The following is a 1,054,057-nucleotide window of genomic DNA, read 5'->3' as shown; positions in this document are numbered from 1 at the left end:
TTAACTAAGAGCCATCAGTCAACTATATTGTAGAGCTCGTCTTTCGGCCTTCATCATAGTGTGATATTGATATAATTTTAACTGTACATGATTCTAGATGAGCCCTGCCCAGCCCTGCAGATATGTGACATACTCACAGCCAGCTCCCTAGGACACTAGCCGGTCAAGGTATCAAGGAATCGTATATCCTCTATCCCCTGTCGTATCGGAAGCAAAAGAAAAGGAACGCCTGTCGCCGTGCAATGCAAGTGGAAGGCACACGGAAATGCCAGCTATGAGACCCATCAGGCCTTACCCTTCTTCTTGTCCTTCTTCTTCTTTTCTGAAGCGCCAGTCCCCGAAGGCTCACCAATTCCCGGCATACCAGGCATTCCTGGAATGGATGGCATCCCGGGCATACCCTGCATGCTCTGCATTTCGGCCATGGCTTCCTTGAACGGGTTATCGCTGACACCGCCGCCGCTGTAGGCAGGCGAGTGAATGGGTAGGATCTTGCCAACTTTCCACCCACGCGGAGCGGAAGGAGCGGGAGGAAGCTTCTCGGGCATGGGCAGACCACGAATTCGCAAGCGGTATGGTGATTGCTCCGTGGTCGGGTGAGCTTTCAGGTACTGGGCAACGAGAATATGGAGGTGATGCTCTGCGAAGAGTACAGGTCAGTCAAGATTGATGCAAGCATTGGACGCCCCGGAGGTGCTGCGCAGACCACTCCAACCAGAGCATTCAGGCGGACACTTACTATTCTTGATTTTCGAGTTCACCAATCGTCCATCTTCGTTCTTGAGGAGTACCCGTACTCGGCCAGGGTTAGCCCAATCCTTGGGGTGAAGCTTCTCCGGTTCCAGGCCGGCCTGCAACCCCAACATCTGCACAGCATCCACGATATCTCTAGCCAGAGGATTCTCCACAGCAAGCTCCGAGCCGACCTTGCGGCCCTCCGCGCGCGAGCGGGTCTTGTCAAAATATACTGGATAGAGGCATTGGAAGTGTTTGGGGATCTCGCGCTGCGGCTCTGGCATCTGCTGAGCCATCTGCTGAGCCATCTGCTGAGCCATCGGAGTGGTCGTAGGTGGTGGACTCGGCCGGGTTGGAATTACTGCGGGCTGGATAATGGAGTCGAGGTCCAGCGAGTCGGAGGGAGCGACCTCATCGGGATCGGAGTCAGACAGCTCTTCGACGCGGGCGTAGTGCGACATGATGGGTGGTTTGGGAGGTGGTGGAGTTGAAAGGAAGAAAGTGCGGGAGGTGGTCTTTGCCGTTCTGTGCGGGCGGAGTTGGCCAGACTGGCCAGTTGCCGCCATCAACAAATATGCATACAACAACCAAAGTATACACCCACAACACCCACATTGCTCTATTTGTCTTTGCTTGTTGTTAGACACAGACTATGGTCAAACAGATCCCATACATTTAATACTCCTCGTATCTCTCAATTGGCTGTTCCTAAAGCTCAACGTGGGAGTTTCGAAAGGAGATAGTCTTAGTATGGGAACAGACTGTCGAAGATCAGTCCAGGCCAGCAGGCAAGAATGTCTTTATCTAGCCTATAAGCAGTCTCCGCGGACACTAAAGTATAATGACTGCATATCACCTCCTAATCGTTGTTCCTTCCTATTATCTCTCGAGCCTGGCACGACCTCTGTAATTGAGTCATGGACGGCAATGCCGAAGGCGTCCACGGTCTGCCGCAGCGCCCTGAGCGCTTCACCAGCCTAGACAGGCATGCCCGCGGAGACTAATCCCCCACTTCTTCTTGCAACCCCGCTGAACATCCATCAATCATCTTGCAACGATAGCCCTGAGGAGTGGCAGTTCGGCACTTGAAGCCAATAGGCCACTCGGCTTCTTCCCGCTCGGCATGCCGAACCCACTCTCCCCCGCAGGCATCAATTGCCTCGGGTGAAACGACCGACGGTATAAGGGGATAGCTTGCCACCCTGATGGGTTTCACTGATGCTTCAGTCTTCTACTCTTTCCTAGTAGTGCCTCTTTCGATTGGTTCAGTATGACCGCGACTAGTAGGTACAAGAGACACCTGATATGAGCCCCTTTCTGACGTGAGCCAGACGCCCACTCCGGTACGTCCAGTGCTGTCTTGCATAGAGACACCCACTTCATTCCCCGAAAGGCCATTGGCGGAAAGGGAAGCTACATCTTTCTCGAGGATGGAACTAAATTCCTCGACTCCACCGGCGGCGCAGCCGTTTCGTGTTTGGGCCACGGCCATGAGCAGATCAATCAAGCCATCAAGGACCAGATGGATCAAATTTCATACTGCCATTCTGCATTCTTCGGCACTCAAGTGACAGAAGACCTGGCTCAATTTCTCACCGAATCTACTGGCTCTAAACTGTCGAGACTTTTTGTTGTTAGCTCCGGTATGGCATCCCAGCGCACGACCTCGGGCTTTTTAGCATCATCACTTATGCGTACATTTAGGATCTGAGGCCGTTGAGGCAGCGTTGAAATTGGCTCGCCAGTACTTCCTCGAGCTGCCTACTCCACAGCCTGAGCGCACCAGATTCATCGCTCGTCTGCCCTCTTATCACGGCACCACCCTCGGTGCACTTGGCGCCGGTGGACATGTGCTCCGCCGGCAACCATTTGAGCCTCTCCTGGCCAAAAACACGTCTCATGTTTCTCCTTGCTATGCATACCGTGGCAAGAAGGAGGGTGAGTCTGATGCGGGTTATGTTGCTCGTCTTGCAGGGGAGCTCGATGCAGAATTCCAGCGTGTTGGACCCCAGACCGTGTGTGCGTTTATTGCCGAGCCAGTAGTTGGTGCGGTATGTAAAACGACCACTCCCTCGAAATGGAGACGCTCGCTGACAGTCCCCTATCACAGGCGCTCGGATGTGTACCTGCAGTACCAGGTTATTTCCCGGCTATGAAAGCTGTCTGCGAGAAATATGGCGCTCTTCTCATCCTCGATGAGATCATGAGTGGTATGGGGCGCTGTGGAACTCTGCATGCTTGGGAGCAGGAGGACGTCGTCCCCGATATCCAGACGATCGGAAAAGGTCTCGGGGGCGGCTACGCTCCTGTCTCAGGGGTCCTGATCCATGACTCAATTGTTCAGACTATAGACAAGGGCACCGGCCAATTTCGTCATGGACAGACTTACCAGGGTCACCCAATTGCTTGTGCTGCAGCCCTTGCTGTTCAAAAGACCATCAAGGAGCAGTCTCTGCTGGAGAATGTGCGCAAGATGGGTGCTTACCTTGAGGAACGGCTTCGTCAGCAGTTTCAGAATCACCCCAATGTGGGGGATATTCGTGGCAAAGGACTGTTTTGGGGGGTAGGTGCTCGAATTACTACCATGGGAAAACATCTTTGCTGACTCCTCTGTGCTTACAGGTTGAATTTGTCAAAGATAGAGCTACCAAACAGCCATTCGACCCGAATACCCGCCTATCATTTCACATCCAAGAAAAGGGCCTGCAGCCAGACTATGCCGTCTCGCTCTATGGATGTTCGGGTACAGTGGACGGCATCCGTGGGGACCATGTGGTGTTAGCACCACCCTACATTGTGTCTAGGGAAGAAATCGATACTCTGGTGGATGTCTTTGCCAGGGTTTTGACGGACGTCCTTGCGGAGTTGGAGCATTAACTCCGCGGCCATAGCCGTATTTTCTAACTAAGCGCTTAGAATAGAAGCAATTTTTGTGGATACTAAGCCGAGGATAGTACAAAAAGTTGTTGATCACTAAAATGGTTCATGTTGTAAAGATATCTCGTTATTGTACAGGTATGAAAACTCAAGATAGGTCAAACCTGAGTCTCAATGGCAGCCGCCTTCTTTGCGGCAGCATCAACCTCCATCTGCGCTTTCGCAGAGCCATTGGAGACCACAACCTCCTTGGGCATAGAGGTAGGCGCCCAGAGACCAGCGACAGTCTCGATTGCCCTTTCAACGACCACGCGCACGCGATCGCGCAACACGGCATTGGCGCACTCAACCTCCAGATTCTCAAGCCACACGCGAGCAACATGCTTGTCCACCTTGATTTCAAGGCCGGGAACAGGGATTCCGAGGGCGTGGAGGCGGTCGAGTTCCGCGGATTCAATATCCGCGAGGCGTTCTTCCTTGATATCCTCTGCAGCTTCCGTAGTACCGTTGACAAGATCAGCTGGGACACGAGGGCGTTCGATGGGCGCGATTTCCGAGCCGAATTGCGCTTCCAGCATCATGAGGAGGCGGGCTAGCCGGTCTTCGGGTCCACGGTGAGCATGAGGGTTACGGAAGGTGTCAATGTGATCATCGCCGTGATGATGGTGGTGGTGCTTATTTTTGGCAGATTCTGTGGAACCGGCTGTTGTTAGCTTAGATGAGATGACCACATTGTATGGACTTGCTTACGCTTCACAGAGGCTGGACTGCTCTCAACCGTGAGTAGCACGGCCATGACAGCATCAGCAACACCATCGTTCATCATATTCCCTTCCCACTCGAGTTCAATCTCACGAGTTCGCGGGTGGTAACGTAGAGTAACGCAGCCCATGACCAGGAATGTTTGGGTTTCCTCCATGGGTATCTCCTCGTCCGCAGCCTCCTCGGTGCTGGAATCAATCGTAGCGCCATTTGTCTCCTTCTTGATTTTTGTCTCTGTCTTCGAGCCAACCTCCTCGATAGCCCCGAAAGTACCTTCAAGGGCCCATCGGATGAGGTCCATGCTTGCAGAGCTGAGAGTGAGATGCTGCTTGCAAGTGATAGTAGTTGTGGTCAACCCAGCATATTCACGAAGATCATCTGGAGCCATGAGGGACAAATCGAAACCATTCTGAACCAGGACGCCGGCCATTAGTTGCCCGTCGTCTTGCTCAGAAGGGGGTGCGATCTCTGCAAGCTTGCCAACAACCTTGGCAAACTTGTCTTTCTTAAAGGGTATACGGAGCTCAGAGCAGTTGGCTGGGGTGAAGACCTTGGTCGCAATCGCTTTCTGGGCGTTGAGAGAAAGCAGCTTAGACTTCAGTCGCATCATCTGGTGTTTCTCACCGTGCACGAGAATCTACAAAAGCCGTCAGTACTCAACAGGACAAAGAAAGGGGGCACAATCGCATACCACTACCGGAGCAGCCACCTCTTCGATGAAGTTACGGTTCTCTACCCCATCGACGTGTGCAGCAAAACTAATCTCATCAATAGTGCACCGACGTGGGATCATGACTTTTTGGTCTTCGTCGTTGCCCCCCGGTACACGACCACGGCCTTGGACAGTTGATACTTTCGACATAACGGCAGGAATCTGGTCAGGTTCGTTAAGCAGCTGCTTGGCCATAGTACCTTCCACGCTGTAGCCTGTCATGACAACACCGTTGCGCTCACTTGGCGCCCATCTCTCAAGAAGCTCACGACTTGTCCCTGTCTGGAGCATACCAGGTGAGGCAATCATGACACAGCCCCCTACATCATCAAAGCGCTCCAGGCTGCGCAAGCTTCGGACGAAGCGGAAATCCCATGGGCCTGCGCTCACGCTCTTATCTCCACTCGCCTCAGCCTCGGCCATGCGTTGCCGGAAGAGCCGTTTGATATTGTCATTCATGGCACCAATATATGTCTGGTAAACGACCATACATCGTCTAGCCATGTTACCGATGTAATAGATTGGAACTTTTTGCAACTCGGGGTGCCGCTCCCAGTACTCCTCGAGGATAAGAAGCAGCTCCTGCGCACGGCCAAGAGCAAACACGGGCATCAGAACACGTCCTCCACGGTTCAAAATACTTGTGATGGACTTCATAAGCGCTGCCTCACGTTCCAGCCGTGGTGGGTTGGACGATATGCCGAATGTGGATTCGGTGATCAGGACATCGATCTTGATACCCCTGGGGACCCCCGCAGGAATCAAATGCCGGTCTTCTTCACGAGAGTAGTCACCGGTGAAAAGAATGTTCAACCCAGCGATAGATACCAAGAACATAGCGGCACCCAGAACATGGCCTGCCGGGAATGGTGTGATCCTGATACTATTGATTGTATGTGTAGTGTTAAAATCGATTGTTTCGATGAGGGGAAGAGTTGAAAGGTGATCACGCTCAGTATAAAGTGTAGTGCGCTGGTCTGAGGAGGAAGACGTATTGCTGACTCGAACGTTATCTTGGATCAGCCATTTGTAGATGGCCTTGGTCGCGTGGGTCATGAAAACACGACCCTTGAAGTTTGTCTTGCTGAGGACATATGGGAGAGCAGAGGAATGGTCGACATGGAAACTATTGACGCAACAAATTAGTCGGTATCTTAATGCATGGAGAGTGTACATAGTGAAAGAAAGCACTGGAGAATATCTAAGGAAATCACAACAGGATAGGCAATGAATGGAAAGGTGCATGGCATTGAACTGTATCGGGCTTCTCATCATATACAAGCAGAGGACAACACAGCTCCCACTTTGTCCCGGGCTCCACTAATTCAAGCCTGAAGGAAGGATAAGGGCTTTCCACGTACTGGCTGATCAAGAGGATATCGACCGTGCTCAAATCGAACTCATCAAAGAACGGAAGGGCAGAGAAGCCTTCTTTGGCGGGGTGCATACCAGCATCAAGCTATAATGGTTACACATAAGTGAAGATTCAATTATAGCGTACGCGGAGTCAAACATACCATGACTGTCTTGCCCTTGTACTGAATAATATGACATGATCGGCCGACCTCGTTTCCTCCACCTAGGCAATAGAATGCCAGCTCATCCGATGGATCAGCCGGTTCATCATCCATCCCCATGCCCATTGCCGAGGCTTTGCGCTTAGTCGCCATGGTGGCGAGAAGACTGGCGCCTGCAATGAAGTCCAAGTAGGAGCTGTGTCGCGGTCAATTTTGGCGTCAGAAGCACTCGATCCAAGGGCACCACTGCCCTGGTCGCGTGATCAGGAAAGGCTGCCACTCAATTCAGAGTGGAAAGCAGTACCATAACGGACACGACAGAGAATTGTCGTAAGCGCAAAGAATAGAGAAACGAATGCCGATGGGGTCGAAGAAGGACCAACTCCCAAAGACCCGCAGGCATTAACTAAGCTGTGTCACGTGCCCGGCGCGATGCGCGGAGCAAAACCTCTAGACACGCCAGAAGCTCCCTGACACCCCCTCGTCCAGCATCTCCATCTTCAACCTCGCTGCCATTTCGACCTCGTGCATCCCTCCTGTTTGTGCTACGTGTTAAATCCATGATACAGCTGGTATTCTGAGATGGTCACGTCTGGTGACATCTGGTGGTGCGAGCAACTCGCTCACTTGAATAACCTCGCGCGGACGTGCTTTCATCTCGCTCGGACTGCGCAATAGCAACCTGCCATATCTTGCATCTCACCTCACGCCCAAATCACTTTCACTATGGCGCAGACACGCCTTCCGCAACAGCAGGGGCAGCAGCAGCAGCAGCAGCAGCCTCCGCCCCAGTTCTCTACCCATCCCTTCTCTCCTCCAGTCTCCTCGCCCTCACCCCACAACGCCACATCGCCCATCAATGGAGGCGCCGCACCTCCGCCTCAAAAGAAGCCACGACTGTCGCCACTTCCCTCGTCACAATCGCAGTCGCCGTATGCCTCCCCCAGCTTCGGCGCAATGCAACTTCCTCCAAGCCAACCTCCAATGAACGGAGTCGGCGCGAATATCATGACATCCACCCCCACCCACGCACCGCCCGCCCAAGGGACGATGGGGCCTCCTTCACGTCCTGTCGACAAGACGACTGATGCGGCTGAGCTGACGGATGTGCTGGCATCGTCCGGTATTGATGTTAGGGAAGAAGAGGCGTTTCTCACGCGCAGCTTCTCCGGGCCGAATGCGCAGGCGCAGGCGCCCAATAGAGCTCAGCAGTCGCAACAGCCACCGCCTATCAACACCTCTTTTGCCTCGCAGGCGTCCGCAACAGGGACTCTTTCTGCTTCCAGCAGTTTCGGTGAACTGCCCCACGCCAAGGCAGCCATCGCACAGGGCTCATTCTCATCTGAGCCAGCTTCACAAACCTCATTTCTCAGCAATCCTCCGAGCCGTGCAGATACAGAGGCTGCGCGAAGAGCGCAATACCATCTCCAAGAACCATTCCTCTTCGCAAAGCTTCTGGAACAGAAAATTCAGAAGCGTGGGTTTGACCTTGGAGTACGCATTCCTTCAGAAGGCTTGTTTCATCCCGTGCCCGGCCGACAGGCTCCGATCGAAGTTACTGGTCCGGATGGGTCATCGGTTGTGCGAACCGGTCAGACCATTCTCAATCAGGAGGGCGCTCCTCTTGTGGACATCCTGAATCTCATGTCTTTGTCGTGCGAGGAGCGTCTAAGGGGGGTGATTGACTATTCTTCTACGCTGGCGCGTAGCCGAAGAGCGCACTCCCACGGAGTGGTTCCTGACGCGTGGGTTGATGTTGCGCAGCCTCTGGGTCCAATCGCAGGAAATACCGTAACCCCTTCAAAAAGTAAGGACAGCCACCATTCGAATGCGTTTAGGCTTATTGGCATACTAATGTACATTCTAGGACCTAATCCAGATACCGTGGAAGCTGCCAAGAAACCCGTGGCAGAGAGTTACCGGGGGCTCATCACAAAAGAAAACTCGCAGGAGAATAAGCGCGCAGCGAAAAGAACCAAGAGAAGCGCCAGTGCAATCGTCGGTGAAAGCACAGGCAATCGATCCGACTCTGCCGACATTATGGGCTCAGCCCCCTCTACCCCGATCGGGGAGAGGGCGCCCAGCTTCGACAGCAAAAAGTCGATGACAAAGAAGGAGGCAAAGAAATTGATGGACACCAAGGCCAACGAGGTTCAACAGCACCAGCAGTCTGTGGAAACGGCGCGACTTGCCACGAACTCCATGCTTTCTGGCCGCATGTTTGGAGCCAAAAAGTCCTATTCATGGTTAAAACCCGGAGGCTCCTCCAGTGGGTTCTCAACCCCGTCTCGACCCGCTCCTCCGACTCCAACCACTGGGCCCGAGAAGCCCAATCGTTCGGGAGAAAACGGGGCCGGCCAATCAAAGCGACGGCTTGGGACATGGCGAGAGGATCAGGAGAAGGGGCGAGGGATTCAAGTTCGGGACATCTTGTTTGCTGTCGAGGCAGACGGTCGAGCTAGCAAGCATGTTCAAAAGGGCTACTCAAGGGACCCGAAGGAGGATCGTGGAGTTTGACCCGGCCGAGACACTTGTAATCTTAATTCATACGGCGTACTGCTCAAATGACACTCTACAGCATGGTAAGCCAAGTCACTTTGCTTTTCGCCTTAAAGATGCTGGACGCTCTGCTTTATCTATTTAAAGGGTATTCGCCACGGTTGGTGTCTTATATCATGGCGCCTGTCCCAAGGCCTCGCGGGCCCGACTCATTTCATCCTCCGAGGGCATGTTCACAATCGCCAAATATAAGACTTTCTATATTATAGCTTAGTACCGCGCATTCCACAGCTAGGGGAGTCAGGATCAAATACCTTCTTCAACAATTTTGCAAGGGGTGTTAAAGGTCCAATGTTGTCTTTTTCCGCGCGGCGCGAAGCGATTCGGTCCAATCCCCTGCCACCCGTATCCACGCCAGAGCCGCCCAGCGAAGCACTGTTTTGGGGTTTGCGTAGATCTCGAATGGTACTGATGGCATCAAACAGGCCAAACGGCCGTTGATGAGGAGCTGGTGGATTTGAACCCAGATCTCGGCGTGCTGAGTATGGATCTAGTGCCTCCCGTGAGCCTCGGCCGTTCATACTGTTCAGCTTGCCCATGGTGAAATGGCCGCCTGTGACCAGAGCGAGAGGGTCGCCGCTGCTTGCCGGATGATTGGGGTCGGCGTATCGGGAGGTAAAGGTCGGTTTGGGACCTTGGCTCAAATAACTATCGGGGTTTTTGGCGGCCTCGAGAACGAGTTAGTTGGCGTGAACAAAACAGGCTAAATGAATTCGTACAAATCTAGCTTGGGCTCTCTTGTCCATATAGCCAGCCACGAACTCCTTTTTCTTCTTCATCTTGGCCAGCTTCTTCTCCGCGTCTTGGTCGGATGCTAACTGATCAATCTCAGGGAAGATCAGCGGGGCCACCTCCGGGAAGATATTACCATAGGCTTCCCCATCCGAGGATTTGAACCTATGGCGAAGGCGGCCCAGCATGTCAGAGCCCCCACCACCCGCAGCTTTGGAAAGGAGCGAGTTGAGGTCGATGGTAGTCGATGGGGCATCTGGCAATTCTGGATTCCAGGTCATGATCAGGCAGTAGAGGCCTCGGGGCTGAAAAAACTCTTTGTTGATCTTGTTAAAAAAGGTATTGGTCCTGACCAATCATAGTCAGTGCTATGGCTCTTACAAAGTGTTTCATGTCCCGATATACTACTCACTTTCGACGGCCTTCGACGGCAATCGCAACATCGGTGGCAATCTGAATGGCGATGGAAACGGCAATTCCAGTGATCGATGGCAGCCACATGGTTCCAATCGAAGCCAAGTTGATCGCATTCAGCCAGGGGGAGGCTTGACAGGCCTTCTCCGCGGTATTGAGGAAGTCGATGAACATGTCCTGGTCGATGCCGCAGTCATTCAAAACGGGTGCATACGCACGGATGAAGCCGCGTTCGCGATTCTTGGGTCTGCGCTGCGGCAGCACAACGGGCGCAGGTAGCTGGGGGAGGGGCGCATCTTGGATGAGTGAATATGGCGGTGGTGCAGGATATGCTGACGCGAATCTATGGGCAAGACCGGCTTCATCAATGCGGTCCTGAGATTTCTTACTCTCCGAGGCGACGAGATGGCCTTTCGTGGAGTGCAGTAGCTCTTCCTGTGCCTCATCAAGTGCCCATTGCTCCTCTAGAGATGCAGTGGCCGCGCTCCCCGGGCAAATCGCTCCCTCGCCGTCCACCGAATACAATGGAGGCTCGTCGTGCCGTTCTTGCTCGTCATCGAGTCTCCTTTCGGTTTGAAAGTCTGCTTCTTCGCCTGTTTGTCCTTGGTGGTTCTGCTTCTTTGCTTTATGAGCCGATCGGACTTCAGAGACAAGACCAATCCCTGCAGCAATGCCTTGCACGGCTTTCCGGCCAATCACTGACGCCATAGGTCCAGGTCAATCGGGATCCGATATTAGAGTCAGGAAGTGAACAGGGAAACAGAAACAAGAAACTTGTGGTTGGAATCGATCCAGTAGTCATTGCGGCTGTGGGAATGTGATGGCCTTTATAGCTTGACGGGGCCCCTCACCCTTCGCGAAGAATACTCGATGCGGCATGAAGTGAAGCATGAAAACCAAGTGCGTTGCATAAAGCTGTTTCATAGTTTCATCGCCCCAGAATGCCTAAAAGCATGTCAGATGAGGCTGTGGCGCATCGCCGATGTCTGCGACCGAAGGGTGGCTATAGGCGAAGCTGATTGGCTGGGAGTGGAAAAGAAGCAAAGTTAAGCCGTGCTGGTTTCAGGCGCGCAGCCACTGGCTAATCCCGACTGGGATAGCAGTTCGGCCCGCTCTAACTAAGTTGAGTTATATTGGATGCGCGTGCATTTGAGTGGTTGCGATTGGACCCACTGGGGCTGCATGTAAGCATCACGGGTACCCTTCTCTCCCTGTCCATACCGTGATGGTGAAGGATCATGGTTGCCTTTGCCGTCATCGACGAAGGCTTATACACGTAGCTCACACCGCTCGTAAGGTCTTACTCGAGGAGCGTCTGCGCACTCCCACTATATTAACCAGATATCTTTCCCCCCCACACTCCGACCGAGCTATACCCGTCCCTCGCAACTGCCAACTCCAGATATTAGGGCCGGAACATCTTGCTTGCTTCGGAGAATTGCTTGCCTTTTCTCGATCGTTGCAACCATTTGCGAAATCCCTTTGGCTTGTTTCTCCATCCAGGCCAACGCCTGCACGGCTAGATTCGCGGGAAGGACAACAATCCCACTCAAATCGGCAAATTCCGAGGCAGTCTCCGGATGCTGCTCGGGTAGATGGAGCTGATGGCGGGAGGACTTTCGGAAAAATATTTGGATTGTCGGCTCCCTGGACCTCTGAGGCGTCGATCACAGCTCCAGCTGCGTTGCTTTCTCCGACATGAGTGGATTTCCTGGAGGCCACGATACAAATATAACGGAACCCTCGGGAATAGAGTCAGTGTATTGAAAGTATATGAACTATTTTGAAGGTAAATCTGCCAAGAACCTCCTGCCTGGGGTACTTCGGCGCCAGGTCCTCCAACGACATATACTGAACCGTGTAGGCCGTACCAACAAGTTCACGATCATGCTCGTAATGCTGTGGCAACCCCATGGTGCCCACGACGGTCTTCATCCTAGACCGCGACCATCAAGATGCTATCAACCTCCTCCAGGCAACCCCCACGCCGGACAGGGTTGTACCAGGCGATTCTCGAAAACCAACCTGGCAAGGGGGAAATGGAGCGACCGAAGTGGCTCTCATTTACGACCATGCTATGTTGATCACCGCTCGCGGAGAGCTGGTCCATCCATACGCGCTTCGACACGAAGCAACATCGCATCTGGGGCACCAATCTCGACACCAGTGAGGCGGAGCCTCCCACACTGGATGCCTCCTCAGGACTCCTGGGGGTTGGATAATGTGACTAGGACGCCTCAGATTGGTGCATATAAATCCACAGTGGAACTGCAGAGGTCAAAATTCTTTTGGCGGGCGCTCTCAGGCGAGACACATATCCCGGGAGAAGGTTGTATATGGCCATTCTGGCGAAAGCCAAATGAGGCCACATCCAAAGTACCCGTCAAAGCCTCGAAATTACTCTGTTGATGCCGTGGAATGTCCGTATTGCCGCATTCCCGATCGCCACGTCCCATCACCCCAGTCAATAGGTCTCTCTCGCATCACAGATAGTCGCGAGTCTTGCTCTCCATTGGCATCAAACTCAGGCTGGACAGTCGTGTCTCTTCCGTAGATCCCTGTAGTCTACCTTCTTGGGATCTTATTGACATGGCAATAATTTGCTGTATGGACGAAGGTTTCTCACAGCGGCGTCCATCTTGGTATATCTCCGTCGCATGTCTTGTGCGAAGCTTGTCACCCATCATATCGCGTCTTTCAAGAGCAGTGTCGGTGTTTGTGCCTGGTGAAGAACCGATTGATTTACCTTTCTCATGCGGCCGACTCCCCCGATCACTGCCGCACGCTTTTGTGGCAGATGGGCTGCACCCTGGACAATTTTCGGAGTTTGCATCATCTTGAGCGTTCGGCACCTGCGGCCCCAATGCATATGTTGCCCGGGGCACCACTAGGCGATGGTGGGCGCGTTCCTGCGGAGTGGCGGCAGTGATTGGTCTCGGCCACCACCCGTTTTGTTCCCCGAGGACCCCGCAGAAACCCGTGCAGGTGCGGAGCGAGAATGGTGGGCAATGATGGAATTCGCAGGCCGCTATGAAGAGAGAAGGTACGGAGTTTGCCTTCGAAATCTATCTACTGACAATTATCTCCGGGCATTAGGTACTTAGGTGGACCGCGACAGTTCTCTGTCTCCTGGCTAGAAATTTGTATCCCCTGTCTAGGCCTCATCTGCGCTGGTCCACATAACCTAAATGCTGGTATATTTGCAAAGAGATGTCAGGGTAAATGGACCATGCCCCGGTCCACAGGAGCACGGGCTGGATTAAGAGTCCACTCGACGAGTGCAGTCTGACATCCCTGACGTGACGTGATCTGATCCTTTCATTCTCCGGACAATTTAGCAATCCGAGTTCTAGAGTTCAGACTAACCAGGACCTTGCCGCGGCGGGTCGTCCTTGTGGAGGAAACGGCAGGATATTTTTCCAGGGCGCCATTCTCGCAACCTAAAAGGCAAGACTGGCACTCAATGGCAGCTCGCACGTCGCGAGGGCCCCTTTGCAGACTGAGAGATCAAAAGATGCGTCGCGTGCGGCACGGAGGCATCTGACGGCCGAGTTGACGATCTTCTCTCGGCTTAAGCTTAATGGACCGACTCAGCTATGTTCGTCCTGTCTATCACTTAGCTCTTCCCCTTTTGTTATATCTGCCCCAAAAGAACGTAGCGCCGCCTGGTCCTAGTTTCCTCTTCTGTCTAGTCGGCTAGTCTTCGAGCTCATCCGTGTTTCTCTCTCTTGTCTGGTGGGTTCCTGGAGCGCTGCTGAGTCAGCTGGCATGTCAGGTGATCCACGAGCAGAATTCAAGACAGGTCCGAGGCTCTTCAGGCCTTTTGGAATTAGGAATAAACGGAGAGTCCGATGGAGACTATGGAGACTCTGGGCTGTGTTTTCGGATGCCATGTTTTTGGTGCCAGGGGTGGGTTGCATGGGTCGGCTAAGCCAGGGCTTGGACGCGATGCTCCATCGTTGCCGGTGGCGGGCCACCACACCAACCAGGCCCGTCCTGTCCTCCGTCGAGCCCGCAGAGACCGCAGAGACCGCAGACAGGCCTGTCCGATGGCGCGGGCTACTTATCCTTTCCACTGGAATGGGCGTGAGGGTTCAGCGCAGTGTTTGCGTCCCCTCGGGCCCCGAAGTGTGCGGAGATCAACGCGTCTGAGCGGTAGAGTGGTCATCAAACCGGCCGGAGGGAAAGGGGGGAATGTTCAATCGGTCGAGTGTCTACAGTATAGTCCCAAGTCAAGTTAGATCGAAGGATAGGCCTCTCCTGTTGTAGTCTTCGGAGTCTATAGATAATCGTGCTCGAGGGTGGAGAGTGTGGTGAAGTGCAGGGAAGGCGAAGGCGGATCGGCACTCTTACGTCCGCCAACTCGACACTCCCTCTCCTCTCCCATCATCATCACTTCGCTTTCCACCCTCCTCCTCCCTCCTCCTCACTGCCCTCGCAAATGTCGCTGAAATCTCCGCCAATGCTTTCTTCTTTTCAGCCCCCTTCCTGCTGAGCCGTGATACTCGCCCCGAGGACATGCATCTCGCTTGATCCACTGTCTACGACCGACCGCCTCGTCATTGTCACGTCCCTCCCCCCCAAAAGCCCCAAGCGAATCCCTTCCGACACATCCCTCTTGTCTCGTCCTGCTCAGTCGGCCTGCTCTTGTCAGGCTGGTCGCTCAGGCCGGAAATTCAATCTTCGGTCGCGAACACTGCTTCGCATCCGCCGCCGACAATCGGCCGTATCAACTCCCTCTTCACGTCCAGTACCGTTCGTGTGACGGACGGGATTCCTCCGTCCACAATGTCCACGCCCTCCACGGCCACTGCAACCCATCCCACACACCAGCACTACGGTTATCCTCATTCCTCCTACCAGGCGACGACATCCTACCCAACGCCGACCGCTGCCGCAGGGGCTCGCCTTGCAAATCCCTACGCCTACTCCATTTCCTCGCCCACAGCAGCCACCCTTCCCTACGCTCAACCTTCGCGAGTTGCTCCGGCGACATCGACCCCCTCGGGCATGGCGTCGCAGCCGAGCGCCTCCAGCGCGGCTCCCTCACAAGCTGGCCGGAGAAAGAAACCCGACTGGGGCGAATTCTACAAGAATGGCATCCCTAAGGAGGTCATTGTAATCGACGATAGCCCGGCTCCTGAAGCGTCCAAAGCGGCTCCTCTGCCGCCTCCCCATGGCGCTGCCTCCGCGGGTCAGCCCCCAGTGGCTCAACCAGCAGGCAAACGGCGCCGCACGGGGCTCGAGACCGCCTACGACCTGGGATACTATGACCGACCGTCCTTCTCGATTAATCCACAACAATATGGTGAAGATTCTTCGGGACACTCCTTATCAACCGACCGAACCACATCCTTGCACACCACGGCCCCAACCTCACTCGGGTCGCAAGGTAGTTCGGGCGCCAGCAACGGGGTGTACTACGACGAGGGCACGGTGGGCCAGAAGCGCAAGCGTACCACCCGGAAATCAACTCGCGATGAGCAGAAGCGTCGAGAGTTGGAGAACGCGCCAGAAGCGTTTCCCAGCTACGTTCCTCCCTCCAAACCCATTGTCAAGGCAAAGGACGTGCCAGTGCCCGTGATTCGCGATGTAAGTGGTCTTGGCTTCGGATTCTTCGACATCCAGCGAGACTGGAGCTAAATTGGATATGATAGTTCATCGGTGGTCGCCACGAGAAGTTCGACGACGACGACGGTCACTACATTGTGACCCCCGACACACCTCTCACAGAACGATGTAAGTTGGAAATGTCCAGGAAGGGTGTGCCTATTGACTTGGCTGACCCGATTAACTCTAGATTCTATTATCAAACTCCTCGGCCAGGGCACCTTTGGCAAGGTCGTCGAAGCATACGACAAACAGCGGAAGGCCCGTTGTGCTGTCAAGATTATCCGTTCTATCCAAAAATACCGGGATGCGTCGCGCATCGAGTTACGCGTGTTGTCAACGCTGGCTTCAAACGACAAGGCCAACCGCAACAAATGCATCCACCTTCGGGATTGTTTCGATTTCCGTAACCATATTTGCATTGTCACCGATTTGTTAGGACAGAGCGTGTTTGATTTCTTGAAGGGGAACGGCTTTGTGCCCTTTCCCAGCAGCCAGATCCAGAATTTTGCGCGTCAGCTGTTCACCAGTGTGGCCTGTGAGTTTTTTTTCCATCCCAAGTCCAGATTGTTGAAAGGGAGGAAAAGGTTGGTTTGCTTACTGATCTTATTTCAGTCCTTCACGACTTGAATCTCATCCATACCGATCTCAAACCTGAAAACATCCTTCTTGTCAGCAGCGCCTACCAGACCTTTACCTATAACCGCACCATCCCCTCTTCTTCCCACGCGAACCCCCGCAATGCTCGCCAACGACGAGTCCTCCTCGACAGTGAGATCCGCCTCATCGACTTTGGCTCTGCCACATTCGATGATGAATACCATTCTTCCGTGGTTTCTACACGCCACTACCGCGCCCCCGAAATCATCTTGAATCTGGGCTGGAGTTTCCCCTGTGACATCTGGAGTATCGGGTGTATCCTAGTGGAGTTTTTCACAGGTGATGCTCTTTTCCAGACTCACGACAACCTCGAACACCTGGCGATGATGGAGGCGGTTATCGGCACGCGAATTGATTCACGTTTGGTCCGCCAAGTGGTGCAAGGCCGAGCTGGTAACCACAATTCTGCAGCCAAGTAAGCTACCTCTCTCAATCGCTCCCTGAACAAGCCTTAACCTATCTGTCAGGTACTTCAATCGGAACAAGCTGGACTACCCGAACACCGAAACAACCCGGGCGTCCCGCAAGTACGTCCGTGCTATGAAGGCACTCACTGTAAGTCGTGTCCACATTCTCATCTTCAGCACAGCAGACGAACTGACCGTTTTGTTTGCGTGTAGGAGTTCATACCCATCAACACCCCCTTCAACCGTGCGTTCCTGGACCTACTGCAGAAGATCTTCGTCTACGACCCCAAGCAGCGGATCACAGCCAAGCAAGCACTCAAGCACCCGTGGTTCAAAGAGAGTCTTATCGACGACGGCACCGAAGCATACCGGATCGGAATGGGACTCCATCGCCCAGGGCGGAGTTAGCCAGGGTGGCATTCGTCATCGCTCATGGGTCACTCTCTGGCTTTCTCCTCCCCCGCATCTGGCGTCTTCAAGGTCCGTGGATAGACGGTTATTTTTTTAGGGTAATTATTATCAATCATGGATAGGATGGATCGGTGTTTTTTCGTTCACATTGGCTGGAAAATGATGATTACGATGGGTCCTGGTTTCTCTTTCTTTCTTCTGCTTTTACATTCCAGCGGTGGTTTTCCTCTCTCTCTTTGGACTTATCATGAACATGAGCATGAACATGCACTACCTGCACCACTCAACCTCGGCGAAGGTGGCCCCTTATCCTGGCCTGCCAGACAGGGTCAGCCCTGACTGAAGCCGAGAGGGCTACCGGGCTGCAGCCTCTGGTCCGACAGAGGTCACACTGTTCTCTCGTCTCCGCATGTTTCTTCGGTATCCGCAAATTGCGCGATGAGGGTTCGATCGTGATATATTATGTTTTATTTATCCTTCTTACCATTCCTTCCGGCGCCGGTGGTTGGTTATATGTTAAAGGCTTCTACGCTGTTGCATCTGCTGCGCGACGTTTTTTCTTTTTGCGTCCCCGCGGGGGCTTTGGGAGATCCATAGGCTGTGATTGCGATTCTTATACCAAATGGTCGGCTTTGAATTCAGGGTGTCCTGTGTGGGAGTAGGGGAGATGTACATAGGCATTGGCCGGTCCTGTCTGACTCGACTCCATTCATCCCTGGACTGTTGCAATTTTTGGTCTCTTCGTGCATCCGAACCCAGTAGAACAAGCCATAGGAGGAACCAATCGATAAAAAGAAATTCGCAACGCTGGCCGGTTCCAGCTGCCCGAGTCCCTCCAGTAAGTGACTGGGGATCAATTTCAATATGAGAAGATCCCGTCGTGTTACATAGTGACTCGTGGCACCGTGGCTAGGATGGATCCTAAACTATGCCAGTGGGTGACTCAGAGCACCTGAATTTTTCCGACGGTGGCGCGAAATAAAGGCGGTCCTGCGGTTCTGCGGTCCTGCCAGGCACCGACTGGGCGGAAGACATCCCACTTTTTTCTCCCCGCTATCGATAAGATCCATCCACGCCACTTTTCAATTTTGATATCGCGCTGGCAGCCTCGCAACCATGGCATTGACGAAGGAAGAGCGTCTGGCTCTGTGAGTGTCATTCCCTAGCATCTCCTCGCCTCCTCGAATCCACATTTCCGCCTTGAACAAGAGCCGATCGCCGACTAACCCGTGGCGCAGCATCAACGAGAACTTGGCCGAAGTTCTGAACCCCGAGATCATCGAGGATGTTTTGGACCGTGGGGAGACCCTGAAGATCTACTGGGGTACTGCGACGACAGTATGTGCCGTCCCTCCTTCTTGACGCCTGAAGTGGTGTGAGTCCCGAGGATCTTCTTCTCGGGTCTCCGTCTCGGGTCCCCTTCTCGGCTCGCCTTCGCCGACCTCTTGCTAACTATGCATCCAAGGGTGCCCCTCATTGTGGATATTTTGTGCCTGTACGTGAAAAGATGCTGCAATCGCGAAGGCCTCGCTGTTCAGGGAGTGGCTCTCGCTCAATGCCGACGGCCTGATGCGACTGGAGGCGAATTCTGGCCTCTCCGCGCCCCACCCCCTCCAAGTTAGAGTGATCATGGGGACCAGCTCTTCTGACTGACATAAATTACAGATTATGAAGATCGCACAGTTCCTTCAAGCCGGAGCAGCAGTGAAAGTGTTGCTTGCAGATGTGCACGCCTTCCTTGACAACCGTTGGTCTCCACTCTGTTGAGAGTCCCAGCTTACCCATTCTAACATGGATCCTCTTATAGTGAAGGCGCCGATCGAGCTGGTCGAGGAGCGCGCTAAGTACTACCGTTTCTGTATTACTGCCCTTCTCCGCGCCGTAAATGTGCCGGTCGAGAAACTCGAGTTTGTGCAAGGTAGCTCCTACCAGCTGACTCCGGTAAGTGTACATCCAGAATTTTGGGATACTCCCAACGCTTTGAGAAACTAGATTGCTTACTTACTTCTAGAAATGTGCGTGAATCATGACAACTGTCTCATTGGAAGTCTATACTAAATTAGCTCAAGATACCATGGATGTCTACAAGTTGTGCTCCATCACATCCAGCCACGACGCGCGTAAGGCGGGTGCAGAGGTTGTCAAGCAAACGGATAACCCTCCTATTTCTGGACTCATCTACCCGTTGCTCCAAGCTATCGGTTAGTCACCATCTATTGCCTTGTTCTCGAGTTTGACGTAATTAACCATGCATATTTTTACAGATGAGGAATACCTGGGGGTACAGTCATGCATTCTGTCACTGATTCCTTTGCAGTATTGACATATACGGGTTTAGGTCCATGCTCAATTCGGCGGCGTTGATCAGCGAAAGATCTTTGCTCTTGCTAAAGACGTACGGCTTTCCCAGTCGTGCTTTCTCGAGTGAATAAAATACTGATTGAGACATAGGTTCTTCCCCGCCTCGGCTACAAGGAGCGTGCTCACCTCATGAACCCTCTCGTGCCTTCGCTTTCTGCTGGTAAGATGAGCAGCAGTGAGCCTAACTCCAAGATTGATCTCCTTGATACACCCGATGTGGTGGCTCGGAAGGTCAAGAAGGCAAACGCCGCCCCGAAGCAGGTGCACGAGAACGGCCTAATCTCTTTCGTTGAGTATGTGCTGCTTCCGGCTAGTGAGCTGTTGGACGGAGAGCGATGTTTCAAGGTTGAGAAGGACGGCGAGACCCTTGTGTACAAGGATATCGAAGCTCTGAAGAAGGATTATGAAGCGGATGTGGTAAGTCTATCTATGGAAATCCGACACATTGCTCATTCAACGGATTCAATTAGCTGACCCCTATGATAGCTCTCCCCCCAAGCGGTACGTATATACCGAGTATACACTGATGGTTATGCTTGAATCCTGGGCTAGATACACCTGGAACCTGATTCAATGCGCTTACCTGACCTGCAACCTGACTAACATACGATGTAGCTGAAACCCGCCGTCACCGAATCTCTGAACCGCCTTTTGGCTCCCATCCAAGCCGAGTACCAAGCCTCGCAAGAATGGCAGGAGACCACGAAGAAGGCGTACCCCGCCGAGCAACCCAAGGAGAAGAAGGTGAAGAAGGTAAAGGACAGGGGCAACAGACGCCCTGCCGTTAAGCCTGAGGAGAAGGGTGCTACCGAGGAGAAGGGCACCACTAACGCGATGGAGAACCTGTCGGTGAACTGAGACGTTCTGATGTCTTGATAGATTAACCTATAACACCAATTGAAGAAATGGCGGGTGGGAAACGTTATAGCAAGATGGGCAACAACAAAACAATACGTAGATTTTCGACAAACTCAAGGCTTGCACAAGCACAATTAAGGTTGTCTTCTGTAGATGAGATGATTCAAGGCCAGCTTGGGTACAACTCTATGGCTTCAAGCCTCTTCAATACTTCGGGAAAAGAAACCAGTTCATCCAAACAGCCCAGGGGGACCATGTTTTTATTTCTACCGACAACACCAATTGAAGACATGAAGGGTGCGAATCTTTGTAACAAGATACTAAGGGCCATCCATTTCATTCATGTTTGGAGCTTTCCTCCGCTGAAGGATGCCTTCAATACGCTCTGCAAGATCTAATAGCTCCTCATCATTCCCCGCTGGGCCCATCAACTCCAGCCCAATTGGCACGCCCTGAGCTGCAGATGATGTCGGAGGACTAAAGCCAGCTGTGTTGAATTAGCATGATACTATATCCTCTCAGAATAGGTTCTGAATTGAAAGCATTTACCGGGTATACATATCGCAGGCGTCCCCGCCAACGCGGCCAACACTCCATTGCGTCTCGGCTGTACGGTGGTCCCAACCGGTGCAGCAAGCTGCCGCTGATGAGGATACAACAGCGCATCGATCTCGTTCTTGTCGAAGCAGTCCTGGACTGACATCTTATGAGCCTGCACGCCGTCTAAACGAGCGCGGTACGCCTTGCTCTCAAGCGAGAATGTGTCCGGATCCTCCAGGGATGCCGTGAACGTCTCTGTCACTGCTGTTTTATCATATTCCCCACTCTCCGCTATCGACTTCAAAGACTGATGCGGGGTGTATGATATAAATGGTGACTGGAGAAACGTATCCAAGCGTTCTCGGAACTCAAAGTCCTGTGTATCAGCATTGGCGCGGAGAGTCGCGTAGCGCCAGTCCGCATGACTGGCAGGATCGATATGGATCAAATTGATATCCGATCCATCCTCGATAGACGCTATAGCTTCATGAACCACCCGTTGAACAAGCGCATTTTCAGCAATGAGTTCTTCAGACTGATCGGACTTGGGATCCTCCAGTCCAAAGAATGCATCCAAGATCCCAATTCGAAGCTGCTTGTACCCCCCGTATCGGGGTTCGGGCCCCGACGAGGTTCAATGGCATCTCTCTTCATCGCGTCGTACAACACCCTCACATCTCGTACTGTTCGTCCCATCGGGCCGGCAGTATCCTGCATGTCAGTCACAGGCACGATCCCCTGACCAGACACCCGCCCCAACGACGGGCGAAAGCCCACAATCGAGCACGCAGATGCCGGTGAGCGCAGCGAGTTCACCGTATCAGTGCCACAGCCCACGAGCCCCAGATTGGCAGCTAGTGCGGCGCCGGTTCCACCCGATGAACCGCCAGGCGTGCGAGTGAGATCGTACGGGTTCAGAGTCTGCCCGCCGAGAGAGGACGTCGTCGTACCGTGCAGCGCAAATTCATGCAGATTGGCTTTTGCAAGGATAATTGCGCCTGCCTCGCGAAGGCGAGATACGACCTCGCTGTCCTCGGTGGTACGCAGCTTCTGCAGGGCCTTCACGCCTGCGCTGGTGGGGAGGTCTGCGGTGGTGAAGTTGTCCTTTAGAATAACTGGGACGCCGTGTAGGGACGGCAATGGCTTGTTCTTCTTGATCAAGGTGCGGGTTTCTTCATCCTTTATTGTGGCTGTGCGGAGCGCGTCCTCATTGACGCAGATAAGAGACCTGAGAGTGTTGTCATATCGCGCGATGCGGTCGAGGTAGGCGTGGACTACCGCCGCGCAGGTGGTGGTTTCATTGAGTAGCGCAGCGTGGAAAGCGGAGATAGTAAGCTCCGTTACGTCAATTGGACCGCAAGTGGAGCCCATCTTCTCTGGCTGACGTCTGGTGTTGTGTTGTTTGACGCGGCTGGGTGGAGGGGTGATAGGATGAGTCTTTGAAGGGGCGATCTGAGGGGAGATATCGCCTGCGATATACTCCGAAGTGCCTTTGCTAGCAAACCACAACAGCGGAAGTACCCGAGCTTCATTTCCCCGATTACAATCGGCATAAATGCTTGCTGCCCGCACAGCCTACAACCATACAAATGACCAACATAGCATACACAGAAAATGCATATATTCAAAACCTATACCACAAACTCGAGACCCCCCAAAAATGACAGAGTCATGCAGCGCAAGCCCAGAGATAAAGATTCTATTTATGCACATGCAAATGCAGAATGCACACGCTACAGCAAAACGCCCAAAACAAATACCCGTTACATGCCACGGTTAAACTCGACCATGCCCTCATAGCCACCCCGACCATGGAACTCCTCCTCAAGTGTAGCAGCGCTGATGGCCTGGCGCTGCGGGAACGCAGCCAGCGCAAGCGGCAGGGCAAAGAGCGAGGTAGTCAGAACCAGACCCAGATTCACAGGCAGAACCATGCGCGGGTTGGCGCGCAGCCAGGCGGTCTTCTCGAGGCGGACCAGGATCAGTGGAGGGAGGACCATGATCGGGGTCGCGTTCAGGACACGGGAGATGGCGGTCTCGCCGACAGCGAGGGTTGCGGCCTTCTTGCTCTTGCCCAGGCTCTGCAGAGGCTCAGCGTCGTCGCCAGTGGCCTCGCGCTTGGCGCGGTCTGCAGCCGAGAGGACTGGGTAGACGTCAATGCCGCGGCGGATCTCCTCGCCGCGCATGAGGAAGACATTCAGGGCGGAAGCACTAGCGACGGCGGCGAAGGGGACGAGGCGGGAGAGAATGAGGCGGGCGTTGGGAGAGATGCCCTTGAGGCGGGGGACGAGGGCGTTCAGGCCCAGGGCCACAGAGCAAGAGGCCGAGACGGCCATGAGGTAGGACTTGGCGATCTGGGAGGTGGAGAGGGGGGTAGACTTGTTGGCGTTGGCATTGTTAATGGCGACGTTCAACGACTGGTTGCCGATTTGCCAGAGGAGGGTGCCGGCGGTCTGAGATGGTCAAAGTTAATGGGTTGGATTGCTCGTGTGACAAAAGCCAAGAACGGGGGTCGAATATTTACCTGGAGGCCGGGAGTAAGCATGCCCGCCGTGACGACCAAGTTCGAAAGAACGTAGCACGACATGCGGAAGGGGAGCAGGACCGGCTCGCCGGTATCTGAGACACATCTTGTCAGCACCTGGCTCGTTCTTTGCTTATTGTTCAAGTCCCTACCCGGGTGCAGCGTCGAGTCGACCACCTTCTTCGCTTTCCACAGATCCGGCGTCATGGTGGGGATCTTGTTCTGTTTGTACGAGGAGATGAGGCCCTTCGCCTGCTCCAGACCTGCGGGCGAAACGAGCAGCGTCCTGGTCGGTCAATTAACACACAATCGCGCCGGGTAAGGGTACCCTCGAGTGGGCTTACCTGGGATCGGAGATGTCTACAGCATGGCGCACACGGCCCCAGTAGGTGGTCAGATCATATTGAGAGGCAGGTAAGTCGCGAGGACCAGGGAGTGAGGCAGACATGGCTAGAAGAGAAGGGCCAAAAGAACGACAAGGAGTGAAATGAACGAAATGGAACAAAACGAAACGGAACCACGCGACACCGAGGAGAAATGACTCTTTTGCGGGGAGCGGATTTCTTTTCGCGATAAAAAGGCGGTGAGGCGATAAGTGATCTACGGGCCAATCAACGGCGGGCAATGCAGGAACTATCGGGCGGGCTTCCGAGTGTACGCGCACAAGGGAATTTCTATTGGGTCCCGGTGGCGGGCAAAAGTATAACAGGTGGCAATAGTACAATAGTACAGAGGTATCATCGAGGAGGAAGAGGGGGTAATTAAGAAACACAATGGCGGGAAGCGTCCCGGGTGATGCAAAAAGGTATAGAAACCCGGCGCTCGGGAATAATGAAAACAAAGGAAAAACAAGGTCGTGAAGACACATCCTTTCGGGACTGGGAGCCCTCCCGGCAGCTCTACCGGAGCCGAAAGGATTTATGCGCCAACGGTGAAGGAGGGCCACCGCCAGCTCCGTAGCCCGACCGGACGCGAGAGGGGCTTTGGGCGCAAAATATGCAGATATAGAATGAAGGCAGGTTCGAGCGCTCGAGCCCGACACATTTCGTATGGAGCCAGTGAGTACAAGATTCGCTGATCAGGAAGTAAGTATTTTTTTGGATACAAGCTGCAAATAGGCCAACAACACAAAGACTCACCATTGGATCATGAGATGGCCGCCATTGTCCATCGAATTGCAAACACAACGCGTGCCGTTGCTAGGATTGCTATGGCGGTCAGTGCTGGGGGTGGCTAGGTCGGGGTCGGTCAAGGTGGTGGGAGAGTTATGAGAGTGATGCGGGGGGATATCAAAATCGCTATGGAGTCGAGGAGGGGATGATCGCAGGTGGGCGAAAGTCGCAGACCGGGGAAGACGAGCCCCATAGCCACCAGTGGAAGGTCTAGGGCCCCGACCGCGCTCTTTGAGCACCTGCCGAAGTGCATGGGTGGCATCGCCACTGTCATCCTCCTCACCAGGTAATGTTTGCGATGCAACACTGCCCCGGGTATAGGTGGCGTCCGAGTGAAGTAGGGACGAATGCCGCTTGCTGGGTGTCCGCTTCACAGCCTCCGGAGAGCCGCGATGGGTGGATCGGCTGGAGACGCCCCGAGAGGAGCCAGCCCAGGGGGACATACGCCCGGAGTGGGACGAGTCAACGGTGGAAGCATATGATCCTTTGGACGGAGGTCGGGAGCCAGAATCACTCCGGGAGAACGGGGGCGGGCCGCCGTCAAACAGGCCAAATGAGGACCGAGGACGAGGCAGAACGGGATAGTCCGAGAACTCCGCAGGGTCGACTTCACTCTCGGTGGCAGAACCATCAAGGTCCATGCCCGTCAGGGGATCCGTCAACCCCGACGGACCCGCGTCGGCAGGCAGCGGTTCGGCCTTGGCCCGGCCATCCTTGCCAATTTTCAGCACCACTGACCGCGAGCGAGTTGGCAAGCCCGTTGCAACTGAATTGGACCGTCCCAAGGGAGCAGGTCGCATCCCTTTGACAGGGGATGCGCGACCTTTGGAAGGACTTTTGCGGATTCCACCCGTGGACGCCATGATGCCGCTAGATCGACTGAGCGGCCGATGAGAAGAGCTCGTGATCGCAGTATGAGTTACACTACGAGTGAGTCCCGGTCGACCACCTCGTGGTGTGAAATCATTATCTTCATCATCACCGGAGAAACTTGAAAACGAACCGGGGCGCTGTACTTCATGACCGTAGGCACGACGAAGCTCTTCTCGTTTTGACTCTTCGATTTGGTGATGATAGGGCTGTCTCATCCCATGGAGAGGCCTCCTCTCGGGCGTCATCGGAGGCCCCCCAAAGCGTCGAGCCGGGGAGCTCAAAAACAAAGCCGGGTCTTCGGCTTTGGTGACGGGGACGCGGGGAGAGGTCGAAAAGGGAGCAGGAAACAGGGCCGCATCGGTAGGAGGAGCGGCGGAGATTCCAAATCCACTGCTGGTAAAGTCTGGTAGATCCATTGAGCCATCAATGGTGGGCAGTTGTGGTATATTCATGTTGATCGAGGAGTGGGTAGGTAGTCTGTCGGCATGACCATTGCTTCGACCAGGACCTGACACTGGAACACCATTGACCGCCGTCTCCTGGTCTTGATCCCAGAACAGCCGCTGTTGTGGAAAGAAGGGAGATCCCGTCTGATCCAATGAGGCCAGCTGGAAAAGGTCCGGGGAAGACTGCAAATGGCCGAACAATCGAGGGGATGACCCCAGCAGACGACTTGGGGTCTCGAGATGATTGCCTCCCCGCGGTGTCGTACCTCGGCCAACACTGCCCATTGATTCAAAGTCGGGGATCTTCCGTCTAGAGGCACTGGTCGGCGGCGGCGTTTGCATTGAAGCTGCAGATTTGGCTGAATCCACCGTCCGGGGTCCATCTTCGCTCACCGTCGGCAACGGTTTCATCGGCCGAATTCTCCTGGCGGTATCGGTTTGCTCCGACCCCCTTCCATCCTTGGTATCGGCGGCGTCGGCCCTCAACGGGTTGGATGGGGTGTTGAGGCCGAACTTGTGCGGCGAGCGGAGGAACTCCGGGCTGGAGGCATACGGGTCGGCGGTATCCCAGGTGACGCGCGGATCAAAGAAACTAGATTCGAGTTTCGGGGTGGTGAAGGAGTCAAAGGCGGCCGTGGTGGGAGTCCTTGTTGGGGTTTGAGGTTCGCCGTTGGGGTAGCTGAAGCTGAACATGGCCGGGTGCATTAGCATCATCTTGACCGGGGAAGTGGGCAGCAGCAGCAGTGGGCGCAGTGGGAAACGACAGGAAGAAGGCACAAGCCCTATCGAGCAGCGAGCACCGAGCACAGCACCCCGCACGAAAGGGAGGAAGGGGAGGGTGATCGTCGTGGTGGGAAGGAGGGAGAGGGCACATACCTGTGGACAGGGTGATCCCAACTCATGTCAGCAACACGGACCCAGCAACCATCGAAGGTCGAGCTGCCAGGCAACCTTCACGGCAGATATGGACGAGTATGGGTGGAGTTGAAGGGGGAGAGCGACGAGGAATGCTCGGCAGGGAGGGGGGTGGTGGTGGCCGGTGCGAGGGAAGGTTTGCGCAGGTCGTTACAGCATTTGATCGGACTGGTTGGGTCTGCGTTGAACTGAAGAGGGTGAGGCTCGTGGATCGTTCGAAGCGGCTCTGTCAGGAAAGGAGGAGTCGTGGCAGTAGCGTCGTCTGCTTGTAGCTGGGCGATTGCCGCGGACGGTATACTTTGGGCTGGTTGGGAGAGCCAAGAGAGGGGAATGTCGCCCAGTATACGACGTAGACGGGAGGAGAGAAGACGGAGTGGGAGTGTTTTTCTTTTTCTCAGTTGGTTATGACCTTTCTGTTTTTCCGTGGGGACTATTTTTTTTGCCCTTGATTGCCTGGACGGCCTCCACCGATCCACTATCCACTATGAAGCTTGCGATCCCGGTTTTAACTGGGCCACTTACAGCCTTCACTACAGAGTACTACAGAGTACTATAGAGTACTACAGAGAGGGCCTAGAGGGTCCTTCGATATGCGGTGAATTCCCCTCTTGACCGATCGGCCCTCCAGTTTGACCTCCATGGGAAAATAGCCAGAACTGTGGACGGCTGACTCCTTGATTCGCCTTTGAAGGATGCTCGGTCCGACAGGCCAGCTGAAAAAAGGGCGCCTATCAAGGGCCGGCCCAATCTCCTCCCTTTAGGGCCTTTCCCAGGCTTCCAAGCCCCAAAGGACCCGCCCTGACCCCATTAGGACGAGATCGCGCCTTGTTCCTGCGTTTGGGTCCTCGGCTGCCGTCAATCAGCTTGAGCACAACGCTCCTCGACGTCGGGGAACCCGTCGCCCCAACAGCCGCGGGCTCACGCTTTGTTCGTCGGAGCGAGATTGACTCACTACGGACGGAGGCGTTGCTAGTGAATGGGGACCTGGACCGATGACGACATGGCGAGAGATGGAAGTGGAGTTGTCTTGGAAGAAGCGGGAAAGGGAGGATGGGGTACGGAGATGCGCTGGTTTGTCCGGGGCAGTTGCTGGCAGGATGTGAGAGAGGACACGAGGCTGATCAGTATGCCGCTCATTGTCCAGCTGCAGGTGCAGGGGTTGTTCAGCTCGCCATCCTCCCGAAGCTGGGTCAAGCGTTCACGGGGAACTCGCCTGGTCTCGCCAACTCTGGGGGAGACTCCTCTGCCACGAGCTTTTATCCGTTTCACGGCCACTGCTAGTCTCTCGTCCATAGAGAGTACAGACTCCGATACTTCCCCCCCTCAGCTCTCGCCGAGGCCCTCCTGCAACTCGCGGCCCCTCGCATATCCGGCGCATCGGTTGACGACCGCTAGGCCCTCCTCTTGGCCGACCATTCACGTTCGGCTTTACGCGTCGCTTCCCCTTACTCCTCAATTGCTCCGGGCCTCTCCACCACCGTGGGCCAGTTGCGAACGCTTCTAGGCAGTCCTCGACTCTCTTCCGCCCACGTATTCGCGAATTGAACACGGCATTTCAGAAGTCAGATTACATATGTCAAAATGCAGATGGCAGATGGCAGATGGCAGATACACTTCGCTTCTCCTTTCAACTCTTGTCCGGCCCACTTCATCTTGTCCCCGGGCAACTAGCCCGTCTAATTTCCGGGCCCAACCCGAGTTCCCCACGCTATCCTCCTCTCCCGCAAGATCTGGCTGATCCCAATCTCGGCCCTCCCCATGAACACGATTGACCTCCTTCCCATCCGATCTGAGCCGCACAGTCGGCCCGGACTGCTCAATCTTCTCTCCCAAATCCAAGAGTGATCGCCGCGCTCTCGCCTGGTGGTCCACTCTAAGAGTGGGTTCCCGTGAGGGTCTGCATCTTGCATGGTACCTGCATCCTGCGCTGCATGTGGGGAGAGGCACCGTACGTGGCAACAGGCTCAAGGGAAGCCAAAGCTGCATTGCTTGCCGCACGACAGCGATTGACGAAGTACCCATGTAGTTACTGTAGTTACTCGTGTACGTCCGTAACTACTCTCTTCTGCCGCGCGCGCCCCCACCTCCCCCGCCCGCATAAACTCTCCCTCCCGGTTGTCTGCCCGTTCAGGGCTCCACGCTATTGGAGACTATATTAGGATTCATAGCAATTTCATCTCCACCGATGTCACCTCGTCAGAGTGACTACCTCGTACCGGATCCAAGGCGGTCTTGGTGACCTTGAATGAACACCAGACAGGACATGCATTCTCGAATTCTTGCAGGCCATAAGTCTTGACACCATTGGTTCTATCCCCAATTAGACTTCGTAAAACGTGTATATCGGCTGCAAATTGGAAAAAAAACATAAACCTTGGAATCCCCTGGCCGATGAGCGGAAGACCTGTCGGGGCCTGGCCTTTCAGGCTGCCAGGCAACCTTTACCCCTGGTGCGCCACAAATCCATACATCCACCACAGCCACATTTCCATGCCACATTCCACGGCATTCCCAATCAATCGAGATCAAGGCATCAACGGCATCAACGTCCGCAAACATGATCAAAAGTGAATGAATGAGCGACGGTCGATCGCGTCCAACTCAGTGAAGGCAACTGAGCGGGGCCACAGTACTCTTTTTTATGTTTGCTTGAAACCCTTTCCTTCCCACCTTTTGTGTCTTTTGTTGACTCACTTTGATCGTTCCCTTCCAAACCACCTCCACACATCCGCACGCAATGGCACCCTCTGCGCTGCGCAAAGTCCATCGCCGCAGGAAAGTGGTGCGCCGTCGTCAGGGAGGAGTACGCAAGCCGACTGCTCGCACCGCCATTCTTGCTAGTAAGCAAGGTGAGAGTCCCCAAGCAGCTCGCAAGGCAAAGCAGCCCTCCAAGCCTAGAGTGCCTGAGGCGGATGATCTTCTGGAAGATGTAAGTCGAGTTTGCCAGGGGCCTGTTGTTTCTGGCAGGATCTAATCCTTCGCAGAGCGTGTTTGAACGCACGCCTTTGCCAGAGGGCTACACGTTTGTTCCCAAAGGTGATGTCTATGTGACTCGTAAGTGTCGGGTCAAGACGAAGGAGTCTAACCAGACCGTCTACATGGTCTTCGTGAGTTCGCTCTCCCCAATGACTTCCATCCCCTACCGCCAGCCGCCGCATCCTAACGCGGTCTCTAGAACAAAACGGGCAAGCGTTCCCTTGGCATTCGGGTGCCCTCTGATATCCACCGAGAAGTCCTGACCATGTCCAAGGCAACGGCCAGTTCCCGCGCCACCGCTGTCAAATCCCGTGACTCCAAGTTTCTCGCTCAGGGCCGTGAGCTCTTGCAGGAGCAGTTTCCACTCATGCCCAAGGATACACTCGACATCATTCTAGAGCACGCATTCCTCAAGGGCTCGGGAAGGGTTGGACGCACCTCCACCATGTCTGATAAGCACAAGGCCCAGCTAGCCGTCGAGGCACATGTTCGACACAAATACACCCCCTATGAAAGCATGCTTGAAAGCGGTCTGGATCGTTCCCTAGCACGCAAAAAAGTCTGGGATACCGTGCAGGCAATCCGAAAGGCCTGGGAAGGTGATGGGGCGAAGAAAGACGAGTGCTTAACTCTTCGTCTGGCATAAGACGAAATTCCTTGTGAATCAATGGCGTGAAGCATGGTACTCTGCATGAGACAGGAGTTTTACCGGACGGGGAGCTAGCATGTTGACCATGATTTACGATACTGACTGACATTTTAAATGCCTTGGGCTGACGAATGACGAATGAAATTACATGCGGGATAATGATAGTAATACCTTGGCCCCAGCCCGTTGATTCTCAATCCACGTCCATGATAAGCACAACCATTAACCCCATTAGGAAAGGCGCCCCCAGGGCCAGGAGCAGTTAAGCATCAATCAGCGCTGGGCAGTGGATCCTCAGACCCCCACCGACCACCCACCACCCCAAGGGTCCAAATCCACTCGTCTCAAACACAGTCAGCCTGGTGATTGGCGCGAAGCTCTTCCTTTGCTGTCCCCCTCCCCCCCAGCATTCGGCCAGCTCTCCGAATTCCCCCTTCGTCATGTTCCCTCGCCGTCCAGCATGTTGAGGCGATACCTGCCCGTCCGGAGGTGGCCAGGCCGGTACCGATCCGTCGTGCTGGTCGCCGTGCTGGCCTTGTTCGTGCTGCTCAGGAGTCTGCCGTCGCTGAAAAGCGAGCTGGACAGCCGTGCGGGTGCTGCAAACACAGAGGACCGGCCGCACTACCTCTATCACTCCGCATTTCGTGAGAATCCTGACCTGTTTTACGAAGAGCAACTGTCAATTGCCCTGCAAGACCTCGAGCATCAGCAATTGTCGCTCAACGGCCATGAGGACACGGCGGACACGCTATGGCAGATCATGCTGGGGCAAGATCCTAGTGCGGAGAAACGCGGGGACGACTCGCTGGATTTTGAGGAGAAGAACTCAGAATGGAAGTATTCGGTAAGATCTATAGACCACCCCCCTTGCGGCGGACGCAGTTGCTGATTGTGGTAACTCTCCAGCTTGTGACAACCGAATGGGCCGAAGAGTTCGTGACCATCACCCTCTCCTCCATCCCAGGCCTCGCGAGTTTATACTATTCATACCCGCATCACGTCCTCCGAGCGGACTTGCTGCGCTATCTGATCTTGTGGTATTTTGGTGGCTACTATGCGGACACAGACATCTTCCCCGCTACGTCGATCAAGCAATGTCCATCACTAAGAGAGTCGGTGTTCCAGACAGAGAATCCTGACGTTTCCCTGGTCGTGGGCATTGAGATCGACGAGCCTTTCGCTTCGTCTCGGAAAATGCGCGACTGGCACTGGGTCCGAAGCTACGGCTTCATTCAGTACACCATGTACGCACCGCGGCGGTTCAGTCCGCTGCTTAGAGAGGTGATTGTGCGGGTACTGTCGCATACCCAACGCCATCTGGATGAAAGCAACATATTCCTTGGCGCAAGATATAACGAACTCACTACTCTCGAAATCACCGGGCCGGGGGTCTTCACGGACGCCATTCTGGACGTTCTTTCTGACACATTGCCCGCCATCCACCCATTGGTCTCAGGATCGGTCGAAGCGGACGCAGACCTAGGAGACCTTATCCCACCATCATCAGCGAACCCTCTAGAACGCGTGACATGGGCACCGTTCTACAGACTCAAGAAACCGCTATGTGTCGAGGGCTCCGAGGCCAGGCCAGGCAAACAACTTGGTGGGCTATGTGTTCTGCCAGTGAATGCCTGGGGCAATGGGCAGAGACACAGCGGATCGGAAAATTTTCAGAGCTCCCATGCCTGCGTCAACCATCGGTTTGGTGGGACGTGGAAGCCGTGGAAGCAGAGTTGGAAGAAGTATCTCTTTGGGTGAACAAAAGCGAGTATCCATACATGGGGCTCTCAAGGTCCTGTTCCAGGTATCTTTCTCTGATAGATTGTACATATATGTATGCATTTGAATTCAAACGAAGCGAAGCAACAATAGTGGGGGCTCCAACGCCAATCTGGCAGTTCTCCAGCAATTCTCTACCTCGTGAAATCACAGTCTCCACTTTGACCGAGAACCGCTGGACACCGACGGAGATCCCAAATATAGAGCCGTTCGATTATCGTCTCCGTCGCATGCTAATCCCAATCTGCCATACTACCTTCTACTTGTAGGAACCATCGGCGTCACACTTGCTAGAATCTATTCACTCCATCCAACCAGGGTCTCTGCCAACTGGTGGTATATTCTTTCAGCCTTTCACAACAGCCTAGAAAAGCATAACTGTAGAGAATGCTATCCATGAATAGTGTCTTAGTGGCGAAGAAAATGTCCCCGCCGAACTGAAGGACATGAAAACTAGTTTGGGGCGTTAATTGAAACTTTCCAAAACAAGAGTCAGATGGAGCTTTGCACAGGACTGAGTTGGGACTGAGAATGAGACTCGACGCTCAGCAAGGGGCAAGAATATGGCAAATTGATGCGCTTGGATCCACAATAGCGCGTACCTGCATTTGAATAAAGCGTAATTGAAAAGAATGAATGCATTCGACTGGACTATGTACTATAGTCGCCAGAGTTTGGATATGTTTCTTCCCGATCCGGCAATCAGGGCTAGCCCTGATGCGCTAGTCCCGATGCGCTAGTCCCAATCTGTTATCAAAAGTTTCCTGCTCCGTTGAGATACAACTTAGCTTCAAACCAGATCTGCTGACAATGGAACGACCAGAGCTTGTGGAGTCTCCGCGCAAGCGGCAGAAGACCGAAGATGTACCCGCAACCGAGGGTACAGCCGATGTGCTCCCAGGGAATGGCAGCGCCGCGGCGCCAGACGCCCAAGCCATGAAGGAGCTAGATGTTGGCATCACGGAGATCGTAACTGCCGATAACGAGGGCTTCTCGGGTATTTTGAAAAAGAGGTGAGAGAGGGTTCTCGCGCTTGACGCAGCCTTTGAGTATACTAATGACCCCTGTGCAGATATACAGACTTTTTGGTCAATGAGATCACACCCTCCGGCGAGGTCGTTCACCTTCAAAACCTCAGCGGCCCCCACTCTTCAAACGACGAGGAAGCCACTACAAATGGCGCACAGCAAGCTGCGGCGCAGGCGCCGGAGCAGCCCGCTCCAAAGGAAGATGCCGCGACACCCGAGTTCAAAGTGTCGGAAGAGGACAACGTCTTGCTTGCGGAGTTTTTCGGCATTGAGAATGCGACCGCAATCATTGATCTGCACCAGAGAGCTATGGCATCACCGAAGGCTCGACCAAGTGATCTGGGCAAGGTTACTGTTGTTGTCACCGACCGTGATACCCGCACCAAGATCCACCAAGCCATCCGTCGCATTTTTAACTCGCAGCTGGAATCAAGCACCGATGGCGAGGGAAACCTTGCCATCACAGCCGCCAGCAACCGCTTTAAGCGTCAAGCTCAAGGTCACCGTGGGGGAGGTGGCCGTGGCAGCGGCGGCGGCCGTACGAACTGGGAAGAATTGGGTGGTCCATACCTGCATTTCACGATCTACAAGGAAAACAAGGATACAATGGAAGTCATCTCATTCCTAGCACGCACAATGAAGATGAACCCAAAAAGCTTCCAATTTGCCGGCACCAAGGATAGACGCGGTGCGACCGCCCAGCGCGCCTGTGTCCTTCGCGTTCAAGCGGAGCGACTTGCGAACATGAATAAGACTCTTCGAAATGCCTATCTTGGAGATTTCGAGTACCGCAAGCATGGTCTCGAGCTCGGTGATCTCGGTGGTAATGAGTTTGTCATCACACTGCGCGATTGTGAAATCCCCGGGGTGGACTTGAAGGATCCTCAAGCTGCTGTCACCAAGGCATCCGAGCTTGTCGGTGCCTCGTTGAAGAACCTTCACGATCGTGGTTACTTCAACTACTACGGTCTTCAGCGATTTGGTACCTTCACGACCCGTACCGACACTATTGGTGTCAAGATGCTGCAGGATGATTTCAAGGGAGCCGTCGAGGCTATCCTTCACTACGGCCCGCACGTTCTCGCCGCCGCCCTTGAGGGCGAATCATCTACGGCACTGATTAGCACTGATGACAAGGCTCGCGCTGAAGCCATCCATATCTTCCAGACCACAGGCAATATTAGTGACGCTCTCGCCAAGCTCCCGCGGAAATTCTCTGCCGAGCTCAACATCATCCGCCACCTAGGTCGAGTCAAGAACGACTATCTCGGCGCCATGCAGTCCATCCCCCGCAATCTGCGGCTGATGTATGTGCATGCTTATCAGTCTCTTGTGTGGAACTTTGCCGCCAGTGAGCGCTGGCGACTCTACGGCGACAAGGTGGTTGAGGGCGACCTGGTCCTCGTCAGCGAGCACCGGGATAAGCTAGCCACGGAGGCTGCGGCGCCCAATAGTGGCGTTGACGAAGATGGCGAAGTCGTTGTTCTCCCCCAGGCCGATGACAGCGCATATATTGCGGAAGACTCGTTCCTTCGGGCCCGTGCTTTGACCGCTGACGAGGCCACGAGTGGCAAGTATTCAATCTTCGACGTGGTGCTACCCCAGCCTGGCTTCGACGTTCTGTACCCAGCCAACCAGATGACCGACTTCTATAAGCGGTTCATGAGCAGCGAGCAGGGGGGCGGTCTTGACCCGTTTAACATGCGCCGGAAAAATAAGGACACCAGTCTAAGTGGCAGCTACCGCAAAGTTTTCAGCCGGATGGGTCCCAACTTCTCCCATGAGATAAAGCTCTACTCGGAGGACAACGAGCAGTTCGTGCAAACGGACCTAGAGAGGCTCAATGGCAGCAAAACGGGTGACAGTGCGGTGGGGTCCCAGACTGGGGATAAGTTGGCCGTCGTGTTGAAGTTCCAGTTGGGCTCCAGCCAGTACGCAACCATGGCTCTCCGCGAACTGACCAAGGGCAAGGTCAGGGAATATAAGCCTGATCTTACTGGGGGTCGTTAAGCGACTTGATAGGCATGTTATGATGGAAACGGGTGGCCCAACTACTTTTATTGTACATAGCCCTTTCCCGCCTTCTATAAATAGAAAGAAACACTAAGGAATATGGACCAACGACCAGTCGTAGAAAGATATACACCTTCTGCTGCCTGGGCATTTCAATTGAACATTTGAGATCATCTTAATCGTGACGGTAGCGCCACGCTGCTGCGCACAGAGGAAGCGTAGGAAACAAGCGAGAGAACTTAGTGTGCAGTGTGCTGATCGAGAATCTTCACTAAACAGAAAGAGAGAGGAAGAACAGGGAAGGAACGCACCACAGGCCATGTGGGGCATTCCATGCGAGGCCTGGAACATCCTAAAAAGGAAGGCACGAGCTTAGGTTCTATCATGAGTAGTTCCGCGAGTCTCTACTACATTCATCCAATCCTTCAATTTCCGTATTATAGAAAGTTGTAGCATTCCGCGAATAGGATATTAAGCACAGATAGGAAACCCTTTCGATCAACGCCAGTGCTCCAAAAAAGGGAAACCAAAATGGATGTATAGGGAACTCCTGCCTGTTGAAACCGAGCCCGTATCGAGTCATTTTCCTCGTATGGTACGAGCCCATCTAGATACCTCGTCACCTAAAGGACTGGCCATGATTGTGGGACTCCAGGTGATCGTCATTAAGGGATGACACCGAGGACATATCATCGAAGTCATGCGCATGATCTCTTCGGGTGTACTCGCCCGAAATAATCGACACGGAATCGTTGTCGTCGCTGCTCTGATTCTGGAACGGCATGCATACGCTAGCCAGGCCAGCACGAGAGGGCCCTGCGCTTGCACGATTTACTACCGTCGATGGAGGCCGACTAAACCCGCGGAGAGTATGCTCTGTTGCGCTGAATCGTTGATCCATCGGCACGGCTACGGCAAGTCCGAGTTCCGTATGCGAGTCGTTGTCAGATCGTGCAGACGCAGAGACAGGTGCAGTTGCATGATCCTGACTACTAACATCGCGGACGGGTGAGCGAGGCAGACTTGCTGCCGCAGGGTCTGGGGTCACAATTTTGGGCACAGCCATGAGAGCTGCAGTTGAGACACCCGGAGTCTCGTTGGCTGTCATCTCGTATGGGGGCCGGCCGTGACGACGTCTTCGGCGGCGTAGAAAGAAGAAGACCAGGGCTAGGATTATGAGAAGGCCAACGATAGCGATCGGAAGTGCGATGGCCAATTTGTTTTTGACCGACTCTCCTCCGCCCGAGTAAGCGCCAGGGGCTGCTGTTTCGGGGGCGCTGGTTGTGCTTGCGCTCGTGCCGGAGAGAGTCATGGCTGCTGCCGTAGTCGAGATTGCCAACGTTGTGGTCGATGGAGTTGAGGATTCAGACACCGAAAGCGAACTGCTAGTTGAGAGAACCGTTGTTGAGGCAATATCGCTTGAGCTATAGGTCCATGAAGCTGTTGATGAGCCAGGCGTTACCGACGCACTCGCGCTCCGACTCGCAAGCAGACTATCGGAGGATAAAGCGGCATCTATCTGAGAGAAATCGGAGGTCACAACCATCGCCAGTCCATCTGTGCCAGATGTCTCTGGTGGATCTGAGTTGAAAGCTAGTGGATTCTCCCATCGATACTCTTTCTTATCTCTCTTGAGAGGGTCCAAGGAGTCGTCCATCGTGTCTCCAGCGAGAGTCATTCTTGAGGTCATGGCCAGGCCATGGAAATCGAAGCCCTGTAGGATACGCCCTCGTGGTGCGATTAGACAAAGCAGCCGGAATCCAGGGAAGACACAAAGGGCGACCGGGGGCCGAAATGGAAAATGGGCGCTTTTGAATGGGGCGTTGGCGATTACGGGTGGCTCTCATCGCCCCGTATCTCTTGTATTTGGCGTTCGCTTTCGATCATCCAGCTCCTGCTGTTGGCATAAAAGGTTGTCGAGAAGTGGACGTGGAACGGAAGAAATGAAGTAGTTCGCGCGGCAGGCAAGCGCCTAACAAGACGCCCCCGTTCACAGGCTCATTCCCACCACTGCCCCCTCACCACCAACGATGCAAAACCAAAAATTGCAAAGTTGGATCACGCGCTGGTGGGGAGGGGTCAGCTCGGTAGCAGCACTGCCCTGACTGGGGTTGGGGCCAAAAAAAGAATGCTTCGAAGCTGCAAATGGAATCCTCTAATATGATCGATCTTTAGACGGTGCGTTCAAAGGTCATAGACTACTCTATCTTAAGCATGCTCTCTCGTTATGTGCTTTGTGAAGACTTCTCCAATGTCTTTTATTTTCACTGAATCTGACATTGTGTTGTTCTATATTTAACCCATCCGGGATGCTCGAGCCACGCATCCTTTGGGGGCGAACACGTAGGATCGGCGTTTGCCCTAAACTCGTTTGCGTATAGTCCGCCGCTCGTGAGGCTCCTCCGCTCGCCCCAAGTTTTTCATTGGAGCAGGAGTTTGGATAAAGTACTTTGTTATGATTAGTGTTATTATTGCTTCCTGTGCGTCGTCATTACGATTTAGGCTTCTTGGTATTCGTTAGGCGGGAAGGTCTGAAAGTATGGTGAATAATACATATACCCTAGCAAGGAGTAGGTCCACTTAGAGATCCCGACAACTCTCAACCTAATAGTGAAGTTCCTGAATCCATCATTCTCTACAAAGCTATACGTACCAACCTTCTCTTACCCAATAGGATCCTACCCTCCTATTTGGTAGATTTTTGTCTTGGTTGATCCCGTTTTGGTAGCATAGTGGGTGTTTGAAAATGAAGAGTACGCGTAGATGGGCGTTTTTAGGCGCTATGCCCAGCTCGCTTGTGGAAATACGTTAACTTGTATTGACGCTTCGCAGCACTATACTAGAGAGCATCATCCTTTCACAGCACAACAAATACATCTCTTCTCTACAAAATTCTACATTCTGATTCGCTGAGCTTCGGCATTCGAAAGCCGACTTCAGACCTGAAATACGTTTATGGACTATCTTCTTTGAGCGGGTTTCATTCGCGTGGTTTTGTGTGGTTTTGCCCTGCATCGTACACATCTCGAGCGCTAAAGCGGCGAGGGGGTAGGAACGACGCAGTTTTTGATAGGGAGTCAGCACAGGGGCACGACCCATTAGGGGCGTGGCGCATACAGGGGGCGAATCAGAATTGGACTTAGGAGCTGATTCCAATTGGCAAAGAGTATAGAGACTTCGACTCCGCATTCTAACCCTGTATCGCATGCACCTGAGGATTATGAGAATCCCGGGCTCGGCTTAGATGCGGAGGAGGCGTCGCCCCTAATCGCCCCTAAGTCTAGCAACAGACTTACCATAGTCTTGTTGCTCTCAGTCTCCGCATAATCCAGAGCCGTACGACCCTTGTTATCCATCGCATCGATATTGGCCCCTGCATCAAGGAGTGTCCTCACCGTCGTCGGATTGGCAGCTAGAGCAGCACAGTGCACTGCTGTGAGGCCCCCAGGGTTCCTCATCTCAATATCGACCCATCCCCGCTCCAGTATCAGTGCGACTATCTTGTCGCAGCCCCAGAGTGCCGCGGTGAAGAAGATATGGCTGTGGGCTCCCATCGCACTCTGCGACCCAATGTCGGCGCCGAGCTCGACCAGCGCCGCAAACGCACCGGCTGAATCCCCTTCCAGTGCGCAGGCGAGGTACGTGCGCTTGTCGTTCCCGACGGCGTTGGGGTCCATCCCCCAGCGGACCAGTTCGCGCACGGTGGCCACCTTGTCCGACTCCATGGCGCAGTGCAGCGCGTCACCGTACCAGTTGCGCAAGTGTGGATTAGCCCCGTGTTCCAGCAGACCCCGGGTCGTCAGCACATGTCCTCCCGCGGCAGCGTGGATCACGGGCGTACCGCCCATTCGCGTCAACTCGTTGACATCGTATGCGCCGCTGTCGAGGAGCCGACTAACCGCCCGCTCGAGGCCGTGGCGCGACGCATGGTGGAGCGCTGAAAAGCTGCTGCATTCGTCTACATCCCAATAGTTGGGTACACGATCCATCGAATACTGTCGCACTTGGTTCGCCACGGCCATGGCGGCGGGGGAGGAGAAAAAAGCGAATAGTGCAGACCAAACTTCCGCATCGGTTTCGGTCCGCCGGGCGAATTGTCCCCAGTACCTGGCGGCCCAGGAGAGAAAAGGGTATACTTCCATCCTAGACTTAATTTCACTCTCAGTCGGCCAAGGCCCATCATGGAAGTTCTCAAACACAAGGTAACGAAGGCAAGTTACCGCAATCGTGGATTCGGCTCTTGGAAAGAGATCTTTCGAATGGTCTCTTAAATACTCCCTGATTGCGTAATGTGCAATCCGCACATAACCCTCCACGTCTACGGTCGCAAGACCTTGACAACATTCGAGAATGATCTTTGTAGCTGGGCGATACTTAACATTGACCGCATTTCGCACACTGTGGACAGCCAAAGCATCGCTCAATTCCAATGCTGTCAATGCCCCGGTTGTGTGGCAAAGCCACATAAGAGCACCCATTCCGAGTCGGCTGCGGCTCTGGGGGAGCCGTTGGATGCGAGAAATGGTATCCGCAAAGGCGTCGCTGAGACTGTAGGACAAGTCTGTTATTCTGTCCTCCATCTCGCCGATAGTAGGCTCCTTGAGAATGGTGCGAAGCTGTAGAACTGGAAGAAGAAACCTAATATGCATAGGGTACATTTGTCAGGACTTCTAATCTCGAAGCATGTGGACAGATACGGTGACATTGGGAAAAGTGACATACATTCCCTCTGCCCTCTGCGTCAGCTTCCAAACCAGTCTGTTCACAAAGCTTTGATCTGCGATGTCATATATTCCTCCTTGATCGAGCTCCTGGTAGAGGTACATCTTGAGATCTTCTTCGTGAGCCTCGATCCTGAGGTTCAGATGCTGCTGGAATAGATCTATGAGATCTTGGATATGAGGCCGACTTGTAACCAGCAATCGAATTTGGCTTCTTCGAACCACATTCTGAATGCTCTGAAGGAAGGTTCTTCGATGTTCCGATTCGTCGAGTCCATCAAACACTAGATATGCACACCTCACGGTCGAACCAAGGTCAGTGAGTAGTCGTTCGCATTCGTGGAGAGGAATTCGGCCCTGGTGGCCGCCCTTCTCATATAGCTCAGCCACGGGACTAGGGATTGCCGGTAACTGCTCGAGAAGCTGTCTAAGGATACAGCATAGAACTACCGACGTATTTTGGGTAGATTGGTCCTGGTGGTCAAAGTAGAAGTACGCAACGGGTGAAGTCTCGCTGGAGCTAGAGTTAAGAAGTTCATCGATAATGATCGAGCTGGAACATCAGTGGGGCTCCGAGAGCAGAGATGGATAGCCTTACGCAAGGTTTGTTTTGCCCGAGCCTTGAATGCCATGACAGACAAGAACATTTGACGGCGAGCTATCGTCTCGCCACTGAATAAATTCATCTCTTTCGAGAATCCAAGTCCCAGTATTTTGTGCCCTTGATGCTTGGATGAGCTGGTGCTTCTGATAGTACTTTGAAGTCGATATCCAGTTCAGAATGCTGCTTCTAGTCTCCCGCTCGATATTGACCTCGATCGCGCGCTTCTGGTCTTGGACAATGTCGAGGATTTGAAGCGTATCTACTTCAAGTGTCTGGACTGCCCTGAACTGCTCTAGCTGCTGTCCCATCAACTTCAATACGTCATCCGACGTCCGCGATAAAAGCCGGCAGCCATCGACCGACAAAGCAAACTGCATCCAGTTGGTGAAATTACGTAATTCCTGTATCGTCTTCTGGTACTCCTTCTCAGTGAAAGGCCACAAAAGGCGACTCCTCGTCCCCTTTGCTTCTTGGGCCAGGGTCTTGCCGAGCGATCGCAGCTTCGCTTCGCACGCAGCGGAGCAGGTCAAGAGAACCGAACTTTCGTGGAATCGCACAGCACTATGGTTGAACAAATCGTCCTTCAGGAGATCGTGCAGATTTGCCACGTTGGATTGCAGGGCTTCAAGCTCGATTACCAATGTCGTGATTGACTTCCTCGCGGATCTCACATTGTCTATGTACTCTTTTGATGTTGTGATCGCACTGGCAATTAGAGGCAGAATGCTCGCAAGGCCAAGGGACAGAGACAAAGGATCCATTACCAACGTTTTGTGTTGGTAACTTTCAAAAGTGGGTAGCTGATGGACAGGTAAAAGGCTCTGAGGCAGAAGCAAGTCAAAGGATGGGGGGGGGGGGGGGCTCGTGCGATAGGCAGTGCCCAATGCAGCACAGCCACACTGGTATCCAAATTACAGTGACGAGACACGAGTCATGTACAGTATTTAATGGAGTAAAATACTATAACATCCTGTAGATATGTGGCTATACAGGAATATGGATATCCCGGGGTTATTCTTACTGTAATATAGTGTGCACAAGTGGGTCTTGACATTGGGGTTCAAGAAACAATCGAAGAGTGTAAGTGGTGACACCAATTTCCGGAAGGACTGTAAAAATATAGTCATTATTGTAAACTTAACTCGGATCGAAGGTCTCGATTACGTTTGGCTTACCACGACGACTAGATTTCCCACCCCCTCATCAATATACTTTAGGTACATTCCTAGCGAGGCTACTAGCGAAACATTATAACATTTCCGCCATCTGGAACAAACCCAGAAAGGTCAGTCTGAAAGCATCCCTGGAGCCTCCATTTTTGGAAAGATATAAGGTCTCTGCACAGATATTAGCTAGCAAGTGCAAGATCTACTAGGAGAGGATCCAGACTGATTGATGGAGGGTAGTTGATGAATATATACCTATAAAACTACAATTCTTAAAAAGACACATTAAAACAAACTAGTCTAAGTCGGTCTCTTATACTAACCACCACTCCTGCCTTCATTCCCTTGACTATCTCAATAACAAGACCCGTGATAATTACAGTCTACACATGAGCTATCTAGATTTGGATTAAACCTCGTTTTCAGCAGTGTACCTGAATGCAGGATCCGACTAAGTCTGCTATTCTATCTAGATAGGTATTGCACACTATATCCGTTCTGGCACTCTATTATCTCTCACCTTTCTTTCACATCAATTGACTATCATGGTCGGCCAAAACCAATATCTGTTGTGCGTCTATTCGATATATGTCCAAGTCATACAGCAGGAAGCGATTGATCTGTCAACACCTGGATGCGTTATTTTTGGAATTCTTTTCTCGATGCTCCCTCGGGACCCTTCCAGGCAACTCACAACCCAACTAACGTACTTGGGGAGCCCAGCATATTACCCGATTGGGAAATACTGCCACGTGACTGCGGAGTAAGCGGGGCCTTCATCGTCACCGGTCTGCTTGACAGCTCATCCACCTCACTGATCATCATGAGTGGGTTCAAAAATGTCATGAAAGATGGCTGGCAGTCTAAGGGTAAGGATGGAAAGAAGGAAAGTTGGCGTGGGGACTTCAAGGGCATCAATCAAGTGGTAAGCTTCTCTTTGTTCATGGCTGGGCATCTGCAAGGCTCCGCCGCTAACAGAATGTGACAGGCGGGATGGATGGGCAAGGGCAAAGACTCAAGCTCCGAGGATTCTGAGCATGTATCCAAACCGCTGTCATCTCTGAAGGACCCGGCATCCTTTGGCCCACCACCCAAACACATCAATTACCATGGTCCCGGGGCCCTCCCGAACGAGCTTACACCAGACCGTCGTGGTCTAGGGGCTCCGTTATCCCAAACCCAGATCAACGAGCAGAATGCACTCAAACAACAGGCGTTGGAGGAAGAAGAGGAAGCAGCCCGGAAGCCTAAACCGCCGCCGGTCCCCTATCGAGTGAACACCTCTGGCCTCTCTACGAGCAATCTCCCACCGCCACCCGTCCGGCGCCTAGATTCACCAACTGGTTCCTCTGCTTCGCCTTCCGGCCCGGTGCCGGCAAGCATGAAGCCAAAACCAATGATCCCTCCTCGAGTCCCTCACCGGAACGACACTGCCGTATCATATTCCCCCTCCCCGCCGCCGGCATACACCGCAACGCCGCCCCCTGCATCGCAGGGATACATCAACCAAGAGGCTACATCGCGCCTCGCTGACGCTGGTCTCTCGGTCCCCGCCCTCGGGATCGGCGAGGTGAATGCTTCCTCGCCGGCACCGTCCGGCACCCGCGGTGCTGATGTCAACGAGCTGCAATCCCGATTCTCGCAGATGCGGACCAACCCGGGGTCTGCGTCTGCAGCACCCAACCCGCCATCTCCGGCCCCGCTGCCCAGTGCGAATCGGGAGGATGCTCTTCCTCCTGCTCGAACCTTCCGAGAGCGCCATGCAGATAAGATCGATATGGGCAAGGAGAAACTGGGCGGCATGACGTCGCGGTTCAATACCTTTGTCGAGGATCGCAAGTTCTCAGCCAATGCAAACAAGCGTATCCCTCGCCCACCCGGTCCCAACTCCCCCAGCACTAACACTAGGACCAATGCCGCTATTAATCCCCCAACTGAGTCGACGTCGAACAGCACACTGGAAGCTCAAGCCCAACGCAAGAAACCACCTCCCCCGCCCCCAAAGCGAGCGGAAATGCGCGGGGCTCCTGCGAATGCCTCGCCAGTATCATCAGCGTCGGCAACACCGCCGCCCATCCCACACGACACCAGACCTCGCTGAGCGGGACCTTGTACTTGTACCACGATTGTACCACTTTGTTCAACGACCGGCGCAAATTGGAGATATCAGGAACGTGGTGATTAATCCATGCCCCCCCCCCCTTGTTGTCCTACATAGCTATTTCGAAATGACATCATTGCATGAATTCACCTGCAGTTTTCCTGCGCCAAGGCCTCGGCCGCATGTGATGTGAAAGGTTCCGGTTGGGCGGATTTGTGTAATCTGATCGACTGCGTTCTCGAAGCGTTGGGGAGATCTACTGGCTGTGTAATGTGAGCTATTGGTCCCAACAATAGACGATCATCGGCTTGATAGTGTGCGCATGAAACCCCTCGTGTCTTTCCTGCGCATGTGGATGATGTTGTCCTGGCCGAAGTGCTGGCCTGAATCCTGCCTGATCTTGCCTGAATCAGGTCGTGACTGAGTCAGTAGAGGTCCGCCGTGCGTTGTTTCTGGAAAACACTCAAAAAGGGCAAACCGCAAAAAGCTGTGGGGCCGGGTGTAGCCCATTTTGTTGTGTTTGCAACATTGCACGGGCAATCTATCGCGTGTGCCGGTCGCGTGAGGGCCGTTTGTTCAACCTTGCATAAAAAAGCACGGAGTATATGGCGGATATAGACTGGAGATAATTCTTGAGACCAATTGACCAGTCATAACAGTGGGTAGTTGATTAAAATAAGAGACTACGCAATACCAACCATTCAATGACCACATTTTCCAAATCGACCCCAGTCCTGATTTTTTTGGGCGTGCCTTAACCTCGGCTCCCCCAATTCCCAACAAACGCAGGCTCCACCACTGCCAGTTGAGCTAGTTGGGCAAGGCGCGCCTGCTGATAAGTTCGATCAGACACGCTGGGGCGTTCTTTATCTGCCCAGTGGAGCCCTCTGTCCTTCGCTGCTACTGATTTGGCTGGCCAGCCTTTTTTTCCTCTGTTCTTTTTTCCCTCTGTGTCGCCAGCTTTCTCCGCATTCTTATTCTCATCCCCCCAAAAAACCCGCCGGTTGGTGCTTCTGTGGTCGTCTCTGGCCTTGGGAATCACCATGTATGACCTTAACGTGCCCACCCAGTTTGGCCCGGCCACCGTTCGTATTGCCCTGCCGCCGGCCTCGCTGCTCAGATTTCCTCCTGCCGAGCTTCCCGAGACCGTCCCAGCGCCGCACGTTGCGGAGGCCACATGGAAGCAGCCTTTCAACATCCCCGATGATCTCTATACAAAGGTGTTGGACGTGCGCGTCCCCATCACCATTGCCAGCGTCTATGCGATCACTGTTGTTCTCATCAACCGTATCAACAAGAGCCGTGGCTATAAACCATACGCTTTCAGCCACACGCCTCTGTTCAAGCTGTTTGTCGTGCTGCACAATGTCTTCCTAGCCGTCTACTCCGCATGGACCTTTGTCGGCATGTTTCAAGCCTTTGGTAACTCTTGGGCAGACCGTGACCAGCCTAACGGTCTGGTCGGTGTTGTGGACTCGCTTTGCAAAATCAATGGACCCCGCGGCTACGGCAATGCCGCTACCTATAGCCCTATCACCGACCAGTGGTCGATCCCCAACCCTGCGATTAAGCTGACGGATGGCCTACCCGATTCGTCCGACGTCGGCCGTCTCTGGAACGGCGGTCTCGCCTACTTTGGCTGGATCTTCTACCTCTCCAAGTTCTACGAGGTTGTTGACACTGCGATCATCCTCGCCAAGGGCAAGAAAAGCTCTACGCTGCAGACCTACCACCACGCTGGTGCAATGATGTGCATGTGGGCCGGTATTCGCTACATGGCCGCTCCCATTTGGATCTTTGCCCTGGTCAACTCCGCCATCCACGCGATGATGGTATGTTTCCTCTGGATATGCAACGCTTTGGCTTTATATCATTGACTCCGTTGCTTCTAGTACACCTATTATACCCTCACGGCTCTGCGCATTCGTGTTCCCAATGCGATCAAACGTAGCCTGACAACCATGCAAATCACCCAGTTCGTCCTCGGCACCAACCTGGCCGCCGCCTATCTCTTCGTTCACTATACCATCCCCTACCCTGTGGGCAGCACCGCCCTGCAGCACCTGTCCAAGACCGCCGCCGTTGCTACTGCGACCGCGGAGGCTGGTGTCGTCCCTTGGCTGAAGAAGCTGGCCCTCCGCGCCGCTGGTGCGGAAGGCATTGCGGAGAACGTTGGTGGGGCCGTCGCTGCTCCTGCCTCGGGATACACCCAACAGATGGTCACCTGCATGGACACCACCGGCCAGGCATTTGCCATCTGGCTCAACGTTTCCTATCTGCTTCCCCTGACCTACCTGTTCGTTCGCTTCTTCGTCCGCTCCTACCTGAATCGCAAGGACCCCCAGCAGCCGACCCACATGGAGGCTGCTGAGAAGGCCGGTATGGACGCCCTCAAGGGTCTGAGCCGCGAGATCCAGAAGGCTGCTATCGAGGGGGAGAACAGCGAGAACACCGATGAGGAGGGATTCAGAGCTCACGTACAGCAAATTGTCGAGCAGATCGTGACTCAGGACTCCCCCATCCGGACACGCTCGTCTGCAGCCAACAAGGCCAAGGCCGCCGCCGCGAGCCAGTCAGCCTCGGATGAAGGCTTCTCGCCCGTGCCCGCGAAGAAGGGTGCCAAGAAACAGAGCAAGAACGAGCGTGAGCGCGCATCGAATGGGCCAGAGGTGAAGGGGCAGAACCCTTTTGGCGTTCTCGATAACAATGCGTGATTTGACTGAGTGGACGTGTGACATCGATTTGCGGCATAGAATTTTTGGAGTCTTGGGGTTCAGCGCAATACCACTTGATTCGTGGCGGATATGGGCTGATAGGCTCTCTCCTGATTCGCCATCTCCCCCATCGCCTATACAAGTCCTCCGGTAGCTGGTAATTGGCCTCGCTCAGGCATCACCTCCGCCCGACGGAGAAGCTTTCTTCCGGACCGGACCAAGTGGCCGATGCGCCAATTGCTGTCATTGGCGAGAGCTCCCAGGGGAGCTTGTTTGGCTTGTTTACCAGGGTTCGGTTCTCCCTCGGGACGGGAAGAACCGTGACTGGCTCTATGATCATAGCTGTTTTCTGGTCTCCCGGCTTTGCTTTGCTAGACTACAGTACAGACACGGGATGTATATTATTGAGGAGAAAAAGTACCCTTTTTACATGAGACTCCTTCCCCATGAATTTCTCCATAATCTCCACATCTTCCAGCGATCTGAATGGAGGAAAATCTAACTTCCGTAATAGCCCGCGCGGAGGAGACTTAAAACCACGTCCGGGCTTCGCTTGGATCTCGCTCAGGAGCCCGTCGGCAGACTGACGGTGATTGCCGTGTATTTCACCCCCACAGTTTTCTCCGCACAAAACCCAGGCCGGCATGAGACCAATGCAGGATAAAACGGACCCTTTGTCCACAATGGCCGCTCGAATCGATCGCCCGGCACCCTGGTCCTCGGCAGCTGTCCGAGTCACTGCAAGATGGCGCGACCAACACGGCTTCTCTACGGGCTTTGGATGATCCTCTCCTTCCTGGGTGTCACTTGGGCTGCGGAGAACCAAACAGCCACCGAATGGCCCCTGCATGACGATGGTTTAAATGAAGTCGTCCAATGGGACCACTATAGCTTCCAGATAAATAGCCAACGCATTTTCATCTTCTCTGGCGAATTCCATTACTGGCGTATCCCCGTCCCTGGTCTATGGCGTGACATCCTCGAGAAGATTAAAGCCGCCGGCTTCACAGCCTTCGCCTTCTACTCGAGCTGGGCCTACCACGCCCCCAACAACCAGACGCTCGACTTCACGACTGGCGCGCATGATATCACACCCCTGTTTGAGCTCGCCAAAGAGCTAGGACTCTATATCATCGTGCGCCCTGGCCCGTATGTCAATGCCGAAGCGAATGCGGGCGGGTTCCCGCTGTGGCTGACCACTGGTGAATACGGCACCCTGCGGAACAACGACACGCGGTATACGAAAGCATGGACGCCGTATTTCACCAGGATGTCCCAAATCACCAGCAAGTACCAGGTCACCGATGGGGAGAATGCGATTGTCTACCAGATTGAAAATGAGTATGGGAACCAGTGGATTGGCTCTGCGTCGGAGCGGGTGCCGAATGAAACAGCCATTGCGTATATGGAGCTTCTTGAGGCGAACGCCCGCGCCAATGGGATTACCGTGCCTTTGACGTCCAACGATCCGAACATGAACTCCCATTCTTGGGGTAGTGATTGGTCCAACGAGGGCGGAAATGTTGACGTTGCCGGTGTAGACTCATACCCATCGGTAGGTTCCATCCTCTCGACAGATCGTTGTTTCGGAGCTAACATAAGGGCGCTATATAGTGCTGGACCTGCGACCTCAGCCAATGCACCTCGACAAATGGCGAATATGTCGCATTCTCGGTCATGGACTACTATGATTACTTCCAAGAGTCACAGCCCACCATGCCAGAATTCATGCCCGAGTTCCAGGGCGGTTCGTATAACCCCTGGGGTGGACCAGAGGGCGGATGCTCCGAGAACTCGGACCAAGACTTTGCAAATCTATTCTACAGATGGAACATCGGTCAACGGGTGACAGCCATGAGCCTGTACATGCTGTTTGGTGGAACGAACTGGGGTGCGATTGCGGCACCAGTCACCTCAAGTAGTTATGACTACTCGGCGCCTATCTCGGAGGATCGATCGATTGGGTCGAAATACTACGAGACGAAGCTGCTGGCCTTGTTCACTCGCTCTGCGAAAGATTTGACAATGACCAATTTGATCGGTAATGGCACACAGTACACTGATAATTCGCTCGTCCGGGCCTATGAGCTTCGGAATCCAGACACAAACGCTGGGTTCTACGCAACATTCCACACCAACACCTCTGTATCTACGAACGAAGCATTCCACCTCAAGGTCAACACTTCCGCTGGGGCCTTGACCGTTCCCAAGCACGGTGGTGTAGTCCGGCTTAACGGACATCAGTCCAAGATTCTCGTTACGGATTTCACCTTTGGATCAAAGACATTGCTGTATTCCACTGTCGAAGTTCTAAGCTATGCCGTGTTCGACCAGACTCCCACGCTGGTCCTTTGGGTACCGACTGGCGAATCAGGCGAGTTTAATGTGAAGGGAGCAAAGAAGGGATCGATTGAGCGGTGCCAGCGATGTTCGGACGTGACATTCATCAAGGAACATGGCGGATTAACTGCTACCTTTACACAGTCCTCAGGCATGAGTGTGCTGGATATTGATGACTTCCGCGTCATCCTTCTCGATAGAACAGCTGCGTATACGTTCTGGGCTCCTGCACTTACGAATGATCCGCTTGTACCGGAGACTGAAAGTGGTATGTTTCAGATCGAAAGTGACTCTGTGAGGTACTAATTATCTGGCAGTGCTTGTTCAGGGACCCTATCTCGTCCGCGGAGCTAGTCTGTCGGGCTCGAAACTTGCCGTGACGGGTGATATTGTCAATGCCACGACCCTGGAAGTCTTTGCTCCCAAGGCTGTCAAGTCTATCACCTGGAATGGAAAGCCCCTCCGAACACAGCGTACGAAGTACGGCAGTCTCAAGGGGTCCATTTCGGCGCCGCAGACTGTTACTCTGCCTTCCTTCGGGTCCTGGAAGTCAAAAGACAGTCTACCGGAGCGTTTGGCGACATACGATGACTCTGGAGCTGCATGGGTTGGTGAGTGCGACTGCTCAAATGAAGACACTATTCTATCCAACACCAAGGTTAATCAATGATACCAGATGCGAACCATATGACCACGTTGAACCCCCGAACTCCCACGACCTTGCCCGTCATGTATGCAGACGAATACGGTAAGCAGACTCCTTTTGCAGGATTGATGTTCCTGATCTAAACAGCCATTCAGGATTCCACAATGGGGTCCGCCTTTGGCGGGGATACTTCAATGGCTCTGCAACTGGAGCCTACCTCAACGTGCAGGGAGGATATGCCTTGTAGGTGCCCTCAAGCTGATCTCAATTGTCCCTCCCACTCATGTCTGATATAGCGGCTGGTCTGCCTGGCTTAATGGCCAATTCATAGGCTCCTACCTCGGCGATGCCTTGGACGAGCAAGGCAACCTGACACTCTCCTTCTCAAACACCACTCTCAACACCAGCAAGCCGAACGTCCTCTTAGTCGTCCACGACGACACGGGTCACGACGAAAAAACGGGTGCTCTCAACCCCCGCGGCATTCTCGACGCCCGGCTGCTCGGCTCCTCGTCTGGCTTCTCGCACTGGCGTCTAGCAGGCACAGCAGGCAGCGATTCTAACCTCGACCCCGTGCGCGGGGTATTCAACGAAGACGGTCTCTACGGCGAGCGTGTTGGATGGCACCTCCCTGGCTACGACGACTTGGCCTGGTCCAGCAGCTCGACTTTAAGCGTCCAAGGAGCAACAGTCCGCTTCTTCCGCACCACCATCGCCCTCGACCTCCCCTCCAACACGGATATCTCCATCTCTTTTGTTCTCTCTACGCCCTCCAGTAGCTCACTCGCTTATCGTGCCCAACTCTTCGTGAACGGGTACCAGTACGGTCGGTACAACCCGTACATTGGAAATCAAGTTGTATATCCCGTTCCGGCAGGTATACTGAACTATAGTGGGGAGAATACGGTGGCTTTTGCTGTCTGGGCTCAGACAGAGGACGGGGCAAGTCTAGAAGTTGACTGGCGAGTTAACTATGCTGCTGATAGTTCATTGGATACCGTGGATATTAGCAAGGACGCAGAAGAATTGAGGACTCGGTGGACAGAGGAGCGGAAGAAGTTCGCGTGATGGGTCGGCTAGATGAGATTCGGTCCGGTCTGAGGGGGTTTTCGCGGATCGATTCTTGTTGAAGTGCAAGAAAAAGCGGCTCATATACTTTGGTCCAGTCTTCATCTAAATTTACTCCCCTGTGGTGGTGCCAATGCACATAACAAAGGTCCTTTGCTTGCTGTTATGTCATCTTCTTCTCTAGACCTAGTCCAACCAGTCGAGGTAAAATCACTCATACAAGTAAGGGCTACAGCAATTCATTGTAAAACACAAATACAGTCCTGATCGGGGGCCAACACTCAGCGGGGTTCTCTTAAGTCGAAGAAATATACCCATGCAAGCATGATCGATCCGCACCAACGCTAAAGGCGGTCCATCATGCTTAAACCAAGAACCGGAAACCACGACTGCTGGCCTGGCCCGGAACAGAGCCCTCAACGGCCTCACCACGGTCGAGCTTCTGGTTCAGACGGACAAGGAGGAAGCGCAACGCAGTAGCAGACAGGATGGCGACAAAGGCTGTAGCGCAGTCCACGGACATGGCAGGAACTTCACAATCTTTAGCTTTACTCACACAAACCCATAATATTGCGTTGGGGTTGAACTCACTGAATCGCGGCGCATCACTGTCGGGGTACATGTAACTGGCGTAAATACTGCTAGCATTACTAACGCAGTTGATACCGGCGAGAGCCGCAGCACGCTTGGACGCCGGACGGGGCAAGGTGTTCGAGATCCAGCCCAAAGCCACGACGTAACCAGAGTAGAACGATGGCACCATGAGCATCATGGAAACGTAGCGAGGCGCGGTACCAGTGGTTGCAGCGGCAAGGATGAACGCTGCAACGGAGACGTATAATGGCAGAGTGACGTGGAAGTAACGTTCGCCGGTACGATCGGCATGCCAGGCATTAGCAAAGGCGCAGATAACGGCGAGACAGTAGGGAGGAGCGGTAAGGAGGAGAGTCTCAATGTTGCCGTACTTCAAGGTTTTGACGACAGTAGGGAAAAAGTTTGTCACCGAGGCGGAGGATACGATGCACAGGATCATGAGCATCTACATAAAAAAAGAGAAGCAAAAACAGCGGTCAGTTGGGGACTACGATAGAAGTTAGGGGTTGGGGGGGGGCACATACCAGAAGGTAGGTCTTGGGATCAGTAAAGGCAAGCTTGGCACCATGCAGGAATGACTGGTGCTCACTGTCGACCCAGTCGTCCTCACCAATATCTTCTTCGAGACGCCAGGTCGCCAGGGCCTTCTCCTCTTCGGTGAGCCAGCTGGTGGTACGAGGGAAGTTAGGCAGGATGAAGATGGCAATCACGGCAACGACAATGGTGATCGCGCCTTCGATGATGAACAGCCAACGCCTGAAGAAAGGTTAAAACGAGCGTCTTGAGACAAGCAGTAAGGGCCTACTTACCAGGCACGGAGACCCATCTTGTAGTCCATGCCGCTAGTAATCCCCGCCGCAATGAGACCAGAAAAAGCACCGGAAAGGAGAGAACCGGAGTACAAGGCTGCTGTGCGGAAACCAAGTTCCTTGCGGGTGTACCAGGCACTTAGGAAATAGAGGCAGCCGGGCTGGAATCACATCAGGCCCAAAGCCCCAGCTCAGAAGACAGGGAGGAAGACGTACGAAGTAAGCAGCCTCAATGAAACCGAGGAAGAATCGAGTCACCACGAGACCCGCAAAGTTCTGTGCAGCTGCAGTGGCAGTCGAGATGATACCCCACAGAATCATGGCGGTTGGCAGGTAGATCGCCGGCTTGCCGAACTTATTGAGGAGCAGATTGGAGGGAACTAGACCATTCATCAGCTTCGGCGGAAAGTATGCTGATGCGCGGGTGCGTGAAGTACTGACTCTGCATCAAGAGGTAACCCACAAACAGAATGCTCACGCAGGTCTGGTGCCCCAATCAATATACTCTCGCCCATCAAGATGCTATCGAGCCGTACATACCAAGTACTGGTTGCCGACGAGACCAAGATCCTTCTCTAGACCTGCCAAACGAGCCGCGGCCTGGAATCAAGTTAGTTTCGGGGATGGAATGCAGGCGGTCCACGGAGTCTGACAATATTGTTTCGGTCCAAGTAGTTGAGAATGTACATGACGATGATCATGGGCAGCAGGCGGATGTCGATCTTGCGAACGAGGGCCTTTTCGGCCTTCTCACGCTCCTCAGGCGACAGGCCGGCGACATAGGCCGGTGCCTCTTTCCTCGCATTGGGCTTGTCGGCATTGGCAATGACTTCGACATTGTCCACATACGACTTGTCGATATCGGCCACCTCCAGATCTGGCGAAGCGTGAGGGGACATTTTGAAGATTACTCAAATCCTCCGTGGGAGAGAGGGAGGGGATCGATCCTAAGAAGCAGTCCAGCTTGCACAGGTGCTCAAATGAGAAAGATCAGAGAATATCCCAGCACGCGGGGCGAGAAGAAAGTGGAAGCTAACAGGGAGCGCAGGGAAGGAAATACGAATCCCCCTAAAAACTACTAAAAGAATCGGGCCAGTCGGGGACAAGAGAGCCAGGATCCGGGATGACAGTAGCTTCTTGTGGGAAGCCGGGGAACGGTGGCGTGTGCGGAGTAGAAGAATGCCGCGACAAGATAAACAGAGATCGAACCCAACGGGGTCGATGGAGTCGGCATGGCCGCGACTGTAACCCAACCCAAATGCGGTCGTCCGGCATGGGCCAACCCCACGGGGAGACGGGGCTCGGCCAATGACCCCAAAACGGGCCCGGCGTGGGGGAAGGCGGGGGGTTCCGGGGAAGCCAAATACGGGGATCCATCCCGACGTTCTCGGCGCTGGGCCGCCAGGCCTTGGTTGCACGGGAGAATCGGATTTTCTCCGAGGCGTGGGGGTCGCATACGCTCAACGCTGTGGCAGAGACGAGCCTTGGAGCCTTCTCGAGCCGGAATGTGCTGGCGCCAACCCCCGTCAAGATCGCGGCAAGGGGTTGCGGCCGGGAAGAGTCTCGGCATCTAGCGGACACGTGCTGGGCCTGGGTCTTGGCCGAGATTGTCTCAACGTGATCGTGCGAGACGTTACCTGCCCCCGGTCGCCCGCATGGAGGCATTGTCCGTACCGCACGGCCGCACAAGCCAATATCTGGCAGCGCACTGATCACACAGCCCAGGGGGCGGGAGTTACTGGTGCATGCAGGCACCGTAGAAGGCGATGGCGGATGTAGGGATTCGGTCTTGCGCTCTGAATGAAAACAGTGGATCATCTTGTAGATGATCCACGACAGGCAACAACCACTGATCAGGAAACGAACCAATCCATTATCACCGTCGACGCATGTAAAAAGCCAATCCCTAAACTAAAGAAGACGCAGAAAGAGAACAGAACTCATTATGCTCAACGCATCTTCCACCCAAGCACAATTACTACTTTGCTTGCAAGCAACAAGGGTTCACGGTGCAAGCGACCAAAGAGAAAGGAGATCAACGGCGCAGGGAGTCAAAAAGCAGAGAATAAGAGTCAATGCAGCAGAGGCTCGAATTGCATTCCGACGAGCTGATGAGATGTTAAGAGAAAAGGTTAAGTTAGAAAAGAGGTCCCGACATGACCATGGCAGAGTGATGTGCTAGAAAACAAAAAGAAAGGCGCGGAAGAGCCAGACAATGAAAAATGGAAAACAAGCCCAGGTTGCCCACGCTCCCAATATTTGATGACAATGACAATGGTTCAGTTCAAATGCATGCGGAAAAGACAGAAGGCAGGAGGAGTGTAAAGAGAGGGGCCGTGGGGGAAAAAAGTCGGTTGACAAGAGACTAGACCGCTGCGCCTGATAAGTAGTAGATGGCATGGGGGAGGCAACATTCATTAGATCAACGGAACAACGCCCGAGGCAGAGGACACACGACCAAGCGTCGGCGGCGACAGAACCAAGTGGAAATTTTAGAGACAAGCCGCTCCATTTTGTTCAACGCACGAACCCTCCACGGATGGGAGGGCCATAGAAGGGGAAAGGAAAGACCGCAACGAGAGTGGACACAGTATGGAGAGCTGTCGAGACTCGAAGAGAGATAAAGCCGGGAAACGGACAGATCCAGGGTTTTTCGAGGTCGCAATGGACGCGAGAATAAGAAGGGACAAAAAGAAATTCAAAACACCCCCCACCCCCCAATCGCCGAAGTGGATGCAGATCTATGGACAAGGATACATGGTTTGCGGTGCAACCCATGAAGCCAATCCCCACCAGTGAAATCAAATGAAGTGTGTGTAAATCTTGGAGTTCTCGTGAACCTCCATCTCCTGTCGTCATGGTTAGTATGCACAGATAAATCAGACGTGCGCACATGCAGTTAGGGTGGATGCTTACCATCTTGAAGTTGTTGATCTCCTCCCGGATCTGCTGAGCGAGCAACGGCGTCAAACGGTTGCAAGTCGCAATCTCTCCGCGACGGTCATATTCGCCACTCGGCCACGTCTCGTGGAATTGAATGCGAGGGCTGAACACGATGTTCCGCCCGCCGGGCTGGGGAGTGATGGGGGCGCTCTTGGCGTCACCGCCCGCATACCGTCCACCTTCCGACATGAAGTAGTCTTCGCCTGCGATCTTGACCTGGTCGCCCGAGCGGGTAGCTCGGATCGACTCATCGGGAGTGGTTGGAGCACTGGAGTGCGGCGAGTCACTGCCGTTCTGTGCGCGCGCTGGGGCCGAGACTCCAAGATCGGAGTGAGTCTTCTTGAGAATACCCCGGTGGAGAGTCGCCAGGACCTCCGCACGTTCTCGGTCACCCCCCACGATGCTCTTGCGGCTGTCGCCGGTGTTATCGGAGAGGCTTCGCTGTTGAACAGGACGTTCATGGAGGGAGCCAGATCGCCGAGGTTCCGAGCCACTCTCCGCCTTGGGAAATACCGTGCCACCACGGGGCATGTCCTGTACATCGGGGTTCACCGTTACGCTCTCCACCTCCGCACGCTCTCCTTCCACGTTGACCACTGAGATCTTGGGGGCAGCCATGGGCTGCTCTGGCACCCCTCCCTCAATCGAGTTGATGCTAGCAACCGACTTAGGACGAAACAGGCCGACAAGAGATCGGCCGCCTCGCTTCATACCCTTGCCCATCTTGCGAAGCATCATCGAGGCCGAAGAAGCGGTCGAGGAGACGGAGAGGGCATCGGTCGAGCCACGGAATAAATTGCCTTGGTGGGAATAAATGCTCTCACCGAGCCCACTGGCTTCTTGCTGCTCGGCAATGGCGGCTTGTTCTTCTCCAAGCTCCTCCCGGAGGGCCTCCCGGCGAGCCTGCTCGGCAGCTGCAGCCTCGCGCTTGTTAGCAGCGTTCTGTGCGGAGGATGCCTTCAGCAACTCGGAGGCGCTGCCGAAAGAGAACGCACGTCGCAGGCGTGATTTTCCAGGGCGCTTGGACTCGTTCTTCAGCTCCGCCAGGCGCCTGGCAGCCGGTGAGTCCACTGGGGGCGACGAAGCCGTAGTGGTCTGGCTTTCTGTCGGTCCGGTCGTCGGGGAATCGGGCGAGGTTGAAGGCTGAGACAAAGGCGAGGATTTGCTCGCTCGCTTCTCTTCGGGCTTGCTGGTCTTGCTGGTCACCGGGCTCGATTCTGGGGCAGCCCCTTCTCGTACCTATCGGTAAGTCCGATGTTAGTCTCGATCATTCCGGAAAGCTCAAATTCGAAGGTAGTCTTACCGAAGAAGTGGACGAGTGTGCGGAGTGGACGCTCACCGAGCTATCCCGGTGCGAGTGTGCCGATCGCGGCCGTTCCTTGGTATCGAACGCGATAAAGTCGTACGAGCCATACTGGGAAGAAGACGATAGTGGCATTTGAAGCTCCATATTAGGGTATGTGGAGGGATCCATATTCCCCAGACTGCGGCGGCGGTACCGCTTGGCAAGTTCTGGCTGTGGCCTCTCCAGGTGAGAGGAGTCATCTACACTGGAGACACGGTTGTGGCCATTCGACCGCAAAATGATTCGGGGACCGGCGGCCGTCTGGTCCTCCGCCGCAGGGGGAGTGGATGCCGGAGCGGGTGACTGCGGCCGAGCACCCTCCGTCCGCTGTTGATTCGCACGACGGTACCGATTGGGAGAAGGCTTGGCGGAGCCGGCCGGAGAGGAGATGTTCATGACGTTGGGAGGGGGGAGGTTGGCGGTCGACAAAGGACGGAGCGGTTGCTCCGTCCTCAATTGCCGGGAGGGGAGTGCACTGTCGTCCTTGGAAATATGGGATCGGAAAGAAGAGGTGGATGAGGAGGAATTGGATACAGAACCAGCTGCAGGATGGACGACGCGCGAGTGGCCCGTGTAGGACGGATTCAAGGAACCCTGGTGGGTGACAGGGGCGGAGAAGGTGCGGTGCTCCGGTCGAAGATGGGGCGACCACGACTGGCGATGTTGGCTTGTCGGAGAGGGAGCAGAGGGACCCAAATTAGGAGTGTAGGCATAGGGAGCCACAACCGGGTGGCCTGCTCGATAGCTCCCCGAATTGCCGGCATTGAAGGAGCTCCACGACATGTTCTGGTAGCGGGAGACAGGGGACTGGGTGGAAGGGGAGGCAAAGGTGCCCGAGGAGGAGGAAGGACGCGTCTGGAGCACCGGTACCGTGCCACTCTGTTGGGGGATCGTTTGAACCAGCGCGGCCATATTGTTGCTCTCCGCCAGAGTGCACAGGACAGATTGCCGAAGGTCCGGGTCGGTCAGGATCTCGACAAGGCAACTCGCGGTTGGATTGGAGACGACGGTACGGGACCACGAGTGTTCGTTGTCAGGACAGATGAGGTCGAGGAGCGAAACGGAGTGCTAGTGAGCCCGGGGAGGAACAGTCAGCCTTGAGTTCCCCGATCCGAGCGATCTTTTGTCTCGTCGTCACCGCGGTATGGCGGGAGAGCCGGGTCGATAGATCAGGGAGGGAAGAGGGGGCCGGATGGCAGGTGAATGGATTGTTGTAATTTTTTGGGGGTTGCTTGACAGTTGGGGAGGTGGGAGGGATTGAACAGGCAACGCGTCAGCCAGGGGTAGGGGGGACCATACCTGATCTAAGTCGCGTGAACATAAACTATAGTGGTACAACGATTAAGAGAAAGTGACGAAGGACGCTGGATGCCGACAAGAATGCAGAAGAACTCGAAACCAGGCGAGTGGAAGAAACGAAAGGTGGTCGGATGGGGAGAGAGGTGTCTAACGGGAGACGGGGGATAGGGCCGGGAGGAGACGCATGTACAAGAAAAAAGGAAAAAAGAAAAGCCCCGAAGAATAAGAAGGACCAGATCCAGATGGAATGGCACAGCCGACAAGTGCCGTTCGCAGGACTGGGGGAGGGGGGAGCGGATTGAATGAATGGGGAGGGGGGAAGGGGAAGAAAAGAAGGGAAGGGAAGAAGGGGGGCGGCACGTTTGGCGGTTAGGCGGTTTGGCGGTTTGGCGGTTTGGTGAACTCCCCCGTTGTTGGCAGTAATCGGAGGGGTTTTACTGTTCGATCGCCTACTGATTAAGGGGGAGATTGCACGTCTAAACCCCCAGAAATTACAAAAGAACTAGGGAAAAGCAAAAGGTAGAAAGTATAATACTCCCCCAGTAGACAGGACTGTACTCTGTCCCAGGGAAGTTGTGACCGTGGGGGTATGGGACGAATACTAATCAGCCGGAATCCCCTCGGGAACGGATTTGGCGGATGTTCCTGACGATGACAGGTTATGGATCACTATGGAGTCCCAGTATCCAGTATAGAGTACTCCGCAGAGGAGGATTCGGTCGCTGACTGCCCGGGCGCGCATCTCCACCCCTGAGAATCATGGAGACTGCTGGAGGGCGCACCCACCCACCAATCAGCATGGCGGAACCCCCTAGCTCCTCTGTTGCTCCTCGGGCTGATAATTCGAGGTGGCTCGCGCTGAACTGTCACGACCCAAAGTCCCGGAAAGGTCGGGACAACAGGGATGTGCGGTGCTGGAAGTATGCACGACACAGTACCTGAGAGGTTAATGGATGGGAAGGGCCTCTCGAATGTATTTTTTTCCTACGGTCAGTTTGCTCCGTCACCATCCGGCCCTGGTCTTGACCCTCAGCTCGCTCTCGCTCCGGCTTAAGCGTCCTGCGGGCGACGGGGCACTAAGGCGAAGTGCAACGCTATCCCCTCGTCTTCTCCACGGCTACAGCGAATCCACAGGCGTTCGGCGAAACAGAGGGCGGCTCCGTGCACCGCACGTGCTTTGGGGATCGACCTCAGAGTCCTGAGTCGGACGAGTCGCGACTCGGTGCACGATGAGTGGATGTGCGGATCGTCCGTCTCTACGATTCATATAGAGTCGTTGTTGGGGGGTTTTTGGTTCTTTATTCTCATAGCACCACCACCTTCCTCTCCGTCTTTCTTTCTTCCTTTCGAGGAAAAACATTCTCCACACCGAGACGTCCGGGACATTCCAGCGTGCGGAGTGTCTTGTTCCATGGATGGCCGTGGATAGCTGTGCTCCTCGGGCTAATCGATCCAAGTTGACCCAATCGATCCAATCGATCCATTCGACCCCATCGATGCATATCTCCGGACCGTTACCTTTGCAGGCTGCAACCCGCCCGGTGAAACTGCAGCGGACGGGCTGGCCGGCAATGGGGGGACGCCGTGTCGCGCCGGGACAGGCCACAGCACGATCGACGGGGAATATTCCACCGCGTAGACGTGAAGGAAGATGGGACTTCGGATGAGGCTGAAGGGTCCCATCGCTCCGTCGTGCCGGGCGCTGGACAGCGTGTGGTTCGCGTCGCCGGGTTGGGAAGTTTGGAACCCAGCGGGACGAGAGTTTGGAAGAGTGGATTGGGAGTGGGTTGTCTCATGAGTCCCATTGGGTCCGGTTGACATGATAGATTTACCCGAGCCTCCGTAGGGGACGTGGATAGCCGACTAGATCTGCCTATCGTCGCGGAGTTCCCCCATGACGTATCACAGCACAGCACGAGGACCGATGCTCGAGCCAAGGAGATTGGACAGTGCAGACATGATGGGGGTGTTCGTGAAGCGCCACCACTAGGGCACGACCGGCAGGCTTATCAGGGGAGGAGGGGCCGAGTCCCGAGCCTTGGCCTCCACTGACTCCCGTGCGACGAGGCGAGGATAAGGACGTTCCGGGGGCATAAGACGGAGTCAACTGAACTATAAACTATACTTTAGGGTATTGAGCTAAGGCTATTTGAGGAGATGGTTCTCTCGCTCTTTTTCTCGCTTCTCCCGCTCTTATCGCTCTCCTCTCCATCCTTCCTCCCGTCGCATCTCCACTCGCAAACCACTGATTTCGTCGATCCGCATATCCATAGCCCCTAACCAGCCCGCCAAACCCGGAGAGATTGACCGCGTCCCGCGTGATCGACATGGCCCAAAACCCATCCAACAAGCACGGAGCGCACTGCCCATCTCGGGTATGGTCGCCGTCCAGCGGAATAGTTTGTGTACCGCTCCGGTCTGGTTTCTTTATATTGCCCTGCCACGCAATAGCATTGAACATGGAGCAAGGGCCCCCCTCAAGCGCAGCCTCACTGGCTCGCCAACCCGCAGTCTTGTCCGTCTCCCATCATATTGCGCCGCCTCGCCCACTTCCTTAGCTCCTGCTCCATCCGGGTTGGCACCGATCATTTTACCCTGCCGAGCATTTTAGCGCGGCTGAGAGTCAAGGAGGGGCGTTTGGAACCGCAAATCATGGAGCATCCTCCGTCGCCCTTCACGCCCCATTCCGCCCCCTGCGAGTGGAGAACGGTCAATCTCCTCCGTACTCCAAGCGGACGATTTCCTTCCTGCATCGACTCTCGTCATGACCATCATATTAGGACGAGGAGGGACCGCACCCTTCGGCCCTACCATGCCACAGAAGGCGACTGGAAGAATGCACCAATCTGGTGTGCAGAGCGCTAGGCATATGTGCTCTCGAGGATTTCTTCGGGTTTGCTCCAGCCGTGCCGCTTTGAATTGCCTGAAGAGGCATCGCGCCAGCAACCGGAATATGCATGCTGCTGCAGCGACTCGTGGAGGAAACCACTCTACTAATAGAATTGAGGACACAGGCGGAGCACAAGAGACAGAGAGATCCTCAAAACCCAATGAGGGGCCCTCCCCAAATCTCACGATCTTTCCGGCCCGAAGGATTCGCGTCCTAGTCCGTCCTCTGTATATTCTCGTCTTGTCAATAAACATGTTCCTCTTGTACATCATGCCTGAGCTTGCAGGGGCACATCCCCACTCCGTGACTAGCAAACTAAACGCGACGTCTGGGGAAGCACAGATGTGGAGGTCACTCGCGGTGATCCATCCCAGCGCCGTTGTGCACTTCTCCCTCTCCGGTCGCGGATCCGAGAACGTGCGCGCCGCGTCGTGTTCGGTTGCCAATCAATGATATGGGGCAATTTGCATGTCGCTCCACTATGAGACCGTACCGTCCTAATCATGCGCAGGTCAAAATCCCGACTAGCAAATGGGTGGGTTTCTCAAATCCCGCGTCTCCCTCCCATTCGTACGATACTGTGCACCCGGATCCCGACAATTGTACTGTGCGTCCATTCCGTGATGTTCTAACCTAAAGTGCAATCTTAATTCATACCGTGCAGATGAGCACTGTTCGACGTTGATGAGAAGTCATCGGGCCGTTCGCAGGCCAAAAGCCCTGATTTAATCTCGCTCAGGCCTCATCAACCCCCCAGCTCGCCTCCCACCCACAATCGCAAATTGCAACCCGGTCATCCTTCACCTACAAATCCGCCCCTAACCCAAAACGACCTCTCCATTGCTTCTCGTTCTCTTCGTTTCTGCCCCTCCTCTTCCAAATCACATTTGCATTAGCCGATTTATCAGACGACCATGGGCCGGATAGACCCACAACAGGCGCTCGAACGTCCCACAACGCGTTCGCCTCCAGTAGGTAGTTGACCTCTGGACTTTCGGAAGAGTAGCATATGCGCTGAGCGACATGACAAGTGCGACAAGTACGTGCTTCTCCGTTACTGACTTGGATATACCTCGGAACAGCAATTGGCACCTCTCAGTGGAGGACTGATCTGAAGATCGACGCCGTCACACACTTGGAATTCAAATGGACGTCCACGTACGCTGGAGTCATGAGCTTGCACACCCAATCCATGCTAGCAGCTATCGAGCGACACTGGGACTGAGGGTGGCACGACAGCGGCTGATATAGCACAATATAGCACACACGGTGTATAGCGGACAATCAGCTGACAGCACCGCCCAGAGTGTATCTCACCGGCTTACCACGGTCGACGCACAGCAGAACTCAATTAATATGCGCAGGCTAAGACCCCGCCACTTCCATCACTCCAGGAAGCACCCTGTAATCTGACCTTACAATTCTCCGGCGCCGTCCCATATGCAGCACAGACCAAGCGGATAGATGAAGCCCAGGTCGATCGGCCGCACGCACTTGGACCCAAGCGCCGGCCCGCGCGGAGCGGGCAGCAACGAATCTTGTAGCCTGTAGAACACTCGAGTCTCACGGCATTCTATGACAGTGCAGCCAGGTGGCCCTAGACCTAGCACAGTGTACTTGTACGAGTGACCCGGGCCCTCGAGGCTGGCTGACTGGATCTGGCTGTGTTGTTAATCCCGCTGGTAGTTCCCATGATCTGGGGAGGTATACACTGCACCCCAAGTACTCGTGAGGGGGATTATGATCGGGACCAGGGGGCTGCAGCGCTGCAGGGCTGAAGATAGGTTTTGGTTAGGCCGGCAAGGACCTTTCGTGGAAGTACCGAATGATCGATCTATTATGATATGGGCTAGAGGATGGAATCGGAATGGAATCTATGGGAAGTCCTATAACAAACTTCACGCATAAAGCGACCTTGCCAAGAATGATCACCGAGTGATGTTGGTGATGTGCGTCTCTATGTTGATTCTTTTTGGGCATCATGAGCTCTATCGGTATTTCGTCAAGACATAGCAGCGATATAAAACAAGCGGAGAGTGATCCTCTCTCAAAATCTCATTCGTCCTCCGAATCAAAATCCTCCGAGCCATCCATATCTTCGTCATCCTCCAGACCCTCAAAGATCATGAATTTCTCATTTTTGGCATCTGTCTCGTCCTCAACAAGATATCCATCTCCAACTTCGCTGTCCTTGAGAACCGAGTCTTTGCCAATCACTGCTCTACGACCGATGATGCATCCTGTAAGCGTGCAAGAGCTGTTCACAGTAGCGCCATCCATAATCAAGCACCTTTGCAATCGTGCGCCGGAACAGATCTTCACGTTCGCTCCAATCACACTTTCCTTGATAACGCACTTGGACTCGACGGTGGTATTCTGACCAATCAGACAGTCCGACTTCGTAATGGTGCATCGCTGAGCGATGCCCTCCGGGTGGGCAATCTTCTGAGGGTGGGCGAAGGGCGAAGCGGCCGCACCAGCTTCTTCAATGGATTCGAGCTTTGCCAGCCGGAGGGAGGTGGACAGCAGGATAGCCGAACTGTCGACGCGCCGGACAAACGGAGCTGATCCGCGCTGCACATAAGCCAACAGAGGGGGGATCTTCAGCCCTGGCTTCTCAGTGGCATCCGAGATCTTGACTCTGCTTGCAAAAGAGATAGGGTCAGAGCTAGCCACGTTGACGTTCAACCTTGACTTCGTGGTGGACATGGCAAGCAAATCGATTTCTTCCTCGATGGATTCACCGTCATGACTTCCGCTCTCGGCGTGATGGTCGTACTCCCGGTGGAAGATCTCGTCCATACCCAACTTTTCGCCCAGCCCCTGCTGCCATTCCGCCTTGGCCCAGAAGCCGACCAAATCTTCGCTGACTGACTGGAACCTTTCCTGACGCAGGGCCAGCTCCTTAACCCAGTATGGGAAGATATAAAGGTGTGCATCCCTGAAAGTGCTAAGCATCTTGACGCGAGGGTGCTTATCTGTAAGGGAATGCCTAAGAAGCAGGCCCTTATCGCCTTCCATTTTTCCCTTTACGGTTGCCATAGGCATAGACAGCACCACCTTGGACAAATTGTGTCTCAGCGCCGCAGGACCGTCAACGGCATGCGACACAGCAGGCGCCTCGTCCTCACCAAGGGGTGCGATGGCCACAAAATCAGTGCCTTCGCCCTTAACGCTTTCCTCCCTCCCCTGTGTTTGATAGTATACGCTGAGACCACCGCGACGACCTCCCTGCTCACCGCCAGGCCCAGAAGAGGTCGGGCCGTGAGCATTACGTCCTTCGGAGACAGTAGAAGAACCACCCAGCGCACTTTGGGAGACCATCCAAGCCTCAAGAAGCGATTCGCCGGGAATTTCGCAGACCAAGTCGCAAGGAAGGAGAAGGAAGTCGGTCTTGATGCAGGCTTGAACTTCAGGCAAACGTAGCAACTCTGCCGTTCCCATATTTAGGTCGAGACCTTTCGGCGCAAGGACAGATGGTGACGGCGAGGGTAGAGAGGTCAGGTGGGGGTTTTGTTGTAGTGCGGCCTGGAGAGGAGCGACGGTTGAAGGAGGCGTGATCAAAGTGATGTCTTCGGGGTTTCATCTATTAGCTCCTAGTCTCATAAGAAACCATTGATTGACAAAAAAGTGCTTACCCGTGATTCCTGATTTCTTCAACCATGATAGTTGAAAATAGATCAGCGGCCGGTTGGCCAAGGGAATCAATGCCTTGAGGAATTCTTCATTGGCTGTGAAGGTATTCAGAGAAACACCAGGCCCGCACAGAATCAAGGCCTGGATGCCAACCCCAGGGACGACTGCTGAGGGAGACGGCATTTTGCTTCAACGAGGTGGTTATGGGCTTTTAGAATTGGTAGGAATGAATCGTGCGCTCTGGTTGAGACAAAATCAGCTAGCTGACTGGTTATAAGCTTGATCGAATGACTGAGCCCCGCGGCAGAGTGGGATGGCGGGTCGCCAAGCTGAAAAGCGCAGGCCAGAGGCTTTGTTGAGTGAAAATCTTCAGCGTAGCTTCCTCGAGTGTTCGTTGGTCGTCGCTCTCCTCGAAGTCTCTGGAATTGGCCGCGACCCCTCCAGACAATGAATGTTGCTCTGATGCATAAAGCGGAATGTCATTTTTTGGATAATTCACGTGATGATAACGATGAGTCAGCCCCCGACCCGCCTCCAGATTTATTGGCACCAAACAGTGCAAACAGCGGATGACCCGTAAACACCGCGGTTACCATGGAGGTTCACCAGCCACATGTTATCCTGCCCCGAGGTCGAGATCCATCTTCCCTCCTGCATCTCCTGCGCTTTCTCCACCTTTTCTCTTTCCTCAAAGAGGCGTGAGATGTGACTGGCAAGTCATTGCGACCGCGATTGAACACCTCTCATGCACTATTTCTAAATAACACCCCCCGCGATCGCAATGTCTTTCCCCCAGGATTCTCGCCGCCGTCGCGGTGGAGCCGGCACTGGCTTCAGCTCGACAGGCAGGCGGACTGCCATGGGCTACTGGATTCCCTTGGCTCTCACTGTGGGAGTCGCGACACTCAGCATTGCTGCCTGGATTTGGAGCGAACGTGACGAAGACGACGAAGATGATCGCCCCCACGATGGAGAAGGCGGCCACTATCCCCCTCCACCCCCTGGAACTGTCGGCAGCGACATCCCCCTCCTGCCTACGGTACGGGAGGCTATGCGAGAGGCACAGGAACGGACGCAATCCCTGGAGATAGCCCCTATGATCCCAGCTTCATGGGACGTATGCAGGGTGCTTTGCGCCGAACGCCTAGCCCGCAGCAGCTCTTTGATGGCGCGAGCCGGAAGGTCATGGCTGGAGTGACTGCTGCTGGTGCCTATGTTGGCGGTGCACTCACTTCGATCCGAGAAGAAAACCGCGGCGACTTTGAAGACCATACCAGATGGTCTGAGGAGGCCCAGACTAGGGCTAGCGAGAGAGATGGACAAACTGCTGCTGCGCCCACTATGAGCGGTGCGCTACCGATTCGTGCACCTGGTGCTGGACAGCACTCATCCGATAAGAAGAGGAAGAAGACCATCGCCATTGTTGTATCCTCCGTCTCCCCCGCGGACTCTGATGAATTTGCTTCGGAACATGCTGTAAGTATTCTACATACACTGTCTTGTCCGTACTTGTTCTTTACTGACAATCACAGTCCATACTGTCTCACCTTCCTGAACACGTTGACCTAGAAACCTCTCGAATCTTTGTGTTGATCTACGCTCCTGATCTTAAGCATGCGCTTGGACAAGGTAGCGCATCTCATCAGACAACCTCCATCGCTTCCTCCTACTCAAACATCGCAACCGAGGAGGCGGCTTCCTCTGGCGAATTAGCTGGAGACCTGGCCAATGTGGAACCACACCAAGAGGGCGATATTGATGGCACAGGCCCCTTCTTCAAGACCCTGTACACACAGGGCCAGGCAATTGTCGAAAAGGAGACTATGATCATGCCGTTTAATACAGCCACCGGCTATGTGCACCTTGTACGTCATCTGTCGCCCGATCTGGTGTACGTCCAGGAATCTCTTACTGGTAACGGGGGTGATGCTGTCCAGCACATCTCGGGCTGGGTCCGCCAGGTCATTGTTGTGGTTGGAGATGAGGGTGGCCGCGGCGGCCTCATCGACAGTGACGATGAGTCCGCTCTTGCTGAGAAGGGAGAAAAATGGTGGCAAAAGGAGGGCACAATTGGCATCGGCAAGCGGATTGACGTGGTAGACGTTCTCCGTGTAGGAGATGATTGGCGTCGTCGCGTGCGCGGGTTGGACTAACACCCCCCCCCCCCCCCCGGCATGGTTTATCCAAGCCCCATGATGTTAATGTTTATATTTGATCATCCGCATGTTCATATTTGTTGCGAGTCCCCCATTTGATGATTATGTGCCTTCGATTCCCCTTTGTCTTATTTTTTTCTCTCATGTTTGGTCATGCGCGACTCCTCGATAGTAATTCAGAAACGCCGGGTCTTGTGGCCTAGCAATGGAATGGTGCCTGAACACTGCCGAGATAGCTCCCATAATGCAACCACCTTGCTCTGACCATAGTCTACTTCTTATCTGAATAAATCTGCGGGATTCTTTGAAAGGAGACAATCTTTCTGGAGTTGTATAGAACAGCGCCTACGGGTGTAGGATAATGGCATAAACGCGCTAGCCCTAATGCGGGAAATCATGTGATATCGTCACGTCTCGCCCGCGGCTTGGCATCATCACCTCACTCTGCAAGGCTTCCGCCCTCCAGCGCCTCCCCGGACCCCTTCCCCAAGCGACATCCGTTGATGGCCGCCTCCGCTCTCTTCTCTAAGTCGTCTCTGGCTAGTGCCACATTTTCCCCTTCGATTTCGCCGCGTTGGTGACCAGGACCGACCGACCGATCCCCACATGTCTCGCGACTCTGCCATCCCATTCTTTCTCGGATCCCGGCTTTCGTCCAACATCGTCGAATCAGTTTCCCGATAAAGCGCATTTTCCACCACTGGAAACTCCTGCGTTGCGCTCTCTGCGCCGACAATCATGGCGACCGCGGTCTCAAAGCCAACCTCCCACCCGCCGAAGATGAAGCGGCCGCCCCCGCCTTTCCCCCAGACCGGGGTGAACGGAGTCAAGGTCCAGCAACCCTCCTCTTCTCCACCCACCACCTCCAAACGTCTTCCTGGTAATCTTTCTGCTGGATCGAGCCCCAACATTACCAATGGCTTGATCAACATGGCAAGCACCTCCAAGGGCCACCTGAACCGAACTAGGACCCAGGCGCAACGACCCGGTGACGCAGGTTCGCGACCGACCCGGCCGGTGACGCGGACTTTGTCTACGGGCAATGGCCATCGGGTTGGCAAAAGGTGTCCTGAGCCCTATGGTGAGTCCTTGATTTGCGCACAATTGGCCAATACCACCCAATCGCCGTTCGGTGAATACTCACAGTTCCTTACCGTCACAGTGAAAACCACATCCTACATTCTTAAGAAATACTCGAAGTCCCCTCCATCTCTCATCGTGCATCTTCACCCCACCCACTTTCGATTCGAGCAGCAAGATGGAAGCTTCCCATACAATTCGGAGATGAAGGTGGTCATTGAACATATTCGCGCCGGCACTGTACCTCACGATCTGATCGAGGAGCTACTGCGCGCGGGCGTGAAGTTCTATGAAGGTAGAACTCGTCCTTTGTGGCAGAGTGGTCGAAATTCATGCTGACGATAATTTGCTCCAGGTTGCCTCATTGTTCGCGTTGTCGACCACAAGTCTGTTTCGGCACAAGCAAGAAAGACTTCCGTGTTAACGACCAATGAGAACAACACACCGTTCTCTCTCCACAACTACAATGAACATGTTACTCCCTCGGCATTTGTTCCATACCCGAAGCAGAACCAGCTCACCACCGATATACAAAGCTCTAAACCGGTAGAGACACCAACTCCTGGCCAGAACCAGACTGAGAACCAGGCAAATGGCGAGACTGCCGAGTCTCAGAGCTCAGTGAATGGATCGGGGAATAAATCACTTCCTCCCAAACCTCGGGTCTTCACTACTGTCCTCCATCCTACAGCTCGCGTGTTGCAGGCGGAATTGACTCTTCTCGTCACCACTCCGGATCCCAAAGCTGCCGTGTCAAACCAACTTTCCCGTACCCACTCCTCCTCGGTCGTCCCTCAGTCACCCGCCACTACACAACTTGACCGCGGTCACCCTGCAAAGAGACAGAAGACGCTTGTCGAGCCGCAAGATCTTACTGAATGCGAATCACTACTCGTGCGAGCTTTAGCTCCGCCTCTCTATCTAGATACCGTGAACAGTTTTGCAGCTTCACAACGTCTGCTGAAATGCCTGGAGAGCCCATTGCACAGCGACCCGCCACCATCACCTAAGCGCCGCAAGAGAACTGTTGCGGAACTTGCTGCGGACGAGGCACTCGCAGCCGAAGAAGAGAGATTCATGCTTATCATGGACGAGCGCCTCGAGCCTACCGCCTCCGGTGCAGCTGGTGGCTCCAAGGCTGCTACTGTGGATGATATAGCCGGTGTGGCAGCATTCGAACCTCGCTTCTCTCGCTTCAAGACTCTGGAGACAATCCGCATGCAGCACGAGGAGAAGGCTAAGCGTGAGCACGAGATGAAGCTGAAGCAGGAGCTCGCCAAGAGACAGCAGCAGGAACAGGAGAAGGAACGACGCCGTGCGTTGGAGCAACAACAGGCAGAGCAACACGCCAAGGATGAGGCACGCAGACAGCAAATTGCAGCCCAGCAGGCGCAAGCTCAGCTTGCAGCACAGAATCGTCATGTCATGGCTCAGTCGAACGGCGTCCCCCAAGGGCAACAGTCATCCCCCATTGTACGCAATCAAACCCCCCACAGCACCTCATCGCCGCTGGTTGGTAACACTATGACAACACAGGCGGTTCCAATGAGCATCAGCGCATCTCAGCAATCAGGAAGCCCACCACGACCTCCATCCTCTATGCAGCATGCGCACCCCAACATGATGGGCCATCCCATGGCGCCTTCCAGAAGTCAGCAAGGACCCAGCCGGCATGGAACTCCACAGATGACGCAAGCCACACCGGCAATGTCACATGCCACGCCGATTATGCGCAATGTCACTCCTACTCAGCGAATGGGTCACGGTAGCCCTAGCCACACTATGGCCCAAACTCCGATGATGAACCAAGCCATGGCTCAACCTCCGCAGATGAATGGTGCTGGTATGGGCCTCACGCCTCAGCAGCAAATGCTATTACAGCAGAGACAGCAGCTTCTTGCTCATCAGGGTGGACAAATGGGTGGCGCCCAGCTCACTCCTCAGCAGCTTGCTCAGTTGCAGGCGGCCAACGCGCATGCTGCTCAAAACATCAAGTCGCATCAACAGCAGCAGATGTTGCAGGCCCAGCAAGCACAACAGGCTCAACAGGCTCAGCAAGCTCAGCAGGCTCAACATCAACAGCAGCAGCAGCCCAACATGCAGAACATCCCTCAACACAACCAGCAAGCATATCAGGCGCAGCTCATGCGTGCCCAGTTCGCGCAGATGCAGATGGTTAAGCAGCAGGGCGGTCAGATACAGGGTCAGCCGAATCAGCAACAGCAACAGCACCACCATGGCAGCCCACAAATGACAGCTCAACAACAACAACAGCAGCAACAACAAATGCTGATGGCTGCCGCTCAGGCCAATGGTGGCCAGATGCCAAACATGCAGGGTGTTAATATCGCCCAACGGTACAACAGACTTTACCAACAACGTTTGCTCCAGCTGCGACATGAAATGTCACAGCGGTACATGACACAGTACGGACCACCGACCCAGTATCCGCCTCAGATCGCTCAGCAATACGGTGCCGGGTTAGAGAAGAACGCCAAGGCATGGATCCAGGATCTGATGCGACGTGAACGAGAAGCTGCCCAGCAGCAGCGAGCGAGCCAAGCGGCCGCTATGCAGGCGCAGCAGATGCAGGCTCAGCAAAACATGATGCACAACGGGATGGGCAATTGATCGCAAAAAAAAAAAACGGCAGCGCTAATACTTAACACATACCCATTTGCCTTATAGGGGGAGCACTTCAATTTATTTACGATATCATACGCGGGGTTTGCCGGGGGGTTCGATTGGCAGGAGGAGCATTCAGGACGGGGCTTGCGTGAGAGAATCGGAAGCTTTGGGCCCCTGGTCTTATCAATTTTTGTTCTCCCTGGTTTTTGTCTTCCCTTTTGCTTTTTTCATTGAATTGTATAGGGTCCAGACATCGTGAGATCCAGCGGCCGGCGTTACTGCGAAATCTTGCCGTGGTTGTTTCTCCCTTGTTTTTATTTTGTCCTTCTTGTTGATTGTACTATCTGGGGACCGGTCCTTTCTTTGCTTTTTCTTTTTTTTTTCTTTTCGTTTTCGGTGGGGGCAAAGGGTTCAGATTCGATACCATTCTGTACAGGAGTTCTTTTCGTCGATTTTCTTCCCCGACAGGTTGGTCATTTGGCTTCTTCGTTCGGCGGATTTGGCAAGCGGTGCTTGGAATTGGCCCAGAATGCAAGGCACCAGTTATGTTCAATACGTTATCGCTTCAATTCAAGACTTGAATACCCATTTCATTTACCTTTTCCAGTGTTCAGTCCTGAATTGTTGAAATGTCGAAATGCTCTGTTCGGCTCCTCCACGTCGGCTGAGATTGCCAGCAGTGGAGCCGACGGCTACCAACGTCGGGGTAAAATGCGCCGAGCGGGATATCCGAGCCCGAATCCCGCACGCCGCGGATAGCCCGATCTTTTCTATTTTGCCATCGCAGGGGATGAATGGGCTTCAACGCCTTTGGTATCTCTAACCATCATCCTGCAACATGGCGTCCTCCTGGACAAAGACAGCGCAGTGGATCTGGACGCCGAAGTACCGCGAAGAGGACAACCAGCCTGGCCGCTACTTCCTCTTCCGGAAGAGCTTCCAGTGGACTGCCCTTGCGGGGCAGGGCGAGGTCCCTATTCATGTTTCTGCTGATAGTCGCTATCGGCTTTTTGTGAATGGCCAACGTGCAAGTTTCGGGCCTTGCAAGAGCTATGCGGAGCGATGGCATTATGAAACAGTCGACATTCTGCCGTTCATGAAGGAGGGGGAGAATGTCATCAGTGCGCGCGTGCTGCGTTATTCCTCCGTCGAGGCTGGTTCATCGTCCATCGTCCGAACAGAGTTGCCCGGACTAGTGGTGCATAGTGAGACTGAGGTTAGTTCCGGTCGAGGCGTGTAACAAAGATTGTCCCGTTTAGTTGACTGGTGTAATAGGGCCTGTCAATTTCAACCGATGAATCATGGAGATGTGTAGAAGAAACCAGTCGGCAAATTATCCCTCCCTCCGAGTGGAACTTTATCCTTGGCCCTCCATTTCTTTCCAACCACGAGAGGGTGACGGAGGCCCAACAGCTCGCCGGTTGGGAGCTGCCAGGGTATGACGACTCAACATGGGAGTGCGCCGTCTTTGCATTTCGCCCAGCCAAAATGCTTCCAATGACGAGCCCCTGGAAACTAGCTCCCCGTCCTATTCCAGCACTTCCTGAGATTCCTGGAAGGTTTGACGGAGTGGTCAAATGTCAAGGCTCAATCTCACAGGATCAGTGGAAGGGTTTCATTAAGGATGACAGCCCCGTTCTTATCCCAGCGGGTGAGGACGTCACTGTTGATCTCGAAGTCAATTCTTTGACAACCGGCTTTATTGCCCTGCAATGCAGTGGTGGTAAAGGTGCCGTGGCCACTCTCCATTACGCTGAATGCTACGAGAAGGATCTCGGGGTGGAAACCGCGCCATTCCCCAAGCCTCGAACCAAATCCAACCGGGCCGACTCTGGCGGCCGGTTGTATGGAATCAAGGATATCTACACTGTGGCCGATGGCCGGTCAGGGCACACGTTTGAACCGTTTTGGTTCAGAGTATTTCGATACGTCCAACTCCACATCGCAGCCGGTGAGCAGCCACTGACTCTTCAGAGCTTCACCTTGCGTGAGACATACTACCCGCTCGATATCTCTACTCGGGTCCAAGCGGGCACCGAGCTAGACAAGATCTGGGATATTAGCCTGCGGACTTTGCAAAATTGCCGGCATGAAACCTATGAGGACTGCCCATTCTATGAGCAGAGTCAATTTGCATCGGACTCACGGCTGCAAATGCTCTTCTCCTATCAACTTTCATCTGATGATCGACTCGCTCGTAAGACTTTGCAGGAGTTTCACGCAAGCCAGGGCCCAGATGGATTGATTAAAGCACAATTTCCAGCTGGTTTCCGCAGCACTCAGATTCCTCAGTTCTCTCTGTACTTTGTTGCTATGGTGTACGACCATATGCATTATTTCGCTGATATTTCGGTCGTTCGTCAATATTTGAGCACAATTGACGGTATTTTGAACCATTTTGATGAGAGAATCAATGAGCTTGGTCTTGTTGGTCGCTTCGATCATGATACCTGGCCATTCATTGACTGGGTGCCGGAGTGGGTTGTGCCTGGGAAGATCTTCGATTCATGTATGCCGCGGACCTATGCGCGCACAGGAGCTGCCACCTTCAACAGTCTTCTATACATTGTGGCATTAATGCAAGCAGCTGAAGTGTGTACCTTCGCTGGCAGGAAAGATACTGCCTCCGAGTACATTGCACGCGCAGATACCCTTCGGAGTGCTGTCAACCACCACTGCTATGAAGATGGGCTTTACTTGGACGGACCCTCATCCAAAGAGTATAGCCAACACAGCCAAGTCTTCGCCATCCTATCTGAAAGCATAACAGGGGTTGCAGCCAAGGAGCTTATGTCACGCACTTTGGATGACACATCGTTGTCACAGTGCTCATACTCCATGAAATTCTATCTCTTCCGCGCTGTCGAAAAAGTCTGTCTGTACACACAATTGTTCCCCATTCTCATTGATCCGTGGACACGCATGATCAAAGATAATCTTACCACATGGGCTGAATTCGAGCAAAACGCCCGAAGTGATTGTCATGGCTGGAGTGCGAGCCCCGTGCATGAAATCGTCACCCAGGTATTTGGTGTGTCGCCATCACTCCCAGGGTTCAAGAAGCTGCGGATCGCACCTCGAATGGAGCTTCTACAGAATGCTTGGGGGAACTTCTCCACTCCAGCAGGGGATGTCTCTATATCGTGGTCGAAGGATAGCGGCCTGGAAGTCAAGTCTACTGCGGACGTTGAGGCTGAAGTTATTATCAACGGGTTTGTGTCGGCCCAACAGCTGAAGGGTGGCCAGGCAGTTACTTTCCCTCAAAGGAGAGGCTGATTCTAGAACTAACCTCCGTTAAGATACATATCGCGATGGGCCTATTATTAACTCTTACGACTATACTACCGACTGATCTAGATCAAAATGAATGCATGCTCTAGTGGCACTTAATATGTATAGTATATCACAGTTCTACAGATTGAGCTCGTTTTCTTTTGTTCCTTCCATCTTCCATCGTCATATATCTCCCCGCTGTCTTATACCTCTCCAGAAAATCTGTCAGCCGCATGAAAGATGTCCATCTAACGCATGACAAGAGCATAGACCTCATCACACTTGATTAAAGAAAGTAATATGCCAGGGCGATACAGAATATTAAACGAAAGACGAGGTCCAGGTCTTGAAAAGCCAGGAGTGTAGACTCAACGTTGAAGAAATTGGCTTCCATCTCTCTCATGAGTTTCTGCAATTCTCTTTTCCCTTTTTTTTCATTCAGCCCCATGGTAGTCATGTTCCATTGCTATATGTCTCTACAAGCCGTGTTCGCCAGATATGGTAAAACACACTTCAGACTTGAAGCCTTAATACCGCTTGTGTGTGTGCTTGGAGTAATGAGCAGTGGGACAACTGATACATTGCCCAGAAATGGTCATCATATCTACTCATTGTACACCAGATCACTCAGCCTCCAGAGACAGAACTAGTGAAGTTCGACGCTGTGCAGAGAAGAAGGCTTCGAGGAGCAAGATGGCCGACCCACACCGCGGGATATCCGAGGAAGCGTCGGCCCATCACCCCCCGAGTTTGGCTTCATGGTGGGTCGGCCGACGACACTCCCCACAGCCGGGGAAGACCCCAGTGACTGGAAGTGCGGAGCCCTCGAGTTCCCCAAAACCCCCGATGTCATCTGTATCCCAAAGAGCAGCAAGACAGGATGAACACTCAAGACCCCAAGTACAATACCTCACATCTGGAGGATGTCGCGAGCGTGCAAGAGGCTGTGCCTGAGAACCCGACGCGTTCAAATTCGACGCCGTGGAGATGTCTGGCTCAGAACCCGTGGATCATTCTGTTTTGTCTGTATGGGAATCTGGGAGCGCTCATGTATGGGTTTGACAACCTGGTGTTGTCGCTGGCGCTCTCGATGCCCGGGTTCGAGTGAGCATGACCCTCTGCCGTCTACTTGTTTACTTTTGTCATTCATGATGCTGACACGGCACCAGGATGCAATTCGGGCAGTTGACCAGCGGATCATATGTGATCCCGGCGTATTGGCAGTCGTTATGGAATGCCATGTCGCAAGTTGCCACGATGCTGGGCGCCACTACGGCTGGACCGGTGCAGGACAGCTTTGGCCGCCGTGCTTCGTTCTTGCTCGGTGCGATTTTGTCCGCGGCTGGTGTAGCCATCGTGTATACAGCATCAACACCGGGAGTGTTCCTCGCGGGCAAGATTGTCAATGGTCTGTCGCTGGGGATTTGCTTGACAACCGGCCAGACATACATCTCAGAGGTGACGCCACTGCAAATACGTGGTATCGCCTTATCTGCCTTCACATTCTGCATGGTAAGAGATTTCTGGGCTGGATGATCGGTCTTTTCCGTCAAGAACTGACCATGATTAGAACGTTGGGTATATGATTGCTGCCTCTGTTGCCCTGCCCCGCATGTCGATGCTCTCCACGGATTCATACAAAGTTCGCCCTCCCCTTCCTATCTGCGAGACTATTTCTGGTCTTGCAAACCCCCAAAAAAATCAGCTCCTAATTTCATGTCTTGCAGGTCCTGTTCGCCGCCGCATGGGCTTGGCCGGGGGTTATCGTTCTCTTCCTTCCCGTACTCCCCGAATCCCCCTACTTCCTCGTCATGAAAGACCGCCTCGAGAAAGCCCAAAAGTCTCTTTCGCAACTGGGAAACAGTCCATCGCAGGTGATGCCGCTCTTGGATCAAATTGTTCGGATCAATGAGGAGGAAAAGGCACGGAGCGCTGCGGCAAAGGGTGCCAGCTTCCTTGAATGCTTTCGTGGCACTAATTGGCGGCGTACTAGAATCATCATTATTTGCAATGCCCTGTCGCAGGTCATCGGTTCCAGTTTCATGTCGAATGGACCGTATTTCCTTGTCCAGGCGGGCATGTCCTCGTCTAAGGTTGGCATGATGACCGAGATTGGGATTGCCTTTGGTATTGCCAGCTCGATCCTGACTGCCTATCTTATGGCGAAGTGTGGACGCCGAAGCATTATCATTTTTGGCATCTCGCTGTCGACCGTGCTCTATATTGTCATGGGAATTGCAGGGTGTTTCCCCTCCTCACCCACGGCGCTGTGGTAAGTCCCTCTCAGTTATCTCGCTTGACATTGTCTCGAGCTTTTCCGGTCATTTATGAGCCCACGCTTACCATAAACTATAGGGTCGTCGGTATTTTCCTCGAACTGACGTGGTGGGTCTATGGCCCAGCTATCGGACCGGCAATGTCCATCGCCGGAGAAGTCTCCGCGGTGCGTCTTCGTGCCAAGTCGATGGCCATTGGCTTCACATTTAACTACTTCTTTTCAACCATATGGAACGTTGTCATCCCATACCTGTACAACACAGACGAGGCAAATCTGGGCGGCAAGATGGGATGGATCTTCGCGGGCCTGGGTGCGATCACTCTTGTTATCATCTACTGTGAGGTCCCTGAGACCAAGGGACGATCATTCGAGGACCTGGATGAGATGTTCAGTGAGAAGGTCAGCACTAAGGCATTCCGGACATACCAGTGCTCCATGCCTCAGGGACTGCAGAAGCTCGGGGGGAGTAAAGTAATGGATCTTTCGGCTATCGTGTCCGGTCCATTCTATTTCACAAGATAGATTCATGCAATAGATACATATCAAGATAGCACTTTCATGCACCCTTCACTCAGACTGTTGAGCTTGAAATTTGTTATTGGAGCATCCACGGGACATGTTATGCCAATAAAAGATGTCATCATAGTGAGGGTCCGCCACGAAGGAGTCCTATTTCGGTTGACTACATTGGCCTTAGCGTGACCCCGAGAAACCCATCTATCTTCTGCCTGAACATCATGAGGTAGAATCGATCGGGTCTCGGATGAAAGGGGGTCTCTGGCGGAGGAGGCGTGCGCGTCCCAGTCGGGCTTAAATAATGCGTGATGACGTAATAATTGGTCTCAACCCTGATCCTTGGCAACATGTGATTACCATATTTGGGATAGTAAATACAAGGTTGAACCTGGGGTATACAAGATGGAGAGAACGAGGTTGCGTGGTTATGATCCACTCTGGATTACTCTTCGAAGAGCAAAAGAAGCGATGTGGGTGCCTCGGGCAGTACACCCGACAGGGCTGATCATCTTCACCGCTGGATGGTCAGGCATCGAATTCTGGGAACTACACCGACGAGAGCTGCAACGAGATGCACTGTGTTCGCTTTTCGCTTTTCGCTTTTTGAAAATCACGCAAATGTAAGAGTAAGTTCATCGTTCAAGACATTTCCATTGTTGACTTTAGCAAGTATCTGATCACCTCATTCACTGCCACGGACACACATGCCGAAGCGAGGGATAGTGATCGTAGCACGCGCAAACCCACGCACGGAATTACGCATGGGAAGATCTTCTCGAGGTGTTTGAGAAAAGAATTTTGTCTTACAAGCATTCCGAATGTGCTGCATACGCGGCCATCGTCTTTCACCTGCCATGACCAAGGTTAGGTTTTATTTGCCCAAGGTTCAGACCGACACGATGAACAACAGGGGTCTCAAACCGCGAAATCCACATTCCATTGCATGCCGCTCAGCGCACTGCAGAGCCATGAGCCGACGCTGCAGCAAGCATTCGTCACTCAAACGTTGCATTGGCGGAGAAGAATACATACTGCACCCCCCCCCCAAATACCTTCCCGTCCAGGACATAAAGTAGAATATGAGAGAGTGATTCAACAGAGCGCCACAGCCTGCAGAATTTCGCATGACAACAGCATTGCGGATAGTATTTTCCAAGAAGCGGGCTCCATGCATCACCACAAAGGCGCACAGACATGCCAACACAACACGCGGCAGTGATCCAACTGGTCGGGCTCTGCTCAGGAATGCTGAAGAACACTATTCAGGAAATGAATTACTGTATATGTTCTATTGCAGCGTGGCTAATCGCGGTGAGGATGCAACGTACTTGGTGTAGGCTGCAATAGCGGGCCTCGTTGGGTACAAAGTACGAGTTAGATGAATAGATGAATGACTGGTCCATGTTTGACGCTATACAAATCTCCATGGGTCCACGGGATGTACAGATGCATCCGTTCCGAACATGACTACCACGTCCTCAACTGACGAATGGAGAAAAAAGTGGCCGGGCCAGCCACCGTGCAAAAGAAAATCTATCAATAGCGCGGCTGGAGCCTGATTCCAAGAGGATTCCAGAAGAGCAGAAAAAACAAAAGTGTAAATACGCACCGCGTCTAGAGCCTATCTATCCAGCGGCCGGAATGCACAAAGTACCTACAGGACAATAAAGATAGGTAGTCGATGCCGATGCCGTGTAACCGCGTTTGGGTGAATCCAACGACTTTTCGCGCCACGCAATTTGAGATATGGAGTGGTGCACATAATTCAAATGACGGCCAATGGACGTGAATAATTCTGGGGGGAGGGGAAGGAAAATGGACGAACTCGAGGTAACATCATGAGAGGGACAATGTGCTGGGGCCTCGACAGCGCTGGGGCCTGTTGGGGGAACCGGCATGCTCGAACGCGCGAACATGTCAAGGTCCAGCCCAGTACTTTGGAGCATCTCATATGCATGGCGGATCAGGGAAAGCACAAAGATCCTGTCAGAATCGTTCTAGACTCAGCAAACAGACATTTCTCTCATAAACCCGGGTGCATCAGGGGGTCAGCCTATTTATCCCGCTGCCCAGAGGTCCAAGCTATGGTCCAAGCCATGGAGGATGGTAGTATGCAAGAGGCCCGATCTGGGGGGGCGAGGTGAATACACCCGAGCCCCAACAGCCCCAAACTCAGAAACTGCGCGGCTCTCAGGCTGGGCAAGTCCGAGCGGCCTTCCCGAGTGCTTGGCAGGCGCATGTAGCCTGTGTCTGTCCAGCGTAGCACGACACCTACCGCTGTAGGCCGTCAAACTGGGGCTATCGGACGACCCCACATAGTTCGCCGCAGCCACAGCCAAGTTGGAGACAGAGTTGCGTGGCGCAAGCCCGGCAAGCCAGAAGCTAAGACCCAGCCAATGCTCGCCGTCTCCCGTTCCTCCCCATTCTTCGCATTAAGCTGCTATGGGTTATGGGTGTTCAGGAGGACAGCACGCCCACTATGGGCGCGAACGAGGGGGGACAAAAGTCAGTAAGAAAATGGTGGACAGTTCGAGCTCCTACGATCGCACTGATGGCATGCCCAGCGTCTGAAACAAAGCATCACGCATAGGAGCCAGTCCGTTGGGACCGGAATGTGGAGGAAGCACTGTACAGGGCCGATCAAAGTGGCGGACGAGCAGGCGCAGGCAAAGAGGGCCCAGAAAAATCCAACCTAGCGCATGGTCTAAACCGGATGTGCACCGAGGCACAGGACAATGAGCCGATCGACGGGCAGCCAATGACAGACTCGGCTGGCAGGTGAGAAGGAACCAAATAGACCGGATGGAGAGATCCAGGAACTGAAAAAGGCCTGGGCTGGACCCAGATCGCGGCTGGCGAGAGCCGGTTGTGATGTGTAACATTTGCGCTCAGAGGCCCCAGGAACCGTGGAACATGGGCCGAGCAAGATGCAATGGGTTCTGGGCGAGGATGTGCCAAAAGGCCGTGTCAGTTGGAATCGTCGAGAGGCGATAGTGTCAGATTGGGAGGCATGCCAAACGGGTCTAAACCCGGTGATGGCGTGGAGTCGTGGTTGGTGGGAAAGTGGGGGAGTGGAGTGCAACAGCGGAAGGGGTCGTCAAAGAGTTAGCCTGGGGCCTGGTGAGAACAATGTCGATAAGTCAAGTATTCCACGGAAAGGATGTTAAGAATAGCATAGAACACAGATTGGGACGATGGGGTACTTTGTGGGTGGCGGACTGGAAGGTTGAATGGTGTAAAAAATAGAAGTAAGAGAGTGGGGCGAGGGAATGAGATGTCATTTTCAGTTTTTTGTATTATGCCACAAGGTGATAGCGGTCGTGGTACACGCGGTAGATAGAACAGTCAAGAAAAGAACACGTTGTAGCGGATTGTACAGGATCGTCCTTCCTCCCAAGTGATTATCCCATAGGCGATCGACGCAACAGTATAATATGCAAACGCCATTTAAAAAAAGAATAAGGAAAAAGAAGGAAAATAAAAAAGGGGAAAAATCACAGAGCCACTCCAAGTCCTTTTCGCACCGACAAATTATGCAAGAATAATATAAAAAAAACAACAAATAATAAAATCACACAGAGTCTTCGCCAGACCAGAAGACCATATACAACGCCGCACGGCCAGTGGAGTAGACCGGGTAAATGCCTGTGCCAGATGTGTGACAATGGATCGTCCTCCATGGGTATCAATGTCCGGCTCTTGGGGCCACAAGTTCAGTGGATTGTTGTGGTTTTTTGGGGTGTGGGTGGTGGGGGTGGGGGTTAGGTTGACATCAACGACAGCGTATTCGGTTGGATGTGTTTTGGTGGTTTTTTTTTTTTTTTTTTTTTGTCCTTCCCAAGGATCCTCTTTTGGATTGTGGCGCGGTTGTGTGCGCATCTAGTCATCCCAGCCATCAACACTGATGTCACAGTCAGGGATGTCCTCTAGCTTGGAACCATATATAGGACGCCCATCTGGTGTCAGCTGGCCGCGGAAGTCGGGATCATAATCTGGGCTAGTGTCATCGAGGGTTGCCACATATCGGTTGCGGCCACCCCGCTTGCTGTGGGTCTTGGTGTAGTGGGCATTGAGGTTGTCACTGCGAGAGAAAGCACGGTGACAGCCAGGGACCCAGCAGACATGGGGCTTTTCCTTGGAATGACTCTTCATGTGGCGCTTTAGATGCTCCTGGCGCTTGAAGCGGCCCTTGCAGCCCGGTTCCTTGCACTTGAACTGAACCTGCTTGATAATCGAGGGCAGGTTCTCCAAACTCAAGTTGGAGCGCAGAAGCTGCTTTTTGGAAGACTTGCGAGACGGCTGGCGGTGGGTGCGCATCATACCGTCCCGGTAGACTGGCGAGACGGGGAAGTCTTCGTGGTAGTCATTGTGGCCGGACATGCGGCTATTAGGGGTATCACTACCCGGGGTTCCCAGAGACACGGAGCGCACCGGGGTGGACGGGGTATGTGGCTTGAAGGTGCGAAGGCTGGCAGGGAACTCGGAATAATTAGAAGGAGGAGGCGTCACCGGCGGCGCGGCACCCGGGAATGCTTGGGCGGGCGTGATGGTTTGGGGAGCCATCGATTCGGTGGATGGCATCCAGGGGAGCATGTTGGACATGGACATGGAGTTGGAAATGCGCTCCGGCTGATTGAACATCGGACGGGACAGACACGGATTGGATGCAGACTCGGGCAGATAGGCCGTCTGAGCTTGCGGGCGATAGTAGTGGTTGCGCCCCATGGTTTGATATTGTGGCATGGGCGCTTGATAAGGGAAGGTGGGTTGTTCGTAGGTCTTGGGGATCGACTCCTGGGGGATCCAGAACTGGTCGACATTCTCGTCGTAGCCAGAGAGGTAGTCCGCGGACATGGGCATCTGGTCCTGGCGATCCATGTTGCCCACGGACATGCCCATGCCCTCACCCGATGCTAAATCCGCCATTCTGAAGGCGCTGCGCAGCGGCGTGGCCGAGGTTCTTCGTTCCATGGGAAGACTATGATAGTGGCCGGCTTCGTGCCAGCTGGGCGAGGCCAGAGAACCCTGGCTATAAAGACTGGTGGGGGTCGGAGTAGGAGATTCCAAAGGAGAGAAACTGGAGGTCATCGAGGGGCAGTCGCTGGGGCCCAAGGAGTGGCAGTCAACCTCCACGGTCAAGCGATCGGAGATCTGCTGGCCCTGTGGTCTCATGTCGTCGAGGTCTTCAGCCTTTAGGTCTCGTGGGGTGACACGGTCGATGCTATCACCTGTATACGGACGGGTTTTAGTCCACAGCGTGGAGTATGAAAGAAGGTCACAATGGAAATTGGTCGTGGATGACGGAAGGCAGTATGCGCAAGCTGGATGGATTGGATGGGGTTGGATGTGGTGGATGGGAGGTAACGAGGGTGAAGAAGGAGTGAGGGTGCAGAGGGAATGAAGGTCAAGACGGAACGAGGACAGAAGAGACAGGAGCGGCACGAGGAGGAACCGGTGCACGAGAGGGAACGAAGGACAGGGAAAGAATGTCGAAAGCCTTGGGGGGGAAGAAAAAGGAAGAGAGGAAGGGAACAGAGGGACAAACGAGCAGAAATAAACAAATCGGCCCAGCATAGAATCGCGGGTGGGGATCGAACTTACAGCTATACGCCATGACTCGGATGGGATCCAAAGCGCCGGTGCGCGACGCGTGCCTGAAAACCCTAAGCAAGGCCAAGAATGCAGTGAGATCCTCTGTTACCGCGGCAAAGGATCCGCGGCCGGGCGATAGGTTCAGCGTGAAGGGTGAAGTGGTTCGTGGGACCCGGCTCTGCGCGACTCCGTTTGGGATCGGGTTCCCAGAATGGGACGAATGGGACGAATCAGGACGCGAGAGAGTTCAGGACCGTGGCTGGCAGGGCCGACTCAGGGACCGAGGGGTTCAATATCTCGGTACAAGCGCGACGGTTGCTGGAGAACCGCCCTGAGACGCGGTGGTTGGCGTACCGGGGAGAGTCTAGCGGAGAGAAGAGGGGGGGGGGGGGGGGCAAATGGAGGGGAGGTTGGGTCTCAGATTGATTGATTTGATGGGACTTGATAGACTGGGGTAGTGGATCGCAGGGGTGAAGGGCTGGGTGTTATAAGATACTCAGAGACAAAAGCGGCAAGGAGGATGGTAGGATGGACGAGGAGGACGAGCAGGGGCGGGTTTATACTTGCCAGCCAGGGCGTGGAAGCTTGTTCCTGCTTCTGAGCGGATCGACAGGATTTGCCTCGTCCCTAACTTTTATTTCTTTGCATTTGATTTTTGTTGGGCTCTAAATCTAATTCTGGATAATCTGGATCTGCCGGATATGCTGGATCTGCTGGATATGCTGGATAATCCGATATTTCCTCGGATCTCACTGACTGCGGTGGGGCGGGAGATCAGAGCTAACGCGCTGGCCGTGGGCGCTGGAATGCCCGGCTGTACCTCATGCATTCCGCGCAATGTGAGTAGAGTCTAAAGTCGGGGTTGACATGCAGCTCGGATTTGGGGATTATTTGTTTCTGATTATTTCCATTTGTATCATTTTGACCCGTTTCGGCTTAGTGGTTCGGCTTTTGGTTTGTGGTTTTTTTTATGGGGCGTCGATCCTTCGCGGGACGGGGTCGCAGTGTCGTACCTTGGCGGACCTGCACCAGATCGACCCATCGCCCCACCCAGGCTTGGTTCGAGGAATGGTCTCATTCCATTTCTCGTCCATGAGACAGGCATGACCCGAAAGTCATCTGGGCCAGGGAATTTCAGTATAGGAATCAGAAACCCCCATCTGAGCTCCGACGTGGCGGACGGGGGGGCTTGATCGATCTCATTCTGACACAGTTGGGGATTTGCCCAGGCTGGAACGGACAGTCGACAGGTCAGACGTTGCACTTGCAGCCCCGACTTGGCCTAGTCGGGCCCTCTGGCCTGCCGATCATCGGCAGGCTCTGACCCGTGGGGAGGTAACATCGTAAATTCCAGCCGTTCATTCTCGACTTTTCTCCGCACCATGCTCCAATCTCATCCGTAGCTTGCATAGTTCCCATCGCAAGAACAATCAACCTCTCCTCCGCGGGCTTCGGGGTATGGATCGTCCGCCATAAGGCCATTTGCCCCCAAGTCCCGACACGATGATGATCAGGAGCGGGATGATAGTGATGATCATGACGGTATTCACGATTACTAGCATACAATAAGCCCGTTCCCTCCCATGACAAATAAGCCACCCAAAGACCCAGTCGCCCACCAGCGTCATCCGGCATGATTGGAATGTGCAAGCTGCAGGCAAGATCCAGTCTGGGAAGGGCTCGGCAAGCCACGCCGGAGGAGACAACCCCCGAGATCCAGCGTCCCGTTCACTGAATGATAGCCCTAACGGCGTCAGGCATGGTCGGCAAGGCCGACCTCTAGTACCGCGAGCCTCCTCGCCCGCCTGGACAAATAGCCACCGATTGCATGCACCACATCGCGTAGGGATCAGAACCACACTATCCAGGGAGCTAGTTGTGGACCTGCGTCGGGAGCCAGGGGATCGTTGTGACCCATCACGCGTCAGTTGAGACCCGACTTCAGGGAATCCGCTCTGGTTGGAGCAGACGAGATCGCTTCCTTGCGATGGTCATGATTTGAGGACGTTTCTTTATCGCTAACATGCTGGGCTCACTGCGTGGTAGCCACCAGCTCCTCCCGGCCTTGCCTGCATTTCGCATTCTTCACGCCTCGAGCAGCGGCCTCGATCCCGCCCGCCACACAGTCAGCGGAGACGAGCCTCCGGTCTTCGTCATGCGGGACACACATCCAGCCCATTCCCCTCATTCCGACGTACCTGCTCTGGTCTCCCCGTGGCGGCTTGCGGACGGCAATGGAGAGGTGCACAGGTTCCATGCCCCAGGATGTGCCGCCCACGGGGTCCGCCTCTGCGGTTGAGGGTATCACATCGCCCGACCGGGCAGTGGACTATTCACAGTGGGTCGGGACGAGATAGCATGGAGAAATCTTCCGCCAAAAGATCCTCTTACCAGTCTGGGGCCAAGCGACGAGGCCCAAACGACGAGCCCCGACGAGCCCCGTTAGCCTTCAATAGACGCTTGCTCCGCGAGCCCTATGAGCGGATAGCCAAGTTCTGACAGCTCTCACTAGTCTCAGAGGGCTCTTGGAGGCGCTGATTCGTGGCGCCGCTGGAGTAGGGAAACTCTACGGCCCATGGGCTGAGCCACAGTGGGGGGGACCGGATCCATGCCCTCTCTGGCGCAAATTAGCTTCGGTTCTTGTGTTTTGGTTTGGATTGGGGGGCCTAGCGCTCGGAGAAGGACCCGGCTCGCTGGTCAATGCAGCAAGCGATAGGCGGCGATCTTTGGGTCTCTTCCAACGTCCGTGGGCGGGTACAAGACCCGGGGCCTGTCGATCCCTCACTGTCAGATCCAGCCGGCGCTGGTTAATCCGGCCGGTGGCACTCCCCCCCCCCTTCCTCTCCTTCCCCACCTCCATTCCACAGTCCATCTCGTTCTCGCTCTGGCCCCCTGAGACTACACCACGAGGAATACTGGCTGCAATGTTTCATGCAGAATGGCTTCAAAAACAAGTTTCGTGTCTCTCGCGAATGGATACTATTCAATGATCTACAAGATGTGTCAGCCGGTCTGCACCCAACGACAATATTGTACTTTCAGCAGTCCCGACGGGAAATCCTCTGCCGATTCTAAATGCCGTTTTTACGGTCTCCATATTTAGCTCCGTCTTGAGAGCTGGCACCGCGGTCGGTCCAATTGATATGATACGATGCGAGAGGCCGTAAAGGATGCACCCTCAATTCCGGGCAGCATCTCCATCTTTTCCCCATCTTCGGCTCGACAGACCGTGACTGATGGGGAATCTCAGATCAGAGGCCCTGAAAGCACAGGCCTGGTTGGGCCGCAAGGGCCCGCCGGCAGTCAGGGTCTGTTCCCCAGATATCTCGGGAGCCCCTGCGTCCAAAGGCCAAAGGGATGACTTGCTTGGATCTTCCTCGACTCTCATCTTGTCGGAAGCTGCCAAGACTTCGCTTGGCATTACGTGGTTCATTTTGGGCAAATCGAAGCTCGCCAAGGCGACCCCCGGGAACCAAGAACGAGGCCTGAGACCTGACTAGCATGTCTCGATTCCGAAGTGGCTACCCTATCGATGCCGATGTGGCAAGCGCCGGTTGAGGACTTCAATAGTGTCTTCGGAAATCTGAGCTGTGCGGTCGCATTGAGTCATGCCATACGAAGCAGCCTTCTCCTCCAGCCATTGCATGACTTCGACCGCCCGCCCGGTGGCGACTGGGGGCTCGTTCAGGCAATCGAGCCATTCATTGCATCGGTGCAAATACCTCAACGCTGTCTGTGCTTCAGCCTCCTTATTCTCAGGGGAACCTTTCACGTTCCATCCCCCCATCCCCTCGCCACCACCGACTGATCGGGCGGGGATTCCTCTGTATGTGCGATGCCTGTGGACTGCTCGTGTGATGAACCGGGATCACGAAGATCATTTGGTGGGAGACTCCTGTCCTAAGCTGGCACGAACCACCCTTTGACGGGGATTCCGACTCAACTACGCCAGTACCAACAGTAGTCCCTCGGATAGTCACCATGACATCTCATATCTCATATTCAACTTTCAGGTCACATCCTCTCCGATTCGACCATCATAAGCTCGGATTAAAAATAGTCGCAGGGGGGAACCTCGGGCATTCCCCCAGCTCGTAAACCTTATCGAGTCAGCAGAAAAGAGGTACTTGCATTAGCACGATTCTCGCAGTTCAGACCCAGGTTCGCGGAGCAGCACGAAGAACACTATCGATTTTAGATCTTTATCAGGCCCCTGTCCACCGTAATTGCCGAGGAGCGCCGCACTGTCCCCAAAAGAAAGACATGAGTTCAATACAATCCCAAAAGAGACAGATTCCAACACCGGGTCCACCTGACATGCAAGCCTCTCGACGCCACCACAGCACCTCTCGACGCCACCAGAGCAGAGGATGGCAAGCCTGGTGGTCGATCATTTTGTGGGGGAGATCCAGAGTGGCCGGCGCATGCAGACGGCCGAGCGTCCTCTAGCATACCGTGTGACACCGTACTATTGCGAGCCTCTGGCTGCACATTCCTCGGGATAGCGTTCAGCCTGATCCGATAGTACCAGAGCCCCGGGCGGGCGTTTGGGCGTACTGCAGGTCCGTTTTGCCCAGCGCCTCGCGGGGGGAGGCAGCACTGACGTCGGTGAATGCCAGTGCTGGGACCCTCGAAGCGATAAGAGCATACTCGCACCACTGTAATCCACGGTTCCAAGCTTTGGTTCGCGCAGTGGTCTCCGCACGTCCCTTTCTCCATCGCCAGCGCACTTCCGGGATGTAGACAAGTTCATGCGATCGATGGGATCCGGAAAAGGGGCCTATTCGCGGTACGGAGATAACCGAGGCGGACGATGTCCAGCTACGAGATAATAGATAGGCCCCGCAAAGGAAATAAGGATTGGGAACCCTTGCAAAGATAGAGTGATCTCGTCGGTTACTGCATCGAAGATCATCTGGGGGTCATCAGGAGGCTCGTAATCTGTCCTATGAGAAAGACCGGAAGCACCAACCCCCATTAATCCCCCGGGACAATCAATAGTATTGTGGGCAAATCATGCAAAAGGCAAAGTAACGAGGTGGCTTTTTGGCGAGGTGCTTGGTTCCTGAATCAAACCGCTTGGCCGCCCTTTTTTCCAACCCGCCACCCCCTTGCAGATCGTGCTTTTTCCACCCAACGGCCCTGAGCCCATCTAAAACAAAGACAGCATTCAGCCAACAAAAAAGGGTCGTGTTGCTTCTTCGCTTGGCTGGTACCTTTCGTGCCCATCCATTTCGGTTGACTTGCATTGCAGCGCGTCGCATCACCTTGCGTCGAGTCCCGGTCTCCAGGATAGCACGCTTGGTGGCGACCGTTTATGCTTCGGCGCCCTACCGGCTTCTCCTCCTGGCCCTTCTAGCGAAGAGACTGTGCATCACGTTGGTGAACAATCTTGGCCTTTCCAGGAGTCCGTTCCTATCTTTGCCCCTCGTGATACCCCATTTCGAAGGGTCGTGATGAAGGGGAAGAAGGATGCTTGGACAGTGGTAGATCCGATCCGGGGAGATCCTCGATGGACCCTGAAAGGGACCCTCCGGAGCCGCAAGGCCTTACTGGCAATCCTGCGTCCGAGCACAGAGTACGCGATCACCCACCAGTCATAGCGCTCGCCAGTACCGTAGTTCAATGCGCATGCCAGTCAACTCGATAGTGCAGGTCGGGCTGGCCGGCAATGCACACATCTCAATAGCACCGTCAGTTAGAGAATCTTACCCGGCCTTACCGACGGGCAATCTCTCACCTACTGCATTGAACGACCCTGCTGCACATTACATACAGCATGCCAGACATTCCCAAGGTCGACCGAGGGCCAAGGCCAACCCCCGTGCATGGCACGCACTATAGGTGGTCGTGGGCGAGGAGAGGGAAGGAGGGCCGGGCCTGGGCTTGAACTTGGGCTTGGGCTTGGACGATTCGCGACTTTGTGCCTGCCCAAGGGAGAATCCAGGTGACATCATCGAATGCCCTTGCCTCAGACGAGATGAGCCAGGGTCCCCTGTTTTGTCAACACGCATCGCGCTACGCGGTTTCATATCAAGGGAAACCATATAACCCCTCTGCTCGGGCTGCGGCGTATGAGTCGTGTTCAATATATTGCACGCGCTTATCAAGGAAAGTGGAGAAGCGTTGTAAGGAAGAGATAAGGGAATTCCAGATCCACTGGATGGAGGACGCCTTGCAATGCGGATCAGTGCGTCTAGATTCATGTATGTTTGAGCCAGAGGGTCGTTCTTGGCAGGCAACCTGTGCGGGATCGAGTGTCGGGAACAATATCGAATATTGGGCTCGGACTCTTGAACGCAAATTGGTGAATGTATGCGCGGGTCATTCCTCAATACTACGGTACATGGATGGGAAATAGCGCATCCGATCAAGTGGGTGATGGTAATAGTGTAGAAGTCTAGATGATCGGCGATCAATTGGGGGTCCTCATACAAGATTTCCAGCAAGTTTCGGTGGCGACGGGATTTACTTCCACCGTGGTCCGAGACCTTGGAAGTATATCGAATCGAAACATTGGCTCCTGGGCCATCCGTATGCATGGATGGATGTTGCTGGGAAGATAGAGTAGAAGAGGAAGCAGGCGAATGTTGGCAAATGGCACAGTCATGATACTAATTGCGAATATAACACCCAAGTAGATGTACCTAGGATAGTGAAAGCAAGAGCCTTTCGGAAATCTCACCCTTTCCGTATATCTAGCGTGGTGGAGGAGGTGCTCACCATGTTAAGGTAGTTAGTTGGTTGTGGATATATATCAGGGCTTATGATTAGAACAACAGCATAAGCATTGATATCGATCTCAAGAATATTGTTACAAGCACCCAACAAAACTATCCTACAGTCCAACAATGCTTCTAGTATTATCCATTACCTTAATAAGGAATTTTCGTACCGAGACAAGGGGTCCCTACTGGTTATTCACGGAACTGTCTCGATGGTGTTCGCAATCTCTTCTGCTCCCAAACGTTTACATCCGCACATTTAAGGTATGCCCGCTGGGAACCATCAGGTGTGTTGCCACCACGAGTATATGAGAAATCTAACTTCTAATCCAGTCATTCCCTCAGACACATGCTCAAGCCATGCGGCTGCAATTCAAAAAATCTCGCTTGCCATAGGTAGGGAGTTTCATCACAACCGACCGGGAGTGTACAGCCATCACCGGCCTGATCAATGCCAAAGCACCCGACCGATCACCTCGAAGGATTCCTCCAAGCACACGTCCGACGGCCTCTGCCTCTCTCGTCCAATCTGGATAATCCCATCGCCACAAAACAGCGGATCTTCGACCTAAAGCCCCCAGCTCGTCGGTGGAGGAAGCATCTACCCGACCGTCGGAGCAATACCGGACATGACCGCCCGAAAGAGCCAGTCGAACGGACAATCACTTCATCGACAGTGGAGAGCAGTATGAGGGATTATCAAACCAGCTGGTTAGATTTTCAAGGCTCAGAAGGTGCGCGGGAAGCGCTTATACATGCGGTTTCTCGCAGTCTGGAAGGGCTGGGCGAGAAACGGGCGGTTGCAGGATCTTGGGCACTGGGCAGCCAAGGTCGCTCCAGAAAGATGGCTCGACGGGGCCTGATGACGGCGGAAAAGAATGCTCGATGCAACCCGTCCAATCAACACAAAAATTCCCAACACTTGATTGTTGTCCTTGCACGAGTCAGGAATCCCAAAGATGGCGACACATCCAATCACCACATCGGTTATGACGGGAGCCTTGTCCGGGCTGAGGCTCCTCGCGCTCCGCCCGGAGTTCAGCATTGATAAATCGACGGTGAGCGTTGTTCTCGAACGCCGAGCGCCGCCCCTGCCCAACCGTAAAGAAGCCGCTGCCTTGTCTTGGTCTAGCCCCGGTGGGGGCCATCGAGGCCAACTCGCCTTACGACCGCGGGGAATCTTGGACATCCCTGATAGCTCCACGGCCAGAGCAAATCAGGGGGCTTTGTTGGTGTCGCGACCCTAGCCAGCACGCCAACGCCGCCAGGCCCCAACAGGTGCGATAAGCACTCACTCCGAGCTCCGAGCCAAGGCAGCGCAATAACGGGGTTCCCACGGATTCAGCCCCGACGTCCTGAGGACGGGATACCTCATATCCTTATATCCTCGTCTGTTTATCCTGGAGGGCATCTTTGAACGTTTCCTGCCCCCACTGCCAAAATGGTCCTTCAGTACGCCGACAATGGCGAATCGCAGCCTCTGCTGGCCGACGTCCCCAAGGGCGCCATCACCAACCGCTCCAAATCGAAGAAACTCATGATGCTGCTCATATGCGGGATTATCGTGTTGGCCGTAGACTTTGGCAACAACATGGCGATCGCGCCGCAGACTGCCATCTTCGAACAGATTATCTGCCGCAACCATGGGGCCCGTTCGAGTAGTGGAGCGGGAGCTCCATCTAACGGTCCCTCTAACGGTGATCCATGCAAGTCGGAGGCCGTGCAGGGTGAGCTGGCGCTGGTGCTGGGGTACAAGGATATGTTTGAGGTGCTTCCCGGTATCCTGTTGTCGCTGCCGTATGGTGTATTGGCAGATCACTGGGGGCGCAAGCCCGTGGTTTATCTGGGAATGGCGGGGATGCTGCTTGGAGAGGTGTGGGTCCGGTTGGTGGGTAAGTGGAGAGCGGAGATCGAACATCACCGATGGTTACGCGTGAATGCTGATCAGATCCATCTTCTAGCGCTGTGGGCAAATGTACTGCCCCTTCGGCTGGTCTGGTTGACCGGGCTGTTCAGAGTCATTGGTGGCGGTGACAAGGTGATCGTCTCCATTGTGCTGGTAATGGTTGCTGATATCTTTTCCGAAGAAGAAAGGTATATCCCGCACTTGTTCTCCTTTTGTGTCCCTGATTTAATTCCAAGACAGGTCAACAGCTCTCTTCAGCCTCCAGTCCTGTATCATCCTCTCCGATATAGTGGGCGCTCCTATCGGTGCCTGGCTGATGCAACATGACCTCTGGGTTCCCTACATCCTGGGTGTGGTGATTATGATTGTGGGAAGCACCCCGCTGTTGTTCCTCCAAGAAACCCTCGAAGAAGCCAAGGCAAGTAAAGCAAAATCCCGACACGCACCAGGGACGGATGCTGCCGACATATCTGATGACTCGAGTGGACGAGTCGAACCAGCTGGCAAGCAACCAGCACTGCAAGAGCTTATTCGCGAGGCCCGTGAATTCAAAGAATCCACCCGGTTCATCTGGCAGAATTGGAGCGTCTGCCTGGTGATTCTGTGCATGTTGGTGACGGAAATCAGTCGGCAGTCCACCGGTGTGCTCCTGCAGTATGCATCGAAGAAGTTCATTTGGACTATTGCCCGAGTATGTCATTCTCGCTGGCTGGATATGGGGATCTGCTAACACTGCTATAGGCCAGCCTTCTAGTCTCGTTACGCGGGGTCTTCTCTCTCGCCAACTATCTCATCATCATGCCAGTTGTGTCCTTCCTCGCAGCCAACTATCTCAACCTGCACGGTAAACATCGCGACCATCGCCTGAGCCAGGGAAGCGGACTAGTCTCCGTCATCGGCTTCATGGCGATTGGACTCGCACCCGTCCCGGCGCTGTTGATTTGCGGACTGGTCATTCTTTCCCTGGGCTCTGCGTTCGACATCACTCTACGCAGTCTAGCGACCGGTCTTGTCCCTCCAGACCTTGTTGGCACGCTTTACTCGGCGATTGCAATCTCTCAGTCGCTGGGCGTTCTTATTGCGGGCCCATTATTTGCCTACCTCTTCCGAGCCGGCCTACATTTTGGCGGTACTTGGATGGGACTGCCCTTCTTGCAGGCCGGGCTCTTCTATGCCATTGCCACCATCGCTGTGGGGTACATTCGAGTCCCTCCAGCCGCGCCAGACGACAGCGATGGAGAAGAGCCATTGTTCTCATAACTCATAGACCATTGCTGTGGATCCGCATTTTAACATCCTCGGTACGAGTTTTCCAGCCCAGACAAGCCAAGAACGGGGTCCGGGGTCATCCCGTAGAACCCAGAACCCAGAACCCGTACCCTCCAATGCCGATCCCAGGTGGCACAGAGTTGCCCGACCGCCATACCTTATGAGGCGAAACGTAACAGAGGGACCAGGCAATCGGCACGGCCAGCGTCTTCCAGATGGCTTCCGTCGACGCTGGTTCGTCGGGGTACTGCGGATCAGCGGTCTCTTTAATCTCGCGGGGGCTCGTTGGCCGATCCGCAGGAGACGATGCAACGTCAATTCGCCCGTTCCCCTCCCCAGATACTCCCAAAACACTAGCTGCCATTCGTCTAAATTGAATCCCCAGGACGTCCGACGGAGGCCTCGCCCAGGCGTCGCCGGATTCAACTCGTGTTCGGCGCCCCCATTGGCCATTTCATTTGGTTTCCATTCCCCGCTCCGTCGGGATCGGCCGTCTTTCGTCAGGCGAAAGACCAACCCGGTCGTCCGGAGTCTGCCAAGCAGGTCGCCAATGCTGTGCCCAGGAAGAGGGTTGTTTAGTGGTACGGGGATATCCGATCTGTCCGGTGCGAATCAGCTTCATCTTATCGGCACATGTGCTGCTATCAGCTGCGATCGCCGCGTCCCTGACAATGCACCCGCTTCTGCACGGCGGTCCATACCTCACCCGCTAACAAGGAGTGTGTCCGTCCTATTTATTCATGTCACGATGCCCCTGGCTATTTCTTTTTGTCGGTTACATTTTGTTTCTCTTATTCCTTCGAGAATCCCGCCTGAAGGATTTCCCATCTATTTTCTCCAACAATGGCTTTCTCTCGCACTTCGACGCTGGTTCTGGCGGTGACTTCGCTGGTCACTGGCATCTCCGCCAGCCTGGAAACCTGCGCCAGCAACAGCGCCCTAAGCTGCCAGAGCTCGTCCACAAGTCCCACATGCTGCTACAATTACCCTGGCGGTGCCCTTTTGCAGACCCAATTCTGGGATACTGACCCATCCACTGGCCCGACGGACTCCTGGACTATCCACGGACTGTGGTAAGTACTATTCGACCTCTAAATCACTTCAATGGCTACTCAATTCTCTCAAAAGCACCCACTAGCTGTCCCTCTTGAATCACTGTTAACCCATATCCCAGGCCCGATAATTGCGACGGCACCTATCAGTCCAGCTGCGACTCCTCCCGCGCATATACCAACATCACGGATATCCTGGAGGCGCAGGACCGCACCGAGCTGCTGTCGTACATGCAACAGTACTGGCTGGACATCAACGGCGACGATGAGTCCTTCTGGGCGCATGAGTGGGGCAAGCACGGCACTTGCATCAACACCATCACGCCCAGCTGCTACACCAGCTACACACCGCAGGAGGAAGTCGGTGACTTCTTCCAGAAGGTGGTGGACCTGTTCAAGGGCCTCGATACGTACAAGGTATGCCCATAGTACACTCATTTTCGCTCGCATGTTTTCTCATACTCGCCCAGGCCCTCTCCGATGCTGGCATCACCCCCAGCAGCTCCAAGACTTACAGCCTGAGCAAGATCCAGTCCGCCCTGAGCACACTGCACGATGGCGCGGAGGTCTACCTTGGCTGCGACAATGGCTCGCTGAACGAGGTGTGGTACTTCTTCAATGTGGCCGGCAATGCTATTGATGGCCAGTATGTGGCTTCCGACACTCGTAAGTGGCCAAACCCTACAAATGATTCTCAATCACAGGGGAGGATCCGAGAGCTAATGTTGTGCAGTCACCACGTCGAGCTGCCCGAGCAGCGGTATCAAGTATGTGCCCAAAAGCAGCTCTTAAATGTAGAGGCATAAAGGGCGAGGTCTGTATCTGGCCCGGACAGTAATAATTGAGTTGTTTTTACGAATGACTGCGCTGCATATGATCTGATGCTGTCGGGGTATCGGGATGGGTACCTCGAGACTTTTTAGTACATAGCCCAAGCCAGGGATGGATTGCCTTTACACACGATAAGCAAAAGCCAAGCACGCTGTATGTCACGAGTAAAAATACATATTCTCCACTGACAGCGAAGAAACACTCATAATATGGAAAGCATCTCCATCCATCCACGGTCCTATGGCCGAGAATATAGACATGACCAGATATCCGCAGCACCGCCGGTGATCAGCAACGGGCCCTCGCCCCTGTAAATGTAGTGGCAGTCGCGGGCAATCGAGAGCCCACTCGGTTTGGAAGCAGTGGAGATGCGCGCTCGGGAGTTCCCCGTTTAGATCGGGATCGACTGACGGGTTTCTTGAAAGAGGCGGGCGCTGCCCGCCGTCCAGCGGAGCCCGCGACGAAAATCATCAAGGCGTGCACACGGAACTCCCGTAGTGCGACCCCGGGCGGCATGCGCTCTGCGGCAAGGATGTTTGGTCCAATGACCAAACAGTAATGGAATAGTGTTTTTGTTTGGTGGGAATCTGGTTTCCCGCATAGGTAGACAGAGGGTCTGGACAAATAGATAGTAGAACTCAAATGCCCTTGAGACGGGCCTGTCGAGCTTCTTCGTCCCTCTTGGCATCCACACGTCCCAGGAAGTCCATACGGCCCATATAGCCCTCCTTGGCCTTGCTGTGTGTTCGCAATTCGTCCTTGATCCCCGCCTGATCCACATACTGGGCCCAATCGAGTCTGGATTTCTCCACGGTGTTGATCTTGGGCCCGGTTGCGTCCGTCGCAAGCTCTGCAGCAGCCTGCTTCTCCCAGCTCTTTTTGATCAACCCGGTTGGGTTAGGGTCAAACCGCGAGACCTTGCGGAGCGGCCGGCGCAAGTTGCGAGCACTGACTGCGCCATTGGCATTTTCCACCTCCGCGAACTCCACGGTTTCGCCGCTGGATTGGAACGCCTGGGCTTCGGCAGAGTCCTTGGGCACGAGTTTCTCCTCAGTGATCATCTCACCCGCAAACTTGTACGTGCGCTTGATCTTGATCATCTGCTCGCCGTGCTGGCCATGGCGCGCGCTATCCTCCGGCTCTGGGGCAGCCTGGTTCTGCCTGTTCGTATCGGTGGCGTGCTCGGGTTCGTCTGGGGTCATGTCGTCGTCGAGCTCGGTCTGGGGCGGCTGCAAGCCCATATGACTGTCGGGAGCGTTCATCTGCGCCCACAGGGCGTCGACATCCACGGTCGCGCCGTCAATTCGGGCCAACGGTTTGCGCTCCTCCTCCTCCTCCCGTCTGTTCCAAGAGTGAGAACCCCAAATGGGCGTATAGAAACGTGAAACATAAAGAGATATCTTACATATGCTTTTTCATCGCGCGTGTCCGCACAAAGCCTCCGGTTCCCCCTTCATCTTCGTCGAAATCAACATCTTCATCATTGGCAGCAGTTTTCCCCTTGCCCTGCTTCTTCGTCTTCTTTTTCTTATTCAGCCTGTCCCGTGCCTTCTGAATCGTAGCTTCGTCGCCAGAGTCTAGGTCTTCTGCAGTGATCTCATCCTGCTTCTCAGTCTTGCGCTTCTTCTTCGCGGGTTCGGCAGGTTCATCGTCGGACGAGGACAGCTCAGATCCGTCTTGCGCCGCGTCGAGCTGAAAATCTTCATCCTCGGCCGAATCATACGGCTCATCATCCAGGTCGACAGCTGACGGTGCAGTTGGGTCGGCAGACATTTGGCGTTGAAGGGCTGCTTGCACTGAGAAGAAAGGCGAAGCAAGAAACGCGCCATGGCTATTCTGCCGAAGGCGGTGCTGATAAGAATTATGTAATTATCTAGATTATGTAATTATCTAGATTTCCGGGGCAGAGTGAATCCGTGGATCCTGGCCCTGGAGTCGCATGAAATTCATAAATTCATAAATGTATACATCAACATCAATAATGCTTGACGTTCCGAATTCTAAAGACATTTCTGTCAAGACAAATACCCCTCATACACCCATGCCTTATACCCATCGTATAGAATATCTCCTATACCCACGGGTACCGTTAACGCTGTTGCAAAACTCGCCCGCGGCCCTCGACTCCTAGCCTCGTAGTTGCCATAATCAGACAGTTAGGAAATGGAAAACCTTGATATCCCTGCTTCACTGCTCTACTGGGGAAATGTACAGCCTAGTCCAATCCAGTGGTCCTAGCCACTTATTTCAATTCAACTCTCTAACCTATGACCTGCATGGATCACCTCGATCAATAGCCTGCTGTCCGCGTAGTCAATTCACCCAGCCATCTACACAAAATGCCCTCCGACCTCAATTCACCTCAACTGATCCACGATGCCAAAATCAATTCCCCCTCCCCTTTAGAACACCCTCGGGATTCTCACTTAACCCCGATACACCTGCTTGGTCGTGAGCTCCAGCTTTTCCAACTGGACCTGTTCGTCCCGGAGACGAGATACATCCCGCTGGAACCAAGTGCCGGCAGCAGCAGCAAGCCCCATCAGAATCTCCAATCCCAGGAGAACACACAGCAGCGCGAATCCCGCGCGGGTGTCGTGGCAGTCGCGGGAAAAGTCAATCGGAGTAGAAGTAGTCTCATTAGATACCGTCCACTTGCACGTCCAGCTGCGCAGGGTCTCGTTCTCGGTGAAGCCGCTTGGGTAAGACGCAGAGGGCCGGTAAATAGTGAAGGTGATGCCAATGAGGGCGGTGATAAAGCCGGAGAGGGCCGATGCTGAGGCATAGGAGTTGAGAAGCTTGATACGGGAGCGGGGCTAGATCGATGTTAATGAATAGTGTTATAGAACTATAGCGGCCGGAGTCCTTACGAATGGGAGTAGAGCAGCGATCGCATATACCACGTTCAGGGCAGCAATCACACCGCCACACGCCAGGGCTGCGATCGTCGGTCGCAGGTCAAAATTCAGTGGCCATAAGGCAAGACCAGCACTCGCCCATTTAGCGGTAGTCTTATAGTGCTGCAGTGGCACGGCCTCACAAGCGACGACAGCAATAGCCCCGCCGGTAATCAAAACAGATAGAGCCAATCGAGCCCAGTGAAGAGAACGGGTGCGTTTGAGGAAGTTCGCCTCCTCCAAAGAGCCAGCTGTCGATGAGTTGGAACTCATGTTGAAAAAAGATGAAGCCGGAAGAGTAGATGTCGTAGCAATTGAAAGAACGGCGATGAGAGGAGAGTATACAACGGGATTATACAACACGTAACCTTGCCAGCAAGGCTTTAGAACAGGACAACCCTCAGGAGTAGGTATGGATCAAGTAGAAAAGAGCGAAACGAAAGACCCTCACTGAGGGATGAAAGAAAGACAGGGCAGTCCCGTAAAAGAAAAAGGCTCGAGGTGAACCGGATATAGAAAAAATAAAATCTCAGGGTCCAGCCAAGCGGCCGGGGAAAATGCGATAGAATATGTAGTGCACCACAGAGACCTCGCCGATCATTGTCGCTCGTCACAGAAAGTTCATGGGGAATGCGTCGCTATCACACAAGCCCATCACTCGGGCGCTTACTCAACCAGACAAGACCAGACGGGGTCCTCCTGCACAGACGACTCGAGAGTTTTACGAGCTCTGATTTGACCGATAGCAGAATTTAGATTTTTCAGGACTGCAAGGCCATCACCGCAAACATGCGGCTTGCAGGAGTGTTTTGCGTATGGGGGTCTTAGTAGGCATGCGGGCGCCAGCGTGCAGACTGGGCCGGGATGGTAGAGGGTGGGCTGGCTAAATTTAGAGTCAGGAGTGGACGATCAGCGACTGGGGGGTGAGGGTGGGGGCCCGATTGGAGTTTCTTATTCGCGCCCCCTGAAGTGCCATGTTCACCATGTCTGGGCGAGGATGGTGATAGGCGGAGGCGAAGCGCCGGGCATTGCGACGTGAGAACACCAGCGGTTAAGATGGTTTCAGCCTCACGAATCGTAGGCTGGTAGTCCAGTGTTCCTGCAGGGTGTTCCTGTTGGTCCCTAGAATCTCGCTGGGTCCGGGCAGGCGGTAATCAACGTAATCAACCCCAGGAGCTCGTGGCTTGAACATTGTCAGGAGTAGATGATGTCGATGAGGGGACTGAGCTGGGGTGGTTGCTATTCTGAGGAACAACTACGATAAATACGGAAATGCTTTTTTAGTCCAAATCGAAACACTTCCTGTCCTCCATTGTTGGCATGAACTTCCTGATGATACTTTCCATGCTTTGTACCTCTAGACCTCTGATACTCGCGTGGTATACTCCTAATATACTTCGTTTCCATGGATGGCCTCCGCGGGGAAACCCGGCCAGGGACCACCGCCCGGCAGAAAATACGATATGGCGGGGCAGTCGTTGATTTAATCGTCGCGCGGGTGCAAATTTCAAGCCAATAGACACTTATACCCATACACAATGCCATTGTCCAAGCTGCAGGGAGTCAAGCTCCCGGCCTCGGCCGACTTTCACGGTATGTGTTGTGCGCACTGGAGGGGGCCGGGGGCGAAGGTCGTAGTGGCGACACACTGACCCAAGACAGTTCACCTGCGTGATGGGCCAATGATGGAGCTGGTGACCCCTACCATCCGGCAGGGTGGTGTGAACACAGTGTTTGTCATGGTAAGAGAGAAGCTGTCTTGAAAAATATGTCAATTGGCGCACCTATTTAACACATTTGCCTCAATAGCCCAACTTGGTCCCGCCCATCACGACCGTTGATCATGCCCTCGACTACAAGAAGCGTCTGCAGGCCATTGAGCCGAACGTCAACTACCTCATGTCACTCTATCTGCACGAGACCATCACTCCCGAGACCATCATTGAGGCCAAGAAGCGCGGCATCACGGGTGTCAAGAGCTATCCGGCTGGCGTGACCACCAACTCGAGCTCCGGAGTCGTCGACTACACTTCCTTCTATCCGGTCTTCGCCGAGATGGAGCGCCAAGGCCTGATCCTGAACTTGCACGGCGAAGTCCCCTCTCAGGGTGATGTGACGGTCCTGTCGGCAGAGGAGCGGTTCCTGCCCAAACTGTTTGAGCTGCACTCCCAGTTCCCCAAGCTCCGCATCATCCTGGAGCACTGCACTACCGCGGCCGCTGTCGAGGCTGTCAAGAAGTGCGGACCCACAGTCGCCGGAACTATCACCGCCCACCACCTGTCCATCATCATTGACTCGTGGGCCGGCGACCCATTCTGCTTCTGCAAGCCCGTTGCGAAGACCCCCGCCGACCGCGACGCACTCCTCCGCGCTGCCACCTCCGGAAACCCCAAGTTCTTCTTCGGCTCCGACAGCGCTCCCCACCCGGCGGCTTCCAAGCGTGGCGGCGAGAAGATTGCTGCCGGGGTATTCACCCAGCCCTATACCACACAGGTCGTCCTCGATTCGTTGGAGCAGGCGGTTGAGAACGGTGTTCTCAAGGATGAAGAGATCACGCCGGAGATTGTGGAGGGATTTATGAGCAAGTTCGGTCGGGCCTTCTATGGCATCGGTGAGGAGCAGAAGGAGTTTATCACCCTCGAGAAGAAGGGTGAAAAGATTTCGGAGATCCTCAAGTCAGACCAGACTGATGTGGTTCCCTTCCGCAAAACCCAGGACACCTGGAGCGTGTCTTGGTCGTAAAGAAGCGCAAACTCGACCTCAAATACCAAATAAAGGGTCCCAGACCGTATAAGGCTGTTTCCGTCTGTGCAGTTTATCACCTCATGACGATTTGTGCTCCTGTGTAAGCAAGTTGGCCACCTTCTCCAGAGCATGGGCCTCGGATATATCAATCCGGCGTCCCGCAACCACGGGATTACTGTCGTCACCCATGGCCAGTTGTCCAGCTCGCTCGAGGTGTAGTCTGATCCGGCTCTCGATATATTCTTTCCGTTCGTCCCGTTTGGACTTAGTCTCCATATTATCCACTGAGTTCGGCAAACTGGCCAACTTTGGCCGAAGCTGCTCAAGAGTAGCTTGCAATGCCGGAAGCTGCGATAGAATAAAAGTTGTATTTGTCGTAAGAGGGGCATGCTTGGGATTTGTACCGGCATCGACACCGACGCGAAGCTGGCGCGCAGCTGAGCTGGATGTCAAAAAGGACAGGTCCAGAGGCTTCGCTGGTATTGTCTTCGATTCGTCGGTAGTGTCGCTTGTCTTTGCACTTTCCACTGTAGATAAAATAGACTTCAACTGGGAAATAACCGCGGCATTTTGGGCGCATTCGTCTTTCAAAAACCGATTAAGCTTCCGAGTCTCGAGGAGTTTCTTGCGCTGCGCATGGATAGTCTCGGGTGTGGGCATGTCAAGGGAGGCTTCGAAGGATAGACCCTGTAAATGGGCACGTTAGTTGAGCACGGATATTAATTAGTAGCACTGCAAGTCGCCACGTACCTCATAGTGTTTGAGCCGCACCCAGGACAGCAGATCCTCCGGCACAGTGAGAATGTTCCTCAGCACGTAAATCTCAAACTTGTCGAACGCCTTGTCGACATTGGCTTCGAGCAGAGTCTCCAGCTGATGTAGCCCATTCTCAATCTCCAGTTTTGCCTCCGGATAAATAATATTGCCATCCTCGTCGGTGTCTGGGATAGTCGAGCCGTTACTCGAATGTCCGAATCCCAAGCGCTCAGGTGGTGTCGCAAGCAACCCGGACTCTAAACTTGAAATTGCCTGATAAATCAGATTATTGATCGAGTTGATAATGTCATCTATGAGAGACTGAACGCAAACAGGTCAGCAAGCTGGTTTCCCAAAGGGCGGGTCTCCGAATGTCGCGCAATTGCGCAGGGCCTAGATGCAGCGTGGGGCGCCCAGTGCGCCTAGAGGCTAGAGCAGACTCACCAAAGGTGTGTAACTGAAGTGCTCTGTGAGCAGGGAAGTCGTCGCATCATTCATTGCGAACTAGAGGGCCCGCGTCGGTATGAGGTTCGGCTTGACACGCGCGTTGTGGAGGAAAAGACGCGCTGGGGCGGGGGACAACAGACCGCCTTGGGTTATTAACGGCTCGGCTGCCAGTACTCAGCAGCATTCCTGAGCGGCGCAAAGACGAGCTTCTTCTTTCAGGTCTGACTGTGCAGAGAGGTTCATCTCGAGTCGGCTTTAAATCACGGGGTTACTTTGTTATTATTTTTCTATCTCCTTCTCTTGAAATTGATATGGATGCCTTATGGTCACACAAGCTTCGGGGTTTGACTACCACAACCACACGAAAACGTCACCTGCAGTGGGCATGGATCAGCGCCTAACAGCATGCTGTGCGATTGTACACACCAGGTAACAAAACTTTGAATTCCATCCAGCTGGCGTGGTCTCGAAACCTGCAGGTCCCAAGTCTCTTGCCACATAGCTGAGACTTGTCCATGTTCAGGCACTATGTAAACACGGCTTTCGCATCTCAGATACGCAAACATTCTCATTTTGTTGCTCATCTGCAGTTCCTGAATCTATAATATATGCTCTCGATATTGACATGGCCAATGATTGAGATTCATAGGTCATCTTGGCACAGTCAAGGCCTCATCGAGTGTGTGTCATCGTCTCACAGCGGAGTTTGTTATGCTCCAAAACTTATAACGCGCCTGGGATCTTGTCCCACTGGCTACTCAATTACTCCGAAGGCACAATATATGGAAAATGTCAAACCTTGTCGCCGAAACGAAACTTCTCGCAGTTCAAAAATGGCGAAGCCGCAAATTCCTCGTCTTCGACATAGCCAATGCAGGATACAATGCGAGACTAGGGCCATCTTCCCCAGCAAAAGCAGCAGTCTGTGGCCATAGCCCACTTCAGCAAAAAGAAGTTAGCTTGGGTATCTCTGCGAGTTAAATATGACGTCGCGATGCAGCATAATGCCAACGGCTTCGACACCGCGCCGCCTTTTACTGGAAGACCATGCTCTTGGAAAACCGCCAGCGTAACATAGTCCAAGGGATTCTCTATGTTGCAGGTCACGTATACTTAGATGATGGGGTCATGCTCAGATTATATGAGAATGTGTTTGTGGTTCAGTGTATTTGGTATCTCGAAGCAACCGAATGTCGACTAAAACAAAAATAATACGACCCCCAACGCCATGATTGCCCCCGTCCATTTCGCTTCATTGAGAAAATGCCTGCTAAAAGTCCATCGTAAGCTGTGGCGCCATTTTCTCGAGATCTTCCACCTGTGGCATTGCATTAGCATCTGAACGGCCAGAACCCCGCGGGCGGGATTGCAACCAACCTCGAGGAAACCATCCCCAGCACCTCTCCTATCCCCAGCACCATCCGTCTCCACCCTCTCGTATGCTGCACGCGCGATAGCCTCCCTCACAAAGACATCCACATACTTCGCGACAACCGCATTGGCATCTTTCGCAACCTTGGTCTTCTCATTCTTGAAATGGTGGTGCAGAAGGCGCGTCAGCAACTTTGGCGGTATCTTTGGGTCGCTCGATGCCACGTCCTCAGTCTCATTGTGCGTGATAATCTCCGCAAGGATATAGTCCGGTTCTTGTGAGAGAGAGCGCTCGCGGCTGTCGCTGGATGTGTCGGAGGCACCGTCTGATCCCACGTCAGAGCCTAGAGCGGGCGGGGATTCGACACGCGGTCGTTTTGTGGAAGAGGATTTGCGGCTTGTGGATTTGGAAGCGGATGCTGATGACAATGATTTGGTGGTAGTCTGTTTGGATTTGCTTTTGGGTTTAGGTGCGGCGGCGGAGGACGGGCCCGCGGTACTTGAGGCCCGACTTGGTGGCTTGAAGGGAAGTCGGCGCTTCTTTTGTGCGGATGGTTCGCCGGCCATTGCGACAAGACAGCTGGCTGTCAGATTGCTGGTAATGGTTGAGGTTGGAGGACCGGGACCGGGATCGGTGGGCTGCCCAGGCGGTTATCGGGATACGACACGGGACGCGCTCTGGAAACGCGTTGTCAGGTGATTCGAATCTATACTTCTACATAGTACATTTCGCCAATCTTGCATCTTTCATAAGATCAAAATAGGTTCCATGCATGTGCTTGTCTTTTGAAGCTTCCGATAACAATAGAAAATCCATTCGTGTTAAATTTGAAAATCTTGCAGCGCGTTGGCACATTCATCACAGAACTCGAGACTAAAGGCAAGGCAGGAACTACGTAGATCCTTCATGGTTAAATTGGCACATCTCTTGTTCTTGAGTATCCTCGACCCATTCACTCAGCCTCAAATTCTTCTGGCGGGTACACGACAGTCATGGGCAAGCCCACATCCTCTACGAGCTGCCGAGTTTGCTCCCAAGGAACTGCAAACAAGCCTGAATTAAATCGACAAGAGTACAATTCATCGGGCATAGGCACCCATAATTGCTGGCGGAGGCGAGCAATCTGGTCTTTTAAGTCTTTGAGCGCGGAATAGGTGCAGTTTGTGATGAGATCAGGCGAATCAACTCGGCGGCCAAATCCCTGGGAGGTGAAAAGGCAGATAACCCATTGCTTCTTCTGGCCAGAGCGAATATCTGCTGGCTGGGGTGGAATGATCAAAGTCGTGCCGACGGGGAGGCGCACGGAGACGGTACTCTCATTGGGATCTTGGAGGTCAATAATATCATGAGTGGCTCTACTGCGAACAAATTGTAGGCAATGGTCGCGATAGTACTGGAACGCAGCAGGGTACTACACATAGAATATTCAGTCAGATTGGACATAATCCATATAGCGGTATATTTCTCAACACATACCCGCTGTTTGAAAGCTCGTGCTATGCCTGCTCCCCAATTACCTTGAGTATTGCATGCATCTGGGAAAAGTTAGGCTTGAAAGCATCAGATAGAGTCATGAAAGAGCTTTGGCTTACGGATCAATCCCGAACCCTCAGGGGCATCGAATAGATCACCAGGGATCTCATTGACTGTGCTAGTATCTGCACCAGGCATCGCGGTGGGGTTGGTACCCGTGGTGGTCGTAGGTTCACCCGCAAATAATTCGATAAGATGCTAATAAAAATAGCAAATGATAGTGTTGGGAGATTGTTAATGATGGGTTCAAAAGCGTGGCTTGCCGTGCTTGAACCGGCGTTGTGAGGTAAACGTGACAGATTAAAAGGAACGTGTTCAATCCCGAAAAGGAATTTAAGTTACGCGTCAGACGCGAAGCAAATAAAGTTCGGGGCTGGTTGCGTTCGGTGAGTCAAGCAGACTGTTTAGAATACGAGGTTTGGAGAGGCCGAAGGGAGGCTGGCAAGAGCCGCTGAAAGGTGTCCAACTCTCTCTCTCTTCTTCTCTTTCTCTCGTTCTGGCTTAGATCACTTCATCATTCCCATGATGAGATTCATGATCAGCTGAATCGAGGACAGGATAGTTAAGAAAGGTGTGCTAGGCAGCGGAAGTGGGGCCCAGGTGTCGCCTGCTTTGGAAGCTTCGAGCTTCTACAAAACCCCACCATGGGTGTGTCCTACATAACTGACCTACGAATATGAACGAATCAACCTAGACTCTGGAGGGGAACAATCGCTTGAAAGTATGTATTTCATAATTCATTCCTTGGATGTAACGCACTTGAACGCCAGTAACAAGATAAGCTCTCCTCCGTTTCATTGCTCATGCATCTACTCTTCCATCTTCTACTTGATATCACCCTCCTTTCTAGGCTTGATATCCATCAAACGACGACGCACAATGCTTCTCAGGGATTCTCTCTTCTTGAGGGTGCGTCCTCGTGGTTTGTCCTCACCCTGCGCTGTCTCTCTCAGAGGGGATTGGTTGGAGTTGGTCAGGGTCGATGGCGAGGTGGTCATCACAGTCGATGGCAGGGACAGAGGGGCACTCCCACCGCTGCTGGACTTCAAACGTCGGCTCATGGTGCGGGAGATTGACTTGATCAGTCCGGGACTATCTGCCTCGGTGTGGTCGAGCCGAGAGATCTCACGTTGGGCCGTCGATCCGTTTGTCGCCAGATTCTCTTCAGGGACCGGCAGGTAGAGGACGACTCCTTGCTCTGGTGGGATACCGAGCAGGTCCTGGAGAGCTCTCTGGATAAGACCTGTATTGCGAAGATTGGTGACGGGCGCGATAGATGCGGGAAGCGCGTAGATTTTTAGCAGGTATGAAGGGAGGAACACGTTTGCAAAGACGATTGAGATATCTGGGTGCATCGCCACCTGTACGGCTGACTCTGGGCGCTGGTAAATTTGAGCCAGACGAGAGGCGATATCCGAGACCAGCCTGGAGTCTTCCTCTTTGGCCTGTAGTCTGGAGCATTAGATACGGAGGTAGACTCCTTTTGTGCGGTAACGTACCTTGCGGTTGGTTGCCAGCTCAGCAATTACCGCGGAATCCTGAACAACACGGTCCTTGGGCGGATTGTAGGCGGCTTGAAGAGCGAACGCATCTTCGTAGTACATTGTCTTCTGGGTCACTGGTGAATCTTCTTCAATGCTCTTTCGGGTCACATAGACTGGTTTGGCATCTGGGGCATATCGTGCGGTGGGCGCGATGTTCTCATCATCTATTCTGTCCTCTGCAAACAGGAAGGGTGCAATGGCCTGCCTCTCGGACCTGGGACGCTGCTGCATGTTGATCTCTGGCGGGATCTTGGGTGCCAGCACTGGGAGCGAGGTCGAAGAGTGACGCTCCAGAGGGATATTGGTGGCAAGGCGTGGGAGAGATGGCTTTTTCTGCTTGGAAAGATTCATTGTGGATTGCGATTTGACTCTTGGGGCCGGGTAGAACGGGGTGGTAGATGGGGGTGGTAAGAGAAGAGGACTGGCCCTGGAGGCTTGGAGGGCAATCGGCGAACTAGTTGGGGGGCAGAACAATAGAACAACAGAACAACAGCAAGTGCGGCTTTACAGGGAAAAAGGAAGAAAGAGCGAGAGACAGCGCTGTTTGGTATCACGGAAAGTGCAACTCGAGGATAGTACAAAGCCGCAGGCACGGTCAATGGAACTCTCACTGACCATCTGCTATGAACCGCCTTCAACCTTCATATCCACCCTTGTCTCATAAGCCCTCAAGTAAGAAAGGCCAGCTCGCTGAACGCCGAGTTCCCACTAAGAAAGATCTTGTCGATGCGTCGTCGTCTGTCCCACACAACCTCCCCGTCCACATGTCGAATATATAACACGCGATGTTGTGGAATGAACTCCTCGTCAGTCGAGTCCTTCTTCCAGGCATTCATGCTGACTTCCAGTTGCCCCTCGAATCGATCCACAAACCCAATAATATAATCGTCGCGTTGAAACGTGGGATCCCAATTGATGCGATTGATGATATCTGTCCACCCCATCAACACATTGCTCTTGGAGAGACTCAACTGAAACGATCAATAGACTGCGCAAATACCTCCAGCTGGTCTCAGCCTGTTCTCCCCGGACTTCGGTGGAGAAGGAATCCTCGGTGGTCTTCTGGATTCGCCCCGAGGAGGCGGGCTAGGTGAGCTCGACGGGGATTTTTCCTCGATCTTATCAGGCAGGTCGACGCATTGACGTTCTTGATCGATTGATCCAAGGGAGATGGTATCCGACGCCATCACCAATGTTTGATTGTCGTTGCGATGCTACTGGTTTCTGGTGACCACCTGGCGCAATAAAAAACTGCGCTGAGGGTCAACTATATATATTTGATAGCTCTGTGATGCGACTGGAAATTTTATAAATGGACCCCCCAATTGGCAAACTGGACCCAGGAATCAGCTCCCCAAACCCCGCCTCCTAGGTACGTGCATAGGCACAAACATCTAACATGACATTGATAACGGAGTGCATGGTAGTCACGATGGCTGGATGACTCTCACCATGATGAGTCAATGGGGCGGAGCCGCAGGATCGTGGCTGATGTTCAGCAGCCTCCCCCCATGACTCACACCGGGCCGAGATCGAATTGGCACGGAGTCTCAAGATGGATGGATCCCCTACGAATGTAATAATTTCTCTAAAAAAAAGGCTGAGCATCATTGATTGCTTGCTACCTAGAGTTTCCCCCCATCCAACAGCGGAGGGAGGAGAAACGAGTTAAACAAAAAGAACTCCGATAGGGGGAATCGAACCCCCGGCTGCCGTGTGAGAGACGGCGATGTTAGCCACTACACCATATCGGATCTTGTTGAAGATTACGCGATATTTTGGCTCTATCAATTATGCATTAGAGTTAGGGGCCCTTCACCTCGCCGTGCGTGCTGGTAGATAGTACGCTGTCCTCCCCCCAGCCCAACATCTCACATTTTCTATTTCGCCCTCCTCCTCCCTGGACTCTGCAGGTGAAGCATTTATGATATTGATTCGAACCACCGAGCTCCTAAGCTCCGCCACCCCCCTTTTGCCTGTGTGGCTCGTCATCGTCTGTACACGACTTTCCCTCCATGTTCATGTTGCAGAGATTCTGTAGACTGTCTCTCCTCTCGGTTTAATTGATCAGTTATGCCCTTAGGGCCAATCCGCTCTGTCCCCATGGTCCGAATCTGGGAGATGATTTGCAGAAAGTCGTATAGGCGTGTTGACGTAAATGGCATAGGGTGGTGTACCAGCCCACGTGTTCGTGCATGATCACAGCAAGTAGCTCCTGCTAGCTACATGCCTACATGTGGAGTTGAACCGCCCAATATTATTGCCAAATCGACGTCAACTGCATCTTGCAAACTCTTCGTCTCCACTGATAGACATCTACTTCGAAGATCTTGAACGAGCCTTGAGATTATCTTAAGCCTCTCTCTTTAGAATACGATCATAATGGACCGGGAAGAAATCCAGCAAGTGACCTGGCTACGGAGTATTAGACCTATACTGATGATTCTAGATATCCTTATGTGGTCGGCAATACGATCAAACTATACCTCAAAATGAAAAATAACGAGGTAACGACCGATGCCAGAATTATCAAGTTATTCGAACCATTCACTCCTTCCTCCGTGATGGTCGTTCGAATAGCCTGTTCTACTTTGGCATTAGAAGGCGATATGGTGTTAAAGCTTTTTGATCGACGCTTTGCAACACAGCTCCGGAAAGATGAAAAAATTCAGTCCCTGGACTTCAGATATTGAGATGGATTATCATCAATTCGTCCTTGATGGTGGTGCATCTAAATTCATCAATGAGCTCAACAACAACGGCGACATAGCACAGCAAGGCGAAACATGGAATACCTCCCAGGATGAAGCCTATCTTCATGATCGTTTATCGGATCTGTATGAAACAGAGGTTCAGGTATATGATACCTTGAAGGATATGCAAGGAAATGATGTCCCTCAACTACTTGCCTGCGTCAAAATGCCTGGCTTTAGCTTGGCAGAACTAGATCCAGTCAGTCAGTATATCGGTGTTTCTGGAATCCTTTTACAGTATATCGAAGGTTTTCCTTTAACCGATATTGCCGATCACACACCAAGAGAGCGCTGGCAAAGCATCTGTGAAGAAGCTATTCAAATACTTCATCGGATAGGTGACCGAGGGATATTAAACGAGGATGTTAAGACGAGAAGCTTTATCGTGAAGAAGGCCACACGGGCGGAAAGTGGATACAAGGTGGTCATGATTGACTTTGCGCTCTGCAATTTTCGCAAGGATTATGCAGATGATGATGACTGGAGTGGATGGAAGGCAATACAGGACGAAGAAGGGGCGGTTGGACTTATCATGCAAGACCGCTTGGAGGGTGGATTTGTTTACCGTCGATCTAACCGATACAAAAAGCCGGCTCATTATTACGAATGAATCAATATCTGGTGTGAAAGAGCGTATCGTTCCTGTTGTATAAACCACTTGTTTATCAACACTGACAGTCAGACAAAAATCTTCATCCAAGTTATTCATTTCCATTTTTGTTAGTTGATATTTCTGAATGTATGGAAAGTTTCTTCATGTGAAATAGAAGCTGCGCTATGCGAAAATATTGATCTATTTGAGTAAGGCCGTGGGTCTCTCTTTATGGCGGCGTCTAGGGTGGATGGGATGCCTGATCTACTTATCCACTCACAAGGTTATCCGGTGTGGTTGCACTAGCATCATTTGTTACAGTGCCATCGGTAGAAGTGCTAGTACCTTCAGAAGCCGGTGTATCGGTCTCTGTAGACTCTTTCTTTTCTTCCTTCTTCTGAACAGTCGCCTTCCCCTTAGCAGTGAGGGCTCCGTTCTCCATAGCCTCTTCTGGAAGAGGGCGAACATGAGGCTGGCAAATCCACCAAGGCCGGCCGTACTCGGCAATGGTAGCCTTCGACCCCGTCAGAGTTTCATCGGGCTGTCTCTCAAATTTGTCGGGCGATGCCTCATATTCTTTTAGTCCTGACTTCACGGCTTGTTCCACGAGGGCGAGGACGTGCTCAAAAGCAGGCATATCCCCGGGCCGCGTGCGCGCGAGCGCATCGCGGACGTTCGTATGGCTAGCAATCATTGGCCGGAGCACCTGGAAGAGGTGGCCCTGCATGACACCGAGACTGGGGGAATTTGTCCGCTTGACCCTGTCACGCTTTTGCTTCTTTTTGGGTGGGCCTTCTTCAGCTTCCGCATCTTGCCCTTCTTCCTTCTCCTCTGCCTCATTAACAGGGTCAGATGGGAGGTAAAGCGGTTTCCGCTCTGGGACTGGTTGCTCGAGAACGTATTCGTACACAATGTCGAGATACTTTCGGAGGATTGCATCAATTCGGTAACCGCCTTTGCCATCTCGTCCGCGCCAGTACTCTCGCCCTTCACTGCCAATTGGTGGCGGCTTGCTGAAAATGGTAGGATCAGAGAGGTTCCCCTCCGCGCTCATCACGCCGTCCGCACCAGTCGCTTCGATACAGCGCTCAATATCGTCGTGATTCAGAATATTACCGTTGGCAAAAATCACAGTCTCCGGGGGCAGGTTATCTCGTAAGTACCGAATGTAGCTCCAGTCCGCCACTCCTGTTTCGTGACCTTTCTGTTCTCGCCTGCGCCCATGTACCGCAATAATGTTCGCACCAGCAGATAGAATCATTTTCGCATACTCCAAGGTTTTCTCTTTGCTCTCCTGGATGCGGAATTTGGCTGTGATCGGTACTGAAAGCTCCGTATGAAGTCGATTGATAAGTTTGTAGATCAAGTCCCAGTCTTCTTGGAGGAAAGCTCCATAGTGTCCCTTTTTCGCGATTCCCTGCGGACAACCCAGGTTGAGGTCGACAGCATCGCAGTATGGAGCCACATGTTGCGCGGCCTCCAAGAATTCGTCGGGGTTATTTGCACAGAACTGGACGAAGAGGGGTCGGTCAAACTTCGGGTTTCCGTCGAGAAACAAGTCGTCCTTTCTCGCTGTGTCGCCGTTCGCCTCGCGGGTTGGCTGGAAGTGTTGCGTACGCATTTTAGCGTGTTCGCCAAAAAGACGTGCATGGTACATAGGGGAGTACGCAAGGAGAGGTTTCGGCTCGTCTGCGGGCATGAAGGACCGAGTGAGCATGCGCCATGCCTGGAGCGGAAGATCGTGTTAGTTTGGGTGCTGTTTGAATATTTAAAATCTAAGGGGACTCACAAACTCGGACCGATCGACCATAGGTGCCACAATATACTTAGGACTCCCTATGCTCTCGTAGAATTGGCGTCCCTGTAGTTTCTTGTGGGGTGCAGCAGCGGAGGACTGCTCGGCGCCATTTTGCGGGGCACTGTTGGACCCCATTCTGAAGTGTATTCTGGGCGTGATTTGGAGGTATTGCCCCAGCCACGGGGATAATCGCTTCACAAGACCTATTTTGACAGCTGGAGCAGAGACCCAAAATTGGTAAAGAATAACAACCGCGCAGTCTTCAACTTTTTTTGCGCCTCACTCCTTATCTCGGGACGGGACAAGGATTATCCGTCTTATCTTATCGCATATGCCGCTACGTCGTCGGGTGGTGTCTGGTTAGGATTGGTACGAAGCGTTTGTTCAAGAGTAAAGTCTAGAGAGATTATCTGTGGACCTTTTTTGAAAAATTTCGAAATTAATAATTTAGTTCCATCATCTCAAGAAACACGGTCTTGAAGGAGTCAAGAGGAATACCGAAACGCAAGAATGACTTGATTTGCATTGAAAGTGTATCAGATCCTGAAATTTCAGGCCTGAATAACCAAACACGTCAAAACGTCCAATGATCGCGTCCCATCGGAACGACACTCTCCCATTGGAACCAAAAACACGGCACAGTAGAGCTAGATGCTGAACCATAAGTGTACATTGATTTGAGCGGCATAAATTTGACGGCGCTACAATATCACAAGGTTCCGACGGCATATGACTGTCCACGCACGCAAGCCTAATTGATAGGCGCATCAACAATGGACGCCTCTACTGGGACTGGAGGTAAGTCTCCCCGAGATGCTCCAAGGGAATGGACTCTCATGATACTATAGCTCCTTTGACGTTGGCCCTTTCTGATGATGGACTCTACGCTGCCCACATGAATGGAAAGGATCTAGTCGTCTATACCAACCCTGCTTCAGAAAACAAGGAAGTTCAAATCGCTAGAGTGAAAGAGAACGGTGTCAAATATTTGAAATTCTGTCTCACTCAAAGCCCACCTGGGGAATTTGATGAGGATTCAGGACGATGGCTTCTTAGCGCCAACGACTCTTGCATTTCAGTATGGCAGCTGGAACCGTTGGAAATTCTCGCTGAAATCGAGAATGTCGAGCCCGGAGCACTGAATATTGACTTCGGCAGCGACGGCAATGAAGTTCTCGTGTTTCATGCCTGGAACACAAAACTGATAATCCACTCACTCGACTCACGTCGAAGCTCGGTAATCAAGACGCCAAAATTTGCCCACCATCTTGGGTTTGGATATCGCCCACAAACAAGACATCTGGCCATCTTACTGAAACCTGAAACGTCTGATCTATTGACTATTCACAAGCCGCGGTCCTATGAGCTAGTCAATCGCACAGTACTTCCGACTATCGATGCCCAGGGATTGAAATGGAGTCCGGACGGGAAGTGGATTGCCGTCTGGGATGTTGCTGGCGCAGGCACCAGAGTGCTGATTTTCACAGCTGATGGACAGCTTTTCAGGACCTACACAGGGCCACCGGACGTTGACGATGCGTTTGATCTGGGGGTGAAGCAGATCGAATGGAGTCCTGCGACTGGTGACAAGGGCGTCTCTGAGATTCTGGCCGTTGGGAAGGTTAACGGAAATATTGACCTGCTACAGACTCGCACGGTATGCACCGAAGTCGCTTTTCTCTGCACAGTTCCTTCCTAGCTAACTGCAGCAGTTTTCATCTTCTACTACCCTCTCACATGTCTTCGAAATCGACCAGCATTCATGTACTATTTGGCGTGAGCGTTTCACAAGTGCCCTCGGCGACGCAGAATACGCCGAGGCATCGAGCTCATCCGCCTTCAGCATGAGCCCCGAGTCATCAGGATCACTACGAGGCGTTACAAATATGACATTCAGCTCCGACAGAAACCTTCTAGCGACCGTGGACTCGATGCGATCTAATGTTGTTTGGATATGGGCTTTAGATGGCCCTCCTAGACTGGCTTCGGCTCTTGTGCACGAGCAAGCAGTTCGGCAGCTTGTCTGGCACCCTTCAACACCACAGCTGCTCATCAACACTATCGCCAATACATTGCCTACCGTGCGGTGGTGGTCACCAAATAGTCACCCGGTGATCGCTCGGGTGCCTACCCAGAAGAGCGAGAGTGGCAAGTACGACGTGAAGTGGCTAGCCGAATCCGAGCCTGACTCGGCATTTTGGTTTGCATCCACGGAGGAATATGTGGTGGGATATTTGTCTGCTGAGGATGGCTCGGTCCAGTTTGAGGTGCTAAACTCGGTGACTAGTCGAGGATATGGCAGTCATACAGGAGGTCTGATGAGTCGATAGTAAGGGTATGGGGACAGTAGTGGGTCCCGCTGATGTGATGGTTTGAGGAGGCTACCATGAGATTGAGGATGAATGAAACATGCAACGACTATCTTTATTGGCTCGTTCATGAAGGGGTACGAGACTATCATTCTAGTTCATACTATTTGCGGCCTTTAAAAAGTATGAAAACACGAGGGTCCACTCAACCTATTATCTAAGCCAAACATCATCCTAGTCATGTGATCCAAACTAAACTAACCGAGTCCACAAAGAGGCAACTGGGGCTTAGGGTTAGCGCTGCTTAGTCACACCCCACGGCCATTTTCGTATCTCCTCAGCCGACCGTCGCCTCTTCTCTTCGAACCATCCACACCAACAGACAAAATGGTGAGCGCCCACCCCACGATCCTCCGTTTCGGCGCCAGACACACTAACATGCATTCGTGACAGGCGCCCGCAGCAACCGGTGGCAAGAAGCAAAAGAAGAAGTGGTCCAAGGGCAAGGGTACGCTATCGCAATTTCCATCTCCATCTCCATCTCCAGCACCATCCACCCGACCGTGACAACGATATCCAACTCTCGCCGGGACCTTTCACCAAACCAACCGCCCAGAAATGGAATCGTTCGATCGCAAACCCAACAAACACCGGTGGAACGGACTACGGACCGGAAGAAAGAAACTATAACTAACTTGTCTCCTGCCTGTAGTCAAGGACAAGGCCCAGCACGCCGTTGTCTTCGAGAAGTCCACCCTTGAGAAGCTCAACAAGGATGTTCAGACCTACCGCCTGATCACCGTTGCCACCCTCGTCGATCGCCTGAAGATCAACGGCAGCCTTGCCCGCAAGGCCCTTGCCGACCTCGAGGAGCAGGGTCAGATCAAGAAGGTCGTCAGCCACTCCAAGCTGAGCATCTACAGTACGTTTCCGAGTGATCCTTCCACATCCGCAGCACAAGTACTAACTGCTCTCCTAGCCCGCGCCGTCGCCGCCGAGTAAACGTCTCGTTTCCTCTCGTCTTTTCTCGCGGTTCTCTTATTTCCTTTGCTACGAATGATATCATTTCAGATGGAAAATCGGTTGGATGTGATGCCTACTCTCGGCAGTGTGGACCATTCGCGCTCTGGGACTCGTCTCAGGTAGAATGAATGCAATAAAAAGTTACAAAACTTCCACTTTTCTTTGGAATAAACCCGGAGTATATTTGTACTCGCAGTAAATTAGTGGGATCTGTCTCCATGCTAATTTGGCAAAACCCCGCAATATGCTATATCCTATGCTTTACACTATCCGGGAGATATGCTCCCTTGTAGCTCCAGTCTCATGACCCCTCTTTCATCTCACTCCTTTTCTGCCTCTGCTTCTGCGCCCCCTCACATAGCACCCTCTTCCCCTTCTCTGGATCCACGACTCCATCGTCCAATACTTTCCCAACTTGGAAATACTTCTTATGATTCCGGAAGAAACCCTCCCACCGGCTTACCGTCTTCCCTACCGCTGTCCGCGCAGAGCGGATCTCCCGCTCAAGGCGCAACTTCTTCTGGGCATTTGTAATCCCCGCCTCCTCGACGTCCTCCACGGGCATGAACATCTCCTCGGCCCCGATCAGATCCGGCGTCAGGTCCTCCTCGAAACAACCGGTCACGAATGCGCGGGTTGCGTCGCGCCCGGCAAAGAAATTGTAGCTCCCGCCGGGCCCGTAGACGAGCGGGTTTGCAGAAACGTCAAAAATGGAGCCGTTGACAGCTAGGTAGATGGGCAGGGAGGGGTCAGAGCCGTTGTAAAGGGAAAGTTCGACAGGTGTCAGGTTCACTGGGCCGGTCTGGAAGGATGGCAGTGTTAGTAGTTGCTTGAAGGTTCTTGGATTTAGGACGTGGCCGCGGGGGCTGCGGAGGAAGTTACCAGGTAGTTCTTGACGACGGGCCACCGAGTAAACCAGGGCCGGTAGCCCCATAATAGGGACTCGGAATTGGTTATGTAGTAGGAGAGACCGCACGAAGCAAGGACTAGCGTGGCTAGAACGCGAATGATGTCGAGGACGCTGATGCCATGGCTGTCTTCCGTGTCGGCACGTCGCTGTTGGCTGCGCGACGGTGTTGAGTCTGTATTTTGACTGGGCCCCGAGGACGATACAGGCTGTCTCTGGCGGAGTTCCGACATGGTCGAGTGCTTGTTGGGTGGTGGAAGAGGGTGGATGTCAGTCAGGGTCGGCCCTTTGGAAAAAAGGTGGTGTTTGGCAAAGCGGATGAGGTCAGAGATCCGGGGAAAGCCACATTGACCGTGTGATCTACAATACATCTATGCAGCCAGCGCAACCAGAGTGGGATCAAATTGTCGTTTGGTTGATATAGCTGCGTGCTAGAAATATGTATTTTCATCTAATAATACGGGCTTTTTTTGTAACCATTCATTCCCTTCATTCGAGTCGTTCAGCTCATCCCATCTGGATGGCCTGACTCCAAGTTCGATCTCTCTCGTCCCTCTCGCGAGACTTCGAAGATGTTTAATTGGTCGCATGGTCCTCTGGGTGCTCCCAGCTCCGCGAGAAAACGTCGTTTAGGGCCTCCTGAAAGGTCCGGCAATTCATGTCGATGAGGCCCTTTTTCTCCCGGGCCTCCGGGTTTCGAATCACCGAGACGAGGCACAGATACCTAAAAAGCAAAGTCAGCGCGAGAGAAACATATGGAAGGGAGTGAGGCGTACTTATTCATTTCCATAAGATGAATCATTGTCTCGTCGTGCAGGACGACGTGGCTCTCAGCCTCCTGCACCTGGTCACCTTTGTGCTTGCGAAGAGGGTGATCCCATGAGTACAGTTCGGAGATGTCGACAATGACATCGATGTAGTCGGAGCACATCTCGTAGGACGCCATGTCGACGGGGCGTGTGTCTGAGGCAATGTAGATCTTGCTCAAAACGTCGAAGAGGTAGGTTTTTTCGAAGCCGCAGTTGTTTCCCAGGGTGGTGATGAGGTTCTCGAGTGTAGAGAGGTTGGGAATAAGCTTCTGGATGACCTTGCTGAAGGCTTCGAAAACGGAGTAGTCGTAGATGGAGGTGAGGTAGAAATGTACGGGCGCGTTCTCATACCCGGCGTCATTAAGCTCATCGGTGATCCGCTGAATGATATCCTGATATGCGTCCGTCCTGTATTCATCAGAGAGTCCATCAACCTTATGAATGAAAACCTCGACGTTAATTCCAGGGTAATACTGTTGGACGGTCAGGATCGTGCGGTTCAGACGGGCTACTGAGTCGAGGTAATCATCTTGGGCATCGATCACCCACACCAGTGCGCCCAGGCTCCCGAAAATATCTTCGAGGTCAAAAGATGGCTCAAGGTATTCAAGCTGCCCGGGGAAGTCCCACACTTGGAAATCCATGAAAGAGCTGAGGACCACTTAGCGATATGCCTCTTGACTTGGTGGGTCAGGCACACTTACTGGATCGAGTCTTTCTGAATGCGTGTGGTGGATTCGAGGAAGAGAGTTTCATTTGGTGGCATCTTGTGGAAGACCACACTGGCAATGGATGACTTGCCACTCCTGAAGTCATGTCAGTATCCTGCTTGCTCAGATGAGGCCAGACCAGACCAGAGCAGCTTCAAATTCAAACTTAGTACATACCGGCGAAGTCCCATGAGGAGTAGACGTGGTTTAGCATCACGAGGTTTGACGCTGGGCTCCAGGAGCGCTCTCGCCTGCGCCGAGACCGCAGCATTGGTGGTTCCCTGTAAGATATCCTCAAGGCTTAGCTGGGCACAGGTCTTGACGGATTTAGTGGAGTTGCTGTGACGCAGATGAAAGGGGTTTGACAGCCGATCCTTCTTGTCCAGCTCCATGGACCGGGCTCTGCGGACATGCGGGAAAGCCATGTTGGACAGACAGGGAGGCGCCTGGACTGGGGGAAGTGAAAGGTCGGGATCCCACAAAGGAATAAACAGGGACGTCACATGTCCACGTCCACAATAGTGTGGGGAGCCAGCGACGACAACACCGACTAAGCAACGATGAAGGAACTGAATGACATCAAGGCTGACAGGCGATATACCCCGAGCATCTTCCCCTGGGCAGACCCGATGCCATCACAGCTTCAGGGTGATGAGTTTGCATTCCGCGCTGGCCTTTCTAGAAGCAAGAACATGACATGCGTAGAAGCAATCGAGGTCTGTTTCGACCGACGGTAAAACAGGGCTCGGAACCAGGCGCTTCTTGTCTCACCATCGGTGAGAACCATAAGCAGCAACAGTGCAGTAACCAACCGAGAGCCACCCGGGACAGCTCAGCCACATCGCAAAAGAACACATGCAATTAAACAGCAAGTAGAAGGCACAGGGATGATGTAAATCAACAAGAGACGAATATCTTCTTACCTCCATGGGCATACAGATGGTCAGAGACTAGGCCTTGGAAACTTCTGAGAGGCTGTCAGCCATTGCACGTCACGTTCGGCCCGGACAGAACATACAAGAGTGGCAGGCGACCGCAGTCACCTAGAAGAGCCGGCGAAGAAAAGAACAGTTGAGATCAGTGTAATGCGAACATTCGCGGATAGCTGGACTGGGCCCGAATGCAGTGTTGTACGGGGAGCGGACGGCGGCAGTTAGACCGGAGGCATCCTCCCTCAGCGTTGTTGGCAGAATCGGGGCAGAGAGACGGGAGCAGGGCTGATGTTGCCGTTGCACAGCTTTCAGCGCACAAAGTCAGTCAAAGATTCTAGCGAACGGGAGGTTGATTGAGAATGTTGCACAGCCGAGGGGATGTCAGTGAGGAAAGGCGGAGAGCTGCTGGGGGATCCTCGTTATCGCGCATCGTTATCGGCCTAGCGCGGCATTCGCGATAAGCCGGCTCTCCAGTGGGGAAAAAGGCGTTGACAACTACAACAGCCTATGAATGGGAAACCATGGAACAAGCATCAGTTCTCTGGCTACTTTTGATTCCCTGATTTATCATCTATTCCCTACTTTTGTTGATTCTAACTGTATTGGAATTTTTCTAGGAACTAACAATCATTCTAGCGATGACTGTGCTTATGACCCTTCCTATGGTCATTTTGATGGCCCAAATACTCGCTGATGCGGTGCGTGCCCAGCTCCTTCTCACCCTCGATCTCAAAGGCAGGCCATTCCTCCCACCCGTCTTCCCAGATACTGGCAAGCTTTTTCGTTTTAGCCTCTCGGCTGAGCTTCTTGCTCTTCATGACTTTCTCCCACTGCTCCATGTCCTCATCATCCAGCAGACACTCATCCAGAATGGCAGAGATGGCAGCTTGGTCAATTCCCTCGCCAATGAACACTAATTCCTGGCGCCGGTCTCCCCAGAGGCCTTGGAAGTCATTATGAATTGACTTGATGACATCTTCGTCTTCCGGCCAGGCCTCCTCGGGTACCTCGGAGAACCAAGGGCCCCCACAGCCAACTGTCAACATACCGCCCGCTTGGCTCCACTCACCGAACTGGAATGACCGAGTGGATAACCAGAAGAAGCCCTTGGAACGCAGCACAGGCCCGAAAGCAGGGTGTTGTCGCTTGTTTTTTAGAATATCCTCGGGATCTGGCTGGTCGAAGTCCTGCACGGAGTCGGCCTCGGTGTCCATCTCATCGTCTTGATCATCATCGTCTTCCTCCATACTGTCGTCTCCCTCCTCTTCATCCACTTCATTGTTCTGAAGAAGAATGAACTTGTCGTGGAGGAGAGAGAAGAGACGACGTGGGTGGAAGGGGCGCCGAGCGGAATAAACGAAGTTGTTAATTCCGTACCTGTGCCGACGTCAGCGCTTTTTCTCTTTCATTCATACTCTTCAGGCTGGACAAAAGTACTCGAGAGTCTCTGGCTTGGGAGCTATACGCTCTCCGTTACCCGTCTGCCGAACCGTCATCTCGTGCAAGCTGCGCAACCACCCCGCGCCTGAGGCAGCACGTACGAAATCAAATCTGTTCGTTGCAACAATCTCACGTACGTCGACCTGAGAATAGCTGGACATGAGGACCTTAGCGTCTGGATTGAGCAGCTTGACTAATTGCGAGATTTTGTCCCTTGTTGCGTGATCAATAGATTCAATCTTGTTGATGATGAGCACATCGGCAAACTCAATCTGGTCGACCATGAGATCAGAGATCGTGCGCTCATCCTCAGGCACGATCTCGTCTTGTCCATATCGGTCAGAGAGAAACTCTGTGGTGTCAAAGTTGGAGAGGAGGTTGAAAGCATCGATCACTGTCACTGTGGTGTCGAGGCGAGCCATTGTGTGAAGGCCACCCATTTCAACGCTAGGAACAGTCAGGACTGTGGCAGAGAACGTCTAGTAAAAGCGCCCTTACATCTCTTTCAAGACCCTTTTTGTGTCCTCATCAGCGTCTGCAATTTGATCCTCCGCCTCTAGCATGGCGGCGCTGAACTCCGCGGTAAATGTTTCGGCAACCTGCATCGGCTCACTAATGCCTGTGCTCTCGATTATGACATACTGGATTTCGTTTTGCTTTGTGAGATGTGCTAATTCGGAGAGTAGGTCCCCACGAAGGGTACAACAGATACAGCCGTTCTGCAGCTGGATGATCTTCTCTGTCGTTTGGGAGACCTTGTGGTTCTTGATAAGGGCAGCATCAATATTGAGCCTGATTTCAGAAAATGAATTCAGTATACCGTCATTTCATTGACAGGCTGTACACCACTCACTGACTCATGTCATTGACAATGACAGCAACGCGCAGGCCATGATCGGGCGACTTGAGAATGTGTTTCAGAAGAGTGGTCTTTCCACTTCCCTACATAAAGGAATTAGTACTTGCTTTGTCACTCTCAATGGGAAAAACTGACCAGGAACCCCGAGAGCAAGGTCACGGGCAACGGCTTGGTCTTGGGCTGATCCTGCGTAGGCGCCGGGATGTGATAAGCCACTGACTCTCGGCCCGAATCGATGACCATTGTGACTCTCTGAAGCTAGCTAGAGTATGCTAAGAAAGCTGCAAAGGTTGAAAAATCAAGACCTCTTCTGCTCCCGAATCACCTTGCGGGAAATACCTTTTATCTCTTGCAGTCCATCGTCTCCAAGTTCCTCACCGTCGCGCGTCCCTTGTGGCGGCTCTGTGCGACACAACCACCCCATACGCCCTCCAAGGTTGATAGGTATGCAGTGGAGCCAGGGCCAAGCCAATGGAGCTTGAGCCGTCCCATGATGCTGATAAATGCGGCGTTTTGTGTGGCTGGCGGTGCTGGTCCCCAAGGTACTTGGCTCGCGCCGCTGACTTCCACGGTCCCCAACAACGATGGGTCAGTAATTCTGGTCTACAGGACCTTTCATTGGCTGAAGAAGTTTATAATCTGTTTCATATCTAACTTCGTGGATTTGATGTTGTGCTGATGGGGTATGGGTTCGCCGTAAGCTCAAGTTCGGTGGTAGACCCATGGAGAAGAATAGATCGACCTGTTGTCTTGGAAGCCCGCACGGGCTATTGTTGCTCTGTTGAAATGCTTCATATAGTGAAGAACAGAATGGTCTTGAGATTTTCGTTAATTGTCGGGTGAAAGACAATGGACATGTTGACCATTTTTTGTTTGTCGTGCCGTTTCATCTACGGCTAAAATACCATTGAAGCACATACAAAGGAAATTTACCCATGAAATAAGGCTTTCCTCTTATTATCTCTCAGAGGGGATCAAAACAGCCTTTAGCTGCAACCCTCTCCATCCACAGCAAACCGCCTAACGTACACTGAACACAATATCCGGTTCACAAAAATCCAAATGATCTGGGACACCACCTACGACATTCGGTGGGAGGAGTCATCTCCAATACTGTGGAGGGAGAACCTAAGGGGTGAAGTGATTACTTGGAAGGCAATTAACAAGACCCCTCGGCACTCCAAGCGCACGCTGGCCGAGGAATTGGCTGCTTGCGGCGAGGAAGCTGCGTTTCACGACAGGAAACTACAACCAGTATCGACCCCCAAGCCAGCTCCAACTACCATTACCAAAGTCGAAGTCATGTGGACTACTGCATGTAGGCGAAAAGCGCCAATGAGATCAAGGAAAACTCTCAAGCATGTCAAGGCAAACCGGGAGGCGGATTATTTATGATTCAAAATGCTCATGCATTGAAAATTGCTTAGTGAAAGTTTCACATCTGGAGAGGTAGACTCTAGATTTTCACCGGAAAGAAGTTACGTAGTAACTGATAATAGAATCTACACGAACGAAGATTATAGTAATGATACTACCTCTTTTCTAAAATAGGTTAAAGAAAAATAGCTCTAGTAAGTTAAACCTTCTAGTAACCTCTTTTTCTGGGGTGGCTGTCTTTTTGTAATTTATGAAGATTTTACTCTTGCCTTATTACGCTGTTCTTCCCTGTTGTTGGATAAGGCTATTCCCATAAGTTAGGGCAGCACGGCTCAACTATGTGTCGACACTCGACCCTCTGCCGACCCACCACCTATTCAATGCATTCATCTGTAGAGCCCTTCCTTCGAGCACCCTATCTAGTCCCGGTTTTTCCTGATTACCAAGAATCAATAAGTCTTGTATTAGATTTAGTCAACCCGCTTCTTCCTTGCCTGATTGACAGGGCTTCCACCCTGCAAGTACTTCCCTTAACACGTCTCCTGACCTTTGCTTACGCCCTATATAATTAGTGTTCGACCCCCTTGACCCCCATCATTGATAGTCTTCTTGTTCATAAAGTAGCTCAACAAGTGTGCCAGGCCATTTTGTGCGACCCAAATAGCGGCGATCAGTTCTCATATTTCATGAATTTTATCCGATGTTTCAAGCCTTCTCTAACGTCAAGTCCATCATAAATAGACAGGTTCATAAGAGCAGCAATAGTCTCCAGTTTACCATTATTTAAGCGGAAAAGGCCGGGTACATGTATGTATCACTATAAAAGTGAATTTGCGGATCCTATTTAAGCTGTAAGCCGATAAACTCGGATAATAAATTATCTGCAAAAAAATAGGCTCTTCATCCAACTAACTGTATGCACGAATCTTGAACTTTCCGAGCAGCTTTTATATCAATCTACTTAGAAATGGAAATCACAGACAAGTGATCTCGAGAAAGCATATTCACGTCAGCAAGGGCTTGATAAAGAATATACTAATGAGCATACACCAGAAACGACTATATTCCTTCGAAAACAGGTGTCACCGCCTACACTTTGATTGATTCCCCAACCTTCATGCCAAGGGACGCTAGCTAGAAGTTGCTTTTAAAATTACATAACCAAGCCCCACAATTTCCTGGGCTGATATCATAAATCCGAGAGGATTCCATTACCAGCTTTCACCTCATAACCCTCGTAACAGAGGGCTATGATACCCACGGGCCATTGTATGCCGAATGGCATGTTGATTTTTTCACTCCAATGCGATGATTTGACCTTAAAATTCGCGAGAGGTAGGGTTATCCTGTACCTCATTTTTGGTGGGTTCTTCACCCTTTATATTGGTTTCTTGAAGGAGTGGGCTCCTCTCGAGACTCGCACTTCTCCTAAATGAATCTTCATTGGCATCATTGTCAACGTTACTAGCGGCTGGGATAGGGGCATAAGGATGCGAAACGCTATCCCGATTTGGATGCGCTTTTCCTGTTTGAATAGCGCCGTTGTCGGTCACACGATCAGCAGCGGAAAGAGCAAAGTCGCCAGAGTCAAAGTACGTTCGTTCCTTTCGGTTGTTAGCTAGAGCACGCGCTGTAGTAGGCTATATTCCAAGTACCTTGTGCTTTGGACCGATTAAGCCTCCACGTAGTAGCTTTCCGTACTTGCTGGAGAGACCTTTCTCAATTCTCGATAATGACTAAGAAAATGTGGTTAACTAGCGCTTTTCCGTCCAGGTAGGAATAGGAAGGCCCCACTTCAGGACCCTGTCCGTTGCCTCCCGATTGCATTCTGAGAGATCAGTCTTGGGTCATTAGAGGAATTTCCTGCATGCGGTGGCAACTGAATTCGAATTGGAATCGCTTTCATGCCCAGACCAGATTTGTATGACGTGATTATTTCGTCGCGTGATCTATTTGAGTTAGTCATCTAGGCTGGCCAGGTAAATGGGAGAGTATTAAAAACGTGTATAGTTGACGATACAGGGATATTAATATTCCGGATTCTTGTTCTACCGATTGGTAGATCTTGACATTAGGGTTCGAGAACCGATCTAAGAGCGGCTGTGGTGATACTAATCTCCGGGAAATACTTTGCTCCTCAGAGTTTCTCATCCACTCGTTTGAGCTAAACTCCGACCGCGGTCTGCGAATGTATACTCGCGCCAGGGTATAGTTCATATAGAAATTGCAATATTTGTTGGAATTTCTCGTGGTTAGGACACTGGCGGTCAGATCATAATTTGTGCACAATCTTGTTTTGATAACCAAGTACTCGTGGTTGAATTGAAAAATTGGCTACTTGGGTTTCGTGATCCGAGGAAGTTCCTTTCAAGAGATAATATATATTTGAAATATATGAAGGCTATGACCATATCTCGGCTCGGAACCTCTATGATGATGATGATACTCTATTAACCTGATGCAGCCTAACTAGTGTCGTATGGCTATGCAGGCGCTTCCTCTGGGTGGAAGATAGTCTAATATTATATAATCTAGTATGTCTATGTCCGTCATAAACGTGCGCAATTTTTCCCGCTTTACAACTAATCGGGGAAAGGCGGAACCTGTCATCATATTATTCGAACCCAGGCCCGGACATCCTAGCCAGCTTAGTTACCTCATTCCAAAGGTGCTCCTTGATGAGTTCCCGTCGGTGCTGTCTCGCTTCTTGTACCCCCATCGGCCAACTGTCCGTTTCCTGGAGAATCCCATCCACTAGTTCACGGGGCAATCCAGCCGAGGAGGCAAGGTCGCTACCCACCACTTGTGCCCACCAGTCATGCTGTTGCGGCGGAACATTGCGAGTGGAGCACACCCGGTAGTGCGGGTCGACCAGGTACAGCTTGATATACCGATAATGTCCCGGGCGAGTCGGATCGGCCAGCTGGAATGGTTCGAACCGGTGCTCCAGGACGCCGGGAAAGGTGACCAGTCGCCCCTGCGGGGTCGCGACGGAACCGATCTCCTGGTACGACCGAGTGCCGTGATAATCAATCGAAAGGTAAAGAGGGTCGCTGAATCCCAGAATATTTGCGAATGCCGCTAATTCTGTCCCGACCGTTTTACCACATCGGTAGGCTCGTAAATTGCGGATATTGCAGTCCCTCGTAGTATATCGTTCCTTAGCGTACTGGTAGTAGACTCCATGGAGGGTAGTGTACTGTCGGAATGAAATTTGGGGCGATGTGCTCGTTTAGTCGGCCGTCGAGCTGCCAAGCGTCGTTGGTGTAGGTGGGCTGTTGGGGGGTGAGTTCGATGTTCTCCATCTTTACGATGATTTGTAGGCCTTGCTTGCGGAATGTGTCTGGGAGCGAGATCGTGTAGGGGTTGTGCGGGGGGGTGGGGTGAGAGGCTCAAAAGGCGGCTTAATAGGGTCCTAGTCATTCCGGGTGACGGGCGATGTCCATAATGGCTTTGTCGTTGTGTCGATTGGTCTTCCACTCCTTGTACGAAAAAGCGGTTCCCGGTTCCGGATGTTTGAAGCGCAATAGACGCTCTAATTTCCGTGCAATATTCCACCACGGCTTGAGCTCGCCCTCCATCCAGTCGTCTAGGGCTGCGACGGGGGTATTTGAGCCGTGCTCTGGGAGTTCTAGATACTCCTTGGCTCGTTGCCAGAGGTCCGAGTCCGGCGGAGGCAACTCCTTGGCTTGGTTGTCTGCAATATCTCGTAGCCGCTAGCGGAGGTGATTTTGCGCCTCGCGGTGCTTTTTCCTACCCTCCCTCGTTTGGTCATCCTTGCTGCTGTGTAGCGCTTCTTGGAATTTGCGATATATTCTTTTCCTGGATTCGGTGGGTATTCTAAACGCGAGCGCCCATTCGGGAAGCTTATTCTCCTATTCGACCCCGTAGGTGATGATTCGTAGGGGAACCGGCCTAATTGCCCCTGATTCTATTGATTATCCTAACTACGCTATCCCTTTACCAGACAATCATTCCACGGCTTGATTGCTAGGGACACGAGTTTCTCGATGGCCTAGTATAACCCCTTATGGGCTGGATGTAAGTTATTAATGTACGAGGTAATATGCACCTCCGTCCCGGAGCCCTAGAGGAACTCTACCTCGTACGGAAGACATTGGTAGTTCGAGCTCTAGTAATAAAACTCGGACCTTGACCCTCTAGGATTATAGGCAGAAATCCCTATCGGGAAATCGCGATTGTCATCTATTTGCTTCTGCAAATCCTGGGCGTTTACCCGTCTGTCGAAATGTTTTGGTGCGACTATCGCATTGTTATAGGAGCCCAAGATGTTGCGTAGGTCTACTTTCCCTCCGTCGCTTAAGACCAGATTTTTCCCGTAAACCAAAGGGTATAATAACGGATCGACGAGGTGTAATATCTAGCTTGACCACCGCCGATCCAGATTCCCGTGCTCCTGCTCCTCCTCCTCGTCCTTGTGCTGCTGCTGCCGCTGCTAAAGAATAGAAAGAACCTCCCGCCTAAACGCCTCGCTGAGAGCGCTTAGGGTTGCCGTATCAGATTTACAACGTAGGAACCCGTATCCAACAACCGAATATGTGGATTTTTTTCGCGGAAATAGACCGCTTTATCCCGTAGCTCCTTTACACACCAAGCCCACGCCCTTTCGCCTATCAGGGGCGTCATGGCGAAGGCCTCTTTTCGCCAGTCGTCCGCGACAACCTGCTCGTTGAATATATCGAGATACCAGTTCGGCCGGTCGGTGAGTTGGTTCATAACAGCGACTATGGCCAACTCGTAGGCTGTCACTGCGGGGGCTTGTCGCTATTCCACCTTACTGTAGGCGAACCGCGCGTCGTATGGGAGCTCATAGTAGATGACTAACCTAATAAGGCCTATTTATGTAGAAGCCCTCTATAAAATAGTTGATAGGGCCTCTGTAGTTTCTTTCTTCTTTACCTTCGGTATCTCGTTAAATGCACCTGGTTTCTTCCAGTTAGCTCTTTTCCATCATCGTAACAATTAAATCTATAATCTTTCCCTTAAAAAATAATCTCTAGAAGATTAGTGATAAAATCTATAGAATATATACATATCCGCAAGTTCATAGTCAATATTCCTAAGCTTTTAGTCTCCGGGATCCATGCAGTGTTAGCGGGTGAACCTCAATACCAAATAGCACCAGCGTGGACATGCTATATACTCCCAAAGGCCTAATCAAGGTCTCGATCTGAAAACCAAATAGATCAGCAATCGTCAGGAATAAGAGAAAAGCAAGAGTTTAGATACCAATTACCCATTCTTTCCGTCATCTTCCCTTGCATGGCCAAATATAACTCCCTAAAATGTGACTCCCGCGCCAGCAACGTATCAGGGGCATCGAACTCGACCAACCGCCCATGCTGAAGGAACGCAACCCGATCAAACCACTCAATGTACCGCAGCCGATGAACCACGGCGATGACCGTCTGCGTCGAGCACTCTTCTTCAATGATCTCGAGCATGCGAGCTTCTGTCTCCCAATCTACACTACAATGTCCCGCAAATCACCAAAATTAGTCAGCGCTTCCACCAAACTAAATAAGGAGACATGCCAGGGTAGAGCAGACTCACCTGCTCGTCGCCTCGTCTAAAATAACCAGCGGACTTTTGGCGGTCAAGGCCCGGGCCAGAGCTAACAGTTGCTTCGAACCATGCGATAAATCAAGAGAGTCGATGACAGCATCCAGACCTCCCTTGGCAGAGGTAAAGTCCCATAACCCCACTTTCTGGAGGGCGGAGATAATCAAATCATCAGTCACGGTGGTGCCGGTGGGGTCAAAGTTAAAGCGAAGCGTCGAGCCAGGCACGAAGAACGGATCCTGTGGGATCACTGTGATCTGTGCACGCAGAGCCGTGGGCAGGATGGTCGACAGATCGGTCCCATCGATGGTGATGTGGCCGTGGTGGAGCTCCATCATCCGAAGTAGAGCCATAATGAGAGAGGTTTTGCCACTGCCGGACGGTCCGCAGACGGCCACTTTCTGACCGGGATTGATGTGCATGGAGACGCCGTCAAGGATGGGACGGTCATCAGGGCTTAACTCTGTCAGTATGGGGCAGGGTAAATATTTTGAGGCACAAAGCCATCCAAAAGTCTTACCTATGTCCCGCAATGACATTCTGAAATGTGATCTCCGCCTTTCTCAGCCAACCCTCCTCTATCAACCCCGGCTCCTCTTCGACTGTAACCTCTTCCACGAAGTTCTGCACCCTCGCTACCGCCCCAAGGGAGATCTCCATCTGCGTCCACGACTCAATTGCGGTGTTCAAGGTCGAACTGAACGAGATGATAAGGTTCAGCGCCACCCCGATGCTGCCTGCACTGAATCTGTCCTTGAGGGAGGTGACAATCGCCACAAGAGCGACCACAAAAAGCATCACCACCAGATCCAAGGCTAGTTTCAACCCTTGCCGGATGCAGTACAGCATATAGAAGGGCTTTTGCGTCACATTGAGCTTGGAGATACACTGCCGGTGGAAGTGCGGCTGCCAATGCAGGCTTTGAAGTACGCTCAGGCCGCGGACAGTTTCCTGAAAGTGGGAATACAGCGGCGCTTTGGCTTCAATGTCGAGGAGGCGCACTTGGCGTGAGGTGCGAAGGTATGCACGCTGAAGGGTCCAAAAAGCCAGTAGCATGAACGGGAGCCCGATGGTGATATATCTGCCGATGATGCAGAGAATCACAAGACCTACAATGCAGAGGCTGAGGGCTAGTTGGCTGGTGTCAGTATATAATGATCTTTCCTGAAGTATAGAACTCTTGCCTTCCACGAAGTTCAACGCGACGATTGGCAGCGAGAAATCTATAAGCTCCATGTCCTGGCTAAATCGGTTCAATAATGAACCTGTATCTGCTTGCTGGATATATCTGAAGGGAGCACTGTGAGGACTCAGTAAGTCGTTCTTGTACCAGATAGCAGGTTGCAGTGTACCTCGATACGGCTTGCAACAAGTCCGAATGGAGACCGAGGGAAGTATTGCCCACAATTTCGACGATAAGCAACCTGTTACAGACTCAGCGCTGATTGATTTATGCAGTAACACCATCACTGGTCGCCGACAGAAGCCATATCTTACCAACATCCAGCCCCCAGCGAGAAAACTGACGCCAGGGAAATAACTGTATATACACCAAGGTATTTGCCGAGATCAGAACCTGCATGACGCTTCTCTGCATCGGACCACCATTGCAGCCAGATTGCTAGAAAATTAGCTTCCTATAGTTTGGGAGACGAGGAAAGCGGCGGCGGAGGCTTACTAGAGAACTGGGTGACGAATCCGTAGGCAAGCAAACAAGCGGCGAAGAAGATCACTTGAAAAAACCCTGCTTTGCGGAAATAGTAGCTGTATATCGCCCAGCTCCCATCTCGTCGGGTGAGATCTTCTTTCTCATTCATGGATTCGACACTATCTAGGGTTTCTCGCAGTGAAGTGTGTTTTGTCTTCTTGTCAGCATTACCCTGCGGTTCGTCGTTGTCTGGTACGATCTCATCGTTATCATCTTGGTCAGGCTGGGTATACTGCGGATAATTGTCAATCAACTTTGAATAAGTGCATTGAAGGACCTTCCGACCATGCTCCAGGAGAATCACTTCATCCGCATAAGGTAGCACGTATCCTGGCTTCTCGTGTCAGCGAAAACGGCAGACGTAGGATAAGGTGGTATGCTGACGGTTATGTGTTGAGAGAACCAATGTTGCATTTGTCCTACGAAAGAGACCATTACGACCAAGCAGGCTCTCACCGATAATGCGAGTAGTACGAGAGTCAAGCCCACTGAAGGGGTCGTCGAGAACCAGGTTCGGCAGTCGTGAATATACTGCGCGCGCAAGAGCCTCATGGTGGAAGTGAAGTTAGCGTAAACTTCGGAGACTTGGGCACAGAGCAACTCACAACTCGCTGTTTCTGCCCTCCACTGAGAGCCATACCATCACTACCGGCCATGTACATACTTCCCCCAGGAAGCTTCTCCAAGTCATCCGTAAGAGCACAAGCCGAGATTGTCAGATCATACCATTTCTGATCCATAAGTGTTCCACCGGTGATATTGTCTTGAATAGAACTGTTCATAATCCATGGGGTCTGAGGACAGTAGGCTATCGCTGAGCAAGTTGGCTGCATTGCGCCATTTCTGACGTGAGTCTGGCCCATGATCGTCTCTAATAGAGCCGATTTGCCGCCTCCGACCGGGCCCATGATGATAATGAATTTGCTCGTGGGGATTGACAGTGTTAGATCGTGGATCACAATAGGGCTGTCGGAAGTCCAGGAAATGGACGCTTTTTGGAGATCCACCAAGGAATTGTGCATTACCGATGGCTCGGCTTGTTTGACAGCAGAGGATAGTTGTGTCAACTCGATAGGATTGTTTGTCGATTGTTTAGATGTGTTGGTCAAGAGATGAGGCAGACCACTTGCCCCGTCCCTTGAACAAAATGTCTGAATCCGGTCAAAGCAGCCTATCGACTGGCTAATTTGGGGGAGTGACTGAATGAATCCCATTAAGGGCGTGGTGAGGACCGAAATCACAGACAAAGTGGTAAATGCCTGTGTCGTAAGGAGTTGCATATCGTGCTTGGCTACTGCAATGATTGTGTAGACTAGGAACACTGCATATGGCGTAACATCTTGGGGGATAGTTGCTAAGAAATGATCGTAGCTGTCAGCGCGACAGTCTTCGAGCCTCTGGATGCAACCACTTACACAGCATGACCACCCCCACAATTAGCTTTCGAAACCTTTTGGAGACATTTAGCTCGACCTTCCGATGGTCGGTGATGATCGCACATAGGACATGCTCGAGGCCTAGCATTTTTACAGCTTTCATATGCCGCAGCATAGACGTTGTGACAGCTAGCCTCTCTTGGACATGTCCCACCCAGCTTTTCTGTGCCTCGGCACATTTGGCAGAAAGGGGGGTGGTTGCAAGAATACACCCCACCGCAATGATGGCAGGCATGATGCATGCTATATGAACCTGGATTTCCAGCAGCCAAATGGCCACGGCGACCGAGGCGAGGGAGGCCCATATCTCATGCAAAGTCCTCATACTCGTTACAATTCGTTCCGTGTCCGTTCCCATCAGTGTCACCGCTTCCCCCGGCTTGAGGTGTGTAGTCTTCCGAATGAGAGTCTGCTCGTGTATCATAGCGATCAGACCCGACCGTACGACGGTCGCCAGTCGACTGGCCTGGCGGTAGTAAATAGCCGAGGAGACAGCTAAGCCGGAATATACGATCGCGTACGCGCCCACGAGTGCTTGTCCATGTTTGTTGTTCTCCGCAGCAGTAGGTCGAGTGATGTAGTCGATGGTTGTCGCAAGCAGAAACGGCTGACAGAAGGTGAATCCAGCCAGCATGATTCGAGGGATTATGGCCCATAAAATATGCGCATAATAAGCTCGAAAGGTTGCTTTGATCAGTCTGTATTTGCCGCGAGAGCTTTTCCAGGTGCGATTCAGGCGCTCTTGCGCCATTTCCCCCAGCAATGTGGGGTCGATGTCGGGCAGATCATCCACTGAGATGACGTGACTGTAAGCGTTCCGGAACATGGGAAGAGTCCAGGTGAAGAGGTTGCGCCCCCAGAACCCATGCAGCTGCTCCACGGACAGATTCTTGTGAGTGGGTCTGATCATCTGGGTTTTCTGTGCAGATTCCAGGATAACGGCGAGGACGATGAGAATGTACATGACGGTGAACAGGATTCGAGGGATCAGGATGGACGGAATCAACCATAGCGTGCGTAACCGAGGTATGTAGAGAGCGGCCAAGGCTGAAAAATATAAGATCAGAATGTCCGATGGCTTGATGGATCTTTGATCCTCGAGAAATGATAGAATGATTGCTGCGAGAGTCGTAACCATATTAAGTGCTGCCGCGGCAGTCGAGAGCTTTGTTTGCAACGCGGATGTTCGAACTTGGTACGCCGTGAACACAACCTGCAACACAAAAAGAACAGACAATAGAATCTGAGAGTCTTGATCAGTTAACCAGTCAAGAAAGGGTCTCATTTCCGGTATATGGCACTTTCTCACCGATTTGTAGATTGCAAGTTGGAAGGATTTCGATTTCAACGATGAACACTTCAAAATCGCGAGTCGGGGAAGTAGCAGAAGTAAGAAAGCGATCGACGGTAAAATACTAAAGATGGCGTCCTCGAAGAGCAGGGTGAAATCGAAAGCACGACAACCAGAGTTCACGCGAATCTCAAAATGATTATCGCTTTTCACAGGACAACCGTGTGGGATCATCCTGATTGTTGGAAGGTTGCGTGGCAAGAGCCCTGAGAATGGAGCCCGGACGAAGGTGGGAGTCTCCGTCTCTCATGTCGTTCTCTCTCTCTTCCTCGGCGGCGGAGGCAGACTTTAAAAACATAGGGGCCTTGATGTGGTACACGTGACAGACGTGACCCCCTCATTATAAAGGAACAGGGGTGATTTTGGGTGCACCAATAAGATACATGACTAGTCTAAACCTGCTATACGGCCCCTAACTGGCAATTTGGATGGGCTCAAATACATGACTAATCTATGCGGGAGATAGTCTATGTTCCGACACATTACTAGTAGAGCGGCCCGTAGAATGATCTTAGAGAATCCAAGACTTTACGTCCAAGTCACACTTCAGGGCGGCTGACAACCATTCTGACCATAAGTCATTGTTAGTCTGGACCAGACCGATAACGAAACTGAGTGATGGCACTGCATGCCCGCTAATCGAGATCCTGTTGGTCCAATCGCATTGATGTAGGCCAGATCACATGAAATTGGAAGGGGTTTAGTTATGCTTAGATAAACTAACTAATTCGTAGTCAACCAACTAGTTAACTAGTTAACTAGTTAACATACAGCTGAGTAAGTACTTTACGTATGTTCAACATATGAAAAACAAACATTCCCCGGCCCCGTCTCTGTGGGATCGGTAATCCGATAGGACTTCTCTAATTTCCGTTGCTTTCTATGAAGCCTAGGAAAAGCACACACCGGAAAGGGGGAAATCTTTAGAAATGAATAAATAAACTCAAGACCAAAAGAAGAAGGAAGAGAAACAAAGGGTGAAAAAGAAGAAGAGCAAGAACAATTGGTGCACGAGGTGTAAACTTGGTACTATGGACGTTTTGTCAAAACAAGTCCTCATCATCTTTCCCCTCCCGCATAAATTCCGTTCCTCGGTCTTGGGGTAAAGGAATCGAGATGGCCAGAGACAGTACTATGCAGAGACACCCCAAGACCGACCCAACGCTCGGGACTCTACGCCAGAACAAAAAGTCGACGATCAAGGAGAGAACGGCCTGGGAATAAATCATGCAAGTTCCGCGATGAGACCTGGACCCCGACAAACCGGCTGCCATTGTAACATCCTGGTAGCGATAAGGGTATCAGCCACACTCCGGAAAGAGTCAAGTAATATTCCGGGGGTTGCGTACCATTAGGAGCCCAAGGATGCCTGTGGAGATGAGCAAGATCCATTGCGACGAAGCCAAGTGCCATACATTGGCCCATCTTATTAAACCCGAATCCGTCACGACGGAGATGATCCCGGCGAGTACCAAGGTCGTCACAGCAAAATAGTTGACGCTGGCCAATACATGAGCCCTGTCCCTGACGTATCGAAGGGATATGATGCCAGCCTGGGTTAAGTTGTTACTAATTCCGCGGCTGTCTTGGGTTCTCCCCTGGTGAGGTTCAACCTACCATCCCCCCTAATGCTCCCAAGATGGCAAATCCCAGTCCCAGACTTTGGGAAACAATGGCTGACGGCCTTTGTGCCAAGGCCTCTGGCGAGATAGATGCCAGTTCCGCTGGATGAGTGATAAGTACAACCCCGGTCAAGCATATGAGCCCGGCCGTAATCTCAACCCACGAGACTGAGCGTGAGGAAATTATTCCCATGGTCGCGCAGGCTCCCACCGGAGCCAGGAAGTTGAGCACCGTGGCTTCCGACAGGGGGAGATAGATCAAAGAGACTGTTAGACTTTGTCAGTATTCATACGTTCTCTTTCCTCTTTTTTTTTCTTTCTTTCTCGGGGAAGTTGTTCAAATACTTGCAGTAGAACCCAATGACCCCAAATGCTCCAGCTACTCCTCGCACCAGTAGCAAGGCCTGGAGAGAAGTCCTCTCCTCTCTCGCTATGTTCTGCTCAGAAGGCGGACGCGAAGACGAGACGACTCTCCACGCCCAATAGCACGCGATGGTCAGAATCGTTAGGGACATTCGAAGGCCGATGATCTGCAGAGGATGAACCGTGTAAATCCCTTCGGTCTGAAGGAATTTGGCCACCCCGTTCATGAAAACAGCAAGCAGCTGCGACAGAAGGACTAGCAGCCAGTCTTTGTTCTCTTCGTATTTCGCGTACAGGAGGGTGGTTGTCGCCTTCTTGCGGTCCATGGCTGGTTGGTGCGCATCCAAAAGGGCTCTGAATATGGAGTTTGGTAAGGGATTAGACATATAATAAACTGATTTCAGTCTCTTGATCGATGTACATACAGTACTGTAGACTTATGAATTCGCTAAGCTTGGTGGTCGAATGGACACAGTATCCTAGTCAGCAGAAGGCAGCCCTGAAGGCAATAGAGGGATCCTTAGCTTTGACAAGGGTTAAGGTCAGTCACAGGACAGTACAGGACGCAGTACAGTAGTTACCTGTCCTCTCGAGCCGGGACTGACCCGACAGGAGTGGCAAGTGGTTGATTATCTTGATAAGAGACTGCAAAAGTTGAGTTCTAAATCCAGTCTTCGAGGAGGGGGTGAAGCGCTAGATCAGAAATAGAATAGATCAAACTACGCCCACATCTCTTCCCCCTTATCTATATGTATGGGAGCTAGTGGAAGCATACTAACCAAATCGGGATAGGAAGATGTGCCGGGCTTCCTTTAGCAAATGGAGACCGTCGGTGCGCCGGAAACTCGGTCGATCCATTAGCGGCGCCCTGAAATAACATGCCAGCGCACCAACTTGGGACCGGGACGGGACGGGCTTCCCGGAAGCTTAATCCGTTGAGTTCGTGGCGCACAGGAAGCGATGTGGGGGCGCCGGAGTAGGAGGGCACGGCTAATGTTCGGTGCTATCAATGGGGTGGACTGTGCGCTGTAATGTATTGTAAATAAATGAATTGATGTGTATCGTATCGCTACGATATGTTATGCGCTGGTTGGTCTACTACTGCACTGGAAGCTGATTTCCTAGTCCTTCCCAGCACTTGCGAATCTTTCGCATTTCGTCCTTCCTTCCTCAGATATTTGATCCATATCACTCTAAGCACCTTAGAATTGGCCAGCACAATGCACAATCACGAAACCATCGAAGAACCACGACCTCTGTTGGCAGAGCAGCCAACAACGGACCAGGAGCCAGATCAAGATGGCAGTACTGCAGTCTATTGGCGTCCTGCCATCTTTTGCACGTTGATATATCTTCTCATGGGCATTGGCTACTTTGTAAGTGCCGCACCGCAACTGCGTCTGTTTGAGTCGATCATCTGCCAGCAGTACTATAAAGACTCCGACGCCTTTTCGGCAGGGAAAGGGAATGGCATCCCGGAACATCTCTGCAAGGATGGCCCCGTTCAGGCAGCTCTGGCGCAGTTGCTCGGATGGCAATCCTTTTTCGATAACATTCCTGGACTCTTCCTCGCCTTACCTTACGGCATTCTGGCCGACAGATACGGACGGCGGCTGGTCATGACCTTGAGTTTTGTTGGCCAATTCGCGGGCATGTCATGGGTAATGGTCGTTTGTAAGACCCCATTGTAGGGTGATGCTCTTGCACAAAAAAGAACCAAGTGATTTATTGACATCTTCCCGCACAGGCTGGCTAGGCTTGCCGATCCGAGCTATATGGTTGTCGTCGGCGTTTCTGATTATCGGGGGCGGAAGCAATGTAGCCGCCTCGGTGAGTATGATGATCATTACAGACTCCACCCCGGAGATCAAAAGGCAAGCTTTTCTTCCCTAAAAGGATATGAATCGCGAAAATAACGTATGAACGCATGATGGAAACACAGATCCCAGATATTTATGTATTTCAATGCGGCCGTGATTATAGCTGAAATCATCTCGCCGCCTATCGGCTCGTTCCTGATGCAGCGGAGCTTATGGGTTCCGCTACTGTTGAACTCCGCTTGCGGTGCTGTCTCCATCCTGCTCTCCTGGTACATGCCCGAGACTAATCCCCATGCTGCCGCGGGATACAAGAATGATTATACTGGAATCTCAACCTCGTCCGACGACGAGCAACTTCCGTGTTCCCCAGCAATCGAAGGAAATGGTAGCCTTGAGGGCCTGTTGGTTAGCCTGAAGGACAGCATGTATGCCATTATGACCCAAAAGAATGTCTTGCTCCTTGTGCTTTCCTTTCTGATTGCAACATTTGCGCGGGATTCCATGGCCTTTCTCCTGCAGTATGTCTCCAACCGCTATTCGTGGTCGATCGCAAAGGTCAGTCCGCTAGCATGTTTCTCAGTTGAAGGAAAAGGAAACCAGATATTGATGCAGTTTTTTTTTCGATATTAGACCAGCTGGCTTCTGTCGTTTCGTGCCGCAGCCCAGTTACTACAGTTCATGATAATTTTACCGTGGATTGATCGCAGAATGGGCAGGCGCTTTGAGGGACGGCCCCGGGAGAAAGACCTCTACCTTTCCCGGATCAGTATCGGGGCCATCACTATAGGATTTGCCATCATGGGTATTGCACCTGTAGTTGGTTTGTCAATGTTTGGTAATTTGGGTTCCCCAACCGTCCCACACAGAAGTTTCTGTGAGATTATACCTCGGCTAACGATAATGTCTTGTGCAATCAAAAGGAATCGTTATATATACGGCCGGGTCCGGGTTCAGTACGTTTGCCCGGAGTCTCATCAGCTCCCTTATGCCTCCAACCATGATGGGAGCACTGTACAGCACCCTTGCCATCATGGACACGATCGGGTCTCTCCTAGCCGGCCCACTGATGTCCTCGGCTTTTCGATGGGGTATGAACATGGGCGGCGCTTGGTTGGGGATGCCGTACCTGATCTCCGCGGGCTTATGTTCCTTGATGACAGGGATCATATTTTTGATCCGGGTGAGATAAGCGGGATCAATTCCATTGGGTAATGAGATAGGGCATCGAGCAGGTAGTTTGTATATAGATCGTAAATAGCGATGGCCCAAGGTGTTGCGCTCAGAACCAGCCATCGACTTGTGCGTTCTCTTTTTGCATGATGGAACCCTTCGAGCAGTTCCGAAAGTGCTTCCTCTTCAGTTCTCGGACACTCTGGGCTATCCTAAGATACCTTGCAAGCACTTTGTTATGAAATTCAGGATTTGCATCTCCATCTTGTCATCTTGTCATCTTGCCGATCTTTGTTCTCGAAGATAATGGGCGGTCGGCTATCCAGTAAATAATCAATCCTGCGACCCGCGCGAAGTAGTGCGGTTAGACGAAAACACGTGATCTCGTTTTAGGAAATTATGAAAAAAAAGTGCATCACTACAAACTATTACACAATTGTCGGGATCTACTTCAATCATATTTTAGGTTTTAGTATTGATAGAGATGTATTTGGTGTGAGGTCCTGTTCTTGGATGCAATTCCCGTGATAAGTAGGTAGAGATTTTGTTCTGCTGTGGACTATCTTGACGAGGAAAATATGTTGCGTGTGCCAGCATAGATCAAGATTATAGCTATCTTGACTCAGTGAGTAGAGCCAGTATATATTTACTCATAGTGTATTATTACTTTTCCTGGACTACCCGAACTACTATAGTTCTCTTACTCCGAGGAGGGTATGAAAGAGTAGGTAAAAAACATACATTAATAGAAGCAGATATCCAGTACGAAGAAAAGCAAACAAAGAGACCCAGCGTAGCTGTTAACTCAACTCATATTCTTCTCCTCTCCTGTTACTACTTCGGGCCATACAATACGCCTAAACAAAAATGCTGGTGGAGATAGCTATCCGGTCATATGTACAGCTGCCAGTGACTCGGGAAAGAGCCTCGGCAAGAGGACTGTCTACAGGCATAAGACACAAAATCAATCATCTAATCAATCGATCAATCAATCGACATTTACTGGCACGAAATCAATGGGCTAACGAAAGGAACACATCGACCAGAATATCGTGACAAATAATCGACAAGTACAAGCGAATCTCGTTTAATGGTGATGGTCCTCCTCGCCGACTCCAAACGCGCGGTAAAACTCGTCAGACATCTCGTATGGGATATGGCCCTCCGGCATCCGCAGCGCCTTGTACCCCTCTATATCGGTGATCATGGTCTCCTCGTGCCACTCCAGGATGGCGCCAAAGTCCCTGCACTTCTTGTTGATACTAAAGTCCGGGAAGGGGTGAAGCTGACCGCGCACCCAGGGCTGCGTGACGATGTCCAGCGTCGCGGCGCACATCAGGTTTTGCAGCACCACGTAGACGCAGTGATCGGTGTGGATGCGATGCAGCTCCGGGAACTCCCCCGTCGGATACTTGTCGAGGTAGTAGTATCGCCAGTGGACATCGCGGCGGATGGCATTCAGGCAGTGGATGGTGTGCAGGATGTCGAGCTCGGCGATGTGGGCGTCTGAACCAAAACCAAAGTCCTCGGTGAACCGGGCGGTCTTGGACGGGTCCTTGCCCAGCTTCACCACGTCGGCGCCCCTCATGACGTGCGGCACCAGACTGCCAATGCGCGCCCAGGCCTTATCCACTTCGGGCGACGGCGGGGCGCGGAAGATCGACGAGTCCATGTCTAGGAGGCTCCCATTGATTTTGACATCGCGGAGGGGGATGTGCAGTTGATCCAGATAGGGAGCTATATTCACATTTGGAAGTTGGTCGGTCGGCCGTGCTCATGGGGGGAAAAAAAGGGGTTTGAGGGGGTTTTTGTTTTGGGTGGAGGGGGGTTCGGCTTTGCGAAATCAAAGGGGCATAGGTAACTGCACCTACAGAAGAAATCCAATTCTTTTATCAATCCATTGTCCTTGTTCTCGCGGATGTCCTGCAACAATCGGTGGGATTTGAATAAGATCCACACTGAGATGAAGAAGAATATGAGGTTGATGGTGGTGGCTATCCGCCAGCACCGCGAGATGATGCTGCGAGTTTGATGGGCCTTGGGGTCCTTTTTGGCCTCCGGTTCCTCGGGCAAAAACCGCTGGTTCTCGCCCGAATCAGACGAGCCACGAGGGGGCGTAGCTATCAGATGGTTCATGATGTTAGCTCGGAGGTCTGGCATGGTGGTTGAAAAAGCAGTCGATGCAAGAAGTCAGAGAGTAAGGAAACTTAGTTGAGACCAAGATGCCGTCAGGTGGAGACAGAAGGTACGGTAGATCGCAGTGGAAGTCAGTTTGGAGGGGGAAAAGGGTTGATCCAAATACACAGATCGTGGTTTTGGAATTACAGTATAGCTACGGTAACGGGAAAGGTTGGAGGATCTCCCTTTATTTTTTTGGGGTTTTTTTAATTTTATTTTATACTGGCTAACTAACGCAATCCAGGGCCCAGCCGCTCACATGGTCGAGCTGGTCACCCCAAAAACAAAAGTAGTAAATGGGATTTTTCAGGTCACTATATATCAACACTGAGACGTTCATTTTACATGATTTTTGGAAAGATATTGTTTCTTAGCGCAAGAAATAGTGTACAGTTAGCTAAAATATAGGGTAAATGATTATTTACTTGCATTACCAAGTACATGCTCCGATCTAGTGATACCAAAATATATGTTGATATGGTAATACCCAAAACAGTTCTTGACCTGATAAACATACTTAATATGACGTACGAAGTACTAGGATATACCAAGGCCTTATTCTAAGCCTTGAGCGTTGAAAGATGAAGCTGTAATTTATCGCATCTACTATGTGATTCGGGGTGAGCGGCTCGACCGTGATTTACGTTACTGGCCGGTAGATCTCTATCTCAAACCCTACTATCCACGAGTAGTACATACAGTACTACGTGCTTATCTGTAAAGCGGCAGCTGTCATACCTAGGCTGAGATAAACAACCCTGTAGCTCATTGGATCGCTTGAATTCGACCATCACTGATACATCCATGTCTCCGTAATCCTTTGAGCACATCCTCCCCTAGGAGGCGCCACCGCATATCCTGACTTTAACCCCCATGGACCATAGATATCGATTGCTGGAGGGTTTACGTAAATGCGTGTCCAAGATAACTGAGATCTGGGAATAAGAAGACCGCGTGCGAGGCTGGGAAGATAAACTATATCATCCCCCCTGTCTTACCTCGTTTATCTTCCCGCATGCACGACTATTGTATGACCGACTTCTTCATGTGTTGAGAAACGAAAGGAAAAGCATCATACACCTTGGAGACCGTGTGCCGTCAACATTATCCCACACCAAATTATGGATATTCTTTTGTCTAGCTATCTACATGACGAGAAAGCGCGGGCTTCCACCGTCGAACCGAGCTTCCGGCACCGGCTTGCACTGACTCGCACCTGGGATATCCAGCCAGGCTCTCGAGTGCTTGATATCGGATGTGGGCAAGGCGAATCGAGCCTAGTTCTTGCCCTAATCAACGGCCCCCATGGCCGGATTGCGGGAATTGACACGGCTCCGCCGGATTATGGTGGACCGTACACTATCGAGCAATCGCAGAAGCACATCCAAGAGTCCGCACTAGGGGAGCGTATCGAGTTCCTCCGCGCTGACACGGCCAGTCTGTTTCTCCACTATGCGAGCACTGGTCCGTTCGATGCGGCCGTCTTGTGCCACTCGTTGTGGTATTTCCCGGACCCGGCAAGCATTGCCCATGTTTTCCAGCTTCTGGCCAACGCCAATGTACGCTATCTGTGTTTGGCGGAGTACGGGTTTCGCGCGTCCCGACCAGAACAGCGCCCGCATGTGCTCGCGGCGCGGGCGCAGGCCCAGTTCCATTCGCTGCGTAAGTCTGTCGCTACGGGGACGAGGGAGCCCAACGTACGCTCCGCTCTGACCCCGACTGAGCTGCTCGACGCTGCGGGCCAGTCTGGGTGGCGAGAGAAACGGTCCGGCTACATGCAACCTGATCCGCAGATAAGGGATGGGCAGTGGGAGGTGCAGTTTGTCTCCTCACGGCTCTTCCAGCAATGGATCCAGGAGGAAGACTTAGCCAACGAGGAGTCTATGAGTGCCGCCATCCGGGAAGTCGAGCAATCCACCCAGGAATTGCGAGCGAGGGGAGTCACCCAGTGGGAGACCATGGATGTCTTCTGGGCGGTGCTGGAGTTGGATTTGTCTCATACATGATAGAATTATTCGTGTCTATTTACCACTTTTGGGAGGGGTTCATTGATTCACGCCTCTTTTGGGGCAAGGATAGTATGCCTAACCCACTCGATATAGCTGACATGAGATGTTTTGTTTATATCACGCATACCCATTGAATGAACTCGTTGATTGGGCAATCGTAGATAAGCCTCGTGCAGAGTATATAAGCTAAAGTGGATTACCACTACCCCAACCGATTTTCTGGTGCACCAACGGTGTCCAGTTGCTAAGGAAAGCCTGGCGCCTCTTCCTATCCAAATCTGGTTAGTATGCTTCCACTAGCTCCCATGCATGCATTGCAGTCAACCATCCTGGATCAGGGGGGAAGCGATGTGGAGGTAGACCTCGACACGGCCCGCCCATGGGCCGAAGACCTTAGCCCACGGCCCGACCATGGGCCGACCACCTGGGCCGCGTGGCCCGCGCTTATAACCCGCTATGGGCGGTCGGGGCTAGCCCATTTTGGGCGGCATGTGGCCGTATCGAGGTCTATGTGGGGGTGCCGCAGTAGGATGGGCACGGCTAATTGATCGACCTATTGGTTCCACGGCCTTCCGCTCTATCTGATAGTATGTTATCTTGCGGGAACGGCCCACTTTCCTTTCCTTCCCCAAAGATTGTTGTAAACAGCATGTTGGCCTAGTACAATTGAATCAATTCTGCTACAGCCCTTCACACACTAGTTCCCTACATGCGTTGTCGGCTATCCTGGGTCCTGATCACTTAATCGTCACAATAGGAATGTCTGCTGTTTCCGATTAAGGCAAGGTCTAATACTACTACTGCTGCATGAATTCAGGTAGAGTCTCGGACAAATAGTGTATGGAGTGACTCATCGAAGGATTCCAGGTAATTATTTGGGCTAGTTCAATCCCTGTCCGCTAAGACATCCTACCTGAAGTGGCAGATCCTGCACTCGGGGAAGTACGTAAGATAATATACTGAATATAATAGGCGGTAGGGTAGAAATTAGGACGTCTGGTTGAAGTGATGCTAGGGGTGCGAAGAAAAAGAAGAGGGGCGTTAGGGGAGCGTTCGGTATGATAATGGTAGTAAATTATAGAGTCTCTTGACATGGCCATTACAGGGAATCTGACCCCCTACAGTACCATGGTGTCAGAGCAACAAATGACGGTATAGACTAAGAATGTTGCCTATAGTGAATTTTTGGTCTAGTGGTTATTTTGCCTAGGATTTGGCCCTATTCTATGTACTGAGGGTGGAGAGGTTTCGCCATAATAACGCACTTACGCAGCAAATCTGACCCCCATGCAGTATATGCACCGTGTACCTTAGCCATCCATAGGGTATTTCAACCTGCCCTATGATATTCGTTTTTCCTTAATCAATCAACCTTTTGCATCCAAGATTGGTTCCGCATGGTCCTATCCTCGATCCAATTTGCCTACTAGGATTACTGGCTATTATTGTCGCAGCCTGCTCCGACACTTATCAACATCGTTTGTTACCTTTCCCAATTTTCCAGTAACAAAGTCAACGCCTTCATTCACCCTCCATTGATTCTTCCCTAATCTCTGATTTCTCCTGATCATTCCCTGACAACGCCCCCAAAATCTCCCATCTTTTCAATGTACAGAATGGAACCGAGCTACGACCGAGTGTCCTCGAGTGAAGATGGGCTCGATGAGCCCAAGAAGCGCCCCGAGCCTCAAAGACTGCGGCCCTGGGCCCGGAATATCCTCCTCTTATCCTGTCTCGCGAGTGCCCTGACGGGTGCAGTTTTTGGGTCCATCTCCTCGACATTGACCACCTCAGCGGTCAGTCATTTCCATGTCAACGTCAACGACGCCCACGCATCCGACCTGTCTCCTTCATCGGTGGTAGAACCCGTCAGCGTTGAAGCGGCGGATTTCATGCTCGACTGCGGCGACACCCCGGCCAAGGCGCGAGCCCAAGGGTGCATCTTTGACACTATGCTGCAACTCTGGGTGCCCCCAGCGTGCCTGGATTCCAAGCTCACCGAGCGATTTGTGGCCGAGGGCAATTGGACATGGTACGCCGACAAAAAGGCCCAGCATCCTATCCCCTATGAGGTGCTGAGCCGCGGCGACCATCAGGTCGCATTTGCGGCGGACAACTACCATCGATCGCACTGCTACTATACCTGGGAGGTGCTGGTGCGCGCCCTCCGCAACCACAGCCCGATCATGGAGGAGATGATTTCCTACGACCACGTCATGCACTGTCGGATGGCTGGCTTGCTGCCCATGGAATATGACAAGACCGTGGCAGTGGAGATTCATCCGGGATACACCAAATGTGCGCCCTATAGCACTTGGATTCGAAATCTTCCGGAAGACAAGCATTCGTCCCTAGAGTAGGGGACTACGAGGTTGCCACAAGTCTATCAAACCTGTCATTTAGAGTGGCTTCTTCTCTTTTTTTTTCATTTCATTTTTTATTTTGTTTTTGATCTCATATAGTTTTGTTACTGTAAGGGTCAGCTACGCAAAGCACGACCCAACACATATTCTGTCGGTCCACTGTCTATAGTCTCTCTTGCGAGTTGGTTAATTTTCCCGAATACTACACTCAGCTTCATCCTTAAGCCGATCCGATTATCGGAGAAAAACGTCCGTCGTAGAAATTGTGATTGCAAAAACTCCCTCCACCCACATTTTCCAACTAGATGCTAGCAATCACGCAATTACGGAGCACAGGATGTATTTCCTCCTTTGTGGACCATGCTTTACAGGGTTTCTGCTCAGGGCCAAACATGGCTTCCCAATCCTGGATTAGGCCACGCCTCCAAAAGTACCGAGTGTGCCATTTCAGTTATCTTTCGCTATATTACCACTAAGATCCGTTGAGTTCGGCCACATACACCTATTAGGATTAGACCTGCTGAGGGGAGGGGCTCGGGGGCACCTGTATGCTTGAAGCCCGACCTTTTTTCGCTCATGCATGGCTACAGTGGCCCCCAAAACACTATCAACAGACTCCATAAGAGACTATTAAATACATGACATAGTTAGCACTAGTATGATAAGTGATTATTCAAACCATTGACAAGTGGAAGAGTAGGTGTTTTGGTAGTTTGGGGTAGGTTCTTACCGGACACATACGGATCTCTCCTCTATAAAAGGGCGCCTGCATCCCACCGTGCAGTTCTCTTTTCTCCAAAATCAACAACAATCCAGTTCTCTCTACTATCTATTCTCATCTCAAGATCCTCCTTTGAGGGAACAACTCTCCACTCCACTCCCACACCGCGTTCATCAAGTTGAAGACCATCTCATCTATCATCCAAGATGTATCACAGCAAGATCCTGATCGGCGCTCTTGCCCTGCTGGTGTCGACCGCGCTCGCGCGCCCGGCCGGTAGTGAAGTCGTTGCCCGTGATGCTGCGAAGCAGTACTTCCACTCCGTGTCTGACGTGCTCGACAAGCGCGACCCCGAGGCTGCGAAGCAGTACTTCCACTCTGTCTGACGTGCTCGATAAGCGTGACCCCGAGGCTGCCAAGCAGTACTTCCACTCCGTGTCTGACGTGCTCGACAAGCGTGACCCCGAGGCTGCGAAGCAGTACTTCCACTCTGTGTCTGACGTGCTCGACAAGCGCGACCCCGAGGCTGCGAAGCAGTACTTCCACTCTGTGTCTGACGTGCTCGACAAGCGCGACCCCGAGGCTGCGAAGCAGTACTTCCACTCTGTGTCTGACGTGCTCGATAAGCGTGACCCCGAGGCTGCGAAGCAGTACTTCCACTCTGTGTCCGACGTGCTGGACTAAACATAGCACGTATGCCTCTTGTAGAGTTGAGCTGTGAAAGCCCTGAGCACTAAGCTCGCGAACGCTCGAACATCTCACTCCCTTATGCCACTCATGTTTTGAGACCATATCTGTTTTCGATTTCTTTCTCGTTTGTGGTAGCTAGCTAGCTAGCATATTCTGGAATAGTGGCACAAATGCAAGACGCTTGATATAGAAATTCCGTCGGATATATCAAGCAGATAGAATTGTAGGCAAGAGTCTTATTCTGCTTTGGGTATAACAAGTTGGCTGGCTGGCTGGCTCTTAATAGCCTAAAGTTGTAAGTGGCCATCGATGGTTCAGTACAAAAACAATCATAAAATTCCGTGCCTGACTACACCCAAGGAAACCGCATTATCTTCACAACCAAGAACGGCGCGCAAGCGCCTGATCTCGTTACTGCTACGGCCGATGATGTCTGTGGTAGCGCAGAGGGCTTTACCTTTAACGTTACGGGGCTTGAAAAAGTATCTGTAATGAGTCCGGATAACCCGAGGGCAAGGATTCTGTGACTACATGTGCGGTTGTAGCGCCGATGTCTCCGACGTATCGTCCGAACCCGTATACGGCATAGTTAAATGCGACAGGGGCATCAAGTATTTCTCTAGCGCTTACGACTGTAGTTTATGGGTTACCCTCTTCGGGGGTGAGCTACCTAGCTAACAGTGTAGGGAGCCTAAAAAATTAATTAGGAGGACTGATGTAGGCGGTAGTAACTTTTGGCTGGCTCCTATACTCTCTTATCGTAACTATAGTTAATCTAAAAGTATGAATAAGCAGGTTTGTGTATACCAAGACCTTAATTTCATGCAAGAATGGTTTTTGTTGAGAATAGGGAATTGTAGTGGTTAGTGGTTTAGTTGCGCTTTGGTTTTTAGGGGCAAGGTTTGCCCCTAAGGTTTGCTCCTAATTGTGGTTTTTGATGTAGTCTAGTCGTAGGCGCTACAATTAAGCTTGGGTAGAGATCCTAAATAGCCTCCGGAAGTTATAATACGCTCGTGAAGACCTCTAGCGGAGGCGATAATCCCTTAGTATCGCGGGTGAAGTGTAGGTATACTTATATAGTTAGGCCTATTCTGATACTGCTGAAGACGGCCTGAATAAGTAGAACTAGCCTAAAGAGGTAGTATATTACGTCCCTAAAGCTATAACTTATAGATTATTTATATAGAGTAGGGAGGTATTATATAAACGCTATATCTAGTTAATAAAAATGCTAAAAAGTACAAGATTCTCGCCTGGTTTATACTACTAGTACCGAAAAGTTCTATCTTAATACGATCGGCTCCTACGCCCTTCTCCTTAAGAGCCGCCTAGATATCTATTATAAATTAACTAGGACTATAGATATGTGTCGCACAAAATATGGGGCATAATACCGCTAGACCAAAAAAGCACCATGGGCGGCATTCTTAGTCTATACAGTTATTTCTTGTTCTGACATAATGTATTAGGAGCCCCATTTCAAATATGCCTTTCTGATATCTTCTCTAAGGAAGATGTGATTATTGAGATATGATATTGTAATTTGTTGCACTTACTATGCATTTTGGGGTGGGGCGGCGTAAGCGGGAGCACGTTAGTTTAGCGGCTTTCAGCTGACCAGCACCCCCCTTCTTACTTTAGTTCGTTGAGTAGATTTAATCGATCCTCATTCATCTACCTTATCAGTTCTTCGGATGTTGCCAGTAACCGATCGATTTCACCTTTCTCCGCCAAGTCAAAGCAGACACGTCTATACCCCTTAAATCTCTTATACCCCCACCCGCAGACTATCAAACCAACAAGGATGGACATCTCAAAATGGACCACTGGCCTGAGCTGGGTCGGCCTCGCCGCTCTTTCCTATCTGGGGTTCAATATCACCCGTCAAGCAACCGTCTACCTCCTCCCTTGCAGATTATCACGATACAACCGCAGCGGTGCGAACTGGGCTCTGGTCACGGGCGCCACAGACGGAATCGGATTCGGCTTCTGTGAGGAGCTCTGCGCGCGCGGATTCAACGTGATCTTACACGGACGCAACCGTGAGAAGCTCGAGAGGCGCATGCGAGAGTTAGGCACCGCATTCCCAGAGTACAAGACAGGGATTGTCGTCCTTGATGTTGTGGGCGCGAGCGAAGCCGGTTGACGGTGTTGCACAGCAGGCCCGTGGCATTATTGGCGCCCAGGGCAAGTTGACTGTGCTGGTCAACAATGTTGGTGGAGAGATGAGGTCGCCTACGACCCTAGATGCATACACGTATGCAGAGGTGGATGCGACGATCGACAGAAATGCGAGGTTCATGACGCATATCACACGGGCGCTACTGCCGCTTTTGTCGGAGGGACCGGGCAGGTCTGGACTCGTGCTGAATGTCTCGGCTATTTCCCAGTACGGGATGCCGTATATTAGTGTTTATTCTGCGACGAAGGGGTTCGTGGACTCGTTTACGCGCGCGCTGGAGGCAGAATGCAACGCCGAGCAGCGCGGCGTGGATGTAATTGGTCTGCGGGCGAGACAAGTGAAGACAGCCAGATTTGATGTTGAGACTAACCTATTCGTGCCGCTTGCGCGCCCATTTGCAAAAGCAGGTTTGGACCGGGTTGGATGCGGAAAGGTCATCGTGTGGGCATATTTCTGGCATTGGGTGCAGGGGATTTCTTTCGACATCCTGCCGCGGTGGATGTTGATGCACATCACTTCGAAGAAGCTGATGGCCCTGAAAAAGAAAGAGGAGAAGGCGTTCAAGAGCCAGTGAGGAAGCCTGATAATGATATTTGTATTTCTACGAGCGGTTTTTCCCAATTTACACTCCCAACCAAGCATTAGCTCACTTTATCTGCAAGAACAAAAAATAAACAGAAGTGACAGCAGAAAAGAATGAGGATACAGTATTAATAGTCTAGAAGCCAGCCGGGGCCCGTGCCTGGTCATTAGGGCCGTGCAAACCCTTGCCCAAATTCTCAACGCACTCGGTTTGCCAATTTTTCGGGGTGAACTTGTCAACGATCTCCTTGAAGGCGTCTAGCGTGCAGAAGCTGTCGTCGCCGGGGAGGTGATTCTCAGCCTTGACTGCGCAGCCGGGGATGCGCACGGGCCGGTCGTTGTAGCGGATACGGACGTAGTGCTTGCGCAAAACATCGCGAGTCTCCTCGGGGAAAGACAGGACGGGGGTGCGAGCAGTCTCAGACGGGGCCGGTTGCTTGGGCGCAGACTTGCCACCACTAAAGAGGGACGAGAGGACACCGGGCTTCCTCGCGGCAACGGGCGGGTTAGAGAATTCCTCAAGCATGTTGCCGGCATCAACAGTGGTGCTGGGAGCCTGCGAGAACAGCTCAATGGCGATGGAGGAGGTGAAAGGCGGCCACGACTCATCTTGGAAACCGCCGACGCTGGACAAGATAGCTGCAAGAGTGGTATCGTGGCATCCGCTCATGGCAAATTTGATAGGCTTACCAGCTTCCGGAATGCCAGACCCAGATGCGGAGCTCTCGCTACGCCAGCCACCATCCACAGCGGTGCTCACCATACGGTCGATAACGTCACCCATCAAAGCACCGATACCGAGCTTCCGGTATTCGCTGCTCTCATTGTAGCCGGCAAACCATTCTTCAACAGCAATCCGGTCAACGATAAGACGGCCCTTCTTGTCGTAGAACTCTGAAGGGAGCTTAGTAGCTGGGCCGTGGGCGTCAGTAGCGTTGATAGTGTCCATGATACCCGAGAGACGGGGATGAGCATCCACGGCCACCCTGGGCGAGGCTTCGGGCATATACTTGGACCAGAGTTTGTTCAGGTAGTCCATCTGCTCAGAGTCATTCCCTAATATGAATTAAATCATTAGCTATGACACAAAAATGACCCGACGAGACATCTAGCTTACATCGAGCTGCAGCGCGGTCGGCAAAGAGGCGTGCAAGCTGTCGGAAACGACGACAGTTACCCTCATTAGGGAACAATGTCTCCTCTGACACAGAGCGGGCGACGATCACTGGCGGTGGGAAATCCTGTGTGCGCGCACTAGTCGGGTACATGCCCCAGAAAGCCTGCTGTAGAGACTCGAGAGCGCGGGGGATCGGCGTCGCACGCAGGTACATGTCCTCCGTATCGGACTTGATCTTGGGCATAAAGCCGAGCTGGTCGACGTAGAGGTGGCGCAGGCGAGTTCCCAGCGCATAAGTTGTTTCGCGCCCCTTATCAGTGAGTTCGCCATGCTGGCTTTACGGCCGTTAGTCTATTTCCAGCTGCACTTGGAGCCCGCTCTCGCGCTATGAAACTGACCACATCGCCTCGATTTCATTGCCGGGACCCGCGGCAACAACTGACTCGTCGTTGTTTCCAAACGCCTCCATCTTCCGGCGCCATTGGAACCCATTCCATGAGGAGAGCTCTTTGTTGCTAGCAGCCATCTGGACCATGCGTCTAGCCACCCCGCAATAAGGCCAATCTATACCCGTCAAATCAGTTCATTGATCGATTATAAGGTTAGGATAGGATAGAGAGGGCGTACATGGACTCAGGCCTGTCTTCACAGCGTATTAGCAATCACTCAACAAATTAGAAGTAGCTCGAGAGAAGACGGAAGGACATACATTTTGAAATCGCGATGAAACGGGGGTACGTTCGCCTGCCACCAAAATTAGACCCTTCTCAAACTCCATTGGGGCATGCTTGGGTCAAACCATACCATGACGCAAGAACTGCCGGGATGTGATAGTTAGCTACTGCAGCTCCGCCCGAGAGATTGCGGATTCCGTGACTCACCACCTGCACCAATTGCAGCTTCAGGTTTTTCGGATATAGCCGCTCGAGCTCCTCAGGGGAGTAGGGCTCACGGGGGGTGAGGGTCGTCATTGCCGGGCGTCGCGTCGATGAGTCGGAGAGACGGTCGGGCTTGGAGATGACATGGCTGGGTCGTGGGGCGGTGAGGGGGTTGGCGTGCACATTGGTGGGGCGTGGGGGTGATGTGGATCTAGACGGTTCAAGTATAATTTGTACTCGTACTCCGTACTGCCTGAAGATAAATAGTGAGGGATGAGGGAGAGCTCTATTGTTCGAATTTTCAATCTCATTGTTGATTGGATGTTGGGCGTTCGATTTTGCTTTTTCGCGCCTGTAGTTGGGATTGTTATAGATTTGGCTGTGCCGAGGTACCATCATTAGCCCCCACGCTCACATTTTCTACAAGCATGTACACCGGATCACGTCTGGCAACTCTTGGTGGTCTCCTTCCGATCTCGTGCTCGCCCCCTCACCGCTTTTGCTCACTACGTCCCTGATCAACCTGAGCTACTCAATGATTATGAAGTAATCGACCTGATTTACTCACTGAGTCTGATCTGAGTATCCCGATTTGCTCACTAAGCCTGACCTAGGTGAGCATCCCGGTTTACTTACTACTGTAAGCTCGTCTAGAGAGGAGTGACCTGAGTAAGCAGGCTTAATAAAACGCGATATACTACAGTAGCTCGACCACTACACATTTGTTTTCCTTCTAGTTAATGTCTCCTATTCTACTAATAAAGAGATAGCGTTGTGAATTTGCTACTGATTTGGCGATCATTCCCTTTATAAGCATAGGATATATGTAATGAATATTATTTCAATTAGATTTTTGTCTAACTTAGATTAAACGCTCTTAGGAGCATTCTCTGTTATCCCTAATATATTAGTCAGGTCTGGGGGAACTACAGAGGCAAATATGATGAGTGTTTCCTACATACACTATGAATCCTTTTTGTTAGGGACTATGAACGCCGTAATTACGTTACGTCTGGTACAGTGGCCGTTCATTACAAGTATTTGGAACACATTACTTCCGCCCACTAGCAGAAATATAAGTAGGGCATGTAGCATGTTCCAAATACTAATGAACGCCGACTGTACAGAACGGCCACTGTACAGTGGCCGTGCATTGGTATCTACACTATGGTACTTCCGCCTTACACCGCCATTTCTCTACCTCCAGCACTACTTCACCAGCACTACTTCACCAGCACACACCCTCCGCACTAATGCATTATTATCAAGATTACACAACACTTTTGCCCCATTTTCTCTATCCTCCGTCTAGTAGTGCCTTATTGTATAGCGCAGGTTATGGTACGCTACTGCAAATACTTGTGAACTCTGACTGTACGTCACCACTATTAGGTTCCGCGCTAGTAAACCTAATATGACGCGTTCGATCGATCGATCGAAGTCAGTAGTTTAGATAGAGGGGACAGTCATCCGACTGTACCAAAACCGGCTTAACACTTACTCAGTCCAAAGTTCTTGCGAATGTAATTCGCGGGCGAGCTCAGGCACATAGTACATACTCGCTTGGGGAGTTAGAGGACAACTCTTGGCGCGAGCCTAGACCAACTCTCGAACTACGGTTCATTACTTAGACTGGTTCTCAGAATCTTGCGCGAACCCCGGGAAGCGAGGAGAACGAATGGTAAGCGAGATTCCGAGCCCAATAATTTTAGTCAATATCTCGTAAAATGACGGAGTCGACTTAATTATAAAGAAATTGTTTCAAGGCGATTGTCCTATTAATATGTTGCCAGAGTATCCGGCTCTAAAACAATGATTTAACTTCGAGGTTCTTCGAACTGGAACATACTTCAAGATGAAATTTGAGAAGATATTCCAAATCAGTGTATACTTGATTCTGACCTTGGTCTTGGGATCTTGCTGCGCACAAGGCCCTGCACCGCCAGACAATCATTGTCACTCAGACTGGATCCAAAACGATCAGCTCACCAAATGCGATTGTGACAAAGGATCTGCAACCTCTTGTCAGCCATGCGCTCTGGGAAACTGCAACGGCGATGATCTCACCTCTGCAAGCATGCTAATGCACTGCAACGAAGGCTGCACCGAAGCCAACTGGGGCTGCGACTCGTGTTACCTCTGGTTCGACTCGGTGTGCAACTGCGTGAGGACTGGAAATTGCGATTCTAGCGGTCCATGGATTCGGTTGAACGACGAGCTGCTGTCGACCACACAGCGGGTAGCGGGGATCCTGAACCTCAACTCTGAAGAGCCTTGGAGGTGGGGACAGACACTTTACAAGCGAGCGACACAGGCTCTGGCGCTCAATTCAGTGAGAACACGAAAACAGGAGCAAATCCACTTTCATATTTGTGATGGAAAGCTGCAACCCGGGGACCCTAAGTTTGTTCTAGGTGCTTTGAACTATGCAAATCATAAGTCTCTCGCCCCGGTCCCAGGCCATCCTCATTGGATGTGTCGGGTCCAGTCAACTGCGGGTGCTGATATCGATGATGTGACGGCTGATATCAAGACACAAACTGTGAAGGGTGGCGCCTGCAGCGATTTAGTCGGGGCCGCTGTCTTGACGGACTCTCACGATCGCACATGGGTGTGTCTCACTACAGGATTCGAATCAGCCCAGGGAGCCTTTTGCAAGTGAAGACGCTCAATTTGATATGTTCTCGCCTAAAAGTTCTTTGCGCTTACCTTTATGTACGGTTCTCGATGCTGTTTGATGGTAAACATTGTTTGCTTAGCCGAAAGAAAATGATAAGTGCGTAGTAACCTACTCGCGATTATCCGGAAAAGGACAGCTGTAGATCTGCTCGGCAGCCGTACTATTCAGCACGTGTGTCCACTTTCGCGGAAGAGACAATGCACATCGCGAAGTCAGTCTCATCGGTCATAAATGACCTCTTATTTAATCACAATAATCAACTTACTAGGGTGTGATAACAGAACACGTAATAGCAGAGTAAATTACTGTTTGAAGAGTAACGCTCGAGGAATATGCGAACATTGTATTTTGATATCTTTCCAAGGTGCTACAGTATTATGATTCGGAGAGTTTTCTTCTACCCACTTTCTCCGACATCTTACTCGATCGAGTGGCCTTTATGTTACCAGTAAATAAGGAACGTAGCTCCCCTACTTCTAGGTTACAAGGGTCTTTTGCCTCAATATAAGCCTTGAATATAATCCAGGGAGTAGCTAATGTCTAGGTGACAAAGTAAGTCTAATAGAGTAAATTTATTGTGAAGTGTACATGAGGGAATACAGAAGCGAACGTTCTTGTGTATCACTTTAGGAAATAAAATGCCCCGATCTCACTCGTATACCTGGTGTCCACTCCTATTACTTGCCGAGACATTTATTCAGAGACCAGGTTGAAATGGTTTGGCTTATGGAACTTGGGGTTGGTTTCGCGAAGTGCGGGTGATGCTTGCGGTTTAACACTTCCGGTAGTGCGTCAGCTTGGAGACACTTTACTTCAATAGTCCACTTACGTGGCTAGCTGTTACAGAGTTGTTTAAGGAGGATTATCTGAAAGTATGATTAGGCATAGGTGGTTTCATCCTAGCTAGATAGTTTCGTCTATATGAGGGCCGGCACCGGATGAGCTAGAATATGAATATATAGATGTCAGACTCTTCTAACAGGACATTATTTGAGAGGTTTTCTTTACCACGCTGCGGGTTCGTCGACGTCAGCTTCAGAATAGCACCAGCAGTAGAGACATCGCCTGTTATGGCAACTACTGCGGCGGCGGTGACACCGAGGATACTGAATAGCATGCTAAGCGGTGGGATGAATAATGATTGTGTTGAGTGTATATAATAGGAAAGTACCACAAGGTAGTTGAAATTGGATTGTGCGGCAATCTGAAAGTGGTACTTTTGAGATGGTTGTGCATCTATCGACATGGGTTGCTGATAGCTGGCCACACTCAGCTCGTCGGGGCTTTTCTCGCTTTACTCCGACTTGAGAATCTTTTATAGTTTCTAATATAACCGGGTTAAGTCCAGAGCGACAATATCTTGACTGAACAGATATTGATAGGACGTTCTTCACAGCCTCTATGATATATCCAGTGAGGAGAATGTTATTCCTGGCCGGTATTTCTCGCTGACGTTCAAACCGAATCAAATAACATAGACTGATATTTAACGGCCTTCCAGTCAACTGGGACACTATTAACCTGGCAGTATATCCTGCAGAAGCTTTGTCGATCGACTTCATCAGCGATAGATGCATTACTGTCCGTTCAGTTGATTCTATGCCACTTCCACTTATTGTAGCCCGCACTATCTCGTGATTTATAGGTAGCAGATCACCCTATTGATCGTATGATGGTGCTGTGGACTCAGGTCCTGGAGGAACCGTGAGAGCTTCGCAGTCGCTTTAGCTGCATTAAGTCGGATCAGGAACTATACTTCGGAATGCGACCGGGTTAACCCTTGCTTGAGCTTAACCACGAATCTAGCCAATCCAAAGTCCTGTCATGCCACGTACTATGCCACCAAATTTGTGGCGCTAAGGAATGCCATATTGAAAAAATACCCGCCAATCAATGCATGACTGCATGGTTGTATTTGCATTCTTACATTCTCATAGTGTACATATTCTTCCGAAAATGAGTGATTTTCACAGATCACGTTGAGCTGACAGCAATATTGTCAGCTGAACGCCGCGTGTTTAGAAATGCAGGCTCAAAAGCAAGATACGTGCACAAAAGGAATGTATCCCATGGAGTGAAATCGGGGTGCCTATAAAGGCTGAGGCTCGGATCCAACATCCTGATCAGGTGGTGTACACATTGACAACGTGGTGGTAAAAAGAAATCTGCAGTATCAACATGCATTTTGAGGGTGTCTTTCGTTCTCTTCTGTTCATTGGAGCCGTGGTCACTGCCCAGGCATACCAAGCCTCCGCTCCGGGCGATGGCGATCCGGGCGATGTAAAGGTATTATATACGCAACCAACCCAGTCACTACACACAGCCCGTTGCCGTTTTTGCCACTGGTCTAACTCTTTATTTCCCCCCCTTTTTTGTCCTATAGGAACCAGACTATCCCGCACGATGCTACCCCGATCCATGCAAGGGCATTGTCTTTACCAATGAATCATATGTCTGCGGCAATGATACCCTTGGCCCCGTCCAACTTCCTCGGAATTTCCCTTTGTCGACTGAACTCGCCACATACGCCCGATTTGGCGATCTGTGCCCGTACGAGTTCCTTCAAAAGTGGACTTGGGATAACGGATCCTATCATTATCCGGACGAGGAGGGATTTGTGATCGCAAGTGATGGGCAGCCCGTCGAGGCTGACGTGACACTCCCTGTTGGCCGAAAGATTGATCGCTTTGGATCTCCAACGGGAAATTTCTTTAGTCCATTGGGTGCGCCGTATATTGAGAGAGCGCTACCACCTCGCAACTTGAACAATAGTGATGGCAGCTACCCTTACAGCTATCGTGTCTACGAGGTGACAATGGAGCTGAATGTCACCCTTGGGCCCATTGCTCCGTGGTTTGAGCAGCCAGGAATGGGAACGCAGTTTAAGACGAGCAGCGGTGCTGATCAACTTGTAACAGACGGATTTCTCAAGGAGCTTACCCTATCGGAGTATGATCAACCTAAAGATTTTGCAGACAATTACACACCCGGTCCAAACTCCTGAACTGGTTTGACTGAAGGGAGTGTTTTGACAGTCAAGAAGAAGACGACGATATGCTTTAATTGATGGCCATGGTGGAAACATGCGGAGATAAAGGGGGCAAGTTTGAAGAGTGATCTTGATAGCTAGAAGTCATAATGTCATCCAGGTCTTCTATTTATATGTACCCTAGAAAGTCATTGTTGAGGAATCAGACTTGATCATTGCTGTGACACAGTACTTCCCTGTATCCTATTGGAGGACTGTTCCATTTTGCGTTTGGTATGCCAGATACTGTGGTTGTATTCGTGAAGAATAAAGTACTCTTCGATCAAGAGGTTCTTTGGATCTTTTATCTATGATACTCGCCTGCCGATACATTTTTAATATTTCCAAGAGTCTCAAAGACCGCTGATCGAATCAGCTTTCTCCAAATATACCCGCCTGAAGACGGACCGTATCTTCTACAAGGTGTTAATCCAGCCCAGTCGGGTCATTCGACGGGACATCGTGTCCAGAGACGTTGTACGAGACATCGTTGAAGCTGGATGGAAAATTTTCAGCCCAAAACATCACGAGGACCTACCGTTTGGAAAAGCCCTGGCATGGCCTCATGTCTTGAATGACCGGCGGTCTGATGCAATCAATCTGCTGCGACTGATACAGAAGGGGAGCCACCCTTTGGGCGGTCGACGAGAATGTTATCACAGCCACCTATTCAACCGGTGTTGGATCTCTTGGAACAGCTACTCTCTGAGGAGAATGGTCATGAGAAAAACCATGTTACGCCCTGCGTTGGACTTCCCTCTAGTTGAGATTAAGAGCAAATCCGCACAAAGTGCTCCACACCTCATTCTTAATAATGTGGAGCGGAGTATTTTTTTAAAGGGATGGAATATAATTCAGGGACCACTCAATTGTGGTGAGACATCGCGAATCCTATTCGCCAAGGATTTATTCCCGGCACGGATCTCTGCACGCTTTTTTTCGTTCCGGATCAATGCCTTATGAGACAACGAACAGAGGCATCATGGAGGTTCTTGCCGACTCTGTCTCATGCGGGGAAAGGACAATCCGGAATCATCCCGGGAACATGGCCGGGTCTGATCCGCGCAAGTATGCCGTGTCCGTGACATTAAACGAGTAAAACAGTATTTGTCCATCAAATATTGTCTGAGATATACTAACTTGTGAGTTGTCTATCAGTCTATGCTAGAGAGAGGCAATCTCGTATCTACTATGTAGTACACACTCCGGAACATGAGGATCAAGTGGAACCAACTAAAAAGGCATAAATTAATTGATTGATTGTAGATAAAATGAGTGGCAGGCAGAGGATATGTCAAATGCACATCTACAGAGTCGGTTCGTAGTTGACATGTGAATAGGACCAATTCCTCCGTGTGTTAGAGGACCTGTTGGATACTCGAGAGTGACTTGAAAGTGCTGTCTCGGAACCCAATAATTACGTACAAACTTGGAAGCAAGGGGACCACGAAACCAATAATAGGAGGCAGCTATAAGTAACTACTCCTATTCCACTTTCCTCGTCAGCTAGCCTATCCGAGCGCAGAGGTCTCCTTTCGTTTCTTCAATTGCTCTTGCTAGAAATTCGGATTTCATTCTCATCATCCACGATACACCCCAGGGCAAAAATCATTTATCTTGTCCCAGGACAAACTCATTTCAGTACCATCGCCCATCATGCTCCAAAGATCCCATAACGCGCGCGACCAACACTTCATGCATCCCGGAAACTCGCCTTCGTCACCCTCGTCGATAACCGGCCACGCTTCCACAACCTTCACGTACCTACCGTACGGTCTTATCTCGAACGTACTGTGTTTCATGTTCTAGAGCCTCCACCGATGTACCTAGTAGCGTCTGGAGGCATTCCTTATCGATGACGATACACATTCGATATTTGTTGAGTTTATCACGCTAGCCCTGTGCATCTACCCACTCCTCAAAGCGAGCGCGAATCGAATCGATTGATACCCCGTCGAGCTGCATCGTATCTTCGATAACAGTAAGGTTGTGTTGGGCCCATATTCCCTCATAAATCATGGGATCTCCCCTAGTACTTGCATATTCTGCTGCTTCTGTAAAGAATGATTTTCTGAAGCAGGCTTGGAGATACTTGATCACGGTGGAGAAGTGTGCGTCAGATTCAAAGGAATAGGTAGTACGATAAATAACATATCCCCAGCTCGGGTGGACTTTAAGGTTGTGAAACAACTCCCATGTGGTATCAGGAGGGCGAGCCATATTGTGGGAGATGAGTGCGAAGCATGAAATTGAGCAAACCAACAGTTGAGAGCGTCGAAGACCCTCAACGATAGGAAGCGATAGAGTCAAGAAGTTGAATGGGAGTGAGTAAGCCAGTACGTTGCGCGCTCTTTCAATCAGGAGAAAATTCCAGAAGGCCTTAGGGGAGGGAGAAGGATCGATGTCTCAAGACCAAGAAATTGGAAAGGATAGTTAAAGGGTTTACCAAACAAGACAAACATGGCGATGGTACGGCGTACAGCCACGTTCCCTACTATCACCTGAACCAGCATTGTGAAAATAGAACCGCTGGTAGACTCATCAGTAGGGGTTCTAGGGACTGTACGTAGTTAGAAGCCCAATATGGACGCCCAGAATGTACTGAGTTCTATTGATTTTGCACAGTCACTATATACAATGTTGGACATAGCTATGGTTCAGGACGAAAGATTTACTCCTCATAGTCACTCGTTTCCCAGCCACTCTCACTCTCACTGGCACTCCACACTGAGTGCACCGGCAGTTCAGGCTCAGGTTCTTTCTTCTCCTCAGCCTCAGCAGCGACCGCAGCGATTGCAGCCGCGCCGGCAGCAGCTTTCTTACCCGCGAACTTCTTGTTCTTCTTCGATTTGCGAGCCTCTTCCGCCTCGCGAATCGCCTTTTTGGTCACCTCGGCCTGAATCATGGTGTCTCTTTCCATTAGATCGACGAGTCTCTCCAGCGCGGGGGCATACGCCTGTGCCAGAGCCAGGTCGCGCACCGTGATGCGCATGTAGTCCATCGCTGCGGCGATAGGCGCGGTCACGCCTGGTATGAGATCACGGCGCGGAAGTCCCGGTCGACCTGGCTGGGGGAAGTGGATGTCGTCGAGTAGGGCAGCGGCGGACTGGGGGGTTGCTGGCTGGTCCTCGGGGTCATCGAAGGGGATGTCGGGGTTATTTGGCTCCTTGGCTGCTGCCGTCACGTCTTTCGTAGCACTAGATGAACTCATAGCGTCGTGCTTGTTTGTGCCCGCATCGTGGTCGACGTAGGCCATCTTCTGGTACCGTTGACTGAAGTGCGTCAGAAGAATAGAGCGGGCCCCCATGCGGCGACCGATTTCGATTGCTTCGGCGGCGGTGGAGTGACGCTTTGCGAGAGCAGAGCCGACCATGTCATTTTGAAAGGTGGCCTCGTGAATGAGTACGGTCGAGCCGCGACCGATGGAGGCGAACTTGTCCGAAGGTCTGCAGTCGCCCGAATAGGAGACCTTGAACCCATCGGGGAAAACAATGGACAAGGCGAGAGAACCCTTGCAGTGCCTCACGCGAGTAGTGAGAATATCATCCAGACCGGTAGCAGACTTTAGGAGCGCCGTAAGAGGAGAGGAGTCGTCTTTGAAATTAAGAATGGTTCTGCCCGGCGTTTGGAGCCCATAGGGGGCGTTGCCGCTGCGGCTGTGTCGGTAGCTGAACTTGGTGGTGATGGACGGACCGGACTGGTCGGGGTGGGCGCAGAGAGGAATCAGCTTGTCAAAGCCATAGTTCTCGACAGCGGCATACTCCTCCAACCAGGCAATCATCATCTCATCAGATACCACAGCCAGGCGCTTCTCCTGAAGGATCTTTTTCAGGTCGTGTTCTGGCTCTGCCGGCTTAGACTCAGCCCCATAGTTCTCCTGGTACCAGGCTCTGATAACAGACGCTGTACCTAGATGGTGATCGGCGTGCAGGTGGCTAATCCAAATCATGCGGAGGTTCTGCAATATCTCGCGCGTTTTTTCATAGCCGAAGATCCGATTCATCTGACCGAGTGTGTTCTCACCGCAATCCAAAAGGTAGTAACCATATACAGGAGCGTGGAGCAGTGTCGCCGAGACATTGCGGTACTTGGAAGGGGCAGATGACCCTGTACCGAGTGCAAAAATCTCAGCATCTGCGCCGGGCAAGTCCTTGCGGATGTTAGCCAGCCGCTCCTGGAAAGCTGGCTTTTTAACACGGGTACGAATGACCTCCATCCGGCGCTCGACAGAGCGTGGAATTTGGAAAATCGTCTGGGCAGTGTTCAAGCGAGTCATGACCTCGTCCTTGTTAATCTTGAATTGTGGCTCCATGTCGACGATGAGTCCGGGATCCACAGGCTCGAAAGGTGCGTCGTGCAGCGAGATACTCCCCGGCTGAGTTCCACTCTGAGCTTGTGGAATAGTCACATTGTCGTGGACGGGAATTGGGTAGTTCTCGCCCCTCAGACGAGCAAGTCGGATAGCAGCCTCTGCGGCGCTGCTAAATGCCAAGTAGTTGGGGCAATAATCGACGCTGGACACAGTGTGCTTGCAGTGGGACATACGAGCAACAAACTCCCGAAGTTTGGGATGGGCACCCACACCAGGTCCAAGAATCCAGACAAAAGCTTTGAGCTCAGTTGTCACGGAAGGAGAGTTCCACTCCGGCCGGTTGACCAGATCTTCAACATAGTCGGACGATGGCAAGTCTATAATGGCAAAACCTTTACCAGACCGGGGCGCGCCTAGGACCATATCCGGAGTGACAGTGTTGCCCTCCGGGGTCTGAACGCTTGCTCCATTCGCCAATCGAGCGAAGTCCGGACCCTTCGGAATTCCCAACTGCGTGGCCTTGGCAGGGTCAAACTTGCCTCGGATATCATGGTTGCGAATGATATAAGAGACCGCTTCTTTGGACGGAGACGTGGGAGGTAGGGAGGTGATCATGGCTCCAGGCCAAGGCTTCCGAACAAGCACCTTGATGTTAGGCAAGGGCTTGTTATCACCAGGAGCAGGGCCCTTGTACGGCTCCAGATCCTTAGTCTCCGAGTTGCGTACGAACAGGGCCGCAGGCATCTTTACCTCCGCCAAGGGGGTCTCAATGAGTGCATCCATCTTCCAGTCGGAATCGAACATATCTGAAACGATAGATTGTCTCAGCAATTGGGTATTCTTGTGCTGATCCAGCTGCGCCTCCGTCTCCTGAAACTCATCCAGACTTCGCTTCCGCGGGCTCTGCGATCGCGTCACCTTTGGCAGCTCGGAAACTTGAGGTTTGATGGGTAGAGCCCAGACTTTGATATTTGAGTCGACGAAGCTAGGCGTTTCAAAGGGGTCCGCTTTATCCACAGGGATCTGCTTCGCCATGGTCACTGAATCATATTCCCTCATGGAGATCGGCATACCCGTCCGGAAAACAAAGCGACGAGCCGTGGCCATCGTATGTATCAGATTTGTACTTCCATGAACGGTCACAACGTGTTTCTTCAGTTCTCCAGGAACATCTGGCGCTGTAGTACCAAAAGGCTGCTGATTGTCATTCTTTGCTGGCTTGCCTGCGGCTCGCCGCTCCGCTTTCTTCTTGTTCTCCTCCTCCAATGCATCATTTGACGATTTCAGCGCATCCGCCTGAGTCAAGATGACACCAATCATGCCTCCCGTGTTGGCCCATTCTGTCCGACCCGTCACGAAGATGTCGCTAATGGAGGTCAGCTTATGAGCGCGCTCCGTGCATGCGCGTTGTGTCCCTTCTGCAAGCTGACCGAACAAGTATCGCTTGTCGGGGAAGTGAAGCCCGATGACCGTGCCAGGGGTGTCGGCCGTCGGGGTTGTGATGACTTCGTAGTAGAACTTCATCGGGAAGATGCCGGTCGGAGGAAGCTGGACTGTTTTGGTTGTGAGGCGTGAGGGATCACAGATCACATAGGCTGTTTCAGATTGCGAAGTGGAAGGAAGTAGGCACGCGTCCGGGGCGATGTGCCGGCTTACGGGGCTCTTGGTCGAGCGGCGTGGGAAGGGGGGTTTCTGGTGTCCGCGAAAAGGTATTTGAGCTTTGGCAACGCGCTTGAGGCCCGAAACTGGTCGTTTATGCTGTGGGGGTTGGCGATCGGTGATGCTGGCGCTGCGATACGCTGCTGCGAAAAGAAAGGCTGTAGAGACCGACGTCCGAGGAAACGCGCGCGAGGCGAAAGCGCGAGAAGCCGCGGTAAGTAGGTTACCGCGGGCACTTATGGAAGCCAATTTGGCTGTAAGGAAAATATTATAGCGAAGAGGTCAACATAGAATGGTCATGATAGAGAAGGGAGGGGGAATATTATGTTGCGGAGAGGCGCGGCGGCACCGAACTTTTTTTAGTGGAGATGGGATTGACGCCACGCCGGCCTGAGTCAACACTTCGATTCGCAGCCAAATACTTCACATGGGCCACGCAGAGCTGGTCATCTATCATGCGTCCTTGAATACGCATAGCATATATATGTTACAATAAGTCAGAAAAAGGGTCAAGACAGTAGTAAAATCAATTTTGAGCTCTTATTTCGCTGATCCATCACATGCGCCGAGTCGCTACCAAAATTTCCACCCAAAAGCCCAAAGCCCAACCCGGGAGATACACAAGATAGAAAACAAATAAAGCGCGCCGTCAAACTCCCGAGGGGACAAGTGAGAATCCCAACTCGATCACTTGCAAGATGTAGTTAGACAATTCAGCCTGGATGTATAATGGCCGGGCCATGAGAGGTAAAATGGAGAAAGAGAAAGTGAACGGGACAAATGCCGGTACAAAAGTGGACAGATATACAAAGAAAATGGGACCAGAAAGGTAGGACGCTAAATGGGGAATCACTGGAGGTGGGAAGTGGCTAACGACACCCGCTCAAAGGCGGCATGCATGCTCTGGCAGAGAGATCTCAATCGGTTCTTGTCGGCGGCGGTGACCTCGTTGGGAGCATCAACCATAAGCTCGTAGTGGAGAGAAGCCTTCTCCGTTTTAATACCGTCAAAAACAAGCTCGTCGTCAGAAGTGGCAGGAGAGTCAGCAAAGAGGTCCGCAGAGTCGGGCTTGAAGCTAAGATCAGACTTCTGAGCCGGGGTATCAAGTTCGGGGATCTCAGGCAGGTCGAGGCCGGGGGCCTCGTTCTTTTCGCTGGATAGCGGCGAGGATGACTTGCCGCACAGAGCTGCGATGTCGAGCTCAGGGCCCTGGGGAACCTCAAGGACTGCGAAGACAGGAGTGTTGCCGTAGTTCATGTCGATACCCGAGTTCCAGCCGTTGCTGGTCATCATGGAGGCGTCCATGCCCTGGTTAGGGACCATGGCCATGCTGACCTGGGGGTTCTGCTGCATCTGGAACTCCTGGGAGCGAGGGGCGCTGGCCTCCTTGGGAATGTTTGCCTGCATGGTGGGCTGAGGGGCGGCTTGCTGGTGCTGCATCTGCTGATGAGGCTGCTGGGGAGCGGGCATCTGAGACGAGACAGTGTCGGGCATGTCGTTCAGGAAGTTGGCGAAGTGAGGGGAGCCCAGGAGCATGCGGGCCAGGTCGTTCAATCGAGCATTCTCCTCGTAGAGGGCACGGTTCTGTAGACGCAGCTCATGAGCCTCGTTGGTGCGGGAAGCAATCTCGCTCTCGAGTTGACCAATGTACTCTTCAAAGTGTGTTAGCCTTTAAACTATTCCATCGAAAAACCACATCTGAATCATACGTACCCTTGCGACGGGAGCGGAAAGCACGAGCGGACACCTTGTTTCGCAGCTGGCGACGCTCCTTGCTGCTGAGCTTCTTGCCCTCCTCGCTAGCCAGGAGACGCTCATCCTCATCCATATCCGCCTCGTCCTTCTTGGACTTGGCCATGTGAGGCAGGACGGAGGAAGGGGTAGGCGAGGCCTCACCCGCGGCAACGGCGTTCGCACGCATCTGCTGGAGGAGGCGGGATATACGCTCCTCAACAACTGGGTCGGGCGGACGGGGACCACGGGCGGCCGCGCTGTGGGGAAGCTCCTCCACACGATGCTGCTGCATCTGGTGTTGCCGCACCATGTCGTGGTGCTTCTGTTGCTGGGCCTTGGCCATCGCAGCCTGCTGCTGATGCATGCCAGGGTACATGCGGCCGACCTGGGTGGACGGACCGGCCTGAGCCTGCTCATGGCCACCGAGCGCATTTGGGTCGACGAATTGATTCTTGCCGGTGTTGGCCTGGAAGAAATATGGAGCGTTGTTCATGCCGTCCGATTCAATGTCCATTTCAGATGGGTTGCGGGCCGGCGCGGTGTTGAAGTCAAAGGGGGCATCCTCGCGCTTCATCTGTCCAGCAAATACCTCTCCATTCATCGGGTAGCCCTGAGCGGCGTTGCTGAAGTTCATCTGGGGGACCTGGTTGTAGGTCATGGACAGGGCACCGGGAGGCAGACCAGTCTGTTGGCGGTGCTCTTCGTAATGATGACTGGGGCCTTGGAAGGCGATAGGAGATTGACCACTGGAAGCGAAGCTGGCGCTACGGACATCACTGGCGCTGAAGTCGGTGCCTGCAACAGATGGTTGGCTGGCGAGCGCGACCTTGGGGCGGGCGGCGTCAGCGGATGTGTAGGCGAGCTGGTCGAAGTTGATAAAGGAGTCGAGGTCTTGGTCGTAAGTGGCGTTCATCGGCATCGGCGAGGCCGTGGCGTGTAGAGGATGTTCTGCGAGAGTTGCCATAATGTGTAGGTGGTACCGGACCCCTGTGCAGATAAGTGTTGGGGGGAGGCAGGCTATATAAGAGTATGGGGTGTGGTTGGTATAATTGAACGAAGGAAAGAAGCGAGAGCGAGAGTGGTTCTAGATTGGGGGGGGGGGGGGGGGGTCGATTAAGAAGTTTGGTTGTTGGGTCTGGATGGAGAAGGGGGGAAATAAAGTGGAAATCAGGAGAGGAAGAGAGTGGAAACGGCCGAAAGGGCCAAATGGGCCAAACAGGCCGGAGAGGCTTGCGCGTCCTCATGGCTGACTCAGCGGGGCTGGCTGCCCCGAAATGAGTGATTGGTTCAGTCGCCACTCACGCTGAAACGGCAGTTGTTTACTCCGGCATCCTCCTCCCTCGAGGGGTTTGTTCTTGGGCTCATTATTATTTTTTAACGTGGCTTTATTCATTAGTATGTTATTTGACTCCGTTTTCAGTGATTTTCTGCCTCTACTGCCCTCACTTGTAGGGCAATCACCATGGATTTCCCGGTGAACTACGCAGCCTACTGAACTGCTATTTACTTGGCCCGTAACCGAATCACCTACGGAGTACTATACGGAGTACTTGGGAAGTGGGGGCCACCGGTTCCGGGACCACTCACTCCTATTGGCACATCAGGGCTAGATTTCCAAGATTATCTTCGGACCCATCGTATACCCAAACTTAGCAGCAGCACCTTCAGGCCAAGCTGTGTTCTGCATGACGCCGGTGGCTGTGCTTATCGCCCACATGTCCTGGCTGCATTTGACCAAGTGGCATTCTTCTCGGGTTGACAGCGGGGTTCGGGTTGCCTAGGAATGAACCACAACACGATAGGGACATCGATCATGGTCATCGCTATCATAGTCGGGATCAGAGACACGAGAGTTGATATCGGGGATCACCAGCTGGTCGGGTAACCTGGTCGAGACACCAGACCAGGCTATCACAGCACTAGAGGTCAACGGGGCAGCACCCAGCCCTTTGAATGGTGGGCACCAGCCGTAGTCCACTTGGCCCTCTCGAGACGGACGGCTGATGGTCCAATGAGTGGGGGAGAAGGACAGGGATAAAACCTCAAGTTCATGCACAATTCCAGTCCCTTGTATCCAGACCTCTTCTCAGCTTCTCAACTCGGATTTAAAAATAAAAACAATTAAAATAATAAAAAAACCTCCATCAGATGCGATCAGATGCGCCGGATGTTCAGGGAGACGTCTTTTCATGCAAACAAGGCTAAGGGGTCGCGTGTCGGCCCTTAGAGGCTGTACTCCGAGAAGGGCCAGAACCCCCGGTCGGCAAAACCACGGAGGATGACCGTTTCCAAGCAACTGAGCCCAGAGAAGGCACTAGCGTTAAGCTTTTTCTTGAAAGCTGAGGAAGCAAATCAATCGATACGATCGTCGTTTTTTTGCGCCGGCTGACTTCCGCTGCACGTGATATTGTCGCTATGCCATATGTGGTTAGTATGACCGAGTTTAAGTGCGAGGTCGGCCCTCCTTTTTGCATTTCACTACGCGTTTTCCTCGCGACGCCTTGTGGCTTGGGTTGTGCTTCTGACCCTGCTGTGGCACCGGCTAACTCAATTTTGGTTTTTTTGCTTGGCAAGCTACTCCGTACTCCATGCGGAGTAGTGCGTGCGTCGCAGGGCAATGGCTTTCAGCATCTCCCAGAGTGGGTGAAATCTTAGCCGCGTGGTCTGGACCGAAGAGTGGATCGCGGACCGAGAAACTCTGTTCACGGTCGAACGAGACTGACCGGGGTTCACCCCCATTTCCAGAAGTGATCAGCTAGGGCTGAGACGAGCCAGACAGTTGATACCCTGTTCCAGCGACCGCGTGCAAAGAGGAGGCTGAGCTCAAACGTCTCCGCCTGCGCCTCGCACATGTACGGAGTATACGGATCCTCCGTTCTCCGTCCTCTGTTCAGCACCGGCGCTGGATGTTGTCCGTGTTCACCGGTGTAATAATAGACGCGCCACTCATTGGACCCTATTGCGCCAGTCCGGCATCAATAATCGAGGCGATCATTAGTACGCTAAACTGCTCTAACCTGCACATCTCAACCGAGCTTTTTGTCCGGCAACCAATACTCAGTCACAAGCCGAACGAAATTCGTTCAAGCGCGGATCTCTACCCCCTGAACGGGTGCCCAAGTTTGGCATCGAGCTCCTGCGCTGTAACAGGTGGATCTCTTCTCGGGCTTCGGCACACTCTCCGTCCACTTTCCATTGGCCATGCCCCGTGTCTACCGTGTATTTCAACGATAGTCTGCACGCTATTGGGGATAATGCTTTCTGCCCGAAGTGTGATCGGCCTGGGACCCAAGCAATGGAAGATAAAATGAATCAACCTCAGTTCCGTGGATGAGCCGAAATGCAACTTAGGCATGATGCCCAGGTGTAAACCCGGTGGTCTTAACGAGGCCAGATTTTCCTTTGCCCTTGCGCTCATGGTCTGGTTAACTGACGACGACTCTGCAAGCCCCGCCGCGACCCTGATTGCTGGGCTTGGGTAGACCCTCAAAGGCCCTTGGCTGAGTCCACACCAATGCCTCTGAAGGCATCGAGAGTATGGTCGTCTGACGACAACGTAAGGCCCGTCCTAATCCCACCAGAGGGGAGAGGGTCGAGACTTGGGAACAGTAATTATGACCCCGTATGTCGATCGGGCATCTGAGATCTAGATCTCCCAGCGGACCCGATCGGGATCGGTCTCCTTGCAAAAATTTTCCTGGTGAACATGGGCTTTGGTCCGACACCCCCGACCTGCTAATCCGAACTTGGAATAAAGGAACAGCAGCGAGGGCAGCATCACAAATATGTTCTACAATCAGACCCATAATTTCCCGACGAAACCGAGGACCGGGAGCACCGATGTTTTGACAGTTCTAGTCGATCACGTGGCGTTGGATACGAAACTCATTGCGAAATCACAAGCAACGAAAGATCCAAGAGGAGTTCTCAAATTTGATGTACATGGTCGCCGTAGGTCTTCAGTATCCTTGAATATGACTAGAAACGTTGGTGAAGAGATGTACGGCCATCATACGCGCGGGCCCTTGAACAAAGGAGTACCATTCGCGGAGCGGCAGGATTATCGTCTTCTGAAGCGCCTAAAGCTGGATGGAGAGATGGCCACCCTCGGATGGACTCTCAAACTCTGGCGTGGACTTTTTGGTGATTATATTTGGCCTCGATATCCCAGCGGGGTATGGTATGCCAATGAGCTTTACGTTTGCTGACCCTGAGAGACACAAGAGGCGACCAAGATTCACCCAGAGTTGATTGCTAACAGCTGGCAATTTGGAAAATATTGTAAGGGACCAATGCCGACCTTGATCTATGGTCGCAAATGGTGCGGCTGGCATCTTTATCTAGTCAATCACGTCGCACCGCAATGCCGTTATTCAACGCTGAAAGACATTCTGAATCACAATGGTTCAAACACAGTTACGGTCACTGTGTGGCCCTATCAGAAAACATGTTGGGCAGGGCTGAATGGACCAGAGCTCAATGTCGCCGCTTGTGTGCAAAGTGGGTATCAGAAACCCACGCCTGTCGAGGGAGCTCGCCGCGCCCCACGAAAAGATAGTTATTAGGCAGCCTGACTGATATATATTTAAGTCTGGTATCATGGAGGGATTTGTCTTTCTTGAAATCACAAGTTAGAACGCGAGCCTGGTGTCAAGTTGGCCAGCTGATAGTCTGAAGGATATATTTAACATTCAATGATTCCGGCCCTACATTGTACTGGGGCCGAAATGTTGGAAGATGCGACAAATGGAAAAAATTGTCTGATATTGAAGTTCTTGTCGTGAGGCCAAACATAGTTTCGGGCCCCAGGCTGGCTAAAGACTTAGCTCGGATTGGGTAAAATGGTGCTTCTTAGCTGCAGCGCCCCGCAGCAGCTTTGCCTCTAAATTTTTGGCAGTTGTATCCCGACTAGGAGATACTGTAGGGAAGCAATGCGTTCCATGAAACTCGATCATGGGAGTTAAAATAGGCTGAAATCAAAAATAGACGCTGGTCAACGCGTTGCCATCTGACCAACCCTATTTGCTGCCAGAAAGCTGCCCCGCTCTCTCAGCCCCCTTCAGCTTCTGCCCCACTCCACCGACGTATTTGTTTGCCATCCGCGAATCTCCGCAGCGCTTATCACGTCACCTATCTACACCACCACCACCCCTCCACCACCCCCTCGATCCTTCCTCATCCTCCTCCAGCCTGATTGTCGAATCCCGCAATATCAACATGGCGCCTCATGAGGGATTGGTACACGCGAAAGAGTACGACATCAAGGACAGCAATGTGGAGCTGATTGGATCCGATATCGACCACCGCGTCAAGTACAAATCCGCCGCGGCCGAGCCTGCCTGGAACAATGGGAAGATTGGCCAAGAAGCTGGGTTCTCCATATGGCGGATTGAGAACTTCGAGGTCATCCCGTGGCCCAAGGAGCGGTATGGCGAGTTCTACGATGGGGATAGCTTCATCCTGCTGCACTCGTACAAAGTCGGCAAGCAGCAAGGCGAGGAGAAGCTAGGCCATGATATATATTTCTGGCTGGGAAGCAAGACGACTCAAGATGAAGCTGGTACGGCCGCCTACAAGACGGTCGAGCTGGATGAATTCTTGCACGGCGCTGCCACTCAGCATCGGGAGACACAAGCACAACCCTCCGACGAATTCCTATCCCTGTTCCGTCAATACCGGGTTCGGTCGGGAGGGGTGCGCTCCGGGTTCACTCATGTCGAACCGGAGGAGCCCATGGAAATTCTCACTCTACTCCGCATCTTCAAGCACCCCGGCGGTGGCCGTGCGATTATCGTACACGAAGTGGAGCCTACATGGCAGAGCCTGGATGAGAAGGATGTCTTTGTCTTAGACAAGGGCGATAAGATTTGGGTCTGGCAAGGCAAGAGCTGCAGCCCAATGGAGAAAGCGAAGGCGGCGCAGGTGGTGAATGACATGACTCTCGCCAAGCACATTGACGTGGAAGTTTTGTCGCAACTCGAGTCGCGGTCCAAGATCATTGTGGATCTGTTGGGAGGCAAGGAGGTGAAACAATCCACGTTCCAGTCGCCTCGTCCGGGGTCATTTGCCAAGAGATCGGCCGAGGATAGCAACATCTCACATCCGCGCAAGCTGTTCCGTCTCAGCGACGCCTCGGGGCAATTATCCTTTGACCTTGTCAAGGACGGCGGTCGCATCAACCGGTCCGACTTTGACGGCAACGACGTTTTCCTATATGATGTCGGTAATAGACTTTGGGTCTGGCAGGGCCTCAGCGCCAGCGAGCGCGAGAAGGCCCTGTGGCTCAAGGTTGCTCAACATTACGTTCGTCGACTCCAGGACAGCCAAGAAAACTCCGAAGCATATCTCACCCCGATCGCCAAGGTGGTGGAAGGATATGAAAGCCCGGCATTCTTGAAGACTGTCGAGGTGTAGATATGTCCAGAGGGAAGTGGCATGAAAACGAAGCTTATCTACGGGTAGAGCTAGAATTTCGATATCGAGCGTGGCCTTCGATATCACTTGCATAACACCTATCGGTTAAACAAAGCCATATGGTCAAATGTAAAGCCTCTGAGAAAGAGGAAGAGAAAGCGTGGCGCTCAGGCAGAAACCCGAAAGATGTCACGCAAGCTAGAGGGAGTGCAACCTAAGAAGCTCCGCTTCCATTTACCCCTATCCGCGCCCCCCCAGGTCAAGAACATGAACATTAAATGCTAGAGAGTATTTATATTCCAATCCGACGGTCTATTCGTTTTCGTTTGTTGAGGAATACCTGGAGCAATTTGACTCCTCCATGTTAGTGACATTTCACGTGGAAGCAGCGAAAGTAGATCAGTCGTGTCCTACGTGTTTCTGGAATCTGATCTTGCAGATAATTTTGACGTGAATGGTGGGGGATAGGGTTTCATCCGTAGGTGACTATCAACTAGTTATATCTATAGATGTCTATTTAGCTACACGTGTTTGCTGGCCCGGCCCCTTCAGAAGGTGATCGGATCATATTTGCTTACTCCCCCCACCCCGCGCCCACTTGACAGGACTCGCCCTTGACACAGAGGCCGTGATAGAGAGAATGGCAGAATCATCTCGCTGCAGGGTTGTGTCCATCACGCCCACGCACCCGTGTGACATGGCCCGGCCAGTGTGGCCAGTGGAAGAGGGCGTTAAGACCGCCGTGAGGGCGCTACAAGAGGGTGAATTGCTACAGCTAGTAAGTGCGAGCCATCTCAATCTCTTCCTATACGGAAAATATCGAGAGCCAATCCCGATTATTCGCAGGTCATTCACTTTACAGAGGAGGAGATCCAATTTCTGAACTCTTACAAGGAAGTTGACCCTGATTCCATAGCCATATACTTTAAGTGCCCATCGCCTCAGGTTTACTCGTTTTACCATTACCCCGGCTCCAATGCTGTGGTTCTTCTCTGGACTCGGTATGATGGGATTATATCAACTAAGCGTATTGCCGCTCAGAATGGCGTGCGGATGGACATGCTCGCGATTGCGGAAGGGCAGGGGATCATGGTTACACAAGAGGTATCTATACTTGAAAGTGAATAGAATCAACCCTCAGGACGCTCACAGATTATAGATAATAGTTCAGGGACAGGATCAGATCAGTGGCGTCCGCTTGAGGGACAAAATCTTCTTGTCGAAGGTATCCGCGCCGCTGAATGAGACCTTTGGTGCGACTCGATCGGGATGATATGCTACCTTGATAGTCCTCAAAACCTGCGATAAATGGTGGACCACGAGATACCAGGCAATATCCGGCTTCTTTCTGCTCAATTTATAGCTGCATTGATCATGGTCATACACCGGGATGGGGTGCTAACTTCTGGGTAAAGTATGTGTCTTTGGTATATAAATCTATCAACCATATCAATCCCTTTATATTAAAGGGCACACCGGGGTCAAGCCTCAAGTTGAGGCAATGGGCTGCTTCTGGAGAAGCTGCTCAAATGCCTGCAGCGCCGTCTCAGGTTCTACATCAATTAGCACTCGTTCAAATTGAACTGAGACAAGGAACTCACGGTAGTAAGGGACCTCGTGACCCGCCCCGTACACCTTCAAGAACGAAAAATTGTCGACGTTCTTGAACAGGCCCTTTTCAGCACCATTGACCGTGTATGGTGCCAGGTCCTTTGCGCTGAATTCCGCATGTCCTGAAAAGTCAACTGCATTAGCAACCTCATAGTTACCAAGCCAGTTGCAGATCCAGTCGGCGTCACCCGCCCAGACCAGCACGTTGATACCAGACTTGACCACGCTAGAGAGCGTAGAGAGGAATGACCGAGGGTCTGCTTGGTCAGCTCACTGCATCGAGATAACCAGGTGAAGACGGAGACTTACTATCACCAGTCGACGCAAACTTGTTATACGGCGCATTGGGACATTCCTGGTAGCTAGTCTGCGCACCGATAGCCTTGACAACAGCGGAATTGGAGAGATAGGTCGAGTATGTCGAAGGTGGGTAGGGATCATTCGCCGGCTCCCGGATATCATAGACGTCCCAGTCGCCTGAACTACTGATCGGTCCCTCGATTTTATTGTAGCAGATAGTATCCGCGTTCTTACACGCGGAATTGCTGCCTGTTTTTGCGCACTGTTGGATAGCAGGGAGACACTGGTTGTTGTAGGCGCTGAGGAGGCTCGTGCGCTGGGAAGAGTCGATGAGCTGCGTGTACGAGTTGTTGTAACTAAAATCGATATACGCCTTTTCTTGGATGGCCGCGTCGATCCAGCCGTTGTTGACGCCGAGAGCGATCAGGTTAATGTTTTCGCCTGAGACGGATCCGGCTGTGATGGCGGCGTTTTGCTCCTGAATATACGAGGCGAATTCGGGACCATAGTGTCCACCATATGACTGACAAATTAGTTACTGTTTATTGACAGGAAAGGATGACTTACCTCAGTGAAGATGGCGAAATCACGACTTTCGTACTCTGGAAACTGTGCGTAGAACGCCTGCAGCAACTTCCAGACGTACGGCGCAGCAGTCACAGTGCTGGTCACATCGTCCGTGCCGTAGGAGAAGCCAACACCGATGGGCTGGTCAATGTATAGCATGTTGGCGTAGTTATTCCAGCTGTACTCGTTCAACGAGGGAGTGCTGTCCCCGTTAACAAAGTGACAGGGGCCGTTTTCCTGGAACAGACCGATCATCGAGGAGCATCCAGGACCGCCGTTGAACCAGGCGGCCAGAGGAGCTTGTTGGGAGTTGTTCCGCGCCTCGAAGAACCTATCATAGTGAGACAAAAAACCCATCAATCAATTAATAGTGACACATACCAGAACCACATGTTCATGTTACTCCCGACGGACAGATATCCCGAGTACTGATTAACCCCTGGGGTGGTTTCGCAGATGCCCGAGTTCTTGACAAACTCCATTTTGGCCCCAGTCGCGGCATGCTCAAAGACGGTATATGTGATGCCATTCTTCTCGACTGAGGAGACACTGTCTTTGGCGGTGCTTGCAGGGGCAGCTCTAACCCCTGCCGCCAGTAGAGGTAGTAGCCACTTTTGGTACCGCATTGTTACTCTTCACGAAGACTTTTATTACTGACGAAAGTAGTGTTACCTTCATCCTGACCACCGCAGGGCATCCCTCCTCTAAATATTGTCTAGGCAAGATGAAACAGTGCCACGTCCTCGCATGAGCAAATCTTTTGCTTGCATCAATAAGCATCGTCAGGAATGAGCCTGATTACCCGCTACTCGGCAGTACCGTCGGAATACGACGTTGAAATCAATAGCTCAAAATCTAGTTGAATCATCTGCCATATCCAAGCAGTGTTCCGGATGCTTATTTGACAAGAAATTCCAAGCCTTCATCAGGTGCTCTTGGCGATCGGCAGCCAAGACCGGACTCCGGGTGGATCTGCGACGGTTGCCAATAAACATCCCGACCATGGTTACATCCGGCTGTGTACGGCGGCCGATAGCGGCCACTGGGAAAGTGCACAATTTGGGCATATTCTAGACCGCCCTAGGGACCGCTCTGTAACGCAGGAATCGTTCTTTACACTGTCTTTCCCATACAAAAATAGATTCTCCACTTTCTACTTTACCCCATATTGACCGCTATTTCTTACCACTAATCCTAGGTGGTAAGCTGAAGCTATTCATACCATACAATCTGCTAACTCTCAATATCGCTAGGCGTTGAATACCCTCGCTATTACCCTGCTGTGGCTGTCGCTGTAGCCGTCGCTGAATACCCTCGCTGTTACCCTGCTGTGGCCGTCGCTGAATACCCTCGCTGTTGCCCTGCTGTGGCCGTTACTGAATACCCTCGCTGTTGCCCTGCTGTGGCCGTCGCTGAATACCCTCGCTGTCGCTGTCGCTGTGGCCGTTACTGAATACCCTCGCTGTTGCCCTGCTGTGGCCGTCGCTGAATACCCTCGCTGTCGCTGTCGCTGTAGCCGTCGCTAAATACCCTCGCTGTTGCCCTACTGTGGCCGTCGCTGAATACCCTCGCTATCGCTGTCGCTGTGGCCGTCGCTGAATACCCTCGCTATTGCCCTACTGTAGCCGTCGCTGAATACCCTCGCAGTTACTATCGTTATGCGCTACTCTATAATGACGCCTCCTATCCCTCTTAATACGTATAGGTAGGAGATCGAGGATCTCGTCTAACTTAGGCGCTCTGCTGAAGCTATTCGTATTACCCTGCTTAATAACTATAGTATTAGCGTTATAAAGCGTATAATTAATAACCGCCTATAATTATAGAATATCTACCTAGCGAACCCCCGTCGAACGGCTGAGATAACCGAAGCTATAGATAAGCTTATTCATAAGCTTCTTCTCCTCTCTCTAAGCACTTAAGAGATTCTCTAAGTGCTAAAGAGATAGGATATACCTATATCCGAACGCTCTCTTCGTAGAGCTCGTAAGCGGCTTAGAATAAAGCTTCGGGTCGACGATCCTAAGGAACGTAAGCGGCAGAAAGCTAAGATCGAGGCTATTCTGATTGTAGAGGATTATATTAGAGATATTGAAGGCTATAGCCGGCGGCTATAATACTGTTTCTTTCGTAGCTAAGGTCTTTCCTATCCCCGGTGAGTCAAGGTCTTTCCTATCCTTAATAAGAAGGTCTTTCCTATCCTCGATGAGTAGACACGAAGCTAATACTAATCTTTCTCTAGAGATAGAATCTAGGAGGTCTACTAAATAATCAACCCTAAAGCTATTAAACGTCGTCGATCAGACCTCTAACGCCGGAGAGGAGCTTATACTTACCCTAGGCCTAACTAGATATAGCATATTAATAGTTATATGAAGCTAGAACCTTTTAGATTCGAGATATATGCTGCTATTAATAGATACTCTCGACTTATTATATAGATATATATAGGAATCTCTACTCGGACAGCAGTAAGTGTACTTCGTTAGTATCTCGACTACGTAGCTTCGAAGGGCTTTCTACTACGTATTATATACGCTAATCTAGGTACAGAAATAATAATACTTAGTAATACGTATCTAGCCCTTCGCTAGTTAGCATCAGATAATAAAGATCTTCGGTAAAAAGACTACTTCTTCTACGGCCGAAGCACTAAGAATCAACGGATTAAATCCTAGTAGGGACAGCTCGTAGGGTTAAGCGCCTTCCTCTTCTACGAATATTTCTATATACTATAACGCGATAGGATCTTCTTAAAGTAGTATCTTCTAGAGCAGATATCGCTTCTTACTATCTATATACCTATCCTCCGAGCTCGCATACACTTATATACGAATACGTAGAATATTTATCTAATTCGGCGACAGTCTCGCCGGCTAAATACTATCCTAGGGAAGCCAGTTATAAACTACTACTATACCGACGTTCAAGATTATCAGTAATCCTTTAACTAAGAGCTCCTTCGAAGACTACAGTAAGACGTAGAAGAATAGGATCCTTTAGAATATCTCCTACCAACGACCTTAGTATAGTGCCGCTTATAGCTTCAGCAGATTAGGTAGTAACTTATAGGCGTTAGCTTTAACCCTAAAGATCTACTACTTTAGCTCTATAGGGAAAGAGACTAGCTATACCGAGCGGTATATAAAGCACTTCGGCTTCGTATATTACACTACTACGAATCTAGTAAAGAGCCTATCCTAGGCGTCTATATAAAGCCGCATAGTATATATTTATAGTCGCCAACAGCCGAGATAGCTAAGATAGCTAAGACAGCTAAGACATAGTTCAAAATTAAATTTACGTCTTATATTAAGCTCAAAGGCCTCGAGTAGCTTATTAAAGGCCCCGATCAATCTCGAATCTCACTTCGAAATAGCATCTCTATAATCCTCCCTATAGGACGCTATAGCTACTACTATCCTAGCTATATTATCTTCTTTAACGGTAACAGCAGCTTCCTTAATAGTAGTAACTCTAACGCCTACACTATTAACACCGATACCTTTAATACTAGTAGCTACAGCTTCACCAGTGATTACAGCTTCACCAGTAACTACAGCACCAGCGTAGCTAAATATACGCTTTTCCTCTCTTTCTAGCACAGTAAGCGCAGCTAGGAGCTCGTATCTACGTCAACGAGAAAGACACCCTCTACCACTACTACCACCGCCGCCGCCGCCGCCGCCGCCACTATAAGAGATTTATATCTCTGCGTCCTTCTATCTCTAGGAGAGCCCAAAAGAGATAGAGCGGCTACAGGGTAAGTACTACTACTACTAGAAGGAGCTAGCTAACCTATATTTCATCTATTAGTATCGGTTTCTCACATTTCCCCCTCCTCCGAGACCATCGTCGATATCCCATCCTTCGCGAGAGACCTCGTCTCAAAGCTCGATCGGAACGTACTCCAGCAATTAGGATACCAAACGAGGCTACGAGATCAGTTCCTTCTAGCCGAGGATATCACACATTAAGATAGAGGGAAAGGGCCGTTAATCGTACACTTTCTCTCTAAGCAGAATCTCTTCCTATTTAGAAGCCTTAGTAAACTTTGCTAGCGCTTCCGGATAGAGAAGGGAAAACATCAGATACACATTATGATCCTACAGTCCTCCGAACAGATAGCGCTATAATAAAAGGAGGAGGATAAGCTATTCATAGAGCGGCTCTTTAACTACGATACGGATTAGGGTGCTACTTCTGTAGTAGCAGCAGAGGATACTACTATAATAGTAGCAGTAGAGGATACTGCTCCTACAGTAGTAGTAGAGGGTGCTATATCTCTTACAGTATCTTCCTCATCGAGGAAGCGAGCAGCTTCTCTATCACGACGAAGCCAGCGGCTTAGGCGGCGGCGGCGATAGTAGACGAATATAGACCAAGATGCACCATAAAAATAGTTTCAATATCATCATTATAGCGACAGTGAGGTAAATGACCGTTGAGATAGCACCTCACCACCTAATATCAGCGGAAATAGCCAAGATGCACCATAAAAATAGCTTCAGTATAGCGACAGCGAGGTAAATGGCTGTTGAGATAGCACCTCACCACCTGATATCAGCGGAAATGGCCAAGATACACCATAAAAATAGCTTCATTATAGCGACAGCGAGGTAAATGGCCGTTGAGATAGTTGTACATGATTTAATATAGGCGTTGTAATAGTAATTCAGGTATCTAAATCTTTCTGCCGGTCTTAGAATATGCATAATTGTGCACTTTCCCAGTGGCCGCTATCGGCCGCCGTAGGCTGTGGGGTATTCTTGTAGGATGTGCGTGATGAGGGAAAGGCAAAATAAAGGGATAGATTGGTGGAGGCGAGCAGGAGCACATCTTGATAATCTCTATCGAAGAGTTAATTGTGAGGAAAAATTAACTTATACGAAGATTATTATGAAACAGGGGCGAGGACTTCGAACGTATTAGTTGAGACATTGCGACCACAAGCGAGCAAAGAAGCCGAAACCTCTAGACTATTTCTACTAAATTCATTGAAGTTGACCGGGATTACAAAAGCGTTTTACTATCCCTGCAGAGTGCCTTTTGGGGTTCCTGGCAAGCTTGATGCATTGGGAAATCTTCAGCTTACTGGGGTTTTCAGAAGCCATTTAGAGTTTTCTTGCAGCTTTCCAAAATCAGGCCACTCAGGGAGCGCTCAGTTTTACTCAGTGGGCAAAAGTGGTGAGGGACTGAGCACGAAGACATCCGAAAGGTAGGTACAAATGATCCTTTTAAGTATACATTTCATGAATGAACTATCGAATACTGTTTAAACCAGCCAAGCCCCTCCGTTTGTAGCCACTGTTGACCCGGTCGCAAAGTAGTCCTTCATGAGGTACAAGTACGCCTCGGCCGTGTCCTCTGGATACCCAATATCGTTCGTAAGAGACTGCTGTGTGTATTTCTCAATCATCCCCTCTTTCATCTCCTTTGGTAGTCGATCAGCCAACTCCGTCAATATGCAGCCCGGCGAGACAGCATTGACACGAATTGGTCCTAACGTAATGGCTAGACCCTTCATCAATCCTTCTATCGAGCCCGCAACAGCCGGCGCCAACCAGACCGATGGCTTCTTGCTTTGAGTCCCGGTAGTCAAAGTAATGGACGAACTCTTATGCGAGACCATATACTTGGGCGCATATTTTCCCACCGCCATCGCGCCGAAGAAGCGAACAGTTAGGTATGCGTCAAAGTCACTGAGAGAAGCCTCTGCCAGAGGAACCATCGGGGGAACGTTTCCAGCCGTGAAAACAATGTGGTCAATGGGCGAGATCTCAGCAGTATATTTGAGCAGATCTTCGATGGTTGCATACAATTTGTCTTTGACGGAGAGATCGGCAACATAGCTGCGCACTGCGGACTTTCGGGCCAGGTTTCCCTTGCGAAGATTATCAACAGCCTTAGATACTCTTTCTTCAGACGATGATGCGATGGTTATATTTGCGCCATCTGCGAGAGCTTGTTTGGCGACCGCAAACCCGATACCGGAGGTACCACCAATAAGCAGGATGTTTTTATTTGCGATCCTGGAGGCCATCATAGATGTGAGTAAGACCAAAGATGATTGCTATTACACTCGTATCTGTAGTCCACATCCTGCGTTTATATAGTTCCCAATATGTCCATGTTTATGGGTCGAAAGCCTTCGCTTCGTCCACCGAGCTCATTTTGTCCGACGGTTCGGCCGAGCCGTCCACACCTACGGACCGGCGACGGACGAACCCATAAGAGCTCATGTGCGAGAAGGCTCCGGCCAGTTGATGACAATGTGTTCCATAATCATGAGTAAGCTGGCCAGATGAAAGTCCTCATGGGTCTGTTCTTACCTACACACGATGCTGTTGGTGTGGTCTTAGTTAAGCTACATTAGCCCAGAACTTAGCTTTCAGCGTCGTCCGAATCCAATCAGCATTGAAGCATTTCTCAAGGAATGCGGTGAAAAGTCAAACCTGAGAAACAAATGAGCCGCATCGGCGCGAGATAATCAGACTCTCGGAGTGTTCATCAAGGTAGAATGACAGCAATGAAATTTCAAGGAACGTGGATGGATAGCACATGGATCTTTTTTTACACCTTCTAGAGAAGAAAAGAAGGAAGGTGGTAGGGTGTAGAAGCGGTCCGAGAACCATTGAGAATTCCAAGTAGGACCAGGCAGAGCTTTGGATACAGAAGAGATGTACGCACCAGTAATTATTCAAGTTGACTCTACCACAGGCGGCGAGGCACTCTAGGACAGCTCGATCACAAAGATAGGCAGCCTGACAATGCACGATGTTCCAAGGAATTTGGAGAATTAAGACAAAGCCCATCTTCTTCCCAGTCATTTATTTTATGCTTTGACTCAAATCAAAGGAGATGGTAACAGCAATGAATGAATACAAGGATGTGTATTATTGGCTTTGTTAAGATAATTTTCGATATTAGTATGAATATAGGCTACCTGGATTATAAATTAAAGGTCTTTTGTGTTGTCTGGTTAAAGCTATTTACTTGACGGTCAAGCTTTCTTAAGACCTCACTCGCCTATCAATCTCCTACTGTGCTCCCGAAATCATGAGTCGTATCCCAATCCCATCGGCAAAGAAGCCAATAGGCTTCTTAGGGCATTTCATTGGAACCCGTGATTCTATAGCTAACTCTATCTTTGGATGTAGTGGACACCTTCGTGATGACTCTGCTAGAATCGGAGAAGTTCTTGGCTCAGTCAATGAGCTTGCAGAAGAAATATGTATCCTCAAAGCTATAACCAAGGCAGGTGGTAATAAGCTATACCACTGTGTTGTGCCAGAGTGCGACCGTGCTAAAGATACGTTGAAAGATATTTGCGACACACTGCGAGCGGAGCCCGGGCGCCGGCACGAAGTGGCCACTGCTCTACAATTGATTGCGCTGCATGTTAGCCAACTTGGTGTCAACCCATCCGCAAACAAGGGTGATGAAGAGGATGAGGATGTTGAGTTTTTGTTTAAAGTGTCCATGAATAAAACCCTGGCTCCAAGGGTGAAGCGTACGCATCGCTGGATAGAATATCTCTGGAACAACTTGAACAAGGCGGAGCCAAGTTGTTGTTATTGCCAGTGCATTAAAAGAAATCGGTCAAGACCTTCAACTGGACTAAGTAAGTGATATACTAGCTGGAGGTAGGAGAGGATGACCACGAGCGAGATGGAAATGGGGAAGGAGATGGGGACGCTGAACTGTCTATTGTTTCATCCTTGCCTTCATTTGTAAATTTTGTGTACTTTTCCTTTCTGGTCCATTCACGTTCCCCTTCTGGTTTGCTATTGGAAGCCTCGGTGCATAAACTTACCACTACATTATATAACATGCAATTCGTGAGAGATTGATGAAGTTAGAGCTCATAATAGTCTGACTACAAGCTTCAAAGAAGGTGGCAGCGTTCAACGAAACACTTGGCAAGCGCAGGTTCCCTACAAAGCAACAGTTCTTCTATGTGAAGTGGACTAGCCATTGCCCAGTAAGTAAATCGCGCCTTGGACTAGTTTGCTGAAGTGTATAATGTAAACATACCCCAGACCTAAATAATCACCGCCCCTCCCTTCGATTAACCAAGCCCTGATTCACCCTTTGCCGCCATAGAAGGCAAGTTCTCTCCAATGACACATAACGCAAATTTTCAATTCGAGCTTTCCAGATGCATCTGATTCTGCAGGGGGGCCCTCACCGACTGGAACGAACGCACATTGGCGGCCTGAGGCCCCGAACTAAACCGCATTAGGACCCCGACCACCAGAAACGCGACAAGCCAGCAGTCGCGCATTCTCGCCAGGGTCCATTGATTGGGGATAAACTGTGGGCGATCCTCGCTTCGTATGGCTTGGCAATGACTCTTTCCTCCATGACACATATCCTGCATCTAACTCTGGTGGCGGGAACTCAATTGGGAACCGAGGCTATCCGCACTGAGACCGTCACTCCTATATGAAGCCGAATCAGCCACAATCTTCAGATTGTTTGCACGCGACCACCGTTGACAACGGAACTTGAAGGTGAAGAGTGTATCATGACATCTGCACCAACTATTCTTGCAACCTGCAAGCAGACGCGGTTTCACCTGTTGGATGAAACCCCTTCGTCCGAGGTATGCGCCGTCGTCCGATAGAAAATTAACCCCCAACTCTGACGTTTGCAAATTATCTCCCTGAAGATTGACGTGGAGGGTCTCGGTATAGTTGTCACCTCTGGTACATCTGACTCCATAGACGATACCTCTAAATCAAAGCTCAAGGGGAAGTCCAAGGCGAAGGCGGCTGGGAAAGAGCTCATCTCCGACGGTCACCTCCGTCTCAAAGGCGGTGTCCACTATGGCCTGTTAGGTCGAAATGGGACGGGGAAGTCCAGTAAGAGCATTCGATTCTTGAGCTTTATTAGATCTGCTAATCCTCGCTTTCAGCACTCCTGCGGGCCATGGCCGATAAGCTCATTCCCGGCATACCTCACGTCACCCGCATTGCGATTCTACAACAAACGGATGCAGAAGACGAATCAGAGGGCTATGGGAGCCTCAAGCTAGACAAGACCGTCTTGGAGGCAGTGCTTAGCAGCGACGAAACTCGAAATGAGGCCGCTCGTACAGCAGAATGTAAGGATATATAGAGCCTTCATGGTATTGGCTTTTCCCTGGCTAACCAAGAAGCCAGTTCTTTCCCAAAGCTTCGACACAGAAGACCCGCTGGAACCGGTGAAAGCTATTCGCAAGATCCAATATCAGCAAGCGGGGAAAAAACTATTCTTGGCTCAGAAAAATGCCAACCTGAAGAGCGGGGCGAGAGGGCTGCAGGCAAGAAAGGAACTCAAGGCGGCCGAGGCAAATATAGAGTCCTCGAAAGAAAGGTGAGACAGAGAAGGGTGGGATGGAAATGGTTCAAAAGCTAATTCTGATTCTAACCAGACTTGTCCAAGATCTCGGGTCTATTGATGCGGAGGCCGTCCAGGTGGATACACAAGCTGCAGTAGAGACACTGCAGACCTTACAATCACAGCTCGAAGATGTGAGTTTCCATTCCGATATTACTGACCACCCGATCTAACCTGAACTCAGATGAAACTCACAGACGTGGAGAAAGAAGCCCGCCGAATTCTCCTGGGTCTTGGTTTCAAAGAAGAAAACCTGGGAAAAAAGGTCTCCACCCTCTCCGGAGGCTGGCGAATGCGATGCATGCTCGCGGGCGTTCTGGTCCAATCCCCCGACATCATGATCCTCGATGAGCCGACCAACTTTCTGGACCTTCTAGGAGTGGTTTGGCTGGAAAATTACCTCCAGCAACTACGCGATGCATCTGAAACAACCATAGTTCTAGTCTCCCACGATCGAGACTTTATCAATGCTGTGTGCGAGGAGATCATAATCTTGCGGGATCAAAAGCTCACTTACTTCCGTGGAAATCTGGCTGCCTACGAGCAGGACTTTGAAGAGCAGAAGCTGTATTGGGGACGCATGAAAGAAGCCCAAGACCGACAGATTGCGCACATGGAAGCCAGTATCCGAGAGAATATGAAAATTGGCAAGAAGACCAACGACGACAATAAGCTGCGGCAAGCCAAGTCGCGGCAAAAGAAAGTCGATGACCGGATGGGCCTGCAGGTGAATGCCAATGGCGGACGATTCAAACTGAACCGTGATCTAGTCGGGTATCATCTATCTAGCCGCGCAGAGATCGAGGTCCCGCAGGACGAAAGGGGCGCGTCGATGGCGCTACCGGATGCGACGGAGCTGCGATTTCCGGGTCCCTTGGTGTCTCTGGAAGGGCTCACTTTCCAATATAAGAAGGCCGACCGTGTCATCTTGGCTGACGTGAATCTCGTGGTGCATATTGGCGACCGCGTGGGTATCATGGGACTCAATGGGTCTGGCAAGACTACCTTGATCCGCATTCTGAACGGCCAAATTCCGCCATCAAAGGGCAAGGTCTCGACCCATCCGCGCCTGAAGGTGGGCTACTATGGTCAGCATTCCGTCGAGGAGCTGCAGGAGCGCGGTCGAGGCGAACCCGGTTTAACCGCGCTAGGGCTTTTGATGGCCGAGACGAACGATCATCTCAATGAAGGTGCTATTCGAGGCCTGCTCTCGTCGATGGGCTTGGCCGGTCGCATTGCTTCTGATGTGCCTGTGGCCAAACTATCAGGTGGGCAACTCGTCCGTCTTGCACTGGCGAGAATTGTATGGAATTCACCACACCTACTCATCCTGGATGAGATCACTACCCATCTGGATTTTCACACCGTGACTGCTCTTGCCACGGCACTTTCCTCGTTTAATGGGGCAATTATCCTCGTCTCGCACGACCGTTTCCTCGTGCGGTCCGTAATTGAAGGCAAGCGGGACAGCGAGCACAAACTTGATGAAGATTTCGAGGGCCTTGAAGAGGAAGAAACGGATAATTTCACCACTCGACGCCGGTCCGTATATGTCCTAAAGGGGGGCAAGCTGAACGAGCAGTCGACGGGCGTGGAGCAGTTTGAACACAGCCTAGTGAAGAGGGTGCAGAAGATGCTTCAGCACTGAGCCATCCAATAAGAGGGACACTGTGGTTGGTAATTCCCAATCATCCACGGTATTGTAGCATGCGAATTGTCATCACCATGAAAGTAGGCAAATGTAACTGGCCATGGGCGCTGGTTTGACCCCGGCAGGCCCCGCCGCAGCCAGCGAGGCAAGGCGCCCACACGGCGAGTCCCGACTCCTCACCGCCCGAGGAATGTCCATGCGGCCTGTGCGATAAGCTTCCAGCCCCTCACTCTCGCTTTACTCTTTTCATTTATACCCCACGACTCCCACCATGCTCCCCCAAGCCTCTGGAAACTAATACACGGCGGGTATGCTGTGCAAGCGGGTCCTATCGCGCCCCAGGATCACCGTATCCTGGGCTTCGGTTGCTGCACAGACACGGTTGCAGAGCACCACTCCCATCTCTGCCACACGAACCGTCCCCGCGCCCGCCGAGAGATCTCCGTCTCACCCGCACCATGCATCTTCCTCCCCCCGAGTCACGGCGCTTGAGTCCGCGAAACCGTTCTCCGAATTCCTGACCGACTCGTTCCATCGCCAACATGATTACCTGCGGATTAGCGTTACCGAGCGGTGCAATTTACGGTGTCTGTACTGTATGCCAGAGGAAGGGATCGAGCTGTCGCCACCCGCGCGGCTACTCACATCCCCGGAGATCGTCTACCTGTCATCGCTCTTTGTCTCGCAGGGTGTGACAAAGATCCGCCTAACGGGCGGGGAGCCGACCGTGCGCAAAGATATCGTCCCCTTGATGCAAGCTATCGGCAAACTGCGACGGGATGGCCTGCGCGAGCTCTGCCTGACGACGAACGGGATCTCGCTCCACCGCAAGCTTGATCTCATGGTGGAAGCCGGACTCACCGGTGTGAATCTGAGCCTGGACACCCTGGACCCCTTCCAATTCCAGATCATGACCCGACGGAAGGGCTTTGAGGCGGTGATGAAGAGCATCGACCGGATTCTGGAAATGAACAAGGTCGGCGCGGGCATCAAGTTGAAGATCAATTGCGTGGTGATGCGGGGCATGAATGATCGCGAGATCGTCCCATTCGTCGAGCTGGGCCGCGAGAAGCCCATCGAGGTGCGGTTCATCGAGTACATGCCCTTTGACGGGAACAAATGGAATCAGGGCAAGATGTTCTCGTACCAGGAGATGTTGGCCGTGATTCGGGAGAAATACCCCACTTTGGAGAAGGTGCAGGATCACAAGAATGATACTAGCAAGACCTACCAAGTCCCTGGATTCCAGGGTCGTGTAGGGTTCATCACGAGCATGACGCACAATTTTTGCGGTACCTGCAACCGGCTGCGGATTACCAGCGATGGGAACTTGAAGGTCTGTTTGTTTGGAAATGCCGAGGTATCACTCCGAGATATCATCCGCAAAGAGAATGACGGACAGCCCATCGATGAAGACGCAGCCAAACAACTGCAACTCATGGAGACGGTGCAGAATGCGGCTCGGCTGAGCGATGAGGGAGCCTTGGTCAACGAGCGCGAGCTTGAGATTCTCAACATCATCGGCATGGCTGTGAAGCGCAAGAAGGCCAAGCATGCAGGCATGGGCCAGTTGGAAAATATGAAGAACCGGCCCATGATTCTTATCGGTGGGTAGGCCTAATTTCTGTTCTGTTCCTTTTTTTCACCTTTATCTCGGTCATGCTCATGATTGGAATGAATTTACGACCTTTGGATATGTCCATGGAAAATTGGATTGAATACCTATTGTCATCAAAGATACTACATCTACCTTTCGGAAATCCTGTATTTATCAATATCATGTTTGGGTTTGGGATTAACTTTTGATCTTTACTTCCTATGCTGATAGGCGAATAGATAGTAAGCCAGCGCTACTAGGATCCTTGTCTTTGAGTAGTTTGCGAACAGCCTCAACCCCATGGACAAAGATGCCTTCACACATCCTCCCCTTTTCGTCAGGGTCCTCCCAAGCCCGTCTATATCATAGCAAGGGATTCACGCCGAAGCGGGAGAAGTGTTCGTCAGACGATGAACATTCGAGCCAATCCCATGCTCTCCCAACAGCGTCCGATCCCGATCTCCCACATCTCACCCCATCACAAACTGTGCACATGACTCAAATCACCTCTAAGCCCGAGACAAAACGGCTCGCGACAGCGGCCTGCGACGTCGCCTTCTCCAACACCCGACCATGGGAGCTCCTCCGCAAGGGCCAAGGCACACATAAAGGCGACGTATTCAGTGTTGCACGCATAGCAGGCATCATGGCTGCCAAAAAGACACCTGACCTTGTCCCGCTCTGCCATCCAGGAATTGGCATCACCGGCGTCGAAGTCAGTGTGGAGCTTGTTGGACCTGAGGGAAAAAATGCCGAGGACTACGGCTCTATGCAGATTCTTGCCACTGTCAGCTGTTTTGGCCGGACCGGCGTGGAGATGGAGGCTATGACGGCTGCAACGGGCGCCGCCCTGACGGTGTATGATATGCTTAAAGCCGTAGATAAGGGGATGATAATTGGTGGCGTGCGGTTGTTGGAGAAGCAGGGGGGGAAAAGTGGGCATTGGAGACGTGAGGAGTAGGGAATGAAGGCTGTGGCTCATAGAATGTATCATACGATATTTTATGTGTAGTACATAATACATACTGTACTGTCTCTCCTCGCTTCTCGGACATAGTTTCAAGTTTTTTGTAGCCTACTATTTTCCCAACTTGACGAAAGTAGTTGCTGGCTTCCGCCTTGAGCTCAACCCTAATTGATCATGTAGCTAGGTAGTAGTGATACTAAGTACAGGGTGCCTAGAAAGTGCCCCTAGTACACGTCTAGAATTCATTCAATTATCCATGTACTCCGTCCAGCCCTACGCCGCGCCCAGGATCTATTTCGGCCCGCCCAGGAATTCTCCGCTCACCGTCTTCTATTTGCATCTCCTTCGATCCAGATAGTCCTCAATATGCAATTTCCCTCATAACCGCTGTGTATTTCTGTTCCTAGTTCGCTCTCACGCTCTCTTTCGAGAGTTCTATACAGGTACTACCTAACTATACAACTCTGCAACCACCCTTCCTCTTCCTCCTCCACCCATTGCGCGACAGCGGCACCAAGTGGGGCATCGCTGATGCAAGAAGAAGAAAAAAAAAGCCTCCCAGTCCCAAAAACCACACACACACACTGCCTGGCCCTTGCCTGATCTACGCATCTTGGCTGTCTGACTATTTGTGCAACCCCCCTCCCCTTTCCTCTCCCCTTCTGCGCAACTTCAGCCATGGTCCCTCGCAGTGTCGCGATTTTAGTTCAATACGCCTGGGGCCCGTAGTGGTTGCTCGCGTTTTGCTTCGTATTGGCGACCCGACAATTGGGCGAGGGTGAAAAGCTCTGCTGAATCCGGGCTGCAGAACTGCAGAACAACGAGCAGTATTGCCTCACCGACAGGTCCAGTCGCACGAGGGGGGCCAGTCCCATTTTCATTGGATTTGTTTCTTTTTTCAGACTGGTCGAGATCCCTCCTTGCTGTCGGATTGAAGATTCGTGCGATGCTGATCCGTATGTCCTCGCTTTCTTTATCTCCGTCATCTAAACGCCCTCATTTTCCCGAAGGAACAATACATGCTGTTGGGCCACCCTGCTAATGTCGTTCTTAAGCGCGCAGATGGCGAGGACCGATGGGCCGGGCCATGATGGCGCTGCTCCCGCCATTTAATTTCCTCACGCTGCACTATGTCTATTTTATCGTGACATGTCTAGTGAGCAGCATCATTTTCTACTTGACGTCTACACCATGGCAGAGCGTGGCTTACGTGGATGCGATTTTTTTGTGTGTTAGTGCCATGACTGGAGCTGGGTTGAACACGGTATGCTTTTTACTTGCTAGTTTATTTTCCGATTTGGGGGCAAAGGTTAATCTGGTGCAACAGGTCGATCTATCAACCTTAAACTCCTTCCAGCAGGTTATCCTGTTCATTCTGTTGATCTTAGGATCTCCCATTCTCATTTCGAGCACTGTTCTCATAGTGCGCAAGCGGGCATTCGAAGACAAGCTGAAACATGTCTCGGAGGAGCGTGAGGCTTCTCGTCGTGCGTCCGCGTTGGGGTTGCAGAGCGCAACGCCGGATGCCCTCAATGAGCTGGACAACCGAGGCCAGCTGAAAGCTACAGTGAGCATTCAAGAAGGCCAAGCGGAAACATCCGCGTGCCGTCATGTACAGACCCAATGGGTTGATGACGAACAAATCACCCTCAGCGACGTCCAAGGCCGGCATCACCACCATCATCGGGTCTTCCCCATGGCTGGTGTCGGTGCCAGACCGGATCTGAACAACCACCCTCGCGATGTCGCGCCATTACCACTGGACACCAGCGAGTCCTCGCGATCTGCATCTGCATTCAAGGGCATCATCCGGGGCACGCAGAAATACTTCTCCTCGAAGGGATTCATCTCGCGCAATTCTCAATTCTACGGCCTGACATCCGCTGAACGCGAGGAACTCGGCGGAGTCGAGTACAAGGCTGTTTCGTTTCTCTCGGTCATCGTCTCGCTGTACTTTGTCACGTTTCTCGTCATTGGCATTGTCGGTATGGGCGGGTGGTTAGAGGCGAATCACCCAGAAGTATCCCGAGTCAATGGACTCTCACCGTTCTGGACGGGTGCTTTCTTTGCAGTGTCTGCTTTTGTCAACAGCGGCATGTCCCTTCTGGATAAGAACATGACCGCCCTGCAACTGAAGTACGTGCTCTGACCATCCAGCAGCTACTTGGTTCATAAAGCTAACCAATAGCTCGCAGTGCCTACCCCCTTCTCACCCTGGGTATGCTCATGCTCGCCGGTAATACTCTCTATCCATGCTTCCTACGCTTCATCATCTGGACCATGCGAATGATGCTGCCTAACACGCCATCCTGGAACTCGTGGCGCGTCACACTTGGTTTCATCCTGGATCACCCAAGAAGGGTATACACCAATCTTTTCCCCGCCCGGCATACATGGTACCTTCTCGCGACAATTATTGTTCTGAACGGAATTGACTGGGCTGCGTTTGAGCTCTTGTCCATTGGAAACAAAGAGATCGAGGCGCTTCCAACTGAGTATCGAGTACTGGATGGGTTGTTCCAGGCATTGGGTTCGCCAAATTAACCTTCCGGAGGGGCGTTAAACCCGGCTGATTGTTGAATATAGCTGTCCGCGCTGGTGGATTCTACGTGGTGACTATTGCCGATCTACGGCAAGGCCTGCTTGCTCTCTATGGTGAGTCCGCATTCACTACTCTACTAGCTCCTCAGATCGAGTCTCCAACTAACGAACTTGTCTAGTCCTCATGATGGTGAGTTTTGTGCTCAGTCATAGCACAATGTGCATGCAAACTAACATCCAGCCAGTATGTCTCCGCATTCCCAGTGCTGGTGACAATCCGGTAAGTCCATCTGCCCACTTTCTCCTAACAAAAACTGATCTGACAACTTGTAGGAACACGAACGTCTACGAAGAGCGTTCACTCGGCATCTACGCGGACGATGAAACCCCCGAAGCTCCAGCACACACCAGCCGCAGCAACGTCATTGTGGATTTAGTCCGGTACCACCTGGGCCGGCCCAGCCTCTCCGAATCCTCACGAGGCTACTTCGTCCACCAACAGGTGCGCTCCCAGCTTAGCCACGACATCTGGTGGATCGCCCTGGCAGTGCTACTCATTACAATCGCCGAGGCCGACCATTATAACGCCCAGCCCGTGGCTTTCAGTACGTTCAATATCATCTTCGAGGTCGTCTCTGCGTACGGCTGCGTTGGGGTGAGCGTGGGCTATCCGGGCAAGAACTCGTCATTCTGCGGGGCCTGGCACACGATCAGCAAGTTGATTCTTGCGGCTGTCGCGTTGCGGGGCCGGCATCGCGGATTGCCCGTTGCGATTGATAAGGCTATCATGTTGCCAAATGAGTCGTTGGCGTGGGCGGAGGAGGAGGATGCTGCGTTGCGGAGGGACAGGACGAGGGCTTGTGGTCCGGAGCGGATGCCCGTTGGGTCAGTTTGATATTTGATATTTGATAGAATGCCTTTGCGACATGGCATCGCTTGCATTGCTAGGAGATACCCTGCTGTCTCGATAGACATGTTCTGATTTGCTTTTACTTGGCGGAGTGAGAGGGTGCTGCTCTACGTGCACGATTCGATGTGCTAGAATAATATTCAATTCATGCATTTGCATAGAAGCCAAATAGACGCCGAGATTCTTTTATGATGGAATATACAGAAGAAGGAAAGGAGATTGGGAATGGAGGGAAAGAACTACTCCTCTTCCATCTCCAGCTCATCCTCGTCCTCATCCTCCTCTTCATCTTCATCCTCGAGCTCAATCTCGTCCTCGCTCTCCATTTCCCCCTCGCCCTCGCCTTCATCACTATCATCATCACTGCCAAACTCATTCATCATCTCAATCTCGCCATCGCGCTTCTTCTCCTCTGCGCGGCGCTTCTCCTCCTCGCGGCGGCCCTCCTCGACGATAGCAGCACGCTCCTCGCGCAGCTTCCGCTGTGTCTTAACGAAAGCACCCAGCGGTGTGGACTCCCAGTCAACATCCTTGAGGAACTTGTCGACCTCGGTCCGATTGCGGGGGGTATACGAGACGTTCAGGCGGCGCTCCTCGATCCAGCGAGCGTTGGCCTCGACCTTCTGCACAAGAAGCAGGATCATCTGGTTGATCTTGGCGTTCTTATTGCCACCGTTCCGAGCGGAAACCTGCTTCAACCAGCGCTTGAGGGCAACAACGACGGGAACAGATAGCTCGGGGAAAGCAATGTGCTTACACCACAGGACAAAGAACTCCGACAGGAGCTCAGCGACCTGCTCGCCGACACCGTCCTGGTAAACACGCGAGCGTAAGTAGGATTTGGGCGCGCGGATGGCAGTGTGGAAGTCGAGGGGCTTGAGGGTGCTGGACTTGGGGGGCTTGCGCATCTCCGCCGAGGTAAGAACCTCAATGAGCGAGGATGCAAGGGGGATGTAGGTGCCAGTGGCGCGAGAGATACGCAACAGAGCGCGGGTCAACTGGAAGCGGAGCGGGAAGTACTGCGCCGTGGGAATGAGGCGCATAGCACCGAGGGTGATCTGAACGACGGGGTAGATGAGAGGGCGCAGGGCAGACTGCTTGCCAGTCTGGGCCTCAACCAGGCCATCGCAGTGTTGGGAGAGCACACGCGACCAGAAATCGAGCGAGTGCGCGTATTGCCAGTTGTAAATGGTCTTGTATGACTCCTTGGAGGTGTTGGTGATGCTGCTGCGCAGATGCATGGCCAATTGCCGGATGAAGCTGAAGCCCGTCGTATACGAGACGTTCTGGTCGATGCCCCAGATCTCGGCGGCCGAGTTCTTCATCAGGTTCACACCTGCCAGAGTGTGCACGGTGGTATTACGGCTGCCCTTGACCACGCCCTCGTATGTGGCTTTGAGCACAGTCTCTCTAATGCCGGGGTCACCCAGGACCATGAGGCGGCGGAGCAAGAGGAATGCAGTGATCCGAGTGGCATCGACGGTAGAGACATCAGCCCAGATCCCGACGACGGTCTTGATGAGGGTCTTCAGGACCTTGCGGAATTGAAGCAGATAGGGGAGCATGGGTTCCATTGCCGAAATGGTCAGCTTCAGAGTTGATGCATCGGACAGGTTGACCAGAAGATGGTGGATGGAAGAAGTGTAAGACTTGATCAGGGGAGTCAGAGTCTTGAACTTCTTCGAGTCCAGGGAGACCCTAATCTTGCCTGAGGCAGTCTCCTTGACAGGAAGGTGATGTCCCAGAACCTTGGGTACGACATTCAGCGCTGTGACAAGAACCTGGTGGTAAACATTGGAGTCCGAAATGGTGTACTTCTGCTCCGGTGCCTCGGCATCATTGACAGAGGCTGCGGCGCGGAACGCCAGAACAGTCTGACGCATAGCCCGGATCGAATGCTGCTCTTCCATCAAGCTTTGCCACTTCTTGACCATCTCTATGGTCAGGGTATTGTCGATAACCTCCTGCTCTTGCTCCTTCTCTTCCTCTTCCTCCTTCTTAGCCTTCTTCTTTTTCTTCTTGGCCGGGCCTTCTTCCTCGGGCGCCTCGCCTTCGCTCAACTCGTCCACCTCCGAAAGATCGCCTTGGTCGCCGAAATCGAGCAGCTCCGCATCGTTCTCCTTCAGGTATTTGTAGAACTCGGGGTCCTTCTCCTTCAAAGCCTCAAGCTGATCCTTGTGCTCACCGAATGCATTGGCGTCGCTTGCACTGTCATCGTCGTTGTCGCTAGCGGCACCATCTTCGCCCGCTTCATTCTCCTGCGCCTGATTCGCAGAGCGCTTGCGCTTGCCAGTTGTGGGAGTCACATCCTTCTTGCTGGCCTTCTTTTTGCCGTCGGTCGCATCAGCAATGTCAAAGCCACCAGCAAAGAAGTCATCAACGTTCATCTCTGCAAAGGCATTCTGCTTCTTGACCTCCTCAGGGTTCGCTTCCTCGTCATCTTCGGCATCGCGGCGGCTGGCACTCTGGGCCTTGCGCTTGTCGTTCAGGCGGTGGCGCTGTTTGATCTTGGCCGAGTCCTTGCGCCGCTCGAGAGTATCTTTAAGATGTTTCTTCTCGAACTTCTTGGTCGCCTTCTTCGCTGAGCCGGCCATGGTGAAAGATTTCGCTGCAAATAATGCGCGGCTTCTGCAGTTTGGCGGACGCTGAAGAAAAAAAATTTGGCTCGGGGAATATCAGCGGGTCCGCCTTCGTGACCGCCTTGGGAGCTGCCGATAAGGCCCAGCTCCACCTCGGCGACTGGGCACTTGCTGGTCGATTGACGAGTTTCAAGATCTTTTGTCTTTCCATTGTATCGTGGTTGAAGATGTACTCACAACGCCCGTTATCATATGCCCCAACTCCCTACAGCTACACGCCAAACCCGGCACGATCGGCCTCAATCAATCTCGATGAGGTATGCTCGGTGGCAGGAACGTGGGGTTCCCCAGGCTGACTGACCCTAGGAAGTGAAACTGGTTTCCAGCTCGGGCGAACGCGATCTTTATGAATCACTTGCCGAGATCTACAGTATCATTATCACCCTCGACGGACTTGAAAAGGCCTACATCAAGGACGTGGTCACGGAGGCGGAATACACCGAAACATGCACGAGGCTTCTGAAGCAATACAAATCCAGTCTGGGTGATGAATCTGTGTCACGGGAATTTGTGGATTTGGAAACATTTAAGAGAACTTGGGATGTACGTATACTGGAGTTATCCCCACATCCTCATTGCCTGTGGCTCACCTCTGGCGTAGTTGGAGTGTCCTCGCGCAACCGAACGACTCCGCATCGGTCTCCCCGCAACCGTCGAGCAGGCTTCACACGGTGCACCTGCGGCAAATTCGGGAGCGTCGGGGAGTGCAACTGGTGCATCGGGTAGTCTCATCTTGGCTGCAACGGAAAACTTTATCACGTTCCTCGACGCATTGAAGCTGAACATGGTCTCGAAGGATGCGCTGCATCCACTGCTGTCGGAGGTGATCCAGTCAGTCAATAAAGTGACAGCTGGAGAATTTGAGAATCGTGGCAAGATCATCCAGTGGTTGATTGCGCTGAATCAAATGCGGGCGACGGAAGAGCTTAGTGAGGATCAAGCCCGGGAACTTGCTTTTGATATTGAGCAGGCCTACCAAGGGTTCAAGGCCACATTGAACTAAATCCAAACCATTCGAACAGCATTGAGCCAGGGCGTTTCGGTTCAGGTTTTAATATGTGATTAACGATAGATACCACTCTCGTTTGTTTTTTGCAGGCATCTTTGCTCGTTTTGGTATAATGGAGATTTCTTGGTGTCAGAAGGACCGTCGGTGTAATTGTGACCAGCTCCTAGCTTCTCTGCAACTACTCTCCGGCTATGATCTATGAGCCCCGACACTATTGAAGTCGAAAACACATCAGACGTTCTCCAATGCCTCACACTCCTCGTCAGCGTGTACCTTGATGCCTGAATACGCAGGCCACACCACGAGCCGCGGAACCGGAGCCAACCTTACCCCATTGGGAATTTTCTTTTTCCTGCGTGCCGGCGGGCTTCACGGGGCTGGCTCCGCAGATAAATCCTTCTGTCGCCTGATTGTCCTGCTGCCAGGCAGGCTTCTTGTCCACCAGAGCCCCTAGAGTACCCAATTTGGGCATCCCGCCTACCATGATCAGTACCACGGTCGAGGAGCCACTTCATGGTAAGCCTACGATCTGCACCCTCCCCGGTCCACCGAGATAGTGGAACTGATAAGGAATGACAACCGCCACAGTGTTCGACCTGCCCCAGATCTACCAGAAGCCCTCGGGGACTGATCTCATCAAGGCCCTGGCCTTGTTGGCCCTGCAACCGCGTGCGTTTGGCACCAGTGCGGAGGCTGTGAAGGGCCCCGCGGTGCACCCGGCGGGGTTGACGAGGTATCTCACTCAGATTATCTCGAGCCCGCTGTCCTGGCTGGAGACGGAGGAATTGCGGGAGGCCGTGTGGGATGCCGCTGGTGCTCGCTTGAGCGAGCGATCTGGCCGTGCTGGTAAGGGTTGCTTCTGTTTCGAATATCTGCTGTTGTAGTCTCGCTGACAGCGCTTCCCTGCTGCGTAGCTATGCCGGCCATGTCGCGCATCTTCAATATCCCCACGTCCTCCGGGGAGGATTATACGCTCACCTTGCACGAACCGTCTCTGACCGCAGATAACCTGGGCATGAAGACTTGGGTGTCGTCCTACCTCCTCTCCCGTCGGCTGCACGAACTGCTCGAGTCCCCGCCTGAGCTCGTCCCTGTGGGTTCGACTGATCGGTCGACCACATCATCCCGGAACAAGCCAGTCAGAGCTCTTGAACTCGGTTCAGGTACTGGTCTTGTTGGACTGTCCTTTGCAGCTTTGAAGGGCAGGGGGGCCACCGTCCACCTGACCGATCTCCCCGAGATCGTGCCGAACCTGGCCCACAATACCGCTCTAAATGTTGAGCTCCTGAACAAAACAGGGGCAACCGTGACAACAGGCGTGCTGGACTGGTCTGAAACGCCAACACCACCTCCCGCCGCGGAAGAGCGGTTCGACGTGATCCTCGCCGCGGATCCGCTATACTCACCCAATCACCCCAAGTGGCTGGTAGACACCATCGCACCCTGGCTGAGCAAGGGCTTGAACGCCCGCGTTGTCGCGGAAATGCCGCTGCGTGATGCCTATCTACCTCAGGTCCACGAGTTCCGGCAGCGCATGACTGATCTGGGCCTGGCTGTCGTTGAAGAGGGTGAGGAGACCGGGTACGATGACTGGGAGAGTGCAGACGGCAATGCGCTAGCTGTCAAGTGCTGGTGGTCCATTTGGGGTTGGAGCGAGAAGGTTTGACAATGACGGCACCCTGGGTTGACCAACCTGCTGTCATTGCAAAATGAGACCACGAATAGACGATACACGATAGATTAGCAAGACCCTAGACATAGAGCACAGGTCATTATTAGATTCAAGATATTCATTATTCTCCTGAACTGTTCATGTCTGGCAGTTAAACATGGAGTAAGTCGCCGACTGATGGGTGTTCTGTGAAGAATGTAACGAAAAGGAAAGAGCGTGCGCACGAGCACCATCACGTGTGGGGCAATGACGTCGATCCATGGCATCCCTCTCGACGCCAAAAAATGACTTGGATATTCAAATGACACACATCCAGTCGAAATACTCTCCATGATTCTACCTGCCTTCCTCATGGGTACTCCTGCAGATCTGCGAAATTTCACTTTACCCCCAGGTTGAGATGCATAGGCCACCACCGAAGAATCGCAAGTCACTATAAACTTGAAGACCCTACCAGCACTCATACCCCTTTGCGCAAAAGCAAAACTCCAAAGCAAACGCATATATACCTGGCGGAAAATACCCGGGCTCAACAACAATGGTCATCGGCCTCTTAGCCCTCACATCGATCCCGACTGTCACGGGCGTGGCGTTCGGGGTCAGCGAGCAGCGCAAATCGAACCAGCGCAAGGAAGATGCGAGGCGACTGGCCAAATTCAACATTGACGTCGAATGTGACGGCGAGACAGATGATGATCGGGACGTCAATGGGCGAAGACTAGTCGTACGGAATGACAAGGTAAGCATCTATAATCTGCAACAACTACACACCCCGATGTTTGCAATAGTTCCATACGAACCATTACCCCTCCGCAGATCTACCTGGACCATCCCAACCCCACAGACCGTTCAATTCCTGCCTTCACAGCCCTCGCCTTCTACATTGAATACCCGGAACTCGACGAAACCAAGCACCTCGACCGGGGGCTCGGCCTGCCCACCTACGTGTCCGCCAACCCACCCCTGCTCAACTGGATCTTCGCCGATGAGAATACCCATGAGCTGAAGTATGGGAATCGTACGCAGAGCGTGGCACATATTGTCGGGCCATGGGACTGGACGGAGGATGAACGGGTGATTACCCTTGAGGGGAGTAAGAACTTTGTGGCGGTCGAAGAGAGTGAAGGGGAGTGGGCGCTGTATTTTGATGGCGATGGGGACGAATGTGGCGCTATATTGGAGGAACAGGGGAAGCTTGATTGCGCATTTGTGCCTGTCCGGATGGTGAGGAGGCCGGCGGAGGAGCCGCCGCCTCCACCGCAGCAGAGTTCCGGCCAGGCTGAAGGTGAAGGTCAGGGGAAATCGGGGTGAGGGCGGATATCTTGGAAGAATGATCCCATTTTCATGATTGAATGCGTTCACGTGGTGATGATTATTTAGCTTCTAGTTCATAGTTTCATAGTCCAGAGTCCAGTACAGAATACATCCACAAGCATCTACATCTAATCCTCCAACCCCTTCCAACTACCATTATCACTCTCCTCAGCTCCCCGAGAAGCATTCGCCTTGCGGTTGCGACTCGCCTCAATAGCCCCCTTCTTGCGGTTCTCCATGCGCCTCTCAAACCCACTCTTGGTACTAATCCTGGTCCCACGCATACCTTTGCCCTCACCCTCCTTATCCTTGCCCAGCTGCTTCGACACCTGCCGCGCCTTGACACCATGCTTCTTGAGCTCCTTCTTATCGTTCTTGCTCAGGTCCGGAAGCGAGTCAAGCAGCCACCTCTGGATCGACTTTTTGCCCTCGGTGCCGCGCAGCTTCTCGCTGACGTCGATAATGTTGGCGATACTCTTGACGTAGGGAATATCTTCCTTCGTGTAGTACGTAACGGCGATACCGCCCGCGCGGCCTGCACGACCGGTCCGGCCCACTCGGTGCACATAGACGGCGGCGGAGTTGGGGATATCGTAGTTTACGACGCCGTTGATGCCGCGGAAGTCCACGCCACGGGCAAGCAGGTCGGTTGTCACCAGGATCCAGATCTCGCCCTTGCGGAAGTCCCGCATGATTTCGGAGCGCTGGCTGTCGGACAGGTCGGAGTGCAGGACGGCGATACGCGAGGACCCGCCGGCTTCGGCCGGTATGTCGTATTTCAGCTCGGAGTGGAGGGCGATGGCACGGGGGATGGTTTGCGTGAAAATGAGGAATGGAGGACGCAGGCGGACGTCAGACGCCGTGGCGGCAGTTGGGCGGAGGAGTTGACGCAGGCCGAGGAGCTTGCCTTGCTCAGTGGCGGCGTAAACGAGTTTGTGCTCGATATTGGGGATTGCGGAGTCTTTGAGACCGACGACGAGACGAACGAGTGGGTGTTGTGTTGTCTGCCCGATGTCGTCTTGTCGCTCTTTGATTGTCGACCGGGTGATATCATCGATGTTGGAGCCCATCGTCGCAGACCAGAGGCTCACGCGCAGATCGGGGTGGACGCATGAGCGCCAAATGCCGAGAGTCTGCTCGCGGAAAAGCGGGTCAAGTAGCACATCGGCTTCATCGAGAACCAAGCTTCGCACAAGGGGCAATCTTGCCATGGTGGTTGTCTGGTGGGCGGATAGGGCGTTCACAAGCTGAAGGGGTGTAGTGACCAGGATATCACTCTTGGTGACCGGAGCATTGCTACGGGCCTTCTTCGGCTTGTCGTCGTCTTCCTCGTCGTCTGACCTTGATGCCTCGCTGTCCTCGTCGAGGACATTTGCCTCGCCTTCGTCCTCGCGTTCCACCACGCGCATACCCTTTTTCATCAAAGTGATTTTGACACCAGTACCCGCCACCAATTTCCGGCCTTCGTTGACAATCTGACTTGCCAGCTCCTTGGTCGGCGCAACAACAATCGACAAAATGCCATGCTCATCAGATTGCGAGGAGTGATGGTGCCGAACAATCTTGTTAATCACCGGGATCAAAAACGACAGCGTCTTTCCGCTACCAGTTGGCGCGACAACCAGCAAATCCGGTTCCTCAGTAGTCTTCGAGGAAACGCAAGAATCGCCCAGCAAAAGAGGCAAAGTTCCCAATTGCACTTCCGTAGGCACTGTGAATCCCTGCTCCGCAACATTCTCAGCCAGTCGCCGAGAGATCTTGTACCTCGTACGCAGCTCCTTGAACGAGGTCAGCGGCTGGGGGTACATGCGCCGCGCGCGCTTCTGTTCCTTTTTGCTGAGTACGGGTGTCTCCTCTTTCTTTTGCTTCTTCTTTTTCTTTTTAGATTCTTTGGTGATGGGAGGCTGGGGCTGGATCACGTCCAGGTCACGCAGATCAGTCACCTTGATCTTATGCGAGTTCAAAATAGTGCGACGCTCGACTTCATCCATTTCATCATCTTCATCGGATCCATCGTCTTGGTCAGACGTCTGGTCCTGGTCGCTCTTGGACGGTGCAGATGCCTCCGCCTTTGCTGCGGAAGAGCGCTTGGAGGACTGGAAAAAGTCCAGCTCGGCGGCATCATCTCCGGCCTCTTCGTCGTCGACGGCCGCGGCTCTCTTCCTCTTCTTCCTATTCTTCGCCGCCTCGAGCTTCTCGCCCTCGGCGGTGCGGAAAAGCTGCGGATTCGCCGCCTTGCCCGTCGAGGGCAGGGGGGCAGCGGGCTCTGTGCCCGGCGCAGCGGCCGACTTGAATCTGGTTGACCGAGTCAACAGTCTGAAAGCATCCATGCTGGATGGGTGATTTTGTGGCAGGTAGATCGGACTTCGTCTTGGAACTTTTGAGCCTTGGACTTTAATATTTTGGCAGAAAAAAAAGGGACCCGCATCTCCATCCGGACCAATCAGCGTTGTCCGGCAGCCACAGCCGATCACCGCGCAGAACGCCCGCGATGCCAGAAAATATACGAGATGCACCAGGGTGATGGGGGCTGGAACCCAGGATTGATAGTTCAATCCCCAGAGGAAGTAAATGCCGGTTGCATTTCTTCCATAATTGACCCTACCATACGAAATTGGAGGGTGGAAGATGTGCTATTGCACGACTGCTACAGCGCAACACCAATCAGAATACGGTAGGGAAAGTTTGTGTCACAATACCCGGAAAACCAGGCTCAAATGAATTGCAAAGAAAATGATTCTATCTCAGACAACAGTTTATATTCCATCGTCTATCATACAGAGCACAGCACGCGGCGGAGATAAGGGGAGGATCACATAGGGAAAAGAAAGGGTTGGTTAATTAAAGAAAGCACAAGTATTTTCCAACTCTAGTGGTGTGCAGCCTCGCCTCGGTAGCCGACGATGTTCATGCGGCCAATCATCTCGCCGACGGTGAAGAAACCGATGACCTCGGCGGCGGTGACACCGACCAGGGCGATCTCCTTGGCGTTGGCGTTGCGGACCCGGGTCAGGAAGCGCTGGGGAGAGGGGATGCTGAGGTTCTTGATAGCGGCAGGGTTGCGGGCGACGTTGATCAGAGGCTGGAAGTATGACTGGAAAGTGGCCATGTTGCTGGACAAGATAGGCAGGATGTTAGATCCGGGGGCTGAAGTGGAGAAGGCTAGATGGTGTGCTTGTGACTTACGGAGGAGTCATGTTCTGGCCACGGAACACCAGCTTGCCGAGCTCAAGGCCGACGCGGGAGTAGTAGATCGTCGGGGGGATCATAGCTATCGTCAATATCAAAGTCAGTCATGCCGTCATGTCCAGATGGATTCTTGAGGTTGGATTCGTCAACAAGGAGGTCCTGGAAGGCCCCAGCACGACTCGCATCGTAACAATTGAAGGCCCATTCCCTCCTTCATCAACAATTCACAATCTCTCCATCCAATATAGGGGAGAAACTGGATTCCAAGCAGTCGGGTGATATCTTACAGTCGACGAACTTCACAACCTTGCCAACGGGACCGCCAACCTTCCGCAAGGCCGAGGCGGCATTGGAAAGAGCCGGGCCAGCGGCAGCAGTAGCCTTGGACAGACCCTCTTGAGCCTTGGAAGCAGCGGAGGAGGCAGTCTGGCTAGCCTTGTTGGCGGCCTCGGAGGTGGAAGAGGCATGTCTGACAACGGTGCGCCGGGTCAGGAACTGCGATTGCCGCAGGACGGCGCGGGTGGCGGCGGGCATCTTGGAGGGTGCGAGGAGGCAGAGGAGGGAGTGAAGTTGAAGAGACCAAGCACAGATCACCCGGGAGAATAGCTGGTGGAGGGACGGAGGGAGTCCAATAGCGATTTTACCTGCGCAACGACAGAACCAGAATCTGCGGATTAAAGGCTCGGGAATTTCAGGGAACGGGTCACGTGATGGTCCTGCCGGTGTGCCTGAATTGCCAGTAAACAATCGCCATTGCAAGACGAAGAATAATGTTTTCGCGATGTTGTAATGAGAAGCAGTGGTTTTGCAGCCCTTCCAGGCGGCTTGGCTAGAGAGGGGGAGGCGAGATGGTGAGCGTGACGGATCTACTCCATCCAGTTGCTCCTACTATATACTCCGTACCTGGGTCCGACCCAACGGGCAATAGCACTAGCCGCAACCACCCTTGACCTTGATCGAATATTAAGCTATCATGTACCTACATTTTCTGGTGCAAATCCAGTCTGAAAAAGTGAATCAGGCTTCTTTTGACTTCCATTGCCATCTATCATCTCAGGCACACGTCATGACATCCTCTCACCATCTCTGTATCATGCAAGAAGTAGATCCCTAGATACCCGGATGGGTATATATATACCCAAGGATAAATAGCCCACCTTGTAAGAAGCAGATGGTGTCACTGCTTGTCGTCACCGGATAGTCTAATGGCCGCGCATCTCGACAGGACACAGGGCCCAGTCGGCTTTTGGCTGGGATGAAAGCTCGGGTAAATACCCGGGGCTACCTACTGTCGGCACTACGTTTCCGTCCAGCCCAGACCCGGAGCATTTTGAGCCAACGACACGGCACTGCTAGGATCCTCATCACTACTGGAAGACCTCTATCCGGGCTGGTGTCACCCAACCACCTACGTTTATCTGCAAGTTAAGTGAATCTTTCTCGGTCCAGAGATTCATCCAAAGTACGGTAGACCGACAAGTTGGAGATAAGTATTTCCTTATTGTTAATATTGTTAATCAAGGGATTCGTTCAAATCCCGGTGGGGATTGTCCGCTGCAGATAAGCTATTCCTTCTACTAATCTGTTCTGATTTTGATCGTCAATGGCGCCTGGGATTATACACGGGGCCCCCTGGCAATGTGACGGTGGGGGTTTCACTACGGAACTGATCGGAGAGAATGTGTTTCGTGGGCTGCGAGCACACTTGTCTCGATCGAAGACAAAGCCCCAATCTGGGACGTTGCAGTCGAACCTTTTGCTCTTCATGAGCGATTCGACTATCTCAGCCCAAAGACCAAGAGAACTCTACGACGAGCGAGGATGTTTGCTCTGTTTGCGGCAAAACGCCATGCCGCCTCTGCCGCTCGACCAAAAACTCCATCAACCAGACGCGCTTCCGCCGGAGAATTGCCACTTCAGGGCCATGGAAGGGTTCTGGAAGGGGTCGCTCTGCTGTGAATGGACACGACCTTTCAGGAGCGCAGAATGAATTCTCCGGGAATGAGATACCCCGTTTGCAAGCCAGGTTGCTGGAGAGGGCGTCTCTTAAACTTCCAGGGCCTGCATTTACCCGATAGCCGACCATCGGATTCGGTCCGTACGTGGTTGAAGTGAGGTCTACTCCAGCAGAGTCTCCGCTGGGAGGGACTGGAACCGGCCTGGACTGCCTCGTAAGGAACTGGGCGGGCAGGTCGACCCCGCGCGGTTAAATCAGTCGTTCCACCCCCCACCCCCCGCTCCACTTTTTTCTCCAGTCGACGGGAGACGTGGACCACTGTTGGTTACAATGGAGTCACTGGAGTAACTCCGTCCCCTCCATTCTTGTCGATGCCAGTGTGACGCCCACGAAGGGGAAAAGGTGTGGGCTCCTACTGATCACCTGCACATTGCACTTTTGCTGCCCGAGTATTTAAGTAGTTGCGCACGCCTCATGTAGAAGCCTTTTTAACTCCCCTGCCCCTCCACCCCTGTCCCAATCGTCCATATCCCCACCATGTCTACCGCTACAACCGTCTCGAAGACCAACATTGGTGTCTATACCAACCCCAAGCATGACCTGTGGATTGCCGAGACGACCCCCAAAGTAGAGGATGTCCAGAGCGGCCAGGGCCTCAAGCCCGGCGAGGTGACGATCGAGGTGCGCAGCACTGGCATTTGCGGGTAAGGCGACTCCATCCGGCTCAGACGAGACCCGGGGAAACTTGGTTGAATGGCAATCGCTAATTCCACATCGGCAACGAACAGATCCGATGTGCACTTCTGGCACGCGGGCTGCATCGGCCCTATGATTGTCACCGGCGACCACATCCTCGGCCACGAATCGGCCGGTCAGATCGTCGCGGTCGCGCCCGATGTGACCTCTCTCAAGCCCGGCGACCGTGTCGCAATCGAACCCAACGTCATCTGCAACGCCTGCGAGCCCTGCCTGACGGGCCGCTACAACGGCTGCGAGCGCGTCGCATTCCTATCCACCCCACCTGTAGACGGCCTTCTGCGCCGCTATGTCACTCACCCGGCCATCTGGTGCCATAAGATCGGCGACATGAGCTATGAGAATGGGGCTCTGCTGGAGCCTCTCAGTGTGACTCTGGCGGCCGTCGAGCGCAGCGGGCTGCGCCTGGGCGACCCCCTGCTCATCACCGGTGCGGGTCCCATCGGTCTAATCTCGCTGCTCAGCGCGCGCGCCGCCGGTGCATGCCCCATTGTCATCACCGACATTGACGAGGGCCGCCTGGCCTTTGCCAAGTCTCTGGCCCCCGAGGTGCGCACCTACAAGGTGCAGATAGGCCTCTCGGCCGAGGAGTCTGCGGCGGGGATCATCAACGCCCTGAACGACGGCAAGGGCTCTGGCCCGGATGCCCTGCGCCCCAAGCTGTGCCTGGAGTGCACCGGTGTCGAGAGCAGTGTCAACTCGGCCATCTGGAGCATGAAATTTGGCGGCAAGGTGTTTGTGATCGGTGTCGGCAAGAACGAGATGACGATCCCCTTCATGCGCCTCAGCACCCAGGAGATCGACTTGCAGTACCAGTACCGCTACTGCAACACCTGGCCGCGTGCCATCCGCCTGGTGCAAAATGGCGTGATTGACCTGCGCAAGTTGGTGACCCACCGCTTCGCGCTCGAGGATGCCCTCAAGGCCTTTGAGACCGCTGCCAACCCGAAAACCGGCGCCATCAAGGTGCAGATTATGAGCTCGGAGGAGGATGTCCAGAAGGCTTCGGCTGGTCAGAAGATCTAAGCGGACTAGGAGGATTGATGATGAATGAATTGGAATGATGGAAAGGGGAGGGGGGCTGCCCACCGATCTTTCGACCCGGGGATTTTGATCACAGCGGCGTTTCAGATGATGAATTTTCTAACATACGACACGAATGATGTCTAGAGATGCCCACCGGGCGCATAGAGAGACCATGAAATGAATTTCCTTTTTGTTCAGATGCCTCGACCAGACCGGTGGTAAAAGCAATTGATCCAAGTGCAATTGCAGCAATTGATATTTTTGGGGGGAAAAGGGGGCAGGGCGGACCTGGCGAGCTGTGGAGTTGGGTATTCTCGCAGTTGGGAGTGGGAGACGTATCAATGTCCCCACACAAGCCGCCATCCGAAGTATAGCAGAGTCTGCCGCGCGCGAACCAAACCACTCCGCAACTGCCAACCGCCGACGACCAGCTTTGTCCCTCGGTCAGGTTTTCGGCCTCGTTCGGCTCTAGGCTGGGCAAACCAATGGTGGCCCACGCGAGCATGGATGCAACCCCAGATGGACCCTGCCGATCGGCCAAGCCATGCTGTCCGATAATTGCCCGCGTCTCCGCATGTTCTTTTTTGGAGCGTGGCACAAGCAGAACATGGCCATGGCGATAACTACACCGCCAACACAAGCTGGGCAGCCGGCCTCACTGGGCCGGTCTTGGTATGACCACATCTCGCTCTCCTCGCCTTGCTTTCGCACATTCATCGGACCCCTCTCCCCTCACCCGGTGTCTTGTACACCATCCCATTTCCACCCAGCCTCCCAACCTCTGAATCGCCACAGGTCCGATTTAAAACCCGTCACATTCCCCACTCTTCTTCCCCCTTGTTGTGCATTCAACCGCTTTTCCAGGCGATTTTCTCAACATGCGGGGATCACTGCTCCTCTTCGCCCCCTTTGTGGGAGCCGCGGTCCTCGGACCCCGGGCTGGCAGCCCGGACGATTGTCCTAGCTACAAAGCTGTAAACATCAATGAGCAAGGCCAGTCTCTGACGGCAGATCTCACTCTCGCGGGCGACCCCTGTAACTGCTACGGCACCGACTTGGAGAACCTGAAGCTGCTCGTGGAGTACCAGACCGGTTCGTATAACCATGTCCACCCCCTGACCAGATACGGATAAGCTTATCTTAACCCTATCCAGACGACCGCCTGCACGTTGTCATCTACGACGCCGAGGAGGATGTCTACCAGGTCCCAACTTCAGTGCTGCCGCGGCCTCAGGCCCACGGCGACCACCACAAGAAACAGCCTGCTATCCGCTTCGACTATCAACCTGAACCTTTCAGTTTCCGTGTGCTGCGTGATCAGGAAGTGCTGTTTGATACCTCGGACACCAGCCTGATCTTCCAGAACCAGTACCTCAAGCTCCGGACCTGGCTGCCGGCGGACCCGCACCTTTACGGCCTGGGCGAGCACTCCGACTCGCTTCGTCTGCCAACGAAGAACTACACGCGCACCTTGTGGAGCCGGGATGCGTACAGCATACCGGAAAACACAAACTTGTACGGCAACCACCCGGTGTATGTGGACCATCGCGGGGATGCTGGCACGCACGGCGTGTTTTTCTTGAACTCCAATGGGATGGATATCAAGATCGATCAGACCGACGATGGGCGCCAGTACCTGGAGTACAACACCATCGGTGGCGTCCTTGATTTCTACTTCTTGGCTGGCCCTACACCCAAGGATGTGGCTAAGCAGTATTCGGAGATTGTGGGCCTTCCTGCGATGCAGAGCTACTGGACTTTTGGTGTATGTTTTTGTTGAATGGGTTTTGTAGGATCGTGTCACCCCGCTAAGTTGATTCTAGTTCCACAACTGCCGCTATGGATACCGTGATGTCTATGATGTTGCCGAGGCGGTTTACAATTACAGCCTTGCTCGCATTCCGTTAGAGACTATGTGGACGGATATCGACTACATGTATGGCCGTCGTGTGTTTACTCTGGATCCGCAGCGGTTCCCGATAGACAAGATGCGTGAGTTGGTTGATCATCTGCACAAGCATAACCAGCACTATATTGTCATGGTGGATCCAGCTGTTAGTGACAGCGGTCAGTATACCCTGCTCCTCTTGCCAAAGCAGCTCTTTGGAGGACACTGACATCGATGTGGACAGACAACGGAGCTGCCAATCGAGGTAAAGAAGCAGGCGTCTTCCTCACCCGCGGCGATGACCTCTATCAAGGTAAGCTCTCTCCTCATTCACACAGCCCTCGTCCCCAGGTTCCTTCTCACCATTACGTACAGGCGCCGTCTGGCCCGGTGTCACCGTCTACCCCGACTGGTTCCACCCGGGCACGCAAGACTGGTGGAACGATGAATTCAGCCGGTTCTTCTCCGCGGACGGCGGTGTTGACATCGACGGCCTATGGATCGACATGAACGAGGCCGCCAACTTCTGCCCCTGGCCCTGCGAGGACCCCGCCGCGTACGCAAAGGACAACGACCTGCCCCCCGCTGCTCCGGCCGTCCGCGATTCGTCGCCGCGCCCGCTGCCCGGTTTCCCGTCTGACTTCCAGCCCAAGACGTCGCCAGCTGCCAAGCGTTCTGACACTGTCAAAGCCCGTAGGGGTAAGGGCAGCAAGGCGGGCTTGCCTGATCGGAACCTCCTGTCGCCACCGTATCAGATTGCTAATGCGGCTGGGTCGCTGAGCAACAAGACCATTGATACGGATCTTGTGCATGCTGGGGATGATTCATATGTGGAGTACGACACTCATAACCTTTATGGAACCAGTGAGTAATGTCCAGCTTGGGGGAGATGCGGTGTTTTCCTACATAATGTTGGGCATCCATGCATGCTGACGCGGAGATCAGTGATGAGCTCTGCCTCTCGTGAGGCCATGATCCAGCGCCGCCCGAAAGTGCGTCCTCTGGTGATTACTCGTAGCACCTTCGCCGGTGCAGGTGCTCATGTCGGCCACTGGTAAGTCCATACCGGCTCCTCTCCCATTCCACGCACTTCTTCTAACCCTCACACGACCAGGCTTGGCGACAATCTCAGCCAATGGGACAAGTACCGCACCTCCATTGCGCAGATGCTCGCCTTCGCCTCGATCTTCCAGATTCCCATGGTCGGCTCGGACGTCTGTGGCTTTGGCGGCAACACGACCGAGGAGCTCTGTGCACGCTGGGCCACCCTGGGCGCCTTCTACCCATTCTACCGCAACCACAACGAGATCTCCTCGATCCCACAGGAGTTCTATCGGTGGCCGACCGTCGCCGACGCCGCGCGCAAGATCATCGAGATCCGCTACCGGCTACTGGACTACCTGTACACGGCGTTCCACCAGCAGACGCAGACCGGCGAGCCTTTCCTACAGCCGCTCTTCTACGTGTACCCCTCCGACGCAAACACCTTCGCCAACGAAGCGCAGTTCTTCTACGGCGACGCGCTGCTGATCTCACCCGTCCAGGACGTCGGGCAAACCTCGGTGGACGCCTACTTCCCCAACGACATCTTCTACGACTGGCACAGCGGCGCCACCGTCCGCGGCCACGGCGCTCCCGTGCACCTGTCCAACATCGGCATCACCGAGATCCCGATCCACATCCGCGGCGGCAGCGTGATCCCCCTGCGCGCAACGAGCGCCATGACCACGACCGAGCTGCGCCGCCGTGGCTTCGAGATCTTAGTGGCGCCGAACCTGAGCGACTATGCCTCCGGTTCGCTGTACCTGGATGACGGCGAGTCGCTGCAGACCGATCGCAGCTCCCAGATCGAGTTCGAGTATCGTCGTGGCCACCTCACTATCCGCGGTCAATTCGGGTATTCGGCTAATGTGGTGATTGAGTCCGTGACTGTGCTGGGGCAGAATCGCCCGCCGAAGCAGAAGCGCGGGGTGGAGTTTGACGCAGCGCGGCACAGTGTGACGAAGAAGGTGAACATCGCGTTGTCAGGGCCTGCTGAGGTTGATATTTAGGGGGTGGGGAAGAATCCCCCTCTTCTCCTTGTTTTGTCCCATTAGTTGCTATCTTCATTCCCTGGGGATCGGGAAGATGGTGATGTTGGAGGGGAGAGGGTGCCAGAATTTAGCACTTGGTTTCTCTTTTGGTCCTGTTCTTGGCGATCGCTTCAGTGCCGCCTCAGACAGCTGTCTTAGGGCTGTGGTCAGTGCGATCTATTTAGGGAGAGGACCCGGGGCCGAACCCGCCGCATGTCTCTCGCATCTAAAAATGGGCACTACGTAGAGAGAGAGAGGATCACAATCATTAATTAATTTTCCGCCTTAACGCCCGGTTTTTTTCACCAAACAGGGACCTCATTACTACTGGCCTGGACCACAGGGGCCGAGAGTAGGTGACAACGGGATACTCCGTAGATGGGATGAATCGAGTTGCCAGGGTCCACGTGAACCTAAAGGGTCGAAGTTAGATCACAGGGACCCGGCATCAACCCCAAACCGCCAAGAGGGTAGTAGTGTTAGAGCCCCTGGAAGTATCGCTTCTAGGAGGAGATGAGGCTATGAAATGGAACAAGGATCACACATGGCCCCCTTCGAACCCAGGATTGTCTGGAAAACCATTTCGATCCCACCTAAGAGTGCCAAGCGTTGGTTCCTGCGTTGGCCCAACTCAATACAGCACCACCCTTGAGCCAGGATGGCCAATCCGGTGATTGGATGGACTTCCCCGGAAGCCACGAGGCCAACAAAGGCGAATTCAATCTATTTTCGGCTTCATTTCCGTTGTCCGGTGGGGTTTTTTTAGGGCCCCGGCAGGTGATTCAGAGCATCCTTGACCCCGTGAGTGGTGCGGTAAGGGCCGAGTCTGCGTCCGTGGGAGGGGTGGCAATGGACGGTCGCATTGGGCGGCGCTAGCACGGACTTTGATGGCCGTATTCTGCTAATTTCAGGCGTCTTACACCGTAAGCAGTTAGTGCACCACTTACTAGTCAGGGCAGTGTGAGAAGAGCGGACACGGGCCGCTGGTTCCAAGTTCGTCTGACAACGATGGGGGGCAATTGGAAGCGAGAAGTGGTCAAGCGCCGAGGAGGCAAGAAGGCGGTGGACCTGGAACCAGACGATGTCATGTTCTCGAGCAATGAGGGTCGAGGCACGGTTGAGGGCCCATGAGATGCATCACGCAACGTGACAGTGTCGTTGATATCATATGTACTCCATACGGAGGACATCCCCGAGAATTGCCCAAATTTCCGTTTTTCCGGTGTCTCAGATCGGGCGCAGTGGTGGGGCTGTTGTGTTCGCTTACTAGGCGGCGTTAGTGTTTCTTAGCATCTCGCAGCCTCTTAGGCCAGCTAGTGAGCGGCGTGGCCCGACGCACGAGAAGACCAGGACCGCCTCTGCTGCAGGCCATCGCCACGGGGCTGCGAGAGGATTTTTCAAATCCCAAATCCCAGGGCCGTCGGGGTTGGGGAGTCAGGATGATCGTCGTGACTATCCAGGGTCTGGATGAAGTACGGCATCCTGGAACCTGATCGTCCGGGATGATCAGCCGATCCTTGCCTTTCAGTTTGGCGGGGGATAGCTGAGTGGAAGGTTGGCAGGGGGGATGAGATGGGGACGTCTCGGGGCCAAGTATACAGTAGTATACCCAGTATACCCAGTATACCCAGGATAAGTAGTATGTACCCCGTATCGCCCGTGCCAGGAGGCTGGGGAGTCCCATCGAACCAACCGCACGGAGAGGAGAGGGGCGGTGTCTCACCGTGCGCGCGACTCCACCAGTGAGGGTTTCCCCAGTAGCTCCTGCGGCGGCTCCACTGCGATCCCTGGTGGAACCGCGTTGCCACGCCGCGGTCCAATCAGCATTGTCAGTCCATGGTGCACCAAAGGAGGCATCCCCTAGTCCAACACGGAGGGACGAGTCATGGTCAGCCTCCTTCGTCTCGGTGGTCGGGCGCCTGCTAGCGTGCAGGTGTGCCGGTGTATACTGTCGGACTTGCATGCGGTACAAAAAGACCCATCACCCGCGCAACCGTGGAGCGCTTTCTCTCTCGGAACCAGGACTATCAGCACACACGCTCCACTCGTTGGCCTCTGTTGTACTGCCTTGCTTTATATCTTCTCCCACAGTCGTTTCCAACCTCCTCACTCCCACACACACACCTGTGACACATTCTTTCCACCATGCCGTCTCTCTTTCAGTACGCCACTGCGGCTCTGGCCGTCGCCGTCCCCTTCGCCGCGGCGCAGACCTTCACCGACTGCAACCCTCTCGACAAGACCTGCCCCGCAGATGCCGGCACCACCGAGTCCAAGATGACCTTTGACTTCACCCAAGCGTCCGGCCTGAGCAAGTGGAAGACCACCGCCAACACCGTCAACGCGGGCTCGAATGGCGCGGCCTTCACCATTCACAAGAGGGGCGAAGCCCCCACCATTGAGACCGACTTCTACATCTTGTTCGGCGAGGTCTCCGTCACCATGATGGCCGCCCCCGGCCAGGGCATTGTCAGCTCCATCGTCTTCGAGTCGGATGACCTGGACGAGATTGACTGGGTAAGCATCATTTTCCCTTTTTCCTTTTTGGTTTACTCCGATTTCCTAACCCTTTGTATAGGAGGCTCTCGGCGGTGATACCACCACCATTGAGACCAACTACTTCGGCAAGGGTGATACCACCACGTACAATCGCGCCACCTGGCCCGCGGTGTCCAACCCCCAGACCACCTTCCACACGTACACGGTGAACTGGCAGAAGGACCAGACCGTCTGGTCCATTGACGGTAACCCCGTCCGCACCCTGAAGTACTCCGATGCCCAGGGTGGCGCCCGCTACCCCCAGACTCCCATGCGCGTGCGCCTCGGTGTCTGGGCTGGTGGTGACTCCGCCAACGGTGAGGGCACCATCGAGTGGGCTGGCGGCGAGACCGACTACTCCCAGGCTCCTTTCTCCATGTACGTCAAGTCCGTGGAGATCACCAACGCCAACCCGGCCGACTCCTACACCTACACCGACAACACCGGCTCTTACGAGAGCATCAAGCTCAGCGGTGCCGTTGCATTGAGCGAGACCTCCAGCTCCAGCTCCTCCGTCTCCTCCACCAGCTCCGACTCGACGAAGAGCTCGACCTCTACCGCCACCACCATGGTGACCGCTACCCAGACTTCGTCTACGGCCAAGAGCACTACCGCGGGCTCCACCGAGGCTTCGTCCTCGGGCACCACCTCCGGCAGCAGCTCGGGCTCGTCCTCGAGCACTACTAGCTCTGGTTCGTCCTCTGGCTCGGCCGCTGGCACTACCTCCAGCACCTCCGCCACCGCGTCCACCACCTTCAATGCCGCCGCCAACGTGGTCGCCAACTACATTGGCCCCCTGTCCCTCCTGGGCCTGCTCACTGCTTTCTTCCAGCTGTAAATTACCAAAAAAGGATTCCCTCCATTTGTTTCTTTTGACGTTCATCGACTTTACGCGCGTCACCTAATCACGTTACTCCCACGGATAAAGCATACTGGGCTGGAACCGGGTTTTGGACAGGAACATGTGGGACGCATTTTTTCATCGCTTATTTTCTTTTCCAGGATGTATCTTTTTTCCTCGACTTGGCGTCCATAAGTGCTTCCGTTTCATGTTTCGCCGCTCGTGTCAAGCTGCTTATCATTCGGGGGAGTCTCTAGTTTGGATCTGCTTTATTAGTCTCATCCCCCAAACATGTATCTATCGATCTCACGCCATCACCAGCCATATTCCCACTAGATTAGTCTGTTCCCCAAATTTGGGACTAATCATCATTCTCTCCATTTTCAATATTCCGGTGCTCTTCACAGAACTGTAACTGTAACTGCAAGTGTGAAACGGACGATCCTGGATCGACGCAAGGCTGAGCCCTCCTATACTCCGTATCTGCTTCTCGCGCGATCTGGAAGGCCTCCACTCTTTCGATCGGCATCGTATCTGCAGCACTCTGTGCCGTGCAACGCAAGATACAGACACAGCACCTAATGAAAAAGAAAAGCTCCGTATCTCTATAACGAGCTCCGCCAGCACGGCTGGTCCTGCCGATATCTTGGGGTTAGGTGTTGGGGGGTATGTGTACTCCATACTGCTTAATACTGATTCGGCGTCTAGGACGGAAACGAGGGAATATGGTAGGGAAAGGTACAGTAACCCCTGCCGAGACCAGATGTGCTAACCTGCAATGCTGGACGGGATACCATATTGCTCTGCCTGGTATCAAGGCAGATGTGGTTGCTTTCAGTGTTGGACCGTGGAAGGGAAGCATTGCAGTCCAGTCTAGAGCATCCCCACTACAGTAGCTAAGATCAGGGTGTGTGCCCTGTTAAATGGAGGCATTCATTATCCCAGAACAGCAGCTTCGGCCGAAGCCGTCCCTATCCATTCTTTCCGGGCTCGCTCTGTGGTGAGATTTGTTTTGCCAGGGACTCGCGGCTGGCATACCGTGGGTGGTTTGCGAAGGGGTTGGACGGCCATGGGGCGGGTGTGCTGGAAACCACGGTAGAGGATTACTTGATCAAAACAGAGTGGAACCGAAGATAGGCCGAACGGGACTGTATGGAGGTGCGGACTCAATTAACAGAAGAAAAAAAGTGGATCGTATGTCATGGCTATCGTCATATGTACTTCATCCCATCGTATCGGATCGCAGTCCCCAAATCAGCCCCCCGCGACGGAACACCCCTTAATAACACCGAAAAAAAAAACCGCGCAACGAAATTTCGTGCCCAAGGAACAGCAGGCCAGACCAAAATCACATCAAATCAAAACGCAATCCCACCGGACCCCCACACCCATACACTAAAGGGCCCTATCGACTAGCCGCACAAGCTTAAGTGGAACCGACTCACCAAGTGGGCCCCAATCGAGGTCGCTGCTTATCGCGCAGCGCCCTCGCTAGCCGGGACACCTCGTCCGCCACGGCATGGTGCTGCGTCGCAGCCAGCCTCAGCAATGCAAGGGTGCTCGTGGGCCGTGCTGGGTCTGCGCTAGACGAAGGCGAAGGCGAAAACGATGGGCCTGCGGGTCGCTCGCGCGTGCTCGAGCTTGCGCCGGCGCCGAACAGCCGCGCGCTGAATCTGGCATAGCTCGAAAGCAAGTGCAGGAGGCCTTCACCGCGCGGTACCACTGCAGGACCGCCCAGCAACGACGCCCGCCGCGCTTCTCGGGATACAATCCCATCAACGGCCTCGAGGTGGTCATCGAGCGTGGCGAACCGCTCGCCCAGCGACTCAGCCTTGTTCCCGATCTGCGCCCGCAGCCGGTCGAGATACTCGGCGCGCCGGCGCAGCTGTGCCGCAAGCCTCGTATCGCGCGCAATGGACGCGGCACTGTCTGGCTCAAGGGCCAGGGGCGACGCAAGCAGACTGTCAACTGCGGAGCGCAGGTCTGCGCGCAGCGAGTCGAACTCCCACGCTGCGGCGCGCAGCGCGGCGTTGCTGCCTTGGAACTCGAGGGCTAGCGCGTTGCGTGCGTCGGGTAGGCTAGTCTGCAGGTCCGACTGCAAGTTGGACAGCATGGACTCGCTTTCTTTGAGAATGTGCGAGAGCGGGGTGAGGGTGGACAGGGTGGTGGTGAAGATGGATTGGAGGTTGTTCTGCGCAACGATGATGGTTTCTTCGGGGGAGATGGGAGCAGCTGTGGATTTGAAGGGGTTGGAGGGCAGGGCTCGCGCTTCGAGAGGAACGCAGCTAGCCGGGTAGAGGGCTTTTAACGTTGGGAAGGCGCAGAGGCCCTGTGCTTGGTAGATGAGTTCGGGGAGAAAGAGGAGGTGCATGATCAGGGCGACGAGGAGCGCGTTGATCGCGGTGAGGAGCAGCGTGCGCTGCTCGCGACAGAGCGACGAGAGCCTTGCAATCACGCTTGGCTTCTTATTTCTATGATCTGGAGCTGCTGAACCAGTGCTCCCAACTGCAGCCCCGGGCTGCTGCTGTATCTGCTCCCCGTTCCGCGCGATCCGGCGCCGCTTCCTCATCTGCGGTGCTTTCTTTTCTGCGGGCCGTATATTGGGTGCGACCCATGATGCCTCTGAGACCGGTATCTCATAGATAGACGGCATGACGAGTTCCGGGCCAGGCGTAGTCCATGACGAGGAGGACGAGGTCAGCGACTGTGCTAGCTGGGCCGGGATTTGGTCCTGGTCCTGGTCATGGTCCAGGTTCGTGTTCTTGTTTGCCGGCTTGCCGATCTTCCTCTCCGTCCTGGGAAGCGGGCTCGGGCTCGAAGGGTCTTTCTCAAGGGTGGGATGCGAGTCATGCTCCTTGATCGATGTTGTTGATGCGACAACCCAGGACTCGCCTAGCACCGAGCGGTCCGGGGTACCGGGTGGTTCTGTTGACATGGTGTCGTACACATATCACGCCCGAGATCGGTGCACTGCGGCGATGGCTCGTCGGGGGGAGTCAGTGGCCAGTGGATACGAGCGTAGAATCGCGTAGTAGAAAAGCCCAGGTTATTGAATGCGATTCTGCTAGGTAATGGCACTGCCTGAAGGGAAGTTGCAGTGACGCGCGACCGTTTCACCTCGCGCAAAGCGGTGGGGTAGGTCGAGGTGGGTTCGGCGGCAAGTGCAGTTGGCCATGCTACACACTCGCTTTCGTTAAAAGATATCCTGACGGAAAATGAGTTAGATTAACAAGTATACGTGACTGAGTGAATCCTTTTTCGGATGAAAGTAAGTGAAAAATCCGCCATAAAAAACCCGACGATCTGGGAATACCAGTGAAGGGTAGCTCCATTGTTTATATATATCCAAGGTTACGGCATAATGAAGCGAAGTTGTTCACGGCAGATTACAAGTATGAGTCAAGGTATGCAGTCTGTCAATCTGGTAGAGTCCCATTTTACCCCATCATTAGGTCCGTCATATTAAATCGGACTTTGTCATGATCAGAGGCGTTTGTTTGGTAGGAAGATATATAGTAGTGGTACCATATTTGCGCGATGGCCGCTAATTGCGGCCGGAGGCAGATCGGCAGGAAAACGCGGCGGAGAAAATGGTTCTCAGCAAACCAACCATGCGCGCAGTCCTCACTCGGCTACGGCCGCGCGCCTGCAATCGGCCTGTGGTCAACCGAGGCCTGCGGTGGCAATCTGAAAGATTGCAATCCTTGTCGACTACCGCATTTCGCCATTGTTCATGCGCTGACGCTGCTAACGGCCGGTCCAACGGCGAAGCTCCCTCACCACCACCACCACCATCACACGACCACCGAGCTCTGGGAACTAGCCAGGAGCTTTTCACCTCGTCCAACTACAGCCCTGGCTCTCCTCTTTTCCTCCCTAACGGCACCCACGTCGTCAACAAGCTCATCTCCTTCCTCCGCACGCAGTACCTCCAATACGGCTTCCGCGAAGTCCTGACCCCAACCATCTACAAGCGCTCCCTATGGGAAGTCTCCGGCCACTGGCAAAATTACAAAGATGACATGTACGAAGTGACCGGTCGCGGTGCATCCGGCGTGACAGAAGGCGAAGTCGGCGAGGATGAATCGTACGGCCTGAAGCCGATGAACTGCCCGGGCCACTGCCTGCTGTTCAAGTCGCAGAACCACTCGTACCGCGAGCTGCCGGTGCGCTATGCGGATTTCAGCCCGCTGCATCGGAACGAAGTCTCCGGCTCGCTGACAGGACTCACACGCGTGCGACGCTTCCACCAGGACGACGGCCACATTTTCTGCCGACCGTCGCAGATCAAATCGGAGATTGCGTCGGCGCTGGGTTTCGTTGACATGGCGATGACCACGTTCGGGCTGGGCCCATACCGATTGGTGCTGTCCACACGGCCAGAGACCGATTACATTGGGACACTGGAGATGTGGGACAATGCAGAGAACCAGCTGCGAGAGGCATTGGATAGTACGGGGCGAAAATGGGCACTGAATGAAGGTGATGGTGCATTCTACGGGCCGAAGATCGATATTCAGCTCCAGGATCAGGCGGGTAAATATCACCAATTGTCCACCATTCAGCTGGATATGAACCTGCCCCAACGCTTTGGACTGGAGTATCAGGTTGCAGAGGGCGAGGAGGACTATAACCCAGCTACACCTGGAGTTGCCACTCCAGTCCTTGTGCATCGCGCTATCTTCGGCTCCCTCGAAAGGTTCTTGGCTCTGCTGATCGAGCATCACGGTGGCCATTGGCCATTCTGGCTGTCGCCACGTCAGGGTATTATCTTGACAGTCAACCAGGATGCAGCTGTAGTACAACAGGCTCACGAAGCCGCGGCTCAATTCTCCGGGTTCAAGGTTCTCCAGAATGACGGGACTGCTGCACCACCACGCCCGTTGTCGTCCGTTGATTCTACATTCCTCGTCGATGTGGATACCAGCGCACAGACACTGGGCAAGAAGATCCAACGAGCCAAGCAAATGAAGTATAATATGATCTTTATCCTGGGCTCGCGCGATGTCGCTGAAGGTGGCATTACCGTGGATGTCACCGGGCAGATGCAGAGCAAGACCGATCCGGAAGCCCAGCAATTCCAAACGTTGATCAAGTCCCAGCTTGGGGAGGACGCGCTGAAGAATGCGCGCGCGGTGAAACTCAAGTTGGGCGCTGTGCATCCATTGCTGGTGCACTTGGAGCGGAATTTCCTGTGATTTTTTTTTCTCAGTTGAGCGGCCCTTGTACTATACACACCATATTCTCATGAACACCTGTTTTTTGTATATTATGCCAATATGTTTTCACAATTTGCGCGGGAAACATCCTATGCAATCGAACCCACTCCGCGGTTAGCCGCGGCGAAGCATGCATGCCTTGGGCCGAGCGTGCTCCGAGTTCGGGGGCGGTTGCTATAGCCAGCGAGCCGCAGATGCACGTTCGCCACGGCGTGCAACCTTAAACACGCAGTATGGGCAGGACGAGAAGCTTAAAAGAGGGTGAAACTGATTTGATTCGTCTTCCTCGGTCACTGCAGACAACTGCCGATCGCCACTTCCACGCTTGGCCACGGGGGCCGGAGTCGATATCACGTGACTCCGCTGTCGGCGCCGAAAAACTCGGCGTCATCGACGATCGCGGGCCTTTTTGAGTCACCAATTCCCTTTTCTTCATTGGTCTCAGCGCTGTGTGATTTTAAAAGGGACCTCGTACCTCAATTCCGAGTGCCATCTGTGTCCTCTCATTCTGACCCAACCACATCGTGTCTGCTCGTTGTCCTTCTCTCTTTCCCTTTTATCGACCCTTATCAAACTGATCCCCCGCCGAATACCCCGCCAACCGCCAATATGCCGATGTATGTTGCTTTGCTGCCGGCTTTTTTAGGGCGGCGCATCCTTGGGAATGATGCAATTGAGCGAAGTGAAATGCTAACCTTCTTGTTCTTACCTCAGGCTCAAAGATCCTTCCAAAAAATATAAGCCATACAAGCCGCTGAACCTCCCTAACCGAACCTGGCCGGACAAGCAAATCACTTCTGCACCAAGATGGCTGGCAACGGATTTGCGTGACGGAAACCAATCTCTCCCCGATCCAATGGACGGCGAGCAAAAATACCGGTTTTTCAAGAAGCTCGTCGAGCTCGGCTACAAGGAAATCGAGGTTTCCTTCCCCTCTGCGTCCCAAATCGATTTCGACTTTACCCGCCGCCTTGTTGAGGAGCCCGGTCTTACCCCCGATGATGTATGGCTCCAGGTTCTCGCTCCATGCCGTGAGGATCTCATCCGCCGCACTGTTGACTCCCTGAGGGGCGCGAAGAAGGCCATTCTGCACATCTACCTGGCGACCAGCCCGTGCTTCCGCCGGATTGTCTTCAACATGGACAAGAGGCAAAGTCTTGAGAAGGCTGTGGCTTGCGCCAAGTATGCCCGCTCAATCACCAAGGATGACCCTTCCATGGCTGGCACGGAATGGCAGTTTGAATTCTCCCCAGAGACATTCTCGGATACTGAGCCTGAGTTCGCTGTGGAGGTTTGTGAAGCTGTCAAGGCTGCCTGGGAGCCGACTGCCGAGAACCCCATTATCTTCAACCTGCCCGCTACTGTTGAGATGTCTACTCCCAACGTCTACGCGGATCAGATTGAGTACTTCTGCAATAGTATGACGGAGCGCGAAAAGTTCGTTGTGTCCCTGCATCCCCACAACGACCGTGGCTGTGCTGTTGCTGCAGCTGAGCTCGCACAAATGGCTGGCGCTCAACGTGTCGAAGGTACCCTTTTCGGCAATGGCGAGCGCACCGGTAATGTCGACCTGGTCACTCTCGCTCTCAATCTCTACACACAAGGTGTTTCGCCCAACGTTGACTTCTCCGACATTCCCTCCGTTATCAAGCTTGTGGAGGAGTGTAATAAGATTCCTGTTAATGAGCGCTGGCCTTATGGTGGCGCCCTGGTCACAAGGTTAGTAGTACTCCGTCACCGGTTTTGTGATGCAAGCATACTAACTCTTTCCCCCCTTTTAGTGCCTTTAGTGGAAGGTTAGTACTCGACCAATCATTCGTTTTTATAGCTCCTAACCCCCCATTAGTCACCAAGATGCCGTGCGGAAGGGCTTCTTGCTGCGTGAGAAAGCCAATGCGACGGATGATGATGAGTGGGTCGTGCCATACCTCCCTCTCGACCCGCAAGATATCGGAAGAAACTACGAGGCAGTTATCCGAGTCAACTCCCAAAGTGGGAAGGGTGGAGCTGCCTGGATCATTCTACGCAGCTTGGAACTGGATCTCCCCCGTGGCCTTCAGGTTGAGTTCAGCAAGATTGTGCAACTGGAGACTGAGAAGGTCAACCGGGAGCTGCGACCGTCCGAGCTTGTCACCCTTTTCGAGAACGCCTATCATCTGAAGTCGAACCCCCGCTTCACTCTCATCGACTACAATATCACAACCGACCGTTCCCAGTCGCCTGCTCCGCCTGAGCCCGGTAAGGCGCTTAACACTCAGAACCTTAAGCGTCGTTTCACCGGTATCATTGAGATCGATCGTGTCCAGCATGCTATTACCGGCACAGGTAATGGTGCTATTTCAGCCCTTGCCGCGGCTCTGTCCACTCTCAGCATCGATCTCGATGTTGTGGACTACAAGGAGCACTCCATTAGCCAGAGCAATGCAGGTGGTCTGGGCCGTGAAGTGAAGGCCGCCACGTACATCCAGTGTACTGCCGCCGGCAGCAAGGATCAAGTATGGGGTGTCGGAATCCATGGTGATGTTGTACAAGCATCTCTGATCGCGCTGCTCAGCGCTGCCAGCTCCGTGAGTTCTAGCCAACCAACTTAAGTACCACTTACAACCAAGCTAACAGACTCCAGTTCCTCACCTCCCGCACCGACTCCCCAGCCCCTTTCCGCCCCATTCGTTCCAACACCCTCACGAATGAGGACCTCCAGGCCCTCGAGCAATTGACCGGCTCTTCTACGACTGCCGTTGCCAACGGCGGTCTCAGCGCCAAGGTCAACATTGAGAACCTGACCAAGCTAGCTGAGCAGCAGTAATTTGGGAAAAAGTTTCGTATTTTGTCATCTTGAGGAGCAGGTATAACAAATAATGCATTGTTTATGAGTTCAAGTTCAAACTGATGGTGACTCCTTTGTTTGCTATGTAGAATCCTTGGTGGGTGTAATACTTAAGAGTCTGTAATCGGCCCAAGGAAGGACATTAACATAAAAAGTATTCCTTCAGCCAATTGTTCGTATGCTATGGCATGGATGATTATTATCTCCGATGCAGAGTAGAATCACATATTGGCTAAAGAAAATGATTTGCTATCAGCAGTCATCAAAACGAAAGAGTCAATGTATGCATCGCAACAGACGAAAAGTGGTAAAACGCATCACCTACAAAATGGAAAGGTATGAAATAGCAATGCAACAAGCTCGAAAAGTGTTTTATGGACTTTTGTTCCAACTACCGGCTACGATGGAGAGAAAGGACGAATTTTGTGGACGAAAGCCAGCTTCCGGAAAATGCCACCAAACACCACGTCCGATAAGGATCAGTTAATTATTTCCAACAAGCTTATTTATAGGTCCCTATTGCTATCTCCTGGAGGACATGAGATGGTTGATACCTTGTATGTGATACATGATGGGTTCAGTGGATTTTGCACCGCAATTATCCAGCGTAGCAAAGCTCTTCATGAATGCTCCTGTTGTGTCTTAAAGCGCTCTGAAGAGAAATCTTCAAGCCTCTACAATCGAAATTTGGGTAGGATTTTGGGCCAGCTACTTCTATTGGTAAATATTTAGCCAGGTGCTTATCTCTCGTAAGGCATTCCAGCCATGGAACTTTAAGCCTGGGACAGTAAATTGTAACCACGTTATTCCTTATATAGATCTAAGGGAGAACTTTGGACTGATGACAGGATCAGCAGTAATGATGATGTGTCGGAGCAATAAATGACGGTATAGACTAAGAATGTTGCCTATAGTGCATTTTTGGTCTAGTGGTTATTTTGCCTAGGATTGGCCCTATTTAGTCTTGACATGATGTCTTGGTCCACAGTACGGCAGACAAAGCGGCAGAAGATAAGCGGTGTAGAGGACGGGCCGGCGACTTTGGTGGCGCCACTCTATGAGATTCAAGCTCAGTGGATCTTCTTCAGGTACGTTCCCTGGGTTAATTATGACAACGATGACAAATTCATGAACGAAGCCTCCGAACCGGCTTAGGATTAGGCCGATAATTATTCGTATGTAGACGATCTCAGCAGAGTCACCCACAGGCTGCAAGATTTGTATTTTTGTCAAGCCCTGAACAGACATCCTCTATTGAAATGCCAAACCATACTGTCGGAGTGTTTCCCGCAGCAGGAGGAATTGGCGGGGCGACTGTTAAACACCTCTTGCCGCGCCTTCCGTCATCAAGCCTAGTCTTCATCGCTCGAAGCCCAGAAAAACTCAAATCCCTCCCCGTCGGAGAAGCAGTCCTGCGCCGTGCAGACTACGATGACGACGAAAGCCTTCAGCACGCATTTGATGGATTGCACACGCTTTTTCTGATATCATACGCGTCGGTGGAGCATGAGTATCGGACTGAGGTGAGATTCGCATGAGATAAAGCAAAGTGATCCTAGGAAGCAAACTAATATCTTATATTGGTCTATCTAGCGCCAACGCGTTGCAATTGACCTGGTGATTCAGAGCGGGGTGAATTATATCTTCTACGGCTCTTTGGGATATGGTGGTAAGCCGGAGAACGGCGAGTCTGTGGCCCACGTCATGCAGGCGCATCTGGACACTGAAAGATATCTGGAAGAGTGCGCTCGCCAGCACAAAGGCTTTGGATACACAGTGATTCGTGAGGGTCTCTACTCTGAGTCTTACCCTCTCTATACGGCTTTCTTCGATCTCACGCACCCTGTGGATGAAATCAAAATCCCACATGATGGATCGGGCCCTGGAATTGCGTGGGTCAAGCGCGAGGAGCTTGGAGAGGGTACGGCAGAGCTTTTGAAGAGATTTATACAGAATCAGGCAGGGTTCGAGTACAAGAATCAAAAGGTTCTGCTGTCAGGATCCAAGACACTAACGCTGGGGGAGACTGTCACCATCCTGGGGAAAATTGCGAAGCATCCTGTGCGCATCTGCCAGGTTTCGGTGGACGAGTTTGCGAAACAGCCCAAGGTCGCACCGAGCCTCACCTACCATGGAGTGGATCATTCGAAGCTGTGGACAAGTACCTTTGAGGCTTTCCGTCCTGGAGAAGCAGCTTTTGTTTCCCCTCTACTTGGAGAGCTCCTAGGACGCGAGCCGGAAGATTTTGAGACAACGATCTCTAGATCGTGAAGAAATGCAGTGGCATCTGGAATGAAGCTTCGGTATCCTGTAGTATATCGCATCACTCAGCATGTTCGAAAATTCCTCTATGGAAACCTCGCCACCTGGTCCAGTTTTCATTGCTTGGTAGATTGGTGAATGCTACTCGTGTTAGACGTCAGTATGCTTCCCACAAGTATTGATCCATTGGTAGTAGAGGAGTCGGTCATCAAGTAAGCAACAAAGGTCTGCAGACAATTGTGCGGAGATTAAAGTTTCATCTGACCGTTGTGATGGACCCAGAAGAAAACAAAGGTTTAGCACTTGTCCAATGACTAATTGTGCCAATTCTAGATACATGGACTTGCTGGCCGGGGAGTGGGCACAAAACTCTTCTTTATACAGTACCCGTAGAACACTGACGTCTTTCCAAAAATTGAAGTACAAAGTCGTAAATTGCCGCATTCCCTCCCTCCTTCCTTGTGCTATCAATCAACGCACCGTTCAATATTTTCGTGGCAACCTCTGGCTGGGCATCGACTTTGAATGGGGCTCTCATTGGGAAGATCAACCACATCGAAAGTGCGTTCGCAATAAATTTTCAAGTCTTTAACAAAAAGGAGCATTTCGTTAAAAGAAAGCTCCCTACTTATTAGGATCTCACCACAAAAACGCATCATCCCACCTCTTCTCAATATCATCCCATCTCCTCTCTTTGGTTCCCCCTCCATATACATCAAACTGCTGGTGTCCTTCAGAAGCAACTATATATCCCACCTCGCACGCCGAAAATGACACCTTCGGCTGGTTTTCGTAGAATGTGTCAAAGCCCGAGTCCAGCGCTGCAGCCAGATTAGACACCTTGCCTGCAGGATGCAGCTGGCGCCATGGGTAGCGGCATGCGTCACCTTCGCAGGACTTGAGAACCATCATAAGGGCGTCGAGACGGTGAAGAATTTGTGGGAGCTCACGGTTGGCGATTTTATACTTCGAATGTTTGTTGGGGGTGGCGCCTAGGTTGACGGTTTGGTGGGGATCATCCTATCCATCGTTAGGGTTGGACGGGTTGACTCCGATGGTATGAAGGGCGTCTATGGCCGGGTGCTTACCTTGAGGTTGTAGTACTCAATCTCATTCGTACACCACACTGCATAGTACAAGCTGTAGTCGTCGGAAACGAGTCGGATGGCCTTGTATGTGTTGTTCTTGTAGCTGTTGCCGACTTCGGCGGTCTTGTCACTGGCATAGCCATAGATCCCTTCTGGAACCGCCAGACCCCAGTATTCAATTGCGACGTGCTCAGTCTTATTGTCGGACTTGCTGGCTCCAATGGTAGTGGGGATAGCCTTGCCATCTAGGCCTTCTCGTGTGGAGTTGGCGATGGATAGGAAGGTTGGTGCAAGATCGGTATGGCTGGTGACGACGTCTAGGGTCTGGTTCTCGGGGATACCGGGGCCTCGGACAATGAGGGGGACGTTGATGTCGGTTTCTTTAAGGGTATTAGCATTTAAGTCATCTTATATCAGGTTATCAAGTACTTGCCATAACCGCAGTTCTTGCCTGGCTGCATCCTGTGCTGACCGAGATGGTATCCATTGTCGGTAGAGAAGAAGATGTAGGTGTTATCCAGTTCACCAGCCTTCTCAAGCTTTTCAACCAGGTTCCCTACAAGCTCATCCACTGCCTGCAGAGCACGTAGACGGCAGCGCTGAAACTCATCGATGTAATCAAGGACGGTCTGGTTCAGCTCTGGTAGATTTCCAACCCAACCCACGGCGCCTTCAATAAGCTTATTGAAACTCTCATCGCGTGGAGCTTGGAGACCCTTGAACAAGTTCGCATGACGTGGGGCATACTCCGGCTCCCCAAACCAATTCGCATTGCGAGTCGAGTCATGCGAGCCATTGGAGTGAGGCGCATTGGGGGCCACAGTCAGCATCCATGGACGATCGTGCTGCAGCGCTTCGTCCAGGAACCCGGCCGCCTTGTCAGCGATAACATCGGTAGAGTAGTTGCCGTCGTATCTCACTGGGGGATTACCATTGCGGGTCATCCGCGCATAGTAGTATCGGTAGGTGTACGGGTCCAGCAGGAAGTCGGAGCCATTGAATCCACGTGCATAGGGCTTGTTATAGTTGTCCTCGGTATGGGAATTCCACAACTTTCCCACGTAATACGTGTTGTACCCTGCATCTTGCATCCACAGCGGCAGGTAGTTATCATTCCAGCCAGCAGATACCACCTTTGGGTACCCACCATAGGGAGCCGCGACATCGGTCACATTGGTGTTGTGTGGCATACGGCCGGTCCAGAGATTTGCGCGAGAAGGGCAGCATAGTGCAACAGAGCAATAGTGCTTGGGATAGGTGGAGCCTTTTTGCACAAGAAGTTCCTGGATATTGATTCGATTAATCATACGCGTTGTCTCGGGGGCTTGCCTGAAGGCTCACCTGTAGCTTGGGCATATGTTCCAGTCCTCCGACATGCTTGCCCTGGTCGTCAGTCAAGACGAAAAGAATGTTGGGCCGCTTAGCCACCGCTAAAGCGGTTAGACCCAGAAGCCAGAGAAGATACATGTTCCGCCTATTGTGAAGCTGGAGTGAATCGCTTGACCTTTGGGGGTTCAGACTGGAGCTCTATATAAACCCCGAACAGCTAGATGGACTTCTACAGGACCCCTCATGATGGAAATTAATAAGTAGAGCAACTCTTGTCTCATTTATCCACAGAATTGCACCGGCGAAGATCCCCCGTGATCGTACCGCGAGTCCTACTGCACTGAGTATAGAGAGCGGGCGGCCGTGCCCGGTGATCAACGACGGGCATGGAGAAAACGACAGCACAATGGGTCTGGTTGTCGATCATGCGGTAACGGCAGTGGATACAAAGTCTTTCGTATTCTCTTTTCCCCGGGGCATAGAGTAGGCGTGCTTAATGCCAAGACCGGTAGTGCCGATTGCGAGCTTCGCACATTGATGGTGCCAGAGCGGATGGTATAAATGTGGGTCAACATCACGTCTTCCGGTGGGCACAAACGTTGCCCATACACCACGATCATAGGTCGGTACACAATTCGCCGATGATGAGCATGCAGGAGGTAAAAGGTGCTTGTGATGTAAATAATGCCAGAGAAAAACTACGCACCGGATTTCAGGGACAGGGCTGAAGATAAATTGTTTGGGTATGTGATAATATGTACAAATGGCGACGCACACGCGCAATAGAACAGAGAACAGTGCAGATCAGGTATTGGAGGCAAAATATGAGTGAAAATAGTGAGGGAAAGGAGACAATGAATCCCAAACAACCGGGGTAAAAAAGGGGATGGAAAAAGAAACGCAGAAACAATCACACTATCGGAACAACAATCGCTTCGTGAACAAGTCGCTTTTACTCTAGAGAAAATTCGCACATCAAATGTCATGTACAGAGCATGTCCCAATGCTCGCGACTCAACTTCAAATCCGGTTTCTAGGGTCGTAGTGCTGCCGTTGACCGTCCTCTGCGCCCAGAGCGGATTGATACATAAGGGCTTCCTGGGGCCAGTCGTCGATCAAACCGCTTTCCTGCGTTCCCGGGCGTGGCTTCTCGTAGTGCCCAGGGACTGCTGTTATGCCGCCCTCATGATGTACGGACTGTTGGATGGGAAGCGAAGCCTTCCTGGTCGGGGGCTGCTCGGTCCCAGAAGGGATCGAATCCTGCGGCAGCTGCTCGATGGGGTTATTATCCATATCAAAGCTGAAACGGAAGTCACGGGTGGCGCCAGCGGCGGGCTCATGAGCGGACTCGTAGGCAGGCTCCACCGTGTTGAAATGATAGTCATCCTCCGTCACTATCGTTGCCGACTGCGGCTCCTGGATGTAAGGTACAGTGGAGGTCGCTGCAGGAACCGGGGTTGATGATACAAAGTTCTCGGTGTGAGTGTCAAGTTCCGGCAGAGCTGGGCGCTGCATGTCCTGATAGGATTCGTGCAGGGTGCCGGTCCTCTCCTCAGGGAGTGCAGTGGCCGGTGATCGTGGGACTGCAGAGATGTCGGCTTCAGGAATGATACTAGACTGCCGGATGCTGTTGCCCATAGTGCTGGTCGGCTTGGAGCCTCGGCTAGCACGGTGTTGCATTAAAGCGAACGGATGGTCTTCGTCCAAGTCGCGGATGCTAAATTGAGCAATTGTACGCAACTTGCGGGTCACCCAAGAAGCCAGGACCTTTCCGCGCTGCTTCTCGCCGAGACGCGAGCGAGGGAAGTCACCGTGCGAGACAAAAGCAACGATATCTGCGATCACCTGGTGCTCACCCAGAACGGTGTCGACGATGACAGGGACGAGAGACGCCAGGAACGACTTTCGAGTGACTTCGACCACAACCACAATCAAGCCGCCTGCTTGGAAGATAGCACTATAGGGAACTGGGTTAGCTAGTGTGTTCGAGGCATGCTAGAGAGGTAAAACTCACCATCCTCCATTCACGATATTACGATGGCATCTCTCCACGGAGTTCTCGATATCCATGGGGAAGTGGTTCAAACCATTAACCTCAAAGGTCTCGCCGATACTTCCCAGAACGAAAAGCACCTGCATCTCAACAGGTTGCCCACCAGGGCCAATGGGGCGAGTGACAGTATGCAAGAAGCCTAGATCCCCGGTACGGACGTAGGGCACGCCAGGGTCTCCATCCGCGACACGGCCATTCATTCTTTCAGCGTCAAACTCCTGCTTGGACCTGTAGAATCCTTGGGCACAAGCATCCGACTGGACCCAAATCTCACCATATTCCCCAACGTGGGCTAGAGTGCAGGTTTCCGGGTTCACAATCGCAATCTGGGTGTTGACAGGCACCATTCCTGAATCTTGAACTACAAGCGCCGTAGGATCAGTGTCAGCGTCCACAGGATAGATGAGACCGCGACGCAGACTCCGGAGATCCAGGCAGAGCTCAATCGGCTCAATGCACATGTACGATCTCGTAACAATCATGGGATTTAGCACATGCGAGTACACAACGTTGATTGCGGTACGGTCCAGGCCCGCGGAAGCAAAGTGTAGGCGCGTCTTCTGATAGATGTCCACTCTGGGCCTGCCTTCGGCAGAGATCATCAAGTTTTTCAGTTCTTGTAGCTGGAAGCCCTTTCCGGCCATGGCACTTATGGCGTAATCCAACATCTGGCTCGTAGCATAGGTGTCCTTGATCTTATACCGCGCGAGGGTCACAAACAATGTCATTGGGTTTTGAGCAAAGTCGACGGGAGAGACAAGGTAGGTGGGAGCGCCGACATAAATGCCCATCAAGCAAGTGTGGAGAAACCCAAGACCCAAAGTACTCCGCACACTGCCAAGGACTGGCCGTGAACTGGTCATTTGACATGTCTCTTTCTGCACCTTGCACATGCCCATAATGGTGTCGTGGCCAATTTGGACAGAAATTCGTCGTTGATCGGGCGTCCAGTAGGTCCAAACAAGGGCGGGCTGGTTACCTTGGAGCCAAGTATCCTTCATTGTGTAGCCGAGCTCACGGCAACCATGTGATTGCTTAGAAGGCTTGGTGGTGTTGTAGATAGCCGGTACACCAATGCGGAGAACCTGTGCAGACTGCTTGATATGCTGGGAGACAAGCTTCTGCCTCATGACGTGGTCGACTTCAGTATTGACGATGATGGCTTTGACATTGAAGTCATTGATGATATGCAGGAATGCGGGAGCATCCTCGGACAGACGGTTCTGGTCCAGGGGGGCCATCGGAATGACGACAACACCCAAACAGAAGCAGGCATGAATGGCATAGATGTACTCTTCCGAGTGAGTGTACATCAAGATCAGATGGTCGCCGGGTCGGGCCTTGACCTTGTTCTTGAGGTAGGTCGCGACCGCCGAGACCTTCAAATCAAACTTCTTCCAGGTAATGCCTTTGCCTTCTTTACCGCGCCCGTCGATGGAGCAGTAGGCAAGCTCTTCTGCCTGGCGCGAAACACGCCACTGCAGAAGATCGACAATCGTTTTGAAATTATTGAGCGGGGTAGAAGTCCGATCATCCATAACAACATCCCGATAGTCCACCCCGGAATACTGCTTCTCCTGGTAGGCCAGGGTCTCCTGTCTGGATGCCAAAGCAAGAGGCGACCAGATGCCCCCCTCAGGATCGACACCAACGGGCAAGTTCATCACGGACCGCTCAACTCCGAACTTGACGTGCACGGCCTGCAACATACCGGATTCAAAGTCCTTACGACAGAGCATGTTGCCAATCTCCATTCTACCATTCTTGGTCACGCGCGGGAGAGAGTTAGGGGCCGTTAGCAGAACACAATAGACTCGGAGATGATGCTCCTGGTAAAGAACCTCCATGCAGCGTTCTGCAAGTGAATCGAGAAGAACGGAGTCAAGCTGACGCGGGGGTCCACCAGACGTTGTAGGTGCTGTCGAAGCAGCATACGATTCCAAGACAATAACCGGCAGATGTTCATCGTTCACAAACACGTCGAACGCCGTGCAATCGTGGATCTTTGGCACCTTCTTCAAGAGACTGACGACCAAGTGCTGAACAAAGAAGTACCGATGCTCGACAATCATCTCCTGACCATGCTCAACCCATTCCACCTTTTGCCGTAGTCTGTCTTCATATAGACCCAGTACGAAAACCTTGCCTTCAATCACACAGCCTAGCAGACCAGTACGCAGGAACTCGGGTTCGACAAGAACTGGGGTAGGGTTGGAGTCTTCAAACTTGTATGGCCGGGCATGGAAGATAGCCTCCGTATGTTTGGGAAGCGCCCAGAAGCCTCCAGACAGCGACGGGGAATCCACCCAGATCTCTCCAACGACATTTTGCGTGCACAGGAGATTGGTCTCGGGATCGACGATGGCGAGAGTGGCATCGGGAATGGGATAGCCAAAGGCACCGACTCGGACGGCATGCGGCATACTGCTAGCATACTTCCGAGCATCCTCGCCCATTGCCAGAACAACAATCTCATTGCTTTTGAGGGCCTCCTTGTCGAGCAGAACCTCGCCCAGGTCGTTATGTGCGCTTTCTTTGGGAGCAGAGACGCGCGAACCACCACCTAGGAGACTGCTGCCAAACCCGGTCTTGTTATCTGACTTCTCGAATTTCTCGTCTTCTTTCTTCGGGTCCCGTCCTGCCGGGTCCATTTCGTGGGTTAAAGCACATCCCATTCGCTCCTCGCCGCCTAGCCAGTCACGTACACTGATGACCATTCCACCATGCTCGGGCAAACACAGCATTGGACAAACGATCTCTCGGGCCCGTGGATTTCTCATGGGCCGCAGCCATCTGTCTGACAGGATCTCGTGGAACTCAGGATCAAGAGTGAGCGTGTCGATCAAGCAAAGTTTGACGCTGCTAAAGTTGGGCTCCGAGTTCTTTTTGAAATGTCTGGTGGCCATCGGATCTTGCTGGTAGTTGTACGCGGAGATTTTCAGTCCAGAGTAATCTGCAGCCATGATGGTGGCCCTGTACTTTGTAATCAGATGAGCATATAAGCCCGGGGTTTCTACCGCTCGATCCTCATGCCAAACAGTTGTGTGGCCGCCATATACGGTCAGGAGAACACCCAAAATCATACCAATTCCTTGTCTTGGATCAAGGTAACTGATAATGGTTTCACCCTTGGTTGCGAAGTGTTTGGCACTCGATTCGGTAGGTACAGTTGAGACGATGGCACTCAGACAGGCCATCTGGTGCATGATAGTTCGGTGGCTCATCACGACACCACGCATATCTCCTGTCGGGGCCCGCGCAAACTCGATGAATGCTAGGTCAGGTACAACAAGGGCAGGTGTGTCATCCTTTCTCTTAGGATGAAAGCTGCCAAATTCATTGGTTTTCCACCATTCCACTCCCCGTGGCCAGTTGAGCTTCTGTGCTGTGATGTCACGCTGGAAGCCCTTCAGGTTGTTCTCGGTGGTCAGGGCTAGATGGGCCTGGGTCGAGGTGAGCACCAAATTCAAGCTTTGGTAATCGTCCAGACTATTAATTGGAACGGCAACCACTCCTGCGATGAAACAGCCCATGAGAGCCACGGCAAACTCAATGATTTCAGCCTCGCGATAGATCAAAGCGACACGATCTCCACGGTACAGGTTACTCTTGTCACGAATAACCTGCGCCACCTTTTCTGCGCGGCTTGCCAGCTTGTCCCATGTGATAGAAGCAATTTCCTTTCCTTTCTGATCCAGCACCCAATATGCCGGCTGTTTCGGATGAACTCGTGCACGATGTCGGAGCACCGATGGGATATTGTCAAAACTAGACATGGTGATGTTCTTGTCATGGGGGTCATTCACCGCAAAAGGTATCTCTCGAGGTTCGAGAGGTAGGAGATGCTCGATAGCTGGGCCATGGGACAGTTCGGAGGGAGGGATAAACGGCGGCGCCATGTTCGCTGTTGGTGAGAAGGCCTCACCCGACTGAGAATAGCGATGGAAACCACCACCATAGCTCTCCCGATAGTCATCGTGCTGTTGTCCGGCAAAGTCAGAGAAGTAGCCCTGCTGGGAATCCAACATTGTCGACTGTCGCGTGACCCCGCCCGGAGCGGGATCGTAGCCCCCCACGCCGTCATCCACATACTCCGGTTGGGCGTATTCAGGCTGAACGTATTCTGCATCAGACTCAGGGTTGAAAGCGTAGTTCTGACTCATCAAAGTCGCAGTGCGCGAGCCATCTTGGCCCTGCGAACCTGGGACCGGAGGCCTGGGAAGGAAAAGCGAATCATACGATGCCGACGTCGGCATTCGATCGAGAGCTTCTAACATGCCGGTACTATCTCGCTCATGAGGGCCGGCTATAGCCGGGGACGGATTCTGTGCGTCCACGCTGACACCGTGGTTGTACCCGAATTCTCCGCTACCTTGCCCACCATCGTACCCGCCGGCATAGGTTGGAGATGCGATGGTTGGTTGTGAAGAATCGGCAGTTGGCGGTCGCACGCTCAATATAGCTGGTGGGGTAATATGGGAGCCTTCGGATGAGCCCGCATAGCTTGCGGCCGCATGAGCATTGATCTCAAGCGGCTTGTTGGGGCCGAGAAATTGGGAGAGCAGAAAGGTGCGTCGCTTTTGATACCTGTGTTAACGTTAGCCCACCGCTGTTGTGTCACATCTCAGACCACCCTCTAGAGATTCCAAGATCCATGCTCTTTGTGCCCGATTGGTAGGAATGAAGGCTGCGAGAAGACTGCTTACCCTTTTTCGGTGATATCGCCTTCCTGTTGAAGTTCACGCCGCGTAAGCGCAAAAAGGACATTACCAGCATAGGGGGGAAAACATACCTCCAGCTCCCTGTCCAGGTTCCGCAAAGCAGACTGGAATTCTGGACTCTCTTCCGCCATTAGGGCACGGGCAGGGCCTCAAATTGAGGCAAGTGGATCGAACACGCGGGGGAAAGATGGGGGAAGTGAACGGTCAGGAACACTTCATCTCAGGGAGCGTCTTGGGGCGCGATAGAAGAAAGTCAAGGAGGGGTAACGTGCAGCGACCCCTGCTGGATGTACTTGAATTTCCTGGGGATCTTGACCAGCGGCCAACGAATTGTCTTGTCTCAGTGTCGGCCTCTGCGCTGGACAGACACAACGTCACGTACCCAAAGGCGGTGAAGGGAGCCGAATGTACCAGTGCAATAAGGCCGACCCGAAGGGATGTAGTTGCACTTGTAGTATATGTATGGATTTGAGGTCTCTACTGAGTCAAGGGACAAGGTCTTGTTTGCTACGCAGGAGTGCCAGGGGCGATACGGGATGCCATGTGGTCAAGATGGCAACTGTGGCTTTCTCAGGTACTAGTAGGCAGAGTATGTCTCAGCCCCGGTCAGCAGTTGTGCATAAGAGGCATTACCTATAGAAAATTCCCTACAAGCAACTCTTAAATTATTCAACGAGTGTGCAATTGCCCGTTCAAGGCAGCGAATGGCGCAAACTCTAGGATTAGGAGATTCAACGCCCATGGCGGGGAAGTAATGAGACATTGTGAATGGTACCCAATGCCCAGTAGGTTGACCGCCCGCAAGCAAGAAAGGCAATTGGACGCCTGAGGCTGTCGAATCAGCCCGTCACATGATTCTCCACGGCCCATTGCGCTTACCTAATTGTAGCGATTGCCCTAAATTTACTCATGTGACTCCACACACACCGCACACCGCTAAGCGAGCACACCTCCAAATTCTCGTGTGGATAGCCATCCCGAGATCGTTCAACCACCCTTCGACAACCCGGTCACCCTTTTCCCACCACCTCCCCTCGACAAGCAAAATGTCCGACAGCGGGGACGTTCAGACCGTCACGGTCCTCCCTAAGGAGATTGCCCACCTGGGCGAAAACGCCGGTGTCCTGCTCTTCGGCAAGTGGAGCTACGAGGATGTTGAGATCCGCGACATCTCTCTGACGTGAGTCCATCTCAATCGACGACAACGAGTTTCTCTGGATGGATTTAGTCTCGGGGGCATATGCGCAGGGAGCGACTTTGGCTGCACTAGATGAGGGAGGGACTGCTGCGCGCGCCGGGACAAAATCTCTTTAGAGGAACCAGATGCCGAATCCATCACGCAGAACTCGAATGGCTAACCTCTTTTGCCCGCCAACAGCGACTACATCCAGATCCGCCAGCCGGTCTACACCTCTCACTCCGCCGGTCGCTATGCCGCCAAGCGTTTCCGCAAGGCTCAGTGCCCCATCATTGAGCGTCTGACCAACTCGATCATGATGAACGGTCGCAACAACGGAAAGAAGGCCATGGCTGTCCGCATCGTCGCCCACGCTTTCGAGATCGTACGTCTTCCCCATTCCTGTACAATTTGTCATCGACAGACCTGCTGCGAAGGCTTGTCTACACGCTGGACCGCTGCCCTGATCCACCTTGGCTGGCTGTATCCTCACATTTATCCCTCGGAATCTAACTCATGTTCTTGTATCCAGGTCAACATCATGACCGACCAGAACCCCATCCAGATCGCCGTTGATGCCATTGTCAACTGCGGTGCCCGTGAGGACTCCACCCGTATTGGCTCTGCTGGTACCGTCCGTCGCCAGGCCGTCGATGTTTCGCCCCTGCGCCGTGTCAACACCGCCATTGCTCTTATCACCATCGGTGCCCGTGAGAGCTCTTTCCGCTCCGTGAAGTCCATCTCTGAGTGCCTGGGTTCGTTCCCCCTCCCCAAAACACCCACTCCGTGCTTTTGAATTTCCACTAATATCTCCACAGCTGAGGAGCTCGTCAACGCCGCCAAGGGTAGCAGCAACTCCTACGCCATCAAGAAGAAGGACGAGCTGGAGCGTGTTGCCAAGAGCAACCGGTAAAGGGTGTACTGGATGCATTCTCCGTTTGGTCCTACGTGTTTTATGGATACTGGAGTGAACGGGGTGTTTTTCACCGGGTTTTAGATGATTGACATGCATCTGCACGGCTGTACGGATAGGGACAGCCACGGAGGAAGCAGAATCCAAAATGGGAACACAATTGGATAGCTTCATTTCCTGCAGTTGTGATGCGGTCGCAAGGGCCTTGGGTGGTAATGGCCAAGTTTTAAGTGAAAAAACAAAATTTTTTACTGTTCACGTCATGGGATTATGGATTTTCTGTAGCATTCAAAAGTAGCCTTGAGTTCTTTCAGATGACATCTTGAGTAACGGATTTGCTGTTGTAGAAACATTCCGACAGATGTACGAAGTATCATTTGACCATTGATGGGTGATTGGCAAGTTGATAAATTGCGGTGGAGGCACCAGCTGTTAATCTCCCAAGTTGGGTCGCTTATCGATACGGCGGGAAAAAAAGTTTCGGAGCGTCGACTGACCTCCAGCCTCTTTTCCTCCACCCCCCATTTACTCCCACGCCAGAGGCTTTCAAGATGGTCAAACGGAAGCTCGGTGCCTTGGAAAAGGTTGAGGCTGATCTGTAAGTGCCCAATCTGCCTAGAATCGCTGTGTCCCGGGGTGCAACCCAGTTTTGATGTGGAATATTGACGCGTTCTCTGCTTTCCGCAGGCCTAATTTGCAACACAAGATTCGGAGGGATCCCAAGTAAGTTGCTCAAATCCTTTGTGTGATAATTTCTGTCGCTGAGCAAGGCTGACTCGTGTGCTTGGCTCTAACTAGATCCTACATCGAAGATTTCCGCGCCCAGCACTACCAATATGAGTCGCATCGAGAAATTTTCATGGCTGCACCCTCCGGTGCCACGGACACGGGTATTATTTCACTCCGAGAGTTGATTGACTTCATCTCTCATGTTGCCGATTGCTACCCGGAGATTTTGAAGGACTTCCCGCAGCAGCTCATTGACATGCTGATGCAGCACCACATGGTGTTGGAGTCGGAACTGAGAGAGAAACTCGTTGGAAGCATAGTGCTCCTCAAGAAGAAGGATCTTCTGGACTCAGCTACGTATGCATGACCCAGAAAACTATATGTGAAGTATTGGATCCAGGGATCTAACTCGCTATACTGGCAGGCTGCTGCACACGCTCTTCCCCATTCTCATCTCTACACCTAGCAAGACTTTGCGAGCTCTCCTGTTCCAGAAGATTCTGTCCGAGCTTCGCCAGGCTAATTCAAAGACCACCCACCACAAGTTGAACCGGACAATGCAGACCGTTCTGTTCAACTTGGTCACCTCTGATCGCAAATCTTCCAAGGGACTTTGGGCGATCAAGTTGACCCGAGAGTTATGGAAGCGTCAAATCTGGACGGATGCTAAGGCCGTTGAGATTATGAAGGAGGCAAGTTTGTCAGAGAACGAGAAGGTCATCGTGGGTGGAGTGCGCTTTTTCCTAGGTGGAGACAAAGAGCGTGAAGACATGGAGGATGAGAGCAGTGACGAAGAGACCCTCGATGTTGGTCGCCTCCGCCATAACCTGCAAATCAATAAGAAGTCGAAGAAGAAGGCCCGTGTGGCTGAGAAGGCCATATCCATCCATAAGAAGAAGGAGCGCAAGAAGAGTCAGCCGCATCCGCTCAACTTCTCAGCACTTCACCTGCTTCATGATCCCCAAGGATTTGCCGACAGCCTTTTTACTAAGCACCTGCAAAGCAGCAAGGTTAAGCTGAACTTGGAGCAGAAGCTCCTTGTTCTGCAGTTGGTGTCGCGTCTGGTGGGCTTGCACAAGCTGCACATCATGTCGCTCTACTCCTACTTCCAGAAGTTCCTTACCCCTCGCCAGCCTTCAGTCACATCCTTCTTGGCATCATTGGCACAGGCATCGCACGATCTGGTGCCTCCAGATGTCCTGGAGCCACTCATCCAGAAGATTGCCAATGAGTTTGTCTCTGAGGCATCGGCAGGAGAGGTTGCCACGGCGGGTCTTAACGCCATCCGAGAAATCTGTGTTAGACAGCCCCTGGCGATGAACGAGACGTTACTGCAGGATCTTGTCATGTACAAGAAGAGCAAGGATAAGGGTGTGACTATGGCTTCCAAGGGCCTGCTTAGTCTCTACCGTGATGTTGGAGCGCAGATGCTTAAGAAGCGCGATCGTGGCAAGGAGGCGGCCATGAGCCTCCGGTCTGGTGACAAGGAGCAGAGACGGTTTGGCCAACAGGAGAGTGGCGGCATCGAGGGTCTGGAGCTGCTGGAGAAGTGGAAGGAAGAGGAGCGGCGTAAGAAGCGTGCGGAGAAGGGTCTTGCGTCTGATGCCTCTGATGCCTCTGATGATGAGGAAGATGACTGGGCCGCATGGAACGTTGAGGATGACGAGGATAGTGACGACTCGGGTGAATGGATCAATGTCCAAAGCGATGTTGAGATTGATCTCAGCGACTCTGAAGATGAGGGCAAGGATCGGCCCTCGAAGAAATCCAAGCAGGACGGAGAAGCGACGAAGGAGAACGACGATGCGGTCCAAGAGGTTAAATTATCCACTCTCGCTACGACTCGAATCCTCACCCCAGCCGATCTGGCTAAGCTGGCCGAACTCCGGGCTCAAGCATCTGTCGAATCTGCTGTCAATGGCCCCAGGGGCCGCCGGGCTGCCCAGCCTGCCGCCCGCCACACGGATGACCCGTTGACTGCCGAAGAGATCGAAGGCCTTGCCTCCTTGTCCGCGGCAAAGTCTACGCGTGAAGAGCGTATTGCTCATGCACGTGAGGGTAAGCCTGACCGGGATGAGCACAAGAGCAAGGAAGCCAGACGCAGGGAACGCAAGCAGGAGCTGGGAAAGAGTACCACCAACAAAGAGAAGGCCCGCCGCAAGAACTTCCTCATGACTCTGGGCAAGGCGAAGAGCAAGAACAAGCGCAGTTTAGTGGAGACCCGGGCCGTGCTGAAGGCTCACCATGCTCGCCAGAAGAGAGGCGGAAAGAGAGGCAATGCAGGAAACTGATCGAATATCCGCTCATGGATGTTCTACTGACGTTGATTCACCTGCCCTGGGCATTGCGTTGTAGATAATGGCCATTGATATGTCAAGAGATTGGCGTTTCTTCCTTATGTTCGCGACTTATATATGGGACCTAAAACGTGATTTACAATACTATTCTGCATTTTGTCTCTTATCGATCAACTCCATCCATCCTGCATAGCCCCAATTCTGAATCGGAAAATTAGTGGAGCCCCCGAGGTCGCACAAGCCAAAGATCCAGACAATTGACGCCTCAGTCCTCTAATATTCAGGTCATATTCACACTCTCTTTCTCTCTCTCCCTTCTCACTACCTTTATGGGTTTGTCCGCCTCCATCCTCATGGTGAGACTATTGCCCCATTTTTGTGAGACCCTCTCTCCTCAGCTGGATGCTCACAAGGCTTCTTCCTTCAACATGGCTCTACCTTTCCTTCCCTATGATATAAAGGGTAAAACAACAACAGATGATCCTCCTCCTAGGTATCCTTTGGCATCGGCCCGACCTTCAAGGGGGCTATAGCTTGAATCTATAGGTACTGAGGGAGTCACGTGGAGGCCATTCTGGAAATAAGTAATCACGCAATACATAACGGACAAAAGCAATGTTTTTTTTTACTTTGCGGTAGTTTCTTCGAATGCCTATTTTTGAGGATGGGGAAGGGCGGAAGCGAGCAGGGGTGGGAGCATGGAGCAATTCATGAAATGGGGGTGCTCTGAGCGGGGCCATCAAAACATACCTAGTTCACAAATAAACAGCCTGGTTGGGGTGGAGTGCTCCTTAGGGCATGGTATCAGCGTGGACTGAGTGCTCAATAGATGCCTCTAACGAAATCTCTGAGCAATCAAGCACCAATCACGGAGTCCTCGGGGAGCGCTCAGGAGCGCTCGTTGGGCAACAGGGGATTACGACTGCCAGTAGGTACGTATATAGATATATACCTCACCCGCTGGGTACCTACACTTTTCTGTTGATTTGTATTTTTCACTTTCGTATTGTTGTTTGAGCATGTCGGCAGATTATTGTTTTAAGAATTGTTGCAATCCATCCATCCACCATGTTTTTTTATGCGGGCAAGAGGACCGTATCTTCAACAAGCAAGCCGAAGTCTTCACACTCCTTCCCTCCCTGCCCGAGATAACCTTAAAGAAAGAGGTAAACGCCATTCACGTGATAGACTAATGCCAAGCCCTAAGCCCTAGCCAAAATAGGCTACATCGAAGAACGTGTCGGGCGCGTGTTCCCCGCGTCGCGTTTCCCAGCCGCATCATTTTGTATGACCTAGCCTCTTTTATCTTTTCCTTCCCGCATCCATTCTCCTACCTCTCGCCTATCGCGAATACTTGAAAGACACCCACACGCCACTCTCGGCCTCTCGCCTCATACTCCTTTGGCCGTTCCACCTTCCTTTCGTCGTTCCACCTGGCCTAGCTGTCCTCGTTACAATCTCCACTCTTCTCATCCCGACCACTGTCGCCGCCCACCAAACCATGGCAACATCCAATAGCACGCTCTCCAAGCGCCGCCGCTTCCAGGCCCCTATCACGAATTTCTTCCCCTCAGTTCCCCTAGAGTCTCAATCCGCCGATGGCCAGTCGGTATCACATAACCACTATTCTGCCTCGACGTGCTCTGCAATCCCCGTGGTCCCGGCCAAGGTGCAGGCCTCACTTCTCTCGGTCGGAATGCGGGTCCGAAAATCTGTTGCCGATGGATACAAGACCCATATGGCGATGAAAGCCGAGCAAGTCAAGCCTGCTGTTATAGCTCAGCCTTACTACGGCAACGTCAGTCACGCTGAACTTGCGCCCTTTTCTGGCATCTCCAAATCCTCTCACGACCCACACTCACTTGTCACCGACGACGGTGATGCCTTCTCTCTTCCTCCCAGCAGCCAGGAATCTACTACATCGACCGCGTCGTTCATCAGTGCGGTTAACGGCCAGAAACGGTCGTTGGATTTCGAGGATAATGTATATGCCGACGATGATTTTGGCAGTGAGTCCTGGCAAGATGTTCCTCGAGGACGTACTATTCTATCTCCGAGACGCCGTCTGCTCGCTCCGCGTAATACCAAGCAGACCACGATGGACTTGGATGATTTCGAAGAAGCATCTTTCCTCCGTCGACGGGAGGAAGTGGATTTGGACTACGTGGAGATGGACTGTGCTTGATCTGCCTACGATCACGCCAGCACTGGTTCTGTGTGGCTGCCACTGGATGGCCGAAGAGGACCTCGTTTCCCAACAGGGATTTGCTGCTGCGCCGATGTTGACAGTTGTCGTTCCTTTCTCCTTTTTGCCCATTGCCCTGTCAACCTCTTACCGCCACCCCTTCTTTTTGTTCTGTAACTATACCCACTTTTGCTTACTACGTGTACCATCATTGTCTGTACTATTATCTTAGAATTGAACCACCTGCCGTATAGCTGCGTGCGAATGGATATTTGAGCCCATGCTCTCTTCAACAATCATCATGCCGTTTAATGTGCCGGGAACAGCCAGAGCTAACCGCGGTGGATCGATGATGTGGAGCCCAAAGTTCATTCTTGACACCTAATTGATCCTGACCCTGAGAGAATGTTGACGGAGCAACGGTCATAGTTACGGCCCTGTCACCTCCCCACTTTCTTATAGTATCCTTTCACGAGATGATCACCTCAAGGGGCTAGCGGCCCTGCAGCACCGGTGGGGGTCTCATCTCAACACGGGTGAGCTGACGCCTGTGGTGAAAGTTTAGGCATGCAGAAATTTGGGGGCTAGGCTTTCCTTGATGCCGCTGCCAATCAACTCCCACCGGAGGAATTATCACTCTTCTCGCGGCCCAGCTGCCCCCCTGGGAGCCGAGACGAACCCGCCCCAGGCGGGTCCAAGAGTGATTGCTCGACTCGATCAGCATTCAGTGCCTGCACGATGAGTTCTCTTCATAATGAGAGGGGGCGGGCCCCCGCCCATTGTCAAGGTGCTCTACTCGAACAGTCTGCATCTCCAGCCTCTCTGCAACAATGGTCGCCGATGATCGATATTGCTACTTCCCCTCGGGCAATCTCGCCGCAGGAAACGTGCCTTGCTCCGACGATACAAGTGCCACATGCTGTGGGTCGGGAGACATCTGCCTATCCAACGGACTCTGTCTGAACGTCGCACACCAGCCATATGTGCTCTCGCGGGGGGCGTGCACCAATTCCGACTGGCAGGCCGGATGTTCGAGCTACTGTTGTGAGTGCACGTTGCGGTCGCACTCTCGGAGCGTTGGATAGCGCAACTGATGACCCTCTTTAGCCAGTAGCACCCCGAGCATGGGCGCATCCATTATCAACCTGAGTTTCTATAATAACACCGCGATCTACTGCTGCGGCACCCCAATCATCGACGGGGATACAATCGTCTGCCCCGATAGCCCTACCTCCGGCTTCGAAGTCCCCACTGGTACCCCAATCCTCGGTCGCGCTTTGCTTGCCAATTCTACATTACTCGACGCGGTCGTAAAAACATCGTCCTCTGCAACATACACAGCGACAGCCGCAGCCACAGCAACATCCTCGTCCTCCTCATCGGCCACTTGCAGGACATGCCACCAAACTGAAATCGGCGCCGGGGTGGGGGTAGCGCTCGGTGTAATCGCTCTGCTTTCGATCATATGGGCGCTGCTGGAGCGGAGAAGGGCTCTGAAGAGGCAGACAATGCCACCGGCTGCAGGTACTCCCTATGGCGGCCCCTATATGAATTTACGGGATAGGAGCAACCGCCCAGTGGAACTGGGAAATGTTCCCCAAGCACATGAGCTCCCCAACTCGGTGGAAAGTCCATCCGAAATCATGTCGAAGACGGCTCCGTGAAGTAGCGTTGTTGATGGTCGGATTAACTCGATACCCTGTTCTGTTTTCTTTGCTGAACTCCGAATTTGCAGTCATACTCTGGCAAATTACCTGGAGACATACATGGCGAGTGGCTTACAACTTTGACGATAATCAACGATATAGAAGTATAAAAGCCCACAACAGGTGAAAATAATAGAGCAAGACTATGAACTACGTCAGCCCTAATGGAGAATGTTCTGTATATACGCAGCGCGAGGGCAAATCCTCCCGTACTCTAGGCTGGAAATCTAGATGATTTGTGGAATATACATGCTTGACATCTGGAGAAGGTTGTACTGGATAGACATCAGCGTAGACATCAGCGCAGCGCTCTGCACGGCAAGTTGTGTGCAGGGGCCTCTATTCTAGGGATTAGGTTTTGTGAAGTATTGCAAAAGGTTATTGGAGCTACCTTTCTCCTCAAGCTGCGGTACTTTTATGGGACAGAATGGAATAGAGCATTTCTCATTGTACAATGCTATGTAATGTCGCAAAGATAGATGATCATTAGAATCAAGATTTGCTCAAGAGGTGGAATGATGAATTTCTCCTGGTTTGACGATATCCCTAAGTTTGAACGTGGTGGTGAAATTCTTCTGCTTGACGAACCACGCATTGACCAGCTCCCATTCTTGGGATGGATCTTGGAATTGAATCTGGCGAAAAACAATGGGTTAGTTTGCTCAGAGGCATGAATTGTATCCAGGACACTCACTTCGAATCTTCGCAACATGCTGGGTACGAGTTTGTAGATCTCGAGCAAACTGATGTTCTTCCCAATGCAAGTCCGACTGCCCATTCCAAACTGGAACATGGTCCCGTTCATCTCCTTGATACGACGATCTTCGGCGTCTTTACCGCTCTCAGTCATGCTGAGTACCTCGTCCGGAAGCCAACGCTCAGGACGATAGATCTCTGCATCGTCGCCAAATATGCTCTTGTCCATATGAATCAGCCACGCCGAGCAGCCGACAACGGTGCCCCCAGGCACAAAATGGCCGGCAATTTCTGCTCCATGCTCAGGTACCACTCGTTCCAGCGGGAGTCCTGCAGCAGGATGCAATCTGAACGCCTCTTTAATACAGGCATCCAGGTAAGGAAGCCTCTGGCTCTCGTGCCAAGTAACGAGGCCGGTCTCAGAGTCTCCAAATAATCCCGCACGGGCAGCTTCATCAAGCTCAGCCTGAAGACGCTCCAAAGCGGGCGGATGTTTGAGCAAAAAGTAAAAGACTGCTGATAGACTAATGGCCGTGGTCTCCGAGCCAGCAAAAGCCATGCTTACGGCCATAGTCTGGACCAAAGTCTCGCTCATAAACTCGGGATGTGCCTCATGTGCTGCCAGAAACTTAGACAGGAGATCTGGCGATTTCACCCCCAGGTCGGATGCCGATCTCCCCTTCGCTAGTTCTGGGAGTCTTTCAGCCATGCGGTTGCCAGCAAATCGGGCGACGGGGAAGGTGGCATCAATGAAGCCCCATTGGGAGAGTTGGAGGTAGATAGGGTTCTTCAGCAAGAGACGGTCAAGGAAAGGGATTTGTCCAATCTGGGAGAGTCAATAAACGACTAACATGGCAGCGAAAATGGCAACATACCGGCGCGACGTAGAGGAATAGCCATGACAGGTACGCCACGATACCATCAATATCTTTGTTATTTTCCACAAAACCATGTCTCTTGCTGTACGTGATTTCTCCAATCACATCAAAGGCGTAGAACTGCAACCACTGAGTAAAGTCACAGCCTTCAGGGTTGTTGACATAAATGTCTTGTGTCTGTTTTAGGAAGAGCTTTGTCGTATTGTCGACAAAGGGCTCATATTGAACCAACGCTGACATGGCAAATGCAGAGTTCACACAGCGGCGGAATCGGGAATGAAAATTGTTGTCTGTGGAACTGAATAAGGACTGCAAGCGGTGGCCTTTAGCAACGGCCTGCTGGACAACGTAGAATTCGGACTATTCCAATCGTGAGTCTGGATCTCGGCCTAAATGTGTGAAGTACACGCGTCTTCACAGGAGCTTGCATACCTTGATGAATCCTTTGTTCAAGCCATATATCGACTTGAGTGCCCGAGGGTCAGAGAAGGAGAGAGTATTCGGACCAAGGCGAACGACACTGCCATACTTTTTGTGAAGTAAGCGATGAGTGACTTCAGGCCTTCGACCATAGACATCCAAGAAGCGCCACCAGTCCGTGAGGGAGGCCCAAAGCGGACCTGGATATTTGTGAAGCCCATTATGATATCTGTTCTTGACTAGCCACAGCACGAGGGCCGTGAGAGACACTGCTATCCAATGCTGGGAGAGGATGCGGAAGACATGGTCAGTTAACCCGTGCATATCGAGAGAATTAACTGGAGACGAAGTTGAAGGCGCTGTGAGCGAGAGGGAGTGATACTATGTAAAGATATAGTACAAGTCGGCATATTATTTGTCCCGCCAACTACCGGGCTCTGCCAAAGGGGTCGAAGCGGAGCCAGAATGTTTTGGCGCAAGGCTTGTCAAAAAGGAAAGTATAGCCCCGTCGCAGAGCCTACACCGATCAAGCCAGCATGTGGGAGCGATGCCCATTTCTTGGCCTAGTGCAGGCTGCATCCCTGCTCTCAGACGATCTTTGCTTGCACCAGAGGGCCTAAGCGCCGGCTATCGCCGCGGGGTCCTTCACGAATCCCCCTTCCTAAGGGAATCGCCAACTCTGCAGAATGTTTTGGCTGTTGGTCTTAAGGGAAGAGATGCGGGATACCTGGCCAGCACGCCGTAGTGCTTCTGGGGCCTGAATATGCGGGGGTGCTTGTTCCCAGTCGTGGGGCGACGTGGGGCTGGGCGGCGCGTCCCTGGGGAAGTTCGCTGCTTTGGACGGGATGTAGAACGATATCAACTGCCGATTCCCCGTCCAAATCATAGGAGTTGGTCATTGATCACGCACCCTGGCCAATGGAGTCGTGCGTAAGGTGACCGAGGCCCACGATATGACGCCTCCAGGCCTTCTCGCTGATGGAAATCCCCAGAAGGAAGATAATTGCCACGGACCTCCCCTAGTTTCCTATAGGACGGGGAGCGAGAGTAGAAGCGGGCTGAATATACCAAGAAATATTTTTCAGAGTACTTTATGTTGATCATTGGTAAGCCGATACGCTTTGGGAATCTTTAACAACAATGTCTTCTACTCTCATTTTCTATCATCTCTACAGGAGCCAATGACAGCTCATGTTTCTCCAGCAGACGGTTGGCCCTTCAGTGTTGTCGCCAAACCCCATCCAATTGTTCATTCGCCGGGTCCGGAGTCTTGGTCTTGCTAATGACAATGGCTACATAGATAATCACTTCATGAGTGGTCGAAGGACCTCCTCATAATAACATGCACGGAAGACAAGGACGAGGAGGGAGAGGAGAGGAGAGGAGGGGAGTAGGATGACAAAAATGGATTGTCATCCTGACGCAGCGTCTTTTGTAGCAAAAGATTATGAGAATGTAAAGAAAAAGCAAGGGCGAAAACTAGAAATTCTCAGCCCAGAAAGAACTCCATTGCAATTCTTTTCTCTACTATTGCAAACATGACAGGTAGGAGCATGGTATGTGGGACATGACAAAAAATCAAAGAAAATCATGCTTTGTATTTTAACAGATGCACAAAAGACCAACATGTAAGATGAACGGGAGTTAGTCAATACGTATACAGATGAGCAGGATCCATCACAGCTCATCCTTCGTATCCTCCTTCGTCTTCTTCTTGTCCTCCTTGACCTTATCCTTGCCCTTACCCTTCTCTTCAGAAGCCTTCTTCTTATTTTGCTTGGAACTGGTCTTCTTGGCCTCGCGGCCAGCGGCGGCAGTCATCCGCTCATACATGCGGTTCAGGACGCGCTCGAACTCCCGTAGCCGCGAGTCGATCTCAACAACCGTGAGGGCGGGGTCGTCCGACTCGGTGAGCTTCTCCTGCAGCTCGAGTTGGGTCTCGAGCCAGGGCTTGGTGGACTCGTAGATTGTGGTCAGGGAGGTGAGGTCGGTGGGAGTGAAAAGGGTGTACTTCGGACCGGTGGGCTTGGCCGCGGCCGAGGACTTGGTAGAGGACTTGGAAGAGCCGGAGGTTGAGTAGGAGTCATCATCGAGGTCGTCTAAGTTATCATCAGAAGCCGAGGGCGTTGGGGTAGCTTCGGAGCTAGGCTCTGACTCCTCGGCGGTTGATGTGCTCGAGGCTGAAAGCAAGGACGAATAGGTCTGCTCATCGTTGGCGATTTGGCTCTCGATCAGCTGCTTCATGGACTCGGCGTTTTTGAGCATGTCCTGGAGGAGTTGGACGCGGGCGGGGCGAGTAGAAGATTCCTTAACCCGCTTCAGAGCAGGGTTGACGATGTTCTTCAGGTCCTTCAGCTTCGACTGGAAGTCCGCCGTCTTGGCATTATCGCTGTCCTCATAGAGCCAGTCGCTCGCCTGAGCAACCTTCTCCTGGAGAAGTATCAATTGATCCTCCGGGACAGCCTTGACAAACTCCTCGTTGTCAATCAGGTCACGACTCTTGTAGATGAAGGCCTCAAGCTCATTGAGAGCCTCCTCACGCAGAACACGATCCCGGTCCGAGGCATCGAAAGCGGACAAACGGCCCTTGATACGGGTCAGCTCCGCGGCCGAGGGGGCCTGGGTTCCAAGAGGGGTCGACTTCAAGCTGATGGGAATGATCTCAAGCTTGGTCTGGCTAGTTGCCTTGGTGTTATCCTTGGTAGTGGTCGTAGTAGAAGAGCTAGCAGAAGAGGTAGTCGAAGACTCGGCTTCGGGCTCCAGGGTTATAGACTCGCTGGCTTCGCCCTCCTCACCAAGAGGCTCCTGTTCACCCTTCTTGGAACCAAGACCGAAGAAGCCCTTGACGTCTTCGACAACGCTGCCCTTTTTCTCGGCCTCAACTTCGCAGCTAACATTGCCGCTGGTCACTTCAGGGAGACCGTTGACAGGGCTCAAGCGAATGTTGAACTTAGTCGTGATGTTGCCAGCCGTGCAACCAAAGGTATCCTTCAGCTTGTTGACGGAGGCGGTTAGGTTCTGGGTCTGGACGCTCAGAACAGGCAGACCTTGGTCCTCTACCTGCTGGTAGAAGCTGAACTCAAAGTCATCCAAGTTCTTCACGGTGACCTGCTTCTCAGGGCCGACCTGGGAGGTAGAAGTAAATAGCTTCTGGCTCCGCTCCTTGCCATCCGAGTTCCATTTCAGGACAACTGGGTAGGTGGCCGCGTCACTGGCACGGATGTCCTTGACACGGAAGCTGGGGCTGAGGGCCGCACCCTTGAAGGCGGCACCGAAGACGGCTGCCTCATCAGCGTTGACATTGGTGCGGAGCTTCTTGGACGATCCACAAAGCTTTTCGAGCTGCTTCTGAACGAAAGGAGTACGGATAGCTCCGCCGTGAAGAACAACAGAGTCAATATCATCAAGCTTCAAGGCAGCGGTTGCGAGAGCCTGCTCTAGAGGAGTGCCAATGCGAGCTACATGAACGGCGGCCATCTTCTCGAAGTCGGCGCGGCTGAGCTTGTACTTGAAGTTAAGTTCCTCATCATACAGACCCTCCAAGGTGGTAGAAGTTTCGGTGTTGGCGCTCAGAACCTGGCGGATCTTTTCTGCATCCTTCCAGAGCCTAGCCATAGTCTTTCCGTGGGCCCTGATGAGCTCCGGAGTAACCTTGTCCTTCAACTTCTTGTCCTCTGCCAACTTGGCGACCATGTCGTTGACAATCAAATCGTTCAGAGAGTCTCCTCCAAGAGTCTTGTCCCAACCAGTTCCCAGGACATGAATCTCTTGAACAGTCTTGTTGAATTTCCCAACATCCTTGACCTTGCGACTCTGAAAGCGCAACACACTGGCGGTTGTCGACCCAGCACCCATATCGTAGACGATGTGATACTCTGGCTTCTCGCCATCCGAGACACTAGGGAACTTGCGACTGGTGGCATAATTGAGACCGACAGCCAGACCATCACTGACAAGAGCCTGGATCTTCAAACCAGCCAATTCGGCGGCTAATGCGAGGCTCCTCTTCTCCTCCGCAGTATAGAAAGCGGGATACGTGATGACCACATCGCGGACATCAGAACCCTTACCGGCTAAAGCGTCAGCGTTCGACTTGACCTCCTTCAATTGCATGGACAGGATCTCCTCGACCAAGAACGCGTCCTTCTTCTGTGCTTCACCAAGGCGGTTGCTGCGCAGCGCAACAGATCCACGGCCATCGGGAGCAGTCTCAAGGTTCAAAGCTGGATACCGGCTCCAGTAGGTCTTGACCGCCTCCTCCTGTCCGTCGTTGAAAGGCACGCCCAAGAGAGTCTTCAAGTTGCTGTACACATCGTCCGGGTACCGAGCCGCCAGAGCCAGCGCATTCCCGCCATAGAATCGTTCCGGGAAGGGAGCATCACTCTCTCTTGTCGGCTTGAACGCGATGGCTGCCGACTCCTTGCGCTTCGAGTCCTTGCTGAGCACGATCTCGAGGGGAATACCAGGCTTCACTAATGCGGCCTTGAAATACTCGGTGCCCACATCGAGGCCAAGAACAGCTGATCCAGCCGCGGTAACTGGACTGGTGAAACTGATGAGGAAAATTAAGAACGGAAAGATCACGAGGGAGAGGAGCGGCGAAGTCGGTGACCGTCCGCGGCCCGGGAGAGCCATGGTCTATGTCTAAGGTGCGCACTGCGAGTCCAGCGTTAGCCGGTGTGTCATCCAAACTGCAGAGCAACAATTTAGAGCTCAGCGCACACCAAGGCAGCGGTATATAAGCACAAAAGATCAGCCCTCTGTCGAAGCCGCTCCACCAAGTCGCCAAGACGTGTGTCGGTGGAACGCTCGCCTTGCGCCAGATGGGAACCGGATGGAGCTATGGAATTGGGGCGATACGAGACCCTCGAGCGAGAATTAGGGATTTCGGGAGGATAGGAAATGGAACAGAAAGAGGACTGCACAAAATTTAGGCCATCTGGGCGCGAGGGGATGCTGTGGCCACCTGTCAAGAGAAAGGACGAGGCGCATCTAAGGCCACGGGTCCGATCAGGATGCAAGGTCCAGTGTTTGCACTGTTTGCAGTCAGCCTTATGTAAGAACCCGTAAAAGGGTCCACCCCCAGGCCTGGAGCTACAGTAACCACACCGAAACAGCATAAACATGAAGCTTGAGAAAATTGAATTCATCAAAGGTATTTACAGGGTATGAGCTACAAGTTTAGTGATGTAAGTGTTGAGAAATACTTGCAAAATACCAGAAGTATCAGATAAGATCTCGAATCAATTAGTGAACTACTTTATGCAGCACAAAACTAAGCTGTGCATCAGATGTAGTAATAAGGAACGTCCGTCAAATCGTAAATCAAAACTTCATAAAATCCCAGAAAACCGCTACGGTGCAGGTAGCAGGAATTAGAGGAACAGTTCCGGGCTATCCACGTCAATTCCCGAAGCTGCCAAGAATACAATTTTTTTTCCTGTGATTTCGTCTTTTTGTTGCCGGCTTTCCATCCACTTCCTCTTCCTTATTCCCTGTATTACCTGTACCAATATCGAAATATCGAAATTGATTTATCTCTGACAATGCCGATAAGGGATTGTTAGATACGTTAGATCAGAGCCAGCACAACGACCAGAGCGGGGATGAAACCAGTCAGGGATCGTTGGAACTGAGAAGAAGCTCCGTTGAATACAGGCGCGGTGGTAGTAGCAGCAGGCGCAGGCGCGGTAGTCTGGGCTGGACTGCTCACAGGGGAGACAACAGGCGAAGACTGTGCAGGAGCAGGAGCAGGGGCAGGGGCGGTGGTTGGCTGAGGGGCAGGGCTCGTGGGAGGGGAAATGACAGTGATGCCAGGGCAACCTTCACTGCAGGTAATGATGGAAGTGACAGTAAAAGTGCTAGTAGCAGTCACGGGCTGAGTGACAGTAGACGAGCCAGTGATGATAGTGGTCCAGGACACTGGGAACATTAGCAACTGCACATGCTGGGGGAACGCATTTTTACATACCAGGGCAGGAAGTTGTAGTATACACGGTGGTGATAGTGGTGGTGCTCTCGGGAGGAGGAGTTCCAGTTTCAGTCTCACATGGAGTCGAGGTCGGAGGCGGAGGTGAGCCGGGAGTAGTAGTCGTCTCACATGGGGTAGAGGTCGGAGGGGGCCCAGTGGGAGTGGTAGTAGTCGTCTCGCACGGAGTGGTGGTCTCTGGTGGCGGTGTGGTAGTCGTCTCGCACGGGGTCGTGGTTTCAGGCGGCGGCATGGTGGTAGTCTCGCACGGAGTGGTTGTCACTGGAGGCGGCGTGGTAGTAGTAGTCTCGCATGGAGTGGTGGTCTCTGGCGGCGGAGTGGTAGTAGTAGTCTCGCATGGAGTGGTGGTCTCTGGCGGCGGAGTGGTAGTAGTTGTCTCGCATGGAGTGGTGGTCTCTGGCGGCGGAGTGGTAGTAGTTGTCTCGCATGGAGTGGTGGTCTCTGGCGGCGGAGTGGTAGTAGTTGTCTCGCATGGAGTGGTGGTCTCTGGCGGCGGAGTGGTAGTAGTTGTCTCGCATGGAGTGGTGGTCTCTGGCGGTGGTGTGGTGGTCGTCTCGCACGGAGTCGTGGTCTCGGGAGGAGGAGTATGATGTCCACCACCACCTCCTCCTCCATGACCACCTTCACCACCACCACCGTGACCACCGCCACCTCCTCCCCATTCACCACCACCTTGGTCGCCACCACCGCCACGGGCAGCAATGGCAACGTTGCCAGCCAAGTCTCTGGGCAGCACACTGCTCGAGGCCAGGCTGGCGGCGTATAGTATGAGGATCCCGACGCCACGCATCCTGTCTAGCAAACGAGTGAGGGATATCCTAGAGAAAAGGAAGACCGAATGTTTGAGGGCAAAGGGACAATTGCGTAAACAGGAAGTATGTAGAGAGCCGTTTCTCGGAAACGAAGGACAGTAGGAACCGTAGCGAAAGAGTTCCTAGCACGGATTACTTCCAGGATCAGGAAGCAGACCCAAGAGGGGAGGAGGGCGAGGATAGACGGGCCAATTTATATCTTGAGCCGCAGGGTGTAGCCCAAGCCGGAGTCCGGGTCCCTGGAGGGAGGGTGACCGAGAGCGAGAGCAACCATCAAGCCATCAGGATTGTTTTTTCTGGGGCGAATGTCTGCATCCAGGGCGCCGCCTCGTCACGATTCGTCCAGTGCGAGGGTTAATCCGTCCGACTATGGTACCATAACAATACCTAGCGAGACCCACGAGCGGTATGTAACTTGAAAGGTTAACAAGGTAACCAGATCTGGCCGGCGCGGAGCAGCGAGCCTCGAGACTTTCCGCGGTCTTCCATCGTTCACAATGGGTCACGATGTACACTGGACGTGCCATGAACGGAGTCTCGCTGCAGGGTCGAAGTTAGCGGCACGCCGCAACCCAGTTGGCTCGGTGACGGTGGGTTGGGCTGGGGGTAAATGTAACCAATCAACACGGCTGTGGTCGGAGAATTGCCATCTGGTTCGCTTGAGCAGAAGAATCAGAAGACCGGGGTTGTCGCTGCCAAACTCAAAGCGTCGAGAGAGCCGACGCTTAAGCGGGAGTGAGATCAAGTCAACCGGGACCCGATGATGTAGAGTCATGTCTAGTCTAGCTTGGCCCTGCGGCGGCCGGGGCCCGATGGATAGCTGAACTGCCCATTACGCCATCCCTCTTCTCCTTGGGGCTGCGGCTGGGGGCTGGGGTCATGGATTCCATGTCGACAGAACCCGATTCTCCTTTTCTGCCGCCAACAGCATGATGGCCGGGGTGTGATGTCCCTGGTCACTCGTTGAATTGAGAAAATGTCTGTACTGTACGGCATGATACCAATTGAGACCATTGAGACCTGACAGGAGGTCCCAGACCCGATTCCTTTCATGTTCGGTCTCTGTTCAAGTCGCTTGGACAGCCGGGCCTAAAATAGACAAGATAGGTCTCACTTGCTGGTCGTGGGCCGAGTGCTTGTGTGGGGAAACCTCACGAATGAAAAGGCGCGGTTAACGAAGCATTGTGAAAGTTCAAAGACCCTACCGCACTTGAGCCCAAAAAGAATCGTAGCGAAGGACCCGAACGGGGTTTCGGTAGGTGTATTTTGGTTTGCCCTAAGGCAGAGTCAATCCGGACAAGAGAGTACAACCCGGAAAGTGTGACACCAGTGCATTAGCTGATTAGTTCTAGATCCATCCAGCATGTGGGGATCGGCGTTCGACGGAGTATTTGTTGATTTGTTTTTTCTTTCAGGAGATGCTGGGGCAGGTGCCCCAAATGCATGCAAAGAAATTAGTTCCTGCAGTTCACTGGCGCCCCCGCCCCTCTTTCGCCACTGCCATAGCACAGCGATAGCATTGCTGCACCCCTCAGGGCTGGGACATGTGGTGGAGGATGGTGGATCGCGGGTTGTGGATACCACCAAACCTCAGACGGGGGAAGGAACAGTCCCGAGATGTGGGGGAAGAGGGGAGGTCAATGGGGACGGCGAATCACCGAGTCGGTGCCTGGACCCCTGCAGGTAACGTTACACGGCAGAGAGTTGACCTTGCCCAGTTTTGAGAGACGTGATGATGTTGAGCTGACGCCCAAGGTGGGAGACTGCCTGTGGAGCGGGTGAATTGAGACAGTCCTGCCCTGACTGAAGGGGGCCCTAAATGGGCCCTAACGCACGCGGGTGCCACGCGATTGGTGCAATGTCAGCCTGGCCATGGATATTTCATGATGTCACGATTCAGACAGCCGGTCCAGTCTGTCCGGTGGTTCTAGCGTGGGTTGCCGTTTGTGGGGATTGATGTGGTTGAGTCCCTGAGTTCGGGTTAGCCTGGCAGGATGTGTACTTCCCCTTTGTGGCTGACCCAGCTGGCATGTCTCGGATGGTTGTCCCGTGGCTCTCCCGTCATGCATTTCCCCCACAACACCGATTCACCGCATCGCCAGGGCCTCCCATGAATTCCAATAACTGATGTTCTGATGTTCTTCCACTCTACTGGGAATTAGCATTCGCGGGTCATCCAAGGCTCGCGCCATCTGACAGCCGACAGCGAAGGGCTCAATATCAAATCACCCATCTCCTGTCCACCAGCCTGCCACCCCGGACTGATTGGGCTAAGAGCCATGACATAGGGTTCGATGGCGAACCAGGTTCTGACCGGCCTCCCCCTCTTGCTTCTGCTGCTTCCCTCCCGTTCCAGCCACCGTTGAAAAACTGCAAAATCCGGGGTGTGAGGGGTCACCTCGTAGCCCCAGGAAGCCACTGCGCTGTCTCACCTGGGCTAACGGCAAGACCCATACTAGCGCTTTTTGCTCAGGCAAAGTGTCTTGAACTCTCCGATCGCCACTCGGTCGAATTTGGAAGACGCGGCGCTGGCTATCCGAGCGCAGACTACAGGAATATATCCCACCTACGACACGCGACTATACCAGGTTCGACCCAACGGGACGGTAAAAGAGGCGTGGAGGCGCACTGTAGATTTCGTATTTCTAGAAGATTGTTTTCTCATGACTCAAGGACTCCGGACTACCGGCTAACGGCAAACGAGAACAGCGCCCTGGACTAAATCGGGACGACCGGGGTACATAGGAGATTCTCGCGCATGCTCACGGAAAGGGGAACAGTTAATCGATTGCGGAGTTCGCCGACGTCGGCTACGGTCAGACCAACTCGACCCTCGCAATCCAGTATGACAACTGGGGACAATGAAGTCAATAAGAGTCAATGTTGTTGTTGAAAGCCTGATTTCCCACGGTCTAGTCATCATCATCTTCGGACCCACTGCTCCAACCCGTCTCATAGCATTCCCGGATCTCGCCCAAACCATTGACCATCGCCTCTCGCTCGTCCACTGATAGCATTCGTGCCGCGGTGCCCTCAATAGCTTTGATTCGGTCCGCCGTCCGGGTCGAAGCGGTCAATGCGGTCAACACGCTCACCCCAGACGGGGATGCGGGATACATACCGTGCGGGAAACTGTCGAGAATGGGCAGGCGGAGTGGGCTGTGGTAGCTAAGACAGGGCGTTCGGATGTCAGTAGTCATTGAGACTGTTTCAGTCAACGGGGCAGCATACCTTTGCAGCTTTGGCTCTGAATGATACAGACGGAGTTTGCGAAGGTGCCCAATGTCACCCTTGGGCGACTGAGCAGATGGCTTGGGCTCGCAGCCTCGCATCACCTGGACTTGGTTGAAGATAGTTGCGGTCTTGGTATTTTCGCCATCGTAGGTGAAATCGATGTCAAACTTAGTTTGGAGTTTGGATGAGCCTTCCTCATCCGACGACAGCGCCTTTTCAGCATTGTCTTCCGGGTTGATAGTTGATTGCAGCTCAAAGATGTTGTGTCTCCCATCGTCCCCTGCGAGAGACGCCTCAAAGTCATGGTATGGTCGCAGTCGAGAGGGCAATGTCACCGTCTCCATAGCAGCGCTCAGTAGAGAGGACGTCTGCCATTCCGAGCGACGATCTACACTGAGGTAGCTCGGGAGTTTCTGAGGGATATCAATGAGGGGCACGTAAAGGCTCGACTGGGGCGAGATCGAGTATAACGACTTCGCCTTGTTTGTGTCCCTCTTCAACTGACGATGCTATATCATAGATAAGCATGCACCCGTGTGATGGCGAAGTCAGGCATTCAAACTTACTCGCTGGACTCTAGTGCCATCTTCGATAGCCCAGAACCATATACTCTTCTTGCCATACTCGTCTCTCAACCTGTCGATATACCGAGCGGCAAATCCGCCCCATGCATCATCAGATCCTGAAAACAGTTGCAATGCTCGCAACTGGTCACACTCCTCGGCAAATGGCCTGACGTCCCGATCCAAAAGGTCATGCTCCTTATCAAGATCGTTGAACAAGTCTTCACCAACATTCCAATCCTCAAAAGGCATGACCTGCGAGTTCAGCTCATACTCATTCAGCTGGACAATGGACCGTGGGTGATAAAAGACTCTGTTGTAGTCGGACCAGTAGCGCACCGTTTCAGACGTGAGGTGCGGGGCGGTTGTGCCTTGATCTAAGCTTTTTTGATAATCACTTTGCTGGATGGGTGCTTGTTTTTGTATAATCTCTTGGCCATCCCTAGCTTATGATCAGAATCATGCAGGGTACAAGATCAAGTGTCATAGGTCCAACATACCATAGACCCTGGCCCGCCGTGGAGTCTTCGGTGAGCTCGTACAGGGCATTATGCTTGCGCAATGTTCCAAAACCTCCTTTCAGATCATAAATGACGGTTCGCGGGGTGTACGTTTCAGACCCATCCGCCCCAACACCTGGTCGAAAATGGACGTCATGGTCCACGAGCGACTCTTCGCCTTCTCTGTAAGTGAAATAAGATTCCTATTCATACATTAGAAAGAGGTATCTTGCTCAGGCCAGGAACAGGACTACCTGGAGATTCCAGAAATGGGTCGCTAGATAGTTAGCCCGCTGACCCAGCTGGAGCGTGACGATTTCATGCATCGTTGAGATCACCCGGCTATCAAGGCTTCTCAGTTTCGCTTCCTCACATGCGTCAGTCCGCTACGCACAGACGCACAGACGTCCACGGGCGACTCTCTCAGTGACGCTAACCCCAATGTGGAAGACAACAACACGTGATGATAGACTCCGCATGATCACACTCTAACCTAAATAGGCAAGAAACAATGGTGTCCAGGGTAACGGTCACCTGATCTGTCCTAAGAGGGCAATAAACAACAGAGGTGTGCGTGGGTCACGACTCAAATGTCAACGGTCATTTTCCTCCCGTGGACCAACACTTCTCCCTACTGGGACGACCCCATGACGGCTTGACATCCATTCGCAACGTTTATATTCCCTCGCAAACACCCGCGATGGATTCTCCAACGCGTCCCATCGTCAGCCCCTCAAAGGTCCTCCACCCGGTATCGCCGGAACGCATGAATCAGCAAACAATCCCTGCCTCGCCGTCGCTGCCCGCGGATCTCCTGAATTTACACCACAAAAACACCAAGGGGGTTTCCGAAGTCCAGGCCAAAGTTGCGTTTCTCAACAGCCTTTCGCGAGGGGGCAGTCCCATGGCCCACGCCCAAGCCGCGGCAAACAATGCGGCCCTCCAGCGGGCGATCCTTGGGCGCGAGGAAGCCGAGTCGGCTCTGGCGTCTGTGCAAGAGGAACTCTCCGAAGCGCAATCACGGGAGCGCCGCATCAGCGAGCGACTCGAATCTCTGCTAGAAGAATTACATGGTACCAAAGAGCGCCAGGCACACGAGCGATCAATTTTCGAGAAAGAGATCAGGAAAGCTCGCAAAGAAGCTTTCCGAGCAGGTTCGACCCTGGTCAAACTGCAGGAAGAACTAAAGCATTCAAAGTCTGAGACCAAGGCCTTGAAAGACGAAGTCGCTGCGGAGCGGGAGTCGAAGGACAAGGCGAAGCAAGAGGCATTTGAACGTGCGTATGCTCTTGCTGGCCTCACCGAAGAACTCGAGGTCCTCAAAGGCAAACTACGTTCTATGGAGGCAACCAACCATTCGAACACACTAGAAGTCAGGGCACACGAGATTCGGACGGAAGACTTCGGACGGATTTCCCTTGCTGAGGGTGATCTCGCCTTCTTGACAACCCCGCGGCGACCCAAGCGGGCTGCTGTGGGATCGGTCAAATCCTCTGCACCCGAAAAGGAGGCCGACGAAATTGCCGAAGCCACTCCCCCCAAGCGACAGCGTCTTTCAGAATGCACAACAACCGCCGGGCTCGAAGAGACAACTACCGATATCTTGCCATCCGATTTGGACGACGGAATATTAGATGAGTTGAAGGATGAGCTTGACTACGAACGTCGCCGTCGTGTCGAGGCAGAGGAGATGGTACATTTTTTGAACATCGAGTGCCAGTTTGAACGCTGCTCTTGCCGAATCGCCGAGAGCGAAGGTCGTCGATACATCTACGATGCCGAGTACTTCGAAACTTTCCAAAAGCCCCAAATTGAGGCGGAGGCCAAAGCTGCTCGGCAAGCCCTTGCTCGCGAGGCCCACGCTCATGAGACACACGTTCACCAGATGGATCCCCATCCTCAATCGAGCCATACCCCGAGCGTCGAACCCCCGGCACCTGTCCTTCACCGTCCCGAACCGCAAGCGGAACCTCAGTCTGAACCTGTCGTGAAGTCCGAGCCCAGGGACCCGCCTGAGAAGATGCAGATACCTGAAGAGCCATTGGTGACTTTTTCTCCGGAAACGGGAACGTTTAAGACGTTCCCATCGCCTCTCCGCGACAATGCCCCGCCCCGACGGGCTGATTTCCTCCCAACCCCCGACCTGCCTGACCTGCATCCCTCCATCAAGAACTGGAAGGACTCATCTGCCTCGTCAAACTACCATGCCGACAATTCCGCCCCCTCTGAAGAGCCGAGGTCCTCCCGAATGGTCCATGCTACCCCTGCCGAGTCTATATTTAGTGAAACTACCAATGCCCGTCTATCTGTGGAATCTCGACCCGCCAGGCATCGAGAGAGAGACTATCACCAGCCAACACACTCCACTACCAAACGAGTTCCTCTTCGCGAAGCAACCGACTCACGGACCTCTGGTTCGTCTAGTTTTGCCCCCGACACCCCCATCAACCGAGAAGAAGCCCTCGCCCAGATTGCAGCCCGGCGTAACCGTGCCCGCAGCAAGCAACGCTCCGTGAGCGCAAACGAAGCAACCGGCCACTCCGGGTCCACTGGAAGCACAGCCCCGACTCCGGGTCGCGGCCCAAGACGCATGCCCAATCTCCGGGCAGACGGCAAGAGCGAAAATGACCTGGCAGAGCGCAGGGACTTGAGCGCACCGGTACGGATGTCCCGACGTTGATAGGTTTCTGGGTTTGTCTAGTTTGGGTTTTGTGTATATTCATGTGTTGTTGGTTCTGTGTTCTTTCAGCCGGTTCTTGTCTTCGTTTCAAAATACCCCGGCGCCGGCGCATCAATTGTTTTTGTCTGGCGTTCTCTATCTTGGCACTAGCTCTATCCATTCTTTTGCATCGCAGCTACATGGCAAAAATTCTGGTGCTTTGTGACGTCCTTGTTTAGCTATGGCGTTTCTGAGTGATATCGTGTCTATCCTTGCATTGTCTCGCGGCCTTATATCCATTGTGCTTTTTGGTCTTAGTCGGGACCACCGCGCTCTTTATTTATTTCCTTTGTATGGCTGGACTTTTTGTGTATATATGCATCGTGCTTGTGGCATTCAACCAATGTTTGGCTTTGGTACTCTATCACTATCTGGCCCCGGTATAAATTCAGAAGCTTAGAATTTCAACCGGTAGTATGTACGTTCAGACATGCCTATCCCCAGCTTATGCCCCTTGCTCCATACAGTTAGGTCTCAGGCAGCGTGTTCCACTTCAACCTTACCGTGCGACTTATGTTTACAGAGATCAAGAGTCTTTTCACTATCAAGTTTACACCCAGGACTTGATCTTGCTCAACCACCAGATCCATCAAACAGGACCGCAATCTCTTCAAGGGAATCTCTTCAAGGGTCCGACCCTTTATCTCGGATATACGAAGTATATGACAAAGATGAACAACGCCGGCAATAATGAGACCCAGAATATTAGGATCAATGTCCCCTAGGTCTTTCATGACTGTGCTTTTGTCAGCATGAAAGCCGACATCCAGAAGTCAATCTATCTCCGCAATTTCTCAAGAAATTCGTCGATCGATTACGCCTGGACTTTCTCCCTTGATCCAAAATATGACAGCCATCGGAGCCAGCTCGATTCGAAGACTCGATCTTCCCCAACCAACAGCAGAACATAAAGCAATCCGATTGAAGGGACAGTTGCTGACTATACTTGATGTATTTAGCGAGAAATTCGCGAGGGTTTAGCACCTAAGTGAAGAGGAAACCCCATCCTGCGGAATAGCTGATGCGGTTCGTATCTTGATGTGTATGATATTATCTAGATCAGGATGCCGGATACAAGAGAAATATGTACAAATATAATAAAGTAGAGCCGAGCATTCACAGAGACCGTCGCATCTTCATATCCACAAGACAAACTTCACCAAAAAAAGGAGCCGAGTAAATCCCTACAAGATTGAAATACCGCAGCACCGGATGCGTGCGCTATCGACATGCGCGGAGCGTCCCCACCATAAAGAGACGAGCTCCTCGACAAAGACCCGATCTGTGGCGCTCCACACGTCGAGTCCCATCTCCGCCATGTCAGCGATTGTAATGGTGACGGGTTCATCTTCATCCGCGTCAGGATTTTCCTGTACTGATCTGCGGTTGGTGTGATTCGCCTGCGATCTTTGCCGGAGGAGCGGCGTATTTCCATCATCGCCATTGATCGATTGCCGTGACATGGAAAGTGACAAGTCCGGATCGTCATTTGCCATGTCGTCGAGGTACGGTGCGTCGGTGTAACAATCAACCGAGTCCTCTTCGCCTCGGCCGTCACTATCATGCCGCGCAATGGCCCCTGCGAGAGTGTAAAAGATCTGCGAGGTGAGACGGCGGAAGTACGCGACCAGCGCAATTTCCGGGGGCTCCTGGCCATGGTCATCGGAATTAAGTGAATGACGACCTCTGCTCGGCGCATGGTATGCAAGACTTTCCACGCTTGCCAGAAGTCGGGCGTCTTGTTCGATCTGCTGTTCTTCCTCTTCTTCGGATAGGCCGTCCCGGTTTTCACCGGCCGACGCCCACCAGATGAAAGAGGTATAGGCGAGACGAGTCCAGGAAAGTGGCTCCACGACAGTGCTAGACGAGTACGTCGAGTCTGCGTCGGATTCGTCTGTGTCTGGGGAGGTTGAGCGGTCGCTGAACAATTGTCGTAGCCCTCTGCGAATCATACCATATCGACGGGCATCACGTTGTGTCGCTTTCAATTGAATCGTTTGATTGGCGTTATGTTTCGTACTTGAGCGGTCTACTAGGCTGATTTTGGGGAAGACACGTTCATTGGCATGTTGAGAATATGGTGACGGGAGGGTGACGAGGGCATCGTAAAGGTCAGGCTTCATGCTCAGGACACTATCCGTTGAGCAAGCAATCCAACTAGAATGCTTTTCGGGGTCCACGGTATCCCGCAACGGATCCAGAGCAAGATCGGGGATATCGTGAATGCCGACGTTGAACATGGGGCGGGGACGCAGTGGCGGGATGCAGTCGGGAGGGAGGACTTGTAGTAAAGAATTTGGGAGAGATGCCAGCAAGGACAGGTCATAGACTGCGTTCTGGTTAATATCAAAATTCAATAGTCAGCTTCGGCATTGAGGCAGATACCATAATTACATGGCGTGTGCACTGGTGCTTCAGCCATGATGAGGATTCGCTTGCGTAACAGCGCAGCTCTGTATAGGGGGAATATCAAGGGACCGAAAGATTCGATAAAGTCGGGAAGAGATGAGGCAGGGTGAAAAGGTGTCAGGGCCGGCCTGGACGTTTCCAACACCATCGCATCGCTGAAGACGCGGTTTCGGAGTGCATCTGGTCTGTCACCTGGACGGAATCGAAGGCTGAGGGGCGAGTCAATCGGCGAATCTGGCGCAGAAGAATCGGGACCTCCAATCCGGAAGGAGTCCCAGTAATCGGACAATGGTTGTAGATCAGACATATCCGCCGCATATTTTCTGACGAGTAAAATTGGGTATCAGTGACAAGCTCGCCATTCAGCAATGAAGCCAGACAACACCTACTGTGTCAACTCCTTCAACCTTGGGGCATGTCTCCAGCTCTTTCCAAGTCTCCCTGAGCTGAGAGGGACCAAGACCCCAATCGCGAACATCTTTGCATTGCGCTCCGCCTCTTCGGCGGGTTGGTTGAGGAACGCGCTGATACCAGCATACTCTTCGTGGACGAAGTACCTGACAGTGAAGTGTGGCATTAGCACTCTCGAATCAGAAGCTTCACAGAAACTCTGGAAAGACTCACACCAAGTCCTCATGTACATTGTGCAGTCCGGAGGGAAGCGATTTGTATTCCACCACCCCTTCAACCTCAACTATGGGGGAATTGGTGTTAGCTACGCGTATCGGAGCCAACCACCTCGGCAAACAAATCGATAGGATCGCTTACCACCCGGTGCGGTCTTTTCCCACGATACTACATATCTGCGCATCACACGCGTATCAGCGACATGCCCCTCCCTAGCTCCGCAGTTCCGACAGCTGCGACAGGGGGGAATAGCACTCACCCAGTCCTAATGTCGAAGCGGATGACGAACAAAGCCGCAATGCCAGGGGGCGACTCCATCGAGGCCCGCGAGACGTCAACAGCGAAGGGCTTTTTAGAAGTTTCGGAGGCCATGTTTGGAAGAGGGACGCTGGGGCGCCATTAAAGCAGTCGGGGGATCACGGCAGGTCGATCCGCAGACTGGGGAGGCTATCGGGAATCCATCGGACGAGCTTGGGGAACTGATTGCCTGAGGCAGCAGGGTCACCGCTCGGGCGGGGTGCCGAAGACCGCGTGGATTAAATTCCAACTAGAACTATTATCCTACCCAGGTAAATTGATGAATGATGTCTATTGCATTTGGAAATAGCGTTCGATCAAAGTCCAGCATGAATTTCTTATTGTGAAGGTGGGACAAAGGTCTTCTTCGTCGAGCGAGTCCTGCGGAGGTATAAACCTTGGGAGAGTATGAAGAACTTTAAAGCTCAAAATATCGCCAGCCGGTAACCGAGGTATACTTAAAATTCAGGCACTCGGATAACTGACTGCTTTGCTGCTCTACCTAGGTATCAATGTCACCTATACATCCCATAGGTAGCATCTTGAATATTAGGCTAGGATAGGACTCGATAGTAATGGTGTCCCGCCTTGTGCCGGTAGCCAGCCCTTCTCCAATTGGCCTGATCTCTCTCGGGCGGATCCACCATGCGATCATAGCGCCAAGTACCGCGAATAGCAAAACCCAAGCAAACATCCTACATATGAGCTATTCGCTCTGCACGGAGGGTTGATTGAAGAAGATCCCACTAGAAACAAGAATTGATCCGGCATCTTCTCGATTCCGGGTTCCGAATTGATCGCAGCAAGAACCAGGCCTTTCATATGTCCCACGCCTACGCCATGACGGGAGCCTCTTCTGCCCACCCCTACTACCCCCTTGGAGCCAACATCGTCGGCTATTCGCCCAACCAAACCTCCGTCCTTGAGCTACTCGTCACGGCCGGTGGAGGCTGCGCGGGCCTTCTCGGATTGACCTTCGCCGTGGCCAGTTATGTGCGACCAACGCTGTGTATGGCCGATCGGATCTGCATCTTGTGGTTCGTGCTCTGTATGACCCTCCCACGCCTTTGACAGTACTCCAGGAATGGAAGGGTGTGGATGAAAACTGACAAGATCGACACTAAGCTGGCACCCTCCACTGCTTTTTCGAGGGCTACTTCATGGTTCACCATGAGCATATGGCGTCGGCGCAGGACTTGTTCGGGCAGCTGTGGAAGGAGTATGCACTTTCAGACTCGCGGTACATGACCTCAGACACGCTGGTGCTGTGCATGGAGACGATGACCGTGGTAAGTGAACTACCTCACTGCCACTGCTGCACTGGACCATGTACACTATCATTTACACGGCATCACGATTCCGAGAGTTTTCCCGTTAACCTGCTCTGCCCTAGTTGCTGTGGGGACCTTTATGCTTCGCTGTTGCATATCTGACCGCAACTCGGCATTCCTTGCGCCACCCGATCCAAATGATTGTGTGCATGAGCCATCTCTACGGCGATACGCTGTACTATGCGACGAGTCTCTTCGACCACTACGTGAACGGTCTGCCTTACAGCCGACCAGAGCCGTACTATTTCTGGCTGTATTATTTTTTTATGAACTTCATCTGGATTGTGGTTCCCTTCTGTATGTCGAGCTGTATCCGAACAGGTTGTGGCGGCGCCCGGCTGACTTTCTGCATTAGACTACCTTTTCGACAGCATCAGCACACTTTCGGCCGCTATTCGGGCCCAGCAGGAGTCAGGCGCGACGCGTAAAGCCCAGTAGCACCTCTTCCGTCATAGTCGCATGTGCGGGTGGGTGCGGTGGGGACGGGGTCAAACTAGAACTGGGTTGGCTCAGGAAATGAATCACGATGTAGATTTGAGGGAAGGAAGGTTCTGATGCAGCTGGTAAGGACAGATCAAGAGGGTAGAAAATAAATAGATAGTCTGCTATACTTATTGATGTGAGAGGAAAGAAAGAGTCATAGTAATGGATAGTTCTGAATAGCATGTGGATCTGGTCAGGCATAAATCCCGCTCCATACTCCATACATAAGTCTGTCCAACACAGCAATGACGGCCATGCAGGAGGGACCACCGCACCACTTGAGATGCGCAGCCTAGGAAGAACTAATAAGAACTGGTCCTCGTCCACTGCCGGGTTCTCGTCCACTGAATTAGCCCTCCTTTGTAAGGCCTTCACGACAGCCCCCGTGACGACCATTGCGGGCGATGCCAAGAGCGTCGAGGCCCTCCGCTGCTCGTCCGTGAAAGCCGGACCCCCTTCAGCAAAGTGCGCGCGATCAAATCACACGCGCAGTGCAAGCGATCAGGCGGATTATCCTTGCAGGAAAAACGCGACCAGTGACGATCTAACAGGCGGTTGGGTAGGCAAAGGGCGATCGCCTGGCCAGTCTCGTCGATTGTCGATCGGCGCGTGGTTTCCCCGGCAGCGGGTCGCTTTGGGCTTATCGGCTAACTAAACTATCCAAGCTGCGGTCCGGTCAGCCTCGAAGCGCCTTGTTTACTTCCCCTCCTCGGCCAGTTCCCCATGATTATAGCAGAGAGAAAAGCAAATGCTGTCGCTTTATGATCTGTGATCCAAGCTAGGCCGTTGGGTCATTGTGGTGAGTCGCCTAGTGACAACCCCTCCTCCGACCGACCGATGACGACTGTCAACAAACATGTCTCAGTTGCTCACCGAGTCAAAAAACCCCCAACACGAGTGTACTGATCTTTCTGCTTCGTACAGACATCGATGCCGTCTCCTGCGACGCCGCACCGCCCCGCTAACCGGGGAGGGAGTGCGAAATCGACTCCAACGAAGCCGCTGGACATCGGCCAGCCGCTGGGGGTTCACGACACGAACTCGGTTCGCTCCAGGGTGCGCCAATGGCAGCAACAGGGCGGAGGAGTGATAACGATCAACGATGGGGTGTACGACGATGATGACTCGGAGAATCACGTTAAAGGCAAGCCCAAGGTGGCTAAGGGGAAACTGGATCAGTTAGAGAAGTCAGACAAGGAGATGTCAGACAAAGGGAAGCCCGTCAAGGGAAAGCCTGACAAGGGAAAGCCCGACAAGGAGAAGCCCGACAAGGAGAAGCCCTACAAGGAGAAGTCGGACAAGGAGAATTCGGACAAAGAGAAGGAGAAAACGAAGGAGAAACTGAATGAGAAGCTTCCAGCTGTACGAAAACGCAGTCACAGCACACCGCGCAAACGAGTCATCAGCGACGAGCATTGGAGGAAAAATCGCTCGACGCAGACGCCGTCACGCAACCTGCCCATTCCGAGGCGTATTAATGAGTACACGACAAATCAAGACTCTGGCTCGCCACGAGCCAAACGAGACAAGAAAGATACCCTCGACAAGACCAGAGATCCCCCCAAATTTGGAGCTTATCGTGATGATGGGGCCCCGAGATCGCCAACCCGGGAATGGAAGCGTTCGTCCGCTCGGAAGGATGCTGATTCTGTCGCCGGCAGCGACTTGGAGACGGACCGGCCTTCCCAGTCCATCGTGACATCGGAGATACCAGAACGCCAGAATGGGAACTCGCCACCTCCAGAAGAGATAGACTGGGCCAAAAGCGAGGCCGACTTCTCCGAGCTGTCCCGGCGACGTGCTCGTGGTCCTCAGAAACCACCAAAGGGTGGCATTCTTGCCCATATGCTGGATGAATCCAGGAAGATGTTCAAATTACCGGAGCCAGAACCGCCAAAGCCAAGTCCCCCTCCCACAGGCACTCGTGGAGAGAAGATTGAAGCATGGCTCTCTGAGACACCGGATCCCTTTGTGGACAACGTAAATCCAAAGAATGATATGCCTGGCCCGTTGGATATCAAGTCCGCCCGAGCGAGACGGTCACAGCGCATGGTGGATGAAATTGCAGCAAGCAATCCAATGTCAGAACTGTCTCAGGAGAGCGAGCCTCGTCCGAGGAGTAGTGACTCCCGACCCAAGAGCTCCCACAGCCGACATTCCAAAGAACAAGGTGACGCTCCGTCATCCGAAAAGTCTCGCAAATCCCACGAATGCGGCATGGACACGGTTGAGAAGCCACTGGCCCTCAAAATTCGACAGGACAAAGACCAACTTCGCGACAAGCCATATGAGGATAGCCTGGCTCCATCAGAGTCCGACTTCCAGCCCTTCTCAGACGGTGGCTCTGAGGTTTCTGGAAACAATGCTCCCGTTCCGGTTGGCCGAAAGAAGCCCTTTCCAAGCACGGGCTACCACCGGCTCTCGACAATTGCCTCAGTCGAAACCCTGAGCACTCTTCCTGAAGGATCCACTCTATCCGAAAAAGTTGCGGATAAGAAGTCCAAACCTCAGACCGTTGAACAGTTAGAAGAAGCTGCTGAAGAGAAGGATCAGTTCGATCCCGACTCTCTGCCGGCAGTTTCTTCACAACTCCAGCGACGCCTTACCACTCATAAGGATCTCATGTCCGTACTATCGGGCCCTGTCTCACGGAGCGGTAGTACTCGGTCCCGGCGGAGTATTCGCTCCAACAGAAGCCGTCTGGCCAATGCAACCATCCCCGATCTCCTGGCTGAGCTCACAGCCGATGAGACCAAATATATGCGTGAGCTCAAAACACTTGTCGGTGGTGTTATCCCAGTGCTGCTCACTTGCGTTCTATCACGATCCGACTCGGCAATCGCCGCTGGTCTATTCCGGCCCTCGATGGATCCAAAGGATGACCTAAACTTCTCGAAGCCTATCGTCAATATGGGTGTCGCTATCGAGCGCCTGAAAACACTGCACAAGCGAATTCCACAAGACAATGCTGATGCACTGCTCACGTGGGCCCAGGGTGCTCAGCGAGTCTATCGTGAATACCTCAAAGCATGGAGGCTTGGGTTCAAGGATGTCATTGTGAACCTCGCTCCTTTGGAAGAGGGTGACGAAGGAGACAGCGCTGAGACAAAAAGCTTGGATGAAGGCATGGAGCGAGATGAGCATGGAGATGTGATTGGCTCTGACGGAGAGAAGGTGGACGTCGCATATCTGCTGAAGCGGCCCTTGGTCCGATTGAAATACCTTGCGAAGAGCTTCAAGGGAATAAACCACCTGCAACCATCCGCGAAGGCTGAGGAGATTGCAACCGCCTACTCATCACTCGTGGCTGATGCTCGCAAGCGAGCGCGAGCTGAGAGGGCAAGGCTTGAGGATGAATCCGCCGCCAGCATTGACTCAACCCGTGCTCGAGACCCGATGACCTTGGGTCTTTCCCGCAATGTGACTGTCGACCAGACTCGCCGTGTGCGAGCCCGCGACTTTTTCAACCTCTCTCTATATCACTCTAGTGGTCAGTTGGTTGACTGCCGAGCCGAGCTCTTATACCGAGACAATACATCAGGCAATGGCCCTGGTGGCGACTTGTTGATCTGTGAAATTGACCACTCAGATCGCTGGTTGCTCTTCCCGCCGATGGATCTCCGATGCGTTTCCGCCCGCAATGGTGATAGCCAAGGCGAGATTGTAGTTATGCTGCGCAGTGCCCCCGAAGAAGAGAAGTACTGGCAGGAGTTGATCTCACTCCGCATTGATGAAGTGGAAATTGGCCTTGAGTGGGTGCAATTGTTGGGCCAAGACCCCATCCCTCCGACGCTTTGCAGGAGCCAGAGTTTCATCAGTCGAGCCAAGCAACACAAGGCTCGCAAGCCCAGTGCCAGTGACTCTCCCCCAAGAACGAACCCCAGCGACATTGACATTCCAATCGGCGAGAAAGCCGTTAGCAAACGTCGCTCCCTCACGCCCAAAGAGCACTACTCCGAGCCGAGCACTGTCAGCTCCTCTGTTACTGAAAACAGAAGCTCCATTGTCTCAACAGCTACTCGGGAAACGGAGTATACTGCTGGTGGGTCTGAAACTTCTAGCAAACAAGCTGCCCGCTCTGGTCTGCCGCTCTTGCCTTCTACTATTAGCCCCGAAAAGTCTCCCGGGGGTCTCAAGAGATCTAAGGCGAAGAGACATTCTCGGCATGCAGATAGTCCGGCATCAGAGACAGTCTCTCCCAAACCTGTTGGCTCGGGTCAGCTGGTCGAGTCCCCAGCACCCCTTCCAGCAGGTGGCAGATTTTACGGTGGTGACGATGCTGCAAAGAAAACAGCCTCTCCACAGGATAAGTTTACTCAGAAGGCACCTCAAACTCCTCGTCAGAAAGAGTCTCCGGAGAGGGAATCTCCCCGGGTTTCTTTGACTCCTTCGGCCTATCTGCCTGTGATTCCCAAGATCCGCAGCACTAGCAGCCAAACCCACCTGTCATCTCCGTCTACCATTGAGCCTGGCGAAGAGGAGGACTATCCTCCATTGGAATCCTTGCCTGGTCAAGAGTCCCCGGAGACACCCACTAAGTCCAGCAGAAGAAGGTCCCGGCGAAAGTCGAAGCACCAGGATGCTCCTCCACCGCCGCCCCCTCATCGTTCGCCGAGCTCTTCTGCAAACAAGCTCTCCAATACTACTGTGCTCAGCCCATCGGGGGTTCTCCTCAAGCGCCGGGGCTCCTCCCCTCTGAAGCATGAATATGAGCCTTCCACTGCTTCGGACTACTCGGACTCTGACTCGGATGCATCCACCGTCCGGCACTACACTTACTCCTCTTCGGACTATTCGCGATCTGTATCCGACTCGGACTCTTACTCTTCAGCATCTGATGAAGAAGGTGAAGAGCCGGAACTTCCGAAGCCAAGAGCATTTCAGTCCACTACGTCTGACACGAGCTCTTTGTCTCCTTCCAACTCTGCTTCGCAAGGCGGCTACCGTACAGTGCCATTGCAACCTACCAAGTCAACCAAGGCGATTGCATCTATCTTTGCCTGGTCCAACAAGGGTAGCTGGGACAGCTTAGTTCCTGACGAGTGCAACATTATCGTCAGCCCTGGCCTGATTGAGGCGTTTGGGATGAGTTCCGATTCGGACTCATCTTCCCCCAACCGTACTCCTCGGTCGTCGAGACCGCTTATCTCCATGGAGCTCACACCACTGGTCCCAATCCGCCGAGGAACTGCAATTGACATCAGTATACGTTCACCTCCCACCAACCGCTCCAAGATCACCTCGAGCAACAATATCATGTTCCGCTCACGCTGCCCGGACGAATGTGATGCTCTCTACAGCCTTATCAACCAAGCCCGCATCAACAACCCGACCTACATCGCCCTTCAAAACGCACGTGGCCCCGTATATGACAACCATATGCCTACCTTCGAGCAACCTGCCGGCAAAGCTGAAGGTAGCTGGTTCGGCTTCCCTCGCCGCAGGAAGAGCTATCGCGCCTCTGACTCACCACGCTCCCTGGCCGAAGGCTCTGAGAGTAGTGTTGGAACTATGAGCAGCGCCTTCTCCGCCCTCAAGCGCTTCGGCGGCGGCAATAAAATGTTCAACATCTCCCGCTCGACTGTGACATCTCGCAGCGGCCGCGAAGGGAGTATCTACTCGGGCTCCGGGGACTCGTCTAACCCCTCTCCGTCATCGGGAATCGGCCGCATTGCCGCCGCCATCAAGGGCGCTGATGGAATCGGCCTTTCCAACGCCAAGATCCGTATTTACCTGCGCGAGACTGCGTCTAAGTGGCGTGACATGGGCGCTGCCCGTTTGACCATCATGCCCGCACCGCCCAAGAACCCACCCTCTCGCCCCGGCACCGCCGTCAGTGGCCGGAGCGAAGGCAGCCGCGACGACGACAGTAGCTCCCCACCAAGCTCAGGCGCAGCCACCCCCCGCCGTGATGCAGACCCTGAGAAACGCATCATCATTCGCGGCAAGACGCGCGGCGAAGTCCTGCTGGACGTGTGTCTACCCGAAAGTGCATTCGAGCGTATTGCTCGCACCGGTATTGCCGTCTCTGTGTACGAAGAGAATGAAGGCGGCGCGATCGCGAAGCAAGGTGGCGTGGGTACAACCACCCAGCGCATCTACATGATTCAGATGAAGTCCGAAGCCGAGGCAACCTATACATTTGGCCTCGTGGGAAAGCTGCGGTATTAGGAATCCGACGAGTGAATCCTGCCTTTGTGGTGAGGTGAGATATCTACCTGTATGCATTTAGGTGGGAAGAGGGGTCATGAAGGCAACATTGATGACATGGTGCATGGTAGGTAAATAGGCGGATTTTTGGACATGACTTTCCTTTTGCTGCGATTTTATTTTGTCCGATCTTCTAAGATCATGTCTGTCGTTATGCGATTACCCCCTTTCTTTTGTACATTTATCTTTGGCACATTTAGACGTTGGTGGCCGTGTGGATGGATAGATGATGGGCAGGTCTTTCATGTATCCCGCTCTGCGATATACTCGACTATCTACTGAATGCGAATTCATCTAAATGTACTTGAGTGATCCTCAGAACCCTGATTCCGTACAATAGAGGCTACATCTTACGACCATGGCGGGCATAAGGCTAAAGAAAGCAGTTTCACAGGCCTTTCTGTCACCAAAATCTAAACCGAAACCAACATCATTATCACCCAAAATAGCAGATCCAAATTAAGCCACAACCAGATATACCTATTGATGTCAGATGTCGGACGAGATGACCTTCATCTTGGTTCACACATGTCCATTATGAGGTATCTAAAATGCTATCATGACATGCCCTACAGTACCACAATCTATCCCAAAGAAAGTAAACAATTTATCAATGGTTTCCTTCAAGAATCGGGTGCCACCACCGGGCTTTCCACCACTGCACCATTCGTTTTCTTGAAAATGTAACCAATCTGGTTGCACTCGTCTTTGAGCAAATTAACCAACACATCGTCATCGACAGCCGCTGCAAACTCCTCGTCATAATCGGTGCCAGCAGAGAGCCAGGCCGGATCGACGTGTGCGTATTGCGCTAGTGATTGATGCATCTTATCTTTCTGCGTTCTGGCCTTGCCTTTCTCGTTTTTGGAGGTTGCCCGATTGCGACGAGATCTTTCAAGAATGTTCCGTTCTTGCTTGTCCATGTCGACTTCGGAAGCTTTCATGAGAGTAGGTAGGTCAGGGAGATCCTCATCGTCATCGTCATCGATAGATGGGGGTTCGCTAAGCTCTGAAAGCTCAGATTCACTGTTATCCCCTGGGGTAGTGGTGCCTGATGGTGCGGACGAAACGCCCTTGCCGCCACAGTCACAGCCGAGCAGGTCGTGAGTTTGGCAAGTGCTCTCCTCGTCAAGGCGGAACAGATCTCGTAATTCGGCAGTGGAGAACTGGGCGACGCTATCTTTGTGCTCCATGACACTGTCAGCCAACCCAAGCTTGGTCACTTGGCGCTGCCAGATCTTTTCTTCCAGACTGCCCTTGAGAATGACACGATAGATGCGACAATGATTTTTTTGTCCATCGCGATGAATCCGAGCCATGGCTTGGATGTCCGTGGCAGGATTCCAATCCACGTCGAAGAGGACAAGGCGACTGGCACCGATGAGGTTGAGACCAGTACCGCCTGCCTTTGCTGACAACAGGAAGGCAAAGCAGGATTCGGCAGGCATACGGTTGAAATCGTCAACAAGTAGCTGGCGCTTTTGTGCCGGTGTGCTCCCATCCAGGCGGAGGAATGGTAGACCGAGTGAGGTAAGGAGAGTTCCAAGTAGGTTCAACGTTGATGTGTAGTTGGACACCAGCACGATTTTCTCGGACGTGTTTGTTCGCATACTATCCAGGATCTGGTCCAAAACGCGAACCTTGGCACTCGAAGAAGGAGAGAAGTGACGGAGGAGATTAGGGGGCAGGGATGCTAGGAGGGCTTTGATGGTTTCATTGGGCGAATCATTTTGGTTCTTTGGTGAGAGCAACGATGGACTATTGCAAAGCTTCTTCAGGATGGTAATGAGTTGAAGGGCGCTTTCCGCATTGCCCATGGCAGTCTGGAATATGGGAGACTGCAGGACAGCCTTGTAGATATTGGCTTGGGCGCGAGTTGGCTTGCAGAAGAGCACATACTCGGACTTGGGTGGAAGGTACTTGGCCAGGATATCTGCTGTTCTGCGGAGGATGAACTTCGTGGTGAGCTCTCTGAGTTCCTCACTTCTGGACTCGCCTTTCTCGATGTCCTTTCTCGTGGCTTCTGGTTGTCTGCTTCGCACGATGGGGGTCTCGAAATCCCGAATGAAAGACTTGAAGTTGCCAAGGACACCGGGATTCACGAGATCCACAGCAGCGAAGAATTCCCGCAGGTCGTTTTGGATGGGTGTGCCAGAGAGGATAACTCTCTTTGCAGCGTTAAGCGAATGAATTGCGAGGCCACTTTTATTCTGTAGGGTCTTCAGCCGGTGGCCCTCGTCCGCAATGATGATGTCGACACCGGCACCCTTCGCCAAACCTTCTTGCACAGTCCTCAGTTTCTCGTACCCAACAATCATGATACTGTAAGCTCGGCCCTTGGTGAAATCCGTCAAGCGTTTCCGCTTGTCATCAAAGACAAAAACACCAATCCGTTCATTGCCCAACCACTTGCGGAATTCCTTTCGCCAGTTATTAATCAGTGTCACAGGGCAGACAATGAGCGCCTTCTTGATCACCGGAGGATCACCGTGAATAGGGTTCTGCTTCAGCAAAGTCCATAGCAGAGTGATTGTCTGCAATGTTTTGCCCATCCCCATATCATCAGCCAAAATGGCTCCCTCGCCATTAAAATTGCGCATGCCCATAACACATTCGTAAAGAAATTGCACACCCTCCCGTTGATGTGGGCGCAGATTCTTCGTCAGCAATGGGTCAACGACCACATCGACCACTCGCTTCCCTTGGGGCAGTGAAGTCGGTCGAGGCATAACCAACGCTCCCTTAGCATATGGATCATGTCGTGGAACTATCTTCTCAGGGCTTGATGAAATGGCTGTGTTTTGGAGCAAGGGCGCCTTATACGCGCCAAAAACCTTTGATGAATTGGCGGTGGCACCATTGTCCAAAGCGGATGAGTTGCGCTTCAAAGAATTCGTATAGCTCGGGCCTGTGGGTAACGGCACGTTCCGACTTTCGCTCCTTTTCAGAGCAGGCAAAGAGGCTTTCTTCGGCAGTGGTGGGGGTGTCGATACTGGTTTGGAGTCGCTCGAGGATTGCTTCCCGGCAAGGTACTCTGAACGGGGTATCTCAGACTCGATTTCGACTTCTTTCCCAGCAACATAGAGCATTTTCCCGGGTTCAAGCTCCGACTCGCATGTCACCCGTCCCATGTCCTTGCCCCCCACATCACGAAGGTAAACAAAGCCCCCGCGAGCTGCCAGTATACCATCGCCATCCCATGTTTTATTCTTCTTCGCTGTTGGCTTTCTCCTAAAGATAGAAGCATTTGTCATGTCAGATGGGCGGTCCATTGCTCGACGAGATCTAGGCAGGACGCTGAATGAACATACCAGAGGACGTTGAAAAATCTCTCGAAGGTTGTATCTTCTTTGGATATAGACCCAGATGTTGCTTTCGCCAAAGACTCCTTCCCAACATTCCGGACTTGCAGTAGCGGTTTTCGGCTTCCCAATGTCGCCGCGGGTCGCGTCAGGTCTTCGGGCGTTGCCTCATCCTTCACCAGACGTGGCTTCTTGGCAGGGTGGCCACTTGCATCGGTCGTCTCATCCAGAGTTTGGGGTTTCCCAATCAAAGGGGGCCTGAAGGGTTTGAAAACCATGGCGACCTGTACTGTGAGATCTGAAGATCGCGACCCGCGGAAAGACGCGAGGCGGGAAGCGCGTGGTCACATGACCAATAACCGATCAACTAGGGGAAGGTCGGGCAAGTCGGCGAGATCAAACTAAATACATGGACTGGTTTCTAGACCTTGAAGTGAAGGTTGAAATAAATTCACGGCAGTCTAAGTTGGAAGGAGTGTAATGCAGGACAGTAAATGCCACTGATTTGTGGATGCCAGGGGTAGGTATATACAAAAGACAAAACACCCCAGCAGGATTAAGGATGATGTACATAATGAGAATGTCACTTCAAGGTCACATGAAAGAAATGCATCCGATAAGTCGTGCATATCATCAGCGAGGGCAAGGTATATATAATGAGTCCAAAGTGGTATACGCATAACAGAAAAGGCCACTCCATCTTCTTCACTCCCATCACATTATGAGTTTGTTTACTGAACGTTCTCGGCAAGAGCCTTGTCAGTCAGAGGGATGTGTTTGGGACCCTCGTATGAACCCTGGCGGATGAACCACCAGATCGTGACAAAGATGGTCAGACCACCGGTCATCAGACTGGCGTAGTTCATTGTGGCCGCCTCAGCAGGCAGGGCGTAGGGGAAGCAGAAGATGATGACGAAGGCGATGATGTAGACGCAAGAGAGGGAGTTGACGACGTAGCCGATCTTGTTGTTCATGAAGAAGAAGCCCGGAACGAACGAGGAGCGGCGGGTCAGGATGTGGGGGCAGATGGCCATGAAATACGAAAGAGAGGACAACTGGACGAAGCAGCCTACGAAGGCATTGAAAGCGGTGGATGATCCGAGGTAGATACAGGCCAGAACGGTAATGGCCCCACCGCAGGTTAGGGTCGCGTTGAAAGGGTTGTGGAAGGTGGTGTTGATGTGGCCGAGCCAATTGGGGAACGGAGTGGCACGGTCGCGAGAGATGGTCCACAGGGTGCGACCGGCGGTGATGTAGCAGCCAGCCGCGGTGACCAGCGTGGGCAGGAAGGCAATGATCAGGAGGCCCAGAGCACCCCCACGGGAGCCGGTCGCCTGGTGGTAGATCTCCGCCAGTGGGAACTTGTAGGTACTAAACACCACCTTTTCGATATCCTGGATGGAGTAGAAGATCGCAATCATGTAGAGAATACCGGTGAGGAACCCGACCGCCATCTGCGCAAGCACAGCCTTCGGGATGTTGCGGCTCGGCTTGGGGATCTCCTCTGCCAAGTGGGAGGAGCAGTCAGGGGTGCCGACACTGTAGGCACCATTGAGCATGCCCATCACAAAGACGAAGCCCTGCTGTTTGTAGCCGGTTCCGTTGCTCCAGGACCCCCAGATATCTTTGTTGGAAGCATATCCCACACCGTTGACATGGGGCATCACCGCGCAGACAATGATGGTGATGAAGACACCAGACAGGATGAAGAACATGCCGATATTTCCGATGAAAGGCAGGAAGCGGTTCATGAACAGCACGATGGCGCAGCAAACCCAAGTGGAGATAAGCATGCTGACGAAGACGTGCCAGGTTTCCGGAACGAAACCGGGATGCATCAATGCGTACATGGACACGGTCTGCTGGGCCATGATCAGGGACATGGAGGCCGCGCCGAGAATCCAGGCCAGGCAGTTCCACCAGCCGGCGAAGAAAGCCGCAGGCGCGACCATACTTGCCAGCAGTAACCGAAGCCCAGTGATAGACACCACTGGCAGAGGGCATACCCGATGCCAGCTCGGCGATCGAGGCAGCAACTAGCCAGTAACAGATGGACACGGCGATGCTGGAACCGGAGAGATTAGCCTGAATACTCCAATACAAGGTGGCGAGGGGTGAGGTGGTCCGTACAATTCATAGAGCGTACCGGCGAGACCACCGTTGTTCAATGCCGTCACGACACTACCACCCTGGGCGATCCAGGTGTTTCCGGTCGTCACAGCCACCGCGCAAATGCTGAGAAGCGAGAAGTTGCGCTCGAGTTCCTGGACATGGCCCGACGCGTTGATCAACTCGCCCTGGTGATCCTCCGCGGGCAAGGCCGACTCAGTGGCCTTGGTCTTCTCGTCATACTCGGTCGACATAGTGATTGGCGAATCCCCAAGGGAGAATTGACGACCCACGACGTGTATGTATATCCCGAATTAAGGGAGGTCGGGATGGACCTAGGGACCGAGGTAGGCAAGAGATCCGATCTCTGCTCGGTCGAGAGGCTGGAGGAGTGAAGGGGGATTGCACGCAGGCACACTCTCCCTGACGTTGGAAAGGGATGGAGGGACCGAAGTGTTCGAAAACAGAAAAGGAGCAAGGCCAGGGCTATATGATTGAGTATTGTCCTGTGCCGGTGGAGTCCTATCTAATGCTCGGAGAACACATCGCGGGCCCTCCGAGTCGCCGGTGCGAGTGCTCATACGCAAGAGCGAACCATCATGTCGGCTTGATCAGCTCGGCCGACCATGTATTCTGTGTCCCCCACTCCACCCGTCTGGCCACTCTAATTGACGATGGCCCCAACCTACACCCAATCAGAGCTCCAGCAAGGCCCGTCGAAGTGGCCACTTGCGCGGATGTGGGGCGATACAGCCCGGCTATGCGCCGCAATTGGGCCCCTGCAGAGGCGAGCCGACCAAACTTCAACGGAAAGTCAACCTGGACGCGGAGCATCGCGCATTTGCGCTTTACCTAGAAGGGGAGCTTCAGCAGAAAGAATTTTCCATAGCGCGGGTCATTTGGTGCTGTCGTTCTTGGCAAGGTGGGGGCCCTGCAGTCGCAGTGTACGGCTCATCACTGATCAATCTGGTGTCTATCCTCGAAATCTACGGGGTAGGTGGTCCCCATGGCATGATCCGGCCATCCGTGGGGACGCGGTAGGGGATCTTGACCTTTGCATTTCTGTTGTTCTGTTCGAAATGCCCGATAGAGTATGTGGTGCATAGGTAGCCCTACGAGATGTCTAAACCCTAACCACCACCAGTTCGTGACGTATCTTCCCCCCCCTCCCTTCTTTCTAGCGACCTTCTGCGAAAGAAGACTGGCTTCCCTTCCCACATGGTACCACCCGAAAGTGGCGCCCCGAAGTTGTCCCAAGCTTCGAGAATTTCAAATTCAGGGGTACCAAGTACACTATTATTTGCAGGGTGAGACAGCCTGCGCGTCGAGGCACCACTCAAGAAAGTCTTCGGTCAGGCTATTGTTTCATAGCTTATTGACCAGATGCAACGCTTATCGGGAATCAGTCGACTTCTAACGGTTGTGGCTCTTCTGTGTAGGATATTTTGAATTTTAGTTTCTAAAAAAAAAGATCCATAGCAATCTGGACTGATGAGGTTCTCATAGTACTGTACGGAGTAGATTTTACAGTACGGAGTACTTCTCGCAGAACCTTCCGGAATGCTACTCCGTACATTGCCACGAGACTCGGTCCTAAGCACATACTGGAAAGAACATTCTAAGAAGTCAGTTCGCCCGCGCCGAACTTCCTTTGGATATAACTGACTCCAGTCATCTGACCACGAGACACTCCATTTTGGTTCTGGCCCACGATCTACGTCGCCGAGAGCACATCCCCCGAAAAAGTCGATGTGTTCTGTGTGCGTGCAACTGTGCCGCAGGTCAGAGTGGGACACCCACTTCACAAGGCTGGACAGTCGGAGATGATCAAGTTATGATCAGGGCAAGGATGGCGATACAGATCTAGCCTCCGATCTGTGAAATCAGTGTGGCGTGTGCGTCCGCATCTGGACAAGCCTCCGAGCCGGGGCATCGGCCAATGCACTTTAGTAGATACATTGCCAGGACCATTGGTATGATTCAGGTTACTTTGGGGGCTGTGAATAAAATGCAACTAACAAATTTTCTCTCTATAATTGGGCTATGATTCGCTAGGAGACTAGCGTTGCACCCGCCCGAGGCCGATAGCGGCCTGGTCATGAAGAAGGAATCTACAGTTTAAATCCTGCGGATCCGATCGGTACCTATGATTTCAATCTATATAAATTACTTGTACGGAGTCCACCCCCCTCCCCCCCCTCTTTAGAATGAACGATTTGCCTTGGCCTTTGGCAAATGAGTTGGTTGCCACCCTGAGGTAGCGTGTGGGAGCACGATCCACAACCCATAGAACAACTACGGGACCCCCGTATGGAGTAATGATCCCCGTGCTCCACCGGCAAAATCCCTCAAACCTGCAAGGGCGTCGCTGAGAGTGCCCGGTCAGTGCCATTCATTTGCTCCAATAGGCCCACTTCCCCTCCGTCTTGAGGTTAGTGGCAAAGTCTATTAGACTGGTTGGTGCCCGCGTTTCCAGGCAGGAGGCCCGCTTGGAGCAAAGTATACGGACAATGGCCGTGAACGCCTTTCCCGCGCCTGCTTTCCAATCCATCAATTCGCTAATCGTAGGTGGGCCCTCGCCTCCGCAATGAAACCAGATTGAACGGAGTATTCCGTATAACGACCTCTCGATAGCTACCTAGCTCGCTTAGGAAGGCTCTTTGGGTCCCCAGTCACCCGAAGGCCTGCGGGCTCAGCTGTTGGCTGACCTACCCGAGTAGCCTCCATAGTAACTGCTTGTTAGCACCACTCCTGTGTCAGGAAAATTACTATCGCCTCTGAGATCGGTGGATTCGAGAACAGATGTTTCTCGCCAAGTCCATCCGGTGAACTCTCTTTCTCAAACACTTGGGCCAGGTGGCTGGCAGATACACGCAATGGAATCAAACATGGAGTACGGAGTACTTCTGAACCTAAACCTACCGCGCAGGCCAAGCCGAAATCAAGGAGGACCGCCCCGAAATGGAAGGTCTATGGGCCAATTCCCGGAGCAGCAATGGGATTGGAGGGAGACTGTCAGGTACAAATCATATATCCGAACGTGGGAGGCAACCAGGTCCAGCTTCCAAGTCTTGCGATTCCATGGTAAGGCACCCCACGGAAGCCATGGAAACATTTCCACTTTCGATTGAATTCCCCACCGAGCACGATGGTTGGTCGACCGCTGTCGCCGGAAGAAATGTTGCCCGCCTATGATAAGCCTTTTTCTTGCAGGCCTCGTCGTCCGTTGCCATTGCCCATGTATCTCTCGCTCTAGCTCTAAAAGTACCTATCACACTAACCCGGTGAACTCTCCGCTCACCCACCCTGGCGACGTGATCGTCCCGGCAGATGCGTACGTTATCCGGAACTCTATAGATATTGGCCTTTCTCCCCGGGTAATCTTATAATATGTGGGTTGTTCGCCTTTCCTGACCACCTCTGCTCCGCTCGACCACTTGTCCTAATATCCTCCCGTCTCGATACAGGCTCCATCCTGACACTATGTCTGGCCTGGGAGGTGACTTTGGTCGCCGCTTTGAGCGCGAGACCTGGGCCCTCTATGGCGTCGGCGTCTTCGGCGCTGTCCTCCGATTGTGAGTTGGACCTGATTGCCATACCTCGCATTGGCTCTTAACACTGACTGAATGCGCTTGATAGTGTTGCCCGTGTTCGACGTCTCGGTGTTCGCAATCTCCAAGTCGATGACTACCTGATGGTCTTCGCCGTCGTCTGGTATACGATCCTATGTGTCGCGCTTAACCAAGTAGCAACGGGTGGAGGATCAAATTTGATGACGGAAGAAGATGAGAAGCATTTAACACCCGCAATTATTGCCGAGCGCGAGCGGGGCAGTAAATGGGTGTTTGTCTCTGAACATGCCTTCGTCTTGGCTATCTGGAGTTTGAAGGCGTGCATGCTGGTGATTTATTGCCGTATCACGTATGTGAACGTTCGTTCCGCCTCACGGCGCTTGTTTTGCTAACTTGCTCCTCAGAGAGGGCCTGCGCCAACGAAAATGGATCAACTATATCGCTATCTACGTTGCGCTCGGATTTGTCGCTACCGAGCTGTCGCTTTTCCTCATCTGTCGCCCCCTCTCTAACTACTGGGCCGTGCCCACGCCGAACTGTAAGAAAGAAAGAGAGTCTTCGACCTCGAACCCACCAACTAACTCGTACATCAGATCAATGTTCGTCCTACCAGCAGTACGAAATCGTCCAAGGATGTCTCTCCATCTCCGCTGATGTGTTCATGCTGGTTGTCGCCATTCCGATGCTGGTGCAGGTCCGCGTTCCTCCAAAGCAGAAGCTGATCCTGCTTCTCCTCTTTGGCATGGGTATCTTCGTCATCGTGGCGGCTGTTCTCAACAAGGTGTACTGCCTTGTTCCCTCGCTTATTTCCTACGTCTACATGAACTGGTATTTCCGGGAAGTTACTGTTGCCATCCTGGTCACCAACCTGCCGCTCATCTGGTCTCTGCTCCGCGATGTCTTCCCCGCTCTTAAGAGCTGGACTGGGGGATCTAAACGAGGCACCGACCGCTACAAGTCCGCACCCTGGACCAGCAAGAACTCCCGACCCTACGACTCTCGACCTTACGGACCGCACAGTCAACTGCGCTCGGGCGACTTCAGCATGAACGACATCCAGCGAGATACCCTGCAGAAGGGGGACACCGCGGTTTCCGACGTCAGCCTCGGCGCAAGTGAGGAACGGGATATGAGTAGCGACGATGGATCCGCTCGAGCCCTGCGGATCCGGCAGGACATCACCGTCACTGTGCAGCATGACTCGCGGCCGCCCGACTATCAGTCTAGCGCATCGCATACCGCCCGGGTCACTGGCGAGCATGAGGATGTCTAACCGCGGCCCCTCCTGCTATTGGCGCCGATCCAAAATTTTGTGAACCATGTTACGAAGCTACGGAGTCCTGGTGGGCCTGATACCCATACCTCAGCCCTTACAGTATTACATCTTTCTTCCCCCCCCCCCCCCTCTATGCTGCATTTCTTATCCTGTACATATTCACTTCTAGACCTGCCCTTTTTTTTGGATTGGGACCGCTAATTCTCGGATGAGCGAAGGGGGAACGGGGAGTGAAATGGTGGTTTTTGCCGGAGACCGTGCGGTACGGTGTACAGTACATAGTTGTATAGATTCCAACATAGAACATGTATCATTGGCCTCCTATCGCACTGCTCACTCTCGATCTCTCCAATCTGCGCAACCCATCGAGGAATCGCAGTCCCACGGAACACTCGGTCTGGTCGGTGGAGTCAATCTATGCCGCAGACAGTTAGATCCATACCCACCTGCCCCGCCGATCTCCCGCCTTCTTGCATCAACAACCGCTGATCTTATCGCCTTCAGGGGGTCACCGGTCGCTCATTTGTCGAGACGAGAAGGCTGAGGCCATGGTCGCCTCCGACACCCTGCCTTTTCGTTGCTATTTCCCGTCTTTCCGGATTTCTATCCCCGAAACCCAGTTTACTGGGTAACAAACAGCCCAGCGTGCTGGATCTCGCTGTTTTCCGAGGCACAATCTCAAACTTCAGATCCCGGACTTGGACTGATTGAGCCAACCAAGGCCGGGCACCAATAATGGAGATGGAGTAGAACATTCCACACAAGATCGATTGTAATTTGAGCCCGGTTCATGGCGTATCCCGGAGAAGTTCCTGCAGGTCCTAACCGAAAGCCGCAATATCCCCATGCCTCGTCCAATAAGTCCCCTCAAAGAGGAGATCCCCAGATCCTGTCGAAGCGCCTCAAAAACCCAGCGTGTCAACTAGTTCACTCCGAATTGGTCCCCTTGGGCCCAATGGCACGTCCAGCCTGCCACAGCCAGACGAGAGCGGGCTCCTTAGCTTACTAATCCATCCGTCCAGGCACCGCGCGCAAACTTTGGCTCACACCGGCTATCAACATTCTGACATCCATGGAAGCCGACTACTCCGTACTTGTTTTCATCACCATTTCCATGGTACAAGCTGTGGGATGGATTTTCCGGGTGCGCTTAGGGCCGCGTCCACTGCTCCCGGAAGTTGCCCAGCGGGATTGATTTGCGGAGAGAGCAAGGACGATAAGCGGTCTGGATTCTCACAATTATCAATTTCCGAAAGTCATTGGAACCGAAGTTCCGCAACCGCCGGCTTTGATCCACGTCAGCGCGGCGAAGAAGGCGTCGGCAACCGCACGTATTTCCTTCTAGGTGATAGTGAGACCGAAGGATGCAACGTCCTGCTGGAAAAAGAATGGTTTCACTTTCAACCCAAAACCCAAAACTTTCAGAAACCGGGCCAAAGCTCTTGACCAGCCATAGTATCCGCTTACATCCGACAGAGTTTTAACTGAGTTTCGGTGACCCACAGCGTCTCCAGCGCTCCGTTGAGCAAAAGGTGCCTCCAAAAAAAGTCTCATAGTCCAAAAATGGTCTCCAAATTGACCCAGAAGAGTGCGATTCATGGATCTGCCCGGGGAGGACCCTGAGGCTAAACATGTACCTGGATTTTGTGCCTCCGGATAAAACGATCGCCGCCTCATCCGATGTCGCTGGGCAGGTTGCCAAGCCGCCCCTCAAAGCAGTATGGAGTACACCGTACTCCGTAATATGGTTTGACTACCCACTTCTCCATTTGATCAACAGCACCAGGAGATCAACAAAGAGATTGATTGCCATGGAGATCGACCAAGGGCAGAAGCAAAAAAGCTTGGCTCGTTCATATGTCACTCACGATGCTACTGTTCACAATAGCACGCTTCTCCGGATAGATTAATCAATTTCTATGCTTGTGCAGCGCGCGCGTGCCTCAGTACCTCATGCGAACACAAACTTTCCACATTTCACCCACCCCTGATCGGACTACGGAGTACCGAGCAGGACTAGTCAGCTAGCTGGTGTGGCTCGATTCGTGGTTCCCGGCCCACACACTATGCAGGGCCGTGCGGGTCGTACGTGCGCTGGTAGCTACGGAATGTACTCCCGAATGCGATCTTCCGTTTTGCCCCTCGTGGCCAGACCCTTGAGTATTACCATTATTGACATTAGCCTTTCAGGCTTCCGGACCAGAATTTTGAGGGGGCTGCAATTGTCAAGCTTGCCGGCGGCATCTCGGCTTCGGGCGTGGATACTAGAAACGGGAGCTTGGTTTTTGCGACGATTGTTGTCGTCCCTCCGTAGCCGGATTGTATGATTACGAGGTCAAATCCATTATGCCATTCGTATAGTGGGCTACAGTATTGACGATATGTGAGGTTCAACAGAGTCAAACTGTTGAAGCCTAAGAACACAAAAGAGTCGCTGTCGAACGTAGGATTCCCAAAGAATATTCAATCCCACTCATCAATTCGCTGCCACCACTTCCTCCGACCAAGTCAACGTCAGGGGCACCCCATGTGAGGGAATGGCGACGGCAAGTCGACACGCTCGGACTATTAAATCTTTTCCTGGCCGAAAGCCAATCTCGATCCATCGTTCGGACCACCAGGCCAGATCTCACTCCATCGCAAAAGCTTGTATGAGAGGCCAATTCGCAGAATACAAGTTAAAAGTGTCTGGGCCAATGTATTGCGCCGCACAGACACAGGAACGGACTACGATCACACAAATCGCAGCGAGCCTGTTCGCCGAAAGTTAATTATAGGTGCAATTTCGAACACACTTCCTTGCTAGGTACACTTCTATGGGCCTCGGGTATCACCTTCCTTCTCCACTTTCCCTATGCAATTGACTCTGGCTTATCTCCTCCTTTGCTCCGGCAAACGGTAACGAGCACCGTTGACAATAGGCGATAGAATAAGGGTACCAAGAATTCGCGTGAAATTATCCTAGACCCTGTTATACATTGGAAAGCTGCCTAATTTTTGCATGAGTTAGACCTGCCCTTGCCGATCGTTTTGCCAGAAGCCGTGAGTGGCGAAGGAATCACCACGTGGTGGACAGCCCCTTCTTGGCGGATCGATCGTCTTTACCTAAAAAGGCAGGAGTCCAAACACGTAGCTACAGCACTCTTCAACCTTGGGACCTAGGTCTTTTAAGATTTGGCTTCAGCTTTGTCACTCCCTGTTGAAGGATTTGAGTTCATGCCCTTTTCAATTAATGGTCGAGGGCTCCGCAGAGTCAACTTTGTTGCTCAAATAGCCTAGAGTGGAAGGTTACATCTCTTCATCGCTGGGGTCATTGACGTCATTGGAGGTGAAGTAGGTCGAGAACTTTTAGGTAGGGCTCTGATTTGCAGTCTGCTATCAAAGTCCACGGCAGGCACTTCCCACATCAGCGATTGTTGACTATTTGTCCAGAGGCGTGGTATTGAAGAATACCATCGAACCAGGCTAGGCAGCTAGGCCCGCTATGGCTGGTCTCTGATACTCTCATCCCTGACTACTTGAAAGTCCGCACAATACGTTGAAGATAATGATGACATCTTGAATAAAGCTTGAATGCTTTTGTTATTCAAGAGAAAAATAGACTTTGCAGGAGACAGACAACGCGATTATACCTGGAGGGAGAGCTAGAGATGAGAAAACAAATTTGAGCAGCAGGGGTGCGCATAAACACTAATCGAGATATACTTGCCAGAGCTTATATCACTTCGAAATAAGCTGACCATCGATAACCTAAACCATTCTGTCGAGAACGTACCCAAAACAGAGTAGAGAAGAATACTGATGGAAGATACCGTGACCTCTCTCTCACACACACCTCCCACCATATAACCAGAGATTTCTTGATAGCTCAATCCAAACAGTTCCTTTCAACTCCTCTTGCTTGCTGTGCATGCAAAAAGCTATCGCTCTTCTCAAATTCATATACGAAACAATCAATCGGTGTGCTATGCGTAAAGCTCCTCAAAGCCTCATTCAAGAGAATTACGTGTTAAGTCCAGAGACCTAAATACTCAAATGCCATCTACACTTGATAAATTACGGAGCCAAGTCTACTAGAGCCTCTTACTTTAACTGACAGTTAACTGTTTCTGTCCTTGATGGGGTTGTCCAGCCTGGTTATAGTGTCTGTCCTTCAGAAACCCTGTCAAGGTACACGACAAACATATGTAGAAAGTTGATGACGACATAGACAACTAAATAAGCCCGCGAGATTCTCTATGGAGCTCGCACCATTGGCTTCTTACTCCTTTCTATACTCTACACCTTTCGGGGTATTGAACATGATTTCTCAACATTCTATGATCCCAATCTGCACTATAACCAAGACCAGCTTTCAACGGCATCGGTCGACAATCCATAATATGCGGAAAGTACCACCAGTTCACACTTGTTAAGAGAATCCATCAGAGAATAGTGGAGACATTTTGGCCTTTCTCTCTATACGAGACCAAATTTGCGTATCACCGACCTGTGCGAATATATCTTTGCATGTTTCCAGCCACTTCTTAAGCGGCACAAATGAGGCGTTCTCAGCTACTGCCATATGACCTACGGCTTGCATTGTAAGTGATTGCTCCGACTTTAGAGCAGTTGTTGGAAAATCTGCAGTTAGCGTTGGCATCTACACCCATACCTACACTATACAGCGCGCCTTCCGAGTTATGTGGTGATCTTTCCCGACGTCATGCTGTCCTATCCAATGTACCTGTCTTCGACACGCGACATTGGATCGAAGCCTACCAATTTGCCAGAGTAAATACGCTTAAGTGAATTCAGTACCTTGCTCGTATTCCATAGCAAATGATCTATACCGACTGGAATTGCACAGCTTATATGGCTTGAGCTGGTCCGGAAAAAAGAATTGCGGATAGGGCATACGTATCCGAGACCTTCTACCATTGCTATCTATTCAAAAAAGTATATGTCTGTTCACAACGTGGATATTAACCGCAGTCTGCGGCATTTAATCGCACACCCAAATGTTCTTGCCTGAGGTGGTTGGAGCATTGAGCACAGGAAGAAGGGGTGTAACTTCTGCAGACCGGAACAACGCACGCGGTAATAGAAGGAAAAGACAAGAATGCTTTGAGTGGTGAGGGGTATGTAAATTGCAATAATTAAGATGACATTGGCATGTAATTAACGTTGAATACCTGATCTCTGTTCAGAGATGAGATGGTGTGGTCTAATGTGTCCTTAATTTTATCATATAATGGGAATATACCACATAAGAGGACCAAATCACTTTGGTTTTGTTGCTTATCCTTATCTTTTTGATCGTGATAAGCGCAAATATATAGCTTCGCGTCGAGTTCACATTAATATCTATTAGAACATAAAGGGATAACTTACTACTAGCAACTGATTGGTTGCCTATGGGCCTATAGTCGTTTAGTAGTTTGTATATAATTAGGGATTGGTTAGTAACTTAGGCTTTATAATAGCTAAGTATTTAAGATATAGACACGTATCTTGAGGGGTGCTTTCAATAGCGCTCCCCCCTATTTTCCTTCTTCATTATTTAATCTTATTATCTAAATTAGTTCCGCTTGATCTTATTTATCTATATTATATACTACGCTATATAGTATTAGCTTACTATAATAGTTATAAGCCTAATAGTCTATTAATATTACAAGATCTATAAAAGCTTCTCAAATAGTTCAACTAATTTCTAGTATTAGCCCCACTCAATGATATAGTAGAATACCGCATAGAAACCTAGTCCAACGAGTTCAACAAGGACAGTCCCTATACTAGGCCGAGAAGACCAGAATTGGACAATACATAGAGAGATATCACGCACCGTAGGTGAAATCCTTTCTATCATGTTATATTTGACTTGAGGTTAATGATGACGCACCCCCAGTGGGTTTGTATACTACATCAGAAGCGGAATTACAAAATATCGGAAAGATATTATTGATAAGAGCAGATGGCTTAGGCTATCATACCTCAATCGGCGTCTTCCACCAACTCCATTATCTTATAAGAGATGACCCTTTTCGGCACCCTGGCTATGCCAGGTAAGAGTGATTTTAATTAGAACATGAATTGTCTGCCTGTAGGACTATTTCCGAAGGTCATATACCGAGAAACATATACTGTCATCAACGACGATCATGATATTCTTGTGACCCATATTGGTAAGTGGCTAATATTCTTTCCTGCGTTTCCCTAGGGGGTGGTTGAGGTCGTCAGAACGGCCCCAAGGAGTGGAAGAGAAATCCGTACAATAGCTTACGTGAAAACTTGGCAGATCACTGCATCAACGCAGTGAGGCTGGCTTTACAGTACCATTCGGATGTTGGCCTTATCACCTACGGATGGCACCCGGACTACCCGTCACCTTACCCGGACTTTACAACGACTTATCAATGTCGGAACTTTGACAAGATCAAAAAATGGGCCCTAGCTCATGAAGCTAACATTACGGGCCAGCTGTCGCATCCAATTTATGGGCTATATGTATCTCCTTTCTAAAGGCTTTCATCTCAGATAGCTAGAGTCTGGACAATGAAATGAAAACACCCGTCACGGGAGTGATTGTCAGGACTCCCTCCAAAGAGCCCGTATGACACTGTGGAATACGAGTCAGTTGCCTGATACACACTGTCAGTGTGGGGATGGTATTCAGTCTAATCGCTGATCCCTCGTAGGAGGAATCAGGGGGCCTATATAGGGGCTGTGCGAGGTGATACGAAAGAAGATCATGTGCACCTATACATGAGGTCCGGTGGTACAGGTCTGATAGTACAGGGGGTCTGTGTAGTATCATGATAGATGTCGTAATAGTGATACTGGTATGGCATTGTGGGCTACAGTATAACAGCCTATACTCTTGCTCCTAGGAGTCTCTCATGGTCTCGGGCGTATCCCCTTGCCTCTTCCAATGCCCCTTTTGAAATGCCGGCAATTCCCAGAGTCGCTTAAATAATCCCATGATGTGGGGTAGCCCATCCAGATTGGTTCCATAAGCAAGCGCCATCTCCACCGCTGGTGCAAAACACACGTCGGCCATGGTAACTGCGTCCCCCACCGAGAATTTCCCTCCATATTTGACCAGCAGTTTTTCATACGCTGTCAGGCCAGCGAGAAAAACGTCCGTTACAAAACTGATCTGGTCCTTGGCCTCACCTCGAATGGCGCGGACTCGTTTGGCGACCCGCCCATTGGTAATTGGTTGAATATCATTGGTGATCACGTTCACCATCTCTCGGACCCGGGCACGCTGCACAAGATCACCACTTTGAGGTAGTAGTGGTGTCAGAGTGGGCAGGCTTTCTTCCAAATACTCCAGAATAGCGATTGATTGGGTGAGAACAGTCTTGTTCCCATAGCCATCCTTAATGACGAGGATTGGCACGGATTTGCTTGGATTCAGCGCCTGGAATTCAGGGCTTTCGTGTTCAGCTTTGCCGAGATCAATGTAGGTATGCTCAACAGGAATACCCTTAAGATGCATGGCAATCACAACACGATTCGTGCATGTCGATCGGAAATATGAATAAAGATAATAAGTTTGTTTATTTTCGGTTGCCATTTTGGGAATGGATAGGCTTGGTGAAGGTTGTGGTGTGTGTTATGAGTGGTGGGTGACGCAGAAGAGTAGGTACATATAGTAACAAACTATGGGGGAGGCAGAGAGCGCGTGAGCCAATAAAGTTGCTGCCCACCCTTTGTAATTTAAGTATGGCTGAGAATAGCTTTCCTATGAGGGGAATGGCTCTCTTTCTCTTTTTCTACTTCTTTTTTTCTCTGTTTCTCGAAGAGGACCAACAATAGGGGATCCAAGAGATCTCGGAAGTGTCCGGAAAAGTGCAATTCCGTAGTGGAGTACTCATCTCCACTTCCCGTTTCTATGGGGGCCCCGGCACGGGAGCAACCTTCTAGGGAGTAACTCTCTGTGTCCCTCTGCTGATTATGACCGGTATTCCTATAGTAGCTAGCTACTAGCCTACGCTGTATTGTAGAAATGTAGAACTCGTAGCCCGTTGGCACTCCGATGGGGCCAAAAAAGATTAGAACTCGTAACCCGTCGGTACTCCGATGGGGCTATCGGAAACTAGGGTACGGAATCAATTGCTATGCATCCGAGGGAGGAGCATTGCCCATTCCTTGATTATTTCGGCCGTATTCTTTCCGTGTTGACTGCACGGTTTGAATTTTGTACAGCGGCTGGTCCGTGCAAGCCTCGTCCTTAACCCGTTTAGCCTCAAGGTTGTACACGTCATCCTCCAGTCTATGAGGGGTATGGCCATATCCCTCTATGAAGCTTGCACTATCATTTTCTCCTTTCTAGTAGCCTATTTTACTAGTCCTTCTAGTGGGTCGTTTAGCCGCCTACGAGTGCTTTTTCTTTTTACAAAGTTGCCCGAGTAATTTTCCACACGTAAATAACGGAGGTAATTCTCGATCAGTCCTAGCACAAATGATGCCAATTCTACCCTATCCATTTGTCCGTCCAAGAACCCACGATAAAATATAATGCGATGAACTGAATATCAGTACTTCTTAGGGGTATGCTTGACTTCTTTACCCACCACAAACCACCTTTTTACTCCTTGAAACGGGAAAGAAAGCTAATAGAAGATCAGATTCATCCACAATGAAACAGCTTCACTTCAACCGTCTATTTTTGCTGATTCTCATACCGTATGCATCCTTCGCCCTTGGGCTTCAATTTTACACACCGGATCATAACCGTTAGGCAGATCTCTGCCTTGCAGTGGCGTCCTATTTCAACTCATCGACCGCAGATTACGATGTTTACATGCACATTTCCTCTTCGTTCCCGTCCGGAAAAGGGTGGTCTGCCGTTACACCTGGTAGGCTCATGGATGAGGCTCTAATGTTTATAATGTATCCGAGCGAATCAGGGACAGGTTAGTAAGGGTAATGGAAATCGTCGCGATTATTGCTCATGGTTGCTAATAGCGTTCATTTTGAAAACAGATGCTATTTTGAGTGTGCGAAGTACTAGGTCAATTTCACTTCCTCCACAAAGCAAACCACTATCCAATGCTAACACAGGATAGTGGTCATAATCCCCCTATTATGGTAAAGGATGCCCCTGATGTGCAAGTGCTGAACTCCATGGTTGACGCGAATGGGCTGTACAACGTGTTTCTAGTATGCTTTGCCTGCAATACGTGGACGTGAGCTGCCATCTATGTCGATTCATAGAGACAGCCGTGGATCTGGGCTGTCGGTCAAAATGCAAGGTCGGATGACCCGAACTTCCCGATCTTCCGGCACATAGATTATGGTACGTACAATATGTCTCTCTGCTCGGCCGTAGCTGTGGGTGGGGCATTCTTTGTCTAGCAAGTCCCGCTCATAATCCCTAGGTCTTTTTTTCGCAGATATGACAAGTAGTCAGACAAATAAGGGTCCCTTGTTGCCACAAGTCGAAAAGACTAGGGTAAACAGTGGAATTTATAATTCTGACGCTGAGTCATGGATCAGCTCTCATAAATCCGCTGTACGAGTTCTCCACGGCTTCGGCTTGCTGGGGCTCTGTGCGGTGGCGATATTGCCTATTAGCATATTCCGGATCCGCAGTTCATCACCGTCAGCATTCAGCCAGCATCGAGCAATTCAATTTGGAATGGCAGCCTCCTGCATCCTGGCTATAGTGCTTGGGTTGCTCCTCTCCATAAACTCCAATACCGTAAGGCTAAGTTCTGTCCCAGATCTATGTGATGCGATAATCTCACACTAAACGCGAACTGCAGTACCATAATTTCCATACATCACATCAATGGCTGGGACTACTACTCGGTGGCTTGATTCCGGGCCAAATCGCCCTGGGTTATAGGCATCACATTAACTACATGCGCAGAAGGGAAAAGAGCCAGGCATCCATTGCTCATGTCATCCTGGGCCATTACATATGGGCCTTCATGACCATAAACGCATTCCTGTACGCAAGTCCCCCCACTTTGTGCTGTATTGCCCTCTTACTTAATATGCAGAGGCCTTTACTTGGTTTATGCTGGATTTGACTTGGTCAAACTTTTGCTAGCGATTCTTAGCTGCATTCCACTTTTCACCGTGTGGTTCTGGGAATACCGTATGTGGAACGCATATCGAAAATTGAAGTTCCGCCCTGTGGACATGGAGGAGACCAGGGGCTTGAATACATCCATAGAGCTAGATGAGTGATTTGAATGGCTGGCAAAGCACTGTTAGAATGTTACCTAGAAGGAAGTATTTACAGTCTCAGAGTTGAGATCTTCCAGTTGGGAGGAGACTTGACAATCTCAGACGGGCTGGATCGAGATGTAAATATTGTTATCACAGGGTTCTGTTTGAGTCGCAGACCCCAAGAGAGATACGCGAAATTAAACAGGACAATTCCGAATGCGAGACTGTAGATTCCCGCCAGTCTCGGTGGCCGAGAGCAGTATCAGAGAATGCGTACGGCAATCGAAAACACATAACCAATGTGGTCACTTCTCCTCGTTTTCACAATACTACCAGTCATAGATACAAACGGTGTATGGGCAATAATATCATCCAAACTGCCTCTCCTCTTGAACATCATCTCACAGTGCTCCACGTGCCACACGCCCCTGAATCTCTCTTCGATCGTGACCTCAGTCTGCGCCGCCCGCACCTGTTTCCGCCAGAACCACGCACAGTGTGAGACATTCCACTCGTGTGTCGCGTAGAAATGGGCCGTCGAGCCACCCAAAGCGGCAATCTGGCTCTGATCCAGTGTCTGTGTCTTGTTTTCATCTGTATAGAAGGTTCAGAAGCCGTCGGGCCCCGGGCCAGCATGGTCGAACTGCTCGGCCAGTTCATCGTCTCGACAGTGTGCTGGGAGCCAGGATGCCGAAATACTATCGAATTTGCAGTTGAGGGATATGGCCTCCTCCAAGGATGCCCCGCACCAGCAGGATGTGCCGGGAGAGTTGTGGTTGATCCGGGGCCATACCAGGCGGAGTGTGTCGATGCACCCGACAAGAGCCATGGCTAGGAGGGCCGTTTTCCATGCATAGCCAAGGAGGAAAGACCACATCGAACGCCGTGCGCTGGAAGACGAGGGTAGGTTTTCATCGAGTCCGCAATGTCAGCGTCAAACGAATCGTCGGTTGTGTTGGCCAAGGTGTATTTTTTCATTGAGGTGAATCTTTTATTGTCCTCAGTGCAAGCGACGAAAAATCCCAAGGTATTTGTTTATCAGGAAATATTCCAGGAAAATGTCACGGTTTTTGTATGCAGCGGTTTCTAGAGGGGATGGAATCCCTTCTTATAGTGCTCGTGACTGTATTTTAGCTAACTACATTAGACTTAGCATTATCTACGCGTTTGTTCACTTGAATGATAAGTCTGTTTCTCTTCAATCCATAGGACAATTATGAATTCTTTGAACAGTGAATTCCACAGATTTAGTATAGGTATGCCCCAAGTTTCTAGTCAACCATCCAAAGCAGATAAAATAAACAGCAGAGGAACAGGAATAACAGGTATAAAAAGAATAATAATAATAATAAATAAAAAGGTGGCGGTATCTCGTTGGGTGACCCGGCATAGCACAATCCTGACAGGCGGGACGCAGTAGCTCCTATCGAAACGTGGTCGTTGCAGTACGGACTAGTACGGGCATAGCTAATTGGGTACTTGAGAGTGTTTATTCTATATACTATATGAAGGTGCAGAATAAAAAGGCGTTTGGGGCTTAGTAAGGTCGTTGAGAGCCTTGCGAACATGGTTGAAATCAGGCATATGGGGATGATGAATAATGTAATTCACTACCGAGCAAGCCATACCACCGAGTGAGCCACCGCAAAACACCATATTAAATGAGATAAATTATAACTCTCTTAGATCTATTTAGTATAAGTGCTTTTTATATGGTTTCTTCCACTGGATATAGTGAAAATTCACTAAAGATTGCCTATCTATATGGTGACCCCGCCCCTACCGTACCCGCTATTATACGACCCCGCTACCCCCTACGCTGGCGACCGCCCTTTAATCTCCCACGACCACTACGCCTCCATCCGCTACCGGACTACGCTTATTATACTTGTCGCGCTCTAACTATCGAATATTCTATCGTCTATGGCGCTAGCCCCGCTATAGTATATAGGAACCCTATAGTACTTATTAGGATCGCCCCCGTCGGCGAGGGAGGCTAGGTATAGTAGCTATATTATCGATTATGATTGCTCCCCTAATTATCTTAAAGGTATAGTTTAGATCTCGCCAAAGACCGGGTCCGGTCCTAAAAGTAAGGACCAAGCCCTGCATGGTGCGGTCCGGTCCCCGGTCTGGTCCGGTCCCAAGCGGTCTTTGGCGAGGTCTAGTATAGTTAGACTAGCTATTTTATATCCTCTAGACTTAATCTATAAATTATATATCTTAGGTAGTTTAGTCCCCGCTAGCGGGTCGCTATCCAGGGTTATCTATAGACTAGATATATAGTAATATATATCTCTATCTCTATTACTTAAAACTAATCTATTTTAGCTTAAATTACTATCTACCCTTCCCTATATACTTTCTACTTCGCTCTATAAAGAGTAATTTATACTAAGAATATTTAGGAGATTCTCTCTAATCGCTAGTAGCCTCTCTCTACGACTAAGTATGAACACCTAATCACTACTTAGAGATAAGATAGTATGGCCTAACGTGTCCTTTGTCAATATAGGGAATATACTACCTAAGAGGTTTATTCTCGATCCATGGAGAAACCAAAGTCATCCTTGTAGCAGCCCAGCAGACTAACTAGTCCTTCCGATAGAATTAACTCAACTTACGCGCCTGTCGATTGGTATATTTCTGAATTAGGCTTACACTAATCCAAACCTAGCTACCTCCAACACGGAGGAAAGTCACAAATCGAGAATGAAGCAGGAGGATAAGATTGCCAGTGATTGGCAGGGGATGGAGATACAGGAGAGGCAGCCGGCCAGACTGAGGGAGATCTAAGGGCCGGGGGACACACGATAGGCGTTTGGTTACATGGGTTTTCGGGGATTTAATATGGCAAGACGCCATCTTCTTATATATTTACTGTTTCATGCGCATGAGCTGGTGTTCGAAATGCCCTTGCTTCCGCCGGAGGAAGCGCCTGCATAGCCATACGACACTAGTTAGGTTGCATCAGGCTAATAAAGTATCATCATCATCATCACCGTTCATGGACTCAGACCAGGCAGCTTCAATAATACCTAACAGAGGGGAGACCATAGTCGTCGTCAGGATCGATGAGTATATATCTGGCTCCTTAAGGCTCTGCGCGAATGGGGAGTGAGGGAAGCTGGGAGTTGTCCCGAATTCACCATCGATCACATTTCTCTCATCCGGAGTAATGAGACCGCTGCGCTCCCATTCGCTAGCGTATCTTGTAAACCAGCGGTTGAATAGAATTAGGAATCGTGGTAGGCATCTTTAGACGAAGGATGTGGTCTCGAGAGTTCCAAGGTTTTCTGTACTTTCTATCGAGGAGTTAGTCTTCCAGGATTCATTCACTTCACTAGTCACCGGAGAGCTTGAGGAGAGTCATAAACCGTAGTAGAAACTCCTCGTCATCAATGCAAGTAAAGATGGAGGGTCCCCAAGCCGGAGGTATATCCGTAAAATAGTACTCCGCCGCTTTCTCTACTTCTGGATCCCAGGCTTCAAGGGTCCTGATAACGAAAGCACTTCTGATGGCATTGAAAACCAGCCGATTCACGCTAAGTAGACGTAGGTGGGTTATTTCATCACCTTTGATCAGCGTGTTTGGATGGCTTGATCCGTTGTTGGAATAACAAAATGATGCGAAATACGGTATTTCATGTCAGTAGTCAGGCCAAATTTGAAGTCTCGTGGAGGCGTAGGTACCATGGCGCAGCTATGGTTATTCCTTTCCGGACTAGAATTTAGAGACTGAAAGCAATGAAGTGAATCTACTCTCTCCGAACAGATCCTCTAGTCATGGCACCTCGTTACGAAGTATTGAAGTTATGTGTTCTCACCCCGCGCCGACGGCGGGCGACGGCAAGCGATGACCGCGGCGGCCGGGGCTTGGCGTCGGCGCAGACAATAAGAGCCAAGCTTATTTGCAATAGCAATGACAGATTCCAATCCGTGTGGAATATGGATATCGGACCATTTCGGACAAACGAATGGGCAAGTAGAGGTCTCCTCAAAGTAATATAGGCTCACCGTTGTCGTTGATTCTCAGATTGACCGCACCAAATCACTTTGTTTTTGTTGCTTATCCTTATCTTTCTGGTCGTGATAAGCGCAAATATACATAGCTTCGCGTTTAGTTCACATTGATCTCCATCTATTCGCAATGACTACAACAAGATCGATCAGCAGCGAGGCAACCCCGCTCACAATCCCTCAGTGGCGAGAACTGCAAGAGAGTGCTTCTGAGCCAAGTCACCTTCTATCATTGCTGAAACGAGCACGGTTGGACACATCAAATGTATGGATTTCATTGGCAACGGCAGAGCAGATCAGTGCACAATGGGGACACATCAAAGCACTTCGCTCTGAGCGGAAAGATCTTCCACTTTTTGGGGTGCCGTTTGCTGTCAAAGACAACATCGACGTCGCTGGCTTCTACACAACTGCCGCGTGTCCATCTTTCGGCACAGAACCCGCCACTGCCGATTCAACCGTCGTGGCACAACTGAAAGCACACGGAGCCATCGTCGTTGGAAAGACAAACCTCGATCAGTTTGCTACGGGACTCGTCGGGACACGCTCCCCCTACGGAGCTGTTGCAAATTCCATCAATCCAGAGCGAGTCAGCGGTGGCAGCAGCTCGGGTAGCGGGGTCGTCGTTGGACGGGGCTTAGTGCCCTTCGCGCTCGGCACTGATACGGCAGGATCAGGTCGGGTCCCTGCTGGTTTCAATAATGTCGTTGGCCTCAAGCCTACACGCGGGGCTCTGAGCACACACGGTGTGGTGCCTGCATGCCGATCACTCGACTGTGTTTCCATCTTTGCCCTGACTTTGGAAGATGCAGACCTGGTTTTACAACTAGCCGAGACATATGATGCCCAAGACGCATACTCCAGAAGTCGAGCTGACTGTGCCACCAAGAAGCTCCCTCGATCTGGAGTGCCTTCTAAGCCAGCCTTGGCTATTTGCTCCAATCCACAGTGGTTTGGATCATCTGAGCATGCGACAGCATACCAAGCAGCGTTAGTCAAGGCTCAAAGACTGGGATGGGAATTGATCCCCGTCGACTTTTCACCCCTCTTTTCCTTGGCCAGTCTTTTGTACGAGGGCCCATGGGTTGCTGAGCGATACGTTGCCATCGAGAAGTTCATTTCCTCGGTGCCCGCCTCAGAATTGGACCCAGTCGTACACGGCATTATAATGAGTGCCGAGAAGTTTTCCGCGGCAGATCTCTTCCAAAACGAGTACCAACGACAGGAACTTTCTCGCGAGATTGAAAAGACATTTGGCCAGTTTGACGCGCTTCTCGTGCCTACTACCCCTACATTTCCTACAATGCAAGAGCTCAAAGACGAACCGGTCATGGCAAACAGTCGACTGGGCACATACACAAACTTCGTGAACTTTATGGACTGGTCCGCTCTGGCTATACCTGCCGGTTGGCGAGAGGATCACCTCCCATTTAGTATCACCCTCATCGGCGGAGCATGGGAAGAGCCACGTTTGTTGGAGCTCAGCCGGCGCTGGCTCGGCGACGCCCCGCGCCTATTGGGGGCGACTGGTGTGGAATACCAAGAGAAATCATCCCATCTCCCTGTCACCTCTCATTCAATGCAGCTTGCGGTCGTTGGGGCCCATCTTTCTGGGTTTCCGTTAAACACGGACTTGATCTCCAGAGGCGCAACTCTCGCCACTGCGACAACAACAGCTCCATGCTATCAACTGTTCGCATTGCAAGAGACCGGATCAGTATTGAAGCCTGGTCTGAAGCGTGTTGCTAAAGGCGGAGCGGCCATTGAGGTGGAAGTATGGAACTTGCCATTAGACAAAATAGGCAGCTTCCTGGGAACCATCACATCGCCATTGGGAATCGGATCTGTTGAATTGCAGGATGGCCGTTGGGTGCAAGGATTTATTTGCGAGCCGATAGGCCTGGCCTATGCGCAAGATATCACCAATTTCGGTGGATGGCGAGACTACATACAGTCTCTCACTACCTCTACTGCATCCTCCGAAGGCGCTGCTTTCACTCCTACACCCAGCATCGATGAAAAACGAATCCGGACGGTTCTCATTGCCAATCGGGGAGAAATTGCCTTACGCATCATTCGTACCATGAAAGCTATGGAAATTTCCTCTGTGGCCATCTACTCAAGCGCCGATGCTCGCGCGCCGCATGTGACTGCTGCAGATGTTGCCATGCGGCTTGTTGGAAACACTGTGGCGGATACTTATCTCAATTGTGCCCAAATCCTAGACATCGCTGCCGAAACTGGAACTGACGCCATCATTCCTGGGTACGGCTTTCTTTCAGAGAATGCCGACTTTGCGGCCGCCGTTGAAGCCGCAGGTCTAGTCTGGATTGGACCAACCCCGGGCCAGATGAGGAAATTGGGCTTGAAACACCGTGCTCGTGAGATTGCCATGGCTGCGGGCATTCCTGTTCTTCCTGGAAGTAAGGGCTTGGTAACCAGTATCGAGGATGCTGTTACCGAAGCCGAGACGATTGGGTATCCTGTGATGGTGAAAAGCACCGCTGGAGGTGGTGGGATCGGCCTCCAGCGGTGCAGCGACGAGGACGCACTTCGGGAGGCGTTTGATGGTGTGCGCCGACTTGGTCAGGCAAACTTTGGCGACGACGGGGTCTTCATTGAGCACTTTGTTGATCGTGCACGACACATTGAGGTGCAAGTCCTCGGCGATGGCGCTGGCCGGGTCCTCTGTGCGGGTGAGCGTGACTGTTCGCTGCAGCGTCGAAACCAGAAGGTGGTTGAGGAAACGCCGGCGGCTTTTGTGCCCGCGGAAGTAAGAGCAGATATTCGTCGCGCTGCGGCGGATTTGGTCGCCTCCTTGAAGTATCGCAATATTGGTACTGTGGAGTTTATTTTCGACATTGACACGGATAAATTCTACTTTCTTGAGATGAACACCCGTCTGCAGGTTGAGCATCCGGTGACGGAGGCTGGGACCGGTCTCGATCTCGTTGAATGTATGATGCGCATTGCTATGGATGATTGCGCTGCCATGTTCCCTCGGCAAACAAACGAAATCCCTGTGATCGGTGCAGCGATTGAAGTTCGTGTATATGCGGAAAGCCCTCTCCAAGGATTCCGACCTTCTCCTGGGAAGCTCTTGCGTGTTGAGTTCCCCTCTGACGTCCGCATTGACACTTGGGTCGCCTCGGGTCAACAGCTCTCTTCGTCTTTTGATCCAATGGTTGCCAAGATCATAGCGTTTGGCGAGGACCGTCCCGCGGCTATTCTAAAGCTGTCTAAAGCGTTAGCTAGCACGGTTATCACCGGCGTTGAGACCAATCTTGGGTACTTACAGCAAATTGTTGCGTGGGACGCATTCCGTTCTGGGTCTTTCACGACAAAATCGCTAGATACCTTGCCGTACCAAGCTCAAGTCTTTGAGGTCATTGACAGTGGGTCAGACACTCACGTACAGGATATCCCTGGCCGTCAAGGGTTGTGGCATATTGGGGTGCCACCTTCTGGTCCCATGGATTCGTACTCCTTCCGTCTTGCCAACAAACTTGTCGGTAACGATGACCATACTGCAGGGCTTGAATGCTCGATCCAAGGGCCTACGCTGCTGTTCCATTGCCAGATTACCGTTGCGGTGGTCGGTGCCAATGCCGCTGTGTTTGTTGATGGGGAGGAAAGGCAATCGGGGGTGGCTATTGGCCTTCACCCTGGACAGAAGCTTTCGATCGGCACAGCCAGCAACGGTTCACGAATGTATCTTGCTGTTCAAGGCGGGATCCAGGTACCTGAAGTCCTGGGGAGCCGGTCAACATTCGCAACTGGCCATTTTGGGGGACACAATGGACGCAGTCTACGCATTGGAGACCTGCTCCCATTGCCATCTGCCTCGAAAGAAGAACTGCAGATGCTCAGGGCGCCTGCTCTGCCGCTGCCATCACTTGAGAACCGAGAATGGGCAGTTGGTGTAGTTCCTGGGCCACATGGGAGCCCGACTCATTTCACACTAGACGGCCTTCGCGAGCTGTTTGATGGTGAATGGACCGTTCACTACAATAGTAACCGGATCGGAGTTCGTCTGACCGGCCCCCGTCCAGAGTGGGCACGCAAGACCGGTGGTGCTGCTGGCCTGCATCCTTCCAATATTCATGATAGTCCTTATGCCATCGGCAACATCAGTTTCACCGGCGATGAGGCAGTTGTATTGACAGCCGATGGGCCAAGCTTGGGGGGATTCGTCGCTTTTGCCACCGTCGCAGAGGCCGAGATGTGGAAGTTTGGGCAGATGCGACCGGGCGATCGGCTTCGATTGCACCCAATTTCCGTGGAGGATGCACGCCAGTTTGCGAATAATCTCAATCACTCGATCAGTCACTTGACACCACTGGCCACACAAAGCATGGGAAGCGGCAAAGCCTACACCGTGTCGAACCCGGTCATGAAGGAGATTCATGAATGTGGCCGCTTCATTCAATGCCGCCAAGCCGGTGATCGCGCATTGCTGCTCGACTTCGGAGAGGAAGACAATTTCAGCCTGAGAACGACATTTCATATCATGCGCTTTATGGAAAGACATCGGATTAATCCAATTCTTGGAGTTGAAGAGCTAACACCCGGAGTCCGGAGCGTCCATGTTCTTATGAAGGACAACATCTCTCTGTCTCAGGTTTTGGACGCACTCATCACACATGAAGAATCCCTCGGGACCGAGCTGCCTTCAAAATTACCCTCTCGAATTGTCAACATGCCTCTGGTCTTCAATGATGAAATGAGTAGCAAAGCCATCGCCCGCTATGCTTCGACTATTCGCTCTTCCGCGCCATACCTGCCCAGCAACATTGAGTTTCTGCAGAAATTGAACGGTCTTGATAGTCCTGATCGAATTGAGCAGAATTTGTATGAAGGAAGGTTCCTGGTGTTGGGGCTTGGTGATGTTTACCAAGGATCCCCTTGTGCCGTGCCTTTGGATCCACGCCATCGACTGTTTGGGACGAAGTATAATCCTTCGCGCTCGTTCACTCCTCGCGGTGCAGTTGGCATTGCCGGTCAGTATATGTGCATCTATGCAACCGACTCCCCTGGTGGATATCAGCTTGTTGGCCGTACCGTACCCATCTGGGATGAGTTTCACAAGTCCGAACTGGGTGAGAACCCCCGTGGATGTTCTCGCTTCTGGATCAGATTCGCTTCTACCCGATCTCCGAAGCAGAGCTTGCCGAAGCAGGGGAGAAAGGGACTTATAAAGATCTGATTAAAATCAATCATACGGAATTGGACCTCGCTAGGTATGAAAAATGGCTGATTGACAATGCTGCCGACATCACTGCTGTGCAGGAAAACCGGTTCAACGCCGTTCAAGAAGCAGAGTTCTTCGAAGACTTGCTTAAACCATATGATCCGATCTCAATGAGGCCGACATGGACACATGACCTCCATGAGAACATAGCTGGAGAGCAAGTAAAGGCTCTCCTACCCGGGAGATGCTTTCGCTTGGCCGTTGAGGAGGGCGATGATATCCAAGAGGGAGATCCCTTGGTGAGTAAACCTCATGATTATGCCATGGCAAATACTCCAGCTAAATTATCCTCAAGTTCTGGATCGAGTCGAATAAGATGGAGGTTAAGATTTGTGCACCGGTCAGTGGCAAATGCATGAGGCTACTAGTCCAACCGGGTGACATCCTGAGCCCTAGTGACGTAGTAGCTGTTATCCAATAGAGAAGACCCGTATTTGAGACGGAAGACAATGAAGCAAATGATTGTGCAAAAATAGAAGAAAAGCAAGTAGTACTCCGAGTTACATGTCGCGGAATGTGGCTGCCTTGATTGCGGCTAGGTCGCCGACCTCTTCATCGAGCATTCGAAGTCCTTCGCGAGCAAATGGAGCTGCGGAGGCCCGCACCTGCAGGATCCAGCGGAGCTTTTCGAGTTGCTCTACATACACCGCTGCCTCATTCACTTCGGCGCTGGTCGCCCACAGCAGTCCGGCAAATGTGCCGACCAAAGCCACCTGGGCTGCCGCTGCAAATCCCCAAAATGATTGAAAATGTTCAGGCTGAAATGACCCGATCAAAGCCATGGCTGATAGAAGGCGGGCATGAGCGGCTGCCCGGATCGTTGAACGTAGAGAAGGCGTAGTCTTCGGGATGAGAGCACGAAGTAACGCACGGTGAATGATTAAATGTGCGGCCATATATGATAAATGCAGGGCCCCATTGGTCGACAATCGTAATGATGGTGTGGACTCTAGCTGGAGGCTTGCCGGCAAAGCAGCATGCCATTCGCGTAACTCCAGCGCCAAAGGTTTCGCTAGGTCGAGAGCTCCTGAGGCTCCTATCCGACTTAGCAACCCACCGGCTCTGGTCGCGCTTGTGGAGCAGAAGGTCGACACAATACGACTGAAGATTTTGGTCAGTTCAATGGACTGCAGAAATGCAGCCCGCGCCGTTGGACCGTCCACGCTCCCTTCCCCGTTCTCCTCCCCGGCCGCGGTTTCTGGAAAATCCTTCAGTTTACATGGGCTCACTGTCCAGTCGCTTGTACCGTCATCGACATCCACCTGGGCCGGGATCATGGAGGGCCGGCCGTGGACGAGAACACCCCATTTATCCTGCATGTAGAGCGCCCAGGCGAGTCGCCTTCGTAGGCCTTTCTCCCACTCCGGGATCTCCCAGTCACTGCAGTCAACATGAATGCCTAAGGTTTGTCCCAGAGCCAGGAGTTGGGCCGGAAACGTGTTATGGGCAGATCTCATTCGCTGTAATAATAGCAAGCCGGCCTGTAATGTGGAGAGCTTGGGTCGCTTCAGATCATCGTCCATGGCGCGGATGGCCAGATTCTCCAGGACGACCGCATCGGGCAGTTGAGGGGCAGTCACTAAATTTCTGTCGAAAAGCCTCCAGTCCAAGGCGACTAGATATACAGCAGCAAGGAGCGGTGGGGAAAAATTGCGGTATGATCGGGCATATTTCTCTAGGAACACGCCCTTGTCCAAGATTGGAAAGGTGCGGTGCATGATTCGAAAGTAAAGATTCACCAGGGTTGGGCCTAAGGGACGAATAGATTCTTCGATACGATCTAGATCAGCGATGCGCTGCATCTCGGAGGCCGAGTCCTCATCCGGGTACGTGATGAATGCGGTGCATTGATCGACTCTCCGAGGAAAGCATTTGCCGTGGCCCACAGCGGAGCAAAAAGGAGGCCTCAGGTCCAGAAGTGCAGGCTCATGGTAGCTTGCAGGTCCCGTATATTCGGAATGCAGATGCAGTTCTAGGCCAAGCGTGCCATCCAGTAATGAATTGGCCTGGTCGAACGGGACCTGGTCGATGGTGGAGGCCGTCGATAATGTGGGAGAGCCATGGGGATCTTGAAGTCTGGAGACCAGTCATTTGATGCCATTCATCCAACGAATACTACCTCAAGGAGCAGACATACTTTGTTTCCCCCGTTCGGTTTGGAGGTGATTCTCTGACTGTCGGTTTTCGCGCGCGGGGGCCATGAAGAAAGGTACATTCAAGATTATTCAGATTACAAAACATGCAATTGTCTTTTTCCGGCTCTCGCACACATCGCGACTTGCGTTGGCGGCAGCGGTCGCACGGGCGTCGCAGAGGGTCCGGCCCTCTAGACCCAGCGGACATTTGACGTAGACCAACCTTGATTGTTTCCCTTTTCAAACTCGCACTCTTGGAAATGTATGTTCGCACGTTGGATTAGGCGCCCCGAAGAAGGGGGCGGGGTCGTATCGCGTTAGGCTGATGACCATGTGGGTTTGATAGCGGCTGACTGACTGAGTTGGCCAAGTGCGCATGCAATCCCCAGAACGCTCCTCACGTGATGTGCTTCAATAACCGTGATTTTATTCCTGTATACTGACTCCTTCTATAAAGTCCAGAGCACGTGTTTCGGAGAATGATAGCACATTAATCCAGATCTACCGTGTTACAATTTTTGAGTTTATCATGGGGCGGGGGGGTATCCACATCTTCCTTGGAATCCTCGTACGGCCAGGAGACTGGATCCACGCAAAGATCTACCATTGTAGAGTGTGCCGATTACTATAACGACGTGAATATGTAGCTATCTATTAGCTGACTATTAATTGAGATTGGTTTGTGGTTTTTACAGGTTGCAGTGAGTTTATTGGGTATTCAGTGTAAGTCGTTAGTCGAAAGGTCTATAATATAATTTTGCAGCTATTGGTAAAGTGATGTTGTGCTATGTAGTAGCTACAGTACGTATGTTAAGCTTATGAGCTTCGTCATGCCTGGGGAAGAGTTTAGTCATTGCTCCATAACAGTGACGGAATGACTGTTTGTATTCACTTGGTGCTGCTTACAAATCTACATGGAAATCTGTTCCGGATCTTATGAGAAAAGTATTTTTGAGTTGAAAATGCCATCAATATGCTATGCTATATTATCTTTTATCAACAAATCCAGCCAAGCCAAGCCTCCCGACATGTCAAGTCGTAGAGGAATAGGCCCCGAAAATGTCATATTATGTTATGTAGTGCAGGTCAACAGGGTAGGGTACAATTTGCACCAGGGAAAAGGAAGCACCAACGCCACGCCAATGAGCACAAATAGGAAAGAAAAAAAGTAACTGGAGTCGTTTTTCATCATCATAGAAGCAATGTATTCCAACCCCGAGCACATGGAAAGCTTGGTCTGTTTACTCCTCGTAAAGATCCATGTCGCCGCTGTCATCATCCAATTCGGCGAGGGCATCGTCCGAGTCAACCATATCCTCATCATCCTCATCACTCTCGCCGAGCTCGTGGTTCGGCAGGACGTCGATGCGACCATCGGTCATGACCACGCGAGCAGCCTCGCCATCCCTGATGCTGCCGCGCAGGATGAGAACGGCGAGCCGGTTGAGGACTTCACGCTCGATAAGACGTCCCAGTGGACGAGCACCGTAGGCAGGGGAATAGCCAGCAGCACCTAGGTAGTCCTTGACCTCCTCGGAGCACTGGATAAGGACGTTGCGACCATTGTGCTCGAGGCGCTTCTGCACCTCGGATAGGCGCAGGTCCACGATCTTGCGGATCTCGCGCTTGGTGAGACGGTTGAAGATAACCGTGCTGGAGATACGGTTGAGGAACTCGGGCAGGAAGTAATCGCGAAGTGCGCCCATGACCTGCTCACGGACCTGGGGTTCGATGCGACCGTCGCGGCTGAGGGAGCGGGTGAGGTACTCAGCTCCCAAGTTGGAGGTCATGACGACAATGCAGTTCTTCGCATCGACAATGCGGCCTTGGCCGTCGGTGATACGGCCATCGTCCATGAGTTGCAGGAGGACGGTGAGGACTTCCTTGGCAGCCTTCTCGACCTCGTCGAAGAGCAAGATCGAGAATGGGCGGCGGCGCAAGCTTTCGGTCAATTGGCCGCCAGCGTCGTGGCCGACGTATCCAGGGGGCGCACCGATCATTCGGCTGAGCGAGTGTCGCTCTTGGTATTCGGACATATCGAAGCGGATCATCGCCTTCGGGTCATCGAAGAGGAATTCAGCAAGTGCCTTGGTGAGGAGTGTTTTACCGGTACCCGAAGGACCGCAGAACAAGAAACTGGGAGGCGAATTGGGGTTGCTGAGACCAGAGCGCTGTAGTCGGATGGCATTGGCGACGGAGGTCACAGCCTCCTTTTGGCCCACGACAACCTTGCCCAGGTACTTCTCCATGTTGAGCAGCTTATCCTTCTCGGTGGTCTTGAGTCGAGTGACAGGGATACCGGTCCATCGGGCGACGATCTCGTTGATCTGTTCGGGGCCAACGGCATCTGCCAGCAAGGCTTCGCCAGCGTCTCCGGAGTTAGCACGGCGTTCAGCGTCAGCCTTGGCGCGATCGGCCTCGAGCCGCTCGATGAGTTGCTTAGTCTCGGGGATGGCGTAGTACTCGAGATCGGCAGCTGTCTGAGTGTCGCCGGAGCGCTCCGCCTCGTCACGCTTGACCTTGAGAGAGTCAAGCTTGATCTTGGCGTCTTGCACTTCCCTGCTGCGTTGCTTCTCACTCTCGTACTTCTCGCGCATCGGACGGAGCTCTTCGGTCACGTTGGCAGCTTCTTGTTTTGCAGCTTCCAGACGGGTCTTGGAGGCTTCGTCCTGCTCACGCTCCAGGGCATGTATTTCGATCTGAAGCTGTCGCAGCTTTCTCTCCAAGGTATCCAGAGCTTCAGGCTCGGACTCGCGAGTGACACGAACTGCAGCGGCAGCTTCATCGATCAGATCGACGGCGGAATCGGGAAGACGGCGTGCTGTAAGATAGCGAGAAGCCAGGGTAGCGGCACTAACGATGGCACCGTCGAGAATATTGACACCATGGTGAACTTCATACTTTTCCTTCAGGCCACGGAGAATTGAAATAGTCTCGTTGACGGTAGGCTCCTTGACGAGGACCTGCTGGAAACGTCGCTCGAAAGCCTGGTCCTTTTCGATGTACTTGCGATACTCGCCGAGAGTAGTGGCACCAATACAGTGTAGCTGACCACGAGCTAGCATGGGTTTGAGAAGATTCGCAGCGTCCATACCGCCTTCGCCGCTGGATCCGGCGCCCATGAGCAAGTGGATCTCGTCGACGAAGAGAATAATGGTGTCCTTGGAGTCTTCGATTTCCTTGAGAACACCCTTCATTCGCTCTTCAAACTCTCCACGGTATTTGCTGCCAGCAACCAAGGAGCCGACATCGAGGGAGAGCAGCCGGCATTGAGCCAGGTTGGCGGGAATATCGGCATTGACAATGCGACGGGCCAGACCCTCGACAATGGTAGTCTTACCCACACCAGGCTCACCAATGAGGACAGGGTTGTTCTTTGTGCGTCGACTCAAGATGCGAATAACTCGGCGAATCTCCTCCTCGCGACCAATAACTGGATCAATCTTACCCTCGCGAGCCAAAGAAGTCATGTCAATGGTGAACTTCTTCAGGTTCTCATTTTCACTTTCCGCGTCGGCAGTCTTGGAGTCCACGCGCCGTGTACCCCGAATCTGCTGAACGGCGGTATCAATCAATTTGAGGTTGGGAATGTTGGCGTCCGCTAGGGCACGCTGCACCTGCGAGTCCTGAGACACCGCTTGAATCAGGTGGTCAATGGCCACGTAGCTGTCCTTTTGGGTCTTGGACAGGTCCGTCGCCGATCGGATGACCTTGGCGAGTTGTGGAGAGACGGCGACATTCTCTGGTGGGGGATCCTGACTCGGCAAACGGACCAGGAGCTTCATGAGTGATCGGTCGAGTAATTGCGGATCGCCGTGAGCGCGCTCCACGACCTGGCGGAAGAGCGGGGTACTGGAAGCATCGTGTGAGGAGTGACCGGCCGGTTGTTGTTGATCTTCAGAAGAATCTGCAGATGGGTTGAGGAGGCTAACTGCCAGGTGGAGGGGTAGGATCTGGGTGTGGGCATATTGTTCGGCCAACGCGCTGGAGTCCAGCAAGGCCTTGTTAGCCCGATCGGTGAACTGTGCGCCGTTCATGTTGAACGGAAGAGGGTATGTGCTGTGGACTCAGTTGGTATGTGGTGGTATGATATGGTATGATATGGTATGTAGAGGATGAATATGTAGAGGATGAATATGTGGGGAAGAATATGTTCAGGTGAAGTGAGTGTGGAAGAGACGGAGAAGAAGTAAGGCGGCTAAGTCGCAAGCTGATAATATACTTGGACCAGTCTGCTGCCCGAAGCAGCTCCCACGCTCATGACGCCACGGGGGGGTTCCACCGCCTTCCAGAAGCTGCCACGCGCCACACCTGACAGCTGGATCGTTCCACCGCGATGAAAGTCACGTGGGTACGAAGTAACCGTCATAGTGACACTGTTGGACATCATGCGATTATAATGAAGACATTGATTCGATCATCCAGTCAATCAGTCAATTCTAATTTGCTGGGAAAGCAACAATGACAATATCAATTCAGCTGATAGCAAAGCAATGATTGAGAAATGATTAAACAATCATGTCATGACTTGCCAGGTAAACTGTGATACTTAGAAGAAACAGTGGAACATCGTAGGAAAATAGAGTATCGGAAGATGTAATAGACTAATTGATGAAGCATGTTCCCTCTGTCCTACCTGCCGCCTTCCTCATTGTCCTTCTATTGATGATTCTATGCTCTCAGATGACTCCTGTGTTTGCCGTGTTGCCTTGGGTAAAAGTCACATGTGATTCGCCCACACCGCCTCAGGAATTCTGCACTAGATCAATACCACATCACATGATCTTCGCTAAAAAAACACCACTTACGTCAGCCGTCAACGCTGACATGCTCATGGATGCCCTATATTGAGTAGCGGACAATCGTGATTACACTGTGCACTCCATATATAACACCGGGCTATTAGCGAGGGGAAGGCTGATCTACAATCTACGCACTGCTAACAAGAAGAAGCGCTAGAAGCATTTGCGCTCGACTAGATAGCCGCCTCCGAAGGCGGTCTAACTATTAATATGGCCCATAGCGAGTGTAAGCAGCCTTGTCAGCCGAGGAGAGACGCGTTTCAGGACCACTCCTAGGACCTATGAATCCACGTGTTTTGACTACCTCAACCAGTCAAACGAGCGCAGCCAAGATACACGGGTTATTCACAGATAGGCCATTCAATTAGTTGATGCCTCGGTAGATCGGTCTTTGAATCTAACACCAGGTACTAAGTTAGGGAGTGGATTCTGGGCGGGCTCGTTTGTACAGGCGACTCGGAGGTGAATTACGTGAATTACGTTGCGAGCTCATTGCCCCAGATGTCCGTGTCCATCACTCCGCCTGGCAAAAAGAGGAAGAGTTGCTTCCGTTGCTCGCCCGAAGACGAGAGATGAACCCCCTCCTCCAACTCTCTCCATTGGCGGAATTGTTCAGGCGCATGGATGTGCTGCGGTGGAGCGCAGGGCCTGGCCCTCCGCCATAGCAGGGACGATCCAGGGAAGGCCCCGATGGAGGTGAGATCTTGATTTGACCGAGAGGCAGTGCCACTGACGCCAGCGTCGGGCACAGGGCGTCCGCGATCTGCCGTGTATATTGTTCGGAGCACTGTTTTCCCCCTCTCCCATCTCCCAATCGATGTTGCCCGGCCCCCTTTGCCCCGCCCGTGCGGCTTGCTATGCTCTCCCTCTACGACCCGAATTCCATGCTAGCCGAGGAGAGTACGGCGATATGCCGTCCCGGGGTCATGACGTCAAGCGCGACCGGCCATGTAGCAAAAATCGGGATGGTCTAAGTTTGCGGCCTGGGATCAGACCTCGAGAATGCGTCTGGGGCATGACACGCACTTGACATTTCGGCCGAGGCATTCAAGAGAACGCACGATATGCGACGCAAGAGAATAAACCGGGAAGAGAAATAAACTGGCAGAAAATGAAAGGGTACGGATAGAGAAAGGAGAGACAATCCTCCATCCAGCGGACCGTTGCCCATCTAGCGACCAACGGGATCAAACCTTTCATCTCCATTCGCTGGCCATGTGCAAATAGAAAGCCGTTCTACTCCCACCCGCAGGAAGCTCAGACATCGTGGGGTCACCCAGTGGATACCTGGTCCGAGTCGGCGCAGTCCAGACACGGAGATCGATCACTCTCACTGCCCACTACAGGGCTGCCCATTGGCCCACAGTCCGCAGACAGGTGGGGTTTACGGAGTAGACTTTGCAACTTTGGAACTTTAGAAACTGGGAACTTGGGATGGAGTGAGGAGGGGGGGGCGGATATGGCGCACATAATAGCAGCGGAAGGTTCCTACGGCGGGGCAGCGGAGGGGCGAGGCGTAGCGTCTGCTCTGATTGCCTCGCGGACCCCCCTGCCGATGATGCTAGGCCGGTGGCAGTTGAGCTGGTGAAACTAAAGGCAGAACACAGAGAAATCTCATGGCGGAAGCTGGGCTATTACTTACCTCCACATGCACTGCGACATGCTACGCTCTCTAGCCGGCTAGAAAGCCGTCGATCTGTCTCGACACCGGAGATCCCAATCTGGTCAACCTCTCCAGGGCCAAATGGAAGACGTCTCAAACACGCGGCGAATGGCATAGGTGCGTAAGCAGAGGACTGGAGTACTGGAGACTAGAGTTCTTTGGGAGATGAGCATCCGCGGTTAAATGGGGGCGGTAGCTCGACGGATCTCCATCGGGTCCCAGTTTGTTCGAGCCCTAGTTCGAGTGCAAGCTCGTAGTGTACTCCGTAGTATCTGTACCAGATGTACCAGCTGTGCTCCGCTGTACCCTCTGCAGGGCAAGTTACTGAGGAGCTTTCCCGGCTTTCTTGCCTAGGGAAAACTCGGTTGGTCCTCGAGTCCGCCCTGATTTCCACTGGGTCAAGGATGGGAGAAATATCCATTTTAAATCCAATCCACCCCCAATCACATACTGCATTAATTCACGCTCCGATCCTCATTGGCATGCGGGTTCCCATTAGGAGGAGAATCACCTAATGAAATACACCGCCCAACAACAGCAAAGCCTATGTCATCCATGCGCCTATAAAAAGCATTTTAGCCCTGCTGCCCTGGCCTTCCTCTCACGCCATCGCACCCCCCATTGAAGCCATCTGCAAGCCCTCGTATTTGCTGGACTCTACCGGGGATCCTGTCTGTCATTCAGACTATCCCAGCGGCCGATCATATCACTCACCACTACATCCAAATTTGCTAGCCGCGCGAGCCTCTCACGGGATCGGTACATTGCAGATTTGTACCATTTCCGCCATTTGACCTCGTTCTGGCTCGGCACTCGGACCTCCACGAGTTTATTGCCGATTACCTTCTGATCCTTCCGGTCGTGTGCTGTGCTCTCGACACTGTTGTCATCACCTTCGCCTGATCCACCTGCAGACACTCATCGACGATTCTATAGTGACCAAATTCTCAATTCGGCTACCTCGTCATACTAAAAATCACCAACATCTATTTGTCCGTGCATCTATTGATTCAGGATGTCTACCAAGCCGATCTTCGTGGCCACGCATCCGCGTGCCTGTTCGACGGCGTTTGAGCGAGTATGTCCCAATATGGGTTGGATGCCGCTGTTTGCGAGTATCGATTAAGATCAAGGCTAACTAGTTTTCTACAGGTCTTCATGACTCAGCGTGCCACCATCCAGTGTGTCCATGAGCCGTTCGGCGATGCCTTCTACTACGGTCCGGAGCGTCTCTCCGACCGGTTCGAGGACGACGAGCAGGCGCGTGTCGACAGCGGGTTCAGCCAGTCGACATATCGCACTGTGGTGGAGAGACTGGAAGGTGAAGCTTCAGAGGTCCGACCCTTCTTCCTGCGACCCTGTTCCTGAATTCCTTTCCCCCTCCCTCTGTTCACTTGTCCCGTTTGGCCGTAAATTGGCACCTCATGTCTCCGTAAGGATCGACGTGCTGGAAAGAACTTCCTACCTGCGTTTGCCTCTCGGTCCTGGAGATGGCAGTCTTTCCCGAGAGCCTGTCTGCCTCTACTGTGTTTTCCCTTCTTACGAGTTTGTCAAAGCCACCAGAAAACAAGAAAGACCGAGAACCCGAGGGTCTCGTGCGCTTTCCGTCATGTGTAACTTGCGTCGTTTCGTGCCGGGGGGATACTTACCGTGCGTACAGGGCAAGAGAGTCTTCATCAAGGATATCGACCACTACCTTCTTCCGCCAGCCGGTAAGCCCGCCAGTATTGCCCCCTCGCTGCGACGCATTAAACGCGGTGTCGGTACCGCCAACAGCGACAACCACGCCCAGGCCAACGGCGTGAATGGTGCCGTCAATGGCACCGTTCATGCCAACGGCCACGCCACCGCGCCGACCAACGGGGTCACTAATGGCACCGCCAACGGTACCAACGGCACGGTGGGCAACGGCGTTGCCAATGGCGTCAGCGGGGTCAACGGCCACCACGACACCAACGGCACCGCGAACGGGACCACCAACAGTGTCTCGCACCGGCCGTACCCGTACGACACACCCGCCGAGCCGGGCAACCCCACGGTGATGCCCCGTGAGATCCAGGAACGCTTCCATTTCGCATTCCTCATCCGCGACCCGCACTTCAGCGTGCCATCGTACTACCGCTGCACGATCCCACCCCTGGACGCAGTGACCGGGTTCCACAACTATGACCCCCTGGAGGCGGGGTACGACGAACTGCGGCGGCACTTTGACTACCTCGTGCGCGAGGGCCTGGTGGGACCGCGCGTGGCGACTCGCCCGGACCTGCAAGTTGAGAACTGCGGGGCGAAAGAGACGGTCCATGAAATCTGCGTGATCGATGCGGATGATATGCTGGATGCGCCGGCGCCGACGATCGAGGCGTTCTGCAAGAGCGTCGGGCTGCCGTACGATCCGTCTCTGTTGACCTGGGATACGCAGGAGGATTATGACTTCGCGTGCTTCTGCTTTGAGAAGTGGCGTGGGTTCCATAATGATGCGATTGAGTCCAAGGCGCTGGTGGCGCGACAACATGTAAGCATAGATTCCCCTCCGGCAGCCTAATAGATGGGATGATCTTCTTGGGGATCGGGGGATCAGGGGACCGTGATGCGGTGACGGGTTGGGGCCCAGGCTAATATCATTCATAGAAGCATGCTGTCAAGACCGAGGAAGAGTTCGACGCCGAGTGGACCAAGAAGTATGGCCCCAAGGCAGCGGCCCTCATCCGCAAGGCCGTCGACGACAACATGGAGGACTACCTGTATCTGAAACAGTTTGCGGTGAAAGTGTAACTATGCCGAGGGAACCACCATGCTCTGTCTGGACATGATTGTTCCCAGTCGGGTGCCAATCTGACCAGGGGAGCATGTATGGGGAGGAGGAAGGAGAATTAGGAGGGGAGAGAGGAACGAGAAGAAGTATGGAAGGAAACAGGCTTGGGGCTGTGGGGGAAAAGGGGACGGGGAACCCTTTTCTACCCCAGCCGAACGACGACATGACCATTCTTATTATTACTGCTCCGTACCATGTGGAACCCTGCACTGCCTACTCGCCTCCTGTTTGTTACCGCGCTTTTCTGATTGTGACGACACCCGATGAGAACGAATTAGTCCCAATCACGCCATCTTCGCTCTTCGCCCACCCGTCGTTCTGGAGGACGTCGGGTTGGGGGATTAAGGGGATTGGTTGATGCCGCTGACGATCTTGCACCTTGCTTTTCTGTTATGTTTGGACGCTTTGTCTTCACCGACTCTTGCTGCGTTGTCTTACCGTGCTGCTGCTCTATGTATCTGCTTCTTGCGGGGAAGATCGGATCTGGATTCACGATGGGACCTGATCTGCGCCCGATCTACGTCTTTAGTGTGTTGGGAGACTGAAAATTGATACGTGTCTGCGTTGCGTACGGGATTCCATCAGTAGTTTGTGCAGTCGGTGGTGTGTGACAGTGTCACGCTGTTGTATACACAACGAGAAGTCATCCGCCTGTTCGCGATAGATGCAATTCCGGGAGGAAGACAACAAACACGGGATTTTATCCCTCCTTGAGGCTCTTTCGAACAGAGACAGGGAGACTGCACATGTCGCGGTCATATGCCTGTCCTTGAGACCCAGCCCATACGGATGCATAGCGAGGTAAAATTATAGGAGCATCTCGCGGGTACCCTATAGAAGCACCCTGACTCGATTGATTGAAAGAAACCACGTATAGTTCACATCGGAGCATACAAAAAGCCCACCCGGCCCTTCAAGGCTTAACATCTAGTGCTCGTAACAGACTTCTCTCAAGAAAGAAATCATCGCCAAAAGAAGCACTTGCACCAGACCCCCAGGAAGCCACGGGGGATCACAGTGAAACCCCCCAGCCAGACATCCGACAGCCAACATCCCTGGGGGAACTGGAATGAAATGGAACCCTTTCGGTTAACTTCCCGAAACGAAAGGATCAACAGCTAAATGACCTGCACATAAATCGGTGTCTACCCAGATCGACTGGTAGGTGATTTAGACCGCGCTGTACCCGCCTCTCGAGCCGGACCCTTGCAGTGAGTTGATCACGCGACGAGACCAGTCTTGGAAGATGTATGGGATGTCCCGGAGGGTGTCACCATGGGGGAGGAGGTCCCAGCCGCGGGCGCCGAAGCGGTTGTAGTTGAGCCAGGAGCCGAGAATGAGATAAGCCGCGATGCAGAGGAAGAGACTGCGAGCAGAATTATCAGTATTCAAATGCAGGTCGGAACCACAGGGGGTAAACAGGTGATAGGGTGCACGTACATGATGATCATCCAAGTGAAGAAACCCCAGGAGCTCGAGCTGTTCATCTTCCCGCGCTGGTAACTGTCACAGGCATACCGCGTGCGCCAGTCCAGCTTCAGGACATAGCTATCGTCATCGTTCAGCCCAAAGCTCTTGAACTGCAGGCTGCGATCCTGGTTCGTCTGGTCGCCATTCTCTTCCCGGCGGCGATTTTTCTCGTCCACGTCCGCGTCCGCGCTGTCCTCCTTAGTGACCAGCCCTTCGAGTCCTGACCGGTTTGGGTCGCACACAAAGTCAATCACAGCCGCTGTCTCCTTCTTCTTTCCCTCGTCCTCATCCCCTCTGAACTCGCCACCGGCGAGCCTGACGCGGACGCCCTGTGTGTCGGGATCGATCGCGGCCAATCGTGTAAGCTCTGGCTCCATGGAGCCGTGTCCCATGTGGTCGAGGCCGACGATCGGGAAGCCGAAGCGCTTGCTGCCGTTGCCGTCGGTTGGGTGCCGGTTCACGAAGCCGCAGACTAGATAGAGTACAGTCAGTAAGCACAACCACCCTGGAAGTTGATCCCCGGTCTCCTGTAGCCGGGTTCAGAGACCAGGGATAGATTGCGTTGGTCACGACATACTGCGCTTGGTCTGTCCGCACTTCCCATCATCTCCACGGTCCGCAGCCTTGCTGCCGAGATTTTTGCATATGTTGAGAACATAGGTGGTATTCGTCACGGCGCTCTCCGTCTCGTTGACATGGTATAACTCATGGACGCCGCCCAACGGACTAAGGTCGTATTTGTATTTGTCGACGTTGAGGTGGGCGCAGTCGAAGCTCAGCGCCGCTGTCAGGCTGGGTATTACTGCGGACAGCAGGAACGTGATGCCACCGGATTGTATTCGCATAGCGGAGGGTCTGGGGGTTGTCGTCGGCGGAGCGGAGGAAAGGTGATGATGGGGCCGTTGCTGGATCGGGCTCCGGCGCGGGCGGGAGCTCGCTGGCTCGTATCTGGGCGGGCACGTGTACAGGGGAACAGACAGAGGTGAGATTGGAGTGGGAGGGCAGATGATGGGGGAGGGTGGGAGTTGGGGAGCTCTAGTGGCAGCAGTGCACGAGGGGTGGTCTGGTGTTGAGAAGGATGACGATGGCTGGAACCTGCGGAGTTGCGTCGGATTCTCCGACGCGCTTGGTCAGTGGCGGTAGCTGCAGACAGGGCAGCACGGAAAGGGAGCCGCCACGAGCCGATCAGCAGGAGGAACCTTCAAACAGAGATCACAATGACCGTCCGGAAGGAGTCCTAGCAGTGATTTGAGCTTGAGCCTCAGGGATATTGTCTTTTCTGGGTGATTTTGCTCCACGGTCGGGGCGGAGATGATGTCACCAACAGCAGACGATTCCACTGTGAGATAGACTATGTTGCAGAGGCATATCGGCAGTCATGTAACAATCGTGCGTACACAGGATATGTGCTATTATACTCTCTACTGTACGATTTTAGGCAGCATCTTTACCTCACTATACTGGGTCTTGGGTTCAGCATAGTCAACATGATCTCCCATCCTATGTCTCCACCGCTTCGTATTTTAATCTTCAAATATCCGGAGTATATGACAAGGCTCCCTAGAATACTGTAGCAATAGTGAAATACCCCAAGCCGTAATCGACGCCCATGCTGATCTGAATTCCTCCATACTTCCATACTGGGCTGTCCTCGACAGGCACCGCCCGCCAGCATGCCGCACGGACCACCCACCATCAAATCCAGCAGTCGGCAACACATCGCAGACCCTCTCAGAGTCCAGTCCTCTCCTCTCCTTTCATACATCAATTCGCCCGCATCATCACCCAGACCGCCAAGATGATGCAACCACGCATGGTAAGCCGTAACCCCGAACCACACCCCCCGGGACCGCGGGGTAGCACGCCCATCCCACCAAGACAAGCTTCCCGCACCCCACGGCACAGAACACACCAAAAGCTAACCTTGCACAGCTCTCGCGGGACGAGGAGTCCGGTCCCGGCAGTGAGGAGAATGAGGTCCGCCGTGAGGACCAGGAGAAGATTAACCGGTTCAGTCGGCTGCATCAGAGAGAGACTCTGCTGGAGGAGCAGTTGAAGGCGAAACAGGTACGTAGGCGCACCGGAAGCTCGCCGGATGGTCTATTGGCGTGTCGATGGTCTAACAATATATATAGAAGGACAAGGAGGACCTCGAAGAAATCTCTACAGAACTCGAACTCGCCGATGAAGACGAGCTGGTTCCGTAAGTGGCTTCTTTGCCCTGCCCCCCTATTCTCAGTTGAGACTGCTTCGTTTTCCAAGAGGCCTGTACTGAATGTATGTCCAGGTACAAAATCGGCGACTCCTTCTTTCAACTTCCCCTGGCAGACGCCCAGTCCATGCTGGAGACCTCTACAGAGCAGATCGACGCCGACGTGTCGAAGTTGGAGGACTCACTGGGTGAGTTGCGCGAGGAGCTGCAGCAGCTCAAGGTGGCATTGTATGCGCGATTCGGGAGGAGCATTAACCTTGAGACTTAAGGTCTCGGGCCGGTTTCATATGACTACGATATCATTACAAAAATTTATGTACACAATGGAAATGAATGATAGAGAGATGAACCAAAGAAAGTGGATGATAATGCTGTGTTTCTCTGTGCTATCTCGCGTTCGCATGGAGATTGTCGGCGTACAGGGTGAAGAGAAATCAAGTGAGCGATCCGAGGGGGAAAGGGATGCAGGACTACAGCAGCTAGGAGGCCTACGTCGCCAGGGGTATATCGATACTAAGGCAAACGGTCTGTATTCTGATCTGACCACAGCTCATAGAGTTCATTCGAGAGAGACCAAACCAATCAAGCCAGGAAAAAAGAAAAGAGGTATCTAAGGGGACCGCCGAAAACAAATAAGAAACAAAGATGCGCTGTTCGCCAGAGGATATCGGGTGGCACCGATCACATTGCGGAAAAAGAAGAACGCCGTGGGAGATATGGTGGGAGGAACGGAGTAGCACGCCCTTCAAGGGCATTTGAAAGAATTGATCGGAACAAGTCACCAAGTGTCATCCAACAACGCCCATTCTCCAGTAGTGCTGTCCAGGAGAGTGTGGGTGAGAGGAGCATTGGGACAAGGAGGGGACGCGAGATCCCGGCCATTCGCTGTACATCCTTCTCTCGTCACCCATCCATCTTGCTTTCCCCTCCAATCCCCGGAGGAGAATGTATTTACGAGTCCCACCCACCGATCTGGACTTTTCTCTCTCCATTTTGGCTTCACACGCATACAACACTCCAGGGTATATCAGCAGAGGGGAATCAATTCGCATCTACCGGAACTTCGCACGGCAGCGGCCCATGACCTCGTTTTGGCAGACCAGCTCGGCACTGAATTCGCTGCCGTCTAGGGTGAGGTAGATATCAAAGTACACTCGGTAGAAGATACCCTGGGGTGTGTCCATGCGCTCGAAGTCGGTTTCGAGGTTCTTGCGCGAGAGGTCAGAGGTGAGGGTGACAACTTCCTTGATGCCTGTAGGGAAATAGGTAAGCAAAAATGATTACACGAAGATGGAAAGAAAAAGGCCGTTAACTTACGAGGATCCTTGGTGTACTCCGGGCAGACATCCTCATCACAGGCGTACAGCACGTCCTCGTACATGAGCGTTGCACCAGGCGCCACTTGACGGAAGAAGCTGACTTTGACCGGCTCGCCGATCTTGACGCGCTCTCCCTTCTGCACGAAGATCTGACGGGTGTACTTGCACCGGTCCCGGCCGTCCAGACTGGGCACCCGGTACTGCTCCGGGTGGTATCCCTCCTTGAAGGGCTGAAGGGTAGCCATCAGATAGTGGCGACGGGCGACACGGTGGGTAATGACTCGTTCCGTGATACCAGCGGTCACGGCACCCTTGACGATAGCAGCGACGGAGTCCATGGGACGGACAACCTTAGTCTGATATTGCGGTGGGACGTGGAGCTTGATCTGCTGGAAGAGGTACTCTGAGGCACCGAAACCGCCGACAACCAGAACATTCTTGAAACAGAGTTAGTATTGCACACAACGCGAGACCAGATGGCCAGGAGAATCCCTACCTGGAGCAAGCGGTTCTGTGCTTGAATGGCAATAATTTGGTTGCGAACCAGCTCGAGAATGCGGTTCACCACAGGCTCGAAGCACTGAAGAATCTCCTCATTGGTGAACGTCATGTAACCCTCCTCAATGCCCGCGTCAGGGAAGTCCGCCTCGATACCCACGTCCACGGCCCATTTTTGCCCGTTGTTGCGGAAGTCTGCCTTGATCCGATTCTCGAAATCCATGATACACTTGGCGTATACCTTGCCCGCCGTACGTGACCCATCCGGGAGCTTCATCTTTCGAATCTTGGCCCGCAGAATGTTGCTGAAATTGCGATTGAGTGCGGTCGAACCGCACGAATCTCCCGATCCTGCAGTACACTCCATGACACTGAACGGTTGCTCCTCTTCGACTTCGTAGGCGATCAGGTCGACAGTACCACCCCCACAGTCAACAATCAGAATGGCATCGCCGATCTTCAGGTTCAGCAAACCAGTCTTCGCGCAGAAGAGTGCAGCCGCCTCCGGTTCTGAAACCAGAGTGAGGCGGTTGTCATTCTCATCGCGCAAGAATCCGGCCTGGATCGCGGCAGCACGAGTCGCCGCCTTGCCGGCATCATTCCAAATCGCGGGCACTGTCAGATAGTAGCGGATGTTGCGCTCCTCGCGAGTAAACACCTCCCCGAGCGTCTTCTGCAGTTGCGCGCGCATGGCTTGTCGCAACTTGAAAAGATAGTCGGCCGCGACATCGATTTCCGATTTCCCAGGGGGAGTGGAGGCAGGTTGATCGGATCGATATAGGTGTTGCCCGACAGCATCAATTGGAGCTTAAACCATTCCACCTTCTGGACACCGGGTTTCGGGTACCCGGTTGGTGCAAGCGCTTCGGCAATGTCGGGGCCCCAGCCTACCACTTTTTGGTACTGATCATAGTAGAGGACGGTGGGAATCTAAGGAAAACAAAGGGAGCGAATAGGTCAACGGAAGGCCTTTGCGACGGGAGTGGAGACTGCTGGGACTCACCTTCTGTTTCGTATGTGTACCTGCGCCTGGCCATTCTGTAATGATATCTTCTCGGGCCTCGTTGTTCGTTGCGAACGCGAACGCAACACCTGAGAAGGTGGTGCCGAAGTCAATGCCGACGATGAGTTGGGCCTTGTTGCGATTGGCGCCTTCGATCTCGACGGCGGGATTGCGATACTGGGTCTGACCCATCTGCTGTTGGATGGGGTGGCCGATGGATTGTTGGGGTGGTTGCATGCTGTATCCCGGAGGGGGGTTCATGGGTTGCTGGTGCTGGTGCCCAGAGTACTGCATATTGGGATTGGGGTTGAGTGGGGCGGGGTGCTGGGTGAGTTGGCCGGGGACCATGGGACTTGTGGGACGGTTGGAGGGGAAACTGGGCGGTCGATTCGGCTGAGGCTGCTGATTGACTGAAAGACTCGTCGACGAGCTGCGCTGGGAAGGAGGCGAGGTGGGAGAAGTGCCGTTGGAGGGGGTGACCACGAGGGGGTTGGGGTTGGGGGAGGAGGAAGGCGGGGGGGTGCTGGGGCTTTTTGTCGCGTCGAAAGGTGAACTTGCCAAGCCGGGAGCTCATGGAGGACATGTGTGGCAAGCGCCGAGGGGCTTAAAGAGGGGAGGAGAGAGGGGGAGGAGGAAAGGGAGGAAGAGGAAGGGAGGAAGTGGTTGGAGGGTGAAGGGTGGAGTGGAGGTGTCAGGCAGACGAGGGAAGACAAGGCTGAGTGGGATACGAGCCGTCGAGGGAACGCGCTGCCTGTCAGCGCCAGGCGGAAAGAGTGTCGCAGCAGCAGAGTGTCGGGTACACCGAACAGTCTCCGTAGTGGTCGCTCGTTCACCGCAAAAGTAGTGGGAAAGGGAATAAAGGGAGAAAAGAGGTGGGTGATACGCAGGGCGGACGGTGGCTGCGACAGGCTGAGAGGCTGAGCCTGAGAAGCAGGATTGGAAGGGGGAATATTATCTCCGTGAACCAGGAGTTAGTTATACTTAGCAGTTCCAGTACGGAGTAGGTACTCTGGACGCAGTGGACGGGTTCAAGCTGAATGAAAAAAGGCCCCCCTCAAGTTGATCGACCGGGCAAGGCACTCCACGCGGGCAGTGTTCGGAGTACGCCCATCTCCATACTTCCATGCTTCAATACTGCAATACTGCGATACTGCGATAATGCATTCCGGGACTTGGACATAGACCACCGTCGCTAGCAGTGGATTGGATCTCATCCTTCACATCCTAATATATTCCAATATTCAATACAATCATAATATCTCATGAATTCCTTCCCCCTGCCCCGTTTATTTCGGGTCGACCCACGGAAACATCAGTGCGGAACCAGCCATCCGGCGCGTCCCTTTATTCCCCGTTTTGGCCCCCATCAAGTAAAATTAGGACGGGGCCGTTTTTGCACTACTTCTGCGAGGACGGATCTAACATGATGCCTAACTGCACCCGCTTCGTTCTGGACACTGCAATCGGCCCCATCGAACTACTGAGCCACTTTCCGCGCCACCCAGTGTGACGGCTGGTACAAGTTTTGAAGCATACTCTCACCGTCCTGGATGTAGCCGCACGGCCGCCGATCGCCCGCCCGCGCTTCCAGGCGGAAGCCCATGCGCTCAATCAGATATATCACCTCGTCCTCACTCAACTCCACATTGCCCGGCTCACCAATGCCCGAGTGCTCACCAGATGTGGGCCCTGGGCGCGCTTCATTGCTGTCATGGCGGGGGTGCCCGTCCTCGAAATGCCACAGTAGCGGTCCCACGTTAGTCCACAGGCCTCCGGGCTTGAGACAATGGTGAATCGCCTCAATATATCGAATCAGATTGGGCGCAGTGTCGATGAAGAACACGGTCGCCACCGCGTCAAACGTCTCACGGTTACTGGGCTGCGAGTATAGGACCACGAAGTCCGCCGCCGACATCGCCATCGAGCCGAACGGCGCCTGCGCCTGCGCCGCCTCGTGCATCGCCGTGCCCGGGTGCACGTCTGGCACCAGGACGCTCCGCAACTGCTGCGCCCGCGAGTGTAGGTTGGAGAACTGTAGCGCGAATGGGTGCAGCGCGTGCGCCGCGGGCCCCGCCGTGTGATTCAGTACCCAGCTACTCGCCAGCAACTGGTGGTACGAAATCTCGTTGCCTTCCGCCGAATACCCTGCCAGGCAGACCTCGAAGACCAGGCGGCCCAGCCCGGCGCCCGGGACCAGCACACGGATCTCCTCGCCGGCGTCGCGGCGCGTCTGGAACTCGGCGTGGAGGTCCTCGAGCACGGGGGCATAGCAGACATCCCGCTCGACACGGCCTTCGGCGCTCCAGTCGCGGTAGAACTGGCGGATGGTCGAGTGCGCCTTGTTGACGTCGGATGCGGTGGCTGTTCCGTGCCAGTACTGGCTAGGGTCGTGCTTGTCTGGGCTAGCGGAGAGCCCAAAGGACTCCAACCCTACGGCCAGGATTGCATCTGCGATCTCAGCATTGGTGTCGATGGCATCGTCGACCTTGTTCAAGGTGTCGAGGATGGAGAATGGCGGCTCAGAGAGCATGTGCCAGTGTGCTGAGGGCAGGGCGTAGAAGGCTTGCCGCCGGCGATGCGTAGTGTTGTGATGGGCAGTCCGCCGATATTGCCTGTTCCCGTGGTCAGTCGACGATGCCATGAATATGGAATGTGCCGATGCACTCGGTACAGTAGCTCAAATAGTGGAAAGAATTATCCTCCCGCATCGAACGTACCTGAAAGAGTCGAACGCAGCAAAGAGAACCCTTCGCTCCTCGGGATCAGAGAATGGATCAAAGTCTCCAGTCCAGGTTTCCTCCCCCTCTGCATCTGAGGCGACGCTTTGCTCTGGATCTGCCATGGCCAGGAATGTCCCGTTGGGCAAGAATTGCAATCAAAGAGCCCCCTTTTACACGCAACGGCCTGCGGACCGATCCCAGTGTCGATCCTCGACGTGGGTATGCAGAGTGCGGTGCGGGCAAAGTGAAACGGGATTGGTGGAGCCGCCTGCGCTTGCCGGCGGGGACCGTACAATCTTCAACCTCACCGGCCTCGACGACGAACACGCAAGAACCACCCACGCAACCAGAACAGTTTCCTTTTTTCCATTTCTCATCTTACGGAAGCCTACCCCTCTTTTGGAGCAGAGAACACATTATGACAACAGCTGCACCGCCAACAATCCCGCAGACGGAGCTGGTCTCCCCCAGCCTCAAGCCCCAGGAGCTCTCGTTTCCGCTACCCAAGGCCCTGCATACGACCGGACATGTCCATTTAACCTTCTTGGGGCATTGTGCCGTCGTCCATCTGGCCACTTCCACTCCGGGTGACTCGTCGGGCTCCTTTAAGCCCATGGGTAGCTTTGTTTATGCCATGCCTAATGTAAGTTCTTCGGCCCGTCTATTATGTTCTCTATGTTCTCTATGTTCTCTATGTTCTCTATGTTCTCTATGTTCTCTATGTTCTCTATGTTCTCTATGTTCTCTATGTTCTCTATGTTCTCTATGTTCTCTATGTTCTCTATGTTCTCTATCACATCAATCCTGCACGGCAGTCGTATCTCCGCTCAGCATTTTGTATCTTTGGAACTGTCTCTACTTGTTTTATCATTTTCGTTTTATTCGTCCGCTGGTTATACCAGGTATTTATATGCCCAACATTCGGAGATCACAAGATATGCTATTCCGCTTTAAGGCGCTGTTGGTTCATTGATTCAAACCTCGCTATCATGTCTGATATCATGTTTTCTTTTGGTTTATTCTATCTGTCTTTATCGATGATTTCAGTTTCTCGATGATCGCATCTCCCATCCATCTGAAATCTTGCTTCAGCAACTGTTCCATGATTACCATTCTCGACTGTGACTAACTATCCCCAGCGAACATCCTCAAATTCAACAATATCGACTACTCTGTACACGACACCATCCAGTATCGAATACACGACACGGGTGGCCAAGATCCTTGCTCGGCGCATGCGGCAGCCGGTCTATGTCGGGTGTAGCATCGATCCCAATGGGCTCGGACAGACTGTGGAGGAAGAAATGGAAGGCCTTGCGAGCTTTGTGAACCTGATTGTGGAGAAATACGAAGCACAAAAGCAGCAATAGCCCAAGATATCCATGAAATGGACCGGCCTTCTGGCAGCCTGGCCCGCCGGCTTGCTGGGATATTCAACGGAGCTTGATCTTGCCATCTCTCTGTTGCTAAGGCCTTCTAAGTAAAGCCGTGATCGTTCGGTTTCGGAAGGTCTTGGGTACCGAAAACCTGGCCAACCGGGGTTCTTCCCAGACCCGATCTAAGGTGTATGTCCCCGAATGCCACCACCAGGTTCCCACTCAGACATTAAAATTCCTCGATACTGTCCACCATTCCTTTCGGCTGAACGGAGGTTGGTCCTTTTTCTCTGGTGTTCGTGCTGCAACTGTTTCCAGGCACTCTGAGATGGACCAGAGCTAATGGCGTGTGGACTGGGGTGTCCGGAGGGTTGGACGGAGCTGCTTCTGAGACGGAGCTAATAGGATGACAGCTGCTGGGTATTGCTAAGAATATATATATCGAGAAAAATCCAATGTTTCCAATTATTTTGAGTCCCCTTGTTCCCTTAGGTACTCTTGTCATCTACAAACACCATAACGCATGCCATGATGGCTGCCGAAGATATTGGCATCCAAGCTATTGCGATTTACTTTTCTAGCCGAATCCGTTGACTTTCTTTGAACCGACGAACTGCTTTCCATCCTGGCATCACCTAACATGACATTCCTAAATTCTGACAGTATGTGGTGTGACACATGACGGACGATGGACCTGGAGATTTCCTGAGGGACGCGTGACTGGAGAAAGTGACTAACCTGATTTCGCCCGTTTGCACAGGAGCACTCTACATAACAGCGCATTCCCTTCCATTGTTTCTTCCTTCTTCACTTTAGTTGTTTCGTTGAATGCAACTGGTTCTTCCAGCCGGCTCCTTCGTAACATGTGCCTCCATCTTACCTAGAGAACGTCCTGGGAGCTAGCACCGGCAAATATACAATCGGACTGGGCCAGACAAATATGAGCTTCTGTGATGACTGTCAAGGTGAACTTGCCATCAAGCCCATTCACCCCGAGCGCCCAAGGGTCCGCATCACTGACCGTTGATTTCAGATATATACCTCCTCGCCCTCACAGCCGTCTCCTTCCAAACGCGCAAATACAACATCTCTCCAGACTCCATCGGCCGGCTGGAAGTAGGCACTGAATCCATGCTCGACAAATTCAAATCCTGCAAGTCGGTCCGCATGCAGCTTGCCGGAGCCAACAACATTGAAGGAATCGACACCTACACGTTCTTCAACACCGTCAACTGGATTGAGTTCCCCAGCCTGGGATGCGCGGGAGGCAATTGCGGTTGACTCGGATATTGCGCCGCTCGGGACATTCATCAAGCTCTTCGTGTTCCATTCCCCAAAACTTGTGTCGATATTATGGAGGAAATTGTTCTAAAGCCACTTCGAAGCTTCCCTGTGGCCCCACATGAGCATATCCTTGCACATCGGTATGATATCGACTAGGCAATTCTATCTATGTGCAATTAGACTTCCGCGAGACCTGCAGCAGCAGATCAGTATCGCGACACAACCCGCACCACCTGTAGGTCTCGCGGAAGTCTGGTACATAGATAGAATTGCCTAGCCGATATCATACCGATGTGCAAGGATCTGCTCATGTGAGGTCACGTATGCTCCATCAAGGGCTCCAGGATGAAGTCGGGCAACATCTGGCCGGGAGTTCGGAATGAACACTTCTTGCCACCAGGGTTGAAATTGCAATTAGCCCAAGCACGGTAGAAGAGGGCGTCACCACCAGTGACAAGGGGTGGTGCAGCTTTCGAAAGGACCAAAATTGCAGCTGCAGGGACACAGGCTGACTTGCCCGAAGCAATAGCTCCCACTTGCTACACGTATACAGCACGGGACTGGTTGACTGTTTTTGCATGGCTTCGGGCCATGTCGCCAGTCCACATCACACCAGGGAGTGACCTTCAGGAGGTTCTGCTCGAGCTGGGATGTGGATCCAGTGGTGATGGGGTTGTAACCACTATTCAGGCCCAGGACAGGTGGTTTCTCAGTTGACTGCGCAGGTTTAGTCACCACCACAGCCACTAGAGTTGGTGTAGGCGGTGCAGTAGTCGAAGGTGCAGAGTAGGCCGCTGATAGTGCCTTACTTGGCTCCGGCGAAGGTTGGTGGGATGACGCGGGCGAAGGCTCAAGGGAGGAGTTAGGCAATTCCTCGTTGCTAGACGTGTCAACTTCCACATCAACAAGTTCCTCCACTTGCAGGGCATCTGGAGAAGACTCAGTCTCTTCGCTGCTGACGGCCACAATAGGGGGGACACGTGTTCCCCGATTCCTCATGGTGGAAATAAGGACAAGACGACGCGATTGGGATGACTTGGAACAGTTTTGGATGGATGGAGGAAGAAACACCAAGAAATCTAATGCTGTTGTGATGGGGGAAGAAACGTTTGTTAGAGTGGTGGGGGAGATGGGGATATTTGAATTGAGTATCCTGTTTGCCCAGACAATGCCTTCATCAGGCATTTGTCGACATCACTACGTTGTCGCCTTGGATGAGGTGGTGCGGGTTGTGTCGCGATGCTGATCTGCTGGAGATCCAGTCAACAAGCCATTCCTCCCCTGTATATACGGTATATGTGACTTGTAAACCGCCTCTTGACTGAGTATTACTTAGATAGCATTTTCTATATAGTATAGGATTCACAGTCACTGCTAATATGATATTTCCTTACTTTCCCTTTAATTTTTGTCATATCTTGTCCTTACTTGATCTCTAGATACTAGTTGATACTCAAGTTCTCAAAGCGAATCAAGATATCTTCTGTTTCTTCTGCCGCCACCTCCCTCGCCCCCTAGAACCCATTTTTGGTGCCGGAACTCTCCCTGGACATGTAATTGGCGTTGGAATCATTGTCCTGGGGCGGCTGCGAGCGTCATATATGCGGCATATATACGATTTCTACCAGCCAGATTTCAAGTCACAGTATCCGAATATCGAAGGGCAGTACTCCTCAAGCTGCTATTTACAGGCTTTGGATGGGTGTTACCGGCGGTCCCGAGAGAAACAGGATGCTCGCACGACAAGACGAACGGAGCGATGAACGGGGACTCCTCGTCGACAGTCTCGGCAGTAGTTCCTCTGGACGACTTCGACTATTTTGGCTTTCACGCTCCAAACTGTCAACTAGTCGTTAAGTCATATGTGCGCCTACTATACAATGACCATGTCGCTGATCCTGAGAATAAGCTGTTCAGGTCTGACGCGGTGCCCTCCACTATTCGTGAACAAAGCTACGAAGAACCTCGAAGCGATCAGCGCCTGGAGAAGCTTTTCATAGGGCTATCAAAAGACCGATTCACCGCAAGAGTCCGGCGTGCCCTCAAAACATGCACACGGCGGGCGTGTATTCCGGCGTGGCCAGTGTGATCAGCAATGTGCCGAGCAAGGAACCACTTGGTCAGCGCGTGGGAGTGTAGAGCTTTGGCAGTGACCTGGCCAGTACCCTCTTCAATCTTCGGGTCACGCGTGAGGTCGGCGGCATCGCAGCGAAGCTTGATCTGCATGCCCGTCTGACAGCCCGGGAGCCGGTTTCGGCGGAGTTCTAGGATAAGGTAAGATTGCCCGCGATAGACAAGCGACGCACTATCGCTAAGATTCGATGTGTACACTGCGCGAGCAGGCGTATCAGCAGAAGAGCGATACGTTTGTCGGCAACGTGGATGCACTGGCAGCGGGATGCATTATCTCGTCAGGATGGACGAGATGTTTCGGCCTCTGCCGTGAAGTAGAACTCAAGCCGAGCCGAAAAGCGAGGTAACCAAACCAAACTGCAGATGTAAATTTCCGGCACAATATCACTATGGATCTCAATCTTCTCAACTTCATAAGAAGAAGAATAATAATATAAGAATTATAATTATTATCCATACCTAAGGCATTATAGAGGGGGGTTGTGCAAGCGGCTTCTGCGTTTCGAGTGCAAACTCGAAATAAAGGGATTCGGGTTTCCCCAATGTCATTGCCCCGGCTATGCAAACCCCATCACACCAAACTCAAACTATACCACACCGATTCGGTTCCGAGAGCCTACCTGCATAAAACCCAGGCACAGAACCGCATCAATAAGCCCTCCAGCAGCTCACCCTCAAAGGAAATATCTATCCACGTGTCGCCCCCATTGTCCCAACAGCCCAGTCGGGCGACCCCCGATAAACAGCCCGGATCGGTACGTCACCGATGAAGCCAAGCAATCGTTTAATTTGTGAATCCCGCGAATTAGCCTGCGGAGTACTCCGGTCTCAGATTAAAAGGATGGTTCGCGGCAGGCAAATCGGAAAGGCTCGGTTGCTGGTCGGCGCGGTTTCATCTCCTCGGATCGTTGTCCCGCTGTGGGGCGGGCAAATAGACTCGAGTGTGCGCGGAGGGAAATACGAATGCTGGAAGGATCGGAGCTGCTTACAGTCGATGCAGCTCCAGTCTCTACTCAAATGATCAATACGAGGCGAGGCGCCCCGTAAGTACCTCCTTCACGGATGACCGGGTGAGGTTGCCCTTTTTGCCCTTTTTTTGCTTTTGCGTTTCTGAATCGCGGGCCGTGTGTGAGCGCGTGGCATGTTGGCTGATCTCAATCCTGCGCCTGGGGCCCGTGCCTGGCTAGCGGCTATTCTTAGGAGTGGTTGGGGGGGGGGGGGGGGGGACAGCGCTGATGCACGCCCAGTGATCGGGAGGCATCGGGGTGAAAGAAGGGCATGGTTCGACTCCCGTAGCCGACGGCGTCGATCGTAGCACATACCACCCAGGGTCCCCTGCCTATAGCAGTTTGCTTACCGAAACCAACACTGGGGTATGAAACGAGGGAAGAGAAAGCTTACACTGTTCCACATACCACCATGTGCGCCAGTTCAGCCCAATAGGCCCATGCGTATTCCGGACCTCCCGCCTCCCCAGCGGCATTGCCAGGGAGAAGAGCAAAAACCAAGCAAATCAAATAAATCCAGCCCCTGCAAGCCATGCGGACGCAGGAGAATAATCCCGACAAGCAGCGGCACGAACCGAGGGCTTGACTATCCAGTCAAGCGTTCTTGCTCCAGACTGGTACTCCGGGTAAGAGGACGTATGCAGCACGCAGCTGGGTTGCGCCCCTGGCCTATGTAAGTTGAACAAGTGTTGAGTTGGCCCGGGGATTTATTCTACGGTATCCGTACGCCATACATAGCTAGCTTGCCCGGGATACGATGGCCAGCGCGCATTGCGAGGGGCGGATGGCGCAATTGGGGACAGTGCATGCAGGATATTGACGGGCGCGTGCGGCGGTCCACTAGCACGGGCGCTCTCTCAAATCGATGTGAGGCGATTCCTGGTCGCTAGGCTGGTGAATGATGGAATGGTGGACGGTGGACGGTGGACGGTGGACGTGGATGTAGATGGGTGGTATCTGGGACCGAAGCGTCTTATCGTTAGCCGAAGAGAGGGTGCGGGGAAGCTGGGATTGGGAGCTAGCGGTCGGTTCTTGCTCGTGAGCAGAGCGAGAGCGAGATGAGGCATAGACGTGCCAAGGCGTCGAGCCTCGAGCGTCGAGCCTCGAGCTGAGACGAAATGATGCAGGGCCAAGGCATCTTTCGCCGCTCCCATCATCCATGATTTGCTACGGATGATCTGAACTCATAAGGACCTGCGCACTGGCCGAGGGAAACCGGGGTGGGGTGGGGCGGGGGGGGGGGCCAAACTGACAGGATCAGGGCAAACTCGCCTAACGGGGGAGGGGGGCTGAAGCTGAGTGGGCGGTGCCGTGCTTGCTGCACAGCATGCACGCCGGTTGCGACGCCGCAGGTCCTGTGATCAGGCCGGCAGGACGCCCAACCCCGTGGGACTCGCTTAGCGAGCAGACTGGCTCGGGGATATCTTCTCCGGCAAGCCGGACGCCTCGTCTGTGCCGCCCAATCCTGGGCCATGGACGGGGTGGGACCCAAGCGTGCCCTTGGGCCGTGGGTTTGGGGGGTTCAGGAGGTCCTGAGGTGCTTGGGGATGGAGTGGGGGGGTTTAAAGAAAGGAGGAGAGATTGGCGTTAAAGTTCGGGAGGCACGAGGCACGGCCGTGCTTCTCGTGTTAACGGGGAAAAAAAAAAAGCAACATTGATTTTCTTATCCTCACGTGTGTCAGGGTTGCCATCTCCAATTTGAAGACGGTATATCGCTGAGTCCTCTGTATATCCTCCAAGGTATTGGTTTCCCCTCGTCTCGTCTCGGTAGATTTCCCGTAGAGCCCGTTAACCATAAACCTCCCCTTTTGCGGAGACGACCTGACAACGTTTAATTCGGATAAAATTCGGGACCAGTCAGCGGTCGGCATGGCTTTACCTCATCGGCCTGCCCGGCAGCCCCTTTGATAGGCGCGGGGCGGACTGCACGAGTTTAAGCCATGTCGGCTGGGTAGCCCACGGAACAAGCCAACAATGGGCCTCCTTACGAGGAGTGACAGGCCCACTGCCCGGGTCAGCATCCGGACTGGGCTTCCATGTGGTCTGGTGCCTGCTTTCCGAGTCGATCCTCAGGGCGTGCAGAAGATGAAGAGAGCGGTGGGCGAACTCCCCCCCCCCCAAGAAAACTAGGTCTTTGCATTGTTCCGTTCAGTGGTTCGGCCGTTGGAGAGGACGGCACGGCGCCGAGATCTTGGTCCCACCGTGAACAACGGGTTTTCTCTCCCTGGGTTGGTGCCAGGAGGGAGGAGCGGACAAACCATTGGACGGTGATGAGGGGGAATATCAGTGCGCGCAACGGAGTTTTCCTGAGCTGGACCTCAACACTGATTAGACGTATCATTTGACTTCCCCTCTTCGGGCTCCGTACAAGCCCGACGGGAGCTTAAGGCTATAGTTACGGAGAGTGACTACGGAGACTCCGTAGACAAGTTAGGGGGAAAATAAGATTGCATTCTGACTGGCGTAAGAACGGACCGGCCTGTCCCAACCGCCGCCCGTCTACCGACGACGATCCTCGGCCGCGCCCCAGCCCTCACACCGTCACTTGGCGTCTGTGATAACTACCATGTCCCAGTGGGCCCGGTGTCAGTCAATCACAGATGAAACCGGGCAGGATGAACCTCCCACGGACACAAGAGTAGATCCCCGGCGAGGGTACTTTCTGTACGGAGTACTCCATACAGAGATTACTCGGTCCTTCGTCCCCGCGCTGTCCAAGGTCCAAGTGGGGACCGGCCACCTCTGCCGACTTCAAGAGTCTATCGCAAGAATCATGATGCCTTGGCCTGGCTCTGACGGATCGAGGGAAAGACCAGGGTCACCAGATGCCTCCCGACGGTGGGGCACGAGTGGACTCGGGCACTCATCTCCAGCCGCCACTGGTCCATCCAAGGAAGACAGAACGCTCTCAACTGCTTCAGGTATCCATCGACACGGCCTCTGCCGATCTCGGGAAGCCTCTTGCAGAGGTCTGACCTCGGGCAGGAGAGCCAGATATTGCTGCCGCTTTCCCGGAGTGCTGCTCTCTGTACACTATCTGGTCACTATCTCACTATCTCACTATCTCACTATCCGGTCCCGATCGGGTCCCGATCGGTGGCGGTCACTGCGATTAGAGCCAGGCGGACGTCAACTGGAAAGTTGACCAAGTCCGGGCTAGACCCGAGCTAGCTGTCGCGCAAAGTGTCATTTCGGCTGAAGATTCCTTAATTCAGATCCCGGGTCCTGGTGGTCCAAGTGGTCCAAGTGGTCCTAGCGGTCCAAGCGGTTCCTAGTGGTCCGGTCCTGGCAGGTTCTTGGTTCGCTCAACTAAGCCATTCCGGCCATTAAGCCATTCACCACTCCGCGATCTGGATAGTCTTTTTGTGTCCATGATCCGGGACCCTGATGGAGCCGGTCCTGGGCGAACGATGATCGCAATCCTACTCGTTCTTGCGTCGATCTAGTTCGGCCGTCGGTTGTATCCTCCCTTAATTTTTTAATTCTTAATTCTTAGTTCTTAGTTCTTAGTTCTTAGTCCTTATTTTCTTAGTTCTTAGTTCTCCGTTCTCCATAGTCCTTCGGCCCTCCTGCGTCCGACTTCCCGTTGCCTCCTTTCTGTTCTTTCTCCCTCCTGGCGCATCCCGACGGTGTATTCTCCCTTTTCTTCACCAGGAAACCCGCCGCGACGCAATCGCAGCCCGAGCAAATCCCGTTCATTTTCGCTGTCCTGCATTCTGATCCTCATTCTTGCGCTAAGGCGATCTTTCGTGTGTTCTATTCCCCGTCGCGCTGCTGCAGCAGATTCCGGGATCTTCGTTCACATTGCCCGTGGGCCAACCTCGGCACTGGCGTCTCCACGATTCCGAATCGACGACCGGGTTCCTGATCCTGGAGCTTTTCCCCTTAACCATTCTCCCGGTCCTGGTCTTGGCTGTGCTGTTGTTCCCGTTGGGGCCTTTTTCTTCTTTGGATTTGGTTTATTCGCCGCGCATCAATCCTGCGCTCCTGGGCCAATCCGCGCGCACCTTCAGCGACCCATTGGACTACCGGACGGTTTGACGATTTGAGACGACTCTTTTTCCCGACAATGGCTTCATTGGACCTGCCATATCCCCGCGAATGACCTAGCATCCCCTTTCCGGCTGGTCTCCCATTTGGCTTTTGGACTTTGGAAAATTTGGGCTTTGGCGGTTCCCCAAGCGAATGAGCTGAGTCGACGATAGCGCCTTGTCTTCGCCGGGCACTCGTATTATCGCGCGGCTTGTATGACCCCCCTCCAACTTCACACCCATCGACACATCCACACGACCATCTCCATACGCCTCTCCTCGCGCCGCTCCGCCACTAACTCGCGTGCATTTTTCATTTTCTCTAGCGCCGTCGCTCGCTCTGGATCCCGACGCGCGTTTCCGTTTTCTTCAGCATTTCCTTTCTGGGGTATTTGTGGGTTGGGTTGTGGTTTGATTGACATTTGGTCTGTTCGTGTCTTCGCTTCGTCATCGCGGAGTGCGGATGACGGTTCATTTCCTCAAGATGCAGCAGACGCCCTTTCGCCCCGCCAACCCGAACCGGAGTGGCTCGTACGAGCTTCCTCCGGTGCAGTCGGTGACGGGCGCATTCCCGTCCGCTCCGCCAAGTCGGCCGGACAGTGGAATGCGAATGGCCCATCTGTTGCAGCCCATGCTCCCGGTCCAGCAGCCCCAGGCGCAGCCCTTGCCCCCACCGCCGATGGCTCAGGCGTCGGGCCGACCCCCCGGCCCGTCAACGTCGCCGTATGCCCGGTTCTATGACTCGGCCTCGGGGTCCCCTGCGGAGAGCGGTGGCCTTCCCGATGCGCCTCCGATGGGATCACTTACAACTGGCCCGGGCCTCTACCAAAGCAGCCCGGTCGGGCATCAACAGACGACGCCGACCGCGCTCCAACAGAAGAGGGCCTATCGACAGCGCCGCAAAGATCCTAGTTGCGATGCCTGCCGCGAGCGCAAGGTCAAATGCGACGCGACAGAGACGTCGCATTGCACAGAATGCATCAACCGAAAGGTCCGGTGTCTGTTCACCAAGGAGACCAACCGACGCATGTCTTCCATCAAGCAGGTGCAGGATCTGGAGAAGCAACTGCAAACAACCAAGCAACAGCTACAGCAACTACGATCAGGCATGCTCCGGCCAGATGGGATGATGGACGTGGACGACGCATCGACGACACCAATGATCAAGCTGCCCGAGATTGAGTATAAACCGTCGAGACGGCCCAAGGCACTGATCACTCAAGACTTGTCAGAAGTGCGATCAAACTTGCGCCAACACGGTCGAGGCATTTTGAAAGTACCCCATCCATATCAGCAACAAGGCTTGAAGTCGGTCGTGCCGGCCGGTGCGGCGCCACAACTGCCGCCAAAAGAGTCGGCCGACCATCTACTGGCCCAATATTACCACTGTGTTCACTCCGTTCTGCCAGTCCTCCACTGGCCTGAATTTACAGAAGAATACGAAAAGGTGTACCGAACGGGCTCTCTTGTGGGGGTTTCCAGCGAATGGGCAGCTGTATTATTCGGTGTTTTCGCATGCGGCGCGGTCCATACGGTTGAGCCGAATCGAGAAGAAGAGGGCAAGAAGTTTGTCCGCATCTCGTGCGGGATCATCGACGTGTGGCAGGACAGCTTCAACCTGGATCGAGCGCGCGCAGCGTTACTGGCCAGCATCTTCCTCTACGAAGTCAACTCCAAGTCAGCCAGCTGGGTCTGGATTGGTTCCGCGGTGCGTGTGGCACAAGAGATTGGGCTGCACATCGAGTCTGGACCATGGCCGGAGCTTGAAAACGAGATGCGCAAGCGCCTATGGTGGGGCTTGTACACCTACGACCGGTTTGTATTTCGTGGCTTGATCTGCGAGGAAAGAATCCTAAGAGCTAACTGTTCGTGCTAGACTCCTCGCGCTCGAGATGGGCAAGCCAGTCTTGATTAACGATCAGGACTGCGACATCGACCTGCCCTGCCCCGTGGACGACGACTCCCACGCCCAAGGAAAACTCCCCGAAGACCAGCAAACGGTGCCATCGCCATTACTGGCCACCATTCACGTTGTCCGATCCATCGGCCAGCTCACCCGCACCCTGCGCTCCACCTCCATCAGCTACGCAACCCTCGAGACCTTCGAACGTCACTTCACCATCTGCCGCACCACCTTCCCAACTCACCTGCAACTCAAACAAGACACAGACCTCGACCCCCGGTCCCTCGCGCCGATCATTTACCTCCAAAACGCCCGCCTCCTCCTTCACCGCCACAACATCTCACCCTTCTGTCAACCCGGCGTTCGCATCGCCGCAGTAGACTACTGTGTCTCAATCGCCATCGACACGGCTAATATCCTTTCGCGCTGTATGCGGAACCACGCTGGCGCTGGGGACTGGCGAGCCCTGTTTGCGTCGAGCGCAGGGACGCTTCTCTGCACCCACATCTGGCGCTGTGCGCTCTTCCTTCTCTTCCGGCAAGAATTCGGCCCGGCCTTGGCTTGTGTGCAGGCTAGCGCGGCCGTGGGCGACGCTCGCGCCGCGAACGCCGCTTGTGGCCGGTACCTCGCGTTCTTCCTGCGATGCCTGGTTGATCGGTCCCAGCCGAGTGAGCTGATGGACCCCGAGCCAAACGAAGTGATAATGGCATATCTCTCTGGGGATATGCAGGGCACCAGCGACGGCAGCTGGGTCTGGCAGGGGAGCGAGACGGGGGCAAATCTGGAGAACATCCCTGGGCCAGCTGCCTCAGCACCGACCCAGGCAGAAGGGCAATGGGAGGGCTGGGAGTGGATTGAAAAGACCGTTGCGCATCTGCTTGGCGAAAAGCAGCAGCGCGACTATGAGAGTCGTGATCTTCCCATGGAGAACAGGCCAGAGTCTTCGGCCATGCTTGCGCCTGAATCGGCGGATTCGGATATGATGGAGCGTCGGTCCAGCTCGGCTCATTCGCGTATGACCATTGCGAGCATTATATGAGAAATTCAGCTATCCAGACGAGGCTTCTTGTCAAGTCTCCTTCGTGTTTGCCCTAAAGACAGGCAATGGCCGGGAAGCCAGACACCGGCTTCGCGAAACCGCCAAACCATCCCTCCGCTGTCAAACTTCGCTATCAGGGCGGAGTTTGGCCTGTGGCCGCAGAAGGCTCGGGGCCACTCGGTTTGACAAAGAAGAGCAAACCGAGACGACGGCCCAGGTATAGCCCTTTCAGAGAAGGGCTACCTCTAAATTGAGATTCTCAGCACCTGTGGAATGGTCACCCATCCGCGCACTTACCTTCTTGTGAATATTTATTTGTATGCCAAAGGTTTACTGCATAAATAAGACTGGCTTCACCAAGCCCCATAATTGATTGAAAAAAAAATACTTCGGGACTGCTCCCTGTAGATTATTTCGCGCTTCAGAGATGGTCTATCTAGCTTGACCGTACGGAGTAGCCGGTGCTTATACCAGGCGCCTTCCACCCATCGACCGTCGTACCTTGCGAAGATTCTTCAGCTTCTTCTCAGACCTGCCCTGCAAGATCTCCCTCCGCACTTTCGATTCAGTCGACGGGTTCGGTCCATTCAAGGTCGTATTGTAAGTAGCATCGTCCGGCAGCACTTCCAGCACGACCGTGCTATTTCCCTCCCGGTAGTCACTCGTAGGCGTTCCAACGGTCTTATACCCGCCATGCACAGTCACAGCATGCTTGCCAGTCGCGATATCCTTTCTTGCGAGCGCTCGTTCAAACAGCTCCAGCGCAGCCAGAGGCTGGTAGAAAGGCACTTCGTGGCCGGATTCGTAGATGCGCACAAAGCTGTATAAATCGCTTTGACGGACCTGCCCGTGCACCACCCCGTCCGAGGTCGTGATGTTGACGAATCCAGCGTATTTGTAACCTGGGGCGTTGATTTCCTCTGCGACAACTTGTCCACCCATCCAGTTGCAGTTGTAGTCACTAGGAAGGTAGTCCGCCGGTCAGCCCACGTGCAATCAAAGTCAAGCTCATGGAAGCGAGCCAAAATATCCCAGCGGTAGGAGGGCACTTACGCATCGCCGAAATACATAATCACCTGTACGCCCGCCTTCAACAGCTTCTGCACATCCTCGATAGTCTGGGACTCGCGGTCATCGTCACCAGTACTCGCGAACGCATTCCCAACCGTATACGAATACTCGGAGAAATTCTGATACGCCCCAATCGCAGCCTGGACCGTCGGGCTGTTGAGGTAGTCCACGTAGAACTCGTATGGGAACGGATCGGGGGTCAGCTCGCGCGAGTCGTACTCGTCGCGGCCGGAGTAGATATCGAACAGGAATTCGACCTTGTTCGCGCAGAAGTTGTCGGCCGTCGAGCAGATGTCGTTGCGGCCGGTTGCATAGCACGCTTTCGTCTGGTCGACGCAGTTGCCCTCGCCGTAGAGGTTGTTGTACCATTCCGCTTTGACGGATGCGTTGTATGGGTCATAGTCGTAGGTGTTTCCGGGGGAAACAGAGAAGTTGTAGTACGCTTGGTATTGGATTAGAGGATCGAACCAGCCGTTTCCGATCAGTACGTTTTCAAGTTCGATGTCGATTGCGCCATGAATCTTCTTGGCGTTTTGCTCGAGGAAGTATTCTGTTTTTTTTTTTGAATTAGATGCGCCCGATGGGGACAGACGCTTGGATTGTCTTACCGTTGAACACTGGGCCGTAGTGGCCACCGTAACTCTCGGTGGTGAACGAGAAGCCGTTGCGTGAGTACTTTGGGAATGCGCCCATGAACCCTTGCAGAGTCTTCCACATGTTCGGGGCTGCTCCCTGTGTTGTGTTGGGAACGAGGCTAATGTCCGATTTAGAGTATGTGCCGCATGTGCCAACCTCCTCGGCGTAATCGGGGCATGTTTCGTCAGGCAATTGAATGATGTTGCCGTCGCTATCTTGGTACGCTGGAACGGGAATTGAGTAGGACAGTCCGACTGTGGTTGGCTGATCGATGAAGAGCTGGTCGTCGGTTAGTGATAGTTGTGATAAATTAGTTATAAGACTTACCATATTGCTCGCGTTGGACCACGAGTAAGGGTTATTGTACACATTCCCATCGTAATCCACTCCGCACGGTCCGAGTTCTTGGAACAATCCAATCATGGAGGAAGACCCGGGTCCTCCATTGATCCAAACAGTCAGTGGTGCCTGGAGCTTGGTTAGGATTTTTTATGACATTCATCTAGGTGCGTTGCAACGTACCTTTTCCGGGTCTTGGTTTCTTGCCTCAAAGAACCACCTATATTTCAATGGTTAGCCAAATGTGTATGACGAAATTCTGCGTTACTCTGAATGAATGAGGCAGTATTTTGTATCTATTTCCGGTCGATCTAAACGATAGTACGGTCGCGGCAACAAGGTCTTGTGCCGGCCGACTGCCCAGTTCTACCGCGTACAATTCGTGTCGCGAAAAAGATCTTTCTTACCAGAAAATATGCTCGTTTTCACCAACATCTGCGTAGCCCGAGTAGCTCTTGACATTTGGATCCTGCTCACAGATTCCAGCCGGGACTTCTTTGTATCGCACGTTGATTCCAGCATGTCCCTTCTTTGTGATCAAGTCGGTGGGGGCGGGTACGAATTGTGCCGAGGTATAGGGGAGCAGCAAAGCTGCCGCCGCGGCCGAAATTTTCGAATATCGCACCATTATAGACTGTTGACCTCCAATCTGGCGAGCTTGGTCCGGTAAGTGAAAAGAATAAGACAGGGCTGATTTGGGGGGTTACAGGGCCCTGCTAGAAGGGATGAGATGATTCAATGCAGGGGGGTTCCGTCATTTTATTGATAAACTGCTGGAGCTCTACTTGTATCCACTTCCAATACCTTTGATTTAATCTGGCAGTTTGACTAGGCCCGGTAGACCGACGGTTCCCCCTGATTGCGATAAGATTGCCCCTTTCATTTCTCGCTTTTTTCTTTCATTTGGGAAGGTTGCAGCTGTTTCGAGCGGGGTACAGTTAGTATCTAAACCTAACCGGGAATGGTCTCTAGTCCGTCCGCGCAACAAAGCGATCGTCATTTGGCTAAAGCTTGGGTACTTTGTTACCTGTCGCTCTGTCGGATGAGTGCAAATGCGGCACTCAGCCTTTCTGTGGACAACTAGACAATATAATGTGATTTTCGTTGTAGTCTTGGGATAGAGCAAAACATGGAGATGAAGTATACTTGGAGTAAACTAATAATATCTCTTGTCATTTTTTTCATTCGACGATATTTAATTGAGGGATAAAACTCGCGATATATATTCCCTGCCTTTCTCGCATCAGAAACCCCAACCCGATCAGATGCGTGGCCTGGGGTTTCGGGCATACCCATGATCGATGTCAAGCCTGATATCAATCCATCACTCAAACTTGAATCAGGATCTGTTCTAGACTGTGGGCCTATGCGGAGTACATGACTCATCTTATCTTGATTAATGGGATTATCCTCATGATAGCAAAATTAACCTGAAGAGAGCTCTTGGGAGTCATTTTGATACTTGATCATGCGGCTGAGCACCTTGACTACTTTTATCAGTGAAATTGGTCAGACAGTACTTGTATGAAGAAAAGGAAAATGGAACTTGAGATCTGTGGGGATCTATAATGATTGAAAGGGTATGTTGGACTAATTCAAGTTGATACCTTGATTCTGCGGCCCAGTCATCTACTGCGATAATCGCTCAACAAGAGGTATAATGATTGATTGGCAAGGCTATACACTCTTATAGGTCAACCCCTTTCCACGCACTTCTACTGTGATCCATCTTCCCCACTCTTGCAGGTATCGGACCTGTCAGGCCTGCCTATCCGCAGCACTGGCACTTATCATGAGCCAAGTATATGCACCAGCTCTGCGCCCACATTTATATCAATGTGGTCTCAATCGCGGACAGAGTACCGTTCTCAATAGCACCGGCGTGGTGGCGAGCAACCAATCCGTAAGCAAATTGGTACCTTGGTTGAGTCAGTTAGTTTCGCAAACCGTATCGGGCTGGTAGTGTACGACTTACTTGTCCAGGAAGGGAAGGAGTTCGTTAAGTCCAGGGGTGCTTCGCCAGTCCCGCATGAGGTCACAGGCAATCGCGAAAAGCCCCATCAAGGTAACGCCGGCGCGCTCCATACGGCGGTTAGCGTCCTCTGCGAGCTTAACATCGAAAGTTCCGCTGGCATCGGTGTTGGCGAAAACCTCGTATCCCTCATCGATCAGAGACAGAGCCAAGAAGGCGGTGCCTAATATTTTGACCCGTTAAAAAAATCCAGCTCTAGATCGCATGAAAAGAAACAGAGCTACTCACAAACTTCAGTCACAATGCCACCAATGATCAACTGCTTCTTTCCAGTTGCCTTGACGGCTTTACGGAAGTCGGCATTGTCCCATGCGTTGACCTCACCCTGGCGGCGAACAAAGGTGGCATTGGGGTGCATCTCCATGATCTCCTTGAGCAGGAGGCCGTTGGGGCCTTGGTCTGACGACGAAGTCAAGATAGTAGGCAGATCAAAGACATTGCCTATGGCGGCGTGCGCAAGCATGTTATTGCGGAAGTCATTGGTGCCAAAGTCGCGCACGAGCTGCGAAAGTCCAACTTGGTGGTCGATGACCAGAAGAGCCTAAATATGGAATCAATTTTGGCTCTGAGAAGCGTTCAATCTGGGGCGACTTACCGCATTGTTCTTGTCGAGTCTGTTCCAAGCCTGGGCTGGAACGGACACTGCCAGAAGGACAGCTGTCTGTATGATCTTGGAGAAGTGCATTCTGAAAAATGGGTTAAGATATCAGTAAGAGTAGGCTGCTTGTTGAAGGGCTGATGGTTTTATCGTGATCCTTGATTCACCCTTCGAGGAGCTGGGGGAGTTCTCTCTCTTTATACCTCGACATTCACCACCCAAGTCAATTCGCCTCTACATTCACTCAGCCGATAGGTAATATTGACAAAGAGCTTGCTAATCCCCGATATGGTTACTGCTTATCCTGTATCTGGTTTGGTTATAGTTGCCACATCCACCTTGTCTTGGCCTGCAGAGACTGCTACAACACGATGCAAACTACCGCCCGCGATATGGCTTGGCAATCCTGTCAAGGATGATTGAGCGGTGACAAGAAATCCAAGGCGTATTTTTCCTAAATACGTATTCCGGAATTATGAGATGCAGTTGTTAGGGTCAGGCTCAGTCAAGATGAGGTCTACTATCTACTATATGTGAAACTGAAGAATCGAGATTTTTGCCCAATGGAATTAACCTGTGATGACATACAACAATCGTATAGCCAGACTAACTGGTCCTCAATATTGGAGGAACCATGTCACTGAGAAAACCCTATTGATTTTGTTGGTCACTTCTGTTCACACCGTGCAATAGAATACCCATCAACATGTTTGAGCGAGAACTTCCGGCCCCCAAACCTCTTGACGAATGAATGAACAAGCCACCGGAGATGCGCACCAATAAATTTCATCGATGGGGACTTCTATCGGCCCGATAATCCCAACCGATGTCCGGCTTCCGCACGGTCTGAATTTAGCTTAATTTGTGTCTCACAGACTGCAGACTCAGGGTCTGTGAGCATGCACGTCAACCCAAACATCCGAGTCAAAATGCCCCTTGCCGTTAGCTGTCATTTTTTACCCCAATTTTCCAGCAATAGGGATTGTTTCTCACCCGTCCTTGATTTTTATAGCTCGGTTTCCGAGGGAATCCCCAACGCCAAGAATATTGAACAACCGTGTGTAGATGCGATTGATCTCTTGTCATCCATTTACCGCTCAACGCCGCATCGCGGCATTATTACGGTTCTAGCCAGGTGACTGTCCCGCGTTCACGTTTGATCCAGCTCACTGTACCCACAAGAAGTCGAAAAGAAGTTAGTGTTGCGATCACGTACTTTCGGGCTGCTTACACCAGCTTACGCGATGATGAGTTGTACCTGGGGGCTTGGCATGGCTTGCCGAAGGGTCTCTTGGCAAGAAGGCGAACTCCGCTTACGAAGTCCTGATTAAAGCTCTGAAATCGACTCATTGGAAGATTTGCAATATTCCTGGGACTGATGACCTATCATTCTAAACTTTTTGAGTATCTAGCAAATGCATAATCTCACGACTAGGGTCGCGGTCGGGCATTCCGACGCACCTCCCAATTCTTGTCTCCCTCGTGTCACTTGCGACTTACTTTTTTCTGATTCCCATTCTCAACCTCACGGGTATTACAGTATTGACTCGCTTATATCAGTCATACTCGGCAGACCACATGCTTAGGTTAAGGGAGGCGTTGCCACGAAACGCACAATGGTGATCTACCCGTGGCTCGTTTGCGCATTCTTCCTTTCTTCAATACTCCCCTCTCTTGACTCCAGCGGTTCATACGCCAGCCGTGATTCTTCTCGAAACCTTGCTATAGAAATAGTATCAGCTATATTGTAATTTCCGCGACCTTTTGCCTAACTTTGAAATCATTTTTTTCAGGGGGTCATGTGAGAGGGGCGCCTCAGTGGGGGAGGGATCAACTCCACAGCATCCCTTGCAATGAGTCTTGGGTCACTAAGAGTCTTCAAGACTTTACAAAAGAGAGAGAAACTAAAATATCGTATTCAGAAAGCTCCTAATTTTCCCTTCGAATCGAATCTCGAACCAACTTCTCCTTTTCCCGCCATTGCATCTTAGGCCTTTCTGATGATAATGCAGCCTCGGCTTGAGCTGTCCTCATTTCCCGCCGAGGTGATCCTCGGTGTTTTCTACTCGCTATCTGCATTTCCCGATACACTACATCTCGCTGCAACCTGTCAAAGACACCGACAGATATTCCACGACAATGTCAGCACCATTTACCATTATGTGAGTCCAATGGCAATCCCTTGCCGACGCTATGCGCGAAAGCTGCTGGCAGACCAAGGTGGTTCCCTACGAAATGAGACTCCGACGGTGCAAGATTTCTTGCAAATGACCCGAAACTCTATCGTGATGGAGAACTCCGTTGTCCACTTTAATGAAACGGTCGTCATTAAGATGACCCTTAGCGGCCGTGCTCGTATGTTTAGCCCGACCTAGAAATTCTCATTTTTCAACAGCCAAACAGACAACCCCCGTGATAAGAGGTTCTTCGACGGCAATCCAATACGTCCTCCGTACTTGACTAAACGTGAGCGTCCAGGATTTATTCGAGCGGCCTATCAACTGTGGAGCATGATTCTCCTTGATCCTATATCAAGGGAGCTGAGGATAAACACACTCAAATACAAAGACATTTACACGCTCATGGATTTAGCGCCACTTCAATTCTGGACCGATGGAGTGTTAATCCTAGACAAAGAAACTATGGAGATCGAAAAGGCGGAAGTGGGACTGGTGGAACATCTTGGTCTGTATGACCTAAGAGCAGCCAGTACGCGCATCGTGGAGAAGTTTTATCACGAGGGAAGAAACCATTTCATTTGGGGAAAGAAATATGGATGGATTGGTTGTGTCTCTATCTGGGAGAATTGGTTTGAAGAATTTGAGGAATCGGTGGTGGATGGATTAAAGGGAGCTAGGGGAGATAAACCAATCTCCGAGGTTTGGTATGAAACTTCTGATGAGTTGTTAATGGGTTAGTTTAATTTGAGCTTGGATGATTGGCTGGGATCCATCTTTGAGTGACTTTAACATTTGCATTCCGACACTGCACGCGATGACCAGGGGGCAATCAATATGATATCATCATGACCAACATTGAAGCGGCGGTCTCATAGAAGTTGCCGCTACTTTTGATCTTCTCGTTCGATAGTCTCCAAATATCCACCCGTTGTTGATTTCTGCGCCTGTTTGCCATGCTCTTGCATATGTAGAGTCCAAGATGCCCGAACACACAGTCAGTCTCATACCTCCCTAGCGAGATTCGTGGGCCTGGTTAAATCAAATCCAAGGTCATTTTACAGGACGGCATCACTGAATCCGACTTGGACCGGTCAGTTACCTTCACAATTTACCAGGAACTTGATTAACTTGCAATCAGATTCAAGTCGCTGGTGGAATCGGCCGGGGGACAAATCACAGGCGAGCACGGCAATGAAGTACAGTTAGTTGGGCCCCACTCCCTTGCAGAATCCATTCCACTGACCAAGTGGGCCATTGCTAGATTCCGAGTGCCTGACACGTTTGACCTGCATCTGATCACCAAGAACTTGTCGATCGAAACCATTTCGGACCATCCCTAGCGGTGCTGGACAGTTATGGGCTGGGTAAGGGGAGACACGGGCTTGATGAGAGTTTGTTGATAGTCAACGTAGTCCCGAAATGCACTCCGCCCACCGCAGGCGGTTCTTTTTGACCAGACAGACTGAAGCTGAGTGCGCAGCACGGATCAGCCGCAAGTAGAGCCAGACTGGTCCAAGCCCCGAACAGGACCTGATTGGAGGTGCCCGCCCGGGTCTTACCTCCAGGGTCGCGATCGCCTGTCGACGTGAGTGGCTCAGCTGCGGGCCTCAAATCTGCACGCTGTGCCCTCGGTTGCTTGCGGCTCTGACAGGAATCTTCTTCCTGCTCCTTCCCCTTCTTCTTGGCGAGGGGGCAGAGATTTCTCCTTTCTTCATGAAGCCGTCGACATTCGTTTACTGCCTTTCGCGCTGTTAATTTGCCTATCCGGGAGCGTTGGCCCTTATACTTATTTGATTCCCGTCGCTCGTCGTCCCCCTTGACGTCAACCAGCCCCTTGACAGTCAGCACCGCGATGCACTGACATGACTCCCCGCCATGCAAGCCCCCCCGTTTGAATCCGATGGATGGATCGCGCGCGGACCGATCCCGAGTGCGACCCGAGTGTCGAGGCTCTGGAGACTCCTCACGGCCTGTTCCGCGGCTCTGCTGTTAATTGGGTTCGTGCGGGCACTGAGGTGGAACTGCTTCGTATTTGCTGATCGCGCTCTATCGCTAGTTATTTAATACTGTCGGTGGTGTTTGGGGACTCGGACGACAACCTGCGAGTCGATCAGACCGCGTCCCTCGTATTTGCCCTGTTCTTCGTCGGAGTCGCATATGTCGGCTCGATCGTGATCGCTTGCATTCACCGCACGCGCCAACTCTTCCTCCTTCGTTCGTTATTTGTGTCAGTCGACTCGTGTCTATCGCGTTCGCAGGAGCGCTAACTTGCGTGCTAGGCCTCATCTCGTGGTAAACCTGGTCGCGCTATTTAATGTCCTTTTGAATATCCTCAGTCGCAACCTCTACCCGCTGAACGCGATCCGCGTGGTCGGAATCGGCCTTCCCAGTGCATTTTCTTTGATCTATGGTCTCGCATCGTTCTTAATCTATCGTGAATATGGATCGAGCCAAAGCCGGGCGGAGGACGGCACTCCCTCTTGAGTGCGGAAGAGATGCAGCGGCGACAGATGCTGCGATTGCTGCAAGCGCAGAACTCGGGGGCCCCTTCTCCGAGTCTCAGTCATAATAACACAACCTATCGGCTCGAAAGCGTGCCGGGTCTGGACCCAGCGCCGAAGACGTGGGAGCCGCATTTGACGCCCCCGCCATCTACAACCTGGAGTAGTTTGAGCCGAACGATGACCTGATGGAAATGACCCTCATGATACGTGAGAAATGTGTGTTTGAATCAGCTTTGATCTGTGTTGCTGTAACTAGCTAGCGCCATCTGTGTGACATAATGACACAATGGAAACTCATGTCGCGACTCCCACTCATAGCCAGCGTTGGACCTCGGCTGCTCCCCCGTAAAGCTCCCCCCCCCGCATTTCAAAAGCGCGGGAGACCGCCGTTGTCCGACCGCGCACTCCACGCCGAGACCCTGCGCCCTTCTCAACCTCTCCCACTTGTCTTCCAAGTGCGACAACAATGGCACGCGTGACTCTCCTCGACCCTCCGCCACAGGACCATTCCAAGGCACCCATCGAGAATGTGCTTGACTTGACACCAGTGGTGGACCTCGGCCCCGTACACACCCCCTTCTCCCAGCGCACTCCCAACATGGCCCATGGCTCGTACTGATGCCTCGCGTTAACTTTCTAGGATGTTTTCACCAACACCCGCCCCCTCTGGCATCCTCCGGGCGCCCGCGGCATCTACGGCGGCGCCGCCATTGCCCAGTCCCTATCGGCCGCCATGCGAACTGTCCCCGCGGATTTCGCCGTCCACAGCATGCACTGCTACTTCGTCCTTGCGGGGGACTCTGAAATCCCGATTCTGTACCATGTGGAGCGAGTGCGCGACGGACGAAGCTTCATCACTCGGACGGTGCAGGCGCGGCAACGGGGCCGCCCGATCTTTACCACCACGCTCAGTTTCAGCCGGGTAGGCAGTGGTGGCGAGAAGACCATTTCACACGCCGTCCCTATGCCCGACGTGTCTCTTCCAGAGGATGCGCTGCCCGGCACCGTGAAGGCTTTGGACAACGCGGGCGATGGCCCATTCGAGTCCAGGAAGGCGGGCATCGTCAACCGTGAGTGTCTCCGATGATCGCCCTGGCGCAAGCTCGTGACTGACAGCGAGTAGGCAATTCCACCAACCCGGAGGATAAGAAGGTGCGGCGATTTGTGCGATCGCGCGGTCACATCTCCGAGGAAGGGGGCTTCCAGGCCCATTTGTCGGCCCTTGCCTACGTGACGGACAGTTACTTCATCGGCACCGTCGCCCGTGTGCACGACATTCCCCGATTCTCGTCCCCGGCAGAACTTCAGAAGCTCCTCAAGGCCCTGAAGAACCCCTCTGATCTCGACGATGAGGATATTAAGAGGGCCCTGAAGGAGCTGAAGGAAGAGGAGGCGGCCGACCTGCGACGCCGACTGGAGGGGGCGCTGGATCATGCCACCAATGGCAAGGCAAAGGATCGTAAGGAAGTTGGCATGATGGTCAGTCTGGACCACTCCATCTATTTCCATAACCCGCGCGCTTTCCGCGCCGACGAGTGGATGTTGATTGAGATGGAGAGCCCGTGGGCGGGAGAAGGACGAGGACTGGCTATTCAGAAGATCTGGTCGCAGGATGGGACATTGATCGCCACCTGCACTCAAGAGGTATGCCGAACATTATCTTCATTGCTTGGGTTTGATGTTTGTTCTCTGGCTAACCTTTTTTTTTTCTAGGGCGTGGTCCGGTTAAAGCAGGATAAGCCACCATTGGCAAAGATCTGAATTGTGCCTTGTTTATACCCCTTCTTGACCCACGGGTTCTTGCTACGCCCGCTTCCGTGTTCTTCTCACCTGCATTATTTTAGATAGATTTCGCTTACTGTGTTTTTATTTTATCACCACCTTGATCTGGACATGACTGAATTGTCTTTATTCCCGGGCAATCGCAGTAAATATATTTTAATTCACTATAATCCAATCGGGCAGGACTTTGTGCTTATCAATAAGTGTGATTCCCAGTCTTTCTTTTCGAGTACCTCAGCAACTTTGTCGCATGTAATATGAATCATTTCGGAACACGTTGAAGAAACAAGCATCGCATTTGCAGAAAAAGAATATTCAGACAGCCGACCCATTTTTACTTCCCAAGAAGGGAGAACCGGAAAACCATTCAGCAGAGAAAAAAAAGCAAGAGCGCAAGGCAGCAAAAAAAGCAATATGGTTTCGTCATCACGTCAAACAATTCAGCAAATCAGACCTCAACCTTGTCCACCTGACTCACTCGGCTTTGGTAAAACTCCAAGACCTTGGCACCCCATACCTCCTTTCCCTTGTACTCACCCACATAGTGAGGCCAGCTCTTCATTTCGGTGGCGAGATTTTCCAGCTCCTGCATCGGGAGCTGGTCCAGAGGAGTCAGGTACGTTTTCACCCCGAAGAGAATGGTGCCGGTTTTTGGCAGTCGACGGAAAGTCTGTCTCTCACGGCGAATCAGAATCTCCTCCGGCGAAGGACTGCAAATGTCTTTCTCACACAGCCCCTTTGGACGATACAAAATCTCAATCAGATTCTCGTCGGGCCGTTTGATCTCCACGAAGTAGTTCGACCGCTCCATCGGGGACGTTGGCGTCAGTCGCGCCAGGAACCTACTAGGCATTAGAAAGTGTGCCAAACACAAAGGCAATAGAAGTAGAGCACTTCTTTGTGCTTCTTGGGTGGGGGGGGGGGGGGAATCCACTTACTTGCTAACTGAGCTCGCAACGTGCTGATGCCATAGCGGCACAGGTTGATGCAGGCGGGAGATCGTCCACCCGATGCGCTCCTCGACAGTCCACCCTGTCGGAAACAGACTGGCACTGGCGGCCCTGTAAGGAAAGGGATTAGGGATCCTGATAAGAGCGAAGGTGGGGGTGGCCAGGGGTGAAAATTGGGGAACGTACAGGTAGTACTCGCCGTCCTCGTTCATCATCAAAATGCTGAGATCCTCCATTGTAAGTCGGACTGCCGCCTCAAGCGCGTCGATAGTTTCACCGCCAGGTGCGCCACCAATGTCGAATTGCTCCCCTGTCATGCGGTTTCGAATGAAACAATTTCCGTCTTGCACCACTTTTTGGAACATGTTGGGAAATCTGTCGCAGAGAAAATCGGAGACTTCTCCCAACGCCTCCTGGCAGGCGTCTTGTGACTCGGGCAGGCATTGGAGAACTTTCTCTCGCTTCTCGCGAAGCAGGTCGTCTCGCACGCGATGCTCTTCCATGTAATTTTGGTCGAGGGTCAGCCAGTTTTGGACGTCCAGTTTGCGGATATCCATCATGATTCGGTATCGTTCCCGGCCTTTGATGGGCTGCGCTGGGTATGGCGCCATGCGCTTGATGTCGGGGGTGGATGAGCACCTTCATTTGTCCAACCCTTGTTCTTCGCAGTGGTCGATACCCAATGGCGGATTTCTTGGTGATATCGCACGATGAGAAGTACGATGAGGAAAGGAAGCGCCGCCAAAGAGAAGGTTGTCATACTTTTTCCATGCGGCTGTCGTGAACGTAGATCGCGAGAACTTGGGGCAATTGGGGCAGCTCTATGAACTTGAATGAACTTGAATGAACTCGAATGAACTCGAATGAACTTGGAAAGATCGTAAAGAAACTAGAACTGGATTCGGGATTGGACCACGGGAGAAGGGAGTGAACTATGGAAATGGACCGCTCGGCGAACGGCTACATTAATATGCCCCTGGACCTGGACCTGGACCCGGGCGACGATATGACCCGTTCGGACCCAGGCAGATCAAAATCAAGCTGATCACCAGACGGTCAAGTCAGCGACGCTAGCTTCACCATTTGAATACCCACCAAAGCGCTGCCACATTCCGGATTGAGCGAGCCTCTGCCTGCGGAAGTGCCGTGATACGCTCAGGGATTCCCCGCAATGAAAAAGCCTCTCGCCTCTGGGGAGTAGGCACGGTCAGCCACATGATCGGGCTTCAGCTCTCATGATTGACGGGTCCAGGTCTGGGCTGTGCTCGTCCCAGCTCCACCCCGAACTTCGGGGTGGTGTAAGATGGGGGTGGTCGGTCCGTTCGGGGGGCCCGGTGGTCCTCTCGTTTTCCAGGATTCGGCTGGAAAGGCCCTATGAGTCTCGGCGTGACCCTGTCGCTAGCCTGGAGCTTGGAACGAATCGTCCTCGGTCCGTGCGCGCACCAGTGAGGGTTGGGCAATTCGGGAAACAGCTCTCGAGACCAGCGACAGGCCGAAGCACGAAGCCGGATACCATCGGAAGGAAGGCCGGACCAGCTGATTCGCGCCGCGGTAGGCGAGCAATAAGCATCAGGCTGCGCTTCTGCCTGGGAGGCATGGGTCTGTCGCGTTTTTCCCAGCCCCATGGATCCATAGCATTAGGGCGCTGGGACGCTTTGGGGATCGCCCACGCTCTTCTAACAAGGCCGATCCGACTGGCCAGAGCCCCCGATCTAGCCTTCTAGCCCCAGTGCACACCCCATTCCCAAACTCCACAGGGACGGAGGGGCTTGACGTATCACATCGTGGGGGTTGTTGACTGTTGACTTACCAAGAGACTCGGATTCGATCCGCCTTCCTGTTGGGAGCTGGTCCTAACGCCTAGCCGTCCGCCTCACCCAAGGCCGGCCACGGCCCCTGGCCGATGGACAGTAGGGCAGGCAGCAGGTACCGTACACATGGACTTGCCCCCCCGCTATGGGGGACATTCCCATTTGGCCCAGGTCCAGAATTCGGTCTAAGCCCCATCATTGACGCATTTCTTGATCCCTTCTGTTCCACAGTCCCACTCGACATACCCACTCCACTGGCCCCATCTGGGGTTCCCGCCGCAACCCGCTTTTCCTTCTTTCGCGCAAAGCGCGCTTGCCGCTGCTTTATGGTCACCGTCCCCTCCATGCGCACCGAAGCACAGTTTTCCTTTGGTTTGGCCGATTCCTCGGGGCTTCGTTGGGGGCATGGGTCGTTCAACCATAATCCTCAGCTTCTCATTTCTTTTTCCTCTTTCGTCGCTAGGAAAGGGAAAGTATATTTTGGTTTAATATTTGCTTTTCCCCCACCCGTTGTAGCCCCCCCCCCTCCCCCTCTCCATAGCATTGGCCCTCACATTCGACACGACAGAAGCATGAGGTCATCCGAGTGCGTGTTCCGGTTTCAATTTGACACTGTGTCGTTTGGCGCTCGAAACCGGGCAAGGAACGTCGGTGACATCGGTGACATCGACTTGTATCTTCATCCTATCGACACAGCCTTCAACCCACCTGGATGGTGAAAACCTTACCGATCGATTCCTCGGAAATCTGGGCTCTGATCTAGGTTGCACTAACAGGATACAAGTGGGACCAATGCAAGTCACCTCCATTGTCGGGGCTTAACCGTCAAGCCACAGGAACAGAGACATCCAAGTTTTCCTCGGAAAAAGGTCGTTCGCCGGAGCACCTGATCTGCAGAAACAGTCAATTACACAGGGAGTTGTTGTCATCATACGCCCGCGTGCACTGCATGGGCAGCTCGTATCGAGCTGATGCGTATAAATGCAGAGGCACTTGGCAGACCCCAGCTCGGTTCGGAGACTGTACCCTCAATGCCCCCGCCACGGATCAGCAAATAGGACCGTGCTTGGTTTTTTGCATTCGTCCCTTGAAGTTCCGACTGGAGAATGATGCAAAGTATATTAGTCATATGTTTGTTCGGTACGGGAGCATGCTGGGATCAAGTAAGCGCTAAAAGGCACGAGAGGGCAAGTAATAAGTAGATAAGTAGACATGGCCGGGTGACAGTGGGTAGTACCAACTGGGGTGATCTGGTGCTGAATGAATGTTCGAGATTGATACCCAGAGACATTCAACTGATTGTAGAAGTGACAATACTATACCGAGATAATCCCCACTCTGGACGATGGAAATCCCATACTGGACGAACTGAGCGTACAAGTAATATGTGGCGATGATTTCATGCCCAACCTTCATATTCAGTTCCCCGTATTCGACGGCGAAGCATTACCCAGCCAATTGGCGATCCGGTACACTGAGATAAACTGGTACATGGATGATCGCGTGCAATACTCGGATTTTCATCATTAAGCCAACAATAGAAACGAATAATACGGATTTGATTGACTTTGAGGTACTGAGACGCACGGATGGTAGTTCGAGTAGCACCGGCCGAGGCCACGTTTTGAAACAAAGCTCGCGATCAGATCACCTCCCAATATTGAACGTCAGTTTCCGCAGATCAGGATCAACTTGTTGTACTAGAATAGCTATTAAGTGATAAGTAGTTGGGCCTAACCTTTTCGCTTTCACTCTAACCTCATAGAGTATTATCGACCGGCCATCCCCGCCACCCCGCGAATGACTAATTCTGATGGCTGCATACCAGCCCAGTGTTCTGGACCTGTTTTGGGCTGATGGTGGCTGTCTCTGGCGTTTGTACCTGGGGGATTACGCAAGGCTGGAAAAGTTGGCCTAAAGAGGGGGTAAATAGCCAGCACACTAGCAAAAGGTCATCAAAAGGTGTCAGCAGACTCGCTTAAAGCTGACATGAACTCTGCGAGGAAAGAAATGATGGATTTACTATTATTATTAAATTTATTCATGCGGAAAATAAGCTGTCGTGAAATAAAGAACAAGGTAACGCCTGTATATGCATAATTTGAGGATAAGTGTGTGGTCACATCATTATGGCCTCGAAATCACGAGGCAAAGGGAAAACTTTTAGATCGCCAAACGGGGATGAAATGCAGTGATTATGTCGGATGATGTCTTCAAACGACGAGCCACCCCCATAGTCGCTATGCCTTAACAAATTATGGACGCCTTCTCCGCATGACTGCGTGCGGTTTCGATTCTCGAAATCTGACCACTGGTTGCGGATGGGACAATATCCAGGTTGCCGGTCTCATTTTGCAAGCGTTCCTGTCTCTCGAGTTCTAGGCGCTCCTCTTCCTTGATGCGCTTCAAATCTTGACAGAACTTGCTGTTGCTTCTGATACTATCACCGTACCGAATGAAAGCAAATGGAATGACAGAAACACCCAGGCTTAGGAATGCGATCAGACTGCACGCCCAGTGGACACCCAGTTTGTCGAACATGGGCTTAGTGGCAAGAGGTAGCACTGCACCTAGAATGCTACGCGTGCAGCTGGCGGCCGACTGAGCACTGGCAGATAACGTTTCGTAGGCATCAGTGAGGTAGTTGAGCATTGCCATGAAAATCAATAAATACCCCATTCCAAACGGAATACCCGATAGGAAGGGCACCACCCAATGGATGTTGGGAGAGGCGGTCCAGCCCACCCAGAAAAGGGCGATGACATACAATGGGCCTCCTATACACGCAAGTGGAAGTCGCCGATACTCTTCAATATTTGCCCAGCTGGCTTGACGAGCTTTTGCCCGGGCGAAGAAACCATCGTACCAAATGAAGACCGCACAGGCAAGGACTGCGCCTACGCCAACTATGTCATCCACGTTAGTTTGAATTCATAGATAGATCAAAGATTTACCAGCCGATTAACTTACTGGGCAGGAACATGAGACCAGATATGCCAGCATTCATGCCGTAGATGCCTGAGGTGTTGTTATGTTAGCCTGTACGGCCCGACGGATGACACTCATATGTCAGTTAAGAAGAGCCACGTACCTTGAAAGATGATTGGATATGCCTCGAAGTACAGATAAAAGATTGCGTAGGCCAGCGCCAAGTATAATGAGCTCAAGGAAACAATGGACTCGTGAAAGATCATGCGGAAGGGCCTGGAGATCGTGACGAGGAACATTCTGCGAAGGTCCCGGCTCTCAAGCTCTAAAGGTGACACGATATTCGAGTTTCCAGTCTCTTTTCGCAGCTTCTTCGCACGGCGCGTCAGAACGACGGGCCCATATGTTTCGGGCATGAAGATAACCAGAGGCAAGGTTGCGCCGGAGCAAATGAGTCCAATCCAGAAACACCACCGCCAACTGACGACAGCAACAAATCCGGAGATCCAAGGGCCCATTATGGGGCCAAAGGTAGTACACTGTCAATCGTTAGTCGCTTTTGCCTATGTGGTAAGTGGATATAAGCAACATACAGCCATATAATAAGCCATGAGGCGACCTCGTAGGGTTGGATCGTCGTGAACATCAGCAAATAGTCCGCCCGTAGTAGCGATTGGTGCAGATGCCATCATGCCGTTGAGAAGCCGAAATATTAACAGCGATGCATAGGAGTTAGCCACCGCGCATGCCAGCGTGAAGATCATAAATCCGATAAACGCAATAAGTAAAGGACGCCGGCGTCCAAAGTACTCAGAACTGGGGCCCCACAGCAAAGGGCCCAGGATGTAACCAATTAGGAAAATCGAGATGGGCAGCACCAGCATCTGCTGGTTGGTGATGTTGAATTCTTCAGCAATTTGCGGAATAGCATTACTGCAGATGGATGAGCCGATTGTGCTATTCATGACTTGCATGACACCCGCAAGGAGTACCAAGACCTTTCTTGTCTGCATACGTATGTCAGCACCGACAAGCTGCTAAGACAAGGGCCGTTTTCTTTGAAATGGACATACCTGTCTCCAATTCACCGGATTCTCCGGATCGTTGGGCCCAAACGACACGACTGTTTTCGAAGCCACGCGTCGGAAACGAGAGTATGACGGGTTTTCATATCGTTCCTGGATAGGCTCGTGGGCAATGCCCGAGTCATCGTCTGATAATTCTGAGTGTGAATCTGGAGGTGAATCCTGTGGTGACTCAAAAGGGGTTACCACTGCGCCCTCTTTGAAGAGACGTGAGTACTAGATATCCGAAAGCGAGCGTAGATTGGCGGAATGGACCCACCTGTGGCCGACATGACCTTCTGCAGTTTCTCCTCCATAGGGAAGTGACCTGACATTTTGACGGTGATCTGGCAAGGCCCATTGATTTGTGAAGACGCAAATACGCTAGAAGAAGGTCTAAGGTGGGATAGCTCATTATTAAGACCTTACTGCAAAGAAATTTCAAGAAAGCAAGCCCCCACCACTCTCACAGGGTCCCACGCAAAATGCTACAGCTAGACAAGTAAAATTCGATATTATTGTGGGCACGGTCTCCACATCCATCCGCCGCTTTTTCACTCCCTACGCCCTATATGTGACAAGTGAGTCTGTCTGTGGCACGGTTCTGGATAATACGGCGAGATTCTAGCCCAATCTACGCAAATGGGGTAGTTGAAGATGTTGATCCGTTCACGGCTAGCGTTCCCTCGGTTAAGACGGCTTTCGTGCTACACAAAGTTTGCGGAAAACAGGAGCCAAAAGTTTCTCAAATTTCTAAGTGGCAACCTATTATTACTACGCTTTGCCATCTGCTGCGAATCCCAATGAGACATCGCAAAGAAGCCCGACGTACCACAGCCTTAGCCGGGTTATCGCAATTTGGTTACGAAAGCGTGCGAAAACTCCGGTGCGCAAAAGAACATAAAAATACCGCAAACCGCATGCATCTCGGACATCAGGCCGACATTCTCTAAGACGAAAAAGAGGGGTTCCAAGAATGCAGAACAACCCAAGGACTAACCACGGCTTTGTACTAGCGCTCCTGCATCGCATGATTGTTTACGATGAAGAGTTCTAATTCGGCCGGTCAACAGGCCGAGCACTGGGCCTCATGACAGGTCGCTGCGGCTGTTGTTCAGCAGACCACGCCTCGGCAAATTTACTTAGCCGCACACGCTACTTGGCATTCGCGGGGTATCCAAACATAGGGGTAATTGGGTGTGTTCCGCAAAATCCGGAAACGGTGAATTACGCAGAGTAGTTTGGCGTGCCGGATCGGGTTTAGCGCCTTCCTACACCTTACTATCACAATGCGTATTTCTATAAAATCTGCTTTATCGCCGCTTCAACTTCTCTGATTTTCGGCCTTCTACTTTGCCTTCCTCTTCGATCCCCGTCTGCGCCTTATTAGTGACGCATGTTTGCGATTGATCTGGATCGCCGAGCTCCGCCACCTCTTATATCGCCGAACACTTTGTAGCCCCTCGGGCCCTCTAGTACACTCGGTTCCTTCTCGATCTGCAATTCAGTTATAGTGGGTAAGAATCCTAGAGCATTTAGGGACCCAGCATTGCCAACAATCAGCAAGGCGATGAAAGCCATTCAGGCTAAGCACGATGACTAAACGCAGCAGGGTTGGTGGCTTCTCAGACGAGAACGTACGGTAGTCCAAAGTACTCGCACATTACGGAAGACTACCGAGCCAGACTCCGTGCAATCTAAAATTCATTTGGAACTCTGAATATTTCTATTTATTGACCCGCACGATTCACTCTTGTGTTCCAAACTCCGTCACAGGATGAGGACCTGTATTCTTGAGACACGTTCCCGTTTCCTACTTGGCGCGCAATAATTTGAATGGATGTTGCCACCTTCAAACCACGTGTCCCTGAAATTGATCTAGTTCTATGGCTGTGTTACCACATGACATGTTATATTTAGTATAAATTGCGTGATTTTGTTCGAATTGCTCCTGCATATCATCTCATTTCCTCCTCTTTCCCTTCGCCCCTGAACTTGTGCTGTCACCGAGCCGCAACGCCACCTTTACACCAATAGAATAATCAAACAAGCATACTGTGCCCGTCTAGAGCCCACAAGGCCCCAGCCGAAGACTTGACGAACATCGCCAAGCTCGCATTGTCTTCAGAGAGTTTCGAGAAACAACAAGAGCAACTTGGCCTTTCGGAGCAATATCGTAAAACACTGCGGCGGAGATAATTTTTGTGCAAAGAAGTAACTATATAGCAAACATTTGGTCAAACCGTTCGTATTAGCCAATAGAACTAGTGACAGGTGGCACTTCTTTGAGTATGACTAGCTTCGAGAGCCATATCTAAAGGAAGGGGCACCGGCACCCGCTGACCGGTAAATAATAAGCCAAAATTCAACATCTGTTGACTCTGCTGCATACATGGTGTCTTTTCCTACGAGTTATCGTCCTAACTCAAGATGCAGGTGGTATGGTGGACAAGGATCTTACAAACGTGTGGTTGATCAAAGAGCAGGCACTCAGCTCCCAGGAATAAACGCTCCGCATTAAGCGGAGCAAAGGTGCAGAGTAACTAGACTCCACCTCCCATAGCAATTCTTTTAGCAAGTCCTTTCCCTTAAGCAATTCCTAAGCCCCTCTTGATCGCAACAATATTCTTGTGTATACGCTTGCGATTTGCCAATCCACTATAAGGGTTCAAGGTGAGACGCATCACGTCAAGTCGCAGCATCTGTAAACTCATACAAGACGGCGGAGAGCTAGACTTCCTCAGAATATCCAGCTCGAAGAAGAAATCTTCTGGAAGCCGCCTTCGCCAAAACAAATCTGATATAACGCATCCGAACGCGAGGAGCATATTTCGCATGTTTCGAACATCATCCGAGGTATAGTCAATCGGGATAACCCACTCTAAGATCAGAAAAGTAACTTCTATTGGAAGATTACTGAAACAGGCCTGGAGCGTAGTCGTGAAATGACGTTTGGTTGCGTGGGAAATGACCTTTTTCAGACCTCGTATGATCACTGGATTCTCATAAATATCACACTCGAGCCCAAGCCTCTGTGAAGCATTGCAAGGCCAGGTCACGAGCGAGCAAATATTTCCATCAACTAGACCCTTTAATTTTGACTTGCACCAGTGAGATCGGGAGGCTTCGATAAAATTCTCGAGCTGTATCTCAGCCGGAGACGTCCTAACCGCCCGACTAAAAAGCACCCAGCAATGAGCGTGTATGATAAACCCGAGTCGCTTCCCTTGATACTGAGCTGGCCGTGTTTCCATAGTCGCCGCCACGCATTCGGTGAATCTTGGACGACTGTATGGGGCATTTCTTCTCCCACCAATTCTCGCGATGTCCGGGTCACTTGGAAAGTTGTGTGGAACAGTTGGTTGGGGTTGTACGATATTAATGCCCGTTAGACGATACTTAGTATCAGACTCCTTGATTACTAGGCCTACCAGTCAGTCTTTACTGGGCTTCACAATCCAAAATACAATCTGAGACTTACTAGCACGACAGAAACATGACCATAGTCGCGGTAAATAACAATTACGAAAGGCTGCCTTTTCGATTGACACAGATCGCACCGTCACATGTCTACGACGGGTCCTCCAGTAACGTTTCCACGGGGTCGAATATTTGAGCACTTCTTCGTGGTCGCCTGTCCTCGCGATTGCAGCGTTGTGAGTAGATGGTATCTCCATTTGACAAAGGAGGCATGTCGGCGGTAGGGGTATCTCTTCAGTAGACGGGTTGTTCGTGGTCGCCATGGCGATGTTCAAGGACAGAATGCCCACAAGAATAAGATGCACTTTTTGTGGAGATAGAGGACCTTTACTCAATTCTCTCTCTTCGCAGAGAAAAATGCTGAGCCTTGTCATGGACTGATGTAATTATGAATGCTTGACGCACAAAGTCAGAGAGTAACTACGTGTGATTAGCCGGGCTACTAGGGTTGACAGAACCTTAATCGTAGATTCGAGTCCCATGGGGTATAAGGAAAATCAGTGCCTTGAGCAGACTTGCAGAAACCCCTGTCAACATCAAATCTGAGGCAGTCATATCATATCACTTGGAACACTCGACCTGCTCACAGGCTTCTCTCTTCATAAAGCTTGTCATCTAAAGGTGATAAATGTTTTTTCAGGTCAGAGCAAGCTAAAACAGTATTGGCTAGTATGCATATTGTGGAGAATACTTGCAAAGGGGAACCAATCGGCATAGTTAACAGATGAAATTGATTAATTGTATCTAAAGAATGGCAGGTAAAGGGTATGTGAGATACCTATCTGCAGAATCGGTTCATAGTTTGATATGTGGATAGGATCATCCTTCATGTCCGGGAGGACCCGTGGGGGTACTCTGGAATGACTTGTAAGTGTTGTCTCGTAACCGCATAATCACATTCAAAAGACAACGAAAAAGTGGGGTACAAAAGAAAACAATAGGAGGCAGCTGGAAGAAACTGCTCCGCTATCCTCGACAATACAGCTCCCAGACACGATTTTGCTTGCTCTGCGGAGTTGGGCAGTCCTCATAATCCTTATGGGTTAGACCCGCGATTCATTCTGTGTTTCAGCGAGCCTTGGCCGAATTGACCGACTTGACTATTGGCCCAACCCCCCCCTTTGTCTCCACTCACATCCCTATGCCTGTTTAGTTCATCTCGCCGATCTATCGTTACATTCGTGTGTCATTAGTCTCGTTAGCCATAGTTACTAAAATCCACAGTAGAGTCGATAGCCTAGCTGCATCGGAGAGTCCCAATTCTATAGCCACCGTTCCTCAAGAGGTCACCCGAACTAGTTCACCGAGCCTCTTCCGTGAAGAGTACCATGCACTAGCCAAGCGATGCAAGTCCCACAGGGCCACAATAACGGACCCGAGCAGCTCTTCATCAATTTGCCTTAGAGGATTAATAGTCCACCTGGTGATAGGGTATTGAGATACAGTCGCCCAATCTCCACCCGTTTTCGGTTCGCTAATGAATAATAGTAGGGCGAAATCGAATATACAATATCCTGTAATTCAAGATGACCTTGGCCGTGAGCCTGTGGAGCGATCGGGCGGAGCCTCCGGTTCCAGGCCTAATCTCTTTATCCTGACCTCTGTCCGGAGTAGGAAAAACGAAAAGCGTGTCCCAAGAGACACCACCCTCGGGAAAGTTGCCCGATGAAGATATGTCCCGCACTATGTACTGTACCAGTATCCACCGTCTAGGCTAAGCATGTTTGACTCCACTTGGGGTAGATGCTACTGGACAAATTGTTGATCTAATAATGAAATCTTGTTGCCCCCTTGGTCCTCATGAATCTTCGTGGCAGAAAACGGCACTTACTGGAGCTCGGTTATTGACACTACTGTGGTGATTCACGATTTGCTTTGGGACTAAGGACCGAGGGTTGCCTGAAATTCTGGGATAGCCGAAGGTGCTTAGATACAGTGCCGTCGAGGATCCACTATAGGCCTATCAGCGGCAGCATTACCATTATGTAGGTCTGCACACATCAGCTGTTGTCCTGTAGATTCCGAGAGAACCCATAACTGGTTGAACGCCCTGACCCGCACCCAATCCGCCCCCAACCTCATAGTGGGTTATGCAGTGGATGAGCCCACATTTTCTGAAAAACTGAATCCATGACTGTTCCCAAATCTTGCTCGGCCATGTCTTACTTCTTCATATACATCCATACAGGACAGAAAACACTCGGTGAACCAGAATTTTCGTAACTATAAAAGGGGGAGAACTGTCTGTGCCATTTTACCTGTGTTCACAGCTACAAGATATTCAAGCAATGACCAGCTTTCTGGACCGTCTTCACGATATCGCTCGTTTCTGTTGTCTTGCTGGTCTTATTCTTTTAAACGGAACCGCCTACTATGTTCCTACTCAAAGGCCTGTTGATGGCAGCTTGCTACTTTTCAACCTCAGTGCAGGCCTCTACCTGGCCTTCATTTATCGACGGGCATCCGGCACCAGACAGGTGGTTGCAGATTAGTCTCAACCAAACTACTCTGGCAAGCACCAACCTCAGCATAAGGAACACCGATACTGGACTTGTGGAGCGAACCCCTATCAGAGTGTGTGAGCGGATTATCAGCACCACTGCGTCTTGTGTCGTGATCACCAGCTTTGTGATTAGCATGGCAAAATCCCTCGCTAGTACCATCAAGGAGCTATCCGATCAGGGTTCTTGCAACACCATGCGTGGTACCTACGAGTCCTTGTCCTGGGTGTATTACTCCTCTGGTCGGAACTGCGACACCACAGCACAGCACGACACTATTGCAGGCGCCGTTAAGAAGTATCTTGCCGACACTAATGGCAACAAACTTTGCGGCACTGAATGCCTCCGCATGGATCATGGAGGCACATGGGATGGATGGTTGAAGATTGGCCCGACGGCGTCATTCAAATCGGACGCATACTGTGGCCCTTCACTAAGCTTTAGCAGTTGTCTCTCGGGCGGCAACAATGACATATGAGTTTGTGTTGAGGCAGAGGGGCAGTGAGGCAGAGAGGCAGAGAGAAAGGATTGGGGGTCGTTCGAAGGCCCCTCTAGCTTATTCCCAGAATGGCCTGAAAGTGGGGTTTGTAGGCGAGTCGCCTGCTAGACAAAGTCCATGGCGCCAGAAATCAGAGCTCTCTAATTTGTTTATCCAACATTTTTGCTATGATCCGCTTATCTGTGCAGTGTTGCGTCGAATGTGTGACCGCCCCAAACGTGGATCCCGGGATTTTCTCCCCTTTCCAGTTATCAGGGATTCTATTGGCCCATTATTTATGTGCCCCTTTCTTATGTTAGGCAACACCGAGGCACCAAAGGTATCGATACTTTAGTAGTATTAAACCCAAAAAATACGAGTTTGGCATCATGGCAAGAAAGATATCCATCGGTATAAAAACTAAATAATTATAAAATCTAAAGTAATGATGGGCAAAGTGGTTTTTAAACCAGAGAGAAGTGGTACAAGACTGTTGTTGCCTTCGAACGGAGTGGACCCGTATTTGTTATAGTGGTCATCATCGCAGTGATTGTGGGAGCAGTTGAAGGAGTAAAAGCAAATGCATACCCGAATTACTCCCAGCTAGATTATATGCTGATGCACACGTATTCGGGACCATCGTTCTTTGACAATTTCGAATTCTACACATCATCAGATCCGACAAACGGCTGGGTACAGTATGATCACCCTTGCTCTTATGAATTTACTTCTACTAACAATAGCACAGAAACGTCGGCTCTAAAACAACAGCAATGATGAATCTGACGTACGCATCGGATTCAACGGCTGTTATTAAAGTCGACACAGACACGCAGAACCAAACAAGTGGTCGCAAATCTGTTCGCGTCACCTCAACAAATACATATAATGACGGACTATTTATTTCGATGTTGTTCACACGCCATATCGATGTGCAACATGGCCAGCACTTTGGTTGACTGACCCCTCCAATTGGCCAGAAAATGGCGAAATTGACGTTATGGAATCGAACAATAAGGGGACGCACGGAAATGATATGACCTTGCACACAACCAGTGGCTGCAAGATGAACGCCAAGCGAAAGGAAACCGGCACGGCTCAATACTCAAATTGCCTCAATACGGCAAACGACAACTCTGGCTGTAGCGTGAAGGGCAAGTCTGCAACATACGGTGAGACTTTCAACAATAATGGCGGTGGAGTACGGCCCCGAATGTCAAATTAAATCTCGAGCCCTGCACTGACAATTTATTTACCAGGTGTACGCTATGGAGCTTCGTGATGCAGGAGTTCGTGTATGGATGTTTTCTCGAGATAATATCCCTTCAGACATCTCGAACTCAAGTAGCCCGGATCCTTCGACGTGGGGAGAGGCTCTGGCAGATTTTCCTAGCACCCACTGCGACATCAGCTCGCATTTCCGGAATCAAAGCATCATTGCAAATATCGACGTTTGTGGTGATCTTGCTGGTGCCGCCTCATATTATACGGATCTCAACGAGTGTGCAGACACGTGCACTCAATTTGCGGCGGAGAATGGAGCAAACTTTACAACGGCCTACTGGGTGTTCAACAGCTTCAAGATATACCAGACTCCATAGAATAGCCTTCATACCCATGTATATTTATCTGACCCGTATACTATGATTGACACTTGACGTGAGCCCGAGGTCTTTCTTATTCGCGTTTCCCCCAAGAATTGAGCAATGAAACATGGTCTTCCATGATTGGTATCATGGTATGCATTTCCGGCCCCTTATTTCTGTATAGAAATGTAGGGTTTCCCGTCGGCATAGCAATTTGTTTCCGCCTCATCTGGAAGAGTTCCATCCAAGATGTATGCTTTACCAATTCTATCTGTGCATTCCGATTTATCCCACCTCGATGTATGTCCGTAACCATGATGGACTATCAGTCGTGCATTTTGGCCCATATCCCGGAGCAGTCTCCTTCCATTCCCTAAGGGCGTTGCGGGATCGTATGTCTCGGCAATGAGTAAAACAGGCGTCTTCATTGTTTTGTTTAGATCGCCGCGATACACTTCCGCAGCGCTGCCCCAGTACTTCTCGTAATATCGACAGGGTAGAACCGAAGCAAAGCGCGAGTTCCCTGCAATCCAACTCTCAGTTGTCATTTCACCCCACAGCCGGTCCCACCACCGAAGACCATCTGCCGGGGAAGGCGCATCATAAGAATCAGCGCAGATGACTAAACTTGGGAGCTCATTGAGATTGAGACCATGTGTAGGCTTTCGAATTGTGGGCCTGTACTCCCACTGGGTGTCCAGCAATTTAGCTGCAAGAGTTGCGTTTCCTTGTTCAAGCTCATAAAGCATCTGAGCTGCATCTGGCCAGATTCTCGGATTGTACATAATCGAGTAAAGAACTTCCACAAAAGCAGAGTATGTGACGAGGGACGGTCCGCTTTCTTCTGTGAATGCAGATATTGGCCGGATAGCAAGTGACCCAATGAGTTTTGTCATGCGTGCTTCCAGCTCCGCGAGAGTGACCGGTCCGCCATCAATAGCGTTTGGCTTTGCAAGAGCGCACCATTCAGGTCCTGCATTGACGCACTCGCCCAGAAATCCATCACGCCAAATATCAGTGGTATTATCAAGAGAAGTCCACCCAAATCCCCCAAGTAACCGATGGTCTTTTACATACTCAGTCCCATCCAGAATCATACGACCGACTTTGTCCGGAAACATATTGGCATAAGTCTGGGCGATTCCTGTTCCGTAACTGAGGAAATAACCAGACACTTCGTCCTCCCCATGGGCCTTGCGAATCTCCTCGAGGTCTCTTGCAACAGATGCAGTGCCGATGAAACGACCAAAATCGCCGAGCCGTGTTTGACATGCATAGAATGTAGCATTGTTCAGTGCATCGGCGAGCTCCAATTGCTCGATGGCGTTGGACACCTCGCGATATTGTCTTGCGAGGGAAAACCAACGGTCTCGAAGCGCGTCATGGGGGAAGCATGACGCCGATGGCAGTGAAATATTGACACCTCTCGGATCCCATCCAAGGACGTCATATTTCCCGCCACTAAATCGGTCCGATACTTGCTCCGCAGTTTCCCAGAGGGACAAGGTTCCGCTACCTCCAGGACCGCCCGGCTCAATGATGATGGTGCGCTCACTCTTTCGGTTGGCTTTGAGTATTTTATCCCGGCTATCGAGGCGCGCTAGGCCAGACACTTGGTATTTGGTAACGGCAAGGCGAACAATCCGACTGTCAGAGCGATTTAGATAGTCAAGAGGTAAGTCCAGGTATCCACACAGGTATATCCCACGGTTGGCGTGGGGATCGGAATTGACTAGAGCATCAGGTACACGCTGGCCCCAGCTCCAGTGGTCTGGGTCCCGGTCGAATAGGGTTCCCCATGTTTTCTGCGGGTTGGGATCGTCGAGCGGTGGTGGGACGGTTGAATTTGTGCAAGGAAGGAACCGGAATGGGTCATCTTTCCAAGGAAAACTTCCAAATGGAGACTTCAGAAGTCTATTGTCATCTGCATTCTATTCAAAATTAAATTGATCGTACTGAGAAGGGTCATGTTTGCTGAACAAATAGTTGTGCAGCTTGAGGAACCCGGCCAGGCCAAGAACCACCCATACGGCCCAAACTATCAATTTGGGTGTCCATAGCTCTCGAAGCTGATAGGAATTGTAAGGCAGGGTCTTTCTCTTCTCCATATTCTGGTTTGGAGTCTGAAGTTTGCGCTGCGAATGACACCCATTCGAACCATGTGGCGGAGAAGGGGATACGACCTCAATGGGACGGCAATGGACATAAGAAAGGCTTGGTCACAACGAACTTTGGTTGATGACAGCAATAAATCCCCTATAAAGGCTCCAATAAAGGATACTATCTCATCGCTGTTGCCTACAGGTGAGATCGGAGATCTCAAATGTTGGAAATGACAAAGCTGCACGTTAAGACTAGCGCCGGGCACCACGGGCCTCCGTCCTCCGGATGGCAAGAGCGATCGGTCGGAGAAAGACACCATCCCTCGAAAATCAGATTAGAAACAGGACAGAAAAGAAGGCCGGAGACAGGGTCATAGAAAGAGGTACTATAATAAACATAGAATAATAACCAACTAAAGTAGGGCTAGGAATAGCCTTAAGTGAGATAAAACCGAAGGAAATTGTACTTTTTACCGCTGGCTAACACGATAGTGTAAAAAAGGCGCTGGAGTTGTCAATTATAGATACTACACTTGCTAGTCATAAATGGGCTGAGATCTCGAGGAATTCAGTGTTCACATTAGAGCTTGCTGCTACATGTGGCCGATGTCGGGATTCCAAACTTCGAGATGTCTTCATTAGTCCTGCCATCCACGGCAAGCTCCGCCAGAACACGGCCAAAGGCAGGTGCAAACTTGAAGGCATGAGCTGCACCTAAGCCCACAATAATGTTCGGGTGGCTTTTGAGAGGACTGATAACAAACTGTCGGTCTGGAGTGATTGAATATTGACAGGTCACGGTTCGAAGTACTTGGCGTGTCTCGTCCGGAATAAGTCTTTTCAAGAAAGATGATAGCTGGTTAAGCAATTGTGGCGAGTGGACGTACGTGCGCTGTTCGGGTGTCATGAAGTTGTTTGAAGTATCTCGGGCCGCCTTGATGGTCGGCTCGCCATAGCAGGGAAACCCATAATAGCACATTGCACCGTTCCAGATCCAAACAGGGAAGCGATCGGAACCAAAGTTGGCTGCCTCAGAGGGCTTGAAGTATGTCACTTGCTCCTGCATCACAATCACTGGGATATGTGTACCCAGGGGCGCAAGCAATTTATTGATCCACGCGTCCGTCGCAAGGATGACCTTGGCAGCTTGAAATTGTCCGTTGGACGTCTGAATCATAACTCCACCAGTGCCGGAAGCTTTGGGTATCACACGTTCTACTTCGGTTTGGTCCTTCAGAACAGCACCATGTATACGCGCCAGTGACTGCAAAGTGCTGACGGTTCGAGAAGCATGGGCAATGCCAGTGTCGGCTGTGTATACTGTGGAGACATTTTCGGGAACGTCAAACTGTGGCCATCGATTCTTCACCTCTGTCGAGTCGAGGAGCTCATATGGCACATCGTTGGTATCAAGGCTCTTGGTGAAGTCGCTCGCGAGCGCAGGTGTGTTCGGCTCCTCCGGGAAGAAAACCACACCGCCAGTGATAGTCAACAGCTTTTGGTCTGCGGCTTTTTCAAGCTCGGCCCAATCTTTGTATGCTGATTTCGCGAGTTTCACATACTCTGGCGTGAAGTTGGAGGTCCGTACAATGCGCGATGTGTCATGAGACGCCCCGCGAACATGGCCCAGTTCAAACTGTTCGAATGCAATGACCTTGGCGCCCTTTTTGGCAGCGTAGTACGCCGCACCGCTTCCGAGGACGCCGAGTCCAACGACAGCAACATCATACTGGTCCATTTTTGCCTTTCTTTTTCCACTTGAAATTGATGGAAGGCTTTGTATTGGTATACAGCACAAGACAGTCCTATCAATATCCATTGATTTAAGATTTCCAACTGACACACCTTGATCACGGGCGCCGCCGTCCACGTGATATCATTGTATGGAACCCGGGACGAGATTCAATGAGCCATCCGTCCAGCCCGCTCTAAAGATAGGCAGATTAGGTGAAACACGAGCTGGTGTGAGCCTGGCTTTCAATACAGCCTGGAACGTCTACGCCTGGCGCGGCAAGACCAGCAACTTCCCCGCTTCCGTGCATTGTCTCCGGTCACAAGATCGGACACTCGCCGGTCACCAGTTCTGACAGGCTGCCCTTGAATTTTTGTGAACAGGTTGCGATGTCTCTTTCATTAAATGATAAGGCGGACACATTGGCAAATTTGTCATTCATCACATCTTGTATACGTTATCTATATATTGATGTCTGATTGTTGGCACATTCTTAGTTGAATTACTAGCGCGGCGCGCCCATCTATGGCTCTCGTGACAGACAGCGACTTTCGATATGAGGAAGATTGGTGTGCAATAGCCACGTAGTTCCTTCACAACGAAGCAGTAGCTTGGTACGGGACTTTATGTTATTCTAATGGGAGCGGCTACTATTTGGGTTGATTTGGGTTGGGCTTCTTCGCATTGGACAAGGATTTATGGAAGATGTCGAAACTAAGAAGAATTTGTTTGGTTGCAGTCCCCCGTTGAAGCGGCATAGTGCACCCTATTCCAAGGAAATCAAATACGGAAATGGAAATTGACCTTAGTGAGCACTCTACACAAGCGACTGTAATCCCTGCAGGATATCAGCCTGTAGATCCTCGTACTCTTCGATGCCACAACTAATTCTTAGCAATTTATGGTCGCATGTGGCATCACTCATTGCCCTCCATTCCAACAAGCTTTCCACGCCACCCAGACTGGTCGCATGCTGGAAAACATACATACGGCTTGGGAGTTGCCGTGCGAAAATTGCATTCTTGGCCCAAATCGAGAAAACGGGTCCAAAGCCTCCAGACATCTGTTTCCGAAGCCACCCATCATTCAAATCATCGACCTGCAGCGATGCATGCTGCACACGCTCCAAAACCTGACTAACAGTACTGGTTTGATCTCTCAAATGCTCTTGCAACCACCCAGCCAACCTCTCGGCAGTCTTAGCCTGTTTCAAGACACGAAGGTGCATTGTGCGGGCGGATCTGATACCTAACCAACCTTCAAAACTTCCCATGACGCTGCCTATATATTGTCGATCTTTGTGCAGCTTTTTTAACCACCCATCCTTTTCCACCCGGTCTTGACGGATGATCAATAGACCACACAGCATATCTGAATGGCCCCCAACATACTTAGTTCCACTGTGCATTACAATATCTGCGCCTAAGTCGAGAGGATTTTGTAGTGGAGGAGGAGCAAAAGTTGCATCCACCGTTAAGTAAGCACCTGCCTCGGTCGCCTTTTCGCGATAATATGCAAGGTTTCGTGCTTCGCCCGTTGGGTTGAGGGGCGTTTCAACGTGTACAATGTCACCAGGGCCCGCTTGGTCGAGCTGCGACAGATCAAATTTTTGAACCCCCGTCAATCTCTGCATGATGTCCAAAAGACCATGGCAACCGTGGTATCCGTCTTCGATGAAAATTTTTCTTGGGTTTAGAAGAATAAACATGGCGTGGAAAGCGGAGAGTCCAGTAGAGTACGTTATGACTTCGCCGCCCATGATATTGCGAAGCAAGACTTCCAAGCGGTTGGAATTGGGTGCTGTATAACGAGAATAAACATGTGAATCATGAGGATTATTAGGCTGTCTCGGGATGTAAGCCGATTGTTCAGATAGTCAAGCTAAGGCTCTCACATCTTGATTCTCCTCCGGCACTAGCGCTTCGGGATCTCTTGCGTAGCGAAAGTTGACCGCGACATGCATGCCAGGAGCAATTGCCCGATGAGGACTGACGAAATCATCAGCATGAACTGCTCTTGTGGCCATGCTCATGCCGGGTAAAGCCTTATTGAGATCCTCCGCTGTCAAAACAAATTCAGAGCCCTTGTCAGACTTGTTATTGGATTCCATGGCCCGCGTATTAAGCATATAACACACTGAGAACAAGTTGATGACGGGATTCTGCAGTGCGACTTATCAATGAGTATGGCCGTCTTATAGGCAATGCAGTATTCGAGACGAGGAGGAGCAAGGCCCTTGTTTATTTCACTGAAATGAGTTGACCGAGTGAAATGAACAGATCCATGTGAATCTCCCTTGTCTGCAGCGCACATGATCGGTGGGCTCCGGGCCTTCGCCGACCTTGATCGGTTTAGACCCTCGAGACCCGCCGCCTGTATCATTGGATTTCTCTGATTTGATTTAGATACCTCGAGTAAGCGGGGTACCCTGCTGCAAAGGGTCGCCATCACTCGAAACAGAACTATACTACCATGCCTCCGCTTTCGCAACGCACGAGGTCTTCCGGGTCAATCTCCAACACGGGGTAATTGAGTCATTTCAAGTTCATAACGCGATTTTGTGACCAACTGAAGGCGAGAAACCCGAGTGAAGTATGTCAGCAGAGGTGTGAGGTACCAAAAGGGGAGCTACTCTGAGGAAGTTGTACGGAAACTGAACTGCACGGAACGAAAGGTTCACCGCCGGGAGCACAATATGCTGGTCAACATCACGCAGCGGCTACTTCGCTATCATTCTACAAGGTATCATCTTTTGGGTTTCTCTGCTCCCGAGCCGCTCACTTGACCGGGCGAGGCCGATGGGAAACACGGTCAGCGATGATCTAATTCGGGCGACACAAACTCTAATGTACGCTTTGACCGGCGCGTTGCAGTAGTTTTCAACTTCGGTTTTACCTCTAAACTTTTCGGACGTCTTTTCCGGAAGATAAACCCAAGTTCGCTATTCCCCTTTTTCAGGTCGTTGCTCAGTAAAGTTCAGCAGAACTATGCTGGTAATATCCGGGTCATAATGATAAATCATCGTCCTAACAATATTTCATTGCGTCCTTCTACTGAAAGTTAACGAGCGGTGGTATTATAACCTACCGAATAGCATCAATATCTCCATCATCAAATGAATGTCTTGTACCCAATAGGGCATTTATCCCCCTCTCAACCGCCAATCCCTCAAATAAAGCACAAATTAAATCGCTACTAAACAACCCGACACTGAATTCGGTCAGACATACTCAGCACCTTTTGCCCGTTATACATTTTCTTGCGTACACTTAAATCCACCCAGATATTTGCTAGAAGCTGTATTTCCCCCGTGCACGGCAAGAGCGCTCTTACTGTGCACGCCCCGCCAAAGGACGCATGCGTTAAGCTATGACAAGGTATTTAAGTCTGTAGAGACGCGTCATCCTTTAGCGTGATTCAAGAACCGGAAGAAAGTCGAATAAGGATTGTAAGATGACGAAATCCGAAGTGCAGGCCAATATGTCCGTCTATAGTGCATTTCTGGTCTAGCGGTTATATTGCCTAAAATTGTGCGACACATCATCTTGTTAGTGGGTCCGTTAGTTGCAGAACGCGGTAAGCTCGCCGTCGGTCGGAGGCCGTGCCAGATTGACGTGACACCTAGCTCTGTCATTGCGTTCCTTTAAATTGTCACGTGGTCGGGGAGCCTGAACACATTCTACCGGGACATAGTTCAAATAGGATGGATGCGACATGATAAGGAGTGTTGAACGTTGCTTTACATGGGACGAATGCACATCTTCCCTCTTTTGATCGAATAATTGGTGAGACTGTTGGCTATCACCATGGCGGCTACACTTGCTTCTCTATTTGGATACAAACCAAATAACCTTGCGCAAAATAAGCTTCCAAATGAGCCACCTAAGGCTCTACCGGCCTCTTGGTACTGCACACCAGAGATGTATGAATTGGAGCGACGGGCTATCTTCTCAAAGCTGTGGATTTTGATCACTCACAAGATCCGTTTCACAAAGCCCGGCGACTTCCTACGATTCCATGAAGCTGGATTCTCCTTTTTCTTGTGCCTCGATCGGGAGGGCAATATAAATGGCTTTCACAATATTTGTCGACACCGCGCATTCCCGCTTGTTTCAGAAGACGAGGGAAACATCAGGATTCTCTCCTGCAAATACCATGGATGGTCATACGGTCTGAACGGAAAGCTCGCCAAGGCTCCGCGATTTGACGATATACCTGGGTTTAACAAAGAAGACCAAAGATTATTTCCCGTGCATGTGCACGTCGATACACTGGGATTTATCTGGGTGAATCTCGACTCTTCACCAAATCCTGTACCTTGGGAAGACGCCTTCAAAGGTGTCGACACTCAAGAACGGTTCCGAAAGTTTGATTTCAGCAAGTACAAGTTTGACCACACATGGCATATGGACGGGGATTATAATTGGAAAACACTCGCGGACAACTACAACGAATGTTATCACTGCACAGTCGCACATCCTGATGTGGCAAACCTGGCGGATCTCTCATATTATCATACAGTCTCCACACCTGGGCATATACAGCATTTTTCTCGACCGAAGGAGGATAGAGTGGATCAGGATATTCAAAATGCAAGCACTTATTACTTCCCAAATGCTTGTATGACAGTCTCGTGGGTCTTTCGTGCTCCTGGGTAGTATCACTAGCATCACAATTATTAACGAGCATATCACAGTCCTCACTTTTTCTACATGATGAGATGCGTGCCAACATCAGCGAGAACTTGCTCGATGGAATACGAGGTTTATCGACACGAGGAAGCCTCAGACATGGACTTTCACCATATTGACGGGTTTTTCAAGCGGGTTCTGGCTGAAGATAAGTACCTTTGCAATGCGGCACAGGAAAATCTAAATGCCGGTGTTTTTGTAAATGGTCAACTTCACCCGGAGCTGGAAAGTGCACCCCTTTTCTTTCAAAATACGGTTAGAAGCTTGCTACTCAGTCATCGAGAGGACGAGCAAAAGGAGAAACGCGAAATCTGGCCAGCTCGGCAACATTCAGCCGGATCGGCCACTGTAGAAGATATTGCCTTTTGCTCGGGATTGGCTTGTTCCGTGGAGGGCAATAGTAAGCTAGAGTGGTAGCTCTGCACTCCTTGGCTTCATTTGATTCAGGGCCTGGCTTGTATTGTTTTTACTTTAATATGTCTTACTTGCAGACGTGTTTGTTGAATATTGTAGGACAACGTTGTATTCCGCTTGAGGGGGAAACGAAATCCGACGCTTAATTTACAGGGTGACCGACCAGATCGTTCTGTAACGTCATCATTTCTTTCCTCCACATAAGCAGGATGAGATTAGTGCACTTAGTAATAGCTTTTCCTGTTACCGCTATTGTTTCCTGCAGTGGGTCGTCTCCGCGGGACTTTGTGTCTAATCGGCTCGTGTCCGATAACCCCGCGCGTCCACTTCTTAAGACACCTGGGCGCTATGATAAAGCGACGTCGAGATTCTTTACCGTGGCATCCCCTGTACCTCTACAAATGTCCTTGATGAACACTCGTATCACTAAAAGATCACATCAGGCCTGCGAAAACTGCAGGTTAGTTGAATCGTGGCACCTGCGAGGAGAGTTTTGGGTGACAGAAAGCTTTGAACAGACGAAAAAAGATACGGTGTCCTGGGGAGCGACCGGCTTGCTCAACCTGCACACGTCTAAAGCAATCATGCCAGTATAGCAGCAACTATGACTACTGGGAGACAAACTCGGGAAGCGATCGTGTCCTGGTAAAAAGTCACTTACACTGGGACTCAATGGGTTGGGCTAAATTTAAACCAGGAGGACCGACTGCAAAGGCTAGAAGAAAAGATGAACCTGGTTTTGGAAGGACCAACGTATGCATAGCTTCCCATACTGAATAAACCCCCAAGGGCGAAAGAAAGCTGATCAATCTAGATCACAGCGCCAAATGGGGGCACCGGGAGAATTTGACACGCACCCCAGCCGACCTACAAGTAGGGAGATTGCACCAACATCGACTGGAATTTATGAAACACATGCAAAGCAAGGAATATCGCATGATGGGGTGGCCCTTCAGTCTGCCAACACGATGCCCCTAGCAGAACTTCCCGAAGACATGATTGCTGAGTCTATTGCGCTATACTTAAAATATTGCCACAAGCAGCCATTGTGGCTATTCGATCCAGTGGATCTTTCCACTCCAAAAAATCTTTCCAAGGAGGTTATATATGGTATCCTGAGTCTCGCTTTGCGCTTTTCGGATAATCACTTTCTGGAAGGGCGGGTGGACCAGATATGTCGCCAGTATGCGGAAGCTGCTCAGAGCCTGATCTCGTTTCGCATTGCTCGAGGGGCAGTGCATCTCTCCACGATGCAAAGCCTCTGTTTGATTGCCCTTGCTGAATACATTTGTGAGTTTCTGGTACTCGAGTGAAGCGATAGACTTTGCTGATATTTACTTAGCCAATGATACTCACCTGGCTTGGGTACATATTGGTCTCGTTACAAATCTCGCAAAATGTGGAAACATCGACATCGAATTGCACGAGGGTCAATCTACATCTTTATTAGAAGCTCGTCGAAGGTTGTTTTGGAGTATAAATTTTCTCAATCAGCAGTTCGGCCCAAGGAGTCTGTCGTTGAATATGCTACAAGATATACAAAGCCCGAAATATATGGCACTCAACATCGACTCTCATCGAGAGATGGGGGTATCGCCACCTCAAGTTCCTGAAGAAACTGGGTCGTTATCATCGAGAGGAGGCATATGGGTCTACATGGTGCAATTAGGCTCGCTTTGGAGGGAGGTCCAGCATTATGTTTCACATTGCGCCAGTGGCCATTTCACCCCACCATGGTCTGTGGAATCCGGTTATTCTATCATTGGAGCTCACTTGATGAACCTTGAAACCAATTTCCCCACCTCTCATCGATATGACTCTGCGAGGTTTCAAGAGCAGTCGATTGAGGAACTTCATGGTGATCGTTGGTATTGGAGTCCATGGTTGTATCTCCAATTTACATATCACGCCGTCCACAGCGTTATCAATCACCCCTTCCTTTACTCGTGGCGACCTCAACAAGCCGCTCAACTAGCCGTGCCAAACACATTTTGGAAGACCTCGTCAGAATTGGCGTTAGTTCACACCACCTGGACAGTTCGCCTGATTGACATGATTACTGAGAAGGACTATCAACTGTCCGATCCATTCATTGGCCATCTGGTAGCTATTGCGATCACAATTCACCTTTATTACTGCCGTGCAGCAGATCCCGCCGTTAGAGAGTCAGCTCAACGCAAAGTTGAAACTTGTACGCGGTTACTACACGACCTGGCCGCAAAATGGCCCGTGTGCGATGCCATAGTCAGTTCGTTGTTAAATTCCGCTTTCTTTAACTAGCTAATATTGTGATATAGTATCAAAAAATCCAGGAATTGATCCGATCAGCTTTTGCGGCGAGTCCGAGCTCTAGCAACCATCAGTCGCCACGAAGAACTATATCCATTGACACTGCATTGATGTGGGACATTCTTCTCCCGAATTCGCCCCAGACTTCATCGGCTCTCTCTGGGCAGGGTATCTTTGACCCATCGTTCTTTGAGTCGCCGAGAGAGAATTATCCAGAGAAGGTGACAGTTGAAACGGAGATATTCCATCACTCCACAAGGACGGTTGATACTTCCGATGGAGGTCAGGCCCTTCCGCCGTGTTCGAGTACCGTCAGCGGTCGGCGTCCCTCTGAAGCCTCAGATCATGAAGTTTGGAATGGAGACAATCAGCCTCCAGTCAATAATCACACCAGTCAAGTTCCGGTGGCCCGAGAAACCCTGGGGTGGTCGGGGCCTAGTTTCCAAAGTGATGTCTCCTTCATGGATGTTACCCATGATCCATTCTACCAGTTCCAGGACCACGACCATCCTTACTTAGGGGTTTGGGAAATTGGAAATTTGTAATATCCAAATAATCAGCATCAACGCCTAAATCATGTTGGTAATTTCGCATCACTTGGTCGAACGGGTCCCTACGTAGGCATCCCTCTAATGCCTGGGTATATTCGAAATGTTGTTCGCATTGAGTCAATTTTTAGGGTCAGCCGCTAGTTCTAGCAGCAAAGTTTTTAAGCGGAAACATATTTCCCACGCATAATGCGCAAGGATCGTTCCATATGTTTGACCACCTTTGCTCTAGGTACCGCGTAGTCTTCCGCTCTCAGGGGAAACTGTACAGGTCAAGAAACCACTATGAAAGTAAACTGAGGTCATTCTTCTTAATAAAGTCCATTTGGAACATGGACCAAGCTCAATATACAATCATAGGAAGCTATATATTGGGCGTGATGCAGGAGTAAAGGGAGTTGTTTGACCGTCAGAATATTATATCATCGTTTGGTGGTGGAAGACTTATGGAACACCAAGGCGGGGTAGATATCCTAAAGGATCTAAAGAAGTGTCAATGCGTTGATATACTTTCACCAAGAATGGCTTCATGCGGAATAGGCCGTGAAGGGTCCAGCCTCGATTATTGCTTCAGCCTCCTACTTCTAGAGCCCATCCGGATCCCGCGGCCCGAAGATGGAGATCGACCAATCGTAGCCTCGCCAGTTGTAAGTTTGGTATCCTTATAAGGCCACTGATTCGTGGACCTGGAACACAGGGTTCCTGTTTATGTAAGCCGGTCGGCGAACAGCCTTTCCGTCCCTCGCGGTGGGTCTTGGCGCCGTCGTGGCCAAAACAGGGCGGTCAGAAACTATGCCCCATCGCTGCCGCCAGGTGTCCACTTTGTGACGTAGGGAGGCAATGGCTTCATAATCCTTTTGATGGCTTGGTCGCAGCGAATAGGTCGACACAAGCTGGCTCTTATATGGCAAGGTTTGTTGACTGAAGCGAATTGCATTATTTATCTCGAGCCGATGACTCCTGAACCACCAACTGCAGAATAGCCTTGTAGAATCATGGTACGAATCACTGTCGAAAGGCTTCTCAGGCTCTCATAACGCCTGGGAAGTGTTTCTGACGTGAGATGAACAAGTTGAGTTGAATTTAGACTCAGTATGGTAGACCATATCTGTCTCTCGCGACAGTCACTTTTCCGAACTAACTCCACTGTGACAGCCGTGATGGTTCGTACAGGATTACTTCCGACCTAGCCATCCATCCTAAATTGAGGACTCTCATTGTTCTCAAGCATAGAAAGCGAGCAAAAGCCAAAAGCCCAAGCGCTATTCGGTTGACCGGGCGATGACCGGATATAATGGGGCAAGGCCCCGTGTGTTGCCGAACGCTACCCGCATTGGCCCGTCATTGGCCCGCGAAAAGTTTTCGGAATTGCGGCCCCATCCCTTTCAAATCCTTTCCTCCTTTCTCTCACTCACCCCAAAAGCTTCAATTGAATCTCCTCTCCTCTCCCCATCCTCGTTTTTTTCTTCTTGGGTGATCATACATAATGGCTGCTACCGCCACCGTTTCTAAGGACCTCCCCGTCCCGGCTGCTGCCCCCCAGCTGTCCGGAGTTGCTCTGTACAGCAGATTCGCCTTCGCCGGCGCCGTCTGCTGCAGTGTCACCCACGGCGCTGTCACTCCTCTGGATGTGTAAGTCGACAATGTGGATTTATATGAGAGCTATGGGATCAATGTCTAACATTGCGCGCGTCCTACAGCGTCAAGACCCGTATCCAGTTGGACCCGGTCACCTACAACCGTGGTATGATCGGTGGTTTCCGTCAGGTCATCCAGAATGAGGGTGCTGGCGCTCTCCTGACTGGTCTCGGCCCTACCGCCGCCGGTTACTTCCTCCAGGGTGCCTTCAAGTTCGGTGGTTACGAGTTCTTCAAGCAGCAGGCCATCACCAACCTCGGCTACGAGACTGCTAAGAACAACCGCACCGCTGTCTACCTCGCCTCCTCTGCCTGCGCCGAGTTCATGGCCGATATCGCCCTCTGCCCCCTCGAGGCTACCCGTATCCGTCTCGTCTCTCAGCCTTCCTTCGCTAGCGGCCTTCTGGGTGGCTTCAGCCGTATCATGAAGGAGGAGGGTCTCGCCGGTTTCTACTCCGGTTTCGGCCCCATTCTGTTCAAGCAGTAAGTTCCTGTTGTCTTGGATTGGGCATTTGATATACCCGTACGAGACACCCATATGTTGGCCCTCTTGACTGACGCGTTATTGTCAATAGGGTCCCTTACACCATGGCCAAGTTCGTCGTCTTCGAGAAGGTCTCTGAGTCGATCTACGACTCTGTTGACAAGAACGGCCTCTCCGACGGTGCCAAGACTGGTATCAACCTTGGCTCCGGTCTCATTGCTGGTCTTGCCGCCGCCCTCGTCTCTCAGCCCGCTGACACCATGCTCTCCAAAATCAACAAGACCCAGGGTCTCCCCGGTGAGGGCACTATCTCTCGTCTCGTCAAGATTGGCAAAGAGCTCGGCCTCCGTGGCTCTTACTCTGGTATCGGTGCTCGTCTCTTCATGGTCGGTTCCCTCACCGCCGGTCAGTTCGCCATCTACGGTGACATCAAGCGTGTTCTTGGTGCTACCGGCGGTGTTGAGATCGGCAAATAGATTATTTGAGTGTTGTAGATGGAAGGGGATTATAGAGACTACCCTTAGACTTTTTTCACGTTTCACACCTTGTCCATCCTCACCAATACGATGTACAATACTTTGTCTCAGTTTTCCTTCAAGAACAGGCTCGGTTTCCTTTGTTTGCAATTGGGGCCCTTTGCGTGGATTCACTTAAGTAGACTTGGGGCTGTACGCAAAGCTCCCGCTTCTTGTGTAAAGAATCATAAACCCATGGTGCCGATGTCCTGCTCAAGCGGCTACGGTCGAGGATTTTTATTCCATGTATCATCATCGCTTGGGTACGGATGATCTACCGTGTGTTTCAAGACACTGTCGAGTGTTTATTTGCGTTGCCATTACCCATAACCACCAAAGGCGCGATGAGATTGACGGTACTCGGCTTGCAACCTACGATTGACAGTACACCAGAGCATTTAGGATTCGTGAGTTGAGATTCTCATTGACACACATACGGAGACCACTCAAGCAGGGTTCACCTCGATCGCTGATGCCAACAACCGAATTCGAATCACAACACGTATCGGAACCTTGGATTCTATCAGAGAATTAGCATGTTTCCCTAGGTGGCATTGGTATTAAAATGGTTCTCACCTCAAAGTCGGTAAGATCAGCCATCTCCTCATATTCTGATTGGACTCTAGCACCGTCTTGATCGGCAGCAGCCGTTGCGTCTCTTTTTTTGTTTCGACGAACCAACAGCAGCCGCAGACAGATAGCCAGAACTGCTTGAGCAGATGCGCAAGCAACGATGACCTTGCAGCCGGTCTGGTAGATGGGGGCCTCCTTGGCTAAGAATGCGTGAGGACCAATTATGTTTCCAGCACAATAGGCCAAAAATACAAGGGCGACACCGGTGGACCGTTTAGTGTAGCCTCCAAGATTGGTGGCTGGCATCTGCAGTGACAGAACTAGAGGGCAGACATATGCACCAACGATGTAGTAGCCAAACAGTACCCCTACCTTGTTGGTATTGTGAGGCAGTTTCCACATCAAGCAGGTGCCAATAACGGTAGGCGCCAGGTAGATGAACATGACGATGGTGCGAGAATTGCGAACACGGGATGCGAAGAATGTTCCACTCAAAATCCAGAAGATTTGAAAGGCGCCCATGGGTATTCCAAGCGCACATGTCATGAGAGGATCGTTTGTCAAGCCTTTGATAATGAGCTTGCCAAAGCTGGCTATTCCGCCGTTGATGATCTCATTGAAAAGGGTATAGAAGAACAAGATCCAGACTTGAGGATCAACCAAAGCCTCTCGAATCTGATACCACTTGATTTTGTGGTTCATCACACCTGTTCTTCCGAGTCGATTGCGACTGATCAAAAGAGCCTTGTCTTCCAACTTGAAACGTGTTGCAGAAATGATGTCGTCTGGAAGAAAAAAAACATCAAAATTCCCCAGGCCACAGTAACTCCTCCTAATATGAGATAGATCGCTCTCCATACTGCAATTGTCTTAATTTGACCAATTCCAAAAGTCAGAACACCGCCAATGACGGCGCCCAGCCCGTTACAACTGTAGAAGATACCTGCACGAAAAGGCTGTTGATCACGCGTGTACCACATGCCCACAATCATCATGAAGCATGGCGTGATGGGTGCTTCGAAGATGCCCAGAAGGAAACGGCAAATCGCCATACCAGTGAATGAGGTGCAGGCGGCGGTAATCATAAGCATTGCACCCCAAGCAACAACATTTCCTGAGACAACTTTGGCGAGTTTCGTCTTTTGTGCAAGAATATTCCAGGGATATTCAGCAACCAGATAGGCTAAGTAGAAAATGCTGGCTAGCCAACTATATTGGTTGCTGGACATGTGTGTTGATGTAAAGAGATCGAAAACCGCGGAGTACGCCAGTGCAGACTTGTCGATATACTGAAGGACGTAGGTACCTGCGAGAAGTGGTAGGAGCACAAGGTCCACCCTGCGTACCAGTGACTTGTTGCGCTTTTCATCATCCAAAAGCACCTGCATTGCTACCTGAGTGAAGCCATGTTCGTGAAGGAAAGCCTCTCCTTCGTCTAGGTCCGCAATGGTGCCGACTTGGTGATCTTTTTCATCTTTGATTCCGATAGAGCCTTTCTCTATATTATCTTCTTTCATAGTGGTGATGAGAACGTGACAGCAAAAATTAGATACTAGGAAGTAATAGTGAATTGAGCCTTCGGTAGCCTTTAGCTAGTCTTTCAAAACGCGACTGGGCGTCCGTTGATATACCTCCAATCCCCCATTATACGGTGGGCATCCGGGCGGGGTACCCTACTTACTCGGATTCTGTCCGAAGTCTGATAATTAGTCCCCAGAGATAAAGGTTGTTTCTTGGCTATAACGCTAATACCTCCTGATAACCCTATCTGCATGACACGGGTAAGCAGAAAAATGGCTGGTGGGAGTCGACGATAAGAACGTAAGGCAATCAATCACCTTATGATTTGCCGTTCCGCCCCTTGTCTTGGGTATTGCTATACCCGCTGGCTGCCATTCTATTTGTGTCAACAAGATCGAGAACGCCTTTTGAAAATGTCTTAACCGGGGGATCCAATCTCAAACTCCAAACGTCGAAACTACTCACCTGCCTTCCGATATCTCCCACCACACTTGGCTAGACTAGCGGTTTGGTCCGGCGAGACAAGGGACGCGACTAAGATCCATTGATCAACCTATAAGGCCCCTACACTCGATTTAGAGCAACGGCAATTCCGAATTTCTGCCGGTTCCATAAGTCTTATCTGTTAGCCTCGTTCCTGCCGCTGATCGCTGTCGTCAGGTCTCCACTACCTCCACCCAGTCTCCTCCGCACGGAACTACTTATATGCGCCGAAGCCGAAGACGCCTCCCTCCCTCTCACTACTCATTGCCACCCCGAATTCAGCCAGCCACATTGTTGCCACTCGAAGTGAGCCAGAAAACAATCATGGCTGCGCATTCCACTCGCCCTTCTGTCACCCTGTTGCAGGGCCTGGTGGTTGGAATTCACCTCCAGGAGGCATTCCCGCAGGCTGTCGACGCGTTTCTGGGAGTTCCTTACGCTCTTCCGCCTGTCGGCGAGAGACGATTCAAGCCGGCATTCAAAGTGCCAGCGTCAGAAGAAACAATAGACGCATCGAAATATGGCCCCGCGGCTCCTGGTAAGCCCTTGCTGTCGGGTGGACCAAAGCTCGAGCAGAGTGAAGACTGCCTCACCGCAAATATCTTTCGACCAGCGGGAACCAACGAAGGGGACAAACTTCCAGTTGCAGTGTATATTCACGGTGGTGCCTTCAATCGGGGATCGGCTGCAATGCACGACACAGCCTCCATGGTTGCTTGGTCTGAGTCACCGTTTATTGGGGTGAGCTTCGGTTACCGGGTTGGGGCATTGGGATTCCTGCCCTCGGGCCTGACAAAGAAAGAAGGGGTCCTTAACCTTGGACTTCGCGATCAGGTTCATTTATTTGAATGGGCGCAGGAAAATATCGGGAAGTTCGGAGGTGATCCTGGCAATGTGACGCTATTTGGCCTATCGGCTGGAGCGCATTCGGTAATATCATTCATTCTGGAGTTTAGAGATAGATCGCATTCTAACGATTAAACAGATAGGCCATCATCTTCTCAACTACAAGGAACAAGCCCCACCACTTTTCCACCGCGTTATCATGGAATCCGGCTCGCCAACCTCTCGCGCGGTACGACCCTACAATGCAGCAATACACGAACAGCAATTCCAAGACTTCCTTCTAGAGGTTGGCTGTCCTCCAGACCTACCTGAGGCTGAAATATTTCCTTTCCTTCGGTCACTTCCTAGTTCCACGGTGACAAATGCCCAAACCGCCGTATTCGACAAGTACAATCCTTCTCTTCGGTGGGCTTTCCAACCTGTCATTGACGATGAGCTTATTTACCGTAAGCCTTTGGACGCCTGGAATTCTCAGCTCTGGAATAAGGTGCCGATAATGACGGGCTTTACAACCAATGAAGGGACCATGTACGTGGACAAGAAAATGTCTGATCCGGGACAGTTCCGCGCGTTCTGGCACAATCTTCTTCCTGAGCTGTCATCTTCGGATTTGGATACAATCGACAAGCTGTACCCGGACCCGAGCGTTGATTCGACTTCACCATATGTCGAAACGAGAAAAGGCCGCGGACTAGGACCTCAGTATAAACGCATTGAGGCAGCGTACGCTCACTATGCATATGTTGCACCCGTCCGCCAGACAGCCGACTTTGCATCCTCCCAAGGTGTCCCTGTTTACCTGTATCACTGGGCTCTTCCCAGAACCGTGGTTGGCAGAGCAAACCATGGTGATAACATGTACTATGAGACATATAACAGTGGGATCACAGGGATTTCAGAGTCACAGAAGGAGCTTTCTGGAACGCTGCATGCCTATATCACCAGTTTCATCACCCAGGGGGATCCTAACGCTATAGCAGGTCGTTACTCTCAAAGATCTGAATGGAAACCATTTGTACCAAATGATGCACATATCATGACTTTGGGAGAGGGAAATGAAGAGTTGATCGGAGGCACTAGTGCCGCAGCCTCGAAGTTGACCAAGGATGATTGGGCGAGGGAACAGACCCAATTCTGGTGGTCGAAAGTTCCGATTTCACAGCTTGCTTGAATACGTTGTTTAGAACATAGAATTATAGAGAGAATTGCATTCCCCATTTCTTAGCGCTCATTCTGAATTTTTATTAGTATCAGACCAACCTCTGCATCAGCTATATCGAGAATATGCTCGGAATAATAGCATGGGATGAATTCAACCCATGTAGCGCCTTACCGGGCGTTCAGAGCACCCTTCCCACTCAGAAATCGAGGCAACATGTCATTTGGGTCGCCTGGTGCCTATGCCATCTGCTTTAGAGCCAGGGTGTTGGCCAGGTCCATGTTTTCCGTATCCATGACATTACGGTGACAAACTACGTTGTACTGCGCAGCTGCGTGGTGGTCATGACGAAAATGTGCCATCCCCTGCTAGAAGATGATCGGATGCGCGACCAAGTCCAAAACGACGATTGTGAACCGGCTAGAAGAACTGAGATGCAAGAAGGGTGCGGAATAAGCTCGGTCGCGATGGCTTGGTTGCTACGAAAAGGGCGCTGTCCAATCGTTGGATTGATCAGTATCCAGAATCGAGTCTTCGGTATCGTTCCTTCAGTATAGCAACTAGGTCCGGATTCAGCTTACATGTCACCGGTGATTCACATTGACCCAGCCAATGTGCCTAAGTTCTTTGAGTAGCCTGTCCTACGAGGGTGTGGTTGCAGAGCCCGAGTTTCGCCTCTTCGAGCGGTACCAGTCTCCAAAGAATCCAGGAGCACTGTGTTTGGTTGGGGAAATGAGGTTCTTTTTCGCGGTGGGTGAAGAACGGTATGGCCGTAGCACTGACTCTGCAAAGGGATATACGGCCACTCGATGGTTCACGGAGACTATTTTCTCCCGAACGTCATTTGCCTCTAATTTCTGACGCGTAGGACCAGAATCAAATGACTCAAATGACCAAGGATTACTAAAAGGGATATCTGGCCGCGACGGAGCTTATGTTCGCGAAGCCACGAGAATTCAAGATCTATAACCGGGTGGGGGCGCCATGTTTCATGGTCGGGAATCGGAGCGAATAGACCGAATTGACTACAGTTTCAAGTTCGTGTGATCTACGAGACACAATAGAAGGAAAGATAAATACGATTAGCCCACACACTGCGGGCCTACCCCTCCGATTAAACTACCCTAGCTAAGCTATTTGCAAGACCCGAATTAATAACGTAATACCAACAGCGCAAAAGGCTATCACCAGCGCCGAGAAACGCCCTGATTACCTCGGCCTGGAAAGATAAGATAGCAGGCAAGAATCCGACTCTTGCCTATGCAAGTAGATGCGGGAGATGTGTTGCTCGGACATCTCCGTGGGTAGATACAATAAGGAAACCAGACGCTAGTCTAGTCGCCAAACCTGGAGTAAAGGGGAGGGTAAGTGGAAAAACCGACCTTGTGCTCAGTGAGCGTGGTATGAGGTTCACCGCGATAAAGAAAGTCGCCCGATGGCCGATTGATCAAAGTATCAGGCTCATAGGAGAGCAAGGCTGAGATGGCCGCAGGCCATATCTGGAAGATTCTGGTGGTGGTAGTGCTGTTTTTTCTCTCTTTATTATGGGGACCAGCCCCGGCGGGATGGGATGGATGCGTTATTCTCAAGTCAAAGAAGAAGTGTTTACGCCGGGGTTGCAGTGCTGGCAATCGTGTTTGGTGTGACTTGGCGCTTGGCTGCTCCTTGTGCCGATCCCTGTACCGAATCCTGTGGAGTAAGAACATAAATTAGTGATTCCGGTTTGTCGGTACCCCGAGGGCATCTGATTTCGCGAGACGTGGAAGGGCGAGTTCGAGTATCGATGTCATTACTGAGTCAGGTCCAATCTCGTTCTCTTCAATTCACTTACGTCCATTTCGCCGAGCCTTCGTTTCTGGCCGGCCGACTCCGTCCTCTTGATCACCTTCTTCTTGGGTCGGGACGGGCGGGTTTCGCCGGCTTGGAAGACATCATCCGGCAGATCAAAGCTGAAGGTGTTAGGATCAATTGATCGAGAGAGGGATTAAGAGGCTTGAATGACTTACTTGCGAACGTGGGTGACCGCCAGGTCATGAACTTCTGGAAGATAGCCCGTCCAGGATGTACATGTTGACTTGAAGATCTGCGAGTCCGTGGAGATGTCCAAAGATCGGGAGGCGCCTAGTATGGGTTAGAAACGTCAAAGTAAAGAGAAGTAAGCTCCATACCTGGCTCCAATGGCTTTAACTCCAAGCCAATATAATAGGTAGTAGTGTAGACGGTACGACTTTCACCTTCGGGCTTCTGCTCCGTACGCTCCATAGGCTCCGCGGGCTCTGGAACATCTGCATTCTCCATTCCATACTGCGCCGCAACTTCGTGGGCAGGGTTATTTGCCTCGTCGGTTGTCTCCGTCGTCGTTCCCTTGGCCTGATACTGTGTTGATCCATTTTTGACGGCCTCCATCTCCTGCGCATTTGTAACAGTGTGGATTCTGTCAAATCCCTTGGGGAAAGGATGAGCCACCGCAATAATGCCCTTCCGATCAAGAGCCCCAACGAGGTGACGCAGCTTCGATTCGACAAGGCCGGACCAAACTGCCTCGTCTTCCTTCGTTTTGCTTGATGCGGTGATGCTGAGGTAGTACTTGTAGTCTTGGGTGAAGAAGGTATGGCGGGTGAAGAGATCATTCCAGGAAAGTTGCTTCATGAAAATCTTGTCCACAACGTCGCCTCCTCTTTGGAGCTCCCGTAGAAGAACAGTCTTGGTCGACATTGAGATGTTATGAGTTGCACACATGGAGGGATAGGCAGGAGTGATAATAGGCATCAAATGGAATCTATCGCCATGGTAGATCTGGAAAAGAATAACAAAAAGAAAATGTGAGTCCTAAATTCCACACATGACAACATGGCGAGCATTGCTTACCTTGGGGTTCCAGACTTTCATCTGGAGAGGGCCCTCTTCAATCTGCTTCAGTAACACAGGTTGAGGCCATGCCCATTTGTTCATGATTCTGAAGAACTTGCCAACAATAACCGAGCCGGTAGCCTGAGGGTACAGCTGACACACTCTGGCCACCAACATCGCCCAAGCAATACCTCCGGGGAAGCCGACAATATTAGCGTAGATTGCTCGGCCTAAACAAAATTGTATTTAGTCCACGTGCTACTGAATGAACAAAGAGAGGTGAAAGGGTCTTGACTCACGTTGAGCCCACAATTTAATTGCGCGCAAGGCGAGGCGAAAGGTCTTCTGCTGGGGAACAAGCTCCAGTATTTCATCCGCAACACGGGTTCCATTCAGCGAACGAACATCCTTTTCTTCCAAGCCTCGCAGATAATCATTGTTCTTCAGGTCCAGGTTCATCGGCACAGAAGGAATTATCAAACGAGCGAAAAGCAGATCGATGCTGACCCCAGCAAGCTCCAGTTTAATAATGGGAACAAAAGCATCTGGAACTGGAGTCATCTTTTCAATCACGCCTTCGGGTGCCATGTTTTGTAGGAGAGGGGGAAGTCGGAGAAGAAATCCTCGGTAGACACATGTTTCGGGCCAACCACGAGAGTATCGATATCCGATCCTACCGAACAACAATGGTCAATTATAAGCTTAGATTCTTCAGAGCAACGCAGTGAAATGAGCCTTACCTGGGCCATAGACACCGAGTCGGTAACCGCCGAAGGTGAAGATCTTGCCTCCCGAAGCCTCGACAGCCGCAGGAGAAAGGCCCTTTTTGCGACTCACAGACTTCACAAATTCTAGCGCAACACGTTGGAGTAACTGGAGCATTTGTATTCTGCCGTAAACTCATCAGCCGTCACTTCCTCGTTGTGAGCTAACCAGCATGAATGACACGCACCTCTTTTCGGAATCTGAAGGCGGTTCGAAGTTGTTCTGCGCCTTGAGCTCGGCGATGAGATCGTCGTTCGCAGCCACCTCATCGTGTGTCGGCAGAGCATTTGATATGGGAGGAGTCACACCCCATTGTCGACCAGAGGTCGCCGTCATTTTTTTTATAAGAGGGAGGTAGTCTGCGAGGAGGTAATAGGTGTCGCGTTCCAGTGAAGATAGGGATTAGATAACGGGAGAGAGAACTCGGCCGGGTCGACGTCACAGTCGCTTGTCGATGCGAGTAACCAGGGACAGGAAAGAAGAACGACGGGTGGAATTGAGATCGACAAAGGAAAACAGAAGGAAGTGACACGACCAGAAATGAACGACAGCTCGAGGGAGCAGTGGATGAAGTGACGGCGCGAAAGGTTTGTCCATCGCCAACCGGCGTTTCCACAGACATGGATGGGCCTACGGCGCTTACTCAGTTTCTGTCACATGATCATGTACTTTGGCCAATTTTCACGCCCTTTGTTACGCCAGGGCTGGTTATCTTCTGTGAACTTGGAATGCAATTGTTTGCAGGAATTCCGGACAAGCTTATGTGGTAGACTGATCGTGAATTATGATGGGCTGTCAAGGAAACCCCAGTGTTCCTCGGTGAGCGACCGTCCCCAGGAGTCGCGCGCAATATCTGCCGATCACAGCGCACCCTGAAGCTTCTCACCCAGAGCGTCAACGCCATCTGGCGGATTTTCCGCAAAGAACTCTGAGAGCTGCTTGTCCAACCATTCCACATCCCCCTTGCTATCGCCGGGGCCTCCTGCCCAGTCTGCAGATATAAGTCAGCCTTACTCGTTGCTATCGAAATCAATCAAGATGCACTTACGTCCCCAGACAGAAGGGAAGACGCCCAGCTTTCCAACGCCAGGATTCATACACGCGACCTCGTACTCGGAATCTTCGGGCCTAACGGAAATTGAATGTCAATATCTCTGTTAAAATCCAATCCAGAAATCATTGGGTCTTCTTACGGGAAGTAAAGGTCAGTCTTCGCTGGCAGAACGAGTGTCTTCGCCTTGATCCCGGCCATTGCTTTCTCAAAGTCTCCATTGTATGGCTCCTGCTGGGAGACGTCCCCGTTCTGCCAGGTTTGCATCATCACCAACAGGTTCTCGGGATCTAGAGAGTGCCGTTAGTGCAAGTGCGATTTAGCACAACCGCTAGAGGATGGTACCTTTCGAGCAAGCCCACGTTTCCCAGAAATTCACCAAAAAGTCTTCGAGGTCTTTGTATCCCAGGGCTGACTCATAGAGCTTCTGGCGATAGAAGGCCTGGCTGAAGCCCCTGTTATTTTTTTGGTTGTTAGTCCAGCTTCAATACAAAGCAGGCAAGGGAAAGGCCATACCACCCCGCATAAACTCTCCCCATGGCCTTGAGACCAACCTCTCTATCCCTGTCACTCCACACTCGAACCTCCAGGGAGCTCTCCTGCACTCCAACCTTGCCAGACCCGGCCGATCGAGTATTTTTGACAGCAAGCAAGGCACATTTGACACCCTCTAAAAATACTTGATTGTGCAGGGATGTCTTCGCTGAGCCGCAGAATGGTACTGCAATGTCCATGAAATCCGGGTACTGCGTTGCCCACTGGTAGGTCTGACCGGCACCCATAGACCAGCCCAAGACGGCTCGCAGGTGTGTGATGCCGAAGTGCTTGGTGACGAGCTCGTGCTGGGCGCGGACATTGTCGTAGAACGAAACCTTGGGAAAGGGTTTAGAGGTGGGCTGGTTTGAAGGAGACGACGACTGCCCGTTGCCAAAGAGGGCTGTGATGATAATAAAGAATTCCTTCGGGTTGAGGGTCTTATCTTCTCCGATTAGCCAAAAATTGTCCGAGATGGCTGTACAGACAAGATTAGCATCAAGTCAGCAGCTATCCAAGGTCTCATGTTCCAACGACATACCACCCGAAAACCAAGAGGGGTAAACAATGGCCGGGAGGTGGGGGTCCCCAAAGGTCTTGTATGCGATATGTGCATCAGCAATCTTCTCCCCGCTCTGCAGGTCCCAGTCCCCGAGCTTGTAAACCTCGTAATCCGGCTCCGACATTGTTGCGGTCGGTTGAAATAAGGCTTGGTGAAACAAAAGATCCTGGTTCGGCGATATCTGGTCCTGGGCGTTGCGCATTTATAGTCCTACGGCCTAGAGATAACGAACGACCCCGCTCGACATGCGAGATATCTGCCCCTCTCCGCACGATACGCGCTTGGAGTCGGGAGTTATATCTTCCACGGGATCCCGTCCCCATAGATTTGTCATGAATCGCCTGACATGGTGTTCTTTGCATTTCCTTTGGGGCGTGTTTGTAATCAGTATACTGGGATCGCGCATGATGGGAAATCATAGTTCCTGGGATACCGTAGTTCCTGGGATACCGATAGATCCAAGTACAGTCGTTAGGCCCAGCACTTGGATGCTGACCATGTAGTGACAGAATGTTCCCAGTCTCGTTCACAGTCATTCAGCACCGGACAGCCTGCCACAATGGTGGGGGTCAATCAACAACTGAATTGCCGAATGGCTACCATAAAAAGTTTCGATACTACTCTATGTATGGTTCCTTGGATGCATTGCACTTCTTGTTCTTCTAATGTATCCGTCGTAGTCAATCCGCTGGCCACACATATATGTGTTATGCAATCGAAAGCTTTAAAAATTCGGACGGGGAATCTCAATAGCATCAGTAGTGCGACCATATGATATGCCACCCAAACGACTAATAGGCTTGAGAACCTTCAGGTCGATGACACTCTGCTCCTTGTCAATAGCATCCTCCCGCACCCAAAACCGCACGCCCTCGATAATAGCCAACACACTGGACTTCTTACCCGGCACCGCCCGGCTCTCAAACTCCTTCGTCTCGACCAGCTTGCCCTCGATCGCCAGGATTGACTCCTTCACACGTGCAGGCTTGACCACGGAGGTTGGGCCCTGGGTGAGGCCCGAGACGTCCCACTCCGAGTGGCCGTAGGGCGCATTGATCGCCGTCGAATTGGCAGCCTCAACGAAGTGCTCCGAGATAATATTGATCACGCACTCCTTCGTCTCGTTCAAATTCTTCAGTGTATCCTTAGCCTTGTCCAGCGAACCGACGAACCCGACGATGAACAGCGGCGGATCATGGTTAATGAGCTGCGCGTAACTGAACGGTGCGAGATTCGTTGTCTTCCCGTCTTCCGACTTGGTGCTGATAAGGGCGATGGGCCGCGGCACCATGCCCGAGATCAGGAGTTTGTAGTTGGATGCGACAGACCGGCCATCGGCATGGGGATCGATCTCGACGTGATCCTTCTTCAGGCTCTCACCGCCATCGTTGGCGCCGTCGCCTTCTTTCCAGGCCGGGTTGGGGGGTTTGGAGAAGGTAACCTCGGCGTCGCGGCGGAAGTCCGGCCGGGTGGCTTGGAGGGCTTCGAAATCCCGGCCGACTTTGAGCATGGCGGACGTGGTGCTTAGGGGCTGACTTGAGTGGTAGGAGGTGCAATTGGAGCGGGCGCGACTGTAGTCACGATGCTTCGAGTCAGCCCAGTTGTTCGAGCGCGCCTGCATGTGGGTTCATCTCGGACCTGGCCATTGACATATGTTGCCATGCCGGCCGGTCGTGTTGACCTTGCCGCCGAGACGGCGAGGCATTTGGGACACTCACAGTGGTAGCCCGGAGGATCTCCGAGTCGCACGGAGAGCGGTTGCGAAGAAATGCATCAAGGCTCGATTGATTGCAGACCCGTCCTTATCGCGTCTCCCTCGCCAAGCAGCGACCTCGTCGCTTTCTTATATTACCAATCGAAGCGGGGCTAACTACCACGGCGATCTTTGACCGCTTGACAGTATTGCCACGCATATTTGGGGGTCACTCACGTGAACTAGCCGTGGCAGTAACCGCCGCTGCCCCCCACGGTCGGCCCGACCATTGTCAGTGTGTACGGATGACACCTGAGACTAGCTTGATATGAGGAATCGCAGTGAGGTTTTCTGATCATGTTCCCTTCCGACTCACCCAGGCAGATGTCTTACACTAACCAGCCTTCTAGAATACCTTAAATTGTATGATGTTGCTGGCGGGTGGTTTCTGGCGGACCGAAGGTAGGTTCCGAACGCTTGGTGTACTGCCCTCGGTCTATTTCTCGCCCGATAGACGTGTAAAATCCGGGTAACAAAAGCACAAATATCCAGTAAATGGATAAGCTTATTTGCCAGCCGATATGCCGCGATGATGGGCCAAGAACATTAGCATTGGCGAAGGCAGGCTGGTAAACGGGAGAATGGGGCAATGGTGACTGGTCCGAGTTGCGGGAAAACCCCGGCCGACTCCCGCAAAGTACTCCGAAAACTGGAGCAGCTGGGGCTGCTGGAGAGCAATAAATGGAGCCCGGGAAGTCTGGACTCGCCGTGCGCGCCCCGTCCCCCCCCCCAATGTGAAGTATATGCCCTCAATGTCCCCAACGTGGGATAATATGGGATAGGAAACTTCGCCGCCAAGCTAGGGAGTCCTATAGTCCCGATCTACACTAGCTATTGCTATGAGTTGTCCTCTCCTACTCGAGTCTCCTGCAGGAACAATCACCCATCACACAAAACCCAAGGCCCATACCAAACCCCTCTGAAAGCCGGGAGCCCGCCAGCCAGGAACGTCCCAGCGGGCACCGAGCGGATCTTCGTGTGGTCGCCCCACCAGGGCAACGATCCCATGACCATCAGATCTTGACTTTGGGATGTCACTTTGGTGGATGGGCACTCCAATACTCCATACCCCGTACCCCGTAAATATTCCGATCCAGCGAAAGGGTAAAGCCCCCCACTGCGCGCGCCACTGTTTCCGACGTCCTAGAGAGGAAGGAAATACACGGGGAATCGAGTCCTATTTAGTTCCTTGTGAAGTCCCACGCCGTTAGTTCGTGGAAATCACCGTAACCAAAGTCATGGGTGGTCAAATTATGTCGCCAGCAGTACTCCGACTTGACCAAGTAGCTATACTTCCAGCTGCACATCCACACATACCGACCTACAACCAAAAACTGTACGGGCATAGCATGATCGATCAGCGAACAAGGGCGACGGCCAGAATGCCGCGTACTGTAAAACCTGTAAATCCCCCCAGTGGCGTATAGCTCGTCGGTCTTCGTCCATTCAAAGCTCCTTCTTCTCATTCCTCGCTCTTCTTTCTTTTTTTTCTTCTGGAAGCTACGCTACTCCAAGCGAGAGAACACGACCTTCTACGCTTATCGTCCTCGACGCCTCCTCAACCCCATCTTCCTCATCTCCCAATCTCCCTATCCTTCCACCAACGCCGCCCCTCCCCTCCCTCTCGTTTCCCGCTTCCCTCCCACCATACCTCAACAGCTCGCTATCCCTTCCTATTGGGCTCTGAGGCCCCCTTCCCCTCGATCGAGTCCTGGCTCTTCCCTTTCGCGACAACACAGCCTCATGAAGTTTTCGCTTCCGCTCTCTATTCTCCTCTCCCACGATCTCCCTTACCGTTTCATCTGCCCGATCTCCGGCCACGCCTCCGACGAAAGCTAGCTCAGCTCCGTCGATCGACTCGTCAACACATCAGCGCAACTCGACCTGGTGCCCAATGGGTCGTGATCACGGATAAATCTCTCGCTCGCAATGAGCCCTCCTTCTCCCAAGAAGAAAATCGGCGGCAATGCTTCTGGGCCACGACAAATCCGCTTTGTCGCTACCGACGGCCAACCCCAAACCAAGCGCCGCCGGGTCAACGCGGCGTACGTGCACAGCGCACTTTCCGGCTTCACAAGGAGAATGCGGTGATGCTAACAAGTACTTTTGCTTTTTCTAGCTGTTTAACATGCCGCCGGCGCAAGATTCGATGTTCGGGAGAACAACCAGGTAGGAGGGACACGAACAGATGCATACCCAACCTGTGAACCCTTAACTCACGTCCCTGCGACAGTCTGCAAGACATGCTCTGACTATAAGCATGTCTGCCTCGGCTACACTGATTCTACTGCTCACTTGCGATCCCAATCCGACTCCGCGTCCCGCATCCCAGCGACCCTTCCCCTCGCCGGCTCCAAAGAAGCCAGCCAGCGGGTCGCAAGGGCGGTCGAGAGCTGTTCCCCGGAGCCCCCACCGACATCCCCCCCCAGAGTCAACCCCGACAAGTCCCCGCAAGTACCGAAACCGCCAGAAATCAAAACTGGTTCCTCAAAAGATAATGCCTCGGCGCGCGTACACAAAGAGTCGGATCCGCAAGCGGCGGGTGATAGTCCAGAAAGCTGTGAGTTTGGGTAGCTGCGCGGATGCGCCCGGCACCATGAGGCTGACTTTCTTGACTCTCGCGCAGGTCGTACCTCCGTGAGCTCCAGCAACCGCACCCATGTCCCGTATTTTAGATATTTTGGCCCGACTGCCATCGTGCCGGGTTTCAAACAAATGGTTCGGACATTCTCGCTAGTCCAGCGCCGATGACATGTGTCTAACCCACTTTCTAGGTTGTCCAAGTTCGAGGTTCACGCAAAAGCAACCCTTCCTTGTCATCAGGTTCGTCGCTTTGCTATGCGCATAGCCGCATGCTATGATATCGGCATACTCGCTAATTCTAGTGGATTCTCCAGATTCACTCTCCCCACTACGAAGCCCTAGGCCATTCGATGCTCCAGTCAGCCTTCCAGCTCCTACGGCAGACATGCGTGACAGTCGCGACGCCAATACGATCCCATTTTACGACCGTGACGATGCTCTACCTGTTTCAAATCTCGTTTCTCATCTATGCGATTTGTTCTTTGCACACCTTGGCTGCAATTTTCCTTTCCTCCAGCGGGAGCGCTTTCTGCACGATCTCAAGGACAAGAAGGTCGATACTATGTTGGTGGATGCGGTCTGTTCTCTGGCAGCCAGGTTCTCCCCCCACCCGATACTCGGTCCTCCTCAAGCGCCGCCTATTGATCGCTCACAACCGCCTGCTGATATCAACCTGTGGGACCGTGGGTTGCCATTTGCCCACCGCGCGATGAGTACGCTTGTCGATTCACTATCATGCCCAACTCTATCTGCGGTTCAGGCCTGCCTTTTGTTGGCGTATGAGCAGTTCGGATCCAACCATGATAGCGGACTCTGGATGTACCTCGGTATATCCATTCGCATGGCACAAGATCTCGGCCTGCAAAAACTGCAGGGTTTGAAGCACAACTATGGCCAAAAAGGCGTGACGCCGAGTGAAGTTATGACCGGACAAGCTGGAAAGCTTCGAGAGGATCAGTACGATGATCTAGATATGTACCAGAGCCCCAAAACGATTCCGCCTGTAATTGATACTGAGCGCGCTCGAGAGCGTGAGCGAGTCGATTCGTTCTGGAGCATCTTCTTTCTCGACCGTGTCATTTCTTCGGGGACAGGTCGGCCCGTTACGCTACGCGATGAAGATATTGAGCTTTGCTTCCCCCTTCAATCTGAGTCACAACTGCCAAATGGTTGGCCCGCACCGTTCCCGCCTCTTATTCGGATCATTCATCTTTATGGAAGAGTGACCGACCTGATCAATGGCATCCAAGACGTCAATCACGTCACGTCGGACACACTCAAGAGATTGGCTGGCATGGAAAGCGATCTGACTGGCATCTACCAGCGGCTGTCGCCCAAGCTTTATTTCAACGCGGCTAACTTCCAGGCGTATGTGAAGGCTAAAGAAGGGACCAACTTCATACTCCTACACTTTGTAAGTACCCCCAATCTTCGCCACCTAGCCTTGGTCCAATCCTTTTCTAATTGGTGATAGTGGTTTCATACTCTCATCGTGCTTCTCCATCAGCCCACTCTTCTAAACTCCTTCGGTGGCACAATACAGCATCTTTATCCCAACAGCCGTGAACTTTCGATGTCCTCTGCCAAGACAATCGCTGATATTCTCTCATTCTCGGAACTAGTCGATGGGAAGAGCTTCATCGGTAATCCGTTCACCAGTCAACCGATGTACATCGCAGCATGTGCGTTTTTGATGGAGAGCACATACTATTCGTCACCATCGTCAAGATCCGCTTCGCCTCCGCCCCAACCGTTGTTAGCCAGCCAATCTAGTGGTTTCGTGATGCCTACGATGGAGTCGTCAAATGACCCTGAACGAAAGTCTACTGCTAAGCATATTCTTCTTGCCTCTGCTGCCAAAGAGAACTATCAGCGCTGCTACAAGGCGCTAAAGGCGCTGGACGCGTATTGGGAGGGCACAAGGTACATCTTAACAGTTTTGGACCAGAAGGCCAAGGGAATTGTCGATCCGCTTCTTTATACTGCCGAGGACATGGAAAACACAGCAGAGCTCTCTCCAGTGCAAACATTTGGGTCTGCCGGTTGGCATGGAGGCAACCCTGCGGATCCAGCGCAGGGCACCGGAAGAACTCCGGGAGAGGCGGACATCCCGCCCGATGGAAAGTGGTCTCCAAAGATTGACCCCAGTCAAGGTAAGCATTATGGGCGTTTTTGCATCTGCTGAGAGGCAATCTGCTTATACCCTGTGCCTGGTTTACAGCTATCGGATGGGCCCTCACTGGAGCCACCAACTCTTCGCAACCCAACCTGAGCTTACTTTATCAAATGCCTTCGACCCAGACCGACGCGCTTCCCACAAAACCTTCTCATCCATCGCAGTATAGCCATAGCTACCCATCTATGCCGGTCCCAACGAACACGGCACAGGGCTCAAGCTCTTCCTTCCCCCAGACCGGTACCCCAACCCGCACGCACGATGAAAGCAGGGCATCCTCTCTCGCCGCAGTCAATCCGAAATTCTCTCAGGTTACAGCCCGACAAATCGGTTCTGATTCTCCTTATTTCCTGGGGATGAACTCTCCGTACTCCGGGTCGAGCGCCCGCGCATCGGCAGCAGCAGCTCAATCGACCTACAATGGCCTTTCGGCTGCTCAACCCCCTCCATATACCTACTCGGTATCATCTACAGCGGATCATCATGCAAGCAGCGCTCACTTGGGCCCTAGGGCCGGTCATCTGCATCCCAGCATGAATTTCAACACTGGTGGCGTGATGATCGAGAGCCACGATGTCGACATGAATACCCTGCAACAGCAGGAATCATTTCCCTTCTCCAATGGCGAGATTCTCCCATGGCTCGAATACCTGCCTCAAGACGTTCTCAGCTTCTTTGGGGAGAACCAGAACTTCCCCATGATGAGCCCGGACGATACTACGCCCCGGCCCCCTCAGTAATGTGTTGATCAATGCGTCTATTCCATTCTCGTATATATGTATTTTTCCATTTTTGGCAAATTTTGCATGGTCCTCAGTTCAGCGTCGCCCTATTTTGATCATTTCTCTGGTTGTGGGAATTATTGTACCATCGGCGTCTCATGGATGGAAATATCCCTGTGCACCACATAGATCGCCGGCGGGTGCTTTTGAGTTTTAGTCATTGAATTTTTGGGTAGCGTGAGCCTCTTTGCGTGTTTTGATCCGGTCCCTTTGGAGGAACTTTACGCACTTTGATGGAGAATGTTACAATGTAATATATCATTTCCATGTAATCATTGACAGGTATACTTCGGGATCTACCCAAGCGGAGAGTGGGCGGCGCCCAACGGGCGGTTGCCCGGCGCGACGGAGCGGTGAGCGACAGTCAACACGCGTCCGCTCAGCAAACCGCAGCGCTGGTGATCAGACGAGTGTCTGCACATAAATTCCTGTTGTTTCTTCTCCATTGACTACTCTATGTGGTCTCCATGGCGAGGCTGAACGATGACCATTTCCCCGACGCGGAGGTTCACGCCTCGAACTATATTCTGAGTCCCCAGCCGTGTGCCCCTCCCAGCAAGGAGTTCCTAATTGCTTCCCTCGAGACAGCCCACCTACCTAGTGAGGCCGGATCGACAATCGATGACGGGCAAATGTCTATCCTAAGCTACGAGTACAGTTCATCCGGCTCGTCGACCCGACCCTCGACTAGTGATATATTCGGTCGCGAGATGGATGAAGAACTGGAGCAAATGAAGTCCCGGGCGTCGAGCCGCTCTTCGCTGTCATCAGTTCCGGCCTCCGTCCTAGTGCACCCTCTGGATCAAATAAAACATATACCGGCCATGAGCATGCACGCACGCGGCAATGGGTGTTCGATAGAAGACGACGAAGCAAACTTCGGCGGCTTCGACGGACTGCCGCAATCGATACGCACCATTCGACAACGCGAGGCTGCGTTTCGGAAACCGAGCTCCGTGCGGGCGATGCAGATGCATACAGAGGATGAAGCGGATGACGATGAATTTTTGACTCCACCTAGGCGACGGCCAGGCATGCGATCGCCTGGAACATCGCCGCTTAAACGATCACCGCACTATTCGCCCAAAGCATCCCAAAGCAAACAGAGTGTCAAGAAGGAATATCCGCTTGTGCTGCTACACTGTACACTTCTCGCCCCGTCTCTCCCAGTCCCTGATGCAGCTGAGCTGCGTTACCAGAAAATAGTCGAGGAGGTATTGCCGGTGCAATACTGGAAGCGATGGTGCAGACTGCAAGAGAAGGTTGGCTCCGGAGTACTTCGCGATCGGGGCGTATTGATCTCCCACCCCGAGGATCTATACGACATGCTGGAAGAACGACTGCTGGAAAGTCTTGAACTACAGCGCCCACGTGTGCACCAGGGCCATTTCCTCGGCCATGAGGAGAGCGGCCCGGTTTCGGAGGGTGAGACGTCCGACAGAGGGGAGAGCGAGACAGACGGCGAGCAGGGCAATGAATGCCCCGACTGCGGTGGACATGTTCTGTACCATGATGACAGCAATCGTAAATGGGAGATCAGGGTCTACGCTGCTAATGGCCTCATGCGCGCTGGCGCCTGGGCTGCTGCGTGGAAAGAAATGGAGAAGGTAGATGTGGAGGTTGGACTTTGGCTACCGTCAGACGTACGGCGCGCCTTGGAGAAGCGACTTGCAGAAGAGCGTGCGGCTATGCCTACTGAGGAAACCCACCCCACAATGGCCTTCAACGATGCGGCGAAGCTGGATATAGACCCACGCCGATTGTCTGTCCAGACCCACTCTAGGACATTCAGCGATACTGGGTCCTTCCGAGCTGGCGACCACCCTATTGAGCCCCATTTTGGGGATCGGGGACCTGGCTTCTTGGCGGCCAAGCAAGAGAAGCAGGAACATGAGATTGCCCTCCGGACTCTGTTAATTAACTATGTCCGCGTCTTGGCTGGTGACAGGCGTAATGTCGCGCTGGTCTTCATGAGTATTCTTGTGGTCTTCCTCGCCATTGGATCCGGCCCGCCGCAACAACAGCTCCAAAATGTTCTGCACTCGTTTACTCATGAGACCTTCCAGTCTACTCCAGCACCGAGGGTCAACGTGAATATCAATCCGCCAGCTTTGTCGGTTGCTTCTTCATGCACCGGCTTGGTGGAGAGCACTGTTCCTACCTCGAGCCTGATGGCTTCCATGCCAATTTCCGAATCAGGCATTCCTTTCTTCACTGAGGAGATTGTCTCATCAACGACTGCCGCTGAGGTCGAAACCGAATTTCTCGAACCTGAGCCTTTCCCCGAAGCCACGCCACTAGAGGAACTCCCGGGGGAATCCCAGGAAGAAGTCCACCTTGAGCCGGTCGAGGTAGCAGAAGCAATCCACGTACCAGAAGCACCAATTGAGCCTGCCGAGGAATATCATGAAGCTTGGCCGGAACCTCTCCCTGCCGAGGAGCAATAACTGCATCGCAAATATGATAGCAGGATTTGCCGGGGGAGAGAAACATAACTTTTTTGGGAACAGACCCTTCACGAATGGAATGACACGAGTTGCGACGTCTGCGTTTGAGATTACCTGTTTTTGACTGTGATCTATTTCACATTTTACCTTACCATTTTGGGCGTATATTGATGTTCTTTAGCCAGCTAGTCTCTCGTTCGATGGCAATTTGATAGTTTTGGGTATGATTAATGTATGTATGATAAGAATTAGCGTGTGAGCCATATTATATGTGACATTTTGTGTCCAATTTGTTCTGCAATATCTGCTTCGTGAAATCCCATTTACTCCAACAGCTCAGCCAGGCATGTTTCAATCTAGTACCCTAAAGTTCTCACAGTATATCTGCCCAATCCCCAATCAATCAATCACCTGTGCAGATGTGATGTCTCCAGTACAAACATCGACTGTACCAGAGCATATACTCCGTCATCTCCACCCACCAGATCCCACATTATCGCTTACTAAATCACCACTTCTCCAATCCAGCCACGCCATACATGCAAATCTCAAAATCCCGAATCATTGAGATAGTTCGACGGCACATTCGGCCATTCATCAACACCATCTAGAATTGCCAATGCCATCCCCCCGCTCTGATGAACCTGGATATGACAATGCATCAGGAATGCACCAGGATTCACAACCTGATACCGAATGACCAACCATGTCGGACCAAAAACAGCAACTGGAGTGGGCGTCGTATCTTTGATCGGCGGATTGATCAGATTGAATGAGCCGGGGATAGACTGCACCGCCTCTGCGACAGAAGACCAGCTAAATGTTCCCGAGCCCTGGCCAACGACGAAATGCTTGTTTGAATGTTTGTGAATCGGGTGTGCGGGTTGCACGGGCTGGTCGACTTGGATTACCAGGTCTACCCAGGTGTTGTTGTTTGTGCGAATGAGCAGGTCGCTAGGTATCGCGGTTTCATTGAAGAGCAGTGGTTGCGACTCTTCGAGCTCAAGGTCGAAGCTGCTGTTGCCTAGTGTCCACCGGTACGAGGCGCCGTAGCGACCGATTGTAAGGAAGTAAGTAGCATCGACGTTTGGGGCTGGCGCTATAGCTGGGTAGGGTACGGCTTGTGAGTCATTGAGGAATATAGTATTCGCCGTGGCATTGCCGCCTGTGAGGGTGATCCAGGGGTTGGAGGCTCTGTTGAGCTGGTTCCGAGCTCGGTAGTGCAGAACCGCTGTCGTGTTGAGGATCTGCTGTGGGCTGCCGCTGACCATACGGATTGTATAATTTCCCGCAGTCTGGTTCAGAGGAACTAGGACAGAGTACCTGTTTGCGTTGGGAATGTTGATGGCGTTCACTTGCACGGGCTCGACGTAGCGTCCATCAATGGCGTATACCCACATATCATGTTCATCGATGGAGAATATAAGATGCAGTAGGCCAGCAGCGCTAGTCAGGTCCAAACTAACATATTGGGCATTCGGGTCCACATTTATGATTTGTTGGGGCCCTCGAGAGGGTGTGCAGCCAGAAAACATTGTCGGCAAGAGCGCACTATAGTTATGAGAGAAGTCGCCTTGGGCAGCTGTGAAGTTCGGAGGGAAGCATCTAACCATAGAAATATCTATTAGCATTCCTTCATTACCTAGAAGAAGGACCTCTCGCAAAAGAAAAGAGTACTCACGCTATATCCGTAAGAGATTCATTCCCCAGGGCCGCCTTTTGATTAGGCGTTGTCAAGCTATTGATCTCGTCTTGTGAGAAGCATGTCACTGAACCTTTGCCGTTTATCAGTAAAGCATTTGCACAATATGAGTCAACGCCAGAGGCCTCCTCGACACTCCAAATCTGTTCCGATGTCAGAAGACGCCAATCTGAGATTAACAGTGGGGATGTATTCTTTTCGGCAGTGAGCATAGCCTGGATTTGAGTATTATTGCTGGTAATCAGACTGAATGGCCGTGCCTCAGAACTCGATGGGGTGATGTAGATTGGCCCGTAAAGACCATCTTCAAATTGGCCACGGTGGTGAGCGTGATAGAAGTAAGCACCGTACTGCTTGGCGGTCCAGCGGTAACGGAATGCACGGTTTGCTTGAATTACTCTCTGCGACATTCCGGGAACCCCATCTGACCACGGCGTGCCGATCTGTTCAATGCCTAGCAACCCTCCTATCTTAGTATTCGTTGAACAAGGGCCGAGAACGTCATCCCTACCGTGGAAGTGTACGGTCACGTTGAATGGACAGCTATTATAGACATCAAAGGTGACATCATCGCCTTGGTTCAATCGCAGCCCAGGACCAGGGTATTGTCCATTGGTAAGGATGATTTCCCGCCTCACCCCTGCAACAGTGTAGTTGGCCCAAGTTAGATGGACAGAAAAGTAGACAGTAACGGCAGATGCCCACTCAGTGAAACATAAGAGTAACAGAAGCAAGCGACCCATGACAGTCGTAGTCTCTATTCAAGCTATCAAGGTATAGACTGAATGCTGTGTTGCATCATCTAGACTCATGGGATGCTAACGGCTATATACAGGCCCATGAGACCAAGAAAAGACCTTCAAAAATGAACCATATTCATTCCGGCCAAGATTTCCAATATACGCCCTATGAGTCTCAGCGAAGCCATCATAGAGCAGCGGCTGGTCTGCTTGCGATATCCACGCATGACATCGGATGCAAGAAACTGCTCCCTGATTTGTTAGTCGAGGACCAGGGTTTCTAGCGAAACCCTGCAGAGCATCAGATGGAATGACAGTTCATCCGATCACCTTATAGGTGAATAGTTTAAGCCTAGGATCCTGGATCTTGATGTTGGGATGAAGCCAATCATTAAAGACTCTGTTTCCGTGGCGTCGGCGCGGGATCTCACTCTCACCCGCGGAAACCTCACTTTGGGAAGGGCTCAATTAATGATGACAAAAGGCTCTTCTAGATCTCGGAGGGACAATAGCCCGACGGAGGATCTGGGAGCATGAGGTATTTGGTCCTGCGAAGTGGTGGAGGCTGAGGCGGATGTGCCTCGTGCTGCCCTAGAGGGCCACACCGGTGAACCTCCACCTAGCGCAGATGGTGTGCAAGAGACGAATCAAGCGCTAGAACGAAGAGGTACCTGAGCCAGGGAGCGAGCCTGACTCAGGGATAGCGTGTTCTCGGCACGCTGCGTGTAAGACAGGGATGCAACCGTGATACTGGGTCTGGGACAAAGCAAAGTCGGCCTTGATCAGGATCGGGCGTGAGCCAAGTCAATCAGCAACGCCCAGCACGGAAAGTCGGCAAAGGATTCCATTTCCGAACTGCCCGGGCACTCCCCGTATGTAGGCGATGGGTTAGGTACACAATGATGAGGACGAATTAGAAGCATTGAAAACCCCTTAACGCAGGTTTTAAGCGTCCAGCAGGGGGTGCAGGGAGGGTTCGATTCCAAACACAACTGCCCACCACGAGGATGATCAGTGAAAGGTAAAATAGATATTAAAAAATGAAACACCAATTGATTACGTACTACCATCATAAAGAAATCGGATTATCATACTAAATCCACCAATCGTCCTTTGAATCCATACAAAGAATTTAAACTTTTCCCACTTCAGCTTCAGCTGGCATGCATGATGTAGTTTCCGTCTCAAAAATTAGAAAAACCCAGTATCGTCGCAAAATGCAGGCAGCCCAGGTTGGGCGGCGTCTGACGCAGGATGGTGGCCCTCTTTGGAATGGAGGATGGCAAGAGGATCTGAAGCAGGCACGCCCACGAGAGGAGGAGCCTGCGATGCCGGGTTCAACCACGGCTGCTTCCCCTTGCCCTCATAATCCACAGGTGCATCCAAAGGTAGACTTTCCATATCAGGCGGCGTGAGTTCACTGTAGCTGTCGTTGAGCCTTTGTAGGAACTCCGGATCGAATCCCATCTGCACCAGCGGATCAGGTGGCCCTGCCTCTGCAGGAGCAGAAGACGAGGAGGGGTTGCCAGTGAGACTGCTGCTCCAATCGGAGATGAACGCTGGCACGCCAGCTGATATCATCCCTGAGCTACCAGCATAACTCCCCGACAGACTTCCTTGCCCACTGGGCGCAGCAGAGGAGAAACCGGTGGGGGGGTAGGCGGGGCTTTGTAGACTAGGGCTAGACACGGCTGGACTGGGGAGGGCATCAGGACCTACCGTCCTAGCCAGGATATTGGTTTCCCGGGGAGGCTCGCGCAGGCCGCCGTGGACGGCGAAAGGGGGCTGCAATCCAAGATCAGAGAGTTGAATGCTGTCATTATTGACGACAGTCTCTAGGCCAGTGTCTCGCTTCAGGATTGTCAGCCAGAGCGGATTGTCTGCACAGGTCTGATTCCAAGGGTCGTCATTTCCGTAGATCACTCGACGGGCCTCAGCCTGCAGCATCAGGTCGGTTGGAATAATCCCTTGTGCTGATTGGTTGTGAATATATGCCGTAAGTTCACGTGAAAGGCGCATGTAGCAATTGGCGTCATCCGGGACCTCCAGCTGTGGGGAGATGCCGTCTCCCTGTGCTTGAACAGCGGTCCATGGGTTTGGTGACCTCCACTCATAGTCAATGAGATATGGTGGGACGGCATTCTCTACTCGCTCTTGGATCGAGGGCTCGAAGCCCCAGTCTCCTTGCCATTGAGCCATATTGGCCCCATTCTTGAAGTGGCCGGCGAGGTGGTCCACTCGGTCCTTCCATGTGTGCAACAGAGAGCCACAGAAACCACAACGAGACTTGATCTCGGTGATGCTACTTTGCCATTTCTCCATACACGGTTGGAACTTGGCATTGTGCATCAGGCGCAGATGTTGATTGAGGTGATCCTTCCGGTAAAAGGTCCTCTCCTGAAGGGACTTCTCTTGACAGCTAATGTAATTGTGGGTTTCAAGGTGATCCCTATCCGGGTTGACTGCCGGGCAGAAGACGCAACGAAGTATACCATTCTCCTCTGTTACGCCGCCAAAAGGAGAACAGGTCCACTTGTCCAAGATAAGGTGCATAGATTTTTCATGGCGCTGCCAGTCGTACTTGGCAGCAAATGAATCAGTGCAAAAGGTGCATTGGAAAGGACGAACAGCCTTAGCCTTCTGGAAATTGAAAGTATTGACAGGTACAGAGACTTTGCGGCGACGACGACGTTCTTTGCGATCCATTGAACCAAAGGAAAGGGATGATCGATGGGAAAATGCAGAAGCAAAAGAAAGGTCTGAATGGGATGACCGACTAGTGTCCAGACTACTGGCCGAGGCAGTATATCTTTTATGTTCTGAGCTTGCGTGGCTTGACTCATTGGTACTAGACCCCGGGTGACGGTGCCTCACGTGACCAAGATGGGTCCTGCGCTGACGCGAGGGATCGAATGGAGGATTGGCCAAAGCACGGGTAATATCGCTAATTGTAGCCGGTTCGTTTTCGGGAGGAGAGTATTTCCAACGTTCTAGAGGGGTCATGAGGGCTGGATCTTTGGGATGTTGTGGTTGACCAGGAATGTCAACGGCTCCTGGCACGGGCGAATTAGTGCCAATAAACGGGCGAACTTTGCCGCGTCGTCGGGCGTTTGCCAGCCAGTTCGAAATTTGGGTTCTGGTCAAGCCTGTGTACTGTTTCAACTCGTCTTTTTCCGACTCGTTGGGATATGGGTTCTCGTTGTGATCGCGCAGCCAGCCCTTGAGAATTGAGATAGCCTTGCGGGAGAATCGAGCGCTACTGGAGCGAGATCGTGCATCGGTATCGTCTCCAAAAGTCCCATAAGAGACGGATTTAAGTGCTCTCTTCCCCGTGAGGCTGCCTATAGGAATGTAGGCATTCTCTGACACGGGGTGTAAGGTCTGAAGGAATTTTCCAGGGACTTTGGCGTGGGTGAAACTGCATTCACGATAGAGCGAGATACAACAGGTACAACCGTTCTGCATCACTCCACGTTTGGCAACAAAACAGTCCAGGCCCATTCGTCGACAAAAGTCACAGGGTTCCTGGGCGCGGAACATGGGGTAGACTCCGGTGTCCTGATCGGGGCCGATCGAACCTCCCGCGTACTGTTCGGCCGCCTCCGGGACGGGAGGATTGCCAGGAAAGTCCAACGACTGGTCCTGGAGCAACTTGAATCGGGCATCCCGCTCTTCGGGCTCATCGAATTGAAGATCAACCGAAGCAACATCGTCACTTGGATGGTTCGATTCATGGGCGGACGAGGCACCTTCAAAATCAAAGTACTCCATGATGGGCTGCGCAGCTGGGAAAAGACAGCCGTCAGATTCCAGGAGGAATGGCTGTACGGAGAAAAGCAAGATGAACCAGCCGGGGGAATATGGGATCAAAGTAAGGCCACGATGGGGAGATTGATGATTGAAGAAAGAGTCGGTCTGTGAAGAGGGCGTATCCTTGGTCTGGGGTAGCGGCGAGGACACCGGCGCCGTGGCTTCTGGGTGAATAATCAATCTCGGGTGGAGCCATAGGCGATTCCTGAGTTGCGGTACCACCGGCCATGTGCCACTAAGACGCTAAGACAGCCACTAAGGCCGCTCAGATACGAGGACTGTCGGAAGATGAGGTGTCTTCTACAAGAGACCAGCAGCTCGAGGGCTTGTGCCATCTTGCCACGTCCGATAGGCCATCCGTCATAACGGAATGTAATGAGCATGCCATCCGGAGAAGACCTCGTATCCGCAGCATGGATCAAGATTCGGAAAAGCCGACTGAAGGCCACAACGTCATATTGAGAGTCGGCTTAGACGATACGAACGGCAGGGCCGCAGCGAGTCCGGTGGATGGGGTCGAGGTCCCGGATGATCAGAAAACACTGCACCTGCACGCCCTTCCAATGTCAGCGCCAAGCCTATTCGGGAAAGGCCCGGCGCGGGGCGGGGCGTGGTGCTCGAGTTTGTTTGGTTTGCTCGTAGCCCTGGCAGACCCGTTTGGGTAGTTCTGATTCGAAATCCCCGCGATATCGGAGATCTGTCCTGCCAAGTATAGACTAACTCAGAGGTGCGTTCTTCCTATGTGCTCGGGATGGAGGGGGCGAATGATCAGTTTCCTAATTTCTCAGGATTCTAGAGGAACGGCGGCTCAATATGAATAATGTGATAAGCCAATCGAGAGCAGCTTCGGCCCGAATTTGAAACAACTCTCAGTAGGCTGTCGTACTCTCTTTTGAGTCACACTCCCGACGACCACAGACCTAGACCAATAGTTGCGAGTCTTCTCAAGCACGGAATAGATTCTAGATTAGAACCCCCAAGTAGAGGTCACACCGACACTCTACCGCTACCAGGGATGGAACATTCATCTGAATTTCACGGACACGTGCTGAACTGCCAAGACTTCTTCGAATCGGAGCCCGATAACGCAGACAATCGGCAATGTCCCGAGAAGGATGTCTCCATAACCCCCGATCCTAGCCGCGATTCCAGAATATACTACCAGACACTCGAAAAGCAAAAAATTTTCTACGGGTCGGTGACCTCATTCGAAAACACATACGGAACGACTTAATTCGAATTGACGACGGAAAACCCCTGTACGGTGTATAATATTTCACCAGAGCCCACCAAGAAAGTCCATAATCGCCCGCAACGGAGGCTGATAAGAATCATCAATTGCACATCATGGGGTCTGTTCGGCTATTCTCCAGACACGACTCAGGTTTCCCTAGTGGTAGTTCATATGAACGAAGGACTGATCAAGTCATTAAAAAAGAAGTGTTGTTCTTCCATAGTGTGATGTGAAGTCTTTTGCATCTCGCTGACTTGATTTTTACCTCCCGACTGGTTTGCATAATCTTACCAAGCGACTCGCCTCATCCATATTGAAGATTCCATTTAGCTTCATCAAAGTCATTAAATTTGGCACGGGAGAGCATTTCAATTCAGTCGACTATTTCTAGATCTTCAACTTCTCTCCCTCGTCCTTTGTCCTTCAATTTGCCCCAGTACCGCTCTGCTAGGATCTAGCTAGGTTCTCCGTAGCATTTGTTTTAGGCCAAAATAAATAAGTCGGCACACTGGCGCGTTGATGTTCGCTCCCACTGATCGATCGGCAACAAACGTATACCCTTATCAATAATTGGATATCGCTATCAGCCACGTCGTGCACCGTTTTAGCAGAATCTCACAAATGGCTATACCTTCGTTTACCAAGATAGGTGTCTTACCATAGGTTCTGATGTTCACAGGATAGTAAAAGAGGCTTCTACCAGTCACGAGAAGCTTTTGGGTGGCTGGTAAAGGGAACATGTTTAGAAAGCTACGCATAAAGAATGATATACTCGAAGGTGCTCATGCTATAGATACCCAATTCACCAATATAGATACTACCTCCAGGGATCTTCACACCAGGGTAGTCATTGGATAAAAGTTGAAGTCCGAACAGGGCTTTGATGTCGTAAATTTGCAACCTAAGTGCTCAACGTACATATTATGCTCTGGACTTCCGACCCATACTATAAGTCATGTATAAACAGTTTCTGTCAAGCGTATGTATAAGATGTCACATATATGAGTATCGTAACGGAATAAGCTAAAGCTGACTATGTGATACCGACTCGTTTGCTCGTTGCTAATATACATGGGATGGCGCCGGAATAAGTGATGAACGGCCAATGAGCTACATAAGGGCCAGAGCCATTGTTCGAATTACTGTTTGGACTAGGAAAGTATTCTGATTAACAGCAGCCTAATCAAGTTAGCCATAAATCACATGATGTAACAGTAATGGGATGACTAATTTGCAAATTCAGAATAGGGATCATGATTTCAGCAACTCAGAGACCAGTTTGAAACAATGTAGATTGACATAGTTTCTACACATTCTTTGCAGAAAGGGAAGTGGTCAATCATCACGGAAGCCATATTGTCGTCGGGGTGAATATGTGCAGGAGTATGTAATTCAAGGGTCGAGGGTCAGGGGTTCCGTACCTGGACCAGGTGGAGCGCGTGGCGTTCCCAATAGCGGGGGGCGACGTGTTGGCGGCGAGAACTATGTACCGGATGTAGTATCCTAAAAGCTTGTATTGGCCACCCGTGCCTCGAAGGAACCTTGCTGCAGTTGGGACGAGTTGGGATCCAGAGGAATGGGGCTGTTTTTGCGTGGTTCCGATCGCTGTTTGTTAGTCACGGTCGCAGTGAAGAGAAGAACGAATGGCTTCTGGACTCCCGTCTGGAATGAGCAGAAATTCTCCGAGGATGCTCAAACATTATTGGGGTGAGTTCTCATTGCTTTTTGAAAAGTCTGACGGTTTTGATTATATTTCTGCTAAGTCGCATTAAATACTGATCGCTAGGCAGGCGCTAGGGCATCGGCCCTATCCCTTTTTCCCACCACTCTCAGAATTTTATATGGAGCATGTCGTCATTGATGGGCCGTGCGACGATGACCTATAAGTTATATTACGTGTGTACTTCGTAAAGCTTACTCAATAGAGGTGACAATGGAAAGCCCACGCTTGTGCAAGGTCTTGGCGAGTGAAAACTCTGGTCTTTCCGCGCAGGCACCGATGATCGAGCGCTTGTTTAATTAGGTCTTCCCCTGGTGGACACTAGACCTACTACACTGCCTGCATTCATTCACCTCATATTAAGGCAGAAACATTCTTTTAGTGATGTTGCGCCATGATTAAGCTAACTTGCGTGTTACAGAGGCGTGGATGGTTGCCTTGCCCGAGGCAGCAGTGATTCAGGCTTCCGAATTATTGAAGGGCCTAATCAAGACTGGATATTTAATTATCAAATCCCGTGAATACAAGGCATCTTTTTCAACAGAAAATATTCTCCCTATTTCCCTGCAGACTCTGAATGTTTTTGAACTATACAGGCAGAGGCCTAGATACGAACCAAATATGACTATTACCGAAGTCGGCTGCATGGGCGTTAAGCCTTCACTTGATGTCATCAATGACAGTACGACAGAGGGCCAAATTTTGACCAAGCTATACAAATATGTCGTAACTGCACCTGGAGGACCCCTTCGGGTGTATTGGGGCCTTGAGATTGAAAATCCGTCCTACCTCTGGGCACTGTTTGACTGGAATTCGATTCAAGATCACGAGAATTTTGCTAAAACGTAAGTAGCAGTCTCCTTCGATTCCGGCTCGAATAACATAATAACAAGATCACAGTCTAGGCCAGGAAGCCGCAAAGGAATCGCCAAAAATTCTCACCCATGGCTTATTTACAGAGCACATTACCGCCACACAATCACTACCAGTGGCTCTACAGTCTCCTATAACAGAGGTCATCTTGGCTTATTTTCCCTCGGATATTTCATCGGCTCAGAAAGATGCAGCTATCACAAATCTCAAAAATTCCGAGAAAGATCTTCTGATCTTTCCCGACATTGGGGCTCTGAGCTACGGTTGGGGCGTGGAAAGCGACTTCCCCGTCAGAGATGGACAAGAAAACCAGAGAGCATCAATCCTTATGTCCTTCATTGGACTTGATAGTATTGATGCGCACACCAAATTTAGGAAGACACCGACATTTGAGAAGCTGTTGAGCTTGATCAAGAACATGGAGAAGATCATGAAGCTGGAGTCTCTCTCCGTCAGTTTCCGATCGCTGACCAGGAACACTGAAGAGGAGACTATTGAGGACATGTAAATTCTCTTTTGTAATTCTATCTTTGCTATCAAATTGTCATGGCTATGAATAGCGGCTGATACAATACATTGGTTAGTTAGTTGATATCATTTACCTTGACCCCTCGCAATGAAAAGCGGTATGCAGGCTACCACAACTATATATATCCGCGTATGTAGAGTGTTCCACTTCCTAAAAACGAACTTAGAGCCTCGTCGAGGCCTGCGTGGACTAATTGCCGTTCCCATCGTTAGGCTGCCCTCTTGGCGCGCGACTCCGAAGCCGTTGTGACGTCTTGGCGAAGTCTAGCACGGCCGTGACCGTCCTAGCCCGCGAGACCATGTCTGGTTTACCTTTTTTTTCCTTTGGTTAAGCCTCCTAGTAGGCTCGAGACGGTGCTAAGCGTGTCCCTAACTTCACTCTGTACTTTCCTTCGAATATCCATTAAATCTAGATAGTCCATTCCTCTAGCCGGCTCCTTTGTAATAGGCGAAACCCGATAAAGTAACAAGAGCTCATTAGCACCAGCTCGCGTAGTACTAGCTCGCACATTAAAGATAGCGACTATCTACTTCGACATAAAGGGTTTAAACTCCTCCTTATACCAGACTAGGCTACATATCCAGGTTCTCATATTATACTGTTATCGATATTAGTTATAAAAGGTATAAATCCGTAACGACTTGTAAGAGGTTCTTCACGAAGTATTAACAGATTTCTTCTCTTTCGTCAGTATCTAGAGCACAAAATGTATCGGGGCTATTCTTTCTGCGGGGGCGGAGTCCTAGTACCATCTCCCACGCTAGCCAGACCGCGACGCCATCCAGGACTCGCCCCGACTTGTCCTATGCAGTAGTTTTATGTCCCAAGAGCTTCGGAGTAAAGCTTCTTAACTTCTAGGCAGTAATTTCTTGATAGGCGATTAATTCCTGGGGGCCAAGCTTCATGGCCTGACCAGCTCTTGTATCCTTATTATCTATCTCAGTGCCACGACAGGGGACTTAGAGGTAGATTCGCATAATTGTGTGATCTTTCGGGTCTCGACAGAGCAGTTACCCAGCACTGGATCTGGGTTAAGGGAGACAACCCAGAACCCAGTGCTGGGCCCTGATTTTGGACCCAGACCCGGCTGGGTCCGGGTTCTGCTGGGTCGTGTGGAAGTCTAGTAACGCAACCCAATCAAGTAATGCTAATTATGCTAAATATAGAGGATTCTTTAATTCAGTTTCGGGACCGTGGGGTTAGGAAACTTTTAGAACCCGAAAATTGAAACGAGATCTAGTTACTATAATATCATTAGACGAAAATTGGCTACCTAGGCTATTTAGCATCGTTTGAGCTAGCTATATGAGTATTAAGTATCTTTAATCTATCTATAGGTATAAGTCACCTAAATTTTTCTTTTCCACTGGTCATGGCAGCGTGTGGTCTTGTAAAAAATGTTATCAATCGTTCTGAGAAGAACCCAGGTCAGTTGTATATAGCTAATTAGAGTATATTCAGGAAGATTAGACAAATGAAAGACAGGCAATATGTTCATTCAAGAAGAAAAGAAGTAGTGCCTTTCGCTTAAAGAAGAAGGTGCCAGGCAGTCAAAAGACCGGAGATGGATACGAGCGATCCGGAAAGGAAAGCAGATTGAGAGGCCGAGGCGCCTGTGTAGACTGGCTGGCTTGCACTTGTTGTGAATGAAGCACTAGCGTGAGAAGATGACACCAAGGTGCTGCTTCCAGGCGCAGAGTCGGAGCCGAATTGGGGGCCGGAGCTAGAAACAGGGCTGGAGCTGGATCCACTAGTAGAAACAGAGCCAGCAGCATGAATCGCAGTTCCAGCAACAATGGCCTTAGTAAAAGAGCCGGAGCCAGTGACGGAACCAGAACCGGAGCCGGAGCCAGTAGAGCCGGAGCCGGAGCCAGTGATGGAACCAGAACCAGAGCTGAAGCCACTTGTAGGAGCAGAGCTAGCAGGATAAACTGTAGTTCCAACGGCAGTGGTCTCAGTAACCGCATGAGCAGTTCTCAAAGCATAGGGGCAGTTGGTAACAGTCGAAGCGCACTCGTAGATTGTAAAGACCCGGGTAGAGTAAATAGTCTCAGTGATTGAGTTTCCTCCAAACCCAGAACCAGAACCAGAACCAGAACCAGAACCAGAGCCAGAGCCAGAGCCAGAGCCACGGGTAGTTGCAGAAGAAGAAGTAGCAGTAGCAGTCACAGGGCAGACTGTCGTCGACACAACAATGACCTCAGTGGTGGTATACGTAGTCTTATCGCTTGCTGGGCAATCGGTGACTGTTGACGGACAAGCAGTGATAGTAGCGGTGCGGGTTGAGAGAACGGTCGAAGTGGTAGATCCCGCGCCACCAGACTCACTGGTAGGCTCTGAGTTTGACGTAGCAGTCACAGGGCAAACTGTCGTTGACACAACAATGACCTCAGTGGTGGTATACGTAGTCTTATCGCTTGCTGGGCAATCGGTGACTGTTGATGGGCAAGCGGTGATAGTAGCGGTGCGGGTTGAGAGAATGGTCGAAGTAGTAGATCCCGCGCCACCAGATTCACCTTGGGGTGTATTAGAGCCAGATCCTCCACCAGGAGCAGTGGTCGTGCTAGAGCCGGAGCCTGAGCTGTTTCCACCACCGAGAGTGGAGGTCATGCTGGAGGAAACGCCAGAAGATGAGCCGTTTCCACTGTCAGTGTTGCTAGAAGTGGTAGATGCTGTGGTGGAAGAGGCAGCAGAAGTAGCAGCCACCGACGAGGATACAGCTCTGGTTGAAGATGGTCTAACTCCGACCGAGGATGGGGGAGTTCCGGAGGATGACTGGACAGCGCTGGATGAAGATGTCCTGGTTCTAGTTTTGCATGCCTTAGACGAGGGCCGAACTCTAGTTGAAGATGGTTTAACTCTGGCCGAGGATTTGACAGTGCTGGATGATGGGTTGACTCTGGTTGAAGACGATCCAACTCCGGATGAGGACGACGCTGGTGTGGCTGAGGATGCAATGACTCTGGATGAAGATGATCCAACCAAGGGTGTAGTGGATGCAACTCTGGACGAGAAGACTGAGCTGGGGGTTGGCGTAGGTGTCGAAGATGGAATAGTCGAGTAGGAGGTAGTGCACACCTGGGTTTCTCCTTCGATCTGGAAGTTATCCCATCCCATATACCATGGGTAATCGCGACCGGAACCACAATCTGGAGCTAAGACCAGGGTATGACTGGTCGCTGTGGCTGCAAAGGTCAAGGTATGTGCTGTCCATGTAGTGGATGGGCCGTAGTTAATATAGGCGATTTTGTTGGCGGTGGTATCCAAGTAAACAGAATCCCAGCAATTAGCTAGAGCACCTAGGTACTGAGGTAGGTGGTTCCAATACGTGATCGTATATGTAGAGCCAACTACAAGATTGGAAACCGTTTGAGAAAGGTGAAACTCGTGATTGTAGCCGTACGTTTGGAAGTAATAGGATCCATCTTCGGCTGAGCCTTGGGCGTCTGATGTGCCAACCTGTACGACGCTGTAAGACTCCGCGTAGGAATTGCTGATGGTCCAGTCATCAAGTGATCCGGACTCAAAGCTGGGATTCTGGAAAATTTGGACGTCCGTGCTGGTAGAGCACGAGACAATAGGAACGCTGTTCGCGGATCCGGGGGCGACTTGGCTCAAGAGAGCGAAGAGAGGGAGAATAAATCCGGATGAAGCGAGCATCTTCACCTTCTTATTATCGTCCAAGACGAGCAAGATAATACACGAAAGACTTCGGGAACTCCCAATGAAGGGGAGGAAAGCAAACAAACAAACAAAAAAGAAAAAAAGAGTGTACGACCTCGCGAAGATAGAACGAAGGACTAGGAGAGGTCAAGTGATTTTTTGGGAGGCTTCTGAGATAGTACATAGTTATATGGCGGCGATCCCGAGAATAACTAAAGGGATGAATAAGCGAGGAATTTCCACGCAGCTGGGCCAGCCCCACCTCCCTGCCACATGGCGCAAGGTCGGTTGACCAAGTGAGCCATTAAGCGAGAGGCTATGGTGGTGAACTGGCTTTCCTACTCTGAGGATGGACATTATTGCCGGTGGCAGAGATTTAACAAGTCGAAAGACCCCAAATAAAGACCCCTTGAGGCTATGCGACCCTACTGTGGGGGCCGTATGGCATTGCTCTGTGGAGCCGGAACTACTTAAATCACGCACGAATCCATTTCCAAGGTTCTCAATGAGCTTATCCGACCCGTGGAGGCCGGAGCTGCCGCCACACAATCGATCCTGGGAATTATAGCCGAGCACGAATCTCAAAAACCAGCTGCGAAGCACTCAAGCTGTAGTAGGAACCGGAATGATAAAGTCGCCTCACTTCATTCTCCAAGGGTCCCTTTTGAATGAGAGTATTGGGAAAAGGCGCAAGGATTTGACAGGAAGAAACAGCATGGAAGGCTCGTCCTCAATCTGGCCTATGTTCGCCGATGGCGCCGGTCCCAACAGGAACAGGGAAAGCGCAAGCCCGATGGCGACACTATTGGCGACTAAGTGCTGCGATCGGCTAATATGACTGTTGTTCAGGCTCAGCAACCTGGAAGTGGGGGAGTTCATGCCTGCCAGTGATCGTCATTGTTGCTTAAAAAATCTGGTTTTGATTCAGGTGCCGGTCTTTTTTCTTCATACAAAAGGGGCTCTTAGAGCCAAAAGAAAAACGCCACCAAAAATAACTTGAACATAGGTAAGCAATTTGAAGCGACAGAGGGCCTTATATAAATGGGCGTTGAATCCAGAGGAAGTTGTTCGTGTGTGAATCTTTACAGTCGTCCAACTTTAGTCACTCCTTATTTTCTTTGCTGTTGAGAATTAAAATGCATTTGTCGCTTCTATTAGGGCTTGGGGGAGCTTTGCTCGCATCTGCTCGACCACTTGGAAGCGGTTCTATCGTCAAGCGATCTCTTCCTCAGGTAGGTGACAGATTACTTGCGTTCGGTAATTGTTTCCGCGTGTCTGACTGACCGACCAGTGTGCGAATGATGCAGTCTGGCTTCAGCTCCAGGAATCCTCGTTGCAAGCAGAGGCGAGTGCGTTCTGCAGCGCGTATATCGAACACACTGCGACTCAAATTGTTACTGTATACCCGACAACAACCGCAGGGACCGCCACAATCACTGACAAAATAACCGTCGATATCACTGTTACCGACACTTCAAACATCATAGATACGGTCACCTCGTGGTACTCCAGCACGGATATTGCCCCAGTCACTATTACGAGCGTGATTGAGGATGTTGTCCAAACTACCGATTTCATCACAACAACCGATGCCACAGCAATTAGTACTGCCATTGATGTGGTGACAACGACTGTAACCGATACTACACTAACCAGCACTGTGGTAAACACCGATTATATCACTACAACAGACACCACAGTCTATGCAACGCAAACCGCGACATTGAGTATGACTATTACGGATTCTACCGTGATCAAGACGGTAACCAGTGTTCAAACTGCCACGGTCACTCTTGCCCAAAGAACCGTCGATGTCGAGACGGAGGATGATCAAGAAGAAGAAGAAGAAGAAGAAGAAGAAGAAGAAGAAGAAGAAGAAGAAGAAGAAGAGTTCGATAGCTGTGGAGCACCAGAGCCGGAATGCACTTCCTCCGAGTGTCTATTTAGCAGCTGGCTGGCCGAAGTCAGCACAATCGCAGCTAGCGACCTTAGCAGTGCTTGCTCCTGTCTGGTTGTACCTGCTACCACCACGACCACCATCGTAACGACTGCTTCTCGGAGCACAGCGGTATGCCTTTATTTGCCACCTTTTTCCCTCCCATTTCCAAGTGCGAGCAGATCAACTGATCATTACAAGCAGCCTTCCATATTTGTAACTGCCACAAGTCGCGTCACAGCCTATCAGACCCAAGCCAGCAGCAGTCACGTTGTTGTGTCTGCATCCACAATCATTGATGAGACTTCATCCATCTTCCTTTTTGTCACCCGGACTCGTACATCACCAACCACTAAATACGTTTATGCCACTGCCTCCTCATCTGCAATAATAACTCGTGTTGCCACCAACGATCAAACAGCCAGCACCACAGTAACGTCCGTCGAATCTGTGACTATTGACGAGACTGCCTCTGCGACGACTACCATAACTGCCACTGCTACCATCCTCGAAACAGCTTCCAGCACCGTTTCAATAACAGAGACCACCACGGCAACCATTACTCCCACGGCTTGTGCCCAACTGTCAAGTCCTTACGATGATTCTGTTTATGGGGTGACATTTGATATTGCCTGCAACTATGAATATTCTTATAGTACTAGCAAAATTGTGGGTTTGGACATGGGTTATACCTTTAAAGAGTGTATGGACGCATGTGCAGCACTGTCTACATGCAATCATTTGCAATATGACAGGTCTGCATCCGAATGTTTCCTGCTCAGTGGAATTATTAATGGCCAAGCCGAAAGTGGTATAGACGTGGCATTCGTGAGCAGATGATTCTGGGCCTTTCCTTCTTCTGTCGCCTCTTCTAATTTATCTACAATTTACATTTCTTAGTATGAATCGGTGTTAGTTTGTATATAATAAACTTGCGGCCAGAATTGTTATACCTTGCAGATTGCATATGGAGAATCTATATAGTGTAGTGGGGAACCTCGTCCGCGACAGTATGGTATTTACTCGCATGTCTCGAATACGTATCACATGCTGTATGCATTTCATGAAATGTCAGTTTCTAGCTACTATTGCAATACACACTCCTACACATCTCTCATAGCACCCCTATGGGTCATCCCGGAAGGTCTTTCTTGTGGTTAGCGGAGTAAGATTAGTTGTTGGTGTTGGTTGTTCGACCTTCCGTCTAGGAGCGTACTGCCGAGAGTGTTCCCCTCTTCAATAGCTATAGAAGTCAAGCGGGAATAGGTACAAGTGATGTCTTTCTTAGGGTTACCCATCCATTTACAACATACATCAATACAAGATATGGGGATTAGAGCCTTGTCTTCCACTCCAGCCGAGGCTGCCAACATTACGCTACCACATGAGATAAAAGACGGATTGCAGCCGATCATTGAGACTCTTCCACAGCTTCATCTACGCGATGAGAATGAAAATGATCAAATCAATAAAGAAATTAATAATGCTATCCAAATTCGTGACGATGAGCTCTCAAAGAAGCTAAAGCTTGAACTGAAAACGCAAACATTGCTTTAAAGAGAGCTTTTGTAAATGCAGCATCGTATAAAATATCTAGCTATTGATGACATCTATACTACATTTAAAGATAGTCTTTAGCCTGATCAAGAATCAATCAAGAAGATATAAAGGGTAGTTGATACCGCCTAACCTATAGGGGTACCTCTATAGGACACGCGTACTATAAGTAGGCTTCCACAGGACCTAGGTCTGGGTCAAGGTAAGGCAACCCAGACCCAACCCAGGACGTAGACTGGGTACCCATTGGGGCCCCAGGAAAACCCAACTTTGCATAAAAGATGTTGACCATTCCTAATTAGGATGCATAATCTTACTGATTCATTCTGTTCAGTTACTGTTTTTTACACCTGTTCTGGTTTGTATGATATATGTTATGAAAGAAAAGTTGGAAACCAATTTTCTGAGGCAGAAATATGATATATCCCGAAATGATACTGAATCACTTCTGATTCTGTATATAGATTGGAAATGAGCTCTAGAATTGTCTAGAATAAGTCCATGATGAGTGATACGAAGAGTGGGCTCATTATGTATAATTCACTTAGCTCTGACTTCTCTATAATAAGGAAGAAGAAGAATCTCTATCTTTTAGATTCTTTCCTTCCTTTAGAATTAGTTTTGTAATCAATATAAATCATATTGCCTTGGAATATATTTCTATCCTGACTTAGTACTATTTCACATTCAATTCACTTGCCTTTTACTATCTTCTTACCTAGCCTTTTATTTGCTTACACATTCAGACCCTTCTTTATATTCTGCAGTTTATAGACACGCTTCGCGTGGGCAACTGTCCAGGAGGTGCAAAACACGTCAAAGACGGGGCTTACGAATGACGGATAGGTAGTCACGTGAAACCTTAAGATTCGAGGTCCAGCGTCAGAACTTCAGAGAAAGCACCTGATCAGGTACAAGATGAGCCTAAGAAAGCAGGAGGGGCGAAAGAAAGTTGCGAAAAGGTGATGACGAGTCACACAGGGCAAAAGGGTGGTGGAGCTCAGGAGCTCGGTGCTCCGGGTCAATAGCATAAATCCCTCACACGGAGGAGAAAAAACAAAAAGAAACGATACATGTTGGGCTGGGGGGACAGGGGACTATATACCAGCACACATGGAGAGGCCTAAGGACACTTGACGCTAAACCAGAGTCATAGAGGCTGAAAATGGCTACTCTATCACAGTATTCCGATATGGTGTAGTGGCTAACATCGCCGTCTCTCACACGGCAGCCGGGGGTTCGATTCCCCCTATCGGAGCACAATTAATTTACTTTTTGGTCTTTTTCCTTTCCTAAATTGATTGATCTCGATTGGATTCTTATGCTTGCTGCGCGGTTAGCACCATACCGTATCCGATATGGTGTAGTGGCTAACATCGCCGTCTCTCACACGGCAGCCGGGGGTTCGATTCCCCCTATCGGAGTTTATTTTTAGCTTTAGAACAACCCTCCAATCATCCCTTTTTATTTGCTCTTTTTGCCATATAGAAAAAGTACGCATATCTATCTGTATGTAGGCATGCAAGTAAGCAAGTGCCCTGATAGAGATGTCGCGGTTTGACGGGTTTGAGGCAGTGCGAACTACGATCCGGTCATGTGAGGCACGTACGTAGTGGTCATTCAACAACAGTAAATAGTTACAAAATGCGAAGTAGAGCGAGCGGTGAGTGAATTACCTGGATATTCACAGATTTTGGTGGCCTAGGTTACATAAAACTTGGACTTTATAACTAAATGAGTATAGATTGCCTGACAAGAGTGTTAAAGAAGGATTGACTGCCTATTTACTGGGTCAATGTATACAGGAAAATATATCCGTTATTCGGAGTTTCCCTGTCTGCAAATTTCGACTTCTTCACTGCTCGAATCACACCAACACGCATCGTAGAGAGGAGACCGTGCGCCGTTTGGAGTGATTGTAAATACCACCATCGAAAATGGCGGTCATATCTTTCCCAACGCCCGAGGCCCTGTAGCGACCTGTTGTCCCCACTTCGACCTCTGGCCTTCGGGGTGAGGGCCACTCCCCTGCCACTTTAGTGCCGACTTCTTGTTACCTCTTGCACGCTCGCTTCTCTAAAGAAAGGAAAATATCGAAAACCCCGTTCTGTTTCGCATCTTCTCGGAGCATTATGAAATCACCGAAGGAATGGACTAAGTATTTAACACGATCTCAAGAAACAAAAACAGGTTTCTAATTTTCAACTAGTCTACAAGGACCTACTTCTACCTCTGGTAATCTGATTTAGACATTAGTATTGACCAAAATATTCCATGATATCCATTGAGTTGATATATAGACACCCTCCCTCTCCCCACCACCCATATAATTCAACAACACCACTCATTGATCATTAGGCATGTTATTTTTAGTTACTTACTTATTCATGTTTCTTCTAGGAATCTACAATCCTAATTTTAAGGGTGAACAGTGATACCTGGTTGGACTCTGTCGCCTAGACGGGCTACTACGACCCCGAATAAGATCTAGGCCGAAAATGAGAGCGGTATGGGCAAGCGCTTTGAAGTGACGTGCGAAGCTGTAGGAGGCAACACGATCAGCTTTCTCTGCTGTTTGTTGCTCGTAGGACGCTTACAGGGTTGCATCAAAATGAACCTTGATAGCGACATTGTGAAATTTGCATGCATCTAGATAACGGAGGGTTCCGGACAGAACTTATAAACAGATAAAGTGCTTAGCTTCGAACGAGCCTCATGGGAAAAATCTTTTCATTGATGAGCAATAATATTACCCACAGTTCTAGAAGACAGCCGATTATACCCTATCCAACGGTTGATCGAGAGATCTCCCGTGGGCCCGATCGTTCCCGACCCCACTCTTATCAGCATATCAGACTGCGGAGCGTTAACATGTGAAACGGGCTCGCCTTGCGCATGCATGAAATTATCGCCCCCCCCCCCGAGCATGACCGTTATCTGTCAGGTCAACTCATCGTTTCCGCACACGGAACGTTTATAAACCCTCCTCCTTGAATTCTCAATGAGACTGGACTCAGCTCAACTTCTATACCCAAATCAGATGTGTGCCAATGGAGTACTCACGCCTCCCGATTCTTCCTATTCCAGCCTTGATCCGGCGCCGGCTGCCCCGACTTTACTCGTCCCGTAGGGCTATATCCGATAACGAGCCGAGCGGGGTCCTCCATCATGGACTGGCCTCTTCATCTGAGCCGCATCTCCCGTTTAATAGCCAACCGTTGGAGCGAGCGGCTACCGAGGCGCAGCGGCCCTCAACGGCGGGCAATGATCTGGACTCGTCTGACTCTGGGTCTGGGGGGTCGAATAGCCCGCCGGTGGAAGAGGTGGGCTGCCCCACAAAGTACGAGACCGAGTCCGGTTTGCGATGGAACCGGGTCGTCCCTGGTAAGAGTGTAACCCGAAAGAAGAGAGTATTGCAAGATTGGCTGGTGGCTAATGCTTCATTTTTGCAGCCTTCAACCTCCTCCGAAATGCTGGCTATGAAGCCCAACAGCCACAGGCAGACGGTCGTCTAGCTAGGTCTCTCTACATAAATGCTGTGATGTATTTGCTCGATGCGCTGCCATCCAATCTCACGGCCGAGGAGACACTTATGCTCCAGCATCGCCTGCCAGAGCCCGTCAAAGAGTCAATAGCATCCTCGTCACAGCCGCATCTTGCGCGTTTGGAGGGACCCACGCAGCTGAAAACTTTTCAGCCTCCTAGATCATACCTTCACCGGCTCCTCGCATCGACCATCGTGCAGATATTTCTAATTTTGCGGTTCCTGTTACCTTATCTTCGGCTGTTCCTACGTCAACTCTATGAATACGAACGGTCGCATCGAATCACCGAGCGTATTGTCACAACCATACTAGACGCCGCGGATGGATTGGGCAAAAGTAGTGTGAATATTGGCTCGGCCGTTTGCAAGCTCAATGGGGGCAGAGTTGGCACTGCGGTGGGAAACCTTGCTGCCTGGTGGGTGGAAGGCATTGCGGGTGGTATCTATGAAGGGGTAGGCGAAGGAATGATGCAATTGGGATTGCTGAGACCGGGCTTAGAACTTGATAGATTGGCTTTGCAGGTAGAGAGGCGTTGAATATGAACTGTTTAGCTTGCTTCCAATATGCGGCAGGGAGGCTCTCCAGTGTACGCTTGGATGTTACCGCGATGATGGCTATGTATCTTCAGGACTATTGACATAGCCCTATTCCTTGGTTGCAAGGTCCAGTGCCGCATGTGACAGAATCCTCGTAGTGTCCACGACTTTGATCATACAGTTCTCCTCGTTGAGGATCAGCGGCAACTCCGTACATCCCAGAATGATAGCATCACAATGCGGGGCCAGCTGCTTCGCGATGCGCACCAGCTTGTCGCGCGTCTCATCCAGAAAGATCCCACAGACCAGTTGGGTTTGAATGATATCGTGGACAAGGTCCTGATCGGACTCAGACGGATAGACCGAGGTGATACCTCGTTTCTCTAACGGGGCATCATAGAGACGCCTTCTGGCAGTAGGCGTAGTCCCAAGTATACCGACGCGCTTATAGCCATGCTTCTTGCAATGATCGGCCGTGACATCCAGGATACTGAGGACAGGGATCACCGACTTCTCTGCCGTTTCGCTGTATACGATATGCGGGGTGTTCGAGGGGATGATGGCAAAGTCCGCTCCCGCCTTGGCTGTACGGTTGATTGAATCGCTCAGTACTGCCACCAGCGAGTCGAAGTCGTCGGTTTGGACGGCTTGCTTGATTCCAGCGTAGAGTGGAGTGTGGGTGACAATGGGGGGGTAGGCAATACCCCGCCTCATGGCCTCGCGTCCGATCTCCTGGTGGCAGACCACGCCACCCTCGATGGTGGGAATGCAGATTCCGATTGTTTTCATCTCGAGTTGTCTGGGGAGAAGAGGAATATGGAAAACAAGCGGGAGTGTTTAGGTTGGCGATGATCCTTCGGAGAATAAGCGGGGCCCTGCGCCTTCACCATCACACGGCTCTTCTGTAGCCCACTTTCAAAACTGCTCTCTTCCATGCTTAGGGCTGCCGGCAAAGGCTGACTATTGAGTATACTTCTAGTCCGGCAACTCCGGACTCATCTGTTGTCGCGTGTGCGTTGTTCTATTCCGAAGCCGGCGCTCTCAAAGATCGGCGATAAGCTGGGCGATAAGGGGCATGTTTGTTGAGCCCCGGCGAGTCGCCTCGAAGCAACCCCCGATTGCAACCTGTTGGTCGTGCACGGTGAGACTCAATTATGGCGACCACCAGGTTACCCTGCATTCCTTCTGTTCGAAAGCAGCAGCTTCATCTCGAATTGTGAGCGCCCCTGCCCCAACGCTCAGGAGGGCGCATGCTGATTCCTGAACTCCGGTACAGCGCAAGCTTGCGGCATGCCGCACCCCCCGGGGTCTATGTGAGCCTTGCGCTTGGGGATCCGAGTCTATGGAATGGAGTCATCTTTGTCCGCTCCGGTGAGCTTGGATCCGATGGGAACCTCTCGGCTTGCTGGCTGATCACATCACTCAACCAACCCCCCTTTCAGGTCCTTACGCCTCCGCCGTCCTGCGCTTCCAAGTCCGCTTCCCAGACATCTACCCCGATCTCCCACCTCTAGTCACCTTTGGAACCGACGTCTTCCACCCATTGATTGTTCCGCTTACCACATACACCTTCAGCACGAGCTCGGCAAGCGACAATCCGGTCAGCGCGACCGACGAGGAGCGACTTCCGCCCGGCGGATTCAGCCTCCGCCATGGCTTTCCACATTGGTTTGGCAGGGCCAAGCGGAGTGGCCTGACATCCGGCAAATCATCTCGAAACGTGAGCGGAAACAGTGCTGGCGCCGCCCCTGGCGGAGGAATAGCATCGGCTGGTGCCGGGGCGGAAGGCAATGTGGCTTCAGATGGGTTGGCCTCTGTTGCAACCCAGTGTGGGCAGGGTCCAGAGGGCGGCGAGGAGAAGCTGCGTATCTCCCAATTACCTTTGGCGGAGCAATTTGCAGAGCCGAGGAAGGTTGTGCCAGTCGCCGAGTTGTTGGATTATATTCGCTCGACATTCGACGACGAAGAGGTTCTAGATTCCCTACCAGTCGAAGCCGCAGGGAATCCTGGAGCGTGGCACGCATGGAAAGCACACCGTCGGGGAGGTAATGGCATTAGCGATTTGAAACGGGGAAGCCCGCAGGCGCGGCTCCCTGGGGATTGGCACTGGGATGGCATCTGGGCTCGGCGGGTTCAGGACGAGATCGAAGCGAGTCGCTCCGATCCAATGTTGTTTGGAAGCGCTGCGCGTGGAGGTGTTGATGAAATGGTAAACCCACTAAAGCCAACCTCTGTACGCACCTATACTAATTCAAACCAGATTAAGTTTTCGCGACTGGACGACGCGACCATGAGCTCGGTGAAGGAGATGATGGCAAGAGTGGCGAAAGTACATAAAGAGTGAAGGTCGTGCTCGCCTTCAAATATACCCAACAAATGCCATTTTCCTGTTCCGTCGTTCCTGCCCGGTCCTCCATCGCATGGCCAGGGCCTCGGTCGGGCCTCATAAACAACTTCCAGAGCCCACAGAGTCCTCATCATGCATACAACCGTACAAAATGACCAACACTTTATCCTTGGATTTTAAAAGCTCTGCATTGCTTATCTCTCTAGTCCTGGTTCCTATCGTTGTCCTCTTCGGCGCCGTGGCTGTGGCCATTTCGTGCTCTGAACACTGCAGCTGCCGAATCACCAGGCCTGCCTGGCTGGAGCGTTTCATCCCCCGGAGAGGTTGGCACAGAAAGAAGAGACACCGTTCCGACATTGAAAGCGGCACTAGTACGGGGCATACCGAATCATCGGAGGCACCACTCGAGAACGCAGAACCTGTACGGAGCCGGGAGCACGTTTAAATCCCTTTCATGGTGGACGACACAATGCCTGAGCCGCTCACAGCGAAAAAGATCGGCTTGATGCGAAGTCAAAGCACGAGCTCTACAGCATCTTACCCGCTGATCCCGCATCGCCAATCGTCATTGTCCGCAAGCGTGAGCGATGGCACCAACGGGCCAGCTACATCAACGAGAACACCATCCCTCAGTGACAGTCTATATCAAATTCAAGTTCTGAAAATCCGGGAAATGGGCGCGCGGGCTTCCAGATGTTCGAATAGTGGTGATCTCAATTTATCGAAAGATCCCTTTGTTGACGAGGTGACTGCCTCTGCTCCGCGTTTCTTTGTTTCCATGTTGACATCGCATGTCAGATCCCGCGATTCCTTAGCGAAGAAGAAGAACAACAGCAGAAAACGGGAAATCGGTATCGACCAGCCCCGCGATTGATAGTCCGGTGGAGCTCTGGGTCTTGGGACTGTTCAAGACCATCTCTACCTTCAAGCTCGACAAATTTCTCCGTGCAGTCGAGGCCACTCACTCCAAAAATCGACGCTTCTTCAGTAAACAGTGGCCATCAAGTCAAAACTGCTCTCTTTAGCGCCATGGATTTGCCAGTTGCCTTTGTTAACGTGGTATCGACAATTAACAGAGCGCATATTGGCATGGACCCTATATCTTTATGGGCAACTGTGCAAGTCTCTGCTGACGTCAACTCAATTCCGTTCCCGGGGATTTCGGGGCTTGCATCCTTGGACATTATCATTCTTCTTGACAGTTTGTAAGTTGTTTCAAATTCCTTCTCAGTTGGTTCGCCACAAACTGATTCACCTACCAGATCTCAGCACTCGCAAATTACCTTGGGGTCCTCTGTATTAGCATTCAATCTGGTTCATAACCATGACCGGGTTGCCTTGACATATATAAAAAGTGATGCACAGCACGGCTTCGAAGTGTTGCTGCCTCTGGGATTCCATTCGTTTGACACTGTCCGATCTTCACTGAACAAATATTCCCGGCGTCAGCATCTTACCACACAGGGGTCAGCTTCAGACCTTGGGGACTCTATTCAGCAGGTCACCAGAATGTTCGAAACTTCACCAAGAACTGCTTTCTGTCATGTATTCTTTGTTTCCGCCACACCACCAGATCATCTGTCGATCCCATGGATTGACCCCGCCATCGGCTTTCACACCATTACTCCGCAGGCCTGTCTACCCTTGACTCACACAAACATTCACATCGGTTGGCATATTCATTACGATGTCGGTACTGGGGATGCGCGTCCAAAGGAATCATATTTTATACGCAAAGTCTCCAGAGTCATCCGGCAGCTCCGCACCGGCATACGTACTGGTTCTATACTCGATCCGAAACTTTCTGTGGCCCCTGTTGGTGGATGTCTAATCGGGACCGTTATAGATAGCGCCCGACTCACGTCCCTTCGTCCCGGTGAGACCTGGGTAGTCCCAGTCCAAATTTCTTTGCCAACTGCCTTCCAGCAAACCTTGCCTCTTGCTGAATCGCCTGTCCACTCCCCTGTTTTCAAGGACTTGCTTGCTCAGATCAACGAGCTTCTGCAAGAGTATGCTGGGGAGATCACTCAGCCTGTCTTAACCGCTCATGTCGAATATCGGCATTCGCTATTCCCATCCCCCAACAAAATTCATGTGGAAACTCATCTTACTGTTATCCGAACGCAAGATGAGCACCAATCTGGAAAAGAAAACACCGTGATCATTGACCAAGGCGAGGAGCCGAATCTTTTTTGAGCTCCTGAATTCAAGATCTTGAATCTTCCATTGACGTCTGGTCTCTTGTGTTTTACTTCTATTATTAGTCATTTGTGTTCTGTTTGCATGTTGTTACTTCCCGCGAGACATCTTGTTCATCAAAATTGGATTAAATGTTGGTTTCAACAACCGATTTTATTGATATTGGCTAGCAGTATATCTTCCAGATCAACATCCTAAATGCGGCTGTAGATTGCCAGCCATTCGCAATGTATCCTTGATTAGATCGGCGCACTTCTCACCAATTCCATACGCCGGCATCTGCGTGTGTCCTCCGTGTAACGTTGGCATGGCACTGCAGTCGGCCACGCGCAGACCTACAACACCGCGAACCTGTAGTTTCTCATCCAGCACGGCCATGGTGTCATCTTCCGTTCCCATTGCGCATGTTCCTGCAGCGTGGTAACCTGTGTGGTGTTAGTTCAAGAGTGACCACGCGCAAATCGGAACCATGTTAGCTCACAAGTGGTAGCATGCTCTTTGATGTACGGAACCCACTCCTCTCTCGTCTTGTAGGTGTGGTGAGACAAATTCGGAGGCCATGATCCCTTGACAATATCCTTGGTACCAGCTCCATTCATGACGATCTCATTGCCAAATCGACAAGCCTCACTGAGAACCAACACGTCCATAGGATCGGCAAGATAGTTACAGTCAACAAGGGGGTTCTCCATCGGATCTGCCGATTTCAGAGTAACCGACCCGCGCGACTTGGGCGCAAATAGCTCCGCAATCATCGAGAAGGCGTGCTTATGGTCGACCGGGAACTGATCGTACTGCTTTGGTCCACCATAGCACTCCGTAGTGAAGAATTCCACATTCGGCTGCTTAGGAGTTAAGCCCATGGGGTCTCGCCCAATTTGGCGAGGTGCATTCTTCCACAATGGCTCGTCTTTCAACCTATCGTCCATTCGGGCAAAGGCGAAGGCGCCGAATGGAAAGGTCGAGAGGAATCCGCTTTTTTTCTCTTTCCCTTCCGCATATGTTTTGTCGAAGTTGTCGTCGTGGTAGACGTGGCGATCGTTGGTGAGTCCAGCTTGTTCGGTCTCATAGAACATGAAGACGATCTGTGGCAATGTCAGTCACAATATGGGAGGCAAGCAGTAGATTATCAGCATACAAGGTGGTCCATAAGATTCCTTCCGACACCAGGCGCGCTGACTGTACATGGGATCTTGAGTTTGGCCAATTCTTCCTTTGGCCCAATACCCGAGCGAAGAAGAACCGCAGGACTACAGTATGCCCCTCCTGATATGATGATTTCCTGTCGAGCATAGTAGATTAACGAACTACCATCAGAAGCCTTTGTAGCTACCCCAGACGCATGAAGTTGCTCTCCGTGGTTTGTGAAGACAACCTTATCAACTGTTGTATTCGTCTTGATCGTGATGTTTCCACGGTGGTTTTTGTTGGTAATGAAATCGGCGCCAGTCGTCCGGACTCCTTCATAGACCGTACGAGGCGCGTGGCCACAACCGTGGGGGATATCTCCAGTGCTGAACATGTCATGGTTCAATGGTATTCCTTGCGAAACAAAAGAGTCAAGCAGCAGGTTCGAGATTGGCGCAAGGTCATGGGGCTCTGTGTGCAGCGGCCCCGAGTAGCCGTGGCTTTCCTTGTCGGCTTGGAACCACGGCTTAGGATGGAAGGTTTCAGCCTGGATTTTGTCAGTTCCCAGTCTCAAAGGTTCCTTCCAGATAGTCTGTTGCTCCCGACCTTGTTCATATACTTGAAGAAATCCTCGCCACTCCAACCGTCTAGGCCCCAATCATCATAGTCCTGCTTACAGCCACGAATGCATAATGTGCCATTGCACCCACTGCAACCGCCGAGGAATCGGCCACGACTCAATTTGACCTGGCGATTATCCACCCCTACCATAGGTGGGGTAACAAAATTCCAATCGGTTTCCGCGTCGAAATTATTCGACCACCTAGTTATAAGGTCAGTGACAGTCTCATCCACCGTCGCTTGAAAGCCGTTTACCCTCCAGTCATATGCACATTCTCCAAATCTTTATTATGCTGTCCGGCTTCGAGAAGAAGAACCTTAATCTCAGAATTCTCGGCAAGCCGACCGGCGACTACACAGCCGGAGGTGCCGCCTCTGTCATTTGTCAACTGGCATCACTGCAATTTGGTGTTGATTAGCTTACCCGCACACAATATAATCATAGATACTCTCGCTTTCAGAGTTCATTATGGGCGGTAGCGGGTCAAAGACGAAAATCAACTTTGCTTCTATATGACGAGATAAGCTGCAGAAGTACGGCAATGGGCGAGGCACGGTATTTAGAAGATTGTCCCTTGTAATACGAGATAAGTAGTGGTGGATTCGGCTCGACTATTTAGGAAAAGATTTGCCTATGTGAGTGGATGTTTCTATTAGGCCAATTGTATAGCTGCTTAGCCTCAGGAGGTCCATTCCAAAAGTCGTGCACATACCACTAGGTTATGGTTACTAGTGGTTTTGCCTTACTAGGGTAAAATAGCCCCCCCATTTGAGTTTTCTCATCCACCACCATCACCACCCCCACTATCACTATCACCACTACTACCACCGCTGTGATCGATATCACTACATGCGCCCAGATGTGGCTATAAGGTCTACACCCAACAGACCTCTTAACAGATTGCCCCGAGAGACTAGCCTATCAAGAACACTAATTGATTGTATCTAGGCTCGCACAATGGAGCATGACATTGATTAATATGTTAATCCTATTGGTAGGTATGTTGTGCAAGTCTTTTGAAATGGACCTCTTTACATTGTAAGGGCTGGCTGGTGCTGACAAGAAGCAAAATAGAGGACAGCTGGGCGTGTGGAGGTGGAATTTGGAGACGGGTCCTAAGAGCGGAATTAACATGGGAATTGCCGCAGCGGGTAGTTTCTGCCCCGCACAACCTTATTTCGCGCTAATCTGCGATGAGATCGTGGAAAGGCCCGTGTGCCTTTTAATTTGCGGATACCCCATGGGACTGAGCGAAGTAGTGATAGTAGGGATTCAGATGGCCTGCGGGGCTTATAGAGGTCCCGTTTTGTTACTAAAAGGTTGAAGTAAATCATTAACTAGAAGCGCCTGGACTATTGTGATGCTGCAAAATTGGCCAAAGCTGGGGCGACATCTTCCTCATTTTGCTTGTGAGTCCACACAGGATTGCCATCATCATCAAACTCCGCCCATCGAAAGAACGAACAGCCTTCCTTTCCTGGTTGATATCCAGCATAACACATCCACATGTATCGGCCCCGAGTTTCTTGCTTGCGCTGTGCACACCGAAGTATCGCATGCTGGCCACATAGACAGCGAGGCGTGTAGCGTGGGTGGAGAGTATCGCGATACCAGCGGTAAGTGATGTTTATGCGCCGATTTCCCGATATTGGGTGTGGAGAAATAGTTTGCGCAGGAACGATTGCATGCTTCCACTCCTCCTGCATCTCTGCATGCATGATCAAGAGGGAGTTGTGGGGCAGGTGAATGGAGATCTGACCTTGCAGGTCTGCACGCACACGGGAGGAGGACTTCTGCTCATTGATAGCTTTCGAGGGGGGACTTTGTTTTTCCTCGGTAGCTATTTCGCCTGCATCCTCCTCATCGTCCCGGGGTATGACGCGACGGACCCGGAATTCTCGTTCCACGCCCAGGCTTAGGCTGCCAATAACCGGATGAGGTCCAAGATACGTCAGCTCGTCGGAGTGATATCCGACACTTTCTGCAGGTCCATCATAACAGTTGACGAAGGCCGCATTCGGTCTCCACTCCTTAGGCGACTGATACTTGAGCTTCTTGCCATCTGGGTAGACTTCACGTATGCGTTTCTGGATTTCCTCATTAACCACACGCTGGACCTTTCGCGATATTGAGCGAAGCTGTGGTGTCGCTTCTCGAACATTCGATCGGTATGTGCCACCGTATGTGTACTCAGAGGTCTGCTGTCGGTACTCCTCCGGAGTAGAGACATACACGCTCGCGCTATGTGGGCTCTGAACTGTTCGGTTGAAAAGCTGGAACTCATATCGCGAGAAGTGTTTCGATTCATCAAGCAGTTCAACTAGCAGTACATTCGCTTCTTCGGGAGGGAGGAAGTTATGGATGATTGTGCACGGTGTGTAGGCTGCGATGTCCCCGGGGGAGTAAAGGTGCAAAGTCTGCCCTTTCTTGGTGGACAAGGGTTTCCGACGGATGAAGGTTTCACTGAGGGTGGTAAGAGATCCATCCTTTGCTTTGGTGAGGATGTGTGGCGATAACGATGTTTGGACACCAAGAGTTGAGCTTGGAGCGGCTCGTTTCTTAAATGGTGTAGGTGACGTAGAGTCTTGAGAAGACAGAAGGGATGAAGCGGCCTCCACGGATCCATCACAAGACACTAGAATATCCAGAAGATTTTCTTGCTTGAGGTTTGGAAACAGCGACAGCAATATAGCAATTTTGATATCTGTTGAGTCTTCGCCGGAAGAATCTGGATTTGAGATACATGAAGCCTCGGACGGTCCTGCACTAGCCTCCGCCCTTGACTGAGATAGCCGCCGTTTCTTCCTGGAAACAAAAGCATCCATGGATACTTGAGTCCATCACGATGTCCGGACCAGCTTAATTAGAAGACGAGTGTGGAAGGAACTTTCCCCGGCGCATAGACGCGATAAGGATTTATCAGCTAACATTTATCAGCACATGATTGACTCCAAACTGACCAATCAGAGTGGCTCCGTCGGGGAGGTGTGGAAGTGGCAGTGAGGAGAGGCTAAGTCGTGAATTTTTTTTTAATATTGTTGTTTGAGGTCTTAGGATGAATAACAAATAGTAAGGTGCATGGGAGGCCACAATTAGGCCCATCTTTGACGCTGTTTCGAGGAGAACTAATTCGCCCCTGCCACCTAGCTCTAAAACTAGTTGGTTAGAGTTTCACCTTTATACAGATCAAATTTATTTTCTTAGAATGAAACCCTTGGTGGTTTTCTATTCTGCTTATTTTCGATCTGAAATCAATATCTGGTACCTATGGAGGTTGGCCTTACCCAAAAGCTATCCGTTGACATTTTTAATATATTATTTCTTTTCCAAGAAACGAGAGTAACGCCTGAGGAGCATTTCGCTGCTTTGATCTGACAGCTCAGAAGTAAGCTATGCGCAAGAGTCAAGCGTGGTTTATTCTAGTCTGCCGCTATAGTTTCCCCTCGAACGGCGGGCGATAACGGCAAGCGTGCCTGATAAGGTTGGCGCGAGACCTCGGCCCATCGCGCATTTGATCTCCCCGCAATCCCGATGTCACTCGGTCCACTTTCACGACGCGCGCTGAGGCTATGACGGCGCTCGCTACGTGTCGCTTTTGATACTCTAATTTGCTCTGGTTTTCTAGTTCCTATTTCCCTTCGTTTGCTCCTCATAGCCTCCCGTGACCGGTGCTATCCGAGCAGACTCCCACCATGCTCCACTTCCGCACACAGGGATTCAACGGCTGTGCGGTCAAGTATTCCCCTTTTTTTGACAATCGCTTGGCCGTAGCAAGCGCATCCAATTTTGGCCTTGTCGGCAATGGCAGGCTATACGTTCTAGAGCTCACTCCGAATGGAATTGTGCCCGTGAAAACGTACGCGAGATTGCCCCCCTCATCACCAAATGGAATGCGCCAAGCTCGCAGATGGCCCATTCTCCTTTCCCCATCGGACATGACCGTCCCAAAAGCTAACAGTCGTCTCATCTGTGTTTGATAGTTTTACCACACAAGACTCCCTCTACGATCTCGCCTGGTCGGAAATCCACGAGAACCAAGTCCTCACTGCATCGGGCGACGGCAGCATCAAGCTGTTCGACACTACGGCCAATGACTTCCCTATTCAAAACTGGAAAGAACATGGACGGGAGGTATTCAGTGTTAACTGGAATCTTGTCGCAAAAGACCGCTTCTGCTCCAGCAGCTGGGATGGCACGGTTCGTGTCTGGTCGCCGCATCGACAGCAGTCCCTCCTCACCCTCCCCACTCACAGCTGCACCTACTCCGCCGCCTTCTGCCCTTACAGCCCCGACCTGATATCATGTGTCACATCAGACTCATACGTTCGTGTTTTCGATCTACGAACACCAGCCTCCGCCTCCAACCACCTCACCCTCCAGATACCCATCCACGCAGCCCCGCCACCACCTGCGATTCCCGGTCAACCAGGAATCCCACCGTCCGCCACACCACCAGCTGAAGCCCTCACTCATGATTGGAATAAGTACCGTCCTACGGTCCTTGCTACAGCTGGTGTTGATCGGGCTATCCGCACGTTCGATATTCGTGCCCCGCACCAAGGACCTCTGGCCACTATGCTTGGCCACGACTACGCAGTCCGGAAAATAAGCTGGTCGCCACACCTATCAGACGTGCTTCTGAGTGCAAGCTACGATATGACTTGCCGTGTCTGGAGTGACCGGTCAGATGCTGGGTCGGTTGGTGATGCTGATTTCATGCGGTCTGGTGCGGCGGGTCCGGTTGTCGGCATGGAGCTAGGAAGAATGGGACGACACACTGAGTTTGTCACCGGTGTAGACTGGTGTCTTTTCGGAAGTGAAGGCTGGTGTGCCAGTGTCGGTTGGGATGAGAGCCTGTATGTATGGGATGTTAGGGGCGTGATGTCCTGAAGTGCTCCCCAGACTTTTTGATGTGGTCATTAAGTCTTCTTTGATCATGGCGTATCCACAATTTGGCATGCATAGCCATGCTTGGAAGCAGCCGATACCAAGCATTTTATCACTACAATGACATCTCCATTGAGCTCTGCTCGTTGAAAGGAGAGACAACATATGTAGGCAAATCCCAATTGAACTGCGAGCCAGTCTTTGGATTTACTGCATATTGCTGCGCGGGAAGGAATATGGTAATCAGTCGTTTCATTTCGTAAATTTTATGTCCATATGTAAGCTCTCCCGACAAAGGATGTTGCGACGATGGATCCGATGTGGAATGTCACGCTTGGTCTATCAAGACACCAGCAGCAGATAACCTTGGTAAAAGTCCTGCAGATATACTCTAAGCAGGATACATAGTTGTCAAACAACAGCTTTGGTCCGTAAATGAATCAATGAGGTATGGCAGGTTCACACTCCCAACCAATGCAGAAACGTTGCAGTGTTTCAATGCCTCCGAACCACTTTTCGTCTGACTGCTTCTAATGAGCAACCATCAAATTATCTGCCCAGGCGAGATTCCGTCTTCTTGCGCTCTGAATCCCGGACCTGCGCAATCTCTTCCTTGCTGGCATTGACGGCAACATGTACCTGGTTGAAGGGGTTCTCCTCGCTCTTGTCGAACTCCTTCCGGCACAGGTCAATACGCTGCTGTCGACGCAGACCAGGGTTCTCTTCTTCGATCTCTGGGAGACGGCGGGCTTCAAATGCCGCATAGGCCGCCTTGAATCGCCGCTCAGGGTGTTTCTCCACCTTGGAAGGATCACTGCCCGTCAGAGAGAGAGCATCCAGCGCATTGTCAATACCGGAGGCATTGAGTGCAGAGGCTTTCTTGCTGGAAGGTGTGTCGTCGAGATGAGAGAGGTCCAGACCGCGGGTCTTCTTCTGCGCCGTCTTTGCGCCGGCACCCTTGGCCTTGGAGGGCTGGGAAGCTTCTTCTTCGGCAAGGAGAGCGTCACGTTCGGCCTTCTTACGGGCAGCTTCGGCTTTCTTGGCTTCGGCGTCCTCCCTATGGGTTGGTAGAAAAATGGCGTTATTAGTTTGTCGTGTCCGGCAAGAATGAGACTTTAGACTCGGGCTCACTTTTTAGCACTACTCTTGGATCCCTTAGTCCACTCCTTATCTTCCTCAACGGCGCGCTTCGAATCCTCGGAGGCCTTTTTCGACGCAGCGGCATCGGCCTTCTGAAGAAGTTGTTAGCACGCGTGCTAAGGGTGGCGGGGGCGGGGCTTGTACGTACTCGAGCTTGGCCGGCAGCCTTCTTGGAGTTCTCGCCTGCTGCTTTCTTTCCTCCCATTTTGATGGTTTGGGGTCTTCCGGGCTGGTGTTTTGACAAGGGCCGATGAAGTAAGGGAGGTGTTTGAGGAAGAGAAATTGAAATGACCTGATCGATGGTCCGATCCGCCAAACAATTATGCCGATTCCGATGTAGGCGGTGACGAAGTGACTAATCTACAGCAAGGGAATCGCCCAATCTTCCAAGATTATAGCTAGAAGGATAGAAAGGAGTTAAGAGCGATTGTCACGCATATTGCTTCCCATAGGTATTTCGTGTGTTTATTCAAACTTTGAACTATACATTGGTCATCGAGGGGTAGTTACTTTCTTCGATGCCTGAAAGGTTAGGTGTCGTACCGGATGCGTTCCTGGCTTCATTTGTCATGTCGACTGCCCCGAGCTACTTTGCCTTGCTTCGACACGCTCCCCTGACCACACCCCCAAGGATGGCCTTGATGTAGCTTTGGGGACTAATTCTTCGAGCCCATTACTGTCCTTCTCACTGTTTAGGGCTGTATCCCATTCTTGCCAGCTGCGCGAGCTGGACTCCTCCCTCCATTCCGACTGCATCCTCTCCTTAACCTGCAACAATGCCTCTACTCCTTCGCTTGCTGCAAGTGCTTTCGCTCCTGCTCCTCGCTGGAGTAGTGACCGCCGAACACACATCCAACTGGGCCGTGCTGGTTTCGACGTCCCGATTCTGGTTCAACTACCGCCACCTCGCCAATGTCCTCTCCCTATACCGAACCGTTAAGCGTCTCGGCATTCCCGACTCGCAGATCATCCTCATGCTTCCCGATGACATGGCCTGCAACCCGCGCAATGCGTTCCCCGGAACCGTGTACAGCAACGCAGATCGCGCGGTGGATCTCTACGGCGACAACATCGAGGTAGACTACAGGGGCTATGAGGTGACGGTGGAAAACTTCATTCGGCTATTAACCGACCGTCTGGACGAAGATGTGCCTCGGAGTAAGCGTCTTGGGTCTGACGCCGGTAGCAATGTGCTGGTGTACATGACGGGCCACGGAGGAGATCAGTTCTTGAAGTTTCAAGATGCCGAGGAGATTGGCGCATGGGATTTGGCCGATGCGTTTGGACAGATGTGGGAGAAAAAGCGTTATCACGAACTTCTGTTCATGATTGATACGTGCCAAGCCAACACGATGTACACCCATTTCTACTCGCCCAACATTGTCGCCACGGGCTCCAGCGAGCTTGACCAATCTTCATATTCCCACCATGCGGACAACGATGTCGGTGTTGCAGTCATTGACCGCTGGACCTACTATGTGCTAGAGTTCCTCGAGACTCAAGTGACGAGCGCCAACTCCAAGTTGAATCTGGGAGATTTGTTTGACTCATACGATATGTCGAAGATTCATTCGCAACCGGGTGTCCGCTGGGACCTATTCCCAGGCGGCGAGCAAGAAGGCCGCCTGCGCACTGTGGTGGATTTCTTCGGTAACGTGCAGAATGTCGAGGTCGAAAACGTTAATGCCACCGAACCTGGCTCCTTGAAAGAAGACCTGGCAGAGATCGCACGACTAGTCGAGAAGTGGCACAAGCGAGATGAGGAATACTCCGTTGTTCTCGGCAATTCTTCCCAGCCTCGAAACAAGGATATGCAGTCATCTAGTGTACATTTGAGCCCGAAAAAGACCGTTGGCCCAACGAAGATGGATGAGGATAGCAACTGGGCAAAACGCCTGGTTGGTTTGTCAGTACTTGGTTTATGCACCGCTATCTGGCTGGCTGGGTCAATTCTGGGTCGATCAGTGGCCTAGGGGTATCACGCCATGGTCCCATATTCATATTAATTCTTCCCAATTTTTGTCTCTGTATACATAGCGCGCAAAGGGTGCAAGGCGTTTAGCGTTAATCTTAACCTTTGACATTGTCTCAGCTATTTGAAATATGTGAAGTAACGACTTACTGTCTACCTTCCGATTCCTCGTATGATATTAACAACTGTCCAATTATTTTTCTGTGCCCATGAGGGAGGCCATTCTAGCATGATCTAGGATTTCTATTCGTACTCTAGCAGGATGAGGCGCTCTATATTTCAGCCTCGTCTGTCACGTGAATAAATGGCCCTATATATATCCGTTATGAGGGCCTGTGAAATTGATGCCGAAAGTGACCACTTCTGACTCAAGAAACAGCACCTTTTCTACCCGTAGCCTTTAGCGGCGAGCCGCAACCTCACCGCACTAGCTCTGTAGCGCTAGTACTCTACACGCAATGTCTACTCGTGGAAGACCGCCTGCTAGTCAGCGCCCGACCACTCAACCAGACCCCACTCTTCGTACACGCCTAGTCCCAAGAACCCGAAATTTCACACCCCGAACCTTTGGGCCTGGTGCTGCGCCGAATATCAACGAGCTTGTTCGGCCTCTTGAGGATGTGCGCCAGGATGCAGATCCTGCTACATATGTGAATCCGATGGACGCACAACTCTTCACAACGCTACAGGATGAGATCTGGGATTTGCTCAAAGAAATCGAACTACACGAATTCGATTATAACGAAGCTGAAGAAATGAGAGGCCGCGATCCAACATGGGGCTTCTATGCATTCGTCACCGATTATTCAGCCGACGTGCTGGAAAAGATCCCCCGGGCCATGGATCATCTCATTGAAGTGACTCGCCGCAATATCCGAGCGCAGTCTACATCTGCCTACACGGACGATGCATGTCACCGGTTCAAACTCAGTGTCGTGGAAGATGAGGGGACCTTGTCCGGTGCATCAGACGATCGTATTCGCGAGGAGTTTCGAGCGCAACTGCGGACGCTACAGCAGCTTAATGAAAACGACTGGATCCGAGCACCCGCTCGCAATTACGCGTGCCTCGTGCTTGACAAACCTACCGTGTCTACACTAGCGGATCTTTCCTTCCCCGAAAACATAAGACAAGACTGGGAATTATTCCACCCCAAAATGATCAGGGTGGTGGATGCATGGTGGAAGCGTCCAGCTGCGAATGTCTCATCCTATCGAGGCGTCGGACACTGCCCGATCACTTCCCTTGCTCGATTCTACATGCTGGTTACAAGTGCTGCCAACAGCGGGGCGATGGAGGACCTTTGCCCTTTGGAAAGCTCTCTGTGAACTAGCAAGCGCTATGAAAGATGGTAACTGTACTCAGTTGCCCGGCCTTGGCGCTGGTAGGCTAGGTACTCCGGCGCGAACCGCTCAAACTCCTCGGGCAACTCAGCCGGCATGTAGTCGTTCAGCGGCGCCAAGTCCCCGCGCTGGCTGAGCACCGCCATAATTTCCAAGATCGGTAGATGAATATCGATGCTGTTATCCGGGGTTTGTCTGTTAGCTTATGTTGCCGCCGCGAAACAAAATAAGAGGTGGGGTGGAAGCGGAAAAAAAATAAACAAGATTAACAACAGTAAGCACGTACGGTTTATACCATCGCGGGGACGTGTGGGGTCTCTCCAAAGTTCATCCCAATGATGGCCTAGTATACCATGGAGCATTGTGAGAGGACCAATTGTGAACGGGATCATCCGCGCCTGGTGGACAATCTGGCCGTTACGGCCGAAATTGAGCAGACGGAGGCCCGTCCTCACAGCTCTGGTTATCAATCACGAAGTATGCCTGAAATTCTAGGTATGGAAAGATAACACGCATTGAAGTCGGCGGTTTCGAGGTAGTAGCTCGCAGGCAAGTCCTCCGCTGCTAGGAGGCGCGCATAGTGATCAGTAGTAGATAATGTGGCCGCGGCAGGGTCCAGCATGAATGCTGGGAGCTGCGGGACGTGGCCCCATGGTCGAAGCTTAGCGGGTGAGAGCATACATGTAGGAGATGGATGTAGAGGAGGATCAGCAATTTGGTAATGCGGGAGTAGTTCTCGGGATCGTAGGGCTTGTCGACAAGGCAGACGAAGCGTTTAGAATACCTTGGGCCGTTGAAATCGAGCAAATCCGGGAGGGGCGCACGAGAATAGTATGACTAGAAAATGTCAATTTCATGTTAACTCTCCATTCACCACCTGGGCATGGATAAGAGGGCGCGAGAAGGGAGACCTACATCACGGAAGCTTTGATCTGCAGACGCTCATTTTTCGATTAGTGCCCGTCGTTGGGCACTATCCTCCTCTGGGTCAGAAAGGGGAGCCCAAAAATCCTGTGAGATGTGAATAAGATGTTATTACCAAGTGTGCTATGGGCTCGTACCTTCAAAAATTGGCGCCAGCCTTTGATTTCTTCCAGCGGGTCATCTCATTCAAATCCCTCTCGGGGTGCAGGCGAACAGCAGCCGGGATCCCGCCAGGCCATAACTGCGTAGGCGAAAGGATTAGTTGCAACATATTATCTAGGGGTGAGAATTGCTGAATTATGACTTTCCTGGATGGATAACGGGTAGACGTGAATTTATGTGCAGTTGGACAATTAAATACCCTGCCACGCCCCGCTGTGGGCCAAGTCCCTGAGTAGTTAGTTAATGAACTAGTTATTGCTTGGAAGACCGAACTACGAAAATATCTGTTGGAAATTAACTGATTTAGATTCCACGATTTTGAAGAAGAACTGGCATAGTATGTGGACTAGCTATTTCCAGGGTAGGAATGTGTGAAACACGTGCTAGGTCCTACTATAGCCGTATGCCCCATGCCGCCTTCAATGGATTCCAACGCTATATTCGGGATAGATGCTCAACTTTCGACTATTCCGGAATTACATACAGTCTCGTAGGAAAAGATCGACTCTATAAGTGAATAAAGACGTGCTTCATGACTCACATTCTCCATAGGAGCCATCACGCGTGCTTGCGGACCAATATTCCGTAGTTGAGCCACGAATAAAGGTCACTACACACCCAATGGAAGGCATCCTACTGGAAAGGGGGCCAGGCTATCTAGCCATTATATTGCTTGAGACGATGGATAAAAACAAGCTCGTGTTTATCAAGATTCTGCGTTGCTTTGGCTATTTCGGTGATGTGCCGTGCGGCTTTAACTACTTGATGAATTTATCAATAGTCACTCTTTATAAATTTCATGGAAAATATCTTGCTAAGGAAAAATATCCCTGCCCCAACTATGCGCCTATCCAGCTTATGGTGTAAGGGGCCTTCCGGCAACTCACGTAAATCCCAGTAGCATGTAACGGGCCTTCACATGTCCGAATGTCTATCTCACGCCTCCTTGGAAACCTCAATAACAATCTTCTTAGCCGAAACCCCCTTTCGAACAATATCGATCCCCTCCTGAACCTTTCCCAATCCTCCCTTAATAATCTCCGGGTCCGGCTTCGGCACAAACTTCCCTGTCGCCAGAGCTTCAGGGAGATACTTACGCCAAAGCGCATCGCCAATATCGAGATCGACAAGTACGGGATCTCCGCCATTGACTACATCGTTAATTAGCGAAGGCAGCAGAACTTCCGAATAGAGAGAAACATACCAAAAATCATCTCAACATCATCATATTTACTTGCTTCCGGCCATCGTAAAACAGGAAGCTTCCCCCACCAAGTTTGTGTACAATCTCTGTACATATCACCTGGGTAGCTGGGATGGAGATACAATCCACGACCAGATCGCCTGTCTTGAGGACTTTGAGAACTTCTTCGATAACAGTCAGGCTGTTATAATCAATGACATGTTTAGCACCCAAGCTCGTGACCAAATCGTGGTTTTGTGCTCCAGCAGTAGTGACCACCGTCAAACCAGCAGCCACCGCCAATCTTTAAAGTCCAAAGTCAGTATTAAATGATCTGGGCTAAGGGTTTGCGGTATAAATATGATATAGGTGCTATGGTATTGTACGTACTGGATTACTGAACAGCCAACAGAGGAACTGCCACCCCACAACAAGATAGTCTTTTCGATTGGCTTAGGATCAAGCGAAGGAAGAGGAAGCCTGAGATGCTTAAAAAGCGCGCATCCAGCCGTGGAATAACAGAGCGGGAGGACCGCAGCGTTAGCCAGAGGGATGGAATCGGGAATGGCCGCAACCATAATTTCCGCGCAAGTCGCAAACCGTTGGAACCCAGCGTGACTTATGTTTTGTGTGAGAAGGTTATCACACTCGCCAATGACACGCTGGCCGATCATGAATCGGGTCACTGAAGAACCTAGCTGGACGATTGTTCCAGCGATGTCGGAGCCGAAGATAGAAGGGTATGGTATTGGAAAGTAGGGAGTGTCTTGCATCTACGCGTGTCTCTATTAGAATCAAATCCGATAGTTCAACGGACAATTCTTACCAGGTAATCAATTGGGTTGACAGCTGCATAAGCAACTTCGATAACGACCTCATTTTCCGTAGGTTTGGGCACGGGTCCTGGTCCGACTTCACATGTTGCCTTCTCGGTAGGAATCCAGGCAGCTTCGTTGCTAGTGATTGAAGACATCTTCTCTTCACGGGATACTAGTGTGGTGGAAATAGGGAGGCGTTGGATCTAGTTATAAAAAGGAACCTTGGAGGCAATGGACTTGTATTTACGGCGCCTACCTATGGGCCATCATAAACATATCAGCTAGGCGCTTACAGCGGCGGTGACCTCTGGGACCCGCATGAAGTTGATTTCCAATCAACTAGGTATGATTTCCAATCAACTATGGAACAGCGAGGATATATCTGAGCCCGAGAGTAGATAAGGTGTTCTCAGAGTTAACTAATCCGGATTAGGCCTAGCTAAATCTAATTTTCGAGGTTAGCGAACGAAGATAGCTTAGCGTCGTATACTAAGTCAGCAATTACCTAGCGATTCTAGCTAAATATTTCACGACCCTTGGCCTACTAGAAATTACTTCTTCGCAACACGCACTAGTATACGGAGGTGCATTTCAAAAGTTCGGCGTCGCGCACCGACCACCATATTTACCACTAGTCATATCGAACAGACGAATACACACAGTAACGTCGAACTACCCCTAATAATATTATTTTCTATCTTCCCATAGCCACCTACCTACCACCAACCGACCGACCGACCGACCGACCGACCTACCTACCTACCTACCTACCTACCTACCTACCTACCTACCTGCCTACCTACCTACCAACCTACGAGCTATTCAAAATATGCCAAAACAGCCAGATATCGCCACAAGAGCAACCGTGGTTGCTTTAAAGGCTTACACTAGCAAATCTTCGCATAAGATTGCTACGATTACCAATCTATCTATCTCAGCTGTCAACAAGATCTACGCACGCGCAATCGAGCGAGGCTTTGAGGTTAATCATAATAATATTCAAGATGCTTTTGTACAAGACGCCCAACGTACTGGCCGGCCAACTAAGTAAGACCAACCAACAACGACGACTATCCTATCTAAGGTGCGTCTAGATCGTTATGGCCGAGAGAAATCTTGTGCTGATCTTGCTGGTGAGCTTAGCAAGGAAGGAATTATTATCTCTGCTACTACTATTTGGCGTATCCTCAAGAACGCCGGCCTACGCAAGACGAAGCCAACTCGGAAGCCTGGGTTAACGAAGAAGATGAAAGCTGATCGGCTTGCTTGGTGTCTTGAACACTAAGCTTAGACACTTGATGATTGGAAGAATGTGATTTAGTCCGATGAAACTTCGGTTATTCTACTACATCGACGTGGTAGCTATCGAGTTTAGCGTTCCAAGGATGAAGCTTTTGTTCGATCTTGTATTCGTGAGCGTTGGAAAGGCGCTTGTGAATTCATGTTTTGGGGCTGCTTTACCTATGATAAAAAAGGCCCTTATCATTATTAGAAACCTGAAACTGCGCAAGAGAAACGTGAATCTAAGCAAGAGATTGAGCAATTAAATTGCGAGATTGAGCCTATTTTAAAAGCTGATTAGGAGCTTGAAACGCAGATGCGTCGTGTGAATCTTCGACGACAACCTGCTGGTAAAAGGCCTATATAGAAATTTAACCAGAAAACTGGCAAGCTTGGTCGTGGTCGTAAGGGTGGAATTGATTGGTATCGATATCAAAAACTGATTTTGATACCAAAGCTATTACCTTTTGCAAAGGAATGCGCTATTCAACGGCCGAATACGCTTGTTCAAGAGGATAAAGCACCGGCACATAGCCACTATATCCAACAACGTGTTTTTGATGCAGCTAAGGTTAATCGGCTAATTTGGTGTGGCAATTCGCCTGATCTAAATCCAATTGAGCCTGCCTAGCCTTGGTTGAAACGTGTTACAACCAAGAAAGGCGCACCAAAGAGTAGGCAGGAGGCCTATATTGCTTGGCAAGCTGCATGGCGAGAGATGCCGCAGGAGAAGATCCAGCGTTGGATTGAGCGTATCCCTACGCATATCAAAAAGATCATCGAATTAGATGGTGGTAACGAATATAAAGAGGGTAGGCTATAGGCAATACAATACAATACAATATAATCTAGCTAAAAATCGCCTAGTGTAGTAGGTGGTGGTCGGTGCGCGACGCCGAACTTTTGAAATGCACCTCCGTACAATAGCGCTATTAGATATAGATATATATAGGTGTCTACTAAACGTCTACTAGATATAAAGACTTTCTCTATAAGTCTTTTAAAACACTTGATACTATATAGATATATAGATATCTACTAGACGTCGGCTAAACGCCTAGTAGACACCTATATATAGTATTAAGTAGTTTTGAGATAATAAAATAATCCTTAGTTAAATAACTAGCTAGTTACGATTAGTGTGTGGAAGAAGGTAAGTTTACGAGTGCGTCGTATACCAAGGTTTTCAAAACGGTGTTCCTGGAGCTTTAGTCTAACCTAATTAGGAAGAGATCACCGAAACTCTAGGAACGCTATTTCTTTATCTCGAGCCGAGCTATGGAACACCATGGCGTGTGGCCTCCCCTATCCTGCTTACAATACTCTGTACTCGGCGTTAGGACCAAAGACCGTCGTGTTCTGGTCTGGTCTTATGGTCCTCTGGTGTCGGCGGCCCATTCCGCGGCCTAAATGCAGCACTCGTTTATGGTGGCGTGCCAAGAGAAGAGGCTTGGAATTTCGGCCGAAGAAATAATGTCGGAGCAAGCCAAAACTATATAGCCTAGTATGTTTCCAAGACGAATCAGATCAAGCGGAACCAATTCAGATGAACTAGATTGATTGATTTGGGCAGAAATCAGGAGGAGAGCTGTTGAAAGCAACCCCCTGCTGCACGTGCCTGTACAGCCGATACTCGGCTGTTACAATGCCTGAGTTCGTGACTAATCCCTAATTACATACAAATACCTAACAAATATGGGCCCATGTGTGACCTGTTAGTTGCTACAGTGGTAAGTTATCCCTTCATGTTCTGATAAATAATAAGCCACGATCGGCATTTCATGGTCGCCGCGGGAGTCACTGCATTTGTCCACAAGCGCCGGGCTGAAGTGGGATATCACTTGGGGGGAAGGATGAAAGCCTACGCTTCACTTCTGCGCACACTCTTTCCGTTCTTCTAATCGTTTTTCAGCCAGGTATGAAAATGACAGCCATCATCCCGTACCGAATCGCTGTACCAGACGAGAAACTTGAGAAGCTTCACCAGAAATTGAAGCTCACTGAGTTTCCGGATGAGCTTGAAGATGCGCAATGGAAATACGGAGTCCCGCTGTACGTATAGATCTTTTCCAGCAAGTAGGTCGAATGGAAAATAGCTAACACACTAAAGTGCGGAGATCAAGAAATTAACCAACTACTGGATTGAAGAATATGACCGTCGCAAGGTAGAGCGTGAACTAAACAGACTCCCGCACTTCCAAACTCAAATTACAGTCAACGGTTTCGATCCTCTTCCTATGCATTTTATACATCAGAAAAGCGAGGTCGAAGGCGCCATCCCGCTTCTTTTCGTTCATGGCTGGCCTGGAAGTTTCTTCGAGGGATCGAAATTACTTCCTCTCTTGCAAGGAGGAAACGGAAAGCCCGCCTTCCATGTTGTTATGCCTTCTTTGGCCAATTACGGATTTTCCGGTGGAGTCACAAAGGTCTATACCAGACAGGAAAGGAGTGGAAGTAGAGTGCGCCAAAAACCGCAAATGGGTTCAAAACCTCAACCCAAAACCCGAACCGCATTGGGTGCGGTTTCAAACCACCTAAACCGCACCCGAACCACACCATTGTGGTTCCCCATTGGGGCCCCAATAATAAAACCCATTTTTGCTTAGAAGTGCATAAAACTTCATACTATCTATATAAAATAGCTTACTACGCTATATATAGCCAATAAATATCGATAGAATATTATACATGTGATATTTTACCCCCACTTTAAAACCTATTAGGGCCCCAAGAACTATTGCGATTTCTAACCTGGAGACCAAAAAACCATCGCGGTTTTTGAAACTAGCCCCAAAACCCGAACCAATTGCGGTTTGGGTCGGGTTGGTTTTGCGGTTTTGCGGTTTTTGGCGCACTCTAAGTGGAAGCGTACCTGACTAATAATTGCAATTCGAGTAGGGACGGTTTGGGCTTGAATAGCAGGCTGAAGCTTGTCACGGAACCATGCTCGGGCTTAATTACAATCAATATGGTAGCTATCTTCTTCTCTTGTGAAGGTTTCTACTAATCCACCGCAGTGACGCAAGGAGTATGTTCAATATTCGACGTGAATACAGACCCCTGCTTATTTGACATTGCAGGGTGACTGGGGATCCTACGTAGCCAGATTGATAGGGCACAAGTACCCTCAACACTACAAAGCCTCTCACTTCAACCTGACAATGGCCCAGGAACCACTATGGACCGCAGAAAACCCCAAACCAGAATACACCGAGTAGAAAAGGCCGCTTTGAAGAGAGCTGCAGAGTGGCATGAGAATGGAAGAGGCTACTTCAACATACAATCCTCCAAGGTAAGGAGCTTTTCCAGGCACTCTATAGTTCCTCAAGTTGGTTAGTAACGATCGTTCTAGCCCGCTACACTTGCATTCTCCCCCGAGACTCCCAACAGGACTGCTAGCCTGGATTTACGAGAAGCTAGTCGACTGGTCAGACAACTACCCATGGACACTCGATATGCACCAAGGAATAAGATTGCAAACGGCTTGAATGCGAAGTATGATATGTCGGAAATGCATGCAGCGATGAACGATCTTCTCGATACTTTGGAGCCTCTCGAGATCGCTGGCTCTGAGGCTTGTCTCCGCTGGCTGTATCATCATTCAGTCTTGCGTGAGGGAGACGGAGTCATTTTGGGCGCCAGCAAGATACCGCAGATTATGCAGAACCTGACCGCTATATCGAAAGGACCCTTGCCGACGGAAGTGGTGCAGAAAATCAATTTGCTCTGGGAGAAGCTCCACTAGGGGGTTTTGGGCGATCTCATCTCTTTCCCATTTGTATTCGCAAGGGACAGGCAGCTTCGAAATAAAGGCATCAAAATCGAAGCCTAAATCTCCAATTTCAAAAACTTATGAATGAGAAGGCTCTCATTGGCCAAGTTAGTATAGTCGCGACTTTCATAAACAGAGATGGGGGGATTGAATCAATGGTTCCTTCAGGGATACCAGAATTAATTACGATCCACAAAGAAAATGAATGAGAAGCAGACGAAAACAAACTTCTATGAAAAAAGTAAGGATTGAGAAGGAGACCGATCGCAAATGCTCGTCTTTGTCGAGGCGACGGGGAATGGAATCTCAGGGCACGTGCCCGACGCGTCGCGCTTGGCCGCTTTCCCCCAAACCGGACGGACTTCGACTCGACTCGACCAGACGAGTCCTGCAGACACCACGGCCGCCAATTGTCCTCCCCCGCAATTCGCCTGGCTCCTCAGCTCTATTCTTATTCATATCCATGCTCGCATGCATATCTAACCGCCCTCCATAGCTGGCCATGTATCTTCCACGGCAGCTCATCTCGCACCTATACCTACAACTCCTCCGATCTCACCACCCGCTCTCCCCGCCGGTTCTCATTCTCGTGGCACTCGAACCGGACGCGCTCTGCGCGTGTCGGATCCTTACGGCACTGTTAAAACGCGACTATATCCCCCACAAGATCCATCCTGTCGCAGGATATGGCGACCTGGCGCGCGCAGGGGAGGAACTGGTCCGGCCGATGCAGACCATCAATGGCGGTAGCGGGGGTGTGGTGGTGTGTCTCGGGGTAGGTGGATTGGTCGACCTAGGTGAAATATTGAATTTGAACAACGCGGAGGACGGGGTGGAGGATATGGGAGGTATCGAGATATGGGTCTTCGACGCGCGCCGGCCGTGGAACCTCGGCAACGTCTTTGGTGGCCAGGCAGGACTGGGTCAGGCGATGGCGGAAATTGATGTTAACGCGCGACGACGCGGGCGCGGGGTGGAAAAAGGGTGTATCACGCCTGCTTACACGTCGAAGAACGGCGGCATCGTCGTATTTGATGATGGCGATATTCAGGAGGAACTCAGCAACGAACGCGACGCATTTTACGCGCTCTTGGAAATGCCCGAGGTGGACGACGATGACGCGAGCGATGACGGATCTGTTATTGGCGACGATGGGGACATGGCCTCTGGTTCTAAGAAACGCAAATCGTGGTCAGGACGTGAGGATGAAGACGAATCAGAAGATGAAGCCGGGCCTCCCCGTCAACGGAAACGAAGTAATTCGGTATGCAACCCTTCTTCCCGGTGCCAGTTTGACTACTAACGTGCGTTATAGGGCTCGTCGCTGGTCTCGTCTCCTAGCCGGCGAAGAACCGCCATCAATTCGTCAAACTCGTCCCGTTCCCCGACTCCTACATCAGATTCACCTTCACCAGCGGAGCCGGAGCAGCCATCGGCACGATCTCTAAAGCGACGGCTTCTTCGACTCAAGCGCAAACACGAGACAGTCTTGCAAAAATACTACTCCGCAGGAACGTCCTACTCGGAGCCGATCTCGTCGTTACTCTACTCTCTCGCATCCGAACTTGGCCGTGAGGACAACGATCTCCTCTGGCTTGCGATTATCGGTGCCTCGAGCTTGGAACTCAGCGGTCGAACCATGAGCGGTGTTGGCATTTCAAATACATCAGAATCAGGCGGATCCGCGGGCTGGGGTGGGCAACGTGGAGAGCATATCCGTCAGATCCTCCGAGATGAAGTCCACCGTTTGAATCCACCAGACCCTTTCGAGCGGGACCGAGATATCAGGGGGGAGATTAATGGTGTCATTCCAACCACAGCCAGGTCTCCTACAGATACATCGATTCGTCTCTCGCCTGAACCTCGCTTCCTTCTTGTCCGACACTGGTCGCTCTACGATAGCATGCTGCACAGCCCTTATCTGGCAACGAGGCTCCACGTCTGGACTGAGAATGGTCGCAAACGCCTCCACAAGCTTCTGGCAAAGATGGGCGTCAGTTTAAGCCAGTGCCACCAAAATTACACGCATATGGATATGGAGCTGAAGCGGGTATTGCGCGGGCGCCTTCTCAAATACGCGCCAATGTACGGTTTGGATGGGCTGGTGCCTCCGGAGCCATCTGGCGGCTATGCTAGCTCCCGTGAGGGCTGGGGCTTTGTGCGCTGCTGGGGTTGGAAGGCTTGCCTGTCTGCTACCGATGTGGGTGTCATTGTCGGTGCTATGCTAGAAGTTGGGCCGCACGAGGCCTCTGGGGCGTGGGATGTTAAACGCCTTCCACGGCCACGGGGTTCGAACGATGATCCTGAAAGCAGCGGTGGTCCCGGCGAATCCGACTTGGCTAGCCTTCTTCCTCGGTTCTGGAGTGCATATGATGCTCTCTCGCTGACGTCCGAGTCGCCTACTCTTCTCATGGAGTCCCTGCCCTTGGCCCAGCATCTTCACCGTGCCATTCTCCGCACTGGCACATCCCTGCTCTCTAAGCACCAGATTCGTCATCTTCGAGCATTTCGTATTGCAGTCGTCAAAGATGGACCCGATGTGAAGCTTTTCACTAATCCTGGCGCTCTCACCAAATTGGCTCTATGGATTGCCGAGGCCATCAAAGTCCAAGAGCGCGAGAAGGGTGACTCGGTCAAGATCGGACGGAAGAGAGCAGCGGGCACTCCTCTTGTTCTTGCCGGGCTAGATGAGGACCGAGATCTCTACGTGGTAGTGGGTACCGGTGGTGGCGGCGGCGTGATTGACTTTGCTGCCATGTCAAAGCGCCAGGAAGAACGCCGGCACAAGAAAGAGGCAAGAGAGAAGAAACAGAAAGAGAAAGAAGAGCGGCGGGCCCGGCGCGCAGCTGAGCGTGCCGTACAAGAAGACGATGATGACGAAGAAGAGGAGTCGGAGGAATCCGACTCGTCATCGGAATCCGAGTCCGAAGATGAAGATCCCCGGGGGAAGAAAAACCTACTCCGCAATCGGTTTGGCATTGCCTTCCAGGAGGTGGTCCAGGAGACCAACGCCCGAGTCCGCATCGACAGCTTCGACCATTGCGTCGTTGAGGTTCAAAAAGATGACTTGGGAGGCTTCCTCGAGGCACTGAGTTTCCGCAGCGTGGTTGGCTAATTTTCCTTCCCCGACCACATTCACGCAGTCTACGACCTGACATCTTGCACTGTTTTTACGCGTTTTCGGAGGCATGGGAGGGGTGGAACTTGGGTTTGGATAGCGAGGGGAACTGGACTCCAGTGAAAGGGCTATATGATGAATGAGCGGTGCAGTGCATTTTCCTCCCTCGCAAGCATTATTCACGTCCATCTGTCCATGATCATCTTGCATCTTGCATCTGAGCTGCCTGGGCTATGGCGTTCGGGGCGTTCTTTGTGTATTCTTTTGTGAAGTTTCTGTGATTTAGTATTTCCATGATTCGGTAGCCATCTCAACGGATTTACTTTTGCCTCGGCCTTCCTCCGACTTTCGTGGCTAAACCTTCCGAGCTCCCCGCACCCCCGCAATCTCGCGGTTTCCCCATCTTCCGAGCGTGCAGGCCCCGTATAAACAACTAGACGACGTCAATTGATTCAATTGATTCAATTGACATTCGCTCATTCTGCAAATACCCTCTGGCCCCCTCGAATCATCATCATGTCGCAATCACACCAATACCCAACTCTCCCGCGGGAAAACACCCTCGTCCAACTCCCCGCAGAGTACCCCACCGACGCGCAAGACCAGATCTCTAGGCTCCTCGCCACGTCTTCTATTAATCGTCTCGTTGTGCTGGACGACGACCCAACTGGTACCCAAACCTGCCATGATATTTCCGTGCTCGCCGTATGGGATATACCCACTCTCATCACCGAATTCCAGACTGATTCTCCCGGCTTCTTTATTCTCACCAACTCGCGTGCCCTCCCCCCACCAGATGCCCAGAACTTGATCCGAACAATATGCGAGAATGTCAAGGAGGCAGCAAAGTCCACTGGTAATACGATCGATATTGTTCTGCGCGGTGATAGCACCCTGCGAGGTCATTTCCCACTCGAGCCAGATGTCGCGCAGTCGGTCTTTGGTCCTGCCGATGGCTTAGTCCTGGCTCCCTTTTTTTACCAGGGTGGACGCTTTACCATCGACGATGTCCACTATGTCGCGGAAAGGGGTAATCTGGTGCCTGCGGGAGCGACACAATTCGCGCAAGACGCCACATTTGGATATAAAAGCTCGAATCTGCGAGACTATGTGTGTGAGAAAGCACCGGGCCGCTTCTCCACCGACCAGTTGCATTCTGTCACCATTGGTGAGATCCGGCGCGGGGGACCACAAGCTGTTTGTGAGAAGCTCCTTGCAACGCCTGCTGGTGGTGTGGTGATTGTGAACGCGGCCGCCGAATCCGATATGCATGTCTTTGTCGCTGGATTGTTGCTGGGTATGTGACACTATCCCACCCGGTTCCGGTATAGAATTGACAGACTAATAAATACCAGCTGAGTGCAAGGGGAAACACTTCCTCTACCGCACCGGCGCGGCCTTTGTGTCGACCAGACTCGGAATCCGTTCCAAGCCCCCTATCTCGGCGGCCGAACTTAAGCTCCCCTCCCCTCGCCAGACCGGCGGCCTTATTATCGCCGGGTCCTACGTGCCGAAGACTACGGCTCAGCTCAAGGTCCTCACAGACCGCCGCGGCGCAACCGGCAAGCTAGCCATCATTGAAATGAAAGTAGAAGACCTCATCGCGTCACCTGAAACAGCGTCACAAGCCGTGCAGCGGGTTGTTGAGGCGACGGAAGCGCACCTCCAGGCTGGGCAAGATACCTTGGTCATGACAAGTCGGAAGCTGATTACCGGCGCTGATGAGCTTTCGTCCTTGAAGATTGGGTCGGTTGTTGCGGAGGCTCTTGTCAGTGTCTTGCAGCAGATCGAGGTGCGGCCGAGGTATATCATTGCGAAGGTATGTAGTTACGTATCTCCTTGAGCATTTCGTGTAGACCTATTTGCTCATACGTCTTCAGGGTGGGATTACGTCCTCGGATGCTGCTACCAAGGGATTGAACGTCAAGCGCGCGACTATTGTCGGCCAGGCCGCGCCCGGGGTGCCGCTCTGGCTGTGCGATGAGCCGACGTCTCGTCATCGCGGCGTGCCTTTTGTCGTCTTCCCGGGGAATGTGGGTGGAGAGGCGACACTTTGTGAGTTGGTGGAAGGGTGGTATTAGACCCAAGCTATCGATATTGGTATCCAAGACCAGAATATAATACATAGGGATGGGTGATGTAGATGGGTTAGACGAAGAAAAACTGGGTATATTGCGTGGCTCTACCGAATACGCGTTCGCAGTAGTGTATCCAAAAGTCAAGATCTACAAATCCTGCTTGCTGTATGATGTGTAGTGAGTCCCCGTATATCCGTGTAGCGCTCGTAATACGTGAATGCATATCTCATTGCTGATCAAATAGATCAACCAGCTTCAACCCCACCAGAAGCTAACACTAATACCAGCCCGCAGCCCCCGAACATAGTGCCACCATCCCACCGGAATGTACAAAGACTCGCCCTCGTGCAGCACAGTCTCAACATACTCGGCCTGCATAAAACCAGGCCACATCGCATCCCACTGATCCTCTTCCGCGGGGGAGAGTTCAATGGCCGCGATGTCGACCTTGGAGGTGTTCGACATGTCGATGAGTCTCTTCGCGGGTTCGTCCTCGGACGGAGACCCCTCGTCAGACTCATGTTTCGAAGCCACCCATTCCTGTCCGCGTGGGTGGATCTGGGAAGCTGGCGTGTGGGGGGAGTAGAGGCGGATGTACTTGGTGCCCACCACCTGCACGAGTATGTTGTGGTATTGGTCGTGGTGGAGAGGGGAGATGGTCCACGAAGGGCCGATCCAGGTATTGACGATCGGGTCGATGGGAAGCTCCATCAAGGACGCCGACTCTGACGCATGATTGTCGTCCGGATCAGTTGGTGTTGATGACTGCTTCGATTTCAAGCCCGCTATTTCCTCCGTCATCTGTGCCCTAGCTGCTTCGCGCTCTCGTTGCTTCGCCAGATACACAGGCGTGCCGGGTTCCGGGCCAGGAGGATCGATGTAACAGCAGTCGGGGATGCCAATATCGTTGCGCAGAGCAGGAATCTGAGAGAGGAGGTCATGCTGCGCCATGTACCCCGTGTCCTCATCTTCCTCGGTCGCACCCAACTCGCCTTGCCGCCGCGGAAGACCCAAGTCCAATTTTCCTCGCCATATGTACCCGTTGATGAAGTCTTTAAACTCCATGAGTTTTTGGCCCCATCCCTCGTCTGTGTAGGATCTGCCGACCTCCACGGGAACGAGCCTGCGGCCGTTGAACGTGCGATCAAACCAGTAGTCACGGGAATTCCAGGGTCGCGTCGACATGGCCGGCCAGTGATCCACTGCATCTGTGATCACGAGCGGCGTACGGATATCTGAAATGTGGTTCTGCATGGCATCGAAGGACGGCGCCGACACGCGCTCGACAGGGTGCTTCAGGCGGGGCCCGGGGACGGATTCGGGAGGGAAAAGAGGCTGCGAGATCTTTCGGCGCTTAGTAGGGGGTTTAGCGGTCTCATCATCAGAGTTGTCTGGGTCTTCGGTGTCATAGGTGGCCGCCTGCAGCGTGGATAGCAAGGTCTCAATGAGCTTCTCTCGGAGCAACCCCCCGGTCATAAGCAAGGCCTTGTCCAGGACGTGAATGACATCTGAGATCCATGAGGAATGCGAGATAATTTGAATGTCCGTCTTTGCCTTCTTGACTTCTTGAATAAGCTTTGGCACGTCAAGTTTGTTTCCTGCAGCTTGCGGGGCCTGGGGGTTCAGGTCGTAGTTGCGGATGATGACGAGACATGCTTTCACGACAGACGCGTCGGTGTACAACCGTCGCCAGCTGTTGTGCACGTCTTTAAATGGGAATACGCGCAGTTTCCTGTCGGCGAGCTCGAGAGCTTTTTCGGTCTCGTCAAAAAGGAGGGTTTGGAGGTCGTCGCTGCATTGGAGGATCGGGTCGTCGGAGGTGGGTGCGGCGATGGCGGACAGCGCGTCGCTGAGGCTGGAGGAGAGGCTCATGGTTGCGCCGGAACGCGCGGGTCGATCCGAGAACGTTGGGAGAGATGGACAAAGCAGATATTCAGGAATGTTGTTTACCTCAAGGGAAAGAGGAAGTTAGCTGTCTCCATCTTGTGCTTGTTTTGGCGATGGCCTTGTTAGGTGCAAAAGTCATGCCCGACAGGCTCGGAAGGTGTGGCTCACCCCACCTACGGCCTGGACGATGGACACCAGTTTACTGATTTTGATGCATTATATTGTACATTGTATGTTAATGGGGATATTTCTAATATACAGAGTCCACTCGTAAGTCACAAATGGGGGTCTCTTTTACTCCAAATATTGCATCACCAGCTTGGGGATGCGAGAAACTCCTTCGCCTCTGATAGCGCTGACTGGAACAGCAGTCACCTTCTCTCTCCACCCGTCGACATGACCAGATGGGTGCTCGACAGAGCCATTCTCCACGGCAGAGAGATACTCTTGCAAAGCTCGGTACTGGTCTTGAGTGTTCTCGAGATCGGCCTTGGTGGCGACGACAAACCACGGCTTCGTGTGAATGGGTGGCATGGTGAGAGGTGGCAAGGACCCAGAGGATCTATAGTCGAGGGTATGTCCCGTTTCCCGGTCATCGGGGGATTCCAACTCGATCTGACGCTTTTGGGGCCGATCGAGCTCTGGAAGTCCTGCTCCAGACGGGTCCCAGTCAATCACGCCTTGAGTCTCTCTGATAACGGGTTCGGGGTCGGTGTTGCGAACCCGCTCGTACTCTCCGAGCTCATGCCACAGCTTCTGTACCTCCTGGACAGGATCTCCAGCGCTGAGGTCAAGCACAAAAGCCAGGATGCCCGCCCGATCAATGTGTCGCAGGAATCCCAGCCCAAGGCCCCGGTCCAGATGTGCGTCTTCCACCAAACCCGGAATGTCAGCAATAGTGAAGTGGGTTCGTCGCGTCTTGCCCTTCGACTCAATGAGCGGCCGGCCCTTGTTGTCATCCACAATTACTGTGCCGATGTGGGGAGACAGGGTAGTGAACTCCCAGTTTCCGATGCGAGTGCGACTGTTGGTCAAGGAGCGCAGAAGCGTGCTCTTTCCGGCGTTTGGTTTGCCAACTAGACCAACATCTGCGAGTAGCTTGAGTTCAAAGTCAAGCTCCAGTCTCATTCCCCCTTCCCCCCGAGACGCGAACTTCGGTCGGCCCATGGAGCGTGTCACGAAATGCGGGTTGCCCAAGCCGCCAGCGCCACCCGCAGCGAGAAGCATGGGCTTATCCATGGGCTTGGAGAGATCAAGATAAATGGGCGCTTTGGGCTCCATGGCCGCAATCCCCTGCCTCCGCGGCTTGAGTCGAGGAAATGCCACCGTCAGGAAATCAGACGGGTTGGCGCCAGGATGAAGCACCCAGCGGTCGTGTCGAATCGGCGTGAATTCAATCTCATCCTCATCTGCGGGTGCCTCCTTTGGCTTTCGCCTCCGGGCGATCTCCTCTGCAACGGGGTCGTGTCGCTCGACTTCGCGCACCACGGTGCCGACGGGAACCTGGAGGAGCACATCGTCACCTCGCTTCCCTCCTTTGCTTTTACCCTGTCCGTTTCGTCCTCGACTGGCCTTGATGATACCCCTTCGCGCAAGTTTGTGTAGACTGGTCAAGCCCTCGACAGCTTGGATGTAGATACCGCCTCCACTGCCGCCATCGCCGCCGTTCGGGGGTCCCTCTTCAACATACTTCTCGCGTAGGTACGAGACGCATCCGTGGCCGCCAGCGCCCGCGTGTACAGTGACGTGGCATTTGTCCTGGAAGATAAATCGCGAGTAATCTTCTGGGGCTGGGTTCAAATGCGACAGATCCGAAGGCTTGTCATGGGAAGTGATATCGTCATCGAATCGCACGCCGGTCGGTGATGTGCCTTGCCATCTCTGGCCGATGATCAGAGGACAAAAGACTCGAGGACGTCTTGTTGAGCAGAGCCTCGTTCGGGTAGGGAGAAGCGGCCGTATGGGGAGGTGTAGACAAGCTCGAGAGGGTGCCATGATGCTGCGCGGTCAATGACTATTCCAACCTCATTCTGCGCTGCATAAGCTTTTCAACAGATCGGTCAGCCCAATATCAGAACAATGCGGTTCTTTAACAGCGAAAATGAGTCTTCGTAGGCTTCAAAAAGATGATTTAAGAGGTAATGATGAACGAGGCGCGGTACACCACAAAATCATTAGTCGTAGATTTCTCGAGCGCGCAATGGCTATCATCACGTGTCGATAAGCGAGCTATCAATTCCCGGTCCCATCTACTTTCCTTCACATGAGCCTCAGCTATATGGCATTTGACTCAGTCGGGACCTTAAATGTGCCATGTGTATGGCATGATCTCTTGAGCACCCCGTAATTTGCATTCTCGGCAAATTCAGCACACCGCGTCCCATCCGAACACATGCTGGCATACTGTTCGGGCCAACGCAGAGTAACGAACGTCTTCGATTGCGCTCGCCGCCTCTCTCGTTCCACTGCTGCCCCAAATAATCTGAAGTATAGTTCAGGATCGGCTCTACAAGTCCTACGATGACCGTCAATTGTCGTAGCTGCAAAGTGCTGCCGTGCATGTCGAATCAACCCAGCGTAGTCGTCGGTCAACCAAAGAGGAAACTCGATCTTTGATTAATCTTTTGAGGATCTCGTCCACCCCCCTTCAAGTGCACCTCATGAGCTCAACTTTTATGACGATGGAGTCATTAGCGAATACGCAGCAAGCTAGGCCAGCCTTGTCCTGACGTTGGAGGAGGGGGGAAGGCACTCATTGCACATTACAATCTTTTTTTCCATGTTGGGGCTCCAGCCTTAAGGGCTTCACAGAACGGAGTGCCCCGACATCGAGCTTTGCCAGCAGGGTTTCGTGACCGGCAAAATGCAGATGAAAGTTCAGCTTGAAAATGCAGGGAATCTAGATTGCCCTCCGTCGACACCCGATTGGAACGGTACTTTTGGCCCCTCCTTTGGCAAGCAGGCTGGCTGCCCCTCATAGGCATTCAAGAGCTGTGGCCAATGGAGTGGCTGAACTGGTTCAGCCGATCTTGTTTATGCGTATCATATGGGCCAGACCACTGTGAAGTCCCCGTTATCAGTCGGATTCCAGATAGTCTACGTGTCGAGGGGTCGCGCGTCTGGTGGGGTAGTCTAGCATGACCGGGGGGTGGACCTTGTTTGTGTCAGCTTCCAGTGATCGAGAGGCACGCTGGTGGGCTTGGGATGGTAATCGATATGTGAGGGTCATAGACGGGTCTCTGGATGGCCAGAATCTCTGCATCACTCGATCTCGATGTATCTAGCCGTAGACCTGCTAGTGACCTCCCCGTCGCTCGATGGGGCAGGCTGTTCATGGAAGGCCAGGGGATCTCATTATTGGCCATTTGAATTTGAGATCTCGGATCTCAGATCTCGCAGAGATAGATGTGATTAACAACATGCAGGTGCAGCGAGATCTACAGTTATAGATGAGACGCGCCGCTGTCGAGACGTGCATACATAGTCGCTCTCAGTAGTATCGGGTTTAGCGTGGTACTGACACCAGCCCTTCACACTACGATCACATACGCGATATATCACGGAGTTTATCCAGTCCAGTGCGAATTTGGAATACATTGACAGCATGGACAAATTAATGGTGCAATCGCTGCATAGCATCGATCACTGTGGCCAGAACAGTGATTGGCCCACTATCTTGATTCAGCTATGGGGGGATCGTCACAGTTGGAGGATTTGGTGGATCGTCTGTCACACTTGTGGCGCGCAACATTTTCAGCAGGACAATCTCTACTATCAACATTGCCATGTTTCAGGGCTTTACGGCAGATCTCTTCCTCTACAAACCAATTCCTCCGGTATACAGGAGCAGCCTTCGCCCGAGCTGGCACAAGGACAGCCGAGCACTAAGAAAGCACTGTGCAGTACTTTTGTGAGATTGCCCAAGATCCATACCCAGCTGTCACTATGACCGGGCTCCCTGATACACGTGAGTCAGTGGTAAACAAAACTTCACAGTTTTTTTTCTAGAATTCATCCCATGCTGTTAGACAATCTGTGCTTTGGGCATTCGTAAATGACGCGCAGCCGAGCTAGAGATATATTGATGCATACTTAGCTGGCGTTACAATTCCGAATGATCCACTGCGCATCCATACATTTTGCGGCTATTCGTCGGAACTGATATGTCTAACCCTAAAGATATGGCCGGCCCCATCTGACGGCGCGTCAGCCTCAAAGAAGTTCCCTCCGCGGAGCGACTCATTCAACCAGTCACTTTTGATGCCTATGCCGACTCTGCGGAGCAAGATACCATGTTTGCTCACGAGGGTGGAGTCCCTCTGGGGCGAGGGCGAGCAGCAGCGGACAAGGTGTAATACAAGTGCTGGGCTGCTGCAGGGGAAGAATGTTATCCATCACTTCTCCCCAAGCAGATCACAGCGCCAGCTTGTTCACGAGAGCCCCGAGGACTGTGAACATCGTCAATCCGTCCATCGCCCCTCACCGCGCAGTTAGGCGGGGCGGCAAAGTTACAAAGTACTGGCGCCGTACAAAGTACGTATCAACTCCGGCCCAAAGTCCATGGACCCACGCAAGCAGGTTTTTTGGCCAGTCTTCTGGAAGAGACGGCTCGCAAGGAACCGGGGACCACTGGATCCTCAGGGTGGAGAACAACGAGACGAGGCTAGTGAGAGAGGCTAGAGGCAGAGGCTAGAGGCATCCGGGTCGGGCTCGATCCAACAACGGTCCTCAAAATAAAGAGAGGCGCCCTAAGCACAGCTGACGGTGGCGAACAGGGTCGACGATGGTGCAAGGGTGGAGAATTTTCCTCCAGTCCTCAAAGGGCAGTTCGTAACCTGACCAAGAAAAAAAAAAAGGAGAGATGCTCACATGACCGCAGGGGGAGTCAATAGTGTGGAAAATCGTTGCAAGGGCCCAACACATCTCAGCCAGTCATCCGCCCAAGGAGTCCTTCAGCACCGCCATCAGCCATTCATCGAGCGCTATCAACGACTCGGAGTGGTTTCTTACCCGTCACCGCGGCACCGGATCCTGCATTCCGATGGGGCTGCGTCGCCACTGGCGGGGGTGCCGGGGAACCTTCCTGTTGGTCGAGGGGAACGCCAGGATGAACCGGGTGAAACGACGGGGAAAATGGAGTGTGATGGAGTACGATGGAGTACGATGGAGTACGATGGAGTACGTTGCGGTCAATACCGTTCTCTGGGAGTACGAATTAACTAAATTCAGTGGAGCTGGGTGTCTTGCTCCACGGGGATTGACATTGGGTCGTACCGTGGGCCCTCTGGGGCTTCCGACGTTTCCCTGGCGGCTCTGGAGGACCCCCGGCTGGGGCGCCGCCCACAGGCTATGAAGTCACCGCGATCTGCCCGCTTTCATTGGAGCGCGGATGTCGCTGGTGCTTCCCGGACCAGACCGAACATTCCAGTGGTACGTGAGACACACTAAAAATCAAGCACAGGAACAGGGACAGAGGCGCAATCTTGACCGGCCATGGAGAGTGCCAAACTAAGGAATAACAAATGCATCCACCGAAGCGAGGATACACATGAAACATAATCACACATCAGCACAAATTGACGCGCCCCAGAAACCCAATCTCCTGATAGCGTACTATCGGACCCTCGGTACTTTTGTTCGACTCCGTCGCCCGAAGTACGGTCTGTCAGCTCATGCAACCTACAGTATATTCCTGGTCACTTTCAGATTTCAGAAGCAGCATTCCCTCTGAGACTCCGTGGTGTATGAGCCTTGTGATAATTCGAAACATAGCCTCTAGGTGCGCAACAACAAGAAAGATACACCATAAGGACCTGTCAACATGCCAGCCAGGAGCTACTTCGGAGGTAGCCCAGGTCCACTTACGCGTACTATGTACCGGCCGCGCCTCCCCCTTCTCCTGGTTAGTCCGACATCGTCACCACTACCCTAGCTGCCGCTGGGAGAACCGGGAAGTCAGCATCAGAACTCAGGTGGCAAGTGACGAAGAAAAAGTCTGTCCCCGACCTCGATCTTATTCCAATAGAGGCCCCTCCCAATATCGTGGACTTGGAGCTAACCGCGCTCGGCGCACCCGCAACAAGGAGCCGGATCGGTCTCGTCGCGGAGTACTCTGTATCTTCCGTACTAATGTATTCCGTACAGTCCATTGAAGCCGACCCGCCCATACTTAGCATTTCGCGCTAAACTTCGGTCTCGATCGATCGGGAACGGCGGGAAGTTACGTATATCCAGAGAACACATCGCAAAAGGCGGCAGCGCAGAAAGCCATTGGCCCTGAGGCCGTCCAAGCAGGCTAGCCCGCCACGATAGCTTGCGGACCTGCATGGCCCCGAATCGAGCCTTCGCGATCGATTGCCTGAAGACGAACCCGAGTGATCGACATGTATTAATCCGTCCCATTATTGCCCATTTGCAATTATGACCGAGGAGACGTCAGAATGGTTCCTGGTTCTGTCGCGCGACCTCCGGGGTATGTACGTAGTGCGGGACTGTTCGATTTGCGATTCGCATACATCCCCTTCCTGTTCCCTGACGACCGGATCATCGGGAATGTGAGCATGGTTTTGCTCCTCTACACCGCCGAGCAAGTCGATAGATCACAAATAAACCACCCGCGGGGGGTCAAAACACATCAACCCAAAGTCAATGCTTGGCCCGGCCCCCTAGGCAATTTGGCCCAAGTCAAAAAAAAAGAGTACCGTGCTAAGAGGACCAAAGTTAAGTCCCAAATACCCCAAATAAAAAGTACGTCCGGTATGACCGGATCGCTTTTCCCCATTGGTTGCTGGCTGCTGAGACCAGCCGGTGGGGGGTGGAGCTTCGCGCTGCCCCAAGCCCATACTTTCCATGCAACTGTCAAAACCCGACAATTCGGCGCGACAGATGCGCTGGGCGTCGATCATGAATCCAAAGTACAGGTTGACGGACGTCGAATGCTATGGACAAACGCCATTGCCCCACGGGTCAACCGCCGCTGAGACGAATTTCCGTGACGATTGATCGCGACCGCCACCATCTCAATGTGGCGGTGATTGTGGCGGGACAGGACGATCTCGATGCTGCGCTTGAAGATCTGAAAAACTGTAGGCTGATCATCCCTTGCAATACACTTCCTCCGAAGGGGAGGTCAGATGGGGATGAGGCCATGCAGATAGAGCTCGCAGCGGAATGAAGGGAAAGCTGCGCATGTCGAAGAATGTACTCTGTACTCTGTGAGGAGAATGGCGTGAGCACGGGCGATGCTGGTGGATATACCCGATTTGACTGCCCTGCCGGGACCAGTCGACCGATGCACGGAGGGTCGGCAAGGACATTTTCTCCCAACGAGGCGGGCCGGGCTATTTGGTCCGATATACTGGTCTACTGGTAGGCTCCCGAATTCCTGAAGGGGGATCGTATGATCGAACGGAGGATCAGGAACAAGACGCGAAGGACCCCGAGCAGGTCATCCATGCTTTGCGTAACCCCCCAGCACCCGTGCTACTATGTTGACCTGGCCGGTACTCACCGTCTTTTGAGGTTGCTCTCCTCGGGCAACGATTGACGCTGTCGGATCATCGATGTAGGCTACAGACGCAGCTCCGGTTCGAATCGCAATGAGCAGGCAGGATGGGCACGGGAAAATTCCTCCGGGCTACCGGTGGTGCAGACGCAAATGTCGGGGTGTTACGCGATCGTCGCGACACTTGTTCGCGGGGCCTGCATTCGGGGAGCAGCGGGGACGAGGTATAGATGCTCGGCCTCTTAGTCCTACTGCCCGAGGGGCTCTCGGTTTCTCGAACTGGGGCAGGGGTAAACAAGACAATAGAGCAAGAACCCACTGCAGCCAAGCTGCTCACCGCTGTCACTGTCAACCCTGGCCCCCCACCTCGCTGCGTCGACCACGTCTCCTTTGTTCCTGGGAGGCAGCCGGAGAAAGCAGTCACCCAGAATTGTTCCATCTGGTGCCCTCTCCCCTCCCCGCCGAAGCACCGAAGCATGGATCCCTCACCTTGCTGCAAGGCTTGCAATCAAGCTCCATCCACTTTGATCGACGAGCCGGACCCAACCCCCAATGAGGACTAAGAGACGTGGGCATCGGCTTGGATTCTTGATTTCTTCCGAGCAATTCCATCCCCAACCGCCGTTGGGCCATTTTACCTTTTTTGTTTGTCCCCTGGCCCCTGAGCCCGGGCGTGAGCCCGAAGCTGAATCTGAGCCTAAAGCCTTCCGATCAGTCCGAGTGGACATCAAGGCAGACACCGGATGAGGACCCCGCGGTTTTCCCGACGCAGTCGCGTGACGCATGGCATGGAGAGCTGCTTTGTTTGGAGCTCGTGAAGTCGTGATGCCCCCCCGGTCACCGCTACATCGCAACCATCCCGTCGAATCAACCGGCCTCGGCTGTCTCTCCGAGCTGTCACCGGGAATCCTTGGTTCCCTGCAAAACCCGACCAGGCCCCTCCGTATTGGCTCGCTGGCCTGGACGCAGGGCGTCTTCTATGCATTGCTTGCATAGAAGGACTCGGTAAGAGAGCGTCTGCCCGACAGCCCTGCAGTCGGACCCTTGATTGGTTCCCATGGCCGCGGGTCTATCGTGGCGGAGCCTAATCAAGCTGACATCGACTGATGCCTCGCGCTGATTGCTCAGTCACTTTGGCCACCGCTGGCCGTCTGGTACAGCTGTAGGTCTGTAGGTCTGTACATGGACTCGTGGTCGATCTTCCGGGACTTTGTGGCCGAATCATTCACCACCAGTCACTTTCACACGGCGCCCCGGCTTTCTCTATTGATCCTGTTGACTTGGCCGCCCCCCCTTGTCATCGTCCCCATCCTGGTCCGCCCCCGCCCCATGGAGTCCCCCTCGACTATACACCCCTCTCCCACCCTACCCATCTACCGTGAAGCTAAGCGGTCCTGGCCGCGGAAAGTGTTGTCCAAGTACGGTGACGTCGGTTTCGACGTGGACCCATCTACCAGAGGGTCTCACCGGCTTTTCGCAATCTTCCCCCGCCTTTGGGCTCACGTGGCTGACGATGACCGTCCTTCATAGACCGTAAACTGCATGTCCACTTCTGTCGTACTTCCGGAACCCAGCTGGTATTGTTTTTGTACTCCGTACAAGACGGTGGTACAACGATAGTCCCACTTGTAAGAAAGCTTTCCAGGCCATCGGGTCCCCGCTACGTTGGCCCCTTCCGCTGGGTCGGCACTTTACCGACTTTTTCGATAGATTCGATATGCAAGCCGTCTCCACGAAGAATCGCCCCGTTCTGAGATCGATGCGCCTCGTCAGACTGCTACGAATCCATCGAAGCTATCTCGACTGTGGAGGAATTGCGATTGCCATTCCGTATCTGCGCGGACACTTTACAGCCCCAGTCTCGATTTCAATTCCATTCCTTGTTTTGCAAGCTGGAATTAAAGGGGGTCGTCCTGAGGCGATCGGCCCCGAAGCGGGTCCGTAGTCGAGACCCGCAGTGTCGGTGAATTTGTGACGAGCTCAGCTGATGACCTCCAGTGGAGTTTTCGAGAAGGACGCGCCAAAAGTAATATCCCTTGGGAAGTATGAAGACCTGCTGTTGTTGTGACCGGCCCCCTACCAACCCATGTTACCGCCCCTCAACAACCCTCTTGACAGGACGATGATCGCCCCCCCCCGTTATAACCCCCCCCCGTTATAATCCCCCCCCGTTATAACCCCCCCCCGTTATAACCCCCCCCTTTATGCTGTCCAGTGAGCGCCGGATCGGGCGGTCCCAATAATCAGACCGAGAGAGCGCTCACAGGGACTACGAGGACTGAACTTGAATGTACGGTGTAGGAACATGTACTACGCAACGTTGTAGAGAGTATAGTTGTGCAGTAGTCAGTATACTCGGGACAGCAGGAGCATGGGATTGACCGTACAGAGTGTATTGTTCATCCGCATCTACATCCATTGGCATTGCGTGGAAGTATCAGGCACGCCAACCGACCCAGGGTTTTGGATACACTTCGCTATTCAGTGGTGCTGGACCTATGAGGAGGCCCGAAAATACCAATTGTCTGGATGATAGGCAGGGCTGCAACGGCGTGAAGGGTGTTACAGTCCCGACAAAACCGGCAACAGCGCACGTCAACGTCGAATGCTGGGAACAATCACCATTGGGCGACTTTCGAATGTACACCGCACATCTTGAGCCCTGCGCCCGGGTCCTGCCCGACTGTACACCACGGGACGGCTGAACTGAAGTGCGCCTTGCGATCAGTTAACCGGAGCCTCGAATCAATGTGAAACACGCGGGTTGCCATTATTTTTTGGTTGATTACGGAGGATTGTTGGCGGATTTGTTGATTGCGTAGAAAACGAAAGGGTGCGCCCCCGTCATCCCATGGTTTTCCACAAGGCTCTCCATTCCTCTTTCACACGTCGCATCCCAGTCTCAGCTGGTGTTGGTCAGCGGCAACGTCGGGGAAGACGATCCTTTCCACCCGGCGTGAAAAAGAGATTGAGTTCATTCATCTCCCGTCTCCAGCTAGGCGGACCCGAACCCGTGGTCCGTAGCGGGCCACTATTGAGGCGGCTGAGGCTTTCCCATTATTCCGCGACACCAGAGTGGATCCTTGGTTAGTGCGATAGCGCGAACCCCGATGACGATGGCTTAGACGTACATTTTCCAGTCCATATCTCAAGCGTATCTCAACACGACAGAGTATGCTGAAACCCATTGAATGATTGTGGCGGAATTCCCCCACTCTTCGTCTCCGTTACTATCGGCGCTCCCCGGGGGCCTTGTGCCCGTTGTCCCCTCGACTCGGTCTAGTTAAACCGGGTCTCGGCAGGCGTAAACGGCAAAAAAAAAAAATAATTTAAATCCAATTAAATATGCACCTCCTCAAAAAAAAAACCATGGGATTAAATGCTCCAGGAAATGGAATGGACAGTTGCGATCTATCATCTCACTAGAGCGCACTAAAACCAGAGCTCCGGGAGTGAAAAAGGAGAGCCGAGGGCGTAAGGTAAGCCGATCATCCTTGCCTTACGCCATACGGAAGGGAGAATCACCTTAGCGCGCTTTTAGTGAGTTGACCTTGCCCCCGTCGGGCTCTAGAAGGGCACTAAGGAGTCGCCTCCTGCTGTTCCCCGGGGCCCGGGGGTCGGGGCCGTGGGTCTTACCGGTCCAGGATCCATCAGGTACGGAGAAGAAGTACGGTATTAGACTACGAGCACCCAGAAAAGTACGGTAATGGAGCCAAGAACCCGGTATCAACCTTGTCCTCAACCGTGACCACTTCTGGCGCTGGATCTGGGGTGGAAACGGATCCGCCGAATGAGAGGGCCCCATCGAAGGACAAGAAAACACACTAAACAGTCGTGAAAAGTGCCAGGTAGAAGCGCCGCCCTGGCGATGATCTGATCTGATTGATTTGATCATTGATCGGGGCAGGAATGGGGATCGTGACAATCGGCTTCGTTCCTAGGAATCCTTTTCCAGACTGGTCCTGGTCGTTCGGCCTTGCGGATTGGCCATTGGCTCTTGGGTATCGGGTCTTGGTTCTTAGCCCCGTTTGAATCAGTCTGAACAATGACGATGTCTCGTCTGGTCGTGTTCTGGTTTCTCCGTTCCCCCCGGTACCTCGGTGTGATGCTTTTCCCTTGCCCATTGGCTCCACCCTTTTTTCTTTCCTTTCCTGTCCTCCAGGGTATATTTTCCGACGTTTGCCTCCCCCCGTCTACTTTCTCCCTTTTCTTTCAGGCTCTCACCGTTTGAATTTCCTTTTGACTTTCAGTGGAATTGGGGAAATTAATATTTATTAATTAATGCTATTAATGATAATTTGAAATTTTCGGACCCTTTGATTTCTTCCCCCTATGCAAGATGGACATATCATTTTCTTTTCCGTGGTCCCCCTCCAGTCGGATGGTCCCGATCCGCCCTTTACAGTCAAATTACACAGAGCTTCCAGGAAGAATAATAAAATCCTAAAACCCAAAATAATAATTCCCCAAAATTAAATAAAAGAGGAAAAAAAACCCCCCCAAAAATCATTCCTACCCGGACCCACACCCTTCAATCCTGCCCTGATCCAACTGTAATGTTTGCTTGCTGCCATCTGCATCCTGCGGCTGCTTCTGTACAGCTGTAACCGAAATTCCCAAGCGGTGATGCTGAACCGTTGACGTTTGGTTTCCCTTTTGGCGCCTGATCACATCTCCCTGGATGGATGGAGCTATCCACTGAGGATTTCATATAATAGCTCTCTCCCTTCTCCCCTCCGGATTTTTATGGAATGACTCCCTTCCTTCCTCCTTCTTGCTCATCGCAATTATCGTGTCTTGCTTTGCCAAACTTAGTCGCAACTACACCTCCTTTCATCATCCCTATTGAGATTCTTCATAGATCCCTTCCCCATTCTTGCTACCGCCCTTTGTGCTCTTCTTTCTTCACCTGTCGACTTCCCTCGGCACCTCCGAACCCAATCCGAACCCAATCCCCGGCTTGCGACATTGTCGATCTCACGATAGTCCTGGGGCCTGCTCATTGATACCGGGTTCCATTAATTTCCTGGGATCGACTGGAAACCTCCTGACGCTCTTTCGCCCTCTCTCTTTCTCTCACCCAATCTCACTGCCGCCTTTCTCCTGTCCTCCAAACACCAGGCCAGCGGTGTGTCAAGACTCCCTTGCAGGTGTCTCTGTCTCAATAGTCTCTTTGGGTTGCTGGACCCTCCGCTACCTTATCGGATATCGGATTCGCGATAGAATTTCCCACCGCAGGGGGAGCAATGCTGAAGCCCTAAACTTCACCCACGCCTGCTCCTTGCTCCGATCTCGCCAGCCGCCACACCAATTGCATTCCTCCTCCCTTTTGAGCCCTGACGCATTAACCTGGGGTAATCTGACTCTTTAGGGGGAAATCAAAAGCACCACCCTTTGGTACTTTTTTTTCCCCTCGTGAACTATTCTCTGGCGCGAAACGCGGGGTCTCTCTTTTTAATGTCCATAAGTGTTTTTCTGGTGGCTCGCCCTTTTCGCGTATTTCAGATCTCACGCACAATGTTTCCACGGCCAGCTTGTTTACAAGGCCGGCGACAGCGCAATGGCGCGGCCGAGGATTGGCCTGCATTTCCTATGCGGCAACTATTCGTCTTAGGTAAGTGTGGTACTTTTGTTGTGCGCATTGCGGACTATATAGCTGTTTGAACAAACAAGAAACAGCCCCCTCCCCCCAAAAACGGCTGAAGTCTGTTGATGCGCAAGACTTGGCAGCATCTGGATAGTGCTGGTTCGAATGATCAAGAAACTGACCATGGTTATCAACAGCGCTTGTTCGAATTTGCGAGCCCATTGCTTTCATGTCGATTTTCCCGTACGTGTACCACATGGTTGAATCATTCCATGTGACGGACAACGACCAGAAGATTGCGCTCTACGCTGGCATGATCACCTCGTCGTTCACCTTTGCTGAATTCTCCGCGGGCATGTTCTGGGGCCGCATGAGTGACCGGATCGGTCGCAAGCCGGTGCTCGTCATGGGGCTGGTGGGCACGGCCATCAGCATGGTGGCCTTTGGATTCGCGCCCAACCTGGCCACGGCGATGATTGCGCGAGCGCTAGGCGGGCTGCTGAACGGGAATATCGGAGTGCTCCAGACAACGGTGGCGGAGATTGTGACGGTCAAGGAGCACCAACCGCGGGCATACTCGATCATGCCCTTCGTGTGGTGCCTGGGATCGATCATCGGGCCGGCGATGGGCGGTGCTCTGGCTCAACCCTGCGACAACTACCCGTGGCTATTCTCGCGTAACACGCTCTTCGACCGGTTCCCGTTCCTGCTGCCCAACCTAGTGTGCGTCCTGGTGCTGGTGTGCGGCATTGTGGTCGGGTTCCTGTTTCTGGAGGAGACACACCCGGAGAAGAAGCACCAGCGCGACCCTGGCCGCGAGTTGGGACACTGGCTGATCAGCCAGTGCTGGGGCTCGCGCGTGCAGCTCCCCGACGATTCCGACGTGGGGGTGGAGGAGACCAAGTACTTCGTCTATGACGTGCCGCCTGAATACGAAACTGCCGAATCATCGCCCTGTCTGCGCCCCGTGAGAGTGAGTGAGGGTGACGTCGGGTCAGAGTGCGACGTCGAGGGACAGAAACCGGCCGCGCCCAAGGCGTTCACCCGACAAGTCATCTTCACCATCGCGGCTTACGGCATTCTGGCCTAGTGAGTTGGCCCAACCCTTTCCTGTGTCCTGTGACCTCCCTGCACGCCACTTTCTCTCCTGCAGTCTTGCATAATTGCTGACATTAAGCCCCCTCTTTCTCCACAGCCATAGCGTGTCCTTCGACCAGCTAATGCCGGTCTTCCTGAGTACGCCCCACTCCGACGACAAGATTGTCCTGCCACTCAAGTTTACCGGCGGCCTTGGTCTGCCAACGAAGACCATCGGCTTCATGCTGGCGGTCCAGGGTGTCTACTCGATGATTGCCCAACTCTGGCTGTTCCCATTCGTGGTCAAGCACTTTGGCACACTGCGCACGTTCCGCTTCGTCTTGTTGGCATGGCCGCCGCTCTACCTGGCCGTGCCCTATCTCATCCTACTGCCCGCTAAACTCCAGATGCCCGCTGTCTACGTCGCGTTGATCAGCAAAATCACCTTCCACGTTATCGCCTTCCCCGCTACTGCCATCCTGCTGGCCAACGCTGCTCCCACGTCAAAGGTGCTCGGCTCTATCAATGGGGCTGCCGCCTCAACGGCCAGTCTGAGCCGAGCCTTTGGCCCGACGGTGACTGGCCTGCTGCACTCCAAGGGTCTGGAGAGCGGGCACTCCGTGCTGGCATGGTGGGCCTGCGGATTTGTTTGCTTGGTCGGTGCCCTCGAAAGTTTCTGGATGGAGGAGTCGCCCGAGTCTGGGCGCTTCAAGGGCCAGGACGCCGAGGTCAGTGAGGTGGAGCTCAAGCGTGAGGCCCTGTCTGAACCCTACGGTGGCCGGGATTCTGTCTCGGAAGAAGAGCAGCGCCTGCTCTCGCTGCGGTCCAGCATTGACCACGAATTCGACATTTCGAAGTTGGACTTGAACGCCATCCACGACCTATCGACCACCTCGGAGACTGATCTCTCTTCCACTCCACGGATCTAATCTTGGATTCTATCCTTTCGTGAACACATCCCCTGGTTCACTCTCATCTGTCCTTCTAGGAGGGCATGCATGACCATTCCATTCAGCCCCTGCGGCGGTCTGCCCTTGCCAAGAGGGCTTTCTTTCTCTCTTCCCCTTTTTTTTGATCTCTAGCCATGATACCTTATTTATTCTTCCCTTCACCCCTTTTCCTTTTCTGTCTTTTCTTTTCCTGCTCTGTTCATTGAGACCGGAGAACGGCGCAACTGGCATAAAATGGATGCATATGCGAAAAAAGCGTTAAACTTGGGTCTCTTTATTTTCTTCAATTTTCTTTCCCTATCGTCATGTTTTCGCTTACTCTTTTCATCTTTTTTCTGGAGCATTGAAACGGGATTATATCATGAGGATACTTATGCATCTGGGAGGTTATCTGTGATTTTGCGTCTCTTGCGATTGTTGCATGTTTGCTTATTTGCCTCATGTCAAGGACTACCACCTTGGATCATCAATAGACTCCTGTCACGGACTTTTAACACAATGAACGGCCTTGTCTCATTGTCCTGCAGCCCTTTGTCCTTAGATCATTTTTCTTTCACAGCGTTCGACGTAGACCAAGGCGCAGTTGCAATTTCGACTGTAGGCCAAGGAGCATCTCCACGACGCACCTCCCCCCCATAGTGCTGCCTTGCCAGCATCCGACAATGTAATTCCGATCATCGGAGCTGAAGGTGATCTGACCATCTTATCTTTAGATCATCGCCGGTCCCCCATTGCTTCCTCTGCAACCCTCCACTCCGGTCCCATCCAACCCGGTTTGCAGCGCCTATCACAACTCCGCGACTCCGCCAATGACAGCTGACAATGTCCGGGGCGATCCACTTGGCACATCACGCCGGCTCACAGACGCATGGCAGACTCCATGAAGTTGTGCGACATTCGCGCAGGGCCAATGGTCGTGCGGGGCCCAGTATTGACTGGAGAGCCCCTCTAAGGCCCCGTTTCCAGTCGCTGTGACCTTCCCAGTTGGTTCTCGGCGTGCCAGAGTCTGGGGTACCGAAAGTGCCGAGTTCTCCATTCCCGAGGGCAACTTAATCTCTCCGTACAGGGAATGGCCCCTGGGCCCGAACCCCACCAGAACCCTATCGCCGTATCCATAAGACGCAATCTCTCTCATCCCTCTTCATTCTGCAACTACGTATCGCCCTCGTAGTGTGCTCGGGACGGTCGTCGTTGGCGCTCCACTTAGTCGCGCCGCTCTCGCGCTACCCAGCGAGTTTCATTTCCCATCTCGTTGACATCTCGGAGGATATTTTCCCTCCGGCGCGTGCTCTTGCGCCGCGGAAGCGCGTTGCGTCGCCAAGTTACCTCGCGCAGGCCGCCTTCTTGTCCTTCGTGCTGCCTTGCAAGAACCGATTCCCTGCGTCGAGCCGACATCGCATCGACCGACCCTGGATCTGGATCATGAATGCTGATCCGACCCGGGGAGTCCAACCGCTATCCCGACCGCCGTCTCCGCAGAACCCCACCGTCAAGAGATGATCGCAGGTCCGCGGCCCTCGTCACTCATTCTTGACCATGCCTAACCCCCCTCTCCGCCGTCGCCGCTCTCTTCAGGCAGGAAGAGACCTCATCCTTCCGGCGTGACACCAAGCCAATCCGACCCCGCGCGTCTCTCGCGGGACGATCCCAACAACCCCTCCGCCCCAAACGCCGTGCCGTCCACGTCACCCGCCCTGTCCACCGCGCATTCAGCTGCCACCGTTGCCTCGACCGCATCTACCTCGGCATTCCGCAATGTCTCGGCCTGTAATCGCTGCCGGCTGCGCAAGAACCGTTGCGATCAGCGGCTTCCGCGGTGCCAGTCCTGCGAAAAAGCCGGAGTCCGCTGCGTCGGATACGACCCTATTACCAAGCGGGAAATTCCGCGCAGCTATGTATATTTTTTAGAGACGCGAGTCGCCTACCTGGAGAAACAACTCACGGAGCACAACCTGGAATTCAAGAAAGCGGTCGCTTTTGATGAAGAGGAAGCTGTCAAGACTGAATCCGACGGCGATGCGGCGCAATTTGGATCTGGTGCTGATATCCAAGGCGCCGAAGGCTCAGATAGGACGCGGAAGAATCCCGCTCTCAAGGAGGAACCTGACGCGACTGTCCAGCGAGCAGATGGAGACCGGGACCGAGATGGGGACGGAGATCGCGACTCCACAAGCGAGGAGAATTGGCGCTTGCACAATCTCGTGTCAAATATCGGCATGGTTTCTGTGCAGGGAACGTCCGATCCTCGATATCTCGGTTCAACTTCGGGCATATCCTTTGCTCGAGTTGTCTTCGCCGCGGTACGGAGTTCGCTGCCGGGCAATATGCCTGAGCGTGCTCCGATCCGTCCAAGCGATCGTTTGCCTCAGACGGCTGCTGGCCCTGGTGGGGGTACCATGCGCGATTCATTCTTCGGGCTCCAGACAAGACCGATGATGAAGCGCGCTGCGTTCCCGGACCGAGAGCTGGCGGAGCGTCTGGTGGATCTCTATTTCGAACATGCGAACCCTCAGATGCCCATTCTCCACCGTGGAGACTTTCTGGAACTTCTCGACCGCACCTATCTCTTGGAAGAAAAGAACCGTTCGCCTCGAGCTCTTTATATTCTCAACATTGTGTTTGCCATTGGTGCCGGAATTATTTTTGAAGATAAGCCCCAAGGTTCGGATGATGAGGACCGCGCCGGCCGTGACCGAGCTTCATCCACCACAAAGCGGCCCCGGCTGTCTAGCCATCAATATCAGCCGGAGGAATACCATGCTTCTGCAATCGTGCACTTGGAATCCTTCCTCGGGTCCTCGTCTAGCGAGGGATTTGGTGGATTGGAAGAGCTTCAGGCAGTGCTCCTCCTGGCCAGCTTTGCCTTGCTTCGCCCAGTCGCTCCTGGTCTTTGGTACATCGTTGGCGTTGCAATGCGCTTGGCTGTTGACCTAGGACTTCACTACGAGGATGGCGTGGGCTTGGACACGGGCTCGAAAGACGAAACTCAAGTCCCGCCTCGCATCGACGCCCGCGAGCGAGGTCGCCGCGAATGGGTGCGTGACCTCCGCCGCCGTTTGTGGTGGTGCGTGTACAGCTTCGACCGCCTCGTTGCCACATGTGTCGGCCGACCTTTTGGCATTAGCGACCAAGCCATCAGCACGGAATTCCCGTCCATGATGGATGACAAGTATATCACAAAAGCCGGTCTTTTGACGCCTCCTGATGGCGCCCCGACGTATAAGCATGTCGCCTTCCACTACTTCAAACTTCGTCTCCTCCAATCCGAAATCCACGATGTCCTCCAATACCAGCAGACCCGTGCTGTGCGCAGGCGGGCAGCGGAAAGCGCTACCATTCTTCCTCATGCGGAGCTGACATCTCCCTTCCTCCAAGGCTTTGACTCCTTCCGCTCGTGGCGCCATGACGTGCATGGCCGTCTGGTGGACTGGAACGAGTCTGCGCCAACACGTTCTGATACAGGGGTGCGATTCTCCATTGAGCTCTTGGAGTTGAACTATTGGCAGGCGATCATTTTGCTGTATCAGCAAAGCCTGACGGTGCCCGCAGAGTTGGCTGGTGAGCTGACACCCGCGGATGATGTGTCCAGTCCATCTTTCACTAATCCCGACGAGGGTGACGAGGAGGATCATGTCTACCTCAATGTGGCGGAGGCTGGCCAGAAGGTAATTCGGATCTATCGACAGTTGCACCGGGTGCGCTTAGTGAACTACACCTATCTTGCTACACACCACATTTTCATGGCCGGTATGGATTTGCTCCGTGTTTCCTTGTTCTGTGGACAAGCCGCTGACATCTCTTTCTAGGGATCTCTTTTCTGTATGCCATTTGGCATTCGCCATTGGTCCGAAGCCGATTAGTAGGCATTATCTCGTCTTCGAACCCTCCTGACTTGACACTAACGATCCTTTGCTTTCTAGACTCTCGACGAGGTAGACTTTACTGTTCTTGCAGCAACTTCGGTCCTTGGCGACTTGATGCACAAGTGTCCCCCGGCTGAGAATTGTCGGGATGCCTTTGAGCGGATGAGTAAAGCCACCGTCCAGATGTGCCTGTCGACCACTGGATTCGGGTCTCAGGTCGACATGTCACAAATTCAAGCTTTTTCCCACAGCGCGGGCTCCTTGTACCCAGGCCGACGCCAGCAGAGACAACAGGTAGGCCAAGGGCAAGCCCGGCGATCGACTCAATCTCGTACAACACGGCCAGTCCCCAGGTTCGACATGAATCTGGCCGATCTGTTCAGCGATAGCAGCACGCCTCTGGCCGACCGGTCCCGAGCCGACAGCAGACCTGCAGGAACCAATTACGCTGTTCGACCAGAGACTGCCGAGGCCGTCGCTCCTGGCCTGTCCCGGCCATTCGCGCAGCGCACGCCATCGATGGAATACTTTATGAAATATGAAGGCCAAACATCTCCGCAAGCCCCTCCACAATTCTACTACGGCAACTCACCACCACCGAGTGGTTCCCCCGCCAGCGTTACCCACTCGGCCGGTGGAACCCACGGTCTCCCACCCTCTGGTCCAGATAATCAGCCGGGCATGAGCCTGGATTTCCTGGACTTTGGGTCTGGCAATCCCGATAGCCAGGCGATGGGACAGGATCCCAATGCTGAGTACAATCTTACCGGAATGCCCACACTCGGCCAGAATGTGGGTATTGACCTTGGCTTCGGCATGGCCATGGACTTCCAGCATGATTGGAGTGAGAATCCCAACTACGATATCCTTGAGGGGTACTTCTTCGGTGGTTCCGGGGCTGGCGCATCTGGCGGTGATGCTTAGGGTTCTTTTGCTCCTTTAATTGTTGCGTATGTGAAGCCATAGGCGTACTTTGCTCTTCCTTTCTTTGTCTTCCTTGTTCCCATCCCTCCCTTCTTCATACTGCTTTCTACTACCCCTCCGCCACGACCTGCTTTTTGGGACCATATAGTCAGAGAGGATTTGACAGAAGGAAAGGACGGGGTTTGTGGGCTTAAGTACTGCTGATATCTTTGGTCCTGTATTTATTTTCCCCTTGCTTCTTTGTGTCTGTTTTGGGATACCATATATTGTATACACTATATCACACATATACAACAAGACCAGAGCTAATCTGCAAGAAATGGGTGTCGCATGTCGTTCTCAAATATGCCTAAGAGTAGGATTAGCACCGCTTGGTACAGTTAGGGTGGTGAGAGAAGGATGGACAGATGGATGGATGGATGGATCTGCGAGAGCCAACCGACCCAACTGGGTTCTGCAAGGCTGCACGAACACTCCGTGAATGCCTTGGGCATCAAACCTTGATCCTCCCGCGCCAAAACAAACCCTGCCGCTTTCTCTCCCAAGGGCCAACTCATAAACCTTGCCCGCTGGCCATTCGGTGACTGGTTGACAGTGCAAGCAGTTGGTCGCGTCCCGTTGGTTGCTTTTTCCAGCGATTCGGTGCGATCTGCGCTTGGACCCAATCTGCCTAACCTCGACCTCATCAGGTGCCCAGGTGCCCACGATCTCACGATCCGCGATTTCTGCGCGAGACCCAAGGCCCAGACGCCCTTTTGCCTCCTCCGATCTCGACCTACAATGCGACTGCTGCCGACCGGACGCAGTATCATGCTCATCCGCTGCGATCCTATCCACCGAACTCTCACTTGCCTCAGTTAGCTGAAGATCCCGCTCAGCCCTGCCGGAGCGCGGCCACCGCAGGCACCGATTCCCGCCGATACTCGTCGCCAGCCTTCGTTCTGATTTTCCCGGAGGGCAGTCTGCCTAGAGAGCTACAGACTGGCTGGATTTTCTGGCATCTCACATTCGTTGCTTTCGACCGCATACAATCGTTGGAGTTGCGCCTCCATGCGACGTGCTTGACGGAGGGAAATCAAAACCCAACCCTGTTTTGACAGGTCATGTCGAGAAGTGCCGATTGTTTATATGACTGTCTATTATGCAACTTGACAACTGTCCGGGTTCATAAGGTCGCCTCGATAACTGTATCAACATGGTGAAAGCAGACGTCCGAAGGGACTACTATGCAGACTTGGGGCTGCAACCCAGCGTGGAGGCGGAGGATATAAAGAAACAGTTCCGGAAGTTGGGTGAGTGCGGAACTCAAGCCATGCTACGGCTATCAAAATAGGGAGAGACGCTGATCTGAACAACCTAGCACTCAAATACCACCCCGACAGAAACCCGGGACGTGAACAAGAGTTCATCGCCAAGTTCCAGGCCATCCAAGCTGCCAATGAGATTCTCAGCGACCCCCAACAACGACTGAAATATGATACAGATCGTTTACGCGCAGGCTATGGCAAGGTCTACGGGCCTCCCAAGACTGCTCCGCGTAAAGCCCAGCCGAGCTACCCTGCCGCTCCTCCTCCCAAACCCCAAGCTCCGAAATTCCCTTTTAGTAATCGACCTCACGCGGCAACTAATGGACCTTCAGCCGGCGCTGCACGATATGCAACCCATGCACGTGCGGGGCCACAGCAGTGGCAGAAGCCCCAGGACGAAGCGCAGACAAGAGCGGATGCATTCAAGGGCTTCCACAATATGAGAGGTCAAAATTGGCGAGGATTTGATCCTACATCTGGCGGTACACCGAGGCAGCAGAATGCGCCTTTCGGTAACCCGAAGCCCAAATCAGCATTTGAGTATTTCAAGGAGAACGTAAAGACCTCTCCAACTGCAGCCGCAAATGCGAATTCGCCTAAGAAGAGACAAGGCTTTGCACCGGGAACGGCCGGGGGAGATGAGCCCATGGCTCGGAATACTAGTTCATATACCAACAACCGAAGTGAGCGGCCCAGCAGCATGTATTTTGACTCTGCGCCGCCTCCAACGGCCAAGAAATCAGCGGCACCCCAGTCTCCGCCATTGGCACAAGAGTTCGAGCGGACCAGCAGGAGCTATGCCACAACTGGAGGCGAGAAGACCTTCTTCGCGAGCCCTGGGCTGGGACGGTCATCCACAACGCGTACACCCTCGGCTTCGTTCCGCGCCTCAAACACACGCACCAACCCACCGAGCCCTGACCCCGCTCAGCCAGGGAGACATCGAAGTGCCAGCCCCAAGTCCAGACGGGACAGATCCTACTCCTTTTCGTCAACTTCAAGTGATCTAGATGACGACACCGAAGAGGAAGTGCGCCGCCCCAATATCTTCAAACCCAAGGCTGTACCCAAGAGTCGACTCCGGCCGCATCAGAAGTTCACCGACTTCTATCAAGAGGGAGACTCCAGCCCCGGAACTGGTGAGGAACCTTCTACCCGGCAAGACACCCAAGGACAACGGCCGTCGCCATCCGCGCAGAGACCCCGGAGGACTCCACGGTTCTCCGACTACGTTGACTTGACTGCTGACAGCGACGAAAATAAAGGCCACAATTCGGATAGCGCTACATTTGCGAAAGGAGCATATCGTCCGGAACCGCCGGTCTCTACTTCCCGGTAAGCTGGTCTTACTTTTATAGTCTCCATGTTCATCTGCTTATACTTTCCCCACAGCCCTACCTTCACCCAGTATCCGACGAATCCTACACCATCCGCCCGCCGTGGCTCCAGCAATCTTCACAAGAAGTTCTCTGCAGAAGATTGGCGAGAGCATTTACATACATTCGATTTTCTGGGCGCCACTGCGAAAACCCAAGATAGCAGCGATCCTCTTCGCAAAACGGGGGTCTCAAATACAAATGTTCGCGGACGTACCACCACCCGAACTGACTCAACACAGTCATCAAACTCGACGGGGGCTTTTGGTCTGAACAACCCATTTAGCCATGTTCCTGGTGGGCAGCCTTCAGAGCCACCGCCACAACAAGAACCTACCCCCTTCGCCCAGGCCAAGTTTTCTGCGGACGAGTGGTCCAAGCAGCTGCACCATATGACCTGGACGACTGCGGAACAGCCACGCCAACCGGGAAATACACCTCCACCACGAAGCCCCAAGAAACCGTTGCGGCCAGGCGCCAAAGTTCGAAGCGCACCGCAGCCGGCAAAGGTGGCGAGCGAAGCTCAGGAAGCTCGAGCAAATGTAAACGAGAACAGCCCTCCCGGGCCCAGCGAACAAGAACCTATCAATGAGGAGCCTATGGACATTGATGAGGACTTGCGTCCCATGCCACCGCAAGCTGCACCTGTTCCAAGGAATGTTCCTGCCGGGGGTCCAAGGCATACCAACTACCCAGATCTATCTGCCCATGCTGCACCCGCAGCTCCTTCGGCGGCTCAGCAGAAATCTCAGCCCCCCCAACACAAAGAAGGTAGCACATCTCAAAGTAGTGTACGCTCCCCACTTTTTGATCTTGGGAACTTCGGCAATACGGCACCCTTTACCAGCACCAATAGCGGCGGCATTGAAAACCTAGGAGATGTCCACGCTACACTACCGTTTGAGTCAAGAGCAAAGGCTCAGACTACCACAAAGCAAGACATTCGTCCTCGGGATCTCAAACTGCCGAACCCTCCCAAGCGACCTTGGGCACCAGCTCTGGTTCCTATCCATTTGGGATCACAGCAGATGGTCATTCCTCGCGAAAAATGGAACTGGTACGTGTCCGCAATGGGTACATACATGCACGATTGGAACAGCTTCAACCGCCGCATGCTGCTCCACTTCAACGCCCGTCAAGATGCCGTCGAGACGGGGCTTGCGCCCGGCTGGATTAGTGCCGTTGGCGATACGGCCCGTTTGAAGATGAATGGGGTTGGTGAAGATGGGGATGACGATAACAGCAGGCCCCGAGATGATGCTGAGCTCAATGAGCTCGACGATCTTGAGCCGGGCACCGGCAAGGGTGGATTCAGTGCTTACCTTCGGGGAATCGAAGAGGATATCCAGGTGCGCAAGCACTGGGAGGTGGCCTGTGAGATGCACCGCGAGTGTATTCTTGACCTCGGGAGGATACGGGAATGGATCCGCAACGGGGGCAAGGTGGTATGAGGAGGCTAATTGATTTACCTTTTTTTTTTGGTGTTATTTGGACACACGGAGTGATTTACGGAGGACTTGACTGTGTTTGCATTGGTTGCAGTGGACATGGCATCGGTAGAGAGGAGGTCTTAAGTTGCGGTGTTATCTTTGCAGCGCCATTCTTGTCGCTTGCGTGTGAGGGCATAGTTTCTTGTTTGGTGAAATACCCTGGAGTTGCTTTGCAGCTGATAGATCTAATTCGGGATCAATCCTTCCATTGTGGTACCGTAGATCTACTGTTCTTTAGAATGTTCCATTCGTCCATACTTCAACGAAAAAACCCTGCCCTAAAGGCCTGGGGCACCAAGGCATCAGGCGACGACCCCGCCGAAGTGTACCGCGGATACCAAAGTTACACCGTGACTGCGGGAAAAAAAATACTGTCGCCGTCGTGAGTCACTCAATAACAGCGTCAATTCCTCGCATCTTCTCCTTTAATCCCCCAAATCATCTTTCAAGGACGATTGGTATGTTCATTGTCCCCGGTCGGCGCTGATTGCGCCGCCCAATGCACACCGAGACTGACCCGTGCCAGACCTTTTGCCCCGCCATCCGAAGCCGGACTTAGTTCTCTTCTCCAAACACCCGCCGCTAGAACCAATTGATCGCCCATTCGACACAGACTCCGAGCATTGCGACTGATAACTCTCCCGACCGTCCGACCGTGCGAATACACTATGGTCTCCATCGTTTTAGGCAGTCAATGGGGAGATGAGGGTGGGCTTTACCCGGGCACGACCTGGAAGTGGAAAAAAAGCGTAGCGCTGATGCGGGATGTACAGGGAAGGGAAAGATCACAGACATGCTGTCGCAGCAGGCGACGCTTTGCTGCCGTGCAGCTGGTGGCCACAGTACGTGCTCCATGGATTGCTACTGTTTCACAGGCGCAGCGCATTCCGGGAAGATTGCGGACCAAGTTCCAAATTGACTGACCATCCCGCCTCGTGCGATCAATCGGATTAGACGCCGGCCACACTATCGTCCACGAAAATGTCACCTACGACTTCCACATCCTGCCCTCCGGCCTGGTCTCGCCCTCGTGTATCAACCTGATCGGCGCCGGCACCGTCTTCCACGTCCCTAGCTTTTTCAAGGAGCTGAAGGCCATCTCGGAGAAGGGTCTGTCGTCCGCCAGCAAGCGCATCTTCGTCTCCGACCGCGCGCACGTCTGCTTCGACCTGCACTCCGTTGTCGATGGCCTGGAGGAGGCCGGTCTCGGTGGCCGCAAGGTTGGCACCACCGGCAAGGGCATTGGTCCCTGCTACAGTGACAAGGCTGCGCGCCGTGGTGTGCGTGTCGGCGAGATTCTGGATGAAGAGACCTTCGAGCGGAAGTTGCGCACCTTGGACATTGCGTACCGCGCACGTTTCGGTGACATTGCCTATGATGTCGAGGAGGAGATTGCTCGGTTCAAGGTATGTCTGGCGACGGGGAAAGAAACTTGGGATTAGCGTACTAGAAAGTAGACTGACACACCCGCGTACAGGAATACCGCACCATGCTCAAGCCTTACATCGTTGATCAGCTCGAGTTCCTGCAGGAGCACAAGAACTCTCCGAACACCTTGGTCGAGGGTGCTAACGCCCTGATGCTGGACCTGGACCACGGCACATACCCCTTCGTGACCTCCTCGTCAACGGGGCTTGGTGGTGCCGTGCAGGCCCTTGCCCTTAACCCGGCCAGCATCAAGTCCGTCATTGGTGTTGTGAAGGCTTACACCACCCGTGTCGGCTCCGGTCCCTTCCCCAGCGAGCAGCTCAACGAGGACGGCGAGAAGCTTCAGAGGGTCGGCCGTGAGTTCGGTGTTACCACCGGCCGTCGCCGCCGCTGTGGCTGGCTCGACCTTGTCCTGTGCCGCTACTCGCACGCCATTAACCACTACACCGCGCTGAACCTGACCAAGCTCGATGTTCTGGACGACTTTGACGAGATCAAGGTCGGTGTCGCTTACATCCTGCCCGATGGAAAGCGCACCACCGGCACGTTCCCTGCCGACCCCAACGTTGTCGAGAAGATCAAGGTTGAGTACGTCACTCTGCCCGGCTGGAAGACCAACACCATGGGTGTCACCCGCTACGAGGACCTGCCTGCCAACGCCCGCTCCTACATCGAGTTCATTGAGCGCGAGATCGGTGGCGTCCCCATCAAGTGGATCGGTACCGGCCCTGCCCGGGAACACATGATTGCGCGCGATTAAAGGGTATGTTGATGACTCGGCGTAGTTTATTGTAAGTATCTGCCCGTGGTAGACGTCTCAAGGTGCCTTACTTTCTTTCCTGGTTGTTCTTTTCTTTCGTACTGCAGTTTATTGGGATTCGTGACTAAATCATACACGGTTTCGACCTTTTTTGTTTCTTCCTCTTTTTCCCCCGAGTGACGTGTTACTTATATCCCCTCAAAATTGGACATGTTAGAGAACACCTGCATCTGTGGAACCCCGGCTTGACTTACGAGGTGCCAGGCTACATACTACTAGACTAGAGTGAATTTCTATGCTGGGATCTTGGAGTATTAGGTAAAGGGCTAGTAGTCCTAGAAAATAATGCAAGTGACGTGATATCATAATTTCACCACAAAATTAATTGGAAAGAAGTTTAAGATAGTAGAAGGGACCACAAGAAGACAACCAAAACCGACCAAAAATCCTCTCATAGCGTCGAAGCTGACCAGCGATTCTACTTCTAGGTACACCTTGAGGGCAGTCTTTTCAGTGCTTGATGTTTCGTATGGCATGAAATAGTTGTGAATTAAAACTTGCAATATTTTCCACAAAGTACAGTATATAAAACAAGAGGAGAGAAGTCAAAAAGAACACCAGAGAAAGGGGAGTATAAGTACATAGATGCCAAGAATCCGAAGACAAAGAACGCCGCCCGATGCAAGGATGGTATAGCTCTATCGATTTCCTTCTTTCGCCAGGAATGCGGCAAAGACAACCCTCAGATGGACAGCAACTTTTTTTTCAGTCGCCCCGCTGAGCCCGTGATGGACTAATAGCGGGAGCGAGCACCGTAGAGGCTGCCAGTGCGGCTCGAGGGGCGGCCCTCACTCGAGTGACCGGATCTGCCGTGGGGGGATCTGCCGCGGTTGGATCGACGATCCTCAAAGCTGAAGTCCTCGGAGCCGCGGCCACGTCTTCCAGCGTCGAAGGGGTCAATGGCACGGCGACGAGGGCCACCCTCCTCAAGTTTTAACTCCTTGATGCGGTCCAGGCCAAGGTTGCGGGCAATGCTAGCCTTGACGGATGGTGGCTCGGGCAAACCGTAACCGTGAATGGCTAGGCTATTGAGGGCTAGAATGGCATTTCGTCGCTTGGTAAAGCTTTGGCTCATGGTACCTAATTGGGACCGGTACGTGGTCTCCTTCATAATCGGCGAGACCTCGTTCATCGCATCCTTAATCTGTGTGATGGTCTCAGCCGTCGCTGGGGAGGCCGTGTCCAGGTCCCGGGCCATGTTCAGCGAGGCCGTAGAAAGAGTCGTATCCTCGGTGAGGGGCAGATCGCCCAGCTTATTTTGGAAGAACTCGTATTCGCCATCATGCAGGAACAACCAGCCTTCGCCCTCCTTGCCGGCACGACCAGTGCGGCCAATGCGGTGAATATAAGTCTCCCGATCACGGGGAGGGCCCACCTGGATGACATGAGTGACCTCAGGGAAATCCATGCCACGAGATGTGACGTCCGACGAGAAGAGAATGGCTTCCTCGGCGCGGCGGAAGTTGTTAGCGCTATTAGTCCGCGCAGCTTGCGTGAGACGAGAGTGGATTTGGTGGACACGCATGCGACCCAGAGGGGCTGGGCCCCGTGCATCGCCACGCATGTTGCGGAGAACCATGAAAGCCTCGGCACTAAGATTGACTTCGCTGGTCGAATTGAAGTAGACAATCGCCTTGAACGGCCGCAGGTTTTGGTCCTCGGCCTGACGAGCCTGGTGGCTCTTGGCTAGCTCAAGAACGGCCGGCAGAGCGTTCTCATATCCGTGCAGGAAGACGGTCTTCTGAGGGACTCTCATGTGGGTGGGAACCTCATCATCACGGAGCGTCTTAACAAATTTGAAGCCCGGCTTCATGGTGCGCTTCACCATCGTCATCACCTCCTTAGGGACAGTGGCAGAAAGCATGAGGGTCTGACGATCGACCTTGGACGGGTCCGGGAGGAGATCCTTGATCTCATTGATCTCTGCCGAGAACCCTTGATCCAGGAGACGATCAGCCTCATCCAGAATCAGGGTGTTCAGCTTGGGGGCGGAGACGCCGCTGGAGGGGTCTGAGAGGATATCCTTGATACGGCCGGGGGTACCGACCAGCAGATGGCAGCCATCGCGCTGGATCCGCATCAATCCGGATCTCTTGTGTGTGCCACCCACGGCAGTCTGCACCACAAGACCTGTGCCGGCCGCAACTTTGATGGCCTCGGCGGCGATCTGCTCGGCAAGCTCACGGGTGGGTGAGATGATCAGCGCCCGAATATCGGACGATCCAGCGGAGCGATGGCGTCCTTGGGGCTTGGATCGGGTGAGAGTAGGATCGCTAAGAATGTTCTGCATGGTAGGGACGAGGAAGGCGAGGGTTTTACCGGTTCCGGTCTTTGCCTGAGCCAGACTGGAGGTAACGTGTTAGAAGATCCTGAATTTGAGAAACAATAAAATGCACGGATTTACTCACACATCATCGCCACCGAGCATTTGGCTGATCGTCTGGCTTTGCACCTCGGTCATGGTCTTCAAGCCCATGCGGCCGGGGTGAGTGATGTTCCGAATGATCGAGGGATCAATCAGCCCCTTTTCCTGGAGATCCGCAAACTCAGTGATCAATTCAGATTCAAACAACTCCTTTTCCTGCGCAGCTGCCTCGGCAGAGGCTGCGTTCAGCGCAGGGAATGAGGTGTGAAGAGATTTGGCCAGGACAGGAACCCGGTTGGTCGGAGCCTGCCACTTGAGCAATTGGGGAGCCCATCGCGCAGACAGAGAGCGTGGGGCAGATGCCCGCAGAGCCTGAGAGACACCGAAACGGCGAACAGCACCAAGCATGATGAAAAAAATGTTGATGAAGGGGACGTGATTAGGAGTCGGCGTGGCACTCGGCGCGCGACAGGAAAAGGTAAAACGAAAATTTATGTCACATGATGCTTATCGATAAGGACCCAGATTCTGGTGGGTCTTGCCTGAGGCATCAGTGTTATGTCCACTGTCCGGCGGATGTTTCGCCCCCCTTTCTGATGTGGGTTCGATAGCCTGCCAGCAATGCGTGATGTACGAGAGAGCCCGCATCAACCATTCCATTCCGGACCTTCGATTCTTTTCACGCAAAGTCGAACCACTGAATCGGACTCTGGCCGCTTCAAAGAAGTGCGGAGTCAGCGGAACCGGCATTCTACTGTAGATCCGCCCGGTCAAAGTTAATGAGAAGAAAATAGTTAGTCAGTGAAAGTTTGGGAGATTGCTAAGCACGGCTTGTTTGCACGGTGGCGCTGACACATCGATCCCTCGAGCAGTGGCCATGGCACAGATCTGCGGGCGTCAATTTCAATATTGGCAGATGGCCGACATTGCTGCAGAGTGGGAGGCTAGAAAGGAGCCGAACATGTCGAATCCTGGCCCGACCCTAATCCTATAAGACCAGCGGTCTCCCCTGCCGAAATGTGCTCCATCTAATTCTCCTCCGTACACTTTCATCCCCTCGCAGCATCTGTCTGTTTGTTAACATAATGGCTCCTATCAACGTTGTGATTGTGGGGGCTGGATGTGCCGGCGTCAGCATTGCCCACTCCTTGCTGCAAGGGGTTCCCAACACCAAGGTTGTACTAGTGAACCCTTCCCAGACGTTTTATTGGAACATTGCCGCGCCACGCATCGTCGCGAAGCCGAAGGCTTTCAAGCCGGAGCAGTATTTGCTGCCCATTAAAGACGCTTTCGTCCAATACCCGGCCGATACGTTCGAATTCATCGCTGGAATTGCGACTGCCATTGATGTTGCTGCAAAGAGCGTGTCTATCACCCCCAATGGCAGCGCGGACTCGAAGTCTCTGCCATACGACCATCTCGTGATCGCATCCGGAAGCACCAACCCGTCAAGCACTGGCGCCGTCACCGGCATTTCGGTCCCCTTCAAGCCGTCTAATCGGGATGATATCAAAGAGATTGTCGAGGCCGCCCAGCAGCAGATCGCCAATGCCAAGGAGATTGTCATTGGCGGTGCAGGGCCGGTTGGTGTCGAGTTAGCAGGTGAGCTCGCTGAGGAGCTTGGCAGCAAGGCGACTATCACCTTGATCTCTTCTGCGGACCGGGTGCTTCCCATGCTCAAGCCCTCTGGCAGCTATGCAGGCGAGAAGTTGCTGAAGCAGAAGAACGTCAAGATCATCACATCCGCGAAGGTGACTGGGGCTGCAGCCTCGACCGATGGAACGAAGTCCTGGACCGTCTCTCTTGACAACGGAAACAAGGTGCTTGCCGACCTGTATATCCCGACGACGGGGGCCATCCCCAACAGCAGCTTCATTCCCGCGGAATTTCTCGACGCAGATGGCTGGGTCAAGGTCAACAAGGAGCTGCGTGTGCAAGCCTCCGGCGGCTCGGCTCTGCCTATTTACGCCGTCGGTGATATCAACACTAACACCATGCGTCTCAGCTTCAAAGCCACGGAACAGGCCAAGATTGCGGCTGCGAACATCAAGGCCGATATCTTGGGCAAGGGCGATCACAAAGCCTACGAACAGGGTAATAGCGTCATGATGGCAGTTCCCATTGGTGAGACTGGCGGCACCGGTCAGATGTTCGGGATGACCCCGTTCAGCTTCATTGTGAAGTTGGCCAAGGGCCGTGATTATTTTGTGTCCAAAGCAGCGCAGGCCCTGGCCGGCAAGACTTAGAGGATACCTGGAGGGTCGTCGGAGGGGGATAAGGGGTATCAGGGGTATCAGCGCTCTGGTGTGTGAGCGTGCTCTGAAATAATGGATAGTTTAATGTTTGATACCATCTCTAGTTATACCTCTTTTGCCAGGCAAGCAATGACTAATGCATACCTCACTTCCTGCCGTGTGGGCCCATTCGGCCATCCCGTCGATGAAGTCATGAAAATTGGAGGTCGCACGCCGAGAAGGGAAGCTGTGCATTCATTGAGACGAATAACTGCGTACAATGCACGCTGTAATTCAATGAATCGCGCCTAAAGGGCCAATCAAAGGGCCAAGGCCCAAATTCCCGACTAAGCGAGATCTGCGGATCTCTGCGACCCTTTCAATCCCTGCAAAGTTGATGCAACAAGCCCCTCCACCGCCGCTGGCTCCACCCGAACTGGTAACCTCCTCCGTGCTGAGAAATCGAGCGCTTTTTCGGATTATTCATTGCGCAATCACTGCAATCAGGGCGGGTTGCATTCAGAGCGGTCCAATTGCCTAGAATGGTCATTGCCCGTCGGCCTGGCGAGTCTTCAGTTCAGCCGAGCTCCACCCGGGGCGTCAAAGGTGGGCACCGTCGCGGGCACCGTCGCAAAAGTCTCCGCGGGCGCTGGCGAGTTCAGAGCTCGCTGGTTGAGTTGGACCTCGGAATGTTTTGTTAGGACCAAGTCTACTTTCGGCAACCGTTACGCGCAACATTATCATCCTTGCGAATCATCGTCATGTATACGGTGGCGGATGGTCCCAGCAGGGAAGTGGAGCCGTCAGCACCTTGAAGGAGTCAACACCTGGTTGGTACTCCGAACGGAGTACATACATGGGTGGACTATACCCCGTCTCGAGAAGCTTCTCCGGGACCCATCGGCAAACGGCGATTTGCTTTATAATTATGAGCAGCTCTGCACTTCGGCCTCGGTCCCCTCCCTGCCCCGCTTGACTGTCGTACAAGTTTTTAGCTATAAAAGCTCTGGTAGCACGGCCAGTATTCACGTCGCCCAACTTCGAATCCTTCCACCTCACCACCCCACCAACCCTCCAATTCATTTTACCTGCTCTCCTACATAGCCGACCGCCTGACATACAGTTGACATCATGTCCAACAAGGCCCTCATCTTCAAGAAGGTCCCCCAGGGATATCCCGTCCCCGGCGAGGACCTGACGGTGGAGCCCGTCGCCTATGACGCCAGTGTTGCCGCTCCCGCCGACGGTGTTGTCCTCCAGTCGCTTTACACCAGCTTCGACCCTTACATGCGCGGTCGCATGCGCTCCGCTGAGGTCAAGTCCTACGCCCCGGCTTTCGATCTCAACAAGCCCATCGAGAGCGCCAGCATCGCCAAAGTCATCCGCTCCGATAACGCCCTCTACAAGGAGGGTGAGCTGGTGATCGGCCAAGTGCCCATCCAGGAGTACATCGCGCTGGACGGCAAGCAGCTCGTGCGCATCCGCAAGCTCGACAACCCTCTGGGCATTGAGGACATCCGTGTGTTCCTCGGTGCTCTCGGTATGCCCGGTCTAACCGCATACTCCTCGCTGTATGAGATCGGCAAGCCCAAGAAGGGCGAAACCATCTTCGTCTCCGCTGCCAGCGGTGCCGTCGGCCAGCTCGTCGGCCAGCTTGCTAAGCACGAGGGTCTGCGCGTGATCGGTTCCGTCGGCTCCGACGAGAAGCTCGAGTACATCACCAAGGAGCTTGGCTTCGATGGCGGCTTTAACTACAAGAACGAGAAACCCGCCGATGCGCTAGCCCGTCTTGCCCCCGAGGGCGTGGATATTTACTACGAGAACGTCGGCGGTGAGCACCTCGAGGCTGCTCTGGACGCGATGAACAACTTTGGCCGTGTCGTCGTCTGCGGTCTGATCTCGCAGTACAACTCCGCTCCCTACCCCATTAAGAACATCCACAACGTCCTCGTCAAGCGTGTGACGATGCGCGGCTTCATCGTTAGCGATCCCGGGATGGGCGATAAATATGCCAAGGAGCACCAGGAGCGCGTGCAAAAGTGGATCAAGGATGGCTCATTCAAGGCGCTTACCCACGAGACTGTTGGCGTGGATAACGCTGCCGAAGGTCTGGTTGGCATCTTCTACGGCAAGAACAAGGGCAAGGCCGTGCTGAAGTTCTAATGGGCTGTGTCCGAATTTGAACCGGGGGTAGAGATATGAAACTAAATTGAAATGACGAGATGCCCGTCAAGAGTATTGGGATTAAGTATACTCTTGTGAGGCCTCGGTTATCACGACCTGGGAATGTAACGAAGCAGGTAGCTACTAGCTATCCGGTGTATAATTCCAATAATATATCAGACCAATGATCTCCTCAAACTGGAAAAGTAACCGAAAGCACAACAGAACAATATGAATGCGATCCTGCATGATTTGTTTTCGTAGTTCAACCAGCGGCCAGAGGTATAGCCGGGCTAAACATTTAAGTTGCCCGCATCGGCCAATTTCGGCTGGGCGGAAACCCGTCGACCAATCACCTGACCCGCAATAGGATGACATACCGAGACGGACTCCCGAGGTTCGTCCTCAACCTCGTCCTTGTGCGAGTTGAACCTCTTCGTCCTTCCCTGTCTTCAACCCGTCACAATGGCTTCGTTCGCGCGCCCATCGCTGCTCCGGCAGGCCCTTGCGACCTCTCGGTCGCCACTCCTGCGCCAGAATGTCGGCGTGTCGCAGGTCGTCGCTTTCCACGCTTCCGCTCGGAAGCAGATCCTGCCCCCCGAGCCTCGTGAGTAGAGCCTCCTGTCTCGGTTGGAAGCTTTGGGCTTCTGATTGTATGGGAAATCTGGGGCTATTGAATACAAGTGCTAATGATTGTCCGATGCACAGAGTCGATTCAAGGAACCAGTATGTCTTGAATATCCGAATCGTTCGACCATTTTTGCCTCGCCTTTCCCTACCCCGGATCCGCTTAATATATACCCTACGTTGCTCTTATGGGCATACTTTGGATTCCTAGAGGAGATGGAGGGAGTGGCCGGCCATTGTGACCCATACTAATTGACTGCGACAGTGAACGACCCCGTTCCCGTTCCCGCACCTCACCCCGTTGAGGGCAGCTACCACTGGACTTTCGAAAGGTTCGACATGCAACTTCAACAATTCTAACGGATACAGTGCTAAAAAGTGTGTCTTCAGAGCTGTCTGTGTCGGTCTGATCCCCCTCAGCATCGCTCCCTTCGCCGCCGGCTCCCTCAACCCCGTCATGGACGCAATCCTCTGCTCGCTGCTGGTTGCTCACTCGCACATTGGTTTCCAGTAAGCCTTCTGCTTTCCTCGGGCCCTATATCTATACCTCTTCTGACTTTTCCGCCCAGGGCCGCCATCATCGACTACTTCCGCCCCCAGCGTGTGCCCAAGTTCAACGCGCTGTGCAACTGGCTCCTGCGCGCCTTCACCCTCACCACCGCGGTCGGCTTGTACGAGTTTGAGACAAACGACGTGGGTATCACCGAGGCCCTACGCCGTATCTGGAACGCATAGAGAGAAGTCGTCATTTGAAAAGGGTTGTTTGGTCGTTTTCTTTTGTTTCAGGCCGGGCGTTCCGCCTATGTATATGTCGAAAGCTTTTTTTTCATTTGTCTTGCCCGACACTCTATCGGCGCTGAATTATTCCCTTAGCCACGGTCTTTGGAGTAAGGAAATATAAACCTATGTACCAGTCGACAGACATCACTAGTCTGTTGCCTATAAGAATTTTTGATCTATCCAGAAAGGTGAAAATGCAAGTAACTCGCTCTGACCATGAAGAGGGCCATTCCAGGGCTCGTGAAATATAGGTCGTGTTTGTTTTTCCCCAGGGCCTCGTTCATTCCACATCTTCGTCCTCATCTCCCTCCTCTAGCACCGGGTCATCCGGCAGACGGTCCTCATCATCCGCCTTCGCCATCACCGCCTCAATCAGCTTCAGCGTCGCCTTGAGGGGCATCCCAATGACATTATCCGCGGTGCCCTCAATTTTCTCCACCAAAATCGATCCCAGTCCCTGTAGTCCGTACCCTCCAGCCTTATCCGCGCCCTCGCGCGTGCGCACATACGCCAGGATCAATTCATCTGTGACAGCCCCGTCAAACCGCACATTGGTCTCCTCCACCACCGTCTCCATAGCATACCCGGGCTGCCTGGCACTCGCCAGCGGAGCCATCGCGACAAGCGCCGTGTAAACCTTGTGATCGCGCCCATCCCTTAGCGTCCGCAGCATAGACACATGATGCGCCTCGGAGCGCGGCTTCTCCAGAATACTCTCATTGACGACGTCGACGACGATCGTATCCGCGGCCAAGATCAGCGCCGGCTCGCCCAACTCCTCGTTGTGGATCTCCTTCTCGTAGACGGCCCGCGCCTTCATGGTCGCCGTACCGAGAACATACTCGAACGGGGTGAGCGTCTTCGGCAGGTTCTCATCTGCATTGGACGGGATGATTTCGATATTGGGTAGGCCTAGGTAGGCGATGATTTGGCGTCTGCGAGGGGACTGCGAGGCCAGGATTACGCGCTTGTCGCGGAGGTTGTTGAGCACGGGCAGTGTGAGCGGCGGCGGGCGGGGAAGGGCTGCCCCGCGTGCAGGCTTTGGCAGGTCGTAGGCGGGCGGAGGTCCGATTGGGTCTTCGTTACCCAGGAGGGCTTCTTTTGAGTCCGACATTATGTCTGTATGAGTGGTGGGTGGTAGGTCGAGTTTTGAACGCGGGCGAGGGGGTCTTGAGTCAGAGGCTCTCTGGGCTGGTCGCTGCTCGGACGCGCTATGTCGATGCGGTCTATTCCTGATTGGTGGGGGCGCAGCGCAGCTTTTGTACGAGGATGGTTTTTGGTAGGGATAGGAGTATATATTGCACTGTTGAAAAAATATGGGAGAAGAAAATCCATTAGAAATTACCGTCTTTCGGGGTCTGCCGGGGCTGGAAGGGCAACCAATTTTGCATTTTGGTTGTCCTTGGTAGCACCAAGTCAATCATGTTGTTCCTCCCCGTTTTCTCGCATATCTCGACATTTTATGTACTAACTTGGCTCTTGTGACGGGCTTAGTCATGAGCACCGGTATTCACAGTCAAGATTCAGATCGAACCTTGGCAGCGGGCGATTGCCCAATGCGGAAAATGAACGATGATATCATATACATTTACAGGACTCATGAAAATTCCAACCTTATTAGACTGACCATCGAGCTCAACACGTAGCCAAATCCTCTACTGTACGACCGTCCCCCATATGGTAACGGTCCTTACGGCACCGGTGAAATCCATGAGCTCAACGCCATGGCTGGAAAAGGCGAATCGAATCATCGTTGGGGTCGGACTAGCGTGCAGCACCAGCTCCCTCATGATGCGGGTCTATACTAAGAGCTCTGTCATGAAGAACTTCTGGTGGGATGATGGTAGGATGCCTCCTTCTAATAGCTTCCGACTATTGGTTGACACACTTTATTACCTAGTCTTGATTATTCTCGCCTGGGTAAATATCTCGATCCCAATATTGTGGCCCCAATGACTTACCTGCCTGAACATGAAAGGTCCTATCTGTTGGCGTTCAAGCAACGAGCCTCTGTGAGTATACATATACTACTCTTTTTGGGTTCTTTTAGTGTTTTGAGGAGCTCCGCTGACGAGTCCTATTTAGATTCATTTACCCATGCTGGTGTTGGATTACATAATTCGACATTATCGTTGTCCACTATCGCGACTTTGCTGAAGGTGTTTCTCTATACGCTTTATAAAGTTTTCTAAGCTGATATTCAGACGCCTATTAGGTTGTTATAGCTGTCTCGGTTATGTATATCCCTTGTCTCGCATTCGCAAAGCTCGCCTTGCTTATGCTATACTACAGACTTCTCAAGTCAGTGCGAGGCTGGGTATATACGCTGTACCTTTTCGGATTTGTGATTGTTGGATATAGCATAGCGCTTACCCTGGCGCTTATATTCGCATGCAGCCCTCTTGACAAAGCCTGGAACCCGTACATTCCACGAACAAGCGGGTCTTGCATCGATCAACCTGCTCTTTACATGGCAACCGCTGCTACGAATACTGCCAGCGATATAGCTTTGATTATGATTCCTATACGCATTATATGGCCACTTCACATGCGGTTTGCTGAGAAAATTGGCGCAACGATCGTATTGGGCATTGGTGGCCTGTGAGAAACCTTACTTCTCTCTTTATCTACCACACGGCTGACTCCAATATTCCGAAGAACCGTTGTCATGAGTATCCTGCGGTTAGCTACTCTATGGCCGCTGGTTATTTCAACGGATTTCTCGTACAGGATTGCTCTTGCCACCACATTGATGTACGCCCAGCACCATTCCATGGTCTATGAGAGAAAGTTGATTAACGATGAGATAATTACAGCAATATAGAGGCCAACTTTATGATCCTATGCGGCTGTCTTCCCTATCTTCGGCAATTATTCCGCCGTTATGGGCCAACGTGGCGCAGATGGTGGGAGGCCAGATTTGCCTGGAGAGTATGGAAGGCTAGGCTGGACTCCAGCCAGGCCAGCACCGCGATGATCCAAAGTCATGTCTGATAGACATGACTGAAGCCTCGGCGAGGCCGACGAACAATCGTCGGTCTCGTACCTTAATATAAAGTGTTGGCTCCCGGGGATTGTCTTCCCATGTTTCACAAAAGGTACTATGGGAAAGTGTTAGCTGTGCCGTTCTGGAATGAGAATCAATTTCTCGCGTCCATCATGGCAGCCAACTGAAAGCAGATGTCAGATCCCACTCCGGCCGCGGCGCAAAGAGTCACAATCAACCTCCATAGCGCTAAACTCTCGCCTGTCATAACGGCATGTGTGTTCCTGCTCAGTCCCTTGGCCGACCTCAGTGATGTCTTCTTGTCGGTCGACCGCAGTACCAATTACGATGTTCACCGTATCCATCGAGAAGGTCCCCTAGTAGGAAATGATTTCTCTCACCTGGTCTGCGTGCCCGACCGTTCTCAGAGGAAGGTGCAGAATCCCCGGGCAAATTACAGATGGAAGGTAGCCACCCTCCAAATTTGATTGATTTGATCTAGTTTCTCACCATCTAGATGCTTAGACACACGCGGCTCCCATAGACATCGATAAAGCCCCACAACTTGAGCCGCTTGAAAAGCGAGCTTCGGATTGTCGCGTCCAAGATGTGCTAGTGCCTCCAATATAAGTTGAAAGGGCTCGGTGACGTCTTCAGGTCTGCCTCCTGCGGCGAGAGAGAGAGTCGTGGCGGTCCGTGCTTATCCCGCAAAGCGGAACGATCTAAGTAAGTAGTTTTAAGATTCACGGAGAATTAAATGACAACAAGGCGTTCAATTTTTGGATTGCGATGAAGCTCTCCTTTTCATCCTTGAGATGCTTATCTTTGAACATTGGCTATTATTATATTCAGTCTCGGACGGTGGAGTTCTATCGAGCTGCAAGTGCATTTCTACTAAGCTTGCCACCCTTACATGAGCTCGAACTGCAGGGTTGGCACGCGCTGATCAGTATTGAGTCTCTCATCAGCTATCATGGACCTCACTTGTGCAAGCTTAGGCTTACAGAGCCCTCAAGCTGGCAGTCCTTGAACGAAAAAGAAATCCGCCGAATGGGCGAGCAGTGTCCCTTGCTAGAAGATCTGGCAATCACTATCAATCGCACGCAAGGTGGCTTCGAGGAACTTGAGTCGTATGCGGCTCTAGGGTCATTGCAGAATCTCAAATACCTTGATCTTGTTTATGAAGTCACCCCTACGGGTCTACTTCATGGACCTAGGGAGGCCATTACTTCATCAGCGAGAAACTTCAGCTTCAAGAATAATGAGTTACCCGGCATCTCATCGTTTGACGAGTTCGAGAATCAAATTTTCAAAGCCGCCAGCCGGCATGTTCGGCTCCGTAATGGCCATGTGCAAAGGTTGATAGTTGACTCGGTCATCGATGAGAAACTTGCCTGTGCCGTTTTCAAAGCTATTTCCGACGCCAAGCTCCCAGGATCACCTCTCTTCAAAGACCTCACAGTCACAGCCTGCGGTGCCAGTTGTGGCTATGATACAGAGAGGATAGTGGACACATTTACCAGCAGCTGGCGTGTCATGCGAGATCCTCATTCCCACTCCCGTGAAAACTTGATAGCTGAAGAAATCCAGCCACATAGAGACCTAGGAGGAAGATATTGTCACCTTCCACCATGGGTGGAGCCCATCTTCTACCGACTCTTTCCAGCAGGCAAACCCAAGGCACCACCGCGGAAAGAATCAAAGAAATTGGCAACCAAGAGAGAAGAGGAAAAGAGTCAGACTGTTCCAATGTGGAGACGTTACTTACATGGGTTTCGTCTTGCTTCGGACACAGATCATTAATCTTCAATGGACGCGTAGGGTTGAATAGCGGATACGAAACTAGGAGGCTTCAGAAGCATACGATGTAATATTCCATAGCATAACGTTTTTCAGTATCGAACATGGCTTTTGATGAGACGTCCCAAGCGGTCATTTTGACGTCAACAGTATAGGGGTGCTTGGTAGGATCTATATATGTGTAAGAGAACAATGCGACGAATCCAGAGATTGCTGAGCTCCTGAATTGGCTCATAAGGCAGTTCATTCACTACATTTTGCACTGCCAAAATCTGTGTCCTGGATGGTGTCCAGTAACCGTTAGGTCGCTAGTTGATGATCAGATGGCGATTTTCTGGAAACGGATGAAGTCCTCTGTAGGACCCAGCGTATCTCATCAGCGACGCGTTCTGGCTCTGTGATCTGAATATTATGGCCACTTTGAGTCTCGGTGGAGAAGCGCGCGTTACTCGACAGATTCAGGAGCTCGCGCTGAAAGGCCTCCTCACTAGCGTCCCAGCGCTCCAGATAGTGACGGAAGGCCGCTCGCTCGGCTTCAGTTCCCAACCCTTCTGCCACACCCCGGTGGTACATCCGCTCCTGGTCCCGATGCGAATTGCCACGGAGCACACTGAGCGGCTGGCCGCGGAGGAGGTCTCGCCCAGGGAGGAGTTGCTTTTTTTTGGCTAGGACGGCGCGGCTGATTTGCAGATAGGGCAGCTCGCGGGTGGCCTGCTGCGCGTGGTGTGGGCTAGCTTCCTCCACCATAAGCTCTGCCCACTCGACCTCCGTCAGTCGATAGTCGCGGGTCAGCCCGACGACTTCCATATAATCCAGCCCCGTCGTGACGGCTGCGATACAGGGATCGGGCCATGTCTCGAAAAGCATCCGCTCCTGTACGGCATCCACCAGCACCATACCGCAGACCACCTCGGGCCCGCGGGCGGCAAGAAACTCCCGCGCGAGAATTCCGCCCCAGGAATGACCGACCACGAGGTACGGGGGTGACAGGGCGGCGGCGGCGAGTAGCCGAGACAGCTCATCCACAATTGTTGGTGAGTCCGGCTCGGCGGTAGGGCATGCTTCGCTCAGACCGTAGCCAGTCCGCTCATACAGCAGCATGGATGCCTCATTCTCGAGATGTCGACACACCGCGCTCCATTCTAGCGCGCTGCTGGTGATACCGGTAAGAACCACCACAAGCGGAGCGCCGGGCTGCCGAGGAATACCTCGCAATGCGTAGCTCAAGGAGTGGGTTCCGATGTGGGCGGTATGTTGGAAGTGTTCCATGGTAGCAAGGAAAGGTTGGGGAAGGTCGGGAAGGCGAGGTAAATGGTGCGCTCAAACATAGAGGAGAGCAGGAGGGGGGGAGGGGGGGGGGGGGGGGTTGGTTTCTAATATGATAAAAGTTTCCAAGTAGTTAATAGTTAACTAGTTCGAGCCCTAGTTAACTAGTTTGAAATGGATGAGTCATGCCACATAAAGCTCTGGAGCTCCCTAGCCTAGGTATAAGCGTGGAAAATATTATTAAAGCCATCTAGTGGGAGCAGATGGGTCAAGACACGATGGAGGGAGCAGATCCCCTTGCTCTTGCGAAACCCCAGTGAATTCAGCTCTTGGTATGCGCACCGGCGGCACCACTTCCCTGAGTGCTCGAGCGGCCAACGATTGCATAGCGGTCACCCCGCACGTCCTACTTTGGTGGTTGGGAAGCTCTCTCTCTCTCTATATATATATAATTTTCTTTCTCTCTTCCTCTCTGTGCGGTCGGCTAGCCTGCTGTAGTAGTCACTAGCCACCATCAACCTCTCAACACTGCCCTCTCGCGCAAGACCTGCCATCACTAGATCCTTCTTTCCAGTACCTCGCCAATTGAAGAAAACTCAATTCTCTTCATGAAGTCGCGGAAGACTCGCGGTATGTTTTCGTTGGTCTATTGAAAAAGGACGCCCCAAAAGAGAGCGTTCATGCTATCTCAGGCAAGGAGACTCAGGCCCGTGCCAACACCAATCAGGATCTCAATGCCAATCAAGGAGGCCAACTGCGACGCCGGATGGGTAGTGGTCAGCAGCGTTGAACTGGCAATGAGCGCGCAGCTGCCCAAGTACATGAACGGCAGATAGTATCCGGTATAAGAAACGCCAAACCCGGCGACAAGACTGAACACAACGAATCCAGCCAATCCGTTCCCTATAGTCGTCCAGCCTTTCCAGGATGATGACGGTGCTAGCGACAAATCATCCCTCCTCGCCGCCGAACATATGCGTGCGATCCCCATTGGCGCTCCTGCGTTGCCGACCTTGAGCGAGTGTCGCGTGCAGGGTACGGCAGTGATCACCTCCTTCCGCTATGATCCAAGTCTATTCAACCATTCCTTCATCGCCGATATGTGTGTTGAGTTCGAGTCTTTGGTGAAGGATCTCGGTTGCGCTGATGCCACAAAAAGCATTAGAGAGTTGTAAGGAGAGGTTTTCGAACCATCATTCATGAAAGAAGGACGTACAGTCGCTTTTTGTCAGGGCGTTGGTTTATATTTGTTTTTCAGAATGTTTTCTTCTGGTTCTTAGATCCTTGACTTAGATAGCAGTAGATGCGAATGGAGTTTCTTCACGTTCGCCTGCTAGAAGTTGATAGAATACATGTACTGTATCTAGAGTCTTACAGTAGGTACTGACAGACTATGAGCTATTGGTATAGGCTAGTATGGGAGATGTCCAATGGGATGATATAATTGATCAGATTGATGATAATATTAGAAAATCAGGGGGATGGCCTGTTGAATGGCTATCCCCTGGCTGTATAGACGTATTTCTGTCCGTACAGCCGATACTCGGCTGTTATAAAGCCTGAGTTTCTCTGTAAGCTAGAATTATATACAAAAATATAAGAAACGTAGGCACTTGATAAATAAGCCCGTTCTTAGTAGCAAGTTACTACTCTACATATTTTGATATACTCTTTTAGTAAGTAGCTACCTTTTATCTAATCTATATATAGTCTAGCTCGCCTAGACGTATACCTCTTCTAATAGTCTCTTAATATCTTCTATACCTATTAAGCGTACGAAATTAGCGTATTTCTATCTAGGTAGGTATTTAGTAAGCCTACTAGCGATTATATCGCCTATTAGTACTTACTATACTAGTATTCTACTAGCCTAAAATCATGTTGTAATTTATCGCTTTTACTATGTGTTCTGGGCTGCGCGGCTCGCCCGTGTGCGCAGCTCGCTAGTAAAATACGTTAGCGTCGTACCCACAAGTGAGTCACAAACAAATCCGCTTCATGTCTCTGATAGTTGTTAAGTTTGATCAGCCAGGTAGAGCAGCGTTACTCACCTACCAAGAAAGATGACGAACCTACAAGAGCCTCCGAGTTTGCAAATACCGAATGGCTCGACAACTGTGAATGTATCTGTGATTGACAGGTATGCGGGGTCCCCGCGGGAGACCTTGCAGCCGAAATTCAAGCAGTATCCATTGCCTATTGCTAAAAAGGAAAACCAAGTACACGCATGAGTCTCCCCTGCTCTCATCTGCTCACACCGTCAATCATGCACCATGAAACCTTGCACATTCCATCATTATCATTTTTAATTGAACACACTGCAACCAAACGCAAACTTCTTTTCGATCTCGGCCTGCGAAAGGACCTTTCGGCACTGCCGCCAACAGTGCAGAAGTTTTTCTCCGATTCAGGATGGGATTTGAGAGTTGACAAGAACGTTTCAGATATTCTTATCGAGCATGACGTATCGCCGGAGGATATCGAGGCCGTTGTTCTTAGCCACCACCACTTCGACCACCTAGGCGATCTGAGCCAATTTCCTAGAACGACACATATCATTGTCAGGCCGGACTTCAAGGCTACGCATCTGCCAGGATGGCCGATCAATCCTGGCTCGTCTCTCATTGATGCAGATTGGACAGGGCGTAATATACGAGAAATATCATTCCAGGAAGGCCCCAATGTTCAGACTATTGGTGGATTTCGAGCGGTTGACTATTTTGGGGATGGAAGCTTCTTTCTTCTTGATGCCCCTGGTCATACAGTCGGGCATCTCGCAGCATTGGCAAGGGTCACCTCAGGAGCGAACTCCGCGTCTGGATGTTCTTCGACATTTCCCCAAAGAGACACATTTGTTTTCTTGGCTGGCGATATTTGTCATTATCCAGGAACGTTTCGACCGAGCAAACACGAACCCCTCAATTTTGAAAATTGTTCAAGTGTGGCAAGCTGTCCCGCAGCATTTTATCTTGATATCCACCCGCAAAAATGCTTTGATCAACCGGTTTATGAAATGCCAGCAGATGCCACCGTGGACGAAGCTGCTGCAAAACATTCCATACAAAAATTGTGCAGGTTTGATGGTAATAACAATGTGTTGGTGATTATCGGACATGACGCATCCTTAACTGGGAAGATTGATTTATTCCCGGCAAATGTCAACAATTGGAAAGCTAAAGGAATGAAGGATAAACTACACTGGAGCTTTCTCGGCGATTTTGGCAGCAATACAAAGGCCTTAGAGCAAGCATAGCACAGCACCAATTCCAACCAGAACTGACAATTTGTATTTAAAGACATTTTATATGTGCGCCTTGGATATTAATACTCAGATTTGAAAAGAAGATCATCTGCCAGATGTGGAGTAGGTAAATCAATCAGTGGGTCACGTCAGATCCAGTGTGGGTTCAAGGATCATCACTAGATGCGCTGTAGGGGCCAATTCCAACGAAGAGTTTTAAAGGCAACTGGAAGGAATGTTAAATCCATTCAATCATAGAAAAAACCCCCAAGGTGATTTGCAGTGAAGGCCTGTCTTTTGGAGGAGGAGGGGGAGTAGCCACAGATCTGGTCGTCAACGATGAAAACTTACAGCGCAATAAAGTGGCTGAGCAAGAAACGTCCAAATTTACCAGACTGACCAACTTCGTCCCCTCGTTATAAAGCTGCAGAATAATTGGTGAGCATTTATGGGAGAGCAAAACAATATGTGTGACTCGAATACGTAGAACTTCATCACAGGCAATCACACCAACCCCAAATCTACTCTATACCACACTACGCGTCTTTGTAGTTGCCTACGGTGCATATCCGCAGTCCCAAATGTATTTCCCAGACAGTTTCGCTTTCTATCAAAACTCCTTAAGCCATTCTAACCCTTAATATCGTAAAGAGACTCGTCTTCGATCCACTGGGCTGGGTATCTTATGCGCTAACGCCGGGGAAGCAGTCGGCGAGGCCCTTATCGTGCTTGTTGGAGGCGTGCTCGAGGAGACTAGACGAAAAGATATTCGTTAGTAAGAGATGTAGTAAAAGCCACTATGGAGAGCGGTCGTGGCGATAAGGGTCCGAGAAAGCGGTAGGCTGGGCATCACGTACGCAGGGGCCTTGGTGGTTTGGAGGAAGTCTGCCTGCAGACCTGGCACTGAATGCTGCAGGCCTTCTCTTTCTGGATAAAAAAAGATTCTCCACTTTCTACTAGCCCCTATCTTGACCACTACAGTACTGTACTGTAGCTTGCTGTTCCACCCCGCACCTCAGCCTCCAATCAGCAGCGCCTTAGCCCAATTACAACACGTGACGTGACTGAAAGATGGGTCTTCGGCTGAAAAGGCTGCACCCAAGCGCCCCTGAATGCGGGGGAAAGGAATGAAATCAAAGCGTGATGAATGAGATTCAGTCAATTGAAAATAGCCGACCAGTACACATAACGCCCCAGTGACTCCGTAGCCAGAGTCCGTAGCATACATTCTGGTTTCCCGAAACAACCCTAAAACAGCGGAAAGGCTAAGATGTACAAAGAAGACGGCAGCATGTGAAGACAAGAGACCCATTAAAATATTGGAACCTTGTCCCCCGGAAAGACGGCTGCGGGGATGGGGAATACAGCCGCGGGCATCGGGGAGATCGGGCATGTGCGTAGTAAGAAAGCAGCAAAGAATAGATCAGACTGGAAACGTATCGGACAGGGGACACCATGAAAGCGACCCAATCATTCGCATAGAGATCAGAATATATGCTGGCGATGAGAAGGACGGTGGAAGGAGACTCGTAGCGGATGCATGATTCATTTTCGTGTGGTGGATAGGAGCCGCTGCCTCGGAACCTCGGTCCACCCCATGGGGTACCGCAAGCCATCAGAACGGGGAAATTGCAGGTATAAGGGAGGTTGCAAATGGTGATGGTCACGCAAAAGGGCCAAAGAAAGGCAATGCAGCATGTTATGACGGCCGGAAGGACTCGTCCACACGGCCGCCTTTGCTTTCAATCTCTGCGATCAGACTTCGCCGCTCCTGCAATTTTAGGTGGATGAAATCGACCGTCTTTTGTAGGACGATGCTTTCGCTGCGGCCTTGTCCCTCCAGCCCAGGCACCAATTCTGTGAGACGATCAAATCCCTCCCGAATGGCGGCCCGCCGCTTCTGCTCCGAAGCGATGTGGTTGTTCTTCTTCTCCTGGTCAGTCAGGCGAGGCTTCTCTTTGTCCTGGCCAGACACCGACTTAGATGCGGCAGTTGGGGTCGATGATGACCGGTCGTCGTCGCCGTCGGTGTTCATCGTGCACTGGGGTTGGGAGTCTGGGAACGAATGGGAGGAAAAGGGAGTGCGGTGGGGGATCGCGCAGAGCGCAGGAAATCGTCGGTGCCAGTGGTGCCTTTTTGTATCGTGCTTAGATCCCAGGCGTAGATGCAGACGTGATCGAAAGCGACAGTGCGGAGGTCCAAAAGAATGGCCGGAGAGGGTTGGAGAGGAAGGAAACCGATAGGACCGATAAGCCAATGCGGAGAAAGCGAGTCGGAAACCTGGGCTTGGCGTACTTCAAACGTCATAGAAGTGCTCCACCATGCACACGCTGCTGCTTTACGTTTGTTCTTTTTTTCCTCTCGTCAAACTGAGGATTAGTGGAATTTCCTCATTCTCAGGGTAAATCTCCTCAATTTCAACCCTAGCCAGGAAAAATCCATTTCTTTGACCGCCGCTGAACCCCAACCAACCCTCGCCCTTCCCACCGACCTCAAGCCCTGTAGCTCTCATCGTTGTACCCCGAACCACCATGGCCCACGACCCTTTGCATGGATCATGCTCATGTGGTCGTAATGAGTACATGATCCAGATCCCCGACGACGTGACCGATCACGCTCAGATCTATTTTGACACCAGCCGAGACAACCGTTCGTGAATATAGTTGGACCCTTAGCTCCGATGAGTCTTACTGATGGTGATTTTAGGACGATTTCATGGAACACCTCTCACGGCATGGCTGCGAGTGCCTCTAGAATGGTATCAGTCGCACACTCAATCGTTCTTTCCAGACGAAACTCACTCTTCTATCCGTCGCACATTCACGCCCCGCCATGCGCCCCAGACTCGGCGCGTTTTCTGCGGATTCTGTGGGACCCCATTGACATTCTGGACTGAAGAGCCCAGTGATGAAGCTAACTTTATGTCGGTGACAATCGGCAGTTTGTTCGGCGAGGATCAGCGTGCCCTAGAAGACCTGGAGCTGCTCCCGGAGGACTCTGATGAAGAGGACTCCAAGGCCGAACGTGCGATTTCCTCTGTCCTTGCACCTGGGTCAGAGCTCGCAGCATCTGGCATAGTTGTTCCATCTAACCGTGACTCAAATATCTCACGGAGCTTCCGGCGTGGTACTGCGGGTGGTATCCCGTGGTTTGAGGAGATGATCGAAGGAAGTCGCCTGGGTCGCTTGATGCGTGCACGGCGGGGTATGGGTGTTAGTGAAGACCAATCGACCTCTATCGAATGGGAGATTAGTGAATGGCATGATGACGGAACTGGTGGCCTTGTGCGGGAGAGTGTGCATGCAAGTGGGCCAGCTTCGGGAAAGAGGAAGAGGGGACGCCAGGGGGACGCCGAGCCACCGAAACGGGTGTGATAGACCCGCGTGGTCTTGAGGATGTAATCTATGGCTTAGTGAGAGGTAGGACCTGAAACCAAAAAGTTTTTGTTCGCGTCAACTCCTGCTTTCTGAGGCGACGCCTTTCTTTCCACGACCCTCAACATATCTTTGGCCTGCGTGACATTGAAGTTCACGTCGGCGCCGCTTATACTTCGGGCATCTTCTCCATCTAAGCCAACCCGAGATATCCGCATCATGCCCAATGAGAGACGGGATATTGTCGAGTTCTATGGAAAATAGTCATGGCAGAATGGGCACTGGAGACATCCCATTGTGGTGTTTTCGATATGTTCGTTGGACTTTCTTTGTGTAGTAGAAAGAATATAGAGCTCGCTGCCGGAAAGTTGGCCTCTATCATGGAATCGACATTGTGTCTTGAGGAGACTGGGTCTCTTGTTGCTGTCGAAGGCGCGTCTGAGTAGCTTCGGGTAGCGCCTTTTCGCTTTCCTCTTCCCCCACCTCCACACAGCATCAGAATCCTTTGTCTCCTTTGTCTGTATGTTTCTTTCTCGCCTGGTAACTGATTTGAAGCTGTCAGAGCCCCAAATGACTGCAGAATCTGATCTGGAGATCAATTTCGCACATGAGGACTGACGCAACTTCATAACAGCGATGAAGGGACTTCACCAGCTGTGGTCGGCCAAGGGCAGCAAGCCCCCTTCCACTGGCTCACAGTCCATGGAGAAGGTAAGTTTCTCTCAATATCTTAGCGTGTGTATGCAGGTTTCCATCCATACGTAAAGATACTTCATGTCGGATATGACAGCATTTACTATCACTCTGAGGTCGATTTCCTTTGATTTTTTTTGATTTCAAAGACTGATTTGTTTGAATTTGATAGGACAAGTCAGGCTTCGGCATCAAGGATGCCGTGAAGCGAGTGGTTCGTCGGCTTGTGTCCTGGGTACGTTAGTTCCTCTTCTGATCAGAATGGGTGAGCAATACATTGTGTACTAACATATTCCAAACGCAAGAAAGCACAGACCCAGGACGTTGAGGGGCCCGTCTACCTGCACAATGTATCGAGCTGCGCAACGAAGAGCTCGTCCGGAGTGATGACATGGGGAGAGGACGACAGGCCTGGTCCCTCTGTTGATGCCAGCAGCCCTAGCAGTTGGAAGGACGCCGAGGAGTCGGCATGTAGCGTGGGTGTATTTGGGTCCCAGTGCCGCTCAGTTGCCGAGTCTCATAAAGACAACAACATCAACAGCACCGTGGCCCCCACCGGTGACTCGACCCCGTCGACATCTTTGTTTCCCTCCCAAAGTGAGAACTTCACATACGCCGATTTCTCTACCGCAGCGCGAATCCCTGTTGGAACCTCCCAGCAGAGTCAGCAGAGTCAGCCCACGCAGCAGAGTCAATCTGCTCAACCGGCCCAAGGAAGTCAAGGAAGTAAGTAATACCTTCTCACCCACCGTTAGCCCGGGACAATAAGTTCACTGGTCGATCAAATCTTCGATCATGTACGTGATGTTCCCACATTTTGTCCAGCGAGTACTGCTGACTCGAATTCAGGTGCCGTGGCTCAACTGTCTCAAGTGAGCCCTCAGGGCCTGACCCTCTCCATCCGGGAACAGAGCTACACTTCGGAGCAGACGGAAAGAAATGGTCCGATTTGACAGCTCTTATCTGAACTTGACAGGCAGATTTATCTAGCTAATATTTAATAGAAGCTGCGTTGTCTCACAGCTCTGAGACTCGTGCCAGCACTTCCAGCTTTGCGAGCATCCCCGACCCGTATTCTCTGCTGGAGATGCCCACCTACCGACACCCACTCGTAGGAGACCAAGGAAGCACTTTGGAGCAGTCCGAAGAGAAAAGTGAGCAGCAATTGCCTCCTGTGCTATCTGGACTTAAGTTAATAAGTGAAGCAGAAGCTGCGTTGTCTCAAGTCCCTAGCTCGTTGGCGCACACCCCCGAGAACCTTCCTCGGCTTGCAATGCCTTCGAGCATAATCCAACATGTGGATCAGCGCGAAACGGACAGTATGTATTCTCGCATGTTTACAAAGGTATAAATGAACCTAGGCTGACTTGAATTTTGTAGCTCAACCAACCGGTGGCACTCAGCCATCTGATTCACCGCCACCGTTTCGTCGCCGCAGGAATGTGTCTCGAATCCCTCGTCCCCTAGGCATGGTTTTCCTCACCACTCCTGATCTCGGTATCAACTCCGAAGATCGAGGATCAGCGGCTTCTCGTTCTGATACTTCGAGCTCCCTTGAGATTAGATCCACCATTCCCGCGCTCATTCTCCGTGCCTCGAATGTGACTGTCATCGCTCGTGGCGTGCAGACAAGCCCTGCTGCCTCCACGAATCTAACATCCACTGAAGATCAAACGCCACAGGAGCGCTACAGGGATGATCTTCTCATGTCACCTAACGCAGAAGGAGATATCATGGACGAGATTAGTGGTGATCAGGTTTCGCCATTGCCTTTATCGCCTGTAGAGAGTGACACGCCGAGTCACAGGATTCCCCGGAAGCCTGTCCCATTTCCACTGCACTCGTCCTCTCCACAGCTCATTACAGGCCCTTCTGCGCCACTTTTATTGTCTACCGAAGCTTTCAACATCGACAATATAATCAGGCGACACCCGTCGATGGAAGGCATGGTGATCTACACCAACGTTGTGAGGGTGCGAGAGCCACCACGCATGGCTCGCATGCTGGAGAGCCTGCGCACTGTTTTCTCACGGGGAGGACGGACCAAGCCTCGGGGTGCAGGCTACCAAATCGCCAGCCCGAGACTGCAATCGGAGTCCTCGCACCCCCAGCCGGTCTCGCCCCCGTCCCCATCCCCTGCGAGTCCCGTGGCACCTGTCTCACTCCCTGCAGGACGTCCGGAAAGTGCCCAGCCGCAGAGTGAGCCGCAGAGTGAGCCGCAGAGCGAGCCGCAGAGTACTCAGCAATCTGAGCTGCAGAACAAAATTACAAACACACTGGACGATCTCACCCAGTGCATCAATGTTATCGGAAGACGGCTGGTCCATGAAGACGACCGCCGGCAGCGGAAGAAATGGTACGGAGTAAGTTTAACCTCACTGTCATCTCGGTGCCATAATTTCAGATGAGCGTAAGCTAACGAATGATCTTTTAATATGGCTATAGGATTTTATTCGCCTGACCTCCCTCCGCGCCGATCTCAAAAGTCGCCAGGACTGCATCACCGAGCAGGAGAGTCAACTCTCGCTGATGCGCGCAGAGTCTTCGGTGCGTCGCATCGCGGCGTGTCTACAGACTCTCGCCGTCTATGAGAGGGATGATACCCTTTTCGACGCGGACGTACCGACTGATAGGGTCGTCCTGGACTGGTAGCCGGGTGGTAACCTCATGTATCCATTGGAGAGGAAGAGGAGGAAGAAAATGGGCGGCACGAAGAGGGGGCGTGGTGTGCGGGAGATGGTTTCAAACCTCCCGTTGGTTGTTTTTTCTTGTCTTCATGGTGCTGTTGCTGCTTGTTCAAGCTGGAATCCGGGAGAATCCCCCTAGTTGATGTAAAATATTGTACGTGTATGGAGGCACCATGTCTTTATTGCTTTCATCCGACATTAAATTAAAGGTCCCAGTAGTGCACCTCATACATCACAGGGTAAAATACTAGGGTTGCCTCTTAAACTAGTTCACACGGAGATGTTAGAACGATAATGTTGATTGTATATACGCTTGACAAATGCAGCTCTATTTATGTGCTCAAAATCTCACGCGCCAGCCAGCCATGCAAAGCAAAAGTCTATCAAAAAAGCCATCGGAGGACAAAGATTGCAAACCCCTCATTATCTAGGACGGTTTGAGGCCAGAAAATATTTTCTCTCCTTTTGATCAACATCACCTAGGCTTGCTCGAAGAATAAGCTGGCATAACTTCTTCCTCTCCACGCCGAGATTCATGGCCCCGAACACGTAGCGTCATCCCAACAGTGAGACAAATAGCCACGACAGCAAACTCCTCAAGCACCACCATCACCAACTGAATGGTCACATTGCCATCGAGCATGCTAAACTCCGAGTTGTGCAAGAACCAGACGAAGAATGCGTACAGCAGGCGCACCAAAATGAACGGGCTGGACAGGGCCACTGCCAGTAGCGTGGGCTTCTCACCGCGCTCGATAGAGCCACGGTGCATGGCCAAGACAGCCAGTAAAGCAAGCATCACCACCCAGCAGACAACGTACAGGATCATGCCGATCTTGACTTTGATGTCGGGGTGCTGGAGGCCCTCCGCGGACATGTTGGCCGTGATGCCGACGATGCTAAGGATCATGGCGACGACGGTGAGTATGCGGAAGAATGGGAAGGTAATGCGCGGGAGTGCCGTGCGGCCGGAGGTCTTTTCAATGGACATGTCGCTGCTCATGAAATTGTCAGTATATTAGGATTCGGAAATTGCGATTTTTTGTGGGGGCAGGCAGGACTGACGCGCGGGACAGGAGACCGGTACAGGCAAGCATCAATGGCGATAGGCCAATGGAGCTACAGATCGCGGCTGCAACGTATAGTCCGACGGTGAAATTGTTGATAGTCGCAAGGTCGCAGCATGCGCCCACGATACGGGTCAGGGTGAAGGTTGTCAGGAAGAGGAATCCGCTGTTTGTGCGTAGGCCATGGCGAATGACGAGGAAGATGGAGAGGAAGAGGGAGGGAAGGTAGATGATCAATTCCAGAATGGAGATGCCATGGCGGTAGGTGACGGCCATTGTTGAAGTATTGTGATCTCGTTCCGTCGGGTATAGGCACCGGGGTAGTCTTATACTGAGTTAAAGTGGAATGAGATGGTTGGGATTGAGAATGTCCAACTTCTTGAGCGTGTCCGACCATCTATATAGTGTGGTCTCGACATCTTGCATGCTGTTTTGGATCAATGTTCTGTGAGGCTATGCTGACGCTACCCCCAGAGATTTACAGTAGGGTTCTTTGCTCGAAAGCCACTGCAGTACGAATTTGAACCCGTCTTCTAGAGTGTGGCTTGACTGCGCGGAAGAAAAACCAGACAGGCACCAGCCCTAACTCCACGGTACGACCCATCCAAACCCATCCAAACCCCCTTCAGCCCCAAGCTAGCCATCAAAGTGGCTCGTGGCAGACAAGCTTCTGCCGATCCGATCGCAATGCATACCAAATTGAGCCTAGCGTCTTAGTTATTACCTGATTGGGCGTGCGCCGCCCGCTCGGCAACGCCGACCTTATTACTCAAGCCTCCTCCGTCAGCTTACACAGGCTACACTTTATGTACAAGGTCTAGGGAGAACCCAAGCTACAGAGAGTCCACAGGCTCTTGAAAGTATTCTGCACGCCATGGTCTATTGTGGCAAGCCCAGCAAAGGCTGCGGCCAGTGTCGCACCAGGAAGATCCGATGCGATCAAGCCCGACCCGCCTGTTCACAATGCGTCCGGGCCAAGCGGGACTGCCCCGGATACCGGGATCAGCTATCATTAATGTTTCGCGACGAAAGCAAATCAGTTGTGCGCAAGGCAGTGGCTAGCTCCTCTTCTAGCTCTGATTCTTCAACGCGGTCTAGACAGAAGCGGTCACCAGCCCGATTGCCTCGCATTGCATCCCCAGGTGGGAATCTGACGACCCTGGCGGCGGTGGAGCCGGCACAATACTTCAACCTCGCGGATCCACAGCTGGACTATACCATGCAGCGCCTCTCGCAAATGCCGCTCGAGGTCCAACCGCTACCCCACACATCTAAACAAGAGGTGATCTGCTATTTCTTGCGAGGCAATGCCATCCCTGGTAGCCTTTGGATGGGGGACTTTGTCACCCAGTTTCTGGCTGAGCCGGGGGCGACAGCTAGCCAACGAGCGATGCAATCCAGTGTAATCGCCGTGTCATCGGCCATGCTATGCCGTGTTCGGAAAATGACCTCACTAAAAGAGGCGGCACAAAAGGAATATGTATCCGCGCTTAACCTACTCAACACGGCCCTGGCCGATGTGGAAGAGGCCAAGTCTAATCACGCATTGGGGGCGGTCGTATTGCTTGCCGTTTATGAAGTAAGAACATCCTCTCGCGCTATCGCGCCCGGCCCATCATGAAAGAGTTTGAAGGATTGCAGGGTCTGACGCCACTGTCTCTGCATAGGTTGTGACTTCGCGAGCCCCGCGGGATATTGACCAATGGACAAACCATATTACTGGTGCCACGGCGCTCCTGGATTTGCGGGGAACCGAGCAGTTGAAAACAGAAATTGGGCTTCGTCTGTTTCTGCACCTCCGATATCAGATTGTGCGTTTCTCTTTCCATACTCTGATGGTGCTGTTGTAAGAGCCCACAGCTAACCCTCACACAGGTCATCAGCTGTATCCAACGAGATGCTCGCGTGCCGCAGTCTTTACTCGAGTGTACCAAGTACGCCATGTTTCTCCGGCCGGGCGAAGCACACAGCAACCGGTTGATCATGATCATCGGCCGACTTTCCAACCTTCGCGCGGACATTCACGAGAAAATTCTGACCGATCATCGGGAGATCATATCCATGGCCTCCAGTATCGAGGCGGAGCTGGTTGCCTGGCTCGCCGCGCTGCCGCCCGATTTCACCTATGAAACTCACACTAAGTCCCCTCATGATTTTCTGTTCCAAGAGCGTTGCCGTGGGCTGGCCCTGTACGACGACCAATATCACGAGTACCCCAGCCTTTGGGTCTGCAACACGTGGAACCAGTACCGCTGCGCGCGCATCCTCGTCAGCGAAATCATTCTGTCTCGTATGAAGAAGCTTTCGGACTCGTCCTCCATCCGGTTACTGTCCGACGAGTTCCGGCAGCACTGTAAGGCCGTCTGGGCCAATACCCGGCGCCTGGCCGTCGATATCTGCCGCAGCGTGCCCTACCACCTGGGCGCGCATCAGCAAAACGCTTCACCCAACTTCCCCCTCCGGAGAGCTACGTGGGGGGCATTATGCTGCTCTGGCCCTTGTTCCTGGCGGGGATCGTCGAGAATCCCCATCATCCGTTGCGCCGATGGGTCATTCAATGTTTGAAGATGGTCGGCCACAGCTATGGACTGGACCAGGCGCTCGCCGTGATGGATATCGTGGCTGTTGACCCAGGCATCCCTCTTGTGGAAGGGGAACGCACCGTGGCAGAAGAGTATGTCGCGGACGAGTATGCCTCACCTGAGGCGCTCCCTGACCTCCACTTCACCCAGATCCCGACGTCGGCTGATGTGATCTTCTGAGCCTGGGCGTGCTGCTTTCGCGTCATTTACTTTCATAAAGTGTATCTAATAAGTGACATGTATATCCTGTGCGGTCGAGCGCAAGGGCGGGAACCTGGAATGTAAGGCAGAGTGGCGCTTGGGCCATATGATCCTGATACATTCTACCTCGGGAGCGATTCGTTTGATTCCGATAGGGTGGTTGGAATGAGTTGATGATTTTATCTGCGATTGACATCTTGGCACAGCCAGGATTCACTGCGATTCGCCCATGCCGCTGTAGCTCCTGTTGCTCTTTTCTGCCTTTGGGGGAGCGAGGCTATGCTGAAAGCTCAGCCCTGCGGCTGCGGCTACGCATTGCAACCCACCAATCACCAAATTCACCAAACCGATGGACCCGGGCTTCGGTAGACTCCGAACGCCCACAGTATGACTGACCCAGGTGCCGTTTTTATTAGACTAAAGAGCGGGCTGTACAAGCCATATCGCTTTGTGTGCCGTGTAGTGCGTCCGCGCACAATGATGAGCCGCATCTCCGTTGCCGGACGCTCTTTGTAGCACGGCCCAGCCGCGCGGGCGTCAATGTATGACCGATCAGAAAATCCGCCTTGGCCTTTGATGTTTCCATTGACCCCGCATATGGCCTCTCTTGGCCTTTTGCATTCCTTCCATGGGTTCCATCGACACAAGGCTCCGGAATGGCCAGGCCCCTGGCTGGCGGAGGCTGTGGCGTGCCGTCTCCAAACGCCTTGAGTAAGCCTTGCGTTTCAATTTCTGCCCTACGAGGCCAAGCCGCCCGAGACCGGAACACTTGACACTTGACAGGATCATGCAATGCCCCACGTTTGAAAGATATAAATGTGAGGCGCTTACCAGGTCCAGAGATGGCCCCTAGGCTTAGCACAACCAGAGCAGCCAGAGACGGGGACCACCAAACTCTACTTGCAGACCACTGACGATCTTATCGATTGCATACTCTTTGCATCATCTGGTTGCAGCCCCGTCGGTCCAATGCCGATATTCGAACGAGCCATGCCCCCTCCGACATGGGCCTCCTTCCCATCCAGCCGACTGGCGACGCCCGATTTCCCCAGCACGCGACCACCACCCACCCCCAAAATGGGGAATACACCCTCGCAAGAGCGCAGGCGCAACAGCACCCTCTTCAACCTATGCCGTCCCTCCTCTTTTCGAAAGAAGAAAACTGCCGCATGGGATCCCCCAACCTATGAAGAGTCCCAGTCGCACTCGCGGGACCCCAAGGCGCCCGCGATGTCCCGACGTTCACGGGACTCCGACTCCGAGTCTCAATTCGCCTTCCTCAAGGACTTCGACACCATCTTCCTCGTAGATGACAGCTCCAGCATGAGCGGGTCCCGATGGGCCGAAGCTGAGCAGGCCATCTCCGCGATCGCGCCCATCTGCACCCAGCACGACGCCGATGGCATCGACATCTACTTCCTCAACCACCGGCGCGCCTCGACGGCCGCCACCACTGGCGCATACAGCAACATCACGACAGCCGCCGACGTCCGCGACATCTTCCACAGCGTGCGGCCGCGCGGCTCCACGCCCGTCGGGCGCCGACTCCTCCAGATCCTCACGCCATACTTGCGCCGCGTGCAGGCCATGCAGGCGTCCCGCAACCCGGACGGCTCCCTCTCCGATGCCTCCCTCTACATCAAGCCGGTGAACATTATCACCATCACGGACGGCGAGTTCACCGACGACGCGGAGAGTGTCATCGTGCAGGTGGCCAAGGTGCTGGACAGCGCAGGGTGCGAGGCGCTACCGTGGCAGGTGGGCATTCAGTTCTTCCAGATCGGGGACGATGAGCAGGTACGGCGGTATCTACAGGAGTTGGATGATGATTTGGGGAAGTGGTGTCGGGATGAGAAGCTGAGGGATATCGTGGATACGGTGCCGTGGCGGGGGAGGACTGGGGGGCCTTTGAATGCTGAGGGCATTCTGAAGTGTGTGCTTGGGGCAGTGAATAAAAAGTATGATCGGAGGCGGGTCTAGATGTCTTCTTCTGCTTTGTTTTTTTTTTTAATGGTTCGCCCCTGGGGCTGGTCGGCTTGTGATGTTGATACCACTTCTGTGGGATGGCGTTTGGGTAGCATCTATGAGGACGAGGTAATTAGCAGGATGACCAATAATATCAACGACCGTTGTTTTGATGGCTGCGTCTCCGATTCGTAGGTCTCGCAAAGGACCGCTCCATTCTCAGCACTCATCACAGCTGCCGCTGCAGCGGACGTATCATCTGCGCGAGTCAAGAACCGCCGGGGTGGAGCCGTCTTGGCTGAACTAGACTCCCCCGCACGCAGCCAATCATGCCAATCATGCCAACCATCGCGTCGCTGGCGCCGATCACGCCGGGACTTGCATCAGGGGCTAAGCTGCGCTTTCGAGGACGTGCTGCGCTGCGGTGGCGGAATATTATGTGCCCTTGCGGAGGACTGGGCTTGCGGATCACCGCAGGAAATATGATGTGTTTCATGGCATGCCGCACTCACACTATTGGTAATGCCGTTTAATGGCGTCTGTAAGAACCGGGGTTTTCGATCGAAGTGATGGGAATAGGAGACATAACGGGGACGGAGAATATCCAATTCCAATACCTACAGAGGACGGGGTCTACTGTAGTCAGCCCACTAGATTGTGCTGTACTCCGTACCTTGCATTAGATGGGTGAACCATGGTTCTGCCAGGTTTTGCCGGGGGGTTGGCAAGCCACCGATAATCGCCGGCTGGTCGAAGTTCGATGATGCTTGTGGACTGCATCATTATACCTCGACTTTTTGCTGCCAACTGCTACCTCCTCCCTTCGAGCTGAGCGCCCCCGCTGCCCTCCTTGCCTTGCAATTCCTACCTGATTTGCGAATTTGCGAATCTGCAAATCTGCCCGTCTGCCCGTCTGCCCCATCTAACCCTAATAGCCCGGGCCCTATTCCTATTGCCGTGCTCCACTCGCTTGCTCACGCCTCTTCGCCCGAGGATCGGCATTGCACTTCATCACCGTCCACTCCCCGCAGCGCCGATCGCCTTCACGCAGAAAAACCTCTGCCTCCTCTCCTCTCCCTGTCCCCCTCACGACTTTCAGCACCTACCCACTCCATCGCCTCCTCCTTCCACTCCTCATAACCGACTCTAAGGACACTGCAATCTCAGCTGCGGTGTTCCAGACCCGCGCCCACCAACCGCCATCAACACACCCCGGTCCCTCGGAGCGCCGGGGCCCTAACGCAGGAACCGTGCGGCGCGTCGCTTTCGCCCCGCCCGATTGGTTGCTCTTGTCGCCCGGCAGGGTGCCTGGAAATTAGCCCGCGGTTCCTGAAGCATTCGCACTTCAGACACTGTTACTCGCCGGCCCCCCTGGGGGCAGATTGAGCGTCTGCCACTGTCACACTCGTGCCTGGTCAGGTCCACTTGGGCCATGGCATGGTGGTGACAGCCCGACTGAAACGCGTCTCGACGACTTATTCTTAGACCTGTCATTGGCCTTGGTCTGGGGCTTGCTTGAGGCTTGCTTGGGGCTCTTCTGAAACAGGCCCAGCGTGAACTGCAGCGCCAGCGCCGTGCGTCGGCTGTAATAATAGAAACAACACTGTTGTTGACCGTCTGGACTGGTCTCTCGACGGGCGCCTTATATTCGATTGTTGCGCCGCGCCGTTTTGTTGTTGTTTCTCTGTCCTCAGCGCTCGACTTGATCTAATTTTCTTTCCTTTTGTCTTGCATTTGCATTCGTTTGTTCTCTGTACTATATTGGGGGTGTCAACCGACTTTCGTTTGGTCTTCTGTTTGACGAGTATACTTACATCCTCTCTTTCCATTGTTGACTGGGTTTTTGGTATTGCATCTTGCTAGATTTTCATCGCATCAGCTGCTCTGTTTGAGAATTGCTTTTTTCTGTTTCCAGTGATTGTTGCATTGGGCGATGACATCGACCACCCTCATGACTTTTCTACTGTGAGGACACACCTTGCGACCTACGGGTCATCCGAATTCGAGCGGAATGACTAACCGATTCTAGGACGACCAACCCGGAGATTCGATCGGTGAAGCTGCTCGGATCATGGGACAATTTCTCGAAGGCCTATGCGATGGAGCGGGACAGGCGCGCGGGGCCCGGTCAGTGGCGGGGATGTCATACTTTTACGGATATCGTGGGCGACGGGCCTCCTGGTAGTAAGACCCAATGGCGAACAGGAGGCTTGAAGATGGGAGCAACTTACTGGTACTACGTGGGTGATCGTATTCTCTTTCTATGGAAGGACCAGACTGACCGCGAGAATAGTACTTGCTGGACGAGGGTGTGGAATACTTCAGTCAAGCCGAGCCCGTCACGACCAAATGTCCTCTTTTACCAGGACAGCCAGTGAATGTGCTCAACGTTCCTATCATCCTCCCTGACAGCCGGTCTCATGGACGTTCGAGCAGCAACAGCTCGCAGAGGGCTGACTATCGAACAATGAACCCGGAGGACAAGTTTATCAACCCGCGGAAGCCGCCGAAGCCCAATTTGGCCTGTCTGCAGACCGCGGTGCCTCATCCCCAACGCCCGAGCGCTTCTAACCCTAGTAGCACTTCCCCAGTCAGCGGTATGGTTCATCGCAGTGCCTCTCAACCGAATAGTGCTACACACAGACACCATCACGCACAGGACGCGCGCTCCGTGTCTCCTCCTAGAGCTCGTGCCCTCCCTGTTGCCCGGCCTATTCAGGAGGCGAAGAGCCCGAAGTGGATTGATGTATTACCGAGATCCAACACGGTCCATGCAACGGTGCGGGATCGCCGCAATGTCCCGGGCATCAGCCTCAATGCCGGTGGGGTGTCATCGTCCGCGAACCAGCCCGAGTTCGCCGCAGCACCCACCATTCAAACTCGTCGTGCAATGAAAGCCAATGGCAATGAAGCTGGGCCGGCATTGCACTTTCTCACAGTGGATACGCGCCCCCATCACCGCAAAGCCAGCCTCTCCAGAGGCGCCGCAGCTGGTCCCACCTTAGGAACGGTGGATGAAACGCAGGCCTATCAAGAGGCGTTATCTTTAGCAACCACCGCTGATCAGGTAACGCCAAGGATCCGTAATATTCAAGAGAAAAGGCTTCCAACGCTGCCAAACACACCTTCCTCTGTCATGGACGAGGCGGTGCTCGCCATGGACGAGACGGACAAAGCCATGAACGCACAGGTTCTCCGCAGCCACTTTTCGAGCCTGACCACCACAACAGACGAGTCCATCCACTCACGGGCTGGCCCCGAATGCAGCCGCTTTTCGGAATGGAGCACCGACACCGACATCGACACCGACACCGAGGTGAAGGACAACTCGCCTGAGTCGATGATCTCCGCATCCACGTTGGACCAGAAAGCCAACGAGTACGAATCCCCGGCCGTGGACGACTGGACAACCCCAGAGCTGTCGCAAGCAAACGACACCGCGACAAACACCGACCCGAACACGCCCCATTTGACCGTGCACTCCAAGCCCTCCTCCCCCAACTCCGCATCCGGCGACATTCCCCCATGGAATATGAACGCCATTAACATCTCCCTCCCCCAACTTACCGTCTCCCTCTCCTCACCTGGCCTCCAATCCGGCCTGGGCATCGACCAAATGGACGAAGTGGAGAGCAACCCCAAACGCCACGCCGCCCTGTTCAGCGCCCTTGAGTCCTTGGAATCCCTCTCGCTATCCCGCAGCCCAGACGGGTCACCCATCATTCTACCCGAGATTCAGCGCCGGTCAGATGCCGAGCGCATCGAGGCCGATGAGGAGGTATATCGGCGTGTCCTGTCGCGCGCGAGCGAGGCTTCGTTCCGCGGAAAGAGCACTATGCAGGAAATGATGGATGAGCTCAGTTATTTGAAGGACATGATCCAGGCCGAGATGGATGGGGAGCCTTTCTAGCCCTCCTCATCATTGAAAGGTGGAAAGGGAGACTTTCGCTTCTTTACTTTCGCTTGTGACTTGCATAGCCTGGTACTGGCTTGCCAGGTTTATTGTTGTACCATTTACATATAGAATATTAGCACGAGCTGTGCAATACAACTGCTTCTTTAGATCAGATACGAAAGGGAAAATTGTAGCTCTTGAACACAGTAAGGCCCACTGGTATCATGGGTTAAATCCTGACTTGGTGCCGACGTAACTACTCTCACCGCTGTGGCTCTATACTAGGTGCAGCCGTGTAGCTCAATGAGCTAGCTTATAGTTGCACAATAATCGACACGATCTCAGCCTCTTCGTCTGTGCAGTTTGGTAGATTATGCGATAGATTAGAATCAGGTAAGAAATAGGTAAGAACAGGGACGAAGCGAGGGAGGTGAAACTGCCTCCAGCACACCTGATGACGTAACATTTTACCAGTTGGAAAACGAACGGTCCTTCAAATTCCTACGCTATCCGCTTATAACTTTGGCAGTGAAATTAGTGAGAGTAAGATCTTTTATATTCTGAAGACAAGCCAGACATGAACAAAAATCTTGCTTTGCTTTTATCGAGATTTCTAGAACCTCAAGCTCCCAAGAGCGGCCAACTAGGCGGTAGAACCCCATTCGAAACACCGTATTATAAGATGAACCCTTGAATGAACCTGTTATGGGCCCTTCGTGTTAACGAAAAAACATGTTCACTTTCAATGATACCGTCTAATATGGTGTAGGTCCCATTTTGGCTTAGACAGCCCTACTGTCGGGGTGTCGAGTAAACAAAGAGAAAAAGCATCCATAGCCGCACCCACCAAAAAACACGCCGCGCGACGTGAGTCCCGCGATCCACCCGCGATCACATTTCACCTACCTCAAGGGAATCGCGAACTCCCCCCTTTCCCCCCCAACCCCAAACGAGAGACTGGTCCGATCAATTTGCTCAAAGCAAACGATGGGTTAAGCAAGGTCATCCTTAAGTCTGATCCACACCATGACCGACCAGGCTCCGCAACTCACGCCTGTTGGGGAAAAGTCCCTGTTGGCGAAGTGTAAACCCAGCACCGTGGCGTACTGTCCCTCGATGGACTTGATCGCCCTAGCCACTGATGATGATGAGCTACATGTATTCCGACTCAATGAGCAACGTGTATTTGGGGGCTCTTTCGGGGGCGATCCCTACCTGGGCGAGGATGAAGAGGATGGAGAGGTGAGGGCGTTAGCATGGAAAGGAAATGGTCAGTGCAGCTTCTCCTTTCCCTGATTTGCAGGGCATTTTTTCTATTCCGTGTCATGGAAGCCTTCAGCATGGATGCTAGATTTGTGCATTTGCTTGGTAATGGCTCTGACAACATCTTTAGGTCGTCTGCTCGCCGTAGCCTGTGGCGACGGGTCTATCCGTATCATCAGCGCGTACAGTGGCAAGACTGTTCACCACTACCCGGCTTATGAAGGGAAGAGCGAAGAACCCCCCGGCCCTGACCCAAAACCGTCCCCAAAGGTGACCTGCTTGGGCTGGGGCATCAACTTTACAGACAGCAGAGCCGCGGAGAAGCACCTGCAGGGCTCTGCGGGTCAGATCTCTGTGGACGACCTCCTGAAACCGGGGATCCATCCATCCCAAGCGGCCGCTATCCTCAAGGCAGACCTACCGCGAGAGCTAGCGTTGCTGGATATTGAAAGCTCCCTGCCCAAGCTGAGCACCCTGCCGGCGACGGGCGCCGAAGATGACTTGTTCAGCTCGCGGGCTTCCATTGATGCTATTTTCCATTCGGCAGCGAAGGACAATAGCGACTCGGTGGATGTGCTGTTCGTTGGATTTGATGATGGCAGCGTCCACCTCCGGATATTTGACTGTTTCGAGATCGGCTCGTTTCCTGTCGGCGAATCGGCTGGGCTCGCTGAATCGTGCCGTATTCTCCGTCATGCATCACATCCCTTGAGCTCAACGCACGCGTTACTAATATCGCCTGCCAAGGGTCAATGTCGGGCGCCTCACAACCTTGTCACCTTGGATCTGCGGTTTATCACGAAATCCGGGCGATATTTGTCTCTGCTTGCGTCAAAGACGACACAGCTTCAGAATTTGCTGCGGTATATTGGCCAAGTGCAGAAGCAGATTGAACTGGAATGGAAAAATGCGCAAGAGTTACCGGCGCGGTTTATACGAAGTGTCAATCAGGACCTGCAAGAGCAGTGCCAGTGCGATTTTGTCACGGCTATCTACCATCTCGTTGTCACTGGCCACTGCTTTGAGCCAATGAAGGAGTTTTTGGTAGATATTGTTGGAGAAAGAGTAAGACTTCCCTAAATTAAGCCGGCAACCTTAGCTAACTCACGTTTATAGGGACACAAACGATGGGATAAAGCCGTCTCTGGTGGCTACGAAACCATTCGACGACTAACCCATGAGTGTCTGCTTCCGGCACTTGAGAGGAGTCAAGTACTTCTTAGTCGACTTGTTGGCCTATCGAAATTCCACAAACTCAGCGATGTCCTCGGCCTAGACACCTCCAAACTCAACGCCATTGTCGACACGCTCGACTGCCTGCACCTTCTCGCTCACCGCATCCTCAACCACGCCAACGAAGAGCTAGATCAATTCTACGCCTTCTCGCGCTGGCTCCGTCACGAAATCATGATCCTAAATAGCGAACCTCTCTCTCAAACATGGGAAGAACTGCTCGAGAAACGAGACCTCTTCGATGTCCCTCCCACGGTCAAGTACATCACCGGCGCACTGCGCAAGAGTGTCCTGCGCAACTTCATCCGCCAACTCCCCATGATCGGAGTCCCACAGATGCCTATCCCCGCCACGGACAAATGGCTCCCTGATGGTCACGATCGATCATTTTATGATACCTTCAAAACTTTGCTCAGCCAGCAGAGGCAGGTTTTGGCGGAGGGCGGCGATGGAACGTCTGTTGATACGCCAAAACTAAATGACTTGACAAGGAGGCTGGGGATACAGTTTGAGAGGGTGTTTGCGGAGATTGCACTGACGCAGAGGCGGGGCATTTTGCACCGGTCTCCGATCACGCTTCATGAGGATTGCGATCAGGATGTTCTTGATCTGAAGATTTGCTATGAGGTGAGCTCCGGTTTGCTTGTCTCTCGATGGATAGAAGCTAACTACATTCAAGAACGCGGAAGAGGGGCGGCCTTGCTCTATCTACGTGGCAACAAGATCGATAACTTCAAAGGCATTAGGTTTGTCCTATCTCGCGATTCATTTGAAACTTCTGGTCGCTCACTTTTTTTCAGTTTACATTTACCGCGTTGTGCTTGACTCGATCAACGGGGTCAGCTCGACTCGTAGCACGTCTATTGCAGCTATCACTCTCGAGAAGGGTGAGGTTCGCCAGCTACAATTTGTCGATGATGACACACTCATGATTCTTTACGCCGACGGCGAATCCGCTTATCTTCTTAACTTCCCCTTCCAGCCCGCATCAATCCAAAACTCGTCAGAAAAAGCAGGGCCCCCTCCGTTGCCATTGGACTACATTGGCTGTGGTCCTCATCCTGATACACCTGAGCCAGCCGTCCACCCCACCCCACTAGATATCCAACCGCCTTATGATACAGACATTGTCAAACATGCCTTTGCATCATCGGGTTCGAAGGCAAATCCGTTACAGATTGACGTAAACGGGCGGAAGGGCCGCCGGGCAATCTGTGTGTTATATGGGGACGCCATGCGGTATGATGTATTCGATTTGGATGCGGCTATGGAAACGGAAGAATTTGAAGAGGAAGAAGATGAAGAGATTGAGGGCTGATCCGGTCCATCCTATATGCTGCATAGGGGTCATCTCGGCGTTAGGTGAACTTTACGAATAGCATTATCCCGGATAGGGTCGGGAGGTTTTTTTGCTTCTCTAATCAGACGATTACTATTCGACATAGTACTACTCCCTCACGGACAAGTCACATAATAGAAACCTTTTGGCTGAATGATTGCTTTTTTTTGCCTTGTTTCTTATGTATACAACTCGCGTTTTCTCTTGTATTTGATTTTGCTGCCCCTTACGGGGTTGCTAGCAGCCTGCCAGCAGACTATTCTGGGCGATTCCATGCAGGAACGATTCTGTCTGACACATCAGTTTGCGGTCCCCACCGCAAAAAATAGTTCATGGTAGCGCGAATGTGTGTGTGGCCAGGGCTAAATGGAGCCTGTCGCCGGGGCCACACGCTGGACTGTGTGGGCGGTTCTTCAAGAAGGAAAATCAAAACAAGCAAAACAGAGGGGCAAAACGGGGACCGCCCCTCTACAATGTAAACAACGGATGATTCCACCTCGACTAAGAGCAAGAACAGACGGTTATGGACGGAAGGCTAAAAGCGATAGAAGATCATTAAGCAACATCTGGGATATATTGAAAGGGTCAAACTTAAAAAGGTCCCAAAATTCAAAGTTCAAAAGTCAAAAATGGCTTTGTTCGAGTGAAGCCGACTCAGGTCATCATGGCCTGAGGCCGCCACTCACGTGCAGCCTTGGCCCCCCGCCGCCAATCAGAGCGCCGCCCAAGTTGGACTTCACTCCCCATCCTGTTCTTTTCGGCGAAATCTGCCTCCTGCCATTCCAATATCTTCCAAAGACACCCTTCACTCCTCCGGTGTCATTTCTTTTACGGCAACCTTTTCTGTTTCTCCCGTTGGGCGTGCACTAAAGGCACCTTTCTCTCTCTGTGACTCTTCGCGGAAAGACCTGGTGCATGCCTCGTCATATCCACAAAAACACCCCGTCCTCTCCCACCCACCAACCACTCCACGGATTCTCCTGCCACCACGCCCGCGTTGCCTTTCAACTGTGATTCGCGTCTGTCGCCTTTCCAGTTGATCTTTCGGCGTCAAGAGGGATTTGCTACTTTCTTTTTCGCTGCCCTCTTTCTTTTTTTTTCCATCTCCCTCGTCTCCCTCCTTCCTCCCCCACATCTATCATCTTTTTTGCGTTTCTCTGAGCAGACATCATGGATGCTCGCCAGGTGTTGCAAAGCACCTTGTCGCCTGGTATGTACTTTCTCGTTCTTTGATAGCTCCAGATGAGAGCTTCTCCAGTCTCGTTGAAAAGCACCTGGTGTGTTGGTGGCCCCTCGCTGACCGTCTTTCTTCCGCAGATGCGGCGGAACGTACCAATGCTGAGCAGCAACTCGCCCATGCAGCGGAGGTTGACTTCGTATGTGATCCCCCCGCTTTCCATCCTCTCCTGTCTTTTGAGTTTCGCCTTGTAATCGAGATTCCTCCCTCCTCCCTGCTAACACCTTTTGTGTAAATTTTCTAGGCCACCTACCTCGTCACCCTAGGCCAGGAACTGGCCAACGAAGACAGCCCTGCCCATATTCGCGTCGCTGCTGGTATTGCCTTGAAGAACGCTTTTACCTTCCGAGACCAGGCCAAGCTTCGTGAAGTGCAGGCCCGATGGATTCAACAGATCACACCCGAGATTAAGACGCAGGTCAAGGAGCTCGCTCTCAAGACCTTGCACTCCGATACCCGAGCTGGGAATGCCGCCGCCACTCTGATTGTTTCGATTGCCGCGATCGAACTGCCGCGCAACGAGTGGACCGACCTTATGAACATCCTTGTCCAGAATGTGGCCAGTGGAAATGATAATGTGAAGCAGTCGTCTCTCGCCACGATCGGCTTCATCTGCGAGTCCCAAGACCCCGACCTGCGCGCGAGCCTGACTGCGCACTCCAATGCCATTCTTACTGCTGTTGTGCAGGGTGCTCGGCGCGAGGAGCCGAACATGGATGTCCGTTTTGCTGCTATTGCTGCCCTTAGTGACGCCGTCGATTTCGTGCGATCGAACATGGACAATGAGGGAGAGCGTAACTATATCATGCAAGTAGTCTGCGAGGCCACCCAGGCCGAGGAGGTCCGCGTGCAGGCTGGTGCATTTGGCTGTCTGAACCGTATCATGGGTGCGTACTATGAAAAGATGCGCTTTTATATGGAGAAGGCTCTGTTCGGCCTGAGCATCATGGGCATGAAGAGCGAAGAGGAGGAAGTCGCAAAGCTCGCCATCGAGTTCTGGTGCACTGTTTGCGAAGAGGAGATTGCTATTGAGGACGACAACGCAGAGGTAATTTTCTTGCTCGCGTACTGGAATTTGTGTTCTGGAGAGGAATCCCGCTAACATCGTTTGCTTTTGCTAGGCTCAGCAGGAGGGTGTTGAGGCCCGTCCGTTCTTCGGCTTTGCTCGCGTGGCTGCTCGCGAAGTCATTCCTGTTCTGCTGCAGGCTATGTGTCGCCAGGATGAGGATGCTGGTGATGATGAGTACAACGTGTCGCGCGCCGCTTACCAGGCCCTTCAGCTGTACGCTCAGTGCGTTCAGGGTGACGTTCTCCAGCCCGTTGTTGGTTTTGTTGAGGAGAACATTCGCAGCGAGGATTGGCGTCGCCGGGATGCCGCCGTGGCCGCCTTTGGTGGTATTATGGAGGGCCCCGAGCCTCGCGTGCTGGAGCCTCTGATTAAGCAAGCTCTTCCTGTTCTTTTGGGTATGATGGAGGACAGCTCCGTCCAGGTCCGGGACTCCACTGCCTACGCCCTGGGTCGTGTGTGCGACTGCTGCCCCGAAGTTCTGGACCCCGATGTTCACCTGCAGCCCCTCATCTCTTGCCTCTTCAATGGCCTCGCCAGCAGCCCCAAGATTGCCAGCTCTTGCTGCTGGGCTCTTATGAACGTTGCCGACCGATTTGCCGGCGATGCCGGTTCTCAGACCAACCCTCTGTCCAAGCACTTCGAGGAGAGCGTAACATCACTTCTGCAGGTGACTGAGAGGTATGTCACTTTGGCTGGAGTACACAATGAGTTGATGCTCATTTGCTAATTCCCGAATAGACAGGATGCTGACAATCAGCTTCGCACCGCCGGATACGAAGTTCTTAACTCATTTGTTATGAACTCCGCCAATGACAGCCTGCCCGTGGTTGCTAACCTTTCTGATCTGATCATCCAACGTCTCGAGCAGACCATTCCCATGAAACAGCAGGTTGTGAGCACTGAGGACCGCAATCTCCTCGAGGAGATGCAAACCAGCTTGATCAGTGTTATCCTGGTAAATAACTCCGTACTCTACCATGAAAGACAGAGCTAACTTTTACTAGGCTATTGTTCAACGATTTGAGCTTGAGATCAAACCTCAGGCTGACCGCATCATGCAGGTTCTGATCAATGTTCTGACCACCGTTGGCGCCAAGTCCAGTGTTCCTGATGTCGTCTTTGCCACCGTTGGTTCCATTGCCAGCGCTCTGGATGAGGAGTTCGTCAACTACATGGACACGTTCAGCCCTTTCCTGTTCAGCGCCCTGGGTAACCAGGAGGAATCTGGTCTCTGCTCCATGGCGATTGGCCTTGTTAGCGACATTGCTCGTGCCCTGAACGACAAGGTTCAGCCCTATTGCGATACCTTCATGAACCACCTCCTCAACATTCTCCGGGTAGGTGCAATATTTCAAACCAATAGTATCAGTGAATGTTTACTAATTTACTTTATAAGACTTCTACCAACCAACTCAAGCCGGCCATTTTGGAGACTTTCGGCGATATCGCTCAGGCTATCGGAACCCCCCATTTCGATAAATACCTGCCTGTTGTTGGCCAGGTCCTTCAGCAGGCCTCCTCTGTCACCACCAGCTCTGATCTACCCTATGACATGGTGGACTACATTGTCTCACTGCGGGAGGGTATTATGGACGCTTGGGGAGGCATCTTACTTGCCTACAAGGGCCACTCTCAGAGTACGTCGAATGGCTAGCTCAGCGTTGGTTTTGCTATACTAACAATCTTGCAGTCACCCTGGTCCAGCCTTTTGTTGAGTCCATCTTCCAGCTGCTCCACATCATTTCCCAGGAGGGTAACCGGAGCGAGGGCCTGATGCGCTCTTCCATGGGTGTGATTGGGTAGGTTTTCACGGTTCCTTCTTGACTCTTCTCCATACTGATGCTAACGTTTTCACAGTGATCTTGCTGATGCTTTCCCCAACGGCGAGCTGGCTAGCTATTTCCGCAACGACTGGGTCACCACCCTCGTCCGGGAGACCCGCACCACCCGCCAGTACAGCGAGCGGACCATCGAGACCGCTCGTTGGACCCGGGAACAGGTCAAGCGTCAAATCAACATGAGCACTGGCATGGCTTAAATTGTTGTCAACCGGTTTCATCCCATCGATAATAGAGCCGACCGTTATCCCACCTCCACTCCCATTCCCGGAGGACCCCAATCCTGTTGGAACAAGTGGAGCGGACACTGTGAGGATACTCATGGCTCCGGGTATCAGTCATGCGTGGACGTCCGAGACCACTTGGATTTCTCGCGTGGACTCAGTACCGTGATGGACATCAAGGATTTGTTTCGATTACCGGCGAACCCCGTCCCGCCATGTGGTTCCGATCCCTCATCATCACACACCCCATCCACCACTGAAGAATGAGATTCCTTCTTTCACCTACTTCTCCCTCTCCTTGTTACTCATCATCGATGTTCCCTCTTCCTCACCCATCTACTAGCACTTGCTTCTCCTCGTGCTATCCCCTGATGACACCCTCCAACGACCCCATTCCACCTTACCCCTCATGGCCCTTTGTTCCTCTTCTTCATACAACCCCTTTTTAACACCTCTTCCCTTTCAATTCCCTACCTTGTTTTTTTTTTAATTAGACCAAGACCCCTCGCATCCCTATAGCATTGCACCTCATGTAGCCCAAAGAATTCATGTATCTTCCCCTCAACAAACCATGTATTCCCAATCATGTACCTTCCAGAATCATGTCTCGCCCTTTCCCAGAAAAAGAGTCTCTCTTGAAAAGTGTTTCTCCCTTCAATCGCCTCTCTCCATCGTATACTCCGACCTTCCTTCCGCTCGACCCCTTATAAGCCTTGCCCATGCTGTTGCGCTGGAAATCACCATCCCCTTCCCCTTGTATAGCGATGATGCAATCGCGTGATTGACGCATAGATGATATTTGTGTTTGAAGTACCTGCAAGGCCTTGTAAGAAAAGAACAAAGTTGAACTTCCTTATTCTACCTTGATGAGGATGAGAAAAAGTTACCGCCTGAGGCATAACAGCTAAGCACCATTGATATCAGCACGTGATTATGAGCCGATAAGGGCTATCTGTCCACGGAACCCTAAGGGGGTACCCGCACAGTCAGCGAAAACCAAACTTCGCCGACCCATCGCGAACTTTTCATTCTCGACATCCCGCTACACCGACGGACCATTATCTCGAGGTATGTACGCCCTCTTCCCTCACCAGCCTCTCAGCTAGTCTGGGAATGCAATCATCTTGTCGCCTGTCTACGATCTCGAATTTTCCCCGTGGTCGCAGCAGCTGTGCAGGATGATACGCATCTCCCAACCCGGCACGGGCTGAAGAACTCCTTTTGCAAGGAAGGGGCACTCTTTGCGCTCGAAGACTACTGGTGGCTGACTTCAGTTGCAATTGAACACCCCGTCCCGGCTGGCAGGGCTTCACATTAGCTTGTGAGGTTCACGGTCGTGATAGGGGGTTCTGTTGCGCCTTGTCGAACAGATACCTCATATCCTCTTTCCCGAACGATTTGAGAATCTCGACTCTCCACAACCGCCAAAATGGTCAAGACTTCCGTCCTCAACGATGCCCTCAACGCCATGAACAACGCCGAGAAGGCCGGCAAGCGTCAGGTCCTGATCCGGCCTTCGTCCAAGGTCATCGTCAAGTTCCTCACTGTCATGCAGAAGCACGGTACGTTCCCACTGTCGTCACCCCTCGAGCTGTTTCTTGTTTGCTTTGATTATCTTTGTCGTTTTGGTTTGCTTTTTATGGAGGAACATGTGTTATGTTGTGTATATTCGGGTTGATAACTAGGCGGCCGGTCTCAACAACCTACGACGTCTGCCTTTTAAGTACCCGATAGATTGACATTTTGGCGAAGATCTTACATGTTTCCAGGCGCTTTTTTCTGTATTTGGCGACTTTTAAATCTTCGCAACATACTGACATTCATTTTCCTTCAGGCTACATTGGCGAGTTCGAGGAGGTCGATGACCACCGCTCCGGCAAGATCGTCATCCAGCTGAACGGCCGGTGAGTAACCCTGAATTTGGTCTGTTCCTACTGAATGTGTACTGATGTATCTTCCCTCCAGTCTCAACAAGTGTGGTGTCATCAACCCCCGCTACCCCGTCCAGCTCCGTGACCTCGAGAAGTGGGCTACCCAGCTCCTCCCCTCGCGTCAGTTCGGCTACGTCGTCCTGACCACCTCCGCTGGTATCATGGACCACGAGGAGGCTCGCCGCAAGCACGTTGCTGGCAAGCTCCTCGGCTTCTTCTACTAGATGGAGTCGCTCTAAAGAGCAATCCGAAAAAGTTGTTGTTTTGACTGGTTTCGCATGTCACTTGGGCTGAGCCCTGGGAATGTAATCTAACGAGTAGCGGAGTATACCCCGATGTCATAGCCTGCAGAGTACACGGTTTTCATCCAAATGTCAGGCGATTCTAGTCTGCAAGCCAATTTTTCCTAGCGTAGCAACGCCGTAGCACTTGCCCCGTCTAGCACTTTCCCGAGCCGAGGCCCACAGTCACCGCCCTGAAGCCTACCCTATTCTGCTCGTATATTTCCCCGCAAAGTCGAGTGTATCTTGCATCTCCACGCCCATCATGCCACTGGATACGATATACCTTACTCGCCATGGGGTAAGTTTGTTCTGATTCATGAGTGTATTGAGTCTGGATCATCCCTCCAGATGTTGCCTGTACAGTATCATACTAACACCATCATAAGCACCGGCTTAACTGGACCATTGACGTGCGCACCGGCACCTACAAATCCCAGTTCCCGACGCCAACGGGCAATCCAGCAGATCCAGCACTGACATCGCACGGTGTTCGTCAGTCACATGAACTTGCAGTACATATTGCCGGCCCGGATTTCCACCCGAAACCCTTTCGGGTCTACTCGAGTCCTTTCTACCGATGTCTGCAAACCATCCAGCCCTCGGTCGAGGAGCTCAGGAAGAAACACCACGAGTCCAAGTATACCAGCAACAATGGATCTCTGCACGGTCAGATAGACCCAGCTGCCGACTTGGATGTCAGAATTGAGAATGGACTAGGGTACGAACATTCCTACCCTTCAACCATCTCCTAAGCCTCCAAGGCAACCTTACCTTGGTCCTGAACTAAACCGGTGTACAGAGAATGGTTTGGCCCGACAACCTTCTTTAATCACCCCTCTCACCCGGCACCAGACACAATGCGCATCCACTTCCCTTCACTTATCCCATCTTCCGCGGAAACAAAGTATACACCCCTCCTGCATCCCTCCACTCGCGGCGAGACCATCGCCCAACTCCACAACCGTGTCGCCACCGCCCTGGAAGGGATAATCGCCGACGTAGACGCGGAAATCACCACGCTTGAGGCGACCCTGCCCGCGGAGCAGCGCACGAGCAAGTCTATCTTGATCTGCGCGCACGCCGCCCCGCTCATTGCCATGGGTCGTGTTCTAACGGGGCATATGCCGGAAGATAGCTCGGAGGAGGACTTTTATGTGTTCACGGCTGGGTTGAGTACGTTCAAGCGAAGAGGGACTGCAGCTGAGAAGGATGAGAGTGGTTCGCAGACTCTGTTGGCTGAGGGGACGAGGTTCGTTCGTTCTCGGGGCGTTCCTGCCTGGCAGGGCGGCCGTGGTGTTGGGGGTGGATGGGACTGTGTCAAGAATGGGGATTGCCGTTTTTTGAGCGGCGGTGCTGAGCGTGGATGGTGAGTTCCCTTTCCTTTCTTCTCTCTTTTTGATGGTCTTGAACTTTTTATTGTATCTTTTTTCCTTCTTTATTCCACCGATGGATCAAGACTAATATTTTATGGCTGGACAGGCATTTTAACGGCGAGGAGTCTTTTGACACAGGTCCCATGGCTGCGCTTTCTGAAAACACTGCTCCTTTAAGTTCATCCGGAGTTGAGACGAATAGATCTGGAATGAAGTTGTAAATATAGGCAGGTATGCATGTATAGAGATAGGCTTCTGCGTGTCGATATAGATATATATCTCTTTAGCCACCCGACTATTATCTGACTTCCTAGGTATATAGCCTCACTTTCCTTTTCGTTGTTACAGGTGAGGTCCTACCTAGGTACCTGATAGTTTCCACACTTGATACCAGCCCCACCTATCACCACTGACTTCCCAACCCTCCGAATATTGTTCCGAAATAGGCAGTCCCACACCCGTCCGAACGTACCCGCAGTCACGTGCACGCCCTGTCCATGACGAGTGGCAGCTCATAGCAACATCAACCCAGTCTTATTAAAACCTTAAGCTCCTGCAGCTAAATCAAACGTTTTGAACATTTAATTGGGCTTTTACGCCTTTTAATTGATTGAATTTAGCCGCCCAAGCCGCATAACATCCCCGCAGCATATGGCGACCATCACTCAGACGCTGCCCACTACGGCAGTCGAGCTTCCCACTATGAGTCAGGGCTCCAATGAAGAACGACAGCGCAATCCGAATTCTTCGGCCGCGGAGCCACTGGTTGATGATGTGATGCAACAGTCGCTTATTGCAGATTCTCAAGTGCCGGACGGAGGGTATGGTTGGGTTCTGATCTTTGCGTGTGCCGTCGTGACATGGTGGTTTGTCGGCGTCTCTTATACTTGGGGAGTTATGCAAGCTGCGCTAGTCGATAACAAGGGCTATTCGTCTTCTACGCTGGCCTTTGTTGGATCCTCGTGTCCGGCATGTATTTCGCTTCTTGCAGTGCCGAACGCGACTGTTGTTCGAAAGATCGGAGCCCGAAATACTGCGCTCTTGGGTATCTTCTTGCTTGGACTGGGGAGTATTTTGAGCGGTTTTGCGACGGACAGTGTGGCGGGACTGTTTATGACGTGGGGATTCGTTGGTGGCATTGGCATGAGTCTGTGCTTCATAGTAAGCTGTCCTTCAGATTTTGCGAACTATGTTTTCGAGATCTCTCTCTAACAACGAATACTAGGTCGTGTCCGTGACACCCGCCCAATACTTCAAAGCCAAGCGCGGCATTGCCAATGGCATCGTCTACGCTGGCGGCGGCCTTGGTGGCACCGTCATGAGCTTCGTTCTTGACGCCCTCCTTCAAAGCGTCGGCATCGCCTGGACCTTCCGCATCCTCGGCTTCTTGATTATGGCCACTGGCCTTCCTGCAGCCTATCTCATCAAAGAACGTGCGCCCATCAAAGCCACCCAGATGGTCGAATGGAGTCTTTTCAAAGATGTCCGCTTCGCCGTGCTTTTCGCCGTCGGCGCCATCGGCACATTCCCACTGTTCGTTCCAGCCTTTTTCTTGCCGCTATACACGAACAGTCTGGGTCTTCCGTCCAGCGCAGGTGCGGGTCTCGTTGCGGCGTTCAACTTTTCCTCGGCCATTGGGCGTCTGTCGTGCGGGTTTGCGTGTGATAAGCTCGGCTCGCTGAACACGCTCTTCTTGTCGCTGCTGCTGAGTGCGCTAAGCATTTTCGTGCTTTGGCCGGTATCCAGCTCAATTGGGCCGCTGGTGGCCTTTGTGATCATCAACGGCTCCGCCAATGGTGGCTTCTTCTCGACGATGCCGACTGTCGTGGGCAATGTGTTTGGCTCGGCTAGAGTGTCTGTTGCGGTCAGCATGATTGTGAGTGGGTGGCTTGGTGGATATCTTATGGTGAGCTATTGTTTCCCTATGCTCTCATTCCTTTCTATTTCCGGTTGATCTAACTGCTCTCCGATAGGGTGCACCGATTGCGGGTTACATTCTGAATGCCTCGGGTGGAGAAGCTGGTGGCGTTGGCGCCTACCGGCCGGCTATCTACTATGCTGGCTCCATGGCGACGGCCGCTACCATCTTGGCTGCCGTGGTGCGAATCAAGGTGGATCGGAGGATCAAGAAGACGGTGTGATAGATGGAAGCTCTGCACCAGGATAGTACATGAATGTATAGAATGTATAGAATAGAACATGATAGACAAATCACTCTTTCGCTTCGAATTTCTTAACAAAAAGTAGTTTGTCTTGCCCTTCAGTGCAAGAAATCCATCACAACTTCGTACTGGTGGAAATAATGGAAAATCCTAGTTTTCATTTTCATATCATCGACAGGTTGATACCAAGTCAAGAGAGCAGAAGTACATTGATTACCTAAATAGGATAACGCTGCGCGAAATATGCATCTGCACGCTAACTATCGTGAGGACAATATGAACGATGGGACTATAAATGACGAGAGCGCCGGCGCTTAGAGATATCGTCTCATTGGTGTATTGCAAATGTGATTGCGGGCCGGTTCAAACGTGGGCAGCTTGCTCTGGCTGAGGCTGCGGCGGCTGCTCGGCGACTAGACCGTCTGCCGCGGCATCGGGCTGAGTCCCAGCTTGGTCCGCCTCTTGCTGTCGTTGCTGCTCCTGCTGACGCTGCTGTTCTTCTCGTCGAGCTCGCTCGGCCTCTGCCTCGGCGGCATTGCGTGCCTCAACCTGTCTCTCGCCGATCCCTGGTACAAGACTTGCGAGCAGCAACACGATAGATCGTTCCATGCGGCGGATGTTATTCCACAGTTCGCCATGCATAGTGTTTCGAGCATTACCACCCGCTTGGTCCCGGATGGCGCCCTGGTCTTCAGTGCCCGGTGTGGCGGGATCCGCTGGTCCACCCACGTGGGCAAGGCCCTCGAGGTGGCGCTGGATTGGCGCGACGAGCGTTCTGTGCAGCTGTCCAGGGATGTTGGTGTCTGACAGCAAGGCGACCAGCAAGGCACCGGTGACAAGGAAAACGCGCGCCCAGCTGCCAGACGAGCTGATCATGTAGATGCAGAAGTACAGACGGATAAAGAGCCAGATTCGGCGCAGATATTGGCCCGCAGGGATATTCTCGGCCTCGTGGCGGCGTTCCTGGTTGATAAGTGCCTGGTGAACGACATTCTGGATGAGGGCTGGGTTTGGATCCGCCGGGACTGCATGGTTTATATTGTTGTTTGCATTGATGGAAGCTGTCAGAGTATGGCCGGCCGGTCCATCCGGAGCATAGAGAGGGAACATAGCTGTGCTAGTTGTTCCAGGGGGCATGAGCAAGCTCTGACGGCCATCCGGGTCAGTGGCCAAGAAGACCTGCCTGGGTGAACTGAGTGGGTCGGATGGATTTCCACGTCGATCACGGGGAAGGTCGTCCGCACGGCGATATAGAGCTCTGATCCGTTGCAGCAGTTCATGTACACTGGCGTGGAAAGGATGTCCATAGAAGTTTGCGTGGCGCTGTAACAACTCCTCGGCTCGGGCTCGCACTTGGAAAAGATTTTCGAATGAAGGAGCCATACCGTGGTTGAAGGTACGTTCTGCCTCATCCACTCGCAAGGAAAGTTCATCATACTCGTTGAAATCGGATACGGCCATGCCCGGCGAGGCCATTGGGTTGGGACGACAGCCGTTAGAGGTCGTTGATGAAGCGATGTGGTCACCACTGAGTGGATCCCACATACTGCGCGGCCGCGCAGTGCTATGATAGTTTGAGGCTGATGCTAGATCAGGATTGTTATTCCGGTGATTCAGCAGAGATGATCTCGGTGGATATTCACCATGATTTCCCAAGGCAGAGGAACGATGCGAACCAGGGGATTCAATAGGATCGTAGACAGTTTTCCGATTTTGAGGCACAGCATTTGGGGAAGAAGAAGAGGTTTCTCCTGCTGGATATGCTGGAGAGCCTATGGCCTGGTAATGACCCGAAGCAGAGTCTGAGGGACGCATGAAGTTGTTTGAAATGGGTTGCAAACTTCCGTCGTTTGTAGGGACCGTTGTTCGTAACCCGCGGAATCGTAGGTCATCCCCAGCAGTCTGAGGAGGCAGTGCCGTGGTGGAAGCTATGAACGGGCTAGACAGGGGTTGGTTTGATAGCTCTGCACGGTTGATGGAACTAGGGGCCGACGGAAGGTCACCAGTGGACGGAGGTGCGGAATGAGAAGGCGGCAACATCATGTGTATCGAGTGGTCGCTTTCCTAACATGAGTTGCCGGTGAGATGGAATGCGACAGAAGCAGAGCGGGTTGGGAGGGATTAGGTCCACCAAATTGTCCGAAACTTACCTCAACAGGGCCCAGAATATCGGCAAGTTTTGCATTGTTATTTGCCAAAGGCCTTCCCTGGTATATCAACCTCTGAGTCGAAGGTGCAGGTTGGCTCGGAAGGGACTGCGTGATGCGTGCTCGAAGTTCTCCAATAGTGGTTTCGAGTGACAAGTTGTCAAGTGTAAAGCGGCTTGGAGCTGGGAGAGAAGGACACAAAATGTGGATTGTGATGCTCTGCAGGCCGCCACCGGTATTCCCAGCCGCCTCAGCCTCGTTGGATGCCATGTTTGCAGAGGTTGAGGTCAGCATGTGTCGGGATGGCGCAGTAAAAGATCACAACAAAGAGTTGCGAGAAAGAAGACAATGGTTGAGGCAGGGAGATGATCCAAGGCTCCGAAGGTGGTTCCCGACAGCTGACTCGTTTGCTCAAATGTCAATGGACGCAGTGGTGCCCGCTTGTCGAGATGTTTGATCTATAGATTGCCGGGTTATCTTCGCGGGTGGTCGGCGAGGTGGTGCAACAGAAAGCTGTCAGGAGATGAAAGTTGGTGGGCGCAAGAATTGGAGCCAGATATAGACTCCAATTAGTCGTCCACGCCGACTTTAGCCTTTCTGGAACCCAATAGGCGCGCTGACGCTGGCTGGTGACAATACTCGATCTGGAGATCTGGCACGTAGCCAAGACCGAGGGTGATAAGGATAATCCGCACCCCGGTAGCGGGCCCCTACTCCACACGAGGAAAGGAGAGCAGACCGTCGAGGATAATGCGCACAGGGTATATGAAGCGCAATCGTCAGCAAAAGCCAATCCACCCCCAGGCAAGAGTAAAGAAGAAGCAGGGCTTGGGCTGATGCAATTGCGACAGTAGCGACTATTCCACGTGCCATTCTGCCGGGCGTTCCCGGGCGGTGAACCGGCCCAAACGCATTTCCCGATATGGCGGACGAAAATCGTTCTCCTCCGAAGCTCTAAGGAGGTCGGCGTGCCATTCTCACAAAAGAGCTCGAATGGACTGAGCAGCACTATGGCCAAGCGCCTTCTTCAGCACTCGACGTTTCTTCATTGCCGTCCCGCCGCCCCTGTGAGTGGGTGTGCTGCGCCGATGGAGGTCCTCTCGTTTAGGGCAACCGCCCGCCACAAGGCCAGCGTGCGCCATTTCTCATCAAAATCATGGAGACAATATCACAAGGAAAATAATCACGAAAACCACACAAGGGGAGGATTTGGATCGAGGCTGCGGTTCGCGTTGCGGAATACCAAGGTAGAATGGTACCCGATTCCCGTCGGCCTGGGAATCGGACTGCTAGGGGTGCTGCATTTCTACAAGTCACAGCGTGCTGAACGTGATCGCATTGCACAGGGTGCTTCAGGTGAAGATTGGGAGAATGGGAAACGGCCACCACCGCGCCCGAGAATCGTGCCGACGGGTCCTTGGCAGGTCCAGATCATGTCGACCTTGCCCCTGAAGGCTATCTCGCGCCTGTGGGGTCGGTTCAACGAAATCGAACTGCCATACTACTTGCGCGTTCCTGGATTCAAGCTCTACTCATGGATTTTTGGTGTCAACCTCAGCGAGGTGGCTGAGCCTGACCTGCATGTCTATCCGAACCTCGCCGCCTTCTTCTACCGCCAATTGAAGCCCGGAGTGCGGCCTCTCGATCCGGACCCACGTGCTCTTCTGTCGCCCTCGGACGGCCGCGTCTTGCAGTTTGGAATGATTGAGCGGGGCGAAGTGGAACAGGTCAAAGGAATGACATACAGTCTGGATGCGCTGCTAGGCTCGGCTACCCCTGCGCACGCGGACCACAGCAACCGACTGACCGACTCGGAGAGACAAAACAGGCAGCAAGACGAGGAGAATATGAAGGCCGACTCGGAGTTTGCGAGCGTGAATGGCATTTCCTACACTCTCCCGTCGCTGCTGTCGGGCGAGTCGGGCGCAGCGCGACGAGGGTCGATGGATGCATCCACCGCCTCGAAGACGACGTCAGAAGTCCAAGTGCAAGAGGAGCTGGCCCGTGGGGACGGAACTTCATGGTGGGCACCCAAATCGGCCGCTAACCATGCGCTGTTCTACGTCGTGATCTACCTGGCCCCCGGAGACTATCACCGGTTCCACTCGCCCACCGAATGGGTGGTGGAGAGCCGGCGGCACTTTGCGGGTGAACTATACTCGGTCTCGCCCTATCTGCAGCGAACACTGCCGGGTCTGTTCACTCTGAACGAACGTGTGGTGCTGCTGGGCCGCTGGCGCTGGGGATTTTTCAGCTACACGCCAGTGGGCGCGACCAACGTCGGCTCGATCAAAATCAACTTCGACTCGGAGCTACGCACCAACAGCTTGCTGACTGACACTGCGGCGGACATGGCGGCGGCCTTGGCGGCCGAGAGGGGCGAACCAGACCCCGGGTTTGTTGAGGCGACCTATGCTCATGCTAGTCGCACGCTGGGCGGACACCCGCTGCGGCGTGGCGAGGAAATGGGTGGGTTCCAGCTCGGCAGCACGGTGGTGCTGGTGTTTGAAGCTCCTCTAGGCAGTCGGAAGTCGTTCGACGCCGGCTGGCCGGAGAACGAGCGACCCGACGGCTGGAACTGGAGCATCGAGAAGGGCCAACGGGTCAAAATGGGCGAGAAGCTGGGCTATGTGGGGGAAGACTGAGTCCGCCGTTGGCAGCAGTCCCGGGCACCACTGCGAGGACTCGGAGGGACCGCAGGAGTCCTTGCTTTGCTTCTGAACTCTGCGGAGAGGCATCTGTTGTAATATACCATTCTGTTATTTTTTTGCCGAGCCGGCGGTTTGCTGCCGGCTCCATTGTTCGCCGTGGTCGTATCTAGGTTGGACATCAAGGCACTGCACATGAACGTTCGATCCCCGTGTACGGAGTACGGAGTACGGAGTACGGAGTACCACACGTAGATCGATCCTGACTATCGTGGCGATGATCAGCCTCCACTGCAGTTTCGAGTCGGCCGCACGGGCCACCTCGGCGTGCGTGGACGATTCGCCCTGATTTGCTGGCGATAAGCGGCGATTTTTGCGTCACTGCGGATCTCTTGGACAGCTCCTGCAGGCTTGATGCTTTTCTTGATTATGGCAGGAGACGAGGGCAGTGCAGAGCAGTTTGGCTGGCCCCCCGCGGATCATGCTAGGAGCTGCTAGTCCCAGCCATCGGGCACATCAGGCAGGGCGTGATCGGCGGTCCGATGCTATCATGTCCTGATCACATCGTATCGTGATGGCCTAGCCTCTCTTCTTTGAGACCTGTCGTGTTGAACTTGGAAAGTTGGAACGACACGTTGCACAATGAACTCCCTTGCGAGCATGCAGTTTGCAGTCGCCCCAGGTCCATAGATTATGCGGAATGGAGTTTCGTAAATCAAAGAGACCGCGCACCGCAGCCCGACCCTGGTAGTAGCGGGTCACGCAACTGAGCCAAGACAATACCAACTTCTCTCCCTATATCCTTCGTCTTTCCTTTTCCCCCCCATCCCATCGGGACCAGGCCTTCTTTATCCTCTCTCCTCCTTACTCCCCGCTCTTCATCGTCCCCCTCGATGGCCCAATTTCTCACCCTACCCCGGTCATTTCAGAACAATGCCTTCGCACCACAGAGCCCGATAGTCCCAGGCGCCATCATGGCGGCAGGCGCCGGCAGCGGCTTCACCACCAGCGCCGCCTCAACGCAAACCCCGTTTTTCCATCTAGTGCTGCTGGTCTTCGAGGCCGTGTTGGAGGTTATCTGCGTCAGCCTGCCGGGGTACTTTGCCGCCCGCCAGGGCATATTCGATGCCGAGGCGCAGAAGCTGGTGGCGAACCTCAACGTGACCCTGTTTACCCCCTGCCTGAGTATGGAGATCTCCCCCCACCTGCCCCTGCGAAGAGGAGGCGATAGCATCCAGTTGCGAGAACTAACACCAGACAGTCTTCATTAAACTCGGCTCCCAATTGACGGCGGAAACACTGGCGGACTTGGCAATCATCCCAGTGATCTTTGTCGTGCAGACCGGCGTCTCTTACTTCTGCGCCTTTGTGATTTCGCGATGTTTCCGCTTCAAGAAGCGCCAGTCGAACTTTGTGGCGGCGATGGCCGTACGATAAGCTCCTCCGGACCGATCTGTCATGGCACCGATTGCATGCTAATGGTTCTTGCTCGAGAATAGGTGTTTGGCAATTCCAATTCCCTCCCCATCTCGCTCGTGATGTCCCTCTCCCAAACCCTCAAGGGCCTCCATTGGGACCGCATCCCAGGCGATAACGACGACGAAGTAGCTGCCCGCGGTATCCTCTACCTCCTCATTTTCCAGCAGCTGGGCCAGCTGGTTCGCTGGAGCTGGGGATATCATATTCTTTTGGCACCAAAGGGCCGATACTTGGAGGAAGAAGAGCGCGCCGTCTCTGGCCCTACGCGCATTGAGCAAGGCCAGGCACGATACAGCGACAATCCGGAACAGACAGACCCCGACGAGCCACTGGTTCGCACGCGCAGCTCCGACGATCTCCATCATTCTGCAAGTGGCAGCAGCGAGTTCCACTCCGGAGACCAAACACCCGTATCAACGCGAGCCTATTCCTACACCAAGGTCTCCTCGATCCATTCCAACGATGCCTCGGACCACGGTCGAGTCGCAGATGATCCCCCCTCAATCCTTGGACCACCACCCCAGGGCCCATTCCTCCCGCGCCAAACCACTGGAGTCGACATCCTGTCCTTCCCCGACGTCGAAGCCACCGCACACCAATCCCAGTCTGCAGACAAGAGTTTCCTTCAGCGCTGCACGGCCTCTCTCCAGCGGCGCCGCGAGGCCATCCGCTGCGCCTGGGACCAAAAAACCGGTGTGCTGTACGGGCGTCTTCCCCCCAAGGTCCAAAAGGGCCTCTCGACCACGACGCGCGGGGTCACCCGCTTCTTCCGCGGAGTATGGGACTTTATGAACCCGCCACTGTGGGCGATGCTCGTCTCCATCTTCGTAGCCTCTGTCCCGGCCCTCCAGCACCTCTTCTTCGACGAGGGCACGTTCGTCCGCAACTCCGTGACGCGGGCAATCGACCAAAATGCCCAAGTTGCCGTCCCGCTCATCCTGGTCGTCCTCGGCGCGAACCTCGCCCGTAACACGCTCTCGGAGGAAAACCTGGCGGACATGGAACATCCCAGCGCCGAGCGCAAGCTGATCATCGCCTCGCTGGTCGCGCGCATGCTCCTGCCCACGCTCATTATGGCGCCGCTCCTGGCGCTGACGGCCAAGTTTGTGCCGATTAGTATTCTGGATGACCCGATTTTCATCGTCGTCTGCTTCCTGCTTACCGGGGCGCCGTCGGCGCTGCAATTGGCCCAGATTTGCCAGATTAATAATGTTTATGTTGGAGCGATGTCCAAGTTGCTGTTCCAGAGCTATGTGGTCTGGTATGTGCATTTTTCTATCACTTCACCATTGGGTGATTTACGGCTTGTGGGCAACCTTGAACTAACAGCCTCTTTAGGATCCTTCCGTCCACTCTCATCCTGGTCATGTGTGCCCTGGAAGTGCTCCAGTGGGCTACCTAAGACATGTGTATGCGCACACGCTCTTTCTCTTCCTCCCCCTGCTTCCACCTTCACCTTACTCACCTATATACGTGTACGAATTTGTTGAACCCGGCGAAGCTGGTCTTCCCTCCTGTCTTTCCCCCTTTTCCGGTCTTTCTCTCTTGCGCTCAACAGCGCTCCTGCTCGGGACTAGTTTGGCGTTACGGACCGGCCCGCGAATATGCTTATCAGGGCTGGATTTTGCATCGGTGATGGTGGAGTTCATTGCTTGGCTGTTCTGACTTGCTTCCAAGACTTGCATAACTCCTTTGCTGTGGCAATTTGCCTCCAATTCTACATTTTTACCTGGGGACTCTGCAGAGACTCCAGTCTGGGTTTGACCGCGAAGTTTTTCTTTTTTTCCTTTTTAGTTTTTCTCCTTCCAAAAAAAAGAGTGAAAGTGGAATGACGCGCTCATCAATCATTCGATGGATATGGCTGTATTTGTACTCCGTCCTACGCTCATGCATATGCAATCCGTGTATCGGTCTGCAATATTTCTCAAAGCTAAAAGGAAACCAACTATCGGATCGCTTTATACGGGACATAGTCCGCTCGCTGCCGTAGAATTATCATGTGCAACCTGGCCCGTTGGATCGCCCATGACATCGACGAGCATCGCCATGCCCGTCGCCAGGTGCCACAAGATGTGGCAGTGGAAGAGCCATACGCCGGGATTATCAGCGCGGAAGCGAAGGACGGCGTAGCCGCGGCTGGGGATTTGGACTGTGTCGCGGAGGGCGGCGCGGGAGAGATCGTAGGGCTGGAAATTGGGATCGATCGCTTCGGGTGTTTCGGATTCGTTCTCCATATCCGGCTCCTGGCCTGGTGGGTAGGGGTCGGAGAAGGGATCGTAAGAGCCCCAGCCGTAGGAGGCTTGTTGCACCGTGAGAATGTAGAAATGGTGGCCGTGCTGGGTATACGTTAGCGGAACGCGCTTAACCTCACGATGATTCCGGTCGAGGTATGTAGACAGTGATCGCTTACCAGATGGAATGGATGAGGCCCTTCATCCAGGTTATTCACAACCAGGTCCACCCATGCAGCCTCAGAGCCAGTCGATAACGCAAGCTGATTGGAATCCCAGCGCACGCGGGGAAGACCGATCAGCGGCGTGGGCGGGTCGTTCTGAGGTTTCCAGGTGGTCTGGTTGAAATACCCCTCCGGAATGTTGTGGTTGCGGGCCATCTTTTGGATCTTGGTGTAGACCACATGCGTCTGTTGGGCCCTGGGGGGAAGATTCATGAGGATAGAGGGGGATGAAGGTACATTCTCGACGTTGATGTGGTTCCGCACGGTGGGTGCCGAGACTTGAGCTTCGCTAGAGATAGACGCGGAGCGGTAATGGATGGGGAAAGTCTGGTCTGGCGTTAATGCCGGGTTCATGTATTTGAAGCATCTGTGGCATTGTCTTAGTACAATGTGCGGGTAGATCACTAGGGCCATTGAGAAAATGGGGGCTATAGTATATACCCTTGGTCAAGCTGCACCATCATGGTGGAAGGCTCGTGTTGGGGTGAAGCGTGGAGAACAAAATCCATGCGCTGGCCGGGGTATAAGATGCCTGCCGAGTTGACATCCTCCTGCTGGGAGCGCTTGACGTCAACGCTGTCGACCTGGATAAGATCAATGTGGTTCTGGCCAAAGACTAGCGACAAGCCTGCCAGGGCGCTGTATCATTGATCAGTAAAGTAGTCTTCATGGCCCGCTTCGTGTTTCCATACCCAGTGTTTACGACGCGGATTCGATAGGCCGTGTCCGGATCCAGATCCAGAAACGAGGTATTAGCCAGCTGCTCGATACAATCGACCGGGCGAGCAGGGACCGCCATGGCGCAGTCGAAATGGCCAACTCCATTGACCAGCATGGAGTCCGGCACCGGCTAGAACAGACGGTTAGAATATACCCCGGTATACGTCCGTTTCGTCCGACCAAACTCACCTCGTTGGCAAAAGATCCAGGGAGCTTGTACCAGGCCAAGACATCCTTCGCCGGCCGGTGGTACCAGTCGCCAATGAGAAGCAGGAGCTCCTTCTGATAATTAAATCGCTGCGCATCGCCTCGGCCTGGCGATAGTAATCCTCGCACGGTCGACTTGGCCGTAGGCGCATGGACAACTAGGCCCCCGTAGAGGCCGTCACCTCGCGACACTCCCGAATGCGCGTGGTACCAGAAAGTACCGCTCTGGTCGGCCGGGATAGTGACATTATAGACAAATTGACCCCCAGGCAGAATGGGACATTGTGAAACCCCCGCAGCGCCATCCATGGCACCTGGCCAAGGGTCAGCTTGGGATGCTATGCGGCACGGCGGTAATCGAGATTAGTTACGTACTGGCTACATGGATGCCGTGCCAATGGAGGGCAATCGAGTCCCCCTCTACTGCATTGGTCACGGTGATGAGGAGGCTATCCCCGGAACGGGCCTCAATCGTGGGGCCGGGGAAGAGGTCTATATTCGGCGGATGATCATCGTTAGTTGCCGGACTGGAATTCAATCATGACTATGGTTATGATTATGATCGTGAATTTGCAAGGTGGAAGCAGGCAATCGAAAGAAGCGCACCGTTGATCAGATAGACCTGTTTCAGGACGCCATCGGGCCTGCGCGGGGCCGAGGTGATGCGCCAATCGAGATGTTGTGTGGCCGGCGGGCGCGAGACATGATCTTCAGGGTGAAGCGCCATGCGGGGGCGACCCTCCGCGGCTGGGTCCCGTTGGGGGCGACCCGGGAGCGGCGCAATCCGGGAGGTCCATGGGAGATGTGTCAATGGACGGGAAAAATACGTGAGGGCGACCAAGAGACATGCGATGAGAGACCAAGTCAACAGTGGCCGAGGCGATTGGCGTGATGCCACGGGCTGAGCAAGCGCTGGTTCCTGCGTCCGGGCCGATCTCCGACGCCGACTGTGCTGCCGCTCCATGCTCTTTGGGCGACGTCCTTCCGCAAGGACAGAGCCAGAATCACTCGGGACTCTCAGAACGATCAAACTCGGAGGGCACTGGGTCAGGTTTAGACCTTGTCCGCCGAGTGTTTGAACGCGGCCGCACTGACCATTGCCCTTACCGACGGCGAAGACAAGTGGAGCAAGATGTCTGGAGGATGTATGCGTAGGGTGACTCGGAAAGCGGAGCGAAGCGAAGAAATTCTCGCAAAAAGAAAGTCGACCAAGGCAGTCTAATGCTCAAGTAAGTGCAGAGTGCATCTGCAGGGAAGCAGTCAACTCCTCGAGGGCCTCCACGTGCATGGTAAAGTGTGGTTGCAGTGGGGAGTAAACAGTGCCGCGGGCTAAGTACTCCGTCCTCCGTTCTTCCCGCAACTAGCAGTGGACAGGCGGAATGACGGTGAATGGTATGCGTAGTAATAGCCATCACGCTGATGAGAGCGGACTCTGAGCCCTCGATAGAGTTAGCCTGTCCCATCTGAGGTGCTGCCGCTTAGATTTTGGGGAATGCTGGTTCGATCTCCCCGCCTGATCCATCCATCCCACTTGGCATTCCTAGCCCACTGCACTACACGCCAACATGCCAGTCGTGGAACCGCAAAAAAAAGAGGCCCTGAGCTCACTTCAGGTCCAACCAAACCAAACTAAGCCCAAACCAGACGTCATGAGAGGCCGACACCCCTTCACGTGGGGCTCCCCGCAGTGCAGATTGGATTCAAGGGGAGCTTCCGAGCATCCCCTGCTTGCACTTGCCTGGGACCTCTCCACGCGGGAGCTGGTCGGAGTTTAGTTGCGGTGCGAAGTGCGAGGTGACTCTCATCTGCAACCCTCACCATCGCTTGGTCTCGATGTGCCCTGCACCACAGAAGACTTAAGAAGTAGCTTGTTTTCCCCTCTTGTTTACCTGCTTCTCCAACCCGCTCCTTCCCCCTTCCTTCCCCGCACGGCAATCCAACCACCATCAACATGGTGCTGCTCCTCGGGGCCGTCCTCGCTGTGCTGCTGGGAAGCTCCCCCGTCGCGGCAGGCTCTCTGCGCGACATCGAGCATGTCGTCATTTTCATGCAGGAGAATCGCGCGTGGGATACGGTACGTCTCCACCTCAGCCTTGCCCCGTGAGGGGTGCTTGACATCTGGGTATGGGTATGAGGGAGGAAGGCTAACAAGGTTGTGGACATAGTACTTTGGCACGATGGCGGGTGTCCGTGGTTTTAATGACCCCAACGTTCAGGTCAACGCCGATGGGCAATCGGTCTGGAACCAGTGAGTGCTTCAAGTAAACAAGAAACAATGAAACAACTCCTCCAGTTCCCCGATGCCGCCACCCGAACTAACCCGTTCCAACCGTACAGGCAAGTCGATCCGGACATGTCCACGGCCACCAACACCCTGCTGCCCTGGTACCTGGGCTACAAGGGCGGTGACTGGAACGATGCCATCCAGTGCATGGCCGCCGGCGACAACGGCTACCAGGATAACCAGGCCGCTCTCAATCACGGCCTGAACAACCATTGGGCCCGTAACAATACCCCCTGGAGCTGGGGCTATTACAAGCGTGAGGACATCCCCGTCCAGTTCGCCATCGCCGAGGGGTGGACCTCCGGTGACATGTATCAGGTACCGACTCACCATGGTTTGGCCCCCAATCGGTCAATCAACGCTAACCAGATGGCAGGAGTCTCAAATTACTTCGACCAACCCGAACCGTGTCACTCTGGTCAGTGGCTCTGTGAATGTGCCCGGAAGCCCGCAGAACTCTAGCCAGGGTGGCGTTTACATCGACAACAACGAGGTGCCTGGTATGTTTGTTGAGCTACACTGCCGTCATCGTTGAATTCGCCTAACACCATCCATCCAGGATGTGATAGCCAGGGCATCAATTGCTACCCTCTCAAGTGGAAGACCGTCTATGAGTTCTACGAGGATGCCGGTGTCTCGTGGCAGCTTTACCAGGACACCAATAACTTCGACGACAACCCCCTGGCCTGGTTTTCTCAGTTCCAGAAGGCGAGCAAGAACTCGCCCCTCGCCCAGAAGGGTATGTCCTTCGTGGGTCTGGATGCTTTCTACGCCGCCGCCGCCAACGGTTCCCTCCCCGAAGTCAGCTTCATTGTTGGCCCAGCCGAGCTGTCCGAGCACCCGCCGTACCAGCCCAAGGATGGTGGCTGGCTGCAGAAGCAGGTCGTAGAGGCGGTCATCAACAGCCCCAAGTACTCGTCAACCCTTCTGATGATCAGCTTCGATGGTAAGCATTATAGGATCTCGTGCCTTATTTTCTGAAGGAACATGCTCATTACGGATGCAGAGACTGGTGGATTTGGCGATCACGTTACTCCATTCCACTCGCCCCAGGGTACCCCTGGAGAATGGATGGAAGACCCGATGGGCCTCTTCGGTGATGTGTTTGTGGGACCTGGTATGTGAATATGTGAACAACGGTTCTGTTTACCCGAAGGCCGCCTCTGATTGGCTCACCTGTTTAGGTTTCCGCGTTCCCTTCTATATGATCTCCCCCTGGACTCGGGGTAACCGTGTCTTCACGGAGCGGGCCGATCACAACTCGCAGATCCTGTTTGTAGAGCAGTGGCTCACTGCTCGTGGCTACAACGGAATCCAGACCGACCAGATGGTCCCGTGGCGACGTCTCCACATGTCAAACCTAGTCAATGCCCTGGATCTGGAGAACGTATGCTATCACTCCCAGAAATTATGGGCCCCGCATTAAACTGACTGGGCAACAGCCCGATCTCTCTCTCCCTAGCCTGCCCGAGGCCGAGACCCCCGTCACCAACGGCAATGGCGATTACGTTGGTTCAGCGCAGTGTCAGGCTAAGCACCCAACCCAACGTCCCCCTGTTCCCTACGGTCATCAGGATGACTCCACCAATGCCCTCTGGTTTGAGGACGGCTATAAAGAGGTGGTCGGTTACCTGACTGAAGGCCGGTACCTCGTCGCCGAGAAGGGCGGGTCAGCACTGACCAATTCTGGCAAGCGCGACTACGTGACCGTCACCCCAGCAACAAAAAACCACGAGTCCAAGTCACAGCGCTGGATCATTCACTATACCGAAGACCAGGAGAGCGAGATCTTCACCATCTCTAGCGCCCTGGACGGTCGCTGGCTCGGCGCGCGCGGTGTCCTGCTGGACAGCGACCAGGCCCAGGACGCCGAGCCCGTACGCATCACCTTCCTCGGCAATGGCCTTGGTTATACCGTGCAGTATGTCAACGGCAACCAGTACGTCGATGTCGACCACCTGGGCTCGCTTCAGATTGCCACCCAAGATCAAAGTCCTGATCAGGGCTTCAAGCTCTACAGCGTGACATACCATGAATAACAAATTGAATCGGACTGAACTTGAGTCCCTTCATACTTCGTCATGGACCGTCTTCCTGGGGAGCATATTTTATGATGAGGGATGATGCCTACATACATAGAGGATATGCATATTGGCGGCATGCATTATTTTCGCTTTTATGACTTTTTCATTTACTTGGATTAATGAGCTAGCTTGAGCAGATGAACATAATTGCGCATTTACTGATGTTCATCCCGGAGATGGATGGATGGAACTTCTCAGAGAGAATAAAAACCATTTCCATATAAAATTGGTTTACCAAACACTCTACTCTCGACAAGCACCCCCTTTCCCCAGCGGGGAGCGTCTTTTGCGGGAGACACGCACGTAGCTTGACGATGGAGCTGGGTTGGTCCGTAGGGGCGCGTACTTTGAAAATCATCTCGATGGCCCCCACGCTTCTAAATCACTTTTATGGTTTCCTATTTTGATTGATTGATCTGACATGTCCCTCAACCTCCCTCCTCATCCAAGCCTAGCAATGGAAACATTCCCCAGCTCCGCCGGCGCTGACTTTGAAATTCGACCTTGCCTCCTCCCGGTAGAGGTTTGGTACATACTTCAGCGTTACGATGGAGTCATAACCGTCCGCTCTTGTTTCTATGACACCTGTAGGAAATGATGGAGGCAATGCCGTCATGATGTGATCGCTACTTGGGTCCATTTTTCAAATCATCCTGTGTTGTGACTTTGTATTGTCAAGCAACAAAGCAAGACCATCTTGTCATTTGGGCGGGGCGGGGCGGGGCGGGGCGGCCGTGGTGTTCTTCGCGGGGCCAACTCCGAACCTCATTTCTCCGCACGCGTCGAGCTTCTCGCCCCGTGCCGAACCCTTTCTATGCCAAAAGGCGAGCGGACTCCCTTCTTTCCTTCCCCAATGGTCTACATTGAATCCCTTCCGCTATGCCAAGCCCCACTCACCCCATCCACATCATCGGACTCGGCAGCATCGGCTCCTTCATAGCTCACTCCCTTCGTTCCCTCCCCAAACCCCCACCAGTCCACCTTCTCATCCACCGCAAAAGCCTATACGATGAATTCGCCTCCAAGGGGTGGAACCTCGGCCTCCGGGTCAGCGAAGAGGGTACGCTCCAAGAACAAGGGGGTTTCGACGCTGAGTTGCTGAGCGAATCCGCCTCCTCGGAACCAATTCATAACTTAATCGTTGCGGTAAAAGCGTCCGCGACGATAGCAGCCCTCAAGCCCATCCAGCACCGGCTCGGACCGCAGTCAACGATATGCCTGTTCCAGAATGGGCTGGGCCAGATCGAGGATCTAAATGAGCGAATTTTCACGGACCAGGCGGCACGGCCGACTTACATGGTTGGAATTATGCGGCATGGGGTGTACTTGCGGTCACCGACTGAGGCGATTTTGTCCGGGTTAAATGGGCGTGCGGCGATTGGGGTCGTGGACGCCGCGGATCAGAGGCCGCGACAATCAAACCCGCAATTTCTGCTGGATACGCTGCTGCGGTCGCCTATTCTGCGCTGCGAGCAGCTAGAATGGAAAGATCTACTTCATAATCAGCTGCTCAAGCTAGCGGCGAACTGCGTGCTCAACCCGCTGACGGCAATCCTCAATGTGCGGAACGGGGTGATTAAGGAGAATCCGGATTTGCAGCCACTGATACAGCGCCTTCTCGAGGAGATATCCTTGGTTTTTCAGAATTTGCCTGAACTAAAGGACCTGCCGAGTGATCAGAAAGATCATTTCTCAGTTGGCTCGCTCCAGACTGTTGTCATGGATACCATTGAGAAGACCGCGGGGAACTCAAGTAGTATGCGCGAGGATGTGCGGAAGGGCCGGGCTACGGAAATTGAGTATATCAATGGCTGGATTCTGAGACGGGGCAAGGAGCTAGGGATTGAGTGCGACGCGAATGCTGGATTAACGCAGCTGGTGCTTGCGAAGAGCCGGTTGGGTATGGACCCTTACAGCTCGTAAATTTGTATCATAGGTTGGAGGAACTGAAAAGGTCCCCCATGCACTTCAACTTAACCATAGTGTTTTCCTAACTTGGCCTTCGTCTGTTCTTAGTATAGACTATAGTGTTCTGCAGCTAGCTACCGCGAGCTGTTACCAGCCAGAATAGCCGGATAACGGGTTATCACGGTGGGGAACTGCGGGGCAATTGGCAGCGGCTTATCGCAAAGAACACGCCCTGCGCGCCCTGTTGGAGAAGTTGTGCGGGGACGAAAACCGCCATGACTAATGAGTTGGTTTATCTCACCGATCTTGCTCCCAGACCGAGAATCTTCCCCCTGATTACTTATTCTCCATCTCTTGAGGAATCATTGCCAACCCATTCTCTTCGACTTCGTCAATTAAACTGTTCTAGTTCCGACTTACGACCCAAACTAAGCGTGAACAATACTCTCACGATGTCTCTTCCCAAAACCGCCGTGAAATCATCCAATGCTCCCGCACCCCCGCCTTTCCTTTCGCAGGCCATCGTAATGGGCGATTATGTCTTCTGCTCTGGTCAGATTGGTAGCAGCCCCGAGACCGGTGCCCTTGTGCAAGGCTCGATTCAGGACCGAACTGTGCGACCTGCTCCCGCTAGCTGAGATGATCATCATCAAACACTACTGACCTGACTGGTGCAGAGGCAAATCATGTCGAACCTGCGTGCTGTTCTGGAATCCGCGGGTACCAGTTTAGACAATGTCGTCAAGTGCAACATCTTCCTCACCAGCATGAGCGACTTCGGCGCTGTTAATGAGGTGTACACTACCTTCTTCTCTGCCCCGATGCCGGTTTGTTCTCCCTTCTTCAACGAGATCCTCACGGGGGTGACTGACTATTCGGAATAGGCCCGCACTTGCGTCTGCGTGAAGGAGTTGCCTATGGGCACCGATGTCGAGATCGAGTGCATTGCCGGCGTACGAAGCGCACACAGCCAGAAGCTGTAAAATGACTCTCCAGACCAAAATTAAAGGTGCAAGAAGATTGAACTATACGCCTAGCTAAAAGAAATCCACGACATGCATCAATTGCTCAAGTGACACGCTATACAAATGCCTTCCCACACACACGCTCCCTTGGTCCGGATCCCAACTCCAGCCTCCGATCCATCTAGGAGGTAATCGTAAACGGCCCGGCGGCATTGTACAGGGTAGGCATCTGGCATCAAGCAGTGTTAGTCTAAGCCCAAACACTACAAGACCAAAAAGCATAGGGATCGGCAAAACCAGCAAAACCAGCAAACTAGAATCAGGACAAAAGCTTACCTGCGGCGCCGTGGAAAGCGAGGTGCCCAGCCTCAGATACCAGACAGAGCCATCCTTCACCTTGGGCAAGTTCTTTGGGATCTTCACATCCACCGCACCGGCCGACTCGGGGATGTTGCCGGCGATCTTGATCTGCTGGTCGAAGTGGATGGTGTCCAGATTACGCACAGGGTTGTTGTAAAGGAAAACAGTGTAGTTGTCGCCGGGGTACTTGATGAGTGGGTCCGAGCAGTGCGTCGTCGGGGCGCGGTTGAAGCGGAGGTGGACGGTTTGGCCGGCGGCCACAGTCGAGTTGTCTGGGATGCCTTGGTACACATTGACGCAGGCGTAATCGCGTTTACCCCATGCTAGTGGCGGTCAGCTACACCCCTTCTTTTGGTCTTGAGGGATTAGATGGAAGGTGGTATGTACGTTGATACTTGTCAAACGCAGCAGCGCTGGTGGCGAGTAGCGAGGCAACAATGGCAGCGAACTTCATTGTGTGATATTTTGTTTTGTCTGGAATAGATAGAGCAGAAGAATGGTACGTAAGAATGACTCGGAAAGAGATATGCAAGAATAGAAGAGACGAGACCTGCTTTTATAGCCCGGGAGAACCGGAGCTGCAGGTTCAATGCACTGGGGCACCTAATTATAACGTGGGCCACGGGACCCTGTTTCTACAGGCCCCGACTGACGATGTTTCACTGGTTGCTCCACACGGACGGCTGAGGGTTCCTTGGCGGGGCTGGTGATGTGGCGGGATCCGCATGTCTGATCTTACCGATGGGTGTCTAACCAGTGAGTTGCGATTGGGAAAAAGAAAGAAGGCGTTAGGAACTGGTTCGTATAGACATGCATGCGAATGCCGGCTGATTCTAAGCCATTAATCCTCGCTGGCCGAATAGGGGTTCGCTCTTGTGCGGCTTACCGATCTCCAGGATAATGAATGGCTTATTGACTCGTAGTACGAAGGCACCTGATTAATTGGTTACTGTTTCACGGGAAAAGTGGGATTCGCTCCATAGAAAAACTGCCTCTGTTTCCGAGGGAGTTTCAGTACCAGAAACCCGGAGATGCCTGAGTCCAACTCCGGAAATGCTCAGGTTGCGGTACCTGCAGGTCTCATGTCGCTCTTAATTCAGAGAGAATAGTTTGGCCATTTTGAAAACAGCCCGATTATCGTGAATGGAGGAAATCTCCGCTCATTTTAAAAAAATGCCATTCATGCAAAAAACCACGGTATTAACAGCTGTTCGGCATCTCCGTCCCTCGGCCCGATGGTGCTCCGGGCAAGCACGTACTGCCTATAGTCAAGATACCACCCGGCCATTTTCTAATTCAGGAAGGCTGAGACTGTCCCCCGAGGCTTCAAAATATCTGGCACGTTGGCTGTGTTCTGTTTATTCTTCCATGTTGGACGGGCATTGGTTTGTTCCAGTGGCGGCAGCGCGCTCAACATGACATCTCGAGACTGTAAGATGGAAACAACATAAACCTGAACTGCTTGACAATGACATTTAGCTGATCCTGCACCGAAAGCTTTTGGTTTTTGCTCAAAAGTTTCCACTGGGACTCCGTTGTCTCTCACCGGGGGCTTGATCCATATCCTTGGTCAAGATCTCAAAATAGATGCGTGGGTCTCCCCGCCATACACAGTGCGCCAATGGTGAGGCAACGATCGGGTTTAGTGGCAGACTTTAAGTCTTCGTCGGCCCCCACACACTCTCCCTGATTCACCAGCGGATGTGCGAAAATAGAGTCCCCCTGAACCCATGAATCAAGTGGGGCTACAGAATAAATCAAGCTCATCGGCTCTTGCTATCAGTCATGCCTGCCTCTAAACAGTCTGGCCGAATCGGCAGAAGCAAGTCCAAAACGGGATGCGATACCTGCAAGTCAGTATTCTCCCTGAGGGGATCTTGTCCGTCGCACGAGAGCTTCACAGTCACGCTGATGAAAACAAATATCTGACAAATTTGACATAGAATTCGCCGTGTGCGCTGCGGGGAAGAAAAGCCACGTTGTGTAAGATGCATCAGCACCGGTCGACAGTGCAGTTACGGCGCGTCGTCTCTATCAAAATCCACCGTGCCCTTGAATGTTGCTGCTCGTACTTTTGCTTGTCTTCACACGCATTTGACAACCTCGTTTCCTACCTGGGTTGAGCCACAGACTGGATGGCGAGAACGGCGCGCCTTTGAGTTCTATTTCCACCAGGCTGGCCCTTCACTTTCCGGCGACCTCGATCTCTATTTCTGGAGAGGCTGCGTCCTGCAGACATGCCGCCAGGAACCCGCAGTGTGGGATGCAATAATCTCGCTCAGTGCATTATACGAGCGGCCACCCCTTCTCGAAACACCGCCATTTTGGCTTATCAATAATCCAGCGACAGTGCGAAGTCACTCCCATCGCGAAGCATTGGTCTGGTATTCGCGCTCCTTGGCCGTTTTACAGCAACGGATAAACCAAGGTACTGCCAATTTGAGTGTCTCATTAATCAGCTGTATTCTATTTATCGCTATCGAGCTTCTCCAGGGCAATCGAAAAGCAGCTTTGGGTTTGTACAAACAGGGAGCGCAACTGATGATCAATGCCGACCGTGAGCCCTGGATCACCACTCTTACACCAATCTTTCGCCGACTAGGCACATGGGTACTCATCAATGACGGCTCCTCAAGGGATGGTTGGAACCTGAATCTGATCGCCCCGAGTGAGTGTTTCGGGTCCATCGACGAGGCCAGGAACGTCCTCTGTGGGATTGTGGCCGAAATGAAGACCTTGAACAATGCTACTAAGTCTCATTGGAAGCAAGCAGCCGAGAGTCGCAAATACGAAGTCCCATTCTTGGAGGCAAAACAGCAGCATCTTAAACAACGACTTGGCCACTGGCACCGACGTTTGATGTCTTTGAAATCCTCCGAGATATCTGGCTCTAACGAAGTGGTCAGCAGTATCGATGGCGCAACTGCACTCCTACTCATGACTTATACAAGTGTTTTGATTGAAATAGAAACTAGTCTCAGCACTGATCAAACTGCATATGACGCACACGAACCCGAGTTCAACCAAATCCTCCGCTACGCACCCGCTGCCATTGAATCAACCCGCAGCTCAAACGGAAAGCAGCCACCCTTTCTGTTCGAAACAGGAGTTTTTCTTCCACTGTTTATTACAGCACTCAAATGTCGAATTCCCCAGCTGCGTCGTCAGGCCCTGCGGCTCATGTTGGAGGAAGCACCACCAGCTCAAGGATTGTTCATGTGTCGACCTGCAGCTCACGTTGTGGCCGCCATTGTTACGCTGGAAGAAACCCCTAGAACGAGGATTGAAAAAGCCTCTGAAGTTGAACACCTTCTCTCAAGACCGGGCTGTATCCCTCCCTCTCAGAATCGTGTGTGGGACTTTAGTCTGTCTTCGGATAAGAATCGGGACGGACATATTCAGGTCGGGCTGGATTATAGTCTTCGCGACGTTGATGATGAAGAGGGGCGGATCCGGTTCACCCAGCGGAGGATACTGTTCCCGGGCATCAACGGCCCCTTGTATGATTCATGAGGTATACCTTCACTACACGGGTTTACTATCTTATGCAAGCTGTTTGTTCTCCGGTAGATCGCGGCATATTCAGTGGGCAGCCCGAGCAATCGGGCGTTACTGTGACACCGTACACGTACGGTAATTTCGGCAGGCCCCCCCTCCGCTGCAAATGCCGCCCCCTCGTGCACATTTTCCTCCTTCGTCCATCTTCTTCTTCACCTCCTGCAGCTGAAGACCTCACCGAAACCCCAGTCTAATGCCATCCATAATATCTATAACCCTGGGCAATGGCATCCCGGACCTTACCCGGCCCTGTTTGGCTCGGAGGCGGCTCCACATCTCCCCAGTTCAGGGGACCCGTCGTGGTCCGGTTCGCTATCTCCCAATAGACTCGCCGCAACCGTGAAATGCACACCATGGCGCCAAAACGACCTGATAACGAAGTGATCTCCCCTCATGCGACACAAACAAAAGCAAAGCCATCTGCGCCCTGTACTGAGCTGCTGGAGCTAAATGATGGGTTACAATCCTCTGTGTCCCAACCGAGGCGCTGAGAGATTGTGTGATCAACAATCAGGCACTAGCACGCCTCTGGACCAACTGGCCATGATTGCGCCGGTGACAACCGTGATCGCCACGGATCTGGATGGTATCAGACCATTCTTATCTCGTGTCGCCCGTCTCTGCACTCTTTGGGCCCACGGCCTGCTTCTACTCGATAGCACCTAGAACGACCCCCGGTTGACTGCCAGATCCGCCAGGCCCACAGAGGGTCACCTGAGCCTCCCGATAAGCGCATTTTTCGCCACTTTTTTTCCTAGACCCCCTCCGCAATCGCGCCGGACTCGCGTGCTCTGACTTCTGTGAATTCTGTCTCCTTCGTGCTTGTCGTGTGTCTATACTGCCTTGTGATTCCCGTCCTGTCCGCCTGATTGAGTTTGGCTATCAGGACTTCCCGGGACTGCTGGGTCGCTTCCGTTCGCTTGCCCGCCGCTTTTGTCTGGGTACCAAAAATACGCTCCCCGCCTCCGCGATTTGCCCATTGGATTTGACTATCTCCTTGCAACCTGTCCGGCTTCGTTTAAGCGCTCGCCTTGGCCAGTAGACGCTCTTACACCTGGTCTCGTGCCCAATTCCTAGCGTTTAGCCGCAACTCCTATTGTGTGGCGTCTCCCGGGCGGTCACTGACCACGCTGACAACACATGCCGTCCCTCACTGGGGATCATGCTGGCCGCGACCCCGAAGCAACAGGTAGGCTCCGCTTTTCTTCCCCCTGCTTCGCCGATCTTCTATCTCCTTGTGTATAATCAAACGTCCACTGCTCTGCCCACGCGACCCCTTATCTGCCCTGGCCCCCACATCTGTATCTATCCTCCTCCTTGGCCTCTGGTCGAATCAGGCAGGTTGTGACGTCGCTATCCACCGCCATATGCACCTCGTCTTTCGGTCCTATACTTGCCTTTTCTTCCTTTTCTTCCTTTTTACTAATCACGGGTAGACCCTCGGCCTATTTCGGGCACGGGCTTGAATATTCCTTCGTTGCGCAAGGCCTTAAACACAGGCGGAACCGGCCCTGCCTCCCCACCTGACGGGTCGTCCCTGAAGCAGTACCGAGCCCCTGTGGCCAAAGTAACCGTACGACCTCCGATCCAACCAGCGTCGACAATGCCTTCTGCTTTAAGCAGCCAGTCAAGCGTCAAGCCTGATGCGTCGACTATCGACGACGCCCAGTCCACCAAGGGAGAGGAAGATCCCCAGGTTAATCTGTTACACCAAGTGTCGGAATGGCTGCAGCACGAGAAGGCCAGACGCCAAAATCGCAAGGCTCGTCGAGCTGAGGCAGCCTCTGGTACCAAGGTAGCGGCCCGTGAGTCCGAAGAGAGTCCAGTAGATGAAGCTCCGCACTGTTCGGAGAGCACCTTCTCTCTCGACAAGTTAGAGAAGATCCTTCTTCAGTATTCGGGGGCACGACCTGGAGACGGGCTTGCGTCTCTTCAGTCCATGAAGAGAGCAACGCGTCGGCGCCCCAAAGGCTTGCGTCGTGGATCTGCCTCGGAGTCGGACTATACCGATGTTGACGCCCCTGTTCCCAGCGTGGAAGCATTCCTTGACAATTCAAAGACTCTTGCCTACACGGGCGGCACCGCAGAGGAGGAAAACGCGGGTAGCAGTGCCAGCTCGAAGCGTTCCAAGGACCAAGAGGCTTGGTTGACTTTTAAGACCGAGATTGTGCGTCTCGCGCATACAATGCAACTTCGGGGTTGGCGCAAGGTGTCAATGGAGGAGGCTGGAGATATCAAGGTCATTCGCCTCAGTGGCGCGTTGACAAATGCTGTCTACGTGGTCGAGCCCCCCAGGCATCCACCTGCTCCCCCAAAGACTGACAATGGATCTGGTCCGGTGGTTTCAAGAAAACCCCCGCCAAAGCTGTTACTGCGCATCTACGGCTCGCAGGTTGATCATCTGATCGATCGAGAAAAGGAACTGCAGATCTTGCGCCGCTTGGGCCGCAAGAACATTGGACCACGCGTCTTAGGAACCTTCCTGAACGGCCGCTTCGAAGAGTTCTTTGAAGCACGCCCACTAACCCCGCGTGAGCTACGGATTCCTGAGACTGCCAGGCAGATTGCCAAGCGGATGAGAGAGCTCCATGATGGCATTGAGCTTCTTGAAGAGGAGCGCGAGGACGGTCCGATGATCTTCATAAATTGGGATAGGTGGGTTGACCGCTGTGAACAAGTTACCACCTGGTTAGATAAGGAACTTGAATCCCCGCAAAATGAGATCAAGGCTGCTACAGAACCATGGCGGCGGCGCGGCTTTGTGTGCGGTGTGCCATGGGAAATGTTCCGGAAGGCCGTGGATAATTATCGGATCTGGCTGATTGCCAGCTGCGGCGGAATGAACGAGATTAAGCGGCAGCTTGTGTTTGCTCACAACGATGTATGTCCTGTCCTGTTCTATACTTCACTTTATCCTAGTGTGCTAACAACCTCAGACCCAATACGGCAATCTTCTTCGCATGGAGCCTGCTTCGCAGTCTCCCCTCCTGCTCCCCGCCAATGAGCATAAGCAACTTGTTGTCATTGACTTTGAGTACTCGTCAGCCAACACCCCTGGCCTTGAATTTGCCAATCACTTTGTGAGTCCTCAGCCTCCTGTTCAGTTGACTGGGCCTGGCCTAACTCTCCATAGACCGAATGGTGCTACAACTACCATGACGAGGAATTCCCATGGGCTTGTAACAACCGCCTCTACCCGACACCGGAAGAGCAGCACCGATTCGTGGCAACCTATCTCACTCATCGTCCCGCCGTTCCCGGCGGTCCTACATCGCCTCTGGCTACCCCGTCCATGCGCGGCGGCCGTTCGACAACCGCGATCACTCCCTTGAACCTTGATGAAGGCCCCGATGGCCCTGGCTACCAACAGCTAGAAACATCTGCGGAAGAAGAGCTGGAGTCCCAGGTGCGGAATCTCATGCATCAAACCCGATTGTGGCGCGTCATGAACTCAGCGCAATGGGTAGCATGGGGTATCGTGCAGGCCAAGATTCCCGGCATGGGAGAAGCCGAGGTCGCTGCGGCGTCTGGCAAGGGGTCTCTTGAGGATGTGAAGCACGATTCGAACGGCAATAGGGAGCAGAAAACTCCCACCGTCGACTCCGACGTTGATGAAGAGGAAACCTTCGATTACTTGGCTTACGCCCAGGACCGTGCTATGTTCTTCTGGTCTGACCTGCTGGCGCTGGGCCTGGTGAAGGCAGAGCAGCTGCCTGCACCGATGGTCGAGCATCTTCGGGCGCGGGCTGTCGACTATTGATTAACGATATTGAGTTGGTTGATTGATGGTTATCATGAACGCAAAGGTCAAAATCATGATGATGAAGTTTACGAATGTTGGACGTCAGTACCCAGTAGATAGTTATAGTGTGCATACATTATCTTTGGATTTTGCATCGCTTCCGCGTTCTATCATCACCCCGGGGTATCTCATTCAACAAGACAAGATATTCGTAGAGGAGGGGCATTCCCAAAAATGCGGATTCATATCGCATCAAAGACAAACCCATCATGCATGGCAGCATAGCGTCAATAACCGAGAACATGCCCCCATCTCGTATGCCAAGGTATCCTTGGCCACAGCAAACAGGCTCCGCTCTCCGCTATCGCCGCATCTCCAACCTCTTCCTCGTCGCCTTCTTCGCCGCTTCCACCCACTCCTCATACGCCTTTCCGCTCTCATCCTGCCCCTCCTTCATCGCAGCCACCCCCTTCATCATCTCTCCAATAAACCCAACAAAGTTCCACCGCCGCAGCGTATTCTCCCACGCCCACGCGGCCCGCTTCCGTTCCTCACGCTCCAGCGTCTCCGCATCCCCAATCTCCCGCGCCCGCGGGCGCGGGTCCTGTACCACCGCCATCAGATTAAAGTGCGTCTCCTCCGGCGGGTACCGCGCAATGCGCCGCTGCAGCACCTCGATCACTTTCTCCGGGAACGAAGACAGGTCGCACGCGCCGTGGCTGATCGGGTGCGGCTGCAGGCCGTCCAGCTCGTACAGCGTCCCGTTAACAGGCGTGTACGCGATGAAGTGGTACACATCCGCGGCATTCTCTTCGTCCTGGGGCCGGGCCGTTTCGTCGGCGAACGGGCTTGCGCGGGCGAAGGAGTTGTGTGCGGTGCGGATGGCTTCCGAGTTGGACAGGGCTTCGCCGCGCAATTCGGGCGGGAAGCCGGTTGTGAAGTCTTTGAAGGAGCGGAGCTCGGTGCCCAGGGTAATGGGTGGGAGTGGTTGGGGGGGTTGTCGTGGTTGAGGATTACGGAGAGGATAGCTTGGGTGCCGCAGGCGTTTTGGATCGTTTGCGCGGCAAAGAAGACGTTGTTTTCTGCTGCGGTTGCGTCGTAGCTCCCGTCGAGGGGTGCTTCGGCGCGGGCACCGGCTGCCTCGCGGGTCCACTTGAAGAGGAAGATGACGCCGTAGACGGATCTGTGGGAGGTGCGGAGGGTTAGCTATGCCAAGCACGGCGGGGAGAGTGCCTTGATTCGCGGTTGGGATGGAGAGGAAGAGGAGTGAGTACCCGAGGGAGCGTATCGTGTTTGCATCTAACGAGATGAGCTCTTCGAATTGGACATTCTGAACGCCTAGCGTCTCAATGAGGGAGGTGAATAGGCCCTGGATGCTGTTAGCTGTTGGAGCTCGACAGGGTGGAGGCTTGCTCCGGAGAGATACCTCGTCGGACTCAATAGTGCTCCAACCACCGGTGTCGGCCATTATGTGCTGATTGAAGTCGGCTGGGAAGCTCCGTGAGGCTAGCTTTTTGGTCGACTGGGAACAATGCTACCGGCTTGTAGGGTTGGAATGTTCGACAGCGGTGTTTTGATATCGCCCTACGGGACTTATGTCATAGGTCACGTGTTGCGTTACCAATCACGTGTGCTGTAGCCCTAGAACAGAGTAGTATGCGGAGTATAAAAGAGTCCATAGCTTCACATACCGAGAAGATGGTGCTAGTGAGCATACAAACTAATCCTTTCATGCAAAATACCGAAACCCCAAGCAGGCTCATTTGGGAAGATATTAGAGTGTAAGGATCAAATACACTCAATTTCGAATTCGTATAAGCTGTTGGCGGTCCTATTGAAGAGCTGAAGAGTGTCCCAAATGAGCGGAGTGGTAGGACCAGGCTCACTCGCGACTTGGATAATCCAGAGCACATTGCTTAGATTATGGCCGCTGATGCTCATATTCTGTAGAATTGAACTTAGTGTGCAAGCTTCTTCATCGTTCGCTCTGTTGCATCTTGCCTACTTTTGATAGCCAGTATGAAACATCCAGGCAAAAGAAAGAACCATAAATAGTGGTGGTCCAAGAATACTCCTGTGACTCTTCTCTCTATGGCCTTCCGTGATGACTTCAAAGATCTCTGTCTTGCAAACAGAAGGCTAGCAAATTGAACTTGTCACCACCTACAGTAGGCATACACCGTCGTCCTATAAAAAAAAAAAAAAATAGTCGGCACCCAAAAATAAACCAACGGTCTACTTTGGCATTTTCACGCCACCGGGCTCCTGCGAAGTACATACTCTCGCTTGAGGATCGACATAGTTCGTCGATGCAGAATGCACATTGTTACTCAATCCGGCCCATGTGTCATCCTAGACGTAAGTAGATCGGCCAAGCAGTTGCACACCCTCATCGCATCCAAATACCCCACGCATGATCAGAAGCTAAATCCACCTTACATATCGAAAGAATCCATTGGCCAAAAAACCTCCCCAAACTCAAAAGGGTAATAAACAACGGCGACCTAGAGGGGGCGCGATAAATATAGAAACACGAGGTTGCGGGCCGATCATTAGCCCTAGGGGGTTCCCGCGGGAGGTTATCGCCAGTGCCGATCCCCGAACCAAAATCAACCCTACGTCCGAAATCCTTGTGCCTTCCGCCACGCTACACTACTAGCACGGAGCATCCGCGGCAAGGGCGAGGGGGTATGGACGGAGTATGCAGGGTGATACGAGCATTACCCAAAACAGCAGCCGGCCACGATCCAGTCTCACTGTGTCACCACCTGAAACGACAAACCACGATTTCCCATTCCTGCTTCGCCCCCAACCCTAGACTCATCGCTAGTGGACGCTGGACGCCCATTCCTCAGGTGCGGCTATCCCTGCGTGCCACGCGAGGAGCTCCATGCACGCCATGACACGCCCGTTCGATCGTGGGGCGGGACTGGAGTCGGCCGAATACGAGGGCATCCTCCTTCCAGTTCGGCCAACCCTATCACATCGTCACATCGCACTGTGTACTCCGTCGTCAACCCCCCCCTCTCCCTTGGCCCGACAAAACTTTACTGAACGGGGAGGGCTGAACAGACACTAGTGCTGCTGCAGGTATCTTGCATGCGCGCATCCAATGACAAGGTCCGATAGACTCGCTTCGTAGTCTAATTTCCCTGCGTCCCCCGCTCGCAGGGCTATTCTTAGTTTCCCAGTCCGGCCATTGTTCCTGGCGATCGTTGTCTGTCTTGGTTATGGGGGAGGGGTTCTTCGTATGCATGTGTAGCGGGAGAGTGAGAAACTTGGCGTGAGGTGGAGATCGCGGGTGATGAAGGGAGACCGAGATGGAGGGGGAGAAGGAGACGAAGATAGGGGGGGAGGGGGGGTTTCTATGTTTAGCATGCAAGGGCGAGGAGCTGAAGATCGAGCTGAAGGCCACGGTAGGATGTGATGCAATCCTACCTAAGCATTGAAGGTATCTTCCTGCCACCACCATTACCCCTACGATACCCTTCGTACTGAACGGGAAAGGTGCACCATGAAGAAGAGTTTGATTCGAGGCACCCAGTTTCAAGATCCAAACACCACCTAGACGTCTATTCCTTGGGAATCGCCATTCCATACGAAACGAATCCCAGATAAGAGAATAATAGCATACAGGCGCCCCCAAACATGCGAACGAAAGATTTTAACAATATTGTCCGGGTATATATCACTTAGTAGAGTCATTACCTTCCGGCCACGAACGCAACAGAATCTGAGAGAGGCCACCAACGCTCATGCTCGATATCATAAAATCCCCCAGTAAGTCCCGGGGGGGAAAGGAAAATAGACACATCAGTATAAAGACAGAGTCGAGGAGAAAGAAGAAGAGTAGTGACGAGAAGTGACGTGAGAAAAGCATTTCTTGAGCCCCGGATATCAATCCGAGGCTCCGTGGGTTCACGGTCCATAGTGGCGGAATAGGTAGAATATTGTTGGCTGGGGTTTTCATACATGTCATGTCCAGCATGGCTCGGGGGCCACCATCCCGGGCAGCTCGAAGGCGTGTGTTTGCGGGTACACCTCCATGTTCAGGCCCAATGCGCCATCGGGTCGGGGCATATCCGCGCAGAGAACATCGCCACCGTAGGGAGGGGTGAAAGCCGCAGAGTGCGGGATGGAGCCGCCGTGGCTTAGTTCGGACAGTCCCAGCTGTGCATCGTGGGTATCGAGGAGTTGGGGGGATGGCGGATACAGGGTGTGCGAGGGCGCAGCGGTGACGTAGCCGTCTGCGAGGTGGAAGGGAGATCCGGCGACTGTTACGGCCGGAGGAGACTGGAGCGGGGGGGTGTAGGCGGCGTAGGAAGGAGAGGCAGAAGCGGGAGAGGAAGATGAGGGGATGGAGTACTCGTGCAGCCCATGATATGGGCTCGGGGGTCCGGGGGAGTAGTGCTCGACCGAGGGACGCGGAGACCAGGCCAGACGGCTGCGATATCGTGCAACGGAATGCCGTGGCAAATCCATGAGGGTCATCGCGAGACGGAGCTCGGCGTTGAACGGATCTGTGGCGCTGTGTGCCCCGAGGATGCGGTACGTCTCTTCAATAGGTCCGATCGACAGGGCTCCCAGATACGAGCCGCCCATTTCGGGGTAGAAGCGGTCGATAGCGATTCCAACAGCGAAGAATTGAGACAAGATCGAGAGGGCGCTCAGTTCGGTTTCACCGTTCCGAAGGAGAGACGGTGGTAACCAGAAGAGCCATTGTCGTAGAATCTGGATACGCTCGAAAGCCTGCTCGGAGGTTTGCGTGGGGAACTCCTTGCGGAATTTCTGCACAAAGTCGATCAACTCGCCCAAGCGCTGGGAGTGCTCTGCATGATGTGAAACGCGCTTCTGGGAGATCTGCAGCGCGTGAATGGTCTGATCCAACTGTCTCAAATCTTCATCGAACGACACTGGGATATCGGCAGCGCTCAACGCGTGCTGGTTGTCAATGAACTGGACAATCTCAGACTCGTGTTTCCACATTGGATACATGGTCTCGAGAACAGAGGAGAGGCCTTGCTGCAGGGACAGCCAGCTTTGACTACTCGAGGTTAGTTCTCTTTCCTTTCCGGGTGCAGTTGATAGACTCACTATTCGGTTGCTTGCCAGGATAGCAAGATATGAGCGGAAAGAATGGCCTCGACATTATCCTTGGAGGGAGAGGCAATCGCATATCCGAGGGCAGTCCGAAGACCTTTGAAAGCAGCCGCTTTGTGGTGCAAAGCGAGCTGCTTGGTTTCTTGATCACGCGTGAGGAAGGCCAGATGGTATGCCGAGAAGGAAAGAATGGCGCTCATCACGAAATCATTCGACAGCGCAATACCCAGGAAGCTAATCGGAATACTGTTAGTCTCATCATAACCCGTGTGAGAGACTCCCAAACAGCTTACCTAGGCAGCATCTGCGCCCAGACGGTACAACTGCTCAGGCCCCGTCGATGTAGGTCGATGGAAAGCCCGATGATATGGTGAATCAACCGCAAGTCGGCACGAGATAGACCAGACCAACCAGAGGGGGGCAACCCACAAGCTCTGGATATGGTGTGAGACCGGTTCTGTGCCAGTTCTCAATCTCCATCTCGATATCTGGAGACATGAGCAGATCTGGGCCGCGCCGCGAGGCGGGCGGACTGCCTTGCGCCGCGGCCACGTCTTGGTAGTCACAGCGGCAGTTGTGCTTGGTGCAATTGCGGCTAGATCATTCTCTATTAGACCTACGGTTTGAAACAAGTCTGGAGGGAGATCAAGGACATACCATTGCGGGAAGGTTTCGTCGCAGCGGATGTGCCTCCGCTTGCACGTCTTACATCCGTTTCGCGACTTGGTATGGCTCTTGCGCGGAGGGCCACCACCGGGACCGGCCATTTTGACTGTTATTGTGATGTGGCTAGAAGATAGGCGGAAGCTTTGAGGAAGTGGCAAGATCAAAGGGGGGAACCGTGGAAGATGTTCACGTAGATGGGCCAGGAAGATGCCCGGTGACCAACGTAAGATGCAAGGTGGGGGAGTTGGTAATCAGAAGGACGAAATCACCCAGAAACCGGGCAGCTGTGGAGTTATGAACAAGTAGGGTTTTAAGTAAGGGAGTCAGGACCAGGGAGATGAAGCCCCAGAAGTTTATAGGAGACGATCGACGATGGGGGCTCCAAAAATAACTCTGGCGGGTTGGGGAATGAGTGAGTGTCGAGGGAAGTACTGGAGATGATGTAGTCCCGCACGTGGGAAATACGAGTCGGCCGGGGAAAAATCCGCTGGTGAGCCAAGAAGGGGTCCGGAACAGTAAAGTAATCAAATCCCCAGGATATTCAGTTCGGTAGGGGGGCGAAAAATGAAGAGCGGGAGGAGGAAGGCCTAGGGTGGAAGGCAGGAAGAAAAGAAGTGCTGCTGATGAGAGAGAGCTTGGATCGCCCGCCGTTGATGCAAATTCGCCCCGGTCCCGACAGTCAGGTGCAAAAAAGATTAATCTTAGCAGAAAATCAAAAGGAAGCAAAGAAAAAGAAAAGAAAAAAGAAAAAATCAAAAAAATAATAAGACAATAATTATAATTAGCAGGGCCGCCTGCTGTTCCCATTTCCCCAGTGCTGATCGAGGTTTTGAGCCTCTGCAGGGCCCAGGATGGCACCTTCAGCTGGAGGGCCAACCTAGACCGATGACTGGGGGAGTGACGGGAGACTGGAGACTGCAGACGGGAGAGATGGGATACAAGCGCATGGACCAGGACAATCCATGTCGAACCAAACCGACTAGGCGGGCGAGGACCACATGGCGCCAGTTGAACGGGGGCTCGGGCCAGACTGGGCAGCAGGCGGAGTCCCAACGTAGTCTAATTTGAGGGGGGAGGCTTATACAGCTGCCTCCAAAGGTTTAGACCCAACCAGGGGAGGTCCGTTTGAGTTGCGCCCGTCGGGTATGTGGTGAGTGGAGGGTGGGTTGGCCTGCTGGTTCCATCAGGCGGCATGTGAGCTCTCCATCTGGCCTGCGGGAAAGGAAGTGTCATCGGCTCCTAGTGGATGGAGCGGGATGGAAGGGTCCTGGTTGGAGGCCCATTCTCGCGCAGACAGAGCTTCCGATGGTCTAGGGGGCAGTCCTCTGGTACGTCGAGCGGCGAGCGCCCCGGGGGAAGCCAAGGATCTCCGATCAAGCGATTGCAAATTTCAACAACTTCCCTTCTTGGCGGGAGCAGAAGTGGAGCACAACGCCGGGTGATTGATTATCTGGGTCAGCCAAGCCGACGGCGTCGGTCGCATCTGGATAGTTCGCCAGCGGGAAGAGGTCGGTTGAGTTACCACCTCCCGTCCGTTCCCTTCGCGCAGGCGAATCGGGTCGTCCACACGGCTGGGACGAGTGGCTCATCTGGGACCAGGATGATCGGGGTATGGCCAGACCCAGGGAAAGAAGAAAGGGGTGGTAGAGGAATCTGCTGAACAAAGAAAAGACGGGGGTGGCTGGGGGATTCCGCGGTTTTTTTTTTCTTTTTCTTTTCGACTATTTTGTCTGTTCCAAGTCTCATTCCTGCAATCCATTGGGGATAAGGTGTGGGAGGGGGTGGGGAGCAGTGAGCGTTCCTCGCATCTAGCCCAGGACGATGGCAGGGGCCCCAACGGAGGAGGGAGCGCAGCGTGGAGGCAGAAATGAAGCTGCAGCTCGAGGAGAAAGCAAAAAAGCAGCGCAGATCCGATGGTGATTGGACCTGCCACGACTACGGAGTAGCGAATGTGCCATCGATCGACTTCAAATGACTTTGATTGCCTGGCAAGGCTCCGCGATCTGAGGGACCCTGGATTGTGGATCGCAACGTCAAGAGCCAAGCCCCACCGTATACCGCGTTGAGTAAAGGGGGATGTCAATCTTTCACGCCCAGGCTCGCCCCGTGAGCCTGGGTGAGGACTTTGAGGGATTGGAACCAGTCCTGAAGGGGCCTAGAGGGGAGTGGGCCCAGGAGGGGTGAAAAGTCCAGAGTGGAGGCGCTGATGAGCATGGTCTCTCGCGAACTTGGTTAGCCTTGACAGGCGCCGTTTCTACCCGTGCAAACGGAACGTGCGACGCGGCCTCAACTCGGTAATAGCAACCGAAGCTGCAGGGTTCTGGGCGTCGCAGAAATGCTGGCGCTGAGCAGTAGAGGGGGGGGCACGAGAACCCACCGGCGGCCTGGGGATTGGGCGCGAGGTGGGACAACCTTCCAAAGCCCTGCGATGCCTGCAGTCATGGCTAGGAAGACGGTCAATCATGGCTGTCCGCCATCAGCCATCATGTCCCTCTGTCGCTCCCGTCTCTCGGGATCGCCGTCCAAGCCTTCTGGGTGCCAGGGTCCAATGCGATCGTCGCATTGCAGGCCCGGGACTCCGGAAACCCATATCCCAGGGAGCGGACCATTGGGCTGGAAATGCAGGGAGCCATCTCTCACTGCTCTCCATGTGGAAGATGAAGAAGGGGATGTGGTGGACAGGGGGGCGAGACGTGGCTCAAAAAGGAAAATGGGCAGGAATTCGGGTGATACAAGGAGTTGATCGTACCGTTCAGGAGGTCTGGCGCTGTCTTGACTGCAGGGTCCAGGGGAATCGGAGCAGACAGGAGAGGAGAGACGAGGTCCGGAATGACGCCTGATAGGTCAGTCACGTTCCAGACCAAACCGCGCGTTGCCCGCTTGGGAGAAGCAGACGATAAACCCCGGTCCGCTGCGCTAGCGATCGTCATGATGATTCTACCCTATAATTTGACTATTCTCGAAAGTCACTAGGGTCCCAGCTAGGCAGATAGCAGATGTCTAGTGCGAGAGGCAATCGGGACTCGATGGCCTCGTTGCAAGCCACCGACGCCCTGAAGACTGACCCCGGTCGAGTCTTTTGTCGCGAACTCAGTTCGTCCAGTTGTTCTGTTCCTGCAAAAGGGTCACGCAGCAGCACTGCAGTGACCGCTAGTTGGAACCCCGGCCTCCACGTTTTGTGGAGATGCGACGGGGGTCAGAAGTCGGTGTGTTCCACAGGTGCTGGGCTATACTTCGGGCCCGATGTACCCGGCGGTATACAAGAGATACCTTCTCGACCGCACATACCGCATGTACGGAGTACATGCCAGCACACCAGGACTGCAGTCATAGCCAGGCCTCCTCTGATCTCTGTAACACTCGTCGAACTCTCTTTGGTGCTGGCTCTGGAGGCAGTCGCTCACTGTGTCGGCCCTGTCACCACACGTGGCTCCACGATCCAACTGTCGCCATGCCGATCCTCTCGCATCATCCTACCTGTTTCATGTCCCAGGCGGCATTAGGATCCCTGAATGTCCTGCTTACAGACTACTAAGCTAAACCTCCGGTCACTAAATGACCCTCTAACCCAACCGGGCGACTGTCGAATACGCTGCTTGCCTGAAATGGCGCTAGGGCGGAGAATCCCGTCGAGAACCATGGGCTGTGCGGACATGCTCGGGTCTCCGCCCGGCCAAGAAATCGAGTAATCCATCCGACCCGAAACTTGACTCCCCAGTCCTCTCGTCAGAAGTGGGTCCCCCAATAACCCGCCTCCACACGATCCCCCGTGCTGGGAATGCTGGGCATCACCTGGAAAGCGTTTAGTGGCTCGCTACTCGCTACATGAAGCCAGAACAGGGCTAGCGCAGTCAGCCTGCGGCAGCGTTTGGGGGCCAATCCTCCCCGTCGGCGCCCTACCAAGATGACTGCTTGACTTGGTCGGAGTTCCAGGTGCGAGATGGAAACGTTTCGGCCTGCAATCGGAGCTCTGTACTCTGGGCCCCCCCTTTAGCTTGACGCTTGACAGTAGTACCTACAAAGTACTCACTACTGTAACTAACCAATAAGCTAACTCATTACCGATCATATTTCGAACTTTCCCGGGTCCTTCATCTGCCTTAGCGAACAATTCGTGCCGGTCCCCACCGGGGGCAGCCTATCCCGCACACCGATCTCCGCGAATGGCAACGGTTTCCACTCTTACATACAGCAGAAACCGCTGCATGTACGACAGACTCGCCCTCGCGGAGATCAGTTCCTGTAGCGAATTCGTCCAGGTTGCCATCCTGCGTGGCCCAGCGCACGCGATACCCTGGATCCACCCCCACGAGCAGGGTCTGCAGCAACCGAAAGAGCCCAAAGAACCATAGTTCGATATACCCCGGGCATCCCTTCAGATGACATCCCCCAAGCACGGGCAGGTATTTTGGTCCGCATGGAGCAAAAGCACGGCCCATGGAAGGCCGGCGGCGCTAGGCAACTTAAACGCGCCAAGACAGTGCTATCGTAGACGGGGCTGGGAAAGGTTAGCCCACGCTTCTTTTTTTGCTCCCGTCGATCTGCGATCATCGCACCATTGGCGGGTCCGGTCTATCGGAATCCAGGCGAAGGAGGCAAAGGACGCATCGGGCGTGGAGTCATGCCGTCGATCGGTTGGATGAGTATAGCGACTCTAACTGGAGTTAGATGGCACTAGGGTAGTTCTACTTGATCCGAGGGATGCAGCGCAAAGGGGGCTTACGACTCAGCTCCTAGCTGACGGGATAAGACTATAGACTGAATAGTGATGACACGCGAGATGAAGGGTGGGATGGAACGTCTTTTCTCGAGACCAAAACACGCTTGAAATAGATTTCCCATCCAAGTATGGCTCTGGCTGAAGACCCTCGCCCCGAGGTACATCAAGTTGTTAGCGTCAACCTTCTTTTTCCGTTTAAGCCACCTCTGCCGTTGCCCCCGATGGCGGCCTGCACCTGACCCGCGATGCAGAAGCTGTGAGGCTGAAAGAACCAGACCCTTCAACCGGTGTGTGTCAAGTGTCAGCACCATTCAATCTCACCCTGCATGAAGTCATAATGACCTTGTCGCAGATGGCAGCGCCGCCGCGATGAGAACTACGAAAGACTATAGACTACCTAGGAAGGGCGCGTTGTCCCTCGGTCCGATCATCATGGTGAGGCCACGATGATGCAGAGCCACCGCCTCTCCGACGCCGTTTGGCTGCGCCCAACGGGGTGCCCGGCAACAGCATAACGATGTAACGATGGCATGAGGGGCAACTCACCGAGTCCAATCTTTGCAGAATATATATCTGCGTGTCAGCTGGGATTCTGGATTCTGCTCGCTTTCCTTCCTTTTCCCCAGCACCGAAAGCTATTGCGCCTAGACCGAGCTCGTCAAGTGTGCCAACTGGTTCGTCTCGGCGAGAAACACATTTTGTATTCTGGCTTATTCGGGGCTGAGGTTCGTCTGGTTGCCCCTGTTCGATCTCGCGCCTGGCAGGAGGAACCGGCAAGAAGAACAAGACAAGAACAAGACAAGAACAAGACAAGAACAAGACAAGAACAAGACAAGACCAGCCATCATGGGTTTCCACAAGTCATGCATGGATATCGAACTCAAGCAGGGACATGTCCTCAGTGCATACTGCCGTCGCCCGTCAGGGGAAGCCCACTACTCGGAACTGGATCTGAACGATTTCATCGGAGCCAAGAAAGGTAAGCCGAGCCACAATCCGTTTCTTGTTCTGCCTGGTGCTCCGGCTTTGTTATTTTTTTTTGCTGTCTGCCTTGCGGTGGCTTGCAGCAGGGCCCTGCATCGCACAGCCGGGACGTTGCTACAGCCCAGACCAGCCACCAACGACAGTACATGAAGGACCAGACACAGGCAACCAGATCAGACCAGCAGGGACTAACTTCGATGACCGCCCTTCCTCTCCCCAGGTAAATTCACATGGAGCGCCGAGAACTTCTCCGACGGTGCGGCGAACGTCCACCTCGAGTGGGAGGGCGACACCAAGCCCAAGAAGCCCATCCTACATGCCGAACTGGCCGATGGCAACGATTACCACGAGGATTGTGTGAATCTGGCGGATTGCATCAAGAACGAGGATGGCCATCTGCGGTTCATGGACTGTTTTTAGATTTTGATGGGCAGTGCCTGCTGGATGGAGGGTTGGGGCGGGTCGTGGTCCGCGGATATATATGATAGAAGTAAAAACAACCCCACATCCATCATTGCGGTCATTGCCCTGGGCTGTGTCGAGTATACTATACAACACGACAGGATAACAGTATAAAGTTAACGAGCTATCTCAGTTACCAAGCCCCTGCGATATCCCAAATGGTAGAACAAATGAACAGAAAAGAAAGGGGAGAAAGAAAAGAACCCGATGTGATGTGAATTGGGATAGAGAGGCGAACCAGACCAGCAGAGCAGGGGCTGCAGCTGAGGCTGAAAAATTGAAACCTCGCGGCCCCCTGAGGGACCGCAGTTGCCGGAAGAGGGAACTAGCCAGGCTCGGGGGATGCCGCCCTTTGCAGGATAGTGACGACCCGACAGATTGTAACCATGTACTCCGTACAACTAGGATAACCGGCGGTTGCCCTGAGTGGCCCCAATCTGCACGTCACACGGCGAGGAGGGACAGGGGTGGCAGCGGAGGAAACGAGCTGCATTCTGCGAGAACGAGATCCATCACGTTAACGCCATCACGTTAGGGCCCGCGAGAGAGGCCAGGGTCAAACACCCGGCCAATACGCGCTCACTGCGCCGCCCACCGACGCAGGCTAACCTCGGCCTAACGCGAGTCCAAGGGTTTAGAGAATACTCCGTCCAGACAAGGAGGGAGGGGGGGGGGTTGCGTGGTGGGTAAGACTAATTGGGTAGTGCCAACGGCACAAAAACAGGGACCCTCTTCGTGAAAAGCAGCGGTAAAAGGAAAGGCTCGCGTCTTGGTACGTCCGGCCCCATCTGAGCAGCCAATCGTGGGCCGCATGGAGTTAAGCTCAGACTCGCAGGGCGTCAAATAAGCGAGGCCTGCGACGATCCCGTCCGGAATATGGAGTGGAAGGTGATAGCTCCACCGAGAGGGGAAGTCCAGTACCTGCATTGAGTAGGAGAGATAAGGATTGGTGATGGCTGTTTGGTGGAGATGGTCGGATTTGCCGATATCCAAAAATATCCTCGCGTAGAATGCCGAGCTCGCAAGGAATTGAGAACGGACGGCAAAGAGGGAGGGTGTTTATTCCTGGAAAGGCAGGAGAATAGTCACGGCCCAACTCTCCCGCCAGTCGCTAGGAGAGAAGTGTAAGTGGCCGAAGGCACTTCGGGACAAAGATGGATACGCATGCCCATTCTTCAGTTCTGGAGTCCAGAACTGTCTGGTCTGGCTGCATCGTGGATCTGCTTCAAGACGCGCGATGAATGGGGACACAGGTAGGTTGTGTAAAGCGGAATAGGCTCGCGCGAGCTTCCGATCATCACCCTTGACCATCCTCGACGAAGTGCTATAAGCCTATCACAAGAGGATATGGTCCATTGGATGGAGAACGCACGCCATCCTTAGCAGTGGGTTTCCCCCAACGTCCATTGTCAGGCCATGAACATACTCTATGCAGGCTCGTCCAGTGTGTTCGGCTGTTCGATGCCAGTTGTACGACGGAGAACTGCCTGGTGCTGGTCAAGTTTGCCATGGCCTTGGATCACCAATTCTCCCATTGCTCCCGTAGGAGCACATTGTGATGGCGTGTGTTGTCAGGGTCGAAAGGGACTCACTCACAATATAGTAAGCAGAAGGAAAGATGCTCTTTTTTTGTTTTGCTGGGTGTGATAGTATCCTCGCTTTACTTGGGATAAGAGGGCCTTTTCTTATGACCTACCACTGTCTATAAGATACATCAAACTTATTTACGGCTACTAATTAATTCTTCAGATATTGACGTGAGCCTGCAGGAAGCCATCGTATGCTCGCGGCCCTTCGTTCGCCCATCTAACATCTCGTTACTCTTGCCCTCATTCTCCCTTCTCTCTTTGTATCTCTCACGGGTACGTTAGACAGAGTCCGCTTCGCCTGTCTACGGACATAGATCGTGCCATGAGTTTAATAAGCTTATCAGTAGGGAATCTTCGATTCCAGGTATCTAATCTATCTATCTAAAGGGGGAGGGGGGGAATGAGAAAGAAGCAACGCTGAAACAAAGAACTACCATATGGGAACCGGCCTCGATATACATCGACATGCAGAGGGAAGACAGCAAGCAGAAAGCAAAGAGAAAGGGAAAGGGTTCGAAAGCATCAATCATGTCGAATATCCATGCCCCTTGCAATCATCAGATATATCGGAGATAAACAGTCAGATCGCATCTTTGGAACCCCCCACGTACTCCCTCCTTCTCCGGCGTCTTCGCAGAGATTGATAGGATAAGCATCGAAAAACTTGAAAGGGGGAAGGAAAAGGAATACTGAAAAAGAAACGCCCAAGTGTGAAGCGCACGTCTCGCATTAATAGTGACCTAATACCCATGCACCTAGTTCACGCGATTCCTCCTTTTTCTAGGTCAAATGAGAAAGATCGAGCGATCCCGTAATGGAGAGCAGGCTAGAAGGAAAGCGAAGAGGAAACTTGGCAAAGGAAACGCTGAATTCAAAAAGACGGTGACTGAAGCTGATGACAAGGGGCAGTGCGTTTCTTCCGCCACAAGCCTAAAAAGAGATGTGCAGTGTCCCAGGGGGAGCAAAGGAAGAGAGATGGTTTTCTGGGCCGTCATTCATGAATATATCAGTCATGGTACCATGCCACGCGACTTTCACTAAGTTCGAGGGTTTGTCGAGTCAATGCGAGATGAAATCGGGGATTGTTCAAATGCCGGTGGGTTAAACCTGGTAGGCCGAACGCAGTTTCTGGGCCACGGGGGGAGAAAGCTGCGAGAGGAACGAATCGAAGTTGGGTATCATGTTTTTATAGCCTTGCAGGACCTGTTGTGGATATTGTTAGAAGGGGCGACCGTAGGAGAGAAGAAGTGTAAACATACCTGTTGGAATGAGGTCTGGATATCCCGGTATTCCTCCTGAGATAGCGACTTGCTCGGGAACGACGCAATAGCCTGGAAGTAGTCCGCCAGACTGGCCTCCATCGCCTGGGGATTCTTCATAACCACGTTGTTGAAGCCCAAAAAGGCAGATGCCTTCTCGCGCGTGAAGTCGATCTTGCTCATCGACTTCAGGAACGGACTGGCGAATACGCGGAGTTGAGGAGCCAGCGAATCGGGACAGCAGAGTCCAAGTCGCCCCAGGGCCATGGCGGCGTTCTCATTGACAGAGTCGATGATCTCCTCATTAGCCATGATGGCCAGGAGCGCGTGATACAGCTTCTCCGCATATGGGGAGAGCGCTGCCTTCTCGTTGACTGCGATCTCACCACAGGACCAGCAGGCGTTGTTCAGCACACTGAAGCCGGTGTGGCGGTCGTCATCCCGGATAAGGTCCAGGTCGAGCTGCTTGATGAGAACCGGCATGATAGTGGGGATGAAAGGCTCCAGGTGAGGGAAGATGCTGATGGCACAGTCGCCCAGCAGAGCGTATGAGGACTGGCGGACCTCATAGTTGGGGTCCTGCATACAGTAGCCAAGCAGGTCAAAGAAACGGGGCTGGGAGCTTGCGATCAGCTCGCCGCTCTTTTGCGGGTCGATAGCCTGGATGACGGCACTAAGAAGATCCAAGCTGGTAACCAGGAAGTCCTTGTCAGGCTCATCAATGGCCTCGTTGTTCTGAGAAGCAATAAACTCCTCGAGATTCTGGTAGATAATCTTGGTGCACCGCTGGAAGATGTGAGGAGCGAATGGTGCGAAGGCATCGCCGTATGCATTAGCGATGTAGCCCAGACATTCGAGCAGGGGGAACAGCTCCCGCGACTGATCCGTGACGTGATTGTAACGGTCGATCAGAGCAGGCATGAGGATATCGACAAGCTGCGGCTTCGCCAGTTCGGTCATGACGCACTCGGCTAGCGTCTGGATACAGTCGTAAAGGATGTACATGTTGCGGTCCTTGTACTTGCCGAAGCACTGGACAAACTGGCGGAGGATAGGCTCGCAGTAGGGGATCAAGTTATCGTCCGACTTCTCTTCCAAGCTGGCGAACGCCGACGCCGCAGCTTCCTGCACCTTCTTGTTGTTGTCAAGCATGCGGGTAAGAATACCTTCCATCATCGGCTCGAAGTACTGTTGCTTCTGGCTCGGGTCCTGGAGGTGTGACGCCCATTCCGAGTACCGTCCCAAGCACCAACAGGTAATCTGTCGCACAACCGGCTGGGCATCGTTCAGCAGAGAGATCAGGTACGGGACCAGCTCATGGAGATGAGGAGTGACCGCATCCATGCAGCCATCAGCAACGGCACCAAGAGTGAGGACAGCCGCTTCACGATTGGGCCACTGCTCATGACGAAGGGTCTCCTTCAGGTACGGCAGGATTATCGTAAAGATTTGATCATGGTAAACATTCGAGAAAACATCCAGTGCGGCAGCGGAGCATTTGCGCAGTGTCCACTCGCCCTCGGGATCGTCCCCAAACTCGGAGTCCTCAATCTCACCCTCGCTGAGATCGTCCTCATCATCCTCCTGCTGAGACTGCTGCGGCTGGCCATTGGCCGTCTGCTCACCCAGCTTTGATGTATCCAGACGAGCGCCCTTCGATTTAGCGAACTTGGGTTTCAGATCTTCCGCACGGTCCTCAGCATCAGCATCGTCCTCATCGCCCATCAGACGAATAACGTCGTCCTCCTCGTAGACCATGTTCTGAAGCAGAACCGGAATAACCTTGTGCATGTAAGGGGCCAGGGGCTGCTGCAGGCTCTGCTGCTCACCAGCAACAATCCAGAACTCGGCCGCATCAAGAGCAAGCTCCGGGTCCTCCTGGGTTTGCTGCTGCATGAGAATGTAGTTGACCAGGCCCTCCATGTGCGGAATGAGCTTCTCCGGCGAGAACTCCACCAACTGCGAGAATGACTGGCACACCATCTTTCGCACTTCGGTGTCTTGATCGCCGGAGAGGTTGAATAGTTGTGACAAGAAAACGTCCAAGGAAGCCATCAACGCATGCGGCTGGTGGGGGAGGAAGACATGGATGCTGTTCAGGGCGAGCGAGCGTACTCGAGAGCTCTCGCGAGTGGTAAATTCCAGCAGCTTCGGAATGATCACGTCGAGTGGGCGTTGTCCGGCGTAGTCTCGGTCTAGGATTTTGCGATTATCCTCGCACACCTTGAACAAGGCTGCCATTGCCGCTTCCTGGGAGGCGACGGAGACGTCGCCCGGGTCGTTACCAACGAGAGATAGCAGCTCCTGCAGTACCTCGGGCCAGGCCAGCAGCCCACCCTTTTGCACCAGCTCGGTAATAATACTGCCAACACCTCGCTGGACCTGGCGGTCGTCATCCCGCAGGGCGATCAGGGCGGCGGAGCGGATGAAATTCAGGCTCTGCTGAGGAATTGTGCTGTAGGCCAGCGAAAGCTTCATCTTCATGTTCATGGTGGCGGAGAATCGGACAAGGCCGTAAGTATTGGGGTCGATACCCACGGCGGCCACGGCGGCAGGAACCTGCGGCGTGGAGAACAGGTATGTGATATAGTTGACATAGTCCGGGGAGGAAGTCGCTTGCGAGAGCATCTGATACCGGTCGGCATCCCGTCAGTAATCATGATCATCGGTATACTCGAGGCAGAGAAGTGGCGGGGTTGGGGAGGGGGGTGGAAGTGCAGAACGAAGAGTGTCCACGGTGAAAAGAACGGGGTCGGGTACATTTTCTGCTTGTTTTCGGAGCTGAGGGTCCACGCTGTTCAGCGAGTCCCTGAGGCAGCAGGCCAGCTGCCTCAATGGCTCATCTTGCGGTTGCCAATCCATGTTGTAGCGGTGCAAAGTCGACTGGTCGCAGCGACCGTTGGAGCAAAAGTGCGTGTGGCACAAGGAGCCCCGCCAAGAATGTGGGAACGGGCCCCCCCTTCGCTGATGCCCCAGATCGAGGCACAAACCTGCAACAAAGAACCTGATCTGTCCGGTGACGAAACAGATATGGAAGTTGGAGTCGAAATGCGGGGACGAGGTAGCACTGGTGAAAATCCAAAAAAATTATGGCTGGCTCTCTGCCTTTACGGGAATCCGAGGGGGTCCGTCGCTGAGCCGGGCAGAAAAATGGGTGGAGGAAAGGCGGTCAAGTATCCACTAGCTGCAAAGATCTATGGATGCCACGAACTGGTCCAAGCACTGCAGTTCGTGACCGAAGAGAGGCTCGGAATGCTGAACATGGCCAAGATGATCGGTGAGTGATGGGTGTTGCGAAAAAGAAGCAGGGTTCTCACCGCAGGATATTTGAAGAAAGGAAGAGAGTCGAAGTGACGGCGAGCGATACATAAAGTGAAAATGCCCATTGTCTTCGAAATAAACAATACTAGGTACATAGGGACAAAACGCATACATATAGTAAGACCCTACTATGGCTCTCAGCTGGGGCATGACGGATGCGAATGTCACGACTCAAGGCATATTCCTGCTGAGTGACTCGCGAGGTTGTGGGAAAGGCTGAGTTCGGGCTAGCGATGACAAGAGGGGACTCAAATAGAGTAGTGAACAAGGCAGGTAGCCATCATACACTCTCGTGAAGATAAGAATCCAGCAATTTAGACCAGTACCGTGTCTACATGTGAGGTAGGGAATAATGTGGAGTAATAGAGCTGTATAGTGTCACATAAGGAGAAAGGCATCACGGGCAACGTGTTTGAGTGATGTAAAACAGTGGAAATCCCTTTGAACAGACATCGCGTATTCGCAACATGATATATGTGTTCACCCGCTAACTTGACCATCAAGCCCAAACCATCTTTTTAATATCGTAAACCAAATGCTCCAAAATTCCCGTCCTCTTCTTCGCATCCGCCAACGAGATAATATCCGACTGCTCCACCACCGACGCAGCCTCCGCATTCTGCCCATCCCCAGCCAGCAGCGCCCGCTCGATATCCAGGCAGATAGACCGCACTCGATCGAGTTCACGTACGATACCTGCGCCGGCCGCGGGCCCCAGACGCGGGCTGGCAACAGCATTCGATACGGGCAGGGACTTGAAGGCGAGGAAGCGGGTCGTGGCGCGCTTGGTGCCGCGCAGCCAGGAGACGAGGTCCCACTCGCCATTGGAGGTGGAGGAGGTTTCGAGGGCGGCGGGGCGCACGCTGCTCTGTAGCGAGCGGGTGTTGACGCGCAGGGCATTGTCGTCGCCGTCGCGGTAGACGATGACCAGGCCAACGTTGCTGTGCTCGTCCGACTGGCTGTCTGTGAGAATGGAGGTGATGTAGGTGCCGTAGTGGATGCGGGAGACGGAGCGGAGGTCGATGCGTTCAAAGGAGAGGACCTTGTCGGTCTCCCAGTCGAACCGGCAGCTGTACACGGCTGCGTCGGTGAGAAGGAGGACGGATTCTTCAAAGGGCAAGGTGCGCAGGGTGTTGGGCTGGCGGGGCGTCAGCATGGTCCAGCCGCCGAGGAACTCCTCGGAGGGGCTGCTGATCACGATCTTGCAGCTGGTGTCAATGGCGTTTTGCCGGATTTTCTGGACGGAGATGCCAGGGTCAGTGGTCTGAAGTTCCATGGCAAACTCGTCGAAGACGCGAGTCGACACGTTCCCAAGGAGGTAGTCGATGCAGGCTTGCGAGAAGTAGTCGTTGACGATATTGTTATAGTAGCGCGAGAGGGTGAGCCCCAGGTCGTTGAGGGCACCGCGGTAGTCGCGCTTCCGGGTGCGAGTAAAGTCGCCCTTCAAGGCGGCGGTCGACGAGTACTGCTTGGAGATGGCGTCGCCATTATCAGCCCAGAGGGTATTGAACCACTGCGTGGACGAGTCCCCGCCCAGGTCGATGTCGATGCCTTCGTTGCGCAGCTGCTTCTCGAGTGCCCATTGTCCAAAAGCGCACTGCGCAACGCCAGTGCGGTCGAGGCAGTCCATACAGTTGGTCCGCACAATTCCAGTCTGCTTATGCAACGAGGAGCGGTTGTTGACAGTTGTATACCCAAATTCATCCAAGGTCTCCTTGACACGATCAACCAGCCGCGAGACGTTTTCAAACTTCATCCCACGGCACTCGCTGTGGAAATCGAACCACTCCAACCGCAGTGGCGCACCATCGATGCCGCCCGCGTCGTTAAAAGCATTAGTGTATCTTTCATATTGTTCTCCCAGCTTCAACTCTCCAGCATGCTTGTCAATCAGCGAGACTGCCTGGATCTTGCCATATCGCCGGCTCAATTTTCGGAAATGTCTTCCAAAGGCAAGCTGGTTAGTTTCTGTGGAATGATGCAGTATCGGCAGTGGCTTAAAAGAATAGGGCGACTGTGAGAAGTATAACGGGATTGATCCCCGCACCTGCAGGTACGAGTAGACGTTATGCAATGTGTCCCAGTCCGGCACCGAAAGAATCTGCTCGGTCTCGACGGTATTCGCCGTGTTGCCTTCGTCATCGACTCCACGGCGCAGATATCGAACACCGGGGCGGTTGACCGATCGCCGCGAAATGAGAGTCAACAAGAAATCGTGCTTGAGCACTTTGGTCTCCACAGCCTGAGCGTCTTGAGTCTCACCCAGAATGCGACCTTCAACGTGTTGTTCTTCAGACACGCCGGTTGACGATGGCTTCTTCTCAGGAGCGGCCACTGTAAACTCGCGCTGCCCAACAAATCCCTGCAACAGGGGCAGGACAAACCCATGTGCACCGCTACCAATAAATGCATTCATAAGATATTTATTCCAAAAATACTGGTGTTGAATTAGCATCCATGAAGGAGTCAGTAGACATGGACCTCGGGGACCATGAAGGGTTCGGATCAACGCATACCAATGGGTCTACAGCCTTGTGAAGAGGCTGATGGCCGTTCCGCACTTCCTGTGCCTCAAATGATCTTGTCAAATCGTAATCATATGCAAAGAAGAAATTATGCGATGCAAATAGCAGCTTTGTATATCGAATCAGCTTCGGAAGCAACTGCGCCGCCTGGTCAGAACTCGATCGATCATTGTCGCCCGGCGCAGCCTCAACCTCCTGCGGCACAGCTGCCTCAGTGGCCGGGTCTTTGGTCTCTGGAATATCCACCGAAATCCGCGGCGAATCGTCAAACGGCGACTCCGGAACCTCCTGCTTCAGCGCACCCGGCCGGGGTAAGCCCAGGTTCTTACGCGACAGCCAATTCGCAGCGAAGCGGCCAAAACGCATCCGTTTCTCAATTACATCTTCGGCGATGCTGCCGACACTCAATCCGCGGCTGTGGAATGTCTCGCGGGTGGGCGAGGTCGGCGCGCTGCCGATTTCTGCATCAGCCCCTTCGGTCACATTATCCGGTATGTCCTCGTCCGAGGGCGAGTCGAGCTCCGGATCGCCTTGCGAAATCTCTTTGCGGGCCTGGGCAATCGCACGGGTGGCGTCTGCCTGGGACGATATGGGGATGATGGCGACGTTGGTCACTGCGTAGATCGGGCGCCCTTGGATCTGGGCGACCTGCTGGCGCTGGGTGATGGAGACGAGGAATGAGTAGGATGCGACAGATAGAAGACCTATACATCAGACTTCTGTTAGAATGGCCCCTGCCCCGCGAGTTCGCGAACGCACCGACAAGTCCGTACGCCTCTAGCACGTCCCGCCCCTCCTGCGACTCCGACGAGGCGGGCAGCGCGGTAATCTTGTTCGTCTTGTAGTCGATCCGAATCGAAGACGCCTCGTTCTTGCTCCCGTTATTCGGCCGCGGTCCGTTGGCGCCATTCCCGTGCAGAATCAGCCCGTCGACTGCAGCGACAATAACCAGTTTCCGCAGCAGACCCGGCATCGCGTCGGTTCACGCACCCCTTGATGTCGGAATGCGGAGAGCGAAAGTCGTCAGGAAGCTCGAGCGCTTCCTTCGCCGTGGGAGAAAATCCGAATTTACAGGGCCAAGTCCATCAAGCGACCAGAGCAGGAGTGCTCGTCGGAAACAAGAACTGCCATAACAGCTGACCCGAGGAATACATCATCGGATCGGAGAGGGGGCATCTGCCCCACACCCAAGACTTGATGGCGCTCCGATGGTCCAGGCCAAACCCCCAATATATTGCAAGATTGCAGAAGAGTCATGGAAGATAGAGAAAAAGAAAATTCCAATGAACACGGTATATACAGTGATGCCTCTCTCGCCCCGTAAACCAAAATCACAAACAGAGACAATTCAACCATTCAGAGAACCCAGAAGTCAGTCATATCCAATCATTTCATACGGGCATGTCCAGTGCCTGGGTATGAGATCGCCCGTCAGCCCATCTTGGGCATTTTGGAGGAAACAGTAAAATTACAGAAAGCTCAGGAGAGAGACGCGGAGAAGCCAGATGGGCTGGTAGCTCGGAATAAGTGGGTGGGAAAACAAAAACAAAAGGGGGTTAGGGTTAGAAAGCGTGGCGGCAGTTGATCTCGTGAAGATGAGAGAGCGCTAGATTTCTTCCAACAGACACTCGTGGAGATTCAGTGAATTAGACCTGGCCGTTCTGCTTTGTGTGCATAACAGTCCGTTCGCGCTCGTCACGTCGCGCGTAGGTTGGTCCGGGCTCCCCGTCGCTGTCCGCTAAGTCGTCTAGGCCGATCGCGTGGTTGTTCTCGATATCGTACGAGTGGATCAGGCCTTCTCGATCGCTGTGGCCGTTCACGAAAGCGATACTCGAGGAGCTGCGGCGGGATTGCATAGACCTCCGCGTTTGGAAGCTGGCGATGCCGTCGGTGGGCACGCCTTCGTCGTCGAACTTGGCAGGAACCAAATTCCGGCCGTCGGGGTCATGCCGAGAAAGGTTGAGGAGATACACTCCAGTGAAGATGATGAGGAATCCACACAGTAAGGAAATTGTGTTGACCGCATCCGTGGTATTAAAACCTTGGAAGAGGATGAAGGAAGCGCAGAGCGTGGCAGTCGTGAATGTAACATAGTAGAGAGGATTGACACTAGACAAGAAGTATCTGTCAGCATCCGAATAGCCATATACTCCAGTCAATTCCCACTTACATCGAGGTCGAGAACGAGTTCAACGCCTTGTTGAAATAGTTCATTTGAGTAAGAATGCAGAAGCCAGTAACAATGGCAAAGACATAAGTAGATGCGTGGACGAATTGATTGTTGCCTCCGATGGTCAATTTCACCGCAATGCCGAACGCCTTGACGGACATCACGGAGACCGAGCCAACGGTCGAGCAGATGGAGATGAAGATAAGAGGATTCTTCTTTCCGTACAGCGGAGCAACCCGGTAGATCATCACCGTGGAGAATATTGCAACGGCGAAACAGTAGAGGAGGAATCCTAGTCGAAGCATTAGCCATCAGACGAAATATCCGGGAACCTGACTTGTAATGCAATCTCACCTGGCTTCACGGCGTACGCCAAGATCTCATCTATTCGCTCAACAGGCTTGTCAGGGGGCGCATGGAGAACAATGACAACCGAGCCGAGCAGGCACAATGCACAACCCAGTTTACCCAATACACCCAATCGCTCCTTCAAGAAGTATGAACCAAGAACCGCGCTGCGAGCTGTCAGCCATTGTTGCCGATCGTATCGAGGCGGAAAGGGCATGCTTACCCGATCAGCACGCTGAGTGCGCCCAAAGGCGTAACCAGGATCGCAGGCGCAAATGCATAAGCGGCGAAGTTGGCGATTTCTCCAATGGCCACTATTGCCGTCCGTTAGCTTTGGTGCCCGGTATTTTGAACCCAACGGGAGACCCATACGTGTGACGACACCTCCCCACCAGATCGGACTCTTCAAGTATGAGAATCCCTCTCCCTCAAAGCCATGCCGTTCGGAAGCATGCATTAAACCCTGTATCACTTCCATCAGCGGCCTATTTCCATAGTATCCCACCCGAGGGAGTCACGATCGCTTTAGTCCGCCCGGGGGTTCTCTCATTTCCTCCGATCGATATTCGAGTGGGGACGGACCTTTTTCGTAATCACGAAACTCGTGCCTAGCGGTCCTGGGTTAGCTAGACGTTCGCGCAGATTCCAGATGGAAAATGGGAGCATATCGTACCAATGGCCATTGTCGATAGGATGGCTAATATTAACCCGACATATCTATTCATGGTTGCGCAAGTTAGAGCTTCTGGCCACCTTGTCCACAGGGCACCATCGCAGGGAAGCAGGGAAGTCGGGGAAACGCATACTTGTCCGGAAGCATCTTGACGCAATTCTGTTCAGGAGCGGAGAGCTCCTACTGTGGAACGACCTCCAGTGCCAGCAATGGATATCGGGGTGGAAAACGAGCGACTCGGTAAACAAAGGGAGTGTGGTGAGCTGAGCGGGCGCGGCACGGGACCGGGTCAGTTCCACGGAGGAGCGAGAGCGAAGGGCGAACGAGCGCGACCAGAATATCGAGCCAGCCCGAGATTTCTGCCAGGGAAGAGAGGGGGGGAGTAGGGCGAAGAATGATGGGTAGGAGGATGGACGATGAGAAGAATGAAGTCGCAAAGTGGTGAGTGGTGAGTGCCGAATGGTGAGTGGTAAGAAGCTGAGACCTGTTTGGTGCCTGCGTGCGGTGGGGTTCCGTTTCGAGACTGGGCCGATCGGGACGCGTAAGAGAAACGGCTGAGCACCATTTGTCGTTCACCACAGTCAGAGCCGGGTTAACTCTGCAGGGCTTGCGAGAGTATGATTGAATTTAGGGGCAGTAATTTTTTCTGGTCACAATGACATGCGATGTCTATAGGAGTTCTATAGAAATGGTCAAGGGCGGTCGAGGGTGGTCGAGGCTGTGCTGCCCCTACGTAAGTGTGAAGGCCACCCTCAGGAATAGGCGTGCAAGGGGAATTTGGGGAACTGCCGACTTACCAATTGGACCATGCGCAAAGTGTGGCTCTCGTTTCACTGTCACAATTTTAATGCTTGGACCCTGAGTGTTCTCAGTGGCGACGATCGTCGTTTCATATCGATCTGGCCGCCCAACCGCATTCGGTCTGTCTATACATAGCCGTGGGGAGGGTCCACTCACCCATCCAGGGCACGGTTAATGAGATGGATCCCATGAGGAGATTCCACAATGCAGGAGAAGAAGCCGGACCAGTGAGTTGGAATTAGAGTTAATTGTTTGAAGAAAAGTTTTCTTCTACCCAGGGGACGTCTATACTCCTTTCGAGCCATGTGGCTGCACCCTACTACATCTAGAATAGTAGATATCCATCCGCTGGTGTGGAGCTAGCATACGTAGGTTCCTGGATTACCTCCATGCTCCGAGTATTGACTTTGCCGACCGAATTGTTTGGCCGCAACTGAGGCCACCTTTACGGGGATGCCTGCGCACCAACTTGGGGACCCGGACGGGCTTCCCGGAAGCTTAATCCGTTGAGTTCGTGGCGCACCTCTAGCTCCAGCCAGCACTCATTTGCCCATCACACAGGTTACCATAGAATGTGTACATGTACTCCGTGTGGGTACTGGGGGAAAGGGCTTTCCAAACAGAAATCAATCTCATTTCATAGCGTCTCCATAGCCTAATACTAAAGGTGCGGTTCATCCAGCCACGCCGATACGCCGATTACTATGTGAGATGCAACTTGAAGAATAAACAAAGCCCAACCAGACTCCCATCGACACCGGGCATAACTAATTTTTGACTGCAAAATGGTATCACGCGAAAGGGGTGGCAGTTAAAAAAAGAAGAAAGATCGCAGACGACGATAGTACACAGACACGGGAGAAAATAGAGAAAGGGATCTTGAGTGCGTGGGGTGGCACTGGGGTGGCACCCGGAATATGGTCCAAGAGGTCTCTCTCGATGGGGATCGAACTAGTGAAGAGACGGACGACAAAAGACCGAAGGAGAATAAGCAGAAGACTTACCTGGGTCTGATTGTTAATTGGAACCACTTTACCCACGGGTGGTAACGTTGCTGCAGATGGTCGGGATTAGTAGATGGTGGGCGTTAAACAGCCGAAGCATTCGAGGCACTAAGCCGGTAGCATCCAAGAAGTATTAGACTGGCTAGCCAATCCAAGAAGAGGAGTGGTGCGATGTTGAAACAAGATACCGCGAAGGCGGACATGGGGTTGTTGGGTTTACGAAGGGCGGCGACGCTTGTTCTCGAGGGTTGAGGTCTCCTCAATATCCCATTCATCCTCCTCCTCACGGGACCGCTTGGTAGAGGGATTCTCATGGGGTTGGTGGGAGTCAGTATGGGAAGGATCAATTTCACCCAGCTCAATCCGATCCGAGACTTCAAAGGCCGTGTAGTCGTCATATTCGCCGTTGCCGTCGTCAGCCTGATCGCCGTTTGCACCGTTCCCGTCCACAGTGGGAGCGTCAGGGAAACCATCCTCCAGTTCTTGCTCCAGATCTACGCTCTCGATGTGTTCGAGATCGTCCTCCAGATCTTTGGCGGGGGTTTGCATCACGTCTTCGGCGATTCCAAGCAGGTCATCCTCAAGTTCTGGGGCTCTCTCGTGGTTCCCGGGTTCCTCCTGTGGCGTATTCTCCATCGTTGGTTCTGATTCGTAATTCGATTCATGATCAACATCTTCTTGCAAAGTGTCGGCCGAGGCATCCTCATTTGCTGGTGCAACATCGAGCTCATTGGAAGCTTCGTCGTCATGAGCGGAAACGAAGTCGACAGGATAGGCATCGTCCTCGGCTCCGGAGTCATCGTTCTCTTCTCCAACAACCTTTTCTTGGAACTCTTCATGCTCTAGTCCTTCGTGGCCAGAGTAATCATCCTGACCGGACGATTCTTCATCGTAGTCTTCATCATTAAATTCTTCACCTTCCGGATCATTGCCATCTTCTTCGTCTGCATCATGTTGCTCCAAAGCACTTTCAGCAACATCAGCTGAGACGTCTTCCGTGGATTCATTAGCCCTGATTTGATCAGATGCCGGCACAACAGTGGCGGTGGACTCCGTCTTGTGAGCTTCGGAGTCATAAGACTCTTCATACGGTTCTTCACCATAATCGTGCGCATTCTCTTCAGCAAGCTTTGATGAAACTGCCCGAGCCGTCTCTTCTTCCTGCTGTATTTCGGTAGCGCCGGTTCCAGGCTCAACCTGGGAATCGTGCTCACTAGAGAAAGGCTCGTGAATGGCCTCAACGGGAGTTTTCTGAGCATCATCATTGACTGTATGCACCTGGGAGGGGGTCTCGCCACTAGGCGGAGCCTGTTCTTGGTGAGTTTCTTGAATTTCATGGGTAGACTGGTCGTGGTGATCTTCATCTCCATGGGACTCCTCGAGGAGGTGCTCCGCAACTAGAGAATCCTCATGATCTTCTCCATCCTCGTATTCACTCCAGGGGTGAACTTGAGACAGTCCTTTGCCTTCATTGGCAGCAACCTCCAGAGCGGCTAATTCGGAATGAACCGCCAGTCTGCTACTCAACGTGAGATACAAAGCCTCTGGCTTGTCAGTGCCATCGTTATGACAAAGTCGAAGGTAAATGTCCAGGATTCGATGTAAAGTGATATTGGACGCGTGCGAGGAGTCCTATCAGCCAGGGTCAGCAATGCTATTTGATAATAGAAGATGGGAAAATAAGGGGAAATAAGGGAAGTAAGGGGAAATGGTGGGAGGGGTGCTTACCTCTGTTATTTGAATACCAAGCGAGTCAATATCAATAACCAGGACCTCGTTCTCGGCGACATTATCCAGAAGCACCTCGCGAAGAGAGCCGAACAATTTACCAACATTGTCATAGGCGACATCTTCATCGTGAAGGAAAAATGTCTCAGCGGAATCACCTTCCATGGGCGGGAACAGAGAAATCTCTGCTTCCTGATAGAGAACCTTCACTGGGAGGAGGGACCCATCATCGTGGGTGGGCTGGTCTTCCGTTTCATGCAAGTCATGGGTCTCTGGTTGCTCGGAAATTCCGTCTCCGACTCCATGATCGGTTGATTTGACTTGAGCGGACTCAACATTTGGAACATTCTCAGAGGTGTCGACATGATCATGGTGTTCTTCAGCAACAGGGACGTTGCTCTCAGTAGTCTCAGTAGTCTCATTAGTCTCCTGAGGCTCGGTCTCCGGGTGGTCGACACGAGCCTCGCCATTCCTCTGGTTTTCGTAGCCCTCGGATTGTTCGGGTTGGCTACTGGAATTTTCACTAGACTCTAAGAAAATGGTCTGTTCTTGAACCTGGGGATCCTGGGGCTCATTCGCCGTGGAAACCGCTTCTGAAAGGACGGTTCCTTGGCCCTCTTGGATGGACGGCTGCTGCACCTCGCCGTTTTCCGTGGGAATCTTCTGGCTGGGCTCGTCTCCGCTGTTCTTGTTTTCTGCTTGAACTTCAATATGGATGGTGGGAAGAGGGGTATCGATCTCTTCGACTTGATCGCCTTCCAGCATCTCTGCTTCGAATGTAGCTTCTTCGTACTGCACGTCGATATCGTTGTCTTCGTCGGCGACGTCGGCGTCGACCATCGAGCCTTCGGTGGACTCGTCAACCATATCAGCATCGTCATTTGCCTCGGTGTTGAAAAGGGAGGGCTGAGAGGTGTTAGGGTAGTCATCTGCTCCCATCATATCGCTGTCCATGTTGGAGACATGGTCCTCCATCAGGTCGATGTCGATGTCAAAATCATCCGCCTGTCCCTGGTAGGGAGAGGCCATCTCCATCGAATCTTCCACTGCAGGGACCTCCATAGGGGTGAATGCTAAAGATGAAGTCGTTGTCATGGCATGAAACGCGTCGGGAAATGCGTGGTATGGGGACGTGTTGCACGGTTCAAAAGTGGCGCGCGCCGGAAGCGTCAAGTCGATGGGTGAGGTGAAAGGAAAGGTCGGGCGAGAGGGAAGGAGGTTACAAGAGATTCATGGAGGGTGGTATGAAGTGAGTTCGTGAACGGAGAGTCGATGACAGGGGAATTTCCCTGGATGAAACGCGCAAGTACTCGGCAATGAGGTGAAGGGGAAAAAAGCGAGTTGGGTCCTAAAGACTAAGCGAAGAGCGAAGGGGGTTGGGTGCACGGGCCAACGGCGAAGAGAACAGAGTAGCGGCCCGCGGGCGACTTGTCCATCAACACCACAAGGGGCTCTTCAGCGGTCGATTCTCCCAAGACCACCACTTGCGGTACAGCAGAACTTCCTACACCTCTTTCTTTCCGTCCTTTAAAGTCTTTGCTGTTCCTTAGATCGCCATGGTATGGATGTCTCTCGTCTACGCGCTTGTTGAGGGTTGTGAGAGCTTAGAGCTAACCGCCTATCCCACACCACACAGGTCGTCCTTGCAGCATCGATTTGCACTCGCGGAGGCAAAGCGGTCCTCTCGCGTCAGTTCCGTGAAATCCCACGGTCGCGCATTGAAGCCCTACTTGCCGCCTTCCCCAAGCTTGCGGACTCGGGCACACAACACACCACCGTCGAACAGGACAACGTGCGCTTCGTGTACCAGCCATTGGATGAATTGTATATTGTTCTAATTACCAACCGCCAATCAAACATCCTCCAAGACATCGACAGCCTGCACCTATTCGCTCAAGTGACCACAAGCATTTGCAAAAGCTTGGAAGAGCAGGATATTGTCCGCAATGCCTTCGAGCTGCTGAGCGCATTCGATGAGTTGGTGACATTGGGTTACCGGGAGAACCTCTCTCTCTCGCAAATCAAGACTTTCTTAGAGATGGAGAGTCACGAGGAGCGGATCCAGGAAATCATTGAGCGGGTATGTTTGGACTTTGGGCTGCGGGGTTGTTTCCCACGCTGACATTCCTCGATAGAACAAAGAGTTGGAGGCCAGCGAAGAGCGCAAGCGAAAGGCCAAGCAGTTGGAGATGCAGCGCAAGGAGGCTGGTCGAACAGGTCGCGGCGTACCCCCTCGGGCACCAAACTACCCTATCTACACACCCCCGTCGCGCCCGTCTGTGCCTGAAACCTATGATTCCTATGAAGCGGAAAAGAAGAAGACCTTTGCCAAGTACGTTCTCCATTCCGAAGGCTTGGAAAGTGATATGATGATAGTGCTGGGTTCTAACGGGGTATTATTTTTTCTAGGCCCCTCCCCACGCGCGGTAAAGGTATGCAGCTCGGCAAGAAGTCCAAGGCTACCGATATCTACGAGAAGGTCCGCGGCGACCTAGGGCCCGAGATCGAGGAGGCCAGCCCGCTGGTTACTCCCCAAGCTTCCACTCCTGTGCAAGAGCCTACGTCGGCTCGGGAGTCCCTCACCGCGGATCGCGAGCCTATCCATATCACTATCGCCGAGACCATCTCTGCTACACTTACCCGGGAAGGTGCCCTGAAGTCATTTGAAGTCAAGGGTGACCTCCAGCTCCGTATCACCGACCCCGCCTTCACCAAGCTCCGGCTCGATCTTCAGGCCATCCCTACACAGGGTGCTCAGTTCCGCACTCACCCCAATGTCGATAAAGCCCTCTTCACCAGCACCTCCGCAATCCAGCTCAAAGATACCACCAAGCGCTTCCCTGCAAACAACTCGATTGGCGTTCTGCGATGGCGTGTAGCTAGCACGGTTGATAATGCCGAGATCTTGCCCATCACGTTTACTGTGTGGGTGAATAAGGGCTTTGACACCACTACCGTCACCGTGGAGTATGAGCTCACCAGCTCCGATAGCCTGCGCGATGTGGTTGTAACCATTCCATATGGCGCATCTGAGCCGGCGGTGTCCAGCTTCGATGCTGTGTACGAAGTCTCTGGTGACAGTCTGGACTGGAACCTGGGTACCGTGGACGAGTCGAACCCCTCTGGTAGCTTCGAGTTTGAGTCCACCGGTGACAGTGACGAGAACGAGTTCTTCCCAATGAGCGTTCGTTTCACAAAGAGCAAACCATTTGTCGAGGTAGATGTGCTCGATGTCTCGCTGCTGGAGATGGAGGGCGAGAGTGCTGGGTATGCCAAGGACATCCGCAGTGTTGCGGAGAACTACTTGATCGAGTAATTTGAGGTGGGATTGTATAGCCATTTTTTTTTCTAATGATGTTCGGATTGAGGCCTATTCTTCTGGCATTTTTCTTTCTCTTCTTTTTGCTTTTGAAACCGTGTTAGCAACCCCCTGATTTGACTGCCCTCCCTCCAAGACTCCCCTCCCAGACTTCTAAGGCCCCCTCTCGAGGGCCGTGTCTTAACCTTTACATTCAAAAATTGACACGTCTTAACTAGATTCTACCAAGGATTTCAGCCCTGTTTCCAAGTAGAGATAGAAATCTGGCATACCCCAATGCTATCCCATGCCTCGGGTGCAACAATGCCTCGATTCATGCTCTGATGTTGAGCACGGTCATACCCCTGTCATATACGACGTCAGGATTATGGATAATGGATCCACGATGCAAGCTATTACTAGGCGCCGCAAGGACACTCTCAATAGGGATACCCCATGTCCGACATGACTCGAAACTGCCGTCAAACTTCCCGTACCTCCCGTCCCATGGACTGCTTCAAAGCGTTTTTCTTACTGGTCAAATCGTATCCGCCCAATTCGAGTATCAACCAGGGACCCCAGCTAAATAAGCGCCACCACCTTCAAACGTCAGATTGACTCTGCTCATGGGGTCTAGGCCATTGAAGCCCATCTTAGCCGGGCACGGGGCACGCTGTTCATCGCGGAGGGTTGTTTTATACTCCACGCTCACCTTCCGCTAAGCTTCGGGAACCATGGGACTGCTTAATGAATACAGCAGTATCAAATTCCAGGCCTCGGCTTCTGTAGAAACACCGCTGATCCGATCCTCTTCCAGCAGGAAGGTTACTTAGGTTACTTAGGTTGCTACAGCGCCTCGGAGTCCAGAGCCTGCTGCTTCCAAGTTCCAACAACGGACAGATAAACGACAAAAGAATGGATAATATAGGGTCTTGATCCAGTGGTTTTGCCCATGCCATGGATCTCCGATCCCGATCCGATGCAACGGCACCATCATTGCTGGCTGATGGCAACTGCAAGGGCCAATCAGCCAACATGTGAGAACTCGCGCAGAAAAGACCTCAAAATCGCCTCAACGACCATTGAAGTAATGGGGCAAATCTACACCATGTAGGCATGTCGTCGCATGTACTTCTCGGTGGCCATTTTGCAACCTTACCGCTCCTATCCTGCCGACATCGTCATTGCCGAGTATTTACACTCGAACTTTAGACTTTCGCGCATGTCCAGACCCAGAGAATACGGTTCAATTAGTGGTAGCTGACCCGCAATGTCCCCTCTGTGTCTTTATAACCCAATTGATGTCCGTCGTCTTGTATTTCCATCATTGTCTGGTAGTCTTGAGGTTCATCTGATTGTGAATCATTCGACCTGTTTAGGTAAAGCAATTCATGCAGACGGAGACGATCAAGCATTCGAAGTTACCTACTGACTAGTAGTAGTCGTCACCAGGAATACTTGACATAATCTCTGCCGGTTTCATGATGAGCATCCACTTCCCCTCATGGACTGAACAACCGAGCATATTCAAGCTATCCTGCGCCGATGCCGAGACGTGCAATCAGCTAAGCATGGTAACTGGACGATTAAGGGTTCAACGAGCAATTGCAGAATCGTCATCTGACTGCCCATACAGGATTACCCACTCCCGGCCCTTCAGAGTGCTGAGTCTGAAGTTGGTACCAAAAAGATGGCCATTCCACGACTTGCAGAAGGAGCAGAGTCAGCCTTCACCTCGCCTGGTAGATTTCACCGCCGACATGTACGTCGAGCATGCGAATCTTGTCGACAGAGAAAGACCAAATGCACCGGTGACAAGTCAGGGTGTCGCAACTGCCGCGAGGCTGGCATCATCTGCTGCTATACGGATGGTAAAAGAGAGAAATCCAAACGGTCAGCAGTCTTAGTCCCACTTGTGCTCATCAGCCCATAAGCTCAATGTCTCGCTTTTTACAACAGACAGCTGGCCAGTCTATCGGCCAAAGTGCAAGCCTATGAAGATGTGATCAGAAAACTGAGCAATCGCTTCGGGGTTTCCGATGAGCAGCTGGTGAACATTGCCTTGGTAGCGGTAAGGAGTACGATCCGTCTCCAATGTCCAATCCAAGGCTGAAGCAGCACAGGAATCGGCTCCCGAACTAGCATTAAACGTCGATGCCAGCCGGGTCTCTGTCAGTGAGCGAAAATGGAGCTCAGGATCGGAAGCACCGCCCGACCGAACCTCCTCACCCGGCCCTTTCGATCAGGGGGACCACACGGAGGAAGACTTCAATCGAGACGAGACAGCACGAGCCACTGGATTTATTGGGAAAAGTTCAGAGATCACTTGGCTGCAAAAGCTGAGCAAGGAGGTCAACAATGAGGTCGAAGAGTGGTCCTCGAACAGATCCCACGCAGGCGATGATAATGGCCTGCCCTCTCCAACCCTGACGCCTCGACCTGAGAACCCCAGTGATCCATTGGTGGCATCTTCGAATTATTACATTGATGATTTGGATGTTCCGAATACAGAGCAAGTCGATACATTTGGGGTGCCCTCGCGTGAAACGGCCACTAAACTGCTCAACGCCTATCTGACCTCAGCGCATCCGTCTTTCCCAATCATTGGCACCTCGACATTCGTTTCACAGTTCCAAGTGTTCTTTAGCCAGCCATCTCTGAAACCCGGCAATAAATGGCTGGCGATTCTCAACTTGGTCTTTGCTATTGCATCGAAGTATGCACAGTTGACCAACGCAGAGTGGAAAGATGACGAATATGACCATGAAATGTACTTTTCCCGGGCAAGACGTCTCAGCTTGGAAGACCAGATTCTACATCATCCTGATCTGCAGCAATTGCAGGTGGAAGGTCTGGCCTGTTTCTACTTGATTGCTTCCGGTCATATCAACAGGTACGTCGTTGATCCAATTGTATCTCTTGACGCATCCTCACGGTTTTCTTTCTGTACGTAGGGCCTGGAAGTTATCCGGGAGTGCCACCAGAGGTGCATTGGCTCTTGGGCTACACCTACGAAACGTTGGTGTATGCACTTCGGATACTTCTAAAGAAATCCGTTACCGTGTCTGGTGGTCGCTTTACAATGTCGATCATCTTCTCGGGGTCATGACGGGACGCCCGTCCTGCATCATCGATAGCTCGTGCACCACGCCGCTCCCAGTCCCGTTCGACGAAAGCGAATTCCAAAAAGAAGAAGTCGCGCAGCTGATCAGCATTGGGGGACGCGGTATATCGAGCCCTCTGGATCGAATGTCATTGAGCGGCAGCGCAGCAAACCTGGATTCCACCGCGGACTCGGCCACCAATGATACCCCCGCTGAAAGTGATACCAAAATGAGTCGTGCTGAGTACCTGAAGAGCCTCCCGCCGTGCATGTCCCTGTACTTCTTGCAGATGACCTCATTGACGACCATTGCCAAGCGAATGACGACCAAGCTCTACAGCCCGGAGGCGCTGAACTCGCCGTGGGCGACTATCGAGTTCACGATTCAGAGTCTTATGCTTGAGATTGATTCTTGGTTCATGAACCTGCCCTCGGCATACGACTTCACCTCCACGCAGTCTTCCCAATGCCCCTTGGGTCACCGCATGGGGCTTGCCTTTCTGTTCTACAGCACCAAGATCGGTATCACCCGCCCATGCCTGTGCCGACTTGACCCTTCGCCCTCTGATGGCGACAAAACGCATGAATTCTGCAGCAAGACGGCAGCCGAGTGTGTCGAGTCTGCGTGCCACATGCTGACACTGTTCCCGGACACCCCAGATGTTGCTCTGCTGCACCGGATCTCCCCGTGGTGGTGCTCTCTGCACTACCTAATGCAAGCTACCACGGTTCTTCTACTGGAGCTTGCATTCCACTCGCAGCATGTCCCCGAGAAAATGACCATGGTCTCGAAAGCTGCCAAAAAATCTTTGGACTGGTTATCAGCACTTTCCATGACTAATATGGCGTCCGAACGAGCCTGGAAGCTATGCGATGGATTCTTCCGCCGTCTCTCACCCCACATTGGAACAGCTACCAGTGAAATGTCTGACAATGAGGAGTCATCAAATAACTCTCTTTTTGATGCTGCTGGCTCTACCAACTCCGCTGAAGCTGGTGACAGCCAAAGTGTTGATGATATCTCCCTGGATTCATCAGCAGCTTTACCTACAGCTCCTATAACCACGGCGGATTTCATTACCGCTGAGTTGGACTCGATTGCTTGTTCGCCGATCAAGCAGCCTTATAGCCCTCTCCGAATTCCTGTGCCTTACAGCCTTGAGGCACCCGACCTGCTCGATACATTTACGGAACCGGAGATATCTCTCTCGGGGCAAAACTCATACGATGAGTATTTCCCCTATGATCCGGCGACTGGCCAGATCACAGGGTCTTTCTTCCCATCAGGACCAAACTTGGATCTTGATATGGGGTATTTCTGGGGTGATGCAGTGTGTTAACTTGAAGTTACGATAAGTACAAAATGTGGAGGTGCTGGAGGAGTTCACAAATTCCAAGACAACAGAATGAAAATTTTCCAATATGGGTACAGGGGTTCAGACTGCCACATTGAACTTGCGCTGCGTCTTTCTGTTCATTTTGCTGTCGCATTGAAGTAAAACATAAAAGTGTGCATTAACTATAGAATCAGGACAGATGGGCAAAAGTTCTTTTTTTCTGAGACTATATATGGAACCTCACTACTATTCTCCATATACGCTTGTCAATCTGGGTCATCATCTGCCTCTCGTACCCCAGAAGGGGCGTTCTAATCTAAACAAATTTCGATACTGTACACCCCTCCCAAATGCGTGCACTTCCCCCAATGCTCTCAATAAGGATGAGCACCTCTCAGCATGTTTTCCCAAGCTTGTTTCCAAATCCAGGCAAAGGAGAACCGTGTACCATCAGCACAGCTAAGCCATTCGGAAAGAACCTTTGGACGGACCGTAGAGTCCAGACCGGTCTGTTCATTCCCGGGAATTTTCTCTCCAGATACACCATCATCGGTATGTCATACTTCCCAAGAGGTCCAGCGCGGTATGTGAAGGGACAATGACGATGTCACCTGTAATAACTGAACATAGAGTTAGACCAGCAGTAAACAATGCTACTCTATCCGGATAGATGTGCCTCCCAAATGCGCTTCTTGGCGGTAAATAACACCCGCGCATAGTCTTCCTGGCTGAGAGTCTGAGACGGCCTAGGACCTCGGGCCTTGAGATACACAGATTGAATATCCACTGGAGGGATCGTCTGCCTTGGTTTCAATTTCCAAGAAATCTCGAGACGCTTTGATGAGTCCTGCCAAAGAGTAGACATAACGCCCAACAACCCACGCCCGTCCAGCACAAACTTTTCAATGCCGTCCAAGATCGGAAGTAAGCGACGTCTCACACCACACCCTTGGTGATTGAGATCGACCTGGTAGTCTGGAAATCGTTTCATAGATGCGATGAGAGCTGTGATGTCGGATTCCGGGACTGACAAGGTAGCCGATGGCTGTTCTTTGCTCCCGTCATGCATCTCCTGCCCATCTTCTACTTCCTCTTGCATTGGGCTGAACTCGGGATCAATCAAAGTAGATCCTACAAATATTGTCTTGGCGCGCAGCGCAAAGAAACGAGTCATCTGACCCAGATGGAAAAGATCGCATTGGCTGGCGTTACCAAGTCCAGCACGGCACTGGAACGGGCGATGTTGGGAGAAAGAGTGAGTTGTGATGGCTGAAGCGGGAGGCTTTGTTTCTTCGGTATCTTCCAGTGCGCCATATTTGCGGAGGAAATGTGCTTGCAGGTCGGTGATTGTGTTCAAGATGCACTGTCGCCGGAAATAAAGCTCATCTGGAACGTAGTGATTAATAATAGTTCCTTTCTTGGAGTCCAGAATACTGCAAATATGTAGATATTCCCACGAGCACTACAGAATCATATCATACCTTCTAATCCATGCGCGAAATATTGCCAAGGAAGATAAGGATCACTCGGCAGTTCCAACCCATGAGCCCATCGCTTGGAGCCGAGAACCACCAGCGTGTGTGTCATAATTTTCGTAATATTGTCCAGACCCATAAATGTTGCAACAGCGATGGTTTGGCGGATTCGATCATCTGTCATTTTCAAGGACGGTTTATCAAATTTGTTAAGCCGCGGGTTACCCTTGCCGAAGTTGTAGTCCACGCGCTGCAAAGCGTCTTTGACAGGCTTTGGGGAACTGTACCAATCAGAAATTGCAATTAACCTCGCAATCAGAGAGAGAGGCTGAGTTTTCAGGTTGAGTGTAAAAAGAGCCTCCAGATCATCATCCTCGTCGGCATTGGGACCAGCTGTAAGAGAGTCCAGACACAAGATCTGCAGGAATATCTCAATAGCATCTACACCACACATTTCCGTAAATGGAGTTGCGGGTATCACCATGATGGGTAAAGAGTCAGACGCAGCGCTCTCTGTCCTCTGTTGTGCAAGAAGTCGTCCCTCAGAAAATTTGTCCGGGTCTATAAGCACCCGGAAATAGGGACTATTATTCACAAGTAAGTGGCTATTGATTTTCCAGTAGTAGGTTTCTGCTGAAGAAAGCCTGCTGTACTTGAGGATCATATCTCCATTGGGTGAAGCGATAATGGGCGAACTTGGACTGCTTTTGTTGCTTGGACCAGGATCTTTCGGCCTAAGAAGAGCCGTATTGGGCCTATCCGGCGGATCCAAATACCCGGCCTTCTCAATACCCCCATAGATCATCTTTGAGGGTGTTGGGGGCGTTGAAGGCCGCGAACGATGCGATTGCGTCTGCGACTGCGATTTCTGATGGCAGTGCCACCACTCGATGTTCTTCGTCGAGGTTATTGGTGAGTTGTTTACCCATGCGACGCTGTGCTAGGCAAACCTCAACATAACAATCTGTATTGGGGCGGGCTGGAGAATATAGCTTTTTGGCTCTGCTCTCCACAGTGTTCATTTGTCGATATTCGGAGGTAATCCGTGGTCGTATGGGCCCAGAGGCGTTGCGCCGAAGATTATGAAGCAGATGGATTTTGAACAGCAGTATCACGATGAGAGGACAGAATGAATGTGTGCAAAGAAAAGGGATGGGGTAAACGCAAAACACAAACACGACATTCGTTTACTTTGGAATTGGCAGCGTGCGTCGGCGCTACTCCCATCGCCATGGCGCGGGTCCTGCTCCATTTGAGATTGTGACTAAGCACGAGCACGTGGCTTTATCTTGCCTGACACATCAGGCCCAAACAGACGGTTTTGAGTTGATTTGGTTGGTTCTCGTGAAACATGGATTTCTTTTAATTATGCAATTAGGGATATAGGGATACAGGAGGTATGTATATGATGAATGGAAACCCCGTGAAAATGAACATCGGGTTATTGAATGCCGCCAAGATGAGACATGCGCAAAAACAGGAGGCTTTTGTTCCAACAAATCTATGATGAGAGAAAAGTGCCGTCAATGCGCGAGGAGCGAACGTATGCATATCTAACGTGGGTTCAAGATGGACATGAGATTTCAACAATGCCAAGGGTATAGCGGGCCATGGGAACTCAAATAGCAGGAACCTCCCGATCAGGGGAGGATGACGATCGGGACGTGGAAGATGCTGGGCCCGGCGGGTACGGAGGGATCTCGCTGCTGATTTCCCTGGTTCTCTTTGCGGCTGGCATCGCGCATTTTCAATGCTTGATCCACTATGTAGTGTAATTTGACGACGCTTTGTGGGGTTTCACCTTCTGATGAGTCCCTGTTCATGCTGCGGATGGGGTCTGATTCATAATTCTGAAGGATCTCATCTGGAATGAGAGAGAACAAGGCGAATGAATTCCGGTTTTCCAAATATGGCCAAAATTCGTGCAGGTTGCGATCAAGGTGCGGTGTTCCCTGGCCATCTTGGAAGGCCAGGTCGAACAGGTAATTCCCGCTATAATCTGTGAAAAATGGTTCACTAGCGATGAGGCCAACAACAAAATCATGATTTGCACATGCTGCCATTATTGTGCTTTGACGGAAGTTGAATGTAAATGCTGAATTAATAGCGCACGGCAAGCAGAGGACCAGGCCTCGTGATAGTAGTGGTGGGGCAGGGACACCGTCTTCCGGTTCGACATGTGGTTGTAGGACGACTGACTCGGTGACGGAGATAGTCGATGACTTCCGCAGGGCATAGCCGATGCTGTCTGAGCTAAACTCATGCCAGCCATTGGTACTAAGCGGAGACATGGGAGCTTCAACTTCCTCATGATGGTCCTCGACATTTGCCGCTGAGATCTGGGTTTCAATGGTTTTCACGGTGGTTGCAACAGCCTCCCGAGCCGCTGTGCGAAGCGTTGGGATCAACAGGTCCTTCTCTTGCTCGCCCAATGACACTCCGGTCGCCCATGAGGTGGCTATATTCGACCACCGAGCCACCTTGGCAGTTCCATGTGTGTATTTCGGCTTGACCAGGTCGGCCAGGACCTTTCGCGTTTGCCAGTCGGCGCTCCCGCGGCCCATGAAGTTGACGGTGGAGTTCAGAACCCGGCTCCCTTCCCACAAGATAAAGCCATATTTCTTGGCATAGTAGGTTAACTGATCGATGGTTTCGTCTGACCAGTCGTCGATAATGTCTGCCTGCACCTGGAGCACCGCAATGTGAGGGCCAACCTCCTCTGCCAGCTTCAGAAGAGCGGCAGAGTCGGTGACGGTTTGAGAGACAAGCGCGACCACCGGTTGGCCGTAAGGAAGAGCTTTCTTGGTCGAGGCCAAATCCTGGATGTACTCTAGGATCCGGTTGCCGGGAACGCGATCCATATCCGGCATCGTTGGGCGGCTGTGGGTGCGGGGAGTGGTCGAAAGGATGGGAAAGGTAGGGACGAGATGGAGAGAGAGAACGGGCTGTCTTTAATGAGGGAGCTAGAAGCCCCGGCGGGGCAACACGATCCACTTCGGGGGATAGCTAGCGCGATGTCTAATCTGTGGCAATTTCAATTCGCAATAAGAAAAATACACTTGTTTTCCCACTCTCGAGATCGCTTCAAGAGCGTTTCCGAAAATCTTTGAGAAGGGGGGAAGGAAGTCTTCGAGTGTATGGGCGTATGATGCGTGCACTCCTTGCCCGGTGGGGACCTCGAAGTATCCGATCCGATCGGGGTGATCAGGAATGTCGGGCGCAGGCCACTCCTTCGCGGCGTCTGCCAGCTGTCATCGCTGTGCCCTCTCTGCCAGCAACAGGCGAATGAAGGCGAATACCCAATGATACCGACACGGCGCCATCCTCGCAGGATTCACGCTATGGCCAACGTCGATCCAGTGGTTCGGAACTTGTATTTGGGTTTTGGTGCATTATTGGATGGGGGTTCGGTCCCACTGCAGATGTGCTTTATCGTGCGGATCGTCCCGCTGGATTGGCAGTCGAGTGTGATGGATGTTGCAACATTTTAGCCCCGGGCTAACCCTGGACTTCGCTAGCGAGGAAACCAATGGCGCCAGTCCCATGGTTGCGCGAATCCTTCGTGGGAAAACTGGGGATCTGGCGCTGGTTTAGCGAATTGACACCCTTTCGGCACTTCCTTCTTTCGGGACTTAGCACGTGATGCTCTCCCCGTCGGGAGAAACAGGGAGATGAGAAAACAAGAATTAGTGTCGAATAGGTTCAAAAGACGCCCGAGATTCTATGATGCATGCAGGAATCGCCCAGTTATCCAGAACTCAATGGAAGGTTGGGGTGGATGAAAAGTGCGGGACCTACATGTCAACAACCCCTTCGCTCCGGAGGCCATGCCTATACAGGAAGGTGATAGTACTTATCGCTGAGCAGAATATAACTATGGATGACTTTGGGGGGGGATGACTTCAGAGGCTGTGTCCACGGTGCGTGTATGTATGAGCTAGTATCTATAGTACCTACGGCCCACAACCCTGATAAAGAACTTGGCTAACGGCCAAGCTTTCCTTAGCCATGGCTTAGACGTGGCTTGCGCCTTGTACCTTGTCGACTACAGGAAAAGCTACAGGGGGCTTTCGGAATCTGACCTTTGTAGAGCGCATATAGCGGCCTAAGTAGTTGAAGTGAAGCTAGCATCGGCTAGAAACACCAGGGTGTATTTAGAGAATGATGATTGATGGCCACCCCCTAGCTGTACTCACTGCTAAAGTGTAAAGATAATCTTAGCGCATCGCTCCAGATGAAGGAAGAACACAATGGAGCCATTCATAGATTGATTTCAAAGAAAAGCGTCATATAGGTCTACCCATGAGGCCAAGGGAGGAAAAGAAGCTTTTCTCGTGCAGGTGAAGGATCAGCCTCCGGGCAATCAAGACCCACCTGGAAGTCGGATGTCCTTGGTTTTGCGGCCTTTTCGCTCCAGGCGAGGAAGAGTGTCTGTCAAATGCTATATATGACCTCATAACAGGGCTGAACATCAAATTTAGGATTAGCGGCGCTTAAAATAAGATCTGCGATTACTAGGAATTTGCAAAATAACACTTCATGGACATCTACTGAAGGAACCCTGTGATCGAGAGCCGCCGCTCTTGTAGACCCATGGACTGGGGCATCCAATTATTGCGGAGTAAAAAAGCAAGTTGACCAAATTAATTACTATGTACAGAGCAGGTTGCAAAGCTATAATTTCATCTGGACTGGAGACACAAAGTACCGCCCACAATGGTGCGGCAGTCGTACAGAATACCACTGTACTTAGACTCTATGTATAGGTAGTGAAGTAACTGTTGATCGAGACACATCACAACATTAGTATCTATTAAGCAACCTACGGCCTCAGAATATTTCGTGTGCCCGGTACCTCCAAGCCCGGGCCCAGAATTCGATTACATAACATTGGCACATGCTTTTTGATCAATAGAAACTTCAGCCACTAGTTTGAAGTGACAGCCAGGGCGTTACCTCAGTGTTGGGAGACCGAATACGGAGTAATGGTTTTTGGACACCTCCGCTTATCAGAAAATAGTTGATGGTCTGACCCTTCCTAATGCGTGGCTATCACCAAGTATTCCCAAGAGAAATTGCCTGACCCTCCCCCGCCTGCCGAAGTTGTGTTCCCTGGCTCGCCGCGCATAAATAATTCTGCCGGGGCGGAAACATCGTTTGTCACGCCACGCCGTCCCCTGAATATAATTTATTACCGCGCCCCTCCGGACAAGATCGACTGCCGCCGCCACTTGCCTATCGATACTCTCCTCTTCATCCGACGCAGTATTCTTTCAGAACTTGTATCGTGTCGCTCCCTCTCACCGTTTTGGATCGGATTCGTCCCAGAAAAACTTTTCGCAAACATGCCAGGACGGGTCCTGCCGACCTTCACGCCCGCCGAGGTTGAATCGCATAACAGCACCAAATCCTGCTACATAACTATCGGTCGCAAGGTCTACGATGTCACCGAGTTTTTGGAGGATCACCCGGGTGGTGGTGACTTGATTTTGGATTACGCAGGCAAGGATGTGGAGGAGATCATGAAAGATGAAATTTCCCATGAGCACAGTGAGGCCGCCTACGAGATCCTGATGGACTATCACGTCGGATTCATTTCCTCGGATGCATCCGGAAAATCAAAGGCATCTGGGGCCGATATTAACGAGACGGATTCCGGTCCGTGTTACGAAACCACCGGCATGTCTCGGGAAGAAGACCTGTCAGTCGACACCGACTATACTCAGGACTTCAAGACACACAAGTTCCTGGATCTCAACAAGCCACTGTTTGCTCAGCTTTGGTACAGCAACTTCTCTAAGGAGTTCTATCTGGAGCAGATCCACCGGCCTCGGCACTACAAGGGAGGCGCCTCTGCTCCGCTTTTTGGCAACATCCTTGAGCCCCTCAGCAAGACCGCCTGGTATGTTGTGCCTATGATCTGGCTGCCACTAGTTTTCTATGGCACTATGGTTGGAGCTCAAGGCCTCGGGAACCCCACTGCGGCTGCCGCCTATTGGATTGGTGGTGTTTGCCTCTGGACTTTGATCGAGTACATCTTGCACCGCTTTCTTTTCCACGTCGACAAGTATGAACCCTTCATCTTAGTACCCTATACTGCAATATGGTTGCTTATTTCTCTTCTTCTAGATGGCTCCCGGACAACCGAGTTGGTCTGACCCTTCACTTCCTCCTCCACGGCATCCACCACTACCTGCCCATGGACCGGTACCGGCTTGTCATGCCTCCTACACTGTTTGTGATTCTGGCAGCTCCTTTCTGGAAACTTGCCCACACCATCTTCTTCTACAACTGGTTTGCAGCAGTACAGGTATTCTGTGGTGGTGTCTTTGGCTACGTCTGCTACGATTTGACCCACTATTTCCTCCACCACCGCAAGTAAGTCTTCCAGCTCCGGTTTCATCTAAATAAACCGTGAGACTAATGTCGTATAGTCTTCCTTTGTACTACAAAGAGCTCAAGAAGTACCACCTCCAGCACCACTACGCTGACTTCGAGAACGGATTCGGCGTAACCAGCCGATTCTGGGATCGGGTGTTCGGCACTGAGTTGGAGACACCTGCTCCCAAGGTTGAGAAGGCTCAGTGAAAGCATGAGGGCACTCCCAACCTCTACGGCGGTTGCTGGCTTTTCATATCATGAGTTCACGTTGGAGTCTCGCTTCCGGGTCCACACGCCCAGTGCTTGTACATGTCTGCTCCATCATGTTGGCAATTGCGGCGTTTCGGATCGATTTTTTTCACAGGATGGTTTATGCATACTGGCTCCTCTGGCTATGTGAGACAAGCTCAAGAGGGTGCCGGTCCGTCTTATTCTTTTATGAACATCACATATCACTTATTAGTGTACATGAACAATAATAATAATAACAACTTCCCCACTTTGTGCATTCACATCTACATTATTATAAGTATATCTTTTGGTTCGGGTCGTCTCACTGTACTCCGTAGCTGTCCCAGAGACTGGGTGGCTGTGGCAAAAAGACACCTGAGGCAACAGTAAAACTTCAAGGGTCACCTGACTGGCTCACAACCTCACATGAGCGGCGCTTTTGGACTCGCGAGACCGCTGCATTACCACCACCATTCCGCATTCTAAGCGAACCTTGGATCGCGGTAGAGCATTCGCGCAAACCAGTTCATCATCTACCGAGATAATAAAAAAGGGTTCGAAAGTCAAAAGCTGACCTGTCTTTCGCACTCTGACCGAGCCCCAAGTGACTTTTCCCTGACCCGCGCCATTGTTTTAAATCACAACCAGCGACAAAACCGCTTTTCCGCAATGTCGGGACTCGATGTAGAGGCTCTTCTCGAGTCTACGGCTGCCCCTGCAGAGACCTCTGTCACCAAATCAGAGGATCGCGACGACCGTTCTCGTGCTGATCCCTCCGACCGCCGGGAGCGCGACCGTTCCCGTGATAGACGCCGACGCCGTGACCGCAGCCGCGACCGCCGCCGAGATATTGATGGCGATGAGGACATCAAGAGCCCGCACAGCGAACATGGCAGTGCTAACGGAAGCCACAGAAGCCGGAAGAGGAGCCGGAGCCGGGAGAGTGATCGACGACGCCCGCGTCGCGATCGCGACGACTTCCGCTCCAGTGGCGACTTTTACCGTGGTGGAGGACATGCTCGCACCCGTTCGCGTTCGCCATACGATGATCGTCACTACCGCCCGACGCGAAGAGAGCGCGAGGACGAGAAACGTCAACGCCGTGATCGCGACGGTGGCCGCCGCCGCAGTCCCAGCCGCCGCAGCCCCAGCAAATCCCCCGAGCTTAACGAGGATGAGCGAGACAAACGAACTATCTTTGTGCAACAGCTTGCCGCGCGACTGAGAACCAAAGAGCTGATGGCATTCTTTGAAAGTGTCGGCCCCGTGAAGGAAGCTCAGATCGTCAAGGATCGAGTGAGTGGACGATCGAAAGGGTATGTATTATATCTACCAGATAAAGCTCATTCCCATAAGCTAACATTATCATTCGCAGTGTTGGTTATGTCGAATTCAAAAGCGAAGAGTCCGTGCCTGCGGCGATTCAGCTTACCGGCCAGAGGCTTCTAGGCATTCCTATCATCGCCCAGCTTACCGAAGCCGAAAAGAACCGTCAAGCTCGCAACCCGGAAGCTAGCTCGGGCCCATCGCACTCCGCGCCGTTTCACAGGCTCTATGTGGGTAATGTTCATTTCAGCATCACTGAAAATGACCTCCAGAATGTCTTCGAACCGTTCGGCGAGCTCGAGTTCGTCCAATTGCAGAAGGATGAGACTGGCCGAAGCAAAGGCTACGCATTTGTGCAGTAAGTGTCTCCTAGTCCACAATCCATTCTGTCTCATATTGTGGTTCACTAATCCAATGACATCCAGGTTCCGGGATCCAAACCAAGCTCGGGAGGCTTTGGAAAAGATGAACGGATTTGACCTTGCTGGTCGGGCCATTCGAGTGGGCCTTGGCAACGATAAGTTCACCCCAGATTCGAACGCGAATCGTCAGCAGGGCCCATCTGCAAACCAACCGAATTTCCAGGGCTCTTCATTTTCCGGGCATGGAGGGCGTGGCGTTCAAGCTGGGGGCTCGAACAACTTTGACCGTGCCGGCGGCGGCCGCGAGAACGAAAAGGGCACCGGTGCCAGTGCCCTCGATGACACGGATGTTGCGGGTGTGAACTTCAACAACTACAGTAGGGACGCGTTGATGAGGAAGCTTGCACGAACAGATGAACCCGAGCCTTCGGCCGACGAACAGCAGAAGGTGCTCCGACCCAAGACCGAGACCAAGCCGCTGCCTGTCAATGTGAACATGGCCAGTCGGTGCGTCATGCTTCGCAACATGTTTGATCCCAACGAGTACGTTGAACCCCTTATCTTTTCATTTACGTTTCAGAAATTAGGCGACTGACAATTCTCCCAACAGAGAGACTGGCGAAGTTTGGATGAAGGAGCTGGAGGATGACGTTCGCCAAGAGTGCGAAGAAAAATATGGCCATGTTGTTCACATCTCGCTAGATCCGAACTCTCAAGGCGACATCTACCTGAAGTTCGACCGCGTCCAGGGTGGTGAGAACGCCATCAAGGGCTTGAACGGTCGTTTCTTCGGTGGCAGGCAGATCACCGCCCAGCCTGTCGTGGACGCCGTCTATAGCAGTTTGTTCACGCGTACCAAGGCCATCTAATCTCCAATCCGCCGGTCCCACTCACGCCCGTGGTTTTAGTTGCATTATTCTCTAACACGGCCCATTTTCTCTCAGGCAGATCCCCTTGGCGTTCCTCTTTGTTTTTCTAGGCTCTCCGGATGATTCTGCTCCTGGTAGGTGCCAATCTTTCGCCTTGCGTGCTTTTATTCCGCTTCTTGATTGGCCATTACGACGGCCATGCTACTCGAAATGATTTTTGTCTTTAGGAGCGTCTGTTTCTTTTGAACATTTAAAGAAAGGTCCCGTTGGGTGTTACCAACGTATTTACATTTTCGACAATCGCTCTTTCAGTAACCCTCCGTAGTTCGCTACTTGTCGGATACCGGCCCGGAGACCGATAGGAAAGCTGGCCTTACTCCGTACACCCCTATAGAACCAGCTGCCCTGGCATATTGTAAGCATCGCTATAGGGTCTGGTACCGGAACAATCGAGCTTGGCCCTTGCAATGAAAACTATTCAACGAGAAGAATACTCAGTTCGCTAAAAATAAATTTGTCGCGCCTGAGCCCGCAAACCCGCAGAATGGACATGCCGGTGGCCATCTCCTTATCTGCCGACGCTCGGGCCAAGGAAATGTGTCCCCCACGCCGACTTGTTCCTGCACTGCATTCTTCCTACACCATCCCCCCTCGACAATCAATGGGCCATTCATGATTGTTCCTTCAGTGAGGCGAGTAACAGGTCGGGCCTGGATCTCGGCCGGCAGTTACAGTATGCGGATCCCCAAAGCTACACTCGGCCTTATCTCCAAATTGCTTGAAGATCTTTTGGCCGACAACCCCGTCGTTGCGCTAGCTAACATCCATGCGTTTAAGCAGGCTTCACCCGCCCTCGAAGGTTGCGGAAGTATAGCTCCGAAGCCACGCCGCAAAATGAGCCATCGACAGTGGGTAAGCGCCTGCAGTTCCACGACTACTTCGTCACACACCTGCCGTCGTCGTCGCTACATCCGGACCCGCGGGGGCCCACCTCTTCCTTCCATAAACTCCCTCGTTCGGCGTCGATACCACATACCGGAGATACACTGCACTCGCCGACATTACTCCAGAATCTAGTAGGCCGCGAGACGACAGTAGTCCGAATCCCGCTTCGCCGCGCAAAGCATCATTTCGGAGCCGTCACTGCCCGCGGTACTCGCCCTACAAATGAAGATACATACCAAGCCGGTGTCATCGACCTTCCTGCCTTCGCAAAGCGACCCCCGGCGTCGCTAACTATTAAGCGATCCAACGACCCAAAATCTTCAGCCGACTCGCGCGAGTCGCGTGGCGCGGAGACGGCCAGTGGGGATCCGCAAGTATTCTATTTCGGCGTATTTGACGGACATGGCGGATCCGAGTGCAGCACGTTTTTGCAGGATAGGCTACATGAATATATCCAGAACGCAGCGGCCGATTTCGAGCTTCAATCGAGTCTCCGCACGAAGCAACAACAGGTGAATTACGGGGAAGTCTCATCCGCCACCGGTTCATTGCCGGTGATGCAGGAGGCTGATCGCAAACGCATTGGAGATCTGGAGAAGCATCTCGTGCAGAACTGGCGCCGGCTAGTTGGCGGCTACTTCAAGAGATTCAAGCCACCACATTTTGCCTACTATGGCCCCGACAACTCCACAGAGAACGCCGCTTCCACAGGCTATGTTTCCATTGAGGAGGTTCTGGAGTATGCCTTCCTGCGTGCCGACTTGGACTTTGTCAAGGCGCAAGCGGCCAAGCAGGATGATGATCTGGTTCAAGCTGAGAAGCCGCTGAACGAAGATGAGATTCTCTATAACCCGAGCTTGACTCGAAGTCCCAAGATCGGTGGCCGGTCACGATTCAAAGGTGGAAGTACTGGGAGTATTGCCATGATCTCAACTCCAACCCCGACACCTTTCTGGCACCCGGCTGGCCCGTCGAGTCTGCTGGTCGCCCACGTCGGCGATACCAGGGTTTTACTCTGCTCAACTATAACCGGACAAGCGATTCCACTGACTTCGAACCACCACCCATCCTCTCCTCTAGAGGCAGGTCGACTACGTCGCTACGCCACGACCTTTGTGACCGATTCCTTCGGCGAGGAGCGCATGAGCGGACTTGCCAACACCCGGGCCTTCGGCGACGTTCAATCCAAGCGCATTGGCGTCTCCGCCGAACCCGAGCTCCGTCGTATCGAAATGGGACCGGCTGAATTCTCCTTTTTGGTCATGGTCTCCGACGGTATCAGCGGCACCTTGCTAGATCAAGAGATCGTTGACATTGTCAAAGAAGCCCGAACCCCCGAGCAAGGTGCCCGTGATGTAGCTAGTTTTGCAACTGAGGTGACCAAGGAGGGGGACAATGCTACTTGCCTGGTCATCCGACTTGGCGGTTGGGAGCGACGACTGGAAGGGGGCGTGGGCAGTTTGGGAACGAAGGAGTCTCGCGAGTGGCGGCGACAGGATGCCACCGATCCGCGCAGGTCACGGACGTGATATCTCCCCATTGTAAAGAAATGCTGTCAGCCTGTAAATAGTTTGACCCTCGTAATGGGGTGTTCTTGCACATAATATTGCGGTTGTTTCGCGGGAAGGACAGGTTCGGGGGTCATTCTTTCTTGTATATCTGCATCTACCTCACTGTCATGTACACCTTTTCATAGATGTTACCTATTCTATATCTCTCATGACATGTTGATCAGCAAATTTTTCTCTACCAAGCAATCAAGTGTGGAAACTAGATCTCTGCTCTCCCTAAAAGTGGAAGTCCGGCCACACATGCAACAAATCCGAAAAAGCAGCTAGAAGATAGTTTCTGCCTGAGAATAATTCGACAATTAACATTATAGAAGCTACCGGTTGAGTTCGCGATATTGCTCCCTAGAACTGCAAAGACACGTAGCAGCTTGCGCGACTCAACCAGAAAAATAGGTGGATGCTCCCGCGTGGGGAAAGCTTCCAAGGTTCCGGGCAACCCGTAGGTACAAAATCTCACACATCATTCCATGACCGGATCCGTTTTTCGCTGAGATTCCATCCCTTGGAAGTTGCCGGTCATTTTCAATCCAAACTAAGCTTCGAACTTCTCATTGTCCTCGACCGAGTGCTTCCCTTCCCGAGCGGTTTCAAGGAGATCAAACTAAAGATACGCGACGCGCCAGCTTATCACGCTGATCCTCTCGGGACGAATTTTCTCCTTACCACGCCCCCTATCCTTAAGTGTAACCAGGCTCGCGATTATTTTACCCTCCGACCAGATCCGGTGCGCCTCTCGCTCGTCTATCGCTAGTTTCCCTCCTTATCACCCTTATCTGCTAGGGTGTCGTGCTGTGTTCTCGGCCTGCCCCCCCCCCGGTGCTATCATTCGCAACCCAACCGACATCCACAGCACCTTCCAAATCCACAATGAGCGCCCGGACACGACGTCAAAAGGCTGCCCTGGGCGTGCCCGCCGACGATAGCGAGGATTTGTCTGCCGGTAATGGCACACCGTCATCCCCGTCCAAGTCCAAGCGGGCGCCATCGAAAAAGAGGTCCCGGTCCTCCCTGAAGGAAGAGCCCCGGGAGAACATCTTCTTGTTCATTCCGAACCTCATCGGTACGATCCCAGTCGGCGCCTGTTACGCGCTGCATCCCCTTTTGCAACTCAGATCGCTAACGCTTGTTCTCAGGATATTTCCGAGTTGTCCTCGCCATCGCATCCCTTTACTACATGCCCCTCCATCCTCGAACTTGCTCCCTTCTTTATAGCGTGTCCTGTCTGCTCGATGCATTGGATGGATATGCGGCGCGATACTTCAACCAATCGACTACGTTTGGTGCTGTCTTGGACATGGTGACAGATCGCTGCACAACCTCTTGCTTGATCGTCTTCCTGAGCTCTGCCTGGCCCCGATGGGCGATCATCTTTCAGGGCCTGATCTGCCTGGATTTGGCCAGCCACTACATGCACATGTACGCCACCTTGAGCATGGGTGGCTCCGACCAGAGCCACAAGAAGGTTGATTCCAGCCGCAGCTGGGTCCTCTACCAGTACTACCACAGCAAGGTATGACGTCTCTGTCAGCGGTTTATGTGCCTGCTCAATTCTGATTCCCACATGTCTACTAGGTCGTCTTGTTCATTTGCTGCGCTCTCAATGAGCTGTTCTTTATTGGACTGTACCTCCTCTCCTTCTCCTCGCCGATCCTATCGCCTTCGCTCCTCCAACCCATCGGCGAAGCCCAACCCCTCTCAGCGCAGCCCGGAAACCCCGCCAATCCGGTGCCGAGCAGTCTCTTTGCCAGCCCGTGGAGCGCCGGCGCCCTCGAGATGGCCCGCGCGAACAAGATCGATAGCTTCTGGCCTTGGGTCATCACCGGCATCTCGGCCCCCGTTATGCTATTCAAGCAGTTTGTCAACATTATCCAGCTGGTCAATGCCAGCCGCTGGTTGGCTGAGGGTGACCGTCAGGCCCGTCTTGCCAACCGCAAGAAATAATATGCTGTGGATGCGTCGAAGTGCGTCGCAAAGATTATGTCTCGCTGGCTCGCGGCCAGCCGAGAGATTCGTCCTTTTTCGTCTTTCGCCCGACCTTCCCTCGGGTCATGCATGTCTTTGGAGCTTCGGTCGGTCTGTGATTTTTCAAGGAGTCTTATCGGGTCGACAGCTCGAGAAGCTGTCACCTAGATCCTGTCGGAATGTTGGATTTGGCGGTTCGGGTCCTATTCGGTGATGAGCGTCATGGACGGGATAGGGAAAGGTCCTCTGGAATGGTCTGGATTTCGAGTGATTTTGTATAGTGCACACATGGTTGTGTCTGCTTTCTCTTTTCTTCTTTCTTTATGCCGGTTACTTCGATCTTGTCGTTTTCACCATCGTTTTGCCTGTCTGATATTTTTGATGCCGTCGTTATACATCATTTCATGCATGCTCTTGTGTCTTCATAATTATGTTCTGTAGATAACTATTTTTGGCCTAATAATTGAATGACTCAAAAATGCCGAGCGGGCCGCAACAAACCGCAGAGCCGTCCCTAACAAACCGTAAAGGAGGCTTGTTGGTCCGGTGGTGGGTTTTGTTTGCGACGGCGGAACCAGTCGAGTGGGCGGGCTGCTCGCCGATCTCGGAGCTGGTGGGGTCAACTTCACCCGCATCCCACCTTTTTAAAGCTCCCCTGCTGCTTGGAAGCAATCGAGTGACCTCCAATTGACATTCTCCCCTTCTCGATTAGCCTATAATGCCTTCCTTCAACGTTGTCGTCTTCGGTGGTGACCACTGTGGTCCGGAGGTACGTCTAGCCTAACCCCCGCGACAACCCGGTCTGGGAAGAGGCAGGGCGCGCGCTTTCTTGATCTCAAAGCTAACGCCAAGCGAAACATAGGTTACTGCCGAGGCCATCAAGGTGAGAAATAAGACCATGTGGTGAAGGTTGTTTCGGCGCAAAGAGATTCTAACCCTGGTTTGTCCCTAGATCCTCAAGGTGATCGAGAAGACCCGTGATGTCACCTTCAACCTGCAGGACCACCTGCTCGGCGGCGTGAGTGCTAGATATTAGGAAGCCAGGAAGAGCTTGTCAATTAACTGATAACAGGCCTCCATCGATGCTACCGGCTCCCCCCTGACCGACGAGGCCCTGACGGCCGCCAAGAACGCTGACGCCGTCCTTCTCGGCGCCATCGGTGGACCGGTTCGTTCGAACTCTCCCTCCAAATGATCTCGCAAAAAGCATACATATACTAATTGGGATTCTGATGATGAACAGAAATGGGGCACGGGTGCCGTGCGCCCTGAGCAGGGTATCCTGCGTCTGCGCAAGGAGATGGGCACATTCGGTAACCTGCGGCCGTGCAACTTCGCCGCCCCGTCGCTGGTCGAGAGCTCCCCCCCTTAAGGCCGAAGTTTGCCGCGGTGTCGACTTCAACATCATCCGTGAGCTGACTGGTGGTATCTACTTCGGTGACCGCAAGGAGGACGATGGCTCCGGCTTCGCCATGGACACGGAGCCCTACTCGCGCGCTGAGATCGAGCGCATCACCCGTCTGGCCGGTCACTTGGCTCTGCAGCACACCCCCCTCTGCCAGTGTGGAGTCTGGATAAGGCCAATGTTCTGGCTACCAGCCGTCTGTGGCGCAAGGTTGTCACTGAGGTCATGGCCAAGGAGTTCCCCCAGGTGCAGATTGGTCATCACCTCATCGACTCCGCTGCCATGCTCATGATCAAGGACCCCCGCAAGCTGAACGGTATTGTTGTCACCAGCAACCTGTTTGGTGATATCATCAGCGACGAGGCCAGTGTGATTCCTGGCTCCCTGGGTTTGTTGCCCAGTGCCAGTCTGAGCGGTGTTCCCGATGGCAAGAGCCGTGTCAACGGTATCTACGAGCCCATTCACGGTACGTTCCATTTCTGTCCAAACTATGCAATGTAATTTGCTCACTGGTTGTTACAGGCTCTGCCCCCGATATTGCCGGCAAGGGCATTGTGAACCCCGTCGCCGCTATCCTTTCTGTCGCCATGATGATGCAGTACTCCTTCGGCATGATCGATGAGGCCCGTATCATCGAGAAGGCCGTCAGCAACGTTATTGAGGCTGGTGTGCGCACTGGCGACATTGGCGGCAAGGCAACCACCGTCGAGGTCGGCGATGCCATCGCTGCCGAGCTCGAGAAGCTGCTCAAGTAGATATGAAGCAGCTGGCTGCGTCTATTCGGCAGGCGTTTATTATATGAGATATGACGACTGTAGACACCAAAAATTGAATACCCTTTCGGAATTTTTAATCATAATAAATACTCTGATTAAGGAATCTCTAGATTTTTTGAGAGTTCAACCCAACACCTTGGACTTGTTCGAAGATAAAAATACAGTAAAATAACCTGCGCAAGCCCATAATGAAAAGACCAGGGTATCTTGAAGTCATAACCAACTCCACTAAACACGGGAAACAAATGCAAGTTGAAATGCTACTTCAATGCTTTTGGTGTCCAGCTCATCGAATTACCGGCTCGCCCATCCAATCCGGCTCATCCAACCCAGAAGTCGAGATCAGTCTGCTGGTATCCAGGTCCTCGCTTGCGGTCCGACTATGAAGCATCTCCGTGACACCCCCACGCAGAGACTGTCGGGCACTGTGACGACGATGACGGCCATCCGCCGACGCAGACGGCGCAGCTGCCACACGCCGGCGACTATCATCGCACGCGAAAACCTGGAAGCCGCGGACGTGGGTATCTTTTCCATTCTGGTGGTTTTCCATCACGCGCATCTGGACCACCATAGCCTTGAGCACGTTCCCTGCATAGGTGTCGTCGGGGTCATCTGCATAGTCATCATTCTCGCTGTCGATTTCGTCCTCGTTGGCGGTATCCCAGACTTCGCTCCGGGTGTCATCGCCATGATGCTCTGTTTGCCGGCGAGCGCTCTTAGATCGGCGTTTGCGCCGTACCATATCGTCGCGTACCCAGCCTCCATTGCGCCCACCCACGCCTTCCAGGGGAACATCGACCCAACCGCATGGGCCGTCTCCTTCCCAGGTCGCAAACTCGACAAGGTCGTTGCCGCCCATACCAGCCAGGAAGATCATTTTAGTTGGCGTGTAGCTCTCGTCCAAGTCGAAGTCCAGGTAAACACGGATACGAACGACAGCAACCAATTTGAAGAAGTGCAGAGTCAATGTATGTGGCTGCGGTCCATCTGATTGCCAGTATTGCGCGGGGGAATGGTGCCGTAGTGCTGCAACCCCGCAACCGGGTTTGGAGGTGGAAACGGTCCATGAAGCGAGGGAGGAGATCTCGCGAAGATTGGGAGGAAGAGGTGATGGTGATCGATCTATTCAAATGTCAGTGGATGCTCTTAGGCCGTGGGCAACAGTCTAGCTGTTGCGAAGGGAGGGCCTTGATACCTCGATCGTGCATCTCCTCGTCGCCATCCTCGTCTTCGAGCTGGTCCTCAATTAACTCCTCCTCAACATCATCACCATCGACTCCCTCGGAATCCATTGTCCCTTCCTCGGGGTCGAATTGCTCCTCCGGGACCATTCCATCATCGTATTCTACCTGCTCCTCGTCCTCTGCATTCGGATCGTAGTCATCGTCAAACTCCTCTTCCTCCTCCACAGTCTCCGGAGGCTGCTGGTCCAGCCTTGGCCGCCTAAATATAGAGAACGGGTTCAGCGCCGCCGGGTGTGCCGTCACGGGCGCCTGGTCTGGTGTCACTTCATGCGGCCCTGTGGACGGCGGATGTCGTTGGGACGGGGTCTGCCGCGACGGCGGGGTCTGGAATTGCGCGCGCAGACTACCAGGAGCGTTAGGGTCTTGACCACGGTAGTCGTATGGGTTTGGTTGTCGTCGCAGGTGCGGCATGGTTGAAAGCCTGGGGTCCTCCAGCGCGGGCTGTCAAATTCCATGTTTACTTGGGCGCGGGGAGCTCGATTTCCTGTTTCGGTTAGCGCGACATCTATTCTCTGCAAAGTACGAAGTATGGGAGCCGAACTAAACGCTTTCATGGCAGGATATTTTCCAATGGGAAGGGGCAATATGGCTTTAGATGGTTACTTGCTCTCTATCTATTTCTTTGGATGGCCGATCACGCGCAGTCGTATCATAGGCCAGCGATGTGTCCGGTGGTAACCAACTAGGAACTGATCTTGTTCGAGGCGATATCAACTGCGGCCACAAGCATACAGTAATATCGCATTGCCAAGAATGCTTGAAGCCTTTTTTTCCTGGCATGATCTTTTGATGCTCCCTGCAAAGTCGAATTCCAAAAAGGATAACCCCGCAACTTTACGTCTTGTCGAGATTCTCATGACCAAGGAGGCTGTGCCAGACTCAATGTGTGCAATGATAGATACACCAGTGAATCCAGAGGCGTTTGGGATATGGCGCATCTCGAGTTCAGGGGTTCAATCTCAGAAGTTCAAACCAGCCTCTGAGACACTTCAACCACTTGCCGGATTTTATTTGATATTCCAATTCCAGGACTTTCACCTCGGCTTTTCGCTCACAAGCTTCCTTGTCCTATGGTCCGAATCCGCTGTTTCCCCTCTGTGGTGATGATTCCTCTATAGATAACTGAGCAATGCATTCAATCAGATTGATCGTATTCATATAATTGCCAGCTTTAATGCCATGTTTTTCTCTTATAATTACCGCGCCTTATAGTCGCATCGAAGGTACGAGTGCACTAGTTTCGTCATAAATGGTTACTTATGGCGGTACTAAGTAAAGTGTTGAACTTCGAACTGAATCGCAATCAATTCAAAGGTGGTGAATATGCACAACGTTGTCTATATCCTCTTCGTGTGTAATTCTGCCCAACCTGGCGGTGTATGTACAACCTGTCCAGCTCATATGCACTTGAAATAAGCATGCATCCACTTTTCTTTTCTTAACATCTTCTTGTTCGTCCACAATTTCTATGGGTTATTACTCAGGAAATAAGTAGCAGCCACAGGCTCACCCACTTCCTTGACAGTGTGGGCCAGAGAAAAGTTGAAGCGACTAGCAGTGGTCTGGGAATAATATGTACCGTCCAGAGCCTCTTTCGGGAGATTATAACCAGAGGGTTGATTGAAGAGATAGAGCGTATAGGTGTGATTGGTGCTGTCTCGAGGTCGAGGTGCAGTATACTCGGCGATAGCATCGCTGGAGTTCGCGAATAGACCATGCTTCCCAATGGTATAGTTGCCACCCCACCAGTGCAGACGAGTGGTCGTGTTAACAGCTAGTCCAGGAACCAAGCTGTTGTAGTGTGCCGCGGTCGTGACATCAGAGTCGGGTATATTCAAATCCAGCATGAAGATCATGTAAGTGCTGTCATGTTGTTTTGTCTCTTTTCCCTCTGTTGCGTAAACCACAGGCTGACTCCCAACATCTATCGTCTGCAATTAGTCAAGCCTTAGGGAAGTTTGGAGTTTTCTCATAGCGATACCACCTGGACTAATCCAGGCCCCTGGAGTGATTGTCGCGTGTTCGAAAGTTGATCGGAGGTTGCTCACGGTCAATGGATAACTATGGGGCGGTGTTTGAGCAAGCGCGGTTGCTGCAAAGAGGAGAGATAATATGACATAAATCATTTTGAAAGACTCGAAATCAAACAGTTAGGCAGAAAAAGTCCCGGCTAGCTATAAGATTATGTGCTTGAAGCATAACGCGTGTCAACCTCGGTGTAAAATCTAGATCCAACCCGATGTGGTAGTTAACGCCGACTCTACTTAATAGATGACGGATCCCTCGGCAATAGGTTGTCATGGAAATTTTCACTTTTTCTTACTGTAATGGTCCATTTGGGGAGCAGTTACAGGGTGCTCTGTAACCAATAAGAAACGAAAGAGAGAGAAACCCCTCCATAAGGTTGTTCCAGGTTTTAGTTATCACTAAACAGCTACTTGTCATCTACGCGCCCACGGGCATCCGAATTTTCCCGGTCAGGTAGGCACTATGAGCAAGTTATTTAAGTTCTTCGTCATAGCAAAAGTGCTATATCCAGGGAGCACTGGCCACCTGCAGTAGAAAGTAGATGCTGTGGTTGATAGAGGTCGTTCACCCGCCTTTGAAGAGTTAGGGAAGCTTCGTTATCTTCGAGCCTACATCAAGGGAGACCTACATTGGCAGCCAGTTATTATACAAGGAGTGCCCAATGCCACCGTCCGGATACTATTTACAACGGATGCTTCATTCCTAGGGATCAACTCTCATCACACATGGGGGCTGAACCTGGACGAAGACTTGTTCTGTAATCGCTTGATTTTCAGGCCTGGAAGATAGCTGCGAGACCCTGATCTGCTGCTCTCTACTTTTGACTTTCGTCGAAGAGTTAGCCAGGACAACATGTTGCCGTGGCCTCCGTGGTAATTTCGCATATCCCGTGTGTATACCAACGGTTACTCTTATCTATGAGAACGGGTAATTAATTGAAATCTGATCTCCTTCCTATGATTTCTAGATCCTTTTTTTTTAATTGGTCCATTGATATACTTCCCATACGTATGTTGCTCGCCTTACAGCATTTGAAGCTTGATCAATATTCTGTGGATGGATTGCCAACCCAGGAAGTTGAATCGACCACCTGTATATATATATACAGGTACATTCGCTGGGGAGAACAAGAAGAGATTAGCCTAGAAGTATTTAGCTTTGCTCTAGATATTGATGATTGATTTGCTTCATAAATGCAGCGATTTATATTCTAAGTTATGGTAAGCACCATAAGAAAACTACCAAGTAGGAAGGTAAGGTGTGAGAAAAAATGGAATATGAGATGGAATATCATAATCTCCTTTAATGGTAATTACAACAATCAACGGGCGTATAACTCAGTTGGTAGAGTGCTCGCTTTGCATGCGAGAAGCCTGGCGTTCGAATCGCCATTCGTCCATTCTTTTTTTGTAATTGCATATCGGGTTGGCTCGTAATTGGCTGAACTATATCTACAGTATCGCCCGTCGGAGCCGAGCCGCACCCCATCACTTCCAGGCATGTTGTTTGTACCTATCATGCATGCTCCTGGAGCACTTTCCATATAACTTTACGTTAACCATTGTGTGAACGAACGGGTCGCGAACACCCGATACATCTAAATCAGGATAATGACTGCTGGTCATTTGCATGAAATTTGTGAGACTTCCTCATCCAACATTAATTACCAGGATTATCAATGAAATGTTCAAAACGATGCCAATCAAGCAGACTGTTCCTCTTTTGCCTTGGCGATGACATCTTCCCACACTGATTCATCGCCCGAGGGAACATGCAGGTCCAGAATACCCTCGCCATCCCGGGCAAAGTCAATCAGGTCTTCTTCAGTGCCCCAATTGCTCATAGCCATAACACCAACGGGCACGCCACTTTCCCTGGCATAACCAGCAGGGCAGCTGATAGACGGGCAGCCGGTGAAGTTCGCCAACCAGACATACTCCATGTTCCGAACGGAGGTTTTGCCATCCGACAGACCGCGCGAAAGATCAGCCTCACCGCCGCCAATGTGCCATCCCGGGATTGGAGTTGATGGCGAGAAAATCATCAAACCAGGATGTGTCTTGAAAAGATGCGCAAGGTGTGTCATGAGCAGGTTGCGCAAGCGCTGGGCAGCGAGAAGCTCCTGCGCGGTGATCTGCCACATTCCCAAGGAAACTAGAACCTTGTTCGGTGCCGTGAGATGGCGAATTTGGCGCACGTCCACACCAGATGCGATTTCGGCCATGATGGTCAGGACGTGAGCCCGCTGGCCTTCGGGAAGGTACGGGATTGTGATATCGATGACCTCGTAGCCGTGCTCGCGGTAATAGTCGAGTGCAGAGTCGAACACATCCCGAACAGGAGCCTCGGCACGGTCGATCCAGTCGCGTACGATACCAATCTTCTTAGCCCTCTCACGATCAGATGGCAGGGGCAATGGTCGAGGAAATTGCGATGATATTGGGTCCTGTGAAGCGGGGGCGGGAGCTGCCATAACACGATATGCAAGAGCGAGATCGTCAATGCTGCTCGCCATAGGCCCGAGGACACCGACAGTCGGCGCAAGACTCAGGGATGGCGTGCCAGACACACGGCCATGAGTAGGCTTTAGGCCCCAGATGCCACAGAATGATGATGGGATACGAATCGAGCCACCACCGTCGGCGCCGAGTGCAATTGGTACCAACCCTGCGCCGATTGCATAGCCGGATCCTCCAGAAGATCCACCGCAGTAGTATTTATTGTTATGGGGGTTTCGAGGGGTTCCAAAGTTGGGGTTATTGTTATTAGTATCTGAAGATGTGAAAGCAATTAGTCTCGGTACACTGGTACTGATAGATGCAGCACGTCCATAGGTTGGTTTGGTTACTCACCCAGACCTAGCTCATGCATAGTTGTTTTTCCAATTACTATCGCACCAGCATCTTGCCATTGTTGAACACACCAAGATGTAGCGTCACTTCCATTCTTAAAATCCAACTTTGTTCCAAGAGTTCGCTTGTACCCTGTAATGTGAACCTCATCTTTGATCGCGACCGGAATGCCGTCGAGCGGCCCCAGCGGCCGGCCCTGCTTATACCGTTCGGTGGAAGCCTCTGCAGCGGCGCGAACAATCTCAACCTTCGACTCGAGGAAAGCAATGGAGTGCTTTCCCGGAGGCTTTGCGTCGCGGCGCACAAGAGGCAGCAACGTCTCAACGACCGCAGTCGGGGTCAGCTCGCCTGACGAATACAAGGCATGGTAGTCGGCCGACGTGTAATAGAAATTGGCTCCTTTTCTCTTCCCTACCGCAGGTGTAGGTACGTCCCTGGGCGCATTGTCGACAGGAATCACGGTCGGATCATAGCGGCCGGCGTACTCGTGGAGATGAGGAACTTCGCAAATGACACCGAAGCCAGCGTTGCGCCAGAATTGGCTCTGGATGAAACCAATATTATGAATTCTAGTTTGAGACGTCGATCAATGAACTATTCTGTGCAGAGTGAGTTCCAATAAGCTCCATCGCATCTTACAATGTCGCGCCTATCGCCAAAGTAGTGCCTCGGAAGACAGGAATGGACTGGGCCTCATTCTTGTATGGCACTTGAGGACCTTCCCGAGGCTCAGGGTAGTTCAAAAATGAGAAACGATCGGAGTTCATTCTGCTGGAAGCTTAGGATGTTGGAGCTTGCGGAGTGTCAGATGTTTTGGGAAGGGGGATAATCACATGCTGCCGAAGGTCAGCTGATGCACTCTTGAGATCTATGACGTGCCACGCTTTCTAAAGTACGAGAGCCATGCTTTACTGGTCGGTAGATAATTTGTGTTGAGTACACCAAAAAGGATGCCAAGAGTCTATTAAAGATAAAAGAATCAAGAAGCATGCGAAAAAATCTCACTGAGGAAAACCTGCGGTGATTTTAGACTTTCGGTATATTGTATAAGCTTAAATACTTTTGAAATGAAATATAACTACAGGCGCAGCTTGATATTGTACTTGTCCATGGCCAAAGCAAGTCCAGTAAGGATCGCTGCATAAGCGACTAGGATGGCCATGGCCTGCGGCGTGTTAACATCCAGAGTTGGGATACTCAGATTGACAGCGCCAGTCAACAGATTCGCAACCAGAAAGATCGCCAGGCCACCGCGATTGAATGCATGCAGAATCCAGCTGGTCGCAAAGAGATTCTGCTCCACCTCGCCCTCCTTACTGGTGGCTCGGTGAACAGATGGGAAGAAGAGAGTCTCGGCCAGGCAGAAAAGCAGGAGCTGTGCACTGTTGAAGGCCGAAACCCACAGCACATACGGCATGTTGGCAAGCCGGCGCGAGACCATGATGTTCGCTCCGTAGCCGAATGCATATGTGGAGTTGAAGAAGAACATGATGGACCAGAACAACGCTTGCAGGACCAAACTCATCAGCACAGACTTCCGTGCTTGTTTGGGGGTTTTAGAAGAGGAAGTGCCCGTGGGAATGATGCGGATGCCGACACCACGCCCAGCAAGAAAGATGGCCAGATATCCCAGGAACGAAAATACGCCTTCACGGTTCTTCGACAAGAGATCTGGACCTCGGGGAGAGACCAGGATATAACTTTTGAGGTTAGTGGACTCGAGAGCCACCTGGTAGACAATGGTGATAATAACCGCCAGGGCTTCATAAGATGGAATCAACGCAGTCAACGAGTCGAAAATCTCCACAAATGGGGGTAAGAAACCCAGAGTGAAGAAAAAGTTCCAATGCACTCCATATTCAGTCACATGCTCCGCATAGTCCAACCCTTTCACGCTCCAGAGGCGAATGAGACCTAGCACAAGCAAAGGAATGGAGTGGCGTACGGAACCGATTAACCTTCTCACGAAAGAAGTCTGCTGAGATCGAGAAGCGCGGCTCTTCAGAACTGCACGTGCAGAAACCACACCCGCAGAGAAGACAAAGGAGCCCACACCCAGATCCATCAGCGATGTACCCCAATTCTCCACTTTGGCGAGTCGGCGTGGGAACACGCGGAAATCGACTGCAAGGACTGCGACGCACGTTACGACCATCATGGCGGCCCGATATGTCGTAAGGAAGGGGTGAACGGGCAGGGGCTGTGCGTGGCCATCAGAAGGATCATCTTTGGCGGTTGCTTTGCGTGGGGGTTTCGCTAGTTGCTGGGAGCGCTGAGCTGGCTGGGTGAGGTAGAGGAGGACGGCGGGGGTGATGAGGAAGATGTTGAGAAGGACCGGTGCGGAGGAGTAAGCTGTTGTCGCAAACAGAATGGCCAGCACGTTGAGGATGAAATCCGTCAATAGCGCAGCCGGTCCGTAGGGTGTGAAGAAGGATAGTCGGGACTGAAGCGCGGACCAAAGAATTACAGACGCCTAAGCCGTAGGACTGGGGTGAGAGAATGCTCGCATTGAGAGGGGCAGCGTGTCATCTTACCGACGCGACAAAAGAGACGGCGTTGATATCGGCGATGTTGCTTCCTGCTAGGTTGGACACGAAGGCCTCCTTTCGAGCCTTGTAGCTTGGATCCATGTTGGATTCGGTGTAATAACCACCGGGGTCTCCCAATTCCCGGGATTTCAAATTGGTCCTCCGCGAGAAATGGGGTGGGGGATTGGTTTCTGGAAAGGCGGAGGGAGTTTCATAGCTCCGCGCGGGAGCGACGCGGACACGGTGGCAATCACCTGATACGGCGGACTTGACAGGCATTGTTTACTGCACCACCGTCTACAATACTTTCTCAAAGAAGAGCAGATTACTCGTGTCGGAGCGACGTATGCAATGTCTTCCACAAAACTTCAAGGGCAATGCGTTTACCCCAAAAAGATGAGTTGTCTCGGGGCAGTGTAGTACATATTCGCATTCAGGATTCATACTTCAGCGCTGACTTGTTAGCACCGAAGCCCAAAATGGGAATTATGGTCCCCCGATAGCACGTTGTAGTCAGAGCCGGTTTTATACAACGGGATTCCAAACGTTGATTTCTGGCTTTCCTCGGCAAAAAAATAGAATTCGGCAGAAAGGGTGAAGCGTACGATTGTGTTGGCCGAGCTCGGTGATAGACCGACCGGCTTCAACACGATGGGGCCGGGGTACATGCCACGGCGATCTGGCGCACTGCAATCATAGTTCCCGGCAAGGCTGGCCACGGCGTTGAGTATTGAGTATTGATCATCGAGTCATTTTGCGGGATCAGCGGAATACCCTGTTCCGCCCAGTACCCTACGGTGTACGTGTCAGAGCAGACTGCCGCATGCTCTTTCGGTTGATCTACTCCCCAGTCCGAGCATCGCCATCAGACGGTGTAGTGAATGCATGCAGTCGAAGTATGCAAGCTCGTAGGTCGATCAAGAAGCTATCGACAGTTCCTCGAAGCCACCACAAACGAGCCAGACAGATCGTCGAAGAAGCGAGATCGCCCAAGCAGACACGAGGCTGCGACTGATCGGATCATACTCAACGCATCGGGGGCCTGCCATTGGCCCGGCGGGATCGGGCGATGAGGACAGCACTACCAGGACTCGCTGGCGGTATCATTTGACCATTTTAGCTTCGCGTCCCGCTCTTCTCCAGTGCACATTCAGCACGTTAATTGGGGTGCTGTTGAGGACCCGCAGCGGTGATCGGCGAGGGATTGGTGTCTAGAACGGGCCCCTCGCCGCACGGAGTCGCCGACTCCCTCGTTTTAGCGGTGCTGTCAACCTTGAAGGATTTCAAATCATGTGAATCTGCCTTCCTGTGCTGATTAAACCGTCGTGACAGACTACGGTTCACAGGATTCGTTCGGTCGGTAGCTAAATTCGAAGCGACACCAAAACTGGGAACGCCGCGAACGAACGGATGCATCGACGCAGGCCAGCCTCGTGCTGTTGGCTGCCAACAACTCGTAGGCGCCTAGACAGGATCTTTTTACGGAGTGACCTAGGCAGAGCGACAAGACGCACGAGCTTTCATGCACAAAAGCCTGTCTGCCTGCGAACGTGTCCACTCGAGGTCCCTGCAACCGTGTTGGTAATGTTAAAGAAACCAACGTGAAAAAAGGCAGAAATGAAGATCGGCGTTTCGGCATCAACTCACCGTCAGGAGTCGTGGTCCAGGGCAGGAATGCTCCTAGACATCGTTTCTGGTTGACTGTGCTTGTTGACTCGCAGGAACTGGCGCTAGTCGTCGGGTTTGTATTCCGGATCCATTTTGGGGGCCAAAACGCCCCCTATATAACGCATTCTTGCCAACATCCCGGCCTGAATGATATTCCTCCATGGCTAGCCGACATGGTCTCCGGAGCCGGGACGGAGGCGGACGATCGTCTGGAATTGGAGTCTTATCAAATAGGTGGGGGTTCACCCTCGCTGGATATCTGTCTCAATGGATACAATCTGTAATCAACTGTTAACTCTGGGGGCAAAAGAGCCTTGCAGACGCCATTGGTTTTGTTCCCCCCCGGGGAAACGAACCAGAAGCTCGAACTGGGATCGAAGCGCCGGCCACTAGAAGATGCATGTAGATGATATCACCAACAGTTATGCGGGTTGGCTCGAGCTGCACGGATCAGCCATAGGTTAATGATGGAGTAGGCCGATTAGGGCTCAGTGCTCAGGATGCCAAGCGCATCTCTGACGCAGCTAACTCACCCTGGCAGGGCCGGATTGTCCACCAAAACGGAGAATGCGGTCCTTTGCGCCAACGGGGCCGACGCATCGAGCCACCAAAAAAGGCGCTATGTCGATAGCTTCTGGGTACCCACAGGGTTCGTGCGGCTGTCGTTGACTCATTGGCCAGCTCTGGGAGCGCGCTCAGCCGTTGGGTGCGCCGCATCGCCACGAAATTGTCTGTCCTTGGGGTCTGGCTGGGATGCTCGCGACGATCCGGAGAAGGGCCATGGCCTTGCGTCTAGCCACAGGTTAATCTTATTAAGGCCCGTCTCATTCCAATGGGCCATAGGAGTCGTGCCAGGGTTGGGGGAGAATAGAAAAGCCCTGACCTCCCTCATCGTCCACTAAAGCGACTATCTCCTTGGTTTCCAGTCTTGGAATCCGCACGACCTACTCTTTCTCTACCCTGCCCCTGTTGGGTCCGGCGTCCTGGGGCCCGCGAACGAGCCTGCAAATTCCTCCGAGAATCTTCCTTCCAGCCCCCGAGGGGTTATCAAGAGAGCCCCGGCTCTCCCTTGATGCTGCATTCTCTCCTCCCGGTGACTGGTGCTGCATCCATGGTCACTCATAGCGTCCTCTTGGTGCGAGACAACTGGTTCCCGGAGAGTCGGGCTGCCGTCTATCGGTAGGGACCAAGTCAGGTCAAACCCCCAGTCTCGAGGGACCATGAGCAGCAACGAAGGCGGACCGTTCCGAAAGCGTGAATCGCGCTCGGGCACTCGTAAAGTCTCTTCTCTCTCCGCCGAACAGTTGGAGCGAAAGCGTGCCAACGATCGAGAAGCCCAACGGTCTATCCGCCAGCGAACCAAGGAGCATATCGAGCAACTCGAGAAGCAGGTGGCCATGCTGCAGACCCAGGTGAAGGAGATGCGGCCTCGGAGCGAATTAGATGACGTGCTCCGACAGAACGCTGTGCTCCAAGAGGAAATCCGACGGTTGAAACACCAACTGGCCGGCTATACAGGCCAACAGGGCTTCACAGGTAGTAGTGAGCAGACGGGACCTTTTCGAGGTGGATGGGATTCGGGCGAAGGGCCCAGTAACGCAGCTTCCGCCACCCCTACGACGAACACGATGCTCGCATCACACTTTTCGGCGTCTCATCCTTCGGCCAGCGTCCCTCGAGCACCGTCGGCAGTGTCAGCGTCAGGTCGAGTGTCCCACCCTCATGACTGGCAGCAGTCATACTCGAGCACACGATCACCGTCGCTGGGTGAATCCTCGGACCCAGAATTCTCAGCTCGCATGGAGCCGTATGTGATGGACGCCCGGCTGCAGCAAAGCTCACGCTTGGTGCCGCCCCCTCTCCCCATCGGTGCATCTCAAATTAGCTTCGGCAGCTCTGTCAGTCCGAATAAATCAGGGTCAGACCCTTCCTTTTCTCAGATGTATCCCGTGGGACCACATCCACCCCCAGGGCAGCAAGTGGACGGGCTGGCGCCTATCCCCCAGTCGTTAATCACCCAGCCTACCACCGATTTTCTCCCTAATCACCGAGAAATGTCCCATTCAATGTCCTGTGCTAGTGCTCCCGCTCATTCGACTCCAGCTCAGCCCTACCAGTCATCGACATCCTCATACCAGAATCATCCAGCCCAGCCTCCGCAGAGAGATCCACCATACCCCTATCCGTGGAATCCGCAATCGTGACCGACCTTGTGGCCATGGTAGGAAGTGCATCGCCCTGTCAGGGAAGACAATGGGCAAAGCACGGTCCGTTTCAGAAAGAACCGTCACACTGTACGGAGTTGGCTGGGAGACCCTCTAGACTCGAGTGCTTGGGAGCCTTATTGTGAGTATGTTCCCGCGTTTAAAGACACATTTGTCAATCAGTGCAACTGACAGTTCTGTTGTCCTACCAGCAGGGCAATTCAATTTTATTTCCCAACATTTCTGGCGCGTAGTCGAGGAAAGCAAACAAAGCTGATTATGCAGGCTAAGCACAGACGAGGAAACTATACCCGGCTGGGCCCTCGGATAGTCTCCGATCTCCACACTTCACAGTCTTTACACACCCACCGTCCGTGAATTCGTTCCTTGGATTGGAATTTGACCAAATTGTTGTGACACCGGCGAAGGGGATCTATAAAGGATCCAGACAGCATATGAGGCGTGGCGACAGCGTCAATGGGAGGTACACTCAATCGCCCCTTCTCAGGGGATCCCAAAACATTAACGCCCCCGAGTGACGTGCCACGCCACAGCGGATTGTTGCTACGACTTGAAACACTTCAAACATGTTGCACAAGAAGAGCACAGACGCTATGAAATACATACTGACTGACGATATACGAAGAATAACGACACAGAATGCTCTGATTAATTTCCATCATTGATGCCCTGTACTCCAGAAGCTGCGAATTGTACAATACCGATATCGTCAATGCGCGCATATCTATCCAAATTTATCGCAGAAGAAATCAAACCAAAAAACAAGTCTGCCAGATTATCTCTAGTTCGTGTACTGCTTTTGCAGCATCTTGGCGATAGTCTGCAGCTGGATGTTGCTGGTACCCTCGTAGATGGCGCCGATCTTGCTGTCCCGGAACATCTTCTCGGCGATGCCCTCGCGGACAAAGCCCATGCCGCCCATCCACTCAACAGCAGAGCCGGCCACGCGGCCGGCAACCTGGGAAGCGTACAGCTTTGCCATGGCGGCGTCCTGCACGAAGTCCTGACCGGCCTCCTTCTTGCGCGCCGCGTTGTAGACCAGAGCCCGCGCGGCGGCGATCTCAGTGTAGGCCTGCGCCATCTGGTGCTGCATGCCTTGGAACTCGCCAATCAGCTGACCGAACTGCTTGCGGTCGTTCCAGACGTAGCTGTGATCCATATCCATTAGCATATTGTTCGCGGTGTTCGAGGCAGAACTCTGCTTACCGAGCAGCGTGCTCCCAGGCACCGAGCGCCAGGCCGGTCATCTGGGCGGCGATACCAATACGACCCTCGTTCAGAATTTCGATGGCAATCTTGTAGCCCTTGCCCTCCTCGCCGAGCAGGTTGCTCTTGGGGATGACAACATCATCAAAGTTGAGCACACAGGTGCTGCTAGCCCGGATACCGAGCTTCTTCTCCTTCTTAGCGATGGAGAAGCCGGGGGTGTCCTTCTCAACAATGAAGGCGGTGATGCCCTTGTATCCCGCGCTGGGGTTGAGGTTGGCGAAAACAATGAAGATACCCGACTCCATGGCGTTGGTGATCCACATCTTGGAGCCATTGATCTTGTAGCCATCGGCAGTCTTCTCGGCCTTGGTTTGCAGAGCAAATGCGTCCGAGCCCGAGACCGGCTCCGACAGACAGAACGAGCCGACGGTGCCGGTGCTCAGCTTGGGCAGCCAGGTGCGATGGACCTGGGCGTCGCCGTACTTGATGAAGGCAGTGTTGACGAGGGTGTTGTGGACGTCGACCATGACGCTGACGCTGGGGTCGACACGCGCTAGCTCCTCGATTGCCACAATCGCGGAGGTGAAGTTCATGCCTGCTCCGCCGAACTCCTCGGGAATCTCGATACCCATAATGCCCTGCTCGAAGAGCTGCTCCACCACTGTCGGGTCCATAGTCTCGGACTCATCCATATCCCGGACCTTCGGGCCGATTTGCTCGGAGGCGAATTTGGAGACCGTATCCGCCATCAGGGACTCGGTCTCGGACAAGAAGGTGATTGGCGTGGGGGTGAGGCTGGAGAGATCGACTTCCCGCCGGCGAGGAGTGGTCGAGAAGGCATAGGCGCTAAGAGGCGGAATGCACAAGTCAGTCTCTCAGTTATTCTTCAACCTAATCGCGCAAAATTCGCGTTTCAGCGTTGGTGAGATCGAACGTACCTTTGGATCGGGCGGGTGGTAGCTAGCCGCTTGGAGGCCAGCCGGGCCGAGGGAGTGGTGCGCGACAGGGGTCGCAAGGCGCGGGTGATAGAGGCCATTGCGACGAGAGTGAGGGGTCTATTGAGGGGTGATTTAGGCGTGTGCAAATCAAGCGGAGGGTAAAGAGGAAGAGAACGTGAGGAGCGTTAAATCACAAGGGAACTGGAGGAGGGCGAATGAGCCTCGGTTATCGGCGGCGCTGGGGGATCCGTGGGGAGGATTGGCCCGGTGGGGCCGATTGGCTGGCTAACCTAGGCTATTCTATGGTTATTCTGCGGGTTATTCAACACCGGGGATAGGGCGGCTAATCGAATGATGATAGTAACGAGAAGTTTCTCACCATCTTCTTTTGCTCATTCCGGTATAGAATCATGGTTTGTTCCATAGCTCGTGTACACTGTAGGGCTGCCTAGGGTGGCCGTTGGTGGCTGCTTCTTCTTGACCCCCTTGGCTGGCTTACCCCGTCTAGGCCATCCTCACTTAACGCCCTGGGATGTAAAATAACCCTCTTCGGTTGTTAGCCATGGATACAGTATATCGGTTCTAAGGTGGCTCTGCTACTGATCATAGCCTATCAACCTCTTGAGAATCGCTAAAATCACAAAACAGCCTATCTACTGCCGTCTTTTCCCCCTAATAAGAATAGGAACAGGGCCGCCTCGCTGTAATCCAACAACATAACAAAGACTCCCCTCCTAAAACCATTCTCAAATCCAAATGGGCTCGGTCGGATTGGGAATGAAGAAATCGCAGCCCAGATGAGCCTCCCTGGCATGTGCCTGGAGTTCACGGAGAATTCGGTCTCCCGGAGGCGGACCATCGGTCAGAGTCTCTTTGATATGGATAATGTAAACGGAGAGCCCGGTCAACGGTAAAGGATCAGCGTCCGCCCAGCGCGCCGTATTAGGCACTTCGACATCCTTACTGTCGGGGTCTTCACCGAAGTTTTCGGGGAGTTCGCCAACGTAATCGCCTGGCTGAGACTCCAATTTCTGCCCTTTCTCGCTAGTTGGATTGGAGGCCCGCTTTGTTCGTGGACTCACTTGCTCAGGGGTGCCAGCGTCGGCGCCAAAGCTAGTGTTCATTCGTTTGCGTTTTCGGTCTGTCGGTGTGGCGGATTCAGAATCGCGTACTTCCATCACTTTTGCGGCTAGCACGGTCAATTCGGCCACCAGATGCCGAGGGCACAAGTGGCCGTAAAGATATGCATCATCAACGTCGTCATTGTAGGAGCATTCAATAAAAACACCGCGCAGTGTGCCTGCAGCGACTTTAGGCCCAGCAATCTCCCAGACGCGCTTGTTGCGTGGTTCAAATGAGACTGTGTCCGGCTCCAGGTCTCCGAATACGATAATCTCTTTGCTGGTACGGTGGTCCCGAAGGAAGAATGCCGAGCTCTCAACTGTAGACATGATTGGCTCTTTTGGATTGGCGGGTATGAGACGAGGCGAACGTGCGGGAGAATAGAAACTAGGTAAAGGTCAGCTGCTTGTTTCCTGTCAACCATCTCCTTTTGGTATGATTTACCTTCCATCAGTATGATCCACCGAAATTGCGCGAGAAGGCAGCATCAATTGATCCGATCCGAACATAGTACTGCTTATTCGATGATGCGCAGCGCTTTCAGGCGGATATCGCTGCTTACACCGACCATGACTGACAGCGAGACACTTGGTCAACAGGCCATTGCAGGCGCGGACATAACCCCTGCTTTCCCCACTGCCGAACCTGGAGTTCCCACCCTCTACCAAGCGTTGGTACGTGAGCAAGCCGGCGCCTCCATCTTCGTCTGACAGATTGGGCCAAATGATGTCGTTAAACAAGTGGTTCTTGATTGCGGATAGTACCGACGGCAAAGCCGCGACGGGTTTCGGCCCACTTCCCGCCTCCAGGATCGGCGTATTGATCGCCAGGCCGGAGATGTGGTCCAGATGGGGGTGCGTTATGAGGACAGCGCCAATAATTTCTCGAAAAAAATGCGCAGCATTGGCTTCTGCTGTTTCGAAAGGCAGTTCCAAGCCCTTGAAGGGCCCTTCCGTCATCACGCCATTATCATCTTTCGAATCCGGAAGAAAGCGCTTCAGCAATCGAATGATTCCAGCGAGAAGAGTTCCAGCATCTACAGCAACGACGGAGCCGGCAGACCAATTCATAGACGTGGACCGCACGAGGAGACCGGTCACGCGGTCTTCACGCGGTCCGCCATTAGGACCCTGTAGCGGGTTAGCATTCTCGATCAATCAAGTGGCAGCGCTTTTCGTTGCCAGAATCCGAGACTGGCTCCACAGCCCCGAAGAACACGGAACAATGAACAGGGGCCTGGATCGTAGATTACAGATTGCAGGTGGCAGCGATGTACGAGACAGAGACGGATGAGACTCACCAAGACAATGACCTGAAAAGCGGGTTTTTCTGCCATTGTTCGCTCACGCACGCCGCCGCCTTGTTCAGTGCGCGAGACACGGGCCGGGAGCCTGGACCTTCACACAATGGATATGACAATGCAGAAAGCCTTTGTGCCTGGCTTTCCAACAATGCCCCAGGTTTCAAAGGCGTGTAACTGTTCCGCCCCGATAGCGGCCGTAGATTGGTCGACTGCTACCGGCGCGATAGTCGAGGCGCGGCTAAATCAGACGGTGTGGCCGCGACGCAGATGCGCCAAACAACGTTGGGAACAGGACCGTTAGATAGAAGAGCAGTCGCCGCGTTCCCCTTTTCGTCGTATCACCCGTATACGCGCGGGAGGAAGAAGAAGAGTGGTCAGGAACGAGATGTAGGATTCGCAGCGAGCCAGTTGCAAAGGGCAGGGCATGCACGTGTGAGTCCCACAAAGCAGCTTGCCAGCTTGCGAGGCAGGTGTGCGGTGGGAGCAGAAAACGTCAGGTGCGCCTGCCGTCTGGAACTGAGACTTTGCAGTGTTGGACCTTCCCCAGTTTGTACGATCGGGAAGAGGCGCCCAGTGCAGGAAAGGGCTGCACGCTACTGCACGCGAGACCCGAGCACCGCAGCAGCTTCGCACCGACTGGGCGATTGCGGAAATTATGTTCACACGTCGTCGCAGCTGCAGCAACAGCAGGGCCTGCGCGACAATGGATGGCGCCGCAATTAATATCTCGGAAGGTGATCGCAGCGGATCTGGGTGCGCCGGCCTTGTGGGGGTGTGGCACAGTGCGCTGACGGGACAACGGAGCCTCGGAATGAGACACTGAGTCCTGGACGGCTGAGACAGCCCCTGGCGAGCTGAATGTCAACCCGATACTCCCTGAAGACGCACAGCGGAGTGGGAGAAATGAAAGGGCGGAGGATCTGTGACGCGCTCAGAACTCCGGGGCACTTGGGGGCAGGCCTTGGCGCATCGACTCCACCTTCGGGCGCTCGTCTGGAGCCAAGTCAGCGTGAGATTGCTTAGTACAGAGAAGGCTCGTGGCAAGGGAAAAGGCTGCGTATTAAAAATCCCCGCTTTATGTTCAGTCATAGCCTGCTGCAAAAGGGAGGCGCGTCGCGCTCGAGGACAGAAGATGCGGAGCTGATAGCGCATGGTTCATGGATTTGGTGCGTCGTATCGATAGGGTTGATCAATGACGTTCCACCCGATGGCAAATGGGCCCTACCGGCGAAGCCGATCAGCAGAGTCCCTCATAGTTCCGCTCACATGGCAATGGATTCTATACAGCCTCAGAGCAATACATACGAATACGTCGGGTCCTGTCTAACGGATTTCGTGATCAACTGAGATCATTGTGCTTGTATACTCAAAATAATACCAGAGAAACCAAGGCAAAGATTCGGCAAGAGCAATGGTTGCTAGTAGAGATGCTTGAACAGCAGTACTTTCCCCGAGTATGAGGATGCTAGATTGACAGAATGTACAGGCCTGCTGCTGACAATGGATATATCACAAGAGCAGGAGAGACAAAGAGCGAACGAGGGGGAGGCGAAGGAGAGGAGAAATGACCGCTGGCCCTATACATGACTTCGTGTGGAATGCACATGGATATCATGGTCCACTGATAATAAAATCCCAATCCATCCCAGAAGAAAAACCGAAGAGATTCCCAAAAAGACAAAAGTATTCCATGAACCAGCTCATCCGAGTTGCTTGAACGCCATTCGTGGACTCGCTAAGTGAAAAACGCCAACGAAAATGATGTGAGACGGGGTCCAGCCTGATTCGGATCCCTTAGGCGACAACAAAAAAACCATAACGGGGGGGTATGTGCGAAAGCGGGGACGTAAAATATAAAGGAAAGCTGTTGGCCAGGCTCGACGCGTGGCATTTATTGATGCTCGCTGAAATCTCGATCGACCACAGCTTGATAGCTTGGCAAATGCTGAGACTCAAGGTCGTTGCCAGGGGGCAGCCTCAGTCCCCCGGAGCCTCGGGCAGGAAATTCCAAAGAGGCATCGCTGCCTCTGCGACTGCTTCCAGGGCTCGAATATTCGGGAGGTGGAGCCTCATGTTCATCGGGAGGCCCTGATATAGGAGCTGCTATAGGGGTGCTGGTATGGTCCCCGTCGGCTCCGACGCGGCTGGACCCTTCACCAGCATCCTCATTGGATGGAACCCGGGCCAGCTGGGCAAGGGAAATGTCGGTCGGGGAACGGATTGGACCGGGACTGACGGCCTGGGGAATTCCAATACTGGAGCTCCGAGCTGTGTGGGCCTGGTAAACCCGCTGGGAAATTGTAGCAGCGCTTTCCCTGCCTGACTCGAGCAAGATGCTGCCTTGCTCACTGCCATAGGGTGGGGGCGGGGCGAGGCTGCCTGTCATGGGGGCCAAACCCCATTTTTTCACATTGGCTTCGATAAACACAAAACCCATTTGACCAAAATTGACATGGACGGTACAGGGTCCGTTGGCACCGACTGTAGGAAACAGGTTTTGGGTTCGGTAGTTGTGGGCGACATCCTCAAGCTTCTTGCCGTTGCGGGTGAAGAAGATGGTACCCGATCGCGGCCGGTAGCCAATGCCGATCACGTCGCCTTGGAGGAGCGACGGACCGTAAGGTGTCGGCGTAAATGGCTGGTTGTGCCGGCGGTGGCCGGTAGATTGGTAGGCAACAGAGATTTTGTGGAAGCCTAGAGTAGGGTGGCTGGTTAGCCGACCTGCAATGAAGGGCAGAACGGATGGGAAGGAGGGAAAAGAAAGAAGAAGACGAAGAAAATGAGAACAAGAAGAACATACCAGGCATTCGGAATAGAGGGTATGGCTTCGTGGTCAGGCCGACACCAATCATTGTCGACTCTGGTTTATCATAGATCTTGGCTTCCCAGTAGTAGACTTCGTTCTGTTTCGGAATGGGTAGATTGGTCTGCACGCTGCACTCCGAATCGAAGAACTCAATTTCCGTACGACCTTCCACGAAACAGTTGGCGATCTCTAGTTCTGGTTGAAACTCCCAAGCGGAAACACCTTTTTCTTGAATGGCGAGGAACTGCGACAGCGAGATATCGGTTTGCATGGATTCTGGAGGGTTGGCTTGGACGAATGCTGCAGTGACCGTTAGTAAAACAACTCCATTTCCTGATGTTTCCCGGCATAATTTACCTTTGGCTCGTAGGTATTCCGACCGTGATAGGTCGTCCATGGTCACTAGCGCCTCCTCCTCCTCCCGAGCGAAAGCCTGTTCATCGTCATATTCACCCGGGCGGCCAATGCGATCGAGCATAATTCGCCCACGCTGGGTATATTTAAAGAAGAAGAAGATTGCAAGCACAACGAATGCTATCGCTGCCGACCCGAAGGCCGACAGGATTCCAATCAGGATGCCTTTGCCGGTCGAGCCGGACGAGTCGCCGCTGGCGGCAACGACGCGCTCACCGACAGAGTCGGAGGAGGACAGACTGGAGATGACATGCTGGAGGTTTTCTTGAATCTGATTTCGCGATAGGGAAGATGCGGTCTGGACAGCGCTTGGGATTGTGGAGGATACGAAGCCGAGCGGTGACGTCGATGGGGTTCCTATCACCGTTTTGAGCGTAGAGGGCAGGCCAGCGAGCGCACCGGAGCCCGATGCCTCAGGGCTCTGCATCGTTCATCGACTTGAGGAGGGAAAGGTGAGAATTGGACCCAAGCAGTCGAAACTGATCAAAACCGATGTCGGTTTGTGCGTTGGGAAGGGTAGGAAGGGACGTGAGGGCTACGGTGGTAGTGCAGGCAGAGGAGCGGGTGTCAGGCAGTGGGCCGGCGGTCGATGGGGGTGTGACTGGCAGAAAATGGGCGTATTGGCCGATAAAGCAGGCGGGCGGAGGAGATAGCCCAGGGTTGGTTCGGGTTGGGTTGGCTGGAGAGGCGCTGCAGGCGGATAAAAGACATCACGGGCGGTGGGCCATCTTAAGACGTTTCGACGCCTCGACGCTTCGACGCTTCCGGTGTTTTAACGCCATGCTTCAGAAGCAAGGCAAGGCAGAAAGGGAAAGCTCCTCTCTCGCAGTCCCTGTTGGACTTGTGGGATGTATCTCTTTCCCTTCCTCCACCAGGGGGACTGTGCCCCCCATACCGGTCAACTAAGCCCAGGGGAGGATAACCCCAAGGCGATTAGCGGTATCAGTACGAAGTACTCCATACAGGCGGCACATCCCTACTCAGGATAAGCCTCCTCTCCTCTCTTCCCCTCTCCGCCCTGGCTCCTTGCGTGGCTGAGGGCTCCTAGGCAAATTGTGACCCCTCCCATCGTCGTATCACTACGCTTCAAACCTAAACCTTCTCCGACCGAGACCCGACAATGCGTGCGAAGGCTCGCGGTGCTCCCCGCGACGCCTCCTTGGCAGACCAGTCCGATGTCATCGTCAACTCGGTCGACTCCTTCCACATCCGCCTTGCCGTGACCGGCACCTCCTGTGATAAATACCCAGGTAAGTCTCACAGTCTGTCTCCCTTCACCAACCGAGGAGGAATCCCGCAAGGTCGACATACCATTCGTCCTGTCCCTCCTTCTCACGGAGCTTCCTTGGAATCGCTGGTCCCCGACCGGTGATCTCGCCGACGACCCGAGCTAATTGGGGTCTCCCTTTGCGCAGCGAAACAGCACGCCCGCAACGTCGCCGGCAAACTCGGAGCCTCACATGGTCTGATCTTCCTCGCGGGTCAGCCCACGATCAACTGGCGCGATTCCGACCAATCGCGCCCGTTCCGCCAGCGCCGATACTTCTACTACCTGAGTGGCGTGGATGAGCCCGACTGCGCTCTCACATACGATGTGGGCTTAGATATCTTGACCCTGTATGTACCGGATTTCGACCTGCATCGGGCGATCTGGATGGGCCCCACCCTGTCGCGGGAGGATGCCCAAGATCGCTATGATGTCGACCGCGTCCTGTACCAGTCGTCGCTTAAGTCGGAGCTGGAATCCTGGCTGAGCGAACGAGTGCGAAACAGCTTGCTGTATATGGTTCACGAATCGGAGACACCTCAAGGCTTGCCTGCGGAGATTCCGCTGGACACAGAACAGCTGATGCCTGCTATGAATGCAGCTCGGGGCATCAAGGATGAATATGAGATTCGCATGATCCGCCAGGCCAATACCGTGTCGGGCCTTGCCCATCGGAAGATTCTGGAGGGTATCCAGAAAATGTCGAACGAGTCGCAGATTGAAGGATCGTTCCTTGGCACCTGCATCTCGCATGGTGCCCCAAATCAAGCATATCAGATCATCGCGGCGTCCGGACCCAATGCCGCAGTCCTTCACTACGACCGAAATAATGAGTCTCTTCATAACAAGTCTCTCGTCTGTCTCGATGCTGGTGCTGAGTGGAACTGCTATGCGAGCGATGTGACTCGGACATTCCCACTCTCTGGCGACTGGTCCAGCAAGTACGCTCGGGACATCTATCGTGTGGTCGAGCGCATGCAAGAGGAATGCATCAAGCGCATTCGCAGAGGGACACGCTTCCTGTCTCTACATGATTTGGCCCACGAGATTGCGATCATTGAATTACTGCATCTTGGCATCCTCAAGAATGGCAGTCTCTCCGAAATTCGAGCATCCGGTGCCTCAAAAGTGTTTTTCCCCCACGGCCTAGGTCACCATGTTGGTCTCGAAGTCCACGATGTATCCGAGTCAGAAATCATGGCTCTGCATCCCGACTTTGACCATGACCAGTATGGTCCCGTCCTCAACCCGGCAGGAAGCCTTGCGCCCTGCACGCTATCCGCCCCACTGCTGGAAGAGGGCATGGTGGTAACCATTGAACCGGGAATCTACTTCTCGCCGTTGGCTCTTGCAAATGCCTCCAAGCAGCCATGTGCGAGGTATATTGACTTTGACATTGCTGAACAGTATGTCCATATTGGTGGTGTGCGCATCGAGGATGATATCCTCGTCACCGCTAATGGCTATGAGAATCTCACCACTGCACCCAAGGGGGAGGAGATGCTTGCCATCATTCGGGGGTCTACATAGCAAGGGTGGATTTATACGATGTGGCATGTATCTAGTTAAATGTACATGAAGCACCACGTGGGCATCTCGGATTGACCAGCCTAGTCTGACAAGTCATGTTCCTAAATAAATTGACATTGCCCTGGCACGGTAGCTACTGTGCATGGCGGCTGTGTTACGATCCATCTTTCTACTCGTTTCTACCTACTAGCAAGAGCGATTCATAGAAACATTTCGCGCGGCTGTCGCAAGCTGGCCGACCCAGATGACCTCGACGATCACCGCCAGGGTGCTCGCTTTGCAGACCCCCGATTTCCTACGGTCATTTCGCCATATATCTGGGACATCGATCGCGATCTCTTCAACATTGTTAGAATCATCTCTCAGGCAGTCGGAATTAACTACGTTTTAGACGATAAGCTGATCAGTGTCGGACTAGCTACCTAGCGGAGCAAGTCTCTTGGCAGGGATTCTCAAATTTCAGGCCAGGTGCAGATCAACCTGAAAGGGATGCAGAGCCGGGGGTTTCTTTTCCGTCGAGATAATGCCGAAAATATGTCGCCCCAATGATATGCTTCCAGCTTCGACAACGCCAAGACTTGTAGCCAAGCAGATAGTCAAATACAACAGATAATACTATCAAATCCCCTACATTCAATTCATTTTCATATATATATAAATGTGCAATGGTGTAACAACGTGCGCCTTATCGATTTTCTCAAATTGGCATAGGTGGACTTTGACTGCCATACACTTTTTGGGGAGATGCCAAGACCAGAATTTCCACCTAGGGGTAGGTGTTATCCGAAATCGGCTCAGCGTTTAAAGGGATCCACACTGCGATTCTACCGGGTCTATTTCTTCATCTCCCTCCATATTCGGCACTTGGTGTCCGTTGTCTAATATCCCAATTCATAGTTCGAGAAATTTGATAGCCATGAGATTTTCCCCCCGAAGAGAGGGACGCTTTCCCAGACCAGAGCTTGGAAACCCTGATTACGAGTACCAACCTAAGCTGATGGACAGAAACCCCCCGATTTCTGGACATGGGTTTGGGGAGCGCTTTTATGCAGGCCGCGAACCTCGGCCCTTGACTACCCCGCAAGTGCCAAAATATGGGATCCCACTCGTCTGATTTGTTGGAATTCTCCCGCACAAGATGACCTAGAACAAGCCGGCGACGGGCGAGAATTGTTCTGGGAAATATATCCGGGGGAGAATATCAGTCTCCGCTAGATTTTGTTCTACAATCTGCTGTGTGTATGGCCTCGGTTTACTTGCTTTCTTGGCAGCATAGGTGGTACCCAATTTGATTCTCGTCTGATTTATTGGATTTCTTCCGGGCCTCAATATATCATCGAACTGTAGGTATTGTGTTCAGTATCATCCTTTCCAGTATGATTTTGATGGAAGATTCCGTGACCTTCCTAGGTAGTTCTTTGGGTGCTCCCAGGCCTTCGTGTCTCTCGGGCGTTCTCCAGTCTTCCTTCTCCCCAGCTAGAGATCTTGATAGCTCGCGCCACTCTGCTTCTTCCCCCCCTCTTTAAGCTTCCTTGCGCAGAGACCTACCGCTCCCGTCCGAATTCAAGAGGTGGAGAAGCATACAGATATTGTAGAAGAGTTAATTTTGTATTTCGCCCAAGCCCCTCCTATTCTGTGCACATGCCCGGCACTAATGAGCCGTCCCAGGCTGAAGTGTAAACTTTCTGGCGTCGATCTCTCGGGTTCGGCTTTATGTTCGTGCCGTGATCCGAATTCAGTTACGTCGGACTCAACGCGGCGTATCAGGAGAGAAAAAGCCCTGACAATCCAAGCCCATGTGGTGCGGTGCTCGACAACCCATTGAGTTCGGCAAATCAACCGGGCCATGTAATTGCCGGCTCGGTTTCACAATGCTGATCGACTGAGATATCTCGCTTCCCCGCGATGTTCGCAGCCACCATTCCATCTCTATATTCCCCGCATTCCCACGCTGCGCTGTCATACCTGCATTCCTTCTGTTCAATATGGCGGTAGCCGCGACTAAAGATGTCAATACTGAGTTAGCCTTCTGGAAACGGGTCCCAGACCAAATGGTCGAGGTGGACTTTACCAAGGCCAGGCCGGAGGAGTGCATGGCCGTCATAAAGGGCCTAGATGAGAAGCATCCCGTGCAGATACAGGATATCCGGGGACGGGAGGCCAATTTCACCCTCGAACAAAATGGGTTTCAGTATGTGTGGCATGACATGCCCGAGATCGACAACGCGGCCGATCCCGACTGTATCAAGTCCACCATCATTCCCCAGACGGAGGAGCTGGTTCGGCAACTGTACGTACCTGTCTGGAAGGGGCAGACATGCGGATCTCATCCAATCGCTAACGAAGAACCGATTGCCCAGGACTGGCGCGACCAGGACCGTCACGTTCACCCACCGAGTGCGATGCTTTTCAGCTGACGAAGCCATGCTGGCCGATAACCGAGCGCCTGCACACAGTGTGCATTCCGATTTCACGGCGGTCGGGGCCCTGCGCTTCTTGGAGTCAGTTATGACAGGTGCGGAGGCGGACCGTCTACTGACGAATGGCCGCGTTCTAGCCATCAACGTCTGGCGACCCCTGAAGACCATCCAGCGCGACCCCCTGGCCGTGTGCGACTGGGCCACGGTGGACTGGCAGCAGGACCGAATCGCCAATCGGCTGGTCCTGCCCGGTGGATGGAATGAGCTGGGCAAGTACGCGTTCCACCCAGGGCAGCAGTGGTACTACCTGGGTGGGCAGCAGCCGCAGGAGGCGTTGATCTTCACACAATTCGACAGCCAGGCGATCTCAGCAGGCGGCAAGACAGTGCCACACACGGCGTTCATGCATCCGGATTCGGTGGATGGTCCTGCAAGGGAGAGCATCGAGATCAAGATGTTTGCCTTTCTGTGACGGAAGCGGATCCACGTGTTGAAATTGACGGTGTTTCAGGTCCGGCATGCGGGAGCAAGTCATGGTGGGTGCAGGATCCCGCGTCTAGACCATCTGGTCCGTTCCAGATGGTCTACAGATGGTCAATGAGTGCCGAGGAATGTTGTTCTGTCAGCGGGCGCGTGGAATGCGTGGAATGCGTGGAATGCATGGAATGCGTGGCTTAGGTCCACGAGTGCGGTCGTCAGGCACCAGCGAGGCTGTTGGAGCGAATGCCTCAGGTTTCATCGGTCCTACCAGCCTGGCCCAGTTTGTACGAGATTCGCAGAACGTTCACAGGGTTTCCTTTTTTTGAGGCTAGCAACTCCAACGTAGTCAGCTCGGAGCCAGGCGGCTCCGAGACAGTCCATGCTCGTACGCCCTCGCCCTCTCCTAAGGCCTGGGGCCAAAGGGGCGGGCGAGACCGTTGCCTGATGCGATCGCCGTTCGGTCCGCACGGCAGCAAACGCAGCAAACCCACCTCGACCCGGCATCGGCGCCCGCTGTCCCCGACTGGCCGACTCGCGCTGTCGTCATTTTGTGGGCTCTCATTCTAGGCCGCGATTTACCATTCAATCCTGGTAATCGCATCTCGTCCGCCCGTCTCCACTAGCCAACCCGGGGAACGAGAAATCACGCGATGACAGCATCAGATGTCTGACGGCATCACGCCTTTGGCGCTAGCGCAAGGGATTTGCGCCATTGTCGATTGCCATAAGGTGATCTGCCGCACGCTGCGTGGCTCCACCATGTGGGTCTCTCCCATTTTTTCCCTTCCCAAATAGTAGTCCGGAGTTAGTGACTCACCCCCCGACTCATTCCTCTTCATGGGGACCCATAGGGCTCACGATGTATAAAGCTCCCCCCAACCCCTGCAGCAGATCGGCCCCGGTTCTTCTGCACCTCATCTCATCCTTCCTTTTCAAGGGGGTGATGGTCACTCCCCTCCGTCGTTCATCATAAAAGTTCCTTTTTCCGTTTTGTACATACTTCCCCCGGCTGGGTTTCTCTCGATATCTCCTGAACTTTCTGGGTTGAGAATGGGCCAGAGACATAACCGACGCCGCACTCGCCCTCGCTCCAGTAATCGAAGAAACAGCATCAATCAAGACGCGGCTCCGACGACAACTATCGTGACGCCAGGCTCCCCGTTGGCGGTCCCCTCCACCATCTGGACTCCCCAAACGCCTCCCTCTCCGCCAGCCGCCATCTATCATACCCCTTCCGCTGCATGCATTTCACCTGGATCGCCGGTCGCCGCCGCCCCTGCCCTGATTTGGCATTATGGGTATACGGCCTGGCAGATCCGTGAGTCAGCGCAGCGGTTGGAAGCTGGCACCGACCTCGAGGGACAGCAGTATCGTCTGTGCGGCGGGGAGCCGGGCGACGATCTGAGCCTCTGCGATCGCATGCTTGAGTACTTCGGTGGTCTCGACTACATCGACGCGTGAGTAGCAACCTCTTACCCAAACTGGGATCGTCATCTCATTCTGACTCATCATTCGCCGCCAGAACGCGAGACAGCACCTTGGGAGATTGAATGCCCTTTCCAGCCGGAATAAAAACCCCAAAATTCCCTCAAAAACGAAAATCTTTTTTTCCTTTTTCTGATTGCGATGATTTATGATCTTCATGCAACAATTCCACAAAATCCCGTTCAATTTGGCGACCGGACCGCCAGGATCGTCCTCCGCCCCCTACAGCGCGCCCTCAGCCACAGTCCCAACTTGACGCAACGAGCATGACTGGAACACCAGATCACATGGATTCCCCGGGTCCCTGACTCGAAGCAATGAAGACACTCCCCAGTCGGAGTGTTGGATTGGTCCCTTTTGACCCGGCCATGTGGATCCTGGTCCGCGATTTTGCGAACCCGAGATGGGATGAGTCACCGGCAGTCTTCTCGTCGGCCTCGGACTGGTTGAGTTCGCGTCCGACCTTGGATGGGGTTGTTGACGCTTGAACTCCCTGTCAGGGCTAGCGAGGAGTCATCACGGTGGCTTGGTCATCTCTTGCATGCAAATCTGTTCTGTCTCAATGCACGGTGGTAGATCGGGCAGCCGCATCTAGTGAAAAACATTCAACGGACGATATTGTCGATTCTCCCTGATTTATAGGGTATTGTTGGTGGAGCTCTTTAATAGCCTGTACACTGCTTAGCCTGTATCGAATAGAGCCACATTTAAGCGCCCCGCATCAGAATCCAGGGTTTTTTATTGTCACATCCGTCTACACCATGATCTACCACCATGAAACCTAGTAAATTCCATATCCGGAAATAAGTAAATGATCGTCGGGGAAAGTGCAATGTTGTCCTCACCTCACCGCCTTCCTCCCCCAAAGGGCAATGCCGATCCTTTTAGGCAGGCGGTAGGCTCCGCTTGAGGACACGGTCATCACCAGATCAGGAAGTGCCATACTCCCTTCCACGCTCCTTTGTTTCTCGAGGGCCATGCTTCCGGCGCAGATTGCTTAGGCTTCTTCTTTTTCTCTTCGATACCCTCGCTCGCGCCCATTCTGAAGACGCCCCCCAAACTCGGCAACTCACGATCTTTAGATTCCGCGGCGGCCACCGCTGTCGCCCCGAACTCGCCGCAGGATGTCGTCCGACTACACCTATGATGAGCAGGTAAGGAAGGACCATGGGCTCCCCAAAAGCAGGACTCGGGTTGGACTAACATGGATGCCTTGTGCGCTACCAGGGACAATTCTTCCCCTTCTTCATCTTGACCTTGAGCGGCCTGGTCACCCTTCCTCTCACCTATACTCTCCTCCGACCAAGCAAAGGTGCGACCCTGGCTACAATTCGCGTTTGGTGTACAGGATACTGATTGGGTGTCACCGACAGAGCTTGAAAACACTGCTTCCCGCATCAAATCCGATTTCAAACCCCAGCATGCCGAGCTGGTCGAGGCGCAGAAGCGCAAGCGCCTGCGCAAGGAGCGCCGGATCAAGCGCATCAGCACGGTGATCGTGGGCTACGTGGTCATGGCATGGATGGTCTATCTAATTATCGTTACGGCCCGGACCGTCACCAAACTATACGACCCGTATGAAATTTTGGGCGTCTCAAGGGTACGTTGTGTGAATTTCGAGCGCAGCGGGGGTATGGACCGCCGCTGCAGCGAGCTGGAGAAGATTGAAAGCGCCCCCGGACTGACGAGTCATGGCTGATAGAGCGCCGATGAACGAGCTATCTCTCGCCACTACAAGCGCCTGTCCCTCATCTACCATCCCGATAAAGTCCGCCCCGACCCCGCCAAGAATGAGACCATGGAGACGCTGAATGAGCGCTTTGTGGAGCTCACCAAGGCTTACAAGGCGCTCACCGATGAAGAAATCCGGAACAACTACCTCCAGTATGGCCATCCCGATGGCAAGCAGAGCTTCAGCATTGGTATTGCTCTTCCTAAGCTTATTGTCATGGAGGGCAATGGAAAGTATGTGCTGTTGGTATATGGCGCTCTGTTGGGCGTTCTTTTGCCATATATTGTCGGAAAGTGGTGGTATGGTTCTCAGCGCTACACCAAGGAGCGTGTCCTTGTTGCTAGCGCCGGCAACATCTTCCGCGAGTACAAGGATGACATTCTGGACGGTGGCATTGTCACCGCTCTGTCCTCTGGTGAAGAGTTCAAGGAGATGCTCAAGGGTGCCCAGGCTGAAGCTGGGCTAGCAAAATTGGAGAGGAAGGTGCTGGCTGAGGACTCGACCTTCCTGTCGGCCAAGGACCGCGAAGCTTTAAAGCAAATGGACAACTCCTCCCGTCGGAAGGCTCTGGCTTTGCTGTGGGCCTATCTCGGCCGTATCGATCTTGGCGATGCGACACTTGATGCGGAGAAGTACGAAGCTGCTCCTATTGCCCTTTCCCTTGGCGAGGCGTTTACGGCGATTTCTTTGGCCTTTGGCAACCTTCGTCCGATCCTCGGTGCTTTCCAGGTCTCTCAGAACTTGATCCAGGCTATTGCCCCGGGTTCGTCACCCCTCTTGCAACTGCCCAACTTCACCGAGGCAGTGGTTAAATCCGTGGAGGGCGAGCACGCCAAGGAACACTGGACTGTTCAGAAGTTCATGAGGATGGCGGAGGAGGAGCGCCGCAAGCTTACTGTGGGCGCTGGTCTCTTGTCTGAAAAGCAATACACCGACGCCGTCACGGTGGCACGCCAACTGCCTGCCCTAGACGTTTCCAAGGCATTCTTCAAGGTCATGGGGGAGAAGGTTATCACCCCCAGCAGTCTGGTACAGCTGGTCATCAAGGCACGGTTTATCCCGCCAGGCTGCACTCAGGTGCCACAGGTGAATGAGCTGGACCTGGAGGATATCGACCCTGATGAGGATGATCTCGACGCGCTGATGGGTCGCAAGCCGGCCAAGAACCGCACGACCAAGATGGTCGACGGCAAGAAGGTCGAGAACAAGATCGAGACCATTCAGCCACCGCTCGCGCACGCCCCCTACTTCGCTCGCGACCACTCCCCCCGCTGGCATGTCTTCCTTGCCGACGCCAAGCAGGGCAAGATGGCCGTGCCGCCCTTCACATTCACCACCTTCGACAAGCCGATCCTCGACGAGGCCGGCAAGCCTACCTTCAACATGCAGACCCTCAAGATGCAGTTCCAGGCGCCTCCGCAGGTCGGCGACTTCACCTTTGTGATGCACTTGCTCTGCGACAGCTATCTGGGTCTAGACACCAAGATGGAGATTACCCTGCACATCGACGATCCCGCCAAGGCGGCTGCCTTGGAAGAGGACGACGACATTAGCGAACCGGATGAGGGTCAGTTCTTTCCTTTCGTTACTTTTGCCGCGCTCTCTGTGCGCATTTGAATACTCGTGTAGACCGAATGCTAATCTCGCTCCAGACTCCATCGCCGGTCAGATGCACGCGCTGAAGACGGGCCAGGCCCCGAAGCCCAAGAAGAAGGCCCCGAAGCCTTCCGACTCCTCCAGCGAGGAGAGTGACACCGACGGCGACGCAGCCGATACCAGTGACACTGACACGGAGACGGAGGATGAGGATTGATCGCATTTACCTGGCATTGATTGATGGATTGTACTCGGGACCGGTGCGACATTGTCTGATTGATTAGGTTCAGTCTTGCTAGGGTTTTTTTTTGGATTATCGCCTTCTGCCATCGGATTTCCCTTTCCTCTGTGTTTCTTTCTTCCATCATGGTCATTGTCCCTTAGGGTGTATTCTTCAGGTGTTGTCTGTTCTTTCCGTGTTGGTCCTGTTACCCTCTCCCTTTGCAGACGCATTTCTCCCTTTGTTCCTCTCATCCCTGTTACGTCCATGTCCAGGTGCATCTACCGCATCACCCAACCACCCCTGTCCAACGCCGAAAATAGACTTTGGGAATACAAAATATCTACCTTCCGTCACCTCTCTCCATGTACGCATAATTCCCCCCAAAATCCGAACGTAGCCCCTGGCCACTCAGCTATCCTTGAGGGTTCTGCGCCCCGGCGTAGGTCTGTATCTGTGGTATCTCAGGCCCCACCACACGCTGGGGTTTGCGTGCTGTGTTTCCAGGTTGGGGTGGTGGTTGATGCTGGGGTGCGACGGATGGACTCCGGCTCGCAGATTGCTGGTTGGTGGCTATTTCCGTGCGCGGTGTGCCGCGTCGACGGTGCCGGGTATGAATGAGAATGTAAACCCGCATTCCTCCATCCCTGATTTTGTGACCCAGCGCTCTGCTCGGGTTGGATGGGATGTCTGAGCGAGGCCAGGGTACTGTGTACCGCAACCCCGTAGCGGCGCCGGGGGTGGGCTGCTCTGCAGACACATGGTTGTACGTTATTACTGTGCGATTTTCGCATGGCGTCGACATGAGATTCCTTTGATCGAAGAGTTTGGCTTGTACTCCGTGATGCGGTTCCTATACGGCGCGCTCTATGGGCCCGGTTCCGGGCCCCGTTCCATCACTCCCGCCCTCTAAGGTCACCATCCCTAAGGATAGGTCTACCTGATTCGAACCAGGAGAGCAGAAAAGTCACCTGAATTGAGCGTGCGGATCGTATCTGTAGCTAGATTCCGAAGGAATAAGATAAAAAAAAGGAAGAAGAAGAAGAAGAAGAAGAAGAAGAAGAAGAGGAAGAGGAAGAAGAAAAGGAAGATGCAGATGGGGAAAAGAGAGAAGTGATGGTGGGGAAGCCTCAGCCAGCAGAAAAGAAGACTGTGCTAGACATTTCCCATATGCATGGGTTCCCAGGTTTTCGTTCCGTACTCTGCATTTCTCCTAAGGATACCCCTGTGAGGGTTGTCCGTCTGAAGTCCGACACAAGACCTGGGAGAAGAGAGGATAGGAGTAGATGTAGTCGATATCATCAGGATCGGATTTTCCCTCGTTCATCCCCTCACTCCACAATCCGCTCTGCCACCGCGAAAGAGAAACCGCCCCCCGAAACCCCGTGGAATCGAGTTTGAAGACAAGAAGGAAAGGGATATATAGATAAGAAGTGGCAATGGGGAAGCTGTGAGCTGCTCCACAGTTCTACTCGACTCAACTCGACTCGCCTCGAGAAGAGAAGAGAAGAGAAGGGAAAAGAAAACAAACGCCTCAGTCAGGCCGAGGGAAACGACCAGCCTGGCGGGAACCCAGGGTAGAAGGAAGACTCTGCCGTCTGGAAATGGAAGTCGTCCAGCAGGTCATTCGACAACCCAGCCAGCTGGGGGGATGCGCCTCGGGTATGATCCCGGTCTGCAGTCGAACAGCAGCCTTGGCATCTGACGACGCAGCAGCACTGCATCCCTCATCCATGAAGTACGCGAAAGGTGGCTGGTCATGGGGGTGGGGACCCTGCGAACGCGAGGACCCGGAGGGTATATCGATCTCGCCGGCGCTTAGATCTGCTGAGGGGATCGAGGGCCGTTGCATGGCGAGCATGTCCTGGTACCGGGCGTCCGGATAGCTGTAGGTGGTCTGCTGGACGGACTGTGGATCCCACTGCCAGTGCGAGTGACTTCGGCTCGTCATTGGGGAGGGACGGGAATGGCAGACGGCGGGCCGGCAGACTGTCGTTGGGGAGGGCTCGGGGGGAGTGGCCGGCTCGGGGGACGGCTCCGCCGTGGCGCTGCACTCGGTCGAAGTCGAGAGGAGCCGGAGATAGCGCAGGTCCTCCGAATCCTCGCCCGGCTCGTCTGCAGTGTCTTCCGCTTGTTTGATGAGGCCGAGCCGATCGAGGATGGCGTGGGTGAGAGGGTGGCCGTCTGGTGCTTCGGCCAGCGGCTCGCCGGGGAAGCCTTCCTTGTTGACGCAGAACTGGTATAGAGTCTGGAGGGCTTTGACGACTAGTGAGTGGTGCGATTCGAGCATCTCCACGAATCTACCCCGCATGTGCGCAGTGTGGTTAGTGACATGCGTTTGCTGCTGGTGATATCGGATCGAGGCAACTCACCCTCGGGAGTATACCTTAGTCTGCGTCGCCTTCCGCTCACGGAACAGACATGGGTGATTGTAGACTGAGCAGCGGTTGCAGGGCTGCTTCCCATCGCACTGAGACTAGACATGAGCCCTTGTCCGTCCTTGGTGCGACAGCAATGACCGACCTTGGTTTTCTTGACTCGGCACCGATCGCACGCCTTCAGGACATGCTTCCGCTTGACCCGGAAGACGCGCTGGTCCCGTTTATCCTCACCCGTTTTCGAGCGGTGTTCCAGCTCAGACATTGACGCCACTGCAAAGTCGTCGATGCTATGTGGGAAGCCCTTGGGGCGAAGCTTAGGTTGCCACGACATGGTTGGCTGTAGCCGCGCGGAGGTAGGCGTGAGGCACCCGAGCACGCAAACCGCCAGAATAAAGAGCTCAAGATAGGAGGATAGAGCCTTCAAAAAAGGGAATGCAGGTCAGGGAGAGGATTTCGGTGGAAGTGGCATGAACGAACAAAAAGGCAAGGGTAGAAGCTTCGACCTGCAGGAGGATGGATGGACTAGGTGGGGGTGATATGAACCTGGGATATCAGAATATCAGGATAGCAGGAGTTGGAGATGGAGATGGGAAGACGAAGTTGGGATATAGCATATAAGCTATGAGCTCCGAGACATGGGAGATGACATATGGGGCATGAGATATTGGCAAGAGCACGCAGAACAGCCTCCCCCACCCGCAGCCCGCTTGATAGCATGATTCATTCATGGTGCAAAGAATGCCGGGGCCTACTGTCTTTGGGCGCCCCCCCTACCTTTGGGGTCTTTCTGCCATTAGGCCACTAAGTCTCGACGGCCCCTCCCCCTCGCCCCGCGTCAGCACGGGTCCAGTCCCCAGAGGGCCACCCGCAAGAACGGTATAGACACTAAGGGTGACGTGGAGCGGTCTGTCCGAAATTCGACCGGGGCCCGGTCGAGGGTCTCGCGACATCCTGTGGCTGTGGTAGGTGGGGAGGTACGATGCAGGGATCCCCGACAGGCGTCGAAGCTCAGGGAGGCTGTGGACGACTATCCGATCGGATCTGGAAGGATAGCCCTTATGTCCTCGTCCTGCTCATTTTGGGAGGGGGCCGAGAGGATGCATTCAGCGCTGGATGGATGATGGATGGACACGGTCCGAGCCGCCAGTGGATCCCTGCGGACAAACCCACCAAGTGAACGAACCGAGCTAGCACTTCTTCACTTTCCTTCAACTGCGTTCTTCACCCTGTCCGGGGCCCTACCGTCTCGTCCGCACCCCGGTCGTTTGGGCAGCCAAAACAGGGCCAAGGCTTCGTCCCTGCGGTGTGGGTGATTAGTCCGTGCGGCCGCACGCCATACAGGTAATCGCGATGGTAACGCCTTGTCACACGCGGGGCCGCGCACGGCTGCTCGACTGCTCGACTGCTCGACTGCTCGACTGCTCGACTGCTCGTCTGCTCGACTGCTTGACAGCCCGCTCGATGACACTGACAGAGTCAACACGTGCGCTGCTGGCGGCTGTGGGGGAGGGTTTCCTCGTCGGGTGCCACTCGAGCCGGTGGTTTGTTGCCTCGTGAGCCAACCAGGCCCGCGGCCTGTCCTGCTGAGAGTACTTTGTCTGCTCTGATTTTGGGGTGCGTTCGCAAGCGGTGTACTCGGCCATATCACCTGACATCCTTGCAGCCAATGCACCGAAACGTGGTACGAGGTGATATGCCCTCGGCCATGGGTGATCCCGGGAGCGGGCCATGGGGGACGGACGGCGTTGCCATTTGGTCTACAGGGGAGCACAGCCACGACAGTGGCAGGAGGTGGACGGGAGATGGGTTCATTGCCCCCCGGTCATCCGCCCCTCCTGACCTCCGTTCAATCTCTGTCATTTGCCGGAGACGAAAGAGGCGACAGAGGATGAGGAACATGTTGGGCACCGCAGGGAGCGAATCGAGACCGAGGACTGACCGGGGAGAGGAGCCCGAGGGGATATACCTGCACAGCTAATACCTCTCCACCTCCCTACCTCGATAACATCTCCCCTTTCACCTCTCACATCTCACATCTCACAGCCTCCAGGAAGAGCAGACGAGACCAGACAAGAGAGGGAGTACACCTGCACAACAAGGCTGCAGCGTACAAAGCCCGGCCAGATCAGATCCCTCACGGCAGACAACAGCCCGATCGGGGTTGAACTCAGATCATCGTGGTGGCTTCGGTTCTTCGGTGGTCTGTAGTGTCTTGCCTGTGTTGTGCATCCTGGTGCCCGTAGCTCCAGCTCTTCTGCAGCACAGCTCGCGTGTGACAGCAGGCGTTCGATCACGGCTGCATCCTGAACCCCGGCAGGGCTGACGGGGCCCCATCTAGGCTCGCGCTAGCTCAGGGTTTCGCAATCCACGGGCCTCGGTGTTTGGCCGATACCTCCCGGTCGTGTGCCATCCTGTTGGGTTCCTTTGGCTGGATTGACCGGGTGGGGTTGGCCGGGGACATGAGAAGTGGAGCAGGAGAGCAAAGGCTCGGGGCCTGGTCGTCCTGGGAGAAACGAGTCCGCTAGAGGGCCTCGGGGAGAAACGAGGGAGACCGCGCAGCTGAGATGCCAGCCGGGATCGTCAAGAGCGTTCGGTGATGCAAGACAGAACAGGACACGCCCTATGACCTGCGCGAGACCTGCAGCCGGGAGGTTGACTGGTTGATTGCAAGTGGCAAGTTCATTTCGAGTTGGGGATTGAAATTGGAATTGGAATTGGAATTGGAATTGGAATTGGAATGGGGATCGGGATCGGGATCGGGATCGGGATCGGGTTCAATCTGAATTTCCCCAAAGCCGCGCCACGAGGAGGCAAACCCGTGCAAGGCGATAATTTTTATCTAACGACCAGATCTACATAACTCCTCCTGTATAATGAAGGGAGAAAGACAATAGTGGAAAGGAGACAGCAGTAAGAACACAGAGAGGTTGGTTTCTGTTGCGTTCCCCGTCGACCCCTGGTGGACCAATCTGCCACATTCGAGGCAAAAGGAGAACCCCCGTCATTTGCACGACCGCTATAGTGAGGGGCGTGATTCACCCACCGTCAATCACAGCCAAGCGCATGTCCTCATAGGCTGCGGCGTGTTGGCCATGTTGACTATTGTCAGATTAGCAGGACAAATGTAAATCATGGCTCGTCTCTCAAATTTCAGTCTCTCTCCTTCCCCCCGCCGGCGCCAGGTAAAGCACAGTACGGCACTCGTCGGCTCGTCCTCCATCCACACGTGCCTTGCTTGCTCTGCACCCGTTGGAGCCCAAGGTGGCTGGTCCATGACAATCATGCGCCTTGGAGCAAGATGCTGGCTTCACCCTTCGCAAGCAAATCAAAACTCTCCTCGCTCGTTGCCGTCATTGGCGGACTAGGCGCGGAGGGGTCGGACGGCAGTTCAGACGTGCGCTGCCCGTTAGCGAAGAACGGCCCCGAGGCACTCTCGCTCTGCCACCGGCGATCGCCAATCCACTCGAGGCCATCGCCAGCGCCGCTGATGTCCAGCTTGCGACGTTGACTTTCCCGCTCCGCGAGAGGCAGCCAATCGTTGTGGTCAGCCGGTGCGACCAGGGGCAAGTTGCGACAATGCCATTCGCCCAGGAACATGCCCTCGGGGTCAACCTCTTGCCGCACTCGCAGCCACCCGTCCATATCGTCCTTGTATAGCCGGTGCAGCTCCGTGGCATCAAGGGTATTGAAGTTTTTCGCCCAGTGCGGCCGAGCGCCCATGTCCCGCATGAGCCATTCGAAGGCCTCATAGTACCGCTGGCGACAGGGCGGATCGCGGAGATACGGGCGGTACAGAGTCGCATTTAGGTAGAGGGTGGGCCCGTCGCGACACGTTGGGTCCAAGAAGGGTCGTGGATTGGCATTCTTGCTTGAGTCGGACACGCGCACCTCGATTGGGCAATGCACCCACAGACCCTTGGGGGAAAAGGGAATCCCGGCCGTCTTCAGGTCCCCGTGCAGCCACGCGGAGAGCCGGAGAATGGCCTCGGGGCCCTTATTGAGGGGCAGCGCCCACTCGTTGACGAATTGGGAGTATAGGCAGTTCATCAGCAGACCGGCGCGTGAGGGCTCGACCGCCTCAGTAACAGTTGCGCCTGGACGGAACCCATATTGCATGCCAAACACGAACCACTCGACCCACGGCAGGATCCGCGGGAAGTAGGAGGACAGCGCAAGCAGGTTGTGATAGATGTGGTATCCAACTCCCTCGCCGTAAAAGTTGCTGGGGGGTGCGTGGAGGGGTTGGTCGGTTTGGTCGGCGCGCCAGACAATCGCGCCCTTCTCGTAAGGCAGCCACCACACACGGACAAATTCATGCGAGGTCCACAGCCCCGTCGACCACTCGCTCAGTACCCGGGACAGGGAATATCTCTCCTGGCGCCAGGCGATGTTGAAAGCGGGTCTCGCTTTAAAGGTTACTTCGACGACAATTCCGAGCGCACCCAAGGAGACCAGCGCCGCCCGAAAGAGGTCCGGATTGTTGGAGGCACTGCAGCGCACCAGCTGGCCGTTCGCCAGCACCAGACTCAGGGCCTCAATACACTCCGAGAGCAGGCCATGTCGCATGGAGCTGCCGTGGGTGCCCGTCGCGATGACCCCTGCGATGGACTGACTGTCAATGCTACCCAGATTCGCCAGGGTCAGCCCTTGTTCCTCCAGCTTTGTGCCTAGTTCACTCAATCGAATGCCTGCCTCGACGGTGACCGATCGAGACTCGGGATCGATATGCAGAAGGTGATTGAAGTCATCGAGGTTGACGAGCCAGGACGAGGTGCACGTCAAATCGGAGGGAGAATGGCCGCTCCCAACAGTCACGAGGCGGCGGCGACACCGGCGGGCGAGCGTCACCAGCAGCTGGATTTCCGCGATGGATTGGGGGCGAACGTAGAGCTCTGGCCGGGAGAAGAAGGTCCTGGCCCAGGTGTGATGCAGGTGATCGGCGGTTGCGCGGAACGGGACCGCGGGGTCGAGCCTCGACAGCTCGCGGGAGATGGTAGGGTCCATGGCGGGGATATAGTGGAATGAGGGTGATCTGATCACGGCATAGCGCGGCTCTCTCACATCCTCTGATATAATTCGCGTGAGGTGGTGGGGGGAGGAAAGGGGCGAAGCGAAGAGAATAACACGGCACGCTAAAAATGTCGCGATGGCGAAATCCGCGATCAGTTCGATCGGCCCACTTCTAAGGTTCCGCTGGTTTTCTTCTTCACCTAGCCATTGCCTCTAATTTCCACGTGTCAAACCACCTGTCAAACTGGATCGAGGGCTGGGTGGCACAGCTTTTCCCTGCTTTGGTGAATTGCTGAATAATGATGGGCTTTTTCCCCAAGCTGCCGGGCCGCCAATCGCTGCTCGATCGCCCATGCGAGACCAGCCGAGGCCGGCTGCCGGAGAGTACGGAATACTCCGGGGATACGTGCAGTTCTATACACTGAAGCTAGGAAACGAAGAATGCTCATCCCACTCGTGAATTGACTAGGGATCCCGAAGATGTCTCAAAGGTTAGATGTGAATAGATGTACAACCCAGAATGCTCCCACGATGCTTCTCTAGGGCATAATGCACCAAAAATCAAGATAGTAGATCAACGTAAAACAAGAAAGACTCCACCCTTCCCTGCCGCGAATGCTCTCTTTAGGAACCGAAATATGCACAGAGGAAGGAAAAGGAGAGGAACGAAATAGAACAGAACGAACGGAACAAGAATAGATCACGAAGGCATGCAACAAATACATAGCACGAAGTTTAATCTCTCTCTGGCGACCGGATAGCTTCGATCGCCACGTCGAGAGGGAACACGCAGGGCGCGTGCAGAGAATGAGAATCCCATTTGCGGAATGCGCTTTGGCATCGGTCGGGGATACCACCCAGCGCGACGAAACTCTTGGGGATAAACGGGCGGTCTTGGAGTGATGCGGCGAGGATACCGTACTCGTGGGCAAAAACAACGGCGGAGGCGAAGTCGGCTGATTTTTGGGAAGCTTGTTCGCCAACGATACTGTAATACCATAAGTCAGCTTCTCTTCGATGTTGGTCTTTCGGGAGAAAGAGAAACCTACATGTAGATTTCAAAGAAGGTGTCTAGGACATAGACATCCTTCTCGGTCACGTCTTTGTAGCAGAAAGGCTCGATCTCTTGGACGGTGTCATTTGGCCGCACCACCGGTGATCCTGAGCCAGGACGGCGCATCCAGAAGCGGGTTGGCTGGCCCAATTCATGGTCGACACGGAGGAGCCGAGTGCGGAAGTGATCATACTTTGGCTTCAGTCGCCAGTAATCCGAGGACAAAAGACGATTACCCTCGCGGGCGCCCGCAAAGTCTTCGAAGAAGTATTCTGGTTCTTGGCCCTCGTCAACCTCTTCAAATTCGCCCGTGAGGCCGAGATCCATGCTGATCAGCCGGGCCGCGCCAGTTTCCTCGGGACCGCTGCCCCTTCCTTTCCAGAGATACAGTTTGCCAAAGGGCGCAGAGATCACAAACGGGAACCCCGAGCACAGATTGCGTAGCGAATAGTCGACTTCATCCAAAGCCATTTGGCCCATATGCTTTCGGCCGCAGAGCATGTACAAGGCGGATGAATTGGAGCGAGAACTGGATCCACGGCGAGTGATGATGATCCCACCGAGGGCTTGAATGAACCGCACGGGTTCCTTGCCTTGCCGGACAATGACCAGCTTGCAGCTGTTCTCGCGGCCCACCTTACGAGCAAAGACTTGTGCATCTTCCAATGCCGCTTCCGAAACATCGTCTCCGCACCAGAGGTACACTTCGACGCTGTTGCTCCCCTGTGCCTCAAACTGATGCACGCACAGGTACATGCTGCCTTCGTACAGCACATACTCCTGGTTGACAGGGAGTTCTTGTCGCTTTCCATCGCCGGTTAGCTCCCAGATACAGCGCTTCACAGTGCGAATCCTTGCCGCGTCAAGTTTGCTTGTCAGCACCAGCTGCGGGTCGATGTTCATCCGGTCGCGCGGATTAGGGAAAGCCTTGAAGAAACCTGCAATGACTTCCCGCGCCTCCGCCGCTTGGGCAACTAGCGACGGAGCAGACATCTTCCGGGAGAGTCTGTGCGGGTCCATGGGCTTGTCAAGGGAGATATCAGATCGCTTGGCAGGGACTGGTGGAGAAGGGAGAGCCTTGGATTGAGGCGAAGAGTTCGCGACCATCACACCGGGGATGGGTTTCTGAGGAGGCGTGGCAGGTTTGTCCATCAGATTTTCTCTGAAACTCGTCCTAAGAGGTGACGGAGAAGAAGGTGATGAATACCGTGGCGGCTGAGCCCATTGCGGCCTCGTCACAGGTGTTGAAGAAGAGGATGACAAGGGCGACGGCGATGAGCTCGGCTTAGGCGGGACGGGAGGCCTACTCGAAGATGGGCTTGAAGAGGGGCTTATATCCCCCGGAGAGCTAATTGGAGAGCCGATATTCTCTTTATCGCTGTACCCACTAGGAGACAAGGCGGCGTCTGCATTTTGTGTAGAGATAGGTGTACTAGGAGCAATTGGTGACATACTTCCCAGCCTCAGCTGCAGTCCGCTGTTGAGAGCATCCTCGACGCTGGTCTTTACTCCCGGGAGCGGCTTGGTGACGGGACTGTCTGCTTGGGCGTTTTCAGTATTGGGAACCGGGATTTTGTTCGACAGGTTCTCCGAGCGAGGCTCTGACGAGACCTCGGGCTCAGGAGGGGCCCGCAAGGATGGGACTTCAGAAGACAAAATTGCACCAACCTCCGTAGTATCCTGTGCGGATGAGACAGCAGCTGGAGCAGCCGATTCCGTAGGTAGCCTCCTCTTAGGTCCTCTAGCACGGCCTTTGGTCACATGGGTAAGCGGTGCGGAAGGAGACGCAGGGGAGCTCTCGCCAGAGGGAGAAATCGTCAGCTCTTTCTTAGGCGCTTCAGCTGCTGCTGGAGGACCGCGAGAGAGAAGACCTGCTAGTGCAGGGTTGATTCGGCCCGCGAGCTTTCCTTTTACTGACGAGTATGGATTCACAGCAGGCGCATTCGCTGTTGGCCGCCTCGCGGATGGCAGACCACGAACAGAACTAGCTGTTTCGCGAACCGGGCTTATGTCAGTCATAACCTCCGGGCTCACAGTATTCATGATTTTCTTGTGGTCGCCCTTGGGGCTCGGACTTGGCTCCGGATCGTAAACACTTCTCGCCTCAGGATTGGGAATTGGGGCGACAATTTTTTGCTCTTCCGTGAAAATGACTTCATCGGTGAGGGGAGGTGAAGACAGCGGCTGCTCCGGCGAAGACTTTATAGGGCTAAGGTCTGTGGAAGCGGTAGGAATTTGCTCGTCCGTTAGCCTGACGCTGTTTGTCTTGCCCATGAGCTGGCGCTTGGCAATGGCTTCGGGTACGGCAGCAGCAGGCTTCTCCGGTGCATCCTGTTCTCCCACGGTATTGCGTCTGATAGTACCTCCACCAGCCTTCATCTCCTCTTTCCGCTTCAAAATGCTCTCCTTGAGCTCATCGACACGCTGGGTTTTCTTCGGTCCACCAGTGGCATTGAGAGCAGCCTTTCCGCGGAGGATGTTACCCTTAAGCTCGTCCGGCGCAACATAGTTGCGAGTCTCGGCCTTTTTGAGTTTTCCAAACACGTTTTTGAATTCGGGCTGCGATTCGGGCCCAGCATCTTTGGCGACCTCACGTTTGCGCAGGTTTGCTCTAAAATCGATGACAGGAGATTGGGGCCTCGGCCTCGGCGAGATGGGGTCGCGTATGGGAAGAGAGAAATTCGGCTTCGAACCTAACGCGGGCGATGGGGCTTTGCGAGTTATTTCGGGATCTGGGGTCTTTTCAGGCTCCGTTGGTATTTCTGCAGGGTAGGCTTCGGGGAGAGCAGTAGAGGAAGCGGGTTTACTCCCTCTTTGCTTCGGTTCTTCCTCTTCCTTGGGTTCCTCCTCGAGCTTGGGCCCCTTCTCGGGTCTGAGCTCTTCCCCAAGTTTACGTTCGTCCCCGAACTTGGGCTTCTCCATGACTGGTTTGGTCTTCATAGGCGGAGACTTATCGTCTGCTGCAGCAGGATCGGGAGACCCGGGCACAGTTTCCTTCGCTTTAGGCGCACCGAGGGCCTCCAAAGCCGGAGAGGCACCAGAGAGACTTGGCTTCTTAAAGTGACTACCTGGTGGGGGCGTTCGCATCAAACCAATGGGAGTGACTTCTTTGAAGTTATTCACGCGACCAGCATCCACGCTGCCTCGCGACTGTCGGTCCCGTACCCACGAGGGTTGCTGTGGTGGCGGCTGCTTCTGCGTCCGTGGAGACTCAGGACGGTTGAGCGCACTCTCGAGCCAAGAGGCTTTACTTGGACTCCAGCGCTTGGGATCCATAGTTCTCGAGGTGAAAGGGCTTGTTGGGGTATCACCAGCCATGCTGTCCGCTGTCACCGAACTGGTGGATCTGGCGTGGCCGTAATAGGAGTGTCTGCTTGGGCTGCCTTCAGGACGCGTCTCGGTCTTCGGGCCAGAAGGTGTGGTTGGTCTCTCGGTAGCCGTGGACTCCGGGGGTTGGACGGTGGCCTCGCTGTGACTTGAACTTGGTCGGTGGGTAGGAGGCAGTGAGGAAATATCACTCCCAAGTTGCGTGTCACTTGCGGGGATCATGTCACTAACACTCGTGGTGAGGTTCGGCCTTGCCACACTACTGCGGTTCGAGATGATTGAATTACTCCGGCTCAATCCCTGTGGGAGTTGAGCGCTCCAACGTTTCGATACGCTATCAGAGCGCCTCATCATTGCGCTTTGCACGAATCCGCCAAGCCCTTTCGTGGGCGATGTTGAGCGAGCTCGCTCTGGTGACAATCGTCGCTGGCTCGGGGATGCCGGCTCAGGATCTTCGACCGGCTCACTTTGTGTAGGATCCAATTTCGGGGCCTCGGACAATGTGACTGGAGACCCAAGTCCAGTCGCAGGGGACACCGACGACACGCTCGAGTATCGGTTGCTGAGGTTGCTATCACCAACGGTAGAAGCAGTTCTTGGTGGAGATGGCGATCTCGCCTCAGCATCCTCCACCCTCTCTGGCTCTACGGTGGACTCACGACTCAGCCCCGGCAGTCGACGACCCATACCCAAATCTGCCTGGCTGTCAGAGCGTTCTTCCGGTCTCCGGAATACTGATGAGCCCAGTCCTCGGTCTGGGATTTGGTGAAGCCACGACGGATCCTTCGACGAGGCGGATTGGGTAATCTGAGCACGAGAGAACTCGCTAGCATCGGATGCTGTGGACGCGTTTCTCAAATGGCTGGACCGATTAGGAGACGTTGCACCGGGAGACCGACTACCAAAGTCCCGCGGGGACGGGCGCTGCTGCCACGACAAAGTCCCCGCTCGGCTGCGTGACAGAGTTGGCATCGCTCGTGAAGGGGAATCCATTTCGGTGTCCTGTACTGATCCACGCCTCTTATTGCCAGCAAGGGTCTCCGATTCTTGACTCGGGGTCACCCCGCCCGGTGTTTCAGGGTCCTGTGTCTGCACCGTCGGCTCCAGCTGCTCAGGAGGATCGATGGCCGAGGGCTGACCATGGGAGGAGACACTGAGTCTCGAGGCATTTAGGGTCGGTGATCCGGCAATCGATCGGGCTCGCTCTATCACATCTGGTCATCAGCAACACATCCAGATGTGGGAGGGGCGGAGGGTTCCAAGGTCGGCCTGTCGCGCGGGGTGCAATTTCGGCCAGCTGAGGGCCCAGACAGAGACCGCGCTATCTCAAGAGCCCGAAGGACGAGGGGCGGAAAACAATACCAGCTCGGCGGGCCTGCCTCTCCTTGCGGCCTTGCAAAATCTCCTCTTCCAGCTTCTTCGTGCGCTCCTCATCTTCTTTGTCGCGGCGCTCGCCGAGTTCCCGGATGCGCAGCAGGAAGTCATTCACGTCCTCCGCCCCATCGGGGTTGGTGGGTACCGTCATAATCCTTCGCGTCCCCAAAGGACCAGCAAACTCTCCTAAGCGAGTGAGGCTCCTCGAAAGGGACGAGGGGGTGTATTGGGGAAGAGGTGGGAGAGTGGAAGACCCAAGGGCTGAGAAGTTCTCCGCCCTGCTTTAATTAAACGGGGATGGACGCGATCCATCGCAATTCATTGGCTCCTCCGATCATCACCGCACATCCCTCCGGTCCTTTTTCACCCTCCGCGACACATCGACTGCACTATCTCTTGGGCCGGTTCAGATATCTTTTCAACAATTCAGCGGTTCTACAGTTCTACGGTTCTGCAGTTCTACGGGCTAGTCCAGACTACAACGGCTCGAATACTACGAGGAGTACAGGCGGTGTCCAAAGCTTCGTGGCGGGATGTTTGTTTACTGCTAAAGTTTGGTGGAGCGGATCGCTTCCAGGTTCAGCCCCGCTGGTTTTCGGCTTTCGAATGCTGGACCCATGGGTAGCCGCAATGACGAATTTTCTCCTCTCCTGGGTTCCCACCAGAGGAAACTAATTCAAATGTCGGACAGACCGACTCCTAGATCTGCTGTCTCTCCCGCGAACTAGTCAGTTATGGCTTGGAAACTGATCTATCGCCTGGTACCTTGCAGCAGCAGCCTTTGGCCACACCGTCGAAATGAGCCAATGGCGAAACCCTGCCTTATCCAGTTCTTCTCACGGAGAGAAGTTGTGCCCTATATATTATTTTCCATCCTGTGAGAACTGTACATCGTAGGCACTCGGTCTATTGGCTCGGTTGTCGGGATTGGTCGTTGCTATGGCCTAAGTATAGGTATTTTTGGAGTCCATGCGGCTTCCCGTGGTCGGAACAGACATTCCGAAGCAACCAGTTTTCTACATCCGTTACCCCCAGGAAGGACGCAAAAAGTTATTGAACCAAAGAGAGACCTGCATCTGAGATGGTGCACTGCATAGAATTCCCTTGTGCCTGCCAAATTTGAATGCAGCAGGAATACGGTGGTCGGACATCACCGACCGTGGCCCCGTTGAACGGACGGCAGAAAATCTCCCCAAAACGCCTGAGCAACCGCCCTGCTTTTCGTCATAGGTTGATCGAACGAGCCAAGAGCCGAATGATGCATTTGGCCTGATTTCTTGATAATTTCCCTTTGGATAGATACCCAGAGACCTAACAGCCTGGACACCCTCCGAGAGTGAGTAAAACCTGGCATAATAGGTGGGTGATGCGGTTAATAAAGGAAGAGCCGGTCCTTCGCATCCTGTACTACCCATTCCAACCCCTCATTAAGGTTTCTCCCCGTCATAGCACTGCATGGAAGGATTGTCCACTTGTGCGTTTTGATTAGATCCAAGCCCAGGCGCTGTGACATCCATCAGCTGAGTTCCAGTGCCCACGAAAGCCCATCGTCCCCAAAGCAAACCGGCAGTATAGTGTGTACATACCTCTCGCACCTCTTGCTCGCCCATGCAATGCTCCACATCTGTTTTGTTCAAGAAGACCAGCAGCGTGGCTCCCATGAGGCGCTGGCGGGCGCTCAGCTCGGGATCCCGAAGATTGCGCAGTGGCGGTGGGGACGTACCTCTTCAAGCAGCAGCCCAGCCAGCTCCTGGCGGCAGTCGTCCACACGCAGACGATCAGTGGCATCCACAACCCAGATGAGGGTATCTGTTTTCTCGAAATAGTTTTTCCAATAAGAACGGAGCGTCTTTTGCCCACCAACATCCCCTAGGCGCGGTCAGTCCTGTCGCGGTCCCGAAATGGCAGCTCGGCTCACAGATGTTGAGTTTGTATCTATGCAAGTCAGAAAATGCCCTAGTCCCCATCGAAGGGAGGACCACTTACCCCATAAAATCAATGGTTTTGATAATAAATCCCAGTGTCGGGCTGACTGTGGTCACATCTTCGTTCATGATGCGTTTCACGATGGTGGTCTTTCCCGCATTATCCAGGCCCCTGTCATCACCACCATCAGCACGGCACATATATACTGACGGGGCGATCATACAGCATCAGTATGCGCATCTCCTTGTCCTTCAGACGGGCTTTTCGAAGTATTGACAACATGGTCTCACAATCCTCTGGATCGCGAGATTTTTCTGGGGAGTTGGGGAGGGGAAAAAGTTCTTGTGGATGTCAGCCGGCCTTTACCCTGGATTGATCGATTTGCAGCGAACCACCAACTCTCCGCAACTCCCTCTATGAACTTCTTCCCTAATGGTCCTAAAGACTGCAAGAAGTGTGCGCTATGAAAAAATCTCTCTCAATGTTTCGATTATACGTCAGGGGGTGACTAGAGTTCTACACGAACATGCTCGTTTTCAGCAGGATATAAGACAGTCCTGGCTCTATCGTTCGGTTGTGGGTAGGCTCCGATAGTCCATTTAGAGAGCCATAAATGCAAGCTTCAAAGATGATCGAGCAGGATGTCTTAATTGCGTGATGGCTAGTGGCGCGTCGGACACGGGCTGATGAACGGCCCCCCGCCTGATCAGTCCAGGCAAGAGCAGATTCCGGCTGCATGAAAGTCAAATCGATACAAGTATGAGGCCGATGAATGTTGTTTCTAATATCTTGGGGTCCCCGAAATAGCCTAGTGTCTGGCTGGCCTTGCGTGTTTGCAAGGCCATCTTCGACTAAAGAAGCGAAAGCTCTCCCTTCCCACCCACTCCTTTGCTTCCCTCCCCCCTCGGTTTCCAATCTTGGAGCTGCCCGAGCCCCTCCAAAGACATCTCTAACATCCTCAGGTCGTGCGAAGAAGTACTACTGCCCCTACGCCACCCTTTACTCCTTGAACACTCCTCGTACCTGAGGCCAAACTCACTCGAACCTCCACTGGTAAGGCTGAAGCCATTGAAGAGCGAATCCGGCATATATTCCACATGCCCAGTTCTGATGAGGATTAATACAGCCAGCCAAATGGCTGATCATGAGACCAAGACCAAGGATAGTGCCTTCAAGGAGGATCGTTTTCGACCTCCGGAGATGCCGCCAGAACTGCTGCGTCGATGGGCAGAAAGATGCGCTCAGAGTTCCAAGATTAAACCCAAGATTAAACCCAAGATGGGCCCACAGGAGACCAAACATGAGACATCTATCCAACAAGGCCCAGAAGGGGGCGTGCGAGAAGTTGACCATGGCGCCGCTGAGAGCTGTGCACATGGAGGCACAGAAGAAGATACAAACGCCGGCATTCCGGCGCCTGCACCCGTGGTCAATACTGGTGAGCCCAAGGCTAGCCAGGAAAATTTTTATTTGCCGGGCCATGTTCCGAGTCAGGATTCTACAAATCTTCCCGGAGGTGGAGCAACCACGAGCTGGTTGAAGTTGACTCCTAGTACACCCCAAAGGGACAACGCACCCAGTGAAGCTGCTGGTGCTTTTGCGCGGGATCGCCCGGGGCCAGTTGTGATAGCTCCAATTGCCCTTGTCGGACCTGACGGTGCCGGGACACCAATTTCCGATCTTGACCTTGATGACGAGCGTCCGGTTGGTCGTGATAGAGAAGCGCGCAACGACTCTCCCATTTCTCCCCTGGACCTCAACGATACATCCCGGAAAACGGAATCCCTCGAGGAAACTGGGCTCAGAAAAGATGCCCATTCTTCCCAACACGGTACTGTGGGTAAATGCCGTAGAAAAACTGGGGAAAACGAGGAATTTGAATACTGGGGGGTGGTCAATACGATGCAAGGCGCGATGAACAACGACGTGGACATGGGTAAGGTGCCGAAGGGAAACGACCCAGCGAAGAGCCATGCTGTGCACACGCCTATCCCCACCAGAATCACCGCAGTCATGGGCACAACCGACACGAGCTCTCAGGAAAAGGCTGCTGGACTCGCAAGCAAGATCACATGGGCAAAGGCATTTGCTATTGCGACGAAGGATATCGGCGAACCTGTCATCCAAGCTGGTAACCTCGGACTGCCTCACCAGGCAGAGCAGGGCTCAGAGGATATGCATGAACCACATGCGAGCTGGTGCCTGTTGCCGCGAGCGAGATTGGGGCCAGGAAGTGACCCCGCGACGGCCGACTACCATGAGCTGGCGAAGCCGCGCCTGAACCAGGAGGTGGAAGCGCCAAAGCAATGGTCTGTGAGCTCCACTGAGTTTATTCCGGACGAGGGGTATGAATGCGTCGACCCAGAAGTGAACTGGGCTACAAAGCGAATCGGTACGCAGCCCTTTCTTGCGCAGTGGGATGCGTACATGGCCACCCCGACAGTGTGGCCACAAGTGATTGATAAGGAGCTCAGTTTGATGTCACCCAATCGCGCCCCAGCGTTTGAACACAACCCACGCCTATTCCCAGAAATTGTATTCAATCCAGAAGGTTATGATCAGGGTGATTCTCACAACTGGAAGGCCGACTGGGCCTTTACTCCGATGTGCACCATGGACCGCAACAGAAACCGCCTCCGATTTTATAAGTGGTTGGAGAAGATCCCCTTGGAATGTCAGGCGGTTGACATCTTCCACTCCGCATTCTTTGACGGGACTGCGGTGCCAGACGGCGGGTTTTCACTGATGCTGATGAATGAGAAGCATCTCCTGTCTCCCCGCGACATGAGCGACGATAAGACCCGCATCCACTGGCATGAGACATCGGCAGGATATGCGCACAACATGAAGATACATTGGGCAAAGGTACGAGCGGCCAGAGATTCCCTTAGGTCTCAAATTGCATCCGCACCAGCAGGACCGCTGAATCTCGCACCTTTGATGAGCCAGCTTGAGGTGGAGCCAGAAGCAGAGCCCAGTTCTGAGCCCACTAATCCCCACCTGCGTCCTGCCATCCCTGAAGATGCCCAGGAGATTGCCAATATCCTTAATTGGTATGCGGTTAACTCTCCTTTGAGCCCGGACACCGAGACGCAGGAGGAACGCCAGATCAAGGCACTCATCAAAATTTGCAGAAAGCGCAACCTGCCATTCCTTGTCATGGTACACCCAGCCCGGCCATCTCTGGAACTCCCTGGTACACCGCAAGCGAAAATATGCGGCATTGCGTATATCGATCTCTTCGGTAGCAGTGGTGCGGATCAGTACATCGGTGAACTGCGGGTGTATGTCACCCGTGAGGAGAAGCGGGATAATTTCGGCACGGTACTTATCGACCGCATCTTATCCATGTGTGACCAAGGCTACAGTCGTAAGTTTGAGGTCGAGTGGAAGCCGAAGAGGGCAGAGGATCTCTGGGAGACCCCGATGCTGCGAATGACCCAGCTGATCTGTACCATCGCCTACCCCGCCAAGCTGGATATGAAGTATGGATGGATCAAAAAATGGCTGCAGGACCAATTCGGCTTTGAGCAATGGGGTATGCTGAAGCGAGCTAGGGTCAAGTGTGGACATCAGTTCGTTATGATGATCCTCTTTGGTGTGATTTTGGACCTACTGACGTATCTTTGCAGACTGGACGTTCACTATGTCGCCCGCCGCATCACTTCTGGAAGAATATTCCGGGAGATAGGCATGTTTGAAGACGATAGTTGATCACAATTTCTTGATACGTACTGATCTGTGGGGGTAACATGCACACGAGCGAGCTCGACAACGATTCTACCGGCATTAAAAGAGCGAAAAGTCAAAAGGACTTAATTCTTCAAGAAGGGATTCTGGACCCATCCAACAAAAGGGGGGAAAGAAGACATTCATCGAGAGGGGTTGTGGAAAATGGCCCCGGCAATACTTGATATTCCCATATCTTACCATAGAAACGTGACAGTATCATGTTGGGAAAGAAAAGAAAAAAAAAAGGTTATTCATATATTGAATAGCTATATAGCTAATCTAGGTATACACTAGAAAGCATAGTCGTAGACATCAGGGAGGAGCGAACGGGGAAATACGAAGCCTTTAATTTGAGCTCCACCGGGGGGTTCCACCCAGCCCCGGCGCATTCTTATGTCAGCCAAATTTTTGCTCTCACCGCCCGGGGAACTTTTTTTTTTTTGCTGTTGATTTCTGTTAGCGGATTGCGCGGGCATGTGTCTGGGGAATTCTTTTTAATTCATTCATTTTTGAGGAGCCACTGAGGACATACAGTCTCCGGGTTGACTATTGTTCTCATTTTCGCCTCCACAATGGCTCCCAACTCAACGAAGCGGAGCGCCGCTAAGGACGACGACTTCGTCCTGACTCTGTCCGACGACGAAGACGTTTCCCGATTCGACGAGGAAGATAACGAGGGCGCCGACGAGGTTTCCTCGGCTGCCGATACGAAAAAGCGCAAGCGCGAGGCCGAAGCTCCCAAGAGCAAGAACAAGAAGCAAAAGCAGCAAGCTAAGAATGTGAAGGGCATGAAGGGCAAGCCTGGGCCCGTGCTCGAAGAGTCTGAAGACGAGGATGAGGAGGGCGAAGATGCCATTGGTGCAGATGACGATGCCCTGAATTCCGATTTCGAGTTTGATGTTGGCGGTGTTGCCAATCGTGGAGTCACCGAGGGCTTCGACGGTTGGGGCCTGGACGGTTCCAAGGTGAACGGCGCTGGTGATAAGAAGGCCGTGGACATCGACGATATCATCTCTCGGAGAAGGGAAAAGCAGGAGGCCGCAGCAAAGAAGAAGCAGAAGAAGCAGGCCCAAAAGGAGGAGAGTGCCAGCGGCTCGGACGAAGGGGATGCCGAGGCCGACGGCGGCATGGAGGTGGACTTTGAGGACGACGAGCTTGTCGCCGACGATGCTTTTGGCATGGGCGCTAATGGCGAGGAAGAGAGCGAGGCCGAGGGCCCTGAAGTTGGCTCTGGACCTGAGGACAGTGAAGACGAAGACGAGCAAAACGACGACGACGACGATGCTGCATCCGACAACGACTCCGTTGCTACTCCAGTGGGCCACCCCGACGACATAGGCTCTGACGCGGAATCCGATGTTGAGAGCGAGGTGGATGCCGAGGAAGCTGAAAAGCGGAAAGCCTTCTTCGCCCCTGAAGAGAAGGTAGAGGACAAGGCCTCTATGGCAAAGAGCACATTCCAAGACTTCAACCTCTCTCGTCCGATTCTCCGAGGATTGGCCTCTGTCGGCTTCACTGACCCGACCCCTATTCAGCGCAAGGCTATTCCCGTGGCTCTACTGGGCAAGGACATTGTTGGTAGCGCCGTCACCGGTTCCGGAAAGACAGGTGCCTTCATCGTCCCCATTCTCGAGCGTCTTCTTTTCCGTCCCCGCAAAACACCTACCAGCCGTGTCGCCATTCTGATGCCCACTCGTGAGTTGGCCGTGCAGTGTTACAATGTTGCTGTCAAGTTGGCGACCTTCACCGATATTACGTTCTGTCAGCTTGTTGGTGGTTTCAGTCTTCGCGAGCAGGAGAACGTGCTCAAGAAGCGGCCCGATGTGATCATTGCCACTCCCGGTCGTTTCATCGACCATATGCGCAACTCGCCGAGCTTGACTGTGGACACCCTTGAGATTCTGGTTCTTGATGAAGCCGATCGTATGCTGGAGGATGGTTTCGCGGACGAGCTGAATGAGATCTTGACTACGATCCCCAAGTCACGCCAGACCATGCTGTTCTCTGCTACCATGACAGACACCGTCGACAAGCTGATCCGTGTCGGTCTCAACCGCCCCGTCCGCCTGATGGTGGACGCGAAGAAGCAGACTGCCCTCACGCTGACGCAGGAGTTTGTTCGTCTACGACCTGGCCGGGAGGACAAGCGCCTAGGATGTCTGTTGCATCTGTGCAAGGAGATTTACACTGGTCGCGTGATCATTTTCTTCCGGCAAAAGAAGGAGGCGCATCGCGTCCGCATCATTTTCGGGCTGTTTGGATTGAAAGCCGCCGAGTTGCACGGCAGCATGAGTCAAGACCAGGTACGCTACGAAGAATACCCCACCTTGGAAATCCGGTCCTGTGGCTAACTGAGTTTTCACTAGCGTATCAAATCCGTTGAGAACTTCCGTGATGGCAAGGTTGCCTTCCTGCTCGCCACTGATCTGGCCTCTCGTGGTCTTGATATCAAGGGTGTGGAGACCGTTATCAACTACGAAGCCCCACAGAGCCACGAGATCTACCTGCATCGTGTCGGCCGTACCGCCCGTGCTGGCCGGTCCGGACGTGCATGCACAATCGCCGCCGAGCCCGACCGGAAGGTGGTCAAGTCGGCTGTGAGGTCCGGAAAGGCCCAGGGCGCCAAGATTGTCAGTCGGGTAGTTGAGACGGCCATTGCCGACGAGTGGACTCAGAAGGCCGACGATCTTGCTGACGAGGTCGAGGAGATCCTGCAGGAAGAGAAGGCCGAGAAGCAGCTGGCACAGGTTGAGATGCAAGTCAACAAGGGCGAGAACCTGATTAAGCACGGCCATGAGATCATGGCGCGCCCGAAGCGGACGTGGTTCGAGACGGAGACCCAGAAGCGGGCAGCGCGCAAGCTGGGCCGGACCGAATTGAATGGCCCCGATACGAACCAGTCGAAGAAGGACAAGGTGAAGCTGAGCAACAAGGATAAGAAGCGGCTGGATGATGCGAAGATGCGACAGGAGGGAAATATCGGGTGGAAAAAGGGAAGGTCGGAGCGCGACGCTCCGAAGACTAAAGGCAAGGGCAAAGACAAGAAGAAGTGGAAGAAATAAGCGCATGTACCCCCTCTAAACCTTGTATAGCATGGGAAAAATGAAAGGCACAATACTTCGTGTCATTGTTGTGACTATTTTAGTTGGATGTACGGACGATCAACGGGCAGCCTTTCCAGACGCTTCGATACGTTCGAGTAGTTACCGCAGTAGGCATGTTCCGATCGCACCCCTCGGGGTTTCCTGTTTTAAGCTTCACCACGCCGACCCCGGGAGTTAGAGGTTGCCGGTGGATGCGCCCGACTGCGCCAAGGCGAGAGGGACCAGCCATTGCGTCCCAACGCATGCGGTTGATTGGGTCAGCTGGCCGCAGGTATACGCCCCAGCGCGGCGCGATTGGCCGGCGGTCAAGATAGCCGGGATCCCAAAGTTGCAGGAGAGCACGCTGGTTTGGGTTCTACCGTCTAACCGTCTAACCAGAAAGCTCCGAGGCCGACCAAATCCACCACGGCCACCCCATCGGATGGGCCTGGTTCGACGTCAAGGCTATCTCACCATCCTTGGGACGGCGATGGGGCTGGGTCCTGCGAATCGGTGGCTCGCTGGTCCACCGCCGCAGAAAGGTTAAACCACCTCCCCGCGATTAGCAGGTCAACCGCCCCACGCAGCGTCGCCTTGGGCGCCCAAAATTTCGCCGATTCCCCTCATCCTCCCTCATATCCTCCTCCCCCTTTTGACCTTGATCGCCAATGGGGGTTGCCAGTCGATTCTCCTCCGTGAACCTGTCCATCTGATGGTGGTCGAGGGCTCAGACATGGCGGACGTGCCTCTCAAGAGTGCACTTCCGCGGAAGAGCGCGTTCTCGTGCGAAGCTTGTCGCAAGCGCAAGGTGGGCTTATTCGGGCACTTTCCGAGGTTGCCATAGGTGGAATGGACGCAGCGGACGGCTGACGACGGGGTCGGACAGGTCAAATGCAACGGAGCCAGTCCGTCATGTTCGCGATGCGCCGCGCGAGGCGAGGCGTGCGTCTATAGCTTGTGAGTTGTCTTCCCTGATCCTGGATCGGCTCCTGGATCCCGCCTATCCTGCGGTCATCAGCCGCCCCGGCCATGGGCTAATATTATATGCCCCGCTTTTTTCTTGCTTGTAGGGCCCCGACCTTGTCTTATACGAAACAGCTTGAGTCCCGAGTCGCCCAGCTAGAAGATGCTCTCTCCAAGCTCCGTGGTCAGCAGGCCGACGTGGAGGCACGCAAGGGGAGCTCTCCGGCATCGGTGGCAGAATCCAGCTCGAGTGCCGGCCGCAGAATCAAGACGGAGAACGATGAGACGCAGGATTTGGCGAGGGAGTTCGATGGGTTGAATGTCGAAACTGACGGTCGCATCTCCTTCCACGGGCCTACCAGTCTCTTCCAGCTCCCCAGCGGAGCGATCAACGAGACTGCGTCGACTTCATATTTTGCCCAGGAGCTGGGAGCTCGCAAGGAGCGGCTGATCAACAGTGCATGGCGGGAGCGGGCCTTCGAACAGATGGCTGCAATGCCGGTAAGCACCTCCTGCAGGACAAAGTTTAAGCCTTCCACACTGACGACGATCGGTCGATTCCCAGGAACCATTCCAATACCTCCTCGACTCCCATTGGTGTTGGATCCAGCCGCTGTTCAACTTTGTCTATCGCCCAGCTTTCACCCGTATGTCTCCCATCCCACCCTTCCTCGGCGGCTCCTTGTACACACAAAGTCCCCCACACTGACTCCCATCTTCAGGGGATATGAAGATTCAGGGTCCCTATTATTCGGAGGTCTTGATGAACGCCGTCCTCTCACACTCGGTGCGGTGGTGCAAAGAAGAGCCCCAGATCGGCCCACTTCTGGACTCCTTCGAAGGTGGAGCACAATTCTATCAGCGTGCCGTGTCGGGGCTCTTCGAGTCGCTAAAGGTGGGATATGCAAGCGTGCCGACCATCCAGACGCTACTGCTTCTCAGTGCACAGGAATGTGGGAAGGGTAACCGAACGCAAGCCTGGCTGTACAGCGGCATGGCGTTCCGCGTCCTCGATGATCTCGGGATCTCGATCGATAGTCGGAAGTATCTTGGTGCGGCCCACTTGAGTGATGAAGATATCGAGATTCGGAATCGTCTTTTTTGGAGCTGCTACTTCTGGGATAAGATTGTGTCGTTGTATTTTGGTCGCGCCCCGTCCATGCAACATTCTCGCGTCAGCCCGCCCCGCATCATACGTGAGTTTGCGCCCGCAAGATGTGCTCAACCGATCCTCCTGACAACTTGATATAGTCGACGATACTTCTGAGATCGAAATCTGGACTCCTCACGGCGTCAGCTTCCCCGACGGGGCCCACTATCCACCCACACAGGCGCATTCCACCTCGTGCTTCATCCAGATGTGCGGCCTTGCCGAGACTTTGAACCAGATTCTAATCTACATTTACGACCCCATGCGCCAAAGTACCGAAGTCGAGTTCTTTGATTGCGTTCAGGAGCAAGCTAAGAACCTCGGCGATTGGTGGGATGGGCTTCCCGACTACTTGAAGCTTGTGGCAACGGATCTACCTCCTTATTCTCCACCGAGCCACATTATGACTCTGAAGTGTGTTTTCTGAAAGAACCTCGCAACAACTTTGATGCTAATACCTCAAATGTAGCTGCCTTTATCACACAGTTAACATTCTGCTTCATCGCCCGATCCTGTGCTCTCGTGGGTTGGTGAAGACCCGGCAAGAGTCATACGATAGGAGCCATCTGGTCCAATGCATGGCATCGGCAACATCAATCCTATCTCTCTTCGACCTCTACCGCCGCACGTTTGGGGATAACCACGTCGTCCTCTCTCTCGCCTACAGCATATACACCGCCGCATCTATTTTCCTCCTGGAAATTCAGGCCCTGAAGTATGCCGCCCCGGGGACGTTGGACAAGCTCAAATTTTGCATATTTGCACTTGAGCGCGTCAAGGTGTCCAACCCCGTGATCACAACCGCCCTGCGGCTCGTCTACCAAGAGCTCCAAAAGCTCCAGATCGACATCCACGGCACTATGCCTGCTCAACCCCCCAATACCGAAGAACAACATCACCAGCCTCAGCCCCCGCCTCCTCATCCCACCCAGCAGAGCCAGTCCCCCGCCAGCAGTAATCCTCCCCGCCATATCTCCCCTGGCAGCCAGCATCAACACCAGCGCCAACGAAGCCACGCTGCCATGACCACTCAACCCGGTACCATGATCCCGGAGTACAACACCTTCCAGCAACCAGTCGCAGGCTTCGACGCCTCCCAGATGGGCGATATGCCACAGATGCCCCCAACCCATTTGCTAGGCGGCATGCCTAATGCATTGATGACGGTTGACGATCCCGGCTCGTACGAGATCACGCCAGAGGTGTTCGAAGCGTTTTCATATGCGCAGCCCATCTCGACCAATATGACCTCGCCGTTTGACTCGGGTTGGACTGGAGGTCATAGTCAGTGATTACGAAAAAGCGTTTCTTTCTTTTCCCTGTACTTGTTGGAATTTTTTCTTGGTATCGATGATTCCCAAATAGCACCTAAGCGTTTGAGACTTTCTTTTTGGTCGAGGTATAAATAAGAGGACGTGCATGGAGGGGTGTGGATTGCGGTGAGACGGTTGTACATATTCCTTTGTTGTCGTTGCTACGAGGCAATTGGATTGACAGTTATCTAGATGAGTGACCTTTCGTGAGTTACGAGATCCCGACATTGAGATGGGTAGTTAATCCTTTGGTAAGTGGTAGGCCGTCCAAAATAAAGGGAGGTGTCAGCAAGTCCATGGGCAGCGAGTAAACAGGACACCTCACACCATCAAGCTGCCTCAAGGCAACTACATTCATGGCAACTCCCGTTGCTTGTGGTAAACAAGTCCCGACTATGCCACGTTTGACTCTTGCCCCTCGATTAAGATAACACGACCAATCGTAAGCTGAGGATCAAAGCGCTGCCTGAAGGAAACGCTCGTTTGGACGATCTGGCCCCTTCACAGGAGGCTCTTAAGAATCATCTCGGGCCCCAACAACAAGAGCGTTGTCCACACAGTCAAAGCACTTGCCCTGTACACATATCCCTTCACTCTCTTTGCAGAATTCAGTCCGGTAGACCGCGAAGGCGTTCTGATGCTTGCTGTGCCAACAACTTCCCCGATGATGGATCCTCCCTTCGATGAGGAGCCAGTTTGGATGTAAGATCGCCCCACTACCCCATAGGGTCTAGCTAAGCATGCTCTCAGTACCAACGAAGATGCTCGTTCAGAGCCATCCGAGCCGGAAGAGTCGATCGAGCTTCCAGAGCTGTCGAACGTCGTAGAGCCCAAATGTGCGGAAATCTTTCGAGCTACGCGTCCCGAAAGCTGGGCCATAGACGCAGGGGATTTCTGCCTATTCCCCTCCAAGCCCAAACTGTGCTTCCAGATCCACCAACGCTCTTCCTGGAGCCAAAGTGCCCCGTTCCAGCTGTTCAACCTCTGGCGTCCGGCATCATACTTTGGGGCGACGCTCACACACCTCGGTCCGACCCCGATCAAGCTGAATCGCGACGACCTCATTGTGACTGGCTATGAAGATGACACCGTGACCCTCAAAACGGGTGACACTGGTGCTATTCCCTTCACGCCCGCAAACGTCGTCGCCTGTCTTGACATCGACCGGCCGGGTTTTCTATGCTGCACCGTCTGCTTTTCATATCGCGGTCGGGTCATCCTCGCCAACGGCGAGCGCTGGAGTTTTGATGAAATCGACAATGAAGTCCATACGTTTACGCGGGAGCGTGATGGCGACAGTTTCAGGGGGATGACCGAGGGAAAGAGCCTCACCTGGGGGTTCTACCATGGCTCGACGCGGCGCACTGGTGACGTCCCGCAAGACTTGCCGTTCACTATGGACCGCGATACGCGGATTTGTCGAATCAATCGGTCTGTTACTCGTGCAGATCCTCCCCAGGTAGGAGCTGTCCTCGCGGTTATGAACCGAGATGGTATTGTTTGCTGTGAGGGGTTTGAGAAGAATGCTGAGCTCGAGACGGCGAACATTCGGGAATTGGTCGTGATGACGGCTCTTGCGGTTGCGCAGTATGCGAACTGGCTGAAAGAATGACGTAGATTTGGAGGGCTTATGTACAGGAATGGCCGGAAATTCTAGTTCGATGATCGAATATGTCAAGTATCTACACTACCCCCTGACTACCAGCCGAAGCGCTCTTCATGCCAAAAGACTTTTCGTCCTACCGCTACCCACTTGCCAACATAAGCCCGTAGTTCGCGTCCCATACCTTGCGGTCCACAGAAAATGACAGCGACATGCTCATCGGCATGGGAGCTGAACGTGCCGTCTATGATGTTCTTAAGATCAGGCCGCCCAACCGAGGCCTTGGCTCCTCCGATTAGGCTATTCGGGTCTTGCAAGTCCTCCATCTCTATGCCCTCGCTAAACAGGGGATTGTCGCGCGGGTGCTGAGCTGAGTGATGTCGGGTCAAGTAAATGTGAACATTTGAGTTCGGAGCAAATGTCTGGTTTCCCGAGTTCGTGGCCCAACAAGCCTCTGGCGCTGATCTGAGTGCCCAGATGAGGCTCAGGTGATCGGGAGAACCGGTCTCGGCCTCGAGTTGGTTGTGCAATGCCCAGTAAATGGGTAAAATGAATGTGGCTCCAATACCTCCTGCCACGAGGAGAACACGGTCAAATTGGGAAGCAAGGTCTGCAGTCCGGAGAGGGCCCCCGTATGGCCCTTCTATGCTGATCAGAGCGCGTGTCTTGGTACGATCCGCCTTAGTCCAGAGTGTCTGGGTTGTGGGACCCCGTCGAGCTCGAACAACTAGCGATATCTCACTCGCCGTGACCTCTGATACCGTGAATGGGTTTGAGAGCAGGCTTTTATTGCCAGTGCAGGTGCCGTTGGAGGGTATGGACAGGTAGACGTGTTGACCGGGCTTGGCCTGAAAGCGCGCCAGCTTGGTGGAGGGAATGGGGAACCAGATCTTCAGCAGCTCCGTATGAGGGGCTTTGGAGAGGATAGCCGGCGAAGTGACGGTGTCCAAGTATCGTAGAACTCGATCCACGGCGAACAGCGCTAGAGCCTCGACCGCGTATAGCCGAAGCGGTCTCGCATGTAGAAGGAGGATGGGGAAGATCGCCAGGCCGATAGTAACATGGCAGTAGAGAAAGACTCGATAGCTCCATCGTCGCACTCGCTCGAGGCTTGTGCCTGCAATGACGGCCATCAATGATAACGATAATAGGCCGGTAATGGGATGGAGATGCTGCAGACGCTCCACGAGAATCTGATTTTGAACAAAGTAATTGATATACCAGGCTGCATGGAGGACGAGAAGAATCATAATGATTCGGCCGCAGATTTGATGCCAATGAATAAGCTGCTCGTGAGAAGTGCCGAGGATGATGCCCAGCGGAGAATAGCGAGTACGCATGGACAAGAGGAAGTGAAGAGGCAGCTGAGCTGCGGCGACGCTTCCGAAGCGCTTAGTGACATGAAGATAATCTGGGAATGAGGGTCAGTACGTCGTAGCATTTGCGCACCACTGGGAACTGCATGCTTACCGTGGCCTGTCTGGAGCAAGCAGAGACCCAGCAGCCACACAGTCCAAACGCTCGCAGCGATCCACTGTCCTCTCAGTCCCCAGTTGGGAGCAACTTCCCCATTCCACCACCATTGCACCGACCTCCATCGCCTCGCAATCGCTTTGCGTGAGACAGCGCTGGAATCGCCGGCTGATTCGGTGCTGCCTGGCGACTGCCATAGAGCAGCGTAGGCAACATCGAATGCTCCTTTCCTGGCCAAGAGCCACGCACCTAGTCGATAGACCCCGTATCCCAGGATCGGGATGAGCACAGATAGTTGGGAGAAGAAGGCGTATTGGCTGAGAAGTTCCCGTCGATGGGCTTTTTCATCGGGGGTGAGATCCAGGAAGTGATAGGGCCAACTCATCATGAGGACCCCGCCCGGCTTCTCTGCAGTGGAAGAGATGCGCTCAAAAAAGGACCACTTGATTGTCCGTATCCATGGAGACTTTCGTGAAGAATACTGGAGACTGGATCGCCTTGTCCAACCCCCGTGTGTTATGCCTTTGTGCCGTAGCCGCCGCGAGTGGAGGAGGAAGCCCGAGTCTCCGGCCCCACTCACGCCGATACTGCAACTAAGAACTGCCGAGCCCACACCAACTGACTCGCAGGTGATACAAGAGGAAAAGAGGAGATAAGACGGAAAATTCAGCTCGAAATAATCTAAATCCTTGGTTTTAATTGGACGTACCTGCTGCTCCTTTCTTGTTGCTGACTAGATCGTGTCTGTGGAAATGGGCGCTCGATGGCTACCACCACAGGCGGAGTCTATGAAATCACTCTCTCATTTTCTCAAATGATGGGGGCCATTTTAAGCAGCCTGGTATCATGGGGCACGAAATCTTCTATATGGGTCTTCACGCTGGTGTGGAATCGCTTGATATCCTCGAGATTGGTCGATATTAGAACAGTATTCGAGCAATGCTAAACGGTATATCTCGAGTATCGTGACGAGGACCATGGACTCCAGGAAGGATTACCGCTAGTCCCAGTATACAAGGCTCGTGGGAAGGAACGGCAGGAGAACAGCGGCGACCGCCGGCGCAGATGTATACTCCGTGCTTGCAGGGGACTCTCGCACGCCCTAATGGAGGGGTCAACCAGTTAAATGAGTGATGGCTTATATGTACGTATCCCAGGCCACGCGTCCATGTTTTAGTGGGGGTCCACCTTCTTATAGGTTTACATGAGCACGGCCGGTGCCATATGCACCGTATCCCCGCTAGAGAAAGACGTAGTGACATAGCCAGGTTTTTGAGATTTCCCTCGAATGGTGCAGTGTTTGTCTATAAGATAGTGAGATTTTGATGAGCAGGGTTGAGCCAGGATGCTCGCTAAAGCATTATCTAGGACGCTGAGAAGGAGCGCACATATATGCAGTCTCCCAAAAATGCAGATTATATACAATTGCTAAGATGTGGTTAGATTATACACCATGTAGTTACAATGCCATATATGCGGCAAACCCGTCGAAGAAGAAGCGTGTCGTGAAGATCCAGGTAGTAGGGATCCGGGTATGCGTAGAGAGTAGATATTATGTTCACGGAGAGGCAGACTGGGCCGAGGTTTTCGCAGAGCCAGTTAATTGGACTGGAAAGTCTTTCGATCTTGATCGTGGGAGGCGACCCGCACAGTCTCCGTGAACTCGAATGAATCATCGACGTACTTGGGCCGAGCGCGCCAGCGGAGGTACCAGGGCCCGGAGAAGAGCTCGTCCATGCGCTCAATAGGGACCTGAGCCGTCTCAGGCATCCAGATGCCCAAGATGATCAAACCAAGTGTACAGATAATAGCCCAAAAGAGATAGGCGCCCCAGACATTAAGGGAGCTGAACATGTTCGGGGTGACACGTACAACGGCAAACTGGAAGAACCAGTGAAGACCCATGCTGATAGCATAGCTCACGTTGCGGATGCTGGTCGGGAAGATCTCCGTGCCGTATAGGTAGGGAATAGTGCAAAGGCCGATCGACCAGCCGACGGCGTAAACGAAAACGGATGCGATGGCCGCGTCCGAGGCAGATTGGTTGTCTGACGAGCCAGGCTGTAGGCCAATATAGATGCCCATATAGATGTGCGCCGCCAGCTGCAGAGAAAGACCAGTGAGAGCGCAGCGTCGGCGACCAAAGAGATCGATCAGACCCCAGGTAAACGCCATGGTGAAGACGAGCTTGACAATTCCATATGCGCCGGAGGAAATCAGAGACTGGTTCGCACCAGTAACACCAGCGTACTCGAAGATGTTGGTCACATAGTAAGTGATACCGTTACCACCAGTCCACTGCGCAATAGTCTGCATAGTCATCAGCAGCCAGAACCGCTGGCGGTAGTTGGCGTTGAGCTGCGACTCCTTGAAAGCCTGCCAGTGAGAGACAGTCTTCAGGTCTGCCCGCTCGCGCGCCTGTCGGTCAATTTCCTCGAATTCTGCTTCAACGCCCTCATCGTCGACAGACTTTCCGCGTAGGCGAGCAAGAACCTCCTTTCCTTCTTTATGGCGGTGCTGCGATGCAAGGTACCGCGGGGTCTCTGGGCAGAGGAATGACAGGCCGAAGGCGATGCCGACAGGAATTAGAGGGATAGCCTGAACTAGGCGATATTGGGCGCGTGTAGCAGCCATGTGGAGATTGGCGCCATAATTAATGAAGAAGCCTATTGCAGAGGGGTAACAAAATAGCGTTAGATATAGAACCTCATATACACATGGTCGTGGCAGGAAGCTTGACTTACCCATGGCAAGCACTGCCAGCAGAACCACCATGTACATGCCGACCGCGAGACCTCGCGTTGCCCGGGGCGCGACCTCGGACAGGTACAGTGGCGACGTGACCGTCAGCAAACCGGCACCGAGGCCGGCGAAGATACGGGAAAAGAGCAGCAAGCCATAGATTCCCGAGGAGAAAACCTGGATGAAGGTCCCGATAGCCCACACGACGCAGGCCAGCCGCCACGAGATCAGCCGCCCTAAGCGGTCGTTGAGATCCAAACCAGCTAGGGCACCAAATGCGGCGCCCAACACATTAAAGGAGGTGATGTTGGCACTGCGATTGGTCAACCCCGTGGGATCATTCGTCCAGTGCGATTTGATTAGGTTAAAGTCGATTTGGAACGACTCGAGCTTGACGCTCGCACTGTATCCTCCCTCATCGTAACCTACAACCATCATCGGTCATTTCGTCAGCTCCGTGCTCTTTGCGTTCTTTGTACTGCTGCGACCGGTGGTCACGCGTAGGAATAGGCTGTATACCTTTAGGGATACCACCGCAAGCAATCACGAAGATCACCAGCGCATAGTACGGGCAGGTCATCCACCGAGAGCGTTCCAGCCATCGCATGGTGTCGTCCTAGCAAGAGGGTCCCAGGAAAGCCAGATCTAGATAAGCTGTGGAGGCCACGGAATCTGGGGAAGCTGGAGAGCGGAATGGTCGGCAAGGAGTGGGCTGCGAAGGATTCAACAAGAAGCGCGGTGTCTAACAAAAAGGAGGCGAAAGGCGGCTCGGCATCCCGTTGGGTCGCGCGTGCAGAGCTCGGCCAACGTCCGACGACCTCAGGCCTTCCCCTCTTCCCTCGTCCTTGGCTCCCCCCTCCCAGTGTTGCATTGGGATGGTCTGCTGAGGGTATCCCGACGATCAAAATACGTTGCGCAGGCTGGATAATTCTTCGCTCGTGCCGTGGCCTGCCCCTGCGTGCAGGCTTCGCCGACCGACGACTCTGACGACTCCATACTTCACATCGGCTCGCACCCATGGAAGAGACCAATCCACTTGCCCCATTGTGGCTCAGGGCTCCGCTGGACCGCAACCCCTTCCTCCTTGGTTTTTTTTGCCTCGGCCGCTGTTCTTTGCCTGGGAAGGGGGCAAATGAACAGAGCATTGCAATGTAAGACGCATAAGAAGCAACAAGGTCCGAGAATGCGACCACGGCTATTTCCATGCTGGCTGTCACGGCGGGTACATGCAGCCGTGCCAGCTGGCTCCCGGACGACTTCCGCTCTCACACGCCTTTCAATCCACGCTTCCCTTCGCTGCCGCTGAAGGGTTGTTAAGACCCGTCTGTGGGTCATATGTGAGGTCTCTACCGTGTGGAAGCACGGCACACGGGGGGCCTTTCCGTTTTTTTTTGTTGAACAATTTATTTCCTTGCTTTTTACGCCTGCTAGTCCCATCACGACGGAGGTTGGCCGACCAGGCGAGACGGCATGATAACGATGAGGGTTGCCTGCAGGGTAAACCCCAGCATCAGACACTGCTCATCTGTGAGTTGTATCCTAGAGGGCTTCGGGCCTCGCTTCGCTCTGTTTCCGTGGCCTTTCCATGGCCTTCGTCATATCTACAACTCTATCTCACGATGCTGACGTCCGCTCAGCCTCATGCCACGACCCTCGGAGGCACCCCGCGGATATCACTCTCCGCGGGCCTCTCGACGCGGCTTGACCAGCGTGTGATTCATGCGGCCGCCGCAGCGGCTACGGCTCCGGCTGCGTCAGCGAGCCTGCCCTTGAAGAAGAGAATTCCACCGCGTTCATGGGATAGCCATATGCATGTCGTGGAGCCTCACCGGTTTCCGGTGTCTCCGGCGGCAGTATATCAACCAGAGATTCATACGCTGGCTGATGCTCTTGCCTTCGAGTCATCCCTGGGCGTTGAGAATCTCGTCTTCGTCCAGCCTTCGATCTATGGCACCGACAACTCCTGTCTATTAGCAGCCCTGGCAAGGCTCGGTCCTTCTCGTGGCCGCGGAGTCGTGGTTGTTGACCCTGCCACTGTTCAACAGGAGACGCTCGATGCGTGGCATGCCCTAGGTGTTCGAGGTCTCCGAGTGAATCTCCAGTCGGTGTGTAAGGTGATGGACCAGGACGAGTTGGAACAGACCTTGCTTCGCCATGCCGAGATTGCCCGCCCTCGGAACTGGATCATTGAGATCTACATTCCTCTGAAGATGGTGCCTATGCTAGAATCCGTGGTGCCTCGTCTCGGCGTCGCTCTCTGCATCGACCATTTCGGAAGCCCCACGCTGTTTTGCCAATCTTCGACGACCAACAGCTCCTCCTTCGACCCCTATACCCTCCCGGGCTTCAACTCGTTGATCTCGCTCCTCCGTGCCGGTAGTACCTACATCAAGGTATCTGCCCCTTACCGACTGACGAAAGACCGACAAATGCGTGATCTGAAGGCCATGGCACGCGAGTTCCTGGCTGCTGCACCAGACCGCGTCATCTACGCAACGGATTGGCCTCATACTCGCTTTTCCGGTGTCGACATCAGCCCGTTCACCGAGTGGTGCTTGGATCTTTGCGCTCACGAACCAAATTTGGCCGACAAATTATTTCGGAGGAATACGGAGCGGATGTTAGATGTGAAATCGGAATGACCTTGTCATGGTTTACTTGACCTTGTCTGAGCTGGACTTAGCATTTTTTTTCTGCATTGCGGTTGTGGCGTTTCTTCTTCGAGTATTATTATAAACTCTTGCTTCTGAGGCCATGGCGGACCCTCATAATATGACTCTTTGCATCTCTACTGGCCGTCCACTTTGTCCTCGTCGTTCATTCCGTCTACAGTCATGGGCTTCGAAAGTGAAAGAATGGGTATTTGAGATTTTCTTGTTGTTCTGGCATATATTCCCCAACGTCTATTCATTGGACAGTTTAGACATCGCACGAGCTCGCGCACCGCGTGTTTGCCGGTAGGTTGTGGAGAGAAAAAAGAAAGAAAGAAATGATCATATTCGTTGAGAGCAATGGCCTCGAGTCATAGCACTCCCATGTTCCAACTTAAACGTCCTCAGCATCCTGGAAGATGACATGCGAGGTGCAAATCTTCTCAGGGCCCTGGAAGATGAAAGTATTGTCAGTCGCTTGCTTCCATGTTGATAGATAATCAAGGTGGACACTCACGATAGTATAGCAGCAAGCAGGGCGTGACTGATCCTCGCACAGCTGGGGTACTTTCAACTGCTCGCCTGTAATGAAGATAAGATGTTAGCATGTTCGGATGCTTTGTTTACGACAGAGGGCTCAATAAGAGCCAGGAAACGCACAATCCGTGGCCTGGTTGGCCTGAGCATTGTGCCTCGCGGGCTTCATGTCGCGGCAGCAGTAGGGGTACTGCACCATTCCCGTATGGTCGGCCGCAAACCTGCAGGACATGTTGATCTTCTTTGCCGACGACTCGACGGCCAGAGTGGTCGCAAGAGCGATAACGAAAGCGGAGACACGCATCTTGAATATCCACGGCTCTTGCACTAAGCGCCAGATTGTCGATATCCAGGTGTGATAGGAGCAGGTCGGCGACGGCTGGGATGGTTGGCTGATGTATACTCGGGGGCTTGCTAGGACAGCCACCGCCGTCGTGAAGGGCTACGCAGGAGTCGTGGAGACCCCGAAACACCTTGCTCCATTGGCCAGCAAGGCTGTGCCCGGTCCTCTACGTCGGTATGAAGGCATTTATGGGGCCCTTGATTGGGCGGTTGCTTGCTGGTTTGGTGCATCCCCTTACATTCCCGATTCCCATGAATGTGAGTAGCCCGATAAACAAGGGCCGCTCGTGCGTGTCGCCAGGCACAATGCAATCATCCCGGTGGTTCCTGACCGGGCCAAGGCACGTTCGGGTTCTTGTGAGCTCATCGTTGGGTTTGGGCTGGATTTGCCAAGGGATAGGTTCATCCCAAGTCGTCAGACAGTGGGTCGGCTGGTTGGAAATGGGCTCGTTGGCTAGCACCTTCTGGTGTTTGCGAGTAGAAGAGATAGTCAGATATTTCGCACATCAGTCGTGCAATGTAAAATATTGATCCAGGTAGTAACTGGAATCATCCCATCTTGATCCTTTTCGAGTTCATCGCTCTTCTCTCTCGCACGGTGCACTGAAAATCCGGGGATGGCGGAAACCCTACTGCAGGTCCCCAAGTCACGTGGGGCTATTCCATTCGTTCATCTCCTTTCTTTCCTTCTGGCGGTGTGTCCGAAGACTGCCGCAGCCAACCCACAGGACACTGCCACATTGCAGGGACTCCACAGCGTCCACGCCGCCAGTGCCGCCCCGCCAGGCGTCATCCAATCGGCATCATGTGATGGCCCATGTTGAGTCCCAACGATTACTTAATCACCGATCAGAGTGTCGACCGTCACTGATTGGCGCCCCGAAATAAACACCACCCCCTCCCACCTCAATCCCCCCCCTCCCATGAACTGATGGATTGTCCCTCTGTACTTCTGGACAACTATCCCTCTTCCTATACTCAGGCAACTACAGAGCCATGAAGAAGCGTACCTCCGTCGAGAACCCCGCCGATATGGAACGCAGCGTCTACATCCCGCTCTGCATCTGCCTCATCTCCTTCGCCGTCATCGCATACTCCCGCTAGTGGTCTGGTCAAGCTGTGGAACAGCAGAAAACCAGCCAGATAATTAGATGAAACATCACGGGGTCGCTGCGGACGTATGATGAAGTGTCTCAGTTACAATCCGTCTGAGCGACATCTCCGAGTCACTCCGCAGGACATACTCGATACCCCTCCCCCGACCTTGTCCGCCTCCAAGATGCCAGTCTACAGTCCGAAGACAATGGTTGCGTCCAAACGCCAGCGACAGTGTGATCTATCTCCCCCTTTAACTCTGTCATATATATCGCCGCGGGTGTGTGAAGACCATCAACACTCTCTTGCGCCTACCTCGCTCCCTTTGTGTCGTTCTGAACACCGGCGTCGGGACGCGCAAGCTCCACCAACAAGTCCAGCAAAAGTGTGCCTCCCACGACTCTATTTTTGACTACCAAACAAATGGCAATTTCCGGGGGATATCACGCTGATCATGCCGCCTCTCCGAGCAATCTGCGGGCACCATATCCACGTTGACACATTGAATATCGCGCATTATTGCCATGAACCCAACAGTCATGCTGAATCATTTGCTGCGCCCTCTACCTCTCATCCTTGTCTTCGCGACATACTGCTTCATGCTGTACTACGGACACCACCTCAACTAGTCAACTCGAGAACTGGTTCTTGTTTGCTCTTGAAACGAAACACACCCACTTTCTTTTATCTTTCTTATATCTATTCTCAACAACTTTTGTTTTATTCATAATTATTTTGTTATGAATTGCCGGGCCTAGGAGGCGTCAACCGTCCATCCTGCTCTCCATACCGGGGCTTTTAATTTCTGGGAAGCTTGCCGTTCATTCACTCGAATTATTTCATTTTCTATATATACCCAATCAGACTGAGCCTCCTGCCTCTATATTATCTACATATGTACATCTTTACCTGAACATCGAGTCACTAGTTACCTATTCCGTGAGGTATCTCCCGAACCCTTGTACGGTGTATTTATCGGGCGTGCTGGATTTATACTGGACCTATCACGCTTTGGAACATGGTGATAGATCACCTAAGCGCCCCCATTAAAACCGACCAGGGAACGGCACGGAGTTGGATGACTTCATTCGACAAGAATAGCCCTAGACTTACCGTAGTGCCATTAAAGAAACCGACCGTCTGTCTTCATAATCTAGCCGTGGGGCTAAATCTGGATGCGACGTTTTGTAGCTCTTGCGTTGCAGAGCGCGGATTCAATTGGTACGTATCATTCACCAAAAGTGAGGGGACAAGCAGCATCTCGCTACGTTGGCACCGATAATTGTTGCAGGACTGACCATCCGAGTCATTTCCTGCCGACACTATTTGGTGTCCTACGGTTTCAGGGCAGCAATTCACTCGCCTCGCCAATCCTGCCTGACTCCGCAGTCTGAGAGTATCTTCAAATCAGAGTCAATGTGCAGCGGGTTCCGGTAGTAGGTCTAAGTGCTACCGCAGGTCGGCTTGAGGGCCAGGATGGGGGGCATGTATCAAAAAGAAATTGTAGATCGTGTTTGCAGAGTGGGAATTGAATTGGTTGGTATCCACCCTGGGTAGGAGAGCAAAGGCAGCATTTCGCCTCAATGATGCAAGGATTAAATGACCAGACTAGGCCCTATCGATATTCTTTGGAGCCTCGCTGCCTCCACAGTTTTGGGGCCGCAACTCACCTCTTGTTGTGTAGTGACCAATTCAGGTTCGTCCATTTCCCGCCGAAACTGATTAGCGCCGCTGCCTACGGTGCGCTCAGGCCCTGGCCGTCGGGTAGGACGCCGGGCCGGCGGGTGGGGCGGTGGCTGAGCTCTCGCGCACGTCTACGGAGTACTAAGGATGGCGTTATAGCTGCTAACATCTACTCATTGTAAAGTTGTCAAATGATCCGCATTTTTTTTTTTTTGCAAGAGCATAGTAAGCCCTTGTAAAGACAAAGACAGGCGCTGGTGTGCGTATAAGTTCCCATAAGGCCGGGATGATTGCATTCCTGCCACATAGGGAGGGCCACGGTGATACAATCAATCCGCTAGCGTGGGTCTGTCAACATTCTCCACTGCGGATGCCCTTAATGGCAATCCCTAGGACCACAGGCTGCGAGGCTGACTCTCCGAAGGAGTGCACGTGCCCGGGAGGACATACACGGCGCGGTGGAGCAGTTGGCGGCTCGGCCTCGAATTGGGACTGGACAGGTTTGACGCTTTGTTGGCCGAGTGCGTGAAATGGCCTGGGTGTGGAGAATGAGGGTTATCTTGAGGTGAACTCATTGCCCTGTGGCGTTTTTGTTCCATTAGCACTATATTTAGCCAATATTGATCGATGGTTCGAAAGAGCCAAAGGTGTTCGATAAGAGCAGTGGACTCAGCGAATGAAACCCCCCGGCGGAATGGGGTTCGGGACTAGGCAGGCACGCCGGAAAGGCCGTCATGCGCTCCAGAGCCGATCCTCTTTTGCATTCAAACTTAGACCTGCCCTGCCGGTTTCTTACCTATATCTGCCCATGGCCCCAATCCCTTTTCTTCCGCACTGCAATGATTATAGTGTGCTGAACCCCAAAAAATTTCATCTCTTCTCGCTTTCTATTTCTATATTTTCAAAGGGACTTGGAAATGGAAATCACGAAGGCGGCTAGGCCCGTCCTTCGTTTGAGACCTGTTGCATCAGCTCAAGCCGAAGAGCCGGAACCTTGGGAGAGGAGCCTCGACGGGCCATTGATCCGGGACCCTTCATTCATTAGAGAACGAACGTGGAAATCTGAGACAAACAACGCAATTGACATTACAAAGGAAGATTATCGTGCCCAATGGAAAGAGAACCGCGCAAGGCTGTTTCAACAGATCCGAGAACTCAAACATTGAAGAGGCTTCCTTCCCCCACAATACTGGATGTACATTTTATGTGGCCACCTGTCGATATGACGAAAAGGGAAGGAAGAACAGATGACGATCTTGAACAAGCATTGGAAAGATTCTACATTGGTGCTCAGCAGTACAACCCCTGCCCTAATCTCCGTATCGAGTACGAACAAGCTAACTCGTTGAAGCTATCTCATACCTGGTGAAGCCGTGCCTCCCCACATGATAGAGCGGTTTGGTGCGGACTGGGGATTTAATGCTCGAGGGATATATTACCGTCATCACTTTTCACGAGCTTGGGTCACACCAGGTCATGATCTCTGGCTTCCTTCGGTTTGTGACGTGCATTGGAGCCATGCCAGCGAGGACAGTCGCCGTGCCAGAGCAGAAAAGTTTCTCAAACATTCTCTAGACAACGAAAGATTCAAGAAAAGCGAATATGCTTGGGAAGCCGATGCCTGGCAAGATGTCTTTGGTAGGATGAGGGATGACCCATCGCTGGTAGTGTGAGTTTCTCTCGTCCAAGTGGAACTATAATGTCTGATCGATTAAATGAAGCGACAAACGCGAGTACAACACAATCAAGGAAAAACGGCATAAAGCGTCATGTCTTCTAGATGGGCAACCGAAATTTATCAGGAGAATACCGGACGCCACTTTTGGCCTTGCGACTTTCCAACCCACAGACTATCCAGACTATCCCGAATCTTTGGATGCATGGGATTTGGATCATGACCGCCTCGAAGCACTCCTTCTTCATCGACACTGTGGTCTTATCGCCGACCCACATTGGGGAGATACAAACTTAGTTTTCCCGTTTGCGGTTTATGAAGCGAAGGGATGGAGTGGTGACCCTCGAGAAGCTCGTCATCAAGCCAGTTCAGCAGGAGCTGTTTATCTTGACATGTTGGATAACCTGGCGAGAAAACCAGGTATAGCTGGCGGAAACAACAGACCATACCAAACAGCACAGAGCTGCAATCACCAGGTGTTTGTTCTCACGTCGTTTGGAGCTCATTGGCATATCTTGGTGGGCTATAAGCGACCACGTCTGGAGAAAGAATATGCCGGACACCGAGGACTCAGCGACTCTGTTTATGTAAGGGCGGCCCATGAAGCCAAGATTATCTCGATAGACTTACAGTCAGCACACAGGTTTTTCAAAGAATCTGGAGCAGCCGGGTTGTGACAAAGCGCAAAGCATGGGAGCTCCTGTCGTTGGTGGACCAGATACATTCTTGGGGAGTGACAGACCATCGAGATTTCGTTATTCGGCATCTCAAGGCCTGGCATGCATTTGGTAGGTTATGTTATATCAGTGACGCGGAATTCCTGGCCCATAAAATGGCCGTGGATGGTTTCACAGCTGAGTTCCAGAAACTGATCGAGGAGTATGGCAAGCCGGTTGTACCGATGCATAGTACGTCTTTGCACCTGGCTGGTTGGGCCAAGTATTTCACTGGGGATATTCAGGACAGGCTTCGGGAAAGGGCTGTATTTCACTTCAAGGAAGCTGTTCGACAATATGCTGGTACCAACAAAGATGACGGGCCTGTCTTCTTCCACTGCGTGAAAGGGCAATGTGGCCCAGTGGAAAGTCCGGGCTATCCCCTGAAAGACAAAGAAGAATACTTGACTCACCGTCGCGAAGTTCATGGGGACAATGATACAACGATCGCGAATCTCGAGTGTGCTCTTGAGGAGCTGGATAGTATTTTGGAGGAAGACCGCAATGAACCAAAGGCAAGGCAGATGAAGAGATCGGGTAGCGAAGGGCCTGGGCCTGCCACCAAACGACATAGGGATTTGCGTTACGGGGCACATGAGATTGACGTCGGGAAAGGGAAAGCTAGAGTTATTGACCTCACTGATGATTAACACGGCACTTCCGGCCTCTAATGTTGTCATAAACGTGATATCTCTTGATAGAGCTGTTGCCTATTAGCAGAGGCTGCGTGGGCTGGAATTTCATCCACCGTGTCCACAATAGTGATATCCACCTCTCGCTCCAGAAGCAGCTACACCTCGATTTGGTCTTTGGGTGGGTTCAGGTTGGAATTCAATCATGTTATAGGCAGTGTCGGCGCGCGAAATATGGCACAGGTATGTTGCCTTCCATCGGAGGGCCATGCGAGCGAGGAGCCTGTCTGAAATATAGTTTTACATTGTATAGAAGATAAACACCAAGTAGCAGAGAATGAGATGCACACAAAACTAATCCTGTAATGGACCCGCGGTCAAACAAAATGCCCCAAATCTGTTCCCCGCTCAATTATCTAGGTCCCGTTCTATTTTTTGGACTGGTGCAGGGTGGTAATAAGAGACCTAAAGTCAGCATATTGTTTACTATCTAAACCATACGCAAAGAGTACATAGAACTGTCTCCTGCTTAACTTTACCGGCTCTTGGTCTACCTCTCCCATAAATCTTCCATGTTTCTTGTTTCTCTCTTTAACTGTGTCTTACAAACCGAGGTCAGCGTGAACAACATGCTAATATCTGATCGCACACTTATTGATTTTGAGAAAAGACCGCAATGACTACTCGTAGCTAAGATATCTAATAACGAGTCATAGTAATCAAATCGGAGCAATAATATGACCGACGAATTATAGCACTAGCTGCGCTAAATCTTCTTACAACAGCGAGAATCCGAATCTCAAATTACTCCATCCAAGTGTCCCCCGCCAATCACGGAGGCCAGAACTTCACTCAATAGGCTACTGCGAGGCTCTTCAGGAAAGTAGTCTTTTCTCAGCGGTTCATCCGGTACTTCTCCACACTTCTCACAATCCTGAGAACTACCCTCATGAGCCTCGAGTTGATGGTTGATCGCTGTGCTGGCTTTCCACTCCCACTTGGCATGTGTTCTTTGGAATGGATCGTATATGTTCACTTCGAAGGTATGGCCCTTGTAGCGGAACCAATCTTCAATGGACATATCTCGGCATCGCCCTCTTCGACGTCCTCCTCGCAGTTGCATTCTACTACCTACCCATCCCTGAGGCCTCAGACGAATACCTCGAAGAACTAGCCAACCGCCGCAGAGAAGATAACATGACCAAAGTCCTCGGCATCCCAGTTGTCTGGTTCGATCGAGCCAAGAAGCTCGGAGACTTGTGACAATTGTAAGAATCATGAATTATCTCACCGAGGGGTGTTCATGTAGTTTAACTTTGATTGAGAATATTCGAGCTCAGGTTTTACCTCGTGTTTAAGGACTCGATGAAGGACCTGAAGGTTTGTCTACCTACAGGCAGGGAATGCCTCCCGTTGCCAACCCGATTATTGGCAACATCTTGGCCTTTGGAAAACTCCCCATGGAATGATTGCAGAACTGGGGGCAGAATCTGAACATGATGCTCGGGCGCAGAGATATTTGCTGAGTAGCTTGGGCTCCGAATGTCTTCGCGAGCTTGTCGTTTAAAATTTTCTTGACTTACTCTGGAGACTGTCTGCGAAAGTCTTGCTTACTAGTAATGGATCCGTTGGCTTCAGATTCACATTTCTCGGCAAAATCGAACAAGGCATTGAGTCTCGCTTCGTCGGATATATCGACAAGCTGAATATAGGCATCACCGAGAAGTCCAAACAAGCCTGTCTTCGCCGCAGTCTCGAACGTGGTACGCACGATAATAAGATGCATCACAACACCTCCATATTGTAATTTCTGGAGGGCCCCGATCCGCTCTCGAAGATAGACTTCTCCATCGAGCGTATTATCAAGATAGTCAAACATAAAAGAGCCCCCGTGAGCTTTAGCCGTATTAAAAGCTAGAAATTCAAGGGCACTTCCTTGTCCACAATATCCAGCACTATAGCACGGAGTCCAGTTCAAGTGTATTATGTCTCGACAGGGGATCGAGCCACGTTCTCTCAACCAGGAGATTGGATTTCCACGGCGCCCCCTGTGGAGGCCAGCCTTCATCTCGATAATAGCCAGTCTCAAAAGCGAGCAGGCGCGATTCACGGCATACACGGCTAATCACTGGCGTGCGTCGGTTGATATTGGTCGTTTGCTGCATCTTACATGGCGGCAGATTAGGATAGAAGTTAACGCCTTCGTCCCAAGGATAGTCTATTTCAACAACGCGGTTGGGGAGGCATATCCGCCAGATAGCAAGTCTCAACTCCGTAGGTAGCTGGGAGAAGAAATGAAATTCTTGGTTGTTGTTTTCCATTGAGTCGAGATGAATGTAGGGTTATTTTGGAGGGTAAGTCTGGAAAACGTACCTAGGGTGCGGCACCCTTTATTTAGCCTTGAAGTGTTGCCACGCTACCGCAAGAGTCGCCAATGTAACCCGCTAGCGGGCGGGTCCCCCCGTGTGCAGAGAAAAGGCTGTCCCTGTGGAGCACCAGTCACCGAATATGTGGAATTTCATCTTTTCGTCCCAAGTTCAGCAGCGAGAACACGGACAAGCGAGTCTGTCATTCCCCTTTGTCTCACGACGTTCACTTGAAAACGTCTTCTACTTGACCACTCTTTTCTGCCATAAATGCCGCCGCGTAAGGCAGACCTTAGCATACTTAAGCTTGAAAAAAACGTATAGGAAATAGACAATCGGATTGACAACCTAAAAGGAACCTTTTGGAAACGAGTAACTAGGGTTTACTACATTTTTTGGACCGGTGCAGGATAATAAGAGACCTAAAGTTAGCATATTCTTTACTATGCATCAAATTTCGACATACTATTGATGAGCCAATGAATGCATCGGCTGAGAATAGAAAGGCTGACATGACTTTCGAATCCGAATAACCAAACAGACATCCGCTTCACACATCTTGTGATTTCCATGCGCCTTCTTTATAAGGCCTCCAGGGTGATAAATCCTTCTTTGGTCGATCAGTTCGCTCTCGAAGCTATATTTACGATGTTGATTGTTGTTCGCGCCTGTGAACAGTGTGCTTTGAAATAGTACACAAATGCCGTGATCGAACTCGATTTGTCATCACGTGGTCTCGGCCTCCGGTGCTATCCAAGCGGAGTCCCCCCGGCGCGGTATCGGGCAATCGGCGATATCGTAATCGGGGGCAGTACCTTTTTGTCAGCTCTTTTTCCTACCCTGCTGCTTGTACATGCCCCGCCGTTCGCTCCTCTTCCCCCCCTCCTCTCCATGCTCTCCCGTTCCCTTCACATCCCCTCATCCCGGATCAGCTTTCGCAGCTCTCTCCCTGACCCGGTATCCCATTACCAGGCACATTCATACCGGTCCGCGGCCGACCGTGAACCGAACCCTGGCGACCATCAACCGCTCCTCCTCGACCACCCCAATTACCCCCAGCTCTCGTCTTTCTTCTATCTCCCGGCACTTTTCGTCGTCCCCTGTTTCTGAGAGCAAGGATTCCTCCACAATGGCTCCTGTCGAGGTTCAACAGTATGACTACATCGTCCTTGGTGGTGGAAGCGGCGGCAGTGGCAGCGCCCGGCGGGCCGCAGGTTGGTATAAGGCAAAGACCTTGATTGTTGAGAGTGGCCGATCTGGCGGTACTTGTGTGAACGTTGGGTAAGTGTTAGATTCACTGTTGCGACCTTAATTTGTACTCGTACTGGAGTTCTGATCCCGTCCTAACCGAAACACCCAGCTGCGTTCCCAAGAAGATGACCTGGAACTTTGCGACTGTCAACGAAACGATTGAGCTTGCAAAGCACTACGGCTACGATATTCCCGAGGGCACGAAGATTGACTACAACTACTTCAAGAACACTCGTGATGCTGTCATTAAGAACTTGAATGGCGCGTACGAGCGCAACTGGAACCGGGAAGGCATTGACCTCGTTCACGGCCGCGCCCGGTTCGTGGAGCCCAAGGTTATCGAGGTGGGCCTGCCTGATGGCACTATTGCCCGCTACACCGCACCTCACATCCTGATTGCTACCGGTGGCCGGCCTACCATTCCCACTGTGCCGGGTGCCGAGCACGGCATTACCAGCGACGGCTTCTTCGAGATGGAGGAGCTGCCCCCAAGGTCGCCGTTATCGGCGCTGGCTACATTGCTGTCGAGCTGGCTGGTGTCATGAACGCCGTCAATGTTGAGACTCACATGTTCATCCGCGGCGAGAACTTCCTGCGCAAGTTCGACCCCATGGTCCAGCAAACCATGACTGATCGGTATGAGGCTGCTGGTGTTAAGCTTCACCGCAAGCATCCCGGCTTCAAGGAAATCAAGCTCCTCCGCGATGGCAAGGGCAAGGACAAATTGATCAAGCTGGTCGGAAACGATGGTGTCGAGCTGGAGGTCAACGAAGTTCTGTGGGCTGTTGGCCGTTCCCCGGAGATCGAGGACCTGAACCTAGATATTCCTGGCGTGAAGCTGAATCCCAGTGGCCATATTGTTGTAGATGAGTACCAGAACACCTCAGTTGAGGGTGTCTATGCCCTCGGTGATGTTACTGGTCAGGCTGAGCTGACCCCAGGTACGTTTGAATACCCCTGTCTCAATTTTCAGCAATTTAACCTGTATTATAGTTGCCATTGCCGCCGGTCGCCAACTCGGCAACCGTATCTTCGGCCCTCCTGAGCTGAAGACTTCCAAGCTCTCTTACGAGAACATCCCCACTGTCGTCTTCTCCCACCCCGAGGTCGGCTCGATCGGCCTCACCGAGCCCGAGGCTCGCGAGCGGTACGGCGACGACAAGATCAAGATCTACCACACCAAGTTCACTGCCATGTACTACAGCGTGATGCCCGCTGAGGAGAAGGCCAAAAACCCAACCGAGATGAAGATCATCTGCGCCGGTCCCCAGGAGAAGGTCGTCGGCCTGCACATTCTTGGTCTTGGAGTCGGCGAGATGCTCCAGGGCTTCGGTGTCGCTGTGAAAATGGGCGCTACTAAGCAGGACTTCGATAGCTGCGTGGCTATTCACCCCACTAGCGCCGAGGAGCTGGTCACTCTGCGGTAAACTTGTTGAGATAGACTATAAGCAATCTAGTAATCGAGTCCATACACCCTCATCCATTCTATGTACACAGCGGGCCTGAAAACTACTTTGAGGTCCTTTTATAAGCTCCAACTAGCGACTGTCATATAAGTAGTCGATTTGCAAGACTCCTGAAGCGAATCTGGCTATCTAATGGCAAGAACGCAAACCCGTGCACATATTCTTCCCACGTTCAGGGAGAGCTTAGCCTCGCCGCACGCGGCCGCAAGCCAGCGGAGCTGAGGTTCCTCAATGTCGATAATTCCTTGGCAAAACAGATCCCAGAGACTGTGAACGGGCTCACGCCGAACTTCAATCTGAATTGTCACAATTCGAGAAATGAAGACTGAGCTATCTGGTTTGGGGCTGGCCAATTCCAAGTTCCCAACGGATGTAAATATTGCACTTCAAGCTCTATAATCTAGCATAAACCTGCCGACAAGAACTCGACTGTTCAAACGAAGAAACAGCCTCTATAGAAGTGTTGACTCATAACAAAATGCTTATACATGAGAAGCAATTGCCTTTTGGAATTTGAAGAAGAAGTCTTGCTCACACTGTAGACTCTTGGTAAACAATACGCCATGCCTCACCGGGGAGGATAAAGGCGATGAAGAAACCAGAACAATGGATATAATGGTCAAGATGTCTTGCTTTGTACATAGTGACCAATTCAACAGTAAATGTGGTGTTTCCACGAAGGTCGCGCGAGCTAGAGCAACGAAGAAAGTATATTTGCCGCTTGCAATGGTATCTTTGAAGAACATCACTGACTTCTGTCAAGATAATGAGTGATGGTCTGCTGAATTCACCCAGGGAATGCGCTTTGTAAATCTAGTCGGGAGGGAGAGGTTCATATGAGCTAGCTAGGTCGTTATATCATTGGCTAGAATGAGATGCCGAATACATCTGCTTAGTATATTGTCTCTCCATGAATCATAGGGTTTGTTCTCTTGTACTGTAGCATAGCAGGAATCCCATTGCCCACTCCACGTTTCATTCTATGTGCGCACTGCCCACGCAACTGCAGCAGCACCAACCGCGAGAATAGCTGCCCAACGAGTAAGACCACGTTGTATGTGCATCTTAGAAATTGCAGCAATGGCATCAGAATCGTTTATGTGCGGGAACGGTTGATCCTTCGGAATATCTCTGCCGAGAGCTTTGCACAATGGCTCCCAGCCATCCTTCACTTCGAAAAACACTAGTCGATCTTCCGGGACAACTTCCTTGAGCCAGGCGATATGACGGTGATATGATTGGCGGGTGGGAATGGCCTCGCTATACAGTTTCTCCCACTGGGCGGCCAGCAGATGGAGATAGGGGATGAAGTACCTCAGGCCCGGCAGCGGCAAGAGAACCAAGTGAAGGTACCAGGGCACCGTTGCATTCCTGACCTGATCCATGCTCTTCTCCCAGGAGATAGCATCCCTGACAGTACATATCACCTTGGCGTCCGGATACAGTTCCATCAACTCGGGCACGAACTGGGAACCGGGGGAATCGGTCACGGCTGCATATCCATCCAATTGGCTCTGTAGGGTCTGGAACATGATCTCTCGATCAGAATCAGTCCCGGCTAGCCATCGTCGGAGAATCTCCATCCATTGCTTTATTTGGATAGTGGGGCCTAAAGTGGCCTGGGTTCCGCAATGGAACACGGGCCCATCGCAGAGGATTTCTAATGCTCTGCTGAATGAAGCTGTGCCCGTGCGTGGGAGGCCTGCGCCGATGACCTGGAATTTTGTGCCCGGCTGTGGGACGGAGGACTTCTGACCCATGTTGATCGAGGAGATGGCGGTGGTTGGCGGTGGTTGGCGCTTGTGGCGGACCGACGCACTGCAGACTAGCTCTGTCGTCACGCTGTGGGTCTTTAAATAGAAACCACCGTCCAACTGGGAACTCTGCCCCCTCACAAAGATTGAAGGAACGCGTAAGACTGATCCGACTCAACCACTGTTCCACGGCACGTAAATAGATAGGGGACTGGTTCAAAGCAGGTGGGAAAGCGGTGAATGAGAGGGGGCGCGGATGGGCGGGCGGATGTGGCGGGTTGGGGCCACATCCGGGAGATCTTCCTCTGATGGAGATTCGGAGCTTGCCGTGTTTCAGAACTCTCCTGGCTCCTGGAGATTATGCCCTAGGAATTAACTACGGTACAAAGATCATGCAGCCTTCACTTCTCCAATGTGGTCACTCGGTTTCCCAGTAGCATCTTCTCTTCTGCCTTGTGGAGAGGTCTTATACTCGGTCCAATGGCATGATCCAGACTGAGCAGAACTCAGGTTTCAGATTGAAAAACCCCCTAACTCATTAGATCATCCCTTATGTGGGACCCATTGGTCTGAGTACATGAAACGAAAGCGCCATTTGCTAACGATGCCCTCCTGATGGGAATTTATTCGTCGGTGTATCGGGAGTCAATGGCTTCTGTGCCCACACTCGCCGTCTGGAAGTCGAAAGTCAGTCCAAGCGAACGGAAGAGAGAATAAAGTCAAAGTGGGAGGAAGAAGAAGAAACAGCCCCAGCATGGATACATACCCTCTGTGCCATATGTGAAAACGTGGGTTCAATAGCTCATTCCTCAACCTGGCCACATACACTTGGACTTCCTCCTGGCTCCAAGGATGGGGAGCGCCAAATCTGGTTAGCAACCACATACACCAGCCTTCCAGACCGGAGTTCCAGTGCTGATGATTGACCATACCCGCCTCTTTCAGTTCCTTGTCTCTGGGCCATGGCCCAATAGGCCATTTGTATTGTTTTTGATGGACGTTGGTGAATCCGGCCGCTTGGATCTTGGTAGTCATGGTGTCGAAGGTGTCGATGCCGCGACCGGCACGATCGCCACAGCCCAGCATATTGGGGCCCCAATCGTTTAAGATATTGTCGGGCGGCAAGCTCCCATCGTCGGTTTGAATCATTGGACTAACCTCTAGTTGCTCGATCCAACCCCCCGGTCGCAGATTGCTGCTGCCCGTCAGCCACCTATCCATCCGAGATGTGATCTCGCGTCTTCTTCCAACTCACTCGTAACATTGCTGATAAACCCGTCTCCATTCCGACTCGCCGAAAGAACCGATCATAATACGCATGTGAATCAAGTCGAATTTCTCGTGCCAAGTCCACTCTTGTAGGACGTCGTCGACTTCGAGGACACAATTGGGGGGCACCCAGGAGACTGGCGGCGGAAATAAGTCGACCCCGCGAACGGTGGCTATTCCCACATTAGAGCGACGGAGGAGCACGAGTCGTACGTGAAAAGAATTTACCATTAGGGAACATATCGGCCACATCACTAGACTTGGGTTAGCGCAAAGCGTTCGAGATGGTCATGAGAGTACACGAACATAGCCCAGGTGCCTTTTCCAGTTCCTATATCCAGAATATGGTTAGGCGAACTGCCGATGGGAGACCGAAAGAATGGGTTGTCATTATCGGCCTCTAGGATGAGGGCAACGAGATGTCTAGCAACAGTGAGTGGATGCGCTCCTGGTTCCGGTGTGAGGTCTCAATATTCACCCCGCTTCATATGCTTCAAATTGCGCGTCATCGGCGGGAATGCTGTATAGCATGAGAATTGCACGTTCCTTAATTCCTTGGTTCCGTGACTTACATGTATTCTTCGTTGCGAAGTGCTTGATAGCTAGGAGTCGCCACCAGTCGGGTTTAGTCGGTGATCTAGCCTGTCCATTGCCGGAATCCTTACCGTCTGCCATTCTCTATCATTCCTCGATATATAGTTGATCCGATAGAGGTGGTTTCCCTGGAGAAAGCCCACGGTGAGCTGATATGAGCCTCGGGGCCCAGGACGGTTTGAACGAAGCAACTTACGATTGCCAGTCGTCGGGGCAGTAGGCGCTTTCGATGGCATAGATGTCCGGGTCCTAAAGAGTTCATTTAATTGCGGCGCGAAGAAAGGCGGGCGACACATACCACCGCGATAGACTCAGGTTCCGCCATTGGGAAAGCGGGAAGCTGAACTTCAGAGCTTGAAGGTCGGGGAGGGTTGACACTATTCTCAAACCTCTCCACGGAAGACTTTGCTTTAATGGGCTGCAGACGGATCTCGGGCCAATCCACACGTATCCGATGCAAAAGTACATAGACGGGCCCAAACGCTAGGGCGCAAACTCAAAGCCGGCCGGAGGATCGAACCCCGTATGTACTCGGTCCCGGTGGCTGTTCTGTGAGCAGCCTAGCGCCCGGCGGATGCAGCAGGAAGGACTGCGGATAGCGCGTTCCAACGAACAGAAGGGCCAAGTGAGCGTCGACTAGATCGAGCGGCGTTGATATCGAGCTAGAGTGTTGTAGGCGAGGAGAGGGGCGATGGGGAGACGCTTGCAGCGGCGGCGTACGAAGGGGGTGGAGTCACGGGCACAAGCGGGTGCAAAGCTGAAGGGGATTGGCCTTTGGTCTGGGCGAGACTGGCTTAGACTGGCTTAGACTGGCTTAGACTGGCTCAGACTGGGTCTCTATCACTCCTCCAACTTCGTCCAACCCCAATCAGAAGTTGCTACGGCTCGGGGCCAGCGGGAAGAACTGGGCCGGCCCTAACGCAGCCTGCAGTGGAGCCCGCGGGTTCGATCCACTGGAAGGTCCGACATGACGGCAGGTGGGGGGGCATGGGGACATCACAATGCATGGCCTCCGTCTAGTACCCAATAACACCGCAGGTGCATATCCCCGGCTTCCTTATCCACCTCGTCGGTTGCCTCAAAACTCTATGTGAATTCCATTGTTAATGCACGTTCTAGTCGGGCAATCTGCCCATCGTTAGGCCAATCTAGATACGATCCCGACGGCTTTCAGTGGGGAACAGTCCTAGCGCATCAAATGCGCTGCGGGCTGCCAAATAAGTAGGATTGTCCTCTTTACCCCCCTGCCCTCTGCAGCGGTTCTGAATCATTTTCTTCCCTTTTAGCTCACTACCCTCCCGACCATGGCCTGGTGGCATGGATCTATCACACAAACAGTGCTGTCCCTTGGGGTTGCAGGCGCCGCCTACGTGCTTTGGCTGGCTATCCAGCGGCTATGGCTTTCACCGATCGCTCATTTCCCGGGCCCCAAATTGGCCGCCCTCACGATGTGGTATGAATTTTACTATGATTCATTCCTAGAAGGGGAGTACACGTTTCAAATCGCCGAAATGCATCGCAAGTACGGCCCAATCGTGCGAATCAGCCCTTACGAGCTCCACGTCAACGACCCCGAATACTATGATGTGTTGTATTCGCGAGACGCGCCGCGAAACAAGTCTTTACATTTGACGGGAATGTTTGGCGCCCCGGCATCCGCGTTTGGGACAGTCGACTATCGGCGCCATCGGATACGGCGTCAGCCAATGAATCCATTCTTCTCCCAGCAGCGAATTCGAACACTAGAGCCAATGATCCGAGGCATGATTGACAAATTATGCAAGGGTATGCGCGCCTGGCAGGATAGGCGCGCCCCACTCCATCTGTACCATGCATTTAATGCTTTCACCACGGACGTGGTGGTGGAGTACACCATGGGAGACTCGTTTCACTATCTTGATGACCCCGATTTCACGCCACAGTGGTCGAAAACAATTCAAGCGATTGTGCGGGCGGGAATGCAGTTCAAGCAATTCCAATGGTTCATGGGACTCTTTGAGCTCTTTCCACGGTGGCTCGTCCTGAGCATCAACCCCGATATCGGACCCGTCCTCGACCAGAAGGCCGAAAGCATACGCCTAGCGAACTTGGTCATTGATAGCCAAGACTCCGATAGTGTGTCTGGCGATAAAGCATGCGTACCCAAAGGCACATTGTTCCATGCGCTTCTACAAAGTAGCCTGCCGCCAGAGGAAAAGACCGCGAACCGCTTGAGCCAAGAGGTCTTCACTGTTATTGCGGCTGGGGGAGAAACGACGGCCAAAAATCTGACCACCGTCACTTTCCACCTCCTGAATAATCCCGAAATGCTTCAGAGACTCCGCGAGGAGTTGAATCGGCTAGATCCCGACGGGACGGCGTCTTTGGTGGAATATGAGGCAATGCCCTACTTGGTGAGATTCCTAGGTCAACCCCACATTTAGTCGAATATCCTGTCGCTAACCAAACTTCCAGACGTCAGTTATGCTGGAGGGTCTGAGGTATGAAAATTATGCTCCTAAAGTGGCCGCGTTTGGTTTTCTCATCCCCGATGTGCAGAGTCTCCTTCGGTGTTGCAACGCGACTTCAACGCAGCTCGCCTGATCAGCCTATGATGTACAAAGACTGGGTCATTCCTCCTGGGGTAATCTTCCGCCGTCCTTCTATCGTTTTTGGTTCAAATTTACTCCTACTGACCACTGATCCCAGGTACCGGTCGGTATGACCAGTCTATTGATACATAACAACGAAGACATCTTCCCCAATCCGGAAGAATTTATCCCGGACCGATGGATGGACCCGACAGAAAGGCATCGCCTTGAAAGATACCTGGTCGCTTTTAGCAAAGGGTCCAGGCAGTGTATCGGTATTCCGTACGTGTCATTCTCTGGGACGTTCCCCTCAAACTTATCCAGCGCACTAACAGTCGTCCATTAGTCTCGCAAAAGCAGAGATCCTCATGGCAATCGCGACCATTTTCAGGGAATTTGACATGGAACTGTATGAAACCACATTCGATGATGTCCGTGTTGTGCGCGACATGTTCAATGGGCATCCGAGAAAAGGAAGCCAAGGCGTCCGCGCCATCATTACTAGGTGGAATGGACGCCTGGGGGCAAGTTGAGATTTTCGAGAACGATAATCTAATCAATAATAATCCCTAGGGCAGGTCTGGTGCTGTCCCTTGATTTCATTAGTTTTGGGTCTTGATACGAGCAGAAATTGGACATGTAAGCGGCGGAACTGTGAATTACTGAATATGGTTCGTTTTGTCGTTTCTAGCCTACAATAGCACCCCAATACGCTATCCTGTATCCTCCCTGTTAGTCGCTTTAATATAAAAGACCCGACCTCGCCGTCTCGACCTACTTTCTCCTTTTTCTAACTCCTTCCTTTCGCTCTCGCTTCTATAGGCCACTACGCCTTGGCTTGTAGTCTGACGCACTGCCCCTTTAATCTTACCGGAGGTACCCCTCGATCTGACGCCTAGCTTGTTCCTCTCCTCCTAATAGGCTTTAATATTAGTCACCTAGGAGCAGAACTATTAGGAGTATCACTTCTGTAGTTTTAGTACTACGCCAACAGACTATGCGCTTGGGGGAAAGTCTGTTCACTAGGTCAGTCACCTCGCCCTGAGTCGTGAGGGTCGCATCCGTCTCAACTCGGATCGCTTGAGACAGAGAGATGTGGCAGCAGCGACCGAGAAGGCCAAACAATGTGTGGGGTTGGAGTCGCCGTTCTGCCTCTTCTTGGCGGCGCTCTGCCACTTCTCAGAGCCTTTGTTGTTCTTCAAGCTGACGCCGTAATTCGGCGATGTTTCCTGCATGCCTTGTTGAAAGGAGTATTTAGCAAATGATCGAAGGATGCAAATTGAAGGCAACAGAGTAGGGGGCCCGCCAGCTGGCGAGGGGAACGGACAGGCATACTAGCCTTTTCATATTTAATAATATCAGCAACACGATGGAGCATAGTCTCTGTGAGATAACTAAAATGGTCCCAGCTAAGACGCGGTCTAATCCTCATAAGAGGAACGTGTTTTCGTGTAGTAGCATGTGGCTCCTGGTAGTAGTAGTAGGTAGTTTGTACATGGCAGTGTAGGTTAGAATGTACTAGGGGTCGAATACATTTGGAACACGACTGTACGCCTTCTACTATGTATAGATGTACGGACGTACCGGAAGCCGCGGGTATGTAAAGGGCCGAGCCGCAGTTTATCACAGTGTACAGTAGCATGATTCATTCAGCCAGCATTGATACATGCGCTAGCCCACCCTGTCCTAGATAGACAGGGACCACCGTATGTAATGGAAGACTGCCAGGATGATTAAATGGAGAACACACTCCTATGTGTTCCAACTATCGTGTAGCAGCATGGAAGGGCTACGCTAAAACCAAAAAAACCACATGCCGCAAGCACACCATCGTGCTCGGCGTGACCAGAGCACCTCATCTCAGGCAGCACAAATCCTCGCATGACAGTTCCAATATTCCCACAGATCCAGATTGAGCGTGAGCCGCGTAGGTCACAAATACAGGCATGTGAATAGATAGCCGGCGAATACGGTGTTGGCCCAAGACCAGAAGAATGGGCAGGGAGAGATAGACCGACAGGCTAGAGGTGCCGTTGAGCTCACAGAAGATTCTAAAATGCGATGTGTATCAACAGGCATCCCGTGTGCATGTTATCGAAGACGGCGCCTATGCCATGAGAAGGGCCAAGTTCCAGCCCCGGGATGTATCAAGAGATAAGGCTGATTCGGGGGAATAAGAAGTTTGCAGAGTCTCCAGCGAGCTCGCTGCTTGCGCTCAGTCAGTCTGGGCTGGGCTTTCAGTCTCTTCGTGGATGGGGCTGGTGGCGACTTTATCAAGGGCCACGGCGTGCAAAGCTGGTTGCTTAGCAGAGTTCAGATGGCCAACTTTACGAAGCTCCAGTTGTTTCTGAACCCACTCGGCGACTTCTTTGTCTTCGGTTATATACGACAGGGAGTTCTCGCCGTACGCAGATTGTTCGGGGAGTTGGGAGGCGGGTGGTCCATCGGCTTCGGTTGGTGGGCGCATGAGGGGTGCAAGCCAGACGTGGCGGAGGAGCATGCTGTAGGATGGGCGGTTCTTGGGGTTCTTGTCAAGACAGGCTTTAACAAATGCGTGCGCTTCTTCGGAGTATCCCTCGGCAGGAAGGGTAGGAGGGTCGCCGTGGACAATTGCCTTTTCAAATGTCAGTACAAAGCAGAATCAGAAAATACACATGAATACTCACGTGTAACTGGCTGAATATATTGGTGAATGTCTCTGGGGGGTACGGATACCGTCCCATCGCGCATTCAATGATTGACAAGCCCAAGCTCCAGATGTCGCTCTGCACACTATATGTCCCGGCACTCGGGGCGCCCGACTGCTGCATACCCCCGCCCGCAATTCGTTCGGGTGCCATGTAACTCTGGCATCCAATGTTGGTCTTGGCGATACTAGCGACCAAGTTGCCACTGACACCGAAATCACAAATTTTGATTTGTCCCCTGCTGTTGACCAGGATGTTGGTGGGTTTGACGTCACGGTGAATGATGTTGTGCTCGTCCTTGAGCGCCTTTAATCCCATGACGGTGGATAGAGTTACCTTGCGCAGGATATTCTCGGGCACGCCCCCTTGATAGGTCTTGTCAATCGAACCGCCATCCATATACTCGACGCACATGTAAACTGCGCCTTCTTGGAAAAATGCGCCGTAGAAATCGATGATGAAGGGTGAGACGCAGCGGTGAAGGATATCCAGTTCCATGATGATCTGTGCGAACTTGGCCTCATCCAGCTCGAGTCGAATCTCTTTCATCGCCATGATCACGCCAGACAGAGCATCCTGGCGCCCAGCTTCTGGACTAGTCTCGTCCTGGCCCGACGGTCGACTGACAATTCCACTCAAGCCCATGCCGGGTTTTCGCAGGTGTGGACGACTGTGCCGTACTTTATAGACTGTGCCATAGTTGCCCTTGCCCAACTCATCTAATCGATCGACTTCGTCCAATGAAATCTTGAAACTGTGTCCCGAAGAGAACTCGACGCCACCGCCATGCAGAATCGCCTTGTTCTTGAAATTCAAGGTCCCAGCTTTCGTGTCGATGAATTCAGAGTATTTGCTGAACACTGATCCCCCATTCGACTCTGTCTCTTTCTCCGGCTCCGTCCCGTTCGCCGGTGGCGGAGTCCCGCCCGTGACATCCGACAGCTTGAGGCCAGGTTTCATGCGCTTGGCCGCCAATCCTCCTGGCCGCGGAGACGCGGGACTGGACGCCTGAGCAGTGATCGCGGGGGAGGAGGCCCAATTTTTGTTGTTGGGCCTGGTGACAGGCGGCGGCATGCGGGCGACGAGCGCGCCGCCAACGCCGGCCTCGTGCGAGGTGGGTATTGTCCCCGTGGAAGCATTGTGTGGGATGCCTTGCCGAGAGAGGGAAAAGGCCTTCATCTTGGCCATGATATCCTGGTTCAGACCTGTGACACCTTGGGCACTCATCGATGGCTGCGGGCGTGGCGGGGTCCCCGCGCCACGCCGCGCGGCGTTGATCTGGCCCAAGTGCGTCGAAGACGCTGTGATACCGGTGGTGGGATCGCGGGACGGAAGGAGAGACGGGGTTGACGCATGATGGCTCAAATTGTTGGGCGAGGAGGGCTCCTGGATTGAGGGACCGAGCTCGCCTTCCAGCGGGCTATCCGCGGGCGAGTCATGGTCGGCGTCCATGCTGTCGCGAGCGGTGGACTAGGGGGGCCGAGGCAGACGGACCGACAACAAGGGCCGGTGCAATTGGTGTGAAGTGGCCGTCTTGGACTCGGCGTGCACCGGTCGGCGGCGCTATCCAGGTCTGGGTGGAGGAAGGCAGAGGACCGGAGGAGCGGAGGGGAGGGGGAGGAGATGAGGTGAGTTGAGGCGAGTAAAGAGGCGTGCGGGAGGGAGGGGCAGAAATTGGAAATGCGAAATGTGAAATGCGAAATGTGAAATGCGAAATGCGAGCCAAACGCCAAGGTGGAGATGGCAATGTTGAAGTCACCCGGCAGGCCAGTCCAACTTGTCAAGCCAGTCACGCCAGCCCAAAACCAGTCGAGTCAGCGAAAGAAAGATAAGGTGGGGGACGATCCAAGCACGCCCCTCTCTCGTCACTGCTCGCCTGTCATCTACAAACTACTTCTACTGGGCCGTCTCTGGTGTAAACCTGCAAACCTGCACTGCAAAGCTGCAAAGCTGCAGATCCACCCGGCCTGCTTTCCCCTCCTGCGTCACTGCGTAACGGCATCGACGTCGCCCAAGCGTGTCCCTATTGAGATTCGCATCTCCAATCGGGCGGGCGGACCAGCCAATCAGCAGGCCCACCCGCCGGCAAAGCAGGTTTTGGGTACGGCGGAGGAGCACATCTTGCTGCCTCGTTTCGCGCTTCTGCCATGTTTCTTGCTGGTTTCCATCGGTGGCTGCGACATCTGACGACGAACAAACCCCTCCATGCCGCGCCCATTTACAGGGACTGGCTGGCGCATTGCGCGCGCGCCGATCCGGCTCCGTTCCAGCATATCCCAACGTCCAGGGCGCTGACCTTCCCACTGTACAACGGATTGGTTGGGGCTGTCCGCCTGGCCATGGATTCACGCCTTCTCTTCCTCCCCCTTCCCCCTCTCCAATCTTTCCCTTGTCCGGTGGGAGTGCCTGGGCCGAGATACAGAGCTGTTGCTGGCGTCGGGCGTTGGCAGGGCATTAGCACAGTGCCGGTTCACTTGCGTCCGACACAGCCGAGTTCCAGTTGGAGTAGAATCATTGACTCAGCTGCTCCACTCTGATCGGGGACTCCCGTTGGAGGCTCATCCATCCTCACAGAACAGCACCGCCTTTGGTAGTTCCGTGGTATCCGGGTACCCTGGATAGGTAGGTGTAGATGTCCACTGTTGTCCAGCGCTGGGAGGATATCTAGGACTTCTCGATAGCTCTAGTTCTAGTTAAGAATTTAACTAGTAATAGCTATAAATATCTATTAAAATAGAGATATCTAGTAATTTAATATAAGTAAAAGCTTTATAGTAGAAGAAAGCTTCTATAGAATAGACTATTGTTGAACTTTTTCGGGTTCCAGCTGAGCGTGATTCAGAAAAAGTTGAATGGTACTCAGAAAAATCATGACTAATCCTGAGTACCGCTTAGATGTGGGAGTTCAGCGGCGGGTTCCAGCTGAGCGATACTCAGAAAAAGTTGAACAGTACTCAGAAGAATTATCACTAATCCTGAGTACTGCTCAGCTCCCACACCTGAGCGATACTTAGGATTCTATATCACTACATATGTTCCTTTTAGCTTAAGAAAATCTTTATTTGCCCCTATTTGGGACTTTTGTGAATATTCTTTATACTCTCTGCCTTTATTATAGTGAATTAATTTTATTTATAGGACCTAGAAAATCCTGAGTACTGTTCAGGTGTAGGAGCTAAGCAGTACTCAGGATTAGTCATAATTCTTCTGAGTACTGTTCAACTTTTTCTGAGTATCGCTCAGCTGGAACCCGCCGCTGAACTCCCACACCTAAGCGGTACTCAGGATTTTCTAGATCCCGTTTAGCTATTATACAGAATTCAAATCGTTTATATCGATTTCATACAATATTACCTAATGGTTCAATTATGGTTGAACCCCTACATTACTAAAACGTACTATATCTTGATACAATATAGAGTCCTGAGTACCGCTCAGGTCTGGGAGCTGAGTGGTACTCAGGATTAGTCATATTTTCCTGAGTACTGTTCAACATTTTCTGAGTAACGCTCAGCTGGAACCCCTGTTGAACATTTTCTAAGTACCGCTCAGCTAGGTGCCCGCTGAATCTGAGTAGCTCAGTAAGTCTGAGCCCGGACTGAAATTTATTCAGTGAGACTGACTCTAGGCGCCCTCATTAGAGTGGAGGCATCTGGAATAGGAAAGCCCCACCCGGCAGAGGCAATATGGTACGTATAGCTACCTATACTGCCAAAAAAGACGACTCATGCTGGGCTATCGCAACAGCCGATGGTATAACCAGTGATGCGCTCGTAGAGTGGAATCCCGCCGTTGGCAGTTACTGCTCAGAACAGGTATGGCCCGACTATAAACATTGCGTGGTCATTTGAGAGGATGCAACCTATACTCTTCAATTTTGATCAGTGAATGAGACAGGGGAAGTTCATTAGACTTTCATTGATTCAAGATCAACATAAAGTCTTCCAGCTCCCTGTATCTTTTCTGTTCAGAGAAGAGATGCTCTTTAAGTAACAGATACTCTTCGCGAAACTTAGCTCATCATGAAAAAAGAGTTCTCCCATTTTTATAAGGCTTTACGAATGGTATTTTGCGGAAAGAGCCAAAAGAGGCCTCGCATTCAATGAACGCATTGTGTTTTTTGAAGGAAATGCGCGTTTCATACTGATGCGCACATTAAGCAGTTGGCCGAGGTAGTAGCCCGAGGATACTGCGAGTTTAGGGCAGGCGAGATATCTCCGGTGGCGTGCAATAGACCACTTGCGGCCACAGCCCGCTCTTGTAGCATGGAATACAATCTAGGATGTACCTTGACTGCCAAAACATTGGTCCATCCCACTTCGTCCTCTGGCAGATACTCATCCTCCGCAGGAGCTTCACGTACGTCGAACCATTGCATATCAAGTACAGTGACATGGGCTGTTGACTCGCGAGTGTGAACAGACCTCCATTCAGTTGGTCCTGGGGCTTCTAGGACAGAATCAAACGACTCTTTTTCCACGATGATGGGGTATCCATGTATAGCTTTTATAGTAAAAAAATAAGATTAAGTAGGGTTATAACTAAAATAATATTTAATGATAGTAATCTAAAAGTATGAATTAGTAGGTTTAGATATACTAAGACCTTGATTTTATACAAAAATGGCTTTTATTAGGGCCCTAATAGGGAACCGCAATAGTTTATAGTTTAGTTTAGTTTAGGCAGTTTCAACCGAAACCATTGCGGTTTGGTTTTTGGGGGCGAGGTTTGCCCCTAAATGCGGTTTTGGCGCAGTCTAGATATAAGGGCCGTAGGATATATAATAGGGGTTTAGTTATATAGGAAGTTGTGCACGACGTAGTGATACCCGTTTGCACAGCTCCCGCAACGCAGTTCTGCTCTCCAACATCAAGGTACCGACAGTTGGAACCAATGGACGGATTCCAAAGCAAGAGCTCCGCGAAAGTGATGCCACATTTGGATTCAATCGCAGCACATGAGTCATCTTTCATGACTGTGTAGTATTCACTGCAAGATACGCTGGAGGTGGTGGCAGTGGGGGCTGTAGTCGATGTAGCAGTCGTAGCAGTGGATTCCACGCGACGCAGATGGCATCACCAGGGATCAGGCCTTGGCAATCGTCTCCGATCGCAGGGTTCCAAGAAGAAGTCGCTGCACGGGCTCACATGAAACACCCCAGCACGGACCCCCCACTTTTGACAGCAGCCCCCAACGCGGGGGCCAACATGAAGATCCCTCTCCCTCCTGCCCATGTCAGGTACGCTGCAAGCCCAATTGCCCAGCCGCCATGTCGCCGAACTCGCTGTTGGAGTGTTTCGATACGATTGGGGAGAACATACACCTGTTCGAATCTCCTGAGCAGATCTCGCCAGATCCCGCCTCGCCGTCCCTGGTGATCCTGTGCACGTGGGTGGGGGGTGCGACACCACGACGCATCAATAAGTACCTGGCGCAGTACCGGGAGATCTACCCAACCTCGTCTCTCCTCCTAGTCACAACCAATGTTTCCGACATAGCCTTCCGGCCCTCGAGTTGGATCCGTGCTAACTTGAAGCCCGCCCGCGAGGCGATCCGCCGGATCGTCGGCCGTGAGATCGCCGTGGACACGGCTGAGACCAGTGACCGGCGCGGCGTCCTACTTCATCTCTTCTCCCACGGCGGCAGCAACATCGCCACTCAACTCGCACTGTCTATGAAAGAAGAATATGACCATGGCGCATCATTTTTCTCGAATCTTCGCGCTATCATCTTGGACTGTTGCCCCGGTGATGATACATTCGCGCGGCTGTATGCGGCGACGCGGCTCTCCATACCCCAGACGCCTGTGGCACAGTTCTTGGGGAAGACTGTTATGTACCCTGCATTGGCTGTGGTCAATGGATTCCAGCATGCCGGTCTGGCCCGTGCAGTGAAAGACCTTCGGGACCTTATGAATGACCCTACTACGTTTAGGTCGGAACCGAGACGGTTGTACATCTATTCCAAGGAAGATTTCATGGTTGGATGGGAGGCAGTCCAATCGCACCTTCAAGACGCACAGTCTCGGGGGTATTCCGTCAGTCAAGTCCTCTTTGAGCAAGGTCCCCACTGTGGGTTGGTCATCGAAGATCCCCATCGCTACTGGGATGCTGTCAAGAAGTTCTGGGGCGGTGATGAGGTTTGGGATGTGACTCCTAGCACAGAGAAACAAGCCGGTGTTCGCAGCCGACTATGAGACAACCTTGGCTATCGGGGTCAAGCCCACCCTCAACCCGACACTCGTGAGACTGTAGTTCCAAAGTGGAACTTGCAGGTCGTAAATATTCTGGTCACGTCGAGTCAACGTGGCATTACTTTATATACTGTAAATCCAGCTAGGCATCGGTTAGAAACTTTGCGTTTCCATGTTTCATCAATATTGCTGCAAACTACTAACTAATTTGAATATACAACGGACATCCAGAAGCTTTTTTCTTTTGTCAACGCGGGATGGGATAGACAACCTCGAGGAGGAACTTCATGATCTCTTGAGCAATAGTTTCTGAGTGGCTTTCAGCAGCAAAGTGCCCGGCGTCGATCAACTTGACTTGCGCATTCGGTAGATCCTTTTTGAATGCCTCCGCCCCGGGCGGAATGAAGAAGACGTCGTTCTTGCCCCAGATAGCGAGCAGGGGAACTTGTGATTCCCTGAAATAACGATGAAAGTCTTCATACATAGCCACGTTATGCTGATAGTCCATGAACAGGTCCAACTGGATGTCTTTATTGCCCGGACGCTCCATCAGAGCGTAGTCGAGATAGTATGCTTCGGGTGCGATCTTCGCGAGAGCGGGAGTGCCGTTCTCGTACTGGAACTTGGTTATGTCGAAGGTCAGCATGGCTTGAGCAATCTTGGCTCGGTCATCCGGTGTGTTCTCGCTGGCCCAGAACTCCTTGATTGGTGCCCAAACCTCCCCAAATCCCTCCACGTAGGCGTTACCATTTTGAGTGATAATGGAGTGGATAGCCTCCGGTCGCTGGAGTGCCAGCCTGAGGCCCACAGGCGCGCCGTAGTCGAAGATGTATATATTGAATATGGAGATGGCAAGCTCATCGAGGAATTCGGCCAGAATGGTCGTCAGATTCCCAAATGTAAACTTGAAATCAGGGGGAGTCTCTGTGAACCCAAATCCAGGTAGATCCGGAGCAATCACATGGAATGTTCCTGCGATATGGGGCATGATATTGCGGTATTGGTGCGATGACGATGGGAAGCCATGTAGCATCAGAAGAGGATGATAAGCTCCGTTGTTTCCGGGGACCGATGGTCTAAGCTCCCGGTAAAACATCTTCACACCTGACTTGGGAAGTAGAATGCTGTTGTTCTCCCGGTCGGGTAGGTTTCCGAGACTCCAGGGACAACCAGAGGGTATCTCACCGGATTGAGTCATGGTGTCCAGGTGTGACGCGAAGGCCTGTTCAGGATTTCACAAGCAAGATATAGAAAACGCAAGATGTGCTAAGTGTGTTAAAAGTTAACTAGCTCTCTCTGGGCGCAGAGATTGGTAGGTATAGTGCCCAATCAAGCAAGTGAGTTAGGAGAAGGAAGAGAATAGCGTGGCCAGACTATGCCTCTTTATATTGAGGGAACTCAGCAGGTTTGTATCTCCTTTTGCACGGGATCGATGAGGAGCCATCTGAGGTGATGCAATAGAAACATGTCTCTAGCCTTGGGACGGATATATTCTCTGTTCGCACAGCTTCCACAGGTCTTGCTTTATCATCAATGCAAACCACCGTTTCCGGGTTAAGCTTCCAGTTTGACACGATACAAACACGGTTTGCTATGCATTCATATTGTCCTGTCCTCCGAGCCCCGCATTGCAGTTGCGTTTTAGCTCCAATTGTCGCTCTGGTTGGCTGCGGGGGTTGTGGTAGTCAAACCAGACAAACCAAACAAACGGGGCCTAGACGCGCCGATGTGGCGCTGTGGCACTCGCGATGATGCTTCGTAGCAAAGGGCCGACGAATTCCATATTCCCTCGTACAGGCTAGAAAGAGATCATAACGCGGAAAAACAATGGAATCAGAGCATCGAAGACTACGCCTCGAATAAGTCGCATTGTCGTAAACTGTCGTAGCCTGATGCTGCAAAGTCAGCCTGCCGCCCTTCACTGACAGCCCTTTGGACCACCACGCAGTGGTCATCATTGACGGTCAGCAGAGAAAACTATGACCGTGGCACATCTGGGCTTCAAATCAAGACATTTCCTCAGGCCACTGTGTCCTTACTACCGCTCTAAACCCTCTTCATTCGCGGCTGAGCAGTTAATAATGATGAGACAAATTCGGTATGAGGTAAACATAGGGTCTGTATAGTGCGTCCTCAGATATCCATACATTTGATCTGCGATCTAGTTCAAGAAATGTCTAAGTGTGAAGTCACGGCTTAAGGCTCTTACCATAGCTTACTTGTTTATTTTCCACTCAGCCCCGCGCGAGCAATTCCGTTCAGGCATACTAGCGTCCATGTGGAAGAAGGAAAACATCTTGGCAGCTGCTGCCTGGTGGTCAAGCCTGCTACTTAAAGACAACATAGCTCGAATCCACTCCTGCAAACCCGATCTTTCCTTCATCTCGAATCAGCCAAAATGTCCCCTCTCAAGATCTCGGTCCTAGGGGAATCATCTATCAGCCGCTACCCCGAGCGATGTGTACTCCAAGTAGCTATCAGATCGGAGGGACTGGAGCAGGAGCCCGTGTCCAAAGATGTGACGCTAACATCCAATGAACTCCATCGAATTTTCACCGATTTGTCACCCAAGACACCCGAGGGCCTGGCAAGTACTGACGCGCCGGTGACTAAGTTCTCCAACACGCTTCTCCGCACTTGGTCGAAGGTGCCTACCGATGAGCATGGCAAGCCCCTGCCCCGAGTCTATCACGCCACTTCGTCATTCGAAGTTATTTTCCGCGATTTTGCCAAAGTTGGCGAGGTCATCGGCAAACTCGTGAAAATTCCCAAAGTGGAAATTGAGTCGGTTGACTGGCGTCTGACCGATCAAACCAAGAAGGAACTCGGCTCTGAAGCGCGCAAACTGGCCATGCGTGATGCAGTTCAGAAGGCAAATGATTTCGCGGACGTAGTCGACCGACAGGTGGTCGCTGTGGAGATTACCGATGAAGGGCACGGAACGCGTTCGAGAACCAAGCAGACAGCCAGACTTTCTACGCTGAGGACGAGTGTCAGTGATGCCGAGGGGAATACCATCGATCTGACTCCAGAAGATGTCGAGTTTACAAGCAGTGTTGACGCCAAGTTTGAGTCTGTATCGGAGGCTTGAAGTGGTATAAGACGGCCGATTACGCTAACCACGGTCATGCTTTATTCTCAGCCTTGTGTGATATAATTCATAAAATTAGCATATAGCTCCGAATCCCAGGAGTGGCTCGTCCACTTGATCCACCTCAAAATCAAATCGAACCAGGTCCTCCTTATAGGGAATGAAATATGTCTGCGTGACCCTAACTTGATGATCAGTAACTTCAATCATAATGCATTGAGTGATAGGGACATACCTTTCGTGCTCACTGCTTGCTTGGTACGCGGCCAAGGCGGCTCGGTCTTCGTGGTAGCTCACTAACGCATACTGGAATCCTTTGCTCTTGGACGCAGGATCTGTTATCGATGGACCTCCAACAACAAGTCGCTGGCTCTTGACACATGACAAGACCTTGAGTGTCTTGATTTCAGTGAGAAATTTGTCTCTGATATGCGCCTCAACCTCCGCGCGGAACTTGAACAAAACTACATGCTCCGACGAACGAAAACTTAGTGAGAGAATATGGACGATATGGGCCACTCCAACATACCGATATGAACAACAGTCATTTTTGAAGGAAAACTCAGGGCTCGAAGACAAATCCTGTAGCGATGACTGGAATGTGGTGCTCTTTTTAAACCGGGCCGGAGACACGGGAGCTATCCGCAAGTGGGGCTGCGCCGTCGCTGTACTCCGTAGTTGTAGATGACAGTGATCACAAACCTGACGCCCTGGGTGTGAGTCTCAACACGCTTGATACCAACATATTTCTCAGTTGAAAATTCTGTTTTTCTTCTCTTGCCCCTTTGCTAAATTCAGTTTTCTTTCCCAAAACAAAGGAATTGATTAGAGACAAACCGGTTTCACGAAGGTCGGACGATGGGGCACCCCAGGTTAGTCATCCGCCAATGGGTGGCGGGCGGATCGACGGCTCTCATCCGAACATTTCCTGCGAAATGCCAGACTCCAAGCATCTCACTTGGGACCTGAAAATACGAATAGCGCCATTTTGGGCTGGCATTCGTTGAATGGAGTCTTCACGACGGAGTCGAACCCGTGCAGCCTGCCGGCGTTGCCAGAGACGTAAAATTCGCTGTAATGGCGAAACTCCGAGCTGTGCTGCATGCATTAGGGCAAGTGTTCCATGCGTGAATGATGGCACGCAGGAAGTCAATCGCACGTAAGGATTCCGCTCGCACCTCGTTGTATCCATGTGTACTAATATGGGTCTAGGTACATTGCAAACCTGCAGAAGCGCATTCAATGGCTTGAGTCATTAGTGCGCGAGCAAGGCACAGTTATATCTTCGGAACAGGGACAGCCATCGGGCTCAAATGAATATCAAGAGGATAATTCTAGAGTAAATCCTGAACAAAGTGCACAGGCTGTGAGTGTATCGACACCGTCCCGACAGGAGCAGTTTGCGCCGTCTGGAAATACACACGCATCCCGCACACAGCCCAGGCAGGCTCACGAGATTGGCCTAGTGTCCCTTTCCGCGGGTGGGGAACCGCGATATCTTGGCCCTTCAAGTGGCTATTTTCTTGCAAACCTGATCTTCTCGAGTGCTGGTCGCCGGCCAAGACCACCAGGTATCCGCAGCGTGAACGAGCCAATCTCGTTGTCCGCCGAGATGTTCAACACCCCTGCCTCGTTACCCTATCGGAAGGACGATGCGATCGAGCTTTCCTCCAAGTATTTCTCTACTGTCCATCTTCTCTACCCCTTTCTTCACGAACCATCGCACATGCAACGCCTGGAGAGGGTTTACGCCAGCGAGTCAGCTGTCGAACACAATTCCTCAGACGCTTTCCATGTCTACATGGTGCTTGCGATAGCAGCATCAGATCTCTCGCGACGGTTCCGACTTCGGTTGCCGGCCGAGGGGTACTATACCGCTGCAACTCAATACTTTGAAGGTGCCTGTGCCGACAGCTCGCTTGGTGGCCTTCAAAGTCAACTCCTTCTCATGGTGTACGCTCTTCATAATCCGTCGTGCGGGGTTAATATCTGGAGTTTGAATTATCAATGCTTGGGTGCGCTGATTGACCTTGGCCTTCAACGTGATGTGCGCACATCACCCTCGTTTCAAATATCATTTCTGACACAGGAAATGAGAACTCGAATATTTTGGGTGGTATATAGCTTTGACCGAACTTTAGGCACCATGATGGGCCGTCCAATTGGAGTTCGGGATGAGGCGTGTGAGCTTCGAGTATGTGGCTCGCTATCTGAGACTCATCTCCCTTACTACGATACGCTTCATGATAGGCTGATGAGATTTATAGCTCCCTTCAGATGTCACCGATACGCAACTCTCTGAAGCTGTTGTTGATGAGAGGTCTACCGCGACCGCGCCGTCTCATATGACCTACTCAATCCATTTGTTCAAACTGGCACGGCTGAACTCGGAAATCAAATATGTCATGCACAGCATCTGCCGGGATCCTCCAAAATACGCCTATCCACCAGTTCTCGATATTCACCAGTGGCAGAGGGACATGATAGACCGGCTTGACTCATGGTATACCGACATCCCCCACGCGGCCGGCATGGAGTCAATTGCCAAGATCTGCGAGACCAAATACCACGAGATGATAATTTTGATACTACGGCCAAGTCCCGGAATTCCTGAGCCGTCGGAAGAATTGCTGGCTCAATGCTTTCAGCACGCCGTTAAACTACTCCGTGGCTTTGGGGAGCTGTACAGGCAAGAATCACTTCTTTATAGCAGACTGGTTGTACATTCAATATTTTTGAGCACCTTGATTATGCTGCACTGTCTCTGGCGGCTGCCCCTGGTTGCATCACAAGTCCACATTGACGATCTGGTTGCCGATACAAGTATCAGTTTGAATATCCTCAGCAGCATCGGAGAATACTGGACAGAGGCTAGGCGGGCGAGAGATTGCATCCATGAACTGTCGGGGGCTACAATACAGCGTCTGCTCAAGATGCGTAGCCTGGAGACGTCACCGCGGTTGGCTGGAACTTACCCTGCGACACGCGCGGCCGAGAGGACTCGATCTCAACATTCCAACGAAGAACGAGAGGAAGCTATGCCGGAGCAGGTAGACTCTGCCGTGGAGATCGCTCCTTCACTGAGCTCATTTCTAGATGAGTTTGATTTTGGCCTCGAGAGTGCAAGCTGGTTGAATGATTCAATGCCCGGTGGATTTATGGATTTTGCCGGGGCCCCTGATTTCGATAATATCGTTCGACAGTATTTAGATCCGAAAACGGTGATGTGGAACTAAGTCACATAGCTAGCCATGAAGAGCTCATTTAACTTTTGCGTACTCAATGATGTCCATAGTTCATTCAACATTAAAGTGATACATACATACGGCTCTCCAACCCAAACAGGGGGACGTTAAAAGATATTCTCAAAAACAGGTATAACAGATACCCGACCCCACTCACTCACTGCATTGACTGCCGGCCGACCTCTCCAAAAAAAGCGAGGGGAGAAAAAGATGGACGAATGGCGATTCGAACGCCAGACTTCTCGCATGCAAAGCGAGCACTCTACCAACTGAGTTATACGCCCAGGAAGGTTCCACTTTTGAAGCTTCTTAGTCACATGTTGAGCATTTATTTTTCATCGTTGTAAAGGTCCTGTGATATAATACCAGTTCCAGATAGTATACACCGAGCAGACCTGTGCAGCAAGCAACCTATCTCAGGCTGAATGGTTGGACTCGTGAATTTCCTCGTTCCAAGAATGCACTTCACCCTGAACTCGAATTGCTCGATTGTTGAGTTGCTGTCCAAAGCGGGGATGGGATGATTCTAAATCCATTCGCGGGAGCACTCCGTTGCGACGGAGCACATCCGCTTCTTTCCCCAACCTTTCTCCACAATATAAAATGCGCGCCTCAACATCACAGCTACAGCTCCCCGCGCATTTTTCAAAAACAATCGCCATTGAACAATCTGTAACTAGCTCGTGCTCAAGTCACCAATACCCATCATGGCCGAGTCCACCCAACAGCCAATGCACCTCATCAACCCCACAGACCTCCAAACCTTCGTCACACAAGTCCTCATCGCAAACAACACGCCCCCAGACAGCGCCGCCATTGTCGCAAAATGCCTAGTCGCAGCCGACCTGCGTGGCGTAGACACCCACGGCTCCAACCGCATCCCCTCCTACATGGAGCGCATTCGACAAAAAGCCCTCGACCCAACAGCCACGCCGACCCTACGGCAAATAACGCCCGTAGCCGCACAGATCGACGCGCACAATGGGTTCGGCTTCGTCGCCGCGCACGCGGGTATGGCTCGCGCAATTGAAATGGCCGAGACATATGGTATGGGGATGGTCTCGGTCAAGCACTCGAATCATTTCGGCATGTCGGCGTGGGTGGTGAAGCAGGCGCTGGACGCGGGGATGATGAGCCTGGTATTTACGAACTCGTCGCCCGCACTGCCTGTTTGGGGTGGCAAGGAGAAATTGATGGGGGTTTCGCCTATTGCGTGCGGTGCGCCGAGTGGAGATCCCGCGAAGCCGTTTATTCTGGATATGGCGCCGTCTGTGGCGGCCCGCGGTAAGATCTATAAGGCGTTGCGGCGGGGAGAACGCATTCCGACGGAGTGGGCGCTCGATAAAGAAGGTTGTCCGACGGATGATCCGGCGAAGGCGTTGGAGGGCGTGATGTTGCCGATGGGCGGGCCGAAGGGGTCGGCACTGTCGATTATGATGGATGTCTTCTCTGGGGTGTTTTCTGGAGCTGCGTTTGCGGGGCATGTTACGAACCCCTATGATCCGTCGAAGCCGGCAGATGTGGGACATTTCTTGGTCGCTATTAAGCCGGACTTGTTTATGACTATGGAGGAGTTTAAAGAGCGGATGGATTATCTGTACAAGAGGGTTGTGGAGTCTGATAAGATGGCAGGTGTGGACAGGATTTACTTCCCTGGGGAAATCGAGATCCTTATGGAGCAGACACGGCTAGCAGAGGGTATTCCTTTTGCGGAGGCTGAAGTTGCGGGACTAAATAAGGAGGCTGATTTAGTTAACGTTGAACATCTGAAGGTCATGCAATGAGGGACATTGCATAGGAGATGTGAAAAGCTCTCGGGACAAAGTGTTGTCGAGGTATAGGTATCGGATAGTTACTACCCCTGGCAACACGCGAATTCATTATAATATTCTTATGACGCATAAACTCGAGCGTTGTAGCTGCAGCTTTTGTCTTGGAACAGATTGAATTCGGATTTGGTCATCAAGGTGAGAGTAATCGCTGACAACGCAGACCTACAACAAGATCGCAGTCATCTTTCTTCACTACAAGCCAGGCTGTTCAGCGGGCTGGAAAATACCTACCGGGAGGCCATCATCACCTAAGGGGAAGGAACTACGGGTGATAATTATGACAAAGAGCGATATTGAAAAGGCCATCCCGTGGCCAGGATAGCAGTATATTCCACTGTGGTACCATTGCGATTGGTAATTAGGCAGAGAGAGATGCTGCTCAGCGAGATCGTGTCAGCCCAGACCTCGGTGGGGTGGGGTGCTGTGCTTCGAGATGGAGACAATAAGACTATTGAACGAGTTCCCATGTCTGGTTATACGGGCCATATATGACTATTCTGACTCGCACAAGAATAAGCGATAGCAGCCACATGCGGCAGCAGCATATGCCAAAGAGCTGACCACCCAAAATCAAGGACAAGCCACCAAGTAAAGAAAAGAAACTAGGTAAACTACCGAGAAACCAGCAAGAAACTCATCCCTTGACCACTGCAAGTAAAGTAGAATGATATCGCTCCGAAGGGGACTTCGAGCCAAGGAACAGGACGACGAAATGAAGGCGCACAGTACACACATATGCAAAGAATAAAGATAGATAGAGCGAAACGGCTGGGGTCACACCACATTGGAGATTGAATTATCGTTCGAAGAAAAGACCTCCCGTATAAGACAGAGAGCTAAGAAGAACGCGTAGCAATGGGGACACGGGCATGGGCATGGGCATGGGCATGGGCATGGGAATGGGAATGGGGACGGGAGAAGAAGGGAACACGCAAGGAGGAAAGAAAACGGGGAAAACACTCTGAACAAGAACACGATTCTGGTCCCACTTTACAGCCAGAGATAATAATGACAGGAGAAAGGAAAATCGAGGGCTTGAATCACACGAGCAAAGGGGAAGAACCAAAAAAGGTGACAGATTAGCAAAGAGAAAATGATAAGAAGAAGAAAATGTATTCTGACAAAGGAAAGGAACATGCTAGATAAATTAATCAAATACCCGGCGGGTGAAGAAGAATTTCGCTCCATGCACAGAATGGCGGGAATCAAGAACAAAAGCAGGGTATCACATGGTTAATTCAAACAACCTCGCTGCTTTCTTTTTTCCTCATTCGATATCGGATGCGGGGAGGCAAGATTAATGCATTAAGACGCGGCAGTGGTGTATTGGAAGTTGTGCTGCCTGGATCGAAGCAAGGCGGGCGGGATGTGGTTACATGATCGATTCGGGTTTCTTAATGGCGGTTCCCTGGCGCGAGGTTGATTTTGGGAGTGGATCCATTGTTTTTTTTCAAGGGGAGTTGAGGTGGCATGGTACATTGGAACTACCGGTCGTCACCAGCGCGAGACTTGGCACGTCTGCGGAAGAAGTCCATCACTTTCCTGGCAGCCCCGGAGCTGCCAGAATGGTGGGATCCATCCCGCTCGTACTCGTAAGCATCGGCAAACTTGCGGTGGTTCTTCTGCAGGACATTCGCTCCACGCCGACCAGCTTGCATCGACTGGCAAGGCAGGTTATCGTAGGTGCCGTTGTAATCATCATAGTAATTCGGCTTGGACGAGTAGGTGTAGTTGTGGCCCGAGTTCTGATCGTCATTGTTCGGATACACTTGCTCGGAAGAAATAGCACCGAAGGAATCTTGTGTCTGGTCAAATCGGTTTCCCAACTCAGCGAACTGTTGGTCAATCTGAGCCTCGTAGCTCAGGGGGTCGGAGTCCTTGTGCTCGTGCACCTCATCTGCAGGGCCTTCGTTGACCAGACCCATGCCATCTTGCGTTCCATGGCTCGTCGCACGAGAACGGCTCTGGATGGGGCCCGTAGCAGGGCGTTGCACCCCGTGGGGATCCACCGTGCGAGGGGTCTGGGATGCCTCCTCTGGAGTCTGGACTCGGCCAGATGAGAAAGTCCGGAATGAGAAAGAGGGCGGGAGGAGGGAGAATCGACGGGGTCGACCATCACCAGCTTGACTAGCCTTGCGACTGTGTGAGTATTGCATCGACCGCCGAGAATCCATAGAAACACGGGAATCTTCCCGAGGCAAAGACTCCTTCATGCTGGTTGGCGGGTACCGCTTGTTCTGGCGGTCTGCGCGACCAGCAGCGTTGGACTGCGCATTGCGCCCTCCCAGAATAGACCCAGGGCGCCCGAAGAGCTTTTCGCTAATGCTGGAAACGGTATTTGAGCGCTTGTGGCCCTTGGGGGGTTCTTGTCGCGGAGTCGGGTTGAATGCCGACGGCAGTTGCTGGGTGCTGGGGCGGCCAATAGATGTACTGGATGCCTGTGCAGGGTTTTGTGCAAGGGAGAATTGTCCACTCTTTGGCTGAGCAAGACGGCCCTCGGTGTTGGTAGCAGTGACCATGGGAGCCACCGGCTGGCCATAGGAGCCTCGAGAGGGCAGACGACCAGTGTGGAAGGAGGCCATAGAGCCACCCGTCGTCGGCCGGGTAGTTGAGGGCCCCGTGGTGGTGCTAGTGTGCGTTCCAGTGAATGCGGCATTGTCCGAAGTGGATCGTGGGAAGTGTGTGGGCAATGGCTTGTCGTAGTTGACCGGTGGCTTCGGCGCGGTCGGAGTGGTTGTGTCCTTCGCCGGTGGCATGGGCGCTTGGGGTTCGTCTTGTTTCGCAGTTCCCCGGCTGCGCGATTCCGAAGTCTCCTGGTACTCTCCCCTGGTGGTTTGCGACTGGGGGGCAACATATTCCACCTGCACTGTTCTCCGCTTAGCATCCCGGGACGTCTTCGACTTGTCGCTGGGCGAGCCCTGCGAAATATCGCCAGCATGGTGATTGAGACCACCCACGGCGGGAACCGCGCTATGGCTGGTCTTGGGTGGTTCGCGAACGGAAGCACTGCGAGCAAGCGATGGCGCTTCATTCTTGGGTTCTGGAGTGAAGGAATGGGTCAGCCGATCTGATTGAGAATCCCAATATTGATTCCATGGGCCTTCCAGGATCTTACCAGCCGGTACTGTTGCGTTGACAATGTCTGCTACATTGGTGGTGCTGCTGGTGATATGCGACACAATGTGCGAATACTCACTCAGCCAGCTGTGGCGAGCAACTTCAAACAGGTCGGCACGCTTCCGGGGATCGGGAACCAGAATTCGTCGTAAGAGATCACGGGCGTGGGGTGTGACATATTCAGGGAAGGTCAGGGGAGTGCTGACGATGTATTTGTAAAGGAGGTTGATGTTGTCACCATCCGGGTTGGCTGGATCGTCGTCGAACGGCAGATAGCCGGCCAGCATGGCGTACTGCACCAAAGCAAGTTAGATTAGACCAGCGGATTCTCATGAACTGCAAGGTGCACATACCAAAATCACACCGCAGCTCCAGACATCGACTTTGCGACCAGTGTACAGCGAATCACTGACAACCAGTTCCGGCGCCGCATAGCAAGGACTTCCACAGCTCGTCTGCATCAAATCACCGCGACGCAGCCCATCCGCGCCCAGTCTATCCAGGCGCTTGCGCTTGACATATTCCTTGTTGGTGAGATTGTACTCGATCTCCTCCTCCAATGGATCCACCGGATTGAAGGTGTTGGCAAATCCGAAATCTGTGATAATGATGTTCCGATTTCTGTCCAGCAACAAGTTCTCGAGCTTGAGATCTCGGTGGACAATGCCCTTTTTGTGTAGGTAGCCCACACCCGAGACCAATTGTGCGAACAATCGGCGAGCCGAATTGTCTTTGAGATAACGGTTGTTCAGAATGTAGTCGAAGAGTTCACCTCCCGACGCGTACTCCATAATAATACCGATGTGACGGTCGGTTTCCACCATCTCATGCAGGCGGACAATGTTGGGGTGGGCGAGGTCGCGCAAGATCGAGATTTCGCGGTAGATCTTGGGCAGTCGGCTGGGATTGGTTCCGAGAGATTCTCTGCGAATCAGTTTGATGGCGACTTGAATGCTACCGTCCCTCTTCCAGCCCAGCTTCACCTTGCCGAACTCCCCCTCTCCGAGGGTTTGGCCCAGAATGTACGAGCCGAACGTCGTCTCCTTGCGCTTGAGATTGTTCCCGTTATTGCTGTAGTCATGTCGGCTGCGATGCCCAGTGCGAGCGCCCTCCTCCACACCTTCATTTCCAGTTCCGCCGTAGTTGGCGGTGGTGGCCTCCACGGCTGCAGCAGCGGCAGGTGAGCCGCCCTCCTGTCGCATTTGCTCTCTCTCTCGGTCCACAACAGGATCGCTGACCTGCACCGAGTTGATCACTGCGCTGGACTCCTTCACCAACTCCGGGCCATACATGTCTTCCATGCCGGGCTCCGGGGGATTCGAAACCAGAGGTGCTCCTCGTGACCTGCCCGATTCCCGTGTTGTTTCTTCGAGCGGGTCCGGTCGTCGCGATCGACTCTTCCCCCCGCGATCCTCACGGGTTCGGTCGCGGGATTCCTTGCGGTCGGATCGACTCTTGTGTCGCGAGCTGCCTTTCTCTGTTGACGACCCGTTGGGGCTGCGACGGCTATGATGGGCAGACGAGGTCCTCGGGGGAGGAACTGGTGGTGAGCTTAGCATGTCGGGGTAGGTGCGGTGCGCATTCTTCTGAGCTGGCGATGGGGCTGTGTGGGTCGAGACCGGCGATGTATGAGCAGGGAGAGGGATGGCCTGCTGACGAGAAGTGCTCATAGCCAAAGAAGCTGACCGGGACCGGCCTCAGAAACGGCTGTGCGAGGGGTGGTGTTAGTACTCTGGACCGCATGTAAGATTTTCCACGATCGGGTTGTGCGCGCGGAGAGTTGTTTGCCGTCGCGTTCGACAACACACCTGGCTGAAAGCGCAAAAAGGCCCCGTGAGACGTTTTGCAGGCTGGCCGTCCACGATAGCCCGCGGTTGGACACGAAGTTGAATTATGGGGCAGCCAATTGCGACACAGTCGGCGCGTCGAAACACCCAGCGGAGGGTGTTGGGCGAAGAAGTTGGGGGGCGAGAATTGGGCGATCGGTCGCACTCTCCGAGTGTCGACGTTCAGCCTCACCAGCTGTTCCGCAAAGACGTCAGTCACGAAATCCCCGAGCTATCTCTTATCGGCGACAAGTATGTGCAACTTTATCAGGAAGAGGGTCCCAACTGACAGGAGATCGATCGGAGGAATGGGGGGTTCACAGGAATGCCACGGCCACGCCAGTGGACCAGAGTGGCTGCAAATCAAGAAATAGAAAGACAGAAAGACAGATTCACACCAGACACCAGGTCACAATGTGCACCAGATGAAAAGACGCGTCGTTAAAGCAGGAAAACCGCGAGAAAGAAAGGTGAAGTGAAGATACCTGCGCTGCAGTGTTCTAGAGTCCCCTCAGTCTCTTCTCCGGCCCACGGGGGGAGGAGGGGGGGGAAAGGGCAGGGACACACGTTGTCCAAGAACTGGGGGAAACAAACGCGGGAGTAGCAATGTCTCAGACACGAAAATGAGTTCCCGGTTCAATTCCAGCAGGTTCAATTGCGGACGGTGAACATGATCGAAGCCAGGGTACGGAGGGGCGATGCGCGGACAGGGGGCGCGAAGGGAGGCGGGAGAGCCGGCCGAAGTGTGGATTTGGGGAAAAGGGGGGGCTGAAGGAAGAAGGGACCAACAAAAACACCAAAGAAAAAGCGAAGCAAAGAAAAAGAAAGGGCCGACGGGAAAGGGCCAAGAGGGTGAAGAAAGGATGGGGACGGTGAAGAGGGAGGAGGAGGAGGAGATACGGGCAAAGCGTCCAGCAGGAGGAGCAGCGCAAGCAGCAGCGCGGGAGGGCAGTCGCAGGACCGCCGTTTGGTTCGAGTTTAGTTTCTCCGTTTAGTGCCGTTTAGCGCTGGTTGAGCGGGTCTGGGGCAGTCCGGCGGGTCGCTGGCCTTTGGGCCGATGACGACGGTTTGCCTCGAGAAGAGTTGCGGAGGAGAAACGAACGATCAAATCAAAACGACTTCGCGACTGCGGACCGATTGTTCTCCCTCCATCGTATCTCCGGCGATCCCATCAATTAGGCGCGACAGCCTGAACCTATCCCGTCCCGCCCGTCCCCGGGAGACGAGGTGTACCACGATACGCGCAGCACCATCCTCCACTATCATAGATTATAAGATGTACCGGAGATCGGTCCGTCCTCGAACACAATTATTGACATCTCTAGGCGATTATGAATGATCCCTCCTATCAGCCGCTCCGCGCCCATCTCAATCCGGAATCGCCGTCGGCCACATCGGCCGTCCCTTGCCTCGCCTGTGATAGAGCGAAACGGGGGCGAGGCCCGAGGGCTAATCCTCGCATGTGGTGTCTCCGCACTAATGCTCACGACCAAAATAAATAATCGAGCAACAGGGAACCAACTAGAAAAGGAGAAAAGCCAAAACGCGGGCGAGGGCGACGGTCCGAGGGTGACCATAGCTCCCCGACCCCGACTCAAAACACTCCGGGCCAGCCAGTTGAGACCCTGCTTTTAGGGGATGTTGATGGTAATGGCAGGGACCCGGACAGCACCAAGACTCAGACCGGGCTAAGCCGCACACCAGGACTTCGCAAGAGCGCGACTCAGAGGGCCCCGTTTCAAAAAAAGGGGGGGCCACCGGCTGTTTCGAATTCGCGCGGAGTGGGCTCCTCGCCAACACCGACGATCGTCATTACGCCCCGGAGGGACCGATCTGGATCGTGAATTGGGACCTTTCAGCTTACGATTATTGCATCGCGATGCTTATCCACTATGCTCCCGCAGTGGTAGTTGATATCGGGTTTATTGGGGTTGGTTAGTGCCGTCGCTGTCGGATCAGCGCGGGCGATTGGCTGGCTCATGGCGAACAGGTTGTCGTCTGGAACAGCAAAATGGCTTGCAGACCTCAGCCCAATGGGCGACGCGGATATGACCGTCCGGGTCCTGGGGGCCTGTTCTCTGTAGGGTCAGGCTTGCTCCGGGGGACTCGGCAACTACGTGTATACTTCCCAGCCCCTCGTTGCGGGATCAATATAGCAAGCTGCTCTGCCATCGCGCATTCGATTCCTAGACGGAGTGCCCCCTACTGCTCCATATCGACTACTGAGTACTCCTCCGTTCTCATGACCGGACCGTTTCTTTTTGCCCGTTCCCTGGCACTGGGCGGAGCCCCGTCCACGGTTAGGGCTCGGGACCCAAGATGGAGTAGATCTGTGGCCCCCAACCACCATGAGATGCCCGAGCTTCCCTCTGGACAAGCCTGCACAGAAGTCCGAAGCACTCCCTATATGACTCCAGGAGTATTCTTAGTTTCGTAGTTTCCGAGCCGGGAAAAGGCAGACCCTCCAGCTCGGGGTATGGCCCGCTCCACAAAATTCCTATTCCACCCAGCCACCCCACCCGATGTTCCACGTCAAGATTGCACTCGGCTGGTCATCGACACGCAGGTCAAGGTCAGATGAGAAGACGAGAGGCAACACCCCAATGGGACCCAAATCTAATTGATCCAATCCATCCAATTGATCCAATTGATCCAATTGAACTTCGCGCTCACACCAGCCAGCTCGACGCCAGTTGTCGGTGTGGAGTCGCCGCCCCCCCCCTCATAAAGCCTCATTGGCCGCGGGCCACACCTGTCAAGCGGGTGATGCGCTGGCAGCGGCCTCGCCTTGGGAGCCGCTCGTCCAATCGCCCGCCAATCAGCCCATGCGGCGGGAACATGTATCGAGGGCAATTCTGGCTGGCTAACGGATGGTCGATCGGAAGCCCTAAGCTGGGCTTCTATTTGACCTCCAAAGTGGCAGGAGAAACATTGACGACGGCAGTGGCTCCACCTAGCCGAAACGTACAGTAGATTGCGTCTAGGCCCAATAGCCTCTGGCAGGATAGTCGAAAAACAGGCTGCGAAAAGCTGATGCATAAACTGTGGGGTGAAACTCTGGCATTTATGTGGCGATCGCGACCACCTATCTATCTACACAGGAACCGAGTTCCTGGGCCAACGCAACAGGGATCAGGGCCTGGATCAAACGAAGCAATGGGGAGTAACCCTGTTGCAACCGACTAATGGTTGACTCCCATGCATCTTTCCGTTCCACACGCGAAAAAAAAGAGGGAGGAGAGGGAAACAAGAAATAAGCAATGGGAAATGAGATCAAGCTAAATTCAGAACTCGCCACCTGTTCCCGAAAAATCAAGATCAATCTTGATTTCCAGTCCAACCATCTAATTCAAATACACTTTCCCCCTGTTTACCGCTTTGCTCCTGATAAAGGCGTCCCACCCAGGGACATCGTCCCCGATGCGCCATACGCAGGTGGCGGCGTGGGGTTGGGCGACGGGCGTCGCGCGACCGGGTCCCGCGCCCCCAGAGCAGAAGGCCCAGCCTCAGCGGTGGTATGGTTGGTATGGGCACCCTGGGGCACCTGGCCGCCATCGCCCGCGCCAACGACCACCTGCTTGCCGTCACGCATGCGGCCCACCACCATGCCCTTGGCCACAGACTTGAGCAGGGCGCGCCGGCTGACGCCGGTGGCGTCGATGTACACCAGACCGACATTCTTGATGCCGCCGGTCAGGTTGTTCGCGACGGAGCCGGCTTCGACGCCGTAGCGGTGCCCGATCATCGTGCTGGCGGCCTGCGAGCCGGTCAGCAGCATGGTGCGCGCACTCTCCTGGATGCCGTCTGCCAGCGTCGAGAAGGCGATCATCGACTTGTTCAACACGCCCGGCTTGTAGTCGGCCGGTGGGTTTTTCTTGTCGACGCTCCGCGGCTTGGCGTCCTTGCGGGCCATTGACGCGCCCAGGTTCTGCGCAACTCGTTCCACTTGGCCCAGGGTGCGGGAGGAGAAGTCTGCCGCGCCGTGGGATAGAGTGCCGACCTTGCGGATGCGGGCATGCGTGGCCTCGGAGAACGTTACAGGCTTTGGGTTGGGTTTGGTCTTCTTCATGAAGCTCTCAGCACCGCTGGTGAGGGCGTTGGCAAGGTACGATGAGGTGGTCACAATCAGACGGGATGCTGTGGCGGAGGTCTGGACGATGGTTGAATTTTGGTATGCGGGATGCCGCGACATTTCCAAGTATTCTTCGGAGACGTTGGTTACGCTGACGCGGTTACCTTCACCTTCAGTAGGGAGCTCAATTCCAACCGGACCTGTAAAAGAGAAACCATCGTTAGCTGACTGCAGTAGTACGGGACTGGTAGAGGGAGGTTCACTCACGTTTAGATCCAGGTTTCACATCCGCGTCCTCCACCACATTGTACCCCTCGCCCAATTCGCCAACCACACTGCCATCCTCCTCGTCCACGAGCACGATCCTGCCATGCTTGTTGTCGCCCTTACTATCTCCAGACCCGACGTATCCCTCGCCAGGTGCATAGTCAGCCGGGTTGTAGGCGGCATAGCCATCAGATTTGCCGCCCGGGGTCGGGGCACGGTCGAGGAATGCGGTGCATTGTGCGAGGATAGTCTCGAAGGTATCGATGTCGTCTTGTGAGACACTGTTCGGGCCGCTGCCGATGCCGGGGAACTGAATGCGAATAAAGGCGCCCGCGTCGGGTGCCAGATCCCAGCGGGGAATCAAGTAGCTATCGGGTGGTTGGTGAAAGACCTGTGTCGTAGCTGGCAATGCAAGATCAAGCTCTGGCGGAATGTAGAGGTGAAGATAGAAGTCCTCCTCTGGAGTCAGTGTGTCCGCACCGGCGGCATGGGGGGAATCCGGGGTAGATGCCGCTGTCGGGACCATGAGCAGCGAGAGGGTTTGAGGGCCCGACGGGGTCAACTCCTGCTCCTCACCATCCTGGATATGAAAAGCGCGGATATTGTTGACGCTGTAAAGCAGTCTGGGATCGTGCGTAGCGCCCAACATGATGTCAGTGTGATTGGCAGCTAACAAGCAAGTCGGAGCATATGCCCACAATCAAGGGCGGGCGCTGATAACAGCAGATAAGACGATGCTGTCCGGGGGGAAGAGGGTTCACGCAAACGGCCACGCCGTCGATACAGGAAGACAAAAGCAGAATCTTCTGTACGACACAAGATCAATGAAGAGGGAAAGACACTCGCAGGCCGCAGCCAAGGCCAAGGAGGGGGCCTTTATGAGCATCCCGGGCTGGGCGCTTAGATAACAGCAGCGAGTGGGCCAGTGGGAGAAATGAGGTCAATGGACTGCGCCACCGTTCTCCGCGGAATGCACCGCCACACAGCCACGCTTCTGCCACTTTCCGTGGTCAAGTGGTCCGATTGGACATGAAGATCAGGTCCCCTTGCTGGTACTGATGGTACTGAGTTTCTTAGTTTGCTGTGGCGATACTGTCCCAGTGTTGTTCAGTTTCCATGGCCTCCAGATTGTGTCTGACTTTCATCTGGAAAATCCAGCTGCCTAACGATGCTTTTGAGACTACGCCTAAGGCCGTTAAGGACTTGGCACTGCTGAGCGACACAGGCGTGGTGGAGGATGCCTGCGATTTCCCTTTTATTGAGGCTCAACTCGCTAAGTTCCAAGTCGTGTTTCTACTCCTGGGCAAGCCATGAGCCCTGCCCTCTCGCTAGATCATCAAATCATGCCAAGAGTGTCCTAAATGAACAAGGTAGTGATTCTTCTCTGTCCTCCTTCGTCCTGGGGAAGAAAGAAAAATAAACCAAGATATAGGTGTCCAGAAACAGAACATATAAGTCTTCCACAAAAGCTGGTTATTTGCAACAAGAATTTTGAGTTTCCTTCATCAAACGCAGCAAGGCCATCGGAAGAACTCAACGGGCGAGATCATTCATTGCCTGCCTGAATAGCCAGGCGACAAACATTTTCACCTGTTGTTTAGTCCCAACCAATCAGGTTAAAGTCTTTGATTACAAACAGTGCAAACTTGCGGCGCGCCACCGGCTGTGAATTTTTGATAGAGAGATCGGACGCCTCCGCAACTTCTATTTTTTGCAGCAGCACCAAGGTCCTTCGGCTCGAAAAAATCTCTGCGTTTCACTCGGAAACCAGGGACATCCACTGACCGCCCAGGATGCCCAGCATGGACTTGACCGGCCCCCAATCTGCGGCTTTGGAGACGAACCGAGCTCCGTCGGAGGTGGATGTTATCAAGCGCGATGCTGCCGACGGTAGCCCTGCTGTCGGAGAGCCCCCCTCCAAGAAGGTTCGCTTAGATGAGCCCTCGGAACTCAATGACGAACATATTGATACGCGCAACAGGGGCATTGCGCCCATCAAGTCGGAGTAGGTTCCTTTCGTCTATTGACCTAGCCCGCAAGCACTGATGATTCCGCGAAATCTAGATATCTGATCCCCTCGGCGCCTAAATCTGTGTCCGAGACCAACACCGACGATGCGGCTGAAGCCGCGCCTCATGCCGAGCGTGACGATGAGAACAAGAAGAAGGGAAAGAAGAAGCCCAAGGGTCAGAACACCAACCGCAGTTTTGGTAGCTCTAAAGATGTGAAGTCCCTGTGCATCTCAAGAACTTTCAGCCCGGAGTTTTCACCCGAAGAGTGCCAGTTTGGCGCGAAGTGCCGATTCGAACATGACCTACGACTCTATTTGAAGGAGCTCAAGCGAGAGGACCTTACGACCTTCAATGGACTCTGCCCTGTGTTTGAGGCACGGGGTAGATGTTACGCTGGATGGAAATGCCGTTTGGTTGGATCTCATTCGACGGAGAGGGAAACTACGGACGGGAGGAAGGAACTTATTCTGCTAGAGGACGAGGAACGCAAGGCGAAAGTGAAGCCTCTTGTTCCCTTTGCCACGCCCGAAGGGCTTGTGAACATTATCGCCTACCAGGATAAGGTCGCACTTGCGCGGAAGCGGGAGCACACTCCTCGTGCCAACGAATACAATGACTGGCTCAACAAGGTGTCTCAAGAACTGGATAAACAGCTACACGGACGAGTTCCAAACGAGGGAGTTGCGGCTGAGAAGGCAGAAGCTTCAAAGACTAATGATGATGCCGAAAGAGCTAAAGAGGAGCTGGAAGATAACAGGGCTCAATATACCGAACCTCCTTTTTTGGCGTCCGAGAAAAGGCGCATCTACTTTGGACCGGAGACTCCGGCATTGGCGCCTCTGACGACACAGGGCAATCTTCCATTCCGCCGACTCTGCGGGGATCTGGGTGCCCAATTCACCTATTCCGAGATGGCATTCAGCATGCCGCTGGTCCAGGGCAACAAGTCTGAGTGGACCTTGATAAAGAGCCACGAGACGGAAATGCTCCCACCCACCGTGACTCCTGGACCGAATGTGGTCCAAGGCTATGATAACTCCAGGGACTTCAAGTTCGGAGCCCAGATCACCGCCAACAAGCCGTGGCAGGCACTAAAGGCCACAGAAGTGCTCTCCAAGTACACACCCAATCTGCGTGTCATTGATTTAAACTGTGGCTGCCCGATTGAGCTTGTCTACCGCGAAGGAGCAGGCTCCGCGCTCCTCGACCACCCCTCCAAATTGGAGAAGATCATTCGTGGCATGAATGCCGTGTCTCAGGAGATTCCTATTACAGTCAAGATTCGCATGGGGACCAGAGATAATCAACCCAATGCTTTGAAGTTGGTTGAGCGCCTAGTTCTCGGTGGCTATGAATCTACCGTTCTGAATACTGGTCCCCCTGGCGTTGCAGCCGTCACGCTCCACGGACGTAGCAGACAGCAGCGCTATACTAGACAGGCAGACTGGGGATACATTGCAGATACCGCCGCTCTCATCAAGCGTCTGAATTCGCAGACAGACGAGTTCGCCGACACCATTCGTGAAGCTGACCCTCGGTACTTGCCGAATGGCGGCAAGACCTACTTCCTTGGAAATGGTGATTGTTACTCGCATGTTGACTACGACGACCATATCCAAAATGCTGGTGTGGATTCAGTCATGGTGGCTCGTGGAGCCCTGATCAAGCCCTGGATTTTCGAGGAGATTCAGACTGGTCAGTACCTGGACAAGTCTTCCTCGGAGCGTCTTGCCTATATCGAGAAATTCGCCAAGTACGGCCTCGAGGCCTGGGGTTCTGATGAATACGGCGTTGGCACTACTCGGCGCTTCTTGTTGGAGTGGCTGAGCTTTGCCTACCGCTACGTTCCCCTCGGTCTCCTTGAATACCTGCCTCCGCAAATTAACGACAGACCTCCTGCCTTCCGAGGTCGGGATGACTTGGAGACTCTCATGGCCAGTGGAAACTACAAGGACTGGATTAAGATCACGTAAGCTTGTTCCGGATTTTTTCTGTCCCCACTCTTTGACACCATTCACTAACCCCAATATGTTACAGTGAGATGTTCCTCGGACCCGCGCACAAGGACTTCAAGTTCGAGCCCAAGCACAAGTCCAACTCTTACGAGGCGGAGGGTTGAACATGGCTTATGCATGGAATACATGAGTATACCCAATCTACCAGCTTAGCGTTGTATATAGTAAAAAAAATGAACAAGAAGCTATTCAGGTATGATGAAAGGACACCATGTCAGGGCCGTTGGGCTGCCGGAATGGTCACGTGGACCGACGACGATGACGTCTTCCTCCGAGGCTTGGAAGAATTCCCCATAAGAAACAACCTAGAACCTGTACGTCTGCCCGCGGATCTTCAATTCCCTTTGCCGCTCGATCAGAACACGTCTCTCCCTTTATCTTCGGACTTTTGGTCTCCCAGCTCCTCACCGCTCAAATAACTCTGCCTAGCGGGGTTTGTTTACACTCTAGCCAGCTTGTACCCAAGCTCCGACCGAACCCCCACCCCCTTTTGACCAGCAACAACCTCTGGTATCTAGTATTCTACGCAAAAAAAGTCGACAAGATGACTCTCTACTACAGCCTCGTATGTTCCACCAGCGAGCTCCCCAGTTCTTTTGCCGTTGCTGTCTGGCCGATCCAGCTGTGAGCCGCTGTAGCCTAGCTGGCTTGATCTGCCAGCTCACCAGAAATTACTCATTGATTATGGGGGTACCATTTTGCCATGCCCAAAAACTAACAGGAGTGGTTTCAATTAGGTCTTCCTTCTCTTGGTGTTCGAGATGGCGGTCTTCCTGGCCCTCATCGTTCCTCTGCCGTACACCATCAAGCGCAAGCTGTTCGCCTTCATCTCCGAAAGTCCGATCATAGCAAAGCTACAGTATGGCTTGAAGGTACGACAGCCACCATCACTGCAATTTTCATGAGCTCTTCTAATGACCATTTCAGATTACATTCATTTTCATCCTCATCCTCTTCCTTGACAGCGTCAATAGGGTGTATCGCGTGCAGCAGGAGCTGTCAGCCTTCACCAAGGACGGTTCTTCGCTCGGGTTCGTTTTTCTACAGTCGATCATTCCCACAATAAACACAGCTAACTGACAATCCCTAACAGCGCCGCCCACCTCGGCACCGACCGCATGGAGGTGCAGGCCCGCAAGTTCTACTCGCAGCGCAACATGTACCTGTGCGGCTTCACCCTCTTCCTCTCCCTGATCCTTAACCGCACCTACATCATGATCCTGGAGGTTCTCCGCCTTGAGGACCGCGTGAAGCTGCTGGAGGGCGACAAGAAAGCCGGCGGCAAGGACTCTGCCCGTGTCGCTGAGGCTGGCTCACTTGGTGAGATTGGTGCTCTGAAGAAGAAGATCGAGGAAAAGGACCGCGATATCGAGACTCTCAAGAAGCAGTGCGAGGGCCTGACCCGGGAGTACCACAAGCTTGGTGACGAGGTCTCCTCTGGCAAGAGTGATAAGAAGGACAAAAAGGACCTGTAAGGTGCCTGCCTTTTCAGGTTCTGGAGACCAATTTGGGGCTGCTGCCTGTTATTCCGGCCTCTTTTTAGCTGGTGACATTCAGCACATGAAATTCCCTCCGTGCTGCATGTCTTCGGGTTGGCCACAGTCAGATTCAATTTGATCTCCTCGTCAAGCGAATCCGCTCACGATATTGCTCCCCCAGACACATTGAATCGAACGCTGTTCGTAGGTCTCTTTTCTGGAATATCGAACTTGGTCACTTTAAGGGAGACCTGCAGAGACTATACTACTACCCCTTACGAGACGTCTTTTTTTACCGTCACCCCTGCTACTTACAAATATCACCCAGGGGGTTGGATAATGGAGTCACTATTCATAGTATTTTCTCTGGAAGTGCTCGTCATTCTGAGTCATGCGCGTTGTTATTTATCTTGGGACAAAGATTATCTTGCACTGTGAAGATAGGGCTTTCTTCTCGGTTCATAACTTCATCCTGTTCAAATTCATCAAGTCTTCGTAACTGTACATGTATGGTGTATTATTAAGGTAAGGCCGAGGGAAAGTACCCCGCAAAGACGTTTATCAAATGAGGAAGGTCCAGAAGCTTGGAAAAACCAGCTCTTCCTCAAAGATACGGCGCACTTGTGCGAGCACAAAGCGCTCCACTTTGCCCACATTCTTCAGTACTTGCTTCCCATCTTCCTTGCGGCCAATCTCGCTGTCGACCCGGATCTCTTGCAGCAATCCACCTTGCCGCTTCTGGTCCCCGCCAGACCGAGGTCGACCATCATCAGTAGGATGTTGACTGCTCTGGCCCTGCTCTTCAGAGCCGAGGAGGGCGTCCGCGTCCTCGGGAGATAAGAAGCAGAAGTGGATGTGTTTACGAATATATGCAACCACCGCCACCCCGTCGAAGGTAATGCCAGTGACATTCAGTTTAAGGGGGAGACCCACGAAGCTCGGCATTGGGTAATCGAGTAGAATCTCGGCTGTCAAAGATAATCGTACGTCGCCGGCATATTTGGCGTGGCAAAGAATCTGAAAATCTTCTGGGCGACGCTCACGCATGCGAGGTGGGATTGGAGCAGAGGGGTCGATGGCGGGCTCTGTTGACGGCTGTGGTATGTCATCGGGGTCCCCGCTGTTGCGATTTGATCCGCTGCTACCGGTCCGGTCCACGGAGGGATGGGATGGTGTCGTGTTGGCGGTCGAGGGTCGTGAAGCGGAGTTAGTTGTGTCTATGTCTGCATCCGTCCTATGCTGGAGCCCGCTAGGGCGAGATGAACGGCGTGGTCTGCCTCCATGGCCCATGCCCGAGTCCGACCAACTGCTGGCAAATGGCGTGCCCCCGGCTACAGCTGCAAGTGGTGTCTGGGTACCCGAGAGACCACCCAAGGACATCAAATGGTAGCCAAGAGTCGATGTGCCTCCAGGAATACCTGGGGTGCCGGCGCGAGGAAGGAAATGCGGATTGAGGTGGTCTCCTAAGGGAAGCGGCGATCGAAGCGCAGATGGCTGGAATGCCTCGCCAGGATATGGATGGTGGTGGAGGTTAGGCGGCATCTCGTCGTCGTAGGTCGAGTCCGAATGGCGTCCGGACCATTGGTCGACAATAAGCTCCTCGGAGGTTGCCGAAGTGTCGTCATCATCTTCCTCGTAGAAGTCCGAAAATGGTTCACAGAAATCCTTAATCTCGAGGTCTGGTCCAATTGTCCCAAACTCGAAGGCATGGCACTGGACAGAGCGGATGAAGCGCGGTAAGGGGACCTGCTGGAACTTGTCGTGAACGAAGGAGCGGATGCGCTCTGCGAGCGCTTCCCCATCCGGCCCAGAAGTGGCCCTTACCCAGTCGACTTCAATGGACATCACATATGCAATGTAGCTGTATCTTTTGTAAAGAAGTTCATGACATCCGCAAGCTCGGGAGGAGAGCTCCGCAAAGCCGCGGCCCAGGTGATACGGGTCCACGTGACCCAGGAATGGCATTGAGAATGGTCCCGCTAGAACATCTCTTCTTCGCTGCTTTCGCTACAAATGACCTTTGGATAGGCACGGTTTATTTTCTGTTTCTGTATGAAACACGCTGCCTTGCTGTTGAGCATTGCATTCGTTGAAGGCTGATATGTACGCGGTTCTTTGCCTGCTACCCCGTACTTCGGTCTCCCGCCTAACCACAAGTCCTCCACCTTCGACTCTCTGCATAGTGCTCATATTGGCAACGTAAGAAACCCAGTATTTTATTTTAGGCCCGGTAAATTACTTAAACACTCGATTTATTTTCTACGGCCTCATTTTCTTCTACCGCCTACCTCCATCTGCCTCCTGTATCACAGCGGATGCGCTGTCTTCCTCTTCCAGGGCTTACTCGAGGGCTACATAACCGCATCACAGCTGGTCCCTTACCATCGTCGAGTTTTGTCGCTCATAGAGGCACCTATACCTCGAAGTCCGACATCGTATGGCCCCGAGTGACCAACCTCCTGATATCCTGCTTGAAGAATCAGATATGACGAATGCTCTTCAAACTTGAATCAGACCGACAAGTGGGAGCCGACTGTCTATAATGCGCTCTAGGCTTAACATTACCTAATGATCATAGAAAATACTAACCAATCCGATGGGGCGTCGGTCGACGAGATCAGAGTTCATCACAAAAATTGGGTGGATGCGCAGGGTAAGCGAGACATGGGAACTATGTATCGCATGTGTGTGCGGATTGATGAAGAGTCACTGCGGACGCTCCTGGATGCTCTACCCGGGGAAGAGAAGGAACGGGTACCGGGTAGGTAGTCTGGTATGCTTTGTGAAAGTTATTGAAGCTTGGCCATTCATAGATGAGATTGACACAGTCCCCGGTGGATGATATGTGAGATTAATAGCCTATAGTTCCTTCAGGCATGATGGATGATGTAGATAGTATGAGAATATCTTAGAATAGCTGTGGTGTTTATGGCGCACTTTGATGTCTTGTGGTATATAGGACCGCAGAGAGCACGAGCTGCCAGTTCAGAGATCAAATAGCTCAGATATGATAGCTAGCTCAACCTCTGCTGGATTTGTTGTTCCCCCCCGATGTGTTTCTCCAACTGTTGTTAAAAAAATGGGGGCTATTTGCTACAGCGACTATCCGAGTGTAAAGGATTACTATGGGTATCACCATCATGAATGATATTTAGATATAGTATTCGAAGACATTTACAGGGCATTTCAATTGTATCTTTCTTATCCTTCGTTTAAATGCCCAATGGCAGTCAAAATATCTTTCAAAGGGACCACGGATTTCCCAAGCCAAGCCCCGGGGTACTTGGATGCTAGTGCCACCCAAGCCAGTTAGAGCCGTCCCTTTTGGCCCCAGCTTGGCATTCCCTTGCGATTTCTGGCCGCGAGTGAATGCAATCAAACATGCTCTGGTGGGCCTCGTGACCGGGACTAGCATCCCCATGTCCGAAGGGATTTCTATTGCGCCTTCTTCCCTCGGATCCTGAGGGCGCCACGACTCTGGCTAGCAGGGGCTAAAAATGTGATGGACGTGTGCAGGCGCATGAGATGTTCACCCTTGAGAATCAACAACGAAGTGCTAGGACCCATCAAACCTATCTGAGGTGGGGTGTTCACTTCGTTACGTCCTTCTGTCGATTAGCCCCTCTTTCTAGAGTGCGCATCGACGGTCGTTCGACCGAAGCGCTTTCTCTGTGGCAAATGTGATGCAGCCTTTCAAAGCTCACTTCGGAGGATGATCGAGCGTCCTCTGCCAGGAATCGAAAACACTCGAACTTTGCGCTATAGGGGCTTCCACACACATTCCGAATCAGCTGATTCGAACGCTATGCAGATCTCATGCAACGCACAAGGAATCTCTCCGCGGCTCATAGCCTACCGCTTGTCTAGGGTGTCGCCGCGTTTATCGCTATGGCATTATTCGTTACATTACGTGCCAGGTGGCTCGAACTCTGCTCGGTGTCTCGCTAGAAGTACCAAGTACTGGCTGGTCATATTGCGCACAGCGTTTTCTCCTTGTGTCTTGTGCCTCTATGGGCTGTCGCAATTTGTATCCCTTGCCACAGTTCATTTCAAAGTTGCTAATATTGTATTAAAGCCTCATCATGTTGCTTCTGGGACAGTGATACGATCTCACCCACAGGCATAGTCTGAGGCCCCCCCCTTTTTTTTTCTTTTCTTTTTTGAAATTATCTCTCAGATGAACAGAGGGGGACCGCGTATGATTTTGTTAACAGGATGTGACGAGACTATGCAAGCCGACATTTAGCCAACTTCAGCCCCGCGCTGGTAGTTGAAAGATGCATAAGGCAGTTCCTACATGCAAAGCTGCATCTGATCTACATTCTCGTTGCCCTCTCCCTTCCCAAGGACCTTGGTCAAGCACTGGGACGCGGTAGGTCGCAAAGACGTTGTTTTAAATTGCCCACAAACATAACACATCAACGACTTGCTTCAATCTAGACGTCGTCTCATGTTACACAGGCCCCAAACTATCTGATTCTGGAATCGGAATTTGTCAACTACGGTAGAAAGTGGCCACCGCCTGCGCCATCGATGTACGCAAACCTTTGCATCCCACCCCGCCCCTGTAAGCGCCAACTCGTGATAACCCCCGGCCTCCCCCTCCTTTCTCCATCTCGCCAAAAAAATCCTAGTTGTTTTCCTTCAGCTGATTGGTGCTATTCATTCCCTTTTTTGGTAAACCTTGACCATCCCTCCAGGTGGGTCATCTTGTAGTCTGCCAGCTCACACAAACCAGATAAGCGCGTTTCTTGGGAAGAATTTGAGTCCAACTTCGAAAGCTTTCGACAGATCCCAGGAATAGGCAACAAAGGGCTGAGACACAATCTTCCAGCCTGGATTGTGGTGTGGAACACGTCATCCTTGAGGCTTCTATTACATTGTATGTGAGGATCACGAATCCAGCACCATGGTATAACAACTAACCGAAAAGATGGGCTACAAGAATATCTAGGAGACTTAGACTTAGCCGCATATGACTGTTTGAATGCCTCGGAGAAACATGTAGGACTTGTCAAGAACAGAAAGTCAAAGTATGTAGCATTTAAGGCTCTTCTGGAGGGGCAAATGGCTTTGTGATCTCGCAACAGCTTAAGCCATGCGGAGATAATGCTCAAGCCAATGTAGAAGCGAAACCATTCAAGGAACAAGAATAATAATGGACAAAAAGAAATTAGAGTCTCAGCTCCAAATGATAGGCAACAAAGTCCAGAGCACAATATGCCTCCCAATCCATACATGGGCGTAATACGGTACAGGACAAAAGAATTCAGTTCACCCTCCTTTTGATTTGCGGAAAGCAAAGTGTTGCTGTGTAAAAACTCAGGGGCCGGCGACGAAGGAGTTGTTGAAGTAGTGGAATCATCGCCGGACCTCTGAGTAGCAATGCAGGTTAGCAACCTTTACTCGGGCAAAAGAATTATCGAAGCTTTGTAGTGGCACTAACCTTGCGCGAGAAATCTAAACCATTAATCATGTGCCGGGCATTTGTATCCATTTCGTCGGCGGAAATGCTCCTTCACGCCGTGGCAAGACGGGGTACCAGCCTTCGCACAAGGGACCACATCACCTTCGCGCAGGCAGCATCCGCAGTCGTACAGAAAAATATAGACAGAGCACATTGCGGGCAGAAGGATAGATCTTTTGACGGATATTGGAGTGGGGAAAGTTTAGAAATACAGACTGACACTGTTGAGCTGAATGTATCAGTAAGTTGAGAACCGAAATCGTATGGGAATCAAGGGCCACTTTATAGCTTCTGGTGCATCTGTATCTAGAGACAATGACTGTGCCGCGACGCAGAGCATGTAGTGAATGGTATAATCAATGTGCAGAAATGGGATTTTGGCCCATTTACTGCCGCTGTGGGGGATAACAGGTGCGCCATATGCATCTAACGACTTGGTAGTCACTCCTGAAATGACAAGGAGCCTGGAAGGAGGAAGCGGGAAAGGCCTGGCATGCTCCAGGCAGGGTCGTCGGGGCCTTCATTGCAAGCCAACAGAAAGCAAAGTTGGCGTTTATGTGGATCCTCAGAAAGGGCTCCTTGTCCAGCGGACTGCGCCTGGTGATCTGGGTTCTGTGCACACCGGCACTAGTGGCGAGCAGGGATGCTCGTCGAACCGTTGATTAGAGCAGGCCACCCTAATCTCTATTAGAGTTCCCGCTGCTGCTGCAATAATTTGACACTCATATCTTGAGCACCCAACAGATGTTTGCCCCAGCAAATAGGGACACGGAACAAAACCAACACTCGACGTACACAATGAGCCAGATAGGAACTATCCGTGTGGAACTAATATGAATAATAGCGCATGCTATACTGCTGTTTTTCCTTTCTAGGACAGTCTACCTGCCGCAGTCCGCGTAGTGGGTACGCCCTCGTTTTCGGAGATCAGCACAGGAGCTGTCAGTGGCGGCGTGCGGCACCCCTCGAGTCAAGCCTGTGAGCGGTTCAGCCCTTTCTGAGTTTCTGCATGACCGCAGACAATGGGATTTGGTATTTGAAATCATCGCCAGTATAGTAATCGTCAGTGTCGACGAGGTCTGTTCGAACAAGGTAGCATGACCAGAACTCAAGGATTAGCATCGCGGCCCAAACGGGTGATAAATTTTGAGTCAGCGTCTCGAAAAGGGGCGAAAAAAATAGCTGGCGAACGATAGAGACAGCCATTTCCTAGACTGAAAGCCCGCGACATGGTGTCTCCATTTCATGGCCCCAATATCGCCTGCGCAAGCAACCGGGAGCCCGCCGCAACGGCACAGTTGGTGATAGCCACGAGCAAGCTGCATTGTGGGGAGGCAGTCGGGAACATCATGTCGCAATAAGAAAATCACAGAAGCAGTTGTCCTCGGATGGAAAGGAGCGGCTTCCGACCATCTTTCGGGATGGCTTGATCCAGTGCTGGCTGTATGTGATGAACAGGTGGCCTCTTGCACGGCCTAGATCGATAGGATGCATCGGCTGCGAAGTATGAAAGAGAATTCTCTGCCAATGGATTTTCTCGAGCGCCAATGTGACTGGTAGAATTGACTGTGCTCCCGAGGGGCACAGGAAGGCTCTACATATTTGTGACTGAGGCTCGTCGCCCGGCGGCTGTGCTCCGAGCGATCGACTGCGGGCGAGTGGCCGGCCGAGGCTATGGGCGGCAACGCACAGCGACTAAACACCGATCAATTTGGCGCCGTTGGTCTCTAGCAAGATTCTGATGGGTGTACTGTATGTACTGTAATTGAGGAAAAAGACGGAATGTGGCCGAAAGTGCATCCTGTCCGGGTCTCTTTTGCGCGCAGAGGCACTACGCCACGTGATGGTTCGTCGATGCTGTTGCTACAGTGCGTAGCCTCACCTTTTTCCCGTTCCTTTCTAACACAACTGTGCTGCATGTCCTCTCACTTTTATTACGAACCATTTCCTGTGTCTGTGCGATGCCCCGAGTACTAGATATCACATGTCCGGTTTCCCCACGGGGCTAAACCAAACAACCGAGACGATCGGGCACTATCGGCCAGAGATCTCTTCCCACATGAATGACTGACGCGGATTCCCCGGAGATGATGTCATTTGTGGCCTGGTCTCGAAAGAGTCAGGTGCGCCAGGACGGGGATTGTGAAAACAAACCGGACCGTTAATCTATGAGGGGGACCGCGGACGCAGTCGGGATGAGAAAGCATCCCGTTGGAGGGCCTGCACGTGAAACAAGGCGCTGCATGGCGGTGGACGGGCAAAATCGAGACAGCCTGTGAAATGCCATGTCCACACGCGTGGGGAAATCGTGTCTTTCTTCTGGGACTCTTGGGGCCTCATCCTCATCCTGGCTGCGGATCTTCCGGAGTCGCGCTCTTGGCTCGCGCCCCGCTTGCCTGGCACCAGAAGAAACGGCAAAGAACACGACCAGATGGCGAAATGGCACGTCCATTAGCAATTTCTTCAGTCGGGGATTATGGTGAGCCTGCGCGCGGACTTGCTGGCTTTCGCCAAGCGGGGGCATTATTGCCATGGCCCGCTGGGAATGAGTGAAAGAGTGGCGAGCCGGCCAGACCGACACCGGTGTGACCCATTCCAGGGCCAAGAAAGGCGAAGTGGAAGAATTGGAAAGCAGAGAGGGTTGATCGAGATGCTGATTCCAATAGTGACGCCTTGGCCGCTGGGAAGGAGACGTGCCTCGTCCCCCCTTTTTTGGGCCAAGACATGTGAAGTGTTTGGGATGTGCCGGATTGGGCAATCCACGGGCTGATTGGGGCAGATTATCCAGTCCAATCCACTGCTCGCCTGTGCTATGCAGATTATCTGCGATAATCGCGGGGGCTTGGCTGACTGCGTGACCTTCCGGGTCTCCACCTGCCTGCCCTTTCGGCTGGGATGCGCGATGTGCTGGATCGGCACAGAGAGGGCTTGTCGTTGATACCGGTATGCCCCTCACGCTCCCAGGTTCCTCTGGACCCATCCCAGTTGCGACTCGTGTGTTATAAAGCCTGGCCGTTTTCACCCGTCGAAATGATCTCTTGTTCCATCTATCCACCCCCGAACGTGTGTTGATTTTCGCAATACTCCCAAGTCCGCGCTCAGCCATCTATAACCGCTGCTCACCCCTCGTCCATCAAACAACCACACCCCAATCTCTTCCACAAGCTATCTTCTAGGCGACCACCAGTCTTTACCCAAAATGTACTCCATTCCCCCGCCCCGCCGCTTCCTGGTTCTCTCGGCCTCGGTCTCAGCTCCGTTCGACCCGAGCCACAAGTTCCTCGTCTTGTCGCCCACCGAGTCGGACCCTGACCCTCGCGCTTATGATGAGCAGGCTGTAACCGAGTCTGCCACTGCCGACCACGAGCAGGAGCTGCACCGCTCTAACAGCTCCTCCTCCGCTTCATCAGAGGACTCTCAGTTCAGCGACGTTCATGCCACCTTGCCTAATGGCTTCCTCTATCTCGGCCACGTCAAAAAAAGCCGCACCTCCCAGTGATTGAGCCACTTCAAAGGGCTTTAATCTCTTCATCTTCATCTTCATCTTCATCTTCTTTCTGCTATTCATAACAATCTTGTTTTATCAACGTGATACCAGCGACCGGCGCACTTTGCTTTGACTTGGAATCCAGCGGTCATCCCGTTTTATTGGAGTTGTCGTCTCTAAGAGACACCGACACTGCTTCTACGAATTGAAACCCACCCCATCCGGACAAAACCATAGGATGGGAAAGCAAAACAAGGGTGTTGGGGGCGCTATCTGATCTGGCTGTTTATCTCTCTATTTGTCTCGGACTACATACCAAAGCCCTAGTGGGCAAGTTTGCAATGCAATCAACAGAATGCCATACACTCAGTCTGCTTCCACGCTTGTCGTACGTACCAATAAGGTTGCTTGCTCCAGCACAGCCAAGTCTTATCAATGCCCAGAGAATACTAAGCCCACTGGATGCGAGGGAGCCTGCCCTCCTGGATGCCTGCCAAGTGGACGCCAAGCCGATTGCTGATCTGCCAAGCCTTGTGCAGTTTGATAGACCCGTCTTGGCTGTGAGGCCGGAACCCCTGCATCTCGCGGATCATCTCCATCATGTTGCACGGGCGGACTGCGCCTGTGTACCATGGCGATCACCAGATCCCTTTCTGACTCTCGCCAATATTGCCAAGCCTGCTTGTTGTGATGTGGAAGCGTCCTTGCTGTTCAGGCCTCCCTTTCTTGCTTTAAATTCTCTTTCTTCTGGGGTGGCCACTTGACCGCTGATACACGTTTGTCTTTCTATTCCTAGGATTGGTCGACGTTTGCCGATATGATCTAGTCGCATTGCTGACAGTATTGCTGTGTTGGTCACCCCGGTGAGATCGTGGTGGGGTTGGAAATGGGGGTTCTCCCTCATCCATCGGGCCAAAATGTCCACCCCGCATTCCCGGTGAAGATCTGGAGTGATGATGGGCATTGTTCACTTGATCTGTGGCTTTCGGTGAATATTTTGATCTTTCTATACTGGAAATGAAATCTCTATCAGACTAACTTGAAGGTCTTCTATACTTGTAGTGCGGCTGTCCCTCCTATGAACCTTTTCTGCCCCATTATATAGCAACACTCTTTTTAGGTGATCTATGTCATGTTCAATAAGATGGCTTTTCGCGTTAGTGACTACCACCTTTATACGTCAGACTCTTGGTGCTATTTTCTCCAGGGGTATGTATCTTATTTTGCTGACGAGCAGGGCCACATTGAGCGAGATGTTGCTCTCACTCATTTCAAAACACCCTAGTCGATTTCTTCAGCTCTGAATTTTGCCTCTCCCAGTTGATATCATATGGCGCTACTGCAGTAAACCCCCCGTCGGGGCGGGGGTGAACCGGTATTCGGATACTGGTTTACCGATTATCTGCGGGCCTCCATGCCTCAGCCTACAATTTACACAACACTAACGTCCCTAGTGATGCAGAAGTGTTGGAATAAACTATATCAAGAAAAACCAGCATGAGACTAGACTCTTCCAAAAACCAAAAATAATCCCTTAAAATCCGATCAGACTGCTATTCTAACACCGCGTTAGATAGGTAACCCCGGTTCTAGAGTCCGATGATGGACTGACCGAGCGGGACCGGCCCTGAATCCCGATCAAACTCCCAGGATGTATCTACGAGTATTCCTTAGAAACTTCAATCTCTCCTTTCTCCTAGCTCCTAGCATAGATAGCATAGAGGAATCATTCCCGTCCTCGCACAATACCCGATAACTTTACCGAACTCGAGATAATCTTGCCATGAAGCTCATTGTAGCTGGTGCAACCGGTCTGGTGGGCACGGAGATCATCAGGCAATGCCTGCAAATCAACGAGATCACCCAGGTTATCGCACTAGCTCGGAAGCCCGTCCACGTCGAAGATGGGACAGATTCAACATCGAAGCTCAAGAGTGTCGTGATTCGTGACTACGGGGAGTATTCCGCTGATGTGAAGGCTGAGTTCGCCGGGGCGGACGCGTGCATATGGTACGCATCAACCACACTCTCTTTAATTATGATGGCAAAGAAAAACGCAAAGGAATAGAAATCACTGACTCGCGCTGCCTTTAAGGACGGTCGCTGTGACGCCATTCAGAACAAGCAGCTTTGACTTTGCCGAGGTCAAGCGCGTGTGTCAAGACTGCACTCTCGCGGGGTTCAAGGCCATGTACGAGGCCGGTCCCGCGAAATCCTTCCGTTTCATCTACTTCAGCGCCGATGGTACACCCAGGGATCCGACCAAAAGGCCAGCCATCATGGGTGACTATCAAATCATGCGCGTGAGTCATATATCGACGAGGTCTGTGTGTTCTTATGCTAAAGAAGATCTGCTTCTCAGTGCGAAACAGAGCTCATGGTCATCAATTTTCCCGAAGAGTACCCGAGGGTCCAGATCTGTATCGCTCAACCCGGTGTGGTGGTCAATTCCACTTCTTTTGGGAGATCTGTACTGGCCTCGGCGTTCCGTGTCGTCAACACTTTCACGCGTGCAATCCCCAATATTCATCGAGAGGAGCTTTCGGCAGCAGTCCTGGACCTGGCTGTGAAGGGTTTCGACCAGGAAACGGTGAAGAATAACGACCTGGTTCGTCTTGGACAGGCAGTGCTGAAACAGAAGGCGGGATCTAGGCGTTAAACCGATGTGTTGGGCACAGAGAGAGACATTTTCGATTCTTTGCATTGTTGATTGTGCCTAGGTGCATCCTTCCATTCTAATACCATATTCCTAATTTTATTCCTTTTTGTGCCTAGGTACTTTTATACAACTGATTGCCGCTCAGTTATATAACGCCAAAGATTCAATTCATTCCCTTGTCTCTACTCTTGCTGCGTTGGAGATCATTCCGTGGAGAGCACAACGGCATGATTACAGTTGAAGTTAACAGTATATTCCCCCAATCGGCGATCAACAAAGATATTTAAACCACATGCAACAAAATATGAAACTGGTCATCTAGTTTATGGCCACATATTTGGGAGGTACACAACTTAATCGCTTCCGCCTAAAAATTGGAGAAATATTCACTCATAGGATAGTGAATCGTCGCATTCGGGCACCGGTCCCGCCCCCGGCCGCTTCCCCCAGAGAGAAGGCAGCGGGATAAGATTGCAAAGAATGAATCCGGGAAACTCCAAATTCAGCTTATCTATCGGTATATGGAGTCGACTCCGCCACGAGGCAAAAAAGTATAGATAAGAAGCGACATTTGACGCTGGATAACGCCTGCAACCGCCTCGATCAATAATAAGGTTCATGGTTGATCGACCCGTGCTGTTGGTGGACCAATCAATGAAGGTACTTGAGGCTTCTCCATCAACATTTAGACGGATAAGTTTGGTTCAGCGGCTCTCTACGGCTCGGGAGTACTGGCGAGAAGGATCGATCCCAGTCGGGAATTGAATCTGAGGTTCTCATATGATGGTCCTGTACGTCTTGGTCCAAAGTCAGCAACCCCACCACAGAAGCTAAACAGCGGCTAGCGAAAGGAAAGTTTGGGCGAAGGAGGATCTTTTGTATGTCGAGCAGATCCCCATCAACCTTAGTACGAAGTCTAATAGCAGCAATTGGGGTAACTCAATGTGCTTGTTTAACATAGACGGCAGTGTAGAATGTAGAACGAAACCGGATGCGAGGATTTCGCCATCTCGGGCGTCATGTGAAACGGTGAGCACCAAATCGAGAACTGACTCGGTTCAGATACTTTGGGGGTGAATGTATACGAAGCATTGGCATTGGCCGTCGATCAATGCCAGAGTGTCTTCTACTTGTTGGAGGTTACAGGAGGGGACATCAGCCAGTGTCGAGTGACCGAAACACCCACCTGATCGAGAAAAGGCCGAAGAAATCCCGTGGGGAAACCTAGGCGGCAGGGCAACTTTGGGGGCCGAGGGTCGGGAGGGCGTAGGTTATGCTGTTTCCGGGTTACCAAGTAACTGGAGGCTATGAGGCGATTCGGAAGGAAGGGCGGTCTCCCACGGCCTAAGGGGGCGCATTATTATGGTTGATTCGGTTGATTCGACTAGGGCGGGATGGAGCAAGTTCGGAGTACAGAGTAATACGGATGGACACAGACACCTCGACGGCACCCCTCCTTTCCCCTCTGAGGGTCCAGTTTCGAGGCCGGCGGGGCGGTGTGTGTCGTGTCCTCCTATAGGGCTCTTATAGGCGTGGCTCCGGGCAACGCTAATGGATGGAAGGCCGACCGAATGCTTCTGCCGCGTTTCTAGCGCCAAAGCCAAGACCCGTTGCCTCCCGACTGAAACTTTGGGGTTGGATTGGGTGATGGGGAAAAAAACCACCACGTTTGGGACCGTTGGCCTATCAACGCCTAGCTATGAGGCATAATTGACCCCGTCAATGTACGCAAAGGGTACTGAAGAAGGAAAACATGCCCCTTGAACCCACAGCAGATGCCAAAAAAGGGGGGGAGGGGTCACCTTAACTTCAGAGGCAAATCCGGCGGAGGTAATTCGTACTGTATCTACTTCAGACCAGCGGAGACAGCCGCGGAGTCGAATGGAGTCCGTTTGGGCCAGTCGCGGCTGAAGAGCGGGAAACCCGCCACCGCGATATCGTCTTTGCCCTTGCAGAAACCCCAGATCTAAAGGGCCACGAGGGACATCTCGGTCCTGGGCTGGATGCTTTCCTGTTGATCGGTACCCGGTATTTCGGGCCTTCGCGCAACACATAGACGTCCTCGACGTTCCGACTGGTTCCCAGGGGCAAAGAACTGGCAAGAAGGAGCGGTGGATCCCGACTCTTGTCACGATGAACCATGGGCGACGGCGCTTGGATCGGAACGAGGATTCGCTGGAAGTGTGGTGACCCGCTCCATACGAGGCCCGGCGGCTTCGGCAAGAACAGTCAACCATGATGAAAATCCTCCCCCATCGGATGGGGTAGAGTATTCCAGTAGTGGACAGGGCGAAGTGATCAAGCGCGTGTCTGACTGGATTCTGGAGTCGATATCATCCGGGTTCTCTGGGCGTACTTGCACAAGTCCGACTGATCTCAAGAGCGCATCATCAGCCAAGGTTGGCGCAGGATGGCCATTAGTCCACTCAACCGTGGAGACAATACCGAAGGATACCAAAGTTACACTAGCCTCGCCGTGTTTCAGGTCCATACGCGCTATTACCGATAATGACGTCCACCTGCTGGACACTGCAAGCGGTGTGTCGTGTCATCACCGCAGCGATCGGCATTGGCCCCCCTCATCGGCATTCCATCTATCGACACTCTGGTAGGGTAGTCATATAGTCGATGCTGGCGTTGATTGGTCCTGACTCTTGGGCGATATTTCCATAGAATGTTTCCCGCGGGAGAGATTCGTCGTACTCGATCGGCGAATGAAATTCATTGTGGTTCATTAATTTCATGACCCCGTATGCACACATGCATCACGTGATGTGTAATACGGTAACGGCGCCAACCCCAATGCGGCAGGCCTCTTTCCATCGCGGATCCCGATGGGACATGAGGCCCTACCTCCTCTCCAACCCTCTCTTCTTGGGACAATAGATATCCTCTGCAGGAAGCTCGTCGTCCTTCTCTAGCATCAGGTGTGAGACTCGGAACTGGAATCTTCTTGAGCAAGTCAGAACAGCACCTCCATCGCCACATCGCCGAGACAGGCGATTCGCCAGCCCAGCACCAGAGCGGGACATCATCCGAGGGTGGACTCTTCGAACCCGCCCAAAACCGCCATCCCCCCCAAAAGTCCACACCCATCGAGGGGCACTTAGACGACTTGCTCTGCAGTCACATTCTCATCCTCCTCAAACTCTGCCCCCGGTGACTTTCATTCGCGCTTCAACGCGGGACCCTCTCCCATAACCCTGTCACCTTAACCCCTCGGGTTTGGCGTCCTCTTCGCGCAGGACCGGACAGGGAACTAGGATTTCTAGAGACCTTCCAGAAAAAAAAGGGCTCCGCAACCGTTTTCCCTTTTCTTTTTCCTTCCCGGAAAATACTAAACAACTATACGACCAGAAACCGTCATCATCGACTCCTCTGGTCCTCTATCACAATGACAGGCGCCGCTCCCATTGACATTGCCACCCGACAGTCGACCTCCGTCTCACCACCGGGGCAACAGGCATCAAATCTCACCTCCGCTCTGCAGAAGGCCGGCACAGGTGAACGAACAGGTAGTATATCGTATCATCCTAGCGGCGGGCTCGGGGTATTCAAGGCCCCGCCACCTCGCAAGGATTCCATCGGCGCCGCCACAACACAATGGGGGAACGGGACGAAGCCTATCTCGATGTCCGGGTCTGCCCGCGACAAGGGCCGGCGGGAATCTCTCGCAGGAAGCTTGGTCGGTGGCATGAGCTGGGGTGGTGTGTCTGTCGGAAGTTGGATACGTGACGAGTGAGTGGCGGAACCCCCATGAGACGGCGCGCACAGCGCGCAGAGGGCAAGAGATACCCGGCCCCTCTTCCAGCTCCAAAAGACCTGTGCGCTACTCGATTGTTGCACGGCAGAGAAAGACTGACCAAGGAAATTTATCCCAAACAGTATCATCATGACCGGCACCTCTCCATTTACCTTCCAGTCGCCTTCTTTCCACTCCTCCTCATATCTGCCGAAGCTGGAGGCCAACTTCATGCGGGACTTTTCGTGCTGCGGTGTGACGTTACCGACGCTCCATGACCTATTACAACACTACGAGGAAGCCCATGCGACCAAATCGCCCAACCAAGGACATCGCCCGAGCCAAGGTGAAAACCGGGCTGCCATGGCAGCCGCGGCGATCGCACAGCAGCAGAACCAGCAACATGGCAACCAAGGGCGCAGCCTGCAGCCCGACCGCAGCCTGGATATGCAGCGCAAAATGGGCCAACCCCCTTCCGTATTACAGCATGCGGATCTAGACACGATCGATGACATGGAGTTGGACGACCCTATGGGGGACGGGGATGCCACGACCGCGCAGCTCTTCTCCCCTCAGCTACGCGACGGTGGCCAAGGCGGATTTGGCAACTCCAACCAGGGCCCACAATTAAACCTGGGCATGCTTCCTAGCCATCAAGGCTTCAACACACCCTCTCAACCCGGTACCCCGATCGGATCTGGACGCCCACTCTCCCTGTCGAACAATCCCACCGTATCCTCCGTCAACACCCCGACTCTCATGGCCAACCCGCTGCAAAACTCTCAGTTCCGAAATACCCCCGATTCGTCCGGACCCGGAACGCCCTCTGAAATTGACGACAGCGTGGTAGGCGGGTTTGGTGATCTCACTATGCAGCAGAATGCCATGGGCCAGAACCAGGCTCAGTACGGACGCTTCCCTGGCAACAACGATATGGTTGATTTGTGCATCGATGAACCGGCCAAGCGGCTGTTCAGCCCGAGTGGTGGTATGGGCACTCCCAATGCCCACTTCAAGCTCAGCGGAGCCCAGTATGGGCCCAACAGTGATATTGCACGGCGAATCCGTGAACAGCAGCTTCTGGCTGGTGTTCCTGACACCACTTCGATTCTTCCTAATGAAGAGCCTAAGCCCTTCCGCTGCCCTGTCATAGGCTGTGAGAAGGCCTATAAGAACCAAAACGGTCTCAAATATCACAAGGCTGTGAGTTAGATACGCCAACGTCATGTGAGATCACACACTAACATATTATCTCCTCTCTAGCATGGCCACAATAACCAACAACTTCATGACAATGCCGATGGTACCTTTTCCATCGTCAACCCGGAAACGTCAACCCCCTACCCTGGTACCCTGGGCATGGAGAAAGAGAAGCCGTATCGCTGCGAAGTGTGCGGCAAGCGCTATAAGAACCTCAACGGGCTTAAATACCACAAATCACACTCGCCACCTTGCAACCCGGATTTCCAGCTCGCAGCTGGCCGCAACCTGAACCTCGGGGGCGGCGTTATGCAGGGACAGAACATCAACGTTGCTGGAGCTGGTCTCCCCGGAATCGGCGAGGAGGGTCTCTTGTGATTGTGATGGCACTGGCAACAACCATGCTTGTCCATAAATAATACCCAACAAATCCTTGATGCGGATGATTGACACGGCCGAGAGATATTCTCGCACGTTGATTTTTGTTTTTCTCACATATGATGTCATGAATTGGTTCGGTGACTACGGAGTTTTCATCCTAAGTGTTTATCTACCTGGGATTGGTTTTTTATCCTGTTGTTTTGGTTTGACTGCCTCGATGCCATCGGTTTACACTGGCACTTGGTCCTTTTCTCCCTTTGGTTCCTTTTTCTCGTTCATTTTCCTTTCCTTCTTTTTTTCCAATTGCTCGATATCCCCCTTGCCATTTCCAGTTACTCCCATTCCTCGTTCCTTGGGAAAGGAAACTTGGTAATAGAGCCATCAACACCTGAGCGATCAAGACAAACCTCAGCAAGATTAATCCCACCTCTGTCTGCTTGTCCGTCTAGAAGTCCTGGGTTGCGTTTTCTCATTGTTCATCTGACATGGGCGGGATTTAGGGCGGAATGGGAAACGGGAATGAGTGTGAGTGTGTTTATACCTGCGTTTTATCTTTTTTGTATCATGCTTGCGTCTTGCGTTCTCTTCACGGGCTGGCTTTGTGTTTTATTGGTTTCATTTATACTTGTGCTCAAGCTTGAGTCTTTTTCTTCTGATCATCAGGAGATAGCTGACGTTACTGCCTTGGACTCCGATTTGTGGAGCGTCCACGACACGCAAGCTATCCATGATCGGGGTTGGTTGCCTTTGGATCGGGACGGGTTTTCCAAGGTTACCTACCAAGCATCCTTTACCGACCTGTCTGATCATTCCTTCTGCCATTTAAGAAACTCCCGGCTCTGCGCTTTTCTGCCCTGTGGCTCCTTGCAAAATCGAACAGGGATCGGAACTGAAGCTAAAAGAACAAAAGTGCGGTTCTCTGGCGTCGGATCGTGTAGATATGGTTTTATACACATTGGCTTTTATCTATTGTTATTTTTGGATTGCTTCCTTGTCTTGGCTATTGCTTTCAATTTCATATCAAAAGTAAATGCACATTTAGGGTGGTAGCATTGACTACCTGGGACAGGACTCCCGATTAGTCACCAGAGCGTAGATTCGAAATCTATTGGCCAAAGTATCCATTCATATTTGGTGAACCTAACTAAGTAGGACTTGCCATTCATTCAAGTACAGAGCCAGGGCATCGTGGGCAACAAGCCATAAAACCACGAGCTCGGCCTCACTGTAAGCGCCATAAGCAGATCGAACCCCAGATTGAAGAAGTTAAAAATCACAAGGCAAAACCCGAGGTCCAGTCTTGTTTGGGTTTGAGGAAGCAGGGAAACGGAAAGGGATCATCGTGACGAGAAAAAGGGGATTTCGCTTGCACCAATCATTTGAAGAACATGAGGGGGTAGAAAGGGGTTGGGAGGAGGGGGATTTTTGTGTGTTGGATTAGGTAGGCACTTGATGTTTAGAATGTATTACAGACCGGATGCGGGAAATTCGTAAAGATCAGTGGCCCTGTAGATCGAGGAGCTAGATGTCGATGAGGGTGACTACCACTCAAACTCGCCTTGGCCTTTGTGGAAGACGTATCTAGATGCAAGTTAGATCGAACTTCTTTTGAAGCCACAAAGCTAGATGCTGATGACTTACTCCTTGCCACCCGAGGTCAGAATGCCGTCCTTCAAGGTGCACTTCCATTTGTTCTTGACCCGCTGGACCTTGTCGTAGGTGCAAAGCATAACCTGTCCCTCTGATTCATCCGCCTCGGCATCATGGTCGATAAGGTCATCGGGATCATCCAAATCCGAGTTGATTGCATCCTCGTCCACTTCCTCCTTGAGGTCCTCGTCGGCACCATCGTACTGACCAGGCATCCCGGAGGTAAATGAATCGGACTCCAAAGCCTTTGCTCGGATCAAAGGGGCAACAAGAGCTGCACGACGAGCCGTCGTGACTGAAGATTCCTGCTCTGCCAGGGGACGAAGCAGACCGCCGGCTTCCAAGCCGTTCATCCGATGCTTCAGATACTCGCGGAGAAGATGATCACCTTGGCCATTCCTAGCGGCCTCTCTGCGACGCACAACTTCTGCCTTCCAGTCAGCTAGTACATCATGGGCGCCATCGGTCTGGCTGGGCCCCATGGAGGGATGACTGGGCTCCTGCTTAATCTGAGGCATCTGGCCATTGGTAGGGTGGTGCATCTGCGGATAAGGTTGCGGTCCCGCAGGCTGAGACTGGAGCTGGCTCACTGAGGTGGCAGCGGAGGCACCGAATCTCTGGGTCAATTGAGCCGCAGCGCGGTCGCGCGCCATTTGCGGGTTAGGCGTGTTCGCAGGCATGTTGTTGTGCATCGGAGGCATCGGAGGCGGGCCATTGGTACCGGGCTCTGTTTTGATCCGAGGGGCCATCATGGGTGCCGGTGCGACCGGTGCCATATGGGCAGGAGCCGGCCCAGGTACAGACTGTGGCATTGAAACTGGGGGCTGGACATGTTGAGGCTGAGGGGGTGGGCGGGGAGCGTTGGATGGCACGGTTGCCTGAGGAGGGAGGGGGGCTTGGGGGATAGGTTGGACTGGAGGATCCCAGGGGAACTGAGCGACGTTGACCGACGAGAGCTTCTTCTGCCAGGTCTGTATATAATTTGTTCGTCAGAAACATTGTGTTGATGGGTAACAAGCGCATGGTATTTCGACGAATGGTGGCTTGGCGGCCTAAGCCCCTCTAGGCGGGTAGCGGCGGCGGCATATAAAGGGAGCGTCATAATCCGGTGTTCCCCCATAAGCACTGCCTCCCGCACCACTTCGGATCCCCCCGCTTTTGGCGGACCCCCAGAATGACCACACCCAAAGCCATCGAAATATACCAAACGCAGCACTGGAAATGGTACTCACATCGCGCAGATCTAGCAGTGTCTTCTGGTCGACACCGCTCTCCTCAAAGTCGACCTGAGATTGCTCGCAGACGTCCTTGATGACTTTCTCGAACACCGTGCCCTATGACAGCAAGTGATATCAGCCAACGTGTACCTCATCGGGGCGAGTGCGGGTCATCCTCGACATAATGGTGCACAAGTGAGACCACAGAGGATTTTATCCTTGCGACAATGTAGGATAGGTTGTCGCGAGACCGGACTTACCACTTGCTGGTTCGACATGGCGACCGAGGCGTATTCAGGGGCGAGGAAAGACCGTGGGGGAAGATGAAAGGGGGTCTGGAAGAGTGATCGAGGTGTACACAAGTATTTCGGCGCCTCGGCCAGAAGATATGGCCTTCCGTCGCAACGGTGAGGCTGTTGGAGCGCTGGTCGATCACACCTCTTGGGAATCAGGCCGGTCGAAATGATCTATCAGTCCGTAGCGCTCCTTTCAAAGTAACGAGCGAACAGTATGCACAAAGAAGCAGGCAAAAGATACAAGCCCAAACAAATGGAGGGGTAGTTGGGATGGGGGGTTTGGCTGATGAGTTGGAGAAGGTGAAAGTCGGGCTTCCGCGGTCGAAAAGACTCCAGCTCCCCGGCGCTTAGTCAGCCACAGGGACCACCTCATGGTATGCCTGCCGAAGAAATGGACTCTTCGATACAAGGAAGAAGACAGTAGGGAGATATTGAGATAAGCAGTGAGAATAGCAATTTGTACAATCCAGCTTATGGCAGCTACATACAACACCAGGTACTCCCCCATATTAGCCGCGAGTAAAAATCCCAATCAACGCCAACCCGAATGAATGTCCCAGCCCATCAATGCTCGCGAGATCACCATGAAACCCAGGGTATAAAACACACACAAGAAGAGAAGAACAAGACCGAAGAGCTGCTCTTCAGCGGATGGTCATTGACTTGGTTAATTGGGCCTTGCTACCAACACCGCCCTCACGGGATGCAGCGGCGCTGCTACCGGCCTTGCGCTCAAACACCTTCCAGAACTTCAAGCTCTCATCCGCAGCGGCGGTAGCCAGGATCTGGCCATCGGGGCTGAGACTGCTGTGCAGGACACGAGTCTCGTGAGCAGGGATCTCAACGTTGCGTACGAGAGTTGGGTAGCTCCAGATGCTGAGCGAGTTGTCGGGGAAGCCGCTAGAGCTGACAATTTCGCGGTAGTGGTTGCTCCACCGAAGACTGGTGACTTGCGAGCCAGTGTCGATGCTGTTGGTACGGGCGCCAGTGGTGGTGTTCCAGAAATGGATATGACGATCGTAGGAACCACCGCCAGTGGCCAGCAGGTTCAATTGCCATGGACACCAGCTCAGCGCCTTGACTGCAGCGCGGTGGTTGGTCTTGGTGAACTTGGGAGCGCTCAGGGAACGGGCATCCCAGATGTTGACTAGGTTGTCATTGCCACCAGTAGCAAGCTGAGCGCCGTCCGAGCGCCACTCGAGACCGCAAACCTCGGAAGTGTGAGAAACAAGCTCGGCGACCTTGTGCTGAGCAATGCGAACATCGTGATTGAACACTAGACCGCTGCGAGCACCAGTCGAAAGAGTGTGCTTGGACCAGCCCATCACACCCACGCGAGAGTCGTGACCATACATGCTGCGGAGCTTGGAGCCCTCCTCAACATCCCAGATCTGAACCTCGCCGGTTCCAAGGCCAACTCCAACGTAAGCACCGTCACCACTCCACTTGACACTGCTAATGTAGGTATCAGGCGATGTCTCCAGAAGGCAGCTGACTGTGCCAGATTCGGCAGACCAGACATAGACGTTGCGCTCCAGGCCAATGGCGACCTGGTTTCCAGAGCTCCAGTCCAGCAAATTCAGGTAGTAATCATCCAGCAGACCAGGCGCGTCCAAGACACGCTCTGGGGCAGTCTGGACTCGACGGCGGAACTGAGCATTCTGAGACTTGGCAGGGCGGAGAGGACGGTTGTATTGAGCGCGTAGATCAATCGGCTTCGATGACTCAGGAGGTGGGGGTTTGAACGCAAGGATGCGAGTATTCAAGTTCACACCACAGGCATTTGCCAGCGATGACTCGTAGGCAACAGCATCAGGTGCTGGGCGGGTGTAGTTTGAAGGCTCACTATCTTCCAGGCCCAGGTTGTCCAAAGCAGCGGTCAGATCATCCTCAGCCCCGCGTCCACTGATATCGAAGGCACTGGCCGCGGATGCCAGAACAGTAGATCCCTCGCTACCGCTCGTCTTGGGACGCTGGTTCTCCTCTGGCTTGGCAGCACCAGTCGTGGCAAGACCCTCGCTAGCAGTGCGGTTAGGGATAAACCGGTCACCGGCGTTGTGAGAAATGCGAACAGTAGTCTTCGTAGGGCGAGCCCGACTAGTCACCTCCCGTCGAGGACGCTCCTTGACGGGAGTCTGAGAGGAGGAAGACGGGCCCGTACCAGTCAGAGACCAATCCGAGACACCCAGCTGCAGATGCTTGGGGGAATGGCGGGTGCGTGCAATGTTCGATTTGGGAGAATCACGGTGCGACCGAGACGACGACTTGGCGACCGTGGACTTGGCGACGGAAGGCTTAGAGACTGAAGGTTTGGGAACGGCCGACTTGGCTCCAGATGACTTGGCGAAGTATGAGGACAGGTTGCCTCCATAGACAGACTTGGGTTTCTCGCATCCTGCATTCGCCTTATGAGGGGTGAAGGGTGAAGACTCATCCGATGCCTTGGGAGTCGCGCGAGTGTTCGGAGAAGGAGTTAGAGGCATCCGACCTCCAGCCGTCTTGGAGGAGAAGAGCCCATGATGGGTCTTCACCGGAGTAGAGACCGAAGCAGTTGCCATGGCTTGTAACTGATCAGAACTTCCTGTTTTCTTTTTTTGGAAGATAAAAGCGTACTACGGTGGAGCCAGCCACCAAGAAACAATTCAATGCAAACGACGAAAGCCAATGCAGAATAGAATGTAGAAATATAGAGGATAGGTGAAGAGGAAAGGAGCAGGGGAAGAGGAGAATGGAGAATAAATAGAATTCTACTTGCGGACAATGAAGCTTCTCGCCGGGGCAACCGTTACCTCAGGTACGGTTGCGCTAACCCTATATCGGTTAGCGGAATCCGCACATGACATGCCGTGGGCTTCCCTTTCCGGTGCCGATCGCCTTGGTGGGGGATGTCTTCAAGGTGTCTCACCTCGGCGTCACGATTTCCCTTTACTAGTCGGAAACTAAGATGCGGTCGAGGCCACAAAGAGGGCTCTGATTCAATTCGGGGGTGCCGCTCATCTGTCAGCTCTCTTTGTTCCCCGTTGTCGCCACTGCCTGATGGCGGACTCGTCCACTCCTGCCCACCACCTTCCGTTCCACCAGGACCCACCCACACGACTTCCGTCATCCTGGTCTGGATCTTCAAGACTCTCCAATCCAACGACCTCTGGGCGTGTTCGCTCTCCTGCCTTCGTGATGCAGCAGGAGGATGCATACCTGATGCCGGCTAGCCCCGCGAGCGGTCGCCGGGCTACTGCCACCGCCGAGATCCCCACCGTGAAAAAGGCCCAGGGCCATGTCCCCGCATGTCTGGTAAATGCCTCGCTGACGTACTGCGGCAACGATCGCATCTACGCCTTCGGCGGCTTTGACCAGTACACTGATGAAGGTTCGACCGTTTCTATCACCTCCAATCTCCTCCAATCTCTTTCCAATCTACCAAATCCGAGAGCTAACAGGCTGTTTCCCACAGTGTATAACCACGTGCTCAGGTTAGACTTGGATACCTTGCGATGGGAGTTGGTGGACAACTATGGCGATATTCCCGGGGTGCGCATGGGTAAAACATCCTTCCCTCACCTCCGTAATACTTCTACGTATGGTTGAATGTATTCTCTTGCTAACCCGTTGTTCTCCGTTCTTTCAGGGCACACTGCTACCCTTTACCAAGGCGATAAATTGATCATCTTCGGAGGTGAGAACGAACACCGCGAGTACCTCTCCGACGTCATCATCCTCGACCTGCAAAACTTTCACTGGACCTTACCGCAAATTAGTGGCTCGGTTCCACGGGGACGGGCACGCCATGCCGCTGTCATCCAGGACGACAAGCTATTCATTGTTGGTGGAGTGACTGGCGAAAATAATGTCATCTTGGATGACCTGACGTATCTGGACCTGCAAACCTGGACCTGGTCTCGAACATGGAGTTTCACGGCCCGCTTCGACCACACCGCGTGGGTCTGGGGCAATCGCCTTTGGATCTTCGGCGGACTGGGGCCCAACATGGAACGAAGCTCCGATATCTGGTGGCTTGACCTCAAAGGCTCTCCTTCCCTAGCCGGAATCACCTCCTCCCAAGGTAACGACGATCTCCCGGACACACGGTTGCCTATTGCTCATTATCCAGACTCCATTTCTAGTCCATCATCACAGCAACTGTCCCCTCGCTCCGGTATTTATGCCGCAAACTCTGCCAGCGTCCAGGTCCGCAATTTTGGTCGTCGCAAGCCCCTTGCTCCGGGTGCTATCTCATGCCTGCGTTTCCACTCTGGTCCGAATGTCCCCCAGCTATTCTCTGGAACCCACTTCCAATCCTTTTCGTCTGGGGTTTTGCTTGACTTGATTACTCCATCTGAGACCGTGCGGTCACATGATTGTAATCTATCTGCCCTAGATTTGAATACACTGCGCTGGCAGCGGCTGGCCGACGGACAGGAGGTTTTCCGGCCGGGCTATCGGTGGCATTACTGCACTGTGAATGAGACGGGTACCAAGGCATGGTTACTGGGTTGCAGCCTCGACCTCGCTAATGCACCCGGGGCCAGTGACGAGAATCACATGAGTGAAATTCTCGCCATCGACCTAGAGAAATACGGTTTACTTGGCAGTAGCCTATCGGCGGCGGCCCCTCACCAGGATGCCTCATGGCCGGCTGACCAGCCGGGGCATTCATCCGTCTCTGGACTTGGGGCTGACCTTTCTGCTGTGTTTGACCAACCCCCCGAATCAGGAAGCGGGGCGGACTTTGTCATTACCGCCATTCGTGACGATCATGACTGCTCGGTCTCAGATGACCTGGTGGACACCCCATTTGGATCCCCAAGCCAGACCCAGCCAACATTCGTGGAGCCAAGTCCCTCCACCTCAGATCCTATCCATGTTCACAAAATCATTCTGCAGCTTCGGTGGCCGCATTTCAAGCGCCTATATGCCGCCCAAATGGCGGAGTACCACACCAAAAGGATGCATATTCCCGAGCCATACTCCGTCGTGCGTGCGTTTCTGTACTACCTCTACACGGACAGTATTGCCGGTCATCCCGAGTACTGCTCGAGCGTGATTGATGTGGCGGGCATGCTGGTCATGGCAAACCTGTACGACATGCCCAAGCTCCGCCTCCTCTGCGTGAATCGGCTGAGCCGCGAGCTGGATGTGGAAAACGCAGCCATTGTTTGGGAGCGTGCGGGACGGACGAATGAGCATTGGCTCATGCGCCGGGCTGCACAGTTCTGCTTGACGCACTGGGGGCGAATCGTGCGGACGGACGGGTTCAAGTCCCTCAGCCATCAGAGCTTGATCGAGCTCTGCGAGGTGGTCGATACCGAGGGTCGTATTATCGCCGGGCCGGACCTGGAGATGGTTGGCGCGTTTGGGACAGAAGGCCAGTGTGAGCGGGACTCGAAGAATTCTCGGCTGCGGCTGGGCTCCGCCGTGAGCTTGGATGACGAGTCGGAGGATGAGGATATGGTACTTTCTTGAACAAAACGAATTCGGCACGCATTGTCTTCCGGCGTTTGAATGGGGGTTGGGAAAGGGCTTGGCGGGGAAGGGAACATAGATGGGGGAGTCTTCGAGTGGCATCATGGCATCATTCTTTGAAATCTATGCGGCTATGCATCTTGTGAACGTGTACAGAAGCACCTCCGAGTCGTATGCATGTAGCCCTGTAGCCCTGTCGAGTTTCACTCCACAAGGTCTAACCTTTCTGGCATGCCCCAGCAACTCCTCGAGCCCATCGCAGCAATGCGGTCGCCGGCCCGTTCAACCGCCTCACCCTGGCTGACCTTCGCTGACTGAAACAACAGAAATGAGTGAAATGTCAGGGATGTCTGGGATGACCGTGCCAACTACACCCAACCAACACACCGGCTAAGACTAATCTGGTCCCGCGATCGCTGCTCCACTTACCCACGCTCTGGGAGCGGGATCTGCTCCGGCGAGCGGAGATAGTTCCTGTCACGATAAGGAAGCTCTCGCCTGTCTCATCTTCCTTCCCGCCGCGCTCTCAGAAGACAAAGCCTCGACATAAATATCTATGGCAACACTTCCAGGGGCCACTCGGTCCAGACCTGTGCGGCGATCGTGTGAAACCGCTCTTGAACCATTCAAGCCGATTCACTGACATCCGAGATTGCTTCACTATGGGGTCCATTGAGCAGTCGACTCTCCCCGCCGACTTCGTCTGGGGCTTTGCGACGGCCGCCTACCAGATTGAGGGCGCTGTGAATGAGGATGGACGCGGCCCGTCCATTTGGGATACCTTCTGCAAGATTCCTGGCAAAATTGCCGGTGGCGGCTCGGGCGAGATCGCGTGCGACTCGTATCATCGCACTCATGAGGACATTGCATTGTTGAAGGCCTGCGGTGCGAAGGCGTATCGGTTCTCGCTGTCTTGGTACAACTCTATAATTCCCATCCGGTCTGCTTGATTGAGATGAAGAGATCCTTTGTTAACCGCTTGCAAACCATAAAGGAGCCGAATTATTGCCCTCGGCGGCCGCAACGACCCCGTCAACGAAAAGGGCCTACAATTCTACCTCCGATTTATCGATGACCTACACGCGGCAGGGATCACCCCAATGGTAACACTCTTTCATTGGGATCTACCAGATGAATTAAACAAGCGATATGGCGGGTTATTGAACAAGGAGGAGTTTGTAGCGGACTTTGCGAACTACGCTCGATTGGTGTTCAAGACATTTGGATCCAAGGTCAAGCATTGGGTTACGTTTAATGAGCCCTGGTGCAGCAGCGTACTTGGATATAACACTGGTTCTTTTGCGCCTGGTCACACAAGTGATCGCACCAAGAGCTCTGTGGGCGATGGTTCAACAGAGCCATGGATTGTGGGTCATAACATTCTTGTTGCGCATGGAGCAGCAGTGAAGATCTACCGTGATGAGTTCAAAACACAGGACGGTGGCGAGATTGGTATCACATTGAATGGTATGCTAGTCTTCTCTCCCGACACGTTCATCCTTGAATATGAGGAGCTGATCACGAAAAGGCGACTGGGCCGAGCCGTGGGACCCTGAAAATCCAGCCGACGTCGAAGCCTGCGACCGTAAAATTGAATTTGCGATCTCATGGTTTGCCGACCCCATCTACCATGGCAGATACCCCGAGAGCATGATCAAGCAACTAGGCGATCGACTGCCCGCCTGGATACCGGAAGACCTCGCCCTGGTCCATGGAAGCAATGACTTTTACGGGATGAACCACTACTGTGCAAATTACATTCGCGCCAAGACAGGGCAGCCCGAGCTTAATGACATTGCAGGAAATCTGGAGCTGCTCCTAGAAGACAAGAATGGGGTTAGCATCGGGCCTATCACCCAGTCACCGTGGTTGCGGCCTTGCGCAGTGGGATTCCGCAAGCTGCTCAAGTGGCTCAGTGAGCGCTATGGATATCCCAAGATCTATGTCACAGAGAATGGAACCAGCGTCCTGGGGGAAAACGATATGCCGCTAGAACAGTTGCTTGATGACGAGTTCCGTGTGCAATATTTCAAGGATTATATCGGTGCTATGGCGGATGCGTTTACGCTGGACGGAGTGAACGTTCGGGCTTACATGGCTTGGAGCCTTATGGAGTATGCTACTTCCCCCAACTTATGTTGAACCTAATACTAACAGTGACCTGTAGCAACTTCGAGTGGGCAGAAGGTTATGAGACCCGCTTCGGTGTGACTTATGTCGACTATGATCATGACCAGAAGAGGATCCCAAAGAAGAGTGCCAAAAGCATTGGGCAGATCTTCGAGCGACTCATTCAGAAGGTCTAATTGGATGTCTAATACCTAACAAACGATATCGATGTTCTCCTAGATATGGAGGCCGCGAACTGCGATGATTCTATAGGGATATTCGTTGGAGCTTGAGGAAAGAAACAGAAGGCCTCTTCCGAAGACTGTAACTCTCAATACGCATGCCATTCCCAACAAAACAAAGTCTCCTTTACCGGTAGATAGAATAGACACCAAGGGTAAAAATTTGAGACTCTATAGATTATTCCAAACGGAAAACACAGCATGGATCTAGTGTATCTGTCGTAGGAACGCATTATCGGAGCTAAACATTGTGGACTTGATTTTGGCACAAGCGTTGAATAAAGAGGGATTGAAATTCAAGATATACGACAGAGATAGCAAGCAGTCTTGAGGAGCGCCCAGCTGGCTGGGGTATTACAATGCCCTGACACTCCCAGCTCTCAAGTCTTGCCCTCCAGCGGACGTGTTTGGTCAACTTCTTCGTATTCAAGTGGATCCCGCCGAGGGTGGAAAAGGTTCATCGAGCCAGCTATTAAAAACGTTCTTTTTTGCCAATGATTGGAGTGCTCAATCATCTTAGTATAGTTAATCTCAATTGGCAGTTTCGTCGATCTTCCAGCGTGGCTGGGCCATACTGAGTGCTATTTGGCTGAGATAAACACTTTCTCCGTCAATTTTATATGCATTGAAGGAGAATTGCCCTGTATTGGAGTCTAAGACCAGACAGGTAGGTAGTTCTTTAACGAGAGTCGGTCCCGAGAACGTATAAATTTGCAGACTTCGCTAGGCTTGGCCCTGGTGCAAGAGAAGTAACGCTGTGGCGATTTTTAATGTGCTAGATTGCTGAGAAAATACATACGATACTGACTTCAGCATCATTGTTCTGCTTATATGGGATACGCTACATACAATTAAAGGGACTATAAAATCTGTAGGAAAGACGAGATATGTTGGCTTTCAAGGTTGTGGTCCGCCAACCTACCGCCCACTTAATGACATGCGTTTCGCCCAAGCTATGACCAGGCTGTGCTGATTCCAGCTGAAACCATTCTTCTTTGTGCCACCTTTAGCTCACCCACGCATAACCTGTTCACGCGCATTGCGGTTATCAACGGTCCTCGCCGACTTCTGTTGGCGACTTCTCGCCCCCACAGTTACACTCGCTCCGCACGCAAGGTTCCACCCCAGCCCGCCTGATCAACACGGCGGATCCGACCAGCTCGTAGCTGAGAATCTGCTATTCATACCGCTTTGATGTTTGATACATTTTGCCAGCAACAACTTCCAGTTGCATTAACCCACTTCTCCCAAAGCACACCCAGTCATGGCTAGTACGACAACAATCCAACTGCCCGCAGGGCCCATCAAAGCGAACCTAGTGGACAGCAACCTCGTTCACGCGCGGGGAATTCCCTACGCCAGAGCCCAGCGGTTCGAAAAGCCACAGCCGGCTGGGAGCTGGACAGAAGCTTTAGACTGCACCAAACGCGCACCAATATGTCCCCAGCTCCCTTCGCGGCTCGAGTCTGCCATGGGCCCGTTGACCACGGGCCATAGCTTAAGCGAAGACTGCCTTCGCATTTCCATCATTACTCCCAAAGACGCCAAAAATGCTCCCGTCATGGTCTGGCTGCACGGCGGCGCCTATATATCCGGTGGTGGAGATCTAGACTGCTACCAGCCGGTCGACCTAGCCAAGCGGGGTATCGTCTGTGTTAACATTACCTACCGATTGGGTGTATTCGGGTATCTCCACTTGGATGGCATTTCACCCGCCAACCTAGGACTATTGGATCAACGTGCTGCGCTGCAATGGATCCAGGAAAACATCTCTGCGTTCGGGGGAAACCCGGACAATGTTACGATGGTCGGACAATCTGCGGGTGCGGATTCAATTATTTGCTTGATGGTCTCGGAGAATACCAGAGGCCTTTTCCATCGCACTATCCTTCTTAGCCCGCCATTACGAGAGCTGAAGGAACGGACTCCCACGGCACCTCTGCTCACGCAGAAGGCAGAGCAACTTCTCGCCAAGGATCCCAGAGAGATGTCCATAGACAAACTCCTTGGCCTCCAAAAGCAGCTGCTGATGAACCCCATTCAGAAGCAAGTCATGTTATTTGCACCCGCTCTCGGATACTATCCTCTACCCGCCGAGATAGACTTTGATCAGACAGTGTCCCAGGCTGCGAAGGAGATCCCCATTCTCATCGGCTGGACTGGCCACGATGGCCGCCCCTTTGCTAGCATTATGGGACCACAAAGCCTACTCAAATTACCCTTCATCGGATCTTATGTGGAGGCTCTTGGTACCTGGTATATTACGCAGAGCTACTTCAAGTGGCCATCTCAGCGTTTCCATCAGCTAGTGCTCCAAACAGGTGGGAGATCGACAAGCTATTCATTTAACTGGGTAGGTACAAACAACCCTCTAGGAGCATGTCACTGCATCGACATTCCATTTGTGCTGGGAACATGGGAAGCCTGGGAGGCTGCTCCTATGCTGGCCGGTAACGACACAAAAGAACAGCTTGCTCGTTTGGGTTCATACCTCAAAGATTTGTGGGTTGGATTTGCAAATGGAAGGCAGCTTCAGAATGGCCATATTGAAATTGGGAGGGAGTTCATCCTGTCTGGACATGTCTTTGGAAATAACAGAATATGATTCCGGTCCTCACGATAGAAGATAAACGGATTTTAACGGTCTTCAAGCCCCTGTGACTAGCTTTGAAATGCGTGCCTGTTTCTACCACTTTATCTGTGACAAAATCCTCTGGCGCTTTTCCCTATTACGAAGGCAGATCCCATTTCTTCATTGTGCTGTCTCAGGAGATGAACCTTGGCAAGGCCCTGTATGCTAAAACAGGACTATCAGTTATGCTTCCAATGGCATAAATTCAGATATTGATTGCCATGTCTTGATAGACCCATCATAGCTATTTCTTGCCACATGTAGGAAGAGCTGATCTGGGTCACACCCCCATTTGGCAATGTCGTTTGCTGTTACTCCGGGGGGAGGCCATTGACAGGCCTGAAAACACCACAGAATTTTACACGTGCCTCTTCAGGCATGAGAATAGACTGGGGCTGCATGGACTGGGCCTCGGTTGTAGAGACAGAACCATCAGTAGAGCCTTGATTAGACCCTGCTGTTTGCATCATACGGCTGTAGCTTTCTTCAAGCTTCATGAGATCTCCTGCCAAGAGAGCAGCCGGAGTACACTTAAAGAATCCTTGCATTGGGGGTGCTTGTTGCAATAGGTGCAGTGCTCGAAGCCGCAAGCCTGGATCGCGACATTTCATTGAAGTGAGGAAGAGCGGGATGCCGACTCCCATTTCAAAAGTAAAGGGTGGTTGTGAGCATCTGGGCCGGCCGAGGTACCAAGCACCAGGTCAGCCTGTTCGATGATGGTAACAAAATCCGCATGATGGGCATCATAAACGGTCTCCAGATCGGTCAGGCTCCCAGAGAGCATTATAGATGCGGCTGCGTGGTATGTGAGGAGGATAGGCTCGCTTAGTAGTGGAGATGAAGATGCAGATCCAGCCTGAATATTCCGACACAAGTAGGCATAAGCACGGTACCAGTCATCGAGTCGATTTTGCAGACACTGCTTTTTCGCAACCATGTACGGCTGAATGAAAGCTTCACCACCAACAGCCCTCAGGTGTACTGTTCCTTCACGCTCGAAGAGTATCACTTCCGTGGCAAGAATAGTCATTGTAGATCGAGCAGAGATGATCGACGTGAATTTAGTGCTCGAACCGTGCTCTGAAAACGCAAAAAGCTCGCTTGGTTGAACGCCGGAAATGGTTAGGGAAATGGTGCCCAGTCGCAAGAAGAGGGGAATGATGGTATGCTCTAGAAGAGCAGTCTTTGTAGCGGTTACTCCTCCCAAGGCCACTTGAGTTCGCAGGTCAAGTATCAAAGTGACACCCTGTTTGTATAGTCGGAGTGCCCCCTCCATACGTCCTTGGATGGTCTCTATGCAGATGAATAGCACGCAGCTAATCAAAGCAACGTATGGGTCTGCGCTCCCGCGCTCGATCTGAGAGTGGATGCCGGACATTGAGCGCGAATACCATGTCAAAGCTTCCTGTTGAGCCTGATTGAGATGATGCGATTGTTGTTTACTGTGTTTTAAGAAGATAAAGTCCGTGCACTGGTCTGGGTATTCAAAAAGTCCACTGATCGCGATCATAGCATCCCACACAGCGGGCTCTGTGCGGCAAATCTGTGGGACAACGTCTGTCCAGAAATCTATATTCATACCGCCAGCGAGGTATTTCGCGGCATGTTGAAAGTAGTACTCGAACGCACGGCGCTCGCGCCTTCCTGAATTTGGCGACAATGACGGTGTATGGCTTGGTATCAGCGATGAGGGAGTGGAGGGAGCCTTCGGAGGAGTTCCGTTCTCCTCATACTCGCACCGTCGCCCCGTACTGGAGCAACGAACACAAGCTGGTTTTTCCTCGCCGCACTTGACTTTCCGGATCCTGTTCCGTAAGTCAGCGGTGAAGCACCAAGGACAGGCGCGAAAGATCTCACTTGCAGATTTTACACCCGGATCGCGATTTAGTTTGCCCGATGCGGCGGCTGTTTGAGGTTCCAGCGCCCATCTCTGACGAGTCTCACGCACCTACCGCTCAGGCGCGCACAAGGCGGGGCTATAAATGGATGATGGAAACGACAACATCCGCCTTTCCGTGGATGCTTTCTGCCTTGCTGCCTGGGGCATCAAGAATTGAGCGCAATCCAGGTCAATTCGCCCAGATGGTCTTCATTCTTGGGACGAAACATAGTCTGTTAAATGGTGTGCTTAAGTTATGATATGCTTAGAGAATTTTTGAGCAATGCCTGAATACCCTAAATTGATGTCTGTCTTTAATCTTTCTATCAAACCTCCTTCATTTGAACTTGTGGCCCCGGATGGATGCAGCTTGAATACTTTTATGATACTTTTGCAATTTTTTGCTTTTCGATAATATTTCTCTCTAGAGCCAGATAGATTTCCAACTTTTGGGGTTTGCGCTGTTATAGGGACCTCTTGAAAGACATCGCCTTCGCTTTCCGTTCTCATTTTATCCAAAGAGCTATGTCCTGTCAAACATCCAAAAAAAAAAAAAAAAGCGCGAAAGGATCTGTATTTTGCAAGATAAGTAGTGACCCTTCAGTCCCATAGTCAAGAGTTTATAGATGGAGCATATTCTCTGGTTTAGATCTCAGCTATGAGCGTTATACACCTATTTATGTGTTCACTGAACAGTCTATGAAACCTTCTAGACCAGATTCCCTTCATGCATACCATTCTCTCCACTCTTTAATTAGCATCGAATGATGTGCGTTTATACGCCCACTCATTTTTCCTTGTGCCAAATTTATCTCTGACTCTACTGTTACCTCCCCCATCTCACAATGCAGGGATCTCAGGTAGTGTCGCCATATATGAATCTCAAGGACTTTCGGAGGTATTTTTTACTTGGTAGAGTAATTGAAATGATTTGAATTGAAAATAATGTCACTTCTGCTCCCGCTACTCGCTGACATCGTCCCATCTAGTCTACTCAAAGTGCATATCTAAAATGCTTGGCTTCCATGTCAGTAATGTCCTTAAAACCATCCAAAATGGCTTGTGAAGCAGTAATATCCTGTGCCTCACTAGCGGTCACATTCTCCCCTGCAACCATTGCCGCAGCATCTCTTCGTATGTTTTCCCATCGCATAACGACGTATGTCACAAGTGACAGAACAATTATGCCCGCATAGCATACCAGAAGTCCGGTAAGCGCAGAGTAGTAGCGTGGAGCTTCACGAGAAAAGAAGATATTCGCACCAGCAACATTACCCGCAGCATACAGTGTGAACCACAAACCATTAGCGACAGCTCGTTTAGTGTGGCCTGCCACATTAGTGGACAATATATTCCAACAAACAATGACCGGTGCACCAACGATATACTGTAGCCAGGTACAGCCAACGAGCGTCCATCGGTGGTCAAGGCTTGTGAAGCGGATACCCAATAGACCAGCGAATGGAATCAAGCACACAGTAGCAAGAACAACACACCGTGAGTTGGGGACATATGTTGCAACGAGGCCACATATCGGGACTATAGCAGCCTCAAAAGCACCCGTTGGTAGCTGGAGAAGGGTGGCATAGATTCCGCTGAATCCAAATCCTTTGATCAGTGACGAAGCAAAATTCGACACCCCCCGTTAATAACCCCACAGCCAATTCCAATGCCCACACAGCAGAGGACCTTGATATCGTATAAATTTTCCACAGCCTGTCCCAGCTTGATTTGTCGATTCTTAACACCAATCATATTCTCCGCTACCCGCTTGACAGTGGGTCAGAAAGCGTGCAGAACTTGGCGAGTCCGGCATGAGTGCAAGGAACACGCCCCCACATACAAAGTTGAGTAGTCCAATGGTTAGGAAGATGAGTTGCCAGCTATGTAGTGTCGTATTGTGGGAGTGTCCGAGGCCAAAGCCTAGCAGTGCTCCTACCATAGTCGCCATACCGTTGGCACTCAACCAGATAGCCATGCGCAGAGGCTGTTCGGAGCGCTTGTAGAACATAGATGTGATCATCATCACTAATTATGTCAGTAAAGTTGTTCTTATCATGATTATCATTGTCCTTAGGGGGCACGTACTGCATGGACTAACACCTGCCTCTGCCATTCCCAGCAGGAATCTAAGTACCAATATGCCTGCATAGTTCTTCGCTCCGATATGGGCGATCACAATGATGCTCCAGATAATAAGCATTCCTCCCATGTATTTAGCAACAGGCAGCTTCTGAAGCAATAGGTTCGCCGGGATAGCCCAAAAGAGGTATCCAAAATTGAAGATGGCTGCAACCCAAGAATAACGCTGACCCTCGAGACCAAGATCGGGGATGAGTGAATATGCAGACGCATAATTGAGTGATAGTTTATCTGCTCAGTTATCAATAATTAACTACAATACAGGAATGTATGTGAGCCTTTCAGGCCGACCATACCGAGAAATTGTATCACATAGGTCACATAGAGCTAGCGACTGGTTAGAAAGTGACCAAACTTGTCTAAACCTGTCTGAAGTATTGACTCACGATTGGCATCAGTCTCCAATCCAGAATTCTTAGCACCTTCGCGCTCTCTCTCTCTAGCTCATCAGCCGATAGTCGATCAGCCTCAATAAATAAACCTGCTCCGATATCGTCGACATCTCCGAGTGCCACATCCTTCTCCACAGCGGGCGGTTGCTCCACCTTGATATCCTTTGGCTCCATGGTAAACAAGAACAGACGACAAGACTCGACAAAGGATTCTGCAATCTCCTTCCCCTCCCGCTGCCAATCTCTCAGGCTTATATGTATCTTACTCCGCAGATTGCTAGTTTGCATTATCTCTGCCAAGTAGATAAGCTTGGCCTCGCTATCCCAGCACAGCGATAGGCGGACAATAGCCCGCCCCTGGATGATCAGGTGGGGCAAGTTTGTCAAGCGGATAATACTCCGCTGCCTCCGCACTCGATTGCTAACGCGACTGTGGCGTCGTCTATATCTGAAGCTCCTTATCGCAGTGCTTTTTCTCCTGCTTATATATTGTGAGCGTTGAGGCTGCAAATTGCCTGCGGAATCAAATCGAAAAACAAACCACTTCTCCCAAGGCATAATGGCTCAACCAGGTTCTGGTCAAGAGTTTACTTTACTTGACACGAGCATTTCCGAGCTGCTGAATGCACTCTCCTTGGGATGGATCACCAGCGTGGAATTGGTCTCGCTCTATCTACGGCGGATCAGTGTCTACGATGCCAACGGACTAAAGCTCAGTGCCATCCCAATTCTCAACCCATCAGTCTTTGACGAAGCAGGCGAATCAGATGCTAGGCGTGCAGCGGGGCTGCCTCCGCGACCACTAGAAGGGATTCCTTACCTAGTGAAAGACAGCATCAAAGTGAAAGGCATGACAGTCGCCAACGGGTCACCTGCTTTTCAGAAGCTCGTTGCGAATGAAGACGCGGTCTGCGTGCAGATTCTCCGGGATGCTGGCGCGGTCCTTCTCGGGCGAACCAACATGCCTGCCATGGCGTATGGTGGCATGCAGCGCGGAATATGGGGACGTGCCGAGAGTCCGTATAACAGCGACTACTTGGCAGCAGCTTATGCCTCGGGATCATCCAATGGATCTGCTGTTGCCACAGCTGCGAACTTCTGCGCGTTCTCTCTGGGAAGTGAGACTGTTTCTTCTGGCCGCTCACCTGCGTCAAACAATGCAATTGTTGCATACACGCCATCAAAGGGATTGCTTCCACTTCGGGGTGTATTCCCTCTCTACCCGACCTGCGACGTCTTGGTTCCTCATACCAGAACTGTTGAGGATCTTTTCCACGTCCTCGAGGTCCTGGCTGTTCCTGATTCGGCACCAGCTGGAGATTTCTACAATGAACAACCATTCATCCAAATTCCTTCGATAAAGACTATTCGACCACAGTCTTTCATGACATTCAAGGATAATTCCTCCTTGAAGGATAAGCGCATAGGTGTACCTTCAATGTACATCGGTGGCGATGACTCTTCCATCTCCCCCGTCAGCAAAGTGAAGACGCGGCAGTCAATCATCAAGCTGTGGCAAGAGGCCAAAAAGGTGCTAGAAGAATGCGGCGCCGAAGTCATTGAAACCGACTTCCCCCTAGTGACAACCTACGAGTCAAACGCTGCAACGGGTCAGTTATTCACCATTGCAAATCTTCCAGAAGGCTGGGCAGGCAAGGAAAGATGCGAGGTCGTCGCCCACTCGTGGGATGATTTTCTCGTCGCAAACGGTCAGGAAGGCCTAGCGTCTCTCACAGAAGTTGACCCTGCAACAATCTTCCCACTCGCACCGGGCTCCCTCCGCGGTAATCCCGAGGTAGTAAACAAGCTATCTTGGGATGAGATCGTAGCATATCCGCACTCCAAGCCTTCTTCCATCTGCGAAATTCCGGGAATCAAGCAGGCAATCCAGGCACTCGAGGATGCCCGAAAAGAAACTTTCGAGAACTGGATGGATAAGCTCGGCCTCGACGCGGTGGTCTTCCCAGCGAACGGTGATGTTGGCGCTGCGAATGCCGATAGGGATGAAAAAGCATCTCTCTTTGCCTGGAGCAATGGCGTGAAATACTCTAATGGCAATCGACCGATTCGTCACCTCGGTATTCCAACAATTTCAGTTCCAATGGGCGTGATGGAGGATACGAAGATGCCAGTGAATCTCACTTTCGCAGGCAAGGCATACGAGGATAACGATCTCCTGCGCTATGGATATGCCTTCGAGATGGCCTCCAAGTGCCGAGTTCAACCTGCTGCTGTACCAATTCTGCCTTCGGACCGGGTACCAATTAGCAGTATACCGCGTATTCTCACATCCCAGCTCCCGCTTGAACTGGTGGTGGAAGAGCAGTATGAGAAGGTTCAAGATTCACAGGTCGTTGTTCATATCTGTGGATCTGTTCGGCGTGCCATCGATACCACTCGTTTACTTCATCCCCTTCCCCCAGTGCGCTTGATATGCTATGTTAATGGAAAGCCATGTGATGCTGTTGTGAATGGCGAGGATTGGTTTCTAAAAACAGCTCATCAGGCTTCCGAGCGGGCAGGTCAGTGGGAGATGTGGGAGAGTCCAGCAGTGCACCAGACGATCGTCATAATCACGGCACATAGTGACGGTTTTGCGACTGATGGGAAGCTGGTTCTCTTTAACAACGGCAATTCTCTTTAACAATGGCATTGCAAAAGTTTGAAACTATTACCCTCAATGCAAATACCTTTCTACCCGGTAGAAATTCGCAAAATGGCTAGATTCAAACTACCAGAACCTTGTATTTTGTATACCACCCTTCTGCCTCAATGATTTCCTGCACCCTGTAAGTCATTGTGGCCGATAAATTAGCAAAATCATCACCTTTGCGATTAAAACAGCGTATGTATTATCATTACTTTGCATACCTTTTAGCTCAGGGACATATCTTATAGATTATATCTTTAGGCAAAGCCCACGCTTTCTCAATTCGGCTTTAAATGCGATGATATTGTAGTCTATTTTCTATAATTTCAATATCAAGTTCTTGTAGAGTGTCTCGGATAAGATACACAGTATATATAGAGGCCTTACCTGATGGACAGGCCCTCTAGGTACCCTGCAGGTAGATACTTCAACACGCTGTATGCAACAAAGCTTTCTAATTAATTTGTGTCCTCAGCGCATTATTGACCATGACTATATACATTAGAGCGTGGAGCGGTAACTTGCCGCGAGCAACTGATTGGTAACACAGGAGGTCACCGGTCGATCTACAAGGTGGGACTTTAACGATAAGGACAGGCTGATCAGCGACTACCTCCTCCTCCACATTTTTTATACGGTAAATCAGGCCAATTCGGAATACTCGTGTAGTTTACATGCCAATACTAGCCTCTCAATACCTGTCTCAACAGATACATTAGTTCTTCAATCCAAACTTCTGAATGGGTTCTCTCAGTACTAATCCGTCGATCCATCATCACCTTTCTTTGCTTTGTGTATGTAATTCTCCCTCAATTTGCAACGCTGGTGTTGTAATCGCCGAGTATCGGCGTATTAGACGCGTAGACCCGAGGGTATTTGAAGCTGCCCTCGGTCGCACGCCGACAAAGCCAATCAATATTTCATCCTGAATTGGTTCCGCTTGATCTCATTCAGCCTGATCGTATACTAGACCATACACATCGAGCGTGCTCTGACTATATGTATATCTTGCGCCAGATACTATGGTTTGATGTACTCCAAATCCGTAAAGCCAGCCGCCAAATAAGGTTATTGGTTGTGTAGTGGACCAAAACACAGGTTAAAAAAAGCAATTTATCTGGATAACTCAGCAACGTATCCATTCGTATTACTCAGCAACGTATCCATCCGTTTTAGGCGATTTGATGAAAAATGCGGGGAAGCCGGGCTTACCCGGCCCAAGTCGGGCATTGCCCGAAAGGCCCATGAATGGGCCCCCGCCTCATCAGAAAGCCCATGGAAGGGACTTTCCAGGCTTACTCGGATCTGACCGTTCCATTCACGATGAAGCAGTATTAACTCTTGCCCTTGGTCCGCGACGCCTGCCTGTATACTTGGCAAGACATAGCCCACGGCGTGGGCGTTGAGTCGCCGCCCGCCAAGCCAGCCCGCCAAAATATTAATTACTAGTAATATAGGGGAAAATATAATTTTCAAATCTATGTTAAGTAGTAAAGGTTTTATATATTACTGTAATCAATGTCGCGGCGACAGGTAGTCAAGAAACCCGCCCGTATTGTGGGCCAGACGGGCTGGGCTGTCTTGGCGGGCTATGTCAAGGTCTACCTTGTGACTCAAAAGAAACAGGGGGGATGATAGTAGTTAGGGCTCTTGCTCTCCCTGCTGATTAAACTAGTGTGATGGGACGACTGCCAAGCAGAGCTTTAATCAACCCAGCATTGATAACAGTGGGTGTTGATGATGCGCAGACGTGCAGTCCTCCAGGAATAGCATTTCCGGGGGTGATCATTGGATCGGGTAGAAGAGTAGGCTGGTCAGTCGGGCGGTAGTCCCCTGCTCCGTGCATTGGCAGATAGCGCTAAATTGATTGCATTCCGCCAAAGATCTTGCCATCTAAGGTCAAGCCCTCCGTCCGATAGCTTAGAGGAAGCCGAATTGCATCCATCTAGGGTATATCAATCCTAGGACCAGCTTTGGAGTGAAAAATTCTGATCCCATTAGGGTTTACTGGTGATACTTTAGTAGTGTGCTAGAGTTTCTATGGAAACGCGGGCGCATAAATCTGGATCGGCTCCAGGCCCGGCAATAGGCGGAAGGCGGCCTTTTGCCACATCGAATACGAGCCCGGATGTGAAGGTTTGGCTCGTTAGCATCGTTGGTGGCAAGCTGCCTTGACTAAGCTGGACCTGGATGCAAAACGTTTTGCTTCCGAGAGACATCGTTTCCTCAGAATATTCATCAATGTATTCTCCATGTTCGTCACTATTCAAGACGGGAACCCCCTGTTTCAGGTCAACCTCGCCACACAAATCCTTTGCTTCGTGATTTTGACGCCTTTGGTTATCTTGCGGCTTTTTGCTCGACGTAAGATACACTATATTGGCGTGGATGATGGTACGCGCACGAACGTTCGATCTTTTTGCATGTGCATACGCTGATTCACGTAGTAACTTGTGTTCTCGCATGGGTATGATCCAGTTCGTTTCTGGCTTGGAGGTGACCTTCTAACATATGCCAACATTCAGTTCTTCTTCATGGGCTATTGCATAAATGCGTTGTTCTGTAAGGTCGCACAGATGTCATTCTGCGACATCATAGATTGACTGATACCAATTATTGAAGATGGGCTCTATGGAGGGACTTACCCGGCCCACGAGCTAACGCAAGACGACCTTGAAACTTGCCTCAAGGTTAGCAAACAATAAAGGGACCTATAACTTCACATGTTTTTGCTCATTCACTTACAGATAACTTATATCGCTCCTATCATTTACGCACCAGCAGCACTCCTCCTCAAAACAAGTATTCTATACATCCTGATTAGGATCTTCAAACCTTACCGCACGAAGCGAATTATCTTGTGGTGCTTCATCGTCGCGATAATATGCTACTATACCATAATAGCATTCGTCCACATGTTTCTCTGCAACCCAATCTCGGCCTACTGGAAGACCGCAGATACTGATGCCTCGTGCTTAAGCCTGCCGGCCGTGATCATGTCGGATTCTGTTTTCGGCCTCGTGGTAGATCTTGGAATCTTCATTTTCCCGATAGTATTTGTCTGGCCGTTGCAGATACCATTCGCTAAAAAGGTCAGACTGGTGCTCATTCTTGGACTCGGAGTCATCGCAGTTTCATTTAGTCTGTATCGGCTTATTCTCAGCACTAAGACGCGATACTCGTTTTTTGAGGCTACCAGTCTTATGAGAACAATCTGGACCGCGTGAGTCCCACTATTTTATGCATCCCCCTCTCCACTTTTGAGATGTGATATACAAGCTGACCTCTTTCACTTGGCAGGAATGCTGAACTTGGTCTCGGATTCATCTGTGCCTGTCTTCCAGCCATCAGCACCCTATCCACTCGCGGTCAAGGATGGCAAGGATCGCGACCTAGTTCGGAAGGTTCGTTCCTTCAACGGGAGAATAGTCCCGCCCAACCCCTCCAGACTGTCTTTCAAGGATCTCAGTGGGGAGATGTTGATGTCGAAGCCCGATCTTCTCGAAGTAAGTCGAGTATTATGCTCGCTAAATTCAAGAATAATCAACTAACATACTACTCGCAGTTCCAAGGATGTCTAGCTTGCCTCAACCGGGGCAGATCTTGAAGAAGGTGTCGCTGAACCAGTACTGGCAGACTACCGTTGAAAGGTGGGAATGGCCAGTATGGCTTTTTTGATATATTATTTTCATTGCAGACTGACACTGCTTTATAGCAATAGGGGGACGGAATCTGCTCAAATAGCCTGAGCCAGCAGCAGAGAAGGGCTAGCCTCAAATGTCAAAGCCGAGTGCCCATTAGTTGTAGCATAGAAATATACTTGCCAGTGGGGACGGGATGGCCAAAAACAAAACTGTGCCTGCCTCAAAGATCTATCCGTCTTTTTCTGTAAGCGAAAATATCTGAGTCCTCGAGAAAACCCACAACTTATTGCTCGATCCTCCCTGCCTATCTGTGGGTCTCGCCTTCAGACCACTTCTTCTCTGCACTCGCTAAGCTCTTATATTTCCACTTCTTCACTTCATTCACCTTCACACAAGGTCCTGCTTTCAACTTGCCTCTTTTACTCTCTTCACGCATGAGAGCCTTGTGGGGGATAACAGGCCACATTCTCTCACACACACTCAACATTTACCATGGCTTCCAACAGACCCCTCCTTCCGACTCTTAAGCTCATTATCATTATCGAAACCAACGGGCTGCCTAAGCAGCATACCCCCTTTGACAAGCGCAAGAATTGAAATATTGGGGCAGCCGGTACCGCTCCAGGCTCGCATTCTACAGCCAAAATTCACCTTGATGGAGTGTCCCGTCTGAAAGAATATCCAAAGGATGAGCTGGACAAGCACCACATGGACTTCCATTTGCAATGGGCGAAATATATCTTGGTGATCAGTCCTATTAGTGCCGCTTCCTCATACAGGGCCGAAATGACGCTACCAAAAAGAATAAGATGGCAAAGAGACATTAAATGACGAAAACTGGGTTGGGGGGGGAGGGTGGGGGAAATCAAGCTAGCATCTTTATCAGACTAAGGGAGGCGAACAAGAATAATCTCACCATTAGGTTGAGGAAAGTATGGCGCTAGTTAGCCTCATCCACTATTGTTAAGTACAGTCTTCTCCTCGATATTCGATATATCAGACCCGCTAGAACCTCTAGTGATGTCTGTCTAACTCCGTTTGAATGATACTGAATCCCCACCCCCCAGTAATTATTTGCTCTTCCCTTCTTCTCTATCACTTTTGGGTTTTGAGTAAGATCTCAGGTGTACCTTCAGACGTTGCGATCGCCTTCATCGGTTCGATTGGATGACTCTTCTGTAACGATATCGTCCCGGCACGATCCTCGCCTGGATTCCACAAAATCTGGCCAATCGAGCAGCTCTTCTTCTGGTGTTCGCCTACTCCCGCTCGATCTGTTGACCAGTGCATTGCTGAAAGAGCTGTGGGGCGTAGAAATAGGCCCAAGAATTTTCCGTCTGCGAAGGCTATACAAAGTTGGCAGGTTGGCCACTAAAGCCGCGCAAAATTGCTCGATAGAGCCCCATATATAGCGACGGAGTTGCGAGGTGCCATTCTCATATACAGGAAGCCTCAGAACAGCGATGATGGTCAAGAGAATGCCTAGGGAGAAAAGCCCGAGTAACTGGAGCCGACTGTTGGGATTAGAACTCAAAATCGCCATTCTTATAAGCTCGGGTCAAAAAGGACATACGTTTTCAAAGGACACTGCCTGAGGTTGAAAATAAGTGGTAGAGGGAAGATCAAGAGCATTCCATCGGTCGCTATGTTGAGAGAGACAAAGGTAAATAGCTGGATAGTGGCGTCTGTACAATCTCCTATATTTGCCTCTGTCAGATTCTGATCCCATAGGTCATTAGAGGCAATGAATGAAATCAGCTAACCAGGATCCGGTACAATCTGCCAGTAGAGCCGCACAGGGCGGCAGTCGACAAAGCTCGTAGCTTGCACAACACAGAAGGTCACGAAGAGCACAACCCAGAAGACCTTGATGATTCGCGCAGCGAAAGGTAGACAAGAGAATATTCTGTTATACAGGAGCAGAATAACTGATTTCTGAATCCAAAGACTGCAGAACTAGTCAACTTAAATCAGCGAAACAGCGGAGGTTCCTGTGCTCACTACGTGTTATACAGCATTCGATTTGCAAGGGTCAACTTGCTTCCGACTTCACGCTGGTGAATTTCCGTTGCGGTGAAATGTTGATCAGTTTCCGTATAGTTATTATTTCCCCATAAGGTTACAACAGTAGCGAATGTCGATCGAGCCAGCACACATAAGATGGCCAACATGGTAAGATAGTCACCTAGAATCAGCCGTTGTTTCCTCAGTTTGCGCATGAGCAAGCGCAAAACCATTATGAGAATAGTTGCAGATCCCAAAACCCAGGCCAGGTTCAGGATCACTATCTGGTCGTGGGAGAGCATCTTCCCCCTTCATTTTCAGGTCGCCTTTGGGGAGGTCGCATAACAGCTGCGAAGAAACCAGGACAAGGATAGATGTGCTGCTCCTCGTCCTGATCCTGGTCGTCAAACCCACCCCCGCGTTTGGCGACTTTTGGCGAGGTCTACCAAGGATAAGCGCATCCTTGGACATTCCTTAGCATCCACGGTTCTTGATTATCTAGGTTCGTTCTCAATCCTGGCTCAATGGGGTTGAACCACGGGCCCTCGAACCCACAAAAATATTCCGGGCTTTTCAACCCCACCAACGAGATTTCATCTTCTCCGCCCTGTGCCAGTTTGTTTCCAAGCTGTTACCACAATGTCCCCGATTTGCGGGGACCTCCCCCAGATTTCAAGAGAACAACCAAGGATCACATCCAGACCCTTTCCTTGACCACCCGCTCTCTCGACCTTCCGTAACCGCTTTTAAACTCCCGCCCAACTTCTTCTTCTTCCTCTACGCTATAAGTAGATACCTTAACACTCGAGGTAGGAATCAAGGAATGAAATATCATATAGGTCTTTGTCACGAATTCCTCGAGTATGTAAAATTGTATTGATGTATCCTTTCTTGTGTCACATAGTCTTATCTTCATGTCATATCACCATCATTCATTCCATGTCTGTCACAAGGAGATCGGGTATCACTTCACATTGCACGAATCCCCCATACATAATATCCTCTATCATCCCTAGAATAGCTCGGTGCAGGTAATTCTCCTTCAGTTGATCCAAGTGAGCCTCTGCCTCTGCCAGAGTAGGAAGATCAGTGTCCATTCCTATTACCCCGGTACTCTGCAGGATCTTCTGGTGCAAGTATTGGTACAATTTCGAGTATGGCATGGCGTCCTCCCAGCGATCTGCAAAGCATGCAAAGTTCTTCGTACATGCCTCGATTGCTTCTGGTGAGTCGTAAACATTCTGGCCTTGCAAGACCAGACTGCTCATTATTGGTCTTGTTGCCCAGATCAAATAAAGGAGCATTATAGCAGCTCTAAACTGGAACACGAGCTATACAATTGTCAGTGGTTTCCAATCAGGAAAGAGCAAGAAAGACACGAATGGCAAACTTCTTACCGCAGACCACGTAAAGCACATGACATGTCCTTCCTCCTGCAATCGACGGAATTTCAGACAAACTTCCACAACCGCTGAGAAAATCTCTTCCGTTCCCTCCTGGTCAAGGAAGTTTCGCTTCTCTTCCATCAGAATCAGAATACTATAATCGTACAAGTTCTTCATCCAATTCGGATGATAATATCCACAGGGAACATTGGAGATTCCATAGCGGGGTATGTCCTGTCTCCAAATATCCAAGGCTGACTTGAGGGAGGAGTTGAAAGCATCTTTTGCCTCGGATAACTGCCAACGTGATTGCTCAAGCGATCTCCTTATGTTATGTTGGATTTTTCGCAATCGGAACAAATGGCCCAGTGCAGGATTTGTACGGAAGGGGGTTTGAATCGTGTCTCCTAGGATGCAAAACTTGGTATATGTTAGTGAAGGATGCACACATAGATTGGCTTCCTCACATCATCATCCACGGTTCGATATGAAGGAGACACAGGTCTATCCCATCCAGAAGCAATAATCTCATTCAGCATGTAGCAAGTGATGAACATGCCCTCTGACATGACCTCGCCAGAAGCTGCGGCTGCTTCATCGTGACAATGAGTCCGGGCGGATTTTTGAAGATGTGTAATCGCAGTTATGCAAAACGGTAAAATTGAGGAGACAGTTGTAGCGATCTCCTCTGAAGACGGAGAATGCAATGCGTAGACGATCAGGAGCAGGGACGCCTGAACTTGTAGGACCATAGATGGATGTCCCATAACATGTGCATAATAATTCATTGCAGAATCATAAAGCGCCTTCGAACGAGCCAGATGTGCCGGGTCTCGGTGCATTGTGCTGCAGAGGCATGCGCCGATGGCATATACCATCCGAAGGAAGAAGCATTGCCATTCCGCTTGTCCAGTTACGCCCTCCTCGCGATGCCAGATCTTCCAAGCAGACTCGTTTAGGAATGGCCATTCGCGATGTGATATTGAGAAGTATATATTTGTGTATAGCTCTGTGAGCCAAATGGAGTCCTCGCCGGCCAAAGGAAGAGTGGGCCCCTTCTCAATGCGAAGAAAATCAAACGATTCGTCGTTCAATTGCAGGAAGGCATCCATAATTGATGACTGGGAAAACGGTGATAGTTGAGAAATCTGGCCCGGAGGCTGCAGTCCTGGTAAAAGCACGAGTGCGTGTTCTTCCTCGGTCCCATTTCTCCACGACGGCGACGGCACACACAATGCCATGTCCAAATCATTGCTTTCATTCACTGCAGCATCCGTCTGTACGCCAGTATCACACAGTTCCACACCACTGCTTGTCCCAGAAGAAGAGTTCTCCAGCTCAGCAACCCTCCTCTCGAGGTCTTTCAGGTATGCGACCGGGACGGTGATGCTATCTCCAGACTTGCGCGACCTGGCTGGTAGACATTCGGCACCTTTACGGCGGCATTCGCCGCAAGTGGGCTTCACATGGTCACATTTACGCTTCAATCGGAAGCAGCGGGCGCAGGCAATATCTCGTGGCTTGAATGGGCGAGACATAAGGGTGTTGGGGAGGCGAAGGAGAACCGCGGAGTGGTGGGGGGTGGGAAAGCGGAGACTACCAGTCTTTTGAGATGGTTGCCGTTGATAAGCACGTTTCCGACGACCTCCGATGCCAATCTTGATAGCCAGTAGACCTCTCCTACAGCCTGAGAATTCTAGCCATGGAAGACTTAATATCGATCGATTGTTCTCATTGAGCGACGAAGACGACATGATTCGATCAAAGACCCACTAGTCAAGGAAGATTAACAAATACACATCATAGCAATTGATACACGCAGCATGCCGGAACACCAAACATCATGAAGGTCCATACGGACCAAAGACAAATCGCTGAAGAATTTTCCATTTGTCGGTATTGGTTGTCTTTTCAGTCCCGGATCCACTTCCCCATCGCCGGGTCATAGCCGATGAGCTTGAGATCAATGTTCAACGTCTTCAACATGAATTCCATAGTGAAGTCCTGTGATACTGAAGTCAGCTCCTGTTCCATCCAATATAAAAGTGCCACAGGCATGTGTACCTCATTTTGTAGCTCGGCATCCTCCACCACGGAACCGTTCTTCTCCGCTAAGGCATCAGCCAATGCCCCTTCCTCCTCTTCGTACTCGTCCGCATGCTCTTTCTCTTTCTCCTCGTAATCCCACTGAAGTGTATCACGTTTGGAGCGTTCTCTCCACACTGCCAGACCACCCATTTGGGTGACCCGTTGCTGGGCTCCGGCAAAGACCTCGTCGGCTGCCTCCTGGCTGACGAGGCGCCACTTCATGATCAACCCCTCGAGCTCGGCAAATTTGCTTGAGGTCTCGATGCGGAGTGCCTGTTTCGCAGTATCGCGTTCTGCGCGTAGCCTCGCAAGTCTAGATTGTAGAGTGCGTTCCTGTGTCTGTAGAACTAATAGCTCGGGATCTGCGAGAGATGACCGTGTTGGCGTAGTGAGAGCAGAGCGTTTTGTAGGCCTCCGTATATGAGTGGCAGGTGACGACAAAAGCGACGATGCAGACAGATTCGGCCCTGGAGTGAGGGCTGCAAGGGAAGAAGTCCCATTTTGGGGAGCTTTGCTCACACGCGGTGTACAGGGTGGTAATGGAGACGACCCCGAATCGATGGCCTCGGGTTTGCGCAGCGGGGACTTGAAGGGCCGCGAGAGGGCAGCCGTGGCTCCAACGCGCCGTCGTTTGTTCGGAGGCTGGCTGTCGTCCATTGAAAGGTAATTCTAATATTTTGTGTTTGAAGGGGGGAAAAGCAGAGAGAATATAGCGAGTCGAGAATCAGATAGAAAAACAAGTGTCTTATCGATAAGAGGCAATACGATTGAGATTTATCTACACCTAAAACCAACACAATTCAGATTCATCAATGGCCCACTCCACCGGCCACCCACTGCCGGAATTCCGGGTCGTCAGGCTGCGGGAATAAGCCACGGTCGTTGTTATTCGCGTTGCCGTTCGCGTTCACATTCGCATTGACATTGGCATTTCCACCCTGGTTCACGGCGTTCGCATTCTGGCGATTCCGCTGCTGCTGCTGGCGAATGTACACCAGAACAAGAAGCGTCGCGGCCAGTCCGACGATGAGCAGGCCCTCAAGGATGCTGTCGTCAATGTCAAATTCCAATTCGTCATAATACCCGTCATCATGGTGCTCAGACTCCAGGCTCCGAGATCCCATGAAGTCTTCGTCTTCCTCTCGGGCTTCGTAGAGCTCGTGGTAGTATTCGGCCTCGTCGTTCTCGATGAAAGCTTTGATCCATTCTTTGAAGGTGCGGGCGGGTCTCGTATCTAGAAAATGAGTGGTTAAAAACCAGCCATATAATGACAGTGTAATTGTAATTCCAAAAACATGCAACATACCTTCGTCACGGATGGGATTGATATCTCCGTTAGTGATGCGGTTCCAATATCCCCGGGCCCGCAGCTTCAACAGGCTGAGCTTGACGGGCAGGTACGCCTCGCGATTAGTCTCCAGAGCAAGGTCGTAGTATCGCTTGGCCATGTGGAAATCCTGCGCAACAGCGACGCCATTCTCATGCATCCAGCCCAGGTTCCAGTACGCCTGTGCACTGTGGTGGGCTTCAGCAGCATTGTGATAGCAGGTCGAGGCCTTCTCCGCATCAGCCAGCACCCCAGTTCCTCGCAGGTAGTAGTCGCCCATCTTGATCAGAGAGTCGATATTGGACTGCCTCGCCGACCTGGTCCAATAAATCAGGGCCAACGCGGTGTTGCGTAGCAATTTGGCACGGGTCTTCTTGGCCCATGGCAAGATGCGGGTAAGTGAAAACAAAGAGCGCTGCTCGTCCAGAAGGTATGCCACATTAGCTTGCGCGTGTTCGTAGCCTTGTTCCGCTGCCATCATGGCTGGAATGAGGGCGCGCTCCTTGTCGCCAGATTCATATGCCTCGTTCGACTCTGTGAAGGCTGAGTGAACCACTTCCGCCTTCTCAGCAACCATCTTATAATACGCTGCAGCAACGCCGCAGTGCGGCTGTCTGCCCACACCGAAGTTGGCCATCTCTGCGAGGTAGTAGTATGCTTCCATCCATCCCCAACGGGCGGCAAGCTCGAAGTATCGAGCCGCGGTATCCACGTCCCCTTGATCTAGGAATAGTGCACCCAGTCGAGTCTCAGCGGCCGGAATGTCTTGCTCTGCCGCAGACTTGAAGTATGAGGATGCTTTGTACGCATCCTGGGGTACGCCATAACCATGCAGGTACATCAGTCCCATCTCGTGCTGGCAGAGGGCATCTCCGTTCTTCACACCCCGTCGGAACCACGTCAAAGCACGGCCGAGGTGCTGTTCCACACCCTCCCCGCGCAGGTACATCAGGCCCATATGGCCCGCTGCTTTGGCGGCTAGCTTGTCGAGCCCTGCGGGAGGGTTCTGGACGAAAGAACCATCCAATTGCCAGTAACGATTGGTAACAGCCCTGAAATACTTCATGGCTCGCTTGAAATTGCGGGGCAGGCCGCGAGCCCCTTCATAGTTCATCTTCCCCAATGTGAAAGTGGCCTTCAGTTCGCCCTTGCGAGACATGAGGTCAAGGTATTCAAGAACATCCTCCACGCTGGCCTCAGTGGCGGAGTGGCTAGGGTCGCGCGCGTTATGCCCAGAGCTTGACACGCTAGCTCCTTCCCCGTAGACACCACCTTCCTCGTCCGCCCAGCGATAAGAGTCCCTAACCATGGCATGGCCGCCAGGAGGTCCAGACCGATAATATTCGATCGCCTTATCAGCCACTCTTTTGTAGTAAAAGACCGCATGTTCGCAGTTCTTGGGTGTCCCAATGCCAGTGTGGTACCGATATGCCAAAGTCATCTCCGACCGAGTATTTCCTCCCTCTGCGGCAAATTCGTGGTACATCAACGCCTTCGCCTGATTTCGTTCGACTGCGTCGCCAATGCCCGTCGCGTACATGAACCCGACCATGGACTGGGCGGTGCTGTTCCCGGTCAACGAGGCTAGGTCGTTATACCATTGGAATGCCGTGCTGAAGTTGCGCGGGTGTGTGAAGTTGCCGTAGAAATTCATCTCCGCGAGGAGGAACATAGCATCCGGGTCCGCATCTTCATCGGCCGCTGCCTTTAGCTCCTCCACTGCTAGGGCCACCGTTGGGTTGAGCTTTCTTTCAGCTTTGTCGGTGGCGGGTCCGTTCAGAAACAGTATCCGAAAGGCCTCGCGACCGTAGTGTAGTGTGTATCCGAGAAGCCCGGTCGGCTTATCGACGTTCAGAATCGCCGGCTTCACTGCTCGAAGTGTCTTCCAAGCATTTTGAACTCGCTCTGCCATGAGAAAACAACGTGTATTAGTATGGCCGTGGTAGCAACCGCTGTACGTGCGACATTGGGCGGGTGTACTCACGACTGACTGGCCGGGCCTCTGGCTCTGCAAACAGAAACTCTTGTTGTTCACTGTTCCCAACAACCGTCGTCGATGACGTTTCGCCCAAAGGAGCTTGGGTAGGCCCAGCTGCACATGTTTGTAGAAGCACTGAGAAGCGGAGTCAGCACCGATTGGCGCGCCCGGAAACGCGGAGTGGAGGGAGAGGAGGACTTACGCAAGGCCGGCAGAAAGGAATACAAGGGCGTCCTCATGATGCCTGCAATGTATGTGAGTTAAGAGACAGCAAGAGTCGCATTGCGACTCCGTGGGGGTAAGAATTAGTAGGATGGGAGGTAGTGGGAGCGCATGGCGCGGTGATGTAGTTCCAACGGGCCACTTGGCTAAACACGGGGCTGGATTTTGCCGACGGCGAATCACCGCTTAACTGCTAGCGTTATACAACAAGCCTACACCACTACAACTACAGCAAAGACTGCATTAATACGAATACTATTATTACAATCGACCATCATGCAATGATCTACGAGAGTTCACTGATAGACAACTTATCATTAAATTCTTTTTATTCAACTCCCTAGAGTCTGTGTACAACACGGGAGAAAATCAAATCAAATACAAAACCCCCAGTGCGCTCTTCATGCAAAAAAAATAGAGAAAAACATTTCGGTAGCCATAGCGCAATCCCTATCGAAAGTTCAGAAGCCGCTTAGTTCCTCAAACGTCGTATACCTCTGGATCAATCAAGACCTAGGTTTCACCCGAAGAACACCGCGACGTCTGAACTCTCCTCGGGGACACATCCACGTCCACCTGCGAAAAGGGGGAGTAACAAAGTCGTTCTCAATTTCGGAAACGGCAATGGCGGCTGGGGCATCTTCGGGAAAGGGCAAAGAAAATAAATATGAAAAAGTGTAAAACCCAGCGAAGGGCTCACGAACATTGCTAAGGAAAAAGATACAGTAGGATGGACGACAAGCGCCCAAACCGTGAAGCTGAAATGATGACCATCCATTTCGGAGATGTCAGCAGCGGAATGATTCTTTTTTGGAGTTTATCGGAATGTTTGGGTGATAATACAGTGGCACAGCACGAACCATGAGTAGGCAAGCCGTGTCTGTCCTCACTTCTGGCGCGGAGACCTATTCCAACAGGTTAGCTACGTTTTCCCTTTATGTAAAAATCGAAAGTAGATACGTACGTTGGACTTTCAAAGTTTGGGGAGCTCGGACTGTATGCAGTCGGGGAAGTGGGCGACGTCGGGGAGCCAGCAAATTTAGGAGACGTTGGCGAGTATGCCGCCTGCGCGGCGTGCTGGGGAGACCATGATGGGGAAGTAGGACTCCACTTGGGAGACGTGGGGGATGTGGGAGAAGTGGGAGACAATTGCCGACCACCACCAAGCGCAGGGCTGGTAGGGCTGTATTCGGGTGACGTTGGGGACGTCAGGCTAATGGCCGGCGAGGCCGGGCTGAAAGAAGGTGACGTGGGGCTGTACGTGGGCGAAGTGGGAGAGTACATTGGCGAGGCTTGGGCAGGCGACGACGGCGAGTAGGCCGGGGACGTTGGCCTCCACGACGGACTCGCTGGCGACATACCAGGAGATGTGAAGCCCGGGCTTGTAATGCTCATGCCAGGAGATGTGGGAGAGTAAGCCGATGTTGGTGACCAGCTAGGAGAGTTCATGCTGGTATTGAAGGGGCTGGTCGGAGAGTAGGCAGTACCAGGGCTGCGAGCTCCGGGACTGAGACCACCAAAGCCATCCGAGGGCTGGTATTTGGTAATGCCTCCGGGCGACTCGGCACCACCCTGTCGGATGGGAGAGAAGCTTGCGTCTGGATCGCCATCGACCATGTATGGGGAGCTGGCCATGGGCGAACCAGTATCATACTGAGTAGCAGCACCATCGGAGATGATGGCGTCCTTTGCCCCAACGCCGCCCATGAGATGGAAGCGGGCATTGTTCGAGACAACTGTGTTGAGCAAGTTTTGATCCAGATAGACATCAAATTCTCCCGTTCCAGCGGGGGCCATCTGCCCAAGAATAAGGTTCTCCGACACGCCACGGCAGTCATCAAGCTCGCCAAAGGCAGCAGCCTCCAACAGGATCTCAACGGTCTCTTCGAATGAACAACGCATCAAAGCACCATTGTCGGCACGGTTGATACCATGACGAGTGACAGGTGTCAGGTAGCCTCGTACAGTCATCACATCGACCAGGAGCGCCAAGTGCCGATGGTTGACGTAAGAACCATCAAAGGCCAGCACCTGAGTCAACTCGCGAAGCACAGCAGTACGGGCGGCCTCGATACCAAACACCTCGAAAATCTCAATAAACTGGTTCGAGTAGGTACGCGTAGCGTCGACACCAGGGATAGCAAGAACCGGCGCGAGAGAAGAGCCGCTGGTCTCAAGAACCCACTCCTTGCAAAGAGGGTCCGTCTTGCTCACGATGAGGGCACCATCCTCTTTGACGCGGACCTTGCTCTTCTCATTGATGAAAGCACGCTCCACGCCGGGGACACCACGGAGAGTAAGCGTATCGAGAAGGTGCTGTTCAAGTTTCTTGAGGGTCACATCATATTCAACATCGTCATCATCGTCATCGTCCTTGTGGGTCTGGACTTGACGGATACGGATGACCTGTTCGTCGGCGTTGTTATCACTGAAAATAACAGCAATATCCTCCTTGTACGCCTTCTTGATCTTGTCAGCAACGTCCTGAACCGTGAGTCCCTTGTCAAGAAGCTTAGGTCTGCTGAGGACAATACGAAGCAGCCATTTCGACTGGTTGGCCAGGTCTCCTTCAACATCTTCGGGGATGATGAAGTAGGACTCAACCATGTCGCGATCGTTCTCGATAACGGTAGACTGGATGTCCGGATCGTAGTAAATCTCAGTGGCCTCAGTAACGGACCGCAGGCTGGTGTGCTCGACAACACTGCGCAACTGCTTCGCGCCCTCCTTGTCATATGTCTTGTCGGATTCTTGGTAAACAGTCATAGACGGTGTCTTGATGTTGGTTGCCACATTGAGGATCTCCTTGAGACGGGGCACACCTAGAGTAACGTTCTTGGACGACACACCAGCAAAGTGGAAGGTGTTCAGAGTCATCTGTGTGGCGGGCTCACCGATGGATTGGGCAGCAAGAACGCCAACCATCTCACCAGGATTTGCCGCAGCACGTGCGAAACGATTCTCAATGGCACCAAGAACGTGTTGGAACGCAAGCTTGTTGAGCGAATAGTCCGTGACCAGTCGGCGGAATGCGAGACGGCTGCGAAGCTGCGCCTTGAACAACAGCGTTGCGTTATCCTGGGCCTCGCGTGAAATAACGTCGTCGCCTCGAACAACAACCAGGCGGTCAAGCAAGGCCTGTACTTGAGGAATAACCTCGGCAGGGTGCAGATCACTGATAGTGCCCTCACGAATGCGGAAAGTAGACCGGGCCATCTCCAGGATTCTTTGGACGTTGATGGGGAGCTGCATCATCTCATCGTCCTCCTTGGCCACGGTCCGGAGGAAAGCACGAGACTCAAGAAGAGCCTCCCACTCTTCGTCGAAGTATCGCTGGACCTCCATATCACCTGCAATCTCGTTGGCCTGCTCCAACACCTCAGGACCGAGAGACATCTCAGGGTCCATGACATCGACCCGGAAACGCTGGCGCATCTGCTCGTCGGAGCAGCGAATGATGTCAACACGTTGGTTCTCAATGTGTACACCATCCAAGCCATCTTCTCCATAAATGAATTGGATAATATCCCCCAATGAGTTACGGACAGTGCCATCGTACTTGACCATGACTTCCTCCAAGGCCTTAACCAGCTTACGCTGGATATAACCAGTTTCAGCAGTCTTGACAGCAGTATCGATCAAACCCTCACGACCAGCCATGGCGTGGAAGAAGAACTCAGTGGGAGTCAGACCACGCAGGTACGAGTTCTCAACGAAGCCACGAGATTCCGGAGAGTAGTCGTCCTTGGTGAAGTGCGGCAAGGTACGATACTTGAATCCGAATGGGATACGCTTTCCTTCCACGGACTGTTGTCCGACAACAGCAGTCATTTGGGAAATGTTGATAGTCGAACCCTTAGAACCAGAACGGGCCATCTGAATGGCATTGTTCAAATCCTTCAAACTCTTCTCGGTCGCGGCACCGGCCTCATCACGAGCGTTGTTTAGGGCGCGGGAAACCTTGCTCTCGAATGTTTCACGAACGTTCATACCAGGCAGGGCTTCCAGGGTGTTCTCTGTGGCACTCGCAGTGATCGTCTCGACCTCCTGCTTGCGGGCGCGGACGGCCTCCTCAATCTTTTGGATGGTGTTGTGATCGGGGATCGTGTCACCGATACCGATACTAAACCCATAGTGCAGCAGCCAGTAGTTGACGATGGTCTGGGCACCATTGAAGAAGTTGACCGCAGTGTCACACCCATACTCGTTGAATATCGTGTGGATCACACCACCACCACTGGCACCGACGGTCTTCTTGGAGAGCATACCATACAGCAACTGTCCCCCCTGGATGAGCAGGCCGCCGTCATTAAGAGGGCTAAATTTCTCGGATAGTGGCGAGCTGTCCTTGTCGATACGCAGAAGGTTGAGACCAGTGGGAAAAGCCATGCTGATCATCTGCTTGCCAGTCCAGCGAGGACGAGGCTTCAAAATAGCGGGAGGGGGAATGACACCATCCCAGTCAGGGACCCAGAGCATGACGTTCATGACTTGATCACTGGTGAGGAAGATATCACGACGGCAGATCTTGTAGATACCGCACAGAGTATCCTGCACGATACCCATGAGAGGACCGTTACGCTGGGGAGAGACAATGTTCTTCGGGACCAAAGCGAGCTCAAAGAGCTCTGCGCGCGATTCCTCGCTCTGGGGAACGTGCAAGTTCATTTCGTCACCGTCGAAATCGGCGTTATAAGGAGTCGTTACCGACAAGTTCAGTCGGAAGGTCGAAAAGGGCATGACACGGACGCGGTGGCCCATCATGGATTCCTTGTGAAGAGATGGTTGACGATTCTAGCATGACAAGTCAGACGCAAAGTTGAGCATTTTGTTTTATTTCTCAGGGGCCACTTACAAACAGGATCACATCACCGTTGTCAAGATGACGCTCGACCTTCCATCCGTACAGCAGCTGCTGATTACCAGCGCGCTTGGCGTGACGAAGATCAATTCGCTCACCAGTGTCTCGGACAATGTACCTGGCACCAGGGTGCACGTTGGGTCCGTTGGAAACCAACTGCTGCAGCTTCTCAATGTTGTACGGGGTCACCACCTCGGGGTAGGTCAAGATCTTGGCCGTCGAATACGGCACACCGACTTCATCAAGAGACAGATTGGGATCACCTGTAATGACGGTACGGGCCGAAAAGTCGACACGCTTGCCCATCAAGTTCTGACGCAAACGACCTTCCTTGCCCTTCAGACGGCTGCGCAAAGCCTTGACCGGGCGGTTTCCCTTCTGCATAGCCTTAGGCTGACCAGCAATATCATTGTCCATGTATGTGGCGATGTGATACTGCAGAAGGGACTCGAACTCACGGATAACGTGCTCTGGGGCGCCTTCCTGCTCGCAGCGCTGAACATTCTGATTGGCACGCACGATTTCCGCCAACTTGTAAGTCAAGTCATCCTCACCCCGAGAGCCGCTGGTAGCTCCCATCATAACACTGGGGCGAACAGTTGGGGGTGGGACGGGAAGAACTGTGAGAATCATCCACTCGGGACGGGCGTAGTCATTGCTCAGACCCATGATGCGAACGTCTTCGTGGGAAATGTTCCGGAAGATGTTCAAAGCCATCGCAGGAGAAATAACCTTCTTCTCGGGCTGTGCCGTCATATCGTCCTCCATCATGCTCTTGCTGGGTTTCCAGGTGCCCACAAGGGTAATACCTTCCTTGCGCACTGTAGGCTGGGCGTTGCCACACCCACCGTGGAAATGGCGCTTTTGGTTGTCCTTTGCGAATTCATCATCCTCGGGCGACGGATCAGTTTCGCAGGTGAAAATATCCTTGGAAGCTCTCCAGATCGCGTCAAAGCGTCTTTTCGGGTCTCGCAGGCGAATAGCTTCCAAGAATTTGGGGTTATCCTGGAGTCAAGAACGTCAGCACAACAGGTCAGAAGATTTGCCATCCCATGAGGGATGACTAACCGCTCCAACTTTGATCTTTCCACAGTTGTGGCACACGGTCTCCAACAGCTTCTTGATCTTAGTCACGAAACCTGAAGAAAAAGAGAGAAAAAAATTAGCCTCGATGAAACTACCATCGGTTTAGAAGTTTCTGCGCAAAGTGACTTTACCAATATGGAATACTGGAGACGCAAGCTCAATATGACCGAAATGTCCAGGACATTCTTTGGGTCCCTCTTCGCAGGTCTCGCAGTTGAACTGACGGTCAATGGTACCCAGTCGGGGGTCATTAACACCCTTGGTCCTCGGCCGTTGTCGTTGCTCGTCCTGTAATTCAAAGCGGTTAGAGAGCTCAGACGCATGACAAATTTTGTGAAATTCCAAATGAGCCAGAAGTGAATTAGGCGCGTACCATCGTCTCAGGGTATTCCACATGGACCACACTCATGCGCTTGATCTCTTCGGGGGCGAAGAGACCAAACTGGATTTCTTTGATGGTGCGCAAAGGCGCCTTGGAGTAAGGGAAGTGAACGTTCGACATGGTGGCGGGCGCTCGATGCGCAGAAAGCACGTCGGGAAACGGAGTTGAGCCGGGTCGGGGGACTGGATGCGGAGCTGGGGAAAACGAGGGATGCGGGGTCCTTTAAGGCGCAGAAACTGAAGAGACAGGCTGAGTCGATGACCGAACGTCTGAATCACACGAAGCGACGATGAAACGAAGGTGATGTGGAAGCAGCTGGCCGGCTGAGGCCTTTGGCAGCCCTTGCCACGAGGGCGCCGGCGACCTGGAGTCCCCGGAGTCACGAAGCCCTGGAAAGAGGGGGCAAAGACGAGTGTCGCTAATGTTCGCGTGTGAAGAGTCTCCGGAAGAAATATCGCGATGGAGAACGCGATATTCTTGGATGGGGAGGGGATGGGGGGAGCGTGTCGGGGAGGTTGAAAGGGAGATGGTGAAGGTTGCCTCACCCGTTGACGGGGCTTGAGTTTTCCCTCTGTTCACTTAGCGCGCCGGAGGGTGTCTATAGTGCACCATAATCATGGGCGGTAGTTGCCGGCAGAAAGCCTTCCACCTGTGTAGACCTGATAAATCAGGCACCAGATAGGTGCAGTATAAGGCAATAACTCACCGCCTTTGATCCCACTCCCTTCGCCGTTAATCTCAAAAGCGGCAGATAGGCTGGAAAACAATCGCCACAGTCATCGCTGGGTTCTGTCGAGCTCGACTTCGTGTGCGCTGGATTCCAGTGCGTGCTAAATGTTTAGCCACCAGTGTTCTGGCCTTATTTGTAGGCCGAGGGGTTTCACTCCGCAGATCAACCCACCGTCGCGCTAACCTGCCGCCATGAATCTGTCGCTCATTGACCCGTTCGTCCTGGCTCAGGACTACCCTGACACCCTTACAGAGAAATTGCGTATGTGGAGTTGTTTTACTATGGACATAGATCATTGACTGTTCTAACCGGTGCCTAGGAAGTGGCCATGCGACCTGTCTGCGATTTAATCAAACCGGTGACTATCTAGCATCTGGGCGGGTTCGTCTACCGCGGCAATATTGCATAATGAGAAGAAAGTCTGGAAGCTGACTGGTGCACATTTAGGCAGACGGTACTGTCGTTATCTTTGACATCGAAACGAACGGTGTCGCACGCAAGCTACAGGGTCACACCAGGCAGATCCAGTCTCTCAGGTACAATATCTATTTTGCTTTCCCTAGCAAGCTTAAGCCAGACTCCTCACACATTGCTAATCTGTTCGTGCATAGTTGGTCGAGAGATGGACGATATCTTCTTACATCTTCACAGGACTGGAAGTGTATATTGTGGGACCTGGAAGATGGCTCGCGTGTGCGCACAGTGAGGTTCGAGGCACCGGTCTACATTGCAGAGCTACATCCATTTAACCAGTATGGCCCTATTTCCCTCCTCCTCCTCCTCCTCCTCCTCTCCTAAACTATACCGAACCATGTCAGAGAGCTAATTGCTTTTTATGTTTACTAGCCTTCTCTTTGTGGCCTCCCTATTCGAAGACCAACCTGTCCTCGTCGACGTCTCCTCCCCAAAACCAGTCAAGCGCACTCTCCCCTCCGCACCCCTCCGTCCTCAACCTACGAATGGCGAAGAAGTCGACCCAGCCGTCGCCGCAAAGCAAGCAGCTCAAGACGCAAAACACTCGACATGCGTCACCATATTTACAGCATTCGGCAATCACATTATCGCCGGCACATCCAAGGGCTGGATCAACATCATCGAGACAGAAACATGCATGACAATTCACTCCATGCGCCTCTGCAATGGAGTTGTCATTCTCGCCCGCCTCGCCAATAACGGGCGCGACCTGCTGGTTAACAGCTCCGATCGGGTCATCCGCACCGTCCTAATGCCCGACCTCTCCCAATTGGGAATTGACTTCGAGCCCTCCGCCATCAAACTGCAAGTGGAGCACAAATTCCAGGACGTCGTTAACAGGCTAAGCTGGAACCACGTCACTTTCTCCTCGACAGGCGAATTTGTCACCGCAACTACATTCATGAACCCGGACATCTACGTCTGGGAACGCAGCCATGGCTCCCTCGTCAAGATTCTCGAGGGTCCGCGCGAGGAGCTCGGCGTGGTCGAGTGGCACCCCTCGAGACCCATGGTTGTCGCATGTGGCCTTGAGTCCGGCTGTCTGTATACATGGTCGATCGTCAGCCCTCAGAAGTGGTCTGCGCTGGCCCCGGATTTCGGCGAAGTCGAGGAGAACGTCGAGTACGTGGAACGCGAGGATGAATTCGACATCCACCCCGCCGAGCAGGTCCACCAGCGCCGGCTCGATCTGGAGGATGAAGAGCCCGATGTGGTGACCCTGGACCACGCCGAAAACGTCGTCGGCGCAGAGCAGGCCGGCGCCTTCGGTTTGCCGGTCCTCCTAGATATTTCGGATAGCGAGAGCGGCGAGGACATTATCGCGGTAGGCCCGGGCACAATGCGGCGCCGCACCCCCGGCGCTGGGGCAAATGGGGATACGGACAAGGATTCCAGGGCTGGTGCTAATGGCGTCGCTCGTGGCGCCGGCAGAAACCGCCGGCGGTAACAGGATTCTTCGATGTTTCTTTCTTCTTTCTAAATCCTTAGTTTGGTCCTCGTGGGGCTGGATGAAAAATCATTTGCATGAAGGCGGCGTTTGAAAGGCGTTTGGGTGGAGTCTGGCTGTCTTGCTGTCTTGCTGTGTTTCTTTCCTTACTGTATTCCGTGCGAAAATTCTGAGATCATCTCTTCGCTGGCTGCCTGTTGGAAATCCGAGCAAAAATATTGTGCCAATGTACAAAGATTCCTGTCGTGCTCACGAAACTCTACTGTCACAATGTTCCACTTCAGCCATAGGCGATGAGTACTGCCCAAAATGAAACATCATGTCGCGGATCTCCCCTACGGCGCGATAATTTCTTGTGTCATTTGAATGGACATAGCAATCATATGAACTGCCAATTTGGAAGGCTGGGGTTGTGTGCGCATGTTTAAACAGATAGTGTCATAACGCCATCAAGCACCTTCGAGCTTTGGCTGGGCAACCTGCTTTCCAGACTTTCGCGCGCTATGGCAAACCATAGAAGTCCGAATCATAAGGACAAGATTGAAGATCCTGTGAGATAGAACATAATTCCGAGAAACCATACTATTCTAAAAAAAATACACATTTTGCCTACCTCTCCCGGTATTTTCACGCGCTGTGCTCTTCGTCTTCGGCATCCAGCGAGCATCCCTTTTTAGTGTCAATATTCTTGCCAATCTCACAGGAACATTGATCACCTTGGGAGGAGGCTCATTATCTCTTAATGGAGACTCGGTGACCTTGGTTACAGCGTGACAGAAATCAGGTTATTGGTCGCTTGGTCTCACTTTATCATGATATGTACATGTCTAGATCGCAGTCTTCACCCGACAGAAGCAAGATGATTTAATGGGTACATCTGCCATGGCTACGGCCAGTTGCAACTGAGGCCGGACAATGCGTGCCTCGGCTAATCTCCCTAGCTTTACGAGACACTCGTGATAGCCATGCAGTGCCCATACATTGTTCGGGTGCCTCAAGGCACGAGGCAGTGACTCGTCGATTCCGAGATCGGCAGCGTAGACGTCCATGGCCTCATGAATTCGACCCTGTTCCAGCAGTAATGCTCCCAATGCATGCCTAGTGGGCTGCATCCAACCCCAGGGCTCGTCGTAGGGGAGGTTATCGTCCTTCTCAACTGCAATGCGGAGACTGGCAAACGCATTAATATAATCTTCACATCGGTATGCAATTTCACCGTGGAGCATCGACTCTGCTACCGCAAGAATATCCACGCATGTGTTATTAAAAATGGTACGAGAGGGTGCGACTCTCTTTGTAGCTGAGCGGAATAGCTCCTGCTCCTGTTTGGCTTCATCGACGCGACCGGTAGCTGCAAAAGCCACGCCCTTGCCATAATGTATCATCGCAATGGTAACACAATAGAGACTCTGGTCAGTAGGAAGAGGGAGAGCAAGGATGGTCTCCCACCGACCAAATCGAACAAGCGCATGTACCCGGGTAGCAACAAACCCCTCAAGCCAATCGGCCAGAGGTGGTGATTCAACGCGCAGAAGATCCTCGGTGAGAGACTCCGCAAGTACTGTGGCCGTATCAAGGGCAATCTTGGACTGGCCTGCAAGCATAGCCGCATACATTCGAAAGTGGTAGTCATGACAGCGATAGAGATTATAGAAGTGTCCTAGTTCCTGATTTCCGAGGAACTTCTCGTCCGCACGAATGGCAGATGTATTCGAGGCGATTGCTCGGCGGTAATCACCGCACAAAACGTCCAAATGGGTCGGCATATGCTCAAGGTGACCAGCGTCAGGCACAAGGCCTCGCAGGTTGTCCGCAACAGGTAGGGCAGTCTCAGGAGTAGGGGACATTTCCATCAGGTGGATATACAAATGTAAGAGACCCGGGTGCTGAGGCATGCTTTCTTGGGCCAAGGCGAGGTCCAAAGCGTTCTTCACCTCGAGCGTTCGAGCACCAGGAGTAGGCCTTCCGGTAGTTAGGTCCCACAGGCTCCATGGCGTCAAGTTCATCAATGAGTCGACATAGAGAGCGACAACATCTAGGTCGTTCGGATAGGCTTGATAAACCGAGGTCATCGCCTCGGCGTACTGGTGGTTCCATTCCGTGCAGTCGTCGACAGGCTGCTCTTGAGGATACCGATGTTGTAGTGCCTTAATGAGCGCTCTCTCGATAGGAGTTGCTCTAGCTGCATGTTTCATGGCTTCCATTACAGCGCCATGAGCCCGTGTCGTCGTGGTCGAGAGATCTTCTCCGTCGAAGAGTTTCCATGGCTTGTTATAATTTGGTCCAAGAGCAAAGGCCAGACCCCAATACCCCATGGCACATACTGGATCGAACAGCACAGCCTGTTCAAAACACCGCGCCGATTCCTGGTGGTTGAAAGCGTAGGCCCAGATAAGGCCCCGGTTAAACCATGTCTGAGCATCGGGGTTCGTAGTGCTGACCGTCCGATGATAGCTGCCAAGATTGTAATATTCGGTGGCAGAGGATTGCCGAGGTGGCATCTTGCTGTGATGCCAGACCCTTTCCATGATCTCCAATGATTGATCGAGCGTTGGCAGATGGCGTTGACAGGTGGCGTTGACAAATGGCCAACGTGCTATTCCCGGGAGGTGGTCGGCTGTGGCCGATGTGGGGTAACATTGGCCCGCCGCGTACTACCTATGGGACCGTTTAGTAGGGACGCGGGAAACTCTACATAATGACAAAATGATAGTAAAAATAAGGCACAGTAGGTATTTGTTGCATCGATTAATTTAGAGCAGTTTCTCTCGTGCGGAGAATTATCCTAGAACGAAAGCTTCAAACACCGTCAATGGGATGGGTAAAGAATAAACAACACGCGAATCGCAAAAGGGTGTGTATATTGCAGACTCCAACTCCGAGTCTGTATGCAAGTAGTGTTGAACAGGGTATCTCCTCACCAAAGGAACAATGTCGGTGCACCTTCTAATTCAGAAAATGAACTGCAAGATGGGTATCTGGATGGTGCGGAACGAAGCCCGCCTCTGGCTCAATGCGGACCGGAAAAGCAATTCACGAACAGGGATATGTTCAGACGTCCCGGGGTGACTTGGGGCGAAGAGGGAGCGTTATCGAGCTTGCTGGTTCGGCCAGCACAGCACCAAGGGCATAAGAGTCGTCCTCCTCTCCGCCTGATCCTTCAACATCCTCGAGATCTGGACCGCCCTCGATGGACTGCACGATGGACCCTGCGGGGTTGGACGGGGCTTCTGAAGAATGCGATATGTAAATTGCACCCATGTCAGTCCCCCCTTCCCCTTCGTCATCTAGACCGGTCTCATCAAGGTATTCACTGCCTTCACCCTCGCTCGATTCATTATCGTAATCTTCCTGTTCATCGGCGTCTTCGTCATCCTCAAGCATTTCATCGTCGGCAGGCTCTTCGTCCTCGTCGTCGTCTTCCTCTTCACTGTCGGTGGCAGAGAAGTCATCGATATCTTGTGGGGTATCTCGCCAGTACGTGAAATCCGTATATTCTTCACCTCCAGATTGGACCAAAAGGCTGATAGCTGGGAAGAAATGATCGAGCAGTTCCTGCATGGTCACATAGCTGCTCTTATACTTGTTTAGACTCAGTAAGTCAAGAGATACTTCGGCGTTCGAGTTGATTGTAAAGATCCGAGTAGAAGGGATGTTGACAGATCGGTAGCTCAAGGCATCGGTCAATCGATTTCCAAAGCCAGCATAGAATGGGTTCTCCTTCCCTGAGAACAATCCAAGAATATCGCGCAGGCATGCCATTTTGAAGACTTCCGGCTTCCTCAAATAGATCTCCCGTCTCAATGCTGCCATCGTGCGATCTGGACTGCAAATCACAGGTCCCTTAGGCAGTCGGTATCCATCCTGGCACACTCCATATAGGTACGCCCGCGTGGTGTCCGACTGCCCAACAGATCGACTGGTGAGGTACATGATGTTATAGCCGTTGTTGACGATATCAGTGTACAACTTGGCGACTCCGGCGTGGGTCCAGTCACGTCCAATCATGTTCAGAACGTGTCCCAAAGCATCGGACTTGGTGATAGTCCCATCAATATCGGAAATCACAATTGGCGTATTCCCATTCCACAGATACATGTTCGCTGTGCAGGTTGCCTTGTTCACGCTGAAGGACATGAGATTTGGCCCCGGTTTCAACTGCAAGGCCTTGAGTTGATCGCTAGTCAGCCGCAGTGTTTTAGCGTAATTACGGGTCTCGACGGCAAACGAGTCCTGCAAAGGTGATTGAGGAGGTGTGGGAATACCCGGCTGAACGTCCGACTTGGTCCGGTGGTGGCGCACTCCCATCGAGGGCTCCAGGGTGGAGTGGTCGCCCTCGCTGTGGTACCCAGGGTCTGAAATTGCATCTTCACTCAATGCGGTAGTCGGACGCATTGAATTGAGGGACGCTGCTTGGTAAGCCGCTTCTTTGGCCTCCTCACTGCTGTAGATCCAGAGATTTCCATGCTCATCCGCTCCGATGAGCGCACCAAGGTCATAGCTCCCTTCCAATTCCTCGGCGAGAATCTTGCGGGCAAGAACTTCAGCTCGGATAGCATCTTCTTCGTTGCTCTTGTAACCCGTCATATCTAACATGAGATCGCCAGTATCGGTAACGTGAGATGGAATATTTGAGCCAGTGAGCTTCTTGGACAAAGAGATGGCACGGGACATAGCCTCTTGTGGTGACACCGGAGGTGGGCTACGAGAGCCATCTCTCTGTAGGGTATCATTTTCGTGCGCTGAGCCAGGACCACTAATGGACGACCGTTGCCCGTCATCGGATCGAGGGACACTTGTCGACAGTATGTTTTCCGACACCGTGTGATCGAGGGCTGGTTTAGAATTGAACGAGTCACGGTGAGAAGTGCTTAGCTCTGATCCTGCGGGAGAGCGTGACAAAGGAGTCATCGCGCCTGTGTTCAGGAATGAGCAAATAGGTTAACGTCAACAGGTTCTTCAGATTTGCCATACCTAAATCTGTGGCTGCCCGTGACTGTCGCGATAGAGGCATCGCTAACGCTGTCTTCGCACCTTCTGATAAAGCATCTCCGGGTGACTTTTCAAGGTCCAAATATTCTGGTTCCTGAAGCGATGACGCAAGATCTTCGCTGGGAACCTTCGGGCTAGCGGCGGGAGACACCAAAGGTGAGGTCTGTAGAGAGGCGGGGATCTCATCGGTGGTTTCAAACACAAAGAATGCCTCGCCTCCCTCTCCTAGCTTCATCGCATAATCTTGTTTGATCCCATTGACTTTGAATTCCACCTTCTTTTCATACGGACGCAGGAGCGAGAACTTGCCGAAGCGGACATGAAAGGGCGAGCAAGCGAGGGTGCCTAAGAGAAAGAAAAGCAAAAGCATCAGTTTAACAGTCCGAAGAAACAGCAAACCAAAATCTTGCTTTCAACATACCATCTTGCTGTTCAATGACGATCACATCGATCGCACCGCTCAGTGTGGCCGGATTGATTGAGTTCCATGTCTTAGAGACAGAGCCGCTGATGCTGCGTACGTACTGCATCTCGCCGGGTAGGTTAGAACACCCTGAGCGACGGCTCTGTTAAAAAAAAAACAAAAACAAGAAAGAGTGAAGCCCAGTCAAAGAGTGAAGCGAATGTATTGACGCCGACAAGTAGCCGATCAGCAGAAAGAGGGGGGGGAAACCAGGTTCGTTGGGAGGGATTCGGAAGCTGAAGGAATCGCCGCTGCCAAACGGCCCATGTGACACTTTGCTGACAACCTACCTGCTACTGTATCACCACCGCCACAAATATCCGTCCGAAGTGGGTTGACCAAAAAAGCAGAAACGGCAGATAGCAATAGTAAAAGCGCCACACATTGCAATAGGCCCCGCCTGAGTAGCCGGCGTCCCCGGGTCTGTTGGCCTTTCATCAACACATTCAACACCCAACGTTTATTAGGTAAGCGCAACCGACATGCCGAGGTCTTTGACCTCAGGTCCACTAGTGCATTTTTGGTCTAGCGGACGATCCCAGATCCGTGACCACACTAGTCCCAATCGGATAATCCTGACTAAACTCAGGTCAGGTGACATGTCCCACCGAAATGGAGGTCAATCAGGACCGTAGTGATGGTCACCTCTCCTTTCCACCACTCCTGTCTCCTCCCCGCTTTCCCGCGTCCATGGGTGACTGACGCTGGGATGTATGAGCCGTTCTATCTCACATTCGACGCCTACCCAACCGTCGTCCCGCGAGTGAGGGTGCGCGGCCTCATGGCTCTCTTCCTGGCGGGCTCAATCCTATGGGCCCTGATTTGGTGAGTTTGGCGCACTTCTCTGGAAATTTTACATGCCGGGCTGACCGTTGCCGCGCTAAAAAAAAAAAGGCTCCTGTACCGAGCATGGCAGGTTTGCCAGACCCCCAATGACGTTCTGGTGGAGAAGTTGGGGCTCGACATTCCGCCGCCCCCAGAGGTGACCCTTGAGGAGATCACATCGCGTGAGATTCGTTTAGCTTGGAAGCAGCCGGACTTCCATAACTCCATACACAAGCACATCATCCAAGTGAACAATGCGAAAGGTATGAATGGTCTCCGCAGCCGCCGGAGTTCTCGCGAACTCGAGTGGATGCTAACGAAGTATCTTACAGTGGGCGAGTCGAAGCGAGCCGAAACTGCGGTCGAAATCTTGAACCTCATTCCCGGAAACATATATCATATTTGCGTTCTTTCCGTCAGCGCAGCGAATTTCCAGACCCCAAGTGCGATCCTTCATGTGCGAACAAAATCTCTTCCACTATCTCAAGCCCAACAAGATGGCACGACTGGCGGCCCAACTATCCGAGCTTCGATTCCAAGGTCTACGGCCGGTTTGCCTACTCCATCAGCCCCGGTCATGTCTCGCGAGCACAGTGCCGGCCAAATGCCCGGGAAACGGCCCTCGACAGGACGCAAGTTATCGCCTGCCGCAGGCACAGCGGACTATGTGCATGGCTACTCGGACGAATTACGTCGGAGTGGCTCTCGGAACAATCGTGATGAGACCTTGGAACAATTAGCGGATCGCCTCAAAGCGTTACAACAAGAAAACGATAATGTAGAAAAACAAGCAACGGAAGAGGATGACGAACACATTGCATTGCTAAAGGATCTTGAGAAGCAGCGCGATGAACTCAAGAAGCGCGTCAAGGAGAAGGACGAAGTCAGTGGGGATTTGAAAAAACACGTTTCGAAGCTGGAAAGCGTCAACCGCACCGTGCAAAGCGAGAAGACAAAGCGCATGAGACTTCTTCAGCAAAAAGAAGCGGAACGCAACAAGCGCAAGAACGACATTTTGCGGTGGCAGGATAAGATTGCGCGCATGACTTCTGATGCTACTCAGGCTAAGGAAGACAAGTCCCGGCTGGAGGAAGATGGCAAAATTCGAGCGGATGAAGTCCGCAAGAAGATTGCGAAGGAGCAAGCTGATATGAAAATCATCGACGATGAGATTCAAGATAAGGGAGGACGAATCAAGAAGCTCGAGGATGAGAGGAAAGGACTTCAGGACGGCGAGAGTGAGGATGGCAAAGAGCTGGATCGAATCGATAACGAGCGGGCTCGACAGTGGGAAATGAAGCTCAACAACTTACATGCCCGCTATGCAACCCTGGTGAATATTCACGCGCAGGCCCAGCAACAATATCAAGAAGCCCAGGAACGACTGAAATGGCTCACCAACCAGCGTCCTGGCAGCTCGGGTCCGTTCACCCTGCCGTCATTGGATCTGGATATGTCAAACACTGCAACAATCCGACCTCGCCGCCATCGTAGCTCTCTGACCAGCAATGTTTCTTCGCCCGTGAATTTTCCAGGTGTTGAAACCGCCTTCCCCAGTGGTATCAACTACAATCCACCCTCAACGAATTCGCCAACTTTCCCTCCAAGCTCTACTTTCTTCAACATCAACAATGGAATGGCCCTTCCCGGTCTTTCTGATCCCCCTGAGATCATGCGGTCAGACATGGAGGTTTCATTCAATAACCCGCAGATGAGCCCTCGAGCAGATGCTTTATTGCCATCCGACCTTCTTGGTGACGAAGAATCGCCCGAATTTCCACGGCCAATCACCCGACCGCGCTTCTCAACTATGGAGGCACCGAGTAATCCTTTGGATAGCTTTGGTATTGGACCTTCCTCACCTGCTTCGTCTGGGAGCAGACCAGGTAGCATCTTTGCCAGCCCGCATGAAACTCTTAACCGACAGGACTCTGATTCTCGGCCGGTTGGTTTGTCCGCTGCTGGAGAGCGCCCCAAGAGCGCATCTCGAAGACTTTCCGGACTTTTCGGCTTCCATCGACCTCGTGGGAAGACGCTGGCCGACGAGCCGCCAATGCTTGGTACCTTGAAGCCTGGCCAGAGCCAGTCTTTCCCGCGAAACGTTGATGAGTTGGACCCCATCGGCTCCCGGCGCCGGCGACTGAGCTACACAGGTAACTGGGCAAAGCCGATGGCCTTGTTCCCTCGAAGCAATACTACTGGCGTGTCTACGGATAGCTCCTCGGATCACGCGCCATCTCGACGAGCTGTGTTCTCCAGTATCTTCTCATCTAGTAAATTTGGATTTGGCAGCACTGGCAGTGGTGGAAACTCCGACTTGAGCAACGGGTATAACCAGTTCAGCCCGCGGCATGATCCCATTGATCCCTCTTCTCTTCTTGGAAACGTTCGTCGCGGCTCTCTGTCCCCCCGTCCTTCGTCGACCTTTTCTTTTGACAATCAGAACCAGCTTCCCCATCCCTCCACGGACAACCGTCATTTCGGATGGCCGTCAACCGAGCAAATGGGACATCGCAACAGCCCGCTCGGGTTGGATTGGGCCTCCCCGCCAACGTGGTCCCGAGCACCGTCCCGTCGCCCTTCTATTCAATATGGGTCTTCCGGCCATCTTCCATTGGGCCTGACAGGTGAACCCGATTTTATCGGGGACTCGTATGACCGCCAGCTTCGGCCGCTCCAAGCTCCAATTGGCACCCGGCCATCGTCATCCCACCGACCGATTACCCCGAAGCTCAACCCCGCAGCACCGACCTTCACGGCGATCTTCACCGGTAAGAAGTCAGACAGTGATAAGGAGCCTGACGTTACCTTTGATCTCCACGTAGATGATGGATCTCCGTCTGAGCCGCGCACATCCCGAGACTCCCGTTCCCTGTCTCACTTCGCCGGCGACTCATACGAATCCCTGGAGCGCATGCCATCTGGAACATCCGTGGACAACGTGTCCAAGGAATCTTTTATCCGCAAGATCACCCGCAAGGGCAGCTCTAGCAAGTTCAGCTCCTGGAAAGACCGCTCAGGTCTGTTCTCCAAGAAGGGCGAGTCCTCGCAAGGTGACATTGACGAGGACGCAGCCAGCGAGGCCCAACTGGGAAAGAGCATTGACAGTACTGTCTCTAGTGTCCCCTCCGTGGACCGGTCGACTCGGAGCAGTCTAGGATTCTTCTCGCGCAAGTCGCGCAAATCTGACAAAGCGAGCGAGACTAGTGAGCGAGCTAGTGAAACAGGCGATGAAGAATTCGCGATCCCCGAGATCGCTGAATCATAACATCTCCAGGGATACATTCCATTGGTTTTTTTTTTTCATCTGACGGCTTTACTTGGTCTGCCCTCGAGTCAGGATAGCGACTATTTATCCCTATGAAATCCAATATGGTACATACTACATGCTTCCTCATCGTTCCCTTCAGCCCCGGAGATATCCAGTAAATTTATTTTATGTATCGCAAGTGATTTTGCCTCGTAGCTTCCAGTCCGGACGTAGTCGACGTTTAGGGCGGTCCGCCTGGGGCTGTCCAGCGTAGTTGGGCATTCCTCTTGTGGTGGGCGGGTAGCTATCGCCGCACAAATTCATGACTCGTCGCCGCGACAAATCCACCCCCTCGACCCAACCCCAGATCCCGCTGGATTGAGAGAGACCATGGCGAACTCCAAGTAAGTATTGAAGGACCTCTATCCCAATGAATCTAGCTATTGACTGTGCAAAGGTACGAGTACGTCAAAAATTTCGAGCAGCCAGACGTCTTGCTCCCGAATACGTGGATCGTGGTCCGCATTGACGGAAGAGGATTTCATAAGTAAGCCCTTCTCTTCTATACCCCGTCGCACTTTCCTGTGCACATGGGCTCAAGTATATAATTACTCCCTGAGGAACTCCAAGAGCTTGGCGGGTCGCATCCGGCTAGACAGAACGACTCGATACGCCTACCTGCCGACCTGCCAATGTTCTCTCACTCATGCGACGGGGTCTGAAATGGTTGACCTGCATCTGACCTCTCCAGGCTGTCGGATCACTATGCTTTTGTCAAGCCAAATGACCGGCGCGCACTCGATCTCATGAATGCTGCCGCAGTCGAGGTCATGAAAGAACTTCCCGATCTATGCATTGCCTATGGCGTCAGTGACGAGTACAGGTACGTCTCATCACTCTTCGCGGAGAAAATTCCTGATTTTGACATAAAATCTTCAGCTTCGTCTTCCACCCAAATTGCCAGCTTTTTGAGAGGCGGAATGCGTGAGTACTGCCTCTCCTCGCGTCCAGTTTTCTTGCTGGTTTATGCAGGCCAATTGACGAGACCTCTTTGAGCCAGAAAACTTGTCACAACCATTGTGTCGACATTCACTGCCCACTATATCTATCTATGGTCGACATATTTCCCTTCGACACCTCTTCGACCACCATATTTGCCTACTTTTGATGGACGAGCAGTCATCTATCCTTCGACGCGGATCCTGAGGGATTACATGAGCTGGCGACAGGTCGATTGTAAGTCTGTCCAGATCCACGGAAACTCTGTACTTGGTTGCTGTTCCGAAATGTTTAGGCTTGCTAACCTTCATGTTGCAGGCCACATCAACAATCTCTACAACACAACATTTTGGGCAATGGTCCAGCAAGGGGGGATGGGCAATACTGAGGCAGAACAAGAGTTGAAGGTAGGCACACAGTATAAGAAACCGTGGCGATACAGCCCAGTTCAGAAGCTATCCAGTTTGCTCATGCATATCAGGGCACTGTGTCTTCCGACAAAAACGAGATCCTCTTCAAGCGCTTTGGCATCAATTACAATAACGAAGAGGAAGCGTATAAGAAGGGAAGTGTACTCTATCGCCAGGTATACCTCCTCCTTCGCCCTTACCACAATAACTGTCTAACCTTTGACTTGTAGTACGAGCTTCAAGAATTGAAGTCGACGCAAGCATCCACGGAAGACGACATCTTGGTTCCAGAGGCGGAACAGTCACGCTCACAGCAGGACAAACTCAAGAAACTTCGCCGGAAGGCACAGGTGGTGGTGGACCACATCGATATCATCAAAGATGACTTCTGGGAGAGACGCCCGTGGATACTGTCGGGTAAACCTGGGAAGCTGCCTACGCAGAGCTGAGACCAAAGAAAAGAGGAAAAAAGGAAACTTTATAGACTCGAAAGGTGAATTAATTATTGACTCTTCCAAATTCATCAACCTCGCCAAACGTTAGGGGGTATCTTGACCGCGATCGCGAAGATCAACGGCGTATGCAAAGTCTATGTATCCAGTCCTTGGGCGCAATGCAATACAATGTATAGTGGGCCGCTTCTATATCTGAAAGCGGACATGCGGATCAGGCTGACTTCTCCTTCTTCTCTTTCTTCTCCTTTTCGGATATCTTCAAGTCGGACTCCTCGGTCACCTCGCTATCCTTAGTCTTTGACTTGGACTTCTTGCTATCCTTCTTTTCCTTCTTGCCCTTCTCGTCCTTCTTTTTCGATTTTTTGGAGGCCTCGTCTGATTCGGTGGTATTGACTTGGCCATCGTCTTGCTCCTCATCGATCGACATTGGTGTAGGATAATCTTCTTCACTGGCAGAGTGCTTCGCCTTCTTCGACTTCTTCGATTTCTTTGCCTCCTTGTCCTCTCGTTTCCGGTTCTTCCTTTCCGCCTTTTCCTTCTTCCTCAATCGGCGCTCTTCTTTGCTTTCCTTGCGCTTCTCTGAGCCAGATACATCACTTGAAGACAAGGCTGGAGACTCGGTGGACTCCTCGTCCTCCTTGAGCTTCCGGCGCTTGCGCTTCTCCTCTTTCCGTGCAGCTCTCTCTTCCTTCTTTACCCGGCGCTCATCCTCGTCATCGGAATCACGCTTCCTCTTGGACTTGGACTTGGACTTGGACTTGGACTTGGACTCGGACTTGGACGTGGACTTTTCGTTCATCTCTTCCTCATCATTCTTCTTGATAGTACCAACAAGGCATTCACCACGCACGAAGTGTCGGTACAGTTCGCTGGTCAATGCATTATTCGATTGCGTCGAGGTAGCAGTATCGTTACCCATCCCTTTGAGCGCATCTTCAAATCCGCGCAGCCACCATTGGTTTGTGGGGTCTTTTGTTGTTTTCTTGCCGACGCCGTGGTTGTTCTGTTTGCGCGCCACGAGGATGGGCTTCGTGAGGCCGAGGCCGCCGTGCGGACCTGGACGCTGGGTTGGGTTGAGAGGGTTACCAGGACCAGACCAGCCATGGCGAATGAGATAGGCTTGGGCGTCCATTCTGGTGAGAGAGGATGGAAGGGTCGCCTTTAGGAGGGTAGGCTGGGGGGGGAGGTTGTATGAGGGTAAATGGTAATGAGGCTGAGTGGTATTGGAGGGGCAGAGATGCAGATTCTGCAAGAGAGTGGGAGTATTGGTATCCCAAAGGCTATATCATCGGCGTGTCCAATTCGAAGCCGATGAGAGAAAAGGGCGTCGAGGGAAGGCGATCCCTTGTGAGAGAAGAGGGAAAATGTCAACGGATAAGATCGAAAAAAATGGTTCCTGCGCGATAAGAGACCTCCACGCCATTTTCTTAAGGTTTCAACATGACGGGCTGTCGGTCACGTGGGCACTTCGGATTCCACTAAAAGGTGACTACTCTACCTGCTTGCAGATGATTATCAAAACAGGAGAAGAACGCGCATGATTAAGAGCTATGTACTCCGTACATCGGAATAACTATACCGTTGGTGGTCAAAGAATTTAGCATCGTTCGATTCTTCAAACTGGTAGAATCTCAAGTGAGACTGGCAGCGCCAGATAGCTCATTTTCGTAGTCCCTGGTAAGCATACATTCCCTATTTGATGCGGAATTTTCTGGGATATCAATGGAATTGACTCATCCAGTCGAAAGATGGGTAAATCAAGTACCTGGGCGCGATAAATTAAAAATGGAGTAAGAATCCAAACTTTCTTAATAATGCAAGCAACTCCACCTGCCGGAGGGAATCAAAATTATACAAAAATGCCGACCAAATTGTTGGAAGGCAATGGGCTAGATGCCCCGAACACCACAAATGTCACATTGTTATCTTATTTCACCCACCACCCAAACTCCCAATGCTACAGGACAGAAGACAACAGCAAGAACGCGCTGTGATTACCCACAGCGCCGAACGGGACTAGTACGGCTTGAACCGGTCCTTCTGCTTCTTATCCTTGGGCCGGGAGGTCTTTGCCGATCCAGCTTGGGCCTGGGCATCATCGTCACCAGCATCAGCGGGCCTCCACGCCCGCACAAAGCCGTCCTCACCGCAAGTAAAGACGGATTGGCTCTGCAACACATTAACCATTAGCCGGCTCGATAGACAGATGGAAAAGATAAGATAAAAGACATACCTGTTCATCCAAGTATACAGATCGTACGACCTCGTCGCCGTGGGCGCCGGGCAGGCGCCAGAGATTCTCCTGGTCAAACTGCCACGCCGGACGCGAGACCAACGGAATCAAATCTAAACGCTTCTCACTACAACAGAGGAAATAACAGAAATCAGCACCTCGACCGGTTCAGGAGGGTAAGTAGGCCTCCGCCTCGACAGGGTACACATACATCTTATTCCCAGCCGCAAGGTACGGCCCCTGCGCGCCAACGCACAACTGCACCACATACTCGCAGCCCAGCGGCTCACGCACGTCGTCGAAGTGCACGGGCTCGGGATCCTGCGCAGGGTCATCCGGGTCGGTGGCCGGGTGCACAGAGAACAGCTCATCGTGGCTGAGGGCGTAGATGGTGCGCTCGGAGAGGAAGCCCGCGTGGTGAACGGAGCCGTGGTTGATCACTTGCACGAGGGCCTCATCCTCGTCTGTGATCGTGGTGTCGTAGACGTTGACGAGCCCGTCCGTGCTGCCGGATAGTAAGATGTTGCTGCGGGTCGGGTGATATTGGAGCTGTGTTACGGGCCGACCGGGTCAGATTAGTTCGGATGATCTTGGGCCATGGGTTCGGGATCTGGTATTCCATAGGGAATAATTTGCTCACCTCAGTGATATCATCGTTGTGGCTCTCCACATATTGGAGCCGGAGGGCCTGTGGAGATCTGATATCCCTGCCCGAAGGTTAGTGGCGTGAGCTATAAGGTCCAGCCAGGGTCGATTTAATAGAGATCGGGGGCCCAAAGAGATGGCCTCAGCAAATAATGCCAAAGCTAAGGTTTCAAGACAATGGAACGTACCAGAATGCAACTACTGCCTGCGACGAGACAAGCTCTGTACCCGCGGCAATCGTGTTGGTCTCCGGGTTACAAGCCACCGAGAGCACCGGGGCATTTCTCGCTAGACAGAAGCATTAGCCGGCCTGTAACAAGCGGGTCGTGAAGCTCTCCAGGGGATCGACTGGGCCATCCTTGCATCCAGCGGTAGAAAATTCTCCGACGCCATCCACGCCATTCCGGGCAGCAGAGCCGCGGTGGCAACTGGTACAAGCAACGGTGTATCAATCTACCGCCAGCTCGGAAAAAAAGGACGCCTGAAAGGGGAGCAAGGAAAAAGATCAGGACAGTAAGCCCGACTCACGCGTTTCCATCTCCGCGACCGCAGTCCCAGCCCGCGCATCCCACAGCTTAACCTTCCCCTCCCGGCCTCCGGTCGCCAAGAGCTGGGACTCCCCCGCAGCATAACTGCGAAGCGAGGTGACGCCAGCACCATGGGTCTTTCGGGAGATTACCGAGACGCGGTCGAGATTGGCGGCGTCAAAGATGCGCAGCGAGTCATCTGAGCTGATGGCAGCAAAGCGGCCGGGCGCCGACGGCGCAATCGTGTAGATGTAGTTCTCCGCGGGCAGCGACAGCGACGACGCTGCTGTTGCCGTCAAAGTGTGCATCTTGAAGAGTGTGAGTGTTGATCCACTAGATATCGCTGCGGCTGTTGCGCTTGCAGTTGCGGTTGATGCTCCTTGCTGCGATCTACCAGCAATTTCGCGAACTGCGGGCCCTCCCCTGTGGCTGACGAGAGGCGCGGGTTTCCAGACCAGGTTTGCCCTGGGTAACGGGAGCCGCGGGACGATGAAGATGCTGCCGATCTCTAGCGGGTTCAATTGCTACTTGCTGCTCGCGGGCTGGCTTGTTTTTTGGGGGGGGGGCGGCAATCGTGCAGAGCCCGTATACTGTGGAGGTTTGGCAGCCAAGAAAAATTTATCCGTCGGTGGGGCCACTCTGAAGAGCCTTGCTTGCTACATGCTCATCTTCTTGTGTTAAGGTACACCGATACGAGATCGAAACTATATACAGTGTCGATAAATCTGCAGATTGACCAAGAGAATATCGGACTCGTGGAATTAGAAAAAGCGGTTTGGAGAAAAAGGAAATTAGGATCGCCCTTTTTTGCAGCTGCAGCTGGGGGAGAAACATGCACAAAGGGCGACCATGGGATTCCTAATTTCTTCGAGCTTTCGGGCGTCTCTGCCCAGAACCGATCATCCTGCCACGCTTCAAGTCCCACAACAGCGTGGGAAAAAATGACGAGTCGACAGCTGGCCGATTCAGGTTAGTGGCTCGGCTGAGCAGACTCTTGGAGTGGGTATTGCGAAGGGTGGAGGTCAGCATGCTCGTATATTAGTGAACTGACCCGGGTTCGTATAAGTCTTCGGCAAGGGCGACTCAAGATCAGGCAAAGCCACGGAGGCGATCCGCTCGCAAATCAGCAGTTGAGGTCTAGCTCGTCTTCACAGGGACGCCGCATTTGGGAAGAGGGGCGAGGGGGCACCGGGGAGGAAGGGGGAGCGCGTTTGGAGGTGAAGTGGGACCAAACCTTGGGCTGTTCGGCCCCAAAGATGGTGATCGAAAGACGTCTTTGACCAGGGAATGATGTGACGAGCCGGACTAGATCCTCGTATAATGTTTACTGTACCCGAAAGAGGAAACCCCTAGCTCAACCGACCGTGGTCAAGCTTGACAGGGTCGAGTTGATACATGAGACAGGCCGCGCCGATCACTGGAGCGCAGGAGTCATTCAGGTGAATGGGACAAGGTTGCGCTGGCCCAGGATCGAGTCAGGGGTTACGATCAAGTGGGCCGTACCAGTGACTTGGTAGGGGAATCATCGTCCGGAGGACCGGAAAAAGAAATTGCGCATAGCGCCTCGGGTGATTCGCATCGCGACCGGACCCAGGGCTTTGGGTGTGCCGAGGGGGTGTAGCGTTTGGGAGAAGCGCCGGGATTCCCAGCTTCAGGACGGGGACCGGGTACACAGGACGGAGTACGGTCCAGTCAACGGCCCTAGCTGCACGACATGAGTCGGGTCAACACAGAGTTTCCAGGTAGCGCCGACGCAGACTCCCGAGGTTGCGCCGTTGAACGCGGCCATGGGCGCCCCCCCCCCAAAACAACTAATCTTGAAGGGGGCGAAAAGGCGGAATTCGGGCGGAGGAGAGGTGACGCGACGCGAGCTGACTGGGCGCCACGCTGCGAAGCTTCTCAGCGCACCCATTCCGCTGGGTCTGGTCGCTGCAGAATTTGAATTTCTCCTGGGCTCCATTCTCAGCTCAATCACCGTCTCCAGCTACCTCGTGTTCTCGAGATTCTGTTTCTGCTGAGGGTTGGGTTCGGTTCTGTCCAGCCCTTGGGACTCCTGGGAGCGGACCCAAAGTCGTAGGAGGCCCAGACGGTCCGCGTCCCGCCCGGTGCAGTGGAGACCTGGTCGATCCCGAACTGGCCTAAGAGGGGCTGGAATGAGTGGGGAGCATGATATGGGAGGGTAATGCCCAAGAGGGAAAGAGTCGTGAGGAAGAAGCGGAGCCGGAGACCAACCGGCTGACTGCCACCCTTCCGCTCGTCTGGCACCAATTCCCAAGGGCGCACTGACCAGAGGGTGAGGGGGACTCACAGTCGGGAGCCCTGGAGCCCTGGGAACCCGAGGCTCTGGATCAGTCGCATTTGGGTTCACTGGACGCTGGACTCGCTTAGGTTCAGACCCCTGCGATGGTGATCCAACGCGCCGGAGGGTTTTCGAATGGGAGGGTACGGAGTACGGAGTACGGAGTACTGTACGCAATACGGAATTTGCGTGGAAAGGAGCGGGGATTACAGACTACCGACTACGGAGTACAGACTGTGGAGTGGCCATCTACAGTACATCTAATCTACTGTAGCCAAAGTGACAATACGTATCGATTTACAGATTTTATGGGCCTGCTCTCTTTGCCCGATCCGCTGGTAGTCGCTTGTCGGTTCGACTCAATTTCCACCTTTCTGCACCTCATCGCTTTCCCTTCCCCTAACCTTTGCGATCGCCTTCACTTACTCTGCCTTTTCCTCCCTTTTGCGCAACTCCCACCGTGCTCTCCGTCGGCTTCACCCGCCATTCTGTCTCCCCCACCGCCCGTGGACCCCCCGGACGGGAACCAGCCAGCGGCTACACAACCTTAAAACCTCCGGGTCGCGCCATCTCTCGTCCGTGGTTCTCACCTCCCCTTCTTCCTCTCGTGAACCACCCTTGGGATGCCCAGGATCTGGTCCTTGAGCGGTGACAACTCCCTCGTCCCTCAGTAGCGCCAATCCGACGGGATTGTGGACTCGGGGCTGTGGTGGGTTGCGGATTGTTGACCCGTGCGCCCTGCTCCAACCCAGCTGGGTTGCTCTGCAACTTCCCCCCAATCCTTGGTCCTGGTTCGCTTGGTTCGCTTGGCTGGCCTCGGAGCATTTCGTACTTTGGGATCGACCGTCCTCCCGTTCTTTGCGTCTTGCACGTGCAGCCTCTCTCGTCTGCTTTCTTTCCTGTCGCCTGTGGTGGCTGAGAGCTCGGTCGGATGTCATTGTGCCTGCCGTCTCATGTTGTGCGATCATTGATCGTAGCTACTGCTCCCTCTCTCGACCTCAATAATCGACGAAACCAATCGCAGGTCCGATATTCCTACCGACCGACCGCTGTCCTCCCCTCCCTGATCCTCACGCATTCGATTTCGTAAACACCAACCGCTCCCAATGCTTACCGACGAACAGTCCGGTCGAAACCGGCTGCCACCAATGATGGCGTCCCCTCCACCGCCGAAAAGATACAAGTCTGAGTCGACGTCGGCGAGTGATGCTGGTCGCCCGAAGTACTATCACTCCTCGGTGCCGTCAAGCGAACGGTACCATTCCTCGTCGGTTCCCGCCAGTGAACGGGCTCGGTCCCGGCAAACCTCGACGGCCATGGATATCTATATGATCACCGACCGAAATCCTTCGGACAAGGATGGGGATCGAAGGGTGGGCCGTTTCCTGAGCAATGGCTCGGTCGCATCGCATTCGTCCCAGATCTCTCATGCGTCTGGCTCGTCACCACCCATCATCATCTCCAACCGCAAGTATGTTCCGCCCGAGGGTCGCAAATAGGCCGCTTCCGATCTCGCGTCTCGATTGCGCAAAAGGGCGCGTAGAATCACGAAACTAACAACCCCTTTTTCTCTTACAGGATCCCTGAAAAATACCCACCGTATAAAGAGAATGGTCGCATGTATCACGGATACCGCAAAGGCACTTACATGCTACCATGTGACGACGAAGAACAAGACCGCCTTGATATCTTCCACAAGCTATTCACGGTCGCCCGAGTATCAGACGGCTTAATATACGCCCCACACCCCAGCAACTCGCGCATTCTAGACTTGGGTTGTGGAACCGGAATCTGGAGCATTGAAGTGGCCAACAAATACCCCGATTCATTTGTGGTCGGCGTAGACCTCGCACCGGTCCAACCACAAAACCACCCCAAGAACTGTGACTTCTATGCCCCGTTCGATTTCGAAGGTCCTTGGGCCCTGGGTGAGGATTCCTGGGATCTGATCCACATGCAGATGGGGAGCGGCAGCGTTGTCAGCTGGCCCGGCCTGTACAGGCGGGTATTCGCACACCTTCGCCCGGGCGCATGGTTTGAACAGGTAGAGATTGACTTCGAGCCGCGTTGCGATGACCGGTCGCTGAGCAACCTCGCCCTTCGCCACTGGTACACGGCCTTGAAGCGTGCAACGGAATCAACGATGCGCCCTCTGGCCCATAGCTCCCGCGAGACGATTCGCAATCTGCAAGAAGCTGGCTTCACCGAGATCGATCACCAGATGGTGGGCCTGCCATTGAATCCATGGCACAACGACGAGCACGAGCGCAAGGTCGCCAGCTGGTACAACCTCGCCATCTCTGAGAGCATCGAGGCCCTCAGTCTAGCGCCTTTTCACCGCGTGTACGGCTGGCCGATTGATAAAATTCAGCGCCTGGCGACAGATGTTAAGACCGAGGCGTTCAACAAGGACATCCGCTGCTATAATATCCTGCACATTTACCAGGCGCGCAAGCCAGTGGCTAAGTAGGTGGGGCGGGGGGCGCGCTCTCTACTGATGATGCTGCGCCCGGGGGTCGGCGAGCGCGTAGTTCTCCTTGTGTGGACAGTACTTACCACGATGATGACGACTTGCTAATTTTCTTTCGATTCCTTGTCGCATGTTCAGCATGACGTGGCGTTCGGGTTGGAAGTTTAGTGTTTCCTTTCTCCATTTTCGGCTTGTGGTATATACCCAGGCGTCACGCCTTAAGCTTGTGATTGAGTTTGCTAGCCTGACGATCGGTCAATATAAATACTCTTGAATCCGAACTGGGTGTCATTTCAATTTGTAGGGGCTATGGAGAAGGGCATGTAAGTATGGTGATGACTACATTTGGGCCTGCTCTATCAAGTCGTGCTTTGGACCTAGAGATATAGTGGTATTTCATAAGTTTTCGGACCACCTTTGCACTACAGCCTAGTCTTCCGGTCTCATAGGAAACTTTACAGGTCAAGAAACTGCCAAAGTAAACTAATATGTTCTTCATGATTATATCCATTTGAGATATGGACCAAGTTCATTGTACAAACTTGAGAAGCCATATATTGAGGGCGTGATACAGGGGTAAGGGAGTTGTTTGACCGGCAGCATTTTGTCATCGTTAGGTGGTCGAAGACTTTTGGAACACCATGTATTGCGTCAACCTACAGTACATACCTGGACATCAGTAGGTACCAATGTCAGCCGGTGGCACCTTAAAGCTTTGAAATCCCTGACAAAACTCAAGTAGTTGCACAATGCCGGTAGAACTGCGCCGGGGGTTCTAGTTATGGATCTAGGTGAACGCTCCATATCTGGTCACGTGGTTGTGGCACCCTTGATGGGGGTACGATCTATCTCTGAACAGTTTATCTTGGGAGCTCGTGTACTGATGCTTAGATCCACGTGTGTTGTGGTTCGTCGTGTCAATTTTTGGTGGTAAAATGTCGGTCGGGCTTGGATCTTGGGCTCCCTGTACATCTATATATCTGGCACCGGAACTAAGACTAGCCCAGCAATACATACCTGTCTTCAAAATACATTCAGCTTAAGATGGAGAATCGAGCAGGGCAGAGCTACCTAACCTAGAACCCCTTAGATGAGTAGCAAGATAGCCTAGGTATTATAGTAATTTTGAATGTAAGTACTATATAGGATCACCTTTCTACGAATCTGGGCTCCCATGTACAGTATGTACTGTACTAGGTAATCTAGGGTGTTTGAAGGCGCACGTCTGAATGAAGACGGTACAATACTGTACATATTTTAGTTTGCACCGTAACTTTCCATACGAGAGGCCTGGTGGTATAGTGGTATTATACGTGCTTCGGGTTATCCCGAGAACCCCAAAGGTTCTCAGCATGTGCGTGAACCGGGTTCGATTCCCGGCTAGGCCCTTCTTTTTTATTTTATTTGCATTTTGTAAATTCTTTTTCGAACATCTACCATAATTGTCGGCCCCTCCAAAGTTGCACCTACAGGAGCGGCAGAAGTCTGCTAGATCTTTCGACTCCATATCAACGTAGCCGTCTATGTACAATGAACCACTGAACTCTGTCTGGCCTGTAAAACCACCCAATGAAACCTTATCCATTGAGGAATACAATCGTGTTCTGGGAGAATAACCATTGGTAGCTAACCCCTTCATCATTTGGTGTATTATAATACCCCAACGCTAGTTGATGGTAGACTGTGCAGCATAACAGGAGCTTTTCACTATGCCGGTCTTCAGGTATCACCGAGAGGTAGCTCATCAACCAGTCTCGAGTATATAGGGTATGTAGCCCAGGAACCATGCGGATAGTCACGCGCAGACCAAAATCCATCGTCTACGCAGGAGACGTCGAATGCCGGGGCAGTGCGAGTGTTGGCTGGTATTCTCAACCATGCGAACATCCACGCGCAACCGGAAAGACCCTGCCAAGAATAGGAACCCGCCCCAACGCGAACCATCGTGCCGGGATTCTGCATTGTTATCTGGAAACTGCGATCGGGAGGGCGGATCACCAGGAATATCCGAGTGTATCTTAGAAGCTGAAGCCGTACAGATGACTAAATTCCTAGAATGATATGCGAACTGCAGTTGTCATTGCAAATGCAGGGAGACATTGATAGTCCGCCGACTAAGACCCATTTAACTCCTGTGGGTTGATGATCTCTATTCTCCTCCACTAGATAGCTCATTACAACTAGTCAAGCACTGAGCTTATGTTCTAAAGTATCGTGATAATGACGATCGAGGTTCTATGACGCAGACATTCTGTTGTCCAGGATCACTACTGTTTACACCAAAAAAGGGAACGAAGGTTAACAATAATCAACAGCGTAAAATATACTCGAGGCCGATTAGACTTCTTGGATGGCTATCTACTGGAAGACAAAGGGTGGAAACACATTGCCATATTAAGTGTGCATCACACGCACAGGGTGAGCCTCGGTATTGAACACAAAGCTGTTCTTGTCGCCGGTCTTGACTTGCCATTCCGCATCTGCAGCAAGTTAGCACCCGTGCTCTCAAATTGGGCCGATATTAATTGGGTGGGGGGACATACCTTCTGCGTGGATGAGGTAGGAGTACTTCATGACCTCAGCGAAGAGGAAGCTCTCTTGGTTGTCGTACTTGGAACCGCCGTTCTTAGCATTCACATTACTAACGCCGGCGAAGCCAGAGTCGGTACGGCAGGTGGCATTGATTGCGACAAAGGCGTTCCAAGCCCAGTCACGGTACTATAAGCTTGGTTAGTTGAGTTTGATTATGGCCAACATAATCCAGTACTCACCACTTCGCTGCCAGTAACACGATAGGCATAGTAGAAGCTCTCCACCACCTCGGGGCGCAGGATATACGCGCTGCTGGTGATGTAGAAGCCAGCTTTCTCGTAGAGATCCTTCTGGCTACTCGGGACATTATTTGGGTCCCAGCTCCAAGACTCGGGACCGATTTTGGTCAGAGTCGAGTTGTAAGTCGCCTCACAACCGTTGACGAGCTGGAGACCAAAGTCAATGAAGTCCTGTCGGCCCAGCACGGTACCACCGAGGAGGAAGCTACCGCCGTCGAAGCAGGTCAAGTGCTGAGAGTTGAGGTAATATTTCCCATTGTTGTACGAAGACAGGAACGTCAGATCCGATCGGGTCGCCGGGTGGGACTGTAGGTGGTTGATGGTGGATTCGGCCGCCAGCACCCAGCGGTCCTTGTATGTGTCGAACCGCTTGGGGTCATACACGTACATCTTGATCAGATACTCATAGAATGAGTCATCGCCGCCGTCCCAAGAGACGTGTCCGTCGGTGAACTCGCCATTATCGAGTCTGATGTTGCTGCCCACAAGGCCCGGGAAGGGCTCGCCGCTGGACGGCTGGGGGTCCAGCAGGTGGGATTCCGCCTTCTGGCTGAGCTCCGCGTACTCACTGTCACCAGTCAGATCAGACAGGCGCGTCCATTCGAGCACCAGAGTTCCGGTAACGGCGAGACCATTGGTGGTCGCGCCGTCATTGCCCTGCGACGTGATGTTGAGGTTGTTGTACGGCACCCCGGACCCGGTGTCGAAGGCGAACTTGAGGACATCACCCAGGTTCTTTGACTGGATCAGCAGATTGTCTACGAGGTCCGAGTCTTGAGCGAGATTGGCAGCTGGTCCCTTGAGCAGGTCATAACCGGACAGCATGCCGGCCAGGTAGCGGATGGTCGTCTCAAACAGGCTGACCTCCGAGGAGGTCTGGCTATAGTCGATCTGTGAGACATGGTCCAGGATGGTGCTGACAACATCAGCCTTGCCCATGATAATTGCTGTTGAGAGGGCATCCACCGCGGATGCTCCCCAGCCATTGCTGCATGTCGCATCAGTTCAGAGTTTCTCTCCAATCTCCATGTTTTGGAGTTGACCAAGACTCACCGCGAGTCACCATAACCATTGCTCACTGGGTGCAGCTCATCGTGAGGATATGCGTATTTCATATAGCCATCCCATGCATGCTGGAAAGCCTCTTTAACCGCATCGGCCTTCGCTTGGGTCTCCGACTTGCGCTGTAAAACCGCCTCAGGCTCGACAAATGGAAAAGCAACCGTCGACCCTACTAGACCCAATGCCGCGAGGGACAGTGAAACTGGGACGCGCATATCGGCTCGCGTGCGCGCTCTTTCTTCGCGTGCGCGTGGTGTATATAGAGAATGGCGGATTTACACAAAATTGGCGACACCACAACACAGCACGCGGCTTTCAGGGGGGGAGGGCAGGGAGAGAGAGAGTAAGTCGCAAACGATAGACCACCCACCTAAGCGGGTCAAAGGCGACTATTTAATCGGGAGTGGATCACGATGAAGAATGGGGTAATGGGGGATGTATTGTTTGGTGGAGCAGCGAGCAGCGAAAGGGGCAGCTGGGCGGTCACACGCCGGTTTACTTCGGTTGACTGCCAGTCGCGCAGTCTCCCCCGTCTTTCAGAAGGGTGCGCTAATCTCCGAATCCTCCTAGCTGCATTCTACGGTGGCATCGGGCTCGGTGGCGCTGGGATTGGGTTCCTGACTTCTTGATTCCTCCCGCTGCAGAGGCCCACTCGGGCTGGCTAGTGGCCCTGGGGGATCTGCGCGCATACCGGGCTTCATTGGTCGGGGACCCTGGACGTGGCTCGGAGGAATGCGGTGCACCCTGAGCTTTTGCTATCCCCGAGTCTTCCCATGTTGACTCTTCGCATACATATGGGTGCATCTGCTGGAAACCCATCGATCGCTTGTTTTGGGGGCATGTCATCGGCAAAGGACCCATGGATGACTGCGGCAGATGACGGTGGGGCCAACCCTAAAAGCATGGATCCCCCTGGTGGCGTGAATCAGGGGTGCATCGCCTCACGCACATTCGCACGGAGAGCCAAGCAATGCACCCCTCAATCACCATCTGACCGACCAGGCCGACCAAGTCGGGCGTTACAGCACAGCCAGGGGCTTGATTGGTTGGGCACGATCCGCGGGGTCGGCCATAAAGCCGACGATCGCGGATCTTCATGGGACCCTGTGAAGCATCGGATTCCGTCTTGGCCATCCTAACGAGTTTAAAGGGCCATGCTGTTTCGGGACTAGCAAGCTGTCTTAATCCATGGAGGACCGACCGTGCGCCGACAGAGCATGCCTAGGCTTGATCTCCTGCACAATTTGCGAGGGACGGACCCCGAGCCATGTACATCCAGTAGATTCCAGAAGGGTGATTTCGATCTGTGGCATGCTTGCATTCTTGGACTCGAAACAGCAACCTTCCGTCTGCCACTTTGTACCTGCAGGGAGCTGTTTCGACTAGGAATGTCCCTTCGGACGAGCCTGCCTGGGCCTCGAACGATGAAAAGATCCTTGGTTGGGTCTGGATATCCGCCGTATCTGTAAATATAGGCTCGAGCCAACTACGCTGGATTTTTTGCTCTCGAATTTCGAGGTAGATCGTGGAACTATAAGACACCCGGCATTCCGCCCAAGGCCTATTCGCAGCCTGAAAAGAGAACGATCAAAAGTGAGATGAAGCCGGTGGGAAAAACTCCAGCATGTAGCCCATGAGATTATCTATCGAGACTCTCCCTCCTGGCGATACTTTGGTCCTTGTCTACTCCATTGCCCGTACAACCGCCCCTTCTATCCCACTTCTAAACGCGGGACATTCATTGGTAAGCGCTGCGATCTCGGAGGAGTCATAGGACCTGGTTCCTCAATTCTCGGAGTATCAAACAATTCTCTCGTTGATTGTTGAGTTTGCATCGGAAGGTACATCAAGATGGGTCAACTGCCCAACACAACCACAATTGTCCGCGTACCCACGGGGCAGCCCCCCAAGTTAGTAGAACAAGAACAGCTTCCTGGACCCCCGACATCGGCCAGGTTCAGGTGAAGGGATCACATGGAGCGCAGAACCCGACCGATGGTTTGCGCTATGCAAAACGATCATGCCACTGGCTCACATGAGCGGACTATTTGGTAGTCCTATGCTTTGACCGGAATGTCTGTCGATGGCGTCTTTGCCGGCGACTTTGTGGGAGAGGTGACTGAGCTCGGTAGCAAAGTTGCTAAACTCTCCAAAGGTGACCTTATTGTGGGATTGATTTGGGGTGGTCGGTCTGCACGGTTTCTTTGAATAGGCTCCAACTCATACAGTTGGTCTATGGGGAAATTGCCCGCCTGGCTACCGCGAATGTATCCTCGCCGAACCACCACCTCTCTTTCAGGGTCCCACAAAATACCGCCAAAGAGCAGGCTAGCACGGTCCTATTAGCAGTCGCCATGGCTTGGCCCTCTTCTCTAAGGGATATCTAAACGTTGACCGCTCCAAATCCACCGGGACTAGCGTGCTGGTGTGGGGTGGAAGTTGTAAGCCGAACGACCCCCTTGCAACCATGCAGAACTGCGCCTGAACGGACGACAAGCAAGCGTTCGGATTGTAAACGATTCAACTCGCTTCCATCTGGGGCTTGGACGTGACGACCACCTGCAGTCCGCACCAGACCTGGTTCAGTCCTATGGTGCCAAACAGGTCTTCGACTACAATGATCCAGAGGTGATCGAGAAGATCAATGAGGTTGCACCCGATCTCCGGCATATTTTCGATACTATTGGAAATGGACATTCCTCGACCACCTCGTCCCGGGCGTTTGGCGACCGCGAGGGAAATCTATGCACTGTTCGCCCGGGAAAAGCAACCACAGAACATGTCACACGCAACGCGCAGGTTACAGATGTGCTAGCCTGGACTGCATTCTGGAAAGACCATCGATACGCCCGCCTTCATTGGCCGGTAAGATTTCCTTTCACTGGGGATGCTTCTCATTCGTACGGACAAGATGATCTAATGTATAGACAGGCCTCAAAGGACGACCATGAACTCGCCAGTGAGCTCTTTGAGAAGTTGCCCGCGTGGCTGGAGTAGGGCCAGCTCAGTTCAAACACATTCACAGTTCTACATGGTCTCGCTTCTGTGCCCACGGGCTTCCAGGAACATCGAGATGGTCCGATTTCTCGGCCTATCAGATTGTGTATGAACTATGGAAAGAAAGAAAGAGAGAGGGGAGGCGTCTGAAGTCGACCTAGCTTCAAATAGGAAACTTTGTTGCCAAGTACATAGACAGCCAAAGTGACTCAAATGAGAACCAAATTCTTGTGGAAATCTTGTGCAGTGTGCAGGATCCCTGTCGTCCCTCCTCCACAGGGATCTTGGGACTCCGAGCTGCCCCGATCTCGCAAGGCAGGAACTCGTGCTAACCACCGTAGGTAGCAAGTTGACAGTAGTCGAAAGTAAAAAAAGCGTAGAAAACAAGCACTCCAAAGAATACCGTCTGCTACAAATAAGAAACACAGTAATAACCTTAAAATACAGCCACGGCATTCCGGCCAAGCAAACAACAGCGCGGTCGATGATTCAGCGGACCCGCGGGCGTGATGGGGCAGCCGCCAACCACCGAGGCGGAAAAAAAAGGTGACGGAGGAGTCATCGCTGGCAACCTTTTTTCCCTCCCCAAAGCGACGCTCCCCAATTTGCTCAGGGGACCTTGACTTCCCTTTCGTTTCTTCCTCTCCCTGTTTCCCCTTGGTCTTCAATTCCTCCATTCGCCATGGCCACGCCCTTCCTGATCTCCTACCCCTCCAACCCCACCTCCGGCCTAACCCTCAAGCAGATTGCCTACTTCGGGCGAGTGCTAGTGAAGGTCTCGAGTCTCGCTGAGGCGGAGCAGTTTCTGCGCCAGAACTTTCGCCAGCTCGATGTCTTTGTCGACGCTACTGCCATCTCCTCGGCCGGAGATCTCGTCGATGTTCTCAACGCCGGCGCCGCGAAGATCCTCATCACCGTCGACCAATTGACCGCACTCTCCCAGGAACAGTCGGTCCCTTCCTCTCGATTACTCGTCTCCACCCTTTCCGATGGTCAGATCGATTCCTTCCAGCAGTGGGTTGCCGCAGATGTCATTGAACGCAACGATGCTAGCGTCTGCGTCACCCCCGCTGCAATCCCCGCCGCGGCCACCAAACTGAACATCAGCTCGGACTCGCCCCGACTCTACACAACGTTCGGAGATGAGGCAGTTACGGAAGACGCCATCAACAAGGTTACACAAGCGGGCGCGATCGCCATTCTGCCCTCCCAGGTCTTGACTGTGGAGCGTAATGCGAGCGGCCAGATCTCTGCTGTTAAGCTTATTGCCGCGCGGGCTGTTACCGACCAGGCCAATGGTCTATATGCCACATCAGTGACCGATGAGCGGGGCTCCTGCCTGGGTGTTGTTTGGAGCAGCGACGAGAGCATCGCTGAGGCCCTCCGCACCGGCACTGGAGTCTATCAGAGCCGCAAGCGTGGCCTCTGGTACAAGGGTCAGTCAAGCGGTGATGTTCAGGAATTGATCCGCATCGGCTACGACTGCGATGCGGACTGCCTGGTCTTTGTGGTCAAGCAAATCGGACGAGGTAAGACGGCTTAGATCTCCATGAGACTTGTTCATGATGCTAACGATGGATGACACAAATAGGCTTCTGCCACCTCGGTACTGAGTCCTGCTTCGGCGCCGCTACTGGCCTTGCCCGTCTCCAGAAGACTCTCCTTGCCCGCAAGGCCGATGCCCCCGCCGGATCGTACACTGCTCGCCTGTTCAATGAGCCGAAGCTCGCCGAGGCCAAGATTATGGAGGAGGCCGAGGAGTTGTGCCGTGCCACCACGAAGGAGGAGATTGCCTTTGAGGCTGCCGACCTGCTGTACTTTGCTCTGACCAAGTGTACTGCTGCCGGGGTCACTCTGGAAGATATCGAGCGAAACCTTGACCTGAAGAGCTTGAAGGTCAAGCGGAGAAAGGGCGATGCTAAGGGCCCTTGGGCCGAGAAGGCTGGTTTGGCCCCCGCCTCGAAGCCTGCCCCTGCCCCTACTCCTGCTCCCGCCCCCGTTGAGGACCGCACCTCGCGGATTGAAATGAAGCGGATTGATACCGCCTCCACCCCCGTCACCGAGGTCAAGGACTTCCTCAAGCGCCCCTCCCAGAAGTCCAACGACGCGATCGTCGCGTTGGTCAAGCCCATTATCCAGGACGTTGTCGATGGCGGCGATGCCGCCGTTCTCAAGTACACGCACAAGTTCGAAAAGGCTACCTCGCTGACCTCCCCCGTCATCAAGGCGCCGTTCCCCGCTGAGCTCATGAAGCTGTCCCCCGATGTTCAGGAGGCCATTGACATTAGCATTGGCAACATCCAGCGCTTCCACGCCGCACAAAAGGGCAGCAACGAGACTCTCCGGATGGAGACTATGCCTGGTGTGGTTTGCTCGCGCTTCTCCCGCGCCATCGAGCGCGTTGGTCTGTATATTCCCGGCGGTACGGCCGTGTTGCCCTCTACTGCCATGATGCTGGGTGTCCCTGCCATGGTGGCTGGCTGTCAGAAGATCGTTTTCGCCTCCCCGCCCCGCTCCGACGGCAGCATCTCCCCCGAGATCGTCTACGTTGCGCACAAGGTCGGTGCTGAGAGCATCGTCCTGGCAGGTGGTGCCCAGGCTGTGGCCGCCATGGCCTACGGTACCGAGTCCGTCAGCAAGGTGGACAAGATTCTTGGCCCCGGTAACCAGTTCGTGACTGCGGCCAAGATGTTCGTGTCCAATGATACATCTGCCGGTGTCGGCATTGATATGCCCGCCGGTCCTAGCGAGGTCCTCGTCATCGCCGACAAGACCGCCAACCCGGCTTTCGTTGCCTCTGACCTGCTGAGCCAGGCTGAGCACGGCGTTGACTCTCAGGTCATCCTTATTGCGGTCGACTTGACCGAGGAGCAGCTGCGTGCCATCGAGGACGAGGTCGATGCTCAGGCCAAGGCCCTGCCCCGCATGGACATTGTCCGCGGCTCCCTGGAGCACTCCGTCACTTTCCTGGTCCGTGATATCAACGAGGCCATGATTCTCAGCAACGAGTATGCCCCCGAGCACTTGATCCTGCAGGTTGACGGTGCCGAAGCCCTTGTCGACCAGGTCCAGAATGCCGGCAGTGTGTTCATTGGTCCCTGGACCCCCGAGAGCGTCGGTGATTATTCCGCCGGTGTTAACCACTCTCTCCGTAAGTTTCTTTTTCTGTTTCTTTCTCACATATTATCCTCCTTCTTCCATCAGAAACTAACGATACGTATTTTAGCCACCTACGGCTACGCCAAGCAGTACTCTGGTGTCAACCTCGGTTCGTTCCTGAAGCACATCACCAGCTCCAACCTGACTGCCGACGGCTTGCTGGGCCTGGCGAAGACCGTCGAGACTCTGGCTGCCCTTGAAGGTCTAGACGCGCACAAGCGGGCCGTCAGCATCCGTGTTGCGCAGATGCAGAAGGACCGCTCGTAGATCTCTCACTCGATTTCGAGTGTCTTATTTCGGGTTTTCCAGTTTGTTTCTTGTCATGATTGAATGCGCGATGAATGTTAGATAGCAGGAAAAAGGGGCCCCAAAGTCGTCGGAAGGGTTTCGAGCGAGTGATATACAAAATTAAGATTTTGGTTCGAACTTTTTTTTTATGTTTGGAGATATTTGGCGCTGTAGTAGTGAGCCGCTCCCGTGTTTTGGCAAGAAGGTTCCATCTGCGTGGCTAGTCCTAGCAGCTGATGGGACGATGCCCACTGATGTCAGGTACCCCCACATAGTTTCCATTCGCGTAGGTAACTTTTTCTCTCTTCCTTTTTTTCTGGAGCACAGGCACGCGAAGAGATGATGAGTATGGTAATAGGATTATAGCTGGCACTACCGATTTCCAGCGAGGTATCTAAGGTATCGAAAAAGAGGTGCAATCACCCATCGACTTCTGCTGCCCCGACCTCGGAGGCCCGAGATCGGACGCATTATTTCATTGCGGCCAGACGGACCCCCACCATCCAAAACACTGCAAACCACTCTACAACTGCGCGACGTCATTCAGAATCTGAACCTCCTGGCCGGGCTTGAAGGCCGGTAGCCCGAGATACGGGCAGCCTGCACAACGGAAAGCATCACCCAGTGCACAGCTTCCACAGGAGCCGGTCTTGCCCTCCACAGTGAAGTCCAACTCGGTCAAGTCATCCGACTGCAGCTTCAGCACGTTCAGATTCTTATCGGCATTCTCCCGGCGCTCCTTATCCTCTGCCTCCAGGCGATCTGCGAGACCACACGTACAATCTTTGCAGGCTCGCCGCCTCCGACCGGTCTTGGGCTGGCACTCTGGGGCTGGAGGATAATCAGTTAGCAAGCTGCTAGACTCAACCCATAGAGCAATACATACGGGGCATGATGGGCCTTGTGAAATCCTCCTCGTCAAGAAGCGAGTCCTCATTAATCAACTCCTCGTCATCATCCCGGTCGTGGTTATTCCCGGGTGTGCTATTTGTCGTAAATCCCATCATTATGCCCGCCGGCGCAGCGGTCTTCTTCTTCCTTCCCCCCAGCTTCAGCGGGACGGCGGACGCCTGCTCGAAATTGGGTTTCTCGAAACCCGCTTCGTTCTGCGCCAGGCCAGCCATGATGGCCTCCATTGCCTCGGCGGCGGTCAACGCTTTATCCTGTGTTTGTAACTTTGCTCCGGGCTTCATAGCGGGCACGAGGGCGGTGTATACGTTTCGGGTGAGGAGCTGGAGAGCCTCCGCCCGCCGTGAGCCATCGGTCTCGGTGAGGATGAGGACGAGGGAGTATGTGTTGGGAGAGAGCGTGACGGCGCCAGTAGAGAGGCGGTCGAGCATTTGGAGGTCGGTGGTCTGGCGGTCGAAGGTGGTGAAGAGGGCGTGGAGTGTCTCCTCGTGTGCGGCGATGGAGGGGGAGCGAGGAGGAGGGTGCGCGGGGCATCGACGGGCCCGGATGGAGGGGCCATGTTGAAGTCGTCGCTAGTGTCAATGGACACGAAAGAGGGCGCCATTGTGAAAACTCGGGGACCCGTCAGTTGAACGGAGAAAGGGAGGAGAGCGAGGGAAGAGGGCAGGAAAAGTGCACAGTGAGGGGTGGCGACATTTCTCAGTCACCGATAAACGATAAACTTAGTCAGCGCCCATTATAAATCAGGGTGGGGCCGCGGAGCGCTGCCGTCGATCCTATCAGCAGGCGGGGATTACGGGGGAAGTGCTGGCCAGGTTGGGTAAGGAAACACGAGAGACGTCGAAGAGTCGAGCGTGATACCGATCCTAGCAGAGTAGGACAATCCGGCTACTTTCGGGCTTTGTGGCCGGATGACACTAGCCGTGGTGAGTTATCAATGGCGCGCTTGTGAATGGCGACACTATACACAACTAGAGACCACCCGAAATGGGAGATGGTGGTCCAGTGATCCGAACGAGAATTAGGTATATAAATCTTTTGGTTTGCTGGTGTTCTCGCTTTTGATATTCACGATGCGCCTGGACTCCCCGTTATGCTGGTATCGGTACAAGATAATAAAAAAAAAAAAGGACCAAAGGACGATATGACACGAAGAGGCTGGAGAAGCAATGGCCGCGGGTCATCAACTCATAACGAACGCCGGTGTCGGGCCACGTTCAGGCCGCTCAGCGCTTTCGCTCACGGATCTTCCACTTGAGCCCATGCTTGTTGGTTCCTCCAACGGAGCGGTCCATCTTGCCCCGCTGCAATTCGACCTCACGTTCGGCTTTTTGGATCTCCGCATACTGCCTGCGCAGCGCCGCCAGCTTGTTCTCTCGGCCCTCGGTGGCCCGCTTTCGGATCTTGCGGGCACGGCGAGCCTCGCGGAGTGCTTCCTTCTCGGCCGCAAGCTGCTTGGGGGTCTTGCCAGGTGCAGATGGCTTCTCGTCCTCGTCCTCATCCTCGTCCATCGCATCGTCATCCTCGCGCCGGCGTTTCAAATTCTGCTGGTCTCCCCGATCGTCCGCGAACACAACCTTGCGTGACTTCTGCTTCTCCGCGGCGCCCACGTCGAGATCATCAAAATCATCAAATCCGTCGAACGCGTCCTCGTCCTCGTCGTCTCCATTTTCCTCTTGCTTTTTCTTCCCGCCCTTCCCGCCCAGGGCCTCATTCATTTCTTTCTGCAGCTGTGTATCGCGCTCCAGGCGCTCGATCTCCCGCCGTATCCGTTCACCCACCGTCCGAAGATAATTCTGATCCTGGGTCTTGAGCAGCTTGATCGCATCGTGGCTGAGTCCGCGAGCCGCGGCGGAGTCTCGCGATACGCCGACACCACGTCCATGTTTTCCTTGCTGGCCATTCTTGGCTCCCACCATGCCAAAATTGAACTCATCGGCATTGCGGTCTTTGGCCTTCTCTTGGAGGCGCTTCAATTTGGCTTTCTTCTCATTGTAGTCTTTTGCGCGGAGCGAGTAGTCCTGTTCCGAGGGTTAGCTTGTTTTTTGGGGGGATGTTCCACTTGTAGAAATCCTAAGCTGCCTGCAACGATTCGCAGTAGAAGAGGGAGACCACCAACCTTGTGCTTTTCGAGAAGACCCCATTTTTCACGGCCCTCGAGCTGGCCCCGCTCGCGGTGTTGCCGCCGCTGAACGGCGTTGCGCATGGACGACATGCTGGGTATTTGCCTGCGAGGTTGCTGTACTTGAGACGAGGAACCAAGAGGTCGAAATCGAGTATAACTGCGCTGCAGCTCTAGAAAGAAAATGAAAATACAGAAAAAAGAGCTAGACAGAATGCGCCCAGTAGGAAGCGTGGTGTGGTGCGAGGGTTGCAGGTTGTACAGTCCGGAAGGTTTTTTTTTCTGCTTCCGCCTTTCGACTCTCCGCCCGAAACTCGGGTCCTCGCGCGCCGCATCAACACATCCTCGTCCTCTCCCCGGCCACTTTCATCGTTTGTGAGCAGCAATTGCTCGGTAGAGAAATCCTTTATCTCTATCTTTTCCTGTGCGCCCGCATCTTTTGCCAATTACCCTTTCTCTCCGACTGTCGGGGTCGTCAGCTCGCACTTCCGGCCACGCATTGCGTCTCTCACTTATCTGATCTGCACCTGTCACTTTGATCACTTAGATCGAGCCATCCAGTCTCAATGGCTACACCATCTGCCTCTCCCGATACCTCAGCAACAGCTTCTGCGCCTAAGAAATACAATCTCCGCAATCCGCTCCCCCTCTCGGCCTCCCAGGAACAAGAAGTCAAGCAGCTGTACCACAAGCGCGTACGAGCTCGCTGCGCACCGGAAATCAAAGGTATGTGATCTTACCACGCTACGTTGGGCACCTCAATTCGCCTGTTCAAAAGGGGCTCTCATTCCGTACCCGCTGGAACTCGGCCGGAGTCCAGAAGTTGCATGATCCAGCTCCACCACGAACCCCCACGAGTTACAGAAAGAAAGCACATCACTAATACCCCCTTGTTATACAGCCTTCGCAGAATGTGCGGTTAACCGTACCGTCACTGCCACATGGGTTTGCAGGCAGCAGCGCCTCGCCATGAACTCGTGTATGATCGAGCACGCCAACAACCGGGAGGAAGAAGACCGCGCTCGTGAGGAGTGGTTTGCCACATTTGAGGAGCGACGCCGTGCGAAGGAGCAAGAGCTTGTGCGCGTGGAGAAGCGCCGTGAGGAGGTCATCACCATGATGCGGCAGGACGAGGAGCGGAGACGGCAGCAGGCCCAGGGAAGGTGATCTCCTGACTGGCTGTTGAACGTTTCTCCCTCTCTTCATCTTCGTTTACGATCACCTGTGGATTCAGTCCACGGGTGAGTGTATATTGTGTATATGGGTTTCGGCGTCTGGGGGTATCTGATCCTGCTTGCTTGCATTGCCTGGGAAGCGTCGAGATGCCCTTGCCTGGTGACGGCCACTCCTTGGCTCGAATGGTGAGGAGCTTATGGATTCGGCAGAACCGTGCGATTGCTGCCAGAAGATGCAATCAAAGGGGCATCTGGCATTGCTGGAACATGCTCAGGATGGTGTCGTACCTCGAGGCATGTTCCCCGGCAGATGTGGAACCCGCATGCCTTGTCTCTCCTCACGGCGTACAAAGGACAAAATCAGGCGTTTTCTTGGGCATATTTTCTTCTTTTGCATGATCATCCTAAACTTAGGGCAAATGGGATGGCACTCGATTATGTACAGTATATTACAAGATAGCATGTTCTCAATTCATCGATCAGAAACTCATCTCATCTTTTCACGTGTTCTCCTCAGCATCAGCACCAGCTGATGCACGAAAAACTCTGTATCTGAGCTTTATCACGACGTAGAAGATATCTCTCCCGATGGTAAATAGTCCGGCCCTTCCCGGTCTAGATGGAGGTAATGACGAGAACACCAGGCACCAGTAACACCGTCCAACCCGAGCATATAAAAAACAACATAGCCGCCTAGCGGAAGAAAACGAATCGGGAGCCAGGCACCACGTTAAGCATCGCCCATCTTCTGGTCCTCGTCTCCTTCACCCGCATCGCCCATCGCGGTGTCCTCGCCAAAGATATCCTCCATCTTCCCATCGTCGTCGTCTTCATCCCCACCTTCCTCGTCCTCCTCAGCCTTAGCAGCGGAGCCCTTGGCCTGTTGCTGTGGCGCATCAGGCATCTCCTCCTCTTCCCCTTCACTGTCCCACTCGTCCTTCATATTCCACCCCGTACCCGTAAGACAGAACCGCTCCGGCGGCAATCGCATACCCGCCATCATGACACTCTGATTTGCCGTGCCTGCGGCAGCAGCACCACCACCATTCGCACTTCCAGCGGCAGGATCAAATCCTCTCGACACACCAGGTAGCGCGATGCGGTTTCTCTCCGACGCCACATCCATGAGGAATTCTTTGGGCAAGCCCGTCTGGAACTGATAGTGTAGCCGCGACGCAATGCTGAGCCGCAGCGCAGGCAGAGAGACGCCGGTAATTTCTGTGGATGCCGCACCCTTCCCACCAGAACCACTGCCATCGCCGGAAACGGGGGCGTACCCTTCAGTCGCAAGATGCACCGCGTCTTGGAGGACGTTGGAGGTGTAGCGGTAGGCGAAGTCGAGGAGTTGCAGTGGCACGCGATCTTGATAGGCTGTCACGCCGAGTGAGGCGAGGAGCATGTGCACGAGGCGCACATCGCGTGGACGACGCGATTTGCCGCTGTCTTGGAGAGACGTTCCTGGGATCTGGGGCAATTGTGAGGTTGATGTGGTTGGGGCTGTCGCCGGCGCGGGCGCCGTTGCTTGCGAGGTTGTGGTAGCTGCGGCGGGGGCTGGGACACCGTTGGCTATTGAGGAGGATTCGGCGGGAGGAGTGAGAGGCTGGGTGGCTGGCGCGGAGCCTTGAGTCTGAGTGGGAGAAGCCATGGTCGTGAGAGCCTCAATTGAGACTCTAGGAGGTGAGGGAAGGCCGAGCGCGGGATGCGAGGGTTGGGGAGATGGGTTGGGCGACTTGGCGCAGTTGCTTAGAGGGTGGACAGGAGGTAGCCTGCCTGCATTCCTGGCACTGCGATACTTCACTGAGGCCGGGGTATCGTAGGCAGCGAGCGCATTGATGGTCGAGGTTAAAGGGAGAGTTGTGACGGGATCTGGTGAAGCCGAAAAGAGCGCAGGAGCTCCGATATCACGCTAACCGCTTTGGGCAATACTATTCAGTACCACTCTACTGCCTGCTTGTTTGCTAGTGTTTGTGGACATATTGAGACTACTGCCTCCTCGGACTCTGCTACATTAATCTCTTCTGGTATGAATTCTCCCCTTTGTCCACGCTTTATTCCAGAACATCATATTTACGCGGTGAATTGCCATATACATTGAGACAATGGCGACTCTACCAAGAAAATGATAGTATCTGTTTCGCCGTGCTGCTCTCTCCTCGGCACTTAAATTAATGTTTGGTTGATAGATGATTGTCTACATGTGCAACTCGTCACTTTACATTGTGCAGCCTACACTGTGGTTGCGAAGGAGCTTCTAGATTCTGCTCTCACTACTTCAAGAAGACCCCTGCAGGCACTGGAGACAACCCCGTTATCAAATCTCGTTTTCCTGTTCTAGCTTGCTTTACATAAAGCTGCCATGGAAGATTTACTATATTCTGTGGCCAGAGGAAGAAGCAAAGGAAGTCATAGCGTCTTGGCACATGAGGGTTTCAAGATAGGACTCAGACAGTCATCTTATTCGTGCGCCCAAAGCCACAGCACCCATCGTCTCTTGACGACGTTTCGCCCGCTCTTAGTCTTCGCCGCATCGGCGCGTCTTCGACCGAATTCTATCGGAAGAATCATGATGATACCCTTCCAGACCTGGTGGAATTTTCCTGCAACATGAAAACCGAGTCTAATCATGAACGTGACGAGAGCGAGTTGAAACACTTCTTTTGAACTTCAGTGGACCCTGAATATGCCCTCCAACAGAGCCAAGAACAATGAAGTTAATAACAAGCCCCGTGTTGGAATTCAAGAGCTGCTCGATCGTGGTGTTCTGCGTCCATCTCTGATTTGTTCCGAGGTGCTTGGGCAAACTTGAATTCAGTGACAAGGTCCCATTGAAGAAGATTCTCCCACCAGTACGATATATATATTTGATCGAAAACGGTAATTCATGATAAATCATACACCAAAATCAAGACCTTCGAGTGACCTTGCAAATGATAGGTATTCAGTATAAGGAAGGGAAATTAGAAAAGCAAAACAAAGGACAGTAACCTAAAGGATACAATTGGATACAATTGGTATGATGTTTCAATTAATCATAACTAGAAGCAAAAAGAAAAGCCAAAAAAAGGGAGGGATCAAGGCCCGGTCGAGCTGGATGGGTTGGTATTTGAGGTGATGAGGAGGTGGACTCCTACACCCAAAGTAGGGATCATACCCCTCCAGGCTATATTGAGGAAATTGCTGACCTGAATTTGAAGCGGTCTACCAGCAGGTGGGCCATGAAGGCGTATGGTGAGGGTAGTGGGAAACAGAAAAAAAAAGCTGATCAGACTGGGGTTCGATCCCAGGACCTTGTCGGTGTTAACGACACGTGATAACCAACTACACCATCCGACCGCTGACTAATGATTATTGCAGCCTGCAATGCCTTCTGAGCTTTTACCCGAGCGGGTGGTTGCTGAAAACGGTAAGAGGCAGTGAGGCATCACTGGGAAGGGAGACATGTCAGACTTAGAGCTTATACTTCTTTAAGCCAAGCATCCATGGAGCACACCTCACCAGATGTGTCATGTCGATCATACTGGGGAAGATTGTGGTGGATTCTAGGTGGCCCAAAGTCTTCGCCTAGACGGTATGCAACCCCTTCAGATAAGGCCCATTATCGGCACGATGTATGTGCTATTATTCAAATTCAGAGGGGTATTTCTCGATTGAGCTCACCTCAAATTAGACCTACCTTTCTGGGCAAGTCATGCCTGGACCAGAACGCCCCCCAAAGATGTGGACTAGCCATCCATCACGCAGGCCCCACAGTGCGCAGATTTGAGAGGACACGATCGACACTAGCGGGGCCGCATATCTGCTCGATCCCGCTCACCTTGGTGGCCGGCACCTTGGGGATTGGGCCTATTTAGCCAGACGGGCACTCCATGTTCTATCTGTTGGATTTAGTAGTGAAGTGACTTGACTTGAAGTGTTGCCTTGTACGTGCAGAAGAATATATCTAGACGGTGCACATATTGTACAGCATTGTTGCGCTTGTGCATTGTGACTACTTCGGCCTCTTGACTTGATTTTATTGATTATTCAATTTATCTTAATCTGCAAACATGTGCGGCGACTCAATCAGACCTACCTTTGGCGGTACCATTGCGGTGCTGTTCCCCAGTGAGAATCGATCGAGTTCATCGAGTTCTCATACTTCGGAGCAGTCCCGGTCCTCGTCTCCGGACTCCGTTGCTTCGTCAACTTCATCAGTCTCATCTCTATCTTCATATTCGCTATTTTTCCGCGACAACGAGAAGGATAGCAAGACGAAAGCAATTTTTCAAATCGATGACGCTGAGACGTACGAAATGCTTCGTGAATGCCGGCAGGTGGATATGCGGATCGAGTAAGTGTCTCCGGTTATCTCAAATCAATCCGCCTATCCTGACAAGCATTAGGCAATATGGAGATCTCTCTACACCAACGAATTCTACACCACCTCTACACAAGTTCCGTTTAGACTTGGCATCGAGCCCGAATTTGAAGCCCGGGCAGCGCCAGACGGAGATGGAATTCGAGTTGCCCGAACGGCTGGACCTGGGCGTCTCGACGAAGGGCGTTGTCGGGAGACAAGTTACCGTGAGCGACGCGGGCGGTGCCGTCCTGGGGGTCGGAATTGTCGGATATAATTGATTTTGAGCATGTTTATTGATTTTATTTTCATCATTCATACTGCATACAGAGAGTACAAATATGATAATCCAGATGCGTTCATTCGCTGGGCATGATCCTTTGCCCCGTGTTTCCGAATCACTGAATGGCTTACAGCTTCAGCGGATTCTCCACACCGGCTGTGTAGCGCTTCTCAGCTTCGGCCCAGTTGATAATCTTCCAGATGCCCTCGACATAGCCAGCCTTGTTGTTGAGATACTAAACGAGGAATCAGTAAAGCGAGAAGGCACGACATCACCCAGTTTAGGCCACTCACCTGCAGATAGTACGCATGCTCCCACATATCCACCCCAAAGACCGGCACGTCAGCCGCGGCAACCGGATCCTGATCCTTGGTCGTCGTGATCTCAAGCCGACCCTGCGGTCCACCCTTGCTCACAAGCCATCCCCAACCACTGCCCTGGAGGCCGAGCAGTTCAGCGCCAAACGCCTTCACAAAGGCCTCGTGCGATCCCCAGCGGGAGACAATAGCATCCCGCAGCGAGGGCGCAGCGCTGGCCAGGTCGTTACCGGGAGTTCCGGGAGGAGTCAAGTTCTTCCAGAAGAGGGAGTGGTTGATGTGGCCGCCGCCGTTGAACCTGATCTTCTGCTGCAGGGAGATCAGGGTGGGCACGTCGTTCGTCTGGGTGGCCGACGCCTGCGCGGAGAGGGCGGCATTCAGATTGTTGACGTAGGTTTGATGGTGCTTGGAGTGATGCAGCTCCATGATCTGCTTGGAGATCACGGGCTCCAGGGCCTGAGGATTCGGTGAGTTCCTGTGCTGCGTATTGCATCTTGCATCGATGCGAGACTTACATCGTAGGCGTAGGGGAGAGGGGGCAGGGTGTGCGTCTGGGCCGCCATAGTGAGCAAGGGATGGGAATGGGGGTCGTGGAGGTGGTATTCGACAAGAAAGCGAGAGCGATGGAGGGGGTTCTTGGAGATGAGATGTATATGAACTGCTGAGTGTGGCTTCCAAGGTCCCCGGGCCCTTTAAAGCGCCCTCCTCAGCACGTCACTCCACGCCCACCGAAGTAGTCACCTCCAATGGATTCCCTCGATTCTCGTCCCCGCCCATTTCTCGTGGCCATGCGAGGGATTGAGCACATTATCCGCTCCACCAGTGGCGGTGCAGCGAGATGCGATTCGATGACAGCGACGGGATCCATTCGGGAAAGGAGAGTCGTGCTCCAGATTGACAGTCTAAGCATGATGAAGCTGAGCCCATCATCCAATGACCCGAAAGTCATTCCGTGCAAGACGAGGTCGTCGAGGCTGGATCCATTGGGCTCCATAGAGACGCCAAGAACCGCATTAATCAGCAAAGGTCGGGGGCCTTGAGAACGAAGCCCAGCTCCCTGCACGACTGCTCGCCCTAATCAGCATGCTCTGTCAATCTTATTGGGTGAACAGAATCAAGTCAATCAACATCCACGAAATGCACGCTGAATGTCGCCTGTTGACGTTGCCCGACCCTTCCTGATGACCTCGTGGCTGGCATATTCAGACATATCTCTGGACCACAATCCGATTGGTGACTGGGTTTTGCGACTGAGGCTACGTCTAGCTATACTGGATTCACGGTTAATTGCAGGCGCTGTCATGGGTAGAAAGATTGGCCGAAGCAACTCGGTGGACGAGCCCCCAGATTTGCGGGGTTCGGCTGCTGTCGAGCCTCGGCCGGCGGGAGTGGCCTGGGGCTGCCGATTCTCTGCACGGCCGCCTTGATATAAATAGTGGCCCCTGGTGTCCACCCTCACCCCCTCCCGTCTATCTTGAAGCATATCACCATGTCGGCAGAAGAACAGGTGGAACTGTCTAACTTCTCTAGCATCTTCTCCTTGGAGGGGAAGGTCGCTGTGGTGACCGGCGGCTCGCGCGGACTGGGTTTGCATGCTGCCTCTGGGTGAGTGGATCCGTAACATCCAGCACCATCCGTTTCTGCGGGGATGCACACCATGTCTAGCATGCATTCTGACGAGGCATGGCAGTCTCCTACAAGCCGGCTGCTCCAAAGTATACATCACATCCCGCAAGAAGGACGCCTGCGAGGAAGCCGTCGCCGCACTCAACGCCTTGCCCACCAAGCGGCCGGGCGCACAAGCCATCTCCGTGCCGGCCGATAGCTCTCGGGTGGAGGAGCTGGATCGCCTGGTGGCAGAGATCAGCAAGACCACCGACCACGTGGATATCCTGTTCGCCAATGCCGGTGCCACCTGGGGCGAGAAGTTCGATACCCACCCCGAGAAGATGTTCTCCAAGGTGATGGATCTGAACGTAAAGAGCATTTTCTATACCATCCAAAAGTGCGTTTGCAGAGGGCCCTGGATATCCTGATCCCACACCATCTCCCGCTGACGTGTTACCGATAGACTCGCCCCCCTTCTCACCGTCAAGGCCACCGTCGATGACCCGGCCCGTGTGATCATCACCGCCTCCGTCGCAGGAATCGGCATCGGTGCAATTGGCGAGCATGCCACGCCCAGCTACTCAGCCTCCAAGGCTGCTGCGATCCATCTGGCCAAAAACCTGGCCGTCGAGCTGGGCCCTCGCCATATTCTCACCAACGCGATTGCACCGGGTTTCTACCCATCCAAGATGGCGCTCGGCCTGATTGAGGCCAAGGGGGGAATCGAGCATTTGGAAGAGTTCTCGCCGAACGGCCGACTGGGCCGACCCGAGGACATCGCAGGTCTGGTGGTCTTTTTGGGTTCTCGGGCCTCGGGCCATTTGAATGGAGCTGTGATCACGTCCGACGGAGGTGCGGTGTTGAAGGGGAGGCTTTAGACATGATGTAGGGGGGGGCGTATGTAATGTAGATAGTCGATGAGATCCGCCGGCCGAGAAGAACTATGGGAAGCATCTATGTGGAAGCACACGGCCTTATGGATACTGCGCGTGCGAGGTGCACTAACTATTGATGTGGAAAGCTTATATACTACTGAATTGCAAAAATAGTCACAGCTTCGATGTAGTTTGTCCCACGCGGCCCTGAACTGCTCGGTCAATAATCTCCATGGCCTGGAAGAGCTCATAGTCACGCTGCTTTGGCGTCACAACCTGCACACTCAGCGGCGAGTCGAGATATACACGGCGGTCCACAGTTTTCTCATTCCCTAGATCCCACATGGTTAGCAGCACTCCAACACAAGCCGTTTACGTCAAACCTACACAGTTGTCGATTAGCCTGGTCCCAGCTTCCCAGCACAGGATCATTCATCTCCCGCCCAAGCTCAAGATCCGATTCTACGAAAGGCCGTACAGGGATAACGCCAGCAGGATAATCCAGCAATACGAATGCTGAGGTATATCCAACAGCGTTATATCGATCTATCTGTGGAACAGGATGCGGCGCGATAGGACAGACAATCGCATCAACCTGGCGACTGCTTGATGATGAAGAATGAGTCCACATCTGCATCATCTCCCTTTCGATCTGGGTGCGCTGGGCCTGCAGCTTCGCCAGCTGATCGATAGTCAGAGCCGGGCCGCGCTTCATGCGACCCTGGAGCCATGGCATCAAGGACTCGCCCTGGCCCTCGATTAGGTCGAGCATGTGGGCCCCGCCGTCAACACCCATGAGACGGCCCGCGAGGCCCTGGCACTTTGGTAGAGCCGGAGGGAGCGGGATATCCACAACCTCTACGCCAGGTGTCCGACGCAAGTGGTTAGCCACTTCTTCGAGGATGCGGGTAATTGGCGGCAAGGGAGTGACCACACCATCCGTCTTGAGTATACCGACGGTGAAATTGCGCGGAACTGCAAGAGAAGCTGGTACCGAGGGGCTGGGCCAGTATCCCGGAATGCAATCTTCTCCGACGAGCTCCGCACGCGGCACTATCTCGGCCATGACGGCAGCAATGTCCGCCACCGAGCGTGCCAACGGACCAGCTACAGGCTGCAGGGAGATCCGGCCCTTGCCTTCAATCTGCCCACCTTCCTGGCCACCGTACGGCACACGCCCTTCGCTCGACTTGAATCCATAGAGGCCCTGGCACATCGCGGGGATGCGGATGCTGCCACCGATATCAGTGCCAAACCCAACCATGGACCCGTTCATTGCAAGCAGCGCGCCCTCCCCCGGTACTGCCACCGGCCGTCCATTGACGGCTCAGTGGGTTCAGAGTGCGACCAAAGAGATGGTTGCAGCTGTCGAGCGTTGCGAGCGTTTGTGGGACATTCGTCTTGGCGATGATCACGGCGCCGAGGGACTGGAGCAAATCGACCAAGGCGGCATTCTTGCGGGCGGGCTTGAATGCGAGGGCAGAAAGCCCGATACTCGAGTCCACTCCTTCGACGCAGAATGTGTCTTTCACCGAGACGGGGAGGCCGTGCAGAGGACCGACGGGAGTGCCGGTTCGCTGGAGATGGTCGTCTAGTTCCTTTGCTTGGCGCAAAGCTCGGTCAAAGAGGGGCTCGGTAAGGCAGCGGGTGAGTTGATGGGCAATTGCAGCTCTCTGTCATGATTGCAGAGGTAAAAGCATTAACAGGGCGAACAGTCAAGCCGAACGGAGCGTGCGAGACTACTCACCTTGCAGAACCCCCGGATAACATCCTCAGCCTTCAATTTGCCTCCAGTCATGGCCGAAACTAACCCACGCACATCATACTTCTCCGTGATCTCTAGCTCCTTTGGGGTGAGTATGCCGCAAGTGCGCGGGATCTCCGTCACGTTGACTCTCCCGTAACGGTTGGGTCCCTCGGTGATCGACTCAGCGGGTGAAAGCATCCCTGCCGGGATGAGATGCGCCGGCAACCGCCATTCAGCGGGAATGGCAGCCAACAAGGCAGCTTGTTTACGCTGGGCGATGGCGACATACGCGGGCTCCTGAGCTGCCATGGTGAGTGTCGGGAGGACGTGAAGGGTACCCGCGGCCGACCCGCTCAAATACGTGCGCCCATGCGGGGAATGCGGAGAAGCCTCGGTTCGCCCAGAACTGCCCACACATGGTAAGGCCGGAGGAAAGATCCAGTCATTAGCCGATGGGAGAAAATGATTGACTCTATGTCGCCGCTTATTAAATAATTTACTCCTGGCAATCTCAAAAGCGTGACACGTCCCTCCCAAACAGTCTGTTTAGGGTCCACCGGAACGCCACCCGCAGCTTATTGCGCCAGCTGATGCTCATGGTAATGTACGCCGCGTTCCAGACTAACCGAGCCATACGGCCAGTGATCCCCCCGGCAGGTATTTACTGCGCTTACTTGGGTCATGCATGTCGTGAGGGAGCTGCATCAGCGCTTTCTCGCTTCCGATGTAAGCCAGCGTGCCCATATTGCGGAACGAGAAGGGTGGTGTGTGCTCCAGGTCTTGCTTGTTCAGGCGATCCGCGAGCCACTTGGCTTCTTGAAAGGCTGCTTGCGCTGTAGCCGGAGGGGCACCGGTCTCCAGAATGGCATTATCGCCTAGGGCGAAGACATCCTTGAGAACGGCAGTCTGTCCAGCATCGTTGTGAAGTTGTACGCGGAGATGACCGTCGACGAGCAAGGCACCTATTTTGGGGACCTTTTTGACCTCCCAAGCGGATTTCCCAGTGGGGGCGACCGGGCCTGAATCACCGTCGATGGTGTAGACGGAGTCAGTTGGAAAATCATTGACTGCAAGAAGAGATTGGCTGATAAGCTTGGTCATTGCATTGCCCGTCACCCAGACGCACATGCCCACGCCCACTTCACCCTCCTCTTCGGTAGTCAACGTCAAACAGCGCTTGGGATCCATTTCATGGGGGCCTGGGGCACCGGGTGGACCCCAGCGTAGGCTCTTGACATGATGGGAGGTCTTGATGTCGATGCCTTCGCCCCTCATGGTTTTCATCGCATACCGGGAGAGGGACTCGTCGAACATCGACAGTACCTGAGGCGCGACGTCATAGAGACTGATTTTGGGGATCCCTTCTAGCGCTGGATAGAGCGCCATCAGGTCCACATAGATGAAGTCGCGCAACGAGGCGGCAAGTTCGGTGCCGGTGGGGCCTGCGCCAACAATTGCAAAATGAAGCAACCACTTCCGCATCTCGGGTGTTGCCGTCGGAAGGACGGCCAACTCAAAGCATTCGCGCACGCGCCGCTTCACCCGCTTCGCATCGCCAATGTCTCTGAAGAACATGGCATTTTTCCTGACACCCGGTGTACCAAAAGTGCGACTGACAGCGCCGACTGAAATGACAAGCTTGTCGTATGGAACCTCGAATATTTCACCTTGTTCCCATTGGCGCAATGCCTGCATTGGCTGCTTGGACGTGGTTTCCGGACCTTCGTCAACTTGTCTTTCATCCTCGGAGGTACGCGGCGTCTCAGTAACACCGCTCCGGACCACAGTGGCCTCGCACAAAACGGTCTTTTTCTTCAGATCAATAGCTCGCGCAGCAGCTTGGATGAAGTCGACCTTGGCACGCCGGTCCCGGACAGGTTCGACAATATTGGAAAAGTCCAGTGAGCCACTGGCAGTGTCGGTCAGGAGCGGAGTGAAGACGAAGTATGAGCGTGGAGAGACGATGAGGGGCGAGAAGGATTGCGGCGACAGGCGGCGCGAGACCGTATATCCACCCCAGCCAGAGCCAAGGATAACGACACGTTCCTTTTTGTTACCTGCTTTGTCGGTAGCAGTCGGGTTTTCAGTGTATGTTGCAAGACATCTTTGCGCAGATTTGCTCTTCACCGAGATCAGGTCTCGTGAGTATGTGAATGTGAAGTAGTCGGGAGGGCCGATACGAGATGGGCGCAGATTCAAGGCCCGCGTCAAGGGCCGGGGAGGCATGATGATGAACGGAGCTGGTCCAAGTTCAGCGGTTATCGGATGCCAGTTTCTGCAATCGTCTTGCCATTGGAAAACACCTGATCTATTAGTCCACGGACGTGAGTGTTCTTTGGGCTATATAAGCCTTTCCGTTGACATATCCATGACTTCATCCCGCAGTGCCGCGGGACCACCCAGTGGAAAGTACAGAGAAGGAAACACTCGGATCGAAAAAAGTCAAAAACACCGTTCTTTGCTCAGCTCCACTGCAATCCACCCGGAATCGGGTTCTCGAGCTCCCGTAGACATCCTATGGTGCTGACCGCGGCGGAGGGCCTCTAGAGCTAGCCGCTGGCGTATCTCTAAGGGGAAACTCGGAACCCTTCGGACCGCCGGTGAGAATACTGGCACGTGCCACAGGAGTGAATCGGAAGATTCAGGCATGACGCTCGAGAAGAGGATTCACATGGTATTACAGAGATTGCTTTGAGATGAGCTCTGTAGAATCATCTAGGAATTAGGTGGCTGTAGAGCGGAAGGGGGAATATTTTGTTCATATAGGATGTCATGTGATGGCTTGTGATAGAAGAGCTTCCCTGCCCCACCCGAGCAATCATGTCACAGCGATGCATCACAGCTATCAAATGCGCGACTTGTAGCCACAAGTGTTATCTAGATGGATCCTATTGGGTAAGGTGCATCCTTCTCAATATAGAAATTACCTCGGCTTTAATGCAGCTGGTTTTCAACAAGGTTCATCTGACCTCCCACTCCTGTAAAGTAATGAGAAGAGCATTACTGTCGCAGAGATTGCGGATCAAGGAGATAGGTTGGAATTGAACGAGTCGCTTCTGATGACTCTCAAGACTTTCGTGGCTATATTTATTTCTATGACTAGTTTCTGTTGGCTTCGGCCAGCCACTGCTGCAATTTCACCAGCGCCTTGTACCCGTGAGAGATGAGGTTCTGATCGAGGTCATTTAGTATAAGACTGTCTTCGATGTTCCTCGTAAAGAAAAATAGGTAGTGAATAGCATCTCACCTTTTCCTCCGGCTTCATCTCAGCAAAGGTGGTCTTTCCATCATACTCAAAGATAGGGTCCCAGCCTGGAAAGAATCATAGACTGTAAATCACGCTTTTGTAAGGAAATATCAGATACCCACTTACCGAAATTCAAGGGGCCTCGTGGCCGCACAATGGTACCCTATATAAACGCAGTCAGACTCAAGTTAAGGAAATAAAACTATGAGATTTCTACCGTGGATTTTCCTTGGAATAGAATTGGCCTAGCCCCGGGCCCCTCACAGAACGCAAATGTGCAGACAGCATCAGCTGTCCTGTCCTCGAATCCATCAAGCAACTGATTTAAGCCTTCGAGGCCTAAGGCATCGAGGAAGTATTTGCTTGACGTTCGTTACGACTCAATTGAACCAGAGGGAAGCAGATCTACTGGGAGACATACATATAGGGTCCAGGGAGACCATTAAGGGCACGGAATTCGAGCGCACTGTCTTCAATCAGGACAGGTCCATTTATCTATTCCGCCGTGAGCTGATGATAACACACCCCACTTGAAGAAAGACAATTGAGGAAGAGGTTACCGCCTCAGCTGCGCGCCTGGCTTTCTCTTCGGCGATCTCCTCGATTGTTCCCTGGATCTCAGGGATATCGGCTACTTGGTTGTCTACCTCAATAACGCTACCAAGGATAGCCCGCACTTCGGCAAGCTTATTTTTGTTTCCGGTGATGAAGTTCAGTTTTGTTAGGGTCATTGTGAGCCTCTGGATTCAGCTCATATCACGAGCGAAGTGTACCTTTGAAGGAAAATAGACTTGGTGCCAAAGTGCCGTTTGACAGTCGGTTTTCGAGATAGTCGTAGACTGCTGGATCTCAAGGCCGGCTGACAACAGTGAGGGGCAAAATTTCGTATAAGATACAGTATTATGTGTTACAAAATCGTTTCTGAAATATCGGGGACTGCGGACTTCCGTCATGTGTCGTCGACAAAGGGAACATGGTAGACATCGCACCCTAATTCGGGAGAGGTATAGCCAATGGGTTAAACATGTGAGAAATGTTTCGCTGGACAAAGCTATGCAGGTTGCAGCTTGAACGCGCTGGGTGGCGTAAGAAGGCGGTAGTCTATACATTACAGTCCATATACACCTAGACTCTTGCGACTTCATTCATACATCACTTTGGTTCACGGCTCTATATTTCCGGCAGAACTGTGATGGTAATTGGTAACCATCGTCATAATGGTTGGAATGGTCAGAATGGTTGGAATGGGTTGCCTAATACTATATTGTTGGGCTCAACCAACACGTGCTTACTCATATCAACATAGAAAGTTATAAATAACTACATCGTCAACTCCAGGGCTGGATATGCATTTCTTAAAGTCTTCGTCGAAACATGGAGCGGTAACTTACCGCTAGCAAGTGAGAGGTCACACCGGAGACCGCATCCCTTATGTTTTAGTAAAGAAATTTAGAATTTTCATGAGCACGAGTGTACAGTAGAATCGCCGAGGGTATCGGTCGTACGGGCAACAGGCCGCCCATATGGGCGGCCCTATGCTTATCACCCCCCTCACCCCCTGTATTTAATCAATCTTTTCATTCTGACTTTGATTCTGCTTGATCATATTCGGTTTGAACGCATTAGGCTATACGAATCCACCTTATTACAACATCTTCATCGTGAACCGGTTCTAGAGCAGATCCTACTCCATCGAAATCAAAATGGCTATTGGCAGCTGTTTCTGCGGCAATATTCGAATTGAATATAATGGTCAGCCTACCGCGTCGGTTAGTATCGCCTACTGGACTCAAGATTCTCTGTTAACCTAACCTAATCTACCAGGGACTGTGCCACTGTCTCGATTGTCGCAAACTTACCGGGGGTCCTTATTCCTTTAGTTTTGTCGTCAAAACTGCAGAACTAGATATCTCTGGAAGCCCAAAAGAAGTGGCAAAATCATCGGATAGTGGAAATTCTATCAGGAATTATTTCTGTCCTGACTGTGGTCTGTGTTATACGATTGGATTTACGAAGACAATATCTAATGAAAGTGATAGGCACGCCGCTTTTTGGACGGAAGATTAACTCCGACGGAGAACCTGACAAGATTACAGTCGTCCGGGCCGGAATATTTGATACCCAACTTTTGAATGAATGGAAGCCCGAGGCGGAGTTATACACTGAAAGACGATTGCCGTGGTTAAGTCCCATCGAGGGGGCTGCTCAAATTAGCGGCATGTTACAGCTATCATAGGCTGCTGTTAGTTATTGGGGGCATGAAGGAAGCGGGTGTATAGTTGGTATTTTTATAGATTAGCGAGCTTGAGAATAGGAATCGGGAAAGAATCCAATAGAGTACGTTGGTGAAACTGTTTTCGATCCATTTTATTTCCATGACACTGCCACGGCAGCTACTCCCAAGAATACCAACGCTAGGTCACCAACATATTGTTTCCCGGCCTGGACCTGCATCGCCAGTCCTATAGCGAAAAACATCAGGCTAATGGCCGCAGCAGAAAGCCTGAGTCTTCCTTTCCCCAAAAGGAGCCCCAGACCCACAAGTGTGTCGATAATAAGTATGATTTTTGCCGTTGTCGAGCCATCGTCTGGCGTGTGATATTCCTGGAATGCATACCAGGCTGGGGTATACCGGCCATGGGTGAGACGGGAGGAGGCGCCCAATAGGACGATAGAGGAGAGGATATACACTGGAAACTTCGCGAGCAGTGAGGGCATTGTAGCGAAACGATGACGGATTGGATGAAGCTAGGAGGGATCAAGAGAGAGGGTGAATCGGAAAACGAGTAAGCAGCGATTGTTTAGTGTAGCGGGTCATGTGATACTCGAAGATATTCTACGGCTGTGCGATGAGCCAACCGGGACCGAACAAGGTATCTTCAGAATCGCCATCAATTGCATGCCCGTGCAGTATTGAGTGCATCCAAGCCCCTTGAACCCGGAGCTTGTTTGCTTTGTGCTAGATCGAGGCCACGTACTTCCCGGGTCTTTGCCACTTGTGTGGCGCATTGCGGCGCGGGGGCATGAGTCAGACAGCCAGAAGCGGGCTCGGACATGGCAATACCCGAAGCTCGTCCGAAGCACCTCGGACTTAAACTGTATGTTGATTTGCCTCTCCGAGCTCTGACACGTCCATCGCTTTCGAACATCGTCTACGGAAGGGACATGGCTTAGAAAACAGGGAATGTGATACTCACGCTCGGTCGCCCAAGAGTCCGACGGCGAATAGCATTGCTCCGCGTTCAAGGCAACGTGGTTGTACGTAGACCTGGGATGCTGTAGCCAACCCCGAGGTGACGAGTATAGTGGCTGCCTAAGCCCGAGAAGTGAAGTATAAAAGCAACCAGGAATTCATTATTGTAGAGACCAGATCACCACCCGGTCTATCTTTTTATCTTTCGACCTTCCTTGCGCCTGTGAGTTATTACTACACTAGCCAACCTCTTTCAACCAATACCTTTTGCTTTAGATAAGAATATCTTGTCTGTATTCTGTTGTGACATCAAGATGGCTTCCATCTATGATCTAAACCACCCACCCAATCCGTTCTGGGATTATCTGGCTTCATCCATCCAGGATCATCCTTTCTTTGCCCCTCGGGGTCACCACCACTCTCGTCACCCTCCTCCCTTCTGGGGCTCGGGCAACCATCACCATCCTTATCACCATCACGGACCTTCTCCATTCTGGGGATGGGATAACCGACCGTCAACCGACGATAATGCCCGGGACTCTGAAAGACCCGCTGCCGATGGCCAAAATACCGAGCAGGCTGCTGGCCCATCCACTTCTGCCGAGAAGAACCGTGATGCAGAGAATGACAAAGGCGTATCTTCTGACATCGAGACCGACAACGAACCGCGTTGTCGCGGCCGGTGTGGCAAGGGCCAGCACCCCGGTCGTGACGGTCCTCATGGGTTAGGTAGAGGACGAGGTGGCAGGGGCCGCTGCGGACCAGGCCACCGTGGCCATCCTGGAGCTGGACCATTTGGTCACCATGGAAGAGGCGGCCACCACTGGGGAGGCCGTGGCGGCCGAGGCAGACGCCACGATGGCCCTGCACCGCCCTTTGGCGCAGGACCAGGCTTCCCAAACTTTGAAGTGTTGCGCAATATCGCTTCCCAGTTTGGAATCCAGTTGAACGGTCCAACTCCAGACGGAGTGGACTTTGTGCCATCCGTGGATATCTTCGACACACCCACCAACTATACCGTGCATGTCTCCCTCCCTGGAGCCAAGAAGGACGATCTCAGCATTGACTACGACCCTGATGAGTCTGTTCTGCACCTTGCCGGTGTCGTCTATCGCCCTGGCATTAGCGAAGACCTGCATCAAGCTCTAGCGGTGGAGGAACGGTCCCGCGAGGTTGGTGTTTTCGAGCGCGAAATCCGCCTCGGAACTCACGAGGCGCCTGCCAACATTTCAGTGGATGCGATCACTGCCAAATTGGAGGAGGGTATTCTGAATGTGATCCTGCCGAGAATTGAAGCAGAGCCAGAGCCGAAGAAGAAGGTTGTCGTTGAAGACGGCAATGTCGTGAACGAGAAGGATGCTATGCATGTGGATGAAAGCGCTAGCGAGACGATGACTCCCCCGGGATCGGACGAAAGCAACTTGGATGAGGATGAGACTAAGGAATATGTCAAGGTTCCTGTGCTTTAGGCCAGGATACAATTTGTGATGTGGAGTTTTGGAGTTTTGGGTCGTATTTGATGATTTCAAGTTAGTGCTTTTGCTGAGTGAATAATTAATAGCCTGCCCTTATTGGGGTGATATACGTCCACAGTTTCTTATCAGACTTCCTAGATTCTCGTAGAATCTTGTAGGTTACGATTGTAAGTAGGAGTGCTTTGTAAATTTAGCAAGTAAGCGGAGCTGAATTCAAATCGTCAATTACTTTCCTGCTAAACCAATCTTTCCCCACTCTAGGCCATGAGGTTTCGGATGATCAGCGAGGCTTGGCCATGGTCGATTGGAGCAGCTTCTCGAAGTGATTCGACTAGTATTGGCGGCCAAGGTCAGGGCCCCGAGTTTGCGTTCTAGATCCAAGTTATTTCAAGGGCACCTGGTGACTCGGAGACCAGGTAATGATTTTCCTTGTTGTGACATATTGACGGTTTGATTGTGTCGATGCCCCCTTTGTGTATTCCAGACCATCCGTACATGTTACAATATTTAATAGCCAGTTTAATAAAAGTGCTACCGGAGGACGAAATATTCATAAATCCGAGAAGTCCAGTTGCGGTGAGCAGAACTGGCGGTGCACGCTGGCTGTCGGTGTTTCGTCCGATACCCCGCACGATCGCATCCCTTTATCAATTGTGTCGCTTCGACACTATCTTCTATTGGACCGTGCGGGCAGTCCGATTAAACCCACTAGACCCCTAAAAGCAGCCCAACCCCTGGCCGAGGAACCAAACTCCATTTTACTTCCGGCTAATTGCGCAGGAACGGGTTGAAAGTGGCTAGGGTGACCTTGACCTGCAAATCCATTGTTTCGAACCGTCAACTCAGCATTCTCAAAATGGGGAAGGTATTCACTGCCACCGAAGGTACTTTGCTGATATCTCAATACCAGGACCCCTACGCGGAATATGGAATATCGAGCTGGCTGACTCATATGTAGTGGCGGAGCACAACACTCGCAAAAGCTGTTGGGTCATTCTATATGGCAAGGTGTACGATGTAAGTGTGTTATTGCTTGCGCAACTGCGATTGCCCCACCTACGGAGTAGAGAGCTTAATGTTGCGTAAAGGTAACCGACTTTGTCAAGGACCACCCGGGGGTGCCAATGTCATCCTCAAGCTCGCAGGCAAAGATGCAACCGAGGAATTTGACCCGGTTCACCCTGCCGGCACGCTCGAGGAGAATCTCCGTCCCGAGGCGCTGCTGGGCAATGTTGACCCCTCGACGATAAGCGCGGTAGAGCCGCAGCTTGGCGGCATAGAGAAGCCCGAAAATCATCCTCCAGTTCAAAGTCTCCTCAACATGGACGAGATCGAAGAACTGGCTACGAAGAAGGCGAGCAAGAAAGCATGGGCATACTATTACTCGGCTGCCGACGACAAAATCACCAAGCGCTTCAACACCGAGGCATTTCGTTCGATCCTCTTACGGCCCAGGGTCTTCATTGACTGCACCGAATGTAGTTTAGAAACGACGTTACTAGGAAACCAGGTCTCCATGCCTATCTACGTTGCGCCGGCCGCCCAAGCGCGGCTCGGACATCCATCTGGCGAAGCAGGAATCGCCGAAGCGTGCGGCGGCTTTGGAGCCCTGCAGATCATATCGAACAGCGCCTCCATGACGCCGGAGCAGATCGTTGCCAACGCCGTACCCGGACAAACGTTTGGCTGGCAACTATATGTGCAAGACGATCGAACCAAAAGCGAGAAAATGATCGCTCGCGTCAACAAGCTGAGCGCCATCAAGTTCTTGGTTCTGACGCTTGATACTCCGGTGATGGGGAAACGAGAAGACGACCAGCGCGGTGGCAATGTCATCAACGAGCTCACAGCGATGGAGTCTCCCGAAGGTTCAGAGCCAGTGCCTGAGAAGCAGGTTTTTGCGGGGTTTGATCCGTCGCTAACATGGACGGAGACACTTGCCTGGCTGGCCAAACACACCAGCCTGCCGGTCGTTCTCAAAGGGATCCAGACTCACGAAGATGCCTATATTGCCGCCTTGCATAACTCCCAGGTGAAAGGAATTGTACTGTCTAATCACGGCGGGCGATCTCTTGATACAGCTCCGCCAGCTGTACACACCCTGCTTGAAATGCGGAAATATTGCCCGGAGGTCTTTGACAAAGTGGAAGTCTGGATTGATGGCGGGGTCAGGAGAGGAACAGACGTAGTCAAGGCGCTTTGCTTGGGGGCGCGAGGTGTTGGTCTTGGCCGGCCTCCGCTGTGGGGGCTGGCCGCGGGAGGAGTGGATGGAGTGAAGAGGACATTGCAGAGTCAGTGAACGCAAGCATAACGGCCGTTGCCCGAGAGAATGTGCTGACTAGATTTCTCAGTCTTGGCCGATGAGACCAAAACCTGCATGCGCCTTCTGGGGGTGCAACGACTGGATCAACTTGGAATGCAACATGTAAGTGTGATATTTGCATTTCAGTTTGGCATTTGAAGGGACTGGCCTCTGACATCCAGTTTCTCCTAGATCAATACCCGTTTATTAGAGCAGCAGATCTACGATGGCCCTTCTGGTCTGGGAGCTTATCGGGGACGGTTCCCCGCAAAAATCTAATATTGTTTCATTTTTCTTCTTCTTTCTACTGAGATCCACCCATCCTGCGAGTTTTGATTGCTGAGAAGGCCGCGATGAACCTGTGAAAAGGTATCGGGTTAAATCGTGACGTTCCACATTCCATCTTTGCCTACGCATTCATCCATTTTGGTAGGGCCAACAGCACTAGGGTATAGAGTTTCAACGTGATTGCATCTTCGCCAAACAATGAGAGAGCTCCCTTCCAACTTTGCGATGCGATTCTCAGGAATCGTGTCAGGGTCGCAGGCTGCATCGTGTGGACGGCATAGCATACCCGCCTTGCCTTAAAGGCGATGGCCTGTATGTTGAGCACAACGAATAACCTTCACCAAGCTTCCCTATCAGGTGACTGGATGGCAACAGCATCTGTGCAGTCCATCCAATCACCGAGAAAGGTGAAACACTAGGAAATCATCTTCCCAATACCCACCGTCTTGGCCAAACCAACCAATCTCGGAACCCGGGCTGCATCTGCCTCTCAATGTCCTCCAGAACCTGGCGGGCCATACCATGCAGATACCAGAAGTGGTCGACGGCCTGCAGCAGCACACAGAAATGTGCAAGAACGACCAGCGCCGCAGGGTGGTTCGCGCGCAAGTCCTCATGGAACTGCTTCGAAAGCGGGTAGGCCCAGGAGAAAACCATGCCGACTTCCACATTTGGCCCAGCGAGTTCCAACTGCCGAGTGGAGTTCTTATAGAATTTGAGAGCCGATTCGTAATCCTTTCGATGCTCGGAGTATTTCTCGGGTGAGTTGCCTGCCGTGGAGGGCGGGGAAAATGGGTAGTCGTCGATGAACTGCTGAAGACGGGCGATCTGGGTCCAGATATCGGCTGGCAAAAGTGATTGCGCAGCAAGAGAAGGACTGCGGTAATCTGAGCTTCGCGAATCCCGAAAAGACATCACATAGCCCAGGGGCACAGCGCTTACCTATGAACGCGCATTTCACTTTCCAGCGAAATAGAATTTGCAAGGGGCGCAAGCTGCGTCCTCCTCAGCGATGGCAAGAAAGGATTCATAATTGCCTGCATACCCTTGATACTGGCAAACAGGTCGATCACATTTGTAATCGGGTTCGGCCACTGAGGCACCCCCAGTCGGATCGGCACAGTGCAAAGATATACCGAGATCATGGAAGCGAAACAGAAGACCGGTTGCCAGTTTTCGGGGTCCACAGGCGATGCAATTATTTCCCGAAACTCTTTCAGCCCTGTCGCGAGATGATACGCAGATGCCTTGATGTATTTTTCCTTCTGGGCTGAGGCTGAGTAGAGATATGCACGGTGGACCGCGGCGATGGCGAGGATACCATGCATGACATATTTATTAGAATAGCCTTCTGTAGGCATGATGGCGCGCCAGACATGTCGTACGTCCTCGCGTATCGTCAGGGTGTTGCACGTCACTGTGCAATAATGGTGCATCAACTCCAAGTCCAGGCCCCAATCTTCTTTCAAGCCCAAGGCATCCTGCGGTGAACTGGGCAGAATACCCACAAAATCTAATGTTCCGTCGGACTCAAACTCAATCTCTGAATTAGCAAGGATCCCAGGGTAGCTGCTATTAGGAGTTGGTGCATAGCTGCCAAGTTGGGAATGTGAATAGACCGGCGGGTTGACCTGGGCCTGGGCCTGTAGCTGCGACTGAGGCTGCGATTGTGTGGCTGGGGACGCGCTCGAGGCAGGCGACTCCGTGCGATCAACAGGCGCGACATAGCTGCATTGAATGGCGTGTTTAACACAATTCGAGCATGGATAGCGCTCGTCGCACTAAGAGCAGCGTTAGAATAGAGTCCGGTATGAGAGGTGGGAATAAAAACCTTCAACCGGCGCAACTTGCATTCCGGACAACCGTTGCGCGACTTGCGATGTGACCTACGAGGTCCCATTACAAGATCCAGACCTTATGCCTCTTACAGAGAAGTCGGGCCTGCAGGTATTGCGAAGGGTTAACACTAGGTAGATAAAAGAATTCGAGTTCGAATACGGACTCGAGCCTGGATTCGGATACGGATACGAATTCGGAAGTGGGCAGACCCACTCGTCTTGTCGTGGGATATATTCAAAGCATCCCATCCCAAGGAACAAATCGTGCGAATTAATGATGGAAGCACACCTCTTTGGTTCAGAGAATTGGAGTAGTGTGCGATTGCCAGATCTTCAATTGGGGCTGTCAGTGAATAATCACTATAGGAACATCGCAACCTACGGCGCTGGCCGCTTATTCGCAAGTCCGCTAGGCCCGCAGCCTGGCACAAGTGGATCCCGGAGTAAGAAATCAATCCTAACCCCCGATGCTTGGCGCGAATAGAGCAGTTAGTGACTGTGGCTGTAGCGATGGGTCTGGTCGTTAAGCGATGGAGGATCTGGATGCAAAGGAATTTATATAAACCCGCAGTCCCTCGAAACAATGCCGTAGCAGTCCAGACACTCCTCGAGAAGCCCTGCCGCATTAGAGAAACAGAGAAATATGAACGCCGACAATCTGTATGGGTATATCCCGTCCCTCGCGGCAGGAATCATCTTCATTATCCTCTTCGCTGGCACAACCTTCTTTCATGTATTCCAATTGACCAGGGAACGATGCTGGTACTTTATTCCATTTGTGGTGGGCGGATTCTGTATGATTCCCTCGACTCTAAACTCATTGGACGCTGGGACTACGGTCCGAATCCTAACTTAACTTGTCCGACAATCTATAGTTCAGATCGTCGGATACATCTGCCGCGTCGTCGCCCGCAATGACCTCACCTCCGTGACCGTTTACGCGTTACAATCGGTCTTGATCCTGCTCGCGCCGCCGCTATACGCCGCCTCGGTGTATATGGTTCTCGGCCGGACCGTCACCTACCTTCGCGCCGGGAACCTGAGCCTGATTCGCGTCCGCTGGATGACCAAGATCTTCGTGTCGGGCGACGTTTTCTCCTTCCTGCTTCAATCTGCCGGTGGTGGCCTCATGGCGGCGGGCAGTACCAGCACTCGCCAAATGGGCTCCAACGTCGTGATCGGCGGCCTGGTCGTCCAGCTGCTTTTTTCGGGTTCTTCGTCATTGTCGCCGCAATCTTCCACGTCCGCATTAACGAGCACCCCACTCCCAAATCGCGGCATGAGCGCGCAGAGACTAGTGTCCAGGGTTGGCGGCAGCGCAACTGGGTAACCGTTCTACTGGCGCTGTACGTGGTCAGCGCTTTGATCTTGATCAGGTGTATTTTCCGACTTGTCGAGTACAAGGATGGCTTTGACGGGTATATCATGACCCATGAGGCGTTTGGGTATATTTTCGACGCGCTATTGATGTTTATCGCCATGGTTGTTATGAACGTGTATCACCCCGCGGGAATTCTTGGGGATGGCAAGGGAGGCAATCGGCGGCACTCCGAGTACAGCGAGGCTGTTCAGCTGTAGGGAGTGACTTGCAGGGTTGTGGTTGGTACTTGTTGGGCGTTCTGTCATCGTTTTGAAGCATTCAATGGGTTGCATTTGGCGCTATATACGGGGATATTCAACTTTTGTGACGGGTAAGAACAGACATCAAAGATCGGGGAATCATATGGGCCCATCCTTCCAAAAAAATCCAAAAAATCGTACATCATACCATCATGAATAAGGTCTGTATTCCACACTGCGGCGAACGTCGTGGCTCTTTCGCACCAACCCATTCCCCAAACCAGCAGGATAGAGATCAGGCGGCCCCCTCGAGGCCGTGCCGCGACTGGAAACAGGCAGCAAGCTTGGCCCGGAGTCTAGCTCCCCGCTTCTCCGTGTTCGTGCCAGACTAAGAATTTTCTCAATCTCAAGTGCTGGCAGCGGCCCATTGCCGCGTTCGGCCGCTGGCGCAGGTTGTTCTTTTCGAGATAACCAAAGCCGGCCTCGGAGGGTTCCTATTCGGAAGAAATCGCTGATGTCGTCTACGGACAGCGCGACCAGAATGAGCGGTATGGAAATGGCGAAGCCAACCCCGAAGGTATATCGGGCAACATATCCGAGATTCAAGTCCTGGAATTCTTTCATGTTGATGGTAAAAATCGACGTGATGAAGGACAGCGGCAGGAAGATGATGGTGACAATGGTGAAGACCATGATGGTCTTGCTCTGCCTGGTGGTACCTGCTGCCTGATCACGAGCGAAGCGGGCCTCAAAGGCGTTGGCATGTTTCTGCTTCAGGTCGAGCAGGTCGGTGATGGAGTGGTAGATGCGCTCGGCTTGTTTGTCCATGCGGTCAATGTCTTTGAGATGCATGTCAATCATGCGTTGCTGGTCTTTGAAGCGTTTCTTAACTTCGACTTGGGAACGGTGCTGGCCCTGAAAGATTTCGCAGATAACCTCCTGGAAGTCGACCAAAACATGTTTCTGGTGGTCCAGCACAGTGCGAATCATATTCAACTCATCTCGAATATCTTTAGTCTCGGCCAGGAGATCGGTTTCTTCGCCAATGTCTAGAAGACGGTCGACGAAAAGCGGCTGACCATCGTCTAGATAAAGATCCTCGTCATCGGCTGGGTTGTCCTGCTCAGCCGCATCGCGGCCAGAAACCGATTGGGCAGAGCTGCGCAAGGAGCGATTCAGTTTGCGATGACTCTTCAGCCAGCAAGACGCTTGCACAGATGCACGGTTGAAGCGGTTGAAGAGAAGCGTCTCTCGATCAGTTGCAATGCCGATAGAAGACTCAAACATATCTAGAAACTGATACTCGTCATCCCCTAGCCGGTGGCGGTCAAAAACACCCGAGCATCGGTTGGTGATAATAATTGCCAAGTCGTACACCGACTTGACGGGATCCCGAGTCTTAGAGTTGATGTCCCCAATAATTCCATCCAACACATTGAGCGGATCATTCTTCGGCTGGTCCCATCGCTGTGGGAAACTGGTCACAATGAGGTTGGTACCAAGAATCCACATCCATAGTTGATCAACCATGAAGATCTTGGGATCTGTGCCCGGTCCGTCACGCCCAGGGCCCTTGGTCTGGTATCGGTAAACCACCTGATCCTGGTCTCGACTCTGGGTGTCGATATTTGGATAAAAAAACTGGTCTAATGTTCGGCGGACATGCAGCGAGGTCGTGGAAGACGACAGATGTGCATCGATTAGCATTTCATCGCGGGTGCGGACTCTTTTGATCCCACTGGGTTGAAAGCACAACATCTCAGCACGCTGGATTGCTTCTTGCATTTTCTGTCTCCGCTCCGCAGTTTCAAAATGCAGATAAGGCATGAACACACATACATTGCATCCCGAGAGAAGACCACCTTGGGGATCTCGGCAGAGAGTCGATGTAGAAAGAGGAGACGAGCGAGCCTGCTTGTCATTCGGGCCCCACGGCGACTTGCTTTTGACCTCGGATTTGGGTGTTCCAGGGTTGCTTCCAGATTTGCCAGCCTTCTTGTTTTTTATTTTTTTCCCCGACGAACCCCCGGTGCTTTCATCGTGCGAGTGTGAATCAACCCGCTCGACTTTGCTACCGGGCCCTTTTTGTTTGCGGGATGTAGAGCTTGCATCCATCATGATTGACTGCGCAGTCTCGGATGGCTGCTGCTGCTGCTGCTGCTCCTCTGATTTTTCCTCTTCTCGACGCTTAAACGAACGGGGGGTATTCTGGCACAAAGGCCGCATAAAGTGCGAGTGGATCTTTTGGCCTCGATGTTGATAGTTGAAGGATTTCTCGAGACCCTTGAAGCCTTCGACGTCATGCGCGCCTTCCTCGATGAATGACTTGGTGAGCAGTGCCTCAACCCAGGCCATGTTATTTGCTGGGAGATGAATCCAGCGGAAGTCGGTTACACCGCTGTCTGCCGGCACTGTAGTCACAGCTTGCTTTCGAGGATTGTCCTGGTCCCGGCCATATAAAAGGTTGAACACCGACATTCGCGCCACGCGGTTCTCATTGTGGAAGTTGCCGAAGTCGACGACAGTGGCATCGAAAGCCGCACATGCAGCTTTCACATCGTCCGACAGAGATTCAACATTGTTGAATGGGGCCAGGAGCAGAACAATATCTTTCCGCTTGAATTGAGCCGCACGCAAGAAAGGGGTGCTACCGAAGTTGTCCCGAACGCGGCGCTTCAAGTCCGGCCGCTCCAGCAAACACTCGACAACCTCCGTATGGCCGCCTTGCGCCGCAAGATGCAGAGGCGTCACTCCATTCAAGAGCTGGCTATTGATATGCGCGCCAGCACGAAGTAAAATGCGCACAATCGCCGCGCAGCCGCGTTCACAGGCATTATGGAGCGGCGTCCATCCACCATCACTGCAGGCATTCACCGCAGCGTCGTGCTGCAAAAGCAGCTGCACAATGTCGGCTCGATCATGCGCCGTCGCAATATGCAACGCGGTCTTCCCTCTCAACTCGACAGCATCAATCTCTGCCTTAGGCCCATCAGACCTCGTCAAGAGCAGCTCCGCAAGCCTCCAATTCCCCGACGCGCAAGCCCAATGCAACGGCGTCCTCCCCAGCTCGTCCTGCCCATCAATCCCCTCAATGCAACAATCCGTCTTCAACAACAACATAACAATCTCATCACCCCACCCCCACAGACACTCCTTATCCGCCGCCAGATTATGCAGCGCATTACGCTTCCGATGATCCCTCGCATTTACATTCGCGCCGCGCATAATCAATAGCTGCAGCACGTCCGCATGGTTCTTCCACGCCGCCGTCATCAGTGCCGTGCGCCCATCCTTGTCTGTAGTATCCAGCGAAGCGCGGTGGTCCAGCAGTAGGCGTACGATCTGGTAGTGGTCGCGGTCGACGGCGCGAAGCAGCGGCGATGTCCGGCCGCCCGATACATCTGTCTTCGCGCCGAGCTGGAGAAGGAACTCAGTCGCAGCGACGCAGCCCCGCTCGGCGCTGCGCATGAGACCTACACGCAGGAAGTTGTCACTGAACTGGTCATGTTCGCGCGCTAGTGCGATGACCTTGCGAAGGGACTCGAGGTCGTTGTTCTCGGCGGCCCGGACCAGTCGTGGCTCCAGGCGCTCGTGCCCGTTACTGGCCATGCTGGAGGTGCGGGCCATGGTTTAGAGGGACGGTGTGTGACCGACGAGACGTGGCCAGTGGGTGTTCGCTGGACGGGCTATTCCATCGTTCTGTCTTGCCGGAATGTTTCCGAGGTCGGTGGTGTTCGTGGCCCGAGTGCGATCTTCGAGGGCGTTGAGCGCGGGACGAAAGTTGAGATCGTCGAGGACTCGGCACTAGAGGAATCGGGGGACCATTATTAGGTAAGGAAAAGGTTTGCGCTAACTAACAAGTTAATTACACAGACAGAACATTTCCCCCCTTGATCTAGACGGGACGCTGTCTCCATTTTGGCTGTCGCCGCTGTGGCTGCTGCGCCTCGTATTGCCTCCTTTTTTAATGGGCAGCGGCCACTTGGCGTGTGGAACATGAGCACAGATGCCTGTTGAGCGGCGAGTCCTGCTTGCTCTGTCGATCACAATGTCAAGTCAAGCCTTGCATGTCGAGAACAGGATGGTGAGGCTGGGGAGATGGGGATAGAAATCGCCGAGGCTGTGGGATACAGTTGGATGGATGAGCAGCTGGTTCCATGGTTCAGCTTCCTCCCACGGGAAGCAAGACAACAGACGCAAATACACAGTGCTGGATACCACACAACTACACAACCCTGCAAGTAAACACAAATCAATCTCAGAAGAATCCTCGTACACCTTTCCATTATGCAGATATTGGAATCTATTTTCTATCGGGCGGTCTCCGGCGGATCAGAAATCGTATTACGAGAAGCAGAGGGGGAATCCAGCACGTCAGAAAGAAAGTAAAAAGGCAAAACGTAGAGGGAAAGAAAATGAAAGACCACAAGAAAGAGACAGAGAACCCGGTTTCCATCCTCCGGAAATGCTGATGCTGATATGCTGAATAATTATGATATGGTGCTGTGTGCTCCCTCCATGCTTCTCTCCCAGTAAATTAAGAGGTTGCTTTTTATGCTCTTCGCATCCCTGTGCATCGCGCCTATCCAACCCGTTGTGGTTCATGTCACAAATATGCGCCTATCAACAAACAATCAAAAAAAGGTGAAAAAGGGGGAAAAAGAAAAGGTCCGAAGAAAGAGGGGGGCGTTGAAGAAAACACCACCAGGCCAGAAGTCATTTAGTGCTTCTTCTTGTCCTTTTTGGGCACCTCCTTCAAGATGTCGTCGAAACTCATGTTCCGGTTGAACCGGCTGATAGGGCGAGTGGGAGGCTCAATGGGAGCAATCCCGGCGGGAAGCGGCAAGGCCTCCAGACCAGGGTAGATTGATTGGCGGTTGTCGGAGCGTTGAGCGGTACCAGGGGAACGAGTGCGAGGGATGGCAGGGGGGAGGTGTAAGACCACCCCCGGGATGAGCCATCATCGAAGGCGGGTGCGGATCGGAGGAGGACCCGGCAGATGACTGATGGCCTTGGTAAGGAGATGAGATGGAAGACTCATTCTCCTCGTATGCATCCTCAACCATTGGGGGTTCAATAAGGGCGCCGGCCTCGGCCCATTGCTCGGCCACTTGCCAGCAGTGGCTGCGTCGGTAGACACCTTCAACACCGTTGATAACAACGTCAGACGGCAGGCTGACAACACCAGCACCACCAGCCACACCAAACCAGGCACGAGCAGTCTTGGTGTCATTGTGAATCCAGGGGGCACCACCGCGAGGGGCAATACAGAGGAAGTACTCCACGCCGTCTGTGAAGCGAACCTCGGGAACGTCGACAACCAGCATGGGCAGAGACTGAATGACAGCGTAGAGAAAAATCCATTGTCCGCAGCGCAGATCATGCAGATCTTCTACACTCTTACCACTGGCACACCGTCGCTCAAATTGCATAAAGCTTTCAATGAAGGCGGTGGGCCGCATGCTCTCGCGAGTGTAAGAGTCCATGAGGACGGAGTTGATGTCAGAGTTCTTAAGCTTCTTGGCACGGTACTTGGCCTCCTTCTTGGCGTCCAGCGGCTTGCGGTGCAACCCCTGTACCGACGGCAGCTGGGGAATGTCGAACGGAATAGGAGGCAGGACGGGAGGAGTACTGCGGTCATACTCACTCAGCACATGGCGCAGAGCACGCGAGGTGACCTCTCTCAGGTCAGTGGACGAAGGATCACCACCGGCACTAGAGGAATCGATGGTGCGGGTAGTGAGAGCGGTGCGGTCGACCAGCAGATCATATAGATCAGTAAAGTCACTATACAAATCCAGGAGCAGTTGGCGGTTCAGTCCGCTCTCTTCGAATTCGTTTTTCTTAGAGCGAGCCTTGGGCGGCCAAGAGCCGTACTTAGTGCGGTAGAAGTTGATGGTAAAGCGTCGGAACTCGAGGAAGCCGGCCTTCCAGTTCTTGAAGCGAATGACCTTGCTCTCCGCCGAGGTGGTCGAGTTTGCAAACCCCGAGAAGACCGAGGGGAAATCAAAGTCCTCCAGTTTGCCGTACAGGCCCCGCAGACGCGAATCCAGGTCGATGAAACCACGCTCCAGGCGCTTTTGGGTGATCGGGTGGATATACGTGTATTTTGGGCTCCGCAGCTGCTTGATCTCATCTAGCTTGCCAACACCGTGCACGAATCCTTCCAGGTACAGCGGGTAGTACCGGAGTCGCTCACCCAGCACAATGGCTTCAATAGTCTTCTCACGGCTCTTTCGCACGTCAGCCAGACGCAATTCGTCGCAGTAGTTGCTGAAGCTCGAGGTGGCTGTTTCACCGAAATTGGATCCATCCAGGTTAGAAAACTCGAACCGGGACAGCAGGACCGCCACATCCATGAAGATGCTGAAGAGAGATCCAGACTTGGGTGTAGCGATGAGTGATTGGCCCAGCAGGAAAGCAAAAAGATTGCGGAACAAGAGCAGGGTCTCCAAATCTTCTTGAGAGAGCCGAGATTGAGGGCTGGAGACGTCGCTGTTCAGCGGAATGGGCAGGTAAAGGTGCAACTCCTGGACGTCATCTGGACCGTCGTCCACAAAGGCCATTCGCTGGCTCCCCGAACTATCATTGTCATCGTCGTCTACAGGCCGTTCCTGCGGGGTCAATGGCGGGGAAATCGGATTCTGAAGCGAAAGGGAGCGCGTGGGCTGCTCCAGGCCAGTCTGCTTAGAATCGGGGCCGCGGGCGAGGTAAGTAAGAGAAGGGGATTCGGCAAAGACGGTGGAATCGACTTTGAAGGAAGGAGATCGGCCGGTGTTTTGGGGGAACAAGTAGACAAAGGTGTCACCTTGCTCGTTCCACAGCTCAGCGATCTGGGCAAGCGTCAATTGTCAGCCGAGTTCCCAGTTTGAGCTCAAAAAACCCTTTCTCACGTACCTGTTCACCCCTCGACAAAGGCCCCATATCGTAGACCACCTTCTGCTCCAACCCGGCGATCCAGGCACTGGGAATGGCAGGGGTTGGTACCCGCTTGTCCACCGAACTTGCTCGCGACCGACCCATCATACCCGGCATCCAACTACGGCGTTTCGATGGCGTGCCTGGGCGGGAGTCGGGTGTGGCACCTGGGATAGCCAACCCGGCCGAACTGGAAGGTCGAGTCATGTCGCGACCCCTGCTGCGAGGGCGAGAATCGGTGGGCGAGCCGGGAGCGCTGCTGGCGAGGTCTTGGTTCACAGCCAGCAACGATGGTGGGGGCGGGAGGCTTTCCAGGTCGAACTGCTCCATGGGACCGGCGTTCGGGACCGTCCTTGGTTCTGAGAACACTGCATTGGGCGTCGAGACATGTCGTGTCGGTCGCGAACTGCTTCGTTGCCTCCTGTCCTGTGCAAGGTCTGCCGAGCCATTGAATGCCGGCGAGGCCGGGGAACCGGGCGTGTTCTGGTCCTTGTGTGAACCCAGCGAAAAGAGGGAGGAGATGCGCTTCGCCGATTTAACGGGAGCCGACAACATCTTTTCAGATGCCCTTTGAGGGGACGGTTGGTGAAGGGGGGGAGAGGAGGGGGGGGAGGGAAGAGGGTGTTGTGAGCTGGGGTCCGGAGAGAAGGAGAGTTCCAGCGGGCTGAAAGTATGGACCCAGTTGCGCAGGGCCGGAGGGAGGGGGTGGAAGGTGTGAGGTCAAGCCCTTCGACGCATGGATGGAGGAATGAAAGCAGCGGCAAATGATGGGTTGAGGCCCGCGAGTCGAAGTGATCGAGGTGGTAAGGGGAGGTTCGGAGAATGGATCGGCAGGAGGGATTGCAAGAATGGCAGGGAGACACCGTGGGGGAATGAGAGAGAGGACTTCCGTCAAGTTGCGACTCAGGGGTGTTTCGGGAGAATAAAAACGATATCGAGTCGCAATTTTTTTTTCTGAATCTTTACAAAAGCCCCCGGAGTCTTAACTAAAAGGACGGAGGGCTTTCGATCCGGTTCCTTTCCATGCCAATAATAGCTCGGGCCCTGATGGGTGGTTCCTTGGCTGTGCATGTCTCGGTGGAGCCTGGGCGAAAACCTGGATAAAATACGAATCATGGGCCGCCGAGGGGCCTTGTGCACGGTGGGTATGCGTACTATGTTCATGGCCGTGCCTACAATACCTGTCCGATGATCGCTGCTATTTTCTGGCGGTTGATCACTAGCTAGATTGGAGGTACATATGGTGGCTGCTCCTCGAAGAGAATATTGATACCTCCCTCTCGTGGTCGCCGGTACCGACCTGCCCGGCTGACTAGCCGACGGATATGCAAGCAGAAAATAGTCAATTGTGACATATTGAAATAAATACAGGAACAGTGAAAATGAGATTGCCGCTGCAGACACCAACATTCTGCCCGTTAGCCTAGCACGTCCAACATTAAACCTCGGGGCGCCCTACACAGAGGAGTCCCACTTGTTCTAAGCACGGTAGCAGTCCTGGCTGTGTACAGCAGCAAGGCCCCTTCCATTCTGTCACTAACTTGTTGCGGATTGGAACGGATCCGCGCATCCTAATTGGGCCTGATTGATATGCCACTCTTGCGGCTTGGATCCGACCGGGGGGTTCCCGGCACCGCAGAAATGGGGCGATGCAGACAGGATTTATGAACCAGCTCCGCGCTAGTGTATTTTGAGGGGCAAAAAAAAGAAACTGCTTACGGGGTACCCTAATACAATATAGTACATGCAGCACCTTGTAGGCACTACGACTAATGGGATGCAGCGGCATCATGGTGTCTTGGCTGTACCCTCTGGTACACATGTACTCCATACAGACTATATAAAATATACTACGGTATATGAGACGGTATGAGATATAATATATACTACCTTATAACCGCGCGGCCCAACACATGTACTGCATTAACTCCTGAGGTAAGCATGGAGGAGATATCTTCCGATGGCATCATCCCAATCATTCTTCGCGCGGTTCCTGGTCCTGCCCCTTTAGCTTTTGCTTTTCTCTCCACCCAAACAACGGGCGTTCCAGTTCCGCACAGTGCCACCCAAAAACCAGGCCCAATCTCGGTTCCGTCTGCCGTGCCAAGTGTCCACTGACGTGATTCTTTGCATCTTCCCCATTACACCACCCTCGAATCATGACGGCCCCAGGCAACCAACAGCAGCAACCGCCCATCGATCTGCTGTGCGGCTGGCCCAACCCCGCGCTCCTTCCCGCCCCCGATTTGCTCCGCGCCGCCACGACCGTTCTGACCACCCCCTCCATCGCCCAGCCAGGCTTACTGTACGGCCCCGATGAAGGCTATGAGCCGCTGCGCGCCCACATAGCCCAGTGGCTGGGAAGCTTCTATCTGCCTTGCCACCCTATTTCGCCCCAGCGCATTTGCATCACCGGTGGGGCCAGCCAGAGCCTCGCGTGTATCCTGGCCGTCTTTACCGACCCAGTGTACACGCGGACGGTCTGGATGGTCGAGCCGGCCTACTATCTGGCTGGCCGGATCATGGATGATGCTGGCTTTGCAGGGCGTGTCTATGGGGTGCCGGAGGATGATGAGGGGATAGATCTGGCCTTCCTGGAGAGCGGGCTGCGTGCGGCTGAAGAGAAGGCTCAGGCGGAGGGCAACACCGAACCGGTATCGACTGACTAAATGAATAATGGAGACGGCGTTTGCCCTCGCCGGCCAGACAGCACCGTTATTACACCCGAGCAAACAAAAACCGATCGACTAATGTGTATATTTCCCGCTTCCAGAGACTCAAACCCCCTCGGCCCTGGCGCAAGATCTACAAATATATCATCTATGCCGTCCCCACATTCGCCAACCCCTCCACCAAAATTATGTCCCTGGACCACCGGGAGCGCCTGGTTCAGTTAGCTCGCCAGTATGATGCCCTGCTGGTGACCGACGATGTCTACGATTTCCTGCAGTTTTCGGCGACCCGCGAGGGCGCGCTCGCAGCGCCGGAACACGCGTGCCTCCCCCGCCTCGTGGACGTGGATCGTTACCTGAACGGTGGCCCGGTTGATGAATGGGGCCACGCAATAAGCAATGGCAGCTTCAGTAAACTGATCGGACCTGGGGCCCGCACTGGATGGGTCGAAGCTTCGGAAAAGCTTGCTTATGGCTTGTCCCAAGTGTAAGTTTTTTTGGCCTATCCGCCCGAGACACCATAACGTTCGGGGTAGTCCATCCGGAGTACATGGGTGAAGTATATATCCCGCTGACGTGATGTCCACAAACTACAGAGGCTCATCACGCTCCGGAGGTGCACCCTCTCAACTCTCTTCCACCATAATCGATCAACTGCTGCCGTCCGGCTTCCTCGAAAACTACATCCGACAGGTCCTGCAACCCGCATATGCAGAGCGGTATCATCTGCTGCTGGCTGCGATACAGGAGTACCTGGCCCCACTCGGGGTGACGGTGGCCTCTGCTTCCGACACCGTCGCCGGTGGATATTTCATTTGGGTCACCCTTCCGCCTCCACTGCTCGCGGTAGATATAGTGCTGCGAGCCCAGAACGAGGAAAATCTGCGCTTAGCTCCGGGCACACTCTTCGAGGTGCCCGGCCACTTGCACCCACCAAGCGACAAGTTCGCTGCCTGCCTGCGCCTCTGCTTTGCGTGGGAAGAGCCGCGTCACCTGACGGAGGGGGTGCGTAGACTGGCACGCGTCGTGAACCAAGCGCTTGTGTAGCGATGCCGCGTCGGCCAGGCTAGCCTTTGTGGGAGCAAATTGCCACTGATGCGCCGTGGTCGGAGGTGTACGGTCCGTGCCGGGCGACCGAGACGAAGATCGGGGTGGGCCGAGGACGCGTGGCGGGTGCGCACACCCAGAGGCAGCAACATATAACTAGTATACATCGTCCCGGCGCCGGTGATAGGAGCATAGAGTTTTGTGGGATTGTAGCCACTTGAGTTTCTTCCGGATAGACTGTGCCACAGAGCTTATGAGGACTAGCAAGCGCCCAGGAGTTGAACCGCGGATCGACGGGGACGAATCATGGATGCCTGGGGAATGCGGCGAACTGCGGCTGAGTCAGGGCTGGACCCGTGGAACGTATGTTGACTGCGGACTGTCCAGTTCTCCAGCGAGAGAAAGTCGATCCCAAAGGTGCTCCATCGGACCAGCACTGAGATTGGCGCGCAATCAGGTCACCGAAAGTGACGAACATCACAACCATCACGGCCATGGCGGGCATCATGCACTGTCATTGGCTCGGAGAGAACGCGCGACTCGTACCTGGCCACGGCTGCAGACGCGCTAACCACAAAAAACTCACGCTCGGCGAGGGCGGCTCGCCATCCTGGACTCAGGGGCCGGCAAAGCTTGGCCAGCCACGATGATCTGCCGTGCACCGATAGCGCTGGCACTTGCAGCTGCAGCCGTCCGAGACAGACCACCGGGACGGGACGATGATGAGGCCCAGGAGCGAGGATTCTAGCCCGTCAAGATTCCGTCGAGAATCGCTCGGGCCGACAGCCCCCTCGTCATCAAGAATCTCCTCCACTCTGCACGCGCCGGAATGTTCATCCATAGCAGCCGGCATCCCTGACAACCGGCCCTCACGCACACAGTAACCACGCCTCAGCCGGTGGCTGGTACGCGACCCAGTTGACGGGCAACGGGTCGTGCAGCAACGTAGTGACCACCATAAGCAGGCATGATCGGAGGTGCCCAGCAACTGGTCGCCCATGGCGAGAATGGGCAGTGCGCAGGTTCTAGGCACCCCGGGGATCCGGCAGATGCGGTCGCTTTGTACCCTGCCGTCCCTGATGATCCCGTCCATCAAATCAAAGCAATCAGGACGATTCCGTACTCGTCGGACCTACTCCTTTGGTACAGCGCTGCTGCGAAAGGGGAGACTCCACCACAAGGGGACCAGTGGTGGGGGGGGGGGGGGGGGCATACCAGAGGGCGCTGTCCATATCCGCGTCCCACATCCCGTACATTATTGCCATGGAAGATGTGCCAAGAAACTATTTCCCTCCTCCAGGCATCCTACGCGACAGCTCCTCCCATGCGACGGGCAGAAATATCCAGATACATGGAATGGATGATCCGGCATACCCTGTTTCGATGGGGATCGCGATCCCTTTGGCCGCCCAGAAGGGGGCCCTGGTATACTGGTATATAGCGCGTAGAGACCCCATTCATCTCTCTTTTGGGATTCCTTTTGCGCTTTTGCTTGCTGTGCCCTGAGTAAACCGCATCCTATACTTAGGCTTCATCTTTGGGCAGACTTGTGCTCATTTCCCTCATTGGTCGTCTTGGCTGTATTGTCCATCTTGGCTACGAGGTATACCGGTATACCAGCCGCTCTGGTGCCTTCTATTCGCTCGGGCTAGACTCCCTAGGGAATGAGTGAGTGAGTTAGTGAGCCCGTGGCCACTCCTGCTCATTAGACAGCCCCGTCTCCCGACTCGCGGGTGTTTCCATCGCGCAATCTGCAACACTCGGCCCTGTGATCGCCTCGCTTGAGCGTTTCATCCCGGACGTCTGCGTTTCAAGTGTCGGCGTCGTTACGCCCGTGGGCCCTCCGATTGGTGGTGCCGGTGGATTGCAGGCCGCCGTGCGGTGTGATTGGCGTTACGGGAAGTGATTCAGGGACGATACGTGCAGATTACGCGCGAGTTACTATACTTGCAAGGTCAGTGACTCCAACTGTTGGGCTTTGCTCGCGACACTTCTTTTATTCTCCGTGGCGTCGTGTTCTGCAGCGCTTTGTGTGTTGCCTTTCTTCTACTTTTTTTTGTGTCTTTTGTCGTGCTGCCTGTGGCTTCACCTGGGCATCTCCTTGTTGCGCCCTTTGCCATTCACTCCTTTTTCACTGCATTTTCGTCGAGGCCGAAGTATAGATCCGCTCTGCTGTAGTGGGAACGACTGTCGACTATCAGACCGGAGCTGCCTTTGCATTCATTCTTTTCTGCGAAAGTGGTCCCTTTGCGACTGCTGCCTGCATCATTTCGCTCTTTCTTGCCTAGTCGCTGTCACGACTCCGACCCTCCTACCGACCGCTGCTGGTTCAGCGCCGCCCAGGAGACTCGACACTTCTATCAGTGCTGGTTACTGAATTGCTTCCATTCACAGGGCTTCGCTCTTTTCATTCCGAAATAAATCCCGCACAGTTATCTCGCTGCAGGTCCAGCGACTAGCTATCTAGAAGATGGCCGCTTTTCAAACCTCGATCATGATGTTCCTGGCGCACCTCATCCTCCTGCTCGGCCTGCCAACGGCCCTCGTTGGCGCTATCCCACTGACGCCTGCTCCCAACGAGCTGGAGCTGGCTGCGTCGAAGTGGGCGGCTTCCAGCTACTGGGTTGCAAATATCAAGCGCCAGGGTACCGTGCCATTCGGCAGCAACAGCGCTTATCAGGTGTTCCGTAACGTGAAGGACTTTGGCGCCAAGGGTATGTCAGGAAGAAACGAAGATAAAATAATCGCAAGTAACTGACCCTCTTGATCGCAGGCGACGGCTCTACGGACGACACCGCGGCCATTAACAAGGCCATCTCCTCTGGCAATCGCTGCGGCAAGGGCTGCGACTCGTCTACGACGACTCCCGCTCTGGTTTACTTCCCGCCTGGTACTTATGTGGTGTCAAAGCCCATCATCCAGTTCTACTACACCCAGATTGTCGGTGATGCAATTGACATACCCGTGATCAAAGCCTCCGCTGCGTTCACCGGCATGGCTGTCATCGATGCGGATCCCTACGAGGACAATGGCGACAATTGGTATACCAACCAGAACAACTTCTTCCGCGCCATTCGCAACCTGGTTATCGATATTACCGCCATGCCCCCGAGCTCCGGTGCTGGTATCCACTGGCAGGTTGGCCAGGCCACTAGCCTGCAGAACATCCGTTTCGAGATGGTCAAAGGCGGTGGCTCTGCCAACAAGCAGGAGGGTGTGTTCATGGACAACGGTTCTGGTGGGTTCATGTCCGACCTGACCTTCAACGGTGGCAACTACGGCATGTTCCTGGGCAACCAGCAGTTCACCACTCGCAACCTTACTTTCAATGGATGCCAGACTGCGATCTATATGAACTGGAACTGGGCCTGGACCTTCAAGTCGGTGAACATCAATAACTGCCGGGTCGGCCTGAACATGTCCACCTCGCCCTCAAACCAGACTGTTGGCTCCGTGATGATGCTGGACAGCACGCTCACCAACACCCCAATTGGTATCGTCACTGCCTGGACCAAGAAGAGCATTCCGGTGGGCGGTGGTACCCTGGTCCTCGACAACGTCGACTTCTCTGGCTCCACGGTCGCCGTGGCTGGTGTCGATGGCAACACTATCCTGGCTGGCGGGGCTGTTGTCAACAGCTGGGTGCAGGGCAACACCTATTCTCCCTCTTCCGGTTCTACTAAGCGTGCCTACCGGCCCGAAGAGAATGACGATAACATCGAGGTTGTGACCGTTATTGAGACCGTCATGCACACCGTCTTGGCCTGCGCCGCTACCAATGGCGCCGCTACTCTCGCTAGTAACATTCCCGCCAGTTCCAACATCGGGGTCGCCACCGTCGTGCCTACGGGCACTGACGTCGGGGATCGCTCCATTATCCCACAGGCAACCGCCATGTCTGCCCCTGCTTTGTCAGGTCTCCCCGGCTTCGACAACAGCTGGATGTCTGTCTTCGTTGATTCGTCTGGTAACACCTACGAGATTCCTCTGGAGTCTTCCCAGACTCCTGCTGCCATTGAGTCTACTGCTGCTGCGGTTGTGCCGGCATCTAGCGAGCCTCCCGCTGTCCAGACCTCCAATGCAGTCCCTGCTATTGAACCTTCTAGCGCTGTTGCTGTCGCAAGCGAGTCCTCTGGTGCTGTTCCAGTTGCTGGGTCTACCGTAGCCGTCGGCACCTCCAGCGCTGCGGTGACACAGGGCACGGGATCTAGCTCCAGCTCCAGCTCCAGCTCCAGCTCCAGCTCCAGCTCCAGCAGCGGCTCCGGTACCTGCAATGGTGCTGCCAATCAGGCGGTGGCTTCTGCACGCACTCAGGGCACCATGCAGGCCAGCTCCAAGCCTAGCGACCTTCTCAACGGCGGCGCTGTTTTCGAGCGCTCCAAGCCACTTTATGAGTCTCTCCCGGCCTCCTCGTTCATCAGCGTCAAGTCCGCGGGCGCCAAGGGCGATGGCACCACTGATGACACTGCCGCCCTCCAGAAGGTCCTAGACAGCGCCACTGCCGACCAGGTCGTTTACTTCGACCACGGCGCGTATGTGATCACCTCGACCCTGAAGGTGCCCAAAGACATCAAGATCACTGGTGAAGTCTGGCCCATGATCATGGCCCACGGCGCCAATTTCCAGGACGAGAAGAATCCCATTCCTGCCCTGCAAATCGGCCAAGAGGGTGAGTCAGGATCTGTCGAGATGAGTGACCTGATCGTCACCACCAAGGGTGCCGCCCCCGGGGCGATCCTTATGGAATGGAACGTCGCCGGCTCCTCGCAGGGCTCTGCCGGTATGTGGGATGTTCACATCCGCATTGGTGGCGCCGCTGGCACTGGTCTTCAGAGTGACACGTGCCCCAAGACCCCAGCTAAGCAGACCACGCCCAAGGAGGAGTGCATTGCGGCATTCCTGCTGCTGCACATCACCCAGAAGGCCAGCGCGTACATCGAGAACGCGTGGGTGTGGACCGCCGACCACGAGCTCGACCTGGACGACCACTCCCAGATCAACGTGTACACCGGCCGTGGCGTGCTCATTGAGTCGCAAAACCCCGTCTGGCTGTGGGGCACCGCCTCCGAGCACCACCAGTTGTACAACTACCAGGTGTCGAACGCGGCGAACGTCTTCATGGGCCTGATCCAGACCGAGACTCCGTACTACCAGTCCAACCCGACGGCGCTGACGCCGTTCACTCCCCAAGACTCCTGGAACGACCCCGATTTCTCGACCTGCACAACCGCCTCGTGCAAAAAGTCATGGGGTCTGCGAGTGATGAATACCTCGGACTTGTTCATCTATGGCGCCGGCCTGTACAGTTTCTTTGAAAACTATGCGCAGACTTGCCTAGACTCCGAGGACTGCCAGGAGAACATGGTGGAGGTTGACTGCTCAGACGTGCATATCTATGGTCTCAGCACCAAAGCGGCTGTGAACATGGTTACGTCGTCGTCTGGCCAGAGTATGGTGCCTGAGAAGCCCAATACGAGCAACTTCTGCTCGACTATCGCGCTGTTTGAGCAGTCTGTCTAGACTGAACCCTTCCCCTCCCCTTCACCCTCAGTCTCCTTCTCTCGCTATCGGGATGATTCAGACTTGCCTCTGCCTGCCAAGTCATTCCCATCTCCGGTTCATGACTCCCTTTCTTTCCATCTGAGTCCTGCTCCTCATCCCTGATCTGGGCTTCCTTAATTTCCAGGATCCAGATCGTCATTTTACTTCTGTTCGTCAAATTGCTTGCGGGGGATCGGCAGGGGAGGATTAGTAGGAAAGGGCTTTTTGTTTTCGCATCTCGGGGGGCTTTACTTGATACCACAGGATACACCTATGACTCCGGGCTTTCTAGTCCTTTTTTCTTGTTCTTATGATAGGTCATTAATAGATGTGTGATCGATGCAATGAAATAAATCAAAATTGGAATATGATATCACCACTTGACTTGTAATGCATTTCGGTAACAGATTTATCGTCCTGAGTGTTGTGGTGGAAGGTAATGCACTCTGTAGCAATGATAAAACTTTGAGATTGATCCTCATAGTGATACCTTTCTCAAATGGGCTACTTCCTGGATATTTAAGATTGGAGAGAAGAGCTCGACAGAGCTATAGATTGGAAACGAAAACATTTGTTATTCCGACGAAACCTGAACCTAACCAAGGCATTCCCACCAACAGCAAGTATAATACAATTACGATATGTCTATCACAGCGCTTAAAAACCAATGCAAAATCTCCACACCCCGTCTTAAAGCTCCTTCTTCAAGAAATGCTCCGGTTTGTGGGTTGTCTCGTAGTCAACGTGGACATAGGCACGCTCCACATCCGGGAGAGACTCGAGCTTCATCTGCAGTTCCTCCGCGACATCGTGGGTCGCGCGCAGCGAGGCGGAGTCCTCCATGACGATGTCAACCTCGACGAGCAGGCGCGGGCCAGAGGTGTAGGCGCGGACGGTGTCGATGGCAGTGATGAGGGGAGAGTGAGTCATGGCTGTGGGGCATAATCAGCATCCTGTTCAGAGGAGGTCGTGGTAGGTGGGACCATGGATAACTTACAAATATAAGTGATGAGCTGCTGCATCTTGGTATCAGCAGTCACGCCAACGAGTAGCTGGAACTCGCCGTAGGCAGAGTGCAGCCAGAGCCCGCTGACCAGGATCGACAGTAGAATAGCGCCCATGGGATCAATCCACCAGCGGACCTTGGAGCCCAGGACGGAGGTCAACAGACCGGAGCCGTTGATGAGCAGGTCATTGCGGTGGTCCTCCCAGAGAATACGGATCTGCGAGACCTGGTTACGCAGCGCGAAGCAGTATGTAAACAGGGCGAGCTTGGTAACGAAGGCGACAGCCACGGCGATGATGGAGGGCAAATGGAAGGTGGAGTGGAGGGTGTCGGACCCTGCGACAAGCTCGCGGATCGAGAACGCGATAATGATGAACGAGACAGCAGTCATCAGGAAGCAGAAACAGATATTACCGGCGGTCTCGATACGCGCCTTGCCGGCGGGGAATTTGCGCGGGTCGACGCGGTTGACGGCCTTGTTGCACAGTAGCAAGGTCAGGTTTGACATAGGGTCGAAGATCGCGTCGGCCATGGTGGTGAACAACGACAGCGAGCCGGAAGACGCGGCGCCGTACACCTGTACTACGCACAGGATGATGTTGGCTGCGAAACTGCCGTACACGGCGATCTTATACTTGAGATTGTTCTCGGCGTTCAGTTCCCGCGCCGCCCGGACGTGCTCCTCGACCGGCTTCAGCATCCGCTCGATGTTCTCGTTCTGTGTCTCGTAGAAACCCTGCAGTTTGCGGGTGATGAACGCCTGTTTGCCCTTGGCACCTGTTTCCCGCATTATCTCCGCGATCTTGGGGCCATTGGCATCGCGCTTGCGCCCGGAGTTGGCCTTGATCTGGCGGATCTCCTCCTCAGACTTCAGCTTGGAAGCCAGGTGGAAGGGGTCGGTATCGGGAGTATAGCGAGGCGGAGGTCGACCCTCCTCATCGGCGCCGCCATGGCGGTGTTGCTGCTGGGACATGGTTGAGTCCTCGGTCTCCACCGCCGTGGAGGTGCCTTGGTTGAACGAGCGCGACGTCATTCTCTCGGACCGTTGCGACGGGTGGGGAGAACTGCTCGTCAGATGCTGTAAGGCATGGGGGTGGTTGGTCATGCTCTGTCGAATGTGCTCCTCCATGGTGATGGTATGTGCCTGGAATGGGCGGGGAGTAAGGGGTGAGTTGGTAGTTGACGTTTGACAGTGGAAGAAAAGAACGAGAAGAGAAATAGTGGGAGCGGTGCTTATCGTGGCTTATCAGAACGCACTCTTGGCGGCAGTCACGCAGTCAAGAGGTGAGAAATGCTGAGTAGGAAAGCGTGGTAGAAGCATAGCCAAGAGATAATACTTGCAGTGTAAATTTTGTCGTTTGGACACTTGAAATAAGGACCAGAATCTCAACAGAATGGAGAGAGAACTCCAGAAGTTCTCCAGCAGGGCGTGGGTATAAGAGAGGAATCAGCTCAGCTGAAGAGTAAATCAAGGTCGCTCCTGAGTTCCGACTAATTAAAACCGAACGAACTGACTCTTGGACCCACCGATTTCACTCCAGGAACCAGTTATACACTTGGCAGTGGCAGTGCAAATGTTTGAAACTACCGTTTCCTACTCACCGCCTAGTGCCCACCGTCTATACCGCGAACTTCCTACACTCGACGCTTTGTATATTAGCTAATTTCCCAGCTCCGATGCCTCGCAGGGCACAGGCAGTTATTGAGGCGGATAGGTGGTATACAGGATACTAGGTTTTGGTGGTTTGATTCCAGCTGTTTCAGTAGATTCCATCCGGCAGAGAGGTCTTGGCAATAAAAATAGTTCCAAACTTTTGCACTACTGCTGTATAAGAAGCCCGGCCGCTGTTTCGATCAAAGTGGGTCTCAGATTGGGAGATTTCTCAATGGCATTCTCAGCTTTCTTCAAGACACACCTTTCGCTCTACCTTCAACCCTACCCAACTACCCGAGGAAGATGAAAGATATTTGACATCGACAAGAAAATAAGAGATAATTATACACAGCACTCAAAGTAGTGTTTGCAATGTGGAATGATTCTGTATAACACTCTCCCCAGAGAACGTGGGTTCCTGTACTTGGCCGCACGATGCAAGGTCACAACTCAGCACTGCGCGCTTAGTTGTTGCTCACAAGGTACTTGAGCATGGCCGAGACATAGTCCAGCATGTCCTGGGCGCTGCCGTTGGTCGGGATGGCCTGCGCGCTCGTAACGCCGCTGGGGGTAGCCACGACGGTACTGGGCTGCGAGGACTGACGGGCCTGGGTGGCGAAGGTGGTCACAGCCTGCACAACGGCGGCACTGGTCTGAGCAGCGGAAGTCGTCTCAACAGCGGCAGAGGTGGAAGTGGAAGTCTCCGCGGGGGCGGACGATGAAGCCGCCGCCGCCGCCGCCGCCGAAGTCCCAACGCTCGAGCTAGAGCTGGAGCTGGAGGAGCCAGACGAGCTGGAGCCGGAGCCGCCAACAGTGAAATCAACGCAAGACTCATAGGTCTGGTCAATCGACTGTGCATACCAGTACCATTGCAGCACACAGTCACCAGCAGTGGCGCATTTACTGCCCAGATCATCGGGGAGGGTCACGCTGAAGCTAGTCTCATTGGCGGTAACACCAGTCGCGGTCGACGCATACACAGACCAATAGATCAGGGGGTCACCGATCACAGCGTTGCTGGCGGTATCCACGACCGACACGTTAGCAATACCCGTGTGCGGCGCGCGGATATCAACCGTGAAGTCAATCGTCTGGCCGGCAGTGTACGAGTACACATTGTCCGTGTTGTCGGCGAACTTGTAGCCCTTGCACAACCAGATGTCGCACTCGGCAGCGTTGTAGTCGCTCTGGCTAGCGGCGACCTGCAGCTCGCCCTGGATGTTGCCGTAGTTGTCGGACTGCTGGTTAACCTCGACCTGGTCGCCGCAGGCGGCCTTCATGGCGGAGCCGGGCATACGGGCCGTGGGGCTGGTCACGAAGCCATGCCCGTGGACGAGAGGGAGTAGCGCCGCGAGGGTAGCGGCAGTAGTAGTGAATTGCTTCATCTTGTTCTTGGTTTTGTATGAAGTGGGTTGGTGGGGCGTGAGAACCACGAATGAATGGAATTGGATCGGTAGACCGGTACCGACGCTGGCTGTCAGAAGCGAGTGGAAAGAAGAGAAGCTGCACGGTCCCAGACCGGAGAGAATGAATGAACAGGGAAAAAACGAAGGAAGAAACGAGTCAAGACGAATCGGCCAGCTTGATGCTCCAAGACTGGAGGGCGCTGGGATTGAGGTGCTGGGTTATATAGACTCGTGAACAGTCGGACGGTCGAACACAGCGACGATCTCGATCCTGCCAGAACCCAACTCAATCAACCACAAACACCATTGAAATGACAATATCATCCCAAGTACACCCGCAGGGGGTTCCGGCCACTGCCATTTGGGGCAATCCTCCTAGCTGTCAGACAGAAAAATGCACTTCACCAACGCTGAAACACCGTTTCCCCTCCGTGATATACTCCAGGGACCATCCCCTCCACCGAGATTAGCGCATGGTGAGGCCATGGATCCCAAACTCTCGGAGCTCCTGGTTAGCTGCTATCCACCGGCCATGCCGCGGACAGTGCTGGGCTTGAATTGAGGGTCTGTGACCCGGGACAAGGCCGACGTTCTTCCTAGTGCCATGCCAAGGCCGGCTCCACGCGCCGAACAGGGATGCGCGGAGTTTCAAATTGACAGCCTCGCTAGATGGAGACGCATGGGAGACGAATTTTGATTGCTGGATAATTTGCTGCTGCTGCTGCTGCTGTCCCGAAATATGGGATTAAAACCGCTCTATAGAAGTTCGGGTGTGTGGTGATGGGTGTCATAGATGGGTGTCATAGATGGGTGTCATAGATGGGAATGCTCACCGTGTCGCTGTTCCTGACATCCTGCGAGGTGGAAGACCTGGATTCCGACCACCAAACTCGACCGAGCTCTTCTACCGTCAATCAATGACAGGGTCGGGGCCCTCGCCTCTTTCAGCCTCGGAGGTCCGGCCACTCAATCTAGTTTGTTTAAGGTTGATTCAGCGCAATGCGAGTCAGGGGCACGCCTGAAACCCCCGACCTCAACGACCGCTGCAGGGAGGACGCCGCGAAACGCAGTCGTCATCATCGATCTTGTTGCACGGTCCATGTAATGGTCCTTGGGCTAAGCGCCAGTCTCTTGCTTCCGATTAAACAGGGTGTGATAGGCAGAAAGCAGAAAAACTGTATTTTTAAATCGCTAATCAAAGGTTATACCAGGAAAAAAGCTGCTTGGGATCAACCGGGTCCGAACAGGGACGTGGTCGATCTGTATCTCACAGGGCCTGGTCAATCAACCGCTAGACCACTTCCACCGCCACCGAGGTCCTTCCCAACTCAAACTCAACAGGGAGAATGGAGAAACCTGAGGTATCACGTAAATCAGGTACAAAGGAAAAATAAGAGGAGCTCGCGCGGGATAGAAGCCCACAACCCCCATGGAATGGGATGGGACGGCACTGGATACAACCAAGACATCTAGCAAAATCAGGTTCTGCGGGGGTATCATTCGCTTCGCTAGCTATACTGACCACTCCAACTAGCTCATGTTAACGCTCTTACTCGGTAGGCTGGAAGCGCACACGTCCAGCGGTGGAGGTATCCGTCGGTGTGGCATGTTGCCCGTTCCGCTCCACGTTGGAGTCGCCCGTGGCGAAGTCATCCGCGAAGGGGTTCTGCACCTCGAAGTCGGTGGAGTTATACTCGTACTGCTCGGTGGTGGTGCGGGATGCGGTCGGTCGGCCGGTAGACATGGCGGAGGAAAGCTCGTGCACCGGCGTAGATTGCTGCTCCGGGCTTCTTGATTCGCGCGGTGTCGGTGCTGCCGGGGAAATCGGTTCGGGGGCAGCAGGGCTTGCACCGGCACCGCCCGATGCTACGGCCTCGCTGCTCGATGGAGACGGACTGTTGACATTGGAGGCGGGGGTGGAAGACCCGCGAGCCTTGCGAGCCTTGAGCATAGCGCGCTGCTGCTGTGACAGGGCGACCGAGATCTCGTCGTTAGTCTCGATCAGGGTGAGGAGGGTCTCCTCATCCGGAGCCGGATTGGTCGAGTGGATATAACCCTGAAGGAAGCGCGACGAGGTCCGACACCGGTCGATAAACTCCTTGATAAGCTCGTTCTCCTCCAATTCGGCCTGCGGCGTCGTCTGGACAAATTGCATCAATAGCTTGGCCGAGTTCTTTGCCTCCTCCACGCGCGCGGCCAGCTCGCCCGGCTCCGGAAGTGTTCGGTTCGGCGCAGATTGGCCCATGCGATGCGGGACTGGGTATGGCGCCATGGGGCTATATTGCTGTGTTGCAGATGCCGTGGGATATCGATCGACCTGTGATCACCCCGAATTAGCCCACCAACTCTCCCGGCGCAAGTACGCCGCGGCTTTACGATTCTTACAAAAGATCGTTCACCCTTCGTCTTCTCCTTGGCCCACATCTGCAGCAACAGCTGCAAATCCTCATCCCAGTGCCGGTTTGCCTCAAGCTGGGCTAGGTACTGGCGCAGGTAGTGCTGCACATGCCAGTCGCGCCCATGGCGCAGCAGCTCTTTGATAGTAGTGCAGAACTTGGAGTCGAAGTTGCGCGTGAATGTATGGCCCGGGTTATCAGCCAAGATGCGCATGAGCATAATCGCATTGTATTGCACGTGGTTTGGGGTGCTGCCCGGGTTGGAGAGGTATTTGCGGATGCGATGCGCGGCTTCTTTGGCGGCGGCGGGGCTCGATTCGGCGGTCTCGACGATGCGCGGGAGGTGGACAAATTCATTTCCTTGCTGGAGAGGGCAAGAGAGGTGGTTAACATCCTGGATCGCAAACCTTGAGTAGGGGGTTGGGGAAGCTTTTCGCGACATACCTGAGTCTGCGGGGCGCTGCTGGCTTCGCAAAATGTTTTCTGGGCGCGTGTTTAGCAAGAGGTCGGCGCAATGGAGATTCGAGCCGCATACCATTTCGCGCAGCAGAATGGCCTCGGGCGAGTCATCGGCATGGTCCTGCTCGCCGTCACCGTCGCTGGGGCCTGAGGTGGATTAGCGGTGGTTGCGGGGATTGGGGGTTTGGATTTGGGGAGAGCGAACTGGAGCGGCGGCTGCCAAAGGAGCGCAGGAAGCCCTTCATGCTGGGCGTTGAGAGGTGTGTCGAAAGGCGAGGAGGGGTGGAGGAGGGAACCGAAGAGACCCAACAGAAAAGGAGCAAAGTCCTTGAGTACGTGATGGGGGCCAGGAAAAGAGTCACAAATAAGACTAGCTAGCGTACACGACTCCAAGTAGTCTCGCCTAAGCGCAAGGTCCATGCCGTCGTGAGCTAGTGAGCAAGTGCGACCGAGATGTCCCTCTCATCTGTTCTGCACTCCCAGCGATGACTTCCTACTTTGTTGGAGTGTGGCAAAGGATGATGACTCTCCTTGGCAATGCCTACGTAGACTCCACGAATCCCCACGGCTCGTGCGGCTCGGCCTACGTCCATCGCGAGCATGAATGTGTTGCTCTGTTGCTTTTTCCGGTGCGAGTCAGCGAGTTAGCGCACGCCCAGGGTTCGGAGGGAGGTCGGCGCCTGTTCCAGTACTAAGTCCTTGCCCACTAGCTGGGTCCGAACTAGCCCACTCGGAACTACTTTCGAGCGTACGGAGACGAGTTTCCTCGGAGGCTCTTTGGTTCCCCCACCGCATCTGCATCTACCATCCCCCAGCAGAGTCGCGAGGACCAGTCTCCGTTCTGGGGCAGTAGTTCACCGATCTGGTGCTGATGTTTCTATTCATACCTAGTGTATCTATATCGAGCACGTCATGGAGATCAGTTTCCAGAGTGGAAAGTGGAATGACATTTGGAATGCGGGCAAGCGGCACGTCCGGCGACTGTGGCTGAGGCCTGTTGACGCCAAGCCTCCTCCGCCTCCATCTTCGCACCCTCTCGAGCAGCTTGGCGAATCGGTCCGCATCCCACCTCTCCAGCCATCCAGAGAATGCCGAACAGGCAGCAGCGGTAGGGTGCTTACTCCCCCCGCTCCAAGGCATCCGCCATCTCGCCCAGCGTCGCAAATCGCCAATCAAAGATGGGCCCGGCCGTGTTCCCCATCGTGGCTCCAGGCCTCTCAATCCACACCGATCGGATCCCCGCCTGCTGCGCTGGCCGATGATCATGGAATTGCGACTGCGCCGTTTGCAGAATCTGCTCCGGGCGCACGCCAAACTCTGCCTGCACGGCCTGCTTCATGTACACGAAGTTACGCGCGTCCGGCTTGTACGAGCCGACGTCCTGCGCCGTGATGATCCGGTCGAAGGGGAACCCTTGCAGGCTCCCCGCGTTGGACTGCGCGAACGAGGCCCGGTCGACATTGGATAGCACCACGAGCTTGTAGTGCTTGGCGAGGCGTTGCAGTGCGTCCACCGTGTCCGAGAAGGCAGGCCAGGTGCCCACTGACGCGCCGAAACGCTGACTGTCTGCGTCGCTAGGCGCGGGCAGGCCTAGGCGTGCGGCCAAGAGGGGATGCACCGTGGCGAGGAGTTGCGAGTAGGGCATGTCGGGTGTGATTCGCTGCTGCGCGCTTTCCAGCTCCTGGTAGACCGTCAGCAGATGCTCGCGCGAGAACTCAGCATTGCTGGTCGAGAGGAGTGGTTGGAGCGCAGCGAGGATGCCGCCTTCCCAGTCGATCAGAGTGCCGTAGACATCGAAGCAGAGGAGGCGGTAGTCGGATAGTCGAGCCATGGTGCGTGAGGGGAAGGTTCGTAGATACGCACGCCGGGTGTAGGTATTCAAAGAGAAAGCGGCATCCCGACTCCAAGCCATATGTAAAGCACCGATCACTCCCGGCTCTGCCCCGCACTGCAGCCACCCCACCCCCATTATGGACTGCCTGACAGTCAAGCTTGGCATCTTTGATGCTCATTTATGATCATCCCTATCACGGTCGACAGCGCGTCACATATTGTGGTCCATTGACAAAGGAGTTCATCAGGATCTGGTTCTTCCCAGTCAGCATGCTAAGTATAAACCCGATAAGTGAGAGAGATCAACCTTTCGGGGGTCTATCAATCTCCGGCCGAGCTTTATTTGCTTCTGAATTGACTGGAATTGATGGACATAGGTTCTTGTTGGTGATTGGTCGTGATGGTTGAGTGGCAGTACCAGCTGCTGGATAGAGTGTGTGGATGTTGCTTGGTAGTTTCGTATCGTGAGAGAAGAAAACGTGATGACGTTGGGCTCGGGGGAGTAGGCTGTACCCAAGTATACACGAGAATGAAGAAAGATACAGGTAGTGGTATGAAGTGGCTTCTGTAAGGTTGTGATCAACGTACGCGGGGATAGTACCTCACTCTGCCCTTGACAATCAAGTTCAAAATAAAAACGAACGAGCAAGGCAGCCGGAGCACAATGGTGATACCAATCTACTGATCAGGCTCATGGCTGATCTAGTGCTAAGTTTGGGGCGTTTAACGGGCAATAGGACTCGAGAAATAAGACAAAGTGTGGGCGTGAAATGATCTAGCATTGACCGAGATTATATAACCGCGAGGCAGTCGAAGCTTGGATATATATCTTGAAGCTAAGGATGCATATGCATATCATTTTTTGTTGAGACCAAGATCCAGCACACATTAGCATGCAAGGCACGGTCCAAAGTCTCTCTAGATACACTACAAGCCAGAAAGAGCATGTTTGTAATTCATGAAACGTGATATGATTTTAGGACCGAGTGGACGATCTTGGTGAGAGCCTCGCAGAGCATCCGGCCTGATCATTGGACAACCAGACAAGATATTCTAGGTCATCAGAAAGCACTACCCTACACCAGACAACCGGAGCCGCCGGTAGAACAGAGCCAAGTCACAGAAGAAGAACCAACATTTGTAATCATGATCGGACCGGGCAGTACAGAATTCCTATGTCCATCGTTCCGGAGCCGCGCTGTTTAAACTTTTTATTTGGTTCTCCTCCGAGTGTAGGTGCCATGACCTTAGAAAAATCTTGTATGATCCGGTATCATTTCCGTTCCAACATACAAATGCGCAAGAACTCCGGTCAAACCCGTCCACCGCAAATCCTTTTTCACCAGTCGTCCCCTCCTCCCCTTCACTTAACATCAGGCGATCCGTTTATGCCTCAGTGAGGGCACGGCGGAGCTGAGCACCGCGCTGGCGGGAAGACAGGTGGACCAGGGAGTCCTCGGAGGCCTTGGCAACCTCCTCATTAGCCTCGGTGAGGATGAGCTCGATGTGGCAGGGGTTGGTCATGTAGGGGTTAATCTGAAATGAAAAAATCAGTTTGGTTCAATAGCCAATCCCAAGTGTTGAGCAAAACGTACACGACCGTGAGCACGGTAAGTGCGGCGGCGGCCCTTGGGAGCCTGGTTAACCTGGATGCGCTTGACAACCAGGGCGCTGGTGTCGAGACCCTTGGTGTCGGCGTTGGCCTCAGCGTTCTTGAGGAGGTCGATCAGGAACTCGGCGGACTTGACGGGCCAGCGGGCCTTGGAGACACCGAACTGCTTGCCTGTAGACGGGGATGGTTAGTCGATCATTCCACAGTGTCAAAAACCCCACACTGAAATTTTCCAGCAGCAACGGTGTCTATCCCAGCATCGACAACATCCGCAGAAACAGTCACACTGACGCCCTTCTCCTCGTCCACAGATTGTCGTAGAATCAGTCCCGTTGTCTTCTCTTCCTCCCGTGATTCCCCCTTGACACCGTTGCCCCCAAGTTGCATCCAGCATGTAAAAAACTCAAAAATTTCGAGGGCGACTCACCCTGGGCGGTGCGGCCAGTGGAACCGGCGTAGCGGCGCATGGGAACGGCCATGGACTTCTTGGTGACGTTCTCGAGGTAGGTGAGAGCCTTCTGCAGCTTCATGCCGTTGATGGCCTGGGCAGTCTCACGGGTGTTCTTGAAGCTGACACGCAGGTAAGAGCCCCGCGCGCGGGCGCTCTTCGCGTTCGGGATCTCCTGGGCGGCGTAACGGACCTGTAGAGCGAAAGAAGAAACAGTCGTCAGCAATCATGTTGTGTCGATATTGTGGGTGATGATCTTCAAGGCGCGGCGAAAAGTAACGGGACCAGTATGGCGTTCCAGTCCCTTCGCTCGGAGGAAATTGGGCATGGAATGGGATCGTAGAGGTTGCTTTCGGGGTCTCTGGCGATGGGTATGGATTGCACTCACCATCTTGAAGGAGTTGGCGAGGGGAAGGTGATGGTCCTCGGAGGCGGATGGATGTTGTCGCTTTTCGTCGTCGACCGGCTAACGCTAGAACACCAGGTTTGGTGCGGTTTTTTTCGCTCTTGGCACACGGGCCCTAAGCGAGCCCTAACGCTAGCCACTTTGGGGAGAATTTATGTATGATGCTTAGTCACGTCTTTCGGGCCGGGTGCTGCAGCCTCAGGCGAAAATCAACCATCATTTCTTCCACGATGGACCGACCCACTCTGCTTGGTCAAAGGATTCAGGATTTACACCTTACCCCGCCAGTGGAAGATCTGAACATCATATCTAGGCGACGCATTATTAGACCGTGAAACTAGTCTGGCAGGGTCACGGTCCGATATCTAGCCCTCCATATCGGAACCGTTGTCCCTACTAGGTAGTATAAATATAGCAGTCAGAAATCACCGTATCTCGATATCATAGATTGGGAGTGTCACATCTGATGTCGGCGACGAATCAATACTTATTGTCCAACCACCCGTGCGAACCTGAACCAAAATCTTACTGCACCCGGCACCGGAAAATTGGGGGTTCGATTAACTTTGGGTTAAATAGGCCAACCTTGGGTCTATCCACTCGGAGCAAGTCTTAGGTAAATACAAGACTTCATAATGAGGGATTACATCGGTCGGGAATTCCAATCTATTTCCAGCAATTGCAAAATCTCAGGAATCTAAATCTTGGTCTAAAAGTCACAATCTATCGCTTCTGCTCCGGCACCTGTGTAATCAACTCTCCCTTCTCCACCGCCAACTTCAAGTTATCCAACACCAGAATCTCCATCTCTTTCTGCGTCTCGTAGGTGTTTGTGCCAATGTGCGGGAGCAACATAACCCGCGGGTTACTCAAGAGGCCGGGGTGGACCTTAGGCTCCTCCTCGTACACATCCAGACCGGCAGAGCGAACCTATGAACAACAGAGTCAGGATGATGTCTTCCAGTCACCGAGTTTGGGATTTCATTACCTTGCCGGAATCAAGAGCTTCAACCAGCGCGCTCTCATCGATCAGTGCACCCCGTGCAGTGTTGACAATTACCACACCATCCTTCATCTTGCCGAACTCGGTGGCACTGATGATGTGCCGTGTCGAGGCATTAAGGGCCAGGTTCAAACTAAGGACATCAGAGTAGGCGAGGAGCTCGTCGAAGGAGACATAGGTCGCGCCTCCTTCCAGCTCTGCGGGGAGTCGCGAGCGATTGTGGTATTGGATCTTCATTCCGAAGGCTTTGGCCCGAGTAGCCATTTCCTAGTGACTGTGTCAGTCAATGCCATCTTGAGAAGTGTAGAAGATCGTACCCGTCCAATGCCACCCATGCCCAGGATACCGAGCACTTTACCCTGGGGATCATGGCCCGTCGTAGTCTCTCCTTGCCAGGTGCCTGTTACCCATTCAACGGTTAGCATATCGCGGGCCCAATGATAGACTACAGTTTATTCGTATGGATACGACTCACCAGCACGAATGGCAGAAAGAGGTACATAAGCCTGACGCAGTGCGCCGATCATAAGGAAAATGCCCACATCGGCGGTCGCATTGTTTACGGCAACCGGGGTGCTCGAGACGGCAATATTCCTTTGCGAGCAGGTGGCAACATCTAGGTTATCATATCCAGCACCATTGTGGCAGATATAGCGAACAGACTTTGGCAAAACTGAGAGCAATTCGGCGTCAAAGTTGCCGGTGAACTATTCGAGCCCCCATTAGCGGCGCGCTCCAGTGGCCGGTTTCCAGCGAGATCAGTCACCTTATTAGAAGTATTGGACCGGTAGATCGCAACCACATCGTCGTACTGCCCCGTCTTGCAGTTCTGGATAAATTCCTCACGGTTGCCGCTGGGGAATTCCTGCTCGCGTATTACTACACTTGTCTCGTTCCAAGCAATAAGGGGTGGCGCATACCTTCAGAGTCAGAATGGACGACAGAGCCTCCCACTCTTTGCGCGCATGGGTGATGCCTCCAATGAGGAGCGCAGCTTGAGTAGGCATGTTTAGGGTTCTGCGACTGCGATCAGCTTCGCAAATGACGTCGGCGGGGTGAATGTGCCGCCTACTGTTCGATCTGACGTGGAGAAGTATATAGCTGGTCAAGGCGAGGTGGAGAGGAGGAATGGAGGAGATAGAAATGCAGGTAGGAGTTGGAGAAGAGAGTGAAGAAGAAGAAAAAGTTATGATTGCGCGCGACAGCCCAAATCCAGGTGGACCCCCGCGACTCCAGAGATTAACCCCCGTGCGATCCGGTGGATTGTACCGGAGATGGCCTCGGGGAGTGGAGAACGGCGCGTGGAACGAGTCTTTCGGCTGTGTTTTCCTCGAGCAGTATTATTGTACCATTTGTGATTCAGTCCAGATCTATTTTGTATGCATGCGACCAATGCGCGATTCAATATTACAAGCGATCCCTCTGGCGCTGTCAAAGACGAGAGAAAAAAAACCACAAAATTTGGAGGAGCTCCTCCATCGCCGGTCCTCCCACGCAACCCCCCACGGGCGGCTATTGAAGACTGCCTGTTTGGGGGCAAACGCCGGCGAGCAGCACGGCGGAGCATCTCCGTGGGTCTCGGGACCATTTGCAGCGTCTCACAGCTGCCCCACGCTGGAAGGGGGGAGATGAGGGGAATGCGATGACGGACCGAGTCAGACGCCGCTGCACTCGGGCAATTGATGTCCGCCTCTTAACAATTGCAATTGCACGCTTCAGCCCAGCGTGGTCTGTTTTTCCATTCCTACCTTTACGCCCACCCCGCCCACTATGTCTACAGAAACATCTGCAACCGCGCTCGTCTTGCACGGCGCAAAGGATCTCCGTCTGGTAGGGCTGATGATCCCCGCGGTTTCCGAACAAAATAACAGCGCAACTGACATTCACGAACAGGAGAAACGAAGCGTCCCCGCCCCAACCGGCGCAGATATCCAAGTCGCCATCACAGCCACTGGGCTCTGCGGCTCGGACCTGCACTACTACTCACACGGCCGCAATGGTGACTTCGTCGTGCGCGAGCCCATGTGTCTGGGCCACGAGTCCGCCGGCACCGTCACAGCCATCGGCCCGGAAGTGGCAACCTTCAAAGTCGGCGACCGTGTCGCCCTGGAGGTTGGCCTGCCCTGCCGTAAGTGCGCCCTCTGCAATCAGGGCCGCTACAACATCTGCCGGCAGATGCAATTCCGCAGCAGCGCCAAGGTCTTCCCTCACCTCGATGGCACGTTGATGGAGCGCACCAACCACCCCGCCGCCATGTGCCATGCCCTGCCGGACAATGTGTCCGACGTGGGTGGCGCGCTGGTCGAGCCGTTGGCCGTGTGCCTGCATGCGATCCGCCGCTCGCACCCGCCCACAAAGGAGGAGGTTGCGCTGGCGCACGCCGCTGGTGAAGGCACCGCGGCGCTGGTCTTCGGCGCCGGTGCCATCGGCCTACTGATTGCATCTGCACTCGCGGTATCAGAGAACTTCGACGCGATCGTAGTGGCGGACATCGACGCCTCGCGCCTGGAGATCGCCGCCTCGCTCGGCCTCGGTCTCAAGACGGCCCTGATCCCCCGCGGCGACCCTGCGAACCCGCCTCCACCCAAGGACGCCCCGCATGCAGACCAGACCGCCTGGGCGCTCAAGAATGCGCAAAGCGTCGCCGCCACCCTGACCGCGGCTGCGCAGACGGAAGGTCTCCCGGCCGTGTCTGGCTTCAGCCGTGTCTACGACTGCACAGGTGTCCCAGCTTGCGTGCAGGCGGGTATCTACGCCTCCACGCCCGGCGGAGTACTCGTGCAGATTGGCATGGGGAACCCTATTCAGACTCTGCCCGTTGGTGCTGCAGCCCTGCGCGAAGTTGATATCATCGGCGTCTTCCGGTACGACGGGCATGCCTACCCAGCTGCCATTGCCTTGCTGGGTAGCGGCAAGATGAAGAGCACGGAGGAGAAGGTCGTGACGCACAGACTGTCGCTTGAGGAGGGCGAGCGTGCGTTCACCCTCGCCGGTAAGGGCGTTGATGAGAGCGGTAAGCCTGTTGTCAAGGTCATTATTGAGAACAAGCAATAGTCTCTGTGTCGGCTATGAAGGTGTTGCGGATGTACGGGGTTGAGCGGACGTTTTGTGATGATGTTGACGTGATGATGACTTTTCAAAAATACCCATTGTGAGAGGAGTTTGGAGACGCTGAATAGCATGTGTGGTTGATGACGCAAAATCGGGGCTTAGATGCGTGACCTAGAATGAATTACGGTCTCTTTTGTCCAATGTATTATCACATTTACCGTACATGTGCACTATGAACAAATTAAATATGATAGATCATGGAAGATGTAGACAATCACATTGCTTCATATCAGGCTATAAACATTTATTTCAGCCCCCCAGCCAGCAGGAGGCTCTGCCCTGTCATGTACCCTGTCTTGCACAGCATGGTAACAACATTAGCCGTCTCTTCGGGCGTACCTAGCCGCTGCAGCGGGATAGTAGCCGCAACTTCCGGGATCGCGGCGGCGCTGGTGATCATGCCCGTGTCGCCAATCATGGCTGGGGCAACGTCGTTGACGCTAATGTTGAACTCGGCAAGGCGAGTGGAGAGGTTCTTCATCATGCCGGAGAGGCCACCCTTTGATGCGGCGTAGTCTGCAAGGGAGATTGTAAGAGCCAAGAAAATGTGAATAGAGCAATGTCCGGGAAGACTCACGGCATCCGTTGATCCCTCCTCCGTACGCGGCAATCGAGGACATAAACACGATACGTCCCCACCGCTGGGCTTTCATGTGCTCCACCACGCCCTTCACAAGGATGAAGGAGGCGCGGAGGTTGATGTTGAGTGTATAGTCAAATTCCTCGAGGGTGATGTCCCACACGTTCGGCACGCGCTTGCCGTACCCAGCGTTCGAGATCAGGATATCCGGCCGCTGGCCGTGCTCCTTGTCAATTTGCTGGAACATGGCGTCGATCTGATCGGCGGATCCAACGTCGACTTGGTGGATGGAGATGCGGATCTTGTTCTCTGCGTATTTGGACTGCAGGTCTTTAACGATGGCGTTCATGGCATCAAGGTTGGTTGAGTAGGTTAGGGCGAGGTGGACGCCATGTTGTGCGAGCTGGTTTGCGCAAGCTGCTCCAATTCTAAGATAAGAACTATCTGTTAGAAGGTAGCTCCTTGCTCGTCTCGCTGCTGCCCCCGAGTAAAAACTCACCCTCCCGAGGCGCCAGTGATGAGGGCCAGGCGGCCCTGGATATCGTTGAGCGACATTTGGGAAAAGAGGCTAAGGAGAAGGGGTGGCTACAACCGAGAGATCTTCCTAACATTCCATGAAAGAATGTCTTGTGTCTCCAAGAAGACCAACATGGTTTCGGCTACCCCACGTGAGACGTCGGGGTTATCTCCGAGCTGTGCCCCCACGGCCCCACATCAGTTGCCGCACAGGCGGCCTTTGAGCATAACCGCCGCCAACATATCTAAAACAGAAGGCTGCTGCTCATATCGCCCAGCCAGGCAGATGGTTGCCAGGCCTGCGACCTGTCCTGGCCGGGCTGGCATGGATCAGACCCATTTTGGAACGCATCAAGACCCAGCAAGCCACCCGAAATTTGGTCCCCGGAGACATAGTCTCCCACGGCTTCCAGATCCAGCCAAGAAAAGTCGTTGGCGGGACTGAAGTCCATGTAGGTGTGATCGGTGACCGGATTGGGCAATGTTGTTTGCATTGCGAAGTCACTGTGCGGGGTCTCTGCGGATGTATTTGCGCTCGTCATGGATGGCTTCGTTCGCCAGAGAAGTTCCAGCAGGCGAGAGTAGCGCGATCCAATATCGTCGGGGCCGGCACTCGCTTGCTTGAGAACTTCAGTGGCACGAGCCACGAGGCCCTGGACTTTGGCTTCTTCGGAAGGAACCATCATTCCGAAAGAGCGAGCCTGATGGAAGTTAGCGAAATCGGTCCCAATAAGCTCCGTGGGTTGAAAACTATGGCTAACCTTGTAGAGAAAGACGGCAGAGTAGATGCCGTATCTGGTCGCCGTGAGTACATCCGCACACAACGTGAACTGATGCTAGACTTACAAATAGAAACGAAGAGGCATAAAATGCAAATGCCTCTCTGGGTCCACCGAGTCCACCAGAATCGTCAAGTAGGCCTTGGCTGCGTCGACAGATTCATAGATGAAGCGTGAATCCTGCATCGAAGCCACATTCTTGAATGTTGATCTAAGTTGCTCCCGACGCGTACTTTCATCCGTCTTCGGCTTCACCAAGGACTGAGAAATGGCGGCCTGGAACGCGAATGCGGTCGTATAAAGACGCAAGTACTCGTATGATAATTGCAACATTACCCGCATAGGCGGCGAGCCTGCTTTGCGTCAGATCTGAACTTAGAAGACCCAGATAGATCCAATTTGATGCAATAAACACAGAGGAACTTACAGTCCAAAGGCCCCCACAACGATTTCCATCGCAAGATGGCAAGACGGAAATCGTCAACGTATTTAACGTAGTCGCCCATCAGCATCATTTGGTTACTAGTGCGCATGCCAGAATACAAAACTTCATGCACATTTCCATACAACTGCGTGAGATCGAGTATTGCCTGAAAGATTTTCGAGTAATCCTCGTCACCCTCCTTTACCGGCTGCAGCGACGGGAAATCTTGACTGGATAGACCAGTCATCGGGCCCGGCCCGCGCGACCAGAACGCGCGTCCAATGCGCACCGAGATCAGTCGGTCAGAGACATAGCAGCTGGCCCAAGCTAATCGCCGACGAGTCTCACTGTCTTGGTCGCCATACGGGTCTCCTCGAAAGGACGTGCGATCCAGCCCGATAAAGTATCCCGAGCGCAGCGCAAGACCGACGTGCATCCACGCCGCGCGATCTTCCTCCCCACGGCCAACACGCTCGATACGGGGGCGAAGACCCTGCGGCTCCCATTCTGCAAGCAGGAGGAGAGCTTCGACGGCTTCCACGTCACATTCTGCGCCGGCCGCGATTCCTGAGATCAGCTCATGCATGTATTTCGAGCAATACTCATGGATCTCGGGCCGGTCGACAAGGTCCTTTGACGCGATGGTAAGAACTGCAGTGAGAAGGTGCTTCTCGTTGTTGGCAAAGTCATCTAGAGCCGAACGCTCGAAGTATTTTCGCGGCACGAGAGGGAGATATGGGTGGAAGTTGTCGGCATAGCGGGTGACCAGCTGCCACACTGTTCCCGGGTCCAGGGATCGGGACTGAACGAGGCGATAGGCTCTGATGCCGGTACTCGGTGCGTTGAAGTCAGCAATAACGCCATCGTGCAACCCGTTATAGGTCGACATCGAATCTGACCGTACATGGTTGCTGGTACGTTCATTCGGTGCGGCGTCCGCACCGTGGGTGGCGATGCCGGTCAGACATTGCCAGGCATCAGATGGGTTTCGAGGCACCGAGTCAATTGAAGCGTCATTATCCTCGACGGCCACCGAAGAAGCCGCATCGCCCTGCGGATTAGGCGGGAGAAAGACGACTGGTCCGGGGTAGGACGCAGATGGTGCGCGGCGGCACGCTTCCGAGTTCGCAGGACTGGTAATCTCTTCAGAGTCCTTGGTCGGCGACGGATTTGTGGCCGGAGTAAAGTGTTTAATCTTGTTCTTGCGAATGCGGCGCCCACCGCGATTCGAGCCACCAAGGACACACTCGCGATGCTCGCGAACGCACCGCTGGCACGGCGGCTTGCCAGGGTTCCCATTGCTGTCGCTGTTGCGCGGGATTAGCATGAAACAGGACAAATACCCGCTTGCAGATCCGGGGAAGTCCCGGCTCTCAACAACGCGAGATAAGGAGGGGAGAACTTACAGGTCACAGCGTGACTTACGCTGCCTGCAGTGCAGACAGGCCCGGGAAACGCGCTTGACGATAGCGTCGGACCGCCGAGGCTGGGAGGCGACTTGCTCCGGGGACTCCATCTCTTGCCGGGCCTAAGGGTGAATTCACAAAGACATTATTGTCCACCGGATGATAAAGAGACAAAGGCCGGCGCTTGGGACCCACAGGAAATCGAGCTACGCAAAAACCTGGTCATTACTCATCGGGAGGTTGAAGTTGAAGCTCCTGCCGCGTGTGGGGTAAGGCCCAAGCTGGACGCCTCCCCCGGCGGAACTTTCACCCCAAAAATATTATCGAGTTACGGAATTCTACAATTATGCCTGTATTAGTCTTTTCTAGTATGCTCAGAACAGCCGGTAAAATTGATTCATGTATAAGGAAACACAACACGCCCAGCGGGACGGCAGGAAGTTTGGAGCCAATTTCAATAGCCGACGGCGATTGATGTCGGCAATGGATACTGCCGCTTCGGCTCCAAACGAAGACCCCCGCGCGTGGGGAAACCAGCCCGCCTGGTCATTCAAACAATATTTGCGCCTTCTCCTCCATTGTTCTTTTTCTCTTGTTCGACGGACTCTAGACAGGCCTCTAGACACACACAATGGCAGCCTCCGTAGTATCTCTCTTTTCCCTGAGCGGCCGCACCGCCGTGGTTACCGGTGGCACGCGCGGCATCGGCCAAGCCATGGCCTTTGCTCTGGCCGAGGCCGGCGCCGATATCATTCTGGTCCAACGCGATGAGTCCAACACCGCGACCAGAGACGAGATTGTCCGCTTGGGTCGTAAGGCTCATATTCATGTCGCCGAGCTGTCAGACCGCAAGGCCGTGAAGCAGATCATTCCTGCGGTCACGAGCCAAGGGTTCAAGCCCGACATCCTGCTGAACTGTGCGGGCATTCAACGGCGGCACCCGAGCGAGCAGTTCCCCGATGAGGACTGGGATGAGGTGAGTCTTTTTTCTTTTCCCCCGGCAAGCTTCCGGGCAAGCTATCTTCGATTTGAAACGGCGCAGATCGCTGACCCGAAAATTCATGAACAGGTCATCGAAGTCAACCTCTCCCAAGTCTTCATCCTGTGCCGCGAGTTCGGCGCCTACTTGCTAGCTCGCGACGCCTCCGAGTTCCCCTCCGGCCGGCGGGGCTCCATCATCAACGTCGCGTCGCTGCTCACCTTCCAGGGTGGCATCACGGTGCCTGCATATGCCGCGTCCAAGGGCGGTGTGGGCCAGCTGACCAAGGCGCTGTCCAACGAGTGGGTGGCCAAGGGAATTAATGTGAACGCCATTGCCCCTGGGTACATTGCCACGGACATGAACACCGCTTTGATCAATGATGCGAACCGGAATGCCGGTATCATGGCACGAATCCCCGCCGGTCGGTGGGGCCAGCCAGAGGACTTCAAGGGTGTGGTCGTCTTCTTGGCTAGTGGCGCCAGTAGCTATGTGTCTGGTGAAATCATCACGGTGGATGGTGGGTGGATGGGTCGGTAGAGGTCAGGACGTGAAAAAATTGGGGTGGTGACCCGTGGTGATGATTAGCCCTTGGAAACACCTGGATCTGTTTGGCACTATTGGGGCTGTTTTGTATATAGCGATGACTGCATTGGACCTATCTGGTCAGCTGGATAGGTTATCGGACTCCGTCTAGAGTATTGTATCTGGCATTTGAGTTCCCACGGTCTGGCATCCGTTGAGGCATCATGCATGGTGCACGAGTCATGATACGTTTGACATGTTGACTGATGTCTCCCGTTTTCAATATAGAGAGGCTCGCTTACTGTAGCTGGGTGATTGGTGGGTAATCCATGCCATGGAAGGATGAAACCTCCATGGACTTACTAGATTACTAGCTTCTCCGGACTTCCGACTGCGATTGACAGTTGGTGAAACCGGCCTGGTGCCTGGAGAATTAGGCTCCACTTTATGCCTGAGGTGATGGCCCCACACCTGACTTGGCTCTGTCAGTCTTCCACCTTTGCGGGCCCTTTGTTGTCCCTCTGAAACCCAAGTTTCTCTATTGTGTGAAATGCTGTGCCAACCTCGGTGTTTCAATGAGGATAATGGATCCATAGAACTATGAATTCACTGGGAAATAGATTCCTGTTATCGGCCCATGCGCCACAGGGGGGAAACAATACCCTGTCGGTCATTTCCAAATGACAGCTATGAAACAACCCACAAGGCCACTGTTTGAGGCACACCTGGCCTGAGCTTCATGAGAGGGCGCCAAGAAGAACCAATCCTTCATTTGATTTGCTTCTCAAACGAGTGCCCTTTAGTCTGCAGCGGTGCGCGCACCCTGGATTGCCAGCGCTCTGCTCAATAGGGCGTCACGATGGTCGCAAGATCTGCAAGGATCCCCAACCGCCTTGACCTCCTGCGCACCGGCCAATCAAAATGCCGGTTTCTGCGGTGCCTGCATCCCTCGGAAACGGCGGTGCCTCCTGGTCGTCAGAGGAGTACTCCCGATAGGCTGCAACGAACCAGGCCCGCCTGCCAACCGCCATGAAGCCCTAGCTCCTGACCAGACAGTGGCTGCGCGGTGCTCTGAGCTGTGTCGGACGTGGTCCACTGCCACAACTCCCCTCGTTTTTCTTAAGAGCAGTTCCCTTTCCCCTGCCACGACAGGAGTTCCTGCTCTTGGGAACTTTCGTTCGTGGATCTGCCGGGTTTTCTTCCGTTGTTTTGTCGATCGGCTGGCCTTTCGATTGCCTTGCATCTGCTCTTATAGAATAGACCGTTTCAAGCTTTCTTTGAACACATAGACCCTCTTTTCTTTCGCTTTGGCCTCTTTCCCCCTCTTAATACTCTTTTGCTCATTCTTTTCATTTGCTTCATCTAGCGAGCGGGAGTCGCTGCCTTCGCAGAAAACCTGCCAACCAGCCCGGCGGATCGGCCTCCCTTGCGTGCATTCCTGGAGCCCTGGACGATGCCTTTGCACCCTAGCCAGCAACGGAAAACCCGAGCCTTGTCGATCTGCTGAATCTGCCTGAATTCCACAGACCATCTGTTCAGAGCTCGTCATTTCGCTCGCGGTTGACTGCCTTGTCGCCTCCAGGCCCGTCTAGCAGCGTCAGGGTGATTCACTTTCAGACTTTCATTGACATATTGAACAAGTGAACAATGGCTTTCCATTGATGACGAATGCCTTTGTGCCAAAACTATCGACGATCATCACCCAGACACGTGCTTTCGATACCACTAGACATTATCCTGCCTTGCTGGCTCTGATTTCATTTCATTCTGCTTCAACGTCAGTGTGCTCGATCATCACATTCCCTTCGACCCCCCGCAACCACGCTCGACGCTTTCCCCAGCATCCCCAGCACTCAAAATCCGATCGAGTACTCTCCCTGCCGACCACTATCTATTTTGCTAGAGCTCCGAGCAGTGTCTTGAAAGCCACTCTTTCACGAACCAACAGCGTCAGAGGGATCATATCGAGGTCAAATCCCCCAACGATATTTGCACCGAGGATAGTCCCTCCCCTCTAGACAGTTGTCCTGAGGGACAATTCAATGGCTGCGCCCTACCCGCAACTTGCGGCACGAGGCTACGGACCCAATGTGACATACATCTACGAATACTCGAGAGGACTGGGTGGTGTTGACGTCCCGCGCGATGTAATCATCACTCGCATTATCTACTCTTCAGTCATCATTCTCGCCTTCTGTGTGTTCTGCGGCCGAATCGCGCAGATCAGCCATGCATACCTCCGCCACATTGCCTCCAATACGGCAGACCGGAGGCACCAGACCTTCTGGAGCCGGGAGGCATCGCCATGGTGGTCCAACATGAAGAAGCATATCCTATATGCTCCACTCGGGAGGAAAAGACATAACCGAGAGGTCCAACTCTCCTCGGCCATCAGCATGGGCACGCTGCCCTCCCGTTTCCAGTCCATCTTGATCACATTGTACTTTGCGAGTCAGGTGGTGTACTGTCTATATCTGGACTACGCAGTCAATGAGAAAGCTGCGCTGCTCGCAGAGTTGCGCGGGCGCTCGGGGACGCTGGCAGTCTTAAATATGGTGCCATTGTTCATGCTGGCGGCGCGCAATAACCCTTTGATCTCGATTCTGCGCATCAGCTTTGACACCTACAACCTTCTCCACCGGTGGCTGGGACGCATTATCGTGCTTGAATCTGTCGTACACACTGCAGCCTGGGCAGTTAATGCAGTTGACGAGCAGGGCCTGACGGAGATGCTCGCACATTTGCGAGAAACGCCGTTCTTTATCTGGGGACTGATAGGTACGGTCTCTATGGTCTTTCTTTGCCTGCACTCTCCCTCGCCCATACGCCATGCATTCTACGAGACGTTCCTGCACCTGCACCAACTCGCCGCACTGCTCGCCTTCCTCGGTGTATGGTTCCATCTCCACCTGGACAGTTTACCACAGCGCAGCTGGGGCACCTCTATCGCCGTAATCTGGCTGGTTGAGCGCAGCATCCGCCTTATCCGACTCGCTCATCTCAACCTATCTATCAAACACGGGTGCACCAACATGACCGTTCAAGCCCTGCCAGGAGAAGCGTGCCGCGTAACCTTCCACCTGCCCAAAAGCGCTCGCATTGAACCCGGCTGCCACGTCTTCGCCTACATTCCCTGCGTCTCCTGGTGGATGTCACATCCGTTCTCCATTGCCTGGGCCGAAGCCAGCACTCCAAACCCTTCGCCGCGCTACCACGACACCACATCCACTGACTCGCTGCCCAGCCCGACCGCCATAGAAAAGCAATCCCACCCATTAGACGACTACTTTGAGCCCACCCACCGCCCCACCGAAGTCTCCCTCATCGTCAGCGCCCGCCAGGGCATGACCCGCCGCCTATACAATCTCGCTCGCAGCAAGCCGGACCAAATCCTCCGCGCACCAGGCTTTATCGAGGGTCCCTACGGCTCGCACCCCGCCAACCCCTCCAGCTACGGCACAACCGTGCTCTTCTCCGCCGGCGCGGGGATAACCCACCACCTCATGTACACGCGGGATCTCGTCGAGCGCGCGGCGACATCCCGCGCGGCTACCCGCCGCGTCTACCTCATCTGGTCGGTCCGGTCGACCGACCACCTCGCCTGGGTCAGCCAGTGGATGGATCAGATCCTGCGGCTCCCGCAGCGGCGTGAGATTCTGATTGTCAAAGTGTTCGTCTCGAAGCCGCGGCGCGCTGCAGATCTAGTATCCCCGTCTGCGACGGTGCAGATGCACGGTGGTCGGTGCCGGCCTGACGTTGTCCTTGATGAACTGCTGCCGACGAGGGTTGGGGCCACGCTTGTTTCTGTTTGCGGGCCTGGTGCGTTTGCGGATGAGGTGCGGGCTGCGGCGAGGGGGAGGATTGGGAAGGGCGCCGTGGTGGATTTTGTAGAGGAGGCTTTTACATGGTAGACCGATGTTTTTTTCTTCCCCTCCTTGTTCTTAGCTTTGTCTTTTTCTGTCACTTCCTTTTTAAGCATGTCTTTGTGGCGTCACAATGTGGTCCTTGTAATGTTTATACTATTTCGCCGAATACAAGGATACTTGTCTGATATATGACTCGAACGCCCTTCATGGTAGATAGAAGTGATCTGATCAACATCATGATTCGCCATACTCCATCAAACTAATACCCAGTTCCACAATGTACCTCTTTCATAGATCGACGTGACTAATCGAAGATAACAACTCGGCCGTCTCACAAAAATTCTCGATGAACACGGCGCAAGTGCTCCTCCATATTATCCTTCCGATTAAAGAACTTATCACAGGTGGTTTTGGGGCAGGGAATGGAACGTGGAGCGACATGCATCGTCTCTAGATGGCGCATAAGTGTTGCTTTGGTGGCAAAAGGACCTGGGTTGATACAATCTGACCAGCGACAAATGAAGGAGCTTAGAAGTGGGCTAATAGTGGGAAAGGAATTTGTATTAGGAAATCATCTGAGGTGAAAAGGCTCTTCGATACATGATCAGCTTACTTGGTTTCTTTCCTGCCATGGTGAATATAGTCCTTCTGGCCCATGGTACGTTCAACGATGTTGCTGATAGAGGCCTCCCCTGAGAATGGAGACATGCCAGGTCCGGAAAAAGCAGGGTTATGACCGGCATTGATCATCGAAAAGCGATTAGCATTGCGCGAGCCAGTAGATACTTGTTCTTGGCGAGGCCAAGAAGGCGTCGAGGATGAGACGGCGAGTTGATCGAGTCCGGGAGCTTGATTGCATGGAATGTAGACAGAGTGTGTAGACGGCACAGTCGAGTTTACGGAATAAGGAGCTGGTGGTATATGCTCATGGTAGTCGCCTTGATGGTCGGTGAAAGGCATGAACTGTGGGTGTTCATGTAATAAGCTCCACTCACGTGAGTCGATGTCATGTAGGGGCCAAGCCATCGCGCAGAGGGAATCAACAGTAGTGCAGAAGTAAACATATAGAGAGGATTGCTTGAGGTGATAAAGAGCAGTAGATCATTCGGTGATTGAAGGAGGGTCCTTCTTATTTATATTTACAATGATGACCTCCAGCGAGGGCTGACAGTCTTCGAGTGAGGGAAGAAATAACAAGGGAGGAAAAGAAAGCAGGCCTGCCAAGATACACGCGCGCTGCGGAAGCGCTACAATCTGGTTGGATGGGAGAAAAGTAAGAGTGGGGCAGGGGGCACACCGCAAAGATCGTGCCAATTAGAGCTGTGAGCAGCGGGCACCTTCGTGTGTTGGCACCAATCCCTACCAATAGCATTCAGGCCCCGACTTATCCCGGGTAGCATATGGTGGCTTTCGTACGGTCCGACTCATTCCCAGCAACCACCTTAATTCCCGCCCGACCTGGCCACCCGGCCGTCCTGGCCACCCCAAAACACCAATACCGTACTGTATAGTATTTAGCGATATAATATAGTAATTATTTTTAAATATAGTATTTTAGTTCTATACGGTATTTTGCTATTCACACAGTATTTAGTTATGCATACGGTATTTTTCTTCGATACAGTAGCGCACAAGAATACAGTTGAAGTGGCATAGTTTTTGAAACACAGTATCTAATAAATCACGGTGAAGATACAGTCATATAACAGTATCTCAAACACTGGGTCCTCCGGCATGGTACCACTCCGTCGGTACCAAACGAGCCCCAGCCAGCCCAGCTGATGCCCTTTGTAGAAAATCCAAATGAGGCCCTCTGTTGGCCCCGCTTGTTCTGTTTCGACGTGGTCCGTGTGAATGCTTGGGCATTGGTCATGTCCTGCCATGCACGTGATTTGGGAAGACCACTCACGACTCAAGTGCAAGAAGCCTGTGACGACAGCTTAGCCGCTGCTACGAAAACAATTGATAAAGCGATCGTCACATCAGCATTAAGTCGATCTCGAAATCCTGAGTTTCGCATTCAACATTCGCATTCAACATTCGCATTCAACATTCGCATTCAACATTCGCATTTACTTTACACAATTGCACTCGAATCTGCCAATGTAAGGTTTCAGAAGGATTCTAAAGCCATAAACTCCACATCCCATGCTCTACTCTAACTGCATGTAGACGAGTCGTTCGCTTTGCCACATCCTTATGGATGGATGGCTTTTACCCTTTCATTATCAGTTATTCAGGGGTAAGCGGAAGCAATGGGATGGTGGTCGGGGTTACCCTGCCGTATGCGATCCTCTGGTGAGCTTGTGCTGGCTTCGCCCCAATTAGAGGTTACTAGTCAATAGCGCCACGAAGAGGCCCAGGCTCGTTGCTGTTGTTAGCATGCTCAATAGCCCTCAAGAGCCACATAACAGCCTCGAGGCACGAGCAACGCCGAATACCCCCTTCTCGGAGGAGGGGAATAATAGACACTCTATATTCATACTACAGGCGGGAGGCGTCCGACTTTACAGTGGTGCTCCGTAACCAGGTAGGTTCATTTTATGGCTGCTCTTCAATTGCTCTCTTCTCAGACAACTCGTAAGAGGCGTAGAGGATACTACTACGTAGGCAGCCGTAGCTGAGGGCTATGGAATCGATGGAAAGTTGCAGCGTGCCTCACTTGGACGTGAGAGTTGCCTTGGTGCCTCGAAGTGAGAGATGTTAAACCGACTGGCTGCATCCATCGAAACTTCCGCTCGTCAACTCTCGGCCGTTCCAACCACCATCCCTTGGTTCGCCGCGTTTCTTTCATTTTTACTTTAAAAATCGTTAAGTGTCGCACCGTCCCCCATGCCTGGCGTGAAGAAGGAGGAGGAGTCCTCCGTCATGGTGAGTCGTTTTCTCCGCTGGTGACGAGCGTTTTCATCTTGTCACGAGCCCTGTCATCAGATCCAGGAGCAGACAAGACATGATTGGAAACCCGTTGTTCATCTCGTATGGATGGCTAACCGCGTATAGGCCCCCTGCTGGTTCTGCAAGGGGGACCACGCCGTGGAGAACTGCGTGGCCCTGCGCGCCGTGGGCGTCGCGAGCGCCGCGGCGGTCCTCTCCCGATCCGCCGCTGCCCCCCCGGGACCCCCTGCCGCCCCTGCGGCCCGTCCCGCGCCTTCCCCCCCGGCCGCCGTAAGTCCAACCGTATCCACGCAATGCGTTGGTATGGTCGAGAAACGAGGTATTGATATACATGATTGATATAGCCGAAAGCCCGGAAGAAGAGGAAGCTCACCGAGAAGCGGAGGGCTCGGCAGGCGCGCCACCATAGCAAGGGGATGGGGCGCAAGCGTGAGTTCTCTTAACCTGGCTCCATGAATTATTGGTGGAGTGACATGCTAACCTGGTCGAATTAGCCACGACCCTCACCACCACCACCGCCGCCACCGCCGGTGGTCCCCCCACACGTAAGTCTTGTCACTTTATATTCCTGGCCTGCGTAGCCAAGGAAAAGCCCGAGGAATCAATCTGAAATCACAAGATTAGCGCATTCCTTTAAGTCGTGATGACAATGTGCTAACTCTAACATAGAGCCCTCCGATGCCGACGCAGACACGCCTGTGGCAGGTCCTTTGGCGACTGATGGGCCCCAGGCCGGGGCCCATCAATTGCTGGAGCGGCCTGTCAAGGCGCGAAGCGAGGAGGCCGGGACCACCGGCGTAGATCTCGCAGATCCAGATGGCGAGGAGCGGGAAGTGAAGGTGGAAGTGAAGGAGGAGGAGGAGCGGGTGTCTGGCACCCTGTGTTAATGTAATTTCTTTGCTGTTGTTACAGCCTGTTTGGCCAAGAGGAGGCCGTAGGGCACGTAGCCCTGTTATCACATCATGAGACCGCTCTTCGGGGCATTTTGAAGAACCGCGCTCTGTAGCATACCTAAATATTCTTCACGCTCGTGTTGTTGTAGGAGTACTATCCCATCGCTCCCGCTTACTCCCAAATCACTGTTATTGGGAGGGAAAAATTAATCCATGCATGAGGATATTACAAAGCGAACACTTCGTCAACCGAAATCACTTCCCTCTAAGAGCGGAAGACTAGGCGGTAGAGCAAAAGTGGTCGAAGACTTATGAAATACTATTGTATCTTGACGCCAATTCGTTTACCCCAGAGCTAATACTCCGTATGAGAATAGGATGAGCAACAGTAGGTTCATTGGGGTATCTCAAACTGAACTCTTGAAATAGCTATTAAATAACTGGGTTTCAACTGTTCGCGGTACTTGATAAACCTGAGTAGAGCGGGAAACTGGATCAGCGTGCCGATGGAGCACCCGCGCCATCGATCCAAGAGGCTTTGGGTGAATTCAAGCCTTGGAAGTTGCCACTGTACATATGGGTATTGAACAGCTAATCCAAGTTCATGGATGCAATGGGTCCCACAAGAGATCCAAGAGCAACATTTGGCTTCTCCACTCGAGCAATTTCGACTAGCTGGCTTATGCTGTAACGCATGAACAGGTCAACAGGTGCTGTTTCGTCGTCCGCGAAGCTCCATAGTTGAGAATATTGCAGAAGTAACTGGTCCCCGTGCAAAGAAGCTTGAATGATTCTTCCGTGCTTTTGTCCCGTGTAGGAAATCAACAATAACTATGAAAGAGATGTGGGTTAAAAAAGCTCTGGCTGCGATGAAGTGTCAGCTACTGACTGGATGAATAGGGTGGCTCACGAATGGCCTATGGCGTGTTCGAATGACCATAATGGCTAGAATCGCTGTTATTTCATGTCGAGTAAGGTTTCCGTCTTCGCGGTTTGCGGGAACATCTGAAGTAAGTGCCGCAATTGCATGTGGGTTAGGCAAGCTTTCGTGACCATCCTCCTGCCAGCTTTCAATCCGCCAACTTATATCCCGATTGCCGCCCACAACTGTCGGAGGATCACCTCTGGTGGGTTTCGTCCTAGTGATTGTCAATACCCCTAAAATGTCCAAGCCAAGAAGGAAAACACAACACACTTACCGCCATCTGCCAAGAGAGCTTAGGTAGGCGAAAGAAGAGTACGGGGATAAGCCGATGCGACAAGCGTCCAGCTGGCTTTGAATATGCATGTATGTTTCCGTGGCATGGACGGCCCACTCGTCCGGCCCAGTCAGCTCCATAATAGACTCGTATCTACTCCTTGCGGACCTTAAGGGATCTTCGATCCCAGGTGTATTTTCGTAGTCTCTCAGAATAGAATCAAAGTCCGGGCGGAAGTTCAGCGGGCGGATTTTCTCAATACCCACCGTGGCCATCCGCACAGTGTCGAGTGGATATTTTGGGAGGTCTCTTTCCGGGTAAGGCCGAAAAAAGCATGGGTCAAATTGTAAGGAGCCTTCATCTGACACGTCGACTTGGAGAGCTTGAATTCCGAATCCTTGAAGGTCACCAGGGGAGAAAAACCAGGACTTGCAGCCGTTAATTCGCTCATAGAGCTCCTTGACAGCCTTGTATCGCCTGATCTTGGTTTGCATGTCCATTTGCACTGAGAAGGAAGGTGGTAGGTGAAGTCAGGTAGGAAGGAGGGGGAGAGAGGGAATGAGTGTCAAGCAATGTTGATCGAAAATCGGGATAACTGGATGGGAGAGCGAAGATGGTTGGTGTGTGGCCGTCTACACGAGAGTGACAATGAAGGTCGGTCGGCAGTCAGCTGATCTTGGACAGAAGAGGTCTAGTAGATGATACAACGAGGTCAAATGACGTCTCCGTGACTTGAACTCTGACGAAGGATTTTTAGTTTCGGATCCGTTCTTTGAAACGGAAGTTCTAAGATGAGAGCCATATTTGGATAAGCTACGGTCCGGGGGCGGTAAGCCCAGAAACTGCAGGGACCTCCACCCGCATCCTGCTGCATCCACACAATCCATCCAATGGCGTCCCACGACACTACCGTACGTGGACGCGGCATCGACACAAGGCAAAGCCCCAAGACCAACATGCAGCTGCTCGGTGTGATGGTGAGCTGTGACTTTTCTTGTAAGAAGCTCCAGCCACCCGAATAGATATGAATGCGGGGCCCAGCTCTCGCGCAGAGGGAGTAGCCCACAACAGCGCAGAAGAGGAAATCAAGCAGTCGGAAAAGATTGCCTGAGGTGATAAAAAGCATGAAATCATTCAGTGGATAAGAAATGGTGACCGTTTGGCAGGTCTTACATGCCTTTGACTGAGAGTAGAGACTCTACCACTACCTACACAGTATACGCACAGGACTCCGCCCAGTTCACGGCTGCTTCCATTGGAATCGCTCGAAAACCATGCTTATTGTCCATGTGCAACCGAAAGCCAAGACAGTGACTCGCGATCGGTGAGGCATTATCGCGGCTGCTTGGTTCACGCATTTCCCCTATTCTTGATTCCTAAGAGAAAGAATGAATCTTTTTATTAATCTATAATTCATTTATGGATGTATAGTATAGCGGTCTAAATCTATCAAAAGACCTGCCAATGCAAGAAGCCAGCCATCATACCGCAAATAGTCATGCTAGCAGGGGGGTGCTCAATGGCAAAACACAAAATAAGAGACAAATGTGCAAGAAAGAGAGAATAACATCTATGAATATGTAATACAATGTAAGGAAGGCCGAGTTTTTTCAAAGATAAATCGAACCACATCAAAATAGAAAGGAGAGGACAAGAGACCTGAATTTATTTGGAGGTCTTGTTGCGGCTGCCCTTGGGCACACGGACGAACCAGTAGATGAAGACGGCCAAGAAGATGTTGGCAATGATATACACCCACATGATGCCAAAGTTGCGCCAGGCATCCTTGTAGTAGCTGACCACAGAGGCAAGGAAAACGTCCGTCTCCTTGATGGTACAGAAAGAGCAGTCGGAGGTGGCGTTGTTGTCCAGTAAGTATCCACCGGCAACCTTCATGTAAGGCTCCATATAAGAGTAGCAGGTCTCGCCGCTCGGGGGCTCGAAGTGTAGGTACTCGATGCTCTCACATGTAGCCGTGGCGCCGGAGACACCAGTGGACAGCATCGCAGAAACCAGGTACGTGAAGGGCGAGACGCGGTACATGAAGATCCAGAAGCCGGGCATTTTGGATGGTGTGGCAAGGATACCGCAGAAAATCAAGCAAAGCGAGAAGGTCAAATTAGCCAGATTACCACCGGTCTCAGCAAGCTCGATACCGGCGATAACCATGTGCGCAAAGGTGGAGGTAAAGAGCATGAAGGTCCAGATGAGCAGGAACATCAGCGCACCACGCTCGTGAACGTTACCGGCCTCCTCGGCGTTACGGTATAGACCGATCGGGTAGTACCAGCAGACGAAGATAAAGACGGCCATAAGAGTGTTCCAGGGGAGTTCAACGACAATATTCGCCGTCATGAAGGCTTGCCAGGAGTAGGTCTTCGAGGGACGCTCGCGCACTTCGTATAAAGAGCGCTGGGTGACGAAATGGGGCATGATCTGCTGCACCAGGTTACCGAAGATGGTCATCAGCATGAAAATACTGTACATCTGGTTCTGGAGACCCTGCTGGGAGTTCTCTGCGTGGAAGAAGGAGAAGCCGATGTAAAGAGCCGAGATGATGCAAAGTGCAGTCTTAGAGTAAATATAGATGGGAGTGCGCCAGTACTGGCTAAAGATACGAACGAGACACTCGTAGAGCTGGACGGTGAAGGGAGCGGCGAATTCCTTGAAGTTTGCTGGGTTGTTGCTGGACTCCTCGACCGGCTTCTGGGAGAGAGTCGCCTTCAATTCAGCCAGGTGTTCTTGCACTCCTCTGCGCTCGGGGCTCTCCCGCCAGACGGCAGGCCAGTCAATATCACTACGAGAACCAGGTGCGGCACCAATAACCTCGAGCATCCACTCGGCAGGGTTAGCCTCGGCGGAAAGCTTAGGGGCTCCGTTGCGTTCGAAGTAGCTAGAAAGAATCGAGGACTTCTCGCCGATTTCACCGAAGTAGACAGTCTTGCCACCCTTGGCGAGGAAAAGGAGACGATCGAAGCGCTGGAAGAGCATAGCGGAGGGCTGATGAATGGTACACAGGATGGCCTGTCCGTGCTTGGTCAGGGTGTCGATAAGGTCGAGAATAGACCAGGAAGTTTGAGAGTCAAGACCAGAAGTAGGTTCGTCCAGAAACAGAAGCAGCTGGGGCTTAGCAGCGAGCTCCACACCGATAGTAAGGCGCTTACGCTGCTCGACGTTGAGACCTATAGGAGATTAGCTGAGGCCCGATGAAATAAGAGGAAATAATACAAGAGATGTTGGTAGCTTACCTTCACCAGGAACACCAACGATGGCATCGGCATATGTCTCCATGCCCAAGAGCTTGATAACCTCTTCAACATAATCAAGCTTCTCCTGACGGGAAACATGGGCGGGCTGACGGAGAATGGCACTGAAACGTAGAGCTTCACGAACGGTAGTAGTGTAAAGGTGGAGATCCTGCTGTTGGACATAACCAGTCTTGCGCTGGAAGGACTGATCACGTGGGCGACCATCAACGAGCATCTCACCAGAGACAACACCCATAGTGACACGAGCAGCGAGCACATCAAGCAGTGTAGTCTTACCGGCACCGGAAACACCCATCAGGGCCGTGCATGTACCGGGCTTGACCCAACCATCGACGTGGTCCAAAATACGGCGCTCTTCGGTCTTGATCTTGACATCGTAACAGACATCCTGCCAGTGAAAGACAGCGGTCTGGCGCTGGATAGCGGCGGAAGTCCCCTGGCCGCTGGACTCATCAGTCTTCTCGCTGGTGGGGACGGAGTGGCTCTGCTCGACGTCGTCTTCCTCGGAGCGCTTAGGGGCATGACCACGACGGAAAAGCAGGACCTCACCCTTGGACTTGGACTCGGAAATGTACTCGGTAGCGATCAGGTAGGTAGCCATGAAGAAGATCATGAAGCCGATCAGAATCCCCAGGTTACGCCACTTGTGGCTGTTAGAGTACTGGAAGCTGTCGGAGAGGTAGTCGTTACCAAAAACACGGCTAGAACCAGCGCGAGCGCCCTTCGCCGAGCAGATCTTACTTGTCGCTGGGACATTATCATAGCCGGAGCCAGTGGGGATCATCGATTCGTCAAGACACTCGAACCAGCGGTTATGGAACTCATTTACCATCAGCGACTCGAAGCCGTATGCAATAGGATCAAGGTAGTTCATCCAGCGAGACCAGCCAAGCATGTTGCGGGGCGGGATCGTGAAGCCAGTGTAGATGACCAGACCGAGAATCAAAGCGGCGGCGGGCACCAGAGCCTGAGAGAGGGTGCGAGAGGTAGCAGCGATGGTGCGGAAGATCATAGACATAGTCAAGGTTGTGAAAAAAGAGAACACGAGGAACGTGAAGAACGCGCTAGGTGTGCGGCGCAAGTAGGTCATGAAATAGAGGGTCACATTAAAGGTCACGGCGTTGAGAAGCTTATACGGCATGTCACACAGCATTGAAGCAATAGCCTCAGCGAACGGATGATACATGGCATAGCGGGATTGTTTTTCGACAATAGGACGTTGCGCGTAGAGAGTCAGGATCTCCAGAGCACTGGAGAAGGCGTTAAGAAGGACAGCGAAGAAAAGAAGGGCACCACGGGAATAGAAACTCTCCGTGGTTTCCTGTAGGTTGAAGAAGACGGAACCGATGATGAGAGCCATTATGAAATTACCGATCAACTGGGACAGGGTCAAGCTAGCATCGCCCTTGAGACGCTGGAAGCCACGGACCATGCAGAGGTTGACCTGCTGCCAGACAGACAGAGTGTAGGGAGAGCGAACGCGCTGGTGCTTGGACTGCATAGCCCGGCGCGACTCGATGAACTTCTGGCGGGACTCGCCAGCCAGAGGGTAGGACTGCTCATACTCGTCAATCTCACGTATCAGCCGCTTGTATTCCTGGCTGTTCTTCCAGGCGGCAGCAAACTCGTCGGGAGTGCGGGGAGTGACGTTCTCAAACCCCTTCTTGACAATACGCTCCGCAGGGCTGGTGAGGGAGGTCAGGAAATCGGCGGTGGTCTGACGCTCTGGGCATTCAAAGCCCATGTTGGTGAAGAAGTCCCTAGCATCGCCGGTACGACCGAAGTAGATCTGGCGACCCTCATATAAGACAGTAACTTTGTCAAAGACCTGGTAGTGAATCGTTAGAACAGTTCAGCATAATTGAAAAGGTGAATGATGTTAACTCACATCGTAGGCGCTCTGGGAGGCCTGGTAGATGGCAACCGCACAGGTAGTACCAGTGTACTTGGCCATCAAGTTAAGAGTCTTACAAAACTCTAGGGCGTTGGCACTATCCAGACCACGGGTACTGTTATCCCAGCACTGGAGAGGGCTGCGACACAGGGTAGCCTCGGCAATGGAGACACGCTTGCGCTCACCACCAGACACACCACGGACGAAATCGTTTCCTACACGAGTGTTTATTGTGTGTGAGAGACCAAGCATAGCCATGACAACGTCACGCATGTGCTCAGCGTACTGATCGCGAGAGACGCCTGGCAGACGGTTGCGGGGAGCGCGAGCCAGAGCGGCGAACTTGAGGGTATCGCCCACAGAAAGCTGGGGGAAGTGAACGTCCGTCTCGGCGGTGTAAATAGCCTCGCCACGGAACTGTTTCTTCATCTCCTTATCGGAGATACCTTGGTAGTTCATGTATGTTTTGTCGTCCTTGTGAATACCGTTCATATCGCCAGCCAGGGTCTTCAGGAAAGTCGAGCATCCGGAACCCGGACGGCCCAGGACGACCAACATCTCGCCGCTCTTGACCAAGCCATCGAATTCGCGTAAAATTTGAATCTTCTGCTTGCCCGTGCCGGTGAGCATGCGGGCCAGAGCACCCACCTCCAGGACGGAGTTGAACACGTCCTTCTGGTAATCCGTGGGGCTACCGTATCCGTGCACGCTGAGGTTGCGAAAGGAGACACCAGCCTGGCGCGCCGGGTAGCGTTCGGGGTCGCGAGAGGTAATGGCCAGTAAGTTCTTCATCCAATTGCGGGCCTTGAAGTTCGGGCTGTGCGGGTTGAGGGTCGAATCGTCCTTGGACTCGAGGAAAGTGTTCTCGCCTTCGGCATAGCGGGTAGATTCGCGGGTGAGCTGGCGGGCCAGGCGACCGACCTCGGCCTCAATCACCTCTTTGTTGCCGACCTCGGTCGGCTCGAGGGCAGTGTCCTCGCTGCTAAGACTGTTGGCGGGGTCGTGGTGTTGGATTTCGCGAGCCACCGAGACAGACTCGGTGGTGACGCTCTGGTTAAAAGTCCCCAGAAGCGACATGGCGGGCTTCTTCCGCAGGAAGTGGTTGCCAATTGGATGTATATATACCGGCAATTAACTGTGGAGGGAGCCAGGAGTCGGGGGAGCCCAGAGTAGTCGAGGGTATTAGGAAAGCACCATCAATGGGTGGTTGAAAGTGGCGTTGCGACGCGACTGATACCTGATCAAGGGGTTTAAGCGAGTGATTAGTGGAAGCAATTAGGATTAAGAAATGTAACAGAATGAAAAGAACGTCGGGGAAGTAAAGTTAGGGAGCGAATAGGAATGATAAATAAAGACGGGGAAATGAAAACGAAAAAGCGAATCAGGCCTGTTGTCAAGGAAATTTGGTCCCGGGAGCGATCCAAGATTTGCCTCCGAAAGGAAGACCGGGCATCCGTTCGGCGATAAGCAGCCGGCGGAGACAAAAATCCAGGCCCAAGCCAACCGGGTGCGTTAGTTTACCGTAGCGACCGCGAGTCATGGTGTGTCATGGTGTGTCATCCTTGACGGATGCCTAAGCTAGGATCGAAAGCGTTAATGAACAAGGAAAAGTTTAGTTATGCATCGTTGCACCCAGGTTCCGCTCATACTAATCCACATTAATCTACATAAAATCCCATAGCTAGGGTAACCTTTTCGCGCACTGTTCGCGTGCTTAGGATAATGCATGAGAACACGTGTGCGGCGCTTCCAGAAGAAAAGTGGGCCGGAGAGGGCAGATCCGAATCCCTGACTTGTGGCTGACCTAAGCCCCGGCTCTGGCTACTTTGCATTCTCGGATGCCCGGCTGCGGACATCCGAGGCTGACTCAACGTCATCCGCTTCTTTTGTCCTTTTTTCCAGCCAGAGGAGCCAGGATTCGTCCATCGGACGGACGAATCCGGACAATCTCATCACTGATTAGATCTGATCTAAGATCCTGTGGCGCCCCAAATTAACCTCCTCGGTTCCGGGAACAGCTCATCCGAGCTGCAGGCCACGTACATCTCATGCACAGGAACACATCAGTGACGGGGAAAGACGTATACGTGATAGACATATCATATTCACAATTGGCTAGCATAGCAATTAACCATTCATTGCTATGCCTGAATATATGTAACGGAATATTACAATCGTGCGCTACTATATGCATCGGTCCTTAGCATGTTAGCCTTGAGGACTAACATAGTGGTCCTTTTGGCCAAGTTGTACAATCATGTGACTCAGGCATGATCTGTAACACTATGCCGTATAGTCGACGCCGCTACGGTCATGTTGCAGGCAATAAGCTATCAAGGTTTCATAAATTGGCTTTCACGGGATTTCACATGTATACACCAGGGAGGCATGCCAACTCGGTCACAACATGACGTCTCAATTGGAGTCGCCAGTCACCTCTGCACTGTCCTCATCTTCTTCATCCTCAATTGGCTCCACCAACAGATTGCCACCCCGGCCGATCTTCTCACGGATCGTCCCGCCGTCTTCTACTGCGTAGACGGCCCTCGGCATAGGCGACACCAGTCGAAATCGGTACTGGTGCACATATCCTTCAGGCTTAGCGACCTTGGTGGGTCGGGATTCATCCTGTAGAACTTCGTAGCACTCCACCACCGCATAAAGTTCCTCCATGTCGGCATCGGGTACGAATCGGCGCATGATCCGTTCGCCTGAGGGCAATCGCACACTGATGCGAACAGGATCTTTCACTTCGGTCCCAGGCTCGGCTCCAAGGGACTGTGCTCGCCAGAGTTTCCACTGCGCCAGATCCCGCCGCCTCTTCTCTTCTGCAGCTTGGCGCTCTGCTGCCTCCTGCTCCTCTCGCTGTCGGGCGGCCTCTGCTTCCCGGCGGAGTCGGGCTCGTTCCCGGTCAATCGCGAGCGACCGTTCATAGGCTGAGTCCTGCTCTTCGCGCAGACTGCGAGAGGCTTGCTGCTGGCTGCGGTCCTGGCGGATCTGCGAGAGTGGCCCCTGGTTCGAAGTCACGGCGGTCATCAGCCGCTGTTTGAAATCAGACGCCGAAATAGGTCCTGCAATTCGTGCGACCACAGACATGGCGGTCGAGGATACGCTCGGGGTATGGCATATCACCGCCGCAAAAGGGAACTTGGTGACTCGGAGTGAGTTGGCGACTTGGTAGGCTTCCGAATCCCGGACATTACCGCCCCAAACAATCACGTTGCCACTCTCACCGGGTGGGTTAATGTAGTCCACCACATCCGGTGATAGTAGAGTCTCCCGTACCCAGCTACTCATGTCGTCATGCTCGGGCGAGAACAAAACCACCAATAAGAAGTTCAGATCGCGGTGCGCCTTCTCCATCGCCATGTTGTACCCATTTTCGAGGAAAGGGAACGGATTCGATCCATACTCCTCCTCGAACTCGCGAATAAACCGAGCGGCGGTATCTTTGGGTGCTAGGGGTCGACGGCCCGTCGTGTTTTGTCGTGTACCGTGGAGAGCTGGGCTGGCGGTCGCGTGAAAGAGCCGTGGAAGGAAGGGAAACAGTGTCCCGAAGAGACGGAAGGAGCTGAAGAGGAGTCGGTAGATGAGGTTGAAGGGGGTGAAAAGGAGAGCGAGGAGGAAAGGTGGGCGGTGTACAGGTTGGTTTTCGGGTAGCGTGTCGATTCGCGGGGCGGGCTCCGAGGTACGATCGGCTGGCCGTGCTTGTCGGAGTAAATCCTCGTTCATCAAGTTGACTGGGGGTGTCTGATAATGTCGCTCAGGGAGGGACTGAGGCATGGCTGCTCGAGCTTCCTCGACCGGATCGGGACCTTCGCCATCGAATAGCTTTGATATGGCAATCTACGTTGTGGGGATGAGTAGCTAGCTCGGCAGAGCTGGGGAAGGGGACACTGACCTGAACATTCCATTGCGACCGACGCAGAAGAGGGACGGCTTCTGCGGGAGCTTGTCCTGTCACACTTGTATATTGCTCCAGCGCCGATCTCTCGTTCGCCGAGAGCTGGTCGAGGTCAACCTCCGCCGCGGACATGGTTGCGGATAGGTGGCAGCCCATGAATCGTCGTGGAGACGACATGTATACTGGCGATTCGAGGTTACCGCTCTGGACACCGCCTGCCTATTTTGAGGGTTCATCTCGACCTACTCTCCGACGCCGGAGCGGAGTGATTATACACTTTGTTTCACTCTCCACAAATGGTCCTGCTAGCTAACGACCTATCGTTACATAGTTCGGTCTGAATTGCAATATTAGAATTCATCTGATAGGTAGGTTCGAATCAATGTGAGAGACCCTAAAGAGCTTCCTCAACGTCTAATCAAAAATAATAGTCTAAATATATATGAGCAGCAAGGCTATACACGATATATACTGGGCAGAGGTTCACGAGTCAAAGATGTTAATATTTCAGAATATTCAAGATCTTTCTACTTTTTCAGAGGAGATGGCATTCAGGGTCAATTAGAATCAGTATGATAGACAAATAACGACCAGTTTTGCACTACATAGTATTAATAATTCGTCATCCAGTATGGGAAGGGGTCCCTCCCGGGCTGTGAGCAGCCTATGCATACGCTTTTTTCAAACAATGAAGCATTGTTCAGTTGATTGTGGTGAGGTATAAAGTATTTTTGAATGAGGTCTACCTAGTATGATATACAAGTAGCGTGTAGTGAAAAAGACACACTGTTGATCTCAAAGAGTCAACTTCAGGTTGCACACTCCAGTAAATGAAGCTGAGCCAAATAGTGGCAAATAAATGTACTTGATCTTTGAGGCACCTACCTTATCACCTCGTATAAAACGATGCGTGTTATCTCGCGCGGAGTGATGCGAACGCGGGCTGACCGCCTGGTCCGTGCGCGCATCCCCCTTCGCTCGAGTTCGCCTCGCCCCGCGTCCCCATCTGCTCCATCGGTTCTATCACTCCCGGTCTTGTTCAGGAGGGAGGAGCCTGGGACCTTATATTATTATCTGTGTGGTTTACGATCCAAGTATTGATATCCCCTCGAACCTCCGGGTTTCACCCGCAATTGACCCGCTATCGCCGATCGGCTCGCCCATACGCGTGGACTGCAGGCAACGGGAAACAGCTGTCCGATCGCAGGGAATGTGGCATCCTCTCGGTCCACTCAATCGTTTCCTTCCGGCTTCCGATTTAATGGAGATCCTACTGCGCTGATCCCGTCTCGTCTCTCGTCGGTATTAGCCGTCCGCCATGGCCTCCTCCGGCAAACCTCCGCTGGATGATTCCCGTCGTACGACGGGGTCGCCGAAAATGAAGACTCGAGGTGAGTGTGTCGCCGGTGGCCAATCTTGCACATAGCTGGAGATAGGAAGATGAGATGAGCTTGTCGGAGCTGTATACCGAGGCATGTGATGGATTGCGCGCTCACAGGAGGAATTTCCGAACAGAGAATGCGAAAGATACACTATGTCGCAATGTTACCATCTATGGCCGCTGTCGATATGAGGATAAAGGTGTGTACCGGTGCCGAGTTATCAGTCGCCTCGTATCAGAGTTTGAGATCTGATTCGTGTTCTCTCAACAGGCTGCGCGTTCAACCACGATCCTCTGAAAGTCAACGCTGCAAACCAAGCAGACAGGTGAATATTGCGTCTTCCCTGCGAGTCTCACCCGGCATATACTGACCAGTCATCATATTCAGCAATAAGAAACGGTTCAATGTGGACTCACCCAGCTTTACCCCGTCCCTCTTGTCTGGCAATGGCACGTCCGCCCCCAAGAAATCGACCACCATTTCCCCGAAGGCTGCGAGCGCGGCTCCGTTTCAGCCTAGAGTTGCAGGTTCATCACGTAGGAAGCCCGTTGGTCCGCAATCTTCAAGGCATCTCTCACTGACTGATAAAAGGCTCCAACACGAGTACCCCGCGGCAAGAAGTAGGAACTCCTGACTGGACGGTAGCGGATGTGCAGGAATTCGTTCCTCAAGGATTTGAAGGAGCTCACGTGGTAAGTTTCTGACCGTACCTTCCGCTTTGGCTTCAGCGCTTCTTCGCTCGGAGTCCTTGAATCATTGCCTTGGCAACTTGCCCACTTCAAATAGTCGGGGAAAAAGATGCGGGGATCTTTCTATAATCGTTACACCCGGAGCTTGAGTGCCCTGGCAGATGATTTCGATCCGGTCCTCGAGCGAAGTCGAGACAAATATCGCAGCTCCAGCCTTGGCTTTTATTCCGCTAACCCACCTGTTCAGGCACCTCTTCAAGGCAACGGGAATGGAATCTCCGCCTCGGGTGCCTTCGATCCTTTTGTCACGGCAACGACCCCTCTCTCCGCCGCAGGAGCTGTTGGCCCTGTCTCGACCAACCCATACTCCCACGACCCCACTGCTGCATTAGCAGGAGGAGCTTTCTTTGCGAACCAGACGGGTTTCCAGCAGCCCGTACGTGAACTTCCAAATGGTTGTCTGTGTCTTCCAAGTACCTCCACCCCTAACAAACGTCACAGGTCCAATATCATCTATACGCACCAATTGGCCCTCATAACCAGAACAGCCTGGGTTATCAGCGGAACGTCCACGATCTCTTTCTCCCCAATGATTTCCGAGAAGAACTCCAGAAGAAGGCTGTGGCTACCCTTCAAACTCTACCCAGTATGCGAATATTATCCCCCGAGACCTGGGAACTTTTCATGAACCTGACACATGTCCTGCAGACACCACATTACCCGCACAGGTCGACTACTTCCACTCTCTAGTCCCATTAGATCTCAGCCATCAAAAGAATGCCGCAACTTTCGGTTACCCGAGCTGGGTCTATAAAGCACAGTCTAGCAAAGACGGCAATTTCTACGCGCTCCGAAGACTGGAAGGTAAGGAATGACACCCAAGTGGCTTTTGCAACCACACGCTAACCAGTTTTAGGTTTCCGTTTGACCAACGAGAAGGCCATCCGGTCCGTCCAAGCCTGGAAGCGGGTGTGCAATGGAAGCGTGGTCACCGTTCACGATGCGTTCACCAGCCGGAGTTTCCAAGACAGCTCGCTCATCTTCGTCACCGACTACCACCCATTATCCAAGACCCTCGCCGAACAACACCTGGGCGTTGGAAACCGCTTCCAAGGCCGCCACAACACCCATATCCCTGAGCAGGTTCTCTGGGGCTACATGACGCAAATCGCGAATGCGCTGAAGTCGATCCACACCAACGGCCTCGCCGCTCGAGTGCTGGAGGCTGGCAAAGTTCTGCTGACCGGCAAGAACCGCGTTCGTTTGAATGCCTGTGCGGTCTTGGATGTAGTTCAATTTGACTCTCAACGCACTGTGGCGGAGCTCCAGCGGCAGGATCTCGTCAACTTCGGGCAAATGATCGTCTCTCTGGGTGCCAACTCGCCCAATGTCATGCACAACCCCACTAAGGCGATGGAGCACTTCACTCGCGCATACAGCCCGCAACTGAAGAACTCGGTTTTCTGGTTGTTGAATGGACTGCAGAAAGACCAGGATCGGACGATTGATGTTTTCATCACCGGCATCTCCTCTCAGCTGATGTCCACATTCGACTCAGCCCTTCATCTGGATGATCAGCTCACTTCAGACCTCAGCCGCGAACTCGAGAATGGGCGTCTCGTCCGTCTGATGACTAAATTGAATCTGGTCAACGAGCGCCCTGAATACGAACACGACCGGCAGTGGTCGGAGAGTGGGGAGCGCTATTTCTTGAAGATCTTCCGGGACTACGTCTTCCACCAGGTGGATGGCTCAGGCGACGCTGTTGTTGACCTCGGGCATATGCTGACTTGCCTGAACAAGCTCGATGCTGGGTCTGATGAGAAGATCACCCTGGTGAGCCGCGACGAGCAGAGCTGCTTCATCGTCAGCTACAAAGAAGTCAAGAAAGCTCTGGAATCGTCATTTCAGGCACTTATGAAACCCGCAAGAAGGATGCATTAAAGTCCTTCTCCAGAAGAATGGCGGTCTTCGGTTCCCTTGTTTGATTCTGGGTGGGGGTTCGCACATGTAGCTATGATGCTGACGGGTTTCTGTGCTTGCTTTTCATTTCTACCCTTCTCCCCGATCACACACCCTACGCCACAAACGGGGCCCGGGAGGAAACATTTTTACTTCTGCCTTAACACCAGCAGGAGTTCCCTGGAAGTCCCTACGTACCGGAATTCCTATGCTATATCTTGGCTTTCCCTTCCCGTTTTAGTGCTCAGACCCTCGCCGCTTTTGCTCACTAAGTAGATCTGAGCACGTCTCTGAGCGACCCTAATCTGATCAGTGAGCATTACGTAAGCTCACTGATCTGCTCACTGAGCAAGTCTGATCACTCACTAAGCGCTCTAATTTGGTCACTAAGCATAGCCTAACTAGCACCTCAATAAAATGCAAAACACTAGCCCTATCCACGGAAAGCCCCCTCCTGTAGATTGCCCCTACAGCCCCATCAAAAAGCACTAGCATCAATAATTTGACATTCCGTTTTGGTACACTTGCTGATTTTCACTACGCCAAAATGAAGCCTACTAGATGATCACCCAATCAATTAGACTATATGCTCCTGGGAATCCTTCATCTACTGGCTCCACAATCTTCAGGGCATCCTGGAGGAGTACTAGTCTCAGGATAACTACGCGAGTCTACTCGGAAACTGAATATCTTGCACTAAGTAATCGTCCGCTAGAGTAGAATTTATTCAGAGTGTGAGGACAAAGTCTACTTTTCTCACCCTTGAGCGCCCGTATCAGGATCCCTTTCTGGGCAATCACCATCTCTTTTGGGCTAAGCAGTTCAACCCAAGAATATTGCTCCTAGGAATATACTAGGCCCTACCCTATTCTACTACGGTGTAAGCTATCTTTTACTTATATGCACTTGATAAGGGTCCTTGCGTTTGTTAAATGGGGCGCAGACTTCACCCAATATGCTTGCGCCCATAATGACGGAGCCCATCACGGTAATGCACCCTACCATAGAATGCGCCGAGTTTTAGCAAATTCAGAGTTTTCAATCCCACGCAATCGACCCCAAAGGAATCGTTTACCTTCGTATTTCTTCAATAATAGTCGCCTGACGGTTTTGCCCCGCGCCCCGATCGTCTAGATTTTCAGGGCAACATTGTGGCGTGAGCTCGGTGATCGAGACCCTCCAAATATTTACTTTAGGACCCACTACCGAGAATCTTATCTTGATACTAGCCCGGGGCGATAGCGAATAATTAGGCTCCGGTTAGGGGATTTTTCGGCCGTTCCGACCCGTATCTCCTTTATTTGTACCGGTTTAGGTTGACGTTGATCTTTTGGGCGCGGAGATGTCTAGGTAGAAAAGCTTAATTGGATACGATAATAGGCTCGTTGGAGGATTATACGGGCCCGAAAAGCCATAAGTAAGATTGGATAGCCCTGCCTATAGACCTATAATTTTGCTATATTTCCGGATATGCCGCTTGTGGACGAAAGCATCCTGAAGGATTTTGTGGCGCGTTGCGATTGGCTACTCAAACGGATGTTACGAAACACTCAATCAAAAACCTACGGGAATGATAAGAGCTAACGGGCACCTGCAACAAGTCACGTAAAAGGGCTTCTAGGAGTAAAGTGGAGCCGCCTAACCGTAAGAGGGAGAGTGTTTTTGTACGATCTTGCTAAAAGTCTTCGCTTAACAAGTCAACTAGGTCGGGCGTCGTGAGATAGAGTGTTGTATAGCTTAGCTAACGGTATGTAGCGGTGTAAGGGTACCTAAATTTAGCTTCATAGTTCTTTACTAGTGATAATCCTATTTAGTTCTAGTCCGACTAAGGAAAATTTTCTAACCCTTTTTAAATGCCTGGCAATCACTTCGCTACTACTCTGGATTCTCGTACTATTTAAAGCGAAGTCCTTTCGGCGTATCTAGCCCAGACACCAGACATTTTCTTCACCATCTCCTCCCCCTTTCAACTCACTATCGAGGTAGTATTCAATCAAGTCCTTGAAACGTGAGTTAGGCCTTAGTATCATATAACGTCCTTGTTCTAACTGATATATAGTAGCGACGATGCAGCTTCCTTTTTTGATCGGCCTCGGTCTGCTTTCAGTAGGAGTGCAAGCGCTCGGTTGCCGACAAGCATATGTTCGAGTGGACTTAGCACCACCTACTATCCTGCAATATACTCTAGACAGCGCAGAGACCAAGGTGCAGCAAGTAGTCAACTCACTACTGGGCGGTTATTGCATTCCAAGCAGGGATGCCCCTCATTACGACGCTTGTTACGACGCAGTGAACGCGGCGGGTCATAAAGTTTACCGGTGTGGGTTCAGACTTTGGCGTGTTAAGAATATATGCTCCGATGGAAGTGATCTTGATGCAGAACTCCTCAACGGCTTTGCGGGCGGTGCATCCACATACGACGAAATTCCGGCCTGGTCAGTGTTGGATGTACAACCAACTGGTGATGTTCACTGTGCTTCACAATGAGTGTCGAAATATATGGAGTGGTAACTTACCACTAAGAACGGGCTTATTCATCAAGTGCCTACTTTCCTTATGTTTTTGCATGTACTTCTGGTTTACATGTGAACTCAGGCTTTGTAACAGCCGAGTATCGGCCGTACGGACGCCAATGCGCCCATACGGACAGGGGAAACCTCTCAACAGGCCGTTCCCCGTGATTTTCTATCTTTATCATCAATCAATCTGATCCATATCATCCCATTGGATATCCATCATACTAGTCTATACAGATATCGACTAGTTTGACAAGTTGTTTTTTTCCCCAGCATAGCGTATCGAGCGTACCAAATCCATACTAACGCCTCTCGTCCTCCGCCGCAAGAAGCACTAGGTCATCGACCTGCCCGCCAAGCACTCGCACGTGCAATACTGTGAGATGAAGCCCTCACAGCCGAAGATCTACGAGCACGAGAAGGAACAAGACCGCCAACTTCTCGCGGACTGCGCCGCCAGTAAGAAGTCTGGCTCGAAATTTGCCAATATCCATATAAAGCTTCGTCAAGCGGCCATCCACCCCATCCTCGCCCGTCGCCACTACGATGATGCAACTTTGAAGAAGATGGCCAAGAGCTGTCTAATGGAAGACAAATAGGCTATGTCGGATCCAACAATCATCGAAGAGGAACTGTAGGCTTACAACGACTACGAGTGCTACCACATATGCCTAGAGAACCCCTTCTCACTGGGTAAATACGCGCTCAAGAACGATCAGGGCGAGTACCGGCAGGGCGAGTACCGGTACTCATTTGTTTCCTTTAGTTTCCATGGTGTACCAGCGCCAATGGGGAGGCTCTTTTTGAGTTTCCTTCCAATTCATCGAGGTATCGAGAACACGAGATAATGTAGCAAGAAAGATGGAAACTATCCAAGTCATGGCGAGCTTCATACATATATAGCCCAATAGCCCAATAGCCAAGAGCCCACTCTTCATACCCGTCTTATATACCTCCATCTTTGTAAACGGTCCCATCTGCGCGCTAGCGAGCTAGCTATTTAGTCCAAATCCGGCACCGGCAACCCATTTACAATCTTCACCTTACGGCCGAGCTTATCCAGCGCAACCTTGGAGTTCTTCGCGCGCAGCTCGCTCGTCTCCGCGTCAGAGACCAGCACAAAGTCATACGTAAGTAGGGCATGGCCCTCGGGGACGTTGTACTTCTTGGCGATCTCCGGGCCAGCTTTGCCAATGTCCACAGTCAGCGAATCCTTCACGCCAAAGACCGCATCGGAGGTTTCGTAGGGATCGTTGCGGAGGTATAAAGCCCTGGATATGGTCAGCGCATTCAGGTCGTACGACACGGGCGACAGTGGCCGGAGAACGCGAGCAGGAAGGGATCTACCTACGTAATCAGATGATCATAGCCCTCCTTCTCAAACATAAAGTGCATATGGCTCGGCCGGTACGGGTGCCGATGCAACTTCTTCAACAACCTCCCCACCGGCCCGTCATGCGGAATCGGGTACGGCACAGGCGTAATGGCCTTGAACCAGAAAATCCCCTCCCCATCCGAGCGCATAATACACCGCCCATCCGGCCCCTCGCGCCCCGCATACTGCACATCATAGTGGCCCGTCGAATCCGTCTCCCAGATATCGATCTGGACGCCCTCAATCGGCTGCCCCTGCATATCGCGCAGCGTGCACACCACCAGCAGCGGCTCGCCCTTGGGGTCGTGCGACATCGACTCGCCGGCCGGCATCTCCTCGGCGTCGTGTGTGTGGAAAGGGCCCAGGACGGTGCCTTGGGTGGAGCCGGCGGGCTTGGGGTGGTCGATTGAGTCGACGAGGATGGAGAGGCCCAGGACGTCGGAGAGCAGGATGAATTCCTGTCGGACGTCGGTGCAGATCTGGCCGACCTCGGTGAGGAAGCGTAGGCCGGCCATCCATTCGTCGCTGCTGAGGCGGGTTTCGCGGGCGAAGGCGTGGAGGTGCGTGACGAGGCGCTCCAGGACATATTTCATGCGCGCATCTTCACAGAGCGAGTTGATTGTTATGACGTTTTCGGTGATGTTTTCGACCGTCAGGTCTTTCATTGGTGGGATTTTGACTTGCGAGGGGTCCATGGCTGCAGTGGGTGAACAGAAAGGGGAGGAGAATGGTCGAATGCAAAGGTCAGGGTCCAGGGTACGTGTTAAGAAGAATTCTGGTCAAAGTCGGCGTTGAGTTATACCGTCACCTCGCCGGGGGGTCGGATTTACTCCCAGTCGGCACATCCGGCGGTAGTTAGTGGGGTGTGGGGGGAGTGCATCATGCACTATGCTCATCCTGGTGCCAATATTCAAAGGCCAGTGAAATGCATGGTCCAATGGGTTCGATTTGGCACGCAGCACCCAAAAGCTCGCCGTCCAAAGCTCCCCCGCCCCGCGCGAGCGCGCCCCATCCACTCAGCGCGCCGAATTACTACGCGCCTCGGAAATCCCCCCCACAACCCCGACGTCCGAAACGACCGACTATGCAGTCCGTAGTCCAAATAGCTGAGTCCTGCTATCCATGCATACTCGTTATGTTTGTGATACTCTGCACCCAGTCGAGCTGTGATGCATGGAAGAGAGTATATCCGGTCCCTTTTACCCTTTCCCCACGCTTTCCCGCACGGAATGAAATTCCTGATATTGGTCAGCACGCTCTAAGCACAGGTGGGGCACAACCGGTAGATGTATATCCGAAGGTTGAGGGGACGCTGTGTAGATTGAACCTTGACCGATAGATGGGGTGAACAGAGTTAAGGCTAGTGAATCTCTCTGCGGATTGCGGGGATCCGGGGTAGAGATGGGATGGAAGTGCCGATGGTCGAGTATCTAATTGGAATTGGAGGTAGGCTTGTCGCATGACGTGACAAACGGCCCATTCTACAGTAGATAGACTCGGCAGGAATATACTGGATTTTAATTTTACTAATGATACATTCAGCAAGCGGCACGAAAACATACAACACAGAAACCGATCATGGATATAATAAACAAGTACGCCGAGACAGAATCAATCGCAAATCCCCTAGCCCATCCCATTTCGCCATCGCTCGCAGCTATACAATAAAGGACAAGCCCAATGCGCAGGATAAAAGTGACAAGACATGCAAGAACATACACAGATGGAAGAACATTTAGACAGCTAAGCCTGCACCATGCGCCGCTCACGATCACGATCACGATCGTGATCGTGATCCCGATCCCGATCCCGGTCACGACCACGGTCAAGGTCACGCTCTCGATCTCGATCTCGATCGGCATCTCGATCATGATGAGAATGGGGCGCACCTTCTGCCACCCGCTCCGCGCCCCGCTCCTTTTCCTGCACGGCGGCCGCCACGCGTGCGTGGTGGTCCACTGTGTCGAGGATGGCCTGCATGAGCCGCTGGTTGGCGTCTGGATCGTCGTCCTCCGCATGGCGGGGTGGGAGCCTGTGGTACTGGATGCGTCCGCCCCCTTCAGTCTCGCTCATGGCGCGACGGGGGGAGTTCTCAGAGTGAGGGAGACCCATGGATGCGCCTGAGCCGGGGGCAGACTCGCGACGATGCTGAGAGTATTGCGGGTCGCTGGGGGTCTCGGAAGGACGTGATGGGCGCTCGTAACGCTCACGCTCGGCGGAGATCGGGGCGCTGGGAGATGGCACGAAGCCTGGCAGATTTAGCGGCGGCATGCGCTCATCTTCGATGCGCTCGTGCGGCTCTCGGGACGCGGAAGAACCCCAGGCTGCTCTCAGCTCGCCCTCCTTGACGTCCCGCCAGGAGCACTTGGCGTGCTTCTTGGTGCAGCCCAGGCATGCGGTCAGATTCTTCAGGCAATCCATGTGGAGACGGCGGCATCGGTCACAGGGTGGGTTGACCCGCTCGCCACGCGGCAGCTCCTCCATGCGGGCGACCATCTCCATCTTGAATGGACCGCCATCATCCTTCTCCTGCGGGGTTGTTCTCGGCGGCGGAAGCAGCGAGGACGGGGTTCCAGGGATAGCCACAGGTGTCGAGTTGTTGTTGGTGTTGGTGTTGGTGCTGGTGCTGGTGTTATTATTATTATAGATGCTGTACTCGGCTGGATCGGAGCTTTGAGGCCCAGGCCGAGGCTGAATCGGATTTGTCGCACCAGTGGTCTCATCATAGCCGCGAGCTTGGCGGTCCGCTGTGGTGAAGAACTTCTTCATCAAGTCCGCCCGAGTCGTGGGTGATGCGCCCTTGATAGAGGTGCCGTTGATAATGGTGATATTGTCCGCATTGGAGTGGGAGAACATGAACGGGGACGAAAGCGCGTTCTCGTCGGACTCGCCCTCAGGTCGGGTCGCATTGACCGCAACAAACCCCGATGGAGTGACATTCGATGGCCCATTCGCGCGGCCGTGGCCATTCATATCACGCCAGACTTCGGCAGCAGCCGCAGCAACGCGGGGTTGCGCCGTGAGAGAGGCATCGTTTTCGCGACGGCTGACGATTGCGGTGCGGCGGTTCTTCAGACGGTAGCTGAGCTGGCGGGCTCGAGCAGACACTGTGAACGAAGCAATTAGGGATCCATCGAGATACAGAGAACTGCGATAGCAGTAAAATACTTCGCTTACCTTGGTCTGCCATCTGAATAATTTGCTGCAGATTCTTCTCCAAAATCTCCAGCGCACCTAGCTCCTTCTCCTCATCTTCAATGATCGGTTGCGGAGGGATCATCTTCTGCGGCATGCCCGAAGCAATGAGCACAAAGTCCTCCTCGCTGATCTCCACGCGACACTGCTTCGTATAGAATTGGCAAACGCGCACGCCATTGCGCGACTTCTCCAGATTAAACTGCTCGGGCTTGCTCTTGGCAAACTCGACCACATCCAACCAAGTGACCGTCGGCCCATCCTTGCCATGCGACTTGAGCACACGCGGGGGCCCGTCAAACAAACGCTCAAAGCGCTTGATCAGAATCGGTCCCAGGGGGCATGCGCCCAGGTTCCCGGCGATACTCTCATGGCGATGCAGCACTCCATCGTATTCACCAATTAAGTGGATGATCGCGGGCAGGGTATCATCCGGTGCGACCAGGGGCAGGTTATCCGGGTACTGGCGCGCGAGATAGTTGATTTGCAGGTGATTCGAATGGGTCTTGGGCACTTTCGACTGGTGAGGCTGCGGGTGATCAGCCCCAGGAGACCGGGGCCGTTTGTTGGACGGCTCCGCCGTCACGGGGCGGGGGTCCATGGTGGAATTGATCGCAGCGTATCGCAGAAGAAGGGGCAGGGGCGATATAGTTCCAGAGGGGGAGACAGTTCAGGGACTGAAGATAAAAAGGAATAAAAATAAAAATAAAAAGGACCAGGCTCCACGAGCGGCTGCAGGGGAGGGAAGCTGCGGCGGCTGTCAAGACCGAGGGCGGAGCACAGAATGCGCGGGTCGAGCCGCTAGAGCAGATGGTGTTCGGGCGGACAGGCCAACGTCCATGAAGAAAGCCAGGAGAAATAGATTCAAGGAAGGAAAGGGAGAGGGAGGGGTGGAAACAGAAGGCGTGGGAGAGGGAGGAAACGTGATCGCAGCAGCGCAGCCGGAACCGAGTGGGTTTCGCCGGGGGGCGAGTAATGAGACGCCAGGCATGCGGACTGGGTGGAACGGTGGGAAGTGGAAGGGCGGAAGTGAATGTGGATGTTCCAATGGACCTTTGTACGAAGTAGCTGGGCGCTCGCAGATAGCGCCCCGAGGACCCCCGCTATGACAATAACAGGCATTAATACCCTGCAGATAGTCCGTCATTCTCTACGACCCTCTACGTATGTACTCCGTACTGTAGTTGGATTCCGTGACCGCCCCGTGACGAGCGGAGTCCCGCCGGGCGCCTCCGCTGGCATGCGCTGGCACTCCGCCTTCCGTCGCAAGTTATCAGGATGCCGGGACGCTGGGACGCTGGGACATCTTCAGAGCAGTAACTATAAGTCGGTTGCAATCGATTCAATAGGCTCATGAGCGCTATGCCGATCCGGAACTTAAGCCTTGGGCCTTAACCCTTGTGGAGAGGACGTTTCGTGGATGCCTGGAGCCGGAGGACCGCTGTGTGGTCCTGCTCCGCCGCCGGGTATTGATGGTAATGATACAAGGATACCATACCGGCGGGATCGAGGCGGACAATGCGAGGCCCCGTCAAGTGTCCGGACTGTCCACCACTCGTCCGCCAGCAGTCAAACCGCCCTCCGCTGAAAATCCCTCATACATCCGGCCCCTTCACTCCCACCAACCGCCTACACCACCACTTCACCCCGTCCATCCATCCACCACTCACCGTGCACCACGGGGCTTGTACCCAAAGCCTTTTTTGCACCCCTCCTGAACGGCTCAACCCAACTCTATCTCCCCCTCCCCTCCTACTCCTCTCACCGCTCTTAACCCCCATGTCCGAACGAGGCTCATTCCGCGGCCGTGGTGGTGGCCGAGGCGGTCGCCAGCAGCAGAAAAGTGGCGGTGGTGGTGCCCAGCAGGAGAAGCCCAAGAAGGAGAACATTCTCGACCTGGGCAAGTATATGGACAAGGAAGTCCAAGTAAAGTTCAATGGTGGTCGTGAGGGTAAGTTGTTCTGATTTCGCTGCCATCTATGTAATTATGGACTGGTTTGGGTGGTGGATAGAGTCTATAATATTGTGATGCTGATCCAGCCGGCCTAGTCACCGGAACCCTTAAGGGCTATGACCAGCTCATGAACCTGGTCCTCGACGATGTCAAAGAGTCCATGCATGGTAAGAACCTCTTTTCTTTCCCCCCCCCCTTTAACTACCCTTCACTATCCCCAAACTTATACCTCCCCAGACGATGAGGGCAACCAGACCACCCGCTCCCTGGGCTTGATCGTCGCCCGTGGCACCCTCATTGTGCTCATCTCGCCCGCCGACGGCAGTGAGGAGATCCCCAATCCCTTCGTGCAGCCGGAGGAGTAAATATGGTGTGCTGCCACTGTCTCATCTATGGCGGGTTGCTGCCCGAGCAGGTCATTCCGGCTCGGCATCCCGTACGCAGACGGCGTTGCGAAGAGCCTTCATGGCATGCTCCTGGCCCCCAAATGGGACCCAGACATCTAAACTTCAAAAGTTGACCCGGTAGACTCTGACTGTCTGGCTGAGGGTGTGGTTGATGCTCATTGGAGCTACGAAGGGAACGAATGCAATGTCGTGGTGTTTTTCTTTTTTCTACCCATTTTTATCTCTCGGACTTGATGTATGATAAGCCTTTTCTTATCACGCACCACCACAGCCCCATTTTGATCTCTATGTCGGATGTGTTTAAGGTATCCGCGAGAGATATGGGGACCATCCAATCTGCTGGGACCGTATTACAACTATACTAACGGATTGGAATACCGCATCCATCGGCTCTGTGCAGCCAAAATTTCCAAAAATATCAGACACAACCATATCAACAACACATCTCTCATTGCTCTAGGTATCATAAATTTCAACGCCAACACGACAATCCACTGAACTTGTACACACAAATTATCATAAGCCCCCTGTTCCTCCTAAAAAGGGCCCAAGATCTACTGGCCCACTTCCCCAGACGCAGCAGGCCCCACCACGTCACCAAAATCATCATCTTCCCCAGCCCTCGCATCATCACCCTGTGGCACATCCGGTGCCTCAGGCCCACTATTCCCTTTTAACCGCCTCAGACCCTCACCATCCTCCACCCAAGGCCCAGCCTTCTCCATACTATCCGTATACAGCACGCCAACGCGCAGGTTCAAGCCCGCACTCAAGGCGCGCTCAATTCGCGCCTCTCGCGTCTGCGATATCAGAGTGCGGAACACCTGCACGAAGAACCCACCCAGGATATCCACGCTCCAGTCCTCAGGCACGAGCTCGAGCACCTCGCGGACGTCAAACCACGCCCCGAACCGCGCGAGCAAATCGCTTGTGCGCTCGATGCGCTCCGTTAGGTCCTGAATATGCAGGAACTCGTCCAATAGGTGCCGGAACAGCGTGGTCTGCAAGTCGTGCGCGGCCAGCTCGGGGTGGGCGCCACCAGAGGAGGTCGCGCTGCGTGGCCCGCCGAACAGGCAGTACCGGATGGCGGAGTCGTAATCGCCCAGTCCGTGGGTGAGGAGGCGAAGGGCGGCGCGGTGGTGGCCCTGTAGTCCGTCGAGGATGATGCTTTCGGAGACCAGGTCGTCTTGGAACGGCTCGATGCGGGCAAGGACGTTCGGGATGGAGTAAGTGATGCCGGAGGGGAGCGGGGTCGAGGAGAATTGGGTGCCGGAGGTGCCGCTCAGGAGCTGGAGGAGGCGGAGACGGGACTTCCACCAGGGTTCAGCGGGGGTATTTTCGGTGATGAAGTTGAGGTAGGTTGGTTTGGGAGGGCGCAAGGCCCGGTAGGTCGAGTAGGATTCGGAAAGTGAAGCTCGCGCGGCGGGGGAGGCCGCGAGGACAGAAAGGACCTCGTCGAGATAGTATGCGATGAGGTCGTCGGCGTATTGGGTGTACTAGAAGATGAATTAGCTATATAGCTCATGCGAGTACGCATAGTTCAAGACTCACGTTTTTGGCAAAGACCAGATGTTCCAAATACACCTGTACTGCATTGGGGGCACGCTCCTTAAGCAACGCAACCACATCCGCGGGCTCTAGTCTTACTCGACTAGAGTGGTCCACGAAGACTTGAATTCCAAGTGCAGGATTTCGCCCAGCAAGCCAGGAGCCATACTCCTCCACCAGTTGGGCATCTTTGATTTTCACCAGATACTTGCGCATCTGCGCCTCAACACCGGAGGCAGTGACCTCTCCACCGGCATCGGATTCTCCGTCAATAATCCTCCGCCAGGTCTTGAGCACATTCCGGGACATCTTCTGACTCTGATACAGACGGCTGAGAATATAGAGCCTCTTGTACTGCTCCAGAAGCACGACTGCACGGTCAAAATTGCCCTTCCAATTATCAACCAACCTGTTCAGCTCGGTGCGTGTAGATGTCGCTCGCTGCTGCGCATTAAAGTGAGCATCTTGTTCCAGGAGCAGGTGCAGCAATGCAGCGTCGGTGCTATCCAAAACATATGTTTCATCTGTGATACTCCCGTAGCCCCTCTTCTGTTGCCACGAGAGAAGGAACCGCTTCAACATGTTTAACACAGAGCTATGGGTCGCAGCTGCGGCGTTTGTCCGCTCAACTTGCTCAAGGTATTTTGCGGCGGTATCTGCTAGGCCAGACTGGATCCAGATACCCTGAGGCCCTTGCAACACCTCGCATCTTAGCAGAGGAATGAAAAGTAAAGCTAGTCGGGGGTCCAAGCTACCCGATAGGAGGGCCCTTTCGGTATTCCTAATGGTAGGGTCCGCACGGTTGTCCGCATGCATGGAAAGAAGATCTCCATATAGCAACAAACTGGCTTTTTGCTTCACGTAGGCCAAGCCAAGGAATTCAGCCTCGGTCTTGGGCTCGATATCATGCGTTGACACCATCAATTCCATGACAGCATCCCTCTGCAAAGTGATGTGTCCCTTGTCATCTATTTGCTGGGCCATGTGCAGACTATCCTCAAGCTGAATAACCAAAGGGTTCTTAAGCAGGCGCCAGATCTGGGAGTCTGACCACAAGATGAGACTGCTCTGCAGCTTGCCCAACCCGTGGGCAAATTTCGCTTCTTCGGCATTTCGCCGACTTTCCAAGTCGCGATTTGATGATCCTGCCTCTGCTTTCTTGGATCCCTCCGAGTCGGTCAGCTCTTGGGACTCAAACAGTTCGTTTTCTGTTTTTTGCTGCTCGATGGACGCTTGGGTCCGAGGGTCCGCGGTTGGCACATAGGGGGGTAGCAAAGGCGTCTTGAGGCGAACCATTCGCAGAAGCTTCCCGATCTCGTCGAGCTCAAGATAATTGGGGCTGATAGTGTGCTTCAAGCCAACTCGGGTGGATGACTGCGACTCTCCGGAAGAAGGTATGTCTAACCATTTCTTTTGACGTTCTATTTCGGCAGGATCGTCATCCCACCGTTGGATTTCCAATCGATTTCGTTGCTCCCCGTTCTCTCCATCTTCAATCACGGCGATGATATACTCCTCTTTGGGACCCTCGTTTGGCTGAAGTGACTGGTCGTCCTCGCCGGCGTCAATAACAACCGACTTAGGATATCGGTGGAAGTTGATGGTACCCCGTACAACCTCGCCGTCCATGTCCACAAACATCCCCACTCCTGGTTCTGTTTCCTCTGTCCCAGTTACTAGGAGGAATTCAGACGCAGTCGGGGATACCACATGCGGCAGAAGCTGTTTCTGGACTGGGTTCGGAGGAGGAAGTGGAGGCAAGGGCTTCAGGCTGTCTGACTCTGCCGCCTGCGAATCCTGCTCGGGACTCTCTGCAGCCTTCTCATCTCCCGCTTTTCGTTCTTCCGAACTCGAGCGACGGGGGCTTCCAGTCGATGTGAAGGGGTCTGGTGTTCCCGAAGGTGATCGACTATGTGCAGGCGTCTGTGTATGCGGCTGCAACATGCCCACAAAGGTATTCAAGCTGCTGCTTCTACCATGCACATGAGGGTCCATTGGGGGAGAACTCGGATATGATGAGGAAGGCGATCGCTTCAGAGGAGTCTGTGGTGCCCGTGGGATATCTTCCACATGGCCTGATTCGAACACTTCACTTGAGGAGGATATGGGAAAGAGAGGGATCTTCTGCTGGTGCTCCACTTCCAAAAGTGAGTACGAATGGGTGTCAGCTGCACAGGCAATGGTGCCTCTGCGCGCTGCAACCAAACAACCGGGAAACTTGATCTGCTTGATGCGCCGAGCTCCCTCTCCAATCCGGATCAGCATGACGCTGTTCTGCACAGCGATCATCACGACTGGATCTTCCTCGGCCCGCGCATCTTGGTTGAGATCCAAGCCGCCGACCCAGCGGCAATGGTTAACCTTGGTATTCCCAAACGCCGGGCTTAGCTCCGGTAGCATGTAAAAGGTGACCATACCATTGCAGAGGATGCAAGCTTTGTTCACCGATGGCAGTATAACGATTTGCCGAACGCCTTGAGGATCGCTGTCTAGAGGCTCATTCTGGAACGGGATTGGCAGGCGCGATGCCAATATGAAGGTAGGCTCATTCGAATCGTCGTCGGAAGCTGCTGGGAGGCAGACAAAGTGCAGAATCTCGGCTGCAGAAGTGCCGATGTACATGTGTCCATCTATGATATTCCAAATCAGCAAGACTGACGGTGCAAGTAGAGCCGTTAGCCACCGCTGATAGCTTACCCCAGTACTCGACGTAGGTGATGTAAACGTCCGAGCTATGGTCCGTCGCCAGCGGAACATCATCGAACAGTGATCGTAACACATAGGGCTGTGATCCTGGGAGACCGATCCTCCGCCTCTTACGAGGACCGACTCCATCATCTGAAGCCATCATGGCTGGCTTCCGAGTATCTCCCCGCCAGCATTGGGGAGAGATGGGCTGAAGGCGGTCAGGGTTGCCTTGGGGCCAAAGCTTCAGGGGCCACTAGATCAGGAACGGTCGGTGCCTCGGAACAACGGCTGTCAAGGAAATACCTGTACCTTGGGTGATGTAATTGATGTCGGAAAGACACGCAATCTCCTCGCAGATCAATCTCTTAACAGTTATCACAGATAATACCCAAACATTAGACTTCTTCTCTACATTATAACAAGACCAGTCCGCATACAACACGGAAGAACATTCGGCCCGCCGCGCCGCGTGTCCAATTCCAGCTCCGCGCGATCCTCATCTCCCCTTGGCGGACTGCGCTTTGGTGTGGGGTGATTGCAGACCCCTTGGGCTGAACGCTGGAAATGGATTCGTTCGCCATTACAGAGGGCCTTGTCGCCCAGGAGCCACAAGATGACCAGCCAGAAGTCTCCAGCAAACTGTCCGAGGAGACCAACAAGTTCCAGCGCGCTATTGCAGCCTGGCGAGGTAAATATACGCCATCTGGCCTGATAAGAAAGTTGCGAGAGAATTTGTAACTGATCTGCGCTCATAAAAGGGATTGACTTGGCCAGCACTATTGCCAAACTCGATACAACCGCATCGGACATTGTTTCACATCAGCGGGACGCGCTCGTACAAAGGAAGGAACTGGCCCAAAAGACCAAGGACTTCAAGAAACTGGAGGATGAAGCAAAGCTTTCGGAGTACAAGGGGCTGTTGAAGGCTTACCAGTCCTTTATCGACCTCTTAACCAACCAAGGGAAAGCTTCGTCATCCTCGTTTCTACAACTCTATTCGTCCTTGTCCGAGGCCCCGGATCCATACCCACTCCTCGAAGCCTCCGTTGACTCGCTTGTTCTATCCGAAGACACAGTCCCGAAACTCAATTCAGAACGGGACCAATTACAGCAGTCTGTCGATCGTCTTACGAAGCAGCAGGAGGAAACCGAAAGACGTCTTCAGGAAGAGCGGGCTGCGAGAAAGAAGCTTGAAGAGAACCAAGAGTCAAGAGCTAAAGAGATCGAAGCATCTTGGGGGGCAGTGTTGAAAGAAAAGACAAACAACTGGGAGGCGAAGGAGAAGAGCTTAGAAGAGAAGGTAGAGAACCAGGACCGATTGATAAAGGAGCTCAAGGCCAGCTACGAAGTCTCTCAGCGCCTGGGTGGCGAGAATGATGATAATGAGGGTGCCCGCAGTGGTGCTACTGCTGCGGAGCTGGAGCTTGTCTCTGCTGACTTGGAGAAGACCAGCCTGAGATTGGCGGATATGGAGGCGCGGAACGAGCAGCTGCGGTTAGAGCTGGCCCAGGCAGTATCATACTCAAACCCTGACCATCCTATCTCTGTCGAAGATGACCCTGGCTACCAGCGCTTGCAGTCAGAGAACTCTTCCTTGCTACGAAAACTGGATGCCGCGCGCTATGACAAGGATTCGACCCGACACTCCTGGGAGGGTAAGCTCCTCCAGGCGGAACGGAATGCTTCGAAGGCCGCTGCCGAGAGGGATGAGCTGCGCTCGCGACTTGAGAAGGTTGCTGATTACGATGAGATCCGCCGGGAGCTGGAGATGATCAAGTCGGTTGAATTTGCGGCGGGAGATGATGAGGACGTTGGAGAGGCAGCAGCTACCGAAGAAGATGCCACTGGCACTAATGGTGCTACCACAAAGACCAAAGACAAGAGCTCTTTGGAGCAACTTCTTATAGCCCGAAACAAGAAGCTGACCGATGAACTTGCCGTCCTGCGGGTATCAACACGCGACCTTCAGGGGCAATTGGAGTCTCTACGTGGCGAGCTCTCGACTACCAAGAAGGAACTTGACAAGTCTCGGGGCTTGTCCAGCACACTAGAGAATGATCTGCTCCGGGTGCAGGAGGAGGCTGCCAATGCATTCCCATCATCGGCAATATCTGTCGCGGGCACTTATTCTTCGAGATACCCTCACTCCTCGCGACGGGGTGGTGCGGTATCTCCAACCTCGTCGATCATCTCTGGCTTTGATCAGAGCTCTGCCTCCGCTAGTACCATGGAGGCCATTCGTGCCGGGGAGGCTGTTGGCGGCGGCTCCGGCCTTCTCCCCATGATTCAGGCCCAGCGGGATCGTTTCAAGAAGAAGAACTCCGAGCTTGAAGAGGAGCTCTCTAAGATGTATAGCACCGTCAAGTCTCTTCGACAGGAAGTCTCAACACTTCAGAAGGACAACTTGAGTCTTTATGAGAAGACCCGCTATGTTTCCACCTACAGCCGGGGCCAAGGGGCTTCTACGTCAGCATCCTCCTATGCCAATGCACCCAGCTCGTCATCTGTCTATGCTTCTGCAGACACGCCCTCCGGTCTCTCCATGGACCGGTACCAATCAGCTTACGAGGCCCGCATTTCGCCATTTGCTGCGTTCCGAGGTCGTGAATCCACCCGTGCGTACAAGCGCATGAGCCTGCCAGAGAGGGTCGTATTTTCTCTCACCCGCATAATTATGGCGAACCGAACCAGCCGAAACTTATTCGCTAGTTACTGTTTCGCTCTACACCTTCTCCTCTTCGTCATGCTCTATATGATGAGCACGATGGAGATTGAGAAGCACAGCGCTATGAGCGCTGTTGGTAGTGCTGCTGCCGCTGCGTATGGTAGCAGTGGTGGGAGTGGTTTTGGCGGCAGTGGCAGTGGCAGTGGCAGTAGTAGTGGTCAGCTGCACGGTGACGACTGGCAGCAGGAGGGTTTCAATCAAGCCGGCTGAGACATTTCCGCCAGGGTCTGAATATCAATTAGACTTTACGACGTGACTACCCCCCTTCCTACCATCTGTCGAGATGGAAGATACTTGTTATGTTTGAACAGCGTGGGCTCTGGAGTTATATTCCTTTCTTTCTTGTCGGATTGTTTCTACTTGGCGTTTTTGGGATGAAAGGACCTCTCCTCTGGCAGTGATGGCCTAGGCAGATACTTGCTGCATGCCTTTTGTCTAATGGGTTTCTGGTCAACCATTGTACAGTCATTTAGAACCTCGGAATTGAACAATAATATCTGCAACGTCGTCTGAACAAGTAGCCTGGTAGTGTGGTCATCTTTGGTTTATCAGGTGTGATAGAAAATGGAAGAAGCAGACCCCATAGATAAATTAAACCGGTGATGAGTCTAGTAGCAATGCATTAGCGCACTTGGTATACAAGGATGCCGGGGTTTGCGGAACAAGCGTCGTCAGCGGTTGACCTACACTATGTCGACAGTCACCACCGGAATCCACGATGTCATGCATGACCTTTACCCATACCAAACATCCCAACTCATACTGAGAACCCCAGTTGAAAGCTCGCCTTGGTACCCATGGTTTTCTAGACCATTATCGAAATGATCAACCAGCCAGAGTCGAGGTAGCGAAAGTATATCTGCCCGGGAAGAGCTCACATACAGATAGTACAGTGAACTTCACATATAATAATAGCAAGGTTCTTTTTGAGTCCTTGGTTTGCTTGGATTTGGCCTGTCAGATTGTGGGCCAGGACAGTTTTCTAACCAACTTTTTTTCTATTTTTTTTAAAAAAAAAAAAAAAGAATGCGAAGTAGGATATTCCTGTAAACAAGCTTGGTCAGGCGTAGTCTGGAATAGACGGGCCGAAATCAAGGAAGTCGAGACGAAGGATCCGATTCAATTGATTGGTGTCTTCACTTGGGTCTAATTACCTATATTCATGCAATTGTGAACAGATTAGCCTGACTTGATTGTTGCTAGTACTATTACCCTAAATATATCTCGATATCCACCCTCATCCATAACTTCACCGGTCGGGTAGTGGTCCCGGAGACGGTAGCGATTGCATGGGCCACTCTAAATAAAGACAGCTGGTGTGGAGGCCTCGAAATTAAGAGGGGTGTAAGATGGAGCTGACTACGCGCCCTCAAGTTGCAACGTGAGCCCGAATTGGGAAATGGGAGAAAGCCACAATGCGGCGGGGAAGCCCCCCCCCTTTCACCCAGCCCCGCCCAGCCTCCCCGCATGGCTGGGCTCCCTGAAGATTCGATATTGCCGGAATGAAGAAAGCGTTTCTTTTTTGCGACAAAGACTGCTTCAGACGCATCCAATAAGACCAAGATTGCCAACCAAGCCAGCTTCCTACCAGGCGCCCTCGTCCGACAGGGGAGGCCATCCTGGATCGCCCAACCTCGCAGACTAACCTAGCGGGGCAATCACACTGCACATCTAACCGCCCATCACACCTGGTGAGCCTCCTCGAAGTAGAGCCGATTTATTAATAGCCGGGTCGGAAAATTCACTGTGAGAGCCCCTCTCCCTGTCCTGGGGCTTTGGCCTCCCCCTTCCCTGGTAGTCTGGGAGAGCTCCTTCACCTTGCCGCCCACTCAAAGACCGCTGTTTCGCTTAGCGCATTGCTATCTCGATTTAGCCAAAGTTGTTTGGGGTCAACAGCGAATGGTATCGTGCAGAGGCTGGGAGAAAAAGCCCTGGCGCGTCCCCGGGCCAATGATTGTGCTCCGTCTACCCTCTGATCCCTGCTAGTACCTGCAGCTTGCATCGACCAGCTTGGTTTTTTTATAGACTCTGGCCCATTTGTTTCGAGTTAGACGGGTGTTACTATCTTTGCGATATGGTTGTCATTGAGAAAATTGCAACCAGCGCCGACTCTATATGTACCCTGGCCCGCCGGATTCATCATCCTTCCATGTCAGTCTCTCTTACTACTCCCAGTTGTCGTTCCTTTTCTTTGTTGTTCCTACTCTTGTGTTTTGCCTGATTGACAGCCTGGTGCTGCGATAGGCCTCGGTTTGTTTAATTATCCAACCACAAACCTCATCGTTGAAATTCACCAATCCACCTTCTCCATCCAACAGCTCCTCCGCCATAGCATAGAAGAGGCACAGTGATGCGTCTCACACTCATTCTCCTCTCGCTGGTGACTGTGTCACTGGCTGCCCCAGCAAACTTCTTCGACGGTGCATATGACTTCTCAGACGATCTTGCGGGCTTCTATGCCAAAGTCAGCCAGCACATCAGCCGTGTGCAGAAGAGCAGCGCGACTCCATCAGCAACGTGTGATCTATCCAGTATCACACTGCCCTCATATGCATCGGGCCTACCGAGTCCTGATGGATTGACGCCAATGCACGTGGCCCTTGGAAGGGGAACACAGGTATGTAATATAAAGGGACCTTTCTTGCCATAACGAAAGACCAGTGTCGCTAATCGTATCCACCAGAATTATACGTGCGCCGATTCGACATCCAAGTCTACTCCCAAGGCTATTGGTGCGGTCGCCAATCTCTACAATGTGACGTGCATGTCTGCCGACTACCCAGACATCTTGGAGATGCTGCCCAATGTTGCCTACAAGATTTCTCTGCCGACCAACGAGTATGCGACACTCCCTCCAGCCAACATTGACCTGATGGGCCACCATTTCTTCTACGATGCGACGACTCCCGAGTTCAACCTCGACACCGTACCCCTCAAGCAGTATGGGATTGCCATGACCAAGAAGCAGGATCAGATCAGCGCTCCTTCGGATGCCATAGCAGGCCAGTACGGGGCGGTGGCCTGGCTGTATCTGACAACTACGGATGGTACTGTCGGCAAGTACAAGAGTGTCTATCGAGTCAACACTGCCTCAGGCTCTCCACCGGACACCTGCCAAGGCATGCCATCTTCGTTTGAGATTCAGTATTCTGCAAACTACTACTTCTTTGGAAATTAGGAGGGGGTTGCTGTTCTGTACATAGAGAGGCGTGGCGGAGGATAGGTGGTTATGGCTCTCTGAGGACTTACCTCGCTGGTCCATATATTATTATTTTATTTCTTTCCTAGGCTTTGCCTGGTGATAGCCATGGCGTTAATGAAGGAGTATATGGTCTTCCATTGTCCCAACCGGTGCCGAGTTGTTTGTCTGATGCCGACCGCCGGCTACAGGGTTCATCTACCCACGTGATCTCGCTTTTAGAAGCAAAAACAAATCACGTGATGACATCCACCGGTCTTTCTAACGCTAGCCGCAAACATACTAGCGTAGTTCTGATTTTCTGAAAGATCCAGCAGGCGCAAAAAAATCTCGACCGATCAACGAGCAGCACCGGCTTTGATCCGCACGCGACTGAGCCTTCACGGTCAAAATTTCACCAACTGCTTGACTCCGTGATTCCGATTACTGTGTAATCCTTGCTCAATTTCGACGGACTCTTTTTTTGAGGCCGGTCTCCCTTCAATTTCGATCGCACTCGGTCTGAGCAGTCGGTAGCTCGACTCAACCCTCTCTCGACTCCCTTTTTCTCTCGAAATCTCCTCCAACAACCCAACATAATGGCTTTCACTCCTCGTGGCCGTGGTGGTCCCCCTGGACGCGGTGGTGGTCGTGGTGGTGGTCGTGGTTAGTGCTCCAGTTTATTCGAAATCACAGACAGTCTGCATGAATGAGCATGAAGCTTGCATTTCATATTGGCTTGAATGCTGCAGAATGCTTTGTCTGTGCTTAGCTCTAGATTAGATCTTCAGTTTGCTGACCGGGATTTCCTTTTTTCTAAAGGTGGCTTCGGCGGTGGTGGCTTCGGCGACCGTGGTGGTGGCTTCGGCGGTCGTGGTGGTGGCCGTGGTGGTCCTCGCGGTGGTCGTGGCGGTCCTCCTGGCCGTGGTGGCCGTGGTGGCCCCCGTGGTGGTCGCGGTGCTCCCCGTGGTGGCCGTGGTGGTGCCCAGGGCGCCCGTGGTGGTGCTAAGGTCATCATTGTGAGTATTGAAATGGAAACTCAGGAATATTGAGGTTACAGCCGCTGACCAGAAACTTTTCTCTATAATAGGAGGGTCACCGTCACGCCGGTGTCTTCGTTGCCCGTGGTGGTAAGGAGGATCTCCTTGTCACTAAGAACCTGACCCCCGGTGAGGCTGTGTACGGCGAGAAGCGCGTCTCTGTCGAATCCCCTGCCGGTGATGATGGTGCTGTCACCAAGGTCGAGTACCGTGTGTGGAACCCCTTCCGTTCCAAGCTGGCTGCTGGTATTCTGGGTGGCCTGGACAACATCTACATGAAGCCCGGTGCCAAGGTTCTCTACATCGGTGCTGCCAGCGGTACATCTGTCTCTCACGTTGCCGATATTGTCGGCCCCACCGGTAACGTCTATGCCGTTGAGTTCTCTCACCGTTCTGGCCGTGACCTGATTGGCATGGCTACTCACCGCACCAACGTTATCCCCATTGTTGAGGATGCCCGTCATCCTCTTCGCTACCGCATGCTCGTCCCCATGGTCGATGTCATCTTCGCCGATGTTGCTCAGCCCGACCAGGCCCGTATCGTTGGTCTGAACGCTCACATGTTCCTGAAGGAGGGCGGTGGTGTCCTGATCTCTATCAAGGCCAGCTGTATCGACTCCACGGCTGCCGCTGAGGTCGTGTTCACCCGCGAGGTCCAGAAGATGCGTGAGGAGAAGATCAAGCCCAAGGAGCAACTGACCCTGGAGCCCTTCGAACGTGATCACTGCATTGTTGGCGGTATCTATACTCGTGCTACATAAAACGGTGCTTCAATTCCTCGCTCGGTCATGTCTTCTCTTTTCCCTTTTATGGTTCCATTTCACTTCCTCTCAGGCGTCTTGTGTTCCGCGATGTATCCAATGCTTCTCTTTTTCATTGTGACTTGATTTTCTCTGCCATGTACGATTGACTGCGTCACAAAATCTAGGTCTCAAATTCTGAGAAAATGCACGCACTGAAATGAAACTTTCCTTTGTAAATGAATGTTTATCACGTAGGACACCGGTCGCTTAGATACGCCCCGCCTGTAGTCAACACTCAGAACGCTTTATGGCTAGGCCGTCTTGAGGATTCAAGGACAGCAATGAGATCCATGGCTGCCGATGTGCCTTGTCCTAGGTGTTTGATTCTATGCATGCCTGACTCCATCTAGGTCGCCTTGCCTTCCCATCCTGCCTCGGTCCCCATTTACAAAAACGGAGCACAAATATCTAATGGCTCAGCGGCAACGGAGCCCTGAATGGTGGTTCAATTCTTATAGTCACATGGCTCGCCGTGGGTGTGCTCATCAATCTCGGACTTGCCCCGCGCCGTCCTACAGAAACCCGGCTCGTTCGGTTATCGGATTTCTCACCGAGATGCAAAGGCCGGCCAATTTACCTAGCTGAATAAATCGGAATTGATGCGTGAGCGAGATTTCAAGGAGCAGTCTCCACCGATGAGATACTCCCAGTGGCTGAACGAAAATGTCAACCTGGGATGGGGGTGCGTGGGGGAGGAGAGCGCTCCCTTGCTCCCTGCGGGGTTTTTGATGCCGACGACTATTAAAGGTTGACATGGTGGCCGCCGGATTCGATGGTTCGAGTACGACGCTAATTTCCTCGTTCATATTGATTTTGTTTTATTACTTCATTGGATCCTATAGCTCTGTCGATAATCCTGTTGTTTCCGGACCTCGCACTACACCAAACATGTCGATTCTCATCACAGGAGCAGGCGGCTATGTTGGCCAGGAACTGGCCGCTGGTCTTCTTGCAAGCACTCCAGCTTCAACCACAGTGACCATCACCGATGTCGTCGAGCCAACAGTTCCCGAGTCAGCGACACAATATGCCAGCCGTCTGACTTGTGTCCGCGCCGACCTGACCTCACCGACGGAGGTAGACCAATTAATCAGTGCCTCCCGCCCGTATGAGACTGTTTATATCTTGCATGGAATCATGTCTAGTGGCTCCGAGGCGAACTTTGAGCTGGGTATTCGAGTCAACCTCGACGCCACCCGATACATCCTGGACCGACTACGCGCCACTATGCCCGGGGTTAAGGTGGTTTTCACCTCTTCATTGGCCGTCTATGGGCCTGCACCCCCTGGATTTGTGATTGATGAGACAAACTTCCCGGCTGTGCCTTCATCCTCTTACGGGTCGCAGAAGTTGATCATCGAAACTCTGGTGACCGACTACTCCCGTCGCGGGTTCTTGGACGGACGCAGCGTGCGACTTCCCACAGTGACCGTTCGAGCCGGAAAGCCCACACAGGCAGCAAGCAGCTTTGCTAGCGATATCATTCGGGAGCCTTTCCATGGAAAGAAAGCCATTCTGCCCGTGGCTAAGGAGACGGAGATGTGGATCTGCTCGCCACACACGATTATCAAGAACCTGATTCACGCACGCACCGTGCCCAAAGAGGCATTTGGGGAGTCACGGTCGGTCAACCTGCCTGGACTGAAAGTCAGTGTGCAAGAAATGCTGGATGCGCTGGAGGAAATCGGTGGCAAGGAGCGACGGGGACTCGTAGAGGAGAAATATGATGCTGCTACCGACAAGATTGTGCAGTCGTGGACTCCCCAGTTCTCCACTGACCGCGCATTCAGGCTTGGATTCCATGCGGATATCTCTATGACCGAGAATATCAAGCAGTTTGCCAGTCGTTTTGTATGATAGAGACCGGGCAGGGCGGCTTCGGAGCCAATCAACTAAAGTCTAAATTGGACGACTGGATGATTTATGTTAATTCGAGAATGTCATGCACGAATGTAGTATATTTGGCATCACTGATCATGAAACAAGAAACAATCTCCATAAAAAAGTGCTCCGACCGAATGATTCTTCGCATATCGTGAATAAACGCAGGCGCATGAGCGGACAAGGAAGTAATCGGGATGAGAAGGGCGGTTTGGAAAAGCGGGTCATGTGATTGGCTGACGGGCTGGGCGAACAATTTGACTTCCGAACTTCAACCTCAGGGCCGACTCCAGCTCTTTCCTCCATCCCCCTTCCCCCGTCCCACCCACTCTACTTGTCCGCAATGGCTTCCCGCCGCTTGGCTCTCAACCTCAACCAGGCTCTCCGGAGCCGTGCGGCTCTCAAGTCCATCCAGCCCGTGAAGCGAGGTTTTGCGTCGCCGGTTGCGCTGCCGTCCACCACCCAGTCCACCACTCTCTCCAACGGCTTCACCGTATGTCCCATATCAAATTCGTTCAATTGGGCCGCAGTATCGCTGATTTGTTTTCTAGATCGCCACCGACTACTCGCCATGGGCCCAGACATCCACCGTCGGCGTGTGGATCGATGCCGGTTCCCGGTCAGAGACTGACAAGACCAACGGCACTGCGCACTTCCTCGAGCACCTTGCTTTCAAGGTTCGACTCCATTGATCCCAATTCGCACGGAATCCGTCTAACAACAATTACTAGGGCACCAACAAGCGCTCGCAGCACCAATTGGAGCTCGAGATTGAGAACATGGGTGCTCACCTGAACGCCTACACTTCGGTACGGCCGGAAATCCTAGTATCGATCACCTTACTCGCGGAATCATACTGACCCTGAACCTGCAGCGCGAGAACACTGTTTACTACGCCAAGTCCTTCAACAACGATGTTCCCAAGGCCGTCGACATCCTCTCCGATATCCTCCAGAACTCCAAGCTCGAGCCCTCTGCCATCGAACGTGAGCGTGACGTGATCCTGCGCGAGCAGGAAGAGGTTGACAAGCAGCTCGAGGAGGTTGTTTTCGACCACCTCCACGCCACCGCTTACCAGGGCCAGCCCCTCGGTCGCACCATCCTCGGCCCCAAGGAGAACATCCAGACCATCACCCGAGACAACCTGACCGACTACATCAAGACCAACTACACCGCTGACCGTATGGTTCTGGTTGGTGCTGGTGGTATCCCCCACGAGCAGCTCGTTCGCCTGGCTGAGGAGCACTTTGGTGGCCTCCCAAACAAGCCCCCTACCTCCGCTGCCCTTGCCCTCACTGCTGAGCAGAAGCGCACACCCGAGTTCATCGGCTCTGAGGTCCGTCTCCGTGACGACACCATTCCCTCCGCCCACATTGCTCTTGCCGTTGAGGGTGTCAGCTGGAAGGATGATGACTACTTCACTGCCCTCGTTGCCCAGGCCATCGTCGGCAACTGGGACCGTGCTATGGGTCAGTCTCCCTTCCTCGGCAGCAAGCTCAGCTCCCACGTCAGCCACCACCACCTCGCCAACAGCTTCATGAGCTTCTCCACTAGCTACAGTGACACTGGGTAAGTTCGGTGCTGCAGTGCTGCAATTTGATTTGACACCCTCGCCCCTTTTTTGGTTGTGGATGCGGACTGACTCGTTTTTTTATCTAGTCTCTGGGGTATCTACCTTGTCTCCGAGAACCTGACCCAGCTCGATGACCTGATTCACTTCACCCTCCGCGAGTGGTCTCGCCTCTGCAACAACGTCTCCCAAGCCGAGGTTGAGCGCGCCAAGGCCCAGCTCAAGGCTTCCATTCTCTTGTCTCTCGACGGCACCACTGCCGTCGCCGAGGACATTGGCCGTCAGATCATTACCACTGGCCGCCGCCTCAGCCCCGAGGAGATTGAGCGCGTCATTGGCTCGATCACCGAGAAGGATGTTATGGACTTCGCCACCCGCAAGCTGTGGGATCAGGATGTTGCCATGAGCGCCGTCGGCAGCATTGAGGGTATCCTTGACTACCAGCGTATCCGCAACGACATGTCTCGCAACCTGTCTTAAATAAACCCGTGTCTCCGATTGCGATTAAAAGACGACCATCCCGGAGTCTTCCGGCTTGGGATGGGGGTGTTTGTTTGAATGTATTATCAATCATTGCCTTGGGTTGCTGTTTAGACCCTGATTTGTGTGTGAAATAGCAATTAATGGTTTGCCATAGTAGACTATATAGTCTGTCACCTGGCGTGTGGCAGACCAATCAATCTCCTTTGTTTCTTTGTCCCCAGCTGCTGTCTAGTAGAATCAGCTCGCACAAAACGCGAATATGTTACTGAAGAGGGTTGCTTGGCACTTCTCATTTACAGCAGTATGCATCTTAGTGTAAATTCATGTGAATATCCATTCTGTTTCACATTCAGACCCATTCAAATAACCTTCCAGCCTGCGACGACGGCCGTCCTATCAAAGGCGGTGACGGGCGACAGAACACAGCCCCACGGCGGTGATTAGCTAATCTGGCGCCTCGTCCGTCTTTTTTGGAGACGGAGTTTGACTGCCACTCTACAGGAAAGCTACTCTCAAAAATGGGCAAACGGGGTGGCAAAAAGGTAAGCATAAGCCTCAATCCATCTTCATTGAAGTGTTTGTCGAACTAATTCAGTTTACACTCGTAGTTTAATCGTGGAGGCAGAGGTGGCGGCGGTGGCCGCTCAGAGCGCTCCACCAATTGGCAAGACATCAGTCGGACCAACGAGAGACTCCAGAGCTACTACAATGAGCCTGAATTTATCCCAGAAGAGGAGAGGGAGCAGTTTTGGGCTGCCATGCAGAGAGATCTCCCGAACAGCTTCCGCTTCACGGGCTCGCGTGGGTACGTTTGTGGCTGCTGTTTGCATTTTATTTGCGCTTGCAATTGTCGAGTCATTTTTGGAAAGTACTGATTGTCGGATTTGTGTTGTTGTTTAGACATGCGCTTGCTGTCCAAGAACGTCTGAAGGACTTCTATATCCCCGAGATCACCTCAATCAAGTATGAAGGCGAGTTGGTCGAGCCGCCGCGCCCGGTGTCATGGTACCCCGACCAGCTTGCTTGGTCGATGACCACTCCCAAGCAGGTCATTCGCCGTCATGCCCCCTTCGCTTCGTTCCAAAAGTTCCTTGTCGCCGAGACCGAAGTCGGAAACATCAGTCGCCAGGAGGTTGTCAGCATGATTCCTCCGCTTCTCATCGACATCCGCCCTGGAATGACCGTTCTGGACATGTGCGCTGCACCGGGAAGCAAGTCTGCGCAGTTGATGGAGGCTCTCCATGCTGGGGAAGAGGATGCGCTTCTGCAGGTTGCTAAGCAGGTTAAGGAGGGCACCGCTGGACCCGAGCCTTTGGGCCCTGAGGGCTTGAACGACGACGGTCGCACTACTGGTCTGTTGATCGCCAACGACAGTGACTACAAGCGCGCACACATGTTGATTCACCAGATGAAGCGTTTGAGCTCGCCCAATCTGATTGTGACGAACCATGATGCTACCATGTACCCGTCCATCAAGCTTCCCCCTCTCCCCACCGCCGAGGGAAAGCGACCTCTGAACCGATACCTGAAGTTTGACCGTATCCTCGCCGATGTTCCTTGCTCTGGTGACGGCACTGCTCGGAAGAACGTCGGAGTGTGGAAGGACTGGAGCCCGACTAACGCTCTTGGCCTCTACGTTACCCAAGCTCGTATTTTGGTCCGCGCCTTGCAGATGCTCAAGGTTGGTGGACGTGTCGTCTACTCTACTTGTAGTATGAACCCCATTGAGAATGAGGCTGTCATTGCTAGTGCAATTGAGCGCTGCGGTGGTGCCGCCAATGTTAAGATTCTTGACTGCAGCCAAGAGCTACCCGGCTTGAAGCGTCGGCCTGGCCTGAAGAGCTGGAAGGTCATGGACCGCGAGGGCCGCATCTGGAGCAGCTGGAAGGATGTCACGGAGCAAAGAGAGCAGGAGAGCGGTAATGGCTTGGCCCGGTTGGCTGAGGGCATGTTCGCTCCTACCGGCGAAACAGCTGATCTGCCACTCGAGCGCTGCATGCGCGTCTACCCCCATCTCCAGGATACTGGTGGTTTCTTCATCACTGTTCTTGAGAAGACCTCTGAGATCAAGGCTAAGCCCGAGAACTCTGCGAACGTCATTCCCCTCCTTCCCAGGGGTTCTGTTGCGGCTCTTGCCGCAGAGCTTGACTCCCGCAACAACGAGAATGGGGAGCCTTACCAGAAGCTGGAGGCGCTGGACGACCTTGTTCCTGCCGACAAGGAGGCCGAGCTGGAGGCTGCGAAGAACGCAACCGTTGCCGAGGCCACCCACCAGCCCCCATACTCTGTGACTCTCGACGCTTCGCAGCCTGCGTCACCTGTCAAGCGCGAGGGTGATGAATTGGAAGAGGAGCTTCCTGCCAAGAGGACTAAGCTCGAGAATGGGAGTGAGGTCCTGGTCGGTGACCGTCCGGTTCACCGTCCTGCCCCATCGGTGGAGGTCGAGCATGCCGACACTCCGACTGATACTACGACTCCCTCTCAGGCGACCCCTGCTCCATTGGCCCAGGGCTTCAAGAAGAAGGTCGTTCAGGAGGAGCCTTATAAATATCTGGACCCCAATCACGAAGAGCTGCAGCCTATCTACAACTTCTTTGAGCTGTCAGAACGGTTCCCTCGGGACCGATGGATGGTGCGCAATGCGGAGGGCAACCCGACCAGGACGGTTTACTACACCAGCGCTCTGGCTAGGGATATCCTCACCCAGAACGAGCGCTCGGGTATCAAGTTTGTCCACTGCGGTGTCAAGATGTTCGTGAAGCAGGATGCGCAGCGGGAGCACGTCTGTCGCTGGCGTATCCAGACGGATGGATTGAAGATCATTGAGCCCTGGTTGGGCGATATCCGCACCGTCACGCTGACCCAGCGGGAGACCCTGCGCCGACTGCTCATCGAGATGTTCCCGAAGGTCAACGATGACGGCTGGAAGCAGCTCGACGAGATCGGCGAGCGCGTGAAGGACATTCCCATGGGCTGCAGTATTCTGCGCATTGAGCCCAGCGGCAAAGATGATGGTCTTACGTATGTTCTCCCTCCGACCGCTTGATATCCACGTATACTGTTTTCTATTTGCTAACTTATATTCTTCAGCGAGCGGATGGTTCTGCCCCTCTGGCGCTCCCTGCACTCTATCAACCTGATGCTTCCCAAGGAAGAGCGTCGGGCTATGCTACTGCGTATCTTCAACGATTCCACCCCAGTGATCAACGTGACCCAGAAGAGCCAGAAGTCGCAGCAAACACAGGCCGAGCCCCTTGTTGAACCCACCGTTGCGGTCGAGGACGCTGCGCTAAAGAAGGAAAACCTCGCGTTGGGTCAGGACGAGCAAGAGCAGATGGACACGCGCGAGACGTATTTCAAGGCCGGCGATGAGGAGGACCAGTTCAACACGACTGTTTAGAGGGAACGTTTACTATGGAAAAGATAGCCTCTGCTTTGATTCCTTTACCATGTTACATGATTTCATCCTGCGGAGAGCGAGCACAGCTCACCGAATGTACTAAAAAGCAATCCCATGGAAATTTGCCTCTTTGAGCGAGTCTGTGCCCGGGGTTGCCCCCAGGAAAGAATATACCCGAGACCTTCGCGGGCATGCGATCTGCATTGTAAGCCCCCGGGAAATTCTCGGGGCTGGCCTGCGGCTAAATTCAAGCTAGTCGCCTTTCCCCGCAGACCTTTGCTTGAGTGTACTCCGTAAATTAAATGGCATGGGGATCCCGATCAGTCTGCGCAAATACACCGTGTGTTGATTCAATTGGCCCAAAAGAACACGGATGGTGGTGAGCCGAATGGTCCAGTTAGTACATACTGTAGCTACAATGCATACTGCTGTTCTGCTCTCCTTCTCCGTGTTGAGCGGGGGCGCTGGCCTTGGTTTAAGGATGAGCTCCGCTGTTGAAACGGAAGTTCTCTACATAACCACCGAGCGAGCATCAATCTGCCAAGTTGTATACCTCATTACAAACGTCTTAGTCTCATAGCAATCTTTGAACCCACCCAGCATCATCTCGACGATGCGATAAGCGGAAAAATTGCGGCGGTGGAACCCCCGCGAACCCGGACTACAGGCGCACGGCTGGGGGATCATCGGCCCGCCTTCCTGACGAGAGCAAGCGGCCTCTCCACTCGTCTGCGACACTGGACACTGTTTGCAACTGCTTATGCAGGCCCCGGCGTAGTGGCGGACCGCAAGGGACAACCCCCCGCCCTGTTCCCCCTGTTGATGATGGAATGACGTGAATGCCGAAGAGGGGTTGAGCTCCAGGCTCGCTTTAGTCCCAGGGTCCAGGGGAAAATCAATAGCCAAACCAGAAATGACGGGAGCTCGCCAGTGACACTCGGAGTATGCGGCATGCCCATCCGCTGCACGTATGATTTGCCTGGTTGTTACCGTGCGTATATGAAGGCCCGCAGATCCCTTGCAGGATGTGAAATGTAAGCTGCTGAAGTTGGAGCTACCGAGTCTGTAGCTTTTCCAAGGCGAAAGTCGCGTTCCATACCCTTCGCGGTCCTCGCTATGAAGCTTCTGTCCTCCTGGGCTGTGGTCGCGCTGGCCGCGCAGGCTGCAGGTGCCGCACTGAGCCACCAGTTCGATGGCTTTTCTATTCGAGAGCACGCGGATCCCGCGAAACGGGCGCTATTGCAGCAATATGTATGTTCGATGTGCCGTTGCTCGGGCTTCTGTGGTTCTAATAGATGCGTATAAAGGTGACCTGGGATGAGCACTCGCTGTTCGTCAATGGCGAGCGATTGATGGTTTTCAGCGGCGAAGTCCATCCATATCGGTACGTGATTGGTGAAAAATTAATTTGGTATACTGGAGGAAGACTTCTAATTGGAATGATCCAGTCTGCCCGTCGCCTCGCTGTACATTGATATCTTCGAGAAGGTCAAGGCCCTGGGATTCAATTGCGTGTCATTCTACGTCGATTGGGCTTTGTTGGAGGGCAAGCCTGGCCATTATACCGCCGAGGGGATTTTTGACCTGGAGCCCTTCTTCAATGCTGCTAAGGAGGCGGGTATCTACCTGCTGGCGCGCCCTGGCCCGTATATCAACGCTGAGGTCTCTGGCGGTGGCTTCCCCGGCTGGCTCCAGCGAGTCAATGGCACGCTGCGGACAAGCAATGAGGCGTATCTGAAGTCAACCGATAAGTATGGACATTACCACCTCATCCCGATGGACCAATGCTGCGGATTCTAACCGATTTGGCTAGTTATATGGCCAATGTTGCTGCCACTATTGCCAAGGCCCAGATAACCAACGGCGGTCCGATTATCCTGTTCCAGCCCGAGAACGAGTACTCCGGTGCTTGCTGTGGTGTTAACAACTTCCCCGATGGCTCTTACATGCAATATGTTGAGGACCAGGCCCGCAACGCCGGGGTGGTCGTGCCCTTCATCAGCAACGATGCCTCTGCTGGTGGGCACAACGCCCCCGGAACAGGCGCGGGCGCGGTCGATATCTATGGTCACGACAGCTACCCCCTAGGCTTTGCTTGCGCCCATCCTTCTACGTGGCCTAGTAATGGTCTTCCCACCACCTTCCACACTTCTCACGAGAAGCAGAGCCCCACAACCCCCTACTCTCTGGTTGAGGTATGTTTGGACCCCTTGAGTTAAAAGAATCTACCTTACCGTTCTGTAGTTCCAAGGGGGTTCGTTCGATCCGTGGGGCGGAGCTGGGTTCGCGAATTGCGCTGCCCTTTTGAATCACGAATTTGAGCGAGTGTTCTATAAGAATGACTTTAGCTTCGGTGTTGCATTCCTGAACTTGTATATGGTAAGTCCAAGCACCCTGAAAATGGGAAGGTGGCTAACAATGTGCAGATTTTTGGCGGTACCAACTGGGGTAACCTGGGCCATCCCGGCGGGTACACCTCGTACGACTATGGCTCTGCTATCACCGAGTCGCGCAATATCACCCGTGAGAAGTACAGCGAGCTGAAGCTACTTGCAAACTTTGCCAAAGTATCTCCGGCTTACCTGGTGGCCAACCCTGGTACTCGATCAAACTCGGCGTATACCAACACTGTCAACTTGGGCGTGACCCCCCTGCTGGGGAGTAACAGTTCTGCTTCCTCATTCTTTGTGGTCCGACACGCCGATTATACCAGCCAGGTTTCGGTCACATACGAGCTCTACCTTCCCACCAGTGCTGGGAAGCTGACAATTCCTCAGCTTGGTGGAAACCTTACCCTCAGCGGCCGCGACTCGAAGATCCACATTACCGACTACGACGTGGCGGGCACCAATATTCTCTACTCCACAGCTGAGATCTTCACCTGGAAGAAGGCCGGAAATGAGAAGATTCTCGTTTTGTACGGTGGCTCTGGCGAGCACCATGAGCTTGCGGTTTCTGGCGGTTCAAACAGCTCGGTTGTTGAGGGATCCTCCTCTGGCATTTCGGCAAAGACGGTGGGCAACGCACTGGTCGTTGCCTGGGATGTGTCGACTTCTCGCCGCATTGTTCAGATTGGCGACTTGAAGATCTTACTTCTTGGTAGGTTTAATAAATCTTGCTCTTGAGGTGAAATCCCAAACACTAACAATGACCAGACCGGAACTCTGCCTACAACTACTGGGTGCCTCAGCTTCCCACCAAAGGCAAAGCCCCTGGTTACAGCAACCAAGAGACTACTGCTTCGTCTATCATTGTCAAGGCTGGCTATCTTGTGCGGAGTGCATACCTTGATGGTAGTAACCTCCATATCCAGGCGGACTTCAACGCTACCACTCCCGTCGAGGTGATCGGCGCTCCATCTGGTGCTAAAAACTTGGTCATCAACGGCAAGAAGACTCAATATAAGGTCGACACGAATGGTATCTGGGCAGCTAGCGTTAATTACGTTGCACCAAAGGTCCAACTTCCAAGCCTGAAGGACCTGAAGTGGAAGTCTATCGACACCCTTCCCGAAGTCAAGAACTCCTACGATGATTCTGCCTGGACTTCCGCCGACCACGACTACACCAACAACAGCGTCAACGCGCTCAAGACCCCGACCTCTCTGTTTTCATCCGATTACGGCTTCCACACTGGTGCTCTTCTCTACCGGGGTCACTTTACTGCCAATGGCAAAGAAACGACCTTCTCTGTCCAGACCCAGGGTGGTACGGCCTACGGCCACTCCGTCTGGATCAACGAAACCTACGTCGGCTCTTGGGCAGGCATCAGCGTTGGCAGCAAATACAATGCCACATATACGCTGCCTACTCTACAGTCCGGCAAGACCTACGTCATTACTGTAGTCGTCGACAATATGGGCCTGGATGAGGACTGGACGGTCGGCTCAGAATTGATGAAAGACCCCCGCGGCATCCTCCAGTATTCCTTACCCGGCCAAGAGGCCAGCGCCATCTCCTGGAAGCTGACTGGCAACCTCGGCGGTGAGGACTACCGCGATACCGTGCGCGGCCCCCTGAATGAGGGCGGCCTATACGCCGAGCGCCAGGGCTTCCACCAACCGCAGCCTCCCACCCAGAAATGGGACTCTAGCAGCCCATTCACCGGTCTGACGAAGCCAGGAATCAGCTTCTACAGCACCAGCTTCAACCTTGACTTGCCTTCGGCCTACGACATCCCACTGTACTTCAACTTCGGGAATAGTACTTCCCCGCCCGCTGCGTACCGCGTGCAGTTGTTTGTGAATGGGTACCAGTACGGCAAGTACGTGAACAATATCGGGCCCCAGACGAGCTTCCCTGTTCCCGAGGGCATTTTGAACTATCACGGGACGAACTGGCTGGCGTTAAGTCTGTGGGCCCAGGGGGATAATGGGGCCAAGTTGGATAGCTTCGAGTTGATCAATACTACCCCCGTGCTGACCTCGCTGAGTGACATCAAGTCGGCGGCTCAGCCGAAGTATCAGACTCGGAAGGGGGCTTATTAGACCATGGGTGGTGATGGATGGTCGTGTGATGAACAAACTGTGGGTTTGGGAAAGAAGATAGAGAGTACATGAATCGATTGTGCGATTATGCTTCTTCGCCAATACCAAATCTTTCTTTCCTTGTCATCTCTTCCACTCGAGGTACACTAGAGCTAGGTAAAACAGTAACTGGAGGGGGTTTTCTCTCTTTAATAAGCTGTCACAACATCAGTCGAAGGAAGTAGAATAATTTCATTCCTACCTGTTTGAATCGCCGTCCATTGCATTAATGTTGCCTCTTCAGGGGTTTAAAAACCATCTCGATGCACTTATATGGGCCATCGAGACAGCAGGCGGTCGCAGTGATTCTGTCATTGAACTTGATTTTTGTATGATCAGTATGAGGTGTGTGGATTTCTGATATCCAAATTAGGTAACTTGATATTCCAATCGATTGTTTCTTAATTATATAATTTACGATAGATGACTATGGTTTCTATCATACTGGACGATCCGTGAGAAAAACTCTCATCCCCATAAGATATTCATCTTTGAGAGCAGACTGTCTTTTTTGAGAGGAACATTCTCAGGATCATTCTCTGCTTCATACAGTGCCTGGCGCAATGGCACCACGTCGAGGGGAATGATTTTTGTCCGCCGAATTGCCTTGTAGCCTCCATATGCACAAAGAACAAGGGGAATATCTCTGGGCATGAGGGATCAGCCTCTTTCTTGAGTACACAACAGAAGGGGATAACTTAGTACTCACAAATAGCTTGAAACGAAGGAGGCAGTGTACCAATTGCCCTTAGTAAACACCGTGAAGCCACCGGTGAACAAAATGACCACGCATGCAATCAAGGCAAACCAGCTCGTGTATCCTAGGTTGGGGTTAGCCATCAATGAAGAATAGTCGCAATATCTCACTCACTTGTAATGCGGTTATGCCATGGCAGAGCATCCGGGGAAATGCCCTGTTTCTTCAAGGCTTGCAACAAGCGAATGTGATTCAGGGCAATACAGATCCAAGAAACCAAGGTGCCAGCTGCCGTGAGATCAACGAACCACCAGAAGACCGTCAACGCGTTGTTGGAAACACACATATACGCCAGAAGTGAGAAGGCCACCTGCAGCAGAACACACATGTATGGGACTCCCCACTTAGTAGTCCGGAGGAAGATCTGGGGCGCATGGCCTTTGAGCGCGAGACCATATAGAGTTCGTGTTCCGGCCAGAATGCTCTGGTTGGATGCGGACCACGCAGAGGTCAAGCACACGGCATTCACAATGGAGGGAATAGCCTTGATTCCCGCATCACCAGCCGCGATCACAAAGGGACTCTGCGCCGCGGTACCAGACTCGTCGCTGAGACGATCATCCGCGCTAGACACCAGCATACCCACAATCAACACCGCTGCCAGGTAGAAGATCGTGACCCGCGCGAAGACTCGTTTACAGGCCTTGGGGATGTTGTGACGCGGATTTTTCGTTTCCGCAGCGGCCATGGCGAGAGATTCAACTCCAGCGAAAGAGTACACAGCATTGGTCATGACTGCCCAGAAGCCCAGAAAGTGACCCCAGGAACCCGTTGAAATGTATTCAACAAAGGGGCCTGGATCCTTCCAGTAGTGGAATCCCAGCCGCGGCTTGCCTACTCCACCGATCAATGCCTAGACCGTAGTATCATGGCGAGGATGCACAGACTTACCTGGGATCCCACCTAGATCAATGACGAGACCGAGAATCACGACGAAGATGACCAGAAGGATTTTCAGGATGGCGAAAATGAACTCCACCTCGCCGTACACGCCGATGAAGGAGATAGCGACGACCACGGATACCACAATCAGAATCGTCACCCACACTGCAGCGTTGATATCCGTCCAATACTGAATCAGCACTACCCCGGCGGAAATCTCGCTGGGAACACTGATGAAACATCCGTAGACGATGTTCCAGCCGATTGCAAAGGCCAGAGCAGGATCGACAAGAATCTCTGCATGGCGAACGAACGAACCCGTCACTGGCAGCAGGGCCGAGACTTCACCCAGGGCAAATTGAATGGCGCAAACGATCAATCCAACAAATAGGTAGCCTAATAGGGCGCCTAGGGGGCCCCCGGTGGCAATCGAGCCGCCGAGACCAAGAAAAAGCCCGGTTCCCTATATCACATCGGAGGTGTCAGTAACCTCCTCACGTTTCACGGTTACCGGATTTGGGAAGCCGCGTACAATGGCTCCCGCGATCGCAATCATCTGGACATGGCGTTGAGACAGCCCTCGGATCAGATTCTGTTGCTCATGCTCGGTCACGATTGGTCCAATGTCGGGACTGCCAGCAGACGAGGGTAGGGGTGGATCTTCGACATCATGCACGATCTGCTTGGCCCCCGTTTTGTCTGAAGCCTCCGGGGTCTCGATAACTCCTGTCATTCTTGCTCCCTGCAGAAAGCAAATCGAAGCCGAACAAAACACTGAAGAGAATAGAATGCGCGAGAGTAGGGAATTCTTCCACGGTAGTGTTCTCAGCGTAGGCCAATCGCACCATCTGAGTGGCTGATGAGGGAACGCCATTGTGTGCTTATCTTTGCGGAGGCTTGCGTAAGGCGAGCACACAACGCGATATACCCCCGGAAGCGCCCCACCGGACCCCGCTGGCGCGCAACCGTTTAAAGTTAGTGGGTGCACTCAATCTACGAAGAAAGCAGTTATACCCGTGGGGCGTCGTAGGCTAGTTGGGGCTAAGCCCATCGCATCACGGCTCGCTAGGTAAGCGAATTTCTCAAGTACACTGCCCAATTGCTAGCAACATTCGACTGCAATCCTGAGTGTTAGCAGTCTGCGGCGGTCGCCGAGGACCACGCTAACACGTGCACTCTATCCTACTCGCCTGGAACCGCCACCCCAGAGACTTCTTTGCAAACCCTCAATAGTTCCTCCTGTTTCGCCACGTTGCCAGCCCCAGGATGCGTCGACGCCGCGCCTTTGGTTGTGAAGAATGTTCCGCTCGGCAGGCTCGCCAAGTGACCCTGTCCAGTCGCCCACTCTGCCAGAGCGTGTGCCGGTTCATCCATCCCCTCTGGAGCCATAGAACCTCCCATCTTGGTTCGCACCCAGCCGGGATGCATGCTCACCACCTGGATATCGTGACCCCACCGTCGTGCAAAGGCGTTGGCAAGCATCACGTCGTGTAGCTTGCTATCCCCATACGAATGGGACTGCGTTACATTGCGTAGGGTTTCATCCCCGCCATAATGGCTGTCTGAGCTCATATATAGCAGCCGTGAGGTGGGCTCTTCATGGAGCAGGTCAGGATGTACGGCGCCAGTGTGTTGACCGCGAACACCGCGGAGAGCTTATCGGCCGTGATCTCCCGGCTGGAAGTGGCACCGTACCCAATGCCTGCGTTGTGAATAATCGCATCGAAGGGTTCTGATCTCAAGGCGTTGGCTTCTTCCGCAAGTCTCTTTACCTCAGAGATTGATCGCAAGTCTCCCACTAGTACGGCTTCCGCCGTGGGAACAGCCTGCCGAGTCGAGGCGGCGCGGGCCGCGTTCCGAGCGTGAAGAACCACTGAATGGCCCTGAGACGCGAGGATTTTGGCTGTGGCTTGGCCGATTCCGTCACTTGAACCGGTGATAAATATGCGAGCCATGGCAGATAGAGTAATAACGTAGAATGCGTGATCGGACGCGAGGAGATTGTCCTGGTTGCGTTGAGCTGAGAACGTGATATAGGCTGGGTCGAGAGAGCTTCAAGGCACGACTTGGATGGGGTTCAAGTCTTGGAAAATGGCGGGATGATATCATACAAGATCGGAATCCGGTGGTGTCCTCGAGGTTTCCCCAGGTTGAGCCTTCATCACATGACGTCATCAAAACACTTCGCAGGAAGGGAGGGATCGGCCGATGCCAAATACTCGCGATTCGTGGAGTTATCCTATGAAGATGGGGACTGAGAAATCAAGAAGAGCGAATCAGATAGAAAAAGGTAAGGCTCTGGCCGGTGAAATCTTCCCCGTCGCCGTAGATGCGTTCTTCTTCACTCTGATCGCTGGTTATCGTACTTCTGTTGTGCCTCCATACCAAAAGTCTGATGTACTCAGGTCTGGCAATCAGATTACATGGGGAGATTCCAAGCCCTCCCACGCGTATATCGATGGAAATCGCCTCTCCCATTCTCATCGACGACCCGTGGACCTTCGGTTCTAGCAATAGGTGCTCTACTCAAGGTATTCCAGGTTGACTTTGAAAACCATAGAAGAGTTATTGAATACGTTAGGCTGACATCCGGCTTTCTTTCAAACGCAGACAATGAATTATGGTAATAGAGGAACTAACAACAGCGTCACACCTCCCTAGCAGTCTCCTCGATTATCTTGGTATCTAGATCCCCCACGCGCAGTTCTTGGTCGTCTCGATTTTTCTCTTCGCGAGCGGTCATCAAAATGATACCTGTCGTCCAGAGGGCCAAGGCAATTGAGCAACCGATCATCGCCCACATACCCTTGGTAAACCTGGGCGCAAAATTTGCCGAGTAGAACAGCAGAAGCCACCAGGCATTGACTGCATTACTGCCCATGTTCATACTGGCGATGACTACAGATCGGAATCGGTCATCCTGGAAGCGCAGGACGTCATTGCACCACGCAAAAAATGTTGCCTGACAGGCATATACGGCTCCAGCCCAGTAGTATGCGCCGAACACGACCGCCTTATCCTCATATCGGGTCAATATCATCGTGGAGGTGACGATTCCCGTGATAGCAATGAAGTATCCAACAAGGTACCGCTTCCCACCCATGAAGTCGGTCAGGGTGGCCCAGAAGAGGGTGGACACGATACCTACAGCAGCTACGCCCGTTGGGTAATTATTCAACTGGGAGATGGTGTAGGTTTTGGCGGGCTGGGCTTTCATGTAGAGCGCCAACAGAGCATTGCTGGAGAACGACTCTGTCTCTCCGGCGATGATCCATAAGATCACGAAGCCGTACCAGTGCCAGGAGGTGAAGATGCGCTTTGCAAATGTCAGGTTTAGTGGGACTTTCACCGACCCAGATTCGGGGATGCGCGCGATGGCCATGGCCCGCTCCTCAGAGGTCAGGTAGGGGGCTTTCGTCGTGGTAGGAGTGTCGGGGAAGAGCAAAAAGCCGTAAATGGCAATGGGAATGGTGATCAGACCATCAATCTGACTCGTTAGTTGCAAGTTATCAGTAGGCAAAAGGAAGTGGGCGAAGGAACGTACGATAAATAGCCATCGCCAGCCTGATAGTCCGTGAACGCCATCGAGGGATGATTGAATTCCGGTCTGGATGAAGCCGCCAAACATCGTCCCGGCCAGGCCTGACGCGGTGAAAATTCCACTGCGTTTCCCCAGCTCCTTTTCTGTGTACCAGGCGCCCAGGATATAGTGGGTGCCAACAAAGGTACTCGACTCGGCCAAGCCTAGAAAGAAGCGGATGGCCATGATGCCCTGGGGGTTGTGCACAGCAGCCGTGATCATGGTCAGACTACCCCAGATAATCACCATGGCCGGGAAGAAGAGATGCGGCCGCAGGTAGGTCAGCGCCAGATTGGAGGGAAGCTGCCCCACAATGTACCTGAGTAGCGGTTAGACAGAGACCGGCGGACTTGTGGAGAATTCGGGGATCATGGCCTTACCCCACGGTAAAGACGGTGTTGATTAAACTGAGTTCATTTCCTTTAAAATTGAGCTCCTCCTTCATTCCTGATACATATGCATTGCTGAGGTTGCTCCGGTCCAGATAATTTGTGAAGTAGCAGAGACAACAGAACGATAGGATGAAAGTGTCGATCTTCCGGAGGAGCTTGGCTTCGCCTGGCACACTCTCGTGGCCCTTGATGTAGGATTTGAATTGGGTGAACATGGCTGTGCCGGTCCGCTACCGTATCTTCCTTTCACAAGTAGAACACGACCGGAAAGGATTCCGTGGCTGGAGATCGGATTCTTTATATACCCGCGTCAGATGTTATCTGGATGGACACGGGGCTATTGATATGGGGTGTCGCCTATCGGCATCTCGGTCTGATATGCCAGATTTGTGCATTCCCCACTTTGTTCTCGCTATTGAGAGTTGACGAAAAAGTAATTGAGATTATCTCGAGCAATTCGGCTGGTTGAATCCGAGGCGCATCGCGAGGAGTGCGGGGGAAGTCTCCCCGGCAAGCTTTGCGCTGAGCGCCAAGCTTGGCGGCATTAGATAACTTGCCCTTTTAGGAAACTTATCAACTCAGCTTATCTGGACAACACAACAAGTCAGCAAATCACCATTCGCCTTCAATTGCATTCCGGTATCTACCAGATCTCCATAGGCCCAACCCGCTGGTATGGTTATCACGCGTTGATTATCATCCTTGGCGCCCACGACGGAGTCACGGCAATCACGATGGGGAACTGGGGAGCCCGGCACATTTCCCGGCGCAAAAGTCCCTGCTTAGCAACCTACAAATGCGAGAAATGTGCCCAGATCTTGTTCCTTAGCATCACCTGTCTCACTTTTCCAAGCCTGAACAGATCGACATGACCTGGGAAACTATCGCCGCCCAGAAACGCAAGGCCCTCATAGCCTCTATTCCCACCGAATGGGTGATCCCTTCTAATTTTCTTCCTCCTGAGAGCCAGCTGGATGTGACGGGGTTTCCCAAGCAGTCGGGCTGGTTCACCGACCACGAACTGGCGATAATTTCCACACCGGCACCGGAACTTCTCGTGAACATAGCGACAGGGTCGTGGACATCTGAGGAAGTTACTCGCGCATTCTGTAAAGCTGCTGCCGCTGCTCACCAATTGGTACCTTCCCCCTCTACTGTAGTTCAAAATGCGAAAAAGCACGTTTTATGAATAGTATCCAACTTAACTGAGCAGACCAACTGCCTGTCCGAGATCTTATTTGAAAAGGCCATTGCCCGCGCGCGCGAGCTGGACAAGTATCTCCAGACAACCGGCAAGACAAAGGGCCCTTTTCACGGTCTTCCCATTTCAATCAAAGATAACTTCAATATTATTGGTCACGACTCTACCGTCGGCTTCACCTCGTTGGTCAATGACCCGGCCACCTACAACAGCACCTTGATCGACCTACTTCTTGCCGCTGGAGCCGTGCTCTACGTCAAGACCAATGTACCCACCGCCATGATGATAGCTGAGTCTGTCAATAATGTCTTCGGCCGTACTGTTAACCCCCGTAATCGTAACCTGACCTCCGGTGGCTCTTCGGGAGGCGAATCTGCTTTGATCGCCTTCGGCGGGAGTCGACTGGGCGTGGGAACCGATATTGGTATGTCTTCTCCCATAATGCCACTGTTCATATTCACCTATAAGCTCTATCTGATACACTGTAGGGGGGTCCCTGCGGATTCCTGCGGCATGCACGGGCATTTTTACGATCCGGCCCTCCTCTGGTCGGTTCCCAAACTTCCAAACTCGCTCTGGTCTTGCAGGACAGGAGGCCGTGAACAGTGTCAATGGCCCCATGGCCTCGACACTGGCGGAGATAATGCTCTGGGCCAAGACCGTCGTCGACCATCAGCCCTGGATACACGATCCCAAGTGCCTGCCCATCCCCTGGCGGACGGTGGCTCCTAAACGAAACCTCAAGATCGCTGTGCTGTGGCAGGACGATGAAGTCACCCCTACGCCGCCTGTCGCGCGAGCGCTAGAGGAGACGGTCACCAAGCTGCGGCGGGCCGGCCACGAAATTGTCAACTGGGCATCAACCGGGCACAAAAATCTGCTATCTATTTTGTCACGCATGTTTGTGGCGGACGGCGGAAAATCAGTCACGAAGCTGCTCGAACAGACGGGGGAGCCCTTCCGGCCGGAGATGAAGGCCTATGCCGAGGCGTCGGAATTGGGTGTTCACGAGATGTGGCAGCTTCAACTAGAACGCAATACCACCTGCAAAGCATACCTAGATCGGTGGAACAAGACTGGTATAGATGCTATCCTATGTAAGTTCTTCCTCCGCGTTGAGATTGATAGTCGCTAAGTGCGACGTGCTCAGGCCCCACGACACCGTACAGCGGCGTTGAGAACGGAAAGTTCGCGTATATTGGGTATACGGGCGTTTTCAACGTTCTGGATTACCCTGCTGTCTCTTTTCCTTGCGGCGTGTACGCTGACAAAGTGATTGACGCGGCCTATGCTGACAATGAGCCGTTGAGTGAAGTTGATACCCAGATCCGGAAAGACTGTAAGTAACCTGTCTATCACCGGCAAAGTAAAGCACTAACCAGTGGGATAGATGATGCGGATGTCGTGCATGGGATGCCAGTCAATCTGCAACTCGTCGGGCGACGACTAGAGGATGAGAGTGCCTTGATGATGACTGAGGTGGTCCTCCAGGCACTGAGTTGATGCATGCCGGAAGATTTTCGTCGCCGACGGACGTATCCTCAAGTTCATGAATACCGTGCATATGGATATAGATGAGCTAGATAGCAGGATGAAATTATAATGAGCTTTTCGATTTCCGAGAAGCGCGAATTCTCCTAAATATAAATCCGACCGAATCCTATCTTTTCCCAAGCCTGGTGGTTGGCATTCTAGAAAACCGTTCCCTTGACCTGCTTCTTCTTCTTCAGATTGATATCTTTCATCAACATTGTCCAAGGGATTGCCAGAGCTACAACGCCACAGCCAACAGCAAGCAGCCTAAGCTCGGAGTAGGCATATGCTTTCTGGATAGCCAGTCTAGTAGGACTTCCAACAGGATAGCTCCGTTGAGTATTCAGATCCTCATAGATGTTGGCCAAGTTTGGCATGGCTGATTGCGGAAGATATCGCCGAAGAGCCTTGAGGTAGGTGTTCTGCCAGATGGCAGTGGAGATCGTGAGCCCTGCAGAGTCCCCGATAGTGCCAACCACGTTCAACAGGGCCAGTGCGGTTGCGACATGCTGGTGGTCGACCGCAGCTAGAATAGCAACTTGCTCAACAAGAATGAAGGTTGAACCACTGATAGCGAGGAATACCTGACACATCACCTGGTAGCCAATATTCATGTTCGGCTCCCGGAAGTAGATCATCAACCCCTGTGTGAATATGTAGAGCGGAACAGCGATGTAAAGGGTCCACTTAAAGCGGCCAACCCTGCGGATAAGCCAACCGGTAACCAGGAAGAGCACACCAGAGACCATGTCGAAAATGTTGACGACATAGTTCGAGGTGGTAATAGACAGGTCGTTGTTGACTTGCAACCAGGACGTAAAGTAGTAACTCCAGCAGTAGTTCGAGAGTTGGTAGGTTGCATCTAAGAGAATTGCCCCGACAACCGTTCTATTGGAAAGTAGTCGATATTCGAACAGAGGCACAGGGGCGAACCACTTTTCCCATGTCGCAAAGACGAAAAGCATGACAATTCCAGCGACAAGCATGGCAATAATATAACCAGAAGCCCAGCTTTTCGGGGCGTAATTAGCGATATCGAAGGGAAGCTCGAATAGGACAAGACCAGCAGTGAATATGAAAACTCCAAATACTAATTCCGTAGATTAGATGAGATTTTTCTCATGTGGAGCAACAATCTGGTACTCACGATCAAACTCTAATATCCAATGCCAAATGCTTTCCGAAATAGTGCGACCACTCGGTCTCCTAATTCGGTAGCCTTCTCTCTCGGCCTTATGCAGGTTGTACTTCAGCATGGTATACAGAGGCGCAGCGGCGAGGGGGATCATGATCGCCCAGCAACCAAAGCCCCATCGCCAGGAGACTTGACTGTAGAACTCGCTCGCTACTTTTGGGCCCGCAAAAGCCGTGATGATGTACGGAGAGGAGGTAAACGCGTAAGCGAAGGCACGATTCTGGAGAGTCGAAACATCGGCTGTCACGACATCGATTGCGTATTCCATGCCGTAGAAGCCGGTGTAGTAGAAGACCTTGCGTCTTTGTCGTTAGAATTTTCTCAAAAGCGATGTCTCTGCGACTCACGTTTGCGGCGCAGTAGGTTTCAAAGCTATTGCACGCTGCCATCAGAACCAGCCCGATGGTAGCGAAGATAGCCATCAAGAGGAAACCTTCTGCACGACCCCACACGTCCATCATTTTTGCCATAGGAAGATAGCTAGCAGCTGCAAAGGCATCTCCCAGAGCAGTGGGGACCGCTGCCAGCGAATGCGCTTTGAATGAACTTGTCACATAAGGATTCAGGGTGGCAGTGACCGTGATTTGAAATGCATTCACAAAGTATAAGAACCAGATACTATGGACGTTATGATATCAGTTTTTGTCGAAGCATTGGTGATAATACCAGAACAGCGAAAAAGACCAAAACCAATAAGGACATACTTGATAAATACTGCGATCAGTGTACCCCTCGACCAAGTAATAGTCACGGCCTCGACATCTTGAACACCATACTGGGTAGTTTCATCCGGCATTTCCCCACGCTCCTTGGAGTTACTATGGGTTGGGCTGACATCTTCGGCATCTGCATCTGCTTGGCTTTTTCCTTCCCGGGTAGTCCTCCGCTCGTTGTGGTCGCTCCCAGCCTCTTCTCTCGATATACGGCAGAAAACTGTGCATGCTCTTCGGATCACCGGTCGAGCACCCATGGTGGCTGACTATGGAGAAAGCCAGAAGAGATCCAGAGGTCACAAACACTAAATACAACCGGAGAATGAGTGGTGAATCATTTCCGTTATAGTACACCAGCGCCGAGTTCGGACTCTTAGTTCGAAACTGACTAGCACGCGCACAATGACGCAGGGGCCGTGTTGTTCCTAGACATTGATTGGCTGTATGGAAATGAGCCAAAAGATCGCTGCATATACGAGCTCCACCTGGGTACACCTGCAGCCAAGAAAAAAGACATACCAGAATCTTCACGGGCCGGCACACGCCACTTGTTAGATTCTTACTACACAACACACACAAGTTCGTTCGGCCGCTCATGTTCCGAGGCGACGAATTTGATAACTCCAAAATGAGAATCAAACATAGCTGCCTGTACACAAGAATTCCAGTCCGGGCCCAGGTCTACCCAAGCTCGCGTGGTCACCGCAAACTCCTCTCCATCACTTTGTTGTCACATACTCGGAAGGCCAAACGTCCTTGGCCCTTGGTCCCTTTCTTGTTATTGTATTCCTCAGCCGGACATTATCTCAGAGCAAGTTAGCCCTGATGCAGCAAGAGTACCCGACGATCTCGGGAATCGGAAACGCGCTTTTAGTCTAGTCGTTCGGAAGACGCTACCCAATGATTGTATCAAAGCAGGACGGAAGTAGATAGAGAAAAATATTTCATACTGCGATATCACTCTCCGTTAGCAACCTAGCGATTAACCCAGATGAGGATATGAGTGGTTCGCCCTTGGAACTCGATTGAAACATAGGGTTTCGAAATATTGATTGAGTTCTGGCCATGCAAGTTGCGGATCAGATAACTGAAAACTGAAAAAGGTGGGGCCACGGCAGGGGCGGCTAAGCGAAATCCGATCATCGGCCCAGAAAAGCAAAGCCACACCTGACCTTGCGGATCGTAGAAATCGCGACTGTATTCGCGGCGGGCAATAGGTGATAAATCCTAGTACCAAGCAACTTCTTAGGGCTGTACCTCGATAAATCTCGGAAGACAGCAGACCAAGCCCTCAGCTCGTTCATGTATCGTCGACGGGAGAGAACCACCGGACGCCTAACTCCGGGCACTGGTAGACGAGTGGCGTTGAAAAGCCAAGATCGCATAAAGATCGGTCTCTTGCAAAAGCCGCTTTGGGCTCGTAAGGCTAGAACTACTGCGCAAGCTGGGGTGGAGTGTGCCTCGTTAGCACACCAGTCATAAACAGAACCCCCACCCTACCTAAATGGAAGACATTACATCAGTTTTCCCTGGTCCCAGAGTGTCCGCAGACGTTTCTCGACTCTTGCATTCTTCTATTTCTGACCTAGGGCCATGTGACAACAAATAGCAGAGCAAGCTCAGAGCGGTTTAGATGGCTGGAATCGGCGATTTCGGCATCTTAAGGCACTGTCGTGACGATGGATCAACCCGAGACAAAGGAGCGGAGAGACTCCGGCTCTCACAATATCACGTCCTCGAAAGAGATTGATAGCTATGACAATGGAAGCGTGATAATTGTCAAGGCAGGAACTCTAGCAGCGCTGGTGGAAAATCTTACCCACCCTGACAAGCTCGATGGTTCTTTCAACCGGACATTCCTCACTACTTACAAATATTATACCTCAAGAAAAGAGCTTCTTGGGCTCCTCATCGACCGATATGACTGCTCGCCACCTATCAAATTCAATCCCATTGAGGTAGGAGAATGGGCAGCTCGAACACAACCCTTGATTCGATTACGCGTTATAAATATCTTGAAACAGTGGCTGGAATATTTTTGGAATGAGCCAAAGACGTCTGATACAAACCAAGATCTGCTTGGACTACAGTCATTTGCAGAACGAGCTACAGAAGTCCCTGGAGCCAGTGCGGCGCAACAACTTCTGGCGATCATCCAACGCCGACTTGCGGGCCTCGTCCATATGAAGGCATGTCAACCATCTCCCTCAGTTCCACCAAAACCAATCCTTCCGCGCAAATTAGACAAACTCCAATTCCTCAAAATTGATGCCACGGAGATTGGTCGGCAGTTGACTATTATGGAAGGGCATCTGTTTGCCAAAGTCCACGATGATGAATTGTTCAACAAAAGCTGGCAACAGAAAGCAAGCCCCGGTACACCCGAGCGCGCGCCAAACGTCAGGGCCGTGATCCGATATTCCAATCAGATCGCGAATTGGGTTTGTGCCTTGGTAGTTGCCGAATCGGACTTGAAAAAGCGCACTCAAGTGATCGGGCATCTAGTCAACGTGGCCAATGTAACACATGTCCGCACCCTTTCGATACTTGTTGATACGGGCTAACTGCAGAATATCACAGGAATGCCGTCAACTGCAAAATTACTCCACGGTGATATCGATCCTGTCTGGCTTGGAAAGCGCCCCCATATATCGGCTTGGTCGCACATGGGCAATGGTTACCGAACGTACGTGCAACGTGCTAAGGCCCTTACAGGCTCTCGCCGCTCGAGCACACAACTACAAGTTGTATCGTGACACTTTGCGGGCTTCAGGGTCGCCCTCAATTCCGTTTCTCGGTTAGCTCCATCTCAATGAACATGACATCTTGTCTTTATAGCTCACCATTTGTTCCTTAGGTCTCTTTTTGAAAGACTTGACTTTCATTGAAGACGGGAATCCAGCGGAGACGCCGGAAGGGCTCATCAATTTCCATAAGTATACTATGCTGGCCTCCACAGTCCACGAGATGCAGCGATTAAAAGAAGCACCCTACAATTTGAAACCAGTCCCTGAGTTACAAGAATATCTTGCTACTCAATTGCAATCGGCTGTCGATGTGCACGACATGTGGGACCGAAGTCGCGAGCTAGAGCCTCGCGGTCGGGGCGATGCGAATAGATCTCGGGACAGCCAATATATTGCTACAGGTGGCATGTCGGCATCTATGGTGGTGGCATGTATGGTCCTGGATGATTGATGTATGGGTTTCCCCAAAATAATTTCCCGTAGATTGGCTGCTTCGAAGTGAAACCGGATTCACCTAGCTTTGGCCGGCGGGATACAGGTATTCAGGGGAATGATCACAAACCGTAGCCAAAATGAAATCCAATATGTGTGGGTATGTGTGTGTTTGAGACTGAGAGAGCACAAGTGAAAGTAAAATATCTAGATTAGCAAAATATATCAGGGTTTGCGAGCAGCGTGATTCTACGCAGCAATCCATCTACGTAGATCTACGTAGATCGCGGTCGCGCGCCGACTGCGGCTCCACCTCCACAGATCCCCAGCCACCCCTCAACCAGCCCTCGATTTTAAACAACCACCCCCCTTCCACCTGTTCCCATCTCACTTCCTTCATTCTGTCACACAAACTGATACTCTAGCCTGACGGTACAATACTCCATCTTCACAGGAGCAGCCCACAAAACAACCCCGCAGGCACCACAGCCGCGCGACCACTCCCGCGCTTATCTCCCAGCTGAACAAACCACATCGAGTCGGACTACCAAACTAAATCACCATGGATTCTCTCCCTTTGCCAAGAGGGTATGATCTCAATGCGACTCCAGTCACCGCATCTAATCCCTCCATCTTCGAGAGCACAAACGTCCTCCACTCCCATCTCGAAAAGCGCTACACAACCGTCTCCATTCCCTCCACCTACGGCAACCTCAACTCCAGCCCCCTACCCGGTACGGTTGTCGGCATCGTCCTCGGCAGCGTAGGTGGCGTCGTCCTCATCATGTACTTGACATTCCTGGCCCTGAACCCCGGCGGCCTGGCACGCGGGAGCTCAAGCTCCGAGATCGACGAGGAAGTCGTCGTCCGCAGTCGGCGCACGCCATCGCGGCGTAGCGAGGTGATTGAGGTCGTTGAGGAGCGCGACCACCGGCGGGACAGTTATCGGCGCCCGGGCTCAGGATCACGCCGGGATCATATCATCGTGGATGAGTCCATCACAGGTACCTCGGTAACTGATGATCGCGACATTGTTGAAGTTATCGAGGAGTCCTCCGGGCTGTCTTCCATCTCCCCTGCGCCGCGGAGAGATGGGAGTAGGAGATCTGGGCGGGGATATCGCACTGTCGACCCGCTCGAGTACGGCGGTGGGAGCTCCTATGGTGGCAGTCGTGACAGCCGTTACTGATATTCATGTGTTCCGTCCTCGGCTGTTATACTGGTCGAACTCGGCGCGCTCGGAGTTTTTTCCGTCTCTTTGCATTGCGATACCCTTTGTTCCATTTTATGTCGTATGATAATGTGTTCGATGTGTTATGTCTATAATATCCTGTATCACGAACATCATATCAATCTCGTTGCAGTTACATATATCCTATTGCGCCTACTGACACTAAGACTACTGCCGTCTCCACTGATACCCCCAAAAGAAATGCCATTGAATTAAGTATGTAGTGCAAAAAGACCCGGAAGGATAAGAATGAACTGTACAAACTGAGAACCAACCTTCAACGCCTTGCCCTGATTAGCGCCGATTGTAACAGATAGAGCCAAGGATATATACGAGCCAAGGCCAAGAAAATCCCCCAACCAAAGCCAAACGTCATCCGAAGCGTAACAAAAGAAAACCAAAAAGACCTACAAACCAACTTACATCCGAACCTCAAGCTCTACGTCCAGCTCTCGGAAACGCCGCGAAGCAACACGAGAGCTTATCTCCGGGGTACCCCATACCCCTGCGCAGTTCTTTCAAGTCGAGAGCTCCAACGGCCATGGAGTGGATGTCCCGCGAGCACATTGAGTTTCACACCACGTTTCCGATGAACGAGCCAGCTTAACGGTGAAGCCATGAGTGATTCTGTCGTTTATTCGTTTTTCCACCCTTAAAACAGGAGGTCCAAGCAGCAGCAACAAGCCAAAGCCGCCATAATACCGGCACATAGGCCGCCCGAGGCACCGCCATCGTTTCTGCGATCACCGGCATAGTAGCCCTGCTGAGGGGGATAGCCCTGTTGAGGTGGGTAGCCCTGTTGCGGCGGGTAGTACATCTGGCCCTGGGGTTGCTGATAGTAGCCCTGCTGCTGCGGGGGTCCGTAGCCTTGTTGCTGGGGATAGAATCCCTGGCCGCCCTGGCCACCCTGGCCGTAGAAGTCCTGGGCAGCGCCTTGGGGAGGTGGGGAGCCCGGGTGCGAAGCGGCATTTTCGTAGACGGGGGCAGGGTAGGAAGGGGGCGGGCTGGTCTGGAGAAAGGCGTTAGTGATGCAATTTTCACGTGTGGGTGAGTTGGGAGGTTGTCGGGAATTAGGTGGGATTGGGATTCGACGGCGCACGTACGGGCTTGTTGTAAGACATCTTGGGCGCAGGCTATGGGGGAGCTGCTATCGAGCTAGGGACGGGAGATGCGGAAATGGCGGATGCTGTGGTTGTGGAAGGGTTGGTGGCGGATTGAGTGTGTATGGAGAGGGAGAAGTGGTTGCGCACAGGCAGAGAAGACCTCACGACAATCCGGGCAGCCAAGAGCTTGGAAGCAGTCAGGCTTTTGTAGAGAACGCGCGGATCGCCCGTTGCAGAAAGTGGGGAGTGGCGCAGTTCCGGGGGTTCGGTTGGATGACTCAGCCGAGGGGGTGTGCCGGGCAGTTGTAAGGAGCGGGATACAACGAGGAATTGATGACATGGAATCAATTGATGATCAAGATCAGACGAAAGAAGTACCGGAATATGGAGATAAATTAGAGAATTGACTGCTCGAGCCGAGAAGATACCATTTCTGACTTTTGGAATAGAAACAGAACGGACGCTGTCCATGTATAAGCACGCGGATTATAATGCACATTGAGCAAAAAGAACAAAAGAAGAAAATGCTAGACGCAATGCTAGGCTGCGGAACATGTACGTAGGGAAATGCAATGACAAACCATTCCAGCACGTCCTACGAGATCCATCTATTCCTTGTCCTCCAGCGAGGCCGCCTTCAGCTCCTCCGCTGCGTCGGCGGCGGCATCCTGCTCCTGGGCCAATTCGGCCTCAGCAGTGGGGGCACTGTTGGCCTGGGCGGGCTTCTTTGCAGCGTCGGTGCTGCGACCGTTGGTCTCGGCGACCTTGGCCTCTTCCTCCTCGAGGCGGGCAATTTCCTCCTTCGCCTTGTTGATGTTCTGTGTGGGGTGGCGTTAGCGGGAAATACCACTCAATTTCGTGTCCTGAAGCAAAAAAAAAGACTCACCTCCTCGGTCTTGCTGGCCTGGTTCTTCTTCCACTCCGTGATCTTGGCAGCCAGCTTCTCCACGGCCGCAGGGACGTCGGACTGGTTCATGGGCGGGTCGATCTTGACCTTGGCGAAGTCCTCGATAATGCCAACGTTCATGTTGAATTTGCCGGCCTCGGTGCCAGCAGTGGCAGCACCACCCTTCTTGCCCTTCTTGCCCTTCTTCCCGGCAGTGCCGACGAAGTAGTCCTCCTCGCGGTCCACCTTGCGCATCACCTTCATGCCCTTGAGACCAGAGTCGTCAACGGTACGGCCAACGTTGGCACGGAAGTTGCTGGACTCGTCCTTCTTGTCCTCAAGACCCAGGGCGGAGACGTCGTAAGCGGGATCGAAATGGCGGATGAGACCTTGCGCGGTAAGAATTTCGTCGGTGTAGGCTAGTTGGGAAGCCTCCTCGAGCTTCTTGTCGGCCACCTTCTTGCGCTTCTCACGTTCAAAGGCATCACGCTCGGCCTTCTGGCGCTCACGGCGCACACGCCAAGCCTCGTCCTCGTACTCCTTGTAGGCACGGCGAGCCTTGAAGTAGTTGTCCTTGAGCTCGCGGATGGCGGCGTACTTCTTCTGCTGGTCGTTGCGCAGCTTGGTGCGCTCGTCGCGCAAAGAGTTCAGGTTCTTGTAGGCACCGTCCTGCTCGGCCTTGATCGCATCCAGCTCCTTCTGGATCTCGGTGTACTTGTCGCTTAGGGCCTTGGCCTCGGGGTTATCCAGGGTCTTCTTGAGTTCCGCGATCTGCGCCTTCAGCTCATTGATACCTTTCTGAGCCTCCTCGAGACCGGCAAACCCCTTACGCTGCTTGCGCAGGTTCGAGATGTCCGAGAGAGCCTTGCGCTCGTCCACCAACCGCAGAGTGCCGGAGTCAACCTGCTTCTCGAGGCGGTCGATCTCCCGGTCGATCTCGTCAACGTTCTTGAACAACATTTTGCCGCGCGAGTTGTTCTGCTCCGCAATGCGGGCTTTGAGGGTTGACTCCAATGCATTGATCTTCTCCTGGGTGCTGGAGCGGGAGGACTTGAAGCCCGACTGCTTCTGGCGGATAGTGGAGAGTTCGGCGCGGAGTTCCTGCTGCTTCTTGACAGCCGGAGAGTCCTGGTTGTTGGGCTTGGCGTTGTCTAATTTGGCCTTGATTTGGTTCTGGATTTTGCGCACGTTAGCGCCTGGACTCGGAAAGGGAAATATGACATGTGGGCACACATAACACCACCCGTCGTTTTGGGATTTCCCGATGGACATCGCGACTCCCCCCAAAAATCAAGCAAACAAAAATAGAGCAAAGAATTCAATTGCAGGGCGTGCCAACATACCAGCTTCTCTTGGGCTGCAGCATGCTCCTTCTCAGCCTGGGCCAAACTGGCCTTATAGGTCTCCTCATCGGGCTTGGTGGGCTTAAGCCGGGGCTCCGCAGGGGCAGGAGCAGCCATTGTGGAAAGTGGCAGAGCGAAGCGAGGGAGAAGAGAGATGAATACTTCCTCAGGGGGAAAGGGAAGAGAAAATGTTGCCCACGAGGGGAAAGGGGAAACGTTTCGAATAATTAAACGGTTCGGGTTCGGTCAGTTTCTCCGCTTTGCTAAGTGCTCGCCTGGCAGAAAGTTCCCGCCGATTTTTCGACTTCACCTTATCTTCGTCGCACCTTTCCTGCGCCCGCTTTTTCTTCGCGCCTCCCCTCTCTTTCTTACAGGTCCATCCATTTGTCGACCCCAATCGATCATGGATGGGGATATTCCCTCCACCAGCGCCGATGCCGACAAGGAGATGACCCGGCTTTGGCGCACCTGGCGGACGGTCTATGAAATGCTTGCGGACCGAGTAAGCTCCTTTCCTCTTGCAACGAGGTCCCTGTCGCGCAGGGTCTTTCGCTTCCAGCTGCAGATGTGCCTGAAACTAACACGATTGCGCTCAAAAATAGGGCTACGAAGTTTCGGACGACGAGCTGCAAGTCTCGCTCGATGAGTTCAAGCGGAAATATGCAGACCCTATGGGATACCCCGAGTATGCGACTCTTCCCCCGCGACCCCTCGAATTCTTGCACTACAAGAACTAGAGAGAAAAGAATACCGCGGACTATTTGTTGAGGTCCAATGCCACTGACACATCTCTATTTCCGACACAGCCGCACGAAGATGAAAATCCAAGCCCGTCCCACCGAGGAGATGAAGATTAAATATACCGCGCTGCCGAGCAAGTCGAACCCGAATCCCCAACCCGACTGCGGCACCGTTTACGTCGACTTCTGCCCCGACGGCTCGCAGCTCGGCACCAAGCAAGTGCGTGCATTCAACCACGTTGTTGACGAGAACAACTTCCACACCGGTATCTTCATCACCCAGATCCCGCTCTCGCCCACTGCTGTCCGCCTGCTCGCCAGCAACCCCGGTCACATCGGCGAGAATTTCCAGGAGCAGGACCTGCTCGTCAATATCACGCGGCATGAGCTGGTTCCCAAGCACGTCCTGCTCAGCCCGGAGGAAAAGGCCCGCCTGCTGGAGCGATACCGTCTTAAGGAGTCGCAGCTGCCGCGTATGCAGGTCTCGGACCCCGTCGCTCGGTACTTGGGTCTGCGCCGCGGCCAGGTGGTGAAGATCATCCGCAAAAGTGAGACGGCTGGTCGGTACGCCAGCTACCGGTGGGTGATCTAAAAGGGCTCCAGAAGAGCTTCATAACGGTCTTTTGTCCTTTATTCTCTCCACCTCTCTCTTTCCTCTTTCCAAAAGAAGGGCTCTCTCTTGACTCGGGAGGGGGCGAGAACCCATACCCCAACACGCATCAAGTCCTCTCCAACTCGGTTCGTTCTGCTGCTGCCCATACATTCCCCGCCGCCCTATCCATCCTTTCGCAAACAGAACATGAAAAGTCAAAGGGAATTGGCGGCTGCGCCAGATGATACCAGGCGGGGTTGGACACGGAGTTTTTTTTGCACCTTACACAAACACAAAAAAAGTTGGTCCCTTGTATTATGGGCAGCATGGCGTATAGGCGAAGTTTCTCCAACGCCCATGGGGGGCGGTGGTTTGATCTGATCTGATCCGTGATCTGTGATTTGTGATTTGTGATTTTACATAGTAATGTCCGTTGTGTTTTGCTTCAGGCTAGATGAATACATCGGGTGTCTATACTGGATACTTGAGTAAAATACTTTCTCAATAGTTAACGTAGACACAAGATAGGCTCTAGAGCCGGCGCTGAACACCAGCGAGTATAAACAGAAAATCAGACGCAGTGTTCATATCTTCATATCATGATTGCTGTACAGAACCAATCAGCGAAACCGATTCCATATGGGTTTCATATATTGCTTCCAGAATAACTCGGAGTGAACAAACCTCCAGCGCCGACGCTAAATCCACCGCAAAAAGGCCGGTGAATACACATGCTTGAAGAGACAATTGGGGTATGAGTGTGGGGTATGTCTGCGTGCAATCCAAAATAATAACAAATCCAAAAAAAAAAAAACCAACTTCTCCAAACCAGGAGACCCCATCCAAAACAAAACCACATATCACGTATCAAGATTAGATGCGGGGGTTATGCCTCGAGAGCAGCCCGCCTACATCCTGGAGCTCCACATCCACATCGAGTGAGACGTCGGGGGAGGCTCGGTAAGGCGGGAGGTTATGAGACAGCGGTTGGGGGTAGGGTACAGTATTGATAGCAGGTGGTGAGGAGGAGCGCGTCTGCAGTTGCGCAGGGGCGGGAGTACGAGGGGCAAGGACGCCGAGGTCCTCAAGGAAAGCCCTACTTCCGCGGCGTTGCCATTGGGCTTCGAGAGTAGGGGTAGATTCGGGGGCATCGGTATGGGGACGCGGGCGGTGATCGGGTTGCGGTTGTGGTTCGTCCCGAGCTAGCAGGCCACCGACATCAAAGAACGAGGAGCGCAGTGAGGAAAGATGTGACGCAGAGGATGGTGGTTTATCACGCGGGGACTGGTTGGTTTGAATGTACTCGAGCGGACTGACTTTGATGTCGAGGCTGTCTGTCGCCGAAGCGTGGTCGTCCTCTGACGTGCGATCTTGATGGAACGACCAGGATGGGTCGATGGAGCCGGTGCGTGCGACCAGGAGAGGCACAGGAGGAGATGGGATAGGGACAGCTCCAGCAGGTGTAGATGAGTACAGCTTGGGATCGAGTCGGATGCCCATGTCGCCAGCGAGGTCAGAGTCGCTGCCCCACTGATTCTTCATGACAGTGGTGCGGCGCGCGAAGCTGTTGTCTACGCTTTCAGCGACAGAGGCAGAGCCCTGCGCGCGCTTGTACTTGAGTTTCTTGGCACCGCGATCGCGGACGAAGGAACCAATGACGACGACATTAGAGACAGCTGTCGCAGCAAGAATTTCTAGAGAGGCGACAAGGGAGCGGTAAGGTTGTGCACCTCGCCGGTTGATCACTGATGGGACACGGTAGCAGGTGATGCCGACCAGAGCCAGGGAGAGGCCGAAGAGAAAGACCAAGGCGAGCTTCCTTTTTATGGGCATTTGGGCCATGAGGATGATAGGAACAGGGAAGGCGACGAGAAGAAGGTCAGTGATGACGTCGCAAGCCCCCATCGTGATGAGCTGTGCATATCCGCTCCGACAACTAGGTCCTGGATCTGGTATGACCTGCCAGTAATGGTATATTGGCTGACATTCAGCCAGCGTCGCGATGACGACGGCGACAAGCGTGGATGCGAGAAAGAAGTGTATGAAGCGCAGGAACATAGACACTGATTTGCGCCAGACCATGCCAGTGACTCGTTTGAGGAACTCGCAGACCGTAAGCTTAGCCGTCCAGATACTATATTTGGGAAGAAGAGGGGATGGTGAGTAACCAGCTCCGATAAGTGTCACACAAGGTTGAAATTGGGCCAGTTCTTACAAGATCGCATAGAAGATGCGCGCAACCAGGACCAGCTTACTTCCGATCGCCCTTCTCTCGATCTGGTCCTGCGTCAACCCGGCTGTTTGTGTATTATTGGTGCCGAAGGTGAGCACGAAGTGCACTAGCACCATGCGTATCGCCAGCGGGATGACGCTGAGCATCATGATCTTGTCCTCGGGGAAGAAACGCTCCATGCGCACATAGCGACCGCACAAGCGCACGACGATGATGGCCAGCGAGAAGCCCGTGGCCCACCAGCTCATCATCAGAGTCGGGTTGATCTCATCGCGGGACTCATAGTCCGGGGGTACCTGAGAATAGAGGCCTCGCGTGGCCAGCGAGACGGTCTCCATGGCTTCTGGACCGCCTCCGAGGAGGGGATGTGAGTCGTGTGCCTTGTTCAGTCCCGGAGGTTGTTGGGCGCGACAAGGCGCATCTTTACATGCCGCACGTGAGGAAAGAGGGCTCAGTGGGGAGGAGATGTACTAAGGGCCGATCGGGAGAGCCACTAGTAGAGACGATCGCAGGACAAGGGGATGAGAGAGGGAAGATATGGAAGGGTAATATTCAAAACTCGAGTCTCGCTAGTAAGTTCTTTTGACCAGGAATAAAGAGGGGAGAGCGAAAAAGAACTCAATCGGTGAGTCCCGGAGACTACTGAAGTAAAATGAGCCACCGTCCTGGGTGCAAGGATCACAAAGTCAGAAAGAGGCGACTGCGGCGATGATAACGAGGACCAGTGATAGCCAGCACGCTAATCTCGGGGCCATTCTGGATCCTGCTGGATCTGAGCGAGTCCAACAGTAGAGCGGTTGGCCCTTGGCCCTTGGCCCACTCGCGTCAGCGCCGCAGGAGCAGTCTTTGAAATCGAGTTCATCATATCACACTTGCTGACCGCGCCGCCCAGCCACTCAGGGCCGCGGTGTATCAGTTAAACCCCGGTCCCGCTCTTCTCGACCTGCGGTGTGGGAGGGTTGACGGGCGGAGTCCGGGAGCTTTGGCCCTCGCGGGGGGATCAGGACAATTGTTTGCAAGGCGAATCAGCGCTGACTTGGCACAAAGCCTATGTGAACGGAAAGTACGGAGAACGGGACCTGAGACAGCATTCAGCCCGAGGGAGGGACGAGCTGTCATTAGATGACAGCTCGTGTCGGAGCGAGGTGGAAATTGAGGCGATTGCGAAACAGGCAATTCTTATCGACAGCCACGTGGGCGTTTGCCCAAACGGCTTGTGAACGGAAATACACTCCCAGCGTAGACTCGTACGATCAAGTTAGGACGAACTCCGGGTTCATAGTTCCTTCCTGATAGATAGATTGGGGGCCATTCCATACTCTCAACGCGACGCTATCTCCACATTATATTCCTGTCTGCCCTCAGTAGAAAGCGTCGCCACTGAGAGACGCTAAGAGTAACCAAAGGGCCGCGAAGTGGAGCGGGCGCACAGCACGTAATCAGCCCCAGATAAGGGCACCAGGGCAATCCTCCTATCAACGTGAGGCTGACGGACCGGTCGCTCTGCCAGGAAGCTTGACACACGAAACAAGCAGGCTCTTATACGGTTCCAAGTATCTCTATAATATTCCTGCGATAGCATAGATAGCATAGATACAAACAAGACATCCCAGGCCTTCCAAGATAGGACTTCTACACGGAGCAAGTATGAACGATCGTTACCCAACCACCGCGGCCGCTGCGTCCTCCCGCTGCTCCTCGTCGCGAACCGCCTGGGTGCCGGCTCCGGTGCGCAGCCCACCCAGCACCAACCGAAGCTCCTGCAGGAACGTGGTGACCTCGGCCTCAGTACCGACCGTGATGCGCAGGCAGCCCTCACATCCATACTCTTTGCCGCGGAACCGCACCACCACCCCGCGTTTCTCAGCCATCGCCTCGTAGGCCGCCAGCGCGGTAATGTTGCTCGGCCGGCCCTCGGCGTCAAGCATCTCCACCAGTAGGAAGTTCGAATCCTGGCCGCCTAGGAACCGGCCGACGCCGGGGATCTGTGGCAGCTCACGGCGCAGCCGGTCGCGCTGGGCGACGATCTTCTCACGGTACTGGCGCATGACAGCCATGTTGGGGGCCGTCAGCGCTGCTGTGGCTAGCGCGCTTGTCGGGCTGGAAATGTTATAGGGGGCTTTCAGGCTGTTCAGTAGGAGGGCAATCTCGGGGCTGGTGTAGGCCACGCCCAGGCGGATACCCGCCAGGCCAAATGCCTTGCTTAGGGTCTGCATGACCACGAGATTGGGCCACTCGGTCACCCACTCGGCCAAGCTGGCGCCCTCGTGGGCAAAGTCAATGTATGCCTCGTCCACCACGACCACGCCATTCCAGGTCGGGTTCTCCAGCACCTTCTGGATATCAGCCTTGCGGATTAGGTTCGCTGTCGGGTTACCCGGTGAGCAGATATAGGCGAGCTTGATCGACGGGTCCGCCGACAGGGCTTCATTTACTTTATCCGGCTGCAGGTGAAACCCGTTGTTTACATCCAGCGGCACCTTGACGATCTCGACATCATTGACTTGTGCGCTCACACTGTACATTCCATATGTCGGCGGGCAGGTAAGTATCTTGTCCTTGCCGGGGATGCAGAAGCATCGCAGCAGTGCATCGATCGCCTCGTCCGATCCAACCCCGACGAACATATTCTCGGGTCGGAGGGTCTTCTGTGTGTGTTTGTGGGTGTTACGGAGGTTGCAGAACAGCTGCTTGAGTTCGATCTGATGACTAAACAGACGAACCGATGGTGAGAATGTGTTTTCGTCTATCACAGAAAACCGTAACTGGCCGGGATGGGAGATACTGACGGATCGGGGTATCTGTTCAAGCCCAAGAAGTCAATCTCAGGCTTGGAGGCCCCCGTCGCATCGCCAGCCCGCGACGCCTGCAATGCGCCCTCGCTGTTCAATGCTAACGCTGGACCGTAGGCATTCTCGTTGGCGTCGAGGAGGATGTTCGTCCCATCATCTTTGTAGTCACTGACTCATTAGCGCGGGCTCGGGCCGTTCACCGGAGACAGACATACTCTCTAGCGCACCGGTAGGGCTGCAACTTCAAAATATTGGGCCGTGCACATGTCTGCAGGTCAAACGGTGATGATCTTTGAGCCATTGGGGGCGATGTGCTGGGTTCGGAGCACGATGATGTCGAGGAGCAAAATTTGGTGGGGTGTCGGCGAGGTTCGTTATCGGAGAGAAAGCGGAAGCATTTATTTTCGGCACCCAAGGTACGGTTGACTCATGTAGCACCCAGTTTCCATAGAGTGACTCAGACGGTGAAACCAATTGCAAACCAGGTTATACTGATCTCTAGGTATAGGATGGTATTGATCGTTCAGTATACAATTTGAGTCTCCTTTTGTTATATAAAATGATGTTAACCACCATACCTCCCAATGAATGCCAAGACTCAGCCTATTATTGCCAATCATGGCGAATAAGACCAACATTCTATGTGAGGAGATATGTATTCTCGAATACATAGATGCCAGATACACGTATGTAATACACGTGCCACCAACGCCCGCATATGCCCACCTACCCCTGATGGCTCCATACAATCCCTTAAGACGATTACGATGCTGCTGCCATAAAGATGCTTCCAAGAGGTATGTTAAGACTTCTTCTGCTCAGCCTTCTCGGTCTTCTCAGCCTTATCGAGCTTCAGCGCCTTCTCGGCCGGTTGGACCTTCTGGGTCTGCGCCTTTCTGTGCTTCTCCCGTTTCTCCTTCAAGTAGGTCCAGCTCTTGCTAACGCCGGCAGTTAAAGGCCCTTTGATGGTCTGAACAGTACTGGGCCAGCGGATAGTCTTCATGATCGATTTCGAGACCTCCTCCTGAAGGTGAGGGTCATCCGCAATTCGGCGTTCAAACGGGCCACCCTGGGGGCGTCGGACAATCTCTTGCTTCGTATCGGAGTTTTCCTCCATCATTTTATTGAACTCAGCCCGCGGGATTGCATAGCGGGACTGGTACTGGAAATAAAGTTTCTCTCGGAAGGATTCTGGAAGACGGCGAACCATGTTCCCGCGCTTCACCGGATCCATGTCCTGCTCCATCGCCAAAACGGAATCGGGATCATCAATCCAATCGTTCTGGCTGCAGCGAGGGTCCCGGAATGTGACATTGGGGAGATTGCTGATGAGCGGTGCATAGAGCCGCCGGAAATGCGCCATTTGCCCGGAGACAATGTTGTGTACCTTGGCAGGGTCTTCCGCTGGAAGCACCATCCGCAAGTCGCCCATGTAGCTGATGCCTGCGATGGTGCTGTAGAGCTCAAACTCGCTGAATCGCTCGGGAAGCAGTAGCAATGCCACCCGTAAGGCAGAAAGCAAGTTCATCTGGTTCGCCAGTCGCACCTTGGGGTGATCGCGGAGAATCTTAACTGGCTTATGCAAGCGACCAGCAAGATAGAGAGTATTCCATTGTAGGAGATCCGTGCATAATGTGTCCAGGTTCACCACACCGTACTTTATCAAGGTTCCGTTCACTGTGATATGAGTGTTGAAATATACACCTGCCCCAAATCGATCCTGTACTTGCGAAACCACATATGATCCGAGCGACCCGAGACCCGAGTAATGGTCACGGTGCTGGTGGAGGTTTAAATCATGCCAGTGTTGTGAGTATGAAACTCCGAAGATAAAGTCAATCATCTTCCCCGATCCCTGTTGCATTTTCTGAATGGCTGTCGGTGGCGATGGATGGGTTGAGCCAGTTGAGGGTGCACCCGTCTGTGTAAACACGCCAGATCCATAGGCGAATGCATAACGAATAGGAGCCCGAAATTGCCAAAGAATCTGCCGGAGAGCCTCCTTGAATTCTTGGTTTATGACCATATGTTGGTTGACTCCGAAATCCTTGGATGGAAGCTCGGAGAAGTTGGAGATTGAGAGGTTCGGGTTATGGTCCCAATCCGACTCGGATAGGAGCGGAGAGGTCGAGAATGACGCAGAAGAGGGGAACCGTCCAGAGGGGACATTGTACAAGAGTTGGGATGTCGAGCCGCTGGGTGGTGTAGATCGATGAAAGGGAGAGTCTGAGGTCGTGCGAGATTGAATCGAGACACAGCGGATCGAAGTGGGCAACCGTGGAGGAGGCGAGAATCGGGTGCGAGACCGCCAGAGCGAGCTAAGGCCAGCAGTTTGTGAGGCAATCATCTGTAAAAGCCAACGATTTCAGCATCTATTTTCCATCTAGATATAGTTTCGGCTTTCAGGCCCGTACGGTTGGTTGCAGAGTTGCGATTTAGCGGATAAGAAGGAGCGGAGCGCACGGCTCAAAAAGGATAGATCAAGGAATACCCAAGTCCCGGAGCATGAAGTATACTCTGCAGGTATCAATGGGTGGAAGAAAGAAGGATTGACTGGGGTATCACGAACGGCCCCATCATTCGGCGACTTTGGGTCTGACGTCGTCCGGGCTTAGGTAACAGGGCCGGTCACGTGGGGTCGCGTCGCATAACAACCAAAGTAAACAGACCAAACAGACCGTATCGGCATCGACCAACATTACGACCTCGACACACATACCCGGTTATCGACACCGGTCTGGGGGCTAACTGTCTTCAACAGTACCATAGCAACCATGGGCTCTGAAATGGACACCTTTGCCGCCCGTTTGGCCAGCTTCGACGCCGTACTCAAACCCGAGAAACGGAGATCTTCAACAACAAAGGGCTCCAAAGTGATCGGATGGCCTCACCATAGCCCATCACCAGCCGAGGTAAGTCTATAGGCGGAGGTAATTGGAAGATGCAGGTTGTTTCTAACAGAATTGCTTTCCAGTTGGCCCACGCCGGCTTCTACTATAAACCATACGAGACCAACCCGGACAACACAACATGTTTCCAGTGCAATCGAGCTTTGGACGGCTGGGAAGAAGAGGATAACCCGATAACGGAGCATCTCAAGCACTCCCCCGACTGTGCTTGGGCGATTATTATGGACATTCAGCAGCGCAGCTCCAACCCCGCCACGATCGAAGACCCGACCAGCGAGAGGATAACCCGAGCGCGACTGGGAACATTCGGAGCGCTCTGGCCCCACGACGGAAAACGCGGCTGGGTTTGTCAATCCGAGAAGGTAGCCCAATTGCTCCCTCGCCGGTATGTTGTTGCCGCTCACAAGTATGATAGATGGTTGAAGGTGGATGGTACTTCTGCCCCAACGAAGAGAGCAATGATCTGGCCAGCTGCGCCTATTGTAAGCTGTCGCTGGATGGTTGGGAGCCCAAGGATGATCCTTTGTAAGTAAATGGACCGCGCCCTTCCCTGTCGTGGACTGACAAGCTAATGTTCTTAGCGACGAACACTACCGTCGCTCCTCCGATTGTTCCTTCTTCGTGTTTGCCCAGCCCCCTACGAAGAAGGGCAAAGTATCTCGAACCAAGAAATCTCGCACTTCCAAAGCATCTTCTCGGCTCTCAACTCAATCTGTGGCCACCGTTGCATCGGAAACACCTGAAGCGCCCGAGGCACCTGAGGTGCATGTCGACGAGGCAATGGATGAAAGCATGATGTCACAGGCGACTGCAAAGCCGAAGAGTACCAAGAAGGGATCCAAGGGCAAAGGAAAGAAGAGCAAGAAGGAAGATACCGAGGTGGAGAGCCAAACGGGTGTCGACTCGACAGAGCCCGCGCTGCCAGAGCCGCCAAAGCCCAAACGTGCCGGCAGAGGAAAGAAGCGAGCCAGTGAGGAGATGGCCAACGATGACCCAAAGCCTGTCGGCCAGGCGGAACCAGAGCTTGCTGTGGAACCACCATCTAAGCGTCGCGCTACGCGGGCACGCAGCAGCAGCATCTCCCAAGGCTTCAATTACGAGTCGCAAGACCATGCGATGCCTGATGCCCCTTCAGTGGATGAGGCTCAAGAGGAAGAGCCCAAAAAGGCACGCAAAGCGTCCAAAAAAGGAGCTGCCAAAAGCCGAAACGCTTCTGACGTATCTGTTACATCAAAGCCAGCCTCCAAGGCTCGCGTGGGGCGGGACTCGGAGCTCGACGTAGAGCCTGAAGCCGGCCTTGAAGCTGATGTTCCGGAACAGATGGAGCCCGAGCCCCAGCCTGAACCAGAAAAGCCTCGTGCTTCGAAGAAGACCAAGTCTAGCAAAAAGTTGAAGGCATCTGGTATATCGTCGGAACCTCCACAAGATCCGGCGGATCATGTAGATATGTCTGAGGAGCAGCGAGAAGCACCAGCGTACCAGCCCGGGACGGTTGGTATGGAAGAAAATGAAGAAGCGCCAGTCTCAAAGACAAAATCGAGCAAGAGCTCCAAGAAGAAAGGGACTAAGAAATCCAAGAAGCAAGAGAGTGTCTGGGAAGAGGGGCCAGAACCTCAAGCCCCCTTGGGAAACAAATCCGTTGCAGACGATGTGGCTGAACCTGAATGGAATGAGTCTGAGCGCCATGAATCATTTGTCTCAGTGGAAATCATCCATCGCGAACCCGAGCCTCGGCCAGAGCCGGAAGCGGAGCAGCCCATCGAAAAGCCGGCGAAAAAGAAGTCCTCGAAGCAGGAAGACAAACCCAAGAAGTTGAAAAAGACTAAGAAGGTGTCGGCATCACCTCCTCCCCCTACCCCCAGACCCATGGAGGAACAGCTTGTTTTCGAGTCCCCACCTAGAGATGAAGAGGAATATGGGACCCCGGATGACCTGCTTGATCAAATTGAGATGGTTCCCCCTCCTCAAGCACCACCTCCAGAGGCACATCAGACCCATGAGAGGACGCCCGTGCCACCCAAAACGACGAAACGGTTCAGTGACATTCCCCAAGAAGAACATCTAGCTCAGTCTTTCACGGAATCTCACAGTTCTCGGGGTAATGAGCGAAGGAGGTCTCAACGAGCTTCGCATACATCTGATAGAGATGTGTCACCTCTCCCAGCAGCTCACCAGAGTACACCATCTCTCTCACCGCAGTCCTCTGATGCCGAAAACCGACCTCCTTCCTCTCGCCCCTCGACATCACGCCCGACTGTTGTTGCATCGCCACCTCCGGAGAAGACAATTCAGACTCCACTTGCGGCCAGAACCCCCTCGCCATCCAAACGGAATCTCAACGCTGGTTTCCCAGCTTCCAGGCACCCGTGGACTCCTGTGGATATTGATGAAGTTCTGTTTGGGGAAGCCAGCGACAAAGAAAATGCTGACATCGCTGGTCTTCTAAACCGAGCGAAGCCAGGGCTAACCAGTCCGGAGAAGAAGATGACAGTAGAGGAGTGGATTATGTGGAATGCAAAGAACGGCGAGGAGCGGTTGAAGCGAGAATGCGAGCGGCTCGTCAGTCAGTTCGAGAAGGAGGGTGGCCGGGCCATGCGGCGGCTCGAGGCCATCGAGTGCATCGACTAAATGAGCATCATGCGTTGGCTTTCTTATGAAATGTTTACAGGACTGGGTTCAGGCGTTCTGGGAGGTTTCCGTGATGGAGTATTTTCATATTGTTCTTTTTGCTTCTCAATGAGTGGCCTTACCAGACCCCGTCTTTGTAGCAGGTTGACAAGTCTTTGGCCGGAAATAGGGGAGGTGTCAGGCTATTAGGAACCGAACGTGACCGAGGAATACTATGTGGCCAACCGCTTTCAATAATCAGCAAGAATGCTGTGCGAAAAGAGCTCTGAAAGGGTGGTCACCAGAAGCTGGACGCCCCTGCAGAAAGATCGTTTAACACCTCCAATCTTCCACCTCGTTGCATGAGCCTCGAAAAAGAGCCTGGCATTCTAGAAAGCACTTGTACGTCCCCAGGAAACCACATGCTAGTTCGCAGGGCCTTATTAGCTCCCAAGAGGGGCGGTCTATGTTCCTAGAGACAAACTTCACACTCCTAGGAAGCTGAGCAGAGATCCTGGGAGCTTTCAAAGCCTCCTAGGAGTAGCCTTGCCCATCCCGGGACCACAAAGCTTTGAGGATACTAATAAAGCTTCAGCTCAGTTGGCTCTGTGCCTAGATAGCTGCAACCTCAGTGCTCTACAGTATGTCCAAAATTTTCTACCCATATTTTCGAGATATCCTTCCCCAATTAAGGTTTTAAGGCCGGTATTGCAATTCCCCTGCGCTGCAATCTACAACTCAGAGAGAGTTTTGCTTTTCCCAAACTTCCCATTACTCATGGATGAAAGGGGATCGTTGGGGTGATCATTATCCTTGCCATTCCGCTCACAGTTAAGTCTCTGAGCCAGCTGTGGGTAGAGAGCCCGACGATATCAAATGCCGTCTAGATAAGCTCCACTCGGCTCCTCCACCTATCATTCCAAGATCTTCTCCTAGGTTACCACAAAGAAAAAAGCAAATTCTAGATTGATAAGAAATATACAAATCGGCGTCTTATAGAATAATACCTTCAGATCATGCAACACCACTTGGGGGAAAATATCTACAATCTGCCAAGCGAAGGCACGCAACGCAATGAAACCAGCAAGGATTCGATTCAGCATTGTATACCTCCCGAACCAAAATACGCCTGTTGATATTGGGTAGGAATTCGCTTTACTTAAAAAAATGTTAGCAGAGATTACTCTTTATAAAGGAAGAATTACTCTACCATTATATAAGCAGGTAAATGCAGGGCTACAGCATGGAAGTATACATGCTAAATTGAGCTGGATGCGTAGCAATTCAGCTGATTCCTGCCTTGCGTGGAGATCAGATGGGTTCATCCGGGCGGCCGCATGTATTTATTCGGGTAGTCGCAGACGATATCCGCAGACGGTAGTCGCTTCTCCGCTCGGTTGACATGGTTGCCATCTCTCTCCTCCGATGCTTGCCAAATGAACTGCGGGGTAAACTTGGTTTTTGCTTTTTCCAGATGTCACAATACGGAAAGGCACCTGTACCATACCTGCACTACGGTTCAATGATCCGGACTTGCGGTGAAGCTGAAGTCTTAGGTCTGTACCTCCTCCTCAGCTTGGTCATTCGACACCTCCCCTTGAGTTGGCGGAAATAACTTCTCTCTACTTTGTTGCTATGATGGACTGCGTCTTTGAGCCGGGGTTTGATCAGGCTACAGCCGATTTGATCATTCAACTACAGCTTCAAGATGTCGGCCTTTATGCTGAATACTCGAAAGGGAAGTCCCGACAACCCACAGATGAAGAGCTGGCGTTTCAATTACATAACGACGACTTGGAAAGCGTGTCCCAATTGCTCTCCGATAGACGGATGGCCATGAGTTTTGCAGCAGCGGTTCAAACCGATGCGCAGATTCTGGCTGCCAGCCAGGTGGAAGAAGATAATATAGCTAACGACCGGGATATTGCTCGTCACTGGACAGAAAACGCTGGATGCCCTATTGCTGCAAAAGATTTGCCGTCGAACTCTGAATCAACGGCCCTAGATGATGAGACTTTGGCTAAGCTCCAGATCTTATATGTGTCTGGTATGGAAGGTTACCAGGATATTGACAGCGTGGACGAAAGGGAGACAGAAACAGAGCAAGCCGAATCATCTGCGTGGGCTGCCCACCGAATCCGTCAGACACCATCACGAATGCATCGCTGCATAGCTTGTGCAGAAGACACGGAGTTTGTCAATGTGGTACGTGTGCCATGTCGCCACGAATATTGCCGTTCATGTCTGGAGCATCTTTTCAACGCTTCGATAACCGACGAATCCCTCTTTCCTCCACGCTGCTGCCGACAACCCATCGTTATGAGCATAGCTCGCATATTTCTCAAGTCCGACCTCGTACAACAATATGAAAAGAAGAAAATTGAGTTTGAAACTCCAAACAGAACATACTGCTACTCTGCCGGGTGCTCTGCCTTCATCGAATTGTCTCATATCGACGATGAGGTAGCCACGTGTGCCGATTGCGGACGCACAACCTGTACGAGCTGCAAAGGACGGGCACATACAGGGGATTGTCCAAACGATACTTCCCTGCAACTACTTCTAGATACAGCGCAGCAGAATGGATGGCAACGCTGCTTTTCCTGCTGGCGAATGGTAGAATTGGATCATGGTTGTAACCATATGACGTTCGTGGCCCCTTCCCTTTTTCTCTTTGCTTGTAATTGTCTAACCGCAGGTCGTGATAGCTGTCGCTGCGGTGCTCAATTCTGCTACAACTGTGGATTACGGTGGAAAAGCTGTTCATGTGAACAGTGGAATGAGCATCGTCTCCTTGCGCGTGCATATCAAATAATTGATCGAGAACCAAACCCTCCCCTTGCGGCCGCTCCTCCACCGGCTATTGAAACCCATCAGCCGGAAGGTCGGCTTCTACCGGAGACTGATGGGTCTGAAGCAGAAGTTCAAGAGGCATCAGAGGCGTCAGTTGAAGAGTCTCAAACAACGCCAGAAGCTGTAGCTTCATTATTTGAAACGCGCGGCATTCATACTCCTATGTCAAGAGATTTGCTGGTCGCAAGAACAATTCAAGAGCTCCGAGAGAATCATGAGTGTGGCCACGATGGATGGAAGTATGTGCGCGGTCCTCATCGGTGTGAGGAATGTTCCCATTACCTACGCGAATATATATTCGAATGTCGCCAGTGCAGGCTTCAGGCATGCAACCGATGCAGACGGAACAGGCTTTGATGCTATCAAGATGTCAGATTTCTTTGAAGGTTTTGAACATACGAATTGAAGATGGGTCATACGAGAAACAGGCAAACAGTCTATTCACTCGGAATATTAATTCTTTGAGTTGTACAGCGTTACAGTACTAGAGCCTATTTCTCGTTCATGGGTTTTCAGGTATCCGAATCATTTCAATGCTTTTGTGGTCTTAACCTACGACTTTTCATCCGAATATTAAAATAACTGGTCTCCGTGGATATTCGGATAAGGGTCCATACGAGATATTCTGCGTCGATGCTCATTCACTCACACGTTACGTTACTACACAACACGAGGTGGCTTGTGCATAATTAGCGTATCCTTGCGAACATTCATGTAACTTTCTAGCGTCTTCTAAAACCAGAACTTTTGACTTTCACGATATATCAAATCACGTAGAGGTGAACAAGCCCCGAACTCCTTGGGTATCATAATGTAGTTTTGTATGCATGGGAGACAAGCCGCCGACACGAAGGCCCTAATGTCTTTCCCGCTCAAGCGATAATTCCCAATCGTCCCTCCCAGCTATCCTCTTGCTTCACCCCATCCCCTCCCTTACGACGCTTCTCATTCCGCTTGCGCCTCCTTTCCTCTCGTTCCTTCGCATCCTCCTCCTCACGCTCCCGCAACCTCTCCCCCAGGTCCAGCTGCCACGCCTTGCGCTCCTCTTCCTCCATCACCCGCTTTCGATGCGCTAGCATCCGCAGCCGCAACCGCACATCCTCCACACTAGCCCTGGCAACATCTCCACTCTGCCCCGTGGCAATCAAATGCTGCTTGCTGTTCAAGTGCTCCACCAACTGGATATTGTCTTTGAATGTAAGATCGCAGTCCTCGCAGTAGAAACCCGCGCCGCGCCCTCGCTTGCCGAGCGCCGAGCCCGCCGGCACAATCGTCGTTTTACCCACCATCGAGTCGACCTTCAGTCGCTCCTGGCGGGCAGTGGTTGCAGAGAGGGACCCATAATCGACCGGTGCATGGTATTTCTTGCCGAGGAGTTTGGCTTCGTAGCGGGCTTTGCCTTCGGCTTTGCGCCTGGCTTCTTCGTCGGCGGCCTTTTTGGCGTATTCTTCGCGGTCCCAGGTCCTGCGGAACGCGGTGTCCGAAGAGGGGGTGCCCGTGGCGTTTGGCTTGGACATGGTTTGGAGCGGTTGTGATGGGTGACGGTTGTAGAATCTCTTGCTTCTTGCTGGATGGCGAGCTGGTCCAAGGTCGACTGTGGCGGGCATTAGGTAAGCGGATCCCGGCCGCGCCGCAGTCTTCGTGGGGTAGAGCCGCATACTGCCACGAGGCCTAGAGCTTTTTCATTCCTTGGCTATTTCGTCTCATAATTGACCGCTGCTAGTATTGCACTGTGAGGAATGTTAATTGGAACCGATATGGCTGGTAGATTTCCACGGCGAGACTAGAGACTGGGTCCGATAACTCAAGATGACAAGTCAAAACTATTCGCGGCTGCCTACTTATTACAGCTATTTTTATTGACCCGCCAGTAATTGCACTCGCAGATAATTAAAACGAGAAGTATTCCTGTCTCAGACATGTCAACGTGGCCGTGGCTTCCCCAGGCAACAGCTTTCCCCGATCTCCTGTCAGATGTAAACATAAGTCGGGAAGGGGAACCTTGACCTCCTCCTTGAGCCTCAACCAAATCAAACACCATGGCGCCGCTCACCACCCCCGCAACAGCCCCGACCATGTCTCATTTCAGACTCATGGATCTTCCGCCAGAGTTGCATATGCAAATTACCTCATTTCTAACTTACCCCGATGCCCTCGCTCTGAAGCATTCCTGCCGCCACTTCTACGACATGGTCTACACTGGAGTGCACCTAAAAGTCGACTGGCTTGTTGAGCGTTTCGAGCGCAAACTCGATTGTCCCATGGAGAAATGCTCTTTTCGAACGGACGAGGTATTCTGTAACTGGCGCATACGTCAAATTATGGAGCGCCGCCGGTGGCATCTGGAATGTCGCCGCGTCCCAGGGGGCTGCTGGGTCGTAGAGGGCCAAACATGCCAAACGGACCTTGTTCCATCATGGATGAAAAGGAAGGGTCCGAGGAAGGTTGCAAAGTTATTAGCTGTGTTAGGGCGCGAAGGTTCGTTGCTTCTTTTGACATTTGTTCATAACATGAAGCTTACCGTCGGGCGTATAGCATTGGCAGTCGGGGTTGTGGCGATCTTGCTGGAAATTCTATGGCATCTCACACGAAACCAAGTGCTGCACTGATTTGGGAGTGAATTGGCTTCTGAAAGGTGCCCCATGCCCGGTTGCTCCTGGACGAGAGATCACAGCCCACTCCTTCGCATGTTGCACCATTGAGCGCGACAGGTGATGTGGGATACCAAGAACCGCAAGAGTACGTCCCGGGCTCGACTCAATACTTTGAGAAGGCCAAGATGAATCTTCTCGTACTCTGGATTGATGCCACCAGCCAACGAACTCACGCTCTTACGCCTATGTTAAGCATCCTCCTTGGGTGCGGCGAATCTTGGACACTTATGGCAGGAAGAATCAAATATATGTATTATTTGATAGTCGTGACGAAGTCATGCATTTGAACGAGATGGATAGTTATTATTATTCTAATGTTTAATACAAATTCATGTTATAAGGCACCCGCCTCACACGGCTCCGAAGAAACAAAAGCATGCCAGGAGAGAGGCTTGATCGGGAAATGAAGACAACAGATCAACCAGATCGATACTCTGCAAACGTCACAAGTTGTGGAGACATCATTTGCCTGCACTCTACATAGCTACAGTTATGAGCTCGACCGGACGATCGTCAGGCCCTAATCCGGATTATCTTATCGCTGACGTCACGACGACGTTCCTATACTTCCAAGCATGCAGGGGTCCTTGCAATGCAAAGAATTGCTATATAGCATGCCATTCTCCCCGAATTGCATACGCAATCTGTAAATAGTTCAGCCCTTTACTCATTTGATACGACCTCAGTCCACAATGTCTGCCAACGCAACCATCAACAGCGAGACGGGCAACCACCCTGTCGACCCTTACAAGACCCAGAACTCGGAAGACCCGCCACTGCCCCAAAAAGTCCAAGATTTGGCTGACTTTATCTCCGAAGTCAAGTTTGGCATGTTGACAACCAAGCAATCGGAGGGTGAATTTCTGACATCGCGATGCATGGCACTCGCCGCCAAGGTATGTAATCCCCGTCAACCCGCTATAATCGATGATTCCCGCCATCAAAAGCTTAAAGGAAATTGAAATAATGAACCCTTTCATTTGCAGGAACACGGCGGTATTGATCTCGTTTTTCATACCAATCTCTTCTCCGGCAAAACAATGGATTTGACCGTCCACCCGCAAGAAACTAATATGTCCTTCCTCGACCCTGTCAGCGGCGCGTGGGCGTCCATTTCCGGTACTGCCTCGATTGTCTCCGACCCAGAAACTGTACAGAAATACTACTCGCCGCAATTAAAGGCTTGGCTTGGTGATATGGGTGACGGTGTTCACGATGGTGGACCGACTGATCCGCGCATCGGTGTGATTAAGCTGGAGGCGAAGCTGGCTACGCATGTTGTTGCGACAAAGGGAATCCTTAGTCGAGCCGTTAATACTGTGAAGGGTGCCATTAAGGGTGAAGTTCCTGCCATCAACAGCATTCGGGAGTTGAGTCTGGAGGAGTTGGCCGAATGTAAGTTTCTTCCCCCACCCCGGCCTTTTCCTTTCTTCTATTTGAAACCTTATTAACAAGAACCTTTTCTTCAGGGCGCCGAACCCACCAGGAATAAGCTTATATGCTCACATATAGGCTTTTTAAAACATGGTGGTTATGAGTACATGAGATAATTGACCAATATGCATTTTATTTGCAATGATACCGAATTTGGATAGTCTATTGCTATTGTTATTTCGAAGATACCTAGACTTAAATTATATTATCAGTGGCCAGTCACACTACTCCTTTGCAAGCGATTGTCCCCCGGCCACAAGGTTATTTAGAGGTCCTAATGCACACAGACCTACATATCATTCTAGAGGAAGCTTTGGCTTTTTGATCCGGCTACTATAACAAGAGGTCTCACGGCCTCAAAAAACACAGTAGTCCGCGCCTTCTGGCCCCTCGTGTCGTGGTCCTCGCGAAGCTCCCGCTGGGGAAGACAGGGAAGTGTGATCGAAAAGCCCTTGAGCAGCGGTACATCGAGAAGATGGCAGTGGCCCACCAGAAGAAGAGTCTCTGCCGGGACAACTCCCACTTCACCGAAATCTACTTGGAGCAGCTCTGGCTTGAGATTTTAGGATATCCGGTAGACAGTCTGAATCCTTCTGACGACTTCTTCCACCTGGGTGGGACGTCTTTGCAAGTTGCCAACCTCATCAACCGGATTCAACGTTCATTAGGAATCGAGCTACGGGCCACCACGCTGTACGAGAACTCGTCACTGGGCCAGCTGACCCGAATAGTGAAAAGGCTCGAGGACGGAACAGCCGTGCAAGATCCGACAGATGAGCTGAACATCCTCGCACAGGATTCATCGCTGGGTCAGGATCTACAGACAGCTTCCGCTCCGGCCATTGACTGGCTCGATTATGCAGAAGGCCGAGTCTTCTTGATGGGAGCCACTGGGTTCGTGGGTGCCTTCCTTCTCGCTTCACTGCTGTCGATGCCCCATGTCAAGCAACTCGCATGTCTTGTTCGTGCGCATGACGAGTCCACCGCTGATACGCGCATAAAGAAGATGCTGGCCAAGTATGGTTTGTCTGGCGTCCCAGAAGACAAGATCATTGCTATCCCGGGCGACATATCCTTGCCGGGGCTGGGCGTGTCTCGGGAGATTTACGACCACTACGCAACCTGGGCGAGTGTGGTCTTCCACTTGGGGGCACTGGTCAGCTATGTTCAGCCGTACTCACGGCATAGAGCAACGAATGTCCTCGGAACACTCCAACTGTTAGCTTTTGCAAACCACTCCCGACCAAAAAGACTTGTCTACTCGTCCAGTGTCGCTGCGTATGGACCAACGGGATTTACCCGAGGAACCCAGAACGTTCCAGGGGACGAGAGGCCATTGGATCATCTTGAATCCCTCCAGTACAACACCGGATACTCTCAAAGTCAGTTCGTAGCGGAGAATGTGGTGTGATATGCCATTAGCAAGGGTTCACCGGCAATTATCATGCGTCTCGGGTACGTTTTGGGCCATAGCAAGACGTGAGGTGGGAACCCGAATGACTTCGTGGGTTGTCTCATGACAAGTTGTCTCCAAATGGGCCATTATCCCATTGTTTCACAGCAACGCAAAGTCTTCGCTCCGGTCGATTTTGTGGTAGATGCGATGCTGCGAATCTCCGCGTCGGCCGAGAACGAAGGCCATGCGTATAACCTCATCCAGCCGGACCCCATTGATCTCCAGGAAACTTTTAGTCTTATCAGTGCACAATGTGCGCGCCCACTGAAAGGCGTCTCTCTTTCGGACTGGGTGTGTATGTTCGTCAATGATGTGAAAAGCCCGCTGCATCCTTTCATTCCGCTGTTTCAGGAGCGTGTTTGGGGCGACCGAACCCCCTGGGAAGTGCAAGAAAGTGCGCCCCAATTTGAGATCAACAACACTATCCAGGCCCTTCGCAAACATCCGGAACTTCTTGCATGGAAGCCAGCGTCGAATTTGCTTCGAAAGTACGTTTTGGAGTGGTCTGGAACCTCGAACCACTTCTAAAGGATCGGATCTTTTGTCTGTCCAGTTACGTGAAAAATGAGAATCATGGGTCCACTTTTTCTCTCCCGGTATCTGTATACTGATCCTGAGAAGGGGATGCTCGGACTTCTTGAAGCAAGAGGGAGTGATAACTAGACGGGGCTACGTAACAAGAGCCTAGCAATACTTGAAGGGGTAAAAGCCGGTTCGAATTACAAAGAATCAGCCTTGAAATCACCCTAGGATCGTTTGTGCCCGTAGTTTACATGGCCAACGGGCTATCCACTAGACGTAAAATACAAAGAAAACACCATATAAAAGGAAATGCACTGCGACGAAACATCGCCAACGTAATACACATCAAATAACAAACACCTCCTTTAACACCGGTGTAGCCTAGCCCACACCTACTAATCCAGAACAACAATCACAAGAAGAGGGAAAAGGGAAAAGGGAAAAAGCCCCGCCCAAACGTAACCGTGGGTATCATCCATATTGGTATTGCCAGAAACTCCCGCTGCGATGATGCGTAAAATGACGATTGTGTGGCCGAAAGAAGAGATTTAGATCTAAAAAGGGTGGGTCAGAACATATTGAACCATAGAGTGTGGGGGCTTATAAATGGAACATGGTACTTACTAGCCGCAGGGGCAGCCGGGCGGGCACACGGCCGTTGTGAAGAAGCATGGCGATGGATTTCTGGGGCGTCGCCTGAAGCTTGCGGTAGGCCTCACGGACATGCCGAGGTTCAATGGGGGTGCGACCCTCCTCGGGCGGATCGAACAGGCCAGTCTCGCGCTTGCGCTTCTTTGAATCGGCACCGGTGGTCTCGGCGCCGCCGCGGTTCTTCTCATGATCCTCGCGCTCCTTGACCTTCAGCGCCTCCTCCGTGAGGGTTTGAACAATCTCGAAGGTCAAGAAGCCGAGGATGTCAACGATGTCATCGTTGGGCTTGGACTCGGTGACGATGCCAAAGCCGGCCCATTCGCGGAACCGCTTGCTCTTGCGGTAGGTGAAGGAAGCCTGGCGACACTCGGACCAGAAGACGTATTCCTCCCTGGTCATGTTCTTGGTGCGCTCGTCGGCGGCAGCCAGGCGCTGGAGGGTTGCATAGTTCTGCTCCTCCTCCTCTTCATCCTCCTCGTCGTCACGCTCGGGGATCTGGACTGAGAAGAAACTGTTGATATCCCATGCAAGGCCTACCTTGGCCCGCTTATTCTTTGGCTTCGCAGCAACGTCCTGGGGACCAGCGACGACACCGGCCGCATCGTCGGCGGCGGCGAAGTCAGCGGCATCAGCGCCGCCCTTATCATCGGAGTCCTTCACGTTCTTGCGGACATCCTTCCAGGACAGGAACATGCGGAGACGCGAGACCTTAGCCTTGTCGTGACGGATGAGGAAAATCAGGTCATCAGTTGAGATAGAGCGTGAGCCACGCCGGGTTGCCAGTGCAGTGCTGCGAGTGAGCTGTACGGCACATTAGGAATTGTAAGACATGAGGATTAGCAGTGAAGGACAGGTGCATACTATTTCAAGGACCTGCTGGCGGGTGATATCTTCGATCAAGGTGGTGGTCTCAATGGAAGGTTCGGCGGTTTCACCAGAGACAAACATCATCTTACGCAACATGTTAGTAAGGGCCATCTTAATGCCAGCCTCGGTCTCGTGGTCGTCGTTCTTCTCTTCCAGCTCGTCGTCTGCGTCGTCTGCGTCGTCGGAGATATGGGAGATGAATTCAGAGCTTTCCGATCCAAAATCCTCAACTTCCCTATCGTTGGCGTCCTCTGAGCTGGAGACCAGTTTCATCTCATTCAGCTGAGCACACACCTCCCCTTTGATGTCAATCGAACCGGCCCAGGCACTGTCCTCGGACCGGCGGTTGTCGTCGAGTAGCGCCGGGGGTTGTCGAAGAGGGGTGTTGGGAGGAGAATGGTGGAGGGTTGTAACAGTAGAATCAGAGAGGGGCGGAAGGTCGGCATCATAGTCCACATCGGATGGGCAATCGCCGTGGGACACCGCGATCGGGCTATCTCGTCCAATTTGGCCGTCCATTGAGCCTGTGGTGCTACTGCCGTCCTCTTTCAGAATCCAACCTTCGAAGTGCGTGATGCGGACAGGCGTCTCTCGGACTGGCGGCTCCGGCGCTGTTTCGTGGCGCTCAGAGGAGATAACAGGGACATAGTGCGGATCCATCTCATTGGGTGCCTTGTTGTGATTGAAACACAGTCGAACTTATGGGAGACGAAGCAGTAGGCGCTTGAATATGAGCCAGACAGAGTCGAGGCAGAGGAACATTGGCAGCTGTGAGACAAATGCGACCGAGAATGATAGCAGATGAAGACGATCGAGCATGTGCCGATATCTTTAACAAATATCGCGATTCAGGTTCAGGCGGTTGAAGATGCTCAAGCTGTGATGGGAACAAAAAGACGTGCCAAAATGAGATGTGCGGGGGCCAAAAGTAAACGAGGTACGAGTCGTGAGCGAGATAACGTCTCCCCAGCAGTATCAGACCAAAGCAAACAGGCACTTCAAGCTGAACCTCACTTTGGAATTCACAACAGGCTCGCAATATGGTTGTAAACGATGTTCCAGTATGGAGAACGAGGTGTGGCAGAAATAGTCAAATTCAAGCTGGCTTGGAAAGAAGGAGACTGATTTCGCCCCTCACAGCACCGTCGAGCGCTGGCCTTCATAGGTGGGATGAACCCTGCTTCTGCTTCGCACATTTCCAGTCTTTCTCTTGCAGCATCTAATCTCCATCCCGCTCCCCTCATCGAGTAGGATGAAGGTCGCACCATTGAAGATTGTATTCCTCCTGCACAAAGACGCAGCTGTCGCAACGCAATCAGGCGTTTTATTTCAGGCGCAATGCCTCTCCGAAGCAAAATAACGGTCCGATACCACGCCCAACCAGATGCGCGCTGCGCCCTGAACCCAGGGGGAACTACCACCGGTGAAAAGGCGACCGAGGACGATATTCAGGTGCTTGAATCGAATATACAACGACGCGACCTCAAGACCGAGACCCTACCATATAGAAAGGGAGGATGGAGCGAAACTAACCTGCTGAATCTCCTGCCGATACTTCGGCTGCCGATCGGAGCTCATCGTGGCAGCTCCAATCGGGAAACCACGCGGAAAGGTGGGGAAAGGTTACAAATATGAGGCTCTATGCAAGTAATTATATCGAAACGAGACGTGCAGCTGAGGGCAATAGCGGGCACAGTAACAGACCGACAAAGAGAGCGGAAAGGATGAAGTCCGGGGATCGATAAGTGGAGGGTCGATATGCGGCGCGATAGCCGGAGATTCACTTTACCCGCCATAAAGGCGGTGGGGTGCTAGCTAGCGCTGAATTCTGCCGCGGGGCATGCAATTATTTCCGTCAACTCGCCCGGCCTCCAATCTCATACATATCCATATACATTACTCAATTGCGCTCAGCTGCCTACTATGTTGCACCTTGTGGGCCTGGGTCTCGCTGACGAGAAGGACATCACTGTCCGCGGCCTGGAGATCGTGAAGAAGGCCGAGCGCGTTTATCTGGAGGCATACACAGCCATCTTGCTGGTGGACAAGGCGAAGCTTGTGAGTGGTCCGCATGATTCAGACGTCTGCCTGTTCTTTCGATGCAATAGCAATCAATGGATCATTCCCTTTTCGTGCATGTATCACTAATTCTGCACTGTACTCAGTAGGAAGCGTTCTATGGCCGCCCTGTGATCGAGGCGGACCGTGAACTTGTAGAGACAGGCAGCGATGAGATCCTCGCCGGTGCGGACACGGCAGACATTGCCTTCCTTGTCGTTGGCGATCCATTCGGGTATGTCACTGTCTTCATTTCAGTGCTCTCTATATACAATGCACCTACCCACTCTCCAAATGCCCACCGCTAGATACTAATAACCCCATCAGCGCAACAACCCACACCGACCTCGTCCTCCGCGCACGCGAACTCAACATCGCCACGAACGTTGTCCCCAATGCCTCCATCATGTCCGGTATCGGCTGCACCGGCCTGCAACTCTATAACTTCGGCCAAACCGTCAGCATGGTCTTCTTCACCGAGAACTGGAAGCCCTCCTCGTTTTACGACAGAGTCCGCGAGAACATGCAGATAGGCTTGCACACACTCATCCTGCTCGACATCAAGGTCAAGGAGCAGTCGATGGAGAACCTCGCGCGCGGCCGCCGCATCTTTGAGCCCCCACGATACATGACCGTTGCGCAGTGCGCCAGCCAGATGCTGGAGACCGAGGAGACCCGACAGGAGGGGGTGTATACACCGGATAGTCTGGCGGTGGGTGCGGCGAGAGTAGGCGGCCCAGATCAGCAGCTTGTTGTGGGAACGTTGAAGGAGTTGAGCACGGTGGAGATGGGCGCGCCATTGCATAGTCTTGTACTGCTGGGGCGGAGAACGCATGATCTGGAGAGGGACTTTATTCGGCAGTTTGCTGTGAATAGAGAGACGTTTGATGCGAGTTATGTGAAGGGGTATGGGGCTTCTTCGTAAGGAGGCATGGGGGTGATGTTCATACGCAAGAAACGACAACACAATCAAAGATTTCATGCCCAAAATCTGGACCATATGTACCATTTTGATAGAAGAGCTTGTGTCTTCCTTTTTGGGATGTTCCACGCCTCGCGTGTGATGCCGCGCCCCTGCCGGTGGTGTGTTCCTTCCATGCTGCGATCCTCTCGGGAGGAAAACCCTATTCGCTCGCCGAAGTATTTCAACGGTGTCCATCTGTTTAAAAAATGATCGGGACTGGCAACTATTGGAATGACGATCACCCGGACTAGTATCAGTATGTCTTAGCAATTACAGTACGATTGGAGGAACAACCATAGTTAGTTGGGGGTAGCACCAATTTCGAGGGATACTGTAAATAGTCTGTTATTTGTGAATCTAGCACAAAAGAACAGGTCATCTCATAAGACACAGCCAGCCCTGTCAAGATGCATTCCCCCATCCCGCCGACCAGCCTTCAAGTGCGGTCTCTATACTCTAATTGACCTCAAAGTGCCGTTCCAACCCATGACACTGCTCACGCCAACGGGAGCAGCGGATCCCAAGAGAGGAAGCAGAGCGCAGTAGGTTTAACATATGAAATACGAAAAAAACAGACAGAAACGCCAAGCGGATATGAGAGGCAGATGAAACGAGGTCGCGAGAAGATGACATAATGTAAAGAAAATGGTATCCAGGCGAGACATACAAAAAGGCAAACAGTGAACCATGCAGGTGGGAAGGGATAGAAAGCATGATAAACCAACCAAAACCTTTACGTTGTTTTTAATCCACCTTCTCCGGAGGCTTGTGACAAGAGCCGGCCCAATGGGGGTAAGAAGGGAGAAGGGGATGTCACCCAGACCAAAATAAAACAGACAAATGCAAAAACAAAAACCCGACCTGACCGACACCGAATGACATGCAAAAATGAGTCGAAGCAATGTACACTTCAAATGGAACAGAAAAGAACAGCGTTTCACATCATACCACCGCCTAGTGGCCATGGTCAAATTCATCCTCCTCCCCTGGGAGCAGGATCTCGTGGCCGGAGCCCTCATACACGAAAATGGCTGCGACACAGCCAAACACCGAGACAAGGGCGATGAGCCACCAAGCAAATCCAACCATGCCGATATCCAGACCGTAGCCGTACCAGGCGCCGGAGAAGATGGGGCCGATGGTGCGGAAGGCGGACGACACCGACTGGCCAATGCCGTGGATGGTACCCAGGACCGAGGGGTGGGGGGAGCAGTTGTTGAGCAGGATGATGGAGGTCGGGAGGGTGAAGGTGCGGGCGGTCACCTGCAGGAAGAGCACAATGATGATCCAGAACCAGACCCACGGCCCGTTGGCCTGGCCTGGGGGTGGGATTGTGGATGGTGCGAGGGCGATGTAGGGGGCCAGGGCGTAGGCGAGCGGGAAGAAGGAGAGGAAGTATTGATAGCTCTTGGCCGTGCCTAGACGGCCGTTGATGGAGGGATAGATGGTGAACTGGAGCAACATCCCGATCATGCCCAGGATGGCGGTTGCGAAGCCGACACTCTGCGGGAGCATGCCCAGGCCGCCGGTAAAGATGAATGGTAGGCTCCGAGCGGGGCTGGCCGGGTCGTTGGGGTCGTAGCGAGGAGTGGACAGGAAGAGGAGCCACAGGTTGTTGAAAGCGCTGAAATCCCGATTGTTAGTAACGTTTTACATGTGCGTAGTGAAGGTTTGTAGTTGGTGGTTTTTTTCCCCGGTACCTACCCCATTTGAAAGTCGAAGAACGCCTGTGCGCCAAGAGTGCACAGGACGTTCTTCGTCCAGATCCTCCGGAAAGGCAGCACCCGCTTGACGCGGTTAGGCTTAGAGGCCTTCTCCTCGAGCTCGTAGCTCTCGGAGCGATCCAGGTGTCGGCCTAGAAGGGGACCGTCCTCGTCGTAGTCACGGAACGGAAGTCGCGAGTAGATGGGTGAAGAGGATCCAAACACACGTCTCACGCTGCGAGCGAAGAGCTTCATGGCGAAAGATCCCAGACCAGGCTTACCCTTGCAAGAAAGCAGGGTCTATCCAACAGAAGGTGGTCAGTTACTTTCATATATATATAAGATGGGGTCCAAGGTAGATTCCATACCTCTTCCAGACCGTAGCCAACCAGGGCTGCGCAGGAAGACAGGAAGAAGAAGTTGGCCAGCATGGGCAGAGCATAGGGATACTTCTCCAACCAGTGCACACCGTTCTCGCCGCCAAACGACGAATTCGGTCCAAACAGGCGGGGGTAGCTTTTGACCGGATCCGCCAACATGCCACCCATAACTAGCACATAGAGTCAGTACCACGGCCTCAAGACAATTGACCCGCCACACCCCGGCGACAAGATCACTCACCAGGACCGAACAACGACGCGATATTAAAGCCTATGGGCAGAATCAAGAACGCGCGCGAGTGATACTTCTTCTCCTTGACATTCTCCGCAATCATCGTGCGGATAATGCCAACGGTACCATTAATGGCACCGCCAAACGAGCGCCAGAACACAGCCTGCGCGAACGAGGTTGCAAACGCAACCCCCAAACATGACACCGCAGTCCCCATCAAGCCGACCAGCAGCACAAACCGACGCCCACCCCACTCCGCGTCCGCGACTCGGCCCCAGGGAATCGCCGTCGCGAACTGGGCCGCGGTGAAGGCGCCCTGGAGGATACCAGCCTGAGTCGCAACGTCCGAGTCGGACAGGTTCTCGTCAAACGACTTGAGCTGGTAGAACATGTAGGCCTGCAGCGAGGCAATCTGGAGGAAGTCGAAGACGCGGCACAGGCCTAATAGGGCCAATTGACCCTTCCGCGGCAAGGACATCCATGTCACGCCTGTTGGGCGCGGTGTGAGGGGGACGGGCTGGACGCTGCCGGCGTTCAGTTCGGACTCGTGCAGGGCCAGGACGTGGGGGGTGCCCTGGGACAGGGAGCGACTGCGCACATGCTGGCTTTTGCGACCACCGAGATCCATCGAGGTGTTCCGGAGCATGTCGGGGGCATCGGAGCCGTCGTGGAGGTGGTCGTGAGGGGAGTCCGGGGCGGAGGGGCCCTCTTCGACGCTGGTGAGGGAGAGGTTGGACTCGCGGCGGCGTCGGGGCGATTTGGGCAGCGAGGTATCGGACGGTTCGCCGGGGCCGGAGGTGGTGGTTAGATGGTGATAGCCACTCGACCAGGAAGTCGTACGCGCGTGGCGGGCATTCTTCGTTTTATGGTTCTGCTGAGACCTGGCAGGCATGGAGGATTGCGTGGCGTATGTAATCCGGCGGGAGAGGGCCGATGGAGTCCCAAAGGGTAGTTGGATTGGGGCTTAGGGGGGGGGGGAAGGAGGAGGGGCGCCCGGTGGGAGACGACGTCAGGTTGCGACAACCCCTTGGTTCCACGTAATTTTGGTTTTTGGGGAGCTTTGACTTGTTGGCAGGGTCGATATCGGTCTGCTATAATTGGCCTGGGCAAGTCATAGGGAAGATGGAGGATGAAGAGCGGAAAGGCAAGAAGCGATGAGAGCAATTGTCTGAGGAAAAGAAGAGAATTGGATACTCTCCTTTTTTTTATTTTATCTTTTTATTAGAGTCCTTGGCTTTATTTCCTCGTTGGGTAGGGGATTCTCAGGATTTCATCCCATGCGCTTTTGTTCCCTTTGTATTAAAAGACTACAGTATGGGCTCCATACAGAGGTCCTTTCAGGTCCACCCGGGGGAAAAGGGGATTGCGATGGCATGCCAGACCGGATAACCACATTACCTACCGTAGGTGCCCAGCTCATAGGCGTGAGCGCATGGCGATATGTGCCATCGGAGCGAAGCTATACGACTCTTCTCTCCTCGTGTCGATATCTATACTGTGTGCCTCCATATCCTGTAGTCTGGTCTCACCTCTCCCGGTTCGTACCTCGTACCTGCCAGGAACCCGCGTACGCTGCAATTACCAATTACCGATCGACGGGCGACAGCCGGGGCTTGCGACGACCGCTCCACCCGCCCTGCCGAGTCCACCCCCGGCCCTGAGCCATAACTCGCCAGCTTGCCCAGCTCGCCCGTGCGAGTCGGAGCAGGCGTTCTTGGCAAAGGTTAGACGAACCGTGGTGGAGGACGACTAGCTGCCCCCGTTGCTTGTTCTCGAAGGCTTTTCCGCCGACAGTTGTGCCCACTCCATCCAGAAATACCCACTTCGGGGGGAGGTAATTACCGGTATCTGGCATTGCGAGAGTCATCAAACTATGGAGCTACGTAAGAGTCCAGGCGCAGCGCCGCCATTGTCGTTCTCTTAGCGCCGCCTGGGGTAAAGTGAATCGCAACAAAACGTGTCAACCCCGTCGGGTCTGGCTTCCTCTCTCTCCGAGGGAAGCCCAGCTACGGTCGCCGCATGAGCTGCATCGCGGCTCGAGTTCCCAGCGTCAACACACCAAGCCCGATTGATCGATAGCAACATGGCCCCTCGGCGCGGTACGTTACGTAGCTCGGTGGCTGATGGATCAGACGGCGAGGGCAAAATGGCCAGAGGTGGCCACGGCCCACGTCACTAGTCGCTAGTTGGTCAGGGTATTCGCCTGCTCGACGGAGTGCCGGATCTTCTCTGGCGCCGCAGGAGTTGGAGGCCTGCCCTGCTGCTGCACCGGCGACAGCAGGAGACGCCGCGTTTCAGCTCACTGCACTGGCCGAGTGTCAGCTAGAGGAATCTCCTTCTCTGCTCTGGGCAATGAATTCGACATGTCATTGTCGGGCATAAAGCAGGGCACCATGTCGGCAGGATAGACCAGTGATGAGCGCGGATAAGAACCCTCGCTCATGACTCGCTGGAGCCGTGAGATGGGCGGGGCTTACGCCGCACGGCAATCTCTTCCTTCTCATGCGCATGAGGTCGGGGAGCGTGCCAACTTGCGTGCTATTGAGCCACTGCCCGTTTCAAAAGCTTGATTATCCTCTTCTCGGCTCGATCGATCGCTGGCAGATCTACCTACTGTCCGACACGCGGATCCACCACTGACGAGACTTGGCTGCATTGGCGGAGTATCTCTGGATGCTGAACTGCAGTCCCGCCAGGGAACCGGGGCGACGACAAAGGGCAAAACACCAGTGCTAGGTGCGATTCGTGCCCGTGGGCATGCTGCAAAAGCACCGCCCGAAGGGGGACGCGTAGGGTTGCGCGTAACCGCCGGGACGAATCCAATCGGAGTGCACCCCTGCCGGATAGTTCGGCTTTAACATGGGGGCGGGCGTTGTGTGGAACTTTCGTGTATTCGTATTTCCGTATTATTTACACGGGCGATGTCTCCGTATGTATAATGATGCCCTCCAGTTCCGGCCACAGTCCCGACACCTGCACAATGACTCCGTATGTACCCCAAGCGTATAGCCAAGCAAGAATAAAAAAAGAAAATAAAAATAGACAATAATGACGGCCCCAGCAATGCAAGAGTGGATAGAAAGACGACACAGGATGGAGGAAAACGCGAAAATCAGAGGGTCCGACAACAACCCACGCCTTACTCTGCCCGCTCGCGCCCAGGGGGACTGCGATCAGCGAGCGGGAAGTAATGGGTTGGTTGCTCGGCGGTCCACCGGCGCCAATTCCACCAGGGAAGATATGTCGTCGGCGGTGGAGCGTTTTGCTTGGCCGTGCCGTTTAGCGGCTCGGATAACTCTTGGTCGTCGTCCAACGGACCCAGCCGTTGCTGTCGTAGATGATATCGGCAGCCGAAGTAAATGCCAGCCAGAAGAGGGAGGAAGATCGCGATGGCGGCGCCCCAAACGAGCAAGTCTACTGAGAAGGTGAGTGGGAGTGGTCAATGGGATTGACGATGCCGTATGGGGGGTACTTACTCCTGGAACGCCATTTGTTGGGGAAGACGACGGGGGCCGGGCTCGTATGCGGGAAGCCCGAGGGGTACGTCCAGATCGCACCGTCGTGGTCGGGGTCGACCCATGGCACGGTATTGACGCCGGCCGGGGGGATGAGCGGCCCGGCCGCGTCCTCGCCGGGGTACCCATAGCCCGGGGCGTCGAGGCAGGTCTCGTCTTGGCAGAACTCGCGAAGCTCCGGGGACGGAACGAAGGTGTACTTGATCTCCGACTTGCCCAGCACAACTCCATTCTCGCCAATGGCCTCAGCGCGCGTCCAGAGATAGAAGCTGGCGTTGGTATACTCCGTCTCAAAGCCAGTTTTCGGAACCTCGTCCAGCAAAGTATAGGGCCCGGTCATGTTGTGGGAGCCGAAGAATCGCCAGGCCTGGACGCGCGTGGCGCCATTCCAACTGACGTAGAAGCTCGTGGGCGAAAAGGGCTCCGAGGTTCGAGAATACGCCCAGAGCGCAGGGGAGTCGGTGGGATTGCCCTCCCACTCGAACTTCTGCGCACGGTAATTCATGACAGTGTCAGTGGCAAAAGTGGCCCAGAGCAGCAGGTTACCAGCCTCGTCGTGCTCCGACACAAAGGGGTTGTTCCCCCATCCACTGAAGACATTCTTGTTCGGCAGACGCTGCAGGTTACCCTGACTGGAGCTGGCCAAATCGGGAATCGCAGGAGCATATTCGCGGATCTGCGTCGCCGTATTCTCCACGTGGTCGATAAGAATGATCATGCCGGACGAGTAGTCATGTGTCCGATTATAGCCATTGTAGCCATTATTATAGAGAGAAAGCACCGAGTGAGTGGCATTCTCGTACAACCACCGCGCGTCGTGCTGCTGTGAAAAGCTAAAGTTGATATTGCGGAAAGTCGGGCTTGCGCCGTGCAGTCGCCAGAGGACCGAGCCATCCTTGCCCGAGATTTTATAGATGGCGCACGTATGTCGGGACGAGATCAGGTAGTCGCCGTCTCCGTTCTTATCGACCGAGTTGATATGGAAGTAGTCCCAGGGTTCGCCCGCGTTCAACCCGGTACCGGAGGTATCGGTATGCGAGGGCCAGGTATAGCTCATCGACGGGTCGACATGGTCCAGGGAGCGCCACTCGAACAACACTTGACTCGTCTCGACATCGACTTCCTGGAAGACACTCTCCATCAACCACCCCACCCCGGTCTTGACGTTCCACGGGGTCATATCGAATTGGCGCTGCTGGTAGACGGTCATAAGCGCGGTCTTGCCGTCGTTGATCGGAAGAAACTCGTGCATGTCACTTGAAGCCATGCCCCCGCCCGGCTGCACGGACCGGACAACGCGGTACGAATCGTCCAAGATCACCCCATGTCCGCGACAGTACCCCTTCTGCTGGTTGCCCTGGAAAAAGCATAAGTGGTCGGCGTCCTTATATTTGCATACATGCATGCCGTGGGCATTGCCCGGCCCTGAGACACCCCAGCCGCTCCATACTAATTCCTGTGACGATGACGCGCCCGTCAGTCTCATCCAATGCGCCGGAGTGTATCAATGGTCCCAAGCATACCCCAGTATTATCGAAAATATAAGGGCCCGGGTTCCGGGCCTCGTAAGGGGTAATAAAAATATAGCCTGGGGCCAGCTTTTCGGGCACGGAGCGGTCGATGTGGAAAACAGGAGGAGAGAGGTCTGGCCGCTGCGGAGAGCCGTCGGGGGGTCACGTTAGCACACAAGGCGAGAAACCGCAACGCGCATATGACGAAGCAAACGGGATTTGGCGGTTGGCATGATCGGCATATCTCTGGCGCGTACTCACCGACTTATAAAAGGAAACGTCCTCCGCGACCGCGCCGTGCCACGCGCATAGTAACAGGCCAAGGAGGAAAGCGCGGGAGGGACCCGTCCTCCAGGAGGAGAAGATGGTAGCGACCATGGGTCCTCTTTTACATCACTCCCACAGCGAAAGAATGAGGAAGCACAGGTCGGGCAGAGAAGGAAGGGGGGCGGGGGTGGAATATGGTGGTGTCAAAGGCATGCAAGGAGAATCGAAGCAAATAAAAGACAAATGCATATCACAGGAGGAGAAGCTCTTCAGGGAGAGACGGGGGGAAATGGGTACGAGTACAACGATCCACTTTCCGTCATCTCTCCAAAGCCCATCTCCCAGCGGCGGAGACTAGCAGAGTGGATTGCCGTGGGCGGCACAGACAGTCGCCATTGGCGGATCCAACGCAACAAGCCGATTAGAAGTATAAGACGCTGTGGAAAGTTGCTTAGCTCATCACGAGGCGGCGCACCACCCGCTGCCAAGAAGGAGCCACTCGCTGGGATTGCGGGGATGGGTCAGGAAGACCGGAGCATCGCATTGCAGTTTGGACCCGGGTTGTCTTTCTCTCGTGGAGCGATTGGGATCAGGTTGACGTCGAGTTGGATTGCCTCGGATTGGGGCCGGTCAAGGGTCGCCGGCCGGTGGAAGACCAGGCGCTGGACTGTCGTACGGTACTGGTAATTCGGGCCGTCCCAGGCCACGTCATGCTGGCGAGTGCGAACGCACGGCGCTCAGACCATGTCCGAGACGTCGTGGCGGATGGTTTCGGAATGTACCGTTGTTTCTCAATCGTTTCTGGTATGAAGAGAATATCGAATGCCGAGTCTGTTGTTCAGAATATCCTCTACGAAAATGGAGCCCTTTCGTCCCAGATTGAAGCCGAGAAGGCCAAATCCGGGCCGTGGCCACGTGTGTGTGGCTGAGAAGGAAAGCTGTGGACGGGCCGCGGGCATTGCTTGGTCCCGCGTGGTCCCGCCGACTTTGCATGTTCCAGCTGGGTCTTATCTGGGCTCCAGCCACATACATGCGCCACACCTCTACGGTTCGTATGTACTACAGTATAGTCCCCGACCCCGTAAAGGTTACGGTACCGTGAACGCGCGGTCTCTTTCATGCATACGCCTCGAGGTCTGCAAGGCTGGCGACTAACGCCTCTCCTCGAAGCTTGGTTACGTGGACAGCTATGGTATGCATGGGATTATGACGCACGAAGCACACTATCCACGACCTATCCAATGGATAGAAATTCGCATGTGCAGTACTGAATTTCATACCTCGACACACGATATTGTAAAATAAAAATAACATACTGTACAGCCTCTACCGGCTAAATCATCGACCGCGAACGGCCCAGGGTCCAAGGATCCAACCACCTTCGCTGGATGCTCAAGCTACACAACCAAACACAACAAGTAACACAGAAAATGGTAACACTCTCCCCATCGCAATTGAATTCCCAGCGATAAGCGTGCCAACAGCAGTCCACCACTCCGGGAATACCACTGAGGGTGACGAGAGCAGTTCACAACCGAAGTCTGTCCTCGTCATCACACAGCGCAAGCAGATCTCATCCACCGAATGAAAACTTCCGTTCATGTGTATACTCCGTGCTCGGTTGCCGATGTAATTCGTCCCTTTATCCGGGCTAGATCTCACATCAACGCGACGATGTCTCACCTCGCTAGTACGCAAGCCGACGACGTAACACGCCACACTACCGAGTATACAGACCCGAATCAGGAACTCTCAAAGAGGGACCTTCTCGAAGGAGGGGTTGCCTCCAGCAACGAACTAACCGACTAGTGCCCGTAGGGCATGGGCCGCGATGGGCGGGCCGCTGCCAAGCCGCTAGGCCAGCCAAGCAATCGCCCTGGCATGCGAGGCGTCGTCAGTTCAGTGGGTGGTTCGTACGAGTACGAGGGCCTCCATCTGGCGGCTCCTCCCCGGAACCAGGTACTCCGTCCTGTGCTGTGCCCTTGCTTCGTTCCGCCCTCCCCCCCCCACCCGAGAGGTCGTCCCGCCCAGGTGCTTGCTGACACCGCGGTGGCCCGGCCTGGCTGCTGTGGCAGAATCATGGATTCGCCCGGCGACGCAGACGGGTTCTTGGAAGCAGTGCTATGGTTATACGCAAGGCTGTGCTTCATCACATACTTGTACTTCTCAGGCTGCGGGGACTGAATCTAAATGAGGTAAAGTGGAAATAGTTACAGTAAATTTACGCAGAGATCCCGATGGATGTTAAATCCCGATGAATGTTAAGTAATCATGCAATTTTTATCTTTTGGTATTGTTCGTCTCACTCCACGTGCGCCTGCCAGATTCGACATAGGAGCAAGTGCATGGTGGTGCGGCCTGTGTGGCCTGACAATAGCCCCTTGCTCCCCTCAGAAGTCACGATGATGGAAACCTTCGTGGTCGTGGGCATGGGGATGGGGATGTGGATTGGGGGTGCCCTCCCTTTACACTGATGTCATGTTTCTTGACCATTCCTCACGAGGATGCTGTGAGATGACTTGTGACGTTTCCAAGGGTGCCAGGGATGATAGGACATGCTCTGAAACAAAAAATCCAAGAAACAAGTGGGGAAAAATAAATAAACAGGAGAATATGTACCCAAAAATAATGTAGAATATGATTATCTGCAAAAACCAAACGACCGCTCCCTCAAGTGGGTGTGCAGAGAGAAAAATGGTGGGGGAATATTAGACCGATAACAAAAAAAGACCAAAAGCTCCAAATGGTCACCTCGAAAAAGAAGGCAGAAGACGTGACCACGAAGCTCGGCCGTACGCCAAGTGGTGCCAGCACTCACTGTAGAGTCGACCAAAGAGAAGAGTGCCAAAGATAGGAAATCAGAAGAAAAGATGCAAGGAGCTTCTCCCTTTTACCGAGAGAAACGCTTAAAGGCCATGGTGGCGGCGAAGCCAGTGGCCAGGAGGGCACCGCCCATGGTGACGGCCTGCAGAGCAGCATTCATCATCTGGTGGCGGTTGCGAGTGCTGCAGCGCTTGTAGAAGTCGGCCATGTCATTGCCACGGGGGAAGGGGTGGTCGGGTACCTCCTCCTCGAGGAACTCGCAGAGGGGACCCCAGCCGTCGTTGATGTTGTACTCCAGCAGACGGTCCGCGGGCACCAGGCTGCGGACTTGAGCGACGTGCTCGTTGTAGACCTGCTTGCCCTTGCCGGGGAAGTCACCGCGGAAGAAGGTTTCGAAGAACTTGTTGAGCATGGGGTAGTACATGCCGGCGGCCCAGCTGAAGTTGGAGACGAACTTGTGCTCGGGGTCGCTGACGCGCCAGTAGACGGTCTTCATGACAGAGGCGTGCCACGGGTCGACATCACGGGTGGTCAGGATGACCTTTGAGTTGGGATAGGCCTCAATCAGCTCCTTGGCGAAAGCACAGGCGGGCCAGTCGCACACGGCCTGGCAGTCGCCGAGCAGCTGGTCCCATTCTTTGCGGCCGAATTCACCGACACCCTCGTACTTGGCGTTCAGGGCATCATGCCACATGAGGCAGTCCGGCGGGTTCTCTACACTGGCGCACATCATGTGGTAGCACTTGCCATAACCCAGGCGTTCCAGAGCCTTGCGGAGAGCTATAGAACGGAGAAAGTCAGGCTGGCGTCACTAAAGTCAAGACATGGCCAGGTCTCATCACTTACAGGCAGTACCGGTACGGCCTACACCGAGGGCCAGGACCTTCATAGGCACCGTCCGGTGGCACTTGCGACGGTCAATGCATGTGTCGTCCGTGAAGACATCAGTCATGGGCTGAGGAGCCAGGTTATCGGAGAGCATCAGAGACATGACGGGGTAACTGAGAGGGAACTCCAAGTGATCACGCTGATACGACGGAGGGAAAAAGAGAGTGAGGAATGAATGGCAAAAACGACCGAGAGGCGGGAGAGGGAGTGGATAAAAAGAAGGGACAAGACTATAGAAAAAGTCTAGAAGGGGTTGATATGGCGATAAGGGGTGTGGGTGGAGGGGGGGAAGCAGGAAAGAGGGAAAGGAAAAATACAGCTCGACTGATCCCCCAAGCGATCGATTAGAACGACGAAAGTGGGCATCTGTCAGAGACATGAGGCCAATCAGACTGGACGAGGCGCGTTCATCAATTCCATGGGCATTTGCCCCCGCGAGTGGCGCGGTTCCACACGTTCTTCAGGCTTGGCCTCGGTCAATCCTTTCCATTTCGTTCTCATACCCTTGCCAGTTTCCCTGTTCATCCCTTCTTGAATCTCCAGGACATTGAGTCGACGACTCTGGGGGTCATTCGTAATCGTAGCCCATTGTATCGTAACGGTTCTGGTGTTTGGCGCGGGACATATCCACGTTTCGGGAGAATGAGGCGCAGAACACAAGACGTCACAGGCTGACGCAGGGAGAGAGGATAGTCAGGGGCTGTGGAAACCCGGTGTCGTATGGCTGTGACACGGCCAAACGGAGACGGTAAATACCTGTACAGAGGAACAGTCGGAGGCCGCCCGTCACCAGAGACCAGCCTGCCAAGCCCCCCGAACCGCGTAGGCCCGACGTCCCAGGTCCGCAACCCCAGCAGGGCCAATCCAATGCATCCGGCCTACCTAAGGCCCAGTCCCGCGCGAACGGACCAGGCACGAATGCCCTGACTCCATCGGCGATCGGTGAAGTTTCTCCCGGCTCTTGGGGACGATCCGTGCCCCTGGCCGTGCTGATTGGTGGGGCTCCGCAGAGGGCAACGCGTCCACTTTGGCAGTGGGGAATGCGAGGTTCTGAAACTCTGGAAGTCTGGAAGCCAGTCCGAGAAGGGAAAGTATCACAAATGGAGCATCCAGTTTGATTTGATCGTCCAATGTGCTCGGTCGCATGCGTGTCACATCCCCGTCGGAGGAGTTTGAGGGTGATGGAAGGGAGAGGAGGGGGTTTGCTGAGGTGGCTTTCCGGACGCTCATCCCGGACGGCAGAGACGCTGTGTCGTACTCCGGGCGGAAGAATATCTTCATGTGTGATAGTCGCGCTTCCTCCCAAACTCAGGCCCAGTTCCAGCCGATCAGCACATGCGATCCAATACTCCCAGGGGCATCGTCCCGGATCCACAACCACAGACCGAGCTCCAGCCAGAGTGGTGCGCTCCACTCCACCAGCTGCTCCGCAGATTGATGGAATCTCTTGATTGTCGGCGACGAGTCCGCTCGTAGTCGAGACCCGTTAGTGCCCACTTGCCAAGAAATCCAATATCCCTCGACCGACGATCAACTGGCGCTGGCAACCCCGTTTCCGGTTTTCAGGTTTCTGGAAGAGTTTCTGGAAGGGTTTCTGGAAGTCGCGTCCACCTTAGGAAGGATCCGGCCTTTCAATCTTCGCTCAGGGCTGGTGGTCCGCCGATAAGAGATGGCGACTGCGCCAAATCCGTCGCGGAGGATGGGCCGCACCTCTGAGCACAGCAAATCTTCGGAGATTGCATCCTGCTTGGTGAAATGAAACGAGGGTGAGGCTTTTTTTCGCCTCGGTAGCGTATCTTTTTCCCGCTGAATGGATCGTCCCGGGCGGAGGAGCACCGGGCTCGTCAGGGAAGTAGAAGCTGTTGAGCAAGTGGGCAGGAGTTAGTTGATCAGGGTGATCCAGGGGCAAAAGGTGTGGTCATTGCAGCGGTGTGTTAGTGTGATTGCCCAGACAGTTATGGAATGCGGCTTGTCCCAATGTGGTGGTTCAGAGTCCTTGTGAGGGTCATGAAGTATATCGGCGTAGCATGGGCGGCATCGTACCCTCTAGATGATCATAGCACTTTGTTCCCTTAGCCACAAGGTTGAGAATGAGCATAACAAGAATAAACAAGCTAGAAGATGATTCGGGGAGTGTGGCAGAAAGGCCATCAATATATGGCAGGTGCCAAGACCTCGTTGTCGTGCTCGCCATCGATAGGCACAATCACCTCACACCGAGCCAGGACCGTTTGGGAAACCAGCCAAATTGCGATGGAACCACGACGTTGAATTAGACATCTGCCATCTAATCTTGAGCTTAACACCATGTGCTCCAGTGAGACAGCGTGGGCATCGTCCCCGCCGGGATGCATCGACGGCAGTGAATTCGGCAGTTGGGCAGCAGCCTGAGAACGCTGGGTACAGGTACCACATACGTACCTGAGCCCTACGCATACCAGACCCTGATTCCGACTTGACTCCGGGGTGCTGGGAACGTTAGAGAAGAGAATACGAGCGGGCCCTGGGTCTTGGCAGGGTCCCCAGATTGGTTGGTGATTTCGACATTTGCCCCAGAGTGATGGCAGATTCCATATCTATGGCGGATTATTGCTGCTCTCCCTGAACGCCCATAAACCAGAAACAGAATGGCTCAATTGATCCCCGCGCCAGGATCCCAGTATGTAGTAGTACGCCCCAAAAACTCCTTGCCCATGACTTTGTGCGCCGATGCAATCTCGGTGCCAAATGCGCCCTATCTTCGAGAGGCCCATCTCAATTGGTTCGCGGTTGCTCGCAGCCAGCGCTGCCTCTTCACTCCAGCTTATCCAGATGCTCGAGTCGGGTCAGAACAACCTGCTTGCTCGTCTCTTCAATCTCGCCGGCGAGAAAGACCTCGTCGAGGATCGCGTAGACCTAGCACCTCCCAATCAGTATCTGGTCTGTATTGCTTCCCATCCCACGCGGCCGCCATGTGAATGATCTCCCCGCCACGCACCTTGTAGAAGTTGAAAACTAAATCCAGTTCACACACGTTCCCAAAGAATTGATCGAGCACCTCGACGAAGAAATGGATGGCCTCCAGGTACGCAAGCTCGTTATCGTTGGCGTCCACGCAGACACAGAAGAACAATCCGGCGTATCGTCGGTATACAATCTTGGTGCTGCGGCGGAACTCCACAAAGTTCGACTGGTATTTCTGATCGCGAGGGGCGACAAGGCGATGCACCTGGGCTGGTGGTTAGTTGACTTGTTCGGTTCAGGGCGGGCGATGGGTTGTTGCGGCGGCACGAACCTCGCCTTTCAGCTTGACTTTCTCCTCATCCTGGAGATCTTATTAGATGCGGTTCTCTTCAACTAGAGACGGCAACACTCACACTATACGGTGCGTACCACTTCGCCAGGCGCGTTTTGCCCCTATACCCTCGGTGAGCATTGCAAGCGTCGTCTTTGCGGTCGATACTTACTGGCGATTCTGGACAAGAATGAACGAGAGGACCATGTTGTAAATCCAGGAATCACCCTTCCGGCATCTGTGAAGCTCCTTGGATGTGTCTTGGCGCGCAGCTGCGGAAGATTCTCCACTGCGTCCGTTATCATGAAGCTCCCCTCTCCATACTGCCAGTTCTCACCGCCCATCTAGACACTATGGACACTATTAGAATCTCGGCTACAGCCACGCGAGAGCAACGAATGCATTGACCGATAAAGATACCTTAAACGATGCAATTGAATCGAATCACATGGCATGGGAATACAAAGCAAGCATAAATATCTAAACTATAGAGCAGGCGCTTTTCAATGTGATATATAGCTTTACTTCCAAAATAGAGAAAACATATTGCGCAGTTGCGTAGGGCTAGGAAAGTATCGACGGGCATGAGGCGTATAAATCGTTAAACAACCCAAAACAGACTATGCTAGATACACAGCCCATTCGGAGAAGTCTGGAGGATGACAGGAGATCATTAATCATTGGGTGAGGTCGAGGTGGGGTCGGGGTACAGGAGAACAGCGAAGACTCTCATGCGGCCGAGGAAGCGCTGATTCGGTGGAAGAGCCGAGTAAGTCGAGCCTAGAAGGTGCACAGTTAGTACGCGGAATGCACCGCAGCTTCCCTCAGATACATACCGTATAGCTCTGCGGTGTCCCAGGTTCTGTCTGGCTCTCCGACTTCTCATCCACGTAGCTTTGCTCGTCCTCATATTCTTCCTCCTCGTCCTCCGAGGGAGGATAGTATCGATCCGGGTCGCCATTATAGACCATAAACCAGCCAATCTTCTCCTCAGGTGCCAAGCGATCGCGCAATGCCTCCAGTGCCTCCGTTTCATCGGCTGACAAGCCCGACCCTTGCTCCACCACGTCCTCGATATTCAGGCCGGGGCCCGCGCCCGCCGGCGCCGTGCCGTCAGGGATGGTCACCACCTTGGTTCCAACATACGCATAGTCCTGGCTGACCGTGTTGCTCGACTCGTCGAGCGGGTCGTACTGCTCGATGAAGTGCAGCTGTGGCAGCCGGGGCATGAGGTCGGGCTGCGTGCGCTTGAGAGATTCCGTCAGCAGCTCCGTCGTCAGCGGCTGCTGGACGTACTCGGCGGCGGCCTCCTCGAGATTGTGGAGGACCACATAGACGCGGATCCCTGTGAAGCCCGCACGGGGCCACCGGAATCCGTGAAGCATGTAGACTGGCATTTGGGTATTGTTTGGGGGCGCAGGATCGGGTGGGGAACGCGGAGGAAGGTCGTGTGGTCTGTCGTGCTAGCAGGCTGCCAGCTGCTGAAGGGGGAACGATAGTCGCGGGCAGTCGTAGAGTGGGGAGGTTGGGGGAAAGATGGCATGTTAGGATTGCGACATGGCTGGAGAGGGGGATTGGCTTGTGTTGTTACGAGGGGCGCTGTGATGCATCGGATTTAGAGCCTGCGTTTTCCCTTCCCGGCTTGGAATGGTCCCGCTTTTTACTCCAACGGCCCGCGCAATTACCGTTAACACTCGCGTCTGACACTTCTGACACTTGCATCTGAGCTTTAGATTGGATTTCAAGTTTGATGGAGTTCAATATTTCTGGCCTGGGGCCTCCATCATGCCACTGATTTGAAATCCGGAGGCTCTTTCATCGTGCTTGGGTGGCTGGCGTGGGTTTTAAGGTTATATGTATCGATCTCAGATCGCCCCTCTTGCTCGATCTACGATCCCAGATCTCAAGCCGATCGAGGGTAACCGAATTTCATAGACTGACTACTGAAAAGAATTGGGGGTTCGTTTGTTTACATGACACACAGACCTCCAGATCATCTAACCGTTCATCGCCAAGGAAGGGTGCCTTCCGTCTGCGTTGAAGCCGCCAAGTTCGGTTTTAAACCTCTAGGTAGTGCGAGGCTGGGCGGGAATGACCGCTCGTCTTTGCTACGCTTCAAGCATATCAGGCTTTGTGAAGATGAGATTGCAATGATAGTAACCCCTTCAACTCCCGCATGGAGATGCCAACAAAAGCCCCCGTCAAAGTCTCCACTCAATGTAGAAGTGTTGAAAAATGCAAGGCTGAATCGAATAAGCAACATGACCACAGAAATGAAACAGCAAGCTGCATCCTCAAGGCTTTCTTTGAAGGTCCGCAAACCTGCGTGTCAGCTCATCCAGCTCCGGAATCCCATTAGTATTGCTCTTGCTCTGTGATCCGACACCAGGGCTAGCCTTGGCTGCATTGTCCTCAGATCCGGGCACTTTGACCCGAGGGTTCGGATTATCAGTCCTGGGTGCCGGTGGAGCAACACTGACAGGGCTGCGGCCTGCTGCCGGGCCGCGTGGCGGGGTTGCTTTGTTCAACTCGCTCGTTTCTGAGGCGCGCCTCGCCTCGGAGAGGTTTGGTCGGGATGTGGGGCTTGTATATTGCTTCTTCGGAGTCTGGGGTAGATCACCTCCTTGGCCCTCATGTGCATCATGCGGAACATCGTCAACGAACTCTGGTGGCGCATCGCCAAGCTCCTCTTGTGTGTTCAAGTCCTCTCCGACTGGCCATTCGACACCATATGCCTTTGCAATTTCCCGTAGGTAACTTTCAACCAGTTCTTGTCCCGGCGGGCGTACGCGCAAGCTCTTCAGAAGCCTATCGGGGACTTTGACAGAGTCCACTTTGTTGTCCTGCGCCAAGGTCATGAATTCCTTGCCATAGCGTTCACCGAGCATCGTGCGAAGCATGGTAAGCTCACGCAACTCGTGCGGGAAGCGATGCCAGGCATAAAAAATAGCAACAGCAGCCTCATCGAGCGCGGTATCCATATATGCGTTGTCTTCCTCTGAAATGTCTCCCGGGCCCTCCAAAGGACGGGCAGCGATCGCCGGCTTAACCTCCGCCTTTTGTGATCCTCCTAGCCAAGAGAACCCGAATCGAGAGCCGGAGCTTTCGGTTGTAGTAGCCGAGGCTTTCTCACCAGCATGGGCTTGGGTTTGCTTCTTGAGCAGTTCCTTGGCGCGCAACCGCGCGCGCGTTCCCTTCTCCCCGAATGCAAGTTGATCCAACACGTTGGCTCGGGCCAGCAGTAGCTCACAGTACAGCTCGATCATCTCCATCACCTCCACGGCAATATCTGTCGTAATCACATTCTCCACCCGGATCCGTGCGGATGCCTCGCGGTGTTCGCTCAGAAGCTGGGAAAGCTCGCGGCGTTGGACAACGGAGGATGCGGTGTCTTTTTTCTGGAGAAGACGAAGGCGCGGAATAAGGAGGCGCAGGTTGGAAATTAATCTGGTCTTTTGGTTCATATTGTCAGCGTTTCAGATGTTCATCAGCTTCGCGTGCCCGCTGGGAGGAGCGTAGACGATGCGAAATGCGCGGCGCGATGGGGGGTTTATGATGACAGTGCGGGGTCAACTCCAAGCAGCGAGATTCAGGGCGATCGTGCAGGTATACTGGAGAGGAAAATGTAGAGAGATGAGGCGAATGAGCACACCAGCCAGACTCACCGTTTGCGCCGAGGGAGGCATCTTGGTCGGTGTTGGTGGAATGGATGAAGGGGGATTGTCCAGGCGAGGCGGGGGATGGGGCAATTAGGCCGCCGTGATGGGTCCAAACAAGGTCTCCAACCACCCCGCTGCCTACCTTGACAGCATATCAGCCTCACAGGCGGACTGCCCGTAACTTCCCGTATTCGAGCAATGTTCTATTGTTATAACTCTCATTACAACCATCCAAGTAGAGGTGGACTATTTTCGGCAATGTATCCGCGTGTCAGCAGGATTACCCAGAAAAGGACTGGTTTGAGCGGGCATCGTCATTCACGTAATCCTTCTGTCAGACTCTAGAAACGATCTATATCATTGTTTATTCTTTTCGGCATCTTTCATCTCCCCGCGCTCCTTCACCATCTCTGCAATGTGGGTGCCGACATCGGATCCGAGATTATGGAACCCTTCAATCACCCCATTGCGATCACCCTGCCCCAACTCCTGACTCATTTTGAACTTTCCTTCAATAGTCTCAATGGAGACTTCGATGCCAATGATGTTTTTCTTCATAATATCAATATAACGCTCAGGCGCATCAAGCACGCTCCAGGGCCCAGGCTTTCCTTCGCGGCCGGTGTAGCCCATGACCGACGTTTCGCAGAGCTGCGAGAGATCGTGGATCTGTTGCGACAGGTATTCGGAGGTCTCCGAAGAAGATGAGTCATAGTAGATAGTGGCCTTGCCGTAAACTTGGGCGGCGGCATAGTTCCACGTAGGGACCACCTTGGCGGTGGTCGGCTTAGTTTCAGTGTAGAATTTGGGCGTCACGTAGTGGTGATGGGCACCGGTGAAAAGGATCATCACATCCTGCTGCAATGTCGACGTTGAGGAGTTGGTACAGGCTTCAATCATAGCTTTCGACTGCGGGTTTTGCTTAGCCATGTGGCCCCGCAGGCGGCCCTTCACGGGGGCCTCGGGATCATCGTAGACATCCAGCACCCACGGGACATGGCTGGACTGAAGAAAACGGTAGGTGGGGGAGGGGATGGCGGTGGTAATGACTCCCAAGGGATTGGCTTTGATGAATTCAAAGAGGGCCTGTGTTGAGGACTCTGCGTGAACCGCTCGGAGATACATGGTTGGCGATGAACGACCAAGAGATACCCTGGACTTGCGAGGATGATTGTCGGGAAGTGACTCAATGCATAGGGCTTTATATATTCGGAAGTTTCCCTTTGACCCGCAATCTCCGTACTTCTCGCGGAGACCCTGTCAGTCGCTTTGCGGGGCAGTCTCATTGGACGAACGCGCCGAGAGAACCCTTCATGTCATTCTACTATCGAAAATGGCATTTGATGGATCTTCCGATAAGGGCGCGCAAAATCGACATAGTCTAAACCTAGCCAGGAAAAGATATCGAGAAGGGCAGAGGAGGGAGTGGAGCAGAAACGAGTGGCGCAACCGACCCTGCGGCCATCCAATAGGAGTGTTGTACTGACTGCCGTTTTAGGAACTTGATGGGAGTGGGTCCGGATAACTTCATTTCGAAGGTTGCGGGCGACGAAGCAGATATATAAATGTCCAAGTTGACTGCACCGACATTCCTTTCTCTGAGCTGCACTCCTCTTCCCTCTTCTATCTGAATTGTTCTCGATTGAGATCTATCCAGGAAAATGGCACCAATTAACAACTGCCACCCATCTACTCTGGCGTTGCATGCCGATGACAGCCTGAATCTAGTGACTGATGTCGCACCTCCAATCCACCTGTCCACAACTTTCAGGTATTCAAACAACCCGGATGAACTGATTATGTCCGAGGATCCGGTGGTGTGTATCTTCAACCAACCCTTGGGTCGATACTCTCTCAAGCTAAGTCTTTCTTCTATAGGCGGAATTTAATGGAAAGAACTACGTATACGCTCGCGAGTTTGCACCAAATGCCACTCGCTTTGAAGCTGTTCTCTCATCTCTCCTCAAGGGCCATGCAGTGAGCTATGCCACCGGCTTAGCTGCCCTGCACGCCGCATTGACGCTGCTGAACCCCCGTCAGATATCGGTGGGCGAAGGCTACCACGGTAGCCATGAAGTCATAGCAGTGATATCTCGTCTCTCAGGGCTGAAAAAGCTCCCTCTTGACTGTCCCGCTGAAAGTCTCAACGCGGGAGATGTCATTTTGCTCGAAACCCCGGTCAACCCTCTAGGCACGGCATTCAGCATCGAAGCATACGCTAAAAAGGCACACTCTCAAGGGGCATTCCTCATTGTTGACAGTACATTTGCGCCCCCGAGCCTCCAGGACCCATTTCTGTGGGGAGCTGACATTGTAATGCACTCGGGATCCAAATACTTTGGAGGACACAGCGATCTCCTCTGCGGGGTCCTCGCGGTGAAGAGGGATGACTGGGCCAAGCAGCTCTTTGAGGATCGCATGGCTTTGGGGAATGTGATCGGAAATTTGGAGGGCTGGCTGGGTACACGGAGTTTGCGCACACTCGAAGTTCGAGTGCAACGTGCAAGCGAGAACTCAGCCAAGCTGATATCGTGGCTCAATGGAGCCTTGAATAGCGCCGATCCCGTACATGGTTCGGAAGAGGCCGTGATCCAAACTGTATTGCAGAAGATCTACCATGCCAGTCTTCAGGATGAGCCTTGGTTGAAGAAGCAGATGCCCAACGGGTTTGGTCCTGTTTTCTCTATCATCTTGCACAACGAGACCTTTGCTCGAGCATTGCCGAGCAAACTGAACCTTTTCCAGCATGCAACCAGTCTCGGTGGAGTTGAGTCGCTGATCGAGTGGCGAGCCTTGTCTGACGCCAGAGTGGACCGAAAGTTGCTGAGAATCAGTGTGGGCCTGGAAAACTGGGAGGATCTGAAAGGTGATATTTTGCAGGCATTCGAGTCTCTCATAGGGGCTCAGTAGTTTAAAAGAAGTGCGAACCTTATATTCCTCTTTTATATCAACCATCTTGTCGTTCATGATTGTCGTTCATTAAATTATATGTGCCGAGGTTAGATCCAGAGCCAGTCCCGACCCAAGCGGCCGATATCGAAAATCCACAGCGACTGGGCCTGCCCAGTTGCATCTACTTGACGCCAGTAATCCTGCAAGATCCTCGCAGCGTTGACTGCGTTCAAACAGCTGGTGATATCCCAAAACTTTTCCATACAACCAATAAGAAACACCCTTTGAGGCGGCCATTGGCACTCCAAACCGGCAACAAAGATAGGCCAAAGGACGCATTTGAACATAACACGGTCGTTCTGCAGCGAGTCAATTAGACCCAGCAACTCGGCCACCATGTCATCCAACACTGTCACGTTCCCCGTCACGGCGTCTTCGATTCTTCTCCCATAGAGCAGAGTGCCAATTTTGTAGGACCTTGATAATGTGCAGAGACTGATGATTTCTCTTGGTGAAGGGGGACGTGATTGTTGCAAGCCCGATACCCAGGCATAGCAATCAAAATTCCGGACCATATCGAGTAAAGACGTCGTTTCTTTCAGGAGTGTATCCATAGCTGTTTGATCGAGAGAGTTGGATCCCGACATACTATCTCTTTGCATTGAAAGACACTGCATCGCGGTCAACAGGTATTCGGGACACCCAAGGAAAGAAGCTTCGATGGTCTCTTGAAGCTGCAGTTCTTGTTGATCGAAGGTAGTGAAATGGGATAGTAATTTAGGGCGCAAGAAAGTCGCCCCAAGCGTTTCAATCCTATTGGAGGAACATTGTAAGATCAAAGACGGGCATCAATGTTTTGGGTGTACTTACATTTTTATTTGCTTGGTGATGAAGGCTCTTATCTCTTTCACAGTCTGTCCTGGACCTTGATTGATGCAGGTCTGGGAGTCGGGTTGAGGGCAAGTGGACGCGATTAGTTTCTTGGCGCCTTCGAGGTGAAAATTCCACCCGTCACTGCCGGACTCTAAAAGATCCAAGAAGATCAAAAGAAATATGCTGGCCACTGTAGTGTCCGATTTGGACAGTTCTGTATCTTTTAAGGAATGTGATAGTGCTTCCATAGCTTGATATTTGAAGGCAAGTGCATGACGATTTGCATTGGCGAGCTGCGGCGATGTTGGTGATCCAGGCTCATGAAACGACTGGCCTTTGTTTACATGATGGCGTGCTGCAAGCGCAAGAAGGGCTTTTAGTAAAACCGGGTCCTTCAAGCCCAAGGGTATGAGGCTTCGGAAGGGATTTCTGTCGGTGTCATATACGATAAAAAGCTGACAGATGCGTTCATTGTCTATACGATGATGTCAATACCACTGATCAGGTGTTGAATGCAACTTCCAAAGCTCACAGTAATCGATATAGTATCTGGAAATTCTGTTCAAACTCGATAACGTTGGATCTCGTACGATCAATGGCGGGCTTGACGAGGACGACGAAGAGTTAGAGAAGGTATCTGTGTACCCAATATCAAAATTTAGTTGACTGCATACATCAGAACAAAAGCCATCACCAAAAAAAGAACAAAAAAAGGGTCAGAAAGCATGCAGAAATCTGGAGTAAGTGATTGCCGAGAATCTTGCAATAGGAAACGAGATAAAGCCCGCAAATGGCCTCACCAGTAGAATCGAAGCGCTTTCTCCGCGCTACAGCAGTTCGCATCAACGTGCGCTTTGCGTTCACCGCAGTTGTTGATTCGTCCTCTGCTACCAGGGAGGATAGATTTGTATTTTCGAATGTCCGGCCTTGCATCTTCCCGCGGATCGCAACGCCTTTGACCCATCGGAACGGCCTTTTATCAAAACATTCCAGGCCCGCCTTTTTACACTTGTCGCAGGGTATGCCAGACTGGTCGCACTGGATACGCCGGTTACGGCATGTGTAGCATGGATTGGAGACTCCACGATCCATTTCGCTAGAGTGTTCAGTGGTAAATCCCCGATTTGATGAGGCGAAGGGCGTGGAATAGACGTGAGGCGGCTTGCTGACTGAGCCGAATCATGTGGGGCTTCCCATATGCTGCCACAACCAACTCTATGGCCACCATCCCACGAGCTGGATGCTGGCTTAGTTTTCGCGTACATGGGAGTGGAGGATCTTAGGAGAACTCTGGCACGCTGTAGAACTCATGAGAGAACCTAAGATTCGGTAGGGAAATAGCGTTTACCTAACAGCATCGAAGAGACTGACTGGTGTACGGATTGAAAAAATCCGGCTGGAAGGGAACCTGCGGTAAGGAAACAAGTAGAAACTCAAAATGATCGAGTTGAGTGGAATTTTTGGCAGTGAGCTGGAGCCCTTGAAAGTTCATATTCTGATGCTAGTTGAACCGTATAATAAACTCCTTTCGTCCATGCTGCCGATCAATACAAGGTCCTGAAACTCATCATGCTCTCCGCTTCCTGCTTTCCTACTTGGGATGGCAACTAATAGCACCATGAAGCTCCTCAATATTTGTAAAGTCAAATGCTTTGCCAATAGTTTCTCAAAAACAAGACAAATAATAGTCAGAATACCAAGTACCATATTCGTCATCACTAGACGTCTATGAGTAAGTCCATACTCTGATTTCATCTGTCGAGTCCTAGAGTTAACATATGGATAAGACAGCTTGTGCCATGCGGTACCCAGCCACGTATAGCCACCGTAAACCAAGCTTATCTATGATGAGTTGACTGGAAAGCCGTACGTGATATTCCTTGTCCACGAGCTAGTACCCAAGGGTTCATGCCCGTAGGAAGGAATTGTATGTATGGCTCGCAAAACCCAATCCTCCCTGATGATCAACTCCGGGTTCCTGTAGATTTCCTGTACCAATGCTTCTGCGTCTCACTTCATGTCAGTATGTTATGAGGCGAACAGGAGAGCGTAGAGCTACCAGGCTACTAGGAGATCACATGACTGATATAGTTCTGTCTAAAAAGTTGATAATCAGCTCGCTTCATACCCTGCCTTAAGCCCTCAAGTACAGCGGGGTAGGCTCTCGAAGATTAATATCGTGGGGTATCAGCTCGTCCATATATGGTCGGGGAATCATCTGTTCATCCGGTCCGAACTCTTCTTCCATATCCAAGAATATATCCTAGTTGTAACTTCCGCGGTTCGATCGACTCAGGAGACTAATACCATCTTCCTGGGAATGAGTTGCTTTATGATGTCGTCATCGACCCATATCTCGTATAAAGTAGTACTTTGTTGACGACGAAGGTGTGGTACTCTCCACGCCTAGGCTGCGTCATCGCTTAATATACTCCCTCCAGCCCATACCAAAGTTTGCTGATAGCCCTCCTGATTGAGGACGGTAAGACCAGTTTGCATCCAGCTTAGAGCCCACAATCGGTCCTGGCGAACAGATATTGCTAGGTGACCGAGAAGGAGCTGTAAGTGATGAAATTGAGCCACGGTAATCAGATCAATGACTGCTAGAGCTTCGAGGGGGAAATGGGGTTGCGATATGTGGTAGTAGATGCTGATCATATGCATTATCGCTTTCTAACGAGAAGTCGCAGTCGCACACTCCTTGGGGTCTATCGAATTATCAGCGTTTCAAGTTTCAAATCTATCAACTTCGCAGAATTCTTCACAAATTGACTCACACGGGTCCTGAGGGCGAAATGACGGACATAGAATCGAACTGGATTTTCGGTTTGCGTGATAATGGTAGGCCACCTTGTCTTCCTTCTGGCTCATCCACCGCTATGGGATCACTTCGCAGACTAGAATCAGATCTACGTCCTGCAAACAAGCCTGAAGTGGTATCGATCAATGGAAGAGCAAGAGCAGATTTCTCGGAATTCGCAGGGATCCAACCGGCACCATAACCACTTTCCAGATCCCGTATTCTTGGTGGCGGAGGTAGTGGAGGGGGTGTAGTATGCATCATGGGTCGCAAATCAATAGGTAACCGACCCTCAACCTGAAAAAACCGGTCCATGAGGTCGTGGATGTGGGGATGATGATGAGCCAGGTTGACGTGGCTGTGATGCTCAAGGGGCTTCTCTTGAGCATGAAGAGAGCGGATATGGCGCTTGAGGTGCTCCTGGCGACGGAAGCGACGCGAGCAGAGACTGCACACCAAGTCTGTTGATGCGTGGTTCGTCAACGATTGTTGCGGTGTATAATCGCCTCTCTGCTGACGAATGAGCAGTGATGGAGGACTGTCGTCCCAATTGTGAGCAGCACTGGAGCTAGGAGGTCTGAAAGACTGGCGACTCGACAATTTAGATTGCCGGGGAACACTAGACTGGGAGGGTATCGGGGAAGTCGAATAGCAGCCATCATCCCAGTTCTCGACAGAATCCAGAAGTTCATCACTGGAGATGTTGTTCAAGATTGTCAACTTTCGCCCATTGCGTGATCCCGGAGGGTGAGAGACCCCGGAGGCATGGCTGCCGGATGAGGACCCTGGAGAGACTGGACGCTCGAAGGAGCGCTATGGGGAACGGTCAGACTCCGCGAGGGTAAAGATTGTTGCTTGGAGGCTGAACAGAAGGGTTGGTATGTAGAGGCTTACCCTTGTCGAGGGATAGTGAGGACTGACGGACCTCGAGTAAGAGGCGGAGAAGGAATGTGTTCTCTTCATTTGGTTCAGGATTGGGGTGATCGGATATCCCCCGGAGAAGTGGCCCGCCTTCACACAGGGCAAAGATATCGGGGACGAAAGCGTTCAACTGGCCGAGAGCCAAATGCAGAATGCAAATTAAGTCCCGTGAAAAGCGAGACGGACAGTGGTAAAGAGTACCTCATCCAGTTGACCACTCGATCACAGGCCCGAATTGGTACGCGGTCAGGGGTATCAGGACGCAGAGAACACTTCCCGACGGAATGCGGGGGTGTCAGTTTCTCCGCGTCACGTCGACCTGCACCTTTCAGTGGCTGAAAGCCCTGGGGCTGTGCTGCCGCGTTTCCCGATCGCAGGGGGCCCATTGCTTCGAACTGCGTCAGCCTCACTTCGGCTCTAGACTCCCCTCCCGAGGCATAAGTCAGGAATTATCAGACGCCAAATACTGCCAAATACTTCGCGAGCACAGCGATCTTGTCTAATATGCCACTAGACGCGCATCTGGAAGAATGCACCATAGTTTGGCTCTGTCCCCTCGAGATTGAGCTTCGGGCGGCCATCGCCATGCTCGATAGGGTCTCCCACGACCTTCTACCGCGCGCTCGAGGGCAGCAAGTCGTCTATACACGTGGAGAAATCGGCCACCACCGAGTCGCGGTGGTCGGGTATTACCAGGAGCAAGGACTCGCTGCTTCTGGAAGTATGGCCGCGGAAGTCATTCGAGACCTGCCTAATCTACAGTTCGGACTCCTGGTCGGGGTCGCAGGTGGAATCCCTTCATCTACCAACGGCATGCAATTGGGAGATGTGGCCGTCGCGGTTCCAGAGGGCAACCGACCCGGGATCGTGGGATATGATCTTGGCAAGGAGGTGGAAGACGGTCGATATGAACTAAAGCATTGGCAGAATTCGACACACCCACTGCTTCGCTCAGTCATTAATGTGATTCGGGCCCGAAACGGTTCGCAATTCAGACGACACCTACGCATCTTAGATAAACGCCCGGAGTTTCAGAGGCCAGAGGCTGCTTTACCCACGGATCCTATGCGCCCGAAGGTGCACTACGGTACAATTCTCTCGGGTAATACAGTAATCAAATCACAGTCCAGAAGGGATGAACTAAGGGATATGTATGGTGGTATCGCCGTGGAGATGGAAGCGGCCGGGATTATGACGAGACTACCAGTCGCTGTGATTCGAGGAATCAGTGATTTTGCAGATTCCTCCAAGAACAGCGCATGGCAGCCATACGCAGCCATTGCGGCGGCTGCCTATGCTAAGGAGGTCTTATTGTGCTTACCCTACGAAGATCAGAAAATCGGAAGACTCTTACCAGGCACGTTGATATCTCAAAGCAAAAAGTGCCCTAGTCTCAAGATGCGCCGGCCAAAAATACTAATATCTTTAAACAGAAGTACGAGAAGGAACCCGAGTAGTCACCAGTTCGTCTCCTTTTGAGGACAAAGGCCTTCGCTTGGCACAAGCCTTGCCGGAGAAATGGGCTTTCGTGGGCAGAAAATCGGAGATGGCATTTTTGCAGAAGCAGCTGGACTTCTCAATTCAGCTGCCTATTCAGAAAACTATTGTCTGTCTCTGGGGTCTTACCGGCATTGGCAAATCGCAATTGGCGGCTGGGTTCGTGAATCAACAACTTACAAGCCACCCTGAGCGAGAGATCTTCTGGATCAATGGCGAAAGCCAGGAGAGCTTCGAACAAAGCGTTATCGGCATGCTCAAGAATAAGCAGGATAGCGGCCTTTTGAATTTTCATCATAATGTGTTGCCTGGAATTTCCGTAGCAGAACGCCGCGCTCTTGTCAATCTATTCTTCGCCGAACTGAACCGCTTAAGTGACGGGAGATGGCTGCTGGTCATTGATGGCGTTAATGAATCGACATCCTCGAATACGAGCCCTCTTCCTTCTGATATCCATAATAATATCCGTGGGCTGAATCGGGGTTTTATCCTGCTCACCTCTCGAAGACGTGATGTAGTGGAAAGGTATCACCCAATTTGGGAAGTCAAAGGGGCTCAAGGATGAGGATGCAATCAGCCTACTCAAATCGCAGATTCACCCTCACTTAATGGAAGGTTATACCTCCCCATATAATCATCAAATAAATAAAACATTATTCCGGTCGCCGCTAATATTTCATATCCAGGGGCTCCGGATCTGATATCCTTATTGAAAGGACTGCCGCTGGCGCTCCGTCTTGCCACATCAGTTATCTCTCGGTATCGCTTCCAAATCAACGAATATTTGGAGATTTGGAAGAGCTACAGCGATGCCAGTGAGATACTAGGGACAGATCAAGCCTTATATCGCTCCATGGAGCTGAGCCTAGAGGAGCTTGAAAAAGTGGATCCAATTGCTGCCAACATACTGGCTCTGTTTAGCTTCCTCGATCATAACGATTTATGGTATGAGATCTGTCACAATGCAACCGGGGATGCATTTCCACGGTGGCTCCAGAATATAGCGAGGAGCATGACGCCCTTCAGAAATTATTACCCTTTGCTGGCCGACCTGTCTTTCATTGAGTTGAAAGTTTCCCCTAATGGCAGTCGCATATGGGAAACACACCCAGCCATACAGGCGATAGCAAGACAAAGAGCGAAGACGAAGGAAGAAGAATACATTCGTTGTGCAATATCGCTCGTGGCAGCCCAGGTTCCCAGGTCATCCGGGACTAATTCCTGGGGGACTATGCGGCGACTAGCGCCTCATGTCCAGCTGTGTTGGGCTTATATCAAAGCAAAGAAATGGGGACCAAACACCAATCTCACCGAGCTAGAAAGCCTAGCACGTGTCTTCCGACAGGTTGGGCATTATGATGAAGCTTCGGTCATTTACCGAATGATTGCACGCGGCCTTGGTCTCCAGGATCCCACTTCGGATAACCTAGAATTTCTAGCTGATGTACTCTCAAACCTTGGACTGGTATATACATATCAGCGCAAGTTCGAAGATGCACTCAGGGCCTTTGATAGATCGTCGAAAATTTTGAGTGACCTCGGGACCCTCACACCTGATGTATCAATGTCTATCGCGTACAACAAAGCCGTGGTATTCATGATGACGGACAGACTGGATGAATCGGAGGAACTTCTGCAAAGCGCCGCAGCGCACTTCTCAGACAATGCAGCCGACGAACACAATCTAGGCCAAGGTCACCGGAGGTCCTTGAGTCTTCGAATCTTGAATGACCTTGGCGAAGTATTACTGCGACAGGGAGACGCTCTAGAAGCTTTCAAGATATTCCAGCACGTCAAGCATGGCCAAAGAAACTGGCAGGGCGGGCCGCATCCTGCTCAACTTTCTCTCAAGCTGAACATGGGAAGGACTCTAACCAGGTTAGGGAATTTCCCAGAGGCCCGAGACTTGCTGCACGAGGTTGTTTCTATTTACACAGGCTGGTGGGGAAGACGCCATCCGGAAACAATACGGGCGATCGACGAGTTGGCCTGGACGTTTATGGAGGAGGCCAAAGATAAACGGACAAAGGGGGAAACCAATGACCCAGAGATACGGAGTGCAGAAGAACTTTGGAATGAAGCTTTAATCTTCTATCGCCGCACTGATGTAGAGAAGTCAGACACGGTGGCCCGACTTGAAGCAAACCTGACCCATCTGCACTCTTGCAGGGACCCTGCTTTCAACATCTGAGTGTACAAAATAGGGCAGTAAATACCACCCAATAAGTCTTTGAAGCAAATATCTCGGCATATAAAATCATAACATCCAGTATCGGTTACGTTCCGCGCTGTCATGGAACTTAACGGTGGGATACCAAGGCAGATTCTGGTTAGCACTACTCACAAAATTGGCGCAGAAGTAGCCGTTTTGAACCACCTTCCAATGGTGACGTGGTGAAATTATAGCTTTTAGTTCTTCGACAGTCTTGAGCTCTGCTTGCAGTTGAGGGTCATCTCGCACGAGAGCTTCAACTGTGGCCAATTCATCCAGATCAGCCGGATCAGGGTAGAGCCTATCCAGCTCCATGTTGGAAGCTACAGATCCTGTAGAGAAATTCACTACAGCTCTATGAAGAATGTCCTTATCTTGAAATAGAAATAATATGCAAATCTGCGCCGATGATCTTGAATTCACCCGGAATCCCTATCCTCTAGTCACTTGGCCAGTGACAAACGATCAAGTATCCGCCTGCCTAGGTATGGGCACTATCGCATTGCCTTGGCAAAATTGCGAGAAATATTATCTCCTAAGAGCCTCTGCCCTATTATAGCATCAAATGTTCTCATTGCTGCTTCGGCTTCGGCTTTATGTTTCTCCCAGTAGCTGATAGCCCGGAATACTTCAACACAAAAGGTGAGTTTCTTCAATGAACGTCGATCCTCCCAACAATTCATCAATAATTTAATTTTTCAACGGGAGTGATCATGTCTGGTCGGTTCGCTGTGGCTGCCAAGCGATTGATATTTCGTTGTCGTACTTCACGCATGTATTTTCGCTGCTCGTAGGTGACGTCGTGGTTTTGCTCGTTCTCTATTCCGTGATACATGGTCCAAATGCCGAATCCGATAAGAACGCTCGCCACACAGCCAACAATAATGGCGAATACATAGAGTGAGAACTGCGAGGGTGACGAATCACGTTTGAGAAGGGCAGCTGTGGCATCCATTGTGATTGGAATTGTAGCCTGCGATCACGATTAGTATTAGCTGGATTCCACGAGGAGTGGGGGTTTGACTTATACACACCGATTATGGGGTGTTCAATCCGCAGCTGTTTGTATATGTACAAAAAGGAGTGTATTATAAGTGAGGACTATTGCTTCTTTGCAGGTCACCAGGTATGAACATCCAAAATGTGCGAGACCGCTACATATAGGGCACCATGGAGGCTAATTTCCGCGAGCAACCTCCAGCAACTCCCATAAGACCCAAAGATAGAACTGGGGAGCTGAAACGCCTAAAGCCGACAAAAGTGCAACGACAAAACCCATCGATCCAAACTTAGAGCCTTATACTATCCCGAAAGGGAATCGCGCGAGTTCATACGGTGCCCATGACGTCATAAACCGAGCGGGCCAACCACAATGCGCAATTTTCTGATGGGCGGAGCACTTTGGGTCTTCTTTCAGACTAGCTTCCCTTCCAAACGAACTAGCCAAGGCTGACTAGAGAACTGGCACCCAGGGCACATTGACCAATGACCCTCCTGCATAGTGGTATATCCCATGCTCGGTTCCGGGGAGCAATAAAAACTACAGTAATACTCTGGTATATTTGAGACATGATTCGTGTGATTGGACAAGTTACGCTATGAGTTGTCCCGATGGCGGTCTTGGGACCCAATCCACGGGCTCTGGGAGCACCAGATTGAAGGCTGGATGCAGCATATTTATTTTTCGCTCTTGAGGGTGGCGCGGTATTTCTCTGGATTGAATATTCTTCGCAGAAAGGAAATCTATTGTTGCCTGGGTGCTAGTACTACTGATCGCGAATAGAAAAACACCCAGTCTCGGCCGCATCTCCCCCCGGCTCATCTTCTATTGGAATCCATGCAAGTACCCCGCGGCCTCGGCTTCTCCTGAGTCTGCTTCCGGACTTTCTTACCACTTCTGCTATTTCTAGCAAGAGCCGTGCATTAATATTATTTAAAAATCTACCTCTCTCATACCGTCACAGAATTGTCCGATAGCTCGGGCACGGGCCTCCGGGCAATACAAATATCTTGCTAGATTTTCTCACGGGCCATCCGTCTGTGATGCCAATCATCGCGGTGAGTGCCCCATATGGTTTGCCCTCTTTGGTAAGTTTTCGGTCGTCAACTCAGCCCAGTAGCTTTGATCAAATCTGTTGCAACAACCAGGGGGATGTGTTAACATGATATTCGCGGTTGTTAATAATAGAGCCTCAGTTCCAGCGAAGCGAAGCTATTCGTGTTCTTTTCAATTGATCGATGCTCCACAGAGTTATCCACGCGAAGTATCTCGCATTTCTAATGGGGTACTAGATTTTTCTGGAAGTCCAGGCCCTAGTGTGACTGTTAATATAAGTCCGAAGCCCACCGAGGATTGAGCGCCCATCCCCTTCACCAAAAGCCACTAAAATATCTCTCGGGCCCGCAAAACATTCATTGTGGAGTACCAATGCCCCATGAGCGTATTAATTTTCATCAACTAACGCCAGATAAACATACTCGGGGCACTGTGTAGACACGGTTGGTATACATGAGACAAGAGCGAGAGTAGGGACAATAGGACCTTCTACAACTTTGTTGTTAGACTCGCCTGAATCAGACTGGCAATGGCGTTAGTTAGCAAAAATAATATAGGGACATATCGGAATGGGTCCTAGACGAACGACGATATTGTTTTTGAAACAAGCTAGATCTGAGTGTACTCTTCTTACACATGACGTCAACCCTGCAGTCACTGCCCGCCTGCACCCACACTCCGCTTTGTAAGTCAAGGGGGAGGAGGGGCAGCGGTCTACCGGTGTAGAAGAGACACCACACACACCTTGTATTCGACACTCTGTGGATATAATATACTGTCAAATACGCACGACTATATTGGAAACAATGGCAGCAAACGCGAAAACCGTCATCGCGACGGGTGCCTCGTCGGGACTGGTAAGACATGAGCTATCACTAATAAGCACTTTTCTCTAGTAGACATAATATGGTGAAATTTTTCCTGGCTAACGACATCGATAGGGATTCGAAGCTGTCAAGCAGCTGCTCGAGCAGCCTGAGCCTTACAACTTCATTCTGGGTGCCCGAGACACCGAGGGAACTCAGGCTGCGTACAATGCGCTCGGCTTCGACGCTTCTAAGCACTCAGTCCACATTCTGCCGCTTGATCTGAAGGACCTGCGTAGTGTGCAGGTATTTGCTCAGAAGGCGCTCGCCCAGCTGGGTCCGAACAAGGTGGACTATTTGTTCCTGGCTGCTGGTACCCTTGACGACGCTAATGGTCCCGGCCCGAACGGTTCGCAATGGTGCGATGGATATGTCGTTAACCATCTTGGTAAGTCACGATCGTTCTAAGATCAGCATAGTTGAAAAGCGATCTAACCATTGACTAGCCCAGCATTACCTGGTCCACTTGATCCGTGAGACTTTGATTGCATCTCACACACGTCTTATCTTCGTATCCTCCGGGTCAATTCGCAATGTGCGAGGGCAGGATCCTAGTAAGTTCTCACCTAAACTCATATCACTGCCATGGATAGCATCAACTGACAATTTTATTTAAGAAACGCTGGATGTAGATCTGAAGGCCGGCTCCGGCGCAGGCATGCAAACAGTGTACAGTGCCTCCAAGTTCGTCCAGCTGCTGGGTGCCCATTATTGGCGTCGCCAACTACCAGAGTGCACAGTTGTAGCTGTTTCTCCCGGTCTCATCCCCAGCACCAAGCTCGCCACAGACATGGGGCTGAGTATGAATATGCCCGATGCCAAGACGATCCCAGAAGGTAAGAGTGATACCGAATGTACAATAGAACCTTTTAGAGATGGAATCGCCTTACATGTTGAACAGGAGCCCAAAACATTCTCCGCGCATTTACTCGGAACGACATCCCAGCCGACCCGGAGCAGATCTTCTTGACTAGTTGGGGGGAGTGGTGGCCCAAGGATGTCTATGCGATGAGTCTGGACACCAGTCTGCAGAACAGGTGGTGTTTGAGCAGAGAAGAAATTGAAAAGGCCGAAGGCCTTGCTGGGGACTCATAAGTGTCTCTAAAGCCGAGATTCGCGGACTCTAACAGGCATCGCCTTGGGCTCCTCTTTTGGGGGGGGGGGGAAGGATACAAAAATCGGACGAGGAAAATGCATAGATGTATGATCGAATTATTATCAGTCACCGAAGAAGAAATTATAGCCAATAATGCCCGTGTCCTCGAGATACAAGCGGTGAGAGAAGTGTATAATTTACTAGGAGACGTCCCGTCTGTGATCCGCGGGACTGGCAGGACATGCATCGTCGGGAAATGTAAGCAGTGAAAAGTGAATTTGAAACCCGGTTTCTTATGCCCAACCAAAGACTCATCCGAACTCGCTCGGCGCAAGAAACATCACCGGTCATCGAATATAGACCAAAAAGACCCAATGCATAGCAGAAAAACAAGGAGGAAAGGAATATCCAAGAAGCTGAAGCTAATAGAAGTAGAAAACGGGGCTGAGGAGCCACAAGGGATATATGTAAAGTCGTAAAGCTTGGAAAATGGCAACGTTGAAAGTCGTCATGAATAGAAAGGGCACACCCTGTCGGGGAGCGGTAGAATCGTAGAAAAGTGAGGTATTAGAAGTGAAAATTAGGTAGATGCAGAGAATCAAATAGATGCATGTCTGCAGTTGCGGGCATCCACGAAGGACTGGTCTTGCTGAATGGATGTCCTCGCAAGCCATCTATACACTTGCAAGCATTCGTATCGGACATCCGGTCACTCTAGACAGATCTAGAAGTTCAGGGCCAGGGCGGCCACAGCACCGAAGATGACGCTCATGATAGAGGCAGTAGTGCTGCCGGCGGCACCAGTGGCGGAGGCAGAGGCACTGGCGGTGGCAGCGCCCGTGGTAGAGGCGGCCGAGATCTCAGCGGTACCAGTGAAGACGTGGGGGCGGTATGTGTAGCTCATGCTGGGGCTGGACTTGGGCAGGCGAGTGCTAGAGAGACCACCAGTCGAGGTGGAAGTGGCAGTCGAAGTAGAGCTGGTGGTAGAGGTGGAGGTGGAGGTAGGAATAGTAGTGGTGGAAGTAGGAGTCGGGGTGGTGGTCGGAGTCTCCGTGGTCGAAGTAGTGGCGGGGGTGCTGGTGCTGGTGCTGGTCGGGGAAGAAGTGCTGGTTGAGACGGATACGGTCTCGCTGGAAGAGTCACCACCAACATCGAAGACAACAATGTTGGCCTTGGAGCCAGAGGGGACAGTGACAACACAGCCAGTAGCACCACCAGCGCCAGTGAAGACATCGGGAGCGCTCATTTCGTTCACAGCCATGGTAGAAGGATCAATCCGGCAAGGGAGACCGTTGCAGCCCTCACCATCACATAGAATCTCGATACCGAACTCGGGCTTGACATCGCGGAAGGGAGTGGTGGGCTCCAGGTAGATAGGGTTCCAGCCAATCTTGAGGTAGGTATCGCCGTTGGAAACAGTGTTGGCACCAGCAGTGTAAGGAGACCAGTTCCCAACGGGGTTGGCATTGGTACCCCAGACGCAAGCCTCCTCGATAGTGACACCGGGGGCGTTGACGTAGTACTGAGCAGCGGTCTCGCACCAGTAGGACATTCCAGGGACGGCCAGAGTGGACAGCTCCTCGACCAGGGTCGGGATCAGCATGGCTTCGTTACCGGGCAGGACTGTTTGACAGAAAGCCACCGACTTTCCGGCCTTGTTCATGGCCATAACGGCGCCAGTTCCATCCTCACAGTAGGGATTGTTGGGGAAAGGCTTGTGGATCTCGCCACTCTCGTCACAGTACAAGCCGCCATTCTACAGATCTGTTAGTTGATATACTTCTTTCCCCCTTGCATACGACAGGTGGACCCAGCGCAAACTTACCATAGACATGGGGTAGGAATATGAGGTAGCCTCGGGATCCCACTGCATGGAGACCTGGCCGGGAGGGCAGGCGTAGGGGCAGTAGTTGCCAGGCTTGCAGGGCTGGTTAGGGCTCATGGCCCAGCCGGCGTTCTGCTCGTTTGGGGTGACAGCAACCAGACCAGCATCGCTAGGGAACTGACACTGGCCACTCCTCTTCTCGAGAGTGTTGTTGTCCGGGAAAGTGCGGGCTTCGTGAGCGTGTCCATGGTGGTGAGTATGGCCGTGGTGAGCAGCTTCAACGCTGGCAATGAGGGCGACAAGCGCGGCCGTGCGGGCGGAAGTAATCTCGAACTTCATGGTGTCGAGATTGGGGGAATTTTATTGAACAGAAGCGAAAGAATGAACGGCGAAGTGATCTCAAGTGATATCAAACGAGTGAATGAATGGAATATGGCCAAAGGCCGGGTGTAGGGGACACAAAAGCTCGCAGAGAATGAGGTCAAGGAGAGAAAGAGGCAAGGCCAGGATGAGATGGGAAGGTCAGCTAGAAAAGGGACAGAGCGCTGCGCCCACTACTCCCCTTAGCGAAAAAGGGCCAAAAAGGCCCCGACCGCGGTCCTGGGTGACTGGGGCTAGCAAGAGCGACAACACTAACTCAAACGAGGATAGGATGGCAGAGGAGCAGCCCTGGTGGATGGCCCCAACGCGTGAATGGTGCGGGAGAGACCCTGACTGGCCCAGCGACGAGCCTGATGGAGCTGACCTTTCCCATTATGGAACGCTCCGCGATACCTGGGGCGCATTTTGGAGGTCATTTGGGGGTCCAAAGGCCATGAACAAGTTGCCAGCTGCCCCTGACCAAACTCCACTAGCGGGCAGCCACATGAGTCCGCTAGTCGTTTAGCGTCAGGGGTAGTGCCTCTGCTGCCCAATCGTCAGCCATAATACCCCGGCGGTTCCTACTTGGCAAGTGGAGAGAAGCCAATAAGCTTATAGGAATTGCATCAAGTGGGGTAGCGACGAACCCTTCGCCATTGGAGCCTCGCTTTGCGCGGGCAAACGGCGGTTGCGACGGTCAGGCGAAGAACTTGAGGAATTTAAAGGTGGAAGGAAGAAATGACTCGATCGCACAATTAAAACGTGACCAACCCGAGCCGATCACAACCCCGGGTAGCTTCATCCTCCTGCTTTCCCGTCCCACACGAACTGCCGTAGAATCCCGGCAAAATCAATTATAACCGAACAGATGAAGGGGAGATTTTTTGTGCCCCACACCAGCCGCTCTCCTGAGGAGCACATGAATCCAACATCCGCACTGGGCCTGTTCTCCTCCGATCACCCTCTCACGGCCGTACCCACATGCTGGTCAATCCCAATCAAAGCCATTAGATCGTCCATGATCTAGACTTGTTGATCATGATAGAGGCCGAATTTCGAGTCCCAGTGTCCCGGCCAATAGAGTTATGCTGTGGAGCCGGTTGTGATTTTTTTGCCCTAGGAGACAAATCTGGGAAAGGAGGTTCTAGCGCGCGCAGGCATCTTCCCGTCCAGCCAAGACCGTTGCCGGGCAAGCCCCATCGTGAGCAGCGCGGCGTTTTGGACCCTAAGCTTGTCCAAAGCTTGGCCATGAGGCCGGGCGCGATGAAGTTCACAATGTATAATTTGATCGAAATCTGCCTAACATCCTCTGGAAACAGACTTGACGCCCCCGGTCAGTTCAGATCGAAGTCTGAATCGATAGAAGTTAATGATCGACTAACTGATTCGCATGTATACTGCGCCTAATTCTTCAAATTTCCTCTCCACACTTGGCCAGACATTCAGGTGAGGAGGACTTTTCACGAAAAGGCCAACCAAAGCTGCCTGTTTACGTTACAAAGAGAGGGCATGATAGTCAGAGGTCTTGTAAGGCAATTAATATGAGTTCTAGGTGGTATTTTTCTCATCCATCTTACACTTCGCTGAACACCCCACTTAATTTTGACTGGCGATTGTGGACATCCAAACGGCAACTATTGACGTCTTAAAAGTATTAAACGGCAGGCTTCAGTGTTCTACACTGGTCACAGCGTGCACACATGATAGAAATGTCTTCGATGATGCCAATGAAATTATGCTGCATGATCCTCACTCACATCTCACCCTTTTGGTTATTATGGCAAGACGAGGATCGACTACAGTCATCCGGGATATACGCAGGATATTAGGTTAGGTTATCAGACTATAGTAGGTCTACCATAATAGCAATAGGAAAAACTAGTCATAACAGAAGTAAGGGAGTATATATAAGAGGGATTTAATGCCGCATGAATAAGTACAGGTCTTCTTGCGCCTCAAGACCTTCTATTGGGGCCGGGAGGGCGGGCTGAGTCCGTAGTTGATATCACGGCAAATTTTGACTCAGATTGAAGCAAAAGAAGAATCACCGAGCTAGAAAGTTGTGAAGCAGCGCCTGACATACGGGACTGGCTCAAGTCAATGCTATTCTTGTAGATTGTCACAGCCTCAGTTGCTCCAATTTTGTTAAAATAGGGAGAGCTTGGCATTTAGTCAGCCGCCTTGGCCACGCTAATCGATTGCCACAGCCTCGTCTGACGGCTTCAATCCAGCTACAAAATGTAATTTGCTCATAATCCTGCTCAACATAAGTGCAATGCCCTTGGGTTGTTTCCAATTTGCTGAACCGCATCACTGATCTCCCACTGGAAAACGCCATGTCTCCCGTGTCCAAGACTTGCCAAAGCTGCGCTAATTCCAAAGTCCGGTGTGTCCGAACTGTGGAGAGTCCACATGTATGCAATCGGTAAGTGATACCAAACACTAGGCGAGTGGAGTTGATGGAGAGTCAATTGATCGATATGTAGCTGCCTGCGCCTGGGCAGGGAATGCGTCTACCGGCATGCGCGCCGTCGGTTTAATGGGTTCCAGAAGGACCGGTGAGTAGCTGGCACCCTTGGCTGCTCCGCACTATCGGAACGTATATGAATCATGTCCCACTAGGAAAATTGAGGCTCTTGAATCTAGGGTCAGAGAGCTCATGACCGACCACACTGCCTCATCAGTAGACTCGATGAGGGCACATTCAGAGACAGTGGCTAGTAATCAAAGTGTCTCAGCAGTTGAAGACGATGATGGCGACAAGGATGTCATCAAACGAGGCTTTCTAAGCCTGAAGACGGCTGAGAACTATCTCGAATCATTCAAAACAATGATGACTCCACATTTTCCCTTTGTGGTTATCCCTCAACATTTCTCTGCCGCTCAGCTACGGGAAGACAAGCCGTTCCTTTTCTTGGCCATTATGGCCTCGGCATCGTACGAGGACATGCCATTGCAGCGATCGCTAGGTGCTGAAGTCAAGAAAGCTGTTGCCTCTCGTTTGATTTTCAATGGAGAGGTGTCTTTTGACTTGCTGCAAGGGTTGCTGGTATCCCTGGCTTGGTATATGCACCCGCGTGTCAATATTGCATAGTGGGGCCCCACGCGTCTAATAATTGCTTTGACAGGTCGCATTACCATACAAAGCCCTATCGCTATACTCCATTTCTCCAATTGGCTGTTAGTCTCATTATAGACTTGCGACTGGACCGACCACCACAGACGAAAATATGGCAAACTAGATTACACTTTGGGCCTCAATGTGCATCGGATGAACAGACGCAAGATCGACCATCATGGGGAATTGACGAGAAAAGAGCCGTTATTGGTTGTTACTACCTATCATCAACGTGAGTTTCCTTGGATATGAGCGACCGTAGGTTTGTGGGCGACTCACACCTATTTTATGTAGGATTGCTGCTCTACTACACAAGCAACCTACATTTTCCTATATCCCTTACATTGAAGAATGCTGCCAGTCTCTTCAAAATGCGAATGAGTCCCCTCACGATTCATACATCACTTCCCTGGTCCAGTTACAGCGTATCGCAGAGAAAATCGATCACCTGTCTGCTAATCACACGCAAGAGCTAATGAGACCTGGGTCTGGGTCAGAGCTTTATGTGACACATATCAAATCAGATTTAGAGGCATTCCAAGATCGATTATCTTTCGACATCTACGAGGCCCGTGAGTCTTGAGAGTTGAATTGATATTCTTTTTATCTTCCTAACAGCTCATTTAGCATTTCTTGCGTTTCATTTCCACGCGACTGGCCTGTCTCTCTACCAGCTTTCTCTCACTCTGACTGGCCAGCAAACAAATACGCGAGTTGTATCCTTGCAGCCCTGGTGGGATGAAATGCTGTGTGCAGCGATGAATGCTTCTGAGTTCATGCTTAATTGGTATATCTCTCTCCCAGCTGACACGGAACTGGGATTTACAAATACGCAATGGGTACAAATGGCCTTTGCTATGGTTGTTTTGTATCGGCATACTGCCACACTCGCCAACCCGAAACAAACCGCTGTATTCCTTGATATCCTAGCACAGCTGCGGCAGCGGGTAGGAGCATTGTCGACCCCCCACGTGGATTTGAATGGCGACCGCGATACCTTCTTCGATTTTAGGAGACGCATTGTCCAAATTCAAAGCAGGTTTGATGTATCTAGCAAAGATGGCTCATCAAGTACCGACAGGGGAAACAATGCGCCAGTCAACATCTCCAGTACACCCCAAGCTGATTCTGTGAACTTGGACAGTTCGGTACAAGACGATCTGTTTACATCCATAGAATTTTCACATGACTATTTATTCGAGGCTTCTATGGAACAGATTATGGGCGACTGGATCTGATTCCTCAAATGGACAATTTTTATTATACCTGTTAGCGTGCTATTGTTGAGTTAGAGACCTCTCACACGGATAGCGAAAATTGCTAAATCATAACTACTATCCGATGGGAAGATAAAAACTCCTCTGGTGCCTCTATTGCTTTCAATCAATCAAGATTTCCATGCTGATTTTGATTTCGCTTGACCTTATTCCTCATAAAGCATACTAGGCTATATATATCCTACTTCTTACAACACATTTCTTTATTTGCCCGAGTGCTGATGTCACTAACCGATCCACGTCACGTGAGGTACCGTACTGAAGTCGTAGAGCCAAGAAGCCCAAGAAAATGCCCAGACCGCAGCTGTAAAAGTTTTCCTCAGTGTAGAAACCTGTTTCAACCTCGCATTTCCCATCGTATTTGCCATTAACAGCAAGGAGACCTTGTGATGGCTGGAGGTTTTCTCGCTTACCACGAGCCCGGTAGTAAGTACTACGCTATCGGCAGATCGACGGAACACAGGCTAATCGGTAACTCAAAGTTGTCGAAATTTTGATCATTATATCATTTTTCTTCTTTTTATCCCTAGCGAAATGGCTCTTTAATAAGGTCACTCGTGCGGGCATTATTGGCCAAATCGCAGTGGGAATTATCTACGGGAGACCCTTGGCCAATATCTTGGAGTATCCATGGCAGCAAACATTCCTCGCCATCGGATATGTTGGTTTGATTCTGATCATTTTTGAAGGTAGGAGGACTCTGTATGTGGCTGGTCGCGGTTGATCTTGATCCTAAAATCCCAACAGGTGGCCTTCAAGTGAGATTGGATCTATTGAAGCAAAACTTTCTTCTCAGTATCCTGGGAGCCGCCACAGGCGTTTGCTTCCCAATCGGACTTTCTTATCTTTTACTATATTTGGGTTTCGGATATGGTATGCCCATCTACAGTTTCAAACTACCACTGAAGAGCTAACGCCCTAAAGGTGCAGTTGAAACTTTCATTATTGGAGCCGCGCTCTCTGCAACTTCCTTGGGCACTACTTTCGCCGTAATTGCTTCTTCCGCAAGAGAGATAGACCTTTCTCAAACCAGAGTTGGCTCCGTCCTTGTGAGTGCCGCTGTGATTGACGATGTGGTGGGTCTTGTGTTATCCAGGTAAAGTTTTGTCTTCACTATATCGCGGGAATTGTGGCTCATGAAGCATTCATTGATAGCGTCATTGACGACTTGGGAGAACTTTCTGGTCCAGACACCAGCCATGCCAACCTTGGCTGGATCATTGGTCGGCCCATCGTGGCCTCCGCGGCCATGGCAATCCTCACTCCAGTTTTTACAAAATGGGTATTTGCACCAATCTTCCGGCGGTGGATTGAGTATAAATTTGCGAGATTTGACCACGTCTCCAACATTCTCCTGATGGTCTTGGTCTTGTCGGCCTTTATCACTATTGCTGCCTATTCTGGCACTTCGGTCTTATTTGGTGCGTTCCTCGCTGGCACCTTTCTCACATATCTACCGAGCAAGCACCCCGATGGTCCGTTCGTTGTGATGAGTCGCGAAGAGGGCGAACGGAATGCCAACAAGAGTCCCAAGTTCATCCATACTTTTGAGCTGTACCTCTTGGACACTCAGCAGTATCTCATGGAACCGCTCTTCTTTGCCAGCATTGGCTTTGCCATTCCCTTCGTGGAGCTCTGGACAGGTAAACGGATCTGGAGAGGAATCTTGTTCACGCTGCTCATGACATTTGCCAAGGTAAGTAGAACTTCCTTCTAGTAGACTTGGCGAAGGTTCTAATGTGTTGCAGTTTGTTGTCGGGTTGTGGATTCCTCTTTGGAAGTTGATGGGCCCATCAAATGTTTCAAACCCCCAGAAAGGTTCGATTGAGACGGAGGGTAGATCCAGAGCCACGACCAAGTCTCCTCAAGTCGGTAAGGCCAAAAGTGGTTATGGCTCAGCTTCACTCGCAGGATTACTTCTTGGCTCGGCGATGGTCGCACGAGGCGAGATTGGCCTATTGATCATAGAAGTTGGGTATAACGAAACCAGCTACGTAAGTCAAGAAGGCTTCATAACCGCAGTGTGGGCCATCCTTCTCAATACCATCATCGGTCCGGTCGTCGTGGGCTACTTGGTCAAATATCGCGGGAAACAAGTTGGAGAGGGTGAATGGGGACTGCAGAAACAAGAACAGCCCGAAAGGCCGAATTCCAGCGGACTCGATGTATAAATGAACTGAGCTTGTTCATCGGTGTTGCGATAGGATACGCGAAGCTGGTTGCCATATATGGAGATCTCCTAGGCGATCGTGATCTTCGTCTGTAAATCGATATTTTATGGAATATCACTTGCCCGGCTGAGCTTGCAGCGCCAGCCACCCATTGAACGCTGCTGCATCATCCCCGTCCCTCCATCCCCAAGAAATGCAGTAATGCTGGGCAAGCAAGCGCCACTCTTCCATCTCATCCAGCATCTCGAGACTGGCAACCCGATCCTTCTCCTCCTCATCAATCCAATGCTCCCAAATAAAATCAATGTCAGCGGCAGCTTGGCCGGTCTTGAAGCCGTGTTCGAGAAATCGCGCCCGTTGAGCCTCCAAGGAAGCATACTTGTTTAGGGTCTGAAGTTGGATACCTCGAGCCGCAAGGTTGGATACCATGATTCGTCCGAAGGGGTCGTTTGGCCGGATCGGTTCGTATAAAATCAGTCCAAGGGGGCGGCAGCCTGTAAATTCTGCGGCTCGTCACTATCCCCGGAGGGCACATGCGTAGAACCAAAGAGATGTTCGGTGAAGAAAGTTGCCACCTGTACGGCCTCAATAGGGGACAAGTATATGAGGCAGCATTCTGAGATCAACAATGTCGGCAGACTCCTGTCCACGCCTGGGAGCGCTTCCGGGAGAGAGGTACTCGCCGACAAGGATCGTAGGTCGCATGCATGGATATGGTAGAAGGGTGTGTGCAGCGCATCGCCTGCCTCCGACACAGTCACATCGGTGCTCAACGAATCAATTCCCAGCGCCTGTTGTAGATTCGGCGTTGACTGGATCGCACGAATCTTTGCAGATGTGTTGACAGCAAAATCAAGTTCGTGGTAGACGAAGTCGGCGGGTTTCCGCGAGGTAAGAAGCCGGAAGATGCGAGTATCTGACCCAGCCCCTAGCGAGATGATCTGTTTACGCTTGCTTGGAGTCTCAGGGCTGTAGGGCCCAAGGAAACGGGACACGAGCTGGTCAATTGCGGTCGTACGAACGTAGGTTCCTGTAATAGAAAACGGTCGAGTCAAGGTCAAGTTCCGGAAACATAGGAAGAACCAAAAATACCCCTGTTAATAATCGGGAAACGTCTCGTTGCAGAACCAGGCGGCGTCAATGCTGTCGCGTAGGGATCATCGAGGTATCCGAGCTCAACAGCGCTCAAGCGGGAGACACTCGCGTCGTTGTCGGTTTCCTGCACGACGCGGTCTCTAGCGGAGGGGCGAGCATTAAGGCGGTCCTCAACTCCACGACTACCTGCACGACCTTGGCCTCGGCCTCGGCGTAGAAGGTTAAGGTTCGGAATCTGCGACGCGGCCATGAAGGAGGGTGGAGGAAGCTTGGAGCTCGGACGGGTGGGGGATTGGCGCCCCACGGAAATAGTGTCACTCCGCGGCGATTGGGCCAAACGCGCGAATATCCGGCGTTCACCTCAACGCGACAATATTGATGTATTTACAAAATGGCCAAGGGTTTGCTTGAAGTCAGGTACTTTTCATTGCACGTCTATAGTCTATCTACTCCACACGTACACACGTTCAAACATATACAAAGTTGTTGCGGCAGAGCGGGCAGGTGCTCTGGTTGCTGCTCTTGAACCATCGGAACAGGCAGACCGAGTGGAAGGTATTCTTGCAGGTGGCACATCGCTTGTTCGGGGTCTGCATATCAGTCGATATGACCGAGTAGCAGATGGCACACTCACTCTGGCCCTTCAGGGCACCCTGCACGTTCCGCCGGAAGGCGAGGAGCCCATCAATCAGGCTACCATTGGCAAACATGATGACTCCTTGGATTGTAAGCAACCAGCTCTTCCACTTCTTCTCGTCCACAAGTACTCGGCTACGGCCGACCACAAGTGCGGGATGAAGAGGGTATGCGGGTGGTAGAGAGATCGAAATGGAAACGGGGGGTGATTCCTCATCGACAGGAATGCTAGCGATGATCTCAGCGGTCTTAGGGGAAATCTTCACGCTCAAAGCTCGCTCCTCGTTAGGATCTTGAGTGGAAATCCAGTCTGTAACATCCTGGAGAGAATCCGCGGCCACAAGTGGTGAGATCTGAAAACGATGTTAGATAAAATTCGCTTTCTTGCAGGGGCAGCATGCAGCTCCACTTAACTTACATATTTTTCCGACCAGGATTCTACTGGTCCCTTGATCCGTTTCTTGGTGTCGATCCACCAGTTTTTCGTCATGTTCGCCAGGTGGCGGAGGCAGAGGTAGTACAAATGTACCAGAAGCCATTGAGTTTCCTTTTCTGCATTCTCAGACTGATCCGGCTCAAAATTTTGTACATCAAGCTTGGATGCATCAACAATCTTGCCGTGAGACTTCTGAAGAAAATCAAATGTAAACTCCAGCAAAGGAATCAAGACGTTGTTCTCCTTGATGTTTGCTGCGTAGTGCTCTCGAACAGGGAGTGACTAATCAGCGCATTAGCAAGAAATGCACGAAACACAATAAAAAAGGGCTTCAAGGCATACCGCATTGGTGAAATGATCAAAGATCACCTTCCAACTCAGGAGGTAGGCACGTATGGTAGTCCACATCTTGTCATCTCCATAGGCCGTGTTGACCATCTGCATTGTCGGGGGCTCAAGCAGCAAAGATATGAGCTCATCAGGAAGGTCAACTGCAGTTTTTGACAGGGCCACATCAAAGGAGACTTGTTCTTGGGCTTGGGGAATATATCGATGGAGGATAGTATATGCAGCGCGCTGGATAGAGCGGCTGTGTGCGGTCAAGAGACCAAAGACCCCGCTGACATCCTCCAGCTTCTCAATTGGGATGGAGTCAATGAGACGTCGTAGAAGCTCAACAGCGACATCACGAGGTTGATGGAAAGTGGTCGTAGAATCTGGTCTCCGTGTTAGCTGACACTTGCACAAATCGATCAATCAATGGAACCATTGGATGCGTACCGAACTTTCCAATGGTAGAGGCCAGTTCATTGAACAGTCCATTCTTTCGTTCCGACCAAGCATCTTGCAGGTCGTCGTTGCTGTCTCCCTCTGCCATGCATTTCAGACACGCGAAAAATCTGAAAGAAGAGACCAGAAGTGATAGCCCCTCCTCCCCGCCGTGGGTCTCTCTAAAGATCATACTCAGAACATCCATGCTTTCCTCCCAGTGGGACCCATAAATCTCGGTGAGACCAGGAAGAATGAATGTCAAAGTCCTGATGATTTCCGCTCTTAGCCCGAGAGATTTTATGTCGGATTGAAGGCATTCAATAAGACGCTTGCTAAGGAATACCAATCGTTGTGTCGGAATAGTTGATACAATGTCTTCTTCTCCGGAAAGCAGAATGTTGAGCAATGCAAGTTTTCGCAGTCCTAAAATTTTGTCAACAGCCTTGTATGTAGAAAGGCATTTCTAGAACATACCATCAGAAGAGGGATCTTGGGCCCTGAGTCCTGTTGAATCTGCAACCAACTCATTGCAGACTCTGTTCCCGGCAGGATTTGAGAGAATGGAACTTCGTAAAACAGCAAACCATGATGCCGAACGAATAGCATTAGCAGTCCTTGACTCACGGCAAATCTTAGCAACATCATCTGCCGATTTAAGATGCTCGACTACATCCACAGAGGTCATGATTTTGGTGAAAGCCTCTCCGATCCGATAGTCAATGGGCGAGTTTCCATTCAGTGATTCCAACTTGCTCTTCCAAAAAGAGATTAAGGAAGATGAAACAGTGGTATCCGAAGATGATGAAGTCAAGGGCTCCTTCGCGTGGATCCAGTTGCTGATAATCTGCCGCCCTTTGAAGACGATTTCCAGGTAGTCCTCACGTTGGTCTGCCAGTTCCAGCCCTGTGATTCCATTGCAATGCTCGATGCTCAGGTCATCGTCGATCAGCTGCACAGCTAGCGGCAGATAATAAAGGAGAATTTCGAGATCCTCATTGGTGAGACGGTTGATGATCTCAAAGGAGGACAAAACCTGGACTGTAAAGCCTGCCAATCGGAATGCAGCAGAACAACGGGCGGAGTCGCGAGGAATGGCAAGCCATAATGCCTTGAATGAGTCTGAAACGTCGCGCTGAACAAGGTTGACAATACCTCCTAGTGGGCTGGTTATGGTCGTCGAAACGCGCGGTGGAAGCTGAAGAAAGGGTCCCATCGCTTTCTCCCATGCACTCGGAGAAGGCAGAATATCCCTGATGTCATAGTCGGCCTCACTTGCTGCGAGGCCCTGCAATAGCTCCGCTGCAATAGCAAAGAGAGATTCAATCCTAAGTTTTAGTTAGAAGGCATATTCACGATAAAGAGCCATTTCACTCACGATAAGGATTCCTCATTGGCATAAGTAAACCCACTACGAAGAATTTCAATCTTCGACTTGATGCTCGTATCTCCAACAACAGTTTCCTTGAAAGTTCTCATCAATGACTCAGCCAGATTTGCGACCTCTTCTGATGGAGACTCAGTCAAATACAACAGCTTCCCAGTCAGTTTTGAGCCCTGCGCTCCACTCTGAAATTCACGGACTGCAGAGGGAACAGCTTGTCCAAGATGAGAGAGTCCGTGCAGGGCCTCAACGACTCTATCATCTTTGGACAACGAATCAATGATGGACAAGAATATTTGATCGGCCATTTCGCCTCCAGATGTCTGGTTTTGAAGGACAGAAGTGATAATAGACCAGTGAGAATGGCTTCCTTTGGAGGCCTTATCCAGGGCCCGCATGATTAATGAGGATAGTTTGACTTTGTCCCCGACTTCATTGAAATTGAGGCTTGATAGCAGGCTTTGGAGGATGTGGGCGTTAGATAGCTCAGGCTCCAGTTCCATTGCGCGTTCGAGGACATTCTCAAAGCTGGAGGAGAACCCATCCCACTCCCGACAAGCCAAAATAATCTTAATGAGGCGATCACCCGATGGAGAAAATAGGAGCTCCGGTGCATCGTTTTGAACAAAGTTAAGGAGATCCTGCGAGCCTTTCGCAACCGAAGGCAGGCGGCGAATACATTCTTCAACTACCCCAGCAGCACCATAGGGTTTGCCGTTGCGTGAACGAAGGACTTGCAAGCATCCTTCGAGAAGAAACAGATTTGACTTCTCAAAGATCTTCCGCGCTTGCTCTTCACTCTCAGCATCTGAAATCCGTGAAAGAACAGCGGGCTCCAATGCAAGGAGACGGTTAGATTCGGAGCAAATTACATCCTGAGATGGGCGGAAGTCCTTTGATTGCTCTGGGGATGATAGTTTCACAGCCTCTAGCAGATCACATGAAAGCTTCGTCCAGAGGGACTGCAGGCATTCATATTGTCCGTAAGATACGAGCGTGGCGAGGCAATCAGCACAAATTTCCTCAGCTGGCTGGAGGGGGAGGGACCACTGAGCCAGCTCAGGGTTAGGTCGCACGTAGTTAACCACCAACGGAGATAGCCTGCTCTGAATGAGCTCGGGTTGCTGGTCCTGGGGCACAATAGTCGAGAGCCACGCCCCAATGCTGGTGTAGGTCTTCCACCCAATAGTTAGGTTTTGGCGCGGCTCCTCTCTAGAATTAAGACCTTCCTGGAGAACTTCTGTAAGAGCAGATGCACTAGAAATGGAGACTACTCCATTAGTAGAGGATTTTTCGGCTCCCGCAAGCACTTCATGTGGGATGATTCGAAGCACCTGATCAAGGTTTGACCAGAAGTTCCCAAGGCCTCCCTGGGACCCTTTCTGGATGTACTGGCGCAGCCTTTTTGACGCAGAAGTCTTTCCCGTGTAGTCATCTGTCCATATCTGCGGCCGTAACGATGTCAAGAGCAGAAGAGTCTCAGATAATTCAGAAGAAGACCCTAGCTGCGGGGCGGATAGTGACTTTCCAATAATGGCTGAACTCAGGACCTTCCAGTCAACCCATCCCGGCTCGCGAGATATGGCTGAACGTAGAAGAATGTATATGGAACGACGCACAAATGGGTCATCGTGAGTGCAGAAAGCCCACAGAGCCTTGTTTCCAAGCAAACCTTCGATTTCTGGAAGATTCCTCTGAAGATCCTCGTCGGGTGAATTGCCTGTTCGCAGTCAAATTTCGAGTCACCGGGGGCTGGCGCACAAAACAGGGTACTTGGCATACCTAAAATGCGGTTGAAAAGCAAAATAGCAGCTCCCACGACTCGCGCGTATTTAGCCTCAGCATCATCGCGCTTGACCGTCCGTTCATCACTCAATGTCAATGGCTTCTGATGGAGAACGACATCTTCAACAAAGTCCAGGATGGAGCCTTGGTAAATCTTCCACAGATTGTTCCTTTTGGCCTCAGTAGAAAAGACCGTGGTAAGAGAATCCAAGGCAGAGCGGTGGACTGGGCGGTCATTATCGTAAAGCCCTGCCAGCCAAGCCCCAACAACCTTCGAAAGATGAGGTGCGATTCTCTTTCCAACAACGCCTGCAATGGAGCCCAGAATAGTATGGGCCAGTTGCCTCACCCGCCGTGACAAGTCAATTGAAGCCCGAGGGTAGATTTTAACCTGCAAATAGAGTGGTCAACTATGGGTTTTTCTACTTGTCTAAGGGAGAAGTATTAATATACCCATGCTTCTAAAAAGCCTTCATCAAGGGTCCCACTCTTTGCTTCCACCGAGGAAATGTATTCCTTCAGCTCTTCCAGCGCCTTGGTTCGAGTAATTTCATCTTTCTTCAGCAAGTTCTTGAATGCAATCACAAGTTGCTGGTCCGAGATGCGAGAAAGGTCTGGCGGCTCCACAATGTATGTGAGCGCAGATGGCTCCCTGCCATCGTTTTCAAAGGTTGTGGAGAAGCCCCCAAATCCCCCAAAGGCACTGGCAGCCGCCCGACTGCTGGAGGCCTGTGACTTGAACTTTTTGCTCATGTGGGGTATGTGGTCAGCGGGAATGGCGGGGTGGTGGCTTATCGCTGCAGGTGCTGCAGGTCCGGTGGGAGAGATACGGACACCGGTCTAGAATCAAGGATTCTGTAATAGACTCTCGGTGATTATCTTTGTTCTCTCGTCGCAATGAATGTTGAAAAAGCTGAAGAAAGGCGATAATATCAAGCGGGCGGCCACCCGATATGGAAGTCACGTGGACATGTGTCATTGCTGTCCCAAACGGGAAAAGACTCTCTGAACTCCGCAGTCGCTCTTTCCTTTTCTTCTTCTCTAACAGCGTCCGGGAAATCGGCCACAATGAAGTTTCTCATTGAGTATGGCTTCTTTACTTTGTGTTCATCTGTCAAAAATATTTCTGCTAACCTGTTGCACCTTTTAGTGATCTTCCGGTGCTGTTCCCGTACCCTCGCGTCTATCCCGAGCAACATGCGTACATGCGGGACCTCAAAAAGACCCTCGATGCCGGGGGTCACTGTGTGCTGGAGATGCCTTCAGGTACAGGCAAGACAATATCGCTCCTGTCTCTGATCGTGGCATACCAGCAACACTATCCAGAGCACAGAAAGTTGATCTACTGTTCGCGAACGATGTCCGAAATCGAGAAGGCGTTGGCGGAGCTAAAGGGCTTGATGAAATACCGATCGCAGGAACTGGGCTACGAAGAAGAGTTCCGCGCTTTAGGACTCACCAGTCGGAAGAATCTGTGTCTCCATCCTTCAGTGAAACGAGAGAAAAGTGGTACCGTGGTTGACGCAAGATGCCGGAGCTTGACAGCGGGGTTTGTCAAAGAGAAGAAGGAACGTGGTGAGGATGTCGATCTGTGCATCTATCATGAGGTTTGTCCACTTGTTCCGCCATAAATCTATCATTTCTGACGGGCTATTATAGAACCTCGACCTCCTCGAACCACATAATCTCGTACCGCCCGGCGTTTTCACGCTCGACGGCCTGACCCGTTATGGAGAAGAACACAAGCAATGTCCCTATTTCTCTGCTCGGCGCATGGTGTGATACCCTCTTTCACTGCACTCTCTCTACGTTTACTTTGCTAATATCTGTGTGCTCATTAGATGCCTTGGTGCAACATCATCATCTACTCGTATCACTACCTTCTCGATCCGAAAATTGCCGAACGTGTATCCCGAGAACTCTCCAAAGACTGTATTGTTGTTTTCGACGAGGCGCACAATATTGACAATGTCTGTATCGAGTCGCTCAGCATCGACCTGAGCGAGGATGCCCTCCGCAAGGCCACTAGAGGCGCTACTAACCTAGAACGTAAAATTGAGGAAATGAAGAGCACGGATGCTGAAAAGCTTCAAAGCGAATACTCAAAACTCGTGGAGGGACTGCAACGGGCCGAACAGGCTCGAGAAGAGGATCAATTTATCTCGAATCCCGTATTACCAGACGACTTGTTAAAGGAGGCAGTTCCAGGCAACATTCGTCGAGCCGAACACTTCGTATCATTTTTGAAGAGGTTCATCGAATATCTGAAGACTCGGATGAAAGTGACACATACCATCTCGGAAACGCCACCCTCTTTCCTCACCCACCTGAAGGATCTCACATATATCGAGCGGAAGCCGCTGAGATTCTGCGCAGAACGCCTAACATCACTCGTACGAACCCTGGAGCTTGTTAATATCGAGGACTATCAACCGCTGCAAGAAGTAGCCACCTTTGCTACTCTTGTGGCAACCTACGACAAGGGATTCGTCCTCATCCTCGAGCCATTTGAATCCGAAGCAGCCACCGTGCCAAACCCGATTCTACATTTTACGTGCTTGGATGCTGCCATCGCAATCAAGCCCGTTTTCGACCGTTTCAGCTCCGTGATCATCACTTCCGGTACCCTTTCTCCCTTGGAGATGTACCCGAAGATGCTGGGATTCACAACTGTTATGCAAGAATCATACAGTATGACCCTGGCTCGTCGATCCTTCTTGCCCATGATTGTGACCCGGGGCTCGGACCAGGCGCAGGTTTCCTCATCCTTTGGGATTCGCAATGACCCTGGTGTGGTGCGGAACTACGGCACACTTGTCACTGAGTTTGCCCGTATTACACCGGACGGCGTTGTCGTTTTCTTCCCCTCATATCTATATATGGAGTCCATTATCAGCATGTGGCAAGGCATGGGCATTTTGGATCAAATCTGGAACTACAAGCTGATCCTTGTCGAGACTCCAGATGCACAAGAGTCGTCTCTCGCTTTGGAAACATATCGGACCGCTTGCTGCAACGGACGCGGTGCAATCTTGTTTTGCGTCGCTCGAGGAAAGGTATCTGAGGGTATCGACTTCGACCATCATTATGGCCGTGCGGTGCTGTGCATTGGGGTGCCGTTCCAGTACACCGAATCGCGTATATTGAAAGCCCGACTCGAATTCCTGCGAGAGAACTATCGCATTCGTGAGAATGATTTCCTTTCTTTCGACGCTATGCGGCACGCCGCGCAATGCTTGGGTCGTGTGCTTCGTGGCAAAGACGACTACGGAGTCATGGTGTTGGCGGACCGACGTTTCGAACGAAAGCGGCCACAACTTCCAAAGTGGATCAACCAGGCAATGCTGGATAGCGAGACAAACCTCAGCACTGATATGGCTGTCGCGAATGCTAAGAATTTCCTGCGTACAATGGCACAGCCATTTAAAGCCAGGGATCAGGAAGGCATCTCCACCTGGAGCCTGGCTGACATTGAGCGTCACGAGGCGAAACGCAAAGCTGAGGAGGCGCGAATGATGGGCGAGGAGCCCGCCAGTGATCACAAGTTGAACGGGGTCACGTCCACAGTCCAGATTGTCGAGGACGAATATGACGATAATATCGATGAGGACCTGATGATGCTTGACACCCAGTAAATTGTTGTTTTCTTTTTCCTCTTTCTGCGATTTCTTTTGGGGGTATATACCGGCGCGGTCGTAGACTCGGCATGGACATATGGGGTGTTCTTCAATTGGGCATGGAAAAATGATAGCATAGGGGGCGTTCTCTTTGGGCCAATCTTGTCATTTACAGGGTTGAGTGAGCGATTCTGAGTATACACAACCGGAAAATATACAGAATATCTATTATTCTACGTTTGCCTCTACGGTGCCTTCAAAAAAGCTTGCTGGATCATTCCCTTCGGTGCTAAATTGGCTTGTATTAATTGTAGTGTAAATTGGTTAGCAGAAAAGTCAAAGAGAAAAAAAGAAGGGATAAAAGGATGTACCTAGCTGCAAATTTAACCACTTCCAGTAGCTGCAATAGTCTCGATATCAAATCGCATACAAGCACTCTCTCCCCCGTGATTAGATTTTGTGACAATTTGGGAAATACGACGAGTCCCTCGGGCAAAGGCTCCCAGGACCAGGTATGCAACCAGCTTGCCAATGCGAGTGCCTAGTAGGCCATCATACTCCGGTGTACCGTAAATCCAAGACCGTGGGGTTTGGTCGGGCCATGAGAGGTTGAGGGTAGGCTGAGTATACAACTGTTTACTAAGGAACCCGAGCGTGTTCTCGTTGATGACACAAGCGACGAAAACGTACCGTAGAGTATGGATGGGGAAGTCTCGCTCATAAAAGGCCTGAGAAATGGCGGAGATCGGCGGGACACGACGACGTCTCTCCCAAGTGGCATCGACCCCTACCTGGACTCGGCCAATATCGGCTAAGAGAACCATGCCCGGTCCCGTGTATCCCATCCAATGTACAAACGGAGATTCTAGGTTAAAGTACCGATAGGGCGACACATTTTCAAGCCGGGACTCCGGAGGCAAACCGAGTGCCTCAAAGCTCCCCTGGATCTCATAACAGGGATTCTCGGGGTAGGAAACCAGTCTGCTGTATCTAGCCCAAATATCGGTGAATGTTAACGTAGATCGGGGAATGAAACAATCAGGCTCACCTGGGTCAGCGATCCATCGTCGGCGCTCTTCTCCCTCATCCTGAAAGCGACCATACCGGGCCGTCCGTTCCCCCTTGCGCAGTAGGATTCGACGCTCCTCGTCTGTGTCGTTCTTAGGCTCAGGCTCAGGCTCAGGCTCGGGTTGGAGCTGGTCGCAAGGTTGACGCGGAGCTGGCAGGCCTAGGAGAGCTGGCTGTCGTGCATATTGTACATGAAACAAGTTGATGAACCAGAGTATCAGGTTGATGGGGCACGATAGGCAACTAAGCAGTAGGGGCACTGGACATAAACGAAGCACTATGCCGGGGAGCAAGTGGTTAGCACGGACCAATAGGTAGGTGAGCCAGAGGCTAGATCGAACCATTAGAGGGGGAAACCACAGGTTGGACCAGACCCAGAGGCCAAGGAGCCAGATGTACTTGAGCAGGAGCATGAAAAGGCCGCGGGTATCCCGCAGAGGATTCATTGCGCGTAAGAAAAGGCGTTGATTCTCGATCAGTAGCGATAGGTGTTGGTTGTTGAGAAAAGTGCGAGGTAATCAACTATGAGGGAAGGTAGGGATGAAGACTCTGATATACCCCGTACCGTGGATGGCCTTGGATGAAAGAACAAAGGAAAAAATGTCCCAGCGGAATAGATTAATTGACAAAGAGCTCCCAAACAAAAAGAACAAAGCCTGAGTAATTAGACAAATGAACCAAGATTCGAGACCGATCCTGCACAAAGAAATACCACGCTTAGCCGGAAAACCCCACGATAACACTAAACTATGGACTTGTACAAGCGTTGACCAGCATGCCGCCTAAATGGACGCCCGCGGCATGTCCTACTCGAGGAGGGACAGTGGCTTAATGACTCTCTAGGCTAGCAAGTGCGCTTAGTTCGTGCATCAGACACCTCCCACCTGGATTGGTGATTGAATAGGGATGGTGTACTTAAGAACTGTATTTAACTGACCAATATGCTAATATGAACAGGAACAGGCACTTTTGTGTTCCACTGAACAGAAACTCCGAATCATCGACACGTCAAGATGGCAAAACAACAAGAGCACAGGATACAAAAATCTGCGAAGAAATATACAGGTGATGGAACACCAGCAACAAAAGGCGCAATGCGAAGTAACTCCCCCAACACACGACTATGCTACAGGAGCAAGAATATCAAAGGCGCCGGTTCCAACAGTGCCGGAGCGGCCAACGACGATTCTGCTACTCGGGCCCTTGAGGTTGTCGAAGTCACGCTCAACAACAGCATCCTTCAAGGCGCCAACAGTAGTCTCGAAAGACATCCGGGCGAACGGCGAGGTTGAATCCTTGACCAGACCGTTGCGGCTGAAAGCCTTGAAGCCACCGGACTGCGTCATCACATCACCGATCAAGTTCAGATGGCGGTTGTCGACGGAGATGCTGTGACCCTTGAAAACGGAGTCCATTTCACGGATGATGGTGGCGCGAGCGGCTTCGACACCGTACAGGTTGAGCATGTCGTGGATGGAGTTGGTGTAGAGCGAGTGCGGCTTGATGATGTCCTGGTAGTCGCGCATGGCGAGGAGGTTGACGCCATCGGTCATAACGCTTGCTGGTTCACCCTGAAGTTCGTCTGCCTCGACAAACACGCAGCTGCCAATGCCTGGGATGGACTGGATGACTGCGGAACGGCAAACACTCTCAACCAGGGGAAGGAGAAGCAGCTTGGGTGTCTCGATATCGTACTCCAGCTGAATGGTGCAGGAGTTGCCCTTCTTGGGGTCAAATTTGAACTTGGTGATCTCAGAGAACTTGCTCTTGACATCGTCCTCGCGCAGCTTGTGCTCCTGGGCCTCATCGTCATCCGAGTCATCCTCAGAGTCTGAGTCCATGTCCACATCGCCAGTGGTTCTGCCAGGCTTATCACCCTCCTCTTCATCATCTTCGATTTCGGGTTCGTCTTGTCCGCGGATGATATCCTGCTCATCATCATCAGGTCCTTCGTAAGACACCTGGTTGCTGCGGTTCTGGCCGCCACGAGCTCGCTTGGCATCATCCTCATCATCTTCATTGTCGTCGTCTGCTGGCTCGGCCGCACGGTCAGGGCCACCAGGGCCGTCGGCAACCCTGCCGACCGAAACGCCAATATCAGGCTGAGCAGTGGAGGACTTCGTGCCCGTCTTGTCCTCATTGCGCTTCTTGAGCTCGGCCTTGGTGAGCTTCACCAGGCGTGGAATGAACTTGTTCTGGAGAGCAAGCTGCACATCCTTGGTCTGGATGGCGTACTCCTTGGTGTACTCCTCGGTGGGGAAGAAGGTAATCTCGATGTCATAGATCTTAGCCTTCGCGTAACCAACACCCGAGCCGATGCGCTCTCTGACTTGCACCTTGTCAACGACCTCAGCAATACTAAGCTTACTGATAGCCTTGGCAAACCGCTCGGAGTGGTCCTTGGAGATCTCCTCATTGAGAAGCAGTGTCATTGTGGGCGTCATGATCGTAGCACTAGCAGTCATGACAATTTCACGAAGACGGGGAATACCCAGGGTCACGTTCTTTGCGGAATGACCAGCCAAATGGAAAGTGTTGAGGGTCATTTGGGTACTGGGCTCTCCCACTGATTGACCGGCCATAATACCGACGGCCTCACCGGGATCGATGACAGACTTCAGATACTTCATGTTCATTAAAGCGTCAAACGTCTTCTTGCTGAGTTTACCCTCAATATCCTTCTTCTTATCCTTGAAGAGATTGTCAGGGTTGTCATCACCATACTGTGGGGAGATTGGTCAGCTTCAAATCGCACACCATACAGTGTAATTCTTGGGGAATTATAACTCACCTTCTTGAGATCCTGAGCGAATGACTCTGAAGTGCTACCCAAGTTGCCACCAGGGTGGAATTTCGACAAAGCAGGATCCATCGCATCAAGCTTTCCAGTCCGGCGAACAGCCTTCATTGCATCCTTATGCCATTTCATCGCATCATCCTTCGCCAAGGTATGGAAAAGGTGGGCCTGCACCTGCTGGGAAACAGACTTGTGGTTATCAGCAAGGAATTTGAAGTCCTTGAGGTGGACCTGCTTGGTGATGTCGAGGCCATCTTCTCCGTACAAGAACTGGACTATAGAACCATCCGATGCCTCACGAACGGAGGAATCGTATTCGGCTCTTAAGCCTTCCATACCCTTGATTAAGCAACGCTGCAAGTAACCGGAACGAGAAGTCTTGACGGCGGTATCAATCAAACCCTCACGACCGGCCATGGCGTGGAAGTAGTACTCCTGGGGCTTAATTCCAGTCAAGAAACGGCCGCATACGTAACCACCAGCGACGGGATGTGTCTCGAAAGCCCGGAAAGACGGCAGCGTTTTACCACTGATCATGACCGGTACACGACGGCCCTCCAGAACCTGCTGACCAAGGTTGCAAGAAATCAGGTTGGCATTGACACCCGAACCCTTGGCACCGGAAATAGTCATCGACTGCATCTGGTTCCACGGGAATGGCTTTGCAAGACCTGCGGGGAGACAGGAGCTAGTGATTTCGGAGGAGAGTTTGGCAGACCGAGCGTTTGAAACGCTATCCAAGCCACTTTGCTTGCCATCATCGCGAAGCACATCTTCCAAACGACGGTTCAACTCGGCGTCCTGGTCAGGCACAGTGACCTGATCCAAGGTCACGTACTTCAGGGCGACTTCACGACCCATGTCTGCGGCAGTGCTCAGCTTCTCCTTGCGAATGCGATCACCCTCCTTGGTCAAGCGAAGATCATCGATACCGCAAGTGAACGCCCGCATGTTCAGGTACCGAGTCAGAAGTCGTCCCAGAATACTCATCAGCTTTCCGGCAATGGTGTGGCCGTAGACTTCGTGAACAGCATCAATCAAACCTCCAGCAGTAGGACCAAGCTGTTTCTTGTCAAGAATACCACACAGGTACTCTCCATCATCGAAGATAACGGTGCCCTCTTCGTTGCCCTTGCCCCAACGGTCGCCAGGGGTTGAAGACTTGCCCTGGAGGGTGAGGCCAGCACTCTCTGGAGGCTTGATATTTTTAAGGATTGTTGTAATCACTTGCTTGCCAGTCCAGAGGTATTTGGGTTTACGGAAAGCAGGCTCCACCAACTGGATGCGGTCGCCGACGATGTGCGAGTTCTCCGGCCGCAAGCAGCTGTACAAAAGCTGATGATAGTCTTCTTCATCAAAGAAGGCATCACGGCATGTGAACCAGGTACCCATGGAAATGTGATCCTGGATCAAACCTCTCAAAGGCTTGCCGGACGTCGCCACCAGGTACTGGTGGTCAGCATCTGCCAGCATCCGAGCCTCTGCTTGGGCAAGCTCGTTCTGGGGGAAGTGCATGTTCATCTCATCACCGTCGAAATCGGCGTTGTAGGTATTACAGTTGGCGTAGTGCATTCGAATAGTGCGCTCGTTAGGAAGGACACGAGCCTTGTGACCCATGATGGATGGCTTGTGGAGAGTCGGTTGCCTGGATCAGTTAGCATAAAAACGTAGTTTGGTAGTGAGTCATTTTCGTAGCATACCGGTTCATCAAAACGTAGTCACCAGTAGTGAGATGGCGGTAGACCTTCTTGTTTCGCGAACCCTTCAGGCGCCAGTTGGATGGTGCAAGCAACTGGTTGGCAAGTGCCGTACGCTCGTCCAGACTCTTGAACTTCAAGTTGACAACTTGGCCGTTCTCATTCTCAATTGCGGCAGCACCGGGATACTTGTCGGGACCGTTGATAACAGCTTCCTTCAACTCCCAGAAGTTGTGGTTGGTAACAGGCTCGGGGAAGGTCAACTTCTTGGCGAAAACCAAAGGCACACCAATTTCGTTGGTCTCGAGGTTGGGATCGGGTGAAATAACACTACGGGCAGCGAAGTTCACACGCTTACCCATCATGTTCTTTCGGAACAGACCCTCCTTTTTCTCGAGCAGCTGTTTAATACCATTTGGCAGCTGGGCGATGGCCGAGCCAGTCACAGAAGTACGCTCACGGTCGATCAGACCGTTAACGAAATCCTGGAGCGCAACAATGGCCTGGAGGAGATCACTATAATTGCGCGCACGGGCCAGGGCCTTCTCATCCTCGTTCTGGATCTCCTTGCTGATCTGATTGATTAGGTCACATTGCTTGATAATATTGTTGAAAGGAGTGTTTTGCGATGCCTCCATGATCTCGCCTGGGCCCTGGGCGGCAGCAGGGCGATACTTGTTCGGTGGGACCAGAAGGCTCTTAGTGAAGAACATGTCCGCGCTGATAACTTTGACTCCTTTCGGAACAGGACGAGAGTTATAGACAAGTTGCAGGACATCGCTATCCTTCTGGAAGAGAAGCTGCAGGGCACTGTAGACCTCAGAAGAAGGCATAAACTCCTGAGCACTCGCTCCAGGCTGCGTGTTCTGGTTTGTAACGGCGGCTCCCCGTCGAATTTCCTCCTCCGCACCGTGAACCTCAGATGCAGTACTGTCCGCTTCAACGACGCCATTCGTCTGAGAGCCGTTCTGCTTGGAAGATGACTTCTTTTCTTGGTCGAGGAGAACCAGGGTGTTCGGTGCCTGGAACCCACCATGGAGCATCGCAATCTTGGACTTCTCCGAAAGCTGCTTCCGGAAGATCTTGTTGTAGCGATCTTTGCGGTATGAGGGGGAGATACCACTGCAGTTGGTACATTTCCGGTAGCTGTTGATGTCCTTGAAGAAAGTCTTGACCAGGTCTCGTCTGGCCTCCGCAGCGATGGGGTTCTTTGCGCCAGCCATTAGACCCTCCAACCGGCCATCTTTCTTGGCTTCCTTGATGCACCGGTTGACAAAGGCATTTCGCTTTTCCATGATGGACTCTGCATCATCCTCCTCCTCGTCAGAGTCATCGCCAGTAGCCTTGCCGGCTTTCGACTTAACGCCCTTGATAGCTTCCATCGCATCAACCTTGGCGACTTCATCAATGAGGCCATACTGCAGGAGACGTAATTTGCAAATGTACATGTTGACCTGGTTGCGGGACATTTGCAGACGGTGACAGTACACACACTGCGCCCGAAGAAGACGGTAAATGTGATCGAAGAATGTGACGTTGTAAACAGGAACAGGGAGCTCAATGTGGCCGGCATGACCGGTGCAGGACCAAGAGTTCAGCCGACAAGTAGTACACCTAAAAGGTTCCAAAAATCATCTTAATTAGCGAATTGAGGAGCGTTCAATGAGAAGACAGAAACCATACACATGGTCACCCCATGCGCCCATGGCAGGGTCATAGAGACCACCAGGGACAGGGTTATTAAAAGAATCCAAAGTTGGAGTATTGTGAATTCTTTTGACCGATAGCTTTTTGATCTCTTCGTCGGAGTAGACGTTAAAGTCAACCCCGGCAATGCTCGAGGCGACCGGGCGCGCGAAGGTCCCCATTGTGACCTACAGCTCCTAGAGCAAAACGCCGGCGGTGCGAAGTCGAACAGGCCGTTGAAGCGGTTCTCTTAAGTGTAGTTGCGGAAGAGCGAAACTTTCGAGCATCTTTTTTTTGCGTTTCTGCCCCGCTCCACCGCCCACCCCGTTTTGGGTATCCGCGACCGACCTGCCGATCAGCTCTGTTAGCCTCTGCTGTCAGTGGCTTCCGAGGTGTTTTCTTTCTTCCGCAACCCCCCTGTGTCGCCTTTTGCTAGCAGGCCACGCGGGTCCTTGCTCGCACGCATCGCCATGGCTGACCATTCGGGCAACGCGCTGAAGCGGCCTCACCCTCAGGATGACGACAGCAACTCCCAGAAAAGGACGCGGTCAAACAATGGGTCCCCATTGCCGGGTCAAGGACCTTTGACCTCCGGGAAAGTCGATATCGAGAAGATGGTCGCAGAGGCGAGGGCAAAAGCTGAAGCGGTACGCGCTCGCCTACAAGCCGCTCGAGGCGGCGTGTCACCTACCGTGCCCCCGACAGAATCAAGTCCCAGCCCAGGACCCCCGTCTGCGAGTTCTGCAATGTCTAGATTGGAACAAATGAAGGCTAGGGTGGCAGCGGCTACAGGAAGGGCTGGCGCAGCGGCATCTCAGCAACGTACAAATGCCCCGGCACCCTCCTACCAACCCCCGACGCTCGACGACGAAGGCCTCTCAAAGGCTCGCGGTGGTCTAGATGTCGGTCTTCATCCAGCTCTCCTTTCTGATACCACGCCAAATTTCCGTGGCTTCAAGGGACGACAGCAATCCAAGGCAGGGAACCGACGCATGGATCCCAACAAACAGCTCGACCTGTCCGGTCCGTCGATTGAGGAAATCAAGAATCAACCCTATTTCGATCCAAGTCTAGGGCCGAAGGCAACGGTGGCGAAGCCCCGCCATTCCCGGCAACTCATTTTCAACGAAAAGGGTAAATACATTCAGCAGGCGGCTGCTCTGCGCCGGCAGGCGCAATTGGAAGCTATGAAAAAGCGGATTGCGGAGAGAGCACGACAGGCCGGTATTGACGAAGATATGGATGTGGAGAAGGCATACCTGGTACCTACTCCACCAGCTTTGGAATGGTGGGATGAAGGCTTGGTCAATGGTGGCGACTATACTGCGATTGATGACCCTGCAAACCTCAAGGTGGACACCCCCGACACCATCATTACCCGCTATATTCAACACCCTATTCTCCTGGAGGCGCCGCAAGAGAAGCACCTGCCTACCCAAAAGCCGATGTATCTCACGCCAAAAGAGCAAGCGAAGATTCGTCGACAGCGCCGCATGGCAGATCTGAAGGAACAGCAAGCAAAGATTAGGTTGGGTCTGGAGCCAGCACCGCCTCCCAAGGTCAAGAAGTCCAATCTCATGCGGGTCCTGGGTGAGCAAGCGGTCAAGGATCCAACGGCCGTGGAGGCCCGTGTGAACAGAGAGATCGCAGATCGCAAGGAGGCGCACGAGATGATGAATGAGGAACGCAAGTTGACCAAGGATCAACGACGTGAGAAGCTAGCGGGCAAACAGGAGAAAGATGCCGAATTGGGTATTTTCGTGTCCGTCTATCGAATTGACAGCTTGGCGAGCGGCCGAAACCGCTTTAAGATCAACAGAAACGCCGAGCAGAATGCTCTGACTGGAATTTGTGTCATGCATCCGAAGCTCAATCTGGTTATTGTGGAGGGTGGCAAGCACTCTATCAACAATTACCGGAAGCTGATGCTCAACCGAATTGATTGGGCCGATAACCCCGGCCCAGCCACATCAGAAGCAAAGGATGAAGGTCAGCCTCTGTGGTTGTCCACGGAAGATGACAATGGCGAACCGCGTGATTTCGGCTACAACACTTGCACCCTCTTGTGGGAAGGCCAAGCAAAGAGCCGTGTATTCAGGAAATGGCTGGGCGCCAGAATCTGCGAGACAGATTCAGCCGCCAAAGACGTTCTGACCCGTTCGAAGATGGAGAATTTCTGGACTCTGGCAAAGAGCGCCAAGCCAGCTGAATTTTAATGAGTGGATTGCGAGTCCAGTATCTAGAAAGATTGAGGCGGCAGCCGAGCTGGCGCAAACCTTACATTGCTGGGATGGATAATATCTAGTCCCCTACTTCTTCATATCCAATGTGTTTCATACCTCTTTATGCAGCAAATATGTACTCTATCGTTGATACGTGAACGAGCCTGAAATAAAACAACAGGACTATCATAAGACTTTTTCAAACGAACCCAGACTGAAACACAGTACCCCGCTCCTAATGCAATAGATATCTTGGTATCGATGTCAAATCGTCAAGAGAACAATTTCAAAGGCCCAAAAAAAGGAATTTAGGAGGGAGGTGGCCCCTGATTGCCGTTGTTCAAGTGCCGCAGCAGCTCCAACTGGGCTTTCACCTGGTCAAAGTTCATGGCCGGGTTTTGTTGCGGTGCCTGAGCTGGAGCCTGCTGAGGCTGCTGGTACTGATGCTGCTGAGGCTGCTGGTACTGATGCTGTTGTTGCTGTTGTTGCTGTTGCAGTGCAGCTAGGAAAAGAGGGTTGATGTGTGCGCCAGGTGGGAGGGCCTGGAAGGGGTTTGGTTGCGCAAATGGTTGCTGGAAGGGGAACTGGAAGGGGAACTGCGCCGGTGCCTGGCTATGACCGAACTGCGGTTGTTGTTGTTGTTGCTGCTGCTGCTGAGTATACTGGGGATATCCAGCAAATGGCTGGGGCATGCCATAGGCAGGTTGTTGCTGCTGGTATGGGGCTGGGCTGTATGATGCTGGAGGTTGAGGCTGAGAATGGGGGGAGCGGCCTGCTGTCCATATTGCGAAGGGCTGCCGCTCTGCTGGTGCTGAGGTCGGCGATCCTGGTCTCGCTCCCACGATCCTCCTCGGCCACCACCACCTCTACCGCGACCTCCGCGGCCGCGATCAGTGCCCCGGCCTCGGCCTCGGCCGCCCCGGGAGCCAGATGCTCCACGCTCGGCACGCTCGGCACGCTCATTGCCTTCAATTGGCGCCTCGCGAGCACCCATCATCTCGTGGAGGTTTCTGGGGCGAGCAAGAGGTGTGTATCCATCCTCGCCTCCCGCATCATCGTAGTTGAGCTCAGTCTGGCTCAATTTCGAGGGGCCCGGAGGTCCCTTCTTTCCTCGTGCAGCACCGCCGTCTTTAGCCTCCTTTCTCTCCTGGCGCTTCTGCTTCAGCCTCCGTTTATAGTCAGCCTCCGCTTCATCGTCGGAGAACTCAATCTCGTCTTCGGCGACCTCCTCGTCGTGGAAGTTGGACGCATCGCTGCCTTTCAAGCCCTTGAGCGGCTGAGTAAAGACGAAGGTGGAGTGTGCCTCGACGTAGAAAACGGGCAGGTCCTTCACCACGCCTCTTTCCTGCGCATCTTCGGCAGACTTGTACATCACCGTGTACATTGGGTTCTCCACTCTGCCCAGGGTTTCCGCCACCACGCCCAGAATCTTGCGATCCTCTGTGCAAAGCAAAGAGCCCGACTCGAGGACTTGGTATTCTCCAGAGGTGCTAGCCTCGATGAGGACCGCATTCTCAATGGCCGTCTGAACCTTGCCCAGCAGCACGATCCTCATCTCGGGTGTAATTTGGACATCTGGGATCGGCAAGACGTCCTCGTCGACCTCGTTGGTCGAGCGAATGTGTCCACCCGACTTACCCTTTTCACCTCCCTCATCATCAGAGCCACCCTCGGCAAGCATCAGAATCCGGGCTTGTTCCTCGGGGGTGAGAATCGGGTAGTCTTCGTCGTCGTCGCTGTCAGAGGAATCGGAGGTGGAGCTGTCGGATGATGACTCGTAAGGGTCCGAATCGACCTCCCATTCTGGGTTTTCTTCTTCCCGCTCCTGGAGCTCAGAGTACGGCTGCTCGGTAGATGCTCCGTTCGTAGTTTCCTCAGTGGCAGGCACTGGCTTGTGGTCGACTTCCATCGCATCTCCAAGAACCTCCTGCTGGCCATTGGTCTCAAGACTCATTTCCTGCTTAACTGATGTGCTGGTCTCCGCTGCCACTTGTGGAATGGCTGTAACGGGCTGCTCTTGCGTTGGTCGGACGACAGGGTGGGACGGCTCGTTGGTTGTAGACTGATCATCGAGGTTGTTGACAAAGCCCAATCCCGGGATCATGGGGGCTTGTTGGGAAAATGCAGAGGGTTCAGCAGCAGGTACAGTATTCTCAATGCCTGCATTCATCACCGGACGCTCTGTAGCCAGCGGTGTGTTGTAGAAATCACTACCATCCTCAGGTGTGCCTGCGATGGGTGGCGTATCGATCGTGCAGGTTCGCTTTGAGGGAGGACCGTCGCCGGTGCCCGCAGACTCAACTGGGGGATTCTGTTGGTCACTCATCTCGAATCGAATGAGTATTTCAATCTTTTTTTCTTCACAAGATGTGTTGCGACAAACTCAAGCGCAAAAAAAAAAAAAAAAAAAGCGCGGGAACTTTTTTTGCGGATCTGCCATAATTGCCGGGGCGGTCGCCGGACAAGCTTCTTATCGCCGGTTATCGCTTTATCATTGAGCAACTTCAAGCAACCTAGAAATAAAGCAACGCGACAAGATGGCAGGGCCCGACAGAGCTGCCTCGGGCGCTGCCCACCCTCCTCGGACAAAAGCACGGTAGGTCTCGTTTGAAATTGAGACAATAAGAGGCAGTTGACCCAACTAAATTACCGGTTCATAGTCCTCCACCCCCGCCCTTCTACCTACCCTTAAACGCCACCCTCTATCTGTGTCTCGTCTCCAACGGCCTCGCAGCTCTATTTTCTCCCATTCAAGACTGTGACGAAGTATTTAACTTTTGGGAACCTGCACATTATCTTGGTCATGGGTATGGACTCCAAACATGGGAGTACTCGCCGGTATACTCGATCCGAAGCTGGCTCTACGTGTCGCTTCACGTTGTGGTGGGAAAACTAGCATCCTGGGTGGTCCGCAGCAAGGTGGTTGAATTCTACACTATCCGAATTTTCCTTGCCTTTTTCTGCGCAGCCTGCCAGACGAGACTATACTCTTCTATCTGCCGATCCCTCAATCCCCGCATCGGCCTCCTGTTCCTCTTGGTCGCCTTGTTCAGCCCAGGCATGTTCCATGCGTCAGCCGCTTTCCTGCCATCAACATTCACTATGTACACGTCTATGCTTGGCCTGGCTGCCTTCTTAGACCTGAGAGGCGGGCCGAAGATTGCACAAGGGATCATGTGGTTTGGTCTCGGATCAATTGTTGGCTGGCCGTTCGCCGGTGCCCTGATTGTGCCTCTCCTGTTCGAGGAAGTCATTATTAGCATCTGTTCTCGGAGCTTAGGCCCTCTCTTTTACGCCATATTGGATGGTGGGCTCCGGTGCCTCGGTATCTTGGTAAGTAGTATAGACGGCATACAGTTGCATTACCTTTGCTAAGACCAATTGCAGGCCCTCGAAGTGGCGGTTGACTACGCTTTCTTCCATAAGATCGTCCTTGTGCCTTGGAATATTGTCGCGTACAACATTTTCGGTGGCCAAGGAAGAGGCCCCGAGATCTTCGGTACTGAACCCTGGACTTTCTACATTCGAAATCTCCTCCTAAACTTCAACGTCTGGTTTATTTTCGCAATGCTGTCTGCTCCGCTCCTCCTACTTCAAGCCATCTTCCGCTCCCAGGGCACCTCTTTCCAGACGCTCATGCGCTCTATCACATTGACTGCGCCTTTTTACATGTGGTTCGGGATCTTCACGATCCAACCTCACAAAGAGGAACGGTTCATGTATCCGGCATACCCGTTCCTTGCCCTGAATGCTGCCCTTGCATGCCACTTGATCCTCACATACATGGGATCGAGTAATCCTAAGAGAATCATGGGCCGTCTACCCGCGAAGCTGAAGCTCATCGCCGTGATGTCGGTCATCATGGTGGCCGTCAATGCCGGTATGCTACGCATCCTGGGAATGATTACAGCATATAACGCGCCATTAAAGGTTTTGGAACCACTTCAGCAAGCGGGTATCTCACACACCGGAGCTTCTGTGTGTTTCGGCAAGGAGTGGTACCGCTTTCCTTCGTCGTATTTCCTCCCGCACCAGATGCGGGCCAAGTTCATTCGAAGCGAGTTCAAGGGTCTGCTACCGGGCGAGTTTCCTGACGCGCCAAGTGCGTATTACCGTATGGCAGGCGCGTCGCAGATCCCCTCCGGCATGAATGACCTGAATATTGAGGACACAAGCAAATACGTGAGTACCTCCCGACGCCTGCAGGTCCTTCCCGCTCATCAAGCTAATCTCTAACCATAGGTTGATGTTTCTCTGTGCTCATTCTTGGTCGACTCCTCTTTCCCTGGCCGCGAGGCGACTGAACTAGAACCTCACTACGTGCAGGACGAGTCCCAGTGGGAGTCCCTCTCCTGCGAAAAGTTCCTGGATGCATCCCAGACAGGCTTGTTGGGACGACTGATCTGGGTTCCAGATCTCCCATTTGTCCCGGAGCAGTTCCGGCGCAAGTATGGCCAATACTGCCTTCTGCAGCGTCGTATGGACGGCAACAGTATAGAGTAAAGATCTGGCCAAGGTAAATAAGGAATAGTAATCGTCAAGGTGCAAAATAGCACCCGAGCTCCAGTGTACCACGGTGCTCTCCCAGTGTCTGTACGACAATCCACCTTGCCGGGTGTTCGGGTAGAAAAAAAATCATATCATGCAGCCTTTCAGCAAGTGCTGCCAGTTCTGGCGTAGATGGGAGCCTGGCTAGTCGCTTGGTGACCCTTCTCATACTCGTACCATTCGACCACCAGAGGTTTTATTGAATGAGAGAACCAAATTAGATAGATAAAGGAGGCTTGAGATCAAAAAGGGTTTATGGTTGAATTCCCGCTGGCGTAGCTTCAAGTCTTCCCCTGATGCTGTCGTCTTCAGGCGACGATAGGTTAAGCTAGATGCTGTTTTGCTGTCTGCACGCTTCTCACTTGACATTTTGGTATGCGTATTACTGTAATATTACAGGAAATCCCCAAGGTCAGGACTACCCACTGTAAGAATCTGGTATCCATAATACATGCCAACACCATCATGCCCAACATAACACAAGAGTGCAGTCAGCTGCATGTAAGAGATTCCTTTCACAATTCAGCGTCCAGTCATCATATCTGATTCCGCTCTTAATATTCCACCATCTCCTTCGCGCACAGTTAGTAGATCCGGGGAACAAAATGATCATCAAATGGTCGCTTTACCCGATCGGGAAAGGAAATCCCTCCCTGCGCAACAATGCGCACGATAAGCGACCCCTCTCCGCAGATGGTCTATGACTTTCTCGCCATACCCACGGGGCTGTCATAGGCTCCCTCTTTGCAGCCCGGATCCAAAGGCTTAATTAGGCGGTGGAAAGTGTACCCCCGCTCTAGACCTCAACGACGACCACACCAAGTCATCTGCTAAAGATACCTGTCTACTCGCATCGGGTTAACAGGAAAGGCTGCTCGCGGGAGATGAAAGACAATATCTGCCTTTTTGTTAGCTTGATAAGAGTCGTGCTGCTATAGATATACATCAAGGGTCCTCAGATTAATTTACCTTTGGATCCACCCAGGGAAACCATGAGCACATGAAGTATCACCGGAACCCTGTCGACATCTCCTTCGACTATAGACAATCCAGCATCACAAATCATGCCGTTCGAGGCCCTCCGGGAGATCGTCTCATCGATATTCCCAGTCAACGACCTCGTGGGCGCCTTCCTGGTCATCAACCTCTGCGCCTGTCTCGTTGTCACCATCTTCCGGAAATGGAAGTCGTCAAATCAGACCGCTAGAACTTCCACCCCCGACCTCGAGAAGCCCACATCCAAATCCAGCACTCGAGAAAAAGTAACTCGAAAATTTGGAGGTAGGTGATAGTATCCAAAATAATTGTCAGTTTCCTCTAATTGCTCTTATTGTAGAATGGACTCCCTCGGCTTTCAAGAGACCCACGGCACCGCCGTACCCCGACTGGGATGTTCATACCTCCAAGTCGATTCCCTATCGGCCGTTTCGATATGGCCCGTGAGTTGAACCGATTTCTGCAACATGTTTGCCCTTCTGACCGGCTTGAGCAGTAAGTACTTCGTTACTATGGGTTTGAGGAGTATGAAATGGGACGAATGGATCGGTAAGGCGTGTCCGATAATGACTAGCGCCTTCACGGGGTATATGCTAATATCAGAGCTACTATTGACTACAGAGCTCGACAACCATTATCTCAAGTACCATGCCGATAAAAAGAAGCGGCTAAAAGAGCGCGGCGAGAAATGCTGTAGAACCGCGCCAGAAGCAATGGACGGAGCCATTGAACTATTAGAAGAGCTGTGAGCACACGATATTGCGATCGCAGCTTCGCAGTGGATATAGATGCTGACTCCATCTCTACAGATGTACATACCTCCCCGAGCGATACCCCAGCATGTTCCAAAAGACACCCACCGGCATAACAAACACCGTCACAAACGAAACCTTCAATATAGTCCAGCGCCCGCTGCCCGAAGACCCAATGGCCACCGCAGCACGTCTAGTACAAGACGACCTTGCCCTGATGTTCGAGCGCCCAGACGGCGAGTACTATCTTCTGGCCGGCGCGATCCTCCTTGCAGGCTTCTGGCGACTGAGCGACAAATTCGGGATGCCACTGTCCGAAATTCACACCTCCGGTGACGTGCCCCAGTTCCGCGAGAAGCTCGAGCGCGGCATGGTGAACTTTTTCCGGCGGTTAAAGCCCGAGGAGCCGGTTCTGCGGAACAACTATTTCATCCAGGTAGACGACAGCTTGGCATGGTCGCCTAGCATTGGGTCGGAGGACTCGGAGACAGTGTCGTGGAATACGGCGGCCAAGAATAAGGCGATTGAGCACCACTATTTCCGGTCTGAGAGACAATCGCTGCGACGGTTGCCACGGTCTGGGGCGGTGGTGTTCACGATTCGGACGTATTTTGAGCCTATTACTGAGATTGTGAAGGAGTCGTACGTGCCTGGGCGGCTGGCGTCTGCAATTCGGAGTTGGGGGGATGATGTCTCGAGGTATAAGGGGAAGGAGAAGTATGAGGAGGTGTTGTTGGAGTATCTAGATCAGAAGCATGAAGAGCAGATCAAGGCCGGGCTTGAGGTGGACAAGGAGGATGAAGTGCGAAGGTATCCTTTATAAAGATGCAGAGAGTCTTGGAAATATCTTGATTGCTTTATATTCATTTGGGGGTCTATGTTCTTGGTTGTAATTTGTTAGGGCCCTCGATCAGGATTATGACTGTGCAACCTCCTGGAATGGCGGTATGGTGTATCAGATGTCTACTGAAGCACCGGTTCTCCGTCTTCGGTTTCGAGTCGCGTAATCTAACTCTCGTTCCTGTCGCCAGGAACACTCATCGCGAAAGTCACAGATGCGACATTTCCAAGCCTCCACGATACCGACACCCTGGGGATTGCGGCGGCCACGCCACCACTCCATCTGGTCAGTGAGATAAGATGACATGTTGCAAGGATCAAAGAGGAAGGACCTGCTTCCCAGGAGCCGAGGTTGGGGATCAGTCGTAGGGGCCGACGAGAGGAACCGGGCTGTGAGGACTGGAGAGAGTAGTGTAGGGTATTCTTCGAGCAACGCTGGCTGCGTCCGCGAAGGAATAGATGGTGCAACAGACTCTTCGTGCAGAGAGGACGAAGGAAGAAACGTGAAGCGCAGTTGCTCTTTCATGTAACTCCATAGGCGGGAAAGGGTGCCATACGTGAGAAGGATTCTAGTCGAGTCCTGGCTGGCATGTGGAGGACTGGAAGCTTGGCCAGAGCTACCAGAAGCTTGGACTCTGTCATCCGATATAGGAACGTCGTTCAGATCATGTTCCTGAGAGGCGACGGTGTCGAAGAAACCGTCGTTCAAGCCGCCTACCTCGGATATGAACGCGTCGGTGAATGGTTTCATTGGGTCGAGATTGTAGCGCGTTGCGAGCACGTCAATTGTAACATCGTCGCTCGTGATGAGACGATTGAGCATGTGGTAATAAAGTTGCAGTTGGAGCAGAGTAGGACGGAAAGATGTACTCTTGACTGTCGGAACAGAGCCACTTGCTTTTGTCTTGACATCCGTCATATATATCCGTGGTAGCCCATAGACAGCCGGGTGCTCTTGATTAGGAGGAGGGTCGTCCAAGGCCCGGTCGGCCGAGGTCCCGAGGTCTGAAAGCCTTCTTCCACCCTGAGAGGAAGACAGCAAGAAGTCCGATAAAGACATCTGATACTCAGGTGGAGCTGCCCGTGACCTCGCCGCGTCTGCATAATAGCCGGCAGCCGTGGCCTCAAGTTCAGAGTCAGGGCATTCATAGGAAAGTTGATCAATGACTCCATTGACTAGCTCCCCATCAACAATGCCCCAAACCTCCAGCTCGCGTGTAATGCCATATTCACGTAACATCCGCAAGCCCTGAATCACGTTCCATATCCGCAGCGCCCACGCATCCTCCTTGGTCGTTATTTCCACAGGGACCGTTGTATATAACTCGTCTTCCAGGGTTTTGTGCACAACACTTCCCGTCTTCATCGCGGGTGTCCTTCTCTTCCGCCCGTGCTTGGTCAGGGTATACCAGTACTGGAGCTCACACCAAGCTGGGGACACCAAGTCTGTAACGGAGAACGCCTTGTTCGGTGGCCGTCGAAAGCGTTCCACGGGAGTCCGAGGATCCAGCGTCGGGGCCGCTTGAGTCTGTTGTGTCCATTCGAGCTCACGCACTGCACTACGCTCTCGCTCTCGTTCTCTGCCTTCGGTTGAGCCAGGGTGCTCTACTAAACGCTTCGGAGATCAATGTGTTAGCCTGGGCCGGAATGCTGCACGGTGAACAATAGATCAAGAAAAAGAAGAAATTAAGGCAATCATACCACTTGGAGAACTCCTGTTGTCTGAGCCCTGATTTGCCCTTCCCGCGAGAGGACTAGGTGCGCCTGGGAACCCAGACCAAGGCCGCTGACTCGACTGTCTCCCCGGTGAGCGAGGCTTCTCCCGGCCCAGCACCTTAGGCAGCCGGACACCCGGGGGATCCTGGAGACCATCCTCAATGTCCGTGACACGCGCATCCAAAACCGCCGGCTGTAGGGAGTCAAGATCTGCAAGCTTCGCGGCGACTAGAGTTGTATTTGCGTCGTCGCCAATGTCGTTCGGTGTTGCGAATGAGAGTGGAGTGGCGACGCGCTGGACGGTCGCGTGTTTCGCGGCAGCTTTGGTGAGCAGGTCGTTCAGCACTTGCTCTTCATCCGGCGTGAAGTCCGACCCGTAGTCACTGGAACCTGGTTCGTCAGGCCGCGGTATTTGCGGTGAGCAGGACATGCCTGCGATTGTTGACGGGGCTCATAGTCTGTGTGGCATTGAGAAAATCAAAGAAATGAAAACCGCGAAGTGCGAATGTCATCGTAAGGGCCCGATGAGGTAATTGACCGCATTGGGAATTCGGGTCCGACCATTGGACGCCTCAAGCAACTACTTTAGACTCTCGTTGCACCGGGCAGATAAGCTCTTAAACATATATATGAGAAAAGAAAATTCATGTCTAGTGTCTAAGTTGGTATTTGCCCCATAAAAAATGCAATGCATCGCTCTAAAAAAAACCGCCCAGTAAATTCAACGCCACCAATGTCAAGGCACAAAATCTATACAAATGCCCGGAGTCTAGACCGTAACAGCTCTTGTTTCATGCAGCCCCCGCTGCAGGAATTAGCTTCCCAGCCAACACCTGTGCTCCAGGAGCCTTGTTCTCCTCCGCCGCGAGCTCAGCCGCAAGGACCTCACGCGCAGCCTTCTGGTTCAGCCAGCTCAAGTATGTCTGCCAGCCAACAGCAATAACGCCCGAGAAAACGTTTCGGAATTGCGGCGGCACATACATGAAGCTGAACGCAGTGACGGCGGGCCACAGTTTGACACTGTTGGTCACGCTGACAGGGAGGGCCTTCTTCAGGCGCTCCCAGGTTTCGTCCAAGGTCGCGCCTGCGAGTAGAGAGTGCATGCTGAAGAAGTACGTGTTGAACACGGGGGTGAAGCAGATTTGTTGAACGACGACTTTCGTCAGGACGGATAGGAACTTGGATGGATAGTTGAAGTGATTGTGGAGAAACATGAACCTGGGGGCGAGGTTAGCCATTGTGATAATCGCTCCCAGTAAGGAAGCCTATTGATTAAGCGGTCTGCTCGGTGGCAGCTCACTGCGGGCATTGGCTCACCAGTTATACGATGGGATACTCGATCCCGCGCCCACGATCAAGTGTCGCACCGTTCGCCACGGGTCATATGCACCGCCCCGACTCACTTCCTTTTCATCTTCATCGGCTGACACCTGAGGATCTTTCTCCTCCGACTTCGCAGGCTGAGGCGCCTCGGAAGGGAACATCAGCTGCGCACTCAAGTCTCCGCACAGATATATGATAATCGAGCTGTAGAACTGCGTTGCATAAGGCTTCCGCTCCTGCACGCGCGAATACCACCTGCCCAGCTGCCCCAATGGGCCAGCTCGCACGATCTCGCGCAATCCCCTAGACCGCACTGCGGCATTCGCTGCGCTCGGTGTCGTCGCCGCGCCCGCCGCGGCGGCAACAGTATTCGCAGGCTGCGCTGAGGACGCAGACGGTGTAGGGGCCGGCGATTGCAACGGAGATGAGGACGAGGCGTTCGACGGGGAGGGCTTTGCAGGCGCACCCGCATTCACAGTTGCTCCATCTCCACCAGTTCTGGCCTCGGCGGGTGTCTCGGGCGTCGGCGCGTCCGAGGATTTGTGTCGTCGCGGCTGGCGCACCCGCCGCAGCGGAGATCGAAGGCTGGGGGTAATCGGTCGTGGGCGGATCGCGAACGCCGACGCCTGAGTGTGGAGTCCCCTTTGGAAGAGACTCATTACCGGTACTCAAACAGGCGTCATCTATAGTGGTTGATGGTCTAGTAAACGTTAAGAAAGCCGCAGTTGCTCAGGTCTACTGGGGGCCTGTTCCGATTGTGGCGATAAGGGATAAACGAAAACACCGATAACCGCAGGTATCTCCGGGAGGGGGGAGGACACGGAATGAACAATGAGACGTGGTGTCTGGGGGATTATCCGCTGAAGGAAAGGGGAAGATCAACAGAAGTAAATCGTCTATACATGGATGACCGATTAAAAATCAACTAGTCCACGCGACAACATGGAGGACTCGGCAGTCGGGCGCGCGGAAAAGCCGTGATTCTCCGATCAGACTTATCGCCGAGCGGATGAGATTAGATCGCCGAGCAGTCACGATCTTGCATCATACGGCATAGAGTTCCTTTGTCGACGACCACCAAGGTTCAGATCTCAAGGCCAAGCTACTACTCTCTACAAATGACATGTTCGTGGTGTCTTGAAACAAATTTCATTCAAAGCAAATGATCCAACCCAGATCCAACACCAACTCCAAATCTATATGCTGGTGATGATAAGGCCATAAAGACATGAGATCGATCCCAGGTGCAAGCACGAAGGGAACCAAGGTATCTAATATAAACAAAATGCGAACGAGCGGGAATATATTCACCGCACAATGCAAAAGACAGTAGGAAACTTTTTTCGAGGGGAGCTGACGAGGCGAGGAATAGATACTAGGATTATGGCGGCGAGGCACAAGTATAGTGCGAGGTGAGAGGTAATGAGATGACAGTGTAGTTTGAGGAGGAAGAGTGGGCGGTCATTGCTTGAAGGACTCGCGAGTGTTGACACGGTCAACATCGTACGGGTTGCCCTCGTAGGTTGGCACACGAGCCAGCGAGCCCATCGTGCGGGCTGACGCGGCAGACGAGTGAGCGCGGCTGCGGGAGACGGAGTGCTGGGTGGATGGCTCCCCGTCGAGAGTGGAGCTCGACAAAGAGGACTCACGCGGGGCGGGGGCCTCGGTGCGGTCGAACTTCACTTCTTCTTCTGCTTCTTCTTCCTCGATGGTGGCAGTGGCCTGCTCCTGGATGTTGCGCATGAAGGCTTCCGACTGGGCGGCGAACTTGCAGCGCTTGCGAATCGCGGAGCCGTACTTGTAGAACAGGAAAGGGAAAGGCACACAGGCGAGAGCCATGAAGGCGGGGACCGAAGAGGCCCAGTGGATACCGAGGTCGTTGTACATATAGCTTGTGAACAGAGGGAAAGCGGCACCAAAGAGCGAGCGCATGACGGAGTTGGCAGCCAAGACGGAGGCGGCGAAGATGGTGTAGGCGTCGATAAGATAGTTCATAATGCCGAGAAAGACGAGGACCATACCGAAGCCGAAAGGCACACCGGCCGCGATACTAGCCATAAAGTGGATCGAGGGGTAATTGGTCCAGGCGAACCAAAACAGCCCAATGGGGATTGCAACACAGGCAATCAGCGTAGGGGGAAGACGGGCCTCGGGCGGCGCGAAGCCATCGTGCTTTTCTTGGGTACGGATATACCGCTTGTTATCCCAGAGGGTGTAGGCAACGGCAATCAACATGCCAACCATGATACCCAAGAACGCCAAGCCTCCAACACCCTGATTCCAGCCACGATCCAGCTGGTACACAATCGGGAACGCAGCAAACATCATGTACAGGGTGCCATAGATGATAGCCATATAGAGGGAGAGCAGGAAGACGATAGGCTCGCGGAACAAGAGAATCCACGGACGGGACAAGGCAAGCTTGAACGATTCCTTCAGTGAGACTTTGCCCTGCTCGATATCGAGCTTACTGCGGTAAATCTTGCCGGTCAACTTTGAGAGTTTCTCGGCACGACGGCGCAGCAGCACGGGTGCATAGGTCTCTGGAATAAGCAAAGAGCCCATAATCCAGACCGCACCAGAAAAAATGGCCAAGAAACCCATCACCCACTTCCAACCCTTGTTCATGCCCAGGAAACCTCCAATAATGGGGCCCAGAACAGGACCGAGGAAGGGCGCAGCAGCGAAGAGACTCATTGCGATGCCGCGCTGCTTCGCCTGGAACATATCGGCGATCACACCACCGGCGTTGGTCAGGGGCGATGACCCAAAGGCACCGGCGAAGAAACGGAGGATGATAAGAGTCCAGGCATTCTTGGAGCCGGTGCAGGCAGCGTTGAACACCGTGAGGGCGCAGTAGGTAGTACTGAAGAGGAACTGACGGCCGAACAACTCGCTAAGGGGAGCCCAAAGCAGGGGACCAATCTACATCACGTTAGATACTCGCGCTCTTTGAAAACCTCTCACGTCCGAGCTTGAGGTCGAGGAAAAATAAAATCATCGGACTGGGGGGAACTTACAGCAAACCCCATAACGAAGAGTGAAACACCGAGAGTGGCAACTTCGTTTCCAATGCCGAACTCCTCTTCGATCTCTGCGACACCGCCAGTGTAGGCGGAGGAGACCAATGCGACAGCCAGCGTAGCAATGGCCACAATAGCAGTGAACGACCACTTCTTCACCTCGCTAAAACCCATTGGGTTGCGAGGGTCGTCAGGGATCCATGTCACAGCATAGGGATCATCTTCTGTGCCGGAGCCGGGGTATGGGTGGTCCGCAATCTGCTGGGTGACCACGCCCTGGTCGAAGACAAGGCGAAAGTAGGAGATCGTGGTGGGGAGAGTGGATTCAATCTTTTCAGGCGCATGCCGGTGGTCGTTGCCCGCCATGGTGGGCAGACAATGCGATAGACGGTTCGAGTTATTCGTGAGTAGCAGTAAAGTCGGTAAGTTGTGATGTAAAGCAAAGCTCGATTTAGCAGTGGCGATAGAAAGATAAGAGGGAAAGAACCCCAAGGGCAGTGCGCGGGGAAAGCGCCCGAGGTATGTGTTGGTTTCAAGGATAGCAAGAAATCCTCCTAGTTATGCACCGTTTGCGGGACCGAACGGGGAAAAGGGTGATATCAAATGCGGGAAATGGGACCACCACCAAAATTAGGATTATAGGAGAACACCGAGAGTAAGTAGAAGACCGTCTTCGAGAAGCTACAGGCTTGTGGCCCCTTTTAATAGTAATGGCCAAGACGACGATGGAGCCGGGGTTCGGGGCGCTTGGTTTCATCATCCAAACTACCTAAGTCCGGATGTACGCCGGGGTTAGGTATTAAGGTACATAAGTAGTGCCCAGGTGCATATCTGCCTGGGATAAACGCCCTAGCAACTAGAAAAGCGATCGGTAAGCAGCTCCGCCCATGGAGATATCAAGCCTGGGGAGGAAAGAAAAAGTGGGCTTGGGTCTCGACCCATGGGCATAACTAATGCTATGCTCAGGGACACGGACGAAATGGGCGGACCATGCAGCACGGCGAACGCCGACCCATGGCCATTCTCAATCCACACCAATCACGCACACCCATCGAGGCGCTAGTTCGAAGGCAGCAACAAGTCCGCCCTCCGGAGGCGCAAACACATACAGAGAAGAGGTGCCATTGCAAAATCATGACGCAAACAGATGGCGCCACGTGACAGATTGCGCACCAACACAAAGCCACGTTGGCTTGTGCGTCGGCTACTCGGCACAGAGTCTTGGCAAGGCGCGGATTTTACTTGCTCGCATCCTCAAACTGCAGTCACGCAGTGGGCTCTGTTCGGCTGGTTCAGGTCAAACTCTAACATGAAAGTGCCACACCCGTTAGTAGCCCCATCATCGCGGGGATTAGGCAAGTCTGTGGATCTTCGAGTAAGGCTCTCTCGTGGCCCTAATCCGTAGCACGGTGAGTAGCGGCATCAGATAAATATGAGGAATAAAAAGAACGTGGCGCGTCTCTTCGGGCCTTTCCAACGGTGGGTCCCATTATTTCCGGATAATAGGCAGGATCTGAATCCCGAACTCCTTATTTATGTCGCGCTGTGTCGATGAAACCTTCATACAGGTCTCGTTCATAAATCATCAATCCTCTCATCCTACTAACGCGAATCTTGCAGCAAACATGAGGCGTGCGATGGGTTGCGACTAGTTTGGAATCACATACATCCTTGGGAAACCTCGAAATTATTCTTAGGCTTCTCCGTCAAAGAGAATTGTAGCGCAGCCATCGTGCCCGTGCCCAGATATATATCGGTTTGGAGCCGCTGGACCACCACTGAGCACCAGCGCATGTAGATATGGAACTGCCATGCCCGTAAAAATGAGTCTATTGAAATACTTGCCCTTTTTCTTAGGCGATACTATGTCTAAGGGAATAGTTGACCCAACACTGAAGGCAGGATCAGCAAAAAGGTACCAGACTCCATTGGACGCTGGTGTTTTGGACACCTGTAATTCAAGGTTCGCACGAACAACTACATAAATTGATGAGTTGACTAGTTACAAAGCGGGAATGATAACAGAAGTTCATCATTACCAGTCCCTCGAAGAAAATATTTACCACACGAAAGATATACTGCAAACTGAATTACTATCCCGAAACGCCAACACCACTCCGGCCAGCCCACGGCGGTGCCGTTGCAAAGCCTGTACTCTCCCGATAGCCCTGTACAGACCAACAACCAACAGCCTCTTCCAATCCTTCGTACTCGCCCACTACACCATCAACAAAAACAATGTCCCCCCCCAGCCCCAGGCCTTGGGAGTACCTGCAAATCCACAACCACCGGAACCCGACCGTCGGGTCAGAGGGGCTGCCGGCCCCGTGCCAACAAATCTGCCCAAACCAAGACACGGCGACGCCGAAGCGTCGCCAACGCGGCCAAGCCCGCCGGGTGGCAAGTGGCCGGCGGGAATTCCCCGAGAAAAATTTTGTCCCCCGGCACTTTTCACTTTTCCGCCGGGGTATTCGCTTTCGGTCGCCGGTCACTAGAAGGCAGGCCAGACCTCTCGCCTCGTGGCCCCACCTGGCTGATGCCGCTCATGAATCGGACGAGGATGAGAACGCCGTGATCTCGATCTTACCCAGGTGTGACGGCGGCAAAAGACCATTCACTGATTCGCTGATCCCTCTAGAACACAGCTATGTAGTTGGTATAATCTCCCGGCTTCTATAGAATGCAGGATCAGAGAATCAAACCGGCTCTCGCTTCATGCTCCGATGGGGTTCAGCGCATTATGACGCATCTCAGGCAGTAAGGCAGACACTTACCCACCGGTCCCTGCGTCAGGCAGCCCCCTGATCGGACCAGGCCTTGCAGGGCCGAAGTCGTGATTTAGGCGGAATCCGGGGGTCTTCCAAGAGAGACAGCGACAGCGGAGGATCCTGAGTAGACTGTCAGCAGCCTGAGGTGCGACGTAGCCTGTCGTGTATTGGGAGTTGCCTGGAGACGCATTCTCTGCTGACCCCGCGACGGTCGCGTAGCAGCGCTCCAGGATTGCGGGATGTTGGTTGGGGAGCAGTGAATGGATGGGGGTGTAGATCAAGATCTCAGGATTTCTTGATTCTTGGTCCTGCGTGACCGGGTGAGTATGAATGAAGCTGTGATTCTTTGTTTCTTTGGCTACGAGAGCTTCTTGGCCGGTTGGGCTCTGATGGCGATCGGCTGGAGTCAGCAGGTCGAAAGACGCGGGATAGCTTCATCTACAGCGGGCTCATGATTTAGAAATCTCCGCTCGAAGAGCCTGGGGAGGAACCAGAGGCTGTAGATACAGAGGCAAATCAGGAATAGGGACTGTGGGGTCAAGCCCAACAGCAAAGCCGGTCGCTTCTACGCGGTCGCATCGTGCCTCCCAAGTCAGAGCGCAACACGGCCCAAACGCGACCGGAGGATGCGGGACTCGCCCCAGCCAGACCAGTAAAATATATATATATATATATATATATATATAAACACGTATGTGATCGGTGCTCAGGCTGCTACGAGATGAGAATGGAAATGGGTTGAATCATAGAAGATCGCATTTGAGCGTCTGTGTCATGAGATGGTGTGCGCTAAGACACCATGGTAATAGGTAATTCCTTAATGTACATGCCCATGACTGGCCCACCCAGTCCCCGACCCGACGAGGGATGGAGAGGATGGCAGTAGCATTGATTCACGCGATGTAATAAAAGCAAAATTCAGAAACAACCCTTGATTCCGAAACCCATTTGATATTCGAAAAAGCAAAACCCATCATGTTGATCGCCAGTAGTCATGAAAGAAAAAGCAGAACCCCGATCGCCTTCCCAGAAGTTGTCAAGAAACACAGCCCATTAGTGGGGATTAACCCATCTAAGAGCGCTCGCCACGGAGGCGGCGGGCCAGCTGGATGTCCTTGGACTGGATGGTGACACGCTTGGCGTGGATGGCACACAGGTTGGTGTCCTCGAACAGGGAGACGAGGTAGGCCTCAACGGACTCCTGGAGAGCACCGATGGCGGAGGACTGGAAGCGCAGGTCGGACTTGAAGTCCTGGGCGATCTCACGAACCAGACGCTGGAAGGGGAGCTTGCGGATCAGGAGCTCAGTGGACTTCTGGTAGCGACGGATCTCACGCAGAGCGACGGTACCTGTCAAGGGGCTGTTAGGACAATAGTGCCATGTGAGAAGTGAGGTTGATGGAACTTACCGGGCTTGTAGCGGTGAGGCTTCTTGACACCGCCGGTGGAGGGGGCGGCCTTGCGAGCAGCCTTGGAAGCGAGCTGCTTACGGGGAGCCTTGCCACCAGTGGACTTACCTGTAAAGCGAACGTTGGTTAGTCATGATGTTAAGTTGAGAGCTGGACGCGTCGCGTTCCGACTCCTCCGCCCTTGTCCCAAAACGGACATGTCGGGATGGCATGACCACGGGGACAGTGGGGGAAGGGGGTAGGCGAGCGAGAGGCGAAAAAGGGTAAGAGGGGGTCACTCACGGGCAGTCTGCTTAGTACGGGCCATCTTTGATGATGAAAGTTTGATGGGGTGGGTGATGGGGGATGTGGGTGATAAGTGTCGTTGGATGGATGAAGGAGGAAAGAAGCGGCGGGTGGGGGGAAGGTATTTGTAGCAGCGTCCGAGGGGTGGTGATCTGGCGGGTTGTGGACGGGCCAATCATGCAGGCCCGCGGATCAGCTGGCTTTGCGAGTGCCAAACGGCCGCTGAAATCACGCGATCTGATTGGTCGTGCGGCCACCTAAGCGAGCAGCGGCCGTGATGCAGCCAATCAGAAGCCCGGATCATTGATCTCAAATGCCATTCCTGCTCTGCCTCTGATCTCCGCTGCCGGAGGGGTGGCCGGAACGATCAGAATGATCGGAGGTATCCTACATGCCATACTCTATGGGAGGGGGGATAATCGGGATCACAGGGGATCATACCGGGCGCATAGTTGGATCAGAGGGGATCAGAGGATGTCTAATGTCTCGTCGTGAGAGTCCGGGCCTCCGCGGCGCTGGGGCAGATCACGCCCCGACTTCGGATCCGGCCCCCTGATTGGCTGATCCAGCCACTAGCGCGTGATCCGACGTGATTCTCGACGTTCTTCCCCGGCAGGCAGTTTTGCTACAAATATCCATTTCCCCTCGGCCCCATCCACTTCCTCTCTCCTCCATCCATCTTCGACAACAAAGTCTCCCCACTTCTTTTAATTCTTCAACCTTCATTAACCGCATATCATCATGTCTGGCCGTAAGTCTATCCTCCCTCTTGACCCCAATGGGTCTTCCGCTGTCACCATCCAAAGACGCGTCTGGACTAACGCGTCTTCCTTTCTCCAGGTGGTAAGGGTGGCAAGGGTCTCGGCAAGGGTGGCGCCAAGCGTCACCGCAAGATCTTGCGCGACAACATCCAGGGTATCACCAAGCCCGCTATCCGCCGTCTCGCTCGCCGTGGTGGTGTCAAGCGTATCTCCGCCATGATCTACGAGGAGACCCGTGGTGTCCTCAAGACCTTCCTCGAGGGTGTCATCCGTGACGCCGTCACCTACACTGAGCACGCCAAGCGCAAGACTGTCACTTCTCTTGACGTTGTCTACGCTCTCAAGCGCCAGGGCCGTAAGTTCCTCCTGTTCTGGTATCTACATGGAGTGCATCCGGCTAACCTTGTCCCTTCACAGGTACCCTCTACGGTTTCGGTGGTTAAGCGTGTCATGTGTTTTCTCTTTTCCGGGTTGCTTCACGGTATGATGGGACGTTGGGGTGTTCTCTGATTTTATTTTACAATCGTCATGGGTCTCTGGGTTTGCTTTTCATTACAACGACTACCACTTTTCGCGTCCACTAGGGGTCTGCTAGTGTTCGCCTGCTGAGATTTCCTGTATCATAGCGGCCTTCCTACAGTATGGCTGGCACCACTCGAAACGGTGGAAGGATCTCTTGATCCGATACGAATACAATTAACTGGAAACTAAATGAATCACTTTCAGTAACCCTGTTCCTCCCCCTGTGCGTCTGTAATCTTCTGCTCTGTTTTGTCACTTCTTGTTCGCTTTTCTGTATGTGTTGCTGGGTTTTTTTTTCTGTGGTCTGTAATATTGGTCATGACGGTCGCGTTGTGTTCGCGTTCCCTGTTGGCTGTGGAGGCCTTGTCGACACCGCGTAGCAACCATTGACGGGGTGATATCATCCTATCTTACGCTTTGAAGTCAGTCTACCGTGTATGGGGTCTCTTGTGTTGGTACATCTTTATATGAACCCTACTACACTATCAGGTTGACTGGTGCGGATATTTCGCTGTTGCATCGGGCTTAGTACCATGATGAACCCGATTTTGTGTAGATATTTCGTTTTTCTCCGTTGGTCCCACGCTCGATACATCTTGTATTTACCATTAAATGCCATAAAATGGCATTTGATTGCGCTGGTGAAGATGGGCGGCGATGGTTGGAACTTTAGTACAGTCAAATGGTTGGGTATAAACGTGGAGAGGGTATGTAGTGGGGATATATATCGTCACCATTGATACACACATGTACCAAAGCTGATCATTCCCATACTACCACAAAAAAACGAGTAGACACACCAGAGATCAAGCAAAGCCTTCAAATTCACACACCATAATTATTCTTTCCAACCACAACCTCAATGTGTGGCCACAAGAGGCGAAAATAGAGCTTGATTCCTGGACGCCAAGGCCAGGGGTTCAACTGGGGTTCAACTCGGGCAGCAGGGGTTCAACCCGTCTTGGCACCACATACTGCATCAAGAAGTACGGCCACTGGAGCATCGATCCACAAACACGTACATGAATGCTATCGATAAGATCCTCGCAAACAGAGGCAAACGGAGCCAGAACACACCAAGAGAAACGACACGGATTCGTACGATGACAGAATGCAGGTTTCAACGTTCATGACAGCCGCTTCGCCGACCGCGCCGGAATACACGACTGCAACACCACGGGCCTCCACAACACAGCCGGGCAGCCAACCAGCCCAGGGAAAATCGAAGTCACCATCAAAACAACAATCCACCGTACAATGCCAGAACCCACCCTGGGGTATCTTGAAGCGCGGAAGAAAGCAGGCCGAACCCGGGCGTGGCGCACATGGTCCTTCAGGGACCTTGTGGCCGGTAAGTATAAAGTGACAACGACTGGCATGGCGCAACCACATCTTCTTCTTGCATTTCCTTACACATTTCAAAACTCAGATACGGAAGAGCCATCTCAATATTGCTCATATACAATCATCTGGAAAAGCCTATACTATACCAGGAGGCGGATTTGTGTACAGACTGTTGCTCGTGGGTACCTGGGTGGATGGTGGATGCGTGAATCGGGAGAAAGCCCAACTGGCAACAGGGACTCAATCCACCGTCCTAAACACTTTCAACATGGGGGCGAAGCTTTCATTTGTTCACCCCCCAACTTGCTCCAGTCAAACCACGACGCCCCTTCAAACCACAGGGCCCAGCAATGTCGCTTCGAATACAACGCACAGCAAAAGCCTGTCTCGTCCATGGCCGCAGTTCTTGGAACCACAGAGCTCCTGGAGATGATTATGCTCCAACTGGACCATAGGTCGCTGTTAAAGGTGCAGGGAGTCTGTCAGAGATGGAAACAAATAATCAACCACTCGATCCAACTTCAACAAGTGCTGTTCTTCAAACCGAGAAAGACCAGTGATACAAAGCACACATCAAATCCGCTGATCGAAGAAATCATTCTACCCCAGCTTCTGTTGAGGTCAAGAAATTTCGTCATTCCCGGAAAACACCCAAATTTCGAGGCATGCTTTCGCCAGGAGGCGAGCTGGAGGAAGATGCTACCACAGCAAGCCCCCGCGTCAACAATCGGGGTGATAGAGGTTATACGACACGAGAAGTACCGTTTCACAAAGCTGGCAATAGAGCCGGGGTTATTGAGGATGGAGCACATTCTTGATGCCCTGGAGAACGGGGTACTGATGCCCACACCGTATAACCGGGTCCTCTGGACCACTGTCGCGCGATCTCTCAATTTCGAGATATGGGGGCAGAACTGGGTACAGACGAAACGAAACCACCCTGAAGAAACTCCATGGATCCCGGCAAACATGGACTGGGATACCCTGCGACTAGGCGTGGCTTCCATGTGTCTAGAACAGTCCGACTGTGATTTTGTCATAGTATCCGAGTGGCCACATCGTTTGTTTCAGAATGATATCTGTCACTGTGAACCGACAATGCTTGATCGCTGGTTAGAGGCGTCATTTGGCAAGTGCGAGGTCATCACTGCCCGTGAACTGACTAGTCATACATGTGTTTTCAAAGAAGGGAATTTCCCGGTGCTTAAACAACTGTGTGAGCAATGTTGCTGCCGAAGACGTTTTGCCAGGCGCCTATTTATTCCTTAAATTAGGTACAATGAAAAGGGATATCTATATCCAGACTACCATGGTTGGATTATAAGTGATTTAACGGCCATATAGCTCCGAGCTAAATGCTTGGGAGAGTGGCTGGTACCTACATACAGATAGATTCCGGCGGCTCACCTAACAAGAAGGGATAGTGACGGGGAGACAGAGGAATAAGAGTAGCCAAAGAATGGAAAGTGTTTACCAAACTGTATTATATCAACAGAAATCGGGACCAATTCCAACATAAAGATGGAAATATAGGCATGGAAGCGGTTGAGCAGTCGCCCAGCTCTTGGAAACAGAAACAAAGAAGGACCTGCCAAGGAGAACCAGACTGGAGCTATTCAAATTCATAGCGAGGGCTGTTGCAAGCCCAGGAATCACCATCAGGAGTGCCGAGTTTTATCGTACTGGCCGCCACGCCGTTACTCAAGGGATCGGGGGAAGCCTTGAAAACGAAGACACTCTCCGAGATCCAGCAGTTCGAAAGAAGGCCGCCCACCATCCGGTCGTAGAACTCTGTCTTGAGGCTTTTGATTTGGTTCTCACTTATCGCAGACACAGAATCCGTGGCGAATGCACCCCCGTAAGAATAGACGGCGTGCTGACTTCTCTGTCACACCATGGAACAGAAAGGCAAAGGCCAGTCGTACTCTCATCGTTGCTTTCCAGGTCAGGGTCTGCGGTGTGATGAATGCCAAACTGGAGCTCTCGGCAACCTCAGCGTCGCTGGCACCTTATCAAAACCACTGGAGAAAAGGTTTCCAACAGTTTCGCGCGTGAGTGTCATCATGCTGTACACAGAAGCATTCAAGCTGTCAGCGTTCTTCATTTCGTCTTGAAGGCTAATAACCTGTCAAATCAGTGAAGTATCAAAAACAATGCGGTGATAATACGTACCCGTCAGCGGGATCGCCTGCAGGCGCGCTATCAATGGTGTTTGCTATGCCCACAGCATCACTGGCGGCTTGGAGTGCTTTAGTGCAAGTTGAATAGTCGGAAAAGATGGGATTCATGATGCCCGGAACCGTAGTCATAACGAAGAGGCCCCATTTGTAGCACGCCATCTCATCTTGTACGCAGTGATAGCTGGGGCTGTTGAGCGGGTGATTTGACTGGAGTACAGGGAGGGTCCCGAAGCAGGAGGCTCACTGGGAAGCGCGGTGGAATATGTGTGTTGCCGGTGCAAAATGAGGAAGTGGAGAGTGCGATGAAAGAGAGTATACGCGCGTGAGCGTCGGCCGGTGTTGCTAAGGAGACCCCGGCCCTTACCATTCGACTCTTGAGATTTATTTTGGTCAAGCGTCTTGTGACCATACTTCATAAGGAGGTAGCTAGCATAACGTATCTGTGATGTTTGTTTTGCCATGGAATGAGAACGGGTCCGTATGTTTTGCCTGCGTTCCTCGTAACGGTGAATTTGCCCATTCAAATTCGCGATGGTATGGATCTCCTCGTAGAACTTGGTCCGTGTGAAGATCACTGACGGGCCTATCGGGATCCATGTACAATACCGGCCGTATTACTTGAGTTCCAACGGCCCCCATAACGATTATAAAAGCCAAGGCCTTGTCATTCTGTAAGACTTGAGATGTCCTAAGCTACGCAAAAAAAGTGTAGTAACTTTAACTATACACTAGGCAGCTGACGCTGACCATGCATTCGGTTTCTTGTTCAATGCTACCTTAATCTATCCGGACAATGAATTCCAATGAATCTTTGAATGAAGAGTGCCAACTCTACTACCGGGGACCGTTCTTCTTCGATATTAGTACAACAAAATCCCCTGGAAGCAATGGAAGTTTTGATTTTAGGCCGAGCTAATGACCTAGATGGGGGTTGCAATGGTGATGTTGTGAAGAAGGACAGATTGCAAGGATAAAGATAATTTAGGGAATCAAATATGTGCAAGTAAGATTTGAGCAGCAAAAAGCAACTTCGACTCCATTGATGCGACGTATTCTATGCGGTCATTCCACTAGATGATATACATAGCCTCAATCTCGGTATCTTCAGACAATAGGTCATTGCTGGAGAGAGAAGGTAGACGAGTTGCCGAAAGCATTTCTACGATATTCTCGCAAGTTTGGTGATGCCGCTGACAGCTTGAGATTTATTTGGCAAAGCCAGTCATAGTGTGCCTCTTCACCCTTATACGCTTCCGGATCAAGGGTCTTTTTGATTGAACTAGAGCTGAATCTCATGACAAGCTTCGGCGCTGGCTTAATGGGTCCATGCTTTGCTTTCAGTCTTTTCATTCTTTGCGTCCATACAGGTGCGTAGAGAATCTAAAGCTTTGGAAAATACGGCAAGATGTGCCAGTATGTTCCCGAAACTGGTTTCTAGCGGTGTGAAAAACCTGCATCAGGGAGGTGACATCGGCATTGCTGAGCTATGCACGTTGCTTTTCCACCTACTAGGTAGTATCTCACATCTATCAACAATCATCCGACATCACGATTTGAGATGACGATCACAACGAGAAGAAGATAAATTTCACATGTCTATTCGCCATGTTGACTCGTCTTCCCAATTTGCATCATTACATGTTACATCTCACTTCAGACGTGGACAAGGATCTGATTTGTCAACCCCACCGTCCCGTCAACTTATGTGTAACCCCCACCATGGCACACAACCACCTCCTACACCAACCTTGGGGCTCCACCGAACAAGTCCGCCTGAAATCCACAGGCCACGCGCGCAACTCGTCAAATGTCTCAGCCAACCAAACCACTAACAACGCATGTCCGATGCTTTGTACTCACCCACGCATGCAACCACGTTGCCCGGCTGCCCTCCCAGCACAGTGAACCAGCGCAGTGGACCTGCGGAGTGGGCCAGCGGACGGCCCTAGCAGCGCCACCCGAAAGAGCCCTATAACCCTATCAGACATGCGCGATGGTTGCACACCGGCCAGTGCATCAGGCTGGCGGGCGTAATTGGGCGGTGCTCGATTTGGATCTGATCCAATAGTGTGGCAGGTACCGGGGGCCTACGCACAGGCGGTTGGGAAGCCCGCCGAATGAAGGCATGGACTAGCACGGCATTGAGGCGAGGCACCAGACCAGGCAAGCCTGGAATGAAAGTAAAATTTCACCGGTATGTAAAGAGTCCACGTGGTGAATGTCTCGGGGCTGTGCGGTCGCAACAGTCTCATACCAGACTCAGATCTTGTATTGAGTCTTGTCTCCAATCTCCGACGAGGAATGTCTAGGCTAGCGTCCTGTTTAGTTTAGGATAGTCGATCGTAGACTATTCTACAGGCAACCAATATTCAGCGCATTGTCGCAACGGGTGCTTACCCTAAGAGCGTTCTAGAATCCCCGTGAAGCCTCCTCCTTCCTACCAATCCCACGAGCGCCTTCACAGATACATGGGCTCAGCCCGCCCTCCGCGTCGATACTCCGAGGAGGAGATAGCCGGGAAAGGGCCGGGACCAGCCGGGAACGCGCCGAATCCATCGAAAATCCACAAATTCCCCCGAATTCCCCCATCAGCCCGGCGCACCACGACCACGGGGTCCCGAGGATCATCAATATCTGACAAAAACACTGCACTACAACCCTAATTTAGCTCGGCGAAAAATTTTCACGCGATGCGCTGGCGCGGAGAATCCCGATGCCGGAATGTCGGCACGCACTAGAAGGCTTCCAGAAGGCCCTAGCGTAACTGGGCTGCAGGAAACGACCAGCACACCAGGGTGAAATCGACCTGAGCGTGACGATACGCGCACTAGCCTCGATCGGTCACGGTGTATCCGCTGTTTTTTTTTTGCGATACGCGGATCGGTATTGTGGCTGAGCGCCTGGCACGCAGGTGTTCACGTGCACGGTTGGCAGCTCCCGCCAATCATTTGCATTGAAAAAATTTGTTCAGCGTGCATTAGGGGCTTTTCTAAATATGCTCTGCAGGGACTCGCTCCTGGCAGACCGGCTACTCGGATGCCCGATCATTAAGGTGCTGACCGTTCGGGCTGGAGGTGAAATCTCTGTCTCGGGCTTATTGGGCGTCGGTAGGGCCGAGTGGTTGCTGCCGGATGGACCCGATGGAGAAGGTCGTGCAAGTCGCATCCCACCGACGTAGGAGGTGCGACGGAGGGCCAGTACAGTTTCGGTGCTTTCGATGGTGGTCGAGTATACCTGTATACCTCGTGGTGTGTTGTGCCATGGCCAGTGCATTGCGCACTGTTTGGGGCTGGGTGGGCCGACCACGACTCGGGAGAGGGGGGAGGTCTGGCCACTACCCCGGACGAAGGCCACGTTTGCGCGAAATCCAAGAATAACATCTCGGCCGCAGAGCCGCCCAGGGAGGGAATGGACCCGAGTACGATCTCGCTACTCCGTACTGGAGTTGGCAAGCGGGCCAGACTCTAGACTAGCCGCTGGTCGGCATGAACGGTACCCCCGGACCCGGCCAGATCTCTCGTGCCCCGTCAGCGCTAAAGCCGACCGTCCAGCTTCCCGGTGAAACCTCTTCGTGGTCGCAACTACGCGAGGTGCATTCGCTTACGAACAATGGGGTTATTGGGATTTCCGCGGATCACATGGCCTCCTGGCCTCCTGGCCCACAGGATGGCGAGATTGGGGGGAATTCTCGCAGCCTGGAGATGCGAGATATCTCCGGGCATCTTGCCACCAGCTGCCCGTCAGCTGGCAACATTCTCACCGGGAGAACACTCGCCCGGGTTCGGCACCAGGACATAGTCGTACTCTGTTTCTCATCGTAAGAGGTTATGGAGGCATGCAATACGACCGAGTGCCGGGCACAGGGCAGCCCGGGCGCTAAGATCCTACTGTAACCGGGCCGTACTTGGCTGAGCCGCGCTACCACTGCGACTTGGCCTCAGCAGACAAGGTCCGCGCTAGCACAACGGTGGGATCGGCAGTTCGCCGAGTGCAGGGATTTGAGACAAGAATTTTTCCCTTTGGCGCTTTGATGTCGTTTCCCGGGCCATCGCAGGAATTCTGAGTCAAACGGTTCATTTTTGTGGATGGGTTACCGGGACTTTCTGGATGATACTAGCCCCGATGAGGATGAAATTGATCTCATGTGAGCGTCGAGGAAGCGCAGCGATGTACTAGTGCTCCATAGATCCATCGAGTCTCCGTCAACAGACTACTTTCAGGTCTCGGGGAAGCCATGTGACCTCTGGGGAAACAACAACAACAGAAAATGTAGCCGAGGTGGGGTCTCGCAACTACGCTACCAAACCAAAACAGAGTGGCCCCGTCGAGGCTTCGGCGAGGTCCACGGCCGCATCGAGTGACTCAAAAATACTCACAAACGCCCAGAAAGTGCAGGAACGAGACGAACCCATGTCAGCTGGTGCTCATGCCCAGCGGGTCAGCTGACCCGGCATGCACTGGGGCTTGGGCATGCCATGATTCTGCTCGCTCGGTAGGACTATCCCAATACGATGCATGGAAATCAAGAAATCCCAGATGATCCATCGCCAGCTTCCCAGTCTGAGTCCATGCGCACCTGCCCGAACCGGACTACCCCAGAGAAAAGAATGCAGACGGATTAAAGGAAAGGGCCACGCGGTGGCGCAGCAGCAGGCGTGGCTAGTGCGCACAGCTGTGAACTGCTTGGAGTGCTGGCAGTACGTACAGTAGGAAAAATATCGACTAGCGTTTCCGTACGGAAAGCGGGTAAGACGGTAGAAGTCACTAGTGCCAGACCTTGGTCCCCTGGCTAGTGCAGGTGCGCACTCATTCGACTGGCTGGAGTGCGACTGAAAATTTCTGCCTGAGTCACGCGGCCCAACATACCGACAAGCTACTGTAAGGTGTGGCTCAGCCCTGTCGGTAGCATCCTAAAATTGGAGCTTTGATCCGGCTAGTCTCTGTATCCTCCAGACATTTCTCGGGCCTGGGTAGTTCATTAGTCCGATCGGAAATGGTATCGGAGTCATACTCTGTCTGGGCCGAGATTGCTAAGCGTGATACACCACTCATTCTGGTTCTTTCGCCCGATAGGACTACAGCACTCCGTAATCCAGTAGTATGACTCCTTCGGGGGTCGTAGGTAGAATTAGCTTTTCACCCATCACCCATGCCCCCGTTTCGTAGCGCGTTGAAATCCAATCACGGTTGAGAAGTGCTTTCATCCTCGGTGGGTATTGTGGCTGCCTCCAAAGCAAGCCACCCCTCCACGGTGACAACGGCGGTTGAGTGGTTGGGCTGAACAAGAGGAAACGACGACCCTCACGGTTCCCCCGGACGATCAGTGGAGCCGAGCACTGTACCGACTTGGCCCGAGTCGCGGGTGTCACGTATCGTACGAGAGGTGACTGCCCAGACCCGATCGGGTCTAGCGCCAGAAGGATCGGCCGTAACCGTACACGAACATTTCGGGGTTGTCCGGCAGGCCCCCATCAATACCTATCAATACATATCAATACCCGGCCATACCAGCCATGCTCATGCAAGACCCCATGAAGGACCCATTCAGGCTGCGGGCCCTTGCTAGCGCGGACGTCATGGCATGCCCATCTGCCTTTATTAAGTCGCCCTGCCCACCATCACAATCCGTTCTCTCTTCATTACTCATGATTATATGATAAACTCCCTCTCTGACTTGACCTCCTTCACCTCAAGTAAGACTCATCCCTCCGAGTCATCCTGACCAAACAAACCCAGACCCAGACTCTGACTCCCGTCCAGACCCAACTCATACCAACCCATACTTCCGGGAATAAGGTTCACCCATACCAATTCCTTGTTACGATCACGAGCCCTCTCGACGTTTCCAGACTCTTCGCCCGCAGTCTAACCAGATTCCAACCGAGCACTTCCGCCCAGTCCCAAACCTCGTCGAGACACGGCCACAATTGCGATTTCCCAGGGATCTCTCGGAACTTGACCCGTCGGGATTCCACCCTATAAAAAGCTCGCCATCCCCGGTGGCGAACACCCTTTACCCACCTGACTGACGTCCCCCCCCCCAAACGTGATACCATAATGCTTATGTACCCACGTAAGGGTCTCATCACCGATCCATTCAACCCCGAGGACATCATCATACAAGACGATCAATATCCACCCGAGTTCGTCGAGAACTCTCTCCAATACCAGCAACTTCAACAGCAACAGTCGTGCTTGCAACCACCCTTCCACTACCAGCCGAACCCACTGGATCAGTTCGCCTCCCCGCCTTCTTCCGCACCCTCCTCGCCCACCTTCTCATCTCCGACCTTCTCCTCCATCACCTACCCTCCTGCGACGGCCGACAACCAGTCTTTCGGGGCTCCTTCGATGACCCCAGCCTCCTCCTACAACCCGTCGTTTGACCTTCAGGGCTCTGCCTCGCCATCCTCGCAGTATATCTCACACTACCCGCAATACTATAGTCCCATGTTGGCTCAACAGCCCATCGCCAGCAACCAAGGTTGGGAGAGCAACCTGCAGCTGCTGAGCCCCGCCCGCATCCCATTCCCACAGAAGACCTCACCCAGCTCGGTCTCCTCCCGGTCCGCTCTGTCTGGTCACTCCATCTCACCTAACCACGGCCATCGGCGGTCGGACAGCTCATCAAAGCCTCTGCCCACCCCGGTGCAAACGCCCGTTCAGAACTCATTCCTTGCGGTTCCATTCCAGAACTACGATCCATCGACCTACGATGGCAATGTCGAAGCGGAGTCGGCGATGAGGAAGGCGATCATGGACCAGCAGCAAAAGCACCAGGCTTCGTCCGCACAGCAGCAGCAGCAACAGCAGCAGCAGCAGCAGCAGCAACAACAGCAGCAGAGTGACTACTCGTTGGCTCCCTCGGTCTCGACGATGAGCCACAACTCGCCCGTGACCCCGCAGACCAGTCTGGATGAGCTGGATGATACAAAGGCGATGACCAATGGTGAGATCCACCTTCCTCAGGTGGAGTGCTGGATGAACGAGTACTTACACTTCGACCCGCCAGATTACGGTAACAGCAACGGCATGATCGGTATTCCCAAACTGAACCGCACCATTTCCGATATCTATCAGGACGAGCTGTTCAACCCCACCATCATGACCGCCCCGCAGATACAGAAGCCGATCAACTCGAACATGCTGGCCCCCCGCAACCTCATGGCCGACCGATTGCAGGCCGCCCACCAGGGCCACATGTCCGTTCGGTCTGGGTCTCCGGCCATGGGTCTGAAGCGAGAGCGTTCGCCCTTCCGCCAGAACTCCCCTTTCGCTGCCGACCTGAACCAGATGGCCACCAGTGTGCCCATGCCTCAGAACGTCATGAGCATGGCTCCGTCGACTACGGGCCAGACCGATCTCAAGACCATGTCCCCCAAGGATGCGGTGCTGGATCTGGACGAGGGTGCGGATGCTACCATGCCTTCGCTGTTCCCCCCCAGCAGGGCGATTTTAACCTAGGCGACACCCTCGGTTTGCGCCGTGAGAGCTCGGGATCCATGCGGGCGGCGATGTCGTCGATGGAGGCCTTCCCTACCCAGTACGCGACCGTCCAGCCACCCCAGTTCTCTTACCAGACCCGTCCGCAGCCAAATCTCCTGCATCAGACTCCAGATTTCCCGGCCTCGCTTCCGCGGCTGGAATCTACAGGTAGTGAGCTGCCGTCGGGCACTATGACCCCGCAGGCCAAGCTGCCAGTCAACGATGGTCTGGTTCGGCCGAGCAACACCTCGTCGGATGCGGGCACCTACACTTGTACCTACCATGGCTGCTCGCTCCGCTTCGAGACACCCGCCAAGCTCCAGCGACACAAGCGCGAGGCACATCGCCAGACGACCCCTGGCGGTCACCTGATTACTCGGGATACTTCGCTTCGCAATTCTCAGGCTGGGCCCCATAAGTGCGAGCGCATCAACCCGTCTACGGGCAAGCCGTGCAATTCGATCTTCTCTCGGCCCTACGATTTAACCCGGCACGAGGATACGATCCACAATGCCCGCAAGCAAAAGGTGCGGTGCCATCTGTGCACGGAGGAGAAGACCTTCAGTCGCAACGATGCCCTGACGCGACACATGCGCGTGGTGCATCCGGAGGTGGACTGGCCGGGCAAGCAGCGACGCCGGGGAAGAGACTGAAGCTTCCGCGACCAACACTCAACATCACCATGACGAATGGGAGCAAACCTTTTTTTTTGGGTGTGCTTCGCCATGACGTCAAAGACCCACACCCGTTCAGATCGTCGGGGTCCATTTCCGTTTCGGGACTCGCTCCCTCCCGGGGAGCTGGGATGGTGGCCTTGTGGCCTGAAACCCCCCTCTCCACCCCCGAGCACCACTGACGTCATTGTCGACCCTCCGCATCCTTCGGCTGACGTCGATCGTACGTCGTCGATCGAATGCCGCAACACAGAGATGACGCATCCTTTCGTTCACATCTCTGTGACCCCTCCCCCCCCTACCTCCTCCTGATGCACCTGACGTGTGCGGTTACGCTTGGCGGCCTCCGATCCATTCTGATCCATGTTCGATCCATATTCGATCCGTGACATTGTTGATCCAATCCAAAACACTAAAAGCATTTTGTATCTGTGTACGGGGGCTGTCTTGTGTGTTTCTCTCGCTAGCTGGTTTTCATGTCTGTTACGAACCCTATGCTGTATCATTATCATTCCCATTATTTGTGACTATTTTTGTCTTGCATTTGCGCGGCTTGTCCCTTGTTTTCGAACCACTGTACGATGTGACGATTCCTTCTGCATTGGCTGGTGCTTGATTTCTGCTTTCGGTGGTGGTGTTGGTACATGGGTGGCTTGACGGATGATTATTGTGACTATCTGTTATTAACGTTTTATCATTGTCCTTTCTGGATTTTGGATTTTATGTTCTTGCCGCTTTCATTGTGCTTTCGGTTCTGCCGCTGCTTGACACGTACAGTCCTGGTTTTGGCTGTATATGGGAAAATTGTATATTATAAGCCCGACTGATATGATGTATACTGATGAATAGACCTCGTGAATACGACTTAAAACTGCCAATTCTTCTCTGCCTTTTCTCGGTGCCGCGTAGACATCCATTTTCCAGAAAACCCACTCCCCCATTGAACCCTTCATCCCTAAAGGCCTACAATCCCCTATGCCGAAAATCCCACGCCCCAGATAAGGAAAATAGCGTTATGGCAGCCCACACGTTACGCAAGAGCCGGTAGCCCACCCCCAACGTTGAACCACGCTGCTGAAACGGGTAGTGATGGCGCGAGCGTGCCCCACTCGGCTTGCTGGGCTGGCACGGAACATGCAAGTTGAGGCGAAGCTCCTGGGGTTTCGGGAAAGACTGTATAGTTCGTCGTTCTCCATATGGACGTTGGTAGGGAGGGGTGGGGGGTTACGGGGGGTCATCATTAAACCTAAAAATAATGTTGGCTGGGGCGGGGCATAGGGACTGAATTTTGCTCGTGTCCACATGGAGAAATTGGCCTTAGCTATCATGGGGAGAATTCGGGAATGAGAGGGTGTACCGCTATAAACATAAGCTCATTGGTAGGAAGGAGGAGGAAGGATTGATACGTTAGTGTGTTCAATGTTGCGAGGGCTCCGCTGTGGAGCTGCTGTATGATAGTGATAGTGATAAGCACGATTATTACTGCCGTTGCTGATCGGCGCTTCTCCTATCATCCTCCGTAGGTATGGAGTAGACGATCATGTCTTGTGGCTATATACAGTAGGAGTCCTACGGGGCTCAGGACCCGTATGCCAGGTACCATTGGCCACGCTGTCAAGCACGTCTAGCGTAGTAACTGTAGTTGCTACTGTACTTCTGACGCGAAGTGGACTCCGGTGTATCGCCGGTTCAATGCGCCAATCGAGTTCTAAGCCCGGCCACCCCAATCAGCACCCGCAACGTTGTAAGAAGTGGTAGATGGTACTCCGTACGTGTAATGTGTATGCAAGTGGGCGCACATCTCTCAATTGCAGTGGAGTCCACGATGGAGTTCGATGCGACCTGAGTAGACCAGATCACAGCTGTTTCCCTCCCAATTGACCTCTCAGCCAACGACCCCAGCGCTGGGATTGGGCGATTGGACGGGGTGGGAAAGCGAAATTTGGGTTTGGGGGCTTGTGTCAGCTCTGTTGCGGTGGATTGCGATTGCGTTCGGGGGTGGAGCTTCGCGCCGAGAGGGGAGCGAGGGCGGGCCCACTGTGGATTTTGTGGCTTTTGTATTGCTGGAGATTGGGGTGATGTGCATTTTACAGGTTGTTTGGTATTTCAGGTGTACGTATGTAAAGGGTGCTTGTTATCGATAAGTGTTTTGTGCGGGTGTGGGGCCAATTGTGTATTTGCTGGTACGTGGCGGTGCAGACCTGTCGGAAGGACGGGATGAGTCAGCTCGTTCCTGCGGAATAGTGGCAGCGTGGTGAACCACTGCTGGCTGACGAGGTGTTACGGGCATGGATGTGGGCAGGAATGGGGATATGTGCGTGGTTGGCGTGTGGCGTTGGGTAGTCACAGTAGCAAGTGTTGCGTGGGTGGCTTGATTAGTGAGGTGCAAAAAGTTATTTATGGAAATTTATGACTGACTTCATTCTATAGAGGTTTGGGTGTATGCTGTACGTGGCTTTTGGCCTGTGATTGGGGCAAAGATGGCGTTGGTGGCCGAATGGGGGCAGGAAGAACGAGGTAGTTGAGTCAACGGTTCCTAGTGTCTTGATAAAATCTAAGCTTAGTAGTAAAGTGGGGAGGCTAAAGAGTACATGGAGCGTGGCTGAGCAAGACATGCGCAAGAGTAATCTATGTTTGGTGGGACGGGTTATTTGATCCAATTTTCGTGCAAAGGTCTGTCTCAATAGGCAGAACTATTACTCTGGAACTCAGATTGGTATCCTAGAAAAATGGGAGACCGGCACTACGGCCGACGGCCTGATACAGAGGGCAGAGCACTATGACTCTTCCTTCCAAGGCCCATTCGCTAATCGAAGTATTTGGAAGTAATCAAGAAACTCGCCGTGGGATGAATGGATGACATGGTAGTACCGCCATGATCATCAATTTGACAGTTTGGTGAACCCAGATTTGTATTCCCTTCAGACACATATGCCAAAATCACACTAGCACCGGCGTCATGCCAAAGACCAAAACACCAGAGGCCAGTGCTGTCAGAGAGCATAGTTTACGTAGCTGTTATTCATCCACAAATGCTCACATGTATTGTTCAGCAGTGGATTTAGGAGGAAGAATTCTCTTGCAGATAAATCGTACTTCGCCTCGACATTATCGCAGCGACTATCACTCTGGTTCTTGTACCAATGCCCGCAATGGTGTTGGAATTGGTAACAGCATTGGTCGGAATAGGACCACTAAAAGTGTTGGTGATTTATTATTATAGCGAGGGGGATACACTTACGCCTTGGTGGTTGCCGGTGCTAAGGGGAAGGGATCAGGTAATGATAGAGAACCCGGGCTAATCTGTTAGCAGGGACCCCGAAGTAGAGTTTGAATTAGAAACATACTTATATAAAGGTCCTTTCTGGCAAAATATTCAATATTATTAAAGTAGTCAATGTCGATGTTAGGATTCCATGACCGGAACGTAACAGTTGAAACTTTGTGGTCCAGAGAAGCAAAGGATCAAAGAGCAGGTATCGATTTCTTCAAACTCCATAGATAGCACACTCAGATGGCAGAAACAGGGTTTGGTTTGTACCCCCAATGACTCGCCGCCGAGATGGGTCAACCGGATAGCAACAGCACGAGTAGGGGTGGGCAGGAGATTGCCAGAAGCAGGCAACATCTCAGAGCCAGGTTGCCGCAACTAGGCGCATTGAAACATGCAGAGCAACAGGACTGACGATCAACGAGGTTCGGTATACTACAGGAATCTGGCGCGGGGCTCCAAGGCCACCATTCTCGTTATTGTTCCGCGCTCGAGAGTTTGAATCACCAATTTCGCTATAGTAGCAACCTCTTGGCCTGACCAAACGGGGACAACAGCTCCCCCGGACTATTTATCGAAGATAGTGGGAAGGGGTTTCCGCTCCTACAAGCCTGAAGCTGTCAAGGGCAAGCCCAAGCCCAAGTTCGTGGTTAAGGGAGGTGTTGGTTAATGGAGGGATGTGTGGCTGACTATCTCTGAGCGACCCCAGGTTAAGCCTGAAAAACTGCATTGTTGATGCCTTTATGGAAGGTTTTATCTGAAGTTGAGATCGCACTCTACATTCTTGTTTGTA

General features: G+C 52.7%; 401 protein-coding genes across 401 annotated transcripts; 201 read left to right on the top strand and 200 right to left on the bottom strand.

Annotated features, from left to right (window-relative positions):
* Positions 1 to 284: 284 nt before the first annotated feature.
* Positions 285 to 1,196, bottom strand: N7482_006301 (RNA-binding signal recognition particle subunit SEC65; the record flags this gene model as incomplete). Its single annotated transcript, XM_056688426.1, has 2 exons — positions 285 to 640; positions 740 to 1,196. 2 exons carry the CDS (start codon positions 1,194 to 1,196, stop codon positions 285 to 287), a joined length of 813 nt encoding a protein of 270 aa, XP_056543981.1.
* An 809-nt stretch (positions 1,197 to 2,005) lies between these two features.
* On the top strand, positions 2,006 to 3,612 carry N7482_006300 (aminotransferase, class III; the record flags this gene model as incomplete). Its single annotated transcript, XM_056688425.1, has 5 exons — positions 2,006 to 2,018; positions 2,067 to 2,378; positions 2,440 to 2,786; positions 2,846 to 3,298; positions 3,358 to 3,612. The coding sequence occupies 5 exons, from the start codon at positions 2,006 to 2,008 to the stop codon at positions 3,610 to 3,612; spliced, it is 1,380 nt and encodes a 459-aa protein (XP_056543980.1).
* A 158-nt stretch (positions 3,613 to 3,770) lies between these two features.
* On the bottom strand, positions 3,771 to 6,756 carry ysh1 (cleavage polyadenylation factor subunit YSH1; the record flags this gene model as incomplete). The annotated part of the gene is made up of 5 exons (XM_056688424.1): positions 3,771 to 4,303; positions 4,363 to 5,011; positions 5,066 to 6,212; positions 6,448 to 6,545; positions 6,604 to 6,756. 5 exons carry the CDS (start codon positions 6,754 to 6,756, stop codon positions 3,771 to 3,773), a joined length of 2,580 nt encoding a protein of 859 aa, XP_056543979.1.
* A 573-nt stretch (positions 6,757 to 7,329) lies between these two features.
* N7482_006298 (uncharacterized protein) lies at positions 7,330 to 9,120 on the top strand (the record flags this gene model as incomplete). Its single annotated transcript, XM_056688423.1, has 1 exon — positions 7,330 to 9,120. One exon carries the CDS (start codon positions 7,330 to 7,332, stop codon positions 9,118 to 9,120), a length of 1,791 nt encoding a protein of 596 aa, XP_056543978.1.
* Positions 9,121 to 9,276: 156 nt separating this feature from the next.
* Positions 9,277 to 11,016, bottom strand: N7482_006297 (uncharacterized protein; the record flags this gene model as incomplete). The annotated part of the gene is made up of 4 exons (XM_056688422.1): positions 9,277 to 9,360; positions 9,417 to 9,830; positions 9,882 to 10,242; positions 10,307 to 11,016. The coding sequence occupies 4 exons, from the start codon at positions 11,014 to 11,016 to the stop codon at positions 9,277 to 9,279; spliced, it is 1,569 nt and encodes a 522-aa protein (XP_056543977.1).
* Positions 11,017 to 15,096: 4,080 nt separating this feature from the next.
* On the top strand, positions 15,097 to 17,393 carry N7482_006296 (putative protein kinase (Lkh1); the record flags this gene model as incomplete). The annotated part of the gene is made up of 6 exons (XM_056688421.1): positions 15,097 to 15,900; positions 15,966 to 16,047; positions 16,109 to 16,456; positions 16,534 to 16,993; positions 17,046 to 17,133; positions 17,199 to 17,393. 6 exons carry the CDS (start codon positions 15,097 to 15,099, stop codon positions 17,391 to 17,393), a joined length of 1,977 nt encoding a protein of 658 aa, XP_056543976.1.
* Positions 17,394 to 18,512: 1,119 nt separating this feature from the next.
* On the top strand, positions 18,513 to 20,615 carry N7482_006295 (tyrosine--tRNA ligase TYS1; the record flags this gene model as incomplete). The annotated part of the gene is made up of 12 exons (XM_056688420.1): positions 18,513 to 18,544; positions 18,635 to 18,734; positions 18,921 to 19,013; positions 19,062 to 19,143; positions 19,204 to 19,337; positions 19,408 to 19,411; positions 19,466 to 19,597; positions 19,661 to 19,677; positions 19,735 to 19,791; positions 19,848 to 20,174; positions 20,244 to 20,258; positions 20,373 to 20,615. 12 exons carry the CDS (start codon positions 18,513 to 18,515, stop codon positions 20,613 to 20,615), a joined length of 1,236 nt encoding a protein of 411 aa, XP_056543975.1.
* A 320-nt stretch (positions 20,616 to 20,935) lies between these two features.
* Positions 20,936 to 22,526, bottom strand: N7482_006294 (amidase; the record flags this gene model as incomplete). The annotated part of the gene is made up of 3 exons (XM_056688419.1): positions 20,936 to 21,102; positions 21,165 to 21,747; positions 21,840 to 22,526. The coding sequence occupies 3 exons, from the start codon at positions 22,524 to 22,526 to the stop codon at positions 20,936 to 20,938; spliced, it is 1,437 nt and encodes a 478-aa protein (XP_056543974.1).
* Positions 22,527 to 22,918: 392 nt separating this feature from the next.
* N7482_006293 (sideroflexin family transporter) lies at positions 22,919 to 24,127 on the bottom strand (the record flags this gene model as incomplete). The annotated part of the gene is made up of 3 exons (XM_056688418.1): positions 22,919 to 23,608; positions 23,680 to 23,965; positions 24,024 to 24,127. The coding sequence occupies 3 exons, from the start codon at positions 24,125 to 24,127 to the stop codon at positions 22,919 to 22,921; spliced, it is 1,080 nt and encodes a 359-aa protein (XP_056543973.1).
* Positions 24,128 to 24,578: 451 nt separating this feature from the next.
* Positions 24,579 to 26,884, bottom strand: N7482_006292 (PHD finger domain protein; the record flags this gene model as incomplete). The annotated part of the gene is made up of 2 exons (XM_056688417.1): positions 24,579 to 24,753; positions 24,819 to 26,884. 2 exons carry the CDS (start codon positions 26,882 to 26,884, stop codon positions 24,579 to 24,581), a joined length of 2,241 nt encoding a protein of 746 aa, XP_056543972.1.
* A 2,938-nt stretch (positions 26,885 to 29,822) lies between these two features.
* N7482_006291 (DUF2293 domain-containing protein) lies at positions 29,823 to 30,707 on the top strand (the record flags this gene model as incomplete). Its single annotated transcript, XM_056688416.1, has 3 exons — positions 29,823 to 30,014; positions 30,145 to 30,192; positions 30,261 to 30,707. 3 exons carry the CDS (start codon positions 29,823 to 29,825, stop codon positions 30,705 to 30,707), a joined length of 687 nt encoding a protein of 228 aa, XP_056543971.1.
* A 463-nt stretch (positions 30,708 to 31,170) lies between these two features.
* Positions 31,171 to 32,468, top strand: N7482_006290 (uncharacterized protein; the record flags this gene model as incomplete). The annotated part of the gene is made up of 2 exons (XM_056688415.1): positions 31,171 to 31,554; positions 31,617 to 32,468. The coding sequence occupies 2 exons, from the start codon at positions 31,171 to 31,173 to the stop codon at positions 32,466 to 32,468; spliced, it is 1,236 nt and encodes a 411-aa protein (XP_056543970.1).
* An 831-nt stretch (positions 32,469 to 33,299) lies between these two features.
* Positions 33,300 to 35,527, top strand: N7482_006289 (pseudouridine synthase PUS7; the record flags this gene model as incomplete). The annotated part of the gene is made up of 2 exons (XM_056688414.1): positions 33,300 to 33,502; positions 33,562 to 35,527. The coding sequence occupies 2 exons, from the start codon at positions 33,300 to 33,302 to the stop codon at positions 35,525 to 35,527; spliced, it is 2,169 nt and encodes a 722-aa protein (XP_056543969.1).
* Positions 35,528 to 36,149: 622 nt separating this feature from the next.
* Positions 36,150 to 37,208, bottom strand: N7482_006288 (uncharacterized protein; the record flags this gene model as incomplete). Its single annotated transcript, XM_056688413.1, has 1 exon — positions 36,150 to 37,208. One exon carries the CDS (start codon positions 37,206 to 37,208, stop codon positions 36,150 to 36,152), a length of 1,059 nt encoding a protein of 352 aa, XP_056543968.1.
* Positions 37,209 to 38,748: 1,540 nt separating this feature from the next.
* N7482_006287 (ankyrin repeat domain-containing protein) lies at positions 38,749 to 41,616 on the bottom strand (the record flags this gene model as incomplete). The annotated part of the gene is made up of 3 exons (XM_056688412.1): positions 38,749 to 40,168; positions 40,253 to 40,804; positions 40,850 to 41,616. The coding sequence occupies 3 exons, from the start codon at positions 41,614 to 41,616 to the stop codon at positions 38,749 to 38,751; spliced, it is 2,739 nt and encodes a 912-aa protein (XP_056543967.1).
* Positions 41,617 to 42,844: 1,228 nt separating this feature from the next.
* N7482_006286 (uncharacterized protein) lies at positions 42,845 to 44,122 on the top strand (the record flags this gene model as incomplete). The annotated part of the gene is made up of 2 exons (XM_056688411.1): positions 42,845 to 42,946; positions 43,010 to 44,122. 2 exons carry the CDS (start codon positions 42,845 to 42,847, stop codon positions 44,120 to 44,122), a joined length of 1,215 nt encoding a protein of 404 aa, XP_056543966.1.
* Positions 44,123 to 45,165: 1,043 nt separating this feature from the next.
* On the top strand, positions 45,166 to 46,836 carry N7482_006285 (elongation of very long chain fatty acids protein; the record flags this gene model as incomplete). Its single annotated transcript, XM_056688410.1, has 2 exons — positions 45,166 to 45,954; positions 46,015 to 46,836. 2 exons carry the CDS (start codon positions 45,166 to 45,168, stop codon positions 46,834 to 46,836), a joined length of 1,611 nt encoding a protein of 536 aa, XP_056543965.1.
* A 745-nt stretch (positions 46,837 to 47,581) lies between these two features.
* N7482_006284 (glycoside hydrolase family 35 protein) lies at positions 47,582 to 50,890 on the top strand (the record flags this gene model as incomplete). The annotated part of the gene is made up of 6 exons (XM_056688409.1): positions 47,582 to 48,391; positions 48,451 to 49,444; positions 49,494 to 49,787; positions 49,853 to 49,924; positions 49,978 to 50,065; positions 50,119 to 50,890. The coding sequence occupies 6 exons, from the start codon at positions 47,582 to 47,584 to the stop codon at positions 50,888 to 50,890; spliced, it is 3,030 nt and encodes a 1,009-aa protein (XP_056543964.1).
* Positions 50,891 to 51,254: 364 nt separating this feature from the next.
* N7482_006283 (putative MFS transporter) lies at positions 51,255 to 53,192 on the bottom strand (the record flags this gene model as incomplete). The annotated part of the gene is made up of 8 exons (XM_056688408.1): positions 51,255 to 51,421; positions 51,482 to 51,929; positions 52,009 to 52,240; positions 52,294 to 52,454; positions 52,510 to 52,673; positions 52,735 to 52,777; positions 52,834 to 52,893; positions 52,947 to 53,192. 8 exons carry the CDS (start codon positions 53,190 to 53,192, stop codon positions 51,255 to 51,257), a joined length of 1,521 nt encoding a protein of 506 aa, XP_056543963.1.
* A 169-nt stretch (positions 53,193 to 53,361) lies between these two features.
* N7482_006282 (uncharacterized protein) lies at positions 53,362 to 54,111 on the bottom strand (the record flags this gene model as incomplete). The annotated part of the gene is made up of 1 exon (XM_056688407.1): positions 53,362 to 54,111. The coding sequence occupies one exon, from the start codon at positions 54,109 to 54,111 to the stop codon at positions 53,362 to 53,364; it is 750 nt and encodes a 249-aa protein (XP_056543962.1).
* Positions 54,112 to 55,094: 983 nt separating this feature from the next.
* On the bottom strand, positions 55,095 to 57,493 carry N7482_006281 (uncharacterized protein; the record flags this gene model as incomplete). The annotated part of the gene is made up of 3 exons (XM_056688406.1): positions 55,095 to 55,142; positions 55,210 to 56,475; positions 56,540 to 57,493. 3 exons carry the CDS (start codon positions 57,491 to 57,493, stop codon positions 55,095 to 55,097), a joined length of 2,268 nt encoding a protein of 755 aa, XP_056543961.1.
* A 3,340-nt stretch (positions 57,494 to 60,833) lies between these two features.
* N7482_006280 (uncharacterized protein) lies at positions 60,834 to 61,995 on the top strand (the record flags this gene model as incomplete). Its single annotated transcript, XM_056688405.1, has 4 exons — positions 60,834 to 61,187; positions 61,282 to 61,377; positions 61,510 to 61,741; positions 61,802 to 61,995. 4 exons carry the CDS (start codon positions 60,834 to 60,836, stop codon positions 61,993 to 61,995), a joined length of 876 nt encoding a protein of 291 aa, XP_056543960.1.
* Positions 61,996 to 62,825: 830 nt separating this feature from the next.
* On the bottom strand, positions 62,826 to 64,589 carry N7482_006279 (translation initiation factor eIF2B subunit gamma; the record flags this gene model as incomplete). Its single annotated transcript, XM_056688404.1, has 2 exons — positions 62,826 to 64,342; positions 64,409 to 64,589. The coding sequence occupies 2 exons, from the start codon at positions 64,587 to 64,589 to the stop codon at positions 62,826 to 62,828; spliced, it is 1,698 nt and encodes a 565-aa protein (XP_056543959.1).
* A 598-nt stretch (positions 64,590 to 65,187) lies between these two features.
* N7482_006278 (uncharacterized protein) lies at positions 65,188 to 66,559 on the top strand (the record flags this gene model as incomplete). The annotated part of the gene is made up of 3 exons (XM_056688403.1): positions 65,188 to 65,445; positions 65,532 to 65,882; positions 65,939 to 66,559. The coding sequence occupies 3 exons, from the start codon at positions 65,188 to 65,190 to the stop codon at positions 66,557 to 66,559; spliced, it is 1,230 nt and encodes a 409-aa protein (XP_056543958.1).
* Positions 66,560 to 67,300: 741 nt separating this feature from the next.
* On the top strand, positions 67,301 to 70,273 carry N7482_006277 (uncharacterized protein; the record flags this gene model as incomplete). Its single annotated transcript, XM_056688402.1, has 2 exons — positions 67,301 to 67,937; positions 67,998 to 70,273. 2 exons carry the CDS (start codon positions 67,301 to 67,303, stop codon positions 70,271 to 70,273), a joined length of 2,913 nt encoding a protein of 970 aa, XP_056543957.1.
* An 835-nt stretch (positions 70,274 to 71,108) lies between these two features.
* N7482_006276 (uncharacterized protein) lies at positions 71,109 to 71,510 on the top strand (the record flags this gene model as incomplete). Its single annotated transcript, XM_056688401.1, has 1 exon — positions 71,109 to 71,510. One exon carries the CDS (start codon positions 71,109 to 71,111, stop codon positions 71,508 to 71,510), a length of 402 nt encoding a protein of 133 aa, XP_056543956.1.
* Positions 71,511 to 71,767: 257 nt separating this feature from the next.
* On the top strand, positions 71,768 to 73,546 carry N7482_006275 (uncharacterized protein; the record flags this gene model as incomplete). The annotated part of the gene is made up of 1 exon (XM_056688400.1): positions 71,768 to 73,546. The coding sequence occupies one exon, from the start codon at positions 71,768 to 71,770 to the stop codon at positions 73,544 to 73,546; it is 1,779 nt and encodes a 592-aa protein (XP_056543955.1).
* Positions 73,547 to 74,423: 877 nt separating this feature from the next.
* Positions 74,424 to 76,343, top strand: N7482_006274 (uncharacterized protein; the record flags this gene model as incomplete). Its single annotated transcript, XM_056688399.1, has 4 exons — positions 74,424 to 74,647; positions 74,713 to 75,055; positions 75,271 to 75,815; positions 75,899 to 76,343. 4 exons carry the CDS (start codon positions 74,424 to 74,426, stop codon positions 76,341 to 76,343), a joined length of 1,557 nt encoding a protein of 518 aa, XP_056543954.1.
* Positions 76,344 to 80,216: 3,873 nt separating this feature from the next.
* On the bottom strand, positions 80,217 to 81,509 carry brlA (C2H2 type transcription factor BrlA; the record flags this gene model as incomplete). Its single annotated transcript, XM_056688398.1, has 1 exon — positions 80,217 to 81,509. One exon carries the CDS (start codon positions 81,507 to 81,509, stop codon positions 80,217 to 80,219), a length of 1,293 nt encoding a protein of 430 aa, XP_056543953.1.
* Positions 81,510 to 81,949: 440 nt separating this feature from the next.
* On the top strand, positions 81,950 to 82,264 carry N7482_006272 (uncharacterized protein; the record flags this gene model as incomplete). Its single annotated transcript, XM_056688397.1, has 1 exon — positions 81,950 to 82,264. One exon carries the CDS (start codon positions 81,950 to 81,952, stop codon positions 82,262 to 82,264), a length of 315 nt encoding a protein of 104 aa, XP_056543952.1.
* A 1,697-nt stretch (positions 82,265 to 83,961) lies between these two features.
* Positions 83,962 to 85,362, bottom strand: N7482_006271 (uncharacterized protein; the record flags this gene model as incomplete). The annotated part of the gene is made up of 4 exons (XM_056688396.1): positions 83,962 to 84,218; positions 84,439 to 84,546; positions 84,615 to 84,848; positions 85,158 to 85,362. 4 exons carry the CDS (start codon positions 85,360 to 85,362, stop codon positions 83,962 to 83,964), a joined length of 804 nt encoding a protein of 267 aa, XP_056543951.1.
* Positions 85,363 to 89,105: 3,743 nt separating this feature from the next.
* Positions 89,106 to 89,702, top strand: N7482_006270 (uncharacterized protein; the record flags this gene model as incomplete). Its single annotated transcript, XM_056688395.1, has 1 exon — positions 89,106 to 89,702. The coding sequence occupies one exon, from the start codon at positions 89,106 to 89,108 to the stop codon at positions 89,700 to 89,702; it is 597 nt and encodes a 198-aa protein (XP_056543950.1).
* A 393-nt stretch (positions 89,703 to 90,095) lies between these two features.
* Positions 90,096 to 91,820, top strand: N7482_006269 (uncharacterized protein; the record flags this gene model as incomplete). Its single annotated transcript, XM_056688394.1, has 4 exons — positions 90,096 to 90,546; positions 90,616 to 90,748; positions 90,801 to 91,251; positions 91,302 to 91,820. The coding sequence occupies 4 exons, from the start codon at positions 90,096 to 90,098 to the stop codon at positions 91,818 to 91,820; spliced, it is 1,554 nt and encodes a 517-aa protein (XP_056543949.1).
* An 85-nt stretch (positions 91,821 to 91,905) lies between these two features.
* N7482_006268 (uncharacterized protein) lies at positions 91,906 to 92,193 on the bottom strand (the record flags this gene model as incomplete). Its single annotated transcript, XM_056688393.1, has 1 exon — positions 91,906 to 92,193. One exon carries the CDS (start codon positions 92,191 to 92,193, stop codon positions 91,906 to 91,908), a length of 288 nt encoding a protein of 95 aa, XP_056543948.1.
* A 479-nt stretch (positions 92,194 to 92,672) lies between these two features.
* Positions 92,673 to 93,673, top strand: N7482_006267 (T2 family ribonuclease; the record flags this gene model as incomplete). Its single annotated transcript, XM_056688392.1, has 4 exons — positions 92,673 to 92,902; positions 93,004 to 93,298; positions 93,352 to 93,547; positions 93,615 to 93,673. The coding sequence occupies 4 exons, from the start codon at positions 92,673 to 92,675 to the stop codon at positions 93,671 to 93,673; spliced, it is 780 nt and encodes a 259-aa protein (XP_056543947.1).
* A 677-nt stretch (positions 93,674 to 94,350) lies between these two features.
* swc5 (putative Swr1p complex component (Swc5)) lies at positions 94,351 to 95,485 on the bottom strand (the record flags this gene model as incomplete). The annotated part of the gene is made up of 2 exons (XM_056688391.1): positions 94,351 to 95,053; positions 95,118 to 95,485. 2 exons carry the CDS (start codon positions 95,483 to 95,485, stop codon positions 94,351 to 94,353), a joined length of 1,071 nt encoding a protein of 356 aa, XP_056543946.1.
* A 653-nt stretch (positions 95,486 to 96,138) lies between these two features.
* On the bottom strand, positions 96,139 to 96,882 carry N7482_006265 (uncharacterized protein; the record flags this gene model as incomplete). The annotated part of the gene is made up of 2 exons (XM_056688390.1): positions 96,139 to 96,528; positions 96,583 to 96,882. The coding sequence occupies 2 exons, from the start codon at positions 96,880 to 96,882 to the stop codon at positions 96,139 to 96,141; spliced, it is 690 nt and encodes a 229-aa protein (XP_056543945.1).
* A 1,265-nt stretch (positions 96,883 to 98,147) lies between these two features.
* Positions 98,148 to 99,351, top strand: N7482_006264 (dihydroorotase; the record flags this gene model as incomplete). The annotated part of the gene is made up of 3 exons (XM_056688389.1): positions 98,148 to 98,202; positions 98,272 to 98,351; positions 98,419 to 99,351. The coding sequence occupies 3 exons, from the start codon at positions 98,148 to 98,150 to the stop codon at positions 99,349 to 99,351; spliced, it is 1,068 nt and encodes a 355-aa protein (XP_056543944.1).
* An 81-nt stretch (positions 99,352 to 99,432) lies between these two features.
* Positions 99,433 to 100,608, bottom strand: N7482_006263 (MIND complex subunit MTW1; the record flags this gene model as incomplete). Its single annotated transcript, XM_056688388.1, has 3 exons — positions 99,433 to 100,041; positions 100,105 to 100,431; positions 100,555 to 100,608. 3 exons carry the CDS (start codon positions 100,606 to 100,608, stop codon positions 99,433 to 99,435), a joined length of 990 nt encoding a protein of 329 aa, XP_056543943.1.
* A 1,219-nt stretch (positions 100,609 to 101,827) lies between these two features.
* N7482_006262 (CENP-X/MHF2 family protein) lies at positions 101,828 to 102,495 on the bottom strand (the record flags this gene model as incomplete). Its single annotated transcript, XM_056688387.1, has 2 exons — positions 101,828 to 101,875; positions 101,935 to 102,495. The coding sequence occupies 2 exons, from the start codon at positions 102,493 to 102,495 to the stop codon at positions 101,828 to 101,830; spliced, it is 609 nt and encodes a 202-aa protein (XP_056543942.1).
* Positions 102,496 to 102,881: 386 nt separating this feature from the next.
* On the bottom strand, positions 102,882 to 103,600 carry N7482_006261 (uncharacterized protein; the record flags this gene model as incomplete). Its single annotated transcript, XM_056688386.1, has 3 exons — positions 102,882 to 103,340; positions 103,406 to 103,464; positions 103,522 to 103,600. The coding sequence occupies 3 exons, from the start codon at positions 103,598 to 103,600 to the stop codon at positions 102,882 to 102,884; spliced, it is 597 nt and encodes a 198-aa protein (XP_056543941.1).
* Positions 103,601 to 104,286: 686 nt separating this feature from the next.
* On the bottom strand, positions 104,287 to 106,193 carry N7482_006260 (MIF domain protein; the record flags this gene model as incomplete). Its single annotated transcript, XM_056688385.1, is given in 4 exon segments — positions 104,287 to 104,907; positions 104,962 to 105,339; positions 105,756 to 105,977; positions 105,996 to 106,193. The coding sequence occupies 4 exon segments, from the start codon at positions 106,191 to 106,193 to the stop codon at positions 104,287 to 104,289; spliced, it is 1,419 nt and encodes a 472-aa protein (XP_056543940.1).
* A 1,471-nt stretch (positions 106,194 to 107,664) lies between these two features.
* Positions 107,665 to 108,369, top strand: N7482_006259 (uncharacterized protein; the record flags this gene model as incomplete). The annotated part of the gene is made up of 1 exon (XM_056688384.1): positions 107,665 to 108,369. The coding sequence occupies one exon, from the start codon at positions 107,665 to 107,667 to the stop codon at positions 108,367 to 108,369; it is 705 nt and encodes a 234-aa protein (XP_056543939.1).
* A 250-nt stretch (positions 108,370 to 108,619) lies between these two features.
* N7482_006258 (tRNA-dihydrouridine synthase family protein) lies at positions 108,620 to 110,284 on the bottom strand (the record flags this gene model as incomplete). The annotated part of the gene is made up of 2 exons (XM_056688383.1): positions 108,620 to 110,077; positions 110,141 to 110,284. The coding sequence occupies 2 exons, from the start codon at positions 110,282 to 110,284 to the stop codon at positions 108,620 to 108,622; spliced, it is 1,602 nt and encodes a 533-aa protein (XP_056543938.1).
* A 638-nt stretch (positions 110,285 to 110,922) lies between these two features.
* On the top strand, positions 110,923 to 112,734 carry N7482_006257 (uncharacterized protein; the record flags this gene model as incomplete). The annotated part of the gene is made up of 4 exons (XM_056688382.1): positions 110,923 to 110,947; positions 110,998 to 111,806; positions 111,862 to 112,478; position 112,734. Coding segments are annotated over 4 exons (1,452 nt in total).
* Positions 112,735 to 112,845: 111 nt separating this feature from the next.
* N7482_006256 (40S ribosomal protein eS25) lies at positions 112,846 to 113,510 on the top strand (the record flags this gene model as incomplete). Its single annotated transcript, XM_056688381.1, has 4 exons — positions 112,846 to 112,848; positions 112,912 to 112,966; positions 113,171 to 113,380; positions 113,438 to 113,510. 4 exons carry the CDS (start codon positions 112,846 to 112,848, stop codon positions 113,458 to 113,460), a joined length of 291 nt encoding a protein of 96 aa, XP_056543936.1. The 3' UTR covers positions 113,461 to 113,510.
* A 272-nt stretch (positions 113,511 to 113,782) lies between these two features.
* Positions 113,783 to 114,621, bottom strand: N7482_006255 (putative heme/steroid binding domain protein; the record flags this gene model as incomplete). Its single annotated transcript, XM_056688380.1, has 2 exons — positions 113,783 to 114,283; positions 114,364 to 114,621. 2 exons carry the CDS (start codon positions 114,619 to 114,621, stop codon positions 113,783 to 113,785), a joined length of 759 nt encoding a protein of 252 aa, XP_056543935.1.
* A 343-nt stretch (positions 114,622 to 114,964) lies between these two features.
* N7482_006254 (GTR/RAG family Ras-related GTP-binding protein) lies at positions 114,965 to 116,332 on the bottom strand (the record flags this gene model as incomplete). The annotated part of the gene is made up of 4 exons (XM_056688379.1): positions 114,965 to 115,112; positions 115,165 to 115,848; positions 115,902 to 116,003; positions 116,085 to 116,332. The coding sequence occupies 4 exons, from the start codon at positions 116,330 to 116,332 to the stop codon at positions 114,965 to 114,967; spliced, it is 1,182 nt and encodes a 393-aa protein (XP_056543934.1).
* A 1,139-nt stretch (positions 116,333 to 117,471) lies between these two features.
* N7482_006253 (uncharacterized protein) lies at positions 117,472 to 119,381 on the bottom strand (the record flags this gene model as incomplete). The annotated part of the gene is made up of 5 exons (XM_056688378.1): positions 117,472 to 118,216; positions 118,277 to 118,726; positions 118,778 to 119,071; positions 119,133 to 119,221; positions 119,274 to 119,381. The coding sequence occupies 5 exons, from the start codon at positions 119,379 to 119,381 to the stop codon at positions 117,472 to 117,474; spliced, it is 1,686 nt and encodes a 561-aa protein (XP_056543933.1).
* Positions 119,382 to 121,834: 2,453 nt separating this feature from the next.
* On the bottom strand, positions 121,835 to 122,342 carry N7482_006252 (uncharacterized protein; the record flags this gene model as incomplete). The annotated part of the gene is made up of 3 exons (XM_056688377.1): positions 121,835 to 122,119; positions 122,171 to 122,251; positions 122,310 to 122,342. 3 exons carry the CDS (start codon positions 122,340 to 122,342, stop codon positions 121,835 to 121,837), a joined length of 399 nt encoding a protein of 132 aa, XP_056543932.1.
* A 787-nt stretch (positions 122,343 to 123,129) lies between these two features.
* On the bottom strand, positions 123,130 to 125,282 carry N7482_006251 (uncharacterized protein; the record flags this gene model as incomplete). Its single annotated transcript, XM_056688376.1, has 5 exons — positions 123,130 to 123,602; positions 123,697 to 123,906; positions 123,949 to 124,212; positions 124,273 to 124,390; positions 125,043 to 125,282. Coding segments are annotated over 5 exons (1,305 nt in total), but the record flags the coding sequence as incomplete, so codon positions are not given.
* Positions 125,283 to 125,722: 440 nt separating this feature from the next.
* Positions 125,723 to 130,527, bottom strand: N7482_006250 (ABC transporter integral membrane type 1; the record flags this gene model as incomplete). Its single annotated transcript, XM_056688375.1, has 9 exons — positions 125,723 to 126,005; positions 126,090 to 126,554; positions 126,619 to 127,398; positions 127,451 to 127,522; positions 127,596 to 127,719; positions 127,777 to 128,136; positions 128,161 to 128,337; positions 128,447 to 129,160; positions 129,222 to 130,527. The coding sequence occupies 9 exons, from the start codon at positions 130,525 to 130,527 to the stop codon at positions 125,723 to 125,725; spliced, it is 4,281 nt and encodes a 1,426-aa protein (XP_056543930.1).
* Positions 130,528 to 132,370: 1,843 nt separating this feature from the next.
* N7482_006249 (uncharacterized protein) lies at positions 132,371 to 132,904 on the bottom strand (the record flags this gene model as incomplete). The annotated part of the gene is made up of 2 exons (XM_056688374.1): positions 132,371 to 132,482; positions 132,561 to 132,904. The coding sequence occupies 2 exons, from the start codon at positions 132,902 to 132,904 to the stop codon at positions 132,371 to 132,373; spliced, it is 456 nt and encodes a 151-aa protein (XP_056543929.1).
* An 894-nt stretch (positions 132,905 to 133,798) lies between these two features.
* N7482_006248 (MFS general substrate transporter) lies at positions 133,799 to 135,293 on the top strand (the record flags this gene model as incomplete). Its single annotated transcript, XM_056688373.1, has 5 exons — positions 133,799 to 134,252; positions 134,326 to 134,408; positions 134,528 to 134,953; positions 135,029 to 135,218; positions 135,265 to 135,293. 5 exons carry the CDS (start codon positions 133,799 to 133,801, stop codon positions 135,291 to 135,293), a joined length of 1,182 nt encoding a protein of 393 aa, XP_056543928.1.
* Positions 135,294 to 136,655: 1,362 nt separating this feature from the next.
* On the bottom strand, positions 136,656 to 137,728 carry N7482_006247 (oxidase ustYa family protein; the record flags this gene model as incomplete). Its single annotated transcript, XM_056688372.1, has 2 exons — positions 136,656 to 137,305; positions 137,440 to 137,728. The coding sequence occupies 2 exons, from the start codon at positions 137,726 to 137,728 to the stop codon at positions 136,656 to 136,658; spliced, it is 939 nt and encodes a 312-aa protein (XP_056543927.1).
* Positions 137,729 to 138,867: 1,139 nt separating this feature from the next.
* N7482_006246 (class I SAM-dependent methyltransferase) lies at positions 138,868 to 139,752 on the top strand (the record flags this gene model as incomplete). Its single annotated transcript, XM_056688371.1, has 1 exon — positions 138,868 to 139,752. One exon carries the CDS (start codon positions 138,868 to 138,870, stop codon positions 139,750 to 139,752), a length of 885 nt encoding a protein of 294 aa, XP_056543926.1.
* Positions 139,753 to 141,362: 1,610 nt separating this feature from the next.
* N7482_006245 (uncharacterized protein) lies at positions 141,363 to 142,115 on the top strand (the record flags this gene model as incomplete). The annotated part of the gene is made up of 1 exon (XM_056688370.1): positions 141,363 to 142,115. One exon carries the CDS (start codon positions 141,363 to 141,365, stop codon positions 142,113 to 142,115), a length of 753 nt encoding a protein of 250 aa, XP_056543925.1.
* A 930-nt stretch (positions 142,116 to 143,045) lies between these two features.
* N7482_006244 (uncharacterized protein) lies at positions 143,046 to 143,523 on the top strand (the record flags this gene model as incomplete). The annotated part of the gene is made up of 2 exons (XM_056688369.1): positions 143,046 to 143,164; positions 143,208 to 143,523. 2 exons carry the CDS (start codon positions 143,046 to 143,048, stop codon positions 143,521 to 143,523), a joined length of 435 nt encoding a protein of 144 aa, XP_056543924.1.
* Positions 143,524 to 145,333: 1,810 nt separating this feature from the next.
* N7482_006243 (putative short chain dehydrogenase/reductase) lies at positions 145,334 to 146,285 on the top strand (the record flags this gene model as incomplete). Its single annotated transcript, XM_056688368.1, has 2 exons — positions 145,334 to 145,599; positions 145,622 to 146,285. 2 exons carry the CDS (start codon positions 145,334 to 145,336, stop codon positions 146,283 to 146,285), a joined length of 930 nt encoding a protein of 309 aa, XP_056543923.1.
* A 144-nt stretch (positions 146,286 to 146,429) lies between these two features.
* Positions 146,430 to 148,381, bottom strand: N7482_006242 (putative acid phosphatase; the record flags this gene model as incomplete). The annotated part of the gene is made up of 7 exons (XM_056688367.1): positions 146,430 to 147,349; positions 147,411 to 147,745; positions 147,809 to 147,974; positions 148,038 to 148,053; positions 148,120 to 148,154; positions 148,215 to 148,227; positions 148,292 to 148,381. 7 exons carry the CDS (start codon positions 148,379 to 148,381, stop codon positions 146,430 to 146,432), a joined length of 1,575 nt encoding a protein of 524 aa, XP_056543922.1.
* A 1,990-nt stretch (positions 148,382 to 150,371) lies between these two features.
* On the top strand, positions 150,372 to 150,950 carry N7482_006241 (uncharacterized protein; the record flags this gene model as incomplete). The annotated part of the gene is made up of 1 exon (XM_056688366.1): positions 150,372 to 150,950. One exon carries the CDS (start codon positions 150,372 to 150,374, stop codon positions 150,948 to 150,950), a length of 579 nt encoding a protein of 192 aa, XP_056543921.1.
* Positions 150,951 to 153,146: 2,196 nt separating this feature from the next.
* Positions 153,147 to 153,972, top strand: N7482_006240 (TNT domain-containing protein; the record flags this gene model as incomplete). Its single annotated transcript, XM_056688365.1, has 2 exons — positions 153,147 to 153,254; positions 153,352 to 153,972. The coding sequence occupies 2 exons, from the start codon at positions 153,147 to 153,149 to the stop codon at positions 153,970 to 153,972; spliced, it is 729 nt and encodes a 242-aa protein (XP_056543920.1).
* Positions 153,973 to 156,667: 2,695 nt separating this feature from the next.
* On the bottom strand, positions 156,668 to 159,832 carry N7482_006239 (ribonuclease Z; the record flags this gene model as incomplete). Its single annotated transcript, XM_056688364.1, has 1 exon — positions 156,668 to 159,832. One exon carries the CDS (start codon positions 159,830 to 159,832, stop codon positions 156,668 to 156,670), a length of 3,165 nt encoding a protein of 1,054 aa, XP_056543919.1.
* Positions 159,833 to 160,816: 984 nt separating this feature from the next.
* Positions 160,817 to 162,665, bottom strand: N7482_006238 (bZIP transcription factor; the record flags this gene model as incomplete). Its single annotated transcript, XM_056688363.1, has 2 exons — positions 160,817 to 161,619; positions 161,681 to 162,665. The coding sequence occupies 2 exons, from the start codon at positions 162,663 to 162,665 to the stop codon at positions 160,817 to 160,819; spliced, it is 1,788 nt and encodes a 595-aa protein (XP_056543918.1).
* Positions 162,666 to 166,918: 4,253 nt separating this feature from the next.
* N7482_006237 (gelsolin family protein) lies at positions 166,919 to 168,115 on the top strand (the record flags this gene model as incomplete). Its single annotated transcript, XM_056688362.1, has 1 exon — positions 166,919 to 168,115. The coding sequence occupies one exon, from the start codon at positions 166,919 to 166,921 to the stop codon at positions 168,113 to 168,115; it is 1,197 nt and encodes a 398-aa protein (XP_056543917.1).
* Positions 168,116 to 168,812: 697 nt separating this feature from the next.
* On the top strand, positions 168,813 to 169,388 carry N7482_006236 (uncharacterized protein; the record flags this gene model as incomplete). Its single annotated transcript, XM_056688361.1, has 3 exons — positions 168,813 to 168,893; positions 168,962 to 169,219; positions 169,275 to 169,388. The coding sequence occupies 3 exons, from the start codon at positions 168,813 to 168,815 to the stop codon at positions 169,386 to 169,388; spliced, it is 453 nt and encodes a 150-aa protein (XP_056543916.1).
* Positions 169,389 to 169,603: 215 nt separating this feature from the next.
* cp6 (uncharacterized protein) lies at positions 169,604 to 171,219 on the bottom strand (the record flags this gene model as incomplete). The annotated part of the gene is made up of 5 exons (XM_056688360.1): positions 169,604 to 169,668; positions 169,717 to 169,983; positions 170,036 to 170,549; positions 170,594 to 170,924; positions 170,975 to 171,219. The coding sequence occupies 5 exons, from the start codon at positions 171,217 to 171,219 to the stop codon at positions 169,604 to 169,606; spliced, it is 1,422 nt and encodes a 473-aa protein (XP_056543915.1).
* Positions 171,220 to 175,868: 4,649 nt separating this feature from the next.
* On the bottom strand, positions 175,869 to 176,636 carry N7482_006234 (uncharacterized protein; the record flags this gene model as incomplete). The annotated part of the gene is made up of 1 exon (XM_056688359.1): positions 175,869 to 176,636. One exon carries the CDS (start codon positions 176,634 to 176,636, stop codon positions 175,869 to 175,871), a length of 768 nt encoding a protein of 255 aa, XP_056543914.1.
* A 1,016-nt stretch (positions 176,637 to 177,652) lies between these two features.
* Positions 177,653 to 181,625, top strand: N7482_006233 (ABC-F family ATP-binding cassette domain-containing protein; the record flags this gene model as incomplete). The annotated part of the gene is made up of 9 exons (XM_056688358.1): positions 177,653 to 178,106; positions 178,480 to 178,577; positions 178,839 to 178,930; positions 179,057 to 179,201; positions 179,268 to 179,460; positions 179,514 to 179,702; positions 179,761 to 179,953; positions 180,012 to 180,111; positions 180,162 to 181,625. The coding sequence occupies 9 exons, from the start codon at positions 177,653 to 177,655 to the stop codon at positions 181,623 to 181,625; spliced, it is 2,928 nt and encodes a 975-aa protein (XP_056543913.1).
* A 313-nt stretch (positions 181,626 to 181,938) lies between these two features.
* Positions 181,939 to 183,243, top strand: N7482_006232 (uncharacterized protein; the record flags this gene model as incomplete). The annotated part of the gene is made up of 1 exon (XM_056688357.1): positions 181,939 to 183,243. One exon carries the CDS (start codon positions 181,939 to 181,941, stop codon positions 183,241 to 183,243), a length of 1,305 nt encoding a protein of 434 aa, XP_056543912.1.
* A 292-nt stretch (positions 183,244 to 183,535) lies between these two features.
* N7482_006231 (cyclic pyranopterin monophosphate synthase) lies at positions 183,536 to 184,186 on the top strand (the record flags this gene model as incomplete). Its single annotated transcript, XM_056688356.1, has 1 exon — positions 183,536 to 184,186. One exon carries the CDS (start codon positions 183,536 to 183,538, stop codon positions 184,184 to 184,186), a length of 651 nt encoding a protein of 216 aa, XP_056543911.1.
* Positions 184,187 to 185,267: 1,081 nt separating this feature from the next.
* Positions 185,268 to 186,341, top strand: N7482_006230 (uncharacterized protein; the record flags this gene model as incomplete). Its single annotated transcript, XM_056688355.1, has 1 exon — positions 185,268 to 186,341. The coding sequence occupies one exon, from the start codon at positions 185,268 to 185,270 to the stop codon at positions 186,339 to 186,341; it is 1,074 nt and encodes a 357-aa protein (XP_056543910.1).
* Positions 186,342 to 186,412: 71 nt separating this feature from the next.
* On the top strand, positions 186,413 to 187,628 carry N7482_006229 (uncharacterized protein; the record flags this gene model as incomplete). The annotated part of the gene is made up of 5 exons (XM_056688354.1): positions 186,413 to 186,722; positions 186,779 to 186,847; positions 186,913 to 186,923; positions 186,979 to 187,013; positions 187,067 to 187,628. The coding sequence occupies 5 exons, from the start codon at positions 186,413 to 186,415 to the stop codon at positions 187,626 to 187,628; spliced, it is 987 nt and encodes a 328-aa protein (XP_056543909.1).
* A 254-nt stretch (positions 187,629 to 187,882) lies between these two features.
* N7482_006228 (mRNA-binding ribosome synthesis protein NOC2) lies at positions 187,883 to 190,237 on the bottom strand (the record flags this gene model as incomplete). Its single annotated transcript, XM_056688353.1, has 1 exon — positions 187,883 to 190,237. One exon carries the CDS (start codon positions 190,235 to 190,237, stop codon positions 187,883 to 187,885), a length of 2,355 nt encoding a protein of 784 aa, XP_056543908.1.
* Positions 190,238 to 190,449: 212 nt separating this feature from the next.
* On the top strand, positions 190,450 to 191,285 carry N7482_006227 (ESCRT-I subunit protein VPS28; the record flags this gene model as incomplete). Its single annotated transcript, XM_056688352.1, has 3 exons — positions 190,450 to 190,539; positions 190,589 to 190,825; positions 190,890 to 191,285. The coding sequence occupies 3 exons, from the start codon at positions 190,450 to 190,452 to the stop codon at positions 191,283 to 191,285; spliced, it is 723 nt and encodes a 240-aa protein (XP_056543907.1).
* Positions 191,286 to 191,773: 488 nt separating this feature from the next.
* Positions 191,774 to 192,957, top strand: N7482_006226 (S-adenosylmethionine-dependent methyltransferase; the record flags this gene model as incomplete). The annotated part of the gene is made up of 3 exons (XM_056688351.1): positions 191,774 to 191,807; positions 191,880 to 192,137; positions 192,206 to 192,957. The coding sequence occupies 3 exons, from the start codon at positions 191,774 to 191,776 to the stop codon at positions 192,955 to 192,957; spliced, it is 1,044 nt and encodes a 347-aa protein (XP_056543906.1).
* Positions 192,958 to 193,501: 544 nt separating this feature from the next.
* Positions 193,502 to 194,274, top strand: N7482_006225 (uncharacterized protein; the record flags this gene model as incomplete). Its single annotated transcript, XM_056688350.1, has 2 exons — positions 193,502 to 193,702; positions 193,780 to 194,274. The coding sequence occupies 2 exons, from the start codon at positions 193,502 to 193,504 to the stop codon at positions 194,272 to 194,274; spliced, it is 696 nt and encodes a 231-aa protein (XP_056543905.1).
* Positions 194,275 to 194,405: 131 nt separating this feature from the next.
* rok1 (RNA-dependent ATPase ROK1) lies at positions 194,406 to 196,607 on the bottom strand (the record flags this gene model as incomplete). The annotated part of the gene is made up of 1 exon (XM_056688349.1): positions 194,406 to 196,607. The coding sequence occupies one exon, from the start codon at positions 196,605 to 196,607 to the stop codon at positions 194,406 to 194,408; it is 2,202 nt and encodes a 733-aa protein (XP_056543904.1).
* A 539-nt stretch (positions 196,608 to 197,146) lies between these two features.
* N7482_006223 (F1F0 ATP synthase subunit g) lies at positions 197,147 to 198,000 on the bottom strand (the record flags this gene model as incomplete). The annotated part of the gene is made up of 3 exons (XM_056688348.1): positions 197,147 to 197,390; positions 197,464 to 197,548; positions 197,754 to 198,000. 3 exons carry the CDS (start codon positions 197,998 to 198,000, stop codon positions 197,147 to 197,149), a joined length of 576 nt encoding a protein of 191 aa, XP_056543903.1.
* Positions 198,001 to 199,960: 1,960 nt separating this feature from the next.
* N7482_006222 (NAD(P)-dependent alcohol dehydrogenase) lies at positions 199,961 to 201,205 on the top strand (the record flags this gene model as incomplete). The annotated part of the gene is made up of 2 exons (XM_056688347.1): positions 199,961 to 200,127; positions 200,212 to 201,205. The coding sequence occupies 2 exons, from the start codon at positions 199,961 to 199,963 to the stop codon at positions 201,203 to 201,205; spliced, it is 1,161 nt and encodes a 386-aa protein (XP_056543902.1).
* Positions 201,206 to 202,083: 878 nt separating this feature from the next.
* agdC (putative alpha-glucosidase) lies at positions 202,084 to 205,144 on the top strand (the record flags this gene model as incomplete). The annotated part of the gene is made up of 7 exons (XM_056688346.1): positions 202,084 to 202,297; positions 202,360 to 202,970; positions 203,029 to 203,272; positions 203,338 to 203,406; positions 203,469 to 203,957; positions 204,039 to 204,147; positions 204,208 to 205,144. The coding sequence occupies 7 exons, from the start codon at positions 202,084 to 202,086 to the stop codon at positions 205,142 to 205,144; spliced, it is 2,673 nt and encodes an 890-aa protein (XP_056543901.1).
* Positions 205,145 to 206,441: 1,297 nt separating this feature from the next.
* On the bottom strand, positions 206,442 to 207,128 carry N7482_006220 (uncharacterized protein; the record flags this gene model as incomplete). The annotated part of the gene is made up of 1 exon (XM_056688345.1): positions 206,442 to 207,128. One exon carries the CDS (start codon positions 207,126 to 207,128, stop codon positions 206,442 to 206,444), a length of 687 nt encoding a protein of 228 aa, XP_056543900.1.
* A 182-nt stretch (positions 207,129 to 207,310) lies between these two features.
* N7482_006219 (glycoside hydrolase family 16 protein) lies at positions 207,311 to 208,541 on the top strand (the record flags this gene model as incomplete). Its single annotated transcript, XM_056688344.1, has 2 exons — positions 207,311 to 207,682; positions 207,744 to 208,541. The coding sequence occupies 2 exons, from the start codon at positions 207,311 to 207,313 to the stop codon at positions 208,539 to 208,541; spliced, it is 1,170 nt and encodes a 389-aa protein (XP_056543899.1).
* Positions 208,542 to 209,985: 1,444 nt separating this feature from the next.
* N7482_006218 (uncharacterized protein) lies at positions 209,986 to 211,479 on the bottom strand (the record flags this gene model as incomplete). Its single annotated transcript, XM_056688343.1, has 1 exon — positions 209,986 to 211,479. One exon carries the CDS (start codon positions 211,477 to 211,479, stop codon positions 209,986 to 209,988), a length of 1,494 nt encoding a protein of 497 aa, XP_056543898.1.
* A 676-nt stretch (positions 211,480 to 212,155) lies between these two features.
* N7482_006217 (threonine--tRNA ligase MST1) lies at positions 212,156 to 213,742 on the top strand (the record flags this gene model as incomplete). Its single annotated transcript, XM_056688342.1, has 1 exon — positions 212,156 to 213,742. One exon carries the CDS (start codon positions 212,156 to 212,158, stop codon positions 213,740 to 213,742), a length of 1,587 nt encoding a protein of 528 aa, XP_056543897.1.
* Positions 213,743 to 214,372: 630 nt separating this feature from the next.
* N7482_006216 (2-isopropylmalate synthase) lies at positions 214,373 to 216,569 on the top strand (the record flags this gene model as incomplete). Its single annotated transcript, XM_056688341.1, has 5 exons — positions 214,373 to 214,380; positions 214,478 to 215,482; positions 215,545 to 215,559; positions 215,610 to 216,330; positions 216,387 to 216,569. 5 exons carry the CDS (start codon positions 214,373 to 214,375, stop codon positions 216,567 to 216,569), a joined length of 1,932 nt encoding a protein of 643 aa, XP_056543896.1.
* A 1,280-nt stretch (positions 216,570 to 217,849) lies between these two features.
* Positions 217,850 to 218,861, top strand: N7482_006215 (uncharacterized protein; the record flags this gene model as incomplete). Its single annotated transcript, XM_056688340.1, has 2 exons — positions 217,850 to 218,113; positions 218,184 to 218,861. 2 exons carry the CDS (start codon positions 217,850 to 217,852, stop codon positions 218,859 to 218,861), a joined length of 942 nt encoding a protein of 313 aa, XP_056543895.1.
* Positions 218,862 to 219,491: 630 nt separating this feature from the next.
* N7482_006214 (sulfatase family protein) lies at positions 219,492 to 221,407 on the bottom strand (the record flags this gene model as incomplete). Its single annotated transcript, XM_056688339.1, has 4 exons — positions 219,492 to 219,872; positions 219,941 to 220,320; positions 220,413 to 221,223; positions 221,282 to 221,407. The coding sequence occupies 4 exons, from the start codon at positions 221,405 to 221,407 to the stop codon at positions 219,492 to 219,494; spliced, it is 1,698 nt and encodes a 565-aa protein (XP_056543894.1).
* Positions 221,408 to 222,289: 882 nt separating this feature from the next.
* On the bottom strand, positions 222,290 to 228,174 carry N7482_006213 (putative AMP binding domain protein; the record flags this gene model as incomplete). The annotated part of the gene is made up of 4 exons (XM_056688338.1): positions 222,290 to 223,226; positions 223,284 to 227,909; positions 228,029 to 228,051; positions 228,115 to 228,174. 4 exons carry the CDS (start codon positions 228,172 to 228,174, stop codon positions 222,290 to 222,292), a joined length of 5,646 nt encoding a protein of 1,881 aa, XP_056543893.1.
* Positions 228,175 to 229,089: 915 nt separating this feature from the next.
* N7482_006212 (40S ribosomal protein uS7) lies at positions 229,090 to 230,133 on the top strand (the record flags this gene model as incomplete). Its single annotated transcript, XM_056688337.1, has 4 exons — positions 229,090 to 229,223; positions 229,422 to 229,605; positions 229,753 to 229,975; positions 230,039 to 230,133. 4 exons carry the CDS (start codon positions 229,090 to 229,092, stop codon positions 230,131 to 230,133), a joined length of 636 nt encoding a protein of 211 aa, XP_056543892.1.
* Positions 230,134 to 230,684: 551 nt separating this feature from the next.
* On the top strand, positions 230,685 to 233,153 carry N7482_006211 (SDA1 family protein; the record flags this gene model as incomplete). The annotated part of the gene is made up of 3 exons (XM_056688336.1): positions 230,685 to 230,731; positions 230,932 to 231,219; positions 231,287 to 233,153. The coding sequence occupies 3 exons, from the start codon at positions 230,685 to 230,687 to the stop codon at positions 233,151 to 233,153; spliced, it is 2,202 nt and encodes a 733-aa protein (XP_056543891.1).
* Positions 233,154 to 234,660: 1,507 nt separating this feature from the next.
* N7482_006210 (uncharacterized protein) lies at positions 234,661 to 235,344 on the top strand (the record flags this gene model as incomplete). Its single annotated transcript, XM_056688335.1, has 1 exon — positions 234,661 to 235,344. One exon carries the CDS (start codon positions 234,661 to 234,663, stop codon positions 235,342 to 235,344), a length of 684 nt encoding a protein of 227 aa, XP_056543890.1.
* An 830-nt stretch (positions 235,345 to 236,174) lies between these two features.
* On the top strand, positions 236,175 to 237,008 carry N7482_006209 (uncharacterized protein; the record flags this gene model as incomplete). The annotated part of the gene is made up of 2 exons (XM_056688334.1): positions 236,175 to 236,388; positions 236,452 to 237,008. The coding sequence occupies 2 exons, from the start codon at positions 236,175 to 236,177 to the stop codon at positions 237,006 to 237,008; spliced, it is 771 nt and encodes a 256-aa protein (XP_056543889.1).
* Positions 237,009 to 237,553: 545 nt separating this feature from the next.
* Positions 237,554 to 239,368, bottom strand: N7482_006208 (cytochrome P450; the record flags this gene model as incomplete). The annotated part of the gene is made up of 4 exons (XM_056688333.1): positions 237,554 to 237,685; positions 237,745 to 238,572; positions 238,622 to 238,984; positions 239,057 to 239,368. 4 exons carry the CDS (start codon positions 239,366 to 239,368, stop codon positions 237,554 to 237,556), a joined length of 1,635 nt encoding a protein of 544 aa, XP_056543888.1.
* A 1,353-nt stretch (positions 239,369 to 240,721) lies between these two features.
* Positions 240,722 to 243,679, bottom strand: N7482_006207 (Hsp70 family protein; the record flags this gene model as incomplete). Its single annotated transcript, XM_056688332.1, has 1 exon — positions 240,722 to 243,679. The coding sequence occupies one exon, from the start codon at positions 243,677 to 243,679 to the stop codon at positions 240,722 to 240,724; it is 2,958 nt and encodes a 985-aa protein (XP_056543887.1).
* Positions 243,680 to 244,616: 937 nt separating this feature from the next.
* N7482_006206 (uncharacterized protein) lies at positions 244,617 to 245,823 on the bottom strand (the record flags this gene model as incomplete). Its single annotated transcript, XM_056688331.1, has 2 exons — positions 244,617 to 244,966; positions 245,016 to 245,823. The coding sequence occupies 2 exons, from the start codon at positions 245,821 to 245,823 to the stop codon at positions 244,617 to 244,619; spliced, it is 1,158 nt and encodes a 385-aa protein (XP_056543886.1).
* A 2,934-nt stretch (positions 245,824 to 248,757) lies between these two features.
* Positions 248,758 to 250,468, bottom strand: N7482_006205 (misato family protein; the record flags this gene model as incomplete). The annotated part of the gene is made up of 4 exons (XM_056688330.1): positions 248,758 to 249,588; positions 249,646 to 250,084; positions 250,143 to 250,345; positions 250,397 to 250,468. 4 exons carry the CDS (start codon positions 250,466 to 250,468, stop codon positions 248,758 to 248,760), a joined length of 1,545 nt encoding a protein of 514 aa, XP_056543885.1.
* Positions 250,469 to 250,842: 374 nt separating this feature from the next.
* Positions 250,843 to 252,822, top strand: N7482_006204 (uncharacterized protein; the record flags this gene model as incomplete). The annotated part of the gene is made up of 1 exon (XM_056688329.1): positions 250,843 to 252,822. The coding sequence occupies one exon, from the start codon at positions 250,843 to 250,845 to the stop codon at positions 252,820 to 252,822; it is 1,980 nt and encodes a 659-aa protein (XP_056543884.1).
* Positions 252,823 to 254,045: 1,223 nt separating this feature from the next.
* N7482_006203 (uncharacterized protein) lies at positions 254,046 to 256,269 on the bottom strand (the record flags this gene model as incomplete). Its single annotated transcript, XM_056688328.1, has 6 exons — positions 254,046 to 255,190; positions 255,256 to 255,593; positions 255,660 to 255,827; positions 255,895 to 255,964; positions 256,039 to 256,109; positions 256,157 to 256,269. The coding sequence occupies 6 exons, from the start codon at positions 256,267 to 256,269 to the stop codon at positions 254,046 to 254,048; spliced, it is 1,905 nt and encodes a 634-aa protein (XP_056543883.1).
* A 747-nt stretch (positions 256,270 to 257,016) lies between these two features.
* Positions 257,017 to 257,963, top strand: N7482_006202 (EXPERA domain-containing protein; the record flags this gene model as incomplete). The annotated part of the gene is made up of 4 exons (XM_056688327.1): positions 257,017 to 257,242; positions 257,320 to 257,483; positions 257,588 to 257,822; positions 257,881 to 257,963. 4 exons carry the CDS (start codon positions 257,017 to 257,019, stop codon positions 257,961 to 257,963), a joined length of 708 nt encoding a protein of 235 aa, XP_056543882.1.
* Positions 257,964 to 258,938: 975 nt separating this feature from the next.
* On the top strand, positions 258,939 to 264,179 carry N7482_006201 (uncharacterized protein; the record flags this gene model as incomplete). The annotated part of the gene is made up of 1 exon (XM_056688326.1): positions 258,939 to 264,179. One exon carries the CDS (start codon positions 258,939 to 258,941, stop codon positions 264,177 to 264,179), a length of 5,241 nt encoding a protein of 1,746 aa, XP_056543881.1.
* A 662-nt stretch (positions 264,180 to 264,841) lies between these two features.
* Positions 264,842 to 267,798, bottom strand: N7482_006200 (DEAD/DEAH box helicase; the record flags this gene model as incomplete). The annotated part of the gene is made up of 2 exons (XM_056688325.1): positions 264,842 to 267,449; positions 267,530 to 267,798. The coding sequence occupies 2 exons, from the start codon at positions 267,796 to 267,798 to the stop codon at positions 264,842 to 264,844; spliced, it is 2,877 nt and encodes a 958-aa protein (XP_056543880.1).
* Positions 267,799 to 268,251: 453 nt separating this feature from the next.
* On the bottom strand, positions 268,252 to 269,883 carry N7482_006199 (uncharacterized protein; the record flags this gene model as incomplete). Its single annotated transcript, XM_056688324.1, has 2 exons — positions 268,252 to 269,510; positions 269,667 to 269,883. The coding sequence occupies 2 exons, from the start codon at positions 269,881 to 269,883 to the stop codon at positions 268,252 to 268,254; spliced, it is 1,476 nt and encodes a 491-aa protein (XP_056543879.1).
* A 3,229-nt stretch (positions 269,884 to 273,112) lies between these two features.
* N7482_006198 (uncharacterized protein) lies at positions 273,113 to 274,474 on the top strand (the record flags this gene model as incomplete). Its single annotated transcript, XM_056688323.1, has 4 exons — positions 273,113 to 273,204; positions 273,269 to 273,550; positions 273,606 to 273,739; positions 273,795 to 274,474. The coding sequence occupies 4 exons, from the start codon at positions 273,113 to 273,115 to the stop codon at positions 274,472 to 274,474; spliced, it is 1,188 nt and encodes a 395-aa protein (XP_056543878.1).
* A 6,871-nt stretch (positions 274,475 to 281,345) lies between these two features.
* On the bottom strand, positions 281,346 to 282,041 carry N7482_006197 (maleylacetoacetate isomerase; the record flags this gene model as incomplete). Its single annotated transcript, XM_056688322.1, has 1 exon — positions 281,346 to 282,041. The coding sequence occupies one exon, from the start codon at positions 282,039 to 282,041 to the stop codon at positions 281,346 to 281,348; it is 696 nt and encodes a 231-aa protein (XP_056543877.1).
* Positions 282,042 to 285,281: 3,240 nt separating this feature from the next.
* N7482_006196 (uncharacterized protein) lies at positions 285,282 to 285,482 on the top strand (the record flags this gene model as incomplete). Its single annotated transcript, XM_056688321.1, has 1 exon — positions 285,282 to 285,482. One exon carries the CDS (start codon positions 285,282 to 285,284, stop codon positions 285,480 to 285,482), a length of 201 nt encoding a protein of 66 aa, XP_056543876.1.
* A 3,315-nt stretch (positions 285,483 to 288,797) lies between these two features.
* On the top strand, positions 288,798 to 293,873 carry N7482_006195 (Urea carboxylase; the record flags this gene model as incomplete). Its single annotated transcript, XM_056688320.1, has 1 exon — positions 288,798 to 293,873. The coding sequence occupies one exon, from the start codon at positions 288,798 to 288,800 to the stop codon at positions 293,871 to 293,873; it is 5,076 nt and encodes a 1,691-aa protein (XP_056543875.1).
* Positions 293,874 to 294,418: 545 nt separating this feature from the next.
* N7482_006194 (uncharacterized protein) lies at positions 294,419 to 296,261 on the bottom strand (the record flags this gene model as incomplete). Its single annotated transcript, XM_056688319.1, has 2 exons — positions 294,419 to 295,994; positions 296,056 to 296,261. 2 exons carry the CDS (start codon positions 296,259 to 296,261, stop codon positions 294,419 to 294,421), a joined length of 1,782 nt encoding a protein of 593 aa, XP_056543874.1.
* A 1,033-nt stretch (positions 296,262 to 297,294) lies between these two features.
* On the bottom strand, positions 297,295 to 300,090 carry N7482_006193 (ATP-dependent Clp protease ATP-binding subunit; the record flags this gene model as incomplete). The annotated part of the gene is made up of 1 exon (XM_056688318.1): positions 297,295 to 300,090. The coding sequence occupies one exon, from the start codon at positions 300,088 to 300,090 to the stop codon at positions 297,295 to 297,297; it is 2,796 nt and encodes a 931-aa protein (XP_056543873.1).
* Positions 300,091 to 303,533: 3,443 nt separating this feature from the next.
* N7482_006192 (uncharacterized protein) lies at positions 303,534 to 305,290 on the top strand (the record flags this gene model as incomplete). The annotated part of the gene is made up of 4 exons (XM_056688317.1): positions 303,534 to 303,596; positions 303,671 to 303,853; positions 304,179 to 305,030; positions 305,147 to 305,290. 4 exons carry the CDS (start codon positions 303,534 to 303,536, stop codon positions 305,288 to 305,290), a joined length of 1,242 nt encoding a protein of 413 aa, XP_056543872.1.
* Positions 305,291 to 306,500: 1,210 nt separating this feature from the next.
* Positions 306,501 to 307,645, bottom strand: N7482_006191 (autophagy-related protein 27; the record flags this gene model as incomplete). Its single annotated transcript, XM_056688316.1, has 3 exons — positions 306,501 to 306,696; positions 306,771 to 307,272; positions 307,378 to 307,645. 3 exons carry the CDS (start codon positions 307,643 to 307,645, stop codon positions 306,501 to 306,503), a joined length of 966 nt encoding a protein of 321 aa, XP_056543871.1.
* A 953-nt stretch (positions 307,646 to 308,598) lies between these two features.
* N7482_006190 (tubulin-binding prefolding complex subunit GIM3) lies at positions 308,599 to 309,280 on the top strand (the record flags this gene model as incomplete). The annotated part of the gene is made up of 4 exons (XM_056688315.1): positions 308,599 to 308,616; positions 308,733 to 308,867; positions 308,936 to 309,003; positions 309,088 to 309,280. The coding sequence occupies 4 exons, from the start codon at positions 308,599 to 308,601 to the stop codon at positions 309,278 to 309,280; spliced, it is 414 nt and encodes a 137-aa protein (XP_056543870.1).
* A 784-nt stretch (positions 309,281 to 310,064) lies between these two features.
* On the bottom strand, positions 310,065 to 312,415 carry N7482_006189 (Hsp70 family protein; the record flags this gene model as incomplete). Its single annotated transcript, XM_056688314.1, has 6 exons — positions 310,065 to 310,264; positions 310,330 to 310,768; positions 310,828 to 311,532; positions 311,652 to 311,759; positions 311,833 to 312,208; positions 312,252 to 312,415. The coding sequence occupies 6 exons, from the start codon at positions 312,413 to 312,415 to the stop codon at positions 310,065 to 310,067; spliced, it is 1,992 nt and encodes a 663-aa protein (XP_056543869.1).
* Positions 312,416 to 313,309: 894 nt separating this feature from the next.
* N7482_006188 (uncharacterized protein) lies at positions 313,310 to 314,674 on the bottom strand (the record flags this gene model as incomplete). The annotated part of the gene is made up of 2 exons (XM_056688313.1): positions 313,310 to 314,444; positions 314,550 to 314,674. The coding sequence occupies 2 exons, from the start codon at positions 314,672 to 314,674 to the stop codon at positions 313,310 to 313,312; spliced, it is 1,260 nt and encodes a 419-aa protein (XP_056543868.1).
* Positions 314,675 to 314,970: 296 nt separating this feature from the next.
* On the top strand, positions 314,971 to 315,922 carry N7482_006187 (proteasome assembly chaperone 4 family protein; the record flags this gene model as incomplete). Its single annotated transcript, XM_056688312.1, has 2 exons — positions 314,971 to 315,195; positions 315,692 to 315,922. The coding sequence occupies 2 exons, from the start codon at positions 314,971 to 314,973 to the stop codon at positions 315,920 to 315,922; spliced, it is 456 nt and encodes a 151-aa protein (XP_056543867.1).
* A 946-nt stretch (positions 315,923 to 316,868) lies between these two features.
* On the top strand, positions 316,869 to 317,209 carry N7482_006186 (Hydroxymethylglutaryl-CoA synthase; the record flags this gene model as incomplete). The annotated part of the gene is made up of 2 exons (XM_056688311.1): positions 316,869 to 316,893; positions 316,962 to 317,209. The coding sequence occupies 2 exons, from the start codon at positions 316,869 to 316,871 to the stop codon at positions 317,207 to 317,209; spliced, it is 273 nt and encodes a 90-aa protein (XP_056543866.1).
* Positions 317,210 to 317,529: 320 nt separating this feature from the next.
* On the bottom strand, positions 317,530 to 318,211 carry N7482_006185 (uncharacterized protein; the record flags this gene model as incomplete). Its single annotated transcript, XM_056688310.1, has 2 exons — positions 317,530 to 317,747; positions 317,824 to 318,211. 2 exons carry the CDS (start codon positions 318,209 to 318,211, stop codon positions 317,530 to 317,532), a joined length of 606 nt encoding a protein of 201 aa, XP_056543865.1.
* A 169-nt stretch (positions 318,212 to 318,380) lies between these two features.
* N7482_006184 (Hydroxymethylglutaryl-CoA synthase) lies at positions 318,381 to 319,480 on the top strand (the record flags this gene model as incomplete). Its single annotated transcript, XM_056688309.1, is given in 4 exon segments — positions 318,381 to 318,434; positions 318,652 to 318,857; positions 318,875 to 319,295; positions 319,352 to 319,480. 4 exon segments carry the CDS (start codon positions 318,381 to 318,383, stop codon positions 319,478 to 319,480), a joined length of 810 nt encoding a protein of 269 aa, XP_056543864.1.
* Positions 319,481 to 324,867: 5,387 nt separating this feature from the next.
* On the top strand, positions 324,868 to 327,325 carry N7482_006183 (transcription factor domain-containing protein; the record flags this gene model as incomplete). The annotated part of the gene is made up of 2 exons (XM_056688308.1): positions 324,868 to 326,198; positions 326,260 to 327,325. The coding sequence occupies 2 exons, from the start codon at positions 324,868 to 324,870 to the stop codon at positions 327,323 to 327,325; spliced, it is 2,397 nt and encodes a 798-aa protein (XP_056543863.1).
* Positions 327,326 to 327,790: 465 nt separating this feature from the next.
* Positions 327,791 to 329,999, bottom strand: N7482_006182 (uncharacterized protein; the record flags this gene model as incomplete). Its single annotated transcript, XM_056688307.1, has 6 exons — positions 327,791 to 328,286; positions 328,379 to 328,946; positions 329,005 to 329,311; positions 329,360 to 329,500; positions 329,555 to 329,591; positions 329,779 to 329,999. The coding sequence occupies 6 exons, from the start codon at positions 329,997 to 329,999 to the stop codon at positions 327,791 to 327,793; spliced, it is 1,770 nt and encodes a 589-aa protein (XP_056543862.1).
* A 1,200-nt stretch (positions 330,000 to 331,199) lies between these two features.
* Positions 331,200 to 332,088, bottom strand: N7482_006181 (putative isochorismatase family hydrolase; the record flags this gene model as incomplete). The annotated part of the gene is made up of 4 exons (XM_056688306.1): positions 331,200 to 331,290; positions 331,347 to 331,566; positions 331,632 to 331,944; positions 331,999 to 332,088. 4 exons carry the CDS (start codon positions 332,086 to 332,088, stop codon positions 331,200 to 331,202), a joined length of 714 nt encoding a protein of 237 aa, XP_056543861.1.
* A 1,919-nt stretch (positions 332,089 to 334,007) lies between these two features.
* On the top strand, positions 334,008 to 335,521 carry N7482_006180 (uncharacterized protein; the record flags this gene model as incomplete). Its single annotated transcript, XM_056688305.1, has 5 exons — positions 334,008 to 334,356; positions 334,405 to 334,914; positions 335,153 to 335,175; positions 335,231 to 335,271; positions 335,320 to 335,521. The coding sequence occupies 5 exons, from the start codon at positions 334,008 to 334,010 to the stop codon at positions 335,519 to 335,521; spliced, it is 1,125 nt and encodes a 374-aa protein (XP_056543860.1).
* A 535-nt stretch (positions 335,522 to 336,056) lies between these two features.
* N7482_006179 (uncharacterized protein) lies at positions 336,057 to 336,665 on the top strand (the record flags this gene model as incomplete). Its single annotated transcript, XM_056688304.1, has 3 exons — positions 336,057 to 336,178; positions 336,238 to 336,408; positions 336,461 to 336,665. 3 exons carry the CDS (start codon positions 336,057 to 336,059, stop codon positions 336,663 to 336,665), a joined length of 498 nt encoding a protein of 165 aa, XP_056543859.1.
* Positions 336,666 to 337,151: 486 nt separating this feature from the next.
* On the top strand, positions 337,152 to 338,446 carry N7482_006178 (uncharacterized protein; the record flags this gene model as incomplete). The annotated part of the gene is made up of 4 exons (XM_056688303.1): positions 337,152 to 337,250; positions 337,326 to 337,755; positions 337,809 to 338,329; positions 338,399 to 338,446. The coding sequence occupies 4 exons, from the start codon at positions 337,152 to 337,154 to the stop codon at positions 338,444 to 338,446; spliced, it is 1,098 nt and encodes a 365-aa protein (XP_056543858.1).
* Positions 338,447 to 338,915: 469 nt separating this feature from the next.
* On the bottom strand, positions 338,916 to 340,028 carry N7482_006177 (heme-dependent oxidative N-demethylase family protein; the record flags this gene model as incomplete). The annotated part of the gene is made up of 3 exons (XM_056688302.1): positions 338,916 to 339,309; positions 339,406 to 339,528; positions 339,604 to 340,028. The coding sequence occupies 3 exons, from the start codon at positions 340,026 to 340,028 to the stop codon at positions 338,916 to 338,918; spliced, it is 942 nt and encodes a 313-aa protein (XP_056543857.1).
* Positions 340,029 to 343,475: 3,447 nt separating this feature from the next.
* Positions 343,476 to 345,555, bottom strand: N7482_006176 (MFS transporter; the record flags this gene model as incomplete). The annotated part of the gene is made up of 6 exons (XM_056688301.1): positions 343,476 to 344,134; positions 344,199 to 344,246; positions 344,320 to 344,695; positions 344,750 to 345,163; positions 345,230 to 345,438; positions 345,501 to 345,555. The coding sequence occupies 6 exons, from the start codon at positions 345,553 to 345,555 to the stop codon at positions 343,476 to 343,478; spliced, it is 1,761 nt and encodes a 586-aa protein (XP_056543856.1).
* A 5,518-nt stretch (positions 345,556 to 351,073) lies between these two features.
* Positions 351,074 to 351,679, top strand: N7482_006175 (uncharacterized protein; the record flags this gene model as incomplete). The annotated part of the gene is made up of 1 exon (XM_056688300.1): positions 351,074 to 351,679. One exon carries the CDS (start codon positions 351,074 to 351,076, stop codon positions 351,677 to 351,679), a length of 606 nt encoding a protein of 201 aa, XP_056543855.1.
* A 776-nt stretch (positions 351,680 to 352,455) lies between these two features.
* Positions 352,456 to 353,280, top strand: N7482_006174 (endo-1-3(4)-beta-glucanase; the record flags this gene model as incomplete). Its single annotated transcript, XM_056688299.1, has 3 exons — positions 352,456 to 352,633; positions 352,660 to 352,880; positions 352,939 to 353,280. 3 exons carry the CDS (start codon positions 352,456 to 352,458, stop codon positions 353,278 to 353,280), a joined length of 741 nt encoding a protein of 246 aa, XP_056543854.1.
* Positions 353,281 to 353,435: 155 nt separating this feature from the next.
* N7482_006173 (Alpha/Beta hydrolase protein) lies at positions 353,436 to 355,373 on the bottom strand (the record flags this gene model as incomplete). Its single annotated transcript, XM_056688298.1, has 2 exons — positions 353,436 to 355,196; positions 355,296 to 355,373. The coding sequence occupies 2 exons, from the start codon at positions 355,371 to 355,373 to the stop codon at positions 353,436 to 353,438; spliced, it is 1,839 nt and encodes a 612-aa protein (XP_056543853.1).
* A 574-nt stretch (positions 355,374 to 355,947) lies between these two features.
* Positions 355,948 to 357,105, bottom strand: N7482_006172 (putative sarcosine oxidase; the record flags this gene model as incomplete). The annotated part of the gene is made up of 1 exon (XM_056688297.1): positions 355,948 to 357,105. One exon carries the CDS (start codon positions 357,103 to 357,105, stop codon positions 355,948 to 355,950), a length of 1,158 nt encoding a protein of 385 aa, XP_056543852.1.
* An 811-nt stretch (positions 357,106 to 357,916) lies between these two features.
* N7482_006171 (cystathionine beta-lyase) lies at positions 357,917 to 359,209 on the bottom strand (the record flags this gene model as incomplete). Its single annotated transcript, XM_056688296.1, has 2 exons — positions 357,917 to 358,942; positions 358,994 to 359,209. 2 exons carry the CDS (start codon positions 359,207 to 359,209, stop codon positions 357,917 to 357,919), a joined length of 1,242 nt encoding a protein of 413 aa, XP_056543851.1.
* Positions 359,210 to 360,905: 1,696 nt separating this feature from the next.
* On the top strand, positions 360,906 to 361,757 carry N7482_006170 (uncharacterized protein; the record flags this gene model as incomplete). Its single annotated transcript, XM_056688295.1, has 1 exon — positions 360,906 to 361,757. One exon carries the CDS (start codon positions 360,906 to 360,908, stop codon positions 361,755 to 361,757), a length of 852 nt encoding a protein of 283 aa, XP_056543850.1.
* A 1,274-nt stretch (positions 361,758 to 363,031) lies between these two features.
* On the top strand, positions 363,032 to 365,038 carry N7482_006169 (fungal specific transcription factor domain-containing protein; the record flags this gene model as incomplete). The annotated part of the gene is made up of 3 exons (XM_056688294.1): positions 363,032 to 363,494; positions 363,547 to 364,448; positions 364,502 to 365,038. The coding sequence occupies 3 exons, from the start codon at positions 363,032 to 363,034 to the stop codon at positions 365,036 to 365,038; spliced, it is 1,902 nt and encodes a 633-aa protein (XP_056543849.1).
* A 1,489-nt stretch (positions 365,039 to 366,527) lies between these two features.
* N7482_006168 (putative mitochondrial phosphate carrier protein (Mir1)) lies at positions 366,528 to 367,638 on the top strand (the record flags this gene model as incomplete). Its single annotated transcript, XM_056688293.1, has 3 exons — positions 366,528 to 366,673; positions 366,742 to 367,161; positions 367,254 to 367,638. 3 exons carry the CDS (start codon positions 366,528 to 366,530, stop codon positions 367,636 to 367,638), a joined length of 951 nt encoding a protein of 316 aa, XP_056543848.1.
* Positions 367,639 to 368,170: 532 nt separating this feature from the next.
* Positions 368,171 to 369,767, bottom strand: N7482_006167 (putative MFS transporter; the record flags this gene model as incomplete). The annotated part of the gene is made up of 3 exons (XM_056688292.1): positions 368,171 to 368,197; positions 368,254 to 369,035; positions 369,131 to 369,767. The coding sequence occupies 3 exons, from the start codon at positions 369,765 to 369,767 to the stop codon at positions 368,171 to 368,173; spliced, it is 1,446 nt and encodes a 481-aa protein (XP_056543847.1).
* Positions 369,768 to 370,578: 811 nt separating this feature from the next.
* N7482_006166 (putative extracellular lipase) lies at positions 370,579 to 372,271 on the top strand (the record flags this gene model as incomplete). The annotated part of the gene is made up of 2 exons (XM_056688291.1): positions 370,579 to 371,184; positions 371,240 to 372,271. The coding sequence occupies 2 exons, from the start codon at positions 370,579 to 370,581 to the stop codon at positions 372,269 to 372,271; spliced, it is 1,638 nt and encodes a 545-aa protein (XP_056543846.1).
* Positions 372,272 to 373,864: 1,593 nt separating this feature from the next.
* Positions 373,865 to 376,210, bottom strand: N7482_006165 (polynucleotide adenylyltransferase; the record flags this gene model as incomplete). Its single annotated transcript, XM_056688290.1, has 9 exons — positions 373,865 to 373,948; positions 374,091 to 374,208; positions 374,266 to 374,380; positions 374,428 to 375,055; positions 375,128 to 375,339; positions 375,409 to 375,611; positions 375,683 to 375,782; positions 375,850 to 375,998; positions 376,062 to 376,210. The coding sequence occupies 9 exons, from the start codon at positions 376,208 to 376,210 to the stop codon at positions 373,865 to 373,867; spliced, it is 1,758 nt and encodes a 585-aa protein (XP_056543845.1).
* A 524-nt stretch (positions 376,211 to 376,734) lies between these two features.
* On the bottom strand, positions 376,735 to 378,145 carry N7482_006164 (homoserine acetyltransferase family protein; the record flags this gene model as incomplete). Its single annotated transcript, XM_056688289.1, has 6 exons — positions 376,735 to 376,865; positions 376,923 to 377,002; positions 377,068 to 377,215; positions 377,271 to 377,380; positions 377,442 to 377,937; positions 378,001 to 378,145. The coding sequence occupies 6 exons, from the start codon at positions 378,143 to 378,145 to the stop codon at positions 376,735 to 376,737; spliced, it is 1,110 nt and encodes a 369-aa protein (XP_056543844.1).
* A 600-nt stretch (positions 378,146 to 378,745) lies between these two features.
* N7482_006163 (flavin reductase family protein) lies at positions 378,746 to 379,642 on the bottom strand (the record flags this gene model as incomplete). The annotated part of the gene is made up of 1 exon (XM_056688288.1): positions 378,746 to 379,642. The coding sequence occupies one exon, from the start codon at positions 379,640 to 379,642 to the stop codon at positions 378,746 to 378,748; it is 897 nt and encodes a 298-aa protein (XP_056543843.1).
* Positions 379,643 to 381,703: 2,061 nt separating this feature from the next.
* On the top strand, positions 381,704 to 385,273 carry N7482_006162 (Zn(II)2Cys6 transcription factor; the record flags this gene model as incomplete). The annotated part of the gene is made up of 8 exons (XM_056688287.1): positions 381,704 to 381,819; positions 381,894 to 381,943; positions 382,008 to 382,334; positions 382,401 to 382,492; positions 382,549 to 382,597; positions 382,660 to 383,771; positions 383,832 to 384,510; positions 384,579 to 385,273. 8 exons carry the CDS (start codon positions 381,704 to 381,706, stop codon positions 385,271 to 385,273), a joined length of 3,120 nt encoding a protein of 1,039 aa, XP_056543842.1.
* A 509-nt stretch (positions 385,274 to 385,782) lies between these two features.
* Positions 385,783 to 387,762, top strand: N7482_006161 (uncharacterized protein; the record flags this gene model as incomplete). Its single annotated transcript, XM_056688286.1, has 1 exon — positions 385,783 to 387,762. The coding sequence occupies one exon, from the start codon at positions 385,783 to 385,785 to the stop codon at positions 387,760 to 387,762; it is 1,980 nt and encodes a 659-aa protein (XP_056543841.1).
* Positions 387,763 to 388,310: 548 nt separating this feature from the next.
* N7482_006160 (Laccase abr2) lies at positions 388,311 to 390,207 on the bottom strand (the record flags this gene model as incomplete). The annotated part of the gene is made up of 2 exons (XM_056688285.1): positions 388,311 to 389,367; positions 389,444 to 390,207. 2 exons carry the CDS (start codon positions 390,205 to 390,207, stop codon positions 388,311 to 388,313), a joined length of 1,821 nt encoding a protein of 606 aa, XP_056543840.1.
* A 1,188-nt stretch (positions 390,208 to 391,395) lies between these two features.
* On the bottom strand, positions 391,396 to 393,975 carry N7482_006159 (putative homeobox and C2H2 transcription factor; the record flags this gene model as incomplete). Its single annotated transcript, XM_056688284.1, has 1 exon — positions 391,396 to 393,975. The coding sequence occupies one exon, from the start codon at positions 393,973 to 393,975 to the stop codon at positions 391,396 to 391,398; it is 2,580 nt and encodes an 859-aa protein (XP_056543839.1).
* A 3,614-nt stretch (positions 393,976 to 397,589) lies between these two features.
* On the top strand, positions 397,590 to 398,349 carry N7482_006158 (uncharacterized protein; the record flags this gene model as incomplete). The annotated part of the gene is made up of 2 exons (XM_056688283.1): positions 397,590 to 397,813; positions 397,869 to 398,349. The coding sequence occupies 2 exons, from the start codon at positions 397,590 to 397,592 to the stop codon at positions 398,347 to 398,349; spliced, it is 705 nt and encodes a 234-aa protein (XP_056543838.1).
* A 1,548-nt stretch (positions 398,350 to 399,897) lies between these two features.
* N7482_006157 (uncharacterized protein) lies at positions 399,898 to 402,030 on the bottom strand (the record flags this gene model as incomplete). Its single annotated transcript, XM_056688282.1, has 1 exon — positions 399,898 to 402,030. The coding sequence occupies one exon, from the start codon at positions 402,028 to 402,030 to the stop codon at positions 399,898 to 399,900; it is 2,133 nt and encodes a 710-aa protein (XP_056543837.1).
* Positions 402,031 to 403,169: 1,139 nt separating this feature from the next.
* Positions 403,170 to 404,809, top strand: N7482_006156 (uncharacterized protein; the record flags this gene model as incomplete). Its single annotated transcript, XM_056688281.1, has 3 exons — positions 403,170 to 403,265; positions 403,325 to 404,101; positions 404,174 to 404,809. 3 exons carry the CDS (start codon positions 403,170 to 403,172, stop codon positions 404,807 to 404,809), a joined length of 1,509 nt encoding a protein of 502 aa, XP_056543836.1.
* Positions 404,810 to 408,576: 3,767 nt separating this feature from the next.
* N7482_006155 (uncharacterized protein) lies at positions 408,577 to 409,607 on the top strand (the record flags this gene model as incomplete). Its single annotated transcript, XM_056688280.1, has 2 exons — positions 408,577 to 408,910; positions 408,979 to 409,607. The coding sequence occupies 2 exons, from the start codon at positions 408,577 to 408,579 to the stop codon at positions 409,605 to 409,607; spliced, it is 963 nt and encodes a 320-aa protein (XP_056543835.1).
* Positions 409,608 to 409,715: 108 nt separating this feature from the next.
* On the bottom strand, positions 409,716 to 410,396 carry N7482_006154 (aspartate/glutamate racemase family protein; the record flags this gene model as incomplete). Its single annotated transcript, XM_056688279.1, has 1 exon — positions 409,716 to 410,396. One exon carries the CDS (start codon positions 410,394 to 410,396, stop codon positions 409,716 to 409,718), a length of 681 nt encoding a protein of 226 aa, XP_056543834.1.
* Positions 410,397 to 410,761: 365 nt separating this feature from the next.
* Positions 410,762 to 411,951, top strand: N7482_006153 (putative ubiquitin-conjugating enzyme; the record flags this gene model as incomplete). The annotated part of the gene is made up of 4 exons (XM_056688278.1): positions 410,762 to 410,823; positions 410,884 to 410,978; positions 411,050 to 411,816; positions 411,868 to 411,951. 4 exons carry the CDS (start codon positions 410,762 to 410,764, stop codon positions 411,949 to 411,951), a joined length of 1,008 nt encoding a protein of 335 aa, XP_056543833.1.
* A 472-nt stretch (positions 411,952 to 412,423) lies between these two features.
* N7482_006152 (uncharacterized protein) lies at positions 412,424 to 414,150 on the top strand (the record flags this gene model as incomplete). The annotated part of the gene is made up of 3 exons (XM_056688277.1): positions 412,424 to 412,699; positions 412,753 to 413,159; positions 413,217 to 414,150. The coding sequence occupies 3 exons, from the start codon at positions 412,424 to 412,426 to the stop codon at positions 414,148 to 414,150; spliced, it is 1,617 nt and encodes a 538-aa protein (XP_056543832.1).
* Positions 414,151 to 414,339: 189 nt separating this feature from the next.
* On the bottom strand, positions 414,340 to 416,370 carry N7482_006151 (GMC family oxidoreductase; the record flags this gene model as incomplete). Its single annotated transcript, XM_056688276.1, has 6 exons — positions 414,340 to 414,578; positions 414,635 to 415,238; positions 415,292 to 415,828; positions 415,888 to 416,104; positions 416,158 to 416,277; positions 416,327 to 416,370. The coding sequence occupies 6 exons, from the start codon at positions 416,368 to 416,370 to the stop codon at positions 414,340 to 414,342; spliced, it is 1,761 nt and encodes a 586-aa protein (XP_056543831.1).
* Positions 416,371 to 417,255: 885 nt separating this feature from the next.
* On the bottom strand, positions 417,256 to 418,728 carry N7482_006150 (putative CUE domain protein; the record flags this gene model as incomplete). Its single annotated transcript, XM_056688275.1, has 1 exon — positions 417,256 to 418,728. The coding sequence occupies one exon, from the start codon at positions 418,726 to 418,728 to the stop codon at positions 417,256 to 417,258; it is 1,473 nt and encodes a 490-aa protein (XP_056543830.1).
* Positions 418,729 to 419,595: 867 nt separating this feature from the next.
* Positions 419,596 to 420,793, top strand: pex7 (putative peroxisome biosynthesis protein (Peroxine-7); the record flags this gene model as incomplete). Its single annotated transcript, XM_056688274.1, has 2 exons — positions 419,596 to 419,759; positions 419,884 to 420,793. The coding sequence occupies 2 exons, from the start codon at positions 419,596 to 419,598 to the stop codon at positions 420,791 to 420,793; spliced, it is 1,074 nt and encodes a 357-aa protein (XP_056543829.1).
* Positions 420,794 to 421,339: 546 nt separating this feature from the next.
* N7482_006148 (DUF1014 domain protein) lies at positions 421,340 to 422,135 on the bottom strand (the record flags this gene model as incomplete). The annotated part of the gene is made up of 3 exons (XM_056688273.1): positions 421,340 to 421,847; positions 421,922 to 422,022; positions 422,079 to 422,135. 3 exons carry the CDS (start codon positions 422,133 to 422,135, stop codon positions 421,340 to 421,342), a joined length of 666 nt encoding a protein of 221 aa, XP_056543828.1.
* A 571-nt stretch (positions 422,136 to 422,706) lies between these two features.
* Positions 422,707 to 423,903, top strand: N7482_006147 (GPI-anchored transamidase; the record flags this gene model as incomplete). The annotated part of the gene is made up of 1 exon (XM_056688272.1): positions 422,707 to 423,903. One exon carries the CDS (start codon positions 422,707 to 422,709, stop codon positions 423,901 to 423,903), a length of 1,197 nt encoding a protein of 398 aa, XP_056543827.1.
* A 658-nt stretch (positions 423,904 to 424,561) lies between these two features.
* On the top strand, positions 424,562 to 425,230 carry N7482_006146 (uncharacterized protein; the record flags this gene model as incomplete). Its single annotated transcript, XM_056688271.1, has 1 exon — positions 424,562 to 425,230. One exon carries the CDS (start codon positions 424,562 to 424,564, stop codon positions 425,228 to 425,230), a length of 669 nt encoding a protein of 222 aa, XP_056543826.1.
* An 11-nt stretch (positions 425,231 to 425,241) lies between these two features.
* On the bottom strand, positions 425,242 to 425,924 carry N7482_006145 (uncharacterized protein; the record flags this gene model as incomplete). The annotated part of the gene is made up of 3 exons (XM_056688270.1): positions 425,242 to 425,422; positions 425,630 to 425,704; positions 425,758 to 425,924. The coding sequence occupies 3 exons, from the start codon at positions 425,922 to 425,924 to the stop codon at positions 425,242 to 425,244; spliced, it is 423 nt and encodes a 140-aa protein (XP_056543825.1).
* A 1,343-nt stretch (positions 425,925 to 427,267) lies between these two features.
* Positions 427,268 to 428,487, bottom strand: N7482_006144 (zinc-binding alcohol dehydrogenase family protein; the record flags this gene model as incomplete). Its single annotated transcript, XM_056688269.1, has 4 exons — positions 427,268 to 427,482; positions 427,658 to 427,818; positions 427,905 to 428,287; positions 428,341 to 428,487. 4 exons carry the CDS (start codon positions 428,485 to 428,487, stop codon positions 427,268 to 427,270), a joined length of 906 nt encoding a protein of 301 aa, XP_056543824.1.
* An 849-nt stretch (positions 428,488 to 429,336) lies between these two features.
* N7482_006143 (uncharacterized protein) lies at positions 429,337 to 429,617 on the top strand (the record flags this gene model as incomplete). Its single annotated transcript, XM_056688268.1, has 2 exons — positions 429,337 to 429,379; positions 429,427 to 429,617. 2 exons carry the CDS (start codon positions 429,337 to 429,339, stop codon positions 429,615 to 429,617), a joined length of 234 nt encoding a protein of 77 aa, XP_056543823.1.
* A 1,914-nt stretch (positions 429,618 to 431,531) lies between these two features.
* Positions 431,532 to 432,620, top strand: N7482_006142 (epoxide hydrolase N-terminal domain-containing protein; the record flags this gene model as incomplete). The annotated part of the gene is made up of 4 exons (XM_056688267.1): positions 431,532 to 431,669; positions 431,731 to 432,130; positions 432,402 to 432,435; positions 432,512 to 432,620. 4 exons carry the CDS (start codon positions 431,532 to 431,534, stop codon positions 432,618 to 432,620), a joined length of 681 nt encoding a protein of 226 aa, XP_056543822.1.
* A 435-nt stretch (positions 432,621 to 433,055) lies between these two features.
* On the top strand, positions 433,056 to 433,358 carry N7482_006141 (uncharacterized protein; the record flags this gene model as incomplete). Its single annotated transcript, XM_056688266.1, has 1 exon — positions 433,056 to 433,358. The coding sequence occupies one exon, from the start codon at positions 433,056 to 433,058 to the stop codon at positions 433,356 to 433,358; it is 303 nt and encodes a 100-aa protein (XP_056543821.1).
* A 529-nt stretch (positions 433,359 to 433,887) lies between these two features.
* N7482_006140 (cell division control 45 family protein) lies at positions 433,888 to 436,500 on the top strand (the record flags this gene model as incomplete). The annotated part of the gene is made up of 2 exons (XM_056688265.1): positions 433,888 to 434,649; positions 434,701 to 436,500. The coding sequence occupies 2 exons, from the start codon at positions 433,888 to 433,890 to the stop codon at positions 436,498 to 436,500; spliced, it is 2,562 nt and encodes an 853-aa protein (XP_056543820.1).
* A 519-nt stretch (positions 436,501 to 437,019) lies between these two features.
* N7482_006139 (uncharacterized protein) lies at positions 437,020 to 438,584 on the top strand (the record flags this gene model as incomplete). The annotated part of the gene is made up of 3 exons (XM_056688264.1): positions 437,020 to 437,800; positions 437,859 to 438,322; positions 438,384 to 438,584. The coding sequence occupies 3 exons, from the start codon at positions 437,020 to 437,022 to the stop codon at positions 438,582 to 438,584; spliced, it is 1,446 nt and encodes a 481-aa protein (XP_056543819.1).
* Positions 438,585 to 438,836: 252 nt separating this feature from the next.
* Positions 438,837 to 440,453, bottom strand: N7482_006138 (putative JmjC domain protein; the record flags this gene model as incomplete). The annotated part of the gene is made up of 1 exon (XM_056688263.1): positions 438,837 to 440,453. The coding sequence occupies one exon, from the start codon at positions 440,451 to 440,453 to the stop codon at positions 438,837 to 438,839; it is 1,617 nt and encodes a 538-aa protein (XP_056543818.1).
* A 309-nt stretch (positions 440,454 to 440,762) lies between these two features.
* Positions 440,763 to 442,463, bottom strand: N7482_006137 (GTP-binding protein Obg; the record flags this gene model as incomplete). Its single annotated transcript, XM_056688262.1, has 1 exon — positions 440,763 to 442,463. One exon carries the CDS (start codon positions 442,461 to 442,463, stop codon positions 440,763 to 440,765), a length of 1,701 nt encoding a protein of 566 aa, XP_056543817.1.
* Positions 442,464 to 453,489: 11,026 nt separating this feature from the next.
* On the top strand, positions 453,490 to 455,565 carry N7482_006136 (MFS transporter; the record flags this gene model as incomplete). Its single annotated transcript, XM_056688261.1, has 3 exons — positions 453,490 to 453,586; positions 453,757 to 454,648; positions 454,755 to 455,565. The coding sequence occupies 3 exons, from the start codon at positions 453,490 to 453,492 to the stop codon at positions 455,563 to 455,565; spliced, it is 1,800 nt and encodes a 599-aa protein (XP_056543816.1).
* A 1,224-nt stretch (positions 455,566 to 456,789) lies between these two features.
* N7482_006135 (uncharacterized protein) lies at positions 456,790 to 456,981 on the bottom strand (the record flags this gene model as incomplete). Its single annotated transcript, XM_056688260.1, has 1 exon — positions 456,790 to 456,981. The coding sequence occupies one exon, from the start codon at positions 456,979 to 456,981 to the stop codon at positions 456,790 to 456,792; it is 192 nt and encodes a 63-aa protein (XP_056543815.1).
* Positions 456,982 to 457,012: 31 nt separating this feature from the next.
* On the top strand, positions 457,013 to 460,373 carry N7482_006134 (Zn(II)2Cys6 transcription factor; the record flags this gene model as incomplete). Its single annotated transcript, XM_056688259.1, has 4 exons — positions 457,013 to 457,092; positions 457,166 to 459,333; positions 459,393 to 459,445; positions 459,507 to 460,373. 4 exons carry the CDS (start codon positions 457,013 to 457,015, stop codon positions 460,371 to 460,373), a joined length of 3,168 nt encoding a protein of 1,055 aa, XP_056543814.1.
* Positions 460,374 to 461,568: 1,195 nt separating this feature from the next.
* On the top strand, positions 461,569 to 464,507 carry N7482_006133 (uncharacterized protein; the record flags this gene model as incomplete). The annotated part of the gene is made up of 3 exons (XM_056688258.1): positions 461,569 to 461,665; positions 461,713 to 463,015; positions 463,073 to 464,507. 3 exons carry the CDS (start codon positions 461,569 to 461,571, stop codon positions 464,505 to 464,507), a joined length of 2,835 nt encoding a protein of 944 aa, XP_056543813.1.
* A 707-nt stretch (positions 464,508 to 465,214) lies between these two features.
* adB (adenylosuccinate synthase ADE12) lies at positions 465,215 to 466,734 on the top strand (the record flags this gene model as incomplete). Its single annotated transcript, XM_056688257.1, has 4 exons — positions 465,215 to 465,254; positions 465,320 to 465,388; positions 465,501 to 465,952; positions 466,024 to 466,734. The coding sequence occupies 4 exons, from the start codon at positions 465,215 to 465,217 to the stop codon at positions 466,732 to 466,734; spliced, it is 1,272 nt and encodes a 423-aa protein (XP_056543812.1).
* A 793-nt stretch (positions 466,735 to 467,527) lies between these two features.
* On the bottom strand, positions 467,528 to 469,567 carry helA (putative DEAD box RNA helicase HelA; the record flags this gene model as incomplete). The annotated part of the gene is made up of 2 exons (XM_056688256.1): positions 467,528 to 469,139; positions 469,203 to 469,567. 2 exons carry the CDS (start codon positions 469,565 to 469,567, stop codon positions 467,528 to 467,530), a joined length of 1,977 nt encoding a protein of 658 aa, XP_056543811.1.
* Positions 469,568 to 470,244: 677 nt separating this feature from the next.
* N7482_006130 (NAD(P)/FAD-dependent oxidoreductase) lies at positions 470,245 to 471,405 on the top strand (the record flags this gene model as incomplete). Its single annotated transcript, XM_056688255.1, has 1 exon — positions 470,245 to 471,405. One exon carries the CDS (start codon positions 470,245 to 470,247, stop codon positions 471,403 to 471,405), a length of 1,161 nt encoding a protein of 386 aa, XP_056543810.1.
* A 1,119-nt stretch (positions 471,406 to 472,524) lies between these two features.
* On the top strand, positions 472,525 to 473,556 carry N7482_006129 (MDR family NADP-dependent oxidoreductase; the record flags this gene model as incomplete). Its single annotated transcript, XM_056688254.1, has 1 exon — positions 472,525 to 473,556. One exon carries the CDS (start codon positions 472,525 to 472,527, stop codon positions 473,554 to 473,556), a length of 1,032 nt encoding a protein of 343 aa, XP_056543809.1.
* A 465-nt stretch (positions 473,557 to 474,021) lies between these two features.
* On the top strand, positions 474,022 to 474,918 carry N7482_006128 (CybS family protein; the record flags this gene model as incomplete). Its single annotated transcript, XM_056688253.1, has 5 exons — positions 474,022 to 474,163; positions 474,265 to 474,282; positions 474,449 to 474,515; positions 474,553 to 474,693; positions 474,753 to 474,918. The coding sequence occupies 5 exons, from the start codon at positions 474,022 to 474,024 to the stop codon at positions 474,916 to 474,918; spliced, it is 534 nt and encodes a 177-aa protein (XP_056543808.1).
* Positions 474,919 to 475,243: 325 nt separating this feature from the next.
* On the bottom strand, positions 475,244 to 476,077 carry N7482_006127 (nucleotide diphosphatase; the record flags this gene model as incomplete). The annotated part of the gene is made up of 1 exon (XM_056688252.1): positions 475,244 to 476,077. One exon carries the CDS (start codon positions 476,075 to 476,077, stop codon positions 475,244 to 475,246), a length of 834 nt encoding a protein of 277 aa, XP_056543807.1.
* A 2,922-nt stretch (positions 476,078 to 478,999) lies between these two features.
* N7482_006126 (uncharacterized protein) lies at positions 479,000 to 479,752 on the top strand (the record flags this gene model as incomplete). The annotated part of the gene is made up of 1 exon (XM_056688251.1): positions 479,000 to 479,752. One exon carries the CDS (start codon positions 479,000 to 479,002, stop codon positions 479,750 to 479,752), a length of 753 nt encoding a protein of 250 aa, XP_056543806.1.
* A 297-nt stretch (positions 479,753 to 480,049) lies between these two features.
* Positions 480,050 to 481,018, bottom strand: N7482_006125 (alpha/beta fold hydrolase; the record flags this gene model as incomplete). The annotated part of the gene is made up of 1 exon (XM_056688250.1): positions 480,050 to 481,018. The coding sequence occupies one exon, from the start codon at positions 481,016 to 481,018 to the stop codon at positions 480,050 to 480,052; it is 969 nt and encodes a 322-aa protein (XP_056543805.1).
* A 731-nt stretch (positions 481,019 to 481,749) lies between these two features.
* N7482_006124 (acetyl-CoA synthetase-like protein) lies at positions 481,750 to 482,190 on the top strand (the record flags this gene model as incomplete). Its single annotated transcript, XM_056688249.1, has 2 exons — positions 481,750 to 481,832; positions 481,887 to 482,190. The coding sequence occupies 2 exons, from the start codon at positions 481,750 to 481,752 to the stop codon at positions 482,188 to 482,190; spliced, it is 387 nt and encodes a 128-aa protein (XP_056543804.1).
* A 1,091-nt stretch (positions 482,191 to 483,281) lies between these two features.
* On the top strand, positions 483,282 to 484,268 carry N7482_006123 (MBL fold metallo-hydrolase; the record flags this gene model as incomplete). The annotated part of the gene is made up of 1 exon (XM_056688248.1): positions 483,282 to 484,268. The coding sequence occupies one exon, from the start codon at positions 483,282 to 483,284 to the stop codon at positions 484,266 to 484,268; it is 987 nt and encodes a 328-aa protein (XP_056543803.1).
* A 1,687-nt stretch (positions 484,269 to 485,955) lies between these two features.
* Positions 485,956 to 486,291, bottom strand: N7482_006122 (uncharacterized protein; the record flags this gene model as incomplete). The annotated part of the gene is made up of 1 exon (XM_056688247.1): positions 485,956 to 486,291. The coding sequence occupies one exon, from the start codon at positions 486,289 to 486,291 to the stop codon at positions 485,956 to 485,958; it is 336 nt and encodes a 111-aa protein (XP_056543802.1).
* A 496-nt stretch (positions 486,292 to 486,787) lies between these two features.
* N7482_006121 (uncharacterized protein) lies at positions 486,788 to 487,630 on the top strand (the record flags this gene model as incomplete). Its single annotated transcript, XM_056688246.1, has 2 exons — positions 486,788 to 486,905; positions 486,963 to 487,630. The coding sequence occupies 2 exons, from the start codon at positions 486,788 to 486,790 to the stop codon at positions 487,628 to 487,630; spliced, it is 786 nt and encodes a 261-aa protein (XP_056543801.1).
* Positions 487,631 to 488,266: 636 nt separating this feature from the next.
* Positions 488,267 to 490,975, top strand: N7482_006120 (uncharacterized protein; the record flags this gene model as incomplete). The annotated part of the gene is made up of 8 exons (XM_056688245.1): positions 488,267 to 488,341; positions 488,496 to 488,558; positions 488,629 to 489,049; positions 489,173 to 489,265; positions 489,328 to 489,477; positions 489,532 to 489,642; positions 489,704 to 490,686; positions 490,769 to 490,975. 8 exons carry the CDS (start codon positions 488,267 to 488,269, stop codon positions 490,973 to 490,975), a joined length of 2,103 nt encoding a protein of 700 aa, XP_056543800.1.
* A 510-nt stretch (positions 490,976 to 491,485) lies between these two features.
* Positions 491,486 to 492,353, bottom strand: N7482_006119 (uncharacterized protein; the record flags this gene model as incomplete). The annotated part of the gene is made up of 2 exons (XM_056688244.1): positions 491,486 to 492,005; positions 492,076 to 492,353. The coding sequence occupies 2 exons, from the start codon at positions 492,351 to 492,353 to the stop codon at positions 491,486 to 491,488; spliced, it is 798 nt and encodes a 265-aa protein (XP_056543799.1).
* A 598-nt stretch (positions 492,354 to 492,951) lies between these two features.
* On the top strand, positions 492,952 to 494,839 carry N7482_006118 (Zn(II)2Cys6 transcription factor; the record flags this gene model as incomplete). Its single annotated transcript, XM_056688243.1, has 4 exons — positions 492,952 to 493,656; positions 493,745 to 493,888; positions 493,953 to 494,430; positions 494,511 to 494,839. The coding sequence occupies 4 exons, from the start codon at positions 492,952 to 492,954 to the stop codon at positions 494,837 to 494,839; spliced, it is 1,656 nt and encodes a 551-aa protein (XP_056543798.1).
* A 990-nt stretch (positions 494,840 to 495,829) lies between these two features.
* On the top strand, positions 495,830 to 496,840 carry N7482_006117 (uncharacterized protein; the record flags this gene model as incomplete). The annotated part of the gene is made up of 1 exon (XM_056688242.1): positions 495,830 to 496,840. The coding sequence occupies one exon, from the start codon at positions 495,830 to 495,832 to the stop codon at positions 496,838 to 496,840; it is 1,011 nt and encodes a 336-aa protein (XP_056543797.1).
* A 1,918-nt stretch (positions 496,841 to 498,758) lies between these two features.
* On the top strand, positions 498,759 to 500,735 carry N7482_006116 (uncharacterized protein; the record flags this gene model as incomplete). Its single annotated transcript, XM_056688241.1, has 3 exons — positions 498,759 to 498,790; positions 498,855 to 499,065; positions 499,119 to 500,735. The coding sequence occupies 3 exons, from the start codon at positions 498,759 to 498,761 to the stop codon at positions 500,733 to 500,735; spliced, it is 1,860 nt and encodes a 619-aa protein (XP_056543796.1).
* A 1,011-nt stretch (positions 500,736 to 501,746) lies between these two features.
* Positions 501,747 to 504,534, top strand: N7482_006115 (uncharacterized protein; the record flags this gene model as incomplete). The annotated part of the gene is made up of 5 exons (XM_056688240.1): positions 501,747 to 501,990; positions 502,114 to 503,048; positions 503,100 to 503,843; positions 503,896 to 503,962; positions 504,017 to 504,534. 5 exons carry the CDS (start codon positions 501,747 to 501,749, stop codon positions 504,532 to 504,534), a joined length of 2,508 nt encoding a protein of 835 aa, XP_056543795.1.
* A 1,191-nt stretch (positions 504,535 to 505,725) lies between these two features.
* On the top strand, positions 505,726 to 508,899 carry N7482_006114 (karyopherin beta; the record flags this gene model as incomplete). Its single annotated transcript, XM_056688239.1, has 9 exons — positions 505,726 to 505,765; positions 505,873 to 505,931; positions 506,037 to 506,840; positions 506,914 to 507,539; positions 507,600 to 507,816; positions 507,866 to 508,198; positions 508,258 to 508,498; positions 508,552 to 508,660; positions 508,719 to 508,899. 9 exons carry the CDS (start codon positions 505,726 to 505,728, stop codon positions 508,897 to 508,899), a joined length of 2,610 nt encoding a protein of 869 aa, XP_056543794.1.
* Positions 508,900 to 510,352: 1,453 nt separating this feature from the next.
* On the top strand, positions 510,353 to 511,078 carry N7482_006113 (40S ribosomal protein uS8; the record flags this gene model as incomplete). Its single annotated transcript, XM_056688238.1, has 3 exons — positions 510,353 to 510,485; positions 510,758 to 510,827; positions 510,889 to 511,078. The coding sequence occupies 3 exons, from the start codon at positions 510,353 to 510,355 to the stop codon at positions 511,076 to 511,078; spliced, it is 393 nt and encodes a 130-aa protein (XP_056543793.1).
* Positions 511,079 to 511,400: 322 nt separating this feature from the next.
* On the top strand, positions 511,401 to 512,732 carry N7482_006112 (uncharacterized protein; the record flags this gene model as incomplete). Its single annotated transcript, XM_056688237.1, has 4 exons — positions 511,401 to 511,436; positions 511,525 to 511,856; positions 511,938 to 512,504; positions 512,618 to 512,732. 4 exons carry the CDS (start codon positions 511,401 to 511,403, stop codon positions 512,730 to 512,732), a joined length of 1,050 nt encoding a protein of 349 aa, XP_056543792.1.
* Positions 512,733 to 513,162: 430 nt separating this feature from the next.
* On the top strand, positions 513,163 to 514,652 carry N7482_006111 (uncharacterized protein; the record flags this gene model as incomplete). The annotated part of the gene is made up of 3 exons (XM_056688236.1): positions 513,163 to 513,672; positions 513,737 to 514,387; positions 514,485 to 514,652. 3 exons carry the CDS (start codon positions 513,163 to 513,165, stop codon positions 514,650 to 514,652), a joined length of 1,329 nt encoding a protein of 442 aa, XP_056543791.1.
* A 384-nt stretch (positions 514,653 to 515,036) lies between these two features.
* On the bottom strand, positions 515,037 to 517,114 carry N7482_006110 (uncharacterized protein; the record flags this gene model as incomplete). The annotated part of the gene is made up of 2 exons (XM_056688235.1): positions 515,037 to 516,737; positions 516,824 to 517,114. 2 exons carry the CDS (start codon positions 517,112 to 517,114, stop codon positions 515,037 to 515,039), a joined length of 1,992 nt encoding a protein of 663 aa, XP_056543790.1.
* Positions 517,115 to 517,830: 716 nt separating this feature from the next.
* On the top strand, positions 517,831 to 519,465 carry N7482_006109 (phosphatidylserine decarboxylase 1; the record flags this gene model as incomplete). The annotated part of the gene is made up of 1 exon (XM_056688234.1): positions 517,831 to 519,465. One exon carries the CDS (start codon positions 517,831 to 517,833, stop codon positions 519,463 to 519,465), a length of 1,635 nt encoding a protein of 544 aa, XP_056543789.1.
* Positions 519,466 to 520,361: 896 nt separating this feature from the next.
* Positions 520,362 to 522,349, top strand: N7482_006108 (Auxin Efflux Carrier superfamily; the record flags this gene model as incomplete). Its single annotated transcript, XM_056688233.1, has 4 exons — positions 520,362 to 520,653; positions 520,730 to 520,896; positions 520,968 to 522,208; positions 522,286 to 522,349. 4 exons carry the CDS (start codon positions 520,362 to 520,364, stop codon positions 522,347 to 522,349), a joined length of 1,764 nt encoding a protein of 587 aa, XP_056543788.1.
* Positions 522,350 to 522,905: 556 nt separating this feature from the next.
* On the bottom strand, positions 522,906 to 525,293 carry N7482_006107 (multicopper oxidase-domain-containing protein; the record flags this gene model as incomplete). Its single annotated transcript, XM_056688232.1, has 7 exons — positions 522,906 to 523,283; positions 523,358 to 523,769; positions 523,844 to 524,041; positions 524,095 to 524,252; positions 524,312 to 524,643; positions 524,705 to 524,821; positions 524,936 to 525,293. 7 exons carry the CDS (start codon positions 525,291 to 525,293, stop codon positions 522,906 to 522,908), a joined length of 1,953 nt encoding a protein of 650 aa, XP_056543787.1.
* Positions 525,294 to 526,280: 987 nt separating this feature from the next.
* Positions 526,281 to 528,652, top strand: N7482_006106 (phosphoesterase family-domain-containing protein; the record flags this gene model as incomplete). The annotated part of the gene is made up of 8 exons (XM_056688231.1): positions 526,281 to 526,403; positions 526,495 to 526,577; positions 526,667 to 526,931; positions 526,990 to 527,113; positions 527,173 to 527,559; positions 527,620 to 527,730; positions 527,798 to 528,000; positions 528,056 to 528,652. 8 exons carry the CDS (start codon positions 526,281 to 526,283, stop codon positions 528,650 to 528,652), a joined length of 1,893 nt encoding a protein of 630 aa, XP_056543786.1.
* Positions 528,653 to 529,576: 924 nt separating this feature from the next.
* N7482_006105 (uncharacterized protein) lies at positions 529,577 to 530,620 on the top strand (the record flags this gene model as incomplete). Its single annotated transcript, XM_056688230.1, has 1 exon — positions 529,577 to 530,620. One exon carries the CDS (start codon positions 529,577 to 529,579, stop codon positions 530,618 to 530,620), a length of 1,044 nt encoding a protein of 347 aa, XP_056543785.1.
* A 437-nt stretch (positions 530,621 to 531,057) lies between these two features.
* On the top strand, positions 531,058 to 531,588 carry N7482_006104 (uncharacterized protein; the record flags this gene model as incomplete). The annotated part of the gene is made up of 3 exons (XM_056688229.1): positions 531,058 to 531,219; positions 531,283 to 531,432; positions 531,490 to 531,588. The coding sequence occupies 3 exons, from the start codon at positions 531,058 to 531,060 to the stop codon at positions 531,586 to 531,588; spliced, it is 411 nt and encodes a 136-aa protein (XP_056543784.1).
* A 163-nt stretch (positions 531,589 to 531,751) lies between these two features.
* N7482_006103 (uncharacterized protein) lies at positions 531,752 to 532,384 on the bottom strand (the record flags this gene model as incomplete). The annotated part of the gene is made up of 3 exons (XM_056688228.1): positions 531,752 to 531,799; positions 531,907 to 532,253; positions 532,318 to 532,384. The coding sequence occupies 3 exons, from the start codon at positions 532,382 to 532,384 to the stop codon at positions 531,752 to 531,754; spliced, it is 462 nt and encodes a 153-aa protein (XP_056543783.1).
* Positions 532,385 to 533,715: 1,331 nt separating this feature from the next.
* On the top strand, positions 533,716 to 535,443 carry N7482_006102 (Zn(II)2Cys6 transcription factor domain-containing protein; the record flags this gene model as incomplete). The annotated part of the gene is made up of 2 exons (XM_056688227.1): positions 533,716 to 533,783; positions 533,874 to 535,443. The coding sequence occupies 2 exons, from the start codon at positions 533,716 to 533,718 to the stop codon at positions 535,441 to 535,443; spliced, it is 1,638 nt and encodes a 545-aa protein (XP_056543782.1).
* Positions 535,444 to 537,091: 1,648 nt separating this feature from the next.
* Positions 537,092 to 539,248, top strand: N7482_006101 (uncharacterized protein; the record flags this gene model as incomplete). The annotated part of the gene is made up of 3 exons (XM_056688226.1): positions 537,092 to 538,369; positions 538,425 to 538,568; positions 538,622 to 539,248. The coding sequence occupies 3 exons, from the start codon at positions 537,092 to 537,094 to the stop codon at positions 539,246 to 539,248; spliced, it is 2,049 nt and encodes a 682-aa protein (XP_056543781.1).
* Positions 539,249 to 539,591: 343 nt separating this feature from the next.
* N7482_006100 (putative 26S proteasome-associated ubiquitin C-terminal hydrolase) lies at positions 539,592 to 540,698 on the bottom strand (the record flags this gene model as incomplete). Its single annotated transcript, XM_056688225.1, has 2 exons — positions 539,592 to 540,599; positions 540,657 to 540,698. 2 exons carry the CDS (start codon positions 540,696 to 540,698, stop codon positions 539,592 to 539,594), a joined length of 1,050 nt encoding a protein of 349 aa, XP_056543780.1.
* A 2,507-nt stretch (positions 540,699 to 543,205) lies between these two features.
* Positions 543,206 to 545,097, bottom strand: N7482_006099 (putative C6 transcription factor RosA-like; the record flags this gene model as incomplete). Its single annotated transcript, XM_056688224.1, has 5 exons — positions 543,206 to 544,274; positions 544,325 to 544,564; positions 544,624 to 544,764; positions 544,827 to 544,925; positions 544,988 to 545,097. The coding sequence occupies 5 exons, from the start codon at positions 545,095 to 545,097 to the stop codon at positions 543,206 to 543,208; spliced, it is 1,659 nt and encodes a 552-aa protein (XP_056543779.1).
* A 5,465-nt stretch (positions 545,098 to 550,562) lies between these two features.
* N7482_006098 (CVNH domain-containing protein) lies at positions 550,563 to 551,120 on the top strand (the record flags this gene model as incomplete). The annotated part of the gene is made up of 2 exons (XM_056688223.1): positions 550,563 to 550,695; positions 550,921 to 551,120. 2 exons carry the CDS (start codon positions 550,563 to 550,565, stop codon positions 551,118 to 551,120), a joined length of 333 nt encoding a protein of 110 aa, XP_056543778.1.
* Positions 551,121 to 553,852: 2,732 nt separating this feature from the next.
* Positions 553,853 to 556,872, bottom strand: N7482_006097 (putative importin beta-2 subunit; the record flags this gene model as incomplete). Its single annotated transcript, XM_056688222.1, has 3 exons — positions 553,853 to 553,954; positions 554,011 to 556,638; positions 556,747 to 556,872. 3 exons carry the CDS (start codon positions 556,870 to 556,872, stop codon positions 553,853 to 553,855), a joined length of 2,856 nt encoding a protein of 951 aa, XP_056543777.1.
* Positions 556,873 to 556,950: 78 nt separating this feature from the next.
* N7482_006096 (uncharacterized protein) lies at positions 556,951 to 557,295 on the top strand (the record flags this gene model as incomplete). Its single annotated transcript, XM_056688221.1, has 1 exon — positions 556,951 to 557,295. The coding sequence occupies one exon, from the start codon at positions 556,951 to 556,953 to the stop codon at positions 557,293 to 557,295; it is 345 nt and encodes a 114-aa protein (XP_056543776.1).
* A 535-nt stretch (positions 557,296 to 557,830) lies between these two features.
* Positions 557,831 to 560,829, bottom strand: N7482_006095 (uncharacterized protein; the record flags this gene model as incomplete). Its single annotated transcript, XM_056688220.1, has 3 exons — positions 557,831 to 559,768; positions 559,848 to 560,560; positions 560,616 to 560,829. 3 exons carry the CDS (start codon positions 560,827 to 560,829, stop codon positions 557,831 to 557,833), a joined length of 2,865 nt encoding a protein of 954 aa, XP_056543775.1.
* Positions 560,830 to 561,502: 673 nt separating this feature from the next.
* On the bottom strand, positions 561,503 to 563,099 carry N7482_006094 (DUF803 domain membrane protein; the record flags this gene model as incomplete). The annotated part of the gene is made up of 7 exons (XM_056688219.1): positions 561,503 to 561,965; positions 562,027 to 562,318; positions 562,381 to 562,541; positions 562,598 to 562,688; positions 562,747 to 562,837; positions 562,957 to 562,982; positions 563,048 to 563,099. The coding sequence occupies 7 exons, from the start codon at positions 563,097 to 563,099 to the stop codon at positions 561,503 to 561,505; spliced, it is 1,176 nt and encodes a 391-aa protein (XP_056543774.1).
* Positions 563,100 to 565,068: 1,969 nt separating this feature from the next.
* Positions 565,069 to 567,642, bottom strand: N7482_006093 (uncharacterized protein; the record flags this gene model as incomplete). Its single annotated transcript, XM_056688218.1, has 2 exons — positions 565,069 to 566,484; positions 566,581 to 567,642. The coding sequence occupies 2 exons, from the start codon at positions 567,640 to 567,642 to the stop codon at positions 565,069 to 565,071; spliced, it is 2,478 nt and encodes an 825-aa protein (XP_056543773.1).
* Positions 567,643 to 568,136: 494 nt separating this feature from the next.
* On the top strand, positions 568,137 to 569,896 carry N7482_006092 (coatomer subunit delta; the record flags this gene model as incomplete). The annotated part of the gene is made up of 4 exons (XM_056688217.1): positions 568,137 to 568,139; positions 568,217 to 568,660; positions 568,716 to 568,912; positions 568,990 to 569,896. 4 exons carry the CDS (start codon positions 568,137 to 568,139, stop codon positions 569,894 to 569,896), a joined length of 1,551 nt encoding a protein of 516 aa, XP_056543772.1.
* Positions 569,897 to 571,359: 1,463 nt separating this feature from the next.
* Positions 571,360 to 574,321, top strand: N7482_006091 (CeGAL family transcription factor; the record flags this gene model as incomplete). The annotated part of the gene is made up of 5 exons (XM_056688216.1): positions 571,360 to 571,452; positions 571,515 to 571,771; positions 571,838 to 571,949; positions 572,002 to 572,771; positions 572,833 to 574,321. 5 exons carry the CDS (start codon positions 571,360 to 571,362, stop codon positions 574,319 to 574,321), a joined length of 2,721 nt encoding a protein of 906 aa, XP_056543771.1.
* Positions 574,322 to 574,976: 655 nt separating this feature from the next.
* N7482_006090 (uncharacterized protein) lies at positions 574,977 to 576,598 on the bottom strand (the record flags this gene model as incomplete). Its single annotated transcript, XM_056688215.1, has 2 exons — positions 574,977 to 575,704; positions 575,800 to 576,598. The coding sequence occupies 2 exons, from the start codon at positions 576,596 to 576,598 to the stop codon at positions 574,977 to 574,979; spliced, it is 1,527 nt and encodes a 508-aa protein (XP_056543770.1).
* Positions 576,599 to 577,433: 835 nt separating this feature from the next.
* Positions 577,434 to 578,663, bottom strand: N7482_006089 (uncharacterized protein; the record flags this gene model as incomplete). The annotated part of the gene is made up of 1 exon (XM_056688214.1): positions 577,434 to 578,663. One exon carries the CDS (start codon positions 578,661 to 578,663, stop codon positions 577,434 to 577,436), a length of 1,230 nt encoding a protein of 409 aa, XP_056543769.1.
* A 2,475-nt stretch (positions 578,664 to 581,138) lies between these two features.
* On the top strand, positions 581,139 to 582,381 carry N7482_006088 (fatty acid alpha-hydroxylase; the record flags this gene model as incomplete). Its single annotated transcript, XM_056688213.1, has 3 exons — positions 581,139 to 581,860; positions 581,923 to 582,171; positions 582,228 to 582,381. 3 exons carry the CDS (start codon positions 581,139 to 581,141, stop codon positions 582,379 to 582,381), a joined length of 1,125 nt encoding a protein of 374 aa, XP_056543768.1.
* Positions 582,382 to 583,074: 693 nt separating this feature from the next.
* Positions 583,075 to 584,962, top strand: N7482_006087 (putative RNA splicing factor (Pad-1); the record flags this gene model as incomplete). The annotated part of the gene is made up of 4 exons (XM_056688212.1): positions 583,075 to 583,721; positions 583,781 to 584,089; positions 584,157 to 584,636; positions 584,704 to 584,962. 4 exons carry the CDS (start codon positions 583,075 to 583,077, stop codon positions 584,960 to 584,962), a joined length of 1,695 nt encoding a protein of 564 aa, XP_056543767.1.
* A 735-nt stretch (positions 584,963 to 585,697) lies between these two features.
* On the top strand, positions 585,698 to 587,436 carry ptcA (type 2C protein phosphatase PTC6; the record flags this gene model as incomplete). Its single annotated transcript, XM_056688211.1, has 2 exons — positions 585,698 to 585,821; positions 585,872 to 587,436. 2 exons carry the CDS (start codon positions 585,698 to 585,700, stop codon positions 587,434 to 587,436), a joined length of 1,689 nt encoding a protein of 562 aa, XP_056543766.1.
* Positions 587,437 to 588,345: 909 nt separating this feature from the next.
* On the top strand, positions 588,346 to 589,419 carry N7482_006085 (CDP-diacylglycerol--inositol 3-phosphatidyltransferase; the record flags this gene model as incomplete). The annotated part of the gene is made up of 3 exons (XM_056688210.1): positions 588,346 to 588,538; positions 588,612 to 588,988; positions 589,051 to 589,419. The coding sequence occupies 3 exons, from the start codon at positions 588,346 to 588,348 to the stop codon at positions 589,417 to 589,419; spliced, it is 939 nt and encodes a 312-aa protein (XP_056543765.1).
* Positions 589,420 to 590,158: 739 nt separating this feature from the next.
* leu2A (3-isopropylmalate dehydrogenase LEU2) lies at positions 590,159 to 591,600 on the top strand (the record flags this gene model as incomplete). The annotated part of the gene is made up of 8 exons (XM_056688209.1): positions 590,159 to 590,209; positions 590,303 to 590,323; positions 590,393 to 590,458; positions 590,513 to 590,608; positions 590,684 to 590,753; positions 590,821 to 590,967; positions 591,003 to 591,311; positions 591,368 to 591,600. The coding sequence occupies 8 exons, from the start codon at positions 590,159 to 590,161 to the stop codon at positions 591,598 to 591,600; spliced, it is 993 nt and encodes a 330-aa protein (XP_056543764.1).
* A 307-nt stretch (positions 591,601 to 591,907) lies between these two features.
* On the bottom strand, positions 591,908 to 592,501 carry N7482_006083 (uncharacterized protein; the record flags this gene model as incomplete). The annotated part of the gene is made up of 1 exon (XM_056688208.1): positions 591,908 to 592,501. One exon carries the CDS (start codon positions 592,499 to 592,501, stop codon positions 591,908 to 591,910), a length of 594 nt encoding a protein of 197 aa, XP_056543763.1.
* A 256-nt stretch (positions 592,502 to 592,757) lies between these two features.
* Positions 592,758 to 593,279, bottom strand: N7482_006082 (uncharacterized protein; the record flags this gene model as incomplete). The annotated part of the gene is made up of 1 exon (XM_056688207.1): positions 592,758 to 593,279. The coding sequence occupies one exon, from the start codon at positions 593,277 to 593,279 to the stop codon at positions 592,758 to 592,760; it is 522 nt and encodes a 173-aa protein (XP_056543762.1).
* Positions 593,280 to 594,334: 1,055 nt separating this feature from the next.
* N7482_006081 (uncharacterized protein) lies at positions 594,335 to 594,724 on the bottom strand (the record flags this gene model as incomplete). The annotated part of the gene is made up of 1 exon (XM_056688206.1): positions 594,335 to 594,724. The coding sequence occupies one exon, from the start codon at positions 594,722 to 594,724 to the stop codon at positions 594,335 to 594,337; it is 390 nt and encodes a 129-aa protein (XP_056543761.1).
* Positions 594,725 to 596,598: 1,874 nt separating this feature from the next.
* On the bottom strand, positions 596,599 to 598,515 carry N7482_006080 (amidase; the record flags this gene model as incomplete). Its single annotated transcript, XM_056688205.1, has 3 exons — positions 596,599 to 597,668; positions 597,749 to 598,317; positions 598,388 to 598,515. The coding sequence occupies 3 exons, from the start codon at positions 598,513 to 598,515 to the stop codon at positions 596,599 to 596,601; spliced, it is 1,767 nt and encodes a 588-aa protein (XP_056543760.1).
* Positions 598,516 to 598,826: 311 nt separating this feature from the next.
* gwt1 (putative GPI anchor biosynthesis protein Gwt1) lies at positions 598,827 to 600,378 on the bottom strand (the record flags this gene model as incomplete). Its single annotated transcript, XM_056688204.1, has 2 exons — positions 598,827 to 600,221; positions 600,283 to 600,378. 2 exons carry the CDS (start codon positions 600,376 to 600,378, stop codon positions 598,827 to 598,829), a joined length of 1,491 nt encoding a protein of 496 aa, XP_056543759.1.
* Positions 600,379 to 603,164: 2,786 nt separating this feature from the next.
* N7482_006078 (bZIP transcription factor) lies at positions 603,165 to 604,148 on the top strand (the record flags this gene model as incomplete). The annotated part of the gene is made up of 1 exon (XM_056688203.1): positions 603,165 to 604,148. The coding sequence occupies one exon, from the start codon at positions 603,165 to 603,167 to the stop codon at positions 604,146 to 604,148; it is 984 nt and encodes a 327-aa protein (XP_056543758.1).
* Positions 604,149 to 604,950: 802 nt separating this feature from the next.
* On the bottom strand, positions 604,951 to 606,414 carry N7482_006077 (acyl-CoA dehydrogenase; the record flags this gene model as incomplete). Its single annotated transcript, XM_056688202.1, has 3 exons — positions 604,951 to 605,317; positions 605,376 to 606,224; positions 606,317 to 606,414. 3 exons carry the CDS (start codon positions 606,412 to 606,414, stop codon positions 604,951 to 604,953), a joined length of 1,314 nt encoding a protein of 437 aa, XP_056543757.1.
* Positions 606,415 to 607,062: 648 nt separating this feature from the next.
* On the bottom strand, positions 607,063 to 608,774 carry pdeA (3',5'-cyclic-nucleotide phosphodiesterase PDE1; the record flags this gene model as incomplete). The annotated part of the gene is made up of 3 exons (XM_056688201.1): positions 607,063 to 607,825; positions 607,883 to 608,568; positions 608,739 to 608,774. 3 exons carry the CDS (start codon positions 608,772 to 608,774, stop codon positions 607,063 to 607,065), a joined length of 1,485 nt encoding a protein of 494 aa, XP_056543756.1.
* A 1,858-nt stretch (positions 608,775 to 610,632) lies between these two features.
* N7482_006075 (SSH4 family protein) lies at positions 610,633 to 612,388 on the bottom strand (the record flags this gene model as incomplete). Its single annotated transcript, XM_056688200.1, has 3 exons — positions 610,633 to 611,435; positions 611,542 to 611,847; positions 611,905 to 612,388. The coding sequence occupies 3 exons, from the start codon at positions 612,386 to 612,388 to the stop codon at positions 610,633 to 610,635; spliced, it is 1,593 nt and encodes a 530-aa protein (XP_056543755.1).
* A 693-nt stretch (positions 612,389 to 613,081) lies between these two features.
* N7482_006074 (aminopeptidase P family protein) lies at positions 613,082 to 614,758 on the top strand (the record flags this gene model as incomplete). Its single annotated transcript, XM_056688199.1, has 2 exons — positions 613,082 to 613,211; positions 613,377 to 614,758. 2 exons carry the CDS (start codon positions 613,082 to 613,084, stop codon positions 614,756 to 614,758), a joined length of 1,512 nt encoding a protein of 503 aa, XP_056543754.1.
* Positions 614,759 to 616,743: 1,985 nt separating this feature from the next.
* Positions 616,744 to 617,650, top strand: N7482_006073 (uncharacterized protein; the record flags this gene model as incomplete). Its single annotated transcript, XM_056688198.1, has 2 exons — positions 616,744 to 617,048; positions 617,119 to 617,650. 2 exons carry the CDS (start codon positions 616,744 to 616,746, stop codon positions 617,648 to 617,650), a joined length of 837 nt encoding a protein of 278 aa, XP_056543753.1.
* Positions 617,651 to 618,708: 1,058 nt separating this feature from the next.
* Positions 618,709 to 619,119, top strand: N7482_006072 (uncharacterized protein; the record flags this gene model as incomplete). The annotated part of the gene is made up of 1 exon (XM_056688197.1): positions 618,709 to 619,119. One exon carries the CDS (start codon positions 618,709 to 618,711, stop codon positions 619,117 to 619,119), a length of 411 nt encoding a protein of 136 aa, XP_056543752.1.
* A 1,148-nt stretch (positions 619,120 to 620,267) lies between these two features.
* N7482_006071 (J domain-containing protein) lies at positions 620,268 to 622,688 on the top strand (the record flags this gene model as incomplete). The annotated part of the gene is made up of 5 exons (XM_056688196.1): positions 620,268 to 620,297; positions 620,371 to 620,455; positions 620,517 to 620,743; positions 620,846 to 622,442; positions 622,528 to 622,688. The coding sequence occupies 5 exons, from the start codon at positions 620,268 to 620,270 to the stop codon at positions 622,686 to 622,688; spliced, it is 2,100 nt and encodes a 699-aa protein (XP_056543751.1).
* A 1,537-nt stretch (positions 622,689 to 624,225) lies between these two features.
* Positions 624,226 to 625,403, bottom strand: N7482_006070 (Zn(II)2Cys6 transcription factor domain-containing protein; the record flags this gene model as incomplete). Its single annotated transcript, XM_056688195.1, has 3 exons — positions 624,226 to 624,991; positions 625,064 to 625,146; positions 625,215 to 625,403. The coding sequence occupies 3 exons, from the start codon at positions 625,401 to 625,403 to the stop codon at positions 624,226 to 624,228; spliced, it is 1,038 nt and encodes a 345-aa protein (XP_056543750.1).
* A 1,033-nt stretch (positions 625,404 to 626,436) lies between these two features.
* On the bottom strand, positions 626,437 to 626,727 carry N7482_006069 (uncharacterized protein; the record flags this gene model as incomplete). The annotated part of the gene is made up of 1 exon (XM_056688194.1): positions 626,437 to 626,727. One exon carries the CDS (start codon positions 626,725 to 626,727, stop codon positions 626,437 to 626,439), a length of 291 nt encoding a protein of 96 aa, XP_056543749.1.
* A 1,624-nt stretch (positions 626,728 to 628,351) lies between these two features.
* Positions 628,352 to 630,076, bottom strand: N7482_006068 (D-arabinono-1,4-lactone oxidase; the record flags this gene model as incomplete). Its single annotated transcript, XM_056688193.1, has 1 exon — positions 628,352 to 630,076. One exon carries the CDS (start codon positions 630,074 to 630,076, stop codon positions 628,352 to 628,354), a length of 1,725 nt encoding a protein of 574 aa, XP_056543748.1.
* A 741-nt stretch (positions 630,077 to 630,817) lies between these two features.
* N7482_006067 (putative gelsolin repeat protein) lies at positions 630,818 to 635,988 on the bottom strand (the record flags this gene model as incomplete). Its single annotated transcript, XM_056688192.1, has 3 exons — positions 630,818 to 631,070; positions 631,132 to 635,668; positions 635,826 to 635,988. 3 exons carry the CDS (start codon positions 635,986 to 635,988, stop codon positions 630,818 to 630,820), a joined length of 4,953 nt encoding a protein of 1,650 aa, XP_056543747.1.
* Positions 635,989 to 637,209: 1,221 nt separating this feature from the next.
* Positions 637,210 to 638,045, bottom strand: N7482_006066 (uncharacterized protein; the record flags this gene model as incomplete). The annotated part of the gene is made up of 6 exons (XM_056688191.1): positions 637,210 to 637,341; positions 637,424 to 637,504; positions 637,561 to 637,706; positions 637,756 to 637,772; positions 637,824 to 637,934; positions 637,987 to 638,045. The coding sequence occupies 6 exons, from the start codon at positions 638,043 to 638,045 to the stop codon at positions 637,210 to 637,212; spliced, it is 546 nt and encodes a 181-aa protein (XP_056543746.1).
* Positions 638,046 to 638,897: 852 nt separating this feature from the next.
* N7482_006065 (GNAT family N-acetyltransferase) lies at positions 638,898 to 641,477 on the top strand (the record flags this gene model as incomplete). The annotated part of the gene is made up of 1 exon (XM_056688190.1): positions 638,898 to 641,477. The coding sequence occupies one exon, from the start codon at positions 638,898 to 638,900 to the stop codon at positions 641,475 to 641,477; it is 2,580 nt and encodes an 859-aa protein (XP_056543745.1).
* A 590-nt stretch (positions 641,478 to 642,067) lies between these two features.
* Positions 642,068 to 644,557, top strand: drs1 (putative ATP-dependent RNA helicase DRS1; the record flags this gene model as incomplete). The annotated part of the gene is made up of 2 exons (XM_056688189.1): positions 642,068 to 643,798; positions 643,862 to 644,557. The coding sequence occupies 2 exons, from the start codon at positions 642,068 to 642,070 to the stop codon at positions 644,555 to 644,557; spliced, it is 2,427 nt and encodes an 808-aa protein (XP_056543744.1).
* A 1,169-nt stretch (positions 644,558 to 645,726) lies between these two features.
* N7482_006063 (uncharacterized protein) lies at positions 645,727 to 646,136 on the bottom strand (the record flags this gene model as incomplete). Its single annotated transcript, XM_056688188.1, has 2 exons — positions 645,727 to 646,053; positions 646,122 to 646,136. The coding sequence occupies 2 exons, from the start codon at positions 646,134 to 646,136 to the stop codon at positions 645,727 to 645,729; spliced, it is 342 nt and encodes a 113-aa protein (XP_056543743.1).
* A 168-nt stretch (positions 646,137 to 646,304) lies between these two features.
* On the top strand, positions 646,305 to 647,983 carry N7482_006062 (putative C6 transcription factor; the record flags this gene model as incomplete). The annotated part of the gene is made up of 3 exons (XM_056688187.1): positions 646,305 to 646,737; positions 646,793 to 647,105; positions 647,161 to 647,983. The coding sequence occupies 3 exons, from the start codon at positions 646,305 to 646,307 to the stop codon at positions 647,981 to 647,983; spliced, it is 1,569 nt and encodes a 522-aa protein (XP_056543742.1).
* Positions 647,984 to 648,671: 688 nt separating this feature from the next.
* N7482_006061 (uncharacterized protein) lies at positions 648,672 to 649,616 on the top strand (the record flags this gene model as incomplete). Its single annotated transcript, XM_056688186.1, has 2 exons — positions 648,672 to 648,706; positions 648,755 to 649,616. The coding sequence occupies 2 exons, from the start codon at positions 648,672 to 648,674 to the stop codon at positions 649,614 to 649,616; spliced, it is 897 nt and encodes a 298-aa protein (XP_056543741.1).
* Positions 649,617 to 649,702: 86 nt separating this feature from the next.
* On the bottom strand, positions 649,703 to 651,465 carry N7482_006060 (putative metalloreductase Fre8; the record flags this gene model as incomplete). The annotated part of the gene is made up of 2 exons (XM_056688185.1): positions 649,703 to 651,018; positions 651,078 to 651,465. 2 exons carry the CDS (start codon positions 651,463 to 651,465, stop codon positions 649,703 to 649,705), a joined length of 1,704 nt encoding a protein of 567 aa, XP_056543740.1.
* A 1,214-nt stretch (positions 651,466 to 652,679) lies between these two features.
* On the bottom strand, positions 652,680 to 654,429 carry N7482_006059 (uncharacterized protein; the record flags this gene model as incomplete). The annotated part of the gene is made up of 3 exons (XM_056688184.1): positions 652,680 to 653,746; positions 653,825 to 654,247; positions 654,342 to 654,429. The coding sequence occupies 3 exons, from the start codon at positions 654,427 to 654,429 to the stop codon at positions 652,680 to 652,682; spliced, it is 1,578 nt and encodes a 525-aa protein (XP_056543739.1).
* Positions 654,430 to 655,441: 1,012 nt separating this feature from the next.
* N7482_006058 (putative TIM barrel metal-dependent hydrolase) lies at positions 655,442 to 656,464 on the top strand (the record flags this gene model as incomplete). Its single annotated transcript, XM_056688183.1, has 1 exon — positions 655,442 to 656,464. The coding sequence occupies one exon, from the start codon at positions 655,442 to 655,444 to the stop codon at positions 656,462 to 656,464; it is 1,023 nt and encodes a 340-aa protein (XP_056543738.1).
* A 403-nt stretch (positions 656,465 to 656,867) lies between these two features.
* N7482_006057 (uncharacterized protein) lies at positions 656,868 to 657,314 on the bottom strand (the record flags this gene model as incomplete). Its single annotated transcript, XM_056688182.1, has 3 exons — positions 656,868 to 656,924; positions 656,991 to 657,055; positions 657,134 to 657,314. 3 exons carry the CDS (start codon positions 657,312 to 657,314, stop codon positions 656,868 to 656,870), a joined length of 303 nt encoding a protein of 100 aa, XP_056543737.1.
* Positions 657,315 to 661,515: 4,201 nt separating this feature from the next.
* Positions 661,516 to 663,171, top strand: N7482_006056 (uncharacterized protein; the record flags this gene model as incomplete). The annotated part of the gene is made up of 3 exons (XM_056688181.1): positions 661,516 to 661,799; positions 661,852 to 662,392; positions 662,449 to 663,171. The coding sequence occupies 3 exons, from the start codon at positions 661,516 to 661,518 to the stop codon at positions 663,169 to 663,171; spliced, it is 1,548 nt and encodes a 515-aa protein (XP_056543736.1).
* Positions 663,172 to 664,323: 1,152 nt separating this feature from the next.
* On the bottom strand, positions 664,324 to 665,474 carry N7482_006055 (2EXR domain-containing protein; the record flags this gene model as incomplete). The annotated part of the gene is made up of 3 exons (XM_056688180.1): positions 664,324 to 664,409; positions 664,768 to 665,049; positions 665,324 to 665,474. 3 exons carry the CDS (start codon positions 665,472 to 665,474, stop codon positions 664,324 to 664,326), a joined length of 519 nt encoding a protein of 172 aa, XP_056543735.1.
* Positions 665,475 to 666,372: 898 nt separating this feature from the next.
* glr1 (glutathione-disulfide reductase GLR1) lies at positions 666,373 to 668,197 on the top strand (the record flags this gene model as incomplete). The annotated part of the gene is made up of 4 exons (XM_056688179.1): positions 666,373 to 666,800; positions 666,880 to 667,205; positions 667,250 to 667,711; positions 667,764 to 668,197. 4 exons carry the CDS (start codon positions 666,373 to 666,375, stop codon positions 668,195 to 668,197), a joined length of 1,650 nt encoding a protein of 549 aa, XP_056543734.1.
* Positions 668,198 to 669,216: 1,019 nt separating this feature from the next.
* N7482_006053 (sulfotransferase family protein) lies at positions 669,217 to 669,996 on the bottom strand (the record flags this gene model as incomplete). Its single annotated transcript, XM_056688178.1, has 1 exon — positions 669,217 to 669,996. The coding sequence occupies one exon, from the start codon at positions 669,994 to 669,996 to the stop codon at positions 669,217 to 669,219; it is 780 nt and encodes a 259-aa protein (XP_056543733.1).
* Positions 669,997 to 670,588: 592 nt separating this feature from the next.
* N7482_006052 (uncharacterized protein) lies at positions 670,589 to 672,178 on the bottom strand (the record flags this gene model as incomplete). The annotated part of the gene is made up of 8 exons (XM_056688177.1): positions 670,589 to 670,664; positions 670,757 to 671,148; positions 671,246 to 671,432; positions 671,566 to 671,682; positions 671,738 to 671,779; positions 671,925 to 671,981; positions 672,050 to 672,102; positions 672,152 to 672,178. 8 exons carry the CDS (start codon positions 672,176 to 672,178, stop codon positions 670,589 to 670,591), a joined length of 951 nt encoding a protein of 316 aa, XP_056543732.1.
* Positions 672,179 to 673,157: 979 nt separating this feature from the next.
* On the top strand, positions 673,158 to 674,956 carry N7482_006051 (cytochrome P450; the record flags this gene model as incomplete). The annotated part of the gene is made up of 5 exons (XM_056688176.1): positions 673,158 to 674,246; positions 674,308 to 674,333; positions 674,392 to 674,476; positions 674,542 to 674,705; positions 674,770 to 674,956. 5 exons carry the CDS (start codon positions 673,158 to 673,160, stop codon positions 674,954 to 674,956), a joined length of 1,551 nt encoding a protein of 516 aa, XP_056543731.1.
* Positions 674,957 to 675,454: 498 nt separating this feature from the next.
* N7482_006050 (uncharacterized protein) lies at positions 675,455 to 675,658 on the bottom strand (the record flags this gene model as incomplete). The annotated part of the gene is made up of 1 exon (XM_056688175.1): positions 675,455 to 675,658. The coding sequence occupies one exon, from the start codon at positions 675,656 to 675,658 to the stop codon at positions 675,455 to 675,457; it is 204 nt and encodes a 67-aa protein (XP_056543730.1).
* A 980-nt stretch (positions 675,659 to 676,638) lies between these two features.
* Positions 676,639 to 678,562, bottom strand: pbs2 (mitogen-activated protein kinase kinase PBS2; the record flags this gene model as incomplete). The annotated part of the gene is made up of 2 exons (XM_056688174.1): positions 676,639 to 677,037; positions 677,090 to 678,562. The coding sequence occupies 2 exons, from the start codon at positions 678,560 to 678,562 to the stop codon at positions 676,639 to 676,641; spliced, it is 1,872 nt and encodes a 623-aa protein (XP_056543729.1).
* A 3,817-nt stretch (positions 678,563 to 682,379) lies between these two features.
* Positions 682,380 to 683,306, top strand: N7482_006048 (TMEM53 family protein; the record flags this gene model as incomplete). The annotated part of the gene is made up of 1 exon (XM_056688173.1): positions 682,380 to 683,306. The coding sequence occupies one exon, from the start codon at positions 682,380 to 682,382 to the stop codon at positions 683,304 to 683,306; it is 927 nt and encodes a 308-aa protein (XP_056543728.1).
* Positions 683,307 to 683,550: 244 nt separating this feature from the next.
* Positions 683,551 to 684,501, bottom strand: N7482_006047 (alpha/beta fold hydrolase; the record flags this gene model as incomplete). Its single annotated transcript, XM_056688172.1, has 1 exon — positions 683,551 to 684,501. The coding sequence occupies one exon, from the start codon at positions 684,499 to 684,501 to the stop codon at positions 683,551 to 683,553; it is 951 nt and encodes a 316-aa protein (XP_056543727.1).
* A 1,200-nt stretch (positions 684,502 to 685,701) lies between these two features.
* Positions 685,702 to 686,394, top strand: N7482_006046 (SIMPL domain-containing protein; the record flags this gene model as incomplete). The annotated part of the gene is made up of 1 exon (XM_056688171.1): positions 685,702 to 686,394. The coding sequence occupies one exon, from the start codon at positions 685,702 to 685,704 to the stop codon at positions 686,392 to 686,394; it is 693 nt and encodes a 230-aa protein (XP_056543726.1).
* A 75-nt stretch (positions 686,395 to 686,469) lies between these two features.
* On the bottom strand, positions 686,470 to 686,942 carry N7482_006045 (Dabb family protein; the record flags this gene model as incomplete). Its single annotated transcript, XM_056688170.1, has 3 exons — positions 686,470 to 686,575; positions 686,630 to 686,858; positions 686,924 to 686,942. 3 exons carry the CDS (start codon positions 686,940 to 686,942, stop codon positions 686,470 to 686,472), a joined length of 354 nt encoding a protein of 117 aa, XP_056543725.1.
* Positions 686,943 to 687,401: 459 nt separating this feature from the next.
* N7482_006044 (Zn(II)2Cys6 transcription factor) lies at positions 687,402 to 689,630 on the top strand (the record flags this gene model as incomplete). The annotated part of the gene is made up of 3 exons (XM_056688169.1): positions 687,402 to 687,553; positions 687,607 to 688,588; positions 688,662 to 689,630. 3 exons carry the CDS (start codon positions 687,402 to 687,404, stop codon positions 689,628 to 689,630), a joined length of 2,103 nt encoding a protein of 700 aa, XP_056543724.1.
* Positions 689,631 to 690,346: 716 nt separating this feature from the next.
* Positions 690,347 to 691,423, top strand: N7482_006043 (Ldh family oxidoreductase; the record flags this gene model as incomplete). Its single annotated transcript, XM_056688168.1, has 1 exon — positions 690,347 to 691,423. The coding sequence occupies one exon, from the start codon at positions 690,347 to 690,349 to the stop codon at positions 691,421 to 691,423; it is 1,077 nt and encodes a 358-aa protein (XP_056543723.1).
* A 1,532-nt stretch (positions 691,424 to 692,955) lies between these two features.
* Positions 692,956 to 696,258, bottom strand: N7482_006042 (putative serine/threonine protein kinase (Kin4); the record flags this gene model as incomplete). Its single annotated transcript, XM_056688167.1, has 2 exons — positions 692,956 to 694,881; positions 694,942 to 696,258. The coding sequence occupies 2 exons, from the start codon at positions 696,256 to 696,258 to the stop codon at positions 692,956 to 692,958; spliced, it is 3,243 nt and encodes a 1,080-aa protein (XP_056543722.1).
* A 3,526-nt stretch (positions 696,259 to 699,784) lies between these two features.
* N7482_006041 (senescence-associated domain-containing protein) lies at positions 699,785 to 701,402 on the bottom strand (the record flags this gene model as incomplete). Its single annotated transcript, XM_056688166.1, has 2 exons — positions 699,785 to 700,686; positions 700,754 to 701,402. 2 exons carry the CDS (start codon positions 701,400 to 701,402, stop codon positions 699,785 to 699,787), a joined length of 1,551 nt encoding a protein of 516 aa, XP_056543721.1.
* Positions 701,403 to 701,869: 467 nt separating this feature from the next.
* N7482_006040 (Ser/Thr protein phosphatase superfamily) lies at positions 701,870 to 702,067 on the top strand (the record flags this gene model as incomplete). Its single annotated transcript, XM_056688165.1, has 1 exon — positions 701,870 to 702,067. The coding sequence occupies one exon, from the start codon at positions 701,870 to 701,872 to the stop codon at positions 702,065 to 702,067; it is 198 nt and encodes a 65-aa protein (XP_056543720.1).
* Positions 702,068 to 702,546: 479 nt separating this feature from the next.
* Positions 702,547 to 704,884, top strand: dus3 (tRNA dihydrouridine synthase DUS3; the record flags this gene model as incomplete). Its single annotated transcript, XM_056688164.1, has 3 exons — positions 702,547 to 702,758; positions 702,818 to 704,734; positions 704,803 to 704,884. The coding sequence occupies 3 exons, from the start codon at positions 702,547 to 702,549 to the stop codon at positions 704,882 to 704,884; spliced, it is 2,211 nt and encodes a 736-aa protein (XP_056543719.1).
* Positions 704,885 to 705,541: 657 nt separating this feature from the next.
* N7482_006038 (putative BAP31 domain protein) lies at positions 705,542 to 706,255 on the top strand (the record flags this gene model as incomplete). Its single annotated transcript, XM_056688163.1, has 3 exons — positions 705,542 to 705,652; positions 705,708 to 705,811; positions 705,874 to 706,255. The coding sequence occupies 3 exons, from the start codon at positions 705,542 to 705,544 to the stop codon at positions 706,253 to 706,255; spliced, it is 597 nt and encodes a 198-aa protein (XP_056543718.1).
* A 564-nt stretch (positions 706,256 to 706,819) lies between these two features.
* mdm12 (ERMES complex subunit MDM12) lies at positions 706,820 to 708,223 on the bottom strand (the record flags this gene model as incomplete). The annotated part of the gene is made up of 1 exon (XM_056688162.1): positions 706,820 to 708,223. The coding sequence occupies one exon, from the start codon at positions 708,221 to 708,223 to the stop codon at positions 706,820 to 706,822; it is 1,404 nt and encodes a 467-aa protein (XP_056543717.1).
* Positions 708,224 to 713,886: 5,663 nt separating this feature from the next.
* N7482_006036 (uncharacterized protein) lies at positions 713,887 to 714,705 on the bottom strand (the record flags this gene model as incomplete). The annotated part of the gene is made up of 1 exon (XM_056688161.1): positions 713,887 to 714,705. The coding sequence occupies one exon, from the start codon at positions 714,703 to 714,705 to the stop codon at positions 713,887 to 713,889; it is 819 nt and encodes a 272-aa protein (XP_056543716.1).
* Positions 714,706 to 714,924: 219 nt separating this feature from the next.
* N7482_006035 (uncharacterized protein) lies at positions 714,925 to 715,224 on the top strand (the record flags this gene model as incomplete). Its single annotated transcript, XM_056688160.1, has 1 exon — positions 714,925 to 715,224. The coding sequence occupies one exon, from the start codon at positions 714,925 to 714,927 to the stop codon at positions 715,222 to 715,224; it is 300 nt and encodes a 99-aa protein (XP_056543715.1).
* A 1,771-nt stretch (positions 715,225 to 716,995) lies between these two features.
* On the top strand, positions 716,996 to 717,871 carry N7482_006034 (uncharacterized protein; the record flags this gene model as incomplete). The annotated part of the gene is made up of 3 exons (XM_056688159.1): positions 716,996 to 717,222; positions 717,308 to 717,515; positions 717,575 to 717,871. The coding sequence occupies 3 exons, from the start codon at positions 716,996 to 716,998 to the stop codon at positions 717,869 to 717,871; spliced, it is 732 nt and encodes a 243-aa protein (XP_056543714.1).
* A 1,846-nt stretch (positions 717,872 to 719,717) lies between these two features.
* N7482_006033 (uncharacterized protein) lies at positions 719,718 to 720,362 on the bottom strand (the record flags this gene model as incomplete). The annotated part of the gene is made up of 3 exons (XM_056688158.1): positions 719,718 to 719,837; positions 719,897 to 720,024; positions 720,074 to 720,362. 3 exons carry the CDS (start codon positions 720,360 to 720,362, stop codon positions 719,718 to 719,720), a joined length of 537 nt encoding a protein of 178 aa, XP_056543713.1.
* A 358-nt stretch (positions 720,363 to 720,720) lies between these two features.
* Positions 720,721 to 720,903, bottom strand: N7482_006032 (uncharacterized protein; the record flags this gene model as incomplete). The annotated part of the gene is made up of 1 exon (XM_056688157.1): positions 720,721 to 720,903. One exon carries the CDS (start codon positions 720,901 to 720,903, stop codon positions 720,721 to 720,723), a length of 183 nt encoding a protein of 60 aa, XP_056543712.1.
* Positions 720,904 to 721,265: 362 nt separating this feature from the next.
* Positions 721,266 to 723,191, top strand: N7482_006031 (zinc-coordinating transcription factor SFP1; the record flags this gene model as incomplete). The annotated part of the gene is made up of 3 exons (XM_056688156.1): positions 721,266 to 721,609; positions 721,757 to 722,816; positions 722,877 to 723,191. 3 exons carry the CDS (start codon positions 721,266 to 721,268, stop codon positions 723,189 to 723,191), a joined length of 1,719 nt encoding a protein of 572 aa, XP_056543711.1.
* Positions 723,192 to 724,735: 1,544 nt separating this feature from the next.
* On the bottom strand, positions 724,736 to 726,339 carry N7482_006030 (transcription initiation factor IIA large subunit; the record flags this gene model as incomplete). The annotated part of the gene is made up of 4 exons (XM_056688155.1): positions 724,736 to 724,775; positions 724,836 to 725,815; positions 726,077 to 726,178; positions 726,322 to 726,339. 4 exons carry the CDS (start codon positions 726,337 to 726,339, stop codon positions 724,736 to 724,738), a joined length of 1,140 nt encoding a protein of 379 aa, XP_056543710.1.
* A 662-nt stretch (positions 726,340 to 727,001) lies between these two features.
* Positions 727,002 to 728,915, bottom strand: N7482_006029 (WD40 repeat domain-containing protein; the record flags this gene model as incomplete). The annotated part of the gene is made up of 1 exon (XM_056688154.1): positions 727,002 to 728,915. One exon carries the CDS (start codon positions 728,913 to 728,915, stop codon positions 727,002 to 727,004), a length of 1,914 nt encoding a protein of 637 aa, XP_056543709.1.
* Positions 728,916 to 729,393: 478 nt separating this feature from the next.
* N7482_006028 (Kelch motif domain protein) lies at positions 729,394 to 731,817 on the top strand (the record flags this gene model as incomplete). The annotated part of the gene is made up of 2 exons (XM_056688153.1): positions 729,394 to 729,895; positions 729,983 to 731,817. The coding sequence occupies 2 exons, from the start codon at positions 729,394 to 729,396 to the stop codon at positions 731,815 to 731,817; spliced, it is 2,337 nt and encodes a 778-aa protein (XP_056543708.1).
* Positions 731,818 to 732,479: 662 nt separating this feature from the next.
* Positions 732,480 to 734,123, top strand: N7482_006027 (uncharacterized protein; the record flags this gene model as incomplete). The annotated part of the gene is made up of 4 exons (XM_056688152.1): positions 732,480 to 732,733; positions 732,812 to 733,284; positions 733,346 to 733,931; positions 733,985 to 734,123. 4 exons carry the CDS (start codon positions 732,480 to 732,482, stop codon positions 734,121 to 734,123), a joined length of 1,452 nt encoding a protein of 483 aa, XP_056543707.1.
* Positions 734,124 to 735,432: 1,309 nt separating this feature from the next.
* On the top strand, positions 735,433 to 736,773 carry N7482_006026 (uncharacterized protein; the record flags this gene model as incomplete). The annotated part of the gene is made up of 1 exon (XM_056688151.1): positions 735,433 to 736,773. The coding sequence occupies one exon, from the start codon at positions 735,433 to 735,435 to the stop codon at positions 736,771 to 736,773; it is 1,341 nt and encodes a 446-aa protein (XP_056543706.1).
* Positions 736,774 to 736,983: 210 nt separating this feature from the next.
* N7482_006025 (uncharacterized protein) lies at positions 736,984 to 737,348 on the bottom strand (the record flags this gene model as incomplete). Its single annotated transcript, XM_056688150.1, has 2 exons — positions 736,984 to 737,139; positions 737,163 to 737,348. 2 exons carry the CDS (start codon positions 737,346 to 737,348, stop codon positions 736,984 to 736,986), a joined length of 342 nt encoding a protein of 113 aa, XP_056543705.1.
* A 59-nt stretch (positions 737,349 to 737,407) lies between these two features.
* Positions 737,408 to 738,728, bottom strand: N7482_006024 (Zn(II)2Cys6 transcription factor domain-containing protein; the record flags this gene model as incomplete). The annotated part of the gene is made up of 2 exons (XM_056688149.1): positions 737,408 to 738,605; positions 738,658 to 738,728. The coding sequence occupies 2 exons, from the start codon at positions 738,726 to 738,728 to the stop codon at positions 737,408 to 737,410; spliced, it is 1,269 nt and encodes a 422-aa protein (XP_056543704.1).
* A 945-nt stretch (positions 738,729 to 739,673) lies between these two features.
* Positions 739,674 to 741,387, bottom strand: N7482_006023 (putative MFS allantoate transporter; the record flags this gene model as incomplete). Its single annotated transcript, XM_056688148.1, has 6 exons — positions 739,674 to 740,274; positions 740,319 to 740,449; positions 740,523 to 740,707; positions 740,768 to 741,052; positions 741,118 to 741,148; positions 741,208 to 741,387. 6 exons carry the CDS (start codon positions 741,385 to 741,387, stop codon positions 739,674 to 739,676), a joined length of 1,413 nt encoding a protein of 470 aa, XP_056543703.1.
* A 385-nt stretch (positions 741,388 to 741,772) lies between these two features.
* Positions 741,773 to 743,857, top strand: N7482_006022 (amidase family protein; the record flags this gene model as incomplete). Its single annotated transcript, XM_056688147.1, has 1 exon — positions 741,773 to 743,857. One exon carries the CDS (start codon positions 741,773 to 741,775, stop codon positions 743,855 to 743,857), a length of 2,085 nt encoding a protein of 694 aa, XP_056543702.1.
* A 2,258-nt stretch (positions 743,858 to 746,115) lies between these two features.
* Positions 746,116 to 747,584, top strand: N7482_006021 (uncharacterized protein; the record flags this gene model as incomplete). Its single annotated transcript, XM_056688146.1, has 8 exons — positions 746,116 to 746,257; positions 746,311 to 746,330; positions 746,389 to 746,425; positions 746,486 to 746,553; positions 746,611 to 747,086; positions 747,164 to 747,369; positions 747,429 to 747,526; positions 747,579 to 747,584. The coding sequence occupies 8 exons, from the start codon at positions 746,116 to 746,118 to the stop codon at positions 747,582 to 747,584; spliced, it is 1,053 nt and encodes a 350-aa protein (XP_056543701.1).
* Positions 747,585 to 748,639: 1,055 nt separating this feature from the next.
* Positions 748,640 to 749,813, bottom strand: N7482_006020 (uncharacterized protein; the record flags this gene model as incomplete). Its single annotated transcript, XM_056688145.1, is given in 4 exon segments — positions 748,640 to 749,021; positions 749,081 to 749,265; positions 749,284 to 749,455; positions 749,509 to 749,813. The coding sequence occupies 4 exon segments, from the start codon at positions 749,811 to 749,813 to the stop codon at positions 748,640 to 748,642; spliced, it is 1,044 nt and encodes a 347-aa protein (XP_056543700.1).
* Positions 749,814 to 750,443: 630 nt separating this feature from the next.
* On the bottom strand, positions 750,444 to 752,434 carry N7482_006019 (uncharacterized protein; the record flags this gene model as incomplete). Its single annotated transcript, XM_056688144.1, has 3 exons — positions 750,444 to 750,842; positions 750,909 to 751,316; positions 751,364 to 752,434. The coding sequence occupies 3 exons, from the start codon at positions 752,432 to 752,434 to the stop codon at positions 750,444 to 750,446; spliced, it is 1,878 nt and encodes a 625-aa protein (XP_056543699.1).
* Positions 752,435 to 752,807: 373 nt separating this feature from the next.
* On the bottom strand, positions 752,808 to 753,641 carry N7482_006018 (putative DNA repair protein Dds20/Mei5; the record flags this gene model as incomplete). The annotated part of the gene is made up of 1 exon (XM_056688143.1): positions 752,808 to 753,641. The coding sequence occupies one exon, from the start codon at positions 753,639 to 753,641 to the stop codon at positions 752,808 to 752,810; it is 834 nt and encodes a 277-aa protein (XP_056543698.1).
* A 152-nt stretch (positions 753,642 to 753,793) lies between these two features.
* On the bottom strand, positions 753,794 to 756,528 carry N7482_006017 (ubiquitin ligase complex subunit HRD3; the record flags this gene model as incomplete). Its single annotated transcript, XM_056688142.1, has 4 exons — positions 753,794 to 754,218; positions 754,291 to 756,216; positions 756,296 to 756,424; positions 756,492 to 756,528. 4 exons carry the CDS (start codon positions 756,526 to 756,528, stop codon positions 753,794 to 753,796), a joined length of 2,517 nt encoding a protein of 838 aa, XP_056543697.1.
* An 869-nt stretch (positions 756,529 to 757,397) lies between these two features.
* On the bottom strand, positions 757,398 to 762,960 carry N7482_006016 (DNA-directed RNA polymerase II core subunit RPO21; the record flags this gene model as incomplete). The annotated part of the gene is made up of 6 exons (XM_056688141.1): positions 757,398 to 757,416; positions 757,476 to 761,305; positions 761,367 to 762,377; positions 762,441 to 762,511; positions 762,590 to 762,746; positions 762,832 to 762,960. The coding sequence occupies 6 exons, from the start codon at positions 762,958 to 762,960 to the stop codon at positions 757,398 to 757,400; spliced, it is 5,217 nt and encodes a 1,738-aa protein (XP_056543696.1).
* Positions 762,961 to 763,761: 801 nt separating this feature from the next.
* N7482_006015 (Set1-mediated histone H3-K4 methylation subunit Swd1) lies at positions 763,762 to 765,491 on the top strand (the record flags this gene model as incomplete). The annotated part of the gene is made up of 5 exons (XM_056688140.1): positions 763,762 to 763,831; positions 763,890 to 763,951; positions 764,018 to 764,106; positions 764,182 to 764,322; positions 764,417 to 765,491. 5 exons carry the CDS (start codon positions 763,762 to 763,764, stop codon positions 765,489 to 765,491), a joined length of 1,437 nt encoding a protein of 478 aa, XP_056543695.1.
* An 827-nt stretch (positions 765,492 to 766,318) lies between these two features.
* On the bottom strand, positions 766,319 to 767,992 carry N7482_006014 (TPR domain protein; the record flags this gene model as incomplete). Its single annotated transcript, XM_056688139.1, has 1 exon — positions 766,319 to 767,992. One exon carries the CDS (start codon positions 767,990 to 767,992, stop codon positions 766,319 to 766,321), a length of 1,674 nt encoding a protein of 557 aa, XP_056543694.1.
* Positions 767,993 to 768,542: 550 nt separating this feature from the next.
* On the bottom strand, positions 768,543 to 771,013 carry N7482_006013 (putative lipin Smp2; the record flags this gene model as incomplete). Its single annotated transcript, XM_056688138.1, has 3 exons — positions 768,543 to 770,407; positions 770,466 to 770,828; positions 770,905 to 771,013. 3 exons carry the CDS (start codon positions 771,011 to 771,013, stop codon positions 768,543 to 768,545), a joined length of 2,337 nt encoding a protein of 778 aa, XP_056543693.1.
* A 570-nt stretch (positions 771,014 to 771,583) lies between these two features.
* N7482_006012 (Fibronectin type III domain protein) lies at positions 771,584 to 775,039 on the top strand (the record flags this gene model as incomplete). Its single annotated transcript, XM_056688137.1, has 2 exons — positions 771,584 to 771,771; positions 771,841 to 775,039. The coding sequence occupies 2 exons, from the start codon at positions 771,584 to 771,586 to the stop codon at positions 775,037 to 775,039; spliced, it is 3,387 nt and encodes a 1,128-aa protein (XP_056543692.1).
* A 422-nt stretch (positions 775,040 to 775,461) lies between these two features.
* Positions 775,462 to 776,879, top strand: N7482_006011 (tRNA guanylyltransferase; the record flags this gene model as incomplete). Its single annotated transcript, XM_056688136.1, has 7 exons — positions 775,462 to 775,568; positions 775,773 to 775,904; positions 775,961 to 776,005; positions 776,082 to 776,257; positions 776,339 to 776,427; positions 776,502 to 776,606; positions 776,661 to 776,879. Coding segments are annotated over 7 exons (873 nt in total), but the record flags the coding sequence as incomplete, so codon positions are not given.
* Positions 776,880 to 777,096: 217 nt separating this feature from the next.
* N7482_006010 (uncharacterized protein) lies at positions 777,097 to 778,017 on the bottom strand (the record flags this gene model as incomplete). Its single annotated transcript, XM_056688135.1, has 1 exon — positions 777,097 to 778,017. The coding sequence occupies one exon, from the start codon at positions 778,015 to 778,017 to the stop codon at positions 777,097 to 777,099; it is 921 nt and encodes a 306-aa protein (XP_056543690.1).
* An 884-nt stretch (positions 778,018 to 778,901) lies between these two features.
* On the bottom strand, positions 778,902 to 780,598 carry N7482_006009 (WD40 repeat domain-containing protein; the record flags this gene model as incomplete). The annotated part of the gene is made up of 6 exons (XM_056688134.1): positions 778,902 to 779,054; positions 779,119 to 779,245; positions 779,330 to 779,623; positions 779,685 to 779,825; positions 779,952 to 780,051; positions 780,292 to 780,598. 6 exons carry the CDS (start codon positions 780,596 to 780,598, stop codon positions 778,902 to 778,904), a joined length of 1,122 nt encoding a protein of 373 aa, XP_056543689.1.
* A 1,343-nt stretch (positions 780,599 to 781,941) lies between these two features.
* On the bottom strand, positions 781,942 to 783,557 carry N7482_006008 (uncharacterized protein; the record flags this gene model as incomplete). Its single annotated transcript, XM_056688133.1, has 4 exons — positions 781,942 to 782,206; positions 782,279 to 782,664; positions 783,016 to 783,126; positions 783,180 to 783,557. 4 exons carry the CDS (start codon positions 783,555 to 783,557, stop codon positions 781,942 to 781,944), a joined length of 1,140 nt encoding a protein of 379 aa, XP_056543688.1.
* Positions 783,558 to 783,737: 180 nt separating this feature from the next.
* On the top strand, positions 783,738 to 785,059 carry N7482_006007 (class I SAM-dependent methyltransferase; the record flags this gene model as incomplete). Its single annotated transcript, XM_056688132.1, has 2 exons — positions 783,738 to 784,060; positions 784,168 to 785,059. 2 exons carry the CDS (start codon positions 783,738 to 783,740, stop codon positions 785,057 to 785,059), a joined length of 1,215 nt encoding a protein of 404 aa, XP_056543687.1.
* A 2,394-nt stretch (positions 785,060 to 787,453) lies between these two features.
* Positions 787,454 to 789,167, bottom strand: N7482_006006 (glycoside hydrolase family 47 protein; the record flags this gene model as incomplete). The annotated part of the gene is made up of 4 exons (XM_056688131.1): positions 787,454 to 787,539; positions 787,603 to 787,777; positions 787,831 to 788,878; positions 788,944 to 789,167. The coding sequence occupies 4 exons, from the start codon at positions 789,165 to 789,167 to the stop codon at positions 787,454 to 787,456; spliced, it is 1,533 nt and encodes a 510-aa protein (XP_056543686.1).
* Positions 789,168 to 791,025: 1,858 nt separating this feature from the next.
* Positions 791,026 to 791,949, top strand: N7482_006005 (uncharacterized protein; the record flags this gene model as incomplete). Its single annotated transcript, XM_056688130.1, has 4 exons — positions 791,026 to 791,150; positions 791,299 to 791,393; positions 791,450 to 791,817; positions 791,884 to 791,949. The coding sequence occupies 4 exons, from the start codon at positions 791,026 to 791,028 to the stop codon at positions 791,947 to 791,949; spliced, it is 654 nt and encodes a 217-aa protein (XP_056543685.1).
* Positions 791,950 to 792,631: 682 nt separating this feature from the next.
* Positions 792,632 to 795,375, top strand: N7482_006004 (histidine biosynthesis protein HIS4; the record flags this gene model as incomplete). Its single annotated transcript, XM_056688129.1, has 3 exons — positions 792,632 to 793,478; positions 793,541 to 795,100; positions 795,176 to 795,375. The coding sequence occupies 3 exons, from the start codon at positions 792,632 to 792,634 to the stop codon at positions 795,373 to 795,375; spliced, it is 2,607 nt and encodes an 868-aa protein (XP_056543684.1).
* A 544-nt stretch (positions 795,376 to 795,919) lies between these two features.
* On the bottom strand, positions 795,920 to 796,909 carry N7482_006003 (Fe-S cluster assembly protein dre2; the record flags this gene model as incomplete). The annotated part of the gene is made up of 3 exons (XM_056688128.1): positions 795,920 to 796,227; positions 796,283 to 796,790; positions 796,844 to 796,909. 3 exons carry the CDS (start codon positions 796,907 to 796,909, stop codon positions 795,920 to 795,922), a joined length of 882 nt encoding a protein of 293 aa, XP_056543683.1.
* A 622-nt stretch (positions 796,910 to 797,531) lies between these two features.
* Positions 797,532 to 798,520, bottom strand: N7482_006002 (rRNA-processing protein UTP11; the record flags this gene model as incomplete). The annotated part of the gene is made up of 2 exons (XM_056688127.1): positions 797,532 to 798,326; positions 798,425 to 798,520. 2 exons carry the CDS (start codon positions 798,518 to 798,520, stop codon positions 797,532 to 797,534), a joined length of 891 nt encoding a protein of 296 aa, XP_056543682.1.
* Positions 798,521 to 798,993: 473 nt separating this feature from the next.
* On the top strand, positions 798,994 to 799,594 carry N7482_006001 (uncharacterized protein; the record flags this gene model as incomplete). Its single annotated transcript, XM_056688126.1, has 2 exons — positions 798,994 to 799,153; positions 799,329 to 799,594. 2 exons carry the CDS (start codon positions 798,994 to 798,996, stop codon positions 799,592 to 799,594), a joined length of 426 nt encoding a protein of 141 aa, XP_056543681.1.
* Positions 799,595 to 800,332: 738 nt separating this feature from the next.
* N7482_006000 (putative transcription initiation factor TFIID, 31kD subunit) lies at positions 800,333 to 801,247 on the bottom strand (the record flags this gene model as incomplete). The annotated part of the gene is made up of 1 exon (XM_056688125.1): positions 800,333 to 801,247. The coding sequence occupies one exon, from the start codon at positions 801,245 to 801,247 to the stop codon at positions 800,333 to 800,335; it is 915 nt and encodes a 304-aa protein (XP_056543680.1).
* Positions 801,248 to 803,648: 2,401 nt separating this feature from the next.
* Positions 803,649 to 804,219, top strand: N7482_005999 (uncharacterized protein; the record flags this gene model as incomplete). The annotated part of the gene is made up of 2 exons (XM_056688124.1): positions 803,649 to 803,932; positions 803,985 to 804,219. The coding sequence occupies 2 exons, from the start codon at positions 803,649 to 803,651 to the stop codon at positions 804,217 to 804,219; spliced, it is 519 nt and encodes a 172-aa protein (XP_056543679.1).
* Positions 804,220 to 804,348: 129 nt separating this feature from the next.
* Positions 804,349 to 805,101, bottom strand: N7482_005998 (superoxide dismutase; the record flags this gene model as incomplete). The annotated part of the gene is made up of 3 exons (XM_056688123.1): positions 804,349 to 804,456; positions 804,515 to 804,994; positions 805,054 to 805,101. The coding sequence occupies 3 exons, from the start codon at positions 805,099 to 805,101 to the stop codon at positions 804,349 to 804,351; spliced, it is 636 nt and encodes a 211-aa protein (XP_056543678.1).
* A 926-nt stretch (positions 805,102 to 806,027) lies between these two features.
* N7482_005997 (oxidoreductase, short-chain dehydrogenase/reductase family) lies at positions 806,028 to 807,024 on the top strand (the record flags this gene model as incomplete). The annotated part of the gene is made up of 3 exons (XM_056688122.1): positions 806,028 to 806,143; positions 806,229 to 806,543; positions 806,610 to 807,024. 3 exons carry the CDS (start codon positions 806,028 to 806,030, stop codon positions 807,022 to 807,024), a joined length of 846 nt encoding a protein of 281 aa, XP_056543677.1.
* Positions 807,025 to 807,195: 171 nt separating this feature from the next.
* Positions 807,196 to 809,077, bottom strand: N7482_005996 (putative general amidase; the record flags this gene model as incomplete). Its single annotated transcript, XM_056688121.1, has 4 exons — positions 807,196 to 807,353; positions 807,409 to 808,323; positions 808,370 to 808,694; positions 808,769 to 809,077. 4 exons carry the CDS (start codon positions 809,075 to 809,077, stop codon positions 807,196 to 807,198), a joined length of 1,707 nt encoding a protein of 568 aa, XP_056543676.1.
* A 312-nt stretch (positions 809,078 to 809,389) lies between these two features.
* On the bottom strand, positions 809,390 to 810,994 carry N7482_005995 (putative pyridine nucleotide-disulfide oxidoreductase; the record flags this gene model as incomplete). Its single annotated transcript, XM_056688120.1, has 1 exon — positions 809,390 to 810,994. One exon carries the CDS (start codon positions 810,992 to 810,994, stop codon positions 809,390 to 809,392), a length of 1,605 nt encoding a protein of 534 aa, XP_056543675.1.
* An 873-nt stretch (positions 810,995 to 811,867) lies between these two features.
* N7482_005994 (non-canonical purine NTP pyrophosphatase) lies at positions 811,868 to 812,746 on the bottom strand (the record flags this gene model as incomplete). Its single annotated transcript, XM_056688119.1, has 6 exons — positions 811,868 to 811,939; positions 812,016 to 812,080; positions 812,142 to 812,178; positions 812,233 to 812,377; positions 812,437 to 812,481; positions 812,541 to 812,746. The coding sequence occupies 6 exons, from the start codon at positions 812,744 to 812,746 to the stop codon at positions 811,868 to 811,870; spliced, it is 570 nt and encodes a 189-aa protein (XP_056543674.1).
* A 972-nt stretch (positions 812,747 to 813,718) lies between these two features.
* N7482_005993 (uncharacterized protein) lies at positions 813,719 to 814,251 on the top strand (the record flags this gene model as incomplete). The annotated part of the gene is made up of 2 exons (XM_056688118.1): positions 813,719 to 813,784; positions 813,922 to 814,251. The coding sequence occupies 2 exons, from the start codon at positions 813,719 to 813,721 to the stop codon at positions 814,249 to 814,251; spliced, it is 396 nt and encodes a 131-aa protein (XP_056543673.1).
* A 1,271-nt stretch (positions 814,252 to 815,522) lies between these two features.
* Positions 815,523 to 816,677, top strand: N7482_005992 (Hsp20/alpha crystallin family protein; the record flags this gene model as incomplete). Its single annotated transcript, XM_056688117.1, has 1 exon — positions 815,523 to 816,677. One exon carries the CDS (start codon positions 815,523 to 815,525, stop codon positions 816,675 to 816,677), a length of 1,155 nt encoding a protein of 384 aa, XP_056543672.1.
* Positions 816,678 to 817,539: 862 nt separating this feature from the next.
* N7482_005991 (FMN-dependent alpha-hydroxy acid dehydrogenase) lies at positions 817,540 to 819,264 on the top strand (the record flags this gene model as incomplete). The annotated part of the gene is made up of 5 exons (XM_056688116.1): positions 817,540 to 817,567; positions 817,642 to 817,704; positions 817,790 to 818,974; positions 819,035 to 819,108; positions 819,178 to 819,264. The coding sequence occupies 5 exons, from the start codon at positions 817,540 to 817,542 to the stop codon at positions 819,262 to 819,264; spliced, it is 1,437 nt and encodes a 478-aa protein (XP_056543671.1).
* Positions 819,265 to 819,696: 432 nt separating this feature from the next.
* On the bottom strand, positions 819,697 to 821,173 carry N7482_005990 (Zn(II)2Cys6 transcription factor; the record flags this gene model as incomplete). Its single annotated transcript, XM_056688115.1, has 3 exons — positions 819,697 to 820,150; positions 820,216 to 821,054; positions 821,105 to 821,173. 3 exons carry the CDS (start codon positions 821,171 to 821,173, stop codon positions 819,697 to 819,699), a joined length of 1,362 nt encoding a protein of 453 aa, XP_056543670.1.
* A 581-nt stretch (positions 821,174 to 821,754) lies between these two features.
* On the top strand, positions 821,755 to 822,689 carry N7482_005989 (RTA1 domain-containing protein; the record flags this gene model as incomplete). Its single annotated transcript, XM_056688114.1, has 3 exons — positions 821,755 to 821,905; positions 821,987 to 822,253; positions 822,310 to 822,689. 3 exons carry the CDS (start codon positions 821,755 to 821,757, stop codon positions 822,687 to 822,689), a joined length of 798 nt encoding a protein of 265 aa, XP_056543669.1.
* A 192-nt stretch (positions 822,690 to 822,881) lies between these two features.
* Positions 822,882 to 826,298, bottom strand: N7482_005988 (ankyrin repeat protein; the record flags this gene model as incomplete). Its single annotated transcript, XM_056688113.1, has 1 exon — positions 822,882 to 826,298. The coding sequence occupies one exon, from the start codon at positions 826,296 to 826,298 to the stop codon at positions 822,882 to 822,884; it is 3,417 nt and encodes a 1,138-aa protein (XP_056543668.1).
* Positions 826,299 to 827,485: 1,187 nt separating this feature from the next.
* On the bottom strand, positions 827,486 to 830,144 carry N7482_005987 (uncharacterized protein; the record flags this gene model as incomplete). Its single annotated transcript, XM_056688112.1, has 2 exons — positions 827,486 to 829,504; positions 829,569 to 830,144. The coding sequence occupies 2 exons, from the start codon at positions 830,142 to 830,144 to the stop codon at positions 827,486 to 827,488; spliced, it is 2,595 nt and encodes an 864-aa protein (XP_056543667.1).
* A 1,604-nt stretch (positions 830,145 to 831,748) lies between these two features.
* N7482_005986 (aminotransferase-like domain-containing protein) lies at positions 831,749 to 833,308 on the top strand (the record flags this gene model as incomplete). The annotated part of the gene is made up of 3 exons (XM_056688111.1): positions 831,749 to 832,243; positions 832,363 to 832,748; positions 832,858 to 833,308. The coding sequence occupies 3 exons, from the start codon at positions 831,749 to 831,751 to the stop codon at positions 833,306 to 833,308; spliced, it is 1,332 nt and encodes a 443-aa protein (XP_056543666.1).
* Positions 833,309 to 834,571: 1,263 nt separating this feature from the next.
* Positions 834,572 to 835,214, top strand: N7482_005985 (uncharacterized protein; the record flags this gene model as incomplete). Its single annotated transcript, XM_056688110.1, has 3 exons — positions 834,572 to 834,733; positions 834,837 to 834,976; positions 835,022 to 835,214. 3 exons carry the CDS (start codon positions 834,572 to 834,574, stop codon positions 835,212 to 835,214), a joined length of 495 nt encoding a protein of 164 aa, XP_056543665.1.
* Positions 835,215 to 835,778: 564 nt separating this feature from the next.
* Positions 835,779 to 838,828, top strand: N7482_005984 (glucan endo-1-3-beta-glucosidase; the record flags this gene model as incomplete). Its single annotated transcript, XM_056688109.1, has 2 exons — positions 835,779 to 836,022; positions 836,082 to 838,828. The coding sequence occupies 2 exons, from the start codon at positions 835,779 to 835,781 to the stop codon at positions 838,826 to 838,828; spliced, it is 2,991 nt and encodes a 996-aa protein (XP_056543664.1).
* A 711-nt stretch (positions 838,829 to 839,539) lies between these two features.
* Positions 839,540 to 840,984, bottom strand: N7482_005983 (cation diffusion facilitator family transporter; the record flags this gene model as incomplete). Its single annotated transcript, XM_056688108.1, has 2 exons — positions 839,540 to 839,781; positions 839,847 to 840,984. 2 exons carry the CDS (start codon positions 840,982 to 840,984, stop codon positions 839,540 to 839,542), a joined length of 1,380 nt encoding a protein of 459 aa, XP_056543663.1.
* Positions 840,985 to 841,973: 989 nt separating this feature from the next.
* N7482_005982 (lytic polysaccharide monooxygenase) lies at positions 841,974 to 842,894 on the bottom strand (the record flags this gene model as incomplete). Its single annotated transcript, XM_056688107.1, has 1 exon — positions 841,974 to 842,894. The coding sequence occupies one exon, from the start codon at positions 842,892 to 842,894 to the stop codon at positions 841,974 to 841,976; it is 921 nt and encodes a 306-aa protein (XP_056543662.1).
* Positions 842,895 to 844,464: 1,570 nt separating this feature from the next.
* N7482_005981 (VHS and GAT domain-containing protein) lies at positions 844,465 to 846,015 on the bottom strand (the record flags this gene model as incomplete). Its single annotated transcript, XM_056688106.1, has 5 exons — positions 844,465 to 845,232; positions 845,301 to 845,705; positions 845,756 to 845,794; positions 845,847 to 845,917; positions 845,976 to 846,015. 5 exons carry the CDS (start codon positions 846,013 to 846,015, stop codon positions 844,465 to 844,467), a joined length of 1,323 nt encoding a protein of 440 aa, XP_056543661.1.
* An 872-nt stretch (positions 846,016 to 846,887) lies between these two features.
* N7482_005980 (putative haloalkanoic acid dehalogenase) lies at positions 846,888 to 847,601 on the bottom strand (the record flags this gene model as incomplete). Its single annotated transcript, XM_056688105.1, has 1 exon — positions 846,888 to 847,601. The coding sequence occupies one exon, from the start codon at positions 847,599 to 847,601 to the stop codon at positions 846,888 to 846,890; it is 714 nt and encodes a 237-aa protein (XP_056543660.1).
* Positions 847,602 to 848,989: 1,388 nt separating this feature from the next.
* rpl17 (60S ribosomal protein uL22) lies at positions 848,990 to 850,054 on the bottom strand (the record flags this gene model as incomplete). The annotated part of the gene is made up of 4 exons (XM_056688104.1): positions 848,990 to 849,139; positions 849,199 to 849,386; positions 849,643 to 849,856; positions 850,052 to 850,054. 4 exons carry the CDS (start codon positions 850,052 to 850,054, stop codon positions 848,990 to 848,992), a joined length of 555 nt encoding a protein of 184 aa, XP_056543659.1.
* Positions 850,055 to 850,792: 738 nt separating this feature from the next.
* Positions 850,793 to 852,079, bottom strand: N7482_005978 (D-mandelate dehydrogenase-like dehydrogenase; the record flags this gene model as incomplete). Its single annotated transcript, XM_056688103.1, has 6 exons — positions 850,793 to 850,999; positions 851,058 to 851,339; positions 851,390 to 851,472; positions 851,548 to 851,779; positions 851,839 to 851,937; positions 851,993 to 852,079. 6 exons carry the CDS (start codon positions 852,077 to 852,079, stop codon positions 850,793 to 850,795), a joined length of 990 nt encoding a protein of 329 aa, XP_056543658.1.
* A 763-nt stretch (positions 852,080 to 852,842) lies between these two features.
* N7482_005977 (NAD(P)-dependent alcohol dehydrogenase) lies at positions 852,843 to 854,126 on the top strand (the record flags this gene model as incomplete). Its single annotated transcript, XM_056688102.1, has 1 exon — positions 852,843 to 854,126. One exon carries the CDS (start codon positions 852,843 to 852,845, stop codon positions 854,124 to 854,126), a length of 1,284 nt encoding a protein of 427 aa, XP_056543657.1.
* A 301-nt stretch (positions 854,127 to 854,427) lies between these two features.
* Positions 854,428 to 855,318, bottom strand: N7482_005976 (SDR family NAD(P)-dependent oxidoreductase; the record flags this gene model as incomplete). Its single annotated transcript, XM_056688101.1, has 3 exons — positions 854,428 to 854,699; positions 854,761 to 855,191; positions 855,263 to 855,318. The coding sequence occupies 3 exons, from the start codon at positions 855,316 to 855,318 to the stop codon at positions 854,428 to 854,430; spliced, it is 759 nt and encodes a 252-aa protein (XP_056543656.1).
* A 206-nt stretch (positions 855,319 to 855,524) lies between these two features.
* On the bottom strand, positions 855,525 to 857,998 carry N7482_005975 (Zn(II)2Cys6 transcription factor; the record flags this gene model as incomplete). Its single annotated transcript, XM_056688100.1, has 5 exons — positions 855,525 to 855,980; positions 856,041 to 856,074; positions 856,126 to 856,411; positions 856,486 to 857,789; positions 857,889 to 857,998. 5 exons carry the CDS (start codon positions 857,996 to 857,998, stop codon positions 855,525 to 855,527), a joined length of 2,190 nt encoding a protein of 729 aa, XP_056543655.1.
* Positions 857,999 to 858,519: 521 nt separating this feature from the next.
* On the top strand, positions 858,520 to 859,407 carry N7482_005974 (putative 2-deoxy-D-gluconate 3-dehydrogenase; the record flags this gene model as incomplete). The annotated part of the gene is made up of 1 exon (XM_056688099.1): positions 858,520 to 859,407. The coding sequence occupies one exon, from the start codon at positions 858,520 to 858,522 to the stop codon at positions 859,405 to 859,407; it is 888 nt and encodes a 295-aa protein (XP_056543654.1).
* Positions 859,408 to 861,434: 2,027 nt separating this feature from the next.
* N7482_005973 (ferric reductase family protein) lies at positions 861,435 to 863,303 on the top strand (the record flags this gene model as incomplete). Its single annotated transcript, XM_056688098.1, has 1 exon — positions 861,435 to 863,303. One exon carries the CDS (start codon positions 861,435 to 861,437, stop codon positions 863,301 to 863,303), a length of 1,869 nt encoding a protein of 622 aa, XP_056543653.1.
* A 2,859-nt stretch (positions 863,304 to 866,162) lies between these two features.
* On the bottom strand, positions 866,163 to 866,486 carry N7482_005972 (uncharacterized protein; the record flags this gene model as incomplete). The annotated part of the gene is made up of 1 exon (XM_056688097.1): positions 866,163 to 866,486. The coding sequence occupies one exon, from the start codon at positions 866,484 to 866,486 to the stop codon at positions 866,163 to 866,165; it is 324 nt and encodes a 107-aa protein (XP_056543652.1).
* Positions 866,487 to 867,637: 1,151 nt separating this feature from the next.
* On the bottom strand, positions 867,638 to 868,745 carry N7482_005971 (uncharacterized protein; the record flags this gene model as incomplete). The annotated part of the gene is made up of 3 exons (XM_056688096.1): positions 867,638 to 867,877; positions 867,936 to 868,185; positions 868,246 to 868,745. The coding sequence occupies 3 exons, from the start codon at positions 868,743 to 868,745 to the stop codon at positions 867,638 to 867,640; spliced, it is 990 nt and encodes a 329-aa protein (XP_056543651.1).
* Positions 868,746 to 869,910: 1,165 nt separating this feature from the next.
* Positions 869,911 to 874,485, bottom strand: N7482_005970 (pleiotropic drug resistance family ABC transporter; the record flags this gene model as incomplete). Its single annotated transcript, XM_056688095.1, has 3 exons — positions 869,911 to 871,427; positions 871,494 to 873,342; positions 873,403 to 874,485. 3 exons carry the CDS (start codon positions 874,483 to 874,485, stop codon positions 869,911 to 869,913), a joined length of 4,449 nt encoding a protein of 1,482 aa, XP_056543650.1.
* A 1,338-nt stretch (positions 874,486 to 875,823) lies between these two features.
* On the bottom strand, positions 875,824 to 877,444 carry N7482_005969 (clathrin-mediated endocytosis regulator UBX3; the record flags this gene model as incomplete). Its single annotated transcript, XM_056688094.1, has 2 exons — positions 875,824 to 877,254; positions 877,310 to 877,444. The coding sequence occupies 2 exons, from the start codon at positions 877,442 to 877,444 to the stop codon at positions 875,824 to 875,826; spliced, it is 1,566 nt and encodes a 521-aa protein (XP_056543649.1).
* Positions 877,445 to 878,630: 1,186 nt separating this feature from the next.
* On the top strand, positions 878,631 to 881,327 carry N7482_005968 (PAN-complex poly(A)-binding subunit PAN3; the record flags this gene model as incomplete). The annotated part of the gene is made up of 9 exons (XM_056688093.1): positions 878,631 to 878,703; positions 878,753 to 878,893; positions 878,965 to 879,019; positions 879,082 to 879,221; positions 879,286 to 879,386; positions 879,631 to 879,819; positions 879,885 to 880,029; positions 880,092 to 880,247; positions 880,300 to 881,327. The coding sequence occupies 9 exons, from the start codon at positions 878,631 to 878,633 to the stop codon at positions 881,325 to 881,327; spliced, it is 2,028 nt and encodes a 675-aa protein (XP_056543648.1).
* A 2,917-nt stretch (positions 881,328 to 884,244) lies between these two features.
* N7482_005967 (SNF2 family helicase/ATPase) lies at positions 884,245 to 884,460 on the top strand (the record flags this gene model as incomplete). The annotated part of the gene is made up of 1 exon (XM_056688092.1): positions 884,245 to 884,460. One exon carries the CDS (start codon positions 884,245 to 884,247, stop codon positions 884,458 to 884,460), a length of 216 nt encoding a protein of 71 aa, XP_056543647.1.
* A 401-nt stretch (positions 884,461 to 884,861) lies between these two features.
* On the bottom strand, positions 884,862 to 885,931 carry N7482_005966 (intradiol ring-cleavage dioxygenase; the record flags this gene model as incomplete). The annotated part of the gene is made up of 2 exons (XM_056688091.1): positions 884,862 to 885,132; positions 885,213 to 885,931. 2 exons carry the CDS (start codon positions 885,929 to 885,931, stop codon positions 884,862 to 884,864), a joined length of 990 nt encoding a protein of 329 aa, XP_056543646.1.
* A 1,048-nt stretch (positions 885,932 to 886,979) lies between these two features.
* On the bottom strand, positions 886,980 to 889,032 carry N7482_005965 (Zn(II)2Cys6 transcription factor domain-containing protein; the record flags this gene model as incomplete). The annotated part of the gene is made up of 2 exons (XM_056688090.1): positions 886,980 to 888,343; positions 888,414 to 889,032. 2 exons carry the CDS (start codon positions 889,030 to 889,032, stop codon positions 886,980 to 886,982), a joined length of 1,983 nt encoding a protein of 660 aa, XP_056543645.1.
* A 1,178-nt stretch (positions 889,033 to 890,210) lies between these two features.
* Positions 890,211 to 890,750, top strand: N7482_005964 (U6 snRNA-associated Sm-like protein LSm7; the record flags this gene model as incomplete). The annotated part of the gene is made up of 3 exons (XM_056688089.1): positions 890,211 to 890,382; positions 890,472 to 890,552; positions 890,623 to 890,750. The coding sequence occupies 3 exons, from the start codon at positions 890,211 to 890,213 to the stop codon at positions 890,748 to 890,750; spliced, it is 381 nt and encodes a 126-aa protein (XP_056543644.1).
* Positions 890,751 to 891,346: 596 nt separating this feature from the next.
* N7482_005963 (uncharacterized protein) lies at positions 891,347 to 895,191 on the bottom strand (the record flags this gene model as incomplete). The annotated part of the gene is made up of 3 exons (XM_056688088.1): positions 891,347 to 892,288; positions 892,344 to 894,970; positions 895,038 to 895,191. 3 exons carry the CDS (start codon positions 895,189 to 895,191, stop codon positions 891,347 to 891,349), a joined length of 3,723 nt encoding a protein of 1,240 aa, XP_056543643.1.
* A 401-nt stretch (positions 895,192 to 895,592) lies between these two features.
* On the top strand, positions 895,593 to 897,963 carry N7482_005962 (CCAAT displacement transcription factor COY1; the record flags this gene model as incomplete). Its single annotated transcript, XM_056688087.1, has 2 exons — positions 895,593 to 895,716; positions 895,787 to 897,963. 2 exons carry the CDS (start codon positions 895,593 to 895,595, stop codon positions 897,961 to 897,963), a joined length of 2,301 nt encoding a protein of 766 aa, XP_056543642.1.
* Positions 897,964 to 900,103: 2,140 nt separating this feature from the next.
* N7482_005961 (uncharacterized protein) lies at positions 900,104 to 900,931 on the top strand (the record flags this gene model as incomplete). The annotated part of the gene is made up of 2 exons (XM_056688086.1): positions 900,104 to 900,370; positions 900,437 to 900,931. The coding sequence occupies 2 exons, from the start codon at positions 900,104 to 900,106 to the stop codon at positions 900,929 to 900,931; spliced, it is 762 nt and encodes a 253-aa protein (XP_056543641.1).
* Positions 900,932 to 901,530: 599 nt separating this feature from the next.
* N7482_005960 (rRNA 2'-O-methyltransferase fibrillarin family protein) lies at positions 901,531 to 902,732 on the top strand (the record flags this gene model as incomplete). The annotated part of the gene is made up of 3 exons (XM_056688085.1): positions 901,531 to 901,597; positions 901,754 to 901,950; positions 902,022 to 902,732. The coding sequence occupies 3 exons, from the start codon at positions 901,531 to 901,533 to the stop codon at positions 902,730 to 902,732; spliced, it is 975 nt and encodes a 324-aa protein (XP_056543640.1).
* Positions 902,733 to 903,662: 930 nt separating this feature from the next.
* On the top strand, positions 903,663 to 904,631 carry N7482_005959 (SDR family oxidoreductase; the record flags this gene model as incomplete). The annotated part of the gene is made up of 1 exon (XM_056688084.1): positions 903,663 to 904,631. One exon carries the CDS (start codon positions 903,663 to 903,665, stop codon positions 904,629 to 904,631), a length of 969 nt encoding a protein of 322 aa, XP_056543639.1.
* A 367-nt stretch (positions 904,632 to 904,998) lies between these two features.
* Positions 904,999 to 906,705, top strand: N7482_005958 (mitochondrial processing peptidase; the record flags this gene model as incomplete). Its single annotated transcript, XM_056688083.1, has 5 exons — positions 904,999 to 905,148; positions 905,207 to 905,332; positions 905,387 to 905,464; positions 905,530 to 906,224; positions 906,315 to 906,705. 5 exons carry the CDS (start codon positions 904,999 to 905,001, stop codon positions 906,703 to 906,705), a joined length of 1,440 nt encoding a protein of 479 aa, XP_056543638.1.
* A 521-nt stretch (positions 906,706 to 907,226) lies between these two features.
* N7482_005957 (tRNA (cytosine-C5-)-methyltransferase) lies at positions 907,227 to 910,108 on the top strand (the record flags this gene model as incomplete). Its single annotated transcript, XM_056688082.1, has 4 exons — positions 907,227 to 907,250; positions 907,317 to 907,513; positions 907,609 to 909,729; positions 909,799 to 910,108. The coding sequence occupies 4 exons, from the start codon at positions 907,227 to 907,229 to the stop codon at positions 910,106 to 910,108; spliced, it is 2,652 nt and encodes an 883-aa protein (XP_056543637.1).
* A 1,116-nt stretch (positions 910,109 to 911,224) lies between these two features.
* N7482_005956 (glycoside hydrolase family 35 protein) lies at positions 911,225 to 914,594 on the top strand (the record flags this gene model as incomplete). The annotated part of the gene is made up of 7 exons (XM_056688081.1): positions 911,225 to 911,359; positions 911,404 to 911,492; positions 911,557 to 911,859; positions 911,922 to 912,303; positions 912,353 to 912,487; positions 912,535 to 913,207; positions 913,264 to 914,594. The coding sequence occupies 7 exons, from the start codon at positions 911,225 to 911,227 to the stop codon at positions 914,592 to 914,594; spliced, it is 3,048 nt and encodes a 1,015-aa protein (XP_056543636.1).
* Positions 914,595 to 915,101: 507 nt separating this feature from the next.
* N7482_005955 (uncharacterized protein) lies at positions 915,102 to 917,005 on the bottom strand (the record flags this gene model as incomplete). Its single annotated transcript, XM_056688080.1, has 5 exons — positions 915,102 to 915,279; positions 915,343 to 915,454; positions 915,505 to 916,224; positions 916,282 to 916,735; positions 916,784 to 917,005. The coding sequence occupies 5 exons, from the start codon at positions 917,003 to 917,005 to the stop codon at positions 915,102 to 915,104; spliced, it is 1,686 nt and encodes a 561-aa protein (XP_056543635.1).
* Positions 917,006 to 917,454: 449 nt separating this feature from the next.
* N7482_005954 (uncharacterized protein) lies at positions 917,455 to 918,227 on the bottom strand (the record flags this gene model as incomplete). The annotated part of the gene is made up of 2 exons (XM_056688079.1): positions 917,455 to 917,830; positions 917,893 to 918,227. The coding sequence occupies 2 exons, from the start codon at positions 918,225 to 918,227 to the stop codon at positions 917,455 to 917,457; spliced, it is 711 nt and encodes a 236-aa protein (XP_056543634.1).
* A 692-nt stretch (positions 918,228 to 918,919) lies between these two features.
* On the bottom strand, positions 918,920 to 920,459 carry N7482_005953 (putative MFS pantothenate transporter; the record flags this gene model as incomplete). The annotated part of the gene is made up of 3 exons (XM_056688078.1): positions 918,920 to 919,759; positions 919,817 to 920,171; positions 920,233 to 920,459. 3 exons carry the CDS (start codon positions 920,457 to 920,459, stop codon positions 918,920 to 918,922), a joined length of 1,422 nt encoding a protein of 473 aa, XP_056543633.1.
* A 653-nt stretch (positions 920,460 to 921,112) lies between these two features.
* Positions 921,113 to 922,948, top strand: N7482_005952 (uncharacterized protein; the record flags this gene model as incomplete). The annotated part of the gene is made up of 5 exons (XM_056688077.1): positions 921,113 to 921,382; positions 921,458 to 921,869; positions 921,934 to 922,542; positions 922,596 to 922,784; positions 922,836 to 922,948. 5 exons carry the CDS (start codon positions 921,113 to 921,115, stop codon positions 922,946 to 922,948), a joined length of 1,593 nt encoding a protein of 530 aa, XP_056543632.1.
* A 188-nt stretch (positions 922,949 to 923,136) lies between these two features.
* On the bottom strand, positions 923,137 to 925,143 carry N7482_005951 (Major facilitator superfamily domain general substrate transporter; the record flags this gene model as incomplete). Its single annotated transcript, XM_056688076.1, has 4 exons — positions 923,137 to 924,068; positions 924,126 to 924,468; positions 924,521 to 924,791; positions 924,878 to 925,143. The coding sequence occupies 4 exons, from the start codon at positions 925,141 to 925,143 to the stop codon at positions 923,137 to 923,139; spliced, it is 1,812 nt and encodes a 603-aa protein (XP_056543631.1).
* A 1,422-nt stretch (positions 925,144 to 926,565) lies between these two features.
* On the top strand, positions 926,566 to 928,084 carry N7482_005950 (Ras-GEF domain-containing protein; the record flags this gene model as incomplete). Its single annotated transcript, XM_056688075.1, has 3 exons — positions 926,566 to 927,405; positions 927,467 to 927,683; positions 927,744 to 928,084. 3 exons carry the CDS (start codon positions 926,566 to 926,568, stop codon positions 928,082 to 928,084), a joined length of 1,398 nt encoding a protein of 465 aa, XP_056543630.1.
* Positions 928,085 to 928,627: 543 nt separating this feature from the next.
* Positions 928,628 to 929,254, top strand: N7482_005949 (uncharacterized protein; the record flags this gene model as incomplete). The annotated part of the gene is made up of 1 exon (XM_056688074.1): positions 928,628 to 929,254. The coding sequence occupies one exon, from the start codon at positions 928,628 to 928,630 to the stop codon at positions 929,252 to 929,254; it is 627 nt and encodes a 208-aa protein (XP_056543629.1).
* Positions 929,255 to 929,948: 694 nt separating this feature from the next.
* N7482_005948 (uncharacterized protein) lies at positions 929,949 to 930,417 on the bottom strand (the record flags this gene model as incomplete). Its single annotated transcript, XM_056688073.1, has 2 exons — positions 929,949 to 930,305; positions 930,400 to 930,417. 2 exons carry the CDS (start codon positions 930,415 to 930,417, stop codon positions 929,949 to 929,951), a joined length of 375 nt encoding a protein of 124 aa, XP_056543628.1.
* Positions 930,418 to 931,007: 590 nt separating this feature from the next.
* bfr1 (putative nuclear segregation protein (Bfr1)) lies at positions 931,008 to 932,745 on the bottom strand (the record flags this gene model as incomplete). The annotated part of the gene is made up of 3 exons (XM_056688072.1): positions 931,008 to 931,217; positions 931,286 to 932,458; positions 932,629 to 932,745. 3 exons carry the CDS (start codon positions 932,743 to 932,745, stop codon positions 931,008 to 931,010), a joined length of 1,500 nt encoding a protein of 499 aa, XP_056543627.1.
* A 286-nt stretch (positions 932,746 to 933,031) lies between these two features.
* Positions 933,032 to 933,960, top strand: N7482_005946 (DNA-directed RNA polymerase core subunit RPB5; the record flags this gene model as incomplete). Its single annotated transcript, XM_056688071.1, has 3 exons — positions 933,032 to 933,130; positions 933,231 to 933,313; positions 933,435 to 933,960. The coding sequence occupies 3 exons, from the start codon at positions 933,032 to 933,034 to the stop codon at positions 933,958 to 933,960; spliced, it is 708 nt and encodes a 235-aa protein (XP_056543626.1).
* An 873-nt stretch (positions 933,961 to 934,833) lies between these two features.
* On the bottom strand, positions 934,834 to 936,531 carry N7482_005945 (putative integral membrane protein Pth11-like; the record flags this gene model as incomplete). The annotated part of the gene is made up of 2 exons (XM_056688070.1): positions 934,834 to 936,094; positions 936,176 to 936,531. The coding sequence occupies 2 exons, from the start codon at positions 936,529 to 936,531 to the stop codon at positions 934,834 to 934,836; spliced, it is 1,617 nt and encodes a 538-aa protein (XP_056543625.1).
* A 1,320-nt stretch (positions 936,532 to 937,851) lies between these two features.
* Positions 937,852 to 939,286, bottom strand: N7482_005944 (histidinol-phosphate transaminase; the record flags this gene model as incomplete). Its single annotated transcript, XM_056688069.1, has 3 exons — positions 937,852 to 938,902; positions 938,983 to 939,153; positions 939,201 to 939,286. 3 exons carry the CDS (start codon positions 939,284 to 939,286, stop codon positions 937,852 to 937,854), a joined length of 1,308 nt encoding a protein of 435 aa, XP_056543624.1.
* A 501-nt stretch (positions 939,287 to 939,787) lies between these two features.
* On the bottom strand, positions 939,788 to 941,332 carry N7482_005943 (phosphatidate cytidylyltransferase; the record flags this gene model as incomplete). The annotated part of the gene is made up of 1 exon (XM_056688068.1): positions 939,788 to 941,332. The coding sequence occupies one exon, from the start codon at positions 941,330 to 941,332 to the stop codon at positions 939,788 to 939,790; it is 1,545 nt and encodes a 514-aa protein (XP_056543623.1).
* A 427-nt stretch (positions 941,333 to 941,759) lies between these two features.
* On the top strand, positions 941,760 to 944,522 carry N7482_005942 (baculoviral IAP repeat-containing protein; the record flags this gene model as incomplete). Its single annotated transcript, XM_056688067.1, has 4 exons — positions 941,760 to 941,897; positions 941,960 to 942,256; positions 942,310 to 942,419; positions 942,476 to 944,522. The coding sequence occupies 4 exons, from the start codon at positions 941,760 to 941,762 to the stop codon at positions 944,520 to 944,522; spliced, it is 2,592 nt and encodes an 863-aa protein (XP_056543622.1).
* A 1,614-nt stretch (positions 944,523 to 946,136) lies between these two features.
* Positions 946,137 to 947,316, top strand: N7482_005941 (IBR finger domain-containing protein; the record flags this gene model as incomplete). The annotated part of the gene is made up of 2 exons (XM_056688066.1): positions 946,137 to 946,706; positions 947,200 to 947,316. The coding sequence occupies 2 exons, from the start codon at positions 946,137 to 946,139 to the stop codon at positions 947,314 to 947,316; spliced, it is 687 nt and encodes a 228-aa protein (XP_056543621.1).
* Positions 947,317 to 948,226: 910 nt separating this feature from the next.
* Positions 948,227 to 948,871, bottom strand: N7482_005940 (U4/U6-U5 snRNP complex subunit SNU23; the record flags this gene model as incomplete). The annotated part of the gene is made up of 1 exon (XM_056688065.1): positions 948,227 to 948,871. The coding sequence occupies one exon, from the start codon at positions 948,869 to 948,871 to the stop codon at positions 948,227 to 948,229; it is 645 nt and encodes a 214-aa protein (XP_056543620.1).
* Positions 948,872 to 950,700: 1,829 nt separating this feature from the next.
* N7482_005939 (blue light-inducible protein Bli-3) lies at positions 950,701 to 953,426 on the top strand (the record flags this gene model as incomplete). The annotated part of the gene is made up of 4 exons (XM_056688064.1): positions 950,701 to 950,904; positions 950,995 to 951,403; positions 951,892 to 952,847; positions 953,004 to 953,426. The coding sequence occupies 4 exons, from the start codon at positions 950,701 to 950,703 to the stop codon at positions 953,424 to 953,426; spliced, it is 1,992 nt and encodes a 663-aa protein (XP_056543619.1).
* A 542-nt stretch (positions 953,427 to 953,968) lies between these two features.
* On the bottom strand, positions 953,969 to 955,598 carry N7482_005938 (transcriptional regulator SPT3; the record flags this gene model as incomplete). Its single annotated transcript, XM_056688063.1, has 3 exons — positions 953,969 to 953,974; positions 954,045 to 954,872; positions 954,933 to 955,598. 3 exons carry the CDS (start codon positions 955,596 to 955,598, stop codon positions 953,969 to 953,971), a joined length of 1,500 nt encoding a protein of 499 aa, XP_056543618.1.
* Positions 955,599 to 956,267: 669 nt separating this feature from the next.
* Positions 956,268 to 956,516, bottom strand: N7482_005937 (uncharacterized protein; the record flags this gene model as incomplete). Its single annotated transcript, XM_056688062.1, has 2 exons — positions 956,268 to 956,435; positions 956,472 to 956,516. The coding sequence occupies 2 exons, from the start codon at positions 956,514 to 956,516 to the stop codon at positions 956,268 to 956,270; spliced, it is 213 nt and encodes a 70-aa protein (XP_056543617.1).
* A 345-nt stretch (positions 956,517 to 956,861) lies between these two features.
* dph5 (diphthine synthase) lies at positions 956,862 to 957,921 on the top strand (the record flags this gene model as incomplete). The annotated part of the gene is made up of 3 exons (XM_056688061.1): positions 956,862 to 956,996; positions 957,107 to 957,231; positions 957,324 to 957,921. 3 exons carry the CDS (start codon positions 956,862 to 956,864, stop codon positions 957,919 to 957,921), a joined length of 858 nt encoding a protein of 285 aa, XP_056543616.1.
* A 993-nt stretch (positions 957,922 to 958,914) lies between these two features.
* N7482_005935 (putative MFS transporter) lies at positions 958,915 to 961,167 on the bottom strand (the record flags this gene model as incomplete). Its single annotated transcript, XM_056688060.1, has 4 exons — positions 958,915 to 959,584; positions 959,665 to 959,963; positions 960,032 to 960,213; positions 960,285 to 961,167. 4 exons carry the CDS (start codon positions 961,165 to 961,167, stop codon positions 958,915 to 958,917), a joined length of 2,034 nt encoding a protein of 677 aa, XP_056543615.1.
* A 2,247-nt stretch (positions 961,168 to 963,414) lies between these two features.
* N7482_005934 (arylsulfotransferase family protein) lies at positions 963,415 to 965,679 on the bottom strand (the record flags this gene model as incomplete). Its single annotated transcript, XM_056688059.1, has 4 exons — positions 963,415 to 963,689; positions 963,752 to 965,246; positions 965,314 to 965,442; positions 965,563 to 965,679. 4 exons carry the CDS (start codon positions 965,677 to 965,679, stop codon positions 963,415 to 963,417), a joined length of 2,016 nt encoding a protein of 671 aa, XP_056543614.1.
* Positions 965,680 to 965,811: 132 nt separating this feature from the next.
* Positions 965,812 to 967,156, top strand: N7482_005933 (uncharacterized protein; the record flags this gene model as incomplete). The annotated part of the gene is made up of 3 exons (XM_056688058.1): positions 965,812 to 965,940; positions 966,024 to 966,487; positions 966,892 to 967,156. The coding sequence occupies 3 exons, from the start codon at positions 965,812 to 965,814 to the stop codon at positions 967,154 to 967,156; spliced, it is 858 nt and encodes a 285-aa protein (XP_056543613.1).
* Positions 967,157 to 968,458: 1,302 nt separating this feature from the next.
* On the bottom strand, positions 968,459 to 969,382 carry N7482_005932 (sulfotransferase family protein; the record flags this gene model as incomplete). Its single annotated transcript, XM_056688057.1, has 2 exons — positions 968,459 to 969,171; positions 969,238 to 969,382. The coding sequence occupies 2 exons, from the start codon at positions 969,380 to 969,382 to the stop codon at positions 968,459 to 968,461; spliced, it is 858 nt and encodes a 285-aa protein (XP_056543612.1).
* A 779-nt stretch (positions 969,383 to 970,161) lies between these two features.
* Positions 970,162 to 970,560, bottom strand: N7482_005931 (uncharacterized protein; the record flags this gene model as incomplete). The annotated part of the gene is made up of 1 exon (XM_056688056.1): positions 970,162 to 970,560. One exon carries the CDS (start codon positions 970,558 to 970,560, stop codon positions 970,162 to 970,164), a length of 399 nt encoding a protein of 132 aa, XP_056543611.1.
* A 1,512-nt stretch (positions 970,561 to 972,072) lies between these two features.
* Positions 972,073 to 973,950, bottom strand: N7482_005930 (AP-2 complex subunit sigma; the record flags this gene model as incomplete). Its single annotated transcript, XM_056688055.1, has 7 exons — positions 972,073 to 972,174; positions 972,257 to 972,487; positions 972,554 to 972,583; positions 972,636 to 972,675; positions 972,726 to 972,842; positions 972,891 to 972,904; positions 973,390 to 973,950. 7 exons carry the CDS (start codon positions 973,948 to 973,950, stop codon positions 972,073 to 972,075), a joined length of 1,095 nt encoding a protein of 364 aa, XP_056543610.1.
* An 897-nt stretch (positions 973,951 to 974,847) lies between these two features.
* N7482_005929 (IST1 family protein) lies at positions 974,848 to 976,239 on the bottom strand (the record flags this gene model as incomplete). The annotated part of the gene is made up of 2 exons (XM_056688054.1): positions 974,848 to 976,005; positions 976,219 to 976,239. 2 exons carry the CDS (start codon positions 976,237 to 976,239, stop codon positions 974,848 to 974,850), a joined length of 1,179 nt encoding a protein of 392 aa, XP_056543609.1.
* Positions 976,240 to 976,569: 330 nt separating this feature from the next.
* Positions 976,570 to 977,337, bottom strand: N7482_005928 (FMN-binding negative transcriptional regulator; the record flags this gene model as incomplete). Its single annotated transcript, XM_056688053.1, has 1 exon — positions 976,570 to 977,337. The coding sequence occupies one exon, from the start codon at positions 977,335 to 977,337 to the stop codon at positions 976,570 to 976,572; it is 768 nt and encodes a 255-aa protein (XP_056543608.1).
* A 536-nt stretch (positions 977,338 to 977,873) lies between these two features.
* Positions 977,874 to 979,122, top strand: N7482_005927 (putative transsulfuration enzyme family protein; the record flags this gene model as incomplete). Its single annotated transcript, XM_056688052.1, has 2 exons — positions 977,874 to 978,029; positions 978,091 to 979,122. 2 exons carry the CDS (start codon positions 977,874 to 977,876, stop codon positions 979,120 to 979,122), a joined length of 1,188 nt encoding a protein of 395 aa, XP_056543607.1.
* An 89-nt stretch (positions 979,123 to 979,211) lies between these two features.
* On the bottom strand, positions 979,212 to 981,069 carry N7482_005926 (Zn(II)2Cys6 transcription factor; the record flags this gene model as incomplete). The annotated part of the gene is made up of 3 exons (XM_056688051.1): positions 979,212 to 979,917; positions 979,975 to 980,452; positions 980,778 to 981,069. 3 exons carry the CDS (start codon positions 981,067 to 981,069, stop codon positions 979,212 to 979,214), a joined length of 1,476 nt encoding a protein of 491 aa, XP_056543606.1.
* Positions 981,070 to 982,570: 1,501 nt separating this feature from the next.
* Positions 982,571 to 983,740, bottom strand: N7482_005925 (uncharacterized protein; the record flags this gene model as incomplete). The annotated part of the gene is made up of 3 exons (XM_056688050.1): positions 982,571 to 982,685; positions 982,755 to 983,590; positions 983,672 to 983,740. The coding sequence occupies 3 exons, from the start codon at positions 983,738 to 983,740 to the stop codon at positions 982,571 to 982,573; spliced, it is 1,020 nt and encodes a 339-aa protein (XP_056543605.1).
* A 462-nt stretch (positions 983,741 to 984,202) lies between these two features.
* On the top strand, positions 984,203 to 987,386 carry N7482_005924 (tetratricopeptide repeat domain protein; the record flags this gene model as incomplete). Its single annotated transcript, XM_056688049.1, has 3 exons — positions 984,203 to 985,088; positions 985,132 to 985,662; positions 985,882 to 987,386. 3 exons carry the CDS (start codon positions 984,203 to 984,205, stop codon positions 987,384 to 987,386), a joined length of 2,922 nt encoding a protein of 973 aa, XP_056543604.1.
* A 66-nt stretch (positions 987,387 to 987,452) lies between these two features.
* On the bottom strand, positions 987,453 to 987,722 carry N7482_005923 (uncharacterized protein; the record flags this gene model as incomplete). The annotated part of the gene is given in 2 exon segments (XM_056688048.1): positions 987,453 to 987,521; positions 987,540 to 987,722. The coding sequence occupies 2 exon segments, from the start codon at positions 987,720 to 987,722 to the stop codon at positions 987,453 to 987,455; spliced, it is 252 nt and encodes an 83-aa protein (XP_056543603.1).
* Positions 987,723 to 988,089: 367 nt separating this feature from the next.
* On the bottom strand, positions 988,090 to 988,362 carry N7482_005922 (uncharacterized protein; the record flags this gene model as incomplete). The annotated part of the gene is made up of 1 exon (XM_056688047.1): positions 988,090 to 988,362. The coding sequence occupies one exon, from the start codon at positions 988,360 to 988,362 to the stop codon at positions 988,090 to 988,092; it is 273 nt and encodes a 90-aa protein (XP_056543602.1).
* A 1,907-nt stretch (positions 988,363 to 990,269) lies between these two features.
* N7482_005921 (uncharacterized protein) lies at positions 990,270 to 991,424 on the top strand (the record flags this gene model as incomplete). Its single annotated transcript, XM_056688046.1, has 5 exons — positions 990,270 to 990,320; positions 990,405 to 990,717; positions 990,776 to 990,883; positions 990,947 to 991,165; positions 991,231 to 991,424. The coding sequence occupies 5 exons, from the start codon at positions 990,270 to 990,272 to the stop codon at positions 991,422 to 991,424; spliced, it is 885 nt and encodes a 294-aa protein (XP_056543601.1).
* A 725-nt stretch (positions 991,425 to 992,149) lies between these two features.
* On the bottom strand, positions 992,150 to 993,589 carry N7482_005920 (SUN domain-containing protein; the record flags this gene model as incomplete). Its single annotated transcript, XM_056688045.1, has 3 exons — positions 992,150 to 992,341; positions 992,549 to 993,181; positions 993,251 to 993,589. 3 exons carry the CDS (start codon positions 993,587 to 993,589, stop codon positions 992,150 to 992,152), a joined length of 1,164 nt encoding a protein of 387 aa, XP_056543600.1.
* A 2,357-nt stretch (positions 993,590 to 995,946) lies between these two features.
* Positions 995,947 to 997,966, top strand: N7482_005919 (Zn(II)2Cys6 transcription factor; the record flags this gene model as incomplete). Its single annotated transcript, XM_056688044.1, has 6 exons — positions 995,947 to 996,035; positions 996,097 to 996,168; positions 996,233 to 996,673; positions 996,739 to 996,960; positions 997,023 to 997,300; positions 997,356 to 997,966. 6 exons carry the CDS (start codon positions 995,947 to 995,949, stop codon positions 997,964 to 997,966), a joined length of 1,713 nt encoding a protein of 570 aa, XP_056543599.1.
* Positions 997,967 to 998,394: 428 nt separating this feature from the next.
* Positions 998,395 to 1,000,176, top strand: N7482_005918 (cation:proton antiporter; the record flags this gene model as incomplete). The annotated part of the gene is made up of 6 exons (XM_056688043.1): positions 998,395 to 998,431; positions 998,488 to 998,694; positions 998,753 to 998,878; positions 998,930 to 999,101; positions 999,161 to 999,701; positions 999,754 to 1,000,176. The coding sequence occupies 6 exons, from the start codon at positions 998,395 to 998,397 to the stop codon at positions 1,000,174 to 1,000,176; spliced, it is 1,506 nt and encodes a 501-aa protein (XP_056543598.1).
* Positions 1,000,177 to 1,000,290: 114 nt separating this feature from the next.
* Positions 1,000,291 to 1,000,605, bottom strand: ppm1 (protein C-terminal leucine carboxyl O-methyltransferase ppm1; the record flags this gene model as incomplete). Its single annotated transcript, XM_056688042.1, has 1 exon — positions 1,000,291 to 1,000,605. One exon carries the CDS (start codon positions 1,000,603 to 1,000,605, stop codon positions 1,000,291 to 1,000,293), a length of 315 nt encoding a protein of 104 aa, XP_056543597.1.
* A 44-nt stretch (positions 1,000,606 to 1,000,649) lies between these two features.
* Positions 1,000,650 to 1,007,033, bottom strand: N7482_005916 (ubiquitin-protein ligase RKR1; the record flags this gene model as incomplete). Its single annotated transcript, XM_056688041.1, has 11 exons — positions 1,000,650 to 1,001,206; positions 1,001,269 to 1,001,631; positions 1,001,733 to 1,001,861; positions 1,001,906 to 1,002,260; positions 1,002,326 to 1,002,625; positions 1,002,686 to 1,003,059; positions 1,003,124 to 1,003,537; positions 1,003,589 to 1,004,439; positions 1,004,490 to 1,006,215; positions 1,006,278 to 1,006,671; positions 1,006,734 to 1,007,033. 11 exons carry the CDS (start codon positions 1,007,031 to 1,007,033, stop codon positions 1,000,650 to 1,000,652), a joined length of 5,763 nt encoding a protein of 1,920 aa, XP_056543596.1.
* Positions 1,007,034 to 1,007,348: 315 nt separating this feature from the next.
* On the top strand, positions 1,007,349 to 1,009,915 carry N7482_005915 (TFIIH/NER complex ATP-dependent 5'-3' DNA helicase subunit RAD3; the record flags this gene model as incomplete). The annotated part of the gene is made up of 4 exons (XM_056688040.1): positions 1,007,349 to 1,007,365; positions 1,007,431 to 1,007,887; positions 1,007,940 to 1,008,056; positions 1,008,122 to 1,009,915. 4 exons carry the CDS (start codon positions 1,007,349 to 1,007,351, stop codon positions 1,009,913 to 1,009,915), a joined length of 2,385 nt encoding a protein of 794 aa, XP_056543595.1.
* Positions 1,009,916 to 1,010,280: 365 nt separating this feature from the next.
* N7482_005914 (uncharacterized protein) lies at positions 1,010,281 to 1,011,411 on the bottom strand (the record flags this gene model as incomplete). The annotated part of the gene is made up of 2 exons (XM_056688039.1): positions 1,010,281 to 1,011,138; positions 1,011,274 to 1,011,411. The coding sequence occupies 2 exons, from the start codon at positions 1,011,409 to 1,011,411 to the stop codon at positions 1,010,281 to 1,010,283; spliced, it is 996 nt and encodes a 331-aa protein (XP_056543594.1).
* A 675-nt stretch (positions 1,011,412 to 1,012,086) lies between these two features.
* Positions 1,012,087 to 1,017,327, bottom strand: N7482_005913 (DNA-directed RNA polymerase I core subunit RPA190; the record flags this gene model as incomplete). The annotated part of the gene is made up of 4 exons (XM_056688038.1): positions 1,012,087 to 1,013,688; positions 1,013,757 to 1,015,407; positions 1,015,463 to 1,017,073; positions 1,017,143 to 1,017,327. The coding sequence occupies 4 exons, from the start codon at positions 1,017,325 to 1,017,327 to the stop codon at positions 1,012,087 to 1,012,089; spliced, it is 5,049 nt and encodes a 1,682-aa protein (XP_056543593.1).
* Positions 1,017,328 to 1,017,615: 288 nt separating this feature from the next.
* N7482_005912 (U4/U6-U5 snRNP complex subunit PRP3) lies at positions 1,017,616 to 1,019,361 on the top strand (the record flags this gene model as incomplete). Its single annotated transcript, XM_056688037.1, has 1 exon — positions 1,017,616 to 1,019,361. The coding sequence occupies one exon, from the start codon at positions 1,017,616 to 1,017,618 to the stop codon at positions 1,019,359 to 1,019,361; it is 1,746 nt and encodes a 581-aa protein (XP_056543592.1).
* A 314-nt stretch (positions 1,019,362 to 1,019,675) lies between these two features.
* Positions 1,019,676 to 1,021,693, bottom strand: N7482_005911 (RNA-binding snoRNP assembly protein NAF1; the record flags this gene model as incomplete). The annotated part of the gene is made up of 2 exons (XM_056688036.1): positions 1,019,676 to 1,020,178; positions 1,020,238 to 1,021,693. 2 exons carry the CDS (start codon positions 1,021,691 to 1,021,693, stop codon positions 1,019,676 to 1,019,678), a joined length of 1,959 nt encoding a protein of 652 aa, XP_056543591.1.
* A 211-nt stretch (positions 1,021,694 to 1,021,904) lies between these two features.
* On the top strand, positions 1,021,905 to 1,023,870 carry N7482_005910 (dolichyl-P-Man:Man(6)GlcNAc(2)-PP-dolichol alpha-1,2-mannosyltransferase; the record flags this gene model as incomplete). The annotated part of the gene is made up of 4 exons (XM_056688035.1): positions 1,021,905 to 1,021,963; positions 1,022,028 to 1,022,700; positions 1,022,755 to 1,023,549; positions 1,023,610 to 1,023,870. 4 exons carry the CDS (start codon positions 1,021,905 to 1,021,907, stop codon positions 1,023,868 to 1,023,870), a joined length of 1,788 nt encoding a protein of 595 aa, XP_056543590.1.
* Positions 1,023,871 to 1,024,979: 1,109 nt separating this feature from the next.
* N7482_005909 (heme-dependent oxidative N-demethylase family protein) lies at positions 1,024,980 to 1,026,486 on the top strand (the record flags this gene model as incomplete). Its single annotated transcript, XM_056688034.1, has 5 exons — positions 1,024,980 to 1,025,196; positions 1,025,252 to 1,025,354; positions 1,025,408 to 1,025,460; positions 1,025,533 to 1,025,656; positions 1,025,721 to 1,026,486. The coding sequence occupies 5 exons, from the start codon at positions 1,024,980 to 1,024,982 to the stop codon at positions 1,026,484 to 1,026,486; spliced, it is 1,263 nt and encodes a 420-aa protein (XP_056543589.1).
* A 132-nt stretch (positions 1,026,487 to 1,026,618) lies between these two features.
* On the bottom strand, positions 1,026,619 to 1,028,649 carry N7482_005908 (exonuclease V; the record flags this gene model as incomplete). The annotated part of the gene is made up of 2 exons (XM_056688033.1): positions 1,026,619 to 1,028,111; positions 1,028,295 to 1,028,649. The coding sequence occupies 2 exons, from the start codon at positions 1,028,647 to 1,028,649 to the stop codon at positions 1,026,619 to 1,026,621; spliced, it is 1,848 nt and encodes a 615-aa protein (XP_056543588.1).
* Positions 1,028,650 to 1,029,010: 361 nt separating this feature from the next.
* Positions 1,029,011 to 1,030,201, bottom strand: N7482_005907 (Mpv17/PMP22 family protein; the record flags this gene model as incomplete). Its single annotated transcript, XM_056688032.1, has 2 exons — positions 1,029,011 to 1,029,437; positions 1,029,537 to 1,030,201. 2 exons carry the CDS (start codon positions 1,030,199 to 1,030,201, stop codon positions 1,029,011 to 1,029,013), a joined length of 1,092 nt encoding a protein of 363 aa, XP_056543587.1.
* An 802-nt stretch (positions 1,030,202 to 1,031,003) lies between these two features.
* Positions 1,031,004 to 1,032,931, bottom strand: N7482_005906 (MFS transporter; the record flags this gene model as incomplete). Its single annotated transcript, XM_056688031.1, has 2 exons — positions 1,031,004 to 1,032,467; positions 1,032,563 to 1,032,931. The coding sequence occupies 2 exons, from the start codon at positions 1,032,929 to 1,032,931 to the stop codon at positions 1,031,004 to 1,031,006; spliced, it is 1,833 nt and encodes a 610-aa protein (XP_056543586.1).
* A 3,474-nt stretch (positions 1,032,932 to 1,036,405) lies between these two features.
* Positions 1,036,406 to 1,037,049, bottom strand: hhtA (histone H3; the record flags this gene model as incomplete). The annotated part of the gene is made up of 3 exons (XM_056688030.1): positions 1,036,406 to 1,036,683; positions 1,036,743 to 1,036,850; positions 1,037,025 to 1,037,049. 3 exons carry the CDS (start codon positions 1,037,047 to 1,037,049, stop codon positions 1,036,406 to 1,036,408), a joined length of 411 nt encoding a protein of 136 aa, XP_056543585.1.
* A 692-nt stretch (positions 1,037,050 to 1,037,741) lies between these two features.
* N7482_005904 (histone H4) lies at positions 1,037,742 to 1,038,259 on the top strand. The gene is made up of 3 exons (XM_056688029.1): positions 1,037,742 to 1,037,778; positions 1,037,868 to 1,038,143; positions 1,038,206 to 1,038,259. The coding sequence occupies exons 1-3, from the start codon at positions 1,037,769 to 1,037,771 to the stop codon at positions 1,038,229 to 1,038,231; spliced, it is 312 nt and encodes a 103-aa protein (XP_056543584.1). The 5' UTR covers positions 1,037,742 to 1,037,768; the 3' UTR covers positions 1,038,232 to 1,038,259.
* Positions 1,038,260 to 1,039,421: 1,162 nt separating this feature from the next.
* Positions 1,039,422 to 1,041,009, top strand: N7482_005903 (F-box protein; the record flags this gene model as incomplete). The annotated part of the gene is made up of 3 exons (XM_056688028.1): positions 1,039,422 to 1,039,661; positions 1,039,823 to 1,040,870; positions 1,040,999 to 1,041,009. The coding sequence occupies 3 exons, from the start codon at positions 1,039,422 to 1,039,424 to the stop codon at positions 1,041,007 to 1,041,009; spliced, it is 1,299 nt and encodes a 432-aa protein (XP_056543583.1).
* Positions 1,041,010 to 1,041,266: 257 nt separating this feature from the next.
* On the bottom strand, positions 1,041,267 to 1,041,993 carry N7482_005902 (uncharacterized protein; the record flags this gene model as incomplete). The annotated part of the gene is made up of 4 exons (XM_056688027.1): positions 1,041,267 to 1,041,530; positions 1,041,580 to 1,041,655; positions 1,041,727 to 1,041,771; positions 1,041,827 to 1,041,993. The coding sequence occupies 4 exons, from the start codon at positions 1,041,991 to 1,041,993 to the stop codon at positions 1,041,267 to 1,041,269; spliced, it is 552 nt and encodes a 183-aa protein (XP_056543582.1).
* Positions 1,041,994 to 1,047,891: 5,898 nt separating this feature from the next.
* On the top strand, positions 1,047,892 to 1,049,972 carry N7482_005901 (stress-regulated transcription factor RPN4; the record flags this gene model as incomplete). Its single annotated transcript, XM_056688026.1, has 2 exons — positions 1,047,892 to 1,049,242; positions 1,049,299 to 1,049,972. The coding sequence occupies 2 exons, from the start codon at positions 1,047,892 to 1,047,894 to the stop codon at positions 1,049,970 to 1,049,972; spliced, it is 2,025 nt and encodes a 674-aa protein (XP_056543581.1).
* Positions 1,049,973 to 1,054,057: the final 4,085 nt, after the last annotated feature.

Source organism: Penicillium canariense (assembly GCF_028826845.1).
Source record: "Penicillium canariense strain IBT 26290 chromosome Unknown utg000003l_segment0_segment0, whole genome shotgun sequence".
Lineage (NCBI taxonomy): Eukaryota > Fungi > Ascomycota > Eurotiomycetes > Eurotiales > Aspergillaceae > Penicillium > Penicillium canariense.
The sequence above is the reverse complement of the archived record's forward strand: the minus strand, read 5'-3'. Positions and strand labels throughout refer to the sequence as shown.

What these genes read in the sequence shown, in the direction of transcription:
- N7482_005904 (XM_056688029.1), top strand. An exon ending in CGCTCTCAAGCGCCAGGGCC is followed by an intron (nt 1,038,144 to 1,038,205) that starts GTAAGTTCCTCC and finishes GTCCCTTCACAG; the next exon opens with GTACCCTCTACGGTTTCGGT.